Source organism: Pleurodeles waltl, chromosome 5 (genome assembly GCF_031143425.1).
Source record: "Pleurodeles waltl isolate 20211129_DDA chromosome 5, aPleWal1.hap1.20221129, whole genome shotgun sequence".
NCBI classification, from domain to species: domain Eukaryota; kingdom Metazoa; phylum Chordata; class Amphibia; order Caudata; family Salamandridae; genus Pleurodeles; species Pleurodeles waltl.
Genome location: NC_090444.1, coordinates 141498668 through 142652100, shown reverse-complemented (window position 1 = coordinate 142652100; position 1153433 = coordinate 141498668). Strand labels below are relative to the sequence as shown.

Here is a 1153433-nt window from a genome sequence, read left to right as displayed (position 1 = left end):
GACATTTTAATGAGATACATGGTGGGAACAGTGCCCTTTTGTCGTTTTATGCAATTGAAAATATAGCAATGAGTCCAAGGGGTGGCAACAGAACCTTACGATTAAGGCAACAGGAATCCAAGTATAGCTTGGAGTTCGAAACAAAGATCTCGACGGGTCTCAATTCTGATGAGGAATTGGGAATACACCTGTATGACGAATAATGGGATAGTTGCTTTCTTGGCTCATGTACCCCCGTTGGACTCTGACTAAGCCATTCTGAAATTCATTTGGTGTTTATTGTTTTAGTGTTCATAGAAATATGGATATTATGTCCTGTTTTTTAAGGATCCAAGTATATCTTGGAGTTCGAAACAAAGATCCCGCGGGTCTCAATTCTGACGAGGAATTGTGAATGCACCTGTATAAGGAGTAATGGGATAGTTTCTTTCTTGGCTCATGTACCCCCTTTAGACTCTGATTAAGCCATTCTGAAATTCATTTCGTGTTTATTGTTTTAGTGTTCATAGAAATATGGATATTATGTCCTGTTTTTCAAGGATCTTGGTGTTTAAGATTCACTGATGTATTATAAATGTTTTTATTGTTTTTAGGGATTTGGAAGGGACCATGTTAGTGCATGGGATTTCTTTCAGGATGAACCCTTTCTCTCTCACATTCCACTTCTACTAACATTTCATTTGTGATGTCAGATACATTTTTAACTTTCTTGTGTTCCATTCTACTGGCTTACATTGTCCCCTTGGCTCATGTATGGAGTAAGAGGTACACGCATGGGAAAGTGGGTGATATGATTTCCTTGTATTAATATGCAACAGAGATTTTGTGGTAGGAGGATATTTTTCCTTTATGATATTCCTCACTCATGATGTTTATGTGTGCTATTGACTTGTATTGCACCAGATGTTCTTTTTTGAGGAGGTATACAGATGCAGAACCTTTCCAGGTATATTGCAAAGCAGATGGGAATTAGCGATGTAAACATTTACTGTTTATGGTTGTCAATTGTATATATCCATGACAAGAGCCAGGAACTGGGATATTTACAAGCCATTGTGTATCTTCATCTGTGAGCACTTTCTGTGAACAGGAACAGTAGTATGTGGTGAAGGGTTAGAGTTCTTTGCCCACAGTTTAGCATTGCTATTAGAGCTTATTCGGTACGAGATATCAGATATGGGTGGGCAACAGTAAAGTATACGCACTGTAAGAATTGTTGGCATTAGAACTGGGACATTTACAAGTGATTCTATTTAATTCAAAGAATTTTTTTTGATGAATGGGAATATTTGCACATTCAAAGATGGCTGCTAAAATGTGGTTGATGTGGGGAGTTCTTTGTTTATTTTGACGTATTGTTTTTTATTTTTCTCACAATTTAAAAAGGGATTGTTAAAGCTTGAATGTTATGTGATCAAGCCGGCCCGTCGGGCGAAATGCCTCATGTGTGGAATGCAGTAAAGTTGATCCTGCACTACAATCTTGAGCGAGTGCTTTATTTGACTATATATGTTTATGTATGTACATGAGTATGTATATATATATATATATATATATATAGACATATATATATATATATATATATATGTGGACAAAGAACTCTAACCATTCACCACATACTAGCAGTATATATATAAATTGCCTCCTGGCGGTCGCCAGTAGGTATAGTTAGGACCATATTTCCATAGAAAAAGCATTTTTTGACTTGCCTATAACTTTGGCATAGTTTGATGAATCTTCACGAAAGTTTCCAAAATAAGTGTGCCGGTGATTCTTGTTGCACATGTGAAGTTTCGGGGTGATCCGAGTGGGGGCTGCGAAAAAAAGAGGGGGATCAAAAAATGTGTGTTTACCATGTTAATTTCCATAGGAGTTTTGAACACAACTACAGCCTGAACCGCTGAACAGAATTACACAAAATTTGACAGAAAGCTAGCTTTCGGTATCCAGATTGTGCTTTTGCTTGTTTGTGTAAATCCGTTCAGTCGTTTTTGAGATAGTAAAGGGAAAACTAATTTGTATATCTCTGGCCATGATTACATCGTGAAAAAAGACTAGCTCGTGCAGGGAAATGCACAGCTCTGACTGGCTGCCAATACTTCAAACCAGGAAGTGTTGGCAGCCATCTTGGGACTCAGCTTCAGCCGAGTCCCACAAAAAAAGTTAAAAGAAACAAAACTCGGGGCAATGATAGAGTCACCCTCACCCCTTAGCTCCGGTGGTAGGGTCCCAGAGCGACCCCAGAGCTACAAAGTGTTTTTGCCCTAAGGTAACTATAACTTGCACTCTTGCATGCACTGCTAATTACCCCACAAATGATGGCACTGACGACATCTTTCGTAACATCATTGATAATATCAATGTAATATTTGCAGTACATTTTTTGACAAAAAAAAGTGTGCATGGAGGGGGAGCGAGTCATAGTTACCTTAGGGCGTAAGTTATAGTTACTTGAGATAACTCTAACTATAACAGGTCAATTTCTATGGTTTTGTACGTTTAAAATGTGAGCCAAACTATAACGTCCTCGGAGCTTTGACAGCAGCTCCGTGCTTGCTGAAGCATATCATCTCTGTCACCTGCACAGAGATGTAAGGTTTGGATTTTGATGGCAGGACCTGCTTTACACGTCTTGCTATCAAAACCCGAAGTGTTTGCTGTGGCTTGGCTGCAGAGCCGCAGCCAAGCCACAACAAACAACTATGTCCCAGGGATGGGCACCCCCGGGACATAGCAGGAGTTGGCCCTGGGGGTTGGCGGTCCCCAGGGCCCCAGGGCCATCAGTGGCTCCTTCAAAGTAGGCATAGCCCGGGGGGGGTCACTGGGTCGTTGGGGTCCCATAGGGACCCCCTTTCTTTTTTACAGATTGGCCTCGTGGGGTAGTGGTCCCCAGGGCACGGGGGCATGCCACCCTGCTCCAACTATTGTGTTGCCTGAGGAGTGGCAGTCCCAGGGACAGCAGGGGGGATGCACCCACCCTAATTATTACCTAAATGCCCCAAAGAGGTGGTGGTCCCCAGGGCAGCTGGAGGAGGCTGAGTGCCCCATCCGCATATTAACACAGCCCTGGGGGGGTGGCGTACGCAGCCCCGCTGCATTCAAATAATAAGCCCCGGGGAGGTGGCGGTCCCCGGGGCAGTGGGAGGGGGCCAGGAGGCTCCACCGCTTTTATATACATGAGCCCCTGGCACTTGGCCCACCCGGGGGCTTTACAGTAACAAACCACGGGAGACTGCGCTTCATCTTTTGTTTATTTTACAGTGGTTCCGTGGCTCCACCACATCTCTGCTCGTAAAATAAAATAAAATGCTTTTTAGTCCTTGGGGGGTCCCATTAGGACCCCACCTCCAGAGCTAAGGGGTCAGGGTGTTCGTACCCTGACCCCTTTTTTTTTCTTTGCACTTTAGTTTGGGACTCGGCTTCAGCTGAGTCCCAAGATGACTGCCAACTCTTTAACTACTTCTGTTGTTGAAGTTGTTATCAGCCACTCAGATCTCTGCATGAGATCGGGAGGGGTCTTGAATCCTTTGCTTCACTATATATAGAAATTTGTTTTCCCATTTATTTCTCAAAAACTAATGAACGGAATTACACCAAAACAAAAAAGGCACTTTCTGGACCTGGCCTTCCTTCCTGCCAAATTTGGCGCAATTCCGTCCAGTAGTTTTTGCGTTATTGCTGATTAAAATCCCTATGAAAAAATGAATAGGAAAAACGTTTTTGGGACCACAACACTGCACACAAGCAAATACATTTTCTGATGGGGGAATGACATCAGATCGAGCAAAAATGCAAGCGCTGTCAACTACGAGTCCCTCACAAGATGTTTCCATGTTACGTTCATTCCTTGGCATGGTCAGTTACTCTTCCAGATACATACAAAACTTTTCCACTGCGAGTGCTCCATTGAAAGAGTTGACTAAAACAAATGTTTCTTTCTACTGGTTTCATGAATGCAAGCAAAGTTTTAAGAGAGTAAAGCAAGCTATTGAAAATGCTACTGAATGGGCATATTTTGAATCATAGCTACATACAGAAGTTGTTGTTGATGCTAGTCCGGTCGGGTTAGGCGCAATCCTCACACAGCACAACTGACAATTGCTCAAAGGCATATTGTGGCATATGCAAGAAAGACTTTGTCCCAGACGGATCAACCTGAAAAGAGTGTTTAGCAGTATTGTGAACTTTTCCATGTTTTCCTTTATGGAAAACCTTTTACACTTGCGACAGATCATCAAGCATTTCTGCCCTTCTTTGGCAATCCAAAGGCCAAGATACCTCCATGCAGTCAACATTGGAGGGGTCTACGATTACAAGAATACAACTACACAATTGTGCATTGTCCAGGAAAAGATCAAAACCCTGCTGACTACTTCTCCAGAGTGCCTATACAGTGCCAAGGCAGCCCTTCTACGACAGCTGGAGCCTACGTAAATGTCATTGTGAAATCAAATATGTCTCCTGCCATTCCAGTGAAACAAATTGTCATTGCCATGAGTCGAAATAGTGACATGTTAAAACTGAAAGACATTATTACTCATCAGTCATTGAACCAACATACTCAACCTCTTACCAGTGACAGTGAATACCAGAAGTTTAAAAATGTCAATGATGAAATGTCCATGACACATGAAGGAATTATCCTGAGGGGTTTGATAATTGTCATTCTGGAGAGTCTGCAACAACAGATAATTGAAGTGGCCTGTGAAAAGCAATGTGGAGTCGTTACCACAAAACAAGCTCTCCAAGATCGAGTTTGGTTTTCTCATCTCGATGAAAGAGTTGAAAAATAATTAATGGTCTGCCATCTATGCAACCGTCTGTCATTGAAAAACACTGAACACCCCTGAAGCATGTCAGGATTGTCAAAGCATGCACGAGAAACAAATTGCTATTTACTTTTTCGGTTCACTTGACAATGGACATCACCTGATGGTGATTGTGGTTGAATACTCATTAACAGAAGATCTCTCATCTATCACTCAAAAAAAGTAATTGAGAGATTAGATGGCCCCCTTTTCAATAGCCGGGGATTCAGAAACTTTCTTAATCTGCTTAATGTGGAGTATCAGAAGAGCACACCTCTTGGCCACAGGCTAATGTCCTTGTTAAACATTTCATGAGTACATTAAAGAAAGCTGTTCAGCATGCTGCATTAGAACATCTCGCACTCAAGACTGTCTTGAATTCTGCCCTACAAGCTTACAGTTTATCTCCTCACTCGACCACAGGTGAAAAAGCCCTGAAAGTTGATGTTTGGGAGATCAATGATGACCAAGTTACCTCAATGGACCAACACAAGATTGAGAACTGAAGAAGTAGCCCATAAAAAAAGCCTTTGATCGTAAAAACAAAATGAAGGTCTACACAGGCAAAGGCAAGAGACAACATGCAAATGACATTGGGCCTGATTACAACTTTGGAGGAGGGTGTTAATCCGTCCCAAATGTGACAGATATACCACCAGCCGTATTACGAGTTCCATAGGATATAACGGCTGGTGGTATATCCATCACATTTGGGACGGATTAACACCCTCCTCCAAAGTTGTAATCAGGCCCATTGTCTTCACAAGAGGAGATTGAGTGCTTGTCCTTCAGCCGAGAAAACATAAGTCTGATGCTCTATTTGATGACAAGCCAAACTCGTAACTGCAAAAGACACATGCTGACTCCCCAGCGTCCTTGGAAATACATCATGCAAGACTCCTTGCATTTCATACATGTGGCTTATCACTCATCAGATACTGACATCAACATAGAGACTGGTTCAGAGAGGACAATTTGAAAACCCCAGATGGCTGTTGCTCCTACATCACCAACGAAGATCACAGACAGTCCTGCTGCTGATTCCCAGTTTCTGAAGACACGAATAAGATGAGTAATGAAAGTGCCAAGAAGGCTTATCAAAGAGCTATGATTGTGTAGATGTTTGTAAAAAATTGTACTTCTTTTTATTTAGCAGAGGGGGAGACGTAGTGCCATGTGATCATGAATAACAGAGCCCTTTTGGTTCCTTAAGGGCTCCATAGAGCTGTGACGTAAATGTTAGAATCGGGTGAAGTGAATGCAGGTTTAGAATGTGGAGTTCGTGGTCACATGCAGTCCAATAAAGATGCATAATACATAGCTCCGTGTGTGGCGTATTCATTGGCAGGTGCCCAGGCTGGGGAGGATGATACACAGGCAAGCCCTGGCCTGGAACCCACCAGGGAAAAGGGAAAAGAGGAAGGCCAAGAAACACATGGCGTCAAGGCCTCCAGATTGGCTGCAAGGATATGGGTTACACTTTGAGCCAGATTGAAAGAAAAGCCCAGAACAGAGATAACTGGAGAGTCCTAGTTAATGGCCTATAGCTCAGCTTATGTAAGTACCTAAAAAAGAATTCTAGCGAGGATGTTATCTGCTGCAAGGAAAGCATAATGTCCATGATCACAAATGTAAACCACCTCCTGCTGTACCGGTACCCGATTAATGCACAATTTGTAGTACAAGTTCTCAGAGTCAATGAAGGTGTTGATGAGTCTTGCTTCCAACAGATTTTGCTTGAAGCGCAATTGCTGATGACTGTACGCTTCATTGGGGCAGGTGCCCTGAAGCCCCTTCCATAATCACTTGACAAATTATAAATCAAAATGGCATGAGCACTATGCAGCAAAACATGGTTGCAGTTTATTCTTTTACATGTGTAGTGCAAGATTGCAGAATTGCCATCATCTGAATACAAATGTATTCCATGCCTCAAACATGTTATCAGTGTATGGTGTGTTGCAGTTCCACAGTGTTCTTTAGGTTGGCACAGTCAGTCCACCTTATTGGAAAAATAGAGGACTCTCATGCAAAAATGCCAACATCATGACTGACCTCCAATGAGAATGTTAACATATCAGGGTATTGCTGTTGCAATATATAAGGCCTGTTACAGCATTTTCATTTTGTTGACTTGGCTTTATACAGTTGTTCTGTTATGCAGATTTGTAGAGTGTGCTATCGCCAGGGAAGCTGGTGTGAGTCTAGGCACAACCAGGGCTAAGTGGGACTTCTCAAAATGCGAGGTCTTCAGTTTCTTGCAGAATTCAGAAGTGAGTAGGAGGCTCTTATTTGTAGATGCTGGTCACTTCAAGCTTTAGGAGTAATGTAGAAGAAGGCTCAACGGCCAGATCTGGTTTTGCATATGTGTGTGGTATTTGTACAAGTAGGAGTCTGGAAGAGTGGTGGTGTCTGGAAGGTTTGTGAAAGCAGATGCAATTGTTGAGGTCTCCTGGGCCAGTGTTATGTAATGCCTCGAAAGTGTGGGTAAAGAGTTTCAGTTGTGCTCGTTTGTGAATGGGGAGCTAGTGGAGGTCCATCAGGTGTGAGGTGAGTACAGCATTAGAGTGATTCTGACCACTGAGTGCTGAAAGATGAGCTTTTTGTTGCTCCTGTCATAGAGGGTGTTCCATTAGTCCAGCTTGCTTGTGAACTGGGCAAGCATGGCAGTTGTCCGAGTGCTGATAGGGGTGCATTTAAAAATGTTCCTCAGCATCTTTAGGGTATGAAAGCATGAGGTGTTAATGGCACTGATTTGGGTGGTCATGTTGGCTTTTCTGTCGATGATGATCCTGAGGTTCTTTGGTGTGGATATTTAGGGTTGGTATCAGTCCTAGCTCTGTTGGCCACCAGGTGGAGTCCCATAGTGATGTGCTCTTCGCAAAGTCAGATCATGATTTCAGTCTTGTCAGTGGTTAGCTCTAGATAGCTGGTCTTCATCCAGTGGGTGATTTCATTTGGCACTGAACTTGACCTGGGCACTGGGCGTTTTATCCATGAGGAAGAGAAGGAATGAGTTGCGTGTCGGTGGCATAGGAGAGGACACCGATATTGTGAGAGCAGATAATGCTAGCTGGAGGGATCATGGAGGTTTGAAGAGTGTTGGGATCCCCAGATGAGGCTGCAGACATCTGAGGTGTATGGTGCCAGGCTGACTGGGTCCTTCCAGTCAGGAAAGAGCAGACCCATTGGAAAGCTTGCCCTTGGATTCTGATGTTGTGTAGTAGTTGGATGAGGTTGGAGTAGGAGACAGTGTCATATTCTGTGGAGAGGTCCAGTAGGATGAGGGCCACTGTATCCCTTCTGTCCAGTGTCATACAGATGTCATCTGTGGAAACAATGAGGGCAATCTCTATTCTGTGGTAGGGTCTGAAACAAGTCTGAGTGGTGTCAAGTAGTTGGTGGCCATTAAGGTATTCAGTGAGGTGTCTGTTGATGATTTTCTCTAAGACCTTAGCCGGATATGGTAGAAGGGAAATCAGAATGTAATTGTCTGTTTCCAAGTATCTGGTAAGGTTGCGGAAGATGTGGCACATTCTGAATAGATGTGAGCATGGCACTGATGGGTTGCAGTCCTCTGGAGTAGGAGTGGTGGAGGCAGAGGTCTGAGGGGGCACCTGAGTGGATGGACTTCGTGGTGGTTGCGGGTTCTTCTGGAGTGATCATGAGTCAAACATTGCTTCTGTGGGTAAGATCAGGTGGCATTTGGCGATGTCTGTTTGGTTTGGTTGGAGGCTGATGTTGCTGTAAATAGTGGTAATTTTGTTGCTGAAGAATTTATAGAGATTTTTTCACAGGTCTTCCAAGGGGGTGAGGGAGCTGGAGGTGGCTGATGGTGAGGTGAAATCTTTTACAATGGAAAATATTTCTCTGCTTCTGTTGCTAGAAGCACCCCTTACCCTTAGAACACATGAAACGCTTGTTTGATCGCACTGTACTTTGTATTAAAAAATGATAGTTTTGATGCTATTTGATTCAGGGACTATTTTAATTGTGTTTGCACGTGAGTTTAAATAATTTTATGTTGGGCTGTGTTTAAATTTGCTGCTTTTGACACATTTCTTAACATTACCTTGCTTTTTCCCTGTGGCACTACGCGGAGCTTGTTGAGCTTGCATTTTTCATCTTAACTCTTTTGAGCACTCTAGTGCTGATCTGCCAATGTGTCCAAATCCCGACAAAAATAGGGCCCACGCACGGACGCACAGCTGGTGCTCCAAAGGCGTGCCAAAGACAAGCCCATCTGCGCTCGTCCACATCTCGACATCACCAGGGGCCAAAAATGAGGCCTCTTTTGATACTTCTGTTCAGCAGGGTAAGCACATTCAATACTAACCTTCTGATTTACTGAATTAGGGTCTTAATATAAACTAGATGGCTGTGCTATCCTCAATCTTGCTAATACTGGGACATATTGCTGCCACCACTGCAACTGGCACACCGTGTTAAATATGGATTCGGAAGGTCGGCACCTAACAACAAGGAATGGTGTGAGTCCAAAAAAGGGGCACTCATACCCAGGAGGAGATCGCATGTGCTCCTATTAATGCACCTTCTGTGGCTAAGCATAGTGTAGATGTTTGTGAATTGATCCAAACGCTGGCTCTAGAATGCTTATTCGTTACTGAAACCTGGGCTAAGGAGGATTCGGGACCTGACCTGGCGTCAGCGGTCCTCCCAGGCTTTATGATTGCCAGGCCCGACCGGCACATCCATAGAGATGAGGTTGTGGCCATTACAGTTCAAAATGCAATTAACTGCATCCTAAAGCCCATTGGTGCTGACTCACGTGGCACATGTATGGTGGCAGAGTTCAAACTTAAAGCAAATTGCCAAACTTTGCTCTCCAGGCTCTTGGTCTATTCCCCCCGACTCTCAGACTCAGTTTATCGAGGTTTGGGGCCAAATCTTAGAACAATATATTGTTAGCCATAAATGTTGTTAGCCCCAGTAGCCTCACTATACTGGGTGACTTTAACCTCTTCTGTGCCTTGGACGAGATGATCTCGTCCAAGGCTACAGTTCCCCTGTGCCTTGGACGAGATCATCTCGTCCTAGGCACAGGGGAACTTGGGGGCCCCTGTCCCTTCCACCCCCGCCCCCCCCCACGGCAATCCGATGACGTCAGCGCGCGCACAGCGCGCTGACGTCATCTAGTGTTGCCGGGCGCGCTGGAAGCCATTTGCTTCCAGCGCGTCTACCGAGGAGGACACGGAAGGTGAGTCCTCTTCGTTTTTGGGGGTCGGGGGTGGTGGAAACAGACACGGGGGGAAAGGAAAGGGTTTTTCCTTTCCCCCGGTGCCTGTTTTCATTAGATTCCTGCTCCACGATCACGGGCAGAGCCCGCGATCGTGGAGCAGGAATCTCCACTAGCCACCAGGGATTTATTTTTGTCAATATTTTGGGGGCGACCCCTTGGGCAAGGGTCGCCCCCCCCGGGGGCAATTATTTTTAGTATTTCGCCCCCCCCTGGGGGCAGATCCGCCGTTTTTTCGGCGGATCTGCCCCCAGGGGGGGGCGAAAACCACTAGACACCAGGGATACTGTTATTTTGTCAATATTTTGGGGGCGACCCCTTGGGCAAGGGTCGCCCCCCCCGGGGGCAATTATTTTTAGTATTTCGCCCCCCCCCCTGGGGGCAGATCCGCCGTTTTTTCGGCGGATCTGCCCCCAGGGGGAGGCGAAAACCACTAGACACCAGGGAAAATGTATTTTATTTATTATTTTGGGGGCGACCCCTTGGGCAAGGGTCGCCCTCCCCCGGGGGCATTTTTTTATTGTATTTCGCCCCCCCCTGGGGGCAGATCTGCCGATTTTTCGGCGGATCTGCCCCCAGGGGGGGGCGAAAACCACTAGACACCAGGGATATAGTATTTTATGTTTATTTTGGGGACGACCCCCTTGGGCAAGGGTCGCCCCACCCCGGGGGCAATTTTTTTTTGTATTTCGCCCCCCCCCTGGGGCAGATCTGCCGAATTTTCGGCGGATCTGCCCCCGGGGTGGGGCGAAAACCACTAGACACCAGGGATTTTATATTTTGGGGGCGACCCCTTGGGCCAGGGTGGCCCCCCCCGGGAATTTTTATTTGTATTTAGCCCCCCCCCCCCCGGGGGGCAGATCCGCTGATTTTTTGGCAGATCTGCCCCCGAGGGGGGTTGAAAACCACTAGACACCAGGGATTTATTTTTATTGTAAAGTTTTTTTTGGGGGGCGACCCTTTGGGCAAGGGGCGTCCCACTGGGGGACACATTTTTTAGTATTTGCCCCCCCCCCCTCCCCCCCCGGGGGCAGATTGCCAATTTTTGGGCTGATCTGCCGCCGGGGGGGGGGGGCGGGGGGGCAAAATCCACTAGACACCAGGGATTTTGTTTTTGTTGTTTATTTTGAGGGCAACCCCTTGGGCAAGGGTCTCTCCCCTGGGGAGTTTTTTTTTTCTGTTTCGGCCCCCCGATGGCAGACCAGTCATTTTTTGGACGATCTGGCCCCGGGGGGGTGGAAGCACACTAGGCGCCAGGGATTGTGTGGTGTGTGTGTAATTCTGTAGGCCCATCTGCCCCCAAGGAGGGCAGAAACCACCAATACGGCAGGGATTTTTTTGTTTTGTGCTGGGGGTGCCCCCTTTGGGAAGGGTTGCCCCCTAAAAGGGGGCACAGAGGTGTTGCCCATTTCGGCTAATTTTTTTACGCCCATCTACCCCCGAGGGGGGGCAGGATCCACTTAGGTACCAGGGACAACTTCTAAGTTCTTGGTGGTGGGGTGTTTGTCAACAGGCAAAGTATTTGTATTTGTGATTATAACAATTTATTTCTTCTTTTTCTTCTAGTTCAACGCTTTTGCTTCCTTTGCTGTGGATCTTAGCGGTTTTGGCAGTAGTTGTCCAGTGGTTTGCATAGCTGCATGTTTTAGGTAAGTGAAAGCAATTTACTCCAAAGGAGTATTGTTGACATGCATGAATGACATGTTTGTAGGTGGTGTACTAAATGCAGTATTGTGTGATGGACATTGTCCTTAGATTTGAGCACAGTGATGTTTGTGTTGTCATATGTCTAATTTGCTTTTTTCTTTTTTCTTTTTAGTGGGATATCATTGGTGATTGCTGTGTCTGTGCAGAGTAGTTGCTTGGTGAGTAGCTATTTCAGGCAACTGAGTGGTATAGTTTTTTGTAGTACATAACTCTTTGTGATAAAGCTACACTTTGTTTATTACTTATTTTAGTGCTAGTTGTTGTTGGCAATCCATTTGTTGTTAGGATCATGGCTAGCCGCAAAGTGACCGCTCAGCAGGTTGTTCGCATGCTCTTTGAGTCGTCTTCAGACCATGATTACGACACTGACTCTGCATCTGAGGCAGAGGAGGAAGCAGGAGATTCTGGAAGTGAGTTTTCTGTCCAAGAGTATTCTTCTGATGAGGAAGCTACTCTCAGTGCAGATGAAGGGCCTGAGTTAGAGGAGGACATTGATGTGCCAAGAGTGCAGCAGCCTGGGGCTGAAGGGTTTCCCATTAGAAGACCTGACACCTGGATTGCCCCAAACATGGAGCAGCCACAGTTACCTGCATTTACTAGTCTCCCAGGGTGTAGAGTTAATACGGAAAACTTTCTGCCTGTCCATTTCTTTCACTTGTTTATGGACGATGTATTTTTGGAAGAGATTGTGGAGCAGACAAATGTGTATGCAGAGCAATTTTTGCGGGACAACGCTGCCAGACTTAAGCCTCAGTCTAGAGCTACTCATTGGGTTCCCACATATCTGGAAGAGATGAAAAGGTTTTTAGGTTTGTCTTTTTTGATGGGGTTGATCAGGAAGCCGTCACTGGCTTCTTATTGGTCTACTAGTCCCTTGATGGCAACTGCTATATTTCCTGCAACTATGACACGTAATCGGTATTTGCTTCTTCTTCGTATGCTGCATTTTGTAGACAATGCTTTAGCCTTGCCACGAGATCACCCTGATTGTGACCGCCTTTTTAAGATTAGGCCTGTCCTTGATCATTTTGTGGATCGGTTTTCAGAGGTCTATGTTCCAGGCAAAGAGATAAGTGTGGACGAGTCTTTGGTCCTTTTCAAGGGGCGTTTAGTTTTTAAGCAGTACATCCCTAGTAAGAGGGCACGGTATGGGATTAAATTGTATCTGCTGTCAGAAAGCAGTACAGGATATGTTTATAATTTCCGGGTCTACACTGGTAGGGATTCCAGTATTGACCCTCCTGGTTGTCCGGCCACTTTTGGAGTTAGCGAAAAAATTGTGTGGGAACTTGCTAGACGGCTGTTTAACAAAGGTCACCATTTGTACGTAGATAATTTCTACACTGGAGTGCAGTTGTTCAAGGAGTTGTTTAGGGTGGACACTGTTGCTTGTGGCACAATCCGTTCTAACCGCAAAGGCTATCCAAGGGAGCTTGTCTGTAAAAAACTTGAGAGGGGACAGTGCAGTGCCTTGCGGAATAATGAGCTGTTAGCTATGAAATTTTCAGACAGGAGGGATGTGTACATGCTATCGACCATCCATGATGAGAGTACTTCCCCTGTGGCTGTTTGGGGTCAGGTTGCGGAAGTGCGCAAACCTGCGTGCATTTTGGACTACAATAGGCACATGGGTGGTGTTGATAGAGTAGATCAGAGGTTGGAACCTTACACTGCTCTTCGTAAGTCGTATGTGTGGTATAAAAAGTTGGCCCTACATTTATTTCATTTGGCAACTTTTAATGCCTTTATTGTATACAAGGATTGTTCACCTGAGTCAAGGATGACTTTTGTTAAATTTCAGGAGTCGGTGATAGAAAGCCTTATTGTGGTGGAACCGGCAAGAGTTCCTAGAGTAGAAGTGGTGGAGGATGTGGCTAGATTGAAAGATCGGCACTTTCCAGATCACATTCCTCCCACTCCCAAAAAAGACATGCCCACAAAGAAATGTAGAGTATGTGCCCGGAGATCAATCCGGAGGGAGAGCCGGATGTACTGCCCCGAATGCCCTTCAAAGCCTGGGCTGTGTGTGCCCAGCTGTTTTAGAAGTTACCACACAAAGAAAAACTTTTGGGAAATACCGTGAGCGTAAGCTGTCTGTTTTATATTTTCATATGTTTCACGGTTGGCATCTATCGTGTATTTAGTTTGAGGTTTTGTGTTTGTAGTTTTATGCCTATTTTATAATTAGTAGTTTATTTGTTGTTTATAAATAAAAAAAAGTGATTGCGGTGTGCGTGGGGTGGCGCTTGGCTGGCGGTGTGCGTGGGGTGGCGCTTGGCTGGTGGGGTGGCGCTTGGCTGGCGGTGTGCGTGGGGTGGCGCTTGGCTGGCGGTGTGCGTGGGGTGGCGCTTGGCTGGCGGTGTCAGCCAAACGGCAGTCCACACTCCCATCAGCTGGTGTGATTCTTGTATCAGGCATGTGGCGTATGTAAGTGATGGGCCCTTGAGTGGCGCGGTCTGTCGATGTGAGTGTTGTAATGTGCTGGGCCCGTGGCTGGCGGTGTGAATGGTCTTGTGCGTGTCATGTATGAAAGGTGTGTGAATGGACTGTAAAGCGGTTGGTGCCTTGTCGCGGCTTTACAGCTCACGAGCTGTGAGTCATTGGTTCACTTTTTTGCCTTTCAGTTATTAGCAGTGCATTTCATTTTTGTGAAATCTCTTGTTAATAAAATTTGATCCACTGAACCATCACTCACCCTCGTGCCAAATCCAACCAGTATGTGTTGTAAAAAATGACAAAACCTGCTCCGCTGTAATCAGGCGTCGCAGCACACCTGTGACACGCTAGGTGCCTCGGGTGGGACCCCGATGATGAAGCATGCAACCAACTTGGTTGGTGGGTGAGGGGTCTTCTTCACATAACCTAAGTGTTTCTTTTCACTATTTTAGTGTTTGGCACATCACGGACGTATGTGCACACATCAAAATGATATATTGCAAAAATACCTATCCCTTCTATCTCTTCAGGTTTTGGGCCTTATTCTGTTGCAGGCACCTGGCCCACCCACACAAGTGAGGTATCATTTTTATCGGGAGACTTGGGGGAATGCTGGGTGGAAGGAAATTTGTGGCTCCTCTCAGATTCCAGAACTTTCTGCCACAGAAATGAGAGGAAAAAGTGTTTTTTTGGCCAAATTTTGAGGTTTGCAAAGGATTCTGGGTAACAGAACCTGGTCCGAGCCCCGCAAGTCACCCCTCCTTGAATTCCCCTAGGTCTCTAGTTTTCAGAAATGCACAGGGTTTGTAGGTTTCCCTAGGTGCCCGCTGAGCTACAGGCCAAAATCCACAGGTAGGCATTGTTTTCTTCCAAAATTTTGGTTGTGTCCACGTTGTGCTTTGGGGCGTTTCCTGTCGCGGCCGCTAGGCCTACCCACGCAAGTGAGGTATCATTTTTATCGAGAGACGTGGGGGAACGCTGGGTGGAAGGAAATTTGTGGCTCCTCTCAGATTCCAGAACTTTCTGCCACAGAAATGTGAGGAACATGTGTTTTTTTAGCCAAATTTTGAGGTTTGCAAAGGATTCTGGGTAACAGAACCTGGTCCGAGCCACACAAGTCACCCCTCCTTGGATTCCCCTAGGTCTCTAGTTTTCAGAAATGCACAGGTTTGGTAGGTTTCCCTAGGTGGCGGCTGAGCTAGAGGCCAAAATCTACAGGTAGTCACTTTGCTAAAAACAGCTCTGTTTTCTGTGATATGTCCACGTTGTGTTTTGGGGCATATCCTGTCGCGGGCGCTAGGCCTACCCACACAAGTGAGGTATCATTTTTATCGGGAGACCTGGGGGAACGCTGGGTGGAAGGAAATTTGTGGCTCCTCTCAGATTCCAGAACTTTCTGCCACAGAAATGTGAGGAACATGTGTTTTTTTAGCCAAATTTTGAGGTTTGCAAAGGATTCTGGGTAACAGAACCTGGTCCGAGCCACACAAGTCACCCCTCCTTGGATTCCCCTAGGTCTCTAGTTTTCAGAAATGCCCAGGTTTGGTAGGTTTACCTAGGTGGCGGCTGAGCTAGAGGCCAAAATCTACAGGTAGTCACTTTGCTAAAAACAGCTCTGTTTTCTGTGATGTGTCCACGTTGTGTTTTGGGGCATATCCTGTCGCGGGCGCTAGGCCTACCCACACAAGTGAGGTATCATTTTTATCGGGAGACGTGGGGGAACGCTGGGTGGAAGGAAATTTATGGCTCCTCTCAGATTCCAGAAATTTCTGCCACAGAAATGTGAGGAACATGTGTTTTTTTAGCCAAATTTTGAGGTTTGCAAAGGATTCTGGGTAACAGAACCTGGTCCGAGCCACACAACTCACCCCTCCTTGGATTCCCCTAGGTCTCTAGTTTTCAGAAATGCACAGGTTTGGTAGGTTTCCCTAGGTGTCGGCTGAGCTAGAGACCAAAATCTACAGGTAGTCACTTTGCTAAAAACAGCTCTGTTTTCTGTGATATGTCCACGTTGTGTTTTGGGGCATATCCTGTCGCGGGCGCTAGGCCTACCCACACAAGTGAGGTATCATTTTTATCGGGAGACGTGGGGGAACGCTGGGTGGAAGGAAATTTGTGGCTCCTCTCAGATTCCAGAACTTTCTGCCACAGAAATGTGAGGAACATGTGTTTTTTTAGCCAAATTTTGAGGTTTGCAAAGGATTCTGGGTAACAGAACCTGGTCCGAGCCACACAAGTCACCCCTCCTTGGATTCCCCTAGGTCTCTAGTTTTCAGAAATGCATAGGTTTGGTAGGTTTCCCTAGGTGGCGGCTGAGCTAGAGGCCAAAATCTACAGGTAGTCACTTTGCTAAAAACAGCTCTGTTTTCTGTGATATGTCCACGTTGTGTTTTGGGGCATATCCTGTCGCGGGCGCTAGGCCTACCCACACAAGTGAGGTATCATTTTTATCGGGAGACCTGGGGGAACGCTGGGTGGAAGGAAATTTGTGGCTCCTCTCAGATTCCAGAACTTTTTGCCACAGAAATGTGAGGAACATGTGTTTTTTTAGCCAAATTTTGAGGTTTGCAAAGGATTCTGGGTAACAGAACCTGGTCCGAGCCCCGCAAGTCACCCCTCCTTGGATCCCCCTAGGTCTCTACTTTTTAGAAATGCACAGGTTTGGTATGTTTCCCTAGGTGGCGGCTGAGCTAGAGGCCAAAATCTACAGGTAGTCACTTTGCTAAAAACAGCTCTGTTTTCTGTGATATGTCCACGTTGTGTTTTGGGGCATATCCTGTCGCGGGCGCTAGGCCTACCCACACAAGTGAGGTATCATTTTTATCGGGAGACCTGGGGGAACGCTGGGTGGAAGGAAATTTGTGGCTCCTCTCAGATTCCAGAACTTTCTGCCACAGAAATGTGAGGAACATGTGTTTTTTTAGCCAAATTTTGAGGTTTGCAAAGGATTCTGGGTAACAGAACCTGGTCCGAGCCCCGCAAGTCACCCCTCCTTGGATCCCCCTAGGTCTCTAGTTTTCAGAAATGCACAGGTTTGGTAGGTTTCCCTAGGTGGCGGCTGAGCTAGAGGCCAAAATCTACAGGTAGTCACTTTGCTAAAAACAGCTCTGTTTTCTGTGATATGTCCACGTTGTGTTTTGGGGCATATCCTGTCGCGGGCGCTAGGCCTACCCACACAAGTGAGGTATCATTTTTATCGGGAGACGTGGGGGAACGCTAGGTGGAAGGAAATTTGTGGCTCCTCTCAGATTCCAGAACTTTCTGCCACAGAAATGTGAGGAACATGTGTTTTTTTAGCCAAATTTTGAGGTTTGCAAAGGATTCTGGGTAACCGAACCTGGTCCGAGCCCCACAAGTCACCCTTCCTTGGATTCCCCTAGGTCTCTAGTTTTCAGAAATGCACAGGTTTGGTAGGTTTCCCTAGGTGGCGGCTGAGCTAGAGGCCAAAATCTACAGGTAGTCACTTTGCTAAAAACAGCTCTGTTTTCTGTGATGTGTCCAGGTTGTGTTTTGGGGCATATCCTGTCGCGGGCGCTAGGCCTACCCACACAAGTGAGGTATCATTTTTATCAGGAGACGTGGGGGAATGCTGGGTGGAAGGAAATTTGTGGCTCCTCTCAGATTCCAGAACTTTCTGCCACAGAAATGTGAGGAACATGTGTTTTTTTAGCCAAATTTTGAGGTTTGCAAAGGATTCTGGGTAACAGAACCTGGTCCGAGCCACACAAGTCACCCCTCCTTGGATTCCCCTAGGTCTCTAGTTTTCAGAAATGCATAGGTTTGGTAGGTTTCCCTAGGTGGCGGCTGAGCTAGAGGCCAAAATCTACAGGTAGTCACTTTGCTGAAAACAGCTCTGTTTTCTGTGATATGTCCACGTTGTGTTTTGGGGCATATCCTGTCGCGGGCGCTAGGCCTACCCACACAAGTGAGGTATCATTTTTATCGGGAGACATGGGGGAACGCTGGGTGGAAGGAAATTTGTGGCTCCTCTCAGATTCCAGAACTTTCTGCCACAGAAATGTGAGGAACATGTGTTTTTTTAGCCAAATTTTGAGGTTTGCAAAGGATTCTGGGTAACAGAACCTGGTCCGAGCCACACAAGTCACCCCTCCTTGGATTCCCCTAGGTCTCTAGTTTTCAGAAATGCATAGGTTTGGTAGGTTTCCCTAGGTGGCGGCTGAGCTAGAGGCCAAAATCTACAGGTAGTCACTTTGTTAAAAACAGCTCTGTTTTCTGTGATATGTCCACGTTGTGTTTTGGGGCATATCCCGTCGCGGGCGCTAGGCCTACCCACACAAGTGAGGTATCATTTTTATCGGGAGACGTGGGGGAACGCTGGGTGGAAGGAAATTTGTGGCTCCTCTCAGATTCCAGAACTTTCTGCCACAGAAATGTGAGGAACATGTGTTTTTTTAGCCAAATTTTGAGGTTTGCAAAGGATTCTGGGTAACAGAACCTGGTCCGAGCCCCGCAAGTCACCCCTCCTTGGATCCCCCTAGGTCTCTAGTTTTCAGAAATGCACAGGTTTGGTAGGTTTCCCTAGGTGGCGGCTGAGCTAGAGGCCAAAATCTACAGGTAGTCACTTTGCTAAAAACAGCTCTGTTTTCTGTGATATGTCCACGTTGTGTTTTGGGGCATATCCTGTCGCGGGCGCTAGGCCTACCCACACAAGTGAGGTATCATTTTTATCGGGCGACGTGGGGGAACGCTAGGTGGAAGGAAATTTGTGGCTCCTCTCAGATTCCAGAACTTTCTGCCACAGAAATGTGAGGAACATGTGTTTTTTTAGCCAAATTTTGAGGTTTGCAAAGGATTCTGGGTAACAGAACCTGGTCCGAGCCACACAAGTCACCCCTCCTTGGATTCCCCTAGGTCTCTAGTTTTCGGAAATGCACAGGTTTGGTAGGTTTCCCTAGGTGGCGGCTGAGCTAGAGGCCAAAATCTACAGGTAGTCACTTTGCTAAAAACAGCTCTGTTTTCTGTGATGTGTTCAGGTTGTGTTTTGGGGCATATCCTGTCGCGGGCGCTAGGCCTACCCACACAAGTGAGGTATCATTTTTATCGGGAGACGTGGGGGAATGCTGGGTGGAAGGAAATTTGTCGCTCCTCTCAGATTCCAGAACTTTCTGCCACAGAAATGTGAGGAACTTGTGTTTTTTTAGCCAAATGTTGAGGTTTGCAAAGGATTCTGGGTAACAGAACCTGGTCCGAGCCACACAAGTTACCCCTCCTTGGATTCCCCTAGGTCTCTAGTTTTCAGAAATGCACAGGTTTGGTAGGTTTCCCTAGGTGGCGGTTGAGCTAGAGGCCAAAATCTACAGGTAGTCACTTTGCTAAAAACAGCTCTGTTTTCTGTGATGTGTCCACGTTGTGTTTTGGGGCATATCCTGTCGCGGGCGCTAGTCCTAGCCACACAAGTGAGGTATCATTTTTATCGGGAGACTTGGGGGAACATAGAATAGCAAAACAAGTGTTAATGCCCCTTGTCTTTCTCTACATTTATTCCTTCCAAATATAGGGGTGTGTGTAAAAAAGACATCTATTTGAGAAATTCCATGTAATTCACGTGCTACTATGGTCACCCCGGAATTCAGAGATGTGCAAATAACCACTGCTCCTCAACACCTTATCTTGTGCCCTTTTTGGAAATGCAAAGGTTTTCTTGATAGCTATTTTTTACTCCTTATATTTCAGCAAATGAATTACTGAATACCCGGTATAGAATGAAAACGCACTGCAGGGTGCAGCTCATTTATTGGCTCTGGGTTCCTCGGGTTCTTGATGAACCTACAAACCCTATATATCCCCGCAACCAGAGGAGTCCAGCAGACGTAACGGTATATTGCTTTCGATAATCTGACATTGCAGGGAAAAGTTACAGAGTAAAAAGTAGAGAAAAATTGATGTTTTTTTCACCTCAATTTCAATATTTTTCTTTTTCAGCTGTTATTTTCTGTAGGAAACCCTTGTAGGATCTACACAAATGACCCCTTGCTGAATTCAGAATTTTGTCTACTTTTCAGAAATGTTTAGGTTTCTGGGATCCAGCATTGGTTTCATGACCATTCCTGTCACTGACTGGAAGGAGGCTGAAAGCACAAAAAATTGCACAAATGGGGTATGCCCCAGTAAAATGCCAAAATTGTGTTGAAAAATTGGGTTTTCGGATTCAAGTCTGCCTGTTCCTGAAAGCTGGGAAGCTGCTGAGTTTAGCACCGCAGACCCTTTGTTGATGCCATTTTCAGGGGAAAAACCACAAGCCTTCTTCTGCAGCCCCTTTTTCAATTTTTTTTGAAAAAAACGACATTTTCACTGTATTTTGGCCAATTTCTTGGCCTCCTTCAGGGGAACCCACAAAGTCTGGGTACCTTTAGAATCCCTAGGATGTTGGAAAAAAAGGACGCAAATTTGGCTTGGTTAGCTTATGTGGACAAAAAGTTATGAGGGCCTAAGCGCGAACTGCCCCAAATAGGCAAAAAAAGGCCTGGCACAGGAGGGGGAAAAGGCCTGGCAGCGAAGGGGTTAACTTCCATCTTGAAGATAAATGGTGTAATGATTTGATCAACCTGCTTGAACTTATGCCAAGCTGTGGATTCACCCAACAGGTCAAAGCCCCTACCCAGATAGCAGGCCATACATTGGACGGGATCTTTACCAACCATGCATTGGTGTTGGAGGGGGTTTTTCTTCCTTTAAGCGGGGTGGATCAACCAGTGGTCACTTTTTAAATTGTAATGCAGAAGAGAGAAGACCAGACACAGGGTAAACTTCTGTCCTATAGTTGCTGGAGCAATTTCTTCACAAAAGATATGGAATCTGCTCTCAGAGAGGCATTAGGGATTAATAATTTCACACAGAAACCCTGCACAGAAAATTTTAAGGACTGGGTTACAGCCACTTTTTATCAGGTAGCTCCTATTAAATCGAAGATCTGCACTAGAGCTAAAGCATCTGCACCATGGTTTTTGAAAAAAATTGAAAGACCTAAGATGGAAGTGCCAGAGGCAAAAGCGATAATGGAGTGCAAATTTCACACTAAAAGACAAACGCAAACACAAATATTTATGACTAATGCATAAGCGTGCTATCGCTGCCACCAAATCCTTTTATTACACAAATAAAATCAGGACTGCCACCAATACTCCTAACAAACTGTTTAAGGTGGTTATAGAGTTTGTTATACCTTCAACCCAGCAATCCCTGGAAAGGTCATAGAGTTTCTGCAATAATGTTGCAGCATACTTCAAAGACACCATCTTGAAGATCTACTCCAACTTTAATGTCCATGAGGAAAAGCACCCTCTCAAGGTAGCAGCGAAACACTCCACAGATTGCCATTCATCATCTGTTATATCTGGTTCCCTCCCATATCCTCACTTAAAGTAGAAAAGCCTCTTATGAGCTTAAATTCAGGCTCACCTGATGATCCCTGTCCTCCTAGAATGCTCCAACTTATCTCCGACTTGATTGCGACTTCCTTGGAAAAGTCTTCAACCAGATAATGTCTATGTGAGTATATCCTCAATCTTGGAAGGAGGCAATAGTCATTCCCCTCCAAAAAAAGCCTAATGGGGATTCTGAGGACCTTAAAAATCTGCATCCAATTTCTCGGTTGCCCACACCAGCAAAAAATATAGAAAAATATTTAAACCACGAACTGGTTGGGTTTATAACCACCCTTGATTTACTGGACTCATCACAGAATCGATTTTGCGATGGTCATTGCACCGAGTCAACATTGGTTGCCCCGGCAGATACCATACATTGCCAGGCGGATCACGGAGATGCCGCTACTTTGGTAATAAAGGATCTGTCAGCAGCATTTGAACCTATAACCCTATCCTGTCTGGTGCAAAGACTGCATGAGGCAGGGGTGAGGGATATGGCTCTGGACCGCTTAAGGTCCTTTTTGACCAACAGGACTCCCACAGTCAACTGCGGCAAGTTCAGCTTCCCTGCAGAGTCCCACAGGGATCCTCCCTCACTCCTACCCTTTCCTACCCTTTTTACCATGGATGTTACCCCCCCCTAGCTAGACTGGTGAAGTCATTTGGCTTTCAGGTGCTGTCCTGTGCAGACTACACACAAATCATAAGTTCTTTAACTGGTGATTTGACAGGGGTAAATGACAAGTTTAAACTCTGTATGATTAAGCACATGGATGAAGGAGAATTTTCTGAAAATAATTGCAGACAAGACAGCGATCTTGGTCTTCTGGGCTCAGCAATACGTGTGGTCAGAACTCCGGTGGCCTCAGATGTGTGGCCCATTACCTTCCCCAATGGCCTTGGCTAAACCCTTAAGAGCCACCTCACTCAGATCAACAAAATAGTAAGTTCCTGCTTTTAAATCATCTCATTCTGGTGGAGCTCAGAGTAGCAGTGGCCATCGCTTCAATAACATTGCACCTTGATTTACAATGCCTTATATTTAAAGATCAGTAAGTCCTCACTCAACAGAATGTCAATCATTCTGAATAAGGTTGCTCACCTGGTTCTGAATGTTCCATATCAACTCTCAGTAAGGGAAGGTTTGCACTCCCTATCCTGGCTTCCTGTTAGAAAGCATGAGACATATTAAGTGTTCTGCATGGTATTTTTGGCTCTTGCTGCTGAGAACAGCTTTTCACTGGTACAACTCAAAAAGACAACTTAGATCTTTCTGTTTTAGGAAGGCGACCATTCCAAGATTTCTGAAAGCCAGATGGGGCAGTCGGTCCTTGTTAGTAGTGGCAGCTACACTTTGGAACATTCAGCCCACCCACATTGCGAGTCTGGACTCCTTTGCAGCTTTCCGGAAGCAATTAGATGATATTGGTTGTTCCTCTCCTTAACGATTTCAGCGCTTTGACGTCTTTCGGCATAATGAGCTTTAGAAATTACTTTTCCATTTCATTTGTTGGTGCTGGCATTGATACGATCCACCAGAGTGGCCTTTTTGGTGGCCCAGATCACTTGTTCATAATTTCTTAGGGTGAATTTGAATGTGCTCCTGCCTGGATTGTCCTGATTTATTCTCCATTTCTGCATCAGTTGTTTGCAGTGGCATTTTATTAGTCTGAGTTCCTCTGTGTACCAAATGGCTTGAGGTCTGGATCTTGTTGTATTGCAGCGTTTGAGGGGAGTCAGGGAGATGTTGCAAAAGTTGATCCAATTGTTGTCATTTTTTGATGGCTTCAAGGAAGCTGTTGCTGTGTTCCATTTGGTGGGTGTTGAGACCAGTGTTCCAGTTCTGTCAATGATGCTGTTCCAGTTTCAGCAGGCTGGTCTCGCGGTGGTGCATGTGCATTGGACCGGGACAGGGATGTTGAGCTTGACAAGGATGTGGTCTGTCCAGGGGACTGGTGTGGGCTCATTGACTCAGATGTTGCTGAGATTGATATATTAGGGTTCAGGAGGTACCTGACGACATGGGTTCGTCCCTTTACTCGGGTGAGGCCCAGGCTTCCAAGGTCTATGAGTTCTCTTGAGTTGGGATCAGTGTGATCTTCCAGGTGGAAATTTAGGGCTCTGAGTAGGATGCAATTGCTAGCATCAAGGGTGAGTGGTCCATGATGGTCTCAGTGTAGTTAGTGCATTTTCCTGGTGGTCTGTAGATTAGAGTGCTGCTTAGGGTGATGTTGGATGTGACATGGAGCTTGGTCAATATGTGTCCCATGTTGTAGGGTGATATGTCCAGTTGATGGTGTTCTTAAAGATGATAGCGATTCCGCCTCTGAGCTTGTGAAGTCCGTCTTGTCCGGATATCTTGTAGCTGTGGGGGAATGACTGTGATAATGTCAGGTGAGGATGCAGGGCCAGCCAGGTTTCCATTAGGAAAAGCAGGTCAGGGACATTTTTGTGAAGCAGGTCTCAGATCTCTGTGATGTATTTTGGTGAGTAAGCAAGTGTTGGGGAGCATGTATGCAAGACAGGAGTGTTGTGAGGGTGGCTACAAGACAGTGTGAGTGTGGGAGAGTATGGTGTTGGGTGTTGTTGGTTCGGTGAGTGTTGGATGTGGGTAGAGTATGAAAACTTGCAGGAAGTGTGGAAGAATGTTACCTCTGTGTTGTGTGGTGCAGCGAAGCAGCTGGGAGTGGAGCAGCATGGGGTTGAGGGCATGGAGGATCACAGCATGGTAGTGGCAGGAGGGTGGAGGGCTATGGTTCCTGGCACTGGGCGCAGCCCAGGCATGGATGGACACAGATGAGCTTGCCTTTAGTGGTGTGCCTGCTGCATGTTTACCTCCATGTGCCCATGCTGTGTCAGCCATTAAGTAGGTCCTGGGAGGGGAGAGAAGTGATGTCACGTCCTGTACAGATGGATGATAAGGAATCTATTGACGTCACTTCCTGTGCATATGAAGGATTAAAATGACTCTCTGCATGTGAAAGAGAGTTGTATGTCTACGAAAGAGGTCATTGCCAAGTTGCTGTACTAGAGAGCTCTCCAAAAGGTCTTGTGAGCTCTGTCCCCCAACGGAACCAGTCCCAGTGTACCAGGTACCTTCCCTGGCACATGACATAGTGCCTCATGTGTGTGTGAGGTTGAGGTGTCAGCATCAGCCTGCATGTCTTCCTGTGCACTGATGTGTGTGTCTTTGTGTGTCTGTAAATGTGTGTGTCGGAGTGAGTGCATCGGCACGAGATGGGCATACACACTTTCCATGTAATGGCAATGCCTACAATTCATTTAATTTGATGGGGCACTCTATATAGTATACAACAGTAATTCTTGCACTAGGTACTAGGGGATACAACCGCTATTATGGCATTCGAGAGGAATGCCTATCTGAATCTGTGATGGCAATACCTGCTAATACCTGGTAATGGACCAGCCCTCTCTGCAGGGTCACCTCCAAATGTTTGCCTTTAACTTCCACTCTTTTGCTGAAGTAATTTTTGCTGACCTTAAAACTCTGCACACTTTACCACTGCTAACCAATGCTAAAGTGTTTGTGCTCTTTCCTCTAAACCTGGTAAAATTAGCTTACACTCAATTGGCACATTTAATTTACTTTTAAGTCCCTGGTAAAGTGGCACTACATGCAAATTGAACGCTACTAGTGGTTCTGCAGTGCTTATTGTGGCACCCACTTCAGTAACTCTTTTAAATCTGTGTCAGGCCTGACATTGTAGCCTGTATGTGCAGTTTAAGCTGCCTTTTTAACTTGGCAAAATAAACCTTTTGCCAGGACCAAACCTTCCTTTATAAAACATAAAACATACCCGATGGTGGGTCCTAGACAGCCCAGAGGGTAAGTAAATGTAGTTTTTACATGCTCTGAAAGTGAATAACTTAAATTTGTTTTTCAGGTAATAAGATGTAGCTTAAAAGTGGGAACAGGTAAACAGTTTGTGTGTGGGGTCTTTCGAAATGTAATGAAAAACCCTCCTGTATGGTCAAGTCAGATTTTTTCATTACAATTTTGAAAATTCAAATTTTTGCAAGTTGGCATTTTCCTGCCTTAGCGATTTATGCCCTCATTACGACTTTGGCATTCTTTTTAAAAGGCCGCCGAAGCTGCTGCAGCCAGCATACCACCAGTGCTGGCGGTATGCTGCCCGCCCTATTAGGAGTTTTCTGCTGAGTCTGCGGCCGAAAACAGTGTTTCCACCCATTGGCCCAGCGGAAAACTCACCACAACATTGACGCTGGCTGCAACAGCACTCATTGCACATTTCACTGCCCGTAATGCTTGGCGGGGCTGTCCATGAGGGCCTCTGCACTGCCCATGCCCGGTGCCCCCTTTCCGTCAGCCTTTGTATGGCGGTGAGATCCCCATGCAAAGGCTGGCGGAAAGCGGGATTGTAATTGCGACCGCCGAGACAGGCGGCAAGCTGCCGGTGATCCGACTGTGGCCCATCTGCCATAGTTATAATAGGGCAGTCGGACTGCCCTTAGTATCTGCAACCTGCTTCTGGTTCACGTGACTGGATATAGTTGGCAATTTAATTTGTGTATTCCTCCCAGACAGCCACCCACAATAGAGGGCTTACGTGTGCCTGGCTGGGCTATCACTGGCAGGATGGGAGCGCATGGCTGGGCACAGTCCTACTTACAACTGAATAGGCTGTGTCCAGCCTTCACTCAAAGGATAACATACCCTCCATAGTTAACCTGGAACCAGGACAGTGGAGGCAGGAAATGTGTGCACTTCAAAGGGAAACTTCTAGAAGCTTCTCCCTCTTCGACGGAGAAACCAGGTAAGAATATTTGATCTCGGATACAAACTCTTCAGTACACTCCTGGACCTGATGTACTGCTGTGCTTGTTTGCTGCCAGGACTGCCACTCTTCAACCCTGGTACTCTGCTGCCTGCTGCCCTCCTTGCAGAGAAGGACAATTGTACCTGCATCATTCATCCCATGATGAAGTGACTCCAAGGGTCAACCAGCTGGCCTCCTGTTCTGAGCTACAGGGTCATCACATGCTCCAGAGGCTCCCTGTAACTGCACAACTGACCTGTTGCCTGGACCTGCAACTGAACCTGTCTGAGCCCTGCTGGCCTCTGCCGGAGTGAATACCTGACCCCAAAGTGGTACCCCTCAGGTTGGGGACCTTTGGTGTGCCTCAGGTGACATCTCCCTGTAGTTTTTGGCCTTGTACAGTTCCCATAATTAGCAGGTGAAGCTTGAGAGGCTTTAGAGCAGGGCATTGCTACCATCCAGATGCAGGAGTATATAGGTTTGAACAACAGTTCTGAAGTTGCTTTCTGCTAGGATTGATTGTACTTTTTTTTATTAGAGAGGGTTGGTACTGTCCCGTAAGTTCTCATTATCCTAATAAGACTACTGAATTCGGGGGCAGAATCACTTGCATTGCGGGTGACTGAGTCTGATCCCACACCAGGTGACACCTGTCGGCCTAATCCGGGTTTTGTTCCGGCTAACTAGCAGTGCCTCATCTCCACCCAAGAGCAGGGATGATTGGGCAACCAGATGCACAACACAAAGGACTCCTCAGGGAAAGTGTGGTCACTCAGATCTCATCCGTTTCTCTCAATTACATTAGTCTCAAATATGCAAGGGCAATCAGAGGCAGAGTGTAGTTCAATAAGGTTTTATTGAAACAACTGCATCGTAGATGATAAGGCATGTGTTGCAATAACTAGGATGATGAAGCGTGGCAGGATTAAAATTGTGACAAGGAGAGTAAAACACAAAAATAATGCTACCATGTTGTCACTACAGTTTTTAAGAATAGTTCCTTCCTAGACTATGTTAGAGAACAGCATGTTAAGATCTAATTCTGCCCTTCATGTTCTCCTGGGAAGACATCATCCCTCATACCTGAGCAAGAGTCCTGTAGTCTACATAAGCAGCTGCAGGGAAGCACTCAGCAATCAGCAGACAGTCGTGGTCATCTGGCTGGAATCTCTCTTTAACGTACATGGGTTAAAGCAGTGTTTTTATAATAAAACAGCCGATGTTCCAAGAAAGGATCCCCACATAAGAGTGTGTATGTTTCTATGAACATTAGTACCACTTTTCCACCAACCTACCTTACTGCAGCCTTGAGAAAAGCACAGAGTGAGAGAAATGTTTAGTTTAAGAATGCAGTGCTAACCTAGGCGAAGAACAGCTAGATAGAGAAATAAAACAAGACCGCAAATGTGACTATTGTTAAAATAAAAAAAACAAAGCTGAATAAAATATATCTAGATTAAATTGCACAGCGACAGGCCTAATATGCTAAAACAACATATATAAAGCCATAGCTAAAATCGCTACACAACAGTACCAGCCCAACTTCATTTTCTTGAAATATGGGAGACCTTTGAAAGGTTTTGACTCTTATTTCCTAAAGTTAAGTGTTTGCTCCAAGATTCAAAGTCGGTGTAGAGATATGTGTTAAAAGTGATTTTTTGTGGTTAGTTCCATGGTTATTTCTGTGTTGAAGCAAATTAATATTGTGGAAGCTTTGAGCAGGCACCATGTTATGTTTAGCTATGATCAAATTCACACATTTCTGAGTTAAAATATTGCTGCGCTACTGATGGTTTCTGTTAATGAAAAAGTGATTTTTGCAAGATGTCAAAAGGAACAATAGGCTTAAATACCTCTGCAGGCGGGTGGAATGAGTGACTGTACCCGACTGCAGTGGGGAGGACTGGGTGAGACCCAATTTACCCCTTCCAAAGGGCTGCCTCAGAGGGCACATTGAGTGGGCACCTTCTTTTTTTGGCACTCACTCACTGTGTCTCCTGATACCCTAGTTACTTGTTCAGTCTTATCCATAATACGGCGTAGGTGAAAAGGAAAGGGATTTCTGTCATTTGCACTGAGCCACTACCCTATGGAAATTGGCAACTGCTATTTTACCATAGTGTTGATGATTCATGCCTGCTGGAGCTATCATTATTAGGAAGGGGCAGCACAAGCATCTTTGGCCCCTTCTATTACACAACAGTGCCCCAGGGGGGCAGAAGACAGGTGCACAGGCCTGTTGAGCTGCTGGGACACAGTCGGTAATATAGGTCCAGGATTGCACAGTATAGGATGAATATATTTAGGTTCATTTATTTTGAAAACTTTGCAGAAATCGTATTCTTCCTGTAAGTATTGCACAATATTATGAGCACATATGGTAAGCAAGATTTTTCAAAGATATGTACGTTTTTTACTGGCACAGTGAAAAATGTATTATCTTACTACATACATTTGAGTTTAGTTTATTACTTAACTTTCTTTATTCAGAATTGATGGTCTGCATGATTGAAGCAGAAATGTTTTACATTTAGAGGGCAGGTTTATACAGTAAGTTTATGTGCATCGTTCCTGTGTAAGAACTTGAAGAGGAGAGAATGAATACAAATCCCGAAAACCTATTGTTTGAACTCAAACATGTATAAACAAAATCATTGTGCTGGGGCCAGACTAATCGAATTTCATTGGTGAAGTGGACTCCGATTCAGAATTTCTTTCCTATAAATGTACGCTGTATGAGAATGTATTGAAATGAACATTATTTGCAATTTTTTCGAATGACAGACCTAGATTGAGCCAAATTATTTTTTGTCTTTTCTTTCCTCAGTCTCAGTTCTCATGTATTTATTATTGCTTTTACTTTTTCTCTTCCATCAAGTTTGTGGTTTCTGCTTCCTCGATCCTTTTCTCTATTGTGAGTTCACATTTTGTACTTATTTTCTATAGTTTAGTTTATCTTCGGCTCATTTCTCTCTAGCGTCTATCTTTTCACTTTTTCTCTCTAGTGTCTGACAGCTCTGTGTTCTTATCTGTCTCTCTAGCTTCCTACTTAATCCTAAAATATAGTCTAGTCACCACCATGTTCTGGATACATTGAGAAAGCAGTCCAGGTTTTGCCTTAGACTTTTTGCCGAAAAGATATGAGTGGGAAGAACCACAATGATAAAGCCATTAAGGTTACATATTGTTCAGGTAAGCATGTCATGGTGTCTCAACTTTTTCCGCAAGTTCTGGTATCTTAATTAAAGATTTCAATAATCACTCTTCATACTTGATATTGTACACTGAGGAGAATCTTAAATAGGGCCATAGTAACTCACCAAATTGATCAACTCACTTGCCACCTTTATCTGCACCCGTACCCATCGATGCACCTGGATCTCTGAGGACCTTTACTAAATCATATGGCAGATGTTTAGTTATTAAAAAAAAGTGACACCCGTGATTGCAGCGTCTGAAGAGGCGTAAAACTACCAACTCTTCAGGTAAAGCATGCCTCCATTGTAACCTCCCAAATGTACTCCCTAAACCCACTGCTACATCTTGTTTGTACCCCACAACTACGCACTCACCCTTCTCACACTCTGTGCTCCCTCCCACCTTCCCCTTCCTCTCCCCGGTCCACCTCCACTTTCGGGCAGTTAACCCTGTAGAGCCTCACCTGCCTCAGGTCCTCCACTGACACGTGACCCTCCCCCCTCCCTCCATCTCCTCCACCACCCCATTATGGTGTGCCTTGGTGTGGAACCTCGAGCATAAACCTTTTGTGGGTGCTACTGCCTTCATCTGGCAACATGACAACACAATACTGATTGTAGGATCTTTTGGACACATGAACCTATGACTTTTGGAGGTTTCGCACAGCTACTTGCAAGGGCCAAACTGCAAGCAGGAAGAAGGTCCTGGGGTGAAAGCAAGCTTGCTCCCACAGAAGACTCCATCCCCATAACTGGTGGCCTGCTAAAGTGGATTGAAGGCTGCTTACTTGGGAGTGAAGTTGAGGTTTGGGAGGGCCTGCCCCCCTTGCCGATACATGGAAAAGTCTCCATTAATGTCTGAGCATAATGGTCTTTGTGAATGTCCCGGTGAAGTGCTCAAGTTGGTTGTTGCATTGGTTGTTGCACCACAATCCCCCTTTTCCTGCACTCACTGTACATGGTCTGGCTGCCCATCTGCCGGTTCCATACTTTTGGGGCCCCCCAGACCAGGTAAATTATGACAGCCCCTTGCAGTTTTGACTGCCTTGGATAATTTTGTAGGAGTGTGAACTTTCTCCACTGTCTCCCGCACTGAATGCTGCTTCATCGGGAAAAGATGATAATCCCCAGCACAGAATCTCTCATACCTTGCGGTCACTGTGAGCTGGCCACTGGACACTTTCCACTGAAAATCCACCTTCAGGTTTAGCAGGGGCTGGGCAGCAGCAAGCTGCACCCGCTTCGGGGAGGGCCGCTTCTGTCACCTCCCAAGCCCCCACCACACTTGGGATACACCCAATGTGCCCCTCCAAGGCTGTTGATGCTGGTGTCACCTTTAAAGGGAGGACTAAGAGGGCGGCGCCGTCTAACCCTTGTGCACATCTCCCCTGCTGTGTCCTTCTGCGTGATTCGCCAAAATCACTGCTGCCAGCAGTTGCGTCACGGCTTAAGTGGGAATTCAGATCCCTGCACCATCCATTCTAAAATCCCCACTTCAGCCAAGCCCAAGTCACGTAGTGGGAAAATTTATGCTGTCTGTATGTTGCTGGCACCACTCTGTAGTGCAGCGAAGCAGCAGCTCCAGAAGTGGCTCTCTAGGCCTGGGGCATGGAGAGAAGTCAATGCACCCTTTAACATCATTCATACAATAGAATACAATACATACAATATCGCAAGAGAGGAATCAGATTTGTTAGTAATAGGGGATGATTTCAATATTCCAGTCTCTTCTCGCCCGAATAGACCACAGAATAAGCCAAAATCAGTTAATCTTTTGAGGCGTTTGGCATTAGATTTTGGCTTGGGGGTTCCTTGGCACAGTGATTCACCTTTTGATAGGCTTTATACCTGCCATTCTAAATGGTTTAATTAATTGGCCTGAATATATTTATTTTTAGTTTCTTATACATTGCTTAGATCCCAATCAGAGATAATATTCTATCCATTTTTGGATCACTCGGTAGTCAGTATGAACATTTTGTTGCCAGACCAGGGACGAGAAAAACCAAGATGGGTTTTCACAAATCTCTTTTAGTTAATGAACAGTGGGTCAATCAAATGCAGCAGGCTCTGGAGACTGTTTTAGAGCGAAAAATAGTTACAGCTTCTGATTGTTCTGTTTGAGGGGCTCTTAAAGCTTATTTCAGGGGAGAAGTGATCGCCTTTTTGATGGAGCAAAGGTGGGTAGAGAGTGATAAATTTCAACAACTACAAGTAAGTTTTAATCAGGCTTCAGCAGATTATATATATCCCCCTATGAGGGAAGCTAAGAACGTAGTGGACCGGGCGAGACATAACTTGCAGGATTATTTCTTGTCTAAGAAGACATTAAGCCATAACCCAATTCTTCAAAAAAGGTATAAAAAAATGAACATATCAGAAAATACCTAGACTGGTCGGTCAAGCATAGATCAGATATTAACTGTATTAAACATATACGAGATCTTAATTCAGATAGGATTGTGACTCAACCACAAGATATAGCAGACGTGTTCTTGTGTCACTACAACAGACTGCTCTGGTTCATACAATACATCCCCTGAAGCGGTGAGCAATGGGCTGGAAGGACTCACTTTACCGGCTTTAGCTCGAGACTGGGGGGAAGCATTGCTTAACCCAATTACTTTGACAGAAGTAGCGCAGGCAGTTAACTGCCCAGAATGGAAAAGCCTGCAGTAATGTTGGGATTCCTGTTGAAGTATATAAGCTTTTCGCCCCACAGCTAAATAAACTTCTAGTTAGACTACTTAATCACATTCTGAGCCAAAACTCCGACTTCATTTACGTAATCAGTTATCAGCTTTTGAAAAAAGGCAAGCCAGAGGTGGGTGTGAATTCCTATCACCCGATCATCCATCTTAACTGTGATTACTAACTGTTTACCAAAATCTTAGTGAACTGTCTTGCACTTGTAGTTCCACCGATTATCCGTAGGGTTCAAAGTGGGTTCCTTATGGATTCCTGTGATAGATTTCTTCACAGTACAGAACACCCAGGCGGCAGTTATAATGCTGAATGCAGAGAAAACATTCGACTTCATCCGGTGGAATGTTTTGTTTGCAGCCTTTGCTAAATTTGCTCTCCCATCTGGTTGTTGATGTCCTAAAAAGGCCTAAAGGTGTGCATAGATATAAATGGAAGTATGGCAGGGTATATCACTATAAGCCGTGGGACATGTCAGGGCTGCCCACTTTCCCCCATTCTATTTTCGCTCTTCATTGAGCCACTCCCATGCGCCATCCGTCAAGACTCCAATATCAATGCTCCGGTCAGTGTTGCCAGATTTTTAGAGCATTCTCTAGCCCAAAGCCAACGAAAAAGTAGCCCAAAGTAGCCCAATTTAGCTACTTTAACGAAGATGGGGCAGTGGCAGGCAGTAGATAGAGAAGTAGATGGATATTTGTGGCTGGACAGTCTTACAGAAGTGGTAAGCGCAGAATTTCTTCTCTTGCAAACTGTATACCTTCTCTCATTCTTGCAGGGTGCAACCCGCACAAACCAATTTTTCCTGCATAACTGGAAAAATATAGCCCAATTGTGCGTGATCTAGCCCAATCTGGCAACACTGGCTCCGGTAGCGAAGGAGGCTTAGTTAAAACTATTTGCTGATGACATGGTTCTTTACCTAGTGGGAGATAAAACCAACGTGTCAAACGCACTTGAGAAAATAGGTGAATTTTCCAATACAGGAGGGTATAAGATAAACCATGTCAAGTCAAATTGCGCTCCAGATGTCTTACCTTGTACTATGCAATCTCATTATTCCCCTACCTCCCCAATTAGGTAATTAGGGATTTTGGTAACCTCTAACCTAGGGGATTTGTACCTACTAAATTTTAAACCTACTTTAGATAAAATTCATAGGATACTAAGTCAGTGGCTGAGTGTTTCAATGACAATTATCGGGCGGGTCGCCTTGGTGTAAATGTGTATTCTCTCGTTGTTACTTTTTGTGTTTGCAAATATTTTGTTTAAAATCCCCAGTCCTTTTTTAAGTCAGTGGACTCTGCAATTCGTCATCTCATATGGCAGGGCAAGAAATTCAGACTAAAAATAGATGCTGTTAGAAATGGGGTCTTTGGCTGGCAGTCAGGCTATCCCCTGTCCAAGCAAGGACCCTCACTCTAATCAGGGTAAGTCACACACAATCCAAATTATCCTGTGCCCACCCTCAGGTAGCTTGGCACTGAACAGTCAGACTTAACTTAGAAGGCAATGTGTAAAGTATTTGTGCAATAAATCATACAATGCCACAATATAACACCACAAAAATACACCACACAGTGTTTAGAAAAATATTAAATATTTATCTGGATAAATGCAGGTCAAAATGATTAAAGATGAAATAAGCAAATATAGAGATATCACTGAAAGTGAGATCAAGTGTCTTAGAGTTGAAATATTACTGTAGAAGCAATAGAAAGAGTCTTAAGGCCCGTATTTATACTTTTTTAGCCCCGCATTTGTGCTTCTTTTTGATGCAAAAACGGCGTAAACTTACAAAATACAATTGTATTTTACAAGTTTGCGCCGCTTTTGCGTAAAAAAATGACACATATGCAGCGCTAAAAAAGTATAAATATGGGCCCAAGTGTCTCTTGCAGGGCAAAGTACCTGGTTTGCGTTGAAAAATCCTCACAAGGGACGCAGAGGAGGAGGTGCATAGAAAACGGTGAGTGTATGTCCGTTTCGCTCCATCGCACACGGACTTGCGTTGTTATTTTCCATGCGGGGAAGACGTTGCGTCGATTTCCAGTACGCGGGTGGATCCTCTTCGGGTTGCGGGGTTTTCAGACGCCCGGGGACGATGCGTGGAACCCTTGGCTTGCAGAGTGAAGTCACAGGTGCTGCGTTGATTACGGTAGGCGATGCGTGGAATGTTGTTCCGCACGGCAGGCGTTGCGTCGATTCCTCTCAGGAAGTCAGGTGTCGTCGTCCTGAGTGCGGTTGCGTCGATCCAGTAGGGCTGTGCATCTAAGTTCTGGTCGCCTCTCTGGCGCTGAGTCGATATTCTGTTGCGAAGTCGGGGATGCGTAGGTCCGGTCTCGGCGTGCGGTGAATTTTTCACAGTGAGCAGGCTGTGCGTCGTTCTTGGGAGGCGGTGCGTTGAATTTTTGCCGCAAGGGGATTTCAGCTGCAGGAGAGAAATCTTTTGGTCCTGAGATTTCAGGGAACAGGAGGCAAGCTCTATCCAAACCCTTGGAGAGCACTTCTGCAGCACAACAAGAGAGCAGCAAGACAGCAGGGCAACAGCAAGGCAGCAGTCATCTTCAGAAAGCAGTCAGGTGAATCCTTTGGGGAGCCAGGCAGTTCTTCTTGTCAGGGTGTAGGTTCTGGTTCAGGTTTCTTCTCCAGGAAGTGTCTGAGTTGGTAGGGCAGAGGCCCTGTTTTTATACCCAAATGTGCCTTTGAAATGGGGGAGACTTCAAAGAGTGGCTTAGAAGTGCACCAGGTCCCCTTTCAGTTCAATCCTGTCTGCCAGGGTCCCAGTAGGGGGTGTGGCAGTCCTTTGTGTGAGAGCAGGCTCTCCACCCTCCCAGCCCAGGAAGACCCATTCAAAAGTGCAGATGTATGCAGGTGAGGCTGAGTATCCTGTGTTTGGGGTGTGTCTGAGTGAATCCACAAGGAGCTGTCAACTAAACCCAGCCAGACGCGGATTGTAAGGCACAGAAAGATTTAAGTGCAGAGAAATGCTCACTTTCTAAAAGTGCCATTTCTAAAATAGTAATATTAAATCTAACTTCACCAGTCAGCAGGATTTTGTATGGGCATTCTGGCCATACTAAATATGACCTTCCTACTCCTTTCAGATCAGCAGCTACCACTCAAACAAGGTATAAGGGCAGCCCCAATGTTAGCATAGGAAGAGAGCAGGCCTCACAGCAGTGTAAAAACGAATTTAGGAGTTTTACACTACCAGGACATGTAAACTACACAGGTACATGTCCTGCCTTTTACCTACACAGTACCCTGCCCTAGGTGTTACCCAGGGCACACCTTAAGGGTGACTTATATGTAGAAAAAGGGGAGATTTAGGCTAGGCAAGTATTTTAAAATGCCAAGTCGAATTGGCAGTGAAACTGCACGCACAGGCCTTGCAATGTCAGGCCTGAGACAAGGTTAAGGGGCTACTTAAGCGGGTGGCACAATCAGTGCTGCAGGACCACAAGTAGCTTTTAATCTACAGGCCCTGGGCACATATAGGGCACTCTACTAGGGACGTATAAGTAAATTAAAAAGCCCAATTGGGTGTGAGCCAATGTTACCATGTTTAAAGGGAGAGAGCATATGCACTTTAGCACTGGTTAGCAGTGGTAAAGTGTGCAGAGTCTAAAAACCAGCAAAAACATTATCTCAAAAGTGGAGGGAAGTAGGCAAAAAGTTAGGGGTGACCACCCTAAGACTGTCAGGTCTAACAAATGCCATCCAGCTAGATCCTGAGGAAGGAGTGTTGGCGCTGCCCAATGCAAAATGTTATTATCAGGTGTTGTTTCTAGACTGGTTGGTAAAGTCTTCTTTAAACACTTCCAGCGCAGCAGATTTGTTTTTGAAACACATGGTGAAACCATCAGAAATTAGACTTTTTCCTATCCTAAAAATCCCAAGGCTTTCAAAAAAGTGTAGATATAAGACACCCAGTATCATTGTGGATTGGTTTACTTTGATATGGGAAGAATGGGAGATTCCTAGGCTCCATCTCCAATTGAAACTAGCAGACTGTAGACTGTTCAGCTTGTGTATGTCTACTCACATTTGTAATAGGTGGGGTCAGCTGGGGTTTCGGAGGTTACAAGATTTCTTCTATAACAATGAGTTTTCTCAGCGACAGTGCTTGAAAATACAAATCCTGCTCTCAATTCTTCACCTTTTTTTATCTTTGTCCAAATAAGGCATCAATGTGAACGTTTTACAACTAGGAACGAACCTCTTCCCTATTAAAGCTTTTCTATAGTCAAAAATACAGGGGCACGGGGAACTGGTATAGACTTCTTCACCATAAAAGAAGTGAGGCGCTGATATTAGACATACTGCAGCGTAGTGAACCCTCAACAGGGTGTAAACTGGATATCTTGCAGTGGAATTCTTTACTAGAATCAGTTCTAAAGCTGTGAGTACTGCTAATTTATGAAGGATCTCCTTTTTTAGCAAATGGATACTGTATCATACCCCAGCTAAAATTTCTAAATTATATCCAAGAGTCAAATCTAAATTATTCAGATGTAACAACACGAATGGGGATTGGCTCCATATGATGTTTACTTGCATTAATTTAATGGAGTTCTGGTGAGACATCTTTGTGGAAATTAGTTTAAGACTTGAGCGCACTGTTATCCCAGATACGTATGTAGGGCTGTTTGGGATACTGGCTCAACCAGGGGAAGTATCTATTAGACAGCGCCAGCTAGTATTCAGTTCCATGCTGGTGGATAGGTCATTAATTCTAGCAAATTGGAAATCAGACACAGTCCCCTCATCGTCCCAGTGGATTAATAAGATGCAAAGAGTCCACTTTCATGAATTAATGTATGCAAAGCGTTCGTGGTCCACACTTAAAGTGTTTAAAATTTGATACAAATTGGAAAAGTCCATTTGAATTATGTGTGGTTCATGTATGGATTTAATATGAGATTATGTATTCTCTTTCTTTTTTCGAACTTAATCATGTAGAGAGGGATTGTGCAAGATATTACTGGTTTCTTATTTATGATTTGTATGGCGTTAATGAACTGTTATTTATATTTTTCATTATTCTGCTGCATCTGAATAAAATACAAATTAAGAAAAAGCACTCTTCATACTCCAGTCCCCCTTTCCCAATTGCAGAAGAGATACCATAACTCTGTTTTTCTGATGCACAAGAAAACATGTAGTTTCAAAAGGTCTGCTTAAAGACTTCATGTATGAAATGGTTTCATCTGTTCCTCGGACATTGGGTATCCTCATACCTTAGAAGGGGCCACATGGGGGCACAGACATTTCCTGTTCTAAGTGGTCCAGATGAATTCTTCCAGGGAGGCAAAAGATGTTTCTGTATCAATACCTTCTCCACCCTTCAGTCTCAAGAGGGAACTAACATGGGCAAGCTAACTTCTCTGGAAGCACAATGACACCGTTGGCACTTATTCAGAAGATGACTGGTGCAGAAGTTGATGACAAATATTTCTTTGCAGCATTTTCAGTCCCAGGCATATTATCTCTTTGGAGTGGATCAAGCAGTGAAGTTTAAAGGTTAAACTACTCAATCATTGGTGATGAAGTCATAACCAGTCCTAAGAAAATGCTCAGGCTCTCTGGTTCCAGCAACAAAAGTTATCCATAACTCAATGCACCCCAAACCCAAAATGATGTTTCAATGTCTCAACAGCTTGGCGTGTCTTTCTGTAACCCAAGTATCACTCTCCCTGTTCCCTCAACTGCACTACAATTGGAATTCCATTACTGAATAGACACTTTGCATATTTTTCCTGTGGTGTAACATTCAATTGGAGTGCAAAAATCACCCTTTCAGTGAAAGGGCAAGATGAAGCAGAAGTCTATTAAAATACAGATGTCCCACTTGGCTGGTCCCAGAGGGCAACACCTCCACTTTCCTGGGAAATGTGGGGCCAGTCCTAGGCAAAGGTCAGCAAACGGCATGAATGAGGTGTGATTCAAGTCAAGAAATGTGTATGCATGCCAGCCAAGTTCAGGAAGAATATATTTCATATGCCAAAACTGATAGAACATTAATAGGATACAAAATTACCAATTCAAAACTGGTTTATTCAGCCCAGGTTACCCATCTTTGGAACTTTACATTTTATGCAGCACTAATAACCCCTGCAGCTATCCGCTAGAATTTTTTGTAAAAAATTTACATGATATGTTTTTAGAGACGACAGGAAACTAGATCCTGCAATTCCATTGCCCATGTCTTTACTCTGTGCAAAGGTAAGGGATCGTATGCAAAGAATGATGACTTATGCAAGTGATAGTTATGGAAAACAGGAAATATTAAAAGTTGACCTTTTAAACAAAGCACATGTAGATAAGATTGTTCACTGGGTAACCTTTCAGTTTACATAAAGGGCTTGTGGGTGATATTGCTCAGTCTGTCAAACCCACCTCAGAGCCCAAAACAACATGTAGTCAGAGCAAAGACTTGGGATTAACTCAGTGACACTGCACTTTATCTTTTAGGTATACGGTGGCAATGGTTGGCGTAGGATAGATATGCCTACTTGAGTACTTCACAGCAATACCTGTCATACGAGAACATAGGTATTATAGCAATGCCTGAAATATGAGTACCTGGACCATGAAAATGTCCAATCTTGGTATGAGGACCTGCATATGTATATATGGCCTGAACCTGGGCTTACAAGGCTATAGTCACATATCAAAGCACATGAAGCTGTACATGAGAATGCAGGGGTAGGTATTGCATTGTGAGATGGTGAGTATTAATGTAAGGTGATACCTGGACACGTGAGGCTGTTACTCATAATATAAAGGTGCCCAAAACTGTATTATATTTTCAGAAAACTCACTGGAACAAAATTCTTGTTTTGTACGTAAAGTAATCCGTTTGTATTTCGAGAAAATTTTTTGTATTTCTGGAAAATTACAATCTGCAATTCAAAGCCAAAACTGCCAATTTAAAAAATGAAAAGCAACTACATGATATTCTGATAATGAAATGGGCGCATTTAAAAAAAATCCACATTTACATTTTGTTATAAAATGAGTGCATTTTATTAAATCGATAAACTGATATTTGGAGATAAAAATCACAACGTGAAAAACTGGTATTTGTGGGACATATTTTTTGCGGTTAAGAAGGACATTTCTGAAACGCAAACTACGTTTTGTAGATTGTGGCTTCAGTGTTCTGAACATGCCAGTGTCAGTGCCTGAGACCTCAGTCTATGGCCTTGATTATGACTGAGTTACTGTTAGAAATAGGGTCTTTGGTTGGCAGTCAGGTTACCCCCTGTCCAAGAAAGGACCCTCACTCTAATCAGGGTAAAAGAGAATCACCCTCAGCTAATCCCTGCTTACCCCCTTGGTAGCTTGGCATGAGCAGTAGGCTTGACTTCAGAGTGCTAGATGTAAAGTATTTGTACCAACACATACAGTAACTTAAATTAAAACACTACAAAATGACACAACACAGGTTTAGAAAAATAGGACATTTTTATCTAAACACAACAAGACCAAAACGACAAAAATCCACAATACACAAGTCAAGATATCAATTAAAAAGCAAAAGGAGTCTTCATGTAGTTTTAAACACACACTAACATTGTTAGCATGAAAATGTGCCTTGGGTGCGTCAAAAATAACCCCGCACTGGCGAGTGTGCATCAAAAAGGGCTTGCAATGTGTCGATTTCACTCACGAGCGAGACCTTGCGTCGTTTCTCCTTCCGTCGGGTCGGGTGCATCGTTTCTTCTCTCCGCAGGAGAGCGATGCGTCGATCCAGTCAGCACTCTCGGGTCCGGGCAGGCCTTGCGTTGTTTTTACACACCCAGTGGTACTTGCGTCGGAAATCCAGCTGCACGATGATCCGAAAACCACGCAGCGCGGGTTGCGATCTGACCAGCCTCCGTCAGCGATGGTGCGCATCATTTCTCCTGCTCCGTGCGTCGATTCTTCGGTTGCGTTGCAGGTGAGCATCGATTTTCAGCCGCAAAGCCGGTGGCGTGTCGATTTCCCAGCTGTAGATCGGATTTGCGTCGATCTTTTCCCCATGCAGTGCTCTGTGCGTGGATTTCCTCCTCTTAGGCTGCCAGATTCTCCTTTCAGTGTCCCAGGAACTGGATGGGCACCACAGGGCAGAATAGGAGTCTCTCCAGAGACTCCGGGTGCTGGTAGAGAGAAGTCTTTGCTGTCCCTGAGACTTCAAACAACAGGAGGCAAGCTCTAAATCAAGCCCTTGGAGATCTTCAGAAGATGGAAGGCACACAAAGTCCAGTCTTTGCCCTCCTACTCTGGCAGAAGCAGCAACTGTAGGATGGCTCCACAAAGCACAGCCACAGGCAGGGCAGCTCTTCTTCCTCAGCTCTTCAGCTCTTCTCCAGGCAGAGGTTCCTCTTGGTTTCCAGAAGTGTTCTAAAGTCTGTGGTTTTGGGTGCCCTTCTTATACCCAATTTCTCTTTTGAAGTAGGGCTACTTGAAAGCAAAGTCTCTTTTGAATGGGAAATCCTGCCTTGCCAGGCCAGGCCCCAGACACTCACCAGGGGGTTGGAGACTGCATTGTGTGAGGGCAGGCACAGCCCTTTCAGGTGTGAGTGACCACTGATTTGTTGCTTAGAAGCTGGGTTTGTGCTACGTAAATATTAGTACATTTATACGTTCTCAGGGTGACGCAGGTGTCCTGCAAAACAGAGTAGTGCATGGCTGACCATTACATAAAATGCACGTGACCTTTATAAATATGTGACCTTGACATGGTGCACGAATACAACAGAAATGTTTACTCACATTTTCACAACTCTATGAGAATCTGTTTTCACGTATGCAAAATGCCATGGTGAAACTTATGTGGTTTTGTAACTTGGGGATGATAATTGTCATTTGTGTGGAGAAAACTGCCACGCACATTCTCTAGGTACATGACTAAGATGTGTTAGCATCTCTGCAAATCTGTGGCATTCGTTAGCTCTTAGTTCATTTCTGCTATTTCTAAGCGCTATAAATAACAGATATTATTGTTATCCAATTCGATGCTACTCAATTCACCCACCTTGGTAGTATGAAAGGCTAATCTGGCCACATCCCTGTGTGAATATGTGACCGGCAGAGCACCACGTAGCTTAGAGTTGAGTATTTAACTCACTTAACATTTCTGCCTGCATGGCACTGGTTTGAGAGGGATTAAACTAGTGATCTGCATCTCACTCAGCCCTTTAGGTGGCCCACTGGTTTATCAAACCTCTCTCTATTAGGGACCTGTGAACAACCTGCCAAAATGGTGTTTGTCCTTTAAAATATTTTGAGGCACGACAAGTTTGCTTTGCATCGGGTTAGAAATTAGTGGAAACAAATTTTCAATAATCTAGCTTTATGTAAGTGTGTTTGATATAGGTGCGACCACAACAATACCACATCATACTACCAAACATGAAACTACAACTGTGTCTAATGCGGCTGTCATATCAGGATTCTCCTATTGTGTTATTCCGCAAAAGGCACCAACACGTATTTTGTTGAAAATGCTTGCACGTTTACATTGAAAGCTGTGTTAACTTTATCACAATTGTTTTCACAGGAGATTGCCGCCCCAGTTAACCATCTTCCAAGTGCCTGAGCTGATAGTGTCAATTACACCTCAGATCTAAAGTTCCAGACATATCGATCATTTATTTTAAAACCGGAAGAGGAGATTTCTAAATGGAGAGTCATTCAAAATTAAACAACAGTGCGTGTGCATTTTCTAGTCCATCAGTGTGTTTCTTAACTCGGCTCCATTCTCCTTGCATACTAATCAGGTTTCGATGAGGTCATGTTTCTAAACTTTTAGTTCTGCTGCTTCTCGTCTCGCTAAATTTAGCAGAATTCTGAGAAAGCTGAGGAAACAGAACATATATAATTTAATCTATATTTACAAAGTGGCCTTCATCCAAAAGAGATCAACGTTTGCTGAGCCAGGCATTACAACAAAATGCTGCAATCAATGGATTCTAATGCAGAAAAACTCCTATAAAATACCTAACCTAAAAAATCCAATTAACCACTAAAGTGCAATGTTCCACGCTCCCCTGGAGCCATATTTTCTTAATGACCCTGAAGAACAATTTGGAAATGAGGCATAGAAACATTGTTTTCATTAGTTTGCAAATCAATTTTGGATTTTAGCTGGATTGTGAGCTGATCTGACCACTGAGTTGGTCTTTTAAAGCATAAAAGAAGCGCACCGGAAAATGGAAAACAAACTCAAAGAAATCATGGGATTCCTGTGCATCAACACATATCACAACAAGCAACGGAATGTCCTGGCTGTATTGGCTGTAAAGTCCTGTTTTCACAACTCGGGTCAGGTTTTGTATTAAATTTCAGAAGGCCAATCGGGAAGAATACCACTTTCACTTTGTCCCTCACTTCCAGAGAGCTTCTAGCTGCCTGTTGTCCAAGGCCCATTGTGGAGAACACTAATGCTCAGGGGTGGCTGACAACTACTGAGAGTGTGGGGCAGGCAAATGAGTGGAGGGGGTGGGTGCAAGGAGGGAGTAAATAAATAAAATACAAATAATTTACCTTGCTTGCAAGGTGACATCCTCCTTGCTCTGGTTTCCGTCTTCTGTCCAGGCTCCAACTCCCTTAACCAATCCTGGCGCTCTTCTCATGCTGTTAACCAGCGTCAGTGCTGCTGAGGGCACTGGATGCCTCTGATTGCTTTCAACCCAGCTGCCCAAGACAGCTGGGTTGAGAGATTTAAAGTGCGCATGTCTGGCTGGCTGTCGCAAGACAGACGGCCAAAGAGCCATGCGCACTTTAAACAAGTGCACAGGCAGCCCATCATTCCTCCCTGCTTCAGGCACTTAACTAGCCCTCCCCATCCCAACACTCGGTTCGGGATGGAGGATGAAAAATAAAATGGTGATAAATTAATTAAAACCTGTACACACACACAAAAAGATCAAATTGACACACAATACATATTTAAAATTATTCAATTTTGCATATTATTCAAGTCTAAAACTCTGATAAAAATATTTGTTAGTTACTTTAATAAAATTTACCTACTAGCCTCCTTTAATGATGTTTGTGGTACAATAAGGTTAGTGCAAAAATTAATAGAGTTCAAACATGCATATATTTTATGAGCATAACGTACAGGAGTTCGTATCTCAAGAGAATTATTTATGGAGTCAAAGACGCCATATTGCAATGCCCACATGTCTTGTTTCAAGTGACAGTCTGAGGGGCATATTTAAGAGCCCCTAGTGCCTCCTTAGCGCTGCCATTGCATCATTTTTTTATGCTAAGGCGGCGCTAAAGTGGCTTTTTCGATGTGCCCTAGTTAGAAAGTGGCACAATTCTAGAGTAGCACCACTTTATAACCCATTGCTCCACATTATGCTTGCGCCAGGCATATTTTATGCAAGGGGATGTTCCGCAAAAATGGCACAGTGAAATTTAACAGCTTTCACTGACATTTTTGGCGTCATTTTTAACACCTGCTTAGAGCATGTGTTAAACTGACGCTCCCATAGAAACCTATGGACCTCCTTGCACTTTGCTACTCTAACGTCAAAAATGTGTATTCTAATGTAGCAAAGCGCCACAATAGCGTCAAACATTTTGATGCTATTGTGCTAATGACCACCATAGTGCACTGTATTACAAATATGGCACACACATGGTGTCAGTAGGTGCCGGTAGGAGGCGCAACAAAAATAAGCGCATCAGTTCCGTTGCACCACTTTTTCTTAAATAAATATGGGCCTGAGTCCTTCCAGTCATTGTTGGTATTTATATTTGACCAATTCTTGCCTATGTGGAACAATTTGAATCCTTTACTATGAACTTGAAAAAAAACAGTATCTTCACAACCTATGTTTTTAAGGTTTAATCTGCGATAAAGGCTTGTCAGCAAGTTTAAACCATCACTTGATTGAATAGCTTTACTAACATCATTCTATGTGCGGTTAAGATGGCCGGGCAGATACAAAGTATATGTATCATGGTCTCTGTTGCAGAGCCACATATTCTACATGCTAGGGCTCCCACTGTTTTTAGCCAAGCCGGTGTTTGGTGCAGCGTTGGTTGATCAAAAAAGAAGAGGTGCGAGAACTTACGTTTGATATAGTCGGAGTAACCTCTGTTAAAGTACGACTGAGGTTTTAAACCCCTGAAGTTGTTCTTACCTTGCCTGGCGTGAGAGCCCTTTGCCTTGCTGCAGGAATAAACTTCTGGCTGAGTTGTTTACAAACCTTTTGAACTTGTTAACTGACGCAGAACTGTTGCTTAGTCTACCAACCTGCAATGACTGCAAAGAAGTATCAAAAAAACTTCTGACAGGTGACTTGAGAGTGCTAATTTACGACTAGCTGTGATAGGCTAGTGAGTTGGGTTCAGCTGATCTGAGCCTTTGACACTTTTTTAGAAAGGTGCACTTAGTTGCCAAAGTTTGTTTTATTAACCCAACCTCAAGTCATGTTTGGGCCTGCAAGGTGTAACACGGTAGCTTAAATACTGTTTTATGGGCTGTTAGAAATGGGGTTTTTGGTTGGCAGTCAGGTTACCCCCTGTCCAAGCAAAAGCCCTCACTCTAGTCAGGGTAAATCACACACAATCCAAGATTATCCTGTGCCCACCCTCTGGTAGCTTGGCACGAGCAGTCAGGCTTAACTTAGAAGGCAATGTGTAAAGTATTTGTGCAATAAATCATACAATACCACCATATAGCACCACAAAAATACACCACACAGTGTTTAGAAAAATATATAATATTTATCAGGATAATTGTAGGTCAAAACGAAATAAAGTTGCAATGTGAATTTGTAGAGATATCACTGGAAAGTGATATAAAGGGGGTCATTCCAATGTTGGCGGGCGGCGGAGGCCGCCCGCCAGAATTCCCCCCTCCGAAATACCGCGCCGCGGTCAAAAGACCGCGGCGGGTATTACAAGTTTTCCCCTGGGCTGGCGGGCGGTTGCTGAAAAACCGCCCGCCAGCCCAGGGGAAAACGACCTTCCCACGAGGATGCCGGCTCGTAATCGAGCCGGCGGAGTGGGAAGGTGCGACGGGTGCAGTGGCACCCGTCGCGTATTTCAGTGTCTGCAAGGCAGACACTGAAATACTTTGCGGGGCCCTCTTACGGGGGCCCCTGCCGTGCCCATGCCATTGGCATGGGCACGGCAGGGGCCCCCAGGGGCCCCGCGCCCCCCCCCTACCGCCATCCTGTTCATGGCGGCTTTCCCGCCATGAAAAGGATGGCGGTAGGGGGGGTCGGAATCCTCATGGCTGCGGAGCGCGCTCCGCAGCCATGGAGGATTCACACGAGCAGCGGAAAGTCGGCGGGAGGCCGCTGACTTTCCGCTTCTGACCGCGGCTGAACCGCCGCGGTCAGAATGCTCGTTGGAGCACCGCCAGCCTGTTGGCGGTGCTCCCGTGGTCGGTGGCCCTGGCGGCCACCGGCCGCCAGGGTCAGAATGACCCTCTAAGTGTCTTAAGTCTTTAAAAAGCAAACAAAGTCTCTTTCACGCACAAAGAACCTGGGTTGGAGTGGAAAATCTCCTCAGAGGGCCACAGAAGAAGAGATACGTGGAAAAAGGGTGTGTGCGTCGATTTCTCCTCAGCACACACGGACTTGCGTCGTTATTTTTCACGTGGGTAAGTCGTGCGTCGTTTTCTGGCGCGTGGACAGTCTCTTTCTGTGGATTGCGGGGATTACCAGATGTCCCGGGTCTGTGTGTGGATTTTCCTGCTTGTTTTCCGGCTGCGCGTCGGTCTGCGGGGCTGCGCGTCTAAATTACGATCTCACGGCAGGCGTCGCGTCGATTTCTCCTCTAGAGGTCGGGCGGCGTTGTCCTTGCGAAGCCGTGCGTCGAAGTTCCGGTCGTCCCAAAGGCGTCGCGTCGATCAGCGTCGGTGTGCAGCGTTTTTCTCGCCGCGGAACAAGCTGTGCGTCAAAATTTGCGGCGCACGGAGCGTCCAAGTGAAAAAGAGAAGTCTTTTTGGTCCTGAGACTTCAGGGAACAGGAGGCAAGCTCTATCCAAGCCCTTGGAGAGCACTTCCACAGCCAGACAAGAGTTCAGCAAGGCAGCAGGCCAACAGCAAGGCAGCAGTCCTTTGTAGAAAGCAGACAGGTGAGTCCTTTGAGCAGCCAGGCAGTTCTTCTTGGCAGGATGTAGTTTCTGGTTCAGGTTTCTTCTCCAGCAAGTGTCTGATGAGGTAGGGCAGAGGCCCTGTTTTATACCCAAATGTGCCTTTGAAGTGGGGGAGACTTCAAAGAGTGGCTAAGAAGTGCACCAGGTCCCCTTTCAGTTCAATCCTGTCTGCCAGGGTCCCAGTAGGGGGTGTGGCAGTCCTTTGTGTGAGAGCAGGCCCTCCACCCTCCCAGCCCAGGAAGACCCATTCAAAATGCAGATGTATGCAAGTGAGGCTGAGTACCCTGTGTTTTGGGTGTGTCTGAGTGAATGCACAAGGAGCTGTCAACTAAGCCCAGCCAGACGTGGATTGCAAGGCACAGAAAGATTTAAGTGCAAAGAAATGCTCACTTTCTAAAAGTGGCATTTCTAGAATAGTAATATTAAATCCAACTTCACCAGTCAGCAGGATTTTATATTACCATTCTGGCCATACTAAATATGACCTTCCTACTCCTTTCAGATCAGCAGCTACTACTTCAATACTGTATGAGGGCAGCCCCAATGTTAGCCTATGAAGGGAGCAGGCCTCACAGTCGTGCAAAAACGAATTTAGGAGTTTTACACTACCAGGACATGTAAACTACACAGGTACATGTCCTGCCTTTCACCCACACAGCACCCTGCTCTAGGGGTTACCTAGGGCACACATTAGAGGTGACTTATATGTGGAGAAAGGGTAGGTTTAGGCTTGGCAAGTACTTTTAAATGCCAAGTCGAGGTGACAGTGAAACTGCACACACAGGCCTTGCAATGGCAGGCCTGAGAGAAGGGAAAGGGGCTACTTAAGTGGGTGGCACAACCAGTGCTGCAGGCCACTAGTAGCATTTAATCTACTGGCCCTATGCACATAGAGTGCACATTACTAGGGACTTATAAGTAAATTAATAGTCCAATCCGGTATGATTCAAGGTTACCATGTTTTAAGGGAGAGAGCATATGCACTTTAGCACTGGTTAGCAGTGGTAAAGTGCGCAGAGTCTAAAAGCCAGCAAAAACAGTGTCCAAAAAGTGGAGGGAGGCAGGCAAAAAGTTAGGGGTGACCACCCTAAGGCTGTCAGGTCTAACATGGGCCTTTGCAGTTAATGTGTCCACAAGCATGACAACCTTTCCCCTTGTTACCTCACAGTTGTACGTGATGGTCTGATGGTCGGAAGTGGGTACGTGTTCATTATTTTCAGTAAGGGGCTGACTTTCAATTTTGTGTATTTTGAAACATGCCCAAGCTTTGTGCAATGCCAAGCTTATCAAGTTCTTTTTTAAAACAAAATAGACTGGCCTTATCTCAGAGCCCTCCCTCCCACAGTTCTTACCTCACGCGGTGGATCTCCAGGCCTGAATGGATAAACCTTACATCAAATAACTTTAGGAAACTTCCTTGCTTCATAAAGCGTGGAGTTTCCTAATTCCGACCAACTTTGTAATTGAAGGTTTAATTTAACTTGTCACTAATTTAAAATAACTTTACAGAGAGCTTCAAACATATCCATCAATAACATTTTGGGAAATTAGTAGAAAACAGTGTGTTTCAATCATTTTAGGGATGCAACAATGGTGAAAACTTAATAGAATTTAAATGTCATTTTACAGGGAAAGTTTGGAAGGTCGCACCATGAATTTCAGTATAAGGTTATGAAAAAAGATGGATAGTTCAATTAAATTTAATCACAAGAACGAGTCAAAACTGCCTGGACTTGAAGCAGGCTCTGACATTGGCATACAGCCCTCGTAGCTACAAGCAGGTTGTGCAAAAGGTGCTGTACAGAAGAAGACCTTTGCTAGACATTGACAAGCAAGACAGATATGCATGGTAAAGTTTAGGTGATCGTATGAGCCCTGGATGGGTCGTTTTGAGGCCAGTGGCCTGGCTGAGAACACTGTTCCATCTCCAGTTGGAGGTGCCATAGATGAACAGGCACCAACTGCCTCTAGTGCTCTGAGTGGGGGTTTCATGGTTGCATCTAGGATCCTACTCTGGTACAACCTCTCTGTCCTGTGCTGATTGTATGGTACCTCACATTTTGATGGTACAGAGTACTCCACTTCCAAAATTTATGGACATTCTCTACTCCTTCACATGCAGTAGAGTCCTTGCATAAAAAACCCTCAAGCTGTCACCTTCTATGTGGCTAACATTGATTGGATAAGCATCCACTTTTCTGAGTGGTAAATGTAGAAGGCTTGGAAGCCTTCAATGTGTACTAGAAATGGAAAGTATTTACTTGCAGAGGGATTGTTTGGCATTACTACAGGTGCGGATAAAAGTCAACATTCATGTTATGAAGCAGTTAAGAGGCTGCGATATTTAAATATACACTAGAGATGCAAATCACCCCCCTAGATAGAACTTGGACTTCTCAGCAAATAGGTTGTACTTTCCGATGACTATACCAGCATAGACATGGCAAATATGCATTTCTCACCAAGGGCATATAGTAACAGATAAGAAGGGGGTGTCATTGTTAAGCAATTTGCCAAAATAAATGTGGCTCATTTAACAATGGTTAGACCTTATTAGGATTATGAGGACCACTGTACAAGGTGATTTTTGGATGTTACCCTAAGAGCCCTTTTAGAAAAAAAGAAGTGCAAAATTCTGCTTTCAAATCACATTGGACCAGGTGTATAGTTGAAAACATGGTAAGCTATAAATTCCACTTAAAATCTCCAATCACCATTTCTCTGTATACCTAACTCTCATTTCACTCTTTTAGGCTCACTCTTATTTTCTCTATTCTTTCCCATTCTTCAACTATCTTCCCCATTGCCTCTCTCAAACCTTTTCCCCACTATCCATTTCTGTTTCCTGCTGCTGCATTTATCTTCCCATTCCTGTTTCTCCTGCTCTTTTTTGTCTTTCTTTATTTGCTCTGCATTTTTTCTCTTAATCGTTTCTTGTTTTCTAGAACCTCTTTTCTCTATCTTCTCTTCTGTCTTCTTTGTACTTCTCAATATTATTTATTTTCTCACTAGCCCTCTTCTCCATATGTAATTTATGGGAACTGAAACTTTCTCTTGGCTGGGTGTGGCCATTACCATCACCTACCACCTTTCTTTCACCACTGACCAATCCCTGCTATGTGGATAGCTCAGGTATTTAGGCCAGGTCTCGGTCAGCACTCAGAGAAACCTGCCAGGCCCAGACATTGCAGAAACCAAGCTACCGAGGGTAGTATGGGGTGGAGTAGCTTGTGTGAATACCTTTCTTACCCAAAATGCCCTGCAAACACAAAACTTTGAGTACACCACAGATTTCCCTCATATTTCTGTAAAGGAAAATTCTGGATTCTATGAGGATCCATAAAGTTACTACCACCCAGCATTTTCACATTTTCACACTCACCCCAATAAAATGCTGAAAAAAGCAGAACTTCAAAGGAGTCAATACATTTAAATAAATAGATCCATACTACACACATCTTAAAGTACAATATACAAAAATCAGAAACTCAAATCATTGCGCATAAGACGCTGTGCCTCATTCCAGCGAAGTGCGGCATTGGTCATCTCGCGTATGTGATCGGAATTGTCTGGTGCGAACCGTCATCACGCACCAGACGTTGTGCCTAATTCCAGTAAGGCACGGAAGTTGGTATCTCTTTGTGGGTGATCTAAAATGTCTGGTGCAACACCAGACATTGTGCCTCCTTCCAGGGAGGTGCAGATTTGGCAACTTTTCATGCACAACTGGGAAGTCATCGCTCCCCAGATGTCGTGCCCCTTTCCAGGGAGGTGTGGAATTGGTAACCATTTGTGTATTGGAGTGCCTGGCTTGGCTGTGTACCCCTGTGAACAGCATCTGCCCGAAAGTGACCCTCCGTGCTTTACAGACCAGGGCCCACATGCAAGGCAAGGTGAAGAGACCCCAGAGTAAACTTCCTAGTGGTGGCCAAACCTCCATTTCCCGACTGTTGTCTGATCAGCCATTATCTCGTCCACCCCCCCACGTTTGCTGCAGAATCCTGAATAAGTGTAATTCCAGCCACAAGTGGCCTGTTATCTGGGGAAAGGGTGCTATCATCTCTAGCTCATGGGGAGTGGGGTAGTAGGAACCGGTTGGAGGAAGGTTTGGATCTGAAGGGGGTCTGCAAGCGCAATGACCACTAACCTGTTGCATATCAGTACACCACATTTGGGTGCTGGGTGCGAGTGTGTGCGACTGTGTGTTATCGTAGCCTGCCTGAAAACCTTGGTACCTCGTAGCAGTGTGGAACGAGTGAGTGTGAGTGATTGCCTGTGATTTGCTACACCCCAGAGCTGTGTTGCCATACATGATGCTTCTTGGTTAAAGGATTATCATAGTTGACATTGAGTTTTACCTGTGAGGCCTATGCCATGGAGCTATTTACAAGTGCTGCTATTCTCTGTATGCGCACATTGATGCTATCATTGTGAACCGGGGTGCATCCTAAACAGTGTTATATTAAATTGGGGTATTGAATTAGGGTAATCACTAGGGTGGGTCTTGTGCTGACAACATTTTGGCACCGCATGAGGGTGCTGAGAGGGAAAGTGTTATTTTTCTCATGTGTACATACTGCTAATGTCGTTTTAACACAATGGCGCATAGTACTGCTAGTGATATTTCTGAATGTGATTTATGTCCAGAATTACATGATGTTCATGTTGTGTTACCTAATGTGTGTGTTGAATACAATATTTATTTACATACGCCTCTTGTGAAGTATCTGTTGTGATGCTCAGTGTATTTGTTGTGTGTTAGTGCTATGCCAGTGCTTTACACATTGCCCTTATGATAAGCCGGACTGCTCTGTGCCAAGCTACCCAAGGATGAGTGTAGATTATACAGAGAGTGTACTCTGCCACCCCTGATGTGAGTGGTATGTTCTGCCTGGTTATGGCCTCACCTCAATCAACCAGAACATGCTGCCTCCAACAGATGTATAACCATGTCTTTCCTAAGTGTCAATGCAAATTTAAATGCAAAACAAATAGAGGATGTGGCACACTGTAGACCATCACCCCTTCAACAGGCCTCATTAATGCTTAATTCTTAGCCTCAAAATTTCAGAATTGAAACATTTTCAATTTTAACCATTTACAACAAAGTCATTGTTTGCACTCATTTAGGTTAAACAGCACATGGGCACCAGCTTAATGGTCTGGGGTGGCACTGGACCCTACTTTGTGCTGTAACTTGGTATCCAAATAAGGACAGAAGGACCATGTTTCTTGCTTGAATCAGGACCTATAACACCCTTTACACTGCATAAGCCTGAAAAGTATTTTTCCCCTTCAGGGAAAGTGGGTTATTAGTAGATGAGGGGTATTCATCCTTGGCTAGTAATAATACCATGATTACTAATAGGTCCTGCCAATACTCAGTAAATTAATCCTTGCTCAAGTAGCTTGGCAAACGAGTGGGCTTAATTTAAGAGACAGGCATGAAAAGCATTTACCACAAGAATGGTAAATAAGTAAAATACACAATACAATAACAATCCATTACCAGTTTATTAACATAGGACATTTTTTTATCTTCAAAATGACAGTACAATGGAAAAAATCTAACATAGGGAAGCAGATATATGAAGGTGGAAAGCGCTAACTGAGGGTATCTGTTTGCACTAGACTGGGACAAAGTCACAGTTTCAGACTGACTGCGATGGAGCACAGACCGGGGACAGGACCAAGTTCGGTTCACTGAGTACTGTATCTCATGTCTGTGTGCAGTCTGCATGGCATTGATTTGCAAGGCTTTGCGATGTCCAGCGTCGGTTTCAAGGAGCTGCGAGGGCTGAGTTGTGAAGTCCTTTGCTGAGCTGTGTCCCGTTGCATTGGTTCCAATGAAGATGTGAGGTGAGGCTTTGCTAAGGCTTTGAGCCATTTGATGTCAATTCCGAGAAGTTGTGAGAGCTGCGATGTGAGGTCCTGCGTGGCGTTGCCGCATTGTGACTGTTTTGAAAAGGCTGACAGCTGTTTCTTGGTTCCTTTGGGAAGATGTGTCCTCTAGCACTGGAGAACGGCTTAGAGGCTCTGCTTTGCCACTTGAGGTTTAAGATTCAATCTCCCTCAATGCACTTGCACAGTCCAGGTACAATTGGTCAGATGAGATGTCCTCTCTTTGCCTCTGCACGTAAATTCTTCAACTCTTTTGTACCTGTTGCTGGTCAGGAGTCCAGCAGGGCAGTCCTTATCTTCTTCAATTCCCGGCAGTGATCTAGTGAATTCTGCAGAACGGCCTTATTTATCCTATATTTCCGGGCTGGTGGGGCAGCCTAACCAATAGAAATAACTCAACCCTGAGGTGTGGCTAACACCTGACTACACTCCACTTCCAGACCCTCTCCTAATCTGATTAGCGGGGCTCCCATCTGGCTAGAAATCAAGGAAGTGGGGGTAGGCTGAGTAATGTAATATCTCTTTACTGCCAAGGCTCCTGCATTTTAAATCCAGCTTATCTACCCAGCTCCTTCCTCTTTCTGGCTTTTCCAATAAGGAGATCCCCTACCACCAAATGGCTGTATTGTGTCGGCCCCAGGCCTCTTCTCACCTACTCAGAGAGCAGCTTAGCTTAGGCTGTCAAAGGCTGACCAATAAGAAGAGGCTGCTACAAGACTGCTTTAGGTAAATCCAGGATGATAAGTTCTAAAATACTTTCCATAGAGGGTTACAATCACATTGGGTGAGTTGAGCACCTTCTGCCTTGAAGCCCCAGTTTGATGCTAGGCCCTCAGCTTATTGCAACTTCAGACATTGAGGTTTTTGCTTCTCAGGTGTAATGGGTCAGTGGATACTTTTTGTTGCGCCGAATATTCAGGACCAGAGTTGATTGAACTCAATTCCTGCGGGTGGGGGATGGGGTTACATGGGAGTTTATGTTTTGGGACATTGAACCTGTTCTGGGAATGAGCTTGCTTTACAACATTCAGACAGGGTGATTGGTATGGTGCATGAGTGGGGGTGCAAATGCAGCTTCCTATGCTGCTATGGTCACTGCCTAGAAGCTAATAACCTGGAATGTGCGTGAATTGGGGGATCTCATAAAACGGCACAGAGTGTACTCCTATGTGAGGAGCTATGATGTTACACAGCTGTGACGGAGATGGAGAGGTCAGATATTTGCATTGTCCTACTCTAGCTATGCCAGAGAGGCACTGTTTTGGCTGTGACTTAGAGTCCTCTTTGTGGCTAAGGGTGTGAGACTGGAATTTAAGGGACGGTATGTGATTGTCTTGAGGCGCTGGATGCCAGGGACATCTGCTTGGTGAATGTTTATGCTCCTAAAGTGGACAATGCTGGCTTCTTTTGGACTGTTTTGAACTGGCTGCTGAGCATATTGGCCCCATGGTGGTGCTGGCCGATGATGGAAATTGTGTGCTGGCTGGTAATCCATCTGCCCCCTAGGATTAAAACAAAACCTGCAATGGCAGGAGGATTGAGGGAGGCCAGGGAGGAACTGGGGTTGCAGGATGTGAGGAGGGTTTGTTTCCCCCAGCGTAAAGTCTATTCCTGCTATGTTCCCACAATGGGCAATCATAGCTGATTGGATTATTGCCTGCTTTCTAGTGTCCTGGTTCATGTAGTGGAGGATGTTTCCTATCTGGCATGTTACTTCTTGGATCACTCCTCCTTGTTAATGTTGTTCCAAATGGGTAGAACAGCTCCTAAGGGGCCTCTCTGGAGGATGAGGGTTGAGGCCCTTGTGGACCCGGTTTTTATGCATGTGGTCACTTAGGTACTGGATCATTATTTTGAAGAGAACTAGGGTAGTACGAATTCCAGAGCCACAGAATGGGACACCATAAAGGTAGTGCTGCGGGGGGGGAGTGTATGAAAGTGTTCTATGATATGTAACAGAAGCGTTTTAAGGTCACTAGACGATATAGAGAAGAAACGTGGGGTCTTTGAGGCGCATTTGATTATGCACCCACAGCAGCTAGCAGAATGGAAGAAGTGCAGGTATGATATGAAAAATGGAATCTGTTAGATAAGTTTGTCCATACTAGATATAGACAGTGCCTAAACATGGAAGGTGATAAGGCTAGCTGGATACTTGTCATGCTTCTCCACAGTGAAGCACGCTGCCCACCAGTGGTTGGAATATGGAGTGAGCAGGGTCAGGAGGTACTTACTCAACAGGGTATAAAGGGTGTCTTTGACTGCCGAATGCCCCTTCTCAGTTGCAGCTGGCAGCGGGGCAAAGTGGCGGGACAGGGGTTGGGGGAGGGTGAACAAAACAAATAAATATTAGGAAAAAATAACTTACCTTGTCTGCCGCTGCTCTGCCGCTCTTCAGGTCTCCGCTGGACTGCATGCTCCCAGACACAGCCTCCCAGCCTGCCCTGAGGCCAATCCTAGCACTGCTCTCATATTGGCAGACTTGGAACCTGGGCCTGCTGTCTCCAACCCAGCAACAAAGTGCTGGGTTGGAGAAAGTTCAGTGCGCATGTGCGTTTGGCCATCCTGAGATGGCCGGCCAAACATGCATGTGCAGTGAGGGAAGTGAGCACCGCTCCCCCTCAGTCCCTGTCATCCCTCATAGCCCCACCCCTTTAAAAATAAAATGATAATAAACATTGTTTACTATCATTTCACTTTAAAGGTTTTGCAGCTGCTGGTGGGGGGGGGGGGGTGACGCTGATCCTTCATAGCGGAGGAGCTACTGCTGTCTCTTCCCCCAGCCAAACGCAGGTGAGGCCTACCTCACCCGATTGCCATGGTCTCCCTTTTGGATGTGGATTGTGATAGGCTGGACGCACCTATAACCAAGGAGGAGAAATTGGTGGTGATTCAAGCACTAAAGACAGCTAATGCCCTTGACTTGGCAAGGTTTTGGAATTTGATACTTTTAATGATGTGTCTAGCTAGCTCCAATCCAATGTTAGACTTTATTATATCTAATAAAGCCTTCCCCATGTTAGCCTCTGGTGCTAGCAGCACTAAAACAGGAAAACACAACTCTGGCAGTTTTTCCCTTCCAGGGCACTGAAGGGTGTTTTTTATTTAATAAACAGGTAGTTTGGGAGTTTGGAAGTGCTTTTAATCCCAAAGTTGGATTTGGACATCATTTTATGTTAAAACCCACGTGCAAGGCAGGCATGGCTTTAAAATTACATCAGACACTACAACAGTGCATGCCTAAGTGCATTAAGGGTATTTGGGTCTCTATACCTATATGCGCTACCATATACCAGGGACTTACAGGTGGGTTGTGCTTACCAATTAGAATTATACCAATAAGCAAATATCTTTAGAGGGTAGAGCAGTGGTACTTTAAGGTTCAGTAACCACAAGCATCTGTCCAAAAATGGGGGGTGATCAGGGCAAAAGGATGAGTTTCATACACCGAACCCAGGATGCTTTCATCAAGCATTTCCTTCTGGCAGTAATGAAGAGTCTAAATAGTACTAATCATAAAGATATTTTTTGATTCATAAATGTGTGTGTAATAGCTAACCTTGGCTTGATCCATTCCTTTCAGGGACACTAGCGCCCTCATTACGAGTGTGGTGGTCTCAAGACTGCTACACTCGTGATGGCGGTCGCACCACCGTAGGCAGGGCGGTCTGACCACCGGCACCGCCAGGTTGCCACCTGTTGACAGCCTGGGGGTCTTGGCAGTTGCACTCTGCCAGGGCAGCGCCGCTATGCAAAGGCTGGCGGAAAGGGGGAATCGGCGGCAGTGCAGGGGCCCCCATGGACAGCCCCATCACATATGCTCTGTTGCGCAAAGGTGTTTGTTGCTGTACTGCCTCATATCTTCAAAAAATGGCGCAGCTCTACTCCCACAATTTCCTGGTGCACTATGTGCTGCCGTGCCCATCAAAGGTACCCTTGCTCTGTTGCGCAAAGGTGTTTGTTTTATGGTCAGGAATGTTTGTGTGCAGGACGCAGCTTTTTCCTGCATACAAACTACTCTAGAGGCTTTCTACCCCATACGATATTTACACCAGCCTCCAACAAGTGCTAGGGTGTGCCACATTCAATGTTTACAAGTATTTGTAGATATGAATTTGTAGCAAAATAAAAGGGCAAATGCCTGGGGGAGCCCATGGACTACCCACGGAACCCCTCTGAGATGCAAAATACTGGAGGGCAGCACAATTTGCACTGCTGTATTTTTTTTACAAAGCAACACAAATAGCCATTTGCTTTGTAACACACACATGAGGCAAATTCATTGTATGTCTGGTCCATATTTATTTAGTGAAGATAATAAGCTATGTAGGAGTGGTCTGACAGGTCAATATGTGGGCAGACTTTTTTCTGCTTGTAGGCTGGTTTTTATTTTGGATTCCTCTAACATTACCACAAGCAAGCACACATGTAATCCATACCTTGCAAAACACGTATATGGAGTCCATTTAGTAGTTCAAAACCGCCCTGATTCGTAAATGGGGCCCACTTTTTACCTATATGATGGGGGACACAAATATTGTATTAAGCATCATTTTCCCCCCGAGGGCAGAATCACAACTTCCTCAGGGTCACAGTCACGCCTCCCAAAATGCATACACAGCCTGAGCAAGTATCTCAGGTCCATGCGTGATATGCAGCTGAAGTCCCACTTTTTTTTTTCTTTGATTTCTAAGGCTTGTAGTCTTGGTCTTGCATTATAAAACAGGACCAGAACATCATATATGGACCTTGGAAACTCACCAACTATCCACTTATTTTTCCATGGGGAGCGTGTTCACACCCTTCGTGGGGAAGCAATCATGCCCCATAGGAACAATACATTTATTTAAAAAATCTACTTATGTCCCCCCAGGGGTTTTGGCTCATCACAAAGGCCCCAACACCCCCAAAGTACATCAAGACATGGCCGCCATTTTGTTTTCCTCTGGAGGGTGATCACGCCTAACACAAGGGTGCGATCACACACTCCAAGGAAAAATAAGCATATTTTTTCTGAAATATAACGCCTCACATGGAGGTCGACCTTAATTCCAGGGGCCATGATCCTGAAAACAAAGAAATCTGTGCCTCCAACTTTTTTACCCTGCAGGGAAAAAACATTGTCAAAATATGTGTGGCAGACATTTTGTTTTCTCCTGGGGGCGAGATCACACCTGCCATGGAGGTGTGATCGCTTCCCAGGAGAAAACAAACCTTTTTTCTATAAAAATATAGGGGGTCATTACGACCTTGGCGGTCAGAGACCGCCAGGGATAATGTAGCGTCCGTACCGCCAACAGGCTGGCGGTACGGAGGCCCTTGTTACGACCGCAGCAGTAGCGCCGCGGTCGCACCGCCGGGGCCGGCGTTTTCCCGCCGTTTTTAGCCCCGGCGGTGATCCGCAAGCAAGCAAGCAGCGCTGCCCTGGGGATTATGACACCCCTACCGCCAGCCTGTTTCTGGCGGTTTGCACCGCCAGGAAGAGGCTGGCAGTAAGGGGTGTCCTGGGGCCCCCTAACAGGGCACCCGCCGCACGGCCGCAACACCGCCAACTCCATTAGGAGCCGGCTCCTATGTTGCGGCCTCATCCCCGCTGGGCCGGCGGGCGCAAACTGGGTTTGCGCCCGGCGGCCCAGCGTGGATGTCGTAATGGGGGCCGCGGGAGTGCGGCCGCATTGGTGGCCGCACAGCGGTTACCACTTGGCGGGCAGCGGTAGCCGCCCGGCCAGGTCGTAATGACCCCCATAATGCCACCCATGGGGGTTTGCCCTCATATCAGGGGGCCAGACTCCCAAAACAAAGAAATGTATGCCTCAAAATATTTTCCCCTAGGGGTGCGATGGCACGCACCGTGGGGGTACCATCACTCCCTTCCAGTGAAAAACAAACATATTTTTTTGAGAAATAAATGCACCCCATGCGGGTTGGCTTCTATACCGGGGAAGGCATCCTTTAAAACAAAGACATTTAAGCCTGTATGTTTTTTTGTGCATGTGGACATGATTGCTCCCACCATGGAAGTGCATTTGTACCCCACAGGGTTAAAAATTCTCACATTTGAAAAAATATGCCCTCATTGGGGGTCGGCTCATGTTCCATTGGCTGACTGACTCCCAAAATGTCCATAATCCCTGGTATCTAGTAGTGGTATCTAGTAGCATGAAATGTTTTGAGGAAGGTATTGCTGAAAAGCAGATACTTTCCCCTTTCCATCAATGCCTCCCTCAAAACTGTGGAGGTCTCCTTAGGACTAAAATCCCCACCAGATGCAGCAGAGAAACACTCGCCTCTTTCTCCTTGCCACTCCAGTGCACTGACATCACAGATGGATGGGGGCATGGGGACTGAAAAGGAATCAATTCCACTTTGACCCCATACTTTGTTTTTTTTAAAAGAAAGTTTTTTTGGTGCAAGCACCAAAGGATCTTTTCAAGTCCTCTCCAGTGACGGCCAAAAGACGACAGACGCACTGGGAGGGGAGTGCGAGCATCAGCCAACACTCACACAGGAGGTTAATTTTTGTATCACAGTTTTAGTCATTAAAATATTCTTACCTTTAGATTACAACTTAAGTAATACGAAGTCCACCAAAAAAGACATGTTATAAAATTCTCCCTACTAAATTTCTGATAAAAGATTTGAATTGCTTCCAAGACATTCCTGTTTCCTTCACAAACCATTATATATACCATGTCTGCCACATTATATGTGATATTGGTTGCAGTTTCCTCTGTACTCTACTCCTCAAAGCAAGAGGTTTGGTTATCTATTTTTCCTTTACTCTGCCAAGATCCAAAGATGTTTGCCTATTATATTACTCCCTTTGAAGTATTTCTGCTTACATGACTTTTAGCTTTTGGTTCAGGATTTCAGAAGCTTTCAATTTCGGCTTCTATGTCCAAATGGTATTGACCTTACTATCAACTTCCTTATTACAGTTTGTGCATTAAAGTTTCCCCCAAACCACAAAGGTTTACACAAATGTGTTATTAATTTTGAAAAGCGCATGGATCTTTGGTCTTAATTGTCTTATAGCCCTGCAACACTATTGTTGTATGTAGCCTACATCAACTTAAACGAGTAACTGACATCCTCATCCTCTAAAGCAATAGTATGATCAGAAAAGATTACAAGTTACATATCAGAGGGAGAGTTTTTGGGAACATTGGAAAACAAAAAATAGTGATTGTGAGACATGCTACTGAGTGCATGCTTAAAAAAAGCACACCTCATCCCCCTGTGGTTTCTTAGTACCACATTTCCAAACACTGTAAAGTGTTGATTGGTTTCATAAAGTTTTTCTGCACTCCTATCATGGATGAGGGTGGTCCTCCCCACTTGACTCTTAGTAAGAGCAAACTCATTCAATGGCAGATGAGCATCAATCACCAGAGCCTAAAATGTTGGTATTGTATACATCACTCCCTGTCAAGCAACCTAGCAGCCAAAGTTGTGTCAAGGAGAAATCTCAAAACAGCACCATATCTACTAGGATATGGAGCTTGTTCTTGCTCCCCTTCATCTGGCAAACTTTAAACAGTGTTGCACCACACACAAATCTTTACAACACTGTGGAAGGGTATATTCATGATGTCTAACATAGGTTTTGTACTGGGAAGGTACTCTTCCAGTAAATATACTCTTCCTAGGCATTCTTTAAAATGTTTCCAGGCTTGCATTTGTGGTGTACATTACATCACACATGCACAGCTGTAAAACAGTGGAGACAAGAACACTTTTCTCCAAAGTTATGCCTGCCTCAAGGAGGCATCCATTTTTGCTGCAAGCCCTTGTCTTTCTTTTCAATAGACAGGGCTTTGCAACAAACCCCGTGGGTGGATGCATGGAAATGCCCATGTATCACACATAGTACACTCCTTGGGGACAGACCTTATGTCTGCTGTTTGCTAATTCACTTAATTTATTAACTATTTTTGTTTTCTGTGTTGATACTATGTTTTAATAAACCCAGAAAGTTAATAACTTTTGAATCTTGTCATGCGCAGGTTTATTGATAACTGTGGACTGATTCTATGAGTGTCTCAGGCACTGCCATTCTCATATAATACCCTCTCCTTTTCTAGGTTCACTATTTCAGATTTTGACTTGTGTGAATTAATGAAACCCATTCACATTTCATGAGTTAACCTTCAATACCAACTTATTTTCTGGCCTGCCTTTTTATTCCCCATCCTGCCTTTAAACCATCTCCCCATTCATATTTCTTGCACTCCACAAACCTTTAATGAGGATCTGGACAGGTAGATTCCTCCTTTACCTAGCTTTCTTTCTTGGACTCAAATAATTAGCATTTTCGTTCTAAATAAAATCATATCATAATATTGACCAATCCCACCTGCCAAGTTTCAAACCATATGACTTAATTGTTCACTGCTTAATCTCTTGCAGGAAATATCTATCTTCTTCTGGTTCCCTGAAAGTCTAAAATCCTTTTTACTAATTTCCTATTCATTCTGACACCTTCTTCTTTGTGAATAAACACAACTACTCAAATTCTTATTTCCTCTCACAGTTGTGCCCCTGCTAAACATTCCCACTAATAATCAGTTCATCTTCTGACCTCAGGTGTAGAAGCAAACAAATTAACTTATCCTGCTATTTGCAATCACTTGAACAATTTAATGTCAATTTGGATCTTACATTAAACAGTGGTAATACATATTCCATTCTACCATTAAACATGACAATTTCCTTTCCATTTAACTACTTTTCTAACAAATTATGCACCCCAGGCAACCTGCATCTATCAATACATCTGCATTGATTTCATATTTCGTAGGAATGTGTATGACAACTGAGTAGGTGAGATCCGTTTAAATTGATAAAAAATGTCTAAGGGCCATAATATTCAATGTTCATATTATGCCTCCTAGGTAAATTATATGGCATGGACACAGCATGTACCAGAAGGGTTGTCTGACAAGTAATGAACGTTTATTCTCATATGTTCAGTTAGTGAGTACATTGGATAGTAGCTTAGCTTAAGCCATAGTCACACACCTTTTATAGAAAGTTACAAGTAGCGTTCTGTTTAAATCTGGACACATAGCTACTTATAACAAAGTTATGCATTATCCATGATTTCCTGAATATTAGTGATGGTTTTAGAGTGAGATATCTCTGCATATATGTAATCATTTATAGGATGCTCCAATATTTTTCAAATATACTACTGTACACAATTTCATACTGCCTACTTCATACAGAAGAATTGACTATTTCGTTCCTAAACAGGGGGGTTACCTGTTTAATGTCTACAACAGATATTTTGTATCCAGAACTCTGATTTCTGAAAAACACATGCTTACACCTAAAATTCAGATCATAACCATTAAGAACCCTTATACATTCATCAAGCTACCTCATGGATAAGTGGCCTTAGCAACTCATCAACATATCACATCCAGACTATTGTGTGAATATGCCTCTGTTTTGCTGATAATATAAATAAACTGTCACCTCAGAGAAATCCATCAAGAAGTTTGCAAATGTGGGAGCCAGGCAATAAACCATAGCTGTAACATAGGCTCATCGAAATAAGTTACCAATAAAAGTGAAATACTTGTGAAACAATATATATTTCTTCATTTTAAGGAACACAGTGTGTTAGAAATGGGGTCTTTGGTTGACAGTCAGGTTACCCTCTAACCAAGCAAGGACCCTCACTCTAGTCAGGGTAAAGGAGAATCACCCTCAGTTAACCCCCGCTAACCTCCTTGGTAGCTTGACACGAGCAGGCAGGCTTAACTTCAGAAGTAATGTGTAAAGTATTTATACCAACATACACAGTAATACAGTGAAAACACTACAAAATGGACACCACACCCGTTTAGAAAAACAGGCAATATTTATCTAAATCAAACAAGACCAAAACCGTAAAAATCCAACATGCACAAGTCAAGATATGAATTTTCAAAATAATAAGAGCCTTAATCCTTAGAAAACGGTGAGAATGCTGTTGTTACACAAAGTACCTGGTCAGCGTTAAAAATAAAGCCGCACGAGTGAGCGTGTGTCAGAAAAGGGTAGTGATGCGTGGATTCCCTACTCGCAAGTGAGGCTGTGCGTCGTTTCCTTCTCCGGTCAAGTCGCCGATGCCTTGTTTTTCCCCCAAGCAAGAGAGCAATGCGTTGATTTCCGGACGAGGCACCTCGGATCCGCGCAGTTGGGTTGACTTGACGCCCAGGGCCGATGCGTGGAAAATCCAGTATCAGAAAACTGTGCTGTGTGGGGTTTGCGTCATTATCAGCTTTCGTAAGCAGGTGTTGCACGTCGTTTCTCCAGCCATGATGCGTCGATCTCCCAGCCGCAATGCAGGTGGAGTGTCGATTTCAGCTGCAAAGCCGGCGGTGCATCGTTTATCAGCCACCTTGCGGAAGGTGCATCAAAAATTTCCTCTCACAGCATTCTGTGCGTGGATTTTCAGTTCTTGTCTGCCATCTTCACCTTTCAAGGGCCCAGGGACTGGATAGGGCACCACTTGGCAGGGCAAGAGTCTCAGCAGACAGTCCAGGTGCTGGCAGGGGAAGTCTTTGAGGGCCCTGAGACTTCAACAACAGGAGGCAAGCTCAGTTCAAGCCCATGGAGATTCTTCTCAACCAGGAATGCACAACAAAGACCAGTCTTTGTCCCCTTTCACAGGCAGAGACAGCAACTGCAGGATAGCCCAACAAAGCACAGTCACAGGCAGGGGCAGCACTTCTCCTCAGCTCTTTGGCTTTTCTCCTTGCTAGAGGTTCCTCTTAATTCAAGAACTGATCTAATTTTCAGGGGTTTTGGGTCCACTACTTATACCCCTTTCTGCCTTCAAAGGAAAGTCTCTTTTTTTGTAAGATCCTGCCTGGCACACCAGGGGGTTGGAGACTGCATTGTGAGAGGGCAGGCACAGCCCATTCAGGTGTAAGTGACCACTCCTCCCCTCCCTTCTAGGACAGATGGCTCATCAGGATATGCAGGATACACCCCAGCTCCCTTTGTGCACTGTCTATAGGAGAGGTGCAAACAGCCCAACTGTCAAACTAACCCAGACAGGGAATCCACAGACAGCCATTAGACGCGAGTAATCGAGCACGATCGGCTCAACCCGGATCCGCACGTTCGTGTTCCTGAGGAGGCGTCAGGAGTTGGGGGCTCAGGCGGCCGGCGGCGGCTGGCGGTTGGCGTGGAGGGTAGCTGCGGAGACCTGCAGTGAGTGATGGGCTGGGCTGGAGTTGAGGGGGATGTGGGGGATGCCGGGCCTACGCCGAGGAGGCTGCGTGCTGTGAGGCTACTGGGGGCGGTTGGGTTGGGTGCGGTCGGGTGGAGCTTGATTTGGATTTTGGGCTTGGGATGAGGGCTGAGGGTCGAGGACAGGGAGGTTGGGGCAGAGGAGCTGTGGAGGAGTTGTGGAGGAGTTGTAGCAAGAAGCGTGTGAGTGTTAGCGCAGGGCCATCGTGCTGCTTTTCTTCTCTGCCTCCTTGCCCTATCTCTGCGCTGGCTCTGCCCTTGCTGCCCCTGCCCTTGCTGCCCCTGGTCTTGGTTCTTGGTTCTCCCCCCCATTCCCACTCCTTCCTCCACCCTTCCCGATCCAGTTGCCCCCTCGCCTCTGCTGCCGCCGCTCTCCGGCTGCCACCTGTTGGCTTCGGCTGCCCCTGGTCCACCCTATCCCTCCCCTCCCACTCCTCCCACTCCTTTGGATCTTCGCTGACCCCACTCAGCCCCACTTAGCCCTCGCTGGTCCTAGCCCCTCTCTTTATCATGCTTCTCCTTGCTTTGCCCTGCTCTGCCCCCGGAAGATCCATGGGACAGTTGCTGTATCGCAAGGAGGTTAACGAGCACAGTGGCCGGAACAGGCCACCACTGAGTGCACCCACGGGGTTCTTGCGGAAGCGTCCCAGCTAGGCTGGGTGTGGCCTGTGAGACCCCGGTGAGACCCGCTCATAGACCATCTTCTTCAATCACCTTCTCCCTGCTGACGGCCTGCTGACAGCATCCTGTTTCATCATCCCAAGCCCCTCACAGGGCATGCGCTTAGGGAAAAAGAGGTTGCTGGGAACCTAGCTGCCACTTGTCATCACCCTGTGTCAGTGCATCAAAAGTGCAGCAAGAGTGCAGCAAGAGTGTAGAAGGCGAACAAGAGAGCGAGCAAGAGAGTTACAGTCCCAAAATGCGCTCTAAGAGAAACAGACATCCCCCTACCTCCAACCAAAGAAAGAAGCCAAGCCGGAGAGGGAGGGCTGATACATATGGAACTGTGGTCAGTGTCACTGACACTACTGATACAATTGATCAGTCTCTACCTCTACAGAACAGCAGCTAACTTGATCAATTCAGTCAACCAGACAGTGGCCCAAAGAAAGATTAGTTTAAGGGGCCCAAGGACTGTGCAAGACATTCTTACAGCTGCAAAGTGCCAGCCTAAAATTGACACAAAATGTCTTCTTCTTACGGGCCCAGCTTCAGCTATCTATGTGGCAAATTCAAGTATTCCAGGTTTACCATCCCCTTTGGAACCAATTATTATCAGCCAAGTAGCAGCTCTTGGTTTAGCTCCAAACTCAGTGTGCACCCTAAAAATTCCCCAAACTGTTGAGTATCCATCTATTCCACCAGTCTCCCTGCCTCCGGGGTCATCCTCCTTGCAAATGAAGACTAAACCCTTTACCGAGGTTCACGTCCATTCGCATGGCACTGTGATGGAGTCTCCATCCGCAGATGAAATTGTCAGCTGTAACAGCTGCCCAGATAAACTTAACTCAGCGGACTTCAATCACGTTTCCCACACTTCTCTGCTGGCATCGCCACCAAGGCAGTTATTCCAGCATGCCAGCTTAGTTGAGTCATGCCCCTTGGACTCATCAGGTTTAAGCCCGAACCATCCACCAAAAGCCAGTTCCTGCGACAGTCTCTCCAGGGCACTGCAAGCAGACCAAAAATTGGGCTAGGTCTCGTTAAAGCACCCAAAGCACCCAATGGATGGACCCTGCCTCGACCTACCCCTCAGCAGCTCTGCACCCCTCAGCTGCTCTGCTCCCCGGGATAAACCAGCAAGCTGTTTGCAACAGAATCCGTCATCACTTACCTCTTTGGAATGGGAAGCAATGGTGGCAATATACGGTGACGGAGATGGAGTAAGCGCCTTGGGGCAGAGTCAATCTTGCTCTACCCCACATTCATCTGCAGGGACTTGCTTAACACTAGGCCCAAATTGGGAGTCGATATACCTTCTGAGATTGCCACAGCCCCGGACATACCAACAATTTTGAATATCATACAGAGCACCCTACAGCTCACTTCTGAAGCCTTAAACCTCCAGTCCACGAAAATGGACACCCAAATGAAATTGCTAAATACATTAGCAGTCTTTACTTCAGGAATTGACTCAAAAATTGCATGTCTCAATAACTGATTGATAGTCAGAGCTCAGAACTCTGCAGATTCCTGGTTACCCGCCTGTGTCTGTACATGCTCTTCAATCTTGGATAAACTAAGCTCTCTACCAGGAGCTTTAAGCAGCGTCTTTGAGGACTTGAAAAGAGCACTGGCTCAAAAAGAGGACTTAACTCAGCGGACTACAATCACGTTTCCCACACTTCTCTGCTGGCATCGCCACCAAAGCAGTTATTCCAGCATGCCAGCTTAGTTCAGACATGCCCCTTGGACTCATCAGGTTTAAGCCCGAACCATCCACCAAAAGCAAGTTCCTGCGACAGTCTCCCCAGGGCACTGCAAGGAGACCCAAAATTGGGCTAGGTCTTGTTAAAGCACCCAAAGCACCCAATGGATGGACCCTGCCTCGACCTACCCCTCAGCAGCTCTGCACCCCTCAGCTGCTCTGCTCCCCGGGATAAACCAGCAAGCTGTTTGCAACAGAATCCGTCATCACTTACCTCTTTGGAATGGGAAGCAATGGTGGCACTATACGGTGACGGAGATGGAGTAAGCGCTTTGGGGCAGAGTTAATCTTGCTCTACCCCACATTCATCTGCAGGGACTTGCTTAACACTAGGCCCAAATTGGGAGTCGATATACCTTCTGAGATTGCCACAGCCCCGGACATACCAACAGTTTTGAATTTCATACCCTACAGCTCATGTCTGAAGCCTTAAACCTCCAGTCCACGAAAATGGACACCCAAATGAAATTGTAAATACATTAGCAGTCTTTACTTCAGGAATTGACTAAAAAATTGCATGTCTCAATAACTGATTGATAGTCAGAGCTCAGAACTCTGCAGATTCCTGGTTACCCGCCTGTGTCTGTACATGCTCTTCAATCTTGGATAAACTAAGCTCTCTACCAGGAGCTTTAAGCATCATCTTTGAGGACTTGAAAAGAGCACTGGCTCAAAAAGAGGACTTAACTCAGCGGACTTCAATCATGTTTCCCACACTTCTCTGCTGGCATCGCCACCAAGGCAGTTATTCCAGCATGCCAGCTTAGTTCAGTCATGCCCCTTGGACTCATCAGGTTTAAGCCCGAACCATCCACCAAAAGCAAGTTCCTGCGACAGTCTCCCCAGGGCACTGCAAGCAGACCCAAAATTGGGCTAGGTCTCGTTAAAGCACCCAAAGCACCCAATGGATGGACCCTGCCTCGACCTACCCCCCAGCAGCTCTGCACCCCTCAGCTGCTCTGCTCCCCGGGATAAACCAGCAAGCTGTTTGCAACAGAATCCGTCATCACTTACCTCTTTGGAATGGGGAGCAATGGTGGCAGCATACGGTGACGGAGATGGAGTAAGCGCCTTGGGGCAGAGTCAATCTTGCTCTACCCCACATTCATCTGCAGGGACTTGCTTAACACTAGGCCCAAATTGGGGGTCGATATACCTTCTGAGATTGCCACAGCCCCGGACATACCAACAGTTTTGAATATCATACCCTACAGCTCACGTCTGAAGCCTTAAACCTCCAGTCCACGAAAATGGACACCCAAATGAAATTGCTAAATACATTAGCAGTCTTTACTTCAGGAATTGACTAAAAAATTGCATGTCTCAATAACTGATTGATAGTCAGAGCTCAGAACTCTGCAGATTCCTGGTTACCCGCCTGTGTCTGTACATGCTCTTCAATCTTGGATAAACTAAGCTCTCTACCAGGAGCTTTAAGCATCATCTTTGAGGACTTGAAAAGAGCACTGGCTCAAAAAGAGGACTTAACTCAGCGGACTTCAATCATGTTTCCCACACTTCTCTGCTGGCATCGCCACCAAGGCAGTTATTCCAGCATGCCAGCTTAGTTCAGTCATGCCCCTTGGACTCATCAGGTTTAAGCCCGAACCATCCACCAAAAGCAAGTTCCTGCGACAGTCTCCCCAGGGCACTGCAAGCAGACCCAAAATTGGGCTAGGTCTCGTTAAAGCACCCAAAGCACCCAATGGATGGACCCTGCCTCGACCTACCCCCCAGCAGCTCTGCACCCCTCAGCTGCTCTGCTCCCGGGATAAACCAGCAAGCTGTTTGCAACAGAATCCGTCATCACTTACCTCTTTGGAATGGGGAGCAATGGTGGCAGCATACGGTGACGGAGATGGAGTAAGCGCCTTGGGGCAGAGTCAATCTTGCTCTACCCCACATTCATCTGCAGGGACTTGCTTAACACTAGGCCCAAATTGGGGGTCGATATACCTTCTGAGATTGCCACAGCCCCGGACATACCAACAGTTTTGAATATCATACCCTACAGCTCACGTCTGAAGCCTTAAACCTCCAGTCCACGAAAATGGACACCCAAATGAAATTGCTAAATACATTAGCAGTCTTTACTTCAGGAATTGACTCAAAAATTGCATGTCTCAATAACTGATTGATAGTCAGAGCTCAGAACTCTGCAGATTCCTGGTTACCCGCCTGTGTCTGTACATGCTCTTCAATCTTGGATAAACTAAGCTCTCTACCCGGAGCTTTAAGCAGCGTCTTTGAGGACTTGAAAAGAGCACTGGCTCAAAAAGAGGACTTAACTCAGCGGACTACAATCACGTTTCCCACACTTCTCTGCTGGCATCGCCACCAAAGCAGTTATTCCAGCATGCCAGCTTAGTTCAGACATGCCCCTTGGACTCATCAGGTTTAAGCCCGAACCATCCACCAAAAGCCAGTTCCTGCGACAGTCTCCCCAGGGCACTGCAAGCAGACCCAAAACTGGGCTAGGTCTCGTTAAAGCACCCAAAGCACCCAATGGATGGACCCTGCCTCGACCTACCCCTCAGCAGCTCTGCACCCCTCAGCTGCTCTGCTCCCCGGGATAAACCAGCAAGCTGTTTGCAACAGAATCCGTCATCACTTACCTCTTTGGAATGGGAAGCAATTGTGGCACTATACGGTGACGGAGATGGAGTAAGCGCCTTGGGGCAGAGTCAATCTTGCTCTACCCCACATTCATCTGCAGGGACTTGCTTAACACTAGGCCCAAATTGGGAGTCGATATACCTTCTGAGATTGCCACAGCCCCGGACATACCAACAGTTTTGAATATCATACCCTACAGCTCATGTCTGAAGCCTTAAACCTCCAGTCCACGAAAGTGGACACCCAAATGAAATTGTAAATTCATTAGCAGTCTTTACTTCAGGAATTGACTAAAAAATTGCATATCTCAATAACTGATTGATAGTCAGAGCTCAGAACTCTGCAGATTCCTGGTTACCCGCCTGTGTCTGTACATGCTCTTCAATCTTGGATAAACTAAGCTCTCTACCAGGAGCTTTAAGCAGCGTCTTTGAGGACTTGAAAAGAGCACTGGCTCAAAAAGAGGCAGTTGCTCTCAGACCCACCTCTAACCCCATGAGCGACAACCCTCTACAGCCCTCAATAACGTGTCTGCAGGACACATCCTTGGAACCTTCCAAGCCCTATTCACAGGAACCTACGGATGGCCACCGAACACCAGCGAACAATCAAGCAGCACAGCTCTATGGAACCTCCTTGCAAAACTCGGACTCAATAAGCAGCCTCCCCGGGAGCCAGAACTCGGGGCCTCCTCCCAGCCTTGGAGCCCCTTTTCCTCCTGCCACAATTGGCACCCCAGCTAAAAATCTTTCGCCACCCCCATTCCGGAAGAAATGCCAATGGAAAGGGAGAAAACACAGGCTAAGAACATACAATAAGAACATTACTTCCTTCTTCAGTAGCCAGGTAGGGGGTCCCAAAATATCATCCTGTTCTCCTTCAGGGGTTCAGACTGAAGTACACACATCTTCATCTAAAACTAAGGGTGGGTCATCTTGCGCTCTCAAACCGATGACCCGCTCCAGTTCCACCTCCCCACCAAGCCAATCACGAGAAGGCACCTCCGCTGGTGATTCTAGTAGTAACATCATTGCCAAAGGAGTCATGTCCCGGGCCCCTTCTCCGGGAACCGTCAAATGCCCCGAAAAATGTACTTTATCAAATGTGCCCCTTATTGTTACAGCAAATTTTTATGAAAGATCTTGCCATGTCCAACTGTCACAGAACTTAGTAAATCAAGAAAGGCTCAGGGAGAGGGCGCAGGAGAGCAAGTTTACATCAACAGTGCGAACAACTTTCGAGGCTACCAGACCTCAAAGCAGAACCTGCCATATGATCCTCCAGTCGCAAGTAGCCCCTATGAGTCCTTCACTGATCCTGCACAACAGTGACCCAAGTTCCACAGTAACCTTGCTGCACCCGGAATATTGATCAAGAGGCACATTTGACCTGCTGAACCATGGGAACATTCTATGGTTGTTGGGACATCTTCCCAAAACCGCAAATCTTACCTTGGCGGATATGGTCTCAGTGGCATTTATCCCTCCCTTGGCACCCCAGATGAATGAAGTAACCAAAGTGACCTGAACCTCGGCAGAGGTAGCAGAGCAAGTGCTTGGAGTAGGTACTACACTCAGGAGCTGGGGGATACACATAACCCTGGAAATACACCCTGCTTATCCACATCCTCTATTAAATGGACAGGGTGGTCAAGGGTCTCAACCATCACCCAGTGCTTCCAACAGGACCTCAAGGAATTCAAGGAACTCTCAAGACACAGCATGGCCCAGTACAGCATCTCTGCCCTGCTCTGGGGCATCATCCTTCTCTAACGACTGGAGCTGGTTACCCAGTGCACTGAGCAAAGGATCAAGGCAACCATGATGGGATGGGTTAAACATCAGCAACGAAGAAGACAAGTCCAATTTTGCAATATGTTCCTGAAATATTATTGGGCTACTGGACAAACTGGAGGATAAGTGCCTACTCAACTACCTAACGCCATTCCAGATAATAATGCTGCAAGGGACTTGGACAGAATCCCCACCTACAATTACAAGATTTGTGAGTTATCCTGGCCCGGCAACAAGGAGGTCTTGCTTTGGGCGTTTGAGTGGTGGACTCATCACATATCTCAGTTCAACAATGAAGGGCGCCATCACCCGTCTCCAGTAACGTGCAGTAACCTGTTGACAGTTCTTCTTACTGTGACACAAGGCCCCTCCATCTAGCCCTAATGAACATCTATATCCCACCGGGAAAAACTTGCAAATTAGAAGCTGCATGTCAGCTGAAAGAGAATATTGAAGAACTAGCCAATAACGTTCCATGCCCCCAACTGATCCTAAGCGGTGATTTTAACATGAACCTGCTGGGATCTGAACCTTCTGACGAAGCCACTTCGGCGCAGAACTTTCTCTGGCAGATACCAAACCAAGTTCTACCTGGAAATTGTAAGGGGGACAAACTAGGGAAACAACTCATAAAAGATCTTGAAGCAATGTAACTCCGATCTGCTAACGGTCGCTACTGTACGGACCAACCTCCCTCATTTACATTTTTTTATCAAAAAGCACGATCAATAATAGACTATACAATTTTATCCCTACCCCTGTTCAGCAGAATTTTTTAATTACAGGTAACAAGCAGAGGGGAGAGCGACCACTTACTGCAAGAGTTGCATTTTACTCACCCAATTGAACATCATGAACCTTCTGACGCGTTGCAGCGAGCCACATATATATCTAATGGGAGGTGAATTAAGTGGTCCTCCAAGACCACTTCTGCTCTGGCAGAGACAGCCAAGCGAATATGGTCCCTTAAATCTAAACCTCGCAGACCCTGAGCAAGTGCCACAAACAATCTGGGATGAGTTTGTAGTAGAGCTTCTGGAATCCTACCATCAGCAGCTTCAAGAAACTAGACCCCACAGCTTACAAAGCCCCTCATCAAGAAGGTATACAAAGACATTTAAACAGAACTTCAATTCCACCCATGGCCATCTTCAGAAAGAACCAGGAATGAGGCCTTACGAGTGCTGGTATCTACCTCCAGACAGACGCCACCTATGGACACATCAAAGAGACAAGGCAGCTGCTCTAGCAGCAAAACTTTTGCACGCATCAAAGACAAATCGGCATGCGCAGTTCTGGAGGCTTATAAACAGCCTAAGCTCTGCAACACACCCCCCCCCCATGATTAATATATCTGAGCCCACCTGGTATCAGTATTTCTCATACCATTTTGGCCTTTCAACCAAGCGTTAATTTGAATAAATAAAAAATCATGCCCTTTAAGACAACTGGGCGGCTGTGATATCAGTGGTACTTGGGTAACAATAAGGTTGAAACAGTGCGTGAATATAAATACCTAGGAGTTCTTCTTGACAGCAATGGCTCCTTCAAACCCCATCTGGAGTCCCTCAGTCAGATATCCATCTTGCTTACATTCGCGTTCAACACCGTTAAAAAAGCAATTGGTTCTTCAACCTATCTGCCGCTATTATAAGTCATCCAAGCCAAATTAATACCAACAATCACATTTGGCAGCGAAGTTCTAAGAGGCTGTGGTGACGACAACTTGGACAAAATGATCACTAAGCTTTTCAAGACGTTGTTCAGCTTACCAAATTATGTTTCACCCGCCCAAGTTCACCTAGAATTTGGCCTGGTTAGGCAGTCTTTAACAAGGAAAGGGGCATTTATCAACCTAAGTCATAAGCTTAAGGTAGCAAAAGAAGGCTCACTAAGCTCTCTCTATTTGGGTGGAAATGACTTCGGATCCAACCTCCACCTTCCGTCACTACCTCGAGTCCTCCTTGACAACATTGGGCCTGGTAGATCAACTACTCCAACTTAGCTCACATCAGCTTGTCAAACTTGCTACCAAAGTAAGCGTCAAGTCTCTCTCACATCTTCAGCACAAAGATGATTTATCGAAACAAAGCCATGACTGGCTGGTTCTGTCATCATACGGCTCTCTAATCCCACAACTATATCTGGGAGCAGCAATTAATCCATGGACTAAAGCAGCCTTTATGAAATACCGAATGGGCTGCCTTCCAACATATACCCACCTTCCTAGGTGGACGAGAGTCAATATGACAGACACCTGTCGACTATGTGGGCTGGCTCCCGAAACACTGATCCATCTGATATGCCTATGTAAAAGCATTACAACTGATTGTAACAGGTTTCTACGACCAGTTTGGCTTCAAAGGCGGCTGCATAGGTGCAGACCGGCGATATTGGCAGGCTTTAAAGAGGACGACGTACAGCTCAGCTGCAGTCTGGCTAAATTCTTGGATAAGTTCTTCAAGAGACTGAAAAAGCGAGAAAAACGCGCATAATCAGCCTGCAAGCAACGTTGTAGCACTCTGTAATTCATCTGAAACATTTTAACTCAAAAAGATTTTATTACTGTATTTTATGATTCCTTGGCTTTTTGTTGTTTTTCTTCTTTTCCTTTCTTTTCTTTTTCTCTCTTTTCTTTGTGTAATGGTTTTTACTGACCGAACACGTGATAAATAAAATACAATACAGGAAGAGTTATAGAATGGTTTAAGCAAGAAGACGCCTACTTTCTAAAAGTGGCATTTTCAAACACACCATCTAAAAACAAACTTTACTAAAAGATGTATTTTGCAAATTGTGAGTCCAGGGACCCTAAACTCCACATTTCTATCTGCTCCCAAAGGGAATCTGCATTTTAATAATATAATAAGATTTAAAGGCAGCCCCCATGCTACCCTATGAGAGAGATAGGGCTTGCACAGTGAAAACTGAATTTGGCAGTATTTCACTGTTAGGACATATAAAACACATTAGTATATGTCCTACCTTAAACATACACTGCACCCATCCCATGGGGCTACCCAGGGCCTACCTTAGCGGTGCCTTACACGTAAAAAAAGGAATGTTTAGGCCTGGCAAGTGGGTACACTTCCCAAGTCGAATTGGCAGTTTAAGACTGCACACACAGACACTGTAGTGGCGGGTCTGAGCCATGTTTACAGGGCTACTCATGTGGGTGGCACAACCAGTGCTGCAGGCCCATTAGTAGCATTTGATTTATAGGCCCTGGGTACCTCTAGTGCACTGTACTAGGGACTTACTAGTAAATCAAATATGCCAATCATGGAAAGCCAATTACACATACATTTTACACAGGAGCACTTGCACTTTAGCATCTAATAGCAGTGGTGTGGTGCCCAGAGTATCAAAAACAGCAAAAACAGAGTCTAGCACACATCAACAACCTGGGAACCAGAGGCAAAAAGTTAGGGGAGACCACGCCAAGAATGCCAAGTCTAACACAGTGCTGACAGAAGGATGCTGAGCAGTCATTGCGAAATACCTAAATTCTCCTACTCCATTTAAGGTAGCAAGCTTTTAATTGGATTGCCACAGTAATACCTCCAGTCTGTTCAACCTGTTAGTTATTTATTTTACATATGGAAACATAGCCTTGCTAATATACATTGAAAACCATAACTAGAAATGGTGGGCCTAGTCAAAAGTTTACTCAGTAGGTTACTCATATAGGCCCTCATTATAACATTGGCGGTAAAAAACGCCTACCGCCACGGCGACGGCCGCCAAAAGATTGTCGCAGTGGCTACCAGCTGTCTGCCGTATTATGACTGTAGCCGGAATTCCACCAGAAGGATGGTGGAATTCCAGCTACAGCCATGGCGGCGGATGGCGGTAAGGTGGTGCTGCTGCCAGCAGCAGCGTCACGCCAGTAGACCTCCGCAGACCATATCATGACACATGATACGGCCTGGCGGTGTTCTGCTGGGGGCCGCTGCTGCTGGCACCAGCCTCCCGTCCCATCTCCTGCCGGAGGACCCCCTGAAATCAGGTAAGTTGGGTGCTCCGACAGGGGAGGGGGTGGGGGTTGTTGTGTGTGTGTGTAGGTGTGTGTGTGTATGTTTGTGTGCGCGTGAATGCGGGTGTGTGTTGCGTGTTGCATGTGCATGCATGTGTGGATGTGTGAGTGCGTGTATGTTGTGTGTGTGCTTGTATGTAAGTTGATGTGTTTGGATGTATGTGTGAATGTATGTATGCATGTGTGGGTGCATGTGGGTACGAGTGTGTGTATGAGTGTATATTTTGGGGGTGGGTCTGGAGTGGGAGGGGAGGTGGGGGAAACCTGGGGAGTAGGAGGGGGGAGGGGAAGACCCCTATCAGTGACAGGGAAGGAGTTCCCTGTCACTGATAGTGCCTACCGCCATGGTTTTCGCGGCGGTCAGGAAGCCACGAAAACCATGACGGTAGGGGGGTCATAATGGCGCGGGCGGATAGTGACGGCTGCCTGGCTGGAGACTGAAGTCTCCAGCCTGGCGGCTGCTACCGCCATGGCAAATGGAGTGGTACATTGGTGGTTTGGCTTGAGCCAAACCACCAATGTCATATTATGGGGAAAAGTACCCCCAGCCTGTTGGCAGTACTTTTCTCCATTATCCCGCCATCCGCTAAAGTGCGTGTGCTCTCTCTCCCCTAACACTTGGTATGTTTGGCTTACACCTGTTGGCATATATAATTTACCTGTAAGTCTCTTGCAAAGTGGTATACCATATACCTAGGGCCTGTAAATTAAATGCTACTAGTGGGCCTGCAGACCTGAGTGAGCCACCCTGTCTCAGGCCTGCCACTGGAGGGCTGGTGTGGCTAGTTGTTGGAAATGGCCTTTCTGCAGGGTCACCCCTAAACTTTTTGCCTTCCTCCTCCTCTTTTTCTGACCTCATTTTTGCTGGCTTTAGGGCTCTGCGCACTTTACTCCTGATAATCAGTGCTAAAGTGAATATGCTCTCTCCTTAAACATGGTGACATTGGCTCATACCCAATTGGCTTATTTAATTTACTCGTAAGTCCCTAGTCAAGTGCACTACCTGTGCCCAGGGCCTGTAAATTAAATGCTTCTAGTGAGCTGCAGCACTGGTTGTGCCACCCACATAAGTAGCCCCCTAAACATGTTGCAGGCCTGCCTCTTCAGTGCCTTTGTGTGCAGTTTCACTGTCACTTTGACTTGGTATTTAAAAGTATTTGCCAAGCCTTAAACTCCCCTTTTTCTACATATAAGTCACCCCTAAGGTAGCCCATAGGGCAGGGTGCTACGTATGTAAAAGGCAGACATGAATATGTGTGTTCTATTTGTCCTAGTAGTGTAAAACTCCTAAATTCGTTTTTACACTGCTGTGAGGACTGCTCCTTTCATAAGATAGCATTAGGGCTACCCTCATATACTGTTTGAGTGGTAGATCCTGATCTGAAAGGAGTAGCCAGGTCATATTTAGTATGGCCAGAATGGTGATACAAAATCCTGCTTAATGATAAAGTTGGATTTTATATTACTATTTTAGAAATGCTACTTTTAGAAAGTGAGCATTTCTCTGTACTTAAATCCTTCTGTGCCTCCCAATCCATGTCTGGCTAGGTTTAGTTGACAGCTCCCTTGTGCTTTCATTCAGACAACCCCAAACACAGGATGGTCAGTCACACTTGCATACATCTGCATATTGAATGGGTCTTCCTGGGCTGGGAGGGTAGAGGGCCTGACACAAACATGTCAAAGGACAGTAGCCTGCCCTCACACAAAGGACTGCCACACCCCTACTGGGACCCTGGCAGACAGGATGGAACTGAAAGGGTACCTTGTGCACTTCTAAGCCACTCTTTGAAGTCTCCCCCACTTCAAAGGCACATTTGGATATTTAAGCAGGATCTCTGACCCTACCAACTTAGACACTTCTGAGGTAGACACTCTACTTCATCAAAACACTTCCTGGAGAAGAACGTGAACCAGAACATGCAACCTGCCAAGAAGAACTGCCTGGCTGCCCAAAGGACTCACCTGACTGCTTTCTTAGAAGGACTGCTGCCTTGCTGTTGTCCTGCTGCCTTGCTGCTCTCTGGCTGTGATGAGAAGTGCTCCCCAAGGGCTTGGATAGAGCTTGCCTCCTGTTCCCTGAAGTCTCAGGACCAAAAAAGACTTCATTACTGCAAGAATAACTCCTGGTGCGGTGAAAATCTACGCACCGCCTGCCAGAAACGATGCACAGCCTGCATTGCAGTGAGAAAATCACAGCACGCCGAACCCAAACGACGTAGCCTGACTTCGCAAGGAGAAGGTCGATGCAGTGCGAGCGTAGCAACCCAAAATTTGACGCACGGCCCACTTGATCGATGCACAGCCGGAACGACGCAGCCCGACTTCCTGAGAGGATTCTACGCAGCGCCTGCTGTGCGGTAGAAATTTCCACGTAACACCCACCAGATCGATGCAGCCCCTGTGACTTCGTCCTGTCAGCGCCGGATTTCAATGCATTGTCCCCAGGGTGTCTGAAAACCCCGCAACCCAAAGAGGATTTTGATTACCGATGTGTTTATGGTGACCTGTGATTCATGTATTTTGCTCCTAACCCAACCATTGCATTTCATGTCCTGACAGAAGGATGTATGTTGTTTTGCTTGACATTATCAGGATAACCAGTACAATGTCAGTGATTACATGATCTCCACAGTATTTATAATTTTTGTTGTTTATGGTCTATGATGTATGTACAACATAACACATATATTTTCATATATTCCCAAGTGGAGTGTCTTTTTGTGGTGTATTTATTAAATCACTGGTGTGAGTGTGTTGTGCAAACACTTTACATGTGGCCTCTGTGGATACGCCTGACTGCTCTGTGCCTATGCTACCAGGGGATGAGCACAGGTTATCCTTCATGAGTAACTTATTTGCCCTGGCTAGAGTGGGTTCCGTCTGGCTTAGGGGATCTACCCTAGCCAACCAGAAACTCCATTTCTAACAACCATAAGTTAAAACGCTGGCGTCAAGCCACTTTTCATAAAATTATTCCTATTCAGTCATGGATTCTGGAGTAGGAGTTTTCTGCATATTTGGGTATTCATGAGGACAATATTGCACCCTTAACCGGGGGCTTAATAATGATGCCTTGTTGCATTGCAAGTCAGTTAAGAGCTTACCACTCTCTTTTAGGGATGTTATATTGTATAAATGCAGGTGTCTTATCTGAGAAGGAGATGACTACCTTATGCAAAACCATGTCTCAATACTTTAATCACGACATACTTTATATTAGTAGGACAAACTGTAGATTGTCCTATTAAGCTACCTTCCACATTCATACTAGAATTGACACCCAATTTCTGAAATCCTGCAATTGGTATTTTATCATCAATAGTTCGCTGAATGCTTGAGGAAGTCCCTTTTCTTGAGATTATTGTGATGCTTTCCACAACTAAGTACGAAAATATACATTTGGGCTTGGAAGCTACATCCCTTTCCAATGCTGATGTAAAATCTGATAGTCTTAACCGTGCGCATATTGTTAATGTTATCCACTTATGTATGTAGCTGCTTCAGGAAAATATCCCCAAATATGAACCCAGCAAATTCTTGAAAATCATTGTTTGAATCAAGCTACTACAGTATGCAAATTACATAGGTTCCTCCATGGAGAGCACCTCCGTGGAGAGCACCATATTAGTGTTCCTTAGGAAGCACAATATCAGCTGAACCCAACTTCAATGGATTATGATATATGCCTAACTTCTATTGAGTTCTAGTAATGTGATAATCCTTTCTGTGGATGAACAAACATCATCAAGAAGCTTGAAATATAGGGTTGTTATGACACACTGACAAAAATTAGTCAAATTTGAGGTCTAACTCAGGAATGTTTGCTAACTTGTTGCAGAATGCAGGATGGTAGCACTCCAATCTAAACCTATTTCTGAATCCTTTCCGACATATAGAAAGCTACATAGAATCTTGGTAGGCCTGTGGCCAGAAGTATATTTTTAGGGAGGCATGGCCTTCAGCTGTGACCAAACATTGAAGCTGTGCTCTATAGGTGCATTATTTCCCAAATACATGTATTACTAAATAACAGCCCCCAGAATATTGTGATAGAAGAATTTTGAAGACAGAATATTGAAAGGGAAGTGCATATACTGAAGTATAGATTTACAATTCCAAACTCCACATCTTCATACCTAAAAAAAAAAAAATATATATATATATATATGCACACACACACATATATAGTATATGCATATTGTGTAGGGACATATTTATATGTGTGTCGTATGAAACAGAAAAACTATGCTTACTTACCTGTTGATATTTTTGATTCAATATTCTGTCATCGATATTCTGGTTTATATATTCAGGGTACACACAGTTTGAATCTATGTGAAGGAATATGTGGATTTTTTGAGCTACATATTAAAGCAGACTCAATCAGCTTCTCACAATTCAACACAAAATCCTTAGAAGGTACTTAAAGTAGAAGGATTTAAAGTTGTCAAATAGTCTGAATGGCAGATTTGTTGATTTTCTGAACTGTTCAAGCTTTGTGTAATGCAAAGCTTATAAAGTTATTAAAAACCAAATGGACTGGCCTCAGCTCAGAGCCCTGCCTCCCACATCACTTGCCCGAGGTGCTGGATGTACAACCTTAACACTCATATTTGTTTGCTGGAGGATGTCTTACCTGGGACATTTTGCACCAGGAAATCATCTCACCTGGAAGGCCCAAAAAGATAAACCTCACATCAACTAAAGTTAGGAAATGTCAATTGCATCATAAAGTGTGGAGTTTCTTAACTCCGACCAACTTTGTAAATGACGTTTTAATTTAACTTGCCACTAATTAAAAAAATAAAAAACTTTACAGAGAGCTTGGAGTATATCCATCAGGAACATATTGAAATATTAGTGGCAAACAGTGTGTTTTAAACATTTTAGGTCTGCAACCATTGTGGAATTTAGATTTCATTTTACAGGGGAAACTGGGAAGGTCCTAAAATTAATTTCACGGTAAGGTTGTGACAAAAGATGGATATCGACATTACAGTTCATCAAAGGTACCAAACTGCATGGACTTGAAGCAGGCTCTGTCATTGGGATACACCCCTCATAGTTACTGGCAGATTGTGTGAAAACACCTTTGTTAGACATCGACGAACAAGGCAGGAAGTCATGGTAAAGTATAGGTGATTGTGTGAGCCAATGATGGGTTCACTTAAGGCCTGTGGCCTGGCTGAGGTCACTAGAAGCAGCACTGCTTCTAATGCTCTGAGTGGTGGTTTCACAGTTTGCATCTAGCATCCTGTTCTATAATAGTGTCTCTTTGATGGTACTTACAATATACCTCCAATTTGGATGCTACAGAGTCCTGCAGTTCCAGAATTATGGACCTTCTCTACTCCTTCACATGTAGTAGACTCCTTGCAATAGACCCCTCAAGGTGGCACATAATATGCGGCTAACATTGCATGGACTAGAATGCACTTTTCTGAGTGGTGAGTGTAGAAAGCATGGAGGTGTGCCATGTGTACTAGAAATGGAAAATATTTGCTTCCTGAGGGATTGTTTGACATTAATACAGGTGTGGATCATAGTCAAGCTTCCTATATTGAAACAGATAAGACTGCCATATTATAATGTACACTAGAAAGCCAAATCACCTCTTTAACAGAACTTTAACTTCTTAGCAAGTAGGTTGTACTTTTCAGCAACTATACCAGCAATTGCAGACTTGGCTGACATGCATTTAAAGAGAAGGTGTCAGCACTTCTCACAAAGAGCATATAGTAATAAAGAACAAGGGTGTGCCATTGTTAGGCACTTTGCAAAAAGCAACGTGGATTAAGTAAAAATGATTATACCTTATTAGAATTTTAAACTCTGCTATGCATGGTGATTTGTGGATTTTGCACTAAGATCCCTTTTAGAAAATAAAGTGCAAAATTGTGCTTTGAAGTCACATTGGACCAGGTGTATTGGCCAAAACATGATAAGCTATAAATTCCCCTTAAATTGCCATTCACCATTTGTCTACATGTACCTAGCTATCAGTTCACTCCTTTATGTTCTCTTTTACTTTCTCTATTCACTCCAAATCTCCCAATCTCTGCCCCCGTTGCACCTCTCAACCTTTTCCCAGCTATCCATTTATGTTTGCTGTTGCATCTATCTTCCCATTCCTGTCTCTCCTGCTCTTTCTCTTGCTTTTTCTATTTACTCTTCTTCCTTTCTCTTCTTCTTTCCTTTCATAGAACTTCTCCTCACTGTCTTCTGTTCTATCTTTGTACTTCTCAATATGTTTCATTCTTTCTCTAGCCCTCTTCTTTATGGACCATGTCTGGCAACTGAGACTTTCTCTTGGATGTGCATGGTCATTAGCAGCACCTGCCACATTTCTTTGACCACTGCACTTTTCACTGTTCTCCATTCCCAGAGGCCTACCATCCTGGGATCCTCCTGGACCTGGAAAAGTCCCATATGTTCATGGAACCAAGAAGTCAGTGCAATGTGGCCATCATATCCTCACAGCTTGTAGTCAATTCTTGTTGGACGGGATAGCAGACTGCATGGATTTGGTGGGTTTTAACTGCTTTAGGGCAGGCAACCTGTTGATGTCCACCACACTATTTTCACAGTGCGGCGGACTTCAATGGTTCGTCCACAGTACTAGAAAAGTAAATGCTTCTCATAAAGCACCAGAAACATTTCCATTTCCAAGATCATGGTCAATACACAAAAGAAACACTTCCTAAGTTTGATTTTTATTTTGCTGTATTGCGCAGCACACTGTGTGCACTGACGTTACACAGCAAAAAGAAAGTGAAAGCAGATCATGCTAGTGGAATCTGCGGGGATCCACAAGTGTACGATCACCCAGAGTTCCTACACTTCTCCTGATAACAGTAGTACCCTACTTGTGTGATTGAGCTGTCGCCTGGAAAATGAAAGGCTCCCTAAGGCTCCTAAGACACAGGGAAGAATCAAGATTTTGCTTTGCAAATTGACCAATTCTGGTGATGTGTTTAACTGTGGTATTTAGGCTAGGACTCAGTCGGCATCCAGAGAAACCTTCTGGGCCCAAACATTTTTAGAAAACAAGGTACCTATGGACGTCTGGGGTGCTGTAGTTTGCTTGGATTCTGATTTGTTTTCTTACCCAGAAAGACCTGAAAACTCTAAACTTTGCATAATCACATATTTTCCTCATATTTTTGTGAAGAAAAATTCTGGAATCTGTGAGGATTCATACATTTCTTACTAAGCAGCATTCCTACCCTTCTCCCAAAACACTACCCCAAATGATCACCAAATATTTGTCATTTAAAACATTAATTACATCTGACCTGGTAGAGCAATTTATGTGCTGTCACCATAAATTAGAAAAAGATTAAGCAGAATTTCACGTAGTCAATAAAGTTCAAAAAGCAGACTCCTTCTGCACAGATCTTAAATGATATCATACAAAAATCAGAAAATGTTAGTAGATATTCTGCAGAGATGTCTAGAGAAGTCATTTATAACACAAATGCTTTCAGCCTCAGATGCCCAGATTATAGTGACCACAATATTCGTCCCAAGGATATGACTCCTCATTCTGTTGACTCTAGTCTCTCATAGCATCCTTTTATGGCATGACAGGCTATAATGGGTCATTTCCAGCAGGCACATTAACATAACAACCTATGTGGCTCCTGCAAACAATATCATCTATAGGGCAGATACGTAAACTCACCAGGCTATATTTCACAAAAGGACATTGTAGGAAAGTTGGTCAACTATAAGTCGTACCTGACATGTGCTAACTCTGCCCCAGCACAATAGGCTAATCAAAGCATTATGCCATATTGGAATTTCCTGATTGGACGCTGTTTCTGACTCACTGATAGGTCTGGGTTTCCTATCAGATCCTTGCATTTAACACTGAGGTGACCCACAGAGGTTCATAATTTCCCCTCTACTATTGAACATCTACATAACCTCCTCACCCAGTCTGGTTAAATAATCTAAATTCACCTGTTACAACTATGTGGATGACACCCAAATCATTTCTAAAAATTGATGGTCTGAAACACCTGTACAATTTAAAACTTGATGAGTGGCTTCGGGCCATAAACACATGGATGATGAAGAACTGTCTAGAGCTAAATACTGCAAAGACAGAGCTTATGACCTGCGGAAAGTGACAAAAATGCCAGCGCACTGCCATATAGTCTAAGTAACATGAGGCCTCTCCAATAATATCAAGAGAAGTCAGAAACTTAGGGGGTAACCATGGATTCAGAAGCGTGTTTGATAACACATCTAAACAACGTAAAACATAGTGCCTTCTACACAATGAAAACACTACGCTGCAACCTCCCATACCTTGGATACCAACAGAAACTGCAAGCCATCCCCACACTTGTAATCTCCAGTCTTGACTATGCCTATACCTTGGCACACCCACATTCACAATACGCAAAATACAACTCATCCAAAATACAGCTGCAATATTTCTTCTCTACCTTCAACCAAGTGAATAGATGACTGCAGTCTTGCAATCACTCCACTGGCTATCTATAGCAAGAAAGGCAATATTCAAGGCAATTTGCATTGTTCGCACAGCCTCCAAGGAAAGGGACTGCCTACAAGCTAACTTCAAGTAATACAAACAAATCAGAGCACTGCCCTCTAGGCTTGCACCACTTATCATGCCAACCTACCATTAGAAATACGTAAGAGGCACTGCTTCCTCAGTACAAGCCACCAATATTTGAAACACCTTTGAAGCAACGAGGGGCATATGCACTTTAGAAGACAGTTGAAAACATTGTTATTTCTAAGACAACTACACCACCACACATCCCTGCAACAGAATCCAGAAAGACACCCTCAAACTCAATCTTCAGCTTTTGATCCACAGATTGGAAACAACCCAACCAGCAAACTACTTTTGGTAGGCAGTTAATTTAAGGAGAGCTGACCTATGCTTCACAGGGTTTTACATAATTATGTAAATTCATACATAACATTTCAAGCCACTAATACTAATACCATAACAATCAGTGGTCGGCAGGCAACTTTAATTTACACCTTTTACATTCACATAAAACATCTGCTAGAAGGATTGTCTATCACCAGTACTGTGCAGCCAATAAACCAGCTATCACGAAATGAACAGTCATGGAATAATTGAAGGGATCTGTCACACGCTGCAAGTCAATTGACGGACTTTAATCTAGTCCATGACTGTAGGTCACAAATATCTATACACTATGGCCACTTCTTTCCATCTCACAATGTCCTTCAGATATGAGATGATAGTAACGATACACATCCAATCATCTCTCTCTCTCCACTTCTCTCTCCCTCCAGCAATGCAAGCTCTGGCCCAGAACTATACACTGAGGGGCAGATGTACTAAGATTTTGCATCAGGCATGCATCACTTTTGTGGTGCACCCTGACACAAAATTATTTTTGCTGTTTACTAAGCAATACAAATCCATTTTGCGTGGCTTTGTGTAGTTTAGCAAATACAATGTAACGCTAAGCAGCACATATTGCTACCTTGAATTACCTTCCTTTAGGAAGGTGTTCAATGGGTGGAGCATGGGCATTCTCATATATCCACCTATGCAATCTGGTGCATTCCCAGATTTACTAAAGCTAGTCAATTTGGGAATGCTTTAAAATGGTATGTCTTCCCCAGTGAGGCACAGCAAGGAGAAATTTATTTTTTCTTACTGTTACTTCCTCATTCTATGTGTGCCGCATTGTGCAGCACACATAGAAAAAGGAATATGCCTCTATGGATTGTTTTTGAGCAGGACGTTGTCCCTTCCTGCACAAAAACAATTCTGCATGTCATACAGGCACGTTTGCATCATGGTGCAAGGGTGCCTACATTAGCGCTAGGCAGCACACAGTGCACCACCACTAAGTCACAGCAGAAATGTACCATAGCTTTGTGCAAATGGTACATTTCTGCTATCTGCCTTTCACACAGCACAATGCAACAAGTTGGTTTGCTACACTGCATTATGTGAAATGTAAGTAAATGTGCCCCAAGATTTCTCATTGGACAACCAAACCAGCTAAGCAGACTATAATCATAAGAAATAATGGGACCCAGAGAGCTGTTCAAAGCTGCCAGCATACTGAAAATTCATACATTGCGCATCTGTCTTTCTCACACTCCTCATCCAGCATACCTCTACGTGCTGTGTCTCATAAATTCATAACCGCACCTTGGTGGTCATTGCGCACGGCATGAAAATGCTTCCCACATTTGATCACAGAACAAATACAGCACTTTTCTTTTTACCACATACCACTTTATCTGGTGTAGCTTGCTGCCCATGTAGGTAAACACTTCAGTGCCACACATAAGTAGTAAGTGCTATACAAATGCGTAGTACAATATTTATCACTTGTGCATAACCGAGATTTCATTTGATCCTAATAAAATATTCGTTTCCATTGCACATTAGAATTATAAAACGTAATGTGCCTCAGCTGCGCTTTTGTAACTGTAGGTGTATGTTAAAATATTTGTACAGTTCATATCTAGTTACTTAGGCTGTTTGCGAATTAGAAACAAATTGACATCCAACAGTATTTCTTTTTGTACTCTCTATATGTGGTGTTTACAGCATAATTATGAATGTATCTCATTTGTCACATAATCCATCATCTGATGCTTAATCTGCAGATTTAAATGAAAACACACCCTTTGTTTCTAGCTCAAACAGATAGAAAATTACTCAAAATGCTGCAACATGTGCTGCCGGGCAGTGGAAGGTCCTTTGCAAAGATTGACTGGTCACCTTTCAGTTACTTACAGAGAGTGGTATTTGGATGTGGAACTGGTAGTAATGAATTGAAACCTTTGTCCAGACAGTGCTAATGTGAAACAATGACAAAATAAAGAAGTGAATACTATTAAAAAATGTGGCGCATTAAAAGGAATAATTTGTGTTTTCATGCCACATAATTTAGTCAGTATTGCTGCATAATTTAGGCCTCCACTGCTGCCTAATTTCAGTGGGCCTGTCTGTACCACAGAGAGATTGTCACATAGTTTACTTTACAAAATCCTCTCACTTTGCAGCCAAATTAAGAAAAGTAAACATCTTCACAATAAAAGAATAAGCATCAATTTGTCAGAAGACCATGTGACATTTATTTAACTTGCCTAGGAACACGCAGAAAATGTAAGGTGCCAACATATTTTACTGAGGACTGTGGGATAGCTAAGGCTAAGCCCTTGGTTTAAATTATGGAGGTATGTACTCTGTTAATCCATGTGGCAGAAGACATTATGGGCCAAATTTATATGTCAACGGATGGAATACTCAGTCACAAACGTGACGGATATCCCATCCACCATATTACGTTAACCATAGGATAGAATGGGATCGTAAAACCAAAATGTAAGTGCATTTTTATTGCCCATTCACCTTCTAAGCCCCCGCTCCTCTATACTGGGCCAGATGCCTCTGTCATTTATGGGGGCCAAAGATTCTTATGGCCTGGCCGTGCTCTCACATGCCCCCCACCCGTGGTTACAGCCCTGAATCTAATGAACTCAGTAACTAAGGTATTGACTTTGCATACAGGCATACTCTTTGCAAGGTTAGGACTAAACAATGGCATACTATAACACACAATTTAACAAGGGTGTGAAATAAAACAGTTTACCATGATTCAAAGCATAATGCAATGTGAGAAAATACATTACTAGGATCAAAATCAAAACGTGTTACCTTTTACAAAGAATTCCCTCATGCAAGGCAAAAGAACATGCAAACAATTTATCCTTACTAGTTAGTTTTTCAGACGGTCAAGATGTTATTGTATTTGCATCACAATCATGAGTTAGTGCAGCTGAATGTGACCTATATATGTGTGTATATATATATATATATATATATATATATATATATATATATATATATATGTGTGCGTAAATGATCTGAGAAAGGATTATCATTACTAGTAAAGCATAGGTGAATCAAATAATCTAAATTCAGTCTTCCACATGTTTGCAAATAGTGTAAATCTGCAAAATTGTGGGCTAGCCAGCCCAGGCATTTGGCATTGTACATGCTATGCTATGTCACTACAATATACAGTACCAATGTTAGTTCTATCTTTCAAACAAATAAAAGACTATGCATCAAACTAAATTGGAATTGGATAACCAAATAACTATTTGGAGATTCTTCAAAGTCCTCTCCCTCAGGGAGGATGTTTTTATTACATTTTTCTAATTCTTTTTTTAAGTCTCAACTACAGACAGCTTTAGCTCTGTGTAAGCAACCCTATCTTTTCCAATACATACCATATACTTAGAGTGGGCTTAGAGTCAGCCTGTTGCCCCTGACTGGATGGCTTTGTTGTCAACCTCTGTTGTCTCTGCTGTTCATGTTTTTGCTCCTCCCAGGAGCATTTCAGTCTCAATGTTCTTTCAAAATGGACTGGTTGAGTTCTATCCATTGACTGTCGACCTTGCTTGTATTAATGGAACTAGTTTTTTCTTCTAGCTTCAGCTCTCTGTGGGAATATGTGTATATTCTTGCTCTCTCATCCATGTGCTGCTTCCTTCCTCACTCCTCCTGACCTGTTGCTCTCCGTGTTGCTTCTTCAACCCCTCTTTCTCTCGGCAGACCTTTTGTTTTTAAATATTCCCCTTGTTGATCCCTTTCTCCTCCCTGTTTGATGTCCTCCTCCCTTCCTTCTCTCCCTCCCACTGCTCTCATCCATGTTTTCACGTTTTGCCACCTCTTGCACAACTGCTGGGCGACAATCTTACAGTTTTTTTGACCATGTCAATCTGTGAGGGTGCATGTACTGGCACCAAGTGATGGGTTTGTAATATTTTAACAAATCTCATTGAAATATGACTAATACTGATGCGTGAGCATCCACAGAATCTGTGAACAGGATTAGTTAAAATCTTAAAAATACATTAAAAGATGGCCAATGTGGATTGTGCAATTCTACAGCGGGCAAAAATGATCAGTGGATACCTCCACCCTGTAGATTAACAAAAGGATGGCCTGGATGTTCACCACATGATAGTCGCCCAGAAAGGAAGTACTTAGTAATCAAGCACTACAAAGAATCCTGCTTGGTGGACATTTGCTGTGAAAGTGTGAAGAAAAGTATACTTAGGTTTCCTTTTTGGCAAAGATGATCAATTCACAAAATCAAACCTAAGAAGGAAGCATTTATAAATATAAAGGTGGTAGGGGCTCCTCTTGAAGCTACACTCTGTATGTTCCTAAACGATCTGAATCCTTTCTTATTGTAAATATCTGCTCTTTCTTCTACTAATGTTAAATGTATGAGAAATGAAGTAAATAGCCACTAAACAGAGAAGCACTTACTTTGTTTATTTAAGTAGAAGTACCCCTGTTTGGTAGAGATTCAACTCTGTAGTCACATCTTCTTTAAATGAAGCTCAATGTTAAGTTATGTATTCCAGTTAAAACAGTATTAAAAAAAAGCATTGTCTAAGCCAACAGACTGCACAACCAAAACCTGTTGGCTTGCCAATACTTTCTCTTTCTGTTGTCTGAAAAGAATGATCTGACAGTAGAAGCTATTCAATATAGGTCTTTATGAATAACGGTGTTCTTAAAGACTTTCCTTATGAAGAGGACCTGCTACCTCCTTCATAATTTAAATGTGTATTTTCTCCACACTCTCTTGCCTCAAGTAGCAGCTACCACACTGTTGAATTCCTTATGGTAGACCTGGAAGACAACATATTTTACTTAGGACTGTGGGATAGCTAAGGATAAGACCTTGGTTTAAATTATGGAGGTATGTAGCCTGTTAATCCAGGTGGCAAAAGGCATTTTGGGCCTGATTTAGATGTTGATGAAGGGGAAACTCAGTCACAAATATGAAGGATATCCTATCCGCTGCATTACGATAACCATAGGATAGAATGGGATATTAATACGGCGGACTGGATATCTGTTACATTTGTGAAGGAGTATTCCCCTCTGTCGACTTCTAAATCAGGCCCTATGTACGCCACTCTGATGGATAGAGGACTGCTATTTTTAGAGATAACCACCAGCCCAGTGCTGATCTCTGTACCTTCAAAGGAACTGCTATTGATGCAGTTCCTCTGAAGGTACACACATTTTGGTGGATAGTCACTGTAGGCTTGGATGGCCATCCATCAAACCTTTTGTTTTTCAAAGCAAACTCCCAGTGGGAGTATGTTTTTGAAAAAGTAAATAACTAATGAGCCCCCACTGCCTACACCCAGTGACGTTTTCCCTGAGAATCGAGGTCATTGTTTATATTTTTCTGTTCATCACCACCAGGTTTTACTTGGCAGTAATAGGAAAAAAAGGACATCAGACAATCAGTCCTAGACAGAAGGGGTGGTGTGATACGCTTACTTCAATTCCCAGTACTCTTTTAGGCCATTGGCTTTCCATCAACAGAGCCAATGGGGTAACTGCCAACAGAAAGATGATAGTCTTCCTGCCTCTAAATAGAGCAGACAGACCAAGGGTTTGGCGGACAAAGTACTCCATCATCTAGGTGACAGAGCAGTCCCGTCCACCAAACTTTATATCGGGCCCTACAAATTCTTCATTAATGACGCACGTTTGGAAAAAGTAACAACATGACTGCTACCTGGATTTATTTGAAGTCAGAGTCTGCCAGAAAAATGTCAGTATTTCATTTATTACATCATGTATTCAATAACTTGCATGTGCTACATTGTTTTGTAAGTTTGGCCACAATTATATCCTTTTTTCGCTGTATTTCAGTGAAGAGAATGACAGCTTTCGCACACTTGTCATCACATTAAAAAATATATAAAGAAGTATAGAGAGAAACTCGACTTTGGGTAAGCCGTCTTCAGACTTTGGCTTTCTTATGTGTGCCATTGCTGGGATGTGTTGCATGTGAAGGCCTTTGCATTTTGAGGATGGTTACAATGTCCCATTGGTGTAAGTCACATTATAATATTTGTTTAATCTGTTGTTCCTTGTGATGAAAAATATCCTCTGGCTTCAGCTAAGCACAAACATTTTATTAATTTGGAACAGGCAAAAACATTCCAATCTTCAGCTTGTAAGCTGTTGCAAACACATATTATTATTTCATTACAGTGTCTATGAATACTGATTTTGATGTTTAGAAACTATTATTAAAAAGTGTAGGAAAGTAGCCTCTTTCTAGCTTGGTTACCCCCACTTTTGGCATGTTTGTCAGTGTGCTTGACTGTGTTCACTGGGATCCTGCTAATCAGGACCCCAGTGAATATGCTCTCTCCTCTAAATGTGGTTGCTGGTAACTTTTTCTTCCCACAATTGGCATACTGGTCCCCCCATGTAGGTCCCTAGTATATGGTACCTAGGCACCCAGGGCATTGGGTCTCTAGGGGATGCCTATAGGCTGCAGATGTTATTTGGCCGCCCATAGGGAGCCCATGCAAAGGGTTCTTCAGGCCTGCCATTGCAATCTGCATGAAACAGGTGCATGCACCCGTTTTCACTATCGGTCACTACACCAGGTCACTGTAAGTCACCCATATGGTAGGCCCTCTCAGCCCAGAGGGCAGGGTGCAGGTACCTGTGTGTGAGGGCACCTGTGCACTAACAGAGGTGCCCCCACAAACTCCAGATCCATTTTACTGGACTTAATGAGTGCGGGAACACCATTTTACGCGTGTACTGGACATAGGTCACTACCTATGTCCAGCTAAATAATGGTAACTTCGACCCTGAGCATGTTTGGTATCAAACACGTTGAAATCATACCCCAATACTGTTACAAGTATTGGAAGTATGATTCCATGCACTCTGGGGGCTCCTTAGAGGACCCCAGCATTGCTACCACCAGCCTCACAGGGTATTCCCAGCAGTCCAGCTGCTGCAACCCCTCAGTCAGTTTTCTGCCTTCCTGCTGCTTAATCTGATCAAGCCCAGGATGGCAGAACAAAGGATTTCCTTTGAAAGAGGAAGGTAACACCCTCGCCCTTTGGAAATAGGTGTGACCGGCTTGGGAGGGGTAGCCTCCCCAAGCCAGTGGTTTGCTTTGAAGGGCACATTTGGTGCCCTCCATGCATAAACCAGTCCACACCGGTTTAGGGACCTGCAGTCCCTGCTCTGGTGTGAAACTGGACAATGGAAAGGGGAGTGACCACTCCCCTGTCCATCACCACCCCAGGAGTGGTGCGCAGAGCTCCTCCAGAGGGTCCCTGGGCTCTGCCGTCTTGTTTCCAAGGTTGTCAGGGAACTCTGGGAGCATCTGAGTGGCCAGGCAAGGCAGGTGACCTCAGAGCCCCACCTGATAGGTGCTTATCTGGTTAGGTGACCAATCCCCCTTTCAGGGCTATTTAGGGTCACTCAGATTCGGCTTGCAAGGTTCCAGCAAGACTCCTCTGCAATCTATGCTTTGCATTCTGGCCTCCAGAACCACGACTGGAACCTCCAGGACCCAACAGGCTGCTTCCAAGAAGCAAGGACTCTTCAACAACACTGTTTCCAGGGCTCCTGCCAGCTCTGCAACATTTCCTTCACTGTGCATCCTCAGAAGACTGCAGCTCTTCAGCCTGCACCAAAATAAGAAGGAATCTACCTTGGAGTGAATGAGTCACTCCCCTGCAACCACAGGCACTGACAACAAGCGACGACCAGCTGCATGGATCCCCTCTCCTGATGAGCTGCATGGACCCTGCATCACGGGTGGTAGTCCCGAGTAGTTCTCTTGGCCCTCTCTGCCAGCTATCCAACTTTAGTGCAGGTAAGCTTCTTCCTTCCCATGCAAGACAATACCCCCATGCACTGTGTCTCTTGCAGCTACCAAGTTTGCATCTCCTTTAATGGATCTTCAAGGGACATGCAGCTCCAGGCCCAGCAGTCCATCTTGCAAAGCACAGCCTCCTGCGTAGTTCTCCTGCGGTGTGGGATCCTCTTTTGTAGTGCTGAATGGGCTTCTTCTGCAACACCTGTGTACCCGTACTGTGGGACTCCTGTGGGTGCTACCTCTGCTCCTGCGGACTCTCTGTAATGCTGAGGTTCCCCTGTGACTCTCCCTCCTGAGTTGAGTCCTCTTGGGCCTTGCTGGTCCCCCGCAGCACCTCATTTCCACTAACCATGAATTTGCCTTTGTCAAAGCTTGTTGGTGGAATTCCTGCACCATCACCCATGTGTAATCTTCCTACCAGCGTTAGGACTTCATCTGCATCCATCAGGAACTCTTCTCCGGCTCAAGGGCTGCAGTTCTGACCTGTCCTTCATCACCGTAGACTAACTCCTGCATGCACAGCTAGGTGGTTAGTAGCCTGCACTCCTCCTGGACTCTACTGTGACTCTTGGGCTTGGTCCCCTCTCTTCACAGGTCTTGTTTCTTCAGGAATCCACTTCTGGTTTTCTTGCAGGCTTGTCTGGGTGTCTTCTTTTCTTCAGTTCCTCCTTATGGGTGGTTTCGGGAAAATCCAGTGTTTTACTCCTGCATTCCTGGTCGCTGGGGGGTACTGTGTTACTTACCTCTGTGGTTTTTTTAGTACTCCCAGCTCCCCTCTACACATTTTACTTACCTAGGTGGGGGTACCTTGTTCGCATTTTTTTAGTATATGGTTTGTGCTCCCCCTAAGGTCACTATTGGTTATTGCTATTTGCACTGTTTTCTACCGTTGTCTAGGCCTGTTTCTAATTACTAGTGTATATTTTTAGTGTATTACTTACCTCCTAATGTCGCGCGGTGCGGCGCGAGCCGAGAGCTCGACTTCGGCCGGGCGTTCGGCTCGGGCCGCGCACCGCGTTATTAAGACGCGGCGCGCCCCCAGCCTCTCCTGCGCGTTTCGAGGCCCCAGATTTGCTTGGGGCCTCGTTCTTCCTTCTGCCTTTCACTGTCCCAGGGGTCTCTGAACCCTCTTACCTGTTTTTCTTCGTTTCCTTGTCCTTTCTTCTGTTTGCAGTCTGTTGTGTGCCTTTCTTTATGTCTTTTCCTCCTTCCCAGATTCCTGTGCTTTCCCAGCATTCCTTGTTCCCTATTCTCTATGGTTCCTCTACTATTCTGTTCTATATATTGTTTCCCTATCTAAGATGGTGTCCTTTTACTTCCTGTGGGTCACTTCCTGTTTGTTGGTATATAAGGGCTGTGTTTTTCCTCTTTCCTTGCGCTGCAACACTTTCTGCTCAGTTGGTGTCTTCGCTCCTGATTTCCTTGCCTTTTGGTTTTGGACTCAGCATTCTGTGTTTTCTGAATTTTGCTCCTTTTGGATTCCTGTTTGTTTGTTCTTGTTTTTCTCCAGGACTTTTCCTGTTTGGAGGTTTTTCCCCTTTGGAAGGGGTTTTTCCCTCTGGCGCTACTTTCTGAAGGGCACGGTCTGTTCTTGGTGTCTCCATTGCCTACAGCACCGTGGCTACCAGAAAGAGTCGCCCCTTTTTGGGCCAAAGCCGAACATTGAAGATTCACGCCACCAGATCTGCAAATTCCAGGCGCAAGCAGCACGTGAGTCGTGACAGATTGCAGCGCCTAACCATTCCGACGTCCTCAAACACCATGGATAATACAGTGGCGGCTGCTGCAGATCCGGAGCAATCTCTGTTAACCACGATTCAGCAACAAGCCCAGGAGTTGCAACAACTACGTAATGAAAATGCTGCGTTACGACAGGCTTTGGCCCTCCGCACCAGTGATGTTCCGACAATCTCCGCTTCTACCCCTTGTTTCTCTGGTGAACCAACCAAGCTTCGCGAGTTCTTGGATGCTTTAACGGTGTATTTCGCCTTCCGACCTACTCAATTCTCCCACGACAGGACCAAGGTGGGTTACCTTATCAGTGCCTTATCCGGCCCAGCCTTGGCCTGGGCAACCCCGATGGTGTCCTCCGACGACCCTGTATTGTCAGACTATTCCGCCTTTGTGAGTCGCTTCAAACAAATGTTTAGCCGTCCTGGATTGGAAGCCTCCGCTGAAGAAGCCTTGTGCGACATCCAACAAGGCTCCCAAGACGTCCTGCAATATATAACCCGTTTTCGTCAGCTGGCGGCAGAGACCACTTGGGTGGAACGTACTCTGGTAACATTATTTCGTAGAGGACTCAAAGAAGAAATAAAGGATGAACTAGTGCATTCTACCAGAGCGGAAGATCTTCGTGGCCTGATGGATCAAGCACTGTCCATCGAATATCGTCTTCAGGAACGGAGATCGGAAAAGAAAAGGAGTAGAGGGTTTACCCAGCCAAGTAGCTCACGTGCATACCTGCAGCGTTCCGAGGAACCTCGCACTCCTGCTAGAGACATCGAAGGGGAACCCATGCAGGTGGATACTACCCGAGGTCCGCTCTCTGCTAGTGAACGAGAAGACAGACGCAAGAGAGGGTTGTGCCTGTATTGTGGTTCTGCTGGTCACATACTCCGTACCTGTCCAGTACGTCCGTCCAGACCTTCGGGAAACGCCACCTCCCGTCCTCTGTAAGAAGGGAGGGGACGGGATCTACAGCTATACCTTCCATCAGCTCCTTTAATGACAATACAACTGCCTTGTTCATCTTTCCTGTCCTGTTACAACTTCCTGACGGTCGTCAAGAAAAGACTATGGCATTACTAGACTGTGGTGCTAGTGGTATATACATGGACAAGACATGGGCTGCTGCTAACCTAGTTCCTACTCAAGCAAAAGAAGTACCCGAACAGGTACACACTGTGGATGGATCTTTGATATCCTCTGGTCCTGTAGACACCACTACCCTGATGTTAAGTCTACAGGTGGGAAACCATCAAGAACACATCTCCTTCGATCTTATTACGTCCCCTAACCATACCATCATTCTTGGAATTCCGTGGCTCATTAGACATAACCCATATATAAATTGGGTTACCCGGACAGTCTCTTTGTCTTCGCAATTTTGTCACGAGAACTGTTTTACTTCCGACAAGTATTGGTCTCCGAAAAGATCCTTAGCTACTGAAGGTGCCACTGGTATGTCCATTAATACGGTCCAAGGGGTCCCAGACCACTATTTGGAGTTTCAGGATATTTTCCAAAAACCGTCAAAACCTGTGCTACCTCCACATCGAGAATATGATTGTGCAATTCCATTAGAACCCGGCACAATTGTTCCTTTTGGGAGGATGTACTCCCTCACGGAACCCGAAAGGGAAGTTCTAAAGGAGTATCTGGACGAAAATATACAGAGTGGTCTTATTGTTCCATCGTCGTCTCCGGCTGGGGCCCCTCTCTTTTTTGTGCCCAAGAAGACTAAGGATCTTCGTCCGTGCCTGGATTTTCGAGGTCTGAATAAAATCACCATTAAGGATCGTTATCCTTTGCCTCTCATCAGGGACATACTGGAAGCAATCAGAGGGGCCCAACGTTTTACTAAATTGGATTTACGAGGAGCCTACCACCTTTTACGCATAAGAGAAGGCGACGAATGGAAGACAGCATTCAGGACCCCATTTGGCCATTTTGAATATAGGGTTATGCCGTTTGGTCTTACTAACGCCCCGGCAATCTTCCAGAGATTTATGGACTCAGTGTTTTCAGACCTACTTAATCAGACAGTCGTGATCTACCTAGATGACATTCTTATTTATTCTAGAAATCCTGAACTCCATACTTCCCATGTGAAACAAGTTCTTCAAAGACTTCGTGATCATCAACTATTTTGCAAACCAGAGAAATGTGAGTTCGACATAACGGAAGTCAAATATCTGGGCTATCATTTAAGTCCCACCGGCATAGCTATGGATCAAGAAAAGGTACAAGCTATCCTAGAGTGGCCTTCTCCTTCTACCATAAAAGAAACACAATGTTTCCTAGGTTTAGCAAACTTCTATCGACAATTCATTCTAGACTTTGCCAGTCAGACTAGCCACATAACTCACACCTTAAAGAAGGACAATTTAAAGAAGGGGTTTGTCTGGACTGAGGCTGCTGAAGCAGCCTTTCAAAGCTTAAAGAGAGCCTTCACCCAAGCCCCCATCTTAAGACATCCAGATACCACCAAGCAATTTATAGTAGTAACTGATGCTTCTGAGAGAGCCATCGGAGCTGTCTTACTCCAACGACAAGAGGATGATGGCCTTGAACATCCTGTTTTCTATTTGTCTCATATCCTTTCCACAGCTGAACAACATTATTCCGTACTTGAAAGGGAATTATTGGCTCTGAAAACAGCCTGCCTTGAGTGGAGGCAGTTTCTGATGGGTTCCAAGGAACCATTTGAGGTGAGGACAGACCACCGTAATTTACAATGTTTAAGAAATTTTGTATGCCAGAATAGTCGTCAGGCCCGCTGGGCCTTTTTCTTCAGTCAGTACGATTTTTATCTTACATATATTCCAGGATCTCAAAACATTCTGGCTGATGCTCTGTCTCGCCGATATCCAGAGTGTTCTCCTTCCTCATCCCAGTATCTTCTAGAACCCAGTAAGATCATTGGAGTGGCTCAGTCTTTCCTGGAAGAAGTACAACAAGAATACGCCAACCTATCGGACCATGACATAGAAGAACTAAGACCATTATTGTACAAAAGATAAGGATATTTTTATTACCAAGACCTGATATTCCTCCCTACAAACAAGGTGCAAAAGAAAGCATTACAAATGTGCCATGATTCCCCTGTAGCTGGTCACAGAGGCATCAAGGCCACACAAGAATTACTTTCACGATTTTTTTGGTGGCCTACCTGGAAACTGGATGTGGAAAGATACGTTCAGGCCTGTCCCATATGTGCCCAAGTCAAAATACCTCACACCAGACCGGCAGGATTACTACAACCTTTGCCTGTTCCATCGGCCCCATGGCATACTATCTCTACTGATTTTATGTGTTCGCTCCCACCATCAGCAGGAAACCGGGTTATCATGGTCACAGTGGATTCTTTCACAAAGATGGCTCATTTCACTGGCCTAAAAAAGCTGCCTACTTCCCAAGAACTAGGTCAAATATTCATAGATCATGTCTTCCGTCTCCATGGACTTCCACATACCATAATCTCTGATAGAGGACCTCAGTACATCTCCCGATTTTGGAAGCATTTTTGTAAAACACTGAATATGAATAGAGCCCTGTCTTCAGGGTTCCATCCTCAGACCAACGGACAGACTGAGCGTCTGAACCAAGGACTAGAGCAATATCTTCGATGCTTTTGCAATTCTACCCAAAGTAACTGGAGCACTTACCTCTCTTTAGCTGAATTTTCCTACAATAACTCAGTCCATAGTGCCTCCAAGGTCACTCCCTTTTTCTGTTCCTATGGTTTTCATCCTACCTCTTTCCCTACTTCTCCACAATCCAACTCTCCTCTACCTGCTATTAACTATTTCTCCAAACGCCTTCTCCAACTCCATAAACTAATTCGATCTAATTTGTTACATACCAAGAGGTATATGAAGAAGGCTGCAGACAAGAGACGTACAACCAATCCAAATTATCATCTGCAAGATAAAGTCTGGCTCTCCTCCAAATTCTTGCCCTCACGTCTCTCTCAAAACAAGTTCACACCTCGTTACTATGGGCCTTTCCGTATTCTCCAGTTGGTCAATCCTGTCACTGTCCGTCTTCACTTACCCCATACATGGAAGATCCATCCGGTTTTTCATGTTTCTCAGCTTAAACCTTATGTGCCTGATCCTTACTCACGTCAGTTTCCTTGTCCACCTCCTGTCCTTGTGAATGATGCTCCTGAATATGAAGTGCAGGAAATCTGTGACTCTCGTCTTTTTCATAAACGACTTCAGTATCTGATTCATTGGAAGGGTTATCCTCTCAGTGAATGTTCATGGGAAGATGCCTCTTCCGTTCACGCTCCTCTCCTGACTCAACGCTTTCACTGTTTATTCCCTCTTAAACCTGGGCCTTCGGGAGGGGGACCTACTGTCGCGCCGCGCGGTGCGGCGCGAGCCGAGAGCTCGACTTCGGCCGGGCGTTCGGCTCGGGCCGCGCACCGCGTTATTAAGACGCGGCGCGCCCCCAGCCTCTCCTGCGCGTTTCGAGGCCCCAGATTTGCTTGGGGCCTCGTTCTTCCTTCTGCCTTTCACTGTCCCAGGGGTCTCTGAACCCTCTTACCTGTTTTTCTTCGTTTCCTTGTCCTTTCTTCTGTTTGCAGTCTGTTGTGTGCCTTTCTTTATGTCTTTTCCTCCTTCCCAGATTCCTGTGCTTTCCCAGCATTCCTTGTTCCCTATTCTCTATGGTTCCTCTACTATTCTGTTCTATATATTGTTTCCCTATCTAAGATGGTGTCCTTTTACTTCCTGTGGGTCACTTCCTGTTTGTTGGTATATAAGGGCTGTGTTTTTCCTCTTTCCTTGCGCTGCAACACTTTCTGCTCAGTTGGTGTCTTCGCTCCTGATTTCCTTGCCTTTTGGTTTTGGACTCAGCATTCTGTGTTTTCTGAATTTTGCTCCTTTTGGATTCCTGTTTGTTTGTTCTTGTTTTTCTCCAGGACTTTTCCTGTTTGGAGGTTTTTCCCCTTTGGAAGGGGTTTTTCCCTCTGGCGCTACTTTCTGAAGGGCACGGTCTGTTCTTGGTGTCTCCATTGCCTACAGCACCGTGGCTACCAGAAAGAGTCGCCCCTTTTTGGGCCAAAGCCGAACATTGAAGATTCACGCCACCAGATCTGCAAATTCCAGGCGCAAGCAGCACGTGAGTCGTGACACCTAAGGGTGGCTTACCTGTCTAGTATTTTGTGGTGCTTTGTTAAAAAAATAAAGTACCTTTATTTTTGTACAACTGAGTGTTTTCTTTCATGTGTGTAAGTGATGTGTGACTGCAGTGGTATTGCATGAGCTTTGCATGTCTCCTAGATAAGCCTTAGCTGCTCATCCACAGCTACCTATAGAGAGCCTGGCTTCTAGACACTGCCTACACTTCTCTAAGAGGGGGTCCCTGGACCCGGTATAAGGTGCAAGTACCTTGAGGACCCACCACACCAGGCCAGCTTCCTGCAATATGCTGAAAGTTTGCTGCTCTCCTGTACTTCATTCTAGCAGTACGGACTCATAAATGTCGCAGTGTCAGCCAATTACTGTGAATTTCCATGGAAAAACACTAGAAAAGAAAGATAAAGCTAGGATTCTTTCGAGGAAGCTACATTTCCCACACTGTGCTTTCTGTGGCTGCAAGAAAGCATTGTGACATCATGCCTCATGTGTTACATTCATGCGACAGAGTTGTGATGTAATTTTATCATTAAAAGGGAATAGTCATACCACAATAACACCTAAGAGGGAAATTAGGTACAAGATGTTATGCAGATAATAATAATAATAATAATAATAATAATACAAATAATAATAATAATAACAACAACACTGATAATAACAGTAATAATAACAATTTAAATCATGACTAGGACAAAGTTAACCATTGACGAGTGCTTAAACAGTTTGAATAACCCAGTTCTATGGTACTCTCTGCATCAACAGTTCTTCCCAATGTGCTTAGGGCCAGATGCACGAAGGATTTTTCCAGTCGCAAAGGGGCCAATTAGAAAAATGCTTTTTGGGATATACAAAGCCCAAACTGCGATTCAGTAACTTGTTACCGAATTGCAGTTTGGGTTTTGCGGTTTGGTATTAGGAAGGGGTGTGTCAAGGGCGTCCCTTTCTAATATCAAATCTAAATGGTATGTATGATTGTTTTGTGACTTCGAATGCATTTGCAATTTCAAATTGGTGCTAACCCATTCGCAAAAGGGAAGGGGTTCCCCTTTGTGAATGCATGCAAAAAAAAAATTCAGAGCAGGCAGTGGTCCCACTGACCACTGCCTGCTCTGAAAAAATGAAAAGAAAACTTTTCATTTGTTTGTCGAAATGCATTCCGTTTTTCTTTAAGGAAAAAGGGCTGTATTTAAAAAAAAAATACTGCTTTATTCAAAAACAGTCACAGACATGGTGGTCTGCTGACACCAGCAGGCCACCATCCCTGTGAGTGCCGCCATTCTCAATGGGGTCGCAAATTGCGACCTTCCTCATGAATATTCATGGGGTAGATCATATGCGACCCCATTGCGAATCACAGACAGTGTTATTGACACTGTTGTACATACGGTTTTGTGACTCGCAAATTCGAGTCGCTAAGACTCGCAGTTTGCGGGTCGCAAAACCGGATCTTCGTACATGTGGCCCTTAATTTTTACCTTTGGTCTTTATCAGAATACAAACAAATTGATAAACACAATTTAGACTGATTGCTTCTATACCAAATGTCAACACTTCCAATACTTTTCAGTTCCAAAGTCATTTTGGATTTAAACCCTAATAATATGCACGTTATATAGATGTCACTGTTCATATTTCTTTGTTTGATGTTGTTTTTGGTGGTGATGGTGGTGCACCCATGATCTGAACAGCTGCACATTACTGAAGTTCATTCGTTACAGTGCTTATGGCTCACCAGCAGCGGCTCCTCCAATATGGCAGAGGAGGATCACCCCCTGCACAACCGCCAGCAGCAGCAGCCACAAAACTTGAAAAATAAAACAATAATAAACCATGTTTATTATCGTTTTATTTTTCTTGGGGGCGGGGCAATGGGGAATGATAGGCATGAGGCGGAGTGGTGTGCACTGTTGTCAGTGCCCATGTGAGTTTGGCTGGCCATCTCAGGATGGCCAAAGCGACATGTGCACTGAGATGTCTCCAATCCAAACTGTGTTGCCAGGTTGGAAACAGCAGGCACAGGCTCCCAGTCTGTCTGGGAGTGCAAATTGAGGGTGCTAAAGCCATGGTACTTCTTTGTTTTTCTTGTACGGACTAAGCCTTGTTGGACTTTGCCACCATCCTAGCAATTTGTATTGTTGGAATGTGTTACTTTACCAGTTGATCTGATGTCTTTTTACAGCACAACTTCATACAAACAATGTGACTGCTTGTTAGAAAGGTGCCACCCCTCAGAAATGAATAGAGAAGAAAAAGTTACAGCTTCCCATGCACTGGTCCCTAAAGACTCTAAAGTAAATACGTACTGACAAAGTTAACAGATCTTGCTATTTTCAAAGCAGCAATGTCATTCAAATGTATATGCTCTTTCAAACCTGCCACTGGCATTTTCTAGATGCAGGCTGAAGTACCTTGAGTTAGACACAAGTACTTTCTGTCAGGCTGCAGTACAATAAGCCCTTGATAGATATCCAATAGGCATAACTTGCCCATTTTTCACAGCATTACCACTTCAGGGGAGGAGCAAGGTATACTCTTTTCAGAGGTTGAGGTTGGTAAAGTGTACTAGGTTAGTTATAGGAGACAACGTAGATATAATATGAAAGGAATGATAGGTAGGTTATATGTGATATATTAGGTATCGTAGACAGCATAGGTATGGTAGGAAGATATGGTAGCTAAGTAGTGTTGTGTTAACTATGCCTCTGGCATTGTCATGAGGACCTCTAGGCCCTGGGTTCATCACCCATGTTTTAGCTTAGATTTACATTTCATGTTTTATTCACATTTTATTCATTTTAGTAAGGCTGATTTTTAGCGATGGCTTTTACACATTTTATCAGTTTACTTTTATTGTCGGAAAGTGAGGAATATCCTGCTGCTTTAGTTAGTCTTTGCACATCATATAATCAGTACTTTCTGTTCAAGGCTATGGAACGTTGTACACGATATGCTAGCTTCTGTTGCCTGTTAAGGAGAGAGCTTCTATCACCTAGACACGGCACTGCATCAAACTGTACTTACAATGTGGTATGTTTTATTATATAAACAGTGCACTGACCAAAGGAGGGCATAGGACATTCTGGCCACGACTATCCTGGGACGCAAGCTGTGTGACAGGCAGCTTGGGTGGCACTGATCTACTAGCCTCCCAAGAGGATTGCCACCTACACCACAGGCTGATTCCTGACATTCTTTCCATGTATGGGGCTGGGGCTAATCCCTTAGGTTGGGCCAGGCAGAGGGTTACAACCACTATGATCTCAGAGTAGACATAGGGTTAGGTAGGAGCCTCTAGGATATCTAGAACAACATACAACATGATTAGATTGTTTATCCTCTTTACCATGTTGTTAATGCTGATTACCTTGCTTTGTTTTATCTGCCTAATTATTGCAGCTCACTCTTTATATGCTAGATTGCGATTGTTTCAAGAAATATATTGAAAATGTATAGCGCATCTTTTTGTCTCACCTTGGCATGCATGAGTAACAGTACGAATGGGTAGGATCAGTTTCCATGGCTGAGGAGTCAGAGTGTCATGTTCAGGTTGTCATAATCTCCTTTTACCCCGTTGGGTTTGGTGGTTTGGGTGAAGCACTGTGAGCTAGCCAGGTGTTAGGCCAGCAGTTACTGACTGAGTGGACAGACTCAGTCTCCCACACTTTGCCATTCTGCCACCCTAAACATGAAGTCCTATTACCAAAATAGGAACGGCATAACACTGAAGCTCTATGTTTGCTTTCCCACCCATGGGTGACACAGGTAAACTTAGTTCAATGCACAAGCGCTGAATGTGAAAGACAGGTTATTGCAGTCCTGCAGAACTCCACTCAGATTATAGCTGAAGTGAAGCCATTGCTTTTGGGTTACTAACCATCCCTGGAAGGAATCAGGGCACTGTGGTAAGAGTAAACCAATTTCGCTTTTAACAGTATCACACACACACACAGCACTAAGAAGAACAGATACCTTTGACTAAACATATTCATTACAACAGGGTGAGCTTGTTTTTTAGTACTTCTAAAATAATTAGAAAGGATATCATAAAATAGTATGAAAGCATGTTGTAAACAACAAGAATAAAAAGAACATGGTTAAACCATCATCTAGAAGCCTAATTACCATAAAACCTACTTCTATGCGGTACCTTAAAAAAGCATATAGTAGAGTAGCTTTCAGTCTTAGGGACAAGCTGACCATCTGTTAACTTCCTCACCCCTTGTTCAAACACATGTGCCACTGATCACTCTGCTTTTTTTCTACTATCTTTTTTCGAAGGAAAGCTTAAATACCATAGGGCATATTCACTAACATTTCACCCAATGCAGGGCAGCAAGCAAAGTTGGTGCACTGTGTTGTGTGAAACTGACATAGCAGAAATGCACCATATTGTGCATGTTTGCTTCCTCCTTGTGCTGGCGCACTTGAGGCTGCCTAGCGCCAATGCAGGAACCCATGCGCCATGCTGCCCGAGCTATGAGCAGGACTGTTTATGTGCAGGAAAGGGGAACCTTTGTGCACAAAAATAATCCTTAAAGGCATTTCCCTTTTACTATGTGTGATGCGAAATGCATCACACGTAGAAAAAGGAAGTAGTGAGGAGAAATAAACATATTTCTACTCATTACGCTTGGGTCTGGGAGGTGCACCAATTTGGCACAATCCATAGTTTACTGACCTTAATAAATATGGGATTGCATTAAAATCTATGGTTAGATGCATGGAAACACACATGCTCCACCCATGGATGCCTCCATGATGAAAGTAATGCAAGGCTGCTCTATGCACTGCATTGGGTTACTTTATATTTACTAAACCATGCAAAGCCGCATAAACTGTCTTTTTGTGGTTTAGTAAACACCCAGAAGGCAGGCCTGCTCAGATATGTGTTCTTATGCACACCACTTTCCACAGTTTGATAATTTCAAAGCCAGTGCTGCTACAAGGAGTTCAAATATATATCAACTAAAACCTCCTCTCTGCATGAGTGTAAAGACACTGCACTGAGTAGGATTCGTTCTAGAGTCCCATGTTGCCTGATCAATAAAAGAGTGGCCGGGTGTCTGATTGTGTATGGGAATTATGAGGCTTCTGTCCTCCCAGCCCCACCTCCTTAATACAGACATCATCATCTCCTGCCTTGGCAAGCACCACACTATTGTATCACCAGAGTGGGTACACATGCATGTTGACCTATTAAACCCTCATGTATGTGTCATGGCATGGAAGGGCTTGCATGGGTGTCAAATATGAGTGAATCCCTTTGGTGGTTTGTTATATCTGTAAACTACACTAAACCAGCTGTACATGATCTGTAGGGCTGCCATAGTGCAAAATGGAATGTATAAAAATAGAGATTTCCTAACAGCGATACCTGTAGGAACTGCTATTAGGAAATAGCTATTTAGGAAATGCTATGCCATTCGTTCCTATGGGCCTAAAAGCCTATAGGTAGAAATGGGTTTGCATTTCCTAATTTGTGATTTCCTAACCTGAAATTGCAAATTAGCAAACGCAAAACGAAGGATGCCTATGGGCCAATGGCCCCTTTGATGCACCCCCCAAAAAAGGTGGTTCACATGTAAAGCACAAATGCCCTGGGGCATGTGTGCACTATATGGCACTTTAAAAAATATGTTTTGGATGCATTTTCTAAAATTGCACATGGTTACAATCGACTTGAAGTCTATGATAATAACATTTCCTAAATGCCCATTTCGCCTTTAGGAAATGCTTTGTACATATGCTTAGGAAATCGCAAATAGGAGATTCCTATTTGTGATTTATTATTTAGATTTCTACTGGGTTGAAATTGCATTTTGCGATTTCCTATCTGAGTTTCTACATATGGAAAGCAAATTTAGCATTTCTTAAACGACAAAAACTGCGATTCAGTCAGTTAAGGAAGGCCAAATCCTTTCGTACATCTGGCCCTAAATCGTAGGAAGTGAAGGCTCCACATCAGGTATGTTTGTTTCTTCCTGCCTGATGATGGGCAGATGTCCTAAGTGTTTGGTTTATGTCCCATGGCACCATTTCCATACCGCTGTTAACAAGTTTGCATTTGAATGACAGAACCAAGTCCTCGTTTTGTAATCTTTACCCAACTATTGTGCTTGGTTGTCTCAAATCTCACTACATGGATAAAACTTCTGCCGCCTCATGTCCAGGATCTTGAGGCGCTACTTAAAGTACATAAATCATGAAGTTAGACTGTGGTTTCCTTCAGCTGTGCATCATTTAAACAATCATTGAGACTGTCTCTCAGATCTCGAGGAAAGTTTTCAAAAGCTAATATTATGGGAGCTCATTTCTAATTTATCTTCAAAAATAAATCCAGTCTATAAAGTGTCCATTATAACCCTGCGGCCCTACAGTGACGTTCTGCACATGATTATCTCTGGCGCTGCTCAGAACATGGTCCCAGGTGGAATGAAGTGCGTCATCAAACCTGGAGCTGGTCAATGAATCAATAATCGACCACTGACCCCGTAATCCTGAAGATTCAGCTCTCTGTCTCTTCAGCCTTTTGTTGTAACTGAAATTATTTTCAGTGACGGATTTTCAAGCCTCCGACTGCGCTGTGCCCTTTGGATGCGACGCGAGGCACGTCCACGCGCATGACAACATTGACAGACAGGCTACATCAGGAGGCTGAACTCAAGCGTGTTTGAGAAAATCATAAATTGCAGAGGATAAAAACAAACCTACAGCCACCAGCCATACTAACATTTTTGTACAAAAGAAGGGGTATTCTGCAACCAACCCCCGCCGTGCAGGTTGGAATAATGTATAGTAGTGAAAATGACTTTATGTTAAAAAGCATAGAAATTCACTGAAAAAATCAAAGTTTACTGGGGCGTTATAGATAGGTTCTGAATTTACAGGTACAAAACCATAGAAATTCAGAAGTTATAGGTAGAGCTCTTTCAAGTAACTATAACAGGCGCCCTATGGAAACTATAACTCGCGCCTTCGCCATGCACAGCTAATTACTCCACATATGATGTCATTTATGAGATCTTGTATGGCATCTTTGATATCACTGCAATGTTTGCAATAATATTATTGATAAGAAAACTGTGCATGCAAGGGCTTGAGTTAAAGTTACCTTAGGGCATGAGGTATATAATAAAATTGTCATAGAACATGTCATGAGTGATGTAACATCTGGAGTAATTAGCAGTGCATTACCTTAGGGAACAAATTATAGTTACTTGGAATAACTCTAACAGCTGAATTTCTATGATTTTGTGCATGTAAAATATGAACTTAACTAACAACACATTAGCATAATTCATTTTATACTAATGTGCCGTTAGATGACCAAAAATGCTGCACCATATCTGCCAAGTGGCGCAATGCATGCATTGCCCCACTTTGTATCCCTTTGCGCTACAATATGCCTGCGCCAGGCATAATGTATGCAAAGGGGTTGTTTCCCTGTTCGGGGGGGCCGAAACAACGGTGCAAAGAAATCTAAGAGATTTCCTTGTGTCATTTGTTTCAGCACTTTTAACGTCTGCTCAGAGCAGGCATTAAAAGGAGGCTCTCATTGGTTACAATGGGCCTCTGGGTGGCAGGATTAGCGTCAACATTTTTCATGCTAATCCTGCGAAGTGCCAAACTAGCGTCTGACGCTAGTTCCCTAACTACCGACATGGTGTGGCATATATTAAATAAGGCGCACACATGGTGGCATTAGGGGGTGCTAAAGGGTGCAAGAAAAGTGGTGCTGCACTAGGTGCAGAGCCACTTTTGATAAATATGCTCCTAAGGTTTTAGTGAATTTCTAAGATTTTTTAAAATTCTATGTCTCAACTATAATGTCCTTGTAACCATTGTGTTTTTTCAGTGAGTTTCTAGTTTTTGTTTTTTTAAATGTAGGATGCAGGGCCTCGCGTGGCTTTTTTCTGCCCTTACCCAATCTTGTTGCTCCTGCCCCCTCCTCCTTGCTATTCATTGTCCAAGTCTATGCCCCTGCTCCCTCATTACAACCCTATGTGGACGTTGTTCTGCCACTGTCCTTCCTACCTTCCCTGAACAGTTAGCTTGCTGCCCCATCCACCTCCTCCCTACCTACTCTCTGTTGTCCGATTCCAAACACCAGCTCCCTCCTTTCTGCCCTGCATGGTCCGATGTGTTGCCACTGCCCTCCATTTAGCTTGATGTTCCTGCACATTCCTCCTGCCCTCTTGTGCCCCATCATTGTCCTCCTGCTAGCCTCTGTGCTTAGCTTGCTGCCCCTACCCTCCTTCCTCGTGCCCTCCGATGTCTGTGTGCTTACCCTGGCTCCCTCCTTTTTGACCACTATATTCCATGGACCTGCCATTCCACATCCTATTTACTCTGAATGTTCTGTTGAGCTGCCAATCTAACCTGCCTATTATGGCCAAATGACTGCCACCTGTCCTTGACACCTCCACCCTGCCTGTCCGAGTTCCATGTCTCTATCCCCTCCCTCCTGTCCTCCATGGTCCGTTTTGCTGCCACTCCCTTCTGCCCTTCATGCTCTTTTTTGCTGTAATTGCTACTCCTGCCTACCCCACATGGTCTGTTGTGAAGCCCCTTACCCTGCCCTCTCTTGTCTGTGTCCAGCACCTACCCATCCATTCTGACCTCCATGGTCCTTTGTGCCTGCACCCTTCTTGTAGTCCACCATGGCCATTGTGTAGCCACTAACCCTCCCCATTCCTATGCATGGCCTTCTGTGCTGCCCCCCCCACCCTTCCCTTCATTGACTGTGTGTATTTCATTATAGTCTCAAGTTGCCCTTCATGGTATGCTGTGCTTCCAGTGCCCATCCTGCCTGGCCTCTTTGGTCAGCTTGATGCTCTAGCCCTGCCCCTTGCATCCTGCCCTCTGTTTTCCATGTGCCAGCCCCTAATCCCTCCCGCCTGCCTTGTCTGTTGTAATGCCTCTGCTCCCTTCCCACTGCCCTACATGGTCCATTATGTTGCAACTGGCCCTTCTGTCTGTCCTTTATGATCAGCTTCCTGCCTTGCCTCTTTGCCCTCTGCTCTCTATTGTCCATGTGCATGACCACGTCTCCTTCCTAGTGCTTTCCATGGTACATTGTGCTGCACTGCTGTCCTGCTTGGCATCAATTGTGCTGCTGCAACCCGTGATGCCTCCCCTGTAAGGTCAGTTTGGTGCCCATGCCCATCTCCCTCCTTCCCGCTGTTATCTGAGTCCATGTCCATTCCTCCTGCCCTCAGTAATCCTACATATCATACTTGCCAACATTTTGAACTTGGTAAGAGGTACATTTAAAAAAAAAACCCGGGGAATTAATTTTCCCCATTGACTTACATTGAAAAAGAGGAGATTTTAGGCAGGAGACAGAAAAAATAAAACCCTTTTGGGCTTGGAAACTCTCTTGCCTATCCTGCAAGGTTGGTTTGTTGCCCCTGCCCCACTTCCTCTGCCCTCCATAGTCCTATGTGCTGCCACTGCCCCTCCCGTCTTCCCAGAGTGGTCAACTTGTTCCCTCTGCACCCTCCTCCGTTCCCTCAATTTTCTGACTCCGTGCTTGTGACCTCTGACTCCCAATAGTATTCTAATGAACAACTAGATTGCTAACATTCTATATTAATTGCAAAAGTAGGGCACGCCTGAGGTTATCTTGATGTAATCAAAACCGTAATACCTAAAGCATTTCCTTTAGAAACTATAAAAATAAGAGGGCCTTATTCCTCTAGAAATTATGGTTAGTGCACAAAAAAAAAAAAAATGAGGACATATTTTCTGAGTTCCCAAACGGCAACAAAGCACTTTTGATATTTCCTATCTTGATGTTTTTTTACCCAGTTGATCACTTGATTATATGCTACACTTAGGGGAGAGAATGTTGCATTACATTCAAAGATGCAGACTTTACAGTTGGAGAACCAGGTTGGAGTCTCAGTGTCAGCTCGACATTCTGTGATTCTGGGCAAATCACCTAATCTCCCCATGCCTAAAGCCCAAAAGCAATGTGCCCTTGTGTTTTGTAACTGATGCTCATGTAAAGCATTCCAATTCCTTAAGCTCAAGTCTGCGCTATTTAAAACTATTTAAAAAACACAAAATAAGTGTTTTGCTAACTTCTGTCTCTGGATTATACTTGGGCTACATTTGGGTGATATTTGCTTTACATTTGGGTTCTTCTTTCTGGTGGCCATCTTGGGAGACCTATTTGCTATAAAGCTCCCTAATCTTCTCATATACTGCAGTATACTCAGTACAAAATGCTTTCAGTTTTTGTTAGACCTGGCATCTTTTGGAACAGTTTCCAGTGATGTTTTGTTTTCTGACCTCCTGTTTTGACTGTGTGCTGAACTTCATTTTTTCTGCCTTTAGGACTCTGCACACTTTACCACTACTATTCAGTGCTGAAGTGCATGTGCTCTGTGTCTCCAAAATGGTGACATTGGCTTTTTCATGACTGGCATATTTGGTTTAATAGTAAGTCCTAGTAAAGTATGCCCAGGGCATGTAAGCCAAATGCTGCTAGTGGGTCTGCAGCACTGGTTGTGCTACACACTATGGTAGCCTTTCAAACATGTCTCAGGCCTGTCATTGTTGAGCCTGTGTGTGCAGTTTAAACTGCTTGTTTGACCTAAACCTTCTATTTTATTACATGAAAGACACCCCTAAGGTAGGTCCTGGAGAGCCCCCAGGGCAGAGAGCAGTGTATTTAAAAAGTTGGACATGTGCTTTTAAGTTTAACGTGTCCAAGTAGTGAAAAGCTCTTGAATACATGTTTCAATATTGCAAGGACTATCTATTCCCTTGGGCTAGTATGGGGATTGCCTCAAAATATCTTTTAAGTGTAATTTCCAATTAGGAAAATATAGAAAAATTGAGTTTGGTGTCTCTGGATTCACAATCTAAAACTCATCTTTTGGTGTTTTTTTAAATTACAGGTCTGAAAATGCCAGTTGGCATTTTCTTACTTTAACCAATCTGCGCCTTAGCCTACCTTCAATCCACGGCTGGTTTGTGTAAGGTTTAGGTGACAGCTACATTTGTGCATTCCATCCAGACAGCTATAAAATACAGGCTACTCCACTGCCCCTGCATTCCATCTGCATACCAGTGGGTCTTCCTGAGTAAGAAGGGTAAAAGAGCTCTCACATAGTTCCAGTCGGAGCTATTGCCTTCTAAGCACTAAATTTTGAATGAATCTTTGAATATTCATAGCTTGACTTGTGTATGTCAGATTTTTGTTGTTTCGGTCTTGTTTGACTCAGATGGATATTGGCTCTTTCTCTAAACTAGTGTGCAGTCCATATATGTGGTGTTTTCACTGTGTTACCGTGTGTATGCACAAATACTTTACACATTGCCTCTTTAGTTTAGCTTGTCTGCCCAGAAGGTGGGCACAGATAAACCTTTAATGTGTATCTTACTTGCCCTGACTAGGATTATGGTCCCTACTTGAACAGAATGCAAACCTCTACCACTACAGACCAAATTTCTAACAGTTTTCCACTTTGATTCCATCAAGATGGTGGTCAGATGTGCCACACTTTTGGCATAGATTCAGAATGTTAGCACTCTAGTTCTGTCAACACCAGGACAGTGCGCTCTCTACGGGCAACATAATGCAAAATGACAAACCTTATGCAATGTAATAATTCATGCATTATGTGTTGATATTTCATATTAACTTTTTGCATTGCAGGTATTTATCTTGAAATGTCATTAATGCTGTTTGAAATGTATTGTTCATTTTCAAGCCTTTCCTGCAGCCTGGCTGGGTGTGGCATGTGGGCGAGGCTTGGGTCTATTTAAGGAACCCACACCAGCTCCACATGCTCACTTTTCAAAGGTCCCGGTGCAGAGAAGCAGCATTTTCAAGGGCTCCTGTTCCGGAGGCCTACTTGGACATTTCCTGGCCCTGTCCTCATTATCTTGCTGATCTTCAAGCAGGGTGGTAAGGCAGAGGTCGGGGTAGGCCCCCCGACTCAGTTTCTAGAAACATTTGAGTTTTTGGCTTTGTGATTTCCAGTGTGCGCGATTTATTCTTGGCACTTAACCATTGCAGTTTGGATCGGCAGAGTGCGCGATCATTTCGAGGCATTTGAATCTTGATGGTTGAATCGGCAACAGTGTGCGTGATTCATTCTTGGCAATTAACCCTTGCAGTTCGGATCGGCAGAGTGCGCGATCATTTCGAGGCATTTGAATCTTGATGGTTGAATCGGCAACAGTGTGCGCGATTCATTCTTGGCAATTAACCCTTGCAGTTCAGATCGGCAGAGTGCGCGAACATTCTAGGTACTTGAGTATTGATGCGCAGTCTGGCAAGAAGGTGCGCAATAATTGCTGGGCAATTGAATCTTGAAATTTAGATCAAACAGAGTGTCATCTTTCTAGACGAAACAAGTTTAGTCAGTTTTCCTATTCTACAGTATCATTCATGAATCCTATAGCAGTTAATTCTTTGGGAACGAATGTACTCATTGACTCTTGTTGTGACGTAATTGCTATTCTAAGGATTAACTTGAGAGAGTTCAATGTTCAGAGTATATGATTATAAAAAGGTCATGTTATTGAAAACCTCTTGATCTCTCATGTTATTAGAGCATAAAGAATTAAAACAAAGTTCATGAAGATTAATGTGAATGATCTTGCTATTGTGTTCTTAACTCTTGCTTCCACAGGTCTCCTTCCCCGCTGTTCCCAACCTAACCCCCATCCCCCGCTTGGCCATTCTTTAACTCTGTGCTATGAAGACTAGTAGAGTTTAGAGCTGCCAAGAGGTGGACATATTGGGAACAGGCGCAATCCCCGAGGATCCGGCCTCGCTGACAAGTTGTTCACTATTACATTGTAGTAAACCACTGATCACCAGGGATCCAACTGACAGTCTGCTGCTGGTGTTGAAAGTGCATGTTTCAGTCTACATGTTAGACTGTTTTAATGAAATAGAAGAGGAAGATATTTGAGAACTCACTAAAAACATATTGCTTCAGGTGTGCCACTCTTTTGTCATACGTAAGATGGTCATCTTTCTAGTTGTACTTTAGAACACTCTGGTGGGCTTCGGTAAAACACAAGGGAATCAACTGACAGGCTGGTCCTGTTGGAAGTACATGTTTTACAGAGAATGCCAGACTTCATTCTCATATGGCTGAGAAAGATCGTGTGAATTTACAGAAAATATGCTCTCATTTTAACTACCAGAGCACATTCCATCACCTCTATGAGAAAACCATGAGAAAACAGTTTTCTCTTTAACATGATTCTTAAAATCCCAGCAGAAGGCTTTTTCACAGGGTAAAATCACCGTAGAATACATAATTCCTAAAAGTAGAATGGTACCATCAACAATCAACAAATCATTTATATTGTAACTAAAATCTGTTATCACCCTTTATATGTTTTCGTTTTTGTGACCCTCAAAAGCTTCCATTCACTACAATGCATTTCAATTGGGACCATTGCTCAAAGTCCTGTAAGTGCTGCCACAGCATGTTGTCCTTGTTGTGGCAGGACAATAAAGGGGGGCTTCTAGTTGGGGATATGTGACGGAGTTGCGTATCTGAGTGAGAGAATAACAAAGAAAAGAGTTTGAAAAGAAAATGAACAAGTGTTTGGGAAATGGGTTGGGCCTGAAAAGCACCTTTATGTTCATGGTATGTAGATGATTATTGGCCACAGAAGAATACCCTGTTGCATCTTTAAGAGAAAGGGACTCCGTCATTTCAATGTATTCCATCCATATTGAAGCATAAGTTGTTGTGGTATATGAAGCCAATTTTGAGATTTTGGAGGAATGCAGAAACCGTTTTATTTACATGTTTCCATGATTTCTCTATCTGTGGCCAAAATTCAGTTGACCACTGCCACATCTGTCTTTGGCAAATGTTTGAAAACACCAAGGCAGTATGTGGGAAAGGTGTCATTAATTCCCCACAAGTTTAGTTCATTAGGACTTCCAGTCCTACCCCAATAATTGTGCCTCGGTCATTGCTACTACAGTGCACAATCACGAGGTATGGATATTGGCATATGCAATGCTTTCAACTAAGCAATGTCTACATAAGGTAAACCTAGGTCCCTCTCAATGCCACGCTTTCTAGCGCTCTCTCTGGCCCAAAACACACAATGTTGGCCCACAATCTAACCAATTCGGAGGCAAACAGGAGTAGCACACGGAGAAGGCTGTACCAGAATGAGGTACTTTTGAAGATAAAAGGAAGTTACAATGGAGGACATCACCTACAATATTAAAGAACATATTTAATTTGGTGGAGATATGCAGGGAACTACTATTAGGTAGTTATTTGATGAAAAAGTAACTAACTCTGTGATTGGCTGTGAAAACATAAAAATTTTATGTTGTTTGGGATATTCTTGAAATTACAATCCGTCAACCACACTTGCTGCAGTTTTATTAGAAGTTAGTATGCTGCTCACAGTGTGAAACAGAAAAGCAGAGTGGTATATAAAAAGTGATCAGAAAGGTGTATGTAGCTTGTAATGTAATGTTTTTTTATAAAGTAAACTATAAATGGAAAGGATTGACAGAATATTGATAAATGCTTGTAAGGGATTCCATGTGGACCTGCAGGTCTTTCACCAGTTTACACAGGGGCCATGCTGGTGCCATGAAGGATCAGCCCAAAATACATTACCAAATTGATCTTCATTACAGAAGTCTTAGAAAGGGTTACATAATTTAGAAGTGGTGCAACAAAATTAAAAGATTAAAGGAGCCTGTTATTTGCTAAGTATAGTACATTCAGTGAAAGCAGAGTAGAAAGAGTAGCCACTATTAGTAGTTTTGTACTGAGAGTGGAAGAGCATTGCTATATTTCTGATTTGAGGTATGACCTAAAAAGAGATATTATATGATATTAACAGAAGAGTTGAACAACAGCAAAGAGATTTTGCAAGATTGTGAATTAGGGTGTACTATAAAAAATATATGTAAGAAAAATTATAACTGTATATAAGCTAAAAGGAAATGTATACCTTCTAGACAGAACTGTTAAAGGCAACATAGACTGGAGGTTAGATGAGGACATTAAGGACATTAAGTGAAACTATAGTGACTAGAAAAGGAGAAAGAGATATTGGTAAAGCACTATGAATGAATGTGTTTCAAATAAGATGTGGGTACTTGCTTATAGTATATAATCATAAGTATGTAATGTATACCCACTCACGCAGTCAGACAAGCACTTTTATACCTACTTAAACATCCACAAAAGCACTTACGTACCGAAACACTGATATAGCTTGAGATTGAGCTGATATACTTAGAAGCACACTCATAAAATCTTTCTCACAAATGCTTATTCACCTATACACCCATTTAGATAGTCATTCACAGGCATATGGAGGCACTGACACACCTATGCAGTTATTTATTTATGCAGCACTCACATAGGTAAACACACACTTGCAAACACACACTTGCACACATTTATATACATGTGTACAGTCAGCTATAGATGCAGTCACCTACATATATAGGCAGTCATATATCTGTTTACAAAACCAAACAGCCAGTTATACACCCAGTCAGATGGTAACAGAGACAATCTTACATCGAGTTATACACCCACACAGCAGCTATGTGTGCACCACTAACAAAGACAGTTGCACACACAATTAGACATTCAAACACTCACTAACACAGTCAGATAGCAATCCATACAGCCACTTTTATACCTATTTACACACCAATACAATTACTTACAAAGCCACCCAGATACCAATACATCTATTTAGATATTCAGTCACACATCCACACAGGCTGACTAATATATGTAGTTCACCACTTGCAGGCCCAGTAATCCATTTATACATACACTTACATACCCATTACATACATACATACCTATAATGAGACACTTAGACAGCATGTGACACTGATATAACCACTTATGCAGGTACTTACTTGCTTACAGCATGTAATATAATAGTATGTAATGTGAAGTTGAATGTATTCTGTATTTGGTTTTCAGATATCTACTTGTCTTGAAAGAGGAGGATTTATGATTCCCAGAAAGGAAGAAATGAGAAAAAAACAGAATAAAAAATACAACCTGCATAAAAGTGAGATTAAAAAAGGATACGATGTAGAAGCCATACTGGATAAAAGAAGAGTTTCTGGTCAGAAAACTAGAGACTTTCCTAAATCAGTAATTGGAAAAATGCAAAATGCAGAAAAAAATGCAAATAAAAATGAGGGTCAAAATCAACTCACAAAGCACAAGGAGTAAGTCACATTGAAAGTGAGAAACCGTACAAGAAAACACCTAGGCCCAGATTAAAGAGGGCCTAGCACCATTGCAATGCCACATTAGAGTCATTTTTTTCCGATTACCTTTGGAAGGCCAAAAACGCTGCACCATATTTACAAAGTAGCGCAAAGCTTGCATTGCACCACTTTGTAACCCAATGCACCACATTATCCCTGAGCCAGGCATTGTGTATGTAAGGGGGGCCTTCTGGTGATAGGGGGGTCAAAAAAATGTCGCAAAGAAATCTGAGAGATTTCTTTGCGTTGTTTTTATCAGCATTTTTAATGCCTGCTAGGAGCTAAAATGAATGTCGCTGCTTATTGGTGTTATGTGGTTTACAAATTAGTTCTTCCAGTGTTGTTGTATTACTTTACATAGAGAGGGTATTCCAGAGTACAATTAAAAAACACATACACCAACTTACACAGTCAGAGAGCCACTTACACCGCTATACTGCAACTCATACACCCACTTATACACTTACACAGACACACACCCAGTCAAACAGTCATGCACCAAATTACACACCCACACAGATATTTACATTTGCACTAGCACACCCATACATTACTGACACAGGTACTAATAGACACACACAGCCAAACACCCACTCACATTCCCATATAGTAAGTCACAGAGGTATTTACACATGGAGACTCTTAATCACATACTCATAGACCCATACAGATACTCACACATTGTATTATTGTATTGTATTAAATTATTTGTAGAGCGCATTCCGGCAAAAGCATCGAAGCGCTATACAGACCATAAATAAAGAAAACAAACACAAGCTACCCCAAATGTTTAATTTGCAAAAAGCCAGGTTTTAAGACTTTTCCTAAAGAAGAAGTGATTCGGTATTTGACGCAGCGAGAGAGGCAGACCATTCCACAACCGTGCCGCTTCCACCGTAAAAGCCCGATCTCCCCATCTCGCTTTTTTACAACGTGGTACATTGATCATACATTTAGAGGATGATCTCAGGTGTCTCGTGGTTGATAGAACAACAAGGTGGATTTCAAATAATCGCATCCCACCGACTGAAGTGCTTTGTGCGTAAGACAAAGTGTTTTAAAAATGATTCTCTTCCTAGTCGGAAGCCAATGTAGGGATATAACACATCTCTTGGCAGAGATAGATTGAGGAAAATTTAAAGTTAAATGAGGTGCCGCATTCTGAATTGACTGCAATTTATCTAAGGAAGATTTATTAGCATTGAGCAACAGCGAGTTACAGTAATCCAGTCTAGACGTAACCAGTGCCAATACAACCGGTCGTCTTAGGTCATCCTCTAAAAGATGTAAAATGTTAAGAGTTTTTAATATCCAGAAACAGACCTTGACCAAATGATTCATCTGTAACTTAAAAGAAAATGAATCATCGAAAATAATGCCTTGATTTTTTGCAGCTGGCACAGGCGACGGGCAACCCCCACAGACGGGAGGCCACCAGTTATTGTCCCAAGGGGAATTGTTGCAGCCAAAGCACATAATCACTGTCTTGTCCCCGTTGAGTTTAAGCCAGTTGCAAGTCATCCAATTGTTAATTGCTAACATGCAGCGTTGGAAGTTTTCCTTTGTGTCCTTCAAATTGTGAGAAATGGGCACAATCAACTGCTTATCATTTGCATAAGAGACAATCTGGGCCCCAAATGAGCTAACCAGGTTAGCCAGAGGTGCCATATAAAGATTGAAAAGTGTCCGACTAAGAGATGATCCCTGCGGGATGCCAAAAGGGAGTTGGAAGGGAGAGGCCCGGTGATCCCCGCATGCCACCGTGATGGTTCTATCCATAAGGAAAGAGCTAAGAAGCTGCCAGGCCTTCCCTCTCACTCCAGCTTGAACCCTTACACCCCCATAGGCACTCACACACACACTCATACACCCATGCAGCCAGTCTCACAACTAGTCACACACCTACACAAACACTCACACACCAACTCAACACCACTAACACATCCATGTGGTCAGTCATGCAACTACTGACACATCCACAGAAGCACTTACTCACCACCCATACAGTCTTTCTTACAGAGTCACAGATCCCTACAACCAGTCATACACTCAGCCACATGAACAGTGACTTGTCCACTTCCACACCCACACTGACATTTACCACATACTGACACTCACAGAGGTACTGACAGAGCATACAGACAGTTACATAGCAAATCAGACTTCCATGCAATCAGCCACGTACCCATTTGGACATGCAGACACCTACTCATACATCCATACAGACACTTAGGCCCAAATTTAAGAAAAGTGGTGCTGCATTATATGCAGTGCCACTTTTCTTGCACCCCTTAGCGCCCCCCTAACGCCACCATGTGCATGCCGTTTTAAACATACAGCGCACTATGGCACAGGTTAGGGAAAATAGCGTCAATATTTTTTATGCTATTATTGTACTTTGCATACGCTAATCCTGCAAGGTACATGGAGGCCCATTAAAAAATAATGGTGTGCTTCCTTTTAATGCCTGCTCTGTACAGGTGTTAAAAAATACCGCAAAAAATGGCGCAGTGGAATCTCGTAGATTCCTCTGCACCATTTTTGCAGTCCTCCTAACAGGGAAACACCCCAATTGCAAACTTTATGCCTGGCATGCATTGTGCCACTTTGTAAATATGGCATGGTGTTTTTTGCCATACTATCACCACATTTGCATAAAAAATAATGATGCTAATGTAGCAATAGTTGGTTCTAGACCCTCTTAAATTTGGGCCTTACACCCTTATTCATACATTCACACAGCCACTTACATACCCACCAATAGACTCATACAGCTACTCACATACCCAGAGAACCACCTATACAAGCAGTGATACACCCACACAGCCACTGACATATCCACTCGCACACCCACACACTCACTTGCACATCCATTTCCATTTTAGTATTCTTCAAGACATTACAAAACATTTGCTTGAGTCTTTTTTATAACTTTATAGGTTTATTTTTCTTGGTGAATATTAAAGTAGTTACATGTACTACTTTAAATTCACTTATGCAGGGTGCGATACAGATATACATGGAAAAAACTGAAAAACACTTAATTGTACCAAAACATAAAACAATTAGTTGACTTGTTCTTTGACCAGGTAAAGTGATTCTAACACAAAACATTTGTTTTTGTATAGTACTTTGGATTTTTTTTTTTTTGTGTCATGATATGGTCAGCGGCGTTCTACTGGAGTGGCGCTGCTGCTGGCAGAAGCGCCACCTTACCTCTGTCCGCTGCCATGCCTTCTGGCAGAATTCCGGCTACGGTCATAATATGGTGGACGGTAGGTAGCCACTGCGACGGTCTTTTGGAGGCCGTCCCCGTGGCGGCATTTACCGCCTAGTTCATAAAGAGGACCATAGGGTTCTAAATATTAATGTATGCATATGTTTTCTCTGATATCAATGTTGAAATTTGAGGGGCCTGTAGGTAACACATATATATATTTTTTTTAACTGTTTCACGAATCTGCCCCTACAGAAATTTCATCACAGGAACCAGTAATGATAGAGTACCTTTTACGGGGCTCCCTTGTCGAATTAGTGCTGAATCCACAGAACCCTACAATGATAAAAAAAACAAAAAAACTTGTTTTGTTGCATTTACAAAAACACTGAATAACTCACATTACACTAGATCGTTATTTTTAAAATGTATAACAATAATTAATGTGAGAGTAAAATATATTTATACAGTTAGTTTACTAAATTGAACTTATAGATGATATTGTAGTACAATTTATATAAAAAATAAAGGTTACAGGGATGTGATAGTAAGGAAATAGAATTAAAAAACCTTGGAAATTCACTGAGAACTGAAGGTTCAAGGGACATTATAGTTAGGCTCAGATTTTACACACACAAAACCTTACATATTCAGCAATTAAAGTTACCAGACCTTTGTTTATTTTCAGAAAATGTCTTATCTCCCTCTCTCTGAATATATATATATATATATATATATATATATATATATATATATATATATATATATATGTACATATATATATATATATATGTGTATATATATACATATATGTATCTCTCTCTCTCTCTCTATACATACAGGGAGTGCAGAATTATTAGGCAAATGAGTATTTTGACCACATCATCCTCTTTATGCATGTTGTCTTACTCCAAGCTGTATAGGCTCGAAAGCCTACTACCAATTAAGCATATTAGGTGATGTGCATCTCTGTAATGAGAAGGGGTGTGGTCTAATGACATCAACACCCTATATCAGGTGTGCATAATTATTAGGCAACTTCCTTTCCTTTGGCAAAATGGGTCAAAAGAAGGACTTGACAGGCTCAGAAAAGTCAAAAATAGTGAGATATCTTGCAGAGGGATGCAGCACTCTTAAAATTGCAAAGCTTCTGAAGCGTGATCATCGAACAATCAAGCATTTCATTCAAAATAGTCAACAGGGTCGCAAGAAGCGTGTGGAAAAACCAAGGCGCAAAATAACTGCCCATGAACTGAGAAAAGTCAAGCGTGCAGCTGCCACGATGCCACTTGCCACCAGTTTGGCCATATTTCAGAGCTGCAACATCACTGGAGTGCCCAAAAGCACAAGGTGTGCAATACTCAGAGACATGGCCAAGGTAAGAAAGGCTGAAAGACGACCACCACTGAACAAGACACACAAGCTGAAACGTCAAGACTGGGCCAAGAAATATCTCAAGACTGATTTTTCTAAGGTTTTATGGACTGATGAAATGAGAGTGAGTCTTGATGGGCCAGATGGATGGGCCCGTGGCTGGATTGGTAAAGGGCAGAGAGCTCCAGTCCGACTCAGACGCCAGCAAGGTGGAGGTGGAGTACTGGTTTGGGCTGGTATCATCAAAGATGAGCTTGTGGGGCCTTTTCGGGTTGAGGATGGAGTCAAGCTCAACTCCCAGTCCTACTGCCAGTTCCTGGAAGACACCTTCTTCAAGCAGTGGTACAGGAAGAAGTCTGCATCCTTCAAGAAAAACATGATTTTCATGCAGGACAATGCTCCATCACACGCGTCCAAGTACTCCACAGCGTGGCTGGCAAGAAAGGGTATAAAAGAAGGAAATCTAATGACATGGCCTCCTTGTTCACCTGATCTGAACCCCATTGAGAACCTGTGGTCCATCATCAAATGTGAGATTTACAAGGAGGGAAAACAGTACACCTCTCTGAACAGTGTCTGGGAGGCTGTGGTTGCTGCTGCACGCAATGTTGATGGTGAACAGATCAAAACACTGACAGAATCCATGGATGGCAGGCTTTTGAGTGTCCTTGCAAAGAAAGGTGGCTATATTGGTCACTGATTTGTTTTTGTTTTGTTTTTGAATGTCAGAAATGTATATTTGTGAATGTTGAGATGTTATATTGGTTTCACTGGTAATAATAAATAATTGAAATGGGTATATATTTTTTTTTGTTAAGTTGCCTAATAATTATGCACAGTGATAGTCACCTGCACACACAGATATCCCCCTAACATAGCTAAAACTAAAAACAAACTAAAAACTACTTCCAAAAATATTCAGCTTTGATATTAATGAGTTTTTTGGGTTCATTGAGAACATGGTTGTTGTTCAATAATAAAATTAATCCTCAAAAATACAACTTGCCTAATAATTCTGCACTCCCTGTATATATTATATATATATATATATATACATATATATATATATTACCTACTGGTGGTCGCCAGTAGGTAATAAATATAGTAATACATTATATATATATATATATATATATATATATATATATATACATATATCCTACTGGCGGATGCCGGTAGACAGTTATAGTTGGGACTTAGTTTCCATGGGATAAGGATTTTTGTTTTACATTAACTTTGGCACCGTTTGACGAATCTTCACAAAATTAGTACGACAGCCACTTCAGCTGCTGTCTTGAACGTTTTGGAGGCCGAGAAAAAGTTGGGGTCTCAAAAAGCTTTTCTCCCATGGAATTTTCAAATGGATTTTAAACATGATTACAGCTCGAACCACTAGATAGAATTACACCAAATTTGGCAGGAAGGTAGCTTTTGGTCCAGAAAGTTACCTTTTTTTTACTTTGTATAAATCCGTTCAGCAGCTTATTAGATATTTTAAAAACGTATATTTAGAGGTGCAAACACTTCACAAATATTCCCAATCTCGTGCAGCGATCGGATTGGCTGTCAACACTTCAACCAGGAAGTGTTGGCAGTCATTTTGGGATTTTGACTCAGCCATGTCTTAAAAAAAAATTAAGAAAAAGTAAACAGGGGCAGGGTAGAAATAACCTGACCCCCTAGCCTTCGTGCTGGAGTCCCCAAGGATTTATTTTAGTTTTTGGCACAAAATCACTGCAGATTTGTGAATTCACAGCAAAAAAAAAAAAAAAAAAAAAACAAGCACGGTCTCCCACCAGGCCCCAGAGGCAGATTATTATATAAAACTAAGTAGGGGGTAGGCACAGGGCCTTTTTTGAGCCCTGGGGATCACCACTTCTCTGGGGCTTTATGTGACTATGGGGGGGGGGCCCACATGGACCCCCCCTCCATTAGGCTCTTTGATGCCCCGGGGGACACTACCTCCCGAGGGCATTATTTATAAAAAGTAGGTGGGCCACACAGGCCCCCCCTCCTTGGGCTTAAACATGCCCCAGAGACCACCACCTCCCCATGATTAAATTCAAAAACATGCCGGGGCAGCGTGGACCACCCACGGCTCCGAGGACCACCACTTCCCTGGGGTGAATAACATTTTTAAAATGAGAGAGGGGCTGCGCAGCCCCCCTTCCTGGGCCATATACAGCCCCGGGGGGACTGCACGGACCCCCTCCTTGAGTCAGTAATGGCCTTGAGAACCACCACTCCTAGGGCCGGCTCCTGTTATCTCCTGAGGTGCCCACCCTCTGGAGATAGATGTTTGGTTTCACTTGGTGGGAGCTGTGACAGCTCCTGCCAAGCAAGAGCAAACACTAACTCCGCTCCCAGCAAGTGGGAGCTGTCAAAATGCTCCCGCTTGCTGGGAGCTTAGTTTTCATCTGTTTTCCAGCCGGTTTTCATATTTTGCAGCTCCCTGCATGCAGGAGCAATGGTGGCACATGCAGGAGGTGGGAAGCCGGCTGGGACCGTGGGGGCCTTGAGGCTCCTCCCCATGGTCCCCATCATTGTAAACTCAGTGTCCTAGGGGGGGTCAAGGTACCCAGGTGGTTGTGGCTGGGCCCCAGGGATGAAGTCTCCAAGACTGAAATTGGCCAAGGGAGGGGGACTCCACAGCCCCCTTCCAGATATTAAAATGATACTGGCCACAGGGAGCGGGGTGACCCAGGGAATTGGGGTCACACGACTCTCCCGTTAATAAGCAATAATTTTGCACCACAGAGGTGGTGGCCCCCTAGGCATTTCCAACCCCTAGCCATGCGGCTCCCCTTCATTTTATTATTAGAGCTCCAGGGAGTTGGTGGCCCCCGGGACTCATAAGAGTTCAAAGGAGGGGGGTCCACATGGCCCCCCTACAATATTTTAAAGAAAGGTGGTAGTCATCTGAGACTGAAAAGGTGCCCCCCTCCTTTTTTTTTAAAGGTGAATGCCCATGGGACCTGGCAGACCCAGGTTCGTTTTATACAATGCACTTTTAAAAAATAAAATCACAGGATTCATAGATCTGCCTCAAATTTCACTGAAAAGTTTAAAGAAGAATGCTTTTTTTCCCTGGTGGGGTCCCATGGGGACCTCAGCATCAGGGCTAGGGGTCAGGGTATTCTTACCCTGCCTGCTTTTCTTTTTGAAGGGCGCAGAGTTGAGTGCTTAGTGAGGTTTCAGCTGCAGGGCCCTACAGCCAAACCCTGCTGTCCCCGGCGAAGGCCACGTATGGCACAGGGCTTTGTGCTTGTAAGGGGGTGGTCGCAGGCCCTGCGGCCAACTCCTGCTGCACATGGACAAAGGTCGATGGGGCAGCAAGCTAACTGTTCAGGGCAGGTGGGAAGGGCAGTGGCCACATAGGGCTGTATTGAGGGAGCTGGGGCATGGTCTTGGACATTGAATGGCAAGGAGGAGGGAGAGCAGGAGCAGCAAGCTTGGGTCAGGGCAGCACCATGCCAGGCCAGGCCCTTCATCCAACTCCCCTACAAAGGTTACAGGGACATTACAATTAGGAAATAGAATTAAAAAAACATAGCAATTCACTTCAAAAACAAAGATTACAGCGACCTTATAGTTAGATTCCCATTTTAGTCACACAAAACCATAGAAATTCAGCAGTTACTGTTATAATTAGCTCAAGTAGCTATTACTTGTGCTATAAGGTAACTATAACTTTTATACATGTTACTGAGTGGTGTTAGCCACTCTGTAGGTATAATTAAGGTGACCAAAGATAGAGACTTTTTGGATTTTCGTCCCTTATAACTTTGCACCAGTTTGACGAATGTGTGTGAAACTTTGTGGACCTGCTTTCCCCGTTTCCTTCTGAGAGTACTGAAAGTTTTGTGCCGTTTGGTCAAGCAGGTGCAAAGAAAAAAGGGTCCATCCCTAAAAGTTTTTGAAATCCAATTAACTTTCCATAGGCTATTTTGTTTGGCGTAGGGCAAAATTTGTCAGCGGATGTTTATTAAATTTGTCAGTATTAAATGTTAGGGGGCACAAATTATTCTGTGTACTGCAGGTAAGTCATACGGTTTTTCAACTTAGTGATATCTTGTAACACAATACTATTAAAAGTAGCCTGGAAGCCAGTCATGGCCCACTTCTCTCAAAAGGAGCAGGTGGGTGTGGCGTGTGGGGGTGGGGAGCACCTAAAATTATATTAAATTACATTTTTTTTAAAACAAACCCTTACCTTTTCGGCGAAGTCCTGTGCCACGCTACTCTTCCCTGCTGGCTGCATGTAGGCACAGGCTCCCAGCCTGCCCTGCGGCCAATCCTGACCCTGCTCAAAGCAGCATCAGGATTGGCTAGGAGCGCCCTGGCTGGGCGCTCCCAGGAAGACTGGGAGCCTGTACAGGCTCTCTCCAGCCCGGCAACTGTGTGCCTACAGAGCATGTGTGTTTGGCCAGCCCAAGCCGGCAGGCCAGACATACATGCCCAGTGAGGGGGAGTGTTGAGAACTCTCCCTCACAGCTCCTCACCCCAGATGCCCCGCCACTTTCACAACGAGGGGATAATAAACAAAGTTTATTATCCCCTCGTTGTGAAAGTTTTGCAGCTTCTGCTGCTGGCGGGGGGGCCACCCTCCTCCGACGTAACAAAGGAGCCGGCCCTGCTGGAAGCCCAAAAAATAAACTATACTGCATATGTAAAGTTACAGATTTACTACAAGAACATCTGAAAGATCTATTTATGATCACATGCTAATAGAAATGTATAAACAGGTATATAACAAATAGAATACATTTTAATCTACATCCGTTTTTTTGCATGTTCTCTGGTGCAGGTCAATCAAAAACTATTTTTCTTTTGCAGCCTTGTGCAACAAAATGAGAAATAGCCCTAGGAGTGTGTTACACAAACTGCTATTTGAAGGACATGACAATTGGTCACAAAAAAAAAAATAATAGTCTAAATTTCTATAATAATAACAAGGATTGCCTTTCATTCACATTGGCTTTCAAATGTGGCACAATACTTCTAAAATTAGCAAGGAAGCCCAAAGAATAAACTAGACTGCATATGTAATGTTTTGGATATACTACATGAATAACTGAAAGACCCATTGATGGTCACATGGTAATGGAAACATATAAAGAAATACACTAATGAATAAAATACATCTTAATCTACATAGGTTTTCTTTGCATGTTCTCGGGCTCACAAAATAAAACTGTCCCAACAAGCCAAACAAAAAGCATGTTTCTATGCACCTCTGTGCAACAAAATGAAAGATTTAACTAGCAGTGAGCCACACAAACTGCAATCTGTCGGGCATGCTATTTGGCCAGTAGGAAAAATATAATAATCTCACTTTTATAACAACAATGATTGACTTTCATTCACTCTGGCATTCATATGTAGCACACTGCCATTAAAAGTAGCAAGGAAGCCCAAAAATAAACTAGACTGCATATGTAAAGTTTCAGAATTACTACATGAACAACTAAAAAACTAATTTATGGTCACATGATTATATAAAACAATAAACAAATACATGACAAACACAATAGAGAAAAAGAAAGAAATGACATTAAATCTGATTGCCAGTCTGTAGCTATAGTTAGTATTACCAAAATATAATAATTCCTCGGATATTACCTCCCTAACGTCTTTTTACCCGTTTTACTAATCATCACAAAACTTACCAGACCAATAGCAATTTCTACATTTTGAGATGCTGTAAACTTTTGTGGTGAATTGTTAAGGGGGGGCAAAGATAAAAGCGTGTTCCAAAACTCATTTTCCACCAAGCATTTTCTATAGACTATTATTGTATTTGATGTAGTGGGAAAATGACTGAATGGATTTACAAGGCATTTGGCAGGATTATACATTGTGTTGCAGAGGTGAGGCTTTTTGGGTACTGCTCTTAAGTAGGATTTTTTTTCTAAGGTATAAGGCATTTAAACTTAGTGATATCTGGCACTGCTGTACTTTCGCAGAATTTTACAACATTTTGTGAAACTACTGCAATACGTGGCAATAAATGTATTTAAAGATATAAAAATATATAGCTCAATCTCCCTACCTTTTACCACTTCTATAAAGTAGTATTAGGTAGGGACTTACTACTTGCCTGTATCTAAGCCCCATACACTGAACACACCCAATGAGTGGTAAAAAGGATATGGCTGCCTTTTCATTCTCACGTCATAGCCAAATTATATGCTGGCTTGTCATCCCCATGTACCATGGTATACTGGAAAGGTATACTAAAGTCAGATTTACAAAGGAACGCAAGGCCACCATGTATGGCCCTGCATTGATTGGTAAATTTGGAGCAATACAAGACAGCGCAATTTGCTGTTTTGCATTACTCTGCACACCATAATCTAAGTTGCTGCTAAATTTCACAAACATCTGTATGCCAAGCCATTGTAGCCACTCCGCTATACCCTATTCCACTCTTTTCCACTCCACTCTACACTATTGCACTGCATGCAACGCCACTGTGCACCACTCCAGTTTACATCCCTTCACTGTATGCCACTCCACTGGACGCTTCTCCACTATACACTATTCCATTCTACACCATTCAACTACATGCCACTCCACTCTACAGCACTCTATTGTATGCTTTCCACTGTATGCCACTCCATTGTACAACACTGTACACCACTCCAGTGTATGGAATTCCTCTCTACACCTCTTCATTCTACGCTATTGGATTGCACCCCACTCCAATGTACGCCTATCCACTGTATGAATATACACTCTACCGTACGCCACTGTACACCACTCCAGTCTACACCTTTCAATTGTATGCCACTCCACTCTATGCTACTCCACTATACACTATTACACTCTATGCCACTCCACTCTATACTCTTACAATGTACACTCTATACTCTTACACTATACACCACTAAAATCAAAGTCAGTCCACTCTATGCAGTTACTCTGTATGTATCTCCACTCTACACCTCTTCAGTGTACTCCAGTGTATGCCAGTCTGCTATACACTACTCCAGTATATGCTATTAAACTCTACGCCATTCCACTGTATGCCACTCCATTCTATACTATTCCGCTGTGTGCCACTCCACTATATGGTACTCCACTCTATTCCACTCTATTATATGGCACTCCACTCTCTGCCACTTCATTCTACGTTATTCAGTTGGGCCCCACTCCAAAGTACATCACTCCACTCAATGATATTACACTCTACCCAACACCAATGTATGCCACTCCAGTCTACATCACTCCATTTTATGCCACTACACTGTATGATATTCCACTATACACTGTTAAACTCCACTCCACTCTACAATATTACACTGTACACAACTCCTCTCTATGACAGTTCACTCTACACTGTTACACTGTATGCAACTCAACTCTATGCCTCTTCAGTGTATGCCACTCGCTATATGCTACAACATTAGATGCTATGCTACTCCACACATTCCACTGAATGCACTCCGCTCTATGCTGTTTCACTGAATGGCACTCCACTGTATGCTATTCAACTTTATGCCACTCCAGTGTCTGCCACTCCACTCTACCCAACTCCATTCAATGCTATTCCATTGGACGCCACTCCACTGTATGCACTCCACTGTCTGCTATCATACTCTATCCCATTCAAGTGTGTGCCACTCCAGTCTTTACCACTTCACTGTATGCCACTGCACTGAATTCTACTTCATTATATGCTACTCCAGTCTATACCACTCTACTGTACAACACTCCATTCTATGCTATTCCACTGTGTGCCAATCCACTATACGCTACTTGACTCTACACTCCTCCAGTGCACACCACCCCACTCTTAGCCACTCCATTCTAATCTAGTCCATTGGATGAATGCCACTCCATTCTATACCACTCCGCTATATATTATTTCACTCTATCCCACTCCACTGTACACTACTCCAGTCTACAGCACTCTACTGTATGCCACTTAACTGTGCATTTTTCTACTCTACACTATTGCACAATACGGTTTTCTACTCTATGCCAATCCACTGTACTCCTCTCTACACTATTCTGCTGTACACCACTCCATTCTATGCTGTTGCATTGTACGCAAGTTCAGTCTTTGCCCCTCTACTGTCTGGTATTCCACTCTACCCCTCTCAAATGGTACACCACTCCACTGTATGCTATTAGACTCTACCCCACCCCATAATATACCACTGCAGTCTAAATCACTTCACTGTATGCCACTCCATGGAACGCTATTACACTATACGCTATTACACTTTACACAACTCTACTGTTCACTACTACACTATGTGCTATTACACTCTATGCTACTCCACTGTATGCCACTCAAGTCTCTACTCCACTCTTTCCCTGTACACTCCACTGTCCAAATTTGCACTGAACTCTATGCCTGTACACTCTATTGTACAGCAGTATGCCACTTCAAAATATTCCACCCCACTCTAGGCTAAAATCCACAACACCTTACTCAACTCCATGCCACTTCACTGTACACCTCTTCACTTTATGTCATTCCACTGTGTGCCACTCCGTTCTTTTACATTCCACTGTACAGTATTCCATTCTGAGCTATACCACTGTTGGCTACTCCACTTTGCGGTAATCTACTCTATGCCACCACAGTGTACACCACTCCACTCTATGCTGCTCCATTCTATGACACATTTCTCCACTCTATATAACTCAACACTATAAAAGTCTGCCTCACTGCATGGCACTTTATGAGATCTACTCCACTATATACCGTACACTCCACAATCCAACCCTATACTCCATTATATGCCTGTACACTCCAAAGTACAACACTCTGTTCTACTACTTGACACTTTTCTATACCACACAGCACTTCAATCTACTGAGCGAGACCCCACTCCAGTTTATAACACTTTATTACCTATGCTACGTCATGACACTCCACTCCATTTCACTCTACTCTACAACACACCAATACACTCTACTGTACTTTATTCCACACTGCATTACGACACTCCACTCAACTTTACTCTACAGTATGAGACTCTACCTCACTCGACTCTACTATACAACAATCCACTCTACACAGCCCCACTATTTTAGACACTAATGTACTCTATGCAACTCATCTCTACAACACTCTACTACACTGTATGCCACTCTCTGGCCCTTTTCTCTTGTCTAAATACCTACACCTTTTCAATCCACTGTACAGCACTTTACTATACTATATGCCACTGTACAACCCTCTGCTCCACTCTACTCTATGATACTCTAATCGACTATACAACACTCTATGTAACTCTTTGTATGCCACTGAGCTCATTCTACTCTGACACAGTACTCCACTCTACTGCACTACTCCATTGTTCAGCTGTTCAGCACTCCACTCTACATTACTCAGTGCCATTGTACTCTATAACACTGTATGCCAATCCACTCTACCACACTCTATAACACGGTACTGTGCACCAATCCACTCTGCAAAAATCCACTAAAGTGTTTGCTACTCAACTCTACTGTAGTCTACATCAGTTTTTACTACTGTGCAACACCTCATTACACTCTATTGTACAACACAGTACTCCAGTGTATGACACTTTACTCAACTGTATTGTACCCTGCTGCACTCTATGGCACTATAGGCTACAACATGCCACTCCACTACTCCACTCTATGACACTTTACCTCACTCCAGTGTACTGCACCCCACTATATTCCACTGTACTCCACTTTATCCCACCTTACGCCACTGCTTATACTCTACTCCATGCCGCTCTGCTGTCTGAGACTCTATTGCACTGTATGCAACTCCACTCTATAACACTGTACTACACTCTATGCCACTCTATGGCACTCTAATCCACTCTATGCCCTTGTACTACACTGTATGACACTCAACGACACGGCACTCAACTTCTCTTTATGATACGAAGCTCCACTAAATGACATGGAATTCCACTATATGACACTCTCTTTCACTGTGCTCTATACTCCACTCTATGACACTCTACTTCACCCTACTCCACTCTAAAACACTCTACCTCACTCTATGACAGTCTATGACACCCTATTCTACTGTTCGACACACCATTCCACTGTACAACTTGCTGCTCAAGTCTACAATACTTGACTCTACTATATGAGACACAATGCCATTACACTATATAGCAATTTACTACACTGTACAATACACTACTACACTCTACTCCACTCAACTCCAATCTACAATCCTTAAGTCTATTTTAATAGACTTTACAACACTCTCCTCAAGTACACTGTACAATACTCCACATAAACAACTCTCCACTTGTGACACTGGACTTGATTTGAAACACATTTTTATTAAGTGTTAAAAACCAATTGAAATTCAATGAACAAAATCAAAGGGTAAAGCTTAGTTAGAGTTAGGAAAAACCTATACAAACCAAGGTAAAACTACACAAACTTTAAACATTTTACAGTTATAGTTATAACTTTCATTTACATTTTATCCACCGTCTTCAAATTCTTATTAGCACAGACCTTGTTACACACTCTCTTCAGCTCACTTATCAGACAACCCTAACCATAACTTGCCACTCGACCAGGCACTGTGTTCTCACAAATAATGATACTCCACTGTACAACACTACACTATAGGAGACTCTCCCCCACTCTACTGCATAACCCTACACTTGACAACACTGAACTATATGACACCCTACTCCACTGAACTCCACTCTAATCCACTATACTTTACAACACTCTGCTACACTCCATGCACTCTACTCGATGACAATCCTCTCCACCACACTCTATTTCATGACACGTGAGTCAATGACACTCCACTGTCCTACACACAGCTACTGTTCGGGACATTACTATACTATATAACACGCTACTTCATTCTATGGTACTCCACTCCTTGATACAACACACCACTTTACTCCACTGTATAACACTTTACTCCACTATATGCTACATCACTCAACTTTACTCTATTCCACTTTACAATACTCTACTTTATGACACTAGACTCTATGACACTCTCCTTCACTACTATACTGAATGACACTCCATTTTACGACACTCCAATCAATGACAGTCCACACTGCAATCTGAAACACATTTTTAATAAAATATAAAAAGCATTAATGTACAATGAAAAAAAGGTTGAGGATAACTTATAGTTAGAAATACCCTGGCTCTCATTACAACATTGGCGGTCAATACCACTTACCGCCGTGCAGAAGACCGCCAACACACCGCCGCGGAATTCCACCACATCCATTATGACCCACAGCTCGGAATCTGCCAAAAATCTAGACACCCACACAAGTCGGCCACACCAAAGGTCAGTGATAAACTGTTGATAACAAAACCTCCACCGTCACGCCAACAGGAATACGCCCACACTATCACGACCCACGAATCCACGCGGCGGTCTTTCAACTGCGGTATTCCATTGGCGGTACACACCGCTGCGCTCAAAATACACACACATTTACAAAACACAACCACATTGGACAATTCGAAAGACACAAACCTGATACACATACACACACCACTCCCACACACCCAATAAAATATAAAACACACAACCACATTACCCACAAACCCTTACAACCAAAAATTTGGAAGAAGCAGAGAGACAGAAAAGCAAAGACCACACCAGCATACAGATGCACACAACACCATTACTCCTACACATCCACGCACAAAACACCACACACCCCTAAACATCACCCCACACATCACAACACACACCACCTCACACATCACCCACACCTCCTCATGGCACCGCAAAGACACCCCAGGTTTTCTGAGGAGGAGCTCAGGGTCATGGTGGAGGAAACCATCTGGGTAGAGCCACAGCTATTCAGATCACAGGTGCAGCACACCTCCATAGCTAGGAAGATGGAGCTATGGCGCAGAATCGTGGACAGGGTCAATGCAGTGGGACAGCACCCAAGAACAAGGGATGACATCAGGAAGAGGTGGAAATATCTATGGGGGAAGGTGCGTTCCGTGGTCTCAAGACACCACATTGCAGTTCAGCGGACTGGCGGCGGACCCCCACCTCCTCCCCCACAATTAACAACATGGGAGGAGCAGGTCTTGGCTATACTGCATCCTGAGGGCCTCGCAGGAGTAGCTGGAGGAATGGACTCTGGTAAGTCAAATCTTTAACTACCATATCCCCCACCCTACCTGCATGCTATCACATACCCCCACCCTCACCCTCATCACTCCAACTCCTCACATATGTCCCACTATCACAAACCACACAACCCAACACCAAGCCCTGCATGCAACAACAGAGCATGGACACCCATCACCAATGCATGTCCACTACACATACCCACACAGATCCCCAAACCAAATATCACACAATGTCCTACACAAGAATGTAAGCACTGGGGTACAGGGTCACCCACCCATTGCACACCATGGCACACACAGATGCAATAATCATGCCTTTACACCCCTGCAGGACCCCTACCCAGCATCACCGGACAGGAGGTTCCAGACATGTCCACTCCCCCCACAGAAGAGGCCCACAGTGATGACAGCAGCTCTGTCCAACTGGATCTAGATGACCAGCCCGGCCTATCTGGGACCTTGAGACAGTCGGTTCCCCTGACACAGTCACAGGCCACCACAGAGCCTCCCCCCTCAGGAAACACCAGCACAGCACCCACCCAGCGGGCCCATAACTCTGTCCCCAAGACACGTCAAGCAGCAGTGTGTCCACCACTACATGGAACCCAGGCAAACCCACCACCCTAAAAACAGCAGGGACCTGGGGGCAGTGGCAGTGGGCACACGGTTAAGGGGACATAGGCCCAGGAAAACAAGGGAACTGGTAGGTCTGCTGTGTGACAGGGGGAGGACAGGCCCAGGGAACCCACTCTCCACAAGGCCCTCTCCAACATCATGGGAGCGTACCATCATTCCCAGGAGACAATGGCAACGGTACTGGCCAAATTTCAGGAGACCCAGCGGCTGCAGGAAGAACAGTATTTCGTGGTTCAGGGAGGAACTCAAATCCATCAATACCACCCTGGCCACCATTGTAGGGGTGCTGAAGGACCTTGTAAACACCAGGAGGGACACTGTGGCACAACAAGGGGCCACTGACACTAGCCTGGAAGATGAACTGCCCACCACCTCTGCTGGCGCTAGTGGACAGGAGGCACCGCCACAGGACCACGACAACAGCAACCCACCCCCTGAAGATGGAGAACCATCCCGTAAGCGGTCCCTGAGATCCAGGACAGAGAACAATGCCAAGACCCCTGCCAAGAAATGAGACCACCCTGATTGTCATCCTTCTGTCCCACTTTGTCACCCTGTCCATCCTTAAACTGCCCTAACTCCACTTCCTATGCCCCTTTGGACAATGCACCTGTGAGACAAATAGACTGGACTCCCCCATGGACATTCCTCCACCATCACCCCTGACCACTTTAATACCACCTCCACCATTTTGCACTTAAATAAACACCCTTGAATCACAAAACAATCTGGAGTCAGTCTGTGCTTTCACAAATGTGTATTTGCAATAACTGAGGAAAATACCAATGTCCATTCAATTTGTCAACATACCTATGTCACACAGCTCTAGTCCACGAGGTAACATACCAGAGGTCACACAGTGGGACCCATATCTGTGAAATGGAAAGGCAAAGTGACAAGTCAGGGCCCATACACTGGGTAAAAGTGACAGACAGATGATAGGTCTTACAATTTTATCAGATGTAGGAGGTGGTGATGTCTTCTTACCTGTGTCTCACTGGAAGTATTGCTGGATCACGGTGTTTCTGTTGTCTATGTCCTCCTCTTAAGCCTCCTCTTCTTCACTGTCCACAGGCTCCACAGCTGCCACAAGACCCCCTTCTGGACTACCCTCCTGCAGAAAAGGCATCTGTCGTCGCAAAGGCAAGTTGTGCAGCATACAGCAGGCCACGATGATCTGGCACACCTTCTTTGGTGAGTAGTAGAAGGAACCACCTGTCATATGGAGGCACTGGAACCTGGCCTTCAGGAGGCCAAAGGTCCTCTCTATGACTCTCCTAGTTCGCCCATGTGCCTCATTGTAGCGTTCCTCTGCCCTTGTCCTGGGATTTCTCAATGGGGTCAGTAGCCATGACAGGTTGGGGTACCCAGAGTCACCTGCAAATGTCAAGGGACAACTGTTAGATGCACACTAACCCTTAGGGACAACCCCAGACAACTATTCACACGGTAGAGGGTCCTTGTCCTCACCTATTAGCCACACACGGTGCCTCTGGAGTTGCCCCATCACAGAAGGGATGCTGCTATTCCTCAGAATGTAAGCGTCATGCACTGAGCCAGGAAACTTGGCGTTCACATGGGAGATGTACTGGTCGGCCAAACACACCATCTGCACATTCATCGAATGATAGCTTTTCCGGTTTCTGTACACCTGTTCACTCCTGCGGGGGGTACCAAGGCCACATGTGTCCCATCAATGGCACCTATGATGTTGGGGATATGTCCCAGGACATAGAAGTCACCTTTCACTGTAGGCAAATCCTCCACCTGAGGGAAAACGATGTAGCTGTGCATGTGTTTAAGCAGGGCAGACAACACTCTGGACAACACATTTGAGAAAATTAGCTGAGACATCCCTGATGCTATGGCCACTGTAGTTTGAAAAGACCCACTTGCCAGGAAATGGAGTACTGACAGGACCTGCACTAGAGGGGGGATTTCTGTGGATGGCGGATTGCTGACATCAGGTTTGGCTCCAACTGGGCACACAGTTCCTGGATTGTGGCACAGTCTAGTCTATAGGTGACTATTACATGTTGCTCTTCCATTGTCGACAGGTCCACCAGAGGTCTGTACACCAGAGGATGCCGCCATCTCCTCACCTGCCCCAGCAGACGTGCCCTATGGAGGAGAACAGCGAGCACAGAGTCAGCCAACACTGGGGTAGGAAAAAAACAATAGTATTGCACACATTTGTCAATACGCTATGTGCCTGTCTCTGTGTATATGCAAGGCCTATATATGTGTGACGCATTAAAAAATAATGCCATGTGGCCACCTGAAATGGCGTCTGCCTGACCTGTAATGTGGGACAAGGGGATATGAGGTAACTGCGCTGGCGTTGTACACCGACGCGGTTGGCGGTTGAAGACCGCGGCGCAATCCTGAATTGGTTAACATTGGGCCCTGTGGGTCCCAGGAGCCAATGAGGATGTACGCCAGCGGTGACGGTATGCACAGCCGCGGACGTGACCGCCATTTTATCTCTGTTCACTCACTTGATACCTGGTCTTCGACAGGAGAGGACCTACACCGCAAGTGCTGTTGTGACCTCAGTCTGGAAGCGACGATGGCTCATGTGTCTGGGGAAAGGGCCCCTGCCTTCACATCAGAGGAGTTGGACAAACTAGTGGATGGGGTCCTCCCCCAGTACACGCTACTCTACGGTCCTCCAGACAAACAGGTGAGTACACTGTGAGCATGCTGTATGGGCAATGCCTGTTTGGAGTGGTGTGAATGGAAGATTCAGGGTGGGGGGGAGATGAGGCCTGCATGATCGGAAAGTGAGTGTATATGCGTCAGGGCAAGGGTGGAAACTGGTGGGCAATGAGTATGATGGTCCGGAGGGTAAAAGTGTTAAAGTTTCCCCTGTACAATTCCTCTAGGTCAGCGCCCACCAGAAGGATATTTGGCGTGCCAGCGCCAAGGACGTCCGGACCCTGGGGGTCCACCACAGACAGAGCACCCACTGCCATAAAAGATGGGAGGACCTTCGCCGCTGGAGCACGAAGACGGCGGAGGCCCAGCTGGGGATGGCCTCCCAACGTGGGAGGGGTGCCCATTGTACCATGACCCCCTTGATGTTCCGGATCCTGGCGGTGGCGTATCCGGAGATGGATGGGCGCTTGAGGGCATCACAGAAGCCACAAGGGGGTGAGTACACTCACATTCAGCTGACTCTGCACGCATTGGAGGTGTCTGGGTGGGGGGGCTGGGCAGTGGGTTCCCACAGGCTAGGGTGAGCTTTGTAGGCAAGGACCCTTTGTGAGGCAGGCCAAGTGGCACCCCATCTCAACCAGTGGTAAGAACCATCTACACCTAGTCAGGCTCCTGTGACTTCCATGTGTGCAGCAATCTGGAATAGGCCATGTACCCCATGTCCCTGTGATTAATTAGGGAACTCCAAGTGCGTGCCGTAGTGCAGAGGGCTGCTGTGTCAGCAGTGTCCGCCAATGGTAGCGGTATTGTATGCACTAAACATGTCTTTCTTCTTTCTTCCCCCTCTTTTTGGTGGTCTCCCTGTTCTTGTGTGCATTAGCATCATCAGGTGGAGGAGCTGTGCCACCGGAGCAGGAGGGAGCTGCATCCCACATGGCCCTGGAGGGCCAGACAATGGTGTCTGAATTCACCAGTGGGACAGAGGGCGAGGGGAGCTCCACGGCAGGGACAGGAGCTGAAACCAGCGACAAAGACTCTTCATCTGATGGGAGCTCCCTTGCGGTGGTGGGCCCCTCTGTGCCCACCGCATCTACAGGTACAGCCGCCACCCCCCCTTCCAGCATCGCCCTCCCAGCTCCCCTTCAGCGCGTGTCCCGTGGCCGCTCACCCACGAGGGTGGGCATCTCCTTCGCCCCAGGCACCTCAGGCCCTGCCCCAGTCAGCCCTGCTGCCCTCAGTGAGGAGGCTATTGACCTCCTGAGATCCCTCACTGTTGGGCAGTCTAAAATTCTGAAAGCCATCCAGGGTGTAGAGAGGCAGTTCCAACAGACAAATGCATACCTGGAGGGCATTAATTCCGGCCAGGCAGCCCAACAGAGAGCATTTCAGGCTCTGGCCTCTGCACTGATGGCAGCCATTGTCCCTGTGTCCAGCCTCCCCCATCCAACTTCCTCCACCCAGACCCAATCCCCTGTACCTCAGCCTATCCCAAGCACACCATCAGACCAGCATGCACACACCTCAACACACAAGGGTGGCTCTGGAAAACATAAGCACCACACATCCCACAAGCACTCACACAAGCATCATACCCATGCACACATACCAACATCCACTGCCTCCACTGTGTCCCCCTCCTCCACGTCTCCCTCCTCCCTCCCTGTCACGTCTCCACTCACACCTGCATGCACTACATCTTCAGCCACTACCTCCATCACCAGCACGCCCATCACCACACACCGCTCACGTGCACTCACCACCACCACTACCATTCACACATCCCCTGTGTCCTCTACCAGTGTGTCTGTGAGCCCTCCTACCAAACTACACAAACGCAGTCACACACCCACCCAACAGCCATCCACCTCACGACAGCCTCCAGCCCATGCACCTTCACCCAAAGTCAGCAAACGAACACCTCCTACAACCACTACCTCTTCCTCCACTCCCAAACCCCCTCCATCTACCCATCCCAATGTGTCAAAAAAACATTTCCTCTTAAATGTTGACCTCTTCCCCCCGTCCATTCCCTAGGTCCCGCCTTTCCAGGTCCCAACCCAGCACCTCAGCCACCACATCACCGGGTACAGTGGTGCCAGCAATACCCGGTTTTGTGCGCCAAGCAACAGGGCTGCCAGTGTCCCAAGGAGCGAGGCCAAGGACATTCCCCCACCTCCAAAACAGAAGACATTGCCCACATCCCGGAGGGAGAAGGCCAAAACACCTGCCACCAAGGGCTCAGCCAAGACAAGTGTGGGGAGTGGCAAGACAGCTGCGCCAGCATCCAAGGTGGGGAAGGGCCTGAAGCAGAAAGGCAAGTCAACGTCGCTGCCAACCTGCACGGCGGACAAGACTGCCACTGGCACTGCCACATGCACCGCCGCCCAGGACACAGCCACCAGCAGCCCAGATACAGAGCCCTTCAGCAGCACCGCAGTCAGTGAGCCAGCCACCAGCACCGCCATTACAGACAACGCCGCCAGCACTGCGGTCAGTGAGCCAGCCACCACCACTGCCATTACAGACAGCGCCACCAGCACCGCGGTCAGTGAGCCAGCCACCAGCACGGCAGTCAGTGAGCCAGCACCACCGCCACAATGACCGCCGCAAGCACTGCCGCTAATGACTCCACCGCCAGCCCCGCCAGCGGCCCCGCGACAACCTGAGCCAGTGGCACCACCGCAGACATGGCTGCCATCCCCAGTGGTCATCCGTACATGGCTGGCGTTCAGTTCCAGGGGCCTGGGCAGCTTCCATGTTACCCCACCGTCACTGGAGTATCACATCCACTACCTCAGTCCTTGGCAGGATGAAGCACTCTGGGCACAAAACCCCCTCCAGAACCAGTGGAGAGATACATCCACTACCTCTGTCCTTGGCAGGATGAAGCACTCTGGGCACAAAGCCCCCTCCAGAACCAGTGGAGAAAGGCATCCACTACCTTTGTCCTTGGCAGGATGAACCACTCTGGGCACAAAGCCCCCTCCAGAACCAGTGGAGAAAGGCACCCACTACCTCTGTCCTTGGCAGGATGAAGCACTCTGGGCTCAAAGCCCCCTCCAGAACCAGTGGAGGCTGTTATCCACTTGAGAGACTGTGGCTTTGCACTCCCCAGGATAAAGCAGTGGGCAAACCACCCACTGGAGAGACTTGAGAGACTATGGCTTTGCACTCCCCAGGATGCAGCAGTGGGCAAACCACCCACTGAAGAGACTTGGGAGACTGTGGTTTTGCACTCCCCAGGATAAAGCAGTGGGCAAACCACCCACTGGACAGACTTGAGAGACTGTGGCTTTGCACTCCCCAGGATACATCAATGGGCATGGAGCCCCCTCGTGCAGCTAGCATCGTGCACTCATCGGGCTGAGGTGTCCCCCTGTCCTTCCCCCTGAGGTGCCTGTTTTATTTCGATCTGATGCCCCTGCAGTGTTCTCTCCGTTTTGATTGGGTATCTTGTGCGGCCTCGCCCATGCATTTTGGGCCCAGTGGTCCACGGACTATGTAAGTGCAGTACCTGGACTTGAATTATTGGTGTACATATTTGTTTATAGTGTATATAAATTTTGGACTAATGGATGTTTATTGATTACAATGGTTACAATAATTTCCTTTTGTCCTTGCGTTCTTCCGGGGAGGGGTGGGGAGGGGTAAGTGACATGCTTCAGCATGTAATGGTGTGTGTGTTGTTGTGGGTGAGGGAGGGGGTGTTGCGTGTTGCGTGTGTGTGTTACTCTCTTTTCCCTCCCCCCTCCCCTATGTCGTAGGTGCAGTACTCACTGTGGTCGTCGCCGCTGTCGGTCATGCTCCTGGTAGAGGAGCAGGAAGACAATTGTATTTGGAGTTCAGGCTCCATGGCGTCCTGGTTAGTCGTGGAATGTGTAGAGGTGAGTGTTTTCCCTTCCAAGTCCTGTTTCCACTGTGTTTTTGTTTGCGTTGAATCCGCCCCGGAAAAGGTCGCGGATTGGCCTGTCATAATAGTGTGGGCGGTACATTGTGTTCCGCTTGTCTGTTGGCGGTGACCGTCATACTGTTTGTTTGTACCGCCGTGGCGGTAGCAGTGTTAAAGTGGCTGTCTATGTTGACGGTTTCCGCCACGGTCATAATTCCATTTTTTTTACTGCCGGCCTGTTGGAGGTTTTACCGCCGCTTTACCACCGAACGTCAGGGTTGTAATGATGGCCCATATGTATTCTTTCTATACAAACTTAACTGAAAATACACAGGCATTAAAATTGTAAACTTATAGTTATAACTTCAATTTATAATTTACGCACCACCTTCAAATTACTATAAGTCGTTCACCTCCAAACACAGGCCCTCATTCTGACCCTGGCGGTCGGTGATAAAGCGGCGGCCAAGCCGCCAACAGGCCGGCGGTCTAAAATATGCAATTCTGAGCCTGGCGGGAACCGCCAACACAGCCCGCCGTATTAACACTCCGCCCGCCACGGCGGTACAAACAAACAGCGCGGCGGTCCCCACCAACAGCCAGGCGGCAGGCAATGTACCGCCCACCCTATCACGACCCACCAATCCGCCACCTTTTCCGGGGCGGGAGCACCGCCGATAAGAACACAGCGGAAACAGACTACGAACGGGAAAACGCTCACCTCTACGCACTCCACGCGAGATTCCGGCAGTATGGAACCAGAGTTGCAGGTCATCCCCGCACTCCTATACCTGCTCATATACCAGGAGCACGCCCGGCGGCGCGGAAGACATCGGTGAGTACTGCACCTACGACACAGGGGAGGGAAAAGATTACCGGCACACACCCACCCACCCACACCCACTACAACACACACATCAATGCATTCCCACAGATCACTGTCACAACCCACAAACCACCCCCCTCCGAAATAATGCAAAGACCAAAATAAGAGATCATAAACGGGCAGATATATTGAAATATGTACACCAGTAATCCAAATAAATAAATAAACTATGTACAAAATATACACAGCTACTAAATGTAGTCCAACCACTGTCCGTGGATCACAGGGGTCCTGTGCAAAGGGGCAAGGCCCAGTCCCACGACAAGAACTCCACGGAGAGAACACTGCAGGGGCATCAGAAAGAAAATAGGACAGGCACCTCAGGGGGAAGGGAAGGGGGGGCACCTCAGCCACTTGAGTACACGACGCCAGATCCACGAGGGGACTCCATGACCACTGGCCCATCCTGGGGAGTGCTAAGCCACAGTCCATACAGTCCATACAGTGGGTGGCCTGCCCACTGGGCCATCCTGGGGAGAGCAAAGCCACAGTCCAAACAGTCCATACAGTGGGTGGCCTGCCCACTGGGCCATCCTGGGGAGAGCAAAGCCACAGTCCAAACAGTCCATACAGTGGGTGGCCTGCCCACTGGGCCATTCTGGGGAGTGCAAAGCCACTGTCCATACAGTCCATACAGTGGGTGGCCTGCCCACTGGGCCATCCTGGGGAGTGCAAAGCCACTGTCCATACAGTCCATACAGTGGGTGGCCTGCCCACTGGGCCATCCTGGGGAGAGCAAAGCCACTGTCCAAACAGTCCATACAGTGGGTGGCCTGCCCACTGGGCCATCCTGGGGAGAGCAAAGCCACAGTCCAAACAGTCCATACAGTGGGTGGCCTGCCCACTGGGCCATTCTGGGGAGTGCAAAGCCACAGTCCATACAGTCCATACAGTGGGTGGCCTGCCCACTGGGCCATCCTGGGGAGTGCAAAGCCACTGTCCATACAGTCCATACAGTGGGTGGCCTGCCCACTGGGCCATCCTGGGGAGAGCAAAGCCACTGTCCAAACAGTCCATACAGTGGGTGGACTGCCCACTGGGCCATCCTGGGGAGAGCAAAGCCACAGTCCAAACAGTCCATACAGTGGGTGGCCTGCCCACTGGGCCATCTTGGGGAGTGCAAAGCCACGGTCCATACAGTCCATAACAGACCCCACTGCCACTGGAGGAGGCAAGTTGGCCAGAGGACATCCTGCAGCCCTGCCCGAGATAGATCCTGCCCTGCCACGTCTGCCAAAGGGCCAGCGGTTCTTGCCTTGAAGGGCCCAGTTCAGCAGTTCTTGAGACGGCGGGGCCCAGCGGAGCGGTTCATGAGACGGCGGGGCCCAGTTCAGCGGTTCTGGAGACGGCGGGGCCCAGTTCAGCGCTCCTTGCCTTGAAGGGCCCAGTTCAGCGGTTCTTGAGACGGCGGGGCCCAGCGGAGCGGTGCTTGAGACGGCGGGGCCCAGTTCAGCGGTTCTGGAGACGGCGGGGCCCAGTTCAGCGCTCCTTGCCTTGAAGGGCCCAGTTCAGCGGTTCTTGAGACGGCGGGGCCCAGCGGAACGGTGCTTGAGACGGCGGGGCCCAGTTCAGCGGTTCTGGAGACGACGGGGCCCAGTTCAGCGCTCCTTGCCTTGAAGGGCCCAGTTCAGCGGTTCTTGAGACGGCGGGGCCCAGCGGAGCGGTTCATGAGACGGCGGGGCCCAGTTCAGCGGTTCTTGAGACGGCGGGGCCCAGTTCAGCGCTCCTTGCCTTGAAGGGCCCAGTTCAGCGGTTCTTGAGACGGCGGGGCCCAGCGGAGCGGTTCATGAGACGGCGGGGCCCAGTTCAGCGGTTCTTGAGACGGCGGGGCCCAGTTCAGCGCTCCTTGCCTTGAAGGGCCCAGTTCAGCGGTTCTTGAGACGGCGGGGCCCAGCGGAGCGGTTCTTGAGACGGCGGGGCCCAGTTCAGCGGTTCTTGAGACGGCGGGGCCCAGTTCAGCGCTCCTTGCCTTGAAGGGCCCAGTTCAGCGGTTCTTGAGACGGCGGGGCCCAGCAGAGCGGTTCTTGAGACGGCGGGGCCCAGCGGAGCGGTTCTTGAGACGGCGGGGCCCAGTTCAGCGGTTCTTGAGACGGCGGGGCCCAGTTCAGCGCTCCTTGCCTTGAAGGGCCCAGTTCAGCGGTTCTTGAGACGGCGGGGCCCAGCGGAGCGGTTCTTCAGACGGCGGGGCCCAGTTCAGCGGTTCTTGAGACGGCGGGGCCCAGTTCAGCGGTTCTGGAGACGGCGGCCGGTCTATGGCCAACTGCTCATTGCCTGGTGGTGCCCTCCTGGGCAGCGGGGATGGTGCTCCTTCAATGCCCACCTGGGCTGTGGGTGGTGGGGCCCTCCTGGCCAGCTGGGCTGGGTCCTCCCTGGGCAGCGGCTATGGGGGTGGTGGGCTCTCCCGGGGCAGCTGTGCCGGTTCCTCCCGGGGCAGCGGCTATGGGGGTTGTGGGCTCCTCCTGGGCAGCAGGCCTGCTGCCTGACCTCTCCGACTTGCTGCCCTTGCCCTCCTTAGTCGTGGGCCTGTGGCCCTTTCCTCCCTTTGGAGCTGTGGCTGGTGACTGTCTCTGGGTGGTGTCCGGGGGGGATGTAGAAGGCGGGCTCCTGCGGCGCCCCTTCCGCCTTCTGCTCCTCTTCCCAGGGGGTGGGCTGGCTGTCCCCTTGCTGCTGGGCGAAGATCCAGACATGCGGGCTGGCGGGCTCCAATACCCCTGCACCCTTGTCAAGGGGGCTGCAGGGCTGGTGGTGGCTGAGGTGCTCTTCTTACCCCGACGAGAAGGAGGGGGGGGGCTCAGGGTCAGGAAAGAAGTTAGTAGTGGCGAGGAATAGTTTCTTGGGACAATGGAGAGTGGGAGGTACAGTGGGAATGGGAGTGGAGGGAGAGGATGTGGTTGTAGGTGAGTCACGTTTGCTGTCTTTGGGTGCAGGTGCAGGAGGGATAGGCTGTCGTGAGGTGGATGGCTGTTGGGTGGGTGGGTGGCTGCGTTTGTGTGGTGTGGAAGAGGGGGTGACCGACACAGTGGGAGAGGACACAGGGGACGTGTAAATGGCAGTGGGGGTGGTGACTGCACGTGTGCGGACTGGAGTGGAGGGTGTGCTGGTGATGGAAACACTGGCTGATGGTGAGGTGAATGGAGGTGTGAGTGTAGACGTCACAGGGAGGGAGGAGGGAGACGAGGAGGTGGGGGTCACAGAGGTGGTAGTGACTGTTGGCATGTCTGCATCGGAATGTTGCGTGTGTGAATGTCTGCGTGATCTGTGGTGCTTATGTTTGGATGAGCTTCTCTTGGGTGTTGAGGTGTGTGCAGGCTGGTCTGATGGTGTGGGTGGGACAGGCAGAGGAACAGGAGACTGGGAGGAGGGAGTTAGTAGAGGGAGGCAGGAGACAGGGACAATGGCTGCCGTCAGTGCTGAGGCCAGAGCCTGGAACGATCGCTGATGGGCAGCCTGACCCGAATGAATGCCCTCCAGGTACGCATTGCTGCGATGAACCTCCCTCTCCACCCCCTGGATGGCATTCAAAAGGGTAGTCTGCCCAACAATGAGCGTTCGGAGGAGGTCAATGACCTCCTCACTGAGGGCAGCGGGGGTAACAGGGGCAGGGCCTGAGGTGCCTGGGGCGAAGGAGATGCCCGGCTTCCTGGCAGAGCGGGCACGGGGCGAACGCTGAGGGGCTGCTGGGAGGGCGGAGATGGTGCGCTGGGTGGCGGCTGTACCTGTAATGGCGGGGGCACGGATGGTGCCACCCGCGCAAGGGAGCCCCCTTCCGAGGACGTGTCCGTGTCGCTGCAGGCTCCAGTCGTCCCCGTCGTGGAGCTCCCCTCGCCCTCCGTCTCACTGGTCCAGTCTGACTCTGTGGCATGGCCCTCCTGGGCCATGTGAGATGCAGCTCCCTTCTGCCCCGATGCCACTTCTCCTCCGCCTGATGATGCTGATGCACACAAGCACAGAAAGACAAACAAAAAGGGGGTGGGAGAGAGAAATAAAGGGATATTGAGTACATGGATCTCCGGTACAGTTAGCGGACATGACAGACACAGATGCCCCCTGCACTAAGTTGCGCACTTGGGGTCCGCTACGCATTCCGTGGAACATGCCCTACACGCCTAGAGTTGACAACTGCACCCATGGATGACACGGCCCAGGGATGGCTGTACTGACAAACTACTGAGGGTGGTGGCTGGGGACACAGGGGCTTACGGGGGTGCCCAGCCTACAGATATCGCCCTGGCCTAGGGGGACCCCCAGCCCTCCTCCCCCACCCAGACACCTCCACTGCGCGACAACAGAGTAGATAATGCTTGTACTCACCCCCTTGTGTCTGCTGTGCTGCCCTCACGCGCCCATCCAAATCAGGGTAGGCCACCGCCAGGATCCGGAACATCAGGGGGCTCAGTTGACGGCAGGCACCCCGCCTACGTTGGGAGGCCATCCCCAGCAGAGACTCGGCGGTCTTCTTGGTCCCGCGGTGGATGTCCTCCCACCTCTTGCGGCAGTGGGTGCCCCGTCGATGGTGGACCCCCAGGGTCCGGACTTCCTTGGCGATGGCACGCTAAATCCCGATCTTCTCATGGGCGCGGACCTATGTGACACGTACAGGGAGGGAGAAATACCACGTTCAAGTTTGTCAGCATTTTCCTTGCCAGTGGCCCAACGCCCCCCATCCCCGCCAGGCCCCCCGCCAGGCCCCCCGCCATGCCCAACATGCCCCCCATCCCCGCCAGGCCCCCCGCCATGCCCTCCGCCATGCCCAACATGCCCCCCATCCCCGCCAGGCCCCCCGCCATGCCCCCCGCCATGCCCAACATGTCCCCCATCCCCGCCAGGCCCCCCGCCATGCCCCCCGCCAGGCCCAACATGCCCCCCATCCCCGCCAGGCCCCCCGCCATGCCCAACATGCCCCCCATCCCCGCCATGCCCCCCGCCAGGCCCAACATGCCCCCCATCCCCGCCAGGCCCCCCGCCATGCCCCCCGCCATGCCCAACATGCCCCCCATCCCCGCCAGGCCCCCCGCCATGCCCCCCGCCAGGCCCAACATGCCCCCCATCCCCGCCAGGCCCCCCGCCATCCCCAACATGCCCCCCATCCCCGCCAGGCCCCCCGCCAGGCCCAACATGCCCCCCATCCCCGCCAGGCCCCCCGCCATGCCCCCCGCCATGCTCCCCGCCAGGCCCAACATGCCCCCCATCCCCGCCAGGCCCCCCGCCATGCCCCCCGCCATGCCCAACATGCCCCCCATCCCCGCCAGGCCCCCCGCCAGGCCCCCAAGCCAGCCAGTGGCCCCAAATCCAGATTGAATTAAACTCACTTGTTGGTCTGGAGGACCGTAGAGTAGCGCATACTGGGGGAGGACCCCATCCACAAGTTTCTCCAACTCCTCTCCAGTGAAGGCAGGGGCCCTTTCCCCATGCGCAGCAGCCATTGTCCCTTCCAGACCGAGGTCACAGCAACACTTGCAGTATAGGTCCTCTCCTGTGAAAGTTCAAGTCGCAAGTGGATAAGTAGATAGAAAATGGCGGTCACGTCCGCGGCGGTGCGTACCGCGGCGGTGCGTCCCGCCACCGCCGGCGCCCTTCGCCATTGGCTCCTGAAACCCATAGGCTTCAATGTTAACCAATGCGGCTTCGCGCCGCGGTCTTCGCCCGCCGCCCGCCGCGGTGTGCCACGCCAGCGCATTGACCTCACATCCCATTGTCACACTTCACAGGTCAGGCAGCCGCCATTTCCAGGGCCCACATGGCTCCATTTCAACTGCGTCACACAGGCCTAGGCCTTGCATAGCCACTCAGACACGCCATTCACTGCATAGAGAATCGTTTACTGTGCTAGCTGTGAGTACGTACCTGTGGGTTGCTTGACTGTGTGCTCCATGTTGTCCTTCCTAGGCACCGTCCGCTGGGTTGGGCGAGGAGACGGATGAATCCTCCAGTGTACCGACCGCTGGTGGACCTGTCGACAATGGAAGAACGCCACATTATCCTGACCTACCGTCTTAACCGTGCCACTATCCATGAACTGTGTGCCCAGCTGGAGCCCGACCTGATGTCCCCCATCCGCCAACCCACAGGGATTCCCCCTCTGGTGCAGGTCATGTCAGTACTCCATTTCTTGGCAAGTGGGTCATTTCAGACAACAGTGGGAATTGCTTCTGGGATGTCTCAGCCCATGTTTTCGAAGGTGTTATCCAGAGTGTTGTCTGCCCTGATGAAATCCGTGAGGAGCTACATCATTTTCCCGGAGGTGGGCGAATTGGCTACAGTGAAGGGTGATTTCTACGCCCTTGGACATATTCCCAACGTAATTGGTGCCATTGATGGGACCCATGTGGCTTTGGTTCCCCCAAGAGACAGGGAGCAGGTGTACAGGAACAGAAAAAATTACCATTCAATGAACATCCAGGTGGTGTGTTTGGCTGACCAGTACATCTCGCATGTAAATGCCAAATTCCCAGGGTCAGTGCATGACGCCTACATCCTCAGGAATAGCAGCATCCCTTACGTGATGGAACAGCTACAGAGACACCGTGTATGGCTAGTGGGGGACTCTGGGTACCCCAACCTGTCGTGGCTACTGACCCCAGTAAGGAATCCCCGGACCAGGGCAGAGGAACGGTACAATGAGGCCCATGGGCGTACTAGGAGGGTGATCGAACGCACCTTTGGCCTCCTAAAGGCCAGGTTTAGGTGCCTGCATATGACAGGTGGATCCCTAATGTACTCACCTAAGAAGGTGTGTCACATCATCGTGGCCTGCTGCATGCTTCACAACCTGGCTTTGCGCCGCCAGGTGCCTTTCCTGCAGGAGGATGGTCGAGACGGTGGTGTTGTGGCAGCGGTGGAACCTGAGGAGAGTGACGAGGAGGAAGACGACGGGGCTGAAACAGACAACAGGGACAGAATCATTGAACAGTACTTCCAATAGGACACAGGTAACATATCTAAGATAATTTAGTAAATGTTAACTACTCTCCTGCATCTCTGCTGCCTGTCTATTTGCCCCAGTGTATGATGACTGAGTTTTGGCTTTTCCCTCCCTATTTCAGATCTGGGGTCCCCACTACGAGTCCTGTGCTTCGTTTCCCCATGGACTACAGCTTTGTGGCAGCTGTTTGTTGACTTCACCATGTACAAGGACATATTTGCACTGTCATGTCAATTACAATATATTGAAATCACAGCCAGACTCCAGATAGTTTTGTGCAAAATAGGTGTTTATTTAAGTGCTCAAAATGGGATGGGTGGTTTCAAGTGGGTGGGGGCTATGGTGAAGGAATGTCCATGGCAGAGTCCAGAGTAACAGTCACACAGGTGCATTGTCCAGAGGCCTGTGGAGAGATGGAGCATGGGCAGTTCAAGGATGGACAGGGTGACAATGTGGGACAGTGGGATGACATCAGGTGGTATCCATTGCTGGCGGGGGTCTTGACATCCTACTCTGTCTTCTTGCGAGATCTCAGGGCCCTCTTGCGGGGTGGTTCTTCTCCTGCAGGAGGTGGGGGTCTGGTGGGCTGCTGCTGTGCGGGGGCCTCCTGTCCACTAGCGCCGGCGGAGGTGGTTGGCTGTTCTTGGTCCAGGCTAGTGGCAGGGGCCCTTGGGTGTTGTTGAGTGTCCGCCCTGGTGTTGACGAGGTCCTGCAGCAGCCCTACCATGGTAACCAGGGTGGTGTTGATGGCTCTGATGTCCTCCCTGTACCCCCGATAGTGTTCCTCCTGCAGTACCTGGATCTCCTGGAACCGGGCCAGTACCGTCGCCATCGTCTCCTGGGAGCGGTTGTATGCTCCCATGATGGTGGTGAGGACCTTGTGGAGAGTGGGTTCCCTGGGCCCGTCCCCCCCCTGTCGCACAGCTGCCCTCCGAGTTGCCCTGTTTCCCTGGGCCTCTGCCCCCTGGCCGGTGTGCCCACTACCACTGCCCCCAGGTCCCTGTTGTTGTTGGGGTGGTGGGTTATCCTGGGTGCCCTGTAGTGGTAGACACACCGCAGATTGACGCGCCCTGGAGACAGAGGCATGGGCCCGCTGGGTGGGAGCTGTGCTGGTGTTCCCAGAGGGGTTTGGGGCTGTAGTGGCCTGGGCCTGTGTGAGGGGAACCGACTGTCCAGAGGTCCCCGATGGTCCGGGCTGGTCATCGGTGTCCAGGTCGACAGAGCTGCTGTCATCGCTGACGGCCTCTTGGGTGGGGGGTGTGGAGAATTCTGGCCCCTCCGCCGCGGTGTGTTGACGGTCGGGTCCTGCAGGGGTATAGAGGTATGGTTATAGTTTCAATGTGTGGCATATGGGTGTATCTATGGGTTCTCGTGTCCCCAAGTGCTGGCATTCGTGTGTGGGGGCTTTGGTGAGGGTGGCTTGTGGGGGGGATGTGTATATGCATTGGGCATGCTTTGGTGATGGGTGTCCATGCTTAGTGGACGCATGCAGGCCTAGGTTTTGGGATGTGTGGGTTGTGATGGTGAGACATAGACGGGGAATAGGTGTGCTGGGGGTGGGGGTGAGGATGGTGGTGGGGGTGAGGATGGTGGTGGGGGTGAGGGTGGGGGTGAGGATGGGGGTGGGGGTGAGGGTGGGGTTCGAGGATGGGGGTGAGGGTTGGGGTATGATTTGGCATGCAGGTGGGGGGGAAGCAGTATTGAAGCTTCAACTTACCAGTATCCATTCCTCCGCCGACTCCTGCGAGGCCGTCAGGATGCAGGATGTTCAAGACTTCCTCCTCCCATGATGTGAATTGTGGGGGTTGAGGTGGGGGTCCTCCGCCAGTCTTCTGCACGGCGATGTTGTGCCTGGATACCATGGAACGCACCTTCCCCCGTAGGTCGTTCCATCGCTTCCTGATGTCTTCCCGATTTCTGGGGTGCTGTCCCACTGCGTTGACCCTGTCGACAATCCTCTGCCATAGCTCCGTCCTCCGGGCAATGCTGGTGTATTGTATCTGTGTGCCGAACAGCTGGGGCTCTACCCGAACGATTTCCTCCACCATGGCCCTGAGTTCTTCGTCTGTGAAGCGGGGTTGTCTTTGGGGTGCCATGGGGTGGTGTGTATGATGTGTGGGGTGGAGTATGTGTAGTTAAGTGTGTTGAGTGTGGTGGTGTGTGTTGTTTTGTGTGTGGATAGTGTGTGGGTGATGGTGTTGAGTGGCTGTGGCTGTTAGTTTGTGGATGCTGGTGTCTCGCTCTGGCCTTCTTTCAGAATTTTTTTGCGTAGGGGTTTGTGGGTGATGTGGGTGGGTGTTTTATATTGTATTGTGTGTGAGGGAGTGGTGTGTGTATGTGTATCAGGTGTGTGGGATTCAAATCGTCCAATGTGGCTGGGTTTTGTTCGTTTGTGTGTATTCTGACCGCGGCGGTGTGTCCCGCCAATGGAATACCGCGTTTGAATGACCGCCGCGTGGATTCGTGGGTCGTAATGGCATGGGCGTATTTCTGTTGGCGTGGCGGTGGAGGTTTGGTCACCTCCACCTTTCCGCCGACCGCTGGTCTGGCGGTCGGTTGTGGCTGTCGGATTTTCGGAGGTTTGCCTTCTGCGGGTCAGAATGACCGTGGCGGGTTTCCGCGGCCGCGGCGGTGTTATGGCGGTCTTCTGACCGGCGGTAAGTGCATTTTACCGCCGGGGTCAGAATGACCACCACAGTCTTGTCACCTCACTAGCCGCACTATATGTACTATAACTCATTCCTTTTCTATGGACTGTTTATACTATTGCATACTGCATAACTTATACGATGTGAAATCATAGCATTCGTAACAAAACTTCTAACTTCTCGAAAAATGACATTATTTGTCACAACACAGTGCATAGTAGAGTGCCGAGATATAGTTAGTGTTGTCTGGTTAGCAACCTCAAAAGAGTGTGTAACAAGATCCGCTGCTTATATTAATTTGAAGGTGGTGGATAAACTGTAAACAAAAGTTATAACTATAATTTTGGAATTTTCAAAGTGTGTGTGGTTTAAACTTGGTTTGCATAGGGAAAATAGGCTTTCCTAACAATGACTAAGCTTTACTTTAACCTTTTTTTTCATTGACTGTGGGGAAATTAGCAGTGGATGGCAAGGGCGCCAGTTATAGTTAGCTTATGGCACAAATTATAGTTACTTGAGGCAACTCTCTATAACTCAACCTTGTGCCGCACACAGCTAAAGGCTGTGCGGGGTGTGGCACATGGCCTTTGGCCATGTGCATCAAGAGTAGGCTGCAGGTCTGCATGACCCCCCTTCCCTGGCCGAATTTGGCTCTGGGGACCCCATCGCCTGGGACTCAGCATTCCAAAATGTTATTTTGGGGGAGAGGGGCCGGATCCGCTGTGACTCCCGGTGAAAATGTAAAAAAATGCTTTTGTGCTTCGGGAGGGGAGTCCCTCTGGGACCCCAGCACCAGAGCTAAGGGGCTGGGGGGGGTCCCTACCCTGGCCTGTTTTCTTTTCTGGGACTCAGCTGAAGCTGAGTTTCAACATGGCTGCCAACACTTCGTTGTTGAGGTGTTGGCAGTTAATCAAATCTCAGCACAAGATCAGGAGGGTTTGCGGAGTCTTCACGTCCCTATATATACAAATTTGTTTTTTCTTCAGTTTCTCAAAAACTACTGAATGGATTTACACCACATAACAAAATGGTTGCTTTCTGGACCAAGAGCTACCTTTCTGCCAAATTTGGTGTACTTCTGTCCATTGATTCTGGCGCTATTCCTTTGATTCTGGCGCTATTCCTGTTCAAAATCGCTAAGGAAAAATGCATAGGGAAAAAGCATTCTCCCCCTTTTTTTCTCTGCCCCTGCTTGACAGATTACTTCAAAACTTTATGTATAGACGCTGAAGTGAACATTGTATTTTTTTGGAAACTTTTGTGAAGATACATCAAATGGGGTAAAAGCTATTAACAAAGCAAAAAACGATTTTTCTATAGAAACTATGGGCCAGATGTATCATCACGGCCCTTTGCGATTCGGAAATAGCGATTTTTAAGAAATCGCTATTTCCGACTCGCAAAGTGCCATGTATCACATTTGCGATTCGGTAATAGCGATTTCTTAAAAATCGCAAATGCTATTACCGAATTGCAAATTGTGATACCGGCCCCATTCGCAGCTATGGGCCTGTTGGCCCATATCTGCGAATTTGTTGCATTTCCAAAATTGCGATTTCTGAACCAGAAATCACAATTTTGGAAATGCAAAACCCCAGGGTGCTGGGGGGCTAAGGCCCCCTCTGCCGCACCCAATTTTTTTTGGGGGGGACATGTAAGGTGCACACATGCCAAAAGGGCATGTGTGCTTTACATGTACAATTTAAAAATGCATTTTAAATGCATTTTTACATTTTGCACTAGGTTACCACCTGGTTTCAGTTAATGGTATTTTGCATGTGCAAAATGCCATTCTGCGAAAAATCGCTATTTGCGATTTTTTGTTGCATCTCTTTGCGACTTGGATATTGCAAGTCGCAATTTGCGCCTCACAATTTCCTACTGGAAATACCGAATTGCAAATTGCGACTTGCAAAACCAGGTCGCAATGCAAAAAATCGCAATTTTCGCGATTTCTTATTTGTGGTCTGCGAATGCCTTTCGTGCATCGCAGACCACTTTTTTGCACGCACAAACGGCCTATTTTTGAGATTCGCACCGTTTGCGAGTGCAAAAATTTTCATACATCTGGCCCTAGGTCCCCTTAATCCAGGAAACATGTTCAGCAGATGACTGAAGTCGCTAACTAGATGAAGACTGTCTCAAGCTCAACACCAAAAAAATACAATGTTGGACTTGACCCCCTCTGCGGTGTCACCTCCAAACCTATTTTCATTTACTCCTCCTCTTGTTTTAATCACTTTTTTGGCATTAGGACTCTGTGTACTTTACCACTATTAACCAGTGTTAAGGTACTTGTGTTTGCGCCCTTAAACATGGTAAAATTAGCCTACACCTGATGGCACATTTATTTACTTGTAGGTCTTTAGTAAGGTGGTACTACATGTACCTAGAGCCTGTAAATTAAATGCTACTATTGGGCCTGCAGCACTCATTGTGTTGCCCATGAAAGTTGCACTTTAAAACATATCTTAGGCCCTCCAATGCAGATGCAGTGTAGTTTTAAACTGGTACTTTGTCCTGGCAAAATACACTTTGTGCCAGGCCTAAATGTTTCTTTTTAATGCGGATAAGACACCCCTAAGGTTGGCCCTAAAGGCCATTGGGGCTGGGTGCACTGCAGATAAAAAGTAGGGTGTTTGTTTTATATGTCCTAGTAGTGAAAAACTCCCAAATTTGTTTTACACCACTAAAAGTCCTAACTCTCCTATTGGATAACACAGGGTCCCATTATTACATTTAATTAGTGCTACCTTTTGAGTGGGAGCAGATAGAGATGTCAAGTTTGAGATCAAATGAATTGTAATTTTAAACCCTCTTTAAAGTTAAAGTTGGATTTTAAATCACAATTCTGAAAATACTTTATTAGAACGTTAGCATTTTCTTATCATAAGGATTTGGTGCCTGCTGGCTAGGTGCTGGGTCAAATGACTGTGAATAGATTGGCAGCTGGACATTGTGTATTCTTCTCAGACGATGAGACAAAGGGGGATTAGGTGCTGGCAGGATGGGCCTCATACCAGGATGATTGGGGGCTGTTTCCTGTTGTGCTTACACTTCAAAGGAGGTTGCCACCAGCACATACAAAAGAATCTGACACCAGTCTTTCTTATCCCAGATTTCTTGGCTCTTGTCAGGGAAAAAGAGGAACTTTCCAGAATCCAATGAGGGGGTAACCAGCATATCCCCCCACTTCAAAGGCTGGTACCATCAGAGCCACTCTTCATTACATTCCTGGACCTGTGGACATAACAGATGACAGATTATCTTTTTCCACAGTGGACTGCCCTGCTACTTGAGGTTTGCCTTGTTCCTCAGAAGACTGCTTTGGTACTGGTACCACAGAACTGCCCTGCTGCCTGAGGCCTGCCCTTCGCTCTGAGAAGGAAGACTTGACCTGCTCCCTTCCCAACCTAACTTAAGTGACTCCAAGGGTCAGTACACTGCACTCTGGTTCTGGGCTACAGAGACACAACATGCTCCAGTGGCCAGCCTTCAACCACTTAGCTTACCGGCTACAACTGAACCCACCTGGAACTACAACTAGACCTGCTTGAGCCCTGCTGGCCTCTGACTCTGCTAGAGTGTCTCTGCCAGAGTGGTCCCCAAGAGGTGCTTCCCTAGGTTCTGGCCCCATAACAGGCATCAGCTTGCACTCCTAAGAAAGGGAGAAATCCTAGAGTTTTGGGCTGTCTGCAGTCGCAAATGGACCCAATAATGGCAAGACTCTGATGCCTGTGACGACTGCCAATATGAAGCTCCAGTAAACCTGATTTATCGCACTGAAGTGACCACCAGCGACAACTGGCAATGAGAGATGCTCAGTATGTGCTACAGCAATGACAGCCCGCGGTGACTGCCAATACGAACCTCCAGCAATGACTATCTGTGACACCTGACCAGTTCTTCGTGCTACAGTGACCACCCTACATGATGACGGTCCTGCTCTTCGTGCTACAGCAACCACCATCCATGACGCTCTTCCTGGTGCTCTCAAACTCCTGCACTGTGAACGGAACTCTTCACCGTGGACTTTGAGATGGTAACTTTTTCATCAGGGCTAGCATAGTCCCTGTATCTGACCTGCACTCCATTGTGGTCGGCCTGAACATGTGACTTTCCCCCCGTCTAGCACGGCCAGAAGACCATGAGTAGTGGTTTGTGCTTTGAGACGCTTTGTTTACTTAAAACCTTTAAATGTAGTATATCCGGTTCTACTGACTGGAATTTTGTTACTGTGGTATAATTTTATTTATTAGAATTTATTCTAATTTTCTAAATTGGTTTGGGATTTAAGGTGACATTTAAGATTTATTTTGGTATTTGTTGGGCAATTACCATGTTGTCTTGCACTTATAAGAATGTAAAGTGTGACTCATATATTGAAGCACATAGACTATCTACATCATTGTGCCCTTTCAGTAAGTTCACATGCCGTGGTGAGAATGCAAACATGGCATGTGGATATGTTATTGCAACACACTGGAACTGAAATTATTTGTTGAGCCATGATCCATATTTATTTGAATTTGAAATTTTTAAACATGTGATTTGAGTAAGGACATGTGAAGCTCTGTTAGGGAATGCTATATGGACCTGTTCCAAAGTATGTTTTCTATGTTTATTTTTTTTCTACTCACATTATTGTTTAAGGTTGAGCAAAATGGCACCCTATATTGTGACAAAGGCATCCAACTGCCAAAAAGCATCACACATACTGATGCTGCCAGAGTAAAGGAATTTGGATCGATACACACTCCCAAGCAGCATTAATTCTTCATGGTGAGGAGTGGAGAGAATTTTAATGAGTGTATAATGGCGAGATGCTCAAAACAGGCTCTGCCAGTGGTCAGGCACTGGCACAAATGCGAGGAATATATATATATATTTATAAAACCTAATGGCAGTCGCCACTATGTAGTTATAGTTAGGCCCATGTTTCCATAGAAAAGCATTTTTGGTTTGCCTATATCCTTGAAATCATTTTATTTTATTACTTTCCAAAAAAAGTGGCCCGTTAATTTTTGTTGCACATGGGAAGTTTCGGGGTGATCCGTCAAGCAGGGGCCAAGAAAAAGGGGGCTAAAAAAACGTTGCATTTCCAATGTTAATTCCCATAGGACCTGTCAACATGTCTACAGCCCGACCGCTGGACGGAATTACACCAAATTTGTCAGAAAGCTAGCTGTTGCTAAGCAGATTGTGCTTTTTGTTAATTGGTGTACATCTGTTCAGTAGTTTAGGAGATATTTAAGGGCAAATAAATTTGTATATTTCTGATTGCGATTAATTGTGAAATTCATGAATTTTCATGAATACACATGCGAAAAGAAGACTTGCAATTGGCTGACCACAACCTGACTAGAAAATTGCGGGCACCATTTTATTTCACAGAACACGATCCCCGGGGGTGAGAATTGAAATTGAAAGTGGCATAAGGGGTCAGGGTGAAGGTACCCTAACCACAGGGTGTGATATAGGTGTGTTTTAGGGGCAAATTATAGGTTTAATATAATTTTGCATGACAACATGCAATATTCACGAAAATTTGTGAATTTTCCTGAATTTTTGCAGTTTATTTGCAAAGCCGAAGGCCATGGGCTGCAGGGGTTGGAATAACATATAGTACTTAAAATTACTTTATGTAAAAAAAAACATAGAAATTCACTGAAAAAATCAGGGTGGAGGAGGACTCTGGGGAGGGGGAGAGTGGTGGGGGAGACCCCTATCAGTGCCAGGGAAGGAATTCCCTGGCACTGATAGTGCCTACCGCCATGGTTTCCGTGGCGGTACAGAAACCACGGAAACCATGGCGGTGGGTGGGGTCAAAATGCCATGGGCGGCGTAGTAACTGCCACCGGGCTGGTGACTGTAGTCAGCAGCCCAGCGGTCGGTGTGTTAACTTGGCAGTTTGGCTTTGGAGAAACCGCCAATGTCATAATAGGGGAGGTACCTCCACTATTGCACCGACCGCCAGGGTCATAATGACCCCATAACTATAACTGCTGAATTTCAATGGTTTTTTACGAATTAATTCAGAACTTACCTACATCCCTGTAACCTTTGATTGTTTTTCAGTGAATATATGTGTGTATGTATATATATATATATATGTATATATATATATATAAATATATATATATATTCACTGAAAAAAAACAAAAGCTAAATTGAAGTTATAGTTAGGCGAAAATGGCATATATACAGTGACAGCAGTAACGTTTGAACTAAAAAAAACACAGAAATTCGCCAGTTGTAGTTATCTCAAGTAAGCATAACTTGTGCCCAAAATGTAACTATAACTCAAGTCCCCGCCATGTACATTAAGCATTTATTGAAAATGCTGCAGTAATGTTATCAATGTTATCAATGTCATAAAAGATGTCATGAGTGATGTAATATGTAGGGTAATTAGCACTGCATGGCAAGGACAAACAAGTTTTCCATTTCCTCCTAGCCTCTCTTTACCCCTACTCACTCTATAACCCCAAACTTTCCTCACCTTTTACCTCTACCCACCCCTAAACCCTAAAATTACCCTTACGTCCTTGTACCCACTGCCCACCCCTAATCCCTGAAATCACCCTTACCACCCTTTACCTCTAGCCACACCAAATCCTGAAATTATCTTTTCCTCCCTTTACCACTATCCACCCCTAAATCCTAAAAAATATCCTTACTTCCCTTTACCACTACCAGCACCTAAATCCTTTTTTAATGACATAATAATGATGGGCCTAATTTAGATTTCGGCGGATGGGTTACTCCGTCACAACTCTGATGGATAACCCATCCGGCAAAATATAAATTCCATAGGAAAAAATACTTACCTGAATAGTAAATGCATATGTGATAAAGGTACAAATACTGACCTGCATGGTACTTACCTGCATGGTACTTACCTGCATGGCAAAGGTTGCGAGGTAAAGAAATTGGATTGTTCTCTGTTGTAAAGGGTGCCTCCTCAACATGTATCTTTGAAACAATGTACGCAACGGAGCACTATATATTATTGGGGTGGTGGAAGAAAATTAAATACTGAGTACCTCGAGCATGGGTTTACATCTTTGAGATACAAAATTGCATTACATTTCACACATTTACAACTATGGCCCTCATTATGACATTGGCGGTAAATCCCACTCACTGCTGCAGTGACGGCCGCCAACATACCGTTGCAGAGGCAAACATCCGTCCGCCATATTATTACACACACTCACCAAACCAACAGAATACTGCCACAAACACAAATCAGCCAGACCAAAGGTAAGTGTTGAACTGTCATTATGAACACCCATACCGTTATGTCAACAAAACAATGTCTTCCACATTATGACCCACGAATCACCACAGCAGACATTCAACGGCAGTAAACCACTGGCGGTATACACCGGTGCGGTCATAATGGCCACCCGAATACAAAACAACACAACATTGGCCAATACCAAAAACACACACCTGACACTAATACACACACCACACCCACCCATCAACAGCACTATAAAACACACAGCCACATTACCCATAAACCTTTGCGCACACGAGAAGACTGCGATATCTAGCCACACAAATCACAGAGACAACTACACACACACACCACAACCACCCATTCATCCGTCACGCACCCCACAACCCACCACATTACTCAACACCCTCTGCACACCACACAACACCCATGTCCCCACAAAGGCACCCCCGTTTCACTGATGAGGAGTTGCGGGTCATGGTTGAGGAAATAGTCAAGGTAGAGCCACAGCTGTTTGGAGCACAGATCCAGCAGATCTCCATTGCCAGGAAGATGGAGGTATGGCAGGGAATCATGGACCGGGTGAGCGCCGTGGGACAAAACCAATGAACAAGGGACAACATCAGGAAGAGGTGGAACGACCTACGGGGGGAAGTACGTTCCATAGTAGCAAAGCACCAGCTCACTATCCGTAGGACTGGGGGTGGACCGCCACCTTCTCATCCACAGCTGACAGCATGGGAGGAGCAAGTCTTGGCAATCCTGCATCCTGAGGGACTCACTGGAGTTGCCGGAGGACTAGACACTGGTGAGTCAATATTTACTACCTACCCCCATACCTGTATGCTACCACCACTCAACCTGACACCCATCACTCCACTCCATCCGACACAGTGCACCACCACAATTAACTAACCTAAATGCCAAGCCCTGCATGCCATACCCACTGCATGGACATCCCTCCCAGCCCTGCATGTACACCCACCACCTATGCATGCACAGCATGGAAAAAAACAATCCCGCAATACATCACCATACACAAACAAAGGTGGCAGGGCAACAGCAACAATACAGGAGAAGCTAGGGATGCAGAATATGTCACAGACATGTAGCATAATACACCACTTACATCCCCACAGGTGCCCCAGCCAATCTCAACGGCGAGAAGTTGCCATGGCTACCCAGTCCCCCACCAGAAGATGCCCCCAGTGATGACAGCAAATCTGGGGTTCTGGATCTGGATGAACTCCCTGGCCTATAATGGACCACTGGTCAGTCGGATACCCCAGCACACACCCAGTCCACCATGGAGCCTCTTCCCTCAGTATCCAACACCACAGCAGCCACCCAACACCCCCAGACCTCTGTCCCCAGGACACGTCAATCAGCAGTGTGCCCACCTGTACAGGGACCCCAGTCCACACCTCACAGGCAAGACAGTGAGGGTCATGGGGGTCAGTGGAAGTTGGCACACCATTCAGGGGACACAGGCACAGGGGTACAGAGACACTCAGAGGACAGCTGTGCGCCGGGGGAGGACAGGCCCAGGGAACCAACTGTCCAAGAGGCACTCACTAATATCCTGGGGGCTTACCAACAATCCCAGGACAAGATGGGTCGGGTGATAGACATCATGCAGGGTAATCAGCAGCTGCAGTGGGAACACCACCAGATCAAGAAAGAATGGCAGGTCCTGAACACCACCATGGTCTCCATGGCAGGGGTGCTGGGTGATATGTCCAACATCCTGAGGGGGTACACATCACACCAGTGGGCCCCTTCCACTAGCCAGTCAACTGACCAGCCCTCCACATCTGCTGCAGCTAGTGGACAGGAGGCCCTGCCACAGGACCCACAGGCCACCAGCACCCCTCCCCTTGCAGAAGGTGAACCACCCTGCAAATGTTCCCTGCAATCCAGACAGACACCAGAAACACTTGCCAAGACCAAGACTACTGCCAGGAAAGCAGCCCCTCCTGAATATCCCCCTTGTGTTCCACTGTGTCACCTTGTCCACTTTGAACTGCCATTGCTCCCCTTCCTATGGCCCCTTGGACACCAGACCTGTGCTACAAACAGACTGGACCACTGCACTGGACTTTCCTCTACTATCATCCCATTCCACTGCATTATTCCTTCATACTTTTCACTTCAGTAAACACCTTTGAACACATCTGGAGTAATAGTGCTTTATATGACAGAAAAGTGCAATGTATTGAACTGTATTATGCTGTGCAATTGTCCAGAACTTTGTGATTCCATCCAACAAATGGCCTGTAGTAGTGTGTAGTCATCACAACAGTACACAGTTGTAACCACACCAACATCTGCAAAATGGGAAGACATAGGTGACAGTCAGTTGGGATGCTAAGGAAATGACTGCCATAATGCTACAGCCACACAGAAAAATCATTTATTAGAGGAATGGTCAGTTCTGTTGTCTTAAAGGTGTGTCATTGGAAGTACTGCCATATAACTGATGTCCTGTTGTCCACATCCTCATCCTCTTCTTTCTCTTCCTCACTGTCCTCAGAGTCCATTGCTGCCACAGGAGCATTTTCACCCTCCTCCTCATGCAGATAGGGCACGCGTCGTCTGATGGCCAGGTTGTGCAACATGCAGCATACAACAACTATCTGGCAGACCTTCTCAGGGGAGTAGCAGAGGGATTCACCTGTCAGATGGAGGCACCTGACCCTGGCATTCAGGAGACCGAAGGTCCTTTCAGTAATCCTCCTGGTATGCCCATGAGCATTATTGTACCTAATCTCACCCCCTGTCCCTGATTCCTTACAGGACAGGTTTGGGTAGCCAGAGTCACCTGCAGGAAGTGAGGGACAAACATTAGCCTTGCACAATGGCATGGGGGATGACTCCTGAAGGCATACACTGACATACATTGGGTGGGGACTCAGGTTCACCTATATGCCACACTCTGTGCCACTGTAGTTGTGCCATCAGTTGTGGGATTCTGCTATTCCTCAGGAAGAAGGCATCATGCACCGACCTAGGATACTTGGCAGTGACGCTGGAGATGTACTGGTCTGCAAGGCACACCATCTGGACATTGAGTGGAAACTCTTCCTATTCCTGAACACCTGTTCATTGGCCCGGGGGGGACGACAAATCCTATATGTGTTCCATCAATGGACCCAATAACATTTGGAATATGTCACATTGCATAGAATCCAGCCTTCACAGTGGCCAAAACGTCTACTTGGGGGAAAGCGATGTAGCTGCTCATATGTTTGAGGAAGGCAGTCAAAACCCTTGCCAGCACTTTAGAGAACATTGGCTGTGACAGTCCTGCAGCCAAGCCCACTGTCACTTGGAAAGAGCCTGTTGTTAGGAAATAGAGCACTGATAGAACCTGCACAAGAGGGGGGATCCCAGTGGGATGACGGATATCAGATATGAGATCAGGCTTCAATTGAGCACACAGCTCTGTGATTGTGGCCCTGTCCAGTCTATAGGTGAGTATTATGTGCCTGTCCTCGAGTGTAGCCAAGTCCACAAGGGGTCTGTACACGGGGGCTTGCCTCCTCCTCCTATTCCTCCACAGTGGTAGGTACCTAAGGGACACAACATGAAAAATTGATCCACCACTGCAGTGTAATAGAGCATGTATGCATCTGGACACTGTAAATGGCTATGTATGTACAATTGGCACCAATGACACAGTTTTTATTCTAAAATTGTGTACCACCACTATAACATGGCAACCGCCTGCCCTGTATGTAGGGACAGGTGGAAGTGATCTCACTCCACTGGCGTTGGGCGTCATGGCCGAAGGTGGTCTGCCCGGCTGTGCAATTCCTCATTGGCTAACATGGGGCTCTATGGGGTACAGTATAAAATGAGGATCATCCGCTGGCGGTGACGGTGTACACCGCCGCGGAAGTGACCACCATTTTCTGATTATAACCTCACTTGATTCCTGACTTTCCACAGGACAACACCTCCACTGTGTGTGCTGCTGTGATCTGAGTTTGGAACCTGCCATGGCCCGTACGACAGGAAAAAGGGCCCCTGCTTTCACTTCGGAGGAGTTAGAGTGCCTGGTGGATGGGGTCCTACCCCTGTATAGACAAGTGTATGGGCCTCCAGATGACCAACAGGTGAGTACACCATGGGCACGTTGCATGCTACAAGGCTGCATGGAGATGTGTGTGTGCTGGTAGTGTGTCATTTGGGTGAGGGGTATGGCTGGTGGTAGTGTACATGCAGGGCTCCAGGTGATGTGTGTGCCATTTGAGGGGCAAATTATGTCTGAACACCATATGTTTGACAGGCTGGATATTCGGATTCATGGTGTCCCTCTGTGTTTTCCCTGCAGGTCAGCGCCCATCAGAAGAAGGGCTTGTGGTGTGCCATCACCAAGGAGGTGTGGACCCTGGAGGATTATAGCCGGCGGAGCACTCACTGCAGGAAATGGTGGGAGGTCCTGAGATGCTGGGCCCGGAAGACCACAGAGGCCCAGCTGGGGACGGCATCCCAATGACGAAGGGGTGCCCGTCAGAACCTGACTCCCCTAATGGCCTGCATACTGGGGGTGGCCTATCCAGAGCTGGATGGACACTTGAGGGCATCACAGCAGCCACAAGGGATTTAGGGCCAGATGTAGGAAGCCGTTTGCATGGTGCAAACTGCGAAAATCGCAGTTTGCGCCATGCAAACAGCCTAACGCAATGCTCATTCACAAACTGCGAGTCAGTACCGACTCGCAATTTGTGAATGCGACTCGCAATAGGAAGGGGTGTTCCCTTCCTATTTGCGACTCGCATCGCAATGCAGAATTGCTTTGTGACCGCAAATGCGGTCGCAAAGCAGCTCACAGTTACCACCAGTGGTAACTCATTCATAAAAGGGAAGGGGTCCCTTTGTGAATGTGGGCATAAAGGTTTTTTCAGAGCAGGCAGTGGTCCAATGGACCACTGCCTACACTTTAAAAACGAAACCAAATGGTTTCGTAATTTTTTAAGGAAAACGGGCTGAAAAATGAAAAAAAAAAACCTGCTTTATTTAAAAAGCAGTCACAGACATGGAGGTCTGCTGACTTCAGCAGGCCACAATCCCTGTGAGTGCAGGGACTCGCTATGGGGTCGCAAAATGCGACCCACCTCATTAATATTGATGAGGTGGGTCTTTGCGACCCCATAGCGAGTCGCAGACGGTGTCTGAGACACCGTTCTGCATCCGAATTTGCGATTCGGAAATTGCGAGTCGCACGACTCGCAATTTCCGAATCGCAAATTCGGACCTTACTACATCTGTCCCTAAGTCTAGTGTGTGTGACAACCATCTTTGTTGCCTGGTGTAGGATTCTGGTGGTGGGTTTAAGTCAGCGGATGCCCCTGTATGCCAGCTCATACATTGCTGCCTGGTCCAGCTCAGGGTTTTTGGGTGAATAGCAAAATCTGGATAGCTAGCTAGGTGGTTTTCCATGTCAGACAGGGCTTAGTAGGTCCCAGGAGGGGTGCAGATGGCAGTGTTTGGGTCTGACCTGCTGTGGTACCCAGCCAATGGTATGCCAGTGCGGTGCATACTGCTCAATCTTGGTCCTTGTGTGTGATGGCGATGTGTGTGCCATCTGTGGTGTTGGTGCTCTAATTGACCCAGTGCTCCCTTTCTCCCCCCCCCCCCTATTTTCTTCTGTCATCCTGCCCATGTGTACATTAGCATCATCTGGCAAAGGAGCAGGGCCACCGGTGAGGCAGAGTCCACAGATGCACCATGGCGGGGACAGGAGGTGGCAACACTGACTCTGAAACCTCCTCCGATGGGAGCTCCCTGGTTGTGGCGGACAACTCTGGAATCATCCCAGCTATCTGCACAGCCGCCACCCCCGTACCAGCACTGCCCTCCCAGTAGCCCTCCACTGAGTTGCCCATGCCCGCTCACCCAGGAAGTTGGGCATCTCCTTCGCCCCAGGCACCTCAGGCCCTGCTGCCCTCAGTGAGGAGGCTATTGACCTCCTGAGATCCATATCTGTAGGGCAGTCAACCATAGTGAATGCCATCCAGGGGCTGGCATCCCAGATGCAGCACTGCAATGCCTTCCTGGAGGGCATTCACAGTGTCTTGGCGGCCCTACAGAGATCGTTTCAGGCTCTGGCCTCCTCTCTGATGGCAGCCAGTGTCCCTGGTCCTACTGTCCCCCCTCTAACTACCACTTCCCAGTCCCAGTCTCCTCAAGCCCATCCCATGCACACATACAGACAAGCATGCAGACAAAACAACACACAAGAGTGGCACAGACAAACACAGGCACCACACTTCAAGCCACAAACACTCATACAAATAACAGACAGATGCACACACAACAACATCCACTGCCTCAACTGTTTGCCCCTTCTCCTCCTCCTCCCTCACAGTCACACCTGCATGCACCGCATCAACAGTCCCAGACCCTGCCACATGTACACCCTTGCCCACTGACACCACAAGAGCAGACCTGCAGACATGCACCCCACACACCACATGCGCAGTCACCACCACCATCACCACCTCATGTAGCACACCCACGCCACTTGCAGACACCACCACAACATCCATCCACACATCCTGTTTGTCCTCTCCCACCCTGTCTGCCCCCCCTCCAAAGAAGCACCCGAAGCTCGCACTCAGACCCCCAACAGTCATCCACCTGACACATGTGCACTGTTCATGCATCTGCACCCAAGACCAGCACACCTACTCCTCCTACTATCACTCCCTCTACCTTCACTCCCATCCCTCCTCCCACACTCTGCCCCAAAGTCACTAAGAAGGTTTTCCTTGCCCCTCCATCCTGCTCGTAAGTGCAAGGTTCCAACCACCCACCCAGCACCTCAGCCAACCAGTCTGCCACTGCTCCCACTCAAACATCTGCTGCTGGCACTAAGGGCCTCTGAGTGGGATGGCAGCCACTCCCAGCAAGGAGACACCTCTGCCTCAAAAACTGAGGACTAGGGTGGCAGAACCTAAGAGTCAGAGGACCGGGTCAGTGGAGGCACCTCCCAAACCTGGAGGCAAGGACACAAGTCACATGACAAAGACTAAGGGGGCCCTCACAGGAATGAACACAAGGATCCCCATCCCCCACCTGAGGGCAAGGATCCCCATCCACCACCAGAGGCCATGTAGCTCACCCTTCCAGAGACTGTGGCCTAAGTCTCCCTTCCAGGAACAGTGGGCAATTAGCCCCCTACAGAACCAGTGGGCAAGGACCCCCCTCCAGAACCAGTGGGCATGATACCCACTCCAGCTGAGGTGCCCCCCGTTCCTCCCCCTTTACTCTGAGGTACCTGCCCATTTCCAACATGATACCCCTGAACAGTGGAGTCCGGATTATGTCAGGAGCCAAATTGGGGCTTGGATGATGCCCTGTGGCCATGTGTCCCTTTAGTACTTTGGACTGACCATTGGCCCAATCTGTACATTGACGTGTATATAGTTATTTATTTATTCATTATGGTGGCTGTTGGCAGCAAATTACAGTGGTTATTCTACAGGTATGTGTCCTTGCATTTTTTGCTCCTGGGTCCTGTAACTGTCAATGTACTGTGCAGCTGGTTTTGTATGTGTGTATGGTGTGTGTTGTGTGTGTGTGTATGTGTGTGTCACTCTCCTTTTCCACCCTCCCTCCCTTGTGTGCTAGGCAGCTGTACTCACCGTCGTCATCTTCGTCGGTATTGGTGCTCCAGGACGGCAATGGTGTGGTAGAGCATCAGGAAGACCTGGAGTTCAGGTTCTATGGCAGCTGCGGAGTCCTCTAAGTCCCTGAAGGTGAGTCTTTCCTTTTCTGTAATATGTTTCCTCCAGGCTTTTGATGGCTTTGCTAACGCCCCGGAAATCCTGGTGGTTTGCTATGTCATAATATGGTGGGTGGTACCTTGACTTCCGCCTGGCTGCAGGTGGTTACCGCCGTGGTCAGTGGTGTTAATGCCCTGGCGTTTGGTGTAGTACATTCGCTGTCTATGGGAGGTCTCACCACCATGGTCATGATTTGGCAGTAATTACTGTCAGCCTGTTGGCGGTATTACCGCCTCTTTAACAGTGGCGGTCAGTACAGCGCCAATGTCATAATGAGGGCCTATAATTCCCATATTTCCATTGTTATGCTCGGGGAGAGGATTTGGCCAGCGGGTTCGAGGGTCGGCATCAGGGCAACACCCTGTGATTCTGGGTAAATTAGTTAACGTCACCATGTCCTAAAAAACAAGTTAATTTGTCATTGTGTAATGTAACTGGTGTTAAGACCTCCGATAACTTCGGGTGGAGCTCATACTATTTAAAACTGCAACATTTTGCAAATAAAAAATATAAAAATAATGGATTCGAACCCGGGTCGCAAGTCAACTCGTTTTGTAAGGTATATTATGTTTTTACTAGACCTGATTAATTTGAAGCTTTATTGAACATTTGAAAATAAAAGTTACAAAAAATAAAGCGCTTGGGCCTCGTCGCATCGTCACCCTTTATAGTCACAGCTCCCGGGCCATGCAGTATTTCACCAAAAGAACCCACCTGTTTAAGCACGATATTGAAGTGCAAATGCATTTGGGAGATTCCTCTAAAAATTGAGGTCTTTTTGTTTGGGACAAAATGGCTTCTTCTGTTCTTAAAGGTCGGGCCCATATAGTTAAATGCCAGGCCGGGCGCTCCGTACTGCTGCTGTGCGCTCGAGTCGCGTTCACCAGCCCTTTTCACCCACCTACCGGGAAGTTGATCTTTTCTGGCTCCCCAAGGCTCTGATTTGTATGAAATATTTATATCTCCCAGAGTCACTTGGGCGATGGTACCTAGGAGACATTCAATTAGGGCCTGGAATCTCAGGCGAGAAGATGAATTATACATTCTGCTAATAAAAGGCCACTGCACCTAAAATGCTTAATAGGCAAAGGTCAAGCAAGAAGAACGACATTATTTCAAAAGAATATTCGAACGTGCGCTGTGTATCCATCGCTGAAAATGTAGTGAGCAGTGTGTGGCTATGCAGAGTTGGCAGCGTAATGTCATGAGACAAGCGTGCGATGCTTTCCATCTATGTTTGGGTCAGTGTTGGAGGGGCGCGTGCGTTAAGGGGGCGTTGGAAAATGAGGAAGGTTGGAGGCCCAGGGTGTCCTATTTACAAAACCATTACTGGGTGAAAGTGGCTCTTACATTTGCAAAGGGATTGTTTACCTGTGCCTTTTCAAGTTTGGAACTCAATCTGATTTTGCACTCTTAAAAGAGATTTACACACTCTTACCATTACCTAGTGTAATATTGCACCTGTGCATACATGCAAACAGACCCGATTCAGGCGGGAGACTTCCGATTTTTTAAGCCCAAAATTGCTTTATTTTAGGTGTCCCTCACCTAAAATCTCCTCTCTTCTAATGCAAGTCAATGGGAAAAATTAGAATCCCTCATCCCGTCATTTTTTTTCTAAACTTTTTTCCCCACAATTGCTGGGTGTGTACGCAAAGGGAAGGACAGTAAGTGCAAATGCACACATGCAAAATCATTCTCTCTTTCAATGCAGTAACTGTTTGCCTAAACATAGTGGAAAATTACAAAGTATGACAATTCCTGAAATGTGGAAATTTGCATCACTGTTTTGTTTTGTTTTGTTATATGGATTTGTAGAGCATGGCTAATCACTTGTGAGGGTATCCAGGCGCTGAGTAGGGCAGGAGGAGGAGCTTATGCCTGTTTGGTCTGGAAGAACCATGTCTTTAGTTCCTTTGGAAGTCCATGAGGAAGAGAAAGGAACTGAGGCGTTGTGGGAGGTTGTTCCAGGTCATGGCTGCAAAGTATGAGCAGGAGCGTCCTCAGCTTCTGGTCTTCTTGATGCGAGGGAGGTGTGCTCTTGCTGGGGATGCAGATCAAAGGGGTTTAGTAGGTTGGTGGAAGTTGAGGCAGTGGTTGAAGTATGCAGGACCGGTCTTGTTGAGTGCTTTGTAGAGGTGGGTGAGTAGCTTGAACTTACATCTTTCCTGGACTGTGAGCCAGTGGAGATTGTTGAGTTGTGGAAAGATGTGGTTATTTTGCAGGATGTTCAGGATGAGTCTAGTGGCGGCGTTCTAGGTGGTTTAGAATCAGTGTGTAACATGGTCTGGAATTCCAAAGAATTCCAAAGTAGAGGGGTTTCCATAGTCAAGTCTACTACTTGTGATAAGAGCCTGGGTGTCTGTTAATCTAGTGTTAAGTCGGATCCACTTGAAAATCTTGCATAGCATTCTCAGGATGTAGAAGCATGATGAGGTGACAGTGTTGATCTGTGTGCTCATTGAGAGGTTGGTGTCCAGGATGATCCTGAGGTTCTTGGAATGGTCTGCAGGGGTGGGTGGGGGTCCAAGTAAGGAGGGCCACCAAAAGGCATCCCAGAGGGAGTGGTTGTTGCCGAAGATTTTCTGTAGTAATTCTGCGGGTGTTTGTAGGTCTCTTGTTAGCCAAGACATTTCATTTTTACTCAAATTATATGTATGTATCATATGTATAACATACATACTTACACCCAGTCTTATACATCCTTTAGTCTCTTGTGCCATTCACCTTTTTACGTGCAGTCAGTCAGCCTATTTCAGCTATTAACTAACTTCGTTATGAGTAATGGTATACTTCTCTTTCACAAGAGTGCATCCACATCCAAAGTAGATAATGTTGGTGTTAGGGAATATCAAAGTTTAAGACAAAAAAATATATTTGCTTTTATCCAATGTGTTTTTCTGAGATTGACGAGGGCACGTCAGCTCCCACTAAAATAAAACTTAACAAAAACCATGACAAAGCAAAACGGGGATTGACAAGCCAAAAGGCCAGCAGCCAATGCCAGATCTATTTGCTTTGCCACTGCTTGTTAATTGTACCCTGGAAATCTAAACGCAGGCTCAGATGATCAAAAGTGTCCATCAATGCAGTGCAGCATCCAAAGTTGCTGTGCTGAGTTGCGTGACAAGGAGAGAGCAGGAAAGCGCCATATCTACAGAGTAATAGCATTGTCATGCTCTCCCCACACACACACACACACACACACTATGGCTGCTTCTTTACATCTCACAATCACACTCAGGTATGGGAAGATAGTACAATAGTACAACTGCACATCCCAGAAGTCCTTGCCACTTTTCTCTTCCTCAACTCATGCCAACTCAGGCCTACAATGACTATACACAAAATTTCTGATTGGACAACCCAGTGCAGTAACTATTTAAGTAAACTACAATTATAAGAAATATCATAAAGGAACCTGCAGAGTTGTTCAAAGCTGCCAACACACTGAAAGAACATGAACTACATGTCTGTGCCTCTCTCAACTCACTGTCCACCACACTGCTATGAGCTGTATTCCATGACACAATAACCGCATGTTGGTGGTCAATACGTACAACATGGAAACACTTTGCACTTAGTATCACAAAACCAAGACAAAACTTTTCCATATATCCATCCTATATGACGTAGCTTGCTGCCCATATACATAAGCGATTCAGTGTCACACATAGGGGGTAATAATCGCTATACAAGTGCTGCAATACAATAAGCACATTTGTTATCATTTGTTCATTGCCAAGATTTGTTTTCATCCTATTAAAATCTTTTTTTTCATCAAACGTAAGAATGACAAAACTAAATGTGCTTCATTTGTGCTTTCATAACTGCTGATATATGTTGAAATATCTGTACATTTCATTTACAGTTATTTACATTTTTGTGTAGTTGAAACAAATTGACATCCTACTGTCTTTTTTTCCACTCCCAGTATGTAGGGCATCTGAAATTCTTCAATACTGCTTCATTTTCCAGATAATTATGAAGTTGTCACATTTGCTAGATATTCCATCATCTGCTGTATAATTTGCAGATTTTAGCAAAAGTAAGTTTTCTTTCCAGCTCCTGCTGCGCAGTGGAAGGTCTTTAGCAATGGTTGACTGGTCACCTTTTAGTTAATTGTAGCTGAATTGGATATGGAACTTGTAATAATGAATGCTCAGACAGAGCTAACGTGTAAAACGTACGAAATAATGAAGTAATACTTCACAAAATGTGCTGCATTAAGCCAGATAGTTTGTGTTTTCTTGCTGCGTAATTAGGTCAACCTTGACTCATTATTTGGACCTCCCCTGCCACATAATACCAGTGGCACTACCCGTAACCTAGTGAGATTGTCATAGTTCACTTTATAAAATCCTCTCACTTTGCTGTCCAGAAAGAAAAGGGAGCATCTCCACATTTAAAAGAATAAGCAGCAATTTGTCAGAAGGCATAGACTGACATTTAAGCCCTGTCTCTGATCATGCAGTAAATGTAAGAAGATAAAAAATGATTTTTTATTTCTCAGTCATCTTCTGAACTCCAATATGTTTTCCCAATTGGACTGTGTGCATTGAAATGTGAATGCAGTTTGTTGAGCTAAACTGAGGGGCATATTTATAAGGAGCTTCTGCCACTGCTGTGCCATTTATTTTGATGCAGTGGTGGTGCTTCAGAGCTCCATATTGATAAAGTAACTCAGTAGGCATAATGCTTCACTTTTACTCTGTCCTGCATCATTTTTTACCGGTGGTACAACCGGCTGTGTCTGGGAACGTTAATCATATGCAAGGTAGGCGTCCCCCCTTAAAATCCAATGCAGAACTGACACATTCATATTTACAAGTTTTTTGGAAAGTTACGCTTCGTTGGCAAATGACACGCTAAATCCAAAATGCATCCAAATGCCTACGCAAAGGCAATTCAGGTGTAAAAATGACACATTAGCTCTAGTACATAAGCAGAACTTAGCGGAAACACTTTTGTAAGCTCAACTACACTATGGAGCTACTCATACTGCAGCTTGGCCACCAGCAACCCCACCATCACCATCACCAAAGAGGCAGCGCAGGAGAAGGGAGTGAACATATCAGCGGAGGACTACCTTCATTGATCTCAGGGAGGAGGGGGTCATCACCTTTTCCAGCCTCAGGGTGGAGTCCATTGTCCAGCTCCTGCACCAGATTGCACCAAAGCTTCAGACAACATCACTCTGCAGGCCAAGCTGATGGCAGTACTATACATGCTGGCACTTGGCTCATTCCAAACCACTACAGCCAGAGCGGCAGGAATATCTCAGCCATCAATTTCCACATTCCTACCCATCATCCTTGATGCCTTCATAAGCCTCACACCACAGTACCTCATGTACCCCAACACACAGCAGTAACAACTAGAAAACAAGCAAGGATTTTATGCCATTGCTGGATTTCAACATGTGTTGGGAGTCATGCACTCATGTGCAACTGGTGCCTCCCGCTGCTACATTCCACCTGTATCGCAAACGGAAGCACACATATTCATTCAACATGAAGGGAACAGTGGACCATCTGGGGATGTTCATCAGTGTGCTGGAAAAGTACCTGGGGAGTGCTCATGATGCATACATCTTCAGACGTTCCATCATCAATGAGCGCTTCCAGAATGGGAGATATGGGAATGGCCTACTAGTTGGTAAGTACATCTCAAGCACATGACAGACCTCATGAAAGGAAAATATGTTGGATACAATGGCCATATTTGCGTTGGGAGAATGAGACAGTGCACACGTAGCAGGTATGGACCTCATACTTGCACCATACCATATGGCACATGTGCAATACAACCCTCCAAGTCATACATCTTGAAGCCTGCTAAGCCACTGTGGGCCTCATGTACAAGAGGCCTGCGCTGATGGAGAATCTATTTCCATGACACTGTGGTGGAGCAGGTTTCTGAACCATGTCTATGAGGCAATACAAAGTCACTCTGTGTGCCCTTGTATGGCCTCATAGATTTGGACTAAGGCAAGGTGTGCATAGTGCTGTGTTGCCTTTCTCTATGTCAAGGATGTGTCCCATGGGCCTTGCATTGAATTTTACCATGCAGAGCCAATGGGTTTTGACACATTCACAGATTTACAAGGATCGTTAAACCTGGAAATGTGTCAAAAATGTGCACCTCCCCAGGGGATGTGTAACAAGGAGAAATAACGTTATTTCGCCTTGTCATTTCCTCTTTCTAGGTGTTCTGCATTCTGCAACGCACCTGCATGGAGGAAAAAACACCCATTGATTGTTTCTGAGCAGGAATATGTCCCTTACTGAATAAACACAATTGAGCCAACAATGCAGAAACACCTGCACCATGGTGCAAGGGTGCCTGTGTTGGCGGTAGTCACCAATCTGTGATCTTGTGCATGCAGAAGGAACAGAAATGCTTCATTTCGTATTAATGAGGCACTACCCTGCCCTTTCCATCTGATGCAAGCAGTGCAGTTAAGTGATTTAGGCGGTCATTCTGACCGCGGCGGTCGGCGGTCGCCGCCCGCCAAGCGGTTCCCGCCGAAAGACCGCTCCGCGGTCAAAAGACCGCGGCGGCCATTCCGGCTTTCCCGCTGGGCCGGCGGGCGACCGCCGGCCGGCCCAGCGGGACAGCCCCTTCAACAATGAAGCCGGCTCGGAATGGAGCCGGCGGAGTTGAAGGGGTGCGACGGGTGCAGTGGCACCCGTCGCGATTTTCACTGTCTGCTAAGCAGACAGTGAAAATCTTTGTGGGGCCCTGTTAGGGGGCCCCTGCACTGCCCATGCCAGTGGCATGGGCAGTGCAGGGCCCCCCAGGGGCCCCACAGCACCCGTTCCCGCCATCCTGGTTCTGGCGGTGGACACCGCCAGAAACAGGCTGGCGGGAAGGCGGTCGGAATCCCCATGGTGGTGCTGCAAGCAGCGCTGCCATGGTGGATTCCCTGGGCCAGCGGGAAACAGGCGGGAAACCGCCGGCTCCCCTTTTCTGACCGCGGCTTTACCGCTGCGGTCAGAATCGCCAAGGAAGCACCGCCAGCCTGTTGGCGGTGTTTCCGCCGCCCTCCGCCATGGCGGTCATGGGCCGCCAAGGTCAGAATGACCCTCTTACTGTGCTACCCTGTGTCAAAAACTCGTAAATGAGGCCCTGTGTGTCTCGAAATGGTAGAAAGATCCTCAGGAATGCAACACTGTGTAACATGCTGTGTCACAACACCGTCTTGAAGTTAGGGTCTCCATTTCTATTGACTGTATGTCCACAGATAACTCCCATGGTCATAAGGCATGTCATGTATCCAATACCTCCGAAAATGAGACAGTTTCATAAAAGTTACTCTCGCAGGGTCAAGTGTATCATGGAAAATGACGTGTCATCATATACAAACCTGCCATTGTATGTGCAGTCCAATAGGTGCCACACAAGCCTACTTCATCAGTCTTCCAAGGGTACAGACTGTGCAGCAAGGCAGACCCTCATGCACAACGTACATCTCATAGGAAAGGCAGCCACATATTCCCCATTTAGATAATGTGCCTGTCTTGTTGCAGTGCTGCCCATTGTCTGCCAGTACACTGCATCATGCTGAGAAATATTTGTCCCACACTGTCCTCAACAGTGAGACAGTACATATTTTAAAGTTTAACGGTTGCACTGTACAGCTTAGTTCTCTCCCCTCTTGTGTAATCTCAACATACTGGACACAGTGCATTGCCATGTGTAGACTATCCTGTCCCACATTGATCATATTGATATGCACTCAATAATCTATCTATGGCAGTAGCTAATGAACAACAGTGACTACTACTGTCAGATCCAAATATGTGTTAAGGAATGAGACAACATAATCTGCACTGACTAAATATTGTAAAATCAGATATGTTTTAGTTCGGAAATGGCAATAGTAGTTAAAAAGCACAATACAGGAGTGTGAAAGAAGTGTCTCCTCAATGGCTAACTGACTCTTCATACTAGTAAAGATTCACTACATTCCTGGCATTGGCACTCACAAGTGTTACAAATAGTAAGTGTATCACAGTGGCCAGTATAATTGTATTTGTAGTATGGTGTCAGTCATAACAATAGTGAAAGTGCATGTATGCTAAACAATGTCAGAGCATGTCCCATACTGGTTCAAAAGTGTATAAGTCATTGAGGACACATACCAGAATGTACATTAATGTGGGCACATCAACCATCATGACCATTGATGATTGTTCCACTCCTGTGTTTTTAGCTGACCAAGGATATGGTCTGCAGCTGTTGGTCATGACCCCCTGTGCAGAGCCCCAAATGGAGGCACAGCAGAGCTACAAACATGCTCTTTACAGGTCCCGGTCCATAGTGGAGCCTTTGGAGTCCTCAAGTCACGCTTTCATTGTCTTGATATGTCTGGAGGAAGATTGCCCTACTCCCCCTCATGGTATGTAAGATCATACTTGTATGCTACGTATTGCAGAGCATTTGTGTGCAAACCAATGTCCCTTGGGATGAGGGAAACAAGGGCCAGAGGATGATGATGAGGAAAATGAGTCCCAACACCAAAATGTTGGTACAATTGCTGGGAAACGGCAGAGAGAGCAAATTGTGCAGAATGTCTTTGTTGATGCATTAGCCACATCAAGAGACCACAAATATATGTACTACCTGAACAACAATTACTAAAATGCAAATATATTTATGAACACAACCATTGTGTAAGCAATGTTACTACATAGTCACTGTAAACATCAACACACTCACATCACACATGATAGTAATTGGCACACAACAAAGGTATGTAGCAATGTGTAATAGACACAGCTGGATAACATATTTTAAATCCAAAAATGTGTGCATGTCAACAATCTGTGCCAATTGCATATGTGTGGAAGAATAACAGCAAACAAATGTAACAATGTGGTAATATTGTATACATGTAATGAGTATGTGTGGTATAATTGTGTACTGACTGTTAGATGACCCGTCATAATCCCAAGAAAGTGTAAATGTCAACAGTGTGCAGTTATTGAGTGTGTATGTTGACTGTATTTACACATTTATACTGTGTTACAGTCACAGAGGGCAGTATAGTGACCTGATTCTCCCATTACTGGGAACAGAGGCCCATAGGATGGTGCAACACAGTATGTCCACATATGCCAAACAAAAGTCTGCCAGCACATAGCAACATCAGTATTACATCTCACGTAACACATGCCAATGATTGTCACTATACTGTGCCACCATTGTTGGTTTGGATACCTCGCCACAAGGCAGCTTCACGTCACCTAATAGGCAAGGATGCAACTGTCACATGCAGGAATGTATGTGGCTGTGCCGTTCAATCTCACATTGAAATTAACAATGCTGTGGCTCCAGCAGCTCCATACATGTAGTCCAACTTGTCCAGGACACAAGGCTAAACTAATTGACAAATAGATGTCTAGATCATACTACATGTGACGTCACTCCTGGCAAAGTAACATGAACTGATGCATCCCAGGTGACAGTGGCATAACATGGCAATAACTGCACAATTGACCATCTGGTATGAACGCCTAACCAAATTCTAACTTCATGTCAACCCTCTCCTTTGACTAAAAAAACTTTCACAGGAAAATGCTAAACATATCCCTACTTCAAAGACATCACATTTGTTAGGACTACTCAAGAAGGCCTTTTAAAGTACAAAGCAATGGGTAATAGTCTTTAGTGAGCCATTTCTGCAACAGTAATTTGCATGTGGCACACATACAGTGTCACACACCAAACAAAGTCAGTAGATGTGTGGGCACCAGTACAACATAGGGTGGCCAGTGGACAATATAGTCTGCCCTATAATGTCAGGCACATATGAACATGTGACCTACTGCCATAGCAAACTACTGTACACATCTTGACCTTCAATCTGTGAGCTGAATGCCACATACAATGTAGACAGGCTTTAGTAGATAGTGAATTTACATTTCTTTGTGTGTTATACGCTCATAAGCACAACCGTGGTATGTAACACAGACAGATAGTATGAACTACAAATATGCCCACAATCATGTCTGACAATTGGCATAGTAGTGCTGCATCTGGGACAACAAATAACAACTAGGCTGATAACTACATCAATTGAACCATGGTACAAACTGTTGTCACATTGATGATGGCAATATGCGCACAAAAAAAGCTAGTCAGAGACACACAGTAATATGTTGCCTGTCCGAGTGTCTGCAACATGAACGCAGGGATTCACACATGTGTGCACTGTTAACATACGCATGCAACACATCACAAGACTACATGCATGTTAGCAGAGTGAAAGTGAGCTAGAAAAGTGAACCCTGTGATAGGTTTTTCTGCATTGCACCAATCATCACACTATACCACATACAAAGGGCTAGTAGCATCAAGAATAACACAAGAATTGGCCACAAGTGTGACTGATTGCACTTTGAGGGCCTCAGTAGGAGTTTGGCGGTCCGTGGACCACCATGGTAGAGGTGGCAGTCCGACCACCACAACTTTGGCAGTCGGACTGCCTGATTACGAGTTTGGCTGTTGGACTACCAGACACATGCCTGCGGACCGCCGGCACTGCCATGCTCATTGTGGGTGGGACCGCGGTGGTCCTGACTGCGGTGGCCAATGTAGGAGATCCCGGCATTGGTACTGCCATGCCCATTATGACCTGCAGGACCTCCAAGTTTCCAGTGGTGATCCCACCGCCATGGAAAGCTTGGTGGTCAGGCAGGTGAGGGGCCCAAAACGGGGGGGCCTCAAGGGGTACGGCCCCATGGTGGGTGAGGTGGGGGCCCATGTGGGCCACCAGGAAATTTGGGGCTTGGGGGGGGGGTGCACTGTGTCCCGTGCATGACGTGGTGCTTTGGCAAAGTCCGGCCGTTGTGCCTACAGGTAGGGATGCATGGCCAGCAGTAGTTCCATTATACTGCCCCTGTCTCCCCGTCAGTCACGCTAGCCCTGTGGGGAACTCGTAATTTGGTGGTGTGGGGACCGTTGTCCTGGTGCCATTCGAAAGACCGCCACCATGGCGGTCAGGCGGTCCAACCGCCAAACTCGTAATGAGGCCCTGAGTGTCATTTGGAGGCCATGCATCAACACCAATCCCCCAAAACCAATGCATTGTATATTTACATTTGTTGCATGTAACCCTCACCTTGACTATGTTAGGAAAAGTGACACTTTAGTAGGAAAAGCGTTGCATGGAATAGGCACATAAGCTACAAAGCAGCCAAAACAATGCCTCATCTACTGTAATGTGTTGTGTATAACTCACACATTGGCGAAATCACTAGTGATGCGTAAAAAAAACCAAAGCTTTTGTAGGAAAAGTGCACTTGAGTTGGAAACATGACGCATCCACACAGGAAATTACACAATGGTTCAGCCATGCTGCAAACCAGGAACTGTCAAGTTACATTCACTTTCACTTAGTCTTTTAGTCTGTGCTGGGTATTTGGAGTATTTGGAGTGTGCTGTTGCTGGGTGGTCTGTTTTTGGTCCCGTTGGTGTCTCTGCTGTCCCTTTTGTGTTTGTAAAGTGTCCTTTGTGTACTGTATATTGTACAGTTTTGTGTACTGTATTGTCAAGTGCTAACCCATTTAGGGGTGCTGTAGTTTAGGGGAAGGGGAAGGGTTACATCTTTTTAGGGTGTGTTTATGGTGGATAGTTTGGGTAGTAGGATGTCAGGGAATGTCGGAGTGAAAAACATGTCAGAGAATGAGTTTGGTGGCCTTCTGTGGTTGTTGGTGCATCACCTGCCCAACATGATTGGAAGTGGAAAGTGGGTGTAGCAAGGATACCCTGCCCACAAGAGGAGACAGCGCTGGGAGAAGATGCAGCACCAAATGGATCATTTCTTCAACGTCTTGCGGAGCATCCACCAACGGAAGCACCGTTGGGCAGATGTTGTGAGCTGAGAGACCAATCTACTCAATCACCTGCAGTGAGATGTGTAAGTGTGATCATCAGTCAGCTTTCCAGTATACCTGACATGTATATACACAACAGCAGTAGGATGTAGGGAATAGAAGTACGATGGTGGTATGAAGGATGTTGGACTTCAAAATGGAGGAATGACCTTTGTTCTGCCTGTGTGATACACATTGCTAGTGTAGTTGTCCAGATGGCACTATGGGGGTCATTACAAGATTGGCGGGCGGCGCAGTCCCCATTACAACATCCCCGCTGGCCCGGCGGGCGCAAACCTAGTTTACGCCCGCCGTCCCAGCGGGGATGCGGCCGCAACATAGGAGCCGGCTCCTAATGGAGCCGGCGGTGTTGCGGCCGTGCGACGGGTGCTGTAGCACCCGTCGCGCTTTTCACTGTCTGCTATGCAGACAGTGAAAAGCTGCACGGGGCCCTGTTAGGGGGCCCCTGCACTGCCCATGCCAGTGGCATGGGAAGTGCAGGGGCCCCAGGACTCCCCTTACCGCCAGCCTCTTCCTGGCGGTGCAAACCGCCAGAAACAGGCTGGCGGTAGGGGAGTCATAATCCCCAGGGCAGCGCTGCTTGCAGCGCTGCCCTGGCGGATTATCACCGCTGGGGCTAAAACGGTGGGAAACCGCCAGCCCCGGCGGTGCGACCGCGGCGCTACCGCCGCGGTCATAATATGGGTCTCCGTACCGCCAGCCTGTTGTCGGTACGGACGCCACTTTATGTATGTTCAATCATTTGTGGCTGTGTTTGTTCCTAACTCAATGCAGAGGGCTTTGACATGTGTTGATAGGGGACATGTCACCATTACACACATGTCAATGTGGTTACATGCCTGACTCATGCCCTCCTATACCGCATTCCCTATGACAGGCATATGCTCATACCCTTGTAGTGTTTATTGAGGAATAAGGGCAATGTGTGAAGTACCACAGCCATGCATGCACAGTGTTGTCTGCATCAGGCCATTTCACAGTCAACCTACAGCTGTCGTTGCCCATACTACTTCACCAATTATTTGTCACCATTTAACCTGTTCAGGCAATTACACACAATGTACAGGACAACATACTCATAGATGATGCAACCAGAGCATTCATGCACACACCCATCATATGGATTAAGTATGAGTTAACGTTCATCTAGTTTATATTCCATAGAGACATGTATGGACAGACACTTGATCATGTAAAGGATCACTACCAATATCTTGAATGCCATTATGTAATCACAATCAAAGTGTTCCAGGTACGTCCATGAGTCAACATTGGAGGGGTTCCCAGCAGGTCTGTTGAGTTGTGGCTAGCTAGTCATACTCCATCAATGATACAATTACCTTCCACTGAGTCATTATGCTGCAATGTGTGTTGCCTTGTGTTCTTGCCCTATTGGGGAAGCATTGCTGAGGCACAATACGTGTACTTGCTACACATTACTAATTTCACAGATTTGTTTGTCCATATGTCATTCCTGAATTGCATGCTGCCTGACAAACCCCAGAAAGTACCTAGAAGAACCACGTCTACCACGTGTACCATTCCAAGTATACACATCATTGTTACCGATCTGTCTTATTGTTCACATGTCTATAGTTTTATGATGCCAGAAGCAGCCATACCATGTACCTAAAAGGCCAAGACATTAGCACTTCAGCATTGTAACTGTAGGGAATGAAGATGCCTCTAAAGACAGCTGGTCATTCTTTGTTCCATTGATGTCCAATTTATTGGCTGGACCTGCCACCTGTGCTTCTAACAGTTGTTCATGCATGTATTTTTAGATAAGTTTGACAACTTGAGACTGGTTTAATACATGTGTCCTTCCTCTCCAACAGCCAACATGACACAAGAACAGGAACAAGCGTACTTGATACATTTGGCATGGTACTGGCACCCGATGGTGGTTTCTTGCAGAGGGCGTTGGGGCTGCACCCAAACACTTTTCTATGTTATTTGGATGGTAATTGCTAGGAGCAATTACCATCCACATAACGTTTAAAGAACATGCTGCTTCCAGTGCCCGGTTGCCACTTGTGACTCACCCTTGCTGACAGGAGATTCAGACAGCCAGGCATCTTTCAGATAGGCACAATTGCTAGTGCGCATGTGCTACATTGTGTTTACTTTTTTTTAATGTAAGCAGGCTAATCAGGACTGACCTAGCTCCAGCTCTGGCCTTCAGTTCTGAGGGTCTCAACAGACAACCTGCTTATGAAGTGCAGCAGTGTCATATTTTCAAGCAGTCCTGGGCATGTAGGGCATCAGACCTGTATTTCCCGGGGCTGCCTGTCAATCACTATCCAGGGCAGCAATACCCTTTTCCAAGTCGTCACAGGGTGATGAGTTGGGAAAGGGTGGAGTTACAACCTGCTGCCTGTAATTGATCGAGGGCATGTGACCTGAGGTCACGGAACCATGGGACATTGGGTTGCATGTATGCTGAATCATGGTTGTGGCCTCGTGTTGCAATTGGTGCTAAAACACAGAACAAGACGGGGAAGCAGGCCATGGGAAAGGGAGAGATTGATGGATAAATATGAAAGAGGGGAGAGGGCAGAGAAAGATTATATGACAGAAATTGTAAAATGCACACAAAAAGAAAATGGAAGGGGAAAGACAGGGTTGATTCGTTGTTCTGGGGGTCCAGGGTGCAAAAGCGCAGGGCCATTGTGCATCCAAATTAGCCCAACATCTTACAGTTCGAAACAGTCTCTGCACATGCAAAGTGCCCTGCAGGAGTAGCCCTTAATGAGCACAAACAGGAGCTGTTATTTTTCAGGCAGCCCTCTAACGACCCTCTCTGTAATGCATGAATCTGGCCACAGTCCAGGTAGGGGGTCTCAAAAGGTGACAGTGAGGTTTTTGTTGCCATTTGTTCTCTTGGCAGTCAAGGCTAGAAATCTGTGTTTCTAAACACAAACACTGCACACAGCTTCTCGCTCAGTCCATGAAATGCCAACCCCTTGTACTTCAATCACCCTTCACATTTGGGCTACCCTTCTCAATTTCAACCACACAGCACACTGACAAAGGAAAATTGCAATTGATTCCAGTTGCAACAAGCAATTGGTTATTGGCATCTTGTGTACATTGATGTCATTTACTATTTTAACAAGTGAAGTTACCTTGTTAATTTTTTTTCCTCTTGGACACAAATGGTACAGTAAGTACATAAACAGCCGTGTATCCTAACTGGATCCTGTAAACCCCATTTGTAACCAATAAACTGGAAACTCTTCCAGGGTTGATATTTTTACTGTGCACCAACCCATTAATGAATTGTCCTTCAAAATGACAAAAGCTTTTACCCACATTCATTTGCAAGCGATGTATTGCATTCAGTATGTCTGTTAGTGAATATACCATAGATACTTATAGTGCATTTATTAAATATAGGGATTTTGTATAATGGGCCACTGCCAAATAGCAGTCAAGAGGGAGACTTTTACCAAGTCTGTCTTTTTAGCCAACCACGAGTAGCATTCTGGGATTTGTAGGCCCATGTTTGTAATGGGAAACTGGAAACCAGATCATCTGGTGTGGAGGAGACAAGGGTTTGCACACATTTCAGAAATAGTGACGAGATGGAGGAGAGAAGGGACGCATAGAGGAGAGACAGTCCACTCCGATGGGGATAACTGACATACACTCCCAAAAATCTGTGACTTGTGCTACACCTACCTGTCCCTGAGATTTGAAATGCTTGGCGTGGTAAAGTGTTTGATTTGAAGAATTGCACAGGTCAGATTGGGTGGTTTAAAAGGAGGCAACAGTTACCATGCTTCCTACAGTGTATGCTAATTAAATGAGAAACAAATCAAGATTTTAAACGAGAAACAAATCAAGATTTTGAAATGTTACAGAAATGTCCTCTCAGTTGTACAATTAAAAATACCAACATGTGGTAACTGATAAGCAGCCATTGAGTCTGAATCACACATGGAAATGTGAGCAAGTGCAGTTTTTTAACGCGGTTGACTAAGTGTTTCCAATATGTGAAGATAAAGAAGCAGGTACATGATCACACAATGTGTCGAAGTGATGGAGCCGAGATTCCATGCAAAAAATTCTAGTATGAATTTATGTTTAAGTTAACATAAGACAAATTAGACAAATCTCTCTGTCATCCATCCCCGTGTTTATTCCCTGACAAATGGTTTGTACAGTATTGCTCGCGTTTGCTAGCTTTCAGCAAAACAAAGTTTTATCAGGGTGAAAACCAGTTGTCAGGACATATACAAGGGGCCTAGCCTAGGATGTAAGCTTTGAGGCAAGCCCTGCCTTTAATGTGCACGCTACTGTTGTGACCACATGGTTAGCAGATATGTAGCTTCCACTCTTGGCCTCAGTGCCTTGATGGAAAGTGCAGCACATACTGACAGCACCCTGAGGCCCAGAATGAAAGAGTATTTGTCTATCGATATGGTCTGTTACCGAAGCTGTAGCGGTGCTGGAACAACTTTCAGAGAGGGGGTGTTGCCATCAATGCAACATGACTGAAATGAAAGGTATTGTGAAAAATCCAAAAGTAGCACAAAGAACAAGTTTCGCAAATAAGCTACATCCATTCAATAGGTGAGTGGTAAGGGTGTGATATGTCACCGTGTGGTGTACATTTCAGCACACTGTCACAAAAATATTGCTAACGCAGGGTGCAATAGATCACTATCAGTTACAGATAGCATAAGATATATGGCAGTTTTTAATGTGTAAATATATTTCAAGACTACACATTACTTTATTGCTTTAGAAACGTTCTTGATTTCTCAAATTTGCTTTGAAATGCACCACTTGCCTATTGTTTTCATCAAAATCTTCTCTGGGAGAGAAACCCCCAAACCTGAACCCCTCTTATGTCTGTTGGGGTCACTTGCTCTGCTTGCAACTAACATTCATCCCCAACTTCTATGCCCTGCCATTTCAAAGTGTCACCAGCCACCACTGCTGGCACCTCTGAAAGGTTGCAAAGAGATTCAGGTGCATAGGCAGGAACTATAAGCAGTGGAAGGCCTCCGGGACCTGACAATCACAACCTCTGTGGCAGATTCTGTAGGACAGACCAGGCACAAGCGCTGACTTTGAGGGGTCCCAAGCAGTCATTCTTGATCCAGTAGTGGGACTATCTACAGTGCAACCAGGAGTACCAACAACTGCAGTTACCACAACACCAGGTGCAAAGACTGAATTCGAAAAGCAGGCCCTAAAGGACAATGTGGAGGTGAAGTCAAGGCTGGCAGTCCTGGAACAGCAGGTGGCCACTCTAATGGACATTGTAAAAAACTTGCAGCAAACTGTTGACTATATTGATGGCCAAATTTAGACTGCTTTGGACTTGCTGCCCCTCCCTAGTTCCTGTTAATATTAATTTGGGTATTACGTTTTAGCATAGTTTTTTAAGATAGTTGATTAAGATAGTTTTTAGAGTAGGAATAGTTTAGGTTAGTCATAGTGCGTTTGTAGATTTTAATGTTTTATAGTTGTTAGTTGGGGATGTGGGTGGGTAGGTAGATTAGTGGATGGATGGAGGGTCAATGTTTAGGTTATGTAACAAAAATAAAAACCGCAATTTATTTTTTTAAATATACTATATATATATATACATATATATATATATATATGTATTGTGTGTAGGTTGTAATGTTTTGTTAGTTTATGTAGAGGTGTAGTGTAAGTCTAATTTCCTATTGTGTATTAAGGGGGTGGGAGTTGATGGTTAATATGTTCAATATGGTATATTTATAGATCTTGATTAGTTAAGGATAGTTAAGTTAGGTTATTTGTAAGTTAAGGTACCATAGATTATTTAGCATAGCATTGATTAAGGCATAGTTTACTTAGGTTTTTAATGTAGAGTAGGTTAGTTTTATTTTAGAATTTAAGCTGTCAATAGTGTTATTAATAAAAAACTGTTATTCACTTTCAAAACTGCTCTCTTATTAACTATGTGGCAGTTGTCATATATGCTTCAGCTGGAATAAGCCCATGATGTGTATTTCCATGTCAGTGTTTGTATACATGGTTAACTGGGTGAAGCACCAAAAGTGTATATATTGGTATGGTTGCAATGGAGTAACTTGAGGGATCGTTAAACGTGGTTGTGCCCAGAAAGTGGCATTCTTGCTGTGAATGGATCCATAGCTCCATAAAGGTATTCACCAACTGTTGTACTGTGTGTGTAAGTGCAGCTACATTACATGTAAGGACAAATAAGGAATGTGATTGTAAGTAATTAAGGATGTGTTCAGCCACACACTGTTGCCAGCCACTTACACACTATCCCTTGCACCAATTTATTGTCACATCAGGGTTGATTGCAGGCTAGTATCCATGAATATGTCCCCTATCTGAGAGTAACTTCATTTGGTCTGATCATTGAGTAATTGCTAATTGTAGAAACCCATGCATGTGACCTTGGGTAACTACTTGCTAGTTCAGATGCACATGGGATTTACATATACTTTTGTCCTTGTCCTGTGCTAATTTCCTATTGAACACAATTCAATTTTTAGAATATGCTGTGTCTATTGGGCCAGCACATCCAACATGGCCTACTCCATCTGATCAATAACAGATATACAACAAGCTCTACAGTATGAGGGAAGTGATTTTATTTATAGGGGAACCTGGGAGCAAGTTGAAAGTGGCAGTCCTTGGTTCAACAACACCAACATTGTATGTGAACCGTAGAATGTTCAGACAAAGTCATGGGCGATACATTACATTGTACATGTGTAGGAGAGGAGTGTTACAGTGAGGAAGAGAATGAGAAAATTGCCAATCAGGATGATAGGCCACATTGAAAGTCCACAAATGGTTGAGATCAATCAACAGGTGGGACAGCAAATTGAGGACAGTACCAGTTGGTAAGTACACTGGCATGGATCAGCACCAGTAAGAGGAGGAACTGACAATTTGGCACAGAGAAATGTTACTGGGCAGTTTAACATTGGAAAGAGGTGAGGTCCACATCTCCATCCTCTTATGAGTGTGGTGTTTCCCATGAGGGTGATGTTGTAGGTGCATAAGGGAACGGAGGCACACACACACCATGGGCTGAAGATGTGGATTCCCTGTCTGCAGCAAAATTTCTGTCTGCCAAAAAGTGAGACAGCACTGCACTGTGAAGGGCCTGCTGGTTTGCCAACACAGAACCAATGTTGCGGTGCTAGGCACCCATTGTGGCGATGTACGTGTCCTGCTTCTGCTCCGTGGACTCCAAGATGTTGCGTACTGCCCCCAGATGTTTGAATATCTTGCTTGTGCCACCTTAGCAGGGCAGTTGTTCATACCTTTGTCTCAGACACCAGCGATGTTAGCCAGGGACCATTGAAGTCCACAGAGCAGAGGGTATGTGCCTTTTAGTGCTGCTGAGGTGTCGGTATTGAGACCGAGGCACCTATGGAATGCCTCTAGGTTGCCCGCCATGGTCTCCATCCCCACCCACACTGCATCTAGCATCTCACACTGGACGCCTACAGAACAGCATTGGAATTCTACTTGGGGGTCCTCAGAATATCCAGAAGTGGGGGTGGGCTAGCAGGTGGTGCTTGTTGTATGCTGGGTGGGTCCATTGGAGACCCCACAATGCTGTTGGCCCTTTCGGCTACCGGGGATGATGTATTAAAGGAGACAAGGATTTCCCAGAGGGTGTCTTGGTCAAGGGTTGCCAGGCTGTCATCCTCAGCACAATCGTTATCCTGGACTGGCAGCTGTTCATCTGTGCAATGAGATAGAGATGTGTTAATGGTGTTGTAAGTTAGATGTTGATATGAGTAATCTGATTGACAGTCTACCTTGATAATATGTGACTTTCAGTCAAACATTGATGTGTAGGATGTCTGTTACACAGAGGTATTGATTCTAAGTTGCACCATATTTGCCTTTTAGATGACAGTATGTCTCCTTTGTTCATACAACCACTGTGTGTCCAGACTGACTTTTTTTGTCATGACACGTGTTTCAAAACAATTACACAGTTTGCTGGGCCAACCATTCCTGCATGTATGATAAGATGTCAGGTCAGCATCTGCCAAGGTCATTTGCAGTATTTTACATAAAGCCAATAATGATTGTGTATTAACATATTAACACATTTACTATTCTTATTGCGCCTAAACTCCAGGGTGCCTGTATTCTCGGTGGCCAGTATTCAGCCCGCTGCTCCTGTGCAGGTGATGTGGGTCTGGTCATGGTTTTGTAATGATGCTTCCATCTGGCTTTCACACTGCACACTATGACAATCTGCCGTGTTGTGCTGTCTTGCATGCACATTGTGCATGCAAGTGTTCAAGGGTTGTTTTTGTGACACATGTCACGCACAACTCTGTACACCAAATAACCTTTCTACATTACAGGAATGTGTGAGGGCATGTACTTACCAGGTAATTCCTATTTCTGTCTTCTCCTTTGATTTGAATGGATACACTTTTAGCTTCATCATTGTGGACAGTGGGCACTGTGTCCCTAATATGAGTGTATGGGCCCTGTCACACTATGAAGATTGCTGGCACTCACCCCAGTTGAAAATTGCCAGAGTTGAGTACCTGCATAGTATGACACATCCTTTGACTCAGTTCCACTCAATTGTACATGTGCATGCCTCCTCTGCTACTCCTCATTTTGTGCCAGTGACTCAACTTGATGCCACACATTGATGTAACCCAGATCATACATTGACTCCCTTGTGCCAACATCACCAGTATATGTGACCATGTCCAATGGACTGAAATGGCTGGCTATTACTAAGGGCTATGGTCAGGCTGTACCCCACATGGTGGTAGTGCTGGTATTGGTGACATGTATCTACCCAGGTTTGCAACATAACTGGGCACATCCACCTCAGCCTCCAACCATCGCTGACTGCTGCCCTTTGTTGTAGTAGACTAGTTTGCCATGTCCCTTGACAGATCCCTATATCACATCCTCCTAATAAGACACATGTGGCATGGTGAGAATAAATCCCTTCAGACCCTTCCGTCACATGCTACAACTTCACCCAGGACCACATCACATAGGGGGCACATGTGCGTACATTTAGAGAGTTGAACTTTGCTCGCAACACTACTTGTGACCAACAAAATGGCATTTCGGTATGTACGAATGCCATTCAGTAAGCACAAATAGCGATGCAACCATATTGCAATTTGGGATGCTTCGTGACTCCATTTTGTGACTCGCAAATAGAGAATTTCTATTTGCGAGTTGCAAATCATATGTGCAAGACAGTGGTAATTAGTGACTAGTTGCAAAATCAGCAGTTTATACGTGCAATTTAGCACTAATTCCAATCAGGTGGTACGTTCAAACTATAACAGAATGCATCATAGTGTCCCACAATGGCTGCATCTTCTGTGATTGCGTTGAGGAGGCGATTCCTGGCTGCCCAGCAGAGGAGGAGGAGGCAGAGACAAGAGAGGATCTACAGAAGCAGGCTCTCAATTTTCCAACAGACAGTGGAGGAAATATATGAGAAATACACGCTGAGTAGCACAGTAATCTTAGAGCTGATAGAAACGCTTAAATCTCAGCTAGAAAGCTGTACTCTGCTCAGCTGCTCTATCCCCATGCATGTGCAAGTGTTGTGCTCACTGCACCTTTTGGCCACGGGTAGCTACCCGGGGTGATTGCTGTTGCTGGTGGTGTATCCCAAAGTGCCTTCTCACGTTTCTTTACAAGGCTCCTAGATGCTATGCTCTCGCACATGCCTGGGTGGGACACATGTTCCCATCTGTCTTCCTACACATCTAGAATATGTGTTCCCGTGTCAGAAAAGTACTCATTCACTCAACATCCAGGTTGTAGGCAATGCCCATAATGTCATCACAAATATAGTGCCAAAACCCAAAGAGCACACATGCCATATATATCTTCAGGCATAGTGGAATACACCTATGCCTGGAACCTGGGGAGTTTGATGATGGATATTTACTAGGTGATGTGTAGCTGTAAAGCAAAAACAACAAGTGATGGAAGGAATGCTGAACATTGTCAAACACTCACCCCCAGTCACAGATCTGGGTTTAATCCATCGTTCTTTTGCTCACCATGCCACCCCAGTTTGGACCCAGCCGTATGCAAATCAGTCTTGACCCTGTTCCTCATGGGAACAGTCCAGCCCGAACTGCCAAGCCAGGTCCTCACTGGACCGGAAACAAGCATCCTGGGACCGGTTTCGGGGTGTCACCCCTCATCAGCCAGGCTAGCTTGAATCTAGTGTCATGGGAAGCACGGGACCCACGTCTGGGCATACCCTTCCCACTTAGGGCGACAAAGCAAAAACAACAAGTGATGGACGGAATGCTGAACATTGTCAAACACTCACCCCCAGTCACAGATCTGGTTTAATCCATCGTTCTTTTGCTCACCATGCCACCCCAGTTTGGACCCAGCCATATGCAAATCAGTCTTGACCCTGTTCCTCATGGGAACAGTCCAGCCCGAACTGCCAAGCCAGGTCCTCACTGGACCGGAAACAAGCATCCTGGGACCGGTTTCGGGGTTTCACCCCTCATCAGCCAGGCTAGCTTGAATCCAGTGGCATGGGAAGCACGGGACCCACGTCGACGGAATGCTGAACATTGTCAAACACTCACCCCCAGTCACAGATCTGGGTTTAATCCATCGTTCTTTTGCTCACCATGCCACCCCAGTTTGGACCCAGCCATATGCAAATCAGTCTTGACCCTGTTCCTCATGGGAACAGTCCAGCCCGAACTGCCAAGCCAGGTCCTCACTGGACCAGAAACAAGCATCCTGGGACCGGTTTCAGGGTTTCACCCCTCATCAGCCAGGCTAGCTTGAATCCAGTGGCATGGGAAGCACGGGACCCACGTCTGGGCATACCCTTCCCACTTAGGGCGACAAAGCAAAAACAAGTGATGGACGGAATGCTGAACATTGTCAAACACTCACCCCCAGTCACAGATCTGGGTTTAATCCATCGTTCTTTTGCTCACCATGCCACCCCAGTTTGGACCCAGCCATATGCAAATCAGTCTTGACCCTGTTCCTCATGGGAACAGTCCAGCCCGAACTGCCAAGCCAGGTCCTCACTGGACCGGAAACAAGCATCCTGGGACCGGTTTCGGGGTGTCACCCCTCATCAGCCAGGCTAGCTTGAATCCAGTGGCATGGGAAGCACCGGACCCACGTCTGGGCATACCCTTCCCACTTAGGGCGACAAGGCAAAAACAACAAGTGATGGACGGAATGCTGAACATTGTCAAACACTCACCCCCAGTGTAGCTGTAACCTAAATTGCATATATGTGTCTGTCCATAATCAGGTCATGCAATACTCTTAAAATGTTTTCCACCAAGCGACAGTGCATATGCATTTAAGTCATGTATTCTGACCCAATACCTAGCCCTCGAAAACCATAATGAGAGGTGTTATAACAGTGCACATCGATGCACCAGAGCTATCATTGAAAGGACCTTAGGAATGCTGAAATCAGGATTCCAGTGCAGTCACAAAAGTGGAGGTGCACTCCAGTATGCTCTGAAGATAGCCTGAAAAATTGTGACAACCTGTGCCATCGTAAATAAAATCTCAACCAGGTGAGGGTTACACCTCAATATTGATGACACAGATTCAGAGGATGAAGAGCAGGAGCTCCATCTACGACAGCCTGGAGATGGCAGCATAGCAGTGGAGGGTAGACGTCACTGAGATCACCTGGCAACACATCACTTAGCAAGGTAAGTTATGAGTAACACTGCACTTACTTAAGTGATTTACGCATAGCCAAGATATCAAAATTAAACATTGTTTAACTTCAGGCTACTTTTATGTCAATCACAAAATGAGATCTATGTGTACCAAGTGCCAAGTAAAAAATAAACAAGTATTGCTGGCTAAATCACCAGACACATTGGCCCATATTTATACTTTTTTAGCAATTGTATTTTGCAAGTTTGCGCCGTTTTTGCGTCAAAAAATTACACAAAGGCGGCACTAGAAAAGTATAAATATGGGCCATTATGTTCATGTGTACATGCCACAATAAACAGATGAGTCCATTAGACTCTTCTACAGCTACAAGCACCATGGCATGTGCCTGCTCAGTTTCCAAATGTGTTGCGGTTACTGCTATGGCGCAGGGCATGGGCATTAGTGGCTAATATGCAGCTGTGCTTGATAACTCCTAATTGTCCTGAGGGGTATCTCAACTGCCTCTTGCTGCCTGGGAGGTCTGTATCAGCTCAACAGCTGAGATTATGCACCCTAGACCCCCTGGTTACGTCATCAGTGAAATGTCCCAACTCCACCTGAAGTGTAACAATGTCTCTGGAAAGGCATGTGGGTGAAGAGGTCACACGGCCTATTAATTAACTTACCCAGTCCAGTCTTGCAACAGCACTGCACCAATGATGCCTCTGATGGGCAAAGTCCGCCACCATTTCATTACATAAGTCATGAATTGCAGTGGTGAGGCTGACTATGTTCTCATTCATGGTGGCCATATGTGTCCCTATGCTGTAAAAGCCCTGAGTTAAGCTCTGTTTCATGTGATGCTTGTTCCTGGTCATTAATCACAACTGCTTATTTTGCAGGCATTGATTGTGGAGAAGGAATGCCTCTAGACCCAGGAACAATTGGGTGCTGCCATCATCCTCACCAGCATCATGTGCCTCATAACACCTTTTGCGCCCACACCCCACAACTTGCTGTTGGTGGTTAACAGTTGGCTGCGTCATTGGACTATGAGTCATAGGCACATCCTCGTTATCTGTTGCAATAGGCTCTGCTGACACTGTCTCAGTACCAATATGAGGTGGGGTGTTGCTGTTTATTCTGTCTACGGGGAGTGGTTCCTCTGCTGCCATCTTGGCATTGTCCAGTCCCTCCATGCTGGACTTCTCAATATGTAGCTGAGGGAAATCTGTGGAACATATGAGGTACATTGTAATCACCTATATGATGTTTAGCACAGTAAAGTCACATTTCATTTCTGAGCTGAGTCGTGGACTACATTACCCTTAATGCACTATACTAGCACTGGACTTGTAATTTGGAGTATTCCTGACTGATGCATGCTGTTGGACATATGTGGTTGTGTGCCTGGAGTTGTGCCCTGAGATGTGTAAAAATATGTTGCACTTACTTTCTGATGATCCTGCTGATAAACTGTTAAGGTCCCTGATACCCACGACAGCCTCTCGTTCCTGTGTGGTCTCCACCATGGTCTCAATTGCAGTTGGTGTTGGTACTTTGAATGGCCCGCCACCTATTCTCAGTGACTCCTTCAGTCGCTGTGCCACCTTTTTCTTGGTCCGCGACCTGAGGTCATTCCACGTATTCCTTCTATGGAGCGGTGGCTGACGCCAGTTGCATTGATCATGGCCTGTATTTCCTGCCAAATCTTCTTCTTTTGGGAATCTAGCACAGTCATTGATGCCCTCTCAAATAAGACATCATGGTGCAGACAGCACTCCTCTGGGAGGATTTCTAACTCCTTCGCCACAAATTTGAGTTTCCTCTTCCTCCCTGCAGTGCCTGTGAGGCACTTCCTGGTTCGGGTGTGATTACTCATCACTAGCTATTTTCGACTCTCAATAGCTATTTGTGACTCTGAATCTCTATTTGCAATTCAGTAACAGATACACTCACAATTTAGGAAATCGCATTTAGCAAACATGCAAATTGCGATGCCGCTTTTTACCAATTTGCAGTTTGGCAGGTCACATCGTACAAACACACCAATTTGCGATTTCATAATTCGCATGGATTCACAATTAGGAAATCACAAATTTTTTGCTTCGTACATGTGGCCCAGGGTGTGTTGAACCCTAGGGGCAGTTCTCTGTCATCCCTTCCCAGCTGCAACAGAAGTGTGACACTTTTGGACACAGCAGTGCATGTGTATTAGTTAGGTTACCCTGCAGAACACATATCCACTGTAACCTGCTTGCTATTTACTGTCTCCCCATTCAGACACAGTGGCAGTTCAACTTACTGAAAGAATGAATGAACCAAAATTTATAAAGCATGACATCCGCCATTACTGGTATCTTGCCGCTGTAGGAACTCATCCAAGTTCCCTCTGCCCCCAATGAACTGCCTCTAAGCACTTACACACACACCTAAAACCTTCAATATCTAGTCCTTTTTTGGAAAAAGCCAGGCTTTTAGGTTTTTCCTAAAACTAGTCAGTTTTCTGTTGGCTCTGAGCTCAGCAGGTAAATCATTCCATATCTGGGCTGCTTTGATCTTGAACAAACTCCACCTTGACTTTTCTAAATTTTTGCATCTGGATCAAGTTTTCTGTAGCAGAATTTAAGTTCTTACTGGGATTGAAGTAACAAAAAAATATTTTGCAGCAATCCTGGTCCAGTGCCATTTAGCACTTTATGAACTATACATAGAATCTTGAAAGTGATTTTTTCCTTCACTGGCAGCCAGTGTAATGCTCTCAAGGCTGCTGATGAAGAATCCTTTCTTGTTTTATTCAAGGACAGTCTTGCTGCAACTGTTTGTACCCATACAGTCTGTTGATTAGATACCCTGGTGCTCCAAGCAGGAATGCATTACAGTAATCGAATCTACTCAAGATTATACTTCGTACCACCAGCTATGCGCTCACTGAGGCAGTAATGGAACACTTTTTCTCAGGTTTCTTAGCAAAGCAAAACAGGGGGCTGCTATTTTGTTGATGTGTGTTTCTAGGGAGCGTTTTCATCTGTGTAGACACCCAGATTCTGCACTATCTGTGATGACTGGTTCTCTGTATTATCCCATGGCAAGAAAGTCCTTGAGAATAATCTGGACCAGTTAGAAGGGGAGCATCATAAACATTCAGTTTTTCCTTCATTGAATTTTAATTAGTTATTTTTTAGCCAGCTAGACATCTCACGTATACAGAGCTAAAGTTGTTTTATTGAATTGAGACTTTTTCTCACAGGATACAATAAGTTGTGAGTCATCAGCATAATTCACAAAAGAGATCCCAATGGATCTAATCAGACTTAATAAAGGGTGTATATAAATGTTGAATAGAATGGGGCTGAGGGCTGAGCCCTGAGGTATCCCATATTCTGTTTTCCTGAACTTTGATTGGAAAGGGGGAATGGAGATCGCATTATGTCTATTCATCAGGAACGATTCAAACCATAGTAAACAAGTTTCCTCCACTCCTATTTCTTTGAGTTTTGTAACAATATCTGGTGGATGATGGTGTCAAAGGCCACTGATAGATCTAATAATATCAGTACTGCCATTCGACCTCCGTCAACCGCTCATCCAGGGTCAGAATTAGGGTGGACTCCATTCCATGTGTTGAACAGAAACCATTTTTGTTCGGCCTCCAGGATAATATGCTTCTCCGAAAAATCTGTAGGTACTTTACCCATGTATTTTCCACTGTTTTGGTTGGATAGGGAAGAAGAGATATTGGGCGGTAGGTGCTCATATAATTTCGATCCGCTGAATGTTTTTTCAATAACGGGGTCTTCAGAGCTTTTTTCCATGCCTCAGGTACTGTACTGGTCCTCAAAGACTGATTACATATTTTAAGCAGACTAGGGAGTAATTCCTCTTCTCTGTCTTTCCAGACACATGGAGGCAGAGGGTCCAGCAAGGAGCCCGAGGAGATACCCCGAGCTAATAATTTAAATTCCTCCACTTTTATAGTTTCGATGCTGTCTAACTTTATTCTGCTTTCTTCTGGAAGGGACATGTCTGCTATCCCATCCAGCCAAAATTGATCCTTGCTGCTGAGTGTCATGTCAATATCTGGTCAAATTAATTGAACATTGTTAGAAAAGATTGTCTGAAAGCTTATCACAGAGTTCCTGTGAAGGTTTTTAGTCTGAATAGTGCAGCCAGGTTTGGCTAAATTGCTAACCACACTAAGGGCCAGATGTAGGAAGCCTTTTGCACGTCGCAAACTGCGAAAAACGCAGTTTGCGACGCGCAAAAGGCCTAACGCGATGCACAACCTCAAATTGCGAGTCGGTATCGACTCGCAATTTGAGGCTGCGACTCGCAAATAGGAAGGGGTGTTCCCTTCCTATTTGCGACCGCATCGCCATGCTGAGTTGCTTTGTGACTGCGAATGCGGTCGCAAACCAACTCGCAGTTACCATCCACTTGAAGTGGATGGTAACTCATTCGCAAAAGGGAAGGGGTCCCCATGGGACCCCTTCCCCTTTGTGAATGCCAAAAAATATATTTTTTCAGATCAGGCAGTGACCCTATGGACCACTGCCTACTCTGAAAAAAACGAAACCAAATGGTTTTGGAAGTTTTTCTTTTTGCAGCTCGTTTTCCTTTAAGGAAAACGGGCTGCAAAAAGAAAAAAAAAAACTGCTTTATTAAAAAAGCAGTCACAGACATGGTAGTCTGCTGTCTCCAGCAGGCCACCATCCCTGTGAGTGCATGGACTCGCTATGGGGTCACAAACTGCGACCCACCTCATTAAGGGCCATATGTACGAAAGCTTTTTCCGATAGACACAGAATGGGTAAAATCCTTTGGTACATCTGGCCCTAATATTCAAGGTGGGTCTTTGTGACCCCATAGCGAGTCGCAGAAGGTGCCTGAGACACCTTTCTGCATTTCGTTTTGTGAGTCGCTGTGACTCGCAGATTGCAAGTCGCAAAAATCTACCTACCTACATCTGGCCCTAAGTATCTTTTTTGATATGTTAGTTGCTTTTGTTATTATTTTAGTGTAGTAATCTTGTTTGGCTTTCATGCTTTCTCCTTCGTAATGCTTCAAAGCTATCCTTAACTCTGCTTTATCAGATTCAAGGTATGCTCTCCGCCATTGCCTTTCTAATTTTCTACGGAGACTTCTTTTCTCTCTTAGAGAATCTGTAAACCATGGTTGGAATGGTCTTCCTCACTGGTTCACCATTTTTTCTGGTATGACCTCGTCTAAGATGTGATTTATAGAGTCCTGTAAATGGCTGAAATTCTCATCCACCAATCTTTCTTCCCGAAAACAGCTCAAGCTATCAAATATCTTTCTCTCTTTTAACTTGTTTAGTTTGTACCATGATCTACCTGGAGCCTGCTTCACCACATTCAACTCCCCCACTCCTGCAGCAGGCTACTCCAGTTCGAATGGGAGATGAGTTAATGGTCCAACCAGCTTAGAGTGATTATATTTCTCAGCTTAATAAGAATAGAGGAAGCAAATATCAGGTCTAGAGTGTGTCCTCCTAAGTGAGTGGGACCAGTCACTAATTGTTTCAGTCCCAGAACCTCACATGTGGATAAGAGTTCCTTGTCCTGAGAGCAAGGGCCAGATGTAGCTAAATCCGATTTTGCGACTTGCAAATTGCGAGTCTGACCGACTCGCAATTTGCAAGTCGCAAAATCAGATGCATGATGGTGTCTTAATATTAATGAGGTGGGTCGCAATTTTCTACCCCCTTGCGATTCGCAGCACTCACAGGGATGGTGGCCTGCTGGAGACAGCAGACCACCATGTCTCTGACTGCATTTTAAATAAAGCAGTTTTTTTTTTGTATTGCAGCCCGTTTTCCTTAAAGGAAAATGAGTTGTAATAAACTCAAAAAAATTAAATGTTTTTGTTTCATTTTTTCAGAGCCATTCACAAAGGAGAAGGGGTCCCATGGGACCCCTTCCCTTTTGCGAATGGGTTAGCACCCTGTAGCCGGGTAGCCGAAATCCCGGCTACATACAACACGGGTTCCCCGTCAGACAAGTGCCCCGGGGGTCCCGCAGGAGAAAACATCCCGGAAGCCTGAAACCCGGATATCCGGGTTTCCGAAATGTTGAAAATAGAAGAAGTACAACACGCGCGGAGCGCGAAGGAAGAGGAGGACGCAGAGGAAGGAGACGCCGAGACGGAGGAGGAGATCGCGCTAGGAGAAGACGCAGGGGAAGGAAATTCGGCGGTCGGGGAAGAAGAGGCCCAGGACGAGCGACTCTGTATCTCCGAAGGAGACCCCACAGAGGGACAGGGAAGTCCCGAAAAACAACAACTCCGCCACGTCCCCTTCTGGAACAGTATTTGGAATTCCTTTCCCCTCTCACCCGTAGTTGGATCCGCCAACACCCGAAAGTCGACACTGCCATGGCAATCGACCTGGCCTGCGCCTACCATCGATCGACTGAATTCAAGAGTGGACCCTCAAAATTGCCAAATCCTTCTAATCGACCTCAAACAATAACTGCTTAGCCCCCTTTTCGGAAGGTCATGGAAGACATCCCGGTTCCCAGAATAGGCGAAAAAAACCATATGCAACAACCTCTAATGCTACAGCTGTGGCGAGTTGGGACACATAGCACTGGCATGCTTTCGCAAGGAGGACAAGACAGAACCTATGGAGATCGGAATAACCCGGGGCCGAGTCCTATGTACCGGGAAAGGTAACCCTAGATATATACAGGAGATAAGGATCAATGGTAAAAACATTAAGGCCTTAATAGACTCAGGATGTAGTCAGTCAGTCCTTAGAGCTGGTTTGGTTGAACTTCCAGAATATTGGCCCAAGCAATGGGTTTCCATATGCTGTATCCACGGAGATAAGAGGGAATACCCCCTGACCTCAGTACATCTCGAATGGGAAGGGAAGCAGAATGAGGTCCCAATGGGGATCATGGACCGCCTGGTCGAAGAGTGTATCTTAGATACAGATTATATCAATTTTCCCGAGTTACTACGAAAAGTAAATGCGGGAGTCCAACTGGAGTCTTGGTGGGCAGAGGCTCCCTTTTCGGACATCCCGATAGAGAGCGGACCTAGTAAACGGGAAAAGAGATGCAAGAAACACCTATACTGGACGCAGGAGAAGGAAGAGGACTCAAAGTATTTCACACTACCCTGGCCCCTTTACCCTCCTTCCGTAGCAGTCAACAGGAAGACCCATCCCTCCAGCATGCCTGGAAAGGAGCCAAGACGGAAATTTCAGGCGAGGTGGGTCCCTATTTCCTTATATGCAAAAACCTCCTATATCGCATCACTAAACATGACAATCATGAAAAGAGACAATTAGTAGTACCAGAACCTTACCGAACACAGGTACTCTTCCTCGCTCACAATCAACCCGGGGGGGCATTACGGCAGAGAAAAGACCGAGGAATATTTGTTGTGTAGGTTTTATTGGCTGGGGGTTTTTGCCCACATCCGAAGGTTTTGTACCCAATGTCCTAAATGCCAACTAGTAGACCCCGGAAACCAGAGGAAAGTACCCTTACAACCTCTGCCTATAATAGATATCCCCTATTCAAGAGCTGGAATGGACTTGATAGGCCCCTCCTTCCGTCCACAAAAGGTCATACCTACATACTAGTCCTTGTCGATTACGCCACCAGATACCCAGAAGCCATATCACTCACCAGCATGACAACCAAAAATGTAGCCTAGGCAATGATTGGCTTCTTTTCTAGAGTTGGATTTCCTAATGAAATTTTAATGGATCAGGGTACTCCATTCATGTCAGCCTTAATGAACCACATCTGTAAAACATTGGGGGTCCAACAACTGAAAACATCGGTATACCATCAACAAACCGACGGCCTCGTCGAACGGTATAACCGTACTATAAAATCATTACTGAGAAAAACAGTCTCAGAATCAGGCCGAGACTGGGATAGGAAACTCCCACTAGTCCTCTATGCAATACGGTCCCCCGAACAAGCCTCCACAGGACATAGGGCCTGATTCTAACTATGGAGGACGGTGTTAAACCGTCCCAAAAGTGGCGGATATACCACCTACCGTATTACGAGTTCCATAGGATATAATGGACTCGTAATACGGTAGGTGGTATATCCGCCACTTTTGGGACGGTTTAACACCGTCCTCCAAAGTTAGAATCAGGCCCATAGTCCTTTTGAGTTGGTCTTCGTGCGACAGCCTCGTAGTTTATTAGACTGATAGACGGGATGGTTGGTTTTTCTGTGAGAGGTCAGTAAGGGGGGTTGCCAGTGTAGAATAATTGGGTACTCACACAAACACCATCCAGATGCAGACATACCAACATCCCTGCCTGCCATCCCAAAAGAGATGGATCGCAGGAGGTCAATAGCCTCCTCACTCAGGGCAGCAGGAATAACTGGGGCAGGGCCTGAGGTGCCTGGTGTGAAGGAGATGCCCACCCTCCTGGGTGATAGGCACGGGAAACTCGCTGAGGGGCTGCTGGGAGGGTGGTGCTGAGACGGGGGTGGCAGCTCTACCTGTAGCTGGGGTGGGCACAGAGGTGTCCGCCACCACCAGGGAGCTTCCATTGGAGGAGGTATCCTTGTCCAAACTGTCCCCTCCAGTCTCCACCGTGGTGCTACCCTCACCCTCCATCCCACTGGTGCCCTCACCGTCAGTGGACTTTGCCTCCTGGGTTCTGTGGGATGCAGCTCACGCCATTGTTGGTGCCTCAGCTCCTCCGCCAGATGATGCTAATGCATATAAGGACAGGACGACAAAACAAAAAGGTGGGAGAGAGAGAAAGGATACACTTGGTCAATGGCGGCACCAACTCCACCGTTGGCGTACACAACACACTCACACAGAGGGAACAGCCCTACGCACTAGGCAATGCACTACAAGTTACAATGCTAGTCACCAGGCCATGGGTAGGGACACATACCGCCAACTGCAGCATACCTGAGACCCACACACACACCTGCCCAGCAGTGGAAGCCTACTAGCTAGGTTGGAGGAATATCACATCAGAACCCTGCCCAACATGGGACTGACTCCGCAATGTCAGGCCTGGCCTAGGGGCACCCACAGGCCCACATCCCCCACCCTGATACCACCCCACCAGGCATAAGTCGTAATGAAGGGCACTGTACTCACCCCCTTGTTGCTGCTGTCATGCCCTCAAGAGCCCATCTAGCTCCGGATAGGCCACCGTGAGAATGCAGGCCATCAGGGGATCAGGGTTAGACGGGCACCCCTTCCTCGTTGGGAGGCCATCTCCAGCTGGGCCTCCGCCATCTTCCGTGTCCAGCATCTCAGGTCCTCCCACTGTTTCTGACAGTGGGTGCTCCGCCTGCCGTAGACCCCCACAGTCCACACGTCCTTGGCAATGGCATGCCATATCCCCTTCTTTTGATGGGCATTGACCTGCAGAGAAATACACAAAGCACCTATGACCGTCCTGCCTGTTACACTCATAGCCCATCGTGCCCCTTCCCATCCCCATTAGCACAGGCATGGCCCAGCATACATGCTGCACGGTGCCCAGGGCCCATCCACCAACCCCACTACACGAGGCCTTAACCCACAGCACCTCATGCATTCATGCCCCATGGATCGTACTCACAGTGTACTCACCTGTTGGTCTGGAGGCCCATGCAGCAGTTGGTATTGGGGTAGGACCCCATCCACCAGTCTTTCCAACTCCACTGAGGTGAAGGCAGGGGCCCTTTCCCTAGTCACACGAGCCATGGTAGGTTCCAGACACAGGTCACAACAGCACATGCAGTGTAGGTCCTCTCCTGTTGAAGGTCAGGTAGTAAGTGAGTGAACAGATAAAAAATGGTGGTCACTTCTGCGGCAGTGCGTACTGTCACCGCCAGCGTAGATCAGTATTGGCCACTATACCCCATAGGGCCCAATGATAACCAATGAGGAGTTGCACTGCAGTTCTCGACCGCCTCCCGCAACGGGGCACAATGTCAGCGGAATTACCTCATTTCCACCTGTCCCTCCATACTGGACAGAAAGACGCCATTTCAGGGGGGGGAGCAGGCCATGGATCCTAACTGCGTCACAGTACACAATTTCACATTCTGGACATATGCCACCAAAATATTGCAACAATCCCAATATGCATTGAACTGTAGTGGTTACAATGTACAGATAATGACCAGCTGCTCACTCTTTTGCCCCATAGTTTGCAACTGCTGCGGATGAATAGGAGATGGAGACATCCTCCGTGTACAGAACCCTGGTGGACTTGACAACAATGGAGGACAGGCTCATTTTGCTCACCTATAGACTCGACAGGGCCACAATCAAAGAGCTGTGTGCCCAATTGGAGCCTGACCTAATATCTGCTATCCGTCACCCAACTGGGATCCCCCCTCTTGTGCAAGTCCTATCTGTGCTCCATTTCTTGGCAACTGGTTCTTTCCAAGTGACAGTAGGCTTGGCAGCAGGACTGTCTCGGCCAGTGTTCTCAATAGTGCTGACCAGAGTGTTGTCTGCCCTGATTAAACACATGTGAAGCTCCATCGTTTTCCACCAGGTGGAGGATTTGGTCACAGTGCAGGCTGACTTCTATGCAACGGGACATATCCCCAGCATCATAGGTGCAATTGATGGGACTCATATTGCATTTGTTCCCCCGCCCCCCGGCAAAATGAACAGGTCTTCAGAAACCGTAAAAGTTATCACTCGATGAATGTGCAGATGGTGCGTTTGGCAGACCAGTACATCTCCCATGTCAATACTAAGGGGCATATTTATACTCCGTTTGCGCCGGAATTGCGTAGTTTTTTTTAAACGCAATTCCAACGCAAAACTAACTCCATATTTATACTTTGGCGTTAGACGCGTCTAGCGCCAAAGTCCATGGAGTTTGCGTCATTTTTGAGCGTGGACACCTACTTTGCGTTAATGATATGCAAGGTAGGCGTTCCCATCTAAAAAAGTGACTCCGAGGCATGTGCGCTGTATTTACACTCCCGGGCAAAATTCACGCCCGGGAGTGGGCGGGTCAAAAAAAATGACGTACGGCCGCTTTTGCACCGTTTTTTAGCGCCTGGAAAAGGCAGGCGTTAAGGGACCTGTGGGCTCTGAAGGAGCCCAGAGGTGCCCTCCCATGCCCCCAGGGACACCCCCTGTCACCCTTGCCCACCCCAGGAGGACACCCAAGGCTGGAGGGACCCATCCCAGGGACATTAAGGTAAGTTCAGGTAAGTCATTTTTTTTTTTTGTGTGGCATAGGGGGGCCTGATTTGTGCCCCCCTACATGCCACTATGCCCAATGACCATGCCCAGGGGACAGAAGTCCCCTGGGCATGGCCATTGGGCAAGGGGGCATGACTCCTGTCTTTGCTAAGACAGGAGTCATTTCTATGGGGGTTGGGAGACGCAAATCGGATTGAGGCGAAAAATTTGCCTCAGCCTGACTTGCCCCATTTTTTGGCGCCCAAGCTCCATATCCCCCTACGCCGGCGCTGCCTGGTGTACGTCGTTTTTTTCCACGCACACCAGGCAACGCCGGCGGCTAACGCCGGCTAACGTCATTGTTTAAATACGGCGCCCGCATGGCACTTCAGAATGCCGTTAGCAGGCGCTAATTTTTTTGACGCAAAACTGCGTTAGCGCAGTTTTGCGTCAAAAAGTATAAATATGGCCCTAAGTATCCAGGCTCGGTGCATGATGCTTTTATCTTGAGGAATAGCAGCATCCCAAATGTGATGGCCAAACTACAGAGGCACCGGGTGTGGCTAATAGGTGAGCCCTGGTTCCCACCCAGTGGATTTTGGTGTATGGGTATGTTGTGGGCCATAAGTGTTAGTGTGTGGCTAACATTTGTCCCTCGATATTTGCAGGTGACTCTGGTTACCCCAACCTCTCATGGCTACTGACCCCTGTGAGGAATCCCAGGACAAGGGCAGAGGAACGTTACAATGAGGCACATGGGTGAACAAGAAGGATAATAGAAAAGACCGTCAGCCTCCTGAAGGCCAGGTTTCGTTGCCTCCATCTAACAGGTGGATCCCTGTGCTACTCACCCAAGAAGGTCTGCCAGATCATCGTGGAATGCTGTATGTTGCACAACCTTGTCTTGCAACGCTATGTGCCTTTTCTGCAGGAGGAGGAGGCTGGAGATGGCCGTGTGGCAGCAGTGGACCCTGTGGACAGTGATGATGAGGAGGTAGAGGATGCAGACAACAGAAGTGAAGTCATTTGTCAGTACTTCCAATGACACACAGGTAAGACAGTGTTATTTCACATTTCATTGACAGTTTCATGTGTGACATTGTCACTGGCAGGCTGTGAATTCCTACTTCTATGCCCACTTACTGTATCCTTTGGCATCTCCTTTTGCAGATGTTGGTGCCCCACTATTGCTCCTGGTGTGTTCAGTGCAGCCAACTACAGGTCTTTCCTATGTAAACATTACTGTACAGTTGATTTGCATGTTTGAACCTTGTTAAATGAATACATTTTGAAACCATTAGACACACTCCATACTTGCATTTTTTCAAAGTGTGTTTATTGCAGTGATCTGAAGAAAAGGGGGCAGTGCAATGGGCTGGGGTGATTATGGAGGAAAGTCGAGGTTAAAGCCCAGTCTATTTGTAGCACAGGTGCAGTGTCCAAGGGGGCATAGGAGGGGGAGCAATGGCTGTTCAAGGTGGACAGGGTGACAGAGTGGGACAAAAGGGTGACAATCAGGAGAGTCTAGGCGTAGGTCTTGGCAATACTCTCTGGCTTCTGCCTGGATCGCAGGGAATGTTTGCGGGGTCGTTCTCCTTCTTCAGGGGGAGAGGTGCTGGTGCCCTGTTGGTCCTGTGGCAGTGCTTCCAGTCCACTAGCGGCAGCGGAGGTGGAGGACTGTTCAGTAGTCTGGCTAGTTTCAGGGGCCCGCTGGTGTGCCACTGCCTCCCTCGTACTGTTGGCCATGTCTGCCAGCACCCTTGCAATGGAGACCAGGGTGGTGTTAATGGACTTCAAGTCCTCCCTGATCCCCAGGCACTGTCCCTCCTGCAGCCGCATGTTCTCCTGCATCTTTTCGAGGATCTGGCCCAACGTATCCTTGGAACGTTGGTATGCTCCTGGGATCGCAGTGAGTGCATCCTGGAGGGTTGGTTCCTGGGCCTATCCTCCCCATGTCACACAGCAGTCCTCCCAGCCTCCCTGTTGTCCTGTGCCTCTGTCCCCTAAACCGTGTGCCCACTGCCACTGACCCCAGGTCCCTGATTGTCCTGGTTTTGTGGTGTGCCCTGGGGTCCCTGTACTGGTGAACACACTGCTGATTGATATGTCCTGGGGACAGAGGTATGGGCTCGCTGGGTGGGTACTGTGGTAGTGTTTCCTGAGGGGGGAAGCTCTGTGGTGGTGTGAGACTGTGGCTGGGTAACCGACTGTCCGGAGGTCCCTGATGAGCCAAGTTGGTCATCCAAATGCAGGCGACCAGAGCTGCTGTCATCACTGTGGGCCTCTTCTGTGGGGGGACTAGGGGCCATATGTACGAAAGCTTTTTCCCATAGACACAAAATGGGTAAAATCCTTTCGTACATCTGGCCCTAGAAGTTGCTGACACCTCTTCTCCGGTGACATTGCCTGGGGTACCTGTGGGGATGTCAATGCAGTGTTATTTTTTCTGCATGTGACATATTCTGCATGGGTGGGTTGCCCTATATGGTTGTTATTGCCCTGGCAGCTTTGCCTTGTGTGTGTTCTAATTTGGTGGGCTAGGTGATTCTCTCTAGTGTGCATGCTGTGGTGATAGGTGTCCATGCAGGTCTGTGAAGGGTGTCCATGCATTGGTGTTGCATGCAGGGCTTGGCATTGGGATGAGTGGGTTGCGATGGTGGTGTGTGTGGGAAGTGGTGGAGTGATGGGAGTGAGGGTGAGGGTGGGGTATTTGATGGCATGCAGGTAGGGGGGTGATAGTAGTAGTTGACCTACCAGAGTCCAGTCCTCCTGCTACTCATGCCAGGCCCCCAGGATGCATGATTTCCAATACTTGCTCCTCCCATGTTGTTAGTTGTGGGGGAGGAGGCGGGGGGTCCACCGCCAGTCCTCTGTACAGCGAGCTAGTGTCTTGCTGCTATGGAACGCACCTTCCTCCGTAGGTCTTTCTGATGTCATCCCTTGTTCTGGGATGCTGTCCCACGGTGTTGACCCTGTCCACGATCCTCCGCCATAGCTCCATCTTCCTAGCAATGGATATCTGCTACACCTGTGATCCAAATAGCTGTGGATCTACCCGGAAGATTTCTTCCACCATGACCCTTAGCTCCTCCTCATAGAACCTGGGGTGTTGTTGTGGTGCCATGGGTGTAGTGTGAGTGGTGTCGGTGAGGGTGTGTAGGGTGATGTGTTGGGGTGTGTGATTTAAGGTGCGTGGGTGGTGTATAGGTGATGGTGGTATGTGGCTCTGGATGTGTGAGTGCTCTTTCTGTGTCTCTCTGCTGGCAATTGTTTGTAGTCATAAAGGGTTGTGGGTAATGTGGGTGTGTGTTTTATAGTGGTGTTGGTGTGGTGTGTGTATATGTGTCTGGTGTGTGTAGTTTGAATTGTCCAGTGTGGTGTTGTTTTGTATATGTGTGTGTATTTTGAGCGTGGTGATATGTACCACCAATGGTTCGCCGCTGTTGAATGTCTGCCGTGGTGATTCGTGGGTCATAATTTTGTGGGCGTTTTTCTGTTGGCGTAACGGTGTGGGTTTTGCTACCGTCAGTTTATCACCGACCTTTGGTGTGGCAGATTTGTGTGTGTGGCTGAAAAGTGACGGATTGCTGAGTGTGTGCCATAATATGGTTAGCGGGTATCCACCGCGGCGGCGGTATGTTGGCGGCAGTCAGTACGGTGGTAAGTGGAATTTACCGCCAATGTCATAATGAAGGTGAATATGTTTACACTGCAGTGGGCCATATTGTAATGCCTGCACCCATTATTATAAAAACATCAGCCTAGATAATTATCAGCCAAGGTGATATCAACATCTTTGCGTATGCTCCACAAACATCCGACTTTCTATCACTGACAAAGAGAAGCTGACAGCAAACTCGGAATGAAAAATAGATCAACAGAGTTACCACTGTCACGGTGTTCACAACAAATGTACCTCCCCCTCTTTTCAATCTCTCTCAAGATTTTCCTGCTTTCACACTTTTCCAGTGCTCTGGCATACATGGTGGAATGCTGGATTTAGCACGCAGCTACTTCGAGTTCTCTTGAGGACTCACTTGTATTACTACCCTTTAACCCACTGGGTGTTAAAACATGCCTCCCTGTACCCAGGGTAGGGAATCTTTTTTCCATTTAAGGTCAGGCATCTGTAGAACAGCTTCTCCAGCAGCTTGATTTTTTTTTTTCCAATGACCTTCAGCAGGCATGGCCGATTAGCTTATTTCACTTTCAGCTGCATCAGTGCTTGGGGGCATATCTCTGCCCCCTGAACACCAAATTCAATGAGAGAGGTATTATTGGAAAGGGGAGAAGCTCTTCTAAGCAATGATATCTATACCTAGTGGATCCCTGCTTTGGGATCTCCAGCTATGGATGCTCCCCAAGTAAGGATTCACACCACTAGAAACCAGGGATTCCTTTTTGAGGTGGGGAGTCGGTCTCCCAGGTCATGGGCCTTTCTTTGAGGCTTTCTTTCTGCTCCCATAGGAGTACTGCTAGGGGTGTATGCCCTCTGCTGCCCCACCGAGGACAGAAATGCCACTAGCCACCCGGAAATTTCATTTGAAAAGGGGTGGGAATGGCTCAACCTGTCACCAGTCCATGCCGCCATCCAAAGGGGGGAAATACAGCCTTTCTTCCTCCCAGGGGACGTATTGCCCCCAATCACCTCCTGGAGGTGGTGTAGTAGAAAGCCCACGAGACACCAGGGGTATTTTTTCAAAAAGAAGGGGGTGGGACAGCCCACATTGGCATATGGACTCTCACTCTGAAGTGGGCAATACGCTCTTTCTGCCCCACTGAAGGCAGACTTAGGAGTACCCTTAGCGGGTCATTCCGACCCTGGCGGTCGGTGGCCGCCAGGGCCACCGACCACGGGAGCACCGCCAACAGGCTGGCGGTGCTCCTACGAGCATTCTGACCGCGGTGGTTTAGCCGCGGTCAGACGCGGAAAGCCAGCGGTCTCCCGCTGACTTTCCGCCGCTCGTAGGAATCCTCCATGGCTGCGGAGCGCGCTCCGCAGCCATGGAGGATTCCGACTCCCCCTCCCGCCATCCAGTTCCTGGCGGTTCTCCCGCCGGGAACCGGATGGCGGGAGGGGGAGTCACGGGGCCCCCGTAAGAGGGCCCCTAAAAGTATTTCAGTGTCTGCAAAGCAGACACTGAAATACGCGACGGGTGCAACTGCACCCGTCGCACCTTCCCACTCCGCCGGCTCTATTACGAGCCGGCGTCATCGTGGGAAGGGAGTTTTCCCCTGGGCTGGCGGGCGGTCTTGCGAAGACCGCCCGCCAGCCCAGGGGAAAACTCGGAATACCCTCCGCGGTCTTTCGACCGCGGAGCGGTATTTCGGAGGGGGGAAGTCTGGCGGGCGGCCTCCGCCGCCCGTCAGACTCAGAATTAGGCCCTTAGTCTGCTACTGGAGTGGTGGGACAGAAAGCCCACTATACATTAGAGAACTGAAATAAAAAACAAATCAGGGAATGGGCAATCCCCACACCACCTGGCAGATAGGAGGCAGATAGGGGTTTGCCCCAATCTTCCCTTTGGCGGAGCAGAAAGCTCACTAAACCCCAGAGATTTCTTTTAAACGAAAGGAGTGGGGTTGGCCCACACTGACATAGGTTTCATTAGACACCAAGGATTTTAAGTACCATGCTGTATGGCTTGACTATTTATACTTAGGGTCACCAGACGTCCCTGGGAACCTACCAACCCCAGACATTTCTGAAAACTAGACAATTAGGGCAACCAAGGGCAATGTGCCTTCTGTGTAACTCACAACAATTGTGTACCCACAATGCCTTGCAAACCTCAAATTATGCCTAAATTCACAATTTTTTTTCCATAAGTTCTATGACAGAATATTCCAGAATCTGCAGGGATCCACAAATGTTCTATCACCCAGCATTCCCATACTTGTCACTTGGATAATGTTAGTACTCATTAACATAATTTCTTTTAAACAAGCACTTACTACAATGTTTCTTGCTTACTTAATTTTCTTTTATATTCATAGATTTTTTATAACATTTTAGAAAACATTAGAATTAATTAGCACACACAGGCATGCGATAATTCACTCCAAAAATATCAAAAAGCACTAGACACAAGTGCAATTACTTTGCTAGACCTTAATGTTGTGTGAAACTACTCAGGTACATCGAGGTCTTCCAAGACCTATGATGTGCATGAGCATGTGTTCAAAAAAGAAAGATGGAAACATGGTAAAAAGGTACAAATGTCTGAGTCCCTTGACCTGGGTAAACACTTGAACATAACGCTTCTAGATCTTCTTCTAGTGCTGGTGCTGGAGAATACCTTGCTGCTGGCTCAGGCTGTCTGTGTGCATAATTGCTGTCTGTGTTTCTCCTGGAGTTTCCTGGTACCTGAAGCACTCTCATATCTTCCTATGATATTCTCCAACTGATCTCCATCTTTCTCTCGATCTCACAGTGGCTTGTCATGACCAAATCCTCATTTGCGTCTGTTGCCGGGCCAAAGCACTACAGACAGCTGCAAACAGATAATGGGTGGAACCAAACAGGCTGCCTAAGCTGCAGAAGAGTGTCTGAGTCTGACAATGGACACCAAAACTCTCACTGTAGTCACCCTCTACATAGTCCAATCTACTCACCACACCTACAGTACTGGGACAACATGATAGAATCTTTGGGAATAGTCAGGAATCACCTGGTAATCGCCAGAAGCCACCTGCAGTAAGGGTGGAAGGACTGTCAGGCAGAGCCAGCGCATGTGGCACAGCAGACACAGCGGTGAAAGCAAAGGAGCAACAAAAATGTGAGTGGGGGAGTGATGGAATGGGGCATTAAGGGATTGAAGGATGTGATGATCCAAGGACAGAGAGGATTGTGTTGATGGTGGTGGTGGTAATGATAAGGATGATAGTAGTGATAGTGATATTGAACCTACTGCATTAAAAAGTATGAAAGGATCTATTTCTGTACACAATGCATTTAGGAGATAACAAATTGAAGGCACAATGATTGAACACAACTTTCAGATGTAAAATAGTCCCTCAAACATTGTAATGCATGGACTTCTTGGGATGCGAAAAGCTACAGCAAAAAATCAATAGCATAAAAGGAGAAAGTAGTATTCCACTGGGTGGTGCCAAACTCACTCTGTGTACATTTTAAAGAATTGTAACAATATTTTTTACTGACAGTTATGCTTGTAAGGCAAAATTTTAAAAAACACAACGCAGAAACCCTGGGAGCCTGCAACCTGATATTATTTGTAATCCAGTCCGGAAACTCCAATCATGATTAGACTAATATATATGATAGCAATGACTTGTAACAGAAACACAAATACATGGCACGTGGTGTTCTGCTGTCGAAGTCAGATGGCAAGCCCACTGGTTGTTGATTCACAGGTTCTCATGAGTATGGCTACTAGACCATAGATTCCAGGCTATTGCTTTCCAAATTTCTCAAACAAACACAAATGAAGGATGAAATACGGAACCAATCAAACATTCAACCCCAGTCACAGATCTGGGTTTAATCCATCAATTCTTTTGCTCACTATGCCACTCCAGTTTGCACCCAGCCATATGCAAATCAGTCTTGACCCTGTTCCTCATGGGAACAGTCCAACCCAAACTGCCAGGCCAGGTCCTCCCTGGACCAGAATTAAGCATCCTGGGACTGGTTTCAGGGCATCACCCTTCATCAGCCAGGCTGTCTTCAATCCAGTGGTATAGTGAGCCCAGGACCCAAGTCTGGGCAAATCCAGTGCACTTATAGTGACAAATGCAAACAAAAACAAATGATGGCCAAATGCAGAACCAATCAAACATTCACCCCCAGTCACAGATCTTAGTTTAATCCATCAATTATTTTGCTCACCATGCCACCCCAGTTTGGACTCTGTCATATGCAAATCAGTCTTGACCCTATTCCCCATGGGAACAGTCCAGCCCAACCTGCCAGGCCAGGTCCTATCTGGACTGCAAACAAGCATCCTGGGACCGGTTTCAGGGTATCACCCTTCATCAGCCAGGCTAGCTTGAATCCAGTGACATAGTGAGGCCGGGACCCATGTCTGGGCATACCCAGCTCACTCATGGCGACAAAAGGAAACAAACATAAATACCAGATTTCTCAGGCATAATGCTGATGCCTTGTTTTTTGAAAGCTCAATAAAAATATTTTAAAATGAGGAGTCACCTAAAGACTCCATTATTGGTTTCCACTTGAGTTATTCCAATTGAGTTCATGGAACCTAAGCAAGTCTTCTACTCCTACAATGGATTGATATGCACACTGAATACAAAAGACTGGAAACAAGATGCAGCATCACATGAAGTGAGCACTGCAAGTGCTAATTTTAGACGGGTGTCTGCATAGCTTTAGACTGAATGGTGTACTACATAGTTGCAGGAAGTATGGGATTTTACCACCTTAGTAGGAAGTGGTTGATAGTGATAGAGCGGTCCGTAGTAATAATTTACCTACGTTTGGACGCTCTTTAGGCCGATGAATCTTTTGACTTAGTGGGAACTCTCTGTACTCTTAATCCGGTCAGTCTCCTCAAAATCAATAATCAATAACGAACATAAGCAACACCTTGAACAACATAACACTTTACAATTAATCCAGAATACATTTCGGCGAACCCTGACCTTTCAGTCAGGAATAACCACACCAGTTTATTGCAAAGTTAGTGAATTTATTTCCCTATATTAACAAAGCTAGCACAATATAAATGTGTCTCAACACCAAATGATAAACATAAATGAACATTAATAGCTGTCCATAACGTCGAAACAAGTGTAATCTATGAAGCATTTGAATCACGAGGCATTCGATAATGGCAATGCAAATCACTAATACGATAATCTGTAATGAACTAATGGCATACATTTAGTCAGCATAACAAGATCTCAAATTGCATCGTGCGACAGATGGAATCCTCATCTAACCTCAAATTAGCATGGGCATGTGGGACTTCATGCAAAAACAATTTAGCAACATTAATTTAGAAAACTCCTAACTAGGGCTCTTACCAAAATCAGCAGTTGGTCACCTAAAAGAAACACAATGCAATTTTACAATTTCCTTTCATATTTACCAATTACGATCAGCAATCAAGGAAGTCTTCGTCTCACAGGTACCGTTCTTCGGTCAGCATGGGTACCATTTCTCGATCAGCATGGGACGGGACAAAGGGGCAGGGGTGGACGGGGCAAATGCCTCACGGTGGCAAGGTAAAACTATTACTTCATGCAAAGGGATCAAATCAAAGTTACAGTCTCTAGGGCAAGAATCATTTAAAGTCTCTTTCTCTCGATTAGAGAAAGCATCAAAGTCTCTCAAAATGGCGTCGCAGCAAAGGGGGCCATAATAGCTACGAAGTCTGCAAAATGGCGGGTATCGAGCTGGTAATGGCTACTTTCTCCTCGTGCACCTGGGTTTTATAGACAACAGTTCAAGTCCTGTAGGGTCTCCATTGGAGGGTTCATAGGTTAGCTTCAAATTGACCAATCAAAAACGACAGTTCTCAAGCTTTTACTTAAGCATACATTATCCTTGGAGATGGGTACGCAGATCGCAACATTGTTTCCCAATTAGCTTACTCTCAGAGCCTCCATTGTCCGCACCTGCAAGTCGACCTTGAATTAAAGAGAAAATATGCCAGGCTGGCACTAACTTTAAGATAAGCATGTGAACAGTTTCTGTGGAAAAGTACAGCTTCAAGCTAAAATACACGTTTTAATAGCACAGTGGAAAAATACGAGCATCTAAACCGTGAGACCAGGCAACTAGGCCAAAGCCTCTGCTAAAGTAATGCTAAGCTAAAACATTTCAAACAAGCAAATCGTAGCACACGTTTATGATTATGTCGGATTAGTGCAATTCTAATTCACCACGTTATATAAAGCACGCGTATAAATGATGGCAAACTACTCTGAGGGCACATTTTGTCCCCGTACAATCTTTATTAATTCGGTTAATGTCACACATGATTATTTCAGCACTACGTTTAAGCGTTAATAAATCAAAACCTTCATTTTCTGCTTCATCAATCCCTCCTCTGATGACTACTAGTCATCACACCAAACCACGCCCACAAATTTTATTCCATTAAAATTCTGTCAGTTCCCTTTTCCTCTTAATTCCCCTAGTTTGCGCTTTGTATTCTTCTGCCATTCTTTTCATAATTTTCTCTTCTTTTCTTATTTTAATTCTCTCCATAATCATTATTATTCCCCTTTTTATTCCCCAAATTCCAAATACACAAATTATTACTATTAATATTCCTTCTATTATTTTCAATAATATTCCATTCCAAATTCCCCCAATCCAATGTCCCACTGAAGCTATTCCCTTTCCAACCTTCTCCCACACTCCAGGTTCTTTCAGTTCTTTCAAATCTGCACTTTCTTTTGTTAGATTAGCAAGCATAGTTTTAATCTTCACACTATTATCCGGTATATAGGTACAGCAGTGACGTGCACCAATCATTTTGCAAACGCCTCCATCCTTTGCTAAAAGAATGTCTAAAGCAAGCCTATTTTGAAGAGTCATAGCTCTTTCCGCTGCAAGCTCAGCATCTATCAGGATTATAGCACCTGAAAACTTTGTCAGCATGTTATCCACTATAGTAGACAACTTTCGTATCTTGATGGAATTCAGCACAACTCCCAATGAAGGAATCATGGCTCCAAATATATCACCTACCACAGCAGCTGCGGTCTCTCTTTTCTGGATACTATGAGATCCAGATGTCTTTTGAATCATCGATACGTCATCCAGTTGATAAACCTTTGGGAACACTATACCCAAATAACATCTCCCCCACCATCCCTTGGGAAGACGATAATAAGCATTATGCCCACAAATGTAATACACCCCTGGAATGACAGGGTCAAGTCCGTCCATCATGAATGTCCATTTGGCCTTAAAAATAAACGTATGTTTGCACTCACTCGCTCCTACAAAAATATTGTCGTAATAAGATTCTCCTCGATATATACAAAATTTCCCTACATGCCAAGCATCTAAAGCTATTTTCCCTTGTGTCTTTATAGCAGCAAAATCATAATTATCTACTGAAGTCCTCTTATGTAACTCTTTTTCTAATTTCGCTTTCATTTGAGCCCTTCTATCATCTGTGCGATCTAAAAAGCTTATTTCTACAGCAGAGACTGAGCAGGTAAGGTTTTCCCTATGAGCATGAGCCGTTTCAAAAGGTTGCATTGGCTCGAAAAAGTCCCTCATAATTTTGTAATCCCAATATCTTGCAGTTTCGCTTAGCTGCGCTATTATAGGAACATAAGCAAAGGTAACATCATAATTCGAGTAAAAATACTGTATGTTAGATTGACCATAAAACCTAGACATTACTATACTACATGTAATCCCATATGTAAGAGGCATGTGGTGATAAGTCACCCCTTCCTTTACTGATGTCGGTATCTGTGTACACACATAACAATCCTTCGCATCCATAATCTCAACATACTCTGTTAGTAAGCGATAGAAAACGTTATACGAAAGCTCTTTCTTATCATGCAAGAGTCTCTCATCCAATGCCAGTCTTTTCAATGGTGTTAGTTCAGTGACAGTAACAGGAGCAATGGTAGAAGCAGTAATAGTCTCATTCTCACCCTTTCCATGCATTCCAAACACAATTGCCATTATTATTATTACACAAGTTACTACCAAGCCTATACACACGTATTTACAACATTTCTTTCTATTGTTTTGCGTCATGATCTGTATAGAATCAGAGAGCTAGAAGCACTTATAAATGAAACTATTTAGCAATTCAGATGCAAAGCTGAACGAGCACAATGTTCACACCGTCTTCTTCAAAAGGCCAGTCACTTATCGGTTAGCAGCATTTGTCTCAATTCGGCAATAACTCAGTCTTTATCAGTTTAGCAAATGTCTCATCCGGTTTAACAATGTCTCAGCTGGTTGTTTCTTTCACGTTATATTGTAGCAAGCGATATCATTTACTCTTTCAATCGACAGAGTCTATGAAACTTTTCTTTTCTATTGGTATCTCTTCTTCTTCTTCGTTCTCGATGCTTAGAGATATAAACTCATCAGTCCAATCATCATTGACTGCATATGCCCATTCAGGACCGGAATACCTCCTGTTCGGTATCCTTTTCCTTTTCAATTTAGCTTCCCTTTTCGATTCTGCTTCGCTGGTACTTTCCTCTTTTGTCAAGTCTTTTTCTTCACTTGACGATTGATCCACAACAGTCACTTCTTTTCTTTTCTCTTTCACTTTCGGCCTTCCTCCTTCGTTCAAACTTTCTTTACCCTTTTCTTTTATTGGTGAGATACTTAGTCTTCTCTTTGCACCATGTCCATTTGATGGACCTGCGATCTTTTCTGTAGAGGCTTGAACTCTTTCGTTCTGTTCTGCCTCGTTCTCTCCTTCTGGGGAATCAATCACGTTCTCTTTTCCTTTTTCTGTATCGTCTGCTTCTGGGAAAGCCCTCCTCTGATCAGGCTCTCCTGCCTCTTCACCTTTTCCGAGCCCTTCGTCACCGTTACTTTCTTCAGGCTCTTTATCACTTTCAGCTGCTTCAGGCTCCTTGTCACCTTCAGCTGCTTCTGGCTTTTTGCTACCCTCAGCTGCTTCAGGCTCTTTGTCACCTGCAGCTTCTTCGTCGCTGTCTGAACTTTCTCCTTGGTCTCCCCCAAGTGAGTTGGTGTCTTCGTTGTCGGAGAATATCTCCTTTTCTCCTGCTTCTGCCTGTTCGCTTTCAGTTCGCTTTTGTTCTGTCTCAGCACTCGGCACTGCTTTATCAGGCACTGGTACTTTCAGCGCTTCAACTTCCTCATCTGTGGGACACAACACCTTCTTTGTGTGACTGGCGTGAATCCAGTTGGGAACCCCCGCACACTTCACAGCGGTAGTTGTCGTCAGGATCACTTGGAAAGGGCCTTTCCAACGGGGTTCCAGACACGATTTTCTCACGTGCTTCTTTACCACGACCCAGTCACCTGCTTTCAGTGCGTGTCCTGGACCTTGGATCGGTGGCAAGGTGGTCGCTTCCACCTGGTGAGAGAAAGAGCGAACCACGTCAGCCAGTCCTTTGCAGTAGTCTAACACCATATCATCTGTAATATTCAAAAGCATGTTTGCTGGAACTGCAGGAAGTCTCATAGCCCTGCCCATAAGAATTTCATGCGGAGACAATCCAGTCTTTCTATCAGGAGTGTTTCTCATCGACATTAGCACTAAGGGCAATGCGTCAGGCCATTTCAAATTTGTCGATGCACATATTTTTGCCATTCTCGATTTCAGCGTACCATTCATCTGCTCCACCAGTCCTGATGCTTCAAGGCGATAGCTACAGTGTAGCTTTTGCTCAATGTTCAGTGCTTCGCAAAGTAACTTCATCACCTCATTATTGAAGTGACTTCCCCTATCTGATTCTAAAGAGATCGGGAATCCGAAACGTGGTATCAACTCCCTCAACAATAGTTTGGCAACTGTAAGACTGTCATTTCTACGTGTGGGGTATGCCTCAATCCAGTGACTAAAAATGCACACAATCACCAACACATATTTCAGACCCCCATGCACAGGCATCTCAATGAAGTCCATCTGCATGCGGCTAAAAGGACCGCTTGCCCTACCAATGTGGCTCGCACTCACAACTGTTCCCTTTCCTGGGTTCATCTGCTGGCAAGTGACACATCGATGGCAAACTGCTTCTGCAGCTTGGCGAAATCTGGGGTTAAACCAATCAGTTTTGAACAATCTTATCATGGCATCTCTCCCTAGGTGAGCTTGCCCATGATAGAACCGCGCAAGCTGTGATAAGAGACTATTTGGCAAAACAAATTTTCCCTCATGCGAAACCCATAACTCGTCCTGTCTCTTTATACATTGTGATTTAATCCAGGAATCTCTTTCATCATCCCTGACATTGTTTTGTAATTCTTTTAATTCATCTATTGTATCTACGACCTTCAAGGCAAATGCTTCAGCTGGTTCGAGTTCTGGCTCATTTATCGTATTCCAATCATCTCTTAGTAATATACAGTTCAAGGCACAAAATCTTGCGACTTGATCCGCATATGCATTTCCCAGAGACACATAGTCCTGTCCTTTCGTGTGAGCACTGCACTTTACCACTGCAACTTCGGCTGGCACTTGAATGGCATGTAACAATTCCCTTATTCTTTCCCCGTTCTTCACTGGAGATCCTGAAGAAGTCAGGAACCCTCTCTGTGACCATAGTTGTCCAAAGTCATGCACAATCCCAAACCCGTATTGACTATCAGTGTAAATGGTGACTTTCATCAATGCAGACAGTTGACATGCTCTGGTAAGGGCTACAAGTTCTGCTACTTGTGCAGAATAGACTCCTTGAAGCCATCCCGCTTCCAAGACCCCTGTTACAGTACATACAGCATATCCTGCTTTCAAAATCCCCATCCCATCTCTTAGACATGAACCATCAACAAAAAGAATTTGGTCATTTACATCAAGCTTGGTATCCTTGATGTCCGGTCGGGGTTTTGTGCAAAATTCAGTCACCTGAAGGCAGTCATGCTCGACGTCTTCAGCGTTCTCAATTTCAGCATTTTCTCCAGGAAGCAAGGTAGCTGGATTCAACGTAGTGCACCTTTTCAGCTGCACATTCGGTGAGCCCAGAATAATCGTTTCATACCTTGTGAGTCTTGCTCCAGTCATGTGTTGCGTTCGGGAGCGGGTCAAAAGTATCTCAACTGAGAGAGGGACCATGACTGTTACTGGGTGTCCCATCACTATTCCTTCACTCTGAGTGAGGCTGATACCAACTGCTGCTACGGCGCGCAAACACCCTGGGAGTGCTGCTGCAACCGGATCCAAAGTAGCTGAAAAATACGCTACTGGTCTGTTTATGCCACCATGGGCTTGAGTCAAGACAGACAAAGAACATGCATCACGTTCATGACAAAACAATGTGAAAGGCTTTGTGTAATCAGGCATACCTAGAGCTGGAGCCCTGCACATGCATTCTTTCAGTTCAACAAAAGCATCCATCTCGTCTCCTTTCAGCTCAATTTCATCCAAGGCATCCTTTTGGGTCAATTTCAGTAGAGGCTTCGCTAGAGACGAAAAGTTGGGAATCCACTGGCGACAATATCCCACCATTCCCAAAAACTTCCTCACCTCCTTCCTTGTCTTTGGTGGACTCATTTGGAGTATACTTGTGACTCTTTCCTTCATTATTCTCTGTGACCCTTTCTCTATTTGGTGACCCAAGTATTTCACTTTCTTCTGACAGAACTGTAATTTGGAAGGAGACACCTTATGTCCATTCCTTCCCAAATGATTCAACAGAGCAATGGTATCGGCTGTGCAGCCATTTTCTGTCTTTGATGCAACCAGTAGATCATCAATATACTGTACTAGAGTTGACTCGAATGGCAACTCTAACTCTTCCAAATCTTTCTTTAGAACCTGATTGAATATTGACGGTGACTCAGAAAACCCTTGAGGAATTCGACACCAACTATACACTCTGTCTAGGAATTTGAAACAAAAGAGGAATTGGCTGTCCTCATGAAGAGGCACAGAAAAGAATGCCTGTGACAAATCGATGACTGAGAACCATTCAGCATCGCAAGGAACTTGAAACATTATCACAGCTGGATTCGGTACGACAGGGCAGCACTTTATTATGATGTCATTTATTTTCCTCAAATCCTGCACGAGTCGGACCTTTCCACTTGGCTTTATTAGTCCCATTATTGGTGAATTACATGGACTGCTTAGCACTTCTTTCAGTACCCCCTGCTTTACAAATTCGTCAATGAGTTGGGCAACTTTCATGAGGGTGTCTTGTGGCATGTGGTATTGTGGGGTCTGGGGAAAGATCGCATTGGGCTTTACCATTACTTTTACTGGTTCCACTCCTTTCATCAATCCCACCTCTTTCCCTGTCATGTCCCACACTTCCTTTCCGACTGTTTCCCGTAATTCTGCTGGGATATCTTCTTCAGTTATCATCGGGAAAAGACAAATCAGAGGATACTCTTCGTCGACTGTTTCCATCTCATCCCCCTCTACACTGTCCTCGTCTTCCCCATCATTGCTCGTTTCTATTGTTATGCCTTCGTTTGAACACATTATCGAACAACCCAATTTACACAATAGGTCTCTTCCTAACAGTGCTATCGGGCTTGAGTCACACACCACAAACTGATGTACCCCTTGATAGTTACCAATGTTGACTGGAACCGGATCTGTAATTGGGTTCGTCAGGTGTCTGTTTGCTACTCCCACCACTTGAACTGTCCTCCCTGAGAGTGGCAAATTGGGTACTTCACTGCTCTTAACTGTTGAACGTGTGGCTCCCGTGTCAACCAAGAATGAGACACGATGACCCATTACTCTTCCCTCTACGTACGGACCCCTTTGATCAACTTCCAAGGATGCCGCAAGCACACAATCTCCTTCTTCTCCTGAACTCGCACTCTCCCATACGTTGTTTATTCCACTCTCACTGTGTAATGGGAACTGTTGTACGGTGCCATTTGTACTCATTACCTGACCCGTTACCTGTGGAGGAACCATCACTTGCTGCTGACTCATTGGTGCCAAGGATATTTGCATTTGCTGATTAGGTACCATAGGTAACTGCTGTTGCATTGGCTGCATCTGCGTCATCTGCACACGAGGCATCTGCATCTGCTGCGGCTGCATAGGTTGTAATCCCTGCAATTGATTTACAGTCTGAAAATTTGAGCTTGGACCTCTCAATTTCGGTCCCCTCATTGTCTGAAATGCATTGACATCATTGTTTTGCTGACCAACACCTACACCTGTACCTGCACCTACACCTGCACCTTCCTGCACCACCATCGGGCACTCGCGTTTCCAATGACCGACGATTCCGCACACGTGACACGGCATCACCTTCTTCATTGCCTGCACACCCGTCACAACAGTGTTCAAATCCGGACCATTATTCACAAAACCTCCTCTGCCTCTGCCTCTGGCCTGTGGCTGAAACGCCATGTTTCCCTGCAACTGCAACTGCTGTTGCGGTACCTGCTGTTGGAACCCTTGCATCCCTTGCAAACCTTGCAGACCTTGCAAACCTTGGAAACCTGTTTGAGCTGCCTTAAGCTGCATCATCATCACCTTCTCTTTCAGCCTTTTCTGTTTCACTTCAATTTCGTCGCTACAGTATTTCGCATAAGTCAAGACCTCATCGATCGGTTTAGACTGCCAACAAATCAAATGCGACTTTATCATTTGGCTTTTCTCTGGCCTCAGCCCTTCCACAAATCTGAAGACAAAATGAAGCATGTCCTTCGCCTCAATTGTTTCCGTGCCACTGTAATTCTTGAACGCCTTCAACAACCTCTCATAGTAACTATGAATCAACTCCTTAGTCTCTTGGGCAGTTCGATCGATCTTCTGCCAATCCACGTTCTTCGCGGGTACCTTCGTTTTCAAATGCTCAATCACCTTATAGTACAAGCTCATCACCAAAGGTGATGGTGCACCTGTCTCCCTGTCCCTCTCTGGTTCACTTGTCGGCCAACCTACAGCTTTTTTGCAATCCTCCCACAAATCTGCCGGAACCACAATCTCAAAGAGAGTGTTCAGGTCCTCCCAAAGACATTTTGCAAGCTTCACAAACCTATCAGTCTGCTGATACCATTCAATCGGCTTCTCTCTTAGTTTGGGAAAATCGTCCGTAAAGGACTGAATGTCGCTTCTGTGCCATGGTACATGTACTAATTTTCCTCCTGCTGTCTCCCTCATTGGTAGCATTGTTACTGTATCACTACTCTGCGGTCTTTTCTCATTGTGCTCTGTAGCGCTGTCCCTCCTCTTGTCCTTCCTCTTTACCCATCTGCTTTCCCATTTGTCTAGGCACCTCCACACTTGTGCACTCTGCAGCAATTCTCTGAGGTGTGTCTTCATGCCTGCTGACCTCATGTGTTCAAAATCTGTGGTCCCAAAATCTAACCTGTAGCTCCTGCTCAAGTGCTTCGTCTTGTCTATGTCAACCCCGTTTCTGTCAGCTGCTTCCTGCAAGCTCTTATGTATCTTGTTTACTTCCTTCGTAATCCTGGGACATAGATACCTCAGCTCTTCTTCCGTGTAGGACTCTAACCTGTTCACACCCATTGTCCCTTCCACCAATTCTTGTGCTTCCATGTTCAACCTGACCCTATTCATATAGTCTTCTCCTTTCCCACTAGCTGAACTTTGTGTGGAATTCAGACTGTTGAACCATTGTGTCAACTGTTGCGCATTCACCCCCATCAGGGTGGCGTTCACATCGACTGCCATCGATGGCTGCGGCAGTTTTTCAGTGTTCGATGTCAGAGGTATTATCAGTGGGGGGCTCGACCTCACCAGTGTTGACTGAGCACATATTGGACTAAACTCCATCAAGGACCCAGAACCATTTGGCTGAGTCGCTATCGGAGTTATTCCTGGAGTGTTCTCTATGCACCTTCTTTCTATCCCATTCTGCAGCATTGATCCCTGACTGCTCAGACCCGAATTGGGCTGACTATACAGAGGCACCGCTGGACCTACAGTAATGGGTAAGGATATCGCGTCTGGGTTCTGTCCATTCCCCATGTTCTGTGGCATGTTCATTCCCACACCATGGGTCATCATTGCCGGCATGCCCATCTGGCTCCCCATCATTTGAGCATGTACGTTTCCTCCCTGCATCTGCTTTTGTGGCATCGAAAACTGAGTTGATTCAGCTTGTGCCATTGTTGGGTTGTATCCATTCTGTACTCCCCTTACGGTTTGTTCTAGAATCATTCCTGCACTGTTATCACTGTTGTAGTACCCTGGCATCTGCGGCTGATAATTTTCTGCTGGTTTCAACACGGGCACATCTGGATATAGTCTCCTAACCTGCGGTATCTGCGGGGTGAACAGCAGACTCGGGTCCTTAGATCCCGATGATGCTCCTGAACTCTGGGTTTCATTGCTCTGTACCGGTGCTGGAGGGGCAGAACTGGTACTTGGACCTTGTCCATTCTCTGCATAAGGCGGTGGACGGTCGTTCAGCAATTGCATTATCAACTCCTCATCCTCTAACTCCTCTTCTCTTCTCAACTTTTCCTCGTCCTCTCTATCCTTGGAACACTTTCTGTCTGTCATACAGGTAGCTTTCTTCCCTGTCTCTTCTCCTTCCTTAGTAATTGCGGGGAACAATTTTATCCCCTGCAATACATCTGACCTCCACACCTTCTGTGCATTATCCCACCTAGCATCCGCTAGTGTCTTTTCTACCTTCCTCATTCTGGTCTCGAACTTCTTTTGCTGTTGCTGTCTGGCCATCAGTTCCCAAATTGCTAGAGCCTCAAACTGTGCTGGCCTTGGAGGCACCTTCATGTCGTACATCGTGAATCTCAAATTTTCTAAAATCTTTATATTGAATGTCCCATATATCGGGAACGCTACGCTCCCATGTTTCTCTGTCAACTGGTGCCATTGCTTTAGCCAAAGACACGGAGCTACCCCCTTTTCTTCCATTACAATGTAAGCTGGTGTACCTTCGGGCGGCGTCTCCTCTCCTACGCTCGCTTTAATGTAAGACTCCCCCTTCATCGCGCTCCTGAATGCTTTAAGGAATTTCATTTTCTCGTCTTTTATTTAACCAAGTTTATAACCTGTATTTGACTTTAATTCCACAAAACTTTTATCGATAGATAACTTTTATTCCACAAAAATTTGTAATCGATAGGTGACTTTAATTCCCGGAATACTCTTCACCTGCCTTTCCCCTTCCAATCGAGTCCCACGGACTGCGTCCAATCCGTGCGCGACCCGTCTCACCCACCAACCTATCCCAGCGCGGCTCCTAGTGACGTCACACTCACACACTGCGGCTGACAAAGCCTCGCGGCTAGTCCTCCTTCACTCACCTCTTTTCGTAACAACTTCTTGCATATATTGCGAGCTACCAAAAAATAAAACAGATCTGTCGGTTTACTACAGGAACGGTAACACAATCGCTTCAGGACCTTAGGGACCTTTCACTAACCTCGGGACTTTTCACTAGCCTCTGGCCGCTATTCCGTCTTTCTCAGTCCCCACATTCGCAAGCAAATCTGACCCGCAGACCTACTCTCAACTTGTCAATGATCTGTTCTAGTGCACTTTAGAATCTTTGTCAAAGCCTGAAGTCGAAGTTTCTTTCACTCCCTAACACACGTACCCGACTCGTTGACCACGCCCGATCAACCTACTAAACCGCCCAGACCACAACATGGATCAACATACTCCGGAGTCTCTTGACCTCGCAGGGCCCGTCTCAACAACAACAACCACGTGGACCTTTTTATGCACAAAGCGCCACACTCACATGAAGTTCGACGACTTCCCTACTCTCACACTCGGAGTCGCACCTCCGTTATTTCTATGAAGTTCGACGACTTCACTACTTCTACACTCGGAGTCGCACCTCCGCTATCCTTAAAAGAAAATCCTCGCAACCTTTTCACACACCCTGCGGCAATAAGCTGTGCAAGCGCAAAACCCTAACTTCACTCATACCATCACTAGTACCGCCAACGCTGATTCCACACCTCCGTTCTCTCCATTCGCAAGCTCCGAGATCCCGGGAAAGTCGCGGTGGACCTAGCCCATCATCATTCTGTCAATCGTTTTATCCAAGAAAAATCTAATTCAACCTTTCGAATGGGGTCTCAAAATGCGTAACCGTTAATTCGACACCATGTACTTTAATAGTACAGGGTCCCAAAAGACGAAACCATCCTCTGCTACCATCTACTGATAGAGCGGTCCGTAGTAATAATTTACCTACGTTTGGACGCTCTTTAGGCCGATGAATCTTTTGACTTAGTGGGAACTCTCTGTACTCTTAATCCGGTCAGTCTCCTCAAAATCAATAATCAATAACGAACATAAGCAACACCTTGAACAACATAACACTTTACAATTAATCCAGAATACATTTCGGCGAACCCTGACCTTTCAGTCAGGAATAACCACACCAGTTTATTGCAAAGTTAGTGAATTTATTTCCCTATATTAACAAAGCTAGCACAATATAAATGTGTCTCAACACCAAATGATAAACATAAATGAACATTAATAGCTGTCCATAACGTCGAAACAAGTGTAATCTATGAAGCATTTGAATCACGAGGCATTCGATAATGGCAATGCAAATCACTAATACGATAATCTGTAATGAACTAATGGCATACATTTAGTCAGCATAACAAGATCTCAAATTGCATCGTGCGACAGATGGAATCCTCATCTAACCTCAAATTAGCATGGGCATGTGGGACTTCATGCAAAAACAATTTAGCAACATTAATTTAGAAAACTCCTAACTAGGGCTCTTACCAAAATCAGCAGTTGGTCACCTAAAAGAAACACAATGCAATTTTACAATTTCCTTTCATATTTACCAATTACGATCAGCAATCAAGGAAGTCTTCGTCTCACAGGTACCGTTCTTCGGTCAGCATGGGTACCATTTCTCGATCAGCATGGGACGGGACAAAGGGGCAGGGGTGGACGGGGCAAATGCCTCACGGTGGCAAGGTAAAACTATTACTTCATGCAAAGGGATCAAATCAAAGTTACAGTCTCTAGGGCAAGAATCATTTAAAGTCTCTTTCTCTCGATTAGAGAAAGCATCAAAGTCTCTCAAAATGGCGTCGCAGCAAAGGGGGCCATAATAGCTACGAAGTCTGCAAAATGGCGGGTATCGAGCTGGTAATGGCTACTTTCTCCTCGTGCACCTGGGTTTTATAGACAACAGTTCAAGTCCTGTAGGGTCTCCATTGGAGGGTTCATAGGTTAGCTTCAAATTGACCAATCAAAAACGACAGTTCTCAAGCTTTTACTTAAGCATACATTATCCTTGGAGATGGGTACGCAGATCGCAACATTGTTTCCCAATTAGCTTACTCTCAGAGCCTCCATTGTCCGCACCTGCAAGTCGACCTTGAATTAAAGAGAAAATATGCCAGGCTGGCACTAACTTTAAGATAAGCATGTGAACAGTTTCTGTGGAAAAGTACAGCTTCAAGCTAAAATACACGTTTTAATAGCACAGTGGAAAAATACGAGCATCTAAACCGTGAGACCAGGCAACTAGGCCAAAGCCTCTGCTAAAGTAATGCTAAGCTAAAACATTTCAAACAAGCAAATCGTAGCACACGTTTATGATTATGTCGGATTAGTGCAATTCTAATTCACCACGTTATATAAAGCACGCGTATAAATGATGGCAAACTACTCTGAGGGCACATTTTGTCCCCGTACAATCTTTATTAATTCGGTTAATGTCACACATGATTATTTCAGCACTACGTTTAAGCGTTAATAAATCAAAACCTTCATTTTCTGCTTCATCAATAGTCATGAGCATTTTGACGACATTGCTGCTTTTGACCAGACATGTAGCATCATTTGTTGCCATGTTTACAGCAAACATCAGAACATGACATCATAACATGCAGAAAACAACACGAAAACACAATTAAAACACAACAGAACTTCACACAATAAAAATGTCAAGACAGAACGCAACACAACATCCACAATACAACATAACATTACAATAACGCACCACAAAAGCACAGCAGCACAAAAGGCAATAGAACACATCATAGCCAAAATAAAGTGAGACAAAGAAAACAAATATGGGCAAAACTTGTTGTCGCGCGCATCGAAAAACCTGATTCGATAGTACGTTGGTGAACTGTATTTGCACCAAGCACTGCCCCCGACAACAGGAAATAGCGGCTGTCAAAAGAGGTTTGTGATCTGATGGAGGCGTTTAGATGTGATGGGGGCACCTGCAACACTTAAGCAGAACAATACTGATTTGCTCATTTGACACAAGAGCAGACATCCTAATTTTCACTTCTTAGCATTCAGTGCTCCTTCTTCCTAAAGATGAAAACCTGTCACAAACCTCTGAACAGCTAAACGTGTTGCGAACACCCTGGCCAATTCTGGCTACTATGAAAGATGTGTTAGGCTAGTTTTAAAGATTCATCTTCAAACGCCCAGCCGAGGTGCCTGTGGTCTGCAGAGATAGATTTTCTGCCGTGGTTCACAGACTGGCAGAATTCTTATCGCTTGGAAAACATAATTCAGCACACAGCAGGTCTTAAGTGCTTTGCAGAAGTAGAAAGTGGGGCCATTTATCACAAATGACTGTCCCTCCTAGAACCAGAACACACGAAAAAGGAGATATATTTTGCATCGAATGCTAAGGGCTGCTGTGGAGCTTCCTTTGGCGTGATCCATTCTAGGCCACATCCAGGGCTGTGCACCATAGATGCAAAATGGAACAACAGAACAGGTCGGCAAAGAAAAGAAGCCCCTGTGCACCGCCGGAAGGTCACTTTTAGTGACGGTCCGGCGGCGCGGATAGTGCAGGGCCATATCTACAAGGTCATTTAAAGTCATCCTGCGTAATTTTTCATAGCCTTGTAGATATGGACTGAAGCTACGCAGTTCAAGCAGTGAAAGCCGCTGTGTCGCCTTACCCTGCGATAAGGCGGCGTGCCATGGGCGTTATGGTGGGTGTTCCCACGAAACACCCATGGCATTTGACACATTCCTAGATTTAGGAGATTTTGTAAACCTCGGAATGCATCAAAAGCCTACGCCTCCCTGGGGGAGCCTTAAGGAAGGCACAGCAACAAAGAGAAATACCTTTAGTTCTCTTTGTTTTTCCTTTTTCTACGTGTATTGCATTCTGTAGCACACATAGGGCCAGATTTAAGAAAAGCCCTAGTGCCACCATGCTCCACATTAACATAATTTTTTTACGCTAATGTGGCGTTAAGTTGGCAAAAACGCTGTGCCATATTTACGAAGTGGCACAATGCATGCATTGCACCACTTTGTAACCCCTTGCACCACATTAAGCCTGCGCCAGGCATAATGTATGCAAGGGGGGGTATTCTGGAGATGGGAGGCCCAGAAAAATGGCGTTCTATTTCTATCATCATTTTTAACGCCTGCCTAAGGCAGGTGTTAAAATGAGGCTCCTATTGTTTTCATCGGGCCTCCTTTCATTTTGCAGGATTAGTGTCAATAATATTGGTGCTAATCCTACAAGGCACCAAACTAGCATCAACAGTGTGACTCTAGTTCCCTTATGTGCGCCATATCATAAATACGGCGCACATATGGTGGCGTTGGGGAGGTGAAATAGGGCACAAGAAAAGTGGCGTATCATGACATGATGCACCACTTTTCATAAATTTGCCCCTTAGAAAGAGAAAAACGCTTCTTGTGATTGTTTTTGTGGAGGAAGGTGTTCCTTCCTGCAAAAAAACAATCATCCCTGCAACACAGACACCCTTGTCCCGTGGTGCAAGGGTGCTTGCATTGGCGCATAGCAGACCATTGTGCACAAGCTCAGGGGAAAAGGACAGGAATGCGCCATATTTGATAGATATGGCACATTCCTGCCCTTTTCTTTTGATGCAGAGCAGTGCAGCAAGAAGACTTCCAGCGCTGCCCTGCACAAAACCCTTGTAAATGAGGCTCTCTATGGCCCAGATCTATGGGCTTTTGACGCAGGGCAGTACAGCAAGCCACCTTGCTGCACTGTCCTGCGTCAATGGGAAAGGGCTGGAATGCGCTGTATCTAAGCAATATGGTACATTCCTGTCCTTTCCCACTGCAAAATGCAGCACACATAGAAAGAGGGAAAACAAGGAGAAATTAAGATATTTCTCCTCAGTGTGCCTCCTCTGAGAAGGCGTAAGGTTCTGATGCATCCCCAGGTTTAGATGGCCTTGTTAATCAGGAGATGCATTGAAATCCATGAGTGTTGCGTGGGAACACCCACCGCAACGCCCATGGGACCCCCTCCTTAATACAGAGTAAGGCAATGTCTGCCTTGTCTTACTTCATATCTATGGGGCCATACAAAGCCATGCAGAGTGGCTTTGTTTGGCCTCATTGATATGGTTGAAATGGTTTGTGCTGCCGTTGCTTCACTAATGGTGATGCAATGACAGCACCCTCTTATGAATATACCCCTAATATACTTAACAGTGCAGCTAAGATGCCTGCACATTAAAACCAAAATAATTTTCCTTAACCTTTCAGTAATGACTTGAACATAGCATTTCAGTTAGCCAGATTCCTTAATAGATATCAAAATAAGAATGGGAGGATGAGGCCTTTTGAAGCCTCTTAAAGGTGAGTAAAATTATGTGAAGTTTATCAATGCAACTTTTACGTGTAGTATTCAAAAAACGTCCAGAACTTCGACATTGTATCAGGAATATCAACCCAGTATGCATCACTTGTGATCCAAGTGGAGGAGGTTGTCGTCATGGGGAAATACAAGGTAGATGGACATAGAGATGAGGTACATCTATGGTTTCTAACACTGAGTCATTCAGAACATTTATATCTTGAATATTGATTAAACAAAACTAATATTGAATGTAGATTTAAGTAACTTTGTACATGGTATGGATGGAAGCCAACTGTGATTGGTGTATGTTTCCCAAACAAAGATGGTGTCCACATAGTGAGAGTCACATCCCAAACAAGAGCAAACATGACCTATAATGTGAAACCATCTTTGAAATCTGTTGTGGTAAGGTGCTTACCATGGAGAACCTTCCTTTCCAAATGCCATTTTTATCTGCTCATGTTTTGCTCAGTTGTGCTATGATCTTCTGTAGAATATCTACTTTGGAGCCCGAGTTGAATTTCTTGTGAGGAACGGATTGTTGTTGGAAAGCTGCCATCTCTGTTTGTACGGAGTTGGACCAGTGCTTCTCAAACATTTTAGAACCACAACCCATCTAGGTTTAAAGGCCATGAGGCGGACAATTTGTTAAATGCAACTAAAGCACCATGTGGCATCGCACTATAATTTACAGACAGCATATTTCCTATTAAAATGGCCTCTAAATTTGCACAGACATACGGTTATACTGACAAACCTATATTGCACACAAATTATAAAGTGGGGAAATCGGGTTTCAGTGAATAGTTATCATTTGTGCGTCAACAAGTAAAGTGTCTAGTTTTGTTTTGATCCTATTAAAATCTTTGTTTCCATCACACTTCAGGATTACAAAAAATGTGCTTCATTTTTACTTTTCTAAATGCTAATGTATACAGTTCATTTACAGGTATTTACATTTTGTTGTGTCTTACAAAAAATTGCATCGTACAGCCTTTCCATTCACACTTTCTGTACCCCAGCAAGACTGTCAAATAATTCACTTTATTTTTTGTCTCTGACTGCCACGTGAAAGGATTTTGTAAACATAAATTTCCGTATTAAAAAAATAGGCAGCAATTTGTCCGAAGATGGAACTTGACATTTCACCTCTGTCTTTGAAATGCAGCAAATGTGATCAGTTCAATACAGAATTTAAATCCATCTTTAGTTATTGCTTGGACATTCACAACACACCAAAAAGTTGCTCGAAACCTACTAGTGGATCACCATCCACAGTTTGGTAAACAATGACTCAGGGCCTGATTTAGAACTTGGCTGATGGGTTACTCCATCTCAATGGTGAAAGATATCCCGTCTGCCAAAATCTAAATCGCATTATGTCCTTTGGGATTTAGATTTCAGCAGACAGGATATTTCTGACCGTTGTGAAGGAGTAACTCGTCTGCTGAGTTCTAAATCAGGGTCTTAGACATTTTTTCAAAGGTGGTATTGTGTTATGACCGATTCTATTGAACTAAAGTTACACTTTCATCTCAGGGGTAATTATCCCCCATTTCTTCTAACAACTTTGTACTTGATTTGATCTTTTGAACATATTACAAACTGCATTAAATATTTTTCAAAGATGTTAAATGATTAGTTGTGGTTAAAGGGGAATTCTACTGTTTTTCTGCTGTTCCTAGGGGCTTACTGCTGCTTTTGGGGGTTCTTTAATTCTTTACTTGTTGTGCAGCTCATTTCTGATTCACACTCCCTCGAGACGTTCCTCTCTTTTTCCTGCTGAGCCAGTTAGAACCTGCTGTGATGTACACCTGTCTGCCGTTTTGATGGTTTTAGTGGCCACAGAGTGGAGCAAGGGAGCACTCTAGCGCCTTGGAAAGGTACATGCAGGGCGATAAAGGCACATGGATGCTTGGATGTGCCACTGGCGCACAGAAGGTGCTCCAAAGGCAAGCCTACCTGCACCTGGCCACGCCTGGACAGCACCAAGGGCCAGAGATGTTACCAGCTTCAGGTCAGAGGGTATGTCACATCACTATTCTCGTAATTAACCTAGGGAACGGTGCCCTAACGTGGGAAGGGGTAAGTGTGATACTTTTAACACTGCAATTCAATTAACTGCTCAATGGTTATACTGTAGTTTGCAACCTAGGCTACTCGCAGAGACTGGTAATCCTATATTTAATAACAAGGGGGATGGTACTTCTCAGGATCCTTCTAGGTATGGGGTGATTTCTTTTGCCTTGATTAATGCACAGTCTTTGGTCAAATACTGCACTGAAATCAATGAGCTAATTCTCTCTCAGGGATTAGATTGTTTGTTTATCACTGAAACCTGGGTGAGAGAAGACTCAACCTGACCTAGTAGTGGCTCTGTCTCCTGACTATGCGATTATGAGGCTAAAAAGACCCAGCCGTCGAGAGGGAGGACTGGCCCTGATTTTCAAAAACTCACTGAATGGCTCGTTAGAACCTATAGATTCTTGACCATTGTTAACATCGAGTCAAACAATGCACATGACAGCAAGACACCTTTATACACGAACCATGCATTTTTACACATGAACAAAGTCACATCACTCCTGCTGGATTCCCCCATCATGAAGTCTCTGTCAACCCCAGCACATAGGTATGTGGTCTGGCAGGCTCTGCAGCCCTGGCCTAAAGGTTAATGACTGATAGGTCACAGGTGGGGTAACACTTAGCCAAACACACTAGCTTAGATCAGATCCCACAGATAGGAAGCAACACTATAATGGTCTCCGGAGACTGGCCCCAATAAAGCACAAATGACCAGAGGGATACATGAATTCCTAAAACACCATAAAGTTAGGTGCCACATGTAGTTAGGTACATGTAGCCAATCAGGACACAGCACACACAGCACACGTAGTGACCACACACCCCTCAGGCTGGACATCTGGACACAATTTCACTGGTCTACATAGTGTCCACACTGGGTCGAGACCCACTTGCATTTCTTAGCTGGAAATTGTATAGATTACTGTTTTCCAACTGTTCGCATATTTCACTAGGGAAATAATTTTTATGGGTTTATTGCTCCCAGAGGAATGTATAAAACGTGAAAAAATTTAAGGTTCAATGAGAAACAGTCCTCACACCCTGGTGCTGAAACTGCTCCCCCAGCCGTAATGTTTAATTAAACAAACCTTTTCCTGTTTTGTCAGGTGCCTTGTGTCTCTTGTTTTATAAACAGTAAAATCTAATTAGAGCAACACCAGCCAATACTTACGAGATAGCCTGTTTTAGAATTAAAATTAATCATAATTCCACTTTTTCAAGGCTATTGATCTACCACCCTCTGGGTCCCTGGACTAAGTTTATTGAGGACTGGAGTTTTGTTCTAGTCCCTATATTACTAGTCCCAATTTAACTATCAGGGTGGGGTTTAATTTTCATCTGGAGGACACAGAGTGCAGCGACTCCACTAGGCTGTTGGAGCTGATGAAAGACTGTGGTTTCAACCAAGTGGTGGACCTACCTACTCATGTGGTGGGTCATACACTAGATAGTACTTTTGTTAATCCTGATGCTCTGGAAAGGGGAGACTTTCTGCTGCTGTGTTGGACAGACCACCTCTTGGTTCCTTTTAAAGTTACATTACAGATGGCTAGTGGACTGGGGCAGAGTAATATTTATAGCGTCAGGAGATGGAATGAAATTACTTCTGAAAACTAGATGTAGAGTTGAATGAATCCATTGGAATGACTAATAGCCCACTAGAACATTCTGTCAAGGATTTTAGGGTTTGGATAGCTAATGCTATTGATCAGATTTCCCCCTTACCTCTAAAAACTAGAACTAGAACCAGAATATCTGCTCCATGGCTCTCTGAGGATTAGGCAATGCTCAGACGTCAGAGAAGAAGACAAGAGTAGAAATGGAGGTTTACGTCCTCTATAGAAGACAAAAAATAAGCACAAAGACTAGATGCACATGTATAAGTGTGCCATTGTAGCAGCCAAGTCCGCTTATTTTTCAGAAAAAATTAGGTCAGTAACCAAAGCTCCCTAAGGAACTTTTAAAAGTGATTAACAGTCTTACCACCCCACCAGCCCAGCATAATATAGGGAGTTCACAAGGTTTCTGTAATAAGGTGACAGATCACATTAGGGATGAAATCTTGAAGACTGTGTCCTGCTTTATCTTTAAGGAAGATATTCCAACTTCAAACAGAAGTAATGAGGCACTTAATCCTGCCACATTACCAATATATTGGCCTTTCTCCTTATCTCCATTTAAAACGTTAAAGAGCTTCTTCCACAGTTAAAATCTGAGTCTCCGGGTGACCTGTGCCCTCCCAAAATCCTTCTGCTGGCTCTAGATCAGATTGTCGTCTTTTGTGAAAAGGTTTTTAACCAAATTCTTAGTACTGGGATCCTTCCGAGGCCTGGGCAGAGTGCGCAGGGTAGAGCTACGTGGAACTCAGTGAAGTGGAAACAATTCTGCCACGCTACACGGAGTTCTGCGAGCAGGCAAAGTTCTCCATTGTGCCTATTTGCATTGCGTTTGACATCAAACGCAATACGAAGTACGTGCTTGCATTCAAAATATCACGCAAACTGCACCACATGGTTCTCATGAGTGCGGCCATCTTCTTTTTCACTCTGTTTATGATGCTGGGCCTGTTTTTTCATCCAACATCAATCTTTTAAATCCTCCACCCTTATACTTAGTCTACCCCTATTTTTGTATTTATTGTATTAGTGTGCCTTTTTTGTATCTTATTATTTTTACATTTTTAAAATGTTGTTCCTGTTTTTTGTGACTTTTTGTAGTTTTGTATATTTCCCCTTATTTCTTCCTTCCTTCCTTCTGCTCCTCCTGTTTCTTTTCTTCTCTTCTTCACCCTACCCCACACAACTCCATGGCAGAGCAGGGGAACAGCGGCAGCCTACCTTGTGGGTGGTGGCGCTGTCAAGGGGTGCAGCCTCGGCTCATCTTTAGCAAGAAGGAGGTGGCAGCACTATTTTTTATGTGCAGTGCCACCTCCCCTCCATACTGGCAGCAGACGGCAGGCCTGGAAGCAGGGACCCCCTCCGTGGGCATTGGTTGCATTGGGCTAGGGTGCCCTGGTGTTTCAGGGCCACCACCCAGGTCCAGTGCACCACCCAGAAGCTAATGCACCACTGGGTCAATATATTCAACCATGAGCAGGACCTGCTTGACCTGCTAGGTGTCAAGATTCAGGGGCTTGTTGAGTTTTACATTTTTATTGTGTTTGTGTTCTACAATGATAACTTTTTTTCCTGAATAACATGCAGCTTCTCTCAGAGGTAAGTTATGTTTAGTTCACATTAAGAATGTTATTTATTATGTAATCCAGTTAGAGCTAGCCAGGTGCTCAGCACTACATCATCGTACTCGTAGACACTCACTTTGACTGATTATTTAAGACGCGGTTGCAAAACAGACTCTTCTATCCTCCCGTCTCCATGGTGAAATAATGATAGTAGTGGGTTAGCATTCTTTGTGTCTTTATGTAGCTCGTACAGTCCCAAGCAATTTCACGGTGATGCGAGTATACATGTATTGCAAAAAAGGGAGACTGAGTTGGTCTATCAAGGTGGTTGAGAAATGAGAATAGAATAAAAGATCGTTAATTGCAATGCCTTAGTTCTAAATGTAGGGTTTGTTAAGGAAATTTGGAATCAGGATTTTAGGAGTACAGCCAACTCAACAATAGACAATCATACTAGTACCATAGGCGATCTGATTTAGGTACAATGTTATTGCATTTGCCTGTTATTTAATAATTTTGTGGAGATTAATGGTACCACTAATGCTTTTGTTTTTATCTTCTTTATTTCTTACATCAGCACCCAAGGGCAAGAAGAGGGGCACTACATTGGCTTGTGCAGCAGGAGCTGGGGATGCACCTGGTATCCTGCATTGTCTTTGTTTCTGTCTTTCATTGACCCCTTCATTTCTCTTCAATGACTCCGAGTCATAATCAATCATACGCTATACCTCTGCCACTCCATTACGCAAAGCTTTTGGTTGGCTTGACTACCTAAATTTTCTAACATACTGAGAAAATGCCCAGATAGAAGATACTGTAGTGCCCACTGAACTGTTGCAATGTATTGTGGTTGCAGTTGTTTGATTAAAAAAATTAGGAAGAGGAGGTGTACCTGGCATCTAAAAACTGTATACTTTTATTTCTAGCCACACCAACCCATGCAACTAGTGGAGCCGGCTCAAGTTCCACATCTGCCGGAGCAGACCGAGCAGGGGTAGATGTGGTGGCAGGGACGGGCGATGGTAAGTCACATTGCTTGCTTACTTGACAATTACTATTACTTACTAGATACAACGGCGTAGTGATGATCAGATTTGTGACCCTCCCACATTACAGCTACAGCGGTAGCTGGGTTACTTATGGCCTCTCCTATCTGCAACTCAGCAAAAGCACACATAATGTACACTAAAACTGATGGCTTGATGGAAATATGAAAGAACAGAAGGTTAAAAGAAAGGATGGGTGAAAAGAGTAAAAGGAAAGGATGCGTGGGTGAATGAAAAAGGATGCATGGGTGAGTATGGATAAATGGATGGATGCTTTAAAGGATGATTGAAAGAAAGGGTGGATAGTGGGTACTGAATGGATGAATAAAGGATTGTGAATTTGGGTGAAAGACTGGATGAGAGAGAGTAAGGATTAAATCATGGTGGCTATCGGTGAATATAGTAGGAAGAATGAAAGCATGACTGAATAATTCCTTAGATGAATAAAGAAGGGAGATATTCTGTAGAGGAGCATGCTTAGTCCTCATCTACTTCGCTTACTTTTTGTATTTTATTATTTATGGGTATCAAAGCGATGGTTAAAAGTGTGGAGTATTTTAATTTGTGTTCTAATCCCTTGGCTCACTGTATTTGTTAAATGAGGCAGATATTATGTATCCCATCATCATTCATCAACTCCCTCCCTGCCCATGGCATTTCGCACCCAAAACTGATTTATTTTATGCCTGTTCAGATTTTTCCTTTTAGTCTCTTGCTATACAGTGACTGAAAAAGCCAAAGCTTAGACAAATGATGAATTGATGTTCACTGTCTCCACTCTATTCTTCTCTAGCAAAATCTCTACCTACCTGCCTAATCCCTCATCCTTACTCAGCAGTAGACTAAGTAAAGTTTCTTTCCTTTCCTTACTGCCCAGCAAATTCATTTGTTGGAAAGAACTTGTGATGGTGGGTGAGGGCACTGGGTAAAGTGGGACTAGTAAGTGCTCGGTTTGATTTCAAGTTTGGCGTAGGGGATACTCTGTGACAAACATGCCAAATACAATCTATATAGCCCATTCTTTTCCTTGTAGTGCAGTACATCGCTTTCTGCACCGTCTACTTACAGAAGATAGGATGACTATATCTGCATTTTATACATGACATGTGTGACATATCTTATTTATTCATCTGTCTCTTTGGAGTCAGGAAAGAAACCAAGTGAAAGACATTTGGAGAAGAGCAAGGCCATTGGAATTAAAGATAGATAATTGTCAGCTACAGCTGCCCCAGGTCCGGACAGTAGCAAAGTACTCTAAGCACTGTCTAGCATGCCTCCAATTATGTGGCACATCAACTTGTACTCCATAATTCATAATGCCTTACTCATCATGAATGAGAGGTGATTTATTGTTATATTTATGTCTCTGTTTAGCTACTAGATATGCATTTAAAAGAAAAAAATGACTGTTTTTTAAAATCTGGTCTTATTCTGCCTTAATTATTTTCTACCAGAGAGTCAGTGCTTTTTATGTGAGGCTTGTGTAGGTAAAAAAACAAAAATTGGCCCGGTGACTCTCCTAATCATAATCACATCAAATTCCAACATCCATAGGGGACCAGCAATGTAGTGCCACTGTGCCACTCACTACCTATTTTTTGAAGAAGTATTTGTGCAGAGTATTGTTTACAATTTGTCTTTTTTATTCTTCTTTTCCTCAATATAGCTACTCCTGCTCAACGACCACCACCAACCAGGCAGGAGATAGCAGCTCATTTGCAGCAGGAGAAGCTGGGGAACATCCAGGCCAAATATCGGTGGCTGGTGATCCCTGAGGAGGAAGAGACTGAAACAGCTGTCTTAGACCCAGGACCCAGCAGAGCAGCACACGAGTCTCCAGCCTCCTGGCCAGTACATCGCCAGCACCGCCGCCAGCAGTCAGTCACCCTCCCGCTCTAACAGGGCATTGCTCGACCGTATCCTGCAGTGGATGGAGCGCATGGAGAGCCGGCCTGAAGCATTGAGTAGACCTTGGGCCAGCTCCGGACCCATATTGACAGTGCCCTCTTTTAATCCCTTTTTTAAATTTATTTATTTTTTGGTGGGAGGGACGTGTGGGTGGAGAGTGTGGAGAGGGATCTGGGATGGACGTTGGACTTTTTGTTGGACTTTTAGGGGACAGGGTTAATGTTGACCACTAGGGGATAATTGCTCTTGCCTATTTTGCCTACAAATCCTAGTACACACAGACAACACCTTCTTCAGTAGGAACTAATTACTAATTAAACAAGTTCACTCCAATCCATAGTTCTTCTCTTACCTGAATAGATGAAGCGAGGGAGTCTTCTTACTGCAGGGTATTTCCTAAGGTGGCATCTTAAGGGGGTAGTAGTAGCAGGCTACCATGCTAAAAGGGGAGACAGAAGGGGCAACTCCCACCTATGCAAACTCCAACAGCAGGATTAATTGAAGTGTTATCCATCACTGTCAACTAGAGTGAAAGAAAACAGCAAGTTAGTGGGTCATTTATCATAACTTTGGGAAGACTGAGACCAGACTACCACAATGACAGCATTAACCACATAACAAAGAAGACCATATGATAATAAAATCTAGCAATATCAATTTCTTCTGAGCAATGGTGGGGAGCTATAAAACTAAACTTAGGAAATGAAATCATGGAGTCAGGAGAAGTGGGCTCAGAGTCAAGAGAGGATGGACCTGGTGAAGCGTTTATGTAACACACACAAAGCATGAATGATGATGGGGCCGGTGTGGAATATTGCTTAGTGTTAGAAATAGGGTTTCTAGTTGGAAGAGGTATACACCCTTGTTCAAGTAGGGACCACAATCCTCAACAAGGTAAGTCACACACAATCCAAATTATCCTGTGTTCACCTTCTGGTAGCTTCACAATGAGCAGTCAGGCTTAACTTAGAAGGCAATGTGTAAAGTATTTGTGCAAGAAACAATGCAATAACACAGTGAAAACAGCACAAAAATACACAACACAGGTCTAGAATAATACAAGATATTTATCTGATTAAATTAAGGTCAAAACGATCAAGATTTGATAAGAACAAGTTGAAATATCACTTTTGCAATGTTAAGAAGAGCCTTAAGTTTGTCTCTTGTGTGCATAAAGTACCTGGTTTGTGTGAAAATTACACACATGGAGACTGCCTAGGAGGAGATGTGTGGAAAAGGGAAGGTGTGCGTCGGATTCCCAGACACAGCACAGACGATGCGTTGGTTCTTCCCACGCAGCAAGGGCTTTGCGTTGGTTTCCGGGGTGCAGTCTTGTTTCTTCACTGTGATGCGGGGTTCTTTTGATGCGCAGGGATGATGCATGGAAATCCTGGGCGTGATGGACAAAGTCAAAGGTGCTGCGAGTTTCTGTTGCACGGCAGGCACTGCATTGATTCTTCACTCAGGAAGTTGGGCTGCATCGTTCCGGCTCGGCTGTGCGTTGATCCGGAATAGCTATGCATCGAAGTTCCGGTCGCAACGCAGGCTCCATGTTGATCTCCACTCGGCGAGCCAGGCTGCGCCATTCTGGTTTGTCAATGCAGCGATTTTCTCACAGCTGGGCAGGCTGTGCATCATTTCCACCAGGCTGTGTGTCGATTTTTGTTGCACAAGGAGTTTCCTTGAAGAGAGGATGTCTTTTTGGCCCTGAAACTTCAGGAACAGGAGGCAAGCTCAATCCAAGCCCTTGGAGAGCACTTCTCAGCAAAGTCAGAGGCCAGCAAGGCAGCAGTCCTTCCAGCAAAGCAGTCCAGGTGAGTCCTCTGGGCAGCCAGGCAGCTTCTCTTGAGAGGTCGCAGGATCTGGTCCAGGAGTGTCTAAATTGGTGGGGTCAGGGACCCAGTTTATATACCCAAAAATGCCTTTAAGTGGGGGAGACTTCAAAGAGTGGTTTTGAAGTGCACAAGGTCTCCTTTCAGTACATGTCTGTCTGTCAGGGTCCCAGTAGGGGTTTGACAGTCCATTGTGTGAAGGCAGGCCACTAGCCTTTGAAATGTGTCTGTCCCCTCCACCCTTCCAGCCCAGGAAGACCCATTCAGTATGCAGATGAGTGCAGGTGTGACTGAGTATCCTGTGTTTGTGGTTGTCTGGGTGAAATGCTCAAGGAAGCTGTCAACCAGCCCAGCCCAGACATTGATTGGAGACAAGTTGTAAGGCACAGATGGACTTTAAGTGCAGAGAAATGCCCACTTTCTAAAATTATTCAAACTAGCCTGGCTGATGAAGGGTGATACCCTGAAACCGGTCCCAGGATGCTTGTTTCTGGTTCAAGGAGGACCTGACCTGGCACTTCGGGCTGGATTGTTCCCAATAGGGCATATGGCTGGGTCCAAACTGGGATGGCATGGTGAGCAAAAGAATTGATGGATTAAACCCAGATCTGTGACTGGGGGTGAATGTTTGATTGGTTCCGCACTGCGTCCATCATTTGTGTTTGTTTACTTTCTAAAAGTGGCATTTCTAAAATAGTAATGTAAAATCCAACCTCACCAATAAGCAGGATTTTCTATTACCATTCTGGCCATACTAAACATGACCTGTTTACCCATTTCTGATTAGACTCTACCACTCAAACAGTTTATGAGGGTAGCCCTAATGTTATCTTATGAAAGAAGCAGGCCTCACAGAAGCTGATTATGAATTTAGGGGTTTTCCACTACCAGGACATATAAAACATATAGATACATGTCCTGCCTCTTACCTACATAGCACCCTGCCCTGTGGGTTACCTAGGGCCTACCTTAGAGGTGACATATATGTAGAAAAAAGGGAGTTTAGGGCTTGGCAAATACTTTTAAATGCCAAGTCTAAGCAGCAGTGAAACCGCACACACAGGTCTTGCAATGGTAGGCCTGAGGCATGGTTAAGGGGCTTCTTATGTGGGCGGCACAACCAGTGCTGCAGGCCCACTAGTAGCATTCAATTTGCAGGCCCTGGGCACATGTAGTGTGCTTTACTATGGACTTACAAGTAAATTAAGTATGAGCCGATGTTACCACGTTTAAGGGAGAGAGCATATGCACTTTAGCACTGATTAGAAGTGGTAAAGTGTGCTGAGTCCTAAAGCCAGCAAAAATGAGGTCAGAAAAAGGGAAGGAGGAAGGCAAAAAGTTTGGGGGTGACCCTGAAGAGAGGCCATTTCCAACACTCAGGTAATAGAAGGTTAGAAGGTAATGCTGTGAGTTGGTGTTGCTTTCACCACATCCTCCCTAGCAAGTGTGTGATTCATTTATGGTATAAAATTAGGTCACACTTCAATAAATCGCACAGTCCAGGGAAGAGGGTTAGGGGCTTGATGAATGGATGGAAAAGGGGATTTGGAGAAAGGTGTCACAAAGACAAGCACTACACAAAGGAAACCACAGCAATATTTGTTGGGTCGCTAAGCAGGACACCTTCATCAATCTGTTGTGGAAGGAAACAAAGGGATAAGTATGAAACAGTTCAGTTAAATACACTGCAAACAGTCCTTCTGCCTCAGAGAGACCCCAGATAATGTAGCCTAAGTGTTATGTCTTCTAGTTGTGAAATATACAAATTATGGAAGATTGAATTTAAACCACCCAGTTCTAAAAAATGCTGATTGTTAAAAGGAAAAAAATACTGTATTTCCAAATTGGGCAATGCATCTCCATTCTTTTTGGAATGTCCGTCACTCTTGGGTGCCTCTCTGAACCTGCCCGGTAGGTAAGGTGGAGTCTTGAGCTTTCCCCTAGTTTTGTGTGTGCACAAGAGTACTAGGAGAAGACCTGCATATTGAAAAAAAACAGTTGCTGTATTATAGAGTGAAGGAGAAGGACAAAAGGAAACAAGATAAGCTTCATGAGGAGTGAGGAGACTCAAAGGCAGAGCAAAAACATAAAGGAGTTTCACGTTTGAGCCAGCAATGCAGCAAACACATACTCAGCAGCATTTCCAAATCAACTCACCTTTCTCTATTTCACAGTGCTGAGTACTAGACCTCAGAGTCTTCACCATCATCATCATGGGTTTTCTTTGAAGTCGATAACTTTCTCCTTGTAGCTGTTGAGGAAGTCCCGCTCTGAGTCCTTCCATCCTCCAGATTGTGAGTAACTCCGTCCCAGTCCTAAACCGAGCAAGGTAGACCTGTGAAGTGTACTGCTGTTGAAGAACAAATAGAGAAACAGAATTGGAGTATTTTGTGTAGATTTGTGTATGGTAACTAAAGTGGCTAGTCTGTTCTAAGGAACCAGAAAAAAGGAGTGGACCCTGCAGGTAAATTTCACTAAATTTGAAAGGCCAAACACTTTCAGGAAAAAATTATCACCCATCAGCGCCAAGACATTGATAATCATTGGTAACAAGTTCATGGATATGCTGAACTCCCTCCCTCACTGTCAGCCACCACATATATCAGTCATCACTCATACATTCACAATCAATCAATATATCACCAATCATTGGTGCAATAGTTACTTAGTAGTTACCTCTTCGAATCCAAGCACGGTGGTGGAACAACATGGCTCCTCTTTGATGGTATCAACACATTGGAATTTGGCATTGGCACTGCAGTCTTTTAATCAATGATCTTCTAGGACAGCCCTGATAGGTGATGTAAAAAATAGGATAGGCAATGGCATGCAAAGGAGGCAGGCCTTGTCTCCAGTGTCCTGAATGATATGTGGGGGCGTTTTCACTGCACATGGGTCCAACACCAATCTAGGCTTATATTTGACTATACTATGTGGGGCAGCATAAATCTTTCACAAACATAATGTTACACTAGCATTTGTTTTTGCAAAGAAAGAATGAAAAAAAGAAGTTCAGCAAGAAATAATTAAAAGGTTCTATCATTATGGTAGCACTGGCATACTCAGTCCATGGAGAAGAGTTAATCCTCAAACTCTGGTAGTTCATCGAGACGTTGGTCAGCTAACACACTTGATTCTGACTAATTATCCTCTTCCTCCTCCTGTGGTGTTTCGGGAATGGTGTAATCAGGTGGTATACATTGCTGCCTGATTGTGATCATGGTTAATCTCTCCATGTGTTCAGGTGAGAGACTGGTCCTTCTCACTGTTACAAGTGCACCAGCTGCACTGAACATAAATTCAGCAGACATGTTGGCTACAGATCAAGCCAGAAACTTTATTGCCAGCCGGCTGAGCTCTTGCCATTGGTGCTTCTTCCCATACCAATACACCAATGGGTTGTGATTCACATACACCTTTTTCGGGTCATCCAGATATTCCTGGAACATCCTCTGAATGGTCATTGGTTCTGCCACTTGCTCGACCGCTTTTGCCTTCACCTCTGCAGTGGAATTAAGACCTGCCACTTGAAACCAAGCCAATGCAGAGTTTGGGTCTGATTCTTCTGTTGCTGTTGTCACTGTTTTCTTGTTGGTGGGGTTGTCAGATGTGAGACAAGACTGCCCTCTCTGGAAGTTGAAGGCAGCACCCCAGAATTGCAGAGTGGAACTCTAAGTTCCAGTCATTTTTTTCCAATTCTCCTGCTTGCTCAACAATCCACCTCTTGTATTGTGAAATATCCCTTTCAGAAAAAGGAGTGAAAGTGGAAATAACGTTTTTGTAGCATGGGTCAAGTAGGTTGATACAGATGTACTCTTTGGAGGAGATAATGTCATTTTACAGCCTTGTATTACAAGTCAGACAATAGTTTAGGCTCTCAAACAAGGCATGCACTTCTGGGTTTTCGTTTGCACCCCCGAATGCGAACTTTTCAGACACCTTCTTTAGCTGCTCCTGTAACAGATGCAATAACAGGATAGTTTGGCCCAGTGTATTGTCCTTCTTGCTAATTTTCTGCGGGAAAACCTCAAAAGGGAGCAGCATCTGTGTGAGGCATTTGATTAGGCCCCATGTGTCGGCATCCATGGTCATAGCTTTCCCAATTGCATTCCCTCCTCTTTGAACAACAGTCACTGATATGTTTGTACTGCTCAAACAGACGCAGCATATAATAGATTGAGGTCCAACGTGATGGCACCTCCTGTATCAGGGCTTTAACTGGTACTTTGTTATCACAGTGGATAATCTGCAACTGCTTCCTGGCTTTAAAATAATAGCTAAAATGAGTGCACATGCGTCTGCAAGTGGTCAGTATATTGCTGACTATGTCTTCTTTTTTTAAGTAAGTCTTGCACAACCCAACCCGGTTGATGCAGTGTGCCAAATACAGGACCCTGAAATAGACACTGTCTGCCATGGCCTTGACTATGTCACTGCCATTGTCCGAGGCAACAAATTCAATTTGAAGACCTCTGGGTCACAGCCATTCAGACACCTTGCTATTAAATTTGTCCAAGATGTTTGCAGCTGTGTGTGATTTCTCCAAGGCAAACATGGCCACTGTTGCATGCCACCCAATGCTCTTAAAACTGTCTTCAGGTCCAAAACCTGTACATAGGTTTTGTTTTACCCCAACAAAAGAGATCCAGTGTGCAGTGATACACATGTAATCAGTCACCTGACAGCTGGTCCACATGTCTGTTGCCAGGTGGATAGTGTGGACAACACTTTGCTGCAAAGCTTGTCCAACCAACTACAGCACATTTTGATGCAGTGCTGGAACAGCAACCCTGGCAAAATATGTCAGACTTAGAACCTTCCATTTCAGGCAGATGGCTGCCACAAACTCTAAGAATCCCACTGCTTCCACAAAAGAAAAAGGGAGGAGGCCCAGCGCTAACATTTTTGCCAGCTTCCCATTGTAGAAACGTGCCATTGGTTGCGTTTGAAGGGCCCCTCCTGCCTAAACATGCCCATGATAGTAGTCTGGATTTTCTTTTTTTCTGGGGCCACAGACTCGGACGTCTTTCAATAAGTAGAAGGCTGTGGTAGACTCAATGTGCGTCCTATGGCACTTACTATATGCCGTGGTGTCTCACTCTCCATCTGTGCGATTGTGCGGTCACTCAGGTGGGTGATTCTGGTGCATTGCTGGAGACTGGGCTGCTTTGTGTGAGAATTATCTCATCCTCTTCTTCCTCTTCTTCCACAGTTGTAGCTGATGTTTCCCAGCTCTCCTCACCTTCACCACTTGACCAAGTTCAGCCATTTTTTTAAGGTGCTCCTCTCACCCGATTGCGTGACGTTTTTTTCATATGGGTCATCTGTCCTCCAGTACCGTATTGGGAACCAGGCTTACCTTGACGAACACTTGTGTTGCAAATGGAGCATAACGCAATGTTCTGCTCCTTTTGGCTAATCTTTAAAAAAAAAGTCCCAAATGGGGAGGAGTATTTCCCTATTAGGCCAATGCCTGAAGAACAACTGGAAGTAGGTGGGTGTGTTGATTGCCTCTCTGCAGTGCATACTTCTACCGAGGTACGGGTTGGTGTAGGTCTCTGCTGGGGTCTTACAAATATGGGATCTGGCGGTGCTGCCTTGTCCACATCTCTCGGAGCAGATTGGATAATGTCAGGCTCCTCTGTGGCTGTGCCAGCTTCCACCGTGACTGGCTTCATCATTATCCCCCTCATCATCATCCCCTTCCATGACTCTGAGGCTTTTTGGAACTTTTATTTTCTCCTGCCTCTACTGGCATCTCCCGGACTCTACCGGGGTCTTGTCCATATCCCTATCATCATCATCAGAAGTGGTACTTGGAGAAGATGGTGGACTAGTACCCTTCCTTTTTCTTGCTGGAGATCTTGCAGCCAATGATTCTAAAAGAGGAGGCTCTTGCTTGACAGAAAGCTTAATCTCCTGTTCTGCTCCAACTTTGGGAAGATCTACTATTGCTGGCTGCAGCTGCTGTCCACCTTGCTCCGTTTCCTGAAACAATTGAGTACTACTTTGCGAAAGGGACGAATCCAATTCGACATCACTGCTCGTCGGCATTGCCATGATTGCAGTGGCCTCCTGACTGACAGACATGGTCTTGGGTTTGGGTGGTGCTGTTGATGTGGGAGTGCTGCTCCCAGTCTTCTCCCTGCAGTGCAGTGTGGCAGGCAAACATCCCTCGAAAAAGGTTGCAGTTGGCACCCCACTGGCGGAAAGCTGCTTCTTCTCACTGGCCACTTTTTTGGGAACAACTTTCTTTGGGGCCATCTTAGGCTCTACGTTGGCAGGGGCACTAATATGCACAAATGAAAGAGTTTGTTGGACTAAAGTAACTGTACGGCCTTCTCTTTGGCAGTACCGCAGATTACGTATGGTATCCTCTCTTGTTCACCTAAAAAGAAACTAAGCAAGAAAAACATGTAGTTAGTGGAACGTGGCATTGTTGCAGGTTGAAATAGTACAGACAAATGCAATCTTAGAGTGGTTGGTTACTTATGTAATAAATACCAATATAATCAAACATTGTAAAGGCAAACCACACCACCACCACAACATAAAATAACTAACATTTCAAATCAGACAGCACAACAGGCAGATCTAGCTCTTTGCTTTATCTCCATCTGTTTTAAAGTAGACACCTGGGGTAGTCAGAGAGGGGTGCATGGGCAAATGGAATAATGCTTTAAATGGGATATTTGGTAGCTAGGTGGTCCAGGGAAAATGGAATAATCATTAACAAAATGAATTATGCTGTTAATTTGTCTGCAGTGCTTTCCAGCCAGGGTGTCCAGGAGGAAATTGAATCAAACCTAAAGAAACGAATGCTGTAGTGTAGCTGTGCTTCTTTGGTATATGGCTGGATGGATGGAGGAATGGATGGATGGATCAAGGTAAATGCAGAATTAAATACAAAATTAAAAATAAAATATAAAACATTAAATAAAAAAGAAATTAAAATTAAAAATAAAAATAAAAATAAATACATTAAAAAAAATAGTACATAAAAAGCAAAATTATGAAAATTAAAATAAAAAAGAAATGAAAAAACATAACGTAAAAATAAAAATTGAAGTAAAAAATGAAACAAAAAATGAAATAAAAAATTAAACTAGAAAACAGAAAATAAAAATAGAAAACAAAATAAAAATAAAAAATAATAATAGAAAATAATAAAAACCAAAAATAGAAACTTAAAAAACAAATGGTCAATAATTAACAATGTTTGTTTGTAAGCCTATGTCAAAGATACACTGGCTGCATACACCAAATGGTTGCCAGCAAGCCACATGGTCAAACAACAACAACAAGAAGCAAGGAGGCATGGCAAGGGACACTGGCTGCATGCACAAAATGGCTGCCAGCCAGCAACATGATCAAACAACAACAACAAGGAGCAAGGAGACATGGCAAACAAAGGACACATGCAAGCCTATTGCAAGGGACACTGGCTGGATGGACAAAATGGTTTCCAGCCAGCCACATGGTCAAACAACTACAAGGAGCAAGAAGGCATGGCAAAAAAAGGACACATGCAAGCCTATGTCAAAGGACATTGGCTGGATGGATGAAATGGCTTCCAGCCAGCCACATGGTCAAATAACAACAACAAGGAGCAAGGCAAACAAAGGACATGCAAGCCTATAGTAAGAGACGACGACTGCATGCACAAAATGGCTGACAGTCAACAACATGATGAAACAACAACAAGGAGCAAGGAGGAATGGCAAACAAAAGACACATGCAAGCACATGGTAAGGGACACCGGCTGGATGGACAAAATGGCCACCAGCCACATGGTCAAACAAAAGCTGCAAATAAGGAGGCACAGAGAACAAAGAACACATGCAAGCCTATGGACAGAAAATGGTCCCCGGTCACACTACATGGAGAAACAAGAGAAATGGTGGACGATGACAAATACACACACACACTGGCCATAAGTAGCAATGGTGGTAGTAACACTGAAGAAAAATGACCAAGATCAATTCAGCAATACAAAACCTTTGAAAATTAACTGAGCTATAAAAAGTTCACAACACACATCACCCTATACCATCAAATACTACCCCACAACATATACACTTTTTGCAAAACAAATATGAAATGTGAAGAATAGCCAGCATTTTGAATTAATCCAATGCCATCCCTGCCCTAAATAAAGATTTAAAGCATATGCCACTGAAACATTTATTTCATACACTGATGGCTAATAGTGCTGACTCCTACTGGCTAGATGGCCCTTTGGAAATCTGGGCCACATATTAAAATAATATTGCAAATGTTACAGACATGTAGAAAAGGTACTGTGCTGTGCAACAATTTCCTTTAACAAAGGTACGAAATCAATGAAATGCAAAATAAATAACTGTATACCTATACTAAATTCCAGACCACCCACCTCCATAAAATTTAAATATCTAAATAAAGCACAAAGAAATACTGGGGCACAGTGGCGGCCCGTCCTTTAGGGCGGAGGGGCCACGCCCCCCACCCCATGAAGTGTGTCTGTCAGGCTGAACAAAGGTCAGCCTGACAGACACTCTTCATGTTCAGGTCAGGCAGCCAGGAGTGAGCCATGTGCGATTTGCGCAGACTCCTGGCTGCCTGAGCTGAACTTTGCTGGGCTGAGGAGATCACAACCCCTATGGGCGTGACCTCCTCGGCCCAGCAAAGGTGCCTCGAGGCCCTCCCCTGGGTGACGAGGAAAGCGTCACCCATTGACACTCTCCCTGGGCACTTCAGGTTTAAGCCCTGAAGCGCCCAGGGCGAGTGTCAATCAGTGACACTTCGTCACAGAGTGAGGTGGGGTCAGCAGTCTCACTGACCCCATCCCACTCTGTGATGAGGCTGGGACTGCTGCCTTCCCTCATTGGCTGACATTAGGGAAGGCAGCAGTCCCAACCCTCCTGGGACCTGGAGGCTAAAGGTAAGTGTGTGTGTGTATGTATGTGTGTTATGTTTTACATTGAATGTTTGGTGCGCGCGTGCATGTTTGAGTGTTATGAGTGTTGTTAATGGATGTGAGTGCGTGCGTGTGTGAAAGAATTAATGTGTGTGATCTTGTAAAATGAATGTTTGGTGCGTGCGTGCATGTTTGAATGGAATGAGTGTTGTTAATGGATGAGCGTGCGTGCGTGCGTGTCTGTGTGTGAAATAATGAGTCTGTGTGTGTGTGTGTGTGTGTGTGTTTGTGCGTGTGCCCCGCCCACCCCCCTCCCACAGCTGCCGGCCTCCGCTGCTGGGGCATGACCAATCAAATAAGCAACACCCTTATACAACAGTTTTTGAAGTTAGTTGTGTGATTCAACAAAAACAAAGGCCCTCATTATGACTTCAGCGGACTATAACCTAGACCGCTGAAGTACCGCCAGCCTCGAGACCACCAGGGATGGCGGTCATCCGACCACCATATTATGACTGCTGGTGGCTCTCTGCCAGAATTTGGGTGGAGAGCCACCACCAGCCATACTGGCGGGCGGCGGTGCAGTGGTGGCTGCTCCGCTTGCACCGCCATGTCATCACAACACCGCCACGCCTATTACTGGTTGGTAATAGACATGGCGGTGTTGTGGTGACGAGGCAGTGCTGGCAGAGCAGGCCCCAAGAATCCTGTCCCCTCCAAGATGTCCACTGTGTAAAGGTAAGTGCCTGTCTGATAGGGGATGGGAGGTGATGAGTGGTGTCTGCATGTATAGGGGTGTGCGTCTCTGTGATTGGAGGGGGCAGGGTTTGTGTGCGTGTATGTGTGTGATTGTGAGTGTGTGAGTATGTGAATAGATGCGGGGATGGTGGGGATGTGTGAGTGTATGTGTGTGTCTGTATGAGTGCGTGATTGCATGTGTGTGTGTGTGTGTGTGCGGTGCATGCATGTTTGGATGGGTTGGGGGGTCTCTAGGGGCTGAGGGGGGACCGTGACTGTGTGGAGGGACTGGGGTGAGTCGAATACTGGCGACAGGAATGTAAATTCCTGTTGCCAGTATCCTTTCCACCACGGATTTCCTGGCGGTGTTGCCTCCAGGGAATCCCTGGCGGAAAGGAGGATCCTAATACCATTGGCAGTCTATGGTGGACTGCCGGGGTGAAGGTGGTCCATCTTCGCCCCGACGGTCTGACCTCCCAGGTGGTACAGGCGGTGAACTGGCTGCTTTGCAGCTACTTCACCGCCATGGTCATAGTCTTGCGGTCCAGCACTGCCATACCGTCGGCGGTGTTATCGCCACCGCCAGCATGGGGGAGCTGGACTGCCAATGTTATAATGAGGGCCTAAGTCCTTAAATCCAAAGGTATGTCCAGGAGAGTGATCTTTCTACTTCGAAATCCAAGTGAAAAGTGACCAGGAGATGAACAGAGCAGTGGGAGGAGCTGGCTGGACAGGAACAGGAAGTTTGATTCTCTGGCGCACTTCCTTCCTGTTTGAAAAAAAAGGCTTCTCAATCTGAAAAACAAATTGCAGACCATCGGAGAAGAAAATCAAATCTAGTAAAAAATCTCTTTTTGACTAGATTTAGTGGTATCTGGAGTAGAAAATCTAATCCAGAAGCAGTGCGAGCGAACAGAAAGTCTTGTGCGTGCTCTCTAGTGGCCCGGGAGTATCAAGGTCCTCATCTACCAGGAACACCAAAGACGGCGGCAATGACGGCAGTGAGTACTGCACCTAGTACACAGGGGAGGGGGGAGGAAAAAGAGAGTGACACACACCGCAACACCCCCACCCACAACACCATACACATTAACATATCCAGCAACATTACAGATACACCCCGTAACCCCCTGGAAGAACGCAAGGATAAAAGGAATTGAGTCAAACCAGTGATATTTTAGAAATAGGCAGATATACTATGGAGTTTGAAAAACAGTATTTACACAAATATGCAATATGTACAGAAGTCCGTACATTGTCCTTCACAAATGTTCGTGGGCCACTGGGCCAAAAATCATGGGCCAAGCCCACACTTGACTCCTGCCTCAATACGGAGAGAACACTGCAGGGGCATCAGGTAGAAAACACACAGGCACCTCAGGGGGATGGGGAAGGGGGGGCACCTCAGCCGGAAGATGGTACAACGCCACTGCTTCTCGAGGGGGCCCCATGCCTTCAGCGATGTCCTCGGGAGTGCAAAGCCACAGTCTCTCAAGTCTCTCAAGTGGTGGTTTGCCCACTGCTTGGTCCTGGGGAGTGCAAAGCCACAGTCTCTCAAGTCTCTCAAGTGGGTGGTTTGCCCACTGCCTGGTCCTGGGGAGTGCAAGGCCACAGTCTCTCAAGTGGATGCCTGTCTCCACTGGTTCTGGATGGGGCTTGGTGCCCTGAGTGCTTCATCCTGCCAAGGATAGGGTGAGTGGATGCATATCTCCACTGGTTCTGGAGGGGGCTTGGTGCCCAGAGTTCTTCATCCTGCCAAGGATAGGGTGAGTGGATGCATATCTCCACTGGTTCTGAAGGGGGCTTGGTGCTCAGTGATGCAGTTCTTGGGGTGTGCCAGTATACACATTGCCTCGCCTAGGTGTCTGAGGCACGAGATTTGCAGGGAACAGGTAGCATGAGAGGGGGGGCGTAGGGGTAGGGAACAGGTCAAAGTTTGCAAGGAAAAGATTTTTAGACACACTGGGGCGGGCAGAGGGAGAGGGTTTGGGAGTGGTTGTAGGAGGTGTCTGTCTGCTGAGTTTGGGTGAAGGCGCATGGGCTGGATACTGTTGTGAGGCGGATGGCTGCTGGATGGGTGGGTACTTGCGTTTGTGTACTTTGGGAGGAGGGGTCACAGACACACTGGGAGAGGACACAGGGGACGTGTGTATGGTTGTGGGGTGGTAACTGGTTGTGAGGGGTGTGTTGAGATGGGCGTGCTGGTGATGGAGGTAGTGGATGAGGACGTAGTACATGCAGGTGTAAGTGGAGACGCTACTGGGAGGAAGGTGGATGATGAAGAGGAGGGGGACACAGTGGAGGCAGTGGATGTTGGTGTGTCTGCATGGGTGGGTGCTTGTGTGAGTGCCTGTGGGATGATGTGTGGAGCTTGTGTTTGCCTGAGCCACTTCGGTGTGTTGATTTGGGTGATTGCTGGTCTGAAGGTGTGCTTGGGAAAGGCTGGGGTTGAGGGGATTAGAACTTGGTAGAGGAAGTTGGAGTGGGGAGGCTAGACACAGGGACAATGGCTGCCATCAGTGCTGAGGCCAGAGCCTGAAATGCTCTCTGTTGGTCTGCCATGCCAGCGTGAATGCCCTCCAGGTATGCATCTGTTTGTTGCAAATGCTCTCGACACCCTGGATGGCATTCAGAATGGTTGACTGCCCAACAGTGAGGGATCTCAGGAGGTCAAAAGCCTCCTCACTGAGGGCAGCAGGGCTGACTGGGGCAGGGCCTGAGGTGCCTGGGGCAAAGGAGATGCCCACCCTCCTGGGTGAGTGGGCACGGGAAACACGCTGAGGGGCTGCTGAGAGGGCAGTGCTGGTAGGGGGTGTGGCGGCTGTACATGTTGATGGGGTGGGCACTGAGGTGTCCGCCACCGACAGGGAGCTTCCATCGGAGGAGGAGTCGCTGTCTGTGGTCTCCCCTCCTGTCCCCGTCGTGGTGCTCCCCTCGCCCTCCGTCCCACTGGTGCCCTCACCCTCTGTGGATTCGGCCTCCAGGTCCATGTGGGATGCAGCTCCCTCTGTCGCCGGTGCCTCTGCTACTCCGCCAGATAATGCTTATGCACAGAAGGACAGGGTGACAAAACAAAAAGGGGGGGAGAGACAGAGGATACACTTGGTCAATGCCAGCAACACCACTACCGTTGGTGTACACAACACACAGGGAACAGCCCTATGCACTAGGCCATGCCCAACCAGTTACTAAGATAGTCACCAGCCCAGGGGGTACAATGCCTAACGCCATCAGCTGCACCCCAGAAACCCAAAGGACCCTGCCCAGTAGTAGATGCCCACTAACACCATTGGGTAGGTGTGCTTCAGAGCCTGCCAAACAAGGGACCTACCCTGCCACCTTTGCCCTGGCCTAGGGGCACCCATAGCCCTCACCCAGGTAACTCTTAACGTGCGCACAGCAGGAGTCAGATTCGGTACTCACCCCGTTGTGGCTGCTGTGATGCTTTCAAGCGCCCATCTACTCCGGATAGGCCACCGCCAGGATGCGGAACATCAGGGGGGTCATGTTGCGACAGGCACCCCTTCCTTGTTGGGAGGCCAGCCCCAGCTGGGCCTCTGCCGTCTTCTTTGCCAAGTGGCGCAGGTCCTCCCACCGCTTGCGGCAGTGGGTGCTCCGCCTGTCAAAGACCCCCAGGGTCCGCACCTCCTTGGCAATGGCACGCCAAATACATTTTTTCTGGTGGGCACTGACCTGCAGGGAAAAGACAGCAGAAAAGGGAATTAGTCACCCGTCTGGACCGTCACACTCATGGCCCACAAGATCCCTCCCATCCCCTGATGCACATACATTGACCACCTTACATACAGCACTCTGGCCAGGACGCATCAGCCCCCCTACATGTGGCTTACACACACAGCACTCCAGACATTTGTGGCCCACGCATCATGCTCACAGTGTACTCACATGTTTGTCTGGAGGACCGTAGAATAACGTGTACTGGGGTAGGACCCCATCCACCAGTTTCTCCAACTCCTCTGCAGTGAAGGCAGGGGCCCTTTCCCCAGACACATGAGCCATTGTCGCTTCCAGACAAAGGTCACAGCAGCACTAGCAGTGTAGGTCCTCTCCTGTTGATGGGCAGATAGCAAGTGAGTGGGTAGATAGAAAATGGTGGTGACGTCTGCGGCGGTGCATACCGTCACCGCCGGCGTACATCGCCATTGGCTCCTCGAACCTATAGGGCTCAATGATAAACAATGCGGAGTTGCACGGCGGTCATTGACCGCCTACCGCGACGGCACACAATGCCAGTGCAATTACCTCATTTCCACTTGTCACTCCTCACAGGTCAGGCATCCGCCATTTCAGGGGGCCACAGGGCCTGGCACCTAACTGCGTCACAGCAGACATTGGCACAGCAACTGATTTTCAGATTCAGATTTTGTTTCTGTAAAGTTAATAAATCAGCATTACTGCAATAGATGTGGAAATAAGACCCTATGCTCACCATTCTCTTCCATAGATATCAACCACTGAGGCAGAATATGAGATGGTGTTATCCTCCAGTGTACAGACCCCCGGTGAACCTTGCAACAATGGAGGACAGACACATTATCATTACCTACGGACTTGATCGTGCCACAATCCAGGAACTGTGTGCCCAACTGGAGCCAGACCTGATGTCAGCTATCCAGCAGCCCCAGGTATCCCCCCTCTAGTTCAAGTCCTGTCAGTGCTCCATTTCCTGGCAAGTGGTTCCTTCCAAACAACAGTGGCCATGGCATCAGAGATGTCTCAGCCAATGTTCTCTAACGTGTTGACCAGAGTGTTGTCAGCCCTGCTAAAACACATGCACAGCTACATTGTTTTCCCCCAGGTTGAGGATTTGGCCACAGTGAAAGCTGACTTTTATGCCCTGGGACATATCCCCAACCTCATAGGTGCCATTGATGGTACACATGTGGCATTTGTCCCCCCGGAGAAATGAGCAAGTTTTCAGGAATAGAAAAAGCTATCACTCTCTGAATGTGCAGATGGTGTGTTTGGCGGACCAGTACATCTCCCATGTGAATGCCAAATACCCTGGCTCTGTGCATAACACCTTTATCTTGAGGAATAGCAGCATCCCATATGTGATGGGTCAACTCCAGAGGCACCGGGTGTGGCTAATAGGTGAGCCCAAGGTCCCTACCCAGTATATATTGGTGTATGGGGTTGTCCCTAAGGGTAAGTGTGTGTCTAACAGGTATCCCTGGATATTTGCAGGTGACTCTGGTTACCTCATGGCTACTGACCCCAGTGAGGAATGCCAGGACAAGGGCAGAGGAACTTTACAGTGAGGCACATGGGTGTACAAGGAGGATTATTGAAAGGACTTTCGGCCTCCTGAAGGCCAGGGTTTGGTGCCTCCATCTGACAGGTGGATCCCTGTACTACTCACCCAAGAAGCTGTGCCAGATCATCGTTGCATGTTGCACAACCTGGCCTTGAGACGCCAGGTGCCTTTTCTGCAGGAGGATGAGCCTGGAGAAGGTCTTGTGGCAGCGGAGGAGCCTGTGGACAGTGAGGAAGAGGAGGCAGAGGAAGAAGATGTTGACAACAGGAGCAACATAATTCAGCAATACTTCCAGTGACACACAGGTAAGACATTGCACGTTCCATTTACATTTCAGTTATCTGTTGGACATTGTACAAGGCAGCCTCTTACCCTATGTCTCTGGCCACTGACTGTACCCTTTGCCATCTCTATTTTCAGATCCCTGTGCCCCACTCTGGCTCTTGCTATGTGTACTGCTGCCCATCCAAAGGTCATTAACAAGTATATTTCACTGTACATTTGAGTTGCAATGCTTTGATTATGTTTTACTAATACATTTGTGAATCATTTGACAGACTTCAGATTTGTATTTGTTCCAAGGGTGTTTATTTAAGTGCTCATAAGTGGAGGGGGACGTGCAATGAGCTGGGGTGATGGTGGAGGAAGGTCCAGTTAGAGTCCAGGTGCATTGTCCAAGGGGGCATGGGAAGTGGAGCAATGGCAGTTCAAGGTGGACAGGGTGACAGAGTGGGACAGGAGGGTGACAATCAGGAGAGTCTTATTTCCTGGCGGGGGTCTTGGCAGTGTTTTCTGGCTTTTGCCTGGATCGCAGGGACCATTTGCAGGGTGGTTATCCTTCCCCAGTGGGTGGGTTGCCGGTGGCCTGTTGTTCCTGTGGCAGTGCCTCCTATCCACTAGCGCCGGCAGAGGTGGAAGGCTGTTCATCGGTTTGGCTAGTATCAGGGGTCCGTTGTTGTGCCACTGCCTCCCTCATGGTCTTGGCCGTATCAGCCAGCACCCCTACAATGGTGACCAGGATGGTGTAGATGTTTGTTAGGTCATCCCTGATCCCTCCTGCAGCCACTGGGTCTCCTGCAACTTGGACAGTATCTGGCCCATGGTCTCCTGGGAATGGTGATATGCTCCCAGAATGTTGGAGAGTGCCTGGTGGAGAGTGGGTTCCCTGGGCCTGTCCTCCCCCTGTCGCCCAGCAGTCCCCCCAGCTTCCCTGTTGTACTGTACCTCTGTCCCCTGAACCGTGTGCCCACTGCCACTGACCCCAGGTCCCTGATTTTCTTGTGTTTGTGGGGTTGCTTGGGGTCTCTGTGTGGTGGACACACTGCTGATTGACGTGTCCTGGGGTTAATGGCATGGGCCCGCTGGGTGGGTGATGTGCTGGTGTTTCCTGAGGGGGGGAGGCTCTGTGGTGGTTTGGGACTGTGGCAGGGGAACCGACTGTCCAGAGGTCCCTGATGGGCCAGTTGGTCATCCTGATCCAGGCTTGCAGAGCTGCTGTCGTCACTGTGGGCCTCTTTGGAGGGCGGACTGGATGTAGCTGGCACCTCCTTTCGGTAACGTTGAGTAGGGGTCCTGTGGGGATGCAAATGCAGTGTTAATGTATCTGTGTGTGCCATCTTGTGCATGGGTGTGTTTCCCTGTATGGTTGTGATTTCCCTGTAAGCTTGGCCTTGTGTTCGTGGTGGTTTTGTGAGCTGGGCGAGTCTCTGTGATGGGCATGCTGTGTGATGGATGTCCATGCAGGTCTGTGATGGATGTCCATGCATTGGTGTAACTTGCAGGGCTTGGTTTTGGGATAGGTGGGTTGTGATAGTGGGGTATATGTGAGGTGGTGGGGTGATGGGGGTGAGGGTAGGGGTATGAGCTTGTGATGGCATGCAGTTAGGTTGGGGGGGATAAAGAGTTAAGAATTGACATAACAGGGTCCAGTCCTCCTTCTACTCCTGCGAGGCCCTCAGGATGCATGATCGCCAAGACTTGCTCCTCCCATGTTGTTAGTTGTCGAGGAGGAGGTAGGGGTCCACCGACAGTCCTCTGTCTAGCAACCACGGAACGCACCTTCTCCATAGGTCGTTCCACCTCTTCCTGATGTGATCCCTTGTTCTTGGGTGCTGTCCCACGGCGTTGACCCTGTCCATGATTCTCCGCCATAGCTCCATCTTCCTCGCAATGGATGTCTGCTGCACCTGTGATCCGAATAGCTGTGGCTCTACCTGGATGATTTCCTCCACCATGACCCTTAGCTCCTCCTCTGAAAACCTGGGGTGTCTTTGGGGTGACATGGTTGTGGTGTGAGCATATGTGTGAGGGTGTGTGGGGTGATGTGTTGGAATGCGTGGTGTGAGGTGCATGGATGGTGTATGCGTGATGGTGTTCTGTGGCTCTGATTGAGTGGGTGCTCCTGCCTTGTGTCTCTCTCAGTTAGCAATATTTTTTTTTTGTGGAAGGGGTTGTGGGTAATGTGGGTTTGTGTTTTATATTGGTGTGGGTATGTGGGTGTGGTGAGTGTATGTGTGTCAGGTGTGTGTAGTTTGAATTGTCCAATGTGGTGGTGTTTTGTAAAAGTGTGTGTATTTTGAGCGCGGCGGTGTGTAGCGCCAATGGTTTACCGCAGTCGAAAGACTGCCACGGTGATTCTTGGGTCGTGAAATTGTGGGCATATTCCTGTTGGAGTAACGGTGTGGGTTTGGATATCGCCAGTTTTTCACTGACCTTTGGTGTGGCGGACTTGTGTGGGTGTCTGTATAGTGGCAGATTTCTCAGTGTGGGTCATGATACCCGTGGCAGAATACCGCCGCGGGCACGGTATGTTGGCGGCCGTCAGCACGGCAGTAGGCAGCATTTACAGTCAGGGTTGTAATAAGGGCCTTAATGTATTTGTAGGTTTCTAGTAAGGTGGTACTATATGTGCCCAGTGCATGTTAGTGGGCCTGCAGCACTGATTGTGCCACCCACTTAAGTAGCACTTTAAACATGCCTTGGACCTGCCATTAAACCTGTGTGTGCAGTTTTATACTGCCATTTCAACCTGGCAAAATAAACCTTTTGTCAAGCCTAAACCTTCCTATTTAATGTCACCCTACTGTAGACCCCAAGCAGCCCAGAGGCCAGGGTGCAGTGTATTTAATAAGTTTGACATGCACTTTTAAATTTTACATGTCTTGATTGTAAAAAAGTCTTATATTTGTGTGTCACTATTGCAAGGTCTACCTATCCCTTAGGATAACATTGGGTTACCTGATGATATTTAATAAGTGATAACGTTTAATTGGGAGCTAGGGGCAGGAAGGTTGAGAGAGAGCTGGGGCTGCAGCTGTCCAAACTTAAGTTTGAGGCAGCAGAGAGAAATGTTAAGCCTGAGAGAGCCTTAGCTGATAAAAAATCAGCAATGGAGGAATAGAAACTGGCCATGGAAGAAAGAATAATGTCCCTTGAGCTAAGTCTCAGAGAGCTGGAAATCATAGCTAAACAAGTGGAGTCCGGCATTAATACTGTCAGTATACCCACAGTGCCCTCTGAAAACTAGAGGGTCCACATTCCCAAGAGTCTGATGCCTAACTTTGTTGTAGGAGATGCCCTTGATAAGTTGGTTGAAGTTTATGATGTGGTACCTGAAGAGGATTGGGGGCAGACTCAGGAGGCACATACCTAGTGAAGGGAGGGATTCCCTGCTGGCCCTAGAGAAGGGGGACAGGATGAGATACCCCCATTAAGGTCACCTTTATCAGGAAGTATGGCCTCAGCCATGAAAAGTACAGGTAGAATTTAAGGGATAGCCAGAAGGTGCCCCATCAGTCCTATGTGGCTTGTGTGGATTCCATTTGCAAGGCACTGGATGGCTGGGTGAAAGGCAGTGAAGCGAAAGATTACCAGGGGCTGTAGAATTTGGTGGAAACAGAGCACAAGTTCAGTCTTTGTTTTCCGGAGCTGTGCCAACACCTGATCGATAGTAAGTTCACTGACCCCGGGGAGCTTGCTAAGGCGGCTGGCCACTGGCTAAACGCCAGGGTCCACAGGAAGGTATGACTGGGAAGATCACCACAGGAGTGGACAGTGTCACCACCAGAAGAAAGAGGGGGAAAATATACATATAACCAACGAGTTCTGTAAAGTTCCCCAAAATACATCCACGGGCAGGATTCCAAATCCCCACCTGAGAAAAAGAGGAATGGGTTCCCTGATCATAAGTCCTATGGGAAGTTCACTCCTAAGGGCCATGAGTACCACCCTGTTGGGAACTTCAAGAGTGATGCCAGGTGTGAAGAGGGCATAGCCCCCACTGGTGGGGAGACTCCAGGGCTGGCTAGCAGGGTGCAGGTTGGCCAAGTTATTAGAGAAGGAATGGCAAAAAATACCCTCATGTCAGTGGGTGATGGAGAGTTGGTGCCAAAAGTCCACATACCTATCAACAGCAAAATGTACAGGCAGTAGGTACTTATTAAGGAAAAGCAGGTGGGGGCTCTGGGAGGCACAGGAGACAGGTGCCATCTGGTGTCCTCAGAGCAGACAGTCCCTAATGTATTCTAGCTGGTTATAGTAGCTGACATCCATGAGAGTCAATATCTAGTGGCTCTGGTTTCTTTCAAATGGAAGAAGGTCCAAGGTTCCTTGAGGGTAGCTGTTAGTCCATCAATGCCTGTGAAATGTCTGCTCAGTAATGACATGTAGCGCACCATCTGGAAAGAGGTGAAGATGTGGTCACACCTGGAGATGTTGGAGTTGCCTGAATGGGTGTACCTGCTGCACGCTCCATGGTTGCCTGAGAAAGTAGTCAAGAGGACTTGGAGCCTGGAAGAATGTCTCAGGTACCTGCTAAGAAGAGGAAGGGCAAGGGCGTGGGACACCAACTCCGAAATCTCCCACAGTCCAGGAAGAGGCTAAGCCTGAGGGTGAAGTCCCCAGAACCTACTGGGAAGGACATTGCTGCCCTAGAAAATGTACCTGAACTGACCAACTGGCAGATAGAAAGAGGACCTGCCACGGAGGAGATCTGCAGAGCGCAGAAGCAATGTCTCATTCTGGATGGCCTATCGTAGCATACCGAGGCCCAGGCAGCTGGAGACACCTCTGGAGATCACCAGATTTACTAGAAGAATGGTCTCTTATACAGCAAGCCTAATGTTTTTGAGCCTGGTGCAAAGTCATGTGTTGGTGCCCCCCCAGTGCCACAGGACCAGCCACCAGAACTGACTAACAATATTCACTTGGCAGGTCATCTAAGACAGGACAAGATCTTTGGCAGGCTTGATACCCACTTTTATTGGCTACCAATGAAGGTGACCTCAGATGTGTTCTGCAGGTTATGTCCTATCTGCCAGGTCAGTGGGAAGTTAGGAGGATAGTGCAAGCCTCCCCTTGCTCCCATTCCAGTCACACATCGTTTTGAAAGGATAGACACTAACACTGTTAGGCCTCTGGATCCCAAGACAGCCCTAGGCAATGGGTTCATCCTGGTGTAGATGAACCATGTCACCTAGTACCCAGAAGCTATACACCTGAGGACAGTGACGGCACCCGCAGTGGCCAGAGCACTGATAGGGATATTTAAGTGAGTGGGGCTCCCCAGGGTGATAGTATCTGACCAGAGTACCAACTTCTTGTCTGCATACATGCACTCCATGTGGGATGAATGTGGGGTAACATACAAGTTCTCCACACCCCATCATCCCCAAACCAACGGGCTTGTTGAAAGGTTTAATAGGACTCGCAAAGGCAAGCTCATGAGCTGGTCAAAGTCCTTGAGGTGGAAGTCGTACATCCAATTGCTAAGTTTGCTTACAGTGAGGTATCTCAGAAAGTGCTTGGAATCAGCCCTTTTGAACTTCTGTACAGTTTTCCTGTCAGATGTCTTCTTAGCCTAGTAAAGGTGGGTTGGGCGCAAGCTCCCAAGAAAGACCCTCAGGATGTGGGTAGCTATATGCTGGCCTTTTGCCCTCAGATAAAGCACTTCTGGAAGAAGGCAAAGGAGAATTGGGAAGCCAGCAGGGAGGTAATGAAGCTCTGGTGGAAGATCTGGTACAAGGCCACGCTGGTCGAGTTTCAGCTTGGACAAAAGTGTGGGTCGCAAAAGGTGAAAATAACTGTTGGTGACCAGAAAATAAACGTATACAGTGTACCATCCCTATTTTGCGAGTCGGTATCCAGTTACCAGCTTGCAAAATAGGGATTGCGACTCAGAATTAGGAAGGGGCATCCCTTCCTAATTGCGACACACAAGGGAGTGTATGGTTGATTTGTGACCGTGAATGCAATCGCAAAACAATCACAGTTAACACCAATTTCAAATTGGTGTTAACCCAGTCCCCACAGGACCCCTTCCCCTTTGTGAATGGTAGCAAAAATGTTTTTCAGACGGGCCACTGCCTACTCAGAAAAAATTCAAAGAAAACTTTTCATTTTTATTTTTTAAATGCATCTCATTTTCTTTTACGGAAAAGGGACTGCATTTAAAAAAAAATGCTTTATTGAAAAGCAGTCACAGACATGGTGGTCTGCCGACCTCAGCAGACCACCATCACAGTGAGCGCCACCATTCCCAAATGGGTTGCAATTTGCGTCCTGCCTCATGAATCTTTATGAGGCAGGTCCATTGGGACCCATTAGGGAATCTCATACAGTGTGGTTAACACTGTTGTACATTTTGATTAGCGATTCACAATTTGCGATTCACAAATGGATTGCAAATTGCAAGTCACAAAACAAAGGGTCGCACATCTGGCCCCAAAACCCCCAGGAACCCTTTCTAAATGGTCAGAACAAGAAAATGACAACTTTCTGAATGTGACATTTTCAGAATTGTGGCTTAAAATCCGACTTTACCATTAAAGAGGAATTTAAAATATAATTCCTTAGGCACCAAACATGACCTTTCAACCTGCTCTCAAACACAAGTTATCATATATTAAATGTAATAACTCACTGTTATCCTATGGGAAAGGTAAATCTCACAGTATTAAAAAATGCATGTGTGAGTTTTTCACCACCAGTACATGTGCAACTTAAAAGTACATGTTAAACTTTTTAATACAAGGCACCCTGTCCTATGGGCAGTGTAAGCCCACCCCTAGGGATGACTTGAATGCATTAACATGGGATTTATAAGCTTGGTAAAAAGGTTTATTTTGCCAAGTTGAATTAGCAGTTTAAAACTGCATACAGGCTGCAGTGGCTGCCCTGGAACACAGTTAAAAACGCTACTGAAATGGGTGGCACAATGAGTGCTGGAGGCCCACTATTAGCATTTCATTTCTGGGCCATGGATACAAATAGTACAATTTTACTAGGGACTTACAAGTACTGGTCAGCAGCGGTAAAGGAAGAAGGCAAAAAGTATGGGGCAAGACTACCCTAAGGCTGACAGGTCTAACATTTACCCTAATTTAAATACTGAAATTCACAAATAAAAATAATTTTATTTGAATTATCTACTTTTTCAAGTGCAAAAGGTTGCCCCTGAATACATCCCTTCACTAGCCAGATAACTCACAGTACGTTAAGAGCACAAAATTACACTGTGTTGAACTGCCAGGTTTCAAATTTTAGATTCATCTTCACATTATATCTGTCCTACCAGAGATTATATACCTCCAGGAGGGAGGTCTGTTCACCTGGAACACAGAACACTCAGTTGTAACTAGATGATGCTAACCATGAGATCACCTAAGCAGAGAACAAATATACCACTTTTGAGGAAGAATACATGGATGAGTGTCTTTGATTGAGTCCTCTGCAACTTTCAAGCGCCTATTATTTTTTTGATTTGAGGTTCACTTTTTTAATTACTTGGACTGTCATTGGAGGTGAAGTGAACCAACACTATTTACCTCTCTCTCCCCTATTGATTATTGTGGGTTTTGACGTAATCCAGTCTGGAAGCAATTAAGGCATATGCTACTGATTTACTTGACTGCAAAGGAAGAATGTGCAGGATTTTTTTAGAGCTTTCAAAATAGAAAAGCATGAGCCTGTAACTGCAAGCACTTGAGGATGAAAAGACAGCTCATTGTCAAAACTGAAACCCAAATTTCTAGAAGTGGATATGGGAGCATGTGGAGTAGGCAAGTCTTGAGGCCACCAATCAGAGTCTGGAAAGTTGGGTATATTCTCTCTCTAGCCAAAATGTCAGATCTCTGTTTTATCAGGGTTGCATTTAAGCAAGTTATTATGCATCCACTCCTCAACTTTTATGAGACACATTTAGAGAGAACCAGCCAGAGTGTTAGTAGAACGGTCAAGCAGGAAAATTAGCTGGGTATCATCAGCATTTGAGATTATCTTGGCACCAAAAGATTCTAGCAGTGTAGCAAGGGGGGGCCTATAAACAGGAAACCGATTAGGGTTCAGTGAAGACTTCTGGGGGATTCCACAAATGAGTGGTTTATTGACTGAAGAAAATTGGCTAAGCCGACCGATTATTGTTTGTCTGACAAAAATGACTGAAACCATCTAAGCCCCAGGCCACAAATGCCTAACTCAGACAGACGATGAAGAAGTATGGGTTGCAATATGTTGTTCAAAGCATCCGACAAATCAAGAAGGATTAGGGCTGCTCTTTCACTTATATTTAATAATAATAATTTGAACTAAATATACAAATAATATATACATACATTACAAAAATAACACTAACAGTACCACAGAAAATTAAAACACTATATAATAAAAATGATAATTAATTACAGTAATATAATAAGTATAACAAAAGAAAAATACAGATTTCTACAAATAATACAACCATTTCACAAAACAGAACATTACAAAATTAAAGAAAATAAAATTAAATAGGAATAACAAAATAATTAATATAAATCCAGTCAAACATCAGGAAAGTATCTTTTTAGGAAAAGTTATATTCACTATTCCCTTTCCATTGCATGCAACAGTTAGGAAAGTGTTGGACTTCGGAGAGGTTATATTTACTATTCCTTTTCCTATCTAGACAGCAGTAGGGAATGTGGTGGACATTGGGAGGATTACATACACAATATCAGCCCTTATAAATTTGTAGAGAACATTGAAATACCTAACACTAGACAATTATTAAAGAATTTTATATGAAAAATATAATATAAATTAGAAAATAAATAATTAAAATGCAGAATATGTTCTAAAAAACCCTTTAAATAAATTAAAATGAAATTCACTTTCCTCCATACAAAGCGAAATAACACAAACAGTGATCAAAATCAGAAAAGTAATACTAGAAACAATATTCAAATTAAAATATTAGTTAAATAAAAAAATGATAGTAATAATAAGCAACGCATTTTACAATAATTATTGGAAAGACACACAAAATAATAAATATTTCAAATGAAACATATAATTTAAATAATAAATAAACAATTGAAATTTACATTACTATTTATCTATTAAACACTATTAGGATTAACAATTAGGTAAAACAAAAAAAGGAAATTCAGTAACTCCCCACAATATTCCCTATACAAGCCACTACTAAAATATTAATTAGTAACAAACTTACAAAATTTAAAATGAACATTAAAATTAACAAATTAAACTTAAATCAATAAGATAACAATTAAATAACTGAATGATTTCCATATTTAAGAATCAATGGAATATGTAATATACAATGAACAAATAACAGCACAATTAAATTGATTATAATTAAATGAACTTCTCACTCTATTCTCCTACAGACCCACCAATCTGCTAATACTTTATGCCTTGCTATTTAAATGTAAAAAAATTAATTACACATTTAAAATTGCGAAGTATATTTTAAAACATTAATAACAAATATACTAACAATAATACCATCTAAAATTAGTTTACTTAATAAAAATATTAAATTAATCAAAAAATGATTTTTGTTAAAATATACTTAAACAAACAATGTTTAATACAATATTCATAAACAATACTATGTAACAAAAACCCCAAAACTCTTTAGAAATTGGATTTTGGGTGTTCAGATAAGAGAATGCACTAGTTATATTTTGATGAAACTACATCAACTGTATTGGTACAAGGACTGCAAGTATCTTTGACCTAATTCCTGTTGCTGGCATTTGATGAGCCTTTTTTGCACAACATAATACAGTAGCTCTAATGTTTGTGCTCCACTGAAATGGCAGTGCTGGTTGGGCTCAAGACACACAGTATAGATGAGCCTAACTCAGCAGGGGTTCAGGGTGCAGAGGTCTTGGTTTTAAGGGTAGAATAGAAAGTGGCAGCAAGGGTGCATGGGAAGGAGTATTAAGGGTGTATAGGCAGTAGCGGTAAGGATTGGGAAGGAGTAGCATTAAGGGGTGCTGGATAGTAGTGTTACGGTTGCATGGGTAGTGGAGTTTAGGTTGCATGGGTATTAGAGTGAAGGTTGCATGGGTAGTAGAGTGAAGGTTGCATGGATAGTGGCATTAAGGAGGCATGGGCATTAGCATTAAGGATACAGGAATGGTGGCAATAATGGTGCATTAGTAGTGGTGTTAACAAAGCATGGGTAGTAGTGTTAAGGATACAGGTGAAGTGGTGTTAAGATTGCAGCAGTAGTGGCATTAAGGGCGCATGGTTAGTGGCACCATGTTTTCCTGGGTAGTAACGTTAAGGGTGCAAGGGGAGTGAAATTAAGGGTGCACCCTTAATACCATTATTCCTGCACGGTTAAGGGTGCATGGGTAGTCGGGTTAAGAATTCAAGAGTAGTACTTGCTGATTTTGCAAATGCAGATGTTCTGGCACTCTAAATGTGTCAGCACTTACTACCAAAACAGTAACATACTTCATTCAATGAGTTAAAGAGAAAGCTTGATGTAAATGTAAGGGTTCAAACAACACATTAATGGTTGGTGCAGTACTGGGTGTAAGAGAGAAAGAGCAGGCCAGCTTCATAACTACAAAGATACTGTGCTGCTACTCTCTTCCCAAGCACTGGCAGACAATGTGGCTTCATATCGCTATGCATGCACCTTTACACCAAAGTGCAAAGGTGTGTGTGATGTTAAGTGTAGCTTTTTTACTGCAAGAGGACCCTTCCAGTACAAAAAGACTATCCTCTGACATACTTTAAAACTCTTTGTAAGTGTGCTGAATATACCAGCATATGCAAAGAAGGAAGAGTTTCAAGAAGAAAAACTTTCTTCTGCTTAGGGCCTCATTATGAATTCTGCAGATGGGATGACCAATCCGCTGATCTTCGGAAGGGGAGGTTGCTGCCTAACTCACTACTTCCCCGCCAGGCCCATTATGACTTTCTCGCTGGGCTGACCGGTGGAAACCAAGTTTTCTGGCCGTCAGTCCAATTGAAAAGTGGCAACAGCATTGTCACCGGCTCGTAATCAAGCCAGTGGCAATGCTGCTACCCGCAGCTGGCATCAGCACCTTCACAATGCACAGTGTCTGCACAGCCGACAGCGAGCATTGTTAGGGTGCTGGATAGGGGGCACCTGCACTGCCCATGCCAAGTGCATGGTCAGTGCAGGGGCCTCCTGTGGCCCCCTGCACCTGTTTTCTGCCAGCCTATTCATGGTGGTGAAACCGCCATGAAAAAGCTGGCGGAGAACCAGGTCATAATCAGCAGGGCAGCGATGCATTCAGCACCACCCTGGCTGATTGCGACCTGCACCCACCGTCAATCTGTCCAGCTCACCGATCCCAGAATGACGGCAGTACCCTGGTAGCCTGACCGCAAGGGTCGTAATGTGGAGGTGAGACTGCCACAGCAGCGGCAGTCCTGACCACCACCGCAAGTCTGGTGGTCTAGTGACTGCAAGACTCATAATCAGGCCCTAAGTGCCTACAGCAACAAGTGTATTTTTTGGCTCAAAGTTCTGTTTACAAAAGACTGCACCAAAACAATGAGTGGTAGCATGGAAGCACCCATGTACCATTCATGAAATACCCCCTGAATGCAAAGTAGGGCAAAGTAGCCTCTTTTTGACTATAAAAAGAGAGTATAAGAAAATTCCAAGTCAGTAAAGCAAATGCTTCCTGTTCACATGAAAGTGTGGTAGAAGAACCATGCACAGTTCTGAAATTAGCATTTTCCACCTGATATAACCTATTAGGCTCTGTCATTCACATTTTAGTGGACAAAGCACAGGTTGATACTGTGAGTGTGTGTGTGCTTGGGCATCATTAAAAGTTGAACATCTTACGTACTGGCGACGAACATGTGCTTCAACCTCCAAATAGCAACTTGCATGCCATTTTAAAGATAGAGTTGAGAACTTTGATGTACTAGGATGACTCTGCTGCTGACCATTCTGTCTGCTCCTGATGTCACTCTGTGCCATTAACAGCACAATCAACTGTGTTTTTAAAATGTTAACGTGAAAACTGCTTGGTCATCCAACAAGTTGCTTAGGAGCAACTGGTAGTTCATAAAAACAATGGAAGTAGCTATCCAAAGTGAAGCTCAGCCCAGTACATCATTCAGAGGGTTTATGCAAGTTAAACAACACATTGCTGCTCATTGCAAGACACATAGGCCCATATTTATACATTTTAGTGCAAAACTGCGCTAACGCAGTTTTACACCAAAGAGTTTACAGCCGGCTTGCATCATTCCAAAGCTCCATCCGGGTGCCAAATTTATGGAATGACACCAGCTGCAATAAGCTTGGGCTAGCGTCAGAAAAAATTATGTTAGCCGGGTGGCGGTACGGGTGAAGGGGGTTTTGCAAACAAAATGGCATCAACCAGCCTAGCGTCATTTCCTGACACACAATCATCCATAACACATGACTCCTGTCTTATAAAAGACAGAAGTCATGCTCACCATCCCAGTGGCCAGCACACGGGACCAGTGTCCCCTGGGCATGGCCATTGCACTCCGTGCCATGCAGGGGGCCCTATTTAAAATACTTACCTATACTTACCCTACTTTCCTGGGATGGGGTCCCCCGTCCTCTGGTGTGGGTGGGGGTGTTCTTGGGGCTTGGGGTGGGCACCTGTGGGCCCATTCCATGGTGCTTGGCCATGGAAATGGGTCCACAGATATCTTAACGCCTGGTCTGACCCAGGCATTAAATAATGACGCTAAGCAAGCTTAGTGCCATTATTTAGGCCCGCCTCCCACCTATGCACCATTTATGCACGGGAGGATAAATAAGGTGCTACAGGCTTAGAGACATGTTTTGGACGTGAATCCCTCTCTTGCATCTCATTGATGCAGCGTGGGTTCACGCATCCCAGGAATGACGATAACTCCTATATGTTGATGCCAGATAGTTATAGCGTCAAAATATAAATATAGAGTTAAGTTTGCACCATTTTAGCATCAAACCTTTTGACGCTAAAACGGTGCAAGCAGTATATAAATATGCCCCATGGAGCCTCATTTACGAGGCCCTGGCTGCACATTGCGCCAACCGAGTGAAATTTGTTTTTAATGCTCCGGTGATGCAGTGTGCCAGTACATATTTAAAAGGCCATGCAAAGCCACCTTGCGTGGCTTTTCATGGCCTCGTAAATATAGACTCTTTCACACACAACACTACGTGAAATGGGCGCTCCATGGGTGTTGCTTGGGGGGTTCCTATGTAACACCCATGGAACCCCAAGGAATCATATGCATTCCCAGATTTACAAGTCTGGGAATGCATCTGATTCCTACGCTACCTCAGGGGTTGCATACGAATGATGCAAAGGGGAGAAATATCTTTATTTCTCCCCATTTGTTCCTCTTTCTATGTGTGCTGCGTTCTTCAGGACACATAGAAAGAGGAAAACACCTCCCTTCCTGCCCAAAAACAATCATCCCCCCAACTAAGGCATTATTGCACCATGGTTCAAAGATGCCTGTGTTGGCTCTAGGCAGCAATTTGTGCACCTGCGCAGGGGGAGAGGACAAAAATGTGTCATATCTTGTAGATACAGCACTTATTTGCCCTTTCCCTGTGGAGCAGGGTAGTGCAGCAAGGCACTTGCTGTGCTACCCTGCATCATGGGCCTGGTAAATAAGGCCCTCAGAGTGCAAACCAGCCAAACCAAGGACCCTATTCTAACACACAAATATTGAGTTGGCTTACGAGGCCTGCAACATGACCATTTGTAGCCACTCTCAATGTCTCAAAGAGATTGGACATGTTGTAAGCCTGACTCTATCAGTCACACTATGGGAGTCATAACGAGTTTGGCGGACGGAAAAGGCCGTCCGCCAAACTCCAGCGGTCAGGTTGCGTCAGTGTAGCTGCCTTCCCTCGTGCCCCATTAGGAGTTTCCCACTGGGTCAGCTGGAAACAGCCCACAACATTGACGTCAGCTCATAATTAAGCCAGCAGCAATGCTGCAGTGCATAGGGTGCACCAGCACTGTCTGTTGGGCTGGCCACGTACCCGTCTCTGCCAGCCTTTACATGGCGGTACTACTGCCATGTAAAAACTGGTGGAGAGGGGGTTGTAATCCAAAGGGTGGCTGCCCCTGAGGATTCAGACCGCCAATACCACCAGTCCCTCCTGTGGAGAGAAACTGGTCATGCTAAGTTTTTCCCCAATTTTATTTACTGCAAGTGCTACATTGATATGATTAGTGATGTTATCAAAGATGTCATGAGTGCTGTAATTTGTGGGGTAATTAGCAGTGCATGGCGAGGGCACAAGTTATAGTTACTTTAGGGCACAAGTTATAGTTATTTGAGATAACTGTAACTATAACAGGTGAATTTCTACGGTTATGTACGTTTAAAATGTGAGCCTTACTATAACGTCCCTGTAACCTGTTTTTTTCAGTGAACTTCTATGTTTTTTTGCATTCTATTTCCTAACAATAACATCCCTGTAACCTTTGTTTTTTTCATTGAATTTGTATGTTTTTTTAATTTATAGTCATTTTCATAACTATACGTTAATCCAGCCTCCTCCACGTACAGCCTTTGGCTGTGTGCAGTGATGGTTGGCCACAGAACGTGGCCTTTGGCCAAGCCCGGAGGCCATCCTCCTATAAGCACCCAACCTGGTACCATGCACAACCTTCACCTGTGTGCAGCAGGGGTCGCCTGCAAGGCCTGGCCTGCAGTCAGTTCCTGCGGCCATCCACCAGCCTCTACTTTGCACATGGCCCTTTGGCCGTGCGCAGCAGGAGTTGGCCGCAGCTTTTCTCTCTGGGTGTGAGAATAGGTGTAAGAGGGCGTATCTGGGGTTGAGGTGGCTGTAAGATTCTCTGTTTGGGTGTGAGAGTGCATGCATCAGTGTCTTAGTGGGTGCATCAGTGTCTGCACAGGTCAGTGAGTGGGTGCATGAGGGTGGCATTGTGTCTGTGAGTGGGTGTTTGAGTGTCTGAGTGGGTCTGTGAGCGGGTGCAGGAGTGTGTGAGTGGGTTGTGAGTCAGTACATGAAGGTCTGTGTGGGGCTGTGAGTGGGTGTGCAAGGGTCTGAGTGGGTTTGTGAGTGGGTGCATGAGTGTCTGAGTGGGTCTGTGAATGGCTGCATAAGATTCTGAGTGAGAGAAAGAGATTGAAAGAGAAAGAGAGAGAGAGAGAAAGAGAGAGAGTGAGAGGGAGAGAGATGGATTAAAAAGAGTAAGATCAACTTTCAGTATGAGCCTTAAATATTTGAATAAAAAAATTAAATAAAGGATGGAAATGACCAGGGACACACCTGAATTCAAACCCTCTGCGACCTCCACACTTGAGCTATTTATTATTTTTTCTTCATTTTTTTTTAGCCCTTTATGGGCTATTTGGGACCATGAGGGGAGCGTCAAAGCCTCCCCGTGGTCCCTGACTATTTTTTAATTTTATTTTATACTGTACCCTTTACAGGCTATCTGGGACCACAGGAGGGAGCCTCAATGCCTCCCACCACGGCCCCCTTGCTCCAGCAAGCAGGCAGCTGCATTTAACAGCAGTTCCAGAAGGCTCCATGATGGGGGGCCACGTGCCCCCCTCCAATCTGTATAGCCCCAGGGAAGTGGTGGTTCCCAGGGCTAAGGGGTTCCAAAACAGACCCCCTATGCATTTTCTACTATTTTCCCTAGGGAGATAGTGGTCCCCAGGGCTGAGGGAGGGCAGCAGGGCCCCAGGCACCTTATTGCTTGCCCCCACACCCAATTTCTGCAATGCCCTGGGTGTGATCCCCGGGATTTGGGGTGGGGTGGGGTGCGGCCCCCTCACACAAATATCAATATATCACCCCGGGGAGGTGGTGGTCCCAGAGGCTGTGGGGGAATGGTTGGTGAATTTTTAAATTTGACAGATAATTTATTTTAATTTTTGGCACTGCTGAATTAGTGGTAGTGTTTTCTTCTTTGTTTACTACACCTCCTTTCTTTCATGGCCAAGTGGCAATTTTTTTGTCTGGCCAATGTGTGTGTCTGTTTGCCACAGACCACCATTTTGTCTTTGTTCTCCATGATATGTGGTAGGCTGGCCATTTTGTTTTGTGTAGTCAGTTGCTTTGCTTTTGGTATAGGCCTGCATATGTTATTTATTATCAATGCCTTTGCCCCTAGTGGCCATATGGCTGATGGCCTTTTTTGTAGTCAGTGTACTTTGCTTTTGTCATAGACCTGCATGTGTTCTTTGTCGTCCATGTTTTTGCCCTTGGTGGACCTGTGGCCATTTTGTAGTCTGTGTGCTTTGCTTTTGCTATAGGCCTGTATGTGTTCTTTGTTGTACATGTTTTGCCCTTGGTGATCATGTGGATGACTGCCATTTTGTAGTCAGTGTGCTTTGCTTTTGCCATGGGCCTTCATGTGTACTTTGTTATCCATGTATTTTCCCTTAATGGCCATGTCGCCGGTGGCCATTTTGTACTTGGTGTGATTTGCTTTTGCCATAGGCCTTTATGTGTTCTTTGTTGTATATGTCTTTGCCTTTCGTAGCCACGTGGCCAGCGCCCATGTTGTGTAGCCAGTGAATTCCTTTTCTTCCACTTTTCAAACCCATTTTCTAGGGGAATTGATAGAAGAGTCCTACCTCTTTTTGCTTTTGTTAATTTTTCTTTTTTCCCTGATGCTAATGTGCTGAGTATGATTGTAGTATCTATGTACAGTGTCTTTTAAACATGTTTTCCGTGTTCCTATGTGTCTTCTTGTCTCCCATGGGATTTCTCATTGTCCTTATGAGACACCAGCAATATTTGTTTTCAATTATTTGATTTTCCCTGCACCACCCCCCATCTGCCATAGGCAAACACCATCAATATTTTTTTTAAATGATCCTATTTTCCCCTGACCTGCCCTGCACCCACTGCCTGCCACGGGCCATAGGCACACACAGACAAAAATATTTTTAAGGACTATTCCATTTTATTCTGGCCTGACCTACACCTGCCGCCTGACATAGGTGCACACCAGCTATAAGAAATGATTTTTTAAAGAATCTTTTCACCCCTGCATCCATGCCTTCTACAGGTGTCTCATGGGCCTTAGAGGTGCATAAAGTAAATTTTTCAATCTGTTCATTATTGAAATATTATGTTATTATTGTTTAGATTGGATTCACTAATGTTAATTATTTGTGATGTGACTTCCTTATATTGTGTGTAGATTCAAACTGGAAATGCCACATTTTGCTGATTTGTTTTTTTGCCTGTTTGCTTTTAGGTGCACAAAATACATCATCACACACAGTACAGCCAAATAGAAGGATAGCAATGATGCACATCATCTGAGTGCTCCTCTTCTTCTGCAGCTAAGTGGCAAATGCCAAAGCTAAGACAGAACTTGAAGATGGATCCAAAGAAGCATGTTACTGCCCAAAACGTGGCCAGTGAGCAGAGAAGAAAAAGGTTATTGCCACCACTGGAATGCTGGCCTCCACCTTTTTCAGGAAACGTGGTGTACCTGCTGCACCCTACCTGGCAGCAAAAGACTGTGAGCAGCACTCCCACATCATCAACAGCACCACCCCAACCCAAACCCAAGCCCATGTCTCTCCACAATGCAGCCAGTGCAGTCATGGCTATGAGCACTGAGTCTGAGCTGGGGTTGTCTCATCCGCAAGCTAGTACCCAATTGTCACAGAAAATTGCTGCAGCCAGCAACAATTCTTTCTGGAGTTAAGCCATTTTGCAAATATGCTCAACATTATTCCAAGGTTTAACATCATAAGGGCCTCAATGCTTACAATATGTCAATCATAGCCATTATTATCCCCAGGGTGAGGGTAAATTAGGTCAGTAGTACTCACAATATGTTGATGATAGCCACCAGTAAGGAAAACTAGACCAACAAATGCAAGATGTTGCTCTTCAATCATTGGCTTCACAATCTCCAGCACAAAAAAGAAAGGGTACTCCATAACCTTCTCCAAGTCCCCCGTCTAATGATCTGGACATGGATTGGACCCCGGCCGAGTCCGAGACCCGCCTGAGAGACAAGGGAAAATGAAAGTTCCTGAAAGCCTTAGGATTATGGAAAATGAAAGTTATAAGGACAAGCCAGTGGCTGTCAGTGTGAAGGGTGGCCCAGAGGACACTGAGGTGACCATCTGTTCACCCTGCTCAGAGGAATGTGGTTCCACCACCACCCCCTCTCGCTTCCATATTTGTATGAACCCTAGTGAGATCTGCACCCACCACTACCAGAGTCAAAGTACACCCCACAGAGAGGCAAAGGACACAGTTATCTACTTCCAGTTCTTTAGGCATTGGCAGTTCCATACAAAAAAAATGTTCCTCCCCATTTTAGAACTACTTTATGGTTAGCAAGCAGGAGGATAACATTGCAATATGCTCTTTTTGCCACATGATTGTTTGTAGAGGTAAGCCAGATTAGGACTACTGTACTGGACGCCAAGCATCCCATCTAGGAAAAACATCACACAGTCCGGTGGGAAGAGCACCTTAAAAAAATAACTGCTTGTGATGGTAGTGATGAGAGAAGGAAGCAGCTGAATACGAGGTGATAGAAGAAGAAGGTGGCCATGAGGAAGAAGAGGATGACAACATTATACAAAGAAGCTCTGTCCCCTGTGGTGTGCCAGCATCACCTGCATCTGCAAACTCCAAATGGAACAAGCCCCAGAGGCATACATGTCAACCATATACAGTAATTCGCCCCGAAACAAATTGAGTCTGCTACCTCCTGGTACTATCTGGTAGTCGCCTGTGTCATTAGCACCACAAAATTAAAAATCCATACTACTATTATGGGCATGTTTAGGCAGGAGGGGTTCCATGAATGCAACCACCCAACAGCACATTTGTACAACGGGAAGGTGGCTAAAATGTTAGCACTGGACGGCCTGTCTTTTTCGTTTGTGGAAGGAGTGGGATCTTTAGCATTTATGGTGGCCAACTGCCCTCAAAGGAAAATCCCCAGCCAGATCTGTTTTGCCAGAGGTACTGTTGCAAAGCTCCATCATGATGTGCTTCAATTGGTTAGCCAAGTTATGCAGCAGAGTGCTGTTCACACTATCCAACTGAACAAGGACATGTGGACTAGTTTTTAAGCAATTGATTACATGTGTACCTATGAATACTGGATCTCTTTTGTGGGGGTCAAGCAACAGCTATCTTGAGGTCCCAGCAGAAAGAAAGTTTTAACGGCATTCCGTGGCATGCAACAAAGTAGTTTTTGCCATGGAGAAATCCCATGTAGCTGCAAACATCTTGGAGACTTTAACAGCAAGTTTTTTGAATTGCTTGGATTCAGAAGTCTCAGAATTAGATTTGTTGCCACGGACAATGGCAGCAATATTGTCAAGAACATGGAAGATGATGTATATTTCAGGGTACTGTGTTTGGCACAATATATCAACCTGATTGTGCCGGTAGTCATAGTCAGCAACATACTATCACCTGCCGAAGAATCCGCACACATTTCAGTCATTCTTTTAAAGCCCAGAAGCAGATGAGGATGATTCATTGTGCTAATATAGTATTGGTTAAAGCCCCCATACAGGAGGTGCCAACATATTGGAACTCGGCCTACTACATGTTGCAAAATCTGGAAGTTAGAGGCACTCGCAGAAGTTCTGGTCTACAGCCTTCAAACTCCAGAGACAACAGTGCTGTTTCCTAACAGCCATTACCATCATCACTAGTAACACCAAAAACACCAGTACCAGAGGAATCTGACCCCCTCTGCGATGACTTGGTTTCAAGTGGCAGGGCTTAAGTCAAGTTTAGAGGAGAAGGCAACAGAGGTCGAGCAAGTGGCAGTACCAATCACCATGCAGAGTATGGTCCAAGACTATATGGATGCTGCAAAAGAGGTCTACCTGTATCAAACCCCATTGGTCTATTGATATGGGAAGATGCAACAATGGCCAGAGCTTAGCAGGCTTGCAATAAAGTATCTGGATTGTATGGGTGCCAGTGTGTATTTTGAGGTTGTGTTCAGTGCAGCTGGTGCAAAAGTCACCGTCAGAAAGACCAGTCTCTCACCTCAAAACGTGGAGCGATTGATCATGATTAAAATAAACAAACACTTCATACCTCAAGATGATACTGTTCCTGAAACAGACAAGGAGGAGAATGAGGGTGAGTGGTGAGACCCACGTAAATGAATGATTGAGCGAATGAATGAATATTGAGCGTATATAGTACAGCTGTCACTCTCAAGAGAGCATCCTGATGCTTGAGCTAGAGAGAACCAAATTCCCTGAGAGCCAGATGTATGATCAGGACTAGTGTCTATGAATTAAATAAGTGTGGAGCACAGGCTGTCTGGTGCCTGAAAGAGCCAGGTTATGAGATCTTTTTAAAATATATGTTTGGTTTGGTTAAACTGCAGATGGATGGGTAGCAGATTCCAGATGTTTGATCCCACCACCATAAAAGATTTGTCTCCTCGCGTTTTAAATTTATACAAGGGGGGGCCTCAGCAAGTTTGCATCTGAGGATCTCACTACTATAGATGTCTTGTATCATTGGAACCAGGTTGAAATGTTTTTGGACCTGTCTTGTTAAATGCTTTGAACACAAATAACAGGATCTTGAACATTATTCTTTTCTGGATGGGAAGCCAATGCAATTACCTCAATCGCTTATTGTGAGAGCTGAACTTACGCAAGCTGTAACAAATGCAGGAGTTCATTGCTGTGATTCTAAAAGGTGCATCACATGTGAATACCTTTTACAAACATCATCAGTAACTAGCTCTATTACAAGAAGGACCTATGGAATAAGACAACATTTTACATGTTGCTCAACATGCATTATTTATGTGACTCAGTGCCAATGCTGTAAAAAACAATATGTAGGCCAAACAGTTAATGACCTCCATGCATGATTCAGGAACCACAAATCAGCAATAATTAACAAAAACTTGACCAGCCTGTAGCCAATCATTTAAACCTTGTGAAACATTTACTATCAGATTTTCCCTGTCGAATATGTCTTAAAAGAAGAACTATAGGACATCAAAGAAAACTTCTGGATGTACTATTTCAAGTCACTGCATATATGTGGGTATGTATGTATATGTGGTGTCTGACCTATGTAGCCCCATTTATTCACATGTATGGTATGGACTAGTGTGCACAGAAAGAGCTTCCCCCATCTACTTAACGGACATTAAGACAATGCCTCCTATCTCTTTCTTACTTTTTTAATTTCCTAGCTGGGCTGCCTGCCAATAAAGATCATTACAAATACAAGACTACCATTATCTGCTGCTTCCATAGAAAAAGGGAAGATAAAATAGACAAATGTTCAGTGCACCACATTTGGAACAGGTAACTATGCACCAATGAGTGATATACTGAGTAATTGAAGATTCATGTGGTGACAGGGAGTATATTGTACATAATTTGTAAACTTGATTTGTAATGCTTGGGGCCCAATGGATGATTCTGTCTGAATGATTGCCTTGTTTTCACATTTCACCACAATTATTCACATGACTCACTTCAATTCTTTCCTGTACTTCTTTTTTCAGGTTCCTCAAAGACCAGTCAATTTAGGTAACAAAACTACACAAAATGTTCAAATTCTTTTGCTCTTCTTGTTCATTAAAACTACAGTTCTGTCTCATCCTGGTTGGGAGGTGACTCAGTATTGGGACAGTCTCAGGACTACAACAACAGCCAGAAGAAGGAAGTTACAAACACTATCTATAGAAAACAAGCAAAATGACTCAAAGAGATCTACTCCTGTGGATTGGAGAGAGGTGTGTTGATTTGGGAAATTCAGAGTAGTGTCGAACAAACTCTAATTAACTGTTTGTGGTCTGGAGGGGCTGTCACCGGACACATATCTCATGATGGACTCACACAATTGACATTTGTGCATTTGCTCAGCCAGGTACATGCAACTTCTTGTCAGCTTATAGCCTGCCCTCTTGATCGTCATCCACCATGAAGCTTACCTTCTCCTTGACTCTACAGTATTGACATGTATTTTTTTGCATTCCACATGCCTTCACTTCTTCTGCTTGAAAGGTTCAGCTCCGCATGCAAGACCAAAAAGAAGAATGCAGATGAACCATGCATTTTGGTGTTTATATATACTGTATCATTTTTCTTTTCTAAACAATAATATTTTGTAGAACTGTGTGAGTCCTTCTTATTTTGTCTGTTTTCAACCTGAGGTAACATAAGATAACTTGGGACTCTGAAGCTGAAGTACTGTTTGCAACACATTTGGTAACTGAACTGTGTCATTCCTTCCACAAAAGATGTGATGATGTGCCACTCATCATAGTGCAGAGTTTTACTTAGAACAATGTCTGTCTCAAGTACTATTAGTGTACACTATGGCCTGATCACAAGGTAAAGTTACACTTTTGCTATAAATTTATTGTTGCAGTGGAACCACCAGCCAGTAAATTTATGAGTAGTAACTAACCAGTAGTAAAAGTAACTCATGTTAAAATGATGGGAGTTCCTTCCCTGTCACCGGTAGTTGGCTCCCCACCCCCAGCAAACATGTGACAACCCCTAACCTCCTCTATCCAAACACCCATCCCCACCCCACCCAGATTCAAACACCCCCACCCCTTCCGACACAAGCATTCACACCCCCACGGCCCTAAATGCACACACATGCAGACACGCACCCACCACACACCTGCCCCCCCCCAACCTTACATGTATTCACTCATTCACTGGCATTCACGCATTCGTCCAGACATGCTCACACACATTCTTACACACAGGCACACTGACATGCAGACGCACTCACGTCACCATTCTTACACACATTCACCCACACCCATACAACCACACATACAACACAACACACACAGATGCATTCACCCATGCACTCACACACTCAGACACACACACTACACCCCCTGCCCTTCTACTCCCCTCCCCTGTCGGAAGCCTGACTTACCTTGGAGGAGGAGGTCTTCCAGCAGAGAACGGGAAGGGCCGCTGCTACCGGCAGCAGCGCACTGCCAGCAGAACACAGCCAGGTCATATTTCAGCTCAAAATACAGCTGGCGGCGTTCTACTGGTGGGGAGGTGCTGGTGGCAGCAGCGCCAGCTCACCACCGTCTGCCAGTATGAACACTGCCGGATTTCTGCCCTTATTGTGGCAGAGCTCATAATCTGGTGTATGGATGGTCACCGCCGTGGTGGTATGCTGGAGGCCATCTCTGCGGCTGTAGGTGGTACTTACCACCAAAGTCATAATCAGCACCTTTGTGTGTTATGATTTACCTCTCATTAATGATTAAGGTATATATGCTGTATCATTAATAGTATACTTGACTATAGTATATGTGCAACATTAATTGAGACATGCTGGTGGTCTGCTACTCTGCAGCATGATTTTTGGAGCGGCTGCAATGGCATGATCATTTATTATTAACTTATTATAAATAATTCCAATGGTCCTGCTCTTCTCTGACTGCCTCTTCAACTCTTCCCTGACTCCAAACTTAGAGACAAATTGGATATTCTGATGTGTAGCGGAAATCATGTCCACTGTAATTAGACACAGATTATATGCGAGGCACTGCAGTTCAACGAACTGGATATCTGATTTTCTGGCATGTTTGTCACAGAGTATCTCACCCACCAAATCTTAAAATTAGGGGTCATTACGAGTTTGTCCACTGCAGTGGCGGCCACTAAATGACCGCCATGTTGTCAGTGATCTGACTGCCGTTTTAAGAGTCACACAGCTAAGTCTGCCAAAAGACAGCCAAAATTCCGGAACCGCCACGACACTGGAGGACGGAAAAGAGGCGGTCCCACTACTAGCACCACCAGCCCAACAAAAATCATCCAATTACTGTATATTACGATCCACAAATAACAAGAGCGGTTCTTTCATGCCGGATAACCATCAGCGGTGCGAACCATGGCGGTCTGAACTCACATCAGTCAGAACACTACACCAGATTGGATAGTCTGGATACCCCACACCTGACACACATTCACACAACCGACACACCTACACAATGCACTATATAACATACCCCTACACAACCCACAATGCTTTGCAACCAGAATGCCACACACAGCCACAGACAAGCAACATTTTAGAGAGATACAAAAAGCAAGAATAAGCACCCATACACATTTCACTACACACACATCACACACCTGCACAACATACACAAAACAAAATTTACAACCACACACAATACAAACCAACCGTCACCTACTAACATCACAGCACCCACACCTCATCACTAACATTTTTTCATCCTTTTTTCACTACGTCACTGTCTTTACCACCATTACCATGTCCCCACAAAAACATCCATGTACACTGATGATGTCTTGAGGATCATGGTGAACAGAATTGTCAGGGTAGAACCATACCTATTCAGAGCACAGGTCCAGCAAACATCAATAGCCAGGAAAATTGAGTTGTGGCAAAGAATAGTCAACAGTGGGAATTCTGTAGGCAGTTACCCAAGCACAAGAGCAGACATCAGAAAGAGGTGGAACAACCTCAGGGGGAAAGTATGTTCCATGGCATCCATTCTATCCCACTGCCCTGACAGTATGGGCATATAACTCACACACCACAAATCTCATGCTAAACTCTACCTGGTTTAATCTATGTCCACTTCTCATGTAGTCCCATTTGCCTGTGACACTGTCTGGTATTGCAAAATAAGGATGAGCCAAGCAGCCAATTTGCAAATGTGTGATTGACAAAGATAAGGCATAGGCCAGAGTGGAACACATATATCACATTGCCAATTCATAAGTATTAATGTAACTTTGATTGGGCATTTTCAAAACAACAGACTATATACATAACAGTTCTGTACACAACTCCAAATCATGGGCTTTGGAGCAACTTAAGACCTCACTGAAGATGGTAAAAAGAACATTACATGGCATGCAAAACCTCAATAATACCCCATGGAATCTCTATTGTAACATCATATCGCATATCTTGAGTCAGTTGAAGTAGTGTTTAATGAGATTTTTACTGATGTCTCCAGCTTCATCCTCATCATGCTCATCTTCACTTGGCAAATCTGCATTTCCACCGACAGGATCTGCTGGCTCCCCCTCATCTGGGATGAATGCTATCTGATGTCTCAGGGCAAGGTTGTGGAGCATGCAGCAGACAACAATTCTTGTAGGGTGAGTAGAGGAGGGCTCCTCCAGACTTGGCTATGATGCAAAATCTTGCCTTCAGGAGCCCAAATGTCCACTCCATCACACACCTTGTCCTTCCATGGGCCTCACTGAAGTGGACTTCCCCTGGTGTGGTAGGGTACCTCACTGGAATCAATAACCAAGGACAGTTTGGGTAGCCAGAGTCCCCTGTAAGGTATAGTTACACCAATGCAAACTTTAATCTTGGACATCCACATATATGTTGGCAGGAAAAAAGGTACAGACACACAAGACATATATGACTTACCAACTAGCCAGGCCCTCTCTGTGTATAGTTGTGTCATCAGCAGTTTGATATTGCTGTTCCGTATGATGAAGGAACCATGAACTGACGGAGGATACTTTGCAGAAACTTTGAAATGTAGAGTTCACCCAAAGAGACCACTTGGATGTTTATGGAGTGGAAGTTTTTCCTGTTCCTATATACCTGTTCATTAGCACTTGGGGTAAGCAAGGCTAAATGGGTGCCATCTATAGCTCCAGCTACATGTGGAATGTGTCCCAAAACATAGAAATCTGCCTTCACATGGTCCAAAGCCTCACGTTAGGGAACTCTGATGTAGCTGTCCAGGTGTTTTAACAATGTAGACAGTACAGCCTTCAAATCCAGACTGAATATGGGCTGAGACGTCGCTGCAGTTAGGGGCACTGTATTCAGAAAGGACTCAGTGGCCCAGAAGTGCAGCACTGACATGACTTAAACAATGGGAGGTATGCTATTGAGTTAGCGAATGGCAGGCATAAGATCTGTCTCCAACTGACGATAAAGATCCATAATTGTATGCCTATCCAGGCGATATATTTAGATAACATGTATGCAGGTCTGCTAGTGGACAGTACTCTGGAGGCTGTCTTACTCTCCTCAGGCCAGGGTAAATTTGTGGAACAACACCCGAATGTATGTAAATGTCTTAATCTATACATCATAGGTATGATCACAGCAAGGTCACACATATATTTAAATCATGTAAGGTGAAACAGTGAATATGTGGTATTCAGCATATAGCTAAGCAAAATATGAGTGTTTACTGTATTCAGATCCCCTAAACCCTTGCATATTCTTTACATGGAGGTACATGTCACTGACAGTAAAATTTACATCAATCTAGTTGACATGTAACACATATTTGTTGCACCTGTACCATGTTCAGAGTGTCATTGGTAAGGTGACATCACTGTTTCATGTACATAACCCAAAATACCTCATTTTCACATCCTCTACTGATGACTTACACATTGATACTTGTAAACATAAAGCCAGCGCTTAACACATTATTGTAGATCTGAGTTTTTATTAAATGACGCACCTTTCATTACTTCAACGTACATATATAAGAACTAAAATGGCAGCTGCCTCACCCACTGTACTGTACATCAGGAAGTGACCTGACTCTGCCGGCGGATGTTGTCATGGCGGTAGGCGGTTACAAGAGTGGTGGACATTGCCATTGGAACACATTGCTGCCTTTGGCAGTCGTGGGCCAATGGCGACGTCTGTCGGCAGTGACGGTCCTGTATGTGGCAGACGTGACTGCCATCTTCTGCAGAATCCCTCACTTGACTCCTGACACTGCGGCCAGCAAGACCTCCATGACCTGAGCTGGTGTGTACTGCCTCTGGGAGCAATAATGCCATGTCCTGCAGGTGATAGGGCCCCTGCCTTCTCTCCAGAAGAGCTGGGCAAGCTTGTGGAGGAGGTCATACCACTGTATGGACAGCTATGTGGTGCACCAGAGGAGCAGGTGAGTCCAATGTAATACCAATGGGTGAAAGGTAGAGTGTATGATGATGTAGATGAAATGTGCAGGAATTAAGAATTGAGCTATTATGTGTGGGCAGATGGACATATGCACATATGCACAGAAAGACTATTGCCCCTGATACATAGTAGCTAGTGTTTGATGTATGTATCCTGATCCACAAATATAAATTACAGCATTAACATTAATGGTGGTTTGACAAATAGTTGTTGAGATGTACTATTTTAAGGACATTCTTGTTGTCTGGTCATAAGTTTCGACCCAACACCTGGTACTGGTTATTCATGCTGTATGGCAGACTCCACTTCACACATGGTCTGACTGCAGATGGTAATTTGAAAAAGAGATTGAAGTGTGAGGAAGGGTATGTTTGGCTCATTGCACTAATGTAGGTTTTCACCCTACTTGTTTTGGGATGGAACATGTGGAGATGCATTTCTCCTTTTCCCTGTGTCATCTATGCAGGTCAACGCCCACCAGAAAAAGGGGATCGGCGTACCATCGCCAAGAAACTGTGGACCCTGTGGGTCCCCAACCGGCGGAGCACCCACTGTAGGAAGTGGTGGGAGGATCTGAGACGCTGGGCCCGGAAGACCACAGAGGCCCAGTTGAGGATGTCCTGCGAAGGAGGAAGGGGTGCCGGGTGGACCGTGACCCCTCTAATGGGCCGCATATTGGCGGTGGCCTACCCTGAGTTGGATGGGCATTTGAGGGCAGCACAGCAGCCACAAGGGGGTAAGTACTGACTAAATTCATTTACATCTCTCTGCCAGGTCAGTGTATGATGTGAAAGAATCTAAGCTGTGACAATGTGGTAAGTGCAAAAGGTAAAGGATCTCCTAGGAGCACCTATATGTACAGTCCTCAACATTGGTACACAGGTGTGCACATGGTATTGTGTATAGGGACATATTACCTATGTTATACCTTCTGTACAAAAGCATATGATGCACATGTGACTGTCATATATTTACACTATACTGCTCTATATATCCTGCTAGTTTATCCTGGCCTCCTACAGATCCATACTCCCAATATCCTAATGGTACGTTTTCCTTGTCTTTGCCCTCTCTCCATTCCAATGTCCTTTGATCCATCTCTATGTGCAAAATAGAGCTGGACAAGTTAAAAGCAGTCCTACTATTCCTGAGATTTAAAATGAGAGTCAAAGTATTGTGAGGCTGTGATCCCAATCTGACATTTCACATGCCACACTTGCTACTCTTCCTCAGACCTGTTAGGAGGTGTCCCCATTGGTAAGTGAGGACCATACATTAGCACCTACAATGTTTCATCACAATGGACATCCTACATGTTGGAGACCATGGTTATAACTAGACTCCTAGTGCAACTCACATCATTGATATAAGAGCTCAGAATATTAGTACCATGTTCATGTTCTTTGGATGGTAAGTGGCTACACAGCAGTTTCCTAATTCAGTGTGCTGTGGGCATGCTAAATAGGCCAATACATCTTATTAATATGTACATTCTACATTGGTTGTTGCCAACATCATGTATACATTGTAAGGTTCTGCCATATATCAACACTGTGATGCAACGTGAGCATACTAACTTTTGCTATTGTCGATATGTTTTGAAGGCTTTGTGTATGCAATTCTATTGTCTGCACTGACTTAATTGTGTTGCAGGTGTGGTAGTTTGTAGTGTGCTGCTCTTGTGTGGGCTACGTGTACTATTGTCATGCCTGGGTGCTGGGACTCGAGAGCAGAATGTTGGTAAGAGTTGGTAGTGGTTGGGAGGTGGAAAGAGGCCACTGTGTGAACCGAGAAATGGACGACGGTCATATGCGACAATAAACACATTTAAAACAACCTCCTTGAGTTAAGTTTTCACTACATAGTTCACATTCACATGTTGATGGAATGGTATGTATAGTCAGTCATTTAGCTTGCCTCAAGGTGTATGTCTCTATCATGGTAACCTCAGAATTGGTTTGTGGCATTGAAATTTTCCTATACAGATGTAAGGTCACTCATGTCTGATGTGTGGATAGTGATGTTGCCACTTAAATAATGGGCTATTGATGTTGCCACTCATCATGATTAGTTGAACTGTATGTGGCTTTTGTGCACATGACAGGTGTCCATTGTATTTAAGGTGTCGGTATGCTACCTGTGGTTGTCTGTGGGTAAATCATTTGGGCTAAGTAGGCCCCTATAAGTGTACATGACTTTGTTTTCAGGTGGAGAATGACTAAGATGAGTAGGTCCACAAAGTCTGTATAATCCTTTTCTACAACACTATTGGTACATGTGTTGGTGACATGGATTTAGGCTGTATCATACTCCAAATTTGGATATGCCAAATAGAGTAGGTACATGTGAACAATTTTCAACTGTGAAGGTTGTAAACACTGTGACATGAAATGTTTTTGGTTTGTATGCAACATGCTCTCTTGTGTTTAACATATGATGAGGTTCCTTTCCTGGAACATGACATCAGGTCATATTATGAGTATGTGTAGATTTGGTGTCTTTGTTATATGGAAATCAATGTTACCACTATTTCCCATAGCTTGGTTGTTGTTTTACAGTGTTGCTGTGGATAGGGACCCAAAATCATGTTGCCAAGTCAGCTTGTGATGGAATGGTTAGTGTGTTAGCCGTACTGATAGGATGATATTGTTGTTGTGAGATATGTGGCTTATGTGGTGTGTGACATAGTTGTAATTTGGGGGGGTGGATTCTATGTTGTTGTGACATGATGTTGGCACCAACCTGGTTCTACCTGGGGGTGTAGTACACCTAGATGTAATGTTAATGATGTGTATATTATGATGTAAGTGTATGAAAAGAATGTGATGACGCTACCTCTCTCTCTGTTTTCCAGCATCGGCAGGTGAAGGAGATGGGGCACAGCCGAGTGGGGAAGCTGCTGGCCATGGGAACCCAAGTCATGATACCACCGACACCGAGGGACCCAGTGGCAATGAGGGCGAGGGGAGTGCCGTAGGGGAGACAGGATCCACAACATAATCTTCGGAATCCTCCTTCAGTGGACACTCCCTGGCAGTGGCAGACCCATCTGGGACCACCCCAGCACCATCCCTGTCTAGTAGCCCCCCTTTCTATCACCGCCCTCCCTGTAGCTCCTCAACCAGTTGGCCATGTCTGCTCACCCAAGAGGGTGGGCATCTCTTTTGCCGCAGGCACCTCTCTCCCAGCCCCCTTTAGCCCTTCTGTCCTCATTGAGGAGGCTATTGACCTCCTGAGGTCCATCTCTGTGGGTCATTCGACCATTGTTAATGCCATCCAAGGACTGGCAATTCAAATCCAACAAAGTAATGCATTCTGGTGGGCATTCACAGTGCACTGGCTGACCTACAGAGATGGGTGGCCTCCACACTGACAGCAGCAGTCACCCTTTGTATACCACCCCCTCCACCTTCCTCTTCCCACTACCAAACCCCTTTCCCAGACTCAGCCAAAGCACACAAACAGGCAGGCATGCATCAACCTCAACATCCAAAGCTAGCTCAGACAAAAATAAGCACCACAAGACACACCACCGGCATGCACACAAGCAATATTAAGATGCACACACAACAAAGGTCACAACCTGCCCTTACCCCCCCAGCATCACAGACAGCACACCTGACACACCTGTAGACACCACACCAACATTCACAGATCCAGCCACTTCACCTATCCAACCCACAGGCAGCATCACAGCAGACCCTCAGACATCCACCCACGCAGACACCACAACCACTGACAATCCTACATGCAGCATATCCAACATACCTGCAGTCACCACCCCAACAGTCACAGCATCCCCCAGCACCTACACCCCCTTATCCCAAGACACATAAACACCCTCACTCACCTACCCCACACCCACCACCCATAAGCTTACCTTCCACAAACATACACCCAAGACATCCACATCAATACCTCAGACAACCATTCCCTCTCCCGCCACACACAGACCCTTTTGCTATGACTGTCCCCGTGTGTGTAAGAAATCTTTCCTTTCGGAGTTTGCCCTTTTCCCTACTCCTCTCCCTCCCTGTGAGACCCCTAAAGGTTCAGTTTCCCTCCTCAAGTCTGTCCCTTTTACCTCCAAGATCTCCTCTACCCTCCTGCAAGTACCCATACCCCTCCCCCACCAAGAAGTCTACCCCTCCCAAGAAAACCCAACCCAACCCTCCCCTAAGCCTAAACCTAAACCACTCCTGTCAAGCCAAATCCCAAAGGCCCCGCTGCCAAGCCTAAGCCCAACCACCCCCTTCAACAACCCCCCAGATAATCCCTGAGGTGCCTGCCTGCCCCCTTGATGCCCCTACCTGTGGAGGTTACGTGGCAGTCAGGAGTCAAGTTCGGGGCACCCATATGTACATTGTGTGCACAAAAATGTACTCCTATGGACTAGCCTGTGGCCTTTGACTTTTACATTGTTTATTTCTAAATATAATCTAACCAACCAGTTATTGGTTTTGAGGTTAAATCTTTGTCCTCCATTTTGTTTCCTAGGGTAGAGTTATTCCTGGCTAACACTGGTTGTGTGTCAGTATTTGTATGCACGTGGTGCTTGTGCTACCTGTATTTTTTGGAGAGTATGTGAGGTTGTGTGCAGTGCTTTTGTCCCCTAGTGATAGGGTGTGTGTTATGTGATGGGCATGTGTATGTTGGAAACATGTGGTTGCCATGGTATTGGGTGGTGTTTGTGTTGACATGTGTTTGTTGCTGTGTTGTGTGGCTTTGTGTGCTTTGACTGTGTGCATCTGCATGTTTTGCGCATGGTATGATAGATACGATGTGCTGTGTGTGTGATGTGTATGTTGATTGGTAAGTTGTATGGTTGTGTGATTGTGTGTGTTCATTTCCTGTTTGATGTACATTGTGTTGTATGTGTCATGTATCCCTGGGTAGAGTCTATTGTGAGTGCTTGCCTATGTATTGATTATGGTGCGGTTGTGGTGTTGTTGTGAGGTGTTGTGATATTGTGTGGTATTGTGTGTGACTGGGCCTGTGCTTAAGTGTGTGTTTTTTACGTGTGTGTGTAGTGGCCGTAGTCCGTGTACTGTGTACGTGTGGGTGTGTGTACCACCTCCACAGTGGTGGTGCCGGCAGAGCTTTGGCTTTATTCTGTTGGGAATACCGCCATAGTCATAATTTGGCGGTCTTCTCTGCCAGCCTCTTGGCAGTACAACAGCCACTGCCAACATGGTGGTCCTGAGACTGCCAAACTAGTAATAAGGCCCATAGTCCAATTCTACATCCTGGCTGAACTAGGTAGAAGTTTAGCTATGGAATGGTTGGGAGTCACTGATCATGTGCTACAATTTTGGTTAGTCATACTGGTTGATGACTTGATGGAAAGAAAAATTGGAACAGGTGTTAATCTGTCATGGAAGCAATGAAATATAAGTCACTTGTGCAGCACAATGAGGTACATGTCGAGATTGAATTTACATTTTTGTGTGTGCTATGACAGAAGAAAATAATTATGAAGTGAAGTACTAGTAAGTGACTAAGGGCCAGATGTACTAAAACATTTTTCCATAGACACAGAATGGGTAAAACCCTTTGATACATCTGGACCTAAGTGGGCACTGGGAACACACCATGTGTTCAATTTGTGTGCATTGCAAACTTCATAATGCTGCTCTGTTAACTGAAGAAGAATCACATTTCACAACCTACATTGCCGAATAAAAAATAAAATCATGCTGCAGTTTAAAGGTAGTGAAATGCCATGGGCAAGGAAGTGATGGGTGGGATATCTGACTCACTTAACAAATAGAGGGACATATTTATGAAACGTGGCGCAGCACAGAGTGCAGCGACATTTTTCTTGTGCTCCTTAGCGCCCCCCTGACGCCCCATGGCGGTAGTTAGGGTGACTAGCATCATACTTTGTGACGCTAGTCTGGCACTTTGCAGGACTAGCATCACAAATCTTAACGCTAATCCTGCAAAGCACCCAGAGGCCCATTGTAATAAATAGGAGCCTCTTTTTAATGCCTGCACTTAGCAGGCATTAAAAAATGTAGATACAAATGGTGCAAAGGAATCTCATAGATTCCTTTGCACCATTTTTACTCCCCTCCCAGCGCTGGAACGCCCCCCTTGCATGCAATATACCTGGTGCAGGCATAATGTGGCGCAAGGGGTTACAAAGTGGCACAATGCAAGCATTGCTCCACATTGTAAATATGGTGCATGGGAAATGCCACCTTAATGCCACATTTGCATCTAAATAAGCTGCAAACGTGGCGCAAGATGACATTAGGGTCTCATAAATATGCCCCACAGTATTGACAAAAGGAAAGCACTATTTGTCCCTGCCACCGCTGGGAGTGCTCTCCCTCCAACCATCTTTGTGTCCTCGTTTCTGGCTGGCTCCTGGGACTGGCTGCAGCACTGGTGGTTTGTGTGCCTAAAAACCCCCACAATGCACCCATTTTATATATCAGATTTGCCACTTAAGTAACTATTTTGAACAATGTACAACAGCAATACCTCAATGCACTTTAGTTAGCTATCTATCAGTATCTTCTATCAAAACTATCAAAACTATAATTTTGGAGATGTATTGGTTGAAAACATTAAAAAAGCCAGGTAGTCAAATCAACCAAAACCTTCTTTTCCTAATGGATGGATAAGGCTACTACAAGATGAGAGGAAAAAACAATCAAGGGGTGGAAGGAAATGGTCAAGGAAAGAAATATGGTATTAGTAGGTACTGGGATCTCATTACTGAAAATGCTGCATGATCCTGACAACTGCTAGTATACTGTATTAGTAAGACATTTCTCTGTCCCTGTACTTTTTGACTGTTTGATCAAGAAAGCGGTCTCGGCCAAAAGGTTTGGTGAATAGTTTATTTGGGCCGGCAATCCTCTTCAAGTTATCAAGAATGTGTTAACAGTAGTGAACAAGACATATGAAAGAGGGGCGAGGGAAAGCTTACTAAAAAACAGAGCAGAAGAAAGCTGGGGACAGAAAAAAGTCAGCTGCAGAAACAGGAACTATAGAGAACACAAAGGCGGTCATTACAACATTGGTGGTAAAAGCCGCATATCGCCGTGCAGAAGACCGCCAACACACCGCCGCGGCCACGGAAAACCGCAACAGCCATTATGACCCACAGCACGGAATCTGCCAAAATTCAGACACCCACACAAGTCCGCCACACCAAAGGTCAGTGATAAACTGGCGAAAACAAAACCTCCACCGTCACAGCAAGAGAAATACGCCCACACTATCAAGACACACGAATCCACACGGCGGTCTTTCAACCGCAGTATTCCATTGGCGGTACACACCGCTGTGCTCAAAATACACACACATATACAAAACACATCCACATTGGACAATTACAAATACACACACCTGATACACATACACACACCACTCCCACACACCCAATACAATATATAACATACACCCACATCACCCACAAACCGCTACGACCAAAAATCATGAACGAAGGCCAGAGAGAGACACCACCATCAACAATACTAACATCCACAGGCACACAACACCATCACCCACATAACTTCCACGCACCTCACACTACACACCACTAAATATCAGCACACTTATCACCCCACACACCACCCCACACATCACCTACACCACCCCATGGCACGGCAAAGACACCCCAGGTTCTCTGAGGAGGAGCTCAGGGTCATGGTGGAGGAAATCGTCCGGGTAGAGCCACAGCTATTCGGATCACAGGTGCAGCACACCTCAATTGCAAGGAAGATGGAACTATGGCGAAGAATAGTGGACAGGGTCAACGCAGTGGGACAGCACCCAAGAAATCGGGAAGACATCAGGAAGAGGTGGAACGACCTACGGGGGAAGGTGCGTTCCGTGGTCTCAAGACACCACCTGGCGGTTCAGCGGACTGGCGGCGGACCCCCACCTCCTCCCCCACAACTAACAACATGGGAGGAGCAGGTCTTGGTGATTCTGCATCCTGAGGGCGTTGCAGGAGTAGGTGGAGGAATGGACTCTGGTAAGTCAACTCTCAACTATTACATCCCCCACCCTACCTGCATGCCAGGCACATACCCCCAACCTCACCCTCACCCCCATCACTCTAACTCCTCACAAATGTCCCAACATCACAAACCACAAATCCTAACCCCAAGCCCTGCATGCAACAACAAAGCATGGACACCCATCACTAAAGCATGCCCACTGCACATACCCATACACCCCCCTAAACCATCATCACACAAGGTCCCACACAGGAATGCAAGCACTGGGGTACACGGTCACCCACCCATTGCACACCATTCCACACACAGATGCAATAAACATCCTTTTATACCCCTGCAGGACCCCTACCCAACGTCACCGGACAGCAGGGTCCACACATGTCCACACCACCAACCGAAGAGGCCCACAGTGATGACAGCACCTCTGTCCAACTGGATCTAGATGACCAGCTCAGACCATCGGGGACCTCGGGACAGTTGGTTCCCCACACCCAGTCACAGGCCACCACAGAGCTTCCCCCCTCTGGAAACACCAGCACAGCACCCTCCCAGCGGGCCCATACCTCCATCCCCAGGACACGTCAGTCAGCAGTGTGTCCACCACTACAGGGAACCTAGGCTAACCCACCACCCCAACAACAACAGGGACCTGGGGGCAGTGGTAGTGGGCACACGGTCCAGGGGACGGAGGCCCAGGAACACAGGGGAACTGGGAGGGCTGCTGTGCGAAAGGGGGCAGACAGGCTCAGGGAACCCACTCTCCACGAGGCACTCTCCTCCATCATGGGAGCCTACCACCACTCCCAGGAGATGATGGCAACGGTACTGGCCAAGTTTCAGGAGACCCAGCGCCTGCAGGAAGACAGTATATGGGTTTCAGGGAGGAACTCGGAACCATCAATTCCACCATGGGCACCATCGTAGGGGTGCTGAAGGAAGTACTCAACACCAGGAGGGACACTGTGGCACTACAAGGGGCCCCTGACACTAGCCTGGACGATGAAGTGCCCACCACCTCTGCTGGCGCTAGTGGACAGGAGGCACCGCCACAGGACCACCACACCAGCAGCCCACACCCTGCAGAGGCAGAACCACCTCGCAAACGGTCCCTGAGATCCAGGAACAAGCCAGAGAACGATGCCAAGACCCCCGCCAAGAAATGAGACCACCCTGATTGTCGTCCTACTATCCCACTTTGTCACCCTGTCCATCCTTAAACTGCCCCAGCTCCACTTCCTATGACCATTTGGGCAATGCACCTGTGAGACTAATAGACTGGACTCTGCCATGGACATTCCTCCACCATCACCCCTCACCATTTTGCTGCCCCATCCAATTTTGAGCACTAAAATAAACACCCTTAAAGCATAAATCTGGAGTCAGTCTGTGATTTTGGAATACTGTATTAGCAATTACTGTGGCAAAAAGCTCTTTCATTTGTAATGTCAACATACCTATGTCACACAGCTCTAGTCCATGAGGAATCAAAGCAGATGTCACACTGTGGGACCAAGATCTGTGAAATCGTAAGGGAAAGTGACAACTCAGTGACCATACACTGGGTGAAAACGACAGACAGTAGAGAGGTAGTAGCATTTAAGTACATGTAGTAGGCAGGTCTGTATTCTTACCTGTGTTTCACTGGAAATATTGCTGGATCACTGAGTCCCTGTTGTCCATGACTTCTTCCTCTGCTTCCTTGTCTTCACTGTCCACAGGCTCCACAGCTGCAACAACACCGCCATCTGGACCATCCTCCTGCAGAAAAGGCACCTGTCGTCGCAAAGCCAAGTTGTGAAGCATACAACAGGCCACGATGATCTGGCACACCTTCTTTGGTGAGTAGAATAGGGATCCACCTGTCATATGGAGGCACCTGAACCTGGCCTTCAGAAGGCTGAAGGTCCGCTCGATCACCCTCCTAGTTCGCCCATGGGCCTCATTGTAGCGTTCCTCTGCCCTTGTCCTGGAATTCCTCAATGGGGTCAGTAGCCATGACAGGTTGGGGTAACCAGAGCCACCTGCAAATGGCGAGGGACAACTGTTAGACACACACTAACCTGGAGGGATATCCCCAGACCCAGACAACCATTCCCACTGAGTTGCTTCCAGGTGCTCACCTAATAGCCACACACGGTGACTCTGGAGTTGACCCATCACATAAGGGATGCTGCTATTCCGCAGGATGTAGGCGTCATGCACTGAGCCAGTGAACTTGGCATTCACATGGGAGATGTACTGGTCGGCCAAACATACCATCTGTACATTCATCGAATGATAACTCTTCCGGTTTCTGTACACCTGTTCACTCCTGTGGGGGGGTACCAAAGCCACATGGGTCCCATCAATGGCACCTATGATGTTGGAGATATGTCCCAGGGCATAGAAATCACCTTTCACTGTAGACAAATCCTCCACCTGAGGGAAAACGATGTAGCTGCGCATGTGTTTCAGCAGGGCAGACAACATTCTGGACAACACGTTTGAGAACATTGGCTGGGACATCCCTGATGCTATGGCCACTGTTGTTTGAAATGACCCACTTGCAAGGAAATGGAGCACTGACAGCACCTGCACTTGAGGGGGGATTCCTGTGGGATGGCGGATAGCTGACATCAGGTCTGGCTCCAACTGGGTACATAGTTCCTGGATAGTGGCACGGTCAAGCCTTTATGTGATGATCACATGTCTTTCCTCCATTGTCGACAGGTCCACCAACGGTCAGTACACCGGAGGATGCCGCCATCTCCTCACATGTCCCAGCAGACGGTGCCTATGAAGGACAACAGCGAGCACAGAGTCAAACAACTCAGAGGTACGTACCCACAGCTTACACAGAACACCAATCATAATCTACAAAGTGGCCTGTATGTGTGTTGAGTCTAGGCCTAGGTATGTGTGACACAGTTGAAAATGAAGCCATGTGGGCCCCTGAAATGGCTGCTGCCTGACCTGTAAACTGGGACAATGGGATGTGAGGTAACTGCGCTGGCGTTGTACACCGTCGCGGTAGGCGGTCGAAGACCGCGGCGCAATGCTGCATTGGTTAACATTGGACCCTATGGGTCCCAGGAGCCAATGACGATGTACGCCGGCAGTGACAGTACGCACCGCCGCGGACATGACCGTCATTTTCTATCTGTTCAATCACTCGATACCTGATCTTCGACAGGAGAGGAACTACACTGCAAGTGCTGCTGTGACCTCGGTTTGAAAGAGACAATGGCTCGAGTGTCTGGGGAAAGGGCCCCTGCCTTCACATTGGAGGAGTTGGAGAAACTCGTGGATGGGGTCCTCCCCCAGTGCACGCTACTCTACGATCCTCCAGACAAACAGGTAAGTACACTGGGAGCATGCTGTATGGGCTATACCTGTGTGGAGAGGGGTGGATGTAAGGAGGAAGGGGGGAGAGTGCGGCGTGCATGAAACGACAGTGAGTGCGTGTGCCACATGGCAAGGGTAGGGATGGGGGCCAATCACTTTGACAGTGCAGTTGGTAATAAGTTTCTCTTCCCCCTGTACAACTCATTTAGGTCAGCTCCCACCAGAAAAAATATATTTGGCGTGCCATCGCCAAGGACGTCCGGACCCTGGGGGTCTACCACAGACAGAGCACCCACTGCCGGAAAAGATGGGAGGACATTCGCAGCTGGAACAAGAAGACGGCGAAGGCTCAGATGGTGATGGCCTCCCAACGTGGGAGGGGTGCCCGTCGCACCATGACCCCCCTGATGTTCAGGATCCTGGCGGTGGCGGTGGCGGTGGCGGACCCAGAGTTGGATGGGTGCTTGAGGGCATCACAGCAGCCACAAGGGGGTGAGTACACTCTCATTCTGCTGATTTTGTGCGCAGTGGAGGGGTCTGGGTGGGGGAGGTGGGCTGTTGGTTTCCATACGCCAGGGCAAATTCCGTAGGCAAGGTCCCTCCGTAAGGCAGGCCATGTGGCACCCCACCGCACCTCTGTAGGGTGCCAAGTACACCTAGTTATGCCCCTGTGTCATCCATGTGTGCAGATGTCATCCATAGCCTAGTAGGCCATTTCCCAGAAATTGAACAGTGGAGCCAAGAGCGCGGCGTAGTGCAGGGGCCTTCTGTGTCTGTTGTGTCCACCAACGGTAGCGGTAATGCATGCACTCAACATGTCTTTCTTCTGTCGTCCCCCCCCCTTTTTGTGGTCTCCCTGTTATTGTGTGCATTAGCATCATCAGGCGGAGGAGCAGTGGCACCGGAGCACGAGGGGGCTGCATCCCACATGGCCAAGGAGGGCCACACTACGGAATCGGACTTCACCAGTGGGACGGAGGGCGAGGGGAGCTCCAAGGCAGGGACAGGAACTGAGACCAGTGACACGGACTCGTCCTCTGATGGGAGCTCCCTTGTGGTGGCGGCAACATCTGTGCCCCCCCCCATCTACAGGTACAGCCGCCACCCACCCTTCCAGCAACGCCCTCCCAGCAGCCCCTCAGCCTTTGCCCTGTGTCCCTTCACCCGGGAGGGTGGGCATCACCTTCGCCCCAGGCACCTCAGTCCCTGCCCCAGTCACCCCTGCTGCCCTCAGTGAGGAGGCCATTGACCTCCTCAGGTCCCTCACTGTTGGACAGTCTACAATTTTGAATGCCATCCACGGTGTAGAAAGGCAGTTGCAACAAGCAAATGCATTCCTGGAGGGCATTCATTCTGGTCAGGCGGCCCTTCAGCGAGCTTTTCAGACTCTGGCCTCAGCACTGATGGCAGTCATAGTCCCTGTCTCTAGCCTTCCCCCTCCAACTTCCTCCACCCAGACCCAATCCCCTGTACCCCAGCCTATCCCAAGCACACCTCTAGACCAGCATTTACACACGTCAACACACAAGGGAAGCTCAGGCAAACATAAGCACCACACATCCCACAGGCACTCACGCAAGCATCACACACATGCAGACACACCAACATCCACTGCCTCCACTGTGTCCCCCTCCTCCTTGTCTCCCTCCTCCTTCCCTGTCTCGTCTACACTCACACCACACACCCACCCAACAGCCATCCACCTCACGACAGCCTCCATCGTATGCGCCTTCACCCAAAGTCTGCAAACGAACACCTCCTACAACCACAACCTCTTCCTCTACTCCCAAACCCCCTCCAGCTACCCGTCCCAGTGTCTCAAAAAAACTTTTCCTGTCCAACCTTGACCTCTTTCCAACACCTCCCCCACCCCGTCCGTCTCCTAGGTCCCGAACTAGCACCTCAGCCACAACATCTCCGGGACCAGTGGTGCCTGTAGTCACCGGAATCTGGAGTGCACTGGCCACCAGGGCAGCCAGTGTGGCACGGAGCCACAGCACAGACAGTCCCCCACCTGTCAAGCATCAGAAGTTGGCCAGTGCCCGGAGGGAGAGGGGAAAAAAACTTCAGCCACCAAAGCCGCTCCCAGGGGTATAGGTGGGAGTGTGGAGTCAGCTGCGACACCTTCCAAGGTGGGGAAGGGCCACAAGAAACTCAGCAAGTCTGGGAAGAGCAGCACAGCGGAGAAGACCGCCATCATCCCCGCTGTCCAGGAGGTGACCGCCAGCACCAGCCCAGCTGCCCAGGAGGCCACCGCCACCAGCCCTGCTGCCCAGGAGTCGACTGCCAGCACCAGCCCAGCTGCCCAGGAGGCCACCTTCACCAGCCAAGTTGCCCAGGAGGCCACCGCCAGCACCAGCCCTGCTGCCCAGGAGGCCACAGCCGTCATCCCCGATGGGACAGAGAGGACCGCCAGCACAAGCCCCTCTGGGCCATGAAGGACCGCCAGCACAAGCCCCGCTGGGACAGAGAGGACCGCCAGCACAAGCCCCGCTGGACTAGAGAGGACTGCCAGCACAAGCCCTGATGGGACAGAGAGGACCACCAGCTCAAGCCACGCTGGGCTAGAGAGGACCGCCAGCACAAGCCCCGCTGGGACAGAGTGGACCACCAGCACAAGCCCTGCTGGGCCATGAAGGACCGCCAGCACAAGCCCCGCTGGGACAGAGAGGACCGCCAGCACAAACCCCGCTGGGACAGAAAGGACCGCCAGCACAAGCCCCGCTGGGACAGAGAGGACCACCAGAACAAGCCCTGCTGGGCTAGAGAGGACCGCCAGCACAAGCCCCACTGGGACAGAGAGGACCGCCAGCACAAGCCCCGCTGGAACAGAGAGGACCGCCAGCGCAAACCCCGCTGGGACAGAGAGGACCGCCAGCACACGCCCTGCGGCGACAGAGAGGACCGCCAGCACAAGCCCCGCTGGGCTAGAGAGGACCGCCAGCAGCTGAGTCACTGCAAAGGAGCCCGCCACTCCAATCACCGCTGAAGAGGGCACCGCCGTCTGAAGCACCGCTGAACAGGGCACCGCCGTCTGAAGCATCGCTGAACAGGGCACCGCCGTCTCAAGCACCGCTGAACAGGGCACCGCCGTCTCAAGCAACACTGGCCCATGAGCGCCAAGGGCACTGATGCTACTGAGTCCGTCACGGGCAGAATGAAGCACTCTGGGCACTATGCCCCCTCCAGAACCAGTGGAGAGATCCATCCACTACCTCTGTCCTTAGCAGGATGAAGCACTCTGGGCACCATGCCCCCTCCAGAACCAGTGGAGTGATCCATCCACTACCTCTGTCCTTAGCAGGATGAAGCACTCTGGGCACAAGGCCCCCTCCAGAACCAGTGGAGACTGTTATCCACTTGAGAGACTGTGGCTTTGCACTCCTCAGGATGGAACAGTGGGCAACCCACCCACTGTAGAGACTTGAGAGACTGTGGCTTTGCACTCCCCAGGATGGAACAGTGGGCAACCCACCCACTGTAAAAACTTGAGAGACTGGCTTTGCACTCCCCAGGATGGAACAGTGGGCAACCCACCCACTGTATAGACTTGAGAGACTGTGGCTTTGCACTCCCCAGGATGGAACAGTGGGCAACCCACCCACTGTAGAGACTTGAGAGACTGTGGCTTTGCACTCCCCAGGATATGGCAGTGGGCAACCCACCCACTGGAAAGACTTGAGAGACTGTGGCTTTGCACTCCCCAGGACATGGCAGTGGGCAACCCACCCACTGGAAAGACTTGAGAGACTGTGGCTTTGCACTCCCCAGGATGCAGCTGTGTGCAACCCACCCACTGGAAAGACTTGAGAGACTGTGGCTTTGCACTCCCCAGGATATGGCAGTGGGCAACCCACCCACTGGAAAGACTTGAGAGACTGTGGCTTTGCACTCCCCAGGATATGGCAGTGGGCAGACCACCCACTTGTGAGACTTGAGAGACTGTGGCTTTGCACTCCCCAGGATTGAACAGTGGGCATGTGGCCCTCTCGTGGATTTGGCATCGTGCACTCAAGCGGCTGAGGTGCCCCCCCCTTTCTCTCCCCCTGAGGTGCCTGTTTTCTTGCTCTCTGATGCCCCTGCAGTGTTCTCTCCGTCATGGTCGGGGATCTTGTGTGGGCCTCGCCCATACCGTGTGGGCCCAGTGTTCCACGGACTTAATTGGAGCACTACCTGGACTACTATGCTTGGTGTATATTTTGTTAATGGTGTATACATATATTTTTGCCTATGTGATTTTAATGTATTACAATGGTTACACTCATTTTCTATTGTCTTTGCATTCTTCCGGAGGGGTTGGGGGGTGTAACTGTGATGTATCAATATGTATTAGTGTGTGTGTTGTGGTGGGTGAGGGTGGGGGTGGGGGTGTTGCGTGTTGCGTGTGTGTGTCCCTGTTTTTTCCCTCCCCCCTCCCCTGTGTCGTAGGTGCAGTACTCACCGTGGTCTTTGCTGTCGGCGTTCGTGCTCCTGGTAGAGGAGCAGAAAGACTATCGCAGGGAGAATTTGGAGTTCCGGGTCCATGGTGTCCTAGTTCCTCGTGGGGTGTGTAGAGGTGAGCGTTTTCCCTTCGGAATCCTGTTTCCGCCGTGTTTTTATCCGCGGTGAATCTGCCCCGGAAAAGGTGGCGGATTGGTAGGTTGTGATACTGTGGGCGGTACATTGTCCTCCGTCTGTCTGTTGGCAGTGACCGCCGCGCTGTTTGTTTGTACTGCCGTGGCGGTTGGAGTGTTAAAGTGGCTGTCTTTGTTGGCTGTTTCCGCCACGGTCGTAATTGCTAAATTTTTACCGCCGGCCTGTTGACGGTCTTACGCCGCTTTAACACCGACCACCAGGGTTGTAATGACCACCAAAGTATTGATGGTATAACAAACATTAGATAGGGAGTTGAAAAAATTTGGGAGTATAAATACAGAAGGCCATAATTTTATTAGTGGGAATAGGAAAAAGTAGAAATAATAATAAACATGGATTACTTGGGCCAGCAGATCCATCTGCCATGGCCGTGGTGCTGGTAGTGGTGCAGGTTCTCCCACCAACCATGGTGCTGGTGGTGGCTGCCGCTTGGCCCTCCGATGCCCTCTTGCCCTCGGGTGCTTATCAAAGGAATAAAGAAGATAAAAAAATGATTAGTGCCACTCTCCACAAAAAAACAAAAAGTTGACGTTCAATCCACTCCTACGGTACAATACCCTCCCTGTCAGGATGACACCATCAACCACTACTCCCCAGTCCAAGATTTATCAAGGGGTTGTGTTGTCCTTGCCTCTAAGGATTGTTTTTAAGCAGAGAGGTGATCCCTTTGTGCAAAAAGTCCTGGGTGCATAGTAATGTGGTACCCTTGCACCATGACGCAAGGGTGCCTGCATTGACGGTAGGCATCACTTGGTGCACCAGTGCAAGGAGAGAGCAGGAAAGCAACATATCTTGATACATTAAAAAATATGTTGCATTCCTGCCCTCTCCCTTTAATGCAGCACAGCAAATTGTCTTGCTGCCCTGTGTGAAAATGTGACTCTGGGCCTGATGCACTCAGTAAAGTGTATAGAGGAACCCTGGCTTATCACATCACATGTCCACTTAATTCAAAAGAAAGATAGTGGGCGCAACTGCAAGCACTCTGTGATGCTAAAAGTGCATTTATTTATGTGAGTGCCACACACTAATATAAAAAAAAACAATTGCTCGAGCATTGTTCCAAACTCATAAATAAAATGTACTTTTTGCACCAGAGAGCACATGTACTGCAATAATTGATGGAAAGTTACTACTATATATAATATATACATATATATAATTATATATATATATTCACTGAAAAAAACAAAGGTTACAGGGACGATCCAGTTAGGTTCTGAATTTACTTATACAAAAAATAGAAACTCTGCAGTTATAGAGTTATTTCATTTAACTATAACAAGCACCCTATTGTAACTATAAGTCGCACCCTCACCATGCACAATTTTCTCATCAATATTTTTATTGCAAATGTTGCAGTGATAATATCAAAGATGCCATAGAAGGTGCCATCAATGATATAATATGTGGATAAATAGTTTTTATTTTATGAGGTCTAACACAGACATTGGGGCAGAGAGAGCGAAGTTTATGTTAAACAGGGAGTCTGAAGGTATAAGTAGAATGGAGGGAAGCAATTCAGTATGGGAAAATGGAGCGATGCGCATATATTAGTCCACTTGGGCAGTATGGTTAAGTAAACAATATGTAAATCGCGAATATGTCTTCTAAATATTGAAGATCATGAAAGAATTTAGATTGAGAACAGAGTGGCCAAGTACATCGACATTAAATTGTATGAGGTTGTACCAGGCAATTAATTTTGTAGGTTGTCATACATGCTATTGCAAACAATTAGAGACAGGGTCATGCATATAAATAATATAATTGTGTAATATTTGAGCGCAAATGTATTGGTACCACAAATATTGGAATTATTTTTATAATGTGACCACCTAATAGAGTTATCACGGTGTGTAAGTTTCCCACAGTGGATAAATGAATTGGCAAACAATAATGGAATTGGTATGGTTCGACATTCCAACATGGCTGCCAATTTTCAATGCAATATGTTTGTATTAGGATGTTAGTCTGTTTTTATGTCTCTGTGATTTTTAGTATTTACTATGTAAATGTTATGGCCATCCCATCCGTGATCAAGACTACGGCTGAAACGCATTAGGAGGAGGTATCTTTTGAGTAAAGAGTGTTTGTAATTCCCCAAAGGTGTCCGAGCTTTTCCTTCGATGTTTGAGGATACGCTGATACATTTATTTGGATTTTTAAGATCCACGCTTGGACTACCACTTTGGAAGCCTTGGTATTCCGGGCCATCTGTAAAGTAGTAATATATATATATATATATATATATACATATATAATATATATATATATATAAATGTACCTCCACCCTGACCCTTATGCTACTTTTCATTTTGTTTTTCAGCCCCGGCGAGTGTGTCCCAGAACTTTAAAATAGTGCAGCAACTTTCTGTTCAGGTTGTGGCCAGCCAATTACAGTCCGTCTATTTGTTTGCACATTCACAAATATTTGTGAATATTCATTAATTATTTGTTACCCCAGATATACAAATTTTAATTTCTTTAATTTCTTGTAAACTACTGTACGGAGTTTCACTAAATAACCAAAAGCACAACCTGCAAAACAAAATCTAGCTTTCTGCTAATTTTAGTGTAATTCCATCCAGGGGTCCGGGTTGTAGTTGTGTTGAAAACTCCTATGGGAATTAACATGGGAAATGGAAATTTGTTGACCTCCCCTTTTTCTCGGCTCCCGCTTGACCAATCACTCCAAAGCTTACCATGCGCAACAAGAATCTACTCATTCAAAACCACAGAAATTCAGCAGTTATAGTGAGAGTTCAAGTAACTGTAACTCACACCCTAAGGTAACTATAACTCACGCCCTTGCCATGCACAGTTTTCTTTTCCATAATTTTATTGCAAACATTGCAGTTATAATTTCAAAGATGCCATAAAAGAGCTCATCAATTATATAATAATATGTGGAGTAATTAGCTGTGCATGGTAAAGGTGTGAATTACGTGAACCTTAGGGCGCGAGTTATAGTTACTTGAAAGAACTCAAAGCATAACTGCTGAATTTCTATGGTTCTGTATCAGTAAATTCAGAACCTAACTATAGCGTCCCTGTAACCTTTGTTTTTTCAGTGAAATTCTATGTTTTTTTAATGTAAATTATTTTTTATTACTATACAGTATTTCAGCTCTCGGCGTGCACGGACTTTGACCGTGTGCCGGGGATTTGGTTGAAAGCCTGGCCTGCCGCCAGGCCTTGCAGCCAAGCATTTATAACCACCCAACCACGCTGGGCCTTTGGCTGTGTGCAGTGCAGGTTAGCCACAGGGCCTGTCTCTGTGAGTGGATCTGTAAAGGGGTGAGTGAATGTCTGAGAGGGTCTGAAAGTGGGTGTTTGAGTCTATGGGTGGGGGGCAGTGTGGGTGAATGTGTGTCTGAGTGGGCGTGTGAGGTATGCCTCAGTCTCCTAGTGCAAGTAAGAGTGAATGAATTAGTGTATGAATGAGTCTGTGGTTTTTCTTTATTTGCCAATATTTTGTGAATACTTCATGAAAATTAGTGAAAATTAACAAACTTTCATGACTATCGCTCATAGTGATGAAAACCTATTCTGAACCTATAATTTGCCCCTAAAACACACCTGTTTCACACCCCGGGGTCAGGGTAATTTAACCTTGACCACTTATGCCACTATTCATTTGGATTTTCACCCCGGGGACCGTAGCCCGTGAAATAAAATGGCAGCTGCAACTTTCTAGTCGGGCTGTGGTCAACCAATTGCAACACTTCTTTTCGCACAAGTATTTGTGAAAATTCCATGAGTTTTTCGCAAATTATTTGCAAAATAGTCATGAAGTTATAGAGGCTAGAGATATACACATTTTTTCCCTTTAATATCTCAATTTACACCAAATAAGCGAAAGCATGATCTGCGTACCGATAGCTAGCTTTCTGGCAAATTTGGTGTAATTCCGTCCAGTGGTTTGGGCTGTAGATGCGTCTAAAGGTCCTACATGAATTAACATGGAAAATTCAACTTTTTTCACTCCCCAATTTTCTCTGCCCCCGCTTGATGGATGACCTCAAAACTTTCCATGGACAACAAGAATAATTGTGACCCTTTTTTTGGAAAATTTTGTGAAGATTCATGAAATAGTGCCAAAGATATAGGCAAGTCAAAAACGCTTTTTTTTATAGAAACATGTTCCTAACTATAACTACCTATTGGCAAAGACCATTAGGTTGTATATATAAACACTTATTAACACTTGAGTGAAATATATTTATTTATATAAATAGAAAAACATGAAAATAATTATTTATTTATATGTAATTATCAGGTAAACCTAACTTATGTGTGATCATGCTGTTGAAAAAAAAAAATTTAGAAAACAAAAACATTACTCGCCAAGCTCCGCAACCTCAACGCCGAGCAGACCGCACAGGTCCTATTCCCTGTCTTGGATGTTGGCCTAGCGGTGTTTTAGCTGCTGCTTGTGCTTCAGTACTACAGTAACCACAGCAGGGCGTAACTCTTACCAGGCCTGCCACCTGCTGATAGCAAGAGGGGAGGTGGCACTGCACCCAAAAGATTAGTGTGGCCACCTCTACCTCTCCAAAAATGGGGAAGGGCTGCACCCCTGCTATCCTGTGTCACCCACAGGGGGGGGCAGGTGGTGCTGCCTACTTTGGTCATGGTGGACTGAACTGGTAGAGATGGGAGGGAGTCAGACTGGGATTGGAAGAAAAAATGAAACAGGACATGTCAGAAAAGGAAGACTGAAAACAAAGTACAAAAAGTCACACAGAAACGTAAATACACACTGGCAAAGTCAGAGAGTAACACAAATAGGTAAATAAAATGCGGTATTGGGAAGTGAGTGATCAGGTGGGGTGAATTAGGTAGGATTGAGTTGGGAAAGAGAGCAGGCAGGAGAAATCTGGGTAGAGGCAGTGAAGAAACAAAATACTGCATGCTTGTGCGCCACGTGGTGCCATTCATGCTGATTTTTCAACACAGAAAGCACTGCCAGCATTGAAACTCATTGTGAGCAGAGTGACGTCATTTTCCACCTATCCGTGGAACTCCGCAGAATCTCACTGCGTTTTTTGTAACTCCGCTCAATTCCGCGGAGTGAAGTTCCGCAAGTTCTCCCCAGACCTACGTTACTGCAGGATGTGTGCTGCCCTCACATTGGATCATACATCCAAATCCCTAAAAAACAATAATAATAAGTACATGGGAAGTGGAAACTACCTGGTGCATGAATGGGAGATGATTTTCTCTCTGTCAGGGGAAGAGATTGTGCCTGGCATGTTAAAAACATCAAAGTAGTGTGTTGAAATAAAAATGCAAGGATTCCAGAATATGAAAAGAATATTTCAGACAAAATAATCTTAGCTAATTTCTTCCTTTTTTCCAAACATTTGTGAGCCTGAATTAATCAAATCTCATGGGCTGAACAAAGACCATAAATTTTAACCCATTAGTTCTTTAATTTCCTCACGTTGGCGAAGTTAGCAACATTTTGAAAGAAGATCCCAAAATAAACAAAGGCCCTGATTTATACTTTTTTTGCGCCGCGGCGCAAACTTACAAAATTCAGTTCTATTTTGTAAATTTGTACCTCTTTAGAGTAAAAAATGACGTAAATGAGGCGCAAATAAGTATAAATCGGGGCCAACGTTTTAGAAGTTCTAATTTAGAAAAAAATTGCGTCGCAAATACTCCACAACCCTATACTGTACATTTAAATAATACTAATATTTGTTTTTCTAAAACATATAGTGGGGATATGCCGTTTTATATATTAATGAAAATGCCGTCTTTTATTCAATTATGTTATGTTAATATGTTTTCAATGTAGAAAAACTCCAGTGGCACATCAATAAACAGACCACAGATCAAATTGTACAATTTTCTTAGTGCTAACAACGAATTCATCCAAACATTTCCTCCAAGACGTTTTCAATACTGTCCAGTCTGCTGGTTGTGTTTATTCGCTGCTCGGGCTGCAGACAATTGATTGCTAACACAGGCTGTGTTATCTTAATCTGCGTTGCTTGAGGGATTGCAGTCCAAAACACTGTCTGTCAGAATAGGAATTTCCAACTAAATGCTGCCATCTATGGGTACTAGAAAAAACCTGAATGTCCACTTTGTTGTGAATGGTAAACTGTTGTCCATCGTACCTCTTCGAAATTAATTGTTTACAATATTTGTATTTATTTACACTGTAGAATAATAGAATATGACAGCAGATAAGGCAGTGTTAGGCTCGCATGGACTACACTTTTCAGTGACTTTAATAAAAAATATACTTATAGTGGATTCACATTCTAGTTTAATACTTGTTTTCATTACTACCTAACACCATATCAGGCCCTCAATACAATAATTGAGTTGATAAAAATAGAATGTTTTTGTAAACTCTTTTTCATCATCTGACTCCTACCCTGGTTCAATTTTAAAATAATATTTTCTCCATTATACGTTCAAAAGATCGGCACCTGAAAAATCAGATCAAAATTGGTGGGTGGGAGGAGGTGGGGGTTAAAAGGAATTAAAGGGGGTGCTGGAAGTGGGTGGACGGTTAGGGTGAGGTTACTTTATTTAAAGGCAGCACCATGGAAACTATCGAAGGATATCCGGTGCAAAAGGATTTCAGTGGCACGCTCAATAAACTGCCAAACACCAGCAGATCTCATTGATGTACTGCAGCTCCTCAATGTGAAAAAAACATATGGAGAGTTACTGCAGTTCCCAGTAAATATGGTTAGATTCTATTCTCCTTTGGAAAATTAGGTTTTACTTTTTTGTTAATAACTTTTGTGCTGTTTAACAAATATCCACAAAACGTCACAATACAAATTCACTGTTGCAAGCTCCCACAACATTTTGTGCAGATTCACGACCGTGGATAAAAGCCTTATAGATGTTTCAAAATGTGCAAAAATACCCACGCCAACCTTTTGCCTAATGCTATCATTAAACAGGTAGACAGAATGCTACCAATTTAATATGTAACCAATGGGCACTTTCTTCTGTGCGTTTTTGAAAAAATTGGTGTAATTTTGTTCAAGAATTCTGAAGATTTTCCCATATTAAATTAATGTATATGTGCATGAGTACAGCAGCAGGTCGACAGACATTCTTCAACTTGTGTGACAGGCCGTAAAGTGAATGACTGAAAAATAATGCTTTTAGTCCCTGTCTTGAGTGCTACACATTATTTTCAAAAAAGCTTAAGGGATTTTAAATCCCTGTTCTGTCAATTGTCTTTAGTTATGGTTAAATTGCACTATAGGCATTTTTTGATTTGCTAATAACTTTGGCATCCTCATGAAATTTCTTAGCCCACTTAACCTTATTTTGTTATTTCAAGATATGTGCAGATCTGAAAGGTAGCAGGATGTGTCCCGGGCAGAAGGGAGGCAAGTACCCTCTTTGCCCTGGGGAGCATTGGGGGTAGGTGTGATACAATTCCTGGAATTCTTTCTAGAACATGGCCCAAAAAGGGTTCTGTGGACACTATGGCACCGAAAACGTAGTCAATGTACCAGCATGAGACAAGGAAACTGGTGGGCTGCAACGTTCCACAACCCACTGATGATCACTTGAGTAACATACTTAATAGGTAACAACTAGTCATGCGAGACTCACAGGAGTAATTGTTGTTAGTGGACCTTAAACCTGCGGCCATCATGATTAGACACACTCAAAATTCACATTAGAAATATATTTTTATGTTTTTATAAACTATCATAAACTATCGTAGTGAACACAACATGAGTAGTAGTTACTGTGAATGTAAACAAAATAGTGACAACAATATTTGACAAACAACCACAACAATAGAAAATACTGCATCATTATAATAGTAATTCAGGATATTTCTGCATTGGTCTCCCAGCCCCTTCCTTTGGCTAACAAAGCTGGTTTTAGCTGCAAACAAGGCCTATTGTGAGTTTCTAGATGGTTTTGCTTAAAAGCACTTACCCTTTTCTAACAACAAAAGTAGTGTTTGGTAGAGAAAAAGTTACTAGCCCTGTCTCTGTGCCGTAGCCTTTTCTGTAACCTTCAGCAAGGAAAAGTGTTTACAATTAATGTTTTAGTGCCTAATTACGGTCATTGATCCAGATGGGTTGGTGGTGGTCGGAGTTGTGGTCAGCACAAGCGGTGCTGAGTTCAGCACTGCCATGCAGATCACAAGTCCTCTTTCCGTCAGCCTTTTCATGGCAGCATCTCCACCATGGAAAGGCTGGCAGAAAGCCATTGCTGGGTACTACAGGGAGGCAGACAGTGTGCATTCCGATGGTGCTGTTGTGCAACGACATTGGCCTCTGCTCCCTCAAGGGAGCAGAGGCCAATGCCGTGGCACTGTTTCTGCCGGGCTGACTGACGGAGACATCATAATACAATGTTTCCACTGGTCAGCCTGGTGGAAACATAATAATACTACGGGGGGAGCCGCTGGCATGACAACAGCCTCATCCCTGCAGCTTTGGCAGTTGTAACGAGGCCCTTAATATGTGCAAACCTCCACCTGCAATCCTTGGGTCGAACTTACTCTCTAGATAACAACAATTCAATGCAGCTTATGTACTCTACTTGAACATTTCCGAATGTCTCATAGTAAACAGTCAATATAGAAGCCCCTTTAGCTTTTCAACTACTTATGTTCTGTGAAACATTGTTTACTATGTTTTACTGTTTACTGCATCAGTTTTGGGCTGTGCCCCCCTTCCACACACACACACACACAGAGAAGCACAATGGCTTTGCTTCTGAGGGTCAGCAGCCTGGCGAAAAGGGAATCCAGGAAGACTAATTGGACCCTCAGGAGGAGAAGAAAGGTGGTGAGCTCTACCACAGGAGTAAATTGGGCCATAGGTAAACAAAGGGTGGGCATACCCATTGGAACAAGGAGTGCTCAGAAGAGAGGTGACTCCAACCCAAGGAGCAAGGAATAGGTCACTGAAGGGTTTGGGTCCAGCTGAGACAGTGAGCAAATATAGTATGTCAAAGAGTATTGCTGGAGCCAAGATAGCCTTGGAGCTAGCCAACTCCTTCTGATGGACCAGGAACTGGTGAGGAGGCCTCATGAGTCAACCTTGTGTGGTGGTAGAAGAGGAGGATGTTCCTGGGGGCTGAGCACCACGGCTGCACATGACTCCACAAAACAGGTAATGAGGAAATAATCAAAGGAGAGCCAGGAAGGGAGTGAATCAGTGCAGCAGTAGGGGTTTCAGATCCCAGTCTGGGGATAGTAGACAGAGAAGGCCATGGTGGATAGTATGCTTCATTAAAGAAAATCAGCGATGGAGAGTAAAGAAGCAATAGACATTCAGACAATAGGTGAGAAGGTAAAGGGCATTAAGTAGGCGACCACCCAGGTCACTGCTTTGAGGTGTATTAGTGGTGCCCAGGATAGACTGAGAGATGGTTAGAGTTGTGAGCCCAAGGTGAAAGTGGGCAACACTGGAAAGTTGTAATGGATGTATGGCATGCAGCAAATAAATTGGGCTGGACGTAAAAATGGAGACAGCCAGCATTTATTAGAGTAGAGATGTGTGAGCATAGAAGAAAAAAAGAGAGAAAGGGAAGAGTGTTCATCATTGGAATTAGAGTTGAAATGGTGATAAGAATGGTCATGGGCAAGGGTGGCCAATGGGGAGTAGAGGCAGTGAAATACAGTAGGACAGAAAAGATGAAATCACATCGGTGAATAATTGAGCTGCCATGGGATAAATGGAAACAGTCAATAAGCAGATCAAAGGAAAGAAAGACAGCCAGGGACAAGGGACTAAGATGATCCCAGAGCCACAGCCAGAACACAGACAGGGTGGAAAATGTGAAGGGCCTTTTTTGCAAATTTCTTTTTGCAGTATTTTTAGTAGTACTACAATAGTAATAGTCTTGTACTACAAAATATTCAATATGTGGATGTCTCTGCCTTTCCTATCTTTTATGTCTCCCATCCCAATCAGAAGACTTTATGAGGATGGCATCCATAGACCCACTGTCCAATGAATCTTTACCAGAAGAACACAAACAGTCAGCATGACACCACACTCCTCAGAAGTTCGGAAGCTAATTTGCGGAGTCCATCAGGGTTCCTCACTCAGCCTGATCATCCTTAACATCTGCATGCTAGCAGACATTGTTCCACAACATCAACATACTCACTTATGTTGATTACACACAACTGATATTCTCTCTCATGGATGAAACACCCAGCAATAGGAACAACTTCAATTCATGCATGACAGAAGGAATCTCCTGGATAAAGTCTAACTGCCTCAAACTAAACACTGACAAGACTGAAGCGAGGATCTTTGGAAAAGATGTCTCACCATTGGACTCCGCCTGGTGGACTACAGACCTCGCACCCACTCTCCTCAGCCCCAACACATCGGCAAGAAACCTTGGAATCATTATTGGCACCAAGCTGGGCATGTCCGTCCAGGTCAGCACTATCAACATTGCCTGCTTCAACACCCTGAGGATGCTAAGAAATCTTCAAGTGGCTACCTAACAACACCAGGAAAAGTGTCACATAACATGAGCAGTGTTCTCAACCATGACCGTAGATATTTCTGCACACAAAGGCATTCATTTTTATAGAAATGTGGGAGGGAGATGAGAGAGTGGCTGGAAAATGGAAAATATTTATGATTAGCTGAGAGGGATTTAGGAAGGTGTAAGGAGGGGGGTTAATTGAGGGCTAGTGGTGGATTTAGCAAGGGACATGCATCCACTTACAAGGGTAAGGCCATTCCAATTCACAACCTGCACTTCTGAAGTCACAACAGCCAAAAAGGACCCAAAACAATCACAAATGTACTCAAGCTCAACCCTCAAGTAAGTCTAGCACCACACATGGCTGACCATTGGTAGTGCAACATCCTCCCGTTGAAAATAATGGAGGTAGAGATTTAGGGTCTGATTCACAAAAGCAAACCTACATTTTTGTGTACGTTTACTCTTTCAGTATTCATAAACAAATGATTTAACAGTAACTCTGCAGTCGGGGTGGAGAACTCCACAAATAAAAAGACTGGCTTGTCCTATCTTATGATATGCAGAGTTTTTCATCTCGACTCCAGAGTCTCTGTAGTGCAAGTTTACCTTTCTGAATCAGACTCAGTGAATAGAACGTCACAGGAAATATTAAAATAAATTAATCTATTTCTACTTTTTGAAAAAATACATGCATTTAATTCAATATTTAAAAAATATACATAAGTAAAAAAAGTATTTTATTTTAAAATATTTTAATATTTTATATTCAAAACTAAATGTAACATTTCAAAAAACGAAATTGATTTAAATGTATTCTATGCATAGTAATTTTAATAAATACACCATAAATGTACACATTTTAATCAGGTGGATTTTTCTTGAATACATTTCAAAATAAGAATGTAATATGTCTATATTAATTAAATATTAATTTCAAAATTAGACTAATAGTGCTATATTATTTACATTTTGTTGTACTTTTAAAATTAGTTAACATAAACCTACTATTGATAATATTTTAAAACCTTAATAAACTGTTTCAACGTTCTCTGTATCCTGGTGGCAGAGATCTCTGCCTCCATATCAAATGTTACTAGTGATAACTTTACAATCATAAACTTGGCTCCATGGGGCGGTGACATGTAAGTCTTCAATTAGTATAAATTTATACTTGAAAATGGTGAATAGCCAAAAGGAGTATATTTACTAGAAAGTCTAATTTACAGTTGTGACTAACCCACTGTGTATGAAGGTACCTAATGTGATGCATGGAGAGCAAATGAATGAGAGGGCAAAGTGGCAGGTAGGGAGAGAAGTGCAGGTGGCAGTGAGAGAGGCAGGAGGTAGAATGGGGGAATTTTACACAGTTTCAGAGGGTGCTGTTTAAGTCATGGTAAAAATACTTGAAGAAGAAAAGTCAAGGGATGGAGAAAAACAGGCAACAAATAAAGGACCAGCAATGGAGAGTGAAGCTGTAGACAGTGGGTTAGGAAGCAAATCAACAGAGATAATCTGTTGTGAAAGAAGGAGCATGATATGGGTATGATCACGAAATCGTAGAGAGTGACAAATGGCAGGCTGGCTGATGTCAGGGAGAAAAAACAAGAGACCTGGGGCAAGAAAAGAAGAAAGAGAAGGACAAAGCAGAAAATCTGATGTACATGGGGTGGTGGATATCCTAGAGGAACATTTGCTTTTGTGCACAAAGGAGACAATATTAAAAAATATTGGCAAAGGCATATATAGACATCATCAGACTTCTAGAGTTCCAATCAATATTGACACATGGATGGCAGCATTCACAATAAATGCCAGCACCATCTGTGGAAAAACACCTGAGGCTAGCGCAGGTCTATTGAAGTACATGGAGACTGAAATATGAACAGCCAGTATGTGCTTCAATGGGCTGGCGTGGATACACTAAATAAAGAATTTTCATCGCATTGAAGTGTGAATTCCCACAATCTCATGGGAAGAACTTCATAATGAACTATGGTTACAGTTTATAACTCCAACCTGACCATCGCCTCCTTCGGACATGGCCAGCAGGCTAGGACTATCAGTACATCAGTTTCCAAGGCATTCCCACTCTAGGGGTGGATGGAGCTCAAAGAAAAACCAGGCCCCATCAGTGCCTGTTTTAAATGTGGACACAACTGTTGAACATGCAGAGGCAATACAATGGTGGCTGGGTGACAGCACAGGGAGAAAGAGGTACAGCTGATGGCAAGGTAGTGTCATGAAAGGGCAGTTATACCAGTTAGAGTAGATACAATGAAAAAATGTCTGGGCACGTATCCAGACAGAGTCCCAGATGAGGAATTTGCAGGCAGGTTTTATGGTGGGGTTCAGGATCCCAAATTCAGGTCCAAAACTAATACATGGGCAGAGAACTTTAAATCATGTAAAGGAAAAGAGCAAAAGAGCAGTATTATGGCACACATTAATGAAGGAGGAAACTGGTGGATTGGTGGTTGGCCCATTCTCCTCTCCCTTACTTAAAAGCCTGATTGTAACACTAACAGACATTGAGGGTTATTACAACTTTGGAGGAGGTGTTAATCCGTCCCAAAAGTGACGGTAAAGTGACGGATATACCACCAGCCGTATTACGAGTTCCATAGGATATAATGGACTCGTAATACGGCTGGTGGTATATCCGTCACTTTACCGTCACTTTTGGGATGGATTAACACCTCCTCCAAAGTTGTAATAACCCCCATTGTCCCAAGAAAGAGAGTAAATTGGGGCCATTGACCACCTATCATGACCAAAGTATGGCTCAGTGAATCTCTATATAGAGGAGAGTGAATGGGCCAGCAATGACGATGCAATTGAGATGGCATATGTGTGTGAAAAGGGAGTGAAGATGGGAAAAGCAGACATGCAGTCTGCCTTTAGGTTGCTACTCCTATTCCAGACAGATTTTCAACTCATACAGTTCCCAAAGTCAAATATTCATTGACAAGAACATGTTTATGGTCTGTGCAGTGACATGCTCAATATTTTAGAGATTCAGTAAGTTTTTCGAATGGGTGGTGAACAGGTCGTGAGGTTTAAGCAAGTGCTGCACTACCTCAATGATTTTTTTTGTTAGTAGGGACCGTACAATGGAGAGACATTGCAGCTTAATGACCATCTTGTAACTTGGATGGTAGAAATATTTTCAAATGCTTCGAGTGCTTGTAGTTCTGGGCTCTACTGGAAAAGAGAATGGTGTGCAGACCAGTGGCTGGAAGATTGGAAGAGAAGGCAGTACAGCAGCATTTTTTAAATATTTTTTTTTCATTATTGTGGTGAGGTTGTGGGGTAAGGAGCTACAGGACAGGATGGTGACTTTTTCAGTGAATATGTCGCTGGTAGTATTGATAAGGATCTTGTACTGCTAGGCGTAGAGAGGTCTCCTCTAGAACGGAGAGGACGGCAGGGGGTCTAGAGGGTAGGGAAAAAGACATGGTTCATTTTCTGATCTGCCAAAACAGTAAAGAAAGGTCTGATCAGGTGGGAGATTTTATAAGTGGTCCTGTGCAAAATACCCCCATGTAATTAAGATAAAACAGATGCACAGTTCCACAGTGAAGGTGATTAATCTCTACCCAGTTGGGGAGGAATCAATAGGTCCCTGTGAGTGTTCACGATTGGGAACAAGAGCCCTCACTCACCATTTGGTGACATGCTTCATCATCGGGCTTTGCTCCTCGTCAGGCCGGCACTGCAATGAGTGACAGGCCCCTCGAGGGGGCTCTTTGCTGGAGATCTTTTAAAGTCTTTGCCGGTGGTGAATGCAGTAATGTGGGATTGGTGGAATTAAACTGTTAAAATTGACTAGAGGAACCATGTAATTAATCTTTGTTGAGAATGTGAACCTCTGTCAAGGTTAAAACAAAGAAGGTGAAGGGAAATTAAGAGTAATGTTAAGAGTAATGTCTATGTTCCCTACTCAAATATGGTGTCTTGTGTCAAGAACCCTATTGTCTAGGATGTTGGTTTGTAGAGGGCAGAGTTGGAAGACCTTAAACTGCCTGACATGGAAAGGTCAACATGTTTCTCGCTGTGTTAGTTGTAAAGATCTAAGTGCGATTCATTAGGACCTAGAAAAAAATCATACCTGATCCTAATACCTAATCCTCATTGTCACTGTAAACTATGTGGTATATGTGGAACAGGAACCCACCTCAAATTAAAGGATGGGCCCCAAAGGGATAACGACGGGCATTCGTGATCCATCAAATGTATTAATTTGCTTGTGAATCCTAGAGCTTGTCAGCACCTACCCATGCTCCGCGCTCCCTGGATCTGTTAGATTGAAAAAGGAATTGCTTTTTCAAACCAGAGAGCTATTGTTTTCAACAGCATGTGTTTTTGGAACTATGAGCTGAGAGGAAGAGAATTGGTGCAGACAATATTGGAAGGCCAGGTCAGGGAGAAAGGGAGGAAAGAAGTTATAGGAAGGCTGATTACAATGGACATTTTGCAAAGAATTGTGAAGCAGCTGAGGTTTGCATTTTTTCCATTTAGGAGCGTTGGCCATTCGGGGCAATAGTTTCAGTGATCCTTTTCGAGTATTCAAGGCATCAGATGCGGTGGTGATGAAGGAGTTTGGAAGGCATCAGATAAGTATGTGAGTGTGAAATGGGAGAGGATAAGAATATGTGTACCAAAATGCCTACCAGGGGACAATATACTGACCTCTTGACATACATAACACATCTTCTTTTGACTTGCTGATCACAAATGAGACTGACATGATCTGCTTATTTTCATTTCCAGAACCCTCTTAGACCCTTTGATTCCAACCCCAGCATGATGGAGAACTAGTTGAGATCTTGACAAAGGGGTGTAGAGCTCCACTCTATAGGGGCGTGGCTAGGGGCCTGGAGCTCCTCCAGGTGGGGAAAATGGTGAGCCATCTTGAATTTAGAACTTTTGTGAATTTCTACAGTAAAGTAAAGAGGAAGTGTTGCAAAGGGAGGTGGATTTATAGCAAGAAAGCAGCCAAGATTGCGTAGGGACAATTCTTCAAACACTGGCTACTGCACAGGATAAGACGGGCACATTACCTCCTCAAAACATTCCTGAACCTGGGAAGACTATACACCTGAAGAAGGCTTAGCTGGGCAAAGAAGACTCTTAACTCCTGCTGTAAGTAAAGGACCCAATAATTCCAGGCTCCTACTGGCATCCAGGGATTGGAACTGCTCGCCAAGATTCAAGTAGTTGGCCTCCTGTTTGCCTGCTCTAGGGATACAAAAATGGGATTTATCTCTCTAAGAGGGCAACGCTGATCAAAGATGAAATGGGGATGTGGATGAATGGGTTGGGGAGAGATCTAGTGCCTAGAAGTTGGACCTGGGAACTGTTGGACTGGAAGGAAAGAACTTTCACAGCAATTGGAGAAAAATATGACTTACACATTTTTCCACCCCCGGAGAACCGGGACAAGGTGCTGAGGCTTCTCCAGGGAGATTGTGACCCAAGGAAGGGAAAAAAACATTGTTTGTTCTCCTTAGAGCTTTTTGGGATACTCGGGCAGGACCTCGTGGTAAAGCATCTGGCCAAGTGGAGCCCTAGCCCCCAACAATTTCCAGTCTTGCCCAGCTGGAGGATTTTGAGATTCAAAAAAGTGACTAAGGGCCTGAGTTAGATGTTGACGGTAATGGTCCCGCCTTCGAGTTTCCAACCAAAAACCCACCCACTGCCATGACGGTCTGTCCACCATATTTAGATGTTGGTGGTCCCAAAGGTGAAAGCTTGCATTGGAACCAAGGTCTCTGTCAAGAAACATTGCCCGCATCAACAGCAGGATAGGGAAAAGTGGCTGCCGGCAAGACCCCAACCAACCTTCCTGCCGTGCAGATTTTGATGGACCTTACTGCCAAGCAAAAAGTGGCGGTCCAACCTCCACTTCTGAGTTGGCAGATGGGGGGAAGAAAGGGGTGAAAACTCATCCTTTTTGCCCAATTCCACGACACGACTGGGCAACACCTGCCGTTGCTGCTGACACCAACAGATGAAGAAAACATGTCCCCCCGTTGCTGGACTCGAAGGTAGGGATGCCATATGGCCAGGTTACGTTGGGTGGGCAGTACACTGGAGGTCTGGACCACTGCAGGCATATACGTGTCACAGTAATTATTTTAAATCACTGTGACGTGCATATGAGGGGAGACAATTGTGTCCCACATGGCTGGGAACACACTGACACAACAAGCATATCGCACACATTTGCACATGTCATTGTTGTGCTATAATTCAATGCCAAATGAATGCTGGCACCACAATGACAGTACAATCACACTTGTCAATAGTTTTGATACGTGTCCATTGCAAGGGGACCTTTACTGGTAGGTTTGTGCTATCTGTTGTGTATGTGAGTAAGTATGTGTGTGTGTGTGTGTATTGGCTTGTTGAGGTGTAGGGAGCTGGAGTGGGTGATGTGGTTATGTCTGTATGTGTGTCACTCCCATGTGAGATCGATGTTGCGTTGCCATGTGACACATTCAGGTGAGTGTTTTTGTTGTGTGGCAGATGTTGTTGAGATGTGTGTTGTGCTTGCGTGTGAGTTTGTTTGTGTAGCTGAGTGTGTAGTTTTGTTGGTTGTTGTGGTTGTGTCATGTGTGGATGCAGTGTCAATGGTGTGTGTGTTGTGTCATAGATGTATGTCAATGTGTGTTTTTGGCAAGTAAGGGTTGTGTTGTGTTGAGACTGTAATTAATGATGGTGTGTTGTGTAGTGTATAGTGTATAGTGCAGGGGACACATGGCTAGGGTACAGTGTGTGTGTGTGTGTGTGTCAGTTACCTCTATTCAACTGTCTCTGCCATTGTACGAAGTCCATTGGGTCCGCCATCGTCTACCTTCATCAAAAATCTGTCACCAGAGCTGTAACATCTAAAGATGGCGGTCGGAACACAGTTGACTTGATGGTCTGCCGCTGACGGGGCTTGGCTGCAACACCGTCAAGATCTAAATCAGGCCCTAAGTCTAACGGTCAAACATTAGACTGAGGTGTAAAGGCAAATCTATCTGACTAGCAAAGGGACTTTCACCAACCTCAGACTTGGACCTTTCCCGCTGAAAGATTTTGACTTCCATTTTGGAGGCCTGGTCCAATTATCTTCTTGGTTTATTGCACCTCCACTTCTTTGTGGTCAACCTGACATCATGCCTAGATCACTGACATAACAAGACTTTAGTTTTTCAATGCTCTTTTACTATTTCTAGGAGTCTTTTTTCTTTAATACTGAGAAAAGTCATATTTTAATGACTGTGGTGTCTTTTTGCTCTTTAAAGTCTCCCTCTACCTTTCTGAAATTGGTTTGCAATTTTATTGCATTGTGCTCTTTACCCTTACATTTTTAGCATTGCTTGAGCTTAACATAAACTTTGCTGGTGACTGACTGCGGATTGTGATACTGCTACAAGGCGTTGGACAGAGGTCCTCTAACAACTGAGCTTCTGGCCTAACTAAATTATGTTTATTACGTTGGTAGGAGTCCTTAATCCCAAATTAAACACCCACTTTCTGACGTGCACCACTTGTGGCAAAGACATGCCAAACTCCATTATGACCCAATCAAATTAAAAAAGTACAGACAAACTCTTATATCTTTTTGACCAGTCACGCATTTGTCTCACAAAGAAACACTGCAACATCAAATTTTGCTGTATGTTAGGCCTACCTTAGCTCACAATACCTAGGGCCTGATGTAGTATTATTCCATTTACAAAAAGAGGTCGCAATTTGCATAATGTTTTGATGAGTGGAACGCTACTGGACAGGCCTTGTAGGCTTGTCTCGATCTATGGCCCTAATGTTGACGACCCTGAATTTTTCTGCGGTCTGGTTGGGGGGGTGGCGCTGTGATTTGGGGAGGGGACTTCAACGTAGTTCTTGACTCGGAGAGGGATCGGGAAAGCTCAGCCAGAGCACAACACTCTGCCGCTGCTAATGCTTTGTCGACAGTTATGAGTGATGGCGCCTTGATTGACATATGGAGGGCAAGGCATGGGGATAAGAGGAAGGGCACATGTGTCAATTATGTGCACAATAGTTGGTCCCGCCTGAAACATTGGCTGGGCACGCGCGATGTGGAACTCTGGACAGGATCGGTGGAGCATCTGGCCCGGACTCTGTCGGATCACTCTCCGGGGAGGTTGTTGAGGCTATCACTCAATATTTTGATGAGAATAGTGGATCAGTGGACTCTGCTGGGACGCTTTGGGAGGTCTTTAGGGTGGTTATCCGTGGAGTGTGCCTGTCGAAGCAGCATGGGGTGTTAAGATCACTGCGGCAGGAGCTGGACGATTTGGAGGCTCGAATTGCTGATCTAGAGGCCGAACTGGTGGTAGATTGGTCTGGTGAAATGCTAGTGGCCCTGCAGGGCGCGGTGTCTCTCTAAGAGGAGGCCTCTTTGCGGGAAGTTTGTTTTTTGGGGAAGTATGCCAGGGCCAGATGATATGGTGAGAGTGATAGAGCAGGACGCACGCTGACGAACATGCTACGCAAGCCCTGGGCTAGCAGCTATGTTACTGAAATAGATGGGTTGGAGGGTGAGCGAGTGGCTGGGATGGAGGGAGTTATGGAAGTTTTTACTAGATATTTTATGGATCTGTGTTCTGCTCCTAATGAGCTGAATAGTGAGGCTGCGCTGGAATATTTCTCTGAGATCAGCTTGCTCTGGTTTGATGATGCACATAGGGCTTATTTTAATGCTCCCTTCTCTGTGGAGGAGGTGAAGGCAGCAATTAGTGGCCTACCCGGTGATAAGTCCCCTGGATTAGATGGCCTGACCCCTGCTTTCTATAAAGAGTATTCTGATATACTAGCTCCTCAATTGGTGGAGGTTTACGCTGAAGCGAAGGAGACTGGAACTCTTCCTGCCTCCCTTTGGGAGGCGTTGATTGTCACGATTCTCAAGCCTGGCAAGGACCCACATAGTTGTGATTCGTACCGCCCACTCTCTATGATTAATGTGGATAATAAAATCCTGGCCAACATGATAGCGGCACAGCTGAAGCCGTTGATGTCGCAGCTGGTGCTATCGGACCAGTCTGGGTTTGTTCCAGGGCGGTCGACGACGCATAATCTGCGAACTTTCTTTGCGGTGATGGGCACGCTTGAGGCGGAGGAAGAGGCTGCAGTGGTGTTTTTAGATGTCACAAAGGCGTTTGACTCGCTGGCGTGGAAGTATTTATTTGCGCTGCTTGGCAGAGTGGGCCTGGGTGCACGATTCGTTACATTGATTCGGTTGTTGTACACGGACCCTGTTGCTCGATTGCGGCTGAACAGCAGTATCTTGGACCCCTTCCCGATGGCCTGGGGGACCCCCCTGTCCCCGCTCCTTTTTGCAATGGTAATGGAGCCACTTGCAGCCAATTTGTGACAACACCATTATAACAGAGGGATGCCGTACCAGCAACGGCCTATATTAGTCTTGATGTACGCGGATGATATTGCGCTGTATGTTCGCAATCCGAGTAATAACCTAGATGTTCTGCTTCATGAGATTGTTCGGTGCCTTTTCTGGCATAACGATCAACTGGTCTAAGTCGGTTGTGCTGCCTCTCACTGCGGAGACGGCGCGTTTCCTCTCCGGGTATCCTATCGATTGGGCGAGCGGTCCGGTCAGATACTTGGGAATCTGTCTGAGCTGTGATGTTGAAACGCTTTGGTTGGCTAATTACAGCTGGTTGGTAGCTTGGCTGGAAGACAGGATCGAGGTGTGGCGCTCGCTGCCATTGTCGCTCGTGGGGTGCATAGCTATTGCTAAAATGGTCGTGTTGCCAAACTTTCTGTACTTATTCGTAAACCTCCCACTGGCACTTACTGCTGGTTTTCTGCAGCGCCTTCGTTCTGCCCTGATACGTCTGGTCTGGGCGGGTAGGCAGCCGAGGATTGCTTGGGAGAAGCTGACATTGCCCTTTGAACTGGGCGGTCTGGCTGCCCCTGATTTGGAGCTCTATTATTACTGTGCGCAGGCCCACTTTGCATACTATTGGATACGCCCTGTGCGATACCTACCACATCTTGCGCCTGAGAGCGATGCGGTGTGGCCAGATAGGCTGCTGCGGGTCCTTGGATGTTTGTCTCGACTTCCAGTCCTGTGGAGTGGATACAGTGGCGTGCACCTCCAGGGCTTGGGAGGCTTTGTTGCGACGGTCTGAGACATGTGAACCCTTTGCTCCTGCGTTGCCGGTGCTGGATGTTGCTGACGAGAGGATGTCCCGGGACGTGCGGCTGCGGAACTTCCTTGATGGCATGGGTCTACCTACTTTGGGAGATTGGTTTGAGGGGGGGCAGCTGATTTCTCCAGAGGCTGCACTTGGAGAGGGAGCCGATAACGCTATGCATCGGTTATATGTCTTGCGAGTCTTTGCGATGCTCTGCGTGCGTTTTGCAGGCCTCCCGGTGATTCCGAGGACCTGTCGGGCCCTGGAGACGTTGAGGTGTGTGCAGTCGCCGCACAAACTCATTACTAGGCTGTATGGTTGTTTGCAGGAACAGCCGAGTGATATTGCTAGGTCTGCTAAAGCCAGATGGGAACTGGACATTGGGGAGTGCATTTCTGAAGAAGCGTGGAAGCTGTGCACATATGGGAGTGCTGTCTCCGAACTATCGGCTGCGGCTTATCCATTTTACATTTCTGCTCCATTTCTATTACACCCCTCGAAGACTCTACGCTATGGGGATGCGCGCGGATGCTGCTTGTGAAAGGTATCGCACCCCTGACGCTGATTTTCTACATTTGGCGTGGAATTGTGGGGAGGTGCGCGCCTTTTGGCTGGAAGTCATGCATGTAATTGCGGAAATGACTGGTCTGGATCTATCTCTTTCCCCTGTGTCTGCGCTGCTTGGACTAGTGGATGGGGTGTCGACGGATTCGCGGAGGCTGGTGGGCCTATTGCTGCTGTTGGCTAAGCGAAGAGTGGCGATGTGCTGGGGGAGGGGCCGGGCTCCTCGCGGGCCAACTGGTTGCGAGATGCAGCGTTTTGTCAGGAGCAGTTAATGATTTTTTGGGAACTGATCCCTGAGGGCTCCCACCCGAGGGATATTTGAGCACCCTTGCGCTCCTATCTGGAGTCTCATAAATGAAATGTCGTGTGCCTTCTTGGATGGCCCTACACATAGAAAACCCGCTCTGCGTTACCACTTGCCTATGACATGTTAGTTTGCTGGGATGGATGACTGTGCTGCCCGTGTTCCTCCCTGCCGCACTTCATTTCTTTTGTTGGTTCATTTCCTGCGTAGTAACAGCTAGCCCTTTCTTTGAGGCATGTTTCTAATGTTAAGCCCTGCGGCCAGAATGTGATATGATGCCGGACCCTGATGTATTGAGTAAAATAGGACTTTGTCCCTTATTACATTTAGTATTGGCTGGCTATAAGTTGATGCCTGGGCAATGCTGGGATTGTCTTTGTTTGTCTATGCCCTGCTGCTGGGCTTGTTGTTGTATGGTTATTAAACTGAATAAATAAATAAAAAAATAAAAAGATCTATCTTGCTTGCTTGAAGGTTTTTTGCCACCTTGAGTTCTTCTTCCTTAGTAACAATTTCTAGGAGTCACCAGCTTTTTCCATGTATATTTGAATAGTAATAAGACAAAGTAATAAAACACAGTGGTCATTGAAGGGAGTCACCCTTACCATGGGCTGAGCTAACAAATGGGGTCATTTTGACCCTGGCGGTAAAAACCGCCTACCGCCGCAGCGACAGCCGGCAAAAGGACGTCGCCGCGGCTACCTACCGTCCACCATAATATGACCGTAGCCGGAATTCCGGCGGTAAGGTGGCACTGCTGCCACACCAGTAGACCACCGCAGACCGTATCATGACCCATGATACGGCCTGGCGGTGTTCTGCTGGTGGACGCTGCCATCTTCTGCCGGAGGCCCCCTTGACAACAGGTAAGTCGGGTGCTCCGACAGGGGAGGGCGGTGGGGGGTGTTGTGTGTGTGTGCAAGTATGGATGTGCGTGTAAGTGTATGTTGTGTTGTGTGAATGCGTGTGTGCTTTTATGTATGTAAGTGTGTGTGGATGTGTGTGTGTATGGATGTATGCATGCGTGGATGAATGAGGGAATGCGTGTGTGCATGAAGGTGCGTGTTTGAAGGGGGGTCTGAAGAGGAAGGGTGGGTGGCCGGGAGACTTGGGAGGTGGTGGGGGCAGGGAGACCCCTATCAGTGACAGGAAAGGGATTACCTGTCACTGATAGTGCCTACCGCCATGGTAGATTGCCACAAAAACCATGGCAGTAGGTGGGGTCATAATCCCGCAGGCAGGCAAGTGACGGCTGCCCTCCAGCCTGGCAGTCATTACCACCGTGGTGGGCGGTGTGGTACATTGGCGGTTTGGCTTGAGCCATACCGCCAATGTCTTAATATGGAAAAAAGTATCACCAGCCTGTTGGCAGTACTATCCTCCATATTTCAGCCGTCCGCCGGGGTCATAATAACCCCCAAAGTTTGTGTCCTGCCTCTTTCCTGCTATTAACAGTTTAATTACAGGAACTTTAGGTCCATCCTTATCCAAAGAATAGGAGAGTAGTACAAACAACAGTTAATATCAAGTTGTGACAGAAAAAACAGGCAGGAACTCTGTGAATAGCATGTTTATTTCAAAACAGAGTCTTTGAGACCTCAGAATAGCACTTAATACATTGCTGAGGCACAATTATTTCCTGGGGCTCTCACCACTGGAGAGTCTGAACACAACTGGACTTGGAAGAATTCAAGTCAGGGGGAAGTCTGAGGCTATTTATGTGAGTTTACTAAGGCCTGTGTGACACTTTTGTCTGAACCCTAATTTGGAATTGCTTCTGAAGGATCATGTTTGCTGCCCCCCTCTTGTCACAGGAAGATAAAGAACAAGAAGCCATATCTGCAGAAGACCTAGTTGATCAGTTGGTAGTTGATTTTGATTGGGCCCTAGCTGAAGAGTGTGGTTGAGCCTGTCTACTACTCCTTTCAGAATGTTGCACTTCTGGATGGTGCCATGCCTACGTGAGAAAGGAGCAACCTAGATGATCAAGAGATCTTAGTTTGTCCCACTGACCTTTTTGACGCAGGCAACAATGCTTCACTGTGAACTTGTGAGAAACAAACATTATAGAGCTCTGCATATCAATAGCTTCCAGCTATACCCTGCTAAAGAATTTCAAGCACCTAAAAAGTCAGATTCTAAACAAGCCGATAAAGGAATTAAGGTGTCCTCAATGATGAGTGAAGATTGACTTTAAAATTTGTCCTGCTCAAAGTTTTTAGCCCAAATTCAATCCTTCAACAGGACAGAGAATCTAGTGTATCCATCTCAATGAGCACTCTTTAGTACTATTTACTGTCTTGCCCTGCTGTAGGACTGTAGGCTTCCAGAAAAACAACTAAGCCAACATTTACAGATTGACAGTGGAGAAGTTGTCAATTTGATCCTAATGACAAAGTGATCTTGGAAGCTACAAATTTAAGTTGTTTGGTCCTACTCAGTGGGTTTGGCTACAAACCTACAGATGTTTGGAGGACTCTCAATTCAGCAACTCCTAGTGTCATGAAACCCTTGAATTTCAGCTCAAAGACTAAGGTAGGCTTTACCCAACTCAGGCTCTATCATAGTCAGTCTAAAAAAAACATATAAATGCTGGACATCTACTCCCACTCACTAAATTTGTTTTTATCCCATTGTTTGATATAGGTAACTGTTTACTTTTTATGCAAGGATACATGACTCTTGATTCTCTAAAGAATACTATACTAACATTTTCACTGGGAGAAGCTTGTGACTTTGAACTGTAGCTCCTAGGGGTAAGACCAGGAGTCCATTTGAGATCTGTTTACTTAAAAAGGATTACTACCTTTGTAGAAGTTTACCTTCTCTTCCCCCAAGTTTTGGTATTGTATTGGTATTCCAAAGAAACAACTAGTGGTTGTTTGTCCCTAACACAAACCTTACCTTTTGGACTGGCAAATTGTTTCTTCTAAAGTTGGTTTGAAGGTAAAGGGTGCTTCAACTCTCTCAGAGGTTACTGTGTTGGTACAGAACAGTACAAAGTGTGCAGTAAAAGTGTTGCATGTGGTTCTAGAGGAAAGCACACTTAGGGCCTGATTGCGAGTTTGGCGGTCTGCGGACCGCCATGGAGGCAGCGGCGGTCAAACCGTCGTAGATCTGGCGGTTGGACCGCAATATTATGAGTATGGTGGTCACACTACCAGAAGACTTCCGGTGGTCCGCCAGCACCACCAGGTAGGACAGACTGCCACAGTCATGAGGAAGCACAAACAGGTCTGCGGAGCCTGTGTTGCCGCCGGACTCATTATGAGGTTGCACACTGCCATTGTGACCGTGGCAGTCCAACCATCACGTATCAGAAGGCAGAAACAGACAGTATAAAGGGAGACACTCATCTGCAGACAGACTTACATGTCCAGTGCCGCCATGGAGCCCTTCACAAATGTCATGCCGCTGCTCCTGCTCATCCAAAGACAAGGAAATCCACGCGGCTGTGGGCAACAATAAGTACACACACCTACCTGTATCATTTACCTTCAAAATAGCATGTTGTGCCTGCTTACATGTCAGGAGGGTCATACCACGGGCGGCAGGTACACGTCTCAAACCACACACCCACAAATATACATCAACACGGACACATGCACAGTCACTATACATCCCCTTTAGGCAGCACACACTACACCTCAACACTATACAAATACACAAACCTCAGGCACAGGGACAGTGAAGGCTACTAAACATTGTCACACCACTGGCCACGGACTGTTCACTCATAGAACACACATGTGTATCGAAGTGGCATGGAACACAAACAACACCAACATGAACCAACCTTGCAATGGACACACACATCACAGCACAATGGAAGCACAATGGTGTGCACTAAACACAGAAACACAAATAGACAAAGAAAACATGACAATTATACATGCACAAATGGGTGTGGGGGCATCTGGGACACCCAGGGAAGGGAACTGCACTGCGACATGCATCATCTTGTACAGACCCCTAAAACAACATGTGCACAGGAAATGGCTCTACATGGGTCCCAGGGACAAACAGTACTAAACCCAAATGTCATGAACATATGCACACAATGGGGAAGGGGAAGTCAACGAAGCACATGCAACTCCTACTCCATGGGACATACCCCTACAGGAAGTAGCTGCAAATGACACAACATATACCTTTCTCTCGGGGGACAACAGAGCTGCCCACAAACTCACACAACTGCAGGCACACAACACAAAATAATCAGTAACAAAATAATGGCGTTAAAGGAATTGCAGGACAAATGTGTACCCCCCCCAAACAAAACTGGGTTTATTAACTTATACATTTCTTCCAGTCCAAAGGCCATCGGCCAATCCAAAAAGTTTCAAACACAGCACAGTGTTGAGCATAAACTTGACTGCCAACTGCCAGGGAAGCTCCACAGGAAAGGGCTTCAAGGGGGCAAGCAGGCACCTCAGGGATCATCTGGAGGTGTTGGTTGGGGATCAGATTTCAGGGGGGAGTTTTGGGGTTCAGAGGGGAGGTCTTCTTGGGAGAGGTAGGATTCTTCTTGGGAGGGGTGGGCTTCTTCTTGGCGGGGTATGGGTGCTTGGCGGGGGAGGCCTTGGAGGTGGAAGGGATGGAGTTGGAGCTGGGTGTTATCCTTCTGGGTGTGGTCAGGGCAGGAGAACAGGTGTGAGGTCAAGCTCACAGAGGAACAGTTTTTTGGACACATGGGGATGGACATCAGAAGGGAGTCTGGATTTGGAGGCTGAGGGAGTGGTTTTCTGATGTGTAGGTGTGGATGTCGTGGGTGTGTGCTTATGTGTGATAGGCTTGTGTGTGGTGGGTGTCTGTTGGGTGGGTGAGTGAGGGTGTTTAGGTGTCTTGGGCTTAGGGGTGCCATGGTGAGTGGGTGAGTATCTGTTGGAGTGGTGAATGTAGGTATGGTGGGTGTGGTGGGTATAAGAATGTCTGTAGTTGTTGTGTCTGTGGGTGTGGTGCTTGTGGTGGATATGTGTGGGTCTGCTGGGGTGATGTCTGCAAATAGGATAGGTGTAGTGGCTATGTGAGTGATTGTTGTGGTGGTGTCTGTAGTTATGCTTGATGTTGTGTGTGATGTGGTTGGTGGGGGAGTAAGAGGAAGTTATGATTGCTGTCATGCCTGTAGGTGGATGTTGTTTGTGTGCATGCCGGTCTGTCTTGTGGTGCTTGTGTGCGCTCCATTTATCTGTTGCGGCGGATGTCTGTGGATCTGTTTGTGTGCTTTGGGTAGGTAGGCGAAAGGTTGATTTGGACTGGGAGGAGGGAGGTGGAGGCGGGATGGAAGGTGGGGGATGACTGGCTGCCATCAGTGTGAAGGCCAGAGCCTGAAAAGAGCTCTGTAGCCCAGCCATTGCACCATAAATGCCTTCCAGGTAAGCGTTGGTTTGTTGAAGTTGGGTCGCCAGTCCCTGGATGGCACTCACAATGGCTGGCTGACCCACAGAGATACTTCTTGGGAGGCCAAAAGCCTCCTCACTGAAGCAAGCAAGGGTAACAGGGGTTGGGGCGGAGGTGTCTGCAGTGAAGGAGACGCCCACCCTCTTTCGTGAGTGGGCACGGCCAACTGGGTGGGGATCAGTAGGGGGGGGGCGGTGATAGTACGGGGTAGCGGACAAAGATGGTGCTGGAGGCTGCCCTGAAGGGACTGCCACCACTTGGGAGTGGCCACTGGAGGAAGAATCCAAGGATGATGAAGATGCAGATCCGGTATCCCTCGTGGCACTCCCCTTGCCCTCTGGGCCACTGGGCCCCTCCATGTCAGTAGTCTCTTCACCCGAGGTCCCCTGGCCAGATGTGTCCCCACTTGGCTTGGCCCCGTCTCCTCTGCTTGCCTGTGCTGATGCCTCAAGGGCAAAGAGGAATATGGTCATCACATGTTTATGATAATACCCGAACCGCATCTCAGATTGACTAACAATACCGTCAATTCTAGAAGGCCCCAGCAAAACTACTCATCTAAGTGGTGCATACATGAGCCATGACATATGCATGCATGCCATCTGCATTTACTGTAGTGGCCCACAGTAAAATAAGGACCTCAGACAACTACAATTGTATGGATGAAGTCTTGGAACCCCACTAACCATACAACAACTAGGAGTCCTCTTCATCGTCAAAGTTGTCCCAAATGCAGCAGACCTCAGTCAACTAATGGCAAAGAATAGTATCCCATTGTAAATTTCATTCCCATTTATCCCACACAAGGTCATGCACACATCTATTTGGCACATACATAATGAACCTACAATTAGAAATGAGGTCCTGACATCCTGCTATTTCGATCCCAAAAGTTCTATATCCAGGAGTATGTGACATGGAAATAACCATGTCACACAGGAAACATTTCAACAATGCACAGTTCAACAAGTAACATCTGTCACAATAGTATCAAGGAGGTAGTATCAATGTAACTCAGATAGGCCTCACATGTGGTATTGAATGAAACACTGTTGATGTCAGGTTTAATATGTCAGGAAGAGATGTCCCCAGAACAAACAAAACAATGATTTTGCAAATCGCATGATCATCACCACTACTGCCTGACACCCATTACAATGAAATACTCTGAGGGTTTCTGTAGTAGACATCTGTCCTTTGCATGTTGGGGAGGCACAGAACTTTAACAGACCATTAGAAGGCCCTCAACATGTTGCTGAATGAGCACCAACATCTCTAACCACATCTTGGACATCCCAATCCTGGTGTCTGTCTGTGGATGACTGCTTTTACCCAAACACATATGATGTAAACATCACTGCAATTCACTCCATGATGCATGCCAACAGCCAGGGCACAATCCCCAATCATTACACATGTGCAGTCCACTTTTACACATGATTCCAAATCAAGGGCATAGATAAACACAAAGTGGTTCCACACTCTGGGCCTAGCTATAATCTCCCTCATAGCTACTGTAGTTCTACATGCCAAATGACATTCTATGACACATAAATGTATATGTCTGACAATGAACAATGGTGACACACTCCTGTCTGTGGCAACACATGAAATGGGTGCCCATTGTAGATTCACTATACCACTAACAGTTTCCCTTGTACATATATGTACATATATGTGAGGGATTACAGACATCATCCCATCAACATAGGTATAACATGCATGGAACTGCAGCATTGAAATGTTCCCTAAAGAGAAAGGGACACATGCTCACATGTAGGCACAAGAAATGTTGGCAACAATGATGACACATCATTCATGTCAATAGACATTCCCCGCTTACCAAGGGAAAGTAGTTTGCTACAGCTGCAAACAAATGACTATGTAAACCATGTCATATGAATAATGGACACCTACACATCACAGACTGCAGTGAGACATCAGAACCCATCATACACCAAAGATAACTAGCTCCTGGGTGGAAGATGTCTACATACACATTTACCCAGACACATGGCAGATTACCGTGATCAACAACCTACTGACCTTTGGCCTGTAACATATACAGTTAGAGTGATCTGTTGGATAGAAATTAGACCCACTAGAACAGCAATTAGAAAATGAATAATCACTGTACACAGCCATTTGTGCTCCCTGCTGAGCAAATAGTCTGAGGATTCCCCTGGTTTTGCTCTAGTCCCAGGTCCAAAAGGCAAGGCACACCAGTTTGGTACACATGACATGTCAACACAAATAATCTCCCATCTACTATGTGGCACATGGCTCATCCCTCATTGTCAGGGGGAGCAGTCGGTGTGAGAAGGTAGCCTCTTTCTAGCCTTGTTACCCCCACTTTTGGCCTGTTTGTGAGTGTATGTCAGGGTGTTTGTCACTGTTTTCACTGTCTCACTGGGATCCTGATAACCAGGCCTCAGTGCTCATAGTGAAAACACCATGTTTTCAGTATGGTTGTTATGTGTCACTGGGATCCTGCTGGTCAGGACCCCAGTGCTCATAGGTTTGTGGCCTAAATGTATGTGTCACTGGGACCCTGTCACACAGGGCCCCAGTGCTCATAGGTGTGCATGTATATGTTCCCTGTGTGGTGCCTAACTGTCTCACTGAGGCTCTGCTAACCAGAACCTCAGTGGTTATGCTCTCTCATTACTTTCAAATTGTCACTGACAGGCTAGTGACCATTTTTACCAATTTACATTGGCTTACTGGAACACCCTTATAATTCCCTAGTATATGGTACTGAGGTACCCAGGGTATTGGGGTTCCAGGAGATCCCTATGGGCTGCAGCATTTCTTTTGCCACCCATAGGGAGCTCTGACAATTCTTACACAGGCCTGCCACAGCAGCCTGAGTGAAATAACGTCCACGTTATTTCACAGCCATTTTACACTGCACTTAAGTAACTTATAAGTCACCTATATGTCTAACCTTTACCTGGTAAAGGTTAGGTGCAAAGTTACTTAGTGTGAGGGCACCCTGGCACTAGCCAAGGTGCCCCCACATTGTTCAGAGCCAATTCACTGAACTTTGTGAGTGCGGGGACACCATTACACGCGTGCACTACATATAGGTCACTACCTATATGTAGCTTCACCATGGTAACTCCGAATATGGCCATGTAACATGTCTATGATCATGGAATTGCCCCCTCTATGCCATCCTGGCATTGTTGGTACAATTCCATAATCCCAGTGGTCTGTAGCACAGACCCTGGTACTGCCAGACTGCCCTTCCTGGGGTTTCACTGCAGCTGCTGCTGCTGCCAACCCCTCAGACAGGCAGCTGCCCTCCTGGGGTCCAGCCAGGCCTGGCCCAGGATGGCAGAACAAAGAACTTCCTCTGAGAGAGGGTGTGACACCCTCTCCCTTTGGAAAATGGTGTGAAGGCAGGGGAGGAGTAGCCTCCCCCAGCCTCTGGAAATGCTTTGTTGGGCACAGATGTGCCCAATTCTGCATAAGCCAGTCTACACCGGTTCAGGGACCCCTTAGCCCCTGCTCTGGCGCGAAACTGGACAAAGGAAAGGGGAGTGACCACTCCCCTGACCTGCACCTCCCCTGGGAGGTGTCCAGAGCTCCTCCAGTGTGCTCCAGACCTCTGCCATCTTGGAAACAGAGGTGCTGCTGGCACACTGGACTGCTCTGAGTGGCCAGTGCCACCAGGTGACGTCAGAGACTCCTGCTGATAGGCTCCTTCAGGTGTTAGTAGCCTTTCCTCTCTCCTAGGTAGCCAAACCCTCTTTTCTGGCTATTTAGGGTCTCTGTCTCTGGGGAAACTTTAGATAACGAATGCATGAGCTCAGCCGAGTTCCTCTGCATCTCCCTCTTCACCTTCTGATAAGGAATCGACCGCTGACCGCGCTGGAAGCCTGCAAACCTGCAACATAGTAGCAAAGACGACTACTGCAACTCTGTAACGCTGATCCTGCCGCCTTCTCGACTGTTTTCCTGCTTGTGCATGCTGTGGGGGTAGTCTGCCTCCTCTCTGCACCAGAAGCTCCGAAGAAATCTCCCGTGGGTCGACGGAATCTTCCCCCTGCAACCGCAGGCACCAAAAAGCTGCATTACCGGTCCCTTGGGTCTCCTCTCAGCACGACGAGCGAGGTCCCTCGAATCCAGTGACACCGTCCAAGTGACCCCCACAGTCCAGTGACTCTTCAGCCCAAGTTTGGTGGAGGTAAGTCCTTGCCTCACCTCGCTGGGCTGCATTGCTGGGAACCGCGACTTTGCAAGCTACTCCGGCCCCTGTGCACTTCCGGCGGAAATCCTTCGTGCACAGCCAAGCCTGGGTCCACGGCACTCTAACCTGCATTGCACGACTTTCTAAGTTGGTCTCCGGCGACGTGGGACTCCTTTGTGCAACTTCGGCAAGCACCGTTTCAAGCATCCTTGTAGTGCCTGTTTCTGGCACTTCTCCGGGTGCTACCTGCTTTAGTGAGGGCTCTTTGTCTTGCTCGACGTCCCTTCTCTCTGCAGGTCCAATTTGCGACTTCCTGGTCCCTCCTGGGCCCCAGCAGCGTCCAAAAACGCCAAACGCACGATTTGCGTGTAGCAAGGCTTGTTGGCGTCCATCCGGCGGGAAAACACTTTTGCACGACTCTCCAAGGCGTGGGGGATCCATCCTCCAAAGGGGAAGTCTCTAGCCCTTGTCGTTCCTGCAGTATTCACAGTTCTTCAGCCTAGTAAGAGCATCTTTGCACCAACCGCTGGCATTTCTTGGGCATCTGCCCATCTCCGAGTTGCTTGTGACTTTTGGACTTGGTCCCCTTGTTCCACAGGTACCCTCAGTCAGGAATCCATCGTTGTTGCATTGCTGATTTGTGTTTTCCTTGCATTTTCCCTCTAACACGACTATTTTGTCCTTAGGGGAACTTTAGTGCACTTTGCACTCACTTTTCAGGGTCTTGGGGAGGGTTATTTTGCTAACTCTCACTTTTTTCTAATAGTCCCAGCGACCCTCTACAAGGTCACATAGGTTTGGGGTCCATTCGTGGTTCGCATTCCACTTCTGGAGTATATGGTTTGTGTTGCCCCTATCCCTATGTTTCCCCATTGCATCCTATTGTAACTATACATTGTTTGCACTGTTTTCTAAGACTATACTGCATATTTTTGCTATTGTGTATATATATCTTGTGTATATTTCCTACCCTCTCACTGAGGGTACACTCTAAGATACTTTGGCATATTGTCATAAAAATAAAGTACCTTTATTTTTAGTATAACTGTGTATGGTGTTTTCTTATGATATTGTGCATATGACACTAAGTGGTACTGTAGTAGCTTCACACGTCTCCTAGTTCAGCCTAAGCTGCTCTGCTAAGCTACCATTATCTATCAGCCTAAGCTGCTAGACACCCTATACACTAATAAGGGATAACTGGGCCTGGTGCAAGGTGCAAGTACCCCTTGGTACTCACTACAAGCCAGTCCAGCCTCCTACAGTCGGTACCTCACTCAATCACCTGGCAATGGGGCAGGCAGGAATTTGCTGTGTACTCACCTCCTTGTGGCTGCTATGCTGCCCTCAAATGCCCATCAAGCTCTGGGTAGGCCACTACCTAAATGCGGACCATTAGGAGAGGTCATCGTCCAATGGGCACCCCACCCATGTTGGAAGTACAGCCCCAGCTGGGCTCCTGTGATCTTCTGGGCCTAGTGTCTCAGGTCCTCCCACCTCTTCTGACAGTTGGCGCTCCGCAGGCTGTTGACCTCCAGGGTCTGCAACTTCTTGGCGATGGCTCTTCAAATCCCTTTCTTCTAAAGAGCGTTGACCTGCATGGATGAAACAGACAGCACAAGAAATTACGTCAACAAGCCCCCTCTTTCACTTTGATTTATAGCGGAGCATGGTTGTTTGGTCCCAGCTCGAGGTTCTTATTTCATTCTCAGTAAATCACTGTGAGTTAACAGTTCTAGAAAGATCGGTTGATGGAGAAGCCTCTTCGATCGTGATCATCCATGGAGAGCATGGGAGGAGTAATCATATATTCTCTGGTGTCTCCACACTAAAAGCTGTCCTGATGATGACCCTGCATGGATTAGTCTGTCATTAGGGTCGAAATGTTGGCAGAACACACACATGTGGACTGGCTTGTAAGTTTTTAATGTGGATAGGGATATCCGAAGGATTGATATCCTATGACACTATATTATTTGTTCCGGTCACATGTATTTGTATAGTGCACCAGTGCACTTTTTTGACCTTGTCACTTTGCACTGCGCCATCACTTTATAGAACTCCTTTGATGTTATGAAGTTATTATGATATTCTTGTTTTAAAACCACAAAATTGTATTTACTCTTCAAAGAATTTCCTTTCAAGAAGGGTTCTTGTATAATAAAAAAGATTGGCTGTGGGAGTCAAGGGCGACACTTCCCCCTTGGGGACCATTTGCGTTTGATTTTGTTTATACCCATGTCCCTGAGCTATGGGTTATTTCCCCGTATTTTAAACTATAGGTAGATCAACTGACATCTTGTGGGACATGATCTAACAATCTGACAGAGGTCAGAATCACTATAAGACACATCACACCTATGTGGCTTCTGGAAGGTAAACCCCTCAGCCATGCATGCATCAAAACACTCACAATCTGTGAGAATGATCCTCTGCATACAGTCCCTACAGGCTACTGCCAGGGTACAAACTCTAACATCACACATGGGTAACAATGAAGGGATTGGTATGGTGGGTACAGAAAGAGCCTAGGATCTCCATGTGTGGACATGTGCAAATACAGATGCAGACTCATGCCTCTTCAGGGGGTGGGAATCTGTGTGGCTCACCATTAACACAAAACACACTTTTTGACATATATGTACATAATACATAGGTCACCTTCATCACTTTCAGAATAACATAGGGATGCATTGAACATTTTCTGCAATGTGACTAGACAACTGAGTCACATATCATGGGTTATCAGTAAGCAACACACAGTTTGCACTTATGCAATGTCAGAAATGCAATGAACCTGCATAGGACACATGTGACCTGTATGAAGGTGACAACAGGGCTGTGAGATCAAGGGACCTGTCAAGGCTCTGAAACACACATTGACAGAGATGCCAAATGCACATCAGTCACAGATCATCAGCTCTCCCCTAATACCATGTACATTCTTATCAGAGGATAGAGCCTCAATACGCTGCATATTAGCACTGAGGTAATATTTGGCCTCATAGCATGTTGTGCTGGGATACAGGGAGTGGGCACAGTTCCACAGCTGCTTAACAAAAGTGATTCTACACCAGCCCAGACTTGGACAAATACAGTGAGATACATTTGACAGGCCTCGGTCTGTGCAGGCTGAGGAGACAGACCTACATGAAACTCCATTCCCAGCACTTCCATGCATGACAGTACATCATGTAGCCAACAGCCTATTGGCATGTGGTGTTTTTGTGCCAACTTGAGGGGCAGAGTAAGTCAGGATATGCCTTCCAAACAACAGTCTATCAAGGGCAGATGTGGTTTGAAATGTCTGTGGCACTATACACATAGCTCACATTACACACAACTGACACATACAACATGCATACAATGCTCATGCTGTCCTTCACATTGATGACATCCATGATGTAAGAGATGTTTGGGGTGGCTGTTATGTCACCTCACCTGGTTATGTGCCTCCAACACAAGGTGGATGAGAGTAAACTAAATACACACACACCACAATGTATCAGAACTCAACACCTGGCACTGAACACAAATACATGCACATTGACTCCCACATTGATGCACATTGACTGCACCTACAGGACTTAGGCCCATATTTATAATTTTTTAGCGCAGCATTTGCATCATTTTTTTACAAAAAAGCAGTGCAAACTTACAAAATACAATTATATTTTGTACGTTTGCTCCGCTTTTGCACAAAAAAACAGCACAAATTGGTGCTAAAAAAGTATAAATATGGGCCTTAGAGTTCACATTCTGCCACACATGGTCACACTCTAGCCTATGAAGAGGGAATTAATATCGAAGTACAGAGAAAATTGTGCACATGAAGCACTTACCTGCTCATCTGGCGCACCATAGAGCTGTTCATACAGGGTTAGGACCTTAGACACCAGCTACTCCAGCTCCTCTAGTGAGAAGCCTTATCACCTGCTGGACATGGCATGATTGCTCCCAGAGGTGGTACACAGCAGCTCAGGTAGTGGAGGTCTTGCTGGCAGCAGTGTCAGGAGTCAAGTGAGGGACATTATAGAACATGGCGGTCACATCAGCCATGTACTTGGCTGTTACTGCCAGTGGACACAGCCATTAGCCTATGGATGTGTCCACCGCGGTTGCAACCACCTACCACCATGATGACTTCCGCCGGCGGTCGCGTGCTGTTCCCAATATCATGTAGAGTAGGTCGGGCATCCACCATTTTCGAGGCCTGAAATGTGTTTTATGGCTCTGACAAATATGTCACACCTTTGAAATTGTTGGGTTTTGCATCATTAACTGCTTGTCTTTTCCAGTCATGTCACTCCCACTACTCAGATACCATTGTTGTACATTGCTAGACATAAGTGCCGAGTTGCATTGGGGCACATCCCCCACCACCCCGTCATAGGTCATTTTAATGCTTGGGATATCAAATCACAATCTGAGAGGCATGTTTTATTGCACAATTGTTGATGGCCATTCACATGATGTGTACACATGTATGTCAATACAAAGGGGTGATATGTGACTGCTATGTGATTATCAGTGGTGATGGGTACTGTGTATCCTGTCCAAGCCTCAATACATGCCTTGTCACATTTTAACATTGACCTGCATCCTGTACGTTGCAAGGGACACATTGAATCATGGCAACACACGTCTTGTCATACACAGGTACCCAGGGAGGGGAAGGATCAGACAACCTCCTGTCTATCGTCCACTGCCAGACCTTCAGACCGTGAAAGAATGACACATCATACAGATCTACTGTCTGAATCGGCTAACAATTGTGGACCTATGTCATCAGCTGGAGCCAAATCTGATGCCAGCCATTCGTCACCCAAATAGCATACCACCCATTGCACAAGTTATAGCAGTTTTTCACTTCCTGGCCACGGGGTCCTTCTAAAATACAGTGACCCTATCTGCTGGGATGTCCCAGCCTATGTTTAGTCTGGTTTTGAAGGATGTACTCTCAGCAATGTTGAAAGACCTGGACAGCTATATCCATTTTCCTCAACATGAGGTTTTGACCCAGGTGAAGGCTGACTTCTATGGTTTGGCACACATCCCACATGTGGTGGGAGTGGTGGGAGCCATTGATGGTACACATGTTGCCATGGTCCCACCGCATGGCAATGAACAAGTGTACTGCAACAGATAGAGCTACCATTCCATCAATGTCCAAGTGGTTTGTTTGGGGGATCTCTACATTTCACAAGTCTGTGCCCTGTTTCCCAGGTTCAGTCCATGATGCCTTCATTATGTGGAAAAGCGCAATCCCCCAACTGATGTCACGACTGTACCCAGAGAGGGCCTGGCTGGTTGGTATGTCAAATCTGTCCTGTTTGTGTGTGTGTGCAATCTCTGCTTAAACAAATCCAATGAAAGGGATTCATAGTTGCACATATGTTCCATTCCATAGCAGGGGACTCTGCATACCCAAGCCACTGATGGTTGTTGACGCCGGTGAGGAACCCAACGAGGCCAGGCGAAGTCCGATTCAACATATGCCCATGGAAGAACACAGCATTTCATGTTGAAGGCTTTTGGGCTCCTGAAGGCCAGATTTAGGTGTCTGTACAAGGCAGAGAGTGCCCTTCTCTACTCACCTGAAAAAGTGTGTAAGATCACTGTGGCCTGGTGCATGCTCCACAACATTGCCCTGTGCAGGAACATCCCATACATCCCAGATAAGGGGGAGCCAGCAGTGCCCCCAGGTGAGAATCCTGAAATGCCAAGTGAGGATGACAGTGACGAAGAGGATGGTAAAGACTTGTGGGCAGATCTCACCAATCACTACTTTTCCTGAGTGTAAGTAAGTATTGTTATGTTGTCACTGTGACTGTATGCAGAACTGTAATTGTCAGGTTGTGTGGACTAGGGTGTTTTTTCTACAGATTGTGGATGTAATGCTTTGCCGTATACATCAAAGCTTTGCTTGCTAAGTCAGACTTGAACATTTCACTACCTTTATTATCTGTAGAGTTTGTGTCATTCTCATTGCAATGTAAGTGCATCCACTGATGTTTGATATGAGCTTATGGTCATAGTTATAACTTCCAAAGCTAAACTCCTTGTATTATTCATTATCCAGGTATCTTTACCATGCCATCCAAATGTGGGCATTTCAGAGTCGTGACATTGGTTGGTATCTGATGCTGTTCTGAGATAGGAAGAGGACATGGATTGATCCAGGTAATGTTGGCCACAGATTTAGGATGCATGGGTCCTGTGCCAAGGCTGCTTGGACAGTGTGTGGATGGAAATCTGAAGTGCAGGATACACTGGCTTGATTTGGTGTATTGGTCCAGTTGTCGCATATGTGCGATCATATGACCTTGAGATATGTTCTAATCAAGTGCAGTCCATGCATTCTCCCTTCACGTTGTATTGACAATGATCCTGTAAGACCTGTTTGAAGCTGTTGATGTGTTTCCTCATTGAAGGCCAGACTGCCTGTGCCACAACATTGACATAGGTTGTATCTTACCCACAGGTGCTTTGTCATTGTAATGGGATGGGCCCTTGATCAGGGACTGTTGCACTGCCCTCTGTCTGTGCCATGGCTTATGAAATGTTGGCAGACCTGCTTTCAGCATGTGATGAGGCTCAAGCGGGTGACAACATCCACTAATCTGTTAGCCTACTCTACGGGACAAGGTCTGACAAAGCCCTTTTTTCTGTGCTCTGGGGGACGGTACTTTGGCATACCTAACCTGATTCAATATGGTTCAGACATTCTTGACTATAACAGTCCAGGCAGTTTGACAGCCTATGTGCTGTACTGCGCAATAAAATGTTTGGTGTGACTAGACATGTATCATTGTGTTGCCATTAATCCTCAACATGACACTACCTCTGACATATCCCTCCTTCCATTACCATCTTGTGTCTTCCTCATGTGCATCACAAGGGCTTACATCTCAACATTTCAACATGTGAACAGAAGAGAGCAGGGAATGTTTTTCTCTTAGGTGAGTTTACTTATAAAGGTGCAGGACATAAAAAACTGATGTTACAGAAGATGAAAGTGAAGTGAGGGGATCATGCATGGTGGATCTAATCATATTAGTAGATGCTACAACATTTGGAGTCCAAAGTCCAGTGTCCTACTACCATGGAAGATGGGCGTGTTTGGAGAGCAGTCAACAGAATGAATAATTGGCACACAAGGGAGTAAAATCAGGTAGAGGTCTCTTGTTGGCAGTGGTTGGTGTCTTGCCATCTGTACCTCCTGGAGTCTTGGACCGATGTCCCTGCTTGCAGGGTGTTCTGCAGTCCCTCTGCAGCTGCTTGATTTCCCTGAGTTCAGTGAGTACCTGGCCCATCACGCCTTGGGACTGTTGATAGGCACCCAAGACTAGGCTGACGGTGTCCTGGCCAGGACCCGCCCCAGTGGCCTCATGCCACTGGCCCACAACATCCCTCCCTCACCCTATCCCCATGTGTCTGCATCCTAGGCACAGTTTGCACCTACCACTGGTTCCAGGACCATCATTGTCGGAGGTGTGTTGCTGTGACTCAGGATACTGGACTGTGGGGCACAAGTTGGTAGTCACAGTACTCAGGACACAGGTTGGGGGGAGAACGGCTGCCTGAGATGTAGGTACAACCAAACTGGGAGGAGTCGATGTGGTCATGGTGAGGCTCACTGGTGTCCTCTGACCATGTTACCCTGATGGGCCAGAACGGTCCTCAATGTCCAGGCATCTAGGAGTGTTGTCGTCACTGAGGGCTTCATCCATGGGGTAGTGGCAGTCTCTTCAGCTGCCTCAGTGTTCCCAGTTGATATGAGAGATGCATTGTTACAGGTTGTGTTGTGACATCTGTCTCCAGTAGTTGACAGTGACATTCAGTCTAGGCTGTGCACATGTTGGATTGGCAGGTTTTCCTTATGTGACTGGTACCCATGCTATCAATTGTATAGACCTGATATTCTGAGATATGGCAATTCCATTTCAGTCAACCTGCTGCAGAATGCATAAGTTAATTAGAACTTGGGAGGATGGTCATAGACTTACATCTTGCCAGCAGTGTAGGCAAAACAGTGGCTGGGCAGGGTGTGGCTTTGATCCTTTTCAGTCCTTGTTGACTGTCATGCAGGCAGACCCTGGGCATTGTTGTATATGTGATTGTAGTCATCATGTGGTCAGTGCATTGTGAATGTGTCAGCTGCTAATACCATTCCGGTGATGCATCTTGAGGCCTTTGGTTCATATTTTTTGTGGGTGCACACAGGTTGATCTGTTCTTCCTGTCCACAACAATTCCATCTTGGCTTAGCTGCTCAAGATGGATCTAGGTGTTTAGACAAATCACAGAGTGTACCATGATCTTCTCTTGGTCCCTCCCAGGTGAGGAGAGTTCACAGACAAATGCATTGTGACATATGTACAGTGTTCTGGTGGTACATGGATTGACCCTACTGGAATTTACAGTAATGTTACTCCAAGCACTACACAGTATACATAAGTTATCCTCCTAGGTGTGTACACTTCCCTTGCAAGTTCACAAACAAGGATATTGGGACAGATGCATACTTGGTTTGTGTTTAGATTTTGTGAGACAGGGCCTCCTGGTTTTAGCATTCATGTCCCTCCCTGTACTTCATGCAGTTGTTATATGTCATCCCCCAGGTGAGTGCACTTCATGTGTGAATTCCCAAAGAAGGATAGTTTGGCAAGTGTACACTGGACTGGTGTTTGGAGTGACAGTAAGTGAGCCTCCTGTGATTTGCAGCCTGCAGCTTCCTGTCTTACACAAACTATACTGATGGTTTCCTCCTAGGTGAGTATACTTCAGTGATGATTTGGTACACACAATTATTTTGGGGGAGGACACAATTTTGTAGTCTTGATTTGGGTGAGCAGTGCCCACTGTGAGTTGCAGTCCTGTCGCTCTCACTGCTTCACAATACCTGACAGCTGCCAACTACCCCAGTGAGTGCACAACATATGTGCTTTGACATACTGTTGTCTTCAGGGAAGGGGACATAGTCCTGTTCGTAGTGGCAGTGCCTCCTGACCTTATCAGTCCTGTCAGTGCTTGTACAACCCACACACCTTACAGATATCAGCCTCTCAGGTGAGTACCCTTCATGGTGAGTTTAGGGACAAGGGTCATTTGAGCAGAGGACACTGTGGTGGGTGAGTGGAGTGACAGTAGCAGTGCCTCCTGGCCTGAGCAGTTCCGTCAATGCTTGTACTACCCACACACTAAACAGATATCAACCACTCAAATAAGTACCCTTGAATGGTGAGTTCAGGGACAAGGGTCATTGGAGCAGAGTGGAGTGACAGTAGCAGTGCCTCCTGGCCTTAGCAGTCATGTCATTGCTTGTACTACCGACACACTATGCAAATGTCATCATCTCAGGTGGGTACCCATCACTAGGGATTGCCAAACAAGGTAAATTTGGGTATGATACACTGTTCTGGTGTTTGGAATTTTAGAACAGTGCCTGCTGGGAATTGTAGCGCTGTCAATCCCTGTACTACACACAATGTACACAGCTACTGTTCCCCCTGGTTGATTCTGGTTCACTTGTGAGATGCCAGACTGTGGTCTATGGACAGGTGGATGCTGGGCTGGTGAGTGGGGTGACAGTGAAGGTCATCAAAGGTGAGCAGTGAGCATGCTTGACAATGCAGTTTGGTGATATTTTAGTGTTGTGACTTACCCAAGTCCACTCCCCAAGGTGTTCCTGCCAAGCCCTCAGAGTGCAGGATGGCCAAGACCATCTCCTCCCAGGATGGAATTCATGAGGGAGGCGGGGGGACCACCACCAGTCTTCTGGACATGCAGCTGGTGCCTGGATGCCATGGAACAGACCTTCCCCTTGAGGTGGTTCCACCTTTTCCTGATGTCATCCCTTATGCGCGGGGTGGGGCCTACAGAATTTACTCTGTCGACTATCCTTTGTCACATTTCCATTTTCCCGGTGATAGTCGTGTGCTGGATTAATGCTCCAAATAAAGGTGGCTCTACTCTTATGATTTCATCCACCATTACGCTTAACTCATCGTCAGTGAAACAGGGAGTTCTGGGGTGACATGGTGGTGCTAAGGGAATGGATTGAAATTGACAGGTGACAATGAGTTTGTGAATTTGAGAAGGGCAAATGTATTTTCCTGAAAAAGATAATGTGTGAAGGGTGTGTTATGTGATGTTGGAAAATTGCAGGAGTGTCTATTCTAATTCTTTTTCATCTCTATTGTGCGCTTTGGCTACAATGTGTTGTGTTGTAGTTGCATAAGACTGTGGTGTTTAAAGTGGTGTGTTTTATAATGTGCCTTGCAGGTGTGTCGAGTGTGGCAATGGGTGTCAGCTATGTTGTTTTCAAATCCATCCAATGTGGTGTTGTGTATTACTGTGGTGACCGTGAACAGCCGTGGTTCAGACCGCCATTGGTTAACCGCCGCGGCTGAACAGCCACTGCAACTTTTAACTTGTAATGCAGTCAGTGGTTGGTCAATGTGCTGTTGGCGCTGGTGGTCGGCCCACCTATTTCACGCTTTCCACAGGACTGGCGGTCTGAGTTTTTGGCTGACTTTTGTCGGTCCTGCCTGTGCAATTCGTAATACGGCGGTCTGTGTGACCACCAACATGGTGGTCTTTTGGTCTGACTGCCAAACTTGTAATGAGGCTCTTAATGGGTCCTTCTTCTGAGAAAGTCTCCACAACCCTGCCTTTTAATTTTTTTCCTGAGTGGACTTCCAAAAATATCAAATTGAGCTGCTGAAAGTGCCTCTTTCTTCTTACCTTTTATTGTTGGGACAGGAGGAGAACCTGTATCACTTTCTTCATCTCTGCCTACCTTCCCTTTGCCTTTTTTGCGTGGTGAACCACCAGGATCCCTCCTCATTTCTCTCAAATGCTTTTCATCTCTCTTCCTACACATAAGCCAACCCCAGCCCTTCCCTCGTTTCTTAACCTCCTTTCCTCTCTCTTCCTACAAGGTAGTTGCCCCTGTTGTCTTTCAACTGTTTTTTCTTTACCTCAGTTGTCCTACCTTGCCTATCTCCTAAAACTTTTACTGCTTCCTATAGCCAAATAACACTGTCCATACCCATAGCTTAGTAAGTATATCCATAACTATTTCCTAATAATTCTAACCCTGCACCTAGCTTGGTACATATACACCTGCCCTTACTCTAGCAACTCTACCCCCACCTGTACATAGTACTTCTACCAATGCCTATACCCTAGTTTTTCAATGTCTACTTCCATTCTGGTGTCTCGTCCCCTAATTGTGCCATGGTACTCACACTCCTGCCTATAACATATTACCAGTACTGATACCAACACCCTAATTTAGCTACCCATGCCTATACCTTTTTACCCCTGTCGTACCCACGTCCTTATAATTCTTGCCCTACCTATATCTATATCAGGTGCATTTATTCCAACCTAAACTGTAGTACCTTTACCTTAGCACCATTGTCCACCTATATCTTTATACCTCTACACCTACTATAGCACCTCCACCCCACTTTCACAATGATACCTCTTCCTCCTTCCCTCTTCAAAATTGTCATCTGGCCCTATTTCTCACTAGTAGTTTTTGGTTTTATTTTTTTGCTGAATTTCCTTACATTTTCCAAGGAAAAGCATTTTCAGAATTTAAAAATATGCCAAAATAGAGTTTTACCAGTCTCACGTCAACAGGCTGTTAGTCTCCAACTATGGGCCTCATTACGAGTCTAGCGGCCAAGGACCACCAGACTCGCGGTGACGGTCGGACTGCCGCACAACATCCGGCCCAACTGCCACATTTGCAGACAGTGTGCATTCTGAGGGTGCTGGTGTGCTATGGTATTGGCCGCGGCTTCCTTAAGGAAGCTGAGGCCAATACCGTATGTACTGTTCCTGCCAGGCTCATCTGCAGGAATGTTGTAATATGATGTTTCGGCCAGTCAGTCACTTTGGAACATCGAATACGGTGGGGGGTGAGGCAGCTGGGTTGACCGCCGCCTCTTGCCCGCGAGTTTGGTAGTCAGCTTGTCCAACCGCCAACCTCGTAATAAGCTCCTATGTTTTTTTCTCCAAATGAGGTAGAGCTAAAGCAAATAGGTTTCTCTTTTTCTAACTTCGAATCTAAAGTTTCTACCTTGAAACAGAAAAGCAACCCTGTTAACCTTTCAAGGACTAAAGCGGTTCTATAGGTTCATTAGTATATACTTATAGCTCTTAAATAGTACCACTGTCGTAATATTGACAGCCGCCATATGGCTCCTGCGGTAATAACATTTTAGAAAAGACATATCTTGATTTTCCGTGAAACACTGGTTATCCCACAGTTCCCTGGTTTAGTCTAGAAGAGCATGAACAATGATATTCGAAAAGTTTGAATATTGGCTTCATCTAAAAACAGTTGACAGCCCTCTGATCTAGAAAAGTTGCCTGAGTGATATGAATTTCAGCATAGATTTAATTGAAATTGCACTGTAAATTGCAAGGGTATAAAAGAGATTGGTGATATGTCAACTTCAACTTTAGGGGTCAAAGTACCAACATTTTGTCATGCCGACAAAACAAGAAAAAGAAAGAATTTGAGAGTTATGAATAGTTAAAGCAGTTCCATTTACATTTCACATGGATGAGTTTGAGTGCATAGAGGGCAAGAGAAACTGAGCAAGGAATCAAATTTACCTTTGTATAATTATGCCCACCATAGGCTTTCTCAGTCGTTTCTTGAAGTAACAAGATACTGTAGCTGTGTGCCAAGTCAGATACGGCTAATTTTGCAGAGTGTGCTTTCATGAAGTACCTGTCAGTATGTCTTTAATCCAGACATTGAAATTAGCAAAATAGTACAGGGCAAATTGTTTTTATTTTTGTGCAGGAAATAAAAAGCATGCGTGCCTCAATTTATTATGACAAAATATTTTAACATTATTTCCCAAGTCAATAGTTACAAAGGAACAAGTCAGCACCACAGGTATAAGCTTCCTCACACCAGCCTGGCATGCCTACCCTTAAAATGTCAAATTCTTCCTGAACTGAATTAAAATTCCTTCTCACGTCTCTTTCTCAAACGTGTTCTCTGGTGATTATAGGGATTATCCATCTAGGGAAAGCCTCACAATCTTGTTTCAAATTCATTTATTGTTATTTTGTAGGTCAGTATGGGAGCGAAATATTGCAATGCATTATTTTGCTAGTCAAAAAACTGTAACACAACTAGCTCATGATGCAGCTGTTACGCCCCAGAAGCATGTGTGTGGACATAGACAATTAACTCAAGGGGCAGAAGTGCTATAAAGGGAGCAGGGCACCCTGAGAACATGTTGGACAGTTGTTGAATACTTTTGAAAGTACACTACTTTGCTCCAAGTAGTGACTAAGAATACCTAAAGATTGTTCAAATAGCCATGCATGAATTTCCGGATTGCAGATCATTTGCTAAAAGATTCGCACGTTTGGTCCACTTCTCACCATATAGGGCCAGATTTATTGAGGAGTCGCGCTGTCCTTGCGTCACGCAAGGCGGCACAAAGCAGGGCAATTCCTTAATTCAGATTTACAAAGCCACGCCAAGGGGTATTTGTGCCTCCTTGCATGGCCTTATAATGAAATGTAGGCAACACTTCTGCTGGTGCTGTGTTATGTTACAATTCAAGCTGGGAGGTGTTCCCGTGCAGCTATACATGGATTTGGCACACTACCAGATTTACAAAAAATTTAAGTTTGTAAACCTGTGTTTATGCCAAATCTGTATTATATATGTTACTGTAATAAGGAGACATGTCTTTTCCCTCCTTATTAGTTCCTGTCTGGATTGTTTTTCTGTAGGAAGGTATCACTTCGTGCACAAAAACAGCCCTGCCTGTTATGCAGGCAACACTTGCACTATGGTGCAAGGTGCCTGATTTGGTGCTAGGCAGCACATAGTCATATATTTATACTTTTTTAATGCCGTATTTACATCATTTTTGGAAGCAAAAACAGTGCAAACATACAAAATACAATTATATTTTGTAAGCTTGCGCTCCTTTGGCGTCAAAAAAGTACGCAAATGGGGCGCAAAAAAGTATAAATATGGGCCATAGTGTGCCAGCAGAAGGAGAGAGCTTAAATGCTCTATACCTTTGTAAATATGGAGCATTTCTCCTCTCTCCCTTTCACGCAATACAACACAGCAAATTCCCTTAGCTCACGTGTTGCATCAAATAATAGTAACTGAGCTTCGTAATGTTTATTGTGAAAGGGATTCTCTGGCAATGTCAGTCACTGTTTCTCTCCCTACCCCTCCGACTGACACCAATTAGATGATTTGGACACCTCCTGGTCCCAGAAGATCCTGATCATCAGCGGAGTTCTCCAATGTTCTGCCTTGACCTCTGTCACTTAATTATCCCTACGGAGCCCCTTAGAGTTCTTACAGAAAACACCATTAACATTTACCAATACAACAATTATGTTGAATTATATCTGAAAGTCTTCTTTGTTCCAGATATCCAATGCTTTAAACACTGCCAACACCTAAGCAATATGTGAATGCCCAGCAGCTATCTGAAGCATAACCACATTAGAGCAGTACTCCTGCTATTCAGCAACAACTAGTCCAAACCTGGCTCAATTACGTGAACCTGGATGGATAAAAACCTTAACTTTGAAGCAAAGCCCAGTGACTCTGAATCACCCGAGACACTAATCTCACTGTAAAGGAACACATCACCAACAAAACTAAGGGGCATATTTATACTCCATTTGCACCAAATTTGTGTATTTTAGTACGCAAATTTGACGCAAAACGAACTCCATATTTATATTTTGACACTAGTCATGTCTAACATCAAAATATTGGAGATTGCACCATTTTTTAGATGCTTGAACCTACCTTGCGTCAATGAGATGCAAGGTAGGCATTCCCATCTAAAAAATGGTGCTAACCCCATAGCCCCATATTTATCCCCCTGTGCTAAAATGACACATGGGTGGGAGGAGAGGCTAAATAATGGTGCAAAGCTTGCTTTACACATTATTTAACACCTGGGTCAGACCAGGCGTTAGGGGACCTGTGGACCCATTTCCATGGTTGAACACCATGGAATGGGTCCATAGGTACCCTCCTCAAGCCCCAGGAACACCCCCACCCACACTAGAGGGGCACTAGAGGATGGGGGACCCCATCCCATGTAAGTAGGATAAATATAAGTATTTTGTTTTAATTAAAGTGCCATCGGGGGCCCAGCTTGGGGCCTCCTGCATGGCACAGGGTGCAATGGCCTTGTCCAGGCAACACTGGTCCCCTGTGCTGGCCATTGGGGTGGTGGGCATGACTCCTGTCCTTTCTAAGACAGAAGTCATGTGGGATGGATGGTTTTTCCATCAGGAAATGACACTAGGCTGGTTAGAGGCATTCTTTTTGCCTCTAACCAGCCTAATGTCATTTTTTGGTGCAAAACCCCCTTCCCCCAAACCACCACCCCTACCCGGCTAACATCAATTTACCAGACGCTCGCCCACCCTTTGTACCGGCTTGCAGGATTCCATAAATTCTGGCGCCGGACTGGCGACGTGGAATCACGCAAGTTGGCACTATAATTTCTGATGCAAAACTGCGTTTGTGCAGTTTTGCGTAAAAAAATATAAATATGGGACTAGGATGGTCTTTTACCAGCTCTCTACTTAAGGAATTGGAATCACTCCTCCAAAGTAGTGTGCTTTCAGAAACTCTAGTTCAATCCCTCATACACTTCCTACTAGGTGGTGGCAATGTCCTGCTCTATAGCATCTCACATTCTGCATTTCCCCCCTTAATGGCATCCTACATGCTGCAGCATGCCTCATTAGGTATTTTAATGAATACATGCACGTCGTCCCACCCTAATGGAACTCTAGTGGCTTTTCTTGCTGGCCCACTCCATCTCCAAAACCAGTTACAACTTCTACAAAGTAATCATGACCAGCACTCTTGCCGACCTGGATAACAAGCACTATCTCTTGTAGCTTTTGATACACTCACATATAGGACACCTTCAGACTGGAGACAAAGAAGTGCAGAAAGAAAAAAAGAAAAGACAAGAGTCTTGAACCATACCCCCGTATCCATCAGGACTACCCCACCCATGTTCCAATTTAGAAAACAGCTGAACTCTCACCTCTTTAAAGAAAACTACATAATGATGAGGTAAAAGGTCACACACCAGCTACAAACCAACTATCCCTGTATTATATGTCAGCTGTATCTTTACTTTTGATCCTGTACAATGTTGCACTGCATTTCGGCTAGGTTTGTGCCATATGAACACCACATACATACAGATGATAGACCAAAATCTAAATATATATCAAGGTTTTAATGCAACTGTGTTAGTCCTGGCATCCTTGGTGTGGTCTCCCCTAACTTTTTGCCTCTGCTTCCCAGGTTGTTGCTGTGTGATGAACTCTGTTTTTGTTGCTCTGGGCACTTTACTACTGCTGACCAGTGGTAAAGTGCAAGTGCTCCCTATGTGAAATTACATGTGTAATTGACTTTTCCATGATTGGCATATTTGATTTACTAGTAAGTCCCTAGTAACGTGTAGGAGCTGTGTTGTCAAAGGTAAACAAAGTGGGCCTTGATCAACTTGTAGCCTTCATCAGTAGGAGGTTACTTCCCTGGGAACGTAGGTGGAGTGCAATTGAGCGTGAAGCTTTTGCTGTGGTCTGGGCGCTGAAGAAGCTAAGACCCTACTTGTTTGGGACTCACTTCTGGGTTCAGACCAACCACAGGCCCCTCAGATGGTTAATGCAGATGAGGGGTGAGAATCCAAAACTGTTGAGGTGGTCCATTTCCCTACAGGGGATGGACTTCATGGTGGAACACCGCCCTGGAACAGAACACGCCATTGCTGATGGTCTGTCCATATTCTTCCCCCTTAGTGAGACTCCCATGAGGCTGGGTAGTTTTCCACACTTTCAGCTGAGGGGTCACATGTTAGACCTGGCATCCTTGGCGTGGTCTCCCCTAACTTTTTGCCTCTGCTTCCCAGGTTGTTGCTGTGTGATGGACTCTGTTTTTGCTACTCTGGGCACTTTACCACTGCTGAACAGTGCTAAAGTGCAAGCGCTCCCTATGTGAAATTACGTGTGTAATTGGATTTTCCATGATTGGCATATTTGATTTACTAGTAAGTCCCTAGGAAAGTGCACTTAAGGTGCCTAGGGCTTGTAAATCAAATGCTACTAGTGGCCTGAAGCACTGATTGTGCTTTAGGCCACTAGCCCTATAAGTAGCCCTGTAAACATGGCTCAGATTTGCCACTGCAGTGTCTGTGTGTGCAGTTTTAAACTGCCAATTCGACCTGGCAAGTATATCCACTTGCCAGGCCTAAACCTTCCCTTTTTGTACATGTAAGGCACCCCTAATGGAAGCCTTAGGTGTCCCCATTGGCAGGGTGCAGTGTATGTTAAAGACGGGACATGTACTGATGTGTTTTACATGTCCTAACAGTGAAAAACGGCCAAATTCGGGTTTCACTGATGCAAGGCCTGTCTCTCGTATAGGTTAACCTGGTGGCTGCGTTTAAATATTAATTTCAGTTTCCCTTCGAGAGCAGATAGAAATTTGGAGTTTGGGGTCTCTGGACTCACAATTTAAAAATACATCTTTTAGTGATGTTGGTTTTTAGATTGTCAGTTTGAAAATACCACTTTTAGAAAGTAGGCATTTTTTTGCTTCTGTGACTCTGCCTGTTTGTGGATTCCCTGTCTGGGTCAAACTTACAGTTCGGCTGTTTGTGAATCTCCTGTAGACAGTGACACAAAGGGAGCTAGGGTGTAGCCTGCCTATCCTGATGACCCATCTGAGCTGGAGTGGAGGGAGGACTGGTCCCTTACACCTGAATGGGCTGTGCCTGCCCTCACACAGTGCAATCTCCAACCCCCCCGATGTGTGTCTGAGGCCTCGTTTGGGCAAGGCAGGATCCTGTAAACAACAGACACTTTCCTTTGAAGTTTGCCAACTTCAAAGGCAGAAAGGAGTATAAGTATTCGTCCCAAAACCCCAGATTTTTAGATCACTTCTGGATTCAAGAGGAACCTCTGCCAAGGCGAAGAGCTGAAGAGCTGAGGAGAAGTGCTGCCCGTGCCTGTGATTGTGCTTTTTTGGGCTATCTTGCAGTTGCTACTTCTGCCTGTGAAAGGGGACGAAGACTGGACTTTGTTGTGCATTCCTCTTTGAGAAGAATCTCCAAGGGCTTGGACTGAGCTTGCCTCCTTTTTTGAAGCCACAGGACCATCAAAGACTTCCTCTGCCAGCACCTGGACTCTCTGCTGAGACTCCTGACCTCCCAATTTTCGACACACCACCTGCAAAGCGGTTGAAAAACGACCCGCCACCCGTTTCACAGCTAAAATCAATGCTCCACCTGTATTGCGGTTGGGAAGTCGATGCATCGCAGCTGCAGAAATGAAGCAACACCAGCTTGCGGCTGTTGCTAACGATGCAAACCCCACACAACGCGGTTTTCTAATACCATGCGACCAGATTTCTCACGCATCGTCGCTGGGCATCAAAGTCATCAGAAACCTGCATGGATCCGAGGTGCCTGTTCAGAAATCGATGCATTCACTCTCTTGCGAGAGGGAAAATGACGCATCACCTACTTGACCGGAGAAGAAATGACGCATTGCCTCACTTGCAAGTAAGGAATCAACACATCGCTGATTTTCCCGACGCACGCTCGCCCTTGCGGCTTTATTTTTAACGTGAACCAGGTACTTTGTGTAAAATCAATGTTTCAATTATTTTCTGTGGAGTAAGAATCTTAACCTTTTGAAAATTCATATCTTGACAGGTGTATGTTGAATTTTTGCAGTTTTGGTCTTGTGTGATTTAGATAAATATTACCTATTTTTCTAAACTGGTGTTTGTAGTGTTTTCGCTGTATTACTGTGTGTGGTGGTACAAATACTTTACACCTTGCTTCCGAGATAAGCCTTTCTGCTTGTGGCAAGCTACCAAAGGGTGAGTCCTTGCTTGGACAGGGAGTAACCTGACTGCCAACCAGAGGACCCATTTCTAACAAACTGTAATATGACACTGTTTGCAAACAATTCTTAACTTTTTCATCCTATTTAAGAATCCAAATATCGTAAGTGTGCTAGCTCCGGCAACAATGGTATACACTGCAAATATGATGTAACCAAATTTTAAGTAGCACAGCCCCATGAATGAGTATATCCCTGGTTCACGGTTTTTCTGAGTATTCTGGGATTATGCAGTCATATTTATCTAATTATGAAATCAGGGCAACGAGGACTAGAATGCAAAGTAAAAACCTGGACTGGATGAGCTAATCATGAATAGAACTGGGAATCCTGGCAGACTGAGCTCGTCTAACAATAGGATTTTGATGTGGAATGCTTTCAACACCCATGCTTTGATGAAGGTGATCAAGTTAAAACATCTCATTCTGTTCGATTGCTTTTGTATGATATGTTTATGCAGTAATGGTCCTGGAAATAAGTGTGCCAGAGAAGGGTGGGCATGGTGTTTGCCGAGTGCGGTAAATATCACCTAATCCAAGTTTTTCATTTAGGAATGAGGCTTGGTTTATGGAATCCGTTTGGAAAGCACCAAATTCTGCATGCTTTTTTCCCTGGGCCTTTTTCATTAATACATTTCAGCAGCTTTGACCTGCCAGAATCTGTCAAAGGAAAGGATGGGTGGTGCGATAACTATCATGTAGCTGAAAATTCGGGTACCTCCTAATCTTCTGCTTGCATATGAATAGGAATTCAACCCTTGGTTTATGTTAAGAACCTGTGTGTTATTCCAACGCAGTGTCTACCTCACTCCCCAGAGCAAAGAGAATAGCATCACCAGACTGAAGCTGTAACTAAACTCAACCTTGCCTCGTTACTCAGATGAAGTTGGTTTCCCAGAGAAGCTATTATTGTAGGTATACTAATATAAAAAAAAAAACACTGGCCATATTAACACAAGAGGGCAAAGGTCTAGGGAATGTTTTCTTAGGCGGTTCAGATGGCTCTATTTGAAGAACAAAATGTCTCAAACTTGTGGGAAAAAACCTCTATTGAAAGACTGTGGATGTTCAGCTCTCCTAATGGTTCCATTAGCATTTAAAACCCTGTTCTTCTCAAATCTCATGCTTTCAGCTTTCCAGTATAGTACACAAAATACTAGGCTATCTAGGAATCTATTTGATTTCGTTTTTATTTATTTCTTCAACGTTCCAAACATAGATACTGTTGTTACATCAAAAGATGTACAGAAGTGCAATAGAGAACAGAGCTTTTGCTACCCCAAGCTTGTATATTTGTGGGACATTGGTTTTCACGTAGGTCGCAGAGTTTCGCAATTTCCCTTTGTTTAGGGTCAAGCATAATTTTCTCTTGCAAGTGCTTGTTGGCCCTAAAACTGGATATGCCGTGTTTTCGTGAATATTGTGAAACTGGAAGTGTGGTGCATGTGCTAGCAGCTTTTTTTTGTTACTTTCAAAACTGGATGGCTACACAACAATTGTTTCTGTTGCTACAGGTCTATTTATTAACCAGTGTTCAATTCTGGGGGCACTTCAAGTTAATAGTCTTCTCAAAGCACAATTCATCAATGATTAATTCAGTTTTTATTTTTACAATTGAAATGAGAAAGAAGCTACTGTGCGTTTTGTGCATACAGTGTAAACTTCATCTTTCTGGCCTTTAGATTACTCTATCCTACTTGGTGAATGCCTGGTTATTTTGGATTTGGAACTGGAAGGAAAACATCTCACAGGAGTGCACTCTTTGTCTGTCATGCATCATTTCGAAAATATCAAGTTATCTCTTGCTCATTTATTTGGTGGGCTGTTGATGGAGGCGAAAAGGGCACCGGCAATCACGTATTTTCCATTTTGGGATTCTTGTTTTTGTTTGCTGCTGAGGGAGGTGGGGATCAATGTAGGCAGGGTAGACACGTGGAGATTAAAGGATATCCACAGGGCCCGGTACAAGGGTAGTGGGCATTCTTTTATACTGAATTGACAACAGCGAGTTCATTTTGGCCACACTTGTAATCACAAGAATCTTTGCACCATTCACCTGGGACCGAGAATTATTGGGCCATGTATACAAACACATTTTCCAATAGACAGAGAATAGGTAAAACTCATTGATACACCTGGCCCTTGCTTTTAATTTTTCTCACTCAAACAACGCTTTTAGGCATTGTTTGCAGTTTTTGGTTATGCTGACACTTACTGATGCCTCACTTTGTTTCTTCTGTGTTATTAGACTTCTCTGTATCTGAATTTTCTGTTTGTGTAGATTTTGCTCTTTTGATGTATCTCCACAAAAGATGAGATGGACACAGTATCACTGGAAAGGCTAAAGAAGTGGGGCTGACTACACCTTTTCTTTGAGGGACCTTTCCATTGTTCCAGTTGTGCCCCAACATTGGCAAAGATGGTATGTATGATTTGACCTGAATGTTTAACTTTGTTTGTGCTTCTCTTGTGTTTAATGTTGGCTTCAGTTGACCGTATCAGCCTTTCTAATACCTTTCTGCTGTTCCTGCACTAGGGAGACAAACTCCATCTTCTGTGATTTGCGAGGATAACGGAGCGCTTATTACAAATAGGGTGTTTTGTCCTTGTTTGCGCCATGGCACACCTTAAAACAGGTGTGCCAGGTGCAAACAGGGACAGTCTATCCTATTACAGTGAATGTGCTGCAGCCAAAGAGGCCGTGAACTGATGCTGTCCTGGGGGCATCACAATCAGTGAAATACAGAGTGGCAGCTTCAAAGCCACTCTGTATTTCTTTGTGCATATGGCAACCTGCTTTCACTTCAAAGAGGGGTTAGAGATCCCGCTGAAGGCAGGTTCAGCGGTTCACTTCACCCACCTGGGTGTTTGGACAGAATATTGGGAAAAAATTATTGTAATACAAAAATATTGTGTCAATAATATAGGGACATTAAAAATATCATCAAAAGGAGCATTGAAGGAAAATGTTTGTATTTTCAGAGTAGTTTTAATATCCTTGTAAAAAATATAAATTTAGAATACATTGATTTATGTAATATCGTTTGTAAGTGTAAATTATTATGTAATTTAATGTAATGTGTTTATATTTTTTGATATTACTGTTTTTAGTAAGCTACATTTTTATGTATTACATTGTATATATTTGGCTATGTGAATATAGATAAAAAATGTAAAATATGTTTTGTAGTAGCCTGATATTGGGTTCTCAGGGGATGAGAGTGGAAAGGTTTTCTAAAAATTATATTTAAAATAATAATAATGATAATTTTTAAGATACGCAAATGCATAAATTAGATTTGTTTTAATTGTTTTTTTCGAATGTTAGCAAGAATGGTATTTCATTAAAATAGATATTAACGGTGTAAGGTAACATTTAAAAAACTCTAAAAATATTACAGTTTCATAAAATTAATATTGAGTTTTTTTTATTTATAATTTTATAATATTTGTAATTTCTGTTCAAAATTGTAGCAATTTGTTCATATGTCTTGAAATTGTAATATGATTTAAAAATATATGTTACATTTATACAGATATAAATTAAAAAAATAAACTTAGATTTTGTGATCCTTAAATTGGAAATCAGATTATTTATTATTTTTTAATTTTTAGTTTTGGAAAGGTTGAAATAGAATTTCACATATATTTTAATTAAAAAATGTAATAAAATTATTTTTATTTAAATTTTAATATTTTAATTTATATATATAGGTTTTAAGTTTAGGTTAGTTTGTTTTAGTTTGTTTACATTTATTAATATAGTAAAAATAATGCGTAGGAATATGCGTTTTTTTTCGGGTTTTGGAACTGTTTAATTTGTATTACCTTCTTTAAAATGTTTAATATGGAATGGAATATTGTAAATTTAACATCTTTAGTGTCCAACACCTTTTTCAAATATCCTTAGATTGGAGTATGATGTCACCCCTTTAGTGCCACCACCATCCTTAAATTGGGATAGACTGGAATGAGAACACAAAATTTCACCCCTTTAGTGTTAAACGCCTTCCCCAAATTGGGTTACGTAGGAGTGGGAACAGTAAATTTCACCCCATTAGTGTCCAACGTCTTCCTCACATTGGTATAGATTGGAGTGGGAATAGTAGATGTCACCACTTTAGTGTCAAACACCTTCTCCCAGTTTGGTTGGGGTTGAGTTGGAATAGTAAATGTCACCCCTTTAGTGTCCAATGTCTTCCTTAAATTGGTTTAGATTGGAGTGGAAATAGTAAATTTCACCCCTGTAGTGTCAAACACCTTTCTCAAATTGGTATAGATTGGAGTGGGATTAGGAAATGTCATCCGTTTAGTGTCCAACACCTTTCTCAAATTGGTTTAGATTGTAGTTGGAATAGTAAATGTCACCCTTTCAGTGTTCAACACATTGCCCAAATTGGCTTACATTGGTGTGGAAATAATAAATGTCACCCCATTTGTGTCCAACACCTTTCTCAATTTGGTATAGACTGAAGTGGCAATAGTAGGTGTCACCCCTTTAGTGTCCAACACCTTCCCCAAATTGATTTAGATTGGAGTGGAAATAGTAAATGTCACCACTTCAGTGTTTAACATTTGTTTTACAAATGATTTATATTAGAGTGTGATTATTTTTATATTTTTATTCTGAAATAATTTATTTAATGTTTATTTGTATGTAGTATAAATACGTGGACCTGATTAAGAGTTCGGCTGACAGGAAGAGCTTTCCGCTGAACTCCCAACGTTGGAGGTTGCCACATATTGGCTAATTCCCCAGTGGGCCCATTACAACTTTCCCCCTGAGCTGATGGTCGGAAACCAAGGTTTCCTTGGCCAGCCTATCGGGAAAGTGGAGGTAGCTGGCTCATGATAGAGAAAGCAGGTCCGATTTTAAGGGTTTTGTGGTTATACGGGGTGCTTAATGAGAGGTCTAGAATGTAGTTATAGTGTTGATTGTAGGATTTTTGTATATTTAGATGTATTAGTCTTAGGGCCTGATTTATGAAAAGTTTGCTCCTCCTTAGCGTCATTTTGTGACTCAAAAGCAGCGCAAACTTACAAAATCCAATTATATTTTGTAAATTTGCAGCACTTTTATGTCAAAAAATTACGCTAAGGCGGCGTAAAAGTTTCATAAATCAGGCCCTCAGTGTTTTCATTAGTTTGCAGTTTTGCATTTTTTACACTATTTTAGCAATGTATTCATGTTCTATGTTCAATTAAGATATGTTAGTTATATTTTGATGATTGACTGGTATGTTTATGTATGTTTGGGAGTGTAATGTGTTTTGCTGGAGGGTTTATTATTTATTTTGTAGATTTAGATCTATGAATGTGTCCTCTGGGCATTTGGAGTTTATGTTTTTTTTAAGGAAATCTTTTTGGTTTATCATAATCCATTTGCTTCTAAATTTGATTTCCTTCGTTTCAATTTTCCAGGAGTGTTTTTTTATTACCTTTTCAGGTTTATTATGGTCCTTACATACTTTGGAGTGCTTTGATGTTGGATTTGTTTCATTTAGCATTTTTGTTTTGGGCTGTTTGAGCAAAATATTCATTTTAGGTGAAATACATTTTTTTATTTTGTGAATAAAGAGAAAGATATGCAGCTACAGAACAGTATATTTTCTTTATTTAATGTTCTTTTGGGTGGGAAATGTGATTTTATAGTGTTTGTGTAAATATTATGTGACTATTTTTAGGAATTGTTTGGTGTATGTGTTGTAATGAACTTATGTGATGGATTGAGTTGCTTTTTACTTTCTCTGTTGGTGATGGTAAAAAAAATGTTTTTAATTCGTTTAATCAAAGTTTTATTATATCAGTCTTTATAAAACTTGGAATTTTAATTAACTTTTTGACTGAAGTAACAAAATAATATGTTTATTATTTACAAGATACAAGGTTAGGTATATTGTTTAAAAATGTGTTTGAGTTTGTGAGTAAGGTGGTAGGTTGCTACTTATTTAGTAATATGCTTTTGACTATCATTTCTAAGTAATTCACTCTTTTGTTATTTATGAAGAGTTTGACTTTAAATTGTAGCATTTATTTTACATTCATTTGGTTTGCTTGCTAAGTTTAGGGCCAATTTGGGAAACAGATTGCTCTATTCTTAGTTGTTGGTAGCTTTATTGTTTTTGTAATGCTTCTATACATTTGCACAATGTAGCTAGGTTCTGCCTAATGTGGATTGGAAGGCATTGTGCCATCCTTCCACTGTATTGTTTGTTTTGACTTCCTGTACCAAGGTGCTGTCATATACATTCCACAATTGTATTTTGAATTTTTTAGTTGATGTCTGTGTCTTGAGCAATGCAGTCTGCCAAACCTAGGCCCATATTTAAGAAAAATGATGGACAACTGTGCTAGCGCAATTGTGTGTCACAAAATGTACAGCAAGCTAATACCATTCCCTAGTACCATTTGTGTGCCATATTTATGAAATGATGTACAACGGCACTCAGGAATGGTGAGATTAAAAAAAAAACGCTAACCTCTGCGACATGCCGTAAGTAAAAATTAAGCTAATGCTGCAAAAGTGGCGTTAAAATGTTTTGCAGCATGTTTTTTTATGCAAACTGGGTTAGCACCATATTTAACAGCATTACCCTAAAAAAAAAATTGTGAGCAAGAAAAAAAAAATTGGGAAGACAAGATGGAGACTGCAGGTCAGGAGAGACCCCAAGCAGATCTCAATCAGCCAAGTGCCAGCTAAGAGGGTCCAGCAAAGTCCCAAGAAAAGGAGAAGAGGAAGCAGAAGTGTTACTTTACTTAGGAGAGGAATGACATCTGGGTCAGAGAGGTGACAGAGCATCTACACCAGCTCTTCATCACCTCCAAATTGCCAATAGGTAAGAGAGAGGCTATATGGCAGGCAATAGTAGATAAAGTCAAGGGCATGGCAGAGGTGAAGAGGACTGTCACTGATTGCAAGAAGTGCTGGAACGATTTCAAGAACAGTACTACGGAGAAACTGGCCAGGAACCAAAAGGCAACACTGCAGACTGTAGATGGAAGGAGGACCTGGATGAGCTGGAGGAGATTGTGACAGCAGTAATCTTGGAGAAGCTGGTCACTGGAATCGCACAACAGGACAGCACAAACTACTAAGAACTACCACAAATGCAGGGTAAGTTGCAGGGGGGGACTATCTGGAATCTCACAAATGTCAGAAGAACACACTGAATGAATGCAAACGGGTTGCATTGGGATACATTGGGGCAGAATCAAAAGGTTCCATTGCCACTCGAGCCTCACTTTTAGTGATGCTCTGGAGGTACTATGCACTCCGACATATACACAACGTGGTCTTAAGCCACTTACTGTGGCTTAACACCACCTTATAAATATGGCCCCTACACAGGCAACACTTTGCCTGGAAGCGGCGTGATATCAGTGTGGCTGTGGCTGTGCCACAACAACACCCACTGCATATTGTTGTTGGCCCAGATCCAAGACAACATGTTCACCAGAGACTGTGACTTAAGTCCACACCATGCCAAGATGGCGCAACAAGGCAAACTGCTATCCATCTTCCTTGTGTCATTGCCCTTCTTGTGTGTTCTACATCTTGCAGCACACATAGAAATGCCACCTTGCCAAAATAGATTGTTTACATGCAGGAAGGGACACCTTCCTGCATGTAAACAATCTATCCCCTCAAATCAGGCACCCTTGCACTATGGTGCAAGGATGCCTGCATTGGTGAAGGGAGACCAACCTGTACAGTAGCTGGGGGAGATGCCGGTGTGTGCCGAATCACAGAAAATACTTTGCATCCCTGCGTTTCAAAAGTGGTGCAGCATGGTGCAGCTATTACTGCCTCTGCACTGAGCTGCGCCACTTAAGAAAAAATCCAGGCCTCAGTGTGAAACATGTGCACGCAACCTGCACAGGGTTGCCCAACAACAACTCCCATACACCTCCATGCGCCAATTGGGAATGGGCCCAAAAGTGAACACATACAACATATGGGGCATGTCTGTGATCATCATTTGTGCTGCTGTACAAGTAGCTTCAATTTCACATGTAACAAGGTTGTCTGTGTTGTGTGAATGGTTGGTGTTGTGCATAAAGGGACACCTTCATATGTAAGAACAGGTACAAGTGGCATCAATGTTGCACTACTTTCACAATGTCACTAGTCCGTAATGCAACACTACCATCATACAATTAATTGCTTATGTGGATCCAAACTGCCAATTCCGCTCGTGACACATTAACAGACTCTCAAAGTGCATGCATTGATCCACATTGTACATTCTTACACCAACATATGCCTGTGGCAGATATGCTGTATGCAAGGAAATGTCCCTAATGTAGGGAGGGACAAACTAATGGGCTGAAAACCCATAATGGTTGCACTGTGCCATCCAATTAGCACATGTGTGGGGCCTGCTAAAGGCAGATGACAAAGTAAAACAAGCATTGTAAGCAATGCACCTCCCTGTGCTTTGCTGCAATAGTGCCATCATTCATGATGCCAATGCAGTAAAGCACCAAAATATTGACAACACTCATAACACTACTGTGGGAATGTCCACAATGGTGAATAGGAAGGTAAATGGTGTGCTACCATGGTGTCTGTGGCTGGGGCAATGGGCCTGCAAGGAATATGGTGTTCTGGTATCAAAGCACAAAATACCTTGAAAGGGTATGCCGTGAGTGGTGCACAATGCAACACATGATTCACAATTACAACCTGTGTCTGGCCACTACAGTCAAAGATTGACATTTCACTATCTCATTGTAGAGGATGATTCCTTACCGCCTGCTGACCTGCCTGTCCTGGATTTTACAGATGACATGGATGACCAGCTGCTGACCATCAATGAAGAGACTCTCCAGGATGGCCTAAGTTCTCTCCAGACGCCACCTCCGGTCGCAGGGAGGACACACAGCATTGTGGGGTCTCCACATGTACCACCCAACCACCAGCACACAGCACCAACCAGTTCTGCAACAGCCTTAGACTCCGAGGACCCAGACATCACGTTTCAGAGGACAGTGGTAGGAGTCCAGCTGGAGCTGGCCAAGCATGTGCGGGTGGCGATAGAGACCATGGCAGGCAGCCTAGAGGGAGTGCGGAGGTGCGTCAGTCCAAATTAGGAAAACTCAGCTGCGATTAGGACACCCACTCCCCGCTACGTGGACTCCAGCAGTCCCTGGCTGACTGGCATGAGGCATCAACAATTGCCATCCCAAAGTGGCAGCAGCATGATAGATAACAGGCTGGGGGCTATACAAAATACCCTGGAGTCCATACAGAGAGAAGGGGCCTCCCTCAGGGAAAACATGGCTGCCTACCACCGTAACGTAGCTGCTGCGTTGAGAAATCAGCTGGTCCTCCTTGCTGCAGTGATGCCTTATGTGTTCCCACAAATGACAGCTGCCGGGACCTTTGATTCCACATCTCCATCCCCTGATGTGTGTGTGGCCCCCTCAACTTCAACAACAGCACCACCCATGGCACAGGAGGCACCACACACATCAGAGGATGAAGATGTGGAAGGAACAGCATTCACATAGAAAACAACCCGGTAGCACCAGTCTGTGACACATGTACAGTATCTCCTTAGTTCTGTGCTTAAGATCATGCCGGTGTTGTGGTATCTGGCAATGTGCCCTCTTCACTCAACCACTGTTGACCAATCTGCTATATGTTGTCATCATCTCAATTCCTACCTATTGTCAGTTAGGACACCCCTCACTAATGCACACTTCTTCCCATGTCTCATGACGTCCCTCACCCTTGGACTCTGAATGTACAACAAATGTCTCAAGATCCCTCATGGGGTCTGTGAACTGAACATTGTGTAGCGTTGGAAAATGGACTTGCACATGTAAATACATCTTCATATTCACAGGTATCATGTCATCTTTTACTGTGATCCATCAACTCATCTAAATGTATGTGTTGTGTGGAGCTTTGTCAATGAGAACATAACCTAATTACATGTGTGGCTTACTGTCAGACACAAAGCCACACACTAGGACCCTGGCATGAGAAAGGTGACTGATTGTGTTGTGAGGTACAACCAACTTACAGAGCCTTAAAAGCATGTGTTGAACAGATATCCATTCAAGTTGACATATGGCATGTATGGATCAGAACCAAGTGTCTGGAATTTTCCCTGACGAGAATACCAGTACAACTAATATGGGTAGAACAGTAGAGGCAAATTTGATCAGTGCAGGACAGCTGTCAGTGTGCCAGGATACATATCCCAAATAAGGAATATGTGCCACACTTTACAAGATTATTTCTGACAGACCTCAGCGATGACAGTTGAAGTTCCATATTCACCTGTCAAACATTCCATATACATACACAATGTAAATCCCAGGAAGTGCGGATGACAAATGTTTTGAGCAGCTGATGTCATATTGCAGCCAATCTGACAGCTCCTTGGTCAAGGGGGATACACATAGTCATACATGTAAATCAATACAAAAAGCATTCCCAAAGGCATTCCTCTAACTGGGCCAGTACACACATGAGAACATCCAGACACTCAATCAACATGGACACCTAATTGTCTAAAACTAAAAGGATTTATTGAAACTTATAAACAACACATTATTAAAACCTAACCTAGACACTATCCTACACTGAACTAACCTATGCTAACTTATCTAAATGTACCCCTACAGCTATCTATCCTAACCTAAACTTATCTGAAACACACAAAACATTGTCCCCTCAGCCCCCCTTAAGAGACAAGATATGAATAGGACAACATTAACCAAAGTTACACTTATACTAACTTAACCTATAGCCTAAATAAATATCTATTGTTGTACATTTCTGTATGGATTTTTTTTTTTTAAAGTATTTTATAAACATAGAGCCCCATACATAACGGGCACCTAGCCCACCAAAACAAAAAACAATACTAAAACCCACCCCCCAACTATACTAACTCTATCCTACAACTAACCTAATCTATTTAACTAACCTATCACTATCCACCTACAACGCACTAAAACTAATTACAATAAACAACAGGCGAAGGGAAGGAACTGGGAGGCTGTTCATTTACATGGTTAAAGCTTCTTCAGCTTTTTTTGCAAACCTTCAGCAACTTGAAATTGTGATAATTGTCCTGCTCTAGTTTGTCCAACCTCACCATAATGGCTGCATTGTCCCTTGTCATGTCCACCACAAAGTTTGAGGATGTGGATTCTGCAGATGGCTGTTGAGGTGGCTGAGTAGGCATACGTGCTATTGATGCAGAGGGATTTGGACCAGCGGAGGCTCCCCTGGCCCCTGATGTTGTGCCTGATGTGCCCTACACAGTTGCAGCCTGTTTCGGAGGTCCCCTACGTGGAAAGGAAAGCCAAGCCCCCAAAGATTTTTCCCTCTGATATCTCCTAGCCATCTTCCGGTACCCTGCCTGTACCTACATGATGTGGCGGTAACACTGCCCTGTTAACAAAAGCATGCTTTTGTGCTGTGGTCACAGTGGCAGCTAAAACATGAGGAGAACATGGTATCAAATCCTCAGATTAAACATGCTGTCCCACCAGACATTCCACAACAATATCAATTACCAATTCAAGACTAAAGTTCAGACCAGCCATCTACTGTCTCATGTACATGTCACTAGGTTACCAGCTATCCACTGTTGACCATTAGGGCCCAGAGGTAAGTGGACTAGTGACTCCTTGCGCAACATTTGTGTCATCATACCTGTGAGGATCAGGTGGCCCAACAAGTTTCAAATCCCTGTGCCATTGTCACAAAGTGGCGCAATGCATGCATTCCACCACTTTGACACTCCTTGCGCTACAATAAGCCTTGGCCAGGCATCATGGATGTAAGGTAGGGTTCACTTGGTAGGACAGGGGAACAGGAAAAATGGCACCAGAACAAATGGCACTGGGAATTCTAAGAGATGGCAATACATCATTCATGTGTCCTTGGGTTAACACTGGCTCAGAGCAGGCATTACAAGGGGACACACCCTTACTTACAATGGGCCCCTATGTACAGCTCAAGGTTAGTGCCCATATAGTTAGCCTGAAAGGTACATCTATATTGTTTACAGATTTTGTACCTATAACCCCCTACCTCATGGCATGGTTTGCAAAAGTTCATATGCAGCACACACATGGTGACTGTATGGGTACCCTAATGGGCACAGGAAGAGCGGCACTGCACTGGGTGCAGCAACAGTATTCCTTCTTATTGAACTACCTGTGCACATGCATGTTTAACATCTCCTAAGTAACAGGTATACACTCAGCATCCACATTCTATACACATGTGATGTGACCAAGCTCACTCACAATTATCATGATGGGTAGATCAAGGCACATATTAATAATTTTGGATGCAAAACTGCGCGAACGCAGTTTTGCTTCACGAAGTATACCGTTGTCTTGCATCACCCTAGAGCGCAAGCCGGGTGGCAAATTTATGGAACCCCGCAAGTCAGGGCAAAGGGTGGGCTAGCATAAAAAAAATGATGTTAGCTGGGATGGGGTGGCGGTATGGGAGAAGGGGTTTTTGCACCCAAAAATTACGCTAGGCTGGTTAGAGGCAGAAAATGCCTTTAACCAGTCTAGCATCATTTTCTGATGCAAAAAAACCCATATCACATAACTCTTGTCTTAGAAACGAGAGGAGTCATGCCCACCACCCTAGTGGCCATCACAGGGCACAAGGCTCCCCTGGGCATGGCCATTGCACCTAGTGCAATGTAGGAGGTCCCATTTCAGGGTCCCCAATGGCACTTTAAAAAGTTTTTAAAATACTTACCTCTACTTACCCTACTTACCTGGGATGGGATCCCCTCTTCCTCTGGTGTCCATCTGGTGGGCGTGAGGGTGTTCCTGGGGCTTGGGGAGAGCACCATATGAAAATGGGTCCCCAGGTCCCCTAAAGCCTGTTCTGACCCAGGCGTTAAATAATGGTGCAAAGCAAGCTTTGCACCATTATTTGCCCCTCTTTTCCTCCTGTGTGTCATTTTAGCACAGGGATAAATATGGGGCTAGAGGGATAGCACCATTTATTTGGTGGGAACGTCTCCCTTGCATCTCATTGATTCAAGGTAGGTTAACTCATCAAAAAATGGTGCAAACTCTAATATTTTGGAGACATGTCTAACGTGAAAATATAAATATGGAGTTGTTTGTGCCTCAATTGCATTAAAAAATGACACAAATGTACAGCAAAAAAGTATAAATATTGGCCCATGTTTGTTAATCTGCACATACCTAGTTTGCTACAAGCTGTAGACATGTCCCATATCCACCTGGAGCAGAGTTGTATTCTCATTGTGTACTCAACTGACTGTTGCCCAGCACAATAAGGCTCTTTGCACAGCCGCTGCCTCACTTAGGCCCATATTTATACTTTTTTAGCGCCGCATTTGCGTAGTTTTCTGACGCAAAATCGGCGCAAACTTACAAAATACAATGGTATGTTGTAAATTAGTGCCGATTTTGCGTCAAAAAATGACGCAAATGCGGCGCTAAAAAAAGTATAAATATGGGCCTTAATTTCTGAAGAGTAGTGGTGGTGCAAGTGCTTACTTCATAAGCCCCCTAGACACCTCAACACGTGTACATCATTTGTACCATGTCCTGAGTAACTTAAAGCATTGTGTGGCACACAGTGCAGTAAAAAGTGCTGTGACAAATAGGTTGCCACCAGGCATGTTAATCAGATTAACAGCGCCTCTGTCACATATCTTGGCTGACATCACTGTGTATATGGGGATGCTTTTCTTTTCCTAACACCCACAAATCCATAGCAGCACAGATTGGCACTTGTGCAACAATCAACTTTATCTATATCCTCAACATTGCATCAGACATGATGTTAATATCCTAACTCAGATAATGTCCTCTCACTGGTCACACATGACATTTCAATATTGCATTGCACACATCATACCCTCTCACACAAGACCCTGGAATGACACATGTGATGCACAAGGTGACACTTACTGGCCTCATCGGGGTCTTCAAACTGGGACACTTCTCCAATTGTGCAGGGTGGAGGACCACCTGCAAGACATGACAGGAACATATAGTTTAGTGATTTTTTAACATTTATCTGCATGGACAACTGTTACACATTCAACGTGTTAAGCTGAGTAAGCAAATCAACTTTGCGTTAGGACTGAACAACTGCCAAACATTACATTTATGTCTGTAAGAAAAAGGGCCGGATTGAAGAGGCCCTGGCACCACCAGAGTGCCACTTTTCCTGATGCCCCGGTGGTGCTTTTCGTTGCACCATCTGTTCAAAGACCTGTAATGCAGCTTTCTGTAGCGTAACGCCTCCATGTACATATGGGGCAACATGACACAGTATTCTGCATCAGAGGGGCATGCAATGGTTGTTGCAGTGGCTGTTTCATTGTAACACCCATTGCTTTAGATGCTGCCCCAGATTTTGAAGACATCTTACTTGTTGCCAGCGCCAAAAGACTGACAACCGCCCCGGGTGATGTAAGCATAGCAAAGAGTTGAGGAATGCATTGATACCTCCTTGTTTCTTGCTTCTTATATGTGTGCACACTTTGAAGGCTCACACAGAACAGTTAAAATGTCATGGATGTTTGCTTATGTGCATGTAGGTGTCCCTTCCTGCACATTTACAAAATAACATAACAGATGTCTTAGCACTTCTATGTGTGCTGCATTTTGCAGCACACATAGAAGTGGCATATCACCATTCTAGACTGTTTATGTCCAGGAAGGGATAGCTACCTGCACATAGACATTCCCCGCACTGTGGTCCAAGTATGCCTGCGTTGGTGCAGGCTGCTGAGGTATGTGCTGGTGCAGCCCTTCTCCATACTCTTGATAATACAGGACAGGCTGTGTTTCAAATTCAACGCAGTACAGTGCTGTTAATGTTGGAACAGCACGTGCTGCACCTGTTTCACACATATGTGGTTCATAGTGATCACACAAGAACATGCACAGATTTGGGTGGCAGACATATGTACATATTTGAGATACATATATAACAATATATGGAGACAGGATACTGGCCATTGGCTAAAGCATTGACTCTTGTAGTTGATTTATGTGAAGAAGCAGCCAACCACTCAGATGCTTGCCTGGTTTGATATCACTTAGCACCAACACATACCTCCATCATCTGCGTGCCATATGTAACATATGGCACACCATGGTGTATGTCAGGACACTGATGTTGTGAACCCAGTCAGTATGGTTGCACTTGGCATAATCAACACCATACATGAATATGCTACACGTGCAAAGTGGAAATTGGCTTCTTCATGACAAGGGAACAGTCTTGTAAACAACCAGCCTTAGGTAGATATATAAGTTGAATCCAATAAAGGAACAGTGTAACCACGTTGATGTAAAAGCTATATTTTTTGGGTGCCAGCTACAGCAGGAATACACAGCTTCTGTTGCTCAGGCCTGGTTCTGCCGTCATGTGGCACCAGCCTTTCACAATGCCACAATGCTTGCACTTGTCAAATTTTTGACATATGATTAGGTGGTAGATGCCTCCATTGGCAACATTACCTTTAAAAAAATTAAACACAGGTATAGCATCATGAGGCAATCACTCCTGCTTACATTTATATATATACACCCTGTGCATAGCTAAACTCTCTTAAAGGGCATTTGCTTAAGACACAAAACATCCTTTCCTGACCCTTGACAAACCATGTTGTGGTCAACCTTATATATCCCTATTATGCACATACAAATGAGGATGTTGCAGTGCTAAAGGGGTACTTACCAACTGATCCACCAATCCGAATCACCAGGTGATCCAGAAGATCTCACACTCATGCAATGAGGTCTGTCCAACGGTTTTTGATTTGGAGGTTGGTACGCACTACACCAAAGATCCACCAGCTTCCGTACCTCCATTGGGTAGCCCTGGAAGACCTGACCACCCATACTCAACATCATGGGGAGGTGGTGTTTGGCAAGCCAGATGAACCCTCCCAGTTCATCTCAACTCATTCTTTGTGCTCTCCCCTTCCCCGGCATATTAATTTCCCTCCAATGCAAATAAAATAGCCCCAAAAATCATAAAACACTACCCCACCTAACCCCAAATACCCCAACAGACTACGCTACCTCAAGACAAACACTCGACAAAACAATTACTATGACAGGACAAAAACACTACACAAAACTCAGCAAAATTACAAAATTAACAGGACAGCAACAAGACACAGCACAAAACTCCCAAAAACCACCACTCCTCAACTAGCACCAGCCCCACACACCCTCTCACAATCACAGACAAAAAGGCTGTAAAGTAAAATTGAAAGTGAAATCACTGTATCATGTTTGCAGCAACGAAGTCTTGTTTCATCACTTCCTGGGTGAGTGCTTCACATTTTCTGATATGCGTCTTTTTTTTTTTGACGCATGAAGGTCATGTGTAATATTTTTCCCATGAAGGCTGACAAGGCCTGTCGACTTGCAATTAACGCGCATGGGCCAGATGTCATTTTGTTGATTAGCGAAGTATGGAGTATTGGCGTGTGCGTGTGAACAAATTTGACGCATGACGGTCATGCATGGTATTTTTTTCCATGAATGCTGACAAAGACTGTCGACTTGTGATTGATGCACAGGGGCTAGACATAATTTTTTTTGGCACTATCAGCGCCAGGGAATTCCTTCCCTGGATCTGATAGGGGTCTCCCCGCCCCCTCAGCCTCCCCACCACATGTACACACCCACATGCGCACACATACACACTCATACACACACGCATACCCACATCCACCCACGCATGCACACATACATACCCACACACCGCAACACACACCAACATACATTGTCGCACACACGCATTCACAACATACACGTACACTCACATTCAGTCATTCACGCACTCATTCAACGCGACTCACACTGTTGCGCGGGCGGGCTGCAGGGGAAGCCGCAGCTCGGTTCAAGGGTTGCACCACCCGCCACGGCCCTTTTCTCTGGCCGCGAGTTACCTGGAAAGCACAGCAGGGCTGGAGACCCCGAATCGGGTCACGGTCCTTGCCGTGCTCAGCGCGCAAGACCTAATTAATGCACTAGGATGCCCGGGACCTCCCTCCTTATACCCACTTACCTGTTACACATGCAAAAGCATTCTGCCTACACATGACTAGTTTATATGCATGCCTTTCTCCTTCCCAGCATGCTGTTCACTTCCTCTCTTCCCTGCATGCATTGTTTCTCTTTTCTCAGGAGCATGTTTTCTATTTTAAGTATGACCTTTTCCCAAACCAAGATGGTGGTATTACTACTTCCTGTTTCCTACTTCCTGTCTAGGGGTATATAAGGGGAATCTATCTTCCTTCTCATTGCGTTGCAACACTCCTACGGTGGTAGTCATGCTCCTGCTGGTTTCCTCTTGTGGCGCCAGTTGTTCTTGATCTGTCTTCAGTCTCCAGAATTCCAGAATTCCAGACTCTTCAGTTCTAATTCCTTGTGTCCTCCATCTATTTCAGGGAGTTCCTGTTGGAGGTTTTTTACCCTTTTGGGGTTTTTCCTCTCGGACTCCTTCTGGAGGGCATGGACTGTAGTGGCTTACTATTGTCGAACTGCACCCTGGCTACCGGAAGGGGTCGCCCCTACCTCGGCCAGAGCAGGACTTGCAGGAACCGGGGCCGCTCACCACCTCTCTCCATCATCGACGGTAAGCTCAGGGTGAATCGTGACAGATTGCAACGCCCAAAACTCCAGTTGCAGTCCGGAACCATGGAGAATCCCGTGATGAATACAGAACCATCAAGCCAAACCCTGCTCCTGACTATACAACAACAGGCCCAAGAACTCCAACAGCTACGTACCGAAAACACAGTCTTCCGACAAGCCTTTGCCTCTAGAACCACCGATTTCCTACGGTCTCTGCCACTACGCCTCGCTTCTCCGGGGATCCTAACAAATTACGAGAGTTCATGGATGCCTTGATGGTCTATTTCGCATTCCGTCCTTCACAGTTTATGCAAGACAAGACCAAGGTGCGGTATTTGATTAGTGCCCTATCTGAACCAGCCTTGGCATGGGCAACCCCTTTGGTGACAAGCAACGACCCTAGCCTGTCTAATTATTCCAGCTTTGTCACTGCCTTTAAGCAGATGTTTGAGCGTCCTGGACTTGAGTCTTCAGCAGAAGAAGCTCTCTGCGATATTCAACAAGGAAATCAGGACGTCTTACAATACATAACTCGTTTCAGACAATTGGCAGCTGAGACTTCCTGGGTGGAGCGTACTTTGGTGACCCTGTTTCGCAGGGGTCTCAGAGAGGACATTAAGGACGAACTGGTGCACTCTGCTAGAGTAGAGAATCTTAAGGGGTTAATGGATCAGACCCTGACCACAGAATATCGGTTAAATGAGCGAAGGATGGAGAGAAAGAAGAGTTGTTTACCATCACACTCGGTGACGTCCCGTACCCTTCCTCATCGTTCCGAGGAGGCTCGTTTTGAAAATAAGGGTGCTACCGATGAAGAGCCTATGCAAATCGACATGGCACGAGGGCCATTATCATCTAGTGAGCGGGAAAAGAGATGACGGAAAGGACTTTGCCTGTATTGTGGTACTGCTGGTCATCTAATTCACACATGTCCCATCCGTCCAGCCAAGCCTTTGGGAAACGCCAATTCCCGTCCTCAGTGAGAAGGGTGAGGACGGTATATCTCGAAATACCTTCCATTTGTTCCTCAAGGGAGGAAGGAACTGCTCTTTTCCTCTAACCTGTTATCCTCCACTTAACAGATGGCCGTGAAGAAAGGGCACTGGCCTTGCTGGACTGTGGAGCCAGTGGTATCTACCTAGACGAAACCTGGCCAGGGAAAGACAGATTTTGCAAATACCTAAGGAAGTACCAGAACAAGTCCACATGGTGGATGGATCGCTCTTGGCCTCGGGACCGGTACAGTATACCACTCCTACCCTATGTCTCCAATTCGGGAAACATCAAGAAAACATTTCTTTTGATTTGATTTCTTCACCACATCACGTTATGATCCTGGGAATTCCATGGCTAACTCGGCATAACCCTTACATTAACTGGGAAACAAGAACCATTTCTTTATCCTCTCACTTCTGCCAACACCACTGTTACTTAGCAGGATACTATTGGTCCCCAAAGAGTCACTTAATGGCACCCCCTGAGGTGGGATGTTCTATTAACGTTCTACAAGGAGTACCCAGACATTATCTAGAATATGCCGATGTATTCCAGAAACCAGAAAGACCTGAACTGCCATCCCATAGAGAATACGATTGTGCCATTCCTTTGGAACCAGATGCCGTGGTTCCTTTTGGGTGAATGTACTCTCTAACAGAACCTAAGAAGCAGATCCTCAAGGAATACCTAGAGGAGAACATACAGAGTGGGTTGATTGCCCCTTCCTCCTCACCTGCAGGGGCTCCTCTCTTCTTTGTACCAAAGAAGACAAAAGATTTGCGTCCCTGTATTGATTTTAGAGGATTAAACAAGATTACTACTAAGGATCGATACCCGTTACCTCTTATTAAAGACATCTTAGAAGCTGTCAGAGGGGCAAAGAGATTCACCAAGTTGGATCTTAGAGAAGCATACCATCTTTTAAGGATAAAGGAAGGTGATGAATGGAAAACCGCCTTCAGAAGACCTTTCGGTCATTATGAATACAGAGTAATCCCTTTTGGACTAACCAATGACTAACCAATGACCCTTCCTCATGGACTCTATTTTTTCCGATCTTCTACATCAAACGGTGGTTGTTTATCTGGACGACATTTTAATATTCTCTGTCCACCCAGAACAAGACACTAAACATGTACTCCAAGTCCTACATAGACTCAGACAACATCATCTATTCTGCAAGCCAGAAAAATGCAAATTTGACCGAACAGAGGAAAAATACCTGGGATATTGCATTAACCAAATAGGTGTTGCCATGGATTCAGATACGATTCAAGCTATTCTGGATTGGCCGTTCCCCTCTTCCATCAAAGAAACTCAGGGGCATATTTATACTCTTTTTGCACCAGAATTGCGTCGTTTTTTTTTACGCAATTCCGACGCAAAACTAACTCCATATTTATACTTTGGCGTTAGACGCGTCTAGCGCCAAAGTCCATGGAGTTTGCGTCATTTTTTAGCGTGGACACCTACTTTGCGTTAATGATATGCAAGGTAGGCGTTCCCGTCTAAAAAATTTACTCCGAGGCATGTGCGCCGTATTTACACTCCTAGGCAAAATTCACGCCCGGGAGTGGGCGGGTCAAAAAAAATGACGTACAGCCGCTTTTGCGCCGTTTTTTAGCACCTGGACAAGGCAGGCGTTAAGGGACCTGTGGGCTCGGAAGGAGCCCAGAGGTGCCCCCCCATGCCCCCAGGGACACCCCCTGTCACCCTTGCCCACCCCAGGAGGACACCCAAGGCTGGAGGGACCCATCCCAGGGACATTAAGGTAAGTTCCGGTAAGTATATATATTTTTTTTTGTTGTGGCATAGGGGGGCCTGATTTGTGCCCCCCTACATGCCACTATGCCCAATGACCATGCCCAGGGGACAGAAGTCCCCTGGGCATGGCCATTGGGCAAGGGGGCATGACTCCTGTCTTTGCTAAGACAGGAGTCATTTCAATGGGGGTTGGGAGTCGAAAAAAATGGCGCAAATCGGGTTGAGGCGAAAGATTTGCCTCAGCCTGACTTGCCCCATTTTTTGGCGCCCAAGCTCCATATCCCCCTACGCCGGCGCTGCCTGGTGTACGTCGTTTTTTTTCACACACACCAGGCAGCGCCGGCGGCTAACGCCGGCTAACGTCATTGATTAAATACGGCGCCCGCATGGCGCTTCAGAATGGCGTTAGCCGGCGCTAATTTTTTTGACGCAAAACTGCGCCCTCAGTGTTTTTTGGGATTGGCCAATTTCTATCGACAATTTATAGCGGACTTTGCCCTGAGAAACAGTTATATTGCACAAACCCTTAAGAAAGACAATCTAAGGAAAGGTTTTTGTTGGACACAAGACGCAGAGTTGGCTTTTCAAGAATTAAAGAAAGCCTTCATTCAAGCTCCCATTTTACGGCACCCAGACAGCACCAAACAGTTCATCGTTGTCGCAGACGCCTCAGAAAGAGCCATAGGGGCTGCCTTACTACAGAAACAAGATGATGATGGGTTAGAGCGTCCTGTATTCTACCTTTCACACATATTATCCGATTCGGAGTGGAATTATTCGGTGTTAGAACGAGAGTTACTCGCCTTGAAGACAGCGTGCACGGAATGGAGACACTTCCTGATGGGCTCGAAAGAACTCTTTGAGGCACGGACAGATCACCAAAACTTACAATGCTTGAGAAACTTTCAGTGTCAGAATAGCCGGCAGGCTCGAAGGGCTTTCTTTTTTAGTCAATATAATTTTTACATTACATACATCCCTGGTTCTCAGAATATCTTGGCTGATGCCTTGTCTCGACGTTACCCTGAGTGTAGTGATTCTCCTGTACAGAACCTATTTGAAAGTAATAAGATCATTGGTTTAGTACAGACATTCCTAGACCAGGTCAAATCTGAATATTCCCACCTGGAAACTACAGAGATGAACAATTTGCGCCCGCAGCTTCATATAGATCAGGGATACTATTACCACAACAAAGCCCTGTTCTAACATACTAAGATAGTTCAGACAGAAGCCCTACATATGTGCCACGCCTCCCCCATTGCAGGTCATCACAGAATGAAAGCTACCCAAGAGCTTCTGCTTCGCTTCTTCTGGTGGCCCACTATCAAGGCTGATACTGAGGACTATGTGTCGTCCTGTTCCATATGTGCACAAGCCAAAACACCTGTACTAAACCAGTAGGATTTCTTCGCCCATTATCTGTTCCCCCAGGTCCATGGCACACTATCTCCACTGATTTTATGTGCTCTTTGCCCTCTTCAGTTGGAAATCGAGTGATAATGGTAACCATTGATTCCTTCACAAAGATGGCGCATTTCACAGGGTTAAGAAAACTACCAACGGCTAAGGAACTATGCCAAATATTTACTCAGGAGATCTTCCGGCTTCATGGACTACCACAGGTCATTGTCTCAGATTGGGGTCCTCAATATATCTCCCGGTTTTGGAAACAATTCTGTAAGACCCTAGGAATAGAGGTGGCCTTATCATCAGGGTTCCATCCTCAAACTAATGGACAGACAGAACGACTGAATCAAGGCCTCGAACAATATTTACGCAGCTTCTGCAATGCTACGCAGAGTAATTGGTCTATATATTTACCACTTGCAGAATTCTCCTACAACAACTCAGTACACAGTGCCTCGAAAGTCTCCCCTTTCTATGGTTCTTATGGTTTCCATCCTAAGGCTTTTCCTACTCCTCTGAAAGATACTTCCAATCTTCCTGCCATTTCCTCATATGTCCGGCAACTACGGGGTATCCAACGTGTTATCCGTTCAAATCTTGTAGCCACTAAGACACGCATGAAAAGGATGGCTGATAAGAAGCGTTGTGAGGCCCCGCGTTATCAGGTCCACGATAAGGTCTGGCTTTCCTCTAAATTTTTGCCTCTCCGACTTACCCAGAACAAATTTAAACCTCGTTATTATGGTCCGTTCCTGATTCTCCAGAAGATCAATCCTGTGTCTGTGCGCCTTCGTCTGCCTCAGACTTGGAAAATACATCCTGTGTTCCATGTCTCACAACTCAAACCTTACCTTCCTGACCCTTTTCACAGACAATTCACCTGTCCTCCTCCTCTGTTGATTGATATTGTGCCCGAATACGAGGTCCAGGAGATCTGTGACTCTCAGTTTTTCTGTGGTCGCCTCCAATATCTTATTCATTTGAAAGGCTACCCTATGAGTGAGTGTTCCTGGGAAGATGCACTTTCGGTTCATGCATATCTTTTGGTCTGTCGTTTCTTTCGTCTTTTTTCCTCACAATCCTGGGGCCTCGGGGGGGGGACCTACTGTTGCGCCACGGCCGCGAGCACGGGCCGCTGTGGCGTAACTCGAGGAGACTGCGGCGGCCCACGGGCAGGCCGCAGGGGAAGCCGCGGCTCAGTTCAAGGGTCGCGGCACCCGCCGCGGCCCTTTTCTACGTCTGCGAGTTACCTGGAAAGCGCAGCAGGGCCGGAGACCCTGAATCGGGTCACGGTCCTTGCCGCGCTCAGCGCGCAAGACCTAATTAACGCACTAGGATGCCCGGGACCTCCCTCCTTATACCCACTTACCTGTCACACATGCAAAAGCCGTCTGCCTACACATGATTAGTTTATATGCATGCCTTTCTCCTTCCCAGCATGCTGTCCACTCCCTCTCTTCCCTGCATGCATTGTTTCTTTTTTCTCAGGAGCATGTTTTCTATTTTAAGTATGACCTTTTCCCAAACCAAGATGGTGGTATTACTACTTCCTGTTTCCTACTTCCTGTCTAGGGGTATATAAGGGGAATCTATCTTCCTTCTCATTGCGTTGCAACACTCCTACGGTGGTAGTCATGCTCCTGCTGGTTTCCTCTTGTAGCGCCAGTTGTTCTTGATCTGTCTTCAGTCTCCAGAATTCCAGAATTCCAGACTCTTCAGTTCTAATTCCTTGTGTCCTCCATCTGTTTCAGGGAGTTCCTGTTGGAGGTTTTTTACCCTTTTGGGGTTTTTCCTCTGGGGCTCCTTCTGGAGGGCACGGACTGTAGTGGCTTACTATTGTCAAACTGCACCGTGGCTACCGGATGGGGTCGCCCCTACCTCGGCCAGAGCAGGACTTGCAGGAACCGGGGCCGCTCACCACCTCTCTCCAACATCGACGGTAAGCTCAGGGTGAATCGTGACACACACCTGCATGCACGCATGCAAAACAGATACACCCCCCACACACACAACACCACCACACACGCACACACCACCCCTCACCCCACTCTCCTGTGGGAGAATCTGACTTACCTGCTTGCAGGGGGTCCTCCGGCAGGAGACAGGACACAGTGCTGCTGCCAGCAGCAGAGTCCGCCACCAAAACACCACCAGGCCGTATCATTGCTCATGATACGGTCAGCGGTGTTTTGCTGGCGTGGCACTGCTGCTGACAGCAGTGCCACCTTACCGCCGTCCGCCGCCATGACAGTCAACGGTATTCCGCCAGCCTTCTGGTGGAATTCCGTCTATGGTCATAATGCGGGTGGGCGGTGGGTAGCCACCGCGACGGTATGTTGGCTGCCGTCGCCGTAGCGGTAGGCGGTCAATACCGCCAATGTTGTAATGAGGGCCATAGTAATGTGATTTATATGTCCTGACAGTGAAATATTGCTGAATTCATTTTTCACTGTTGCAAAGCCTGTCCCTCTCATAGGTTAACATGGGGGCTACCTTTAAATATGATTAAAGTGTTGATTCCCTTGGGAGCGGATAGACAGTTGGAGTTTGAGGTCTCTGAGCTCACAATTTAAAAATACATATTTTAGTAAAGTTGATTTTAAGATTGTGTGTTTGAAAATGCCACCATTAGAAAGTAGGCATTTTCTTGCTGAAACTATCTCTGTGACTCTGCATGTTTGTGAATTCCCTGTCTGGGTGAGTTTGACAGTTGGACTGGTTACACCTCTCACTAGACAGTGACACAAAGGGGTCTAGTCTGCATTTCCTGATGAGACATCTGTGCTAGGAGGGAGGGGAGGAGTGTTCACTCACACCTGAAAGGGCTGTGCCTGCCCTCACACAATGCAGTGTCCAACCCCCTGGTGTGTGTCTGGGGCCTGGCCTGGGCAAGGCAGGATTCACAATTAAAAGATACATTCCTTTGAAGTAAGCCTACTTCAAAGGGCAAAATGGGTATAAGAAGGGCACCCAAAACCACAGACATAAAAACACTTCTGGAAACCAAGAGGAACCTCTGCCTGGAGAAGAGCTGAAGAGCTGAGAAAGAAGAGCTGCCCTGTTGTGACTGTGCTTTGTCGAGCTATCCTGCAGTTGCTGCTTCTGCCTGTGCTAGAGGACAAAGACTGGACTTTCTGTTGCTTTCCTTCTTGTGAAGAACACTCCAATGGCTTGATTTAGAGCTTGCCTCCTGTTGTTTGAAGTCTCAGGGACAGCAAAGACTTCTCTCTGCCAGCGCCTGGAGTCTCTGGAGAGACTCCTACTCTGCCAAGTGGTGCCCATCCAGTTCCTGGGACCTTGAGAAGAGAATCTGGTAGCCCAAGAGTGAGAAATCCACGCACAGACCGCCGTGCGGGGGAAAGATCAACGCGACTCTGATCTGGGGCTGAAAAAATCGATGCTCACTTGCAATATGACTGGAAAATTGACGCCTGTGGCTGGAGAAACGACGCGCTGCATCGCTGACGGCGTCAGGGGAGATCGCAACCCACGCTGCGTGGTTTTCCGACCATTGTGTGGCTGAATTTCTGAAGCAAACACCGCTGGGCATGTAAAAACGAGGCAAGGCCTGCCCGCACCCGAGCGTGCTGACCGGATCGACGCATCGCTCTCCTGCGGAGAGAAGAAACGCCGCACGCCGACTCGACTAAAGGAGAAACGAAGCAAGGTCTCACTCGTGAGTAAAATTGTCACATCACAAGCCCTTTTGATTCACACTCACCCGTGCGGGGTTATTTTTGATGCACCCAAGGTACATTTTCACGCTAACAGCATTAGCATTGTGTTTAAAACTACATGAAGACTTTTTTTGTTTTTTAATTGATAACTTGACTTGTGTATTAACGATTTTTGTCATTTTGGTCTTGTTTTGTTTAGATAAATATTTTCTATTTTTCTAAACCTGTGTGGTGTCATTTTGTAGTCTTTTCATTAAGTTACTGTGTGTGTTGGTACAAATACTTTACATCTAGCACTCTGAAGTTAAGCCTACTGCTTGTGCCAAGCTACCAAGGGGGTGAGCGTGGGTTAGCTGAGGGTGATTCTCTTTTACCCTGACTAGAGTGAGGGTCCTTGCTTGGACAGGGGGTAACCTGACTGCCAACCAAAGACCCTATTTCTAACACCTTGTTACTGCGGTTATGCACGTATGTGGTCAGTATGGTATGGTAAAGTTTGTGTGCATGTGCATTTATATATGCAACAGTAACATCAGAATGTGATACAATATGTATGTATGTTTGTGATGCATGCAATGACTGATACTGTTTGCATATGTGCATGTGTTGGTATACATTTTCCACATACATGTTACCACATGTGTACTCGGAGTGTACACATATGATGTAAAACATCATTGTAGGTCTACCACATTGCAATGTCTGATTTCCAAATTTACGTTTGACAAAACCACTTTAGATATGATGGGCTATATCGAAAACATGTTCACGCATGTGATACCCTTGACAAATCTTACTCAGAGGATGCAGTGGACTACTTCTGGGTTGATTTCACGTAACGCATGAGAATGTGAGTGCATGTGCGTCCATATTGTGGTGTGTTGTATGGTTGAGGGTTCATGATGCCATGCTACACGAGTAACATAGGGTTCCCCATGCATCTATGAGGCAGTAGATGGTGTACTGATGGATCAATGAAGGTTGGTATGTAACGTGTGTGTGGAAAGATATGTGTAGTGTAAAATGTGTAATGAATGCCAAAGCGGTGTGTGAATGGGATGCGAAACCTCACAAATCTATGTTCCAGCATGGACATATGTTTACCATAGATTCATGGTTGTGTATACATATCACCACCTATGGTTCCCTATATGGGAACTTATCTGAACGTCATTTAAGTCTATGTATGATCATGTGATACATATATATTTTCATTAGTGGAAAGATGACTTTTGTGTATACTCCAATACATGATACCAGGCCTGTGCCATTAAAGTGGTACATGTGTGCTGAGAATTCAGACATACGTGTGTAAGGCACTAACTTGGTACATACAATCGACCACAACATGTTTATTTTGACTGGTACATACAATGACATAGAACTTTATAGAAGGGTTGCTGTCAGGCAATGATAGCACCCTAGTCATCATTGCTCCTGTGGCACTTTGAGTGCCCACACAGACCCATGGTTGCATGTATTGATGCAGGTTGACGGTGCTCCACTCAGCTCAGTCCAATGTGCACAAGCATCAGGCCCCTGACTGTGTCAACAGTGAACGTAGCCTCAGCAGGTGAGTTAGGGGGTTTAGGTCAGGGATCAACCTTCATCATGATAGCTCTTCAGCAGCGAAATGCGCAGTCTCTGCAGACAGACATCTGCACAAATGAGATCCCATGGCTTGGCATGTTTTTTTCCTTTGTGATACTTGATGTCAGGCTTGCCCTATCATGTACAGGGGACTGGCTGCTTGTCCGTGTAGGACATGTCTCATCATTTTGCATGGTCTGGCACAAATGGTTATACATTGTTTTTATTTTCCATATGCAGCTTGGTTAGGGCATGTATCTCTAGTGTAACTTGTTTATGTTTTCCGACCTGGGACAGATTATGTCATCTCTCACTGCCTTCTGTCACAATAGTATGCGATGGGCAACTACATCATTGTTGTTGTTGCAACATGAATGGGTTATGTACTGACCTAGACATCCTCTGTGACTATGGGCCTGATTACAACTTTGGAGGAAGGTGTTAATCCGTCCCAAATTTGACGGATATACCACCAGCCGTATTACGAGTCCATTATATCCTATGGAACTCGTAATACGGCTGGTGGTATATGTGTCACATTTGGGACGGATTAACACCTCTTCCAAAGTTGTAATCAGGCCCTATATGTCTGGTGATCACATGGTAACATTGTTGTGTAGCACAGCCAGTATTGGTCCATGTGTGCACCTTCTTCAACATTAATGGAATATCTTGTTTGGAATTGATTTGGTCCTACATTGCTGGCATTCTTTAGACTGCTTATTCTTTGTACACATTTTCTACTGCAACACTGTCCGGCCATACATTGAAGGATGCTACATGTGACGTGTGTAATTTGAGGATGTACACATTGTTTTCCACTGGCTTCGTGATATTATCCCTCCCATTCCCAGGTTTTGCTAGATTACATGACTCTCACACACACAAAAGAAAGTACACCAGCCACAGCATTTGTGTAGTGTCCAAGTGACCTCCCCATCTTGTATCCCCAAGTGTCTGAGGGAGTCTCTCAGCTGTTCTTCCACATCCTTTGTTGTACATGGTCATGAACGCACATCTGCATTCCACAATCTATGTTACTTTCACCATGAGTGTATCTTGTTAGTGTGTGAAGTCATCTCAGCTATGAATATGCAATTTCACACATGCAACATTTCTGCCTCCTTCGTCACCCATACAATTTTTGATGGATCTGTGACATGTTTGGACATTGCTAGACTTACATGCAAATCCTAAACCAGATTGGCAGCTGGGAGAACCAGCCATTTTAGGGTATTGGTCCCAGTAGGTCACTTTCTTTTGGTCAGACATGTCAGTGCTAATGAGAGGTGTGTTTTCATGTGTGGTGTGTGATGGTATCATACAGACTATACTGGCTTACCTTGCAGACACATATCAACTATTGCAGGTAATTGCTAACAATTTCCTACCTAGGCCATATACTGATACATCAGTCTTCATATGTATTTCCAGATTTACTGCAGGCATATGTCAAGACAACACAATCGTGTGACGGTCTACAGACCGTCTACATTTCACCCACACATTCATGTGGTTATGCATTTTCCCATGTTATTGATCATTCCTGGCTGTGGGGCATATGTGTGGAGTGTGGATCAGCACCCATTGCTGTTCCACTTGTCTTGTGACCCTTAGCACACTCCACAGCCAACATGTGTGTGCTATATTTGAGAGACAGCACACCATGTGGCAGGGTTCGGGCCAATAGCACCATGGTACGAGGTGCAGGGTTTGAGTCAAACCTTTGTCACTAACCCTGACCATTCCGTCCATGATGGTCCATTGATAACAATAGTGTTCCCCTTTGTCACACATGCTCAATGATGGCATTACAGCTACCTGCCTGAGATGTGACACAGTTTAGTTCCTTATTTTCAAGTACACTATTTGGAAACAGCCCCTACCGTATGTACGCACCCCTTGCATACATCTTGCTTGGCGTAGCATTGATGTGGTGAATTGTTGCATCGGTGTGTGGTGGTGGACATTACTATCATGGGTTGTGTCTCAGGGACCTGGTGATTGTCAAATTAAATCTGGACTGACAGTTCGACCATGCAAATTATGTGTTGTGTTGTCCATATTTGAGGCTGTGTCCTAATGTTAGTGGAACCTACCACCTCCTTGCACCACAATAGCATCATTTGTATTGACACTATGATAGTTCTACAAGGTCAGATTCATGCCACCATGTTACCATGTGCACTACAGATGCAGTGCTACACGTAGGCCCTCATTACAACCCTGGCGGTCGGTGATAAATTGGCGGTAATACTGCCAACAGGCCGGCGGTAAGAACTTTGAAATTATGACTACGGTGGAAACCGCTCAGACAGACAGCCACTTTAACGCACTGACCGCCAGGGCGAAATCAACAGGCACCACGGCGGTAACCGCCTATATCCAGGCAGAAGAACATGTTTCACCCACTGTATTATGAGACACCAATCCGCCACCTTTTCCGGGGAGGTACAGATGACATCAAAAGCGAGGCTGAAACACTGCACAAAAGGGAAACGACTCACCTCTGGAGACTCAAGGAAGAACCGCGCCGCCATGGAGCCCGAGTTGCATGTTTTCCCCATGCTCTTCTACCTGCTGCTCCACTACGAACACCAACGCCGGCGAAGACGACCACAGTGAGTACTGCCGCCTAGCACACAGGGGAGGGGGAGGAAAAAGAGAGTGACACACACACACAACACGCAACACCCCCAACCCCAACACCATACACAGAAGCAGATGCACTAACATAACATATTCACCCCGTACCCCTCAGGAATAAGGACAACTACAATACAGTAAAAAGAGTGTAATAAGATAAATATAGTAGTAATACTTACATCCAAATACAAAAGTATATAAATATTCACAAATCAAGGGGCACTGCCCAGTCTCCAATGTCCGTCGGCCACAGGGCCACATCACAAAGTCCAAGGCCCCACCTCACTCCTGCAACAACACAAAGAGAACACTGCAGGGGCATGGGGTGAGTGGATGGCTTCTCCACTGGTTCTGGAGGGGGCATTGTGCCCAGTGAGCTTCATTCTGGGGAGGATGGGGTGAGTGCCTATCTTCTCCACTGGTTCTGGAGGGGGCATTGTGCCCATTGAGTTTCATCCTGGAGAGGATGGGGTGCGTGGATGACTTCTCCATTGGTTCTGGAGTGGGCATCATGCCCTGTGATGCAGATCTGGGGGAGTGCAAGGTCACAGTCTCTCAGCTGAGTGTCAGACCCACAGGATTTGCAGGGGCCAGGCCGCACAATAGGCCATGGACGCAGGACTACACACTGTCCACCGGCAGTGACGACTGCACAGTGGTGGCAGTGGTGGTTCTGCTGGTGGAGCTGGCAGTGTTCGGGGAGGCTCCAGCCCATCCCCTGCAGCCTCGGATGGCTGCCCACTGGGGCTGCTGCTGCTGGTGGCGTTGCTGGCAGTGGTGGGGGGAGGCTCCAGCCCATCCCCTGCAGCCTCGGACAGCTGCACCACCCTGGTTAGTGATGGGGGCTCCGACTGAGTCCCAGCATCAGGCCCCTTGTCTCTACTGCCTGCTGTTGCGGGACCCTTGCCCTTCCTTCCAGCAGCTGGGGCTACCTCCTTGCCCTTTCTTCCTACAGCTGGGGCTGGTTCCTTACCCCTCCTTCCTGCAGCTGGGGCTGGCTCCTTGCCCTTCCTTCCTGAAGCTGGGGTTGCCTCCTTGCCCTTCCTTCCTGCAGCTAGGGCTGCCTCCTTGCCCTTTCTTCCTACAGCTGGGGCTGGCTCCTTGTTAGTAATACTTCCGGCAGCTGGGGCTAGCTCCTTGCCCTTCCTTTCTTCCTGCAACTGGGACTGGCTCCTTGCCCTTCCTTCCTGCAGCTGGGGCTGGCTCCTTGCCCTTCCTTCCTGAAGCTGGGGCTGCCTCTTTGCCCTTCCTTCCTGCAGTTAGATGTTGCCTCCTTGCTCTTCCTTCCTGCAGCTGGGGCTGCCCTGGGGCTGCCTCCTTGCCCTTCCTTGAAGCGATTGGGGCAGGTACCCTTTCCGTCTGGCTGGCTGGTGGCCGGGATCTTTTCCCACCTGGAGTTGCTGTGGACACTACTGTGCCCGTGGACTGGGTGGCTAAGGTGTTTGCCTGGGTTTGGACCACCCTGGCCTGACATGAGGGACAGGGGAGGGCTAGGGAGGAGGTCATTGTTGGTGAGGAAAAGCCTCTTAGGGACATTGGGGCAGGAAGAGGGAGATGGTTTGGTAGTGGAGGAAGAGGGATTGGTGGTAGGAGGTGTCAGTCTGCTGTGTTTGGGTGTAGGTGCATGGGCTGGATGCTGTTGTGAGGTGGTTGGCTGTTGGGTGTCTGAGTGCTTGCGTTTGTATACTTTGGGAGGCGGGGGCACAGACACACTGGGAGAGGACACAGGGGACGTGTGCATGGATGTCGGGGTGGTGACTGCCAGTGAGGGTTGTGTACTGATAGGTTTGCTGGTGATGGTGGTAATGGATGAGGATGTAGTGCATGCAGGAGTGAGTGGAGATGCAACTGGGAGGGAGGTGGACGACGATGAGGAGTGGGCCACAGTGGAGGCAGTGGATGTTGGTATGTCTGATTCTGGATGGTGTTTGCGTGAGTGCCTGTGGGATCAAGTGTGGTGCTTGTGTTTGCCATGTCCACTTTTGTGTGTTGTCCTGCGTGCCTGCTCATCTGCTCGTGTGCTTGGGATAGGTTGGGGTTGAGGGGAATGGGATTGGGAAGAGGAAGTTGGAGGGGGAGGGTGGAAACAGGGGCAATGGCTGCCATCAGAGAGGAGGCCACAGCCTGGATTGATCTCTGTTGGGCTTCCAAGCCAGTGTCAATGCCCTCCAGAAATGCATTGGACTGTTGCATTTGGGCTGTCAGCCCCGGGATGGCATTCACAATGGTTGACTGCCCAACAGAGATGGATCTCAGGAGGTCAATATCCTCCTCACTCAGGGCAGCAGGGCTAACTGGGGCAGGGCCTGAGGTGACTGGGGCGAAGGAGATGCCCACCCTCCTGGGTGAGCGGGCACGGGAAACTCACTGAGGGGCTGCTGGGGGTGGCGGTGCTGGTACGGGGTGGTGGCTGTAGCTGTAGCTGGGGTGGGCACAGAGCTTCCATCGGAGGAGGTATCCGTGTCGGAACTGTCCCCTCCAGTCTCCGCTGTGGTGCTCCTCTCTCCCTCCGTCCCACTGGGGCGCTGTTGGTTGATTTGGCATCCTTGGTCCTGTGGGATGCAGCTCCCTCCGTCGCCGGTGCCTCTGCTACTCCGCCAGATTATGCTAATGCACATAAGGACAGGGTGACAAAACAAAAGGTGGGGGAAGAGACAAAGGATATACTTGGTCAATGGCTGCAACAACAACACCGTTGGCGTACACAACACAGTCACACACAGGGAACAGCTCTACGCATTAGGCAATGCACTACCAGTCACAATGCTAGTCACCAGCCCATGTATAGGGACACCTAACGTAAATTGCAGCATACCTGAGACCCACTGACCCTTGCCCAGTAGTGGATGCCTACTACCTTGGTTGGTGGACTTTCATATCAGAATCCTGCCCAACATGGGACCTACTCTGCAATGCCAGGTCTGGCCTAGGGGCACCCACAGGACCTCCACCCCCACGCGGATACCACCTCACAGGCATAAGTAGTAAATTAGGGAACTGCACTCACCCCCTTGTGGATGCTGTGATGCCCCCAAGAGCCCATCTAGCTTCGGATAGGCCACCGCCAGTATGCAGGCCATAAGGGGGGGTCAGGGTTCGACGGGCACCCCTTCCTCGTTGGGAGGCCATCCCCAGCTGAGCCTCCGTCGTCTTCCGTGCCCAGCATCTCAGGTCCTCCCACCGTTTCCAACAGTGGGTTCTCTGCCTGCTGTAGACCCCCAGGGCCCACACGTCCTTGGCGATGGCACGCCATATAACCTTCTTTTGATGGGCGCTGACATGCAGGGAAATAGACATAAGGAAAGATATTAGTCCGACCGTCCTGCCTGTTACATTTATGGCTCTCCATGCCCTTTCCCATCCCCATTAGCACAGACATGGCCTAGCATACATGCTTCATGCTCCCATGGCCCATCCACCAACCTCCCCCTACATGAGGCCTTCACACACAGCACACCATGCATTCACGCCCCATGCATCGTACTCACGGTGTACTCACCTGTTGGTCTGGAGGTCCATACAGCAGTCGGTACTGGGGTAGGACCCCATCCACCAGTCGCTCCAACTCCGCCGAGGTGAAGGCAGGGGCCCTTTCCCCAGTAACACAAGCCATGGTCGGTTTCAGACACAGGTCACAGCAGCACTTGCAGTGTAGGTCCTCTGCTGTTGAAGGTCAGGTAGCAAGTGAGTGAACAGATAGAAAATGGCAGTCACGTCTGCGGCGGTGCATACCGTCACCGCCGGCGTACATCACCATTGGCCACTGTACCCCATAGGGCCCAATGATAACCACTGAGGAGTTGCACGGCGGTTCTCGGCCGCCTCCCACAACGGCGCACAACGTCAGCAGAATTACCTAATTTCCACCTGTCCCTCTATACAGGACAGCCGGACGCCATTTCGGGGGTGGGGTGGTGGGTGCAGGCCATGGATCCTAACTGCGTCACAGTACACAAATGCACTATTTGGACACTTCCAACAAAATAATGTTACAGTCACATTATGCATTGAACTGTAGTGGTTGGAATGTACAGATAATGACCAGCTGCTCACTCTTTTGCCCCATAGATTGCAACCACTGCAGATGAATAGGAGCTGGAGACATCCCCCGGTGTACAGACCCCTGGTGGACTTGGCAACAATGGAGGACAGGCACATTATCCTCATCTATAGACTTAACAGGGCCACAATCACAGAGCTGAGTGCCCAATTGGAGCCTGAACTAACAACTGCTATCCGTCACCCCACCGGGATCCCCCCTCTTGTGCAAGTTCTATCAGTGCTCCATTTCCTGGCAACTGGTTCTTTCTAAGTGACAGTGGGCTTGGCAGCAGGAATGTCACAGCCAATGTTCTCAATAGTGCTGACAAGAGTGTTGTCTGCCCTGATTAAACACATGTGCAGCTACATCGTTTTCCCTCAGGTGGAGGATTTGGCCACAGTGAAAGCTGACTTCTATGCAATGGGACAATCGATGGAACACATATTGCATTTATCCCCCCCCCCCGGTGAAATGAACAGGTGTTCAGAAATTAAAAGAGTTTTCACTCCATGAATGTCCAGATGGTGTGCCTGGCGGACCAGTACATCTCCCACGTCAATGCAAAGTATCCTGGGTCTGTGCATGATGCCTTTATCCTGAGGAATAGCAGCATCCCAAATGTGGCCCAACTCCAGAGGCACAGGGTGTGGCTAATAGGTGAGCCTTGGTTCCCACCCAGTGGATGTTGGTGTATGGGTATGTGTGGGACCTAAGGGTGAGTGTGTGGCTAACAGTTCTCCCTCGATATTTGCAGATGACTCTGTTTACCCCCACCTCTCATGGCTACTGACCCCTGTGAGGAATTCAAGTACAAGGGCAGAGGAATGTAACAATGAGGCACATGGGCGAACAAGAAGGATTATAGAAAGGACCTTCGGCCTCCTGAAGGCCAGGTTTTGTTGCCTCCATCTGACAGGTGTGCTACTCACACTAGAAGGTCTGCCAGATCATTGTGGCATTCTGTATGTTGCACAACCTTGCCTTGCGACAGCATATGCCTTTTCTGCAGGAGAAGGAGGCTGAAGATGGCTGTGTGGCAGCAGTGGACCCTGTGGACAGTGAAGATGAGGAGGGAGAGGATGAGGACAACAGAAGTGCAATTATTCATCAATACTTCCAATGAGACACAGGTAAGACAGTGTTAATACACATATAATTGACAGTTTAATGTGTGACATTGTCGCTGCAAGGCTATGTATTCCTACTTCAATGGCCTCTCACTGTACCATTTGGCATCTCTTTTTGCATATGTTGGTGCCCCACTATTGCTCCTGGTGTGTTCAGTGCATCCAACTACAGGTCTTTCCTTTGTAAACATTACTGTACAGTTGAATTTCAATGTTTCAACCTGGTTAAACAAATACATTTTGAAAACATTTGACATACACCATAATTGCATTTGCTCAAAGTGTGTTTATTGCAGTGCTCTGAAGAGGAGGGGTTAGCGCAATGGGGTGGGGTGATGATGGAGGAAAGTCGAGGTTAGAGTCCAGTCTATTTGTATCACAGATGCATTGTCCAAGGAGGCATAGGAAGGGGAGCAATGGCAGATCAAGGTGGACAGGGTGACAGAGTGGGACACAAGAGTGACATTCAGGAGAGTCTTTTTTCCCGGCGGGGTCTTGGCAATAGTCTCTGGCTTCTGCCTGGACCGCAGGGAATGTTTGCAGGGTAGTTCTCCTTCTGCAAGGGGAGGGGTACTGGTGGCCTTTTGTTCCTGTGGCGGGGCCTCCTGTCCAATAGCGGCAGCGGAGGTGGAGGGCTACTCAGTGGTTTGGCTAGTGTCAGGGGTCCGCTGTTGTGCCACTGTCTCCCTCATACTGTTGGCCATGTCTGCCAGCACCCCTGCAATGGAGACCAGGGTGGTGTTGATGTCCTTAAAGTCTTCCCTGATCCCCAGGTACTGTCACTCCTGCAGCTGCATGTTCTCCTACAACGTTTCCAGGATCTGGCCCAGTGCATCCTGGGAATGTTGGGAATGTTGGTATGCTCCCAGGATCACAGTTAGTGCCTCCTGGAGGATCGGTTCCCTGCCTCTGTCCCCTGAACCGTGTGCCCACTGCCACTGACCCCAGGTCCCTGATTGTCCTGTGTTTGTGGGGTGGCCTAGGGTCCCTGTTGTGGTGGACACACTGATGATTGACATGTGGCAGCTTTGCCTTGTGTGAGCTGTTAGTTGGTGGGCTAGGTGATTCTCTCTAGTGTGCATGCTGTGGTGATAGATGTCCATGCAGGTCTGTGCGGGGTGTCCATGCATTGGTGATGCATTTAGGGCTTGGCATTGGGATGAGTGGGTTGTGATGGTGGGGTGTTTGGGAGGTGGCGGAGTGATGGGAGTGAGGGTGGGGTATTTGATGGCATGCAGGTAGGTGGGTGATAATAATAGGGAATTGACTTACCAGAGCAGTATTGCCAAGACTTGCTCCTCCCATGTTGTTAGTTGTGGGGGAGGAGGTGGGGGTCCACCACCAGTCCTCTGTACAGCGAGTTGGTGTCTTGCTGCCACGGAATGCACCTTTCCCTGTAGGTCATTCCACCTTTTCCTGATGCCATCCCTTGTTCTGGGGTGCTGTCCCATGGCGTTGACCCTGTCCACGATTCTCTGCCATAGCTCCATCTTCCTTGCAATGAATATCTGCTGCACTTGTGATCTGAATAGCTGAGACTCTACCCGGATGATTTCCTCCACCATGACCCTTAGCTCCTCCTCAGAGACCCTGGGGTGTCTTTGTGGTGTCATGAGTGTGGTGTGAGTGGTGTGTGTGAGGGTGTGTAGGGTGATGTGTTGGGGTGTGTGATGTAAGGTGCGTAGGTGGTGTATAGGTGATGGTGGTATGTGGCTCTGGTTGTGTGAGTCCTCTTGCTGTCTCTCTCTGCTGGCAATTATTTCTAGTCGTAAAGGTCTCTGGGTACTGAGGGTGTGTGTTTTATATTGGTGTGGGTGTGTGGTGTGTATATGGGTGTCAGGTGTGTGTAGTTTGAATTGACCAATGTAGTGTTGTTTTGTTAGGTTGTGTGTATTTTGAGCACCGGTATGTCCCACCAATGGTTTACTGCCATTGATTGTCAGCCGCGGTTATTCGTGGGTCATAATGTTGTGGACGTTGTTCTGTTGGCATAGCGGTGTGGGTTTACTGCCAGTTTATCACTGACCTTTGGGCTAGCGGACTTTGTGTGGCTGTATAGTGACAGACTGGTATGTGTGTGTCATAATATGGTTGGCGGATATCCCCGCGAACGGTATGTTGGCGGCAGTTGGCATGGCGGTATGTGTGATTTACTGCCAATGTCACATGAGGGCCTCAGTGACCCTTTGTGGCAGGTTATGCCTGTGCCAGCCATCATGTGTACAAGGTTGAGATTAACACAGTAGGAGGGCTAGCAAATCTGGTGCAGAGGATTCTCCAAGGTTCCTAGACATGATTTATCACAGACATGTTCAACACCTGCACAGAGCAGGCGTTAGGATGGGGCACACCACAGTTTTGAATGGGTCCCTATGTACTGTACATGAAATGGTCAGGTATGTTCTCTATACTCCTACAGAGTCCAACTATGGCATCCATTATCTTGACACTATTGCACCTACTCTGCACCATTGTGTGCCATTTTTTGTATACAAGGCCCACATGGTGGCAGTAGGGTGCGACAAAGGGGCACAATTATGGTGGTGCTGCTGTTGATACTGCGCCACTTTCCTGACATGTGGCCCTCATTACCTTCACTTTAGACGTGCAGCTGAGTGATGTTCATGGGACTTTGAAGCTATTTTGTGTGTTGTGTGCCATAACACAGGTGTTGTGCCCTATGTGTAGCATGTGTTTCCCACCCCTTTTCCCTTGGAAAAGCTCCCTTGCACGAATTGTTGTTGGCAATTGCTGGCATCCATACGTATCTGCATGTGGATCATGGGCGCAATGTCGCACCGTTGTATAGTTTGTTTAGTGATGTATGCATGCATTTTCAGACACCTGTGTGACAGGAGAGGTAATGATGTGTTTTTCTAAAATGCCCTGCATCACATGACCAGTCCTGCTAAGTCCCATGTCTCCTCATTCACATGCTTCTCTGGGCTCTCCCAGGACATTGTCAGTAGTCCAGCTCCCACAGTTGGTACCCTGGTATCATGTTAGGGAATTGTGGAATTACCAGGTATGACCGCAGGAGTGCTGTGAAGTATTCATTCTTACACATGGTCTTTCATGGCTGGTGATGTTGTATTCCTATGTGCGTGGCAGGTGAAGGTGGACAAAATGGGTATGTCTGGTATGTTTAGCTGATATGTAGTTGGTGATGGCAACACTTGGATGGCATTTAATATTGGTGCCACCGGAGTTTTCTACACCATGACAAATGTGGGCTGTGCCTATATTTGACTTTCTTTACATTGGCACGGCCAATGCCATTCACATCGCTGAGCTATTCCTTGTTAGGTGTTATGTGTGTGGGATCTGCATTTAGTTGTTAACCAGTGGACACTTGTAGTGGTTTCGGGCCAGCTTCTGCATGCAAATATGACATAGCTCCACCTGTCTTTCCCTTGGTGCAACACTCATGTTGTGCCTGTTTTATGTACATATGGGTGTATTTGTGTGTGAAGTGCAATGAATGCGGTGCAGTGTGGCATGTGGCATATGTCTGTACATCTGTGTTCCTCTACCCTTGTGTGTTTAGTGTGGTTTATGTATTGTTTGTCCCACAAGGTTGATGTTTTGTCTTTATAATGATTGATATGGTGGCTTACCTATGAGTAGGCCATTGCCATATTGTCCATTCTGAAACCGGTAATTGATGGTGGAGTGCCAGAATATGTACACATCATGGGCGTTGCCAGGATATTTGGTTAGGATGTTTGTGAAGAGCCCACGGTGGTCCACAATGGCGTACACATTTATAGAATTAGTGTGTTTGCGGTTCCTGTAAAGGATTTCCATTGCAGCAGGTGGCACAAGATGGACTTGGGTGCAGTCCATTGCACCAGCACATGCAGCAACCCCCTCAATTTGATAGAAGCCATGCTTAATCTCCTGTTGCAGTTGCTGGGTGTTAGGGAAGCAGATGTGGTGGGGTGTGTAGCAGATGATTGCATCCAGAACCTTTACAAGGAAGGCCAGGAAGGATGGCTGGGAGATTCCATCCAGATACCACCCACTTGTGCGGCGATTGTCTGGGATGATCATGATGCCAGCATATGGAGGACAGCTAGGAGTCACGTCATGGGTGGAATAGTTGTTGGAGTTTCCACCCTTGCAGTGATGTCGGGCGCAATGTGGTGCAGCAGGTATACAATAGTCTCCCGCTTCAGACGGTAGGTTCTGAAGACATCTTTTTCCCTGAGCACAAGGATGGTTGTGCGCTGTCGAAATATTCTCTCCCGCCTTCTGTGCTGCCTTTGTAGCTGCTATGGTGGTGTTTGGGGTTGCTGCAGTGGGGCTGGTAGGACCAGTTGTCGTTGCTGTCATCCACGGCGTGTGCCAAGCTGAAGCATTAACTGTTCCATATTGTCCAGAGGATTGCCAATGCTCCTTCTGTGGTTATGTGTGGGCCTCATTTTACATGGTAAATACCAAAATGCAAATATCCCTTTTATATATGCTCTGCTTCCAAATAAACATAGTAGCACCTACTACGTGCCACTAAACCACATCAAACACAAAATAAATAATTACTACCCTCAAAAAATAATCATAGACTTTGTGCAAGCCATGATTCAAACCATTCTAAAAATTTCCCACAGACAACCATACAAGGCTGTTACTATCATTTCAATTAAAGTATATGGAGGCACCTCCAAAAATCTGCACTAAGGGGGTCATTCTAACTCTGGCGGGCGGCGGAGGCCGCCCGCCAGAGTTCCCCCCTCCAGAACACCTCTCCGCAGTCAGAAGACCGCTGCAGTGATTCTGGGTTTCCCACTGGGCCGGCGGGCGACCGCCAAAAGGCCGCTCGCCAGCCCAGTGGGAAACACCCCTCCATGAGGATGCTGGCTCGGAATGGAGCCGGCGGAGTGGAGGATGTGCGACGGGTGCAGTTGCACCCATCGCGAATTTCAGTGTCTGCTCAGCAGACACTGAAATTCTTTGTGGGGCCCTCTGACGGGGGCCCCTGCAGTGCCCATGCCATTGGCATGGGCACTGCAGGGGCACCCAGGGGCCACACGACATCCCATACTGCCATCCTGTTCCTGGCGGGCGACCCGCCAGGAACAGGATGGCGGTATGGGGTGTCAGAATCCCCATGGCGGCGCAGCAAGCTGCGCCGCCATGGAGGATTCTGCAGGACAGCGGAAAACCGGCGGGAGACCGCCGGTTTTCCTGTTCTGACCGCGGCTGAACCGCCGCGGTCAGAATGTCCTGAGGAGCACCGCCAGCCTGTTGGCGGTGCTCCCGCCGACCCTGGCCCCGGCGGTCCGTGACCGCCGGGGTCAGAATCAGGCCCTAAGTGTAGAATATACTGCAAACAGCCAATTTGCCTTTGAAATTAAAAAATGATAGCACTGTCCTATGTCCCTGTCACAGAGGTAGCTAACTACTACCATTTACTAGTAGAAACCCCTTCCTACCAGCGAAATGAAGACACACTGAGGACCCTACTGGGTTCTTTTGAAGACACTTTGGCCCATATTTAAGAAAACTTAGCGCTGCCTTTGCCATTTATTTTGACTCAAAAGCAGCACTAACCTAGCGCCATATTTATATTTTGTCACTAGACACACCTAGCAACAAAATATTAGAGTTAGTGTCAGTTTTTGGGAGCACCACCCCACCTTTCGTCGTTTAGCAACAATGTTATGCAACGTAGGTGCTCCCTTCCAAAAAATGAGCCGAGCCCTCCAGCGCCATATTTACCATTAAGGAACCAGTCCCAAAATGTGACACAAAGTCCGATTAGCATCAAATCTGAGTGAACTGCTTGGAAAAATGTAGAAAATCCCAACCATCATCCATATTTCACATTATCTCAATTTTAGTAAGTTATTTGTTGTAGAGAATATTATAATTTGTTTTTCGTTATTTAGGTTGTCATTGTTAAACCTGGCATCGCTTGGCGTGTTTTCACCTGACTTTGTGCTTTCTGACCTCCTCTCTTGACTGTGTGCTGAACCTCGGTTTTGCTGGCTTTTAAACTCTGTGTGCTTTTTCACTTCTTACTAGTGCTAAAGTAAATTTACTCTGCGTCTAAAACATGGTAACATTGGCTTCTCCATGATTGGCATATTTAATTTACTAGTCAGTCCCTACTAAAGTGCACTATGGCCCTCATTCTGACCCTGGTGGTCTTTGACCGCCAGGGCGGAGGACCGCGGGAGCACCGCCGACAAGCCGGCGGTGCTCCAATGGGGATTCCGACCGCGGCGGTAAAGCCGCGGTCGGACCGGCACCACTGGCGGGGTCCCGCCAGTGTACCGCGGCCCATTGAATCCTCCGCGGCGGCGCAGCTTGCTGCACCGCCGCGGGGATTCTGACCCCCCCTACCGCCATCCAGATCCCGGCGGTCGGACCGCCGAGATCCGGATGGCGGTAGGGGGGGTCGCGGGGCCCCTGGGGGCCCCTGCAGTGCCCATGCCACTGGCATGGGCATTGCAGGGGCCCCCGTAAGAGGGCCCCTAAATGTATTTCACTGTCTGCTGCGCAGACAGTGAAATACGCGACGGGTGCAACTGCACCCGTCGCACAGCTTCCACTCCGCCGGCTCGATTCCGAGCCGGCTTCATCGTGGAAGCCTCTTTCCCGCTGGGCTGGCTGGCGGTCTGAAGGAGACCGCCCGCCAGCCCAGCGGGAAAGTCAGAATTACCGCCGCGGTCTTTCGACCGCGGAACGGTAACCTGACGGCGGGACTTTGGCGGGCGGCCTCCGCCGCCCGCCAAGGTCAGAATGAGGGCCTATGTGTGCTCAGGGCCTGTGAGTCAATAGCTACTAGGAGGCCTGTAAATTAAATGCATCACTGATTGTGCCACCCGCTACAGTAGCCCTTTAAACATGTCTCAGGCCTGCCACCCAAGTTCGGGTTGGCAGTTCGGACTGGACTCAAAACTGGGTCAAAACTGATTTGCATATGGCTGGGTCCAAGCTTGGGTGGCGTGGTGAGCAAAATAATTGATGTATTAAACTCAGATCTGTGTCTGGGGAGAATATTTGATTGGTTCCGCATTCCATCTATCATTTGTGTTTGTTTGCTTTTGTCGTCCTAAGTGCAGCAGGTATGCTCAGATGTGGGTCCTGGGCTCACTATGCCACTGTATTCAAGCTAGCGTGGCTGATAAAGAGTGATAACTTGAAACCGGTCTCAGGATGCTCGTTTCTTGTCCAGGGAGGACCTGGCCTGGTAGTTGGGGCTGCATTGTTCCCATGGGGAACAGGGTCAAGACTGATTTGCATATGGCTGGGTCCAAACTGGGGTAGCATGGTGAGCAAAAGAATTGATGAATTAAACCCAGTTTTGTGATTGGGGGAGAATGTTCGATTGGGTCTGTACTCCATCCATCATTTGTGCTTGTTGAGCTTTAAAATGCTGGCCTTTTCTTACTTTAACCATTCTATGCTTTAGCCTACCTCCTATCCACATCTGGTCTGGTCTGTGTAAGGTTTAGGTGACAGCTACGTCTTTGCATTCCATCCAGACAGCCATAAAACGCAGGCCACTCCACTGCCCCTGCATTCCATCTACATACAGGTGGGTCTTCCTGGGCTGGAAGGGTGGAGGGGCTCTCACCCTTCAAAGGGTAGTAGCCTGACCCCACACAAAGGGATCTGGGGCACTTTAAAGCCACTCTTTGAAGTCTCCACCAGTTCAAAGGCACCTTTGGGAATAAGTACTGGACCTCTGACGCTATAGAATCAGAACATTTCTGGACAGAGGACATTTTACCTTGAAGAAGAATCACGGTATTGTCAAGCGGGACTGCCACTTTGTTGTTTGCTCTACTAGAAATATTTCTAGCTGTTGCTAATATTTTTTGGGGTTGTATTGTTACATTTTTTGTTACATTGTTTTTGGCCCAAAAAGTTAGGCCCATATTTATACTTTTTGACGCAAAACTGCGCTAACGCAGTTTTGCGTCAAAAAAATTAGCGCCGGCTAACGCCATTCTGAAGCGCCATGCGGGCGCCGTATTTAATCAATGACGTTAGCCGGCGTTAGCCGCCGGCGCTGCCTGGTGTGCGTGGAAAAAAACGACGTACACCAGGCAGCGCCGGCGTAGGGGGATATGGGGCTTGGGCGTTAAAAAATGGGGCAAGTCAGGTTGAGGCAAATGTTTCGCCTCAACCCGATTTGCGCCATTTTTTTCGACTCCCAACCCCCATAGAAATGACTCCTGTCTTAGCAAAGACAGGAGTCATGTCCCCTTGCCCAATGGCCATGCCCAGGGGACTTATGTCCCCTGGGCATGGTCATTGGGCATAGTGGCATGTAGGGGGGCACAAATCAGGCCCCCCTATGCCACAATTTTGTTAAAAAAACACTTACCTGAACTTACCTTAATGTCCCTGGGATGGGTCCCTCCAGCCTTGGGTGTCCTCCTGGGGTGGGCAAGGGTGACAGGGGGTGTCCCTGGGGGCATGGGAGGGCACCTCTGGGCTCCTTCCGAGCCCACAGGTCCCTTAACGCCTGCCTTTTGCAGGCGCTAAAAAACGGCGCAAAAGCGGCCGTACGTAATTTTTTTTGACCCGCCCACTCCTCGGCATGAATTTTGCCCGGGAGTATAAATACGACGCACATGCCTCGGAGTCAATTTTTTAGACGTGAACGCCTACCTTGCATCTCATTAACGCACAGTAGGTGCTAAAAAATGACGCAAACTCCATGGACTTTGGCGCTAGACGCGTCTAACGCCAAAGTATAAATATGGAGTTAGTTTTGCGTCGGAATTGCGTCAAAAAAAATGACGCAATTCCGGCGCAAACGGAGTATAAATATGCCCCTTAATTTAATAAATTTTTCTTTAATTTAAGTATGTGTATACGTTTTAATTTTAAGTCATTGTTTTATGTTAAAAGTGTTTTTTATTTATGGAATAGTGATTAATTATTTGCAATATTATGTCATCAATATTGTGTGACAGTGTATATTTTTTTTAAAGGTAGCAATATTTTTGTATCCAATATTTTAGTTTTCATTAAAGTTCGAAGTCGATATTTTTAACAATTATATTTTTGTAGTCGATATTTGCGGTTTTACTAGTTTAGTAAAGGAAGTCGATATTTTTATGATCAATATTTAGGGGGTTATTACAACTTTGGAGGAGGTGTTAATCCGTCCCAAAAGTGACGGTAAAGTGACGGATATACCACCAGCCGTATTACGAGTCCATTATATCCTATGGAACTCGTAATACGGCTGGTGGTATATCCGTCACTTTACCGTCACTTTTGGGACGGATTAACACCTCCTCCAAAGTTGTAATAACCCCCTTAATTTCCTAATTTTTGTGTTTCAATATTGTATGGATTGGTATTACGCCTGTTGAAATAGCTAGCGGGGTCCATGGGAGCCCTTTTCCCCCCTTGGAAGGGCTGCCATCAGAAGGCTCACTGACAGTGCACCATCTTTTTGTGGCATACTTTCAGTGAACCTCCTAGTCCATGTCTGCTCTACAGCAAAGGGTACAGAGGCAAAGTGATTCCCTCATTTAGGCCCATATTTATACTTTTTTAGTGCCACATTTGCATAATTTTTCAACGCAAAAGCGGTGCAAACTTGCAAAATACAATTGTATTTTGTAAGTTTGCGCTGTTTTTGCGTCAAAAAGAGGCTCAAATGCAGCACTAAAAAAGTATAAATAGGGGCCTTAGTGTGACCATTTTCTGAAGACAGTGTTGATGCTACATGCATGCTAATGCTATCAGTATTATAGAAGGGGCCACACACGCAGTACCTTCTGCAATACCACAGTTCCCTGGGGGATGGCATAAAAAGCAAGCACACATGTCCTTTGTGCTGCCGGGGCACTGTGTGTAATGCGGCCCCCAGGTTGTTACGCATTGTTTGAGCTCGGGATGTAATATGTCATGAAGACCTTTGGAACTCAGTGATCTTTCTGAACTATTCTGGTCCAATGCTTGTACCTATGCGCCACCGCCTTACGGCTTATCTTGCAAACCACCTTGACTTCACTAATCAGGCTAATCCAGTATTTTTAACTGATGTTTTTTTACATCTGTGGCTAAATCACTTGATTCGGGTTACCCCTTAGGTTCTCTATCATCTAACAAATCGCACAGTGTATATCAGCCTTGGGGCTCACATTCCAGTTGGACCCAAAACTGATCACCAAGAACATCTATTTAGTACTTGACAGGGTTGATAAGCTGAGAGGTCCAGGGCTTTTTCTGAGAGTTAATGTGCGGTAAGGCATGTATCAGCAGTTAATACATCACTGTTCAGCCAGTGCCTTTACTTGAAAAGGAAATGTTTCATTTGTAGGACACAGCTAAATACTACACATTAAATGTAGAGGGTAAAAGTAATACCAACAGCTTTAAATGGGGATTCAGTACTACCCTGACGCCATTCACAGATTCTTACATCTATCAGAACAAGGTCTGGACGAAAGCTCTTTAAGCTGCTCCATTGGCTCGTAGGGTACATTTTCCTTTTACTTTCCTAAGGCTGCAGATACAACATTAGGAACACTGGCAATGAAAAGTTGTTGCTAGCATATCAATGCTTGCTTGGACACTTACCTTCAAATGTTGCTGCTTTGTCACCTCCTGGTATGTGTTTTTGGCAGTGGTGCTGTTCCCATTTGTGTGTGAGCGTCTGCACAATTTCCAGGGAAGAGCAGTTCTTAAAGCTTCTGCTGTTTCCCACAATGTCCTACTGTGTTATGTTTGTGTGCAGACATGCACCTCCAAGTCAGAAGAGGATGTACGATGTGGGAAGGTGTAAAAAAGGCCTGCATTCACTTGGGACTGCTAAAGGACAGGAAATTTCCTTCACTGGATCTTCCCTGGGCCAAACCTTAAGTCTGCAACTTAAACAAATGAAGACCCAACCTTGGGTCACAACGGTTATCCTTGTGTAGGGGGTCTGCAATGGAATCCAACAAATGCAACTATGTTTTCTTCTAGTGCCTTTCTATGAAATGTGTTTCATCTTCTTTCAATGCAACTGCTGACTGCAGTCATGAATTATCCTAGTTCCAACCAATCACAAGAGCCAGGGACAAACAGGCTTTTTATTCCACCGGGCATTTCTCCGATGAGTTGAAGCCTTTGGTAGGCAGGTTTGAAACCCCAGGGCTGGTCCTGATGCCTCTGTCACTTTCCCAAGCACTCTGAGGTTAATTAAAGCAGGAACAGAGAGGCTTTGAATGAGACAGAGCAGCAGGGATGGGAAAGGTAGGAAGAAATTGATCAGACAGAGAACAGAGAGAGAAGGAGCAAGAGAGAATGGATGGATGGAAAAAAAGAGATTGCACCAGAAGAGGAAGGGGGCCGGCAGGTTTGTACAATTTTGCCTGGGCAGCTTTTTCTTTTGGTGATTAAACCAGTGAATGTAGTGGTGGATTATCTTAATGCCAAGTCATCATATTCAATTGCATTTTGAATCTGTCTTCTGCAGTTACTTTCACTAACTCCTGACACCTTCTGATTAGATGCAGTGGGAAATTACAGTGCCTACCCACAAGCACAGAGGACACACTACAGCGGGAAGGTGTCACAGGCCTCAAAACACAAAACTCATTACGAGTCTGGCGGTCCCAGGATTGCTATGTTGGCGGTGGCGGTTGTACCACCAACAGGTGGGCAGAGAAGATCGCCATATTATGACCGTGGCGGTATTCCCAACAGAATACAGCCAAAGCACCGCCGGCACTGCCAATGCAGTCTGGCCACCACGGACTATGGTAGCCACCTACAGGCCGGCAGAGACCATGTTTCCGCCAGACAGATTACGAAGTTGCACACCGCCAAGGTTTCCACCACGGTCGCACCACCACGGAAACCCTGGCAGAAACCAACTGCATAAAAGGAGACACCCACCTTCAGGAAGCCATACTCATCGGGAGCCGCCATGGAACCAGAACTACACGTGTTCCTGCTGCTCCTGCTTGCCCAAATACTTCAGAATCTGCAACAACAGCAACCGTAAGTACACACACTTACCTGCTACTGTTGTATATTGTAAAAAATTTTACACACACACAACATACATTTGGGAAGGGGGTGCGAGGACAACACTCACACGTAACTGCATACTGACATGCACACTCACTGACACCCACACACACACTTGCATATACACAACAAACACAGCATGGCCAACACACACACACAGGTAATCACAACCACACACAGGTATGCACCGAAATACTGCACAGGCCCACACTCACACACTACCACACAACACCACAAGACATCACAAAATCAACACAACCTTACGATCTCCAATCATTGGCAGGGACCCACAGGGGACCCTACCCAGGGATACATCACACACACTTCACAACGTAACACCAACAGGCAAAACACACACACAAATACACAATCATACTACTTACCGTTCGACCTACAAAGAACTCTGGGGGTCATTCCGACCCCGGCAGGCGCCGGGCACCGCCCGCTCGGCGGAAACCGCCCAAAGACCGCACCGCGGTCAAATGACCGCGGGGGTCATTTCAATTTTCCCGCTGGGCCGGCGGGCGATCTCCAAAAGATCGCCCGCCGGCCCAGCGGGAAAGCCCCTGCAAAGAGGAAGCCGGCTCCGAATGGAGCCGGCGGATTTGCATGGGTGCGACGGGTGCAGTGGCACCCGTCGCGATTTTTACTGTCTGCTGAGCAGACAGTGAAAATCTTTGTGGGGCCCTGTTAGGGGGCCCCTGCACTGCCCATGCCAGCGGCATGGGCAGTGCAGGGGCCCCCAGGGGCCCCACGACACCCGTTCCCGCCAGCCTCTTCCTGGCGGTGTAAACCGCCAGGAACAGGCTGGCGGGAAGGGGGTCGGAATCCCCATGGCGGCGCTGGATTCCCTGGGCCAGGGGAAAACCGGCGGGAAACCGCCAGTTCCCCTTTTCTGACCGCGGCTTTACCGCCGCGGTCAGAATGGCCCGGAAAGCACCGCCAGCCTGTTGGCGGTGCTTCCTCTGCCCTCAACCCTGGCGGTTTGAAACCGCCAGGGTCGGAATGAGGGCCTCTGTGTCTAACATTTCATGCACGTAACACTCACACACTCAATGCACACAAAGCCATACAACACACCAACAAACACATCACAACACCAACAACACACAATACCAACACAACTAATCCCTTCAACACACAAATGTCCATCACATAACACATACCCTACCACTTTCTGACAAACTCACTGGACACAACCTCACGTACTGCTTAAACAACACAACTAGCCCGAGCAGAACACACACATAAAGACACACAAATAATGTCAGCCAGGAACAACTACATACTCCGTGAAGAAGTGCATGACAAAGATGTAATGAGGAAACCAACAACTGGTTGGCTTAAGTGATCATGGATAAACAAAGGCCATAGGCCAGTCCTTCTATAAAAAGTCTCAATACACACAGTGCACATATGTGTGCCCTGAACTTGACTCCTGACTGCATTGTACCTCCACAGGTAGGGGCATCTATGGAACAGGCAGGCACCTCAGGGGTTATTTGGGAGGCATGACGGGGTTTGGGTTTGGGTTTTGGAGGGGGGCCTTTGGGATCTTGCTTGGGAAAGGGGTGTTTGGGCTTGGACTTAGGTTTAGGGAAGGGTTGGCTTTTAGGTGGAGGGGTAGACTTCTTGGCAGGGGGAGGGGCATGGGAACTTGCAGGGGGTGCAGGGGAGGTCTTTGAGGTGGTAGGGCCAGACTTGTAGAGGGACACAGACCATTTAGGGGTAGCACGGGGAGAGAGAGCATTAGGGAGAAGGGCAAACCCCGAAAGGAAAGCTTTTTTAGAAACACAGGGATGGTCATAGCAAAAGGGTTTGGGTGTGGAAAGAGAGGGAGTGATTGTCTGAGGTGCTGGTGTAGATGTCTTGGGTGCATGCTTGTGCGAGGTAGGCTTGTGGGTGGGGGGTGTCTGTTGGGTTGGTGAGTGTGGGTGTCTATGTGTCTTGGGAGGAGGAGGGAGGAGGTGCTGGAAGATGCCATGGTGGGTGGGTGAGTGTCTGTTGGGGTGGTGACTGCAGGTATATTGGATGTGCTGCATGTAGGCATGTCTGTGGTGTCTGCAGATGTGGTGACCGTGGTGGATGTCTGAGGGTCTGCTGTGGCGCTGTCTGTGGGTAAGATAGGCATAGTGGCTTGGTCTTTGAATGTTGATGTGGTATCTGCAGGTGTGTCAGGTGTTGTATCTGTAATGCTGTGTGTGGTGTGGGTGTCAGGGCAGGTTGTGACTGTTGATGTGTGTGCAGGTGTATGCTGCTTGTGCGCATGCCGGTGGTGTGTCTTGTGTTGCATGTGTTTGTCTGAGCTACCCTTGATGGTGAGGTGGATGCATGCTTGTCTGTCTGTCTACTCGGCTAGGTTGGGGAAGAGGGGATGTGGTTGGGAAGCGGAAGGTAGAGGGGGGACAGAAGAGAAAGGGTGACTGGCTGCCATCAGTTTTGGGGCCAGAGCCTGAAAGGATCTCTGTAGGCCAGCCAGTGCACTGATAATGCCCTCCAGGAACACATCGCTCTGTTGGATCTGAGTTGCCAGTCCCTGGATGGCATTCACGTTGGTCGATTGACCCACAGAATAGACCACAGGAGGTCAATAGCCTCCTCCCTGAGGGCAGCATGACTGGCAGGAGCAAAGGCAGAGGTGCCTGCAGTAAAGGAGACGACCACCCTCTTGGGTGAGTGGGCACGGCCAACTGGGTAGGGAGCATCAGGGAGGGCGGGGAACAGAGATGGTGCTGGGGTGGTCCCAGATGGGTCGACCACCACCCGGGTGTCTCCACTGGAGGAGGATTCTGATGATGATGATGAGGTGAATCCTGTCTCCCCTGTGGCACTCCCCTCGCCTTCTGGACCTCTGGGTCCCTCGCTGTCGGCGGTATCAGCACTCCAGGTCCTGTGGCCAGCAGCCTCCCCACTCTGCTGTGCTCCGTTTCCTTTCCCTGCCAAAGCTGATGCAGAGAGAGGGTCATCACATTCTTAACATACACATACATTACACCATACACAGCAGTAACAACTATGTCAAATTAAACCTCGGATAGGAACAATTTAGACCCTACATCATGTCACAACCAATATACCTGAAGTCATGTCACAACTACATACTTCCAACATTCCCATATGACCATGTCACCCACAACATAAGCCAACCATCTGACCACTACATCACCATCCCATCAGTTCAGCAGTAACTCAAAAGGATCATGCACAAGATGAATTGGCTACATCTAAAGGCTCTCGCCATACAGATCTTCACTGTGTATTAGCAAATCATGCTTAGGACATGCCGTTTACTGACAACACAATATCATGCCTCCCCCTACTCCAGAATTGCCCAGTCCATCACCAGCAGTCATGTTGCATGAAAGTAATCACATCACACTTCAAATACAACACAGCATGTTGCTTTGCAAACCCATACCTAACTTGTGAATCAGTCCATACCTTTCACAATGTTAAACACCTCAGATGAAGACACTATGGGGGGCATTACAACCCTGGCGGTCGGTGTTAAACCAGGAGTAAGACCGCCAACAGGCTGGCGGTCTTACTTTGGGGAATCATGACCATGGCGGTTACCGCCATGGTCATCTGCCGGTTCTCCGTTCCGCCCGCCAGGACGGAGATGACCGCTGGGCTGGAGACCTGGGTCTCCAGCCCGGCGGCGTCACTATACCCCTGCCGGTATTTTGACCTGGCTTACTGCCGTGGATTTCCAGCGGTAGGAACCGCCATGAAATCCATGGCGGTAAGCACTATCAGTGCCAGGGAATTCCTTCCCTGGCACTGATAGGGGTCTCCCCAAACCCCACCCCTACCCCGACTCCCTCCCCTACACCCCCCACCACCCCTGCCACCCCCCAAAGGTGGCAGGGCCCCGCTCCCCACCCCGACCCCCGACATTACCTTACACATACACACCCGACACGCATGCAGGCACCACCAACACACATACACGCGCACACAGCGACATACATGCCAACATCCACACACACAGTCCGACACGTACACCCACATTCAAACATACACGCACACATCCATACAGACATACCCACAGACATACACGCACTCATTCCCAAAACACGCAACACCCCCGCAAGCATACACGCACTCACACACCCCCTACATACAGAGACGCACACCCCCATGCACCCAAACAACACACAACACCCCTGCCCCCCCCCCAACGGACGATCGACTTACCTGTTCCTTCGGGAGGGGACAGGAGCCATCGGGGCAGCTCCGCCGACACCACACCGCCAACAGAACACCGCCGCGCAGAATCACAGGACGTGATTCGCTGGGCGGTGTTCTGTTGGCGTGGCGGTGGCGGTGGAGGTGGAGCAACCTCCACTTCCCCGCCGCCCGCAAGTATGGCTGTTGGCGGCTCTCTGTCGGAAAAACAACAGAGGGCAGCCAACTGTCATAATACGCTGAGCGGCAAACCGCCACTACTGGCGGTCTTCCGCACGGCGGTCCCTCAGCGGTCTTGTTAAAAGACCGCCGAGGTTGTAATGACCCCCTATATATGGCATACCCAACCAGTGTGCCTCACAAAATGACATAGCATGTCACTGAAACATCAATCTAAATACTATAAAAAGATTTATAAAGAGTATCAGGACCCACTTATCTAAATCATTTACACATAGACAACAATTCTATGCCCTGCAATAGGGGCCTACTTATTACACAGGATGCAACCACAGACAACCACAGGAAACATACCAACTCCGCCAATACAATGGACACCAAACAATGTACATTAAGGCCATCTACCATTCCACTATACAGTACATGCTGATTAGAAACCACTACATGACAACATCTAAACATCTACATCACTAACAACTGTCCGGACATGCGGATCCTATTACCTTAGTACAGAACTAACACTTACATAAGCAATTATTAATGTGACCATAAATTACACATACACCTAGTTTCAAGCAAATTGAATGACAACATATCACATAACATCAACATGTATATGTCAAATGAAAGCCTGCTACACTACTAAATGTAGGAGGCTGGACTGGCTTGTAGTGAGTACCAAGGGGTACTTGCACCTTGCACCAGGCCCAGTTATCCCTTATTAGTGTATAGGGTGTCTAGCAGCTTAGGCTGATAGATAATGGTAGCTTAGCAGAGCAGCTTAGGCTGAACTAGGAGACGTGTGAAGCTACTACAGTACCCCTTAGTGTCATATGCACAATATCATAAGAAAACACAATACACAGTTATACTAAAAATAAAGGTACTTTATTTTTATGACAATATGCCAAAGTATCTTAGAGTGTACCCTCAGTGAGAGGATAGGAAATATACACAAGATATATATACACAATAGCAAAAATATGCAGTATAGTCTTAGAAAACAGTGCAAACAATGTATAGTTACAATAGGATGCAATGGGGAAACATAGGGATAGGGGCAACACAAACCATATACTCCAAAAGTGGAATGCGAACCACGAATGGACCCCAAACCTATGTGACCTTGTAGAGGGTCGCTGGGACTATTAGAAAATAGTGAGAGTTAGAAAAATAACTCTCCCCAAGACCCTGAAAAGTGAGTGCAAAGTGCACTAAAGTTCCCCTAAGGACCAAAAAGTCGTGTTAGAGGAATAATGCAGGAAAGACACAAACCAGCAATGAAACAACTGTGGATTTCCAATCTAGGGTACCTGTGGAACAAGGGGACCAAGTCCAAAAGTCACAAGCAAGTCGGAGATGGGCAAATGCCCAGGAAATGCCAGCTGCGGGTGCAAAGAAGCTTCTACTGGACAGAAGAAGCTGAGGTTTCTGCAAGAACGAAAAGAGCTAGAGACTTCCCCTTTGGTGGACGGATCCCTCTCACCGTGAAGAGTCGTGCAGAAGTGTTTTCCCGCCGAAAGAACGCCAACAAGCCTTGCTAGCTGCAAATCGTGCGGTTAGCGTTTTTGGACGCTGCTGAGGCCCAGGAGGGACTAGGAGGTGGCAAATTGGACCAGCAGAGAGAAGGGACGTCGAGCAAGACAAGGAGCCCTCTCTGAAGCAGGTAGCACCCGGAGAAGTGCCAGAAACAGGCACTACAAGGATGTGTGAAATGGTGCTCACCCGAAGTCGCACAAAGGAGTCCCACGTCGCCGGAGACCAACTTAGAAAGTCGTGCAATGCAGGTTAGAGTGCCGTGGACCCAGGCTTGGCTGTGCACAAAGGATTTCCGCCGGAAGTGCACAGGGGCCGGAGTAGCTGCAAAAGTCACGGTTCCCAGCAATGCAGCCCAACGAGGTGAGGCAAGGACTTACCTCCACCAAACTTGGACTGAAGAGTCACTGGACTGTGGGGGTCACTTGGACAGAGTCGCTGGATTCGAGGGACCTCGCTCGTCGTGCTGAGAGGAGACCCAAGGGACCGGTAATGCAGCTTTTTGGTGCCTGCGGTTGCAGGGGGAAGATTCCGTCGACCCACGGGAGATTTCTTCGGAGCTTCTGGTGCAGAGAGGAGGCAGACTACCCCCACAGCATGCACAAGCAGGAAAACAGTCGAGAAGGCGGCAGGATCAGCGTTACAGAGTTGCAGTAGTCGTCTTTGCTACTATGTTGCAGGTTTGCAGGCTTCCAGCGCGGTCAGCAGTCGATTCCTTGGCAGAAGGTGAAGAGAGAGATGCAGAGGAACTCGGATGAGCTCTTGCATTCGTTATCTAAAGTTTCCCCAGAGACAGAGACCCTAAATAGCCAGAAAAGAGGGTTTGGCTACCTAGGAGAGAGGATAGGCTACTAACACCTGAAGGAGCCTATCAGAAGGAGTCTCTGACGTCACCTGGTGGCACTGGCCACTCAGAGCAGTCCAGTGTGCCAGCAGCACCTCTGTTTCCAAGATGGCAGAGGTCTGGAGCACACTGGAGGAGCTCTGGACACCTCCCAGGGGAGGTGCAGGTCAGGGGAGTGGTCACTCCCCTTTCCTTTGTCCAGTTTCGCGCCAGAGCAGGGCTAAGGGGTCCCCTGAACCGGTGTAGACTGGCTTATACAGAATTGGGCACATCTGTGCCCAACAAAGCATTTCCAGAGGCTGGGGGAGGCTACTCCTCCCCTGCCTTCACACCATTTTCCAAAGGGAGAGGGTGTCACACCCTCTCTCAGAGGAAGTTCTTTGTTCTGCCATCCTGGGCCAGGCCTGGCTGGACCCCAGGAGGGCAGATGCCTGTCTGAGGGGTTGGCAGCAGCAGCAGCTGCAGTGAAACCCCAGGAAGGGCAGTTTGGCAGTACCAGGGTCTGTGCTACAGACCACTGGGATCATGGGATTGTGCCAACTATGCCAGGATGGCATAGAGGGGGTAATTCCATGATCATAGACATGTTACATGGCCATATTCGGAGTTACCATTGTGAAGCTACATATAGGTAGTGACCTATATGTAGTGCACGCGTGTAATGGTGTCCCCGCACTCACAAAGTTCAGGGAATTGGCTCTGAACAATGTGGGGGCATCTTGGCTAGTGCCAGGGTGCCCTCACACTAAGTAACTTTGCACCTAACCTTTACCAGGTAAAGGTTAGACATATAGGTGACTTATAAGTTACTTAAGTGCAGTGTAAAATGGCTGTGAAATAACGTGGACGTTATTTCACTCAGGCTGCAGTGGCAGGCCTGTGTAAGAATTGTCAGAGCTCCCTATGGGTGGCAAAAGAAATGCTGCAGCCCATAGGGATCTCCTGGAACCCCAATACCCTGGGTACCTCAGTACCATATACTAGGGAATTATAAGCGTGTTCCAGTAAGCCAATGTAAATTGGTAAAAATGGTCACTAGCCTGTTAGTGACAATTTGGAAAGAAATGAGAGAGCATAACCACTGAGGTTCTGATTAGCAGAGCCTCAGTGAGACAGTTAGTCACTACACAGGTAACACATTCAGGCACACTTATGAGCACTGGGGCCCTGGGTTACCAGGGTCCCAGTGACACATACAACTAAAACAACATATATACAGCGAAAAATGGGGGTAACATGCCAGGCAAGATGGTACTTTCCTACACTAAATCAGGAAGAAATCAGCAGATCCATTACTAGAACTGTCCAAACAGCCTCAGATTAGCAAATGTAAGCTTGGCAAAGAAGAGGTTTCAACAGAACAATAGGCACAAAGTATCAATTGACACACGATGTAGGCACAAAATAGTTTATGTTGCACCAATGTAGGTATGATACTGCCTTATGTAGCATGGACAATATACATGGGCTAAGGGATCAGCAGCCTAGCCACTTACCTTCTCAACACCGTATACGTTAGAATAAAAGGTATTAGAACATGTTTCGATGTTATGTCTTGGAATGTCAATGCATTGTTACCAACTTTATTTTCAATATGTAGGATGTCCACCCTGATCAATAGCTACCTTTCCCAGTTTATTAATCTGACATGGGAGGACAACCTCACATGAAGTTTCCTTCTATTTCAGTACACAGAATTACTTGGCCCTGTTACTCATCTGTCAGACACAATGTTTCACATTGAGCAAGATTCAGTGGAAAAGGACTGGTCAGAGACCACAGAGCTTTACAACTTACCAATTGGGTAAATGGACTTGGGAACACTAGGTCGGAAGGATAACACAGCAGGTTATACATATGTATGGCCGAGTAGAGTTACACATATGACACAGTCACATGTGCATCTCCACATGCATTCATACTATTATTTGTTTGACCTTGGTGATTAACATGTCTCTATACACAATACAATTGCCACATATGTGTTTCAATGTTGGCAACTGTAGTACTATGTCTTCCTCTGAGACACAGTACCTGTAACACTCACCACATTGTCACAGCTGAAATACTTAGACATCAAACACTTAACTGGCAGATGCGTGTACATGGGTTCTGTCAGTACTTACCCACTTGTGGCTGATGTGCTGCCCTCAAAACCCCATCCAACACAGGAGAGGCCACCGCCAAAATGCGGCCCATTAGGGGGGTCAATGACTGACAGGCACCCCTCTCTCATTGGGAAGGCATCCCAGCTGGGCCTCTGTGGTGTTCCAAGCCCAGCGTCCCAGGTCCTCCCACCACTTCCTACAGTGGGTGCTCCGCCAGCTGTGGACACCCAGGGTCCGCACTTGCTTGGCGATGGCATGCTAGATTCCCTTTTTTTGATGGACATTGATGGATGACACAGACACAAGGAAAAAGTAATGTCCACATGCACCACACCAACACAAGTGGACCCAAGTAGGCAACCATTCCTATCCTCTCTGTTCCCATTAATGCACTATTTAGCATCTGCATGCATCAACACATCCACTACTTTACATTTCAGGTACACCATCATACCTTTCACACATTGGTATATCACCGGACTCACCTGCTACTCTGGGGCACAATAAAGCTGTTCATAGAGGGGTGGGACCGCCTCCACAAGCTTGTCGAGCTCTTAAGGGGTGAAGGCTGGGGCTCTGTCAGCTGCAGGATGTGGCATGATAGCTCCCAGAGGCAGAACACATGTAGTGGAGGTCTTGCTGGCAGCAGTGTCAGGAGTCAAGTGAGCAATACTGCAGAAGATGGCGGTCACGTCCACCACTTACAGGACCGTCACCGCCGGTGGAGATCGCCATTGGCCCAAGTCCGCCAAAGGCAGCAGTGTGTCCAATGGCAATTTGCATTGCGGTTGTGACCGCCTACCACCATGACGACTACCGCTGGCGGACTTAGTTCAATTCCCCATGTCCAGTACAGTTGGTCACTATGCCCTATATTGTGTAGTATATCTCTAAGTACTGCCTATATGTTTAGTTGTCTATTTTTGCATGTGAGCAGTAAAAGCTGTGTAAATGAAGGACATGTGGTGATAGCAATGTACACCTATCCTCAGGATCCAATGTGCGTTCTAAATGTAGATAATGTGCAACAATATGTGTACGACCTGTCAAGTCAGTTGTACTAAGAAATAAATACAGTAACAGATGACTATGTATGTGTAATACATTAGGTACTTGAGGATAAGTGCACTAATGAGAGCGTCATTGGATGCATAGCTATGTGCTGTACTGTAGATGTCAGAGGTTGTAACCGGCCTCGAGAGCAGATATGTGTGACTTGTATATGGACTATTACATGATGTATGCATGCTGCATGTCACAAACTATATATGTTTTCACATAGTTATGCTGCCATGAGGAGAGGAAGACAACCACCAGAATACCGTCTACTTGTAGCCCTGTACACCATGGAGGAAAGACATACTATCTGGACATATCGGTTGAATCGGCATACTATCATGGATCTTTGTGATCAGTTGGAGCCAGATCTGATCCCTGCCATTTGCAATCCCTATAGCATACCTCCCATTGTTCAAGTCATGTCAGTACTACACTTCCTGACCACTGGGTCCTTTCAGAATACAGTGGCCCTAACTGCAGGGATGTCTCAGCCCATGTTCAGTCTGGTTTTGAAGGATGTACTGTGTGCATTGTTGAAACACCTGGACAGCTGCATCAGGTTTCCCCAATGTGTGGATTTGGCCTATGTGAAGGCAGCGTTTTATGCTATGGCACACATTTCACATGTGGTTGGAGCCATAGATGGTACCCATGTAGCCCTGGTTCCCCCCAGTGCCAATGAACAGGTGTATAGAAACAGGAAAAACTACCATTCCATCAACCTTCGGTGGTGTGGCTGGCAGACCAATACATTTTGCAAGTCAGTGCTGATTCCTTCATCATGCGTAACAGCAATGTCCCACTGCTGATGACACAACTCCATCCAGAGCGGGCCTGGCTGGTTGGTAAGTTTCAATTAAAATGAGTGTTTGCAAAGAATGTCTACTGCCATCACAATGTTGCACGTCCCACATATGTTTGTGTTGTTCTACCAAATTGCTTACAGGTGACTCTGGTTATCATAACCGTCCTTGGCTGCTGATACCATTGGGGTACCCAACCAGGCCAGGGGAAGTCCGCTACAATGAGGTCCACAGGAGGACAAGGTGTGTTGTGGAGTAGACCTTTGGGCTCCTGAAAGCAAAATGTAGGTGCTTGGACTTTTTAGGAGGAGCTCTCCTCTACTCACCCAACACGGTATGTCAAATAATAGTTGCCTGCTGCATGCTCCACAATCTTGCCCTGAGATGTCAGATGCCATTTACACCAGATGAGGGGGAGGCAGCAGAACCTGTGGATGGAAATGCAGACTTGCCAAGTGATGAAGAGCTGGAGGAAGATGAAGCTGGAGACTCCAGGGCAGATCTCATCAATCAGCACTTCAATTGACTAAAAGGTATGTGATGTTTACTTAATGTTGTGATTTACTTTTGTAACCTGAAGTTGATGGATAGCATGTCACCTCCTTTATTGTTTCAGCTGTCGGGTTGTAGGTAGCTTAAATGCCTATGAGTGAGTTGGGCATGCAGACTGAAAATGTGTATTTTTTATAGGACAGAGTGGTCTACAGTATCATGTTATATTATAGCTGATGCAAAGTCACACTTGTGGACATGACTGTTTGGCTCATCAACCTTGGCAAGTGACAGTCAGTGTCAGAAGCTGATGGGAATTGCAGGCAGACATGAGAAGCGGACATGGCTAAAACCAGGTACTAATGGTCATGAGTATGTGGAGTGTAACTAACATTGTTAAACTGTCAGGACACTGGTGTGGTAATGTGTTTTCCCGTCAGGTTCTCATGTAGGGCACAGGAGGTGGTCAAATGGTGTCATTCGTGTCTCCATATGTGTCTGGCTCATGTGTAAATGTAGGGCAATAGCCTCTCCCATCACAATTACTTCTGTTGCATGTATTCTTACTTGAACCTAGCTGTCAGTGTGTTCCTACTTTGCAGAGCAAAGCGCATGTCACTGTGGACTGACATAGGTGAGTGACAAGCCTACAGGTATGTGAACAATGTAAGTGAGAGATCCCTGGACTGGAGACATCAGTACTGATATCTACTTGTACCACTGGATGTGCATATTTGAAGCTATGGTATGGTAATGTGATAAGGCTTTACCAGGTGATACGAAATACCAAACTGTGTGCCTCCTGCCTTGTAGGAAGACTAACATGACCCTAACTTGTGTATCATGTGGTTTAGCATTGTGTAACACCTTAACAAACATCCTGACGTTACTCTCAGTTATGCTCTATGTGCTGTTTGCATATCTACCAATAAATGTGTGTAGAAGTAGTTTATAACTTTTTTGGAATCTGTCCATGTTACAATCCTAATTTAATGAGTCTCCTGCTGATAGAGCCCACATGTGATGTCCATAACAAAGGGTGTACAATACAGAGGGACATAATAATACTAGAGTTGGCATGCATTTATGTTGATAAATGACACATACACAGGACCTGTGTTTAAGTGTAATTTATTTTGATCAGTAAAACAATATGTGTGACTAGTAACTAAATGTAACACAGAATTAACAGTGATGGGTTCAGTCATGGTGGCTGGAATAATGAGGGTAGCTGCTAGACCATTAAGATGTACAAGTCCAGTATCCTTGCAAAAAGGGAAAATGGAGATTTTTTACAGCACAGTCAACAGGGTGTATCTGTGGCATACAAGGTGAACAAGTAAGGAGAGGTTCACTTCCTGGCAGTGGGTTTGGTCTTGGCATCTGCTCCTGCTGGATGGCTGGGTGGATGTTCACGTTTGCATGGGGGTCCTTCAGCTACAGAGGGTGGGGTGTCTGAGGCATGTCCTTCCTGTGGCAGGGCCTCAGTTCCACTAGCAGCTGCAGATGTTGAAGGGCCTGAAGAGTCATTACTAGTGGGAGAGGTATGATGCTGTGTTGCAGACCTACTCAGGGCAGTGTTAATGTCCCTCTGCACCCCAACAATAGAAGCCCGGATGGCATTTTGTGCCTGCACTGCTGCATGACTTCCTGGTGGTTGTCCCTCTGCAGTTTTTTGATTTTCCCCAACATGATGATTACTTGGCCGATCATGCTTTGGGAATTTTGATAGGCTCCCAAGACTAGGGAGATGTTTTCCTGATCAGTATTGTCCCTTTGATACCCCATCCTCTGGCCCACAGCATTCCTTCCACATACCCTACCCCCATGTGCCTGTCCTCCTGGCACAGTGTGCCCACTCCTAGTGGTGGCAGGACCATCATTGTCAAGGGTGACAAGAGGAGACTCAGGTACCTGTACGTTGGAGCACACAATGGATGGAACTGTCTTTGGAACACAGGCTAGGGGACAAATGGTTGCCTGTATTGTGGATGCAACAGGGGTGGGAGGAGTGGATGTGGGCAGGTGAGGCTGACAGTTGTTGACTGTCCAGGTGTCCCTGATGGGCCAGGTTCTTAATCAGGCCTCACTGGGGCCTTCATCCAGAGGGGTAGTGACAGTCTCTGGTATCCTGTCCATGGTAACACTGGCAAGGTGACCTGTGGGGGAAGTTGAACACAGATTTCAGGTTAAACTGGGGGTATTGTTGCAGTTGTGTGAGTTGCAGACAGTGCCTTAACATGACCCCCAGCACTAACATTGACAGCTGCTGCGCAGCATAACAGTACAACATAAAATTGACTTCAATTCCATACTGCATGTATAGAGCTGTTAGTTGGTAGTGATTGTACTGCTGATGCCATCTGATGTTGTCTGATTATTGACATGGCTGTTCATCTCTGTTACCTAGTGAACTGTCTGGCATGATAGATAGCACAAATAAGAGTTGTACAATGCACATTAGTGTCATTGCAGGGACACAGTATGTGAGTAAGCAATGGACATTGACCTGTATCTGGAAGTACTGCATGTGCATCCACTCAGCCATCTGACTTTCCAATCCAGGAGAGTACATTTCTAATTCACGAATCTTTAGTCTGAGGCCATTATGAATGGACACTCAGCTATAGCTGTGTTTTGCTTGGGTTGATAGTGTGAGTGAGCCAATGCATTGCTGTCATTGCCATATACTGTTCCACACTAGAACATTCAAGATGGTTTAGAAAGGAAGTTAGTTTAACATGCATGACATCTAATATTTGGTGCACTCTTCAGGTTTTCACAATGATGGGATATTGCATTCTGGGAGTAGTAGTGCTATAATAAGTCAGTACTTCACATGCCATTTCCAAGGGCTGTGGGGCCAGATGAGTTTAGTGGACATGTGGCATGCCAGAGAGGGGTATTAAGTGATTTGGACAGAGGTGTAGTGGGTGGTGTGTTAATTGGGGTGGGATGAGTTGTTGAGGGAGCATGCAGTACCTGACAATTGAGTGACATGAATGTTGTGATGACTTACCTAACTCCACTCCCCCAGGTATTCCTGTCAAGCCCTCAGGATGCAGTATGTCCAAGAACTTCTTCACCCAAGATGTGAAAGTAGGAGGAAGAGGTGGGGGCCCAGTTTTGAGTACCGCCAACTGGTGTCTGGATGTCATGGAACGTACCTTCCCCCTGAGGTTGTTCCACCTCTTCCTGATGTCCTCCCTTGTGCATGGATAGCTGCCTACAGAATTGACCCTGTCGACTATTCTTTGCCACAACTCCATTTTCCTGGCAATTATTGTTTGCTGGACTTGTGTTCTGAACAGGTGTGGCTACCCTGAAAATTTGGTCCACCATGACCCTCAACTTTTTTGTGGAGACATTGTAGTGGTGGTAAAGACGGTGTGGTTGTGCTCAAAGTGAAAGGCTGCAGAAAAGGGTAAATGGTGAGGTGTCTGTGCTGTTATGTGAGTGGGTGACGGTTGTTGTGGGTTATGTGTGGTAGTAAAATGTGTGTTGAGTACGTTGTGCAGGTGTGTGATATGTGCATAGTGAAATGTTAATGGGTGCCTATTCTTACTTTTTGTATCTGTATAATATGTAGGTTGTCTGTGGCAGTGTGTGGCATTCTGGTTGCAAAGAATCGTGAGTCTTGTAGGGGTGTGTTATATAGTGCAGTGTGTAGGTTTGTCGGGTGTGTGGATGTGTGTCAGGTGTAGGGTATTTAAACTGTCCAATGTCATCTTCAGTGTGATGTGAGTAGAGACCGCTGCTGTTTGCATAGCCAATGGTTTTCCGCCATGGAAAAACCGTTGTCGTGATTTGTGGATCGTAATCCACTGGGAGGATTTTTGTTGGGCTTACGTTGCTGGTGGAAATGCCTCTTTTCTTTCCTCCAGTGCCCTGGAGGTTTTGGCTGTTTTTTGGAGGACTTCACAGTGTACCTCTTAATATGGCAGTCGGATTACTGCTAACATGGCGGCCTTTTGACGGCCACCACCATGGTGGTCTTGCCAGAAGACTGCCAGACTCGCAATGAGGCCCACAGTCTGGCAGTGCAGATCCTTCACTGGGCAACAGGTGGCCACAGCTAAGTTCTTCCTGTGCAGCTCCTTGTGGCCTTACATTTCTAGCCAGCCTTTCCTTCCTGCAAGGATACCACCAGCACACCTCAGCAGTTTGTGTACTTCTTCTCACAAGGTGATTTTGATTAAGCCCTACTCAGCAAAATGCAGAACCTCCAGGTTCCTATTCCCAAACTTGTCGAGGGGAATTGGTAGTCAATGACCCCAATCACTGGAGTTCAAAACTGTTTGTGCTCTCTACTGGTGTGATGCTGGTGAAGGCAGAAAAAAGGAAGAGGCCTTGTCACTCAGCTACCTCATAACCTATCAGATAATACCACTGAGGAAGAATTTAGCAAGATGGAGTCAAGGACTGTCCCTATACTCCAGTGTGGAACTCTGTCTCTTATTCTTGATGCTTTAGAGGTGGATCCACATCAAAGGACCACAGAAAAGCTTTGGAGAAGTCCTGAGAGTATCTAGCAGGCTTCCTCACACTGCCATATTCTGTTCCATTCAGATAAGGTGATCCAAATGGGGAAGTATCAAATACAGGTTTTTAGTTTTCTGCAGTTTTTGCAATGACATCTATCTATCTATCTTACACAGGTGGCAGCAGTTCCTGTTTAGTTAAGGTTAGGTCAGAGTTTACACTGAAAATCCATGTTGTATCCTCTTAGCAACTTTGGCATTGTTGAACGAATCTACATGACACTTAACAATAAAAAGGTCATTTAGATTCCACTTGGTAAATTTCATGCCAATCCTTTAAGTATAAATTTGAGGCAGTAAAAAAGTTGACATTTCTCCTTTTAATTCCTATAGGATTCTTTATTATCAATAAGAAAATGACTGAACGGAGTCTCCTTTGCCTGGTTTGGTATAAATCTGTTCAGTGGTTTTCAAGAAATTAGTGTTCAACAAAAATTAATGGGTTTGAAAGTGTTCAATTATATAGCTAAATGGATAGTTAGCCTGTAAATAACCCAGGTTTATGTGTAGTGGGACTCCCAATAGTTTAAAAATGAAAAAAATGGTTCACTTTGAAGGGGTTTTTAACTCCTTCCTGAGATTCACAAACCTAGACATGCACAGATACTTAATTAACAAACTAAAAAAAATGCACAAAAAAAAAGACCAGGATTGGTAGTCCTGTTTTGAGCTGCTGCATGCTTGCAACCACGTAGACCCAACCCTGGGGTCACGCACCAAAACAAAATATAGTGTCACACTCAAAAATTTGGTTGGTGGTGGCAAGACCTCTGTTTTTCTGGGTCTACAGACCAATCAATTGGGTCTGTAGACCCTGAAATCTTTGAGGAAGGCAGGGATGCTATTGGGAAAAATGATGATTTCTCCCCTAAAAACCTCCGTACATACTAACATGATCGTGGCAGTAAGCTAAGCAGTAGGATATAGAACTAATTGTACTGACTCGTTAGAGGAACAAGGTAGAGAGTGGAGGCCAGGGGTTTACTCTGACTGCTCAGGAGATAGGGAGTCCACAAAGTCAATACAAATAGAGGAGAGAGCTAGCCATTCACAGGGTAAAGAAAAAGACATGTTAATTTGCACTCAAGAGACAACTGCTGAGAAAACCTCCCTGGTCTTGGAACTTTTTAGTCACCCACCAAGTGAAAAAATGTAAAGCAAGTATGGAAATGTGCACCTTCTGTGACCTTGAGATAAGCTGAGGACACAAAATACTGTGTTCATTGTGAAACTCCATAATGCATAAACATCTGAAAGCATAGCATGCTGTGGAGTTTTCAAGAGCTGAGCTGGAACATCAGAAGAAGACACAGTAAAGTAGTATCTCCTTGGAAGTGTAAAACATTTTCCTGCATAGGTGCTCCAGGAGAATCAGAAGGAAAATGATCCGCAGTTCTGTATCTTTTTACTCTACTGTATTGAGTGTGAAAAACGGTGTTGAGTTTTTGGGCTATTTGAAAAAGACAAATAATAATGACAAAAACAAACCCAAAACAAAAAACAGAAGTCAAAATAAAAAGGTTCTTGCTAGAACCACCCAGTTTTTCTTGAAAAAAATTGATTTCTCTCTTAACTTCTTTCTTCTTCTTTAACTTTACATTGGCTGCCATCTATAGGCCATGTCTCCAAACAGTTCAGTCAGACCTTTGGGCCAACCCTTGGTGTGAATTGCCTAAGGCCATTTGCAGTGAGCACTGGCTGCACATGGTGGGTTGGGTGCAAATTTTTTACCTGTAAGCTTATTTACTTCATTTGTAATTGTATATGGCACAAAAAAGGCGAAGTCAAGAGCACTGCATGTGGACTGCAAGTTATGATTTGTAAGGTTGTTGTGTGAATTATGGTTTGTGGTCCTACCTATAACTGATGAACTTCATTGATATAAGACATATTTTTGACTACCTTTCAGATTGCCTTAGAATATACTTCACACATAGTAACAACTCATAATAGTCTCTTCAATGTGATTTTGCAATACTGCACACATTTAACCCCTTTTATCATGGTTTTAGTTAAATACCTTTTGTTAAAATTAGAATGTATAATATGGCATAAACAATGTATGCAGCTGTGCAGTGTGTAGTATGGTATTTCGTACCATTGCTGAAGGAGGGTAGGAGAATCATGTTTAACTTGAGGCTCACACACACATGCGTGTGTGCATGCACACACACATACATGCATTTATAGTCACTGTAAAAGTGATGTAATATTTAGGTGAATATTTCAGTGATAACTAAATGTTTTAAAATCAAAAACCCACTGAAATTCACCAGTTATAGTTACTTCTCATAAATATAACTTGTGCCCTAAGGTTACTTGAGATGATAATAACTAGTGAAGTTGAGTGGTTTGTTAGTATAAAACTGCATGTTTTTATTAACATTTTCACCTAACTATAATGCCCCTTTAATCTTTATTTTTTTAGTAAATGTCTAATGGTTTAATGCAAAATGTAAGACCTGACAACCTTTAGTGTGGGTTTGCCCCAAGGTTTTTGCCTTCTCCCACCCTGTTACCCCTACGAACCAGTGCTAAAGTACCTGTGCTCATTCAGTTAAACAGGGTAAATTTGGCTTACACCCAAATGACACATTTAATTTTCTTGTAGGCCCCTAGTAAAGTGGTACTATATGTACCCAGGGACTTTAAATTAAATGTTGTTGGTGAGGTTGCAGCACTTATTGTGTTAAAATGCCCATGCTGCATGGTGTACATTGGCAAAACACTAGAAGACCATGGACGACGCATCTTGAATTACGCGGCTCAGAGCCAACTCATCGCCTACCTCCAGCCTGCTCAATGACGATGCATCACCTTTATCACAGAGTGATCTGTGCGGCTCACCAACGAAGCATCCACCTGATTGCATGGGTGAGAACCGATGTATTGCCAGCTTATTGTCAGCGCATCACTCCATCCAAGGTACTGTTCAGCGGGCTCTGCATAAGTCCTGTAGCTGGCTTGCCCTCGATCAGCCCCAAATTTGGATTTAACCCGATCTAGCGCAACCTCAAGTAACCGTTCAACTCTACTGACTTTCAAGCACTACATTGCAGATATTCTTTAAAATTCTTACCTTGAGTTCTACTGATAGGATTTTTGTCATTTTGGTCTTGTTTTACTCAGATAAATAGTCAATATTTTCCTTAACTGGTGTGGAGTCTTTTTGCGGTGTGATCACTGTGTAACTGTAATATAAGTGTCACACAAATACTTTACACATTGCCTCTCAAGTTAAGCCTGACTGCTGTGTGCCAAGCTACTAGAGGTGAGCACAGGTTAATTTAGGTGGTGTAGCTGACCTACTCTGACTAGGGTTTCGGTCACTACTTGGACAGGGTGCATACCTCTGCCAACTAGAGGCCCAATTTTCAACAGCATGTAACATAGTCTGCAGCTGTCACTACATTGAATGTTGATAAATATAATAGTTCATATAGTTTTCATGAGAAAAATGTAAATATGTAGAAATTATTTCTATTTCTTCGTTGCTAATGTGCCATTGATCCCTAAGGGCTGAACCAGAGAACCATTCTCAATAAATCAGCCCACTCTTTAGCAGCATTCATGGGATGAGAAGTTGTATCGCAGACCATCACAGGCAAACTGGCCCCACAAAAGACACAGTAGAATTGTTTCTTTTGTAGAAAATATGGAATCTGTGAAACAAAGCATTCTGCTGCATGGATGTAGCTTGCAGCTCAGCAATAAGTCAAGACATGTTGGAAAATGAGTGAAAATGTACGATTGTCCCAAGGTTGTGCCATGGGAACCTGTCACTGTTTGCTGAGCTCAGCATGATACAAATGTTGCACCTTTCCATAAGTATGCGACAATGTGGTGGGGTTGAAAGACATTTTTATGAAGCAAGTGCACCCCAAGAGGCAGATAAGATCCCTGGTTTAGTATGATGGGTTGACTATGGCAGAGGCGCAGTCAGGGTTAACTATACCAGCAGCATGTTTCACTGTTGAACAGCAAGTGAGTGGTGAGCATTTTAGGTATTCTTTGGTTGCATTTGTAGGTAAGTGGTTTATGTGGACTTATTTGAGATTTTAATAATGGACCTAGATCTAGTATGAGTTTCTCTGAGTGGGTGGGTGATAATGGTCTGGATTTTTCATGCAGACACACTGTGGTAGGATAGAGTAGGATTGTACGTGGTGAGAAGTGAGACGATATTGTTATTCAATATGTGACTAAACAGCCTGTTGAGTCGAGAGGAGTGCTCTAGATTTGGTTTGCATCTCTAGCTAAGTTGAGGAGCCAAGGTTTTGGCAGGGCTAGCAGCAAGAAAGTGTTTGAGAATGGGGATGTTTCGGTGCCGGTTGTGCATCATTTGGTTCAACTGCTTATTTTCTAAGTTAAATGTGATATGCAAAAGATTTTGGAAATCCCTTATCAGCTGTAGCTCTGTTTTTAGGTCGTCAAGTGCTGAATAGAGATTGGAGATACTACTGAGATTGGTGGTACTATTGAGTCAATTGGAAGGAGATTTGTGAATGTTTTTGGAGGTAAGAGGAGGGGCATCAATTTTAAGCAGTGGTTTGGAGATTTGGGTGAGTCTTGGGATATGGTGATGGAATTTTGTTTGGTGTCCATACTTTGATGTGCAGCTTTGGGGTCAGCATCTTAATATTGGGTAACTGATCAGGAATTATGAGGTCCCTGTCCCACCTGAGAACAAGGTTAATATTTGATTCTTGTGCGGAATCAGCACTCTCGAATGAGGACGGTGTACTCTGGACTGTAGTGATACCATGAGTGGGAGTTTGGGTAGATGCCATCGGAGAGTAGTGAGAAGAGGTGGGGGAAGGAGTAGATGGGATGTGGTTTTCGCTCAGAAGGGGGCTGTTGCTAGTGGCGATAAAAGGTTGGGTTATATCATTGCCTATTCTATCTTTAATATATGAAAAGAGATCATCAAAAAGCTCCAAAAAGCGATCAGGGGATCGAATGAGCACTGTGCCATTGTTATAGATGGAGATTGTACACAGAAGAGGGTGCAATAGAAAGTGTAAAGCTGTGAAGTATCTTCTTGGTGGAGGTGACCTTGAGAAAGAAAGAATGCTTTTCTCCACCAAGCATGATGTTTGGTGAAAAAGATGAGATTATTGATTATCCCTTAATGTAGCAGACGTATGAGTCTAGTATGTGTTTCTTTATCCGATTTGAGAATTTTGTGTTTCAACTTTTTTGCAGTGTTTCTGGTTATGTTTGGGGGATATCTGATCTTAAAGAACTTGTGTCCGGAGGGAGACAGTAGGGAGTTCAGCATAAGGGTATCGGATGGTTACCTGCTGAGTTCATCGTCGCAAGCGGAGGAAGCCCCTTTCCAAGGTGGTTGTCCTTTGGGAAGCACAAGTGAGGGCTTCTTCTTAGTAAGGTGGAAAGCCCTAATTTTAATTGTTCTGGTAAGATAGTCATATGTCGCTACCCATGAATTTAGATGGGAGAAGGCTCAGAGGATTGAGTTGGAAGCCATCTTGGATGACTGAGGACCAGCCTGTATTGGTAGGTGGTAAAGTGGAGGGCTGAAGTGATATGCCCATGGGAAACCAGCAGGGAAAATGTCCGTCAAGTGATTTGAGTATATGAGCATGGGTGTACACATATTTACATGATGTTCAGGGGATTCAAGTGACAAGGGAAAACATAGCATCTGTGGAGGGACAGGGAAAAAAAGGGGGCCTCCAGGGTAAGTCAGTTCACAGTGGCTGGGGGGAGCAGAGTCACCTAGGGTTACACCCAAAACAGTGCATCGGATGGAAGAGGTGCAGAGACACCTAGCAAACAGCACACCAACCACAAAGACACTCACCCCACAGGAGACCTAGAACCAGGGGCGAAGGAAGGAGGCACGCCTAGCTTGGTGCACTCACCACCAGCCACATCTAAGGGGCTCATCCTCAATAATTTACCAATAGCAAGGGAAGACCTTGGAAGTTTGGAAATGTCCAAAAACATGTTCATTTGCGGATATTCACAACGTTTTATTCAACTCATTCCAACTCTACAAATGGTCAGAGATTTACTCCGACACAGGGCTAGCATAATTCTACATCCAGGATGAAACGAATAGGTCGCCCCCACTTTTCTTGGGGGTGTAGGAAAAGGAGCTCCTCCATGGGGAAAATGTTTTTCTCATAGAGTCAAAACAAGTGTCTGTTTGCTCAGAGTGCTCCATCTCCCATGTGTGGAGCCTTTTAAAAAACACTTACATGACATACCCATAAGTACGCCTGGAAACCTGCACCTGGCACCACTTTCTAGGCATACTTTTGGGAATGTTTGTGAACAACTAAAACAGCTGTTAAATCTGCTCAGACTGAGGTGTGGATCTTTGTCATGCATTTTCAGTTTTTATGTGAATCGTCCCATAATTCCTTTCCCATTTGTCTGTAAAGGTTGGCTGCCTACTCTTGAATTTCTAGGCCACAGGAGAAAAGGACTTAATTAAAAATAATATGCGTGGGCAGTATTATGATTCTTGCGCTGTAATGAATCTGACAAGTGTCAGCTATCAATAAGTGCACTGTAGAAAGGAATTCTATTACCATGGGTATTTCGACATGAAGACCTTAAGATTTACTGTCCGTGACTATTATGATAAAAAGCTTGGATTCGGCCCTGTGTCTCTTGAAGGCGTTTTTTCTGTATGGGACTTTAAATCTTGTTCGTCAGGGATGTGTTATTCTTGGAATGGACTGCTTAAAACAGTCTATGCTTCATATTTAGATAATTAAGTTCATGTTGGTTTGAAAAGCACTGATTTGGCAGGTGTCTAGAACTAATGTTGCTAACATGACAAAAGGCTGAGATGTATATCTGCACTAACAATAAAGTGTGTGATAAATGTTAGTGGACAACAAAGCTTTGTTAATACTGGGCTCGATTAAAATATGATGATAGATATTTCTAACTCCTTACTCATTGCAGGGATATGAGCATGAACAATGTTATAGAAAAAGAGCCACAAACTGTTTTTCTGTGTGTGTCTTAACTCAGTCCTTCAATAACAATTCAAAAAGATAAATCACACCCCTTTAAAAACAAATATCATTTACACTTGACCAGGAGGAGCGGGTAAAATATATTCCACAAAAGTACAAAGAGGTGTGTTTTATATCCTCCTCTTCACAAAACTAAAAGACTTACAGCGAGCAATTTCTTTTTGACATTTTTAATTTCTTCTAATTTTAGGTCATGTTAATTTGACTTTGTTACAATGGCTGGCCGGTTAGTCCTTTGTCTCGATATATTTGGCATGTGTAGTAATTTGTGTTTATTTTCTATTTTATTTCTCCACCTTTTGCTCATAATTTAGTCAATATACTGCTAACATCGTATACAAGCTTTTTGTGAACCTCTTGTTTTGGTTTTTAGTCCAGCACCTTCCTTTGAGTAAGACTTGAGCTTGGCATAAGCTACTACATAGTGAGCTGAAAGCTATTTTTTGGAAAGCCTCAACCACTCCTTTCTTAAAGTGGTCTGACATGCATCCAGTGCGAGTGCATCTCAAGCAGGTTTTTGAGTCTCTATTTACTGCTCAATCCCACCCGACCAGGATAGAATTGTAGTTTTAACGAGGGATAGTGGTCTGACACAAAAACATTGGCACACATTGAACTTTTTTTAGCTATGCACTTGAATGAGCAAAATATCTGTGGGATAACACCTGGGAAAATGTCAGACAGCAGTCAATATAAGGCACAATCAAATAAATGCATCTGCTAACGTGTGCACCACAGCCCAAGAACAACACAGCCAATCAATGATATGCCAATCATGTTACCGAAACCAGTTCATGAGCTCTTTGCAGATGTCACCCAAATGAGTGTCCCAGGTCAACCTTGTACGTTTTTAAGAACTGCTGTTTCTATGCTAAGATTTTTATTAGCCTTAAGGAATGCATGCTTGACTCAGAGTAGAGAGACATTTATAAGAAAAGTACAAGTTGTCACTTAAGACCCTGGCAGGATAGTGGGACATGAGCAATGAATTTAGAATTAGAACCTCAATCTAGCACACTGCCAATATAGAGGTCTGATTATACAGTTGAGGCTGTTTCTGTTGCATATTGCATACTTTTACTTGCATATTGAACACACATTGTCCCTCATTACAAACCTGGCGGTCGGTGTTAAAGCGGCGGTAACACCGCCAACAGGCCAGCGGTAAAAAAATTGGGATCACCGCCAAAGGCAGAAACCACCAACATATACAGCCACTTTAACACTCCAACCGCCACGGCGGTAGCAACAAACACCGGGGCGGTCACCGCCAACAGACAGGCACAAGACAATGTACTGCTCACCGTAATACAAGGCACCAATCCGCCAGCTTTTCCGTGGTGGTACCAACGCCATTAAAAGCACGGTGGAAACTGAACAACGAAGGGGAACCACTCACCTCTCGACTCCATGAAGAACCAGGACGCCATGGAGCCCGAATTGCAGATCTTCCCCATGTTGGTCTGTCTACTAATACACCACGTAGTAGAAAGAAGGTGACGTTGGCGAGGACAGTGAGTACTGCACCTAGCACACAAGGAAAGGGAGGAGGGAAAAGAGAGTGACACACACGCGGTACGCAACACCCCCACCCCACCCCACCCTCACCCACAACACCATACAAACAAACACATCCAACAACAATACAGATACACCCCGTCACCCCCTGGAAGAATGCAAGGGCAAAAGGAAATTAGTCTAACCAGTGTTAGATTGAAACATTCAGATATATCACGAGAAAATCAAATAATCAGTATATAAAAATATTTACATTATGTACACAAGGCCGTACACTGTCCCTTGTAAATGTCCGTGGACCAGTGGTCCCAAAAAGCATGGGTGAAGCCCACACATGACACCTGCCTCAAAATGGAGAGAACACTGCAGGGGCATCAGGTCGAAAAAACACAGGCACCTCAGGGGGGAGGGGAGGAGGGGCACCTCAGCCGGAAGATGGTATGACGCCACTGCTCCTCAAGGGGGCTCCATGCCCACTGCTTGGTCCTGGGGAGTGCAAAGCCACAGTCTCTCAAGTCTCTCAAGTGGGTGGTTTGCCCACTGATTGCTCCTGGGGAGTGCAAGGTCACAGTCTCTCAAGTCTCTCAAGTGGGTGGTTTGCCCACTGCTTGCTCCTGGGGAGTGCAAAGCCACAGTCTCTCAAGTCTCTCAAGTGGGTGGTTTGCCCACTGCTTGCTCCTGGGGAGTGCAAAGCCACAGTCTCTCAAGTCTCTCAAGTGGGTGGTTTGCCCACTTCTTGCTCCTGGGGAGTGCAAAGTCACAGTCTCTCAAGTGGGTGGTTTGCCCACTGCTTGGTCCTGGGGAGTGCAAGGTTACAGTCTTTCGAGTCTCTCAAGTGGGTGGTTTGCCCACTACTTTCTCCTGGAGAGCGCAAAGCCACAGTTTCTATAGTGGGTGCCTTTTTTCACTTTGTGCCCAGTGTGCTTCATCCTGCCAAGGATTGGGTGAGTGGATGTGTCTCTCCACTGGTTCTAGAGGGGGGCATTGTGCCCAGTGATGCTGCACCTGGGGTGTGTCAGTTAACATCCTCTCACCTGGGTGTCTGAGCCACGCGATGTACCTGGAACAGGTAGCATGATACTCCATGGAGGCAGAGCCACACTCCATCCTGCGGCGACTTAGGCTGCCAACTGCTGGTCGTGCCAGTGCTGTAGGTGGTGCCTCAAGTAGCGTGTCCAGGGTCCAGGACATTACCTGCAGCCTCGGACGGCTGCCCACTGGTGATGCTGCTGACGTCCGATAGAGTGGTACCGGCTGGGCACGTGGCAGTGCAGATGGTGATGCAGGTGGTGGTGGCTGCGGTGGAGATGCTGCCGGTGCTGGCCGTGGTGCAAGTGTCTGTTGCGGTGGAGGGAGAAACCATATCGTGTCTGGCTGATCCTTGGGGAGGATGCTGCAGACTGACGTTGTGGCAGCGGCGGTGCAGGTGGCGGTCATTGCGGCGGTGGTGACTGTGGTACAGGTCGCTGGCATCCCTGACGAAATGGTGGTCACCAGCCCCTCACCAGGAGGCATTGTGCCTGAAGTGACTTGCCCTTTTTTTTCTTGTGGCCCTTCCTCATCTTGGCAGTCGATGCTGGGACCTTGGTACTGTCCTCTCTGTGTTTGGGCGAGGGTGGTGCGACTTTCCCCTGCTGGAAGCCGGTCCCTTTTTGACCTTAGCAGGTGGCAGAATCAGGTGGTCCTTCACATCTGTAGGTGGCCCATCGGCAGCTCTGATGGGTGCCCCCTTCGATCCACCCTGACTTGCACGCATCACAGCAGTTGCAGATGTGGTGGCTGAGGTGCTGGGCTGGGATCTAGACATCCTGGCCCTAGGTGTAGGGAAGAGGTTCAAGTTAGCTAGGAAATGTTTTTTAGACACACTGAGACAGGAAGATGGAGAAGGTGTGGGAGTTGAGGAAGAGGTAGTGGTTGTAGGAGGTGTACGTCTGCTGAGTTTGGGTGGAGGTGCATGGGCTGGAGGCTGTTGTGAGGTGGATGGCTGTTGAGTGGGTGTATGCCTGCGTTTGTGTACTTTGGGAAGAGGGCTCACAGACACACTGGGAGAGGACACAGGGGGCATGTGAATGGTAGTGGGGGTTGTGATTGCACGTGAGCGGTGTGTTGTGATGGGCGTGCTGGTGATGGAGGCAGTGGCTGATGATGTAGTGCATGCAGGTGTGAGTGGAGCAAGACTGGGAGGGAGGTGGACGACAAGGAGGAGGGGGACACAGTGGAGGAAGTTGATGTTGGTATGTGTGCATGGGTATGGTGCTTGTGTGAGTGCCTGTGTGATGTGTGGTGCTCATGTTTTCCTGAGCCACTTTTGTCTGTTGATGTGTGTGCATGCTGGTCTGAAGGTGTGCTTGGGATTGACTGAGATAGAGGGGATTGGGTCTGGGTAGTGGAAGTTGGAGGGGGGAGGCTGGACACAGGGACAATGCCTGCCATCAGTGTTGAGGCCAGAGCCTGAAATGCTCCGCCACAACAGAATGAATGCCCTCCAGGTATGCCTTTGTTTGCTGCAAATGCCTCCCGACACCCTGGATGGCATTCAGAATGGTTGACTGCCCAACAGTAAGGGATCTCAGGAGGTCAATAGCCTCCTCACTGAGGGCAGCAGGGCTGACTGGGGCAGGGCCTGAGGTGCCTGGGCTGAAGGAGATGCCCACCTTCCTGGGTGAGCGGGCACGGGAAACACGCTGAGAGGTTGCTGGGAGGATTTGCTGGTAGGGGGCTGGCGGCTGTACCTGTAGTTGGGGTGGGCACAGAGGTGTCCGCCACCACCAGGGAGCGTCCATCAGAGGAGGAGTCGCTGTCACTGGTATCCCCTCTTGTCCCCGTCGTGGAGCTCCCCTCACCCTCTGTCCCAATGGTGCCTTCACCCTCTGTGGATTCACCCTCTTGGGCCATGTGGGATGCAGCTCCCTCCGTCCCCGGTGCCTCTGCTCCTCCACCAGATGATGCCAAAGCACACGAGGACAGGGTGACAAAACAAGAAGGGGGGAAAAGACAGAGGACACACATGGTCAATGCCAGCAACACCACTACTGTTGGCGGACACAACACACACAGAGCTGCCCTGTGCACTAGGCCTTGCCCAGCCACTCACTATGGTAGTCACCACCCCATGGTGTACAATGCCTAATGCCAACAAATGCATACCTGACACCCACATGACCCTGCACACTAGTAGCGGCCCAATTGTACTATTGGGGTATGGGTGCTTCTGAGCCTGCAAACAAGGGACCTACACTGGCATGACCGCCCTGGCCTAGGGGCACCCACAGCCCACACACCCCACCCAGATCCCTCCTAAACCACGCAGAGTCAGCTTTATGATACTGTACTCACCCCCTTGTGGCTGCTGTGATGCCCTCAAGCGCCCATCCAACTCCAGATAGCCCACAGCCAGGATGCGGAACATCAGGGGGTCATGGTGCGACGGGCACCCTTCTGCGTTGGGAAGCCAGCCCCAGCTGAGCCTCCACCGTCTTCTTGCTCCAGAGGCGCAGGTCCTCCCATCTCTTGTGGCAGTGGGTTCTCCGTCTGTGATAGACCCCCAGGGTCTGCACTTCTTTGGTGATGACACACCAAATACCCATCTTCTGGTGGGTGCTGACCTAGAGGGAAAGTACAGGAGCAAAGGTAATTACTCACCCGTCCGGACCATCATACTCATTGCCCACATGTTACCACCCATGCCCTGACGCACATACAGTGACCCTCCACACATGCAGCCCTCAGCCCCCCCAACATGTGGCTTCTATCCACACCACTCCAAACAGGCTTTGCACACTCATCATGCTCACAGTGTACTCACCTGTATGCCTGCAGGACCGTAGAGTAACGTGTACTGGGGGAAGGACCCCATCCACCAGTTTGTCCAACTTCTCCGCAGTGAAGGCAGGGGCCCTTTCCCCAGACACATGAGCCATTGTCGCTTCCAGACTCAGGTCACAGCAGCACTTGCAGTGTAGGTCCTCTCCTGTTGATGGTCAGGTATCAAGTGAGTGAACAGATAGAAAATGGCAGTCGCGTCCATGGCGGTGTGTACCATCGCCGCCGGCGTACATGGCTATTGGCTCCTGGAACCCATAGGGCCCGAGGATAACCAATGCTGAGTTGCGCGGTGGTCTTCAACTGCCTACCTCGACGCTACACAACGCCAGCTCAGTTACCTCATTTCCCCTTGTCCCACCTCACAAGTCAGGCAGCCTCCATTTCATGGGTGCACATGGCATGGCACCTAACTGCGTCACAGCATATATTGGCACATATACGGACTAACTATTTCACACACAGATTTACTAACATTACTACAGACACAGTTGTGCTACCTATGTGGTAAATGACCCTCTGCTCACCGTTCTCCTCCATAGGCTACAACCGCTGGGGCAGATGATGAGATGGCGGCATCCTCCGGTGTACAGACCCCTGGTGGACCTTGCGACAATGGAAGATAGACACTTCATATTTACACACAGACTTGATCGTGCCACAATCCAAGACCTGTGTGCCCAATTGGAGCCAGACCTGATGTCATCTATTCGCCAGCCCACAGGTATCCCCCCTCTAGTGCAGTTCCTGTCAGTGCTCCATTTCCTGGCAAGTGGCTCCTTTCAAACTACAGTGGCCATGGCATCTGGGATGTCTCAGCCAATGTTTTCTAACGTGTTGACCAGAGTTTTGTCTGCCCTGCTTAAACACATGTTCAGCTACATCGTGTTACCCCAGGTGGAGGATTTGCCCACAGTGAAAGCTGACTTCTATGCCCTGGGACATATCCCCAACATCATTGGTGCCACTGATGACATGTGGCATTTGTCCCCCCGCAGATGATGAATGTGCAAATGGTGTGTTTGGCGGAACAGTACATCTCCCATGTGAATGCAAAGTATCCTGGCTCTGTGCATGACGCCTATATCTTGCAGAATAGCAGTATTCCTTATGTGATGAGCCAACTCTAGAGGCACCGGGTGTGGCTAATAGGTGAGCCCAAGGTCCCCACACAGTATGAGTAGGTCTGCAATTACATATATATGACAAATTGTCTATACATTTTCAAAACATTGTGTCATCGTTAACATACAATTGAGTACACCTCTCGTGCAATGCTATACTACATGCCTCGAGTGCACATCCCAAACATCAGATACATGCAATCCCTCATGGGGAGATGATAACAGCAAGACGGAACTGTAGCAGAACTGAAGACTTTGATACATGTATACAGGATATTGGACAACGTTTTGCACAAAGAGGCTATCACACTCAGGTGATTGAAAGAGCCAAACAAAAAGTCAGACAAGTAAGTAGGGATGAGACTTTACTCTCTCGGGTAACTAAGGATAGAAATCGGGACAGAATTAATATGGTTACTGACTTCACAGAGTCCTCTAATATGTTGAGGACAACAATGAGCCGCCATTGGAACATTTTAAGTCAGGATGAGACATTAGCAGATTGTATAACAAGCAGACCAGAAATAACATACCGCAGAGGGAGATCACTAACTAACTTTCGATGTGCTAGCTACCCAAACTATGAAAGTAGAGACAACTGGTTAACGGAACAGAGTAGGGGATTTTTTAAATGTGGACAATGTGGGGTCTGTAAATGGGCTTGGCATGAAAAAAGGATTTTATTGATTATGATGGTCCTCAGTTCAGAATACAATCAAATATTACATGTGGGACATCATCAGTGGTCTATGTAATACTTTGCAAATGTGAGCGCATGTAATTGGGGAGCACGATTCGTCCCTTGAAAGTCAGAATTGGGGAACATATGAGGGCTATTAAAAAGGAGGACGAAAGGTATCCTATTGTGCATACGTGCTGACCCTAGGGGAGGCAATAGAGAACTTCACTTAAGGAAGAGGGAGTCTCTGTGGATTATGAAATTGCGGGGTAGAAAAGGGTCTTAACACTGACTCGGAACTTGAATATATTTTAGGAACGTAATGACAATCTGTTGAATATGATATTTAATATGATATGCATGTGTATAATCAACCCTAAGTGTTGAGTTTTATGTCCGTAATATAGCTGTCAAGTATTAGGGATATGTAGTACTTGTATCATGGAACATCTCTAAGGGGTATGTCATGATATACAAATACTAGTCGGCTTCAGAGAATGGAGTAAAATCGAATATCAAATGCAAACTAATGTGCATGCATACACATGTGGAACTTTGTAGATTTATCACCCCACTAATATTCAGCAATGGAACCACATTATGAATAAACAGTATGCCACAATTGTGGCTTGTAAAACAGGGACACCTTTTTCAGAGACAAAAGATTTCACAGGGAGCGTACTCGCGGTAGTGACAAGACGCATTAATCAGGTGAGGAGACTCCGTTTTTAAAATTAAAACTTGGTGCGGTGTCATATACAACCTAAATACTTATTGGGCACCCATAAGATGGGGACTGGAGGCAATCTCATAATAACAGAATAATGAACTGGACCTGGGGAACCACGGCACTCTAGCGTGGGTTAACTGCTAGTGGTTTGGAGATTTGCCAACATGCCGGTATTTGGGGCATGCGTTGGTTTCTTAATCTTTGCTTAACGTGGCATGCCTTACTTAAGGATTGAGGGGCCAGGAGAGCCCACGATAATATAACAAGAATAGAGAAAACATTTACTTTTAATTAGAATTTTACTATGGATAACAGATAAATTTGGGTATTCATCGTATCATCCAATATACTGATAGTGCGCTACGCGCTTATGCTACTACAACTAGACTCATGGCTTAGAGGGACCTTTTTGGACATACGGTGTCACTGAATATATTGATATTGCATCATGCGTGCACGCTATAATAATCAGACCCATGGCGTAAGGTTTCTTGCGAAAAAGTATTTATACTGAATTCCAAAAGGGGGAGTTTTATATATATGGTTTGTTTACAGATTAGAAGGTTACACGCCACAATATCACTAAACTGAACAACGGAGTGCTCACATTGGTTTGAACTAGGGAAGCTAACATAACCAGATACTAAAGGGGATAAGGAAATGCAGAAGAGTACCTAAAAGGAATCCACAGGTATTTCATATTGGTGAAGGGACGCCTCTCTGAGCTCTAAACTCACCAGACACAGAATTATTGCCAGGACTGCACGTGTGTATGCTTGCATGTTGGGATACTTATGGGCTAAGAACCCGATAAAATATGAGCACTATAAATCGATCATGAGAAAAATCAACTCTGAGAAAATACTGTCTGATGGGTGCACTAGAACACTCCTTTTGGATGTAGCTCTCTATGTACTTATCTTTTATTATATTTTTTTGTGGCAGTTACAAGTAACACAATAATTTGTCTCTTGCTTTGTATTCTTTATAGCTTATTTTTACTGGGCTAGTTGGTATAAATCATCAACTATATGAGCATCCCACTCTTTGCACGAGAGGTGTACTCAATTGTATGTTAACGATGACACTATGGGGGTTATTCTAACTTTGGAGGAGTGTTAACCCGTCCCAAAAGTGACGGTAAAGTGACGGATATACCACTAGCCGTATTACGAGTTCCATAGGATATAATGGACTCGTAATACGGCTGGTGGTAAATCCGTCACTTTTCCGTCACTTTTGGGACGGATTAACACCTCCTCCAAAGTTAGAATAACCCCCTATGTTTTGAAAATGTATATGCAATTTCTCATATATATGTAGTGCAGCACTGACGAAGTCACTAGGTACACCCCTGACGAAACACGTGTTGGCGGCAATTGGCAAGTGGCGATTGGGACTTACGGCTGAAACTCAAGATTCAAAGAATAAAAGAGAAGAAAACTGACTTCAAGTGGACTTTTTGTTGGATGTGTGCCTTATTTACATTAATGTTGTCATCAGTGATTCATGATCACTGAGCAGAAGGAGTTAGGGGTGATCTTCTTTTAAATGCACCATCGGTATCACTGGATAGAAGTGGGAAACTGACAGGCAGCGCCACAAACTCTTCATGATCACCCATCAACAGTATGAGTAGGTGCCTGGGTATGGGGTAGTTGCTAAGAGTTAGTGTGTGTCTAACAGATATCCCTCGACATTTGCAGGTGACTCTGGTTACCTCAACCTGTCACAGCTACTGACCCCAGTGAGTAATGCCAGGACAAGGGCAGAGGACAGCTACAATGAGGCACATGGCTGAACTAGGCGTATTATTGAGAGGATTAATTAACTCCAGGCACACAAATGGCTGAAATTAATTCACAGTAGATATTTATACTGGTGTACAAAACATTTTGCATATTTAATATAGCAATATTCAATTCTCATTAATACCTCTTCTAAGCTAAATATAATATATAAAGTGACATATCGAATTATAATTGTTTTTTTAGCTCCTCCAAATCAACACATAAGCCTCTATGGCATCCACATCGAATCCTAACATTTGCCAGAGTCCAAACAGACTATTGCAGCATCCGCACCAAGCCAGAGTGCAATAGAAGCCTTTAAGATGTTCACACTGAGCCAACACGTGTTTCATCAGGGATATCTCTCAACCGACTTCCTCAGGGTTGCAATTATTGGCACAACACTTGTTTCCAATCTGCAGCAGTAATTTCATTGATGAAATTCCTCAAAATTATGATTGCCACCTTGCCTTATCTTAATAGTTTAATTTGGTTCTCATGTTGTATCTGTGAGTATAATATATTATTGTGTAGCCGTTTCTATGGATGCGAGTACGCTCATGATGAAGGCCAGTTTCCTGTGCCTCCATCTAACAGGTGGCTCCCTATACTACTCACTGAAGAAGGTGTGCCAGATCATCGTGGCATGCTGTATGTTGCACAACCTGGCATTGAGACGCCAGGTGCCTTTTCTGCTGGAGGATGAGCCTGGTGATGGTCTTGTGGCAGTGGTGGAGCCTGTGGACAGTGAGGAAGAGGAGGCAGAGGAAGAAGATATTGACAACAGAACGAACATCATCATGCAGTACGTCCAGTGACACACAGGTAAGAGACTGTAACTCCTCCTCACATTTCAGCATACTGTAGGACATTGTACATGTCAGCCTCTTAACCTCTGTCTATGGACACTGACTGTTCCCTTTGGATTTACTTTTTGCAGATCTGGGTACCACATTCTGCCTTCTGCTATTTGTTATGCTGCCCAACAACTGTCATACATTGGTATGAGTAAATGAACATTTACATTTCAATTTGTTGCTAATGTTGTAATAATACACTTGTGAAAGATCAGACTTACTCCAGATTGGTTTGTGATTAAAGAGTGTTTTTTTAGGGGCTAATGAGTATGGAGTATGTGCAAGGAGCTGGGGTGATGGTGGAGGAAGGTTCATAGTAGAGTCCAGTATATTTGCATCACAGGTGCATTTTCCAATGGGGCCTAGGAAGGGGAGTAATGGCAGTTCAAGTTGGGCAGGGTGACATAGTGGGACAGAAGGGTGACAATCAGGAGAGTCTTATTTCCTGGTGGGGGTATTGGCAATGTTCTCTCTCTTCTGCCTGGATCGCAGGGACCATTTGCGGGTTGTCCCTCCTGCAGCCGCTGGGTCTCCTGAAACTTGGCCAGTACCGTGCCCATGGTCTCCTGGGAATGGTGGTATGCTCCCATGATGTTGGAGAGTGCCTTGTGGAGAGTGGGTTCCCTGGGCCTGTTCTCCCCCTGTCACACAGCAGTCCTCCCAGGTTCCCTGTTGTCCTGTGTCCTGTGCCTCTGTCCCCTGAAGCGTGTGCCCACTGCCACTGAACGCAGGTCCCTGATCGTCCTAGGTTAGTGGGTTTGCCTGGGGTCCCTGTAGTGGTGGACACACTGCTGATTGACGTGTCCTGGGGACAGTGGCATGGGCCCACTGGGTGGGTGCTGTGCTTGTGTTTCCTGAGGGGGGAGGTTCTGTGGTTGTTTGGGACTGTGGCAGGGGAACCGACTGTCCAGAGGTCCCAGATGGGCCAGGCTGGTCATCCTGATCCAGGCGTGCAGAGCTGTTGTCATCACTGTGGGCCTCTTCTGTGGGGAGACTGGATATGGCTGGCACCTCCTGTCCGGTGACATTGGTTAGGGGTCCTGTTGGGATGTAAATGCATTGTTATTGTATCTGTGTGTGCCATCTTGTGCAATGGGTGTGTTCCCCTGTATTAATGTGCTTGCACTGTTGCCTTGGCCTTGTGTGATGGGTGATTATGTGGGTTGGGTGAGTCTCTCTACTGGGCATGCTGTGGTGATGGGTGTCCATGCAGGTCTGTGATGGGGGTCCATGCATTGGTGTTGCATGCAGGGCTTGGTATTGGGATGGGTGGGTTGTGATAGTGGGGTATATGTGAGGTGTTGGAGTGATGTGGGTGAGGGTAGGGGTAGGAGTTTGTGATGGCATGCAGGTAGGATGGGGGGGATAAAGTAGTAAAGATGTGACTTAACAGAGTCCAGTCCTCCTGGTACTCCTGCGAGGCCCTCAGGATGCATGATCGCCAAGACTTGCTCCTCCCATGTTGTTAGTTGTGGAGGAGGAGGTGGGGATCCACTGCCAGTCCTCTGTACAGCAATCTGGTGTCTTGAAACCACGGAACGTACCTTCCCCCGTACATCATTCCACCTCTTCCTGATGTCATCTCTGGTTCTGGGAGGCTGTCCCACGGCATTGACCCTGTGGACGATTCTCCACCATAGCTCCATCTTCCTAGCAATGGAGGTCTGCTGCACCTGTGATCCGAATAGCTGTGGCTCTACCCGGATGATTTCCTCCACCATGAGCCTGAGCTCCTCCTCCAAAAACCTGGGGTGTCTTTGAGGTGCCATGATATGGTGTGAGTGATGTGTGAGGTGATGTTTGGGGTGCTGTGTTGTATTATGTGATGTGCATGGATGGTGTATGTGTGATGGTGTTCTGTGCCTCTGGATGATGGTGTGGTCTTTTCTTTTCTCCCTGTCTCTGCTTGTTCAAATTTTTTAGTTGAAAGGGTTGTGGGTAATGTGGGTGTGTGTTTTATATTGGTGTGGGTGTGGTATGTGTATGTGTGTCAGGTGTGTGTAGTTTGAATTGTCCAATATGGTGTAGTTTTGTTAGTGTGTGTGTATTTTGAGCGTGGCGGTGTGTACCGCCAATGGTTTACCGCGGTTGAAAGACCGCTGCATTGATTTGTGGGTCATGATACTGTGGGCGTATTCCTGTTGGCGTGACAGCGTGGGTTTTGCTATCGCCAGTTTATCACTGACCTTTGGTGTGGTGGACTAGTCCATGCGGAAACAAAGCAGATGTCACACAGTGGGACCCACATCTGTGAAATCGTAAGGGAAAGTGATAACTCAGGGACGATACACTGGGTGAAAATGATAGACAGATGAGAGGTATTAGAATTAAATCAGTAGTAGCAGGCTGTGTTGTCTTCTTACCTGTGTCTCACTGGAAGAATTGCAGGATCACCGTGTTCCTGTTGTCTGTGTCCTCTTCTCCTGCTTCCTCATCTTCACTGTCCACAGGCTCCACAGCTGCCACAACACCTCCATCTGGACCATCCTCCTGCAGAACAGGCACCTGTCGTCGCAAAGCCAAGTTGTGAAGCATACAGCAGGCCACGATGATCTGGCACACCTTCTTTGGTGAGTAGAATAGGGAACCACCTGTCATATGGAGGCACCTGAACCTGGCCTTCAGGAGGCCGAAGGTCCTCTCTATAACCCTCCTAGTTCACCCATGGGCCTCATTGTAGCATTCCTCTGTCCTTGTCCTGGGATTCCTCACTGGGGTCAGTAGCCATGACAGGTTGAGGTAGCCAGAGTCACCTGCAAATGCTGAGGGACAACTGTTAGACACACACTAACCCTTAGGGCCAACCCCAGACCCGGACACCTATTCACACTGTATTGGGTCCATGACCTCAAGTAATAGCCACACGCGGTGCCTCTGGAGTTGCCCCATCTCATAAGGGATGCTGTTATTTCTCAAAATGTAAGTGTCATGCACTGAGCCTGGGAATTTGGCGTTCACATGGGAGATGTACAGGTCTGCCAAACACACCATCTGCACATTCATCGAATGGTGACTCTTCCAGTTTCTGTACACCTGTTCACTCCTGCATGGGGGGACCAAGGCCACATGTGTCCCATCAATGGCACCTATGATGTTGGGGATATGTCCCAGGGCATAGAAATCACCTTTTACTGTAGGCAAATGCTCCACCTGAGGGAAAACGATGTAGCTTCGCATGTGTTTCAGCAGGGCCGACAACACTCTGGACAACACATTGGAAAACATAGGCTGGGACATCCCTGATGCAATGGCCACTGTAGTTTGAAATGACCCACTTGCTAGGAAATGGAGTACTGACAGCACCTGCACTTCAGGGGGGATTCCTGTGGGATGGCGGATAGCTGACATCAGGTCTGGCTCAAAACTGGGCACACAGTTCCTGGATTGTGGCACGATCAAGTCTGTAGGTGATGATCACATGTCGCTCCTCCATTGTCAACAGGTGCACAAGTGGTCTGTACACCGGAGGATGCCGCCATCTCCTCATATGCCCCAGCGGACGGTGCCTATGGAGGAGAACAGCGAGCAGAGAGTCAACCAACTCTGAGGTGCGTAAACACAGCATACTCAGAAATATTAGCAAATCGACATATGCCTGTATGAGTGTTTAGGCAAGGCCTAGATATGTTTGACGCATTTAAAATTAATGCCATGTGGCCCCCTGAAATGGCGGCTGCCTGACATGTAATGTGGGACAAGGGGACATGAGGTAACTGCGCTGGCGTTGTACATCGTCGCGGTAGGCGGTCGAAGACCGTGGCGCAATCCTGCATTGGTTAACATTGGACCCTATGGGTCCCAGGAACCAATGACGATGTACGCCGGCGGTGACAGTACGCACCGCCGCGGACGTGACCGCCATTTTCTCTCTGTTCAATCACTTGATACCTGATCTTCGACAGGAGAGGACCTACACTGCAAGTGCTGCTGTGACCTCAGTCTGAAAGAGACAATGGCTTGTGTGTCTCAGGAAAGCACCCCTGCCTTCAGCACGGAGGAGTTGGAGAAACTCGTGGATGGGGTCCTCCTCCAGTACACGCCACTCTACGGTCCTCCCGACAAACAGGTAAGTACACTGTGAGCATGCTGTGTGGGCAAATCCTGTGTGGAGTGGTGTGGATGAAAGATGGGGGGGTGAGAATGAGGCATGCATGAAAGGACGGTGAGTGCATGTGCGTCATGGCAAGGGTAGGGATGCGGGCCAATGACTGTGACGGTGCGGACGGTAATAACTTATCTTTTTCCCCTGTACTATTCCTGTAGGTCAGCGCCCCCAGAAGAAGGACATTTGGCGTGCCATCCCCAAGGAAGTCCGGACCCTGGGGGTCCACCACAGACGGAGCACCCACTGCCGCAAAAGATGGGAGGACATTCGCACTGGAGCAAGAAGACGGCGGAGGCCCAGCTGGGGATGGCCTCCCAACGTGGGAGGAGTGTCCGTCGCACCATGACCCCCCTGATGTTCAGGATCCTGGCGGTGGCGTATCCAGAGTTGGATGGGCACCTGAGGGCATCACAGCAAACACAAGTGGGTGAGTACACTCTCATTCTGCTGATTCAGTGCGCATTGTAGGTGTCTGGGTGGGGTAGGTGGGCTGTGGGTTCCCCTAGGCCAGGGCGAGTTTAGTAGGCAAGGACCCTTCTTAAGGCAGGCCCTGTGGCACCCCACCCCACCTTTGTACAGTGCCAACTACACCTAGTCAGGCTAGTGTGACATCCATGTGTCCAGCAATCGGGCATAGCCTTGTAACCCATGTCCCTGGGATTGAATAGGGAACTCCAAGTGTGCAGCGTAGTGCAGGGGGCTTCTGTGTCTGTAGTGTCCGCCAACGGTAGCGGTATTGCATACACTCAACATGTCTTCTTTCTGTCTCCCCCCCCCATTTTTGTGGTCTCCCTGTTCTTGTGTGCATTAGCATCATCAGGCAGAGGAGCAGTGGCACTGGAGCAGGAGGGAGCTGCATCCCACATGGCCCTGGAGGGCGACTCTACGGAGTCAGAATTTACCAGTGGATGGAGGGCGAGGGGAGCTCCACAGCGGGGACAGGAGCTGACACCAGCGATACGGACTCCTCCTCTGATGGGAGCTCCCTTGCGGTGGCGGGCCCCTCTGTGCCCACCGCATCTACAGGTACAGCCGCCACCCCCCCTAACAGCACCGCCCTCCCAGCAGCCCCTCAGCGTTTGCCCCGTGCCCGCTCACCCAGGAGGGTGGGCATCACCTTCGCCCCAGGCACCTCAGCCCCTGCCCCTGTCACCCCTGCTGCCCTCAGTGAGGAGGCCATTGACCTCCTCAGGTCCCTCACTGTTGGGCAGTCTACCATTTTGAATGCCATCCAGGGTGTAGAGAGGCAGTTGCAACAAACCAATGCATACCTGGAGGGCATTCACTCTGGTCAGGCAGCCCATCAATGAGCTTTTCAGACTCTGGCCTCAGCACTGATGGCAGCCATTGTCCCTGTCTCTAGCCTCCACCCTCCAACTTCCTCCACCCAGACCCAAACCCCTGTACCTCAGCCTATCCCAAGCACACCATCAGACCAGCATGCACACACCTCAACACACAAGGGAAGCTCAGGCAAACATAAGCACCACACATCCCACAGGCACTCACGCAAGCATCACACACATGCAGACACACCAACATCCACTGCCTCCACTGTGTCCCCCTCCTCCTCGTCTCCCTCCTCCCTCCCTGTCTCATCTCCACTCTCACCTGCATGCACTACATCCTCAGCCACTACCTCCATCACCAGCACACCCACCACCACACCCCGCTCACGTGCACTCACCACCCCCACTACCATCCACACGTCCCCTGTGTCCTCTCCCAGCGTGTCTGTGAGGCCACCTCCCAAAGTACACAAACGCAGCCACACACCCACACAACAGCCATCCACCTCACAACAGCCTCCAGCCCATGGACCTTCACCCAAAGTCACCAAACGTACAACTCCTACAACCACTACCTCTTCCTCCACTCCCAAATCACCTCCATCTACCCGTCCCATTGTTCCTAAGAAACTTTTCCTGTCCAAACTTAACCTCTTTCCCTCACCTCCCCCACCCCTTCAGTCTCCTAGGGCCCGACTCTCCAGGTCCCAAATCAGCACCTCAGCCACAACATCTGCGGGACCAGTGGTGCCAATAGTAACCGGCTTCTGGAGTGCGCCAGACAGCAGGGCAGCCAGTGTGGCAAGGAGCCAGAACACGGACTGTCCCCCACCTGTAAAGCATAAAAAGTTGGCCACTGCCCAGCGGTAGAGGGGAAAGAAACCAGCCACCAAAGCCGCTCCCAGGGGTACAGCTGGGGGTGTGGAGACAGCTGCGCCACCATCCAAGGTGGGGAAGGGGCACAGTAAAACCACCCACTGGAGAGACTTGAGAGACTGTGGCTTTGCACTCCCCAGGATAAAGCAGTGGGCAAACCACCCACTGGAGAGACTTGAGAGACTGTGGCTTTGCACTCCCCAGGATAAAGCAGTGGGTAAACCACCCAGTGGAGAAACTTGAGAGACTGTGGCTTTGCACTCCCCAGGATTGAACAGTGGGCATGGATCCCCCTCGTGGATCTGGCGTTGTGCACTCATCTGGCTGAGGTACCACCCTTCCCTTCCCCCTGAGGTGCCTGTTTTATTTCTATCTGATGCCCCTGCAGTGTTCTCTCCGTCTTGTTGGGGTATTGAGTGTGGGCCTCGCCCATGCCTTTTTTGGCCCAGTGGTCCACGGACTATGATAGTGGAATACCTTGGACTTGTATTCTTGGTGTATATATTTGTTTATAGTATGTATGTATGTATGTATATATTTTTGATTACTGTCTTCATATATATTACAATCATTCGACTCATTTCCTCATGTCCTTGCATTCTTCCAGGGGGGGTTGGAGGTGTAACTGTGATGTATCATGATGTATTAGTGTGTGTGTTGTCGTGGGTGAGAGTGGGGGTGGGAGTGTTGCGTGTTGCGTGTGTGTGTCACAGTTTTTTCCCTCCCTCCTCCCCTGTGTCGTAGGTGCAGTACTCACCGTGGTCTTCTCTGCCGGCATTCGTGCTCCTGGTAGAGGAGCAGGAAGATAAGGGCTGGCCGTATCTGTAGTTTCGGTTCCATGACGTCCTGGTTCCTTGTGGGATGTGTAACGGTGAGCGTTTTCCCTTCCAAGTCCTGTTTCCGCCGTGTTTTTGTTGGCGGTGTATCCACCCGGAAAAGGTGGCGGATTGGTGGCTTGTAATAATGTGGGCGGTACATTGTCTTTCGCCTGTCTGTTGGCGGTTAGCGCTGCAGTGTTTGTTTGTACCGCCTTGGCGGTCCGAGTGTTAAAGTGGCTGTCTATGTTGGCGGTTTCCACCACTGTCGTAATTCCATTTTTTTTCCGCCGGCCTGTTGGTGATTTACCGCCATTTTAACACCGACTGCCAGGGTTGTAATGACCACCTATGACTTGACTCACACACTATTGGCTAGATTTACAAGGCCCTAGCGTCACCACAGCGTCATTTTTAGTGACGCTCCAGTAGCACTATTCACTGCACCACATTTACAAGGAGGCGTTAAGCCACTTTTTGTGGCTTTACGCCACCTTGTAAATATAGGCCCCTCCAATGCAGTTTTCGGCGGCCGAGGGGAGTGCGATAGGTGTTTCTGTGGGCGCTCCACTGCACCACTCATTGCTCTTGGCGCTGCCCCAGATTTACGAGAAGTCGTAAATCTATGGCAGTGAAAAAACATTTGGTGGCACTAGCATGGCACAACGAGGAGGAATACTTTTATTCTGCAGCATACACAGAAAGAGCAAAGGCCATGAATTATTGTGTCCCTTCCTGCACATAAACAATCATTCAAAATGACGATTTGGTACTTCTATGTATGCTGCATCCTTCAGCACACATAGAAGTGCCAAATCACCATTGTAGATTGTTTATGTGCAGGAAGGGACACCTTCCTGCACATAAACAACCACACCCCTCAATGCAGACATGCTTGCACTGTGGCTGCTAAATGTAGCGCGGGCGCAGGAGGAAACACAGGAGTGTGCATATTTTTGTAAATACAGCACATCGCTGTGTTTCAAAAGCGGCATAACACTGCAATTTTATTGCAGTGTCGCGCTGCACCACTTTTCTGTAAATCTGGGCCTATATGTGCGTTATAGAGTGAAGAGGCCCAACTTTTTTATGAGTGTGCTGCCAGGGCACTCCACTTCATGCCTCTTTCCTCCAAACTCCAAAACATCCTATTTCTTTACCTCACTATTGCAGGTTCTTTTAGTTCATATGCTCTCTCTTTGTCACTGTTTTCATATCATTACCCCCTCATGGGGTCCTCCTAATACCACTTCTAACCAACGAGGCATCCTGCCTCCTCGACAGCCCATATACATGCTTTAATACACCCTTTTTTTTATCTTGACCTAACAAATCTCCTATGTCTATTGGTAAACATCGTATAAATAGCCCCTCCCCCCAACCACCCTCCAGTTGTTGTTTCCTGTCCTCTCTTGCCGGAGCCCATGCCACCATATAAGTATTTTGTATTATATGTGGTTTCAATGTTGAAATTTGTGCCTGCGTACCGCCATTCATGATAAGTGGTTTCTCCTGACTCCGTTCTGTTGCTGGCATCCTCACCAACCTTGTGCTCAGCTGGGGGGGGGGGGAGATTCCTTGCGGCACCAGTGTACGGGCAGAACAAGACTCTCTGACAAGCTCTCCCGGGCCCTCATCGTGCGGCATAAGCATGGCAGACAGGGGTAGGCAAGTGGTTTGTTTTTTCAGGCACCAAAGTAGAGCAAGAACAGACCATGGGGGCCAGAGAAATATATTGAAATAGGAAATTAATGCTGTTAGGTCTCATTTCATTTTCCTGAAGCTTAAAATGACTGCTAAAAAGGCAACAGCTAAGCTGCACTCTACACACCCGACTTGAGATGACAATGGTGAGGAAGCGTTGCAAATCTCCGGTGCAGATTTGCAAATATTTATTAAGGAGGTAATGGATTCTGCTGTCGCAGATTCTCAATCAAAACGTTGGATGATAATCCTGAACAAGAGCGTGAGTCTTCTCAGTTAGGGGAGGTGATCAAGCATAAAAGGGACTTGTTAGGTTTTAAGGAGAAAATTCCAGATCAAGAAGTTCTTCTGCTCCATGATGTTATAAGGTCTTTGATGATAGAATGGAGCAACATTGACAAATCAGCCGTTCCCATATTTATTTCTGAACGGTATCTTTTGGATCGTTTTGAGGATCATTTCCAACATACATTGAAAGTGAATACCATTTGGTATCAATGGCATAATTGTCCTCTCTGGCTTCTGAAGAATCCACGTTATCAGAACCCCCAGATAAAAAAGTGAAAGTTTTGCTTAACCGTTGTTATGCAGCAGCTACTCATGTTTCTAGGACAAGTTGTTATGCAGCCTACGTAACACAGGTTTTTTCTAAAAGATTCACATTTTTTGGGTGAGAGTGTACAATCATAGGAGGCTCCATCACTTTTGTTGTCCAAGATGGAAAAACTGGCACAGTTAGCCTTTGGGCTTCCTCTTCGACATTGGGATCCTTAATTTCAGGGTAACGTGCTGTAGGAAAATGCAACTGTTGGCAGGGTTACCCCCCAACACTTTTTGCCTAGTGTTGATGCCAACTTTGACTGAAAGTGTGCTGGAACCCTGCTAACCAGGCCCCAGCACCAATGTTCTTTCCCTAAAACTGTACCTTGTCTCCAGAATTGGCACAGCCCTGGCACACAGTTAAGTCCCTTGTAAAAGATACCCATGGTACCAAGGGCTCTGTGGCCAGGGAAGGTCTCCAAGGGCTGCAGCATGCATTATGCCACCCTGGGGACCCCTCACTCAGCACCTTGCAGCTTGTGTGTGCTGGTGGGGAGAAAAAGACTAAATCGACATGACACTCCCCTCATAGTGCCATGCCCACAAAACACTGCCTGTGGCATAGGTAAGTCATCCCTCTAGCAGGCCTTACAGGCCTAAGGCAGGGTGCATTATACCACAGGTGAGGGCATAGCTGCATGAGCCCTATGCCCCTACAGTGTCTAAGACCATTATTGGACATTGTAAGTGCAGGGTAGCCATACTGAGTATATGGTCTGGGAGTTTGTCAAAACAAACTCCACAGTTCCATAATGGCTACACTGAATACAGGGAAGATTGGTATCAACCTTCTCAGCACAATAAACCCACACTGACGCCAGTGTGGGATTTATTGAAAAATGCACACAGAGGGCATCTTAGAGATGCCCCCTGAATGTTAGCCCTATTGCTAGTGTGTGACTGACCGGTCTGTGCCAGCCTGTCACTTTCAGACGAGTTTCTGACCACATGGGGTGAGTGCCTTTGGGCACTCTGTTGCCAGAAACAAAGCCTATCCTGGGTGGCGGTGCTTCCCACCTCCCCCTGCAGGAATTGTAACACCTGGTGGTGAACCTCAAAGGCTCAAGACTGGTGTTACTATGCCCCAGGGCACTCCAGCAAGTGGAGATGCCCAGCCCGGACAACCCCCACTTTTTGGAGGCAAGTCCGGAGGAATAATGAAAAAAACAAGGAGGAGTCACCCCCTCAGCCAGGCCCACCCCTAAGGTGACCAGAGCTGAAGTGAACCCCTCCTTGGAACATCCTTCTTCTTGTTTTGGAGGATTTAGCCCAATAGGGATGGGGATGTGCTCCCCTCACCAAAGGAAGGGAGCACAAGGAGGGTGTAGCCACCCTCAAGGACAGTAACCATTGGCTACTGCCTTGTGACCCTAACACACCCCTAATTCAGTATTTAGGGGTGACCCTGCACCCAGCTCTTCAGATTCCTGGCGACCTACAAAGAAGAAGGACTGCTGACCTGAAAAACCTCACAGAGAAGAAGGAAGACGCAAACTGCTTTGGCCCCAGCCCTACCAGCCTGTCTCCTGCTTTAAAGAACTTGCAAAACAAACAGTGATGCATCCAGCGGGCCCAGTGACTTCTGCAGACTCAGATGACTGTCCTGCCCCAAGAAAGGACCAAGAACTCCTGTGGGACAGCGCACCTGCCCAACAAGAAAGAAGAAACCATCTTTAAAGGGAGTCTGACCTCACTCCAGAATTGTGAGTCCAAAACTACTCTGCACCCGACGCCCCCGGCCCATGTCCAGAGGAACCAACTAGCCAGAGAGGACCCCCAGGCAATCCCGACTCCGTGTCCACCAAGGGCCGACCTCTCCAGACCCCCAAGACAACGCCTGCAGAGAGGATCCAGAGGACCGCACGACCCTGGCTACCCAGGACGAAGATGTCCGATGTTTGGAGGAGCTCTGCACCCGCAGCCTCCAGGCCCGAGAGAAACCGACCCCCGGCGCAGCAGTGACCAGCAGGCGACCCTCTTCCCTCCACAGTCAGTGGCTGGCCTGAGAAGGCCCCTGTGCCCTGCCTGCAGTGCCTAAGTGACCCCCGGGTCCCTCTATTGAATTCTAGTAAGAACTTGATGCCCTGTTTACACACTGCACCCGGCCGCCCCTGTGCCGCCGAGGGTGTGTTTTTTGTGCCTACTTGGGGCCCCTCCAGTGCTCTACCAAACCCCCCTGGTCTGCCCTCTGACAACCTGCTAGCAGACCGTAACCGGAGCAGGCTGCCGACAGTACACAAGGTCTGTTGCCAGCATCAACAACTGTGGCTACGTGGGAAATAGCTCCTTGGACCCCTTCCAGACCCAGTTAGTAGGCAGGAACGCCCTGCTCAAGGCTGACAACCAGGTGGTACAGTGTTATTTTAATCACCAAGGGGTAATGAAAGCCATTTCTCTGAATCATTTGTCAGCCAAACTTTTCAAATGAGCAGAGCTATATCTCTTAGCATTGAGAGGAATATATCACAGTATATCTCAGAGGTGAATTGGATTATTGGACAGACAGCCTGAGTCTAAATTTACCATCGCTAGTGACCTTTCAATTATCAGTCCAGCAGTTCATTCTCAATTGTCAAAGATTTAGGTCTCCATGGTTAGATCTACTTGGATCCACATCTAGTGCAATGTGTCTGAAAGCCCGAATGGAAGAACAGGTCCCTCAAGCATGGGCGATAGATGTTTTGTCAGTCACATGACCTTCAGGGCTAAAAAACTACCCTGCTTCCAAGGGTCTTGCACAAAATTTGAGCAGAGAATGTCAAGATGATTCTGATAGCTCCTTACTGGTCCAGGCACCCTCAGTTTTCCTTGCTTCTGATGATGTCTAAAAAGAGATCCTTTCCCCTTCAGGTCAGTCCTCCTCCATTGCAATTTCCTCCCCCACTACACTACAGTACTGTCTGAATCTAAGAGCTTTGTGTTGAACGGTTAGCTTTCCACAGTCTGAGTTGTTCTGAACAGGTAGCCATTGATATTCAGTCACCCAGTAAGAATGCTACCTTAGTTTCCTATAAAAAGCATTGGGGAGTTTTTGCTAAATGAAGTGCCAAGAGATCTAAAAGTCCCTTTTATATTGACCCCTTTCAGATTTTAGATTTCCTTTGGGATGGTTTTCAAAAAGGTCTTCTATTTTACATTTTCAGTGGGCAGGAACTACGGCTTTTTGTCAGTTCTCTGTGGATTTGTGACAGATCTTTCTCTTAGTGACACCACTCATTAGGAACTTTAGGGGTATATTTACAAGCCCCTTGCACCCCTTAGTGCCACTGTATTGTAATTTATTTTACACTACGGCAGCGGTAAACAGGCCTTCACAGTGCCCGGTATTTAGAAAGTGATGCAATAGTCCCATTGGCGCCACTTTGCAAACTCTTGCGCCACAATATACCTGCTGTAGGTATAATGTATGCAAGGCAGGCATTCCCCCCCATGATGGCCCAAAAAAAGGACGTAGTGAAAACTTCAAGATTTGACTGCACCAATCTAGTGTCATTTTTTAATGCCTACCCCGGGCACATGTTAAAGTGACGCTAGTGCTATATCATGTGGTCCTCCCTGAGGTTTGCTGGAATAGTGCTAACATTTGGCACTAGTCCAGCAAAGCACCACAACTGCGCCAAACATTTTGGCGCAGTTTTCCCAACGAGCGCCATGGTGTGCTGTAAAGTAAATACAGCGCTACCATGGTGTCGTTAGGGGGACACAGGGCAGCGCAAGGAAACTGGTGCATCATAGCCAATGCTCCAATTCCTGGTAGATGTGACCCTGAGACTACAGAAACCATCAGTTAATTCCCCTTTGTCAGTATGTAATCTATCTGTTGTCCTTAAAGGTTTTTCAGAAGGCTCCATTTGAGCCTTTGGAGCAGTTCTTAATTTGAGCAGGTGGTTTCCAGTGCTGGGCACCAGCACTCAATTGACAATACTAGCACTTATAACAGCTGCCAAGTGGTGGCACTGTTTGTGTAATTTAGAGATCAGGAGAACTAAAGTTGTTTATTAATTCAATATACATTAAAAACAAGTAATATGTGGGGGGGGGGCGTGATCTGGCCGCCGTGCAGCATAGCCACCTGATTTTGGTGACGAAGCGGAAAGGAGGTTGCGGAGGGGACCCCAGCTACCGAGGGGCTACCATCGGGGCTTCCTCTTCACCCTGAACAGACGGCGGAACCCGACGGTGTTGGTGCTCGCTGCCTGACACCGGCAGAAACACAGAGAAGTCACAGCCTGTTCTGGCCTGGAGCACCTGAGGGGCCATTGCAGTGCACCATAGGGCCGAAGGGCACAGCATTTGGCGGAGGGCGGAGAGACGATGGCTGTGGAGTTGACTTCCTTTAATGCTCCCACCCTGTACTGAAGCGCACACTACCCTCCAGTACGCAATGCTGGCATACCGCATAGACGACCGCTCCTATATGCCTCACCGCCCCGTGGAGAGACCCAGGAAGAGGGGGGGATCTCCCCTACCAGTGGGGCTGACTCCTACATTGAAAACTCAGAGGGGCCCGGAACCAGGCCCCATGTTGAAAACTAACCTCCCTCTGGCCCAGATGAACAGAACTTAGCACAGCACAGCAGCAAAATGCCTCCAACATAGGACACCGACGATTTCCCTCAGTGAGGCGAGGCTGAGGCTCCAACACAGCAGGTTCAAACGCATCCCTGCACCACTCTGGTATTCACTTAGGCGTATCTTGGGGGCAACTGTAGGCAGCCCATCTTAACATACTGGCAATCCTGGTACACCTCACTTCTCTCTTGCACACGACCAAGACTGCAGACCCCTATAACGCTAGGCCACACCTTTGACAGGCCACAGCAGGATAGGGCGGAGAGACTCTTGGTGCCTAACCATTCCACACCCACAACGGGACATCAAGTCGCTCGTCCCCTGCAGTTCTGGGAATATCACTACTCCGCTATTCTAGCTGACTTCTCCAACAAGAGCTACCTTCGCCCCACTGGACACCCACTAGCGGTCTCTACGTAGGCAGCCCTAGTCGCACTGAGAAGGTACCCCAGCTTACCGATCTGAGACATAATCGCAAGTGCCTGGTTTGACTCTCTCAGAGCCTCTCATCCTCAGAGGCGATGCCCAGTGGGAAATCCTCCGGCAAACATTCCTGTCAACTGCTCTTCACTGAGGCCATAGCTCAACCGAAAAACATGTCTATACAGCCTACCCTCTCCAGCCCTATGACCATGCCGGCTGACCCCGAGCGGTAGATGCCATGGACCGCATTTTGCAGGAGATCACAGCGGTAGGAAGCCGTCTGGAGGCAATGGACTTAAAGATCTCAGACCTCTCCACGGCCTCTGCCTCCATTCGGACGGACATAGCCTGTTTTTGCAAAAAAGTAATGGATCTTGATCAACGCCTCAAGACTGTAGAAGAACACATTAGGATGGTACCGGAACATGACGCAGAGTTGCGGACCCTGCGTGCGAAGCTCACGGACCTCGAAGACAGGAGCCGGAGAGACAACGTCCGTTTCTTTGGCATACCTGAACATAAAGAAGGCACCAATATCAAAGCCTTCCTTAAAAGCTTGCTCCCCGAGCTTACCAGCCTGACCTTGTCACCACCCCTCGAGTACCAGAGAGTGCATAGGATTGGCCCTCTTCATACAGAGACCTCTGGACGGCCTAGCTCTATCATCACGTCCTTCCTGTGCCACGAGCAAGCTCACCTGGTTGTCTCGATGGCTCGGTCTCAGGGTCCATTCTTGTTGGAAGGTCACGAGGTCAGAGTGGCAGTGGACTTTTCTAGGATGACAAATGAGAAGCGAAAGGTGTTCCTGGCCCTCCGCAACTTCAGAAGATGGATATTCAATTTGGCCTCTTTGAACCAGCTCGCATGTGGATCACACACAACGGCAAATCAAGGGACCTCATTGATCCCACAGACCTTGGCTCGTTTTTGGACGACCTCACTCAGTGATCCATGGACTATGCCCCTGCGTCCCTGTGCCCGGACTCTTCTGACACGGGGGACATTCCCTCGACTTCTCCCAGCATCATACTGCTTCACAGAAGAGGGGCAGGACCTATGACCACCCGCCTAAATCACAGGATGGACGTGACCATGCTTTACAAGCAGTGATCGCACATACCCAGGACCAGGTCAGAAACAAGTCCCGTTCTCCTCTGAAATCATCACCTACAGATCACACATAATACTGCTATATGTCCTTCCCAGAATATTTGCACGCAGTGCATAGCAGCAGGGCCCTCCGCATCGGACAGCTAAGTGCTATATCTACCTGCCTTCTCTCTCTCTTCTCCATTTGTTATGGAGGGGTGGGTGGGGGGATTAATGTGTCAACATTTTAGTGTTACAGTGTTACAGTCCTGTTCTAGTGTTGTTATTGGGGCTCACTACATTTACATGCAGGAGTGCTACATTGCAGCCCCTGGAAGGTCATATGTTACCTGTGGAAATCTTGGTATGGCAGGGACTCCTGCACGGAGGTATACTCATCAACTCAGTCTGCTCAGTCCGCCGGATCCCTGTAACCCCCCTGTGCCCTTGGTTCTGGTTCACCCGGATTACTTGACCCCCCTGCACATTGCTGGCGCTATATGTTTGGCCCTATCCCCTTTATATCTGCTGGCTCCCATCCTTTGTCACAATGAGTGCTTACCCCTAACCCCCTACCCCCTTGCCCATGGTCCTGTCGTTCACGGCTATCCATTACTAGAAGCTTGTAGAAGGCCCTTGTGTTCTACGGTTCTCCTCTTCCTCTCTGCCTCTTCGTGCTCGCTCAGCGGGCGGACCATGCCGGTCCTGACCCACAGTTTAACAGAGCTAGCAGTGCTAAGGCACATTGCTCTCTTGCAGGAAACCCACAATCCCCATCGGAATAGGAGAAACTGCGTAGGGATTGGGTGGGCAAGGTGCTCTACAGTGAGGCACCACCAGTACAAGATGGGATACAGGCCATGGGAGGAAGATGTGGAGTGACGATTCTCATCCACCGATCCCTACAGTTTAGGCTTCTTAAGACATGGTGTGACCCGGAGGGACGCTATGTCCTCGCCAAGTTGGTATTGGGCCCCTGCACAGTGTGCGTAGGCTCTGTATACTCTCCCATGGGCTCCAAACGCTCTTTTTTCCTCTCCCTTAACAGACTGTTGACAGAGATTGCAGCCTCTCAGTATCTTCTGGGAGGGGACTGAAACCTAGCGCCAGATGCTATTCTAGATAGATCGAACAGCAATGACACGGGCAACAATGCGGACAGGTTTCTCTTCGGGGACGTCCTATCAGACCACGGTTTGCTAGATCACTGGCGTCTTTCCCACCCCACCGATCGCGACTACACCTTCGTCTCCCCAGTGCATGGGACCCAATCCAGACTGGATTACTTCTTGGTCTCTCATCGGCTCTTACAAGCTATTAGAGAGTCTGAGATACTATTGGCTACCTTGTCGGCTCACTTCGGTTTTGCTGTCCCTAGGGCTAGGGCAAGTTTCTCCCGGTCATAAACCATGGCGCCTCAACACCTCCCGCTACCGCACCCGAAGGGGAAAGGGCAGCTTAGATCCCATGTCACCGATTACCTCCTTGATAAAAAGGGCTCGGTTTCCTCACCCCTGTTACTATGGGCTGTGGCAAAGGCGACGATCAGAGGTCAACTAATGAGAGATGCAGCCCCTGCCAATGGCCAGAGGCGTGAACAGCAGAGAGCTCTAGAAGACTGTATTTTACAAACTACACGTGACTCGAGCCCCCTCCGCATCACTTTGTCACCGTTTGAAACACGCCAAAATGGAACTCAACACCCTTTTTACATCACGCGCAGAATAGGCCCTACAGAGACTGAAAGGTCGTCATTATGAACATGGGGAGAAAGCAGGCCGCCTGCTAGCCGCCCAACTCCGCCAACGAGAGGCAACGTTGGCCATTTCGGCCCTCTACAATACCCAAGGTTCAATTATTACCCAACCCCAGAAAATTGCGGATGAGTTTGGTAGCTTCTACCAGACCCTCTATGCTCCGGAAATGGAGGAAGACCGGGTCGGGTTGTCCACCTTCCTAGAGAAGGCGAATCTGCCTCACCTCTCGGAGGAGGGCAGGGCTCTTCTAGAAGGAGACATCAGTAGAGAGGAGATCCGACAGGCTATTGCTAACCTACCATATCATAAAGCACCCGGCGAGGATGGGTACCCGACAGAATTCTATAAATGGACACGTGGAAGCCTTATATGAGACCTTCTGCAGGGCTACTCAGACTGGCTCTCTTCACCCACTATCCAACAAAGCCTCTATAATAGTCCTGTGCAAACCAGGTAAGTACCCCCTTATGTGCAGTAATTACCGTCCCATATGCCTCCTCAACGGCGATGTTAACATCCTGGCGGGGATACTCGCGGCTCGTCTTAAGAAGGTCATGCCTTCTCTGGTCCATCACACACAGGTTGGATTTTTACCCCCCCTCTTCCAGGAACCACCTCTGCACACTGCTGCATGCTCTATGGGCGGCCCAGGACTCGCGGGACGAAGCTCTTGCCCTTTCCCTAGACTCTCAGAAGGCATTTGATCGCATAGAGTGGTGGTACCTCTTCGAAACGCTGGAACGCTTTGGCCTCAGAACTAGTTTCATTAATATGGTGCACCTACTGTATGACTCCCCGACCGCACAGGTCAACTGCAGTGGGTTCCTCTCCGACACATTTCCGGTGTGTAGGGGGACCTGCCAGGGCTGCCCCCTGTCACCCTTGCTGTTTCTCTTGGCTGTTGAACCCCTGGCGGCCACAATACACGGCTCCAATACCATCTCTGTGATACCCATCCCCGGTGGGTGTTCTACAATTTAGTTATATGCCGATGATATTCTACTCACCCTCACCGGCCTATCCAACTCTCTACCGGCTCTCCATGCCATACTCTCTGAATTTGAGCTTTCAGGATATCAAATCAATTGGGACAAGAGGGAAGCATTACCGCTGTCCCCAGTAACAGTGAGCGCATCAGTTCGGGGCCTCTCGGTAAAATGGAAACAGTCACGTCTTCAATATCTCGGCATGTACATCAATAATTGACTGGAGAAAATAGTGACAGATAATTTGTCCCCGGTGTTAACCAGCATGACAAATGGACACACCTAAGCCTCTCCATGTGGGGCCCAGGCGGTACGTATGGTGACACTGGTGCGCTTCCTATATGTCCTGGGTATGTTACCTTTACAGATTCCTATGCCTGCTCTCTGAGAGATAGACCCTCGCATTCGAGCCTTTGTATGGCGATCAATACGTCCGCGGCTACCCAGGGCAGCATTACTCGCCAGATGTGAGTACGTAGGACTGGGCCTTCCCTCCGTGGAACATTATACGCTGGCACTACACCTCTCACAATTAGTCTACCTGCTACCGGGAGTGAGGGATCCACCCCTTTGGGTGACGGTGGAAAGGACTCTTACCCACTCCCTACCAGGGCTCCAGATACTCTATAATGCAAGATCTGCTCCCTTACGCACCACCAACCCCATGATCAGGGCCATGCGCCATTCATGGCGACAAACCCATTGATTGCTCAATATCGACCCCCAGATCCACGACAGGGCACCGTTGTGGGGCAATGGGGGATTGCTCATTGGGAAAAAAGCCATCTTTTGGGGGAAGTGGCGCTCGAAGGGCCTTCAACGACTTGACCAACTCCTGAATAAGGGCACCTTGAAATCCTTCACAGAACTCAGAAAGGAATTTGATTTCCTGGTGCGCCATATATGGCGCTTCGTTCGGCTTAAACATTGCCTAGAGGGACGACTGGGGAAACCCCTGGAGCCTCCCCGATACTCCACTACCTGGAAACCTGGGGATCCCTGCGTGGCGTAATCTCCGGACTACACTCGCAGCTGAACCGCCACCTTGTCTCCCTCCCACTTTTGCTCTCCACCAAGGCCAAGTGGCAGGCACGCATCCAAACTGAATATGAATTGGAGAACTGGGCAGACATGATTGCGGCCAGGAACCGAGGAGCTCGAGAGGCCCGCCAGAAATTCAGCCTCTTCAAGACGTTACAGGAATGGTACTGGACCCCCCAGAAGTTATGTTCGATGGGGTTATTATCCCACACCTCATGCTGGAGATTCCCTCATGACTGCTGTGATCTGCCCCACATCCTACATGACAGCTCAGCTATGCAACCTTTTTGGTGAAAGGTGGGGCACACCCTCAGGGAGATAATACCGCTACCAACCTCTCTCACCCCTTCTCTATTGTTATAACATGATACCAGCGAGGTAGGCTGCCTCTCCCGACCACAGCAGCGTTTGCTACACGCAGAGCTTGCTACGGCCAAGGTGTGTATCCTCAGGCACTGGCGCGCAGTTACTGTTCCTCTTCGTAGGGAATGGATTACTGCTATGTATCAGGCGGCCACTCATGAGAGGCTCATTTATAGCCTCCAGGACAAGTTGGACGTCTTTCTACAAACGTGGGCCCCCTTCCTCTCCACGCCTGAGGGTTAACGAACATTTGTAAGCACCATGATCAGCACTAACAGACATTGGTACAATCATCAGGGACTTACAGATTTGCATGTTAGTGTGCTGCCCTATCTTATCACTTGGACCTAGCTGTGCTCTACCAAGTGTTACCATCTGGGCTAGGCAGTGGTTGGCTACAAGTAAGATGTACTTACCTATTCATCCCCCACACATTCCGAAGCCTCCCCTTTCCTTGACTCAGTTGCTTCTCCATACCTACCCCCCCAAATCCCACCTTCCCTCAACCCCCTACTGTATCTACCATCCTCTCCCCCCTTGGTCACTGTTACAGTTACTAAAATCCCACTTTCTTCCTACCCTCTTCCCTCTATCCTTTCCTCTGCTCCTCTTCTCTTTTCTACCTTACTCTTTCTTCTCTCAGGAACGCTGTCTTATTATTATTGTATTTCTCTTTCTATTTACGGCCCTCACACCTCATAGCCCAGAGCTAATATCTGCTGATTAACACGTCATATCAGTTGTTAGATATTCCTAGTACTCCAAGCTCAGTACCTATTCCCTCCACCTATTAGTCTGAATTATTTATAGTGGCTTTGGGATCTGCCCGGTGCGTTGAGATGCCCTTGGCATTCCTGCACCCTACATCGTGTTCTTGAATGGGCGGCTGGCTATGTTATTCCCCACCTGTCTCCTTCTTTCCCATTCTTCCAGCATACCTATATATTCTTTTTTCCCTGATCAATACGCTATATATACCCTTCCTATTCTAATCTCTCCTCTGCATCTACTATCTCTGCCTTTTAGTCCCCCGACCTAGAGGAACTGCCCATCTCTTTCTACAGGCCTCCCCGTTAGTAACCTCTTCGTGCTGCGTCCCCCACTCCTGCTCACGATTGCGGCAGTGGAGAGTGAAAAGGGAGAAATGGTAGACGAGGGTATGCCCGAAATACTAATCATTACTGTACATTACTACTGGGATGCGGACGGAGCCATAAACACAACCTCATACTCTTATCAGACTGTTTGGGTTGTATTGTCAGTTGCATCGCGCACTGGAAGTACGAAAATGATCTTCGAAGATGTGCCCGACATCTGTACACCTCAGGTTACACATTACCTTTGCATGGCTGTAGACTCATTCATGTATGTATATGCTGAGCCTTTGTGAGAGATATGTACCTATTAAATGTCAAGTGAGGTTTATGTACCATGTTCATGCTTCTGATCTTGAATGTTGATTTAAAATCTTAAATAAAGAATTACAACACAAAAAAAAACCAAAGAAACCCAAGTAATATCTGCCGCCCATGCCATTCTCATAGTACCGGAGTCTCAAACAGTATGAATTGTCACACTTGTAGAAGTGTGATGGTTAGTAGTTGTGTAGGTGCTGTTGTTGGCAGGGCCATCAGCAGCAATGGGTGGTGCAAGCTCCTGCAGTCTCCTGAAGAGGGCCCTGGCACTTTTTTGTTTTACAAACTAAGCACTGCTTTGGAGCATGCATGTCTTTCCTGAGTATGAGCTAAAACTCTTTTGCTGGTGTAACATCATCATAGAGATTAGGGGAGTTGTCAGCATGGATCATCTCACATCCTTGTCTTCATTTTTTCCAAATTGGGTGGTTTTGAGATTGGACCCTATTGAAATGGCCCTTTCTGCAGGGTTATCCACAAACTTCTTGCCTTTCTCCTATTTTTCTGACCCTCTGTTTATTGGCTCTAGGACTCTGGGCACATTATCACTGCTGACCAGTGCTAAAGTGCAAGTGCTCTCCCCTCTAAACTTGGTATGATTGGCTTACACCTGATTGGCACATTTAATTTACCTGTAAGTCCCTTGGACAGTGGTATCCCTTACAGTATACCTAGGGCCTGTAAATTAAATGCTACTAGTATGCCTGAAGAGCAGCTTGTGCCACTCACAGAAGTAGCCCTTCAAACCTGTCTCAGGCCTGCCACTGCAGGGCCTGCATGCGCAGTTTACTGCCACATTGGCTTGGTATCTAAATTTACTTGCCAGGCCTGGAACTCCCCTTTTAATACATATAGGCCACCCCTGGGGTTGGCCCTAGGTAGCCCAATGGGCAGGGTGCTGTGGAGGTAAGAGGTGGGATATGTGCCTTCATTGAGTGGCATTTCCTGGTATTGACAAACAGCCTATGTGTTTTCTCACTGCTGTGAGTACTGCCCCTCTCATAGGTTTGCATTAGGAATGTCCTTGCATTTGTCCAAGTGGTATTTTCAGCCCTGTGAGGAGTACCGTGGCCATGTTTGGTATGTTTGGAATGGTAGTGAGAAATCCTGTTTATTGGTATAGGTCGATTTTCTTTTTACCATTGTGGAGATGCCATTTTTAGAAAGTGGGCATTTTACTGTGCAAATGACTCTTGTGCTTTGCAGCCTGACTCCAATCCACAGCTGGGGTGGAGTGACAGCTGTGCTTTGTGCTTACTTTACAGACAGCCATTACACAGGGAGGGTGGAGGTGTAACATGATTGCATCTGCATACTGAATGGTCTTCCTGGGCTAGGAGAGGGAGAGGCAGGGCGCACTCATATTTATATAGGCTGCGTCATGCCCTCACAAAAAGGGCTTTTGTATCCCCTACTGGTGTCTAGAGCCTTGGCTGGGGTCGAAGGGAGAGTTGTGCACTTCTAAAGGTCCTTTGAAGTGCCCACTGAGTTCAAAGACAAAAATTAGTATAAGTACAGAGGTTGTTATCCATGCTTTTAGACACTGTGTGGATTTGTCACCAGATGCTGCTGGAAGGACTTACAAGGAACCACCATTTGGGATACCTTACTGAGGTGCTGACCTCTGGCCTGCTAGATCACCAGAAGCACTGTCACTTTTGTTCACCAGGACCTTTGTGCTGGGCTGCCTGCCTGCATCCTGCTCTGGTGCCCCCAGTGTTCTCCAGGGGCTGGGTGGTGTGCCTACTTCCCCCTGCTTTCTACTTGCTTAGCACTGAAAGCGTGCTATACTGGGTGTTGGAGGGCTCTTCTGTGTTTTGACCAAGCGGGAACAAAGCACACATAGGTTGGTTCCCCCGGGCACAGGTAGGCATCTACTCTTGAGGCCCTTCACTGCCGTGTCCCGAGCCACATTAGGAGCGTGTCTTTTGCTGACACAGGTGTTAGAAATGGGGTCTTTGTTTGGCAGTCAGATTACAAGGTGTCAAAGCAAGGACCCTCACTCTAGTCAGGGTAAAGGAGATTTGCCCTCAGTTAACCCCCGCTTACCCCCTTGATAGCTTGGCACAAGCAGGCAGACTTAACTTCAGAAGCAATGTGTAAAGTATTTGTACCAGCACACACAGTAACTCAGTGAAAACACTACAAAATGACACAACACGGGTTTAGAAAAATAAGTAATATTTATCTAAACAGGACCAAAACGAAAACAAATCCAACATACACAAGTTATGAATTTTAAAAAGAATAAGAGTCTTAAATCCTTACAATACAGTGAGAACGCTGTCAGCACATGTTAGACCTGACAGCTTTAGGGTGGTCACCCCTAACTTTTTGTCTGCCTCCCTCTACTTTTTTGGACACTGTTTTTGCTGCTTTTAGTACTCTGCACACTTTACCACTACCTACCAGTGCTAAAGTGCATATGCTCTCTCCCTTAAAACATGACGACATTGGATCATGCTCAATTGGATTATTTAATTTACTTATAAGCCCCTAGTAAAGTGCACTATATGTGCCCCGGGCCTGTAGATTAAATGCTACTAGTGGGCCTACAGCACTGACTGTGCCACCCACTTAAGTAGCCCCTTAACCATGTCTCAGGCCTGGCCTTGCAAGCCCTGTGTGTGCAGTTTCACTGCCAGTTCGACTTGGCATTTAAAAGTACCTGCCAAGCCTAAAACTCCTCTTTTTTCACATATAAGTCACCCCTAAGGTAGGCCCTAGGTAACCCATAGGGCAGGGTGCTGTGTAGACAAAAGGCAGGACATGTACTTGTGTAGTTTACATGTCCTGGTACTGTAAAACTCCTAAATTCACTTTACACTGCCATGAGGCCTGCTCCTTTCATAGGCTAACATTAGGGCTACCCCCCATATAATGTTTGAGTGGTAGCTTCTGATCTGAAAGGAGTAACAAGGTCATATTTAGTATAGCCAGAATGGTTTTACAAAATCCTGATGACTGGTGAAGGTGGATTTAATATTACTTTTTTAGAAATGCCACTTTTAGAAGGTGAGCATTTCTCTGCACTTAAATCCTTCTGTGCCTTACAATCCACGTCTGGCTAGGTTTAGTTGACAGCTCTGTGGTGCATTCACTCAGTCAAACCCCCAACACAGGATGCTCAGTCACACTTGCATATATCTGCATATTGAATGGGTCTTCCTGAACTGGTAGGGTGGAGGGCTTGACCCTTTCATGTCAAAGGACAGTAGCCTGCCCTCACACAAAGGACTGCCACACCCCCTACCAGGGCCCTGGCAGACAGGATGGATCTGAAAGGCGACCTTGTGCACTTCTAAGCCACTCTTTGAGGTCTCCCCCACTTCAAAGGCACATTTGTATATTTAAACAGGGTCTCTGACCCAACCAACTCAGACACTTCTGGACAATATACCACTGGAGAAGAAACCCTGAACCATAACCTGCACCCTGCCAACAAGAACTGCCTGGCTACCCAAAGGACTCACCTGACTGCTTTTCTGAGAAGGACTGCTGCCTTGCTGTTGCCCTGCTGCCTTGCTGCTTTCTGGCTGTGCTGAGCAGTGCTCTTCAAGGGCTTGGATAGAGCTTGCCTCCTGTTCCCTGAAGTCCCAGGACCAAAAAGACTTCATTCCTGCAAAAGAACTCCTTGTGTGGCAAAAATTGACACACAGCTTGCAAGAAACGACGCACAGCCTGCATCATGGTCAGAAACTCACTGCACGCATACCCGAAACGATGCAGCCTGACTTCGCAAAGGATAAGATCGAGGCAGCACCAGCATCGATACCGGAACTTCGTCACATGGCCCACTGCACTGATGCAAAGCCGAGCCGGAACGACGCAGCCTGGCTTTCTGAGAGGAATTGACGCAGCGCCTGCCGTGTGGTAGAAATTTCCATGCACCTCCCACTGGATCGACCCAGCCCCTGTGACTTCGTCCTGCAAGTGCCTGATTTCAAAGCATCGGCCCCGGGGCGTCTGAAAACCCCGCAACCCGAAGAGTATCCCAGTCTACGTGCCGGAAATCGACGCATTTGAAAGCCCCGCAACCCGAAGAGTATCCCAATCTACGCGCCGGAAATCGATGCAAAGCCTTCCCTGTGTGAAAATTCAACGACGCATCGACTGTGTTCGCCGGAAAAAACGACCCACACCTCCCCGTTTTCCACGCATCTCCTCCTCTGCGGTCCCTTGCTGAGAATTTGAACTCAAACCAGGTACTTTGTGCTTGCAAGAGACACTTGTTACTTTTTAAGAGATAAAAAGACACTTTATAATATTTTTACAGTGATATTTCAGCGTATACTTATTGCATCTTAATCATTTTGACCTGCATCTTATCAGATAAATATTATGTATTTTTCTAAACACTGTGTGGTGTATTTTGTGGTGTTCTACTCTGTTATTGCATGATTTATTGCACAAATACTTTACACATAGCCGTCAAAGTTAAGCCTGACTGCTCAGTGCCAAGCTACCAGAGGGTGAGCACAGGATAATTTGGATTGTGTGTGACTTACCCTGACTAGAGTGAGGGTTCTTGCTTGGCCATGGGGTAACCTGAATGCCAACCAAAGATCCCATTTCTAACAGTGCACAAAAGTACCTGGGTAGCATCAAAATAAAGCTGCACAGCCGAGTGTGCATCGAAAAAGGCCAGTGATTCATCGATTTCTCAAGCGCAAGCGAGAACCTACATAGTGCCTCCTCTGGTCGGGTCAGCGTACGTCGTTGCTTCTCTCTCGCAAGAGAGTGATGCGTCGATCCAGACGGGCATCTCAGGTCCGGTCAGGCTTTATGTTGATTTTCTTCACCCAGGGATGTTGTGTTGAAAACCGGTTGCACGGTGTCAAGAGACCGCCCTGTGTGGGGCTTGCGTCATTAACAGCAGCCGATGTGGGTGTTGTGTGTCATTTCTCTAGCTGCGTTGCGTCGATCTCCCAGCCACGATGCACCACTCCCACAAGGTTGGCAGTGAGTCCAAAATTTCCCTGCACAATGATCTTTGCATGTATTTCTGTCCTTTTCCACCAGCTGCACCTTTCAAGGGCCCAGAGACAAGTTAGGGCACCACTTGGCAGGCAGGACTCTCAGCAGAAAGCCCAAGTGCTGGCAGAGAAAAGTATTTGTTGCCCCTGTGGCTTCAACAACAGGAGGCAAGCACAGTTCAAGCCCTTGGAGATTCTTCACCAGTGGGAAGTCACACAAAAGTCAATCTTTGTCCTTTCTCAGGTAGAAGCAGCTACTGCAGGCCAACCCAGCAAAGCACAGACACAGGCAAAAGGGCAGTACTCTTCCTCCAGCTTCTCTAGCTCTTCTCCTTTGCAGAAGTTCCTCTTGGGTCCAGAAGTAATCTGATTTTCAGTGGGTTTGGGTGCTCTTTTTATACCCCTTTCTGCCTTTGAAGTAGGCCTACTTCAAAGAAAAGTCTCTGTTGTTTTCAAGATCCTGCCTTGCCCAGGCCATGCCCCAGACACACACCAGGGGGTTGGAGACTGCATTGTGTGGGGGCAGGCACAACCCTTTCAGGTGTAAGTGACCACTCCTCCCCTTCCCTCAGCCCAAATGGCCCATCAGGATATGCAGGCTACACCCTAACTCCCTTTGTGTCACTGTCTAGAGGAAAGGTTCAAACAGCCCATCTGTCAAACTGATCCACACCGGGAATCCACAAACAAGCAGAGTCACTGACTGGTTTAAGCAAGAAAATGACTACTTTCTAAAAGTGGCAAAAAACAACTTCACTAAAAGATGTATTTTTAATTTGTGAGTTCAGAGACCCCAAACTCCATGTCTATCTACTCCCAAAGGGAATCTGTGCTTTAATCATATTTAAAGGCAGCTCCCATGTTAACCAATGAGAGAGATAGGCCTTGCAACAGTGAAACCCGAATTTGGCAGTATTTCACTGTCAGGACATGCAAAACACATAAGTACATGTCCCACCTTTAACATACACTGCACCCTTCCCATGGGGCTATCTAGGGCCCTCCTTATAGATGCCTTACATGTATGAAAAGAGAAGGTTTAGGCCTGGCAAATGCGTACACTTGCCAAGTCAAATTGGCAGTTTAAAACTGCAGTCACAGACACTGCAGTGGCAGGTCTAAACCATGTTTACAGGGCTGCTAATGTGGGTGGCACAGCCAGTGCGGCAGGCCCAGTAGTAGCATTTGATTTACAGGCCCTGGGCACTTCTAGTGGACTTTACTAGGGACTTACTAGTAAATCAACTATGCCAATCATGGATAAACCAATGTATACATATAATGTATGCAGGGAACACTTACACTTTAGCACTGGTCAGCAGTGGTAAAGTGTCCAGAGCACACAAAATGGCAAAAACAGAGTCCAGCACACAGAAGCAACCTGGGAAGTAGAGGCAAAAAGTTAGAAGAGACCAAGCCAATGGCATGAGGGAGACCTAGCCTTGGGAGAGGTGGGGTTAGATGGGCTCTCGGTAGAACAGGTAGATGCTTTGCTACCCTTGCGAAGTGGCCATCCCTCCAGAGGGAGAAGCTGCTTTTAGGAGAACTGCACTGCTCCAATAGTGGCCATGCTGTGTGCTCGCGGGCTACCACCCAGTTAAATACTGCATGCGGGGAGACCGGTAGAGGTCTCCCCACTGATGAGGAAGGTGCAGGTCCTTTTTCCTTTCTCTTCCTCTGCCAGGAGCCAGGAGCCGTACCCTGAGGATGAGGGCAGCTGAGGTTGTTTACTCCACTAGGGAAGAAGGTGACTGGGAGAGAGCAGGCTCTCCTGACAGGTTCTGTAAGGCTCCCTGTGCAGAGCCCTGAAGTTAACAGCCGCGCCACACAGAAGCGGGCGGCTGTCTTGATTGTAGGCAAGCTGGGGTCTTGTTTTGTTTTGGGAAATATCACTCGCAGGATGATACGGAAACCTCAACGGAGGCCCAGTCCCACTGAGGATAACCTTTACCGCACTGCCTGGAATCGGAGTGGAGGAGCTCCTGACTTCGATGTGGTGGACAGTGATATTTCTACAGGGAGCGCAAAACGAGCTGTAACCTTTGCGTAGAAAGTATTGTTGGTGACCCTGGCAGATGATGTATTTCACTACCTTACTTTGCCCTCATTTTTTCCGCATTTTGTTTCATAATCTAATTCATGCAACAGTTTGTGATTGCCATGTTGGGGTGACAAACATATTTCTGGATTTGCACTGCAGGGATCGGGGGGGTCTGTTTTGCTTATGACACATGCAATATGGAAATGTTTCTTTCATTGGCACTCGTGATGATGGTCTGCCAACTGCTTGGTTAGCAGAATATTACTGTTTTATGTTATGATGTTTTACAATACAGTTTATTTTTATATATAACTTGTAGTCTCTTTGGTAATGTAAGTATTGTGTCACTGGGTTGTGTGTGTTGTGCAAACGCTTTACACATTGCTCCTGGGATAAGCCTGAATGCTCGTGACAAGCTACCAAGGGGGTGAGCAGGGGTTATCTTATGTGTGTAACTTCCTTGCCATGACTAGAGTAGTGGGTTCTCCCTGGCTTAGGTATGTACCCCAGCTAACTGGAAATCCCATTTCTATCAGACCCCTAATTTGTTCCTAAATTCTCTACTTTTGTTCATTTGTCCCACCAGTACTGCAGGATGAGAGACCCTCTAATGTTCCATCTTCTTTGGATGTCACATGGGGGTGTTGTTGATTTACTTAGATCATGTAAGCCTTTTTCAGATTTTAGTTCCCTGTTCGTGGCTCACAGATCTGGAGATAAGGCAGAGGGGTTTCCAAAGCTACATTGAGCAAATAGATTTGGCATGCTATTCTAATGAAGTTGTTTCTCTTCAGGTGCTATTCAAGATCATTTGACCAGGGCAACTTCAACCTCTTGGGCAGAGGGAAAAGGTGTTCGCTTAGTGGAGATCTGTAGAGCAGCAACATGGTCTACCTTTATACTTTCATTAAACATTATCATCCCCTATTAGCAACCAGTTGGGGACTTATCCCCCAGGGAAGAAGGGAATATCCCAAAAAAACATGCAAGGGACAGTATACATGGTAGGAGTCTCAAAGCTAGCCCTAGGCACATCTTAAGATGAGACCATAATGCCTGTGAATTGGCCCAAGAAACCATGACCCATTTCATTGATGCTCAATTGCTATAAATTAATTTTCTATACTGGAATGTGGCGAAGTTGGAAAATTCACAATGGGGAGCATTTGTCGATCAATTCAACATATGCCTCCTACCAGAAACTTGGAGTACCAAACCCGTCCACCAGCCTGGGAATATCAATATTTTCAGATCAGCTAGTCACATTAGTTCACCCCTAGTACCCTAACTGACTTGTACGTAGGTGTCCTGATTTAGGTGCCTAATAATATCCAGGAGATCTGGGGGTATCTCACTAGCTTTTAGGACTTCCCAGTACTTTAAGTGGGGACATGGTCAAAAGCTGTTTTCAGGTCCACGAAAAATATTAAATGTATGTGAGAGAGGGGCTATGGAGAGATAAGGGGCTCTGTTTCAATTTTTCAATTTTTCAGTTAAGAAAGTCTTCCAATAAATGGATATCAACTTCAAAACTTGATCAATGGTACTCGTTTGACTTCTGACCCCACTTTTAGCTAAAACAATGCACCATGTTCTTCTATCCAATCATCAAGCTGAAACAGGATCTGCCTACAAAACACTTTTTGAATTACATTAATGAAACTGATGGGTCTGTATTTCATGAGGGAGTCTCTTTGGCCTTTCTCGTATACAAAGACAATTTCAGCTGCCTTCCAACCTTGCGGAATTTCCATCCCGGCTAGTATAAGAGCAGTTGTCATGTTTATGTACTTTTCTCAGCTTTCAACATTTGATAGAAATAGATTCCCTGGCTCGCCATCCAGCCCAACAGCTTTGTCTGCAACTATACACTTAATTGACCTCACTGTGTCACTTTTATCCTATTGATAGTGAATTTGGCAGAGGGTCTGGTGTAGCATGCAAGAGGCTTTTGTCACCTGGGGTTTTGTCTGGCCGAGTACCATAAAGATCAGAAACATGTTTGTGCACTGTGTCCGGCAAATAGTTTTCCGATAGGCAAGTTGTGGGGCTCTGGTCCTTGTTACCTATCAACTGCCTGAATTTGCTAGAGTTTGTTTTTTAACAGCAGCCTTGTGTAGTTCTTCCCTGAGATGAGCATTGCAATCGACCTAGGCTATGAACTGGGTCAGCTTGTAATGTTTCCTACAAGCCCTACTAACAGTGATGTCCCCCTTTCACAAGAATTCGCCAGGTCAGATTTCGCCTTGGAACAGTCTTTGTTAAACCATATGCAAGTTCATTTAGGAACACTGCCTGCGTGTGTATTTTTTTATATAAAACACTTCCCCAATGTGGAAAATAATGTCCTGTATCCCAGGCATAGCACGTAGTCTGCCGTCTATGGAGTGATGGTGTTCAAGCTCAGTAATGGCATGAGACTGAAGCCCTGATTTATACTTTTTGGAGCAAAACTGCACCAACGCAGTTTTGCACCAAAACGTTTAGCACCAGCTTACACCATTTCTGAGCACCAGCTGGACACCATAGTTATGAAATGGTGCAAGCCGGTGTAAGGGTAGGCTAGGGTAAAAAGAAGTTGCGTTATCTGGTTGGGCCTGGCGGTATGGAAGAAGGGGGTTTTGTACCAAAAATGACGTTAGGCAGGTTAGAGTAAAAAAAATTACTCTAGCTAGCCTAGCGTCATTTTCTGACACAAAACCACTGATACCACATGACTCCTGTCTCATAAAAGACAGGAGTCATGCCCACAACCCCAATGGCCCGCACAGGGGACCATGGTCCCCTGGGCATGGCATTGCACCCACGTGCCTCTTCAGGATCCCCAATGGCACTTTAAAAAAAATAAAAAATACTTACCTGTACTTACCTATACTTACCTGGGATAGGGGTCCCCCATCCTCCGCTGTCCCTCTGGTGTGGCTGGGGATGTCCCTGGGGCCTGGGGAGGGCACCTGTGTTCTCATTCCATGGTGTTCCACCATGGAAATTGGCCCACATGTCTCCTAACGCCTGCCCTGACCCAGGCGTTAACTAATGGTGCAAAGCAAGTTTGCATCATTTTTGACCCTTCCTCTCCTCTGTGCGTGATTTTAGCACGGGGGATAAATATGGCGCTAAGGCCATGGAGTCATTTTTTTCAAGGGAATGCCTACTTTGCATCTCATTGACGCAAAGTAGGTTTCCACGTCCCAAAAATGACTTTAACTCCATAATTTTGGCGCTACACGGGTCTAGTGTCAAAGTATAAATATGGACTTAGTTTTGCACTGAACGTGCGTCAAGAAAAATTATGCAAATTTGGCACAAAACAAGTATAAATATGCCCCTGAGTCCTATTCATTTTGCTCTTGAAGTCAGGCTGAGTGGCCACTTTTTCCCACTTTATTATTCTCCTATCTTAGATGGTATCAAATCAGAGGCCCATCAAGGTGGAATCAGTTTAGGCCGGCTGAATGAAATGTTCCTAGAACAATGTAGGGCATTGTGGTCCCTGTCGGATCTAGATACTACCCTCATATCAACTATGTTGCACCAGAGTGGAAGGGTGATCATAATCTAGTCTATCCTACTAGAGTGACCTGGGCAATTGAAAGTGTGAATCAGATGTAGTACAGCCATAACATGCCCTCAGCCCAAACCCCGCTGAAAAGGATAGAAGCTAGTAAGTTACATTCGTCCAGCGTCTAACGCGGGCAGTGCCAATAGGTGCCTCTAAGGCCGAGTTATGGCCGCTTCTGTTCTGTCATAGGCTTAAGCACACTCCGGCTCTTATTGAATATTATTATGCTTTCAAGGACATAATGGACGTAGATAAATCGTCTAAAATTAAATGGCTCTGCTACGTCACAAAACCTTGTCAGAACTGAAACTTGGAGAATATTGGTTTGAGGGCTCCTCACCAATCTCTAGAGAGACATTAAAGGTCTCTTCTTGGAAATGGAAGTGGGAAATGGAATTGCATAAGTGGCCCATTTAATGTTACTTTTCTGCAGATTACATCCCATGCAGAACTTGAGCCTTTCTTCGTTTATTTGACTGACTCAGGAGCCAGAAATGTATTCCTTTAATTGCAGTTTGGTACTCTCCCTCTTTTCTCTTTTACCTTGAAATGGTTTTCAAACACTGATGGTAATTCTACATGCCCTCTATGCCTGCAGACTGAACAGTCTCTAGTACACTTTCTGTTCTTCTGCCCAGGTTATAATCGTTCTGGGAAATACTTGATGATCCTGTTATGTAGACAACTGGGGCATTGGTAGTATTGCCCCATGCTTAGGATTCTATGAACTGAGACCAGGGAATCTGTTGTCTGTGCTGTAGCTAAGTATCTACAATGGTGCCAGGCCATTAGGGCCGAAGTCATGAAATGGAGTGTTTTCACTCTATTTTAATTGTATGTGATATTTTAGGTTTCATTAAGTCGGTTTTAAATCTTAATTGTGAAACTCCATGGCAGATGTCCTAGAGCTATGATATTTGTAAATAGTAGGTTTTAGCCTGAATCTTTTATTGTGCATGTTATTTTTATGTATTGTTTGTAATGTTTGTCGTGAAACATGTGTTTTTATGGTTTTACAGCCGAATAAAGTATTTGAAGATGATCACCTTTATTTGTCTGCTCATTTTGGTTTAACTGTACTGCCTTCAGTAATGAAGTAATTGCTGAACAGAATAAACACATTCTGCATTTCAATGGTGGTGCAAGTTTTGTTTATGAAATCTTCATTGGTTAGAACTGGGAGGAGGAGGACTCCATGAGGGGGTAATGAATAATTTACTTACAGGTAATCTTCATTACCCCGATTGGGAGTCCTCCTCCTTCCAGTTCATTTTCCTCCATCCCTTCCATTGTTGCACCTCCATTGATTTCTGCTTGTTACTGTGACTGGAGGGGAGTTTCTTGGGGAGGGGGAGACTATGTATATGATGTTTGATGATAGACATAGAAGATTCATATGGTGCATGTAAAAAATGTGTGTATTTGGGCTGTCGGAAGGTGGGATGCCTCATTGGTTAAAGGTGGCACTAGGAGGACATCTAATTGAGGTAACCGGTAAGTAAATGATTAATTCTCCTCCTCCTAAATTTTTAGGTCTGTTTGACTTGGCAGCTGCCACACAGACTTATTGCCTACAATGTGTATTCAGTGAGTATTTGGGTCTTCCCATTGCAACCATTGTTTTTCTTTGACTAGCATCTTTTAGCAATTGGCTTGAGACTTTGTCAATTACATGTTAGCTCAGCTTAGTGCAGCATTCGCAAGCAATACAATTTGCTGTCTGGGTGTACTTGTCCACCTCCATTTGAGTGCTTGAACTGCCTGAGGGGCTAATTTGCAACTATAATGCTCTATGCTCGCCATATCTGGCTCCCTCCCATGTGTCTCGCTTTGTTTCTCTTCTGTTCCTTTTCCTTTTTTCCCCTGTATCCCCCCTGTGCACTTCTTAATAACCAGTCCTCCACACTCTTGTATTTCCCTTGCATCCATCCCATCTCACCCATGTGCTCTCCTCCATCCCTCTCCTGACCATTCTCTCATAACTCCCTCTGGATTTCCATGTTTCCCCTGTGCACTTCTCATCTCCCCTGTCCACCACCCACTTACATGTCCCTCCCAACCATCCGTATCAAATGCTGCCCTTGTTTCCTATGTTCATACTCCCTCACATCTACATGTTAGCAATGCCACAGTGTCCAGGTATGTTTTGTTTCATAGAGATGGAATGCAGACTACTCAATGTTGTCTGTTACTATGTCAAAGGAAAGTCAGTCAGAAAAACATCCTTTCTTGTAGTCTTCCCTGTGTGTCCCTCTGATACAAAGTTAATAAGACTAATGAATGTTACATTGTCATCTGACTTTGACTTGAAATAGAATCAAAACTAACACTGTATTGAAGGCAAAGGAGTCCTCAATACAGCACAGTTTTCATTTATGTCCTCCTAGGCCCTGTGAGAAATCCGAGCTTGCTAAGCAGAGACATCCTCGTAAAGTAAAGGGAACTGTGGGTGCTGATTAAAGGGCAATGTCCTGTTCCATTGCCCTGTAACAACAAGTTAAATGTGAATGAGGTTCTTGCCAGTTCAGCAGATAATTTGCTTTTCTTGCTTGTTTTTCCTTATTAATATAAATGTGACCAATGAAGTTAGAACTAATGATTACCTTGAAAACGCAGACACCTAGTAATTTGATCAGCACTGACCGCAGCATTGATCAAACCAAAAAAAAAACACACTTACTCCTAATGCGCAAAGGAACAAGGTGGCATGTTATAATGTGCCATATTGTTTGTGTTTCTCGATAATCGAATCTCAGGGTGCCCCAGGAGCTACAGAGGCCTTGTAAATTATGAGTCCAAACAAAGATTGTGAGTGAGAGGACGTACTTCCAGTTAAAAGCTACATTGTTTTGAAAGCAAACCCAGACAGGGTTCATCTAATCATTGACTGTCATTAGCTGTTGCCTCACTTGCTTGCATCTGAATCCGATTCAATAAAGGTCTGTGTTTCGTGACACCCTCACCAGATAATTTATCATTATGGAAATATATGTTTCTTTGCTTGTACACACTCTGCGCAGGTTTACAGAACAATTTTGTTTGGTACTAATATGTGCCCTCGTATAGTTTAGTGCAACCCCTTTGGATACTGTATAACAAAACTTGGGGGCAGATTTACCAAACTGTTAGGCAACGCAGCACAGCAGCCAAAAATGTGTGACAGGGAGGGAGCAGAAGATCTCCATATCTACAGAGATACGGCTCTCCTCCCCTCTCCGTAGCGCCAGCGCTGATTTTAGCTGCAGTGCGCCAGGCACACACCTTAGCGCCATAGTGATAGGGTGCATACCTGAGTCCAGCACAGGTTTTGTACTATAAGTGTTCCCTTCCAGTACAAAATACTGTGTGTAGACATTTAAAACTTTTTCTACTTTGTGTGTGTGCGCACAGTGCAGCACACATGAAAAGTAGGAAAAGAAAGGAGAATTGACAACATTTCCCCATTTTTACACTTGGGCCCTCATTACGACCCTGGCGATTGGTGTTAAAGTGTCAGTAATACTGCCAACAGGCTGGTGGTAACTACCGCCAAATTCTGACCATGGCGGAAAGATCTCTGAAAGACAGCCAATGTACTACACCGACCGCCAGGGCGGAAACAATAGCCACCACAGCGGTAGCCGCCTACAGCCAGGCAGAAGTCAATGTTCCGCCCACCATATTAAGACCCTGCAAATCGCCACCTTTTCCGGGGCGGTACCAACGACATCAAAAGCCTGGCAGAAACTGATCTCAGAACTGAAAGGACTCACCTTTAGAGAGAAGAGGAAGAACCACGCCACCATGGAACCAGAACTGCATGTTTTTCCAATGATATTCTACGTTCTGCTCCACCACGAACACCAACGCTGGTGAAGATGACGGCGGTGAGTACAGCCACCTAGCACACAATGGAGGAGGGGGAGGAAAACGTCAGTGACACACACACGCAACACACACACCCGATACACACACGCCATCCAAGAAAAACAATTTATCCCCCTAAATCAGCTGAATAATGCAAGGACAAAACGATTTAGCCAAAGTGTTTGTAATAAGATCAACACAGTAGAAATATTAAGTTAGGCAATATAACAGATATATACAGATTTACAGAAAAAGGGAGACAGCCCAGTCCTCACATCAGCCGGGAGAGGAAACAAGACCACTGGTTCTGGAGGGGGCAACATGCCCTGTGCTTGATCCTGGGGGGTGCAAGGCTACAGTCTCTCAGGTGGGTGTCTTGCCCACTGGTTCTGGATGGAGCAACATGCCCTGTGCTTGATCCTGGGGAGTGATGGGCCACAGTCTGTCGAGTCGGTGTCTTGCCCACTGGTTCTGGAGGGGGCAGCCTGCCCTGTGCTTGATCCTGGGGAGTGATGGGCCACAGTCTGTCGAGTGGGTGTCTTGCCCACTTGTTCTGGAGGGGCAACCAGCCCGGTGTTTGATCCTGGGGAGTGATGGGCCACAGTCTGTCGAGTGGGTGTCTTGCCCACTGGTTCTAGAGGGGGCTGGCCACACAGCAGCCCATGGAGGCAGGATTACATAGCGTCCACCTGCAGTGACGGCTGCACAGTGGTGGTGCTGCTGGTGGGGGGAGGCTCTTGCACATCCCCTGCCCCCTCGGGCAGATGCACAGTGGTGGTGCTGCTGTTGGAGGGAGGCACCTGCACATCCCCTGCACCCTCGGAAGGATGCACAACAATGGTTGGTGTTGGGGGCTCAGTCACAGCTGCTGGTCAAGGCTCCTTGCCCTTCCTGCCTGCTGGTGCAGGCTCCTTGCCCTTTCTGCCTGCTGGTGCAGGCTCCTTGGCCTTTCGGGTGGCAGGTGCAGGTCCTTCGACTTTCGGGTGGCAGGTGCAGGCTCCTTGCCCTTCTTGCCTGCTGCGGAAGGCTCCTTTTCCTTTAGGTTGGCTGATGCAAGCTCCTTCCCCTTCAGTACATGTGGCCTGGATCCCTTTCCACCACGAGTGGCTACAGTTAGGACTGGGCCCGTGGACTGTGTGCCTGAGGTGCTTGGCTGGGTGGTGATACCCTGGCCATACATGCAGGACGGGGAAGGGAAGAGGTCGATGGTGGGTAGGAACAGTTTTTTAGGGATATTGGGCGGGAGGAGGGAGAAGGAATGGGAGTGGAGGAAGAAGGAGTGGATGTTGGAAGTGTCTATCTGCTGGATTTGGGTGCAAGTGCATGGGTTGTATGCTGTTGTGAGGTGGATGGCTGTTGGGTGTCTGAGTGCTTGTGTTTGTGTACTTTAGGAAGGGGGCAGACACAGTGGGAGAGGACACAGGGGACGTGTGCATGGATGTTGTGGAGGTGTCTGCCAGTGAGGTGTGTGTTCTGCTTGGTGTGGTGATGTTGCTGGTAGTGGATGCTGATGTAGTGCATGCAGCTGTGAGTGTGGACGTGGCTGGGAGGGAGGTGGTGGAGGAGGGGTAGGCAGTGGAAATAGTGGATGTTGTTGTGTCTGCAACTGGATGGTGTTTGTGTGGGTGCCTGTGGGAGGAAGTGTGGTGCTTGTGTTTGCCTGTGACACTCTTGGGTGTTGTCTTGTGTGCATGCTCATCGGTATGTGTGACTGGGATAGGTTGAGGTTGAGGGGAATGGGACTGGGCAGTGGAAGTTGGAGGGGGACGGTAGAAACAGGGACAATGGCTGCCATCAGAGAAGAGGCCAGAGCCTGAATCGATCTCTGTTGGGCTGCCAATCCAGTGTGAATGCCCTCCAGGAATGCATTAAATTGTTGCATCTGGGATGCCAGCCCCTGGATGGCATTCACAATGGGTGACTGCCCTACAGAGATGGATCTCAGGAGGTCAATAGCCTCCTCACTCGGGGCAGCAGGGCTCACTGGGGCTGGGCCTGAGGTGCCTAGAGTGAAGGAGATGCCCACCCTCCTGGGTAAGCGGGCACGGGCAGCTCGATGAGGGTCTGCTGGGAGGTCGGTGCTGGTAAGAGGGGTGGCGGCTGTACCTGTAGCTGGGGTGGTCACAGAAGTGTCCGCTTCCACCAGGGAGCTTCCATCAGAGGAGGTATCTGTGTCTGAAGTGTCCACTTCAGTCTCGGCTGTGGTGCTCCCCTCGCCCTCTGTCCCACTGGTGCCCTCACTGTCGGTGGACTCTGACTCCTGGGTCCTTTGGGATGCAGCTCCCTCCATCGCCGATGCCTCTGCTCCTCCGCCAGATGATGATGATGCACAGAAGGACAGGGTGACAAAACAAGAAAGGGGGGAAAGAGACAAAGGATACACTGGGTCAATAGCTGAACCAACACCACCATTGACGTACACAGAACGTTCACACACAGGAAACAGGCCTACGAACTATGCATTGCACTACCAGAGAAATAGCTTGCCACCAAGGCATGGGGAGGGGCACACACCTGGGACCCACGCAGCCCTGGCCAGTAGTTGATGCCCACGAGCTAAGTAGCAGGATTACCCCATCAGAACCCTAGCCACCAGGGGACCTATGCTGCAATGTCAGGCCTGGCCTAGGGACACCCACTGACACACATCCACCACCCGGACACCACCCTACCATGCCTAAGTTGTAATGATGGGCACTGTACTCACCCCTTGTGGATGCTGTGATGCCCTCAAGTGCCCATCCAGCTCTGGATAGGCCACCGCCAGTATGCGGGCCATCAGGGGGTGTCAGGGTTCGACGGGCACCCCTTCCTCGTTGGGAGGCCATCCCCAGTTGGGCATCTGCCATCTTCCTTGACCAGCGTCTCAGGTACTCCCACCGTTTGCGACAGTGGGTGATCTGCCTGCCATAGAACCCCAGGGTCCGCACCTCCTTGGCGATGGCATGCCATATACCCTTCTTTTGATGGATGCTGACCTGCAGAGGCAATACACACAGTAAAATACCATTGGACAAAAAGTCCTGCCTGTTGCACATATGACCTACCATACCCGTTCCCATCACCATTTCCACACACATGGCCCAGCACACAACCTGCACGCCGCCAAGAGGACATCCACCCACCCCCTTACACAAGGCCTTCACACACACATTGCATTCATGCTACATGCATCGTGCTCACAGTGTGCTCACCTGTTGGTCTGGAGGCCCATACAGCAGTCCGTACTGGGGTAGGACCCCATCCACCAGTCTCCCCAACTCCTCCGAAGTGAAGGCTGGGGCCCTTTCCCCAGTCACACGGGCCATGGTATGTTCCAGACACAGGTCACAGCAGCCCATGCAGTGTAGGTTCTCTCCTATGTAAGGTCAGGTAGCAAGTGAGGAATATGATAGAAAATGGTGGTCACATCCACGGCGGTGCATACCATCACCGTTGGCGTAGATCCCCATTGGTCACTGTATCCCATAGGGCTCAATGTTAACTAATGAGGAGTTGCACAGCGGTTTCCGACCTCCTCCCTCAACGATGATACAACATCAGCAGAATTACCTCACTTCCACTTGTCCCTCCACACAGGACAGGTGGACGCTATTTCGGGGGGGGGGGGGCAGGCCCTGGAATAATGCTGCGTCACAAGACATATTAGCACATACTGGTCAAATCACACTGACCCATTACATGTTTACAGGATGCAAACTACGGTTGTAGCTCCATTGTTCAGTTTGTGAACGGCTCCTCACTCTTTTGTCCCTTAGATTCCTACCGCTGCGGATGAATCGGAGATGGAGACATACCCCCATGTACAGATCCTTGGTGGACTTGGCAACACTGGAGGACAGGCACATTATCCTCACCTATAGACTTAAAAGGGCCACAATCACAGAGCTGTGTGCCTAGTTGGAACCTGACCTGATATCTGCTATCCGTCACCCCACTGGGATCCCCCCTCTTGTGCAGGTGCTATCAGTACTCCATTTCCTGGCAACTGGTTCTTTCCAAGTGACAGTGGGCTTGGCAGCAGGAATGTCACAGCCAAAGTTCTCAAATGTGCTGACAAGAGTGTTGTCTGCCCTGATAAAACACATGTGCAGCTACATTGTTTTCCCCCAGGTTGAGGATTTTGCCACTATGAAGGCCGAGTTTTATTCAATGGGACATATCCCCAACATCATTGGGGCAACTAATGGTACACATATTGCATTGGTCCCCCCACAGCAAAATGAACAGGTGTTCAGGAATCGTAAGAGTTTCCACTCCATGAGTGTTCAGATGGTATGCTTGACGGACCCGTACATCTCCCATGTCAATGCTAAGTATTCTGAGTCGGTGCATGATGCCTTTGTCCTGAGGAATAACAGCATCCCAATTGTGATGGGCCAACTACAGAGGCACAGGGTGTGGCTAATAGGTGAGCCCTGGTTCCCACCCAGTAGATGTTGGTGTATGGGTATGGTGTGGGCCATATTGGACAGTGTGTGGCTAAATGTTGTCCCTCAATATTTGCAGGTGACTCTGGTCACCCAAACCCATCATGGCTGCTGACCCCTGTGAGGAATGCCAGGACAAGGGCAGAAGAACGTTATAATGGTGGACCAGAAGGATAATTGAAAGGACCTTTGGCCTCCTGAAGGCCAGGTGCCAGTGCCTCCATCTAACAGGTGGGTCCCTGTGCTACTCACCAAAGAAGGTCTGTCAGATAGTGGTGGCATGCTGCATGTTGCATAATCTGGCCCTCAGATGCCATGTCCCATTCCTTCAGGAGGAGGAAGCTCAAGATGCCTGTGTGCCATCAGTATCCCCTGTGGACAGAGAGGATGAGGAGGCAGAGGATGAGGATGAGGACAACAGAACATATGTGATCCAACAACACTTCCAATGACACACAGGTAGGACAGTGTTACTTCACATTTCAATGACTTTGGTTGTAATTTGTGTGGCAATGGCATGCTGATATTTTCCACTTCTATGCACACTTACTGTTCCCTCTGGCAATTAATTTTGCAGATGTTGGTGACCTGACATATACTTCTGTTGCGATCACTACAGCCAGCTACAGGTCATTAACCTATGCTCATTCTCTGTACAGTTGATTTGCAATGTTTGTACCTGTTTCAATGAATACATATTCGATATACATGACATACTCCAAATGTTTTTTTTCAAAGGGTGTTTATTGAAGTGCTAATATATAGAGGGGCAAGTTCAATGGGATCGGATGATGAGGATGATGGAGGAAAGTCCAGGGTATTGTTCCAGTGTGCATTGTCCATGGGGACATAGGAAGGGGAGCAATGGCAGTTCAAGGTGGACAGGGTGACAGAGTAGGACACAAGGGTGACAATCAGAATAGTCTCATTTCCTGGAGGGGGTCTTGGCAATTGTCTCTGGCTTCTGTCTGGATCGCAGGGAATGTTTGCGGGATGGTTTATCTTCTGCAGGGGGAAGGGTGCTGGTGGCCTGTGAGTCCTGTGGCAGGGCCTCCTGGCCACTAGCAGGAGTGAAGGTGGAAGGCTGTTCAGATCTCTGGCTAGTGTCAGGTGCCCGCTGGTATGAGACTGCCTCCCTCATAGTGTTGGCCATGTCTGCCAGTACCCCTGCTATGGAGATCAGGGTGTTGTTGATGGCCTGCAAGTCCTCCCTGATCCCATGGTACTGTCCCTCCTGCAGCCGCCTGTTCTCCTGCACATTGTCCAGGATCTGGCCCATCGTGTCCTGGGAATATTGATAGGCTCACAGGATCACAGCGAGTGCCTCCTGGAGAGTCGGTTCTCTGGGCCTGTCCTCCCCCTGGTGCGCAGCACTCCACCCAGTGTCCCTGGTGGCCTGTGCCTCTGTCACCTGAACCGTGTGCCCACTGCCACTTACCCCAGGTCCCTGATTGTCTTGGGGGCGAGGTGTGTCCTGGGGTCCCTGTAGAGGTGGACACACTGCTGATTGTCGTGTCCTGGGGACAGAGGAATGGGTACGCTGGGTGGGTGCTGTGGTGGTGTTTCCTGATGGAGGAGGCTCTGTGGTCGTGTGTGACTGGACCTGAGGAACCGGCTGTCCAGTGGTCCCTGATGGGCCAGGTAGGCCATCCAGATCCTGAAGACCAGAGTTGCTGTCATCACTGTGGGCCTCTTCAGTTGGGGGGCTGGATAGTACTGACACCTCCTCTCCACTGACATTGGCTGGGGTACCTGTGGGGATGTAAATGATGTGTTATGGTTTCTGTGTCTGACATATTGTATATCCGTGGCTTCCCCTCTATGGTTGGATTTGCCCTGCCAGCTTTTACTTGTGTAAGTTAGTGTATGGCGGGATAGTTAATTCTCTATGGTGTGCATGCTTTAGTGATGAGTGCCCATGCAGGACTGTGAGGGGTGTCCATGCATTGGTACAGCATGCAGAACTTGGCATTGGGATGAGTGGGTTGTGATGGTGGGGTGTGTGGGATGTAGTGGAGTGATGGGGTGAGGGTATGTGTTGGCATGCAGGTAGGGGGGTGATAGTAGTTGAGAGTTGACTTACGAGAGTCCAGTCCTTCTCCGACTCCGGCCAGGCCCTCAGTATGCAGTATTGCCAAGTGTTGGTCCTCCCATGGTGTGAATTGTGGGGGAGCAGGTGGGGGTCCACCGCCAGTCCCCTGGATGGCGAGTTGGTGTCTTGCTGTTATGAAATGTACCTTCCCCTGTAGGTTGTTCCACCTCTTCCTGATGTCATCCCTAGTTCTTGGGTGCTGCCCTACTGCGTTGACCCTGTCCACGATTCTCTGCCATAGCTACACCTTCCTAGCTATAGATATCTGCTTCACCTGTGCTCCAAATAGCTGTGGCTCTACCCTGATAATTTCCTCCACCATGACCCTTAGCTCCTCCTCTGTGAAACAGGGATGTCTTTGTGGTGCCATAGGTGTTGTGTGATGTGTGTTGGTGAGGGTATGTTGGGTAATGTGTTGGAGTGTGTGAAGTGGTGTATAGGTGTAACTAGTGTGTGGCTCTAGTTTTGTCAGTGGTCTTGGTGTCTCTCTGCTGGCAATGGTTTGTAATCATAGAGGGTTGTGGGTAATGTGGGTGTGTGTTTTATAGTGATGTAGAGGTGTGGCGTGTGTGGTGGGTGTCAGGGGTGTGTTGTTTGAATTGTCCAATGTGGTGTTGTTTTGTTTGTGTGTGTCCATTTTGGGCGCTGCGGTATGTACTGCCAATGGTTTACCGCCGTTGAATGTCCGGTGTGGTGATTCATGGGTCATATTGTTGTGGGTGTTGTTCTGTTGGCGTAACGGTGTGGGTTTTGATACCACCAGTTTATCACTAGCCTTTGGTCTGGCGGATGTGTATATGTGGCTGAATACTGACGGATTGGTGTCTGTGTGTCATAATATGGTGAATGGATATCTGCCGCGGTAGCGGTAAGTTGGCGGCCGTCAGCGTGGCGGTAAGTGGGATGCATCGCCAATGTCATAATGAGGGCCTTGGTTTTAAAAGGTGTTTTTTTTTAATGCAAAACCCTGTCTCACATTTTTGGTAGATAAGGTTTTGTGTTAAAAAGGGTGAGTGTTGCATGGGAATGCCCACGTAACACCCCCTTGATACTAAGTAATGCAAAGCAGCACATTTTCCAGTGCAAAACACGTTTTGTGCTGGAAAGTAAATGATGAAAAATTATTTTTACTGGTTTGCATCACTTTTGTGATGAAAACCCAGTGGAAAAGGTTAGTAAATCACCCCCTGAGTTTGTGGCAGCAGTATTTTGTAGCATTAATTTGAGTATTTTTAAGTAGAGGGACTACAGTTTTAACACAATTACATACCTCCACTAATAACACAACAAAACAATGCAACATAACAAAAACAGAACTCGAGAACAACAAAACATTCCCATAAAATAAAATACAACTCAACGATATAGCATTACAATAAAAAGCTGTATATCAACACAACAGGGCAGAAGAACTAGAAGAACAAAATAGCATTACAAGAAAACACATCACAGCAAACAATTCTAAAACAGAAAAAACAAATGTAGTGTGAAGTGTTCAGTTTTGTTGTGTTGCTCTGTTGTTGTGTTAAGTTGCAGGGGCAACGTATGTTCATGGACAAAAGCGGTGTTGCCCTGCCACTCTTGTGGAAGAGGCAAAAACAGGGAAATTAACACAGAACAGCTGAAAGGAAATCACTGCTATGATACACAGTGCAGAATCTCCTGGGTGAACTCTACTGAACATTGCACGTCTCATACTGTGCAAGTCCCAGCTGGGCAAGGATTTCTTGGACCTGCAGGCCAAGTCCTGAATTGCAGTGCAATTTATCCGGTTGCTTTTGGGGTGCATAAACAGTGGCCCTACGAGGAGTTACAAAACTCCATCCACTTCAGTGGCTGGGGGTGGGACAGGCCAATGAGACAAGGAGGGAGTGGGCGCCAACAATTTGTTGATCATCACAGAGGGGTAGGCTGTAGGAGGGCTGCAGGGGGCTGCTCTCGTAGCAGTAACACGTGTTTAGTACTGCATTTGGTTTCACTCTGAAAAAAACATTATGGAGCTGAGCATGACAAAGTGCTCCTTATCTCAAATATAGAAGCCCAAGAGAGGGACATAAATAGCTGCAAACCACAACGAACCACAATTACACTAGTGGACTGAGAGTTAAGTGTGCAGTTAAGCTTCTGCCTGTATCAGGTGTATTGTCAGCCCCCACCACTTGCTTTAGCAAAGGGGTTCTTGATGGACCTCTTCTACGTGCAACTCTGCAGACAAAGGCTCATAATCAACTTGGAAAGGTGAGTGAGTGAAAGGAGGGATGGGGGATGGATGGATGAAATGGTGGATGAATAGATGCATGAATGAATGACTGAAAGTATGGGTGTAAAAATTGAAGAGTTAAAGGCAGGGAGGGTGGATGTATGAGTCAAAGGGGGAACGGATGGATGGATGGGGTGAAAGAATAGGTGGGTGAATGATGAGAGAAAGGATGGATGGATGCTAGAATGAGTAAAAGGAATGGATGGATTATTGGATGGATGGATTGAAAGTATGGATGGATGTGCAAAAGGATGGATGAGTGAAAGGATGTATGTAAATATGAATGAGTAAAACAATGGATGGATGAGTGAAAAGCAGGGTAGATGAGTGTATGGATAAAAGGATAGATGGATGGATGAGTGAAAGGGTGAATTGATGAATGGATGATTAGATGAATGACTGAATGAAAGGATGGATAGCTGAGTGAAAAAGTAAATGGAGGGATGTGTGAATGGATGGATGGATGGATAGGACAAAGGGTGAATGGATGGGTGTAAGGATGGATGGCTGAATGGAAGTGGGATGGATGGATGAGCCAAAGGGAGGATGATGGATGGATGGAGTGAAAGGATTGATAGATGTAGTGAAAGGGTGGATGGATGAGTGAAAGGATAGATGGATGACTGAATGGATGGATGAATGGATGGATGAAAGGGGACTGGATAAGTGAAAGGATGGATGATTGAGTGGATGGATTGGTTTGATGGATAGGTGTTACTGGACCAGTGGCTACACTCTTTCGTAGGCTCCAAAGCTACACTACACTCCCTTTTTTGTGGTCCATTTTTATTGTAACAAAAGTGAATAATTACTCACTCTCAATATAATGAAAATTAAATGCAGACCCGCTTCGTGTCCAGCAACAAACTGAGGCAGCTATTGACATTGTTTGATTGCTGACCCAGGTGGTTGAAGGTGCCTGCACATTCCAGCACTGTGAGCATGTCTGTGTGACTATGGGGGTCAGGGTAAATGTGGCGGTCCCACCACCAACAGGCTGGAGCTGCAGACTGCCACATTATGAGTGTGGAGGGTTGACCTCTGCCAACCCACCACATCTCCACTTATACCAGGCCAGAGATGATCATCTGCGACCCGGCGGTCCACAGAAGACCGCCGGTGGTATTAGGTGCCGGCTTTCCACCATAGTTCCCGCGGCGGTAGCATCGCTATGAAAACCATGGCGGAAAGGCTACCAGTGACAGGAAATTTCATTCCTGTCACCGGTAGATGGCTATCACATTCACACCGCAGAGCCTAATCCTGCCCTCTCTTCCAGGCCAGAAAATATGCCTCGTTTTGTCATCTACTTCAGTCTGTCAACTACTTCATGTTTATTATTCTTCTGCCAGCTGCCTCTCAAAAACTTATATTTCCAATTTCCTCCTCCTTTTGTCCCAATTATGATGAAATATATGTCAGTGAGACTGTGACAATGGTTGTACGTCTAAGCACTGTCGTCAAAAGAGGCCGAGCAATGGTTTTGTTTCGATCGGCCATCATTCTATTTGTTTGAAAGTTTAAATAACGTACACAGTCTGAAGAATCAAGAATGATCTTGGAACGTGTTTAGTGGTAAAACAGTACCAGAGGCTCAAGCCTTTCTATTCCTCATCCACAGCCCTGTGAAAATCACCCACCCACACTTATTCACCCCATCAAACTTCAAATATCTAACTGCAGTATTGCTGCAGAGTGTGATTGTCATGTCCACAGTGGTTAAGCGATAATGAAGGAATGTGTGACTTCCAATGACCCACTCACTAAGGGAGAAAAGTAAGTCTTAACCTCCACACTCCTCCTTTCTCAAGCAGTAAGCATGGGATGGGCAGAGTTATCTGCCACATTCACATCTCAGTGCCCAAAACCTCCTATCTAGACCAGCACACAGAGCTCCCTTTCCAATCCTGCCTGTCGACCACCTCACATTCTTACTATTCTTTTCATGCTGTCTACCGAATATTCACTCCTAGTTGCTCCTCCTTTCAACATAATTGTGAAATATATATCTAAGTGCGGAAGAGTGAGGGGCTCTGTGACAGTGGTTGTAATACACAGTCTTGGTGTCACAAAGAGCAAAGCCAACGCTTTTATACTGTACCACTCTGCAACATTTTGTATGTGTGTGAAAGTTCAAAATTGCATTATGTTTGAGATTCTGGCATGGTTGTGCTACAAGATGGATGGCTCAATATAGCTCTTACCTGACAGCCTGCTAAGGATGACCGCATTGCTGATGAGTAAACTTCTATTGTTAGTTTTGCCCTGCAAGTATTGCAGAGTGTCTCCTGTGTCAACAGATTTGCTTGTTTTCAAGCTGCCAAGTTGATGGTCCTTCAATTTACACAAGTCTTGCTTACCAATGTGATGCTTTTTGTTTGCTTACTTCAGAGAGGCAGCGTCTTCTTTGATAGAGGGTGCGGGTGTGACTAGGCCAGACTGCCCCTTTCTTCCTTGTGGAGACAGCAAAATAATTTGACAAAACTTTAACCAGCTTTATTCCTTTTGCTTATTTCAAGGAGAAGCTGCTTTTTGTCATAATCAACATATTTTATTTTTCTAAGCTATTTTTAATACAAATTAACTGGCTTTGACTACTAATAATTTTCCCACAAATATTTACTAATGGAGAAATATGTTGGTGGAAGTAAAATCTGGGCATAATACTAATAAACATGAGCAAGTGACCTCACCTCCACCTTTTAAAGCAAAGGCTATTCAACCACAAGACCCTTCTGTCAATCAAACAATTAGAGACAATCAAATCAAAATGTAGCAAATGACATGGTAAGTCTCAAAAGCATTGTCTCTAAAATGATTCTGGACATATAAATCGAAATAGACAGTATAGTTTTCAACCTTTTGCATAATCTCGAGGGTCAAAATAGTCATACTTATCTGAAAAATATTTTGCCTTAGCTTTAGAACATTTAATTTGCTGAGCTGCTCAAAATTGATAATGCCCATTGTTTTCCATCATAAAGAAAGGCTCAACCAACTAGACCAGGGTTCTGCAAAGTCAATCCTGGAGAGCCGGGTCCATGCCAGATTTTTAGCATATCCACATTTAGAAAAATGTAGATTTCTGAAACATCTTGTTTCTAAATGTGGATATGCTAAAAATCTGGCATGGGCCTGGCTCTCCAGGACCAACTTTGCAGAACCCTGAACTAGACCAAGACAAGTCACATTTAAAGTTCTACATAATCATCATCAACTCGCCATGTCATAATAAAGAAGGTAGTTTGTGAAATACCATCATTAGTGGTTAAACGTAACAAAATCTACATTCACCAAGACTTTGCAAAGGAAACAGTTACCGTTTACAAACTACCTGCAAACAATTTACTAGCCTTAAAAAAGTGGTTTGTTTGACCCCTCGGCTATAAGGCTATGGAAAGATGACGTATCAAAATCCTTCAACTCATCAAAAGGGTTTAATTGATTTCCTCCACCAACACCATCCTATCAGGATGGAGAAATAAGAGAATGAAAAACGTTAATTCCTATTACCTAATCTGAAGACGTCTTCTATGTTATAATTTAATTGGGGTCAATCTGAAGTGCTGTGATTACTTTTCTGTCTCATAGTTGCCCAACTTGGCTTCACTACTTGGGAGTGTTCTGTACATGTTTCTGTTATATGTATAAGTCTTATATGTATTTTGTATTGTCTTATTTTGGTTTGTTCTATTTCTAATCCACTTTTCATTCGTTTTCCTTCTTTGCTCACTATTATCTGTCTTATTTAATTATATTGCTTTCTGATTATCAGTTTACATTTATTACAATTGTTACATTAAGGCGCTCATTACGAGTTTGGCGGTCTTTTGGTAAGACCAGCTCGGTGGTGGCCGCCAAGAGAGCGCCAGTGTTGGCCGTATCCTGACTGCTGTATTAAGTGTTCACAAAGTAGACCATCTAAAAACAGCCACAAATCCGACACCACCAGGACAAAGGAGGGTGGGAAAGAGGCAGCTGCACCACAGACAATGAGCTGAGGGTCATGGTCGATTAAATCGTCAGGGTAGAGCCACAACTCTTTGGTGCACAGGTCCAGCAAACCTCTATTGCCAGGAAAATTGAGTTATGGCAGAGAATTGCCTACAAGGTTAATTCAGTGGGCAACCATCCACGCACAAGGGAGCACACCAGGAAGAGATTTAACGACCTGGAGGGGAAGGTGCGTTCCATGGCATCAAAGCACGAGATAGCCGCTCACAAGGCTTGTGGTGGGACCCCACCATTCCCCCAGAGTTTGCCTCGTAGACTACTGGATTCTGGTAAGTAACCATCACTCCCCTGGCACTAACTACATCTGTCCAGCAAACCCCTCACCACCCTATCCCTCCCCAAGTCATCCCATCTACCACTCCACCTCACACCCAATCACCTAATACTCTTTCCCTGCATGGCACACCATCACCCTGCCACAATGCCCACACAGTACCACCCAAGTGCGCAGATAGCACTGCCAATGACAATCACTACAACTCCCACAAAGCACATATTCATCCACACTGTTAGACCTGACAGCTTTAGGGTGGTCACCCCTACCTTTTTGCCTGCCTCCCTCCACTTTTTAGATACTTTTTTTGCTTGTTTTAAGACTCTGCACACTTTACCACTGCTAACCAGTGCTAAAGTGCATATGCTCTCTCCCTTTAAACATGGTAACCTTGGATCTTACCCAATTGGACTATTTAATTTACTTATAAGTCCATAGTAGAGAGTACTATGTGTGCCCAGGGCATGTAGATTAAATGCTTCTAGTGGGCCTGCAGCACTGATTCTGCCACCCACTTAAGTAGCCCCTTAGCATTGTCTCAGGCCTGCCATGGCAAGGTCTGTGTGTGCAGTCTTACTGTCAATTCGACTTGGCATTTACAAGTACTTACCAAGCCTAAAACTCCCCTTTTTCTACATATAAGACACCCCTAAGGTATGCCCTAGGTAACCCATAGGGCAGGGTGCTGTGTAGGCAAAAGGCAGGACATGTACCTGTGTAGTTTACATGTCCTGGTAGTGTAAAACTCCTAAACTCGTTTTTACACTGTTGTGAGGCCTGCTCCCATCATAGGCTAACATTAGGGCTGCCCTGATACATTGTTTGAGTGGTAGCTGCTGATCTGAAAGGAGTAGGAAGGTCATATTTAGTATGGACAGAATGGTGATATAAAATCCTGCTGACTGGTGAAGTTGGATTTAATATTACTATTTTTGAAATGCCACTTTTAGAAAGTGAGCATTTCTCTGCACTTAAATCTTTCTGTGACTTACAATCCACAACTGGCTGGTTTTAGTTGACAGCTCCTTGTGCATTCACTCAGACACACCGCAAACACAGGATACTCAACCTCACTTGCATACATCTGCATTTTGAATGGGTCTTCCTGGGCTGGGAGGGTGGAGGGCCTTCCCTCACACAAAGGACTGCTACACCCCCTACTGGGACCGTGGCAGACAGGATGGAACTGAAAGGGGACCTGGTGTACTTCTAAGCCACTCTTTGAAGTCTCCCCCACTTCAAAGGCACATTTGGGTATATAAGCAGGGCCTCTGCCCCTACCAACTCAGACACTTCCTGGAGAAGAAAGCTGTAACCAGAACGTGCATCCTGCCAAGAAGAACTGCCTGGCTGCTCAAAGGACTCACCTGACTGCTTTCTGTGAAGGACTGCTGCCTTGCTGTTACCCTGCTGCCTTGCTGCTCTCTGGCTGTGGTGAAGAAGTGCTCTCCAAGGGCTTGGATAGAGCTTGCCTCCTGTTCCCTGAAGTCTCAGGACCAAAAAGACTCATCTCTTCAAGAAGGACTCCTTGTGTAGCGAAATGCGATGCATAGCCTGCCAGAAACGACGCACAGCCTGCCCCGCAGTGAAAATTTCACCACATACCGAACCGGAACGACACAGCCCGACTTCGCAACAAGAAGATCGACGCAGCACCAGCGTAGTAATCGGAAATTCGACTCAAGGCCCACTGGATCAACGCACAGCCGACCCAGAACAACGCAGCATGACTTCCAGAGAGGAATCGATGCAGCGCCTGCCGTGCAGTAGAAAATTTGACGCAATGCCTACCGGATCGACGCTGCTCCTGTGACTTCGTCCTACCAGCGCAGAAAATCCACACACAGTCCCCGGAGCATCTAGAGAACCCGCAACCCGACCGAGCGCTGGAAAATCGATGCACAGCCGTCCCTGCGTGACAACTAAATGACGCATCACCATGTGCGGCCCGAAAAATCAACGCACACCCCTTTGTTCCACGCATCTCCTCCTCTGCGGTTCTTTGCGGAAATTTTTCACATGAACCAGGTACTTTGTGCTTGAAAGAAACTTTGCTTGCTTTTAAAAAGACTTAAGACACTTTGGGGGTCATTCCGACCCCGGCGGGCGGCGGAAGCCGCCCGCCTGGCGGGAACCGCCAAAAGACCGTACCGCGGTCAAATGACTGCAGCGGTCATACTGACTTTCCCACTGGGCCGGCGGGCGACCGCCAGAAGGCCACCCGCCGGCCCAGCGGGAAAGCCCCTTCAACAATGAAGCCGGCTCCGAATGGAGCTGGCGGAGTTGAAGGGGTGCGACGGGTGCAGTGGCACCCGTCGCGATTTTCAGTGTCTGCTTTGCAGACACTGAAAATCATTATGGGGCCCTGTGAGGGGGGCCCTGCACTGCCCATGCCAGTGGCATGGGCAGTGCAGGGGCCCCCAGGGGCCCCACGACACCCGTTCCCACCATCCTGTTCCTGGCGGTATTTACCGCCAGGACCAGGATGGCGGGAAGGGGGTCGGAATCCCCATGGCGGTGCTGCAAGCAGCGCCGCCATGGCGGATTCCTTGGGCCAGGGGTAAACCGGCGGGAAACCGCCGGTTGCCCTTTTCTGACCGCGGCTTTACCGCCGCGGTCAGAATGGCCCAGGAAGCACCGCCAGCCTGTTGGCGGTGCTTCCGAGGTCCCCGGCCCTGGCGGTCATGGACCGCCAGGGTCGGAATGACCCCCTTTATATCACTTTTCAGTGATATCCCAACATATACTTATTGCATTTTAATCATTTTGACCTACATTTCTCCAGATAAATATTATATGTTTTTCTAAACACTGTGTGGTGTACTTTTGTGGTGCTATATGGTGTTATTGTATGATTTATTGCACAAATACTTTACACATTGCCTTCTAAGTTAAGCCTGACTGCTCAGTAGCAAGCTACCAGAGGGTGGGCACAGGATAACTTGGATTGTGTGTGACTTACCCTGACTAGAGTGAGAGTCCTTGCTTGGACAGGGGGTAACCTGACTGCCAACCAAAGACCCCATTTCTAACACACACCGATACCTGCTAACAGCACTACACAGTACAACGCCTGCATGTACAACCATTAGACGCCCCCACACCAATTGGATGCCTAGAATGAGGGCCAACTCATGTCAATGACAGCAATGCAATCCCCATAGCCCAACATGCAATGTAACATGTCATCTTGCTCACAATCCACTATCCACAAACAATGTCTGCAGTGCTGCATCTGTCTTTGCCGTAACTGGGAATCAAGTTAACCCACTGTATGCATCAGACAAACAGACAACCAATCACAACTACACCAGGTAACAATCTTCCTTTCATACGTTCCCCAGCAAGTGGCACCATGGAGACGATGCCAGAGACTGCCAGCCCTCCCCAGGATGAAGGTCCCAATGACGAGTACGCCTTAGGATGGCTTGACAGTGACAACATACCTGGCCCATCGGGCACAATTAGTCAGTTCCCCACTGGTCAGTTCCCCACTCCCAGCCTCACCCTGCCCACATCCAATCCATGGCCACCATTGCAGGGGTGCTCAGGGACCTCCCCAACATTCTGCATCCCACCTCCACCCACCAGCAGGCTTCTTCCACTGGCACTCCCATCATCAGAGCCATCTATGTCATTGGCATCCAGTGGACTGGAGGCACTGCCAGGGGACCCACAGGCCACTGACACCCCTCCCTCTGTAGCTGTGGAACCCCCCGCAAATGTGCCGGCTGGAGCAGATGCGAAGACCAATACCACTGCCAGGAAGTGAACCTCACGTGAACATTCTCCCTTGTGTGCCACTGACTCACCCTGTTTACTGTTCAATATCATCTCTTGCCTTTTCCGTTTCCCTTGGACACTGACCCTGTACTACCTCCAGCTAGGCCATCTACTCCAATGAAAACATCCACTATGACCCCACTCATCAACTGTAGGAAAATATGTGTACAATAAACACTGTAGAGCACAGCACATGCATTTATGTCTTTATTGTATGATGTTGAAATTTGAGCAAACTGAAATGTCATGTGTCGTAACACCCATCAACCTACAGCCAATGCAAATCATGGTAGAGGAGGCAGTAAGCTCAGGGAACATAGGGCACCAGAGATGTCACATCAGACTTCTCAAGAAGAGTTAGGAGTCCAGCCACACACCAGTGTAGATCCAGTTTTTCCATCTGTAAAAAGGAGAACACAGGGACACAAATCAGGATGTGAACCAATGGTGCCACCCTATGCACATATACAGTAATTTGTAGCAGTGCCCCTTGTACCTTGGCAAGGAAACAGGGCACAACACATTACACCTCGACATGAAAAATCACAAAAATGACATAACCAAAAACCTGTAGCTGATATCTGGAATGAGCTCAACACAACACCTCCAACTGTTAGCAGATCCAACTTGCCAGGAAAGGCTCAGGCAACAGTTAGGATATGAAAGGAAATGCTGTACAGAACACATAATGTGACTTATTCTGGACTGGAGATGACATGACTTATAGCACACTACAGTACTGTCCTCAGTAGATGTCAAACTAGCAACCTGCATGTGGTACAAATGGCAGTGTTTAGACCACTGACAATGCTCCTAACATAAACTCAGTTGTCTATCACCACTCACATATGGTGAGTGTCAAAGTGACATACCCACTGATATACCTGGCGGGAGGGGCTGTCTATTGAATCCAAGTGCAAATATTTCACCTGCTACGTTACACACACACCTGTATGTCATTGGAAGTACTGATTGATCAGCTCCGTCCTAGACTCTGCTGCACCATCACCATCTGCCTCCTCATCGCTTTCCATGTGTCCATCACCACCCACTGGTCCAGTGGCCATCTCCTCATCTGCCTGTATTGGGATTTGACATCTGAGGGCCAGATTGTGGAGCATGCAGCAGGCAACAATGATCTGGGAAAACCTTTTGGGGACTGTAGAGACGTGGAGACACCAGAATTTTGCCTTGAGTAGGCCAAAAGTCCTTTCTATCCCACGCCTCGTCCTGCTGTGGGCCTCATTGTAACATGTCTTGGCATCCGTGGTAGGGTACCCCACTGGTGTACAGGGCCAGGGATGGTTAGGCTATCCCGAGTTGCCAGTATGAATAAAGGCAATACCAGTTGGTAACCAAGGACAGGCACAGAGAATGTAGTGTTGACAGGTGCAGCAACAGAGACACATATCCACACTGATACCTACCAATGAGCTAAGCCCTCTCTCATTGTAGATGTGCCATCATGTGTGGGACATTGCTGTTCCTCAATATGTAGGCGTCATGGACAGACCCCGAAAACTTGGCGGCCACTTTGGAGATGTACTGGTCCGCCAAACACACCACCTGAACGTTAACGGAGTGAAAGTTTTTCTGGTTACGATAGACCTGTTTAATGACCCTTGGAGGAGCCAAAGCAATATGAGTGCCATCAATTGCACCAATCACGTGTGGGATGTGTCCCAGCTCATAGAAGTCAGCCTTCACAGTGGGCAAATCTGCAGCTCGGGGGAACCTGATGTAACTGTCCAGGTGTTTCAGGAAAGCGGACAGTACATCCCACTACATGATGCTGAACCTGGGCTGCAACATCCCTGCAGCCAAGCACACTGTGACCTGAAAGGACCCTGTGGCAAGAAAGTGCAGCACCGACAATGCTAGGACTATGGGAGGGATGGCATAGGGATTGTGGATGGCAGGCAGTAGATCAGGCTCCAACCGAGTACAGAGCTCCATGACGGTGACACGATTCAGATGATAGGTCTGCAAGATGTGTATCTCTTCCAAGGTGGCGATGTGAATAACCGATGGTACACAGGTGCATTTCTCTTCATCCTCATTACATGGTATCCAGGATGTGGAGGAGAAAATGTAAAATGTGATGAGCACTACCAAAATGTGAGCAGGTCAATATCTCGTGCCACACACTAAACAATGCAGACATGCCTGAACGGGTGACAGTCACTTCATTGTGTATGCAGGAGTGGCATTAATGCCATGAATGCTGCCCATTGATGGCCCTTTACGTTGTTTGTGCAATCCAATACACGTGTTATGTTCCATGTTGTGTGCACATACGTGTCCCCCGTGGACCATGCTTTTGATATGACAGTGATCTAGGGTGTAACACTGCCTATGATGCAGCATGTAGGGGCAAATTCACTTCAGGTGACATCCGTGTTGAATGTCACATGAATGTACCCATACATGATGTATATACATGGGCCTGTGCAGAATAATGGATATTTCAGCTGTGCAACTTCTCATTGGTTAACACTGCTGCCTATGGGGCGAATGAGGATCACCGCCAGCGGTGATGGTACTGTACACGACGCCTGGGACCACCATTTTCTGCCGCCTAGCTCACTTGACTCCTGACACTCCTGCAAGCAACACCTCCACTACATGAGCTGCTGTGTACTGTCTCTGGGACCCATGATGCCACTTCCTGCAAGTGATAGGGCCCCGTCCTTCACCCAAGAAGAACTGGAGAAACCAGTGGAAGGGGTCCTACCCCTGTATGAACAGCTGTATGGGGCCCCAGAGGTGCAGGTGAGCCCCATGCCATTGTACTGTGTGTTAGGTTTGTGTGTCATAGTGAGTGGCGTAGACATACCAGGCCACTGAGTGCATGCGTGCTGGGGGCATGGATATGTGGAGTGTGAGCCATTTGGATCGATGTGGATGGTGATGTGGTGTGTCTGGTCTTTGTAGTCCACTGTTGCTGATGTAGTCCCACTCCTAATCACATCTGTGTCACCCATCCAGGTCAGCACCCACCAGAAGAAGGGGATATGGCATGCTATCGTCAAGCAAGTGCGGACCCTGGGGGTCTATAGCCAGCGGAGCACCCATTGCAGAAAGCGGTGGGAGGACCTGAGACGCTGGGCCTGGAAGATCATGGCGGCCCAGCTGGGGATGTCCTCCCAATGAGGGAGGGGTGCCCGTCAGACCCTAACCCCCTAATGGCCCGCATATTGGCGGTTGCTTACTCTGAGGTGGATGGGCACTTGAGGGCAGCACAGCAGCCACAAGAGGGTGAGTACTGACTGTAATCTTGCACGTGACAGGGCTTTAGTGGGATTGGGTGGCTTGATTTAGCCATGCTGTGAATGTGGACAATGGTAGCCACGTAACTACGATGGGTATCAGTGACCCTGCCAGGGTAACCATGCTTATGTGTGACAAGACAATGCTGTCAGTGGAGTGCACTCCGAATTTACCTTGTTTGGGTCTGTTTTGACTACCTATGCATTTTGTCTGAGCAGCTCCAAACATCACAATCAGTGTATCAGAGCTGTAATTGCAAATCCATCTGTGTTGGTCTCCTACTGGAACAGTGTATGTATTGGTTTGGTATAGTTGCAGCCATTGACTGTAATTTAGTTTGCCTCCACATTTCCACCAGGGCCTTAATGGGACAAGAGTATTGGCCTGATAGCTGACTGTGCAATCATATGACACCTTTAGTGTTTAGGGATGTGTAGGGACACAACAAATGGGTACTACTAAATTATCTTACATGAAGTCAGATGGTACAGCAAGTGCAGCTGTTGTAGAAATCAATGCGTGGACTTGGCCTTATAACAATGGGATGGTACTAGGGGCCAGATGTAGCAAAACTCCAAATTGCGAGTTGCAATTTGCGAGTCCCAGCGACTCGCAAATTGCAACTCGCAATTTGGAATGCAGAAAGGTGTCTCAGACACCTTCTGCGAGTCGCTATGGGGTCGCAAAGACCCACCTCATTAATATTAATGAGGTGGGTCGCAATTTGCGACCCCATAGCGAGTCAGGGCACTCACGGGGATGGTGGCCTGCTGGAGACAGCAGACCACCATGTCCGTGACTGCTTTTAAATAAAGCAGTCTTTTTTTTTCAAAGTGTAGCCCGTTTTCCTTAAAGGAAAACGAGCTGCACTTTGAAAAAAAAAAAAAAACCTTTAGTTTCGGTATTTTTCAGGGCAGGTAGTGGTCCCTTGCACCACTGCCTGCTCTGTAAAATTATTTTTTTTCCAGACACAAAGGGGAAGGGGTCCCATAGGGACCCCTTCCCCTTTGCGCCTAGGTTACCATCCACTTCAAGTGGATGGTAACTGCGCTTTCATTTGCGGTCGCAAATGAAAATGTATAGCATTGCGAGTCGCAAATAGGAATGGAACACCCCTTCCTATTTGCGAATCGGAAATGCATTTTGCGAGTCAGATGCGACACGCAAAATGCATTTCTACATAGCAAAGAGGCTTTTGCGACTCGCAAACGGCGATTTTCGCCGTTTGTGACTCGCAAAACCCTTGCTACATCTGGCCCTAGATGTGGTAAGTGCCCAGGGAGGTCACTGAAGAGACAACTTTGTGAATCCATGTGAAATTACATATCCCCCTGCCAAATCCCTGGTGTGATGCAGTGTCACTGCCTCTTCATGTCCAGTTTCCTACTTGTGTGCACGTCTGATGTGACATGTCCATTACAGCTTTGCAGGATGAAATATGTATTGATAGACTTGGACTAGAATTGCAATGGCTTGCCCTGACATGTTGTTATGTGTGATATGTATATGTACATATGTGTTAACGTGAGTTAGGTTTTGACCATTTCCCTACCTATCTTTCTCTCTCCCCCGTCTTTCTCTCCCTTTGTGTGCATCAGCATTATCTGGTGAAGGAGAAGGGGCACTGGCGAGTGGGGAAGCAGCAGCCTTCAGGGCCCATGAGGTTGAATCCAGCGAGGCTGAGGGACCCAGTGGGATGGAGAGCGAGAGGAGTGCCATGGGGGAGACCGGATCATCAACATCAGCCTCAGAATCCTCCTCCAGTGAACACTCCCTGGCAGTGGCGGACCCATCTGGGACCACCCCAGCACCATCTATCTCTGCCACCCCCTTTACTGACAGCGCCCTCCCTGTAGCTCCCCACCCAGTTCCCCGTGCTCGCTTACCCAAGATGGTGGGTGTCTCCTTTGCCACACGCACCTCTGCCCCTGCCCAAGCTGTCGTAGTGTGGACTCTTGCTCTGAGCAAGACTGCTGGTTTAAGGATGACAGTACTTTTGTTTGTAGGCGACTGCGTCTTTCCTACATCAAGTCGCAACTGTTGTCCCAACCTTACCGGCTCATTAGCAGCACCTCACCAGAAACGCAAAAGTAAAAGGGGATTTATGACAGCCGTTTACGCATGGACTCAGAAATAAGATATCTCAGGGAGTGTCGTGGTTAAACGGAGATTACTCTTTTCTCACAGATATATTATGTCTCATACAAACACAGGCAATGACACAGATGCAGTAAAGTTACAATAGTTTTTATTTAACATAAGTGCAATTTGCGATAAGTTGCATGGGCTGCAATGATTAGGATAATGAATAAAGCAAGAAACAGTGTTGTGAAGACGAGAGTCATTATTACAAAGACCCCCACCATCTTGCAATACATAGAAAAGATATATGAGATGTAATATGCCCTAATACCCTAATGTGAAAAGGCCTAACCTCCTACCTAAAGGAGAGCCGGGTTTGTTAAACCTATTCTGCCAATGCCATGTCCATGAGAGGAGCCCCCAACCCTTGTTACCTTGGAATGAGGTCTCTATCTCAGACTCCGCAGGGACACGAAGACTGGGTCAGCGTCAAGACGACTGCAGCATCGGTATCAGCGATGGTGGCGATGCCCTCTGGTCGGAATCCCTCTGATTATCTGTCTAAAGTGTGATGTATTTATACAGATCTACAAGGTCCCCTAACGTAGGTGTGTTCCTAAACAATAGATAACAGACATGCTTGGGACGGCAATTAATATCAACAATCCCTCGAAAGTATAGAGAGGGAAAATCCCTAAGTGTGAACACCTACTGTTTGTTTGTCTTTGGTGCTTGATCTTGACGTCTTGGCGCGGTGACACTGATAATGTTACCCATAACAAGTGGCCTAACTATAAACAAGGCAGCCATCTTAGAAGAAATAAATAATAAAATGGGCTAAGACAGAGCAAGCTAAGTAGGTTAAAAGTCACTAGGTGACAGGGGCACGAGTCTACAAGCCAGAGGCTAAGCTAACTCCTGTTATCCCATTAAAACGAACTAGGATTCACTACAAAGTCAGCCCTGCTGTCCTTAGTGAGGATGCTATTGACCTCCTGAGGTCCATCTCTGCGGGTCAGACCACCATTGTGAATGCCATGTATCACAGCCAATACACCACTTGTACCTGCTAGCGCTACATCAACACTCCCTGATCCAGCCACTACTCCAATCTCACCCACAGTCACCACAATAGCTGATCCACAGACATCCACCCTAGTCACCATATCCGTACTCACCACAGCCACTGACACCCCACATGCAGAACATCCATCATATCTGCAGCCACCACCCCAATACACAACCACCCATCCATCATGACCATTCCCAGCACCTCCTCCCTCCCTCCTCCCAAGACATCTAAACGCCAGCCCTCACCCACCCAACAGACACCCAGCACACATGCATACCATTCACGCACCTGTATCCAAGACACATACAAGGACATATCTGACAACCACTCCCACTCCTTCCACTCTCAAATGTTTTTCCCATGACTGCCTTTGTGTACCTAAAACATTTTTCCTTTTTGAGGTTACCCAGTCTTCTGCATCTCTCCCACCCTGTGAGCCTCCTCCCATGCCCCCCATGGTGTATCCCATGCTCCGCCCCTGTAAAGAAATCTACCCCACCCAAATCCAGAGCCCCCCCTCCCAAAGCTAAAGCTAAAGACCCCCCACCCAAACCCAAGCTCCCCTCAACCCAAGCCCAAACCCCTCCTTCACCACCCTCACCCTCACCCCTGAGGTGCCTGCCTGCCTTCTTGATGCCCCAACCATGTGGAGGTATATTTTGCAGTCAGAAGTCAAGTTGGGACAGATGTACTCTGCCATATGTGCCATGGGCACACACGGACATGGACTCGCCACTGGTCTTTTACTTGTATATAGTTCCTCATTTTATTTATGTTCATATTTAATAGATCATGGATGATGACATGCTTGTCCTGCCTTTCTTTCTACATGTCTGTTTGCTGTTTGTGGACTTTGGTTTGTGTGTGAGTGAGTTGTGTGTGTTGGTTGTGCTAGCTGTGTTGCCTGGTATGCATGTGTGTGTGTGGCCCTGCCATTGGTCCTGATGTTAGTGATGTGTTTTGTGTGAGTGCTATGATTGTGTAGTTCCATGCATGCATGTTGAATAGTTGTGCATGTGATGTGTTGTGGTGCTGTTGTTTGCCATTGTGTGGTTGCTGTGTGTGCGTCTGTGTATGTAGGTATGGCTTTGTCATCTGCGTTGTATGCTGTGCGGGAGAGGTGTGTCATTTGGTTTGTTGTGTGGGTGAGTGCCTGTGTAGACTAGTTGTGAGTTGTCTATGAGTGTTGTTGTGGGTATGTGTTGTCATCTGTAGGTGTGTAGTGCTATGTCAAGGCAACGTGTTTGTGTAGCTGCGGTTGTGCTGGTGTGTGACTCTAGTGTGGTGTATATGTGTATTAGCATGTGGCAGTGATGTGTGTGTGTGTGTGGGAAGATGTGTGTCTGATGCATGTGTGTTGTGCTTGATGTGTGTATGGCACATTTTGTTTGTTCGTTTTGAGTGTGGGAGTATATGTTTGTGTTGGTATGGGTGCGTGTTTGCGTGTGTGTGTCGGTCACTATCCATTCCAGCTGTGTGTGTTGTGTGTGTGTGTGTTGTAATGGCTTTCCCTCCCGTGTGTGCTAGGTGTGTGTATTTACGGTTGTTGTCCTCTTCGTCATTGCTGGTTCTGAAGATGCAGTGTGAGCAGGAGCATTGGGAAAACTTTGAGTTCTGGTTCCATGACGGCTCCAGACATGTCTGTGTTCCTGAAGGGGAGTGTCTGCTTTTATGTGGTTTGTTTCCGCGAGGGTTATGGTGGAGGTGCGACCGCGGCAGAAACCCTGGTGGTGTGCTACCTCGTAATATGCTCGGCAGAAACATGGTCCCCGCTGGGCTGGAGATGCCTACCGCCGTCCAAGGAGGTACATCCGCACTGGCAGAATTGGTGGGAAATTGGCTGTGTATGGTTAATAAGACTGCCATGGTCATAATATGGTGACCTTCTCCGCCGGGCCAGTGGCAGTGTGGCCGTCACCATGGCAGTCCTCGGACCTCCAAACTCGTAATGAGGGCCTAAGTGTTGAAGGACTTCAACATCCTGTCAAATGTATGAAAATAAGCGAATACCTCTTTAGATATAAACCAGATCATTGCTTAATTCAAGAATCTCTTATTAATGATGCAATCTTATCCTCTATGATTAAACAATGGATTGATAGTTATGTTTCCTCTCTAGGGACCAGTAATAAGAATGGACTAGTCATTCTTTCTACCAAGAAACATCCTCTTCAAATTTTACAGACACATTGTGATATTGAAGATAGATTTGTTTATGTTAAACTTTAAATTGATAAAACCATTCTACATTTAGACAATATCTGCTGTCCTACAACAGATGATCTAATGTTTTGGAAACATGTCCCCATGAAAAATAATAAATTAGATAATGTCCTATCAATAGTTGGTGGATATTTTAATCATATTAAAAATCTATTACTAGACAGAATGCCCCTAACCAAATTTAGAACCTGTAGACTTTTTCTGCTTTTCAGTCATTTTCCATACTTATTAAACTGTTTTGGGGGACTTCACTTTCCAACTCATACAGAGTTCACTTTTTTCAAATCCTCATTCACCACACTCTAGAACTGATTACTTACTATCATCTAAAGTCAATGTCATTTAATATCTTCATCCAAAAGTTATCAGTTTGACATGTCAGATCATGCCATTACTTCATTTTTGTTTAACCAGATGGCTTCCCAATCTCTCGCTGGATAACGTTCTACTTCAAGATGACAATAAAACTAAAATGTTACAGTTCATTCCACAACTTTTTACCCATAATAAAGAAACCTGTATCTTTTATATAATTAGATGGGATCCATTTAAAATCACTATTAGAGGCACTGTCATATCTGTTATTGCCCTTGGAAAATTATTTAACTCTAAAGTATTGGACTTGGAAAAGGATATCTCCAAATACAAATGTATTTTTAGTATTTCAAATGATATAGACTATAAATGTAATTACAAAAACTTTGACATTAATATAACTCCCTACTTAGTAAAAGGGTATACTTAGAAGTATTGTATGCTAAAGCTAAATTATATTTTCAAACCAATAGATCTGGTAAAATGCTTGATAATTATTTACACATTAAGAGTGACAAAACACTGATGCATGCTATTCAATCACATTTTGGTAAACTATTTACTTCTCTTAAACACATATTAGATGAATTCCAAGGGCATTATTTGTAATTGATTTGAAAATAATTCAGGATTTTTTGTCAGCATCCAAGATGCCAGTTTTATTTCAAGATGGCAAATCATTCTTGGATACTCCAATATTGTTTTCTGAAATTCCAACTGTTATTGCAATGCTAAATTCTGGGATGGGTGCTGAGTTTTACAAAGCACTTACTACACAATTGACACTGTATCTATTGCCTCTTTTCAAACATTTTACCAAAACAACTACGGTTGCAAGATCTTTCTTTGATGCTTTTGCTTTTTTTCTGAAACCAGATAAGCCATACATTCATCTCTAATTACAGGTCAGTTTCACTAATTAATCAATGTTGGACCAGCCCCCTGTGCAGTTTCCCCCCTGTTTTTTGCCTTTCTCTACTCAACCCATTTTTTTTGACTCTTAAGCCTCTTTGCACTTTAGCTAACCAGTGGTAAAGTGTCTGTGCTATCCCTTAAAACATGGTGAAAATGGTATACACCAAATTGGGACATTTAATTTACTTATATGTTCCTAGTAAATGGAACTACAGGTACCAAGAGCTTGTAAACATAGGGGCAGATTTATGAAAAGTGGCACATCTCCTAGTGCAGCACCACTTATCTTGCAACCCTTAGTACCCCCCTAATGCCACCATTCGGGCACCATATTTAAAATACGGCGCACCATGGCGGTAGTCGGGGTACTAACGTCATAATTTTTCACACTTGTCTGGTGCTTTACAGGATTAACGTCAAAACTTTTGAAGCTAATCCTACAAAGCTCCCAGTGGGCCATTGAAAACAATGGAAGCCTCCCTTTAATGCCTGCTCTTAACAGGTGTTGAAATGACGATAAAAATGACGATAAAAATGACGCAAAGAAATCTCTGAGTTTTTTTGCACCATTTTTTCAGCCCCCCCTAGCGCTGGAACGCCCCCCCACATACATTATGCCTGGCCAGGGGTTACAAAGTGGTGAAATGCAAGCATTGTGGCACTTTGTAAATATGGGGCTGCATTTTTGGCCTTCCAATGCCACATTAGCATGAAAAAAATGACGCTGATGTGGTGTTGGAATGGCACTAGGACCTCTTAACTCTGGGCCTAAATGATATTAGAGTACAGCAGCACTCATAGTGTCACCAATTGTAAAACATGCCTCACACCTGCTATTTGCAGCCTGTAGTGCAGTTTTAAACTGCCATTTCGTCCTGGCAAAATAAACTTTTGCCAGGCCTTAACCTTCCTTTTTAATACTTAGGACCTAACCACTCTGAAGGCAGGGTGCATGGAGTTTAGAAAGTAGGACATGTATAACTAGGTTTTACATGTCTTGACATTGAACAAGTCCTAAAGTTATATTTCACTCCAATAGAGTAGCACTGGGTTACCTTATCATACTCCATAAGTGATAACTTCAGGTTGGGAACAGATAGGAAAATACTTCTCCCACTCAAATGAATTGTAATTTTAGCTCCTCTTTAATGATAAAGTTGGACTTTAAGTTACTATTCTGAAAATGACACTTTTAGAAAGTTGACATTTTTCTGCCTAAAGCAAATGTGCTATCCTGCCAGTGTCCATGGTCACATGACTCTCCGGTTGTGTTTTGTGTATTACTACCAGACCTAGCGACAAAAGGGCCTTGCCAAGAGTCAACCACCTGCTTCAGCTACAGGGGAACAAGAGCTTCCAGTAGCCTCCCTGTAACTGCCCAGCTGCCCAGCTGACCAGCACCAAATGGACCTGTCTCAACCTGCTGCTGGCCTCTGCTGAACCCCAACAGCCAAGAGATGTCCCTTTAGGTCCTAGGCCCTTGACTGGCATTAGAGTATACTCCCTCTGCCTCAAAACAACAAGTCCTGTGTTCTAGATGAAGATTCAGAAGCATCTGAGCTATCCACCCCTGCAAAAGAACTTCTTGCATCCCCGATGACCATTCGTAATGTGAAGCTCCAACGAAGATGATTCTTAGCACAATACAGTGACTGTGCATGATGCCCTACCTGCTCCTCGCAACAACACCGGTCACCTCGTATTGACTGCCAGTGCGAAGCTCCGCTGTGGCTCCCCACATGGACTTGGGCTCAGAGAAGGTAAACTTTTTCAGCAGGATGAACCTGCTTTCTGTAGCCGACCCAATCTCCATTGCAGTTGACCTGAATGTGTGATTTTGACCTAGTCCAGTGTGAGCAGATAACCATTAATTGCACTTTGTGCTTTTTAGTACTATGTTCATTAAAAAAAAAAAAAATCATACCTTCGGTTCTACTCTTTGGATTACTGTCAATTTGGTGCATTTCATTTCTTACATTTTACTATATTTTTCTTAAGTGGTTTGCAATTTTTCTTGTGTTATGTTTTCACTTTATTGTTTTTTGAGTGCTGCATAAATGCTTTAAATATTGCCTCTCAGTTAAGCCTGACTGCTTTTGTGCTAAGCAATTGAATATTCAGTGGCATTTGCAGTTCACCGCAACAAGGGCTATGTTTATTATTTGAGGGGGGTCTTCCACCCCTCTCAACCAATAAACAAACTTCTTACAATCAAGATAGCAAAATCTATTGTAAAAGGTTTGCATGATTTATTAGACCAAGATTAAGTTGATTTTATGAACGGAAGACTATCAACACAGAACACCACGTTCATTTACCATATTTCATCATCTATTTTTAACATCACTATTCCTTTTGGCCTGTTAGCACTAGATGAAAAGAAACATTTGACAAAGTTATTTGCCAGTATTTATTTTCTGTCATTGAATCCTGTCATTTTGGGTAACACTTCTTTGGATGGATGAAGATTTCTATGTTTGACTTTAACCTAGCTCTTTATCAATGGCTTTTCCATTAATAGTTTCTACCTTTCTATAGGTACTAGAAAATTATCTCCGCTCTCTTCTTTTTTTAAATTAGAAATTGAACCACTCCTCAATCATCTAAGAAGTTCCCCACTTAATAAAGCCCTCACAAAAGGCAATATAAATATCAAAACCTGTGCCAATGTTGATAATTTATTATTAATTATTATTATACATTTCATATCCAAAAATATCTATACCAGAGATTTTAGATATAATTAAAGATTATTTAAATATATTCGAATACACTTTAAACACAAATAGGACAGTTATTTTACAATTTAACCTCCATTGTACACCAGATATGATGAAGCACTGTAACATAATTTGGAGTTCTGACAAAGTGAAGTATATTGGGGTATTCTTTGAAAATACTGTGCAAAGTACATTAGAACTCAGTCATGAATATATTCTTCACAACGTCAAAGCTAAAATTGAAATTTGGTCTCTCCTTCATTTAAATTTGTGAGGGACAATTGCATCAATTAAAAAAGGTTGTGGTTCCACATTTGCTAAATATACATTTCTATATTACCAAACTGTTTTCAAAATCATTCTATAAAAATTGCAGACAATGATATCTAATTTCTGAGATAGTAACACTCCCAGAATACGCTACTCAAAACTTCAACCTTCTAATGACAAAGGTGGTTATGACATTACCTAATTTTAACAACCAACCTACAGCATTTATTATAACACAAAGACGTATGTTGTTTCACACCTATAATTTGATACGTGCTCCCGCCTGGATTAAGACTGAAGAACCAATGATTAAACCCTTTCCACTGATTGCAATCCTCATCGTGTCTATCAGTGAATCTACACTCAAAAATTCACCAATGTTTAAAACAACAAAAAAACTGTCTTTCTTTTCAATGGTTTGTATCACACTGGTATTTAATGTTTTAATAGGATCTCACTGTGGTTGAAAACAATTATTAAATGTAGTCATATTATTAAATATTGGAAATTATGGATTGATGTTAGTGTTATTCACTTATCTGATATATCATTTGAATAAACCTTTATGTCCTTTAAAGATATCTAAAATAAGGTTGCCTTACCATAATCAAAGTATACTCAATATGACATTTTATGTAATTCAGTGCTTAACAGATTTCCTGGTTTCTTACCTGTAGTCAGGATTCCAGAACCAGAACTAGTTCTAAACATATTTAATAAGCCTTTAATAAGTCTGAAAAAATTGCTTCTAGAATACATAGGAAATTATCAGCTAGGATATCTTCCAATTATCAAACATTAAACCATTTTGTAATGAGGAATTTTCTGCTACTTTCTCTGATAAAGAATAGCAACAAATATTACTTTCTAATCTATCTGGATGGTTACCTAGATCTTGATGTCAATCTAAGATTTTTTTACACTTTATAATGTTTTGTGGTCACCTAACAAATTAATTAAAGATAAATGTATTGCTAATGACGTATGTTGGGTTTGAAATCTCCTTACCCACTCTCTAAAACATCTGCTATTTGATTGTCCAATTGTAACTAAATTTCAGTCTGAGGTTTGGCATGTCATTTGCAAGATTATAATCATTTTTAATTATATCTATTATTCAATTGCCCTCTGTAAGTTATCTATACTCATCTCAACTGTATGTTTTGCTAATCATAATTTTTTTGATTTTTTAATTTCATCAGCAGTCCATAAACTTTTATTGGAAGGTGCCACATTGTTGGCTATTCATAGCTGGTGGGTGTGGATTACCTTCACAAGATTGGGTGATAGATGTTACACTTTTTATTCTACTTTCAACCTTACATCAATATGAAATGTTTTGTAATCACTTGATTACTATCACAAAATATGTTAATATAATATTTTGTATTATTTGTAGATCAATAGTCTTATCCTTATGACTTAAATAGCTTAGTTATTCTTGTTTTACTTTTATTTTGCTTACTTACTGTTTGTCCTGGTCCTTTCTGCAGGGTCACCCCCAAACGGTTTGCCTCCTTCCTCCTCTTTTTTGCTGAATTTCTTTTTATTGGCTTTAGGAGTCTGTGCACTTTACCACTGCTAACCAGTGCTAAAGTGCAGGTGCTCTGTACCCTACTCATGGTGATATACGCTTATCCACAATTAGCATACTTAGTTTACTTATAAGTAAAGTGCAATGCATCTACCCGGGCCTGTAAATGAAAGGCTACTAGTGGGCCTACAGCGCTGATTATGCCACCCAATACAGTAGCATTTCAAATATGTCTCAGGCCTGCCACTGCAGAGCCTGTGTATGCAGTATTAAACCTCCTTTTCAACCCGGCAAGTGCACCCACTTGCTAAGCCCAAACCTTAATTTTTATTTCATATAAGTCACCCATAAGGTAGGCCTTAGTAAGCCCTAACACATTTAAAATGTTGGACAAGTACTTTTTAGTTTAACATGTCCTGGTAGTGAAAATCTTCTAAATCCATTCTCCAATACTGCAAGGACTATCTCTCCCATAGGTTAACATTGGGATTATCTTGAAGCATCCTTTACGTGTAACTCGAAATTAGGAAAAGATAGAAATATGGAGTTTGGTGTCCCTGGACTCACAATTTAAAATCACAGCTGATGGTGATGTTAGATTTTAAATTGTAAGCCTGAAAATGGCAATTTTACAAAGTTGGCATTTGCTTACTTTTGCCATTCTGTGCCTCTACCTGTCTCTGAATACATGTCTGGGGTAAATGACAACTGGGCCTTGTGCATCCCCTCCAGAAAGTAATACACAAAGGGATCTTGGGTGTGACATTTCCATCCTCATTAACTAGCTTGATGGGAGGGCGGAGCTTAGCACTGCCTCATTTACATTTGAATAGGGCTGGTTTTTTTGGTCTTATTTTACTCAGATAAATATTATGTACTTATCTAATCTAGTGTAGAGTCTTTTTGTGGTGTCCCTCACTGTATTAGTGTAATTAGGTGCTGTACAAATACTTTACACATTGCCTCTTAAGTTAACCCTGACTGCTCTGTGTCAAGCTACCAGAGGATTCTCACAGACTAATTTAGGGAGTGCACCTGACTTACTCTGACTGGAATTGTGGTTCCTACTTGAACAGGGTGCAAACCTCTGCCAACTAGAGACTCAATTTCTAACACTTACCATCATATTTCTATAAATGAATGTAATCCAATACATTCAATATTGTAGACTTCAATATTTTTATTTGGTATTATTTTTTGTTTGTTGATCACTATGTTATGTAATGTATTTATATCAATTAAATATTTTGAATAGCACACCTGTTTTTAAGTCCCTTCTGTTAAGGATATTAGTGATGCAACCATCAGCTGCACTGATGCATTTTTCCCCAAAAAAATTAAAGCTAGATTCTCCAACCATAGACTTGCATTCAGATCTTATTTCAATAGATTTTCCTAAATCAAGCAAATCAAGCAAAGTAGTTTTAATTGTTTCTGGTTATCAAGCCAATGCCAAACAATTTGTACAAAGGCATTAACTATTTGTACATAAAGGTATACGGACAGTGTGTGCAAAATATGATGAGGTGGCAAAGAAATGGGATGGCATCAAATGCATTTACTAAATGATATGTCTGCCACGATAAATTTGGGCATCAAAAGGTTAGCATCAGGGAGAGCAAGGACAATGTCTGTTAAAGGGTATGAAATCGAGAATTTCAATGACAACAACTGTAAGTTAAAGGTGTTCAACAGTGGTGTAATGCAAAATTATGTCCCTATGAAGATTGAGATAAGGGCCCAAGATTGCCATATCTTACAGGTATTCCTTGGCCTTGGGCTCAATGCAACCCCCCACCCCCCTTAAAGGGTTTGGGGAACCCCTGCAAAGCAGGGGCAGCAGGGCATGTGTTACCCCTCCCTGATGTTCAATGGTTGAATGACAGCATCTCACCAATATTTATAAACCCCATTTCTTTCTTAAATTTTCTGCCACTGATAGTGAATGTAAGGTTCCCTTTTTTGATCAAATTCAATAATATTAGCTCACAGACTCTGAAACATACCCCAAAAGTTGTCAGAAATTACACATGCATGGAAATTGATAGGTATCTTTCCAACTCTAGATGAGATAGATAACACCAAGGCTAGAAAGGATAAATAGCATATGGGTTTGTAAATGGCAACAGAGCACACATGTTAAGAAATGAAAATCCATTCTAATGAAGGATTGGGAAGATCACAGGTTCTTTTAGAGTCAAAAATAAGTGTTCATGTGGTCCATTGTTAATTCTATCAGGATAAAAACATCCGACTTCATATGCTCTGGTATGTATAACTGCTGTACTTTGGATCAGTGTGGGTTTGAGAAACATAGCAGATTAATTTACCGGGTGAGCACTATACTTGGCTGAATGGGACGGGGGGCTCACTGATTTGGATAGGCCCAGATCCCTAAAGCAAAATGTATAAAAACAGAGCAAATTTCCAGAAAGACATCCAAGCATAAATAATGAAAATGTCTACTGGCGAGAGTAATTGTAGGTGAGCAGGAAGTGTGAACGAATAGTACCTCTGGAGGTGGTACCTGGAATACTTACAGTTGTGAGCCTAGTGATATCAGCAACATAACACCGAACTGAAAGTCATTTTCTAGCAGAGGCTTCCATTAGATACATCAACAGGATCTCATGCAAGAAAGCGAGTTAACAATGAACTCATAAAAGTTCAGTGTCTAAATTTGCTGTCACAATGAGCATATAGCTTTAGCTTGAAAAGACACCATGTCCATGTTGGTGCACTTGTGAATTGATTCCATTTAATACAATTTGCATGCCCACCACATGCATGCATCATTTATGTAGTCCTACGTGCCTATGGTTCTGTGAACTGAATATGGCTCCTCTCTACAGTACAATTTAATAGTGCAGCATTCAATTGAACATATGTACAAAACGAGGCATGGCTTCAATACATCAGTTTGAATGAGCTTGGCATTTAGCCAGGTCAGTTATCAGTCGGGACAATGCCTGGACAATTACATGACCCAACACTGAGCCATGAACTTCCATTACCTTTTCAAAACCTCTCTGAGGTCTGGGGCTGTCTACCTCTCCTTTGTGCAGGAGGTGATGGCTTAGGTGTACAAGTTGTCACAGAGAAATACTACTGCCGTGCTAGTGAAGTTGTGCTGAAAACACTGGAGGGACCACTGGGGGCGAGATAGGCAGCGGCGCCAGAAGATGGCACCGGAAGGAGGCTATTACTCCAGGGATATCTGTATCGGAGGAAGAGTAAGCTTGCAGGCCCAAGTTATTCCACTCCTGAATTGTTCATGACTGAGAAGAAAGTGTCAATGAGAGCATGTGTTCATTTTTCAAAGTATCTCATGTCCCCAGCTAAACAAAGAACATTCAGGAAACTGATAAGAGATCCAAGTTCAAAATACTTTATTTTATCATATAGCAATGCATATTTGAATCCCTGTCTGATATGAAATAGATTTTGATTAACAAACACTTTTGGTTAGTTAGGGCCTGATTTAGAGTTTGGTGGATGGGGTTACTATGTCACAAACGTGACAGATATCCCGTCCGCTGTATTACGATTCCATTATACCCTATGGGAATTGAGCTATGGCAGACGGGATGTCCGTCGCATTTGTGATGGAGTAACCTTTTTGCCAAACTCTAAATCAGGCCCTTCATGAATAACTGGATCATTAAAACCATCTCTGTATTAAGTTATAAAAGTCTGCTAAATCAATAATTTATCAATAGCCTCAACACAGCAACACTAGCATAAGAACATCCAAGTGTAACAGGACAACCATATTGTAAACACCAGTAAAAAAACACCCCGAAACGTAAACTAACACACAAGGAAAGGAAGTAAATTAGATACTAGGACAAGGGCAAACAGCACGAAGCACCGTTGTCCACTAGATAGGCCTGTGAAAATATATAAGGAAGATTTGGCATTTATAACCATGGCTTTTATCATCTTCCACAGTGTTGAAGTCATAATATGCTGCAATTTTGCCTTCACCCACACCTGAATTAGAATGGGTTTTACCATCTTTAGTTAAAGATAAGTCGGTGAAAAGCAGGATTGTGGCGTCTTGTCCTGTCTCCAGAGAGTGACCAGTTCGAGGAGGAGTCAGTGCTCAGAAGGAATTGCCATCACCACTAACAATGAGAGCTTGTGTACTTTCTAAACAATAGTAAGATGATGGTGATGATGATTATGGAAATGGAAGAATAACTGGAGCATCACTGGAAGTGACAAATTCCTGTGCATTCACTCTTTTCACCATGTGAACTGGGAAAAACCACACACTTGGAACCAAACTCCCTGCAAGCCAACCTCATAACTGGCACAGGGAGCTTTCAGTTGCCAAACACCTCCATTCTCTGCACATCAAGGGCTTAACCATTAACTTTGAGACTCATAAGAGGAAAGTGTGTGATATGATCTTCCCAAGTTACTACAGAACTAAGGGCCAGATGTAGGTACAAAAAAATTAGCAACTCGCAATTTGCGAGCATGTGCGACTCGCAAATTGCGTGTCGCTAATAGGAATGCAGGTACAATGTCCGTGTACAAATTGCGACTCGCACACAGAGTCGCAACTCAGATAGCGAGTCCGCTGTCTGCGAGGTCGCTGTTTGCGACTGCGCAAAAAACGGACTCGCAATTTGCGAGTGGGTGCCGCAAATTCGGAGTACCATGTAAACTGATTGCAGGTGCTGCAGAACACTCCAGAAACCACTCCAGAACACTCTGGAAACACTTCCTGGCACATGATGATGACATCACAGCCAGGAAGTTTACTAATACACCTGGGAGGAGGAAGGACCACACCCATTTTAAACTGCTGAACAGCCAACCGGAGGAACAGCAGCTACAATGGCAGAAACACCCAGAAAGAGAAAACTTTAATTTTCTGAGAAGGAGCTGGAGGTGCTGACAGAAGAATGCTGTCAGCACTATGATGATCTATTTGGAAAGGCAGCCCTCAATGTGCCAGACTCAACAAAAAAACAACTCTGGCTGGAAATTCAGGAAAAAGTGAACTCCCTGGGGGTCAGCCACAGGAGTGTGGATGAGATCAAGAAGAGGTGGTATGACCTCTGCTCCCGGACCAAGGAAAGGGTGGCAGAAAGGCTCCGGGAGATGAGAGGCACAGAAGGGGGACCATCATCCGTACCACCACCCACACCCCTGGAGGAAAGGGTGGAGGAGACCCTGGAGCATGAGGCAGTGACAGGATTTGGAGATCTGGACACCTCTGAGCCCACTACATCAACCGGTGAGTACCATGTGATATGCCTGTACCCCCATCAATGCCATACCCCCACCCACCATGTACACAGGGGCATGCACAACCAAGATAGCTCCATTTCAGGGTAGCAAACACCAGAATGATGCATTATGGGCAATGTAGTCAAGTAGGCAGTCAATAGGCAAATGTTTATTAGGAAGTGTGCAACAGATAGTAGACACTGACAGTCTGTTCCCCATGTCCCACAGGTCTCCCACAAGACACCACCACAAGCCACAGCAGCCAGGTGCCAACAGACAGCCAGCCCCATGAGGAAAGCACAGGAGCTGCCACCACTCCCACCTGCACCACCAACACCATCCCCTTGATGAGAACACCTGCTGCAACAGTGGTTCTGGAGGCTGCGTCAGCAACAGCCAGGAGTGCCACGGTACAGCTCACAGGGCATCCACCGCTGCGCAGGCGACGCAGGTTGAGGAGAGCAGGGCTGCAGGCTGAGTCCGGGCGTCCATCGACCACCATCACCGAGGCACAACTGCTCCGTGGTCAGCGCCTGCAGAACAATATGTTAGGGAGAATTAGTGGGGTTATGCACCGCTTTGTGAGGAGCAATGAGGCCAGCATGCAGCAGCTCCATGCCCAATTGGACGTCATTGGCACAAACACTAGGGACCTAGCCCTGTCCATGAGGGAACTGGTGGCAGGACTACTGTCACAGAGCGAGGGTGGGCGGCACAGGGACCGGCAGCTGCTCCAGAGGCTGGACAGGATGGCCTCATCAATTGGCAGACTGGCAGTCAACGCCACTGGCCTGTCAAGAAGGACAGTTGGCCTCCAAGTGGAAATGGGCCACTTTGCAGGGGATGTTGCAAGAGGCATGGGCCGGATCACACATGTGATCGATTTAATGGAGGCACGGCATGTGTCCCGGGGGACAGGGGACACCCCCCAGGACAGCGAAGAGGGCTCCACTGTGAGCAGTGTCTCTGCCAGTGACACTAGGGTGCTCCGGAGTGGGAGTACCAGGCAGAGCACTTCAGAACAACCTGGGACCAGCCAGGCTGGCAGAGGCCGCCGTAGGTCATAGACTAAACCCTGTCCCTGATGTTGGGGCACATGACAGCAATGTGCCCCATGCATGGTTTGCTTTTTGATGTACATGAACAGTTAGTCATTGTAAATAGTTCAATTTCTGCACATATTAAATAGTTTTTTGTTCCACTTAACAAATGGAGTTTTTGGTCAATAGGTGAGTATGGTTGAAGTTGGCACGTACCTTCCAAAGTATTGGGTTGCGATGTGTTCCCGTCTCAGTCTGCCTTGATTTGCGATGCTCCGATCCCCATGATGGCGATGTGGTTGCTTCTGCTCTTCATCCTCAGAATCTGGGTCTGCAGGGGTGAGAGGTAGGCAATATTGTGCAGGATGGCGCATGCGACAACAATTTTGAATGCTGTAATGGGGGTATACTGGAGGGCACCTCCACTGCGGTGGAGGCATCTGAACCTTGCTTTCAGCAATCCGAAGGTGCGTTCAATCATGTTCCTGGTCCTCTTATGTGCACTGTTGTATCGCCTCTCTGAATCATTGCTGGGTGTTAAGAACGGAGTCATTATCCATGGCCGTAGTGCATATGCACTGTCACCTGTTGGGCACAAACATTACAGTGTTAGAAAGTCCTGGTTGGTGTGCACATTGATCTGTGTGTATGTCTACGAGGTGTATGCAGCTCTACCTAGGAGGTATCCGTCTCCAAACTCCCCACGTTCCAGGCGTTGGTGTATCCCACTGTGCCTAAAAATTTATGAGTCATGGGTACTGCCTGGAAATTTTGCAACAATATCAGTGATGACATAATGGGTGTCACAAACAACCTGAATATTCAGTGAGTGGGTACACTTTCTGTTGCGGAGCAGATATTCCAGGTTAGCAGGGGGGCATATTTGAATATGTGTCCCATCTACACACCCTATGACATGGGGAAAGTTGGCAATCCGGTAAAATTCCAACTTGGTGCTGTTAATTTCTGCCTCATTCCTGGGTAGGTATATGAAGTGAGACATGTGTGTGAGTATGGCATCTAGGAATGCCCTGAGGAACCTTGATAGTGCACTTTGAGATACCCCACCTGCCACAGCAATGACACCCTGATAGCTCCCTGAGGCCAAGAGGTGCAGTGAGCATAGCACTTGCACATGCGTAGGGATGGCGCACCAACGCAGAGTCTGGCGTTCTAGCTGTGGTTTTAGTAATTCAATTAATTCTAGTATGGCTGCGCTGCTAAGGCAGTATTTGTCATATATCTCTTCCTCAGTTTGCTGAAAAAGAGTCTGCCTTGTTCTGTAAAGCTTCTCCTGTCTCTGGCTCCTCCTCCTCCTCTGCTGGGCTGCGTGGACTCTCCTCCTCACTGCTATCAGGTATATCTCCACCATCTTGAGTAACCCAGATGCCTTTTGGGTCTCCTTTTATACTTAGGTAATGGTTACCACCTGCTCTGAGTTAGTGGTAAATGGGACATGCAAACTGGGCTTTTTGCGACTAGTCGCAATTTGCGAGTTGCAATTGCATATGGTTTGCGACTGGCAAATTGTGACTTCCTAATAGCGGGTCGCAAAATGGGGTTGCTATTTTTGCGAGTCGGTAACGGCTCGCATCGCTTTTTGCGAGTCGGAAATGGGATTTTTGCATCCCATTTCCGATTTTGCGCAGTCGCAAATAGCGATTCGGGCCATTTGCGACTCGCAAAACTTTGCTACATCTGGCCCTAACTGTGCTATTGTAGACCTGAAGACAAAGGTCCAGGTGGAGATACCTTGGCTTAGACGCCACCACACCCAGTCCCTCCAATGTTAGAATACTTTAACAAGGCCATCATTTATTTTCCTTTGGCTCCTCACCCCAGGAGGCACCTTCTTCACTATGGAGTGTTGCTTAAGTGCATTAAATTTAAATGCTTTATTAATCAATTTTGGAAAAAAAGTATTGACCTAAGACTGTAAGAACATTCAGAAAAATCAAGGCAAAGATTAAGAAGTAAAAAAATAATACAATGAAGGATACAAAGCTCAAAAAAGAAAACAGAAATGGTAGTCCTTTTACCAAACACTTAAAAAGGGAAACAACATATATTAAGAAATAACAAAGCATCAAGGAATAACGAAGCGGATATCAAGGAAAATACATTCTATTAAGTATCAGTAAAGAGCAGGGTGAAAGGAGGCTCAGCTACCTCCTTAAAAACTCAAAACTTTGATCAACAATCATTGAGAAAACAACGAGACTCATTTCGACCCTGGAAGTCCTAGGACCGCCAGGGCCGCGATGACGGTTGGACAGCCCCGCAAGTGGCAGTCCAACTGCCACATCACTGCTGTGGCAGAGCCACTACGGTCGGACCGCCGACACTGCCAGGTTGCTGCCAGCCGAAGTCCTGCGCTGCCGGCGGTCTCATTCAGCCAGGGCAGCGCTGTCCCCTTTCCGCAATCCGTCTCACCAAAATGCAAAGGCTGGGGGAAAGGGGCATTGGGGGCCCCATGGGGAGCCCCTACACTGCCCATGCACTTGGCGAATTACAGGCAGTGAAAAGTGCGACGGGTGCTATCACATCCGATGCACTGCAACATTGCAGCCGGCTCGATCACAAGCTGGCCTCAATGTTGTCGTGTGTTTCTGCTGGGCCGGCAGTCGGAAACCATGTTTCCGCCCAGCAGGAGACACGTAATGGGACCGATAGAAGGAAAACCGGACTGGCAGTTTTCCGGCCCAAAGTGTTTGGCCGGTGGCCTCCGCCGCCTTCCAAACACATAATGAGGCCCAATATTTCAGTCCTTTGTGCAAGCTAGAGCTACGTTTTTTTTTTGTTTTTTTTTTACTGTAAGCGTATTATACAAAAATACAAAGTAGTAACAGTTTAAAAAATATCATCTCACCATGTTCATTTTAGAACGTTCTCTGATTTTATACGATTACATGCACTAGTGAAGTCTTTCATACACCCTTATTCTTCAAAATCTCATTCTCATTGCCACAAAACGGCAGAGAGGCCCACTCTTAAAACTTGGCGTACATACTACCTTCCTCTCAGTACTCTGTGTCATTTCTCTGTATAGCTAACCATCTACTAATCAAATTACAACCTGGCACAACGGCTGATGTTGTCAGAGATTCCAAAAAAGGTCGTGAAAAGTCGTTGCTACTCATTCACCCTTAGGTGCAGCGGTGCTTCAGAAGCTCAAAATGTGAATCTTCAATGTTGCATCTGTAAACAGAACCACATGGGTCTTTCCAGGGAGCAGATGCAGATACTGGCTGAGAAAATAATACATTTATTTGACAGGTCAGTTATTTTAATTAGCTAAGGAAGTACACATCTATTCTGCTTTCACAACTTTCTTAGAGGTGGAATGAGCAAGCCGCATGAAGAGGTATGACAGGAAATCAAAACACAGGATGGGATAGGTTTTAGTAGCAAACAAGGCAGCTTAGCAGGAGAAACCTTTGCCCAGTAGCTCATTTACTCGAACATCGAATTGGACTGCAACATAGGAAACGAAGCAAATATAAAATCCTCACTAATTTATGTACACTGCTTAAATAGCACCACATCCAAAGTGTTCAGCTGCTATAATAAACAGTGCTTGTTTTTCACAGTGCGATTCAAAAATGCTTCAATTATAGTTCCTGTCAAGCTCAGTTCTAAACTAAAATGTTCCTTACAGGACCTGTATTCCTCTCTTCTGACTGTTAGCGATAAACGTGCATGCAGGGCAGATATTTATGTTCCGAGCAGACATGAGCACCGGCTTGCATCGTGATTAAGGGCACACCACGTCACCCTGTCTCAAGGACACAACAGCATCCGGCGCAGAACCTGAAGCTCATTGCTAGAAAGCAGCCGTGTTACAGCTTTATATGCTTCAAACGTACTAACGCCTTTAATATAAATGACAAACAAGAGAGACTTGAGATGCTATGCCAGGCTAAGAAGTTTCACATCATTGCTTCTAGGTTTAGCTACATTCTACTAGAAAGGGTATATTGTGACTTTCATGAGCAGTGAGCTAAACAACAGGGTATTTATTTTGTAAAATAAGCTTATTTTAGGAGCCAGAGGTAAACAAGGACACCACTGGAATAAAGCCAAAACAAATGTCAGCGACATGGGAGGAGGGGAGGGGAATGGAATGCTGCAATAAAACGCAGGCAGCTACCAGCCTAAAACACCCACAGTGAAAATGGAGCACCAAAGAAATGACAAAAAAAATCTGTCACAGCAACAGATAAAGAAACCAAAGTGGAATAATACAAAAGTTGGTGACTGCTCTGAAACAGAAAAAGGAGGGAGAAAAAGACAGAACTGACCACTAACGAGCAAGAATTTTCAAAGGACACTGCAACCATCAAACAAAATCACTTTAACACATAAGAAGCATACTAAAAGTATACAGGAGGCACCAAAAAACGAGACTAAAACGCAATACCTCTTTTAATAATCAACTCACAAACATATTAGAATGTCCTATTGTCCCTTGAAAACAACATTTAGAGAAGTTGTGTGACCGGTCCTGTTAGGCTACAAGAGCAACCCTGAAACCCATGGGAACCTGGGTATAATAGACTTTATTAGAAACAGTCCTTCTCATTGGCATCATTTAGTAAAGAGTGTTAAAAAACCTCATGCGATGAATACCTTAGTACCAATAATTTCATGAGTACCACCACAGTCATAGTAAATGAAAAACTATTTTACTGAGGGGGACCGGTCCTGTAAGGTAAGATGCACAAAATTATTAAAGCATCCATAAGAATAAAGTTCTAGCAGGCAAATCCATTAAAATATCTGGGAAATTAATCAAATTTTTGTATAGAAAACCCACAGAGAGAAACACTCTTTTGGTCCTATCATAGCTTTTGTGCTAGGTTTCTCAGGAATGGTGTCCCACCTTTGGAAAACCTCCATAGCAACATGTAATAGGTTTGGTGGTTGGTTGTTGGGCTAGCAGTGCCGGTGGTCAGACTGCCTTTTTCCCATCCTCCAGAGTCCTGGTGGTGTCTGGATTTTGGCTGTCTTTTGGTGGGCCGGGCTGTGTGACTCATAATACGGTGGTCTGTATGACTGCAAACATGGCGGTCTTTTGGTGGCCGCCACTATGGCGTTATGGCGGTCAGACCGCTAAACTCATAATGAGCCCCAAAATCTTTTAACAACTAAACCAAAGAAGGAGTGCAATAAAATGGTGTGCGTTACCATGTTTGTCTACATAGTAATAAGATTACAGCATCTATCAGAAAACAATTGCACATAATACCAACTATAGACACTTCCTTAGAGTTACAGTCGCTCTCCTTCAAGAGGGGCAAGAATATTTGTGATGACTTGATGCATTCAGCAGGCCCCAGGGTCGAAGAAGCCAATACCCCGGACAGTCTATGAGGCCTCCCCCGATGATCAGGGTGGTCCTGATGAAGGGGTCGTTATAAATGCAATGTATGTGTTTGTCAGTTTACAACTAACACAATATTCTTTGAACATGATGGCTTTCTTTGGAATTTAGAAACCTTCCTAACTTTAATACGGTGGATGTGGTCTATTGTATTTGGTGCTCATTGTCCCTGATTTACAATGGACAGATGACCCAACATATAATGTATTGGGCAACACTGAAGCAGAATCCGCTGCAGAGTAATCACTACTCCTTTGGTAACACATTACATGGAGAAGGAAAATACTGCAAATGACATCAGATGGCAGGTACTGGATGTGGTCAAGACACCACAGAGAGGAGGAGCTACCCCCTTATTTTACAAAGATTCAAATGGAAATGGATTACCATGTGTGACTCAATTTCAAATAGATGAAACTCCCTTGAAGAATGTAGGGGTCTTGTTTTCTCACTCCAAAAGTGAGATTACTTTACTTTCCTGGAGTGACTGTATTATTTCACCCCTCAAGGGATAGAGACGTTAATAGCTTGAAGAAGGACTTCAATTTCTAATGTGGAAACATTATTAAGTTTATTCTTTTGTATGTAATGTGTATTAATGGTTGAATTGTTATAAAATGACATGGTTTACTGTTGTCCTTACCTGCCTACCAACCTTTCTTTTCCTTTCCCCTCTCCACCCCCTCCTCTCCTCCCCCTTCAAGCATTCGATGACTGGCTGAGCCATTAAGCATTTAAAGACCGACTGAGCCTCCGCTATTCTTTATATTAATGATATGGTTGGGTTTCATTGATGCCACTTCCTTATCCTTCTTTCCTTTTGTGTTGTTGCTTTTTAATATTATTTAATATTAAATAGGGGTGAATTATTACTTTGCTGTCATTAGTTTAAGTACTGCCCCCTACATGCTGATAGGTAACTTACAACATATAGGTAGAATGGAGGCTTAAAGCTGAGTCCCAACAGGGACATTTTATGGATTTTGGGGGCCCTGGGCCACACCTATTTTGGGGGCCCCTGTTCCCAACATCTTTGCATTTATGATAAATTTTCAACTAAATCACACCCATTGATCATTCCTTAATGGTTAATCAATAGTAAAGGAAAGAACAAAAATGATAGGCAATTGCTTTTTAATTTTCTGCACCCATCCTGTTTAACATCACTCTTTTTGTTGAGTTGCCATTGGACTGCATTGATCCAGATATGCCGCAAACAGGTTGGCATGTATGTGGATCATGGGGCAGCACTGTACGAGGCTATGGTATCCTTGTCAACATTCGATTACCAAAAGAGGTAGAGGTAGTTTTTACAGCGTGCCTATTCAAATAAATTAATCAGGGCTCCTGTCCTGAAAAAATAACAAGGGTCGGTCCTCTTGAAAGGTGGGGCCCTGGGCAGAGCCCACTTTGCCCACTCCTTAAAATGTCTCTGAGTTCCAAGCCTTCATCATCAACACATAGCTTTATTCGGTTACTTTCAACCATAAAAGCAAAACAACCAACAATTGAATGAAAAAGGAAGTAAGAATTAAGTTTAAAAAAGGATAAGAATAAAATAAAAACATATATTTCAGCCTTAAAACACATAAAATTATTTTCCTTAGAAAAAACACCTAACCCCCTAATACCTAACATTTAAAATAAACATGGGGTTTTCTTTCAGTCTAGGTGTATAGTTAAAATTTAGCAACTAAAACACTTTAAAAAAAAAAAAAAAAAAAAAAAAAAGAATTGGTCCTCATCATCATTTTTTCCCCGGAAAATTAGTACGAATATGCCAAGCAGCTACAATATACTTGCTAACCGCACAAGATAGAGGGAGAGAAGTTTCCCTCATCATGATCCTTAAGGCGACAATACAATGTCTTACCCCCATATTCCTGCACACCCGTCGTAACCACTTCCGTTGCGCAATCAAATAAGCAGGGCATAAAAACATAAAATGTACAATAGATTCTGAAATGTGATTACAACTCGGACAAGTATCAGGACTTGGGGTCGCGCTCCGTGTACTGCCATAGGATTTGGGAGGCAGACAACCATATCTGAACTGAATATATAGACTCTTACTTAATGGGTCAAGAATTGTATCCATAAATGGTTCCAGATACGGGTACCATTTGAAATCAAAAAATTGTGAAGTCAATCTGCTGTGTGTTGAACACAGCAGGTAGTTTTCCCTGACATATATCCAGTAAACAATTTTCAAATGATTCTTCTGATCCTTCCTTATGCTTTCTGGATGACTCCAAAACTCACTAAGACCCAATCTGTAAAACCATTTTGAGATGTGGTTAAACCAGGGAATGGTAAGTACATTTGGTCTATCTAGAATGTCTTGAATAGACTCCTTGTATGTGGATAGCTCTGGGGTGGTCCATACACGGACCCAGAAAAGCAATGGTCTTAGGGCAATTACATCAGAGATGCGTGAAAGGCCAAGATACCAGAACATAGGCAGCAGTGGGGTACGGCGAGGACAGGCCAAAGTTGACCTTACAAAGTTGTTTTCCCCCACTGCAAGCTTGCCAGTGTTCGAGGACCCCCAAATTTCAGACCCGTAGACCGCAGCGCTCTGTGCCTTTGCTCGATAAATTTTAATAGTTGGAGTAATCACTCTCTCAGAGGTAGACTTGTGAAAGCATAAGATGGCCCCAGATCTCTGTGCCAGAATAGCTAAACTTTTATCGATTTGGGCCCCCCAATGCAGATTGTTGCAAATTCTCACCCCCAAATAATCTATGGAGCTTATCATACCTAGGGGGGTACCATTATGAAAAATTGAGTATCTCTTAGTGGGGCCACAACCCAGGGTCATAAATTTAGTTTTGCTATGGTTGAGTTCAAGTCCATAGTCACCACAAAATGAACTAAACTTATCCACAAGTACCTGGAGACCCATAGGAGTTCTGGAGATCAGGAGGGAGTCATCAGCAAATAGCAAAATTGGAATTTTATGGTTGTTCAAGGATGGAGCATCATTTTGGCAGTTGGTAACGACTTGCACCACCTCGTTGATAAACAATGTAAATAACGTTGGGGCAAGAACACAACCTTGGCGTACTCCTCTCCTAATATCTATTTTGTCGGTGAGTTCCCCCTGCTTACCCCATCTGACTTGTGCAAATGTTTTTTCATGTAATCTTTGAGTTAAATGCACTAAATTTCCTGGGATACCGATTTTATTTAATACTCCCCATAGTTTCTCTCTTGGGACTAAATCGAATGCAGATCTTAGATCTACGAAAGCAACATAAAGTTTTTGCTTAGATAGGGTGACATACTTCCAAAATAGTAATGACAGCCTAAAGACTTGGTCCATGGTGTTAGTTTTAGGCCGAAAACCGGCCTGTAAGGGGGATAAAATGTGGTTGTCTTGGATCCAATCGGTAAGCCTATCTAAGACTTGCTTAGCAAACGTCTTCTGAAGGATATCAATTAGGCTGATTGGTCGATAGTTTACAGGTGAACCTACATCACCCTTTTTGTGAATCGGTATTATTTCTGCACCACGCCAGGAATCTGGAATAGGGCTACCAGCTGCTATGGCATTAGACAATAAATTGATGTACCATGCCCATATCTTTGGTTCTGATTTAAACAGGTCCCCTGGGATCTTATCTGGACCAGGGGCTTTGGCTGGCCTCAAAGAATTAATTGCAGCTGTTGTTTCGGCTAAGGTAAAAACAATGCTCTCAGTTGAGGTCTTGTTAACAGCCCAACACTCATCATATCCAGGGTCCTCCAGAGATTGTGGTGCAGGCAGAGCATAAATTCCAGAAAAATAGGACACCCATCTTTCGGGCTGTATGTACATACCAATGTCATCATTGCCCCTTTTCGAACTGGAGGTCAACAGCCGCCAGAAGGAACTATCATCTTTGTATTTGACTGCTGCAAGCAGCTTCTGCCATATCTCATTATCCCAGTCTTTTTTTGCTTGTTTCAGGACATTAACATACCTACGTCGGGCCTCTTTAATAGCCACTTGGGTAGAGTTTTTTACAGCCTCGTTTAAATTAGATCTTGCTCGCACACAATCCTGATTATACCAATCCCTACGAGGGGTGTCAGCGGGTCTCGATTTGGAAGGGATTTCCCTATAGAAGATACCCTGTAGGGAATCTACCAATTTATTGTGGATAGCCATGATGGGAATATCCGAGGCTTCTTGTTCCTCATAATCTGCAAAGAGTTTTAAAAATGATGAATATATTTCCCCAATCAAATACGGGTTGGATTCCACCTTTGGCCAGCAGACCCGAGAACGTCTATGATTCAGATAAGGGAGTGGGACGTTAGTGGTCGTTATGTGCTGGACTCTTAAAAATGCATGGTTGGTCAGTACAAGGCACAGAGGATTATGATCGCTATCCAAGCGAGGTAAGATTTCCATGTCCAGTGAACTTGACCATAGCCTAATGTCCACCAGAATATAATCAATAATACTAAAAGAAAGCCCTCGCTTGAAAGTGATGGCTCGCTCTGAGTCAGATTTGGTGCGGCCGTTACATTCTCTCAGACCATATTTCAGACAAAGGGAAGACAACTGAGATGCAACACGGGAAGCGGGCAAAAACGCTGTTTCCTTAGATTGGGGAATACCCCAATATTCGTCCTCCTCAGTAGTCAGATTGCTGATGGTGTTGTCCAACACAAAAGAACAATTAAAATCACCTGCTATAATCAAAAGATCTAAAGGGTCCAGAAGCTCTATATAATCCGTCAGCTGGGTGAGAATAATTGATTCTGACCCGCGGAGAACGGATCTTGCATAAGTATTCAGAACTATCATCCTGAATCCAGGTCGGAATATGATTTGGACACCCAGCAGATCATAGGAATTAAACTTTATCATGGAGTGGTCACATTCTAGCCTATTGTTCAACAAAATCATTCCAAGCCTTGTTTTGGAGTGAATCCAGATAAATGCTCCATTTCAGTGTGTGATCGTGCTCACATCCTTGACAGGGATGGTTCTCCCTCATTGTCCTTCTCCCTATTGGAGCACTGACTCCTCACGACAGGCCCTCGCCACAGAACCTGTCTTGCTGTTCACAGCCCTACCAATTCTGGCCTACAATCTGACAACTATTTCTGCATCCACAAGGCACATAATGGGACATTATATTGGGGGCAGATATTTATTTGAGTCATTCCTGCCCTCCACTGCTCTGTGTTTGTTTGTTTATTTTCAAGGTACTATCAGGGGTAAGTCCTACTATTCTCAATTTGCCCTGATATTTGAATGGATTTCCCACTAGAACTATATTCTTATGGATGCGATAATACTTTTGCACATCTTACCTTCAGAGGTCTAGCCCCTCTGAGTAAGTACTTCCTTTACTTACCTCACCTATTCACTGAGGTATACCTGCTGTCTCAACATACTCATGCTGTAGCAGTTTTTCTTTAATTTATGGCATACCAGGTAACCCCCTACTACAGTTCTGTATATCTGGTCCAATACAGACCACCATCTTTCCTAATTCTCTTTTACAGATCATTACAGATGTCCCCACATCATATTGTCTTGATGAAACTCTTGGATTCTTATTTTGGGTCGAAACATCGTTGACACAGGTGAGTAACAAACAAAGAAATTACCATAAATAACTAAAATGCACTGTCTTGAGAACTCTAAGTGGTTGTTTGTTACAAATATATCCACCTTTTTTGTATGTTTTCATTGGTGAATATTCTTTTGTGGTGGGTGGCGCACTGGGAGCATATTGCATAATTTGAATTCTTTTTGTATGGATAAAATCACTGAAGAGATTAAATTGTTCTTCATTTATTATACGTGTGGTGGTCGTTGTGAACATCATGATACTATGGCATTTATTGTCTGAGGTTGATTAAGTTCCCAAATACACACTCTTTACTAAATGTTAACAATGAGAAACATTGTTGCATATAGAGGGCCAGATTTACCAAAATGTCATGCAACGCAGCAAGACGATTTGCTGTGCTGCGCTCAGGGAAAGATCAGGAATGTGTCATATTTACTAAGACATGACTTGTTCCCGCTTTCTCCCTGCACTGCCGCACTGAGTGCTGCCAAACGCCAACTCAGGCTCCCTTGCACCATGGTACAAGAATGCATCTGTTACATGCAGGATTGTTTTTGTGAAGGAAGAAACAATCCTTTGAGTAATTTTCCTTTCTCCACATGTGCTGGAGAATGCACCACACTTAGAGGAAATAACAAGAAGAAATAAAGATGTTATGCCTCTGTTGGGAAGTTGTCCTATTTTGATGCAATCCCAGGTTTACTAACCTTAGTAAATCTGGAATTGCATCAAAATCCAAGTGTGGATGCATGGGGACACCCATGCTCCACCCATGGAACGCATTCTTAAAGCAGAGTAATTCAAGGCAGCAATTTGCAGTGCCTTGTGTTTTGCTGGATTTACTAAGCCACGGGTGCCACACCAGGTGGATTTGAGTGGCTCAGTAGATCTCATTAAAGGGCTTGCATTGCCTTGCGTCACCTTGAGGGGTACAAGGGCAACATGAGCCCTTTGAATATCTGAGCCAAAGTGTATTGTGTAATTGGAGTGCAAGGTGAGCAACAGATGTAATGAGCTACCAGGTCTCATGCCACTCACCTCCAGAAATACAGCCAATGGTAGACTTAAGAGTGACATCTGAAATTGAAAAAGAGAGACTAACATGCGTTGTCTCTAGTATTCAGCAAACCCCAAAGTACCCGGGTGAAAATAATATAGTGCCCCTTAAAAACAATATTTAGAGATAAAGGGACTGTTGTTTAGAAGTCCATCCCTGCATAGGGCTGCAATAGTCTACGACCTGGGATTTAAATGCAGATAAGAGTATACATGTAGCACTCAGATGTCTTCAGGAGCACCACCGGTCAATGTATTGATGACAAAGGACCAATGAATGCTAACAGTCTTCTGTTGGAGTGCAGATCTGACTCAGCAACATTACATGCAGGAATTGTTTCCTGGAGAAGGTTGAAATTACATTAGAGCAGCAGAAGGAGGCTGGGTCACTGCTGTTATTTTTTCTTGTATGACAGTAAACATTGAAGCTGGACTGTCCGGTGCTCTTGAATAACAAATGAACAGCCAGCTGCTGGAAGCACGTAACAAGTTGCAGAGGTGTGTAGGCTGCCTCAGAATAGCCCTCAGAACAGGCACTCAAAAACAGAAAAACAGAGGTACGGCAAAAACAATGAACTCACACATTGGCCTACAAGTCCTGGCACTGAATTGCCCTTCTTTTCCGGTGACTACATATATGTGACTGGGAAAATGCTGTCAATCACAATGAAGGGAGCCAATTGGTCAAGTGGATTGACCCATTGTCCCATGCTGAATAATGGGTGTACAGGAGAAAAATGTGTATGGCACAACAACAGACAAAGGGATGAAAAGAGTTGATGAAAGCCCCTAAAAGTAAGTGTATTATATTTCCAATTGTAATAGGATCAAACGGTTTTGGTTGATCCTAGGGCTACAAAGGGATTCAGGAAAATTAAGGCCTTTCCCATTCCACCTTGAATTGAGGCAATATATGTCCCATCAGATCACACTGTAACTAAAAAATATGAGCGGTAAATGAAAGGAAGGATATACTTTACTCTTTACGGTCATCATTGCATGGACAGTTCAGTGCAGTACAGACCTATGTCAATTTAAGGACAATGTCCCCATTTATACTTGAACCGCAGCCAGTGGGGTCGAACTGGCACATAAAAAAGGCCTGAGCACCAAAATAAAAGTGGCCCAGATTAGTGAGCTAAAAAAGTGCCCCATGTTTGCAAATTCGGGCAGTTTTGGGCATGTAAAGACATGCTGTAAAAGTATTTTGAAGGTATTGAAGCCTGCGTGGACTTGAACTTGCTGCAGGCAATGTTTGTTTTCATAACAGGGAAATCGAAAACGAAAACTGTCCCGCAAACCATTAAACAGTCCCACAAAGAGCCAGATGATGAAGCCAAATGATGAGGCCAGAAACTGGCTTTTCAGAACAGCCCCTCAGACCCTGCCTTAGTGCCCTCTAGGACAGTCCGACGTTGGTAGCCGTGTCAGGTCATGCTCCACGGGCCTGTGTTTAATTTACAGGAAGGTTTTCTGCTTGGCACTTCAAGGTGCGAGACATGTTTGCTGATTAGTGAAGATGAATCCAGCTTTATAGGTAGGCCTTAAAAATGATGTGAATATGAAGAAACACATATATTAATATTGATCACACACTTTTGAAGCACTGCTCAAAAAACCACATAGGATAATGAGTGACATGATCATATCCCTATGGCTTTGAGTCTCTAGTACTTCCATGCTCTACACAGACATTGATCTAAACATAACAAAATACCTAAGAAGTTCATCTGTAGCCTAAAGTCATATAATACCACCTGGGCCAAACCTACAGGTTACACAGCTATACTACACCGCAGCAACAAACCATGGGGCTTGATTCATATACTCCATCGCTCTGGTGGAGGTACCGTCCACCAAATGCAGAAATGATCACCAAGCTGGTGACCGTTCCTGAAGCATTTCCAGGAACTGCCGTCACACCACCTGCCAATGCCTTAAACAGTTTTTTTTTTTTTTCAAAAACAAAATCCAGAAGCGGGCTTGTCATTTTGAAAATAATAAAAATAATGTGCCCCTGGCCATGGAAGCCATCTCCCATGGCGAGGGGGGCACTATTTATTTTTAATGTCCCTCACCGCCAGGGTTTGCCTGGCAATGAATGTGTAGTAAAAAAAAAAGCTCTATGTCTGCCCTCATTGGTCGGACAGGCAGATCAAAAAAGCCAGAAGTACACAGTTCCAGACAATAGATTTTGTACAGATGCATGATACATGAACAATAGAGCCTATGAGTCTGCTCTTTTTAGAACAAGATCCCTCACTCGCCGATTGGTGACATGCTTCATAATCAGGCTTTTGCTCCTCGTCAGGCCGGCAATGCAATGCCTGACGGGCCCCTCGTGGGAGCTCTTTGCCGGAGAGCTTTTAAGTGTAAAATGCCGGTTGCTGAGTGCTAGAATATGAGATTCGTATATGGAAGTGTGAGGATAAAAATGACTAGAGGTCTGAAAACATCATATTTAATCAAACACAGACCCCTGCCATGACTAAAAACAAAATATGGGTAAGGATTAGAAGTAATGTCTAGTCCACCCTCAAAAAACAAAAACTGACAGTCCCTGAATTGGGGGAATGTGGAAAAATGTAGTACAGAAATCACTATACTTCTATTATAAAGGTCAACATGTTTCTAGCAAAAATTGTAATTTAAGATTGGTGCGATTCTTCAGGACCAAAAACGTACCTAATCCGCAATTTATAACCCAATAGGGGATCTATTTCTACCACAGGAACCCTCCTTGTATTAAAGAATGGGCCCCATCGGGATAACGTTGAGCATCAGTAGTCCAAGCTGGTATAATTAACCCTCTCTTCAGAACCACCGGGTGGATAATCACCTACCCCTGCTCCGCGTTCCCTTGACTTGGCTATGGTGGAGAGGGAGTAGTCACTGTCATAGCCAAAGTTAAGGTCGGCCTACTTCGAAATAGGACAGGCAGACCACTGTGTTGGTGGGGCGGGAACTCGATCGCTCTTACGACAGAGTTCCCTTTTCTTCAACATATAAATCAGGCCCATAGTTTCATTGAGGGTGTGCTATCAGGAATTCAGAAATTTGATGCTGCAACTTAAAGTAAATATTGCTAACAAGAAAAATAATAAAAGAGGGCTCAATGTAAAACAGACATTTGTGTAGTCTCGTTCGATGGAGCTGAGAAAAGGCGGGTCCAGATAAATAGCACAATTATTGAGAACAAGCTCCACAAAATGAATCACATATCTGTGCACCATCTACCGAGTGAAATGTCTGCAGATAGCAACAGTAATGCACTAATGTTGATGCTAATGTGCTTCCTTGTTAATGGGTGAGTACCTGTGTCGCTAGTTTCTATTAGCAGCACCCTTCAGCCAGCCTGAACCTAATACCTGTTGAGATAATCCGTGTTATCTCCCATTTTGCCTGCACATTTCCCCAAGAGATTACGGCTGCCACTAACCATCGATTTCAATACATAGCTGTGGTTGAGCAGCTGTGGGCAGCTGCAGCAAATTGTATTTATTGAACAGGAATACCAACGAAATGATGATATAACTTCATGTGCACAACTTTTAATCAATTGTGAAGTTAACGCTGTAAAATTATCCTGAACCACAGGGGGGCAGTGTTGCTATACGTAAACGACAAAGGAAGCCTAAACAATCTAAACCAGAATCTCTAGAATATTTGTTTACAAAGATGTCTATCGAGTTCTATTTTTAGGGAAAGGTAATAGTTAAAAAACTGCATATTTATGAGGCAGTTAAAACAGAAACATCACAAAGGCATTAAGTGCACGGGAAGCAGTACTACAAGAGTACTCCTGTATGTAGTATTACATACCTGTGTGAGTTGGCCCAAAACATCCAATACCCTTTTACGAAATGTGCAATAAGGGAGTAGTCTATTCCATTTTTATCAACTGTATATGAATATTCCCTGAATATTCCCAGTTTATTCCCATTTTAGATGCTATGGCGTCTACCTCAAAGGCGTGTAAGAGTATGTAGAAGAGTACTGCAGGAGTACCCCTTTATGTACTCTTGCATGTCTTTGTGAATCGACACAGTTGCCTGAAGATTGCAGAGTCCATGTCTGAGTAGTTCATACTTTCTAGAATTACCTCTACATTCTGGTACTTGTAGTCATGATTTTATTACGGGATGAAGAGGACTACTAATGACAGAATATTAATAATAAACCTGGTCTGCAGTAGATTTGTTCTATTTTACGTTCAGAAGATGTTCTATCTATTGCAGCTCCTTACCATAGTTCCACAGTATTGTGGAAATGCTACATTTGCATGTTTAGGTTAAAGCTGTAGGTGTGTTGGTTCTACGCAGTGGGCCACCTGCAACAATAGAGTAATAGCCAAAGAATAAAGTATTTATGGCTATTCATATTCGCTTTAAAGTCAGTTTCAAGATTTAGAAATTCACAAATATTGCTGCTGTCAATTGCCTTAAGGGATAGGTCTCTTACCTGGAAGGTCTGGAGAAGCAACACCCAATGTTCAATAAGTGTGAGGAAGAGGAGTTTTCTACAGCAGAAACATATTTCCCATGCATAGAAACCTAATTTATATGTACTAATGTACATTTGCATCACATTTCACATGCTGGTGTGGAAAATGTACGCGTAAGTGTTACACATCGAAGTAAACCTGCAAATCTTCGACTGTCGCAGTTTACTGTGATTCCTCTTGAATCCTTGAAAAGTCTGAAATTCATACTATACACAGGAGTGATTCTAGAAGAGCAAATATGTGAATTTTCAAGCGTGAATCGTGATCAAAGAGAGATTCTCTGTCACTTAGAAAATTGATACTCGTTAAAAAGTAATTTCCAAGTAAACCTCCAAACAGCCAGACTCAATCCTATAATATTGTATTGAAAGTGCAGATCAAGCTTTTCTCCTTGAGATAGTCTGAGAGGAAATGCCAGTCATCAAAAGTTAATCTAGAACATTTGGAGGATTGACCACAACTCCAGAAACGGGGTTGTGCTACTTTTGTATTGGTACTTACATAACACCAAAGGGAGCCGGCCAGTTCTTTAAACCCTCTCTTTTCATAGCTGCACATTTTGAACCCATAAAACAAGAAGTGATCGTTCTCTTATTTACAGAGTGACATTGCCCCATGTAGCTGTCATGCTCTTGTTCCCTACTGCAATGCAAGCATATGGGCAACAGTGCTGTAAAAGGGGGAGCTAACGTTGTGCCCCTTGTGCAGAACCTTCGAGAGGATTATTGGATGCTTCAAGGAGCCCCTTAATTCCCTCTCATAGGAGGTGTAGTCATAAACTGAACCTTCTTTCGGGAAGGTTCCAGAAACACATCGGAAGGAAGACTGGTGCTGTCAACAGAGGCTGTGAGAAGAGACATGATGTCAGTGACTGTCCAATACGCCATGTCAGGGTGGTCCGAAAGATTCCCACGAGACTGATGCAAAGACCACCCAGCTTCCAAAGGGCTCATGGAAACTTTCAGGGCCCTCCCCTGGAGTTGGGTGCTTCCTGTACATAAGCGCAGAGTAAGAACCGGCACCTACACTGGAGGCATCATGTTTCTCGGGCACTGGGAAAGTATGCCTGGTCTGCACCAGGAGCACCTTCTGAGCCTGCATACATAAGCATATGAGGACCATGGATGCAGATGGGGAAAAACAATGCACTCAGCTCCTTGCATTCAGTTTCACACACGTGAAGAGAAGACCATGGCACATTTAAAAGAACGAAGGCAGATGTGGAGAGACTGTAAATTATCACTGCCATTGCTAAAGCAGGTGTTTTAATAAAGATATTGATGAGTATTCATGTATTCTGAGTAATGGATTTGCGTAGAAAATGTTATAATATAGAGAAAAATAATGCACGCATTTGACAATGTGTCTATGTGAGTGGCCGCCAATGTTTGCAAAGTATACAGTACTTATTAATTGCTTATTAATATTAAAAATACCGTTTTTATTTGATTAATGTAGTAATATACATACATCCTGTTTTCGGCGTTCTAGTGCAGTGTGAATAAAGTAGGTTTTGCGCTTGCACAGCTTATGCAAATCGCAGGTGAATTGTGATGTTTGTGAGTGTTTAGGGAGTTTGCGTACTCCAAATGAAGTTGTAGAAGGAGTGTGCATACTCCGCAGTGTTGGAGTAGGGAAGTCATCGAACTTCAGATGTGTGTGGTGCTTTGTGCTCAAAAAGTGCAGCAGTGGTTGATGATGTACAGACCCTGCGTGGTCTAAGACTCCGGGGTATATTGAAAAGTGTATGAGACACTTGGTTTTATGTTGTAATTTGTCTGGTTCAATAGGTCGATCAGGCGTGGTTGACTTATGAGTCAAAGTGAGTGAAAGAGAATTTTGACTGAGATCTGGCGAGTCCTATGTGCACCAGGGAAGACCCACTGATCAGTTGAGAGTTAAATTTGCTGGTCTAATTTTGCTGGCGAATCAGGGAGGCTGAGAAAGAAGGATTAGCTGTAAGTGCGGGAAGAGCCGTCAGTGAAAATTCCATAAAGTTTCTGAAACGATTGTGTTACCTTTCATGTAGTAAACCACCAGATTTGTTTTTTGATTTTGGGGTTAGTGCTTGCAATTTTTGCATTCTTTTTTTGTGAATCGAAGTTTGGGAGGACAAGCCACAACACTTTGTCAGCCACAATACATGTGAGTCAGACGTCATTAGAGCAGCGCTGGGATAGGTTGGTTAGTGAGAAGGGTCACACATGAATTGGCAGCCGTCCGTGAGGTGCAATTTATTGAGAAGGTGGGTGAAGAGAATTCTGGGATTACAAATCACTTCCTGATTTGATTTTGAATAAAATAAAGGTCGAAAAGATGACATTTTTCAAAGCTTTAAAGAGTGCCTTAAGGGGAGATACATACAGTACAACGAGAATAGGCGAGGCTACACTACCATAAAGTACACCTGCATTCCATTGTAATGGAAAAGCAGGGTGTTGCACCATGTCTTTGGCTAAAGCAATGGTGCAAAGCAGCAAAGAAGGATGGGAGTTTAGCATTTCCTACAAATGGAATGTTCAACTTGAGGGTTTTAGAGCATATAAGGATGGTGCTATATGAATTGAAGCCCCTCCCGAGACCAGCACAGCTTGAGGCATTAGCGATCTGGGAGCTAGTAGCCAGACAGCAACAACATCAGAAATTCGAGAGGAGAATGAGAAAGGCAGAAAAGACATTAACAAAGGCTAGATAGGACAGTGTTCAGAGAATTTGGAGAAATTAGACTTTGCACTGAATTAAGTTGTTTCCAGCGATTATGCAGGACAATGAGAAGGAAGGTGAGGAAGCTACTAGAACGATTAACAGAAGCCCATCCAAAAGTAGGGAGGCTACAAAACTTCAACAGTGGAGAAAGAATCAGATGATGATGAATTTACTTTACAGTTATTGAGAAATCGTCCTCCACCATCTGCAGCACATGAGGGTGGTCCAAGCACCAGTGCTGATCCTTCAGCTCCGACACAGGTTGACGAGATAGTGAGTCCGGTGCAGGTTAATACTAGCCTGACACAGAGTACGACGCAGGGTAGTCTTAACATGCCTACTACTCCAGTTGTGCAAAATCAGGTGCAACTGCCATAGGTCCAGAGAATTTACCCTGAAGTACACATTATGAAAACAGCTACAAACTTAATGGTGCCTATGGAACAGGTTTTTACGAGACTGATGCTAGTTTAGACAGAACCAGTTCCACTTTTACTGCCCCAAGTGCAGCCACAAGCCATGCCGAGATTCACCCACCTAACAGGGACACAGTCAGATATGTCTTCAAGGATGAATCGGAACATGGGAATTACTCTCCCACAGAAAGGAAAAGGCCCAGACCAACTCAAAAGATGCAATATCTTTACCTATTACTGTTGGTGCGGGCGTACCTTTATTTGCACAGAAGAAACCCAGTGTATGTGAACAGGGTGTCAGGACACAAAATGTAATGGGGGGGAGGACATAACGAAAACACTTGAGTAGTTTCTCCTGTGGGACAGAGTTTTGACAGATCAAGATCATTGCTGGACCATAGTCCATTTGGAGTACTTTCAGATACTATGATAGGGTCAAACATTAGCCAGAGCTTGAAATTGCTGACACCGCAGACCCAGAATGCAGTTGCACAGCAGGTACCACCTGTCCAAGCCAGCACTATCTTGTTGCAAGGTTTGACTGCTCAGCAGTTGATTTGATGGTTAGACAAGCTGAATACCCTGAAGAATGCTCCAAAGGGAGAGGAGTTCTTGAATTACGCTAGGCTAAGCATGGAAGCGGGTGAGCTAATTGAGGGAACAATGGGTGTGAGCAGGTTAGAATCCAACACAGAAGTAGAGTTGAGATATTTGTGCCTGAAGATTACAAGGGAAGGCAGCAATGTGCATCAGAAGCTAGCAGACCTGGAAGAGAAGAACGGCATAGAAATAGAGAAAATGAAGCATTTGAAGTTACAGATTAGATTTTGAGACTAAAGATTTTGAACACATGAGATCTGCCAGAATGAAGGCACATCTTAGGGAATTACTTCAAAGTGCCCAGACTTGGAGAACATTAGACAAATAGGAAGGCAGGTGGGTACAGAAAAGAGAGAAAATGAAAAGGGATTCTGTGGAGCTGACTGCAAATGTGCAACAAGGCCAGAATCCAATGAAGATTTTACCAATGAGAGGGAATTTTGTTCATGTTCCTTCGAGCAGAGGTGATATTCTATCATTTACAAATGATTATCCAAAATTGAGGGGGAATGCATTGGAGTGGTACCAGCAGACAGATAGGTTTGTAAAACTTGCAACGTACCTTTGGGAGGATCTGAACACCTTATTAGAGATAGTGGTCCCAGCTGATCTGTGGATAGAGTGTGAGAGGAATGTAGACTGGCCAACAAGAGAACCAGAGAGAGGTAAATTACGGGTGCACTGTCTCCTGAGGTAATAAGGTGATTGAATTTCATAAAATGAGAATTTTGCCCAAGACCATTGATAGGCAGAGAATTGACAGGACAGCTCAGGAAGCAAAAGAGTCGATACATGTGTATTATTAGAGGTTGTTACAGGCGTTGAAGCATTACAGTGGTACAAAGACAATTGAAGCGAAGGACATGATTCATTTTGTGTTCAGATTTGTGGAAGGATTGAGTCCTGAAATTAGCCAGATGATTAAGAGTCATTTGATTGGATTTGCTGGCAAGCAAAGCCGATTGATGAGGAGTTGCAGTATGCAAAATACTGTAGTGATGAAATTGAGCTGAAGCAGAAAAAGCTGAAAGAAAAGGCGATGGTGATGCAGATTAAAGCTGCGCAGACAGGCATGCAAGGGAATATTCCACAACAGCTACCACAGCAGCAGCAGGGAAACATGGTGTTTCAGCCCCAGATGAGAGGTACAGGTCACGGAGGTAATATGAATTGTGTTCCTGACTTGGGTACTATAGTGGTTCAGAATGGCGTGCAGGAGATGAAGAAATTATTGCCTTGTCACGTTTGCAGAGCCGTTGGACATTGGAAACGAGAGTGTCCAGTCTTGGTGCAGGAAGGTGTTGTTCAGCAGACTAATGACATCAACTCATTCCACAACATGAGAGAACCGACACTGAGGGGTCCTAATCCAAATTTTCAAACTAATGTGAATCAAGTGCAGAATTTCCAACCCATGCAGCAGGTGCAAATGCCATGTGTACAAATGAGACAGTTGCAGCCAATGCAGCAGCAGGTTCCCCGGTATCTATACAGCAAATTCAAATACCTCAAATTATGCTTTCTCAACAGGTCACAGGTCAGAAGGTTAACCAAAGTAATAACACAGCACGCCAATTCTCGTTACACAATGAGAATGGAATAAAGGATATTTGGATGAGTGAAAGTTCAGATGAGGAGCCATGTGTGCTTGCAACCTCCTAGATCAGAGAGGTCCCTGTGTGAAGGGGAAAGTCATGGGTCACAAACTTTCATTCTTAGTTGACACAGGAGCTACACATTCTACAGTAAGATCGGTTGAGGTTCAAAACGTGCCCTTTTCAGGTAAAACAGTTCAGATTGTAAGGGTAGTAAATCAGTATTTGACTAACCAGATTACAGAACCAGTTCAGGTTAAAATTGGCAACTTCCAGGGATTGCAAAAATTTGTCATCTGTGATTCAAGTCCAGTATCCCTACTGGGAAGGGACTTGCTGTGTAAAACAAAATGCTCAATTACTTGTTCAAATGATGGAATTCAGATTCAGATGAATAGCGATGATGAAGATGACCAGGCCCTAGAGACAGAGTGTGAGACAAGAAATGAGGAATACCCTCTGATTGAATAACATGAAATATAGAGTTTTTGTTTGATTAATGTAGTAATACATCATATTGAGGGTTATGCATTATGTCTTAGCTTTATTAATTGTAGGCCTTAACTTAGCGGAGCTCTTGGCTAGTTGCACGGCCTCATGTCAAGCTGTATTTCTAAACCGATTATTAAAACGTTTGCTTAGAGGATTAAGTTGCGATTTTCCACTTTGCTGACCAAATGTGCTTGTAGCTAAAAGTCATTTCTCATGAGAAGTGATTGCTAGAAGATGCTGTTCTTGCTAAATATAACATTATGAGTGTAAAGTGTGTAAGACTGACGTTCTCAGGAGAAGAGCACTAGAGACACTGACTGGAGTATAAGCTGCTACAATATTGTTACCTGAGGAGCCGGATTATGAGGACATTACAAGAGGAACCAGTTCAGCGACATGTGAACCGAGTATTAGAAATTATAGATTTGATTTTTTAGTTTTATTGGACAATCTATGAACATGCAATCCCTTGATCAATAGGGTCTTGGGAAGTAGCTTTAGGAAATCTAATTTAGCCGGACTGCACTGATGGAAGACAGCTCATTTGCCCATTTTCTTGCTCGCCGAAAGGTCATTACTTTTTTGAGTGTCTTGACAAGAGACATGCTTAACTTTACCGCTTAAAGAATTAGCATTTTCTGAACTTTGATGCTGCATCATGATGCCTTGCTGACCGAACTGATGTCTGGATGACGAAGACTATCTTAGCTTCCCGATCCATTTGAGGAGAGGTATATTATTACTGATGTGTTTCTTAAGACTATTTGCTTTTTCTTTCTAGGTACAAACCACACTATTTTGTTTGGGCCATAGTTAGATGTTTTCCAAATTTGTGTTTACTAAATTATTTTGCATGAAGCCCAACATGCTGATGCTAGTCTGGTGTTGGAGAAGGATTCCTCACTAATGAAGTTCACTCTATGGAGTAACTTTTGATGTCTTTTCTTTACTGAAAATAAATGTATGTGATATAATTTGTGCAAAAGTTCTTGTTAATCAAATTGCACTGTAGCTTTAGAATGTGAAGTGCCTCAAGCTTTGATGAGATTATGCTTCTTTCACTGCTTTCGACAGCCAGTGATGTTTTTGTATGTGTATTATTTGAATTGAGATTATCTTCATGATATTAGCATTGTTAATCTAGGAAAATAAAGGTTCTAACTTTTACTAAAGGTTTGGTTATTCGTGACTGAATCTTCATGGTGTGTGATAATTACTGACTCCCATTGATTACTGATGATATTGACTATCATTGATGATATTGATTAATTTTTGGTTATTGATCTGCATGCACTGGAGTTATGGTGGGAACATCCTAATTGAGAGTCAAAAGGTTCATCGACCTATTCGCATCCCCTTGTAAATTTACTTATTAAGGTCAGATGCTCTAACACCTAGCAGAATGTGCTCCTACCTTAACACAGTTATACTGGGTGAGTTGCCACTAGACTGCTCTCACTTTGACAGCGGCTGTAAAATGTTTTACCCGATTTTTGCATGGCCTACAGAGCTTTACTCCGACGCTATCATCAGCTGTTGCGCTGTGTACACAATAGGCAGTCAAATAATTAATATTGTAAACAATCTTTTGGGAAAAGCCCACCTTGCACCATCAAGACATTGGCTCGCTTCACTATTCTGACTTTTTCATTATAATTGATTTTCATTCAACTAGGCTTCAAAGCCTTCTCAGATTTTTGACCTCCCATTGAGTAACTATTAAAATAAGCAAAGATTAAATGGATGCTATAGTTAGGTGACAATGTCAGTTAAAACACGGTTTCAAATGTAAAAAGATCACTGAAATTCACTAGTTATAGCTATCTCACGAAACTGTAAATCGAGCCCTAAAATAATTAGAAGGCACATCCTCGACATGCACAACCCTGTTTTCAATGATCTGATTTAAGATGTTACCATCATGTTATCAATGATTTCAGAGAACATGTCATAAATGACAAAATATGGGAGGTAATTAGTAGTGCATGCCAATGCAAGGATGTCTTAGACCATGTCATGAGTGTTCTAACGTGGGCAGTCATTAGCAGTGCATGGCAATGTCTTCCCTGCTGTCTACCACTGAGCAGGGAAATGGTATCCTAGGGGTGAGCTCGCCTGGACACCATATCGGAGATTGGATCCCTGTGACCTCAAGAGGGTCTAGCCTATAACTATTGTCAGCTCTGCGGGATGGGGTCCACAGGGCATGTAGAGGCTGAGGGAGTGGGACAGCACACTCTCTCTCCTTCAATTCTCAATCAGCCCTAGAGGATGCGGTCTGCAGGGCCTCAGTGAGGGCAGAAGAGGGGGCAGTACACCACCCTCCCCTTTTAAATTGTGCCGGGCCCTACTGGATGCGGTCTCCATGCTGAAAATTACTAAGGGAAGGTGGACAGGGCTGCATGCCCCCCTTCCCCTTCAGATGTCATTCAGCCCCGGGGGACAGGGTCCCTGGGGCTTAATAGTTTTTTGGGGAAGGGGGCTGATGTGTCTCTGATCATTGAAATGAACAGTGGTGAGAAATGTTTTTGATTTGGTAAGGAGGTTGCTCTTGTGCTCAGCCAATCTGATTTCCATTTTCAGTTTGGTTTTGCCAACGTACACCATGCAGCATGGGCATTTCAAATTGTGTACTACATTGGATAAATAACAAGTGGCAGTGGTTTTAAATTTAGTTTTAGATAATTTTTAAGAAGAGATGATCTTTAAACTTGGTATAATGTTGTTGTAAACAGCACAATTTTGGCAGGGTACAGTGTACTCGCTAATATGAATCACTCTTTTTAGACTTAATTGATCCTTCAAATTGTGCAATATTTGATAGGCAAACATCAGAGGAGTGTCATTTAAACCTCTAAAATCAGGTTAATTTTCCCAAATTATCCAATGTTGTAATATAATTTATTTGATCCTACACTTTTGGTGGAGTACTTCATATAAATATCCACCTGGTGGGTTTAGCAATTTTGGAAGTATGCTTCAATAAATCTGTTCTGTTGTTGTCCTATCTTTTATTATCTCCTGAGATATGCCTTTGAAATATTCCATTTGTTTGAATTTTTCATATGTGCATTTTGGCTTTTTCAAAATACTCTGTGTTGGAGATATTCCGCTTAATAGGTAATAGCTATGAGTATGGTAGGCATTGTTTAAATGCTGGTTGACGAAAACTTTGTTATTTCATCAGTGGGCTTGCTAGAGATGTCAATTTGGTTTGTCCATCAATATCATTACTTTGACATCCAGGTCTGAAATAGTGGTGTCACTGATTTCATAGGTGGAACTGATGCATTGATCCAGTTCATTGAGGTCCTGAATTGGTGATGTTAATCATGCTTCAGATTCCCTCCATGTTATGAAAATATTGTCCATGCACCTTAATTATGCAATTAGGTATTTTTTAAATCAGGATGTTGTAATATGTTCTCCTTTTCAAACATTATCATGTAGAGGTTCAAGCATAACTTGGAGCTGGGCAGTTCCCCATGGATGTCCCTGTTAGTTGTAAGCCATATTTGTTATCCCAAATAAAATAGTTGTGATATTGTGTGACATGTACAAGTTCTATGATGAAAATATTCTAATCCTCCAGTATCGTGGCCGGGATCAACACACATACCACTGCTTGAAGTGCCGCCTCATGGGGTATTGAAGTGTTGAGTGATTTCACGTCTTTGGTACATAATAACTTTCTTGTCACATCTGGAACCGAACCGCAATTAATTTCAGCAATTCAAGACTTCAACGAAGTTGATCAATACACCAATTTCACCTATTAAATCAGTGAAACTGATGTACGCTGTCATATTGGATTCATGTTAAAATGTCTTGGTATATGTATAAAATATGCTCAAACAAGATTGATTAGGGAAAAATTGTATCATTTGGATGAATCACAATAACAGACAAACCATAGAATCAATAATTGGAGACCAACCAGTACCACCCCAGAAATGCCTGGAGGGGATCACTGCCCCATATTGGGAACATGCTTAGAATACTTGTTTGGATCAATACTCAGAATCAGGGAGGCATTGCCTCAATAGAATACTGAAACAGAGTACTCATTTGAACAATGAGTAATCAAGAACACACAAGTGTACCAGGATTCACAATTTACTTTGATTAACCTAACTTCTGAGTTACCCCACAAACATCCACACTGACTTCATGTAGGCAGACATGACGTTTGTGCCTCTGACAGACCCTACTTCTTTGAGTAACCTTGTAAAAAACCCTCAAAGGCCCCTGGCCACTACAGATGCAGTCCTATGCCTCAGGGAACTTAGTGGCATAGTCCACCAAGATCAGTATAAACCTGTTGCCTAAGACAGTCTTTAGGCCCAGGGCCCAAAAATGTTGATGCCCACCCTTTCAAAAGAAAACAAGGGGAGCCATTAGCTTCTTCCCTGACTTCCCACCTGCCGAGCAGGTGGGACATGATCAGCAGAATGCATCCAAGGTTGTCTTTATCCAGATAACAGTAAGGGTTGTCAGGTCTAACACTTTGCATTTCAAAAAACAATTTCACTACAAAAAACAAAGATTAAAGGGATGTTATAATTAGTTAACATTTTTAGTTAAAACATATAGGGGGTTATTACAACTATGGAGGAGGTGTTAATCGGTCCCAAAAGTGACGGTAAAGTGACGGATATACCACCAGCCGTATTACGAGTCCATTATATCCTATGGAACTCGTAATACGGCTGGTGCTATATCCGTCACTTTACCGTCACTTTTGGGACGGATTAACACCTCCTCCCAAGTTGTAATAACCCCCATAGTTTTAAACTAACAAATCACTAAAATTCACTAGTCATAGTTATCTCAAGTAAGTTTAACTAATGCTCTAAATTTACTATAACTCATGCCCCCTACTTCTGCCGCACACGCCGGGTTTTGGCTTTATAAATGGTACTAAAATCTACTTTATGATTAATAAAACTAGAAATTCACTGAAAACAAACAAAGGTTAAAGTGACACTATAGTTAGGTGAACATTTCAGTGACAACATAATGATTTAAGATAAAAAAAACACTGAAGTTCAATAGTTGTAGTTATCGCTAGTAACTACAACTCCTGCCCTTCAGTAACTATAACTTGCTCCCTCATTATGCACAGTTAACTATCCCACATACTACATCACTTATTACATGTTCTGTAACATCATTGATAACATCACTGCAACACTTGAAATACATCGTTGATGAAAAGACTGCACATGGCGGCGGCACACTTTATTGTTAACTTAGGACACAATGTCATGGCTGCAGAACACGAGTGCATCGAGTGGCCATACTCAAGATCTGAGTAAAAAGAGGTCCCCCCCACCATACCTCCACTTCGGTCCTAAGCAGGTCTGGGGGAATTCCATCCAGTCCTGGGACCTTATTGTGGGATAACGTCATGATGCCCTGGGTAACTTCTTCCAAGGAAAAAAACACTAGGGCACTAACTGGAACTACTGGTGGCCAGTCATTGACCACCCCCACCCTCTGCCCCCTCCTGGTTATAGGCGCCTTCAAAGTGGTTGATCCACTGTTGATCATAAATATGATGCCATAATGCACAACCATCAAAAACTTGCATGACTTACCTTCCTGTAGCATCTATGTCCAGACACATAGCAAAACTGATTTACACACTTGGCAAAAAGGGAGGCTTTAAAGCACTGAGGATTTACTTGAGACCGGAGGGGTCATAGAAACATCCAGGGCCTAACGCAGGAGGTTATGGTCACTTAAGGGGCTAGAGATGATATTATATTTAAAAATAAGAGTGAATAAAGGGACAGAAAAAACAATAAAAATCAATAATCGACATACAGCCCTCCCCTTAAAAGTAGGAACGATAGTGGGGTTTGGAGAGTAAACCAATTTGTCCAGGGCAAATACCACGTTATGTAACTCCAAGACTGCACCAAGCTCAAGGCCCTCCTTAGAATAAATAAAGTGGAGCCCCTCAAAGAGCAAAAACTTGGATTTTCAAACATAAAGATCAAGAGAAGAGTCACATAAGTGACAATTACAATTCCCTGCAAGCACAATGAATTCTCTTCCTGTACCCCTCTCTCGCAATGCATTCAGGGCCTTACTAAGATGAAAAAACTAGTGCCAATGTTATGGCCCACCCTGGCATTATAAAAATTAACTAAGACTATCAGAGGGAAGCTCTCATTGATATTAACAACCCCTGCAACATATGTGCCCTCCAGTACAGATCACAAGTGTACACACTCAACTCCACTGCAATAAACGTGATCAAGACCCACCGAGCCCTCCTTCCACTGAGGGCTCTGCTGGGTGAAAGTAAATAGTATATTCCTCCAAGAAAAGCAGTTCTTAAACTCCCAAGATTCCTGGAGGTAAATAGTCTGGAGGGGTTTTATAAACTGCAACCAATTAGTGTCAGTGAACTCAGCAGAAAGTCCTGCAATATTCCACGATAAAAGAGTCCACCCATTAAATGATGGTGGCATAGCCAGTGGAGTAGAAAAAGCACTGGGCATGGCAAGGGGAAATCAAAGGAACCTAGTCAGTCGCGCAACTCAGAATTGTTCGGGCGGCGTAAATCTGTTTAAAGTGCTCAAAGATGAAGGCTGCCTAGATGCTGTTCACACACTAGCTGTGGGGGGCCTCCCCCACCAACTGGGACACGGAGGACAGCAAATCCTATCCGGCTTATTAAAAAAGAAAAACGGAGAGCAACTATGCCAGGTGGGTTACATATCCTTGGAGGGGACAGAGTAGCCAAAACATCTGTAACAATCCAAAGGTTGTTTAAATTAACCATCACACTATTCCCCACCCATATTTTCATATCTGGTCCCACCCACCCAACTCTCTGGGCCATTATAATGGATTCCGATAACCTCCAACCATGGTAAGAATGTGAGCTGAACCAATGCACCACCTTATTTTCCAACTCAAGGTAGTTTTCTGGGGCAGGGTTAGGTTGAGGTGGGACATTCCTTAGAACCACAACATAGGGAGTCATCTCCGAAGGCAAACTGAGCTCAACACCAGGGGTTCATAAATAGAAAAGAAGCCAGGACGCATGAGCTAGCCACCTTGCTCGATGCTACAAGAGAGGGATGGGCCGCCTGGGGTTCCTCTATTGAGCTCGGAAGCTTGGGGGCAGTCAGGGAGGAACCCATCACTACAGACAACCCGCTGAAACTGAGACCTGGGGCAAGGTACACAGGGTTGGTGGAATTTGTTTGTGCAATTGGAGCGGACTTCTCACACAGCAGCCCCCTCCCTGAGTATGTGTGGGCCAGAATTTCTGCTACTCGGGCCTCAATGTGAGCCTGGACAAAATTGGGTCAAACTTCACGTTTAAGATTGCCTTGAGCATGCGCCTCCTGGCATGAAAACCGGCAGCAAAGCTTACTGGGATTTGGAGTCTCCAGCAAGGATGGTCCCCGCACTGGGGCGTGATTGTGCCTCCTCCCCCTTCCCATGTGCAGGTGCCTCCTAGCGTGAAAACCAGCAGCAGAGCATCCTGGGACTTGGATTCCCCAGCAAGAATGGATTTCGAATCAACGTTTTGTTTTTATAATTTTTCAGACAACAATCAATTAGATTTTCCTTTTGGGTGGGTGAAGTATAACTGATGTTAGCGTGGAGGAACATGGATTCACAATTAAAGGAGAAAGAGGATTTTTTACAAGGACTATTTATTGGTTAAAGGAGTCTGATTCTGAAATGTTGTTTATGTGTTCTTTAAAGGGCTGCTGCTTGGGGTGGAGTACCGTTAAATCTTCCTAATGCATAATGCTAAGGTCCATGTCTTTAATAAAATGTAGATTCTCTATATAATTCACTAGGAGAATTGTCATTCTCAGTAAAAAGATTACAGACTTTGAAGTCAGAGGTTGGACGTTTAATGCCAGAATAATGTGCACCTCAGAAGACAAGGAGAAAGATGGCATGCTATATTTATGCTAAAATTCAGAGTTCACTAAACTCAAGTTTGAGTCTGCTTTAGAACTATGTATGTATACAGTATTTCTACAGCACAAATTGAGTCAAAAGTAGGTGGAACGCTGTACAGTGTCAAAGACAAGTGTAAAGTCAATGAGTGATAGGTAGTTGGGTTGTGAACAGTTTATGGAGTGTTGTAGTTTTCACCGCTACTGAGAAAAGCACTTGGGTGGTCCAGATGACAAAAATTATGATGGTGCAGATCCTGGTTTTACGGGTAGAACTACAAAGGGCACATAGGGCCTGATGTTTTTAGCATTGGTCATAAATACTGATTGCAATTGGCCACCAGTATTTTTGCTACCAGTGTGGTAGTTTGCAAACTGATGTATGTACTAATGGGTCAGTTTTGAAATTACTGTTTCCGAGTGGGTCATAATTCGACTTACCTCATGAAGATTAATAAGGTAGTTTGCAAATAGCGACCGACCAAGAATCACAGCTATCACAGTTGTGGTCATCTGCTGGGGTCAGCAGACCACCATGTCTCTGTTTGCTTTTAAATAAAGTATGTTTTTATTAAAAATGCAATCCATTTTCCTTAAAGGAAAATGTAAAGTGTTTAAAAAACATGAAAAGTGTAACTTTACATTTTTAAGATTGCACAGTAGTCCATGGGAGCACTGTCTACTCTTAAAATGAAAAATATTATTTTGTCACAATTCACAAAGGGGAACGGGTCCCTTTATTTCCCCTTCTAATTTGCAAATGGCTTACCACCTCTTTTGAGAAGGTGGTAAAATATATTTGTTTTACAATCAGAATTTGGTTGCACAACACTAATGTATACCAATGAGAGTCAGTATTTGGAAGGGACACCATGTATCTGCAGACTTTTCCCATGAAACTGTGATAGATTGAAATATTTCTGGCCCTGTGAACCAGGCTCAAAAACATGGGATATCAGGTGAATGGTAAAGATAGAAAGTTCCATGAACCAAAAGAATTAGAGGGCTACGCTTGCACAAACCACAAAGGACACCTCAGACGCATGTCTGGAAGAGGCTTTGAGGGATACTTCCCCATGCAGAACTGCATCAGGAGGAGGCAAAAACGATGGGGATCTATGGAACCAAAAAGAACGGTTGGATACAGTCTCAAAAAAGCGAACAGAAAGAGACACAGTACAACATGGAGACAAAGACAGTTGAAGAAGCAAAGATAAATCAATGTCCCATCTGAAAAGCAGGTGTTATATGTTCTAAACTGGAAATTCTCATTGATGGTAAAATTGACTGAGACACTTACAACATGGACGCATAATAACATAGTGGTGTCATGAAAAAAATAGAGAGCAACGTGTGTCATTCTGAAATGCAACACTGGCTGGAGAAATAGTGACAATCATGTTCCAGGCATGAAAGGGGAACATGGCCAGTGGGGCCACGTGGCATTGGAGGACACTGTATCCCTCTTTCTTCCTGCCCCCTTTTCTTTTTCTGTTTTACGTTCCTTCTCCTTTTGATCTCTGAACCTCACATAACTTAGTAGCCTTATGACGACTTCTCATTCTCAACTCTCCTCGCACTACTGACTGTTCTTTATGGGGGAGTGTGTATAGTTTTATTTTTGAAACGTAGTCCCTTTGAGTTGGTACTACTAATGTTGACTAGGGCATCCTTACACATATCCCAAAATAAAGCTAGGGGACTGACGATAGTCTTGTTGAATGTCACATGACATATTGTATAAAGAGGAAGGAAACTCTAATTTTCAGCCTCCAAACACACCAACATTGCCCTGTTACAGGAGATACAACTGCTCCCACACAGACGGCACAGAACAATCCTTATATGAAAAGGTCTATAGATCCCTAATACTTATATAAAGCTTGTGGTGAATTGTTGGGTCTTTGAGACTCTGACCTGGTGCCTTTTTACAGATAATCAGATGCAGGACGTGCCAAAATGTGGCAGATGTCCAGTTAGCTGAATTTCGAATGCTGTTAACATCATAAGGTCCTTTATTCGTAATTGATTAGTTGACACCACCAGGGGATAACCACAATTGAGTGGTAAGTAGCTTAAGAATGAATATTGAGAATGCAACTAAGTCTAGAAGTATAATCAGTTATCTTTCTATGGTACTCTGACGTTAAAATTCCTTATGGAAGTACTAAAGGTCGTGGCTGCATGATGAGATACCAGGCATACGACAGGAAATGACCGTGGACAGATGAGAAAGATTTAGGAGTAGATTTAATAAATTCTGTGATGAGTTTGCGTCACAAAAGTGACGCAAAGCAGCACAATTTCTTGTTCTAATTTACTTTTCAGCACAAAACTTGCTTTGTGTCGGAAAGCAGCGCAAAGCACTGCTTTACGTTACTTAGCATCAAGGGGCGTTACATGGGTGTACATGGGCGTTCCCATGCAACCATCCATGCTTTTTGACTTAAACCGTTACCTACTTACAATAGTCTACATGGTTTTGTGCCAAAAATTAACACATTTCTTAAAAGGAGATTTTTATTTATTTCTCCTTTCTTTTTTTACTTAGCATGTGTGCTGCATTTTACAGTACACATACAAAGTAGGAAAAGTTTTAAAATAGGTAGAAGCATAGTATTTTGTACTGGAAGGGAAACCATTCAGTACAACACCTTTGCTAGACTCATGCACACACTCTTGCACTATGGTGCAAAGGTGTGTTTGTGTGGCACTTGACAGCAAACTTCTGTGCCACGGCTAGGGTGAGGGGAGGAGAGTACCATATTTCTATAAATATGGCGCTCTCCTGCTCTTTCCCAGTCACTCAGCACGGCATGGCTGCTGCACTGCATTGCGTGACAGTTTTGTAAATTTGGGACCTAGTGTAAGTTATGAATTTGGAAGACTAGGGGCCTGATTTACACCTTGGTGGAGAGTGTTAGTCTGTCACAAGTGTGACCGACATCCTGTCCACCTTATTACAGTTCCATTATAGCCTAAGGCATTGGTTCCCAAACTTTTTTGAACCCTGGCTCCCTTGACCTGTTGGCCATTGGCCGTGGCTCCCCTTTATGACACTTTAATTTTGGTGGGTGAGGGGATGTAAGTCCGGCCTCTGGAGTGTTTCCATTTTTCTGCCTGAAAATAATTGGGATGAAGCAGATGAAGGTATTGTAATTATAGATGTAATCCTATCCTATCCATTGTGAAACCCCATGCTGTGTCAACGACTGATTGGAGGGACAAGGGGTTCTGAGAGAAGTGAATGTTACTGCATTGTGATGTAGTGCTTGTTAGACTTTTCATCCTTGGCGTGGTCTCCCTTAACTTTTTGCCTCTGTTCCCCAGGTTGTTGATGTGTGCTGGACTCTGATTTTGCTGTTTTTGTTACTCTGGGCACTTTACCACTGCTAACCAGTGCTAAAGTGCAAGTGCTCCTGTTTAAATTGTATGTAAGTGGTTCATCCATGATTGGCATATTTGAATTACTAGTAAGTCCCTAGTAATGTGCACTAGAGGTGCCAGGGCCTGTAAATCAAATGCTACTAGTGGGCCTGCAGCACTGGTTGTGCCACCCACATAAGTAGCTCTGTAATCATGTCTCAGACCTGCCCCTGCAGTGTCTGTATGTGTATTTTTACACTGTAAATTCGACTTGGCAAGTGTACCCACTTGCCAGGCCTAAACCTTCCCTTTCCTTACATGTAAGGCACCCCTAAGGTAGGCCCTAGGTAGCCCCAAGGGCAGGGTGCAGTGTATGGATAAGGTAGGACATATAGTAATGTGGTTTATATGTCCTGACAGTGAAATACTGCCAATTTCGTTTTCACTGTTGCAAGGTCTGTCTCTCTCTCATAGGATAATATGGGGGCTACCTTTAAATATGATTAAAGTGTAGATTCCCCTAGAGAGTAGATGGACATGTGGAGTTTGGGATCCCTGAACTCACAATTTAAAAATACATCTTTTAGTAAAGTTGATTTTAAGATTGTGAGTTTGGAAATGCCACTTTTAGAAAGTGAGCATTTTCTTGCTTAAACCATTCTGTGACTCTGCCTTGTTTGTGGATTCCCTGTCTGGGTCAGTTTGACAGTTGGGTTGTTTTTCACCTCACACCAGACAGTGACACAAAGGGAGCTGGGGTGTGATCTGCATTCCTGATTAGCCATCTCTGCTAGGAGGGAGGGGTGGAGTGGTCACTCTCATCTGAAAGGACTGTGCCTGCCTCTGACAATGCTGTCTCCAGCCCCCTGGTGTGTGTCTGAGGCCTTGCCTGGGCAAGGCAGGATTTCACAAGAAGGTGTGAGTCCCCTTTGAAGGAAGGTGACTTCAAAGACTAAAATGGGTATAAGAAGGGCACCCAAACTTACAAACTTTAGAAACACTTCTGGAATCAAGGGGAACCTCTGCCTGGAGAAGAGCTCATCGCTGAGGAACAAGTGCTGCCCTGCCTGTGACTGTGCTTTGTGGAGCTTCCTGCAGTGCTGCTTCTGCCAGAGTAAGAGGGCAAAGACTGGACTTTGTGTGCCTTCCATCTTGAAGAAGAAATCTCCGAGGGCTTGATGTAGAGCTTGCCTCCTGTTGTTGAAGTCTCAGGGATAGCAAAGACTTCTTCCTGCCAGCACCTGGAGTCTCTGGAGAGACCCCTACTCTGCTCTGTGGTGCCCTTCCAGTTCCTGGGACCCTGAAAGGAGAGGCTGGCAGCCTAAGGACAAAAATACACGCACCGAGCACCGTGCGGAGAAAAGATCGACGCGAATCCGATCGCGGCTGAGAAAACGACGCGACGCCGGTTCCGCAGCTGAGAAACGACGCCGCAGGAAACGCGACCGAAAAACCGACGCCCGGAGCAGGAGAAACGACGCGCAGCATCGCTGACGGAGGCTGAGAGATCGCACCCTGCGCCGCGGGACTTTCGGATCGTCGTGTGGCTGGCTTTTTCAACGCGCACCGCCGTGCCGAGTTGTTTTCGACGCACACAACCGTGCAGGGTTACTTTCGACGCACACCGCCCGTGCGGGGTTATTTTTGACGCAAACCAGGTACATTTACACGCTAGCAGCGCTAGTGTGTTGTTACAACTACCTAAAGACTCTTTTTATTTTAAACCTTTTAAAAATCATAACTTGACTTGTGTATGTTGGATTTTTGTCGTTTTGGTCTTGTTTTGTCTAGATAAATATTTCCTATTTTTCTAAACTGGTGTTGTGTCATTTTGTAGTGTTTTCATTAAGTTACTGTGTGTGTTGGTACAAATACTTTACGCCCAGCACTCTGAGGTTAAGCCTACTGCTCTGCCAAGCTACCAAGGGGGTAAGCAGGGGTTAGCTGAGGGTGATTCTCTTTTATCCTAACTAGAGTGAGGGTCCTTGCTTGAACAGGGGGTAACCTGACTGTCAACCAAAGACCCCATTTCTAACATTGGTGACCAGCGGTCGGGATTTGGACTTGTATTTGTACTTGACATACAGTAATTAAGTGTACACTACTGTTTTTGATCTCAGACCACTACGTGACCACATACTACTAGTCTTGTGATTTTTGTTTTTACTTGGACTGTTTTTCTCTGCATTCAGTTTCTTTTTTTTTCGCTGATCCCGTGATTGACTTTGCTGAAACTTCATTTGAGAACTTGCTTTTCTGTTTTTGGAACTGTGCATATTTTTTTTAACCTCTCATCATGTCTCAGTCTGGAGATGCCCTAGCTGAAGCTGCTTTTGACTTGGAGAAATTGGAGAGCTACAAAGTGGCTCAGTTGAAGCAGTTTTGTAGTAATGTTGGCTGTCCCATTAAGAGCTCATCCAAGAAGGATGAGCTGCAAAAGGCGCTGAGGGCCTGGGTGACAGCCAAAGCAGCTGAGGGGCACACAGATGAGGAGCCAGAGGGGGAAGAGGAGTTGCAAGTCACTCACACTGATGTAGTGGGTGGGCCTGCTATGTCTCAGGGGAGGATCTCCAGGGCAGGTAGCAGTGTGTCCTCCAAGAGTCTGACACCTGGAGAGTTACAGGACAGACAGGCAGAGAGGGAGTACCAGTTGGAGCTGAAAAAGCTCAGTCTAGAGGGGGAACAGAGAAAGCTGACCCTTGAGGTGGAACAGAGAAAGCTGGCCCTTGAGGAAAGGAAGATAAACATGGCTCATGAGCTCAGTTTAAAAGAGATAGATCAGAGGAGTCAGTCCAGTAGGGATGGTGGCAGCAATTCTACAGTGCAGCCTGAGAGAAGGGTACACATCCCAAAAGACCTTGTAAGGGATTATAAGAGGGAGGATGATATCTACTTGTGGTTCAAGGGTTATGAGTCAGCTCTCCACATGAACCTGGTCCCTGAAGCTCATTGGGGGGCAGCCCTGTGGAAGCATTTTGAGGCAGAGGGGAGGGACACACTGACGGCCTTAGGGGATGCTCAGAGTCTCACCTACCCTGCCATGAAGGAGGCCTTACTTACCAGGTATGGTCTCACCCCTGAGCAGTACAAGGAGAAGTTTAGATCCTACAAGAGGAAGGAATCCCAAACATGGTTGGAATGTGTTGATTCTTATTGCAGGTCACTGGATGGTTGGGTGAAGGGCAGTAAGGTAAACACGTATGAGGGGCTTTACAATTTAATTGCTTGGGAGCACTTGTACAGTTTATGTTTTCCAGAGCTGCGCCAGCACCTCATTGACAGCAAGCTGACTGACCCCAGGAAGCTTGCACAGGAAGCGGACCGCTGGGAGAGCACCAGGGTCCAAAAGAGGTATGGGGGAGACCACGCCAAGGGTGGGCAGGGTCCCTCTCAGACGAAAGGGGGGGGTAAGGGCAAACAGGAGGAGTTCTCTAAAGGGCCCCAAACTGATTCCCAGGGCAAGGATTCCCAACCCCCCAGTGAAAAGAGGCCATGGTTCTCCAGAGGGAAGCCAATGGCAGGTGGTCCCCTACGTAAGTGCTATTCATGTGACCAGGTGGGTCATGTGAGGGGGGACCCCAAATGCCCCAAAAGTACACCGGCACCCACTGGTGCACCGTCCCAGGGTTTGGCCAGTGTAGCGCTTGGGGAGGAGTTGGTTTCAGGTGGGTGGGAACCAGCAGAAATGACCCTTGTCTCACTAGGGGACAGTGAGATGGTCCAGAGAAACCTAGTGCCTGATAACACTAAGAAGTACAGGCAATGGGTGACCATCAATGGACAGAGGGTGGAGGCTCTAAGAGACACTGGAGCCAGTGTGACTACAGTGAGGAGTCACCTGGTGTCTGAAGAGCAGATTGATCCCCGGGTACTTCACCAAGTAGTTGCAGTAGACAATTCTGAGCGCCTCTGCAGAGTGGCGCAGGTTCCCTTTGAATGGGGGGGGGTCTCAGGTTCCTGGAAAGTAGCTGTGAGTCCAACCATGCCTGTTGATTGTTTGCTAGGCAACGACCTGGAAGATTCCCCTTGGAAGGAGGTGGAACACAGGTCTCACTTGGAGATGTTGGGTCTGCCTGGGTGGGTATGCGTATCCACCCGGTCTATGGCAGCCAATCAGGGTAGTCAAGAGCCCCTGGAGCCTGAAACAGTGGCCCAGGGGACCGCCAAGAAGAGGAAAGGCAGGAGGCGCGGGAAACCCGCCCCAGAAGTTCCCACGGTCCGGGAGGAGGCAGAGCCTGAGGGTGATGCCCCGGAACCTACAGGGGAACAGGTGGCTGAACTGGGGGAGGTCCCCGAGCTGTCGCAGTGGCAGCAGGAAGGGGGACCCACCAGGGAAGTATTCTGCACAGCGCAGAAGGAGTGCCCTACTCTTGAGGGACTGCGGCAGCAGGCTGCAGCCCAGGCGGCTGGCGGGGCGCCAGGTACTCACCTGATTTATTGGGAGGATGGCCTCCTGTATAGTGAGCCTAAGGTTCCTGAGCCGGGGTCAGCTCGTATGCTGGTGGTACCCCAGGGCTTCAGGACCTTCCTACTGGGTTTGGCTCATGATGTGCCTTTGGCAGGACATCTAGGGCAGGACAAGACCTATAAGAGGCTTGTCTCCCACTTTTACTGGCCCTTGATGAACAAGCAGTCAGCTGCTTATTGTAGATCTTGTCAGACTTGTCAGGCAAGTGGCAAGAGTGGGGGGAAATGCAAAGCTCCCCTCCACCCTTTACCGGTAGTCAGTACTCCCTTTGAAAGGGTAGGAATTGACATTGTGGGGCCTCTGGATCCCAAGACAGCCATGGGCAACAGGTTCATCCTGGTCTTGGTGGACCATGCCACACGGTACCCAGAAGCTATTCCTCTAAGGACGGTCACCGCCCCCGTGGTGGGACGTGCCTTGATGGGGGTTTTTACCCGCATGGGGTTCCCCAAGGAGGTAGTATCTGATAGGGGTACAAACTTCATATCCACTTATATGAAGTCTCTGTGGAAGGTGTGTGGGGTAACCTACAAGTTCACCACCCCTTACCACCCCCAAAGTAATGGTCTGGTTGAGAGATTCAACCGCACCTTGAAAGGCATGATTCAGGGCCTGTCAGAGCCCTTGAGGCGTAAGTGGGACGTCCTCTTGCCATGCCTTCTGTTCGCTTACAGGGAGGTGCCTCAAAAGGGACTTGGCTTTAGCCCCTTTGAGCTCATCTATGGCCACCCTGTGAGGGGACCGCTCAGTCTGGTGAAGGAGGCTTTGGAGAAAGCTCCTAGTAAACCACCCCAGGATGTATTTAGCTACATGCTGGCACTAAGAAACCAGACTGCCCGCTTCAGGAGTCTCGCTCAGGAGAACCTAGAAGCAAGCCAGGAGGACATGAAACGGTGGTACGACCAGAATGCCACTCTGGTTGAGTTTCAGCCTGGACAAAAAGTGTGGGTCATGGCACCAGTAGAGCCTAGGGCTCTCCAAGATAAGTGGACTGGGCCTTTTGAGGTGGTGGAAAGAAAGAGCGAGGTCACCTATCTGGTAGACTTGCAGTCCCCCAGGAACCCCTTGAGGGTCCTACATGTCAACCGCCTCAAACCACACTTTGAGCGAACTGAGCTATCCATGCTCCTAGCGACAGATGACGGGGTGGAGGAAGAGAGTGAGCCTCTTCCTGACCTCCTGTCTGCAGGAGAGAGAGATGGGTCTGTGGAGGGAGTGATCCTCTCCCCCTCCCTGACTGAGGACCAGCAGAGGGACTGTCGCCACGTGCTGGGACAGTTCGCCTCACTGTTTTCCCTGATCCCAGGAGTCACACACCTGTGCACACATGATGTGGACACCGGGGACAGTACACCTGTTAAACATAAGGTTTACAGGGTGACTGACAGGGTGAGGGCTTGCATTAAGGAGGAAGTCTCCAAAATGTTAGCCCTGAGGGTTATTGAGCACTCCAGCAGTCCTTGGGCCAGCCCAGTGGTCTTGGTCCCAAAGGCTACTGCTCCTGGTGCCACTCCAGAACTTAGGTTCTGTGTGGACTACCGGGGTCTCAATGCGGTCAGCAAGACTGACGCACACCCCATCCCCCGAGCTGATGAGCTCATTGATCGGTTAGGAGCTGCCAAGTACCTCAGTACGTTTGATTTAACATCTGGGTACTGGCAGATTGCCTTAACTGAAGGGGCAACGGAGAGGTCAGCATTCTCTACCCCCGATGGGCACTTCCACTTCAATGTGATGCCCTTTGGGATGAAGAATGCCCCTGCCACCTTTCAGAGGTTGGTCAACCAGGTGTTGGCAGGACTGGATGAGTTCAGTGCCGCCTACCTGGATGACATTGCTGTGTTTAGTTCCACATGGGAGGAACACCTGCAACACCTCTGGAGAGTGTTAGAGGCCCTGCAGAAGGCAGGCCTCACTATTAAGGCGAGCAAGTGCCAAATAGGGCAGGGTTCTGTTGTGTACTTAGGACACCAGGTGGGGAGTGGCCAGGTGGCACCCCTACAGCCTAAGATTGACACGATTCTGGCTTGGGAGCCTCCCAAGACCCAGACTGAAGTGAGAGCCTTTTTAGGTCTCACAGGATACTATAGGAGATTCGTTAAGGGATATGGTACCATTGTTACCCCCTTAACTGAGTTGACTTCTAAGAAGCAACCCAAGAAAGTGATCTGGACAGAGGCTTGCCAGAACGCTTTTGATGCCCTGAAGGCTGCCATGTGCACAGCACCTGTGCTGAAGGCACCTGACTACTCCACGGAGTTTGTTGTACAGACAGACGCCTCAGAGCATGGTATTGGAGCAGTACTCTCACAGCTGAATGAAGAGGGCCTAGATCAACCCGTAGCCTTCATTAGCAGGAGGTTACTACCCAGGGAACGTAGGTGGAGTGCCATAGAACGTGAAGCGTTTGCTGTGGTCTGGGCACTGAAGAAGCTAAGACCCTACTTGTTTGGGACTCACTTCCGAGTTCAGACCGACCACAGACCCCTCAGATGGTTAATGCAGATGAGGGGTGAGAACCCAAAACTGTTGAGGTGGTCCATTTTCCTACAGGGGATGGACTTTACGGTGGAACATCGACCCGGTACAGAACACGCCAATGCTGATGGTCTGTCCAGGTTCTTCCGCCTTAGTGATGAGAACTCCCATGAGGTTGGGTAGTTGCTCCCCACTTTTAGCTGGGGGGGACACGTGTTAGACTTTTCATCCTTGGCGTGGTCTCCCTTAACTTTTTGCCTCTGTTCCCCAGGTTGTTGATGTGTGCTGGACTCTGATTTTGCTGTTTTTGTTACTCTGGGCACTTTACCACTGCTAACCAGTGCTAAAGTGCAAGTGCTCCTGTTTAAATTGTATGTAAGTGGTTCATCCATGATTGGCATATTTGAATTACTAGTAAGTCCCTAGTAATGTGCACTAGAGGTGCCAGGGCCTGTAAATCAAATGCTACTAGTGGGCCTGCAGCACTGGTTGTGCCACCCACATAAGTAGCTCTGTAATCATGTCTCAGACCTGCCCCTGCAGTGTCTGTATGTGTATTTTTACACTGTAAATTCGACTTGGCAAGTGTATCCACTTGCCAGGCCTAAACCTTCCCTTTCCTTACATGTAAGGCACCCCTAAGGTAGGCCCTAGGTAGCCCCAAGGGCAGGGTGCAGTGAATGGATAAGGTAGGACATATAGTAATGTGGTTTATATGTCCTGACAGTGAAATACTGCCAATTTCGTTTTCACTGTTGCAAGGTCTGTCTCTCTCTCATAGGATAATATGGGGGCTACATTTAAATATGATTAAAGTGTAGATTCCCCTAGAGAGTAGATGGACATGTGGAGTTTGGGATCCCTGAACTCACAATTTAAAAATACATCTTTTAGTAAAGTTGATTTTAAGATTGTGAGTTTGGAAATGCCACTTTTAGAAAGTGAGCATTTTCTTGCTTAAACCATTCTGTGACTCTGCCTTGTTTGTGGATTCCCTGTCTGGGTCAGTTTGACAGTTGGGTTGTTTTTCACCTCACACCAGACAGTGACACAAAGGGAGCTGGGGTGTGATCTGCATTCCTGATTAGCCATCTCTGCTAGGAGGGAGGGGTGGAGTGGTCACTCTCATCTGAAAGGACTGTGCCTGCCTCTGACAATGCTGTCTCCAGCCCCCTGGTGTGTGTCTGAGGCCTTGCCTGGGCAAGGCAGGATTTCACAAGAAGGTGTGAGTCCCCTTTGAAGGAAGGTGACTTCAAAGACTAAAATGGGTATAAGAAGGGCACCCAAACTTACAAACTTTAGAAACACTTCTGGAATCAAGGGGAACCTCTGCCTGGAGAAGAGCTGATCGCTGAGGAACAAGTGCTGCCCTGCCTGTGACTGTGCTTTGTGGAGCTTCCTGCAGTGCTGCTTCTGCCAGAGTAAGAGGGCAAAGACTGGACTTTGTGTGCCTTCCATCTTGAAGAAGAAATCTCCGAGGGCTTGATGTAGAGCTTGCCTCCTGTTGTTGAAGTCTCAGGGATAGCAAAGACTTCTTCCTGCCAGCACCTGGAGTCTCTGGAGAGACCCCTACTCTGCTCTGTGGTGCCCTTCCAGTTCCTGGGACCCTGAAAGGAGAGGCTGGCAGCCTAAGGACAAAAATACACGCACCGAGCACCGTGCGGAGAAAAGATCGACGCGAATCCGATCGCGGCTGAGAAAACGACGCGACGCCGGTTCCGCAGCTGAGAAACGACGCCGCAGGAAACGCGACCGAAAAACCGACGCCCGGAGCAGGAGAAACGACGCGCAGCATCGCTGACGGAGGCTGAGAGATCGCACCCTGCGCCGCGGGACTTTCGGATCGTCGTGTGGCTGGCTTTTTCAACGCGCACCGCCGTGCCGAGTTGTTTTCGACGCACACAACCGTGCAGGGTTACTTTCGACGCACACCGCCCGTGCGGGGTTATTTTTGACGCAAACCAGGTACATTTACACGCTAGCAGCGCTAGTGTGTTGTTACAACTACCTAAAGACTCTTTTTATTTTAAACCTTTTAAAAATCATAACTTGACTTGTGTATGTTGGATTTTTGTCGTTTTGGTCTTGTTTTGTCTAGATAAATATTTCCTATTTTTCTAAACTGGTGTTGTGTCATTTTGTAGTGTTTTCATTAAGTTACTGTGTGTGTTGGTACAAATACTTTACGCCCAGCACTCTGAGGTTAAGCCTACTGCTCTGCCAAGCTACCAAGGGGGTAAGCAGGGGTTAGCTGAGGGTGATTCTCTTTTATCCTAACTAGAGTGAGGGTCCTTGCTTGAACAGGGGGTAACCTGACTGTCAACCAAAGACCCCATTTCTAACAGTGCTCTTTATACAGGTGTGTCTATAGCTCGTTCCTGAGCAGAGTTTGTGAGGCCCTGATAGATACAGGAGTGCTGTTTCACATCCTGGGTGCATTGATGGAAAAGGCCTGTGTCTGCTGTCTAGTCTAACCAATGCCATTTACTTTTGGTCTTCTGCTTCTGATCCGTGAGAGTTGTTTATGGATTTTTTCATTAAATGAAACACATAGTCCGGGAATAGATTATGTTTCAAAACATTTAGCCAGACACCTCCTAAAAGTATCATTTGTTTCTACTAACCATACATTGAATATATACTTTCCTCTAGTTCACTAGTCATACTTCTTTAGTTCAGTTCAGTTCAGTTCTAAGCTTATGCTTTTGCTCAAGGAAAAAGAACATTTGATACAAAGCACAAATTATATACCATAGAAAATCTATTAATTTGGAAGAAAAGTAAATGTCTATTATGAAGCACGTGCTATAAAATATTTTCTGAAACACACAGCAATCTCATCTTAGGTATAGAACACTATTATATAATTTCCGTTCATATTTTATCATAAAATTAGTACATTTCAAACTTTTTAATTTTTTACATGAAATGACATTTCAACCAATCCTCCCAAAATTTAAATTACATTTGTTCAGCAAAATATGTAATCTGAAAAGAACAAGACACCTAGGGGTCTGAAAATGTTGCAGGGTGTGTGTGTCATTTCATTCCAAAAACACACAACTGTCCAATCTGACTACACCAGGAAGACAGATGGGACATTCTGTCAACCTTTTCACTGCTCTCTTTTTGCTTTGGAAATCTTGTGTGAACGCAGTAGCTGCAAAAGTGGAACTAAATCTGCTTCATGGACAGTCGGGATAGTGTGGTCTTTTACCATCGATTACTTGACTTCACTGTAAAGGAGCCTCATGCATGACAGTGCCTCAGCTAACAATCTCTCTTCACCTTTTCTTGAGAAGTGTGTGAAGGGGCCAGTTCTGGTGAAAATGAAAGTCTTTCTGTTGTGCATTCAGGGCGGGCTTGAACAGTAGGTCCTCCACATTCAGTGTGCAATGATGTCAGATTCTGAGTTTTTCACAATGGAATGTGGTTCCTAAACTGTGCGCTTGGTGCACGACGCCCCTTGCGAGATATGAAGGCGCACTGAGGTGCCGCGGCGCACAGATTGGGAACCACTGGCCTAAGGGACTTGAAATACGGCAGATGGGATATCTGTCATGTTTGTGACTGAGTAAGCCCTTCACTAAGATCCAAATCAAGCCCTTAGATTAAGAGTAAACATTTTCTTTACACAAAATTTGTGTGTGGTAAACGTCTCAAGCATGGTATCTGTTTTAGTCCTGCCTCTATTTAACCTTTGTATTATAGATTTGAACAAATGTTTGCAGAGTATTATCTCAAATGCTCCAAAATTAATCATACCAACTACATCGTCTTTTAGTGTTCTTTTCTGCAAAACTTGTGTAGGATTCCAAAGATGACTTATGGTCCTGGCTGTGAACTGTAAATTCAATAAAATGCCAGCTAATTTAGGTGAACCAAAGTGGTATATTGATTAGGAAGATCATAAGAAAACTGAGCTGGGAGTTATATGGAAAAGCCGAGGAGAGAGTGATCAATCAGTTTTTCAGCCCATTCAGCAACCAATACATTTTCAAGTCGATCCTTACAGACACCTATCTACCATAACATCCCAAGTAAATCAATTTTTGGCTTCTGGAGCAGAATGTTTTACGGATAGTCTGCCTATTTTTCAGGATTTTTTCACAGTTTAACACATGTAGGTTACTCCTTAAACTATCAACTACTGCATGACCGACCCAAATTATACTAGAATTTGATCTACAAAAGAAATAAATAGCATTGGAGAATGCTTAAATAAAATGATGTGATCATTTTAGGTTAGCTGATTCCCTAAAGTAATCAGTGTGAAACGATGGCTGTGTGGGGAAAAAATCTTTGAGAATCTCCCGTCAATGTCATACAAGGAAGATTTTGAAGCTGTCGGGAAAGTCATTCAAGCCTTGTTAATGATGAACACTATGGCCCTCATTCTGACCTTGGCGGGCGGCGGAGGCCGCCCGCCAAAGTCCCGCCGTCAGGTTACCGTTCCGCGGTCGAAAGACCGCGGCGGTAATTCTGACTTTCCCGCTGGGCTGGCGGGCGGTCGCCTTCAGACCGCCAGCCAGCCCAGCGGGAAAGAGGCTTCCACGATGAAGCCGGCTCGGAATCGAGCCGGCGGAGTGGAAGCTGTGCGACGGGTGCAGTTGCACCCGTCGCGTATTTCACTGTCTGCGCAGCAGACAGTGAAATACATGTAGGGGCCCTCTTACGGGGGCCCCTGCAATGCCCATGCCAGTGGCATGGGCACTGCAGGGGCCCCCAGGGGCCCCGCGACCCCCCCTACCGCCATCCGGATCTCGGCGGTCCGACCGCCGGGATCTGGATGGCGGTAGGGGGGGTCGGAATCCCCGCGGCGGTGCAGCAAGCTGCGCCGCCGCGGAGGATTCAATGGGGCCGCGGTACACTGGCGGGACCCCGCCAGTGGTGCCGGTCCGACCGCGGCTTTACCGCCGCGGTCGGAATCCCCATTGGAGCACCGCCGGCCTGTCGGCGGTGCTCCCGCGGTCCTCCGCCCTGGCGGTCAAAGACCGCCAGGGTCAGAATGACCACCTATACGTTAAAATATTTATATTCATATTTATTTGCTGCTTTTCTAAGGATTAATGTGCTTCTACTTTCATTCAGTAGACTTTATTACAAATAGGGAAAGCTTCTCAGGCTGTGACTAGTTATTGTCTATGAGCATCTAAAAAGGAGGCATCTCTGGCTCAGGTCTTATGTGTTTGCCCCAACTTATTACTACTTGGTGGGAAATGGTGTAAACCAATGTTTCTTCGATATATCTGCTCGTGTCACCAAGCAATTATATTCTGTGTGATAAGTTCAAATCTGGAAGTATTTGTTGGCTTTAATAAATTCATGGAAGCCCCTTTGGTAGAATTGAGACTGTGAGCCTGAAATCAAAGGGCCAGTAAAAACGTAGCTTCCAGGTTTTGAGACCTGTTTTACCTTACACTTAAAGTCTATTAGAGTAGGAGTGGTGCCCAGGTGTCTCTCTCTGCTTCAATGGTATATCACTTGACGTCAGCTTGCCCTTCTGACACTTGTTGGTGTCTGTCTCCTGCCGTTTTTCTCATTAGCTACTTGTTCTCCCCCTGACTCCGCCACTACTTTTTCTTGTTTGTGCCGTCTATTCTGTCTGCCCCTGTGTTAGAAATTGGGTCATTGGTTGGCAGTCAGGTTACCCCCCTGTCCAAGCAAAGACCCTCACTCTTGTCAGGGTAAAAGAGAATCACCCTCAGCTAACCCCGCTCATCCTCTTGGTAGCTTGGTATGAGAAGGCAGGCTTAACTTCAGACTGCTAGGTGTAAAGTATTTGTACCAAAACACACAGTAACTTAAAGAAAACACTACAAAATGACAACACCGGTTTAGAAAAATAGGAAATATTTATCTAAACAAAACAAGACCAAAACAACAAAAATCCACAACACAGAAATCAAGTCATCACTAAAATTCAAAAAGAGTCTTCATGTAATTTTAAACACAACACTAACGCTGTTAGCCTGAAAATGTACCTTGAGTGCGTCAAAAATAACCCCGCACGGGTGAGTGTGTGTCAAAAAAGGCTTGCGATGCGTCGATTTCACTCACTCACGAGACCTTGCGTCATTTTTCCTTTAGTCGGGTCGGTGTGTGTCGTTTCTTCTCTATACAGGAGAGCGATGCGTTGAACTGGTCAGCACTCTCGTGTCTGGATAGGCCTTGCGTAATTTTTACACTCCCAGCGTTTTTTGCGTCAGAAATGCAGCCGCACGATGATCCGAAAACCACGCAGCGCGGGTTGCGATCTCATCAGCCTCCGTTAGCGATGCTGCATGTCGTTTCTCCAGCCGCGGGCATCGTTCTTCCGGTTGCATTGCAGGTGAGAGGCGATTTTCAGCCATGAAGCCTGCAGCGCGTCGATTTTTCAGCTGCAGATCGGAGTTGTGTCAATCTTTTCCCCGCACGGCAGTAGGTGCGTGGATTTCTCACTCTTGGGCTGCCAGCTTCTCTTTTTAGGGTCCCAGGAACTGGATGGGCACCACTTGGCAGAGTAGGAGTCTCAGCAGAGGCTCCAGGTGCTGGCAGAGAGAAGACTTTGCTGTCCCTGAGACTTCAATAACAGGAGGCAAGCTCTAAATCAAGCCCTTGGAGAGTTCTTCACAAGATGAAGGCACACAAAGTCCAGTCTTTGTCCTCTAGCACAGGCAGAAGCAGCAACTGCAGGATAGCTCCACAAAACACAGTCACAGGCAGGGCAGCTCTTCTTCCTCAGCTCTTCAGCTCTTCTCCAAGCAGAGGTTCCTCTTGGTTTCCAGAAGTGTTCTAACGTCTGTGGTTTTGGGTGCCCTTCTTATACCCATTTTGCCCTTTGAAGTAGGCCTACTTCAAAGCAAAGACTCTCTTGTGTGTGTGATCCTGCCTTGCCCAGGCCAGGCCCCAGACACACACCAGGGGGTTGGAGACTGCATTGTGTGAGGGCAGGCACAGCCATTTCAGGTGTGAGACATAATTATAGAGCTACTTATGTGGGTGGCACAACCAGTGCTGCTGGCCCACTAGTAGCATTTGATTTACAGGCCTTGGGCACCTCTAGTGCACTTTACTAGGGACGTATTAGTAAATCAAATATGCCAATCATGGATAATCCAATTACATACAATTTACACAGAGAGCATATGCACTTTAGCACTGGTTAGCAGTGGTAAAGTGCTCAGAGTTCAAACACCAATAGAAACAGGTCTGAAAAAGTAGGAGGCAAGAGGCAAAAAGATTAGGGATGACCCTGCAAAAGGGCAAATTCCAACACTCTGTCTCAATTTAACTGCTCCTTTTTGCATCCTTTGTTCCTCCTAACTGCTCTTTTATGCCTCTTTTGCTTCTCTTACTGATCTATTTTGCATCTTGGTATCTTCTGGCAGTTTTTGACCTCAGGCTTACTCCACCGATTGCATTTGTCCTGCTTTGCTGCTCCTGCCAGACCTTCTCACAATCCCTGCCAGACATTCCTGCTCTTACTGAGACCCTCCCATACACCTCCCACTCTTCAAGTCCCTACTTAATGGAGGTCCCAGCATGACCACATTGAGTAGGTGCCCAAGAGACTCTCTTCTGCTTTAGTGCTATCTTGCATTCTGACTCAGGTCTGTCTCCTGCTGTTTTTCTTGATAGCTGCTCATTCTGCCCCCCCTCCCCACCAACTCAGAAACTGCTGTTTGTACTGTGTGTTCAACTTGCCCCCTCTCTCTGTTTAACTGCTCCTTTTTGCATCTTTTGCTCCTCTTGCTGCTCCATTTTCTGTCAGATTATGCCCCCTGGCTTGTTCTAAAGATTGCATTTTCCTGCCTTGTCCTGGCCTTTCCTGCTCTCCATTAATTGGTGTATAACTATATTTTTGTTTTGGAGAGGTGTAAATACTTTTACTCATTTGTTTGAGGAAACTCTTTGCCCTGCATCCAAATTACCATAGATGCACACAAGATTTTCCAGTGAAAGAGTATTTACCTAATAAGGGACTGGTTTATTCAAGTCGTGGGTGTTAATACCTGGCTCTTCCCAAGTTATTAATCCAGCCTCTCACAATAAAAGTATGGTATAACACAAGATGCAATAGCATACCTTCCTATAAAAAACATTACACTACAAAACATGACTTGATGGTGTCACAAAGCATCATGTAATCAAACAAAGCATCCCAACAACATTACATCAGTTGATGTAATAAAATACCTGATCAAAGTTTGCATGTTTTCTTTTTCTTATTGTCAGTTTCGCACCTAAGCCTAAACACCTCTTCATTGCTCCTTCTGGAAACCTACTGTATAGTGACCCCTCCTTCAAACACCTACTCGCCATACAGTCACACCTAGGGGGAGATTAAGAGCCCCTAGTGCCTCCAACGAGGCCAAAATCACTATGCCACATTTACAAAGTGGGGCAATGGATGCATTGCTCCACTGTGTAACCCTTTGCACTACATTATGCCTACCTTTAATTAATATGTGAGTTTTGACCACTGACTCCATGTTGCACTTAGCCTAGCAGCCCACCGTCACATTAGTGACCACCAGATTTATTTAGCCTATTGACTTTATTTTAGCATTAGCCACTGCCACGTTAAAAGCTGCAAGTAGTTTTCCACATTGTACAATGTGCAGATGTTTTTATTTTTCATGTACTTTCCCACCAAGGGCTTACGCTGATAAGAATGTACTCAGACTGCAGGGAATGGTCTTGTTTTGAATTGGCACCTTGGGATTGTGTCCAAGTCCCGACATGTTATTTTCAAAGCTGGCCTAAAGCAATCAGCATTTTTTGAATAAATAATCTTCAGCAGTGAGAGGGAGATTCTAAAATTTTCCTCTCTTGTTTCTTCAAAGTATAAGAGGCTGAGACCAGATGGACCGGGACAGAGAGTGTTTGCAGATCTCAGGCATATCCAGGATGCTGGAGTGTGTCATTCTTCCCGTGAGGATAATTGATCTCTCTCTCCTCAATCGATTCTGGGATCTGGTGATCTGATGCTGAATAGGAGAGAGATGAACCAGTTGTGCCCTTTCCTCATGGTGATGCATATTTTTTAATTCATTATTTGCTTTGCATTATAATATAGATACATATATTTGCTGTGCATATTGCAGTGGAGAATCATTTGTAAATGTTTTCATTTCATTGCTGTGACAATTTTTAAATGTGTGCTTTCAGCATGATAATCTCCTTTTAGGACCCTTGCATAGTGAAATAATAAATGTATTCTTTAGTCTAAGAAGCACATTCCAGAGATTTTTGTCAGTGCATGAGTGTGTAGTGTGGTTAGTTTTACGTATATTTTGTGCATTAGCTTCAGGCTTTAGGCCTCTGTGCACTTTGCCCTAAATATATTTTATTCATTTGCTAACAGCTTAGAGCCTCAGTGCACTTTATTCTAAATGCTTTTTATCAGGCTTCGTACTGTTATTTTACAGAATAGCCAGTTCTACGGTGTTGTTTTTTATTCATATCACACTGTTGTGCCTACTTCAGCACTGGAGTTCTTCATAACACATTCACTCTGTGCTTCAGTCAAGGATACAGTCTGGTACATTGCCGATAGACGTGGTAGGAGTTTAGACTTGGCATTCCTGCGTAGGGACATTTTGTGATCACGATGACATGTTAGTTATAAAATCACTTCCTTGTCCCAATACATGGAAGAGGGAGATTCCGACCAGGGAACCACAACTAGACGCTGACTGTCTCGTTGCAGATGCTGAACCAGATCACAGGTCTTTGCTCAGGTATGAGGGTGTCTGTCTCCCTAGTGACACAGAAAGGCAAGCTGGAAGCTTAACATGCTGTGATGTAAATAGAACAAGCAGAGGGAGAGTAGAAACGGTTAGGAATTATGATAGCTTTATTCATATGTTTTACTCTCCTGTGACTATATCAATCCTACTATGTTGTATTGTTCTGGTTATTGCGGCTCACGCCTTAATATCTAAAATACAGTGGTTTTATTAAAACATTATATAAAACTTATACTGTCTTTGTCATTTGTATATGAGACCATATTGTGAATGAGAGAGTTGGTTTGGATCTGAGTGACCACGACTTTCCTGAGAAGTTCCAAAGATGTCATGCGCTCGGCTGCCCAATCATCTCTTCCCCATGGGAGAAATGAGGCACTGCTAGTTAGCCGGAGCAACAACCGGATTTAGGGTGACAGAGTTCCTTACACGTGGGTCAGACTCAGTCCCCCACACAGTTATCGATCCTGCTGCCTAGAAATCCAGTAGTCTCATTTAGGATAATGAGAGCCCACGCGACATGGCGCCGCCAACGATTGGTCTGGCTCTAATGTTTAGGTCCGACTGACTCTCTCGGTCTCATATATATTTTGACTCCTCGGTTCCGTATGCGGAGACGTCCGTGGGGCTGAGGGTTTCCGCCACCACGGGTTAGGTACATCCTATTGCTTAGTGGTTGGTTGTTCAAGCTTGAACTTTGAAAGGAAAGACCCCGATATTGGTGTGCCTTCTCTGTCCTAGAGCTATTTTTGTTATACAAATGGCGAATCCAGTTGTAGTAAATATACCGCTTAATATGCGATTTCCGCTCATGGGTCATCTGATAGCACATGGACTGACAGTCCAGGGGGGTCCGGTCACTTTTGTGGTGGACGCCCATGCAGCCTATAGAACAGAACTTTTTTATTCTTGGGTCGTATTTCCAGCAGCTGATGGGGGTACGAATACTTTTCACGAATATACTGTTGCGAATGTCCCTGGACAATACAGGGCTTATGCATACTTAGAAATACCTTTATCTTATCAAGAACACCATAATTGGCTTGATGGCGCCCTCCCACACTCAGTAACACCAGTAAGGTTAGGTCCGTTGAGTAATGATGGTCCGACCTGGCCTTTATTGGCTACATATACACCATATCCTGGAGTGGCAAATGTGGCAGTGGCTGAAGTGCGTCGTTTATATATGGAATTAACTGCAACGTACAGACGACTAGTTCAGTTTGTGATGCAGACATTAAATACTAATGCAGCGCGTGCTGCTCCAGCGCACCCACAAGCGGTGGTACCGGGAATCAATCCGGCCACTGTACACTCAGTTATGGGCAAGGTACCGGCTAAACGTGAGGAGACTCCATTTTGGCTGGCGCAAAAAATAAATACCCTGGAAGCAGTATTTCCCCATACGGGACCTCAGGATAAGCATAGAATTTTGACGACGTGTTTGCCGTATGGGATGGTTCCTACGGTGGACCTTTGTAATACTTGGGGCACGGTGTTTGCCACACTCTACACTACAGCACACGGTACACCGACTTTGGCTAATTTGCCGGACGTGCTTAAACAAATTCAAGATGATTATGGGGCTGCCCCTGCCTTGGATTTAGGCATGCAATTGATGGGCAATTTTGATGCGGTTTCTTCTATTATTTTGAGTAATCTCAAGGGGGAGGCTGTAGCACTAGCAGTGCGAATGCGTCTTCGGGACGTTCCGCAGATTAATCAGGAGCGGGAACTTCCGAGAATAATAGCAGAAACATATTCTAGTATTGGTCGTGATAGCCTGGGGGCTCGACCGCAGAAACCACAATTGCAGGGTAAGAATAATAAGGATAATGCTAAGCAACAGCAACCTGAGGGTGCAAAAAAGCGCTGGGAAAAGAAACAGCAAACACCTAAAAAAGATGGGGGACAGTCTCCGCAACCGGAGACCCCGCAGAATAGGTATAATCTCAGAAATAGGGATAATTTGAAGACGCCTGATCGATATCAATATACTGATACACGCCAATCTCGTTCCTTTCAGGACTCCTCTGAGAAGAGAAGTGAGAGAGGTGGGCGGTCAGAGCGGAGGACGGAGTAAGTGAAACCGAGACAGGATTCGCAACGCTCAGCAGAGGTTTCGGTTAAACAAGAAGAGAAACCGCTGCAACAAAAACAACAATTTAAAAAGAAAAAAGTGGCAGCGGTCTCTGTTAGACATGGCGCTCAAGAAGAGAGTTCTCTTGACGAACAAGACATGGGCGTTAGCACTGTTAGACAGCGCGGCAGAGGTCACAATAGTTCGCCGGAGTCTTCTAGAGCATCTGGAGGTGAAAGCAACTGATGACTTCATACAAGTCGAGACGGCGGATAGGCGAGTCTCTGATCCTGATCGAGTATACCTAGTGACTCTACGATTAGAAGGGGACATTGACCGCATTGTACACGCCATCTTTTGGGACCATGTGGTGAAATCATATGATGTCCTGTTGGCCGAACAAGATTGGCCACCTGACTTTGTTCGCGACTGTCCGGTTGGGGAGGAGGTTATTACGCCTTCCTTTTCACCACTTGTTCCGAGAGAACTAGCGGAGTCCTACAGTAAATCGTGGGCTCTAGCACAAGCCCCCGCCCTATTTAGAAATAATGTGGGGTGGGATAAACAATCACCTTATCATGTCATTCCAATAAAGGGCGAACCTCAGCCACAGCCGCAATATCCTATTAAATTTGAAGCAAGTGCATCGGTTAGGAAGATTCTTACACAATTAGAGTACCAAGGTGTGATTGAGCCTTGTGTCTCGCCGATGAATAATCCCTTATTTCCGGTTGCTAAACCAGACCATTCCTATAGGATAGTGGTGGATTACAGACATTTGATTAGTCATACACGCACATATGCAATACAGAATTCACATAGCGCTGCACTTATGAATAATATAGTGCGTAAAAAATACAAAACAACATTGGATATCTCGAATGGATTTTTCTGCCAGAATATAGCGACCGAAAGTCGGGACTATACCAGTTTCAGTGCGTTTGGCTCTCAGAATTTTTTTTGTCGTTTACCTCAGGGGTATAAGAATAGCCCAGGACTGTTTTCGGCTCGTGTGACTGAACTTCTACACGAGTTGGACCCTGAGGCGTTATCATATGTTGATGACATATTTGACAGACAATGAGATTCTACAACATCTCAGACGCGTATCGCGCATTGTTGTGGGATTTGCTGATATTGGGTATAAGTTTAATTTTAAGAAATCAAAGATTGCCTTCCTCAGCGTTATTTTCCTGGGATATGAGTTATCGAGTGAGGGCAAGAGCCTGGCACCACATTTTTGGGAGAAATGTGCTTTATTGCAGCCTCCTAATACGGTTCGGAAGCTTCAGTCAATATTGGGGTTTCGGAATTTTGGCAGAACTTACATTCCTGATATGCTACACGTATAAAACCTTTATATGAACTAATTCGCCCGAATTTTTCAAGTAGATTTTGGACGATTGAGCATACACACATACTGCGAGAGTTGCAGAATGATCTCTTAGCGGTTAAACACTTACACACAAGGGACAATAAAACACATTTGGTCATCAGGGTGATACCTGGGGCTGTTGGATTTACGTATGTCACCTTTAATGAAGGGGAGACAGTCCCGATAGCATACAAGTCCCACTTGTATTCTGCTGCAGAACAACGTTTTGCACAGACTGAGAAAATACTCACTGCAGTACAGATGGCTGTGATCAAAGAAAGACCGCTTGCCCAGGGCCAACGCATCATTGTCGTTTCCCCGATTCCGGCCTTAGAGGCTGTTACAAAAGCGAGTGTTCCTAATTCGAAATCTTTACACCCGCGGTGGATACAATGGGCTACGTCTTTGACAGCCACTGATGTAGATTACGTATTTGACCCTAAGCTGCAGACTCAAGAATTTCTTCAATATGAAATAGAATACCCAGTTCCTGCTGGCACATTGTCTATTGACCAATATCAAGTGGTCATGTATACCGATGGCTCTGCGCAACCAGCGGTTGGGACTAAACAACAGTATTCTGCTGCATGTGCGGTGGTGTGCGGTACTATGGAGGGGGACATGTTCTGCACCCCGACATACTTATACTAAAACCTTGGGAGATTGCACGGCGCAGCTGGCTGAGCTCAAAGCTCTTTTGTTAGCGTTGGAGCATGCAGATCCGGCGATTTTGACCTTGCTGGTCTGTGACTCCTACTACTGTGTGCAATCTTTCAATGAATATCTGCACTATTGGAAGATGAATGGGTTCAGAGATTCTAAAGGCAACACCATTAAACATAAATTGTTGTGGGGTAAGGTTGCGGATCTGAAAGAAACGCTTCCTAAAGTCCATGTTGTACATACACTTGGACACCAGCGCGTTGGAATACACGTTGCTGGGAATACTTTGGCTGATGAGGCTGCAAAGTCGGCAGTGGCTATTGCCACTGTGGCCGCAGTGACTCGTTCGAGTTCCAAACCAGACATAGAGATCTCGGCTGCCATAAAAGCTACGGCTGATGGCACGCCATTTCCTAAAGGATTCCCTTCTAAATATAGTTACTGCTTGGGTGGTGCACTAAATGCTGTTGTTAATATTCCAGGCATTGGTGTACGTGAATTACGAAATAAGATTGAGAGACCTCGGTTAATATCTGCAGCACATGAAGGGGTGGCATCTGCGCATGCTGGTGTGGCTGCCACGATTTCACTTTTACAGGCCCGTTACTGGTGGCCTGATCTCTATAAGGAGACAAAGCAGTATGTCCTTTGTTGTGACGTCTGTCAACAAATTAAAGCATCGTCGGCTAGACGCCCACAGCAGACGCCTCTTCTGATTTCAAACAGACCATTACAGTGTGTGTACTTGGACCATTGTGGTCCGCTGACACCATATAGTGCATACAAATACATATTGGTTGCTGTAGATTCGTGCACCAGATTTGTGTGGGTCTGGCCACAGCGCTCGGCTGACGCTCGGACTGTTATTAAAGATTTGCGTATCTTTGTCGATACATTTGCAGTTGCGGCTTTTCATTCGGAGCAGGGCCCTGCTTTTGCCTCTAAGGCATTCAGGGACACCATGGCTTCGTTGGGGGTCCAGCTCCAATTCTCGTCTCCATTTCATCCCGAGGGAAATTCTGTCGTGGAGCGTTTAAATCGTGATTTAAAGCAATCCTTAACGGCCAGGGTTATAGGTACGGGTCGTAGTTGGCTAGCCCACCTGTATGGAGTACAGAGAGCACTTAATAACTTGCCTAGAAGGTCACTGGGGGGTCGTACTTCATATGAGTGCCTGTTTGGAACACGAATGTATGTTCCTGATCTAGATGGTCCTGGTGTGGAGGCGGCAGATACGCCCTTTGACATAAATGATCGTGTCACTGTTTTGCAGGATTTACAACAATTCCGTGAAGATAACTCTTCTGCAAGTGCTGCCTCCTCAGGAATTAAGGATGAGCCAGTAACACCTACTGGTTGGATACCCAGGATTGGGGATCTAGTGCGTGAAAAGGTCGCAGTAAAGAAAGAATTTGGTCCTTCTTATCGAGCACCTGTCCCGGTGTTAGGGGTGAGCGGCACGAGAACTGTGATTTTACCGCTGCTGCAAGGGGCCAAAGGAAATCGTTTTGATTCCATTGATAATGTCAAGTTACAATATGTGGCCGATTCTGCACAGCAGACCAAGAGGGACACCCAGTAGTTCCGGCATCCCTCTCACTACTGGGGAAGAAGTCCCGCTGCAGGTGATTTGCACCGACACTGTTTCCTCTCCGAGCTTGGGGAGGGTGGAGGATGATCTTGCGATTGTTCCACAGTCAACGATTAATATCGATTTTTTTGATCAAGTTGCTGTACGTTCTACTGATGTTTCTGAACATGTGATTTATAGCGTACCTAGGAGAGAGCCTCCATCTGCTTCTTTGTTCACTGTTGCACCTTTTGCAAGAACTGCCTCTGGCTGCTTCAACGACGCGGATGCGGCTGTATCCAGCTCTTCGTCTTCGCTGTCTTCGGTCCGAGGTCCACGTAAGCTACTCGGTTGGCTTAAACGTACATATTTTGTTCTTCCTTGGAACTATTTGTGGCTTTTTATGGCTGTAATGACTCTTTTTTTATGGTTGGGATTTGTGGTTACTTTTTTTCTGGTAATACATGGTCATTTTCTTCCTGATCGATCAGACATTGAGCACGTGGAGACTGTGTTGAGACCACATTTTTCGTCTCATATGGTTCGAAGAGACTTGTCCAATGTGAACATATCTGCAATACCAATTCCAGATGGGATTGTGTGGGATAAAGTAATGTTTGATATATATGGTCCCACTGAATTGATTCAAATACCGTATGTCCTCAAGTTATCAATGGATGATATTGTTATACCAGGCATTGTTTCTGATGATTGGGATGTGAAGACGGTAGATTCTATGCTAAAAGATTTGCAATATTATACTGTCTATGACGATGAAGATGCTTACCAATTTAGAGATAATCATGGTGACATGTTTTGCTACAACTATTATGGACACCACTTTATTCACAAAGCGAGTAGCCCTAAGTCCATATTTAATTATGTACAATGGGAACATTGCTCGACTCCTCCACAAGGGAGTTCGAAAACGTATAATGATAAATTCGCATATTTTTCTGGGCATGATCAGCGAAATGCTAAGTCTTACTATTTTAAAGTGGCACCGTATTCTAATAAGCAAATTTTGTTGACCGATACTAAATTACTATATTCAAATTCGTTTGTATCTAAACTTTCGGTCGAAGGATATGAATACTGGTTGAAGACTGTTGACTTGAAAAGTGTTTGGGGTACGAAAAATTGGCAGATGCAAGGCAGGGATACATTATTTAGAGCATGCATTATCCCTGTGCAAATGATTTTCCTCAATGACACAGTACAACAGACTAGTTGTTTGGGCTTGGCGTCGATTAGAGAGTTGACTTTGCCTAGTATACTGGTCCCTTTTAAATTAAATAACTGGCAGCACTATGTGAATGCTACTTTTAGTGAATTTACGCATTGGGTCCAGAATGGTACGCTTAACGCTTCATCGTTACATCCGGGCGGGTGGTTATTGTGGCCTGTAGACACTAATCAGTGTCATCAACGTTTTGTTACCTCTTCAGGGGGGTTCAGGACTAGTAGGGCAGACCCTCGTTACATTTCACCAGAACATGCTGATATAATAACTACATACAGCGTGGGGAAACTTTGTCAACAATGGTTGAGGTACTCCACGCTGGATGCAGTTAAGTCACACCTCAAGTTACTGTCTAATGGTACTGATTTACATGATTTCTTATCAGGTCCCAAGGTGCCCCGGAGAAAAAGGTTCTTATACGAAGTGTATAATGAGTTTTGGAAACTTTCCCAGCAGGAGGCTGCAGCCCGGTTAAGACAGATTGATCAAGAAAATCTGCTGCAGACTTTGTCTGTTGTTGATAATGGCATGCATACCCTTTCTGACCGTGTTTACACGATTGACAGCATTGTCTCTTCTGCTATTGACATTATAAAATCAGACATGTCTTCTTTATATCATGGGCAGAGTCAGACACGATCTATCATGCAGCTGGGTTGGACTCTTCAGACCTTGAAGGCGGGTCGCGTTCCATGGCAGCACATTCGTGCCAGAGAGATCTTTATCTCCTTTAATTTAACTTGTCAACAACAATTGATGGCTAAGAAGGAAGCGACGTATGTTATGTTAAATATTGAAAAATTGGAGAAACTGCCTTTCACGGTGGCTGAGATTCCGTCAGCTGAGTGGTTGATTCATGGGGTTATTAATTTGCCTATCTCCACTCTGCAATTTACTTCGTGTTTGAAGCACATTCCGGTGGGTAGATATGAACTATTGGGTGACAGTTACATACACGAGGTGTGGGAGCTTCCTTTTCAGTACAGATGTGTTAATGGTTTGAGGGAGGTTTTTCTTAGCGGTAGCGAATGCGAAGCTTCTGTCAGCCATTCCATGGTTTGTAAACAGCTGTCCTTGCACGGAGCGTGTAACGCTTCGATTGCTAACTTAGCTTGTTATCTGAAGGGAGTTCCAGTCCCGGTAATTAAAAACACTTTCCAGGTGCTTTCTAACGGCAGTTACATTGTTCTTAACAGCGAACGCTGCTGTGGCTTGCGTGCCAGAATAGTTTACGTCGTTGTCGTCAACAAGGCCATTACGTGCTGCGGGAATGTGTTGTTTCCCCCTACTGAAATTAGGGAGGTAGCGGACATCTGGCCTCATATTGCTACTTCCAAGGTTGATTTCGACAAGTTGAGTCGGCTGAAAGCTTTATTTTTTCAAAAGCATGTGGCCCTTACATCTGCTAGCGAGACCTACGCACTTCAAGTGGCAAGGTCATCGGCGGAGATACAGTCCCTTTTGAATACTAACTTTCCAAGTCACTTTGGTGAACTTGTGGGACGTATATTTAATGCATCCAGCACTGCTGGTATTGCTCATTTTTTCAAAGCTGTTGGTGTTGGTTTCGCTCACACCTTCTCTTCCATATTCGGTTTGATACCTTCGGCTATACACTCTATTTTCGGAAGCATTTTTGGGGGTTTCCCAATTACTTTGGCTTTATTGGCTGGAGTCTTGCTGTTGTTACTATTTTTTCGCAATGGCTGTCCCGCCACGACGAGATCCTATATTGCTGCTCCCGTCAGCGCAGCTGTGTCGTGAACGCATGATGCAGCGTTTTGGAGCTACACTCCTGGCTCATTTGGAGTGTGACTGGTCTCTGTCATTCAGACCGGTTTTGGATTGTGTGCAACCCGTGTTTCGATGCCTTTGGTGCTCGTTTGAACATGCACTGGCTTTCTGTCTCTCACTGCAGCGCTCTCCAGTGGTCGATCCTGATCTGTTGATGTTCCCGATTAGGGCTCATTCCCAGACTTGTGCACTACGGTTGCGTTTACTTCGTGAAGCGGATTATGAGATTCCCTTCCTGGAGGAAGATGGTTTTGTCTCTTTCCTTGGCACTACACGGGGTGCCGCCCTGAATGGTTTTGGGGCTTTGGAACACACCTGCTCCATGGTACTTTGTGGCGTGGATCTTCCGATATTGACATATCTCGAAGTGGAGGAGCTTCTACGTTCTATTGCTTCTGTTTGACAATTGGATTTTTTTTTCCCGACTAAATTGACACTATATTGAATTTCGCTCTATCGTCACATGTTTCCTAAATTTATGACTTTGTTGTCTTCTCATCTTGTCGAAATGTGGTGTTTAAATTTAGGGCATGTTTTTTATGTTTTATGTTATTAGAACCACTTGCTACCGACAAGGGGAGGGTGTAGTGTGGTTAGTTTTACGTATATTTTGCGCATTAGCTTCAGGCTTTAGGCCTCTGTGCACTTTGCCCTAAATATATTTTATTCATTTGCTAACAGCTTAGAGCCTCTGTGCACTTTATTCTAAATGCTTTTTATCAGGCTTCGTACTGTTATTTTACAGAATAGCCAGTTCTACGGTGTTGTTTTTTATTCATATCACACTGTTTTGCCTACTTCAGCACTGGAGTTCTTCATAACATATTCACTCTGTGCTTCAGTCAAGGATACAGTCTGGTACATTGCCGATAGACGTGGTAGGAGTTTAGACTTGGCATTCCTGCGTAGGGACATTTTGTGATCACGATGACATGTTAGTTATAAAATCACTTCCTTGTCCCAATACATGGAAGAGGGAGATTCCGACCAGGGAACCACAACTAGACGCTGACTGCCTCGTTGCAGATGCTGAACCAGATCACAGGTCTTTGCTCAGGTATGAGGGTGTCTGTCTCCCTAGTGACACAGAAAGGCAAGCTGGAAGCTTAACATGCTGTGCTCTAAATAGAACAAGCAGAGGGAGAGTAGAAACGGTTAGGAATTATGATAGCTTTATTCATATGTTTTACTCTCCTGGTGACTATATCAATCCTACTATGTTGTATTGTTCTGGTTATTGCGGCTCACGCCTTAATATCTAAAATACAGTGGTTTTATTAAAACATTATATAAAACTTATACTGTCTTTGTCATTTGTATATGAGACCATATTGTGAATGAGAGAGTTGGTTTGGATCTGAGTGACCACGACTTCCCTGAGAAGTTCCAAAGATGTCATGCGCTCGGCTGCCCAATCATCTCTTCCCCATGGGAGAAATGAGGCACTGCTAGTTAGCCGGAGCAACAACCGGATTTAGGGTGACAGAGTTCCTTACACGTGGGTCAGACTCAGTCCCCCACACCGTTATCGATCCTGCTGCCTAGAAATCCAGTAGCCCACGCGACAAGTGTTTCAGCTCGGTCATTTGAGAAGCAAAACGCTGCCCCAGGCATAATGTATGCAAAGGGGGCGTTCCCTCGTTGGGGGGGGCAGAAAAATGGTGCAAAGAAACCCAAGAGATTTCTTTGCCTCATTTTTCTCTGCACTTTTAACGCCTGTTCAGAGCAGATGTTAAAAGTAGGCACACCATTGTTTACAGTGGGCTTTGCAGGATTAGCGTCAACATTTTTTACGCTAATCCCGCAAAGCTCCGAACTAGTGTTCAAAATTTTGATGCTAGTTCCCTAACTACCACCATAGTGCACCACATCCTGGATACGGCGCATACATGGTGGCGTTAGGGGGGTGCTAAGGGGCACAAGAAAAGTGGTGCTGCACTGGGTCCAGCGCCACATTTTCTTAAATTTGGCCCTTAGTTTTGCCCACAGTGATACAGATCTCGTCCAAATTCAATGAGCCTTGCAAGTAGCAGTTTTTATTTACACTCCTCTTTGACATGAAAATATGCCATTTCCCTACCAGGTCTCTATGTCTATGGGCAGGCGCTGCTGCTCATATGTTTTAAAGTGCCTCAAGGACAGGGCACAGGTCCAAGGTACTACTGGCATCTTTTTAGATGGAGAAATCCTGGAATGACAAATGCAAAGTTTCCTGTCCTCTACTTGCCATCCCATCATCCCATCACTTGCAGAACCTTAGTGAGCCAAAGCGGAGGTCAGCACGAGACAACTGGTGACTCAGTAGAGCAGGCATGCTAGGGGCCTAAATCCATGCTAGAACTCTGGAATATTATATTCTGCTGCCTTCTAACTGGTGACTGCTAGGACCAGGCTCTTAACAATCCCACAATGACCAATGTTTCAAACAAGCGAAACTAGATATAGTTAGCAACAACATTTTTGGTGAAGGAGTTTGGGCCAGATTTTGCAACACTTTACGCTGGTGCAGGGCAGTCTAACCTCTTACCAGGACTTGGAGAGAGAGCTGGAGCCACATATTTTTGTAGATGTTCCGCCGTCCTGCTCTCTCTCTCTCTCATGCAACGCAGCACAACAAATTGGGTCACTGCCCTGCACAATTTTTTTTAATTAAATGGGCCCCTTATGTTATTGACTTTATATAAAACCGAAAGAGAACAATGCCATTCAACCTCAATTCACTGCTCATGACGTCACTGATGAAGAGCTATATAATTCAAGTGTTGTAGATAAAACACAACAATAAGATAAAATGGGAACTTATTTCCAAATGGCCGAGCTCATCATCAAATATTATTTTGAACATAGCAGTAGATTTTTCATGGTCACCTTTAATGAGAATTTATTCTGAGACACGCATGCGTTTCACTCTATGGCATTGGTTCCCAAACTTTTTTGAACCCTGGCTCCCTTGACCTGTTGGCCATTGGCCGTGGCTCCCCTTTATGACACTTTAATTTTGGTGGGTGAGGGGATGTAAGTCCGGCCTCTGGAGTGTTTCCATTTTTCTGCCTGAAAATAATTGGGATGAAGCAGATGAAGGTATTGTAATTATAGATGTAATCCTATCCTATCCATTGTGAAACCCCATGCTGTGTCAACGACTGATTGGAGGGACAAGGGCTTCTGAGAGAAGTGAATGTTACTGCATTGTGATGTAGTGCTCTTTATACAGGTGTGTCTATAGCTCGTTCCTGAGCAGAGTTTGTGAGGCCCTGATAGATACAGGAGTGCTGTTTCACATCCTGGGTGCATTGATGGAAAAGGCCTGTGTCTGCTGTCTAGTCTAACCAATGCCATTTACTTTTGGTCTTCTGCTTCTGATCCGTGAGAGTTGTTTATGGATTTTTTCATTAAATGAAACACATAGTCCGGGAATAGATTATGTTTCAAAACATTTAGCCAGACACCTCCTAAAAGTATCATTTGTTTCTACTAACCATACATTGAATATATACTTTCCTCTAGTTCACTAGTCATACTTCTTTAGTTCAGTTCAGTTCAGTTCTAAGCTTATGCTTTTGCTCAAGGAAAAAGAACATTTGATACAAAGCACAAATTATATACCATAGAAAATCTATTAATTTGGAAGAAAAGTAAATGTCTATTATGAAGCACGTGCTATAAAATATTTTCTGAAACACACAGCAATCTCATCTTAGGTATAGAACACTATTATATAATTTCCGTTCATATTTTATCATAAAATTAGTACATTTCAAACTTTTAAATTTTTTACATGAAATGACATTTCAACCAATCCTCCCAAAATTTAAATTACATTTGTTCAGCAAAATATGTAATCTGAAAAGAACAAGACACCTAGGGGTCTGAAAATGTTGCAGGGTGTGTGTGTCATTTCATTCCAAAAACACACAACTGTCCAATCTGACTACACCAGGAAGACAGATGGGACATTCTGTCAACCTTTTCACTGCTCTCTTTTTGCTTTGGAAATCTTGTGTGAACGCAGTAGCTGCAAAAGTGGAACTAAATCTGCTTCATGGACAGTGGGGATAGTGTGGTCTTTTACCATCGATTACTTGACTTCACTGCAAAGGAGCCTCATGCATGACAGTGCCTCAGCTAACAATCTCTCTTCACCTTTTCTTGAGAAGTGTGTGAAGGGGCCAGTTCTGGTGAAAATGAAAGTCTTTCTGTTGTGCATTCAGGGCGGGCTTGAACAGTAGGTCCTCCACATTCAGTGTGCAATGATGTCAGATTCTGAGTTTTTCACAATGGAATGTGGTTCCTAAACTGTGCGCTTGGTGCACAACGCCCCTTGCGAGATATGAAGGCGCACTGAGGTGCCGCGGCGCACAGATTGGGAACCACTGCTCTATGCCATGAATTCGATAACTTAACGCTCGGTACTTTTAGTCCAGCCCATGCCATGACCTCCAGCATTCAGCAGGAAGCCATCTTGCTGTACACCTTAAGAACAGGGATCAAATGGAAATGTCTACATCTAGAAACAAGCTGGCGTCACGCTATGTAAAAACTGGTAAAGCAAGTAATAAATCGGTAGCTTCGCCGAAATAACTATTTTCACACAATATTAAAATATGACATAAATATATTTTTATTTTACATACAGTTTAATGTTTCTAAAATCACTTCACAAAATGTCAAGTACCAATTGTTCTCAATTAAACAGCTTGTACAATAGACTTTTTCACATAAAAAGTACATATATATCAAATGAAAATAAACACCACGATTTAGTGTCTTCATTTGAGAATCCAAACTGCAGTCGTGAGAAAAACATTGCTTGTCTCAACTGCCATCCATATCCCCTTAAGCAACTACATGTATCCCCTAATTCACAGAAAAGTGGGATCACTGTAAACACAGACATACAGTTCGGGATAGTAACAAAAAGAAATGTATCTGAAAAACATCACTGAAATAAATGGCATCATTCATAACATACTGTCAGTTCAGAAAACCTTTTCCTGTGGAGAAAATAAAAACAATTTCATGCATATTCTGCCTGGGACATTATACTGGTTTCCACAAGACTAAATGGTATCTGTCAGTTTGACTGATTTTTCTGGTCAGGTTCTCATATTTTGAGAACTTGGACATTATACTGTCTCCCAGACTCCAGGATTGCAGAGGGGTAAGGGTGACAAGGGATTTTTCTTTGTATCCAGTGGATTCTCTTCACCTAACAATGAAATATGTGACCACTAGCAATGTGCAGAATTATATTTCTGCTTGCAAAATAGTTAAAAACCACACAATTTCCTTAATTGGCATTGTCATATTTTTAAGCCAATGTCAAAGGGCAAACGTTTTCTATTTCAAAATCAAGTTAAAATGTAACTAGCATAATTTGTTTCCGAAAATAAGAATTTGTTTTATCCCAAATGGAATATCAATCAATCGTATTTTTTTCAAGTGGCAAATACATGTTCGGTATGTTTAGTAAAGAAGTCCAGCTTGTTTTAAAGTTATGAATGGTATTTAGGAGTTTTGAAAAAAATACTGTATTCTTGATTTCTGTCATTCCCTTGTGATTGATAGTTATAAGTAGTCAAGTAGAAAGGAAATAGAGCCCTATTTCTGAAAAAGAAAATGATGCTGCTCTCAGTCAGTAAAAGTAATATTAGTAGAGACTTGCAAAACATGAAATTCAAATGCGTTACAAAGAAAGAACCAAACTCTATGAAACAAGCTCTCCGTGTGGCTTCTCATTTCCTCTCTTACCAAATAGCTAGGGAACTCATAACCCACCACTTACTCGAACTTGCATGCCACAATTCTCACTTCGAAATATTCTCCCTTACTCGCTGCACTGCCAAACTTGACAAGAAACAATGTCTCCTCTCTCTGTTTTAAATTAAGCTCAATGGGCCTTATTTATCAATATGCTGGGTCGTTCTTGCGCCACGCAAAGGCGACACAAAACCTTACTGAGATTTATTGAGTCGCGCAAGGCTACCTTGCCTGGCCCTGCACAGCATGATAAATCTAGAGGTGCACAGGGCAGCACAAGTCACTGCCTTGTGTTAGTCAGTGGCAAGAAGGCGTGCCATGGGTGGAGCGTGGGTCTTCCCACACATCCACCCTTGCATTGTGACACATTCCCTGATTTACCAACACTGGTAGCCCTGGGAATGTATCAGAATCATAAGCCTCCCCACCAGAGGCACAACAAGGAGAAGGATATTTATTTCTCCTCACTGTATCCTCTTTCTAAGTGTGCTGCAATTTGCAGCACACTTAGAAAGACAAAAGGACTGTGAGGTTTGTAGAAGGTGCCCCTCCCTGCACAAAAATAATCCTGCCTACAATGCAGACACCTTTGCACCACGGTGCAAGGTTGCCTATTTTGGCTCTAGGCAGCAGTTTGTGTTCCAGCAAAGGCAGAGAGTAGGCATGCACCATATAATGTTAAATATGGTGCATTCCTGCCCTCTCGTTTTCACATAGCACACCACAGCAAGTTGGCTTGCTGCATTGTGTGAATATTTGTTAAAGATGCCCCCAAGATTGTAGTATGAAAGGTCACTCAGTATTAATTTTCCTTTCATGCTCCATAGTGTGGTCTTATTGTTACCCTTAAAACTAGGTTTGCATTAGGAAATACCCTAACTAAACTAGATTAAAAAAGTGACACCAAATTGAAAAGGAATTTAGGGCCAGATGTAGTAAACAAAAATTTTGCGACTTGCAAATTGCGAGTCTGACCGACTTGCAATTTGCAACTTGCAAAATTGTATGCAGAAAGGTGTCTCAGACACCTTTTGCGACTCGCTATGGGGTTGCAAAGACCCACCTCATCAATATTCATGAGGTGGGTCGCAGTTTGCGACCCCATAGCGAGTCCCTGCACTCACAGGGATGGAGGCCTGCTGTAGTCAGCAGACCTAAATGTCTGTGACTGCTTTGTCAATAAAGCAGTTTTTTTTTTTCATTTTGCAGCCCGTTTTCCTTAAAGGAAAACGAGTTGCAAAATGAAAACACTTCCGAAACCATTTGGTGGACCACTGCCTGCTCTGAAAAAATATTTTTTTCGGCATTCACAAAGGGGAAGGGGTGCCATGGGGACCCCTTCCCTTTTGCGAATGTGTTACCACTAGTGTGACACTGGTGGTAACTGCGAATTGTTTTGCGACCGCATTCGCGGTCACAAAGCAACTCAGCATGGCGATGCGGTCGCAAATAGGAACATTTGAACATTTGGGGATGAGCATCGCGTTCGGCCTGCCACAAACTGCGTTTTTCCCAGTTTGCGACGTGCAAAAGGCTTCCTACATCTGGCCCTTAGTCTCATTATCTTCTTTTGGAGACTTCATTATTAAAAACACTGAGTGAGAACAATGATCTCTAAAAATAATAAATTGACCTTCATTTATGAAAACAGAGACAATTAGGAAAGCTGGTCTAAAATTAGTATTGATGATAAAGCTATTACTTTGGCAAAGTTTTTTTCTTATAGTCTCAAAAAATCACACTGTTGTATGTAAAATCTGAGTTAATGATAAGAAATAAGAGTGATATACACTACTTAATGTGATTTTAACATTATTTCTGATAATTTAGTTTGATGATGAATAAATAGTAAGGTGTAGGTTTGCATTTAAAAAAATAAATAAAACATATTGGTATCCCTGCTGTATACTGACCCACACCATGGAAGAGGTAAGCACTGTTTTAAGCGCTAGCTTTAAATTCAGTAGAACATGAAAAATAGAGCCCTTGAAACAAAACTCTAGTTTAACAATATATTGCCGAAGCTTGATAAAGCATGAAATCATAATTGCAAAGTAACCTAATTTCATGTATGTCTTTACTCATTATTTCCAACATGTAAAATAAATTAGATCAATGAAAGTTTGCAAATTTCCGGTTTCTAAGCCCCTTAATCTGTGAAGTGAGATACACATTGTTGGACCTGGTCCCCTCTGCAGGGTCATCCCCAAACATTTTTACACATATTAGTCACTCCAAAGGTAAGCCATAAGTAGCCTCTAGGACAGGGTGCAGTGTATTTAAAACGTTAGATGTGTACTTTTAGGGTTTTGCATGTCCTGAGAGTGAAAAACTCTTAAATTCATTTTCACTATAGTGAGGGCTGCTTCTCCCATAGGATAATATTAGGTTACCTTATTACAGATACTAAGTGGTAACCTTTGATTCATATTTGGTCTAAAAATAATTGTAATTTGAAATTCTCTTTAATGGTAAAGTCGGATTTTAAGTCACCATTCAGAATATGCCACTTTTAGAAGGTTAGAAGTTTCTTATTCTGACCATTTGGGGCCTGCAGCCTGTGTACTGGGATATATATATATATATATATATATATGTGTGTGTATATATATATATGTATATATATATACATATATATATATATATATGCATATATATATATATATATATATGCAGTTGGCCTTTGTGTATTCCTTCCAGACAATGACTCAAAGGATCATCTCAGACCATAGTATTGGTACGTGAAGATGATGGTATCTTCATGGCTATCTTAGTAGCTTTTGTAGTAGTTTTTACCTACAATGACTCAAAGGAGGACTGGGTGTTGCCTGGATGGGCTCGGCAGAATTGTCACCTACCACACTTACACTTCAATAGGTACTGTCTTCTACACTCAAAAAGAACTTCACACTAGCCTTTTGGCACCCCATATGTCCCGGGACGAGAGAGAAATAGGAAGGAACTTCCAGAACTAGATTAGTTGGGAAGTCTAGAAGTGCTGTGCCCTGCTGAACTGTACCTTCTCTGCAACTGTTTCTGTACATTTCTTTAAAGTCCGAAGGTAAGCCAATCCACTTTGTGTATACACATCTTGCTCCATAGCATTCTGTCACAACTTTTGAATTTGCTCATTCTTGCATGACTTGGCATGGTTGGCACTTTGTTCTTTTAGACAATATTTTTTACCCAAAAGTTTAAAATATAACTCTGGTTTTACTGATTGGAGTTTTGTTATTCTGGTGTCAAAATAATTCTTGAGTTTTTCTCTACTTTCCTAAGCTGGTGTGGGATTTGTTTGTGTAGTGTTTTCACTTTTTTCCTGTTTGTGTGCTGCCCAAGTACCTAACACATTGGTTCTAAGTTAAGCCTAACTACTTTTGTGCCAAGCTACCAGAAGGTTAGGCAGAGGTTAATTTGGTGACTTTTGTACTACACCCTGGGAAGGATTGTGGATATTGCTTGAGAAAGGTTTTCACCCTCCTCAATAAAAATAACCATTTCCCTACAGCCAACGTTTGATAACCTGGCACATCTTTAGTGACCACGTTAGTAGACTACATCCTTTCAAAATTCCACCCCCTCTTTAAGGTGAGTTAATGTGAAGCAGACTACTCTACTGCTCTTAGTGTTTCACTGGAAAGAGTGCTTCTTAAAAAGTGCCTCATTTTCCCCTTGCTATTTATTCTTTAGTTTCAAACTAGCATTCAATGGCCTTTCCTCTCACAGAGTGGCATATACTCTGGTAAATCGGAAACATCAATGCAATAAAGAAAAATTAACTCACAGTTTCCCGCCTGGCTTTTAGAATGTTTCTTCATTTTAACACAGGTTGACGAGTAGTGCATGTAATAGGTTAATGGTTCAACACCACAGACATCACATAAAAATACAGCATATTAATGGACTGAAATGTGTTCAATAAAGGCTTCCATCATCTATAAAAAGTATGTTCCATGGTAAATGGGTGGAGAAGTCTCTTTACATCTAAGGAAGAGCTACTGCCCGACTGCTTTGCAGATCTTATGTAGAGGACCCAAGGTTTTGCAAAAGTTGAAGATCTTCAGGAAATGTACTGCCCACCTGTGGGAGAGATGGAAAAATAAGAGTGAGAGTAAAAATAGAAAATGTCAAGGCAATTTCAAATCTTTAAGGTTCTATTGAAATATGTTTAGTAGCCTTTTCCAGACTTTGCCCTCACATAGTAACAGCTACAACACCTTTTGCATGAGGGATACTACTTAAGGAATGTCAAACAGCATGTATTGAGAGACAGATCATTAACTTTAAATGACATCTTCCTTGATTAGCATGTAAAAAAACGGATATGCGCCTCATGGCAAAAAAGACATTTCATACCCTTTTTGTGGAAAAAATCAAAACTTCGAGGGAATAATTTATTCTTACTCCATAGTTAGCTAAAGTATGAATTGTTAAAACAATATTAAAGTGTCCATTCTTGTCATTCTCTGTACTGTTTTATAATTAGCTTAGAATACGCTAAGGATGGTAGCCGAAGGAATGTGACTGTCCAAATCCTGGTGCATTTCCAACATCTTAATGTTCCTTGTTGATGGATGACATTATGGTCATTGGCTACAAATTAGAGACTAGTTTGTGGTGCTTTGCAAAATGCCCTGTCATGTGATGCAATGCAACCCACATGTGTCTAGGCAGCATCTTTGCGTATTTTGTTATCCTGTGAGACAGAGCAGTGACAAAATGCTATAAAGCACGAAGGATGCTACAATAGTGTTACAACCTGGACATTTTGACATGTTGAGAGAGACAAGTTTACCACATGAGACTGAACATACAGCTAATGATTAAAAAAGCGGGCCATATTGGAGCTGATATTGAAGTACAACATAAATCAATAGCCTTCTTTCCTGTTCCTCTGGAATCCTGTCACTTATGAAAACTATTTTACTTAATGTTTTGCTTGCCCTTGGCATAAAACAAAATCTTGCAAGGGGAAGGAAGAAAACCATAGTTCTATTATGGGCGTGCCAAGGCTGATAATTTTGCCAAACCTTAAAGGAGGACAGCATAAGCATGTGAAGTAGAACTTTTCAGAAGGATGACCAGAGGCTGCATTCAGGCCCTATGAGCAAGTCATCCTTTAAGCTTGTTCACCCCCACTTTTTTCTGACTGATGGTAACTGACCCTACCTGTGCCCTGGACTCTGCTAATCAGGCCCAGGACCAGTGCTCTGATAAAAAAAAGGTGTACGGTATTCTGTACAATTACAATTGACAATGACAGACCCCTCTAAGTCTCTAGTATATATTAGGGTAAGGGGGATTCAAACTACCTATAAGTCCCTAGTATATAATAGAGCAAGGAGGTTTGGAGGCCCAATAGATTTCATGCACAGAAATGTACACTGCTGTGTTGCCTGCTGTTATTTTTAAAGGCAGCCGTGCCTTGCAGACTGTCTTTAAAAAGCAAAATGTGTGCACATTCGACTTTCTTATTCAAGGTACTTCCAAAGTGGCAAACAACCTTATTTTTACATATACATCACCCCTAAGGTTTCCCCTAAGCGCCCCAGGGGTGGGGTGCCATGTAACTATAAGCAGGGACAGTATAAAATATGTTTTATATGCCCTGGTAAGGAAAAACTACCCATTCGATTTTCTCAATTATTAATATCTAGCTCCATGGGCTAACATTGGAATATGTTATAAAAGTATAAATATTGCCAAGAAGTAGCTCAATGTGTCGTTCAAGGACCCAAAAGATTGGTAAGGATAAATCCAACAACTTGCCACTGTTGGATTTATCATAACAAATATAGAGAAGAAGTTAAGTTCTTTCTGTAAGCCAAAATCCAGTCTGCTAGTAGCCTCTCCATACTGGTCAGCCTTAACAGGATTAGCCAGGCTGGTTTGATGGGTGAGAAGTGGCCTGCACAGAGTAGAGGTTTCCCGGGGGAGAAAGCTCTGCAGCTGCAAGGCTCAGGCCAGGAAGAGGGCTGGGTAAATCAAACTGGGCTTCAAAGAGAGCAGGACAGCTAGGAATGCCAGCCAGGCCTTCCACACTGGAACAACAGCCCTACGGACTTTGCCTTGCTTCAAAAAGGACTCAGAGTGGACTCCCTGAAAGCAACAGATTAACAGAGCTTCCATGCTCCAACTTTTACAAGAGTCCCCAACCTGGGAGTGCTTCCAGTGGACCTTTAAGTATTTGGCTAGGTGCATTTTGGGAATTGCAGTCCCAAATTTCCAAGGACCATTTCAGGGCTCCTAGACCCTTGGATTTGTGTTTGGACACTTTAAGACCCAATGTAGAGCTCCTGGGAGGAGATCCAGAAGTTTGGAGAACTTCTGTGAAAAGGTTTCATAAGGTGACCAACCCGATATCGTGAGTCAAGCTGACTACCTTCATCCGCAAACCAGCCTGATTTTCAGGTTCACCCCGCTGAAAGCTCCGGAACTCCAGACTTCCAGGATTTAACCAGCGCCTCGCGGAAAGCCATCCGACCACATCACATAAAAATCGGCTTGCTGGAAAGAACAGTCACATTGAGGGAGGAAAGTTCCAGAAATGTTCTAAAGTGCGAAGGTAACATTTTGACCGAGGCTTCCCGCTCTGTGTAGCCGAGCAAGGCTCCATTATGGTCAGCCTCAAACTTAGGGGCAGATTTAAGAGGAGCGCCTAGCGCCTCCTTGCGCCACATTAGCGTCATTTTTTCTACGCTAATGTGGCCCAATGAGGCTAAAATCGCTGCACCAAATTTACAAAGTGGCGCAATGCATGCATTGCGCCACTTTGTAACCCTTGGCATAATGTATGCAAAGGGGGGGGGCTCTGTCCTGGGGGGGGGAACTGAAAAAATGGCGCAAAGAAATCTCAGAGATTTCTTTGCATCATTTCTTTTGCCACTTTTTATGCCTGCTCAGGGCAGGCGTTAAAAGGAAGTACACCATTGTTTGCAATGGGCCTCAATAGGCTTTGCAGGATTAGCATAAACATTTATTAGGCTAATGCTGAAAAGCTCCAAACTAGCATCAAAAATGTTGACGCTAGTTTCCTAACTACCGCCATGGTTCGACGTGTGTTATATACGGCACACACATAGTGGCATTAGGGGGACGCTAAGGGGCGCAAGTAAAGTGGCGCTGCACTAGGCGCAGCACCACTTTTCTTGCGTCTAGCCCTTAAACTTTATCCCGGTCAAATGCGATCAGGTATTCCAGTTTGCGGTCTTGATTTCTATGCACTAGAAAGCCATAATTTTTAGATTTAATCTTTAAAAATTCATAAATCGGTTCCCTATATTGTATTTTTGTCATTTTGGTGTCATTTTTATGATAAAAATATTTTCTGTTTATTAAATTGGTATGGGAATTTTATTATGTATTGTGTGTTACTTATTTACTGTACTGGCCTATTTAAATGCTTTACATACCTGTTTCCTAAGTTAAGCCTGTCTGCCAGCTACCCGGGGTTGAATCAGGGGCTAATGTACTGAGACTTTGACTGGACCTTACATTGTGTTGGTGCCCTCAGTGGTAGGTGTGTACTTACTCCTACTAATAATCCACCTTCCAACAGCCCCCATCAGCAGCCAAGAGAAAATGAGCAAAGCATATGTATGGCCAGCGCTTTGGCGATGAATGGCTCCTCTCAGATGGATTGAGGGGTGAAAGTGTCCTACAAGCCATTAAGCGAGTTGCATCTGAATATTCTCAAGAGGCCAGGGGAGTCCTGGGGTCCCCATGAAAAGAAATCCTGCAAAACTTCCCTAACAATTAGGAAATCAAAAAAATCCAAACAAATAAAGGGCATAACACTGAACTTAACAGTGTCAAGTACAACTAGACATCAGAAGCCAGATGTAACACAATTCTAAATTTAAAAGCCAAAATTAAAAACAATAGTAATAATACAATAAATTCCTATGCACCACACACAAAGCAACAATAACAAGGCACAGGGTATAAGTAGCACAATTTTATTGAAGATTGAGAAATCTTACATCAATTAATGCACAATCCAGAGCCATGCAGGAAGTGCAAAAGACACAGAGGGAACATGTATTTTGCTTGATCCCATTCTCGCAGAACGTTGGTCCTACCTAGTGTTTGGCTAGCTCATTGTGACTAAACTTTGCAAACAAACCTATGTTTGAAAAATGAGACTGCACATGCAGCAGCTGAGTGTAGCTGCTGTAGTGTCTTTCATGATTTAGAACGGAACCTTTATGGGTCCCCAAGGACTCTGTATCAGTGTGTGACATAATCGCTAGAATAGAATGCATCAAAGCTTGCTGTAGAATGTTGGATACACGCAGAGAAAAAAAGACATGCAATTTACTGCTCCGTGTGTGTGGCCTAGTCATTCAGCGGGTACCAGGCTTGGGAAGATGCTGCAACTGGCAAAGAGATAGAGGATAAGTAACCCAATGAAGAAAGCTCTCTCCTGGACAGTTTGATGTGGTTCAAGCAAACTGCTTGTGCGTGCCATGTGTGCCTTCTTTGAGGTGCCAAGTTGACGGTTGGCGTATGTGGAGTCAAAGTGCAACTCCAGCTGGTGTGAAGCTTGTGAATGGAAAGAAAGCTTCATGGAAAAGTCTATTCATCATTGGTCAAGAAACTACGACCAAGATTCTACAAAAAGATTCAGCGCTGCCATGCAAAATAAAGCTATGCAGAGTGTTAATGGTGAAGGCAGATTCAACCAGGTTTACAAAGTGCAGTTAAAGACAGTTATCAGCCGTCAAAAAGTGCTGGCTGACAGAATATGGAAAAGGAAGAATACTGTTATTACTCTTACCGGAGTGTTGATTAGTGGAGCATTATGACCTCGGCACTGGGCGAGGAAACCAAAGAAGAAGCACTGGGGTTGTGCTTATTGAGCTGTCCAATACCTGAAGCGGCACACCATCAAAGCTGCCAGGTGGTGGCTGAGAATAACTCCATGAGTGACATGGCTCTGATGGAAACCAAGAACAAAGTCAAAATGCCAAAGGCCGTCCTGGATGACCCAAAGGCTGAAACATATTCAGGCCTCCGTAATGATGCAGATTCACATGGACAGTCATCGCGTTTGACAGAGCTCCACCTTTGACATCAGCCACTCCCATGAACAATAGCAGTGCTGCTGCTTTCCTCAAACGACCACCACCATTCAACACTGACAAAAGCATAAAATTGGTGTTTGATGGGTCTGCAAGAATAGAGACATTTGAATATTTCATTGATGCACTTAAAGATACTAATAACAGTAAGATTATCAAATATCTCAAAAATCTTGCTTATGAAGGTGTGAAAGAAGACATATAGAAAATGCAGAGAACTGACGAAGAAGTCACATACCTTCGGATTAACAACACGCTGAATCTCAAGTTCAATCCAGTACCAAACATTGATTATGAACTATAAATTTTCAGTCAAGAATATCAAAGTTAGTGAAACAAGTGCTGAATTTGTGGACTTGACACACTCATCAAACATTGGCAGTTTAATGAATTTAATGATGAAAAAGCTAATGTGTGTTAGAGTGATCAATGGATGATTATCTGATTCTTTCAGATGGTGAATGCTGAGAAAAACCCTTAATCTAGAGGGAGTACTGATGGTTGCTAGAGCTGATGAATGCGCTGAAAAACAAGCTGCCAACATGGAGGCTGGAGGTGCCCAGAGCAAGACAGTCATGAGTGTGAAAAGTAATTTGGAACAAAAGTATGAAGGACACAAAATGATGTCTACAAGCAAAAAGAAGTTGTGTTTCAGATGGCGATTTGCGTTTTGTGTTTACATGAAGTAAAGTGTCCTGCCATTGGTCAAATATGTAAAGGCCGTGGTAAAGATAACCATTTTGTGACGATGTGCAGAGTGAAGGAAAAAGCAAGTGCATCAAGGCACGAAGACAAAATGGCCACTAGATTGTTGCAGAGGCAATTTTCGATGTGTGCACAAAAGGCCAAGCGGCGACATCAGTTAAGCAAATAGATACTAAACGAAGTTGATCATCATCTAAATCATCGTCAAACAGTTCTTCAGCCTAAAAATTAAGTGAACGTGAAGAAAGTGATTGTGCTATATCAATGCTTACCTAGGAATACCACACACAAGTTAGAATAGTTGCCCGTGAGGACAAAAGTCAGTCAAAGAAAAGTCGACATATCAAAATAAAATCATATAAACACAGTCCAAAGATTACACTAAAAATAAATGGATGTTCAATACCTTTCATTATTTATAGCGGTGCTTCGATAAAATATAATTCCTGAAGAAAAGTACAATGTACTGTCTCCATTACGGTGGCTCACACCGTCAAAGACTTAAGTATACCTTTGGGCTGCATCAACACCCATGAAGAGTAAAGGTTCATTTATGGAGACAGTGAAACATTAGAAAACAAAAGTTCAAGCAACGATCCATGTACTTCATGTTACAGCCGCAGGTGCTTGCTCATTTTCAACCTGGCTGCTGACATAGGAGAGATTTCAGTGAATTACAACAAGAATGCTCATCACAAAAGAGTAAGTCAATTCCCTTAATTGTTTCGTGGTTTGAGAAAGTTAAAGACTATAAAAGTAAAACTGCATATCAATGAGGATGTCCGTCCTGTTGCTCAGAGACATAGACATGTTGCTTTTCATTTACAAGAAGCTGTTGAAAAATAACTTGAATCATTGCTTAAGCATGACATTATTTCATTTTCCAATGGTCCAACGACATGAGTTTCTCTCATAGTAGTAGCGCCTGAAAAGGACCATGAAGGAAGTGTGGGCATATGCTTTGACATGCGCCAATGGAACAAAGCAAATGAACTATAGTGACATCCAGGTCCAAACATTGCAGAAATGATTACACATAGAAATGGTGGCAAGATCTTTTCTCTGCTTGATTTAAATAAAGGTTATCATCAGTTACATCCAAAAGAAACTTGCAGATATAGAACAACTTTTGCTACACATGTTGGTTTATTTAGATACCAAAGACTCAGGCACTCATTACGAGTGGGGTGGTCTCAAGACCGCCCCACTCCCTATGGCGGTCAGACCGTTGCAGACAGGGCGGTCCGACCACCCTATTATGACCGGGGCAGATGGGCCACAGTCCGACCGCCGGCACCGGCAGCTTGCCACATGTCAACAGCCTGGCGGTCGCAATCCGCCAGGGCAGCGCTGCTCTGAGGATTACGAGTACCCTTTCCGCCAGCCTTTGCATGGCGGTCTCACCGCCATGCAAAGGCTGGTGAAAAGGGGGCATCAGGGGCCCCTGCACTGCCCATGAACTAGGCATGGGCAGTGCAAGGGCCCCCCATGGACAGCACCGTCGCACATTTCACTGCCCGAATTACGGGCAGTGAAATGTGTGATGGCTGCTGTCGTACCCTACGCACCACAAGATTACCGCCGGCTCGATTACGACCCGGCATCAATGTTGTGGTGAGTTTTCTGCTGGGCAAGCAGACGGAAACACTGTTTTCGCCCGGTGTCCCAGCAGAAAACTCCTAATATGGTGGGCAAAAGACCTCCATTACTGGTGGTCTTTAGCCTGCCGCAGCTTCGGCGGCCCTTTCATAGGAGTAATGAGGCCCTCAGTTTTGGTGTGTCACCGACTGCAGGACTTTTTCAAGACATCATACAACGCATCATACAACCTGATGTGAATGCATTTAAAAACAGTGATGATATACTGGTCTTTGGAGCTACACAAAAGGAGCATGATAGAGCCCTCACACAAATGTGTCAATTACTCAGTGATGCAGGCCTGTCTTTAAACACCGACAAGTGTGAGTTCAATAAAACCAAATTTTAATTCTTTGTCCATATATTTTCTAATGGAGGCATGACACCTGATCATGCAAAAGTACAAGCATTAACAAATGCTGAACCCCTACAAGATGTTCCAATGGTGCATTCTTGTCTTGGAATGGCCAGCTACTGTTCACGACATATAAAAGACTTTGCCACTGTCAGTGCTCCATTATGAGAGCTAACCCCCAAAAATGTCTCTTTTAAATGGTCATGAGAATGTGAAAAGAGTATCAAGAGAATCAAACATGCCATATCAAATGCTACAGAAATGGCGTCCTTAAATCCAAAGCTCCATATTGAGATTGTAGTTGATGCTAGCCCCGTTGGACTAGGCGATATACTTGCACAGCATTGTGGACACCCAAATGCAAGAGGACATATTGTGGCCTATGCTAGTAGACGTTTATCTCAAACAGAACATGCTTACTCACAGCCTGAAAAGGAAAGTTTGGCTTTAGTATGGGCTTGTGAACATTTCGATGTACTCCTGTACGGAAAGCCTTTTATAGTAGTGACTGATCATCAAGATTTGCTGCCATCTTTGGCAATCCAAAGGCCAAGATGCTTCCTTGAATTGAACAATCGGGACTACAATTGCAAGAATATGATTAAACAATTGTGCATCGACCAGGAAAGCATCAAAATCCTGCTGACTACTTTTTGAGAGTGCCCACTCAAGGTCATAGCACTCCGTCCAAAACAATTAAGGCCTACATCAATTTCATTGTCAAGTACACCAGGTGGTCTTTGGTTAGCCTAGATTGTGACTGTTACGAGTCATGATAGTGACATGCTAAAATTAAAAGACATAAAGACATCAGTCGTATAACAAGCATGATCGGCCTCACAGTATTTATGGCGATTATCAAAAGTACAAGAATGTCAAGGATGAATTATTCATAACTCAGCAAGGAGTTTTGTGAGGATTGAGGATGCTGATTTGAAGGAGTCAACAACAAAAGGTGATAGAAGTGGCTCACGAAGGACATTGTAGTATTGTTGCTACAAAGAGAGCTCTCCTAGACCAAGTTTGGTTTCCATACCTTTATGAAAGAGTTGAAAAAGAACTCATGGTATGTCATATATGCAATTGCCTATCAACCAAGGTCATTCAACATGCGCTTAACATTAGTGCTTACAAGTCATGCTAACCGAAATTGATTGCCATAAGGGCTACGCACTGGTTTGAAAGGAGCACAGTCTTAAAAACATTGGTTGGCAAATAAGGGCCATAGAAAAATATGTTTAAACAACCGCCATTTCAGCAACAATAAATTGTTGCAAATTCTAGGCTCGGATTTCAGTTGACCAAGCACTTAATTCTTATATACCAGCCTTCTTTCAGAAAGCTAGACTCAGGGAGCATGACTTTTTGGTTAGTATCAGTTTGGCAGATTCGGGTGGCCTTCTGGTTGTGCCTGGTTATCTAATCGTGAGCAAGGGGCCGACCCAGGCCCACTCTAAGGAAGTGTTATGAATTGGAAACATTAGGTCTACTTACAGCCAGAAAAAGACCGTATTTTGCTGAGAATCAACAACACCCAGTTGATTGATGAACCTGTCAAGGAAAGTGGACCTTAGTGTTCTAAAATGAGTTTGTATGACCTGGAAAAGTCCCACATTAGCCTAACCCACATCCTAGTTTAGTTGAAGGTACAGGAAAATTCTTGAGAAGAGCAGAAGGGACTGGCTAACGACTGAAGAGAATAGTTTTCAACCTTTTCCTAAAAAGAGATTCAGAAAGTTCATGGCGGAGCTCAGGAGGTAGGGCATTCCAAAGACGGGCAGCGTTGATAATGAAAGAGTTTCCTCCCCATGATCTATTGACACGGGGTATATGAATCTGTCGGGAGGAAGATGATCTCAAGTGTCTCGAAGGAGCGTAAATGGAGATTTGTTTTCTGAAGAAATGTGGACCTCTGTTATGTAGGGCTCTATGAGTGATACACATGGATTTAAAATGTATGCGCTGTTTGATCGGCAGCCAATGAAGTGCTGCAAGAGCCGGCTTGGCAGATAGATGTCTGGGACAGTTCGTAAGGAGCCTAGCTGCCGTGTTCTGCACAATCTGCAGTTTCCTTACTACATATTCCGGGAAACTAAGATAGAGAGAATTTCCATAATCCAGGCGGGAAAGGACCAGTGCCTGGACCAGGATTCTTCTGGATGAGACAGGAAGAAGATTGAGAATCTTCCTAAGAGATCTAATGAAACCAAAGCAGACAGAAGACATTTTCTTGGCTTGTAGTTCCATCGTGAGATGGGAGTCCAGTACAAAACCTAGGCTTTTTACCTGTCCTTTAGGCGGAGGCAGACTGGTAAAGTCCTCTGAGTAACACGTTAGAGGGGAGGCTGGAGAGCCATTGCCTAAAATGAGTACTTCAGATTTACCATCGTTAAATTTGAGTTTGGATTTAATCATCCAATCGCCGATGTCCTTCATACAGCTGACTTGATGTTCTGATGATATGCTCTGATGGCTTGCTTGTAATTTTCTTTAGCTAAAGAGCTGTAGTCCTTTCTCCAATACTTCTCTATTTTTTTGCAGTTTTTTCTGAGTTCTAATAATGAGGACGAATACCATGGCTTAAATTTATGGTAGGGTTTTTTTATTCTTAATTTGGTGGGCAATATTAGATCTAAAGTGGTAGAGATCCAGCTATTGAACCAATCCGGAGTGTTCGAGGAGGGATCGTCGTTATTCATAGTGGAAGCACAAAGTGCAGTCTGCCAAAAACTTGGTAGCAACTTTGACCATGTGCGCCCGAGGTGGTAAGCCTGGGTTGAGGGTCTCTGGGGACATCATAGGGGAAATTAAAAGAAAGAAGGGAATGATCTGTCCATAGTAAAGGCAACGAGGATGAGATGATAAGATCAGGGATATTGCTAAATAGCAAATCTAGGGTATGGCCTTTCACATGAGTAGGGCCTATGACAGATTAGGTCATATCTAACACAGAAAAGGAGTTTAACAGGGATTTTGCCGACGGGCAGTCTGGATTGTCAAGATGGATGTTAAAACCCCTGAGGATGGTTAAATTCGGAGTCTTACCTATAAGACTGGCCACCGCCTCGGGTAGCGCTTCTAAAAAGAAGGCACAAGGGCCAGGTGGGCGATAGAGAAGAATTCACGAAAAGGTAAAAGTGGCTGATAGATATAGGGAAAAGGACATTCCTTCACAGTCTGGAATCATAAGTGGCAGTGGCAGACACTTAATGGTGTTATTATAGATAATTGCTATACCACCACCTCTATTCTGCGGTCTGTCTATATGGGTTATCGAGTAAGATGGGGGTAGGGACTTGCAGATATCGACCGAGGAATCTTCATTGAGCCAAGTTTCCGTCAGGAACAGGGCATCAGGCGCTGATTCTTCGAGAAGCATATAGATATGTAGAGAATGTGCTGATAAGGAGCGGTAGTTGAGCAGCAGCATGTTGCCCAGCTGTTGGGGAGGGGAGTTAGTGCGAGGGGCATTAGAAAGTGTCCAGGAACAGTTAGGACAAGAAAAGCAAGTAAAAGGGTAATGCATAGTTGACTTGACGGGACATGACAAGTTGCCTCTTAGGGCATGCAATTGAGAAGAAGGGTAGCTTAACCTATTGATGGAAAGAGAGGCAGCATCCCTGGGCTCTGGGTGCGGACGGGCGCAGATGGGCGCAGACGGGCTTGCCTTTGGCGCACCAGCAGCACGCCCGCTGCGCGGCCGGCGGCCACCCGTGCTCAAATCTTTCATGTGGGCGGGCCGACCTAACTCCAAAATCTGACCAACAACTAGTGCGGCAACCAAGATGGCTGCCGCAGAATGGCCGGGTAATGGCTACCGGTCCAAACAGGCAAAAAACACTGGGTGCCTCTGAAAATAGGCCCCAAAGTGAAAAGTCCCAAAATACAACAAATGGATTTAAAAAATAGCCCCACCAAGGTTCCCAAATTTTAAAAATACAGACAGAGATTAAAAGGATTAAGAGTTGCCCTTCCTAATATTATTTCTTTAAAAAACGAAGAAACACAGCACACAGAGTATTTAAAAAAGAAAAGAAATCGGGCCTATTAACATATACATGATAAAATACGAGCAGCAAATTCAGTAATTTTCAGGAGCCAGAGAACAAGAAAAAACTGTACCTGCAAGGAGCCGGCGGCCGCCCGTGCTTAAATCTTTCATGTGGGCGGGCCGACCTAACTCCAAAATCTGACCAACAACTAGTGCGGCAACCAATATAGCTGCCGCAGAATGGCCGGGTAATGGCTACCGGTCCAAACAAGCAAAAAACACCGGGTGCCTCTGAAAATAGACCCCCAAAGTGAAAAGTCCCAAAATACAACAAATGGATTTAAAAAATAGCCCCACCAAGGTTCCCAAATTTTAAAAATACACACAGATTAAAAGGATTAAAAGTTGCCCTTCCTAATATTATTTCTTTAAAAAACTAAGAAACACAGCACACAGAGTATTTAAAGAAGAAAAAAAATCGGGCCTATTAACATATACACGATAAAATACGAGCAGCAAATTCAGTAATTTTCAGAAGCCAGAGAACAAGAAAAACCTGTACCTGCAAGGAGCCGGCGGCCGCCCGTGCTTAAATCTTTCATGTGGGCGGGCCGACCTAACTCCAAAATCCGACCAACAACTAGTGCGGCAACCAATCCTACACATGTCGAAGAGGTGGCAAGGGCAAACGTATATTTTTAAATGATTCACAGATGTTCAGTGTGTGCCTTGCATTATGTACATTTTGTGCACAATGCACATGGAAATCTATGGGAATTACCAAATATGATAATGTGGTGCTGTAGTGCAACATATGCATGGTTTACATTGCAATAAAAAAATTAGTTCTGTGCATCAGGCACATTGAATTCCTCTGGTGGTTTACTCTGTATCACATGATATACAACTGTTCCAATAATTATTAGTTGAGAGATTGTCTGTGACACTAACATGTACTGTTTTTTGTTGAAAATTTGATCCAACGACATATACAAACTGTTATTTTTTAAGGCTGATGGCAACAGGTTGTCTTTTCACTCATATCTGGTTACTTACCAGCAAGGAATGAATTCACCATCTCCTAGCTTGACATGATGATCTGCATCCACTGAAAGGCACAAGGCAACTAGCCAGTTAAAAATATAGTTCAACACAGTTAAACATACATTAAGAGACTTCATTTATTCTGTTAACTAAGGGGCAAATCAATTTCCATTATATGGAAAATGGGCAAAAAGCAATGTCAATGTAAGTGGGTAATTAGTAAAATAACTGTACAAGGCTGAATATATTTTTTAAAACACCCAGATGCCTTTGCATGACTCCTACTTACACAAGTTGGTCTAATTTGCATGAGATGGGAGACTGGTTGACAACAAATAATTTACAAATCACATGGGTTATCTCATAGGTAATATGGCTAACATGCTTTTTTTAACCATAGTGTTTATCGTTTAAAAGTTAAGAACATTCCAAGAACTGTCATTGTCTAGACCTCTGCTGTGGTGGAGTAGTCTGACCACATACTCCATATTTTCAAATGCTTTTAGGGACATTCACAGTATTTGTAAACATATTCTTCTGCTATGGCACACTTCATCTCATGAAGCCATTCCTGTAAGAGTGGTGCCCTGGGGGAATGTGAATGTGATGTTTTATCATGTTTAGTAAGTAAGAATCTGAGTGCCACCCGGGTTCTGGTAGCTCATGAACCTCTCCAATCATCCATTGGACCCAATAATATTATTCTAAGGTCAACTACAATGGCAATATCCACCACATCTGAGAGGATTGAATGTATTCGGTACTAATAATTCTGTATAATAGGACAGGTCCACACTATGTGGCAAAAGGTGTTCAGTTTTACACCTAAGGCAACTGGGGTCTGATCCTGCTGCATTTTACTACGTATCAAGGGGCTGTATTAGAACCTGTGCAAGTACATCAGCTGGATTAGGGGAAGTCTGATGGAGATAGCCAATATCCTTGTAGCCATTCTCACCTCGATAGAGTCAGCCTCATTCAGTGGGCCAACTTCGGGCTCCCATCTGCCTTATAGTGCCACAATACGGTCTTACAACATGACTTTTGTATTTTCATGAATACTGCCAATGCACAGGTCAGTCCTCTTGGCCTCTGCTCCAAGCTTCCTTTGACAGGAGGATGAGGAAGGGGCTGAGAGGGATGAGCACCAATCCAGCTACAAAGTGTTGTTTAAAAATCCAGCACTCTGTAGATGGATATCTGTATTGCAGGTCTGAGGGACATAGTTCAACTACAATCCCCTCACACAAGCACAATCCATTTTATTTAGCAGGCATGCTGCTCATGCCTCTAGCAGCACAGTTGATGCGCTAAAATGGTGCTGTCACAGGTACACACCAGACATCCCTTAGTCCAATGAGAAACCACAGAGAGCAGCAGGGGCAGGATCCTCAGCACTGTTCCATCTTCTTATGGGATAATCTTTCAGTCCTACCAAGAAAGTGAGAGAAGGCTTGAGGTTGATCTTCCTTTTAATCCTGGCCCTGCTGCTCTGTCTGGCTCCTCACTGGGAATCATGGTGTGCTGACTGCAATATATCATTTGGGAACGCGTCCTTGGGGTAGGTTCAGGGGCTGAGTTTGAAGTAATGAAATATATTACATCAAGCTTATGACACGCTTGTTCCAATGATGGCTCTTCCTTTCTTAGGGAGGGCTATACTGCACGTTTTGGTATAATACCATAAGTGAGTGGTTTATTTAGGTTTTTGCATACACATTTTCAGACACATTGAGGTCGCCTTAAAAAAAGCCTACGAGAAGTGTTTTTTCTTTTCTGTTATTTGGTCCTGACGAAGCGCCACTAGATCCGTATGGACTTCTTAGGCGCTAAACATGTTGACCTGTGGTGATGGTTTAAGATAATTTCTGTGCCCTCACCCTGATTTGTTGGTAGAGTGGTCGTGCATTATCTCTGTCTCACTCCCCTTTTGTTTTTAACCTTGACCTAGACCCTTTATTCATCAATAAAGTGTGGTTTCTTGGAGGGTTCTTGAGCCAATTTTATCTATTTCTCTTTCTTTCTCCTTTCTGTGCGTAGGATTGAATCCATTCCTCATGAACCACGGCACAGATATCTAGTTAAGATCTCTGGTAAGGTGCCCCCCTGTGGTGGCCTCGTCAGACATTGCAGCGCTGGTCTGATGAGGAGCACACCCTATGATGAAGCATGACATCCATTGGGTGTGTGAGGGTACTTGCTTCTAGATAGAGAAGTGCCTTGTGGAATTTGACACGTCTTTCATTGGAACAGTGTAGTCATTTATATGATATAAGTATTAGGGCGTTTGTACACTGGACCATTAATCTCCCTGTCCCTCTTTAGTTAGTATACTGATTCCAATAGTCCGCTCGGAATCACAGCCCTTTTGCTGCCATGAGTTGCCACCAGAGGAAGAAAGGTAAGTAAAACAAAATTGTTGGTTCTCTGTGCGTGTGTGAGTGAATGTGTGTTAGAAATTGGGTCTCTAGTTGGCAGAAGTATGCACCCTGTCCAAGTAGGGACCACAATCCTAGTCAGGATAAGTCACAACGCAACCTAAATCATTCTGCGCTCAACCTCCGGTAGCTTGTCACAGAGCAGATAGGCTTAATTTAGAAGGCAACGTGTAATGTATTGGTGCAATAACTCGTACAGTAACACAGTGAAAACACCACAAAAAGTACTCCACATCAGTTTAGAAAAATTGATAATATGTATCTGAATAAAATAAGACCAAAACAACAAAGGTCCAATACACACAGGTCAAGAAATCACTAGCGGTTTAAGTAATCCATAGGAATCAATGGAGGTATCTCTTTAGCACAAAGTACCTGGGATGCATTAAAAAAAAAAGTTGATGCGGGTCGCAGACGAGGTGATGCATTGATTCTTTCCTCGCAGGCGAGTTGATGTGTCAATTCCGTATTCGCAGTGGAGATGATGCATAGATTCTTTCCTTGCAGGGAGGGTGATGCGTCAATTTCCAGACACGCAGCCTCAGGTCCTTACTGCGGTGCTGGGTTGATGACAAATTGATGCTCAGGGACGATGCGTGGAAAATTCAGATGTGCTATGATGATGGAACCGCTGTGAAACGGGAGCTGTGTCGACTCTGCAGTCGCAGCGTAGATTTTTCAGCTATGAGCCAGGTGTTGTGTCGATATTTCTGGCGTGGTGCATTGAGGTGTGGATTTTCTCTATTTGGTGAAGTCTTTGATTGCCCTGAAACTTCTTAACAGGAAGCAAAACCCTTGGAGATCACTTGTGGTGGGAAGGTCTTCCAGCAGAGGCAGGGAGCAGCAGGCAGCAGGGCAACGAGCAGGAGAGCAGTCCTTCCAGAAAAGCAGTCCAGATGAGTCCTTTGGGCAGCACTGCAGCTCTTTTGACAGAGTCCAGTTGTAAGTCCAGAAGTGTCTGATTTTAGGGGGTCACAGATCCAGTACGTATCTCCCACATTACCTCTGAAGTGGAGAAAACTTCAAAGAGTGGTTTTGAAGTGCACCAGTACCCCTTTCAACCTAGTCCTGACTGCCCGGAGATATGTAGGGGGGGTATCAGTCCTTTGTGCGGGATCAAACCACTTCCTTTTGAAGTGTAATTGAGTGTCCCTCTACCCTTCCACCCCAAGAAGACCCATCAGTATGCAGATGCAGATGAGTGTCCTGTGTTAATGGCCGTCTGGAAGGAATGCACATGGGGAGTTGTCAACCAGCACAGACCATACATGAATTGGAGACAGGCTGTAAGGCACAGAGAGCAGTAAATGCAGAGAAATGCCTAATTTCTAAAAGTGCTGTTTCTAAAATAGTAATGTTAAATCCAACTTCACCAGTAAGCAGAATTTTTCACTACCACTCCAACCATACCAAACATGACAATGCCACTTCTTTCACATCGGAAGTTACGACTTGAAAGTATATATGGGAATTTCCAGTGCTGGCTTATGAGAGGAGCAGGCTTCACAGTAGTGAAAAAATGACTTGGGAGTTTTTCCACTACCAGGACACGTAAAACTTACAGGTACATGTCCTGCCTTTTGCTTACATAGCACCCTGCCCTATGGGCTACCTAAAGCCTACATTAGTAGTGACTTATAAGTAATAAAAGGAGAGTTTACGGATTGGCAAGTAGTTTTAAATGCCAATTCGAAGTGGCAGTGAAACTGCACACAGGCTTTGCACTGAATAAGGGGCTAATTATGTTGGCGGCACAATCAGTGATGCAGGTCCACTAGTAACATTTAATTTACAGGCCCTGGGAATGTATAGTGCACTTACTAGGGCCTTATAGGGAAATTAAATATGCAAATTGGGTAGGAGCTAATGTTACCATGTTTAGGGGAGAGAACACAATCACTTTAACACTGATCACCAGTGGTAAAGTGTGCAGAGTCCTAAAACCAGCGAAAATGAGATCAGAAAAATGGAGGAAGGCAGGCAAAAAGTTGGGAGAAGACCACTTTAAGGCTGTCAGGTCTAACAAAGTGTGTTTATGAATGATGGAAACAGAATGAGATTGAGTGAGAGACTGTGTGTTAATTTTGTGTGTTTGAAAGTGTCAGAGGTGAACAGTATGAGAATCAATGAGAGTGTGAGTATGAATACGTGAAATTGAGGGTGTAAAAGTGAGTATAGCAGTTTGAGTGAGATAGAATGAGTGAGTGGGAGCGATTGTGAGAGGGAGTGCAAAGTGAGCAGGGGGTGCTGCTAATAATGGTGCAATAGGTGCAGATGTACCAGATCCCTAAGGCAAGAGGAGCCTACTGAAACAGATTTAATGCATTAGAGCACCTGTATACCAGGAGTTCAAACCAGGGCCCCTATACACCAGTGAGTGAGAGTCAGAGACTGTGAAAGTGTAAGTGTGTGTGTGTGTTTGTGCTAGTAAGAATCAATGAGTGTGAGTGAATGGGTACGTTTGTGTGTGAGTGACCATGAGTGGGAGTGAGTATGAATCAGAATGTGTCAGCGGCAGAGTGAGATTTAGACTGAGTAAGGGGGCGAGAGAGTGGATGAGACAGAGTGAGTATGAGAGAGTGTTAGAAATGGGGTCTCTAGTTGGCAGAGGTATACACTCTTGTCCAAATAGGGACCACAATCCTAGTCAGGGTCAGTCACACACAATCCAAATTATCCTGGGTCCACCCTCTGGTAGCTTGGCACTGAGCAGTCAGGCTTAACTTGGAAGGCAATGTGCAAGGTATTTGTGCAATAAATCATACAGTAACACAGTGAAAACACCACAAAAATACACCACACAGGATTAGAAAAATAGATAATATTTATCTGAATAAAATAAGGTAAAAACAAACAATATTCATAAAGCACAAGTTGAAATATCACTTTTGCAAGTTTAAAAAGAGTCTTAAATCTTTGACATCAAAGGTTGTCTCTTTATTACACAAAGTATCTGGTTTGCGTAAAAAACAACACGCATGGAGACTGCAGATGAGCAGATTCTTGGAAAAAAATGGTGTGTGTCAGATTTTCTGATGCGGCACAGACGATACGTAATTTCTCTCCACGCTGCAAGAGTCTTGCGTAGTTTTTCGGCATGCAGTCTTGGTTCCTTACTGCAATGCGGGGATCATTTTGATGCTGAGGGATGATGCAGGGAAATCCTGGGCACGCTGGGAGAAGTCACAGGTGTTGTGTCGATCCGGTGGGGCAATGTGTCTAACTTTCTGTCACATGGCAGGTGCTGTGTCAATTTTCCACTCGGGGAATAGGCTTCGTTGTTCCGGCTCGGATGTGCGTCGATCTGATAGGGCAGTGCGTTGAGCTTTCATTTGCAAGGCAGGCGCTGTGTTGAATTTCCACTCTGGAAGTCGGGCTGCGTTGTTCCAGTTCATCTGTGCGGCAATTTCTCAGTCGCAAGGCAGGCGGTGAGTCGTTTCCAGCAGGCTGTGCATCAATTTTCAGTGCACACGGAGTTTCCTGAAGAGATGAAGTCTTTTTGGCCCTGAAACTTCAGAAAACAGGAGGCAAGCTCAATCCAAGCCCTTGGAGAGCACTTCGCAGAAATGTCAGAGGTCAGGAGGGCAGCAAGGCAACCGCAGGGCAGCAGTCCTTCTCAGCAAAGCAGTCCAGATGAGTCCTTTGGGCAGCCAGGCAGTTCTTTTTCAGGTTCAGGCCCAGAAGTGGCTGAGTTGTGTGGTCACAGATCCAGTTTATATACCCCAAAATGCCTTTGAAGTGGGTGAGACTACAAAGAGTGGTTTTGAAGTGCACAAGTTCTCCTTCCAGTACAGTTCTGTCTGCCAGGGTTCCAGTAGAAGGTTTGGCAGTCCATTGTGTGAGGGCAGGCCACTAGCCTTTGAAATGTAAGTGTCAGGCCCTCCACCCTTTTAGCCCAGGAAGACCCATTCAGTATGCAGATGAGTGCAGGTGTAACTGAGTGTCCTGGTGTTTGTGGTTGTCTGGGTGAAATTCACAAGGAAGCTGTCAACCAGCCCAGCACAGATGTTGATTGAAGACAGGTTGTAAGGCACAGATAGTTTTTACATGCAGAGAAATGCTCACTTTCTAAAAGTGGCATTTCTAAATTAGCAAATAGCAAATCCAACCTCACCAATAAGCATGATTTTCTCTTATTTTTCTGGCCATACTAAATATGACCTGGTTACTCCTTTTAGATCAGAATATACCACTCAAAAACTACATGAGGGCAGCCCTAATGCTAGTTTGTGAAAGGTGCAGGCCTCACAGTAGTGGAAAATGAATTTAGGAGTTTTCCACTACCAGGACATATAAAACACATATGTACATGTCCTGCCTTTTACCTACATAGCACCCTACCCTATGGGTTACCCAGGGCCCAACTGAGGGGTGACTTATATGTAGAAAAAGGGGAGTTTAAGGCTTGGCAAGTACTTTTCAATGGCAAGCCGAAGTGGCAGTGAAACTGCACACATAGGCCTTGCAATGGCAGACCTGGGACATGGTTAGGGGGCTACTTATGTGGGTGGCACAATCGGTGGTGCAGGCCCACTAGTAGCATTTAATTTACAGGCTCTGGGCACATGTAGTGAACTTTACTGGGGACTAAATTAAATATGCAAATTGGGTATGAGCCAATGTTACCATGTCTTTAGGGAGAAAGCACATGCACTTTAGCACTGGTTAGCAGTGGTAAATTGTCTAGAGTCTTAAAGCCAGTAAAAATTAGGACAGAAAATGAAGAGGAGGAAGGTAAAAAGTTTTGGGGTGACCCTTCAGATAGGCCATTTCCAACAGAGAGAATAAGCTGTATCATTTACAAAGCCGTTATAACTAGCACCTCTGCCAATCTGGTGGCTCGCTGCATGCCCACAGCCCGGGTTGCAGACTAAGAAGTGTAAATAAGAAAAAAACATAAGACAAAAGACCTTATATATATGCACCTAGGATCTGGAACAACATTCCAGTATTGATCGGGACCTTTCCAATGCTGCTCCCATATAGGAAAGAGTTGAAGATTCACTGCTTATATCAAAATGCATTAAATCTCCGCAACTCAGCTTCGTCTCCTATAACTCCTTGACTGTATGCTTGTCTTTGTTGATGTACAACACTCTGCTACCTTTTGGCTAGGCGTGGCTATAGAAATACCATATATATAAAAAAGTACACATTTAATGAGCCATTGTCCAAAATTGGGTTGTTGGTTGAATGGGGTGGGAACCTTAGTCAAACAGCAACCACAATACCAATCAGGGCAGGTGTCAGGCAAACCCTAAATTAAGCCATGATCACCCTATGGTAGCTTGGCACAGAGCAGTCAGGTTTAACCTAGAGTCAGTGTGTAAATTATTTGTGCAACACTTCAAACAGTAAAGCATAAAAACACCACACAAAAAGGTTAAAAAAAAGACTGAAACAACTAAAATCCAAGAGGTAGAACTTGAGATATTAGCGTTCAAAGGTTTTAGGTACCAATAGTGCTAAAAAGCATAAAGCGCTAAAAGTAGTGATCTAGTCACACCAGACCGGGACAAAGTCCACACTTCAGGCTGATCGCGATGGAGTAGGGGCTGGCTATAGGGACTCAGGTAGGCCTGCTAAACAAAAGTACCTTAATCCGAGGAGTGTGGCAAAGATGTGTTGCAGTGGAGGCGATGCATCAGTTCTAAGATGTGGAGAGGCTCAGGTGTGAGATCCTGATGCACCAGAATCGAGGATCCTGTCAAAGGTGTTGAAAGTATGTTGCGAAATTGAGGAGATGCGTCAGCTCTGATGATTGATGGGGCTATGATAAACTGGATAAAGTTGTCTAATTCTTTCCATTCTTTTGTGGTTCGAGACTAGCAAAATTGTGCTGCACCCTAAGGTCATTCTGTGTTTTTCGGTGTGCAGTGACTTTCATGTGGCATATCTGATGAACCCAATATTAACCAGGCTGCATCATGGCACCACGGCTGAGTGAGTTGTGTTGTTAATGTGTGAATGCATGATCTGCTGTTCGTGAGTTCAATTTTCAGGGAAGCCCACCAACTCAGTCTTTAATCCGAGGTTGGTATATTGAGTTGGCACCGAAATGGGCAACTGTAATGTTCCTTCTTTCACAGCACTCAGATTAGGTAGAGGTGTGGTGTGAAGCACTGAATGGAAAGCAAGTTATTACTTGTATCATGTCCCTATTGCTCTGGAAAGGCCTACTTTATCAAGTAGTGCATTTTTTGGCATTTGTTTATGCAATGAGCCCGCACAATAATTTTCTTCCACGATAGTGCAATACAGTGAAGCAAATAAAGTTGTTGGGCTGCTTTGCATTGGGGGGGAGAGCAGTCCGGAGCTGTATTTATTTACTAACACACACCTTTCCTCCATAGTACACCTGTTGTGCATGAGTATAGCATAGGATTTTTGGACCGGAAAGCCACTCTCCCACTACAAAATCTTATATTATATGACAAGGAGGTGTAGCCTAGCGACTAGAGTTGCCGACTTTCTGAACTAGGGAATTACATTTAAATTCCAGCCTCAATTCTCAGCTGATTCACTTAATTTCTCGGTGCTAAAACATGTTTAACTAGCATGGTGTAGAGAGCCACCCGGCCTCTCCTATAATTTGTAACAGGTTCCGCGTGTCAGGACGGAACGCGGAACCGAGATGGTTAAATAAATGAGGGACTCCGCTGACGCAGTTTCCCTACAGAACAGACGCTGAGTGCACGTGTGTTCATTGTCCGGAGGGTTGGTCGCGGCCCATACACTAACCCTACAGTGGCGACGAGCGGGCCATCTGCAACCCTGCGTCGTCCCCAGAGAAAACAAAGAAGGAAGGTGAAAGGGGCTGTGAATCCGTGCCCGGCGTCGACAGCATAGGATCCCCGGCAGGCAAGTGGCATGGGGTACTCCGATCCGTGAAGCGTGCCCCGCCTCCTTGCCGAGAGGGCCATTCGGAGGCTGCTGTGCCATCGCCTGGTAGGCGCGCGCAGCAACAGGAAGCTGCAGGCGCCAGCCGAGTGAAAAAAAAAAGAAAAGAAAAGGGACTGCAGGCAGCGCTCCGGCCCGGCAGCACCACGTGGGGCGTGTGCGATTCCTGGCACGCACACCCCCACCTTCAGGACGCTCGGGCTGTGCTCCCCACGGAGGGGAACACAGTGCAGGAGCCCCACTAAACGTGAGTAAAGAGGGCAGGAAGCCCTGAAAAAAAAAAAGACCACAGCAGAAGGAAGAAAATTAATTAAAGACACCCACACAATAGAAAAAAAAAACATATAGAAGGGGTGAAAGAGAAAAAAAAAATATAATAAAAGATAATACTTGAATAAATAATAACCCTGAACAAGAAAGTGGATATCAACAAACAAGTACAGTCCCCAGAGAGAGAAAAAAAAAAAAAAGGAGAGAAGATAAACATATACAGAGGTAGTGGCAAAAGTACCACTATAAGAAACCAAAGCACACCATGAGTGCCCCACCACAGGAAAACCCCCAGGCGCCCCTGCAAGCAGGCCCCAGTGCCCACTCGTCAGTAACCGCACTGCCACCATTTAGCCAACTGATTGACCCGGCCACAGCCTCGCCAAGATGGCGCTTATGGCTGAACCGATTAGAGAATTACTTCTGCGCCACGAGAGAGACAGATGGGGCCGTGCGCAGATCTCTCATGCTGTTAATGGGAGGGGATGAGCTGCAAGAATTGTTTGATGCGCTCCCCAACACTGGCGATAAGTCGGACTTCAATGCGGCGGTCGAAGCTCTGAACAAGCATTTTGACCCACAACTAAATTCAGACTTTGAGCGTTTCAAACGTCGGCAGGCTCAACAAACTGATGTTGAATCAATGGACATGTTCTACGCCCGATTAAGGAAACTAGCGAGCTCGTGCGTAGGCCTAAATCAACAAGAGGAGATCAGAGCGCAGATCGTTCAAGGATGTTGTTCAAATGCACTAAGGAAACTCATCCTGCGCCAGCAGGGTATGCCCCTTGATGACATTCTGGTGTTAGCGCGTTCACATGAGTTATCAGCAGTGAGAGCAGATGCCATGGCAGCAGTAAGGGGACAGTCCCTGGCAGCTGCGTCAACCGCACACCCGGTCCAGGTGAAGGAAGAGCAGGTGGAGGCCATCCAAACTCGTCAATCATCAGGACGAAAGGTGAACTTTGGCAGACAAAATGCACGCACCTTCCGAAGCTGTGGGTATGATCACAAACCACCAATGGCGTGCACCGCGAAAGGGAAAACATGTGACAAATGTGGCAAAGACAACCACTTTGCGAGAGTATGCAGGTCCGTCAAAGGCTGGCAATGGAACCAGAGAGGAAGAGACACCAAGGTCAGAAGTGTGACCACAGAGGCTGACGATTCTAGCGAGACTATGGCTCAGAAAACCCCCGTCTTCGAAGAGGATGAGGACAAAGACATTTTTGTCATCTCGTTCACTGGTGGGAGGCAACAGAAAAAGTGACCTCCACCCAGGAGCAATGTCCACATCAACGGCAAGTCGGCGACAGTGCTCATAGACACAGGTGCATCGGTGAATGTGATGGATGAGACTCTGTTCAAACAGCTGACCCCGCAACTACCACCAAAATGTACAACTATGGGGGCAGAGAACCGCTTCCTCTGCGGGGCATGGTGGAGGTGTCAGTGTCCAGCGAGCAAGTGTCAGCACTGGCGAAGTTCTATGTGGTGGCTGGAGACCGAGGTACGCTGTTGGGGTGCCACACCGCGGAGGAGCTTGAATTAGTATTTTTCACGCGACAAGTATATGACTCTCACGCTGAACGTCTAGTTAATAAGTTTCCGCAGTTTTTCGAAGGCCTGGGGCGACTCAAAGGTAAAAGTGTCAAGCTGCACATTGATCACAGGGTTACAGATGTTGCTCTCAGACACCGACGAGTTCCGTTTCACCTACGCCCCGCCGTGGAAAGGGAACTACAACTGCTTGAAGATCAAGGAGTGATCGAGAAGGTAGAAGGGCCCACACCGTGTGTGTCGCCGTTGGTAATAGCGCCGAAACCTAAGCAACCTGGTGCTATCCGCCTATGTGTCGACATGCGCCTGCCCAACAAGGCGATTAAAAGGGAGCGCCATATAACGCCTACAATGGATGATATCATAGCGGATCTGAATGGTGCACAGTGGTTCTCGAAATTGGACATTAATGCTGGATATCATCAGCTGGAACCCGATAGTAGAAATATCACGACCTTTTCAACGCATGTTTTTTGGGTATCCTCGGCCGCCGAAGTATTTTCAAAACGTGATCAGGGAGACGCTCTCAGGACTGCAGGGGGTAATCAATTTGAGTGATGACATCCTCATATATTCCAAAACCCGAGAAGAACATCACCGACACCTAAGAGCTGCGCTGCAAAGTTTATCGGAGGCAGGTCTAACACTCCACAAGAAGAAATGTGCTTTCTATCAGACGTCAGTAGAGTTTTTTGGCTATATCTTTCCAAAGAATGGTCTGCAAGTTGACCCTCGTAAAGCGGATGCTATCCGTCAAGCACCGATTCCGAAGAACACCACAGAAGTGAGAAGCTTCCTGGGCATGGCAACATATTGTGGAAGGTTTATCCCGCAACTTGCGACCATGGCAGAACCCCTCAGACAGCTCACAAAGACTGGGCATCGGTGGGAATGGAACCAAATGGCGGACAAGGCGTTTGCCGACATCAAGACAGCGCTACTAGACAAGTCAACAATGGCGTACTTTAACCCTCACCGGCAAACTAAGGTTGTGGTAGATGCTAGTCCAGTAGGGCTAGGCGCCGTTCTTCTGCAGGAGCAAAACCCGCAGGAGTGGGTTCCGGTCGCATATGCCAGTAGAGCATTGTCGTCAGTTGAAACACACTATGTCCAAATAGAACGGGAGGCTTTGGCGATTCGGTGGGCGTGTAAACATTTCCACTTGTACCTGTATGGCCAAGAGTTCCGGGTGGTGACGGATCACAAGCCTCTGGTCGCATTGTTTGCCGGCTGTCCTCGTCTGGCACCCCCGCGGATAGAACGGTGGACTGTTTTGTTGCAACCCTACCAGTTTACCGTCGTCTATCGGCCAGGAGTGAACAACCCTGCGGATTATTTGTCTCGTCACCCGTCCCTAACCACGACCAATGACTCTCAGGAGAAAGATGAGGAGAATACAGACATATTTGTCAACATGGTGGTGCAGTCGGCATGCCCTAATGCCCTGAGTGTAGGAGACATTGTAGACGCCTCCAAGGTGGATGCAACCCTCAACCAGGTCAAAGAAGCACTTGATCTCAAGAAGTGGAAGCTGTTCCTGGAAAGAACTAAAGTAGCCAATCAGGAGTGTAAAGCAGCGATGCAAGGAATGTGGAGGGTGCGAGATGAATTATCCACGGATGGAAAAGGACAGGTCCTGAGAGGAAGGAGAATTGTGCTGCCCCAGAGTCTGTGGGCCAAAGTAGTGGAGCTAGCACATCAGGGCCATCAAGTGGCTGCAAAGACTAAGGCAAGATTGCAGGCCAAGGTATGGTTCCCCAGCATGGACAGTCAGGTGGATGAACTGGTGGGAAAGTGTCATTCCTGTATCATCACCTCAGGGGAGCCACCATGTTGTCCCGTGGTCACAGAGCCGGCGAGTGTGAAGCCGTGGACAAAAGTGAGTATGGACTTTGGGAGCTTCCCGGATAGGCGGCTGACGGTCGTCATCATTGACTCGTGCACAAAGTTCCCCGTTGTGGACGTCGTGTCTTCCACAGCGTTTGAGAATGTGAGGCCGGTACTTCAGAAAACGTTTGCCATGTTTGGCCTCCCTGACGAAGTCAGAACAGACAATGGCCCGCCCTTCAATGGACAGGAGTTTCGGTCTTACCTTGAAGGTTTGGCCATACGTCATTGCAGGGTTATACCCTAATGGCCGCAGGCAAATGGGGATGTTGAATGGTTTATGCGAACTCTAAACCGAGCCCTCAAAATAGGGGTGGAATGGAGAGAAGACGGTGAGAAATGTCTACAAGAATTCCTGAGTGCTTATCGCCAGACCCCTCACAGTACTACAGGGTGTGCCCCGGCCACACTAATGTTCAAAGACCCTCCTAGGGATTGCATTCCGTCTGGTCCTCAGTGGATCGCACCCGAGCTCGATGTGGAAGCCACTCAACAACGCAGAGAGTGTACCAATCGTAAAGCCACCGAGCGACGGCGAAGTAAATATCGAGGTTTTCAAAAGGGAGACTAAGTGGTGGTGAAGAATCGCCGGCCAGGAGGAAAATTCCAGACTCCGTTTGAGCCCGAACCCTGGCAAGTTGTCATTGTACGGGGTGCCATGGTGACGGCAGCTCGAGGCAGTCAGAGGGTCACTAGAAATCTATCGCATTTCAGGAGAGCATGAACTCCAGTCATAAATCGGGAGGATGAAGAGGTCGACGACTCCACGTTGGAGTCCACTGCTGATGAGGCCAGGAATGGGGACGCTCCGGTGGTGACGCCAAGTGCCCGACACCCTCTGGGTAAAAATGATGCTCCTGAGGGATCCCCGCTTAGAGGCGGACGTTATCATTTATGCCCCAATCCGGTGCCGAACAGTCGGCTCCGAGATTTTGTATGTACACTGGGTCATAGGAAGCTGTGTTGGATCCTGGCTGTTTTACCATCAGAAAAGTTTCGTCCTCAGGCGCTGCATGCCTCCTAATGGTGTATTAACATTTTTCGTGTTCGCATATGCCCTTTTGTGTTTTGATTTGTTTCTCCTTTTCTGTGTGAAGTAAAACATGGGAGGGATGTAGAGAGCCACCCGGCCTCTCCTATAATTTGTAACAGGTTCTGCGTGTCTGGACGGTACGCGGAACCGAGATGGTTAAATTAATGAGGGACTGCGCTGACGCAGTTTCCATACAGAACAGACGCTGAGTGCATGTGTGTTCATTGTCCGGAGGGTTGGTCGCGGCCCATACACTAACACTACACATGGTTCTCTTATAAAGTGTTCTAATGCCTCCAGACCAGGCTTGTGCTGTATTACACTACAAAATAAATATATAAATGGTGGTTGGACACATTTTGTTTTAACAATTCACATATTGGAGGTGTGGTATATAGTGCAGCCACACGCAGCAGGTGAAATGACATGTTTGCAGAACTTTAAAAAAATTATCTAACTTTGCATATTCCTCAAGGAGGTGTTATAGTTTGATGCAAAACCAGGTCTGACAATCTGTACAAATCTGACTTTGCATCAAAAAAACATGGTTGGTAGAGTAAGGATGGCAGGTACCACTCATGGAAGGTCCCTCTGAAGTAAAGTAGTAGAAAGCAGCGTAAAGCGATGTTTGGGCCAATTTAAGGGTAATATTCCAGTGCAAAAAGTTATGTGGTTGAAAGTAAACACTTTATCAAGGCTCAGCACCATTTTGTGTCATTTTGTGGTGGTGCAAAGTTTTGATAAATCTTTCATACTCCATTCAGAAACAGAGCTGCCTCGAGGACTGGGTCTTTCTAGTAGTATCTTATAAACCAACTATTTTTTCACGAACTAAACTGCATTTTCAATCAAAGGTTTTTTTGCACCATATTGTTTTTTGCAGCTTGCTAGTTACAAAGACCCATCTTATTTCATGCCTCCTAGTCTTAGAAGGCGGAAGCTTAAGCAGACAGACAGAGCAAGCATTGAGTTGTAAACCGATGTGATTAAAGTATGTAGGATGTTGCAACGGCTCTGATGTCAAGGTGCATTTCACTAAACAATCCTATGAGCCACAGATTTACAACTGTCCCACTATTTCTATAGCAATATCATAAATACGATCACATATCCAAATGATTTCATTGAAAATTTGGCATCTCTTCCGGAATCTGGTTACAATGTATTTAATACATGATCAAAGACAGGGAGTGGGGTGGAAAGATTTTCATAACAGATTCTGGTATTAAAACAATAAAATAGGCTTCCCATACATACCTCTTCTCCGCTCAAGTAGATTCCTTTCCCATCTTTGCTTAAATTACGGAAAACTTCTAAACAGACAAAAACATATATATATACTTTGTTAAGAAACATCGAAAAGGACAGATAAAATACATGTTGAATCATTGAGACAAGGGTTTTCGGCCGACCGTCACCATTCGGCAATCCTCAGTGGAACGGCAATAGACGTTCACTCTTGAGTGTGCTTTGCCAATGCAGGTAAAACCTAATATTCATTCCAAGATTTATCCTAGGGTGACTGACAAAATATGTCAAGAAGTGGTCTTTATTGCTTTTGAAAGTTCCCTCGGCAAAGTTTTAGTTTTTTTTCCCACTAATTAGAAATTAGCAAAATTTGGCATCAAGGCAATTGGCTTCGTACTGCAGATGCTGATCTGCACTGTTCCATACCCAGGCTGGTGTGCCAGCGCGTGCCGTGAAGAAGCTTGTGAAAAAAATCTTTTAATTAGAGGTTAGGGCGAAATATGGCGTTTTATGTAGTCTAAAGAGGGCTCGAGTTCTGCTGATGCTAAGAGGCACCTCGAACAAGGCAGGTCCTTACGCGGTCGCCTCTCTCATGCTCTTTGGTCAGGTGCACATTTTGCATGCACCAACTGTGAATGGGTGTTCCCTCATGTGTGCTGAATGTAGGCAAATGGACATTACAGTACACCTTTGTCCATGCATCTACCCCATATTACAGATTAAGACACATGGGTAAAGGGATGGGGGGGTCCTGCTATCCTCATCCAAATGCAGGCAGGGACCTCTGGTTTAGACTTAGGCCCTCATTATCAGTTTGGCGGATGGGAAAGCCTATACGCCAAGCTCCCACCAGCGTGGCCGCTGCTGTAGTGGTGACCACCCTGCCCGACCTATTAGGAGTTTCCCACCAGGCCGACGGGCGTAAACCGGGCGGAAACATCAGTTTCTGCCCGCCGGCCTACCGGGAAACAGGCTACAGCATTGTTTCTGGCTTTTAATCCAGCTGGCGGCAATGCTGTAACCCGCAGGGTGCACCAGCAGCCTCTCAATGTTCACTGTCTGCTGGACAGGGGGACCCCTGCACTGCCCATGCCAAGTGCATAGGCAGTGCAGGGGACCCCCGTGGTCCCCTACACCTGTTCTCTGCCAGCATTTTCATGGTGTTCAAACCGCCATGTCAAGGCTGGCAGAGAGCAAGGTCACAATCCGTAGTCTGCTGGGCAGGGGGACTCATGCAATGCCCATGCCAAGTGCAGGGGCAGTGCAGGGGCCCTCCTGTGGCCCCCTGCACCTGTTCTCTGCCAGCCTTGTAATGACAGAGAATGAGGTTGTAATCCGCAGGGCAGCGCTGCCACCGCCAGGCCGTAGGGATCACAAATCCCGGCGGTGCCGGCATAACCCTGGCGGTCTGACTGCCAGAGTCTTTATGTGGCGGTCTGAAGACCGCCAGACTTGTAATGAGGCCCTTGGTGTGTGTGTGGTGGAGAGTGCACATTTATTTCTGCAACTGGGTGCATGGCCTGTGCCTGCACTGGTTACACCCTTAGAGGTTTATGTCCTTTTTCCATCTGAGACAGCATATTAATACTCCAAACTCCACTGTCGCATTTGTGACCACTATTCAACAAATAATTAGAACTTACCTCTTCAAAGATCATTTTTTTGATTTGGTGTGGACTGCAAATTGCTGAGAGTGCATCATTTTCATATACAGTCTGTAAGCAACGTGAAAGCCAAGTCAAACGGCAAGCACTTACTGGTCACAGTTTCAAGTCGAATAATACAGCTCACAAAATCCATGAAGTTTAATCTCTTAGAAGAGTCACCATATCGTAGAACCAGAAGGCTTAACATATCCCTGCTCACAGGAAGTCCTACAAATAGAAGGGAAGACATGGAACAATATAATTGTGAAAAACTTAGATGTATGACTTGCATTGCGGTCGCTAAACATGATAAGCCAAGCACTGGCAAAGCCATTAGATCTTGAGTTGTGTGATAGTTATTTTCTTCTCGTTTTTATTGCAAGCGTGTAGCATTAAAATAAGAGGAAGAATAAGAAACCATACATGTTAGACTTTTCAGCCTTGGGGTGGCCTCCCTTAACTTTTTGCCTCTGTTTCCCAGGTTGTTGATGTGTGCTGAATTCTGATTTTTGCTGTTTTTGTTACTCTGGGCACTTTACCACTGCTAACCAGTGCTAAAGTGCTCCTTTACAAAATGTGAATGTAATTGGCTTATCCATGATTGGCATATTTGATTTACTAGTAAGTCCCTAGTAAAGTGCACTAGAGGTGCCTAGGGCCTGTAAAACAAATGCTACTAGTGGGCCTGCAGCACTGGTTGTGCCACCTACATAAGTAGCTCTGTAATCACTGGTTGTGCCACCTACATAAGTAGCTCTGTAATCATGTCTCAGACCTGCCACTGCAGTGTCTGTCTGTGCAGTTTTAACTGTAAATTCGATTTGGCAAGTGAACTCCCTTGCCAAGCCTAAACCTTCCCTTTTCTTAGATGTAAGATACCCCTAAGGTAGGCCCTAGGTAGCCCCAAGGGCAGGGTACAGTGTATGGTTAAGGAAGGACATATTGTAATGTGTTTTATATGTCCTGACAGTGAAATATTGCTAAACTTGTTTTTCACTGTTGCAAGGCCTGTCCCTCTCATAGGTTAACATGGGGGCTACCTTTAAATCTGATTAAAGTGTGAATTCCCTTTGGGAGTGGATAGACATGGAGTTTGAGGTCTCTGAGCTCACAATTTAAAAATACATCTTTTAATAAAGTTGATTTTGAGATTGTGTGTTTGAAAATGCCACTTTTAGAAAGTGGGCATTTTCTTGATTAAACCATTTCTGTGTCTCTGCCTGTTTGTGGATTCCCTGTCTGGGTCAATTTGACAGTTGGGCTGGTTGCACCTCTCACTAGACAGTGACACAAAGGGAGCTGGGGTATAGTCTGCATTTCCTGATGAGCCATCTGTGCTAGGAAGGAGGGGAGGAGTGGTCACTCACACCTGAAAGGGCTGTGCCTGCCCTCACACAAAGCAGTCTCCAACCCCCTGGTGTTTGTCTGGGGCCTGGCCTGGGCAAGGCAGGATTTCACAATCAAGACAGTCTTTCCTTTGAAGTAGGCCTACTTCAAAGGGTAAAATCTTTAATAATAAGAAGGGCACCCAAAACTGCAGACTTTAGAACACTTCTGGAAACCAAGAGGAACGTCTGCCTGGAGAAGAGCTGAAGAGCTGAGTAAGAAGAGCTGTCCTGCCTGTGACTGTGCTTTGTGGAGCTATCCTGCAGTTGCTGCTTCTGCCAGAGTAAGAGGTCAAAGACTGGTCTTTGTGTGCCTTCCTTCTTGTGAAGATCTCCAAGTGCTTGATGTAGAGCTTGCCTCCTGTTGTTTGAAGTCTCAGGGACAGCAAAGAATTCTCTCTGCCAGCACCTGGAGTCTCTGGAGGGACTCCTACTCTGGCAAGTGCTGCCCATCCAGTTCCTGGGACCCTGAAAGGAGAAGCTGGCAGCCTAAGAGGAAGAAATCCACGCACAGAATGCCGTGCGGGGAAAAGATCTACGCAACTCTGATCTGTGGCTGAAAAATGGACACGCCGCCAACTTCGTGGCTGAAAATCGATGCTCGCCTACAACGCAACCCGAAGATTGATGCCCGGGCCTGGAGAAATGATGCACAGCATCGCTGACGGAGGCTGGTCAGATCTCAACCCGTGTTGCGTGGTTTTTGGATCATCGTGCGGCTGGATTTCCATCGTAAACCCCGCTGGGCGTGTAAAAATGATGCAAGGCCTGCCCGGACCCGAGAGTCCTGACTGGATCGACGCAGCACTCTCCTGCGGAGAGAAGAAACAACACGCCCCGAAGAAAGGAGAAACAACGCGAAGTCCCGCTCGTGAGTGAAATCCACGGATCACATGCCATTTTTGATTCACACTTGCCCAAGCGGGTTATTTTTGATGTACCTAAGGTACATTTTCACGCTAACAGTGTTACTGTGTGTTTATAATTACATGAAGACTCTTTTTGCATTTTCAGTGATAACTTGACTTGTGTATTGTGGATTTTTGTCATTCTGGTCTTGTTTTGTTTAGATAAATATTTCCTATTTTTCTAAACCTGTGTTGTGTCATTTTGTAGTGTTTTCATTAAGTTACTATGTGTGTTGGTACAAATACTTTACACCTAGCACTTTGAAGTTAAGCCTACTGCTGCTGCCAAGCTGCCATGGGGAGTAAGCAGGGGTTAGCTGAGGATGATTCTCTTTTACCCTGACTAGAGTGAGGGTCCATGCTTGGACAGGGGGTAACCTGACTGCCAACCAAAGACCCCATTTCTAACATTGGTTACCAGCGGTTGGGATTGAACTTGTATTTGTACTTGACATACAGTGATTAAGTGTACACTACAGTTATGGGTGCAGACCACCACATGACCACACACTACTTGTCTTGTGATTTCTAATTTTTCTCTTTTGCTTGGATTTTTTTTCCCTACAATCTATTTTTGTGGTAATCTTTGATTGACTTCTGAACTTCATTTGGGAACTTTTTTTCTGCCTTTTGGAACTTTGCACTTTTGTTGACCCTTCATCATGTCCCAATCTGGAGATGCATCAGTTGGAGCTTCTTTTGACCTAGATAAATTGGAAAGCTATACCAAGGCTCAGTTAAAGCAGTTCTGTCAAAGTTCTGACTGTCCCATTAAAAGATCATCCAAGAAGGAGCTGCAAAAGGCATTGAGGGCCTAGGTGGCAGCCAAGAGCACTGAAGGACACACAGAGGAGGAGGAGGGTGAGGAGAAGGAAGAACATTCCATACACAATGGTATTGTGGGTGGGCCTGTTATACCCTGGGAGAGGGTCTCCAGGGCAGATAGGAGTGTCTCATCTAAGGGTCTCACCCCTGAAGAATTGCACGACAGGCAGGCAGAGGGGGATCACCAGAGGGAGTTGGAGAAAATAAGGATGGCCATTGAAGAGAAAAAGTTGTTGTTGGCTCATGAGCTCAGGTTGAGGGAGCTGGATCAGAGGAGCCAGTCTAGCAGGGATGGTGGCAGCCACATCACAGTGCAGCCTGAAAAGAGGGTGCACATTCCTAAAGATCTTGTGAAGGATTAAAAAAGGGAGGACGACATATACTTGCGGTTTAAGGGGTATGAGTCTGCTCTCCATATGACTCTAGTCCCTGAATCTCATTGGAGGGCGGGTCTGTGGAAGCACTTTGCGGTAGAGGGGAGGGATGCACTGAGCCTTAGGGGATGCTCAGAATCTCATCTACACTATCATGAAGGATGCCCTACTCACAAGGTATGGTCTCACCCCTAAGCAATATAAGCATACGCTTAGGTCCTACAAGAAGAAGGAATCCCAAACATGGTTGGAATGTGTTGATTCTTATTGCAGGTCACTGGATGGTTGAGTGAAGGGCAGTAAGGTAACTACGTATGAAGGGCTTTACAATGTGATTGCTTGGGAGCACTTGTACAGTTTATATTTTCCAGAGCTGTGCCAGCACCTGATTGACAGCAAGCTGACTGACCCCAGGAAGCTTGCGCAGGAAGCGGACTGCTGGGAGAGCACCAGGGTCAAGAAGAGGTATGGGGGAGACCACGCCAAGGGTGGGCAGGGTCCCTCTCAGAAGAAAGGGGGGTAAGGGTAAACAGGAGGAATTCTCTAAAGGACCCCAAACTGATTCCCAGGGTAAGGATTCGCAACCCCTTCAGTGAGAAGAAGCCATGGTTCTCCAAAGGGAAGCCAGTGCAGGTGGTCCCCCACGTAAGTGTTATGCATGTGACCAGGTGGGTCATTTGAAGGGGGACCCCAAATGCCCCAAAAGTACACCAGCACCCACTGGAGCCCCGTCCCAGGTTTTGGCCAGTGTAGCGCTTGGGGAGGAGTTGGTTCCAGGTGGGTGGGAGCCAGCTGAGATGACCCTTTTCTCACTAGGTGACAATGAGATGGTCCAGAGAACCCTCATGCCCGTGAACACTAAGAAGTACAGGCAGTGGGTGACCATTAATGGACAGAGGGAAGAGGCTCAGAGACACAGGAGCCAGTGTGACTACAGTGAGGAGTCAGCTGGTGTCTAAAGAGCAGATTGATCCCCGGGTACTTCACAAAGTAGCTGCAGTGGACAACTCAGAGCGCCTGTGCAGAGTGGTGCAGGTTCCCTTTGAATGGGGGGGGTCTCAAGGTCCTTAAATGTAGCTGTTAGTCCAACCATGCCGGTTGACTGTTTGCTAGGCAATGCCCTGGAAGATTCCTCTTGGAAAGAGGTGGAACACAGGTCTCACTTGGAGATGTTGGGTCTGCCTGGGTGGGTATGCGTATCCACCTGATCAATGGCAGCCCGCCAGTGTAATCAAGAGCCTCTGTAGCCTGAAACAGTGCCCAGGGGACCGCCAAGAAGAAGAGGGACAGGGGGCATGGGAAACCGGACCCAGAAGTTCCCATGGTCCGGGAGGAGGCAGAGCCTGAGGGTGATGCCCCTGAGCCTACAGGGGAACAGGTGGCTCAACTGGGTGAGGTCCCTGAGCTGTCGCAGTGGCAGCAGGAGGGAGGCCCACAAGGGAAGCATTCTGTGCAGCACAGAGGTCATGCCGTACTCTGGAGGGTTTGCGGCAGCAGGCTGCAGACCAGGCGGCTGGTAAGGAGGCAGGATCGCACCTGATCTATTGGGAGGATGGTGGTACCCCAGTGCTTCAGGGCCCTCTTACTGGGGTTGGCTCATGAAGTGCCTTTAGCTGAACATTTGGGGCAGGACAAGACCTTTGAGAGGCTTGTCATCCACTTTTACTGACCCCTAATACGCAGGCACTCAAATGCACATTGCAGGTCTTGCCAGACTTGCCAGACAAGTGGCAAGAGTTGGGGGAATGTAAGGCTCCCCTCCAACCTTTACCAGTTGTCAGTACCCCCTTTGAGAGGGTAGGCATTGACATTGTGGAGCCTCTGGATCCCAAGACAGCCATGGGCAACAGGTTCATCCTGGTCTTGGTGGATCATGCCACCCGGTACCCAGAAGCCATTCCTTTGAGATGAATCACTTCCCCTGTGGTGGGTCGTGCTTTGATGGTTTTTTTTTACCCGAATTGAATTCCCCAAGGAAATGGTATCTGATAGGGGTACCAACTTCATATCCAAGTATATGAAGTTTCTGTGGAAGGAGTGTGGGGTAACCTACAAGTTCACCACCCATTACACCCCTGAAGTAATGGTCTGGTAGAGAGATTCAACCATACCTTGAAAGGCCTGATCATTGGCCTGTCAGAGACTTTGAAGCGGAAGTGGGACGTCCTCTTGCCATGCCTTCTCTTCGCCTACAGGGAGGTGCCTCAAAAGGGACTTGGGTTTAGTCCCTTGGAGCTGATTTATGGCCAACCTGTGAGGGGACCGTTGAGTTTGGTTAAGGAGGCTTTGGAAAAAGCTCCTAGTAAACCCCCCAGGATGTATTCAGTTACATGCTGGCTTTGATAAACCAGACTGCTGGCTTCAGGAGTCCCGCACAGGAGAACCTTGAAGCAAGCCAGGAGGACATGAAACGCTTGTATGACCAGAATGCCAGTCTCGTCAAGTTTCAACCTGGACAAAATGTGTGGGTGATGGCACCAGTGGAGCCTAGGGCGCTCCAGGATAAGTGGACTGAGCCATTTGAGGTGGTGGAGCGCAAGAGTGAAGTCACCTACCTGGTGGACTTGCGGTCTCCAAGGAACCCTTTAAGGGTCCTGTATGTCAACCGCCTCAAGCCACACTTTGAGTGGATTGAACTGTCCATGCTCCTTGTGACAGATGGTAGGGTGGAGGAGGAGAGTGAGCCTCTTCCTGACCTCCTGTCCGCAGGAGAGAAAGATGGATCTGTGGAGGGAGTCACCCTCTCCCCTCCCCTGACTAAAGAGCAGCAGAGTGACTGTTGCCACGTGTTGGGACAGTTCACCTCACTGTTTTCCCTGATCCCAGGTGTCACACACTTGTGAATACATGATGTGGACACTGGGTACAGTCCACCCATTAAACAGAAGGTTTACAGGGTGACTGACAGGGTCAGGGCTTGCATTAAGGATGAAGTATCCAAAATGCTAACCCTAGGGGTTATTGAGCACTACAGCAGTCCTTGGGCCAGCCCAGTGGTATTGGTCCCAAAGGCTGCTGCACCTCGTGCCACTCCAGAACTCTCAGGTGTGTGGACCACTGAGATGTCATTGCGGTCAGCAAGACTGATGCATCCCCCATCCCCCGAGCTGATGAGCTCATTGACTAGTTGGGAGCTGCCAAGTACCTCAGTACGTTTGACTTAACATCAGGGTACTGGCAGATTGCCTTAACTGAGGGGGCCAAGGAGAGGTCAGCATTTTCTATCCCAGATGGACACTTTCAGTTTAAAGTGATGCAATTTGGGATGAAGAATGCCCCTGCCACCTTTCAGAGGTTAGTCAACCAGGTGTTGGCTGGGCTGGATGAGTTCAGTGCCGCCTACCTGGATGACATTGCTGTTTTTAGTTCCACATGGGAGGAACACCTGCAACACCTCTGGAGAGTGTTAGAGGCCCTGTAGAAGGCAGCGCTCACTATTAACTATTAAATATTAAGGCAAGCAAGTGCCAAATAAGGCAGGGATCTGTGGTGTACTTGGGACACCAGATTGGGAGTGGCCAGGTGGCACCCCGAAAGCCTAAGATTGAAACCAGTCTGGCTTGGGAGCCTTCCAAGATCCAGACTGAAGTGAGAGCCTTCTTAGGTCTCACAGGATACTACAGGAGGTTTGTCAAGGGGAATGGTACCATTGTTACCCCCTTGACTGAGTTGACTTCTAAGAAGAAACCCAGGAAAGTGATCTGGACAGAGGCTTGCCAGAACGCTTTTGATGCCCTGAAGGCTGCCATGTGCACAGCACCTGTGATGAAGGCACCTGGCTACTCCAAGGAGTTTGTTGTGCAAACAGACACCTCAGAGCATGGTATTGGCGCAGTACTCTCACAGCTCAATGAAGAGGGCCTAGATTAACCCATAGCCTTCTTTAGCAGGAGGTTACTTCCCAGGGAACGTAGGTGGAGTGCCACAGAACGTAAAGCGTTTGCTGTGGTCTGGGCGCTGAAGAAGCTGAGACCCTACTTGTTTGGGATTCACTTCTGAGTTCAGACCGACCACAGGCCCCTCAGATGGTTAATGCAGATGAGGGATGAGAATCTAAAACTGTTGAGGTGGTCCATTTCCCTACAGGGGATGGACTTTATGGTGGAACACTGTCCTGGTACAGAGAACGCCAATGCTGATGGTCTGTCCAGGTTCTTCCGCCTTAGTGATGAGAACTCCCATAAGAATGGGTAAGTTGCTCCCCACTTTCAGCTGGGGGGGGGAAACGTGGTAGACTTTTCATCCTTGGTGTGGTCTCCCTTAACTTTTTGCCTCTCTTTCCCAGGTTGTTGATGTGTGCTGGACTCTGATTTTTGCTGTTTTTGTTACTCTGGGCACTTTACCTCTGCTAACCAGTGCTAAAGTGCAAGTGCTCCTTTACAAAATGTGTATGGAACTGGCTTCTCCAGGATTGGCATATTAGATTGACTAGTAAGTACTTAGTAAAGTGCACTAGAGGTGCCCAGGGCCTGTAAATCAAATGCTACTAGTGGGCCTGCAGCACTGGTTGTGCCACCTACATAAGTAGCTCTGTAATCATGTCTCAGATCTGCCACTACAGGGTCTGTGTGTGCAGTTTTAACTGTAAATTCGACTTGGCAAGAGTACCCACTTGCCAGGCCTAAACCTTCCCTTTTCTTACATGTAAGATACCCCTAAGGTAGGCCCTAGGTAGCCCTAAGGGCAGGGTACAGTGTATGGTTAAGGAAGGACATATTGTAATGTGTTTTATATGTCCTGACAGTGAAATATTGCTAAACTTGTTTTTCACTGTTGCAAGGCCTGTCCCTCTCATAGATTAACATGGGGGCTACCGTTAAATCTGATTAAGGTGTAAATTATTTTTGGGAGCGGATAGGCATGTGGAGCTTGGGGTCTCTCAGCTCACAATTTAAAAATACATATTTTAGTAAAGTTGATTTTGAGATTGTGTGTTTGAAAAAGCCACTTTTAGAAAGTGGGCGTTTTCATGCTTAAACCATTTCTGTGACTCTGCCTATTTGTGGATTCCCTGGTTGGGTCAGTTTGACAGTTGGTCTGGTTGCACCTCTCACTAGACAGTGACACAAAGGTAACTGGGGTATAGTCTGCATTTCCTGATGAGCCATCTGTGGTAGGAGGGAGGGGAGGGGTGGTTACTCACACCTGAAAGGGCTGAGCCTGCCCTCACACAATGCAGTCTCCAACCCCCTGGTGTGTGTCTGTGGCCTGACCTGGGAAGGCAGGATTTCACAATCAAGAGAGACTTTCCTTTGGAGTAGGCCTACTTCAAAGGGCAAAATAGGCATAAGAAGGGCACCCAAACCACAGACTTTAGAACACTTCTGGAAACCAAGAGGGACCTCTGCCTGGAGAGAGCTGAAGAGCTGAGGAAGAAGAGCTGCCCTACCTGTGACTGTGCTTTGTGGAGCTATCCTGCAGTTGCTGCTTCTGCCAGAGTAAGAGGTCAAAGACTGGACTTTGTGTGCCTTCCTTCTTCTGAAGATCTCCAAGGGCTTGATTTAGAGCTTGCCTCCTGTTGTTTGAAATCTCAGGCACAGCAAAGACTTCTCTCTGCCTGCACCAGGAGTCTCTGAAGAGACTCCTACTCTGGCAAGTGGTGCCCATCCAGTTCCTTGGACCCTGAAAGGAGAAGCTGACAGCCTAAGAGAAAGTAATCCATGCACAGAACGCCGTGCAGGGAAAAGATCGATGAGACTCCGATCTGCGGCTGAAAAATCAATGCGCCGCCGGCTTTGCAGCTGAAAATCAGCGCTCGCCTACAACGTGACCCGAAGATCGATGCCCGGGGCTGGAGAAACGACGCACAGCATCGCTGATGGAGGCTGGTGAGATCTCAACTCGAGATGCGTGGTTTTCAGATCATCACGTGGCTGGATTACCAATGGAAACACCGCTGGGTGTTTAAAGATGATGCAAGGCCTGCCCGGATCCGAGAGTGCTGAACCGGATCAACGCATCGCTCTGATGCGGAGAGAAGAAACGACTCACCCGACCCCACGAAAGGAGAAACAATGCAAGGTCTCACTCGTGAGTGAAATCGACGCATCGCAAGCCATTTTTGACACACACTCGCCTGTGCAGGGTTATTTTTGACGCGTCCAAGGTACATTTTCACCTTAACAGTGTTAGTGTGTGTTTAAAATTACATGAAGACTCTTTGTATTTTCAGTGATAAGTTGACTTGTGTATTGTGGATTTTTACCATTGTGGTCTTGTTTTGTTTATATAAATATTTCCAATTTTTCTAAACCTGTGTTGTGTCATTTTGTAGTGTTTTCATTAAGTTACCGTGGGTGCTGGTACAAATACTTTACACCTAGCACTCTGAAGTAAATGCTACTAAGGGGATAAGTAGGGGTTAGCTGAGGGTGATTCTCTTTTACCCTGACTAGAGTGAGGATCCCCGCTTGGACAGGGGGTAACCTGACTGCCAACCAAAGACCCCATTTCGAACAGTACAACTCTGTCAAAATTTGGTGTGGTGACCATACACTTGCAATAAACATTTTGTAATGAATTAACAATTGTATACAGTTTTAATAGACCATTGCAGACACTTTCTTTGTAGGTTCTTGCACACAAAACAGCCACAGAAGCTCTTTTTAGTTGTAATGCACAACACAGCAAATTGATTCTTAGCACGGTTAAAAGGTACTATTGACTCATTTTCTTATGCTTAGTGCATAGTTTAAACACTGGATGATTACAAGGAAGTATAAAATAGATAAAGAATATAAAAAATAAGCATTGGCAAAGTAAAGTATTGGCCCACCATCCTGGCACTGAAGTGCACATCTTTTTATGTGAACGTGTGGATTTGATCACTAACAACTTTGCCAGTGGTGTATGAAGTGCATAGTCCAGAGTGTGAAGGTTACATAAAGGCACTGATACCAGCTCAGAGGGTTGCATAGAACAAGGAGAAGGAAAATTCGGGCAAAAAATTGCAAATGGAAAAATCTGAGAAAAGCAATATAAAAGAGACATGTTGGTCTCGACTGAATAAAAGCAAAAGTCTTTGAATGCAGGGAATGGACACATCAAAGAGGCCACGAGGACGATTTCCAGCTGCTGTTTTCAGAATATAACCAATGACATCAACCTTCTACAAGAGGGTGCAATAACTGGAGGCCTGACCCCAGCCCCGAATCGGCAGAGTGATGGATAATTTGTATGAAACACAAATGATGTGTCAATAATGTGCACGTGACATACTGTGGTACCCAAATATGGTGATTCAGAAGAATATATTGGTCATGTGGAAGATCAGTACTTCTTTCATCAAGGTATTTCATATGACGGGGTGACAGATAATACATTATTTGATGATCGATAATGCTGATCTGGGGTGTCCTGGGTATTCTAGGCCTTGGGTGTCATGAGTGCTCTTGTTCATTTTTTTGGCTAGGTTTTGTAAAACAAGGACTATATTGAAAGGTGTAATCAATGTTCCTTACTGTGACATCATCACGACATAGTGTATAATCTGAACATAGGAAAAGTAGTGGAACCTGTGAAGCAGCATGCCTGAGAAGCAGAGTAAGTGGTTTGGTACCTTTAATTAATTGCAAACAGTTAGTTTTGTAGCAGCAATGTTTGAGGAAAGGGAATATAGAATTGTCAAGGATGATGAAATGTGATGGTATGTTATATTGATTTGTATAGCACATTAATTACCCGGGAGGGTATCCAGGCGCTTGGGCAGATGTTTAGGTGTGAAGTTCCTAAGGTGGTTTTACAAAGAGTCAGTGTAGGAAGTTGGCTCTGTATGCACTATTTCAAAGTAAGGAATAGTATGCACAGAGTCCAAGGGTTCCCCTTAGAGGTAAGATAGTGGCAAAAAGAGATAATTCTAATGCTCTATTTTGTGGTAGTGTGGTCGAGCAGTAGGCTTATCAAAGGAGTAATGTTAAGCATTTGTTGTACACACACAGGGAATAAATGAGGAGCACGCACTCAGAAACAATTCCAGGCCAATAGGTTTTTGTATTGAAAAATATATTTTCTTAGTTTATTTTAGGAACCACAGGTTCAAGATTTACATGTAATACTTCAAATGAAAGGTATTGCAGGTAGGTACTTTAGGAACTTTGAATAATCAAAATAGCATATACACTTTTCACATAAATCACATATAGCTATTTTAAAACTAGACAGTGCAATTTTCAACAGTTCCTGGGGGAGGTAAGTGTTTGTTCGTTTTTGCAGGTAAGTAAACCACCTACAGGGTTCAAGTTTGGGTCCAAGGTAGCCCACCGTTGGGGGTTCAGAGCAACCCCAAAGTTACCACACCAGCAGCTCAGGGCCGGTCAGGTGCAGAGGTCAAAGTGGTGCCTAAAACGCATAGGCTTCAATGGAGAAGGGGGTGCTCCGGTTCCAGTCTGCCAGCAGGTAAGTACCTGCGTCTTCGGAGGGCAGACCAGGGGGGTTTTGTAGGGCACCGGGGGGGGACACCAGTCAGCACAGAAAGTACACCCTCAGCGGCACGGGGGCGGCCGGGTGCAGTGTGCAAACAAGCGTTGGGTTTGTAATAGAAAGCAATGGGAGACCAAGGGGTCTCTTCAGCGATGCAGGCAGGCAAGGGGGGGCTCCTCGGGGTAGCCTCCACCTGGGCAAGGGAGAGGGCCTGTAACAGTGGGCAAGCCAACCACTGTAGAGACTTGAGAGACTGTGGCTTTGCACTCCCCAGGATGGCACAGTGGGCAAGCCACCCACTGTAGAGACTTGAGAGACTGTGGCTTTGCACTCCCCAGGATGGCACAGTGGGCAAGCCACCCACTGTAGAGACTTGAGAGACTGTGGCTTTGCACTCCCCAGGATGGCACAGTGGGCAAGCCACCCACTGTAGAGACTTGAGAGACTGTGGCTTTGCACTCCCCAGGATGGCACAGTGGGCAAGCCACCCACTGTAGAGACTTGGGAGACTGTGGCTTTGCACTCCCCAGGATGGAACAGTGGGCATGGAGGCCCCTCGTGGATCTGGCGTCATGGACTCATCTGGCTGAGGTGCCCCCCCTTCCCTTCCCCCTGAGGTGCCTGTAGTTTTCCTATATGATGCCCCTGCAGTGTTCTCTCCGTTGGAGTCAGGTATCCTGTGTGGGCTTTGCCCATGTGATTTGGGCCCAGTGGCCCACGAACAATGCCTGATACACATATCGGACTTGACAATTTATGTATATAAAATTTTAGATGTGTGATACATTTTATACTCAGTCATACAATATATTCCAAAGTTTTTAATCATTTCCTTTTGTCTTTGCATTCTTCCGGGGGGTTTGGGGGGGTAACCGTGATATTTTGCTATGCATTGATGTGTGTGTTGCAGTGGGTGAGGGTGATGGTGGGTGTGTCGCATATGTGTGTCCCCGGAATTTTTTGCCTCCCCTGTGTCGTAGGTGCAGTACTCACCGTTGTCTTCTGCGTCGGCGTTCGTGCTCCTGGTAGAGGAGCAGGAAGACAATCGCTGGGAGGATGTGGAGTTCGGGTTCCATGCTGTCCAGATTCCTCGTGGGGTGTATGGAGGTGAGCGTTTTCAGTTTGAAATGGCTGTTTCCGCCGTGTTTTTATCGGCGGGGCTACCACCCCGGAAAAGGTGGCGGATTGGTGGGTTGTGATAGGGTGGGCCCCCTCCCCCAGCTCCTCTCACTCTACCTGTCCCCTCCCCTCCCTCGCGCTTTCCCGCCGCGACCTCCTGCACGCCCCCGCCCCCCAGCTCCCATTCGCCCCCAGTTGACCCCTCCCCCCCCCTCCTACCTCTTATGGCGGCCGCTGCGCGACCGCGCAGCGGGCACGCCGCTGGCGCGCCGGAGGCGCGCCAGAGGCAAGCCCGTCTGCGCCCGTCCGCGCCTGGCCCGTGCCCAGCGCCACGACCCCTGGTCCCCAGCTCCCCCAAGCCCCGCTGATCCGCTACGACCCCACCACCCTCCACGCCCTCAACCCAGGGCGCTCCAAAACCTGCTTCCTAGCTCACCCCAAACGCACCCATGGACCCTTCGCCTGCAACTCCTGCAAACGCATCTTCCACCACGCAACTACCACGACCACAAGCCCACGCGCCATCAACCACCTCAAGTGCATCCTGATCAACGCTCGTTCCGTCCACAAGCACGCCGTTGAACTTTGGGACCTCCTGGACTCCACAGCCCCGGACGTCGCCTTCATCACGGAGACATGGATGAACGCCTCCTCTGCTCCAGACATCGCTACCCGCCATCCCCGAAGGCTACAAGATCTCCAGAAAAGACCGCACCAACCAAGTAGGAGGAGGTGTCGCCATCATCTTCAAAGACTCCATCAGCGTCACCACCTCCACCGAAGACCCCCCCCTCGCCGCTGAACACCTGCATTTTCAGATTCGCACCGACCCAAGGACCACCCTCAGAGGATCCCTCGTCTACCGTCCTCCCGGACCTCGCGCCTCTTTCAGCGACGCCATCGCCGACTTCATCTCCCCGCACGCCCTCGCCTCTCCGGACTACATCCTCCTAGGCGACCTCAACTTCCATCTGGAACAAAACAACGACCCCAACACCACCACCCTGCTCGACAACCTCGCCAACCTCGGCCTCAAACAACTGGTGAACACCGCCACCCACATCGCCGGACACACGCTCGACCCTATCTTCTCCGCCAGCAAACACGTCTTCTTCAGCCACACCTCTGCCCTACACTGGACCGACCACAGCTGCGTCCACTTCACATTCCGACGCGAGACCTCCCACCTCCGCACTCAACCCACCCCTCGTCGACAGTGGAACAAGATCCCTGAAGAGCAACTCTTCTCCGCTCTCGCCGCCAACCAACCCACCCTCACCACCGACCCCAACGACGCATCTCTCAACCTCACAAACTGGATCTCCAACTGCGCTGACAACCTTGCTCCCCTCAAACGCACGCATCGACAGACCAACACCAAAAAACCTCTCTGGTTCTCTGACACCCTCAAAGAATCAAAGAAAACTTGTCGTGCCCTTGAGAAGGCCTGGCGCAAGGACCACACCGCGGACAACATGACCGCCCTCAAGAACGCTACACGCGAACACCACCACCTGATCCGCACTGCCAAAAGGAACTTTTTCACCGACAGACTAGACAAAAACAGCCACAACAGCAGAGAACTCTTCAGCATCGTCAAAGAGTTCTCCAACCCCAGCGCCAGCGCCAACGCCGTCACGCCCTCACAGGATTTGTGCGAATCCCTCGCCACTTTCTTCCATCGCAAGATCAGCGACCTCCACGACAGCTTCGGACACCAGACCCAACCATACACCACTGAACCCGCTTCCCCGGACATCACCCTCAACAACTGGACCCACATCAACACGGAAGAAACCAAATCCATCATGAACTCTATCCACTCCGGCGCCCCTTCGGACCCCTGCCCGCACTTCATCTTTAACAAAGCCGACGACATCATCGCCCCGCACCTCCAGACCGTCATCAACTCTTCTTTTTCTTCTGCTACCTTCCCCGAATGCTGGAAGCACGCTGAAGTCAACGCCCTACTAAAGAAACCTACGGCTGACCCAAGCGACCTGAAAAACCTCCGCCCCATCTCTCTTCTACCTTTCCCAGCCAAGGTAATAGAAAAGACCGTCAACAAACAGCTGACCACCTTCCTGGAAGACAACAACCTGCTCGACCCTTCACAAACCGGATTCCGAACCAACCACAGCACGGAAACCGCCCTCATCTCAGTCACAGACGACATCAGAACCCTGATGGACAACGGTGAAACAGTCGCCCTCATTCTCCTCGACCTCTCGGCTGCCTTTGACACCGTCTGTCACCGCACCCTAATCACCCGCCTACGCTCCACCGGGATCCAAGGCCAGGCCCTGGACTGGATCGCCTCCTTCCTCGCTAACCGCTCCCAAAGAGTTTACCTCCCTCCGTTTCGCTCAGAACCCACCAAGATCATCTGCGGCGTACCTCAAGGCTCATCGCTCAGCCCGACACTCTTCAATGTCTACATGAGCCCCCTCGCCGACATCGTACGCAAGCACGACATCATCATCACCTCCTACGCCGACGACACCCAACTTGTACTCTCCCTCACCAAGGACCCCGCCAGCGCCAAGACCAACCTACAAGAGGGTATGAAGGACGTCGCAGATTGGATGAGGCTCAGCCGCCTAAAGCTGAACTCTGAAAAAACGGAAGTCCTCATCCTCGGCAACACCCCGTCCGCCTGGGACGACTCCTGGTGGCCCACGGCCCTCGGCACCGCACCGACCCCCGCAGACCACGCCCGCAACCTCGGCTTCATCTTGGACCCTCTTCTCACCATGACCAAGCAAGTCAACGCCGTGTCCTCCGCCTGCTTCCTCACTCTCCACATGCTCCGCAAGATCTTCCGCTGGATCCCCGCCGACACCAGAAAAACCGTGACCCACGCCCTTGTCACGAGTCGCCTGGACTACGGCAACACCCTCTACGCCGGGACCACCGCCAAACTCCAAAACCGCCTGCAACGCATCCAAAACGCCTCGGCCCGCCTCATCCTCGACGTACCCCGCAACAGCCACATCTCCGCACACCTGAGACACCTGCATTGGCTCCCAGTCAGCAAAAGGATCACCTTCCGTCTTCTCACCCACGCACACAAAGCCCTCCACAACAAGGGACCGGAATACCTCAACAGACGCCTCAGCTTCTACGTCCCCACCCGCCCCCTCCGCTCCGCTGGCCTTGCACTTGCTGCCGTCCCTCGCACCCGCCGCTCCACGGCGGGTGGGAGATCTTTCTCCTTCCTGGCGGCCAAGACCTGGAACTCCCTCCCCACCAGCCTCAGGACCACCCAGGACCACTCCGCTTTCCGGAGACTCCTAAAGACTTGGCTGCTCGAGCAGCGATAACCCCCCCTTTTTTCCCCCCTAGCGCCTTGAGACCCGCACGGGTGAGTAGCGCGCTTTATAAATGTTAATGATTTGATTTGATTTGATTTGGGCGGTACATTGTCTCCCGCTTGTCTGTTGGCGGTGACCGCCGCACTGTTTGTTTGTCCCTCCGTGTTGGGCGGTGTGTTGAAGTGGCGGGCTCTGTTGGCGGTTTCCGCCAGGGTCGGAATTAATTTTTTTTTACCACCATCCTGTTAGCGGTTTTGCCGCCGCTTTAACACCGACCGCCGAGGTTGGAATGACCCCCTATGTTTCTAAAAGTTGGAATACTTTTTAAGAATCTAAAACTAATTCTAGAACTTAATTCAAACTTTCACAAAACTTTTAAACTCTAAAAGAAATGCTAACAGGGACTAACACAAGGCCCTAGCATGACTTATAAAAATTTAGAAAAATAGCTCAAATTTCAAAAATCTGTTTCTAATGACAATTTTTGGAATTTAGTCGTGTGATCAGGTATTGGCTGAGTAGTCCAGCAAATGCAAAGTCTTGTACCCCACCGCTGATCCACCAATGTAGGAAGTTGGCTCTGTATGCCCTATTTCAAAGTAAGGAATAGTATGCACAGAGTCCAAGGGTTCCCCTTAGAGGTAAGATAGTGGCAAAAAGAGATAATTCTATTGCTCTATTTTGTGGTAGTGTGGGCGAGCAGTAGGCTTATCAAAGGAGTAGTGTTAAGCATTTGTTGTACACACACAGGCAATAAATGAGGAACACACACTCGGAGACAATTCCAGGCCAATAGGTTTTTGTATAGAAAAATATATTTTCTTAGTTTATTTTAAGAACCACAGGTTCAAGATTCACATGTAATTCTTCAAATGAACGGTATTGCAGGTAGGTACTTTAGGAACTTTGAATAATCAAAATAGCATATACACTTTTCACATAAATCACATATAGCTATTTTAAAACTAGACAGTGCAATTTTCAACAGTTCCTGGGGGGAGTAAGAGTTTGTTAGTTTTTGCAGGTAAGTAAACCACCTACGGGGTTCAAGTTTGAGTCCAAGGTAGCCCACCGTTGGGGGTTCAGAGCAACCCCAAAGTTACCACACCAGCAGCTCAGGGCCGGTCAGGTGCAGAGGTCAAAGTGGTGCCCAAAATGCATAGGCTTCAATGGAGAAGGGGGTGCCCGGTTCCAGTCTGCCAGCAGGTAAGTACCCGCGTCTTCGGAGGGCAGACCAGGGGGGTTTTGTAGGGCACCGGGGGGGGAACACCAGTCAGCACAGAAAGTACACCCTCAGCGGCATGGGGCGGCCGGGTGCAGTGTGCAAACAAGCGTCAGGTTTGTAATAGAAAGCAATGGGAGACTAAGGGATCTCTTCAGCGATGCAGGCAGGCAAGGGGGGGCTCCTCGGGGTAGCCTCCACCTGGGCAAGGGAGAGGGCCTCCTGGGGGTCACTCCTGCACTGGAGTTTGGATCCTTCAGGTCCTGGGGGCTGCGGGTGCAGAGTCTTTACCAGGTGTCGGGATCTGAGAAGCAGGCAGTCGTGGTCAGGTGGAGCCTCGGGATTCCCTCTGCATTCATCGCTGTGGAGGTTCAGGGGGGGCAACTCTGGCTACTCACGGTCTTGCAGTCGCCGGGGAGTCCCCCCTGAAGTGGTTGTTCTCCACAAGTTGAGCCGGGGGCGTCGGGTGCAGAGTGTCAAGTCTCACGCTTCCGGCGGGAAACGCAAGTTGTTTCAAAGTTGCTGCTTTGTTTCAAAGTTGCAGTCTTTGGTGAACAGGGCCGCTGTCCTCGGGAGTTCTTGGTCCTTCTAGAGCAGGGCAGTCCTCTGAGGATTCAGAGGTTGCTGGTCCCTGGGGAAAGCGTCGCTGGAGCAGTGTCTTTAGAAGGGGGGAGACAGGCCGGTAGAGCTGGGGCCAAAGCAGTTGGTGTCTCCGTCTTCTCTGCAGGGTTTTTCAGCTTAGCAGTCCTCTTCTTCTTAGGTTGCAGGAATCTGAGTTCCTAGGTTCTGGGGAGCCCTTAAATACTAAATTTAAGGGCAAGTTTAGGTCTGGGGGGTTAGTAGCCAATGGCTACTAGCCCTGAGGGTGGGTACACCCTCTTTGTGCCTCCTCCCAAGGGGAGGGGGTCACATTCTTATCCCTATTGGGGGAATCCTCCTTATACAAGATGGAGGATTTCTAAAAGTCAGAGTCACCTCAGCTCAGGACACCTTAGGGGCTGTCCTGACTGGCCAGTGACTCCTCCTTGTTTTTCTCATTATTTCCCCCGGCCTTGCCGCCAAAAGTGGGGCCGGAGGGGGCGGGCAACTTCACTAGCTGGAGTGCCCTGTGGTGCTGTAACAAAGGGGGTGAGCCTTTGAGGCTCACCGCCAGGTGGTACAGTTCCTGCAGGGGGAGGTGTGAAGCACCTCCACCCAGTACAGGCTTTGTTACTAGCCACAGAGTGACAAAGGCACTCTCCCCATGTGGCCAGCAACATGTCTGGTGTGTGGCAGGCTGCTAGAACTAGTCAGCCTACACAGATAGTCGGTTTAGGGTTCAGGGGGCACCTCTAAGGTGCCCTCTGGGGTGTATGTTACAATAAAATGTACACTGGCATCAGTGTGTATTTATTGTGCTGAGAAGTTTGATACCAAACTTCACAGTTTTCAGTGTAGCCATTATGGTGCTGTGGAGTTCGTGCATGACAGACTCCCAGACCATATACTCTTATGGCTACCCTGCACTTACAATGTCTAAGGTTTTGCTTAGACACTGTAGGGGCACAGTGCTCATGCACTTGTGCCCTCACCTATGGTATAGTGCACCCTGCCTTAGGGCTGTAAGGCCTGCTAGAGGGGTGACTTATCTATACTGCATAGGCAGTGTGAGGTTGGCATGGCACCCTGAGGGGAGTGCCATGTTGAATTACTCGTTTTGTCCTCACTAGCACACACAAGCTGGCAAGCAGTGTGCCTGTGCTAAGTGAGGGGTCCCCAGGGTGGCATAAGACATGCTGCATCCCATAGAGACCTTCCCTGGCATCGGGGCCCTTAGTACCAGGGGTACCAGTTACAAGGGACTTACCTGGATGCCAGGGTGTGACAATTGTGGAAACAAAAGTACAGGTTAGGGAAAGAACACTGGTGCTGGGGCCTGGTTAGCAGGCCCCAGCACACTTTCAAATCAAAACTTAGCATCAGCAAAGGCAAAAAGTCAGGGGGTAACCGTGCCAAGGAGGCATTTCCTTACACAACCCCCCCCCCCAAACAAGAGGATGAGACTAACCTTTCCCAAGAGAGTCTTCATTTTCTAAGTGGAAGAACCTGGAAAGGCCATCTGCATTGGCATGGGCAGTCCCAGGTCTGTGTTCCACTATAAAGTCCATTCCCTGTAGGGAGATGGACCACCTCAACAGTTTTGGATTTTCACCTTTCATTTGCATTAGCCATCTGAGAGGTCTGTGGTCAGTTTGAACTACAAAGTGAGTACCAAAGAGGTATGGTCTCAGCTTCTTCGGGGACCAAACCACAGCAAAGGCCTCCCTCTCAATGGCACTCCAACGCTGCTCCCTGGAGAGTAACCTCCTGCTAATGAAAGCAACAGGCTGGTCAAGGCCATCATCATTTGTTTGGGACAAAACTGTCCCTATCCCATGTTCAGAGGCATCTGTCTGCACAATGAACTGCTTGGAGTAATCTGGAGCTTTTAGAACTGGTGCTGTGCACATTGCTTGTTTCAGGGTGTCAAAGGCCTGTTGGCATTCTACAGTCCAGTTTACTTTCTTGGGCATTTTCTTGGAGGTAAGTTCTGTGAGGGCTGTCACTATGGATCCATATCCCTTCACAAACCTCCCGTAGTACCCAGTCAAGCCAAGGAATGCCCTGACTTGTGTCTGGGTTTTGGAGCTGCCCAGTCCAGAATAGTCTGGATCTTAGGCTGGAGTGGCTGAACTTGGCCTCCACCTACAAGGTGTCCCAAGTAAACCACAGTTCCCTGCCCTATCTGGCATTTGGATGCCTTGATAGAGAGGCCTGCTGATTGCAGAGCCTTCAAAACCTTCTTCAGGTGGACCAGGTGATCCTGCCAGCTGGAGCTAAAGACAACAATATCGTCAAGATAAGCTGCACTAAAGGACTCTAAGCCAGCAAGGACTTGATTCACCAACCTTTGGAAGGTGGCAGGGGCATTCTTTAAACCAAAAGGGCATAACAGTAAACTGATAATGCCCATCGGGTGTGGATAATGCTGCCTTTCTTTTGCTCCTGGTGACATTTTGATTTGCCAGTACCCTGCTGTTAAGTCAAAGGTACTTAAGAATTTGGCAGCACCTAATTTGTCAATCAGTTCATCAGCCCTTGGAATGGGATGTGCATCTGTCTTGGTGACAGAATTAAGTCCTCTGTAGTCCACACAAAACCTCATCTCTCTCTTTCCATCTTTGGTGTGAGGTTTGGGGACTAAGACCACTGGGCTAGCCCAGGCGCTATCAGAGTGCTCAATGACTCCCAATTCCAGCATCTTGTGGACTTCCACCTTGATGCTTTCCTTAACTTGGTCAGACTGTCTGAATATTTTGTTTTTGACAGGCATGCTGTCTCCTGTGTCCACATCATGGGTACACAGGTGTGTCTGACCAGGGGTTAGGGAAAAGAGCTCAGCAATCTGTTGCAAGACCTTCCTACAATCAGATTGCTGTTGGCCAGAGAGGGTGTCTGAGTAGATCACTCCATCAACTGAGCCATCTTTAGGGTTTGTGGAGAGGAGATCAGGGAGAGGTTCACTCTCAGCTTCCTGGTACTCATCGGTTACCATCAACAGATTCACATCAGCCCTGTCATGGAAGAGCTTAAGGCGGTTCACATGGATCACCCTCTTGGGGCTCCTGCTAGTGCCTAGGTCCACCAGGTAGGTGACCTGACTCTTCTTTTCTAGCACTGGGTAAGGGCCACTCCATTTGTCCTGAAGTGCCCTGGGAGCCACAGGCTCCAAAACCCAGACTTTCTGCCCTGGTTGAAATTCAACCATTGCAGCCTTTTGGTCATACCAAAACTTCTGGAGCTGTTGGCTGGCCTAAAGGTTTTTGCTTGCCTTTTCCATGTACTCTGCCATCCTTGAACGTAGGCCAAGTACATAGTCCACTATGTCTTGTTTAGGCTCATGAAGAGGTCTCTCCCAGCCTTCTTTCACAAGAGCTAGTGGTCCCCTTACAGGGTGGCCAAACAGAAGTTCAAAGGGTGAGAACCCTACTCCCTTCTGAGGCACCTCTCTGTAAGTGAAAAGCAGACATGGCAAGAGGACATCCCATCTCCTTTTGAGTTTTTCAGGGAGCCCCATGATCATGCCTTTTAATGTCTTGTTGAATCTCTCAACAAGGCCATTAGTTTGTGGATGGTATGGTGTAGTGAATTTGTAAGTCACTCCACACTCATTCCACATGTGTTTCGGGTATGCTGACATGAAGTTGGTACCTCTGTCAGACACCACCTCCTTAGGAAAACTCACTCTGGTAAAAATACCAATGAGGGCCTTGGCTACTGCAGGGGCAGTAGTCGACCTAAGGGGAATTGCTTCAGGGTATCTAGTAGCATGATCCACTACTACTAGTATGTACATGTTCCCTGAGGATGTGGGAGGTTCAAGTGGACCCACTATGTCTACACCCACTCTTTCAAAGGGGACCCCCACCACTGGAAGTGGAATGAGGGGGGCCTTTGGGTGTCCACCTGTCTTACCACTGGCTTGACAGGTGGTACAGGAGACACAAAACTCCTTGACCTTCTGGGACATGTTGGGACAATAGAAGTGGTTGACTAGTCTCTCCCACGTCTTGGTTTGTCCCAAATGCCCAGCAAGAGGAATATCATGGGCTAAGGTCAGTATGAACTCCCTAAACTCCTGAGGCAATACCACTCTCCTAGTGGCACCAGGTTTGGGATCTCTTGCCTCAGTGTAAAGGAGTCCATCTTCCCAATAGACCCTATGGCCCTCATTCTGACCTTGGCGGGCGGCGGAGGCCGCCCGCCAAAGTCCCGCTGTCAGGTTACCGTTCCGCGGTCGAAAGACCGCAGCGGTAATTCTGACATTCCCGCTGGGCTGGCGGGCGGCCGCCTTCAGGCCGCCGCCAGCCCAGCGGGAAAGAGGCTTCCACGATGAAGCCGGCTCGGAATCGAGCCGGCGGAGTGGAAGCTGTGCGACGGGTGCAGTTGCACCCGTCGCGTATTTCACTGTCTGCCAAGCAGACAGTGAAATACTTGTAGGGGCCCTCTTACGGGGGCCCCGCGACCCCCCCTACCACCATCCGGTTCCCGGCGGTCGGACCGCCGGGATCTGGATGGCGGTAGGGGGGGTCGGAATCCCCTCGGCGGCGCAGCAAGCTGCGCCGCCTTGGAGGATTCAATGGGGCGGCGGTACACTGGCGGGAGACCGCCAGTGTTGCCGGTCCGACCGCGGCTTTACCGCCGCGGTCGGAATCCCCATTGGAGCACCGCCGGCCTGTCGGCGGTGCTCCCGCGGTCCTCCGCCCTGGCGGTCTTTGACCGCCAGGGTCAGAATGACCGCCTATGTGTTCCAGTTTTCTTGCCATTGGACTCTTCAGCAGCTTGCTGCCTAAGGCCTTCAAGAGAGGGACAGGTTTCTTGCCCCTTACAGAACTGCTCCCTTGAGGGTCCCCCTGGGCTTAAGAGCTCAACCTGATAAGGTTCTAACTCCAGAGGCTCAGTTCCCTCAGAGGGCAGAACTTCTTCCTGGGAAGAGAGGTTCTCTTTTTGTTGTTGTGTTGCAGCTGGTTTCCCAGTTGTCTTTCCTTTTCTCTTGGTAGACTGGGCCCTTTTTCCAGGTTCCAGCTCTACTTTTTCACCCTGAGCCTTGCACTGTGCCCTTGTCTTGACACACACCAGTTCAGGGATACCCAGCATGGCTGCATGGGTTTTCAGTTCTACCTCAGCCCATGCTGAGGACTCCAGGTCATTTCCAAGCAAACAGTCTACAGGGATATTTGAGGAGACCACCACCTGTTTCAGGCCATTGACCCCTCCCCACTCTAAAATTACCATAGCCATGGGATGTACTTTAGTCTGATTGTCAGCGTTGGTGACTGGATAAGTTTGTCCAGCCAGGTATTGACCAGGGGAAACCAGTTTCTCTGTCACCATGGTGACACTGGCACCTGTATCCCTCAGGCCTTCTACACTTGTCCCATTAATTAAGAGCTGCTGCCTGTATTTTTGCATGTTAGGAGGCCAGGCAGCCAGTGCGGCTAAATCCACCCCACCCTCAGAGACTAATGTAGCTTCAGTGTGACACCTGATTTGCTCTGGGCACACTGTTGATCCCACTTGGAGACTAGCCATTCCAGTGTTAGCTGGAGTGGAGTTAGAAGTGGTACTTTTCTTGGGACAGGCCTTGTCTCCAGTTTGGTGTCCAGGCTGATTACAGCTACGACACCAGGCCTTTTGGGGATCAAAGTTTTTACCCTTGTACCCAAAATTAGATTGCGAAGACGCTCTGGGCCCACCCTCCTGTGCAGGTTTTTGGGGGCCTGTAGAAGACTCTTTACTATTTTTGTTTTTGGATGTCTCAACACTCTTCCCCTGGGGAGGCTTTGTGACCCCTTTCTTTTGGTCACCCCCTGTGGAAGTCTTGGTCACCCTAGTCTTGACCCAATAGTCCACCTTCTTTCCCAATTCTTGGGGAGAAGTTTGTCCTAGGTCTACCAGATGCTGATGCAGTTTATCATTTGAACAATTACTTAATAGGTGTTCTTTCACAAATAAATTGTACAGCCCATCATAATCATTTACACCACTGTCTTGAATCCAACCGTCCAGTGTTTTCACTGAGTAGTCCACAAAATCAACCCAGGTCTGGCTCGAGGATTTTTGAGCCCCCCTGAACCTAATTCTAAACTCCTCAGTGGAGAATCCAAAGCCCTCAATCAGGGTACCCTTCATGAGGTCATAAGATTCTGCATCTTGTCCAGAGAGTGTGAGGAGTCTATCCCTACACTTTCCAGTGAACATTTCCCAAAGGAGAGCACCCCAGGGAGATCTGTTTACTTTTCTGGTTGCACAAGCCCTCTCAAAAGCTGTGAACCATTTGGTGATGTCATCACCTTCTTCATATTTAGTTACAATCCCTTTAGGGATTTTCAACATGTCAGGAGAATCTCTGACCCTATTTATGTTGCTGCCACCATGGATGGGACCAAAACCCATCTCTTGTCTTTCCCTTTCTATGGCTAGGAGCTGTCTCTCCAAAGCCAATCTTTTGGCCATCCTGGCTATCCTCAGTGATTAAAGAGGTGCTGGACCCTCCTGTAAGGGGAGCAGCATCTCTGACTATCACATTTGGAGACAGGGCTTGAGGGGCCCTGATCTCCCTAATTAGGACTGGAGGGGGGGAATTCTCCTCCAAGTCACTAGCTTCATCCTCTGGGAGGTCATCCTCAGAGGGGTTGGCTTTTTCAAACCCTGCCAGCATCTCCTGGAGCTGTATTTTGGAAGGTCTTATGCCAACTGGTATTTTCTTTATTTTGCAGAGAGACCTTAGCTCCCTCATCTTAAGATGGAGGTAAGGGGTGATGTCGAGTTCCATCACATTCTCTTCTGCATTAGACATTATGAGGGTCATTCTGACCTTGGCGGTAAAAGGCGCTTACCGCCATGCAGAAGACCGCCATAACACCTCTGCGGCCGCGGTAAACCGCCACGGTCATTCTGACCCACAACAGGCAAACCGCCAAAATATAGACATCCACAAAAGTCCGCCACACCAAAGGCCAGCGAGAAACTGGCGATGACCAAACCTCCACCGTCACGCCAACAGAAATACGCCCACACTATCACGACACACAAATCCACGCGGCGGTCTTTCAACAGCGGTATTCCATTGGCGGTACACACAGCCGCGCTCAAAATACACACACTCTTACTAAACACAGCCACATTGGATAAATCGAAATACACACACCTGAGACACATACACACACCACTCCCACACACCCAATACAATATAAAACACACACCCACATCACCCACAAACCCCTACTCCTAGAGATTCGTGAACACGCACAGAGATAAGAGACCCGAGCACCCAGACGCGCAATTCACTGTCACCCAGCAATATTCCCACGCACTTCAAACTACACACCAATACACATCACCACACTTAGCACCACACAATCCACCCCACACATCACCCAAACCACCCCATGGCACCGCAAAGACACCCCAGGTTTTCTGACGATGAACTCAGGGTCATGGTGGAGGAAATTGTACGGGTAGAGCCACAGCTCTTCGGGACACAGGTGCAGCACACCACCATTGCCAGGAAGATGGAGCTATGGAGCAGAATAGTGGACAGGGTCAACGCTGTGGGACAGCACCCAAGAAATAGGGACGACATCAGGAAGCGGTGGAACGACCTACGGGGGAAGGTGCGCTCCATGGTATCCAGGCACAACATCGCGGTGCAGAAGACTGGCGGCGGACCCCCACCTCCTCCCCCAGAATTTACAACATGGGAGGAGCAGGTCTTGGCGATCCTGTATCCTGAGGGCCTCGCAGGAGTAGGCGGAGGAATGGACTCTGGTAAGTCAAATCTTAACTACTTCATCCCCCCAACCACACCAGCATGCCAACTCATACCCCCACCCTCACTCCCACCCCCATCACACCTACTCCTTGCAAATGTCTCACCCTCACAACCCACCCATCCCAACACCAAGCCCTGCATGCGACCACAAAGCATGGACACCCATCACCTAAGCATGCCCACTGCACATACCCATCCCCCCCCCCAAATCACCATCACAAAAGCCCCCACACAGGAATGCAAGCACAGGGGTACACGGGCACCCACCCATTGCACGCTATGGCACACACAGAAGCAATAATCATACATTTATACCCCTGCAGGACCCGAACGCCACGTCACCGCGCAGGAGGGTCCACAAATGTCCACTCCACCCCCAGAAGAGGCCCACAGTGATGACAGCACCTCTGTCTCCCTGGATCTAGATGACCAGCCCGGCCCATCGGGGACCTCTAGACAGTCGGTTCCCCTCAGACAGCCATGGGCCACAGCAGAACTTCCCCCCTCTGGGAACACCAGCACAGCACCCACCCAGCGGGCCCATATCTCTGTCCCCAGGACACGTCAATCAGCGGTGTGTCCACCCCTACAGGGCACCCAGGTTAACCCACCACCCCAACAACAACAGGGACCTGGGGGCAGTGGTAGTGGGCACACAGTCCAGGGGACAGAGGCACAGGGAAACAGGGGAACTGGGAGGGCTGCTGTGCGACAGGGGGGGGACAGGCCCAGGGAACCCACCCTCCACAAGGCCCTCTCCTCCATCATGGGAGCATACCACAACTCCCAGGAGACGATGGCCACGGTCCTGGCAAGGTTTCAGGACATCCAGCTTCTGCAGGAGCAACAGTATATGGGGTTCAGGGAAGAACTAAGAAACATCAGTACCGCCATGGGCACCATCGTAGTGGCTCTGAATCAGGTAGTCACCACATTGCGGGACACTGTTGCACCACAAAGGGCCCCTGACACTAGCATGGACCAAGAACTGCCTACCACCTCCGCCGGCGCTAGTGGACAGGAGGCCCCGACACAAGACCAACAGGCCACCAGAACCCCACACCCTGCAGAAGGAGATCCAGGAAGAAGACAGAGTAAGAGGCCAAGACCCCCGCCAGCAAAGGATACCTCCCTGATTGTCATCCCACTGTCCCACATTGACACCTTGTCCAACCTTACACTGCCCCTGCTCCACTTTCCACAGGCATCTGGACAATGCACCTGTGATACTGATAGTCTGGACTCTGCCATGGACAATCCTCCACCATCACACCTCAACGATTTGCAACCACCCACCAATTTTGAGCACTGTAATAAACACACTTATTGCATAAAACAATCTGGAGTCTGGCTGGGATTTTGTACAAATGTATTAGACATTACCGTGCCAAATGGCATATACACATTGTGATGCCAACATACCAATGTCACACAGCTGTAGTCCATGGGGAAATAAAGCAGATGTCACGCAGTGGGGCCCACATCTCTGAAATCGGAAGGGAAAGTCACAACTCCGTTACCATACACTGGGGGAAAAGGACAGACAGTAGAGAGGTAGTAGGGGTTAAGTATATGTAATATGCCGGTGTGGATTCTTACCTGTGGGTCATTGAAAATACTGGTGTATTACTGTGTTCCTGTTGTCTATGTCGTCCTCTTTGCCTTCCTCCTCTTCACTCTCCACAGGCATCACAGCAGCTACAACACCACCATCTGGACCATCCTCCTGCAGAAAAGGCACCTGGTGTTGCAAAGCCAGGTTGTGAAGCATACAGCAGGCCACGATGATCTGGCACACCTTCTTTGGTGAGTACATTAGGCATCCACCAGTCATATGGAGGCACCTAAACCTGGCCTTCAGGAGGCCGAAGGTCCGCTCTATCACCCTCCTAGTTCTCCCATGGGCCTCATTGTACTGTTCCTCTGCCCTTGTCCTGGGATATCTCACTGGGGTCAGTAGCCATGACAGGTTGGGGTAACCAGAGTCTCCTCATAGCCACACACGGTGCCTCTGGAGTTGACCCATCACGTAAGGGATGCTGCTATTCCGCATGATGTACGCGTCATGCACTGACCCAGGGAACTTGGCATTAACATGGGAGATGTACTGGTCAGCCAAACACACCATCTGGACATTCATGGAATGATAACTCTTCCTGTTCCTGTACACCTGTTCACTCCGGCTGGGGGGGACCAAAGCAACATGTGTCCCATCAATGGCACCAATGATGTTGGGTATATGTCCAAGGGCATAGAAATCAGCCTTCATTGTAGCCAAATCCCCCACCTCAGGGAAGACGATGTAGCTCCGCATGTGTTTGAGCAGGGCAGACAACACTCTGGACAACACCTTGGAAAACATGGGCTGGGACATCCCTGATGATATGGCCACTGTTGTTTGAAATGACCCACTTGCTAGGATATGGAGTACTGACAGCACCTGCACTAGAGGGGGGATCCCTGTGGGTTGGCGGATTGGTGACATCAGGTCTGGCTCCAACTGGGTACATAGTTCCTGTATAGTGGCTCGGTCAAGCCTGTATGTCAGTATGACATGTCTTTCCTCCATTGTCGACAGGTCCACCAGCGGTCTGTACACGGGAAGATTTCTCCATCTCCTCGCAAGTCCCAGCGAACGGTGCCTATGAAGGACAACAGCGAGCATAGAGTCAAACAACCCACAGGTACGTAACCACAGCTTGTACATAACACGATTCCCAATGCATTGAATGGCTTGTATGAGTGTCGATGCAAGGCCTAGGTATGTGTGACGCAGTATAAAATAAGGCATGTGGGCCCTTGAAATGGCGGCTGCCTGACCTGTGAAGTGCGACAATGGAATGTGAGGTCAATGCGCTGGCGTGGGACACCGTGGCGGTAGGCGGTCGAAGACCACGGCGCAAAGCTGCATTGGTTAACATTGAAGCCTATGGGTCACGGGAGCCAATGACGATGTGCGCCGGCGGTCGCGGTACGCACCGCCGCGGTACGCACCACCGCGGGCGTGACCGCCATTTTCTATCTGCTTAATCACTAGATACCTGATCTTCCACAGGAGAGGACCTACACTGCAAGTGCTGCTGTGACCACGGTCTGGAAGAGACAATGGCTCATGCGACTGGGGAAAGGGCCCCTGCCTTCACTGCTCAGGAGTTGGAGAAACTCGTGGATGGGGTCCTCCCCCAGTATGCGCTGCTCTACGGTCCTCCAGACCAACAGGTAAGTACACTGGGACCATGCTTTGTAGCCAATGCCTGTGTTGAGTGGGGTGGATGAAAGATGGTGGGGAGGGGAGCGATTGAGGCATGCATCAAACGACGGATGAGAGCATGTGCCACATGGCAAGGGTGGGGATGGGGGGCCACTCACATCGAGCATGCAGAAGGTGATGATTATTCTTCTCTCCCTGTTCATGTCACATAGGTCAGCGCCCACCAGAAAATCGCTATTTGGCGTGCCATCGCCAAGGATGTCCGGACCCTGGGGGTCCTCCCGAGACGGGGCACCCACTGCAGGAAGAGATTGGAGGACATCCGACGCTGGAGCAGGAAGACGGCGGAGGCTCAGCTGGGGATGGCCTCCCAACGTGGGAGGGGTGCCAGTCGTACTTTGACCCCCCTGATGTCCCGGATCCTGGCGGTGGCCTACCCCGATTTGGATGGGCGCGTGAGGACATCACAGCAGACACAAGGGGGTGAGTACACTCAAATCCTGGTGACTTTGCGCGCAGTGGAGGTGTCTGGGTGGGAGAGGAGGGCTGTGGGTATCCCTAGGCCAGGGCGATATCTGTAGGCTAGGCCCCTCCGTAAGGCATGACCCTGTGCCCCCGCCCATCACCTCTGTAGGGTGCCAAGTGCAGCTATTCATTGCCCTGTGTCATGTATGTGAGCAGGGGCCGCCCATAGGCTTGTAGGCCATGTCCCACGGATTGCGTAGTGGACCCCGAGTGCGCGGCGTAGTGCAGGGGGCTTCCGTGTCTGTCCTGTCCGCCAATGGTGTCGCCAATGCATGCACTCAATATTTCTTTATTTTTCCCCACCCCCCTATTTTTGTTGTCTTCCTGTTCATTTGTGCATTAGCATCATCAGGAGGAGGAGAAGTGGCATCGGAGCACGAGGGAGCTGCATCTCACATGGCCATGGCGGGCCATGCAACTGACTCGGATTTCACCAGTGAGACGGAGGGCGAGGGGAGCTCCACAGCGGGGACTCGTGCGGATGTCAGTGACAGCGACTCGTCCTCTGAAGGGAGCTCCCTTGTGGTGGCGGCAACATCCGTGCCCCCGCTACAACAGGTACAGCCGCCACCCAGCGCACCAGCACCGCCCTCCCAGCAGCCCCTCAGAGTTTGCCCCGTGCCCGCTCACCCAGGAAGGTGGGCATCTCCTTCGCCCCAGGCACCTCAGGCCCTGCCCCTGTCACCCCTGCTGCCCTCAGTGAGGAAGTCATTGACCTCCTGAGGACGATCATTGTTGGGCAGTCTACCCTTTTGAATGCCATCCAGGGTGTAGAAAGGAGGTGCACCAGAGTAATGCATACCTGGAGGGCATTCATTCGGGTCAGGCTGCCCATCAGCGATCATTCAACACTCTGGCCTCAGCACTGATGGCAGCAATTGTCTCTGTCTCTAGCCTCCCTCCTCCAACTTCCTCCACCCAGACCCAATCCCCTGTACCTCTGCCTATCCCAGACACACCATCAGACCAGCCTGCACACACCTCAACACCCAAGGGAAGCTCATCCAGACATAAGCACAACACATCACACAAGCATTCACACAAGCAACATCCACATACAGACATACCAACACCCACTGCCTCCACTGTGTCCCCCTCCTCCTCGTCTCCCTCTTCCCTCCCTGTCACGTCTCCACTCACACCTGCATGCACAACATCTTCAGCCACTACGTCCATCACCAGCACACCCACCAGAACCCCCCGCACACGTGCAGACACCACCCCCACTACCATTCACACGTCCCCTGTGTCCTCTCCCAGTGTGTCTGTCACCCCCTCTTCCAAGATACACAAACGCAGGCAGCCACCCACCCAACAGCCATCCACCTCACAACAGCCTCCAGCCCAAGCACCTGCACCCAAAGACACCAGACTTCAAACTCCTACAACCACAACCTCTTCCTCCACTCCCATACCTACTACACCTACCCGTCCCTCTATTACTAAACTTATTTTCCTTTCCAAACTTGACCTCTTCCCAACAACTCCCCCACCCTGTCCATCTAAAAAGACTCCAGTCAGCACCTCAGCCACCACAACAGCGGGCCCTGTGAAGACAGTCTGCCATGGACTGTGGAGTCCCCCACCCTCAAGGGCAGACAGCTCAGTAGGGAGCCGAGGCACGGTCAGCCCACCGCCGCAAAAACATGCGAGGATTGTCAGTGCCCGGCGCGAGAGGCCTAAAACACCTGGGACCAAAATCCCTACCATGGCTCCAGCAGGGAGTGTGGTGCCACCTGGCACACCGCCAAAGGTGGGGAAGGGCCACAGGCGACCTGGGAAGGGCAGCACGCCCGACAAGACCGCCAGCAGCCCAGCTGTGCAGGAGGGCCCCGCATGCCCCATCCCAGGTGGGCAGGAGGACACCAACAGGCCCGGTACTGCAGCCCAGGAGGGCCCCACCAGGCCCATCCCAGGTGGGCAGAAAGGCGCAGCCAGCCACAGGTCAGGTGGCGAATGACCTCCACGCCATGGCCTGATCCACTGAACTGGGCACCGCCGTCTCAAGCACCGCTGAACTGGGCCCTTCATCTCAAGCACCGCTCCGCTGGGCACCGCCGTCTCAAGCACCGCTGAACTGGGCCCTTCATCTCAAGCACCGCTCCGCTGGGCCCTTCATCTCAAGCACTGCTCCGCTGGGTACCGCCGTCTCAAGCACCGCTGAACTGGGCCCTTCATCTCAAGCACCGCTCCGCTGGGCCCTTCATCTCAAGAACTGCTCCGCTGGGCCCTTCATCTCAAGCACCGCTCCGCTGGGCACTGGCGTCTCAAGAACTGCTGAACTGGGCCCTTCATCTGAAGCACCGCTCCGCTGGGCCCTTCATCTGAAGCACCGCTCCGCTGGGCCCTTCATCTGAAGCACCGCTCCGCTGGGCACCGCCGTCTCAAGCACCGCTGAACTGGGCCCTTCATCTCAAGCACCGCTCCGCTGGGCACCGCCGTCTCAAGCACCGCTCCGCTGGGCCCTTCATCTCAAGCACCGCTCCGCTGGGCCCTTCATCTCAAGCACAGCTCCGCTGGGCCCTTCATCTCAAGCACCGCTCCGCTGGGCACCGCCGTCTCAAGCACCGCTGAACTGGGCCCTTCATCTGAAGCACCGCTCCGCTGGGCCCTTCATCTCAAGCACCGCTCCGCTGGGCACCGCCGTCTCAAGCACTGCTGAACTGGGCCCTTCATCTCAAGCCCCGCTCCGCTGGGCACCGCCGTCTCAAGCACCACTGAACTGGGCCCTTCATCTCAAGCACCGCTCCGCTGGGCACCGCCGTCTCAAGCCCCGCTGAACTGGGCCCTTCATCTCAAGCACCGCTCCGCTGGGCACCGCCGTCTCAAGCACCGCTGAACTGGGCCCTTCATCTGAAGCACTGCTCCGCTGGGCCCTTCATCTCAAGCACCGCTCCGCTGGGCACCGCCATCTCAAGCACCGCTGAACTAGGCCCTTCATCTCAAGCACCGCTCCGCTGGGCCCTTCATCTTAAGCACCGCTCCGCTGGGCACCGCCGTCTCAAGCACCGCTGAACTGGGCCCTTCATCTGAAGCACCGCTCCGCTGGGCCCTTCATCTGAAGCACCGCTCCGCTGGGCCCTTCCTCTGAAGCACCGCTCCGCTGGGCCCTTCATCTCAAGCACCGCTCCGCTGGGCACCGCCGTCTCAAGCACCGCTGAACTGGGCCCTTCATCTCAAGCACCGCTCCGCTGGGCACCGCCGTCTCAAGAACTGCTGAACTGGGCCCTTCATCTGAAGCACCATTCCGCTGGGCCCTTCATCTCAAGCACCGCTCCGCTGGGCACCGCCGTCTCAAGCACCGCTGAACTGGGCCCTTCATCTCAAGCACCGCTCCGCTGGGCACCGCCGTCTCAAGCACCGCTCCGCTGGGCCCTTCATCTCAAGCACCGCTCCGCTGGGCCCTTCATCTCAAGCACTGCTGCGCTGGGCTCTTCATCTCAAGCACCGCTCCGCTGGGCCCTTCATCTCAAGCACCACTCCGCTGGGCACCGCCGTCTCAAGAACTGCTGAACTGGGCCCTTCATCTGAAGCACCGCTCCGCTGGGCCCTTCATCTCAAGCACCGCTCCGCTGGGCACCGCCATATCAAGCACCGCTGAACTGGGCCCTTCATCTCAAGCACCGCTGGCCCATTGGCGGAAGGGACAGGCCCGCATCTGTGTCGGGCAGGGCTGCACGAAGCACTCTGGGCACTAGTCCCCCTCCAGTACCAGAGACTGATATTGACTTGAGAGACTGTGGCTTTGCACTCCCCAGGATGTAACAGTGGGCAAGCCAACCACTGTAGAGACTTGGGAGACTGTGGCTTTGCACTCCCCAGGATGGCACAGTGGGCAAGCCACTCACTGTAGAGACTTGAGAGACTGTGGCTTAGCACTCCCCAGGATGGAACAGTGGGCATGGAGGCCCCTGGTGGATATGGCGTCGTGGACTCATCTGGCTGAGGTGCCCCCCATTCCCTTCCCCCTGAGGTGCCTGTAGTTTTCCTATATGATGCCCCTGCAGTGTTCTCTCCGTTGGAGTCAGGTATCCTGTGTGGGCTTTGCCCATGTGATTTGGGCCCAGTGGCCCACGAACAATGCCTGATACACATATCGGACTTGACAATTTATGTATATAAAATTTTAGATGTGTGATATATTTTATACTCAGTCATACAATATATTCCAAAGTTTTTAATCATTTCCTTTTGTCTTTGCATTCTTCCGGGGGGCTTGGGGGGGTAACCGTGATGTGTTGCTATGCATTGATGTGTGTGTTGTAGTGGGTGAGGGTGATGGTGGGTGTGTCGCATATGTGTGTCCCCGTAATTTTTTGCCTCCCCCCTCCCCTGTGTCGTAGGTGCAGTACTCACCGTTGTCTTCTGCGCCGGCGTTCGTGCTCCTGGTAGAGGAGCAGGAAGACAATCGCTGGGAGGATGTGGAGTTCGGGTTCCATGCTGTCCAGATTCCTCGTGGGGTGTATGGAGGTGAGCGTTTTCAGTTTGAAATGGCTGTTTCCGCCGTGTTTTTATCGGCGGGGCTACCGCCCCGGAAAAGGTGGCGGATTGGTGGGTTGTGATAGGGTGGGCGGTACATTGTCTCCCGCTTGTCTGTTGGCGGTGACCGCCGCACTGTTTGTTTGTCCCTCCGTGGTGGGCAGTGTGTTGAAGTGGCGGGATCTGTTGGCGGTTTCCACCAGGGTCGTAATTAAATTTTTTTTACCGCCAGCCTGTTAGCGGGTTTGCCGCCGCTTTAACACCGACCTCCGAGGATGGAATGACCCCCTATGTTTCTAAAAGTTGGAATACTTTTTAAGAATCTAAAACTAATTCTAGAACTTAATTCAAACTTTCACAAAACTTTTAAACTCTAAAAGAAATGCTAACAGGGACTAACACAAGGCCCTAGCATGACTTTTAAAAATTTAGAAAAATAGCTCAAATTTCAAAAATCCGTTTCTAATGACAATTTTTGGAATTTAGTTGTGTGATCAGGTATTGGCTGAGTAGTCCAGCAAATGCAAAGTCTTGTACCCCACCGCTGATCCACCAATGTAGGAAGTTGGCTCTGTATGCACTATTTCAAAGTAAGGAATAGCATGCACAGAGTCCAAGGGTTCCCCTTAGAGGTAAGATAGTGGCAAAAAGAGATAATTCTATTGCTCTATTTTGTGGTAGTGTGGTCGAGCAGTAGGCTTATCAAAGGAGTAGTGTTAAGCATTTGTTGTACACACACAGGCAATAAATGAGGAACACACACTCAGAGACAATTCCAGGCCAATAGGTTTTTGTATAGAAAAATATATTTTCATAGTTTATTTTAAGTACCACAGGTTCAAGATTCACATGTAATTCTTCAAATGAAAGGTATTGCAGGTAGGTACTTTAGGAACTTTGAATAATCAAAATAGCATATACACTTTTCACATAAATCACATATAGCTATTTTAAAACTAGACACAGTGCAATTTTCAACAGTTCCTGGGGGGAGTAAGAGTTTGTTAGTTTTTGCAGGTAAGTAAACCACCTACGGGGTTCAAGTTTGGGTCCAAGGTAGCCCACCGTTGGGGGTTCAGAGCAACCCCAAAGTTACCACACCAGCAGCTCAGGGCCGGTCAGGTGCAGAGGTCAAAGTGGTGCCCAAAATGCATAGGCTTCAATGGAGAAGGGGGTGCCCGGTTCCAGTCTGCCAGCAGGTAAGTACCCGCGTCTTCGGAGGGCAGACCAGGGGGGTTTTGTAGGGCACCGGGGGGGGGACACCAGTCAGCACAGAAAGTACACCCTCAGCAGCACGGGGCGGCCGGGTACAGTGTGCAAACAAGCATCAGGTTTGTAATAGAAAGCAAAGGGAGACTAAGGGGTCTCTTCAGCGATGCAGGCAGGCAAGGGGGGGCTCCTCGGGGTAGCCTCCACCTGGGCAAGGGAGAGGGCCTCCTGGGGGTCACTCCTGCACTGGAGTTCGAATCCTTCAGGTCCTGGGGGCTGCGGGTGCAGAGTCTTTATCAGGTGTCGGGATCTGAGAAGCAGGCAGTCGCGGTCAGGGGGAGCCTCGGGATTCCCTCTGCAGACGTCGCTGTGGAGGTTCAGGGGGGGCAACTCTGGCTACTCACGGTCTTGCAGTCGCCGGGGAGTCCTCCCTGAAGTGGTTGTTCTCCACAAGTTGAGCCGGGGGCGTCGGGTGCAGAGTGTCAAGTCTCACGCTTCCGGCGGGAAACGCAAGTTGTTTCAAAGTTGCTGCTTTGTTTCAAAGTTGCAGTCTTTGGTGAACAGGGCCGCTGTCCTCGGGAGTTCTTGGTCCTTCTAGAGCAGGGCAGTCCTCTGAGGATTCAGAGGTTGCTGGTCCCTGGGGAAAGCGTCGCTGGAGCAGTGTCTTTAGAAGGGGGGAGACAGGCCGGTAGAGCTGGGGCCAAAGCAGTTGGTGTCTCCGTCTTCTCTGCAGGGTTTTTCAGCTTAGCAGTCCTCTTCTTCTTAGGTTGCAGGAATCTGAGTTCCTAGGTTCTGGGGAGCCCTTAAATACTAAATTTAAGGGCGAGTTTAGGTCTGGGGGGTTAGTAGCCAATGGCTACTAGCCCTGAGGGTGGGTACACCCTCTTTGTGCCTCCTCCCAAGGGTAGGGGGTCACATTCCTATCCCTATTGGGGGAATCCTCCATCTGCAAGATGGAGGATTTCTAAAAGTCAGAGTCACCTCAGCTCAGGACACCTTAGGGGCTGTCCTGACTGGCCAGTGACTCCTCCTTGTTTTTCTCATTATTTCCCCCGGTTTTGCCAGCCAAAAGTGGGGCCGGAGGGGGCGGGCAACTTCACTAGCTGGAGTGCCTTGTGGTGCTGTAACAAAGGGGGAGAGCCTTTGAGGCTCACCGCCAGGTGTTACAGTTCCTGCAGGGGGAGGTGTGAAGCACCTCCACCCAGTACAGGCTTTGTTACTAGCCACAGAGTGACAAAGGCACTCTCCCCATGTGGCCAGCAACATGTCTGGTGTGTGGCAGGCTGCTAGAACTAGTCAGCCTACACAGATAGTCGGTTTAGGGTTCAGGGGGCACCTCTAAGGTGCCCTCTGGGGTGTATGTTACAATAAAATGTACACTGGCATCAGTGTGCATTTATTGTGCTGAGTTTTCAGTGTAGCCATTATGGTGCTGTGGAGTTTGTGCATGACAGACTCCCAGACCATATACTCTTATGGCTACCCTGCACTTATAATGTCTAAGGTTTTGCTTAGACACTGTAGGGGCACAGTGCTCATGCACTTGTGCCCTCCCCTATGGTATAGTGCACCCTGCCTTAGGGCTGTAAGGCCTGCTAGAGGGGTGACTTATCTATACTGCATAGGCAGTGTGAGGTTGGCATGGCACCCTGAGGGGAGTGCCATGTCGACCTACTCGTTTTGTCCTCACTAGCACACACAAGCTGGCAAGCAGTGTGCCTGTGCTAAGTGAGGGGTCCCCAGGGTGGCATAATACATGCTGCATCCCTTAGAGACCTTCCCTGGCATCAGGGCCCTTGGTACCAGGGGTACTAGTTACAAGGGACTTACCTGGATACCAGGGTGTGCCAATTGTGGAAACAAAAGTACAGGTTAGGGAAAGAACACTGGTGCTGGGGCCTGGTTAGCAGGCCTCAGCACACTTTCAAATCAAAACTTAGCATCAGCAAAGGCAAAAAGTCAAGGGGTAACCATGCCAAGGAGGCATTTCCTTACAGTCAGGTCTTCAGCTTTTTGCAGAACTCTAGAAGTGAAGAGGAGGGGGCTCTTTTGGGTTGAGGGAGGCCATTCCATGTCTTGGGTGAGATGCAGAAGAATGGGGGACCTCTAGTTTTTTTTTTTTTTTTCTTTTGCAGACGTGCGGAGTGTTTGAGTGAGAGTGCTGCAGAGCTTAGGTGTCTGGTGGGTTGGTGATATTGTATGTGACTGATCAGCTATTCTGGCCCTGTGTATATGAGAAGTTTGAATTGGCTGCGCTTGTGAGAGTGGCGCCAGTGAAGCTTCTTGAGGTGCAATGTGATGTGGGGCAGGCGTTGGAGGTCAAGTATGAATTTTGCAGTGGTGTTCGGGATGGTTGTGAATCACTGTAAGGGTTGTTTGGAGATTCCAGTGTAGAGAGTGTTGCGACAGTCCAGCCTCCTAGTGCTTGCATGACTGTCCTTCTGGTGTCCCAAGGCAACCATTTGAAGATCTTTCGTAACACGTGTAGGATGTTGAAGCAGGAGGTGCACACTGTGATGACTTGAGCAATCATGTTGAGCTTGTTGTCTAGGATGATCCCCACATTTCTTGCGTGGGCTGTGGGTGTTGATCCTAGCTCCAACAGCCACCAGATGGAGTCCCATGGGGATGGTTTATTACCAAAGAGCAGTACTTCTGTCTTGTAGGAGTTGAGCTGCAGGCAGTTGGTGCACATCCAATCTGCTACCATGGTCATGTAGTTGGTGAGGTTGGTCCTGGTGGTGCTTGTCTTGTCAGTCATGGAGAGAATGAGTTGGGTGCCATCTGCATAGGAGATGACGATGATGTCTTGTGAAAAGGGTGGGGCTGAGGGATGATCACTGTAGGACTTTGCATGTCAATCTCTGGGTCTCTGAAGTGAAGGGTGACAGCCTAACCCTTTGGGTTCTTTCCATGAGGAAGGAACAGATCCACTTGAGAGTAGCTCCTTGTATAACAATCTTTTGATGAGAGTCCTATGGGAGTGTTGAAGGCTGCAGAGAAGCCAAGCAGGATGAGAGCAACTGTTTCTCCTTGGTCCAGAATGATTCAACTGTGATAAGTGCAGTTTCAGTGCTGTGGCTTCTGAATACTAATCGACTGTGTCTAGAAAATGGTGAAGCACAAAGTAGGTTGTGAGTTGGTTGTTGCTAGCCTTCTCAATCACTTTGGCTGGATAGAGAAGCAGGGAGATGGGTCAGACGTTCATACGGCGAAGTTGCGGACATGATGGAGGTGTTGAAGATATGGTCAGGGTGCTGCTGATTGGTGATTTTCCCAGGCTGTAGATGTAGTAGGGCCTTGAGTTTGCTGGGGCACCTGATTGGTGATTTTCCCAGGCTGTAGATGTGGTGGGGCCTTGAGTTTGCTGGGGCACCTGATGATCCTCATGGTTGCTGCTGTGCCATTTCTAGTGAGGGCTGTCCATTTGGTCAGGTGGCCATCTTGGTTGGTGGTCGGTAGTTTGGCAACGAGTTTTCTCGGGTTTGGTTGGTGTGCTAAGTTGCTGCAGATGTTTGCGATTTTGCTGTGGAAGAAATTAGATAGGTTGTCACAGAGTTGTTGGGAGGCAGCGATGCTGTTGACAGTGGCTAAGGGTGAGGTGAAATCCTTAATGATTGAGAAAATCTCCTTGCAGCTGTTGGAGCTTCTTTCGACTTGGTCACTAGTGCTTTTTCCTTTATGTCTCTTATTTGCTGATGATAGCATCTGAGTGCAGCTTTGTAAGTAGTTCTGTTTGTGGTGTCGTGGCTGGCTCTCCATTTCCTTTCTTGCTGTTACAGTGTTGTTTAATGTCTTGGAGGACTTCTGTTTTCCAGCTGGCCTGCTTGTTTGATTTGCTATGCTTGTTGGCTTTGATGGGTGCTAGGAAGTCTGTGCACTTCTTATCTAGTTGTTGAAGTTTTTAATGTCCTTGTCAAGTTTGTCTGTAGGGCTAGGTTAATCCATGCTGGGCTAAACAAGGAGGAGGACCAGTATAGGTATTTAGCAAGCACTTTTCTCAATGCAGTTTTGAATGTGGAAATAGATCAAGGTTATATACTGGACTACTGCACGCAGTCCAGAGACAATCCCCTCCCTCAAATTGTTCCGCTTCCAATGCCACCACTCCCAGAGGCACATAGAAAGGTTATACAAAAGGATACCACATGACTAGTAAGCAGATGTCACAAATCCATTGATTCAAGTGTTGCTTCTGTAAACAGTGCTGCTCCTACTAATATCATGTGCATAACAGACTCTGAGTCTGGTGTCATCTTTTATAGAAGTGAATGTATGCTATGATGAGCATCTGTGGTGGTTGTTGGTTCCACCTCCAAGATTGCAGCTCCTTTCAGTGTATCATTGATGTCAGGTTCTGAGAGCACTACAACCCATGCAGGGTCCAAATATTTAACTGGAGTTTTTGTGCCTTGCTAAAAGAAAGATGGATGGATAGAAGGGTCTGTGAGAAACATCCTCACATGTATATGCAGGTTGGACATCTCCAATTCGTATATTAAAGCTATGTTAAAAAGTAATATTTACTCCTGATAAATAGATCACTGTAGACACATGGTGGAGACAATAAATAGAATGTTTCCGCCATGAGTCTCGCAATAATAAAAACAAAAATAGCAAAACCGCAGACCTGATAATCTCAAAGGTGGTTAGGCTGTCCAGCAACCTTAGATACCCTCTGGTACCAAAAGAGTGAGGACATTTATATATTGCTGTAAGTAATCACTGCCATTGTTCCCCTCGTTTCAGCAGCCAGGGCAATCTTTTCAGCTGTTTTCTTCACATTATGAACGACAGTAAGTGGATTCAGAATAACACCGCAATGCCACTTTGTACCTGCTGCCTGAACTGCATTCTGCAAGCCTGACATATCGATGGACCTGGACTGGTACGCATGGCTGTTGAAAATGTTCTGGAAAAGAAAAAATAGATCAAACAGAATGAGCTGCTGATATTTTTTTATAGGGATTAGATGATTTTGCACACTATTTACAGGCCCTTTTAATGACACACAAATCAATAAAGTCCTTTATTCAGTTTTGCACTTACGCAAAGTGATATTCCCCCAGGTTTCATGGCAAGGCGCCCACAGTCATTTTAACAAAGCATACTGTCCATTTGGTCTCATCCTGCCACTTTACATATCATGATAACTCACACTGCTGTTTTGACTCACATGGATGCACTCCAACTCGATTTGCACAAATATATCAACACACTAGTCGTACGAGAGTAAGCCAATCATTTGCACAATGTTTTAAACATATAAAAAGTTAAATAATACGGTCCATCTAGTTAGCTACCTTGTGTCCAGGACGTGCTGTCTGACATCAGACATCACCTGCAGCACAATATAAGCGCATCTTTTTGTTCAAAAAGTCTGTGGGACATGTCAAACAGTATTTCAAGTCGTGCCGTTTTCTCTTATCTTCTTCTGAAAGATGTGCTAAGCAATGGACTATTGGGGCTATATTATACACCTGGGAGTATTTTAAAATGTAATTATGCTAAGGAGATCTAGGAATTACTACTCTGAATAGCAGAAAATCAGGTGAGGCAGCATGTATGCTAATGCACCAGCTGCTGTGAATATTCGATCGAAAAACTGGAGTAGCGGTGTGAACGGTTATAGAACTAATGGTTCATCCATTTGTTCACTGTGAGAATATGATGCAAGATTAATCATTTTGGGTTCAATGTACCCAAACCACTCTCTAAAGAACATTAAGGGGCAGATTTAGGAGCCCCTAGCACCACTGGAGTATCACTTTTGGTGACGCTCCGGTGGCACTAACCTCTGCTCCATATTTACAAGCAGGTGCAACACCACTTTTTGTGGCGCTACGCCTCCTTGTAAATATGGGCCTCTCTGATGCAGTTTCTGTGTCAGAGGGCCGTGCAATGGGATTTGCTGTGGGTGTGCCACTGCAACACCCAATACTTTTGACACTGCCCCCAGATTTACGAGTAATTGTAAACCTGTGTCAGCTCCAAAAAACTAACGCCACCTCAATGAGGAGTTAGCATGGCAAAACGAGGAGGAATGTGGTTATTCCTCCTCGTTTTTTGCTTTTTCCATGTGTGCTGCATTCTGCAGCACACATAGAAAGAGCAAAATGCCATGGGTGATTGTTTATGTGCAGGAAGGTGATACTTCTATGTGTGTTGCTTTTTGTAGCAAGTATAGAAGTGCCAAATCACCATTATAGATTATTTATGGCAGGAAGTGACACCTTCCTGCAAATAAACAATCTATCCCCTCAACGCAGACACCTTTGCACTATGTTGCAAGGATGCCTGCATTGGCGCGGCCAGCTTAATTCAGCGCCAGTGCTGGGGAAATGCAGGGGTGTGCTGTATTCCTGTAAATACCCTGCATCCCTGCGTTTCAAAAGTTGCACAGTGTGGCGCTGCTATTTTTGGCACAGCACTGCGCTGCGTCACTTTTGAATAAATCAGGGCCCAGGATTTGAAGCCAGAAGGTTGGATCATGGGTTAAATAATTATCCTATTTTCCTCAATTGTTCTTTATCTGCCTAGAACCCACAATGCCTTTTTCGTGCATTCAAGAGACGAGGCTGTCAAGTTTCCAGTGTGGGTGTTCCGCAGAGGATAACTTTCTACTGTGGTATCTCAGTGAACTGAGGCTTAGGAAGGGCCAGAAGGGCTTTTGAGAACTGTCGTTCTGATTCATCAAGGTCAGCAAAAGGTCAGAAATGTGCCCCAAGGATTACTCCTACGTTTGGTGGAAATCTTAGATTTGATGAGAATTCAGAATGGAACTCAGCAGTACTCCAGAAAATCTATATTCCATTTACTCTTGCAAAATGGTCACAAATAGGGAGAGTCTGTATGAGTAAATGTTATGCAGATTCATTATACCACGATGAAATATTAGAGTGTTGCCTTCATTTTCCAGTCCCGGAAATACACGTGCTTATACCTTGGTCAGGAGCAAATTTGCTTGTGCTTCTAGGATTGTAAATTATGGATACAAGGTAGATGAACGCCCACACATTTTTGAGTTTGTTGGTGTTGAAGTGTATCATCATCATTATCTTCATCATTGGTTAATTTCGACAATAGTGATAAAAACTTACAAACAGATAAACGCATTATAAACATAAATAATGCAAATAATTTAATTTGAAAATGAAATGCAACATATAAGGGCACAAGTCTGTAATAAACGACAAAAAGATGCACCGCAAGATGTTAAAAGAAAAGTTCAACAGCTTAAGTTTCATGCCTCAAAACATTAGAACTGTTCAAGGCTACCCATGAACGTTAATTCACCAGAATGCCAGGAGTAGCGGAAGTGACGTCACACACCTATTTTGACCTTCAATTCTACTCGTGCACACCTGCTTACACATACACAGATTCAAACTTACACACACACTCACTCATCTAAACACACTCACCCTCAAGCATGTACACAACATACATTTAAAACATTTTTTTGCTTACCTCAACTGTGAGGGAGGGTCTAATCCAGCTAATTGTACTCCATTTTTTATTCCACTAATCGTTTATAATTCAACATTATTCACTATGAGCGTAATAAAAAAAATGAGAAAACAAAGAGGAAGGAGTCCCAACCAACGTCCATAACAACGTGCTGCTACTGTTTCTGGCACTGCTTTTGCCACCTCTGAGGCCAGGGGTCGCAAATACAGTGCCAGGTGTGGCACCGGGCAAGCCAAGGGTCGCAGCTGCAACCCCTAACAAACTCTAAATGACGTCCATGAGGCTATCACTTAGCTGCACCACAGATGTGATGAACCTGGAGACTGCAAAGCAGACAAGGAGTCTGGATAACATAAGTAGATTGACAAAGGCGAGTTGATATTCACAGAACTGGTGCAGATACTTGTGCCACAGAATTCTAGACAAGTATCAAAAATAGAAAGTGCACATATCATTGCCTAGAAATAAACTGCAAAGGCAGGGTGGAGTGTGCACAACTGGGTCTCTGGTTTTGGGACAACTGAGCCTCTTGGCAATAAAACCCAGAAAAGTAAGAGACTAAGGCCTGATTTAGATCTTTGCAGATGAGTCAGTTCGTCACAACGGTGACAGACTTCCCATCCGCCAAAATATAAATCCGATAGGGTATTATGGGTTTTATATTTTGGCGGACTGGCAATCTGTCACCCTTGTGATGGAGTAACTTGTCCGCCAAAATATAAATCATGCCGTAAGACTTGAATACATGCGGTCATAGCCCGGTCCAGATGTGGCTCCATACTCAAACAAGACTTGGTAAGTATATAGGCTACAGGAGAGAGCTTGAGAAGCCGTTTATGGCAGTTAAAACATTCACTGCCTCTTATTTCATTTAAATGGCAGGTGCCTGGCAAAGTTAAAGGAGGCCTCATCTGCATGGGTTCTGTGTAGAAGTATCTAAGAGAGGTGTGTTTTTTTGTTGTGGATAGGAGTGGGCTGACCTTTTGTGGAGCTGGGGGAGACAGAGGAGAAAAATTCAAAGTGAGGCTCAGTGGCATCACAAAACTGGAAGGGCCCCTCCTCCAAAACACTTGGGGGGGACCCCCTCAGGTCTCACTCAGGCCACGTGCTGTGCTGAGGGGGCCCACTGCAGCCCTGGGCCCTCCCACGCTGTGGGGGCTGCAGGGCCTTTGTTACACCACTGGCAAGGCTTGGAACTGGCATTTTTGGAAACTGTGGCACAAGCCAGTGGTGATTATTTTTATATCCAAACAGTTTATGAGACATACTGAGTCATGTTGCAGTAAAATGTAGGCTGTGAATGTGTGGGTGCTTTAGCTGGATTCATTCAGGGACTTTTCCCAATCATAGCTGAGTTCATCTTCTAATAAATAAATGTGCAACCTAACTTTGGGGTGGAGAGTTGATGAGGCCAGTAGAGCAAAATCACCAGCTTTATTCCAAAGCTCTGCACTTCGAAGCTGTTCTAAGAACCAAGGAAGTGAGATTCATTTGATACACATAAACAAAAGGACCCAGGTCTTTAACAATGGGTTCTATATGCTTTTGTAACCTCTCTTCTGGGACTTAGAGATAACCTGAATGCAGAGACCACATTATTCATCAAGAAGAAAAGTATCAAGCTATTTTCAACAGGTCAATTGCTACTGACCACAACCTGAACCTTTGGCCTTGTTCTTTAGAAGACCTCTTTGGACATTCAGGGCCTTATTTAGAGTTTGGTGGATGGGGTTACTCTATCATAAATGTGACGGATATCCTGTCCCTCTTATTACAATTCCATTATGTCCTATGGACATCGTAATACGGCGGACGTAATATCAGTCACGTGTGTGACGGAGTAACCCATCCGCCAAATTCTAAATCAGGTCCTTAGTCACTTCAGAAGCACAAGAGGAAGAAGTAAAACCACCAGTCGTGGACATTTTTGGATGGGCACTTTTTAAGCAACATGCTGGTCCAACAAAAGATTAAAAAATTCTATCACAGATTATAGCCAGTTTGGGAAGAAAATTATGTGATGACAAATGCTGTTGATTTTGTGGGAACATCTGCATTTTCCAGGAAGCGGGCTGTAGATCTCATTTTTTGAATCAAACTTCACAATCTATATCACTGAGGTAATCAAGAATTCAATTGATTGGTGGCCTGACACAATTGATTAAAAGTGACTCCTCTTGAGAGTTAGAGAGGTGACATATTGTAACCATGCCATTAAAAATGTATAGCTTTCTTTACCTTCAGATTATAATGTGCATCTATTCAACGTACATTAACAATAGTGAACTAATGCCTCTTAACAAAGTAGGTCTATTGATTGCCAAGAAAATATTTAACAAACTAGTTGAGACTTCTTTTATCATTCTGGCAGGCAATTTAATTTGCCAGATCGAAACAGTGACATTGGTTGATGATGTTTTAACCCTTGTAGTCTAGTGATAGGGAATTCCTGAGAGATGTGTTCTCCTGATTACGTCCCTCTCTGGTAAATCTCAAAATACAGTACAAAGGGTGGGCTGGTAATGGCAGAATACTGCCTGCTTGATCAACCTGCAGCTCCACCTGTAGGGCAAGGGGCCCCAAAACTGTAATTGACAATACATTTCTAGATATTTATTGCTTCTATACAATCAATGACATGAAAGTCCTTCTGTGCCTTGAAACTGTTCATAATTCTTTATAAGGTACTCTACAAATTTTTATTCCAGACACAGATCCATTTTACAACCATCATGAATCTGTTCCTAGCAGAACCAGAAGGATCCTTTGAGACCACCTTGACAGATGTATCTTTCTTATACATTCTTTCACTTCTTGAGGTCCAGTCCTAAAGATGTTAACTCTGTTGATTTACATGAGGAAATAATAGGCACTGCCAAATTCAAACCACTATTAAATATTCTATTTACAATATAACAAAAACATCATACCTAATGAGGTTCTGAATGACATTTGATGGTCATATTAAGTATTGGTCCACAGCAAAAATAAATCTTGCGGATTACAAACTGGAATCAGCTATGGAAACAACAAACCCTTTTGAATGCAGCATATGGCCTTACACTGAAAGTCCCATCCTATGTAATATTTGGTTTTATCATTCTGCAAAACTATATAATTCTTCAAAACTATATTCCCATCCTTTGAGCAAGGCATGAAAAAGGTCACTTGAATGCCTGTTGCTGTACATTATTGTTTGAGGCAACAATTATTTTGCAGTTCCCTTTAGACTTGATGATGCCTTTGATAAGTCCTTTGTGGACATAAAATTCGAAAAGCAGAGAAATCTCCAGGTATTTACAAGATCTCAATGGATCTGTATTGTAGTACCCTGGGATTACCTCAGGATTTAGGAAGCCCATTTCTTAATGCTGAGAAATCCCATTTTACCTGAAAAAATGTCTTCTGGAAACGATATGAGCAGACTTGTCCCACTGTAAAAAGGGTACATGTAAGTGTCCTCAAAATTACTTCCAGGTCAGCACCATTGATTAGTCTCAAAATCATTAAGGTAAGAAGAAGCTTGCCGCCCATCTTAATGACTGGATTATAGGGATGCCAATCTGTGCTCCCTTCAAAGTTCATTCCAGCAGGCGATGAGTAAAATTGGCCTGGCATTCACGTTACATGTGTTGATAAAAAAGCACATTCAACTTAAGAAGTAACCGCTTCACATAAAATTTGTCCATTTGAAGGCAGTCTATGATAGGGCATTCGCCTATGTCAGGTGGCAGACTGAGGGAAAGATTCCTGAAGACTTTCAGGTGGTCAGCAGGGTCTGCCAAGGATGCAATTTCTTACCTGTCATTTCCAGTTTGTTTATTATTGAGGTGACTATATACTTAAGGATCACAATTATTGATTTCCCTAGATTGGGGGAAGAATTAATTAACCTTCTATTTACTGATTACGCTGCCCATCTGCCCAAATCTCTATTAGGGTTATTGACATGCTTAGGAGATTTTCTGCCTTCCCTTGTGATTATGGACTTTTTACCAGTGGGTCAAAGATGATTAATATCTAATGGAAGCACAATTTTCTGTCTTTTTTATGTAGGCTATAATGATAATTCAAAATACACACATAGGTCCAGAAAAGTTCACTTTTAAGGAAACATAGGACTTGTGTAATCATGGAATTTAGCGCACATTCTCAAGACACAGCAGTTTCCCAAATATTTAATATATATAAATCAAAAGCTCTAATTTCCAAAATGCAGCTCTTTGAAGAAATGTAGAAATCTCCATTTTGGCCACACAAGAGAAGGTATTTTTGCTTTCAGTACCTCAACTTCCATCAAGCACCACAGTAATCCCATTATTAGCTGAGCAAGGGACTTAACTATGTTAGCATATTCATGCCTGTACTGGGGACTTACCAATAAATCAAATATGCCAATCATGGATGAACCAAATACATACACATTTTGTATAGGAGCACTTGCATTGTAGCACTGGATAGCAGCGGTAAAGTGCCCAGAGTAACAAAAACAGTAAAATGAGAGTCCAGCACACATCAACAACCTGGGAAACAGAGGCAAAAAGTTAGGGGAAACCATGCCAAGGATGAAAAGTTTAACACATGTCCCCCCCAGCTGAAAGTGGGGAGCAACTACCCAACCTCATGGGAGTTCTCATCACTAAGGCGGATGAAACTGGACAGACCATCAGCATTGGCGTGTTCTGTGACAGGGCAGTGTTCCACCGTAAAGTCCATCCCTTGTAGGGAAATGGACCACCTCAACCGTTTTGGATTCTCACCCCTCAACTGCATTAACCATCTGAGGGGCCTGTGGTCAGTCTGAACCCCGAAATGAGTCACAAACAAGTAGGGTCTTAGCTACTTCAGCACCCAGACCACACAAAAGCTTCACGCTCTATGACACTCCAACTACGTACACTGGGAAATAACCTCCTTCTAATGAAGGCAACAGGTTGATCTAGGCCCTCTTCATTAAGATGTGAGAGTACTGCTCCAATACCATGCTCTGAGGCGTCCGTTTGCAGAACAAACTCCTTGGAGTAGTCAGGTGCCTTCAGCACAGGTGCTGTGCACATGGCAGCCTTCAGGGCATCAAAAACCGTCTGGCAAAACTCAGCCCAGATCACCTTTCTGGGCTGCTTTTTGGATGTCAATTCAGTCGAAGGAGCAACAATTGTGCCATACCACTTGACAAACCTACTATAGTATCCTGTGAGGCCTAAAAAAGCTCTCACCTCAGTCTGGGTCTTGGGAGGCTCCCAAGCCAGAATAGTATCAACACACATACAGTTGGGTAAGTGTAATAGCACGAAATGGGATGTAATTTGAAAGAACGGAGTTCTTTTAGACACCAGGTGGAAGGTTTAATGGGATTTATATTTTTAGATATACGGAATATTGATTAGGAGCTGAGACAAGGAAGGAAGTTTGAAAGCAACAGGTAAAATATTGCTAAGCACTTCATAACTAGTGTTAAGTATGAAAAGAGAGCACACTTTGGTGTTCCTGGTATTTGGAATCACCCTCATGTGTGCATGTGTTTTGTCACACTACACGGGTAAAATAATATGTAAATAGGTGATGTAATGACTTTATCTATTAAAACACAGGGTGATTTCCACCTAAAATAACATATAAGCATTTATGAATAGTGGCATGTGGATTAGCATGACAAAATACTTATGTGGAAACTTAACAGAATTTTGGACTCATTCAGATACCATATATTATTAACAGTTATGAGAAGCCCTCATGAAGTCTGTGGGTAGATGTGAACCCAGACGAAACACGTGTTGGCTTGGCTGTGGCTGCAAAATAATACAATAATAATACAATAAAGAAGAATATAAACACATGGAGTGGAACTTTGGACTTAAATTTTGGCATCTACCAATACTTCATTTTGGACTAGAGTGCTCCCCTTGTTGCATAATACATAGGGATTTTGTTTGTTTATCCCATTGAAGGGTGTTTAGGGGAACAACCTTGAGTAGCACCGTCCACAGGATAATTTGTGATTATATAGTGAGCGCTCTTTTTCCCTTAAAAAAACCCTTTTGTGTTTATAGTTAGATGGTATACATTTTTGGCTGTAGGCGTGCCACCTGGCCACTCCCCACCTGGTGTCTCAAGTACACCAAAGAACCCTGCCCTATTTGGCACTTGCTTTCCTTAAATATCTGTCTAGCGGTTTCTGCCCCCCTCTCCCTCAGGGGCAGATCGGCCTAATTATAATAGGCCAGTCTGCCCCCAGGAGGGGCATAAATGGCCTAAAAATAAATTGCCACCCAGAGGAGCGGCCTTTGCCCAAGGGGCCGCTTCCCGTATTAAATTTAAAAAAAATAAAAAATCCCTGGTGTCTAGTGGACATTTCTGCTGCCCGATCGCATTTCCTCTCCTTTCATGCCTCTCTCACCCTCTCCACGTGATCGGAGGAGAAATGCTTTTGCATTTCTCCTCTGATCCGTGCTGCAAGCTGAGCTTCCAGCACGGAGAGGCAGGCCTCTGATGAGGTCAGCACGTGATTGCGCGCTTACATCATCAGGCGCCACAGGGGAGGGTCGGGTGGGGGTGGAAGGGGAAGCTATTCCCCTTCCATCCCTGCCCAGCGGAGGGGGTGACAGGCCCTCGGGGGCAGCTTCCCCACTGGGCCCCTAGCTGGACGTAACAGTTATGTCCTGGGCTCCCAAGGGGTTAAAGGAGTAATCAAATTTACATACCTCTTGAGCCCTCCACACTTGATTAATAAATATACAATTCATGTGGTACTTGTATACCGTGAATCTACCAAAAAAGTCAAGCATAGAGTCAATGAGTGACTGGAGAGGTAGCTGCTTATTGGGGTGTTACTTTGATTTTATATTGGTGTTAGACTTTTCATCCTTGCCGTGGTCTCTCGTAACTTTTTGCCTCTGTTCCCCCAGGTAGTTGATGTGTGCTGGACTGTGATTTTACTGTTTTTGTTACTCTGGGCGCTTTACCACTGCTAACCAGTGCTAAAGTGCAAGTGCTCCTTTACAAAATGTGTATGTAATTGGCTATCCATGATTGGCATATTTGATTTACTAGTAAGTCCTTAGTAAAGTGCACTAGAGGTGCCAGGGCCTGTAAATCAAATGCTACTAGTGGGCCTGCAGCACTGGTTGTGCCACCCACATAAGTAGCTCTCTAATCATGTCTCAGACCTGCCACTGCAGTGTCTGTGTGTGCAGTTTTTAACTGTAAATTCGACTTGGCAAGTGTACCCACTTGCCAGGCCTAAACCTTCCCTTTTCTTACACGTAAGGCACCCCTACGGTAGGCCCTAGGTAGCCCCAAGGGCAGGGTACAGTGTATGGTAAAGGTAGGACATATAATATTGTGTTTTATATGTCCTAACAGTGAAATATTGCTAAATGTGTTTTTCAGTGTTGCACGGCCTGTCCCCCTCATAGGTTAACATGGAGGCGACCTTTAAATCTGATTAAAGTGTAGATTCCCTTTGAGAGCGAATGGACATGTGGAATTTGGGGTCTCTGAGCTCACAATTTAAAAATACATCTTTTAGTAAAGTTGATTTTGAGATTGTGGGTTTAAAAATGCCACTTTTAGAAAGTGAGCATTTTCTTGCTTATAACATTTCTGTGACTCTGCCTGTTTGTGGATTCCCTGTCTGGGTCAGTTTGACAGTTGGGCTGGTTGCACCTCACACTAGACAGTGACACAAAAGGAGCTGGGGTGTAGTCTGCATTTCCTGATGAGCCATCTGTGCCAGGAGGGAGGGGAGGAGTGGTCACTCACACATGAAAGAGCTGTGCCAGCCCTCACACAATGCAGTCTCCAACCCCCTACTGAGTGTCTGGAGCCTAGCCTGGGCAAGTCATGATTTCACATTCAAAAGATACTTTACTTTGAAGTAGGCCTACTTCAAAGGAGAAATTGGGTATAAGAAGGGCACCCAAAACCACAGACTTTAGAACACTTCTGGATAGGAGCTGTAGAGCTGAGGAAGAAGAGCTGCCCTGCCTGTGACTGTGCTTTGTGGCGCTATCCTGCAGTTGCTGCTTCTGCCAGAGTAAGAGGGCAAAGACTGGACTTTGTGTGCCTTCCAACTTGTGAAGATCTCCAAGGGCTTGATTTAGAGTTTGCCTCCTGTTGTTTGAAGCAAAGACTTCTCTCTGCCAGCACCTGGAGTCTCTGGAGAGACTCCTACTCTGCCCTGTGGTGCCAATCCAGTTCCTGGGACCCTGAAAGGAGAAGCTGGCAGCTTAAGAGGAGGAAATCCACGCACAGAGCGCCGTGTGGGGAAAAGATCGACGCAAATCCGATCTGCGGCTGAAGAAATGACACGCCGCCAGCTTCGCGGCTGAAAGTCGACTCACGGAGCTGAAGAAACGATGTGCAGCATCGCTGACGGAGACTTGGAGATCGAAACCCACACTGCGTGGTTTTTGGATCATCGTGCGGCTGGATTTCCGACGCAAGCACAGCTGGGTTTGTGAAAACAACGCAAGGCCTGCCCGGACCCGAGAGTGCTGACCAGATCAACGCATCGCTCTCCTGCAGAGAGAAGGAACGACGAAAGGAGAAATGACGCAAGGTCCCGCTCGTGAGTGGAATCGATGCATCGCAAGCCCTTTTTGATGCACACTCGCCCCTGCGGGGTTATTTTTGACGCATCCAAAGTACATTTTCACGCTAACAGTGTTAGTGTGTGTTTTAAACTACATAAAGACTCTTTTTGCTTTTTAATTGATAACTTGAATTGTGTACTGTGGAATTTTGTCGTTTTGGTCTTGTTTTGTTTAGATAAATATTTCCTGTTTTTCTAAACCTGTGTTGTGTCGTTTTGTAGTGTTTTCATTAAGTTACTGTGTGTGTTGGTACAAATACTTTACACCTAACACTCTGAAATTAAGCCTATTGCTCTGCCAAGCTACCAAGGGGGTAAGCAGGAGTTAGCTGAGGGTGATTCTCTTTTACCCTGACTAGAGTGAGGGTCCTTGCTTGAACAGGAGGTAACATGACTGTCAACCAAAGACCTCATTTCTAACTAATCTCATTTAGGTTTTTCGTTGCCCTTGCATCCCCTTGCGTGGTGCAAAGGGGATGAATGACCTTGATAAATATGCCCCCAAGCATTTAATTTTATCTGTCAGAAAAACGTGGTAATGGCTGCTTGTACTTTACAAGGACATAATTATCATTGGTGCAGAGGGTGCAGTGGTACCATGGCTCAGGGATGTGGGTGGCCCACTGCACTGCAAATATGGTTTCCTTTTATTAATCATCCATGTGGCAAATAGACCATTTCCTTTTTTGTGTTAGAGACCATTGCACCCTTTCTAGATCAGAGGTGTTTGATAATTATTTTAGCATGGGGAATACGGTTTCCTGATGATCATATTACCAAAAAGTAATTAACAGGCAGAAATGTTTCAGAGCTACTGATCCTGGCTCCTCCCAAGTACAAAACTGGACAACGCAGAGATGATGCTTTATCATTAGCATTGGTGCTCTTCAGTGTTTTGTAATACAAAGCAGCAAAAAGGGCAGCACTGATCAACTTTTGTGCGCAAAAGATTATTTTTGCACCAAAAGTTGACGTAAGCGGACATTCAAATGCCAATTCGTCAAGTAGCACCAAACCCCTTATAAGTTAAGCAAAGATGATGGGACAGGGCATGAGAAAAAGAAACACTCCTAGGATGTCACACAAAGCCAGATAAACTAAAGTCAATCAAAGCAGCCTGGTCAGGCTTTTCTTGGAACCCTTGGACCTAATAAAATTAGGGACCAACAATGAGCAAAACAAAAATTGTGTGCTTGTTGTACAGACAAAACATGATATTTCTACACTACGCATATTACACAGTTTACCCTTGCGTGACTGCCCATGCGCAGAGATTTGTACTGGAGCATGTGACTCACTCGTCTTTGTAATGTCGCTCAATGTTACATCACGTTTAATGCCGCACAAACAGGGTGCTTTTCAACGCAGCCACAGCCAGTGAGACCTTGCGTTTGTCGAATTATAAGTACATCGACTTGCTGTTCACATTTCATTGAAATGGTGTCTTACTCCAATCTTTCTAAAATGTGTTCAAACGGTCACCCTCCTTTCCTACACCTGTGAAATGGTATCCAGTTTACCAGCGGTGGCTCCTCTGCTACGGCTGAGAAGCATCACCCCCCCGGCCAGCAACCTCAAAAGTTGAAAAATAAAATTATAAAAAAAGGTTTATAATAGTTTTCTTTTTCAACTTGGGCCTGGGTGAGACTTGGGGGCGGGGCCATTGTGGTCAGTAGATGGAGGGGGAGTGGTGTGAACTGCCATCAGTATGCTTGTGGGTTTGTCCAGCTGTGTCTGGACGGCCAAACCCATATGCGCACCAAGCAAGCTGCATTGCCAGGTTGAGACAGCAGGCACAGGCTCCCAGTCTTCCAGGGATCGCAAATCGAGGGCGCTCAGGCCAATCCTGATGCTGCAAGCAGTATGAGAGCTGCATCAGGATTGGCCACAGGGCAGGCTCAGAGCCTGTGCCTGCAATGAGAGGAGCAGAAGACTGTCGATCCGGCGGCCGGCAGGTATGTTATTTTATGGTTGCTTTGTTTCCGTTTGTTTTTGTGTCATCCACCGCTTCCCCCACCCCACCTCCCAGCCCTGACACTGCCGTTACTGCAGCTTACTACACTTGAAACATCTGAAGACCTTTTAACCAAAGTTTTTAGAGTTCTAAGTTTCATCAACTGTTAAAGCTCTCGCTAGTCATGAGTATACATCACAATTAAAGGGCAGAGGAACTGCAGTGATGAGGACATTCTTTTAAAGAAATCATCAATTTTAATCACATTTAGTTCTCTTGTACCTTGCAACTATTTATGCGTGTCCAGAGGCGCTCAAATTCCTTCATACTCAGCCTTCCATCGGCGTTCAGCTGTGCACTGATTTAAGGAATACAGACTTGTATGATGAATATGAATACATGTAACTAGAGCATTTTTACATTACCTTAGGACTTTATCATCCCGGCAAAGTATAATACATCTTCTGCAGTGGGATTTTTTTATATTTTGAATGCATAATGTGCTGTGCATCTTGTAGGTTTGACAAAGAATATTAATATAAAAATACAATACTGAATTAGAATGTAGCAACCACGTCATATGAATATAGAAATAAAATATATGGCAAATGTGTGAGATCAAGCTACGGAATAATGGGGAGTTAGGAAAAAATATAGATTGGATAGTGAGGCGGTAAAAGCTGAAGTAGTTATATTTAGGCAAACACTGCAATGGTAAACGGGTAGAGGGTGATAAGCTGAACATCCACCAGTGAGACTTTAAAAATACAGTAGGCATAAGGTATAGTCCTGAGGAGAGATTGCTTGAATAATTACAGTTAAAAGATGTGTTCTGATTTGAAGAAGAATATTGATTAGGCCGCACCAATCAGTAAATCAAATGTAATGGTATTTGAGAGTCCCCAGCGCTTGGTTTTTTGTTGCAGAATAGTGTCATTCAGGTGCATTTTGCTTTCGATATGAAACCCATTTTATACTCCTGGGGCCATATTGTAAAAAGTGCACTGAGGTACAACAGGCGTTTACACACTCTTTTTACTCCCATGGGACACTTTGATGTTACTTATGGTTAGAGATGCTTGAGCAGCCCCTTCTGTAATCCAGATCATGCAGGCGCTAGGTGTGCATGGGCACAGTCTCAACGGGGCATTCGAAAAATGTCATGGGGGCATTGCCCTTTCATGCCATATTACAGAGAGGCAGCTGATGCGAACAAACCTTCAGGAGAGTCAGTTTACCTGAAGGGATCCCCTAAAAGGGGGGGGAAGGAATTCCTCAGGGATCACCTAGAAGGCAGGTGTAGTTACTCACTACATCCGCCAGTAGGGGGATCTCTGCTTCACCCTTTGAAATGCATGTGAGGTTGCTGTCTGTACAGCGGAAGGCAGACCAGAAACTTCAAAGAACCGGTCCTCCTTTTACTGATGTGTTGTTACCAATGCAGGTGCGGGTTCATGCAAACGCTCTTAACAGCACATTTGCAATATTAGTGTGAACTGCCCCGCTTCCTTCTCAGCGCACACACAACAGTGCGCCACAGCTCTATTTATAAAATGATCACTGGTTCTCTTTATCTGCCCTCTGGGCCTTTCCTTTCGAAATGTATTAACTTTCATCAGCACAATTTTGGGTATAGATGTACTCATGACTACCATTCAATCATTGGCTCAGATTCAGAGTTTGTTAAAATAGACCGGTACCTGGAGAAGAGTTTTTCAGGTTCGAACAAGGCTTCATGTACATTCTATATTCATCATACTAAAATCCACATATTTTTCCTTTTTTTAGCACACATTTTCCTCTGTGGTGTGACCTGTCGAAATATGCTAGGAGCAACAGCAGAGGTATGATTATCAACACACAATTTGGAATTTCGACTCCTAAGCAAACAGGAGTTTGCAAAGGGATGAGACTTACTATCTAAACTCATTGCAATGAGCTGTGAGATTAGCAGGTAGCCATCTCTGCTAATAAGGAAACTGCTTAATTTGACATCTTACATTTTTCAAGCTCTTTTTTAGAAAAGCTAAACTGTGAACTTATAGTTTTTAAAAAGTTGTAATTTGCTTTTCAAACATGTAAATAATAACTTTTCCACTTACAACACATTTGGGATTGTTTGTCCTTTTTTCACACTGCCCCATCTTCAGTCAAAGTCCTTCCCCTATCGTTTTCTACTCATCTTTGGGCTCTTACTTTTACCTTGCTATACCAACCTGCCAATGTAACAAGCATTTTCAATGCAACGGGTCTCGCATTTGCTCGAGTTAGAGCTATTAGCATTGTAAAGAAAATAAAATCGCACTATGTAAAATGCAGCGCGATCACGCTGCGTGGAAAATAAACAGATAAAGTAGTCCGGACCCCATGATGAAAACATCGAACCTCGTATGTTTTTAGTAGTTTACCGGTGCTGTGTAGGTGGGCGAAACACCTGAAAAGGCATGACGTATGCATGCCTTTCACAAATGAAAGCAAGGGGATTTTAAAAGGCAAGGCCACAAATCAATGTAAGTGACTGACTTGACCTGGCCGTGGTTTGAAGCCCAAAGAGAGATTACAGAATGGATGGAGTGCTTTGCGCTCGCCAATAAAAATGAGCAGCTGACGTTTTCTTCTGAAAAGTGGGAAGGACTAAAAGCGGAAAGAATCTGACTTATAAGTAAGCTAGTTCTCACTTCAAACAAAATATATCATCAAAAGTACCAAGCTCTTCAATGATGTGCATCAGCCTCATCTGTACATGGTAGGTGTTCTGAATTTCACAGTCCTGTAGGTGATGTACATGTCACCAGCATCAATTTCTACCTTGTTGGTCTTATTTCATAGCTCTTTACACATGTTAACTACATTACATTCTCCATATATTGCAGCCCATGGAGAGTAAAAAGGAGTAGGAGGAGGAAGAGTGGAGGCAATGAGAGAAAAACATGTTAATTACTTAGTGTAACAAAAGGAAATCTAACTGTGATCACCTCAGTGAGCATATACATGCCTGTAGTGGGAATACTTATGGTTTGTTGGCAGATTAAGTTTGACATGATCAATAAAAATACTTAAATGTTTAACAAGAGCTTACCTTTCAACATATACCAATATGGTGGTGCTGAATGCACTATAAGAGTTAATTGTCTTGGTTGAGAATCAAACTTGTGGCCATACAAATACCCCCTGGATGAATTATGATTACCCCGCGGGAGCCGAGATTCAGCACAGAATATTTTATGGAAAACATTTTGTCCTCATACCAGTATCCTTTCAGAACCTATAGTGACTTTTGAATGGACATTATGCGCTACAATCATTGTGATGTGTTACAGCCCGTTTTTCTGGCTTAGATTTAACCACGCATCAGTTCGGCCTCAAAGCCATCTTGTTTAAAATGGATGCTGAGTAGCGGTGTTCATTCTGTGATTATATTTTTCACTTGACACTACATGCAGCAAAATGTGAATTATTTAAGTATGACATAGAATTCTTGAAGAACTCAAGAGGGGAATCCTTCTACTTCACAGTGTTCTTTCTGTTAGCACAATGCATTGCATTTATTCACGGTTGATTATCTAACTAGTTTGTCCAACACCTCCAGATTAAATTAGGTCAGAAGTAGCAATCAATGTTTACGTGGTGTGCTAGTGCTGAGATGGCAGAGTTAGATGACGTCTAGAGAATAACAAATTAGGATTTGTTGGAACACTGTTTGCACCATGCTGACTTTAAGTTTTGTACAATTTTAAACAAGAAAACTGTACACAAACCCTTGAAATGGGAGGTGAGGCAGATTTTTTTATTTGTTTCTATTAGGTATGCTGTCCGATTTCCTACTGATTTTGCTGCACATTTGAGATTTAGTTTACTTCCCAACTTTGCCTATTATTTTGTACTATTTCTATTAGTGACAGCCTTCATGGCAAATTATTTCTATGTATTTTAATGAAATCGCTACTGCATTAGCAGTTTTTAAAATTGATAGATTACAGTTTATATTTTTATAAACCTTCTAAATGCCTTTTTACAATTTAATCTCAAACATTATTTGTGAGTCATTGCATTGCTTTCTTATTGAATGAAATGCTGTATTGAATCGTGTCTCTGAGGACACATTACCTCATAGAATTTGGAGTTAACACTATCTCCGAACCACTCAATGTTTGAGCGTGCCACTGTCATGCAGCTTTTTAGGGTACAGCACCACCACAGCAGCAACCACTTAAGTAATTTTACTTTCATATCCACAGTTATATGACTTCATGATTCTATGTGTTCAGTCAAAAGGAATATTCACAATGTCCCTGAATTTGTATGTTCTGGTAGAGAAAGTAAGTATTGTAGATGGCAGAAGGGTCAGGAAAGATAATCAAACAAAACCTCTAAAAGAAAGATCTACCTCCATTGCACATCATTCATGGAATACGAGCAGGATGCAACAAAATGATCCACTTGATTCCAATATTAAATACAGTTGCACCACATGAGTACAACAATGTCACAAGCAATAACTATGAAGACTTTCAAAACATTCTTTGTTTGTGCAACTGATGTGCCCTGTCTCCATGAAAGGCAAATTGGAATGGGATATCCATTTAAGCAAATACAAGGATAATGATTTCAGCAAATACTTTCTACGTTTTTTTACAGCACTCCATTCCTCAATAAAAATCAGTGAACAAATTACTGACAAAGTTCATTAAAAGGATACATCCATCAAGGTTAAAATTCCTCTGCATGCATCCAAAGTGAAACCTCCTTCAACAGCAGGAAATGTTTGATCTAGGAATTAATATATAGATAAGTAATGTTAGGTAGAGTTAAAACAGCATTTCATAATATGTATGTAATGTCTCTAATCACATAGGCTAAATGAGTCATGACACATAGAGCCTGCAAATAACAGCTTTTCTTTAATTTATACAATAACCCATATTTTGTATACCTTTATGATCTCCAAGCATCATCCTTCAAATCCTCTATCTTCTGGACACAAGGACCACGCAAGATTTCAAATTAACATAGCATTAATATTTGAATGTTGCTATGGGGAACGAGTGTCCAAACACGGAGGAGTGACGCAGACCCCTGCCATCCATTCAGGGGGCTCCCACTTAACCCATGACCAATTAACATCTGTGAAACTCAGGGACTTCTCATCGCATTCTGCAGACTGGAGCTATCATTTTGTGTTACTCCACTACCCAAACAGTAATGCGTAATTTTGCCAGAGGCGTTGAAACTCTTTACCCTAAAAATAAATGAAGGAGGAGTCAGATTGAATGCACTTGGGAAGGAGGTGAAGCAGCAGCATACAGGCAAGGCTGGACTGGCCTTCCACTGCATCAGGAATTTTCCTGGGAGGCTGGATGGGTTGGGGGCTGGTTTTGTGACTGGGGTCGTTTTTGCAGCAGTGCTGTAATATCGGCCTCCAGTAACAAAATAGGCGGGCCTAGCAAGCATAATGACTCGCTTCTCACTCTCATCGTTTATCAAGCAGTATTCATGCAAAAATGAGTGTCAAGGTTAATATCTCTGATGATTAATCTTCCTGCTGGTGGAAGACTGGACTTTTCTCCACTGGCAGTTTAGATTTATGTAAAGTAATAGTGGTTTAATATGAGTGGTGCAAAGAGAGTGTACATTCAGATCGCAGAACTATATACAAGGTGCATAGACCAATGGGTTAATGCTTTAGTTACACAGAGCCTTTGTACCTTGCATTTCATAGCTTACAATCATAATATAACACAGTGAGCTAAGCACTGCCTGCCTGCAAACTTCACGGTGCAGGTTTGAAAGGTATGTTTTTCCCCAGTCTTTCATTATCCTAATGTTGCTAAAAGTGGCTTGTTTGGGTAGAAATACATTCTTATTAGTAAATCCACCCCCAACTACTGTGTTAGATTTTGAATCCTGAGTTTGTGCTTCTCTAGACCAAAATCTTGTAAAAAATGTAAATGTTTACCTTTATAGATGATATGTAAATACTAAACCTGGTATTCCCTTTTGTCTTATGTCACATTTCCAATACACTGATTTACACACATATGATTCATTGTCGTGTATGTGTGTTTGATGTTCTGAAATCCTACAATGGTATGAGAGGTGCTGTAATACAAGTGACATACATGTGAGGGAGGGGCTATAGAGAGATGAGGGGCACTGTTGGAGGGTGACAATGAGGGAATCATTGAAGGCCCCCAACAATCATTGTTGTATCCAAGTGCACTTTAAGGTGATCATTTACTATGCTTTAAAAGCTTATACAATTTAATACATACTGAAAAATGTGCTATAGAATGCACCATTTCTGCAATTTTTTACCAAATGTTTTGGGGGGAACCCCCTAATCCCTTTTGTAGTGGTGAGTTTTGCTTGCTGCTCTAACTTGCTATGCACTGACGGGGGCTGGTCTCACAAAAGTTGTCATAATTATTTCTTATGTACTCATATTTATGTACTAGTACTGTGAAATTATTTAATAATGAAAACTAATGTTGACACAAAATGTGATGCTATTAGTGGCCGCCATCAAGTGAAAGGCCTGTACATGTTTTATAAAATGTGTTAACTTAGTGATGAGAAAAAATGTTCTGTCTCTTTAAGAACAAGTTCTCTGAAAAAATAAATGTTGAAATAATATGATTATTTCTTGGGTTTCTGCTTTGCCTTTTAGCAGAGCAAGGCCAGAGCTGATGTTGAATGTCTGCCAAAAGAACTGAAAACACTTGTTCTCTGCTGTGTCTCAAGCAAGCAAGGTCACCACATGTAGTTATCTGTCTGCCAAGCTGAGCTAAAGTATCAACTGCTTGAGATCATCTTCCAGAGGATTACAAGCTTTTTATTATGAGTTTTTAATGTGTTCATACTAATGGAATGTGTTTCTCTCGAGGGGAAGAACTGATTTGAAAATGTTTCTACTTCTTAACTATCGTCTGGCAACAGTGTATTTTGAAATGGCTGAACAAAGACTTTAACTGAACAGGGCGGAAATGTGCATCAGATACATCAATTAATATTGTTTGGGCTTACGCAAAAGGAAGAAGCAGAAAAATACAAAGTATTTAAAGCTAATATTAGGATCCTTTCTGATGAGCTGATATTTTATGATTGGATGATTCCTATCCATATGAAGTTTTTAGCCAATCACAGACGTTTAGCAAGTTTAAGTTAATGTTTGAGAATCAGACATTTGGGGTTCATTGCTTCCTGGTTTCCAGAGACTTAACTTCTCATTCTTATGATCTGTCACTTTGACATTTCATGCTTTGCCAGTCAGTCTACTCACATTCTGGTATTTTATTATTTTGAATTATGTTTCTTACGCTCCATGCAATGATGCTGGTGCTTACTTTAGCACTCAATGCTTACAGCCTGTAGCACTTTGCTGCCTGTCTTAAATAATGAACTTGATGGTTCAGAGAACATAGAGTCCACATTCTGTAACTGTCACCCCTTTTCCTTGCCCTAGTCCTGATGCTGATGCAGCTGACCCCCTGATGAAGCTATGCTGAGTTGCTGAATTCTTTACGATTGGTAAATATACTACTCTGTAAAATGTTATTTGTCTTTCGTTTTACAGGTAACATCTTCTACTGTTTTAAGTCTGCTGCTATTTTTCATAGAGCCATAGCTAGATGTTTTCTACATGATAATGCTAATTTGAGGTTAGTGAGGTGTTTTTCTCTATGCCTATGTTTTGACATTGTTTTATTGCTGAATCAAATATAGTTTTTCTCTCTTACACAGATATTCATGTTATTGACTTGTGTTCGGACTATTGAGTTTATTGTTTTATTTGCTTTGTTTAAACTAAGATTCTTAAGGTCAATCCATCAGCCTGTGATACTTCTTTATTTGTATCATTTGGTGTTGAGAATTATTTTCGTGACCTTAGCATTGTTAAGATAGGGAAATAAATATTTTAATTGATACTAAAAGGTGTGGTTATTCGTGGCCAAATGGGTCATGGTACTTCGTATATTGATTCTTTGGTGATTATTATTATTGTTTAATTTTGTTTTTTATGTGTCAATAATAATCAATATGTTAATCAATATAATCTAAACAAGTCAAAAGCTTTATCGACCTTAAAGCAGCATCCAACCACTTTCTATTATGAAATAGATAAGCCAAGGGTGTGCTAACAGGTTCCCAATCCGGCTCTGCATACAGGTCATTGTAGCTTGCAGTAAAGAGCAAGTGTAGTTATGCATGATATAGAAAACAGTATTGTTCTGAAATGGAAGGGGAGAGTCTCCATCTGACCAATAACTGAGACTGGAAAAGACAGTGACATCTGATTTCTTAAAGGGGAATCGACTTCAGAACTGAATCTTTTGCTCACTCTTGCTAACATGACTCAGCAAAAAACTATTTATTTGGAGTTACATTGGGTAAAACACGTCACTTCAGCTCCAGCATTTTTTTCTCAAAACAGGAACAAGAGTGCATCAGTACATTCATGTTTGACAATGGACGGTAATAATAGGCCCCTTTTTACTTCTTCAGGGCAAACATTTCTTCTGGAAATTAGAATCATTGAAAATGCTCACCTGCCGCAGAATTGCCCAAGTTTACAGGAATTGTGTTACAAAAGTACAGTGACAAAGTGATAAAGAATGCCCAGATCTTCTGGACTAGTTCCTAATATAGCAGTACATGGGGTCTCTTTGTTTGGGGCTACCCCTGATTACAGATGAATAACAATGAAGGAATAGATTTAAGGGTCATGACTAAGAATCAATTCACAAAAAGTTGTAAAATTGTGTTTTAATGTTTGCAAATCGATTGTGACAGCAACCCATTGTTACATTCAGTGCCAAACTGCAATTTGGAAAGGGCGCCCTAAGCAAACCCCTTCCACGTTGTGATTCAGTAGCCATTTCTAAACTAATTTTGCAATTCAGTAATTGGATTTAGTAAATGCCAACAGCCATTTTGCAGTAGCAAACCATCTACTTTTGAGGATCACAGAGTTTGTAACCACAAAATGGCTTAGTATATCTTGACCTAAGTTATATGATCTGTTGTGTGATGATTGAGTTCTTGTTCTTGGCGGTTATCAGTCTTCTGGTTACCAGTTAGTTCCAAGCTCACTCAATCGTCCATTTCTTAGCATCTAGCCTAGTTAGATTTGACTCTACATAATAAAGAGCTGGCATGAATCTTACCTTGAGAGATCATATCGTTGAGAAGCATCTGCAACTGTGAAGCATCTATTTCTGAGCCCTTCAGAGAAACAAGGAGCAATGTTTAGAGCATATCGGTTTCACATTTAATTCTCTCTTTAAGGTACATATAAAGATAGACAATGATTTTGTCTTCACTGCTGATTTAGAAGTAGTGAATAAAGAAAACTTCTGCTCGGGTTAATAATTTCTTGGCATCAAAAGCTAAAAGGGACTGCATTGGTGCTGATGCTAATGTCATTGCCAAACACATTCCTGTTTTTTACACTAAAGTTAATTAGGGCCAGTTGGACTCTGATTGCTTTTTCTACCATTTGACGTGGTAGCAAAACAAGCACAGAATTTGGATGATATGAGAAGATGTATGCAAATTCCATGTCAATACAACAGTCCTATTATTTTCCCCATTATGGAAAGTGGGTGTGTAAGTTATGACAAACGTAACTGAGATAGTAGGAGTAAAATTAGTTCACTGAGTGTTTATCAGGTGTGCACAGTCTCACTGTGGCACTGAATGGTCTCCTAAATTGTGGCTATGTTTCCCAGTGTTGTGTCTCTAATTTCTAATGTCCGTTTCTTTGCATGGTATATGTCTGAGCGAGTGCTGTGTGTAAAAGATTCTTGAGTCAGTACACAACTCTTGTGATGTGATGAAATGTTGATGCTTGTGTGAGAAGAAACAAGTTGATGATCCAAATGTGGATGACCACCTAAAGAGAATAGGCCAGGTATGAAGCAGTAGGGTCAAAGGCTAGGTTGCCACAGTAGTTTCCAGGTAACCTTAATGAAGCCTTTTTACAGATAGTCCTCTGAGGTAACATATTTTTAAGGGCACCTATGATCTCACTGAGGGAGAGACACGGTTCCCAAATCCTCAGGTGTGTTTCAGTGAACCAACTTCCAGGATAGATCCTGAGATAACTCCTATTTGGGGTGAACCACTAGTATTCACACGGCTATGCAGCACTGAAGTAAAGGTGATATTATTTCTTTGATTGTCTGGTTGGTGCTTGGTGTTACTGTTAGAGAGGTTTGGGAGTGGAGGCAGCTATTTTAATTAATCCAAACAGAGCAGGAAAGAAGTCCCTGGAGTTATGTACACATTGACTGTGACTACACAACTAAAAAGGGAAACTTAATTCAAACTGTTCTAGTTAGATTTATTTATTCTCACCAAAAAATGATATTTGGAGTTCACACTATGAAATGTAGTCATCTTGGTTTACCAGCAAAACATGAATAATGCATAGTCAAACAAACGTAAATGAATATTATGGTGGCCATACCGGCATAAGGATCACATGAGGAGAGAAGTACTTATTAGGTAAATAAATATGGGTGGAGTGATTTGCCTAGTTAAAGTTAAATAATCAAAAGAATAAAGAAAAGCATGTCACACCAAATTAAATGAGGTAAACACTTGCTTACATTAATGGTACTTCTTCACCTGATGTATGCATGTACATGGTATTTCTGTTATTTTTATGGTCACAGGTTTAATAGCCGTATGTATATATTGTATTTCTGAAGCCCAAACTTAGCCAAGATGCAGCAGAGCACTGTACATCTCCAAAGCCAAGCAACAAGAGGAGAGGAAGCTGGGTGGTACATGGTTAAAACATTGTGATGTAATGTTCTTTAAAGAGGTGAGTCTCCAACTCTTTCTTAAATTGCTGAAGCTTTGGGGTGGTCCTGATGGATGTTGCTCTAGAGCCTGGGTGCATAGACAGAAAAGGCATGTTGTCCTGGTTTTTCTTTTTTTACACTTCGTAGCCTGCAGTGTGATGGTGTCCTGGCTTCTGGTCTTCCAAGAACCACCCGAGATGGTAAGCTTTCTGCTAGAGAAGGAGGTGCTGGCCATTGCAGCTTTGCAAAAGCTGCAGCTGATTTTTAAGATGGCACAGGCAGACAGGCGGAGACAATTGACTTCTATTAGGATGTGGGTGATGTGACCCTATTTTCTCAGGTCCTAGATGATACATTATGCAGGTTGTAGGGCGCCCTTAAGAGGAATCAATGTGGAGTTGGGTAGGCAATGGAGCAGGGTTTGAGGCAAGAGTATAAGAGCTTGAAGAGCAGTTTTCTGAAGTCACTTTCTGGAAGAAATAGTTTAACTTTCTTTAGAAAAGAGAGCTGGTACAGTACGTCCTGGTTTTTAGGCAGTCTGATCCTTGAGGGTAAGGTTGGTGTTCAGGCTGAATCCAAATCCTTTGGCATTCAGTGAAAGTTGGAATTTGAAGCCATCAGGGTTTTAGTGGTACATCCCCAGAGAGACTTGTGATGATGGACGAGGGTAGGACATCCACTTCATAAGAAGTGACCTTGAGGGAGTTAAGTATGTCATCAAGATCTATGAGAGATTGGGCTTTAACGGCTGTCCATTCCGGGATTCGATGAGGAGGGGTGGGTGTAATGGCTGTAGTTTGAAATCTTCTGTATTTAATCATGAAAGGAGTAGTTGATGGCATTGCACATTTCGGTGGAATAAGGAATAGGTGGGTCCACCTGGGGTTGATGCAGTGCTTGAATATCATGCTTCTGTTGGTGGTTTCATTGTTAGCGTTGGTTTAGTACTTTGCATTGGCTAATGTCTTTGACAATTCTGTTATGAAAAATAAATGTTTAAGCCTATACTGAATGTTTTCAGGTTTGGCTTATTGGAGGCACAACTTGGTTTAATATAAAGTTAGTGTTATCAAGCAATCTGTGAAATGTTGCACGGAAGGACTGTTTTGATTCTTGTTGTGCAGGATTTTGTTGAAACTGTTCATATAAAGAAATTAACTTTGAAGAACAGTCAAGCTGAATGGCTGCAACATTTTTATTTATTTTGCCATTTGTTCACCAATTCATTTAGCCCAGGACAAAACAATTTCGGACCCAGAAACAGAAGCCCTATGGTAAGCTCCTTTTGATTTGCCTCCACCTGCTATGATTTCATTCATTCATAAAAGACATCTTAATGCAATGGCAGACCACAATGCTGTTGCTCTCAGCTAATAAAAGCCCTTAAAGGAAGCTTTTGTCAAAATCTTTGATGTTAGCTTCTTTGAGACCATACATTAGAACGACTGTTACCTTTCTGCATAGCTTCTTAATAAAGACCGAGGTGCATATGCAGCATATGACCCAGCATACAGAGAAAAACCGATAGATGAGTAGGATTTTGTCAGACTAGATTCCATTTCACAATCTCCTGGGTCGTGAGGAGTAGCATTCTAAGATGCATTAGACGAACTTCTGGCTATGTTTGCAAGAATTTTTGTTTTACTTTTAAACCATAGGCATGTGAGACTCAAAACTCATATCTTTCAATCTGTTTCCTATCATTTCTGTCATAACTTCACGTAATGCGAGAATCAGAAGAGGCTGCTTTATATTGACTCAAACGATACTCACATGCAGCATCTGGTACTTACAATACAGAATGTTCCTCATATGCTTTGCAGGTGGTTGCCCATCGTAAAGACATCTACCACAGCAATTGCCCAAATGTTAAGATGAATAGGGAATCACCAATATTCCTCCAGGGGGATGGGAATGAATCCTGATCTATTCAGGTATCAAATAAAAATGCTTGATTGAACAATCTGCTATTCATAATGGGAGGTCGCGCCTGCAGCGCTTCCACTTATAAAGGTTGCTAAGCAACCAATTAACCAATATAGAGGCTTCATGAGGTTTTTTTTAAATAGGGATGTGCGTGGTGCACAGGCCTCACTCTCTTTTAACTTTAAATTAGGATGGTATGGTGATAACAACTCTGCGCCTGCTCTAGCTTGATTGCCGCAGGATTAATAAGAAAGTGGTAATGGATGCCTCAGGGGCGTAACAGAGGCCCCTGCAGCTGCCAGAGTGTGGAGGAGGGGGCAGGCTTACCCTTCCCTCAGGAGGCCACCTCATGACCCATACTGATGTGAGTGTGGAGGGGGGCCTTCAGCATTTCCTGCAGGTGGTCCCTTACGTTGTGTTACGCCACTTGGATGCCTACATTCGTTTTGCTGTTAGCACACCAGCATCCACCCTGCCTCTGCCCTGCAAGAGAACAAGGGGCAGGGAAGGGCCATGGTGTGCCAAAGCATATCTGCTCATGCCTGACATTCTTATTTAAATGTTACATTCATTGAAAATTAATTGAAAGAGCTACAGATTATAGTAAGCCTGCAGAGACCAGAACAAAACAGAAAGTGAGAAAGATGGAACAAGGTGTTGTGGGAACATGGTAGAAAAACTATGGTATTGGTATAAGCAAAAGTCCTTCTTTCATCTAGTGAGTTTTGTTTTCTAAGGTACCTGTCTCGAAGTCGCGAACCTCTGAATATAAGGACTGGGACGAAGGGGAAGCAGGAAGTAATGCAGAAGGTGTGAAGGAGGTAAAGAGATCTACTGACCCACATAGTCAATTAGGAAGCACTAACATCTGCCCTAACTAGAATTCTTAGAGAGCCAGGATCCCTTTAAAGGTGAAGGTTCTGCATTCCCCAAGTATTTTAACGGATTATAACATCATCAAAGAGACAGAAACTTAGCACATAACTACATTTTTGCTTCTTTTATTCATGGTTTGTATACATGTGGGGCGATTCACATAAAAATCTATAAATCTGCACCACCAAGTTTACTACCGAAAGTTGTAAGGCAGCAAATGTGTAGATTTACAGCTTTTTGAAATTCTCAAACCTTTTCTAGTTGGAAACTTGTGCCAGATCCAGCTTTTCCAGTGTAATCCTGAAAACTATTCATGAATTCTATGTTCTCAAGCTAAAACATACACTGGTGTATTTCCAAACAAGAAAGAAGAGCAAGTGCAAACTCACGTGATAACTTTTTTGTTTTTATTTAAAGTGGAGAAAACTTTTTTTGTAGGACTGTGTTCCCTCCTCCAATATGAGGAGGTTTACTCTTCTGTGATCTCATTTTTAATGTTGTCAAAAATGACTCTTTGGGATTGCAAACATAGGGCCTGATTACGACCTTGGCAGATGGGGTACTCCGTCACAAACGTGACAGATATCCCGCCCGCCGTTTTACAAGTTCCATAGGCAATAATAGAACTTGCAATATGGCAGGCGGGATATCCGTCACGTTTTTGACTGAGTATCCCATCCGCCAAAAGTCGTAATCAGGCCCATAGGTCAAACACTGATCCATTTTTGTATGTCAATTAAAGGCACAAGGTGGTTGTACAAAAGTCTGGATTCCACATTATTTTGCAAGCGTGAAGTTCTGCAGTAGTATATGGCCATTGGACGTACTCAGCATTCTTTTACCAGTTGTGACCTTGTGCTTTTTATGGTCTGGAATGTGGCCTAAGAAACTGCTATTGGCTAACATTACTTCAAACATTCTTCCATCACCTTATCACCTTGTCTAAGTGTGAACTGTATTGCAAGATGTGGGTCCCATGCTCACGCTATACCTCACTGATGAGACCTAAGTAGGTCGGAATCAATCTGGGGTTGCTTGTGTTCCTATTAGAAAGGGACCTGGCCTGGCAGTATGGGCTGTACTGTCCCTATTGGAACAGGACCAGAACTGATTTGAATAAGGCAGGTCTGCCTAGAATGGCACAATGGGCAAAAGAATGATGGTCTGGAATATAGCCTGAGTGATTGCCAGTGGTTGAGATTAATTCAAACATTCCTTCCATCACCTTGTTTTTGCAGTAAACATACACAGTACGATGGGTATGCGTGAGCATGGGTCCTGTGCTCACTGTACCACAAAACTCAAACAATACCTCACTGACAAGCCCATTATGGGATTGCTTATGTTCTCATCTGGAGGTGTCCTGGCCAGCAATTCAAACTGGACTGTTCCTACTGAGCTTGATCAAGTCTAGAACCTGGTTGGACTGGACACTTATCCCAGTAAGCACGTCCCCTGGAGGCTCTGGAATCAATTTTCTCTATCACTTTCTCCACCTGCCAAGATTAAATACAGCAGGTGCATGAGGGTGGCGGGAAGAGAGTGGATGCAAAGCGGGAGAGAGAGCCAAATGAGAGCAAGGGAGGGTGGGGGCAGGGCTGGTGTGAACATTTTTGTCATGGCTCCGTTTCAATTTCAGTTCCGACCTCTCTGCTTAGAATGACAGTGGACTAAAGAGCGAAGGTATGGAAGGTGACCCCAAATGATTGCTATTTGCTAAGATTAATTCAAGCATTACTTTCAATTCAAGCATTACTTTCATCACTTTGTTGTTGTTGAAGTTTGGATTGCGGAATTAATAACACTTCTTGCAAGATACTTTATTCATGATGCAACTCGTGAACAGCGCCTGACACCGGTGACGGGAAATCCATCAGTACGTCCAAATGTCCACATTTCAGTGCAGCCGCTTAAACTAGTAAAAAATAATTTAACAACACCAGCGTTCAGTATAAAATACAGATTTTTAGAGTCAGTTTTGTTAATCGGTCCAACGGTTCTTATTTCACATTTCTCTTTGACCAAAAGTGGATTCCTCAACTGGCATCTTAATAATAGCTTTAAGCGGTGGTGCTGCAGAACAGAGGTGTCAACAACCATAGGACATTCCTCCAGAGGGCGCTATACGTTCATTATTCTGTATAGTGGATCATATATTTTTATTTATCTTTCTTTGACACTTCCTTGTACAAACCAGCCGCTTGCTCGGGAGAATTATAATGTACAATATAAATATGAAACTGGAATTTGTTTACAAATTAAAACTGGAATAGTCAAAGGCAAAATAAAACACAACAGTGTCAAAGTCTAGACCCCTATCCGTTTCTATTACACCTTTTATTCATGCACAATTCTCATTGCTTACCTATTTGTATTTAAACGACAGTGTGAGGGAGTCGGCATCAAATTCAAAGTACTGTTGTCATAACTTAAGATATGCAGTTTTTACATACCCTTCACTCCCCTGTAGCTGAGCCCTGACGTTGTACTCACGAGTTCCGTGAGCTCTGCAGTATCACAGCGTCCCATTTGTCCCAAACGCCCTTGAAAGTTTCCAGAAGAGTCTCAGGTGAGCCCCGTACGCTTTTCAATGAGTGACCCAATGTACTCCTCGTCAAAATTGTGGGAAGTTTGGAAGCAGAACAAAGCTTAAGCTATTGAACGTAGTGTGAGTGGTACCCAAAATGAACTAAAAAAAAACAGGATGGGGCAGACATATCAACACTTTTGTCCGGTGGAAAGTCACAAAAAAGTGACGTATACTGGTGCAAAGTGTGGATAATGTATTCACTTTCCAGCACAAAACTTTATTTGCACTGGAATGTAGCCTGAAAGTAATGCAAAAGCACTTTCCACTACTTTGTGCCTAGGGAGCCTTCCATGATTGACACATGGGCATTCCAAAACCACCACCCTTGGTCAATAGCCAGGGTTTCGCATCAAAAAATCATGTTTCCTCAAGTCAGACTTTAAGTTGGAGAAAGCTTTTAATTCCTCCAGAGCTTTCCCACATTGCATTCGTGCTGCACTGCAGAGCGGACATACACTATGGAAAAGTTTTAAAGTTTAATCACAGTATTTTGTGTTGGAAGAGTACCTTTCCGGTATAAAACCTACTCTAGACATCACACACTGTGGTGCAGAGGCCTGCGTGTGTTGCGCTAGGCAGCCTGTTTGAACACCAACACAAGGGATGACGCAGGTGTGTCATATCATAGTAGATGTGACTCAGTGCTGTTTTCCCACTAGTACAACCCAGCAACTTTGGGAGCTGCACGGCGTTCACAACTTTTGATTACATCTTACGACATATCTGTACGTCTGCTCCGCAAATGGTTCTCGCCATTGCTCCTTCTAGATGGTCAGCCCACAGGAGAGAATATATTTAAGTCCATTCTGTTGCCTCCTCTAAGAGTCTGGAAACCCACGTAATCTTAAAACAGACATTCATTTGTGATTTTTTGGCAGGAGTAAACATTGTGTTCAACAAATATTCAGCTGTAAACTTACGTTTGCAAAAAAATTTACTCCAAGTGGGGCACCCTCCGCCAGGTACTGCTCTTGGGAGGCATCACTTTTCATCCTGGGATTTTAGGGTCTTAGCAGATAATGGGACAGTGAGACCGCAAACCCGAATGTTTAAAGCAGTTGGGGTGTGGGACGTTGTCAATGTTTATTAGCCACAGATTTAGAAAACTTTTTCAAACTTTGCATTTTTTGTAAACTTCACCAAATTTGAGAACTTTTAAGAAAAAAACATATAACGACCTCTCCTAAAAATAATCCTGTGGGAGAAAAAGCTTTGAATTGGAGATTTGTATGAAAACAAACTTTTGCAAGAAAATTTCCTCTCAAAACCTTTTGAACCAGATATTCTGATCTGCAAGCAGAGTAGGGTGAAAACTTGCAAGCTTGTAAACTGCATAAAATGTACTGTTTGTCGGTGTTCTCTATTTTCGAGGGCGACATAATAATATTAAAGCTATTCATCAGCTCACGATTTTAGCAGCCTTCTGTTGGAATCCTTGCAATGGTGAGCTGCAAGTAACCTCTTGTAGTGGGTGGCTTTAATTGCGACTACTCTGCTCCCGAGGCTCAACCTATTACCCAGTTACATATATCTTTCTAGTGTGTAAATACTGCATCATGCATTACTCAACATTTGCTACCTTAAATAAGTCACTCCCTTTTCTCTGATTAATTCATATTGAATATTTACACAGCGCTATCATGTTTCACCCCAGCTTGCCAACGTGAGCAATTAATATTTTTCCTTCTGTTTTCATGTGTTATGTTATTCAGTCCCCAAATTTAAACAAGCATTTGTAATGTAATGAGTCTCGCATTTGCTCGAGTTAGAGCTATTATTGTTGTAAATGCCTAACCAGACTTTTCTTGCCGCATAAATTGAAAATCAAAAGTAAAACAGTTTCACATAAGGGAGTTGATTCACAGCGCCACATCATGAGCGTGAAGGAGACACACAAAAGAAAAAAGAAGTTCGCTCACAGTCAAACTTATTGGCAAAAGTGCAATTAGCCATGTAACAGAGGTGACGGCCAAGGGGGTAACAAAAGCCCCCCAAGGATGGACAAACGTAAACCATTTACTAATGTCATCAAAGGATTTTTGAAGGGCAAGCCAAGAACAAGTGGTAGTGATGGGCGTGATGTGGTTGTAATTAAAAGCCCAGATACATACCCATATGCTCTACCTAAAAGTGACTCTCTTGGTCCAACACCCAGCTGTGCAAAAAACATAATTTAGACTCCCATGTCTGAGTCAAACATAAAAATGTTGCAATGTTTCCTTTATGTATGGGATTTGCTCAAACAGGGCCCGAGTCACAAAAAGCAGTTTAGTCCCTCAGGCCTCCTTCTATGTTAGGAAGAAATTTCCGACTGTGAAATTCATAAAGCATTCGCATCTCCTGGGAATCCAGGACAGTTCTAGGTTGCAAGAAATAAATGTGAAAGTCTTTCTTAATTCCTTACTCTGACACCATGTTACCACGTACTAGTGTGTAAATGTACATAGTGTAAAGAAGTACCTTCCGACTTTTGGCAAAAATATTATTCCCCCTACAAGAATATCTTCCTCTACTACCAAGAGAGAAGCCAGGAAAATAAAAGACTCTTTTTTGAACTATATATTGCTGCCACTGGTAAGTAACTGAACTGCACAATCCCAACCCATTTAAGGAATGTCCCCCAGAAAACATTTATTCAAAGAAAGTTTTCATCTTCTTCCTTTCTTTCTTTTTAGTAATTGTGTTTCTAGTTGGCAGAGGTTGCACCCTGTCTAAGCAGGAACCACAGTGCTAGTCAGGGTAAGTCACAAACACACCCTAGGTTAACCTGTGCTCACTCTCCGGTAGCTTGGCACAGAGCAGGCATGCTTAACTTAAGAGGCAATGTGTTAAGTTTCTGTGCAACATTTTAGAATAGTAAAACAATGATAACACCAAACAAAAAGATACCACACCAGGGTAGAAAAATGTAATTTAATTTAATAATGAAACAAGACCAAAAATGCCAAAAATCCAATAAGTTGAACTTGAGATATGAATTTTTAAAGAATAAATGGTAAAATAGTGCTTAGAAGCAGTAAGTGCCTATGTGGGGTATCTCGTCACCCTGGACCAGGACAAAGTCAAAAGTTCAAGCCGATTACAGTGGAGCGAAGTCAGGCACAGGGACCAGCCACTGAACAAAAGTACCTTGATCTGAGTTGTGTTGCTGTCAAAGAGATGTGAGGTGCAGCCGAAGCGATGTGTCAGGCCACACAGTGGCGGAGATGTGTTGATCTTCTCCGTACAATGGCAGCAATGAGTCAGTTCAGAGTGTGGTATGTTGTTTCAGAATTTGATGCACTGTTACGGCTCCTGTAGCAGAGGATACATCGATTCCAAGCGTAAAGACCTGGTTCCAAATGCGATGCGCCAGGTTGGATCCACACAATGGAATCGATGCACTGGTTCCGATTCCCACAACGGTGTTGATGCATCAGTTCTGACTCTCCCAGGTGTTGATGCATGGATTTCTACTGGAGCAGCACTTTATGCCCACTTCCAAGGGCCCAGGAATAGATTTGCACCACTTGTCAGGGCAAGATTCACACTCGGCAGAGTCCTGATGCTGTAGCAGGTGAGTTGGAAGTCTTTTGGGTCCCTGAGACTTAAGAAAACAGGAGGCAAGCCATCAAGCCTTGGAGTCACTTTGGTGCTGGGTTAGAGAGACTCAGGTCTAGTCCTTCTCACTGCCAGGCAAGGAGGGCAGCAGGCAGTAGGTCAGCACAGCAGAGTCCAGCAGAGTGACAGTCCTTTCAGCAGCACAACATCCCTTCTTCCTGGCAGAGTACTGACAGGTCCATAAGTGTATTGAGATGGTGGTGCCTGAGGTCCAATGGTGCCTGAGGTCCAGTACTTCTACTCAGTGGTGTCTTTGACGTGGGGAATGTAGGAAAGTGCCCCTTTGCTACCCCCAACATTTTGCCTGATATCTGATGCTAACTTGACTGAGTGTGTGCTGGGATCCTGCTAACCAGGCACAAACACCTGTGTTATTTCCCTAAACTGTACCATTGCTTCCACAATTGACACACCACTGGCACAGAGCTAAGTCCCTTGTAAAAGGTACCAGTGATGCCAAGGGCCCTGTGACCAGGAAGGGTCCCGAAGGGCTGCAGCATGTATTATGCCACCCTAAGGGACCCTTCACCAAACAAATGCACAGTGCCATTGCAGATTGTGTGTGTTGGTGGGAAGAAAAAGGTAAAGTCAACATGGCATCCCTTCCTGAGTGCCATGCCCACAAACAACTGCCTGTGATATAGGTAAGTCACCCTTCTAGCAGGCCTTAGAGCCCAAAGGCAGGGTGCACTGCACCACAGTTGAGGTCATAGCTGCATGAGCAATATGCCCCTACAGTGTATAAGTCCATTCTTAGGCACTGTAAGTGCAGTGTAGCCATACTGAGTACATGGGCTGAGAGTTTGTCATTTCAAACTCCACAGCTCCATGATGGCTTCACTGAAGACTGGGAAGTTTGGTATCAAACTTCTCAGCTCAACAAACCAACACTGAGTTCAGTGTTGGATTTATTGTAAAATGCACCCAGAGGGCACCTTAGAGATGCCCCATGAAATTCACCCAACTCTTTAGTGCGTGGCTGACTGGTCCATGCCAGCCTGACACCACCAGACAAGTTTCTGACCCCATGGGGTAAGAGCCTTTGTGCTTCACTCCTCTTCCCTGCAGAAACAGCAACACTTGGTGAGCCTCAAAGGCTCCTGCCTTTTGTTGTGCTGCCTCAGGGCACTCTAGCTAGTGGAGATGCCTGCTCCCCCAAAACTAGGCCCCACTTTTGGCAGCAGGTCCGGTGGGAAAATTAGTAAACATCAGGAGGAGTGTCCACCCTAACTGGGGACCACACCTAGGGTGCCCAGAGCCAGGGTGACCCCCTTCTGGCAGACTCTTCTCTTCTGTTTTGGAGTGAGATAGCCTGTCTGCACCTTCAAGATTCCTTCTACAAGAATATGACTTGTCCTGCAGGACCAGCAACCTCTGCAAACCCCTAGAGGACTGCCTGCCTACGTAAGGACCAAGAACTCCCAATGACATTAGCCCTGTCCACAAAGAAACCTCCATCAAGGACTCCAGAGCCCTCTGGATCCACAAGTCCTGCCCACTCTGTACCGGATGCCCACAGCCCAAGTCCAGGTGGCCCACCTGACTAGAGAGAGTCCCCAGGCGATTTCCACCTTGAGTCCACCCTGGTTTGACCCCTCCTGGCCACCACAATGATTCCTGCAGCCTGATTCCAGAGGACCCCCCCGGACCGCGACCGGATCCAGTGAAGATACCAGACACCTAAAGGTACCCCAGTACACTCACACCCCTGGCCTTGGGGAACCCAGCTGCTGGTCCATCGATGTTCAGTGGAGCATCAACTTACCTCTCCAGCTGCTGGTCTTCTTGAGCCGACCCCCTGGACCAAGCCTGCAGCCTCTTGGTGAACCCAGAGTTCCTCATAGGATAGCACTGGGCGACCAACGTGTTTGCACCCTACACCCAGCCACCCCCGTGCTTTTGAGGGTGTGTGTTTGGTGCTGACCTGTGGCCCCCCGGTGCTGATCTAAACCCCCAGGGCCCGTGCTCTGAAACTGCAGGAACCTACCTGCAAACCTTTCAATTCTGAGTGCCCTCAGTCTTCATTGGGGCCGTCCGGCCCCATATTGCTGGTTAAGCACCTTTGGTGTCTTCCTAAATTTTGCCCTGTGGACACCTTAACCCCTAAGACTGGAAATGTAAGTTGAGTACTTACCTTTAAACTGTGTATGTACCCCCCCCCCAGGACTTTATTGCCTTCCATGAAAATTGCACTGTCAACTTTCAATATTGAGATGTATTACTTACCTGAAAATTGTTCTGTGAACTACAAGCAAAGTGCATTTGATACTTGAAAGTGATAAATCCTTGAAACTATACTTACCTGCAACAAAGATTCTTTTGTTTCTAGAAATAAAGTAACAAAGTATATTTTTTGATACATAAAACATTGGACTAGAGTTAGTCATTGAGTGTGTGCCTCATTTCTTGACTGAGTGTGTACAACAAATGCTTAGCACTACCCTCTGATAAGTCTAACTGCTCGACCACACTACCACAAAAGAGAGAATTAGTATTATCTACTTAAGCCTCTGTAAAGCCTCTGGGAAACCCCTGGTCTGTGCACACTATACCCCACTTTGGTATAGTATATTTAGAGCCAGCTTTCTACAGGGGAGTCTTCAAAGAGAGGCATTTGAAGTGCACACGGTCCCTGCCCTTCCTGCCTTGGCTGTAGACTCTCTGCAGCCCTTTGTGTGGGGACAGGACACAGCTCATTCAGGTATGTCCGGTTGTCCCTCGCATTCTGCCCAGGATGGCCCATCAGTCACACACTCCTTTGTGTGTGGCTGTCTGGAGGGAATACACAAGACCAGCTGTCTCCCACTCCAGAAGTGTATTCAGTGACCAGCAGAAGGCACCAAATGGCTACAGTAAGAAAATGCCAAGTTTCTAAAAGTGGCATTTTCAGAATTACAGTTTCAAATCCAACTTCACCATAAGTTGTGGTTTTAAATTGTGATTCCAGAGACACCCTACATGGGGGTCCCATTGTTTCTCAATGAGAAATGACAATTATATTATGTAATAAGGCAATCCCAATGTTATCGTATGGGAGAGTTAGGCCTTGCAGCATTGAAAAGCAAATTTAGTAGTTTTTCAGCACTAGGGCATATAAAACTTAAGAGTGCATGTCTTAAATACAGTGCACCGTGCAATTGGGCTGTCTAGGGCCTACATTAGGGGTGACATATATATATTTTTTTTTTTAAAAGAAAGGTTTAGGCCTTGCAAGAGGGTCGACATGGTAGTTTAAATTGCACACACAGGGCTACTTAAGTGGGTGGCACAATCTGTCCTGTAGGCCCACAAGTAGAGTTTTTTTTCCAGGTCCTGGGCACAGGTAGTGCACTTTTCTAAATATGTCAATTGTGGATAAGCCAATGTTACTATTTTGTAAGCTCAGAGCACATGCACTTATGCACTGGTTAAGAGTGGTAAAGTGCCCAGAGTCCTAAAGCCAACAAAAACGAATTCAGCAAAACAGTGGAGGGAAAGTGCAAAAGTCTATGGATGATCCTGCAAAAATGTAATTTCCAACATTTCTCTTTTCTCCTTTCTTTGTTCACTCCTTACAGCCATCTTTCCATTTTGCTCTTTCTTTCTTGCTATCTTTTTTCTTTTTTTTGCACTTTCCTTTCCCCTCTGACACTTACATGCTTTCACTTAATTTGCTTCTAACCTACTTTTTCATTGTGATTTTCACCATTCCTGTTTCTCTCCTTTTCACCCCTCTTCGCCCCAACCCACCACAGTGTTTTTCTGTTATTTATGAGTTTCTACTTTTGCTTCTGTCTTGTGACTGAGGAGTCACAGATCAAAGTTAGAAGTAGTCTTAAAAACTAATTGAATCTGAACCCTGATACCACTTCAGTGGGTGGCTCCCACTGGTATAGTGGGTGCCTCCCTAAAGCAGGGTTCCCCCAATCGTCCTACTCCAAAAATGTTTTAAAAGGGTGCATTTAGGAGCATATATGGGTGAGGAAACTGCTTGCAAAAAGTTCACGAATCCCAGATATATTGTGAGTTAGTAGGTGGTCACTAAAATAATGGATGTTCCCCTCCACAATACCCAAAACACAACCATCCAAGTATAATCACATATAAAATTACCCCATACTATCTTAATTTTTACATACCCTTTGATACTTCCACCTGTGTGGGTATGCAAATCTAGTTTTAGGTGCATATGTTTTTGTTCAGGTCAAATTGCTTTGACCCTTCCTAATCGCATACCCCATTTGCACATTTGCACATTATTCTCGTACATATGTGGAACTCTAGTCGTGCCCCTGTAGCCTCAGGCTCAGTAGTGGGCACATTAAAGGAAGAACATTGTGCATTTGGCTCCCTGCTTTTGGCTCAGTAGTTGGACATACTGTCACTTTAAAAATAGAGAACACAACCTATTTCACGCAAACTACCTGCTCTTGAAAGAATAACAAGTTCACACAAATAGTAACTTTCACAAATCTCAAGTCTTCAGTAAACCGAAAAAGATAGAGAGTAGCAGCTTACCGGCCGTGCGTACTGAGTAAAAATGCTTTCAGAGGAGCTCCCTTGGGACGTTTTTACTGCGGCCTGCAAGAAACGCATGAGTAAAACACCAGCAATTCTTCTTCATGATTCTTTAAATGCATAACATCAAAATTAAATGTTCCACTTTTTACTTTAGTGTTTCTTGACTAAGAAAACATATCGAACTAAAATCAAACGTTCCACGAATGCATTTCCTCGGGTGACTGAGGTGAGAATATACGGTGTAAATGCATGTATATTTACCTAATGAGAACAAATCAAATGTGCCTTGGAGTTTAGTTTTTGAATGAGGCAAACAGCAGCAACTAGTTGGAGATTGTCAGCCCGATCACAATAGTTTTGATTAGGGCTATTTCCTGCTCTTGGTACCAAGCAGGACTACTGGGATTTTGCAACGTGGGGTGGACCAAATTATGCGGCAAGGTTGATTAAATTATGCGCCAATAAAAGGCAAATGATGCGATTTGATGAAGTACATTTTGTGATATTACTTTTCTATTTAATATTAATTCATATTTTGACAGATTCACACACGTTAACCCCGTCTGGGCACAGTTTTAATCTTAGAATGAGTTTAGCACCTGAATAGAGCATCCAGGAATTAAAGGCGATCAGTTATACTTTGGAAAGGGTCTGCCACTGTGTGACTACTCTCCTAGGAGCATTTTAGTAACCTCTGATCCGTATCAGCTAGAAACATTTTTTGTTAAAATCTTCAAATTATGCAGGAGAAAAACGATGATGTGGCAAATGGAGCAAATCATTATAATTAAATGGAAAAAGCCATAGACGCAGACTCAATCAATTACAGCGGTCCTGGTGGTAATCGAAGGCAGTGGTTGGTGCAAAATAGTTTTAGCACTGATCTCTGAAATCACGTTTTTAGAGGGGGTAGTATTTGATAAGAATATTTGAAATATTTGTGGCGTTGCATCTTGTTGCACAAGTGATGTGTTCTGCTGTAATGTGCGCTGCAGTGTTTTTGTGCTGCATTATTGCAATGTGATGTTGTGGTGTACTGTGATTCTAGGGTGTTCTTCAGACTATTTTGTGATGTTGTGCCCTCCTATGTTTTAATTGTGCTGTAATGTTGCTTTGTGCATGGTATTGTGTTTACTTTAGATTTGTAAACAAATGATGTTATGTTTCCAGTGAAAAGCAGCACACGCTTTTAAGGTTCCCGTGACAAATAACCATTTACCAATGTCCGTGATGATAACATTTCACAGTTCCAGCTCTCCAACCATGCATGACACCAGTCAGCCGAGTGGCAGCGACTGTCTATTAATTGCACTTGCAGTGGTCACAATAATTTTTATTCACCAACACTTAACTCACATTTCTTTGTTTCTGCTTCATTGCTTGTTATTTACAAAGGGAGTTTAAAGAAAGCTTACTGTCCCCCTTCAATATTTCAAAAATATACTTGAATAAATAGCATAATTGGCGGTGTGCCCCCCTCAGAGTACTACCACATGATATCAATTAACATTATGTATTTCAGCACATCAGTGCTTGTATTTCACATTTCCAAATGAACAGAAATTGTTTTCACTCACCTGTTTCCTGTACTTTACAATTTAATGAGTTGCCATCATTTTAGGAGCCTCTGCATTCTCAGATTCTACACTGATCCTTGCCATCATAAACAGAGGGACATCTATTTTCTAAACCCTCTATGCAGACGTGCTTGGGGGAGAGGGTTTTGGCCACAAAAGGGTGCAATCTGTCTTCAGCAGCCGATCGCCAGGCTGTACCAGTCTAGCCAAATTCAAGTGAGCTTTTTTAATGCTGGATAACCCTATGATGTTGAATAGCCAGGAGCAACAAGCAGCACCATTCCAGTTGGGTCCAGAATGTATACAGAGAGACAGACTAAATGGGTGGAGAATGATTAAGTGAACAATGCAACATGTGGGGCTGATCAAGACATGGAGAAGACAGGAGAGGGGCAGATGAAGACACAAAAGTATGGAGCGGTGATGTTTACATTAGGTACATTCTCAGACATTGTGGGGCAGAGAAGCCTAGGGTCTTCTCCAAAAATGAAGACATAGAGAGGCAGGTGTCAAGGCTTAGAAAAAGAGAGGGAGCTAATAGGAAAACCAGAGGGTATGTGGCAAATGGTACGTTCGGAGAATTATACTTGAAAGCCCTTAGGACCATAAGTGAAAATGAAGGGGGGCAACGTCGAGGCATGGTGGCTGATGAGGTGATGGTGGGTGACGTAGGGACTGAAGCACATCTGGATACATTGGTGACACAAGGAAGATATTGGGGACAACTTGTGAGACACGGGCGTCCTCAATGATACAACTTCACCTGTAACTTAGTACATCCAATTTTGAAAAAGTCATTTACTCCCCTTAATCTGTGTGAAACAGTACATCTGCATTTACATATACCTAAAAGAAGAGTGTACCTTTGCCAAAAGCTAATTTCGTTAAAAGGCTGAAAACCATGAAAAACACCAGAGCTTTGTTGTTAACAATTTTACACAATGTGAGCTTTCAAAATTTGTGATTGCAAGAACTCCACTGTAGCATGGCATTGATTATGAATCCCATCTACTGAACAGTGAAACTTAGTTGGCCCCAGTAAAGCTTAGCAGGTAACTGACAGGGGGATACAGAGTCCAGAGTTAAGCATTCTGGATGGTATCTCTACTCCTGTTACCAGCGTCATCCGTATTCAGTCTTGAAATGGAGAATACTTTGTGGGACTCAGATTACAGGATCCACTAACCTTTTAATTCCCTGAATCCAAGCCCCTTTCTGTGCACATTTTCCATCTTCAGTGTGAGTTCCCGCCCCGTAAAACTCAAAATAGTGCTTGGTGGTATCTACTGTAGATATTTCAAGCCTCATGAGTCACAATGAAATGCAATAGGTTATGAAATACTACCTCTAATAATCCTCATTGCTAGAACCACAAAATCAATTTCCTGAACCAGGACAGAATTTTGGATTTTGTATTTTGTGTGGTAATCCTGGTTACAAGTAGTCTAAAGAAAAAAGTTAATGACATTGAACATGAAAATTGTGATATTCAAATGTTGTGCAATAACATGAGTACATTAGCAAAACAAATTTGAAAGTCTTTAGATTTAACTTGCGTGTCAGACATATGAGTTCTAGTTGCATCAATTCCATCATCAGGCAGTGTGAGCATGTAGGTCCAAGTGTGGAAATACCCTCAGTTTTCTGTTCTCTGATATATGAGTATCTAACGTAAAAAAACCTTAAGTAGTATGTAAAGACAAAAAAGATAAATTGAGCGCCATTTATACTTATATATTACATCTCCGTTGTCCAAAGAGTTAGGATGAAGTTTTTGCTGTAAGACAAACATGGCCCCATTTACATATGGGTGGTAATCTGCCAAAAAAAAATGCCCTGATTTCTCACCTTTGCCTTCACCCACCTGAATTAGATCATAGAGGAACACTGTGTTCCTGGTGATGGTGCCACATTGGATACACATTTGTGAACATACTGTCCATTGACCTGACCACAATAAAAATGATGTAGAAAAGGCACTCAACTAATGGCAGAGCTGGTGAGATTTTCATCAGCATGCATTCTGTCCAAGATTCCCATGTAAACGAGTGTGGTCTTGAACAGAAAAATGTCCCTCACATGCTGGGCAAACCCGCCTCATGTGTGAGGGCATTATTTCTATCATTCCAGTAAGTGACAACTTGTGGTTCTATTTTCAAGAAGGCTGTAAGTGATAACAGGTCCACCATGCTGGCAAGGCATGGGGACTTGGTGCACTAGAGCCTTTTGCCCAATAATTGGGTCTGTCATGTAAGTAGTTTGGCACCTTCAAAGTCTCTGGCAGAAATCAGGGGCCCCTGCAATTCTTTCCCAGCTAGATATCCTAAGACCCTTTTATAAAACGAAACTTATTCAGACAAAGTCCACAGCCCCTTCTGAGATCATAAACTCTGCCCATAATCATTTACAATTAGCTTTCTAATGTGATCACCACTCACTTTCCCATAATTCCATGTTATTTATAAACAAACTCTTCCAATTCTTCCGTTTCCATAAAAATAAAATCACTCTTTGCTTTTAAAATGTAAATCAATGGAGGTTGAAATTCTGGGCAAACAAATGCCACTGCCCAAAGTTGAACCCTGCAGCTTGTCTCTATTAACTTATCCGTGTCTGACTTTCTTTCCTTCAAACACAAGTAAACTCAAAACCATCTCAGTTGAAATGAAATCTGCTACATACTTTGATGACCTAATATCAGCCTGCTTGGGAAAAAGTGCTACCTTACTGAATGCAGACTTCAGGCTTCTTTTGACAACGGTGTTTATTTGGAGTCTCTGAAATTCGGTCACATAAACTCTTTAGAAAAACCACTCCGGCTCTCTCAGACTTTTGAAACTATCACACAATCACCAACCTATCCTTTCTCTCGGAATGTGCGGCAGTTCAGCTCCAAAGTCACCTCTTATCTCTTATTCATTGTTAACACTCCTGGATTCATGCTTATCAGTCCAGCTTCCTTCTTTGGTGTGCCATAGAATCTCCTAACATTCAGGTGCTAGATGGCATCTTCTCAGTACTGGACAACGGAAGTGTCTGCTTGCTGATGGTCCTGGATCCCTCAGTAATGTTGAATATAGTTGACTCTATACCCAACACTGCTAGCCCTATAGGCTTGTGGAGCAACGTTTTGAATGGTTTTCATCCTACTTTGCTAGCAATCCACAATTTAAATGTGTGGGTTTCTCTAGATTCCTACACATTTTCTTGCCCTTAAAGATGGAGCCAATGGACAATATAATTCTTGGCAGCAGTATATCTATCCACCAGAATGTGGATAACACCTCACTATATTTCACAACCTACCATTATATCTGTGGCTGTCATCCCTCACTGGCATTTATCATGCAATGGACTAGCTTGCTCTCATAAGGGAATGTTGCTCAAGCTTACACCCTCTAAAATGGAGCTTTTTCTGAGCTCCTATCCCACTCGTCATCTCCTGTACATCATCATTGCCTTCTTCCCTCACCACTTTTGACAACACTCCTACCTTTCACATTTCAGTTAACGCCCTGGGTTTCACTCTCAGATCCTTCCTCAATCTCATTAAGTTGCATCATTTCAGCCTCTACTTTTTGAACCACCCTTCTAAAATCAGAAGTGATGTGTTTTTTTGTCAGAGTTTGTGTCCTCCGTTTGGGTTCTGTAACTATGGATTTTCAATCTTGCCACTGATACATAGTATAAATATCCACAAAGAAGGAATAGTGTATACTTTGGTTTGCCTGGATTTACCTGAGTGACTTTATATGGTAAACCCTGAAGATTCGCTTCCAGGAAGAGAACAGACCAATGTGACTGTAATACAGTGGATCATTAATATGTGTGGTTGGGAGCCCGCCACAAGAAATAAGGCCACAAACTTGCAGAGGTAAAATAAATCAGCAATAGTTTAAACCTGAGCTCAACTCCATGGTAGATATGGCACAGAACAGACAGATAATTTACAGAAATTTGTAGCAGAAACAAAACCGGTGTAAAGTCAAAATACAACACAATAAATATCTTACAACCAATTGATAAAAATATAGATGTAATGAACAAAATTATACCTAATTAACAAAAATCCAAAAAGGGGAACTGCAGAGATTCATTTTTACAAATTTAAGGAAACATGTGATGTACCAAGCAAATATAAGGCTCCAATTATTAGTCACTCTTCCAGGTTGACTTGGACCAATGCACCTTTTCAGGCCAACGCAATGGAGCTCAGGTCAAATATACCATGCAGGTTGCCCCCGTCTAAGATTTTTATTTCTCACTTAGGGGCACATTTACAAAGGTAATTGTTTGCAATTACCAAATCGTGAATCTTATCGATTCGCTATTTGGTAATTGCAAGCACCCATCACATTTTGCGATCCCCCTTTGTGACCGGGTTAACGCCAACTTTAAGCTGGTGGTAAAATGCAAGTATTTTGTGACTGCATTTTGGTCGCAAAATATTCATGCATACCACAACAACTTGGTATTATTAAGGGATGCCTTCGCAATGCTCCTTCCTAATGCTGAATGGCAAACCCAAATTGTGATTCGCTAACAGGTTACTGTTAGAAATGGGGTCTCTAGTTGGCAGTCGGTTTACACCCTGTCCAAGTAGGGACCCTCACTGTAGCCAGGGTAAGGGAGTCACACTTCTAGGATAACCCCTGCTCACCCCCTTGGCAGAATGGCACAGGCAGTCAGGCCTATCTTAGAGGCAATGTGTTAAGTATTTGTACCCACACACACAGTAACACAGTTAAAACACTACAAATGGACACCCCACCAGCTTAGAAAAATAGCAAATATTTATCAAGTAAAACAAGACCAACATGACAAAAATCCAACTTACACAAGCAAAGATATGAATTTTAAAAGATGAAATCCCAATAAAATGCTTAGAAACACAATAGCACTAACTGGGGCTATCACAAAGTTGTTGATGGAGTCGTTCTCAACAGTCTGACGTCACTCGTGAGGAGTTGGGGCGCTGGTCACAGAGTCGCAAGGACCTCAAGTACAGTACCTTTGAAAAAAATGAAACTAAGATGTTGCATGGAGTCGGGGAGGTGAGGCATTGCTGGAGCTAGTGCGGTATTGGTTCCTTGCTGCTACACAAGAGGTGAGATGTCAGTTCCTTACGGAGGTGAGGCATCGGTTCCTGACGGAGACAGCGGAGGTGAGGTGGCGTCGGCAGCGAGGCATCAGTTCCTTAGGATCAGGCAGGGTTGATAAGTCCAACGGGTCAAGACGCAATGAGGTGACCTCTCTAGGTCACGGTCACGCCACAGGGCCACAAACACGGCGGCGGAGCCGGGTGTCATAGATGTTGGTGACACAGCACTCTGGACTCAGAATGTCATGGGACTGTAGCAGCGTTGTGACACATTGGGGACTACATGCTCTTCAGACACAAAGTGACACCTGACAGTAGTCACGCTGGCTCCTGTGTCTCTTAGACCCTCCACCCTCTGTCGATTGATGGTCACCCACTACCTGTACTTCTTAGTGTTCTCAGGCACAAGGGGCCTCTGGACCATCTCACTGTCCCCTAGTGAGGCAAGGGTCATCTCAGCTGGCTCCCACCTTTCTCCTTGAACCAACTCCTCCCTAAGCACTACACTGGCCAACCCCTCTAACTCTGCACCAGTGGGTGCCAGTGTCCACTTGGGACACTTGTGGTCCCCCCTCATGTGACCCTTCTGATCACATGCATAACACTTGCGGGACCCTTCTCTGCAGTCTTCCCTGTAGAGATCCAAGGCTTCTTCTCACCTGAGGGATGGGAATCCTTACCCTGGGAACTAGGTTGGAGCCTTTTAGAGAACTCCCCCTGTTTACCCTTGCCCCTCACTTCTTCTGATAGGGCCCTGCCCAACCTTGGCAAAGTCTTCCCCATGCCTCTCGAGGTCCCTGGTACTCTCCCAGTGGTCTGCCTCCTAGGCAAGCTTCCGGGGGTTAGTCAGCTTGCTGTCAATCAGATGTTGGCACAGCTCTGGAAAACAAAGACTATACAAGTGTTCCCATGCAATCAAATTGTACACCCCATCATAATCAGTTACCTTGCTGCCCTTCACCCAACTGACCAGTGCTCTGCAAAAAGAATCAACACATTCTAGCTAGGTTTGGGAAACCACCTTCTTTTAGGTCCTACACTTTTTTTTGTACTGCTCTGGTGTGAGACCATACCCAGTGCGTAGGGTGTCCTTCATAGTAGAGTAGGTGAGCCCCTGGGGATCCCCTAGGGCTGTCATGGTGTCCCTACCCTCAAGCTCAAGGTACTTCCACAGACCAGCCCCGCAGTATACCGCAGACAACCCGTTAATGTGGAGAGCTGACTCATACCCCTTAAACCATAAGTGTATGTCTTGTAATCCTTCACTACATCTTTTCGAATTTACACCCTCTCTCAGACTGCACTGGAAATATGCTGCCACCATTCGTTCTGGGTTCTGCCTGCTTGCCCTTGAGATCCAGCTCCCTCATACTCAACTTGTGAGCCACAAGCAATTTCTTTTGCTCAAGAGCAAGGGTCCTTGCCCTCTCTTGTTGCTCCATTTCAAACGTTTTGCTTTCTGCTTCCAACCTGAGCTTCTCAAGCTCCAACTGTTGTCTCCTCTCTACTTGTTTGTCCCTCAGTTTCTCTAGGGTCATTTCCTTGGAAGAAGCACTGCTGTTTGCCCTGGAGGATGACCTCTCCCCACCAAGTCACCATGTATGCTTTGCTCCTATCCATCCACAACAACATTCTCCTTCTCTGTGGGCCCATCAGCCTCCTTTGCCGCCAACCTTGCCCTCAGCACCTTCTATAGCTTCTCTTTCCTATTGAGGCCTTTAACAGGGCATTTGAACTCCTTACAGAACCTTTTGAGCATAGGTACCATGTAGGTTTCACACCTCTCCTCCTCAAACACTATTTCTGCCGATCTAACTGATGGCTCACCAGACTGAGACATGATTGTGGATAAGATTCTAAAAGTTGCAAAGTTTCAGGAACACAAAGAAAAACCAAAAGGAAAAAGCAGTATGTGGTCACATAATGGTCTACACCAAGGGAGTAGTGTACACCAATCACTGTATGTCAAGTACAAATACAAGTCCTATCCTCACTGCTAATCACCAGTGTTAGAAATGGGGTCTCTAGTTGGCAGTTGGTTTACACCCTGTCCAAGTAGGGACCCTCACACTGGTCAGGGTAAGGGAGTCACAATCCTAAAATAAACCCTGCTCACCCCTTTAGTCAGTGCTTTAAATGGAAAAATAAAAGTGCAGGTACTCTCTATCAGAGTACCTGCTTGATTCTGAGAAGTGCCGGTACTCTCCAATTAAAAGTATTACGTTTTTCTTGAGATGTGCCGGTACTCTCCCTCTCAAAATAAAAAAGTGCCGGTACTCAGTACCGGAGAGTACCGGCCCATTTAAAGCACTGCCTTTAGTAACTTGGCACCAGCAGTCAGGCTTATTTCAGAGGAAATGTGTTTAGTAATTGTAACAACACACACAGTAACACAGTGAAAACACTACAAATGGACAAAACACCAATTTAGGAAAATAGCCAATATTTATCTATGTAAAACACGACCAAAGCAACAAAAATCCAACATACACAAGCAAAGATATGAATTTTAAAAGATGAAATCCCAATAAGATGCTAAGAGACCCAGTAGCTCCAACTTGGGCTATCACGATGTTGACGGAGTCATTCACAACAGTCCGACGCAACTCGCGAGAGAGTGAGGCAAAGGTCACGGAGTCCTAGAGACCCCAGGTACAGTACCATTGTAAACAATGAAACAAATTGTTGCATGGAGTCGGGAGGTGAGGTGTCTCTGGAGCTGGTGCAGCGTCAGTTCCGTGCTATTATGCAGGAGATGAGGTGTCAGTTGTCAGTTCCTTTTGGAGGTGAGACATCGGTTCTGGAGGGAGGCAATGGAGGTAAAGCGGCGTTGGCGGCGAGGCATCAGTTCCTTATGATTCGGTGTCAGTTGTGGTCGTTGCACTTCAGTGTAGACCATGGCTTCGGTGCAGGCAGCGGTGCTGAGTCGGGCAATGGCGCTGGTTCTGAAGTTGTCCAGAGCCCATCTGCCTGGTTCTTCTTTATTTTAGGCCACCTTTCACTCCCAACGGCCCAGGAAAAAGTGAACCCAGAGACTGGTAGGTGAAGTCTTTGATGTTCCTGAGACTTCTGAACAGGAAGTGAGCTCAGTCCAAGCCGTTGGAGAAAACTTCACAAGCAGGATACACAGCAAAGTCCAGTCTTTGTCCTCTCCAAAGCAGAACCAGCAACTGCAGGCCAACCCAACAAATCACACACAGCAAAGGGGCAGTACTCCTCCTCACAGCTCTTCTCTTTGGCGGAGTCTTCTCTTGATCCAGAAGAGTTCTAAAATTGTGGGGTCAGCAGTCCAATACTTCTACTCATTTCTGCCTTTGAAGTAGGCAAACTTCAAAGATAAGCTTTTGTAGTGGACAAGACCCTGCCTTTCCTGCCCTGGTCCCAGACACACTCTATGGGATTGGAGACTGCATTGTGTAAGGATAGGCACAGACCTATTTAGGGGCAAGTATTAGCTCATCCTACCACTCTAGGCCAGGAAGATCCATCAGGATATGCAGGACACACCTAATCTCCCTTTGCGTTACTGTCTAGAGTGAATTCACAAACAGCCCAACTGTCAGTCTGACGCAGATGTGTATCCCACAGCCAGGCAGAGGCACAGAATAGTTAAGCAAGAAAATAACCACTTTCTAAAAATTTAATTGCCAGACTTTGGCCCAGATTTATAGGAATCTGGCGTATTAGTGCTGATGCACCAGATTTCTTGCCTCCACCCCCATTGCTACCTCACACCATGGGTGTGCAGTATTTACAATACGGCGCACCCTGACATGCATTAGGCCAATAGCGTCAAATTTGTTTATACTATTGTGGCGCTTTGCTCCACTAGCATCAAAAATGTTGACGCTAGTGGAGCAAAGTGCAAGGAGTTCCATTGATTTCAATGGGTGCGTCCTTTTAAGGCCTGCTTTGAGCAGGCATTAAACATGGCTCAATTAAATCTTGTAGATTTCATGCACAATTTTTTAGGGCCTCCTAATGCCAGAAGGTCCCCTTGCAAACATTATGCATAGGGCAGACATAATGTGGCGCAAGTTGTCGCAAAGTGGCACAATGCATGCATTGCAGGACTTTAGAAATATGGCCCAGCAATTTTTGCCTCGTTGAATTACATTAGCGTAAGAAACAAAATACGCTAATGTGGTGCAAGGAGGCGCTAGGGTCTTGTAAATCTGGCCCTTACAATCTAAAAAACAACTTTACCAAAAGATGTATTTTTAAAATGTGACTTCAGAGACCCCAAACTCCATACCTCTATCTGCTCCCAATGGTAAATTACACTTGAAAGGTATTTCAAGGCCATCTCCATGTTAACCTATCGGAGAGATAGGTCTTGCAATAGTAAAAAACATTTTCTTCAGTAATTCACTATCAGGACATGTAAAACACACTAGTACAAGTATTACCTTTAAAGTACACTGCACCCTGCTTATGGGGCTACATTGGGCCTACCATAGGGGTGCGCTACATATACAAAAAGGGAAGGTTTGGGCCTGGATAGTGGGTGCACTTGCCAGGTCGACATGGCAGTGTAAAACTGCACACATAGAGACTGCAATGGCAGGTCTGAGACATGTTTACAGGGCTACTCATCAAAATCAGTGCTGCAGGCCCATTGATTTACAGGTCCTGGGCACACATGGGGCACTACACTAGGGACTTACTAGTAAATCAAATATGGCCATCATGGATAACCAATCACAATTTACACAGGGAGCACTTGCATGTTAGCACTGATCAGCAGTGATAAAGTGCCCAGAGTACCAAAACCAGCAAAACGAAATCCAGCACACAGTAAAAAATACAGGGGGCAGAGGCAAAAAGCCAGGGGGAACCACACCAAGAATGCCAGGTCTAACAGTTAGCAAATCGCTATTTGGGCTTGTACATGTGAAAATGCCTTTTGCATTCGCAAGTAGGCCGATTCTATTAATCATCCTGTTCGTAACCTCAAAAAGGCTTTGTACATGTGGACCTAAGCCTTCGAAATGGAAGTTGAAATCCTCCAGCGGGGCAAGGTTTGCAGGGTATATCCAACAAAGTCTTATCACAGCAAGCTAGAGGTCTTGGAAGCATTAAAAATTCTCAACTTTTCAGAGTTTCCGGAGTAGCTTCTCCTGGTCACTTCTGAGGCTTCCTGGACACCAGGGACAGCACTTAGAGGCCAAGACTCAGTCCACCAGAGGCCACATCAGCTCAGGTGCAGTTCAGGTCTATTTGGTACTGGTCAGGTGGACACTTAAGGAGAGAAGCCTCCTGCAGGTTGTTGTGTCTCTGTAGCCACACAGGTGAGTCATCTGGCCATTGGAGTCCACTTCTTAGTCCGGAGTACATATGTTAGAAGTGCAGCCCTTCAGGTCTCCACACCAATCTCAAACTGAAAGACCAGTCTTCTGTTCTTCCACAGGTTCAGGAAGTGTTCTGATGACTTGTGGGCGAAGTGCCATTTTTGTAGAATTTATTAAGCAGAGGGTGGATGTGACTCATGGATACTCCCTAACCAATGAGGAAAAAAGTTCCCATGGGCAACCCACCCCCACTTTTTCAGCACATCGTGTTTGCCTTACTGCAAACTATCCCACAGTGCACTATTCTAAATACAATCAAAGACAGCACAGCCAATCTGCCCTTGAAGGAGACTTGTGTGCCAGCTATGCTTGTGCTTAGGGAAATGAGAAGTCCACCTCAGCAACACCAACCTGGTTCTGGGATTAGCTCCTCCTCCCAGTGGTCAGGTGCTAGGCTGGCTACAGAGAGCTTAGGAAACAAAAGGCATCTCTACCAGAGCCCCCCCTTCATGTTTAACTATTAATGCGCAGGCCTCATCTTGGTGCTTTTCAGGTCAATAAACTTCCTGAACCCTCCTCAGTTGTCACATACCACATATTCAGGTCTTCCTGAAAAAAGGCCTAAGCCATTGTTTCTGACCTGGGAGCAGTTTTCTCACTCCATTAAAGGGAAGCAATGACAAGAAAATACTAATTAGCCTACTGGTCACTGTTCCTAAAAATGTAAAAATCCAACCTCATCATTTAATTTGATTTTTTAATAAACATTAGAAATAGTGTTTGAAATATTCAAATAACATTTCCAAAACCCGAGATAGCAGCATTATTATTTTGTTGTTAACTTTGTTTTTTCTCATAGAGCAGCTACATCCTTTCTGAGGGAAGACAGCATTTGTGGGCTACTCTTTGTAGGTACATGCCAACAGTAAACTCGTGCATGTAACACTTTTAAATAAAGGGCACTCTACTTCGTGGGTGTCAAGGCCTAGTTAGGCATGACTTAGTTAATATTTAAAAGTAGGGTTCTGTCCTGTCAAAAAGGCTTATTCTGATAGGTTTGCTCGCGGCCTAAAATCTGCAGGAGTCAGTCTACACAGGTAGGCCCAAAGCCATGTTCCTTTTGCCAGTCTAGTGGATCATGCAACAAGTACTGCAGTCAATAGGTGACATTTAACATTTCCATGCCATTGCTGTATTTTCTACACTGTAAAAAACGACCTCACTCTGAAGTTAAATATGCTAATGAGGAGTTAGCCAAGCTTACTATGTTTAAGGAGTGAGAGCATATACACTAGGGACTGGGCCACAGATCCTCAGTGTACAGAATTCAAAAACAAGTAGCATCAGTTAACAAAAAATGAGGGTGACTGTGCAAAAAGATGCAGTTTATCACAGTGACTAGTTGAGTTTTATTTGGGATCAGATAGTTCCTGTATTGTCTTTGAGTTTTATAGACAGGAAGGAGGAGAGGTGGTTCCTATAAACTGGCACATTTTTGGTTGATCAATTGTATTGCTTCCCCTAACTGCCATCAAACTGCTTACATGCATAATGACAGTTTCATTTCACATAGAAAACTATAACTGAGTATGACAAAAGAGAGAGATGAAACTGGTTATTTATAGAAGCAATATACAATCTTGAGATTCTGACTACACTCATTTACTACCAGCCCAGGGCACTGGTGTTGCCTCTTCCGTCCACATCATAGCTCCAACTGCTTCCCTTCACACCAAAACTACTAACTTCCAGAACCAGAATATTATTAGAATACTAATACTGAACTACCCGTGTAACAATGGCATTGATACAGAGGATGCACACTTCAAACTACACTGTACTAAAGGCAGCACACAACGAGAAAGGCACCTCCTTAGTGTTACAGACACATTTCTTCCTTCACATTTTAAGAATTACCAAACCTTAGTGAATGACTTCTAAACTATCTCTGTACATGACACATTTGGTATCTTCTTTTGTCCCCTGGACTTTTCATTCCTACTTGGTGTTATGGTTGGGTATAAGAAGGCTTTGAGACCGAGGTATGAATAGTTTCTCATCTTCACCATGTCCCTGTGATGGATTAACATTTATCAGGCCTCTAAAAGTAGTAAGAGTCATTATCTCCCCGCTTTAGATTATTTGTAATGGCCGATAAGAGCAATTTTGCAGAAGGATTTTGAATAGCTTGTTTAATTTTTGAGATCTGAAAGATTAGCTGATTTTCTTTTTATAACTTGCAGGCCTGAATTCAATAGATCACTGTTTCCTTGGATTAAAATAAATCCAATTGTCTTTTACTAATGTCCTCTAAAAATCTCATGTTCCTGGCAACTCAGTGCCAAGGGCACAGGGAAGAAAAAAAAAGGACCATCAAGCGATGTTCCCTCCATTGCTATAAAGTGTTAGACACCCTGCTTGCTAGCACCTATCCTGTTGTAGACTCTATTGCTACAATAATTAGCAGGGAGAGGCAGTTGTCCTATTACAAACATATATATATATATATATATATATATATATATATATATATATATATATATATATATATATATATATATATAAGGAATACCTTTGTGTAGGAAAGTACCCTCTTTCTTGGTATGATTACCCCCTTTTTTCTGCCTGATGTCAGTGTGTTGACTGTGTTCACTGGGACCGTGCTAACCAGGATCCTAGTGATTAGGCTCTCTCTCCCAAAACTCTGTATTTCATCCCACAATTGGCACACTGGTGTCCCATTATAAGTCCCTAGTACATGGTACCTAGGTACCCAGGGCATTGGGATTCCAGGGAATCCCTGTGGGCTGCATCACATATTTTGCCACCCATAGGGAGCCCAAGCAAAGGGTTCTGCAGGACTGCCATTGAAGCCTGCGTGAAAGGGTGCAAGCACCCTTTCACTGCCACTTTTCCCAGCACCAGGTCACTTATAAGCCACCCTTATAGCAGGCCTTCTAGCCCAGAGGGCAGGGTGCAAAGTACCTGTGTGCGAGGGCACCCCTGCACTAGTAGCTGTGTCCCCATGTACTCTAGGCCCATTTCCCCAGAATGTGTGAGGTCGAGGACACCATTTTTCCCTTGTACTGGACATAGGTCAATGCCTATGTCCAGCTACATAATGGTAACTCTGCACATAGGCATGTTTGGTATCAAACATGTTGGAATCATACCCCAATGATTTTATAGGCATTGGTTGTATGATTCCATGCACTCTGGGGGCTCCTTAGAGGACCCTCAGGATTGCCATTACAGCCTTCTGGGGATTTCCAGGCAGCCCAAGCTGCTGCCACCTCACAGACAGGTTTCTGCCCTCCTGCTGCTTGAGAAGCTCAAGCCCAGGAAGGCGGAGCAAAGGATTTCCTTTGGGAGAGGGGTGTTACACCCTCTCCCTTTGAAATTAGGTCTTACAGGCTTGGGAGGGGTAGCCTTCCCAAGCCACTGGCAATGCTTTGAAGGGCACATTTGTTGCCCTCCTTGCATAAACCAGTCTACACCAGTTCAGGGACATCCCAGTCCCTGCTCTGGAGCGAAACTGGACAAAGGAAAGGGGAGTGACTACTCTCCTGTCCATCACCACCCACGGGGTGCTGCTCAGAGCTCCTCCAGAGGGTCCCTGGGTTTTGCCATCTTGCATTCCTAGTTCGTACGGAACTCTGGGAGCATCTGAGTGGCCAGTGCCAGCAGGTGACTTCAGAGCCCCCTCTTGATAGGTGGTCACCCAGCTAGGTGACCAATACCCCTTTCAGGGCTATTTAGAGTCTCTCTCTTGGGTGGTTCCTCAGATTCGGATTGGAAGACTCCAGCAGGATTCCTCTGCAACCTCCACTTTGACTTCTGACTGAAGAAACTGCATCTAGACGCTCAAGGCCCCAACAAGCTGCAACAAAGATGCAAGACGCCTCCTGCAGCATTGTATCCACGGCTCTTTCCAGCAACTGCAATATTTCCCTGGTCATGCATCCTCAGAGGATAGACTGTCTTCAGCCTGCATCAGAAGGAAGAAGGAATCTCCCTTGGAGTGAAGGAGTCAGACCAACAACTGCAATGACGACCAGCTGCGTGGACCTCCTCTCCTGCTAAGCTGCGTGGATCCTGCATCATGAGTGGCGGACTGAAGTGGTCCCGATGGTCCACTGTTCTAGCTGTCCAACTTAGGTGGGGGTAAGCCCTTGCCTGCTCACGCAGGACAGTACCCCCGTGCACCATGTCCTTTGCAGCTATCAAGGCTTGTTGGTATCTTTTTCACAAGATCTTCAGGCATCTTGAACTCCAGCCCCAAGCACTCCATCCTGCGATGCACAACTCCCTGAGTGGTTCTCTGGAGGCATGGGAGCCTTTTTCGTAGTACTGCATGGGCCTCTTCCTCGACTTTTGTGTCCTCATCCTGCGGGACTCCTGTGGGTGCTGCATGGGCTTCTGTGGGCTCTCAGTGTTGCTGAGGTCCCCTTCTGACTCTGCCTCCTTGGTAGAGTCCACCTGGTCCTTCCTGGTCCCCGGCAGCTCCACTTTCTGCTAACCGCGAGTTTTGCACGTGCTAAGGCTTGTTGGCAGAATCCGAAAATGCAAACCTGACTGCAATCCTCCTTCCAGCATAAGACATCACCTGCATCCTAGAGAAACTCGACTTTGTCTTCTTGGATGCAGTGCTGACTCTCCTTCTTCACCATCAACTCACCTCATGCATCTTCAGTCTGGTAGGTAGGGGCTCCTGCCCTTCCTGGACTCTGCTGTGCTTCTGGACTTGGTCCCCTTCTTCCAAAGGTCCTCTGGTCCAGGAATCCACTGTTGGCATCTTGCAGTCTCTTCTGGGCTTTGCATTATTCTTCTTTTCTTCTAAGTGGGTATTCTGGGGAATTTACAGTGATTTACTCTTGCTTTCCTGGTCGCTGGGGTGGGTTGTGGTACTTAACCTTTGGGCTTTCCTAGTACTTCCAGTTCCCCTCTACACACTCCACTTACCTAGATGGAGGACCGACTCTCGCATTCCACTTTTTTGGTACATGGTATGTGCTTTCCCTAGGGCTATTTCTCTCTATTGTGATTTTCACTCTTTGCACTGTTTTCTAACTTTTTTTATGCCTATTTCTGCATACTAGTGTATATAATTTGTGTATTACTTACCTACTAAGGGAGTATTGCCTCTATGGTACCTTCGGTATTTGTGTCACCAAAATAAAGTACACTTATTTTTGTAACACTGAGGCCCTCATTATGACATTGGCAGTAAATCCCGCTGACCACCACGCTGACAGCTGCCAACTTACCGCCGCGGCGGTGGATATCCGTTCACCATATTATGACACATACACACACAGAATTCAACGACAGACACAAATCTGACAGACCAAAGGTCAGTGATAAACTGGCAGTATCAAACCCCACACCGTTACGCCAACAGAACAACGTTCACCACATTATGACCCACGAATCACCACGGCGGACATTCAACAGAGTTAAACCATCAGCAGAACATACTGCTGCGCTCACAATGGACACCCACAGACAAAACAACACTACAATGGACAATTCAAACAACACACACATGACACTCATACACACACCACACCCACACCACTATAAAGCACACACTCACATTACCCACAACCCTTTACCATTACAATTAATTGGCATGAGACTGACACCAAGACCACTGACACAACTACATATACACACCACATACACCCATACATCCCTCACGCACTCCACTTCACACACCCCAACACACCAACACACATCACACAACACCCATGGCACCACAAAGGCACCCCTGTTTCCCTCTGGTGGAGTTAATGGTCATGGTGGAGGAAATCGTCGGGGTAGAGCCACAGCTATTTGGAGCATAGGTGCAGCAAATATAAATAGTCAGGAAGATGGAGCTATGGTGGATAATCGTGGACAGGGTCAACACCGTGGGACAGCACCCCAGAACAAGGGACGACATCAGGAAGAGGTGGAACGACCGATGGGGGAAGGTACGTTCCAAAGCAGTAAGACACCAGCTCGCTATCCAGAGGACTGGCGGTGGACCCACACCTCTTCCCACACAACTCACAGCATGGGAGGAGCAAGTCTTGGCAATACTTCATCCTGAGGGCCTGGCTGGAGATAGAGGAGAACTGGACTCCGGTAAGTACACTTTCAACAATTATCACCCCCATGCCTGCATGCCATCACATATCCTCACCCTCACTCCCATCACTCCATTCCATCCCACACACCCCACCATCAGATCTTACTAATCCCAATGTCAAGCCCTGCATGCTGTACCAATGCATGGACACCCCTCACAGCCCTGCATGGACACTCATCACTATAGCATGCACAGGATAGAGAACTAACAATACCACCATACACCAACATACACAAGTAAAAGCTGGCAGGGCAACAACAACCATAGAGGGGAAGCCAGGGATGTACAGTATGTCATACACATTAACCATAACACATCATTTACATCCCCACAGGTACCCCAGCCAATGTCACTGGAGAGGAGGTGCCACCACTATCCAGTCCCCCAACAGGAGAGGCCCACAGTGATGACCGTAACTCTGGACTTCAGGATCTGGAGGATCTACCTGGCCCATCAGGGACCACTGGGCAGCCGGTTACCCAAGCCCAGTCACAGACCACCAATGAGCCTCCCCCATCAGGAAACAACACCACAACACCCACCCAGCATCCCCAAACCTCTCTCCCCAGGACACATCAATCAACAGTGTGCTCACCTGTACAGTGACCCCAGGCTACACCTCTCACCCAAGACAATCAGTGACCTGGCGTCAGTGGGCACACCATTCAGGGGACAGAGGCACAGGTCAACAGGGACACTGGGAGGACTGCTGTGTGCCAGAAGGAGGACAGGCCCAGGTAACTGACTCTCCGGGAGGCACTCTCTGAGATCCTGGGAGCCTATCAACATTCCCAGAACACGATGGGCCAGATCCTAGACAAAGTGCAGGAGAACAGGCGGCTGCAGGAGGGACAGTACCAGGGAATCAGGGAGGACTTGCAGGCCATCAACAACACCCTGATCTCCATAGCAGGGGTGCTGGCAGACATGGTCAACATTATGAGGGAGGCAGTGTCACACCAGCGGGCCCCTGCCACTAGCCAGTCATCTGAACACCTTCCACTTCTGCTTCGGCTAGTGGCCAGGAGGCCCCGCCACAGGACTCACAGGCCACCAGCAACCCTCCCCCTGCAGAAGATGAACCACCCCACAATTGTTCCCTGCGGTCCAGACAGAAGCCAGAGACACTTGCCAAGACTCCCGCCAGGAAATGAGACTCTTCTGATTGTCCCCCTTGTGTCCCACACTGCCACCCTGTCCACCTTGAACTGCAATTGCTACACTTCCTATGTCCCCTTGGACAATGCACCTGTGCTACAAACAGACTGGAAGAATACCCTGGACTTTACTCCATCATCAGCACATCCCATTGCACTTTCCCTTCTATATGTTAGCACTTCAATAAACACCCTTTGATAACAATCGATTTTGAATATGTCATGTATTTCAAATATGTATTGATTGAAACAGGTACAACCTGTGCAAATGGACTGTACACAGAATGAGCATAGAATTAATGACCTGTAGCTGGCTGTTGTGATCACACCAGGAGTATTTGTCAAATCACCAACATCTGCAAAATGAATAGCCAGAGGGAACAGTAAGTGGGCATAGAAGTGGTAAATACCATTATGCCAATGCTACACAGAATACAGCCAAAGTCATTGAAATGTAAAGTTACACTGTCTCATCTGTGTGTCATTGGAAGTACTGACGGATTACAGTTGTTCTTTTGTCCTCATCCTCATCCTCTGGCTCCTCATCCTCACTGTCCACAGGGTCAACTGCTGCCACAGGGGCATCTACAGTCTCCTCCTCCTGCAGAAAAGATGCATGGCATCTGAGGGCCATGTTGTGCAACATGCAGCATGCCACTAGTATCTGGCAGAACTTCTTGGGTGGGTAGCACAGAGATTCACCTGTTAGATGGAGGTACCGGAACCTGGCCTTCAGGAGGCCAACGGTTCTCTCAATTATCCTTCTGGTTCGCCTATGTGCCTTATTATAACATTGTTCTGGCCTTGTCCTGGAATTCCTCACAGGGGTCAGTAGCCATGATAGGTTTGGATAACCAGATTCACCTGCAAATATTGAGGAACAACATTTAGCCACACACTATCCTATATAGCCAACACCATAGGTATACACCAACATATACCGGGTGGGAACCAGCGCTCACCTATTAGCCACATCTTGTGCTTCTATAGTTGGCCCATCACGTTTGGGATGGTGCTATTCCTCAGGACAAAGGCATCAGGCACCGGCCCAGGATACTTAGTATTGACGTGGGAGATACATTGGTCCGCCAAGCACACCATCTGCACATTCATAGAGTGGAAACTCTTACTGTTAGAAATGGGGTCTTTGGTTGACAGTCAGGTTACCCCCTGTTCAAGCAAGGACCCTCACTCTAGTCAGGGTAAAAGAAAATCACCCTCAGCTAACCCCTGCTTACCCTCTTGGTAGCTTGGCAGAGCAGTAGGCTTAACTTCAGAGTGCTAGGTGTAAAGTATTTGTACCAACACACACAGTAACTTGATGAAAACACTACAAAATGACACAACACCAGTTTAGAAATATAGGAAATATTTATCTAAACAAAACAAGACCAAAACGACAAGAATCCGACATACACAAGTCAAGTTATGAATTTTTAAAGATTAAGCTAAAAAATAGCGCTTAGAAACACAAACTGCTTTGATGAGGTGTTAACACAGCGTCATGACGGAGTCGTTCCCAACAAGCCAGCACCAGCGGCACCGGACACGGAGTTGCCTAGACCCACAAGTATGGTACCTTTGGTGAAGAGTGAAAACAAGTCGGGCGCGAAGTCGGGGATCGTGGCGTCTGTGCGAAACGTTGAATCTCCGCACTTCGAGCGGCGTTGGTCACGACGTGGTGAGGCGACTTCCACGGAGTCGCAGACTTCAGCGGGGCTGCAGCGGCGTTGGGCCTGCAAAGGTCGTCGTGTTCCAGCGAAGATCACGGAGTCGGTTGCAGGTGGGGTCACCAGATTCAGCAGCGGCATCGGTCCGAAGTCGTCCGAAGTCGATTTCCTTGGATTTCCACCAGCTTTCCTTTAAAGGGCCCAGGGACTGGATAGGGCACCACTTGTCAGTGCGGGAGTCTCTCCAGAGACTCCAGGTGCTGGCAAAGAGAAGTCTTTGCTGTCCCTGAGACTTCAAACAACAGGAGGCACGCTCTAAATCAAGCCCTTGGAGATTTCTTCACAAGATGGAAGGCACACAAAGTCCAGTCTTTACCCTCTTACTCTGGCAGAAGCAGCAACTGCAGGATAGCTGCACAAAGCACAGTCACAGGCAGGGCAGCACTTATCCTCAGCTCTTCAGCTCTTCTCCAGGCAGAGGTTCCTCCTGATGTCCAGAAGTGATCAAATGTCTGTGGTTTTGGGTGCCCTTCTTATACCCAATTTCTCCTTTGAATAAGGCCTACTTCAAAGTAAAGTCTCTTTTGAATGTGAAATCCTGCCTTGCCCAGGCCAGGCCCCAGACACTCACCAGGAGGTCGGAGATTGCATTGTGTGAGGACAGGCACAGCCCTTTCAGGTGTAAGTGTCCACTCCTCCCCACCCTCCTAGCACAGATGGCTCATCAGGAAATGCAGACTACACTCCAGTTCCTTTTGTGTCACTGTCTAGTGTGAGGTGCAACCAGCCCAACTGTCAAACTGACCCAGACAGGGAATCCACAAACAGGCAGAGTCACAGAAATGGTATAAGCAAGAAAATGCTCACTTTTTAAAAGTGGCATTTTCAAACACACAATCTCAAAACCAACTTTACTGAAAGATGTATTTTTAAATTGTGAGCTCAGAGACCCCAAACTCCACATGTCAATCTGCTCCCAAAGGGAATCTGCACTTTAATCAGAGTTAAAGGTAGCCCCCATATTAACCTTTGAGATGGACAGGCCTTGCAACAGTGAAAAACGAATTTAGCAATATTTCACTGTCAGGACATATAAACCACATTACTATATGTCCTACCTTAACCACACACTGCACCCTGCCCTTAGGGCTACCTAGGGCCTACCTTAGGGGTGTCTGACATGTACGAAAAGGAAAGGTTTAGGCCTGTCAAGTGGGTACACTTGCCAAGTCGAATTTACAGTTAAAACTGCACACACAGACACTGCAGTGGCAGGTCTGAGACATGATTACAGAGCTACTTATGTGGGTGGCACAACCAGTGCTGCAGGCCCACTAGTAGCATTTGATTTATAGGCCCTGGGCACCTCTAGTGCACTGTACTAGAGACTTACTATTAAATCAAATATGCCAATCATGGATAAGCTAATTACATACACGTTTTGTAAAGGAGCACTTGCACTTTAGCACTGGTTAGCAGTGGTAAAGTGCCCAGAGTAACAAAAACAGTAAAATCAGAGTCCAGCACACATCAACAACCTGGGGAACAGAGGCAAAAAGTTAAGGGAGACCACGCCAAGGATGAAAAGTCTAACACTTACGATTCCTGAACACCTGTTCATTCTGGTGTGGGGGGGGGGGGGGGGGCAAATGCAATATGTGTTCCGTCAATTGTCCCAATTATATTGGGGATATGTTCCATTGCATAAAACTCTGCCTTCACAGTGGCCAAATCCTCAATCTGGGAGAATGCAATGTAGCTGCACATGGGTTTTATCTGGGCAGATAACACTCTTGTCAACGCTATTGAGAACATTGGCTGTGACATTCCCGATGCCAAGCCCACTGTCACGTGGAAAGAACCAGTTGCCAGGAAATGGAGCACTGATAGAACTTGCACAAGAGTGGGGATCCCAGTGGATAACGGATAGCAGATATCATGTTAGACTCCAATTGGGAACACAGCTCTGTGATTGTGGCCCTGTCCAGTCTATAGGTGAGTATTATGTGCCTGTCCTCCAGTGTAGAAAAGTCCACCAGTGTTCTGTACACAGGTGTATGCATCCATCTCCTATTCATCCGCAGTGGTAGGAATCTAAGGGACAAAAGAGTGAGGAGGCTGTCACAAACTGAACAATGGAGCCACAACAGTAGTCTGCAATCTGTAAACATGTAATGGCTCAGTTTGATTTGTCCAAAATGTGCCTATTTCTCCTGTGATGCAGCATTATTCCATAGGCCTGCCCTCCCTGAAATGGCATCCGCCTGTTCTGTGTGGAGTGACTGGTGGAAGTGAGGTAGTGGCGCTGACGTTGTGTGCCGTGGCGGGAGGCGGTCGGGAACCGCCGTGCAATTCATAATTGGTAATTATTGGGTCCTATGTGGTACAGCGGGCAATGGTGTTCTACGCCAGCAGTGATGGTATGCACCGCTGCGGACATTAACCACCATTTTCTATCTGATTCCTCACTTGTTTCCTGACCTTCTCTAGGAGAGGACCTACACTGCATGTGCTGCTGTGACTTGTGTCTGGAACCCGCCATGGCCTGTGTGACTGGGGAAAAGGTCCCAGCCTTCATTTCTGAGGAGTTGGAGAGACTTGTGGATGGGGTCCTACCCATGTACGGACTGCTGTATGGGCCTCCAGACCAACAGGTGAGTACACTGAGGGCACGATGCATGTGGCATGAATGTATGAAGGTGTGTGTGTGAAGGCATCATGTAAGGGGGACGGATGTCCTCCTGGCTGGGTACACAGAGTGCTGGGCTATGTGTGTGCCAATAGTGCTAGAAACGGATATGGTTGGCCATTTGTGTTACTGGTTGGACTGTTTGTCTAATGGTGTTCTCCTGTCTATATTGCCTCTGCAGGTCAGCTCCCATCAAAAGAATGGTATATTGCGTGCCATCGCCAAGGAGGTGCGGACCCTGGGGGTCTATGGCAGGCAGAGCACCCACTGTCGGAAAGAGTGGGAGGACCGGAGACGCTGGGCACGGAAGACCGGGGAGGCCCAGCGGGGGATGGCCTCCCAACGAGGAAGTGGTGCCCATCGAACCCTGACCCCCCTTCATGGCCCGCATACTGGCGGTGGCCTATCCAGAGCTGGATGGGCGCTTGAGGGCAACACAGCAGACACAAGGGGATGAGTACAGTGGCCATCATTGAAGGAAACGGCTGGAGGGGTGGTATCTGGGTGGTGGGTGTGTGTCAGTGGGTGCCCCTAGGCCAGGCCAGGCATAGCAGTGTAGGCCCTCTGGTGGCTAAGGGTCTGAAGGGGAAATACTGCCTAGCTAGCTTGTTAGCATCCACTATTGGTCAGGGTTGCGTGTGTCTAAGGTGTGCTGCAGTTGGCGGTGTGTGCTCCTCCTCATGCCTTGGTGGCTAGCAATATCACTGGTAGTGCAATGCATAGTGCAGAGGCCTGTACCCTGTGTGTGAGGGTGCTGTGTATGCCAATGGCGGTGTTGGTGCAGTCATTGACCCGGTGTATCCTTTGTCTCTCTCCCCCCCTTTCTTGTTTTGTCATCCTGTCTTTATGTGCATTAGCATCATCTGGCGGAGGACCAGAGGCACTGGCAACGGAGGGAGCGGCATCCCAAAGGACCCAGGAGGCAGAGTCCACCGTCGCTGAGGGCACCAGTGAGATGGAGGGCGAGGGGAGCCCCACGGCAGAGACTGGAGCGGACAATACAGACTCAGATACCTCCTCCGACGGGAGCTCCCTAGTGGTGGCAGACACCTATGTGACCACCCCAGCTACAGGTACAGCGCCCACCCCCTGTACCAGCACCGCACTCCCAGCAGCCCCTACGCAAGTTACCTGTGCCCGCTCACCCAGGAGGGTGGGCATCTCCTTCGCCCCAGGCACCTCAGGCCCCGCCCCAGTGAGCCCTGCTGCCCTGAGTGAGGAGGCTATTGGCCTCCTGAGATCCATCTCTGTAGGGCAGTCAACCATGTGAATGCCATCCTGGGGCTGACAGTCCAGATGCTGCAATCTAATGCATTCCCGGAGGGCATGCACAGTGGATTGGCGGCCCAACAGAGATTGATCCAGGCTCTGGCCTCCTCTCTGATGGCAGCCATTGTCCTTGTTTCAACCGTCCTCCCTCCAGCTTCCACTTCCCAGTGCAATTCTCTTCAACCCCAAAGCATCCCAAGCACACAGCCAGAAGAGCATGCACACAGGACAACACCCAAAAGTGTCACTGGCAAACACAAGCACCACACTTCATCTCACAGGCACTCACACAAACACCATTTAGTTGCAGACACAACAACATCCACTATTTCCACTGTCTCCCCCTCCTCCTCCACCTCCCACCCAGTTACGTCCGCACTCACACCTGTATGCACTACATCTTCATCCACTTCCTGCATCATCACCACACCAAGCAGAACACACACCTCACTGGCAGACACCTCCACAACATCCATGCACACGTCCCCTGTGTCCTGTCCCCCCTCCTAAAGTACAAAAACCCAAGCACTCAGACACCCAACAGCCATCCACCTCACAACAGCATATATCCCATTCACCTGCACCCAAATCCAGCAGACAAACACCTCCAACAACCACTCCCTCATCCTCCACTCCCATTTCTTCTCCCTCTTCCCGGCCCAATGTCCCTAAAAAGCTTTTCCTTTCCACCATTGACCTCTTCCCTACCCCTCCCTCCGTCCTGCACATATGGCCAGGGTATGTTATGTTGTGTTAGGTTGCTACCCGAAGGCCTCCCAGTGCTAAAGGACAGATCTCTATAACTATGTTTACAAAACAGAACATTTTAGAACAGCCAGGTTTTTAATGCTTTCCGGAAATTAAATTAATTGGTTCATTCATTTGGTTAACCAAAGGCTACGGGGGAGAGAGTTCCACGGTTTAACTCCAAGATAAGCCATTGTTGTACCTCCCCATCTAGATTTTTTAACCCTGGGTATGGTGGCAAGCGCTGCTGATGCAGACCTAAGATCTCTGATGGGAGTATAAAAAGATATGAGGGTCTTTAGATGTGGGGAACCTCTATTGTACAGTGACCTATGGATACAGCACAGGGTTTAAATGCTATGCGCTGTTCCACTGGGAGCCAATGAAGTGAGAAAAGGGGGGTTTTAACCGAGGCATGCCTAGGAATTTCTAGGAGTAGGCGGGCTGTGGCATTTTGAACCAGTTGTAATTTCCATGTAAACATATTTAGGAGAACAAAGAAATAGTCCATTGCCATAGTCCAGTTGAGAAATAATGAGAGCCTGAATGATGAGTCTTTTTGCCAAAAACGGGAGTATAGCAAAAATCTTCCTCAGAAGCCTCATTAAACCGAAGCAAGTAGCAGAGATTTTTTTAGCTTGATGTTCCAGAGTAAGTTGGGAATCTAGCCAAATGTTTAATATGATTCTTAGGAGCAGTCAGCTCCTCCAAAGAGATAAGCAGCCTCAGGTTCGTGCCCGGGCAAGGACACTAACCCAGTATTATTACTTTTGTTTTATCTCTGTTTAATTGGAGCATACGTTCATTCATCCATCTTGACACTGCCTGTAAACAAAGAGACAATGAGCATTCATCAGGAACTGAATTGGAGAAAAACAAAACCACTAGCAAGGTGTCATCTGCATAAGAAACTAGGGAGATTCTGAATAACTCCACTATCTTGGCCAGGGGGGCCATATAGATAATGAATAATGTAGGACTGAGGGAGGAGCCCTGGGGCACACCACAGTTGCATTTAAACCTGCTGGTAAGATAAGAACGATCAAGAACCTGAAATGATCTTCCCTTCAGAGTGAGAGGAAAGAGGCGACCTGATCCTGTGAGAGAGGAGAAAATTGCAAAATAGAAGCAGCACAATTGTGGCGGTGATCTGCTGCACCTTCCGAGTGAGACTTACTATTCGAAAAACTCGAATAGACAATTTTTTGTTGAAAAAACAATGCTAGATTGTTGCTGTGTTCTTGAGAGGCTTCAACTAATTCACCATTAGGGGGTGATTGTAAAATTTCTTTGAGTAGCTGAAAAATCTCTTTAGAAGAGTTGGAGGACTGTTCAATCCTAGCAACATAATAGGTACTTTGGGCTAATTTGATTTCAGCGTGGTAGAGTCTAATCGCCTTCCTATATTCTTACTTTGAAACCGGTTCATAGGTTTCCTCCATCTTCTTTCTAAACATCTACATTTCCTTTTAAGGATTTGCAGATGGGGAGTGAACCACGGAGCACCAGCTTTCCGGCAACTCCCAGTTTTAGTACTAGAGTAGAGGATCTAAGCAGTCCTTAATCCGGTCATTGAATGAATCTATCCTGATGTCATTCATATCAAGAAAAAAGGGTTTACAGCTTTTCAAGATACCAACCCAATCGCTGGCATTAAGTTTATGCCAGCGCCTACAAGGTTGAACTGTTGACTGAGATGGTCTGCATATAGTAGAAGTGGCTAAATTTAAAGAGATTAAAACATTATCTGACCAGACCAAATGAAGAGGAGGCATGGAAACTAAGCCTGCTAGATTACTAAAGACTAAGGCCCTCATTATGACCCTGGCGGACGGCGGTATTATGGAGAAAAGTACTGCCAACAGGCTGGTGGTACTTTTCCCCATAATATGACATTGGCGGTTTGGCTCAAGCCAAACCACCAATGTACCACTCCGTCCGCCACAGCGGTAACAGCCGCCGGGCTGGAGACTTCAGTCTCCAGCCAGGCGGCCTTCACTAGCCCGCCCGCGGGATTATGACCCCGCCTACCACCATGGTTTTTGTGGCCTCCTTTCTGCCACGAAAACCATGGCGGTAGACACTATCAGTGACAGGGAATCCCTTCTCTGTCACCGATAGGGGTCCTCACCACCCCCACCCCCTCCCAAGATTTCTCCTCCACACCCCCTCCCTCGCTAAACCTACCCCCAACATACATGCACCTTCATGCACCATCACACATACTCATACACACACTTATACCCACATGCACCCACGCATGGATTCATCCATTCACACACACACATCCAAACACACTGACATACAAACAAGCACACATGCATTCACACAACACAACATACATGCACTCACAAATCCACACACATACCACATGCAACACATACCCGTATTCACGAACACACAAACATACACCCCCACCCCCACACACAACAACAACCCCCACCCCCCCTCCCCTGTTGGAGCACCCAACTTACCTGATTTCAGGGGGTCCTCCAGCAGGAGACAGGACAGGGCGCTGCTGCTGTCCGCCAACAGAACACATCCAGACCGTATCATGGGTCATGATATGGTCTGCGGCGGTCTACTGGTGTGGTGCTGCTGCTGGCAGCAGCGCCACCTTACCGCAGTCGGCCGCCAAGACCGTAGCCGGAATTCTTCCATCCTTCTGGAAGTATACCGGCTAGCGTCATAAAATGCCGGTTGTGTAGTAGCCATGGAGACGGTCTTCTGGCGGTTGTCACCATGGCGGTAGGCGTTTTTTACTGCCAATGTCATAATGAAAGCCTAAGGCAATGGCTTATCCTTTATCATGGGTGGGGCCTCTGACCAATTGGCCCAGCTCCAATGTCTCCATGTCAGCAAGGAGGCCTTTAGCTGCCAGGTAATCTAAATTATCTATGTGTATATTCAAATCACCTAAAATCGTGAAATTGTGTCCTTTACATATTAATTCAGCAAGCTGATACGAAAAAGCGTGTAAAAAGTTATCCGAGGGGCCAGGAGGACGATATACTAAAACTCCAAAAAACATAAATTGGGGATTTAGTGACATCGAAAAAAACATACTTTCACAATCAGTTATCTGAAGAGGCTGGGATATAAGCTTAATAGATTCCTTGTAAATAACAGCAATCCCACCCCCTCTTGAAGTGGTTCTGTCTAACCTTGTTATTAGGTATCCTTGGGGTAGAGCCAATTTGACAGCCGGCAAAGATCCCTCATGCAGCCATGTCTCAGTCAAAAACAAGGCTGTAGGAGAGACATCACTTAGAAGAAGTTTGATGTCCAGTTTATGAGCCGGTAACAATCGACAGTTAGCCAGCAAAAAGACGCTGTGTAAGTCTGCCTTGAGTGATGGACCCGCCATCACTTCGAGATGTGGGGCCCACAGATAGAAGGAACAAGACCACTTATTATTGCTAGGATCAGGGCAGGACTGCCATAGTTCAGAGGGAGGTGGCCTAAACATATGGAGAGCCTCAGAGGAATAAAAGGGCCCCTTTCTCTTGGCAGGACAAAGGGGTCTGGCCCCTGGGGCCACCCTGGCGCAGACAGGCTTGTCATAGGCGCGCCCTCTGCATGACTGCAGCAGCGCGCTATTTATGTGGGCCTGGTTATGGAGCTGGCGGCAGCTAGACTGCCAACCCACCAAGATGGCGGCTGGCAGACGTGCCACCAGCAACAATAAAAAATGGCGGCCGCAACAAGACCGGCATCTGAGTTAGCGTTGTGAGTGGGGGGACCGGTAGAGAGCAGGTAAAAGAAGGGGGGCAACCCCAATAAACAGAAGCCAAATCAAAACTTGTTCATCTAACCAGTCCACTGAACACTGGCCTGAGGGTCAGTAAACAGAACTCCTGAATAACGCAGGAGTACCAAATTCTAAGTGTGCCCCTGGGTGATAGTTCTCCCAAAATACTTGTCTTGTAAATATAAAAACTGTATAGCTTAATTTACCCACCTAATTATGGAGATGTCAAGAACCCAGCAAAGCACCTCAGCCAAACAGTCCACGGGCCCAGTTCCATCAGCACTTACTTGTGTTGGAAAGGATTCCAGGCCACAAATACTGAAGGGGAAGGAGCCTGCACCAGCCAGCAGAAAGGGGAAGCAGCCTGCATCAGCCATCAAAAAGGGAAAGGAGCCTGCACCAGCCAGCAGAAAGAGGAAGGAGCCTGCACCAGCCAGCAGAAAGGGGGAAGAGCCTGCACCAGCCAGGAAAAATGGGAAGGAACCTGCATCAGCAGCTGTCACAGAGCCCCCACCGCCAGCCGTGGTTGTGCAGCCATCAGTGAGTGCAGTGGCTGAGCAGGAGCCTCTGACTACCACCACCACCATAGTGCAGCCATCGGAGGGTGCTGGGGCTGAGCAGGAGCCTCCCACTACCACCACCACCACAGTGCAGCCATCGGAGGGTGCAGGGGCTGAGCAGGAGCCTCCCACTACCACCACCACAGTTTAGCCGTCACCGCCAGCGGACGCTATATGATCCAGCCTCCGTGGGCTGCTGTGCGGCCTGTCCCCACCAGAACCAGTGGGCAAGTCACCTACTTGAAATACTGTGGCCTTGCACTCCCCAGGACCAAGCACAGGGCATATTGCCCCCTCCAGAACCAGTGGGCAAGTCACCCACTTGAGAGACTGTGGCCTTGCACTCCCCAGTACCAAGCACAGTTCATGTTGCCCCCTCCAAGACCAGTGGGCAAGTCACCCACTTGAGAGACTGTGGCCTTGCACTCCCCAGGACCAAGCACAGGGCATGTTGCCCCCTCCAGAACCAGTAGGCAATTCACCCACTTGAGAGACTGTGGCCTTGCAGTCCCCAGGACCAAGCACAGGGCATGTTGCCCCCTCCAGAACCATTGGTCTTGTTTCAGCATCCAGCTGAGGTGCCCCTCTCCCCCTGAGGTGCCTGCCTATTTACCAAATGATGCCCCTGCAGTATTCTCTCCGTATTGGTGCAGGGAACGAGTGGGGCCTTGGACTTTGCCATGTGGCCCCTGAGAACTGAGGACTGGGCAATGTCCCTTTTTTGTACATTTGTACGTATCCGTTGCATTGCCAAATCTAATGATTAATTCTGATGTTGATCTTATTACAATTTAGTCAATTCCTGTTGTCATTGCATTATTCAGCCGATTCACGGGCATAAAGAGTTTTTCTTGTGCAGCTGGTTGTGTGAGTTGTGTGTGTATGGGGTGTGTGTTGTGCGTGTCTGTGTGTCACTCTCGTTTTCCTCCCCCACTCCCTTGTGTGCTAGGCGGCTGTAGTCACCGTCGCCAACAGTGGGGTTCGTGGTGGAGCATAACGTAGAAGATCATTGGGAATACTTGCAGTTCTGGTTCCATGGTGGCGTTGTTCTTCCCTGTGTCTCCAATGGTGAGTCCTTTCACTTCTGTGATGTGTTTCCACCAGGCTTTTGATGGCATTGGTACCACCCCGGAAAAGGTGGCGGATGGCAGGGTCAAAATATGGTGAGCAGTACTTTGTCTTCCGCCTGGCTGTAGGCAGCTACCGCCATGGTGACTGTAGCCACTTGTTTCCACCCTAGAGGTCGGTGTGGTACATTAGCTGTCTTTCAGAGATATCACTACCATGGTCATAATTTGGCAGTACTTACCGCCAGCCTCTTGGCGGTATTACTGCCACTTTATCACCGACTGCCAGGGTCGTAATGAGGACCTGAGTGTTTTCTTTCATGTGTGTAAGTACTAAGAGTGACTACAGTGGTATTGCATGAGCTTTGAATATCCCCTAGATAAGCCTATGCTGCTCATCCACAGCTACTTCTAGAGAGCCTGGCTTCTAGACACTGACTACACTACACTAATAGGAGATACCTGGACCTGGTATAAGGTGTAAGCACCACAGGTACCGACCACACACCAGGCCAGCCTCCTATACTTTGGGCATTTTAAGGTAAAATTTGACCAGTGTGGAAATGTTTTGATTTGGAAGAGGTCTCTACATTTGGGATGCTTTTCTCCATAGGCAACTTTAACCAGAAGTCTCCAAGACTGTCCAATCTAAAATGCAATTCCCTCAGGAGTTAGCTCTTCTGTGAGAGTGGAGGAGCATCACCCTGCTGAAAAAATGCCCCATAGCAGCTGAAAAATAAAATGGTAATAAAGTTTATGTATTGCCATTTTTTTTTTCAGCAAACCATTGTGAACCGAGTGTCAGGACGGGGTGAGGCAATTGCTGCTGAGTGGCAGCAGGCAGCTGTGCACTATGTTTAAAGTGCGCATGTCTCCTTGGCCTGCCGTCTTGCATCAGGCAGCCAGACATGCTCATTTTAAGCTTCTCTAACTCAGCTGTTTTATGACAGCTGGATTAGAGAAAGCCCAGGCCTCCGGTGTTCTTAACAGCTCCCTCCAAACCTGACACTTCTCATATGCTGTTTAACAGCATGAGAGCAGCCCCAGGGTTGCCTTCGCAGAGGAGGAATTATTGTGGAGGAAATAGTTGGGGATTGCCCATACCTGAACACTTCAGTTTGTTTACTGGTAAGAGCTTACTCTAGGGATGTAATTGCATTTCTTAACTTATCCCCAGACATAGTGGCACACAGGGCAGAGCTGGACATTTGGACATTTTGTTGCATTTTCGGAGAGTTTAAAAAAAAAAACAACGGGCCTCATTACGAGTGTGGCGGGCCAGGCCGCCTGCCCTATTATGACTGCGGTGGAGCCTGCAGCCTGGCGGTTATAATCCACCAGGGCAGTGCTGCAAGCAAGCACTGCCCTGGGGATTAAGAATCCCCATCCGCCAGCCTTTCCATGGCGCTTTTCACCACCATGGAAAGGCTGGCGGGATGGGGGCATCGGTGGCCCCCATGAACAGCCCCATCACGGATTTCACAGCCCGAATTATGGGCAGTGAAATGCACGATGGGTGCTGTCGCACCGAATGCACCACAACATTGCCGCCGGCTCAATTATGAGCCGCCGTCAATGTTGTGGTGAGTTTTCCACTGGGCCAGCAGGCCGAAACACTGTTTTCACTCTCTGGCCCAGTGGAAAACTCCCAATAGGGCGGCAAGCATACCACCACTGGCGGTATGCTGGCTGCAGCGGCTTCAGCGGTCTTCATTGAAGGCCGCTGAAGTGGTAATGAGGCCCAGTGTCTTGGAGGGGTGGAAGCAGTGCTAACTTCTCATATAGGTACCAGGGCCCAAGGTATCACTAAGAATGCAGCTGTAGCTTGCACCACCCACTGTCCCAACCATTTCTGTAGAATGCCACTATAAATGGCGTATGGACACACTGCTATTACTATTGCTAGTGCATATTGTATTAGTAAATTGAAGTGCACTGCTGAAATTAGGTAGACCATGCCACCATGTGGTAGAATGTCCTAAAAGGTGTTGGTGTTAAGAACTAAGTGAAGTGGCAAAAGACCACAACAAATTAGAACACTGGGTTCAAGTGTCTACTGGAAGCTTTTTCCTCTGTTTAAGCTTTGTGGTATGATAAAGTGCTGGAGTGAATGGAACCAGATTAGAGGGGTAAACTGGTACTGCGTGGGCAGAGAAAGAATTTTTAGATACACGTCCAGTTATTTTCCCAAGTGCATAGATGTTGGACCTGCCCTTTTTACAGGGTCATCCCCAAACTTTTTGCCTCCTTCCTCCTATTTTTTTTCTGACCTGTTGTTGTTGGCTTTTGAACTCTGGGCACTTTACCACTGTTAACCAGTGCTAAAGTGCATATTCTCTCTGTGTAAATTGTACTGTTGATTGGTTTATCCATGATTGGCTGTTTGACTTACTTGTAAGACCCTAGTAGAGTGCACTATATGTGCCTGGGGCCTATAGATTAAATGCTACTAGTGGGCCTGCAGCACTGGTTGTGCCACCCACTTAAGTAGCCCCTTTACCTTGTCTCCGGCCTGCCATTGCAAGGCCTGCGTGTGCAGTTTCACTGCCACTTCGACTTGGCATCTAAAAGTACTTGCCAAGCCTAAAACTCCCCTTTTTCTACATATAAGTCACCTCTAATGTGTGCCCTAGGTAGCCCCTAGAGCAGGGTGCTGTGTGGGTAAAAGGCAGGACATGTACCTGTGTAGTTTACATGTCCTGGTAGGGTAAAACTCCTAAATTCGTTTTTATTCTACTGTGAGGCCTGCTCCCTTCATAGGCTAGCATTGGGACTGCCCTCATACATTGTTGAAGTGGTAGCTGCTGATCTGAAGGGAGTAGGAAGGTCATATTTAATATGGCCAGAATAGTAATACAAAATCCTGCTGACTGGTGAAGTTGGATTTAATATTACTATTTCAGAAATGCCACTTTTAGAAAGTGAGCGTTTCTCTGCACTTAAATCTTTCTGTGCCTTAAAATCCACGTCTGGCTAGGTTTAGTTGACAACTCCTTGTGCATTCACTCAGACACACCCCAAACACAGGGTACTCAGCCTCACTTGCATACATCTGCATTTTGAATGGGTTTTCCTGGGCTGGGAGGGTGGAGGGCCTGCCCTCACACAAAGGACTGCCACACCCCCTACTGGGACCCTGGCAGACAGGATTGAACTGAAAGGGGACCTGGTGCACTTCTTAGCCACTCTTTTAAGTCTCCCCCACTTCAAAGGCAAATTTTAGTATAAAACAGGGCCTCTGCCCTACCATCTCAGACACTTGCTGGAGAAGAAACCTGAACCAGAACCTGCATCCCGCCAAGAAGAACTGCCTGGCTGCTCAAAGGACTCACCTGACTACTTTCTACAAACGACTGCTGCCTTGCTGTTGGCCTGCTGCCTTGCTGAACTCTTGTCTTGCTGCAAAAGTGCTCTCCAAGGGCTTGGATAGAGCTTGCCTCCTGTTCCCTGAAGTCTCAGGACCGAAAAGACTTCTCTTTTTCAACGGGATTCCTTGTGCGCCGAAAAATTCGACACACGTCACAACACACGTCTCCCCGCGTGGAAAATAACGACGCAAGTCCGCGTGTGAAGGGGCTTAACTGACGCACACACCATTTTTCCACGTATCTCCTCCTCTGCGGCCCTCTGTGGAGATTTTCCACTCCAAACCAGGTACTTTGTGCTGGAAAGAGACTTTGTTTGCTTTTTAAAGACTTAAGACACTTTGTATCACTTTTCAGTGACATCTTTACAAATTCATATTGCATCTTTGATTGTTTTGACCTGCAAATACCCATATAAATATTATATATTTTTCTAAACACTGTGTGGTGTATTTTTGTGGTGCTATATTGTGTTATTGTATGATTTATTGCACATATACTTTACACATTGCCTTCTAAGTTAAGCCTGACTGCTCAGTGCCAAGCTACCAGAGGATGGGCACAGGATAATTTGGATTGTGTGTGACTTACCCTGACTGGAGTGAGGGTTCTTGCTTGGACAGGGGGTAACCTGACTGCCAACCAAAAACCCAATTTCTAACAATAGATTACTGTTGCTTATTAATAAGTATTTTAAGATGGTTTGTTAGACTTGGCATCCTTGGCATGGTTTCCCCTAACGTTTTGCCTTATGACCTCATGTTTTTGCTTACTTCGTTTTGCTGACCTTAGGTTTCTGTGTACTTTACCACTGCTAACCAGTGCTAAAGTGCTTGTGCTCTTTCCCTAAATCGTTGTAACATTGGCTTATCCCCAATTGACATATTTAATTTACTTGCAAGTCTCAACTAGAGTGTACTACATGCACCCAGGGCCTGTAACTTAAATGAAACTAGTGGACTCTCAACAGTGATTGGGCACCCTCTTAAGTAGCCCTTTAAACCGGTCTCTGGCCTGCCACTGCAGAGCATGTTTGTGCAGTTTTAAACTGTCATGTTCACCAGGCAAAGTAAACCTTTTTACAGGCCCAAACCTTCTTTTTTAATACATCTAAGTCACAGCTAGGTAGGCACTAGACAGTCCCAAGGGCAGGGTGCAGCGAATTAAAAAAGTTGGACATGTACATTCAAGTTTTACATGTCCTGGTAGTGAAACTCTTAAATTTGGTTTTCACTGCTGCAAGACCTATCCCTTCCATAGCTTAACATTGGGATTACCTCATTTAAGGAGGTGTGAAGGCCAAAAGGTAGGGGAAACCATGCAAGGTCTAACAGGTGTCCACCTCAGCTGAGAGTAAGGAGAACTACACCAACCCCTTGGGGCTCTCTTCACTAAGGCAGAAGAATCTGTAGAGACCGTTAGCACTGGCATAGTCAGTGCCCAGGAGATGCCCCACAAAAAAGGCCTTTCCCTCAACAGTTTGGGATTCTCACCCCTCATATGCGTTAACATCTCAGGGGCCTGTTGTCTGTCTGGATTTAGAAGTGAGCATCAACAAGTATGGTCTCATCTTCAGGGCCCAGACCACAGCAAAGGCATCCCTTTCTATCACAATCCACCTGTGTTTCCTGGTACATAATCTCCTACTGAGGAAGGCCACAGGTTGATCCAAGTCCTCTTTGTTTAGCTATTAGAGCATGGCCTCTATGCGTTGATGTGAGGTGTCTGTCTGCACAACGACTTCTTGGGAGAGATCAGGGGCCTTGAATATGGGTGCTGCATGCATGGCCTCTTTCAGGGAGTCAAAAGTTTTCTAGCTCGCCTCTGTCCAGATCACTTGGTGTGGCTGCTTCTTTGGAATCAGTTCTGTCAAGGGTGCAGCAATGGAGCCATAAACCTTGACAAATCTCCTGTAATAGCCAATGAGGCCTAGAAAGACCCTCACCTCTGTCTGGGTCTTGAGGGTTTCCAAGCCACAACATGGTTTCAATTTTGGCTTGGAGGAGCTACTCCTTGCCTTCTCCAACTTGGTTACCCAAGTATACAACTGACCTTGCCCTATCTGGCACTTGCTGGCCAGGTCTTCCCTCTACAAAGCCTGAAACACTTTCTTAAGATAGCACAAGTGGTCCTCATAGCTAGAGCTGAATACTGCAATGTCATCCAAATAGGCGGCACTGAAGTTCTCCAACCCAGCCAGGACCTGGTTTACCAATCTCTGGGAGGTGGAAGGGGTATTCTTAAACCCAAAGGGCATTACCCAGAACTAGAAGTGCCGTTCTAGGATAGAGAATGCAGGCTTTGCCTTGGCGGAATGGGACCAAAGTGATCTGCCAGTACCCTGATGTTTGGTCAAACGTGCTGAGGAACTTGGCAGACCCTAGTTGGTTTATGAGCTCATCAGCTCAGGGGATGGGGTGTGCATCAGTCTTGGTGACTGCATCGAGCCCACGGTGGTCTACACAGAACCTAAGTTAGGGTGTGACACATGGAGGGGCAGCCTTAGGGACCAATACCACTGGGCTGGGTCAAGGGCTGGTTGAGGTCTTAGTAACCCCTAATGCCAGCATTTTATATACCTCCTCCATAATACTGACTCTCACCTTGGCAGACAACTTGTAAATGTTATCCTTTACAGGAAGGCTGTCCCCAGTATCAATATCAAGAGTGCACCATGCAGTGAGTCCTGGGGTAAGGGAGAACAAAGAGCAAACTGCCCCAGCACCTGGTGGCAGTCTCTCTGTTGGAGTAGGGTTAGTGTAGGGCAGAGGTGGACACCCTCCACTGATTCATTCTGCCATTTAAAAGTGGTCAGGGAGAGGTTCACTCTCCTCTTCCACCCTATCATCAGTGACTGGGAGCATGGTTAGTTCAGACCTCTTTTGGAGGATGACATGCAGGCTCCTAAAGGGTTCCTGGGAGTCTTGGGGTCCACCAGGTAGGTGTTGTTACTCTTGAGATCCTTCACCTCACAAGGCCCAGACCAGCAGTCTTGAGGGCCCAGGGCTCCAAGTGCTCCATCACCCACACTTTTTGACCAAGCTCAAACTCAACCAGAGTGGCATTCTGGCCCTACCGCCATTTCATGTCCTCCTGGCTGGCTTTCAAATTCCCCTGAGCAGGTTTCCTGAGGCGCTCTATTTGCAGAGTGCCAGCATGTTTAGCTGATCACATCTCAGGAAGTGCTCCCGGAAGCTGGATCCCATCCATCCTTCACCAAACACGGAGGTCCTCGCACAGGGTGCCAATAGAGAAGTTCAAAGGGGCTTATGCCAAACCCCTGCTGCAGTACCTCCCTGTAGGCAAACAAAAGGTATGGCAGGAGGACATGTCACTTCCGCCTTCTGGGTTCTGACAGACCCATTATCATGCCCTTTAGGTCCTACTGAACCTTTCAACAAGCCCCTTGGTTTGAGGGTGGTAAGGAGGGGAGAACTTGCAGGTTACTTCACACTCTTTTCACATGGCCTTCATGTACCCTGACTAGAAGGTGGTACCATGGTCGGATACCATCTCCTTAAAGATCCCCATCAGTGCCCTGGACACTGCAGATGCAGTCACCATTCTCAGAGGGATAGTCTCCTAGTTCCAGGTGGCATCGTCCACCAGGACCAGTCTGAACATGTTGCCCATGGCTGTCTTGGGGTCCAGAGGCCCAACAATGTTGATGACCACCCTCTCAAAGGAGGTACCAATGACAGGAAAAGGTTGAGGTGAGCCTTGCACTTCCCTCCTGACTTGCCACTGGCCTTTCAGGTGAGAAGGGACCTACAGAAAGCGTCTGAGGCCTTCCTCATTTGAGGCCAGAAAAAGCGGGAAACAAGCCTGTCAAAGGCCTTGTTCTGCCCCAAATGACCTGCCAGAGGTACATCATGAGCCAGCTCCAGTAGGGAGGTCCTATAGCACTGAGAGGGGTATCAACTCATAGGTTGCACAGGCTCAGGAACCTTATGCTTACTATACAGGAGACCATTCTCCTAGTAAATCAGGTGATAACCAGAGGTGTCGCCAGCTGTCTGGGTTGGGGCCTGCTGCAATAGGCCTACAAGAGTGGAGCATTCCTTTGGCACTCTGCAGAACTTTTTGGTGGGACCCTTTTTCTTCTGCCCATTGGTTGGCTCAGACAGGTTCCCCAGTTCGGCTACATTCTTCCCGGTAGGCTCCTGAGTGCCCCTCGCAGGGTCAGCCTCCTCCCAGGCCGTGGAAATTTCAGGAACAGGTTTTACACACCCCTTGCCCTTTGTCTTCTTGGCAGGCACCTGGGCCATTATTCTAGGCTGCAGGTCTTCCTGATTACTCTCTTGGGCTGCTATGGACCTTGTGGTCAGGCAAACCTAACTTCTCCAAGTGAGACCTGACTACCAGCCCCTTCCAGGCAGTATACTCCAGGTCATTGCCAAGCAGACAATCCACAGGCATGGATGGATTCACAACTATACACAATGAATCTGAGACTCCCCGTTCAAAGGGCACCAGTGACATGGGGTAGTGACTATCACAGTTGTCAGCTGCAACAACCTGGTGGAATGCCTTACGGGCTATCTGCTCTGAGGACACCAGATGTCATCTGACAGTCGTCATGCTGGCTCCAATATCTCTGAGTCTCCACCCTCTGCCCACTGATGGTGACCTAATGCCTATACTTTTAAGTGTGCCTAGGCATAAGTGTTCTCTATACCATCTACCTGTCACCCAGGGAAACTAGGGTAACCTCTACTCTGCCCCCCACAGTACGTGGGACAATCTGCTCCCAAAGTGCTACACTCACCAACCCCAATGACTGCCCACCTTTGGGGGGCTGTGCTCGCCTGGGTCACCTGACATCCCCCTTAAAGTCCCCTTCCTCTTGCCACCCATAACACTTACGGGGTGCCTTTCCTGAAGACTTACTATCAGGGAACCATCTCTTTTCCTTTTCAGGTTGGGGATGGGAATCATAACACACTGAACTAATTTGGGGCCTTTTAAAGAACTCTGCTTATGTTTCTACCCCCCTCTTTCTTCTGATGAGGACCCTGCCCACCCTTGTGGTGATCCACCAGGATACCTTGTTCTGGACCCTGATGTGGAGTCAGCAGTATGCCTCCCTATCAATCTCCCTGGAGTCAAGCAGCTTAGTGTCAATCAAGTGTTGGTACAGATCTTCACAACAAAGACTGAACATGTACTCCGTTGCAATCAACAGCCCCTGATTATATTTTACTTCACTTCCCTTCTGCCAACTATCCTGTGCCTTGTGGAAAGAATCAACATAGTACACCCAGGTCTGTTGGGCCAGCTTCTGGCTTTCCCTGAACTACTCCCTATACATTTTTGGGGGCAAACTATATTGCCTGATAAGTAACTCTTTCATGAGGCTGTCCTCCCTCTCAAGTGTCAGTAGGGTGTACCTCCCCTTTCTGGGGATATGCCTCCACAGACTAGCTCCTGAACACCCCCTCATGGAATATGTGGATCAACAAGGCAATCTCAAAAGCATCAAACCACTTATCAATATTATCTTCCACACCAAAGTCAGGCACCAGATATCTAGGAATGTAGACCCTCTTGTCCCCAGAGGGCACTGAAAAAATGCTGCCACCATTACCACTTGACTTCACTTGCTTAGCATTGATGTCCAGTTCTTTAAGGCTTAGCTCATAGGACATTTTTCTTTCCTCCCTCAATGGCAAATTACTTATACTTTAAAGCCCTCTCAGGCTTTTCCTTTGCAATTTTAATTTGGCCAGCTCTGACTTGAGCTTCCTCTCCACCCTCCTGTCCTCCAGCTCCTTTGGGGACAGGCCTCCAGAAAACACACTGCTTCCTGCCCTGGGAGTAGGTTATCCCCCCTCCCAACAGACTGCCTTCCAAGATTCTACTGTTGGTCCTGCTACAATTCCTCCTCATTATATAGCCCTACCTCCTCATCATCTGTTGGGTATGGTGGGCCTCTGCCCATGCTCCCAAGGCCTTTTGGAGCTCTGCCTTTTTAGTGTTCCTTTAAGCAGGCAAAATTCCTTGAGCTGGGCCACGGTGTAACTCTCCAGGTTGGCCAGCTCAAACTCCATCTTTGCAGGTGAGGTCACAGACACAACAGCCAGGTAGTGAGAGGATAAATCAAAAAGGCCAAACAGGAAGAGTTTACTGGAACTGGTCTTAGATATTGGATGGTAGTGGACACCAAATCACTGTGTGGCACTTACGCCCACTTCCAAGGGTATAGAACTAGGGTGCCACCATTTGGCAGGACAGACTCAAAAATGGGAGAGTCCAGGTGCAGGAGAAGGGTAGTTTGAAGTCTGTTATGTTACTTAAGATCAGGAGACCAGCCACCTAGCCCTTGGAATCACTCTGGGTTCTGAGCTGGAGGGATTCAGGTCCAGTCCTTCTCACTCACAGGCAAGAGAGCAGCAGGCACAGTTCAGCACAGCAAAGCAGGAGTACATCAAACAGCAGTCCAGCAGAGTGGCAAGCCTTCAGCAGCACAGCAGTCCTTCTTTCTTGAAGTGTATCCGTAGATCCAGAATTGTATTGAAGTGGTGGTGTCAGAGATCCACTACTTATACCGATTTGGGTCATTGAAGTGGGGGGCAGAATAAGAGCAATAAGGGTATTAGTGTCAGTGTATCTTAATACATTTAAGGACCTCTCCACCAAACATTGGACAATGTACTCTCAGTACCAGCCTGGCCTCAGAGATTGATAAAAGTCAAAATTTTATGCTCTAGCAAAGTAATGGTTAAACATTTCAGACCTGTTTGCTTCAGGTTTCCTAGTCACCTGCCTCTACATCCTACATTTTCCTTCTTATTTTGGCTCACTCATTTACTGTGTATGGATCATCCTTTTTAATAGATTTTGATGCTGTGTTGTTGCAGTTTAGGTTCTGGTGGCTAATTAATTATCTTTGTCTATGTATATGGTATCACACCACTGTATCCTTCTATTATGTGAATGCTATTGATTTTAATAACCTCATCCCTTCAAAAGGGAGTCCTTTTTAAAATATATATATATTTTATTTGATAGATTATGCAGGTAGGGAAGGTACAAATGTTCCATAACAACAACATTCATTTGAAATGCCATCATAATTAGACATAAAAAGTTATACATACATGTACAAGTGCCAGTTTATCCCTATTATCTCTTCTGGGCTTTAAAGGCTCAACCACCCCCAAATGCTTTGATGCTTCCGAATTGCCCCTATTCTCTGAGCATAAAGATCTTCTTTTAACAGGACTACTTCCATCTTGCGTACTCAAAGTTCATATGATGGGGGTGTTACTGTTCTCCATTGTTGTAGTTTTAGTGACGATGCAATGAAAAAGATCTGTTTTTGTTGAATAGAGAGTTGGACAACTAGGGATTCCGAAAAGAACCCCTAAGGTCCCAGAACTAAAGACACCTGTATTTTGATGATGGGCCACTGAAACACTCTTCCCCAGAACTCTGCTAAGGCAGGACAAGTAAAACACACATGAAGCCAATCTACCAAACTGTGCTTCCATCTAAAGCATTGCCCCTGAAACAGAAGGAAACATTTACTTCACACAAGAGGGTGTATTATAGAGCATCCATTTTACAAAAAAGACATCCTTTTAAAACTGGCACCCCCACATGGCCTTTTGGGGAAAATACTGAAGAGCAGAATCTAGATAGAGCTTTTGCTAAGATTAAAATATTTACAGACTTAGGAGGCTAGAGAGTTAACCATACGAAGTCAGAGGCACTCCTCTGTAAACAGTACCAAACTTCTCTTGCCAGCAGATATGAGGGCACATCTCTGGGCTCTAAGTCCCATTAGGTATTTGGGCAAATATGTTTACCATGATTTTGCAGACCTCTATCAATTGAACTATCTCTCCACTCTCAAAAAAGCCCAAAACCTCCTTCGTCAATGCACTGTCCTTTGACAGTCATTGGTCGCACAGCATTAATTAGAATTATGATTCTCCCATAATTTTTGTTTAAATTTTCAAATGTCATAATCAAAGTCCCTTAAAAATTGTTTAGGACAGTTGATCAGATATTGCGCCAGTTTATATGGGCAAATAAAAAATATTTGTACTAAGCTTGAAACCCAGCATTTTTAAAAATAAAATGAGGCGGCATATTTAGACTGGGCTATTAGAGCAGCTACATCCCATAAACTCGACAACTTTTATCTCAAACAGATACTTCTGGATGATAATGTTCAACTTCCTCATTTCCATAACGTCCCATGGCTTCCGAAGCATAACAGGGATAAGCTTCCCCTTCTAGTATGGCATAGATATGTCCAGCTCAGAAAGGAGTACCGTTTTTCTCGGATTCACCCCTCTATATCGCTATACGAATCCGAGGCGTTGGGCCTGCAGGTGTGCTCAAGCAACTTTAAAGAATGGGAAACGCTGTGGTTTTCACAGTGCAATTACTTTTTTACTGGCAGGGAAAATCAATTCATGGGAGCTGCTTATAGCTAGCAAACCAGGTATCCAGGATTCCTTTAACCTCTCCTACCAAATCCACCATTTTGTTCAATCAACCCAGACATCAATGGACACGTTAGCCTCCATTATTCCCCAAGCACACTAAGTAAAGGGTCAAATAGGGGTGGGACTACAACTTTATGGAAAAATCGCTCCCAAGCCTCTGACTGGGAGCGGGACCACTACAGGGTTTAAGATTGATTCACAGATTAGGAAGAAGAATAACGTATTTTCAATAATGGGAGTCCTGATTATCATCTATTATTAGCATTTTGAGCCTTGAAAACTTAAATAATTTTTGTGGAAATCAGTGTACGATTTAAGTAAAGGAGTACCACTCTCTTATTTCTTTAATCGTAGAATATTCACATAGCAGTGCTGATATTTCCCCACACACCTTTGATCGTGCATGTTAAAAGCACGCATAGATGCTCACCTTCCTGCCATCACCATCATAGAAGTTGGGGGAGGCAACTCTGTAAGTGGCTTCTTCTACTAAAGGGCTTCGACCCGCATGCATGGAGGACTGTGGAGATGCACAACAGCAGAGTTCTGGCAGACTTAATCTCTGAAACAGATTCACAAAGAAACAATCACTGATGTGTCAAGCTTTTACATTTCCTACACAAAATCTGGTGCTTTGGTGTGCATGAAAAATAAGTTAGCAACAAAGATTTTAGATTGCAATAACAAAAGGCAGAGACGTAACAGCAGAAGTACAGCAACATTGAACAAAGCACACTGAGTCAACGAAAGGAGAATTTGCCATAATAAAATGCTGACTATATTCAAAATGTACAACCATAGACAAACTTTCATGCATACAATCAATGCAAAGCAGGATGCTGCAAGAGCAATGCCGCAGAGAAAAGAATATTGCAACCGTCACTTGACAAATTGCATGCAATACATATTCAACATTCACATTGTAAAATTTGTACACAATCACATTCACATTGTAAGATTTGGACACAATAAACAAAATTAAAACTGAGCAATCTACGAGATTTGTGCGCAGAATTCATTCAAACACTGGAAAATATCCAGAGCTGTAGATTGCGGTACACAGTTGTTGCAAGGGGAAACCCTAAACAATATTTATACTATTATTGTGGCAAGATTTGGTTGAGGATAGTGGCAAATGTCCTGCATATAATTTGCAAAAAAACTACCTGAACTAATATTGAAATTTTTGCAAGTCTGACAAGGACTTGTGATACATTTCAAAGGGTAATCCTGATAATCGCTGTAAACCAACGGTCTAATTCCAGGGTATGAGATACTATTGTGTACTGTAATACCCCTCCGGGAAATAACAATATTATGAATGCATTTGTTTCATGGTCCTGTCTTACCTCTCCAGTACCAGTTCTACAGATGAGGATCAAATATTAATTCTGAGCTGCAAAAACTAAGGACCCTTTTCACTAAGGTAAATTTACATGAGTAGATTTACTCACATGTAAATTTACTCTTTTATGTAGGTGTAAAGTTACAAATTTTTAGATTCACATCCAAGAGTAGGCTTAATATCTCCAGCTCCTCAAATGAGGATGGTGAGCCTGTTACAACATAATTTACTAGTCTAAAGTTACTACTACTTACTTTTGTACTTTATTAAAAAATTGCACTTTGTAGTAGGTTTTGTAGTACTACAGTAGCACATACAAAGGTTTATTCAGAAACTGCACTTTTGTAGTAACTTAGACTTTTGAGTAAGTTTACTACTTTTAGATATCCCCAAACTGTACTGTTGTAGTGGCTTACACTTTTGTAGTAACATATGCTTTTGTAGTGAGTCCCTACTTCATTATTTCTGTTGTTGGAGGGTGTAATAGTAACAGTGGTTGCCAATGAGTGTGCTGTACTTGTAACAAAAGTGTACATTATTGAAAAGGAGTTAGTTCCTACAAATGTGCAGTTTGTGAATATTGAAAAGCAGTAAACTTACTCAAAAGTATGAACTTATTCAAAAGTGTGAATTAGATTTGTGAATCAGGCCCATATAGCCCTATTCACAAAGGTAAATGTACATTTGTACATTTATTCACATTAAGTTTACTATGGGGCCTAAGTTACACTCTTTCGCTATGTGCCATTTCTGGGTGTAGACTTGCATGTTTTTATCTTGTGTAGCCAGGGGTAGAGATATCCAATAGTAAATTTATGAGTGTCAAGTTACTGCCAGTAGCTTTTCATGCATCAGTGGTGACCCCAGCCTTTGTGGTGGAGATCACCCTGTGGAAAAGTATAGGAAAATGTATTAAAGTTTACTTTCCAGGTGTGGACTTACATGTTTTTACTCACTGAAACCAGAGAGTGGATATATCCATAAGTAGATTTATAAGGGTCAAGTTACTGCTAGTAACTTTTCACACACTGGTGGCGATCTCTTCCACTGTACTGGAGACCTCCCCATCGAAAAATATGGGTAAAATTGTTAACATTTATTGTTCTTTGAAAAATGTGAAACATATTTTTAATATATAATATAAATGTAAAATGTTTTAAAATATTTACGATTAACATGGAAATAATAGAATAAAATATTTCAGCACATTAGCACATTAAACTGAAAATGTGTTAAATAATTTGTTTAAAATTATTTGTTGAATTCTTCCTGAAGCATAATTAAACGAAAATTCCCACCACAGTTACATTTTGCTTTGATATGTATTACATTGCCCTAAAAGTTCATTTTAAAACAAACATTTAACTCTTTAAATTTATTTTCACATTAGGTTTATTATTAAATGATAAAATAACAAACTAATTGCTTAATAATTTTATATATTTTAAATATATATATATATACATACATGTGTGTGTGTGTGTGTGTGTGTGAGATTGGCTGACAGCAGTATGGGGATGTTTCATACATTATTGTTTTATAATTTATGAAGATACTGTTTAAAGGTTTTTCCACTTATACCTTTATGGCAATATTTTGTTGCAAGGAATCATTGTGATAGATTGTTGCAGAGATACGTGATTATGGGGCAATGGATTGCCAGCCTTTGAGTATTTTGTTTATGTTTATTTCACGTAAGGTGTTTGTGGACCTTTAAAGAAATGATGGTTTTTTCCATATTTTAAGCTCTGACGAAGACCGTATTAGTCGATATGCGTGAGCTTTAATACAACTTTTGGGAAGCATTATCTCGGAGTGTGGGCTCTTTCTGGAGTTCTACTGATGAATGATTTGCAGTTTCATTTTTAGCGGGCTCCTGCGCATGCTCGCCCAGCACTGATCCGTTGGTGGAAGTAATCAGGGAATTGCAGGAGCCTATTCGCATTGTTTCCCTTCCCGATTCCCGCAACTGTGCTTTGATCTTTGCAAACTGCGCAGGTAAATGAATGGATGAGTGTTGACCCTCGCGTTTCGGAGGATACACAGGGGTTGACTTTCCCCCTCCACGTTTGACCTGCTCTATCTTTATTTGCACAATATGTTGAGATTTATAGTAGGGTTCAGTTACTTGGAAACATTTCCAATATGCCGGCATGGGATGCGCTTTGCTTTAGCACTGATGGTTTAAGAGGATATTTGGAAACTTCCAATTTAGTTGAAACATGAGTGAGGCAATACGTATGACACAATTTGTTTGATGAGAATAGTGGATGACAACGTGCGGATGGAGGAGTTGCCATTAATGTTGGGTTAAAGGTGGTAAAAATTTTAAAACTGGACCTATTCCGATATGAAAGACCTTGTAAAAAGGAGCTATATCATTGGTGTTGGTGATTTCGCTCAATAATTATATCGAAGTTGGTATAGTCCAGTGGGGTCTTAGAATATTGCTCACACCCACTTTCCAAAATCCCCAGCCGAAGCTGCTGGAAGCATGGTCTAATCTCAAGGCAGTGTGACTTTTATCTAAATATGCAGCAATTGAACTTGACAAGGTTTCTGAAGAAATGCGTAAGCTCAAAGAAATATTTGACAAGCATAGTGGAAACAGGAAATTGAGCAATTTATGATTGAATTGGAGAAAATACTTTCAAAGTATGAAGAGGAGATCACAGCAAAAAAGAAAAGAACATTTTTGCGTGATAAAATTGATTATACGATAGGGAGAATTTTGACCTTTGGAAAGAAGTATGACGCAGTGCACCAGGAGTTTAGGCACATTAATTCGTTAAGGAAACAAGAATTGGTGACTAGTGATTCTATCACAGGACCGGAGGCGAGGATTATGCAAATCTTTCTTCACTCTTTATTCAACAGCAAGTTCAAAGTTAAACAAAACATGAACAGAAAAACTACAAGTTCCATGAGCCCGCCGCCATGGTAACGAGTATCCAATGAGGTGCCCTCCTTCACGTCAGTATAAATGGCCCGAGACACGTCACACTTCCTCTTTCTTCACTGCTCAGATAAGTGCCTTTTCTGCCTCCGTTGGGAGTTTGTTTTCCTAAACTTGGCGCGCTGCCGCTCAATTGTTTTGCGGGGCTTTCTGTTGTAGCAGCTTTATCGCCATGAGCGGTCCGGAACGGACGGGCCGCTCGAGCGTTTAATTTCCTTTCGGCCCTCGGCGTGTTTAATACACGTCGGGCCCACCAGAGGGAGCGCGCGCTGTGTTCTTCGTTATCGGAGAGCGTGCCTCTTTCAGTGCGTGGCTCGCACTTCGCGTTTGCTTCTTTCTAGGGAAGCCTGTTTGGTCCAGGGGGTTAGGTTCCTGCCTTTCACCCAGACAAGCAGGGTTCAATTCCCAGGCCTGCCAGATGACGCACTCAGTCTCTCAGCAGGCATATCTGCATTAATCACTTTGCTTTTTCTTCCCAGAATTGAGGGTTTCTCCTCTATTGCATGTTTGGCACCCTGGTGCATTTTTTCTCTTCCCTACCCTGACACCCGTTTGGGTAAGAATTACCCCATTAGGGAAGGCATTACTTCTTGACTTACTATCAGTGACAGAGAGGGTAGGGATTTTACCCTATATATTGTATATTTTTTGTTGGGTGTACACTCTGTCATAGTCCTCATTATGCATTCCTCCCAAGAGAATGAACCTTTTACCAACATGTCCCCAGGTGAGGGTCCCTCTCACCGTACCCTTCCCCCCGGAGTGGACACTTTGTTTTCCCAGGCTATTTCTCACGCTTTAGCCCCTCTTAGGGATACTGTAGCTAAGCTTACTGAACAGGTGTCCAGAGGTACGGGCATGTTTGGTGTGACGGGAGCAGAGGGTGATTCCTCTACCCTTTCGGCCCCCAGGAAAATGCGCAAGCGCGACGCGGGGCACCTGGGGGATGGTGTATTTTCACCCAATCCCAAGAGTGCGCGCGCGCATAAGCGCGTACCCTCCCGGGAGGACCGTTTGCCCGGAGTACTGGGTGACAAGCTTCACCACCTATGGAACCCTGATCTGGGATCCCCCAAAGGCTTCATGGGAGGTTCAGATGAGGACTCATCATCTTTAGATGACGACTCGGGTCGCCCTTGGCGTCCGGGTGCTACCCTACCAGATCCTTCGGATCACGCCGATTCTGACTCCGATATGTTTGAGCCGGAGGGTATCTACCATCCGCGTTCCTCGGAGTGGCGTCCAGACCACAAGGTGGCTGAATATGTCGCCAGTAAAATTAGGCAACCTCTGGACAAAGAGGTGCGCGCTCGTCTACGGGCGGAGTGCCCACGCCCGTCTTTATCAGATAAGGTCGCTTTCACGCCAGTTATTGACCCAAAAATGTGTACGTTTTTTTCCAAGTACACCAAGGATCCCAAAAAAGGGATTGATCGCTCCTGGAGGGCATGCCAGGATAAACTTCTTGATGTGTTAGGTCCCCTCACACAGATTATTCAATTGGCGGAGCGGGCCAAGCAAGCAAACACTCCCCTTCAGACGGACATCATAGCGGGATGGGCTCAGAGAGCTGTTTGTCTTCTGGGCAACGCGAACTGTGCCATCTCTGCAGAAAGACGCAGATCTTTATTGATCAAAATCGACCCCAAGTTAGGGGAACTGTCTAACTCGGAGGCAGGGGCTGTTGCCCAAGGCAATTTATTTGGCGATCCCTTTGTGAAAGAGTTGGGAAAATTTGTGGCTACGTTTTCAGCTTTGGATAAAGCGCAATCTTCGATTAAGAAGGTTTTCCCCAACAAGGTTTTTGGCGGGGCCGGGCGAGGCAGGGGTCGCTCTTCCGGCCGTCCTTTCCAGCAAGGCCCCAGCTCCTTCCGCAACAACGGTTGGAGGGACGGCAGACAAGGAACCTTCTTCCCCAACAGAGGCAGGGGAAGAAGCAGAGGTTCCAGAAATGCACGAGGAGCATATAATGCCCCAGGAGGTCCCTCGGGTGAGGCTTATCCCTTTTTCCCCAACAAATTTTGGCGGGAGATTGAGGTTTTTCAGGGACAATTGGAGGCGCATTACCTCCGACGCATGGGTTCTGCAAACTGTCTCAGGTTTTCAAATAGAATTCTGGGGTACCCCATTTCAGGAGAAACTGCCTCAGCCCATCGCGTTCTCGGCAGAAGACTCAGAACTCATAGATTTAGAGGTTCAGGCCCTTCTTCACAAAGGTGCCATTTCCTTTACTTCCCTTCACCCCACAGGCTTCGTAAGCAACATCTTCTTGGTGGAAAAGAAGGACAAAGGGTTTCGTCCCGTTATCAATCTTCGTGCTTTCAACGAGTGGGTGGTTTACAGACATTTCAAAATGGAGGGTATTCACATGCTCCGCGACCTCCTCTTACAAGAGGACTGGATGGTTCGTCTAGATCTCAAGGACGCGTACCTCACGGTCCCTATTTTTCCACCCCATCGCAGATTCCTGCAATTCTTATGGAACAACCAGGTGTTCGAATTCACCACACTCCCCTTCGGCCTGTCGTCGGCGCCGTGGTGCTTCACAAAACTTCTCAAACCAGTAGTGGAAACTCTGAGGTTACAAGGCATTCGCCTCATAATTTATCTGGACGACATCCTTTTGATGGATCAGTCCAGGTCTCGGTTGATGTTCAATCTGAACACAACTATTGCGCTTTTCCAGGACCTTGGTTTTGTGATCAACCAACAGAAGTCGCAACTTACTCCGACTCAATCGTTAGTCTTCCTAGGGTTTCTAGTGGATTCCCGCTCAGCGTCTCTCAGTCTCCCGGCGACGAAGATTTCCAAGATAAAGAAGGAACTGAGAAAGGTCCTGCAACGGGACCAGATCTCTCTACGCCAGTTAGCCAGAGTGGTAGGCCTGCTTTCGTCTTCGATTCAAGCCATTTTTCCGGGTCCCCTACACTACAGAGCCCTGCAACGCTTGAAAGCGTTTCACCTTCGCCGAGGGGTGACGTACTCCGAGTTGATCTCCCTGTCTCAAGAGGCAAGGACGGAGTTGTGTTGGTGGCTGGACCACATGGAGGCATGGAATGGCAGGGCCATCTTTGGGGCGGCCCCGGATCTGGTGATCGAGTCAGATGCCAGTCGCCAGGGATGGGGGGCTCGTTGCGGGGACATCTCGTTGGGGGGACGCTGGACCCCGCAGGAACTAACCATGCATATCAACTGCCTGGAGCTCCTGGCGGGTTCTTTTGCAATCAAGTCTCTCACGAGAAACAAGGTCTCATGCGTAGTTCTACTACGGATGGACAACGTATCGGCAGTGCAATACATAAATCGTTTAGGGGGAACAAGATCAAGAGCCCTAGCGGGGCTAGCGATAGATTTTTGGCATTTTTGCCTTCAACACCAAATCTCAGTCACAGCGGAGTATCTTCCGGGAACCCAGAATGTGTGGGCAGACTGGAATTCTCGGTTTCTCCGGGATCCCAGCGATTGGCGACTACATCGCTCGGTTTTTCAGGCGATCATGGATCATTGGGGTCCCTGTTCAGTGGATCTCTTTGCGTCTCGTTGGAATGCCCAGCTTCCCCTATACTTCAGCTGGCGTCCGGATCCGGGAGCGATGGCAGTAGATGCGTTTCTCCAACATTGGGGCACTCTTCAGGGTTATGCTTTTCCCCCGTTTCTTCTTATCCCGCGGGTTGCTGCTCAAGTTCGCCGCCAAGAGGCGACGGTGATTCTAATAACCCCCTGGTGGAGATCACAGGCATGGTTCCCGACTCTGCTGGAACTCTCGTGCGAGTGTCCTCTTCGCCTCCCGGATTTTCCCTCGATACTCCTGGATCCGTCGGGGTTCTGCCACCCTCTAATCCTTCAAGGTCATCTTCCCCTCATAGCTTGGAAGATTTCCGGCATCATTGGCAAAACAACCGGCTTTCGCAGGAAGCTAATAACTTCATCGCGCAGGCCTGGGCCCCTGGTACATGCAAACGATATAGATCAGCATGGAATAGGTGGTCTAGTTGGTGTGTGGGCAAACACTGCGATCCCATGGGGGCCAGCATTGCCGACATCATCAATTTCCTGGCGGAATTAGCTGCATCCGGCTTAGCGTATCGCACCATCAATTCTTTTCGCTCGGCCATCTCTGCGGGCCATCCTCCCCTGAATAATCTCCCGATTGGGGGGCATCCCTGGGTTTGTAAACTTCTTAGGGGTATTAGACTCTCCAGACCTCCACAACCTAGATATTCGGAGCTCTGGGATGTGAACTTGGTTCTTAATCTCTTATCCTCTTGGCGGGACAACCAATATTTGTCGATGAAGGAATTGTCGGCAAAATTAGCCATGCTTCTCTGCCTCATTTCCTGTAAGCGTGTGTCAGATATCAGAGCACTGGATGTTTCCGCTCGAGTCTTTACTCCAGAAGGAGTCACGTTTACTATTGCAAGGAGAACTAAGAATAATACCAGGTCGGTGTCCTATCCCGTTTTTCCTGATTCCCCGAGGCTATGTGTGGTTAGATGTCTCAAAGTCTATGAGGAAGTGACCAGTTCTTGTAGACCTCCAGGTGAGACTCAATTGTTGATTTCTATTAAGAAGCCGTTTAGGGCGGTTTCTTCTCCCTCCATTGCCAGATGGATTCGGTGGATTCTCTCTGAGGCAGGTATAGATATTCGAGTTTTTGGGGCTCATTCTACTCGGGGAGCTATGGCTTCCAAAGCCATACAAGTGGGGGGCAGGTTGGAGGACATCATGCATGCTGCTGATTGGTCTTCAGAGTCTACTTTTAAGAAGTTTTACTTTAAACCAATTCACGACGCAGCCGCACTGGTGGTAAGTAAGCTTTGAACTTGCATAATCCTCGCCTCCGGTCCTGTGATAGAATACGAAATTTCCTAGCTATCGTGAAGGAAAGTTTCAATTCTATTAAGGACACGGAGGCGAGGATTATCCCACCCACATACATTTCGCGGATATGTTCCCTCCCGATTACATCTATCTGCGTAGCAAGGTGGTATACTTGCGTTTATGCCTTTGTTTATTGGTTATTCTGCTCATATTTTTAATTTTTCAGGTAAACACTTGATTCAGATATATTTTCATTTATATGTGTTTTAGAGTTCATAACTTTGTTGCCTTTGGTAGGTTTCCTGTGTTCTATCGGACTTGCATCTAATTACACCTATTTTTTAGGTTCCGAAACTACGACCAATTGACTCTACCAGGATTCCTTCCGCAGTGAAGTCGAGGAAGTGTGACGTGTCTCGGGCCATTTATACTGACGTGAAGGAGGGCACCTCATTGGATACTCGTTACCATGGCGGCGGGCTCATGGAACTTGTAGTTTTTCTGTTCATGTTTTGTTTAACTTTGAACTTGCTGTTGAATAAAGAGTGAAGAAAGATTTGCATAATCCTCGCCTCCGTGTCCTTAATAGAATTGAAACTTTCCTTCACGATAGCTAGGAAATTTCGTATTCTAACTCTGACAACTTCTCAAAAGTAGAAGACCAGCTAAACACCAATGCTCCACCCTTTACCACAGTTGAGGAATATCATTTTTCACAAGCAGACCAAGCCCCTTGTCCCAAACTCCCAAAAGGAATAGGAGGAGGCAACGAAGGAGAAGGAAAACAAGAAGGGGCGGGCAGAGCCAAATAAGGAAATATGCCACACGGGAACAACACTCAACAAAACAAGTGAAACAAATAATGGGTAAGGACACATTAACTGTTATAAATCTAGGTCTACCTTTTTGTACCACTTCCAATTTTAAGTTTTCGAGAACTCGTATTGATTTATTTCATTTTATCAGAAAATTGAAATTATTGAAAGTGTTTAGTCAACATGAAGAAAAACAGGAGGATTCAGAGGATATTGGTGGTTTGGGGTCTTTGAGGGAATTGAAACTTGGGGTGAGGGATTGGGTAACAGAAAGAAAATTGCTCTGCAATCTAGGGATGCAGGCTGCTAGACCAAGCATCAACCAATTCAGATCAAAATCAAAATGTAACCATATAAACCCCCTGATACCATTAATTGTTTTCAGGAGGATGTTATTATGGAGCTTATGAAACTTGTGAGAAAACAGTAGGAATTATTATGCCTGTAGCGTACGTTTAAGACAGAGGAAAGGTCTTGATTCCCTTGCTAGCAATACATCATTTGTAATTAAACCAGCTGACACGGGGGGCAATGTGGTATTTTGTGATGTGACAAAATATCAAGAAAAAGCAAAAAGACAGCTGGATTTGTCTGGTTGCTATGATAAGTCATCTACGGAGGCCTAAAGAGGTATTGTGATTCAGTTTTATGAATCCTATCTGATTGGTGTGATAAGGGTATATCTTGGAGACTGAAGGATATCAGTTCCTAAAAATTGATAAGCCTAATGCACATACTTTTTATATGTTGCCTAAAATTCACCACCTCCTGGTAGCCCTATAATGGCAGCCAGCAATAGTCTTTTGGAGAATGCATCAATTTACTTGTATTTTTTTGTATCCATATGTACTGAACCTTCCATCATGTTGTAGGGATAGAACTGATTTTATCACTAAAATACAACATACCCCATGGAAACCTAAGTACAGTTTGGTTACAATAGATGTGGTATCCCTCTATACGTGTATTGATAATGATCTGGGGGTGCAAGCATGCAGGCATTTTTTTCAAGACAGACCTTTATACATTTATGATCATTCTATTATGTTATTGCACATCTTAAGGTTTTGTCTTGAGAACAATGTGTTTGTATTTAGTGAACAATGGTACAGGCAACTCACCGGGACAACGATGGGGAGTTGCTTTGCGCTGAGCTACCCCTGCATCTTTATGGTATGCTGGGAATCTCAGGTTATATTAACAGAAGCAAATGAGGATTGGACTCAACATTTGGTACTGTGGACACACTATGTTGATGACATATTTGGCATCTGGGAGGGTCCACATTATAAACTGAATACTTTTTTATCCTTCATTTCTAATAATGCTCTGAACCTGAAATTTACTTTGCGCCAAACTGAACAGTAGTACCTTAGCAGCTTATAATTTGGAACAAGCTGCTATGGTTTTAAAGATTTAGGCCCTTATTTAAGAGTGCCTAGTGCCACTTTAGTGACGCCTTAGCATCACTTTTTTTTACGCTAAGGCGGCGCTAAAGTGGGCTTTTCCTTACGCCATATTTACGATGTTGCGCAATGCACGCTTGTACCACTTTATAACCCTTTCCTTAAATCGGCCCCTTAGAGCTAGGTGGCTATCCTAGAAATGTTATTAAGGGGGCAATTGATAAGGTAACAACTACCCTTAGGGAGAGAATTTTGATAACCAGAAATAAAAACAGCAAGAAGGATGAAGCCACTGATGTGATACAATTGATCACCACATTTAACAGTAGATCTGAGAATATCAGACAAATCTTTAAAAGATATTGGCATCTGTTGGAATTGGATCAGGTGATTGGTGGTTTGGTTACAACCTTTGATTACCTTTAGGTGGAGTAGATCTTTGAAGGATGTTTTGGTCCATAGCCACTTTAATGAAAAGGGCAAAAGAAACTGGTTACAGGTACAAATGGGTTTCTTTGAACGTGGGAGATGCAAAGCATGCATGTACAGTACCAACAGAAAAATGTATGTTTTCCCTATAGATAGAAGTGCTACGAGAAATAGGTTAATCAATTGCAACAGTGATTATGTGGTTTATGTTTTGGTCTGCCCCTGTGGATTGAACTATGTAGGAAGTACGATCTTTCCTGTCAAAAAAGGAATTTCGGACCATTACAGTGCCATGTCATTCAAGGACCTCACTCACTCTGTGACTAGGAATTGGCACAGAATACATGAGCCAAGTACTGAAAAGATTTCTTTTTTTGGTATTGATGGGGTACCTCGGAATGTAAGAGGAGGAGATGGGGTGAAGAATTTCAGGAGGCTGGAGTCAGAGTATATAATCAAGCTTGGGAGCAAGTACCCCAGAGGGCTCAATATGGATAAAGAGCCTTATGTACATTTGGGTTAAAATTGTCTTGGTTTTGAAAAATGTGTTAGTTCTTTCCAGTTTGATGGACATGTTCCTTCTCATTTCCTAAATGAGAGATTTGTTTTCAGTATGCCTCACTGATTTTTGATTGTATGCTTTTCATGATATTCCTCTTGAACTATGTGTGGGTTGTCCAGCTTAATTACATTTATTTATATTTATCTTTGTGATCTTTATTCCTTTGCCCCTCCTTTTTTCTTTTTTACACACATGTTTATGTGAACTTGATTAAATAACAAACTGCACTCATAGGCCACTAGGCTTGGATATGTCTTGCATGATAGCCATCAGTAAATGAGTTTTTTACATCTATGATTCAAATGATGAGATTACATTTATGTGTTGCCAGCGAAGATACCCCGTGCAACTTTTAGAATTCTCAAATCCATGACAATCGCATTCCTGTGGGACTCTGGCCACAATCAGGTGGCACTGTCCACCTGACAGAGGCAGTCAGGAAAGGGAGGTCTGACAGTCCCTGAGTTTGAGTCATACTGTATAGTGACAAAAATGCACTGGTTGACACAATGGGTCGCATGACGATTGATGCTCGAGAGGGAAAGAAGACTGGGTACACCTGATATTATCCCTATGATTAAACTTCTTATACATCTCCAGGACCCCAGAGACAAGACCACTACAGAATTAGAAGTGATAAGACATAACTGCCACAGATGCCTACAGAGAATGTGGACAAAAGTCATGTATTCACCTGACATTCCAGTGGATATGTTGGAGGTTCTCCCTCACAGAGGCAACTGAAGAGGGCTGGAGGACTGGAAGGAAGCAGGCGTAACCAGAGTAGGGAACCTTTATAGGGATGGAACACTTCTCTCGTTCAAGGAGATTCAGACGGAGTGTGCCTTGCACCCTAGACACTTCCTCTTGCACAGGGCATTAACAAATGCGGTATGCAAACATTGGAGAATGGGAACCATAAAATCCCCACAACACAACAGCTGCACCTACATAGCAACGGACGTTGAAAGCGGTCACTTGTTTATACAGAGCAATACAAGCGGATATAATAACACGATTAAACACACAACACACAAGATGGGAGGAGGACATAGTAAATTCCATAGATGGAAAGAGATGGAAAACCATATTAGAAAGAGTACCTAAAATAACTAGGACCGCCAGATTTAAACAAATCAATTTGTACATAATACACAGAGTGTACCCTACACCTGGATATATTAATCGATTTTTTTCACATGACAGACAGAAAATGTCATTGATGCGGGGAAATAGGACACACATTCTTCCATACGTCATGTTTCTGCCCGGACCTATGCACTTTTTAGACAGACGTCGTAGGGATGCTTGTGGATGTAGTAGGCAAAGAACTCCCCAACAAACCTGGCTATTGCTTATTGAGCAATTTCACTCACACAGCACAAATGAAAATCACTAGTAAGTTCCAAAACCTGGGGTTTATCCTAGCTAAGAGGGAAATCACTAGGAAATGGAAATCGGTGAGAGGGCCTAGAATAACATCATGAAGGCTTGAATTGGAATGATGGGCGAACTATGGGGGAGGAGTGCTTCTCCACGAGGCACACCGTGGCCAAGTTCCCCTTCATATAGCCAGGGCATTGGAAAGGCTAGTAGAAGTCCTTAAACATCCAGACACCTACCTTGCTGATTCCCCATCCAATACTCCATAATGCCATAGAGATAGCCTCCAGGAATGCATCAGCACCAACATGAAGAACAGCTAGGAGCTTTTTAATGTGGTCAAGTTCACAAACGCTCGCACAGACACCACAGACCTCTCAAGACCTTTGCAACAGCCTCCCCACCTTTCTCCACCATAAAATCCACAATATAGACAAAATTCCACCTCCACCACCACCAGGTATATCACTCCCCAGCCAACTTTGAGCCAATGCACCCCTATCTTCAAAGAAGATACCTGAAAGCTCATGAACTGTATCCACTCAAGGGCCCCCTCAGAATAGTACTCACACCGCATCTTCAACTGAGCCAGAGCCACCATCTCCCTTGAGCTGTGGCAGACAATGAACCGCTCCATCAAAACCGACACCTTCCCGAATGACTGGAAGCACGCAAAGATCAACCCGCTACTAAAGAAACCCTCTGCCGATCCTAGAGATATGAAAAACTACAGACCCATCTCTCTTTTCCCCTTTCCAGCCAAAGTAACCGAAAAGGCCATCAACACGCACCTCACAGAATTCCTCAAGTCAAACCCCATCCTGCACCCCTCCCAGTCCGGTTCCAGGAGCAACCACGGCACCAAACCTGCCCTCCTCGCAGCCGCACCAGACAAGCCTGCCCTCATTCTCCTCGACCTCTCTGCCATTCGAGACACCGTACCCAACACCACCCTATGTTCCAGACTTCACGATGCTGGCATCCGTGGCAAGGCCTTGGAGTAGATCTGGTCTTTCCTCATCAGAAGGAGTCAGACTCCCGCCATTCTTCTCAGAACCAACAGAAACCTGCTGTGGAGTACTCCAGGGCTTCTCCCTGAGCCCAACCCTCTTCAATATCTATGTGGCTCTGCTCACCAAAATCGTCAGAGAGCACAACCTCAACATAGTCTCCTACACTGATAACACACAACTAATTCTCTCCCTCACTGACGAATCTTTAAGAGCTAAGAGCAACTTCCACAAAGGAATGACAGCAGTGGCCGACTGGATGAAAAACAGCTGCCTCAAGCTCAACTTGGACAAGACAGAGATCCTCAATCCTGGGCCCCATGCCCTCTGCCTGGGATGACTCCTGCTGGCCAGTTGCCCGTGGAAGCATCCCCCTACCCACGATCATGCATGCAGCCTGGCCATCATCCTTGAAGCCACGCTGTCCATGACCCATCAAGTCTCAACTATGGCTATGCCCTCTATGTCGGCATCATGAAGGAGCTCCAAGCAAGTCTCCAGAGAATTCAGAACATAGCAATCAGTCTCATCCTAGGCATCTCCCGTCACAGCCACATCTCCGCCCACCTTAGAGACCTGCTCCCCATCAACAAACACATCATCATTAAGCTCCTGACACACCCCTACAAGGCCCTGCACAATATCGGACTGGCCTACATCAACCACTGCCTATATTTCTACACCCCTGCCAGACAACTCCGATTTTCTCAACTTGCCCTCGCCCCCACCCCTAGAATCAGGAAGAGCACAGTGGGAGGCAGATCCTTCTCCTACCTCGCAGCACAGACCTGGAACACGGTATCAATCCACCTCAGGCAGGCCCCCTCGCTGAATCAGTTCAAGAATGTGAGAGAGTAGCCTCTTTCTAGTATGGTTACCCCATTTTTGGTCTGTTAGTCAGTGTTTGTCAGTGTGTTTTTATTGTCTCACTGGAATCCTGCTAGCCAGGACCCCAGTGCTCATAGCTAGTGGCCTAGGTGTGTTGTCAGTATGCTTGACTGTCACTGGAGTTCTGCTAACCAAAACTCCAGTGGTTATGCTCTCTCTGCTTACCAAGTTTGTTACTATAGTTTAGTGACTCCATATTCCAATTCGGATTGTCACACTGTACCCCCCCTTATAAGTCCTTAGTATATGAGTACCCAGGTCATTGGGGTTCCAGGAGATCCTTATGGGCTGCAGCATTTCTTTTGCCACCCATAAGGAGCTCATACAAACCTTTCTTCAGGACTGCCACTGCAATCTGAGTGAACTAGTGCACACACTATTTCACAGCCATTTTTCACTGTACCAGGGAACTTATAAGTCACCTATATGTCTATCCTTCATTTATGGGGGCTAGGTGCAAGGTTACTTTGTGTGAGGGCACCCTTGCATTAGCAATTCCCCAGACTTTGTGAGTGCAGGGACACCATTATAAGTGTGCACTACATATATGTAAATACATATATGTAGCTTCACAATGGTAACTCAGAATATGGCCATGTGAGGAGTCTAAGATTATGAAATTCAACCCCTAATACAAATGTGGAATTGGGGTATCAATGCCATGCACCCTGGGGGCTTCACCATGGACCCCCAGTACTGCCAAACCAGCTCTCTGAGGTTTCCTCTGCAGGCCCAGCTGATGCCACCTCACAAACAGGTTTCTGCCTTCCTGGGGACTGAGCAGCTCAATCCCAGGAAGGCAGAGCAATGCATTTCCTTTGGGAGAGGGGTGTTACACCCTCTCCCATTGGAAATAGGTGTTACAGGCATGGGAGGGGTAGCCTCCCAGAGCCTCTAGAAATGCTTTGAATGGCACAAACGGTGCTCTCCTCCATAATCCAGTCTACACCCGTTCAGGGACCCCCAATCCCTGCTCTGGCTTGAAACTTGACAAAGGAAAGGGCAGTGACCACTCCCCTGTCCATCACCACCCAAGGGGTGGTGCCCAGAGCTCCTCCAGAGTGTCCCTGGCATTAGCCATATTGGATTCCAAGGTGTGTGGACCCCCTGGGAGCATCTGAGTGGCCAGTGCCAGTTGGTGACGTCTGAGACCCGTCCAGATAGGTGCATACCTGGGTAGGTAGCCAATCCCCCTCTCAGGGCTTTTTAGGGTCTCTCCTCTGGGTGTTTCCTCAGATTCGGTTTGCAAGATTCCTCCAGGACTCCTCTGCATCTTCTGCTTCAGCTTCTGACTGTCGGACCAACCGCAGACTGCTCCAGGAACCGCTGTAACTGCAACAAAGTACCTAGGAAGGCTCCTGTGACCTGCAACTTCAGCTCCAGCCAGCAACTGCAACAGTTTCCAAGGTGTGCATGCTCTGAGGACTGCCTGTCTTCACCCTGCACCAGAAGAACCTAAGGAATCTCCCGTGGAGTGACGGAGTCACTTCCCTGCTCCAGCAGGCACCGCTTTGCAAAGACAACAGGTACTCTGGGACTCCTCTCCTGTTGACGAGTATGATCCCTGGAACACAGGTGGTGGACCGAAGTGACCCTGACTGTCCAAAGATCCAGCTGTCCAAATTTGGTGGAGGTAAGAGCTTGTCTCCCCATGCCAGACAGTACCCCCGTGCATCGTGTCCTCTGCAGCTCCTTGGGCTTCTGTGCCCTTCTTCCAAAAGTTCTTTGTGCACAGTGAAGCCCAGGTCTCCAGCACTCCATCCTGTGATGCACAGCTCTCCGAGTTGTTCTCCGGCGGTGTGAGATCCTTCTGTGTAGTGCTGTGATGGCTGCACTTTGCAACTCCTTTGTCCCCATTTCCTGGGCCTCCCGTGGGTGCTGCCTGGTCTTCTGAGGGCTCTCTGAAGTGCTGAGAGCCCCCTCTTTCTACCCAGTCCAAGTTGAGACCCCCAGGTCCCTCCTGGGTCCGGGCAGCTCCTCTTTGACACAAAACACGCACTTGCATGAACCAAGGCTTGTTGGCGGAATCCAGGGATGCAAACAGCCTGAATCCAACAACTCGACGTGGGACCTCTCTTGCACCAAGCAGAAACCCACAACTATCTTCTTTGGTGCATTTGTGTACTTTTCTTCCAACCGGAGAATCCACTTTTGCACCTTCTTCCAGATGGGCAGGGGCACCTGTTCTTCCTGGGCTCTTCATCGACTTCTGGACTTGATCTCCTCTCTCCACAGGTCTTCAGGTCCAGGAATCCATCGTTGGTTGCTTGCAGTCTTGCTTGGTTGTTGCATAATTCTTCATCACGACCTGTAGTTTATTCTCAGGAAACTTGCTGTACTTTACTCCTGCTTTCCTGGGCTCTAGGGTGGGGTACTTTACCTACCTTTGGTTTTCTCTTACACTCCTAGCACCCCTCTACACACTACACTTGCATTGGGGGGAATTCGAAATTCGCATGCCACTATGTTAGTATATGGTTTGTGTTGCCCCTAGGCCTATTGCAATCTATTGTGTTTTTCACTGTTTGCACTTTTCGATTACTGTTTACTTACCTGATTTTGGTTACTAGTGTATATATTGTGTATAATACTTACCTCCAGTAGGAGTATTGCCTCTAAGATAGTTTTGACATTGTGTCACTAAAATAAAGTACCTTTATTTTTGGTAACACTGCGTTTTGTCTTTTATTGTGTGTAAGTACTGTGTGACTATAGTGGTATTGCAAGAGCTTTACATGTCTCCTAGTTCAGCCTTGGCTGCTCTGCTACAGCTACCCCGAGACAGCCTAAGCTGCTAGACACTGCCTACATTTCACTAATAAAGGATAACTGGACCAGGTATAAGGTGTAAGTACCTTAGGTACCCACTACAAACCAGGCCAGCCTCCTACAAAGAAGGACCTCAAGACCCTGCTCTTCGACTGATCGGTACCCCCTTGACAGGGCCTTGAGACGGAATGGGTGGTAAGCATCTCTATACAAATTGCTGATTGATTGATTGCTTGATATAATTGAGGGGGGGGGGGCTCCTGTCCATATAGGAATAGACGTGGAGAGCCTCTTGATCAAACAGTACTGCACTTTCATAGGGAGAAAGAAACAAGCAACAATGAGCTAATGTTTACCCAGTCTTTGACACCCACAATACTCATGGTGCACGATGGGGGGTGGGGGAGGATAAAACAGTTAGCATTGCTGTGATAATGTGGATCTTGACAAATGTGAAGATGTAACACAAAATATCTAATGTATCTAGCAGTGCTCGTTGTGCAATGTAAAATCAATCAAATCTGTTAAAATAAATGCAGCAGCATCATGAACAAATTGCACCTGTATTGATGGTACTTGGTTGATTCCATTAACACTCACATATACACCACCTTGTGCAGGAGTACCAATCCTTTGCTTTTTGAAGAGCAGCAGTGACACTGACTAACAATGCCATCTTGAAGCAGTTACAATTGAGGTACTTATGCTTAAATTCTAATCATTTACCCACATCCTAGGATTGTTAATTTGAAAACAGGGGCCACCCAGGGGATAGTGAGCAATGGGCACTTTTAAGGATGAATTCAAATGGCCACCAAATTTGCACACTGAGAAAACAGGCTTCACTTTGCCTTACTTGATGACCTTTTTGCTGATATGTTAAATAGTTCACGACAACTATCAGATGTGATCATTAAAACACATAATGACTGTCCACCAATTTGAGTTGGAACTGGAGCTTGCATTTGGTGAACCTGAGATTTTAGTTATCAGTGAATTTCCCTTTTTTTTATTGAACCATATAACTGGAGCAGGGCTTGATTGATAGGTCACAGCATTCTGCAGAGGTGAGTAAGAATTCTAGAGCTCCAATTTGAAAAGAGCAAGGACAAACATCCAAAGAAGATGGCTGTTTTGTTTTTCACCCAGAAAATTGCCCCATTGAGTAACTGATTCAGAGCAAAGCACTCCACCCTTCCTTCACAGTGGTTTTGAAGAGATTATTTTTACTGATTATTTTCAGGTTTTCAAACCTTAATGTTTATATTATGTGCTTTAGCTAGTTTGTGGTCAGCTGGTTTAACCTCCATGGATCAAACAGCATAGACCTGGAGATTGCAATAGATTTTCCAAGGTAGGGTTGAAAACTACTTTAATTTACCCTCCCTTTAAGGGACAGGGGCGTATTGAAATCCAGGGTCAAAGAATTGGAATTCCATAAGGACTAAGAGGTCAACTGTTTATTTTACAGCCCCATCAGCTCTCCTATGACCCTTTCCATACCTATCTCGGCTACTCAAAAGAGTAATTCTTTCAGCAATTCTAAGATTTCCAGTGGGGTTGAATCTGGTTTATTCATGGAATGTGGGAGAGTTAAGATTATTGATGAGGATGAAATGTGCAATTTTGGGTTAGAAATGCAGAGTTTCCCATTTCATATTTTAATAGATTTTTAACTTTTTATCTTTTACATGACATTTTTTAAAATGCCTTTTTATGAACTATGGGATTGTGACAAGGGCTGTGGCAATATGACTTGTACATGACCTGAAATTTCTGGGCATAAGCTGTGTGATGGGCTGGTTTTTACTGGCTTTGTGGAGGGGTAGAGGATTTCAAATGAGAATGTGTATTGTTATGTATTGTATGTAAGGTGTATTTTAACAAACCATTGGTTTAAATAAAGGTCATTTTTACTACTACTACTACTACTACTTGAATTTACCCTTCCCTGTTCAAAGACTTCATAAATTCCAGCATAAAGACTGCTATATCAACAATAACATGGCCCACAATATGCAGAACAACACTCACATGCCCACATATACACACACACACACCAGCAGGCATATGTAAAGCATCAAATAAATAAATGGGCAGACAAAACAAGAAGCTTGCACTATGGTATGGTAGTATTATAAGCAGCAGAAAATGCAGAGCCTCCCACACTACAACTAAAACTACAGTAGCAAGCCCATGACATCAGAAGATCAGCAGATCAAAACAACTTGCAACACACAACAGAAGAAGCACATGCTAATCACATACTTTACAAAGACCAGGATTGGCAAAAAGATTTTCTGAAAAATCAATTTATGTGAAATGTAAATAAACAATTGAGAAGCCAACAAAGTGGGTCACTGGAAGCTCTGGAGACATCTAGGTGACCTAAAAACAAAAATAAAGTAAAGGTCAAGACAAACAAAGCCAGATCACCAGGGTTAAACAGCAACAAATCTTATGTTGTAGACACACTGTAACATTAGACTGAAGTGTGCCATGGCATAATGAAAGTATTGGATCACACAGTATACAAATCTATGATTCCCATTATTATGCTGCTAAAAATGACATTAAAATATGGAAAGAAAACACACAATTAAAGGGTGGTGTTTACAAATATTAAATATAAATGTATGATCATAGAAAAATAATGCCACACACACCCAGCCACATCCACCTATTTGTATGTAATCCAGGGTATTCATGATATTAATTCCAAGTAAAATTGAGCATTGCCAACTGCTTTGACAAACAGACGTACCTTGCCTATTGAAGGATTCTGCATGAGGCATCCAGATCGTCTCTTACTAGAGATGCCGTAGTGAGTTTGGCTTTGGTGTTAACCTGCACCCAGTAAGAGACAGTTGATATCTTTCTTTCAGCGGGCTTCTCAGCTTCATCACCAACCAATGAAAGACAGGAAAAAAACAGACTGTAGTTCAAATACAAGGAGTTCTCACTTGCTGCTTTATGTGTGCACACCAACATTAGAAGCAGTTACCACAGAATAATACTCACATGCTTTAGTCGTGCGAGATACAGAGACATCATCTTCATTAAAGGTGAAGAAGGCTTCGTCATCCCATGGGAGCTGACAGCCAGTCAACTGGAGGTAATTGCTTCTCTGCTGCCGTTTCCTCTTTACTCAGGAATGTATGGTTGACAGGGCTGTCCGGAGATAAAGCACCATCCACAGAAAGTAATGTAATGCCACATGTTGACCATTCTTTCACAGCATAAAATATGTTACTCTACCTTGTGTGCATGCATGAACCTCGTGGTGGCATTGGTGTAGAGTTTTCTACCAGACACATGGATGGAATCTCTGTTACCACTAACAAGAGGATTAATGAATGCAGGAGACTGAGTGGAATATTCAAAAAGGGAAATTTTCTTTGTGAGTAAATCTACATGTGTAATGTACTCTTTCACTTTTGAGTAATTTGACTACTTTTAGCTATTCACAAAATCTGAGTATAAAGTTATTCAAAAGTATAGAATTACATAGCTCCACCCTGCTGAAAAAGGGGCGAGGGGTCAAATTTATGAGTCTAACTTGCTACCGAAAAACAATAATAAGTCCTGCACTACACATGGCGAACCACTGGTACTATAACACCCTCCCTTTGAAAATAATGGAGTTAGGAACTTAAAACACCATGTGAAATAAAGGTAAATCAAATTACATTCATTAAATAATTTAAATGATTTAATATAGTTAAAAAAAAAATTAATCCTTTATTAATGTAATATATTGAATAAATTAAAAATATGTTTCTCAAGATTAGAAAAAATGAAATCCCACCTAAAGTAAAAACATTTTTTATACAATATGAAATATTTAAAGTGTAGAATTTATTAAATGTAATTGTATTATTTTAATAAAAGGTATAGTTCAATTATTTTTAAAATGCCAAAAGGTTATTAAACTATTGAATAATTTAATTGAAATTATGTACTATTAGTGTAATTGATATTCCACATTAGTTTAAATGTATTGATACTTTTTACTAATTTAAATAATTTGATTGTATTTAACATTATTTCCTATGGTGTTTTATTTCTATTTTGTTATTCAATTATTTTCTGTGGCAGGGCGCTCCAATACCAGTGGCTGGCCTTGTACGGTGCTAGATGCACTTCAGCTGTGAACTTGAGTAATTTACTTTTTGATCCTCTTTTGACTGTGGGTATGCTAAAGGTGCAGTTTGTGAATAACTATAGGCTTACTCTTTTGTGGGTGGGTTGACATCCCTCCCTAAACCTCTTCCTGGAACTCCCAGACCGTCACTAAACTCTTCCTGACTCCTCCATAGTCCCCCTACCCTCTAATCACAAGGATCTCTCATTTTCCAACCACTCCCCTGTGACTATCTAACATTTACTACTAAAACATACCTATATGTGCGGAGACTCAATAGTCGGGTGGATTTCTCCATACATAAAATTATAGGAGAGGGGAGGGTGTGAATTATGGACGTAGGTTTGTGAATAGCATTTTAGTATATTTTTTAATACTATAAAACATACTACAAAATGCTTTTTGTTTATACCACCTAAGAGGAGCAGTACAGTCTTGCACAGAAGTGAATACAGATGTATCCTGTCCAGTGACTCTACACCAATCCATTTTAAATTTAAAGATGTGCAATGTCTCTATGCACATGGAAACTGAGTGCCTAAATTGTGAATGTCTTTCTATGGTGACCCACGATCAATTAAATGTGTAATTTGTTACCAAGTAAGTGGTAATGGCAGGGATTGGGGCTACAAAGAGAAGCTTTCTCTACCCCTCAGCCATTAAGCCTATTCCAACACAGAGCATTTAATCCCTGCAAGTGCTCCAGTAGAGCGCTGGTCTTTCAGAGAGGAGGCAGTTATGGAGTTAGTGGGTTCTCCAAAATCCACCACATCATTCCAGTTCTCAAGAGACGTGCAGGTAATCCCTGCCTACGTTGGTCAGAAGCAGAGCAACAAAAAGTCTTTGGGCAATTTCTGAGTGGCAAGGCACTGTATCTACACGCTTTGCATTTCTAAGAGGGGTTACAAAGCCAGCATAAGGGCCTTATCACATGTACAGTAAACCTTACTGTGAGAAAGGCTGTTGGGAATGAGTTGCAGATTTTCATCAGTTGAATACACTGTGTGTTCAGCATGTAAAAGGGAGCATAGTATTGCCTTCAAAACATTACCACTCAGTATGTACAATGGGCAGATCAGCTAGTCTATAATATATTGACACCAATAAATGTTTGTCATGCTTCACCATTAGGAAATGTTTATTGAAATCCATGCTGTGTATGTGGATGTGATGTGGTGATTGTTAAAGGGTGGTTCTATCTGATCTGCCCAGATTTTTTGCTTTTGGATCCCCTGGTTTCCGACCTTTACTATGGGGGAGCCTAATAGCCTGGGACTCACCCACAGTAAACTCATGAAAATATGGACTGCACTTGTTTACCACCAGTGCAGCTTTTTAAGGCAAGGCTGCTGTGATGCAGCAATGGTAAGAGCCCCATAACCACATGTGCAAACATATGTGCACCCGTGTGAGGGCTGCGTGGGGGGAGACTCCTGTTGAGTGCAGCCCAAGGACTACACCCAGCTAGTCTGACACAGAAGGGACTAGACAGAGTGGCTGGTGACCTGGAATAGGCCTTATGATGTGTGTGTACACATGTAAGGGATAGTCAGTGTGCTTTACTGTCTTGACTGTACTGACAATCCATTATATTCCAATGGGGAAGGCTGTCCTAGCGTGCAACTTCAGTTCCCTATGGTCCACAGACTCCAGAGTCACATCAATGTGCACTGTAACCTGTATGAAAAAAACACTGCCGTCGAGTACAAAAGCATATTTGTACAGCTTATGGGTCATCCAGGAATCTCATCTTTTCCGACTCAGCTCAGGATCAGCACCAAGGCCTTTTGTGACCCTGCTGGGCTGGATTGATTACATTTCTCTCCAGCTACAGGAACAGGGCCTTGCATCAATCAGCTAGCTGTCATCCTGTGCCAGGAACTGGGCCTGCCCCAGGCCAATAAACAAGGGAGGGAGCCTAGACCTCTGGAGACAAGCCAGAGGGGGGCTCTTTTGAAGATTTGCTGGGGGAGGCCCTGGCATGGATGTCAGGGAGGAGGGGAGCTGAGACCCCGAAAGCACATATGGCAACAGATTCCTCCTGGGGGACGCCATTTTGAGCTATCCCAAAAGAATGTGCAGGAAGGTTGGGACAGGGGTGGAGAGGTGATGTGGCACATCAGGATAGGCCAGAAACACAGCCCTACTGGACACCTCCACCCACCACCCCCTTAAAAGGTCTTGCACAGAGCTCTCTCTTGGATGTGCTTTTGCTGAGGAACACTTGGACTGGAGGCTAACTTCATGGAAAATTGGAAGGAGGAGCCCCCTGACTGTCCCCAAGACTAGGACTCTGTCTCTGATTACCCCCAGGACCAGCAGTGGAAAGACTAGACTTTGCACTGGGAGGAGAGAGGCCCAGAAGGAGAGAAAGGTGAAAGTCTGGTGCTGAGATTCCGTGAAACCAGCTCCCTGAAAAATGTGTCACTGTTTTCAGCCAGGAAACCTGATGAAAGTGCTCCAAGTGCCTAGGGCTTGCCACTCGGAGCAAAATGAGCCAAGGACCGTCCAAAACAGCCCAACAGGGTCCTGTGTAAATTTGGTGATGACCAAAGTGCGTGGGCCTCTGCTGCTGATTTTAGCATTGGCCCAGGGGTGGGCCAGGTCCCAGGGGCTGCCACCAAGAAGAAAACCTGCCATGAGCCCCCTTGCGCGTCTCCTGGCAAAAAGGACAGGTGTGAGGGAGGACTGTTGTGCTCCCTCGGTTGTGAAGAGGAGGGTGAGGACCCTATCCCTGGGCTCTCAACACTTGACAGAAGTCAAGGAGCATTGTTGCGCTCCCTGTGACGATTTCAGGGGACACAGGACCCCATTCCTCGGCCATGGCAAAGGGAGATGAAGTTGGGGGTGCCACCATAGTCCCCGTAAAGTGGCTTGGGGGTCCAGGACCCCATCTCTGGGCCCTGAGAAGAGATGGAAGCAGGGAGTGTCATCACACCCCCACAAGGTTGCCGGGGGTCCCAGGACCTCATCCCTGGGCCCCAGCAACAGTGAGGAGGAGCAGCGCTGGTGCACACCCACCAGCGGCCCGCTCGCCAACCACCCAACACACGTCTAACTGCAGGAGCGGGCAGACCAGAGAGAAGAGGTGTCTCCCACTGCAGCACATGAAAGTGCTGGCAGTGTGGGGCGCTGGTGACTGCCACCGGGGAGTGGGCTCCCCAAGCTGCTCTCAAACATGGTTAAAGGCTGCAGGGTGCCCAGATGGGACTGGGCACCCCCAAGAAAAAGAAACTTGCAGCACAAAGCCACAGAAAAGTAAACATGAAAAACGGCGCATCTCTCTCTGGCTCAGTGGGAGAGCCGCTGCTCACATATTCAGTATGCTCTCATAGAAGCGCCTCATAATTCGCTGTGGGGCTGGCTCGCATTTGTGAGGAAAAAGCCACTTGTTTCAGTGCTGTGGTGGCTCCAGGAGAAGGGGTCACCACCAAAATGATTACAAAGTGTGGGGGAAGCTGCAGAAGGAGTGCAGCCTCCCCCACAAAAGGAATTCAAACATCCCCACTCTAGGTTGGGTGGGACTTGGAAATGATAACCCTCAAGGGTTTTGTGATACTGGCAAGCATTCCCCAGGATGAAGCTTTTGCTCTACAGCTGGGTTGTGATGGTCCTTCTTGCAAGGAAAGCATCATGCTACAGGACTGTGGCCTGGAAAAGGGCCATGTGACTGCTCATCTGGGAAGACACCCTCTAGAGGTGAAAGGTGGTAATTGCACAGTGGTGTAGTTACAAAAGTGATGTCCTTTAGGGACTATGATTAAAGTGCAGTATTTTATGCTGAATGTTTTTAGAAGAGTATGGCTACAGGGTTGTGGTAAAAAATGGTCCATGTGACTTTTCATGTGGAAAGGTACCCTCTAGGGGTGAGAGGTGGTGATACACAATGGTGAATAACCAAGTGATATCTTTAGGGACTATGTTAAATGTGCATCTTGTTTGTGTTGAATGCTTTAATGTGGAATATGAGGAAACATTGCAAACACCCTTTAGGGGTAAAAGTCCATAATTGCAAGTGATGTAATTATAACGTGATGCCCTTTAGGGGCTTTGGGTAATCTGCATAATTCATGCTGAGAGAAATCATGATCCTTGCAAATGCTTTATTTGAATAATGAGACTAAAAGCTACTAGTGATCAAAGCAGATGTACTTTATTGCTAGTATTATGTCCTCTCACGACAAGTTCAGATATTGCATTGAAATACAAATCAATGTTTTGACATGTGGGTTGTTGGTCTACCTCTCCCTTTGGGAGAGACAAGAATAATTATCCAATGTCACCCAAACGTAATTCCATCAGCTTGTGTATATTTGTAAATTGTTGCATAGTAGTGAGTAGAGTGCGTATCATAAGTGTAATTTACCTTTTCAAAAGACAAAACACAGTGTGGACAATCCTTTATTGAGTGGTGTTCTTGTTTATTTGTGAATGGGGATTACTAGCCCACACCATCTCCCTTGAGTGAGCCATTAACTGCTCTTCAACGCTGTCCTATGAGAGTCAAACGCTACAATGGGGTGTTTGGTTCCCAGTGGTAGACAGGTGCGGACCCATTACTTGTGCAAGATACACAGTTAATGGCCCACTTTCTAACAGTGTTCTCTTCTCATATTCTGAGAGTTATTTATTTCTTTCATTTACCATTCAGTGTGATGTGTCTATGCTCTGTTCTTTGGTTTTTCATATTAATATAATTATATTTATGTACTTCTGGCAATGTTTTTTTTAAATGTCACCATGCTACTTTGGTGCTCTCAGTCCTTTTAAATGTTGAGCTTGTCATTGTTTACCCTTATCTTTTTCCAAAGGGGCTCGTGAGCACTGAAAGACCCTATATTACTGTTAGTGCTCTGAAGATTCTATTTATTTTTGCTTCAAGTTATTAGGGGAGGTCAGCCACATTCTAGTCAGGAATTTTACTCAGAAGTTGTCAGTTAATGGTATTTATGTGGTTTATTTGAGTTTGCATACCCGCACCATATTTTGCTTATTGCGAACCTCTGTTTTGCATTTCAGTAACATTCAACCATGATTAAAACGCAGAAAAAAGCACTTAATTGCAAACCACCAAAAACTAGTCCTACTATAGTCTAACCATAATCACCAACCCCAACTAAAACTTTTACCTATACGTCTTAACCCCTAAATCTAGCCCGAAACCTAACACTAAAGCTAACTCTGCTCCCTAACCCTAATCACTTTTTGACGCTTTGCATTTTCTCTGCCCTACTCTCTGCCGATTGCCAATGTTAAGAAAAGGAATGAAAACATTGCCTCTATACTTTCATCATCGCCACTGTGTTTATGAATCAGTGCGTTGCATCATCACATGCTCCTTGTGAGTAGCAATGTGACAACCATCACAAAAGGATAGATAACAATGTTCCAAATGCATAGAAATAAATGTTGTCATTGTTTTCTATACGTTTAACATAGATGGACACCATTATTTACAATTCCAATATCAACCAAAACCTTGCAGTGGTGCAGCTTAGGCCTATAGCATCCAGGGCATCACCAAGGCTGCCATTTGGCACCTGGTGCACTGCAGAGAAGATGTGGAGCCAGTGTGGGAGACCGTGTAAGGAGCAGGTCCTGGGCATTCCCAAGGCCGCCATCCATTGCCTGGTGCCCTGCAAAGGAGCACTGGAAGGTAGGGTGGATGGGAATGGATGGGTTGAGGGAAGGGGGACCATAGTAAACAGAGCATCACGAAGGCTAAGACATGTTCTACCAAGGAATGCTAAATGAATAATGAACTTAACAAGAGTTGCATGATGTCAGCAGCGAAAGGCTACAATCCAGCCAATCAAAAGCAAGGTTAAATAAGCTATCTTTTATGGTGAGAAACAAACACAGAACAAGGAGACAGCTAACTGAGACGAACAAGAAAACAATCGTATCATGTGCAAATGCTGTGTGTGTGTGTGTGTATGTAATATTGCATGAAATGCTGCCTGCGACAGGCAGCTGGAGCTGTCTGTAGTGCGACCTCCAAATGTGTTCACTAGAGGTGAAAACAGATACATTTGTATTAATGTCAGCATGTTTAAAAACATATGCACCACAGGTCAAACGTTTTGCAGAATCTGAAAAGAGAAACCTATATTGAGGTAAGCAAGCCTGATGAGATGAACATCTCCAGCAATTCTAAAGTACACTCCTGAAGTGAATAGTTTCTTTGAAAATTTGAAGGTAAAGTTGTGGGTCAAAGTAAGTGTATTGCCTTCTACTAGCCAACACACTTGGCAAACTCAGAAATTAAGACAATCCTGTTTTAATGTGGTCGTGTTTGTGTCAGAAGATGAGTGCATTGGTTTATGATGTTTATTGTGTGGACGTGGGTGTTGTGTGCAGTATGATAGTGAGTGTGTTGTCATACAATGTTGGTTGTGCGGATGAATAGAGGTGACTTTGCTGGCATATAATAACACGTGTGGTAGTGGTGGTGGTAATGCTGGTCATGTTTATTGTGGTGATGGTGGTTTTAATGGTCATGGCATTGAAGGTAACATTGCTTGTGGTAACTTCTGAAAACAGGGATGTCTCCTCAACTGTAAAAATTCCTCACTTTTAGAGGCTGACAAAACCTATAGGAAACTAGAAACGAGGTTGATTCAAGCAAGCCCTTGTAACCAGTGAAGAAAGTAAAATTCCCCGACAACAATTCATATAGACAGCAGCTTCAAAAATGAATGCTGTTTTTAAAAAAAACAAAAAAACATCGGTCTGTGTTGTAGGACTGTCACTGCCAAACCTGCAGAATGACACAACAAGAATCGTGTTACCCTGGCCGAGTGATGGTAATTTAATCAGGAAAAAGTATTAACACTGTCTCTAAGAAATGACACTATGTGACAGCTTTACTAAGATTTTGCCCTGGTTAGCGTCACAAAAGTTACACCAACCAGCACGATTTTTCTTTTAGTGATTTACTTTCCAGTGCAAAACCTTTTTGTGCTGAAAAGTAGTCTGAAAGTAATGCAAACCAGTGTGATGCACTGCTTTGCATTACTGAGCATCAAGAGGGCGTTCCACAGGGGGTACATGTGCGTTCCCATTCAACCATCCATGTTTTGTTATGTAAAACTCTATCTACTAACAATAGTAAACAGGTTTTTGCGTCAACAATAAACACCACTTCAAAGCAGGCATTGGAAGAAAAATGTTTTTCTTTTCCAACTTTGCATGTGTGCTGCATTGTACAGCACACATATTAACTAGGAATAGTTTTAAAAGTTGCATAAGGGAATCGTTCCAGTACAAAACCTATGCTAGACTCACACACACCCCCTTGCTGCAAAGCTGTGTGCGTGGCGCCTGGCAGAAAAATTCTGTGCCAGCAATAGGGAAAGTGTAGAAGAGTGCTTATCTCTGTAGATATGGTGCTTTCCAGCTCTCTCTCTCTCACACACAATGCAGCACAGCATTTTTGGCTGCTGCACTGCGTTGGGTGACTCGTAGGTAAATCTGACCTCAGTCTTAAACCTCAATGCCAAATGAACGCTACAACTCTGAGTCAGATTTCCAAAGATTTTGTGCTGTGTTTGCAAAACGTTTATTTTATTTTTTGACATCCAGTTCCCGTTGCCATTCTAATCTGACCTTCATGACCCTGGGCCTGCATGCCTCTTGTGTATTCTATAAGTTGCGGTGGTGTGTGTTTTTGTAACAGGTGTGTTAACGCTGGTAACTCTAGGGACTCAAGTAGATCCTCCCTGAGCAACGTTTGCATTGTGTGGTGGGCTCTGCAGTAGTGAAACTGTGCCAATACAGTGGGTTCAGCACTCTGCTCGCCAACTTGGTTCCAAGTTCGCATCACGCCTTCCTGAAAAAAGTCTCCTGTGGTAGCTAGTCCCACTCTCAGTAGCTCACTTGCTGCTACTCTTTCCTGCCAGGGGAATACATGTGCAACACTGTAACGTCGAATGGGCTTAGCGAACAGCATTTGAGGAAGTGACCATGGCGAAGCAGAGTCTCATTCAAGCCTGAACCAGTAGTAGGCAAACATGCACTGTGCAGCACGGTAGTCAGCTCGAAGTCACAAGCATTCATATGGCAAAGTGAGTGTGTCCCAACTTACAGACGGTTGCCTCCTAGCCCATGTTAGTCTGGTCAAGATAGTTTGGAAACTGCGAAACACTGCCCGTGGTAACCTGATTGGGATATTTGCTTCCTCAGTACTTTTGATCTCACAATGGGGCACTGGCAGATTGCTCTGACTAAGGAGGCAAAAGAGAGGTCTGCAATCCCGACTGTTCAGGGTGATGCACCTTGGCTTAAACAATACCCCTGTCACCTTTCATAGGTTGATGAAGAGGGTCCTGACTGAGAATGAGGCATTTAATGCCACCTACCTAGATGACATAGCTGTCTTCAGCTCCAGCTGGAACACCCGTGCCACTTCAAGGAGGTGCTTCAGGCCCTGCTGCAGGCAAGCCTGACTATCGAGGTCAGTTACTGCCAGATAGGGCAGAGTACTGTGCTATATCTGGTTCACATGGTGGGCAGGGCAATGCTCAACTAGTAATCCAATTTCGTACATTTTTGCTCTCTCAGTCAAAGTATTACGTAAGAACAAATGGCTGAGAAGTGTGTCTTCAAGTAAATATTTGTTGAGAGTTGAACGACCGAGCCCAGGCATCAGATCACTTTGCATTAATAGTGAAGACTCAACACATGTTACTTGGGCACATATACAACTTTAGTACTTGAAAGGAGGTATGTGACACATAGTAGATTCAATAACATATCACTTAATGCAAGTCGATAAAGGGACACGGTTAAATCATAGTTGCCACAGGTCCAACTTGGTAGAATGAAATGTCCACAAAATGCTATTTGAAATTTGCCAGGATTTGAGAGTTATTCCCACGATGGCATTTAAAATTAACAATGAGCTTTTATGGAGAGCCATAGGCAGTATTTTAACATGTGAGCACTTATAAATCTGATCACTCCATACCTTTGATGTGCCAATGTTCAGTCTCGTTTCAAGTTCTCTAGAATAAAAAAATAAATGTTTTTTTGTTAACATATATCTGCAACAAGATTGAGAAATTTTCAACGAGATGTATATGTTATTATAATGTCATCAAACATTATTAGGAAATATTTCAGAATGTAGATCAACAATATGTCCTTTAGTGCTGCTACTCAGTAGTGCTTGGGATGCAGTGCACTACTTTCTGCCATCTTTGAACTGCCTTCAGTTCTAGGACATTTTGCAACCCTCAATAGAACATTCAACTAACCTGTAGTCTTATTTCATTGCAGTCTTTCATTAAAAAGGAGTGACAGGGGTGGTTAAAGCCTGTAATTATCATCTAAAGTACTCTGAGAACGTTACTCTGTATCTGGTCGTCAGCGCAAAATAGAGTGCATCAGATAATGGTCTTTGTGAGCCTTGAGTGTCCATTTCACTTCAATAGAGATACCAGGCACACTTGATGAGTAGACTTCTAAGATAAAAACAAGGAAGTTTGAGGCAAGAGTAAAGGAGAGGGCATATGTCATTATCAAAGTGGAATGTGTACTTGGGCTGCCAGTGGGGGCCCTTGTGCAATTCAAGGTGATAAAGTTAGCCCAAAAAGCTTCTTGGGAAACTCCAAACATGATGCCACACAAACAAGTCTACTGGCTTCTTGAGTTGAGCATCATGTTTTAGGAGAAAGACCCTAAAGTTTGATGATGAAATTCGGTGACATGATACATTGGGTGCAGAGGACGTCTACACTCTGGAATGGCATGCTGCTCAAAACCGCAAGAGAGGTAAGTTACTACAGATTACCTTTTAAAACAGAACTATTTAACAAGGCTTGTGGCATTCAATAAACTCACAGTCCAGGTGAGAGTGAGTGCCTGTCAGAAAACTATTCTCCCATTTAAGCAGACTAGTACACAGAAGCTGTGCTCTAAAGAGACTCCAACAAAAAACAACATGGTAATCAAGTGTTGATGAAGATAACATAATTTAACATAAGATAACATGACATGACTTCACATCACTTGACATGACATAACATAACAAGTGCAGACCTGTGTGCTGATGAATTTTCTGCAGGACAGCCAAAAAATTTCCCCAAACTCTAGTGCATGTGAATCTGCATCATGAATGCTTGCACAAGCTTATGATAGCCCTCCAAAAGACCAACACCCAGCTCAGATATGAAAAGCCTAGCTTGGGCACTCAGTTTTTAAGCATTTCTCATGTTTATGCCACTGAGGTGTCTGAACTGGTAACAGGAGTTCACAATTGCTAAATATTTTCTTGCTTCATGTGGCGGAGGTTCGGTTGTGTAGTAGAGTAGGAGATTTCATGACAACCACAACACTGATTGACATTGACGTTTAATTTAAGATTGCAGCAGGGGAAGGCATAAAATGGTCAATAAAGGATATTCAAATGAGAGTGATAGCTCATCACCGGCTCCCCAGCGATAATGAACAAAACACAGGAAAACCATATGATGAGGTGGTGGTTGGATACTTGGAGAATAGCTGAGCTTGACCCTAGTTTAGACCATACATGTTTTTGTGTTGCCACCTTGTTGGTAACAGCAAAGTATGGACCATATTTAGTGTTGGGCAGATAGGGTACTCTGTCAAACATGTGACCAATGTCTCACACATTTTATTACAAGTGCATAACAGATAACGAAATTCGAAATAAGGGGGTGAGGCATCTTCCATGTTTTGATAGGGGTGCACTGTCCACCAAAGACTCAACATTTCTGTGTCTACATTCAATCATCAAAGTTCTCAGAGTAGCATATCTGGTCCCTTTGTGGCACAGCACATCTTGAAATATAATTGCCTATTTGAAGCAGTTGGGAGCACTCTGACATTATGTCTTCTCTGTCCTCGGACTCCTGAATTGGTTTTCATTGGGTTAGGAAGGTGAGGACGGCATGGAGAAAGATTTGTGATTCAACCAACAAACATTTACTGGCTCAGTACTTTTCTACAAGGAGTGCAACTAAAAAACACATGGTGCCAACAAGTAAGTGAACCACAGTTGCTCATTGTGCTACAGCACCACATAGAATGGAACTGACTACCTTTTTCAATGTAGATGTCCAACTGAACATCTTTTGAGCGAGCTGCAACATACGCCAGGATGCTGATGTTTGATGATCTCCGTTCCCTAAATGATTGAACTGCTAGTCTGGATCCTCTTATTGATGATACAGTATTTCCATATCCATTGAACATTACAGAAAAATTCCAACTCACTTGCCACTTTCACAGGTAAGGTGGCAGAAATGGCGACGAGTACAGGCTCTGGAGAGGAAGACTGGGAATGCAGGGAGGGGCCTCACAAATGCACCAACGTATGTGAGTCTTACCTACATTATATGGAAATTGAAGTACATTATACAGTCAGGCCATCACTGTGCTGAAACTCTATATGGGTCAGTTCAACTAAGATGCATTTCTTAGACTTGGGGCCTAGTTTAGAGATTGAGGGATGTAGTCTACTCTGTTGGGGTGGGAGAGGGCAAAACTGTCACCATCTCGAGGTGCCTCTACAGTCATGGCAGTTCCTGGCAATTTTGGAATAGTTTTATGGACTCTATCATGAACCATGATTACCGTCTCTTAAACTTTTCAAAGGTTTTCTGTTTTTCAAAGACAAACTTTCAAAGACGGTGCCGGTGTCATTTACCTTATCCTCAGTTTGTTTTCTGGTGGTAACAGAAAAATAAAAAAAGAATTTACAGCTGCCACCCTAAACAGGGTGGATGGTGTAAAGTCCTTTCACTGACAGCCCCTACTCCTACGGGTCAGAGGAAGTATTGCCTCGTTGCAGCCCAAGCAGGCTTCATCGATGGAATACTTATGGTCCACCCAACTCTAAATGAGGCGAGCCGACTGAGGGTTTGGTGGACACGGTACTCTGTTGCATTATTGAGAAAGTGCCTTGTCTGCCAAAGGCTAAATTTCGCCCTTAATCCTGCAAATATATGCGATGTAATTTGGCAACAAACTTTCTTTCTTGAGTTCACAGGTTTATTGAGAAGGTGAGGTGGATTGGAAAGCACAGGCGGGGATATTTTCGTGGGGACATTTTCTTTGTCTTTGCTTCTAATACTTACTGTGACTCAAAACTTTCAATAGGAAAAAATGGCAAGAAGGTTAATGCAGCATTAAATTACCCCAACCCGCTTATTATAACTGAAGGAACTGCCTCCTACAAATATGCATCCTTAATATTTTTGTGCACAAATCAATTTATGAAATGATTAAGTAACAGTTCTTTGGGCAATTAGACTAATTAACAGGATTTTCCATCCCGTTCTATGTTACAGTGCCTTAATCAACAATATATGCTGTCAGATTTTAATTTTATGCATGATTAATATTACAAACAAATATAATTTACAAAAGCTGAATTTACTTTGCAATGCCTGTGCTCTTTTGGAAAACTCTAAGAAGGAATTCAGACTCCATTCCTCTGTGTTCTGTGTAAGGAACAATGACATAGGATCCCGGTGGAGCCTTGAAGGTTTGAGTGATTTCTCGACTTCTAATCAGACCCGTAGATATTGCCTCAGAAGCATTTTGATTGAAGAACGACTGTGGTAATCCGTCCTTCCCGCTCTGGAATTTAAGACAATAAGATACATGATTATTTGAGATCCCTAAGCATGCCTTGTATGTATCCTAATCACATTCTCCGATGGCCTATACATAGTTTTGCGATAAAAACACCAAGTGCTGGTTTACTCATTCCATTACTAACAAAAAATTGTAAGAGATGACAGGGAATACTACATTGTGAGTATGAAGGAGTTCAAATGATAAAATTAAAACTTTAGGATACATACCCAATGTCTTAGTCTTACAATTTTACATTGGTATGTATCTAAAAACATAAATATCACAACTTTTGTTTGTTTAACATGTACACTGGCTATTCGTCTTTGGCAAATGACATATTTGTGTCAAATATGGAGTCTTATGAGTGTTATGGATCCTTAGTCGATTAATCAGATTCATAACTGTTCATAATTAAGGCATGCAGTTAGGTGCGAATATTTGTCAGTTTACCTTGCTGTTGGGATTCATAATTGTCATGCCTGTTTGCTGTTACTTCAAAGTGCCTCAGGGTACGATAGATAATAGCATTTGAAGGACATTGGGTGCAGCCATGCACACACCCAGAGTGGGAAAGTGGATTACTGGTAAGGGCAGGTAAGTACCTACAGTTAGCAATCGGCCACTAACCCTCACTAGGTCCAGTCAGGTCTCAAAAATGTAATCCCCGCTCAACCCTTGGTAGCTTCGCAAAGAACGACACGGTTTAATTTAGGAGACAGGTGTGTAAAGCATTTAAAAATCACCAAAGAGTAAATAAGTAAAACACAAAGCACTATAAAAATATTTTTAACTTTTAAATACACTAAAGCAATTAAAATCGGATAAGGGGAACTGGAGATATGAATTTTTAAAGAATTAGGGGGCCATTCCAAGTTTGGTGGGCGGCCAAGTGCATGGGCAATGTAGGGGCTCCCAGGAGGCCCCCGGCACCCCCATTCTGCCAGCTTTTCCATGGTGGTGTAAACCTCCATGGAAAGGCTGGCGGAATGGAATTTGTAATCTGGCGGGAAGCGCTGCTTGCAACGCTGCCCTGGTGGATTACTTCCGCTGGGACCGCCAGGCTGGAGGCTGACTCCAGCCTGGCGATGTTGGCGGTATTACCGTGGCGTTTCAGCCGCAGTCAGAATGTGGCAGATCGGACCGCCACTACCGCGGCGGTTTGATGGCCACCCCGAGTCTGGTGGTCTCAAGACCGCCAGACTTGGAATAACACCCTTAATATTTTCTAGCGCATAGAAACTAAAAGCACAAATCTGGTCATCTGGTCGCACTAGACCGGGCAAAGTTAAAGTTTGAGGCTGAGCAGGATGGAGCCCTGCTAGGCTACAGCAAGCAGGTGGCCTCGGTCAAAAGTTTACCTTTGGACTTAGTCTTTTTCTTGAAGATTTTCTTTAGTGGGACGAAGTCACCAATCCAATCCGACCTCCCTGATGCCCTCTTCAGATACGTGTCGCAGGAGACCTCAGTGAAGAATTCTACCTTCAGACTTAGATGACTTTACAGGATGGAAATCATCCTACGGGCAAAGTATGAATCATGATCTGACGTCCCTGGAGCCCCACCTTGGATACGCTGTGCAGGAACTTTGTCACTTTTTTGGAGCTTTTTCTTTCTGACTGTGGTCGACCCTCCACAGCAAGCTGATTGCAATGCAAGGCCATAAGATTACCTTTCCAGGAGCCCCCAGGTGAAATCCTGGAAGCCTGAGGCTCCGGAGCTTTTTCGTGGGATGAACCTGAATGTCAGGCCACGTCGGGGTTGAGGTAAGATGGCTTAACTCACCACTGTGGGTCAGTCCCTTCATGGAGTTTTTCTCCCAAACTTCTTGACCTTCTTCAAGAAGATCTTTGAAGGTCCTTTAGGAGTCCACAACACACCCCCAAGATTCCAGAAGCTCTGAGTTTCTCCTTCAGGGTTAGGACTCCAACTCCCAGAATGCACCTGGTTCCAATCCAAAAATGACCACTAGCCACTGGTCAGTTCCTTCAGGTTTTGATGCAGGGGAGTCTGTTTAGCTACTTTTCACCTGTAGCAAGCAGGGAGTCCCTTCTTGAATCAGTTGAAGACAGACAAAGTCCTTTTAGTGGTGAAGCCCAAGTGCGCAGCTGGTGCAGTCCTTCAGAGTGCAGTGTCCAGGATCAGGTCAGGGGGCCAGCAGGGCAGTCCTTCTTCTTCTGTCGTTGTTCCTTGTAGGGATCCGAGGTGTGGGTGCAGCTATGCCATGTTTATCCTTGCTCCTGGGGTGAAAGCGGGGGGGTAACTGTCACAGGCAGGCCACTACCCCATGGGATGACCACTTCCTAGGAAGTGTGGCAAAAAGCAATCCCAGGGAGCAACATTCCTTAAAATCCAAAATGGCAAAAACTGAATTTTGAAGGTTAGGTCTGGCTGAGCCCACCCACTGGTGTGGCTAAAAATCCTAAACACACCCCTCTTTTGCCTTCTCCGAATCTAATTAAGAGGGCACCTGGTTCTGTGGGTTTGCAGCAAATGGGGGAGGTCCTGAGCTGCTCCAAATGTCCTTTCATCCTTTGAAGACCATTTTGGCTGCTCTCCCTCCATCCTGTTTCATCATCTGCTGAGGCAGATCTCCTCCCCAGGCACTTCCTTTGTGTTAATCTCAAGCCACTTCACACCTCATCAAGGCAGCCTGGCCAAGCTGCCAGAGGCTGGCCAATCAGAGAAGGGCACTACAGAGCTGAAGTTGGCAACTTTCAGGTAGAGTTTTAAAACTCTTTCCCTGAACTAGTTACATTAAATCCAACAATGGCAAGTTGTGGGATTTATTATAACGATTAGCTTGATACCAAACTCTAAATATCTGGCTCCTATGGGGACTCTATTAATTAAAATAAAGTTTCTCCATTTTAGCGTATGGAGTCCATTCACTCCAGTGAGGGAAAAGCAAGTTTGGCTATTTTACCTCCCCAGGGCTTATAAAACAATTTTTATGAGGACCCTGCTTATAGTTACATGGCACCCAACCCTAGGTGCACTTAGGGCACACCTTAGGGGTGACCTATATGGAAAAATAAGGTAGTTTAAGACTTTGGAAGTACTTTTAATTCCAAAGCCGAATTTGCATATGACTTTAGTTTAAAACAAGCCAGCAAGGCAGGCCTGCCTTTAAAATGACACTGGGCACCTCAGAAGTGCAACTATGGGTGCACCACCTATGCTGGGGTCCCTAAACCTACATGCCCTACCATATACTAGGGACTTATAGGTAGGTTGACATAGCCAATTATAATTAGCCTAATTTGCATACTCATTTTACACAAAGCACAGGCCCTGGGACTGGTTAGCAGTACCCAGGGCACTATCAGAGTCAGGGAAACACCGTGAAAAATGGGGTCAAAAAACTAGGGGGCTTCTGCAATCAGCCCAGTTTTCTCACACCCAGCATGACATACAAGGACTGACCACTGCCTGTAATGGACTGTGTATTTACTTTTCTAAATCATTGCGCACCTTGATGTAACAGGGCTTTCAGGGCCTGATTTGAAGTGTGGCTGGCGGATTACTCAATCCCAAATGTTGTTCATGTGCCATTTGCCATTTGCCATATTACATTGTAATCTATCCTGAGGCACTTGTGATAATGCAGATGAGATATGCTTGTGACAGAATACTTATCCGCCAGACTCCAAATACCTGAACTCACTACAATGACTGGTTCCCATATCCCAGTGGTCCTCACAGAAATAGTGTTTGTCTGGGTTTGTTAAAAGTGCTGAGAAGTGAGAAGTTCCAAGATGGATGTCGAACTTTCAAAATATTACAGTGACCAAAAAGGGACTCTTAGTTATGGAGCATTTTCTGTGATAGCTAATATTTCCAGAGACATGGAAATCCAGACTCTTTCATGAAGACCCTTTTGAACAGTGTACATAATTTAGATGTAGAAGTGTTTGAGATTTACTTCTGTTAAGAGCAGGAGTAAATCAATTTCTGGGTGACTTTATGGTATTTATAGCTGTGAGAAATTAGAGTATTAGTTGAGGGGGGTGAGAACTTCCCTCAAATAATTATCACAGCTCTTGTCAGGGTGAACAACAAATGACAAAAATAGATTTGTGCTTAACCTTCTGGTAGCTTGGCACAAAGCAGTCAGGCTTAGCTTAGAAGTAATGTGTAAAAAATTACAGGGTAAAATACAACACAAGAAAAACCCTAAAAACATAGTAACTCTTAATAAGTAAAATGACAGCAAAACAACAAAATGCCTAGCAGTAGAACCAGAGATATATTTTTTTAAAGCTTGCACTTTTATGGGTCAAAGTCAAAAGTTAAGGCCAACAGTGATGGAGCGTGGGTCGGATACTGGCATAAGGCATGCCAGGTGGAAAGTTTACCTTGAGAATTTTTCTGGAGAAACATGGTTGGCAACTAGTAGTTGGTGGGGCAAGCTGGTTCGAAAGTAGGGCTCAACGAAGGAGGGTTGCTGGAGAGCAGGGTCCCCATGCAGTTGTCAGTGGAGGAAGGAAAACTCGAGGCAGGCGAAGTCCAAAGTCTGTGCCTGAGAAGGCCTCAATGTTTATGAGAGTCTATTTGTGCTTGTTCTAAGAAGCTCTCTATGTTTGAACTTAGAAACTTTTTGGGAAGTCAGATCTCCTTCAGTGTGGCAAACCAGCAAGTTGAATCTGGCCAGCAATTCGACATCAATGGCTTCAGCTCAACTACAGTCCAGGTCCTCTGGCGGTTCTTTGGAAGAAAAGTTGGCAAAAAGTTTCTGGCATTTGCTGTTTGGGCAGAGGAGAACACTCCAAAACCAGCAAAGAGTCCAGGACCTGGGGGCACCACTTGGAGGTTAGGACTCACACTATAAGAGGCCAGAGGCAGGGCTAGGGCAGGTCACGTTATACTGGTCAGCTGGGCGGATAAAGGGAAAGGGCCTCTGGAAGCTTGTGGTGGCCCAGTACTCAAACAGGAGGTCAGCCAACTGACCCTTGGAGTCACTCCTGGGCCCTGGGTTCAAGTTAAGCAGGTCCAGTCTTACTTCAGGATATTCAGACAGCAGGGCAGGCCCTTATTCCGATTTTCAAAGGTTCAGGAGTTTTCCGAGTAGAGGTTTGTGGGGTACACTTTAATGCCTAGCACCAGCCGTTGGGTTGGGGACAAGCTTTTGCCCACCCCAAACCAGTTCTGGTCATTTCCTCTACATAGACTGGCTTTGGTGCCAGCCTGACTAGAGCAACAAAGGGGAAACAGGACTAGTTGTGAACTTCATCTGCCAGTGCCAAGGTAGGGATCCTTTGAAGCTTAGGAAGGGGCTGGGCACAGCCCTCTGGCCCATCCTGACAAGTGAGGAGTCTTCCTCCCTATTCCCAGGGCCCTTTTGTCTGCTGTATATACATATCACTCCAGAGGAGTTGTCAGGTGATAATGGACACTGGCAGTAAAGCCTTTTAGGTTTAGACAGAAAAATGACAACGTTGTAAAAGTGTCACTTCCAAAACAGTAATATAAAATCCAATTTTACATTAAGCTGGATTTTAAATGTTATTAAAATGGGTCCTTAAATCATTTTTCTAGCAGCTTCTAAACTGGAAATAAGCACTACAAGTCTCTATAGTATAACCCTATGTTTTTGTATGGAAGTCCCAGCCTTTTTCACAGTTAAAAATGACTTCATAGGTTTTTCATTGCCGGGACATGTAAACACTAAATATACATGTCTTACATTTTATATATAGGTTATCTGACCTACTGGCATTTAGGGCATACCTTAGGTGTGACCTATGGGTACTACAATGGAAGGTTAGGCCAGGCAAAAGGTTTATTTTGTCAGGTCAAACTGACAGTTTAAAACTGCATACACATGCTGTAAGGGCTGGTCTGGAGTATTACTTTAGTCGGTGGCACAATGAGTGCTGCAGCCCACTTCTAGCATTCCGTTTCAGGTCTTAACTACCTATAGTACCATATACTAGAGACTTACATGTAAACTAAATGTGCCAAATTTGCCATGTTTAGAAGGGAGAGCACAAGCCCTTCACCACTGGTTAGCAAGAATGGTTAACAAAAATGAATTCAGTTAAAGAAGGCAAAAATCTGGGTGAACACCACCCAAAATATGGTCATTTCCAACAATATCCTTCTCAGTTACTTCACAGAGGGGGCGTTGTCAAACCCCCACTTTAGCAGCTGCAGCTGGTGGAGGTTTGATGACCCTCTGTTGTCTGCAACTCAGCAGACAAAAGCTCATAATTAATGCAAAAGAGTGGGAAGGTAAGTGAGTGGATGGATGGATGAATGGATGGATGGATTGATGTGTGAGTAAAATGGTAGATGGATGGGTGAATGAAGGGGTGAATAGACAAATGCATGGATGAATGAGTGAATCGATGGGTAAGTAAAAGAGGAAGGAGGGATGAATGGATGGGTGAGTGGATGGACAGGTGTGTGAAAGGGTGGATGGATGAAGAAAGAAAGGATGAATAAATGAGTGAAAGGGTGGATGGATGGATGGTTGGATGGATGTATGGAGTGAAAGGCTGGATGGATGATGGATTGGAGGGTGGACGGATGGATGTGAGAAAAGATGGCTTGCTGGAAGAAAGGATGGATGAGTAAAGGGACAGATCAGTAAAAGGATGGGTGTAAGGACGAGTAAGTGAAAGAATGGGTGACTGAATGAAAGAGAGGATAGATGGATGCAAGATGAAAGGATGGGCGGATGGGTGAGTAAAAGGGTGAATGATGGATGGAGGGTGAAAGGATAGAGGGATGTGAGATTGAAAAGGTGGATGGATGGAGGCATGGATGAATGGATGAAATGATGGATGTAAGGATGGATGAATGAGTGAAAGGGTGAATGGATGGAGGGTGGATGGATGAGAGAAAGGATTGATTGATGGATGAGTGAGTGAAAGGATGGATCGATGAGTATAAAGATAAATAGATGGATGGATGGATGGACTGAGCCAAAGGGTGTATTGGTGGATGTACGGATGAGTGAAAGAATGGATGGATGAATGAAAGGGAGGGTAGATGGATGAATGAAAGGGTGGATGGCTGGATGAGTTTATGGGTGAATGGTTGGATGAATGAGTGATGGATGAAAGGGATGGATGTAAGGGTAGATGGATCAGTTTAAGGTGAATGGTTGGACGAATGAGTGAAAAGATAAATGGATGGATGAGTGAAAGAAAGGATGGATAGATGGGTGAAATTGTAAGTCAATGGAAGGATGGATGAGTGTATGGATGGGCGAAATGGTGGATGGATGGATAGAGTGGAAGAATCAATGAGTAAAAGGGTGGGTGGATGAGTGAAAGGGTGGGTGGATGAGTGAAAGGATGGCTGGAGGAATGAAAGGATGGATGGATAAAAGGGGGATGGATAAGTGAAAGGATGGATGACTGAGTTAAAGGATGGATATGTTTGAAAATAGATGCTTGGGTTTGGATATAGATCGGCAGACCGATGGAGGGAATGGTTACAGACTGAATGTTGGATGAAAGACTGACTGGATGACGGAATGTAAAGGTCAAATGCTGATTGTCAGCGGTGGATGGAAGGAGGAAAAGATGAATGGATAGATGCTTGGATGGAAGAGACAAGCAAGCTCTTCTAGGGAGAGTTGCGGTGACTTGCTTCACTTGCTTGGTGCCATAGGTGTTTTGGTTCAAAGTAGGTGGTATTTTAATTTTCTGGCTACTCCTTTGCTTCACAGATATGGAACACTTCTATTTGCTTCTCTCCTGTGTGGCCAAAGGTTTCTGGTATGCACCAACAAGAAGGTGGTGGCAAAGAGCCATGTGAATGTGTAGCTCATGTTGGGACCCATTGTCCACTACAGATCAGTGTTGTCAATGTGATCTGCCTCTGTGTGGATGATATCTGCAAGCCTCAACTGTTGCTCTCTCCTGGGGAAGGCCAATATGCATGCAGATCATTTGAGACAGGTTTTGATATTTGTATTCCACGTCCAATTGTATCTCGGAATTGTTTTCAAGGATTTGGTAGGATGGACAATTGCTATAAAGGCATTCCAGTGACTGACATTGTATCTGCATATATTGCTCTCTTTTCTGACTCCTTTGTCTTTGTAAAGATGATAAATGAAGCACAAAGCCTTTGCTGGTTATTAAGAGTAGATGGCTAGACTCCATGATTAGTTCTTCAAGTGATCCAGCCGAAGTGCTGCTTTTTGATGATGTTTAAGGGTGGTGTACCAGTGGAATGGTGACTTCTTTGGTTGAAGCTCAAAGCAATCTCATTGAAGGACACATTAAGTGCTTCCAGTTGGCTTCTGCAATACTTTTGGAAATTATTGTATGTTGTGAGTAGGATGCAACTCTTCATTGCATTTGGGCCGAGTGCATTGCCTGCTGTTCTCTTGTGATGTTTTGTAGTTTTTCAATAAACTCACGGGTGTGGTATCGCTTCACATGTGGTCTGTGTCATTAGTTGTGTAAGAGAGGTATTGATATACAGTCTCATTGTGTAGAGACTGTGATGTGGAAGGTGAACAAAGTGGAAGGCGAATTCTTTACATGTGGACAGATAGTTCTAGCCTTTCTCATTCATTAAAACTCTAGCTCCGGCTGCTGTGCATCATTGCTGTTATAAAACAAACAGGCTTATTTGCAGCTACAAGCAGGATATATTAAAGACAATAGGACTGAGTTATGCAATTGTACTATGCTTACCTGTACACACGGGGAACATACAAGGCCATGATGTTGGAACTATAACAGATCCTTATAAATCACATGTTTTTAACTCCCATAAAACAAGTGAGAGACTGGTGGACACATAGATTACAAGTCCAGTACACAGTTGAGGAATGGACAGAGGTCATAGCAACCCAAGATAAGCATCTTAGAGAGTCCCACCTGAAGCTGATTTACTTTAAGTTTGTCCATAGAGGGCACTGCTTGCTCGAATGGTTGTGAGAAATAGACATACTACCTAGGGCGGCATGCTGTAAATGTAACTTTCCCAATTGTGGTACTGTACATCCCCTTTGGGACTGCTCTGCATTTAATATATATTGCAGAGGAGTGTTGAACATAATGAGGCCAACTCTAGGTGCCTTAGGCAGCTCACGAGCCAGGCAGTCCTATTACATGACCACACTGACTACCTTGAAATAACGTATCAGAGAACTCAATGGCCTGCCACTTCTGTTGAGGTGGGCAAACTTTGAACTCTCAGATTGTGGAGGACTAATTGCATCCCAGACCTGGAGTCTTGGCTGAAAGAGATGCACATGACGGTGCTAGATGAAGAAATAATCTATTGCATAAAATAACAATTGGACATGTTTGAGGCAATCTGGGGGAGGAGAGGAGGGTTTAAACATTCCCGGATACTAATCACCTCACCTATCTTTTCCTTGCTACTTTTCACTAATTCTGATGGGGGTCGGATGTATAGGATTGGAAAGTGAACCTATTTTGCTTTTTTTGTCATCTCCTGACGCTAAGGGGAAATACGAGTGCCATCAGCGTGTATCGAACATGGAAGTAAACGTTAATGTTTTGGGGAGGTGGGCTTGCTGTTTTATGAGTATAAGTGGAGACTATTGTATTGAAAATCGGAATAACTATTGCAGCCATGTCTCCTGTTGTCTTTCTCATACTCAGTCCCAGTAACATTGTACTGTTATACTCTGAAATTGATGAAGAATTGGAAAACAAAAAGAAAGGCAATAGGAAGGGAAGGAATTTAGAAAAGTCATGCTGAGGGATAATTTAGATGTTATATGTTTTCTCCTGAGGGCAATTAGTATTGTCTCTGTCTCACGGATACCTTAGCGAGTAGAACGCTGATGAGTATCATGAGCAAAGGTGGTAATGTTTTCCAAGTCAATTTCTGGTGTCACAAATTATAATCAAAATTGCTGTTGGCGTATTCTTGTCTGTGCTACATAGGATAGAGGCTTGCTACATACAATATTTTCAGCGTGTTCTGATATTACTGGAAGGTCTAATGGTTACAATTAACTATGCACTTTATATATAAACTTGAATCTGAACAGTGTGTTCTGTGAAATGCAACTGGGCCATATCCGAGCAACAAAATTAGGTGAAATTGACATTATGGCTATAGGGTATAGCTACACCGTTCATACGGGACATTGGAGAAGCTCCAGTGTACGCTGAGCACCAGTGGACTTCTTTCAAAGGTAGAGGGACTCATGAACCCTTAGCCCATGGCACCCTCAAAACAGCTATAAGTGAGGCCCGCTCAATTTTCATATATTTAGGATAAAGCGCCCTCTGCTGTATATTAAAAAGACATTGTCACAGAGCAGTTCTGGAACAAGAGAGGAAAGAGCCCAAAGTCCGAGTTCCATTTTATTATTATGGTCCTGCGCGGTGACTTGCAATATCCTTTCAATAGACAACAAAAGAGGGGATTTAGGGCCAGATGTAGGATGCATTTTGCATGCTGCAAACTGCAAAAATCGCAGTTTGCGCCATGCAAAATGCTCATTGCGATGCTAATTCACAATTTGCGAGTCGGTACCAACACGCAAATTGTGAATGCGACTCGCAAATAGGAAGGGGCGTCCCCTTCCTATTTGCGACTCACATCGCGATGCTAAATTGCTTTGTGACCGCGAAAGCGGTCGCAAAGCAATTCGCAGTTACCACCAGTGTCACACTGGTGGTAACTCATTCGCAAAAGGGAAGGGGACCCCTTCCCCTTTGTTAATGTTGTCCAAAATGTTTTTTCACTGCCTGCTCCGAAAAAGCAAAATGGTTTCATTATTTTTTATATTTTGCAACTCGTTTTCCTTTAAGGAAAACGGGCTGCAAAATAAATAAAAAAACAGCTTTATTTAAAAAGCAGTCACAGACATGGAGGTCTGCTGTCTTCGGCAGGCCACCATCCCTGTGAGTGCAGGGACTAGTTATGGGGGTCACAAAATTCGACCCACCCTCATTAATATTAATGAGGTGGGTCTTTGCGACCCCATAGCGAATCGCAGACGGTGCCTGAGACACCGTTCTGCATCCGATTTTGCGAATCGGAAATTGCGAGTCGCACCGACTCGCAATTTCTGATTCGCAAAATCAGAACCTCCTACATCTGGCCCTTAATTCCTTACAAAGTATGATCAAACCATTATACTTCCTTTAAAAAGCCTGAATCCTTTGTTTAGAGTTTGGTTGTAAATATGGCTATCAAATGTGGAATCTGTAGTTCAGAATTGTACTCACTAATTGATAAATACTAATTTGTTTCAATTTACAGTACAACCCCCTCCTGAAATAGCATTAGGTCATAATGCAGACTCCTGTAATGAAGTAACTACTGCAGATCTCTCCTTTCTGCAAAGGACTGCTCAGCAAAGAAGTTCAGAAATGCTGAAAAACAACTTCTAGTCTTCAAAGGTCGAGTAACAGTTTTAATTCAGCCCCTGGTCCTGCCTCTCATTGTATCTGCTGGCTTTGGGAGCTGAAAGTAGGCACTGTCCTTTTCACATGTCACGGAAACAATTTATTACAGTTGAGCGTCTACACCATGTTCTTGTTACAGGTGAAGAACTATGTCACAATCAGACTATTATAAAAAGTTAGAGTCAGGCTCTGCCTGGCCCCATGAATTACAGACATGTTTTCCAGAGGCGGAAAAGTAATGCGTTCTAAATAGATGAAGCATTTTTCCAGTAGTGGGAGGTTTTCTTCTGCTGCAATCCTTGATATTTGGGTTGTTTATCTACACCAGCTAAACTCTTACATTAATACTAGGATGAAATTGTAGTTCAACCAGTTCGTGTGCGTCAGTGGTGTCTGCCCACGCAGCGCTCTGTACATATTTACTAATTATGTTAAACAAATGGAATGCTTCTTAGGTTTTGACAAAATATTTCATTCCTTTTTACAAAAGAAAAAGCATTTGAGGATAAGCACGAAAGTATATCAAGTTTCCAGGCTCAATCGTGCATAACCTGAGGTTGATTTACTTTAATGTGCAGAAAGTTAATGATTGTTAGCCCCTTGAACATTTGATATCATGGCGGCCTCAGGCATGTTTAAAGGGCTATTTTAGTAGGTGCAACAATCAGTGTAGCAGGCCCACTAGTAGTATTTCATTTACAGGCCCTGGACACAAGAAGTGCACTTTACTATGAACTTCAAGGTACATTAAATATGGCAACTGTCGATGAGCCAATATTACCATGTTTAGTGGGGAGAGCATAAGCACTTTAGCACTGGTTAGCAGTGGTAAAGTGTGTAGAGTCCTAATACCAGCACAAAGAGTTCAACAAAAAGGGGAGGTGGAAGGCAAAAGGTTTAGAGATGAACCTGCAAAATGGCCATTTCCAACAGATGCTTTTTAGGTTGAGCATAGAACCGTGCAAACACTGCTCTTCTCTTGCAATCTGTGATATTCACATTCTGTCAAGACCTCTGCAGTGGGTGCAATAACCAACTGACTTGAGTAGAGCTTAACACTAAGCAATAGCACGTGCTATGATCACCAACCAAGCACATAGGTTAGTTCTAGACAAGAAGATGGCAAAAGGTGTTGTCTCCAAAATGGTGGAAAAGAAGTCATAACTCCAGACCCAAGCACTTTACATCCTCAAGCTTGATAGCAAAAAACATCTAGCCTTCGGATATAAATTGGGCCTCTTCAAATAGAGTTCAGTTAACGCGAACTTGATACAAAGGTATGACAGCATTTTACAGGAGCACCAGCTAAATTGCACAAGAACACATTCATTTTTGGTAGCAAGGGGAGATTAAGCAATTTGCAAGGGGAGATTAAGCAAATTGCCCAGAATCACAGGATGTTGAGCCGGTGTCGAGACCCAACCGTGTTCCCCAGCTCCAAGGTCGGCAGCTCTGGCTCTTACACCACATCCTCTTCCCTAGGGTTCTTTGTCTGGTGTGTGTTGGGGCAGTCTGGAAATAACTTGGGTTTTTTGTTTATTGCTTGTAAATACAGGTTCTGCCATTTCATAGCACTGCAAAGCAGGTGACATTCTTAACAAAATCACTATAATTAATTTGCAGTTAAGCTTCCCCTTCTGTTATTCTTTGTATACAGTCAATGTTCTTAGAAGTTAGGCTGGTATTGCCAATGTAGAGGTATCATTCCTTTAAAAGTTTAACACAAACATAGATGGCTGCCCCCTTTTCTTTGCTCCTAACTCTTTTGATCCCCTCATTCTCCGGGTTAAATGGCATGAAGGTGCCTCTTTGTGGCTTATTTGGTGCTATAAAAGTTTAGGTAAACACACTAGAAAGGGCTGCATCTCTAGGGATTCACAGCCAGCCTATAGGAATGAGGAGAAAACACTCCCAAGATAGTGGCCTTGTAGTGTTCTCTCTTCTGCAGCAACAGGTCTGGGAGGGTTGCTGTGGCACCTAGCATACATCCACTATACCCCAAACCAAAAGACATAGGTAAAAGACATTGTCATTTACAACACCAACAGCTCTCACTCTCACAAATGGGAGACCTATTGTAAATGCATGCTGCTATTTGGTGCTATTTTGAGATCTCCGGTTGCACTGATTGGATTTTAGTCATTTGGGGTTTGTTTTATTTATTAAAATTGATTTTTCTAACTTAATTTGGGATCCTTTTTGTGTATTTTTTTCATTTTTGTTACTGTTTGAAATGTTGCACAAATACTTTACACATTGCCTCTGAGTTACGCCGGACTGCTGTGTGCCAAGCTACATGAGGGTTGAGCAAAGGTTAATTTAGGGTTTACTTGTGACTTCACCCTGACAAGTAATGTGGTTTCTGCTCAAGTGACCACCCTCCGCCATTAATCCAATTCTTTACAGTTGTGTTCAGTGGTGAGGATTTGGACTTGTATTTGAGCAGTGCCATACAGTAATTTTTTGATACAGCCATTGACACCATTTTGAGTTTCTTAAAATAAATTGTCCTCAATTGGCTTCTTTAGCTTTTTCTCAGTCTACTTTAATTTCCACTAGACTGTCTGAGAACATACCTAGAGCAAAGGAGTATGAACTGTCCAACCTGAGAAGTTATGCTATGGCTGAGGTTAAACTATTCTGTAAGGATTGGGGACTGCAAATGATGAAAGGCACCCAGAAGTTGGAGCTTCAGAAAGCTCTGAGGGCCTGGACAGAGGTCCACCAGTTGACAACAATCACAGAGGATAGAAATGAGGAGGATGATGTGGAGGAGCTGCCCCGGGACATCAGCCCTGAAACACAGCCTTAAGGGGATGAGGATGACCAATCTCCTGAGTCGGTACTCCCTGCCAGCGCAGAAGGCAGTGTGTCCGCCCATAGCCTGTCCGCAGACAGAGGAGCTGGCAGACAGGAAGGCAGAGAGTGAGTTCAGGCAACAAATGGCCAAGCTCTAGATGGCCAAAAACTTGCTTTATAGCGACTGGCTCATGAAAGGAGTTTTGAAGAGCTGGAACATAAGGCAACACAAAAAGGATTCCTGTAGCAATGCTGGCAGCGTACATTGAGTGGCTGAAGGAGACTAAAAGGTCAACTGACCTAAAGATTTGGTGCCCAGTTATGTGGTGGGAGGTAACATAGATAAATGGTGTTCTGCTTAAGAGATGACCCTGAGGGTGCACCAGAGGAGAACTGGGGGGAGTGGAAACGTATGCCTCCATTGGGGAGGGGCACACTACTCACACTAGAAGTAGAAGACCAAACCTGGTATCCCCCCACAGAAGCCATACTTGTCACTAAATTTGGGCTGACACCTGAAAGGTATCACCTGATTCAGGGACAGGCACAAGGTCCCAAATCAGTCTTGGGTAGATTTCTTGGACTACTCCAGTAAAGCACTGAATGGCTGGGCCAGGGATGGCAAGGTTAAAGATCACAATGGGTTGTACAACTTGAGACTCAGGGAGCACGTGCTCAATATTTGTTTTACAGAGCTGTGCCAACACCTCATAGACAGCAAGCTAACTGACCCCAGGAAGCTTGCTGAGGGGGCAGACCTCTAGGCCAGCACCAGTATGTCCAAAAAGGCATCTGGGGTGACTTTCAAAAGGGTGGTCGGGTCCTCCCTGAAGAAACAGAGGGGATTAAAAGGTAAAAATAAGCAGTTCTCAAACGGTACCCACAACAATTACCAAGGAAACATCAGGAACCAGTCCCAATCTGGGCCAAAGATGAAAGGGCGCATTGACAAACAGACAGGGAGGTTTGTCTCTCAGTGTACTGAGTGCTTCAAGTATGGGCACTCCAAGGAGACACCAAAATCCCCAAGAGGGCACAGCCCCCCTCCTATAGTCAAGCACCCAGGTTGGCGAGTGTAGTACTTGGGGAGGAGGTGATCCCAGTTAGCTGTGAGGAGCAGACAGAGGTTACTCCAGTGTCCATGGCGGATAAGGCAATAGTGCCAGAACCCCATATGCCTGCAAATAGCTGTAAGTATAGGCAGCGGGTCACCATCAAGGGGCAATGGGTGGAGGCTCAGAGGGACACAGGAGTCAGCATAACTACTGTGAGGTGTCAGTTGGTGTTCTTAGAGCAGATCCTCCCAAGACATCCCACCAAGTCATAATCGTACACAATCAGAAGAGTCATCTATTGGTGGCTCTGGCTCCCTTTGAGTGGTGGGGGAGGGGCTCAGAATCCCTAAAAGTAGCTGTGAGCCTGCTATGCCTGTGGATTGTCTCATGGGTAGTGACCTCTAAGACACTATTTGGAAAGAGGTGGAGTTCAGGTCACATTTAGAAATAATGGGATTGCCTAAATGGGTCTGTATGCCACAAGGTCTCTGGCTGACTGGGAAGTGAGTTAAGGGAGCATGGAAAAATGACACAGGGTGCTGCCAAGACGAGTAGGGCAAGGGCACTGGATACTAGCACCTAAGGATCCTGCAGTCAAGGTTCATGGGGCATTTAAGGAGGATGCTCCTATGCCTACTGGGGAGGACACTGGCATCCTGAGTGACCTACCTGAGTTTTCTGGATGGCAAGGTAAGGGGTGGCCCACCAGGGAGGAATTCTGCCAAGTGCAGAAAGAGTGCCACACTCTAGGGCCCAGGGAGCAGGTGATACCTCTGAAAGTAACCTTATCTATTTGGAGAATGCCCTCTATTACAGTGAGCCTAATTTTGCTGGACCTGGGGCAGCCCAGGTGCTGGAGGTCCATTAGTGTTACAGGGCCTTCCTACTAGGGTTGGCTCATAATATCACACTGGAAAGCCACTGGCCTAGCGAAACTCCAGCCCTCGCCCCATAAAGTACGTACTCTCCCCCTCTGGACTCACTCAGGAGCTCTCAGCCAAGGTACTGTGCTGAGGGGGACCTTGAAGGTTGGGGGCCCCCCGCACCGTAGGGGCTGCAAGGGCCCTTGTTATGCCACTAGACAGGACGTCTGCAGCAAGACAAGAACTTTGTCATGTTTGTTGTCCACTTCTATTAGCCCTGGGTGAAGATAGCCTAAGATGAGTCTGAAGGCTCTGTCCCAATTGTCAGGCCAGTAGAAAGACCGGGAAAAAGCTCAAGGCTCCCCTGACCACATTACCTGTCGTTGGCACTCCCTTTGAGAGGATGGGCATCAACATTGTTGGCACCTTGGACCCCAAGACAGCTTTAGCAACAGGTTGATTCTGGCCTTCGTGGACCACACCACCCACTACCAGAGGTAGTCCCTCTGAGGTCAGCGACTGCACTTTCAGTAGCCAAGGCCCTAGTGGGGATGTTTACTCACGTGGGGTTTCCCACAGAGGTAGTGTTTGACAGAGGCACTAACTTTATGTCATACAAGAAGTCCATGTAGGATAAGTGTTGATTGACTTACAGGTTCTCCACACCCTACCACCCCCAAGCAAACAAGCTCCTCTAAGGATAAACTGTTAGGGGACCCCTCGGCCTTGGAAGAGAAGTATGAAAGCAAGCCTGCAGGAAATCCCCGCAGAATGTGGTCAGTACATGCTGACACTCCACAACCAAATGCATCATTTCTGGAACAAGGCGAAAGACAATCTAGAGGGCAGTCAAGAAGTAATGAAACTCTGGTATCACCAGAAGGCACTCTGGTAGAGTTTCAGCCTGGCCAGACAGTGTGGGTTATGGAAACTGTGAAGCCCAGCACTCTCCAGGACCACTGGACAGGCCTATATGAGGTGAAGAATGCAATGGAGGAGTCCACCAGCCTGACTGGTCTCAAGACCCCAGGAACCTCTTGAGGGAGCTCCATATAAACCACCTCAAACCCCACTTTGCGAGGTCTGAAGTAATCATGCTCCTGGTGACACATGAAGGCCTGGAAAGTGAAAGTGAACCTTTGCCTGCCCTCTTGTCTGCTCAAAAGCATGATGGGTCAGTAAAAGGAGTTAACCTCTCCCTTACTCTAACCCCCAAAGCAGCAGAGTGTCTGTTGCCAGTTGTTGGGGCAGTTTTCCTCACTGTTTTCTCATCCCTGGATTTACACATTTGTGTACCCATGACACAGACACTGGAAACAATCTGCCTGTCAAAAAAAAAATGTACAGGCTGGTGGATAAGGGGAGGGCCAGTATTAGATTAAGGAGCTTGGAATTTCCTGCCTCTCTACCCTGGCTTAGGAGCCAAGGTGCAGCCTTTTCAGGCCAAGAATGAGACTATCCTGGCCTGGCAACCCCTTAAAACACAGAGTGAGGAGAGGGCCTTCCTGGGTCTCACAGGATCCTATAGGAGGTTTGTTATGGAATATGGCACCATTGTTGCCCCCTTAACAGAGGTGACTTCTACAAAGCAGCCCAGAAAGGTGATCTAGACAGAGGCCTACCAGAAAGCCTATGGTACGCTCAAGGAGACCATGTATTAACCACTTCTACTGAAGGCTCCTGGCTTATCTAAGGAGTTTATTGTGCAGACAAATGCTTCATAGAATGGCATAGGGGCTGTCTTAGCACGGTTAAATGAGGAAGGACTAGACCAACCAGTAGCCTTAATTAGCCAAAGGTTACTTCCCAGGAACAGAGGTGGAGTGTGATTGAACTGGAGACCTTTGTGGTGGTCTGGGCATGGAAGACTCTAGGACCATACCAGTTTGGGAGTCACTTCCGGCTTCAGAAAGACCACAGGCGCCTCAGATAGTTCATACAAATGAGAGGTGAAAATCCCAAACTGTTCAGGTGGTCCATCTCCTTACAGGAAATTTGACTTTACGATGGAACACCGTCGTGAGTCAGATTACACCAGTGTTGATGGTCTATCAAGGTTCTTCCACCTTAGTGATGAGAACTCTGAAGGTGTTCAGTAATTCTCCTCACTTTCAGCTGGGAGAAGGGCACATGTCAGACCTGTCAGCCTTAGGGTGGCCTTCCCCAAAACCTTATGCCTTAGTACTCCATATTTTGCTGATCTCGTTTTGGTTGACCTTAGGGCCTTGTGCACTGTATCACAGCTAAGCAGTGCTAAAGTGCTTGTGCTTTTGCTTGCTTCCTAAAAAATGGCAAATTTGGGTTACAACCAATTGGCACATTTACTTTACTTATAGACCCTAGTAAATTGGTACTACATGTACTCTGTGGTCTGAAAAATAAATGCTACTAATTGGTCTGCAGCACTCATTGTGCCACCCACTTAAGTAGCACTTTAAATATGTCTCAGGCCTGTCAGTGCAGTCATTTTGACCTAGGAAAAATAACCATTTCACCAGGCCTAACCCTTCCTTTGCAATACATATAGGTCACCCCCAGGGTATGCTCCAAATAGCCCATAAGCAGAATGCAGTGTACTTAGGAAGTTTGGCATGACTTTGAACTTTTACACATCCTGGTAGTGAAAAACTTTTACATTCGGTTTTCACTACTGCAAGGCCTACCTCTCCCATAGGATAACAGCCAGTTTAACCTATTACATTTAATACGTGATAACTTTCCATCAGGTGCAGGTAGGAAATTTGAGTTTAGTGCTTGAAGAACTGTAATTGTAAACCCTCTTTAATGGTAAAGTCAGATTTTAAGTCACTATTCTGAAAATGGCACTTTTAGAAAGTTGACATGTTGTCCAAACCATTTGGTACCTGAAGCCTGTACCCTGGGTCACATGAATAGATGTAGCTGGAAGTTGGTCTTTGTGTATTGTTCCCAGACAGTGAAAGAAAGGGGAACTAGTGTGGCAAGGATGGACTATTTCTGACTTGATTAGGGGGAGGAGCTGTCACCTACCACACTTCCACATAACAAAGGCTCTTCCTGAGCACACTCACACAGGATTTAGCACAAGTGTTTTGTGACCCTAGACCAGCTATGCCAGGAAAGGGAGGCAGGAAATTCCAAGCACCTCGGGGTGGTAACCTCCAGAACCTTCTCCTACTTCAAAGTGAGCACCAGGTATACATATTGCAATCTCGGACCAAACGTTTGGTACACTCTTGACCTGTGGTAGACTCAGAAGGACTGCTGTGCAGCTGTGCAAGGAAGACTGCTCCTCTGTTGTCCAGTTGCCCTGCTGCCTAAATGAGAAGGACTGGACCTGTGCCATTAACCCAGGAACACCATAGTGGCTCCAAGGGCTAGTTGGCTGGCCACCTGACCAGAACCTCAGGGACAGTAAAGGCTCGAACCACCTTGAACACAGCACCTAGAGACAATCTGCTGTGACTCCTATCCACCCCTCCCACACACACACAAGTGGTGCTATCCCAGTCCTGGAACATTGGAAATGGGCCTGAATGAGGTCTACCAACCCAGCAGTGGCCCTTTGAGCACAGCCACGGCACAGCCAGGGACCACTTTGTAGCTGCTTCAGAACCGCCATTGCGCAACACATCCCCAATGGAGGGCAAACAATCATTTATCACTGTGTAAGGTGGTAAAATACCACTGCTTGAGCTCTCCAACCATTTAAGAGGCCATTCAGTTTGAAACTGTGGAATTGACCAATCTTACATTATTGCTTGCAGTGCTCACTTTATGTGATAGGATCCCAGAATTAGTCGAGACATTCCTGGACCTTTTTACTTTCTGCTGGTTGTAATATGCTTTCAATGTCTAGCACCTCAATTGGTGCTGTGCGAGATTAAACGCTATTGTGAAACTTGAGTGTTGCACTACTGTCAGGGAAGCTTATCTATATGTTATATTGTGTTCTGGTGTACCATTAGGCCTGATATGTGCTACCCATGCTTTAGAAACCCCACACATAGAGGACATTGATTAACATTGTGTGTATAAGATTATGTCGAGTTCACTGAGGGAGGCTGAATGTGCCCCATTGTTCAGAATTTAGACCTGACTGGTGAAAATATAGCACCCTGGTACACATTACATTCGTGCTGGATTCTCACATGGTTTTTACACCCCAATTACGATTGGGGCAAAAACAGAGAACAACACATACACATAATTTTAACATGTTTATATAGCTGTATTTCAACAGTTTGGCACTATAATCTCGTGCTATACAAATAACACATGCATACATACCTACAGTAATAAACAGCAAATACTTTGTGGCTAATGAAATCATAAAATGTTAGTGCGGACAATTTCACTCAACTCTAAATGTGCCTGAAAGCAAAACTGGAGCTAACTAGTGCATGGTTATAAGCAATCCCTTTCCTGGTGGGTAGTTTCATTAATAAGAATATATTCTTTAATTAAATAAGAAAAGGAGGCTTTTGAACGTGCTCGCAATGCGAAAGGCAGTTTGAGTTGCGTATCTAACATTGCCATAGTCCACTAAAGAAAGAGAAACAGAGCGAGATAGAGAGGAAGAGAGATAGAGCGGGATAGAGATGGAAAGAGACAGAAAGATGGTAAGAGAAGAAGAGACAGAGAGATAGAGAAAGAAGGGGAGAGAAGGGGAGAAGGGGAGAGAGAGAAAAGGAGTGAGACATAGAGAGAGACTGCGTGTCTGCTCACCAACTCCCAATTGGTACCGATTTCCATGTGCCAAATTGTAATCTGGAATTTCTAAAGCACTGTCAATTGTTTCTTCGGCTCAAAAATAAATAACTGGAGAAACACTGTTTGACCCAGCTGTCCTGCCAAAGAGATGAGCGGTGTATTTGTGATGGGAGAGCTGAAAACGTCTGCAGAAGATGCAGTTGGCGCAATTTTGCACTGGTGAAGTTCAAATCGCGCTGCAACAAATGTAATACCATGCACAGCGTTGATTTATAAATCACGTCTAGTGTGGCAAAGCGCCGGTCCTCTCTAGAGGCTTGAAATGTGGAACCAGAGTTTGACAGATTTTTTTTATCAGAGTTTGCAGCTATGATGCAACCGTATTCCAAGTAATGAGGGGAGCACGAAAACAAACGCATGAAAATACTCACCCTCAATATTTCCTGTCATGCAAATAGAACAATAAATTGACATACCTTGGGGCCGATCTAAAGGATAGAAATAAAATGCAAGCTTTAGTTTACATATCATCAAAAACTATTTATGAATTACGAGTTTAAATATATTTAACGTGTCTAATACTTATCTGATGACACACCCTTAAATGGTAAATGTGGGCAGGTCATTCCTGCTGAAATTTGACAGGTGAAAACATACAATATTTACATTATCGTGCGGATTTTGGCGAGTTAATCAACAAAATCTGATTTTTTTTAACCATAATCTCATAATAGGTGTTCTTTATCACACCCACAGGGGCTATAAATAACGCATTAGGTCTTCATCGGGCCCTATTTGTTGTAATTACGGTTTTCACATTTACAGGATAACAACATACTCCTGAATTTTCTCCAGTCAGATCTGCTGAAATATATGGGGGTGTGGGATGTTAAGGGAATACCTGATAATTACTGAGTAAAGCAGATTTTGGAGCAGTACCTGAAAAACTGTACATGTTATTCCCCATTTATAGAGAACAAAATCATAATGGGCGCTAGTTCTCAGACCAAATAAATTACGACCCATCACATCCAGATTTCCTTCAGTGCAATAAATGTCGGCCTAAACACAGGGTCACTCATTAGGAAGGCCTTTAGAGCGAAACACTGATTTACCTACTCAAGATAAGATGACCCATCTATTTTTGTTTATTCACAAGTAAAATGGCCTTCTCTCACTTTAGCCGGATTGAATCTCACTCGGGGAAAGCAAGCGTCAGGCCTTTTGAAACTTCTAAGAAAGCAAGATTTTGTATGTTGCAATTTCTTGAATGGGAGGCTGTAATAAATTTCCTAATTTAGCATCTAAAATCACAACACTGCTTCCATGTATCTCAGATTTAGGGGGTTATTACAAATTTGGATATAATGGACTCGTAATACGGCTGGTGGTATATCCGTCACTTTACCGTCACTTTTGGGACAGATTAACACCTCCTCCAAAGTTGTAATAACCCCCAAAGTGTTTGGTTGACACCTTTGCCACAGTTAATATGCAAAAACAGTCTTTGCAATGTCTACCCACCGTGTTGTCCCTATTGTACTCTATGCCTGCACATTTTTCTTCAAGGTAGGACCAGGACCAAATTACCTGTGCAAAGCTAACTATTTGTGCCCCGTGTTTAACTTCTTACTTACCTGTGAAAGGGGGCACAATCATACATACAATATAATTTTATTGAGCAGGGATTAGGTACCATGTGACAGTGAGATGTGATCGAGAGGGGCAAAACCTTCTTAATGTGGTGGGCCTGATGGCTGCCTCTCTGATGACTGATTGCTCAATCTTCACTCGAGACAACTCTTTCTACCAAACTAATATTTATGTTTGGTGTAAATGTCCGACTATCATGAAATTTATACAGAGTTGCATGGTCCTACCTAATAATCTGTGAATGTCACAGATTTCTTGGAACAGGTGAATTCAGAGTTACTCCCATGCCTGACCACTTACCTACGATGAAATGCAACATGTGGTTATTTTGACATAAGTACATTTGCCACAAAGTGCATTTTCACATTGAAACGTTTTGTTGTTTCTCCATGGGGGGCAATTTTTCCCGATTCAGAAGCCTTTTTATCTATACCAGCCGACTTTGGGAATATTTTGTCCCCTTTCTTACACTGAAGACAATTTACTTCTGCCACTGACAGGAGTAACTAGGCAACTATGTTCAGGATGGTGAAATGTCTCAAAATGATCAGTGAATACTGACAAGCTCTATAGTCTGTGGTCATTCTCCACCTTTTCCGGTAAGGGGTTCAGTTCACAAGGTTATTACGCAATGCTGGATTAAATGTAAACGTGAGCAAATACATTTACAGAGCAACTCATGTTTTATAAATTCACAGTCATAATCAAGATTTTCACTAACAAATAATGTATTTGAAACTTTACATCATGCTTATATTTGCATGCATTTCAATAATAAAAAGGTCACTGTGTCCATAAGCATTACAATGGTCATTTAGACCTCAGTGACCAGTCTGCCAGGTCAGCGCAAGGACATGGCCTCTCCTTCCCTGACTTAAGAATGCCAACTATATTTTGACGCACTCAAATTATGGGGAGAGCAGTATGTTAAGCGGGCTAAATTTTTGCTTGCACCTCTCATGTTTTATGCTTTCTAAAACAAGTCCCAAAGCTGGAGCTTGTTTTAGTAAAACAAGAAAAGAATGGTCCTGGTGAAAAGGGATTTTACTTTATCCCTGTACATCATGTCTGTTGATTCATTTTCCTACCCATGACCTTGCTTACCAGCCCCAGGCAGGGAAAAACAGTGACAACATTAAAAAAACAGGGCAACAGTAACTCTGAATGCTGTGGTGGATGACCATCATGTCAGAAACCCTGCTGTCCCCGCACCTCTAAATGGGACAGCGGACCCTGAAGTCATGTGGGCAGGGCATCCATCTTTATTTGGTCAAGGACTGCAATTGCAAAATTTCAAAATGACTCCCTAAATCTCAATGCAAAACAGGTGCATTTCACATGGACATCTGATTGCGCATACAAAATGGATCAATCTGTCTACTTACCTTGCAAAACAGGAAGCCAATAGGCAGCAACTCCTCTGCGCTGTTTTGCGGATCTCTGGGTTTCTGCATGAGGATCACCACAACATTGTATTCTCTTTTATTGCCATCTACATCTGTCACATTTATGACGTATTGTGGATTTCTTGAAAATGTTTCTGTAGGAAAGAATCAGTATCTTGATTTTAGTTTGTAGGGTTAGCACCCAAAGAAACACACACTATGAATAGAGGCTTAGCTAGACTCTCTAGTAAGTTGGTAGGTCCATCATTCATAATTAACTGAATGTTCAGCACATAGAGAAGAAAGAAGAGAACTTGGACAGAGAGGCAGAAGGGTTGCAGCTTTTCTATAGCTACAAGTGCATTTTTATGCCTACCAATTTGATACTAACTATTTACTCTATGACGGGGCCAAAGCCAACCTCAACATTTTTAGGGCCCTGGTACAGACATATTTTGGGTCCCTTTTGAACTGATTAATTAGTGTTAGAAATTACATTTCTCTGTGACCTCACAGTCATCCAAACACCATACTGGATATGCACTCTCTACTAAACCACAACCTTTATATCTATATAACAAATCTCTAGCCCCCCCCTCTCTGTCTCCCAAATTACCACCTTTAATCAATCTACATGTCTTAAGCCAGAAACCTTTACCGAAAAAAATCAAACTTCATCAGCACCTCACCCATTATCTAGTTCAAAATATATTTCTCTTGAACTTCAGCCAACCATCCTATTCCTCCTTCAAGACTTTAAAACTTTGAAAGAGACAGTTTTCGACTGTCTTGACACCATGAATATCAAACTACCTCAAACAACCCAATGAAGCACCTTAGACCAAAGACAACATTGTCTAGCTGGTTTTCAACCATGCAATCTTCTCAGTGATACCGAATCACTCAAACCTTATCTCCATCCCAATCATCATCACAGGCCTGTTACCAGTCAGCCAGCAACATCAGGCAAAATTGTCTGAAGCACGCTACTGCTCCTTCAGAATTTGCACTTGAAAACTTTGTAGCTAGAACTCATCACCCTGGCAAGTACAACTGCTCCAAAGCTGACACAAATTCACTCCTACCCTTTGTCAAGCTCATTCTGAATAGGGGGATTGGTACTCACAACTCCCTGAATGTGTGCTGTATAAAACAAAACTTCTATGTATCATGTAGCACCCCACTACTCACTGAAACCAAATGAAATATAAGCAATAAAACAAACAGTGCAAAAATCAAACCTGAGACTGAAATATCACCACTTCTCACACAGAAGCAAAGCCACCCATCACAAGTCAACCATTACCCTGAATTTTCAAAGCTATTGAGGCCACTGTTAAAACCACCAAGCATTTCTTCAATTTGAACACAGAACCCCACAGTATTACACTACATGGGGATTACAATGGCATCAATAAGTTACTAATAAAGACAATATCAGATTAATGATTACCCCAATAGAAAGCAAGCTTCTGTTGCCTCTCCTATCTTTCTGTGCAATATACTAGAGGGGACCTCCTTAAAGTGATCTTCTCATGTAGACCTTGCTAACAACTCTACCCCCCTCAAAATCACCATGTACAGAGATGAGATTTTGAAAGCCAAGATTATTAAACCTCTTTCCAGAGAAGCCCTCATAGCCCTCCGACATAGTCAACGCACACCTTGCACAATGCAAGATTCCTGGTGCAATCAAAACAGGAAAGATACACCGATTAGGACCCCTGTCCATGGTTCTAATTATCTCTCTGCCACCTTAGATACCAATAGCCATAAACGCCATACCAAAATCCTCCTGCAATACATGGAATGGAATGGAATGCCACTATAGTTACTGGTGCTCCTTAGATCTCTACAAACAAGATCAACTTGTTGAGATAGGCAACTTCAGATCCCACCGTCTATTAGTTATTTGAAAAGAATATCAAAAAGTGCTAAGACTGCTAGCTTCAATCAGACACAGCAAAGGCAACAGCAAAGCACTCTCTCTCAGACATGCAGAACATGCAACGCAGAGGGACAGGGCCATTGTGAAGCCCTCATTCTATGAAGCTGCTATGGGGTTTACCATGTGAATGGTGTGCTGACTGTTGCAATTCAGTGTCTGAATAAACGTTTGATCAGAGATACAGGTCTCCAAGCAGATGATATTAAATAAAACTGCAAGCTAGTAGCAGTAGCAGTATGGAGCTGAAGAGTAAACACCGTAGATAAAACACAAACACAACCACAGTAAAAAAAAGAAACAGTATGAAAATGAAAAATAAAGTATAAGAGAACATTGGATGATTGATTGTGAAAAATCAAAAATATGATATGAGAGAATGAAAGGATGAAAGAAAGAATGAAGTAATGGATGAAAAAGTGAAAGGAGGGAAGGCTAAAAGAAAGAATAAAAAGGACGGTAGAAATAACAGCAATATTTAAGATGAAGGTACATTGAAAAGCACAAATCAGAAAGAAGTAAGTGATGAATGAAAGGAAAGCCTAAGGAAAGGCTGACAGAAGTATAGAGAGTATGAACAAGCAAAAAAATAACAAATGAAAGTAAGAAAGGATGAAGGCAAAGAAAAGAGGAGCAAGAATAAGAGGCAGGGAGAAAGGGAGAACTGCTAAAAGTATTGTTATACCATTTAGTAATAAGACACATCAAACTTTCTTAGATCACTTTTTCACTTTATACTAATGTTTTGTGTCTATTTATATGTTTCTTCCCATACCCCTTCTTTCTTATGTTTGTCGTTGACCTCCTGAACACTGACATTTCACAATTCTAAGTGGCTGTTGTGGGACATTTAGAAAGGCGGTCAATTCCTGTGGAAACTTTTCTATCGTTATAACTTAAATAAATAGTGCTTATTATTTTCAGATCTGTGATGTAATGATTTACTGCAATGAAGATAAATAGATATAGTTAATAAAGGGAGGATAACAGGAATAAATGATCACTATAGATAGAAAGACAGGGTGAGAATATGCTGAGAGGAGTAAAGAAGTGAACGGGTTCCAAATATGAATGGAAAGAAAGAAAGATGAAACAAAAAGAAGGAGGAACTATGCAAAGAAGGAACCATGGCAAAAAAGAAATGAATATCAAATAAAAGATGGTAAGGTTAACTAAAGAGGAACAGGTGGAAAATAAATGAATTAAACAGGAATTACAACATGTGAATATGGAAGGAAATAGAATGGAAGATTGAAATACAGCTTCAAGTGGAAAGAAATGAAACAGAATAAACAAAGAGGGGTCCAAGGCAAATTGAATAAGAAAAGAGAAATATAGAACGAAAGAGAGGATTGTACAAAATGGAATAGAGAGAAACAAAATTTACAGGCAGACGTTCTGCATTTCCCTTGACAAGTATAGAGTAGTTTTGTGAAAAAAAGAGTCTTTTTCATAATTATTTAGGGAAAGAGGTGGGTTACCATAAGAGAATATTTGATGATCGAGTTGCTGTTTATGTCTTTAATGTTTTCAATGCATTTTCGTTAGGTGAGGTCTCTCAGTCATGAAATGCAGATGCTAAATTCATTATCACCCTGTTCAGTTTCAAAAAAGCAAGTTGACATTTATGGCTTAGTGTAAGTAAGGTACATTAGTAGAGAATAAAATTACCATTGTTGAAGTATCCTCCAGACGTGCTCCCTTTCACCCACCGACTACAAGTACCGCTTTTTGTCCATTCATGCTGTTGTTCTTCAAAATCCAAGTAAGTAGGAGTTAGGTTACAAATATTAATCTGTGCAAAATATTTTAAGAAATCTTTGCAAGACATCCTGAAATACAGAATAAAAATTGTAAAATAAGTATGTTAGTAATGAACATTCAGTCAGGTGTAGATATCTTTATAATAATACCCACTTGCATCCTCCCAGAATGAAAGGCACTGCTTGCATCTGGATCTGAATTCAACATTATATGTGGAGTTCTTCAGACTTCTTCACTTCCCAAGAAAGTCCTTTAGATTATGACGCATGAGAAGGATGTTTAAGAAGGTCATCTCTGCAGTTTTTTTGGACACACCTTTAGGTTTGTAGCATTGTGAAATACGTCTAACTGGGTCAAACCCGATTGGCTATCAACCCACCTCTTAATCAATTAATAAAACATGAATACAACCATGCTACTTTGAGAAGAATACAGCCAATTGGCATTGTTTATCCTAGCTGTTAAAGTAGTTCTTCCTGCCACTGAAAATCTGAGGCGGTATCCCTCACACAACCCTCTGACCATCATGCGCGTTCCCAATCACAAAAATACTAGCATAATTCTGATGCAACAATTCCATCATAGTGTGGCACTCCGCTAACTATTTCATAAGGCTGTCATTGCATCTGTACAATAGAAGGATGGGTTCTGCCACCACTGTAGGTGAGCCAGCTGGATAAATTGATACATCATCATTATAGCTTGAGAAAACTGTTTGAAAAGCTCTGGGGTCAATCAATGCTATCCTCCCAATTACAATGTATCATTTGGGTGGTGATATCTTGCACAGTACAAAAATCTCAGTCTCTGCCAACACTATGAAGAACAAGTTATTACAGTATGGTATCTTGCATTGTGGCCAGAGCATATTGCATTTGACTCTCTGATATGTGCAAGTAGATGTAGTAGTTTAACATACATTTTTGCTCTAATTGGAAAAAATCAATAACTTACATACTTTTGGAGGTATTGATGCATTTTTCCTACTGCATTGTGGGTCAATGAAAGAAAAGATCATTGTTTTCTTTGTCATGATGAACACTGTCCCCGAAAAGATGTTGGGTTACAGCTCTGTTCACATGACTGGCATTTGAATGAAAGAAGGGGGATGTAGCTGTTTATGTTTACCTTACTGTAATGGGTGAGGCATAGGGGTGCAGTACCGCCATTTCTTCCATGCTCTGTGTATTAGTGTGCTCACTTGAGTTTTTAATGCCATTTAAGAAGCATCTTGTGTGCTGCTCAGGGAGACAGTCCCAAAGAGATGGATGCGAATGGTAAAGGTCTGATGGCCAGTGAAAACGCACCATGTACAGTTAAAAACCATTATACTTATCCCACTATAAACACAAATCTCAGCACAATGCAACAATAGGTTAAACTGAACTTCCAAGAAAGCCTCAAGTTGCAGAACTTCGAGTATGTCCTGTTTCTGGAACGGCACAAGCATACAGATATTGCATCAAAAATGGGATCTGTGAGGACAAGAGAGCATCGTCAGGGGAAAACAACGATAACATTTCACTCAAGGATTATTGAGGATTTGGTCCTTTCAGCTATTGAAGTAGTAAGATGTCTAGGATGTGACTGTGTATGAAAATATTCTCAGAGGTATTCAGTGGAGAAATGGTTTGTTAAAAGGTTGGGCCAACTCTGGAAGTAACCAGCAAAGTAGGCCAAATGTAAGATCAGGAACAAGAATACACCACATAGAGATAAACAACCTTGAAAGTAAATTGAAAGTGTGTATTATTGTATGCTCGATTGAGAATGAAAGAATGATATACTCCCACTAAGCTGAAATAACTGGATCAGAAAAAAAGAGAGCATGACTGGAGCTGGATAGCCTCAACGATGTTCCCTGAAGCAACAGTAGTGAAACTGTTCTTTACCTGATGTTAAGTACTTAACAATAGCTGCTTGGAACATAGCAGAGCTAAAATGAAATGGAAAATTTCTAAAGAAAAAAAGATTAAAAAAAAAGTGTAGTGGTTACCCTGCAAGAAACGTGGGAAACTAACAGTGCGTTATTTGAGGATTTTGAAAGTTACAGAATACAAACAAAAAAAGGAACATTTTGCGGTCCAGCAATAGTTGTTTGGCTACTCTGACTGACATGAAGGCAAATATACAGACTGGGAGAATCCTAATGGAACAGAGGATTTCCTGGTTATTGCACTAAGGAGACCTGGGGGAAAAGAGTTCATATGGGAGTAAAGAACAATGACCAACTAACTGTGGTTAATATCTATCTGTCTTCAACAGTATGGGATGAAATAATGGAGAAGAAGATGAGGGTCCTTCTCCAGAATATTGAGATCAAATACCCCAGAAGTATTGTTTTGCTAGTGGAAGGGTTAACACAAAAATATGTGCCAGAAAAGGAAAAGATTCAACTAACTAAGCACTGAAAAACAGCATGAGAATACCACTAGCCCCAGTTATTTAAACAGTTTATAAAAGAATCAAAGGGGATTAGGAGGATGAAGATGACAGATAATATCCTGAAAATCTTTAACCTAACAACAATAAATGGTAAATCCAAGAAAGATCAGCCAGTGAGGGAAAACGTAATAGTGAAAAACTCAACCTTTGATAGACTACAATGTGATCTCCTTTTTGAACTTCCATTTTGTATAAGACTTTGTGGTAGGAGACCAGCTTGGAAGTGACCATAAGTTGCTATTGACATAAATAGACCTTGATATAGAAGAGATCCTCCTGACATGTTAAACAAGTCACAAAATCTAAAAACCAAAGAGGACTGTTTTGTTAAAGAAACAGATATTCAAGCTGATAAAAGAGCTTTTAAGGTGATTTATAACTAGCTGTGATAAAGATAACATTTTGGATTAAACAAATGTAATCAAATGTACAAATTTAACTAATCAGATCAGACAGGAGATGAATAAAGTACCAAGATCTAAGAAGAATTATACATCAATGAAAGATTTATCCAGAAAAAAAAAAAAAAAAACATAAGAGAAGTGATTGAACAAGCCTGAAACCATTTTCAATGAAAAGCGTCCATACCTGAATATAGAAAAGAAATAAGGAGAGGTGAGTGGTTGAAGAAAGAACAAAGATGGATGAAAGTAACTGCCGCTCTACAAAGTGGGAAAAAAAGTATTCTGGGACCTCGTAGCAAAAATGATGGGAAGCCTAAAAAATCTGTGTCATTTCTTATAGACAAGGGGATGTGGGCCCAGTATATTGAGGTACTGTATAGATAACAGGGCAGGATACTGTTGAATGTTCAATTAAATCTTCACAGTATGCAAGTGTGCAGGTAGAATCAGTGGCCCTAGTGGGGAGTCCTTCGACAGTATGTGAGACTGAGCAGTTAATAAAGAATCTGGAGTTTTCAAGATCATAAGGTCAAGATGTGATGATGCCGTAAATCTTGGAATTAGACTCCAACATGTGGGCTCAAGTTTTTATTCTGTATATGAAGCAGGTATTGGCGAAAATGTAATCCCAGACTCTTGGGAAGGGAGCATCAGAATCCCAGTATATAAAGATGAACTATGGATGTACCCAGCAACTATAGAATTATCACCTTTGTGGATATATAGAGAAAAATCTACACTACGCACTTAGACAGAAATCATCCTGCCTATGAGCCAAGAAACAATCATGCCTATGGCTGAATTAGGCCTTATATCTACTATGGATGGATATCTGGCTCAAAAATTAATATTAGAAAAATATGCCCTTACGTCAAATCAACCGGTTTATTCTCACTTAATAGACTTAACAGTGGCATTCAACATAATAAATAGGGCCACATTAGGGAAAAAAATTCAGACAGGAATATACCATAGGATTTATTCAGTTTGATAATCTGACTCCATGAAAGAGCCTAGACACAGGTTGAGAATGAAGTAATGAACTGTTATCCTGGAAAGTCTAAACACCAAACGGATTGCAGCAGGGTTGTTTTCTCGCACTGATGTTGTTCTCCATATACGTATCAGATATCCCAAAGTAATAGGGGTGGCCCGGCCATTTCCACCAAAATTAATTGATACTGTAATTGCACTTCCTTACTATACTGATGATACAGTGGTGCCCTGCAGCAACAAATTAATGAATTCAGAAGATTTTATGTTGGAAATGAATTTATTGTTAATATAGAAAAAACAACAAACATTTTCAATGCATTGGGGCGTGCATTTGCTCGAGTTGGAGCTATTTGCGCTGTAAACTCCTAACCTAACTTTTCTTGCCACACAAATTAAAAGAAAAAAAACAGCGCGATCGCGCTATATAAAATGCAGTGCGATCGCGCAGAAATTGAAAATGAAAAAACAGAGCACGATTGCGCTATGTAAACCCCAACACGTGGAAAATTAACAGGTAAAGTAGTCCAGAAACCAGGCGAAAACATCGAGCCTCGTATGTTTCTAGTAGTTTACCGGTGTTGTGTAGGTGGGCTAAACACAGGAAAAGACATGACGTATGCATGCCTTTCACAAATGAAAGCAAGCAGAGTCTAAAGAGCAAGCCCATTAACCAATTAAAGAGACTGACGTGACCTGGGCGTGGTTTGAAGCCCAAAGAGAGATTACTTTATGGCTTTGCGCTCGCCCATAAAAATGATGATGTTTGTAAATAACAAGAGGAAGAAGCAGGCCCTAAGGTGGTGGTGGACTGCAAAGCAACTCAAAGTTGTTCAGGAATATAAGTACCTGAGAGTTATGTTTGAAAATATTGGGCATTTTAAGACCTATGTAGAGGAAGTTTCTCAGAGAGCTGTATAGCAAGTGTCCTTTGTAGGCTTGATAGTGAGCTGGGGTATAAGACAGTGGAAGTGCTGAAAGAAGCCTATAACTTTAATGTCACAAGACTTATGTTGTATGGGTGTCAGGTGTTGGAAGATAAAACAATTCAACAGCTCTAGAGGGTGTACATGACTATTTGGAAAAAATTGTACCGACTGCTCAAAGGTTCTGTAAATAGCACAGTTTTATTGGAACTAGGCTAGATGGACACATTTACGTATTACTAGAAATTGGTGAATTACAATGACAATTCGTAGAGGACAGGTACATTAAGGTATTTAGTTCATTCTTACTCGAAGGATCAACACTTATTACCGTGGCAGACAAATCAACAAAGTATATTAAGATGATTAGAAGTTTGTCTGACACAAAAGTTGTGGGAAATCTTATGCTTCTGTAAGAAAACTCTGGTAAAAATAAGGATGAGAGAGGCAACATTTTTAAGAGATGCTGATGATTACCAGAGCAGACCTGAAACTAGACCCTTTCCCTTAACCCCCCGTTTTAGGAACAATCCAACCTTATTTAGTGGATATGAAATGTAGAAAGGCAAGGAGGTGGTCCCTTGAGTTGCATTTACAACAAGGTCTGGCTTGTCTAAAGTGGAATCTGGGGGAGAGTAAGAGGGCTAAGGATAATGATAAAAAGAGATATTGTGAGATAGATCACTCTCTTCAGTATGTGATTATCTTCTAACCGCAGTTTATGTGGGAAAGAAAGAACACTTTGCTCTCAGTTTTTAGAACCCTCCAAATAAGGAAAGTAAGCAAAGTAATGTTGGTGGTGAGGAATTCGGGAAATATCCTATTATATTATAAAACGAAGCAGTTCTTTGAAATGATTTTACAAAAAGATGGGTCTTGGACTATTAAGGTGGGTTGGAAGTAGAAGGGGAAATGTGTTTATAGCATAATAGTTGGGAGGGGAATAATAATTAGTCTGATTATTAAATGCACTTTACATATAACTCTGGAATAACATTTTAAGACTGGATTATTTTATTTTATAATGGTATGTTTGATCAAAAATATTTTTTAATTGTTTTATGTTAAAATGATTTGAGATTAAATTACTTCAGGTTAAGGTATATGTGACTGATTTTTTAAATGTTTGTTTTGCCTATTTGGCATACAATCATACAATAAACTTAAACTGTGCTGAAGGAGATAAAAATGATTTCAATTTATGCCATGTTATGTCTTCACATAACAGCAAAATTGCGTTACTACTGCGATTCCGCCTTATGTGACGTCCTCATTAACCCCGAGTCTGCAATACATGGTCAGGTAAGCCCTGCAACCTAGGCCTGAAGCAACTGATTGACACATCACAGTTGGGTTGGTACAAAGCGCATAGGCAAATTCTCAAACAGGAAAAACCCAGATCAATCCCTCAGATAGGCAGCAACAGCACAATAGTCGTAGAAGATTGGCCCCCGATAAAACACATTTTCTGGAGGGGCGAGCGCTCCCAAAACTCTGTAAAGGTTAGATGCCACATGAAGTTAGGAACAATCAGCTAGCCAGCACACACACCACATGCAGTGATCACGTGCTCCTCATGCCGAACATCTGGACATGTTACCTACTGGACCGCCTTTTGTCCATGCAAGGTCGACACCCACCTGAGCACTTTATCAGATTGTCGGATTTATGGCTGTGTGACTAGGCCCGGATTTCTTTCTCCAAAGAATGTATAGAAATGTTTTATAACCCTTCAAGAATCGTATATAAGGATGTTAAGAACTCTGTAACTTTGAGAGTGAGTCATCAGACCCCGACTCTCTACTGTGCGCTCCCGGCCGCTGCGTTTAACTGAATCAACTGTTTCTGTTTTGAAAAATGTCTCATGTCTTTCATTTATTTAAAGTAAATCTACATTCGAGCAACAACTGTAAACTGAATATTGGAAGGGAAATGTCAAGGCACACAGGTCTTTGAGAGGTTAATGATTGTAAAAGGTAACAAGATCCAAATTTAGTTTGGGTAAGACAGGCAAGAACATTGGAATTCTTATTATGGAGTGGGGTTTCTGCATATGAAGGCTCTTTACATTCAGAAACATAGTACACTGGGCTTTTCAGAAGACATTTAGAACTGGCCCAGATTAGGGGCGGGCAAATTTTCTTTTTTTCATCTGCAATAAACGAGTAGAAAATTTCAGGTAATCGCCCCACCATTCCTGTTGGTTTCACATCTACTTGCACTAACTTAAAAAACAAAGAAGTAAAATGCAGGCGGAATACCCACAGCTCAAGAATTTCTCATTCCGTGCAGAAAGGAATGTATCAATTGGGGAATTCTTGTGCCATCCAGCAATATGAGAGCTCAGACAATGTAATTATCTTAACGATAATAGCATTAAGTTAATTACACTGCCCAACCCCTTTGTACAAAAAAGCAGGGAGCCTGTGTCTGGCATCTGCCTCATAGAGTTCCAGGAGGACCCTTCAACAGGTGTTGCAGACAAGGCTTTACTGTTGGAGAAATTGCATTCAAGGGCAGTGTAAGGGTCTTCTTCTTGAAATTATTATTAAGATAAACATGGTGCCTGTCCCCTACAGTTTTTTCAGCTTGTGGATCAGTGGAGCAAACCTGATTTGACTCCATACTTGAAAGTAGGGTTACTTCAAATGTTTGAATAGGCCTAACTATTTTCCCACACATCAAATATCAATGGGGCTTGACCCATCAAAAAGATTGAGCATGGTAAGGGTTTTTGGAGAAGGCGTTTGGTGGATAGTAAGTGGGCAGTTTTATATTTGCAAATGTCAGGACAGAGAGTGGAAAGAGGGAATGAGTTGAGGGATGGGGAGGGGTATCTAACACAAGGTGTTCTAGAGAGAACAGCTATGCTAGGAATAAGATACTGATAGAAAAGATACATTTGAGGAAGCATAAGAAGAAGCATGTTTGTATGGAACCAGATGGAGAGACATGGAGCTCTCTGCTGCATAACTTAGCAATAAAAAATAAATGTATAAATATGTTCTAACTTAAGTGTATGATGAATAAATGATGCTGTTTAATGCACACCACGAAGAAAATCTCTCAAGTCAACCAAACTGAAAATGTTCTTAAATTGATGAGCAAGTTGCCCTCCAAATTACACAACTACCCTTCAAATTTGAAATCTAAAAGCAAGACCCAGAGGGGCCTTTTTACAACCTGAATTTTGTAGTATGCATAGTAATCCTACAATAGCGCTGCAAATATACTACACAATTCTATTCATATACCTACATGCGGAGGTCTACACCTTCTCCTCTCCTATCTTTGATGTGCAGAGATTTTGAACTGCAGCCATCTCCGTACATGTAATTATACATTTTAGTAGTAAATGTGAGAGGTACAGAAAGGAGTGGCTGGAAAATAGGGACTATTTATGGCTAAAGTAGAGGAGCAAAATTAGGGCTACGGAGGAACTTAGAAAGTGGTTTAGGAAGATAATGCCCTTTAATAGTTACTACAGCCAAAGAAGACCAATCACTGTAGCAAATGTACTCCAGCTCAGAGCTGGTGTATGTCCAGCACAAAACATGGTCAGCCACTGGTATTGCATCACTCTCCCTTAGAAAATAATGAAAGTGGGGACTTAAAATAAAATCCTATTGGAGATAATTTTAAATTAAATTACTGAAAATATTTAAGAATGTAAATACATTTCTTGTAATGTAAAAAATATTTATAAAAACAAATGTATTATTTTATTTTAAAATAGTACCCTTTTTAACTTTAGGAGGGGACTTTGCTGCAATTTAAATACCAGAAAAATAATGTTCATGTACTTTATTATATTATGATTCATTTTTGATTATTTTAAATTAAGTTAAAGCTGTAACTTTTCCATATAGTTCTCCATTTAAATACAAATGTATTCAATTATCATCAATATTTAACAGAAAAAATGTTGTTTATTTTTTTATACCTTTTTTTTAAAATGTCCTTACACTTTCCCAAATGGGAGATCTCCATCCAGATTGCAGAGTCTCCACCAAGTGAGCAGAATGTCAAATATGTTCAAATAGTTATTATTGGAAGTAACTTTACAGTTGCATTTGATGTTTTTACTGACTCCACCCTCTTTCAGGGGGTGAGAACATGTAAGTCTACACTTTTCAGTAACTTTACACTTTTAAATCTAGAACAATCAGAGGTAGTAAAGTTGCACAAAGAGTAAATATGCTTGCAGTAAACCTACACATATAGATTTTATAAATAGGCCCCTGAATTTCTAATTGATGAATCATTCAGTATCTAAAAAATCAAAATGAAATCAATACATAAACGTACCAAAATTGTCCGTCATCTCTTCTCACATTGAGCTCCTTTCTGATGTCTGGTCTGACACTCTCCCACTCCACAGAGCTGTTTATGAAACAAAATATATTTATTTTGTGTATTAGTCATATACTTTTATAATATTACCAATATAATAATAAGCGATTTACCTAACTTCAAGGGTTATTATCTGTGTTTTTGAAAATAATTGAGATTGTTTTAGTTGGCTGTTATTGTATTGTGTTTTGAAATATCAACTACAAAAGTTTTGCACACAACTCTCATCACATCATCACAATGGGTATATATAGAAAGGTTATGATGAACTACTCAATATTTTTGTAGGTCAACAATTTTGCAGAACTATAATGGAGTAGCATGGATATTTTGAGGTTCACTTTTATATGTTTCTTGAATATGACTATTAATGGAAAATTAATGGAAGCATCCTGACATCATATGACTTTGAGAAAGGTACTTTGTTCCAGAAACCTTGCAATACCTTTTCAGTCCCACCAATAAAAGATTCCAAGAGATTGAAAATTTCTGTTTGTGTCCCAAGAAAAATCATTGATCTTGATCCAGATTATCTATTCAAGCAATATCTACCCTTTTCTACCAATGTAGCCCATAAACCACTAACAGTACAATCAAAATACACCTCTCAAAACACATGTAAAGGAATTCTGGTGTTATCGTCTTGACTGCTACCTCTTTTAATGCCACATCCTTCGTTGTGAATCAATGTCTATGATGTGTACCCCTCCTTTCAGTAAAACCTGGGAGGGACCCTAAGATCTACCTTGAAAGTATACGTTCTTTGAATCCCTCACCTTTCTCCAATAACTTAGCCACAAATTATGCTGTTTTCTTACAGCATAAATACGTATGTGAGCATATGCATTTTTTTTTATTTGGGAGCCACTATCAAATTTACTAACTGCACCCATCTTGGTAATAACAGGTGTAATTCCTTTGTATTTAAGACTAACAATGTTCTGTCCATGAGAAGTGGACAAGGAGGTTGAAACAATCTCTGGTGCAAAAGCCTGTACAGTGGTGAGAAAGCACTCTTTGTTACATGGCCAAAGCATGTGGATGCAAGCTTACTCTGGGTGCAGATCACAATATGCTACAGTATAGGGGCATATGTAAGGATCCATGCAATAGCTTCCTCAGTGGTGTAGCTATACTTGGGAAGGCAGCATGGCTGAGACGGCTAGACTGAGCAAAGGGATCAAAGAGAGCCATTTTATGCAGATACGGAGCTCCTGTGGTCAGATGGCACAGATGGCTCCCTGACAGCAAATTCTTGTCCTTCAAATTTCTCACATTAATGCAAAAGATGAATCAATCTATCTAAAGCCTTGAGACGACTGTTACTACAAGGAAGTGAGCACTAAATTGACTAAGCCTGAAGGTAATAACTAAATGAAACTAAACCAAACTTGTTTCCTGCCAACATACTCAATCAAGGTTTGGCCTAAACCCATGCCTCATTTCTAACCAATACTTTGCCCCAGATGTAGATGAACTTGGGCAGGCCCGAGTATGTAAAGTTGGTCCAGTGTTAAAAACTACCTTCACATATAACGGATTTTACGAAGCTCAGTTGTAGGTGTGGTTGGCTACATGAAATGGCCGGAACAAGTTCAAGAGCTGCACTGAACAGGATCACTTAATGAAATATGGGTGAAATCGTTTCTGGTTGGTTAAGGAGACTTTTCATGTAAAGCATGCTACATAGGTGTTAAAATAAACTAAAGATTTTCTCCCAGGTGGTTTTACTGCTGTGGGCTTTCTGGAGTACAGGCATCTTCAGCAATTGTAGGTAACAAGTAATACACAATAAAAGATTCTCATTACAAACTAGCTAGATGCAGGCTTGTTCGTGAGTTACTTTAAGTGGACACAAATATGCCCAGAGGCAGAAATTGGCATCAAGTAGTTCTGTTTTCCTGGCTGACCAAGAGCACTTTTGTATTGTACTGATTGGATTGTACTATCTATGTCTCTTGCTGAGGTCCTGGGTATCACAGATACAGATTATCACACAGAAAATAGCATTGTTCCACACATTTATGTGCAGAATTAAAGATATGTATTGTGCATTTATAGAATTTATATTCATATAATAGCAAATTAAGCATGTTTTCATGTTTTGTATAGTCAAGTTATACAAAACAGTTGAGCAATACTTGGTAAAATATAGGAAAATGCTCTCTTCTATTTTGTGTAATGTTTAGACACTTAAGAAACACAATCTAGGATTTCCACTGGGCATGTCCACATCAAGCTCAGAAACCAATCATGAGAGCTACCCCAACATTTTTTTTCTGGATGCATGTTCAACATTTGTAAGAGGGTGGCTAGCTGTGGGAGAAATGTACATTCAACGGCCCAGCATAAGTATACAAACATACATTGATCAGTCCTCAATACCTAGTACTGAATATTCTTAGCTCAATAAGCCCAAGGGCTAAAATGTATTAAACTCCATCCTTTTTTAACTTTCTTCAGACTTTGCTGAATCTTTTGGATTATACGGAATGTTGATATTCCTGCAATCTTAGATTGAGCTCTTTCACCAGCAGTCTGAGATTATTTTATTCATGTCCTCATGCCTCATAGCAAGTGTACAGAAATGTTTGAAACATATATCCTGCAATGGTCTGAAGAGATTTAGGGCCCCAATATTAGTTTGGCGGACAGAAAACTCTGTCTGCCAAACTCCTGACAGGGTGCCTACCACCTACGCGGTGACCTCCTTGCTGGAGCTATCATGTGTTTCCTGCAAGGTCGGCAGGCGAAAACTTAAGTTTCTGCCAACTGGCCTAGCAGGAAGCAGGCTACAGCATTGTCTCTGGCTCGTAATCAAGATGGCGGCAATGCCGTAGCCTGCAGGGCCCAATAGCACCCTCGCAATATTCACTGCCTGCAAAGCCTGAACATTGTGAGGGTGGAGGCCGGGGGGGCCCCGCACTGCTGACTGCCGGGATCCAAGATCCTGGCAAAGCTGGCGGTTCCCTGGCAGTCCGACTGCCACGGTTGTAATATGGCTGTCAGACTGCCGCATTGGCACTGGTCCAGCCCGCTACCGCGAGGGTGCCGGTCTATAGACTGCCACACTCATAATAAGCTCCTTAATGTTACACATTTTTTCACATTAAATACATTAATCTTAATACTTGGAATGTAGGCAAATAGTGTGATGCAACTTTCTACAAGCTTCCGTGTAGTACAGGAATTGCATATCCATAAGAAATAGCTAGATTTGTGTATTTACCTCTCCAAATCTTCATTCCTAATTTTGATTCAATGGTTTTTCCCTGTGCATTGCCTCTAGGAAAGTGGATGACTCTTGCACTGGGATTCTGTCTGTGAAAGATCACAAAGCCTAAGAAAATGGCTGGTTTGATACATCTGTGGTTTTCACTTGAAGAGCTCATAAAGAGAGCTTAAGAAAGCTTAGCACTTTTGACCTCCTCTAAAGTTGTTTGAAACACTGAAAAACAAAGGTGATGGTGTGTAAAGATCTCATGTCTTAATACATGCATGTGTGCATGCAGCGAAACTTCATCCTCCTTTGTTTAAAACTCCTCTTATTACTCTTCTTCCTGTCCTTCTTCTCTTTTAAATTAAATACTAATGTCCACACTCAAGCTCTCTAGTGTATTACGCGATTGAGGTTCTGACTACAGAACCCAAACAGAGGAACACCATTTTGTTGTAGCAATTAGAAACTTAACACCTTTGTGAGAACTAAGACTCACTGGGTCACCTATCTAAAAATGGCCAACATTTTTCTGCCCTCTACAATAAGCCAAGGAAGGTCTGGAGGTATTCTTCAGGGCCTAGGATCCCTCACTGTCATGCATTTCAGAGACAGACATCCAACACTCAGTAAGAGAGTGGGGAAAATGAAGTAAGAATAGATGCGGCATTCCTGAAGCGAGGAACTACCTAGCGTAAGCCCCAAGTCTTGACCTCAAGCGGTCCAGTGAGGGGACAGTTTAGGCGCACAGCGAACGCCTCCTTTGATGCATGTGTGACTATAAGGGGACACTCCCCCTCCTGGAGTCTGGGGGCAAGTAGCCTTTAGACTTGGGCCATTTTTAGATGGGTGACCCAGTGAGTCTTAGTTCTCACAAAGGTGTCCCATCCTTGCTTTTAACACACCAGCAGACACCATTATTAAAAGTGTAGATTGCGCACGGGTATCTGCCTTGGTGTTTTTATATCTTTCCCTAGCTTTGCTGGATCCCACAAATTCCAGAAAATTTAAAATTTACGCACTCCCTCCCATTCTTTAAATGGTGAGGTTGAGTCCGCCCAGGTGGCATTGTCCTACCTGGGTGGGGCTAGGTGGTCAAATGATGAAGCATGACACTATATAGTGTGTGAGACCACCTAGTCCGTAAAGGAAACACCCCCCACCACCACTTCAAAGCTCTTACTCGCCATTCATACACCCAGTGAGGTCAAGGAGCTCTAGGAAAATCTCCTTTGGGTTCAGCTCCTCATTCTACCTTTTTGTGGTTTTTTAATTACCACCGCCCACCCTGGCCAGAGTACTGCCCAATATATCTGGAGACATCTCTGGGCCTTTAGAGGAGCCACTGCCATGGCAGCTCCTCTGAAGGAAAAGAAGGTTTTCTTAGTCCCGCCCAGCTTTTTTGTTTTTCAGAAACCAAAAACTAATGACTTTGATGTCCTAGGAGTTTTGTGTTGTTCAGTAAGTTTCCATAGCTTGCAATGATTTAATTGGATGATTGATAGGGAAGCAGAATTTTAGCACTGCTACTCATTTGGATCCAGCAGTGCACAAAGATCTTGGTTAATAACAGGAATGAGAGTATTCTTCTTTTTTTGTTTTACTGTGGAATACATCCGCAGCAGGTTGCTCGCTCTGAGTACTAAGTGTGAGGTGGGTAGCTGGTCCATAAGAATTTATATTAAATTCTTCCAAATATGCATTGTGATTGAGTCCCCATAGACAGCAACAGTGACGGCTCCCACTTCCGTAATGCCCTGTTCTTCTGCTGTGCTTTACATCTACCAGAAATGTGTTACACTAGATCAATGGCTGTATAGGTATAATACATTTTGCTGATAGATTATCATGGATTGGGTGAGATCTGATAAGCAAAGTACCTTGAATTGAATGGCCCTTTATTTTAGTGAATCAAAATGAGATGCTGATAGACCGAGGATTTTCTGCTCATATGAAAAAAATCAATTCATGTGATAGCTGATAACAACTTATGCCTTCTTTCCTTGCAACTCTTAGGACCACAAAAGTTACAGATTTCTTAACTACTGAAAACTGCCATGGTGGGGCGCAGCACTAGCACCCCAACTCCTCACACAATTCATTTACCATAGTACTTAAACCAAAGCACCTCTATAAATATATTTTGTGTTCGCCTTTCTTCCTTCCTTGGGATCTTAGAAAACAAGGTATCCTCTGGTCACCATCTTCCAAATGAATTGCACACTCCACATTCCTCAGTAGAGCTCAAAACAAATGTGCAGTCAAGCAATAAGTTTAGGCTGGCCTTAGGTGCAGATAAATATCCAAGCATATTTCTTGTGTGCAGAACAAATACATTAATATGGTCTATTAAACTAGCTTTATACATGAAAATGTAGTACAAATGTAAATAAATATACTGAGGAAACATAAGCCATATTGTGTAAACATGAATCTTGAATGATTTTAGATTGGGATAAGAAGCAACTTGTAAGGTACTTGTATTTCAACTAATTCCAGCATTTTTTAGTAACTATCACACTGGTGTAATTGTTTACAAAATTTTAGTGTTGCCACTCTCCCTTCTAAAATGGAAATTTTAAACATGTATCTGTAGAGGTTTGTGAGAGATGAGGAAGGGGTTAAAAGCTTTTGACATTCTTTATAGGACTCCATAACGAACAGTACCAATGTAAAATGGCAGTACATATTTAGAAAAACAAATACATGAAAACAGTGAACAACAGCATTCAAATTGACTTACTTATCACTCCAGGCCCCATTCCACTCCCCTTGGCCCCATGGATTCCAAATTTGGACAAGATCTTCCATTCGATTTTTATATGGTACCTGTAGTAAGATAAACATATTTAGGGAAAAGCTTAAGGCAAGAGCGCTGACTATTACAAGAATAATATTTTGTTTTTCATAAGGGATAGGTAACATTTGTGACTTGTTGAGAGAACAGCAGACGTGTCTGAACCTAACATTTAGCAACTGTTAGTTCCAGGAACTTTGTACGGTAATGTGATCACCCCCCATTTAATTGAACTTGCTGGCTTTCAAACTGTGCATGCTAGGGGGCTGCTCCTCAGTTATTAGGGATTGTGCTCGGACCTCTAAAACTTTACAGAATTGGCTATATCTTACCTAGTAGATTGAACTTTCTAGTAAAGCAATAGTATAGTACAGGAAACACACCAATACAGGGAGACTTAAATGTCACCTGTGGCATCAGCACATGTTTTGCTATGCACTAGGCTGACAAGGAAAACATGGCTTTTGGTCTACCTGAGTAGCTTGACTCATGCAGCTTGTAACACGTCAGACCAGCCTATCAAAATAACTTCCTTTTGACAACAAATAATCTTAGTTAGAAATGATAAATGGCAGCCCTAAGTAGGCCCTGCAACAATGCAAGAATTTAGTGTTTGCATATTCCTAGAGTGACTAGCCCTCAGTGTAAAGGGCTCTAGCCAATCCTATGAGAAATACTAAAGAGCAATTCAAATACTACTTTTGCTCTGCTGGCTTAAGATAAGCCACATAAATTATTCAGTCTCTAGTCGTAATGCTTACTAAAAGCCAGTCCAGTGCTGAAGGTACATTTTTCACAATTACAAAGGAAAAGTAACTTTTAGAAAGTTATATGTTTCTTGCCTGAATTATCATTATACAGGCAGCAGATGTCCCCCAGTCAGTGCCCGCCCTTGATAAAGTGTGGAAAGTGCTTCTAGAGCAGAGGCTGGCTTGTACCTTTTGGCAGAAAGACCTGGGTGTGATATATGTGACTCATGTGAGTTCAGGAATGCAGTTATGGAGGGTTCAGGAACTTCAGTAGCTTGAAAGGAATCAGGGCGAGGCTTGCCTATTCACAGTTAATAGTAAACAAAGGCCTTAGGAAGAGAGGCCTTTTGATCCCAGGTTCAACTGTACCCACGTTGGAACCATACCAGTGGGAGAGGGAGCTGGTCCTAGAAAGGGCTGCTTCATAGACAACTTCCCTGTCCACATTGGAACACACTCAGAATAGCGTGCTGTGTGAGGGTGTCCTGTAAAAGGTGAAAGGTTACCCTGGTAATCTTTTTTCTCGTTTGTTAGGGAGTGGCCATGAGCTACCCCCATCTACTGGCCAGTGAAATTTACAAAATGTGTGCTTCACCCCCTGCCCAACAGAAACATTGGGACCTGAGAATAAATGGAAGAGGACTCGACCTGCTGTCTGACTGGAGACCTGAAGGGCTGGGCTTGCTCCCACTTACACCTCAAGACTGTGAAGTGGACTCCAAGTGTCAGTAGGCTGACCTCCTCTGCTGCTATAGGGACACAACAAGCTATGTGAGCCCTTCTACCTGGGGTGACCAGCTCACCAGTAGCAACTGTCCCTGGACTCTACCCTCCTGGTGGCCTCTGCTGCAGTTAATAATGGCTTGTCCCTGAGGTCCTCCGGGCTTTAACAGAGACTAAGAGGAACTGCTCAGAAAGTCTGAAATGTTGAGATGTAAAAACATTTTTGGACTTCCATCATCTCCATAACTTCAGTGGGACCTCACAGCAAAGTTGTCTGATTTCAAGAGGATGTCATCAGACGCAGCTTCAGGCTTGCCTTCTGGAGTAATTTGAAATCCAAAAAAGAGACTAAGTTTAAAGATAAAAACCTTGACATTAGGTGTGAAAAGTATCAGACAACAGCTATCTGACTTTGAGAGGACTTCACCAGATACAGCCTTCAAACTTGCCCAAATTAAGCCTTTTGACTTCCATTTCAGAGACTAGACAGAAAAGTGTGGTTCTTGATTGGGACAAACCACTTTGTGGATTCAACCTCAACTTCACTACAGTCGGCCTGAAACTGCACCTGGACAACTGTAAATAGTAACTTCTGATTGCAGCTTTACTTTTTCTTTATGCTTTTTGTCCTAAAACTTTTAAAATTCGAATTTCCATTTCCTCTGGTTGGAGTTTAATCATTATTGTGTCGTGTTTCTAATTAAAACTTTCTCTATTTGTGGAAATTGGTTGTGGGTTTTTCTGTGTTGTGCTTTGACATTTTAGGCTTTTTCGTACTGCTAAATACGTTACCTACTTTTCCTTAAGTTATGCTTGTCTGTTTTATTCCATAGCTAGCAGGGGTTGAGCCCAGGTTTGTTTATTAAACGTACATGGTGCACCTGACTGGATTTTGGATTTCATATTTGAGAAGGACTCATATCATTCCCCAACTAATAACCCAATTTCTGACATTCAAAACACCAGGAAGTAGTTATATATATTACTCTCACTTTTGTCATCCTTCCATGTAATATATATGTTTTGGTAGTTCTTGGAGGCTTTTTCTTTCACCTAGAACTTTCCACAGTACGTGAGATTTTTTTTTAGAGCAAATAAGGCCACTATAATCTTCACATAAAACAAGATGAGGTGCCTTAAATGTTTTGCTGTCCTAAATAGAACTCAAAGCAGGAACTTCTAATGTTGAATGATAGTGCAGCTTCAAATAGGATAAAACACTTTGTGTGCATCTGAATATCGGTCATTTACACAAATAGGATTGCAGTTTAAGCATTAGAGAGAAACCTCCAAAAAGCTAATGGTGTTAATAGAACTTCTGTCCAGATTCAACTGAAAGACTGTCACCTACAGCTCTAAGAGCTAAAGACAGATATGCCACAGGGAGGGTTGTTGTTCTATGTTCATCCTCTCCTTCCTATCTTCTTCACAAGAAATGGCTCCCTGAGAACTCCAGGTTCTCTGTCTCTTGCTCTTATTTTCTACTCAGATCTGTGAGTCCCAAAAATCAAAAGCAAGCATAAAATTACATTTCAAAGACACTCACACACCCATGAAAGCAATTTGTGGCCCCTTGTCCAAAAATTTGAAATGGCTGGAACTTAACTCTGCAAGTACACACTTGACACTGTTTTCCAGTACCCATACTCCTTGTCTTGTGCCGTAGTCCAGGCACAGTGGGTCATTTAGACCCCAGCTTATAGGATGTGACTATGTTAGAGGTGGAGGCTGCTCAACAGAGATTTGCCCACCAGAAACATAAATATCCTCACCTGTTGGGTGTGATCTTTTCACCAAAGTGTTCCCACTGGGAATGCAGGTATGCATATGTAAAAATATGAAACTGGTCAGCTGCCATATTAAGGGAGAGTTTGTTTTTGTGACTCAGACATGCTAGGAGCTTTCTCCTAGTGCAATGTGGTCATTTGATTTAAACAGCCTGGTATCCTGGCAGAACATTGGGGACCTAAATAGGTAGGACCACTGACACTGTGAGCTCATGGTTGTTGGAGTGTGACTTTTATAATCAAAAATAACATGAAAAACTTGAAATATAATGTCTAATGAAACTGCATAGAAACTGTGTTAATGTAATACTAATGCACGCGTTTGAAATGTGCCCACAGGGAGTGACCACCAATGTATACAATGATTAATGAAACTGACTAATAATGAATTAATAGTGTACTCATGTATGGTTTTGTATTAACATATCTTAATTAAGAGTTATGTGTTAAGGTTTTGCTAAAGTACTCACTTGGCCTTAGTTAGCAAGGGTCTGGGCCTAGCTGCCTGGTCTCATATTAACTGTGTTTTTCTAATGTGCAATGTGCTGTTCCTTGAAGGACACGAAGCTGTACTTTTCCAGAAGCTAGAGATATGTGTGTAGCTGTAGTAAATTCTTTCTCATAGGACCCGACTTGCTCAAGGAGACATTCTTGCCGAATGCAACAGTGTAACTCGCAACAGGTGCAAGGTCGCCTAAACCAAGGGAAGACAATGAAACTACTGACTGGAGCAACAAGTGTAACCTTTCTTACCTGACATTCCACCCCATGAAGACGTTAATCACAGGAGCCAATCAACTGCATGAGAACTGTCTTAGGTGAAAATTCTAGTAAGGTGTGTGACGGCTTATTGGACAGAGATAACGATGCACCAAATATTGCCCAATGGGAAATTAGAGATTTGTTCAACAACTTCAATATAATGGCGTGACACAAGGAGAAATTAGCCATTACCGGACCTTCTTCCCTGCCATCACTTTGTCATCCTTTGCTCTTTTGAAAGATTTTGTCTTATACTTTAAACCACCCTCATCCTACCCCTTGGCTGCTATGCACTTCTCCTCTTTATGAGGGAAGAGCCCTATTCTTAACTACACCCTGCTAAGACTTACCTTTTCTATCCTGGCTGATGGCGAATCGACTGATGTCCTTAGGACGAAGACTGACGCTGTGTGCTACCCCATTCGGATGGGTAACTATCTGATGATAAATAGTAATTGTCTGTTTGCCTTTTCCTTCTAGGTACCAACTGCTCTTTTGATAGAGACCATAGTTAGATGTTTTCCAAATTCATGTTGCTAAATTGTTTTACATGAAGCCCAACATGCTGATGCTAACTAGAGGTTAGTTAAGGAGTTCACTAATATTGAATGCAAATAGACAAATGACTGAATTCTTGCTTTGTTGAATAATGTGCTAATGATACTCTGCTAAAGTTGACTCATGCTAACGTCGTGCTTTGTTCTAATGTTCATGATCTATGCTTTGATAAAGTCTTATTCGAGTTGAAATACTGTAGTGGTTTTGATGACTAATAAATATGATACTAGAGTGCAACTAATAGGGAATAAATATCCTGAATCTTACTAGATTGGTGTGGTTATTCATGGCTGAAAGGTCATGGGGTGTTTGATTCTTAATAAATGTCATTGATTAGTTTAATTGACTAGTTGTTGGGCATATTGATTAGGTTATTGAACTATTGATTGAAATGTTTAACGAATACCTCGTCCTGGGAAGTCCCCAAACGTGGTCAAAAGACTCATTGGCCTAGAACAAGCCCCTTGTAAGTAAATTATCAAGGTCTGGGCGCGTTATCATGGTCCAGTGGCGAATGGGCAATCAGTTCATGGGTTGAGAGTCAAAGGACCCAGCTGAGACTCAACCAATATAATCTATTTATTCCCCGAACTTCTAAATGAGGCAAGGGAAGCAAATGTCACCCCAGTTGATAGCAGTACTCCTATACTGACAAACATTAAATTACGATTAAAAGATTGCTAGCATTTTTTAAAAAAACATCACCTAAGAGTTTGTATTGCTACATTTTTTAAATTAAGATGGGGTAAGACGTAGAACTGATATTGCAGGTCTGAACGTCCATCGAGATTTGGTTGTCAAAAGAAAAGGTGGACTCTTTAGTAAAGCTGTTGATTGCATCTGTATTTGCAGCACAACATCACAAAAGCCCCAAATGAACAATCCAAACAATATATGAACATTTAGATCTGTGTTTGAGTAGGTTCTAGTTTCATCATTCACACATTCAAAATTATTTCTGCATCATTCAGACAACCATCACATATAAGAATAACACTTAATTGACAAAATTAGAATGCCATTGCTCCCCAAGTCAATTGTAAGCATGTAAATGTCACGCAAGTATGCAGTGTGCACCAACTTAACACTGGAACAGCCAGTAAAAACAGGCCACTTAGTGTCACTCTTTTTTTGGCAGTTTATTTGTGTTTACTGGTAAGACGTGAATTTGTTAGGCATTTCAATAACAGATATATTTAAACATATTAGGGAGAACAAGCAGTTTGCTTAAATGGCAGCTACATATAGCTATATATGTTCAACAAAGCAGGTTCAATTGAGCATACCTGTCTAGTGCATGTTACGGTGTAAGCATGACCTTTCACAAGTCCATTTTCCACCTCGACATTACCCACAATTTGCTAGAACAGAAATAGGAAAATAAAATATTATCTAACTTTAAACAACATAAAATATGAAGCGGCAAATTATAAAGCAAATAGGAAAAGAAGGGGAAAAAATGATCACTCAAGAAGTTGACACAGTTTACCAGTTCAATCTCCATGTAATGCACATTTTTCGTTTTTGTAATTGCTTATTTTGTTAATATTAATCACTATGCCTTTAAGTGTACACTTAGCATGGAAAGAATTATGGCAATGTAGACATTTTATAACTTTTTGAAGACTTTAGAATTCAGTGTTATCAATGATGCCAAAGGCGTACATTGACCAATGCTATATACAATTGAGGACTATAGGATGATTCAGGGCCAGATCTAAAGTTTGGTGGACAGAGTATACACTGTCATTGTGGCGAAGAGCTTTACGTTTGCCACTGAGAGACTACTGTGTACCATATTTAGAGGTCACCACTGGTCCAGTGATGATATCTGTACCTTGAGAGGAACCTTCATATTCAAATCAAATAAAAAATAACTTTATTTCGGCAGCTAGGGCCATAAATGTCACAAAGTGTACATTAAAATACATAATAAATAGGAGAAAAGGAAAATATTTACATTTAAAACAACACATTTGCGCAAGGGTGTAACATATCAGAATATTATCAAAAAGAGTGCAAGGCAAACTTCATATGATTATAAGAGAGTCGTCCATCACAGTCAATACCAGCACACACAAAATGGCCATTACAACTCAGTAGATATACAAAAAGCGCCAAGGCAGCTGTCTGTACAAACGTCAACATAAAAGATACAGAATAAAAGAAAGTAATGTTAAATACCAGACAATTGGCATTGCAATCAGCCCTCTTTATGACGAAGGAGGAGAACGTTCCAGCCACATTGCTCCCAGTTATGAGCCAACTGCACAGGCGTATAAAGGCCCGCAGTCAGTTCTAAGACTTAGTAAGGCAATACAGTGTCTGCGAGTGACAAAGTGCCTTCAAATAGGCAGTAGCCAAAAAGAGAGTGGACAGGCATAACCTGGGGATGCGAAAAGAATGTGAGGAACAGTTTCTTTAAAAGAATTACCCGCGGGCAATCCAGAGATTCCAATGTCCGCCATTTGGAGGTGGTAATGCTCGTACTCTAAATTGGAAATACATCTTCCTGTCCAGTGTCCAGTGAAATAGTCTCAAAGGTGCAGGATGACTTGAAATCAAGAAACCCCCGTGACAAAGTGGCAAACGCAGTTTTTTGGGTGTTGTTGGACATTACACTTACCCAGTACAATTTTTTCAGAGACTCTTTTGATGGAATACGGTCCATAAATCGTTCGTACCAAGGGAGATCAAAGGCTTTTTATTATATGAAAGCCAAGTAACTTTATAAAAACGATCTGCCTTGATTATGTCCTGCAGGGCAGCAGCATGATAGGTAAGCTCAGGAGTGGACCATAGTCTCCTCCAGAATAATGATGGGTGGAGCCTCACTTTTACTTCAATCCTTTTCACGCCCAAGTGCAAGGACAGGGGGATAGAAAGGCTCACTATGGGGCAGAAGGGCAAGAGTTTGCAAGAATTTGTTCTCAGATCAGCTCTGTTCCTTAATGTTGGTAAAGCCTCCAAGCTCCTCACAGTAAGAGTGTTGGAGTGCATTTTAAAAAGAAATATTAATACGAAGGCTTGCGTATATTGTGTGATGAAGCTGCATAGAAAATGTGTTTAACATAGAAAATAATGCATGCATTTGAAATGTGCCCACGGGAAGTGGTTACCAATGTATACGAAGACTAATGAAAAGGCTTATTAATTCTGAATTATTATGCAATACGTTTTAAATTTGTATTAGTATACCATAATTAAGGTTACATGTTAAAGAGTTTGCTTCATTTAATAAAAGCTTTAACTTAGCAAGGGCTTGGGCCTAGCTGCCTGGCCTCATATTTGAATTGTATTTTCTAACGTGTAGTGTGCTGTTTGCCTAAAGGACACAAAGCTGTACTTTTCCAGAAGATTATGTGTGAGTAACCGTAGTAAATTCTTTCTCATGAGAACCGGCTTGCTCAAGGCGATGTTCTTGCTAAATGCAACAGTGTAATGCCTAACCGGTGAAAGGTTAACTCTCCTAGGAGAATACAATGAAGACACTGACTGGAGTACGTACTGCAACATTTGTTACCTGACATTCCAACCGTTGAAGACGTCAATAAAATGGACCAATCTGTGACATGGGAACTGTGAACTGTGGAAAATTCTAGTAAGGTGTTTTCAAATTATTGGACAGAGATAGAGATGCACCAAACCTTATCCAATAGGGAATTAGGGAATAGTTTGACAGTTTTGACTTAACCGCATGACCCAAGGAGAAATCAGCCATTGCATTGCCGCTTCTTCTTCCAGGCACTCCAAGCCCATACTTTAGGATACTTTTCAGTTCATAAGTCTTTAAGTCGTTATGTCACCCAAACCATCCTCTGCCCACTTTTCCTGATATTATCTTCTCCTCCATCTGAGGGAAGTAATCCATTCCTTAGCTATGTTATCTTGAGACTTTGCCCCGTTCTAACTTTGCCTGATGCTGATGAACTGATGTCCTGAGGACAAAGAATGACGCTGCTTGCTGATTTGTTGGATTGGTAACTATCCGATGCAAATTGTGATTGTCTGTTTGCCTTTCCTTTTTAGGTACCAACTGCTATTTTGATAGAGGCCTTAGTATAGATGTTTTTCTAAATTCGTTTTCACTAAAATGTTTTGCATGAAGCCCAACATGCTAATGCTAATTTGAGGTTAGTTAAGGTGTTCACTAGTATCTAATGCAAATAGACAAATGACTAAGACTTTGCTTTGTTGAATCATGTATTAATGAGACTCTACTAAGTTGATTCATATTAATGATGTGCTTAAATTCTGAATGATTATAATCCATGCATTGATTAAGTTGTGTTCTGATTGCTAAAAATAGTGTTTTCTGATGTGTTTTATTACTATTGAGATTAACCGACATGCTATTAGATTGTTACAAATAGGGACATAAATATCCTAACCTCTAATTAACTGGTGTGGTTATTCATGACTGAAAGGTCATGGTGTGTTCAATTATTGATTCTTATTGATTAGTGATTGTCATTATTGATTTGTTTATTGAGCTATTGATTGATGATGATAAGAAAATATTTCGTACTGGGAAGTCTCCAAACGTGGTCCAAAGGTTTATCGACCTGAACGCATCTTCTTGTAAGTTTACTTATTAAGCCTCTGACGCGCTAACAGTTTTTGGTAGCAGTGCGGATGGTTTGGCCCTTTGGGGCCCCAGTACGAAAGATCAACAGTTTTGGTAGATACTGGTGGGTTTGGCCCATTGAGGTCCTGGTACAGATGGTACAAGGTGAAACGGTTTGGTGGTAGGCAAATTGGAGAGATGATGTCTCCCTAAGTCTCAAATGACTTTCCCGGAATCTCTGAGCTTGCTGAAGGGAGTTTGAGTATGTTCTCGGTGTTCTAGTGACAGTGTGAATTAAGTAGGTTTTGCGCTTGCACAGCTTATGCAAATCGCAGGTGAATTGTGAGGTTTGTGAGGATTTTAGGCCAATTGTTGATATTTTAGTAGGAGTGGGTCGTACTCCGCAGTATGAGAGCAGGGAAGTCGGCGAAATTCATGTGAGTGTGGTGCTTTGTGCTCAAAAACTGTCCACGTGGTTGTTGATGATGTATGGACCCTGCGTGGTCTAAAACTCCGGAGTGTATGAGACACTTGGTTTATGTTGTAATTTGCGCGGTTTAATGGGTCGATAGTGAAGTCGACGAGTCGAGTTTGAGTCAAAAGTGAGTGAATGAAAACTTCGATGGAGATTTGGTGAGTTCTAAAGTGCACTAGAACAATAATCCATTGACAAGTCGAGAGTAGAATTTGCCGGTCAAATTTTGCTTGCGAGTGCAGGATCTGAGAAGGAGAGAGTAGCGGCCGAGGCCAAGCGAAGTCTCTGTAAAGTTCTGAAGCGATTGTGTTACCCTTCCTGTAGTAAACTGGCAAATTTAAGTTTTATTTTGGTTGGTGCTCGCAATATATTGCATTAGTTTTGTGTGAATTGAGAGTGGAAAGACAAGCCGCAAGGCTTTGTCAGCCGCAGTACATGTGAGTGTGACGTCATTGGAGCCGCGCATATATAGGTTGGTTAGTGAGAAGGGTCGCGCACGGGTTGGCAGCCTTCCGTGGGAGGCAATTGGTTGAGAAGGTAAGCGAAGAGAATTCTGGGAATAAAAGTCACTTCCTGATTTGATTTTGAACAAAATAAAAGACGAAAAGATGACATTTTTCAAGGCTTTAAAGAGCGCTTTGAGGGGAGATGTATACATTACCACAAGTGTAGGGGAGGGTACACCGCCAGAGGGTACACCGGCTTATATTGTAATGGAGGAAAAGGGTGTCATGCCATGTCTTTGGCTAAAGCAATGGGGCAAAGCGACAGAGAAAAGTGGGAGCTTAGCGTTCCCTGTAAATGGAAGGTTCAATTTGAGGATTTTGGAACATTTACGGATGGTGCTATATGATCTGAAGCCACTTCCGAGACCAGCACAGTTTGAGGCGTTAGCAATCTGGGAGCTAATGACAAGACAGCAACAGCAACAGAAATTTGAGAGGAGAATGAGGAGAGCTGAAAAGACACTAGCAGAGGCTAGATGGGATTGTGTACAGAAAGTTTGGAGAAGAGAGACATTAGACGGAGTTAAGCTGTTTCCAGCGATAGCCCAAGAGGGTGAAGGCAAAGGAAGGAAAGCTACCCGGAAGACTGACAGAAGTCCTTCCAGAGACAGAGAAGCTAGAAAGTCCTCGATAGGGATAGATGACTCAGACGATGATGAATTCCTTACTCAGTTACTGAATGATCGTCCACCACCGTATGTGGCAGATGAAAATGGCCAGAGTACAAGTACATGTCCTACAGGTTTGACGCAAGAGAAGGCGACAACGAATCCGGCACGGGTTAGTCCTGTCTCGACACAAGTTCAGATGCAGAGTAGTTTTGGTGTGCCCACCACACAGGTGATGCAGCCTCAGTTGCAACCGCCACAGGTTCAGAAGATTTACCCTGATGTACCCATTCTAGAGACTGCCACCAATCTGATGGTCCCGACAGAGCAGGTATACTTGAGACCCAGGTTGATTCAGACTGAACCAACTCCACTTTTACTGCCCCAGGTGCAGCCGCAAGTGATGCCAAGATGTACTTCAGTCACAGGACCGCAGTCAGACACGTCACCAGTGATGAGCCAGAATATGGGAGTTAATCTTTGACAGGGTTTGGGAAATAGACAGACACCAGATGCCATATCTTTGCCTATTATGGTTGGTCCACCTGTACCATTGTATGCGCAGGCAAAGCCTAGTGTATGAGATCAAGGGGTAATGACACAAAATACGACAAGAGGAGGGTTAGCAGAAAGCTCCTGAGGGATGATTCCAGTGGAACCGACATTTGAAGGATCAAGATCCTTGTTAGATTTCAGCCCAATTGGGGCTCCTCCAGATGCTATGAGACAGTCAGGTTCAAGATTGCTGACACCGCAGATCTCGAATGCAGTTGCACCACAGACGCCTATAGTACAGACTGGAAATATCTAATTGCAAGGTTTAACTGCACAACAGCTGACCGACTGGTTAGACAGACTTAATACTCCACAGATTGATCCTGTAGCAGCAGGGAGAACGGAAGGAGAAGAGTACCTAAACCATGAGAGGTTGGGTATGGAAGCAGGTGAACTCATTGAAGGGAGCATGGGTGTGAAAAGGTTAGAGTCATACATGGAAGCAGAATTGAGGTACTTATGCCCAAAGTTAACTAGAGAGGTTAGCAAGGTGCACCAGAGGTTAGCAAACCTGGCAGACAAGTACAGCATAGACTTAGAGAATACCAAACATTTGAAGAGAAGTTACAGATTAGAGTTTGAGCCAAAGGATTTTAAACACATGAGGTCTACTGGAATGAAAGCGCACCTCAAAGAAATACTGCAAAGTGCACAAGTTTGGGGAGCCTTAGAGAAGTGGGAAGGCAGATGGGGGAAGAAAAGAGTCAAGAGGAAGAGTGGTTGCACAGAGCAGACAGCTAAAACACTACAGGACACAAGTACTGTAAAGATGTTACCAATGAGAGAAACCGCAGGGGGGGGGGGGGTTCTTGTCCATGTACCGTGGACTAGAGGTGATATTCTATAATTTACAAATGATTACCCCAGGTTGAGAGAAAAACCAATAGAGTGGTATCAGCAGACAGACAGGTTTGTGAAGCTTGCAAAGTGTCTTTGGGAAGACTTGAACACTTTCTCTGAGATAATAGACCCAGCCGATTTGTGGATTGAATGTAAAAGAAGCATAGATTGGCTGACTGAGGAACCAGCAAGGGACAAACCTACAGGTGTGCCGTCCCCTGATGTGATGAAGTAGTATTATAAAGTGATTGAATTTCTGAAAACAAGAGTTTTGCCTAAGAACAATGATTGGCAGAGGATTGATCGAACGGCTCAGGAAGCCAAGGAATCAATACATGCCTATTATGAGAGGTTGTTGAAGGCGTTCAAGCATTACAGTGGCACAGAGGTTATTGAGGCGAAGGACATGAATCACCTTGTGTTCAGATTCATGGAAGGGTTGAGACCTGAGATTGGTCAGATGATTCTTAATCATTTGATTTGCTGGCAAGCAAAACCGATTGATGAGGAGTTGCACTATGCGAAGTACTGTAGTGATGAGATTGAGTTGAAGCAGAGAAAGTTGAAGGAGAATGCGATGGTGATGCAAATCAAGGCAGCACAGACAGGGATGAAGGGAGGTTTTCTACAGCCGATGGAACAGCAGTCGCAGGGAAATGGGATGTTTCAGGCACAGGTGAGAGGTAGAGGTCGAGGAGGTATTGTGAACTGCAGTCCAGACTTGAACACTGTAGTAGTTCAAAACAACGCACAGGGAATGAAGAAACTGTTACCTTGTCATGCTTGCCGGGTCGTTGGACACTGGAAGCGGGAGTGCCCAACGATGGTGCAGGAAGGTGTTGTTCAACAAAGCAATGATGTCAGTTCATTTAAAAATGTGAGAGGACCAAGACTGGGAGGTCCAAATCCAAATTTTCTGAATAATGTAAATCAAATGCAAGGTCATCCCATGCAGCAGGTGCAAATGCCACGTATGCAGTTATAACCAATGCAATAGCACGTCCCCATGGTACCTAGACAGCAAATGCAAGTGCCTTTAGCCCCAATGGAACAGCAACAGGTGATGCTTCCTCAACAGGCCACAGGTCAAAGAATGAGCCAGAATAATACAGTACAGCAATACCCATTGGGTGGTGAGAATGGAATAAACAATGAATGGTCGGATGAGAGTTCAGACGGAGAGGAGTGCAGGCTTGCAGCATCCTTAGAGGTAGATCAGAGAGGAACATATGTGCAGGGTAAGGTTATGGGTCACAAGGTTTCAATTTTAGTTGACACAGGAGCTACAAGCTCCACAGTCAGAAGTGCAGAGGTTCCAAAACTGCCCCTTTCAGGACCGACAGTTAAGGTAGTAGGGGTAGCAAACCAACTCCTGACTAATCCGATCACAGATACGGTTCAAGTTGAGCTTGGCACTTTCCAAGGATTGTACAGATTTGTGGTTTGCGATTCAAGTCCTCTATCCCTACTGGGAAGAGACTTATTGTGCAAGACGAGGTGTTCGATCACCTGTTCTAATAATGGAATTGAGGTCCAGAGGTGTGTGATGATGAAGGGGAGGAACAGGTTTCAGAACCTGAAGTTGAGACCACAGATGACTAATACCCTTTGATTAACTTCTTTCCGATGTTCACAGCGGCTGATCTCCCTGCAGAGTTACAGGGGACAGTTAAAGAAAAGGTGTGGGACTTGACATGGAAAGAAGTAGGACTGATAAAAGGAGTCGAGCCAGTTAAAGTCAGTGTGAAGCTTAATGCTGTATTCCCCCAGATACCGCAGTGCCATATGGCGCAAGATGTCCTTATAAAGGTTGCGCAAATATTTGCAGATTTTGTGAAGCAGGGAGTCTTGAAGGAGGTATTGAGCAGTCCATGTAATTCACCAATAATGGGACTGAGAAAGCCCTGTGGGAAAGTTCAGATTGTCCAAGATTTGAGAAAGATCAATGAATAGTGGTAAAATGTTGCCCAGTGGTACCAAATCCAGCTGTGATTATGTGTCAGATTCCATGTGACGCAGAATGGTTCACAGTAATTGATCTGACCCAAGCATTCTTTTCTGTGCCTCTTCATGAGGACAGCCAATTTATTTTCTGTTTTAAATTCTTGGAAAAGGTTTACAGTAGGTGTCGAATTCCTCAAGGGTTTCCGGAATCACCTTCTATATTCAACCAGATACTGAAGAAGAATTTGGAGTCATTGGAGCTGCCTTTCCAATCGACTCTAATGCAGTACATTGATGATTTGTTAACTGCATCCAAAAAAAGGGACGAGTGCAAGTACGATTTGATTGCCTTACTGAATCACTTGGGGAAGAATGGACACAAGGTGTCCCTCAAGAAATTGCAATATTGTCAGAAAGAGGTGAAATATTTGGGTCATCAAATTGAGAAAGGGTCGAGGAAGTTATCCAGGGAAAGAATAACTGCAGTGTTACAGATGAATCCCCAACAACACGGAGAGATGTTAGGATGTTTCTAGGGATGGTGGGTTACTGTCGCCAGTGGATCCCAAATTTCTCAGTTATCTCTAAGCCATTTCAGAGGCTGACGGCCAAAGAGGGCCAGGATGCTATAGTGTTGGGAGAGAAGGAAATGAGAGCGTTTACGGAGTTAAGGGAGAGCATGTGCAGGGCTCCAGCTTTAGTTATGCCTGATTACATGAAGTCTTTTGTTCTGTTTTGTCATGAACGTGATGCATGTTCTTTGTCTGTCTTGACACAGGTCCATGGAGGTGTAAACCGACCAGTAGCATATTTTTTTAACTACTTTGGACCCAGTTGCAGCAGCCTTACCGGGTTGTCTGCGTGCAGAAGCAGCAGTTGGATGGAGCCTTACACAGTGTGAAGGCATAGTGATGGGACATCCTTTAACAGTCATGGTCCCTCACTTAGTTGAAATTCTCCTGACACGTACAAAGATGCAACACATGACCAATGCAAGATTGACCAACTATGAAACGATTATATTGGGGTCACCAAATGTAACGTTAAAGAGATGTACAGTGTTAACCCGGCAACTTTGCTTCCAAGTGAAAATACAGAGGTTGAAAATCTGGAACATGATTGTTGTGAGGTAACGGAAATGTGCACCAAACCAAGACCTGACATTAGAGATACCCAATTGGAAGAAAATGACCAAATTGTTTGAGAGACTCAGTAGGAGTGCTGAGAGCCGGATATGCTGTATGCACAATTTCTGGAATCCTGGAAGCGTTGTGGCTTCAAGGAGTGTATTCTGCTCAAGTAGCTGAGCTGGTAGCTCTTACCAGGGTTTGCCATGTCTCTGCGCAGATGAGAGTCACTATCTATACTGATAGTCGGTATGGATTTGGAATTGTTCATGATTTTGGCCAAATATGGTCACAAAGGGGTTATTTGACCTCTTCTGGTTCACCAGTGAAACATGGTGAGAGAATTAAGGAGTTGTTGCATGCGATTCAGTTACCTCATGAGATTGCTGTGGTAAAATGCAGTGCACACCTGAAGTCACAAGACTTTGTTTCAATGGGAAATGGATATGCGGATCAAGTCGCAAGGATCAATGGGAATTGTTACCTGAAAAAGAAAATGAGACATGCACAAGTTACGCATTGAGGGTGATTGACACGTTAGAAGAGTTGGAATTGTTGCAGGACCGTGTCAGCAAAGATGAGAAGCGTTCTTGGGTTAGGATGCAATGCATACAAAGACAAGATGATTTGTGGGTTTCAAAGGAAGGGAAGATGGTTTTGCCGAACAGTCTTTTGTCACAGTTTGCAAGGTTTTATCATGGCCAAGCGCACATTGGGAGGGATGCCATGATCAAGTTGTTCAAGATTGATTGGTTCAACCCAAGGTTTAGGCAAGTTGCAGAAGTGATTTGCCACCGTTGCGTCATCTGCCAACAGATGAACACGGGGAAAGTGACAGTGGTGAATTTGAGCCACATTGGAAGAGCTGGAGGTCCATTTAGCAGAATGCAATTGGATTTCATTGAGATGCCTGTGTGTGGAGGTTTGAGGTATGTGTTGGTGATTGTGTGTATCTTTAGTCATTGGATTGAAGCATACCCCGAACACAGGAATGACAGCCTCACAATAGCAAAACTGCTGCTTAGGGAACTGATACCACGTTTCGGTTTTCCGATCTCTTTAGAATCAGATAGGGGAAGTCACTTCAACAATGAGGTGGTTAAATTACTGTGTGCAGCATTGAACATTGAGCAGAAGTTGCATTGTAGCTACCGCCCTGAAGCATCAGGACTAGTGGAACAGATGAATGATACCCTGAAGTCGAGAATGGCAAAAAATGTGTGCGGCTACAAATTTTAAATGGCCCGAAGCATTACCTTTAGTGTTAATGTCAATGAGAAATACACCTAACAATAAGAAAGGACTGTCTCCACATAAGATTCTCATGGGTCGAGCTATGAAACTGCCCTCAGTGCCTGCGAATGCTCTTGTGATATAACGGATGATATGGTGTTGGACTACTTCAAGGTTCTGGCTGATGTGGTCTGCTCTTTTTCTCACCAGGTGGAAGCTACCACCCTGCCACCGATTCATGATCCAGGACACAACCTGAAAGCTGGTGATTGGGTTGTCATCAAGAAACATGTAAGGAACGCTTGCTTGGAGCCACTTTGGAAGGGACCCTACCAAGTGATACTAACGACTACCACAGCTGTGAAGTGTGCAGGAGTCCCTAACTGGATCCATGCCAGTCACACGAAAAAGGTGATGTGTCCAACTGATGAGGAAGTTGAGTTGTTGAAAGTACCAACAACAGACAAGGAAGTCTCAGGGCCGGAGAGAAATCGAAGGGGAACTGAGACAGAAGGAGAGCCCGTTGAGGACGGCTTGGTCACTCCAGTAAGAGACGAGGGAGAAGATATGCAGAGGGGTGACGGAGAGCCTATCTCAATTGAGGCAGCAGGGGAGCATAGGCAGAGGGAGGCTCTCCCAGAAGCAGATGAATCTGAGGATCAGCAAGAGCACTTGACAGACCCAGAAGGCAAAGGAGTTGAGGTGGAGGAGAGTCAAAGTGTCCTGACTCCTCCTGAGCAGATTGCAGGTCCATCAAACGAAAACACCATAGAGCAAAGAGAGAAAGAAGGGTTGCCACAAGAAAGATCAAAGATTAAAGAGACACTGGAAGGAGACAAGTGGCCAGAGTCACAAGTTAGGAGGAGAGAAGTGGTTGTCGATGACACCATAGAGGAAGAAGTAGACACAACAAGGAGAGAAGATTTAAGTGAAGGAGAGTTGCAAGGTGATCGGAAGTTGAAAAGGAAGAGAATACCAAATAGAAGGTACGTAGGTCCTGAATGGGTGTATGCAACTACAACTGAATGGCAAGAGGAGTTTTTGTCTTTTTCTTTTGATCGAGAAGTCCCAGGTCAATATTTTGGCACCTGAGTCTGGCTGAAGAGACTGAATTGGTGAAAGGTCTGAGCTAGAATTGAGTTAGAGAAAAAAAGAGACTGAGAATTTACTTGATGAGACTTTGAGAACCTGAAATTGACTTTTGAAAACTGATTTTGACAAGCTGCTAACCTGAATTGACAAGGGATCCTGGGAGTGAGATTGAAAGCTGTAAATAATTGCAGAAAGAAGATCTTGCTTGTTTTGACTTTGCTGCGGAAGAGAAAAAAAAAAGAAACCATCCTCTGTTCTCATTCTAATAACAAATTTCCACTTTCTGATTCTTTACAGATCATGGCTAATACTAGGCAGGAGAATAGAGGGAGTAGGCGTTGTAAATACTTGGGTGCTGGTTTAGGTATTGCGTGTATAATCTTGGTTGTGGTTGTGATTGTGGGTATGACACTAATGGATAAGAGTGGGACTAACAATGCTTCAGTTCCTGAAACTACTAACGTACTAACAGCTTTGGAGAGGTTTGAGCTGGATGAGAGATACTTGCATGAGGGTACTAATGCAAAAGGGGAACTTTCTTCCAATGTTTTCTATTGCTTGCTGAGTGAATATGCTGAGACTATGGATGCGAAGGATTGCTTTGTGTGTACACAGATTCCTACTTCTATACAGGAAGGGGTTACTTATCCTAGTTTGCCATTAACCTATGGGATAAGTTGTAGTCTGTTACTAACAAGGTTTTAGCAACATTTGGCATGGGATATTGTCTAAAATAATACAGCGGATATTGATTGTTGTAGCTTGTCTATTTGGATTGTGGGTGGCATGTAAAATTAGTAAAAGAATAAAAATAAACAAGGCGAAACATAATAAGAGGAGGGAAGAAGAAGAAAGGGAAAAATTGTTTAGGGAAAAATCAAAGGGGAAGCCAATACGTGAGGAAATTGAAATGACAGAATTTTAATTGATGTAAAATTTGTGGGAAAGGTTTGTGTGATGACAAGAGTCATCAGAGGTGGGATTGTTGGAGTGCATGTTTTAAAAGAAATATTAATACGAAGGCTTGCGTATATAGTGCGATGAAGCTGCATAGAAAATGTGTTTAACATAGAAAATAATGCATGCATTTCAAAAGTGCCCATGGGGAGTGGTTACCAATGTATACGAAGACCAATGAAAAGGCTTATTAGTTCTGAATTATTATGCAATATGTTTTAAATTTGTATTAGTATAACATAATTAAGGTTACATGTTAAGAGTTTGCTTCATTTAATAAAAGCTTTAACTTAGCAAGGGCTTGGGCCTAGCTGCCTGGCCTCATATTTGAATTGTATTTTCTAACGTGTAGTGTGCTGTTTGCCTGAAGGGCACGAAGCTGTACTTTTCCAGAAGATTATGTGTGAGTAACCGTAGTAGATTCTTTCTCATGAGAACCGGCTTGCTCAAGGCGATGTTCTTGCTAAATGCAACAGTGTAATTCCTAACAGGTGCAAGGTTAACTCTCCTAGGAGAAGACCATGAAGACACTGACTGGAGTACGAACTGCAACATTTGTTACCTGACACATTCCAACCGTTGAAGACGTCAATAAAATGGACCAATCCGGGAACTGTGGAAAATTCTCATAAGGTGTTTTCAAATTATTGGACAGAGATAAGGATGCACCAAACCTTATCCAATAGGGAATTAGGGAATAGTTTGACAGTTTTGACTTAACCGCATGACCCAAGGAGAAATCAGCCATTGCATTGCCGCTTCTTCTTCCAGACACTCCAAGCCCATACTTTAGGATACTTTTCAGTTATTAAGTCTTTTAGTCGTTCTGTCACCCAAACCATCCTCTGCCCACTTTTCCTGATATTATGTTCTCCTCCATCTGAGGGAAGTAATCCATTCCTTAGCTATGTTATCTTGAGACTTTGCCCCATTCTAACTTTGCCTGATGCTGATGAACTGATGTCCTGAGGATGAAGGCTGACGCTGCTTGCTGATCTGTTGGATTGGTAACTATCCGATGCAAATTGTGATTATCTGTTTGCCTTTCCTTTCCAGGTACCAACTGCTATTTTGATAGAGGCCTTAGTATAGATGTTTTCTAAATTCGTTTTCACTAAAATGTTTTGCATGAAGCCCAACATGCTAATGCTAATTTGAGGTTAGTTAAGGTGTTCACTAGTATCTAATGCAAATAGACAAATGACTGAGACTTTGCTTTGTTGAATCATGCATTAATGAGACTCTGCTAAGTTAATTCATATTAATGATGTGCTTAAATTCTGAATGATTATAATCCATGCATTGATTCAGTTGTGTTCTGATTGCTAAAAATAGTGCTTTCTGATGTGTTTTATTACTATTAAGATTAACTGACATGCTATTAGATTGTTACAAATAGGGAAATAAATATCCTAACCTCTAATTAACTGGTGTGGTTATTCATGACTGAAAGGTCATGGTGTGTTCAATTATTGATTCTTATTGATTGTTTATTGATTAGTGATTGTCATTATTGATTTGTTTATTGAGCTATTGATCAATGATGATAAGAAAATATTTCGTACTGGGAAGTCTCCAAACGTGGTCCAAAGGTTTATCGACCTAAACGCCTCTCCTTGTAAGTTTACTTATTAAGGCTCTGACGCGCTAATAAGGGTGGAGCCCAGAGCTTTAGCTTCATAGGTCGGAAGAGCAGGTGCTATAGGTTTAGTGAAGGAAGCACAGTGCTCTTTCATGATGCCACCTGCTATTTGTCGATGCTTGACAACTGCCTTATTGATGTGTGACATACATGTCAGATTGGAAGAAATCGTGACACCCAGGTAGACAAATTAGTCCACATTCTCAAGTGGAGTCCCCACTACTACTGGGCTCCCTTTAGATGTTTTGTGCTGATTAAAAAACATGACTTTAGTTTTTGCTGTGTTGATCTCCACCCCACGAGTACAACAAAACTCATTATAGCGAGTCAAAACTTTTGCAACCCGCTCAGGTCAATAAAGTATCATCAGCAAAAAGGAAGATAGAAGTTTTCAAGTTAGCTAGTGAAGGGGCGTCAGTGCGAGTCTGAGATAAGGAGTGCACAATATCATTTAAGTACAGCAAGAACAGAGCTGGGGCAAGGACACAGCTCTTATGTACACCTTTGGAGACCGGGATCCTCTCAGTCAGCTGGTCCTGTGATCCCCAATCAATTTTAGCATCATTTGTATCGTCCAGGCAAATGACCAGAGACAGGATGCCTGAGGGCATGCCCATGTCGCTGACAACTTGCCATAGTTTGAGACGGGGGACCAAGTCAAAGGTGGATTTCAAACTGACAAAGGCATTACAAAGGTTGCCTCTGCCCATTAATTCTGTCTTCCAGTTTATTAACACAAAGCGAAAGACTTGGTCGATCATAAATTTTTTTGTTCAAAACCCAGCTTAAAGGTGACTTGAGACATCATTTTCATCAATTCAAACCTAGATTTTGGATAATATACAGAGTCATAAAACTCTTTCAATATAATCTATTAGACTTATAGGTCTGTAGTTCGCTGGTTGATTCCTATCACACTTTTTATAGATTGGAAACACTACAGCGCTCTTCCAGGAATCCAGAATGGGTGGCACCCCAGGCAATGGCATTAGTGAGAGTAAAAACATATTTGGACCAAGCTTCTACATCATGAATGGAAATATTGGCAGTTATGCTATCTGGGATCTGCCTCTGGAGATAGCATTAAAGAATTCATGAATGTCATTTGACTCATACATCAAAATGGTAATCCTTGAGGGTGCAATGAAAAAAGAAGACCCCCTAAGTAGTGACCAAAGTAACCGTCAAGGTATTCCTAAAATAACTGAACCAATGAGATGGAGAGACGTGGTTGGTTGGTTCAGACGCTGAAGCATTACCACCCCAAGGGACCAGAAACCACAATTTGATGGAAAAGTTTGCAGAAGAGGCGTCCTTAAGATCCTTCCACCTTTGCTCATCCCAAGCCCTTTTTTGCTTTAACCACACACGTTCTATAAGCCTTCCTAATGACAGGAATTCGAATGGCGGCCTTTACTTTAATAGCCCACACAAGAATATGTTTGAGACACGGCATTCCCCATTAAACCAAGAGCTGAATTTAGGGACATGCTTCTTGAAATGGGGAGTGGGAACAGTAAAGTATGCCAGGATTTGCTCAAAAAAGGGTCTAAGCAAATCGCTAAATGGCCATAAAATCCACCTCATTAGCCGAACCGCCATGCATTTTGGATTGCACCATTTGGAGATCTTGTCCTAAGAAAGGCAAAATGTCCGGATGAACTATCACTTGGCACCATTTCAGATGACACATATCAGTGGTAGGCTCAATAACTCTTGTATAAGAAGGTGGAAAATGATCAGATTGATTACTAGATTAGACAGCAAACCTAGAAAGAGACAGTGGGCTGTGATAGCTTTCAGACCATTCCATCAACAAGTGGCCACAACCTCAGATCGACCAGAACCCTCTGGCATAGATATTAAAAATGGCAACAATAGTGTTCTGGTTGTTAGTTATTTGAACGCCCAGGATATCCCAGCAGTCAATATCTAGTTGCCAAATTTTACATTTAAGTGAAGCTCTGACGAAAGTAGTTAAACTGCCCCCCTCTCTGTCGGAGTTTAACTAAAACATAGAAATAAAGATAACCTGGTTTGAATACATCAACACTCAATGTCTCTTGGAGCAAACTGATGTTGTGTTCCTCAATTAATTTGTTCCAGTCAGGGTAAACCATTTTGACCTAAGGCCAGCAACATTCCATGACACAAGTGTTGTCAACTGAGATTTCTGAGTTGTAAGGGCCTTACTAGAAGTGTATGCCTGGGCTAAAGGGGTTTCAACAGGCAAATTAACATTGATAGTTAGTGAGCTGGAGAACATAACAGATTTGAAGTTTGTTCCAAAACTGGGAAATATACTTGGATTTATTAAAGCCTCTGCTGTAGAGGGCCGAGTTGAAGATGTCATTACATTATTGGGCTCTGACATAGTTGTTAAAATTCATAGATGCTGGACCTATTCGATGTACAAGAGTTTGAGTAGGGCTCGGAAGTCAATCCATGTCACCCAAAGGTGCAGTGCCTGGTATAGAGCCCAAACTAAGATTTGTGGTGATGCGCTGTCTATTCTTTGTCTCAAGATATTTAAACTGTATGTTTGAGTTATTTAGAGGACAGGTCTGAAGTGAAGACCCATTAGATTATCACCCACTGTTTAGTGCCCAAAGGTAAGCTCATTAGCTCAATTGTGTCAAAGCTCAAATTAATTGCAGAATTTCTTTTGGCGCTGATAATTTTGTCATGAATGACTGAGCGACAACCCTTTTCATGTCTAATCCAGTGTACCACTTTATTTTCAATAGAGTCCTGTCTTTTGGTTCTTAGGTGGGGATGGGGTTCGGGACATAATTCATTATAATTGGATTTGTGGAGGAGTTCCGTCTGCAGAACTTAAAAGAAGCTTAGTACTGCATCCATGTGGTGCCTGATTAGAAAAAGAAAAAGATCTGCAAGATAGATCATGACCAGAGCAGGCCAGAACAGGTGTGAAGAGACTGTGAAGGGTGAAATTTGCTAACTGGTCTGGTATATATCATGTCTCGGAGAGGGGCTCTGTCCTCAAGGGTCACCCACCAGGGTCATTGAGGTGGCCCCGTCCTATCCCAATAGGGGGCCCTGGACTGGTGTTTCCCGGGGATGGAGTGGGTTGTTGAATGGAAGTCTTTATTGCTTGCAAGCATGGAATTTCCTGTGTTGTGAAAGTGTTGGAAGTTGGTTCAGCTAACTAGACAGATGAAGTAGCATAGATTTTAATTCTCCAACCTCTGCCTCGAGCTCCATAATTTACAAAATGTAAAGGCTGAATCAGTGGAGGGAGAGCATACGAGGGGTTATTACTAGGGGCATTGGGAATTGCTGGCACCGCTGACAGCTCAAGCAAGAGCAATAAGCGTTTAATGCAAGGAAAGGTGTCTGAGAGAGGATAGATGTGGTGGGACAGAGGTTTTTGGATCAGAGGGCCTTTCGGAGTTTCTAGATGGTGCAGGTGGTGCAGCCCGGGTAATTGGTTTTTCAAACATTAGTAGAATGCACTTTTCCTTAAGATTTGGCTGTGGGAGACTAGAAATGGTTAGTGCTGAGGAAAGCAAGGCTGGGCAGGACCAAGCATCTCTTCAGGTTCGACTAGCAAACTGTCTATCATGTCAATGACACAATGTCCTTCAGCCATGTTTAAGGCTTTTTTATTTTTTGTTGTTTAATTTTATAAGCAGCAGCAGCAGCTCCCCCATAGCCTTCCTGTTACCCATGCTAGTAGTGGAATAGGTTGCTGAAGAGAAAACATCCACCCTCCTCCACAAAACAGTGCTTAAAACAGATACCACCAAATAAGACAATAATAAACAGTAATAAGAAATAATCCAGTTGGGCCCTTGAAGCAGCATGTTACAAGTACAATAACAGCAGCCTAATAATCTTTTAGCTACTGCCTCTAGCAGTAGTTGGTTCAGTCTTAGTATGCTTAAGTGAGCTTGACACAAATACCCAGTGGTGGCAGTAAAAGAGAGTACCTTGAGGAGGAAGATGTTAAAGGGATGCCCAGCCCAGCTTCCTCTGGACTCCAAAGGGCGAGCTCAGTCCCACGCTTGGTGCAGGATTTTCCCCTGCGTGGCCTGGGCTGCAGTATTGCAACAGTGCTTTTGAGCATGGTAAAAGGAGACTCTGCTCCCCTGGAAATGGCAGTCTGCAGCCACACCTCCTGGTAGAAGGATAGATGGGGAATTTAGTCCCCAGATTCCACCAGGGTCTGTGGGGGTACCATACCTGAGAAGTAACTTTCAGTAGGTTCTGCACTGCTGGATTGCAAAAGCACTTTTGAGCGCTGTAAAAGGAGGCCTGTCCCCTGGAAATAGTACTCTACAGCTATGCCTCCTGGTACATGGATAAGTGGATAAGTGGGGGATTGAGTCACCATATGTCGTCAGAGTCCATTGGGGTAGTGTTGGAGAGTGGATTATTGATAAGGGCAGGTAAGTACCTACACTTAGCAATAGGCCACTAACCTCCACTTAGGTCCACTTAGGTCTCAATAAATTAAACCCAGCTCAACCCTTGGTAGCTTGGCAACGATCGACAAGGCTTAACTTAGGAGACAAGTGTGTACAGTATTTAAAAATCACAAAACAGTAAATAAGTGAAACATAAAACGCAATACAAATTTAACACCAATTTATAAAAACAGATTATATTTTTATCTTTAAAATTACACCAAAAAGAATAAAATTTGATGAAGGGAACCGGAGATACATTTTTTTTTTAAATGTATGTTTTTTAGTGCCTAGAAACTAAAAGCACCAATTTAGTCTTCTGGTCGCATCTTGACCAGGGCAAAGTCAAAGTTTCAGGCCGACCGTGATGGAGCCCTGCTCGGCTACAGCAAGCGGGAGGCTTGGTCAAAAGTTTACCTTCGGACTTAGTCGTTTTCTTGAAGATTTTCTTCAGCGGGACATAGTCGCCAGTCTGATCCAACCTCCCTGGAGCCCTTCCTCAGACACAAGTCGCAGGAGACCTTGCTGAAGATTTCTACGTTTGGACTTAGATGATTTTTCAGAACAAAAATCTTCGTCCAGGCCAAAGCTGAATCTTGATCCGACGTCCCCGGAGCCCTCCTCAGATACACTGCGCTGGATGTCCCGGTCAACTTTTTACCTTTGACTTAGTCACTTTTTTTGTAGCTTTTTCTCTCCAACGTTGATCGACCCCCCCCCCCCCCACCTCCCCCCCACAGCAAGCCAATTTTGAGTCAACATCATCAGATTGCCTTTCCAGGTGTCCACAGTGAAATCCTGGAGGTCTGGGGCTCCAGAGCTTTTCAGCGGGACGAACCTGCAAGTCATGCCTGGTCGCAGTCGATGTAAGCCTGCTTGACTCTCGACGGCGGGTCGTTCCCTTTATAGAGGTTTTTACCAAAAGTTCTCCAATCTTCTCCAAACTTCTGGATTTTCTTCCAGAAGGTCTTTGAAGGTCCTTTAGGAGTCCACAGGTCATCCCAACGTTCCAGAACCTCTGAGTTGCTCCTTGAGGGTGGGGATTCCAACTCCCAGAATGCACCTAGCTCAAACTCCAAAATGGACACTGGACAATAGTCAGTTTCTTCAGGATCTGATGCAGGGGGCTCTGGTTAGCAATTTTTCACCTGTAGCAGATAGGGAGTCCCTCCTGGAACCAGTTGAAACCAGGCAAAGTCATTTTTGTGGTGAAACTCAAGTGTGCAGCTGGTGCCGTCCTTGGGAGTGCAGTGTCCAGGTGCAGGTCAGGGGTCCAGCAGGGCAGTCCTTCTTTTTCTGATGTTCTTCCTTATAGCGATCTGAGGCATGTGTGGAGCTCTACCATATTTATCCTTGTTCCTGGGTGAAAAACAGGGGGGCCCTGGGTATCCAATCAGAAGCAGGCTCCTTCCCCCTTTGATGACCTCTTCCTGGGAAGTGTGGCAAAAAACAATCCCAGGGAGCAACATTCCCTAAAAATCCAACATGGCTGAAAGTGATTTTTGGAGTTTAGATCTGGCTGAGCCCACCCGCTGGTGCGGCTAAAAATCCTAAACACACCCCTCTCCTAATATAATCAAGAGGGGACCTTTTTGACTGGGATTGCAGGATGTGAGGGGGTGCTAGGTTGCTCCAAATGTCCTTCCCTGCCTCTGAAGACCAGTTTGGCAGCCCTCCCCTTCCTGCTTCCCTGTCTGCTGAGGCAGACCTCCTCCCACAGCCACATCCTTTGTGTTCACACCTCATCAAGGCAGCCTGGCCAGGCTACTAGAGGCTGGCCAATCAGAGAAGAGCACTACAGAGCTGAAGATGGCAACTTTCAGGAAGAGTTTTAAAACTCTTTACCTGAACCAGTTATATTAAATCCAACAATTGTAAGTTGTGGGATTTACTATAACAATTAATTTGAAACCAAACTCGAGGTATCAGACAGTTAAAGGGACATTGCTAATTAAAATAAAGTCTCCTCGTTTCAGACTATGGAGGCCATTCACTACTGTGAGGGAAACACGAATTTGGCTATTTTACCTCACCAGGGCTTATAAAACAATTTTTATAAGGTCCCTTTTTATATTTACAAGACAACCAACCCTCGAGGCACAATGGCACACCTTAGGGGTGACTTATATGTAAAAATAAGGTAGTTTAAGACTTTGGAAGTACTTTTGATTCCAAAGTTGAACTTGCATTTAACTGTAGTTTAAAAGCAGCCAGCGAGGCAGGCCTGCCTTTAAAATGACTCTGGGCACCTCAGCAGTGCACCTATGGGTGCACCACCTATGCTGGGGTCCCTAAACCTACAAAAGGGAGGGAAAGTTGGGGGGTCTCTGCAATCAGCCCTGTTTTCTCACAGGTAGCGAACCCCAGTAGTAACTTTCAATATGTCTCACGCTGCAGCACTGCAAAAGCGCTTTTGAGCGCGGTAAAAGATTGTCGCACCCCTGGGAAATAGTAGTCTGTAGCCACGCCTCCTGCCGCGTGGATAGATGGGGGATTGAGTCCCCAGATGCTGTCTAGGTCCATGGGGGTAGTGCACCCCAAAAGTAACTTTCAATGTGTCCCATCATATTGGCGGTCACTGTCAAAACACTAAGGGGGTCATTCCAACCCTGGCGGTCATCGACCGCCAGGGTGGAGGACCACGGAAGCACCGCCAACAGGCTGGCGGTGCTTCCCTGCCCATTCTGACAGCCGCGGTCAAAAAAGGGGATTTCCCCTGTCTGGGCTGAATCTCCATGGCGGCGCTGCAAGCAGCACCGCCATGGAGATTCCGACCCCCTTCCCGCCACCCTGTTTCTGGCGGTTTTTACCGCCAGGAACAGGATGGCGGGAACGGGTGTCGTGGGGCCCCTGGCATGGGCATGGCATGGGCAGTGCAGGGGCCCCCTAACAGGGCCCCAGCATGATTTTCACTGTCTGCACCCGTCGCACCCCTGCAACACTGCCGGCTCCATTCGGAGCCGGCTTCTATGTTGCAGGGCCTTTCCCGCTGGGCCGGCGGAAAAGCCAGAATGGCTGCCGCGGTCTTTTGACCGCAGAGCGGCCAAATGGCGGTGACCGCATGGCGGGCGGCGGACCGCCTAAACCTTTGGTGGCTGGCAACTCTAACAAAGTTTTTGTTTTTCAAAAAAACACTCCTAAACTGGTGTTTGTTATTGAAAATCAAATACCTAATGCCCTCCACAACCAGGGAGTTTTTTTTATCTGGCTGTGGAGTTCATTATTTGTTTTTTAATGCCCCCCCACTGTCAGATTAAAAAAAGGGAAATCAAAAAAGGACATCACACTTCCCACCCTAAATAAGGAGGATGTGGAATGCCCTTCCGCCAGTGGCACCTATTCCATCGGACCACTTCCCACCCTAAATAGGGAGGAAGGTGCAATGCCCTTCTGCCAGTGGCACCAAGTCCATCAGACCAGCAGTGAAGTATTCCATCAACAAAGCCAACACGGACTCTGTAATGGAAAGCTGATGATCCACTTGACTGGGGTTTAGTGGATGGGATATGCTATCACATTTGTGGTGGTGTACCCTGTCTACCAAATTATATATCTGGCCCATTGTATTTTAAGATAGTGTGTCTTTTACACTGTTAGCATATCCACTGCATTATCAAATCTAGAGCAGGTGATGGGGTGTCATATCTGGTCCTCAAGAGGAATACTTTGTCATTCTCAAAACGACTTTTGGCTCAGTTAGGTAAAAGACTGCCATACATTTCGGTCAGCACATACAGACAGTAAATAGGAAGTTGCGGAATACCTCTTCTTATATACTAGACTGATTTTCAATTGCCATGAATGACAAACCTATTCCTTCTACAATACTTTATTTGCTATTCTCATGCAAACTGGAGTGAAAGGCAGTAGATCCCATCTCAATGGGTGATATGAATCCTGTCTGAGCCAAGTACCTCACCAGCTCTTGTAGAGTTCAGAGATGCTAGGACCTCTCACCAGAGGAGTGGAGTTTACCACCCACCCATACTGTCAACGCTTCAAATTGACAACCAAAGGTCCTTACGACCAGAGGGGGATTCAGTTTGATGATTTCACCAAGAGATTTAGGTTCAAATACGTCCTCTTCATCACATGTATATGGACCTAGATATGTGGTTTTGAACTTGTGCATCTCGTTTATCTCAGATTTGAGTAACTTTCTCCGCAGGGTGATTTTTCCACTGGTCAAAATGAAGAATAGAATGGTGGGGACATTTCCATTATTACATTACGAGTCGCATATCATGTTCTACAGCCATGTTTCAAATATGGCATGACCTGGGAAACTTCAACAAGAAAGCTATATTTGAACAATGCTGCATGTCTGGAAACAGGGCAAGCTTGTGGCATGGGTGAGCTGGGCACCAATTGTGACTGCATTAAGGTCATGCGGACAGCAGAGTCTCTGCCACCTGGCTCAAGTGCTGCAGGCACTGTTTTTAAAACCCCATCAGTCTGCTTTCTTGCACTCCCATCTCCTCTCATCCTCTGCTGCCACACACTATTAGAACATTCGAATGTTGGCATGTCCATTGAAGACAATGGAGTGCTGCGGGCTTTTACAGGCCGGTAAAAGCCCGCAGCGCCAACATTCCAATGTTCGCTTTGTTCACAGCAACAGCTGTGAACAAAGCCTCACGGAGCCCGAGGGGATTTTAATCCCCTCGGGCTCCGTGAGCAGTTTTTTTTTTTAATAGAACATTCTGCTCTGAGTGGCAGAATGTTCTAATAGCCTTAGAACCTGCCGTAGCGGGCTCTACCGGCTATTAAAGGCCCTTTCCCTTGTTAAATGCCCTCGCCTTCGGCTCGGGCATTTAACGCGGGAGCAGGCCTTTAATAGCCGGTAGAGCCCGCTACGGCGGGTTCTAAGGCTATATTAACCCCCCGCAGCGTGAGATGTTAATGTGTACATAATTCACGTGAGTGAGGGGTGGTGCAGAGGTGTGTTCAGAGGCAAGTGACTACTCTGATGCAATCAGCCAGAGGCTGACCTCTCAACAGAAAAGGGGCTCCCCGCTGCCTCATTTTATTCACCAGCAGCGAGGGCGCCACATTTCTTTCTGCCCAGGGCGCTATTCTGACAAAGGCTGACTGTCTGGCAAGCTCCCTGGTGCTTCTACTATGACTTATACTCTTGATCGTAGATTGACTATTGTTAAAATTCATGCCAAGTACTGAAGTGCTGGCTCACAGAAGCAGAACAGACATAGCACATTTCTGCACAAAAAAAGCAAAGCTCTAAAGGACAGAAAGTCATGCATGGATAGAAACATATGAAGCATAAGAGAGTGAAACGGAGAAAGAGGAGAGGGAAAGAGAGAAAGAGAGTGAGAGAGCAAACTAAACTAAAAAAAGACAGCGTAGAACCGACAGAAAAGGTAGACTTTAATTCAATGTAAACAAGAAGAAAACGAGCTAGGAAATACAAATATTGAAATCAGTAGAGATAAATGCATGAACTCATTAAAATATGCTGATAAAGTTGTACAAGGGACAATGCGGCGAGACATAACTAATACGTTCTGTCTGATAGCCTTTATTTAACTTTTATTATGTCTCTTCTCTATCCTCTTTCAGCTTGCACTCACATCTCCAGGAGTTGTACATCCGGCCAACGCTCCATTTTTTGCAGCTGCTAGAACGATGTCTTTGAGGTCAGAGGCAGGCTCTTGTAGGTTGAATTGAACGTGAACCCCTCCCGTGAAGTCTACCAAGGCTTCTGAAATGAAACCCCAGTGGAGATGTTGATAGGAGCCCCGTAGCCTAAAAACACAATAAAGTAAAAACACGAAGACAAATTATTATGCAACCTGCAATGTGTCTTTTTTGTTGCACGACTTTTTGAGATAAACGCAGCAATGCAAAATGGCAGGAAATTATAAACGGCTACATGAACTGTCTTTGGATATTTACCATAGCAAAGAGTTCGTCGTTATAAAGCTATTGTGAGGCCATATTAGTAAATGATGTGCATTCTACATTGCAGTAACTTCTAGTAATAGCAAATAGCTGAGAAACCTGGGGTACCGCAGGCAAAAGGCAGCTTAATTCGTCAATGTCAGCACTTAAAATGAAGTGCTATTGGTAGATTTGAAGGCAGTATTCTTCCAAATAAATTAGCATCATATTTTTGAATGTACACCTTTCAACTCTTTGTGGAAACACGGTTCCCTTGGAGAAATACGACTTCTCTTCAGAGCACATATACTGCTGCACAAGAGCTGTCAGATCTCAATTACTAATCTTGCATCAGTAAAGCCAATAGTTATGGTCTTGGAAGCTGCTGTGATGTTTACTTGCTAGATATATGTTGTTACGCATGCATATGCAACAAAAGGAAAAAGAAAGCATACTGTCACAAAATCTGGTAGCCACAGCTTACAATAAAAATGTAAATAAAAAAAATCCATAAGCGTCACACATTATTGTAACAGATCAGTACTCTTGCTTCCTTGCAGAGATGTGTAGTTAGAATAGGTGTAGAAATTGTTTTAAGTTTCAATACACAACACAGGAAAATATGGTTTATACTTGTAAGAAGAAAATTATAATAATGGATTTGTATTACTGTTACCTAAATATATAGTTTAAACACACACGTACGAATGAAGAAAATAAAACATGATAAACAACGCAAAGAAAATAGACATTTACAAAGTGAAGCATTGGACCCGCCTGCCATGAAGTGAAAATGTTTTTTTAGGGTGAACGTGCACATGGGATCAGGAAAAAACATTCTGTCTTCACAGTGCAAGAGAGCCAGCTGCTGAAGTGGTTTGACTAATTCCACATTGCTGTATGCTATGGTAAACTGAAGAAACATGTGAATGGCAGCTGAAAAGAGAAATATTGAAATGTGATGAGCCAAATGTATGTATATGTATGTATTTCATTTGTGAATTTCTGCGATAATCTGAGACTGGGGGCGAAGCAGGTAAAGCTGTTTTAGGACAAGACCTAAAACTGACACATATATGCATTGTATTTAAAATAAATTAATTCATACAGTGAAATGCGAATGCCCATTGAGCCTGGACTCCTGCATCCCTAGTGAAAGGGAGTTTCTTTAAGCTACAGTACATTAGGGCAACAGTAGGTACTCATATGTCACACCCCAGTAGTGCCCCTGCTTAACACATTATAGCCCTTGAGCTATGACACTGCGTTTACAACCATAAAGAAACAAATGAAACCAGAACTTCAAATCTTTGGGAATTAAGCTAGCAAGAGCAACATAGTAATAGGGTGTCAAATAGAAATAGAGCAAATAAAGGGCTACCAAATAGATGTCAATGGACAACAAGTGTAGAATTGTTAAACTAAGATTGTGCTGAGTTCCATGCTTAGTAAACATGTCTACGAAGCACAAGGAGGAGATTATTGATTTTATGACTCATTGGTGGTGTGCATGGTCTCTTCCTCTATCTGCCTCCCTTTTCCAAGCTCATTTAATTTAAGCACCCCTATGTTTGTTGTACTTGTGCTAGCACAAAGGGGACCTGGAAGGTTTTGCACACTGGCTCTACTGCAATGTTTGATAGTAATGGCTAGAGGGAGGGTTATACTATAGCGAAACAAAGAACTGACTTTTTAGATTGTTTTTATTTACAAACAAAGTTTATTTGTGTCCTGCAACATAACTCCATATTACAATCCCCTCAGGCTCCGTGAAGACTTTGTTCACAGCTGTTGCTGTGAACAAAGAGAACATTTGAATGTTGACGCTTCGAATGTTGACGCTTGGACTTTTACCAACCAGTAAAAGCCCGGAGCACTCCATTCTCTGTAATGGAGCTCCCAACATTCCAATGTTCTAATAATGATTATGGCCCTCATTATGAACTTGGTGGAAAAGCCCGCCGAGTTCAGCTCTGGCGGTCTAAAAAGGACCGCCAGTGCATTGAAGACCCTGCCGGCCAAATAAACAACATTCCGCTGGGCCGGCTGGCGGAAACAGTGTTTCCGCCAGCCGGCCCAGCAGAATGCAGGGCCTGTACAATGCCGCCTGCTCCACATGGAGCCGGTGGCAATGTAGCATTGCAGCGGGTGCAGCAGCACCCGTCGGGCATATCAATGCCAGTAAATCGGGCATTGACATGCATGATGGGTCTGTGCACAGGGGCCCCCGAGGCACCCATTCTGCCAGCCTTTCCCTGGTGGGCTAAACCACCAGGGAAAGGCTTGGGGAAAAAAGGTACATTATCCGGCAGGCAGCGCTGCTTGCATCGCTGCCCTGTCGGATAACGAACTCCGCCATCGCCAGACTGCCTGGCGGCAGTAGCCTGGCAGAGGCAGAGTTCCACCTGTGACAGTCTCGCCATAAACATTTTATGGCAGCCCGGACCGCCATGCCAGTGGCGGTAATTACCGCCACTGCTGGCATGGCGGTCCGGACCGCCATGTTCATAATGACCACCTATATTCTTCTCTGTTGAGATTAAGTGAGTTTTTATGGTGACCTTCATAGAAGGTGCAGTGGCTCATGGTAGATGTGTATTTTCTTGTGTGTGCACTTCCCCTGAAGTAGGAGTGGGCGATAGGCCTGCAACTTAAGAGCTGAAGCTCTTGTTGCTTTCTGGTCTTGTTGAAAATCTTGGTATAGGTGAAGGCACAAAGTGAGACTGTGTGTTCTTTTCATTGGTTCCTTCTGCTCTTTGTGGCTTAGTTGCCCCAAGCAAGCAAACACTGTAGGGTGTTGGACTGTTCCATTCACAATGTAGAGATGTACTGATCATAATAAATCTTTTTGCGTTTCATGGTTTAGACTATCTTGGTTGCTGGAGGACGGTGGATGACTCTCGATTGCTGTAGAGTAGTGGAAAATCAATATTGCTTGTAGGCATTTTTACTAATGGACTTTACGTTGGAGAAAGTGTAGTGCATAACAAAAATGAACTATTTTTAAGATCAGTGCAAACATCAGAGAACACGCTTCATCGTCTTGAAAGGGCAGACATACGAGTTCAGCAAGTACTCATGACATCCAAAGGGAGAGCCTATAACTAATCCTTTGTATGCAGTAAACAGTAAAAAAATGAACCAGAAAGCACATATCAGCAGAGAGAGAAGGATGCACATGACTGATAGGGTGGCTTAGGGGGAAATTACTCAAATGGACAGGAGCTATTTCAGGATCTATTTACAAAGCAAAAAAATAGTAGGTAAATAAACATAAGGGGACTATTGATCATGGCAGTTAGGAGTATGTACAGTAGTTGCCCTAAAGTATTCAAGTACATAAGCTTACATGTCATTTTGAAATGGCTTCAAAATATCTAAAATGGGAATAATTTAGGACTGCCCAGGGGATATTCATATGTAGTTGGTATAAACAAAAAAGACTCTACCCTGAATCCACTTTTACCAATAAGAAGGTACTTTTTGGGACTGGTTCACAAAAGAGCATAAGAGTGTTAGACCTGACAGCCTTAGGGTAGTCACCCCTAACTTTTTGCCTGCCTCCCTCCATTTTTTTGGACACTGTTTTTGCTGGTTTATAGACTCTGCGCACTTTACCACTGCTAACCAGTGCTAAAGTGCATATGCTCTCTCCCTTAAAACATGGTAACCTGGAATCATACCTGATTGGACTATTAATGTACTTATAAGTCCCTAGTAAGGTGCACTTTATGTGCATAGGGCTGGTAAATTAAATGCTACTAGTGGGCCTGCAGCACTGGTTGTGCCACCCACTTAAGTAGCCCCTTTTTCCTTGTCTCAGGCCTGCCATTGCAAGGCCTGTGTGTGCAGTTTCACTGCCACCTCGACTTGGCATTTAACAGTACTTGCCAAGCCTAGAACTCCCCTTTTTCTACATATAAGTCACCCTTAAGGTGTGCCCTAGGTAACCCCTAGGGCAGGGTGCTGTGTAGGTAAATGGCAGGACATGTACCTGTGTAGTTATATGTCCTGGTAGTGTAAAACTCCTAAATTCGTTTTCACACTACTGAGAGGCCTGCTCCCTTCATAGGCTAACATTAGGGCTGCCCTCATACACTGTTGAAGTGGCAGCTGCTGATCTGAAAGGAGCAGGGAGGTCATATTTAGTATGGCCAGAATGGTAATACAAAGTCCTACTGACTGGTGAAGTCGGATTTAATATTACTATTCTAGAAATGCCACTTTTAGAAAGTGAGCATTTCTTTGCACTTAAATCCTTCTGTGCCTTACAATCCACGTCTGGCTGGGCTTGGTTGACAGCTCCTTGTGCATTCACTCAGACACACCCCAAACACAGGGTACTCAGCCTCACTTGCATACATCTGCATTTTGAATGGGTCTTCCTGGGCTGGGAGGGTGGAGGGCCTGCTCTCACACAAAGGACTGCCACACCCCCTACTGGGACCCTGGCAGACAGGAGTAAACTGAAAGGGGACCTGGTGCACTTCTTAGCCACTCTTTGAAGTCTCCCCCACTTCAAAGGCACATTTGGGTATAAAACAGGGCCTCTGCCCTACCTCATCAGACACTTGCTGGAGAAGAAACCTGAACCAGAAACTACATCCTGCCAAGAAGAACTGCCTGGTTGCTCAAAGGACTCACCTGTCTGCTTTCTACAGAGGACTGCTGCCTTGCTGTTGCCCTGCTGCCTTGCTGAACTCTTGTCTGGCTGTGAAAGTGCTCTCCAAGGGCTTGGATAGAGCTTGCCTCCTGTTCCTTGAAGTCTCAGGACCAAAAAGACTTCTTCCTTTCACTTGGACGCTCCGTGCGCCGAAAATTTCGACGCACAGCTTGTTTCGCGGTGAGAAAAACGCCGCACACCGACACTGATCAACGCGACGCCCTCGGGACGACTGAGACTTCGACGCACAACCTCGCAAGGACAACGCCGCCCGACTTTCCAGGAGAAATCGACGCGACGCCTACCGTGAGTGCGAAACTTTGACGCACGGCCTCGCAAGGACAACGCCGCACGACTTCCGAGGAGAAATCGACGCGACGCCTGCCGTGAGACCAAAATTTTGACGCAAGGCCTCGCAAGGACAACGCCGCCCGACTTCCAAGGAGAAATCGACGCGACGCCTACCGTGAGATCGAAACTTCGACGCGCAGCCCCGCAGAACGACGCGCAGCCGGAAAACAAGTCGGAGAATCCACGCACAGACCCGGGACATCTGGTAATCCCCGCGATCCACGAAAAGAGACTGTCTGCGCGCCGGAAAACGACGCCCGACTTCCCCGCGTGGAAAAGAACGACGCAAGTCTTTGTGTGCTGAGGAGAAATCGACGCACACTCCCTCTTTCCACGCATCTCTTCTCCTGTGGCCCTCTGAGGAGATTTTCCACTCCGAACCAGGTACTTGTGCTTGAAAGAGACTTTTGTTACATTCTAAAGACTTAAGACACTTTATATCACTTTCCTGTGATATTTCTACAATTTTCCATTGCATCTTTATTCTTTTTGACCTACAATTATCCTGATAAATATTATATATTTTTCTAAACCCTGTGTGGTGTATTTTTGTGGTGCTATATGGTGGTATTGTATGATTTATTGCACAAATACTTTACACATTGCCTTCTAAGTTAAGCCTGACTGCTCGTGCCAAGCTACCAGAGGGTGGGCACAGGATAATCTTGGATAGTGTGTGACTTACCCTGACTAGAGTGAGGGCTTTTGCTTGGACAGAGGGTAACCTGACTGCCAACCAAAAACCCAATTTCTAACATTGGTGATCAGCGGTGAGGATAGGACTTGTATTTGTGCAGTGACATACAGTAGCTAAGTATTTCACTACCTACCCACAGTTGAAGGTCAACTTGGTTTTTATCTCTTTTTGAAAATCCGTTTTTTTCCTGACAATTTTCAAAAACAAAATCCTCACTCAACATGTCTCTGACTGGGTCTCAGACAGGGGACTTTGACCTAGTCCAGTTGGATACATACATGGTCAAACAACTAAGAGGATTTTGCAGGGCATTAAGGGTACCCACCCAAGGGGCCTCCAGAAAGGAGGACTTTCAAGTGGCGCTGAGGGCCTGGGCAGAAGCCCATTTAGAGGATGATGAGGAAGGGGAGCCAGAAAATGGCCCCTCAGAAGGATTTTCACTATCTATGGATGGTGTTACCACTGCAATTGTGCACCCTTCCAGACCAGTGAGCAGTGTCTCCATGCAAAGCCTGACCGCAGAGGAAAGGAGAGAGGAAAGGGAGTTCCAATTGCAAATGGCAAAACTGAAAATTGAGGCGCAACAGGAGGAGAGGAGGGCAGAAAGAGAAGCCAAACAAGCTGAGGCTGAAAGAGCAGCCAAACAGATTGAAGCTGAAAGAACAGCCAAACAAGCAGAAGCTGAAAGAGCAGCCAAACAAGTGGAAGCTGAAAGAGCTTTGGCTGAAAAGAAACTATTGTTGGCTCATGAACTGAGTCTCAAGGAGCTGGAGATGAAGGCAAGACAGTCTGAATCCAGCAATAATGGTGGCAGCATACAGACAGGACCTGCTGGAGAAAAGAAGGTTCGTATACCCAAAAATGTGGTGCCCAGTTTTGTGGTGGGAGATGACATAGATAAATGGTTAGCTGCTTATGAAGTTGCACTAAGGGCTCATGAGGTTCCTGAAGGGCAATGGGGGGTAGCTATGTGGGGGTATGTGCCGCCATTGGGGAGGGACACACTTCTCACATTGGATCCACCGGATCAAAACACATACCCACTCCAGAAAGCCACTTTACTTGCCAAGTTTGGGCTGACCCCTGAGGGATACCGTCAGAGGTTCAGGGACAGCACCAAACAAACCACACAAACATGGGTAGATTTCTTTGATTTCTCTAGTAAGGCACTGAATGGATGGGTGCGGGGCAACAAAGTAGCAGATTATAAAGGTTTATATGACTTGATCCTGAGAGAGCATATGCTTAATGTTACTTATACAGATTTGCGCCAGCACCTAGTGGATAGTAAGCTGACTGATCCCAGGAAGCTTGCTTAGGAGGCGGACCTCTGGGTTAGCACCAGAGTGTCCAAAAAGGTACCTGGGGGGGACTCCCACAAAGGTGGTCAGGGTTCCCAACAGAAGAAAGAGGGGGGAGATAAACTTACAGATAAGGAACTCTCTAAAGGCCCCCAAAAGAATTCCCAGGGAGGGGGTGGCAACCCTTCCTTTTCCAAATTTGGGAAAAAGCCAGGGACATTTGACAAGTCAGGAAAATCTAGCCCCAAATGCATGGAGTGTTACCAATATGGTCACTACAAAGGCGATCCACAGTGCCCCAAGAGGGCACCGTCCACTACCGGACAGGCACCTGGGTTGACTAGTGTAGCACTAGGGGGGGAGATGGACCCAACTAGCTTTGGGGAGCAGGTAGAGATTTCCCTAGTGTCCCTGGGAGAAGGAGAAATGGTGCCCAAGGCCCACATGCCCAGAAATACTTCCAAGTACCGGCAGTGGGTCACCATTGATGGGCAGAGGGTGGAGGCTCTGCGTGACACAGGAGCCAGTATGACTACTATCAAGAGTCAGCTGGTGTCAGCAGAGCAGATAGTACCTAATACATTCCACCAGGTCAGAGTCGCTGACAATCGCGAGAGTCACCTACCGGTGGCTCTGGTTCCCTTTGAGTGGGGGGGGGTCTCTGGTACTCTGAAAGTAGCTGTGAGTCCTGCCATGCCTGTAGATTGTCTGTTAGGCAACGACCTTGAGCACACTGCTTGGAAAGAAGTGGAGCTCAGGTCTCACCTGGAGATGTTAGGGTTAACTGAGTGGGTCTGCATGACCACACGGTCCATGGCTGACCGAGAGGGAAGTCAAGGGCATCTGGAGCCTGGAACGATGGCCCAGAGAGCTGCCAGGAGGAGGGACCAGGGGTGCGGGAAACCGGCCCCAGCTGTTCCCACAGTGGCTGACGGGGCTCCTGAGGAGGAGGCTTCCGAGCCCACTGGGGAAGGCATTGCCGCCCTAGGTGACTTACCTGAGCTTGCTGGCTGGCAAGTTGAGGGTGGACCCACCAGGGAGGAATTCTGCAAGGCGCATAAAGAATGTCCCACTCTAGAAGGTTTGAGGAAACAAGCCTCAAACCAGGCAGCCGGCGACGCCTCTGGCGATCACCACCTATATTGGGAGAATGATCTCCTCTACAGTGAGCCTAAGGTTCCGGGCTTTGGGGCAGCACGTGTGCTGGTGGTCCCCCAATGTTACCGAACCTTCCTACTGGGTCTGGCTCACGACATTCCCCTGGCAGGACATTTGGGGCAGGGCAAGACCTTTAACAGGCTTGTCACCCACTTTTATTGGCCCAAAATGAGGACACACTCAGACAAGTTCTGCAGGTCCTGTCCTACCTGCCAGGCCAGTGGTAAAGCAGGAAAAAGGGTTAAAACCCCCCTGATTCCACTTCCTGTCGTTGGCACCCCCTTTGAAAGGGTGGGCATCGACATTGTTGGTCCCTTGGACCCCAAAACTGCCTTAGGCAACAGGTTCATCCTGGTTTTGGTGGACCATGCCACCCGTTACCCAGAGGCAATCCCTCTGAGGACAGTAACTGCACCGGTGGTGGCCAGAACCCTGATGGGGATATTTACCCGTGTGGGATTCCCCAAGGAAATAGTGTCTGACAGAGGCACTAACTTCATGTCTGCATACATGAAGTCTCTGTGGGATGCGTGTGGTGTAACTTACAAGTTCACCACACCCTATCACCCCCAGTCGAATGGTCTTGTGGAGAGATTCAACAAGACCCTGAAAGGCATGATTGGTGGCCTCCCCGAGGCCATGAGGCGTAAGTGGGACGTCCTCTTACCATGCCTTCTCTTTGCTTACAGAGAGGTCCCCCAGAGAGGGGTAGGGTTCAGTCCCTTTGAACTTCTTTATGGGTACCCTGTCAGGGGACCCTTAAGCATTGTCCAGGAGGGATTGGAGAAAGCTCCAAAGACACCCCCTCAGGATGTGGTCAGCTATATGTTGGCCCTCCGCAACCAGATGACCCGATTCTGGAAAGAAGCCCAAGATAACCTTGAGGCCAGTCAAGAGGTGATGAAACAATGGTATGACCAGAAGGCCACCCTGGTAGAGTTTCAACCTGGAGACAAAGTGTGGGTAATGGAGCCAATAGAGCCCAGAGCTCTCCAGGACCGCTGGTCTGGCCCATTTGAAATAAAGGAGCGGAAAGGGGAGGCCACTTACCTAGTGGACCTCAAAACCCTAGGAATCCCCTAAGGGTGCTCCATGTGAACCGACTAAAAGCTCATTTTGAGAGGTCGGAGATCAACATGCTTCTGGTCACAGATGAAGGAACGGAAGAGGAGAGTGAACCTCTCCCCGACCTCGTCTCTGCCCAAGAAGGTGATGGGTCAGTAAGCGGGGTCATTCTGTCTGACTCCCTGACTCTAAATCAGAAAGGAGACTGTTATGAGCTGTTGGAGCAGTTCTCCCCCCTGTTCTCCCTTACTCCTGGGCTGACCCACCTCTGTGTTCATGATATTGACACCGGTGACAGTCTCCCTGTGAAAAACAAAATTTACAGGTTGTCGGATAAGGTGAAGGCCAGCATCAAGGAGGAGGTCTCCAAGATGTTGACTCTAGGGGTCATTGAGAAATCCAGTAGTCCCTGGGCCAGCCCAGTGGTATTGGTCCCTAAGGCTACTGCCCCCGGTGCGAAGCCAGAACTCCGGTTCTGTGTGGACTACCGGGGTCTCAACTCAGTCACACGGACGGATGCTCACCCCATCCCCCGAGCTGATGAGCTCGTGGACAGGCTAGGCGCTGCCCAGTTCCTGAGTACGTTTGATCTTACTTCAGGGTACTGGCAGATCGGCCTAACTGAGGGGGCCAAGGAAAGATCCGCATTTTCAACCCCGGATGGCCATTACCAGTTCCGGGTGATGCCGTTTGGGTTGAAAAATGCCCCCGCTACCTTCCAACGGTTGGTTAACTGGGTCCTAGCTGGCAAGGATGCCTTCTGTGCAGCCTACCTGGATGACATAGCTGTCTACAGTTCCAGCTGGGAGGAACACCTGCTTCTCCTCAAGGAGGTGCTTCAGGCCCTGCAACAGGCAGGCCTGACCATCAAGGCCAGTAAGTGCCAGATTGGGCAGGGTTCCGTGGTGTACTTAGGACACCTAGTGGGTGGTGGCAAGGTGCAGCCACTCCAGGCCAAGATTGAAACCATCAAGGCCTGGCAACCACCCCGAACACAGACGGAGGTGAGAGCCTTTCTAGGCCTCACAGGATACTACCGCCGATTTGTCAAGGGCTATGGTACCATTGTAACACCCTTGACAGAACTCACTTCCAAGAAGCAACCTAGGTTGGTGAATTGGACAGAGGCTTGTCAGAAAGCCTTTGACGCCCTGAAGGAAGCCATGTGCACGGCCCCCGTACTCATGGCCCCTGACTACTCCCAGGAATTTATCGTGCAGACAGACGCTTCAGAGCATGGCATAGGGGCCGTCCTAGCACAGCTGAATGAGGAGGGCAGAGATCAACCGGTAGTCTTTATTAGCAGAAGGCTATTACCACGGGAACAGAGGTGGAGTGCTATTGAACGAGAAGCTTTTGCTGTGGTCTGGGCACTGAAGAAGCTAAGACCCTACCTGTTTGGGACTCACTTCCGGGTTCAGACAGACCACAGGCCCCTCAGATGGCTCATGCAGATGAGGGGTGAGAATCCAAAACTCTTGAGGTGGTCCATTTCCCTACAGGGGATGGACTTTACGGTGGAACATCGCCCAGGGGTTGACCACGCCAATGCTGATGGTCTCTCCAGGTACTTCCGCCTTAGCGATGAGAGCTCCCAGGAGGTCGGGTAGCTCTCCCCACTTTCAGCTGGGGGGGACACATGTTAGACCTGACAGCCTTAGGGTAGTCACTCCTAACTTTTTGCCTGCCTCCCTCCATTTTTTTGGACACTGTTTTTGCTGGTTTATAGACTCTGCGCACTTTACCACTGCTAACCAGTGCTAAAGTGCATATGCTCTCTCCCTTAAAACATGGTAACCTGGAATCATACCTGATTGGACTATTAATTTACTTATAAGTCCCTAGTAAGGTGCACTTTATGTGCATAGGGCTGGTAAATTAAATGCTACTAGTGGGCCTGCAGCACTGGTTGTGCCACCCACTTAAGTAGCCCCTTTTTCCTTGTCTCAGGCCTGCCATTGCAAGGCCTGTGTGTGCAGTTTCACTGCCACCTCGACTTGGCATTTAACAGTACTTGCCAAGCCTAGAACTCCCCTTTTTCTACATATAAGTCACCCTTAAGGTGTGCCCTAGGTAACCCCTAGGGCAGGGTGCTGTGTAGGTAAAAGGCAGGACATGTACCTGTGTAGTTATATGTCCTGGTAGTGTAAAATTCCTAAATTCGTTTTCACACTACTGAGAGGCCTGCTCCCTTCATAGGCTAACATTAGGGCTGCCCTCATACACTGTTGAAGTGGCAGCTGCTGATCTGATAGGAGCAGGGAGGTCATATTTAGTATGGCCAGAATGGTAATACAAAGTCCTACTGACTGGTGAAGTCGGATTTAATATTACTATTCTAGAAATGCCACTTTTAGAAAGTGAGCATTTCTTTGCACTTAAATCCTTCTGTGCCTTACAATCCACGTCTGGCTGGGCTTGGTTGACAGCTCCTTGTGCATTCACTCAGACACACCCCAAACACAGGGTACTCAGCCTCACTTGCATACATCTGCATTTTGAATGGGTCTTCCTGGGCTGGGAGGGTGGAGGGCCTGCTCTCACACAAAGGACTGCCACACCCCCTACTGGGACCCTGGCAGACAGGAGTAAACTGAAAGGGGACCTGGTGCACTTCTTAGCCACTCTTTGAAGTCTCCCCCACTTCAAAGGCACATTTGGGTATAAAACAGGGCCTCTGCCCTACCTCAACAGACACTTGCTGGAGAAGAAACCTGAACCAGAAACTACATCCTGCCAAGAAGAACTGCCTGGTTGCTCAAAGGACTCACCTGTCTGCTTTCTACAGAGGACTGCTGCCTTGCTGTTGCCCTGCTGCCTTGCTGAACTCTTGTCTGGCTGTGAAAGTGCTCTCCAAGGGCTTGGATAGAGCTTGCCTCCTGTTCCTTGAAGTCTCTGGACCAAAAAGACTTCTTCCTTTCACTTGGACGCTCCGTGCGCCGAAAATTTCGACGCACAGCTTGTTTCGCGGCGAGAAAAACGCCGCACACCGACGCTGATCAACGCGACGCCCTCGGGACGACCAAGACTTCGACGCACAACCTCGCAAGGACAACGCCGCCCGACTTTCCAGGAGAAATCGACGCGACGCCTACCGTGAGTGCGAAACTTTGACGCACGGCCTCGCAAGGACAACGCCGCACGACTTCCGAGGAGAAATCGACGCGACGCCTGCCGTGAGACCAAAATTTCGACGCACGGCCTCGCAAGGACAACGCCGCCCGACTTCCAAGGAGAAATCGACGCGACGCCTACCGTGAGATCGAAACTTCGACGCGCAGCCCCGCAGAACGACGCGCAGCCGGAAAACAAGTCGGAGAATCAACGCACAGACCCGGGACATCTGGTAATCCCCGCGATCCACGAAAAGAGACTGTCTGCGCGCCGGAAAACGACGCCCGACTTCCCCGCGTGGAAAAGAACGACGCAAGTCTTTGTGTGCTGAGGAGAAATCGACGCACACACCCTTTTTCCACGCATCTCTTCTCCTGTGGCCCTCTGAGGAGATTTTCCACTCCGAACCAGGTACTTGTGCTTGAAAGAGACTTTTGTTACATTCTAAAGACTTAAGACACTTTAAATCACTTTCCTGTGATATTTCTACAATTTTCCATTGCATCTTTATTCTTTTTGACCTACAATTATCCTGATAAATATTATATATTTTTCTAAACCCTGTGTGGTGTATTTTTGTGGTGCTATATGGTGGTATTGTATGATTTATTGCACAAATACTTTACACATTGCCTTCTAAGTTAAGCCTGACTGCTCGTGCCAAGTTACCAGAGGGTGGGCACAGGATAATCTTGGATAGTGTGTGACTTACCCTGACTAGAGTGAGGGCTTTTGATTGGACAGAGGGTAACCTGACTGCCAACCAAAAACCCCATTTCTAACAAAGAGTATGTGAAAAAATGCTTCTGTAGTACTAGCTACACTGCTCGTGAATGTTTTTTTAAGCTATATATGCTTTTGTGGTGACTCAACCCCCTTTTAATATTAGTTTGAGCATATACTCTCTTCCTAGGACTGTGTCATGATTCCATTCTCTGTGCTGTGCAAATACCGCAGGGGGTCTGTGCCTTCATCTTTTCTGTCTTCATTGCGACCATTAACTCTAAGAATCTCTTATTTAGGGAAAAGGCCATACACAGCAGTGTTGAGAAATACAGGGCAATACTTGTTTCTTAATATTTTAATATTGCCAAGGTTTGTGTCGGCAGCACATGCCCTAACTGAAATATTTTTCGAGTAAGTATATGGGCTATGGGTGGGAAAAACACACATGTATCCCTTCGGCATCAGTGCAACACAGCACAAAGAATGAGATTATCACACAACACCTAGGGGCATATTTATGTGGGGGGTTGCGTCGTTCTTGCACCATGAAAAGTGATGCAAGCACAATGCAAACCCAAAATGCAATTTATGAAGCCACATAAGGCCACCTTGCGTGGCCAAGTGGCTTCATAAATCTGGAGTAAAGTAATGTAGTGCAAATCGCTGCGTTGCGTTACTCTGCCTCAGGAAAGCATTCCATGGGTGTTGCGTGGGTGTTACCACACAATCCCTGTGGCTTTTGACACATTCCCTGATTTACCATAACTGGCAAACTTGGAAATGTGCCCAAAAATACACCTCCCCAGGATAGGCGTAACAAGGAGAAATATTTTATTTCTCCTCACTTTTTTCTCTTTTTATTTGGGAGGACCGATTGACAGTTGTGTAACACAAGTTATTCTTTGGCTGGAATTCATGCTGCATGCTCTGCTTCCTAAGGTCGTATTTTGAAAAGGGAAGGATTGGCCTAAGTGTACAATGGTTTAATCAGTAGATTTTAACCCAAAGGAAAAGCTGTAAGCATTTAGAATGTATGTCACTGTGAAAGCAAAGTACCAGGAAGCCATATACCTTTATCATACAGCATGCTGTGTTGCTTGTGCAGGTTTTCCTGAAGCCAGAACTATTCATGCCAATAATTCCTCTATGGACTTGTTCCTTATTGTTAAATCCTTGATGGATGCAGCCTTTATGTCCTCCGAGTTGTCCATCTTTCAAGCTATGTGTAACAAACTTGAGGCCTGATTTAGAACTCAGCAGACAGCTTCCTCTATCACAACGGTGACAGATATCCTGACTTTCGAAATCTAAATCCCATTCTATCTTATGGGACTTTGGATTTCCACGGATGGGATACGTGTCACCGTTGTGGTGGAGTAGCCTGTCCACCAAGTTTTAAATCAGACCCTTGCTGATTTCTTTTTTAAAACAGTAGCTGAAATCTATGCCTCATTTGATATCCTAGGGGAAGAAGATTTTTCCCCAGTTGACAGCAAGGGATTGGATTCCACTATGCAGTCATTCAGCCTTTTAGAATCTCAGAGATTTGAGCCTCTCTTTACTTCTATCAAGTCTGGATCACCATCTCACCCTGCACCTCTGTGGATTTTAAAACAGAGCAGCAAAATTCTCTCTCCAGCTTGAATTAATTTTCATAATACGTCTATGTCACAGGTTACTGTTCCAGCTCCATGGAAGCATGCCATTATTGTATTTCTGCTTAAAAAGCAGTCATTGGATATGTCCAAGTCTGAAATGAATTGGCCAATTTCGTTTTTGCCACTATTGGCAAAATTACTTGAAATACATATTAATTCTCAAATATCTTTTCATCTAGAACCAAATAATTTTCTTCATGGCTCTCAATCTGGCTTTCGTATTGGATCTGCCCTTTTAGGGGGTCACAGAACATCTTAGAGCAATTCTTGAAGATGGAAGGAGAGCTGCCTTAAATCTTCCGGACCTAAGTGCAGATTTCTATACAACTTTTCATTCCATACTACTCCGAAGACTCGTGAAAGACAGCATTAAGGGTACAGCCATACAATGGTATTGTTCCCATCTTCAGCTCTGTGATCCATCAGGATGACCAGAGGAACTAGGATCGGTTCCTACTCCTAAACAGGAGCTTAAAGACCTGGGATTTTGGCTTGCTAGCAAGCTCACAATGGATTCTCATATCAATAAAGTATCTGAAAGTTGTTTTGAGCTCCTTAAGTGTCTGCAAAAAATGATTTTGCTCCTTCCTGTTTTCGCTCAAAGGATTGGTGTCGAAGCCCTCATCATATTGCATCTTGATTATGGAATGTGCACCTCTTAAGAGCCTCCAAGTCATTGTTGAAGAGACTAAAGACAGTTCAGTATGCAGCCGCAGGACTTCTGCGTCATGTTCCTCAACATGTTTTGGTCTCAGCCCATTTGCGGAAGTTTTACTGTCTGACCACAGAAAAGTGTGCTAAGTTTAAAGTGCTGTGCTTCATGTACAAAGCCATGACTCAAACTGCCTATAAACATCTTAACAGCCTTGTCTCTGCATGTTTCTAAATGCCCACTGCACTCTGGCAGCCTGGGCCTTGCTAACCTCTCGGGTTAATTTGGTTAGACAAGGAGGGAGCTCCTTTAGAAACCTAGCTCCCAAATTGTGGAATGCTTTGGCTCTCAAGCTAAAATTATGTACTTCTCTGGAGAACTTTTAGAAGCAGTTAAAGACATGGTTATGTAAGAACTGGTCTGTTTCACTTAGTCTGTATATGATAGTTCTGGAAAGCCCTCTTTCGGCATCAATGTGCCTGAAAAATTCAAATAATAATAATAATAATAATATTAATAATAACAATAACAATAACAATATTAATCATATATTTGAACTATGTCATAACATATATATTTAAAAATATATAAACACATTAAACATTCAATTTCCTTCTGCCCCCTCATCATTCATTGCTCCACCTAACACCCTTTTTTAGAACAAATAAATATCTATTTCTTTCATTGCTTTCTCATGTGGCCTTCTCGCCCACCTCTTCCTCCATTTCATCCTTTCCCTTCCTGTTGCAGTTCACTACAAATTTATATATTTTCTTTTCAGCCTTTTGGAGGGCCTGGCATCAGCCAGTTGCTGTTAGGCTGAGTCATTTTGTTAAATTTGTTTCATTTTTTTTTTAATTCTCTCTTTTTTTGTTTTTTACTTGTGGCTCCAAGTGGCGTTTACTATCTTGGAATGGCCAATAAAAAAGAAACAAAAAGCCAGGCATGTAATGATGCATGAATTACTGAAAAATCATTGATTTGTCCCGATGCTGAGCAGCACTGGGATAAGAAGTACTAGCAATGCCAGCTGGTCCAAAAGAAGAGACCTATCAGCTGCCCAATGCTTATGTATTTGAACACTATAATGGAAGAATATTTAAGACACTTGATATGCAGCTACAAAAGCACATAAAATAAACCCTATGTATCAGTATATCATGTTTTGAGATGCCACGTTTTTTAATTGAACTTTTAAACAACATCATGGATTTGTTTAGACTGTAACTGCTTGGCCTTTTATACTACTACTTGAAGATAGCCTAGTCTGTTCAACATTCTTGTAAAGACTCAAGGACATTTTTTTGGCCAAGTGACAAAGCACAGCACAGCAAGTCATCTTGCTGCACTGTGTCACAGTCCAAATACAGGAATGCACCTTATTTATAAGAATAGGGTGCATTCCTGCCTTTGTCCCTGCACTGGTGCCATTCTTGCTGTCTAACACGAATACAGACACCCTTTGACCATGGCCTGCTTGGTAAGCAGGATTGTTTTTGTGCATGTAAGGGCACCTTCCTGCCCCCAAAAATATCCCTAGTCATTTTCCTCTTTCTATGTTTGCTGCAGCTAGCAGCTCTAGGTAAATATTAAAAAGAGTGGGACTCAGAGCAGATCCCTGTTGCACTCCACACTCCAGCAGTTTTGCAGAGGAGGAAAAGGAAGATAACAGGACTGGTTGCATCCCGTCCTCCAATAAAGGCTTGAATCACGTGAGGGCCTGACCTTGTATCCCTAGGTTCCTAAGCCTACCCAAAAGAATCTCGTGGGAGACATTGTCAAAAGCTGAAGATAACTTGGGCGCACCAAAAGGGTAACAGAGTTTTGGTGCTCTATCTAGCCCTCAAGTCAGATTGAGAGTCATGTAAGAGATGGTTTGAATTCAGAAAATGTCACAGTTGTCTGTTCACAAGTTCCTCCAGCATTTTGGCCCCCACCGGCAGAAAAGAAATCAGTCTATAGTTAGTTAGAACTTGGGGTCCTCTTTAGGCTTTTTAAGTAATGAAAGCAGGAGAGCATGCTTCCAACACAACCTGGCCCGAATCTTTGGCGGAATTCATCAGTTTATTCAGGATAGGACTCACTGTGGAAGATGCCATTATAAGAATGTCAGTTGGACATTGGTCCAAAGGAGAACCAGACTTGCATTTATCCAGTTCCAGTAGAGAATCCTCCAGGGATATCGGACAAAAGTCTGCAAAAACTAGCCAATAGGAAGAGTTGGCCTCCATGCCAAGCAAACCGTTCATGAATAGTGATTTCCACCTAATGACTGAGTCAGGCTGCCAATAGATAAGAGATCCCAAACATTTTATTAGGTTTTTGTTTTGGAGGGTTGGTTGTTGTAGGTGATTAGTGTTTACATTTTACAATTTTTTTAAATGCTTACTTGAATTGTATTAATTATTTTCAATTTATTTTTGTTATTATTTGGATTGTGTAGTTTGCTGATTGGGTGGGAAGGTATTTTAATTACATTTCTTACCATTTGTTGTGTGTGTTTACATTTTTTAAATATAAAAAAACTGTAATTATGTTATTTTATGTTGGGTTTTTGAGTGGTTACTGTATTAAATTGTATTGTTTTTAAAATATTCTTCTTAGTTTCACAGATTTTTTTAAAAATAAGGACATTTATATTTGAACTTTTTTGAGGGTTTTGCGTGTATAAATATATTACATACATATATCATATTTGTTCGTGGGGTTGTTGAGTTTTAGAGGTTTTATTCTGTGCAGTGTACTAAAGTGAATTATTACATTTTATATTTTTACTTCTAATTTTGAAGTATGTTAGTTTTTGTTGTGTTTGTAGAGGGGTTAATTGATGGAAGTTGTATTGTTCTAATAATTAATTTTTAGGGTGCAGAGCTGGGTATTGCACCAGTTTACTGATTCAATGTTTAGGGGACAGGGAAGGGCTTTGCACAGAGTAATTAATTATTTTTTTGGTGCTGTGATGGGTATCACACGGGGTTATTGATTCGTTTTTAGGGTGTGTTAAATCAGCATTGTAACAGTTTAATAAAAAAAATTCAGGGATCATTCTTAGGTTTTACCTCAGGTTATTTATTATTTTTTAATTTATTTTTTTAGGGTGCAGAGATTGGTATTGCACACAGTTACTGATTCGTTTTAAGGCTCCAGTGTGGATATTACAATAGGTTAATGATTAGTGTATAAGGTGCAGGGATAGGATTTGCATGGAGCTACGTGGAGGAAGGTTATATTCTCATGACTTTGGATGTGGGTTCTCTATATACGATCATTGAACATCATACACATCTGCAGGCATGTAAACATTTTCTTAAAGTCAGGTGTGTTAGTTTTCTGGCAAATTATTGAATATTGTTTAAAGAACAACATATTCATGTTTAATGTTGACATACCGTACAGGCAGGAACTTGGAGTAGCAATGGGTGTTTTGCCCCATGTCTAGCTAACTTGTTTTTAGGATGGTGGGAGGAGCTTTGTTGTGGTGTGGAAGGAAACTCAAGAAGAGGCTAAAGCTTTTGTACAGAAATTAAACAACAATCCTAACAATTTGACATTTACCCAGAGCATCAGCAAGAAAAGTGTGATGTATTTGAATGATGAAGTTGAAGTAGTGAATAATAGGGTTGAGACCAGGCTACATGTTAAAACTACTGCAGGTAACAGTCTTTTACATGCTCTCAATAGTCAAAAACTACTGATGGAATTTACACCAAAGCCAGAAAAGGACTCTTTGTGGAGTAAAAGCTACCTTTCTGCCAGTGTAACTCTGGGAAAAGGGAGAGTCCCAAAACGTGTTTCCCCATGTAATTTTGCATAGGCTTTTTATTAGACAGGACTACAGCCCGATCTGCTGGATGGAAATACACAACATTTGGCAGAATCTTGGTCCATAAAGCATGCTTTTCGTAATTTGGTGTAAATTCTTTCAGTAGTTGGGGAGTTCTTAAAGGTAGAAAAAAATATAGATATCTAGGGATGCAGATCCTTCGCGGATCCACTCACGGGGATCCCAGGGAAAAGTAAGGCTCTGATTGGCTGGTCATAACTTGACAGGAAAGTTTGGCTGGAGGGCCTGGTTGGAGGCCAGGTCTGGCGGTCAACTGTCGCCATGCGTGGCCAAAGGCCGTGTACAGCAGTGGTTGTATATATATATATCTATGTCTATATATATATATATATATATATATATATATACACACACACACACTGAGAAAACCAAAGGTTACACACACATATATCCACAGACAATCAAATAAGACGCTCACTCAAGATTGCAGTGCAGGAACAGCTTTACTGCATTCCAAACATGACACGTTTCGCCCGACATGCAGGCTTGATCACATAATATTCACTCATTAACAATCCCTTTTTAAACTGTGAAAAAAACAAGAAAACACAATACATAGAAACAAACAAAGGACTCTCCCTATCCACCACATATTGGGGGCCATCTATGAATGTTCAAATATTCCCATTCTTCAAGAATGCTTTTTAAATTGAATACAATAACTTGTGAACGTCCCAATTGTAATTCATGTCATACATGTATGCCAATGCCAACAATTCAAACAGTGACTATAGTTCACTGTTGCCCACCCACATCTCAATAAATCGTACCAGGTAAAACTATAGTAGTAATGCTAAGGTGTGGGCAAAGGACTCTAGCCACCCACCACACACCAGCGGCCATCTCTAAATGCATGAATGTTCCTGTTCATAGATGATGTTTACCAATGATGTACAATTGCTTGTAAGTATCCCAATTCATGGCTCTTATCATGGATATATACTGGTTTTTCGTGGATATATAATGGTGACAACAATAGGCATCAAAAGTTGTAGATCACTATTCCCCATTCACTTTACGATATATCATATCTAATGCAACTAGAATAGTTCTACATCTGTATACCTCCCCCGGGGAAACATCTGGTGCATCACAAGCCAGTGGTCCATATGAATATCAGGAGGGAGGAATATCTTTCAGCTACATAATTTCTATAATATGTTGGTATAAAGAAATCACATCCTAAACCTGTGGGCGCATGTACCTATTCCTCCACACCATAAGCATCATAATACCTGCATAGTGTGAAAAAATGACATGATGGAGGGGAGAAAATGAACCAACAGAACAGTCAAACTGTTAAAACTTAAAACATTTAATTGAGAAAGGAACACAATTACGGGGCTCATTTTGTCATAGAATTTATAGCAAGTGCTATAGAAAGAAACATTTGGACACATTTTAAGTGAGTTCTCAAATATCTTTCTCTTCTATTTCATTAAAAAATTGCAGACTCAATCGTGAACTTTCAACACTGTCAGTTAGCTTCCTGGTGATCAGAAGCCTTACTACAGTGTTTTAATGAGCAACTAAAGTGCTAAAATTCTGAATTAAGCCAAAAGTGTTGCACAGCTGAATGCCATCTTGATGGAATCATACCGGAAAACTGAAAGCATTTTCTACTGAGGATACTGCAGTAAATGAGTAAATTAGAGAGCTTCATAACAAATGAGACTCTCAAGATGGATACCAGAGAAAAAAAAGAGTCCAAATGTAGCACAAATGTCTCCCAAATGTTGGCCCAGTATAGCCCAATGACAGAAGTGTGCAAAACACTTAGGACCTGATTACGAGTTTGACGGTCGGAAAACCAGACCGCCAGACCTGTGGTGAGGAGACCGCCATTGAGGTGGCAGTCTCCCCACTAGCCTTATTACAACCTTCCCACTGGGCTGGCAGGTTGGAACCCTGGTTCCCGCCCATCTGCCCAGTGGGAGAGGTGTGGCAGCATTGTTCCCGACTCACAATTGAGCCGGTGGCAATCTTGCCTCATACAGGGTGCACCAGCACCCTGGAAATGTACACTGTCTGTTCTCTGCCAGACTTTTCATGGCGGTCAGACTTTTAGTGGTCCGAACTCCACTGCGAAGCTGGCAATCTTCAGACCGCCAGGCTTGTAATAAGGCCCTTAATGTTTTTGTGATTTTTTGCAGTTTTATATCGTGCAGACTTGATCCATAAGTATTGGAGCCCCTTAAATGAGCACCAGTTACATTACACAAGGACACATTTTGGTTTTATGCATGGGGAGATTAAGGGCCTGATTAAGAGTTTGGAGGATGGAGTTACTCCGTCACAAACGTTACAGATATACTGTATGCCGTATTTACGATTCCGTTATAGCCTATGGAGATCGTAATATAGCGGAAAAGATATCTGTTGTGTTTGTGATGGAGTAACCCTGCCACCAAACTCTAAATCAGGCCGTAAGTGATTTGCACAGAATCACAGGATGTCGAGCTGATGCCGAAACTCAAACCTAGCTTCCTAGTTGCATTCTGGCCTTCTAAGTGTAACATATAAGAAAGTGATCAACTGGATAGAAAAACAAATATAGCAAATTATTTAAAAGTGCATTGTCGCTATTTGAGAACTCAAAAAAAAATCCTTGTTGTAGTTTTTTTAGTGCACTAGCGAGAAATTGTATGGGAATAAGACCCTCTCATTTTTATAATTTAAAAAAAAAAATGCTTTAGGTATTACAGTTTTGATTACATTAAGATGATGTTGGGCTCGTCACACTAGTTTTTTATTAGAATACTGTGGGGAGGCAGATGTCAGGGGCATGGACTCAGATAATTGAGGGCAGGGGAAATGCGGCAGGGGTAACAAACTAACCATGCAGGCCAGGCAAGAGAGGTGTGGCACTACAACAGGCCAGTGAGTGCAGAAGGAAGAAGCGGTAGCAGTACAATCACACATGCCAACAGACCCAATTCAGGCAGGAGAATCAATGTTTTTAAACTCAAAAGGGCTTAATTGTATCTGTCTCCTGTCTAAAATTGTCTCTTTTTCAATGTAAATGAGTGGGGAAAATCAATTCCTCAGGTTTATTTTTTCAAAATCTCCCTCTTAAGAAGTTCAAAATGGTAGTATGGTACATTGGATCACGGAGGACAGGAGGAATGGAGTGGGGACATGGACTCGGATAACGGAAGGTGGGAGATGGGCAAATACACCAAACTGACCTTACAGGGCAGACGCCAGGTGTTGCAGCAGCACAATCCACCACACAGGGCAAGTGCGTTGCAGCACAATGGACCTTGGAAAGCAATAGGGAGGGTGCAGGGCCATGAACATGGGCAACAGGGAGCAGAGGGAAAAGAGACAAGGACAGCAAGCTGACCATAAAGGACAGACAGGAGGGACAGTTGCAGCATAACAGACAATAGAGAGCAAGATGAAGGGGGAAGGGGCAAAACAATGGATCAGGAAAGTCAGGAGGGAGGGGATAGAGGCCTGCACATGAACAACATAGGGCAGGGGGCAAGAGGGCACTGCTGGAGCAGCAAACTGACCATGGAAGGCAGGCACGATGGGTACTAGAAGCACAACACACCATGGAGGGCAACAGTGAGACTATAGTGGCATACACAGACAATGGAGGGAATGCAGGAAGGGGTCAGGAGCGTCAAGTTGACCACATAGGGCAAGTGGGAGGGTTAGTGGCAGCACAACGTCCATGGTATGAAGAGGGAGGGGTCAGGGGCATGGACAAAGGACCATGGAGGACCAAGGGGAGGGGTAGGGGCTGGACACAGACAAGAGAGAGCAGGGGAAGGGGCTTACAACAGTCCACAAAGGGCAGACAGGAGGAACAGTTGCAGCACAACAGAGCATCGAGGGCAAAAGTAATGGCTGCAAAATGGACCATCGAGGACAGGAAGGAGGGGATAGGGGCATGAAACTCAGATAGGTGGAGTGGAGGTGGCGGGTACAGACGGCAGCCATCTGATTATACTAGGCAGGTGGGAGTGGCAGCTCAACAGAACACTCAGAGTAGAAAGGAGGGGCAGTGCTGAGTCCATGGAACATGATCAACAAAAATGAGGACGACGGGGCATGCACACAGGCAACAGAGGGTAGGGGGTAGGAGGGTAAGAGCAGCAAGCTAAGCACAGAGGCTAAGCAGGAGGGCAGTGATGGGGCATAGAACTGGGCAATGGAGGGCAGGAGGAGTGGGCAGGCACATAAAGCTAAATGGTGGGCTGTGGCCGCATTTCAGACCATCCAAGGCAGGAGTAAAGGGGCTGGTGCGTGGACTTGGACAACAGAGGGTAGGATGGAGGTGGATGGGGCAGCAATCTAACTGTTCAGGGCAGCTGGGAAGGGCATTGGCAAAACAACGGCCCTACAGGGCTGTAATAAGGGAGCAGGGGCATGGACTTGGGCAATGGATAGCAAGGAGGAGAGGGGCAGGAGAAGCAAGCTTGTGTGGGGGCATCACAATGCCGGGCCAGGTCCTGCATCCATCCCCCATCAAGCACTGTGATGGGCATTTTACTTTACTTAAAAACCCTAGGAGATCACTGGTGGCTGGACCGCCAGGTTTGTAATGTGGCAGTTGGACGAGTCTGATGGTCTAGTGACTACCAGACTCGTAATGAGGCACTTTGTGTTTGCTCCCGTGTGGCAGGAGATTAAAAAATGCTCTCGTCCAGCGGGAGCAAATGCAAGTTTTGTTTCCTGTGCAGGTGCAGGCAGGGAAACTGCTATGTTCCAGGAGGTGGGCTCCCCAGGACATAGCTATTGAGTCTTCTATTGGGATGAGGTCCCCGATGCAATAGAAGGCCTGGGAGGAGAGCCACATGTCTCCTCCCTTTTTTTGGAGCATTTCGGCCCCAGGGTGGAATCCTTGGGGCCTAAAATGCCTCAGAGAGGGGGGCGATACTGCCCCAGTCCCCTTTATTAGAGAAATGGGCCCCAGGGGATGGGGTACTTGTGCCTATAAAACGGCTCGAGAAGGGGGCCTATGCGGCCCCATTGCCCTTAATAAATGCTGCCCCAGGGAGACAGGGTATCCCTTACCTGTCCCCTTATATTATGTTTTGTACATGTTCAGGACAGGGCACTAAGTCCCCGATACCTGTAATGGCTGCCAGCAACATTTTCTCATGTTGCTGGCAGCCAGTCCGAGTGCTTGCTCCTGTAAGAGTCTGCCTCTCATGGGAGGGAGATGGCCCAAGGAAGATAAAGCTCCCTGGGCCAATCAGATCACTCTATTTTAAAAATGGCGTTCCCACAAGAGTCTTGAAAGACTTTTGCGGACCTAACTGCCCAGATATATATATTTTATTTTCCAAAATTACTGAACAGATTTACACCAAATAAAAGCATAATCTGTGTACCAAGATCTAGCTTCCTATCCAATTTGGTGTAATTTTATTCAGCAGTTTTCGCTGTAGCCCTGTCTAAAATGTCCATGGAAAATACATGGGGATTTTGCATTTTAAGACCTCCTTTTTTTCCCTTGGCCCAGCTTAACAGATCCCATGCAAAACTTTCCATTGACAAACTAGTCAAAAAGTAGCTCTTTTTCGGAAAGTTTAGTGAGATTCGTCAAACAAGGCCAAAGTACTTGGCAACACAAAATAATCTTTTCCTGTGGAACAGCTGAGTGAACTATAACCACCAAGTAGTGATCACCACTGGGTCATTATCTATCTATCTATCTATTTAATATAATACTAAATATAATATTGATTTATTTTAATTTATAATATATTTTAATTCATATTTTTGTAAGTTTTTAACATTTAAAATTAATTATCATAAACTATAACTAATATTAGAAAATATATTATTTATTTAGTGCATATTTTAGGTGTCCATGTATTTTGTTATTTTTAAAGTTAATTTAAAAAATCTATATTATTGCCATCTATATTTTGGGTTTCAATATTTTAAAACTTGAAATATTTGAATTCAATATTTTGGTAATTTTAATTACAAGTTCAGGGTTGGCAATATTTTGGGTGTCTATATTTTATCTTGGATATTTGTATACATCGATATTTTGGTTTTCGATATTTAGTAATGCAATCAATTTTATTGCAACATGTCCTTCGTAAATAATATTAATTAGGCAGCTCCCTCTGATTGGATAGAAACACATGGATGGTGGCTTGAAGGGACAGGAAAGAGAGAGAGAGAATTTTTTTTTTACAGCAGCCTATGTGCCTCAGAGGCACTGGTAGAAATAGGTTTACTGTTTGGGAACTCTTCAGTGTGACCAGGATGTAGTCTCATGAACTTCACCCTACACCCGGCCCTATGTCACCAACGTCATTTACAAAGGAGAAGGTGTTCCAAAGGACCACTAAGATCCACAATAGTAAATAATCAATACAAACAATCAAATTTGGAAATGCCTCTCGCTATAGACATATTTTGGGAATTGTCAATTGCAAAAGCACACTTAACGAGTCCTGTAAGCTGAAAATAACTCCAATATTTGTCTCATATTTAATTTTCACTTAAATATTGTACTCTGTACGGTTTATTTACGGTGTGCTGGCGGGCCCTCACTTTTAATGACAGTCTGGCAGCGCACATTGCAGAGCCATATCTACAAGGCCACGTAAAGCCACCCTGCGTGGCTTTCATGGCCTTGTAGATATGGAGTGAGACAATGCAGCGCAAGTTGCTTCGTTGCCTCACACTGCAATAGGGGGGCGTGCCATGGGCGTTACAGTGGGTGTCCCCACATACTACCCATGGCAGTTGACACATTCCCAGATTTACAGCATGCAGTAAACCTGGGAATGCATCAAAAGCCTACACCTCCCCAGGGGAGGCGTAAGGGAGGTGCAACAGGGCCGAAAAATAGTAAATCTGACCCTGTGTGTTTTTCCCCTCTTGCAAATTTCTTCAGGTATAATGTGAAGCTGGGAATACATGTGGGCAAAAAAGATAGGAAAGAGGAAAATCTCTGGAAAGCAGGTACTTTACACAAAGTCGGATTGTTATCTCTGATTCTGAAAATTGAAATTTATAATAGGGCAGTAATATTACCCCAGGGAACTCACATAGTGCAGTGTCAGTAGTTCCCTGGGTGCATGCATGGACAATAATTCTGAGAACGCTAGCATAAGGGCCTTAAAAGGAAGCCACTCATAATTTGCACATTAATTTTTTTTTCAGTTAGTTAGATGACTGATTAAATGTAAACTAAGTTTTGAGGCACATTTCAAAGAAACAAACCATAGACATGGCCACATATTTGCAGAAATATGCTATGCAAAATACAAAGTAATATAGCATAACATAAGTGAGCCCTATATTTATATTTACTTACTTGGCATACGCCTTTTCTAGGAGGGATGGCCAGAATTCATTGTTGCTTCGAGGTTGAACTGACATGTATCTGCCATTTATAAAAGGGAGTTTGTCGTCGATAACTACATCCACCCAATCTCCATACTGCCAGAACTAGAAAAACAGAAACAATCGGTCAGTAAAGAATTTTCAAAAATTACATGGGAAAGAAGACATTTTGCAAGTATTGAAATAGTAACCGCACGAAACATGTTTTGCTATACTTTGGGGGCGTAGATTCAGTGGGGGTGTTTGGGGTGTTACACCCCTCTAATAAATGTATTTTATGCTAAATGGTGGGGTACAGGTGCTTTCAGTCAGGTATGATGATGTGGCTGTCGGATTTAACCAGGAATTTTGACATATACACAGACAAGAACATGCACACATGCAGGCCCTCATTATGAGGCTTGCGGTCACAGACCACCAGCTGTGTGTCGGCAGTCTTACTGCCGCGGACCCAGCGGTAAAGAGTGCCGCATTACAAGTTGTGGGGTTTAGCCGAAGCCAAACTGCTACAATGCTGCCTGGTCCGCCAGTGCGCTCGCACCGACGCGGCCAGCGGGGAGCTCCTCCGGGTCAGCGGCAGGCCTCTGCCTGCCGGCCGGATTACAAGGTAACAGACTGCCAGGAATCCCCATTCCTGTCAGCGCCATAAACATGGACACATGTCCCCACACTCCCATGCACCCCCCACTCATCCGCACTCATGCACGCACTTCCCCCCAAAATTCACATTCATGCACACCCCGGTCATCCACACACATGCACACACCCCAACTCCCTTCATCCACACTCATCCACACCCCCTTCATCCACACACCCCCACTCAATCCACACTCATGCACACACACACACACGCCCTCCACGCACACATGCATACACACACACTCACGCACACCCATTCAGGCACACATACACTCACACACCACACACATTTTCCTACCACCTGAACGAGGACCAATAGGTTGTGCGCAAATTGTGTGCTCCATGGTGTGTTGCTTGCATGGTTTTTCCCCAGGTATAATATAGTCATGGGCGGAATTGGAGGAAGTTAGTAATTCCACATTACTCTTGTATCACAGAATTGCTAATATATTCCTCCGCTCTGCTCTAATGGCAGAATTATTCATTCAGCACTATAACCTTTAGTGTCCCCCAAGGGCTGCTATGTACTGTGAGATTAGCCACATCACTTCAAGATGGCCAATTGAGTGCAGCTAATCCATGTTGTCCATTATCCAATTTTACGCCTCTCTGACCTGTCTCCCTGGTAAATGGAAGCACAGCACGTCCTGCGGAGACCATGGCAGAGGTAGATGCCACCATGGAGCAGCCAGGAGAGATGGCCAAGACTGCAGGAATGACTGCAGAGGGGGCTCCAGTCTCCCTTATTCTGCTGGGCATGGCGGGCTCTGGCAAGACTTGTCTGGAACAGGTAAGGAGAGCATGTGCTCCAGCAAAGTGCAAGGCAGAAGAGGAGACCAGACATATCAGTCATGGAAGAAACATGTTCGACCCTAATTGAAAAACTTGACGCTATCTTTGCAATATGGGGCTTACCAGCAATTGTGAAGTTTGACAATGGTCCACCCTTCAACAGTAAAAAAATGTGAAGAATTTCTGGAGCATCTAAATATAAAGCATCAGAAGATCACACCCTTATGGGACCAGGCCAATGGACTTGTTGAGTATTGTATGACTATGCTAAAGAAAACAGTGCAGCATGCAACTCTTGAGAAGGTCAGTTTAAAAACAGTACTGAACTCTACTTTATTTACTCAACCACAGGTGAAAGTCCTGTGAAGTTGATGTTCAGGAGTGCAGTAGCAGCCAAATTAACTCAATGGACCAAAACGAAAGGTAGAAGTGTCAACATGATTCATACAAGGGACTTGGTTCATAAACAAAAAATGAAAGTCTATGGCGATAAGAGGAGACATGCAAAAGACCTCTCATTCAATCAAAAAGTTTTGGTGATTGCTTGATATATACGCAAGAGAAAATCTGATGCTCCGTACAATGCTGAACTTTTCCAAGTAGTGTCTACCAAAGGACAGATGGTGACTGCACAATGACCTAGGAAGTCTATTACGAGAGACTCTTCTCACTTGAGGCATGTATATTATCAGTCTTCAACTCTTCAACTCAAGATGGTGAAAAAAGACTGTTTCCGAAAACTCAATGACGTTTGCGGATTCCTTACCATCACTGGCCATTTCTGACATTTACCAAAACAGTTTACAGCTTCCAGTAACCAGATCGGGTTGACAGATCAAAGAGTCAAGAAGATTAATTGAAGAGATACATTTGTACATGTTTCTATGTATATATCTATTTGTATATGTCTAATGTTTTTTTTTTTTTTTATTGAAATTTCTCATGTGTAGTGTCTTGCATGATTTAGAGCAGAGCTTTTCTGACCCCCGAGGTCTCTGTATCAGTGTGACATAATTGCTAGAATATAACGTAAGGAAAGCTTGGTTTAGAATGTTGTAGTTCACAGGTATACACAGAGGAATAAAGACGTGTGAGTTACAGCACTGTGTGTGGTCTAGTTGTTCAGGGGGTACTAGGCTGGGGAAGATGCTACAGATGTATCTCCATGGAATCTCAAAGAGTTTTTATGTAACTCCGTAGGATTCCACGGAATACAGCTCCACGAGTTTTGTTAACCCCTAGTATAAACCGGTGAAAGTAGTGCTGCAACAGTATTTATAACAAAGACAAGTGGAATGCACACAACAGCTTTAAATTACAACACTTACACAAACAGATAATACTCTAGCTAAATCATTCTTTAGCTAAAGTTATGTCATTCATAATGTTAATGGTTAAATAATATTTCCCACCACTAGTGAGATCACTGATGTCATTTGTGAAGGCATCTGCTACATCAAGCATGAGGTCATGAACTCTGCATTTGGTATGGGTTATGCTTTGGTGTGCATGGCAGGTATGCAAGCTATGCTGTGCAGAGGTGATCATAACTGAGGGATTTATGTTTTTGGTTTTATTTCATCAGTGCCCTCTAACTGTGATTTTTAATTGTAATTCGCAGGTTATTGTTAAACATGCTGTAAGGGGCTATAGCCAAAGCCAAAAGGTGCATTCATGGCACCTGTCACCATGAGTGCACGGATCACACAGCCCACATTCAGCACCCTGGTGAAAGAAAACAAGCAGGGCTCTGCATGTAGACTTTCCCTATAGTGAGCACAGAATTCATGAACAAGTGAAGACTGAGCTTGGCTTATTTACCTTCCTGGCACCTGAAGTGCAGGCTTAGCACTTTTAACAGGTGTGGCATACGTGGGCGACCTGGCAGGCTGTAATCTAGTGACAGTGGCTGCTCTTTCAGCGTGAACGCTTCATTAATTGGCTACAATATGTTAGAAATTGCAAACTTCCCCGTTAAGCATATTAAGAAAATACCCTATTTGTGTCTGCATTGTTAATATTTTAGTGCATGGTACTCGCAAACATTTCCAAAGGGGCCAAAAAGTAAGGTCTGGTATGACCAACGGCCATGCCAAAGGCTGGGAGAGAGACAAGGGGGCTGTAAGTGCAGGAGAAATAACTGGAGCAATACATTGGGCTTTATATTCAATCATAGGTTCAGCCTCAGAGTCGGGAGGCAGATCTGAATAGGTTTTAAGATGACATTTAGTTTGTGAGTCATGCCTAAGTGCTGGAAAAACATACATTCGGGCAAAAACTGCGCAGTAAGGCACACTGCAACTGAATAAGGGGTAAAAGGCCGCTTTAATAGAACAGGTTTGGTAACTATAAACACACCTTGGCATAAAGCCTAACATAACTAATTCATGACCTCACTAATACATAACAAATCCACCTAATCCCACCCCTACCCTCTACTAAAATCCATGGTTCATTCACATATCACCTTGACCCAAAACCAGTACCTCCATGCCCTGGTGTCCCCTTCGTGTTGTTCCCCTTGACCCTCCATTCCTTTGGACCTTCTCAATATCATTGCCTTCCCATCATGGTGTTTCCATACTTCCTTACAACCACTGAAATGTCTCTCATCTTCGCCAACCAAGGAAACCCGAAGGTGTTGTCCTGCCCCAACAAAAATATTACAACTCAAATTCAACGATCCCACAAATTCTCACATAACAATTCAGCAATCCTGATCCTCAACTCTAAAATGTATAACTCATGGCCCAAAAAAGAAAGATGCACACCCTCCTGCTGGTATAATGATACATTGGTATGCACAATTTCTGAATGCTGCAACACTGAGATTCCTCGCTGTGTACAGCCCCCCTACATCTCCCTATTTACCTTTTTCCATTGTTTCTCAATCCCATCAAAACTCATGGCACCCTTCCAAAATCTCCTTGGAATTAATTCAGTCCATAAAACATGAGTGTCAGACCAACTAGAAATAAACACTTGGTCCCTAATAACTCTGAAACTTGAAACGTCCCATGATAGAGCCGTGACATACATAAAGATAACAAAGCTATTTCCCATTCGGAAAAACAAACCTGATTCAGCACCCCCAAAATGTCTGATAGCAGAGCCCTAGAAATAGGTCGTGCACAATCCCAAAGAACTCCCCCCTCCATTGCCCAGCCTGTCATCAACCTCCTACAAATTTCCCCTTCCAATTCCACAGGATCATAACCCCAAAAATACTTACCAAAAAATGACACACCTGATAACTTACCCGAGATAGTTACTGCTGTGAGACGCTTTTCGATTTGACCCATTATAAAATGAATGGCATTCTCCCTTCTATACAAAAACATGTGGGGACCCCTCACTCTATTCGCTGCCACTGACTCAATAAACTCAGCCTAAGCCTTGTCACAAGACCTCAATGTAGTTGGAGCAATAGATTGACAAAATAACTGTAATACTCTCACATTCCTGCGAGTCCACAGAATCTCTGCCACCGCGAACAAGATAGCACATCAGCAATGTCATTATTACTACCAGGAACGTAACAAGTCTTAAACAGAATATTAAATTTCAAGCAAAAAAGCAAGAATATCTGCAACAACTTCAAAACGTTCTCATCCTGCGCTTTTTGAGGCTCAACCAAATCACCACCGCCTGATTGTCAACATTGAAAACAACTCGTCGATTCCTCAAAAATTCCCCCCACAAAACCAAAGCCATCTCTAACAGAAAGAATTCCAAAAAAAGCAATGCTATGCTGCACAGCTCTTCAAGCCTCGAGCCACGGTTCCGCCTCCCAATGTCCATTCCAGAAAACTCTAAAAACGTACGCACCAGAGCATCTGAAAAAATCTGCACCTGCCAAAACAATTCATCATCAACAAACAACATGCTCACCCATTGAAACCCTTCACAAAACAAATCCACATCCACAAATCTGCTTTAATAGATGCCTTAAGCTGAATTCTGTGGTGTGGCAAAATTGCACCTTTCACTGCAAAACCCCATCATCTGCAAAAAGCTCTCCCAACTCTTACAACCTGGCAAGCAAAATTCAAATGGCCAAAGAAAGCCTGCACCTGACTCCGCTCCAACTTATCCTTAGAAATTGCCTCTTCCAACAAAGCGATCAGTGTTTTTACCTTCTCCACCAGTAAACAAACTTCCAACTTTTGCAAATCCAGTTTAATGCCAAGAAACGTAAAAGAAGTGGCGGGACCTTCAGTCTTATCCGGAGCCAATGGCACGCCTTTCATATTCATGCAATCCTGAAAATCTACCAAACCTGTGCTACATAAGTTTGAATTTGCATCACCTGCCAGGAAGAAATCATCTAAATAATGAGTAATGTTTCTGAAACTACAGGGAGTGCAGAATTATTAGGCAAATGAGTATTTTGACCACATCATCCTCTTTATGCATGTTGTCTTACTCCAAGCTGTATAGGCTCGAAAGCCTACTACCAATTAAGCATATTAGGTGCTGTGCATCTCTGTAATGAGAAGGGGTGTGGTCTAATGACATCACCACCCTATATCAGGTGTGCATAATTATTAGGCAACTTCCTTTCCTTTGGCAAAATGGGTCAAAAGAAGGACTTGACAGGCTCAGAAAAGTCAAAAATAGTGAGATATCTTGCAGAGGGATGCAGCACTCTTAAAATTGCAAAGCTTCTGAAGCGTGATCATCGAACAATCAAGCGTTTCATTCAAAATAGTCAACAGGGTCGCAAGAAGCGTGTGGAAAAACCAAGGCGCAAAATAACTGCCCATGAACTGAGAAAAGTCAAGCGTGCAGCTGCCACGATGCCACTTGCCACCAGTTTGGCCATATTTCAGAGCTGCAACATCACTGGAGTGCCCAAAAGCACAAGGTGTGCAATACTCAGAGACATGGCCAAGGTAAGAAAGGCTGAAAGACGACCACCACTGAACAAGACACACAAGCTGAAACGTCAAGACTGGGCCAAGAAATATCTCAAGACTGATTTTCTAAGGTTTTATGGACTGATGAAATGAGAGTGAGTCTTGATGGGCCAGATGGATGGGCCCGTGGCTGGATTGGTAAAGGGCAGAGAGCTCCAGTCCGACTCAGACGCCAGCAAGGTGGAGTTGGAGTACTGGTTTGGGCTGGTATCATCAAAGATGAGCTTGTGGGGCCTTTTCGGGTTGAGGATGGAGTCAAGCTCAACTCCCAGTCCTACTGCCAGTTCCTGGTAGACACCTTCTTCAAGCAGTGGTACAGGAAGAAGTCTGCATCCTTCAAGAAAAACATGATTTTCATGCAGGACAATGCTCCATCACACGCGTCCAAGTACTCCACAGCGTGGCTGGCAAGAAAGGGTATAAAAGAAGGAAATCTAATGACATGGCCTCCTTGTTCACCTGATCTGAACCCCATTGAGAACCTGTGGTCCATCATCAAATGTGAGATTTACAAGGAGGGAAAACAGTACACCTCTCTGAACAGTGTCTGGGAGGCTGTGGTTGCTGCTGCACGCAATGTTGATGGTGAACAGATCAAAACACTGACAGAATCCATGGATGGCAGGCTTTTGAGTGTCCTTGCAAAGAAAGGGGGCTATATTGGTCACTGATTTGTTTTTGTTTTGTTTTTGAATGTCAGACATGTATATTTGTGAATGTTGAGATGTTATATTGGTTTCACTGGTAATAATAAATAATTGAAATGGGTATATATTTGTTTTTTGTTAAGTTGCCTAATAATTATGCACAGTAATAGTCACCTGCACACACAGATATCCCCCTAACATAGCTAAAACTAAAAACAAACTAAAAACTACTTCCAAAAATATTCAGCTTTGATATTAATGAGTTTTTTGGGTTCATTGAGAACATGGTTGTTGTTCAATAATAAAATTAATCCTCAAAAATACAACTTGCCTAATAATTCTGCACTCCCTGTAGTCTTCAGTTGAAAGAACCATTGTAAAAAATAACTAAAAGTTTCAAACAAAGAACAAGACACTGAACAACCTATTGGCAACATTCTGTCCACAAATATCTTATTATCAAATTGCATCCCTAACAATGAAAAATCCTCAGAATGAACTGGCAACAATCGAAAAGCAGACTTAGGCGGTCATTACAACATTGGCGGTAAAAGCCGCTTACCGCCGTGCAGAAGACCGCCAACACACCGCCGAGGAATTCCGCCACAGCTATTATGACCCACAGCACAGAATCCGCCAATATTCAGACACCCAAACAAGTCCGCCACACCAAAGGTCAGTGATAAACTGGCAAAAACAAAACCTCCACCGCCACGCCAACAGAAATACGCCTACACTATCACGACCCATGAATCCACGCGGCGGTCTTTCAACCGCGGTATTCCATTGGTGGTACACACTGCAGCGCTCAAAATACACACTCTTTTACAAAATACAACCACATTGGACAAATTGAAATACACACACCTGATACACATACGCACACCACTCCCTATACAATATAAAACACACACCCATATCACCCACAAACCCCTACGACCACAATTGAGAAAGAAGCACGGAGAGAGACACCACCATCAACAATACTAGCATCCACAGGCACACAACACCATCACCCACAGAACTTCCACGCACCTCACACAACACCCCACTACATATCAGCACACTTATCACCCCACACACCACCCCACACATCACCCACACCACCCCACGGCACGGCAAAGACAACCCAGGTTCTCGGAGGAGGAGCTCAGGGTCATGGTGGAGGAAATCGTCCGGGTAGAGCCACAGCTATTCGGATCACAGGTGCAGCACACTCCATTGCAAGGAAGATGGAGCTGTGGCGAAGAATAGAGGACAGGGTCAATGCAGTGGGACAGCACCCAAGAAATCGGGATGACATCAGGAAGAGGTGGAATGACCTACGGGGGAAGGTGCGTTCCGTGGTATCAAGACACCACCTTGCAGTTCAGCGGACTGGCGGCGGACCTCCACCTCCTCCCCCACAACTAACAACATGGGAGGAGCAGGTCTTGGTGATTCTGCATCCTGAGGGCCTCACAGGAGTAGCTGGAGGAATGGACTCTGGTAAGTCAAATCTAAACTATTACATCCCCCACCCTACCTGCATGCCATCACATACCCCCACCCTCACCCTCACCCCATCACTCTAACTCCTCACAAATGTCCCAACATCATAAACCACACATCCTAACACCAAGCCCTGCATGCAACAACAAAGCATAGACACCCATCCCTAAAGCATGTCCACTGCACATACCCATACACCCCCCTAAACCATCATCTCACAAGGTCCCACACAGGAATGCCAGCACTGGGGTACACAGTCACACACCCATTGCACACCATGGCACACACAGATGTAATAAGCATCCTTTTATACCCCTGCAGGACCCCTACCCAACGTCACCGGACAGGAGGGTCCACACATGTCCACACCACCAACAGAAGAGGCCCACAGTGATGACAGCAGCTCTGTCCAACTGGATCTAGAAGACCAGCCCGGCCCATCGGGGAACTCAGGACAGTCGGTTCCCATCACACAGTCACAGGCCACTACAGAGCTTCCCCCTCTGGAAACACCAGCACAGCACCCACCCAGCGGGCCCATACCTCCGTCCCCAGGACACGTCAATCAGCAGTATGTCCACCACTACAGGGAACCCAGGCTAACCCACCACCTCAACAACAACAAGGACCTGGGGGCAGTGGCAGTGGGCACACGGTCTAGGGGACGGAGGCCCAGGAACAGAGGGGAACTGGGAGGGCTGCTGTGCGACAGGGGGAGGACAGGCCGAGGGAACCCACTCTCCACGAGGCCCACTCCAACATCATGGGAGCCTACCACCACTCCCAGGAGACGATGGCAACGGTACTGGCCAAGTTTCAGGAGACCCAGTGCCTGCAGGAGGAACAGTATTTGGGCTTCAGGGAGGAACTCAGAGCCATCAATTCCACCCTGGGCACCATCGTAGGGGTGCTGAAGGAAGTACTCAACACCAGGAGGGACACTGTGTCACTACAAGGGACCCCTGACAATAGCCTGGACGATGAATTTCCCACCACCTCTGCCGGCGCTAGTGGACAGGAGGCACCGCCACAGGACCACCACACCAGCACCCCACCCCCTGCAGAGGGAGAACCACCTCGCAAACGGTCCCTGAGATCCAGGACAAAGACAGAGAACGATGCCAAGACCCCAGCCAAGAAATGAGACCACCCTCAATGTCATCCTTCTGTCCCACTTTGTCACCCTGTCCATCCTTAAACTGCCCCAGCTCCACTTCCTATGCCCATTTGGACAATGCACCTGTGAGACTAACAGACTGGACTCTGCCATGGACATTCCTCCGCCATCACCCCTCACCATTTTGATACCCCCTCCAATATTGAGCACTAAAATAAACACCCTTAAAGCACAAAACAATCTGGAGTCAGTCTGTGATTTCGGAATAGTGTATTAGCAATTACAGTGTCAAAAAGCTCTTTCATTTGTAATGTCAACATACCTATGTCACACAGCTGTAGTCCATGAGGAATCAAAGCAGAAGTCACACTGTGGGACACACATCTGTGAAATCGTAAGGGAAAGTGACAACTCAGTGACCATACACTGGGTGAAAACGACAGACAGTAGAGAGGTAGTAGTGTTAAAGTACATGTAGTAGGCAGGTTTGCATTCTTACCTGTGTCTCACTGGAAATATTGCTGGATCACTGAGTCCCTGTTGTCCATGTCTTCTTCTTCTGCTTCCTTGTCTTCACTGTCTATAGGCTCCACAGCTGCAACAACACCGCCATCTGGACCATCCTCTTGCAGAAAAGGCACCTGTTGTCGCAAAGCCAAGTTGTGAAGCATACAGCAGGCCACGATGATCTGGCACACCTTCTTTGGTGAGTAGAATAGGGATCCACCTGTCATATGGAGGCACCTGAACCTGGCCTTCAGGAGACCGAAGGTCCGCTCGATTATCCGCCGTGTACGCCCATGTGCCTCATTGTAGTGTTCCTCTGCCCTTGTCCTGGGATTCCTCACTGGGGTCAGTAGCCATGACAGGTTGGGGTAACCAGAGTCACCTGCAAATGGTGAGGGACAACTGTTAGACACACACTAACCTGTAGGGATATCCCCAGACAACCATTCCCACTGTCTTGCTTCCAGGTGCTCACCTAATAGCCACACATGGTGCCTCTGGAGTTGACCCATCACATAAGGGATGCTGCTATTCTGCAGGATGTAGGCGTCATGCACTGAGCCAGGGAACTTGGCATTAACATGGGAGATGTACTGGTCTGCCAAACATACCATCTGTAAATTCATGGAATGGTAACTGTTCCGGTTTCTGTACACCTGTCCACTCCTGCGGGGGGACCAAAGCCACATGGGTCCCATCAATGGCACCTATGATGTTGGGGATATGTTCCAGTGCATAGAAATCACCTTTCACTGCAGCCAAAACCTCCACCTGAGGGAAAACGATGTAGCTCTGCATGTGTTTCAGCAGGGCAGACAACACTCTGGACAACACGTTGGAAAGCATAGGCTGGGATATCCCTGATGCTATGGCCACAGTTGTTTGAAATGACCCACTTGCAAGGAAATGGAGCACTGACAGCACCTGTACTTGAGGGGGGATTCCTGTGGGATGGCGGATAGCTGACATCAGGTCTGGCTCCAGCTGGGTACACAGTTCCTGGATTGTGGCACGGTCAAGCCTGTAGGTGATGATCACATGTCTTTCCTCCATTGTCGACAGGTCCACCAACGGTCGGTAGACCAGAGGATGCTGCCATCTCCTCACATGTCCCAGCGAACAGTGCCTATGAAGGACAACAGCGAGCACAGAGTCAACCAACTCAGAGGTACGTACCCACAGCTTACACAGAACACAAATCATAATCCGATATATGGCCTGTATGTGTGTTGAGTCTAGGCCTAGGTATGTGTGACGCAGTTAAAAATGAAGCCATGTGGGCCCCTGAAATGGCGGCTGCCTGACCTGTAAAGTGGGACAATGGTATGTGAGGTAACTGCGCTGGCGTTGTACAGCGTCGCGGTAGGTGGTCGAAGACCGCGGCGCAATGCTGCATTGGTTAACATTGGACCCTATGGGTCCCAGGAGCCAATGATGATATACGCCGTTGGTGACAGTACACACCCCGCGGACGTGACCGCCATTTTCTATCTGTTCAATCACTCGATACCTGATCTTTGACCTACACTGCAAGTCCTGCTGTGACCATGGCTCGAGTGTCTGGGGAAAGGGCCCCTGCCATCACATCGGAGGAGTTGGAGAAACTCATGGACGGGTCCTCCCTCAGTACACGCTACTCTACGGCCCTCCAGACAAACAGTTAAGTACACTGGGAGCATGCTGTATGGGCTATGCCTGTGTGGAGTGGGGTGGATGTAAGAAGGGGGGCGGAATTGTGGCGTGCATGAAACAACGGTGAGTTCATTTGCCACATGGCAAAGGTAGGGATGGGGGCCAATGCCTGTGACGGTGCTGTTGGTAATAAGTTTCTCTTCCCCCTGTACAATTCATGTAGGTCAGCGCCCACCAGAAAAAAGATATTTGGCGTGCCATTCCCAAGGATGTCCGGACCCTGGGGATCTACCACAGACAGAGCACCCACTGCCGGAAAAGATGGGAGGACATTCACCGCTGGAGCAAGAAGACGGCGGAGGCTCAGCTGGGGATGGCCTCCCAACGTGGGAGGGGGGCCCGTCGCACCATGAACCCCCTGATGTTCAGGATCCTGGCGGTGGCGTACCCGGAGTTGGATGGGTGCTTGAGGGCATCACAGCAGCCACAAGGGGGTGAGTACATTCTCATCCTGCTGATTTTGCGCGCAGTGGAGGTGGGCGAGTTCCATAGGCAAGGTCCCTCCGTAAGGCAGGCCATGTGGCACCCCTCCCCACCTCTGTAGAGTGCCAAGTACACCTAGTCATGCCCCTATGTAATCCGTGTGTGCAGATGTCGTCCATAGCCTAGTAAGCCATTTCCCAGGAATTGAACGTGGAGCCCAAGAGCGCGGCGTAGTGCAGGGGGCTTCTGTGTCTCTCGTGTCCACCAACGGTAGCGGTAATGCATGCACTCAACATGTCTTTCTTCTGTCGTCCCCTCCCTTTTTGTAGTCTCCCTGTTTTTGTGTGCTTAAGCATCATCAGGTGGAGGAGCAGTGGCACCGGAGCACGAGGGGGCTGCATCCCACATGGCCATGGAGGGCCACACTACGGACTCGGACTTCACCAGTGGGACGGAGGGCAAGGGGAGCTCCACGGCCGGGACAGGAACTAAGAGCAGCGACTCGGACTCGTCCTCTGATGGGAGATCCCTTGTGGTGGTGGCAACATCTGTGCCCCCCCATTTACAGGTACAGCCACCACCCCCCCTACCAGCACCGCCCTCGCAGCAGCCCCTCAGCCTTTGCCCCGTGCCCGCTCACCCGGGAGGATGGGCATCACTTTGGCCCCAGGCACCTCAGGCCCTGCCCCAGTCACCCCTGCTGCTCTCAGTGAGGAGGCCATTGACCTCCTCAGGTCCCTCACTGTTGGGCAGTCTACCATTTTGAATGCCATCCAGGGTGTCGAAAGGCAGTTGCAACAAACCAATGCAGTCCTGGAGGGCATTCATTCTGGTCAGACAGCCCTTCAGCAAGCTTTTCAGACTCTGGCCTCAGCACTGATGGCAGCCATTGTCCCTGTCTCAAGCCTCCCCCCTCCAACTTCCTCCACCCAGACCCAATCCTCTGTACCCCCGCCTATCACAAGCACACCTACAGACCAGCATGCACACACGTCAACACACAAGGGAAGCTCAGGCAAACATAAGCACCACACATCCCACAGGCACTCACACAAGCATCACACAGATGCAGACACACCAACATCCACTGCCTCAACATTGTCCCCCTCCTCCTCATCTCCCTCCCAGTCTCGTCTACACTCACACCTGATGCACTACATCTCCAGCGACTACTGCATCACCAGCACACCCACCACCACACCCCGCTCATGTGCAGTCACCATCCCCACTACCATTCACATGTCCCCTGTGTCCTCTCCAAGTGTTTCTGTGACGCCACCTCCCAAGATACACAAATGCAGACACACACCCACGTAACAGCCATCCACCTCACGACAGCCTCCAGCGCATGCACCTACACCCAAAGTCAGCAAATGAACACCTCCTACAACCACAACCTCTTCCTCCACTCCCAAACCCCCCTTCCAGCTACCCGTCCCAGTGTCTCCAAAAAACTTTTCCTGTCCAACCTTGACCTCTTTCCCACACCTCCCCCACCCCGTCCGTCTCCTACGTCGCGAACTAGCACCTCAGTCACAACATCTCCGGGACCAGTGGTGCCTCTAGTCACCGGAATCTGGAGTGCACCGGCCACCAGGGCAGCCAGTGTGGCACGGAGCCACAGCACGGACAGTCCCCCACCTGTCAAGCATCAAAAGTTGGCCAGTGCCCGGCGGGAGAGGGGGAAGACTCCAGCCACCAAAGCCGCTCCCAGGGGTCCCGGAGGGAGTGTGGAGTCAGCTGCGACACCTTCCAAGGTGGGGAAGGGCCACAAGAAACCCGGAAAGTCTGAGAAGAGCAGCATGGCGGAGGAGACAGCCATCATCACCGCTGCCCAGGAGGCCACAGCCGTCATCGCCGCTGGCCATGAGGCCACAGCCATCATCCCTGCTGCCCAGGAGGCCACCGCTATTATCCCCGCTGGGCCAGAGAGGACCGCCAGCACAAACCCCACTGGGACAGAGAGGACCGCCAGCACAAGCCCCGCTGGGACAGAGAGGACCGCCAGCGCAAGCCCCACTGGGACAGAGAGGACTGCCAGCAGCTGAGTCACTGCAAAGGAGCCCGCCGCTCCAAGCACCGCTGAACAGGGTACCGCCGCCTCAAGCACCGCTGAATAGGGCACCGCCACTTCAAGCACCGCTGAACAGGGTACCGCCGACTCAAGCACCACTGAACAGGGCACCGCCGCCTCAAGCACCGCTGAACAGGGCACCGCCGCCTCAAGCACCGCTGAACAGGGTACCGCCACCCCAAGCACCGCTGAATAGGGCACCGCCCCCTCAAGCACCGCTGAACAGGGCACCGCCGCCTCAAGCACCGCTGAACAGGGCACCGCCGCCTCAAGCACCGCTGAACAGGGCACTGCCCCTCAAGCACAGATGAACAGGGCACCGCCGCCTCAAGCACCGCTGAACAGGGCACCGCCGTCCCAAGCACCGCTGAACAGGGCACCACCGCCTCAAGCACCGCTGAACAGGGCACCGCCACCTCAAGCACCACTGAACAGGTCACCGCCGCCTCAAGCACCGCTGGCCCATGAGCACCAAGGGCACTGACGCTACTGAGTCTGTCACGAGCAGGATGAAGCACTCTGGGCACAAGGTCCCCTCCAGAACCAGTGGAGAGATACATCCACTACCTCCGTCCTTAGCAGGATGAAGCACTCTGGGCACAATGCCCCCTCCAGAACCAGTGGAGAGATACATCCACTACCTCCGTCCTTAGCAGGATGAAGCACTCTGTGTCCTTAGCAGGATGAAGCACTCTGGGCACAATGCCCCCTCCAGAACCAGTGGAGAGATACATCCACTACCTCTGTCCTTAGCAGGATGAAGCACACTGGGCACAATGCCCCCTCCAGAACCAGTGGAGAAAGGCATCCACTTGAGACTGTGGCTTTGCACTCCCCAGGATTGAACAGTGGGCAACCCACCCACTGTAGAGACTTGAGAGACTGTGGCTTTGCACTCCCCAGGATAGAACAGTGGGCAACCCATCCACTGTAGAGACTTGAGAGACTGTGGCTTTGCACTCCCCAGGATTGAACAGTGGGCAACCCACCCACTGTAGAGACTTGTGAGACTGTGGCTTTGCACTCCCCAGGATTGAGCAGTGGGCATGTGGCCCTCTCGTAGATTTCGCGTCGTGCACTCAAACGGCTGAGGTCCCCCCCTCTCCCTCCCCATGAGGTGCCTGTTTTCTTGCTCTCTGATGCCCCTGCAGTGTTCTCTCCGTCATGGTCGGGGATCTTGTGTGGCCCTCGCCCATACCGTGTGGGCTCACTGTTCCACAGACTTAATTGGAGCACTACCTGGACTACTATGCTTGGTGTATATTTTGTTTATGGTGTATATATATATATTTTTGCGTACTTGATTTTAATATATTACAATGGTTACACTCATTTTCTTTTGTCTTTGCATTCTTGTGTGTGTGTTGTAGTGGGTGAGGGTGGGGGTGGGGGTGTTGCGTGTGTGTGTCCCAGTTTTTTCCCTCCCCTCCCCTGTCGTAGGTGCAGTACTCACTGTGGTCTTCGCCAACAGCGTTCGTGCTCCTGGTAGAGAAGCAGGAAGACCATCGCAGGGAGAATTTGGAGTTCCTGCCCCATGGTGTCCTGGTTCCTCGTGCGGTGTGTAGAGGTGAGCGTTTTCCCTTCGAAGTCCTTTTTCCGCCGTGTTTTTGTCCACGGTGAATCCGCCCTGGAAAAGGTGGTGGATTGGTAGGTTGTGATACTGTGGGCGGTACTTTGTCTTCCAAATGTCTATTGATGGTGACCGTCAAGCTGTTTGTTTGTACCGCCATGGTGGTCGGAGTGTTAAAGTGGCTGTCTTTGTTGGCGGTTTCCGCCACGGTCGGCATTGCAAATTTTTTACTGCCGGCCTGTTGGCGGTCTTACCGCCGCTTTAACACCAACCATCAGGGTTGTAATGACCACCTTAATTTCTAACTTTGCCATCAAGGCATTCCTCCCACACCTTCTGACTAATCTAATTGCTTCATTAACTGATGAGTAGTCAAGAATAGAATCCTCCTGTTCAATGAAATCATTGACTGACTCACACATTGACCATGATAGATGATGAATTAAACAAAATTCATCATGCTGTTTCTTCTCAACCTCACCCAAAGGCGAAATTGTCAAATTAGAAAAAGGCCAGACATCAAAAGGACCCACTATTCTCCCCGCCTTCAATTCTTTCACTATTGTCCCCCTTACAAATCCAGGTTCCTCGCATACAGACTTCACATTTTTTGCCCACATTTACGCACTCATGGCCCTTGATAACATAACCTGAAACCTTCTAAAAAAAATCCCCAATATAACAACGTCACCTCCCTTGGGATAAAACTGCAGCCAACAGAACAAAATCTCCAACTTAATAGGAGTAGGACCCTTTTCCCACCACCTGCTGAAATTGACCCCTACCACTGTCTCTTTCCCAACCACCATTTGCCTGCCAGCCCCACTGCATGCCTCCAAAGCACTGAAGCAACTGAATTTTTCCCCCACAATTGGAGCAATCATGCTTGAATATACACTGCAACCTTGTGCATGAACCTCTGTTGAATGACCAACAAGATCCATTCTTAGGGAATTGTCCTCTAACTGTATTACCTACCCCTCCTTGGGTTGAACTTCCTTTTAATGTCTTATAAGGAACAAGGAGCCCACTCGCCATGTGTAGAGTTGGAGCCATTTTGGAAGCACGCAACCTTTGCATCCAAAGCTCATTATCAATGTCACCCCACTCTTTCTCCGGAAATAATGCCATCCGCGCTCTGAAATCCTCATCATATCTAAACCACCCAAAACCACCATGGTCCATTTGAGCACGCCTCACAACATCCATGTATTTAAAAAGATAAATGGCTTAAAAACATCGACAAACTCACCTTTGCATATCTTCTCCTTCATAGCCCGGGTGAGATGCACACCCAAAGGCATTGCCATCCTCATGTACGGTAAATTCTTATTCTTCACGCTTCCCCTAACTGCCCCCACTTTACCTTGTTCCACTAAGGAGGATTCCACTCCAATACCCACCTCTTTACCATTACCATCGCCCTTGCCCCCAGATTACCCACATCTTTCGATGTCACTGCAATCGGACTGTTCCCCACTGCTACCAATATCAGTTGAATCACCCTTGTAGTATCACATTCCCACCTTGTTAATGAAATCTCTTTATTCTCACCCTTTTTTAAAGATCCAACCACAGCAACCTGCCTACCCTTTTCACACATCCGATCGCGCTGGACCGTCTGGTATGATAAACCCTGTAAGACACCAATGCTCCTCTCCTTGATAGAATTCATACCCTTCACCTGCTGTGCTCCCACTTGTAACACACCCTCCTCTTCACCACAAATTTCTCCTTCCTCTATCCCCTGGTCATCATCATAATCTAGAGTTTCGTCATGTATAGAAAATTTAACATCCCTTAAATCAGCGCTCTGGCTGGTTGACGCCATCTCCATGGCACGCCTTTGTCCCGAATCTGCCGATTCAACAGGCCACTCCCTAGAAGTTAGGTTGAGAACTTTTAACCACCCATCCCCGCGCACAGCCTTTGCCCATGTGCAGTGGGTTTGGCCACAGGGTTTGCCTATGTCAGTGGATCTGTGAGTGGATGACTGAGTGTCTGAGTGTGTCTGAAAGTGGGTGTGTGATTGCATGAGTGGGTCTGAGAGGATGCATGAGTATCTGACTGGGTGTGTGAGTGAGTACATGTGTCTCTGAGTTCATGTATGAGTGAATGAACTAGTGTATGAATGAGTCTGTGAATGTTTTTTTTTTACATGTTTTTGCATATTCTTGAATATTCTTGAATATCCTTGAATATCCTCAAATTTTCAAGGATATTTGAGGATATTGCGAATGGTGAAGAAAAATCATTTTAAACCCATAATTTGACCCCAGTACACCCCTATATCACATCTCTGCCGTGTGGCTACCTCCACCCTGACCCCTTATACCACTTATCATGTCTATTTTCAGCTCTGGGGACCCTCTCCCATAACATCAAATGGCCGTCGCAACTTTCTAGTCAGGTTGTGGCCAGCCAATTACAGCCCTTCTATTTGTGCGTGCATTCACAAAAAATTGCGATTTATTTGCAGCCAGAGACAAATTTGGATTTTCCTTAATTTCTCATAAACCACTGAACAGATTTACACCAAATAACCAAAAGCACAGTCTGCGTACTGAAATCTGGCTTTCTGCCAAACTTGGTGTAATTCCATCCAGTGGTTCGGGCTTTAGTGGCGTCTAAAGTTCCTATGGAAATTAACATGGGAAACACAACTTTGTTTGAACCCCCCCCTTTTTTCTCGGCCTCCGATTGATGGATCACCCCAAAACTTTCCATGCTGAACAAGAATCACCGGGGCACATTTTTATGGAAAACTTTGTGAAGATTCATCAATAGGAAAGTCAAAAAACACTTTCAATATGGAAAAATGGTCCTAACTATTACTACCTACTGGCAACCTCCAGTAGATAATATATACATATATATATATTAGAAATACTATAGATATATAGTATTTATATAATGTTTTGATTAGCAAAACCTATTAAAAAGGATCTGTAAAACTTGCTGCAGGATAGCTCCATTAGGTATATTTAAGTAAACTTGAATGTAACTACTTAAAGCCATATACCTTACTTCAATTCTTGATGCAAGCTAAGCTTGTAGCAGTAGATGGCACCTTCAAACCTGACATTTTTTAAGTGAATGTAGCAAAAATTCCACAGTCAATAACCATTGCAAATACTGACAAATAAAAAGTGGTCTTTGCAGCTTTTTTCTCAATGAGATTAATCACTATTATCCTTGGAGTGCTTAATCTTGGGCTCCTACTCTTGAAATTATCTTTGTATTCATCTTTGTATTCATCTTTGTATTAATCTGTGGCTGTTTTCGTCAAATTCAGAGGTAGATCTGTCTTCGCTTTTATTATTTACAGTGGGAATCCCTTCTACCCTCAGTCCTTAACCTCTTTCACATTGAACCTATAGTATTTACCTCCGTCCGCCCCGATGTGACCTTTGTATTTACCAGTGGATCCCCTGTTGCCCCTCTTCTTTTATACTAATGCATGTAGAATTGGTGTAGATGGTTTTGGGGCGGGACCTGATTTAGGATATATATATTGTTAGGGCGGGGTTTTGGGCGGCCTCTTTTGACTGTGTCACACCTCAAGAGTCAGGGCATGGTCCTTTTGGGCTGTAGGTAGGCCTTTTTGGGAGTTTCGGTTTCGTTGGTGAGATTCGGTTTTGTTGGAAAGTTTTGGTTTTGTTACTTTTCAAGTGATAATGGTGCGTAGCTATAAAGTTGTGGAGGATTTAAAAGCATTAATGGGCAAGAGTAGGAAGGATTTGTTACAGGCAGGGGTTCTGGAACAGGCTTGGGTTGGTCTCAAAGGGCCTAGAAGAGCCTCTGCAGAAAGCGTGGCGGCAGTAGTTTTAGCATGCGCTTCACCTGTTAGTGGCAGTAAAAATATAAGCAGAAAAGTATTACAGGGCGGCGGGCGTGTGGTTCACCTGATCATTTGGGCAATCATGTGCGGGGCATAATGTTGAAAAGGTGCTTTCTGTAGAGACCAGTCCGCGTGGTGGGTGTATATTACCACGCCGTTCAGGGATGTCGGGAAGGCAGTGTGTAGGGGCTAGAGGTAGAGGCCATCCTGGGAGGACTGCAGTGTGCAGAGTGAGCTGCTTGGGGGCTCGCTTTGTTGATGCGAATGCGTAATATGAAGTGTGCATCGAAATAGATGAAGACTTTGGCCGGAGTCAGGTCAGACAAAAGGCCTGCATGGCTCATTAGAGGAAAGGTTCTGGGGCGCAGCAGCAAAGATGGCCACCGTCATGAGATTAAACGAGCCGATTGTAATATCAGACTCAGAGCTAGATAATGATCTGCTTATTGAGAATTTTAGCGCTGATGTTGCCATTTATGAGCAGGAGCACTGATTTGTTGGTGCTGCACAGCAGGAGCCACAATTACTGCATAGGTGGGTCAGCCCTATTAAAAATAAAGTGCAAAGATGGCATGTTAAGGAGAGTGGGATGGTACCTGTGGGCTTGACATTGAGGTCTGAATGCAGGAGTAATCAGTTAGCAGAATGTGATGAAAGTTTTATTGATGTTCGGCAGGTGCAGGTTGAGGAGAGCAGCTCGCAAGAGGAATGTTGGCTTTCTGAGCCACAGGGCAGCTCATGTATTTGGAAAGGGGTTTGACAACACCTCAGGTCTTCATGGCTCTGAGGATATGGCTAGTCAGATTGCAGCGGGGAAGAGGCGAGCTACTTTGGCACCACTGGTGAGGGTCCGGGCACCTTCAGGACATTGGTCAGAAGAGAGGGTTGTACCCCAGGATATAGCTGTTTGCACTCACTTGGTGGAAGCTTTTACAGCTCCCGGCAAGTCAGAGCAAACACTCCGCTTTCTGCAAGTGGGAGCTGTAAATATGTGTGCAGGGAAACCGATGAAACATTGCTCCTGAAAGCAGGGAGCTGCTTTTTAAAGCTAGCATGGTGGGGGTATTGGGGATTCCCCCTGAGGTCCTGTCACTCTCTCCCTTGCTCTCACTTTATTCCATCCCATAATGGGATGAAAGAGAGCGAGAGAGATATTGTTGTTCCAATAGTCACTCCATTCAATGACTTCAAAGCGTCAAACTAGCAAGATGTTTGGAGCAAATGTTATACTTACGTTTTGATGGACAGCAGACCAAGGTCACTTCTCGCTAAAGGTAAAGCTCTTGGACTGTCAGTAGGTTGAAAGTTCAAATCCTAATATCTAATGACAGTATGCCTGTTAATTTTGTAGTGTTTTCACTGTTAAACATTCGTAGTGATGGAACATTGAGGCTCTTTTCCCCTCAAAATCTCTGCGTTGAATGCCATAGCTAAGTCTGGACACTGCACAGTAAGAAGTCACCTTTGGCCTAGTGGTCAAGGTCTCAGACATGCACACTGAAGGTTAAGGGTTCCAATCTAAGTGAGTCTGTGGTCATTTCCTGCTTTAGTTTCTTTTCAACTATAAATATTTAATTTACATACTAAAAGGTGATTTCACTCTTTTCAATTGAAAAAAAAAACATTTTTCTTTTCAATTTGTCCAGAATTGTCTCATTCTAAGTATATCATTCATCAAAGCCAAAAAACTCTCTCTCTCTCTCTTTTAAATTCTCTCTGTGAAATCTTTCTCTAAATCGCTTTCTCTCATTCAGTTTCTCACTTTCCCAGTCTCTCTCTCTCTCTCTCCCTTTCAGGGTTTGGTGGTTAGGATGGCAACCCCACCTCGCAGGTCAAAGGCCATAGTGGCACAAGGTTGGGTGGTTATGGGGTGTTGGCCGAAGGTTGTGCACAGTGCTTGTTGGATTAACATATAGGGCCTTATTACGAGTTCAGTGGACGATTTAGGCTTTCCACCGAACGTCCGAGGGTGAGGTTGCAACCATATTGGCTACCTCACCGCAAGGCTCATTAAGACTTACTCGCTAGGTCAGCGGGTGGAAACCTGAGTTTCCACCCTCTGGCCTAGTAGGAAACACCCTAAAGCATTGTCTCTGGCTCGATATCGAGTCGGCAGCAGTGCTGTGGGATGCAGGGAGCACCAGCACCCTTGCAATGTTCACTGTCTGCAATGTAGACAGTGAACATGGCGAGGGTGCTGGACAGGGGGCCCCTGCACTGCCCGTGCCAAGTGCAAGCAGCGCTGAAGTACTGCCCTGGCGGATTAGGATCCCGCAACTGCCAGACCACTGGGATCTCTGATCTTGGCGGTGCTGACAGTCAGACCGTGGCACGACCACCGTGGTCATCAAATGGCACTCGGACTGCCGCATTGGTGGCAGTGCGACCATCACCGTGAGTCTGGTGGTCTAGTGACCGCCAGAATCATAATCAGGCCCATAGTAATGAAAATTACTTTATGTTAAAAATACATAGAAATTCACTTAAAAAATACAAAAGGTTACAGGGATGTTATAGTTAGGTAATAGAATTTGTTTTTAAAACATAGAAATTCTCATTTAAAAAAACAAAGGTTACAGGGACGTTATAGTGAGGCTCACATTTTTAAATTTAGAAAACCATAAAAATTCACCCATTATAGTTAGAGTTATCTAAAGTAACTATAATTCCTGCCCTAGGGTAACTATAACTCGTGCCCTTGCTATGTACTGCTGATTGCCCCACAAATTATGGCACTCATGACATCTTTGATAACATTATTGATAATATCAATGTAATATTTGCAGTAAACTTTTTGATGAAAAAACTGTGCATGACCAGAGTGCAGGGCAAAATGTATAGTTACTTGAGAAAACTCTAACTAGAACAGGTGAATTTCTATGGTTTTGTACGTTTAAAATGTGAGCCTAAATATAACATTCCTGTAACCTTTGCGTTTTTTAAGTCCAATATAGCTATATATATATATCTATATATATCTATATATAAAAATATAGATATATAGATATATAGATATATATATATATATAAACAAGCATTTGCAATGCAACTGGTCTTGCATTTCTCCGAGTTAGAGCTAATAGCAGTTGTAAACTCCCAACCAGACTTTTCTTGCCTCATTAAATGGAAAAGAAAAGAGTGCGATCACGCTGCTACAGTTCACTCGTAGTGAAACCTATCGGCAAAAGTGCAATTATCTATGTAAACGGCAAAAGTGCAATTAACTATGTAATAGCGTCAATGTCATGCAAAGCGCTCGACTTCTGCCAAGCGAGATTGCGCTGCGAAAAAAGAAGTCCACAAACCGGACGGAAAACAGAGAGCCTTGTATGTTTTCAGTACTTGGTTGTTGCGCTCGAGGAGGTCTAACCACCGGAAAAGGCATGATGTGTGCATGCCTTCCACTAATGAAAGCAAGCTGATTTTAAAAGTCAAGCCCACGAACCAATGTAAGACACTGACGTGACATGGATGGGGCTCCGAGCCATTTTCTAACTACTACAGCGTCTTGCAAGCGATACGCATGCACGAGCGCATGCTAGCGCATGCTCGACCCTAGAAAGGAGGTGCAAACACTTTGTTAATCCATCTGATATGGTGCAGAGGTCTGATTTACTGTGAATCCAACTGATCTCGTGCAGAGCTCTGATTGACTGCCAAAACTGCAACCAGGGAGCATTGGCAGCCATTTTGGGTCTGTGACTCAGCCGAGTCCCAAACAAAATAAGAAAAAATAAGAAAAGGGGGCAAGGTAGGGATACTTGACCCTCTTGGTCTTGTGATAGGGTCCCTCAGGGACCTTGGCTGGGCTAAAAAGCATTTATTTAGATGTTTTGTGGCAAAAATTGTGTCAGATTCATATATTCAGGAGAACATTTTTAAAAAGCCAAGTGCGGTCTCCTGTGCTTGTTAGCAAGTTAGCTTCTGGGAGGGCCAGGTCGCGGGTGCATGTACTAAAATAAAAGAAGGAGGGGGGCACATCGGCCCACCTCCCTGACTCTTTTGAGCCTCGGGGACCACCACCTCCCTGGGGCGTTATTAAAATATTGGAGGGAGCTATGTTGCCCCCCCCCTATAGGGCTCATATGAGCCCCGAGGACCACTACCTTCTTGGAGCCAGGAACATAATTAAAACCAGTGTGTGCCCCACTCCCAGGCCATATACGGCCCCGGGGACCACCACCTCCCTGCGGCCGGCCTGTGAAAATTAAAGTGGGGGACCACACAACCCCCCACCTGGAGCCAAGAATTGCCCTGGGCACCCACACTCCCCAAGATTTGCTCCTGCTATCTCCTGAGTTGGCCATCATCGGGAGACAGCAGTTTGCAGAGTCTGCTCACAGCAAGCGGGAGCAGAGTTTGCTGGGAGCATAGTTTTCATCTGTTGCCCTACCTTTTGTCATGCCGACAGGGAAACAGATGAAAGGATTGGTCCTGCATGCAGGGAGCTGCAGTTCATGCAGTTCCCTGCATGCAGAAACAATGCCAGCTCCCGCAGGAGGCAGGAAGCTGGCTGGGACTGCAGGGGGAATTCAGGCTCTCCTGCGGTCCCCATCAATGCATAATGGTTTCCAGGTACAAGTACCTGGGCCCGTGGGAATGTGGTTCCCAGGGCCAAAATTGGCCCTGGGAGGGGGGACCTTCCAATAATTGGTCAGGCTCTGCGAGATGGGGTCACCGGGGCCAAATTTGGCCACATTGCCCCACCCCCTTTTCATTATTGGCTTGTCCTCAGGAATGGGGTCCCTGCCGCCAAAATTGGCCCAGGGAGGTAGGCGTTCCATTAATTTTCTGGCCACGCTGATGTGGTGCCCAGGGACAAATTCAGCCCAGGGAAGGGGAAGGCCACATGGCCCCCACCCCCTTTAATAATTGGCTGGGCCCCAGGGGATGGGGTCTCTGGGGTCAAAATCAGCCCAGGGATGGGAGCCACACAGCCCCCCTCTCCTAATAATCATTCTCTGGGCTCCCAGGATGAGGTTCCCGGGGCCAAAATCGGCCCAGGGAGGGGCTTTGCATGGCCCCTCTCCCCTTATATTCATTTGCCGGGCCCTGAGGGATGGGGTCCCCGTGGCCACAATCAGCCCAGGCAGGGGGATTACACAGCCCCTTCATTCTAATAATTAGCCGGGCCTCAGGGGATGTGGTTCCAGGGGCTCAAATCGGTCAGGGAGGGTGGCCCTAAGGGTGGTCGGCCCGAGAGCTTGGCTGCAGGCCAGGCCGTGCACAATAGTGACTGAATTAACATAAAGTAATTAAATATTACTTCACGGTAAAAAAACATAGACATACACACAAAAAAAAAAAATGTTACCGTGAAGTTATAGTTAGGAAATGGAATTTAAAAAACCATAGCAATTCACTTAAAAACCCAAAGGTTACAGGGATGTTCTAGTTTGGTTCAGATTTTACACACACAAAACCATAGAAATCGAGCTGTTATGGTTAGAGTTAATGCAACTAACTATAGCTCGTGCCCTAATGTATCTATAAGACTCTCTCTCGCCATGCACTCCTAATTACCCTAAATTTTACATCACTCATGACATCTTCAATAACATCATTAATAATATCAATATAACATTTGCAGTAAAATTATTGATGAGATAACTGTGCATGCCAGGGGCGCGAGTTACAGACCACCTATAACATACAGCCTTTTGAATGTCTTATTTGCCCATAAATCTGACCCAAAACAAGTCCATAGACAATCATCAGTTATCTGACAAGAGAGCACACTACTCCATCCAATCACACCACTGCCCTGTAGGGGCGTAACAGACAATCCTGCGGGCCCTCTGCCATCCAATCCGGAAAGGAGTCTATCAACACAAGTGAGCTATGAATGATTAATTTAATAACAAGTCTTAAACACAGCTGCTGTATTCTCTGTTTAGCAGGAAACCAAGACCTTTGAGAGATATGAAAAACAAACTTAGTTTCTCCTTCAGTAGGGTGGGTAGGTGAAGTCCTTTTTAAGTCAAGCGTACCAGACAGCTTTTGCTGAAAACACCTTGGAGACATTCAGAAAAGCATCTCTAGGAATACATTCGGCCTTTGCACATCGTTGGTTTTGTAATTTGTAACTTACATTTGCTAGTTTTCTATTTGTTGGCTTTATTTGTTAATGTTAAATGTGCCATGTAATAATGGAATCTTGTCTCCAAGATTCCACTCACCATCAAAGTGCCCTGGTGACAGTTGGAGGCTGCTGAATGGGAACGAGAGATGGCTCTTTATTGTACTCTGCTCCTGTGAATAAACCTCCACCTAGTGTACATCACCTTTCTCATAGTGTGGTGATCACAACATCCTTTTAGGCAACGAGGGACAGAGCCATCTCTGGAAGCTGTGAACCCACAAATGCAATAAGCTGTGAACCCACAAATGTGGAGATTACAACAGTTAGTCTATCTAGTGGAGCATACCCTGTTTACTTTAGCCTTCTACAAACTTGCTTTCCGTAAATAGACCTTTACATTTTGTTCTTATCTTATCATATTTGATTTGCAGTCAAAGACAGAGGTCAAACATCAGGCTCTATATTCCAAGGAAACTTGCTTTTTACTTTTTTTTCTCTGAGTTCAAAGTGAGAGAATTTATATGATAGTCTTGCTGAGTACCAATCTGAGACAAAAGGTTGTAGGATGTTATTTTGTTTAGCACACAACAAAACTTAAATGTCTGTAACTGAAACATTTTCAGAATATATACCAGAATTCTGAAGTGTGGAGGAATCAAATATTTTAAAATGATCAATACAAATCAAAACACTTGGAGATTCCATTTCCACACATTATTGTTTGCGATCTGTGTAATTTCTTTCAGTAAAAGGGTATGTCTGTGCATATGTATTGGCCATTGATTGAAAATGTGTTGTCTGCAGTGGCAGTATGCTATCACACCATACATACTCCACTCTATGCAACTCCACTATACAACACTCAACTCCACTCTATGCCAGCCCACTCTAAAACACTTTGACACACTATGACAATCTAGTCCCCTCTCTGCTATGCCACTCTACTGCATGCCACTCTACGCCACTTCACTCTATGCCACTCCAGTTTACAGCACTCCACTGTATGACACTGTACGCCACTTTACTCCACACTACGCCACTGCCCTCTATGACCTATGATACTTTATTCCATTCTGCACTATACCCGTCCACTCTGCAGTACTCTGCTGTATGACAATTGACTACACTTCTTAACACTCTACACCCCTCCACCATGTGAAACAACACTATATTCCACTGTATGCCACTCCACTCTATGTCCCTGTACTCTACACCCCTCCACTTTATGTTCCTCCAAACTATTACCCTCTACTCTATGACCCTGCACTCTATGAATTTCCACTACAACAAAAGACTCTTTGCAACATTCTACTTTATGACACTTTACAACACTCTATTCTACTCTATTTAATTATATGGCACTTCAATCTAGAACACTCTATGCCATTTTACTGCACTCTATGCCTCTCCAATCTACAATGTTCTATGACACTTTACTTCACTCTACGCCACTCTATGTTCTGCCTCTCCTCTCTATGACAATTTTCTCCACACCACTCTGCACCAGTCCACACCACTATACGGCACTACACTCTACTCCACTCCACTCTACAACACCTTTTTCCCACTTCACAACACTTTACTCCACTCTGTGCTATGCCACTCTACCCCCTCCACTCTATGTCACTCCACTCTACGAAACTCTACTCCACTCTATGCCATTAAATGCCACTCAACTCCAATCCACTTTATGACACTCAACTCCACTCTACTCCACTCTATGCCCCTCCACCTTTGCCCTCCACTCTATGACACAACAGTCCATTCCACTACACTCCACTCTACAACACTCTACTCCATTCCACTCTTTGCTCCACCCTATGCCATTCTGCGCTACTATAGAACACTCTATGACCCGCCACTCTACAACTTTCCACAACACTCTACAACCCTCCATGATACTCTGACACCCTACTCTATGCCACTCCACTCTATGGCATTCTACAACATGTTGAGTCCCTCTATGGCACTTTATTTCCCTCTACAACACTTTACTCCGCTACATTGTACTCCACTGTATGATAAATTACTCCACTCCATGAGGCACCACTCTACGTCCCTCCACAACACTCTACTCCACTCTACAACACTCTACTCCTCTTTAGGCCATGACACTATATGCCTGTCTATTCCACTCTACGCACCTCTATGCTAGGCCCCTATATGCTATGCCTCTCCACTGTATGCCACTGCACTCTATGCCACTTTACATCACTCCAGTTTACACCACTCCATGACACTCCACTCCAATCCATGATACTCCACTTTAATCCACAACAGTGCACTCTAACCCAAAACACTCAACTCTACAAAATTCCACTCTACGACACTCCACTGTACAAGTCTATGCCACTCTCCAACACTGTATGACACTCCAATTTATGGCACTCCACCCTACTTCACTCTCCACCTCTCCACTCTACTCTATTGACCACTCTCCTCTAGGCCACAAACTTTTCCATGCTGAACATCAGCCACGCTGGTGTACAACATAGCTAAAAAACATTGACAAAGCCAATAGCTCTTGCGTAGACAAGACTTATTGGCTTTGCTAATACTTTTTATAGAGAATGGAGGATCCCTTGAGGGGTGATCATTTTATAGCAGTATAAAATTGATCAATTTAAGAAATGAGGGATGGTGTGTTTACTCTACAGCACGTTATCAGCCTCTACAGAAGAAAAACAAGGTTAGGAGACTCCTGCAACAGAAAATGTGAAAGTAAACACAATTGGGAGGCAGTGTATAAAGGGGTGCTACTGTTTGAATGTCTGTTTAGCAAGCCATGGGAGTAACACAGGACCCTGCAGTCCCTTTGGTGCCGGAGCCCCCAACACTTTAGGGACTCCCAAACCTTTAGGGGCTCCCCACTGATCCCAAGACCAACGAATACCTGCGAAATATGGGAAACTCAGGGGCCTCTTGTCACATTCTGCAGGTAGGCACCATCATCTTGTGTTATGCTACTGGTGCCATGGTCAGTCAGAAGAACTGAAAGAAAAGCAAGTATCTCTACAAACTTTAAACCTCCAGTTCCAACAGTGATTCAATCTTCACGCAACTGGCCTGAACATTCTAAGGACCTTAGCCCCTGGAAGGTGCTTCTTGTTGCTTCCATCTACTCTCCTATACAGGCCACAAAGACAACATCAGTAAAGCAAGCTCCATCAGCCCTAATCACTGGTTGACTGATTGCACCTAAACAGAAAAACTAATTTACAATAACTGAGAAATCATGTCTATGAAAAACTGAAGTGGTGCAATAGCTCCACATTAACCCTCCATTCTGTTCACTTGCCTTTGTGGTATGGAAACTGTGACGCAATGTTGTTATCTATATCGATGATCAAAATGTAGAACTATATTGGGGAGTTTCATTATGCCCCGCCTGCACCATTTATTCCATATTAGGCTTTCCGCAGAATTCAATGATTTTCCTTGCCATTTCTAACCTTTTGTCTAACAAAATTGAACCTGAAAATACTTCCCTCAGAGGTCACACATTGGTGTCTCAGACCCAGGTCTTTTGCCCTCTGCATGGGCTCCTCATCACCACATACGAATCAAGATCAGTGTAATTGCCCAAATGTCAAATATGCCACAAATCGCAAGATTTACTGGAGAAAGGATTGACAGAATTCAACAGATGATAATAATGACCATGCATGGTGAGAACCTCAGTGAGGCTAATGAAAGGATAATGGCTAGAAATGTGGGTGGGCAGGACCATTGAGAATGGTGGTCCGAGCCAGGTATTAGATTCTCACGGAGTGATGAGGAAGGACAGAGAACAGGAACCTCTGTATGTGGGACTTTGCCTTATATAACACACCCTTGATGGCTCTAGATGCCATGGTTTGGGAGGGATATTTGTTTTTTCAGTTTTCCTATTGGGAGGCCCACTTTCACTAGTTGTTACTGGGTTAGAATCAGTCGTGAGGTTGGTGGAGGGAGGTGGAGCTTTTGACTTCCTTGCGTCAACCTCATGTAAAAGGCGTCGGCACACCAAATCAGTCTCTTTCGTGCCAGGATCTTTCCTCTTGGGGTTTCTAGAAGGCTCCTATGGCCTCTGTAGAGAGTAACTCATTTCTATAGATAGACACCGCTCTGCCAAGGATATTTCTTTATCCAACACCCCCACTGCTTGTATCAGGACAGAGTCAAGTGTAGCACTGCCTGAAACTTTAGTGACAACTTCTTTATCCCCCTGCAATTTCAGTTTACCCATTTTAGCTCATTGTATTGCTATTCTCCAGGCAAAGGGCACTCACCATCAAGTGTTGTGAGTACACGAGCCAAGGGGGCTGGGCCAGCCCAGGCTATTCCAGGTTATGACAGGCATAGACAGGCCTGCTTTTGGCCTGTTTTTTTCCCAGGCACACACCTGGGTGCCTCCCACTTTATGGTGCATCAGCGGTGCAGTGGTTAGGGCAGCGCCTCCTCTCTGTGCACAGTGTATTATGGATCTGCGAGTCCCTTGCATCACCCAGTGCCTCCAGGTAACAACAGAACGTCCATAATATTGAAGCCCTTCATAGACATCATGCAAGAATGTATAATTCGGACCGCATATTTTTCAGTCATGACTAAAAGTACGACCTCAACAAACTATGGGCCTGAGTTAAAGTTTGGCAGATGGGTTAGTCCATCTGTTAGACTTGGCATCCTTGGTATGGTCTCCCCTAACTTTTTGCCTCTGTTTCCCAGGTTGTTGATGTGTTCTGGACTCTGTTTCTGCTGGTTTTGATACTCTGGGCACTTTACCACTGCTGTCCAGTGCTAAAGTGCAAGTGCTCCTATGTAAAATGTATGTGTAATTGGCTTTCCATGATTGGCATATTTGATTTACTAGTAAGTCCTTAGTACAGTGCACTAGAGGTGACCAGGGCCTGTAAATCAAATGCTTCTAGTAGGCCTGCAGCACTGGTTGTGCCACCCACATGAATAGCCCTGTAAACATGGCTCAGCCCTGCCACTGCAGTGTCTGTGTATGCAGTTTTAAACTGTAAATTCAACTTGGCAAGTGTACCCACTTGCCAGGCCTTGCATGCAAGGCACCCCTAAGGTAGGCCCTCGGTAGTCCCATGGGCAGGGTGCAGTGTATGTTTAAGGTAGGACATATACTAATGTGTTTTATATGTCCTAACAGTGAAATATTGCCAAATTTGGTTTTCACTGTGCAAGGCCTATCTGTCAAGGAGACCAGATCCTCGGGGCTTGCGCATGTTCCCAACATGTCCACCTCTTGGCAGATCCAAACGCCACTAGTAATATAGCACAGAGTTAAAGAATGGCCAAGTGGGGGAATGGGTTTTCGGTTGGGAATAGCGAGGAAGGAGACCTGTGGAAGCAAGAGTTAAACACAATTGCAAGATTAATCACAATGACTTTCAATAAGTTTTGTTTCAAATAAACACTTATACTGAAAAAGTGAATGGCCTAAAGCTTCACTATAACTAGGCCTCAAGAATCTAGGTACCTGGAAATCAAGAAAGGTTATGCTAGGTTTGAAACGTAAACGCTCTCCAAATAGTTCTTAGAATAATCACTGCATTATAACAAGAATCAAAAAGCACATGGTTTTTCTCCGCATGAATGAACTGTACTAGAACCATGAATAACATGGCTACGTCACTCTCTGATTAAGAGTTCCAAGACTCAACTGTTCAGGAAATATTATGCAGCTTAATCAAACTGCAAATTAAGATTTCAATGTCTAGAAATGATCGCGCACTCTGCCGATCTGTATTTCAAAAGTTAAACGCCTGGAATGAATCGTGCACACTGTTGCCGATTAGAACATCTAGAGTCAAATGCAATGAAACGATTGCGCACACTGCCGATCTGTAATTCAAGATTTGAATGCCTAGAATGAATTGCGCACACTGTTGCTGTTTCGGAATTCACAAAACAAATGCCATGAAATGATCACGTGCACTGCCGATCTGAATGCCAAGAAGTAAATGCCAGGATTGAATCGCGCACACTGTTGCCAATTCGGAGTTCACAATACAAATGGCACGAAATGATCGCGCTCACTGCTGATCTGAATGCCAAGAAGTAAATGCCAGGAATGAATCGCGCACACTGTTGCAGATTCGGAATTCATGATACAAATGCCATGAAATGATCATGTGCACTGCCTATCTGAATACCAAGAATTAAATACCAGGAATGAATTGCGCACACTGTTGCCGATTCGGATTTCACAATTCAAATGCCATGAAAACAATCGCACATGCGATTTCAAATTTAGGCCGAAAACTCGAGTGTCACTGGAAACGGAGTCGGGGGCCTAACCCGACCTCCGCCTTACCGCCCTGCTTGAGGATCACCAAATAAATGAGGGCAGGCCTGTAAATTGCTGGATAGGCCTCCGGGACAGTAGCTCTGGAAAATGCTGCTGCTCTGCACCGGGACCTCTGAATAGTGAGCATGTGGAGCTGGGCTGGCTCCCTTATATAGAGCCAAGCCCCACCCACGAGCCACACCCAACCATGCTGCAAGAAAGGCTTCTAGAAAGTCTTAGAATAAAGGACCACACCCTGTAGTCCTGCAAACAAGCCTTGCAAATGAACAATGAATTGCAAACCGCATTAATGACTTTTCAAGGTAAAAGCTCTGCAATGCAAAAGGTTAACATACTGCATAGAAACACAATGCATGAAATATGCCTTTGAATAAGAACTGGGTTTTTGCATTTACGTCGCCTGTAGGGCGCACACTGTCCTGATGTTGACACTATCTCTCTCGTAGGTTAACATGGGGCTGCCTTTAAGTATTATTAAAGTGCAGATTCCCTTTGGGAGCATATAGAAATATGGAGTTTAGGGTCTCTGAACTCACAATTTAAAATTTAAATAGATGTTACCTATTTTTCTAAGCTGGTGTGGTGTTTATTTTGTAGTGTTTTCATTGTGTTACTGTGTATATTGGTACAAATACTTTACACATTGCTTCTGAAGTTAAGCCTGTCTATTCATGTCAAGCTACCAAGGGGGTGAGCGGGGGTTAACTGAGGGTGATTCTCCTTTACCCTGACCAGAGTGAGGGTTGCTTGGACAGGGGGTAACCTGCCTGCCTACCAAAAACCCCATTTCTAACACGATCACAAACGTGATGGAAGTCCCGACCTCTGTATTAGGATTACTCTAGAATATTATAGGATCATAATACGGCGCACAGGATACCTGTCACATTTGTGATTGAATAACTCCATCCAGCAAACTCTAAATCAGGCCCTATGTATCACATAAGCATAAATTCATTGTTTTATGACCATCTGTCCTAAATGAGATAAGGGCAACTTTCTGTTATTATTTTGCTTCACTGCTACAAGTATTACTTGCTATGATTTTCAGGATCTTTACTGGATCTTTTCTTTGTGCGCAAGGAAGAGACTAATCTAACAGCACCTAAAATTAGATACAGGACTAATTTCCCAATCACTGTTGTGTCTTATACCTTTGAGAAAGCTTCCAGCGTGAACATTTGTGTCTGAATGAAGGAAAACCATATTACTTCAACATTATGGATATCTGGTTGATAGAAAACAATACAAAAGTGACATTTGTAATGCCATCAGTAGAAGCAACAGTGATAAATAACAAAACAGCCAGTGGGGCTGATTCAGTAGTATTTACCAGGACAGGAATTAGTACTCCTGTAGAACTCTTGTACATACTCTAATTTATCTTTGTGAATTGGGTAGAAATCTTGAGCTCCCTAAAAGTGCAAAGAGAGTTCATTCCCTCATATTCGTATTAATGGTAGATGATTGAAGATTCCCATTGTAATCCCTTTTTAGACATTTTGGTACCAATAGTCATATAAGAGTACACAAAAGGGTAGTAAAGGAGTACTACTGTATGTACCCAAAACTGTTTTTTGTGAGATTAGCAGTCTACGTAGTAAACCTTTAGGAAAAGTGAAACTTCACTGTGACTGTTCCATAATACTGCAACAGAGCCACCACAATAACATTCCACAAATGCTTATGGAATATTAAGTGTGTCTGTGTGAAGAGCATGGCCTGTGGTCTTGAGCTTCACAGAGCACAGTGACCAACCACATACCATACCATACCATTGGGCGTATGTTATTCTGCACATAGATTGAATAAGGCATACGGAAATGTTGTCAAGAAACTAAAATGCAAATACACACATCATTAATCAAAACTATGTGGTGCTTGACAGACATAGAGTAATATGTTAATTTAGTTCCCTAAAGTTTTGTGGTTCTGGTTGTATACAGGCATTGTACAGCATGCATGCCAGCATACATTTTCAAATTTCCAATTTCCTGCAACAATAGAGAAGTTCTTTGCAGAACAAATTTATGCACATCATAAGCACATTACATACCCTGAAGTGGAAGATTCCTGCATATTTGTGATTAAATCCTTGGTTTGTAGGAATCACATTCTCCAGAAAGTGGGGGCGAATTGTCATAGCACCTATTACGGACAAAACCCAGCAATCTCCTGTGAGAAGAAAAAGACATAGCGTGTGATTATCATGACAAAATAATTTTTATGCGTTTATAGCACTGACATTTCCCACTTAAGTCTTAAATATCTGGATTACACAATGATGTTAGTTTATTTGAGAGTGATTTGAAATAACACCAGGAGTTGGCTCCTTCGCTATGGAGGAGCGTTGCCTCCCCGGCCAAGAGCCAGGAGATGAAAAATGAAATGATAGTTCCACTATTGTTTCATTTTTCATCTGCTGGCTCAGCCAGCAGTACATGGGAGAGGTAGGGCTGGACCATGGAGGTGTTAGCTCATCAGACCTTAATAATTAAAATTATAAGAGAGATGCGAATAGGCCAATGAACTGTTTGACTCACTTTGAGGTTTTCCCACTGTTAGACTTTTCATCCTTGGCGTGGTCTCCCTTAACTTTTTGCCTCTGTTCCCCAGGTTGTTGATGTGTGCTGGACTCTGATTTTACTCTTTTTGTTACTCTGGGCACTTTACCACTGCTAACCAGTGCTAAAGTGCAAGTGCTCCTGTTTAAAATGTGTACGTAATTGGTTCTCCATGATTTGCATATTTGTTTTACTGTTAGGTCCCTAGTAAAGTGCACTAGAGGTGCCCAGGGCCTGTAAATAAAATGTTACTAGTGGGCTTGCAGCACTGGTTGTGCCACCCACACAAGTAACCCTGTAATCATGTCTCAGACAAGCCGCTGCAGTGTCTGTAAGTGTATTTTTACACTGTAAATGCGACTTGGCAAGTGTACCCACTTGCCAGGCCTAAACCTTCCCTTTTCTTACATGTAAGGCACCCCTAAGGTAGGCCCTAGGTAGCCCCAAGGGCAGGGTGCAGTGTATGGATAAGGTAGGACATATAGTAATGTGGTTTATATGTCCTGACAATGAAATACTGCCAATTTCGTTTTTCACTGTTGCAAGGCCTGTCTCTCTCATAGGATAATGTGGGGGCTACCTTTAAATATGATTAAAGTGTAGATTCCCCTAGAGAGTAGATGGACATGTGGAGTTTGGGGTCCCTGAACTCACAATTAAAAAATACATCTTTTAGTAAAGTTGATTTTAAGATTGTGCGTTTGAAAATGCCACTTTTAGAAAGTGAGCATTTTCTTGCTTAAACCATTCTGTGACTCTGCCTTGTTTGTGGATTCCCTGTCTGGGTCAGTTTGACAGTTGGGTTGTTTTTCACCTCGCACTAGACAGTGACACAAAGGGGGTTGGGGTGTAACCTGCATTTCCTGATTAGCCATCTCTGCTAGGAGGCTTCACTCTCATCTGAAAGGACTGTGCCTGCCTCTGACAATGCCGGCTCCAACCCCCTGCTGTGTGTCTGATGCCTTGCCTGGGCAAGGCAGGATTTCACAAGTAGGTGTGAGTCCCCTTTGAAGAAAGGTGACTTCAAAGACTAAAATGGGTATAAGAAGGACACCCAAATCTACAGACTTTAGAAACACTTCTGGAACCAAGAGGAACCTCTGCCTGGAGAAGAGCTGATAGCTGAGGAAGAAGTGCTGCCCTGCCTGTGACTGTGCTTTGTGGAGCTTTCCTGCAGTGCTGCTTCTGCCAGAGTAAGAGGGCAAAGACTGGACTTTTTGTGCCTTCCATCTTGTGAAGAAATCTCCAAGGGCTTGATTTAGAGCTTGCCTCCTGTTGTTTGAAGTCTCAGGGACAGCAAAGACTTCTCTCTGCCAGCACCTAGAGTCTCGGGAGAGACTCCTGCTCTGACAAGTGGTGCCCTATCCAGTCCCTGGGCCCTTGAAAGGAAAGCTGGTGGAAATACAAGGAAATCGACTTCGGACGACTCCGGACCGACGCCGCTGCTGATTTCGGTAACGCCGCCTGCACCTGACGCTGTGACCCTCGCTGGAACGCGACGCTCTTCGCAGGCCCGACGCCGCTGCAGCCCCGCTGAAGTCCACGACTCCGTGGAAGTCGCCGCACCACGTCGTGACCGACGCCGCTCGAAGTGCACGGATTCAACGCTTCACACAGATGCCGCGATTCCCGACTTCGCGCATCGGCTTGTTTTCACTCTTCACCAAAGGTACTGTACTTGGGGGTCTACACGACTCCGTGTCCGGCGCCGCTGGTGTCGGCTTGTTGGGAACGACTCCGTCACTACGCCGTGTTAACATCTCATCGAAGCATTTTTGTTTCTAAGCGCTATTTTTGAGTTTAATCTCTAAAATTCATAACTTGACTTGTGTATGTCGGATGTTTGTCGTTTTGGTCTTGTTTTGTTTAGATAAATATTTCCTATTTTTCTAAACTGGTGTTGTGTCATTTTGTAGTGTTTTCATTAAGTTACTGTGTGTGTTGGTACAAATACTTTACACCTAGCGCTCTGAAGTTAAGCCTACTGCTCTGCCAAGCTAACAAGGGGGTAAGCAGGGGTTAGCTGAGGGTGATTCTCTTTTACCCTGACTAGAGTGAGGGTCCTTGCTTGAACAGGGGGTAACCTGACTGTCAACCAAAGACCCCATTTCTAACACCCACCATATATCCCGTACATGCACAGATCAATATTCAATAACAATCCATAGCATTAGTAATCAATGGAAGTCAATAGAAGTCAATAATAATTGGCATCACACACCAGGACCTTGCAGTCATGAATAACCACACCTTTATGTAAAAGTTTGAATATTTATTTCCGTATATATTAACAAAGCTAAAGTTACGTAGGATAATCTCAAAATCAATTGATAAACATACAGAAACACTGGCTGTCCGAAGCGACAAAAGAAATGCAATCTAATCAAGGCTTGTGCTACTACACATTCTAAGGTTACAGTACAAATTAATAACAAGAACAACTGCACAAACGATAATACATACATTTAGATTCAGCAAAGAAAAGACACCAGTTGTTATTACATGTAGCAAACGTCTTCAGTGAGCTCCCTAACTACCATCAGATTAGAACTAGCACGTTGGGCTTCATGCAAAACAATTTAGTCAACACAAATTTGGAAAACATCTAATTATGGCTCTATCAAAATTAGCGCGGTTGGTACCTAGAAACAAAAGCAAATAGACATAGCAAACAATATCATAGTCACTATAGATATCCTCATTTTGGATCAGCGAGCAGTGACAGTCTTCGTCATCAGGACATCAGTCTGGTCAGCAAGGCATCAGGATTCAGCATCAAAGTTCAGAAATGGAAAAGACTTTAAGCAGTAAAGTTAAGCACCTCTCTTCTCAAGACGCTCAAGAAAATAGTGGTGGCCTTAAATGGCAAGATAGAAAATGGGCAAATGGTGTCTTCTTCTCTGTGCAGTCTGGCTAAGTTAGATTTCCTAAATCTACTTCCCAAGTCCCTATTGGTCAAGGGATTGCATGTTCACACTTTGTCCAATAAAACTAGGGCCCTCATTATGACGCTGGCGGTAAATCCGGCTTACCGCTACGTTGACAGCCACCAACTTACAGCTGTGGCAGTGGATATTCGTTCACCATATTATGACACACACACCAATCCGACAGAATACAGCCAGAGACACAAATCCGCCAGCCCAAAGGTCAGTGATAAAGTGGCGGTATCAAAACCCACACCGTTACGCCAACAGAACGACGCCCACCAAATCATGACCCATGAATCACCACAGCGGACATTCAATGGCGGTAAACCATTGGCGGTACATACCGCCGCCCTCACAATGGACACCCACAGACAAAACACCACCACATTGGACAATTCAAACAATACACACCTGACACCCATACACATACCACACCCACACACCCACATTACCCACAACCCTTTACGATTACAAATCATTGGCATGAGACTGGCACCAAGACCACTGCCACAACTACATACACACACAATATACACCCATACACCCCTCACACACCCCACTTCACAAACTCCAACACATTTCCAAACACACCATCACCAACACACATCACAGAACACCCATGGCACCACAAAGGCACCCCGTTTCACTGACGAGGAGTTAAGGGTCATGGTGGAGGAAATTGTCAGGGTAAAGGCACAGCTATTTGGAGCACAGGTGCAGCAGATATCAATAGCCAGGAAGAAGGAGCTATGGCGGAGAATCGTGGACAGGGTCAGCGCCGTGGGACAGCACCCCTGAACAAGGGACGACATCAGGAAGAGGTGGAACGAACTACGGGGCAAGGTATGTTCCATAGCAATAAGACACCTGCTTGCTATCCGGAGGACTGGCGGTGGACCCCCACAATTCACAACATGGGAGGAGCAAGTCTTGGCAATACTGCATCCTGAGGGCATGGCCGGAGTCGGAGGAGGACTGGACTCCGGTAGGTCAACTTTCAATAATTATCACCCCCCTACCTGCATGCCATCACATACCCTCACCATCACTCCCATCACTTCACTATATCCCACACACTCCACCATCACATCTCACTAATCCCAATGCCAAGCCCTGCATGCTGTACCAATGCATGGACAACCCTCACAGCCCTGCATGGACACTCATCACAAAACATGCACAGCATAGGAACTAACAATCCCACCATACACTAACATACACAAATAAAAGCTGGCAAGGCAACACCAACCAAAGAGGGGAAGCCACAGATGTCCAATATGTCATACAGATGAGGCATAATACATCATTTACATCACCACAGGTACCGCAGCCAATGTCAACGGAGATGAGGTGCCAGCACTATCCAGTCCCCCAACTGAAGAGGCCCACAGTGATGACAGTTAACTCTTGTCTTCAGGATCTAGATGATCTACCTGGCCCATCAGGGACCACTGGACGGTCGGTTACCCAAGCCCAGTCACAGACCACCACAGAACCTCCCCCATCAGGAAACAACACCACAGCACCCACCCAGCATACCCAAACCTCTGTCCCCAGGACATATCAATCAGCAGTGTGCCCACCTGTACAGAGACCCCAGGCTGCACAAATCAGCAGTGTGCCCACCTGTACAGAGACCCCAGGCCACACCTCACACACAAGACAATCAGGGACCTTGGGTCAGTAGCAGTGGGCACACGGTTCAGGGGACCGAGGCACAGGCCAACAGGCACACTGGGAGGACTTCTGTGTGCCACGGGGAGGACAGGACCAGGGAACCAACTCTCCAGGAGGCGCTCTCTGACATTCTGGGACCCTATCAACATTCCCAGGACACGATGGGCTAGATCCTAGACAACGTGCAGGAGAACAGGCGGCTGCAGGAGGGACAGTATCAGGGTATCAGGGAGGACTTGCAGGCCATTAACAAAACCCTGATCTCCATAGCAGGAGTGCTGCCAGACAGGCCAACATTATGAGGGAGGCAGTGTCACACCAGCTGGCCCCTGCCACTAGCCAGACATCTGAACAGCCTTCGACTTCCGCTGCCGCTAGTGGCCAGGAGGCCCCGCCACAGGACTCACAGGCCACAAGCACCCCTCCCCCTGCAGAAGGTGAACCACCCCGCAAACGTTCTCTGCGATCCAGACAGAAGCCAGAGACACTTGCAAAGACCCCTGCCAGGAAATGAGACTCTCCTGATTTTCCCCCTTGTGTCCCACTCAGTCACCCTGTCCACCTTGAACTGCCATTGCTCCTCTTCCTATGTCCCCTTGGACAATGCACCTGTGCTACGAACAGACTGGAACAATACCCTGGACTTTCCTCCATCATCACCCCATCCAATTGCACTTCCCCCTCTAAATATTAGCACTCCAAGAAACACCCTTTGATATAAATCAATCTTGAGTATGTCACATTTCAAATATGTATTGATTGAAACAGTTACAACCAGTGCAAATGAACTGTAGATAGAATGAGCATAGAATCAATGACCTGTAGCTGGCTGTTGTGATCACACCAGCATTATTTGTCAAATCACCAACATCTGCAAAATAAATAGCCAGAGGTAACAGTAAAAGGACATAGAAGTGGAAATACCAGCATGCCAATGCCACATAGAATACAACCAAAGTCATTGAAATGTAAAGTCGCACTGTCTCACCTGTGTCATTGGAAGTACTGACGAATTACAGGTGTTCTGTTGTCCACATCCTCATCCTCTGCCTCCTCATACTCACTGTCCACAGGGTCCACTGCTACTACAGGGGATCTCCAGTCTCCTACTCCTGCAGAAAAGGGACATGGCGTCTGAGGGCCAGGTTGTGCAACATGCAGCATGCCACCACTATCGGACAGACCTTCTTGGGTGAGTAGCACAGGGATCCACCTGTCAGATGGAGGCACAGGGAACCTGGCCTTCAGGAGGCCAAAGGTCCTTTCAATGATCCTTCTGGTTCACCCATGTGCCTCATTATAACATTTGTCTGCCCTTGTCCTATCACTCCTCACAGGGGTCAGCTGCCATGATAGGTTTGGGTAACCAGAGTCACCTGCAAATATTGAGGGACAACATTTAGCCACACACTATCCTATATGGCCTACACCACAGGCATACACCAACATATACTGGGTGTGAACCAGGGCTCACCTATTTGCCACACCCTGTGCCTCTGTAGTTGGGCCAACACATTTGGGATGCTGCTATTCCTCAGGAGAAAGGCATCATGCACTGACCCTGGATACTTAGCATTGACGTGGGAGATATACTGGTCCGCCAAGTACACCGTCTGCACATTCATGGAGTGGAAACGTATAATTCCTGAACACCTGTTAATTCTGGCGGGGGGACAAATGCTATATGTGTTCCGTCAATTGCCCCAATTATATTGGGGATATGTCCCATTGTATAAAACCCACTTCAAATGCGTGCGTTATTTTTCCCTATGTTATTACATTTTCTATGCAAATTCAACTCTCAGAATACATGAATATTCATTAGTAATTTCATTAATAAAATCAGTGTTAACAGAGGTGTTAGGGAGGAGGAGGAGAGAGAGCACTAAGTGTTCATGTGTATTTGGCCGGCTGTCTGAGGCCGCCCAAACACACATGCGCACATAGGTTTCTCCAACCCAGCTGTAAACACAGTCGGGTTGCAGAAACTGACCAGACCCCAGGCTTGTGTATGAGTGGCAGTGACTGCTGCTCAGACCAATCCTGATGCTGCTTACATGCTATGTTTAGCATGTAAGCAGCTCTAGGATTGCTGGGAAGCCTGAGTATTCACTGTGACACCACATGGAGGGAAGAGCAATGTGAGGAGGCAGGAGGCGACAATAAGGTGTTTTGTTTTTTTCCTCCTCCATCTCTGTCCACTACCTTCCCACCCCTCCCCTTGAGATTTGCGGCAGCCGCGGCTGAATAACACTTGAATTTAGATAGTCTGTTGTACCCACTGTCTTGTGTTAAGGGTGAGATGAGATGTGCAGCACTGCATTTTTTTCTAAAACTAGGTTTAGAAAAGTAATTAAGCACAAATGACTAACCATGGGAAATTACATGGTATTATAACATCAAATAAACAATCATATATGCAGCAGAAAATATCAAGTATAGTTATAATATTACAATAAATCAAAATACAGTTAACTGGCAACGCATATTGTATTAACCCCTTCCCCGCCAGGGACGTAATGGTTACGTCCATGGCAGCGCCCGTGTGGCGCCATGGACGTAACCATTACGTCCTGGGACTGGCAGTCGGGGGAAGCGCTAACGCTTCCCCCGAGGGCCGCCCCCCAACACCCCCAGGCCAGGGCTGAAAGGGGAATCCCCCCGCCCCCCCCCATGACGTCAGCGCGCGATCATGGAAAGGGGGAAAGACGCGCTGGAAGCCATTTGCTTCCAGCGCGTCTAAGGGAGAAGGTGAGTTTTTCACCTTTGTGCGGGGTGGGGGTGCTCTGAGAGAGGCATCGAGGGAAAGGAAAGGGTTTTCCTTTCCCTCGATGTCTCTTTGAGCATTCCTGCTGCCCGATCGCGATGCGATCGGGCAGCAGGAATGCCCACTAGACACCAGGGATTTCAGTATGTGTGTGTGTGTGTGTTATATTAGTGTGGGGGAGCGACCCCTTGGGCAAGGGTCGCTCCCCTTTGATGGCACATGTATTTTACGTCGTTTCTGCCCCCCCTGGGGGCAGATTGGCCCTATTTTTAGGCCGATCTGCCCCCAAGGGGGGCAGAAAGCCACTAGACACCAGGGATTTTATTGTTGATTTGTATTTTTTGTGTTGGGGGGCGGCCCCTTGGGCAAGGGTCGCTCCCCTTTGGGGGCACATGTATTTTACGTCGTTTCTGCCCCCCCTGGGGGAAGATTGGCCCTATTTTTAGGCCAATCTGCCCCCAAGGGGGGCAGAAAGCCACTAGACACCAGGGATTTTATTGTTGATTTGTATTTTTTGTGTTGGGGGGCGGCCCCTTGGGCAAGGGTCGCTCCCCTTTGGGGGCAAATGTATTTTACGTCGTTTCTGCCCCCCCTGGGGGCAGATTGGCCCTATTTTTAGGCCGGCAGAAAGCCACTAGACACCAGGGATTTTATTGTTGATTTGTATTTTTTGTGTTGGGGGGCGGCCCCTTGGGCAAGGGTGGCCCCCCCCAGGGGCGCAATGTATTTATTGTCGTTTCTGCCCCCCTTGGGGGCAGATTGGCCCTATTTTTAGGCCGATCTGCCCCCAAGGGGGGCAGAAAGCCACTAGACACCAGGGATTTTATTGTTGATTTTTATTTTTTGTGTTGGGGGGTGGCCCCTTGGGCAAGGGTCGCCCCCATTGGCCCATATGTATTTTTGGGCAGTTCTGCCCCCCTTGGGGGCAGAGAGGCCTATTTTTTTTAGGCCTTTCTGCCCCCAAGGGGGGCAGAATCCCAATAGCGCCAGAAAGATATGTTTGTATGTGTGCTTTGTGTTGGGGGGTGGCCCCTTGGGCAAGGGTCGCTCCCCCCAGGGGCGCAATGTATTTATTGTTGTTTCTGCCCCCCTTGGGGGCAGATTGGCCCTATTTTTAGGCCGATCTGCCCCCAAGGGGGGCAGAAAGCCACTAGACACCAGGGATTTTATTGTTGATTTTTATTTTTTGTGTTGGGGGTTGGCCCCTTGGGCAAGGGTCGCCCCCATGGGCCCATATGTATTTTTGGGCAGTTCTGCCCCCCTTGGGGGCAGAGAGGCCTATTTTTTTTAGGCCTTTCTGCCCCCAAGGGGGGCAGAATCCCAATAGCGCCAGAAATATATGTTTGTATGTGTGCTTTGTGTTGGGGGGTGGCCCCTTGGGCAAGGGTCGCTCCCCCCGGGGGCGCAATGTATTTATCGTCGTTTCTGCCCCCCTTGGGGGCAGATTGGCCCTATTTTTACGCCGATCTGCCCCCAAGGGGGGCAGAAAGCCACTAGACACCAGGGATTTTATTGTTGGTTTTTATTTTTTGTGTTGGGGGGCGGCCCCTTGGGCAAGGGTCGCCCCCAGGGGCCCACATGTATTTTTGGGCAGTTCTGCCCCCCTTGGGGGCAGATATGCCTATTTTTTAGGCCTTTCTGTCCCCAAGGGGGGCAGAATCCCCATAGCGCCAGGGATACTATGTGTGTGTGTGTGCTTTGTGTGGGGGTGTGGCCCCTTGGGCAAGGGTCGCCCCCCCCCCCAAAGGGTGCAATGTAATCTGGGCGATTTCTGCCCCCTCCCCTTGGGGGTAGATTGGCCTATTTTTTTTTAGGCCCATCTTCCCCCAAGCAGAGAAGACTAGACACAAGGGAAAATGAAAAAATGGTTAGTGGCGGAGTGTTTGTCAACTGGCGAAGTATTTGCTTTTATGATAATAACAGTTTTTCTCCTTTTTGTTTTAGTTCAAAGCTTTTGCTGACTTTGCTGTGGCTTGTTGCAGTTTTGGCAGTAGTTGTCCTGCGGTTTGCGTAGTTGCATGTTTTAGGTAAGTAAATAAATTTACTCCAAGTGAGTATTGTTGCAATGCATGAATGACATGTTTGTAGGTGGTGTACTGAATGCAGGATTGTGTGTGAAATTGTCCTTAGAGTTATGCACAATGATTATTGTGTTGTCTTATGTCTAATTTGCTTTTTTTTTTCTCTTTTTAGTGGGATATCGTTGGTGATTGCTGTGGCTGTGCAGAGTAGTTGCTGGTGAGTCAAGCTTTTTCAGGCAAGTGAGCAGTATAGTTTTTGAGTTTATAATTCTTAGTGATAAACCTATACTTTGTTACTTATCTTACACAGTGCTGGTTGTTGGTGGTGTATTTGTCCAGTTAATTTTTGTAGGAAGGATCATGACCAGCCGTAGGATGACCGCTCAGCAGGTTGTTAGTGTGCTTTTTGAGTCATCTTCTGACCATGAATATGAGACTGACTCTGCATCTGAGGCAGAGGAGGAAGTGCAGGATTCTGGAAGTGAATTTTCTGTCAGAGATGAATCATCTGATGATGAAGCCACTCTCAGTGCTGATGAAGGGCCTGTTTTAGAGGAGGACAGTGATGTGCCAATGGTGCAGGAGCCAGCGGCTGAAAGGCTTCCCATTGGAAGACCTGACGCATGGGTTGCACCAAACATGGAGCAGCCACAGTTGCCTGCGTTTACTGGTTTTCCAGGGTGTCGAGTTAATACGGAAAACTTTTTGCCCGTCAACTTTTTTGAGTTGTTTATGGACGATATATTTTTGGAAGAGATTGTTGAGCAGAATAATTTGTATGCAGAGCAGTTTTTGAGGGACAACGCTGCCAGACTTAGGCCACACTCTAGAGCTAGCCGGTGGATTCCCACAAATCTGGAAGAGTTGAAAAAGTTCTTGGGTTTAACTTTTTTGATGGGGCTGATAAGGAAGCCGTCGCTGTCTTCATATTGGTCTACTAGTCCCTTGATGGCAACTGCTATATTTCCTGCCATCATGAGTCGTAACCGGTATGAGCTTCTTCTTCGGATGTTGCATTTTGTAGATAATGCTTTAGCCTTGCCACGAGATCATCCTGATTCTGACCGTCTTTTTAAGATTAGACCTGTCCTTGATCATTTGGTAGATCGGTTTTCAGAGATCTATGTTCCAGGGAAAGAAATATCTGTAGATGAGTCTTTGGTCCTGTTCAAGGGTCGTTTGGTTTTTAGGCAGTACATTCCTAGCAAGAGGGCACGGTATGGAATTAAATTGTATATGCTGTCAGAAAGTAGTACAGGATATGTTTATAATTTCCGGGTCTACACTGGTAGGGATTCCAATATTACCCCCCTGGTTGTCCTCCCACTTTTGGAGTTAGTGAGAAAATTGTGTGGGAACTTGGTAGACGACTGTTGTGTGTATTGTCTGGCGGTGTGTGTGGGGTGGCGCTTGGCTGGTGGTGTGGGTGGGGTGGCGCTTGGCTGGTGGTGTGGCGCTTGGCTGGCAGTGCCGGCCAAACGCCAGTCCACACACTCATCAGCTGGTGTGATTGCTGTATCAGGCATGTGGGCGTATGAAAGTGATGGGCCCTTGACTGGCGCTGTCTGTGGATACGAGTCTTGTAATGTGCTGGGCCCGTGGCTGGCGGCGTGAATGGTCTAGTGCATGTCATGTATGAAAGGTGTGTGAATGGACTGTAAAGCGGTTGGTGCCTTGTCGTAGCTTTACAGCTCACGAGCTGTGAGTCATTGGTTCAGTTTTTTGGCCTTTCAGTTATTACCAGTGCATTTCACTTTTGTGAAATCTCTTGTTAATAAAATTTGATCTACTGAACCATCACTCACCCTCGTGCCAAATCCAACCAGTATGTGTGGTACAAATGACAAAACCTGCTCCGCTGTAATCAGGCGTCGCAGCACACATGAGACACGCTAGGTGCCTCGGGTGGGACCCCGATGATGAAGCATGCCACCAACTTGGTTGGTGGGTGAGGGGTCTTCTTCACATAACCTAAGTGTGTTTCTTTTCACAATTTTAGTGTTTGGCACATCACAGACGTATGTGCACACATCAAAGTGATATATTCCAAAAATACCTGTGTTTGGGGGGGAGGGCCCACCTATGTTTTTGGTCCTGGGTGCGGCCGTCATGTAGGGAAACCTACAAAACCCAGAAACTTTTTAAAACTAGGCACCCCAAGGAGTCTAGGGAGGTGTGGCTTGTGTGGCTCCCCCAACATTTTCTTACCCAGACTCCTCTGTAAACCTCAAAATTTGCATAAAAAAGCATATTTTCCTGATTTTTCTTAGTAGGATCACCGCTCCAGCACAAAATTCCTACTCCCCAGTTTTCCCCTCAGTCTCCCAAGTAAAATGACACCTCACTTATGTGGGTCCCCAAAGCAGAGTCCGTCTAAAGATGTATAAAAGAATATGCCCTTATAAACTTGCTGTGCTATCCCTTCAGGTTTTGGGCCTTATTCTGTTGCAGGCACCTGGCCCACCCACACAAGTGAGGTATCATTTTTATCGGGAGACTTGGGGGAACGCTGGGTGGAAGGAAATTTGTGGCTCCTATCAGATTCCAGAACTTTCTGCCACAGAAATGTGAGGAACATGTGTTTTTTTAGCCAAATTTTGAGGTTTGCAAAGGATTCTGGGTAACAGAACCTGGTCCGAGCCCCGCAAGTCACCCCTCCTTGGATTCCCCTAGGTCTCTAGTTTTCAGAAATGCACAATTTTGGTAGGTTTCCCTAGGCGCCGGGTGAGCTACAGGCCAAAATCCACAGGTAGGCACTGTTTTCTCCCAATATTTTGGATGTGTCCGCGTTGCGCTTTGGGGTGTTTCCTGTCGCCGGCGCTAGGCCTACCCACGCAAGTGAGGTATCATTTGTATCGGGAGACTTGGGGGAACGCTGGGTGGAAGGAAATTTGTAGCTCCTCTCAGATTCCAGAACTTTCTGCCACAGAAATGTGAGGAACATGTGTTTTTTTAGCCAAATTTTGAGGTTTGCAAAGGATTCTGGGTAACAGAACCTGGTCCGAGCCCCGCAAGTCACCCCTCCTTGGATTCCCCTAGGTCTCTAGTTTTCAGAAATGCACAGGTTTGGTAGGTTTCCCTAGGTGCCGGCTGAGCTAGAGGCCAAAATCTACAGGTAGGCACTTCGCAAAAAACACCTCTGTTTTTTTCCAAAATTTAGGATGTGTCCACGTTGCGCTTTGGGGTGTTTCCTGTCGCCGGCGCTAGGCCTACCCACGCAAGTGAGGTATCATTTTTATCGGGAGACTTGGGGGAACGCTGGGTGGAAGGAAATTTGTAGCTCCTCTCAGATTCCAGAACTTTCTGCCACAGAAATGTGAGGAACATGTGTTTTTTTAGCCAAATTTTGAGGTTTGCAAAGGATTCTGGGTAACAGACCTGGTCCGAGCCCCGCAAGTCACCCCTCCTTGGATTCCCCTAGGTCTCTAGTTTTCAGAAATGCACAGGTTTGGTAGGTTTCCCTAGGTGCCGGCTGAGCTAGAGGCCAAAATCTACAGGTAGGCACTTCGCAAAAAACACCTCTGTTTTTTTCCAAAATTTAGGATGTGTCCACGTTGCGCTTTGGGGTGTTTCCTGTCGCCGGCGCTAGGCCTACCCACGCAAGTGAGGTATCATTTTTATCGGGAGACTTGGGGGAACGCTGGGTGGAAGGAAATTTGTAGCTCCTCTCAGATTCCAGAACTTTCTGCCACAGAAATGTGAGGAACATGTGTTTTTTTAGCCAAATTTTGAGGTTTGCAAAGGATTCTGGGTAACAGAACCTGGTCCGAGCCCCGCAAGTCACCCCTCCTTGGATTCCCCTAGGTCTCTAGTTTTCAGAAATGCACAGGTTTGGTAGGTTTCCCTAGGTGCCGGCTGAGCTAGAGGCCAAAATCTACAGGTAGGCACTTCGCAAAAAACACCTCAGTTTTTTTCCAAAATTTAGGATGTGTCCACGTTGCGCTTTGGGGTGTTTCCTGTCGCCGGCGCTAGGCCTACCCACGCAAGTGAGGTATCATTTTTATCGGGAGACTTGGGGGAACGCTGGGTGGAAGGAAATTTGTAGATCCTCTCAGATTCCAGAACTTTCTGCCACAGAAATGTGAGGAACATGTGTTTTTTTAGCCAAATTTTGAGGTTTGCAAAGGATTCTGGGTAACAGAACCTGGTCCGAGCCCCACAAGTCACCCCTCCTTGGATTCCCCTAGGTCTCTAGTTTTCAGAAATGCACAGGTTTGGTAGGTTTCCCTAGGTGCCGGCTGAGCTAGAGGCCAAAATCTACAGGTAGGCACTTCGCAAAAAACACCTCTGTTTTTTTCCAAAATTTAGGATGTGTCTGCGTTGCGCTTTGGGGTGTTTCCTGTCGCCGGCGCTAGGCCTACCCACGCAAGTGAGGTATCATTTTTATCGGGAGACTTGGGGGAACGCTGGGTGGAAGGGAATTTGTAGCTCCTCTCAGATTCCAGAACTTTCTGCCACAGAAATATGAGGAACATGTGTTTTTTTAGCCAAATTTTGAGGTTTGCAAAGGATTCTGGGTAACAGAACCTGGTCCGAGCCCCGCAAGTCACCCCTCCTTGGATTCCCCTAGGTCTCTAGTTTTCAGAAATGCACAGGTTTGGTAGGTTTCCCTAGGTGCCGGCTGAGCTAGAGGCCAAAATCTACAGGTAGGCACTTCGCAAAAAACACCTCTGTTTTTTTCCAAAATTTAGGATGTGTCCGCGTTGCGCTTTGGGGTGTTTCCTGTCGCCGGCTCTAGGCCTACCCACGCAAGTGAGGTATCATTTTTATCGGGAGACTTGGGGGAACGCTGGGTGGAAGGAAATTTGTAGCTCCTCTCAGATTCCAGAAGTTTCTGCCACAGAAATGTTAGGAACATGTGTTTTTTTAGCCAAATTTTGAGGTTTGCAAAGGATTCTGGGTAACAGAACCTGGTCCGAGCCCCGCAAGTCACCCCTCCTTGGATTCCCCTAGGTCTCTAGTTTTCAGACATGCACAGGTTTGGTAGATTTCCCTAGGTGCCGGCTGAGCTAGAGGCCAAAATCTACAGGTAGGCACTTCGCAAAAAACACCTCTGTTTTTTTCCAAAATGTAGGATGTGTCCACGTTGCGCTTTGGGGTGTTTCCTGTCGCCGGCGCTAGGCCTACCCACGCAAGTGAGGTATCATTTTTATCGGGAGACTTGGGGGAACGCTGGGTGGAAGGAAATTTGTAGCTCCTCTCAGATTCCAGAACTTTCTGCCACAGAAATGTGAGGAACATGTGTTTTTTTAGCCAAATTTTGAGGTTTGCAAAGGATTCTGGGTAACAGAACCTGGTCCGAGCCCCGCAAGTCACCCCTCCTTGGATTCCCCTAGGTCTCTAGTTTTCAGAAATGCACAGGTTTGGTAGGTTTCTCTAGGTGCCGGCTGAGCTAGAGGCCAAAATCTACAGGTAGGCACTTCGCAAAAAACACCTCTGTTTTTTTCCAAAATTTAGGATGTGTCCACGTTGAGCTTTGGGGTGTTTCCTGTCGCCGGCGCTAGGCCTACCCACGCAAGTGAGGGATCATTTTTATCGGGAGACTTGGGGGAACGCTGGGTGGAAGGAAATTTGTAGCTTCTCTCAGATTCCAGAACTTTCTGCAACAGAAATTTGAGGAACATGTGTTTTTTTAGCCAAATTTTGAGGTTTGCAAAGGATTCTGGGTAACAGAACCTGGTCCGAGCCCCGCAAGTCACCCCTCCTTGGATTCCCCTAGGTCTCTAGTTTTCAGAAATGCACAGGTTTGGTAGGTTTCCCTAGGTGCCGGCTGAGCTAGAGGCCAAAATCTACAGGTAGGCACTTCGCAAAAAACACCTCAGTTTTTTTCCAAAATTTAGGATGTGTCCACGTTGCGCTTTGGGGTGTTTCCTGTCGCCGGCGCTAGGCCTACCCACACAAGTGAGGTATCATTTTTATCGGTAGACTTGGGGGAACATAGATTAGCAAAACAAGTGCTATTGCCCCTTGTCTTTCTCTACATTTTTTCCTTCCAAATATAGGAGAGTGTGTAAAAAAGACATCTATTTGAGAAATTCCCTATAATTCACATGCTTGTATGGTCACCCCGGAATTCAGAGATGTGCAAATAACCACTGCTCCTCAGCACCTTATCTTGTGCCCTTTTTGGAAATGCAAAGGTTTTCTTGATAGCAATTTTTTACTCTTTATATTTCAGCAAATGAATTGCTGTATACCCGGTATAGAATAAAAACGCACTGCAGGGTGCAGCTCATTTATTGGCTCTGGGTTCCTCGGGTTCTTGATGAACCTACAAGCCCTATATATCCCCGCAACCAGAGGAGTCCACCAGACGTAACGGTATATTGCTTTCCATAATCTGACATTGCAGGGAAAAGTTACAGAGTAAAACGTAGAGAAAAATTTATGTTTTTTTCACCTCAATTTCAATATTTTTCTCTTTCAGCTGTTATTTTCTGTAGGAAACCCTTGTAGGATCTACACAAATGACCCCTTGCTGAATTCAGAATTTTCTCTACTTTTCAGAAATGGTTAGGTTTCTGGGATCCAGCATTGGTTTCATGCCCATTCCTGTCACTGACTGGAAGGAGGCTGAAAGCACAAAAAATTGCAAAAATGGGGTATGCCCCAGTAAAATGCCAAAATTGTGTTGAAAAATTGGGTTTTCTGATTCAAGTCTGCCTGTTCCTGAAAGCTAGGAAGCTGCTGAGTTTAGCACTACAAACCCTTTGTTGATGCTATTTTCAGGTGGAAATCCACAAGCCTTCTTCTGCAGCCACTTTTTCCATTTTTTTTAAAAAAAACGAAATTTTCACTGTATTTTGGCCAATTTCTTGGCCTCCTTCAAGGGAACCCACAAAGTCTGGGTACCTCTAGAATCCCTAGGATGTTGGAAAAAAAGGACGCAAATTTGGCTTGGTTAGCTTATGTGGACAAAAAGTTATGAGGGCCTAAGCGCGAACTGCCCCAAATAGGCAAAAAAAGGCCTGGCACAGGAGGGGGAAAAGGCCTGGCAGCGAAGGGGTTAAAATACAGACAAGGAAAAGCAAGCATTAAGGGCAGGTGAGGACAAACCACATAGCAAGCAATCTTTAAAAATAGCACTATCGGGACCATCACAGGTGATTTGTTTAAGGAAAGTGTTTTTACTGATGAATGGTATGACTACAGATTATCAGAAACAAAAATATTGTGTGGAGAGAATATTATGTCACAAATATGGAGGACCAAAATATTGAGAAGGTAAGTGCAAATAGGTAAGTATAGATTGACTATTCTTAACTCCAGATCTATGCACCTTGCAGATAAGTATATCTTGGTGGTACTTATACGAGGAGTTATATATAGGAAAACTTTGCTTACTTATAAAAAACTTACAATATTTTTGTCCTTGATATTCTTGATGCAATATTTTGTCCCACAATATTTTTGTTTCCAATATTCTGTGTAAACACCCATACATTCACTGTACATCTTGAGTATTTTGGAAGACCCCCAAAAAATCAGGTCATGTATAGGATCCAGAAGCTCTATCATACATATACTGTAAGTCACAGAGGAGTCCCTTTATATGGTCATAGGCCTCCTAGGTGCCATGCAATATATGTTTTACATAGAGTAAGGCATATCTTATTCCTTATAATACATTATCATAGTATCTACCTCCCACAAACCCAATAAAAAGCCTTGCACTTTATATGGTGAATAAATGTGACATTTCGATTGTTAAAACAAACACACTAGAATACATGTATAATTGATTGTAAATATATTTAATGCAGTTTATTGTAACTCACTTTTAAATTCAACTGGAAATTGGAAAGTTGGGACATAAAAAAGATTTCCTATTCATGTAGTGAGCTTTAGAAATGCAAAAAATAAACAAAACCATAAATGTCACCACACATTGAGCCATCAAAGTCACATTATCAGCTAATGACTGAATGTCTATGGAAATAAGTGTCCCTTTCACAGTGTAGTGCTTAGGAACCTCCATTTTGCACTGTTTGCTGGCTCTGGCAGAGGCGTTGTGAATCCCATGCCAACTGTAAAAGCGTATTACAATAGAGGCAGCTATCTCCAATTTTACTGCAGGTGAGTATTAAAGTAAGAAAATAGAGTTTATAAAAAGCAAACAATGCTTTGTAGAGCTAACGTTTGCCTGGATAAACATACAAGCTTTTACAAGGCTCAGTGATACTGTAGTTTTGTCAACTGGTCATAGTCCTCATGTTTTGTGATTTAACAGTAATCATATTTTAAATGACAGGTTTCACAAATAGTGTTACTGTAAGGTCTCCTGTAGGATTCCATGAGTCCACTGAACACAAGAAGGTTTAACCAAGACATTTTCAAAATTCAACCACTGCAGTTTTTCATCTGATGGATGAGAGACAAACCATAATAGCTATTGTTTGAGTGCAGTGTATAGAAATGTAATCCCTTGTACTGCTTGGAATTCTGAAGCTATGCTTATCCTCAACAAATTGGCCAACATTTTGTATTTAGCTTAATATTCCATACCCTTTACCAGGAAATTGAACAGAACTGAAACTTAAATAAATAATGCAATGATAATAGCGTAAACATGATTTTGATTATCGTTAGAATGCAGCACATGTAGAAAGGGGAAATCAAGAAGAGAAATAAAGATATTTCTCCTCCTTATGCCTCTGTTGGGCAGGCATATAATTTTGAAGCATTCCCTGGTTTATAAATCTTTGTAAATATGGGAATGCACAAAAACCCATGGGTAGATGCAAGGGAATGCCCATGCTTTCACCCATGGAATGCCTTCCCAACACAGAGTAAAGCAAGGCAACGATTTGCGCTATCTTGCGTTACTCTAGATGTTTTAAGCCATGCCTGGTGGCTTTGCGTGACTTAGTAAATCTCACTTAAGCCCTGGCATTTGCTTGTGTCACCTTGCATGAAGCAAGGGCTTTTTAAATCTGGCCCTATATCTTAGCAGTGAGAATCTCTTCTAGAGACATTCCCCTGCTAAGATACAGCTTTTCCTGTCTTACTCTACGTGGGCATCCGAGCAACCACTGCACAGAGGCTGTACACCCTTGTTATCAGGTGTTCACACGGCATGCTGTGGTTGCTGATAATGCCTCCCGCCCTAAATGCGGAATCTGAGCTACACAGCAAGCTTTTGAGTAAATCGGTGCCTGCTATAGCAGGATGGCATAACACAGTAAGAGCTAGTAAAACAAACTTAATTGAAAGTGTTCCACATCCTGACAGAGAATGAGCTCGAAGTGACAGTAGGAGGGAGGGGTTTCATGGTACAACGGATAAATATTCATAAAAATAAAGGAAGGACTTACAATTCTTAAAGGATTGCATTTTAAGAGTATGGCCTGTCCTGCAAAGGTAGAGCCTTGTGATGCAAATTACTGTGACAAGACAGACAGACACTATATTAAAGTACTGAACTATTCCTCCTCTGCTGGATCAAGTTAAGATATTAGGGTCTGGTTCTTTGCGCTACTGTAATCCTACTGATGGACAAATGGAAGTTCACACCCAGCTCATCATAAGGGGTTGTGTAGTAGAACACACTTATAATATAATATCCCCCAGTGAAATCTTACTAGAAGAAACCTGGTGAAAATGTGAAGGGGAAAACTGGTCAGAAAGGGGGCAAAACATGCTGAACTTAAATTGCTTTAAATCCAATACTGCATCATTTGCCTCTTTCCAAGCAGGAAAATTCAGAATGGTTAAGTAATGTTGCACCCAATGTATACTACAACCCGCACTTGTGGGGTTTCTCAAGGACAGTCTTTCCACAGCAATTGATGATGTAATTTGAATGACTTTCTAGTTATTAATTACTGTCCTACAAAGAAAATACTCACCATTGAAAATAATCTTTGAGAAATCAAGCCTTTTAGGAAGGCAGCACAATGATGGTTACATTCTCTGTACCTAAGCAAAGGATATACAGCATTATTACGAGTCAGTCAGATTTAGCTATGGGGATACCAGAAGTGGAATAACTATGAGAACAGATGAATGCTGGGTTAAATTCCACTTATCTATCCTAATTCGAGGGACACTCCTGCTCACATTATCACCTGCTCTCAGCCAGGGTAGTGCAGATCAGGGTGTTTTGGGGTTAGGGAAGTCTAGTGGAGTGTTTTTAGACCTGACATCATTGGTGTAGTATTCCCCAAACTTTTAGACTTGACTCCTCCTGTTTTGCTGAACTCATTGCTGGCATTAAGACTCTGTGCTACCTTACAACATTCTACTTCATTCTACACAATTTCCTTTATGCCACTCCATGCCCCTTTACTCCACTGTATGCCTCACCGCTCTACTCCACTTCACAACACTTTACAACGCCTTACTCCGCTCTATGCCACTCCACCCAATAACATTCTACTGCACTCAACTCTACTACTCCTCTCTACACCACTAAACTGCATGGCACTCTATGCCACTCCCATCTATGACACTCTATAGCACTCTACTCCACTCTGTGTCCCTCCACTCTACTTCTGTCTTCTCTACAACACTCCTCTCTACAACACTCCAATCTATGACCCTCCACTCTACAATACTCTACTCCACAGCTCTCTGTGTCAATCCACTCTATTCCACTCTGTGACCCTGCATACTGTACCCCTCCACTCTACACCATTCCACAACCACTTTTTCCACTCCACGCCACGGCACTCTATGCTGCTCCATTCCACTCTGACACTTTACTGCACTCTACGCTACACCACTCCATTATATAAAACACTTCCTTCCATGCCACTTCACTCAAGGACACTCTACCCTACGACACTCCACTCTACGACACTCCACTCTACTGTTGCGCTACGGCGCACGGGCGAACATTCAGCTCAGGCCGCGGCGCGTGGCACAGAGACACGCCGCGCACCCAGCCTCTTGTGCAGCACACGAGGCCCCAAATTGGGCATGGGGCCTCGTTTCTTCCTAGCGTGGCGCACATTCGGGCATATTTAACCCTTCCCCACTTACCTGCTATCGTTGTCTTTTTCTTTCTGTCGCCCTCATTTGTGCCTCCCTTTATGTTTTTCCTCCTTTTCCTCCTTTCCCATTATAACCCTCTCTTCCCAGCATGCTTTGGTTCCCTTCTTTCTATGGACCCACGTCCGTTACTTTCTATGTGTTTTTCCCTATCTAATATGGTGTCCTTGCACTTTCTGTGGGTCGCTTCTTGTTTCTGGGTATTTAAGGGCTGTGATTCTTTCCCTCCTTGCGCTGCAACACTTTCTGTTTGGATGGTGTCTTCGCTCCTTCTTCCTTTGTGTCAGATTCTGGTTCCCGTCAGTTCCAGTGTTTTTCCTGTTCTTTTTTGATCTTGTTGACTTTTGCTCCTGTTCCAGGAAATTTTCCTTTTTGGAGATTTTTTCCCCTTTTTAGTTTTTTTTTCCCTTTGGCACTAATTCTGTAGGACACGGCCAGCCCTTGGCGTTCCTATCGCCTTCAGCACCGTGGCTACCAGAAAGAGTCGCCCCTACCTGGGCCAAGGCCGAACATTCAGGAACAAGAACCTCATCACTCGTTCAGCGGACTCCAGGTTTAAGCAGTGCGTAAGTCGTGACATCTACGACACTCCACTTTAAGAAACTCTACTCTAAGACACTCTACTCCACTCTATGTCACTTCACTCTACTTCACTCTTTGCCATGGTATGATATGCTACACCACCCCATGACACTCAACAACACTTTACACAACTCCCTCTATGCCACTTTACTCTGCTCAACTACACTCTACGACACACTACACTACTCCACTGTACCCACTCCATGCAAATCCATTCAATGCCACTCTACTCTACTGCACTCTGCACCACTCCATTGTATGCCACCCCATTCTACAACACTCTACTCCACTCTGTGCCCCTCCACTTCACACCTCTTTACTCTAAACTGCTCCACTCTACACCCCTCCACTCTACACCACTCTACCCCTCTCCACTCTTCACCACTCTACTCCACTCCACTCTTCTCCACAACACTGCACTCCACAACACTCCACTCCACGAAGCTCCATATTACGACACACCACTCTACTCTTCGCCACCCCACTCTATGCTACCCCACTCCATGCTACTCTCCTCTATGCCATTAACATTTAGCCATGCTGAAAAGAATCCACACTGGTGTACAACATGGGTAAAACACATAGGCAAAGCCAATAGCTTCTGCATAGGTGAGACCTATTGACTTTGCCAGCGCTTGCTTATCTCGCTTGGAATTGCCATGTTCAGCGTGGACATAAAGACTAACAAAGTTTCCTATGTGTCGAGAGAAACGTCTCAGCACATCAGAGGCATTGCCGCTGTCGGAAAAATATCTCCACCAAACCAGTGTAATACTCAAGTGTGAGGGAGGTAGTGGACGCAGTCGCCCCAACAAAAAAGGGTACTGTTTGAAGCAATGATATAAAGTTAATTACAGTAAACAACTCTTCACATGTGATGTCGGTTACAAAGATAGACTATTCAGTTACGGTCAAAATGAATTTCTATACTTTCATTGTGTTTACACCAACACTGCAATTTAAACAAGCATTTACAATGCGACGGGTCTCGCGTTTGCTCATGTTAGAGCTGATCGCGTTGTAAACTCATAACCCGACTTTTCACCTATCGGGCAAAAGTGTATTTATGTACACAACCCGAAAAAGTGAATTCAAGTATGTAAAGCGCTCGACTTCTGCCAAGCGAGATCGCGCTCTAAATTAGAGGAAAAAAAAGTCCACGAGCCCGTGGAAAACAGCGAGCCTCGCATGTTTTCTGTACTCGGTTGCTGCGCTCGAGGAGGGCTAGCCACCGGAAAAGGCATGCCATATGCGTGCCTTCGACTAATGAAAGCAAGAAGATTTTATTAGGGAAGCCCACGAACCAATAAAAAGCACTGACGTGAAGTTGACAGGGCTCGGAGCCCTTTTCTAAATACTAAAGAGTCTCCCTGCGTTATGCATGCGCGAGCGCATGCAACGCAGGCTCGACCCTAAAAAATGCTCAACATATATATGCGGACTATGACATTTTAAATATTAGATTACCATAAAAGGACACCGGAAATGGTGTAAGAGCTCAATCATCAGATTCTTTTCAGCATATGGTTATTTCTTTAAACTGCTAGGAAAGCAGATCCGGGCAGAAAAGGAGGACAGCATGGAAATACAGAATAAAAACAATATGATTCTGATTGCTGCTTTCTGACATTTTCTCATTATTCCAAAATAAGAGGTAGAAAAAGAAAAAGAACGTACCTAACTCTCCTTGACGAATGTCAAATATGCTAGCACCATCCACTAGCAAATGGGGATCTCTCTGTATTTCCTTAAGAAAATAAAATGACATTTTATAGTTTAAATACAGTTTAGCAGCACATTGAAGCAGTATATTGTTTTATTTACACGAATTACATCTTTAACAACTAACATCAGAAGAAAATCTAAATTTAGGGAAAAAAAGAAATTGTCGTAAAGTTACAGCCCCTGCACAGTCATTCAAAGAACATTTTAATTCACTGATGAGGCTTTTTAAGCCGTTTTTGAAACAACCTGTGCTAATTTAAATTTGCACAGAGCTTATTGAGCTTAGATCAAAACATATTTCCAATGTGTCACACATAGAAGCCAATTTTACTTATCTACAAGACATAATTCATACTGGCCCTAGTTCTGAACGAAAATTTGAGGATCACTTTTTGCATCTGTAGACAGACAAAACAAATCGAGAAAGTATTTTACAGCCTGTTACTAATGTCATGGACTGTTTGTGACATGATGGCCCTGTAGTGACAGTGCCATTCTGAATGACTAAATCTAAGCCAATCAGTAAAGTCTAAACACTATTCTTATTGTTGCACATCAGCGAATCAACATTGTTGCTAGACAGCCAATCAGAATGGTGACACGCTGCTATCTCCGAGAGAGACTCAGACAGTCATAATTATTGTTAGGACAGACTTTTTTTGGTTCCTCTGTGGCACAGATTGTACTCATTTCTGAAATCAAGGTCTTAAAAAAAAGAAGAAAAAAAAAACAGATTTCACTCTTTGTATATTTTGATGAACTTGGTCTGCCATCACTGGTTACAAAACGGTAACTCTATGGCCAGCTTCATAGGAGATTGAAACGAAACAAAAATGATACAATAAAATACAATAATACTTGTTTCATATAGGTTCTCATTGCACAATGAATCTCTCTGCCCAGGTGAGCTCAATCTATTTATATGAGTGCTTCGAAGCATGGACAGCTATTCCAAAGATTAATCCCCATCCACTTGCACTGGCGGGAAAAGGCATGTGTTTCTGCTTCTGTCTTTTTTTAATGATCTCTGCTGCATAGTTTGAAGAAAATGACTTCATTGGTCAGATGGAGGTTGTGCGATATTTCACTCTTAAAAGCAGACCTCAGCCCTCAGCAGTCACCTCACAGTGGTGTGCATTGACACCCAGAACCACCTCAAATCCTCGATATGCTAGAGTCAGCCACCAGAGCACCCACAAGCACAACACTAAGATGTTGACAAGTAAAATTCTAGCTTCTTTCCATCAGCTTCTGCACAACACCAAGATCTTGACAAGCAGAATTCTGGCACATTTCCACTGCTAGCTCGGTAATGTCAATATGACTTTAAACTCTGAAAGTGGAAATTGGGATACATTTTCATGGGGCCCACAACCATTTAATAAGCCAACTCCACAGAATAACACCACCTGTAAACACTTGAGGCCTGATTTAGAACTCAGTAGATGGGTTACTTTGTCACAGGCATACAGTCAGTCGAAATCTAAATACCGTTCTATCCTATGGGATTTAGGTTTCAGTGAACAGGATATCTGTCACTGAGTTCTAAATCAGGCCCTTGGTTTACGATTTGTGTGGTTGAATACCACCTTTTGTGTATTGAAGCCTTTGGTCTCTTATATATATTAGATGGGTGTTAGAGCTTTCAGCTTTATGGTGATCATCCCCCAAACCCTTTGCCTTACGCTTCCATTTTTGCTAGTCTCGTTTTCTTTGGCCTTAGGAGTCTGACACTTTACCAGTCCTAAAGTGCTTTAAACATGGTCAAATTGGATTATACTTAATTGGCATATTTAATTTACTTGTAATTCCCTAGTAAATTGTACTACCTAAGCCCAAGGCTTGTAAATTAAATGCTATTAGTGGGCCTGAAGCACTCATTGGGCCACTCACTTAAGTAGTTTTTTCAACATGTCTCAGACATGCCATTGCAGTCTGTATGTGCACTTTTAAACTGCAATTTCAACCCAGCAAAATAAACGTTTTACATTTAATAATTTGGTGTCTACAGAAATGTAATTTAGAGCTCTTTTTAATGGTAAAGTTGCATTTTAATTCACAATTTAAAAAATGCTACTTTTAGAAAGTTGGCATTTTCTTGTCCCAACCATTTGATGCCTGCTGCCCAAATTCTGGACCACATGACTAGGTGTAGCTGGCTGTTGGTCATTGTGCATTGCTCCCAGACAGTGAGACAAAGAAAAATAGGTGTTGGCAGGATGGGGAATCTCTGATTTCATGAGGTGGAGAAGTTGTCACCTACCACACTTGCACATCACAAAAGGTTTTGACACTAGTCTTTTGTGACCCCAGAAAAGATAGGGTTAAGGGAGGGATGCAGGAAATCCCAAGCACCTCTGAAGGTGTAAAACTCCAGAACTTTCACCTACTTCAAATTTGGCACTGGGTATAAATGATGGACTCTCACACCTAACTCTTCAGTACACCTTTGGACCTGTGAAAGACTCAGAAGGTCTGCTGTGCCGCTGTGCCAGAAGGACTCCTGCTCTGCTGCCCTGCTACCTGAGAGAGAGAGAGAGAGAGAGAGAAGGACTGGACCTGCATCTTGAATCCAGGACCAATAGAGTCTCTCCAAGAGGCTAGTTGGTTGGCCTGCTGAACAGAGCCTTATGAACAGCAAAGGCTCCAAACACCTTGAACCCAGCACCTGGACTCTATCTGCTGTGAGACCTGCCCTCCAAGTGGTCGCACACCAGTCCTGGACCCTTGGAAGTGGGCCTAAAGGTGCTCTGCCAGCCCAGCTGTGGTCCTGTCAGTAGAATCGACACAGTGTGACGCATTTCCTTGCAACTCCATTTCAAAAACACTGGAGAGCAACACATCCCGATGGCAGATCTCGTATTGCAGCCCGCAGTCTCCTTGAAAACACCACTGCAAGATGCATCCTTGATGCAGGCCTTGGCGCCACAAGCCTCTCATCGATGGCATCCTTGATGATGACGCAGGAATTCGTATCACAGCCCACCACATCTTCATCACCGTTGGTGTGCTATGCATGTTCGATATAGGACTTCGCATCACAAGCCCCTTACTGACAGCATCGTCAACGACAATGCTGGACTATGCAGTCCCACAGCTTCCTCGGGACCGCCACTGCTTATTTGTTAGTGGATACCTCCAATTAAACTCAGAAATACACAAGAAAGGGCTTTCAGCACTCTCTTTAGTTCCACTGGCCTGTCGTCATACCCATATAGTGCCTGCTGGAGGTGCAGGAATGCTGTTGAAATGGATTGAACTGAACTGGTTGATAGAGGGTCGAGTTGGAATGGTAGCAATAGATTCCTAGCTACAAAGATGCCCTCTTCCTTCTAAGGATTTAGCAAACAAAGGAATATGGGTGATTTGTTTGTCCCAAGGTACAGGAGCTTCAAATGTATGTAGTTAAAATGGGATTGACTAATGTGGAAACTCTCTACTTAGTGCACTAATTTACCTACCAATGGCATATTAGTTTTTTTTTTTTTAATCCACTTCTAAATCTTCTGACACCTCAGAATTAGTTTGGATCCATAAGAAGGAAGCTCTCCTGGCTGTTAAAAAGGACACTGCAGCTGATAGATGGAAACTGAAAGAATTAGTTTCACTGATTGTTAGACCTGACAGCCTTAGGGTGGTCACCCCTAACTTTTGCCTACCTCCCTCCACTTTTTTGACACTGTTTTTAAGACTCTGCACACTTTACCACTGTTAACCAGTGCTAAAGTGCATATCCTCTCTCCCTATAAACATGTTAACATTGGATCATACCCAATTGGACTATTTAACTTACTTATAAGTCCCTAGTAGAGTGCACTATGTGTGCCCAGGGCCTGTAGATTAAATGCTACTAGTGGGCCTGCAGCACTGATTGTGCCACCCACTTAAGTAGCCCCTGAACCTTGTCTCAGGCCTGCCATTGCAAGGCTTGTATGTCTTGGCATCCGACTTGGCATTTAAAAGTACTTGCCAAGCCTAAAACTCCCATTTGTTTTACATATAAGACACCCCTAAAGTATGCCCTAGGTAACCCATAGGGCAGGGTGCTGTGTAGGCAAAAGGCAGGACATGTACCGATGTAGTTTACATGTGCTGGTAGTGTAAAACTCTTAAATTCGTTTTTACACTGCTGTGAGGCTTGCTCCCTTCATAGGCTAACTTTGGGGCTGCCCTCATACATAGTTTGAGTGGTAGCTGCTGATCTGAAAGGAGTAGGAAGGTCATATTTAGTATGGCCAGAATGGTGACATTAAATCTTGCTGACTGGTGAAGTTGGATTTAATGTTACTATTTTAGAAATGCCACTTTTAGAAAGTGAGCATTTCTCTGCACTTAATATTTCTGTGCCTTATAATCCACATCTGGCTGGGTTTAGTTGCCAGCTCCTTGTGCATTCACTCAGACACACCCCAAACACAGGATTCTCAGCCTCACTTACATACATCTGCATTTTGAATGGGTCTTCCTGGGCTGGGAGGGTGGAGGGCCTGCTCTCACACAAAGGACTGCCACACCCCTTACTGGGACCCTGGCATTCAGGATTGAACTGAAAGGGGATCTGGTGCACTTCTAAGCCACTCTTTGAAGTCCCCCCACTTCAAAGGCACATTTGGGTATATAAAGAGGGTCTCTGCCCCTACCAACTCAGACACTTCCAGGAGAAGAAACTTGAACCAGAACCTGCATCATGCCAAGAAGAACTGCCTGGCTACCCAAAGAACTCACCTGTCTGCTTTCTGTGAAGCACTGCTGCCTTGCTGTTGCCCTGCTGCCTTGCTGCTGTCTGACTTAGGTGAAGAAGTGCTCTCCAAGGGCTTGGATAGAGCTTGCCCCCTGTTCCCTGAAGTCTCAGGACCAAAAAGACTTCATCTCTTCAAGAAGGACTGCTTGTGCGGCTAAATTCGACACACAGCCTGCCAGAAATGACGCACAGTGGTGAAAATTTCACGCCGAACCGGAAAAATGCAGCAACGAGACAAAGCGCCAGCGTAGCGACTGGAAATTCGATGCATGGCCCACTGGATCGACGCATAGCCAAGCCAGAACGACACGGCCCGACTTCCAGAGAGGACTCGACGCAGTGCCTGCTGTGTAGTACAAAATTCGACACAACGCCCACCAGTTCGACGCAGCTCCTGTGACTTCGTCCTGCCAGCTCAGAAAATCCACACACTGTCCCCAGGTCGTCTGAAAACCCGTAACCTGCAGAAGACCCATGACCGAGCACCGGAAATCGACGCACAGCCATTCCTGCATGGAAACTAAACAACGCATCGCCGTGTGCGGCCCAAGAAATCGACGAACACCCCTTTATTTCCACGCTTCTCCTCCTCTGCGGCCCTTTGCGGAGATTTTCCATGCGAACCAGGTACTTTGTGCTTGAAAGAGACTTTGCTTTAAAAAAAACTTACGACACTTTGGGCCTGATTACAACTTTGGAGGAAGGTGTTAATCCGTCCCAAATGTGACGGATATACCACCAGCCGTATTAGGAGTCCATTATATCCTATGGAACTCGTAATACGGCTGGTGGTATATCCGTCACATTTAGGACGGATTAACACCTCCTCCAAAGTTGTAATCAGGCCCTTTATATCACTTTTCAGTGATCTCTCTACATTTACTTATTGCATCTTTGATCGTTTTGACCTGCATTTATCCAGATAAACATTATATATTTTTCTAAACACTGTGTGGTGTATTCTTGTGGTGATATATGATGGTATTGTATGATTTATTGCACAAATACTTTACACATTACCTTCTAAGTTAAGCCGGACTGCTCAGTGCCAAGCTACCAAAGGGTGGGCACAGAAGCTACCAACTCCCATCATAATTACTGCAATATTCTCTACACTGTTCTTCATGGATATCAAATTGCACATTTCGGAGGGCCCAGAACTTTAACCCATTTCATGGATAGACTTGATACACATCGCATCACCACCTATATTAGGTTTAAATAATGAAGAATTTGGCACTAATCTAGCTTAGAAAGAAAATCCATTCCTCCGGTTCATCCAGAATCTCAGAAGTACAGGACATAACCCAGTCAAGACTCTTCTCCAGAGGGCAGGTCTTTCTACACACATGTTCTAAAGTTCAAGGAACCATTGCGATCTGATGTTTAACAATCCTCCTCAATTATACTATTCCAGTTCGAAAAGGCACTGAAGACTATTTATTCCAAAGTAACTCGGGAACGATGTGTACCAGAGACTTCTTCGGAGAGTGTACAAGTAATGACTGCAGTAACACTGAGTCAACTGCCCTAATACTTTGCAATGGTTGACAAACGTGTGCCAAAACCCATATCATATAAGAGACTATTTCAAAATGACTACCATCAAACCAGGATTTAATGCTGCCACAGGAAGCTGCTTAGCCAAGTGTGAATGTCCCATCACTTTTGCATCATCATTATTTCTCATCACTATAGACACAATACTATGTATTATGTGATTTCTGACATGTAATTACTCATGAATGTCCTGGGGGTATTTGGTGGCTGACTCCTTTTGCTGCATATATATTAGGATTGTCACATGAACGTGATAAAGCATCTTCTTTTTATATCAACTAGTATAGTACAATGTTTTAGACGATGGACTGTTTTTGATAGTTAAGGGTGTATTATACTGCATACATTCATATGCTGTTCTCCTTGTGCAAAAACAGATGTCATGCTCTGTTTGAATCTGTTTAAGGCAGAGAGGGCATTACCTAGCTCCAGGAAGGATCAGTTCTCCTAAGACATTTGGCCAACTTGACCCGCCGCAGAGAGTGGGCTGAACTAGCTGAGGGCAGTTTGTCCTGGTTATTAGGTATGCAATTCTTGTTACTCCACCTCTCAAAAGAATAGACATTCTAGCTGCTAGCAGTCCAGATGACATGCCTCTTACTCTGTTTAGTCTTCCCCCAGAGCATGGACCAAGTTCTTGTTTCCATCCACTGCTCATGTTTTAGGAGCTACTTTTTTGTGTTTGAGCACTCCACACAAGTGCTCATCTTTTCGCTTGCTCTGTCCTCCATCTCATGTTGACTCTTCCCCCCTCCCAGCAACCCCATCCCATCCCCATCCCAAACCCGTCTATATTGCCCTCAAATCTGAACACCTTATGTTTCCCTGCTTTTATTCGTCAGCCAGCTTTGCTTTTTTCGTTTCTCCTTCATTGTTGCTTCTTCCTGCCCTCCCCCATCGTTTTTTGCACGTCTCCCCGTCCCCTCCTGCATCCCTGCTTGACCCGTCCACCACCAACTCCGTCGTTGCTGCTGCTTTAATTTTTTTAATTTTGCTTCGCAGTTTTCCATAGCAGAACACAGTCTGAAGGTACTGGTGTACTTTACATGCCCACCAGTTACATTACACAATGACACATTCATTTTCGTAGGAAGGGGGAGGAGTAAGTGATTTGCCCAGAATCACAGGATGTTGAGCCAATACTGAGTCTCGAACCTGGCTCCCCAACTCCAAAGTCAGCATTTTTGGCTGTTACACCACAACCTCTCCCCTTACTACTGCTTCAGAAGACCGCCCCCTTTATTATGCTGACAGTAAAGGCAAAACAATGTTATGTTTTTAAACTATTGTTACCTCTAACATACCTCCCCCCTAACCATTGTTTCAGAAGATCGCTGCTTTTTTGTTTCCTCATCATTGTTGCTTCTTCCCGCCCTCTCCTCGTCGTTGTGTCCTTATCTCTGCATCCCCTCCCACTTCACCCATTCCCCAACGACCTCCCTCTTTGCTGCTGCTTTTTTTTCTTTTTTTTTCTAATATATATATATATTTTTTTTGCTTTGCAGTTTGCCATAGAGCGAACATGGTCCAGTGGTATTGAAGAATTTTAAGTGCTCACCAGTTTCATTACAGAATGACACATTTGTTTTTGACCTGCCCTTCCTGTCACAAAAAAAGCACTATGACGTGGCCTGCTCTAGCTTCACTTTTTCAGTGACACGCTGAACAACTGATGTTATGCTAGAAAACATGGCTAAAAGACAATGACCATATTAAAAGCTCGGGCATTGCCAAGACCTATTGGCTTTGCCAATGCATTTTTAGTTAAGTCATGGGATGTGGTCCATGGAACTCCTATCCATTTTACATGCTCCGTTTGGAAGGTTGGAATATCTGTAGTACCTGGGGACCAACACAAACGTTCTGTGTGTGGCCAAGATTCCTTTGTAATGTGACACATTCCCATTTTCAATCTGTAAATTAGACAGTTAAATGCTAAAACTACAAAGTTAGCTCATTCACCCTGATTTGACAGCCAACTCACCTAAAAGGGCATCACCTCATGAAAACACTGAACACACAACTGTTTCAACACAGCAGCAGCTGCCTCTAGGGGGTGCCAGGGTGTCGATTGACTGCCTGCCTCAGTTACTACTGCTTGGCATATTACAGACTTTATATGAAAGCAAACAATTTGTATTTTTTGCATGTAAAAGTTGGCAAGCAGAACAGGGCTTCGTTATATGTAAGGTGCACGTGTCGGGCGTAATCTGTTACAACCCAGCCTCATACATACTCAATACATATCTGAGGCTGCACTAACACCATGCAGTGTAGCATGTCAGAAAATGGAACTTCAGGGCTTGTCAATCACACATCCTCTTGCCCATTCAGAAGCTGGAAACAGAAAAAAAGGTCCAACTCAGCACCTTTAGCTCTATTCCAGCTTGTGAGTGGGTGGAAGCTCATAGGTGTCCCTCTGGCTGCTGCAGACCGATGGGAGTTGTGAATCATGGGCCTGCTCAGGTAAGTTTTTGTGTTCAAAAGTATGTGTGTGTGTTTGTGTGCTGGGGAGTGCATGTGTACGTATGTGTGAATGCCTTTGTGTTTGCACCTGCAACAGTGTGTGTATGCATGTCTGCTTGTATGCGATGTTAAAATCTGGCCCGGAGGTTGGCAACCTAGGCCCGAGGCAGAGTGCTGGATAATGATTTTGGACCCCATCACTTTACTAATCCATCCACCTCCGCTGCTTCAACGTCTTCCTACCAGAAGCCTCAACAGAATATTGTTGTTTCATTGTCACAGTGCTTAATTTGTGCTTGTTGTTTCCTGTGCTGAGCACCGGCACTTATTTTTGAGGGCCGGCGCTTGTTCTTATGCCTCAAGCATTTGCTGCGAGCAAAAGACACATATGGGAAAGACGGAGGACGAGAACAACGAAAAAGCTTCACAATGGGAGAAAGCAGAAAGCTGCAAGAGTGAGCTGAAGGGGCAGAGAGTGGTTTTAAATGGATTGAAGTGGCCCGAGATAGCTTCAGGATTACGCTGCCTCAGTATTCAGGGCCCGCACATTTAATTGCAGAAGCCACATGTTTAAGAGGAGGGCTTTGGGCACCGGTACGTTTTTATTTACAAATTAAACACTGCTTGTGACCCAAACCATCTCATGCGCTCTCTATAAGGACAGGTTTGCTGCTCTGCCTTAGTTACCAAAAGTGACAGAGAGAGACATTATGGTAAAACCTTTACCACTGTGGAACCGATCCGGCTGATAACTCGACTACTGGAAACGCTGTTTGTTTTCGAGAAGAAGGTGAAATCCTAAATTTAAAATCTCTATAATGAGTCCTAAAATAAAATAATTTTAGAGCACTCTGTTAATGCTGGAATACTGCACGTTTTCATAACCACTTGCTAGAATGTGTGTGTGTTTGTCCTTTGGTTGAATTGGCTGCAAAGTATGTTATGCTCTAAACAATTCTGAATATTCAATGCTGGACCAGATTGATGAAAAAAAAAACATTTCACAAAAAATGCAAGCACATATAAATAAACAGCAAAGAGTAAAAAATAATATAAATAACATATTAAAATAAGCATTTCCATTTCTGGAAAATTAGAATTTCGAGGCAAATTTCTTTTTAAGTAAGGCATAGCTGAAACAGACATTTCAGACTTGTGTGTGAAATGTATGTTTTGGACTACTCCCCTCTCGAATTTTTGATTTATTAGACTGGGTCATATACTATTTTTAACTGGAGCTATTTCAAATTCTTGGTGGTAAGTTAAGACAGTGCTGTTAAGGAAAGAGCATTCTGGAGGTGATAGTTTGTGAAATGGACGTTTGCACATATTCGTTGTGTGGTATTTTGTACTGGTGATGTGTTCTGGTGTTGTTTGTGCTGCTGTGCTGCTTTAACGCAATGTGATTTTCTTGTACTACAGTTCTTGTTCTTGTTTTGTTGGTATGCTCCCACTTTAGCTGTAATAGTGCTGTTATGATGCTTTGTTTATGATGTGTTATGTTCTGTCGGTTACTTTACATATGTCAGCAAATAATGCACCATTTCCAGCAAAGAGCAGCACATGCCTTAAAGTTCCGATGACAAGGAATTATTTACCCATGGCTAAGGTGGTAAAATAGCGCTATTCTAGCTCTTTAACTACTTATGATACCAGTCAGCCCAAACCTATGTCAGAAACATAGGGCCGGATTCTGGCTTAGGTGGTCTCACCGCCAGTGTGCGGAGCCGGTGGGTCCAAGTACTCCACTGAGATGCCGGCCTCCCCGCCATCTGTATTATGAGTTTCCCGCTGTGCTGCTGGTCTGGTGGCAGGGGCATCATGACAGCGGTATGTGTTCTGCTACGAAGGACCCAGAAGCAGCAGTCACAGTGCACTTCGACAATAATGGGAACTGTGATGCTGCATGTTATGGGGTGGGGTCAGTTAACGTGGGTGCAGTGTCATATTGGTTTCCTTTGACCCTGAGTCATGTCATATATATGCCACACTCACTGTCTGGCCTTATTCTAAATACAATATTTGATGTCAGCTTTGGGACTTTGGGATTCTGCAAAACTGTGCGCTGGGCCACTCAACAATTTACTTACATGATCCATCAACGTTGTGGCTCTCTTGAATGATCCTTGTCAAGCAGCAACGCAGATGGAGGCCTGAGATGCACTTAACTTTTTCGGTGATGCAGAAAGGAGGAGTAGCATTTTTAGGGTTGAGCCTGTGTCCATGCGCTTGCGCATGCATTTTGCTAGTGAGACGCTTTAGGGATTAATAAGGGCTCAGAGCCTCGCCCACGTGATGTCAGTGTCTTTCATTGGTTCGTGGGCCTACCTGTTAGAATCTGCTTGATTTCATTAGTGGAAGGCACACATACCTCATGCCTTTTCAGGTGGTTAGCCCTCCTCAACCGCATTGACCAAGTACATAAAACATGCAAGGTTCGCTGTTTTCCATTCGGTTTGTTGACTACTTTTTCTCTATTTTCGCAACGCGATCTCGCTTGGCAGAAGTCGATCACTTTGCATAATATTGACCCTGTTACACAGTTAATTGCACTTTTTCCGGTTCTGTACATGGTTTATGTCGCAAGAAAAGTCCGGTTAGGAGTATACAACGCTATTAGCTCTAACACGAGCAAACGCGAGACCTGTTGCATTGCAAATGCTTGATTTTCAAGTTGTCATTGAGAATCCTTTCAATCCATTGTTTGCTTCACCCTAATTATCAATACAATACTGCCTTTCTGTCGACTCACAGATGGCATTGTGGCCTTTACTAGGGACTTCGAAGTAAATTAAATATGGGTAGAAGCCAATTTTGAGAAGAATGTGCAACAAATGCATTGCAAAAATCCTAAAATTATCTGAATTGCCCTGGTGTGATTTAAATACCACCTGGGCCTAATTTTCCTAGTCTATAAATGCAATTTGATGTGTAGCTTGCAATCGAGAGACAGTGTTTTTTGTTTTTGATTAATTTACTTTGCAGACAATGTAACATTTAATATAGGGGACTTATGGATTACTTGCTTCGGCATTGCATGCCCTCCTGCATTCATATTTTAATTTGCTGTCATGATAATAAGTGGTTGGCTTTATGGCTTTTTTCCACAAAGGAAAGACATTGGCGAATGTATGATTTCTTAAAAATACAGTAAAGATGCTAACACTGTCAAAGGTATCTACTATGAAATATGTTGCTGTAAATGTAACTAGCATCAGGTCTTCTAATACTATACACATGAGCGTAGAGAGGCTGCGTTCGATTTAAGATACTAGTGCTTCTGGCATTTTTCAGGCGCTGGGGAGTGAAAATATCAATGCTCTTGTCTATGGTTCTTCATCTTCCACTTGTCTAATGAAGGTGATGTATAATTGATAAGTTCTTTTTACGTGCAACCTCACTGTTTAAGGGTGGTTGGTGGAAGATGTTTTCGATATCGTGAGATATAGTTAGGCACTGTCTGTGAATTGATGCTTTTATGCAAGATTATAGGCCAGAGCTGTAGGCATATTAAAAGGTAAAGGAATTTTAACAACTGATATCGTCCGAGGCCATATTGCTACAAAGCTATTAAACATTCTACAAACTGAGGGTAGAATGTTCTAAATTAGAAAAGGAGAGACAGAAAGACAAACATTAGAATGTTGGAGCCATTGTCGTCAATGGAGCTCCTGACATTTCAATGTTCCAAGGGTTGTTGTGTAACAGATAGAATTGGGAGTAAAGCGATTTTTGCTGAAATAATGTTAGGTTAAGTTGCCTGGGAAAATACATAGTGACTTTTCATCCAGTACTACAGCACCTTTCTGATCATCCTCAGAAATTACACAAAACCAAGAATCTGCCTAAACACTCAGAAACGGATTCAGACTATTAACAAGCCACACTGTAACAAGAGCAAGTGTTAGGGTTCCTATGTTGTACTGTAGCTCTAACATGAATGACCTAGTTACACTTCACTACTGAAATTATTCTACAGTAAGAGTGAAGTTCTGCATCCTTAAGTATCACAGTACTAGTGTCTAGCTCTTTTTTCCTGACCAAGTGGCACGTTTATCAAGGCTACCAAGGGCAGTGTGCAGTAGTCACTGGCGACATATGGAATTTCCTTCCGTGTCTAATGTAGGACGTTTCACAAGATTAGAGGTTGTATAGCAGATGTTGTCCTAGACACTCGTCTCTCTGAATTACTCTTCTGCTGTAGAAGGGTAACTATGCTTCAGAAGGATGTTGTTGACCCATTGACACATCTTGGGAAGAGTAGCCTGTTATTCATTTAAATAGTCTGTTTTATGCTGGATCCTAAAGCACATCACGAATAACATTGGCTTCACTCAAGCCCATTCTTTTCGAATATTCTCTTGCCAAGCATGTTTGGACCTGCAGGTTTTCCTTGTAATACCAAATTGTAATGCTTGCAATTCCTGTGGCTGAGTTTGGCTGGCTGCATGTGAATACCAATAGTACATTTCAGAGCTCTTTGATCCCTACAGTTACTTAATATGCACAGTTATGCTGGTAATTAAGGTATTACCTTACTAATCACTGCAGTGTTGGGTTACTCTTGTTCTACCCTTGAAGGTACATTCTGACTTACTCTTTGCTTACCTGGGGAAGTTTGGAGATTGTGTGAGCTAAAGGGGAACCCAGCTCTCCAGTGATACTGATAAGGTAGAATGTAATCGTTAGTATGCTGTGTCAAAAGGGTTCAGTAATTTTTGAGCTGCTTCAGAGGAGCAACTCCTTGCAGCCACAAGCACGTTTCTCCAGCATACCTTGATGCTGTCCCTTTCTGAAATACAATCTCTTCAAGACCAGCAATAATCTATGTTATCAGAAATGCAGAATGAACTTCAATCTTCTGAGATGCATATAGATTTAGGGGCTCACTAGCAGCTAAGCAGTAACAGAACGTCTGTCATAAATTGATGCATGCTTCATCTGCCAAGTATTCTGGGACCTCCTCATTGACAGGCAGAGGCTACGTTTCCCACTGAAAATCCACAGCTGGCTCTGTCAAAGCAGAAGCGCCCGCTGTCATTTCAAAAGGGCAAGTTAAATAGGGAAAAAGCTGACCCATTATGGAGCGTAAGACGGACGGGTACAGCGGGGCCTGCAACAGTGCGCATGCTCTCAGTTATGAGCGTGCAGTACACCACTATATCTGATTATTGGCCACCAGCGGAGGAGATTGGACAAGCCTTGCCCTGTGACCTCTGCTCTCAGACAAAAGGGAGATGACACATGGCTCAGCCTCACTACTCGACAAGAGGACAGAGGAGGTCAGAACCTCAGTTATGAAAGAAGAGGACCACAGAGCACTGTAAATGGGAAATGTTCTATGTAAAGAGTGTGGATGGTGTGCCTTATGCTGGAAGAGTTGATTAAAGCAGTACCTAGGGTAGATTGGCTGCAAAATATTAATATTGATTATTCCAGACATCACCACTTTGACTCAGATCAGTGAGGGAAGCATCTGCTTCCACCTCCTCTGGTGTGTCTGTCATGGCTTGAGTGTATTAGAGAGAAGCATGTCAGGGGCGACTGCGACAGAAAGTAGGCCCGGGCACCAAAATAATGTGCCCCCATTACTGAAATAGATAGCAAAAAGTGGCCCATGTTGGCAAACTAGGGTAGTTTTGAACATGTAAAGACACGCTGTATGTTTTGGAAAGTATGGAATACTGCATGGGTTTGAGATTGCTGTAGCCAATGTTTGTTTTAATGAGAGGGAAATCAATAGCAACACGCATTTGCAATGCAATGGGTCTTGCATTTGCTGGAGTTAGAGCTATTAGCATGGTAACTCATAACTGGCCTTTTCTTGCCACATAAATTGAAAATGAAAAGTAATACAGTTTCACATAAGCGAGCCGATTTAAAGCACCACAGCATCAGCATGAAGCAGCACACAAAAGAAAAAAGAAGTTCGCTCCCAGTCAAAAGTATTGGCAAAAGTGCAATTAGCCATGTAACAGGGGCGATGTCCAAGGCGGTAACTAAACCTCCCCAAGAAGGGACAAACATAAAGCATTTACCAACGAAATAAAGGATTTTTGAAGGGCAAGCCCATGAACGAGTGATAGTGATGGGCGTGAGGTGGACGTGGTTAAAAGCCCAGATAAATACCAACACATCAGAAAAGCAGCGCTTGCGCACTGCTATGCTCAGCCTAATAAGGAGCTGGAACAGACCATTAACCAAGCCTGCAAGTGGTCAAAAAACAGCCCCCAAACTGACAGACCAGCCCACCGGGCCCTGCCTAATTGCCCTGCAGGCCAGCCCGACTCTGATATACTACTGTGGCTTATGACTTATCTGTACTGTGAATTTTATTTTGATAATGTCCACCTTGTTCTTTCTATATGGGAATCTTACCCTTCCTGGTCATGTTCTGGTCTATACAGCGCCCGCCTATACTCTATTTTGTGTCTGGAGTAAGTCATATGATTCAACATTTTCAAAGTGGGAGACTTTGAACAAATATCAGGGGAATGTATTTTCTCCTTTGGCTTCTTTTAAAGAAGAGGTATTTTTAGGTGGGAGACATTTGGCTCAAAAAACTTGAGTCACAACATGACAGGGCGCCAGCCTGCTCTGCCTCTAGGCTTGTTGCCACACACGTTGTGTGCATGTGCTTTTGTAAACACACACAGGTGTTGCTGATGCTGGCCCTGTTTTCTGTCGGTGAATTAAGTTCCTGCTGCTTCTGCACCTATGGTGGTTTCCGCGTGAATCATGCCTGCCCTTTGGCTGCTCTATGCTTTACCTGTTCTTTTAAGGACAACTAGCTGTGGTGATGCCCAGAGATGCACGTGTTGCATCGCTGAGGGAAGCTTGCAGGTCTGCTGCTGGCCGTGCTGTACCTGCGCATGCCCTGTATGTGCTACCAAGAATGCTCGCAGCGCTGCCTCTGCTCTTAGTCAGAACACCCGTTCACTCATTGCACTGATAGAGCGGTCCGTAATAATAATTTACCTGTATTCGGACGCTCTTTAGGCCGATGAATCTTTTGACTAAGTGGGAACTCTCTGTACTCTTAATCAATCAATTTCATTAAAATCAATAATCAATAACGAACATAAGCAATACCTTGGTCGACATAACACTTAACAATTAATCCAGAATACATTTCGGCGAACCCTGACCTTTCAGTCAGGAATAACCACACCAGTTTATTCAAAGTTAGTGAATTTATTTCCCTATATTAACAAAGCTAGCACAATATAGATGTGTCTCAACACCAAATGATAAACATAAATGAACATTAATAGCTGTCCATAGCGGCGAAACAAGTGTAATCTATGTAGCATTTGAATCACAAGGCATTCGATAATAGCAATGCAAATCACTAATACGATAATCTGTAATGAACTAATCGCATACATTTAGTCAGCATAACAAGATCACAAATTGCATCGTGCAATATATGGAATCCTCGTCTAACCTCAAATTAGCATCGGCATGTGGGACTTCATGCGAAAACAATTTAGCAACATTAATTTAGAAAAACTCCTAACTAGGGCTCTTATCAAAATCAGCAGATGGTTACCTAAAGGAAACACAATGCAATTTTACAATTTCCTTTCATATTTACCAATTACGATCAGCAATCAAGGAAGTCTTCGTCTCACAGGTACCGTTCTTCGGTCAGCATGGGTACCGTTTCGATCGGCATAGGACGGGGCAAAGGGGCAGGGGTGGACTGGGCAATTGCCTCACGGCGGCAAGGTAAAACTACTACTTCATGCAAAGGGATAAATCAAAGTTAAAGTCTCTAGGGCCAGAATCATCCAAAGTCTCTTTCTCTCGATTAGAGAAAGCATCAAAGTCTCTCAAAATGGCGTCGCAGCAAAGTGGGCCATAATAGCTACGAAGTCTGCAAAATGGCGTAGTGTCTGGGTAATGGCCTCAATGATCTTTTGATCTCCTCGTGCACCTGGTTTTTATAGACAACAGTTCGAATCCAGTAGGGTCTCCATTGGAGGGTTCATAGGTTAGCTTCAAATTGACCAATCAAAAACGACAGTTCTCAAGCTTTTACTTAAGCATACATTATCCTTGGAGATGGGTACGCAAGTTGCAACATTGTCTACCAATTAGCTCACTTTCAGAGCCTCCATTGTCCGCACCTGCAAATCGACCTTGAAGTAAAGAGAAAATATGCCAGGCTGGCACGAAACCTTAAGATAAGCATGTGAACGGTTTCTGTGGAAAAGTACAGCTTCAAGCAAAAATACACGTTTATTAGCACAGTGGAAAAATACGAGCATCTAAACCGTGAGACCAGGCAACTAGGCCAAAGCCTCCACTAAAGTAATGCTAAGCTAAAACATTTCAAACAAGCAAATCGTAGCACACGTTTATGATTATGTCGGATTAGTGCAATTCTAATACACCACGTTATATAAAGCTCGCGTATAAATGATGGCAAACTACCCTGAGGGCACATTTTGTCCCCGTACAATCTTTATTAGTTCGGTTAAAGTCACACATGATTATTTCAGCACTACGTTTAAGCGTTAATAAATCAAAACCTTCATTTTCTGCTTCATCAATCCCTCCTCTGATGACTACTTGTCATCACACCAAATCATGCCCACAAATTTTATTCCATTAAAATTCTGTCTGTTCCCTTCTTCTTTTAGTTCCCCTAGTTTGCGCTTTGTATTCTTCTGCCATTCTTTTCATAATTTTCTCTTCTTTTCTTCTTTTAATTCTTTCCATAATCATTATTATTCCCCTTTTTATTCCCCAAATTCCAAATACACAAATTATTACTATTAATATTCCTTCTATTATTTTCAATAGTATCCCATTCCAAATTCCCCCAATCCAATGTCCCACTGAAGCAAGTCCCTTTCCAACCTTCTCCCACACTCCTGGTTCTTTCAATTCCTTCAAATCTGCACTTTCTTTTGTTAGATTAGCAAGCATAGTTTTAATCTTCACACTATTGTCGGGTATATAGGTACAACAGTGTCGTGCACCAAGCATTTTGCAAACGCCTCCATCCTTTGCTAAAAGAATGTCTAAAGCAAGCCTATTTTGAAGAGTCATAGCTCTTTCCGCTGCAAGTTCAGCATCTATCAGGATTATAGCACCTGAAAACTTTGTCAACATGTTATCCACTATAGTAGACAACTTTCTTATTTTGATGGAATTCAACACAACTCCCAATGAAGGAATCATGGCTCCAAATATATCTCCTACCACAGCAGCTGCGGTCTCTCTTTTCTGGATACGATGGGATCCAGATGTCTTTTGAATCATCGATACGTCATCCAGTTGATAAACCTTTGGGAATACTATACCCAAATAACATCTCCCCCACCATCCCTTTGGAAGACGATAATAGGCATTATACCCACAAATGTAATATACCCCTGGAATGACAGGGTCAAGTCCGTTCATCATGAATGTCCATTTGGCCTTAAAGATAAACGTATGTTTACACTCACTCGCTCCTACAAAAATATTGTCACAATAAGATTCACCTCGATATATACAAAATTTCCCTACATGCCAAGCATCTAAAGCTATTTTCCCTTGTGTCTTTATAGCAGCAAAATCATAATTATCTACTGAAGTCCTCTTATGTAGCTCTTTTTCTAATTTCGCCTTCATTTGTGCCCTTCTATCATCTGTGCGATCTAAAAAGCTTATTTCTACTGCAGAGACTGAGCAAGTAAGGTTCTCCCTATGAGCATGAGCCGTTTCAAAAGGTTGCATTGGCTCGAAAAATTCCCTCATTATCTTAGCATCCCAATTTTTAGCAATCTGGCTTAGCTGCGCTATTATAGGAACATAAGCAAAGGTAACATCATAATTCGAGTAAAAATACTGTATGTTAGTTTGACCATAAAACCTAGACATTACTATACTACATGTAATCCGGTATGTAAGAGGCATGTGGTGATAAGTCACCCCTTCCTTTACTGATGTCGGTATCTGTGTACACACATAACAATCCTTCGCATCCATAGTCTCAACATACTCTGTTAGCAAGCGATAGAAAACGTTATACGAAAGCTCTTTCTTATCATGCAAGAGTCTCTCATCCAATGGCAGTCTTTTCAATGGGGTTAGTTCAGTGACAGTAACAGGAGCAAAAGTAGAAGCCTCAATATTCTCATTCTCACCCTTTCCATGCATTCCAAGCACAATTGCCATTATTATTAGTACACATGTAATTACCAAGCCTATACACACATATTTACAATATTTCTTTCTATTATTTTGCGTAGCGTACCTAGTCATGATCTGTATAGAATCAGAGAGCTAGAAGCACCTATAAATGAAACTATTTAGCAATTCAGTTACAAAGCTGAACGAGCGCAATGTTCACACCGTCTTCTTCAAGAGGCCGGTCACTTATCGGTTAGCAGCATTTGTCTCAATTCGGCAATAAAACAGTCTTTATCGGTTTAGCAAATGTCTCAGCTGGTTGTTTTGTTTCACGTTAGATTGTAGCAAGCAATATCATTTATTACTCTTTCAATCGACAGAGTCTATGGAACTTTTCTTTTCTATTGGTATCTCTTCTTCTTCTTCGTTCTCGATGCTTAGAGATACAAACTCGTCAGTCCAATCGTCATTGACTGCATATGCCCATTCAGGACCGGAATATCTCCTGTTTGGTATCCTTTTCCTTTTCAATTTTGCTTCTCTTTTCGATTCTGCTTCGCTGGTACTTTCCTCTTTTGTCAAGTCTTTTTCTTCACTTGACGATTGTTCCACGACAGTCACTTCCTTTCTTTTCTCTTTCACCTTCGGCCTTCCTCCCTCGTTCAAACTTTCTTTACCCTTTTCTTTTATTGGTGAAATACTTAGCCTTCTCTTTGCACCGTGTCCATTTGATGGACCTGCAATCTTTTCTGTGGAAGCTTGAACCTTTTCGTTCTGTTCTGCCTTGTCCCCTCCTTCTGGGGAATCAATCACGTTCTCTTTTTCTTTCTCTGTATCGTCTGCTTCTGGGAAAGCCCTCCTCTGATCAGGCTCTCCTGCTTTTTCACCTTCTCCGAGCCCTTCGCCACCGTTACTTTCGTCAGGCTCTTTATCACTTTCAGTTGCTTCAGGTTCCTTGTCACCTTCAGCTGCTTCAGGCTTTTTGCTACCCTCAGCTGCTTCAGGTTGTTTGTCACCTTCAGCATCTTCGTCGCTGTCTGAACTTTCTCCTTGGTCTTCCCCAAGCGAGTTGGTGTCTTCGTCCTCGGAGAATATCTCTTTCTCTCCCGTTTCTGCCTGTTTGTTTTCTGTTCGGTTCTGCTCTGTCTCAGCACTCAGCACTGTTTTATCAGGCACTGGCAGTTTCAGCGCTTCAACTTCCTCATCTGTGGGACACAACACCTTCTTTGTGTGACTGGCGTGAATCCAGTTGGGAACCCCCGCACACTTCACAGCGGTAGTTGTCGTCAGGATCACTTGGAAAGGGCCTTTCCAACGGGGTTCCAGACACGACTTTCTCACGTGCTTCTTTACCACGACCCAGTCACCTGCTTTCAGTGCGTGTCCTGGACCTTGTATCGGTGGCAAGGTGGTCGCTTCCACCTGGTGAGAGAAAGAGCGAACCACGTCAGCCAGACCTTTGCAGTAGTCTAACACCATATCATCTGTAATATTCAAAAGCGCGTTTGCGGGAACTGCAGGAAGTCTCATAGCCCTGCCCATGAGAATTTCATGCGGAGACAATCCAGTCTTTCTATCGGGAGTATTTCTCATTGACATTAGTACTAAGGGCAATGCGTCAGGCCATTTCAAATTTGTCGATGCACATATTTTCGCCATTCTCGATTTCAGCGTACCATTCATCTGCTCCACCAGTCCTGAGGCTTCAGGGCGATAGCTACAGTGCAGTTTTTGCTCAATATTCAGCGCTTCGCAAAGTAACTTTATCACCTCGTTATTGAAGTGACTTCCCCTATCTGATTCTAAAGAGATCGGGAATCCGAAACGTGGTATCAACTCCCTCAACAATAGCTTCGCAACTGTAAGGCTGTCATTTCTACGTGTGGGGTATGCCTCAATCCAGTGACTAAAAATGCACACAATCACCAACACATATTTCAGACCTCCATGCACAGGCATCTCAATGAAGTCCATCTGCATTCGACTAAAAGGCCCGCTTGCCCTACCAATGTGGCTCGCGTTCACAACTGTTCCCTTTCCTGGGTTCATCTGCTGGCAAGTGACACATCGATGGCAAACTGCTTCTGCAGCTTGACGAAATCTGGGGTTAAACCAATCAGTTTTGAACAATCTTATCATGGCATCTCTCCCTAGGTGAGCCTGCCCATGATAGAACCGCGCAAGCTGTGATAAGAGACTGTTTGGCAAAACAAATTTTCCCTCATGTGAAACCCATAACTCGTCTTGTCTCTTTATACATTGTGATTTAATCCAGGAATCTCTTTCATCCTCCCTGACATTATTTTGTAATGCTTTTAGTTCATCTATTGTATCTACGACCTTCAAGGCAAATGCTTCAGCTGGTTCGAGTTCTGGTTCATTTATCGAATTCCATTCGTCCCTGAGTAATATACAGTTCAAGGCACAAAATCTTGCGACTTGATCCGCATATGCGTTTCCCAGAGAAACATAGTCCTGTCCTTTCGTGTGAGCACTGCACTTTACTACTGCAACTTCGGCTGGCACTTGAATGGCGTGTAACAATTCCCTTATCCTCTCCCCGTTCTTCACTGAGGATCCTGAAGAAGTCAGGAACCCTCTCTGTGACCATAGTTGTCCAAAGTCATGCACAATCCCAAACCCGTATTGACTATCAGTGTAAATGGTGACTTTCATCAATGCAGACAGTTGACATGCTCTTGTAAGGGCTACAAGTTCTGCCACTTGTGCAGAATAGACTCCTTGAAGCCATCCCGCTTCCAAGACCCCTGTTACAGTACATACAGCATATCCTGCTTTCAAAATCCCCATCCCGTCTCTTAGACATGAACCATCAACAAAAAGAATTTGGTCATTTTCATCAAGCTTAGTATCCTTGATGTCCGGTCGAGGTTTTGTGCAAAATTCAGTCACCTGAAGGCAGTCATGCTCGACGTCTTCAGCGTTCTCAATTTCGGCATTTTCTCCAGGGAGCAAGGTTGCTGGATTCAACGTAGTGCACCTTTTCAGCTGCACATTCGGTGAGCCCAGAATTATCGTTTCATACCTTGTGAGTCTTGCTCCAGTCATGTGCTGCGTTCGGGAGCGGGTCAAAAGTATCTCGACTGAGTGAGGGACCATGACTGTTACTGGGTGTCCCATCACTATTCCTTCACTCTGAGTGAGGCTGATACCAACTGCTGCTACGGCGCGCAAACACCCTGGAAGTGCTGCTGCGACCGGATCCAAGGTAGCTGAAAAATATGCTACTGGTCGGTTTACGCCACCATGGGCTTGAGTCAAGACAGACAGAGAACATGCATCACGTTCATGACAAAACAATGTGAAAGGCTTTGTGTAATCAGGCATACCTAAAGCTGGAGCCCTGCACATGCATTCTTTCAGTTCAACAAAAGCATCTATCTCATCTCCTTTCAACTCAATTTGATCCAAAGCATCCTTCTGGGTCAGTTTCAGTAGAGGCTTTGCTAGAGTCGAGAAGTTGGGAATCCACTGGCGACAGTAGCCCACCATTCCCAAAAACTTCCTCACCTCCCTCCTTGTCTTGGGTGGACTCATTTGAAGTACGCTTGTTATTCTTTCCTTCATTATTCTCCGTGACCCTTTCTCTATCTGGTGACCCAAGTATTTCACTTTCTTCTGACAGAACTGCAATTTGGAAGGAGACACCTTATGTCCATTCCTCCCCAAATGATTCAACAGAGCAATGGTATCGGCTGTGCAGCCACTTTCCGTCTTCGATGCAACCAGTAAGTCATCAATGTACTGTACTAGGGTTGACTCGAATGGCAATTCTAATGCTTCCAAATCTTTCTTTAGAATCTGATTGAATATTGACGGTGACTCAGAAAACCCTTGAGGAATTCGACACCAACTGTATACTCTGTCCAGGAATTTGAAACAAAAGAGGAATTGGCTATCCTCATGAAGAGGCACAGAAAAGAATGCTTGTGACAAATCGATGACTGAAAACCATTCGGCATCGCAAGGAATTTGAAACATTATCACAGCTGGATTCGGTACGACAGGGCAGCATTTGACTATGATGTCATTTATTTTCCTCAAGTCCTGCACAAGTCGGACCTTTCCGCTTGGCTTTATTAATCCCATTATTGGTGAATTACATGGACTGCTTAACACTTCTTTCAGTACTCCCTGTTTTACAAATTCATCAATAAGTTGAGCAACTTTCATGAGGGTATCTTGTGGCATGTGGTATTGTGGGGTCTGGGGAAAGATTGCATTGGGCTTTACAGCCACTTTCACTGGTTCCACTCCTTTCATCAATCCCACCTCTTTCCCAGTCATGTCCCACACTTCCTTTCCGACTGTCTCTCGTAATTCAGCTGGAATATCTTCTTCAGTTATCATCGGGAAAAGACAAATCAGAGGATACTTTTCATCTACAGTTTCCATCTCGTCCCCCTCTACACTGTCCTCTTCTTCCCCATCACTGCTCATCTGGATTGTTATTCCTTCGTTCGAACACATGATTGAACAACCCAATTTGCACAATAGGTCTCTCCCTAACAGTGCTATCGGGCTTGAGTCACATACCACAAACTGATGTACCCCTTGATAGTTACCGATGCTGACTGGTACCGGATCTGTTATTGGGTTCGTCAGGTGCCTGTTTGCTACTCCCACCACTTGAACTGTCCTCCCTGAGAGTGGCAAATTTGGTACTTCACTGCTCTTAACAGTTGAACGTGTTGCTCCCGTGTCAACCAAGAACGAGACACGATGACCCATTACTCTTCCCTCTACATACGGACCCTTTTGATCAACTTCCAAGGATGCTGCAAGCACACAATCTCCTTCTTCTTCTGAACTTTCACTCTCCCATACATTGTTTATTCCACTCTCACTGTGTAATGGGAACTGTTGTACTGTGCCATTTGTACTCATTACCTGACCCGAGACCTGTGGAGGAACCATCACTTGCTGCTGACTCATTGGTGCCAATGGTATTTGCATTTGCTGATTAGGTACCATAGGTAACTGCTGTTGCATCGGCTGCATTTGCGTCATCTGCATACGAGGCATTTGCATCTGCTGCGGCTGCATAGGTTGCAATCCCTGCAATTGATTTATGGTCTGAAAATGTGGGTGTGGACCTCTCATTTTCTGTCCCCTCATTGTCTGAAATGCATTGACATCATTGTTTTGCTGACCAACACCTGCACCTGCACCTACCTGCACCTGCACCTTCCTGCACCACCATCGGGCACTCGCGTTTCCAATGACCTACAATTCCGCACACGTGACACGGCATCACCTTCTTCATTGCCTGCACACCCGTCACAACGGTGTTCAAATCCGGACCATTATTCACAAAACCTTCTCTGCCTCTGGCCTGTGGCTGAAACGCCATGTTTCCCTGCAACTGCGGCTGCGGTTGTGGTACCTGTTGTTGGAACCCTTGCATCCCTTGCAAACCCTGCAAACCTTGTAAACCTGTTTGAGCTGCCTTAAGCTGCATCATCATCACCTTCTCTTTCAACTTTTTCAGTTTCACTTCGATTTCGTCGCTACGGTATTTCGCATAATTCAACACCTCATCAATCGGTTTCGATTGCCAACAAATCAAATGCGACTTTATCATCTGACTTATCTCTGGCCTCAGCCCTTCCACAAATCTGAAGACAAAATGGAGCATGTCCTTCGCCTCTATTGTTTCCGTGCCACTGTAATTCTTGAACGCCTTCAACAACCTCTCATAGTAACTATGAATCGATTCTTTAGTCTCTTGGGCAGTTCGATCAATCTTCTGCCAATCCACGTTTTTCGCGGGTACCTTTGTTTTCAAATGCTCAATCACCTTATAGTACAAGCCCATCACCATAATGATGGTGCGCCCGTCTCCCTGTCTCTCTCTGGTTCACTTGTCGGCCAACCTACCGCTCTTTTGCAATCCTCCCACAAATCTGCCGGAACCACAATCTCAAAGAGAGTGTTCAGGTCCTCCCAGAGACATTTTACAAGCTTCACAAACCTATCAGTCTGTTGATACCATTCAATCGGCTTCTCTCTCAGTTTGGGAAAATCGTCCGTAAAAGACTGAATGTCACTCCTGTGCCATGGTACATGTACTAATTTTCCCCCTGCTGTCTCCCTCATTGGTAACATTGTTACTGTATCACTACTCTGCGGTCTTTTCTCATTGTGCTCTGTAGCACTGTCCCTCCTCTTTTCCTTTCTCTTTACCCACCTGCTTTCCCATTTGTCTAAGCACCTCCACACCTGTGCACTCTGCAGCAATTCTCTAAGGTGTGTCTTCATGCCTGCTGACCTCATGTGTTCAAAATCTGTGGTCCCAAAATCTAACCTGTAGCTCCTGCTCAAATGTTTCATCTTGTCTATGTCAACCCCGTTTCTGTCAGCTGCTTCTTGCAGACTCTTATGTACCTTGTTCACTTCCTTCGTAATCCTGGGACATAGATACCTCAGCTCTTCTTCTGTGTAGGACTCTAACCTGTTCACACCCATGGTCCCTTCCACCAATTCTTGTGCTTCCATGTTCAACCTGACCCTATTCATATAGTCTTCTCCTTTCCCACTGGCTGAACTTTGTGTGGAATTTAGACTGTTGAACCATTGTGTCAACTGTTGCGCATTCACCCCCATCAGCGTGGCATTCACATCGACTGCCATTGATGGTTGCGGCAACTTTTCAGTGCTCGATGTTAAAGGTATTATCAGTGGGGGGCTCGACCTCACCAACGTTGACTGAGCACACATGGGACTAAACTCCATCAAGGATCCGGGTCCATTTGGCTGAGCCGCTATCGGAGTTATCCCTGAAGTGTTCTCTATGCACCTTCTTTCTGTCCCATTCTGCAGCATTGGTCCCTGACCGCTCATACCTAAGTTAGGCTGACTATACAAAGGTACCGGTGGACCTACAGTAATGGGTAGTGATATCGCGTCTGGGTTCTGTCCATTTCCCATGTTCTGTGGCATGTTCATGCCCACACCATGGGTCATCATTGCCGGCATGCCCATCTGACTCCCCGTCATCTGAGCATGTGCGTTTCCCCCCTTCGTCTGCTTTTGAGGCATCAAAAACTGAGTTGATTCAGCTTGTCCCATTGTTTGGTTGTAACCATTCTGTACTCCCCTTACGGTTGGTTCTAGAATTGTTCCTCCACTATTGTCACTGCTGTAGTACCCTGGCATCTGCGGCTGATAATTTTCTGCTGGTTTCAACATGGGCACATCTGGATATATTCTCCTAACCTGCGGTATCTGCGGGGTAAACAATAAACTCGGGTCCTTAGATCCCGATGACGCTCCTGAACTCTGGGTTTCACTGTTCTGTACCGATGCCGGAGGGGCAGAACTGGTACTTGGACCCTGTCCATCCTCCGCATAAGGTGGTGGACGGTCGTTCAGCAATTGCATTATTAGCTCCTCATCCTCTAACTCCTCTTCTCTTCTCAACTTTTCCTCTTCCTCTCTATCCTTGGAACACTTCCTGTCTGTCTTACAGGTAGCTTTCTTACCTGTCTCCTCTTCTTCCTTAGTAATTGCTGGAAACAATTTTATCCCCTGCAATACATCTGACCTCCACACCTTCTGTGCATTATCCCATCTAGCATCCGCTAGTGTCTTTTCTACCTTTCTCATCCTGGTCTCAAACTTCTTTTGCTGTTGCTGTCTGGCCATTAGTTCCCAAATCGCTAAAGCCTCAAACTGTGCTGGCCTTGGAGGCACCTTCATGTCGTACATCGTGAATCTCAAATTCTCTAGGATCCTTATATTGAATGTCCCATGAATCGGGAACGCTACGCTCCCATGTTTCTCTGTCAGTTTGTGCCATTGCTTTAGCCAAAGACACGGAGCTACCCCCTTCTCTTCCATTACAATGTAAGCTGGTGTACCCTCGGGCGGCGTCTCCTCTCCTACGCTCGCTTTAATGTAAGACTCCCCCTTCATCGCACTCCTAAATGCTTTAAAGAATTTCATTTTCTCGTCTTTTATTCCACAAAGTTTGTAATCAATAGGTGACTTTAATTCCCGGAATACTCTTCGCTTGCCTTTCCCCTTCCAATCGGGCCCCACGGACTGCGTCCAATCCGTGCGCGACCCTTCTCTGCAACCAACCTATCCCAGCGCGACTCTTAGTGACGTCACACTCACACACACTGCGGCTGACAAAGCCTCGCGGCTAGTCCTCCTTCACTCACCTCTTTTCGTAACGACTTTTTGCATATATCGCGAGCTACCAAAAATAAAACAGATCTGTCGGTTTACTACAGGAAGGGTAACACAGTCGCTTCAGGACCTTAGGGACCTTTCACTAGCCTCGGCCGCTATTCCGTCTTTCTCGGTCCCCACGTTCGCAAGCAAATCTGACCCGCAGATCTACTCTCAACTTGTCAATGATCTATTCTAGTGCACTTAGAATCTTGTCAAAGCCCGAAGTCGAAGTTTCTTTCACTCCCTAACACACGTACCGACTCGTTGACCACGCCCGATCAACCTACTAAACCGCCCAGACCACAACATGGATCAACATACTCCGGAGTCTCTTGACCTCGCAGGGCCCGTCTCAACAACAACAACCACGTGGACCTTTTTATGCACAAAGCGCCACACGCACATGAAGTTCGACGACTTCCCTACTCTCACACTCGGAGCCGCACCTCCGTTATTTCTATGAAGTTCGACGACTTCTCTACTTCTACACTCGGAGTCGCACCTCCGCTATCCTCAAAAAAAGAAAAAATCCTCGCAACCTTTTCACACACCCTGCGGCAATAAGCTGTGCAAGCGCAAAATCCTAACTTCACTCATACCATCACTAGTTCCGCCAACGCTGATTCCACACCTCCGTTCTCTCCATTCGCAAGCTCCGAGATCCCGGGAAAGTCGCGGTGGACCTAGCCCATCATCATTCTGTCAATCTATTTTACCCAAGAAAAATCTAACTCAACTTGTCAAGTGGGGTCTCAAAATGCGTAACCGTTAATCCAACACCATGTACTCTAGGAGTACAGGGTCCCAAAAGACGAAACCGTCCTCTGCTACCATCTACTGATAGAGCGGTCCGTAATAATAATTTACCTGTATTCGGACGCTCTTTAGGCCGATGAATCTTTTGACTAAGTGGGAACTCTCTGTACTCTTAATCAATCAATTTCATTAAATTCAATAATCAATAACGAACATAAGCAATACCTTGGTCGACATAACACTTAACAATTAATCCAGAATACATTTCGGCGAACCCTGACCTTTCAGTCAGGAATAACCACACCAGTTTATTCAAAGTTAGTGAATTTATTTCCCTATATTAACAAAGCTAGCACAATATAGATGTGTCTCAACACCAAATGATAAACATAAATGAACATTAATAGCTGTCCATAGCGGCGAAACAAGTGTAATCTATGTAGCATTTGAATCACAAGGCATTCGATAATAGCAATGCAAATCACTAATACGATAATCTGTAATGAACTAATCGCATACATTTAGTCAGCATAACAAGATCACAAATTGCATCGTGCAATATATGGAATCCTCGTCTAACCTCAAATTAGCATCGGCATGTGGGACTTCATGCGAAAACAATTTAGCAACATTAATTTAGAAAAACTCCTAACTAGGGCTCTTATCAAAATCAGCAGTTGGTTACCTAAAGGAAACACAATGCAATTTTACAATTTCCTTTCATATTTACCAATTACGATCAGCAATCAAGGAAGTCTTCGTCTCACAGGTACCGTTCTTCGGTCAGCATGGGTACCGTTTCGATCGGCATAGGACGGGGCAAAGGGGCAGGGGTGGACTGGGCAATTGCCTCACGGCGGCAAGGTAAAACTACTACTTCATGCAAAGGGATAAATCAAAGTTAAAGTCTCTAGGGCCAGAATCATCCAAAGTCTCTTTCTCTCGATTAGAGAAAGCATCAAAGTCTCTCAAAATGGCGTCGCAGCAAAGTGGGCCATAATAGCTACGAAGTCTGCAAAATGGCGTAGTGTCTGGGTAATGGCCTCAATGATCTTTTGATCTCCTCGTGCACCTGGTTTTTATAGACAACAGTTCGAATCCAGTAGGGTCTCCATTGGAGGGTTCATAGGTTAGCTTCAAATTGACCAATCAAAAACGACAGTTCTCAAGCTTTTACTTAAGCATACATTATCCTTGGAGATGGGTACGCAAGTTGCAACATTGTCTACCAATTAGCTCACTTTCAGAGCCTCCATTGTCCGCACCTGCAAATCGACCTTGAAGTAAAGAGAAAATATGCCAGGCTGGCACGAAACCTTAAGATAAGCATGTGAACGGTTTCTGTGGAAAAGTACAGCTTCAAGCAAAAATACACGTTTATTAGCACAGTGGAAAAATACGAGCATCTAAACCGTGAGACCAGGCAACTAGGCCAAAGCCTCCACTAAAGTAATGCTAAGCTAAAACATTTCAAACAAGCAAATCGTAGCACACGTTTATGATTATGTCGGATTAGTGCAATTCTAATACACCACGTTATATAAAGCTCGCGTATAAATGATGGCAAACTACCCTGAGGGCACATTTTGTCCCCGTACAATCTTTATTAGTTCGGTTAAAGTCACACATGATTATTTCAGCACTACGTTTAAGCGTTAATAAATCAAAACCTTCATTTTCTGCTTCATCAGCACTCACTGATAAGAGTGTCACACACTGCTCCTTGGTATACACGGCTTTAAAAAAGAATATTTAGATTTTTATGAAGACGCGTAACATGTTGCTCAAGAGTTAAAAGCCCAACAAAGAAAAATGAACAGATATGTTGCATTAAAATATTGTTTTCTTTTAGTGCTAACTCCATTTCCACTTAACTTTGCACTACAAAAGCTAGGTTATATTATTACCCAGCACAGTAGTAATGCTCTTAGAAAAGATTTTCAGAATGAGGACATGCCATCTCTTCTGAGTTGTGAAATTGTGACGTACAGGTTGTGCTGGAATCTCTGAAACCAGAACTTTACTAAACTACTATATTACTTAAAAAGTTACAATCGGAAATGAGGTATCGCAAAAATGGCTATTAGTAAGAAAGCGATCTTGGAAAGAATGATTTTTGTCTTTGTCGATAGTGTAAAAAATGGCCCCATTTCTAGATTTTATAGTCACATGTATACATGTTTGTATATTATTCTTAGTAAGGTTAACTCTTCTCATCTTCATAGTCTTCCTTTTATGTCACACCTGTGGCTGTAGATATAGCCAGGGATTAGATAAATTATTGTATTTTAATAAATGAGGGACTATGTAAAGGTGTATTCTACCATTACACGTTTGTCACACTTCCTTCTTTATCTCACTAACGTATCGTGTTCAGAAAGTCATCTTTTAATTACTGCAGCAGACAATTTTTAATGTTTTTATCATAACACTAGTGCACGCCTGACCATAACATGGCCTGCTTATTGCTCTTTGTTTATCTTATTGCGGAACCTCTTGGGTTAAAGGCCATCCGATACGCAGAAATCCTATTAGATTTCATGTTTTTTTAAATGCCTGGAAATCTGTGAATTATGCAGGTTTCCACGTCTCACGTGGGGAACCTCTGTGAATTCCCAAAATGAGAAATTATGCAGCCATGCAACAGTGTTAACCCTCAGATGTCATTTTATTGTTTTTATTAATCAGGGCACTTGTTGTTATGTCTTTTCTGAGCTCATCCAGTTCTAAAAAGTTATTCAGCATCATCTTTCACAAACTATAAGGGTGACTGAATTACAGAGGATAAAAGCACTAAAACAGATTTGCATTTGAGTAAATACCCCTTTTGGCAATCAAGTGGGTGCCATGCACGTGTAATTACACTCACCAACATTTCCAGAGCAGGGGTGCCTCAAAGAAATATGTCAGGCCCTCAGTCGGGGGTCACAGGTAAAGCATGGGCCTGTGGGCTTCAGCCTAGGGCGCAAAGTTAGTTTCTTCTTGCTCTTATGTCTTGTGGCCTGTTAGACTTGGCATCCTTGGCGTGGTCTCCCCTAACTTTTTACCTCTGTTTCCTAGGTTGTTGATGTGTGCTGGACTCTGTTTTGGTTACTCTGGGCACTTTACCACTGCTATCCAGTGCTAAAGTGCAAGTGCTCCTGTATAAAATGTGCATATAATTGGATCTCCATGATTGGCATATTTGACTTTGTGGTAAGTCCCTAGTATAGTGCACTAGAGGTGCCCAGGGCCTGTAAATCAAATGCACAAAGTGGGCCTGCAGCACTGGTTGTGTCACCCACATTAGTAGCTCTGTATTCATGTCTCAGACCTGCCACTGCAATGTCTGTGTGTGCAAGTGAAAGTGAGCATTTTCTTGCTTAAACCATTCTGTGACTCTGCCTGTTTGTGGATTCCCTGTCTGGGTCAGTTTGACAGTTGGGCTGTTTGCACCTCTCCCTAGACAGTGACACAAAGGGAGCTGGGGTGTAGCCTACATTTCCTGGTGAGCCATCTGTGCTGGGAGGGAGGGGAGGAGTGGTCACTCATACCTGAAAGGGCTGTTCCTGCCCTCACACAATGCAGTCTCCAACCCCCTGGTATGTGTTTGGGTCCTGGCCTGGGCAAGGCAGGATTTCACAAACAAGAGAGACTTTCCTTTGAAGTATGCCTACTTCAAAGGCCAAAATGGGTGTAAGAAGAGCACCCATAACCACAAACTTCTGGACATCAAGAGGAACCTCTGCCTGGAGAAGAGATGAGGCGAAGTGCTGCCCTGCCTGTGACTGTGCTTTGTGGAGCTATCCTACAGTTGCTGCTTCTGCCTGGTGAAAGGGGACAAAGACTAGACTTTGTTGTGCATTCCTACTTGTGAAGAAATCTCCAAGGGCTTGTCCTGAGCTTGCCTCCTGTTGTTGAGGTCTCAGGGCCAACAAAGTCTTCCCATTCCACCACCTGGACTCTCTGCTGAGACTCCTGCCCTGCCAAGTGGTGCCCTATCCAGTTCCTGGGGCCTTGACAGGTAAAGCTGGCAGACCAAGATTGAAAATACACACACCGACTGCCATGCAGGGGAATTTCCAACGCAACCTCTGAGACGCGGCTGAAGAAATAACACACCGCTCACTCAGTGGCTGAAATCGATGCAGCGCTTGCAGCCTAGCTGGAAGATCAACGCTCACAGCTGGAGAGGCGACGCACTGCATCGCTAACGGAGGCTGGTAACGTCGCAACCCACACAGTGTGGTTTTGCTAACACCGTGCAGCAGGATTTTCGATGCAAACCTTGCTGAGCATGGAAAAACAACGCAACAGACCCGAGTGCTGCCCGGATCGGTGCATTGCTCTCCTGCGGTGAGGAAAACCGACGCACGCTGACCCGATCGGAGAAGGAGAAACAACGCACCGTCTCGCTTGCGGGTGAAAAACTGATGCACCACTTACCTTTTTCGACACACACTCGCCCATGAGTGTTATTTTGATGCTACCCAGGTACTTTTCAATGCTAACATTGTTTTACCTGTTTACAAAAGCATTTAATAATCTTTTGCTTTTAAAATTAATAACTTGACTTGTGTATGTTGGATTTTTGTTGTTTTGGTCTTGTTTTGTTTAGATAAATATCTTCTATTTTTCTAAACCTGTGTTGTGCCATTTTGTAGTGTTTTCATTAAGTTACTGTGTGTGTTGGTACACATACTTTACACCTAGAACTCAGAAGTTGCTCCTGCCTGCTCGTGCCAAGCTATGAAGGGTGTGAGCGGGGGTTAGCTGAGGGTGATTCTCCTTTACGCTGACTAGAGTGAGTGTCCTTGCCTGGACAGGGGGTAACCTGACTGCCAACCAAAAACCCCATTTCTAACATGGCCATTCTACTACGGGTCTGCAAACTGGGCCAAAGTCCACCCCTTCGTACCTTGACTTTCAGTGACAGCAATGACAAACAGCCACAGTCTTTTCATGGAGGTACTGTGAGGTTGCTTCAAGCTCAGAATTCAACTGTCACCCAGCATCACAATAGCTGATTACAGAACCCAGTGTCTGATTTTTCGTTTTAAACAAGTACCTTAATACAATCAGAAAAAAGTAATTCTATACACTACTACATGTAAACAACCTCACCTACATCTGGTGCACATTGACAGGCCAGAAACTTTCAAAACTGAACCCACAGGACTCCATCACTATGGTTCATTCATAAACACAATGCATGCATCACACAGTGTAATCAAATTAAATCAAATCAGGGTTTATAAAGCACAACTACTTACCCGTAAGGGTCTCAAGGCACTAAGGGGGTTTGTCCTCTGATCTTCAGTTGAAGAGCCAGGTTTTAAAGTCCTTCCTAAATTGAGGTACCTATGGCGACTACCTGAGTTGCAGGGGTAGGGTGTTCCAGCTCTCTGCCACAAGGTAGAAGGATCTCCCACCAGCGAGGTCTTCCGTATGCTGGGTATGGTGGCTAGTGCTTGTTGACCAGAGCGGAGAGGTCTGGTGGGGGAGTACAAGTTGATGGAGTGATTGAGGTAGGTGGGTCCTATGTCGTGGAGGGCCATGTAAGCATGGACAAGGAGCTCGAAGTTAATTAATTTCTCAATAGGACGCCAGTGGAGGTCTTTTAGGTGATTGGAGATATGTTTGTGGTTGGGAATGTCCAAGAGGAGTCTGGCGGAGGCGTATTGGATGTGCTGTAGTTTCCCCAGGTTCTTCTGGGTGGTACCAGCATAGAGGGTCTGCTGGTAACCAAGGCATGGGTTACGGTTTTGCGGTAGTCCTTTGGGACCCATTTGTAGATCTTCTGAAGAAGTTGGAGTGTGTGACAGCAGGAGGATGCAATTGAGTTGACTTGGCGGGTGATGGTGAGCAATGAGTACAGGATGACGCTGAGGTTGCGTGCGTGGTTTGCTGGGGGGTGTTTGCCAAGGATCAATGGCCACCAGGTGTCATCCCGGCAACAGCTTCCATCCTGTTGTAGAAATTCTTCTTGGCAGTAGTGGGGTTTTTGGTCAATGAGATGATCAGCTGGGTATCGTCGGCATATGAGATGATGTTCTGTCTGTGGTCCCTGATGATGGATACGAGAGGGCCACGTAGATGTTGAAGAGTGTGGGGCTCCGAAGAATCAATCAGTCAATCAATCAAAGAAATGTGTAGAGCGCGCTACTCACCCGTGAGGGTCACAAGGCGCTGGGAGGGCACGGGGGGGCGGGCCAGGGAAGATCACTCGTCGAACAGCCAAGTCTTGAGGTTCTTTCTGAAGACTAGTAGGTCTTTGGTTTTGGTTTTCCAGGTTTTGGGGGTGAGGTAGGAGAAAGACCTGCCTCCTGTGGTAGTGTGCAGGGAACTGTGGCTAGGGCGAGGTCGGATGATCAGAGGTTGCATGTGGAGTGTGGAAGTTTACTCTTTCATTGATGTAGGTTGGGCTGGTGTTGTGGAGGGATTTGTGTGCGTGGATGAGGATCTTGAATGTGATTCTCTTGTCTATGGGGAGCCAGTGTAGGGATTTGAGGTGTGGTGAGATTCGTTTGTGTCGTGGGAGGCCGAGGACGATGCGCGCGGCTGTGTTCTGATTTCTTTGGAGTTTGCGCTTAAGTTTGAGTGTGGTGCCGGTGTAGAGGGCATTGCCGTAGTCCAGTCTGCTGCTGATGAGTGCATGGGTGACTGTCTTTCTGGTCTCTGGAGGGATTCATTTGAAGGATTTTTTTAAGGTGCGGAGTGTGTGGAAGCAGGAGGAAGTTAGAACATTGATTTGCTGTGTCATGGAGAGGGCGGGGTCGAGGATGATGCAGAGGCTGCGTTCCGTGGGTTGCGAGGGTGGGTGCAGGGCCTAGGGCGGTGGGCCACCAGGAGGCGTCCCATGTGGTTTTGTTGGGGCCGAAGATGACGACTTCGGTTTTGTTTGAGTTGAGCTTGAGATGGTTAGTGGTCATCCAGTTGGCGGTTTCTAGGAGAGCGGCGTGTAGGTTGCTTTTGGCGGTGGTGGGGTTGCGGGTGAGGGAGAGGATGAGTTGGGTGTCATCTGAATATGAGAGGATGGTGATTCCATGTGCTCGGAGAATGTTGGCTAGGGGGATCATGTAGATGTTGAAGAGTGTGGGGCGGAGCCTTGTGGAACTCGGCAGCTGATCTCTGTAGGTTCTGACAGGTAAGATGGGAGTCTGACTCTCTGTGTTCTGCCAGACAGGAAGGCGCGCATCCATTGTAGGGCTTTTCCGTGGATTCCCGCTACGTGGAGCCTGGGGCAAAGAGTGCGTGTCAGACTGTGTTGAAGGCGGCCGATAGGTCTAGTAGGATGATGGCTGCTGTATGGCCACGATCGAGGAGCGAGCAGATGTCATCTGTGGCAGCGAGGAGGGTGGTCTCAGTGCTGTGATTGCCTGATTGGGAGGTGTCCACATACACACACGCACATGCTTAACATATACTAGAGTGTTAGCACAAAGAAGTAGAAATAACCTTCCATGATACAGATAAAAAGCTCTGGTAACTAGTGATTCACAAAACACAGCATGGTGCCACCACGATTTTGCATGTTAAAACCACTACAGGGACTGTAGATCAGCGGAAAAAAACAAATGAAGGCACACTTGGCACATTCCTCCAATTCCAGGACAGGTCCAGGGTGTCACTCAGGTCAAGCCACAGGGCTAGGCCTTTTTATATACTCTGGTATAATGTGATGCAGAAATAAAAATAAAACTTACGGCAGGTGATACTTACTGAAGCGGTGCAAGGCACCGGTGCCCACAGGTGGGAGGGAACCTAGTCTGCTTTACACCAGCAGATGTTAGTTCAGACTCTACCGGTTCTGTTTTTTTGTTTTTGTTTTAGTGAATGCCTTGTGCATTGCTATGTTTACTTTTCAGGATGAGTGGTCCCATCGGAATAGGGATAAGGGAACAGAAAAAAGAGTGAAACGGTTTGAAAGTAAAGGAAAGAGTGAACGAACGGGCGGGAAAAGGTGACAGAATGAGAAGAAAAATAAGATAAGGATGAGAAAAGTGAGCAGGAGAAAAGGAAGAACAAAGAATTAGAAATAGACAGAGAAGGGAGAAAGGAGGTGAGGATGAGGGAGAGAGAGGGTTAGAGAGAGAGATTGAGGAAGGGGATAGAGAGGAGAGAATTAAATGGATGAAGGAGATGAGAGGACAGTGGTATGGCGATCAGGAGGAGAGAAGGAAAGACAGGTAGAAATGAAGAACTTAGAGACCCATAAAATACATTAGTGTAGGAGGTGGAGTGACACCGCGGTCCAGGAGTGTGATGGGCGCACAGTACCTGATTTAAATCAGTATTCTAATACTGGCTGGGAGATCTAGTTTCTGCGCTTGTGTCCATAACCCCCTAGGCTATGCCACTGTTAGGCATTTAGTGCAGGGGTACATGACTGCACACCATGCAAGGAAAATCCACATTGCAAACTACAATACAAAACAAAATCAAAATGTATATTTGTAGACAACACTTTGACTAAACAAATCTACATTATGATGACGCATCTTGTAATTTAATTGAAACTGCAAACATTAATATAATTTTTTGAAATCCATGTGCTCAACAATATCCAAAGGAGGAGGTAAAATTAAATCCAGTACTGGTGGAGATTGTGGATTTTATTTAAAAATCGTTGGAAAACCAAATACATGTTAATGTAGGAAATCTATCCTCTGCATAGACAGCCTGCTGCCCATACTGCAGATGCATTGACAGATCTATGTACAAATATAGACAATGTGAGTATCTTAAATTAGACATCACTTTAACAAAAGGGTGCCTGGTACACAAATATTAACTACATAAAATGAAGATCGATGCAGTGGGCATTGTTGTTGCAGCAAAATTACATTTAGTGGGCCCTAGGGACCTGCATCCAGTTTCCCCTCAGCTCCTCCTTCTGCTGGTCCAAATCCATTCACTGTAATCCACCATGAGTGATGAGCAGTGCATGAGCGCCTCTAACCTGAAGCACAGGATGCACGTTTACATATGCATTTCCATAGTGAAAAGTTTGTTTTTGCTAAAAGCAAAGAGTGCAAGACCTCTTCAGCTAGACAGAAGAATGGAAAGAAAATCACCAGCCAAAAAGACATTTCTTTTGCCCTACTGAATTTTTAAAAACCCTTTTTTCCAAATGCCTAACATGGTAAGAAGAGACAAATCTGTTTCCAGCATTACTTTACGAAGGGAAATCCATAATTGAAGACACATAGATGACTGCTATATTTTCTTTTCCTTAGCATACATTCAGAAATGTACCCAGAAAGGTTCATGAAACATCTTGATCCTCGGATGTCTGATCTGGATGATCTGGATGATCTGAGGTCTTCCTTTACTATGTTTACAATGGCAAAAACATGTCTGGAACTCCCTTCTTTTGAACTGCTGCCATCTGTGATCCACGGTATGGGAGTCCATCCACAGTTATTGTTGTAGTGAAGTCTTTGTATCTATGTGTAGGGCAGCCAAGAAAGGCATCTACATAGAACTGCACAGCAGAAGCTTAAAGGAAGTATATTACATTAGAACAACTATAATGACCATAGGGACTTAAATATATATACTACTAAGCCAATGTGATTGTTGTAATTTACTGCAAAATACACAACTGCAAAGGCCGACATGCAATCGCAGATGAGAAAAAGAGGGAGGGCTATTGTAGGCAAGAAAAACACTTAAAAGTTATTAAGGCTGGTTTGATGAATTTGTTCTTTTTATGTTTTTGAATTTCAAATGTGCCTTCCAAGTGGCCTTAAGCTACACAATAGTGGAGATGTCCCATGACAAAAAAGAAAGATTTTTCTGGGAAGCTACTGTGGAAGTATGAGGCGAGATCTTGACCGGTTTTAAGCAGGCAATGCTACACCATTCATTGTAGTGAAATGTGTATCAGGGATTGAACCGAAAGAAAATATGAGAAAATGTTTACCAAGAGAATAACTGCAGTGGCCAAAGTGTATAGTGACTTATTAAATCAAGGACTGAATGTGACTGAATACAATTGTGATGTAGCAGATTAACTGCAAAACATAAACCTACAAGGTCCACAAATCAATGGGACTCAACTAGGCTAATAAAGAAAGAAATGCACTTTGAATGTTTTAAGTTGATGGGGTACCAACATTATGGCGGTCATTTGGAACTTGGCGATGTGGTCCGCCATGCCGGTGGTAGCGGGAAAACCCACCAGCCGGCATGGCGGGCCACACCGCCTCATTATGAACACCATGAGGGCCACCATCGGCAGCCCTCACTCACCGCCAGGCTGCCTCCGTCATGCAGCCTGGCGGCGGTCGAAATCATTATCCGACAGGGCAGCGGTGCTGCCCCTCGGATAATGATTCCTCAGCATCCAGACTTTCCCTGGCGGGTTTCCCGGCCAGGGAAAGGCTGGCGGAAGGGGTGCACCGGGGCACCCCTGCTCTGCCCATGCACTTGGCATGGGCAGTGCAGGGGCCCCTGTGCAGTGCCCCATCACGCAGATCACTGCCCAATTTTCTGGCAGTGATCTGCGCGACGGGTGCAGCTGCACCCCCCGCACAGAGGCATTGGCGCGGCTCCATGTGGAGCCGCCATCAATGTCCCGGCCAGGCATTCCTGTGGCCCGCCGGCCCACAGGAATGTACATTATACAGCCGGCGGGGATCCGGGGACGCTGGCAGTCAGTGGTTTGACCTCCAGCATGAACACGGCGGTTTCAACTGCTGTGTTCATAATGAGGGCCTATGTGTGTTAAACTTTGCAGGCAGCTTAAGGGATATGGCTCAGGCTCCAGGCTTTTAGTGGAGATGTTACAAAAGACCAATGAAACCTTATGCCGGGGCAAGCGGTTGGACGAGTTACATATGCTGTACACAATACTCTAGACAACAAAAGGCTATAGCAGCTCACTCAATCATTCTTTGCTTCTTTTCTATTCACGATAAAAATGCATCAAGTTCTGCAAAAATAGTACCACAATACTGCACTTGTTCTCAGCACATATCAAATGATTAAATTCTACTTTTGTTTGTGGCAGTCCAGGGTGTCTGGGGAGAGCAGGCGTTTTTTGTTTTGTTTCCATTTTAACACTGAGGCTGAACACCTGGAGACAGAGTTTACTGTCAATAAATGCAGAAACAAGACTGAAGAAAAGACAGGGAAGGGGGAGGGGCTGAAAACGAGAAGAACTATCTGAGAAGCTGAGCCCAAGGCGACAAGGATGAAAAGAACAGTTCAGGAAAAGCTAAACTGGATTAATAAGGAATACAAGGTGATGAAAAATGAATACTAAGATGAAAGGCAGCTTGGAACAATCTCAGTGAGTAGGTATTGCACACGGACTTTGCTTGCACAAAGTACAATAACGATAGACGTTAAGTAGCACAATAACACAAACTGTGCTTAATTTGTAAACAAAAACGTGCCGGTGCCCAAAGCCCTCCTCTTAAACACCCGGCTGCTGCAATTAAATGTGCAAGCACAGAATACTGAGGCAGTGTAATCCTGAAGCCAACTCGAGCCTCTTTTATTCATTTACAGCCACTCCCTGCCCCTTCAGGTCACTCTTGTAGCTTTCTGTTTTGTCCCTTTATGACGCTTTTTCGGTTTTTCTCTTCCTTTGACTTTCCCATATGTGTTCTTTGCTCAAAGGAAATGCTCGAGGCAGAAGAAAAAGTGCTTGCCCTCAAAAATGAGTGCGGGTGTCCTGCACCGGCAATCACCAGGTCAAATTAAGCACTGAACACAAACCATAAAGTATGAGCTAGTAAAATTTCCACTCCAGCTTTTTCTCCAGGGCCGGAGGAGAACTACTGGTCTAACCATCAGAATCACAGTCTCCCCCACTCCCTCTTAAGGAAGTGCATCTGCTGTAGAAATGAGACCTCACAATTGGAATCCCTGATCATAGAGAGAAGTGCCAGACGTTTTGTAGGAGTATGAAGGCCTCAAGCATTTATGCTGATAATGTTAACAATTTGGCCGATATCTAATCGGCGTTTGGCAGTGCACTATGGGCTTCTTAGCAAAAAAGATTGCTGCACCAGGCGCCACCAGTGGTAAAGCTGGCCCTGGTCCGGCTATTTGAATGCTTGGTATGTCATCTGCTCTGGATTCCTGGCTTACACCCTTGGAAATTCAGATGATGCCCTGCTGCAGGGAGTTCTGGTCCATTACAGGATCGTTCTACAATTATATTTTGTTATATGGCACACACCCAGAAACACAGTTGTAACATCGTTACAAGCAGGGAGTGATATGTTGCGTAAACTTTGTAAAAACATATATATATATTATTATCAATCAACATGGTAAGAAAAAGGCAGGAGCCCACTTCTGTGGGTGACCTTATTGAATGGATATGAAAATAAAAAAAAAAACAGTGTCACGACATGAACACTAAATGTAAGTGCTAGCAATAACTCCTTGGATGTAAATTAATAAATTAGTCGACAGTATTTTTGTAGCAACGGTGGCAACCTTAGTCTCAAGTGGTTTCAATGAGACATAGTTCAATCAACTGTCTCAGTGTCTACAGTCAAAAGGTGAACATAAGTTATAAATGTGCGGCAAAAGGATTCACACCCGTCTAACCCACTCCTGCAGCTATCTCAGCCTTTAAAATTAGAAGTTATTTTAAAAAGCACTTTCGTACTATGTTTTAAAACAATGCTGTCCTGCTACTTTTAGGACATGCTTGCATATTGAATCACTGTTTTATAAGACCCCATGATGATGAGCTAAATGGTGTCATAGATGAGGCCTACTGACTTTGCCTGTGCTTGTTTCTTTACCTGGATGATTAAGCTATTGCAGCTGGATTTCCCAACTACCCTATTGAAAGATCAGTGCTGCCTTCATGCTTGGCAGTAAAAAGGCGATCAGATGCAGTAATAGGTTTTTCCTATATGCAGGACATTGCTACCTGGAAGAGCTTATAATACTGTTCTTTTAAATGCTGTTATTTTCCTAGTAATAACAAACCAGATATTGATGTCAAATATGAGCAGCTACCTTACTTCCTCCCTTTAAACTATTTTATCAGCAGTACTTCTGTTCACCTCTGAATATTTAGTCTATTTTAGGCCAAAAGTGCAATTTCAAGGAATAATAAACAATACAAGAACCTACTTAAGAAAACAACTGCACCCACGCAAAAAACACAAACAAAAAAACATTAATTGAAAAACCAAATAGGTATCACCTAGTTAACCTATTGGCTTTGTCAAAACCTTTTTCCAGTTGCTATGGAGCATCGCGAAAAAACCACAATGCTTTTGCTGATGTTCAGCACCGAGGAAAAAAATAACAAAATAATTAGATAACTGAAAACAGCTGACACGGGCATGTCTCTGGTGTGTTTACGTGTAATCATATATGCGGGTCTACGTCACCTCGCATGCTTCAGGTGACAGTTTCTATTTTGTTTTTATAGGATGATGTAAGACGCTGGTTGCCATTTGGGTAGGTAAATAAAAAAAAAAGCGCCAACATTCTTAATGCAGTACACAGCAGCCCCGCAGCAAATAAAAGCTGCTAGGCTCTCCATTTAAAAAAAAAATAAAAGGTAATAGGTCTTGGAGGGACCTGGGGAAATAAAAGGGGAGTGGGCTGGACCACAATAGGTCTTTTGAAACAGCTTGCGTGGGAGGCTCGACCTGAAAAACAGTAGAGGTAATTACAGTGAGGGATGTCAGTTGTTAATATTTATGACACAACTAAAAGCATTCTTACTGAATTACTATAATAACATTGTTTATATATATAAATAACAATGATGGCAGAGCGCCTGCCTATCTCTCCATAATTTATTTGGGCGAACGCCAGCAGTGATATTAAACACAGCGGTAGCAGCAGCCATCTTGTCAAATCACCGCACTCGATTGTGTTCATCATGGCGGTTTTGAGGTCACAACTGCCTGAAAGCATCTCAAGAAGACCTGGGCAAGCTTTAGCAAAGCTAACTGGACTGGGTCTAATGTGCCATCTCCTGAACAAAAACATGTTCAAGTGAGACATTAAATCCGGACCTACTGGCTTTGCCAATTCTTAACTAGTTTTTCAGTGAGCGCTCCCCTGGAGTGCTTGTGTTTTGATCTTCCCTCTGTTTTTTCCCCGACCCACTTCCTTTATTAGTTTCTTCTTTACTTTTTGAGAATAGCCCAAAAGCTGCAAAGTGCTAGGGAATGTTCAATTACTTTTTAGGGTCGAGCCTGCGCCACATGCGCTTGCGCAGGCATTTCGCTTGCAAGACGCTTTAGTAGATAGAAGAGGGCTCGGAGCCCCGTCCATGTTACGTCAGTGTCTTTCATTGGTTTGTGGGTTTGCCTTTCAAAATCTGCTTGCTTTCATTATTGGAAGACACGCATATGTCATACCTTTTCCGGTGGTTAGCCCTCCACGAGCGCAGCGACCAAGTACTGAAAACATGCGAGGCTCGCTGTTTCCCATCAGGTTTGTGGACTACTTTTTATCTTTTTTTCGCAGCGTGATCTCGCTTGGCAGAAGACCAGCGCTTTGCATGACATCGACCCTGTTACGTAGTTAATTGCACTTTTGCCGCTTACGTACATAATTGCACTTTTGCCGATAGGTTTCACTACGAGTGAACTGTAGCAGCACGATCGCGCTCTTTTTTTTTTTTCTACCTGCATGCTGTCTTCAACTGTTCATACGAGTGAACTGTAGCAGCGCGATCGTGCTGTTTTTTTCCATTTGTAGCAAGAAAAGTTTGGTTGGGAGTCTACAACTGCTAATAGCTGTAACTCGGAGAAATGCAAGACCCTATTGCATTGCAAATGCTTGTTTGTTTGAGTTGGTGTCCGCCTTTTCCATTATTTAAACGTTTGATTTACTGTTTTATCTTTCCATAATGGTAGACCTCCATGTATGAACAGTGATTTAAAAAATGATACAAAAGCACACGCATGAGGCGCAACACACCTTTGTACATCTTGTATAGGGCTTTCTTTAAAAGAAAACCATTGCAAAACTGTAACTGTGTTTCTTTGCAGAATGCTTTAAATGATGAAAGGGGACAACCAACCCACTTATTACAGCACCTGGATGAGTGTAGTCACATGAAAACGTCTAGACCATAGATACTCAAAGTACGGCCCGCGGGCCTCATGCGGCCCCTCTGACCTTTACATGCGCCCATTGGGCAACAGGAGCACTGGCAGGTGTTTGCTCGATTCTGCACTTACAGCAGAAATATTAAATACACACACAATCATTTATTTCAAACTTAATTGGTGTTAAAGAAAGGAAGTAACTAGGGACTCCTGCACTTAACTTTAGAAACGTCTTAATTTTTAAAGACATCTTGCAGCACAAGTGTAAAACTAAGACAGTCTCTTCAAAATTAAAAAGTGTATTCAGTTAACATGCAGAACCTTTTTGCCATAGTACAATTTATTTTGAAACATTAATTATTTCTCTTATCCTGAGAACACCACCAATAGTAAATTGAAGAGGCCAGTCACTTGGTATGAGCACTTTATGGGTGGCCTGGGTTCCTATCATACATTAACAACATTATAGTTTATTAAATCAAACACAGAAGCAGGTTTTGTGCAGCGCACAACATGAATCATCTATTTCGAGGTCATCTTAAATGTGATAATGCAGAAAAAGGAGTGAAGTGAGACTAAACAATTGCCTAGGACCACACAGTTTGGAAAAGTGGGTAAGCCGGAATTCATTCCAGGTTTTCTGGTTTTCCATTGTTTATTTCAGCCACTAGATGTATATCATTTGCTTCTCCTACACCTACCTTGCCCCCAATTCCCCCAGCCACCCCACTTGACCGCCACAGCCCTGGCATCAATGCGGCCCCCAGGCGTGTCACAGACCAAACTTTTTGGCCCCTGGGAAAATGTTTGTGAGTACCCATGGTCTAGACAATGCTTCCAACAGAGTGCTGTCCTAATTGTTGAATAAATGCAGACCCATGCTCCGCCTTTTAAATAAAGAAAAATAAAGGCAAATGTTTTCTTGCTGCAGTAGAGATATGATTAATTACAGGCTACTTAAGAGTAATATCTTGTAAATACTTTACTTTTTGGAAAACAAGTGAGCCTTGTAATGAACCTTTTGTAAGTAGTTCTTGAAATTAATAGGACACCAGCTTAAGAACGCTAAGTATGGTCAAAAGCATTTTTAATCCATTTGTAAAGCTCTCATAATGTAGTGTTGTTTTTGCTAGAGTAAATAGACCGAGGCAAAGTAACAAACAAAGAAAGTGTAGAACAGAAAAACACTATTCAAATAACATAACATATGTATTTGTAAAGCGTACATAACCTGTAGGTATCTAGGTGCTGAATAACAGATGTTTATTGTTACTCAACTCACTGGTACTTATTTTATCGACCTCAGAATTTTGAATGAAAGGCTGAGTGGACCATGAGCTCAAAACACAGGTTTCTAAAGTGGATGCCTTAGTCCACTAAGCCACCAGACCCGGCTTAAAACGTAAGCTGATATTGAGGGGAATAACAACTGGTAGACTTTTCATCCTTGGCATGGACTCCCTTAACTTTTTGCCTCTATTTCCCAGGTTGTTGATGTGTGCTGGACTCTGATTTTGCTGTTTTTGTTACTCTGGGCACTTTACCACTGCTAACCAGTGCTAAAGTGCAAGTGCTCCTTTACAAAATGTGTATGTAATTGGCTTATCCATGATTTGCATATTTGATTTATTAGTAAGTCCCTAGTACAGTGCACTAGAGGTGCCCAGGGCCTATAAATCAAATACTCCTAGTGGGCCTGCAGCACTGGTTGTGCCACCCACATAAGTAGCTCTCTAATCATGTCTCAGACCTGCCACTGCAGTGTCTGTGTGTGCAGTTTTTAACTGTAAATTCGACTTGGCAAGTGTACCCACTTGCCAGGCCTAAACCTTCCCTTTTCGTAGATGTAAGGCACCCCTTAGGTAGGCCCTAGGTAGCCCGAAGGGCAGGGTGCAGTGTATGGTTAAGGTAGGACATGTAGTAATGTGTTTTATATGTCCTGACAGTGAAATGTTGTTAAATTCGGTTTTCACTGTTGCAAGGCCTGTCCCTCTCATAGATTAACATGGGAGTTACCTTTAAATCTGATTAAAGTGTAGATTGCCTTTGGGAGCAGATGGACATGTGGAGTTTGAGATCTCTGAGATCACAATTTAAAAATACATCTTTTAGTAAAGTTGACTTTGAGATTGTGTGTTTGAAAATTCCACTTGTAGAAAGTGAGCATTTTCTTGCCTATACTATTTCTGTGACTCTGCCTGTTTGTGGATTCCCTATCTCGGTCAGTTTGACAGTTGGGCTGGTTGCACCTGACACAAAGGGAGCTGGGGTGTAGTCTGCATTTCCTGACGAGCCATCTGTACTAGGAGGGAGGGGAGGAGTGGTCACTTATAACTGGAAGTGCTGTGCCTATCCTCACACAATGCAGTCTCCAACCCCCTGGTGAGTGTCTGGGGCCTGGCCTGGGCAAGGCAGGATTTCACATTCAAGAGAGACTTTGCTTTGAAGTAGGCCTCCTTCAAAGGAGAAATTGGGTATAAGAGGAGCACCCAGAACCACAGACTTTAGAACACTTCTGGAAACCAAGAGGAACCTCTGCCTGGAGAAGAGGTTAAAAGCTGAGGAAGAAGAGCTGCCCTGTCTATGCTTAGTGGAGCTACCCTGCAGATGCTGCTCCTGCCAGAGTAAGAGGGCAAAGGCTGGACTTTAAGCTGAGAGCAGATGTAGATTTACTGATGCTAAAACAAAAAGCCAACAGGTATGCAAGGAAAACCAACAACTACAACCTTATTACTCATATTCCAGTTTTGGAACATTAAAGGACACCAAGGAGCTCTCTGAGTTTCTGGTGGGGCCTAGTACTCTGAAGTCAGCAACTAGGCTTTCGTCCTCTTAAAAGGAAAGATACAGCTTTAGCCATCAATGAGAACAACCGTGGAAAGAAGAGACAAGCAGGATACATCCTTCTCTTCTGCTCCATCCCATTTAGCATAGCGGAGCACATAATCCTGACTCTGAGACTGGTTGAAAAAGCAATCCTAAGTTTTACTTAACTTTTTACTTTTCTGTTGAAGAAATGAGCTAATTTTTCTTCATTTCAAAATAAGAGTATCCAAGTTCACTGAGGGGTTCCACGGCGTTATTTCCTGTCCCACATGAAATTAAATTTTAATTGAAGTCCTCTAATTTAACTCACATGATAATTTGGTGGCTTTGGATTATTTTATGCAGAGGACACTTAGTTGTCCATCAATGCGCGAAAGACTTATTTAAATAATTATTGTTGACATACTCTAAATTGTACAGCATGTGACCCAACAAAGAAACTACAAAGACAACATCCTTGATCTGTTTTTTTCAACATCACCAACATTCCAATGTAAATAACTTATGTCCTTGCACTGAGGTGACCATCTCACCATCCCCATCTAATAAACCTACACTAATCTCTGATGAGCCTGCTTGCTGCCAGCCTATATCTTACCTACCTTTCATCAGCAAGTTCATCAAAAATGCAGTCTGTGCTCACCTCTAAAATAGTATCAAAGTTGTGAATCTCCTGTTTGATGATTGCTGGAGCAGAGGTATCAGTTAAATATCAGTTTATGGATTTTGGTTTACCAACTCATCAAACTAGAAATCCTGCTGAGTTTCAGGCCGGCAGACCTTGGACTTAAATTGAGATTTTCCAAGAGCTGTACATCAATCAATTAATCATCACAGTGCAAATAAATATTTTCAGTCAATGACGAGAGTTGGTGTGAGTTCCAAAGCTTTATTTATAAGCTTTTTAATATCTCAAATCTTTATTGAAATCAGTGTTGAGTGTCAACAGTCTCCAACAATAATTAGGAAAACAATATAATCAATTAACATCAGAATAAATGCCTTTAGTGTGTTCCATAAAGGAAAATTCCCTATTCTAAATCTCAGGATGGAATTTGGAAGGACAAGAAGAAGGTGCCAGTCAGAACCAAGAAAGAGCTCCAAATAGAGAGGTTAAAACATAAACCTTCAGAATCAAATACTAATTATCAATCAAAGCAGAAATTCTCATGAAGAGATGTTCAAGAAACTCAGTAGGGTCTTAGAGTAGCAATTGATACAGGCACATTTGGGTATATGTAGTGGGTTTTTGACTGCCTCAAATCAGACACTTCTGGTCATACTTCTGGACTCTGTGAGAAGGAGTGCGATTCTGCTGAAAAGACTCTACTGGACTGCTTTTCTGGAAGGACTGCTTTTCGGCGTGTTGCCCTGCTGCTCTCCAACTCTGCTGGAAGGACTCTGTTTTCCTACCACAAGGGACCTCCGAGGGCTTGTTAGCTTGCTTCCTGTTCCAAAGTCTCAGGGACATCAAAGACTAAAGCCTTCTGCACTTGGACTCTGACAGTTGTGAGTCTGCCCTGCCTTAGAAGTGGGCCTCAGGTACACTACCGAACTGCTGTGAAGCAACGCAAAGCCTTGTAAAGCTGCACAGCTTCCAGCCTTACTGGACTTCACCCTGGGCAGCGCGAGACCCCGCAAAGCCTCGCCGCATAGGTGCCAGCCCATTGGAACCGATGCATAGCGACGCCAAGTCTCACAAAGCCTTGCCACACAGCTCCCCGGGATCAATGCAAAGCGATGTCAAGCCCTGCAAAGCCTCGCCACACAGTTTCTCCGAACCAACGCCGAACAATGCGAAGCCTCGCAAAGCAATGCCGCGCAAATCGCGCACCACTATTTAAGGTACTGTGTTATGAGGACCCAAGTGGGTCCTAGTAGCCAGCCCAAACTCCATTGCGCTCAGCCTGAACTTGTGACTTTGTCCCAGTCAAGCGCGACCAGATAGCCCCAGTTGGAGATTTGTGCTTCCATACTTTATTTTCACCTGATTCTTTAAAACTGCATATCTCCGGATCTACTTATTGGATTTTTGACATCTCGGTCTTGAGTTTCTTATAAAATCATAATCTATTTTTCTAACCTGGTGTGGAGTCTTTTTGTTGTGTTTTCAGTGTGTTACTGCACAAATATTGCCTTCTGAGTTAAGCACAGGATAATTTAGGTTGTGTTGTGATTTACCCTGACTAGGATTGTGGTCCCTACTTGGACATGGTGCATACCTCTGTAACTAGAGACCCAATTTCTAACACTTCTCCGGTCTTTTCTGAATTTGTTTTGTTTTGCTTGATCACGCTGCACGTTACCACTGCCTACCAGTGCTAAGGTGCATTCTCTCTCCTTTTATCATGGCAAAATTGGCTTCCACCCATTTGGCAGATTTACTTTATTCATAAGTCTCTAGTGATATGATACTGCACAATCAATCAGTATTTGTAAAGCGCGGCTATTCACCCATGAGGGTCTCAAGGTGCTGGGGGGGAGGGTAGGGCCCTCATCTGAAGAGCCACGTCTTGAGGTTCTTCCTGAAGATGGTGAGCGACGGGCTTTATCTAAGGTGCAGGGGGAGGTTGTTCCAGCTCTTCGCTGCAGTGTAGGTAAAAGATAGTCCTCCGGCGGTGGCATTGCGGATGGTGGCCAGGGCCATCTGGGCGGAGCAGAGGGACCTGGCGGGGTGTGGAAGGAGACGCAGTGGTTCAGGTAGGCTGGTCCTGCGTTGTGTATGGCCTTGTACGTGTGGGTGAGACGCTTAAAGGTGATTCGCTTCTCGTCTAGTAGCCAGTGGAGGGTCCTCAGGTGTTGGGAGATGTGTTCTCAGTGAGGGATGTCCAGAAAGAGTCTGGCGACGGTGTTCTGGATGAGTTGAAGTTTTTTGATGTTCCTAGTTGAGGTGCTGGCCTAGAGGGCATTGCCATAGTCGAGCTTGCTTGTGACTAAGGTGTGGGTGACTGTCCTGCGACAGCCTGCTGGGATCCATCTGGAGATCTTCTGGAGTTTGCTGAGTCTGTGCCAGCAGGAGGAGGTGACAGAGTTTACCTTGCGGGTCATGGATAGGGAGGAGTCGAGGATGATTCCTAAGTTGCGGGGAGTCTTGGTCAGCGCATGGGGGGGCACTGAGGAATGTGGGCCGCCATGAGTCGTCCCAAGCTGAGGTGGCGTTTCCGAAGATGATGAGCTCCGTCTTGTCGGAGTTGAGTTGCATGTACCTAAGGCCATATTAAAATGTACTAGTGGTTTTGCAGCACTCATTGTGCCACCAGTGTAAGTAGCCCTCTATTAAGCAGAACTCATAGTACACTAGGGGGCTCATTACAGTCTGCCTGCACCAGATAATTCCAGATCCTATTCATGTGATACCTATATTTATATCCCTTTGGTACGTACCCTTTAGCTGATTGTACATTCTAGTCTCACTGGGGGAGACCTGGCATCCCCGTGCATATGGGTCAAAGACTGTGTCATAATCTGCTTGTCTGCGTATTCCATCAACCAATCTTCCGGAGTGTGTATCTTTCACCTGCTCCACACTACCTTTTCCCTGTACACTCCAGTACTCTTCACAGACCTTGAGATAACAACAGGGTGTGAAGAGGCATCTCAGTGGTGGATGCAGGTTTGACCCCGGCACCCCTAAAGTTATCTAAGCTATGCTTGAGATATGGTTAAATTGGCTATGAATGCATTGCATTTCGGATTAACTGCAGGGAGGTGTGAACAAAAAAAATGTATTTCTGCCAAGTCACTCTCCTTTACAAACAAGCCAGCAGGATTATTTACCGATGAGACTCTACCCCAACCTCTATACACTTTTCTAATTCCAAGACAAAATGGGAAGGAAAATACCTAGGCCTCAGTGTCACTGATTCCTCAAACAATCTCTGTAGTCACCAAGCAGCAAATGACCACTGAGGGGTAAAGCCCCAGAAAACCCAGGAAAAGCCACACCTACTATTCATCTCTAAATGTGTCTTCTTCAAAGATACAATGGTGAGTTTAGCCTACATATTAACAGAGGAGCCTTCTCAAATTTTCTGGGCAAATGTTTTGCTGTGAAACAGTTCTGTAGCCCTCAGCAGGATTGCATTATGCAACTGCACCTTAGAAATCCCCCATAAGTATCTGTAATAAATATATGAAGGCGTCTATGAAATCATTACATAAAAATTAAATATACACATATACAAATATATCAAGGAATACTTCAATCTGAAAGGCCATGAGAAAAGTGCTTTAAAGATTAGACACACTGCACTCAGTGGTTGAGGATGAGCTGCAGCACTGGCAGTCTGGCAACACATGCTGCACATTATTACAGGGCAGTAAAGGAGCCTATTAAATAGATTATTTCCAACATGGGGAGAGCTAGGAGTTTTTCGGTTTTGTCAGTGGGAGATCATTCAGATAAATAAATTGGGTAAATCTTCAAGTACAGAAATCTAAACTGAAAACATGTCAAGGTCAAGTACTGTGGAAGGTCATAACCAGGGGCCAAGTTTGTGTGTGTGTGTGTGTGTGTTTGTGTCGGGGGCTGTGGTGTCACACCCCCCAATAAATCTATTTGTTTGCTAAATAGTTGGGTACAGGTGCTTTCAGTCCAGTATTGTGAGATGTCAGTCGGATTACCCCAGGAATTTTCACACGCACACAGAAAAAATGCACACACACACACACTTGCTCCCGTTTAGAAAATACTCACAAATATTAGTTACTTTCCCTCACTTATCAGCCCTACCAGTCCACATTCCTCGCACTTTTCAGTGCCCCTGGGGCCCTCTTAGGCATCCTTCTTGTTGTATAATGTATTAAAACATTACAGGCCAACCTGGTTGTCGGAAGATCTGAAGCTCACTCCTCCCCCCAGTCTTTCTGAGCAAGCTACGCCCTGTTCAGAGCTGGTTACCTCGCATGTATTTTTGGCTGCGGTACTGCACACACTGCCATACGACTGTTGAGTTAGCACTCGTGTTCAAATAGAGCACTATTTGCACTGGAAGACTTTTAGGTGGAGGACCAAAGGCATAATGCGTTTAATCCCTGGTTCTCAGCGGTGCCTTTGCAAACAGGCGGACCTCTAGCACGCCATAACCGTTTCACTTTTGGCAACAGGTATTTTAACTGGTGTTTAGTTTCTGGATGAGAAATTAGATATTTAACTAAAGTGAACTCAATTCCCTTTAGTCTGAAAACTCCACGAACTCTTCTTTTTCTCAAGAAGTTATTCATGACTACTGCGAAGCACACCAGTACCCTCCTGATGCAATTGCTAAAGAAAACCGTCCACTAAAATACAATAAATATTAACCCACTTTTCATGCATATAAAAAGCTGCCCCCAGAAAATAGAAATGAAGTATATGTATTTATTTAAATATAGTATTTCAAACTGTAAAAGCAATGAGTCCCTAATTATGTCTGTCTATGCATGGAATGTAGGCAGGACACCTGATAATTCTTCCAAGTTATTTCGCACGTTGCTAATGCACGAGTTTAGTTGAGCAATTGTTTACAATCAGAAAACGGAACATGCTACCAATAAGACTAGGTCTTTGCAAATTTGCAAAGCTTAGAGCTTCACAACTTCACATCATTTTCAAAAAGCATTGGCATAGCCAATAGGTCTCGCTTTTGAGACCTTATAAGTGTTTAGCCATGCAGCACACTATCGATTAAGGGAGTAACATTAAGAGCCATTATCTCCAGCACGTAAAGCACCAGACTTCTTCTACAGCACTCGATGGGTCCCTGATGCACTTACGTTTTCTTACAGCGGCCCGAACATCTCTGCCGCCCTGTATGTGCTGCTCCAGGGCACTCAATGACTCGGTCAGTGGGAGACACCCATAACCAGCAGTAAGTGATTGTAGTGTCGAGTCAGTGATGCTACTGGTCGCGGGGCACTACCATCTATGCAACTTCCTGTACGCTGGGGGGAGCCGCTCCGGTCCCCCCCGTAATCAACAGTTATGCTTGCCCCATTGGTCACATGGGGGTATGTTAATAAATAAAGTGTGGCGAGTGTGTGGGGGAAGAAAACAAGTACGAGACACGGATGGCGCGAAGTGCCCGACCCAAAAAGCCACGAAAAACCTATATTACGAGGCTGCCTCTTCATTAACGCGCCGGCACACGACACTACGGTGATGACGTATGTACACAGTTCACATCACCAGAACTATAAAGGAAAGACACCTAAACTTAAAGCCCTTTTAAACTAGAAGCACACTGATAAAATAAGCTGTGCATGGCAGTCATGTTACAACGGTGAACTGCGTGATTCGATATACCTCTTTTTTGTCAAATTAAATACAGTTACTGTTCAAGACTGCATAATGAGTCCCTTGAGGAAAGACCGCACCAACCAAGTAGGAGGAGGAATCGCCATCGTCTTCAAAGACTCCATCAGCGTCACCACCTCCACCGAAGACACCCCCCTCGCTGCCGAGCACCTGCACTTCCAGATTCGCACAGACCCCAGGACCACCCTCAGAGGATCCCTCATCTACCGCCCCCCGGACCGCGCGCCCTCTTCAGCGACTCCATCACCGACTTCATCTCCTTGCACGCCTTCGCCTCGCCAGACTACATCCTCCTCGGCGACCTCAACTTCCATCTAGAACAGAACAACGACCCCAACACCACCGCCCTGCTCGACAACCTCGCCAACCTCGGCCTCAAGCAACTGGTGAACACCCCCACCCACATCGCCGGCCACACGGTTGACCCCATCTTCTCTGCCAGCAAACACGTTTCCTTCAGCCACGCCTCCGCTCTACACTGGACCGACCACAGTTGTGTTCACTTCACGTTCCGACGTGAGACCCGCCACCTCCGCACTCAACCCATCCCTCGTCGACAGTCGAACAAAATCCCCGAAGAACAGCTTTTCTCCACGCTCATCGACAACCAACCCACCTTCACCGCCGACCCCAACGACGCAGCCCTCAGCCTCACGAACTGGATCACCAACTGCGCAGACATCCTCGCGCCCCTCAGACGCCCTCCAAGACAGGCCAACACCAAAAAACCTCTATGATTCTCTGACACCCTTAAGGAATCAAAGAAAACCTGTTGCGCCCTCGAGAAAGCCTGGCGTAAGGACCACACCGCAGACAACATGACCGCCCTCAAGAACGCTACCCACGAACACCACTACCTGATCCGCGCAGCCAAAAGGAATTTCTACACAGACAGACTGGACAAAAACAGCCACAACAGCAGAGAACTCTTCAGCATCGTAAAGGAGTTCTCCAACCCCAACGCCATCACGCCCTCACAAGACCTGTGCAACTCCCTCGCCACCTTCTTCCATCGTAAGATTACCGACCTACACAACAGCTTCGGACACCAGACCCAGCCGACCAACACCGAACCCACACCCCCAGCCATCACCCTCAACGCCTGGACCCACATCAACACAGAAGAGACCAAAACCACCATGAACTCAATCCACTCCGGTGCCCCCTCGGGCCCCTGCCCACACTTCATCTTCAATAAAGCCGACAACATCATCGCCCCGCACCTCCAGACCATCATCAGCTCCTTGTTTTCGTCTGCCACCTTCCCCGAAAGCTGGAAACATGCTGAAGTCAACGCCCTACTGAAGAAACCTACGGCTGACCCAAGCGACCTGAAGAACTTCTGCCCCATCTCGCTCCTCCACTTCCCTGCCAAAGTCATAGAGAAGACCGTCAACAAGCAGCTTACCAACTTCCTTGAAAACAACAGCCTTCTCGACCCCTCTCAATCCGGATTCCGAGCCAACCACAGCACTGAAACCGCCCTCATCTCAGTCACAGACGACATCAGAACCCTGATGGACAACGGTGAAACAGTCGCCCTCATCCTCCTCGACCTCTCGGCGGCCTTCGACACCGTCTGCCACCGCACCCTAATAACCTGCCTCCGCTCTACCGGGATCCAAGGCCAGGCCCTGGACTGGATCGCTTCCTTCCTCTCCAACCGCTCTCAAAGAGTCTACCTCCCACCTTTTTGCTCAGACCCCACCGAGATCATCTGCGGCATCCCACATGCTCCTCGCTCAGCCCGACACTCTTCAATGTCTACATGAGCCCCCTCGCCGACATCGTACGCAAGCACAGCATCATCATCACCTCCTACGCCGACGACACTCAATTGATACTCTCCCTCACCAAGGACCCCACCAGCGCAAAGACCAACCTGCAAGATGGAATGAAGGACATCGCAGATTGGATGAGACTCAGCCGTCTGAAACTGAACTCAGACAAAACGGAAGTCCTCATCCTCGGTAACACCCCGACTGCCTGGGACGACTCCTGGTTGGCCCACGGCCCTTGGCACCGCACCGACCCCCTCAGACCACGCTCGCAACCTCAGCTTCATCTTGGACCCACTTCTCACCATGACCAAACAAGTCAACGCCGTGTCCTCCTCCTGCTTCCTCACCCTCCGCATGCTCCGGAAGATCTTCGGCTGGATCCCCGCCGACACCAGGAAGACCGTGACCCACGCCTTCGTCACAAGCCGCCTGGACTACGGCAACACCCTTTATGCTGGGACCACCGCAAAACTCCAGAAACGTCTGCAACAAATTCAAAACGCCTTCGCCTGCCTCATCCTCGACATACCCCGCAACAGCCACATCTCCGCCCACCTGAGACACCTGCATTGGCTTCCCGTCAGCAAAAGGATCACCTTCCGACTTCTCACCCACGCACACAAAGCCCTCCACAACAAGGGACCAGAATACATCAACCGCCGCCTCAGCTTCTACGCTCCCTCCCGTCTTCTCCGCTCCACCAGCCCTGCTCTCGCCGCCGTTCCTCGCATCCGCCGCTCCACAGCGGGTGGGAGGTCCTTCTCCTACCTGGCGGCCAAGACTTGGAACACCCTCCCCACCATCCTCAGGACCACCCAGGACCACTCCGTATTCCGGAGACTCCTCAAGACATGGCTCTTCGAGCAGCAGTAACCTCCTTCCCCCTAGCGCCTTGAGACCCGCACGGGTGAGTAGCGCGCTTTATAAATGTTAATAATTTGATTTGATTTGCTTGCCCGTTTCCAGCGGATTGGTCTATGTATAGATTCTTGGCAGGCACAAGTGACAGTCTACAGAGGAGAGTATCATAGGCTCATCCAAGAGGAGTTTCCCACGCTAGCCACTCTGTGTTTCCCGTACCATGGTATCGCCCACCAGCTGTTTACCGGGGGTAGCTTCCTGTTCTTCAAGTACGTACGCGCCCCAGCCCCACCCATTCTTGGTATCTTAGAGGGTAGATGTTAGACCTGACAGCCTTAGGGTGGTCATCCCCCAACTTTTTGCCTGCCTCCCTCCATTTCTCTGACACTGATTTTGCTGGTTTTAGGACTCTGCGCACTTTACCACTGCTGACCAGTGCTAAAGTGCTTGCGCACTCTCCCCTAAACACAGCAATTTTGGCGCATACCCAATTGGCATATTTGATTTTCTGATAAGTCCCTAGTAAAGTGCCCTAAAAGCTCCCAGAGACTGAAAATTAAATGCTACTAGTGGTCCTGCAGCACTGATTTTGCCACCCACATAAGTAGCCCCTTAACCATGTCTCAGGTCTGCCATTGCAAGACCTGTTTGTGCAGTTTCACTGCCACTTCGACTTGGCCTTTGAAACTACTTGCCAAGCCTTAAACTCCCCTTTGTCTACATATAAGTCACCCCTAAAGTAGCCCCTAGGTAACTTATGTGTCTTACATGTCCTGGTAGTAAAAAACTCACAAATTATGTTTCCGCTACTGGGAGGCATGCTCCTCTCATAGACTAGCATTAGAACTGCCCTCATATACTTTAAGTGGTAGATTCTGATCTAGAAGGAGTAGCACTGTAATGTTTAATATGGCCAGAGTGGTAATAGAACATTCTGCTTACTGGTAAAGTTGGATTTAATATTACTATTTTAGAAATGCCACTTTTAGACAGTGGGCATTTCTCTGCACTTACTGCCAACTATGCCTTGCAGCCTGTCTCCAATCCATGTCTGGTGTGCGCTGGTTGACAGCTCCTCTTGTGCATTCCACTCAGGCAGCCATAAACACAGGACAGTCAGGTGGTTATTTCGACCCTGGTGGTCTGAAGTCCGCCAGGGCCGCAGTGGCAATCTCACTGCCGACGGGCCGGCGGTGAAGACCGCCACATTACTAGTGTGGTGGTTTGGCCTGTCATCCCTGCTTGTACCGCCAGGGTGGTAGGACAGCAGGGCCGGAGGACAGCACCTTTGGGCTGGCTGTCCACTGAAGACCACCGGCAGTATTCGGAGGCACCTGTTCGCCAGGCTTTTCTCTGAAGTAGCACCTCCACGTAAACCCCAGCAGAAAGGCTGCCGGCAACAGGAAATTCCTTTCCTGTCACCGGCAGACGACTCCCCCCACCCTCCCTTCCAAGACAGCACCCCCCTTCCAAGACAACACCATCCTCCCTACATACACGCACACACACACCCACCCTAACGCACCCTGCTTACACATAATAGGTATAAATACACACATTCACACAAACATACCAACACGCACGCACTTCAACAATCACACATGCATTCAAACACGCATACACACTTACATTCACACATGCAGATATACACCCACTCACACATGCACACACAACACCCTTCGCCCTCCCACCCACCTCCCGTATCGGACAATTGACTTACCTTGTCTGGCAAGGAGGTCGTCCGCCAGGGAACGGGAACAGGCGCTTCCACAGCCGGCAGCGCCACGCCATCAGGACACTGCCAAGCCGCATTACTGCTTGTAATAAGGTGGGCAAAGTCATTGTGGCGTAGCGGTAATGACTGTGGTACCGCCTCTGCGCCACCGACCACTAGCACGACTGCTGAAGGATTTCTGCCCAAATTGTGGCAGAAATCCTTCAGTACTCGTAATATGATGGTCGGAAGACAGCCAGCACTGGTGGTCTTCTGGCGCATGGGGCTTCGGCGGACTATGTGAAAGACCACTGAAGTCAAAATGACCACCTCAGTCACATCTGCATTCATCTGCATACTGAATGGGCCTTTCTGGGCAGGAGGGGCTCTCTCTTACACTTGAAAGGCCAGTACACTGCCCTCACACAAAGGACTGATAACCCCCACAGGAATCCTGACGGACAGGACTGGGCTGAAAGGGGAACTTGTGCACTTCAAAACCACTCTTTGAAATTTCCCCCTCTTCAAAGGCACTTTGGGTATATATACTGGGTCTCTGAGCTCCCAAAGCAGACACTTCTGGATCTACACATGGATTCTGTCAGAGGAGCTGCCTGGCTGCCCAGATGACTCATCTGGACTGCTTTGCTGAGAAGGGCTGCTGCCCTGCTTGTTTCCCTGCTGCTTGATGGCCTCTGACTCTGCTGGAAGGATTCTGCCTTACCCACAAGTGCTCTCCAAAGGCTTGGATTGAGCTTGCCTCCTGTTCTGAAGTCGGAGGGCCACAAAGACCACCCCAGGGAAGAAAATCTCAGTGCATCTGAAAATTGATGCAACAACTACAGAAATCCATGCAGCTCCTGCCTCGTAGTGGAAAAATGTCTGCATCGCTTACTGGATTGACGCAGAGCCTGCTCCTTCTACCTGCGCGTCAAGGATTTTCAACTCATCGGCCCTGAGTGTCAAAATATCCCTCCATCTCAGTGGGGAACCAAGGCTGCACTCCTGGAAATCGACGCATCACATTGCAATGTGCAAAGGAACAACACATTTTTTGTGCTGCACCAGAAAACTTGACTCAGCACCTTATTTTTTAATGCATCTCCCCCTCTGTGGCCCTTGGACATCATTTTTTACATATCCCAGGTACTGTGTGTTACAAGGATATAACCACTGATTCTTAAGGCTTGAGACTCATTTAAAATTTTAAAAAGGGATATCTCCACGTATGCATACTGAACTGTTGTTGTTTTTATCTTATTTTGCTCAGAAAAATATTATTTATTTTTCCAAACTGGTGTGGAGTACTTTTTGTGGTGTTTTCACAGTGTTACTCTATGAGTATTGCACAAATACTTTCCACATTGCTTTCTAAGTTAAGCCTGCCTGCTCTCTGCCAAGCTACTAGAGGGTAAGGTCAGGATAGTTTGTATTTTGTTTTGACATACCCTGACTAGGATTGTGATCCCTACTTGGACAAGGGAGTATACCTCTGCCAACTTGAAACCCAATTTCTAACAGTAGAGCACTGTAACTCCCAATAGTCTTGGCAAATCTAGCAGTTAAACAACCGTAGACACCTCTGAAACCTACCAAAACAGTGACAGAAAGGCCTCTTCTGATGTGTTTAAAAGGACATGCCAACATCTTTTAAGTACAGCAATTTACGAAGTCATACACTCGCAAGTCACGTGAAAACATGAAAGCGGGTGCTGCACAAGATTTACAGGGCCGTCGGAGCTCTTAGGAACTGAAATAGGAGTGCTTGTGTTAGGAGTTCAAAAGACCCACTCTGTGGGTCTATTTAACTCTTTGAGTGAAAAACATGTTTTCAAATAAAGGTTTCCGAACTGCCCAAAGCCAAAAAGTGCAAATCCTTCTTAGACTGAACCACTAAAGTCTCTAAATAAACTTGAGCTCAACCCCCCTTGCAGGTATAGCACAAAGCAGACAGGGTTAACTTAAAGGCAATGTATAAAGTATTTATGTGGTACTAAAACAGTAATACAGTGAAATGCAAATAGATAAATTTCCTAAGTGAATTCAAAACAAAGCAAAATGTAATAAACAAAATGGCACAAAAATGACAATAATCCAAAAAGGGGGACCGGAGATATGAACTGAAACTTTTTTTTTAGGTAAAAATAGCGCCACGAAGCACAAAGTGTCAATTATGATAAATGACAGTAAATGGACGCAGTAATACAAGAACTAGCCACAATTTGACACAGACCACAATAGAGCATGGATCACACACACCCATCAGGTTTGTCTTGGGCAAATGATTTTACCTTCTGAGTTAGTACCTGATTTAGAGTTTGCCGTATGGCTTATGTACCATTGCATTGGTATACAATTAAGGGCTTTGGTTGAAGGGTTGGGTTGCTACCCCAAGCGAATGTCAGTGTTTAGACACATTGCAATCATTCCTCCATCACCTTTTGTGTGTTTGATGTACTGCCCTAAGGGGCAAATCTATGCCCAGATGTGGGTCACAGTCTCAGTTTTTGTGAGGAAAGGCCTCTTTTTGTGTGTTCACCCCCACATTTTTTAACAGATGCAGCTGGTTTGTCGACTTAGAGAGCACTGAGGCCTGCTAACCAGACCTCAGTGCCAGTGTTCTGACCCCAGTGTTCTGATGCAAAGTATATGTCACATTAGATACACCCAATAGGTTAGGCCTGACTTACTTATAAGTCCATAGTATATGGTACCCATGGTACGCATGGCATGTAAGGCAGAGTGTCCACTTAGGGCTGCAGCACTGTTTGTGCCACCTTTCATTTGATAACCCTCAAAATGGCTCCCAGCCTGCCACTGCAGACGGGAAGGACACTATTATCACTATCAGTTCAACTTTGCCATTTAAATTAATGGCAAAACCACCCTGCACCTTTACAGTATACATAAGGCTCCCTCAAGGAAAGGCCTAGGGAGTCCTATGGGAGCTATATATTGTTGAGTGAGACATATGTATTTCAACAGGTCTCAACAGCAACACGTCCAAATTACTGTTTTGCTGTGGGTAAAGTTGGTAGCCCTTTTGGCTAACACAGAGTTAACAGGTGGTATCCCAGCCAGCTGACCTTTGACTGGGACTACCAAACTGGGTCAAGTGAGGTATTAAATTAATCATGACATTAAATGCAATCTGATGCTCAGCTCAAAATGAATGTCCCTGTTATTGGCTTGCCACTTTTAGAAAAGTGACAGCTCTGTGCTATGCTCATTTAGCGGCCTCACAGAGGCACACACACAGACAGCTTTCTGACTGCTTGGGAAGACATGTGAACAACTCCCAGGCTCGTGGACAAAGGCAGTGCAGCAGCAGCGAGGTGTAACCACCTCTGCCAGGATGGCCATTTAGAAGATTAGCCTGGGGGCATGCTTCAAAGGGGAAGCTGCCTTTGATGGGCTGCATGGCGCAACACTCCTAAGCAAAATGCCTTCTGTCCTTGCAATGTAGACAGTATGGAGAGAAAAGGGCAGAGTTGGGACACTTGCCCCAAAACTGGTTTTGCCAAGGGCGTGTTGTCCCCAGGTAGCCACACCTCTGGGGGGGAATACCTTGCTCCTCACCACCGAGGAAGTGTCACGCCAACACGGGGCCAAGAATGTGGCATTATGGGATAGCCAGATGGCACACATCAAATAAACTTTGTCACTAGGTAGGGTACCCAGTAGCCCATTGGATAATGACAGTACGGTCCCCTCAGGGCACTTTCCTGGGATAAATATGACACCCCTGGTACGTTGACCCTCAGGACTCACTGGACCTGTAAAGAAGACTCGAGAAAGATCACTCTGCACCAGTTGGAAGTGCACAAAAAGAAGCTGCAACACCGGAGCGACTGCACCTGCTGCACTTTGGGCTAGTGGAGTCGGGACCCTGTTATACATTCCTAACCCAGGGAAAAGCTGACCCCTAGCCCCAGATTGAAGCAAAGGCTCCGATTGTCAGCTGGTTGGCCCACAGAACAGCACTGGGGACATTAAAGCTGCAGGAGCCCGAGTAGCCTCTTGGGTAGCAACCACAGAAGTCTTGTCACTACCGAACGCCAGTCACCCCCAAGGACAATGCGGAGCTAGCCAAAAGGTGCAACCATGCCTGCTGGACTTGTGAGTGTTGGTTGTGACTGGATTTGTTACCCCATAGGGACACCAGCCTCCACCAAAGATTTGCACCAGGACCTCTGTGTTGCAAAAGGGCAAGGTCTGCATCGCCATTCCTTGGAGCCCTTCAAAGAGGACTTAGTGGGAACCCGAACTCCATTGGCAAAGTCACCTCCACTCACCTGAGGACCGAGGACTCAACCGGACTTCACCCCTCGCGGATCGCACAGCATCCAGAGCATCCTTGAGCATCTTTGAGCCTGCATGCCTCAGCATCAGGACCACTACATTATCATCTATGGCAGCCATCCTGTAAAGCTTGCATCTTGCTCTAAAAACACTCTGGTGGCCAGGTGACAGTCCAAAGTACCCTCTCTGGTCCCCATCACCCAAGTCGGGCCGGTGCTGCCAAACTCACTTTTCAAACGTTTCCAATGTTTTTGTTGATCAGTGCTTGTTTACGTTTGATGCTAAAGTTATTTATTCCTTTAGAAGATCTATATTTCCAGAACCCCCAGGTGGATTTTGATTACCAAGGTCTCAAAAGATACATAAAAATCTAATCTCGTTTTCTAACCTGGTTTCTTTCATGGCATATATGACTGTCTTTTTTTATTGTTTGGTGTTAAATGCTTTACAGATTGTTCCTTTGCTAAGCCTTACTGCTCGCAACCACAGCTACCTAGGGTTGAGCTTAAGGTTGAGTAAATGTACCTCACTGGACCCAAGATGGTATTTATGAGTGTACTGCACATTAGGGCTACCAAGCCAAACCATATAGTACTCCAAAAATCCTCACAGTGTACCACTGAACCCAAACTATTCCTGGCTGATGAGACTTTAGCAGGGTGAAACCAGTCCAAGTTTGCTTGCGGTCCGGTTTGGTGAAGGCCTGACATGGCAGTTGGAGCTAAAGACTGTCCCCATGAGGAGCAGGGTCAAAGCTGATTTGCATATGACGATCCAAACTGATGTGGCATAGTGAGGAAAAGGTCGGGATGCTACCACAAGTAATTGCCAGTGGTTAGACAATTGTAAGCATTCCTCCCATTGCATGTTGTGTGTTTGTTAAATCCATTTATGCCTGTCAGAAACCATTTGTTAATTGCTGGCAAATGTAGAAGTATTTTCAGCCATAAACATATGTTAACAGCTAGGAATCATGTTTTCAATATGCCCCAGTAGCTGGAGAAGTCTACCAGTAGATAATGATCACTGAAAACATAATCACTCCTCATAAACAAATTCAACAAGCTGGACACCGTCAATAACAGCAAGGGTCCACAAATAAAATAATGCATCCAGTAATGGCATTGCCAGCTGGTTACACCAAATCATAGAAATGGATGTGCTTCTTTTTCACAAACTCTTTATAACATGTGACTATTGCAACATATTTATGCAACAGGACAAAAAGCACATTACTAAGTTCCAGGGCCTGACACAATTCTTCAAGACCTGATGGATCCCATTCTGAAAAATGAGGCCCATTATCACCCTATGCAAAATATTCTAAAAAGGTGACACAATTAGTTTGCATTGCCAGAGAATAGTGCCAGAAATGTGGCCTTCTTACAACTTTTTCTTTTTGATGTGTGTACGTTAAGAGAGCTTTGTATATTTGCAATTAATTTGTACTGAATGTATTATTTATTAAAAAACAACTCGAAATCATTTACCATACAATGTTTAAAAAGCAAACACCACACACATAGACACTAACTAAATAAGAATTACAAATTGATTTGATCTTTCTACATAAAACAAAACCTCAAGCAGGATGTTCTGGAATTGATAGGCATTTTGGGTGGGATCCCAGCATACAGTATTTGTCCAGATGTGTTTACGTTTATTCAGTTGGATAAATCAACTTAAAAACAGCCGCAAGAACAAGGTGTTGCCTTAATAGGAAATTAGTTGGTATGTGCTATTGCATCAAACATAATCTGTGCCATGACAGCATCAACCTATTGTAATAGGTTAAAGTGTGTGATTATTGAACAAAAGTAATGGAATAAAAATAATCTTTTTATCAGTTTCACCTAAAATTTCATCTCAGCACTCCTAGCTCTGTTGCCTCTGTGATGTGTAGGTTTAGCAGTACAGCTTTCATTGTATAGGAGTTCATAGTTTGGGACAGATAGGCGTTTTAAGGATCATCTATAAGGATTGGTTCTTTTTCAAGTAACCACTCATGCATTGTTGGAGGGATGGTCCTCTCTCCCTTATGCTGTAATTAGTACTTTCTGGGAATTAATTGGATTGTTTTGCATGTTATTCATACAGTACAGCTAATAGAGCGTGCAGGGAAGTGGAGGCCAATCTTCATCCGATGGACCTTTTAAGTTGACTACGAAGAAAGGGAGTTACCAACAAATTTACAATTTAACTTTCGTGAAGCCCATTTGGCCACACAAAAAGGACCAGGAATCGGTATGTAAAGTTTAGAAGGTTTATTACAAATTTGTGATCAATCTAATATAGGTGCATATCAAGATCATATTATAAAGGTACTAAGAGGGGGCGTGGTCTGGCCACGCAGCTTGATGGCTGCCTGATTCCTTCGCTCCGCGAGGCGGCTGGGCCGGGCTGCGGGCGGGGGTGCAGCAGGGCACGAACACCTCCCCCCGGGGTGTGGAGTTGTTTTGACGGTGTCGTGCGGGCAGCGCCACTCTCGAGGAGTGTCACGGAGCAGGGGCTCCAAAGAAATCGGCACAGAGGCGCGGCGGCCCGGGAGAGGACCTGGAGCTGCGGCCTCTGGCAGCGCCGAGACCCGACACCACTGCAGTGTAACGGCGCGATCCGGGAGAGGCGGTGACATCCCGGAGTCCTTTCTTCCATGAAACCCTAACTACCACACCCCCGCCAACGCGCCCATCGGCCCCCCATTCACCTGACTGCTGGGGAGCTGCGCGAGGCAGGGGCAGGGAGAGAGCTCTGTGAGACCGGAGCTCCGGAGCAACGACACCCTGAGACTTAGGGCAAGCCCCAAGAAGAAGAAGAGGATTCAACCATACCCCCACAAGAGGAGGGGGCAACGAGCACTGGTAGGAGCCCCGCAAGGGGCTGGGGGCCCTAAGGAAGAATAAGGGAGAAGGAGGAGACGAGACTTTGCCTTTTCCTCCCACTGGGAGCCTCCCTACTCCCCCCCTGTACACGCCTGCCCCCTCCCCGCCCTTCCCACGCACTCAGCTGATCAGGAGGAAGGACAGCGAACCAGTGAACCAGTGACATATCTGGGGCCACGACGGAGACCGAAGAGGCCGCTCAGTCTGCTTACTACTTTTTACTCACTATTACTGCTCACACTATTATACCTACTGGACATTGGCTGCCTGCCCCCTCCTCCACACAACGCGCCCTGAGAAGAAAGAGAGCCCAGGTGAAACTACCAGCATAATAGAGCCAGCGCACACCATCATGAACTGACTGACACCCTCACTGGGCTGCCAGCTGAACTTCGTCCCGCTATCCCGCTAGCCCGTTCTTGTGGTTCAAGACCCGGGGAACTCACTATGCACCAAAGTGATGTGGGCACCTGTGCTACGCTAGCTGCAGAGACCTACAGGGGGCGGACCCCACCGCGATAAAAAAGAGCCTGGCACCCCCTCACCTTCCGGAGTGCCCTCTCCCACCCTCGCCCATTCGGTCTGCAGTTTTCTCCCACTGCTGAAGCGCGGGTGACGCGACGGTGCCCGAGGGGACTGAACCATTCACCGGCCAAACCACGGTGAGGTTGAGGATCCTTCCAGTTTATCTCCCCTTATATCCTCCAAGCATCCCCCATCCACGCGAAGTGGGACAAACCGCAGCTTCTGGAGGGGGACTCTGATACTTCTGGTCCCCCCTCCCCCACCACCCTACGCAATCATCATCAAGTCCCATGACGAAGACCGGAGATGCCAGGAGGACGGTTTTCCCACAAGAACACGGGCAAGCCGGCGAGACAGTTACTTTTCTCTGAGGCCTTACTCCAGGCGAAGGGGACCCCCCCCGCAGACAGCGGCACAGCCCTCTACCACACATCAAGAGATGGTGGACCTGGCCCAGGAGCCCACAATGGACCGTATCCTTCAGGAAATTTCAGCAGTTGGCCGTAGATTGGAGGGAATGGATAACGCAATGGTTTCAATGGCGGCTGAAACGAAATCCATCCATATGGAAATCACAAGCTTTCAGGCACGCGTCCTGGGATTGGAACAGCGAGTGTCGAAAGTAGAGGCCTACGCTTCTTCTTTCCAGGACAGAGATCAGGAACTCCTCTTCCTTTGTAGACTTGGAAGACAGGAGCCGAAGAGACAACGTTCGTTTCATAGGATTTCCTGAAAACAATGAGGGGGAGGACCTTCACAGATTCCTACGAGACACACTGCCCAGGCTGACCGACACTGTCTTCGAGCCACCCCTGGAGTTTCAAAGAGCCCATAGACTGTGCACCCGGAGAACCGGTACGGACGCTCGCCCCTGACCAATCATAGCCTGTCTTCTTCGCCATGCACAGGCCCGTCAACTTATACAGAAAGCACGTACCCAAGGCCCTTGTCAGCTAGACGGACACACAATTCGAATAAGATTTCTCCAAGGAAACCAGCAACCGGCTTAGGGTATTCCTGGCCCTCCGTCCACGATTGCGCTAGCTGGAAGTGAAGTATGGCCTGTTTGACCCAGCGAGAATGTGGCTAACTAAAAACGGCATATCCAAAGACTTCTACGACCTGGACTTGCGTTCCTTCTTGGATGGTTTGTCCCTCACAGACTCTTCCACCTTGACTCCACACCGGGATATGTTGGCTACAGATCAGAACACTCCCTCACAAGACCTTGCCCCAGGAGGGTCCAGGGTCTGGCCATCAATCTGCTATCCCCTGCCCCAGGGGGCGAGACCTGGGGAGACTCTTTCACAGCCACGACGACATGGGACAGGTGCTGCCTACAGTGGCGCTCCATACACAGGTGGTGGTTAGAGACAAATCCCGATCCCCTTTAAAACCCCTAGTGGAGACCACCTGAACCTGCCCTATCCTCTGGGATAGTTGGAACTGAGAACATTGAGACCATGACTTCTCCTTGGCCTGAAACACAGGATCCTCTACTGACCCGCCAACTGGCTGAGTACAGCTCTTTTCATTCTTATATATTGTTAACAGTTTTTTCTCCTTATCATATCCTTGTTATTCTTGCCAAGCAAAGTTTCCTGTATTCACCAAATGAGGGTCAAGAAGAATAGACTTGTGTAATCTGGTGCAGACTACTCATGCCATGTTGGGTCCGACGACATGTGGGACAACTCACGCTCTTTAAGCCTTATGACCCTGCAATGGTTTTCATGATATAGTCGTTAATACAGTGAGGAATGCAGTGCAGAGTGATTATTTCCTATGGTCATGTCTCCGTTTTCCTACAGCCCCTGTGCTGTTCTTCACTTCTTCTCTCTCTTTAAATCTAGGCATAGTTACTTGTGTCTCACCCTGCCTCCCCCCCTCGGTGGGACTATCTCCCGGCGTTGCGGCGCTGCGTTGTCTTACCCCACTCCCTCCCCCCCATTGTTAGGGTACATCAAGTCAAACGATACCTTCTTGCGACACATCACCCCCCCGGAGGTAACCCGGCGCCGGGACTATGGGAACCTGGTACCTATGGACAAAGTGGCCCTGCGCTGCGCCTCCGCCCCTGGCCGCGGTCCGGCCGGCCTTGCCTCGCGCTAGGACTGGTGCGATCCGGGTATAGACCCGCAGACTAAAGTTTAGGCTTTCTGGGGCTTTGGTTTGCTCCACTCTCCTCCTCCTCCCTCTTCCTTCCTTCTTTCTTTTTTTATCTTTATCTTCCCTTCTATCTTTTCTTATTTTTCATTTCCTATTCCTATTTTTTCTTTTTTTTTCCTCCCCTTCACACATTTCTTCTACATCCTTATCTCCTGCCTCACGCTCGCTCCACCACCTCCCCTCCCCGGTGTCTCACCCCCATTTCGTCCTTCTTTCCTTTCTCTATCCTCCTCCATACTCGGCCGACCCACTCACACGCCACTTCACCCTAAATTATACAACATCCCGCGCCGTCTATACTTCGCCCCTTGCCCTCCTACTCCCTCTCTATATACCTCTTGCTCTTCCACCCCTCATAGCTTCCTTCCATGGCTGGACGCACGCCTACCCTGCCTGCCCCGTTACGGATTGCCTCTTGGAACGTCCATGGTCTTACCCACTTCATTAAACGGAAGAAAATACTCTCGTACCTTAACACCAAACGAGTGGACATAGCCCTCCTCCAGGAAACTCACCTGACTAAACTCGAATCTGATAAACTACGAAGGGACTTGGTAGGGACTGCGCTATCCAGCTGTAGCACCCCCCTGCTGGAGGATCAGAGCACAGTGCCAAGGAAATGTGGGACCACAACATTAATGCGAAGAAGCCTGCCCTTCACAATTACCAAATCATGGGCCGATCCGGAGGGACAATACGTCTTTGCCAAACTAAAGCTGGGAGGCGCCTCGCTATGCGTGGGATCAGTCTACGTACCAATAGGCCCCAAGAGACAATTGTTCCTCTGCATCAACCGTCTCCTCACAGAGATCGGAGCAGCCGGTACATCATGGGCGGGGACTGGAACCTGACCCGAGATGCGGTACTAGACAGGACAGGGCCTTTGGACACTATCAATAACGGAGATAGGGCCTTGCAGTCCGACGTAATGCATGACAGCGGCCTGGTGGAACCGTGGAGGCTGATGCACCCGAGTGATAGAGAGTATACCTTTTTATCCCTGGTTCACGGCACCCAGTCCCGACTGGACTATTTTCTTGTTTCGCACAACCTCGTAGCACAAATCCAGGATTCTTGCATACTGAGTGGGGGCCTGTCAGACCATTCCCCGATTTTATTAACCCTTCAGTTGGGCATAGTGTCCCCAGGCCGCAAACCATGGCGCTTCGCTACCCAACGCTACTGAACCCCTCAGGGGAAGGCACAGCTGAAAGCACACACCCACATATATCCAGGACAATCTTGGGTCAGTGACATCCAAAAGGATACTCTGGGCCGCGGCCAAAGCAATGATACGGGGTCAGATGATGCGCGACGCCGCACTGGCAAATAAAGAAAGGGCGGGGCGACAAGCGACCTTAGAGACCGATATTACACGCCTGACAACGCTATACAACCCACCCCTCCCTTTCCACCTGCAGAGACCTGGAGAGGGCCCGTAAGGCTGTGAACAAACTCTTTGCTTCTCAGGCAGAATTTGCGCTGCAGCACCTGCAGGGACATCATTATGAGCAAGGGGAGAAGGCCGGCCTCCTCCTGGCTGCACAACTTCTTCAAAGAGGGTCGGCCCTTGCCATACCGCCTATCAGGGCTCAGTCAGGATAGATCCTCACACACCCGTAGACATAGTGGACTAATTTGCAACCTTCTACCGCCACCTTTATACCTCGGAATTACAGTCTCCCCCCGCCCAAATAGAGGCATTTCTCAGTACTGTCACCATTCCCTCCCTCTCGGATGAAGGTCGAGAACTGCTAGGGGGGGGGACATCACCCGCCAAGAAATTGTACAGGTTGTCTCCAGTCTCCCATATCACAAATCACCAGGTGAAGATTGATTCCCTGCGGAATTCTATAAATGGGGAGGTGAGGAGACGCTTGATGTTCTGCACAGAGCGCTGGACGAAGCCTGTCAGTCTAACTCGCTGGGCGTGATATCCAACTCTGCCGTCATCGCTGTTATACCAAAACCGGGCCGGTACCCTCTGCTCTGCGGCAGTTACAGGCCAATATCCCTCTTGAACGGTGATATTCAAATATTGGCCAGCGTCTTAGCAGCCCGTTTGCGCAGGGTCATTCCGTCCCTTATACACCAGTCGCAGGTCGGCTTTGTGCCGGGCCGCAGCTCACGGAATCCCCTTCGTACATTGTGCCATGCCCTCTGGGGGGTCCGGAATAAGCCTGAGGCCGCCTTAGCACTGTCCCTCGACGCCAAAAAAGCGTTTGACCGTAAAGAATGGCCATACCTTTTCGGAACGCCAACAAAATTCGGTCTGGGCGATCAATTTATTTCCAAAGTACGTCTATTGTATGACCAACCCACTGCACTGGTCAATTGTGGAGGCTTCCTCTCAGACCCTTTCCTTGTTGGCAGAGGAACAAGGCAAGGCTACCCGCTCTCCCCCCTTCTGTTTCTACTGGCACTTGAGCCGCTGGCAGCTACGATTCGGGTATCCCCTGGAATAGTGGGCATCCCACTGCCGGGCGACGTCACCCCTAAACTCTACCTGTATGCTGACTATATCCTGCTTACCTTAACTAACCTGGATCGCTCACTACCTGACCTCATGGCAATCATAGAGCACTTCGCTCCCCTAAACTGGGATAAGAGCGAAGCCCTCCCGCTGTCGCGAGAGACGATGAAATCAGCGATTTTGGGCTTCCCCTTCCACTGGACCTCGAAGCATCTTAAATACCTGGGGATCCTGGTCAATCGCGGCCTGGAACGCATGATGGCGGACAACCTAGACCCTCTCATGGCCCGAATGAGACTCGATTTTGACAAATGGACGCAGCTTGGCCTCTCTTTGTGGGGCAGGCTGCAGGCGGTGCGCATGGTCACAGTCCCGCGTTTCACATACGTAATGGGTCTTCTCCCTCTTCAGATACCTCTGTCCACGTTAAGGTCGGTGGACACCGCCATCAGGGCCTTTGTATGGGGAACTGCATGCCCTCGCTTAGCATCGGCCAAGCTCATAGCACGCAGGTCACACGGCAGTATGGGACTTCTTTGGTGGAACACTATGCTCTAGCCCTGCATGTATCACCAATGGCTGCCACTCTGAATAGTCCTGCAGAATCGCCCCAATGGGTGTCAGAGGAGAGGGAATTGCTCTCCCACAGGGGAGGCATTAATGGACTGTACCGCAGGACCACTGTCCCCCGAACCCGATCCTGAAGGCGACGAGCGTAGCATGGAAGAGGGCCCATCGTCTTTTAGGGGCTCAACCATCCCTCCACGCCCAGGCTCCCCTATGGCATAACGATAGTATACACGTGGTGGGTGGGGCCCTGAATTGGTCACATTGGAGAGACGCCGGTATAACTAGCCTAGACCAGATATTGGAGACCAGCAGGCTCAAACCCTTCACTAGTCTGGTAGAGGGATTCCATCTCCACCCCAAGCAGAAGTGGAAATATTTACAACTCCAGAATTATATGCGTCAAAATCCTGACACTATCCATTGGGAACTGCAACCCTCACCCATAATTGCCTACCTGAAGACATAGGGGAAACATAAAGGCGTCACGGCTGGCCTGTATGAAGTCCTTGTCAGCCACCTATTCTCTCAACCTGTCTTGGACAAGCTACGTCTGCAATGGCAAACCCGTCTCCAGCTGACCTTTGAGGAGGAGGACTGTGAAGACACGTTGGAAGCGTTGGACAGAGGGACCTGCGAGGCTCACCTAAAGTTCTGCCTTTTCAAGATTCTACATGATTGGTGCTGGAGCCCGATGAAGTTACATAAGGCCGGCCTCCTCCTGCATGCGTTGTGCTGGTGTTGTACGGAACCGCGTTGTGACCTGCTTCAAGTGCTCGGCAGCTGCCCCTCGGTACAACCCTTATGGAAGGAAGTGGAGCATGCCCTGGTAGAATCTATGCTGCTCCCAACCCCCGTGCCTCCTGAGTTGCTCATGCTACATGATATGACCCCTCTCCCGGCCTTATCACGACCACAAAAAAGACTCTTACACACAGCCTTGGCAACCGCAAAAATATGCATCCTGCGACACTGGAGGTCTGCGACCCCACCCACGCCCGAGGAATGGACTGTGGCTATGTCTAACATTGCCGCGCATGAGAGAGTCATCTATAGCCTTCAAGATCAGGCTGCCATCTTTGCTCAGGTATGGGCCCCCTTCCTCCTTGATGTTTCATCGACAGCATAGCCAGTGCTGTTGCTCACCAGCCGGCCCCATGCATATGCCTTCCGCTCCCCTTCTCTTTCCCCTATTAGCCTCCCCTCCTTCCCCCTTCCTTCTTCCCCCTCCCACATCCCCCCTTTCCTATTTTCCTATTCTCTATCATCTCATATTCCCCCCCTCCTTGGCTTTTCTAGTCCTGGGATCACTACACCTGATTGGAATTCACACCCCCTCTCTAATTCCTCCTTCCTGTCTACCTATCTCTTCTTGGTCGTCCCTCCTTCCCCCCCCGCTCTCCCCTCTCCGACACCAGGTTCTCTCCCCCCCACCTCATCCAGTCCCTCTCCTTTTTTATTTTTTTTCTTCCTCTTCTTCTCTTCGTTTTCTTTCCTCTCATCTCTCTCCTTCTTCTTTCTTTTCTTTTCCTCTCCCTTACCTCCTTTCTCCTCTCTCCCCGCTTCTTCTTCTTTGTATCGTCTCTTATATTCTCCCCCTTCCCTCCCTTCTCTCCCTACCCCTTGTTTAACACTTTAAGACATGGACATGCCACTCTCATACCATCCTTACCACCGCACCCCTTACTATTGCAATACCCGATTAATAGGGAACAACTTCTATTATTCCCACTTAAGCAGTCTCGGATAGCCCTCGCTGCTACCAGAAAAACCACAACTATGACGGATGCAAATCTATCTCCCTAATCCAATCAAGTCAGGGAGAAGATGATAAACGGAGACGCTTCCCCTTCCCCCTCCCTTTCTTTTAGCAGACATCCGGAAGGTCTACATTCCCCTGACCATCCCTAGCCCCCCCATCACATCCCATCCCCCCATTTTTCCATTCCCCTCCTTCCCCCCCCAGTGCGTTTTGGTATTCCCTGATTTGTTGATTTTTGGCAATTGCCTCTGATGCCATTATTGTTATTATTGTTATTAGGAGTATCATCTTTGCCATTATCACTATTGTTCTCATTCACTTCTCTTTCTTGTTGGTCTCTATTGCTATTTCTCCGTCCTCCTCTTTCCTCTTTTCTTTCTTTTTCTTCCTTCTCCCACCCCCAATAAATGTTAGGATCCCCAATCATTGATAAGTGTGCCATGTATCTATAGATGTATCTTGGATGACACCTTTGTGCTCCCATAAGAACATGTTATTCTTGAATAGCTGTTTTATAATTTAATTCACGTGGACTAACTTTTCTTTTTGCCTTGTAAGGGAGTAATATGTCACATTGTATCGGCTTGGCATGCTTTTGCTGTTAAATGCAATAAAAGACTACAACACAAAAAAATGGTTCTAAGAACAGGCAAACTTAGGGGCCGGAATAGGTTCACTCTGACTAGCGTAAGGCATACAAAGAATACAGTCACAGCAATACAGATACTAACAAAGAGAAATTGCCATTTCTTAGAGAAATTCGGATCACCCTTTCTAAACATGAACAGATTTAACAATCATCTAATCCGGGCCTAAAATAGAATGGGAACATTTAGAATAAAGGTCTCAAAGAATTCGGAAATAAAGGAAGGTAGTTGTCAGCACAATGAATACTACAGTAGAAGTCTTTGGAAACTCACAAAGACAAAGGAAGCCTGTACCTCTCAAAGTCAAAAGGAATCTGCTGTATCTCTAACAGTATGAACACTAATTTAAAGAAGAAGTTCCAAGGAGCATACATATCTCCCAGTATCTCACCAAAAACCAAAAGTACAAGCAGATGAAGGAAAAAATATGTTTCATGTTAAGAAATGAAGGCCTAGTCTAGCTAACGTTATGTAATTATTGTCAATGTGCACTGAAAACACAATTATATGAGCAGGCATAATATCAGTATAAATGCAAAGCATAAATAAATTAATTCATGATTACATATGCGATGTTCTTTCAATAAAAGCAGTTGAACTGGAAAACTACGATTCTTTATATGAAGCTAAACATTTGACCACACATGTATATAGCTCTCTAATTTCTACAGTGAAAACACCTCAGTAATACAATTTTGGTGCTTCACTTCACATTAATAAAGTTAAGGCACTCACATAGTGTCAGGTACACATGTATATTGCTCCTATGGCGTGAAGCCTAAATTACACTGCTCCACAGATGACACTCCAACCATTTTAGAATTACTCAAGAAGAAATGGGGGGTATTTAGAGAGTGGGGGTCAGCCCGTTTGCAACATTTGCGGATTCCAACTGTGTTCCTAGGACAGTTTTGGTGAAAGTGCTTCTGTCAATTCAGTGGATCAACTAAAAAAAAAAAAACTAACATGCTGTCTAGTCATCATGTCTTGGTGAACAGTGTAATTATTTTTCGTTTTGCAGAACCAGTGTTTAATTTGAGACGGTGGGGTCTACATGCACTCGTTTTTGGAGACAGACAGTTATTTTGCACAAGACAGTCAAACTCAGAGTAAAAGAGCAAAAACACAGGAGGGGGGAGAAAGAAAGACACAAAAACAGTGATAAAGAATCGAATCAGGGATGGAGAAGAACCCAAAGAGTGAGATAAAAGGGCAGTGAGTGCCTTGGGGTGGATTAAAGAGGCATGAGGTGGAATCAAGACTACACAGTCTTGGTATCAGAAACATGTCTTTCGATAGTACCAGCTGTGGGTTTCTAAGTAAAAGTTTGAGCTCCTGCACTTCTTTTTAAAATCAGGCACTGTGCAGAACACTCTAACTGTCCTGCCCAGATATGTCATGCGTTGGAGTATGGGAAATCTGCAACAGGAGGCTTGTGCTAGATATGACAGGTCATACAATGAAGTATGCATGGCAGCGTCATTATGGTTGTATTGCCACCAACAATTACATGCCATAGGAGAGCTGGCAGAGGACCCTTGGCATTCACTGTGGTTACTCCGCTTCTAAATGAGGTAAGCAAAACACTGGTCTGTTGGCACAGGAGACCAAGCTGGTTTTGATTGGTTCATCGATTCAGCCGAACCTTAAATCAATCTGTTCATCTCTAAACAATGCAGACCTGGATGTCTTTATAGAAAGTGTGACTGAATGAGTGGAAGAGTTTGACACTTATTATGTGTGCACTGCAATATCAAATCAGATGCAAACGGTGTTTGAGTCCACTTCCTTATTACAAGTTTCAAAGTGCAAATGCCATCATTTGTATTTGGAGAAAGCTGACTAGGGGAAACTGGATGTCAGGAAGGAAGATTTGCATTTTTCTGGTATGCAAATTCTGATACCGAAGGTTAATCCTTCTTGATGTCATTAACTCAGTATCATGCAGTAACACTATCCCAGGAAAATACCACGCAGTTTTTCCCCATGGGTACCAACGCACAGGAATACAGCCTCTAAAAATGAGTACTAGAGAGCAAGAGAGTCTGCGTTTCAGTTATTTTACCTAAATTAGAAAGACATGCAGTATCTGTTTTAGTAAAAGGGACTGTTGCAAAAACCAATAATTCTCCTTATGTTACTTATTTTTCCTAAACCTTTGATGCATCATTTCAAACAAAAAAAGAATGGACTGTGCTGAAAAAGAAACATTAAAAACTGGAATGAAGACATCTAAACCACACCAAACTTATGAAAGGCATAGAGATACAAAGACATTATTGACTACATCAGAAAAGGCATCTGACTCTTGTAAGTAGAGCTACATAGTAAACATACTTTTGTTTTGGGGTATTCCCCTTAGTTAGGCCTGGGGTTGCCTTGTGGACATTTCTGTAATTATTGAGCAAAATAAAATAATATTTACCCATATATATATTGAATTCATTTTATTTTATTTTTGTATATGCAAACCAGGCACAATGGATGTGAGAGCATTCTACAAAGATGTAGAAAGAGGAAAGTACAATTCAAACATTAGAAGCAGCATTGGCGAAGCCAACAAATCTGCCTGTAATGTTCAAACACATGTAATCATGTTTCCATATGTTGCACGCATGAATTCTGCTTCTCACATTAAGGCCTGCCATTTGCCATATCAGCTTTGACAGTGATGGAAAGAAGTCGAAAATATAATTTCTGTATGTAATGCTTATAACAGATGAAGCAATGAATGTGACGAGAAGTGTGATGATTGAATACTTTCCCGATGTAAAACACTATCTCATGCATTTGATTGGAAGCACTTGCAGAAAGGAGGAATAATCTACTAAATAGCCAATAGTTTGTAGTGAGTGGGTGAGACAAAGCCCACTCTAAGTACATTTTGAAGAATTGCTTACAATATGTCCCACAGCTGTGCTGTCAAGTCAGACCAAAAATAAACAAACACATAGGCCCTGATGCCCTGATTAGGAGTTGTGTGGTTGAACCGCTACAACTCCAATAGGGCCTTGGTGAGGCGGCGTCAAGTTGACAGCCTCACCATTGCCGTATTACGATGTTTTCAGTAAGGCTGAGGGGCGGAAATGTAGTATCACAACGTTTCCGCCGGCCAACCCGGTGGAAACAGTGCGGCGGCATTGGCTTGGCTCCCTTAGGGAGCTGAGGCCAATGCCGTCGCACACACCACCTTCGGAATGCAACATCAGACAGTGCACATTCCAAGGGTGCTGGCAGGGGCCCCCTGTGGTCCCCAGCACTGCCTTTTCACCAGCCCGGACATGGTGGGGTCCCAGCCATGAAAAGGCTGGCAGAAACCAAAGTCATGATCAGCACGGCGGTGCCAAACTTGGCACTTCCATGGCTGACTACGACTGACTGCTGCCAACCCTTCAGGATCCCTGATCTCGGTGGAGGCGGCAGACTCCTGGCAGTCCGATGACCAGGATCATAATCAGTCAGTTGGGCCACCAGATTTGCAGCGTTCCGACCACAACAAGTTTGGTGATCAGCAGACCGCCAAACTCATAATTAGGCCTATAGTGTCAATTACAAAAAAACAAATCAAAATACTAGCAATCATTCATAGAATAATGGGTATTTGTAAATGTTGTAGAGATATTAAAATATGGTACAGCGAACAATTGGTAGTGCCTTTCTACCAATACCAAACATTGGCAAAGCCAAAAGTCCCACTACTTTCAGTGGAGGATTATAGTCATAGAAAGGTCAGTGACAGTAAGGTACAGCCTCTCTGAAGAATTCACATTTATAACAAAGAAGGTTAAGAATTAAAACATGCCAGAGGCAAAAAGAGGGAAATAATGTACCTGAGAAATCAAAGATAAGACTTAGGGCCTCATTACAACTATTGGGGTCTGAGGACCGCCATACTTGTGTTGGCAGGCAGAACGCCACAACTTTAGCGATCCAACCGCCGCATTACAACCCTGGCAGGTGGACCCACCATAGGACCTCCGTCCTCACCAAGAACATAGTTCCTAATGGCAGGACAGCACTGAACTCAGAGAAACCTGGCTGATTTCAACCCCTCTTTCTGCCAGCCTTTTCCTGGTGGGGTCCCAACATGAAAAGGCTTGTGGAAAGCCAGTGCGGGGGGCCCTCTGCATAGCACCCTCGGAATGTGCACTGCATTCAGAGGGTGCTGGAGTGTTAGGATATTGGCCTCAGCTCCCTTAAAGGTCAGTCCAGCGGGAACATTTTAATATGCTTGGGGGGAACGACACCGCTATGGTGGTGGCGTCCTCCTTGTGAGTTTGGCGGTCCCATGATGGGACCACCAAACTCATAATAAAGCTCTCAATGTTTCTAGGATCACTGTAACAGCTGCAGCAGGGATATTAGTAGAGGGAGTGGACATGATAGTTCTCCTCTTCCTTTGAAGTATAGGTTTCCTGTTTCAAAATGTCACTGCATCTAAATTCCTTAGAAATGTTAGCAAGGGCCTCTAAGAGATATTTCCTTTCTATATTTTAACACCTCAACTGTACTTTAAAAAAAAAAAAAAAAGCAGATCAAAACATTTTAATATCCATTTATCGGTCCACTGGTCTATCCTTATAAATCATTCCGATTGCTATTACTAGCAAATTTAAGTCGTTTTTCAAAAACTAGTTTCTGCACGTTTAATATAGATTTATCACATGTTATTCCAACTGTAATGAATTGTCAAACGAATGACTCAAGTGGGAAATGTATTTTTTTACTGTCATTAAAAAATTGATAAGTGATATTGGTGAATTATAATTTTTATTAACCGTTTAATGAGCATGAATATGTTAGGTTCATTCTGCAGTATGCCCAGGGTGGAAACAGAGGCCCCCACAGCCCTTGAGTTGCAGGGGACCCCAGGCTTAACAACACTGAAGGGGGCCGCCCTCATACCCTACTGATGCGACTGTGGGGGCCCCTTTAGCATATCTTACAGGCCGCACCTCACGCTTTGTTACCCCACTAGGTATGCCACTAGGGTGGGGTGATGTTTTAACATTAGCTAAAATGGAGATTCAGGCACCAATTTAATATGGAGTTGCATAACTTCAGTGGCCTTGAGCATAGGTCAAGCCAGAAGCAATGAAGCAGCATCAGCAATGGACATACGATGCAACAACACTTTAAATAACATATGGCAAAGCAAACAAAAAAACAGGGCCAGCAGCAATTATCAGACATACTCTCCGAGCAAGCAGGCCCTAGATGCAACAGCTAGCTGCAATATTGTGCAGTTTGCTGCCCCGTACAGTTGGTACTGTAAAGTCTTGGTTGCAATGACCATGATGAGCTTTCGTGTCCAATTCATGTGTAACGTTTTTTCATTTGCTTCCCTACCAGCTTCATGTTTACAATACTTTTTATTTGCAGTGTCTCTCTTATGACGTTCACCTGCAGTTTTTTGCCAAGTGCGATGTCTGATTCTCATCCCCAGACATGGGAAACTCCCAATATTGAATTTTGCTTCTACAGATCACAATATTGTGTTAAAAATATTGACAAAAATATCATGGCAAAAATATGGTTTACTACAATATTGTGTTCCTTTACTTATAATGTTTAGAACAGAAATATCAGAGAAGAATATCATTGGCACTAATATCATCCACAAACATACAAAAATGTATAAAATATATATATATATATATATATATATATATATATATATATATATATATATATACACTGTTTGAAGAAGGAAATCATAAATTTATTATGCAACATTATTATAATGTGTATGAAACACATTTCACTAATTTATGATTATATATATATATATATACATATATATATATATTTAAATGTATACTTATATAAATACACACAAACTTGTATTTTTGTATACATGTATATATAAATGTCTAGTGTAACGTTTATTAAAAATATATTTTACATTGTATTTTATATTTTAACTTTACAACTATAAAATCATATATATATATTTATATATACAAAATAGGTATACAAATAAAAAACAATGAATATAAACAACTCCATTACAACATATATTATTTAATTTAGCCAATTAAAACAAATAAAACATTTTAATCTCTAAAAACCCATTTACTAAAAATACTATAAATATTTAAAAACTTAAAAATGAAAATAAATATCAGATATAAGCAAAAATACTAAAAACTATGTTTAACCAATATTGGTAAATGTGTTGGAGTCTGAGAGTATTAGAAATACTATAATTCACTGCAGTTTATGCAACAGTAAGGAAAGTGTTAGACTTTCGAGGAGTTATATTTACAATTCCTACTCCAGTCTGCACAACAGTAGCAAAAGTGTTGGACTTTGGAGGGGTTAAATTTACTATTCCCACTTCAAAAACGACAACAGTTAGGAATGTTTTGCATTTCGCAGGGGTTAAATTCAGTATCCCTACTCCAGTCATCATTACAATAGGGAAAGTGGGCTTCGGAGGGGTTCAATTTGCTATCTCCACTGCAGTCAGTATAACAGTAAGGAAACTGTTGGACTTTGAAATGGTAAAATGTATTATTTCCACTCCAGACAGTGCAACAGTAGGGAATGTGTTATGCTGTGGGAGGGTTAGATTTACTATCCCTACTCCAGTCTAGGCAACAGTAGGGGGAGTATTTCAGTTTACATGCATTACATATATGAATAACCCTATTAAGGTAGAAAAAAAATAACTCCTAATATAAACATTATTAAACATACTAATATGTACATATATATTTAAAGATATATATATATTTATATACTGTATAAGTAAAAAAGAAACAAATGAAAAATGAGATTACATATAATAAATTCAACTTTCCTAACTACCAAAAAGAAGATTAAATCTGTAGTAATAGATTGAAATTCAATACAAAAAAATAATCCAAATAACAAATATAGCAAAAGCAAACTTTCACAAACACCATAAAATAAATAAAGAATAGTAACAAAAAATTATAAATTGTTAAAAATATAGAGAAATACAAATTAATAAAATATAAATATGAATTAATATAAATGATAATACATTTATCTTCTTCTCAAACTAACCATAAAATCGTGAAACACAACATTGAAAAATAATTTTGTAAGCCACATATAAATATTAAAATCTATAGATCAATAAATTAAATATTAGAACAATTACACAATTATGAATACCATCATTATTTTACATAGTTATTACTCAACTGGTAAAGTAAAAAAAGCTATATTAAGTTATATTTAATTTTATGTAATTTACCAAGCTATACCCATACTAACCCAGCAGCCTGTACCTAAAATATAACTAATATAAATGAGTTTTAAATAATCTATATAATTGATAAATTAAATAATCAAACAACAATATTTATTTGTTAATTACTCAATTAACTTTGTTACATACACCACTAATCCAGCAGCCCACCCCTAAAATATAAATAAAATAAATCAGTATTAAACAAGTTACATAATTAATAATCAATTATATAATTAATACTTAATAATTAATAATGAATTAATAATTACTTTCCCACCCTATCCCCCTACAAACCCAACAACCAATTAGGAAAGGTAACCCTTGCTTTCCGACAAAAATGTGCACCATTGATGATGAATAATATAAAATCAAGAAAGATGTTTCTGATGCCATGGTTTCGGCACCACTCTGGAAACGAGTGTGAATTGTTGTTGGGGAGCTCCAGGGAAAGTACCAGCTCCTTGTTGGAAATAGCCCTTTTTGCAGGGTTATCCCCAAACCTTTTGCCTGGGTGCTGTATTTCATTTTTGATGGCTTTAGGATTCTGTGCTCTTTACCACTACTGACCAGGGCTAAAGTGCAGGTGCTTCCTGTCTACATTGTATTGGTGATTAGTTTAACCATGATTGGCATATTTGACATACTAGCAGGTCCCTAGTACATGGCCTGTAAATCAAATGCTACTAATGGGCCTGCAGCACCTATTGTGCCACCCACATGAGTAGCCCTGTAAATGTGTCAGACCTGCAGGGTCTGAGTGTGCAGTTTTAAACTGCCATTTCGACCTGGCAAGTCCTCCCGGACTGAGGACATTCTGCCAGGAAGAAGAGATTGATGCTGTAGGATGGGCTGCCACTCTGCCTGTTGCTTTGCTGTGCTGGGCTGCTGCTTGATGCTTCTGTCCTGGGAGTGAAATAATTGGAATTTGCTTTCTACATCCTGCTGCCAAAGGTTCTCCAAGGGGTTGGACTGAGCTTGCCTCCTGTTAGAAGTCTCAGGGACATCAAAGACTTCATCTGCCAGTAACTGGGCTCTCTTGCTGATAGTCCTGACTTGCCAAATGGTGCCAAATCCAGTTCCTGGGCCTGCCTGCACCAGAGATGTGGTCCCCGTGGTGCAACGACCACAACCGATGCTGCAGGACCAACGCTGCCGCAGAGCCTCCAAAGTCCCACCACAGCGTGAGTCCAGATAATGTGTCACCAACATCCGTGGCACCCAGCTCTGACTCCAGCACAGCACCTGTGGCCTCATGGTGTGATCATGACACCGCAAAGTCGACGCCTCGAGGCTTGACCTGCTGGATTCATCGACCCTGCCGGATAGTAAGGAACTGCCACCTTGCCGCCAACCCTGCATTACCTCCCCTGCAATCGTAAGAAACAGATGCTTCACCTCCCCTGCCTAGGAGTTAGGAACTGATGCCTCACCTCCCCGGTCGTAGTAAGGAACTGACATCGCACCGGCTCCTGTGACAACTCACCTCTCCGACTTTGTGCAATGTCTCTCCTTCTTCCTCGCTTTCCATGGTACTGTACCTGGGGTCCCTGCAACTTCGTGACCGGCTCGCACTCACTTGTGAGTGGCATCGGACTATTGGGAACAACTCAGTAAAGATGCCCGGATATACTCAGTTGGGGCTATTGTGTTTCTAAGGGCTTTACAAAGTTTCAATCTTTGAAATCCATACCTTTACTTGTGTATGTTGGATTTTTGTTGTTTTGGTCTTGTTTTACTCAGATAAATATTGGCAATTTATTAAACCTGCGTGGAGTACTTTTGTGTTTTTTTCACTGTTCTGTCTCTGTGTGTATAAAATACTTTACACTTTGCCTCAAGGGTCTGAGCATGGTCTTAGCTGTGTGGCTCCCTTACCCTGACTAGAGTGAGGGTCCCTACCTGAACAGGGTGCAAATCACTGCCAACTAGAGACCCCATTTCTAACTCTCCTGTTGAAAAGTCAGAAATATTTGCACCAGCTGGCACACTGGGAAGAATTGAGGGGAGCCTCCCTTGGGAAAGAAAGCAGAAGCTTCTGGAAGTTGGTTACACAACTTGAGACTGGAGTGATTAACAGTGTACTAACACACATCATCCAAGTGGTATGTACCAGGGACGTTAGTTTGCTGCATTGTATTAGGCCTGCACATTCCCCAGAAGAGTGCTTATACTGACCCCCTTACAATTATAGTCATTCTGGTACCCGAGGCTGAAAGAGCACTGAAAGAAATGAAGAGACACATGGCACCAGGCCCTGAATTAGTGCCTATCGATATATATTGTGAGGAACCCTACTGGTGGACCGGTATCCTCACTAAGGTGTTACTGATTCCTTAAATGGCAATGCTGTGCCCCCTACTGGTGGACCGGTATCCTCACTAAGGTGTTAATGATGCCTTAAATGGCAATGCTGTGCCCCCATTCTGGTGCTCTGCTAATATTGTGCCAATCTTCAACAAGGGAGATCGGGATTGTCCATCCAATTACCGCCCGAGATCCCTTCTTGATGGCGTGGGTAAAGTGCTAGGGAAGGTTCTGCTAAATCGCCTATAGGGATAGGTGAATGCCATAACATCCTAAATGAAGTACAAGCTGCTTTTCAGTCACAAATAGGGACCATTGACTAGGCTCTTAGGTTTATTTGATCGCCTACAAATTTATGAAAGTCAGGAAGTAATCACTGTACCTTATTTTTGTACATCTTAAAGTGGCCTTTCCATTTCTCAGGGAACTTGCAATGGAGTTACCAGGTGCAGAAGGCGGCTCAAGACCTACAACAAATGGCTGCTTTGGTGTTGAAGTTTAGGTGCAAAGCAGGTGCCAGAAGGATCAGCATCATTCTGCAAATATATAAGCAGAGGGCAGTGGCGGCTGCTCCATGTGAGACAGAACTCTGGGGGGTGGGGGGGGGGCAATATGTGTCCACTCCAGGTGGCTGAGAACAACTGTCTTAGAGCCTTGCTGAGGTGGTGACACTCTGTAGGGAAGTAAACTTCACTCCAATCTCTGGAACCGCAGCGTTAAGACCAACCCTGTATTGGGTCAGGCTGAACTTAAAGGTGGCTGTTTTTTTGGAAACCCTAGAAGATGCTACTCACCTAAAGAAGTGCAGGTATGAAAAATGGTCAGGTTATGTCCGGAATGTTTTCAAAGATTTACACCTGGGATACTATTGGGCTGTTCCCAGCAATGTCAGGCAAAACACTGCAGACCTCATTGAAGAGTGGTACCAGGTGCATTCAATGAATAAGAAGTGTCTGGAGCTGAGGCCTAGGTCTATTACACACACATACTTTAGTAACATCTGCAGTCCTGTGTTTACAGATTACTTGGATCTGCTATATCCTGAGCTAAGAACAAGTGTGTATGTAAATTTCTGGTTTGGCAACTTTCCAACTAGGGACTACCTAAAGAGCACCCACTGGCTTGCCATGGGAGGGAACGCCTGTGACTATAGCTTTGGTTTGATAGACTCCATAACCCACCTCCTCCTATTCTGTAATAAACATGATACCCCCCCCCGATCGTGCTGGCTGATCGTTCTTTTTAAACACCCGCGGTCAAAGATGTTAAGTCAGCAGTGGCATTGTGCATGAGGTTAGATGTTCTACAGGCGGTGTAAGGGATCAGCTCAACTTTTTAATTTAAGAGGCCCCATACATTTTTTCTATGACTAAATTATATTGCAAGCATGGGCCGCCAGGGAACAGGCCTCCCTCCCACAGGGGGACAATTAGCACACATTAAGCGTCCCATTTCTGCTGTCCTCTTGGTGGGCATATCACATTGCTCTTAATGGTGGTTTGGCGAATATCACCCAAGTATTTTCATTCTTTCTGCACTTGCACTTTCACAGAGCTCATGATTTTATGACTTTATAATGGGACTTATTGTCACATTTATTTTGACCGTGTTTTAAAATGAATCAAGTTTAGTATGTTCTCTTTCTCTCTTTTTAAGAAATTGCAATGTATTTATTATACCTTTTCTCACTTTAATCGTGTTTTAATTATTATATGGCTGGTAGCTGAAACAAACTTGATTATGATGTTTTGAACTCAGTATTTTGTCTAAATTTAGCTGCTACTGTGAGCGGTAATATGATTCACCTACTTTATTCTGCAATAAACATCTTCTTTAGGGCTAGCTTTATGCACTAGTAATTTTGGTCCTGCTTTTGTGGTGATTTCCAGGAACAAAGCTCCATCACTAGTTTACTAGGATTGTACTCTGGACCTTCGAGTGATTAATAGGCCGAAGTGGCATTGCACGGGATGTGAGACAAGGTGCCACCTGCAGCCAGCTTGCACATTTGCTACAAGAGAAGCAAGCAATTAGGGGGTGCTTGGGTAGTAGTGCTACCTCAATTGAGTTTCAAGCTTTATGTAGAATACTGTCCCTGGCACTGCCCTGACACACGTTGCACTAACCTTGATCTGTCTTGCTTCACATGCTTCAGGGGTTCTCCAGATTTGTCTCATAGCTAGACATTAGAAAAGCGATTTTTAATAAGTTTTACTTGGAAGTAGTGTATGCAGATGTTTAAATATGCAACCATGTTATTGAGAAGATAACCACTTACTGCAAGCAAGAGTCCGAGGTTAATCTGCAGCAGAAGCCTACTTTGCAGAAAACAGTCAATAAGAAGAAAGGTATATTTTATATTGCACTTTTGAGGACAAAGGAAGGATTCTGTGGAAAGGATTTACTCATGCACAATTACTCTTTTAAGCACTGAGAAAGGAAAAATATAAGTACCGGACCGATGTAACAAATCTCTGGATTCAGGAAGTCCTTTCTTTCCAGATATATGAAAATGGTTAGAAAACATGACGATAAAAAGCATGTTTGTGTGAGAGTGTGAATTTTCTAACATGTTTATTAATGATGTTGGTATACTAAATAATGAATTAACATGTAAAATGGGTGACTTTTGGAAATGGTCGCCACACTTCATTTTCTGTTCCTAACTGAGCAAAATTCTAAATAAATGTTGTGGTTATTTTCCATAATTCAGTGCTTACATAAAAGTGTATTTGGTGTTTTAATAAATGTGTCCACATCTACCCTTAGTGGGTTGCTGCATTATGTCTTACAAGGCCATGTTTTACCTGAGCATTGCATAAGTTGAATGTTCTATTGTTTGAGAATGTTACTAATACATGATTTCTTCCTCAAGGAAGGAAGTGAAGTTTGCAACTGTAAATGTTTCTTCCTAGGAAGAGAAGTTTAGGCAAGATGGAACAATGGGGCTACAGAGAAGACACGGAAGAGGAAAACTTACTGTTGAGAAAATGTTCTAGTTAATGTAGTATTGTCATATTTTAGGTTATCAATTACATTTTCTATTGTCTGGAACTTAACCACCCCATGAACTGACCAATCATAAGCTTTTTAGAGATTAGTATAACAACCTAGGTAGGATTTTCTAGAAGCAGGTCTGATAAGAAGAGGCAGAAGAGACTGAAGTTGTGATATTCCAGTGTTCCTGTAGCAGTGTGGGTTTAGCTGTTGTTAGGCCCGATTCTTCTGAAGACATACCTGATGGGGTCACCTTACTGAAGTAGTCTGCATGTTATAGTCGAATAGGGTAACGTATGACACTGTGATGTTATATGTGTCTCTTTTGCTTTCCAGGTACCAGCTGCAATTTATAATTTGATTGCTGCATATTAATAATAAGTCATTGAAGCAGCACTCCTTGTGCTGGGGTAGGTTTACAGGGGCCAGGGGACGCAACACCATGCCCCTGGAGACAAAAAAATGAAGGAGCACAAGGGCTGGCAACCCAGCTACAGGCCAGCACAAAAAGGGGATGTAAGCAGTGGCAGTTCCTCCTGTGGATCACAGGTCAGCAGAACAGCAGCAGTCCATGGCAGTTCCTGGTGAGTCCTCTCAACAGCCTTTGGTCCCGTTCCAAGAATGGTCAAAGAATGTCTAAAATGTGGGTAAAATTTCTCTGTACTTGTACTAAGTTTGCAGTGTCTCTTACAATGAGGAGGAGAGGGAGTTCCAACCAGTTACAACTGGTTCTGGGAGTGCACCTTCTCTCCTCCAGCACAGGCTCCAAACATCAGTGGTGGGTAAATGACCCTATTGTGCGAGGCCAGGGCACAGCCTTTACAAATGCAGGTGTTCCTCGCCTCTCCCTTCTCTCAGCCCAGGAAGACTATATAATATGCAGATGCACCTCTGTGACACCTCCACCCTCCCTGTGTACAGGCTGTCTGAAAAGTATGCACTAACCCCCAACTGTCAGTCTGCCCAGACGTGGATCGGAGTCAATCTGCAAAAACACCAGAGTCATAAGCACAGATAAATGCGCACTTTCTAGAAGTGGCATTTCTGTAATAGTAATAGAAAATACACCTACACCAGTAAGCAGCATTTCTCCTCACTATCACAATCATGCCAAACACGCCTACGCTACCCTTCATAAATCAGACAATACCCCTTATTTCCAATGCAATCCTATGAGGAGGCAGCACTCACAACAGTGAGACACCAAGTTAGGCTGTTTGTCACTACCAGGACAGGCCACGCAACCTGGCACATGTCCTGCCTTCTACATGCATGGCACCCTGCCCATAGGACTAGCTAGGGCATACCTTAGGGGTGACTTACATGTAGTAAAAGGGGAGATCTGGGCCTGGCAAGTAAATTTAGAAGCCAGGTCCCTGTGGCAGAAAACTGCACATGCAGGCCCTGGGCTAGCAGGCCTGACATAGGTTTGAAAGGCTACTTCAGTGGGTGGCGCAAACAGCACTGCAGGCTCACTAGTAGCCTTTAATTTACAGGCTTCTGAGTATAGGGATACCACTTAACAAGGGACTTATAGGTAAATTCAATATGCCAATCAGGTATAAGCCAATCATACCAATTTTACAAGGGAGAGCACATGCACTTTAGCACTGGTTAGCAGTGAAAAAGTGCACAGTCATAACGTCAGCCAACAGAGGTCAGAAAAATAAGAAGGCAAAAGGCAAAAAGTCCTGGGAATGACCCTGTAAAAGGGCCAGGTCCAACACTGAGCAAATGTACTACTCCTCAGTGTAGTATTAATTTAGACCATGCTTACAAGAGAGATTTCTCATTACAATGAGACCCACTGGGAACACTAACAAGGTGAGGAAAGACCAGATGGGGGAGGTGGAACTGAGCACTACCCATGAATGTGGCAATAATAGGCACAAACATAGCATGATGGTGTCTACTAGGACACAAAAAGATGCCCTATTGCAATTAGTAACGTGCCTGCATCGTGCCAATTGTTAATGGACATCCTGCATGCCCCTTTGTCTTCAACCATTAAACAAAAGTAGTGGGACAGTCAAGCATCATCTTGCACTTGGAGGGTGTTTTGATCAGAGGTTAGAGTAGCGGGTGGAACGTTTGAGGGCCATCAAGCATTGGAAAGGTTACACAGAGAGACTACTGAAAGTCCTATGGAACCACTTGCAAAATGCCATTACTTTAGCCAAAGCGCAGAGAGCCAATTTTAGATTATGAAAGAATACAAACAGCCAATGGGTAAAGGGGGTTGACCAAAAGGAAAAATGGAGGTTACATTCTGGAACCTATGAGGCCACAAAGTACTCAGTAGAGGACCTGAACGGGATGACATGCGGCTGGGCAATCACATGCCTGATCATTTAAAGGTAGAATGATGGAGGCTTACAGTTTTGAACAGAAGATCAAGCTTTGACGTCTCTAGGATAATGGCATAACAAGAAGATTATGACTCGAAACTTCAAGGTTCTCTGAGGCTAGGGTAACAGGTGGTCTAGCAGCATATGCTTACTCACGCTATTATCTAGGAATAAAGATAACATTGGAGACATCCTTGTCTGGGGACTTTGTAGATGTGATCATAGATGGGCGAGCAACGCAGAGAGTTGTGGTAACAATTTCCTGGGACCTAGTTTGTTTGCTGAGCTGGCAAAGAGAATGGGCATTATGTGCAAGCCTATATGTCTCTATAGCAGCCTTTCAATTTAAGACGGCTATAAGTGGTCAGCGGTCGGTAATAAGGCATGGGTTGGCACCGGGGCACCTGCCTTGTACTACACGTGTGTTTTTCCTCATAAACTTCGTTTTCAACAATTCTAGTAAAGAGCTGTATTGTGAAGCACAACACCATAACCTGTACAAACGTGGTGTATTTTTTATTAGAACTTACTGCGCGTGCATTAATAAACTCTGAAATAGACACCTATTTAACTTTCAGAACAATAAAACAGCGCAGACTAGGGTCGCAAATGTCACTGTGTCACACTTCTTGTAGAAGGATGCATTCCACTTTCCGGAGACGTCCCATGGCCAAGCACAAAGCTTTTGGACTCGTACCACCCACGAGATTATACGTAAAAGTAAATACTTTCAGAAAAACTTCTAAAATCGGTTTTGAAAAAGTATTATTTGAAGCCCGCGCCCGCATCGTTCACACGTACCTCACACTTCACTACCATTCTTACTAAATACACGACGGAGCATTTCATTTTGAGTACTTGAAGTAATAGTTTCACGACTGATGCGGACTTCGGTAAACGGTGTTTCAGATATAGCTGGTACAGGCGGTAGCAAATGATTGTTATTGCTGACTCATTTGGGAGGAAACGCATAATTTCCAACCCACAATATTTACACAAGACACCTACGGATAAACATATACACGCTACAGACACACTCTGGCTGACCTCTTCAGCTTCCAATAGTGTGCACACTCTTTCCTTGAGTCGACCTAATGATGTCACAAGACTGGTTTTAAAACTTGTAAAGTTTGCAGCTCCCAGTGCAGCCAATCTCCATATCTCAGGTAAAAAAGTGTAACAAATATGTGCTCTATTCTCCAAGCATTCTGGTGACCCGTTTTTGGCCTTCTGTGATGCACCCATAAGGCAGGTCACTAGAGTGACCTTTTGAACAAGCGGCTTTCTTTGAATATTTTGCCCCCTCCCTTCCAAAAATAGCCGCGCCCCCCTCCACATAGATACTTTTTTTCCCCACGAAACAACTTGAATGTTGTAACACCGCTGGAGATGATAAGTTGCCAACTTTAGATACGGATATAGCAGTACTACATATAGCGTTACACAGACGGCTGGTAGCAGCGTTCACGACCATCTGATGTCTCACAAGACAGCAGTAGGCATCCGCACTGTTGCAGTGGGGACCGAGAGTGTCGGTTCTTCCTGTTAGCTCTGTGGAGCTCCCATAGGGGGTTTTACTCCTTGCCATGCAAGCAACAGAGTATTTCAAGTCTCATGGAATGTCCACTACTTTTCGGTGATTGGTTTAGCCTTTGGTAAGGATGGGTGCTGGTGAGTCGCTGGCTGTTCAGATGCCTGTACTGTACACATCTCCTAAACAGCTCATGCCACCTGTTCGGGATGTGGGATAAAAAGTTAACCTGTAAAAGCTGTGCTCCTTGCCTCATCAGATGAGACTTCACTTCATCACTTACTAGTAAACCTTTCAGCAAACTACCATAGGGAAGACTGCAACCTACTACTTAAGTGTTTGGGGGGCGATGGCATTTCATGAGCTCTCCTTGAGTACTTGTGTAGAGCAAAACTAAAGTGAGTCGATCAGGATAGCCATTGTCCGAACCCCTAATAGGAGGGTTTTCTTTAGAGTTCCCGAAGGAGCCTCCATTTTTCTTTAACATTTCATTCAACATATTTGGTAAAGTACACTCTGCATAACTGGATTGCTTCTATGTGCTTGAGGGAGCTGGGTTGCTTCAAGGCACTTGTGATGCAACATTCTATGAAGAGGGAATTACAGAGAGAAGCCAACAGTCCACCGATTTAGAATGTGTGGATTTAGAGCTTTGCCCCAATTCCTAGGTTCTGGTTTACGTTTTCGATGTTGCCCAGTCTGAAGATGAGGCTTTGCACAGTATTTTGTGTTTTCAGGAATCTGCTAAATTCAGAGGATGGTAATCCATTGTTGACAGAGCTTATCCAGGTGGAAGTTGGCCGGGGCTTCAGCTAGAGCAGGACACTGTTCGGAGGTGATAAAAGTAAGAGTTTTTTTTTCCAGAAATGTTTGTTCCTGAAAAGAGGGTCTGATTACTATTCTGATTTTTAAATTTAGGCTGAGATCAGTGTCCCACATGGTGCCTGACCTCGGTTGTGGCTGGAATTGTGTCACTGAAGACCGTCAAAAGCAGAAGTTGGAATAAAAAAAAAACTGGTTGATGCTAGAGCTAGGATTTTTGTCTTGAAGCTATTAGGTTTTAGGCTGTTCTGTCTCACCTAGATTTGATTCACTTTAAGACCATTTGAGATATTTGTGATTTTTGTTCTCCTATGACTCACAAGGATATGAATATATCCAGGATAGGAGTAGTATATACGTTTGGGTGATAGTAGGAGGTTCATTGGAGATTTGATGTAATGGATTGGATTAAGAGTATGGTTGCTAAGGGAGTTCCATGAGGCAACTTGCACATCACAGGTAAGAATAAGGAAGATAAGGAAGAAAACGCATTACTCTTGACTTGTGATTTGGCCTCTAGAAATTATTTAAACCAATTTAGGGCTCGTATGTGATAAGGCACTGATTGCAGTTGGTGAAGAAGAGTGAGGCAGTCCACTGTGATAAAGGCAGCAAACAGATTAGGGAGGATAAGTATGCTAATCAACTCCTGTTCTGTCATCTCTAGGATGTTGGCAAGTGTTGTTTCTATCAATCAGATGTCATGCGAGGAAGCTGGATTTTTTTGGAGTGCAATGTTGTTGATTTCAAAGTGATAATCTAGCTGAGAGGTGACCAATTTTTACATGCATGAGACCTTGGACAAAAACATTGTCAAAAAACTATCAGGAACACAAATATTGACTTTATGTACTTTGCATGTAAAATTAAAAATATGGACGACACAAATGTAGAACACCACATTATTGTCAAAAAAAGTTAAGTACATATTTTAACTTTAATAAAATATATTTACTTTATAAGTATTATATTAGAAACGTACTTAAAAGTAAAAATATATAACTTATGAACATAAAACTATAAAGTTTAAAATATTTTAAAAAACATAAACAATATTATAAAAAGTGATATTTATCTAAGTGAAAATACTAATATAATTATCACAGTGTCAAGAGGGGAGTTATCAGAGAATTTCAATATTGAGGAATTCACAAGTGTTAATAAATTCTTTAAAGATGCAATCTCTTTTCAACCCGTCCCATGATACGGATGAATGCAAGAAAAAAGGTGAGGAGAGTGGAGTAGTAATCAACAAAGGTCTTTTGGTTAGACTTGTGGTGGTAGTAGGTCATTTATTTAAGAGTATTGTGTGGTGAAGTATATCCTAAGATGCCAAGTAATTCATAGGTTGTGCTCAATGGGTGGGTGATAATGTGCAGCTGGTGAAGTTTCTTTGATCAGAAGGATGTTGAAGAGTATTGTCTCTTATGAGGTTGTGGAGGGCATGGCCTTGCTAGCTACCTAAACTTGATTAAAGCTCAATAAATGCAGGCATTGTTTTATTTTAGATGCACTCTTTTAGAGTTGATGCATGACTTGGGAGAATCTGGAGAGTGGTGGTGTAGGGACAAGGATAAGGATAGAGGGACATTGATAGCATTCTTGAACGCTTCTTTCATGTTACACTCTGTCTTGCATTCAACCCATATTCTTAAACACGTATGTGGCTGTCAAGTGATGGAAAAATACTTCTTACCATTACAGATGTTTTAGATGACAACTATTATGTGTGTTTGGTTAAGAAGTACAGCTGGGAGCCATTAGAACATTACAAAATGAATAGCTATCATGTGCTACTGAATAAGGGAATCAAAATGTGGCTTAATGGAATAAAACATTTTTTATACTTCTAGAAGAAATATTGAACTCTCCGTCTTCCATGGCCTTCTCGGCAAAGCCTTGGATGCAGAACGCAAAAGAACAAATTGCCACCTACCTATGCTTTGAATGGTACAGTTTCTCTAAGTAACAAGTCAAGTAATGAAGCTTAAATGAGGTCTAATATTGGTAAACCTTGGCTATTTCAATGCAATATACATTCTACTTCCTAAAAAATCTTCAGATGCTGCAATGAGAATAAAAGTGGGCATTCACAATATGTGTTAACAACATGAATTAAGAATACATACATCCCACCCAAAAATGTCTCATTGGACTCCTTTTGGTAACAAAGGCACAGTTTAAGGTAGGATTGAAATGCCTCCTGGGCCATTATCAGGGCAACTTACATGATATAGACCATCATCACGAACCAACCAAAAGGGAACCACAAATTTAATAAAACATGACAATTTATCAGTCAAATTTGAAGCTGATCAATCATGGAGGGTGTTTTCTTGGGGAATAGTCCTTACCTCTGATGCGCACTTGTCCTCTTACCCAGAGAGATCCCAATCTGCTCTTCTGAAATGTTCATATGAGTGAGTAGTGGCTTAGGCTATGGCAACACTGAACCTTGGTCTCTAAATTACTTCCCCATCTTTGTCCCTTCTATAACAAATGTTCTAAGTCTCCAAGGCTATTAATAATCTAGTGTTCCTAAAAGCACTTTTCAAACGATTTTATTTATTGTGAAGTTATACGACAAAGCTATAAAGTTACATGTCTATATAAAATAAATCAACACATATTTCAATAAACTAATGTGGTGTGTACTAAATGGAGGACTTGGTGTTGAAGCAGGTACAGATACAAACACTGTTTGTGGCATTTTTCATGTGAATAACACTTTCAATAGGTTTTAGCAGAACATAGTGCAGAATGATTGGCATGGTTGGGGACACATAGGCCCTCATTATGACCCTGGCGGTGAGTGATAAAGTGGCGGTAATGCCGCCAACAGGCTGCCTGTAATTACCGCCAAATTATGACCATGGCGGTGATAACTCCCATAGACAACCAATGTACCACACCAACTGCCAGGGCGGAAACAACACTCACCACGGTGGTAGCTGTCAACAGCCAGGTGGAAGACAAAGTACCGCCCACCATATTTTGCCCCTTCAATCCGCCACATTTTCCGGGGCGGTACCAATGCCAACAAAAGCCTGGTGGACCGCATCACAGAAGAGCAAAGACTGACCATCGGAGACACAGGGAAGAACAATGCCGCCATGGAACCGTAAATGCAAGTCTTCCCGATGCTCATCTACGTCATGCGCCACCTGGAACACCAATGTAGATGAAGACGATGACGGTGAGTACAGCCACCTAGCACACCGGGGAGGGAGGGAGGAAAACGAGAGTGACACACACACGCACGACACACACCTGACACACACACACCATACACACAACCAGCTGCAGATGAAAATAATGGCACACGATACACAGCAGAATAATGCAAGTACAATAAGAATTGCAGTAATGAGAATGTATTGATATAAACAGCTACTAAATAAACCAATTGTACGAGAAACAGATATGCACAAATGTACACACAGGGCCACTGCCCAGTCCAATGTACTAAGGGCCCAAATAACCACAGGGCACAGTCCAAGGCCCAACTCGAATCCTGACTTCATCCAGATAGACCTATGCAGGGCCATCAGTTTGCAAGTGGGCAGGCACTTCATGGGGATGGGGGGCTCCTTAGCCGAAGTCGGGAACAAGCCCAGTGGTTCTGGAGGGGGATCCATGCCCATTACTCTGAGCTGGGGAGTGCAAGGGTACAGTCTCTGGAGTGGGTGTCTTTTCCACTGGTTCTGGAGGGGGCTCCATGCCCATTACTCTGTGCTGGGGAGTGCAAGGCCACAATCTCTCAGGTGGGGAACATGGCCACTACTCCTGGAGGGGGCCCCTTGTACAGCAGTCCCTTGAGGGTGGCCTACATGGCTTCCACTGGTGGTGATGGCTGCTCTGTGTCATCTGGAGGTGAGGGCTGCACAGTGTCAGCAGGTGAAGGTGCCTCCTGGGCATCCTCTGCTGGTGGTGAGGGATGCACTTCCTCAGCTGGCAGTGGGGGCCCCGTGACCACTGGTGGTGGTAGAGGTGTCACCCTGACAGCCTCCGCTGGAGTTGAGGGCTTCTTCCCCTTTATGGCCAGAGACGTGGGATACTTACCCTTCCTGGCAGGGGTTGAGGGCCTCTTCTCCTTCATGGCAGATTGTGCGTGTTCCTTAGCCTTCCAGGAAGGAGTTGAGGGCTTCTTCCCCTTCATGGAAGGAGGTGCAGGCTCCTTCCCCTTCATGGCAGGAGGTGTGGGATCCTTAACCTTCCTGGCTGGTGGAGTGGGATCCTTCACTGACTTGCCTACATGACTAGGTGGTGCTACCACTGTCTGCATTGCCTGTTTGGCTGAGGTGCTGGGCTGGGTCATTGAGACCCTGCTCTTACGGGCAGGATGGGGGTGAGGGGGAGGGAAGAGGTCAAGTTGGGCAAGGAAAAGCTTCTTAGGGCCGGTGGGGCAGGAGGAGGGAGGAAGGAGAAGGGATGGGAGTGGAGGTTGAGGGAGTAGTTGTAGGAAGTGTATGTCTGCTGGATTTGGGTGCAGGTGCATGGGCAGTGTGCGGATGTGATGTGGATGACTGTTGGGTGTGTGAGTGCTTGTGTTTGTGTCCTTTAGGAGGGGGAGACAGACAGGGTGGGAGAGGACACAGGGGATGCGTGCATGGATGTTGTGGAGGTGTCTGCTAGTGAGGTGTGTGTGCTGCTTGGTGTGGTGATGCTGGTGGTGGATGTTGATGCAGTGCATGCAGGTGTAAGTGTGGACGTGATTGAGAGGTAGGTGGAGCAGGAGGAGGAGGGGGAGACAGTGGAGGCAGTGGATGTGGTTGTGTCTGCAACTGTCTGGTGTTTGTGTGAGTGCATGTGGGATGAAGTGTGGTGCCTGTGTTTGACAGTGCCACTCTTGGGAGTTGTATTGTGTGCATGGAATGGGCTGTGGTTGAGGAGACTGGGACTGGGAAGTGGTAGTTGGAGGGTGGATGGTAGAAACAGGGACAATGGATGCCATCAGAGAGGAGGCCAGAGCCTGAATCAATCTCTGTTGGGCTGCCAATCCACCTTGGATGCCCTCCAGGAATGTATTGCATTGCTGTATCTGGGATGCCAACCCCTGAATGGCATTCACAATGGTTGACTGCCCTACAGAGATGGTTCACAGGAGGTCAATAGCCTGCTCACTCAGGGAAGCAGGGCTCACTGGGGCAGGGCCTGAGGTGCCTGGGGTGAAGGAGATGCCCACCCTCCTGTGTGAGCAGGCACGAGCAACACACTGAAGGGCTACTGGCAGGGTGGTGCTGGTACGGGGTGGCGGCTGTACCTGAAGCTGGGGTGCTCACAGAGGTGTCCACCACCAACAGGGAGCTTCCATCGGAGGAGGTATCTGAGTCAGTGTTGTCACATCCTGCCTCTGCCGTGGTGCTCCCCTTGCCCTCTGTCCCACTGGTTCTCTCGGCATCGGTGGACTCTATCTCCTGGGTCCTGTGGGATGCAGCTCCCTCTTTTGCGGGTGCCCCTGCTCCTCCAACAGATTATGCTAATGCACACATGGGCAGGATGACAGAAGAAAAAACGGGGGAAAGAGAAAAAGGAAACACTGGGTCAATTACTGCACCAACACCACAGTTCGCATACACAACACGGTAACACACAGGGATCAGGCTTGAGTACTATGCATTGCACTGCCAGTGATTTGGCTAGATGCCAGGGCAAGATGAGGGCCACAACCAGCCGAATGCACCCCTCCTGGGCCCCACAAAGCCCTGACTGACATGGAATGCTAACAAGCTAGGTTACCTGTATTTGCCATGCACACATTACCCTAGAGTTGAATCACGTTGCAATGTCTGGCCTGGCCTCGCCTTAGGGGCACCCACTAACATCCACCACCTGGATCCCATGTCACCAGCCAATTATTTTAATAATGCCCACTGTACTCACCCCCTTGTGGCTGCTGTGATTCCCTCAAGTGCACATCCATCTCCGGGTAGGCCACCACCAGTATGAGGCCATCAGGAGGGTCAGATTCCGACAGGCACCCCTTCCTCTTTGGGAGGCCATCCCCAGCTGAGCCTCTGCGGTCTTCCGTGCCCATCGTCTCAGGTCCTCCCACTGTTTCCGACAGTGGGTGCGCCACCTGCATTAGACCCCCAGGGTCTGCATGTCCTTGGTGATGGCACGCTATAATCCCTTCTTTTGATGGGTGCTGGCCTGCAGAGGTAATACAGACAGGAGAACACCATTGACCATACAATCCAGCCTGTCACACATATGACCCACCAATCCATTTCCGTCACCATTGGCACACACATCGGCCTGCGCACACCATGTACCCCACCACAAGACATTCCCCCCGATGACATGATGCTTGCACACACATCTCCAATGCATACTTCACACATGCATTGTGCTCAAGGTGTACTCACCTGTTGGTCTGGAGGCACATACAGCATTCTGTACTGGGGTAGCACCCCATCCACCAATCACTCCAACTCCTATGAAGTGAAGGCAGGGGCCCTTTCCCCGGTCACATGGGCCATGGTAGGGTCCAGACACAGGTCACAGAAGCACACGCAGCATAGGTGTTCACCTGTTGAAGGTAGGGAAACAATTGAGGAACCAGATAGAAAATGCCGGTCACGTCCGGGGCGGTGTACACCGTCACCGCCGGAGCAGATCCCATTGGCTACTGTACTCCATAGAGCCCCATATTAGCTAATGAGGAATTGCACGGCGGTGCAAGACCGCCTTTCACCACGACGCCCAACATCTGTGGAATTACCTCACTTCCACCTGTCCCTACATACAGGACAGGCGGTCGCCATTTCATGGTGGCGGACAAAGGTCATATCAACTTAACTGCGTCACAGCCTAGATTAGCACATACCTCGCCATTCCCACTGTCCCATCACATAAATGCACTATGTACACTGAAGTTGTGGTTCCACTGTTCAAACTGTGACAGCCTACTCACTCTTGTGTCCCTTAGATACCTACCGCTGTGGATAAATAGGAGGAGAAGACATACCCCCGTGTATGGACCCCTTGTGGACTTGGCTACACTGGAGGACTGGCATATTATACTCACCTATACACTGGACAGGGCCACAATCACTGAGCTGTGTGTCCAATTGGAGCCAGACCTGATATCTGCTATCCGTCATCCCACCGGGATACCCCCTCATTGTGCAAGTGCTATCAGCACTCCATTTCCTGGCAACTGGTTCTATCCAAGTGACAGTGGGCTTGGCAGCAGGAATGTCACAGCCAATGTTCTCAATTGTGCTGGCAAAAGTTTTGTCTGCCCTGGTGAAACACATGTGCAGCTACATAGCTTTCCCCCAGGTGGAAGATTTGGCCACAGTGAAGGCCGGATTCTATGCAATGAGACATATACCCAAAGGTATTGGGGCGATTGACGGAACACATATTGCGTTTGTCCCCCCCACCAGAATGAACAGATGTTCAGGAATCGGAAGAGTTTCCACTCACTGAATGTGCAAATGGTGTGCCTGGCGGACCAGTACATCTCCCACATCAATGCTAAGTATCCTGGGTCAGTGCATGATGCCTTTGTTCTGAGGAATAGCAGCATCCCAAATGTGATGGCCCAGCTACAGAGGGACAGGGTGTGGCTAATAGGTGAGCCATGGTCCCCACCCACTGTATGTTAGTGTATACCTTCAGGTGTCATCCCTATAGCATTGTGTGAGGCTAAATGTTGTCTCAATACTTTCAGGTGACTCTGGCTACCCAAACCTATTGTGGCTGCTGACCCCTGTGAGGAATGCCAGGACAGGGGCTGAGGAACGTTATAATGAGGCATATGGGCGAACCAGAAGGATCATCGAGAGGACCTTCGGCCTCCTGAAGGCCAGGTTCAGGTGCCTCCATCTAACAGGTGGATCCCTGTGCTACTCACCCGGGAAGGTCTGTCCGATAGTAGTGGCTTGCTGCATGTTACACAACCTGGCCCTCAGACGGCATGTACCCTTTCTGCAGGAGGAAGAGACTGGAGATGCCCCTGTGGCAGCAGTAGACCCTGAGGACAGTGAGGATAAAGAGGCTGAGGATGAGGACAACAGAACATCAGTTATCCGTCAATACTTCCAATGACACACAGGTGAGACAGTGCAACTGACCATTCCTCTGACTATTGATGTATTCTGTGTGGTGTTAGCATGATGGTATTAACTTCCTTTGCACCTCAACTTATTGTCACCTATGGCTTGTCGTTTAACAGATGTTGGTGATATGACAACTGTGTACTGATGTGCTGTCTACAGACAACTTCAGGTCATTACTTTTATGCTCTCACAGTGTTCCAACATTTGCACTAGAAGTGACGGTTTCCATAAATGCACATTTTCAAAACATAAAATACTAGTAGTCAAGTTGTGTTCAAGGGTGTTTACTGTAGTGCTATGAAATTGAGGGAAAAGTGCAATGGAATAGGGTGATGATGAAGGAAGGTCCAGGGTATTGTTACAGTCTGTTTGTAGCACAGGTCTAGTGTCCAAGGGGCCATAGGAAGGGGAGCAAAGGCAGTTCAACATGGACAAGATGACTGTGTGGGACACAAGGGGGACAATCAGGAGAGTCCCATTTCCTGGAGGTGGTCTTGGCAGGTGTCTCTGGCTTCTGTTGGGGTCGCATGGAATGTTTCCTGGGTGATTCACCTTCTGCAGTGGGAGTGGTGCAGGTGGCCTGTGGGGCCTGTGGCGAAGCCTCCTGCCCACTAGCTGCAGTGGAGGTGGAGGACTGGTCAATGGACTGGCTAGTGGTAGGGGCCCGCTGCTACGCTGTTGCCTCCCTTATAATGTTGGCCATGTCTGCCAGCACCCCTGCTATGGAGATCAAGGTGGTGTTAATGGCCTGCAAGTCCCCCCTGATACTGTCCCTCCTGCAGCTGCCTTTTCTCCTGCACGCTGTCAAAGATCTGGCCCATCGTGTCCCAGGAACGTTGGTAGGCTCCCAGGTTTTCAGTGAGTGCATCCTGGAGAGTCGGTTCCCTGGGACTGTCCTCACTCTGGCACACAGCAGTTCTCCGAGTGTCCCTGTTGGCCTGTGCCTCTGTCCCCTGAACGGTGTACCCACTGACTCCAGGACCCTGATTGTCTTGGGTATGAGGTGTGGCCTGGGGTCCCTGTACAGGTAGGCACACTGCTGATTGATGTGACCTGGGGACAGAGGTGTGGGGACACTGGGTGGGTGCTGTGGTGTTGGATACTGATGGTGGGACTCTGTGGTTGACTGAGAGTGGGCTTGGGTGACCAACTGTCCAGTGGTCCCTGATGGGCCAGGTTGTTGTTCAAGATCCAGAAGTCCAGAGTTACTCTCATCACTGGGGGCATCTTCTGTTGGGGGACTGGTTTGTCATGGCACCTCCTCTCTGCTGACATTGGCTGGGGCACCTGTGGGGATGTAAGTGGTGTTTTATGCTTCATGGCTGTGGCATATTGTACATCTCTGGCTTCCGGCTTCCCCTCTATCATTGGTGTTGCCGTGCCACCTTTTGCTTGTGTATGGTGATGTATTGTGTGATTATTAGTTTCCCTATGCTGTGCATGCTTTGGTGAAGGGTGTCCATGCAGGGTTGGGAGGGGTGTCCATGCATTGGTATGGCATGCATTATTTGGCGTTGGTGTTAGTCATCTGCGTTGGTGCAGTGTGTGGGGTGGAGTGATGTGAGTGAGGGTGAGGAGGTGTGATCGTATTCAGGTATAGGGGGGTGATAAGTGGTAAATGTTGACTTACCAGTATCCAGTCCTCCGGCTACTCCAGCGAGTCCCTCAGGATGCAGTATTGCCAAGACTTGCTCCTCCCATGCTGTGAGCAGTGGGGGGAGGAGGTGAGGGTCCACCACCAGTCCTCTGTATGGCGAACTGGTGCCTTGCTGCCACGGAACGTACCTTCTCCCCGTAGGTCGTTCCACCTCTTCCTGATGTCGTCCCTTGTTCTTGGGTGCTGTCCCACGGCGTTCACCCTGTCCACGATTCTCCGCCATAGCTCCATCTTCCTTGCAATGGATATCTGCTGTACCTGTGCTCCAAACAGCTGTGGCTCTACCCTGACAATTTCCTCCACCATGACCCCTAACTTCTCATCAGTGAAACGGGGGTGCCTTTGTGGGGACATGGGTGTTGTGTGGTGTGTGTTGGTGAGAGTGTGTTAAGTAATGTAGGGGGGTGTGTGATGTGGGGTGCGTGAGGGATGTATGGGTGTATGTGGTGTATGTGTCTAGTTGTCTCTGTGCTGTTCGTGTCAATCTCCTGGTAGTAATTGTTGTTCATAAAAGGATTGTGGGTAATGTGGGTGTGTGTTTTATAGTACTGTGGGTGGGTGTGGTGTGTTTATGAATGTCAGGTGTGTGTGTTTAGTATTGGCCACTGTAGTGTTGTTTTGTATGTGGATGTCAACTCTGAGCACGGCTGTATGTACTGCCAATTGTTTACCGCCGCTAAATGTCCGCCGTGGTGATTCGTGGGTCATAATGTGGTGGGCATTGTTTTGTTGGCGTAACAGTATGGGTTTTGGTACCGCCACTTTAGCACAGACTTTTGGGCTGACGGATTTGTGTATGTGGCAGTATTCTGTCGGATTGGTGTGTGTGTGTCATAATATGGCAAATGGATATTCACCAACGTGGCGGTATGTTGGCGGATGTCACTGCGGCGGTAAGCAGGATTTACCACCAATGTCATAATGAGGGCCGTAGCATGTTAGAATCCAGATATGCACACATATTTTCTAATCTAAGGGTCAGAAGGCTGTCTCTTGGCACTTGTTCACAAGAAGTACAATATTGTGAAAGCCAACATATCCTTCTGATCTCATGTGGCATTTGCATAACTGATTACTGAGTCGCTCATGGACACTTCTGCACATATTAGAAAATGGCATAAGAAATTGATTTGTTCCCTCATTAAACGTTGAAGCACATGCAGGAGAGTTCTAAGAAGATTTGTGGCTTATTAATGCCATCTTCATATTGCCTTTGTTTGTCAGTCGTAATTCTGTATTATTGCATAATTATTGCAGAATATTACCAGTTTAACAGAGAACAGATGCAAGTAAATATGACCAAATGTCCTACAGCCAATCGATGCTACACTGGTTGATTGCTGGCTCAAGAGGCAGGTGCAATGGTTTTTTTTAAAGATGAAAAATCTACATTAGTTGAAGCAAAGGTATCTTAGAAAGTTCCAACTCATACATTCCACATTAGGTGTGCAATGAAAATAGGACAGTTCCTACTACATAATAATGAAACAAAAGGAAGATGTAAATTAATAGTTTGGTTGCTTTTCCCGTAGATCAGAGTCTGTATAAAAAATGTAAAACTTATCTTTTGCAGGTAACAGGCATAACTGACTGCCCCAGAGAAGGTGAAACAAAGCATCTGGCATTTAACACAACCCACAGTAACATAGGTTAATGTTGAAAAATTGAGGGCCTTATTACGACATTGGAGGCTAGAGGACCACCAATACAGTGGTGGCAGTCAGACCACTGCACTCAAGGCAGTTTGACTGCCACATTAAGATCCTGCCAGTCGGACTGTCAGGGGTCCCCACCAGGATCATGTTACGCCAATGGGCTGACGGTAGTCGAGCCGTGGTCAGCAACGGCGGCGCTAAATTCAGCACCGCTATGCTGATTATGAGTCCAGTTTCTGGTGGAAACCCTGTGCTGGGAACAGGTCATGGTTATGGGCAATGCAGGTCCCCCCACCCACTCACAACGTGCACTGTCTGCTATGTCAGACAGCGTGCATTCAGAGGGTGCTAGAGGCACCTTCTGTATGACAACATTGCATAGTTTCCACTGAGCTGACTGGCAGAAACCTCTGATTTCGGAGGTTTCCGCTGGTCAGCCCTGTGGAAACCTTTTAATGGACCCGGGGAGCGCTAGCTCCTCTCGACAGGGCTGGTGGGCCAATGGTTGGCCAATTAGTCTCATAATGAGGCCCTTAGTCTGATTCTCTGAATTGTTGGCACACCAAAGTTTCACTTGGATGTACAAAGAGTGTCATCACTGACTGCAAATGACTGATGTCAATTTACTGAATCTAGATCTGTGGTTTGCAAATAGAACAAACAGATGTGGAAAACTAGCTTAGTGGCTGGATTTTCAATCGATGTAAATTTAGAATGGGGTGTGTCATAGGTGATCACACAGCAGGGGCCAAGGGTGGCCATTAAAAATGTTGGAAAAACAGAGGACATTTGTGGGTACTCAAACACTGTTAATACAGTTTGTCAATAATGCTATTCTTGCGCAACAATTTAATCTATGTCACTAAATGGTTATGTATAGATAAAAGTATTTCTGTACTACTTTGACCTTACTATATTGAACCTAAAACTGCACTGGTCATTTTAAAGTAAAGTGAAAATATATTAATTATTTTTCTATTTCATAATAGCTTTCAGTCACCATACGCTTAGTCATAATCGTATCCACAGCCTTAAATTACACTATATTAAATTTAAAGTAAAGATTAACCTGGGTGTAGCATTTTTGCCTCCCAAGGACTCCCTCGCTGTTGAATCTTCTCCCTCTTAATGGATAGACCACAAACGGTGAGCCTGGCATCTTACTCATTGTTAGACCTGGCATCCTTGGCGTGGTCTCCTCTATCTTTTTGCCCCTACTTCCCAGGTAGTTGCTGCTGTGTGCTGGGCTCTGTTTTTGCTGTTTTTGATACTCTGGGCACTTTACCACTGCTGACCAGTGCTAAAGTGCAAATGTTTCCTATTGGAAATTGTATTTGTAATTGGCCTTAACATAATTGGCATATTTGATTTACTAGTAAGCCCCTAGTAAAGTGCACTATTGGTGTCTAGGGCCTGCATATCAACTGCTACTAGTGGGCCTGCATCACTGATTGTGCCACCCACTTAAGTAGCCCTGTAAACATGGCTCAGACCTGCCAGTGCAGTGTCTGCAGTTTTAAACTGCCAATTCGAACTGGCAAGTGCACCCATTTGCCAGGCCCAAACCTTCCCTTTTCGTACATGTAAGACACCCTAAGGTAGGCCCTAGGAAGCCCCATGGGCAGGGTGCAGCGTATGTTAGAGGTAGGACATTTAGTGATGTGTTTTTACATGTCCTAACAGTGAAATACTGCCAAAGGCATTTTTTACTGCTGCAGGGCCCATTTCTCTCCTAGGTTAACATGGGGACTGCCTTCAAATAACCTTAAAGTACAATTTCCCCTTGAGCAGATAGAAATGTGGAGTTTGGGGTCTCTGAACTCACAATTTAAAAATGCATCTTTTAGTGAAGTTTTTAGATTGTTAGTTTGAAAATGCCACTTTTAGAAAGTAGGCATTTTCTTGTTTAAGCTATTCTGTGACTCTGCCTGTTTGTGGATTCCCTGTCTGGGCCAAACTGACGGTTGGGCTGTTTGTGAATCTCCTCTAGACAATCACACAAAGGGAGCTGGGGTGTAGCCTGCATATCCTGATGAGCCCACTGAGCTAGAGTGGAGGGAGGAGTGGTCACTTACATCTGAATGGGCTGTGACTTCCTGCACATAATGCAGTTTATAACCCCTTGATGTGTGTCTGGGACCTGGCATGGGCAAGGCAGGATCTTGTAAATGACAGAGACTTTTCTTTGAAGTTGGGCTACTTCAAAGGCAGAAAAGGGTCCATGTGACTCGGCGACCAGCACTATTGGTGCAGGATTGTTAGGAACGACTCTGTCACAATGCCATGATATCACCTAATCAAAGCATTTGTATTTCTAAGTGCTATTTTTGTGTTTAATCTTTGAAAAATCACAACTTTGCTTTTGTATGTTGGATGTTTGTCGTTTTGGTCTTGTTTTGTTTAGATAAATATTGGCTATTGTTGTAACCTGGTGTTGAGTCATTTTGTAATGTTCTCACTGTATTATTGTGTGTGTTGGCACAAATACTTTAAGCATTGTCTCTGGGTTAAGCCTTTCTGCTCGTGCCAAGCTACCAAGGGGGTGAGCGGGGGTTAACCGGGTGTGTTTCTCCTTTGCCCTGACTAGAGTGAGGGTCCTTGCTTGGACAGGGGGCAACCTGACTGCCAACCAAAGACCCCATTCGTAACACTCATCAAAAGCCTTAAAACTCATCTGTGCAATATCTCAAGGTTCATCACTCAACCCCTCCTTCTTCAACGCATACATGATTCCTCTGAGCAATGTCATCTATGCCCACATCAACATTCTCTCTTACGCCACTGGCATACAACACATTCTCCTCTTGGGCAAAAACCCCAACAGAAGAAACAGTTTGCTGCATGCTTGACCAAAGTTGCTAACTGAATAAGAGTCAATCATCTTCATTAAAATTAATTTAGAAATCAAAATCCCCTGAGGAACTCTGCACCTGTTCTCCACCAGCCTTTCCATGACTTCAGCGCTGCTCTGGCTGATTACTATCTGCGCCACTTTCAGCCCTTCAGAAACATTGTGCCAGCGGAGATGGCAGTTGTTTGGTGCTCTGACCGCCAAACCCTTAATGTGGCCGTCGGACTGCCAAACTTGACGCAGACATGACCACCACTGCAAGTCTGGGGGTCTGTTGACCGCCAGACTCGCAATGAGGCCCAAAGCTCCATTTCAGATTGGGATGTAAATACTTTTTTGAATGTCCCTACTTCCATATCATAGCGGGCAAATCTACTTGGTGTACCACTCTCCATCATGGTCAGCCTCTAATCACAGTTACCATGACCACTGGGTACAAATGGCACTTTGTGCTTTTTGATTAAATTTCACTTAAGTCTTTACAAATTTGTGTTTCCAGTTCTCCTTTTTGAATTTTTTGTTATCGTGATGTAATTTTGTTTCTTGATTTTACTCTATTTTTCTAAATTAGAGTGAGATTTTTATTGTGTTTTGTTTTTAACTATTTGACTGTTTTGGTATTTCAAAATGCTTTACACATTTTCCCCAAGTCAAGTCTGCTGCATGTCTGCTCTGTGACACAGCTACCAGGTTTAAATTACTGAAATCTCTGACTGGATCTAACAAGATAGTGGCTTTACTACTTCTGGCGGACACCAATTTACCCCAATTAATAAACCACTTCTTCACAATACAAATTTGGTATTTGGATGGGACGACTGCAACACGCCCCTTTTGTGTCTTAGTGTCCATTCGGAATCCTATTTTATATCCATTCTGATTCCTCTTTTATGAATCAGAAAAACATTTTTGATTCCTAAAATGGTATTGGTACATATGAAAAAAGATTTTAACAGTTGCAAATAGCTAATCTGAGCAAACATCTTCGTTGCTGGCACACTTTTGACAAACACACACAGCACCATAATACAACAATGTTAATCAATCAATATTTGTAAAGTGCGGCTACTCACCCGTGAGGGTCTCAAGGCGTTGGGGGGAGTTATGGGGGACCTCATCCAAAGAGCCACGTCTTGAGGTTCTTCCTGAGATAGTGAGCGATGGGCTTTGTCTGAGGTGCAGGGGGAGGTTGTTCCAGCTCTTTGCTGCAGTGTAGGTGAAGGATCGTTCTCCGGTGGTGGTATTTGGGATGTAAAAGATGGTGGCCAGGGCCATTTGGGCAGAACAAAGGGTTCTGGTGGGGTGTGGAAGGAGATGCAGTGGTTCAGGTAGACTGGTCCTACGTTGTGTATGGCCTTGTAAGTGTGGGTGAGAAGCTTGAAGGTGATTCACTTTTTGACCGGTAGCCAGTGGAGGGTCCTCAGGTGTTGGGAGATGTATTCTTGGTGTGGGAGGTCCAGAATGAGTCTAATGGTGGTGTTCTAGATGAATTGTAGTTTTCTGATGTTCCTAGTTGAGGTGCCGGCATGGAGGGCGTTGCCGGTGTCGAGCTTGCTAGTGACTAAGGCGTGGGTGACTGTCTTGCAACAGTCTGCTAGGATCCATCTGAAGATCTTCAGAAGTTTGCGGGTGTGTGCGAGCAGGAGGCGGCAACAGAGTTTACCTTTTGCGTCATGGATAGGGAGGAGTAGAGGATGATTCCTAGGTTGCGGACGTGCTCAGTGGGTGCAGGGGGTGCAGAGGGATGTGGGCCACCTTGAGTCATCCCAAGCTGAGGTGGCATTTCTGAAGATGATGAGCTCAGCCTTGTCGGAGTTGAGCTTGAGCCAGCTTTCTATCATCCATGACGGCTTCCATCCTGAATGGAAGTTCCTTTTGGCTGTGTCCGGGTCTTCGATGAGGGAAATGATGAGATGTGTGCCATCTGCATATGACACGATGTTCAGACTGTGGCTTCAGATGATGGCAGCGAGAGGGGCCATGTATATGTTGAACAGTGTGGGACACAGTGAGGATCCTAGGGGGACTCTGCAGTTGATTCATGTTGGTCTGGAAGTGTAGGGCGGGAGTCTGACCCCCTGCACACTCCCGGAGAGGAAGGAGTGGATCCATTCGAGGTCTCTCTAACGGATTTCTATGTCGTGGAGTCTGGTGTGCAGAGTGCTGTGGGAGACTGTGTCAAATGCTGCTGAGAGGTCAAGGAGTATGAGTGCTGCGGTGTGGCCGTGGTCTAGGAGTAATCTGATGTTTAATCTGATGTTGTCGGTGGCTACCAGGAGGGCTGTCTCCCTGCTGTGGTTGCTTCGTAAGCCTGGGTGGGAGCTGTCCAGGGAGTTGTTGGCCTTGATGAAATTCCATAGTTGTGTCGCTGATTGCTTTCTCCAGTACTTTGGCAGAGTATGGTAGCAGCAAGATTGGGTGGAAATTCTTTAGTTCTGATGGGTCGACCGAAGGTTTCTTCAGCAGAGGGCATATTTTGGCATGTTTCCAGTCCTCCTGGAAGGTGCCCGTGTTGATGGGGCAGTTGATTGTGTTGCGGAGCTCGGGCGATGGATGCGCTGGCTCTGATGTATATGTGGTGCAGGCAGGAGTCCGAGGGGGCTCCGGAGTGGGTGCTGTTAATGATGTTGACTGTTACCTCTGTGGCGAGCGTGGACCATCTGTGGATTGTCTGGGTTGGTTCTGGCCAGAGGGAGGGGGGGCAGTCACAGGTTCCGGTGCCAGGATTATACGGGAGGAAGCTGTTTTAGATGTCCTGGATCTTGTGGTGGAAAAAGGAGGTGAGTTTGTCACAGAGGTCCTGTGACAGGGGATGCTGGTGGCTTCGGAGGGGGGATCTGTGAACTCTTTGAAGACTGAGAAGAGTTCCTTAGAGTTGTGCGTGGAGGAGTCTTTGCTCTCCCACTGTATGTCATTCCTGCATTCTTGGTTTTTTGTTGGTGGGTGGCGGTAGAGGCTCTGAATAAGGTGAGGTGTTTGCTGGTTTGGCTGTTCTTCCATTTCTTCCCTAAAAATCTGCGGGTACACTTTGATTCTTGGAGTTTGGTGGTGAACCAGCTGGCTTTCTTAGCTATGCGTTTGGCCGATGTCTGCCAGAGAGGAGCTAGAGTGTCTGCGCATTTGGTGATCCATGCGTTGAGATTGCGCGCTGCTGTGTTGCCATCGTCAGAGGGAGGAGGGAGGGATTTGTTGTGTGATGAGGTGAGCTGCTCATTGGGGGATTTCATTCCATTTCCTGTGGGGGGTCCTGGAGGTGCGGGTGCGGCTGCTGGATCCGGTGATTGTGAAGTGTATGCAGAGATGGTCGGTCCAGTCTGGGGTGGAGATGGTCTCGATCGTGATCGGTTGCTTGAGGTGAAGATGGGGTCCAGTGTGTGTCCTGTGATGTGTGTGGGTGTGGGGACCAACTGTCTGAGGCCGAGGGTGGTGAGGTTGTTGAGTAGAGCGTTGGTGTTTGGGTTGGTGTGGTCCTCAAGTTGGAGACTCAGGTCGCAGAGGAGGAGGTAGTCGACTGATGCCAGGGCCTGGGGGGTAGCAATGTCTACGACATCATCCCTGAAAGCTTGGCAGGGCCTGGGTAGCCTGCATACCAGGGTGCCACAGATGGAGGAGTTGTGGTTGGAGTGGAGGTGAAGGTGTTTGATGGTGGTTCTTCTGGGACGGTCTTGACACGTAGTGAGGACTTGTGTACGATGGTGAGTCCTCTGCCCGGGCAGGAGGGCTGGTCCCTCCTTAGGATGCTGTAACTATCAGGATTGGCGATGGTGATGTATGGACCCGAGATAGAATTGGTCCAGGTTTTGGTAAGGAAGGTTATGTCCGGTCGGGTAGTGTCAATGAAGTCCCAGGTTTCGGTGGTGGCATGTTTGCAGATGTTCAGAAGCAGGCAGTTGATGGGGTTGTGGAGGTTGTTGGTATCTTTGTGTTCAAAAGAGTACCTTCAGCTTGTTGAGGCTGGCCCTGAAGTTGCAGTTCCGGCGTGTGAAAGGTCCAAGGCTGTCCTTGGGGGAGATGGTGCAGCAGTTGCTGAGACATCCGGTGTTGAAGCGGAGGAGGGTCTTGGAGTCATAACGGAGGCAGTCCAGGGGGTGGTTTAACAGAGATCCAGGGTTCCTGGTGCTAGGCGTGGTCCAGGTGCGGTCCAGGCGCGGATGACCTCAGACAGGCTCCCCTTTGATGCACCAGCAGCGCACCTACTGCACGTGGCCACCATTAAGAATGGGAGGGGGAGCAGTCAGCTGGGAGGCGGGAGGGCGGGAAAGGTGCTTTGTAGGGGGGCAGAGGAAAGAGGTGCCTAGCCTCACCACATGGGCCTCTAACTCCACTTCAGCCCAAGCTGAAGTCTCCAAGTCGTTCCCTAATAGACACTCTGTGGACACCACAACATTCTTAGGACTAGTAACCTCCCCTCCCTAGCTGAAATCAACAACTGCCGTGGGGTGGCACACAGTGTTATTGTGAGCATCAGTCACTTGATACTACTGACCAAGTAGGTGTTGCTCAGGAGAGACCGTTTTTTCAGTCACCATAGTGACACTGGCACCTGTGTCGCTGTAGGCCTCAGCCTCAACATCATTTATCAGAGGATGCTGCCTGTACGTACCCATGTTAAGGGGACAGGCAGCAAGGGTGGCAAACTCAATGCCCCAACAGAGACTAACACTGCTTCAGTGGTCTCTCTAACCAACCCAGACCCCGGTACAGTCCCTAAAGTGAGCCCAGCTACACCCTTAGACTGACTACTATTAGTAGTCCCACCACTACTGCTATTGCTAGGGGCACTAGAAGTACAAGTGGGGTTGGTAGTGGTGGGTGGCTTGGTGCCTTTCTTAGGACAGGAGCGGTTTCTTGCCCTATAGCCTTTCTTACAGACATAACACCAAGGCTTTTTGAAGCTGGAGAAAGAGGAAGAGGATTTGCCCCCACCCCCAGAGGAATTTGTGGGCCTGTTGAAGACTCTTGGTTTTGTCCCAACCCATCTCCTGGTGCTTACCTGTATCTTTCTTTTTGTGGTCACCCCTTGTGTGAGATGTTCTGCCCACCCTGGTGCGGACCCATTTGTCTGCCTTCTTTCCCAATTCTTGTGGAGAGGTCGATCAGAGCCCACCAGGTACTGATGTAACAAATCAGACACACAGTTTTTCAAAATATGCTCTCTCAAGATGAGGTTGTACAAGCCCTGATAATCACTGACTTTGCTTCCATGCAACCAGCATTCCAGAGATGTCACAGAACAGTCCACAAAATCTACCCAATCTTGGGGGGACTCTTTCCTGGTCTTCCTGAAGTTTTTCATGTATTGTTCACTGGTTAGACCAAACCCACCTAGAAGTGCTATTTTGACAGCTGAGTAAATTGTCTGCATCCTTTTCTCTGACAGTTAGGAGTCTGGCTCTACCCTTGGCAGAGAAGGGGAGCCACAAAATAGCAGCCTACTGCCTTTGGGGGACCCTCTGTAACTCACAGGCCCTCTCCAAAGCAGTGAACCATTTGTAGATGTTATCCCCCCACCCCACCTTGTAGGGGGGACCACCCTGTTTAAGTTTCTGGAGTCAAAAGAGTCCTCCCTGACCCTAGGCTCCCTGGAACTAAAACTGCTGCCACCATGGGGTGCAAACCCCAAACCCTGCCTCTCTATCTCCACTGCCAATGCCTCCCTATCTAGGGCTAGCTGCTGCTGTGTTAGCCTCAGCTTGGTCTCCTCCAGTCTCAGTTGCCTGAGTTCCCTATGTAGGGAGGCTTCTCCTGAAGTTCAGCAGTGTGTCCCCTCAGATACTGTGAAGACATGAGAGTGAGCAGAGAAGAATCTGTCCCTATTCTTAGTTACCCTCTCACCCAACCGTCTGAGCGCAAAGGGGGGCATACTCGTATGGCTTCCCCTCCCACTACCAGTAGTGCTGCCAGCAGGGCTGGGGGGCTTACTAATGGCTCTCTGGTCCTTTAAGGGACCCTGATGACCCTCAGTGTCTAGATCCTATCTTTCTCACACTGGGGGATGGGACTACGCACCATCCCCCTCTTCCCCCTGACTGCCAGCATTGTCCTGGTCAGCCTGGAGCAGCAGGCCTAGGAGCAGACTCTTGTTAGGTTTCCAACCTGCCTTTAGTTTCCTTTCAGAACACAATTCCCTGAGCTCCTGGAAGGTGAGACCCACTTATGGTGAGTCCACGGCCTGGGATGTGTTCCCCACTAAATACATGGTGTGTGGTTAGAGTGGTGTAGGTGTTCCTAACTACCCCAACTCTTAGTCTCCCTACAGAAGTTTGGAGCAAGAGCTATGCCTAAACTCCTAGCTTACCCAACTTGGGTGACTAATTCCCTGACACTAAGTAAAGTGTGTACCCCGAGTCAGTAAGTGGCCTTTCCTGTGGAAAGTACCCAGTGACACAGTGGTAAGGCAATTGCAAGTGCTTATTCCACTGCTGCACCACCAATGTAGGAAGCTGGCCTGGTGTTTGGTGGGTACCTAAGTTACTTACACCTTATACGAGGTCCATAGATCCCCTATTAGTGTAGTGTAGGCCGTGCTAGAAGCCAGGCTCTCTAGAGGTAGCTGTGGATAAGCAGCCAAGGCTCTAGGAGACATGCAAAGCGCATGCAGTACTACTATAGTCTCACAGCACTTACACACACGAAAGAACTACACTGTTACAAAAATAAAGGCACTTTATTTTAGTGACACAATTAACAAAAGCACTAGATAGGCAACTCTCCAATAGGAGGCAAGTAAACACACTAAATATGTACACTAGTAATCAGAAATAGGCATAAAAACTATTACATAACAGTGCAATAGCAATAGACAATAGTGACCCTCGGGGAGCCCAAACAATATACAAAAAAAAAAATTGAATGCAAATGCATACCTCACCCAGGTAAGTGGAATCTGTAGCGGGGAGCTGGAGGAACAAGGAACTCCAAAACATAAGTACAACAGTGCCCCCCAGCAACCGGAAAGAAAGGAGTAAGTTACTGTTTTTTCCCCAAACCACCAAAAGGAATGAAAAGAAGAAGAATGCACCACAAAGACAAGACTGTAAGAAACCAGCAGTGGATTCCTGAAGAGGAAGACCTGAAAAAGAAGGGTACCAAGTCCAGAACTCGGAGAAGTGTCCAGTGGTGGCAGGAGCCACTACCCACTCGTCTGTGGTCGCAGGCGTTGGTCGATGGTAGGATGAAGTCAGCAATGCAGCCCTGGAGTCGGTGAAGAGTTCCTTGAGAATGCAGTCGACGTCCCACGCCAGGTTTAAGATTGCAGTCGGTCTGTGGCGTGGAAAATCCACTAACAGGCCTTGGCAAAGCAAGATTGGTGGTAGAAGAAAAGTGGAGCTGCCGGGGACGAGCAAGGTCCAGGGGGCTCAACCCACAGAAGGGAGTCCCAGGGGACCCTCAGCAATGTAGAGAGTCCACAGAAGAAGAGGCTGCCTCCACAGGACCCCCACTGGAAGAGGACCCAGGAGTCACAGAGGAATCCATGTAGCACAACTGAAGAAGGGTTCCACGCCACAGGAGAGACACGCAGAGGGCTTGGCGTCACAGGGAAGAATTCTGGGGCTACACAGAGCCTGAAGATCCCTTGGAGAAGATGCCAACAAGCCTTGGTAACTGCAAGTGACGCAGTGCATGTGGGTACTGCCCTGTATGGGAAGGAAAGGGCTTACCTTCACCAAAGCTGGACGCTGGCAGAGAAGACCAAGGTGACCACTCCAGACTGATGATGCAGGATCCATGCAGCTCAGGATGAGGGGAGATAAACGCAGCTGGTTGTCATTGCTGTTGGTGCCTGCGGATGGCGGGGAGTGACTCCTTCACTCCAAGGGAGATGCCTTCTAGCTTCTTGTGCAGGCTGAAGACTTGCTGCCCTCAGAGGATGCATAGCCAGGGAAATGTTGCAGTTGCTGGAAGGAGCCGGAGAAACAATGTTGCAGGGCGAAGTCATCGCTGTTGCTGCAGATTGTAAATTCCTGTGGAAACCAGTTGCGGTTCCAATGGCCAGAAGTTGAAGTAAATGGTGCAGAGGAGTCCTGCTGGGGTCTTGCCCATTACATTTGAGGACCCACCCAAGAGGGAGACCCGAAGTAGCCCTGGAAGGGGGATTGGTCACCTAGCCAGATGACCACCTATTAGGAGGGGGCTCTGATGTCACCTGCCTGACCTCGCAACTCAGAAGCTCCCAGAGGCCTCTGCCTACCTTGGATTCAAGATGGCAGAAAGAAGGGGCCATCTGGAGGAGCTCTGGGCACCACCCCTAGGTTGGTGATGGACAGGTGAGTGGTCCCTCCCCTTTCTACTGTCCAGTTTCACACCAGAGCAGGGACTGGAGGTTCCTGAATCAGTGCTGACTGTTTTATGCAAGGAGGGTACCAAATGTGCCCTTCAATGCACACCAGTGGCTTGGGGAGGCTACCTCTCCCAAGCCATGTAGCACCTATTTCCAGAGGGAGAGGGTGTTATCCCCCTCTCCAAAAAGGAAATTCTTTGTTCTGCCTTCCTGGGCTTGAGCTGGACACGCAGCAGGAGGGCAGAAACCTGTCTCAGGGTTGGCAGCAGCTTGGGCTGCCTGGAAAACCCTAGAAAGCTAGTAGAACAATGCTTGGGGTCCCCTAAGGAGCCTCCAGAGTGCATGGAATCATACTTCTAATACTGGCAACAGCATTGGGGTATGATTTCAACATGTTTGATACCAAACATGTCTAGGTTTGGAGTTACCATTATGTAGCTGGACATAGGTAGTGGCCTATGTCCAGTACACGCGTAAAATGGCATCCCCACACTCACAAAGTCCATGAAAATGGAGCTGGAGTTTGTAGGGGCACCTCTGCTCATAGAGGGGTGCCCTCACACACAGGTACTTGCACCCTACCCTCTGGGCTAAGAGGGCCTACCATAGGGGTGACTTGCAGTGACCTGTAGTGAAAAAGGTGGATGCACCCTTCCACGCAGGCTGAAATAGCAGGCCTGCAGATACACTTTGCATGAGCTCCTCATGGGTGGCATGATACATGCTGCAGCCCATGTGGGACCCCTGGTGCCCCAGTGCCCTGGGCACCATATACTAGGGACTTATATGGGGGCACTAGTATGCCAAATGTGGGGTGAGTGTGGTCCAAGCAACCAAATTTAAAAAGAGAAAGCGTAGTCACTGGGGTCCTGGTTAGCAGGTTCCCCGTGAACACAGTCAAAACACTGACAACAGGCAAAAGGTGGGGGTAAACATGCCAGAAAGAGGGTACTTTCCTACAAAGGGCACCATTCCAAAATCTTTTCTTTGACATAGCTTATCCAGTTTTCCGCTTTGTATGTGTGCTGTACAGTGCAGCACACATGAAACTTAAAAGTGTTGTGAGAAAACAAAACTTTCTCAAACTTTACGCCTGCCTTGATGAAGCTTTGTTTTTGGTGCAAATTTCTTTGTACATTTTTAAGGATCTAGGGCATTGTTTCCAAATTCATGGGTGGTTGCATAGGAATGGCCATATGGCACCCATGAAACGTAGCCCAAGTATGGCACTACTCATGTTACATTAGGCTATATTCCAACGTAAATTAAGATTTGTATTAGAAAGTAAAACCCAATGCAATGATCAGTGCATTAAGTGGTGCTTTTTGGATGGAATCAACATGAAGCAGCTTGGGTGTGATAAAAAATATATAGTTTTGCATCTTTAGCTGTTCCATGTTTATAGACTGTAGATGGGTTCTTTCGATGAGCCTCTGTAAATATTTGACTAGGATTTGAAATAACAATTTTACTTTTCTGCTAATTCATTTCAAGCAGGGTAAATCTGAGATTCCTAAACTGTTGTGTTAGCAAGGAGAATAATGATGAGAAATGATTGCACGGCTGCTAGAATGAGTCATACTTTTGTTAAGATTAGTTTAGTTCATTGGATTTGTAGGAGTGTGATGCCAGAACAGCACGATATGATCTAAGATGCACATAATGAATGCCTTGCAGCGCTGTGGGACTTGGCTTTTGTGCACTTTCTATAGTTTGACTAACTTTTCAAAGTTTAGAAAACCTCCCAAAGTTTGCAATTGGTCTGAAATAAATGCTTATAAATACTTGTACATATTTTAAGTCAGAGTAAGTGATGCAATGAGTGTGGGATTGTTTTGCAAATGCTCCATTTTTATCAGGGAGAGTAGGTGAGGAGATTTTGCAATTAGTCAAATGTTTTCCATATGATAGAGTAAAATGAAAAAACAAAAATTAATATTAAATGTTGTTTCTAGAGTGCACCTTTTCAATGTGATAAGAGAAAACGCAAAAAAACTATACAGATTATAGACATGGAGATACATAGCCCTAGACTTCCAAATGAATGGTTACGTTAGCACCCTGTTCACCCTCTGGCTATTTGTTCTCTATTCTGATACACATTTATGAACAATTTCACAGAAGGGCAGTCTAGGGTGTCTGAGTAATTCCAGCTAAAAATACATCAAGCAAGTTTTCATGGTCCGCCACAACTTCAAGTATGTTTCCTGTTTTTCCACTTAGAAGCAGGTTCTTCTCTCTAATAATTGCTTTTCTTTATAAGCATAACAGTTCAGGTTTACTCTGGATTAACACTGCAAAGGTCTTGTATTGCTTAAGGGTTTCCTATTCTCTTGCACGACCTTCACGCAGAAATACACAGTTGAAAGAAAATATCATCTCAGGCTCTATGTGATTTCATAGAAAAATGATTTAATAGACTACCATTACTGACAAACCATTTCATCTAAACATTTTAATGGAAATGTTCATTTCTTTTCTAAATTGGCTTCTGTATATAATTTTAAGGTGTAATTGAAATGGTAGCAGGCCTTACTTTCACAAACATTTATCCAAAGTATGTAATTCAATGCTTTAAGTCAGAGGCCATTATTTCAGATTTATACATTTTACATTTTCAAACAATTACTTTGGATGCTTTTAATGTGTTGAACCTTCACTACTCCTCACCATGATACATCTCCTAAAACACGTCCCCATGCATAAACTCCCTGAATCCTAAAAAAAAAACCACCACAACTAAACTCCACCCATCACTAAACCATGAAAGCCCTTTCTACTCCTAAACTCTTTCACCTCTTTAACAAAGCTCCCTAACCGCTCCTAGATTACACATATTCCTAAACCCTAAAAATCCCTTTTTATGCCAGAACTACACCTACCCCTGATCCTTTAAAATCCTCCACTGCTCTTAAACTTCACTCAACCCTGAATCCTAGCACTCTCATCATCCCTGAAAACCATCCATTCATGATCCCTAAAACCAGTTTTCACCCATAAACTTATCATACCTGAACCCTAAAAACCTTTTCTTCATAACAACTCTACCTATCCCTGAACCGTTAAAACCCCACACCACCCTAAATTCTACCCATTCCCGAACACTGAAAACCCTATACTACCCCAACAATGTCCTTATCACTCACCAGCTCCATACTTAAGAAACACTCTCTAGCTGTATACTCCACCCATCCACAAAAACGTTTTTGTAAAAAATCATCATCCCTAAACATCAGCCATCTCTGAACCTTAAAAACCTTCATTGACCCTAAACATCACCCATCCCTGAACCCCAAAAAAACCCTCACTAAACCTAATCTTCACCTGTGTGTGTGATTTTGGATTTTTTCCCTACAATTAGCCTGTTTTTTCTTTAAAATGTATCCTTTAGTTTTCAATGTATTTGTATCTCCTTAATAGTCTCTTTCATTAAAATTGTTTTTCCATTTTTTGGTTTCCTCCAATAAGGTTTCTGAATTTTCGTATTTCCATTAATTCACATACATCAATCATCTCGTATTTAGTTAGATTATGCACTCAGTTATTGCAAAACAAACATGTTCAAGTTAACATGTGACTAATTGTTTAAGAACACTCTATTCTCCATATAATTATTGGAAGACTGAATAATCTAGAACATGTTCTAAACCACATACATGTCATACAATGGGTGTCTGAAGTAAAATTGAATTTCGAGCACACACTTAGGAATAACTCACCCCTGGTCTCTTCCAATGCATACCCTGACGCCTGTCATTGGAGAGTAGCATGGATATCAATTTTGGACCAATGGAGCTGTCCCCTGCTGGGAAAGTGTCATCTTCAAATAACAGCCCATGCTTAAGGTGATATTCTCGCAAGTACTCAAAGTCCTGCTCGTTGAATTTCTTCGGGTTCTCCAAGGAGCCCAGCCTTCTGTGGGCGTGCTGACCTTGGGCTCGGTTGTCATAGGCTCCTGGGTTTGACATCATGACATTTGCCTGTGGTAAAATGAGATGCAAAGTTAACACTTGCTCGAGTACACTATTGATAAAATACATGCAGCCACATTCAGATACTGACAGGGTCCGCGTGCCAGTTGCTGCTGAAACTATAGAACAGAACAACATTACTTATAAAATGTTCTATTTGAAAGAGGCGTGATATGGTTTTGCTTTGAAGAGCACAAGCTGATTACTTACACGTGAGATGTAACATATATAATAATGTTAGTCTTAATAATAAAAATATTAATAACAATAAGGATAATAGTAAGATCTTTGCTCATGGGGGACTGATACACAAAGCTTTTTTGTAATTAGTTTCTGATGTCAGATTGTGGCTTACAGAATCCGAACCCTACATCCATGCCAAATAGTGTATGTTTAGATTAGAAGTTAGAACATAGGTGTTTACCGCGGAGTCGCAGAGGAGGTAACCATTGAGAAGATAGCAAACACTCACAAAGTTGTAACCTGGTGCCAAAACCAGCTGTGCAACGTGATAGGTCAAAATGTAATTTAGAAGTATGCAACCACCATCATATTTTTATAGACATAGGAATTTTCCCTCCTATGGAAATGTTTTGCCTGTGAATAAAAAGAATGGCTGAATTATGCAAAGCTAAGGTTTACGCAGACGTGTCTGTGGATGTGAGAAAGGAGTTACACCTGACATAACAGAAGCATCTCCCATTCAACCTCCTATACGAATGTCTTCTCACAGTTACTACACAAACGTCTGAGAAGAATTACACCAAGGTTAGCGTAAAACTACAACTGTACTCAGAACATAACCTTTTGCTGTCTCTTCAGTACTACTTGACATAGTTCCATTACAAAAAGAGTCTGGACAGACTTCATAGTGTTAAACGAATTTTTTAGTTCAGCGCTTGTATTAAAAAAAAGAAATTAATGGGACTAAACTAGGAAACAATTGCTACTCTTTTCCAGTCCAGGGTCAGTAGATGATGTAATGTGCTGGCAGCAAGTGAAAAACAAGCATTTGCAATGCAACGGGTCACACATTTGCTCGAGTTAGGGTTATTAGTGTTGTAAACTCCTAACTGGATGTTTCTTGCCACACAAATAGAAAGAAATAAAACGAGCACGATAGCGCTGTGTAGAAAGCAGCACAATCGCTCTGAAATTGAAAACCAAAAAAACTAGCGCAATCGCGCTTTAAAAACCCAGCGCAATCTCGCTGTGTGGAAGACAAAAAGATATAGTAGTGCAGAAACCAAGCTGAAAACATGGAGTCTTGTATGTTTTCAGTAGTTGGCCGGTGCGCTCAAGAAGGGCTAAACATCGGAAAAGGCATGACGGGTGCACGCCTTCCACTAATGAAAGCAAACGGATTTTAAAAGGCAAGCCCACAAACCAATGAAAGTGACAGGCATGACCTGGGCGTGGTTACAAGCCCAAAGAGAGATTACAACAGGGACGGAGCACTTGTGCGATAATATGGTGACGGCCATTCCAGGATTTCAGGTACCTAAGCCCGCACCCTTGAAAGATGTGGCAAAGGCAGCATTAAGGGACAGATGGAGTATTTGTGAGAACACAGAGGATACGGGCAGGTCCCAAAAGGGCAAATAATGCCCTCTAAAATCAAGCATCTCTCCTGCTTCCCAAAATTTTCTTTGTTTCAGCCTTCTGCCCTTTCACTCACCCATCCATCCTTTCACTCACTCATTCATCCACTCTCTCATGCATCCATCCATTCACTCTTCTATCCTTCGACCCCTTCATCCAACCACTCAGCTACCCTTCCCTCACTCACCCTGCCTTCCATTCATCCATCCTTTCACTTATTCATCCAGCCTTTCACATTCCCCATACAGAATCAGGGAAACGATCATGTTGTTACCATATTGCTTGAGAAGGTTCTTTTGAGAATGACTTTCGATCAAACAAACCAGTCTTGACTGGACATTGCGGTTGCACAGATCTCAGCAATAATGATACTCAGAGTAAGTTACTTTCATGAATGATTTCTCAAGTTATGTTTAGTGCAAGTTAGAGTCATTCGCTCCTTTTCTAGATTTGTTTTCTTTGTGTAGTTTTCCATTTAGCTCTTTTTTCTGCTGTTGAAGGTCAGGATATTTTAAAGTATATGAAAGAAGGTGTTCAGTGAAGGAGAGGACAGTGAAAATAGATCTAAGTAATCAGAGTCACATGATTAAGGAAAAAAATACTTTTACAATGACAGTTTGTGAGTTTTACGTGGAATTGAGGTGAAAGCTTCCAATGTGCCATGTTTGCAGCAGAAAAACGAACAAACAAATCTTTGGCCCCGGCTACGTTTTATCGCCATTTCATGATTAATCACATTAAAATGTGTTCTTGTCTGCAAAGAGCAGCATATGAAAAAGTATGTTAGGGGTCCTTCAGATGGAAAAAAGTTAGGATCATTGATGCTCAAACACACATATAAATGCGTAGCCAAGAGAGTAGCCAGAAAAATAAAATACCCCCACCTTATACCAAAGCCCCTTATGGCACCAAGCAAGCAAAGCAAGTAATTGGGACACACCCTAGAAGAGCTTGCTTGTCTCTTCCATTCAAAAATCCATCCTTTCATCCACCCACTGATATCTACCATTTCAGCAGTATATTATGCCATCTATTTCGTCTTTCATCCAACATTGTTTGTCACCATTTCATCCATTTGACCACCAATCCATATACAAACCTACCCATCCATCTTCAAACCTATTTGTCAAATGTATCCATCCATTCATCCATCCTTTTACTAGTCTCAAAAAATCCTTTTACTTATCCATCCATCCAGTTGTCCATCCTTTCGCCCACCCGTCCACCCGTTCACTCCTCCATCTATCCACTCTTACTCATCCATCGATCCACTCTCTCACTTAACCATCCATCCTTACATTCATCCATCCACCCTTTCACCCATCCATCCACTCATCAATCCATCCATTTACCCTTTCACTCACTCATCCATCCATACACCCTTTCACTCATCCTTCCATCCACCTTTTCACTCATCCATTCGTCCACTTTCATCCAGTCACCCACCTACACTCCATTTCACTGATCCATCCATTCTTTCACTCATCCATCCTTATAAATATCCTTTCACTCATCTAGCCCTCCTTTCACTCTTTCCATTCATCCAGCCTTTCTTTCACTCCATCCATCCACTTATCGATCCATCTTTTCCCTTTCACTCATCCATCATTTCACTCACTCATCCTTCCTCTCATCCAACATCCATCCACCTTTACACTCATCCATCCAGTCACTCATCTATGCATCCATCGATCCCTTTCATTTATCCATCTTTACATCCATCCTTTCACGCCTTCATCCATGCATCTATCATCCACCCTTTCACTTACCCATCCATCCACCCACCCACTATTTCTCACACATCCCTCTATCCATCCATTCCTCCAGCCATCTACCCTTTCACTCACCCATTTATCCTTTCACTCACTCATTCGTCCACTCTCTCGTGCATCCATCCATTCACCCTCTCAATCATTTATCCTTCTACCTCTTTATCCAGCCACTCATCTACCGTTACCTCACTCATCCTTCCTTTTATTCATCCATCCTTTCACTCATCCATCCATCCTTTCACTTTGTTCATACATCCACCCTTTTAATCTGTGCATTCATCCAGCCTTTCACTGCATCATTCACCCATTTAGCCCTCCATCCATCAACTCATTGATCCATCCATTTAACATTTCACTCATCCATCCATCCATATTTCCTCTTTCACTCACCAATCCGTACATCCATTCTTTCACTCATTCATGCATTTATCCATCCACCTTTTCACACTCATCCATCCACCATTCCACTCACACACCTATCTATCCATCCATCTACCCTTTCACTCATCCATCCACTTTTTCACTCATCCATCTTTACATCTATCCTTTTACTCATCCATTCATCCATACAGCCTTTCACTCATCAATTTCACCAGCCTTTCAACTCATCCATCCACCCAGCCTTCCACTTCATCTGCCCATCCACTCATCATTCATCCTTTTACTCACTCATCCATCCATACCCTCATCATCCATTCACCATTTCACTCATCCATCCATTCATCCCTCCTCCCTTTCACTCATCCAACCCTTGCATCGATCCTTTCACTCATTCATCCATCCATGTATCTATCCATTCATCCATCCTCTCAGTCACCCACACATCCCTCCACTCTTCCAAATTCATCCATCCACCTCACCTCTCCACCCTTACACTTTTAATTATAAGCCTTCGGTCTGCCGTGTTGCAGACGGAAGAGGCCCATAAAGAACAAAGAACCCCACCCCACTGCAGCTGCTAAGGCTGGGAGTTGCTGACACCTCTGAGCGTAGCCATCCATGCAGTCAAGCTACATAGAAACAGGCAGTCACGCATAAAGAAGAAACATGTGCAGACTGATAGATAATTTACTTAGTCTGGGACTCGTTTTAGGCCAATGAATCTTTTGACCCTGATTGGAGACTCCTTAAGACGAGATCACTAATCTACATGTCAATCAATAGATCGATAACCTCATCAATATTAACAACAGCAAATCAATCAAATTGGTTGGTGACATTAATGAAAACCGAAACACCCCATGACCTTTCAGTCATGAATAACCACACAAAATTTAGTTGAGATTTAGGGTATTTTATTCCTTATTGATTATACTCTACTAGCAAGTTTATTAGTCTCAATACCAAAAAACACATCAACAAAGTCACAATATGGCAACTCGAATAAGATTTCATCAAAGCAAAGATCCTAAACATTAGAACAAAGCACAACGTCAACATGGATTAACTTTAGCAGAGTATCATTAGCGCATTATTCAACAAAGCATAGATTCAGTCATTTATTTATTTGCGTCCATGTAGTGAACCCCTTAACTGACTCAAAGTAGCATTGGCATGTTGGGCTTCATGCAAAACAATTTAGCAACAAAAATTTAGAAAACATCTATCTATGGTCTCTATCAAAAGAAGCAGTTGGTACCTAGAAAGAAAAGGCAAACAAACAAAAACAATGTCATTATCATATAGTTACCCTCCGTAATGGGTCAGCATACAGAGTCAGTCTTCGTCCTCAGGACATCAGTTAATTCGCCATCAGCCAGGAAACTCAGCAAAGTTCAGCAAGACAGGTAATAAAGAACACTTCCCTCATAAGGAGGAAAAAAGTATGAAATGGGCAAAACAAGGGTAAGGATGGTTTGAAGAGTCAAACAGCAAAGTCTTTAAGACAGAGTGACAAAGTGGCTAGGTGCGAGCAAAGAAGGGCACGTAATGGCTGATTTCTCCTTGTGACACGGTGTTATAGTAATCTTGTTGTACAGTCTCCCAATTTCCAATTGGGCAAATTTTGATGCATCATTATCTCCAACCAATAATTGGTTTGTCACCTCACTAGGATTTTCACTTTAGGACAGTTCTCACGTAGTTCATTGGCTCCTGCAATTGACGTCTCCAACGGGTAGAATGTCAGGTACAAACTTTTATTTTTGCAGGCTCAGTCAGTAGTCCCATTGTCTTTACTAGTTCAGGCGACCTTGTACCTGTTGCAAGTTTACACTGTTGCATTCGGCAAGAATGTCTCCTTGAGCAAGTCAGGTCTCATGAGAAAGAATTTACTACGGTTACCCACATCTTTTAGCTTCTGGAAAAGTACAGCTACATGTCCTTCAGTAAGTCAGCACATTGTACGTTAGAAAAACACATTTAATATGAGACCGGCAGCTAGGCCCCGACTCATGCTAACTAAGGTCTAGTAATTAATTTTAGCAAAATCTTAACATATAACTCTTAATACTAATACAAAACCACACAGTAGTACATCAATAATTCATTATTAGTCAATTTCATTTATCATCCTATACATTGGTGGCCACTCCCCGTGGGCACATTTCAAATGCCTATGTTAAAGCACATTAATTCATTTTTCTATGCGACATCATTATACATTAATTTGCAAACATTTCATGTTAATTGTTAATTTTTGATTATAATAACTACTGCAGCTGCTAAGGCTGGGAGTTGCCGATGCCTCTGAGTGTAGCCATCCATGCAGTCAAGCTACATACAAACAGGCAGTCACGCATAAAGAAGAAACATGTGCAGACTGCCATGTGCACTTCTGTGCTAATTCCAGTGCAGTATTCCTCAGCGTCACCTGCACCCACCCAAACGTTTATCCAACGCACTCTCCCTCATTCGTAGTCCCAATCAATTGTGGTAAGGTGTTCACCAAGCTTCAGTATAGCGTAAACCATGTACAGCTTTTGCAGAAGCTGTTTAAGCTTTCTTAACACAGAGAACTCTCAGTGGGCAGGCGGCAGCATCTCTGGCTTCCGCACACTCCTGAGTCAACACTGACCGTGTGATAGACCTGACCATCTGCTAACTCTTCTATGGTTTTCCTGCAATTGTTATGGGCATAGGTGCACTGGCAACTGTGGTGGTTGGTTTAGCTTCACTGTTGTGTGGCGCAAGGAATCCCACGGTGGATAGTTGATTGGTGGCACACTGCAGAAGTGGCCAGTGGATCACCTGGACAAACGATGATGCTGATGAAATCAGGCCATTATGAGATTAGGATTGTTTGTTCAGTGGGCAAGGAAGCCTTATACAGGGTTAGCCTGCGTTGAGAGGTATCCAATGTGCAAGCATGACTCTGGCTGGCTGCTCTACTGATTGTAGACATCCTCATAACAAGGAAGGCTCAGGTTGGGATTCTCAAAAGACAGGTGCCAACGATGTTCTGTAAAACCTACTATTTCAAGATAGCACAACTAAAAAGAAAAATATGTGTGCTATAGTGCAGGTGCTTATGATGCGAGCAGCAGACAGGGCTAATACGTGTTTCTGTCCATGTGATATTATTTATACTCATTCGTTCTCACATATAAAGATGGATGTGGCAATACTCACCAAGTTTTACCATAGTTGCTTTTCAACCTCAACTATTGTTGTGTGATGTTACAACAGCGAAGACATGAGTATAAAAGGAGCATAGATGATAACAACCTCATAAAAATCTTTGGCAGGTATTTGTAAGAGCAAATAGCACACTTGGGAGCAAATCCAAATGTGGGGGTGGGTTCCCGTCCGCAGTAGGTTTTTGATACAAAGAACAAACAAACAATGGTAACTTTATTGAGAAAGATTACATCAGTCGATCATGTGGGTTTACCACAGTCGATTATCAACATTAGAGCTACTAAAGATGGAGAGAGTCAAATAATACAGTGATATATGAAAACCTGAGTCCTGGGATTATGTTACAAGGAGTCCAACTTGCTCTTTGGGACCATCCTCAAGATCATTAAATACATTTTAAGGCATTGAAAGATTTTGTCTCCATATCCATTTTGAAACCGCATTATTCAGTTTGGTTCCCTAGTTCACATTGGCTGAAGTACCTGTAGCTCGGCTGGTATAAGATCTGTCCGGGTCCTTGGTTCCCATCACATTCGTCTGTTGTGTTATGTTCTATTTCCACTGTGGGAAGTGAATGTGGTGCTTGCAACTGGCTCATTCATATGCTTCTGCCATATGGGAGTTTAGATCACTGCTTAATTTGAGATGGTGGTGGCCGGTTGGGGGCACAGCAATTATTTTTGGGGACCACCACTTATTTCAACCATCAGATGTTTACTGACTGCACGAGAGGGAAAAACACACAGATCAGAAAGACGGAGGACGAGGAAGAAAGCAAAACAGTCACCAAAGAAGAAAACAGGAACCTGTGAGAGCGAGAAAAAGGGCAAGGAGTGTATGGCAGTGGACTAAAGTCCACCAGATTTGTTATTTAGCATGCTAATGTTTAATTGCACTGGCCCCACTTCTGAGCAGAGCTTCGGGCACCACGCTCTTTCTTTCACAAATTAAGCACTAGCGTAGGTAAAAAGGCATGTAAAAAGTGGTCAACTAACCAATGCCGTCATAGGATGCCAGTAGAAGGAGCTTTGTGAAAAATTTGAAAAAATGTGCATTTAGGCAAGACTTGGCTCTAACTTGCCTTTTTGCACTGCAAACGACCGGACTTTGTCGTAATAAACTATGTAAAATTGTTGGACTCATTAAAATTGGCTTCCTTGTACCCAGACCTGAGAGATGTTGTCGACCTGCTGTACAACATCACAACCACATCTTTTCGGTTTGGTAATAAAGGATGGTTTGCTAATGATTTACTAATAACTAAATTCTTGCTAAAGGGAGGTTGTAGGAAGTTGGCTCTGTATATACTATCTCAAAGTGAGAGATAGTGTGCACAGAGTCCCAGGGTTCCACTTAGAGATTGATAGTGGCAAAATTAGATAATACTAATGCTCTATTTTGTGGTAGTGTGGTCGAGAAGTAGGCTTATCAGAGGGAAGTGTTAAGCATTTGTTGTACACTCACAGGCAATAAATGAGAACACACACTCAAAGACTTAACTCCAGGCCAATAGGTTTTTATATAGAAAAATATTATTTTCTTAATTTATTTTAGAACCACAAGATTCAGAATTCAAGTAAGTACATAAATTGTAAGGTACTTGACATAGGTAAGTATGGAACTTTGAATTAAAACAGTAATGTACACAGTTTTGGCAACAATAGCAATAAGCTATTTTAAAAGTGGACACTGAAAAAATCAACAGTTCCTGGGGGAGGTAAGTAATAGTTTTTCAGGTAAGTAACTCACTTACAAGTTCTTCTGGGTAAAGGCAGCCCACCTTTGGGGGTTCAAGCCAACCCCAAACACCCAGCACCAGCAAGACAGGGCCAGTCAGGTGCAGAGGTCAAAGTAGGGCCCAAATAGCATGGGTGCCTATGAGGACCGGGGTTGCTCCGGTTCCAGTCTGCAAGCAGGTAAGTACCTGTGTCCTCAGGAGCAGACCACAGGGGTTTTGTAGAGCACTGGGGGGGTTCACAAACAGGCATACAAAATACACCCTCAGCAGGACAGGGGTGGCCTGGTGCAGTGTGTGAATTAGGTGTCAGGATTTAGGTAGGAATCAATGGAGAGACCCAGGGGTCACTCTGGCGATGCAGGCAGGGCACAGGGGGACTTCTCAGGCCAGCCACCGACTGGGCAAGGATGAGGGCTGCCTGCTGGTCACTCCTGCACAAGTAGTTGGTTTCTCTCGGGCCTAAGGGATGTGGATGCAGTGCTTCTTCCAGGCATCAGTTTCCTTTGTTACCAGGCAGTCGCTGTCAGGAGGAACCTCTAGATCCTCTCTGCAGGCGTCGCTGTGGGGGTGTAGGGAGGTCGTCTCAGGGTGTCCACGTCGTGGGAGTCACCTGGAGGTCCTTTGGTTGCAGGTCAGTCTTCTGAGTCCTCAGAAGGCGCTGGTCCCACTGGCTGCGTCGCTGTGCGGGTTCTTTGAGTCTGGAGAAAGGCCGGTAGGGCTGGGGCCAAGCCAGTTGTTGTCTCCGTCGTCTCTGCGGGGCTTTCAGGTCAGCAGTCCTTCTTCTTGCTTCAGGTCATCAGGAATCTGGATTCCTGGGTTCAGGGTTGCCCCCAGATACACAATTTAGGGGTGTGTTTAGGTCTGGGGGGCAGTAGCCAATGGCTACTGTCCTTGAGGGTGGTTGCACCCTCTTTGTGCCTCCTCCCTGTGGGGAGGGGGGCACATCCCTAATCCTATTGGTGAGGAATCCTCCAAAGCAAGATGGAGGATTTCCTAAGGCAGGGGTCACCTCAGCTCAGGACACCTTAGGGGCTGTCCTGGCTGGAGGGTGACTCCTCCTTGTTTCTCTCATTATCTCCTCCAGACTTGCCGCCAAAAGTGGGGGCTGTGTCCGGGGGGAGGGGGGGGCGCTCATCTCCACTATCTGGAGTGCCCTGTTGCGCTGTAACACGAGGCTTGAGACTTTGAGGCTCACAGCCAGGTGTTACAGTTCCTGCAGGGGGAGGTGTGAAGCCCCTCCACCCAGTACAGGCTTTGTTCCTGGCCACAGAGTGACAAAGGGACTCACCCCATGTGGCCAGAAACCCGTCTGGATGTGGCAGGCTGGCAGAAACTGGTCAGGCTCGCACTAGTAGTTGGACTGATATACAGGGGCCAGCTCTAAGATGCCCTCTGTGTGCATTTCTCAATAAATCCCACACTGGCATACGTGTGGATTTATTGTGCTGAGAAGTTTGATATCAAACTTCCCAGTATTCAGTGTAGCCATTATGGAACTGTGGAGTTTGTGTTTGACAAACTCCGAGACCATATACTCTTTATGGCTAACCTGCACTTACAATATCTAAGAATTGGCTTAGACACTGTAGGGGCATAGTGCTCATGCAACTATGCCCTCACCTGTGGTATAGGGCACCATGCCTTAGGGCTGTAGGAGGGGTGACTTACCTATGCCACAGCCAGTGGGTTGTGGGCATGGCACTCTGAGTGGAGTGCTATGTCAACTTAGTCTTTTTCTCCCCACCAGCCCACACAAGCTGTGAGGCAGGGTTCATGTGCTGAGTGAGGAGTCCCTAGGGTGGCATGATACATGCTGCAGCCCTTAGAGATCTTCCTTGGCCACAGGGCCCTTGATACCAGGGGTACCATTTACAAGGGACTTATCTGTGTGCCAGGGCTATGCCAATTGTGGAGACAAAGGTACAGTTTAGGGAAAGAACACTGGTGCTGGGGCCTGGTTAGCAGGGTCCCAGCACACTTTCAATCATAACTAGCATCAACAAAAGGCAAAAAGTTAGGGGGTAACCATGCCAACAGTGGAATTTCCCTACAAAGGTGGTTATTGTGAATGTCTAAAAGTGCACAATAATGGTTGCGGACACAAAAAGCCTCTGCTGTTGAAATACACCATAATTTTGGAGAGTCTTGGACATGTTTTACACTTTCATAACTTTAGAATGAGATATAGGCACACCAATTATGAGAAAAAAACACACAAACACCGTTTAAATAATTCAATGAGTTCTTTTGAGCAATTATATATTTCTTCAGTGGGGATTCGAAATAATGTTATGTAGGCCAGATGCACAAAAGACGTTGCAAAAAGTGGTCTTAAATTAGGTACTGACTTTTGTGCGGACAATCTTTCATTTTGGAATGTGACACATAGCAAATCTCCAGTTGTAGGTGGTCTCAGAATGGCCTACATAACAAATATTAATTATATACCTTGCTAATTGTAACGTTCTGCAAATGGCTACAAACACAGGGATGGTGTCCAACAAGAACAGGAGACTATGAACCCTGTATTTTAATTTCCAAATGGGAAACTTTTTTAAAAGTAGGACATGTTCCTCAAATGTATGGTAAAGTGTAACCTTTAACTACATGTGAAAATAGGAAAATGATTTAGGTAATTAAGTTGAAGGAAGCAATTGCTTAATTGGGAAAAAATGAACTATTAACAGTTATTTGTTGGAAAAAACATATTTTTGGGGGTTGATCATGTTCTGCTTTGTTCAGTTCAGTTCAACTTTATTTTCATAGTTACTTAAAGCAATTGCAGTAAGAACGTCCAGCATTTAAAACGTAAAAATAGATAATATATCATATTGCACCTTAATGCATAAAATCCTTCTCTTACCCCGATAAAGTAAACTTTCCTAAAAGAAGCACACGTCAAATATCACTTTTGTACATAAAACCATCTATTACTCTAATCAGTTAAAATTCTCTAAAAGAAAGCACAAAGCTATGTCAAGTAAGGGTCGGAGGCAGAGGGTCCCTAAAAATAAAGAATAACATTGAAAAAAAGCACCCTTGCCTAAACCGGGACAAAAGGTGCGGAAGATCAAAGTCCAAGGAAGTGAAATATGCTGATCAAAATTAGGACCATTCTAACCGGGTGAAGTCAGCTTGTGCACGCCTACTTAGAGTCAAGTGATTGAAATGGCCCTAGGCAGCTTTATGTTCACCAGATCGAAGAATTTAAGCAAACGAAAGTTCAGCTGTGGGTCTTTGGAGGCGAAGCAGGCCAGCACAGCCTGTCTCCGTGAACGAATCCCTCTTTTATTGAATGGGTCTAATAAAATTTTCAGCAGCTCTTCACAGGTACATAGCAAGTGCTGTATGCCTTCAGTACCAATGTTCTGGTTCTATTACACTATGGCAGGACCTTAGTATATATTTAAGTGCATCAAAACCTGTTTTACAAGAGAAAAGGAAGTTGCATGAGGGACAGTGCCTAAGGAAAGGCTAGACCCTGGCAGGATTTGGCAAGGAAATACAGCAAAGAGCTCACATTTGCTGTAAACCTAATACTTACTTTTCTATTATAAAGAGTTGTAGAAAGAGAACCTTATGTTGATGACATGACATCCATAACCTGTGCTCACTATCTGTATGCCGAATTAAGCTGAAGTCTAGGACAAACTATTGGCCAGTGCCAAAGAGGCCTCGGGAAGATCTTTATGTGATGGCATTGCCTCATTTTAAGATTTTGTCCTTTCTAACTATAAAGAAATATTGTTTGCTAGCCGTTTTGAAGCAACCACAAAACAGATATGGGAGTTGGTTAGTGCTAATTTGTAAGGTAGCAAAGATTAGGTTAACAAGGTTTTAGGTTGTTTGCAGTAGAATTACATACAAGCTCTTCTTTCACACTTGGGTTTTGTTACACTGTTTTATGTTTAAAAATATTGCGAGGATTTGGGTGTATTATGTGATATGGCTGTGGGGCCTTGTCATATAATACACTAGAATAAAACTGTCTTGGGTCCAGTTAGGCTCTTTAAACAACCTTAAGCACAACAATGTGCTTAATCTATGGCTTTCAACCAGCAAGGCTTGCACTATGGAACTTACTGTAAAGTATCTGCAGTGCCAAACAATGGAATACTATGAAAGAACCAGGACACCCATTTATAAAAAGAGAGTATATTTTAATGAATTTTTAGAGAACTTCATGTGCAAACTCCATCAGAGGGTTCTGGAGATACAGATTTTAGAAAAATATTAATCTCTTTTAAATGCAACTTCAAACAAGCATTGCTCAACAAAAGGTTTGTACACTTTTGAAAAGTTTGAAAGTGTTAGTTTGGCTTTTGTGGCCTGGCTTGGGTGACCAAATCTGGCAGGATAGAGGTCTAGGGGGCCAGAAAGTATACTTTAGACAGTTATCTGGTCAGAAGAGCATTTTTAAGTTGAGTTCCAAACTTTACAGAACAACAGCTATAGACTTCAATGGATTGGTCCTGAAGCTAAGGATACAGGATAAAAACATGCTTAAGGATCCTATGGTGAAGGAGACGTCAATATGGGTGCCCTTGTGGCGAGTCCTCGGTTCACAACTGTTGTGGAGAGACTTCGGCCACAGACGTCAGGGTCATAGGAATTCCTCTTTGATGCAGTAGCTGACCAGGTGGCTACCAACTTGCCAGCTTAGGCTTCTTCATCTCTTTTGTGCCTATAGCTAGCTCCTTGGAGTCACTGCTTTGATCTGGGATGGGAATCAACTTTTTTCTGATCCAGGAGACAAAGGCTTAGTCCAAACTTCGCTAGCCAATCCAATCCAATTAGTAGAACTGGGGACATTGAATTCAAAAGTTTTACATAAAAATAGCACCCAGAAGCACAAAGCACTATTGGGGCTATCTGGTCGTGCCAGACCAGGGCAAAGTCACAAATTCAGGCTGACCGCAATGGAGCGAAAGCTGGCTACTGGGACCCAGTTAGGCCAACTGAACAAAGTACCTTGGATCCTGGTTGTGGATTGCTGGGTGGATCCCTGTTGAAGATGGATCGTGCAACAGAAGCTGAGAAGCGGCAAGGCTGTGGTGAGAGGTCCTGTTGTGTCAATGTTAAGGATACTATTGAAGAGACTTGAGATGTGAAGGCTGGTGTGGAGGATGCATTGTGCAATCAAAGCAATGGGTCGCTTCCGATGAGTAGTGAAGCCGAAATGTGGTGTTCCAGCATTGTTGTCGAGGCTGCCCTCAATGGCAGATGCGAGGAAGTTGTGCCAGGAAAAGCTTTGAGCACTAGTGGTTCCAGAGGAAATGTGTCAAACGCAAGATGCAAGTCTTTTCCAATGAGTCTAACACACGCAGCAGCGGAGATGCATCAATTCTGCTTGAGGATGAGCCAATCAGCGGAGGAGATATGTCTGTTCTGCTTGGGAATGCATCATTCAGCAGAAAGAATGTATCGATTCCACTGGCAAGCACCTTAGGCCTCCTATGACTGGGATGGGACCCCTTGGAAGGGTACACTCACAGCTGGCAGAGTCCAGGAGCAGAAGCAGGGTGGCTGGAAGACTTTTATGTCCCTAAGACTTAAGATCAGGAGGCCAGCCCACTAGCCCTTAGAGTCACTCTGGGTTTTGAGTTACAGTGATGCTGGTCTGGTACTTCTCACCCATGGTCAGCACAGCATGGCAGGAGTCCAGCATAGAGCAGTGCAGCAGAGTGGCAGTCTTTCAGCAGCACAGCAGTCTGTCTTCCTGACAGAGTATTCACAGGTCCAGAAGTGTACTGCAGTGCTGATGTCTGAAATCTAGTTTGTATACCCAGGGGTGCCTTTGAAGTAGGAGAGACTTCAAAGACATACCTTTCAAGTGCACAGATGTCCTGCCCTTCCTGCCCTGGCTCCAGACTAACTACAGGGTGTATACAGGACACAGCCTATTCAAGTGTGAGGCTGGGTCCAGCTCACCCTCCCATCCTGCCCAAGATGCCCCATCAAGTCACAGTTAAGCTCCCTTTGTGTGTGGCTTTCTAGGTGAAATACACAAAGTCCAGCTGTTAACTACACCCAGTCATGTCACCAGAGGCAGGCTGCATGCACAGAATGGCTAAGGAAAGAAAATGTCAACTTTCTAAAAGTGGCATTTTCAGAATTTCAATTTCAAATCTGACTTCATTATAAATCAGGATTTAAAATTGTAATTTTAGATACGCAAATCATGAAGGAATTATCTTTTCCCATTTGTAAATTGCACTTATGAAGTAAATAAGGCAACTCCAATGTTATCCTACCGGAGAAACAACCCTAGCATTACTGAAAAACAAATTTACGAGTTTTTCAATACAAGAACACGTAAAACTTAAAAGTACATGTCCTGCTTTAAATACATGGCACCCTGCCCTCAGGGCCTACCTTAGGGGTGATTATAAAAAAGGAATTGTTTAGGCCTTGCAGAAGAGTTATTTTACCAGGTGTTAGAAATTGGGTTTTTGGTTGGCAGTCAGGTTACCCTCTGTCCAAGCAAGAAGCCTCACTCTAGTCAGGGTAAGTCACACACAATCCAAATTATCCTGTGCCCACCCTCTGGTAGCTTGGCACGAGCAGTCAGGCTTAACTTAGAAGGCAATGTGTAAAGCGTTTGTGCAATAAATCATACAATAACACAATATAGCACCACAAAAATACACCACACAGTGTTTAGAAAAATATATAATATTTATCTGGGTATTTGCAGGTCAAAACGATCAAAGATGCAATATGAAGTAGTAAAGATATCACTAAAAAGTGATATAAAGTGTCTTAAGTCTTTAAAAAGCAAACAAAGTCTCTTTCAAGCACAAAGTATCTGGTTTGGAGTGGAAAGTCTACGCAGAGGGCCGCAGAAGAGGAGATGCGTGGAAAAATGGTGTGTGCGTCGGTTACCCCCCTTCACACACAGACTTGCGTTGTTATTTTTCACGCGGGGAGACGTACGTCGTTCTGCGGGAGGAAAAATGGTGTGTGCGTCGGTTTCGCCCCTTCACACACGGTCTTGTGTCGTTATTTTTCACTCGGGGAAGACGTGCGTCGTTTTCCGGCACGCGGACCTTCTCCTTCTATGGATAGCGGGATTACCAGATGTCCCAGGGTCTGTGCGTGGATTCCTCGGCTTGTTATCTGGCTGCGCGTCGTTCCAGGAGGCTGTGCATGGAATTTTCTTTCTCACGCCAGGCGTCGCGTTGATTTCCCCTCTGGGAGTCAGGCGGCGTTGTCCATGCGAGGCCGTGAGTCGAAGTTCCGGTCACACCGCAGACGTCGCGTCAAGCGGCGTCTTTCTGGATCGGCGTGCGGTGAATTTTTCACCGCGGAACAAGCTGTGTGTCTAAATTTTCGGCACACAAAGAGTCCAAATGAAAAAGAGAAGTCTTTTTGGTCCTGAGATTTCAGGGAACAGGAGGCAAGCTCTATCCAAGCCCTTGGAGAGCACTTTTGCAGCCAGACAAGAGTTCAGCAAGGCAGCAGGCCAACAGCAAGGCAGCAGTCCTTTGTAGAAAGCAGTCAGGTGAGTCCTTTGGGCAGCCAGGCAGTTCTTCTTGGCAGGATGCAGGATCTGGTTCAGGTTTCTTCTTTAGCAAGTGTCTGAGGTGGTAGGGCAGAGGCCCTGTTTTATACCCAAATGTGCCTTTGAAGTGGGGGAGACTTCAAAGAGTGGTTTAGAAGTGTAAAGAAATTATCACTTTCTAAAAGTTGCATTTCTAGAATAGTAATATTAAATTCCGACTACTAAATATGACCTTCCTGCTCCTTTCAGATCAGCAGCTGCCACTTCAACAATGTATGAAGGCAGCACCCAATGTTAGCCTATGAAGGGAGCAGGCCTCGCAGTATTGTAAAAACGAATTTAGGAGTTTTACACTACCAGGACATGTAAACTACACAGGTACATGTCCTGCCTTTTACCCACACAGCACCCTGCTCTAGGGGTTACCTAGGGCACACATTAGGGGTGACTTATATGTAGAAAAAGGGGAGTTTTAGGCTTGGCAAGTACTTTTAAATGCCAAGTCGAAGTGGCAGTGAAACTGCACACACAGGCCTTGCAATGGCAGGCCTGAGACAAGGTGAAGGGGCTACTTAAGTGGGTGGCACAACCAGTGCTGCAGGCCCACTAGTAACATTTAATCTACAGGCCCTAGGCACATATAGTGCACTCTACTAGGGTCTTTCAAATAGCCAATCATGGATAAACCAATTAACAATACAATTTACACAGAGAGCATATGCACTTTAGCACTGGTTAGCAGTGGTAAAGTGCCCAGAGTTCAAAAGCCAACAACAACAGGTCAGAAAAAATAGGAGGAAGGAGGCAAAAAGTTTGGGGATGACCCTGTCAAAAAGCCAGGTCCAACACCAGGCCAACATCGCAGTGTAAAGCTGCACACATAAGCTCTGCAATGGCAGGATTGAGCCATGGTTATTGGGCTACTTAAGTGTATGGCACAATTAGTGCTGCAGGCCCACTAGTAGCATTTAATTTACAGGCTCTGGGCACCTGTAGTACCACTTTACTAGGAATTTATAAGTAAAATAAATATGCCAATTGGGGATGAACCAATATTACCATGTTTAGGGGAGAGAACACGGCACTTTAGCACTGGTTAAAAGTACTAAAGTCCACAAAGTCCTAACACCAACAAAACGTTAGGAGGAAGACTGCCCTCGGGCTGTCAGGTCTAACAGTGCATCAAATAGCAACACCATGAGAGGAATCTAACAGATATTTCGAATATGCAGTGCAAGATAGACTGGCATGGCATACCACATGGCTGTTTAGGCTGGTCCATCTTTTGTGGATAAGATAGATGGAGGGGCATTTTATCATCTTGATTGCAGCATGAGTGGCATGCAAGCCTCCAGTGGAGGGCAGGAAGCCAGTGGAGATATACAAGTCAATGTGTGCTTGTCATGGGTGGTACCCCAAAAAGTGACAGGGAATATAACATGGGGTTTGAGTATATCACTGGTTTTCAACACTTCAAAACAGATAGGTGTAAGATTGCAACAGTGTCTCTAACAAATCTAAGCTAGGACTCACGAGAAAAATGTCATGTTACATAACAGCTTAGCCTTCAAAGTCATGTCACCATATGGGTTTTGTGGGCTGGTCTTACCATAGCAGGTCTTTTATGATGTGCTTTTTTGAGTCACATTTCTTAGGAAGACTAGGTCTGTGTTTCACAAGAATGTTATTCTTTGCCAGAACCTGCTTTTCCTGTGTGCTCTCTTCCTCATTGGGATTTTCATAAATACACATTCATTATTCATGTTTCTTTTGTGTAGCAGTGGAGTGCCTGGTGTGCAGCTTTTGTTCATGCATTGGGGTGATGTGTAGTTGATGATATCGATTCCTCGGGGAGTCTAGCTGTTGCAAGCAAGAGTCTTCAGTTATACACCATCCTGTGTGTTTCTGCTCATTGACAATGATGTGGCAGATGTCTTTAAGTATAGGACTTATGCCCTTTGATGTGGGCTGTGACTTCTGCAAGTAATTGTACAATGTTTTAGCTTTCCGTGTACTGTCAATTTTGCTGTAAATCAAACTATGGTTATTTGTTTGTGTACACAATGGACAATGGTGGATATATAACCATAACCTTAAATCAATTTTACCAGAATAATTATATCAAAATAATATGTTTAGTGGTTGCAATTCCATTTATGTGCTGCCCCCAAGAAGATGAAACAATACAAAGTATAGTGCTGATTTGTATACTTAAATATAGTATAGGAGATCAGATGTACACTGGTTTCAACGAAGTTCGGTAAGCTCTGGCATTATCGGAACATATATGACCTGTGGCAATTCGACTTCAGACCAAAGTTGATTCCTGAGAGCTCTCACTTCAAACCCAAATACACTATTAAAAGATCATGGCACTTGCTGTCAGACAGTAGTTGCCACGTACAAGCCAATAAAATAAGAAAATGGCCTAGAAAGAAGTGGGGCCCAATTATGAGTGGGGTGATCTGAACTGCAATGTTACAACCCTGGTGGTCGGGCTGCCAGGGAACCACCAGTTTTACCAGCTTCAACAGGATCTCAGACCCTGGCGGTGTGGAGGTTGGTGACGGTCCTAATCCACCAGTGCAGAGCCTCAAGCAGTGCTGCCCTGGAGATTATGAGCCTCTTCTCTGCCAGAGGTTTCATGGCGGATGAAATCATTATGTGCAAGCAAGAACTACTCTGCAAAATAGAGGCAGTTTAAAATGCTGGACATGCCAGGCTTATCCTTACTGAAGCAAAGCACCATCGGCCCAAGTTTTTTCAGCTTTGAATAAGTGGCAGTGTCGACAGAATTTAGTGGGAGCTGATTTTGTTCCTGTGTGCTCCACCGCGTTAGCTGCTGTCTTATTTGTGTGCCTCCTGTGGTTGCAATATGGAGGCTAAGTTAACAGAGGCATGTGTTAGGAGCATGTTCAGTTGCATGGTTGTCCTCTGATGTTGTGCCATGTGTTGAGCGATTAATTTTCTGTTCTAGCCTGATCAGATATTTAGTCCGTCTACAGTTGAGTTGTATGTTTGTAAAGTTGAAACAAGCTATAATTGTCAGCCTACAGTGGCATAGCTCCTGCTGATTAAATGATGATCTTAGTATCATTCTTTAATCATTCGGGTTTGCTTCACACATGCAGATTTTCTGGACCGTGGATTCTGGGTATTTACACAAAGTCGGCAAGTCTCTGTACTGGTGGTTCATTCCCAGCGTGGTAGGTATAAGAATGATGGTAGACAGCCCAAGTGATATTTCAGAAACAATGTTTTAGTCTTGGCTTTGCTGGCTATGCCCAGATGCGGTTGAGGAGCTAACTTGCTGTAAGACGCTATTGTAAGCCAAACATGCCATCTCTGCACAAAGGCATCCTTATCTGCCAGCAGCAAGTGCCTCTTGATTCTTTTATTGATGAGGGCCTTGACTAGGGAGGAGTTGGAAATTATCTCCCATTCCACAGTTAGACCAAGAGTTGTTAGAGAATAAGAAGGATAATCTCTGTCCGGAGACTGATTTCCCAAAGATGGAAATTCAAGGTTCAGTTACTCAAGTTCTTCTACTTACAGAAGAGTTTGATAAAGGCTTCATTTCTTGCTGTGGATTTTTTGATGAAGCCAAATTCCAAGTGCAGTGGGCTAGGGACAAATGGTGTTGCAGGGAACAGACTGGCTTAATGAATTTGATAATTACTTTATCAAGGTGGGAGGCATCTCTGCCCCTTAGTGCTGCACTACCATAAGTGATGGTTGGGACTCATGTGGCCTTAAAGAACCTTGTCTATCAAGTAGCATACCCATATATCTATATTCTAATACCACCTCTACATTGTCCTTTGTCAAGTACCACTGACGGAAGCTCAACTATAGTTTTACATGGATCATGATGTTTGACTCCTTCAAGCTAATTTCCATGGCATTTATGTTGGAGTATGCAGCTGGGGCATTAAGGAGCCTCTGAAAGTTGATTTTTGTATGACTAAGCAGCACTAAATTGTATGGGTACATCAGGCACGGCAGAAAGATATTACCCAATTTAGGGGTGTGTGAGTTTACATGAGCTATGCTGATGGGGAGATCTGCTAAGAAAAGGTTAAAGAGGGTTGGAGCTTTTTACTCACACTTGTCTTAGCCCTTGGTGGGTCATGATCTTTCTAGTTATTGAGCACCATCATCTAGCTTGATTTTGACCCAGGTATCAGTGAGCAGGAGATCAGGGCTTGCAGCTTTGGGTTTGGTATGTTCCACCTTCCGCGTTTGCTCCACAGCTTCGATCTATCGACTTGATCAAAAGTTGCCTTGTAATCTATCCTGTGTTGATCTGAGAGCAAGGATAGCGCCAGCAGCTTTGTTGTTCCCACTCCTTTAGCAAACCCAGTTTGTGAATGGTATCAGACTCCTTTCGGTTGCCCATGTTGATAACTTGTGGAGGAGACATTCAGCGAAGTATTTAGAATCTGCATCCAGGTGCACTATGAGTTGGTAGTTTGCAGGGTCAGAGTCATTGCCACCTTTATAAATTGGAGAAATAATGGAGCCTTTCCATGGGGAGGGGATGGCATTTGAAATGATAATGCTCTCATATACTGGCTCCAGATGTCTTGCCCATTACGATTGTCCTCCTTAAAGATGGCTGTTGAAATGTGATGTGGGCCTGGTGCTCCATGTCAGCGGCTTCTCGAGATTTGACCCTCAATTGCTTCTGCCCGGATAGTCATAATACGAGAACCTGGGTATCACTCTCGATATTTTGAGGCTCTGATAGAACCTTTGCTTGATGTTCTTTAGACTCATCCAGGCACAGCATACTCCTTGGCTGGCAAAAGTGTGTAATTTTGAAAGGTATTCATACCAGTTCACCTCTTGAATGTATTGAGTTTGTTTTGGATAGATCATTGAGATGATTCACAGTCTTCTGAAATTTCACATGCCCGTTAGTTTTAAGGTCGTACAAAATCTGGCACTGACATTGTTTCTAGCCTCTCTTTTTTGTCCCACAAATATTTTCTGTAGGCGGACTTTGCTTAGCCTGCTTGACATTCCAGGAATCATCATGCAAGCTTTTGGTAAGCATGAAGGGCTTGATTTAGGCAACGTTTTTAGCACTTTTGCTTTATTATTGGCTATCGACCTGGCAGCTCTATGTATATTAGTAGAGTTGCTTCATGAAGTTGTTTGGTTGGCGATAAATTGTATTGTAAATTGTCCCAGACTTTATATGGGGCGCTCATCTCTTCTAAGAGGGTTGTAAATTAGCCTTTAGCCAATGCAGACAGGTTATGGTTTGCTCTGGGTGACCATTTTATTCTCTTATTTTTTACCATATGGATCCTGCCTTCTGTTCCTCCTCCTGGTATATGGTTGTTTGCAAAGAGAATAAGGCATGGTTCTTGCAGTATGTGATCACTTTTATCCCTTGGTGTTATTGAGAAACTAGAAATAAGATTGTTAGAATTGGGGTCTTTGGTTGACAGTCAGGTTACCCCCTGTTCAAGCAAGGACCCTCACTCTACTCAGGGTAAAAGAGAATCACCCTCAGCTAACCCCTGCTTGCCCCTTTGGTAGCTTGGCAGAGCAGTAGGCTTAACTTCAGAGTGCTAGGTGTAAAGTATTCGTACCAACACACACAGTAACTTAATGAAAACACTACAAAAATGACACAACACAGGTTTAGAAACATAGGAAATATTTATCTAAATTAAACAAGACCAAAACGACAAAAATCTACCATACACAAGTCATCAATAAAAATGCAAAAAGAGTCATTAAGTAGTTTTAAACACACACTAGCACTGCTAGTGTGAAATTGTACCTGGTGCGTGCAAAAATAACCCGCACGGGCGGGTATGCCTCAGAAAGAACCCCGCATGGGCGGGTGTGAGTCGGAAATCCAGCTGCACGATGATCTGAAAACCCCGCAGTGCAGTCAGCAATGCTGCGCGTCGTTTCTCCTGCTCCGTGCTTCGATTTTTCGGTCGCGTTTCCTGCGAGCGTCGTTTCTCAGCTGCGGAGCCGGCGGCGTGTCGTTTTTTCAGCCGCAGATCAGAGTTGTGTCGATCTTTTCCCTGCACGGCGCTCTGTACGTGGATTTCCTTGTCTTTAGGCTGCCAGCTTCTCCGTTCAGGGTCCCAGGAACTGGATGGGCACCACAGGGCAGAGTAGGAGTCTCTCCAGAGACTACAGGTGCTGGCAGAGAGAAGTCTTTGCTGTCCCTGAGACTTCAAACAACAGGAGGCAAGCCCTAAATCAAGCCCTTGGAGATTTCTTCTCACGATGGAAGGCACAAAAAGTCCAGTCTTTGCTCTCTTACTCTGGCAGAAGCAGCACCTGCAGGATAGCTCCACAAAGCACAGTCCCAGGCAGGGCATCTCTTCTTCCTTAGCTATCCAGCTCTTCTCCAGGCAGAGGTTCCTCTTGGTTCCAGAAGTGTTTCTAAAGTCTGTGGTTTTGGGTGCCCTTCTTATACCCAATTTCTCCTTTGAAGTAGGCCTACTTCAAAGTAAAGTCTCCTTTGAATATGAAATCCTGCCTTGCCCAGGCCAGGCCCCAAACACTCACCAGGGGGTTGGAGACTGCATTGTGTGAGGGCAGGCACAGACCTTCAGGTGTGAGTGACCACTCCTCCCCTCCCTCCTAGCACAGATGGCTCATCAGGAAATGCAGACTACAGCCCAGCTCCCTTTGTGTCACTGTCTAGTGAGAGGTACAACCAGCCCAACTGTCAAACTGACCCAGACAGGGAATCAACAAACAGGCAGAGTCACAGAAATGGTATAGACAAGAAAATGTCCACTTTCTAAAAGTGACATTTTCAAACACACAATCTTAAAATCAACTTTACTAAAAGATGTATTTTTAAATTGTGAGCTGAGAGACCCAAACTCCACATGTCTATCCAATCCCAAAGGGAATCTACACTTTAATCATATTTAAAGGTAGCCCCCATGTTAACCTATGAGAGGGACAGGCCAAATGCAAAAATAAAAAACGAATTTGGCAATATTTCACTGTCAGGACATATAAAACACATTACTATATGTCCTACCTTAACCATACACTGCATCCTGCCATTGGGGCTACCTAGGGCCTACCTTAGGGGTGTCTGACATGTAAGAAAAGGGAAGGTTTAGGCCTGGCAAGTGGGTACTCTTGCCAAGACGAATTTACAGTAAAAACTGCACACAGGCACTGCAGTGGCAGGCCTGAGACATTATTACAGAGCTACGTATGTGGGTGGCACAACCAGTGCTGCAGGCTCAATAGCAGCATTTGGTTTACAGGCCCTGAGCACCTCTAGTGCAATTTACTAGAGACTTACTAGTAAACCAAATATTCCAATCATAGTTACACCAATTACATACACATTTTGTATAGGAGCACTTGCACTTGCACTTTAGCACTGGTTAGCAGTGGTAAAGTGCACAGAGTAACAAAACAGCAAAAACAGAGTCCAGCACACATCAACAACCTGGTAAACAGAGGCAAAGAGTTAAGAGAGACCACGTCAAGGATGAAAAGTCTAACAGGCTGCTGGTGCTCAATTGCATTCAATAGAGGCCTCAACCTTCCAGTGTTCTAATATGAGTTAGTAAAATGTTTTAAGCGTACAAATTCATGAAGTTTGAATCGCAAAAGTGAACTTGCATACTTGAAACAAGCCATTGAAATTAGGTGTGAAATGACTTTCTGAATCCAGCCTGTCTATTGTAGATTTGGACTAAAGGACCTCAAATACTTCCGGCCTATCTCCCTGCTCCCCTTCTCGGCAAACGTCATCGAGAAGGCTGTCAACAGACAACTAACCATCTTCCTCGAGGAGAACTGCACCCTGGAGCCTTCCCAATCCGGATTCCGCAGCAACGACAGTACCAAAATCACCCTCATCGCCGCCACCAACGACATCAGAACCATACTGGACAATGGTGAAACCATGGCCCTCATCCTCCTGGACCTCTCGGCCGCGTTCAGCACTGTCTGCCACCACACCCTACGCTCACGCCTCAGCAATGCAGGAATCCACTACAAAGCCCTGGACTGGGTCACCTCCTATCTCATCGGCAGAACCCAGAGAGTCTGCCTCCCCCATTCCCCTCAGAGGCCACCAAAACCATCTGCGGCGTACCCCAGGGTTCGTCCCTCAACCGGACCCTCTTCAATGTCAACATGGCCCCGCTCGCAAACATCGCCCGATCCCACAACCTCAACATTACCTCACACGCCGAAAACACCCAGCTGATCCTCTCCCTCACCAAGGACTCTGCCAAGACCTACCTCCACGAAGGAATGAAGGGCATTGCCAAATGGATGAAGAGCAGCTGCCTCAAACTCAATTCTGACAAGACGGAAGTCCTCATCTTCGGCTCCACCCACTCTGCCTACCACTCTCGGAGCTGCTCCGTCTCCCACCGACCACGCACGCAACCTAGGATTCATCTTGGACTCCTCATTATCCATGACCCAGCAAGTCAACGCCATCTCCTCCTCCTGCTTCAACACCCTCCTCATGCACTGAAATATCTACAAATGGAAACCCACCGAAACCAGAACAGTCACCCAAGCCCTCATAAGCAGCAAATAGACTACGACAATGCTCTCTACGTAGGAACCACGGCCAAACTCCAGAAGAGGCTTAAATGCATCCAGAACGCCTCTGCACACCTCATCCTGGACATCCCCCACCACTGCCACATCAGAGACCACCTGAGAAACCTGCACTGGATCCCAGTCAACAAGAGAATCACCTTTAAACTCCTCACCCACGCTCACAAAGCACTGCACAACACCGGACCAGAATACCACAACAGACGGCTCTCCTTCTACACCCCGACCCGGCTTCTCTGCTCCGCCGACCTCGCCCTCGCAACCGTCCCACATGTCTTCAGAACTACAACTGGCGGTAGATCATTCTCACACCTAGCCGCCAAAACGTGGAACACTCTTCCCATCCACCTGCGCCAGACCAAAGACCTCCTTACCTTCAGGAAACTTCTCAAGACCTGGCTGTTCTAGCAGTAGCAGCACCTCCCTCCCCCCCCCCCTTCTCCTCCCCACGTTCTTAGCGCCTTGAGACTCTCATGGGTGAGTAGTACACTTTATAAATTCCAGATTGATTGATTGATTATTCAGAACTGAAGCCTGGAACTATATTGTATTTCTTCAAGGAAGAAAGCAGGTAGACGTCTGTTTCAGCAGCTGCCAGCATCATTTTCTGCCACTTCACTTGTTTAGCATGGGGCAAAATTGAATCTACCTGGTGGAGATTATCTATCCCTGAATCCCCAAGTCCTAACCAACTGGTCTTATTGTGGAAGTTTTTACTCGCACCTCATCAGCTGTAAGGGTCCAATTCATAAGGTGTTTTCTATTAGTGATTCTGCTTTACTCCTGTTCTAAGTGTGACTTAATCATGAATTTCCCAGAGTAAGGCATGCTTCTTCATGGAGAAAACAATGTGAATCAGGTGCTCTGAATCTAGTTTGGAGCATGGAGAGCACACTATTTGCATTGTGACCTAATGGCTGGTGGCTCTCTTGTAGCGCCACAGTGGCCAAGCACCGTAGCAAACCACTTTTAGTGCTTAATTAGTGACAAGAGTATTTGTAAATTAAAATTATTTATGGATATCCTGGTTCAATACAGCACTAAATCATAATTCTCTGCAAAGACGAATCTGGTGCAAAGCCTGCGGATTCACTTTTGAGAGACACACATTCTCCATGCTCTATTTGGGATAATATAACTGGTGGTTCCTTGCGGTAATCATTTTTTGTTTGCATGGGATACGCACAGAAAACCTTTCAGCTGTGATAATCAAAATAAATGAACCAATGTTCAGGGTTCCTAACACACGCTGGCCCTTTCGCAATCTATGGTCATGGAAAGTCCATGACTTGGAGGCTCTAGATGGCACCTCCAACGTTTGGCTACACTGCAAGCCAAAGGGGGTGAACATGTTTGCAAGACGTGTCTGAAAATATGTCAAACAATGCTTGGTCCTGAAGTGTGATACACCTTGACCCTGACAAAGTTAAGACAAAGGGGGAATTGTGATTATATTTGGCAGCAGAATAGAACTAACAATAATCCTTGGCTGAACCATTGCCTTTGTTGTGGGAAGCGTGCTTCACTTCAAAAGTAGCAAAGACTGAAAAGGCTGCACCCACCATGGACTGTGTGCCTGGATTAAAGCCAGGTGCCCGGAGCAATGTCTTCCCTTTGACAACGTTCCCAAACACACTGTAACTGCTAATTGTGAAGCTCCTTTCAGAACTACATAACAAGTTAACTGGGAGTTATTAGTGAACAGAAGGAACGATTAATGCGTTGCAGCTTCGTGGACATGGCAGCGGTTTTCAAGAGTGAGATAAGAGGCAGGATCCCTTCTAGAGTGATAGAGCGTTCCGACCTAATAAATTACCTGTATGTGGACGCTCTTAGGTCGATGAATCTTTTGACCAAGTGGGGCTCTCCTCACTCTAGATCAGTCAATTTAATCAAATCAATAATCAATAACGAACATAAGCAATGCCTTGATCAACATAACACTTCACAATTAATCCAGAAAACATTTCGGCGAACTATGACCTTTCGGCCACAAATAACCACACCAGTTTATTCAAAGTTAATGAATTTATTTCCCTATATTAACAAAGCTAGCACAATATAAATGTGTCTCAACACCAAATGATATATGTAAATGAACATTAATAGCTGTCCATAACGGCGAAAAAGATGCAATCTATGCAGCATTTGAATAACAAGGCATTCGATAATAGCAATGCAAATCACTAAAACTATAATCTGTAATGAGCTAATTGCATACATTGGTCAGCACAACAAGGTCTCAAATTGCATCGTGCAACAAATGAATCCTCATCTATCCTCAAATTAGCATCTGCATGTGGGACTTCATGCAAAAACAATTTAGCAACATTAATTTGGAAAACTCCTAACTAGGGCTCTTATCAAAAATCAGCAGTTGGTTACCCAAAAAGAAACACAATGCAATTGTACATTTTCTTTCATATTTACCAAATTCAATCAGCATTCAAGGAAGTCTTCGTCTCACAGGTACCGGTTTCGATCAGCATGGATACCGGTTTCGATCAGCATGGGTACCGGTTTCAATCAGCATGGGACGGGGCAAAGGGGCAGGGTGGACGGGGCAATTGCCTCACAGCGGCAAGATAAAGGACAAAACTACTACTTCATGCAAAGGGGCAAATCAAAGTTAAAGTCTCTAGGGCGAGAATTTCTTAAAGTCTCTTTCTCTCGATTAGAGAAAGCATCAAAGTCTCATCGAACATCAATCGATGTCGGCAATAACGGGTAATGGGCTGGTAAAGGCGCATGTCCAATAATAATGGCCGCTTTCCTCTCGTGCACCTGGTTTAAATAGACAACAGTTCAAATCCAGTAGGGTCTTCCATTGGAGGGTTCATAGGTTGGCTTCAAATTGTCCAATCAAAAACTACAGTTCACAAGCTTCTACCTAGGCATACATTATCCTTGGAGTCGGGAACGTAAGTTGCAACATATTTTACCAATTAACTCACTTTCAGAGCGTCCATTGTCTGCACCTGCAGATTGACCTTGGAGCAAAGAAGAAGATGCCAGGCTGGCACGAAACCTTAAAGATAAGCATGTGAACCGATCTCACTGGAAAAGTACAGCTTCAAGCAAGAATACACGTTTCATTAGCACGTTAGAAAAACACGAGCATCTAAACCGTGAGACAAGCAACTAGGCCGGAGCCTCCACTAAAGTAATGCTAAGTTAAAACATTTCAAACAAGCAAATCATGGCACACGTTTACGATTATGTCAAATTAGTACAATTCTAATACATCACGTTATATAAAGCACGCTTATAAATGTTGGCGAACTACTCTGAGGGCACATTTGTCCCCGTACAATCTTTATTAGTTCGGTTAAAGTCACACTTGATTATTGCAGTACTACGTTTATGCGCTAATAAATGTAAAACCTTCATTTCTGCGTCATCAATCCCTCCTCTGATGACTACTTGTCATCACACAAAAATATTCCCACAAATTTTATTCCATTAAAATTCTGTCAGTTCTCTTTGCCTTTTAATTCCCCTTGTTCTTGCCTTGTATTCTTCTGCCATTCTTTTCATCATTTTCTCTTCCTTCCTTCTTTTAATTCTTGCCATGATCATTAATATTCCCCTTTTTATTCCCCAAATCCCAAAAATGCAAATCAGTACTATTAATATTCCCTGTATTATTTTTTGCAATATTCCATTCCAAATGCCACCAAGCCAATTTCCCACTGAAGCAATTCCCTTTCCAACCTTCTCCCAAACTCCTGGTTCTTTCAATTCTTTCAAGTCTGCACTCTCTTTCGTTAGATTAGCAAGCATTGTTTTAATTTTCACACTGTTGTCTGGTATATACGTGCAACAGTGTCGCGCACCAAGCATTTTGCAAACGCCGCCATCCTTTGCTAAAAGAATGTCTAGGGCAAGCCTGTTCTGAAGAGTCATAGCTCTTTCTGCTGCAAGTTCAGCATCCATCAGGATTATAGCACCTGAAAACTTTGTCAACATGTTATCCACTATAGTAGACAACTTTCTTATTTTGATGGAATTCAACACAACTCCCAATGAAGGAATCATGGCTCCAAATATATCTCCTACCACAGCAGCTGCGGTCTCTCTTTTCTGGATACGATGAGATCCAGGCGTCTTTGAAATCACTGATGGGTCATCCAGTTGATAAACCTTTGGGAACACTATACCCAAATAACATCTCCCCCACCATCCCTTTGGAAGACGATAATAGGCATTATGCCCACAAATGTAATATACACCTGGTATGACAGGGTCAAGTCCGTTCAGCATGAATGTCCATTTGGCCTTAAAGATAAACGTATGTTTACACTCACTCGCTCCTACAAAAATGTTGTCATAATAAGATTCACCTCGATATATACAAAATTTCCCTACATGCCAAGCATCTAAAGCTATTCTCCCTTGTGTTCTTATTGCGGCAAAAGCATAATGATCTACTGAAGTCCTCTTACTTAGCTCTTTTTCTAATTTCGCATTCATTTGTGCCCTTCTATCATCTGTGCGATCTAAGAAGCTTATTTCTACTGCAGAGAGCGAGCAGGTAAGATTTTCCCTATGTGCGTGAGCCGTTTCAAAAGGTTGCATTGGCTCGAAAAATTCCCTCATTATTTTAGCATCCCAATCTTTAGCAATCTGGCTTAGCTGCGTTATTATAGGAACATATGCAAAGGTAACATCATAATTTGAGTAAAAATACTGTATATTTGTCTGACCATAAAATCTAGAAGTTACTATACTACATGTAATCCCATATGTAAGAGGCATGTGGTGATAAGTCACCCCTTCCTTTACCGATGTCGGTATCTGTGTACACACATAACAATCTTTCGCATCCATAGTCTCAACATATTCTGTTAGCAAGCGATAGAAAACGTTATACGAAAGTTCCTTCTTTTCATGCAAGTGTCTCTCATCTAATTCTAGTCTTTTCAAAGCGGTTAGTTCAGTGACAGTAACAGGAACAGGAGTAGAAGCATCAATTTTCTCATTCTCACCCTTACCATGCGTTGCAAGCACTATTGCCATTATTATTAGTACACATGCAGCTATCAAGCCTATACACGCATATTTACAATATTTCATTCTACTGTTTTGTGTCATGATCTGTATAGAATCAGAGAGCTAGAAGCACCTAAAAAGAAACTATTTAGCAATTCAGTTACAAAGCTGAACGAGCGCAATGTTCACACCGTCTTCTTCAGGAGCCCAGTCACTTATCGGTTAGCAGCATTTGTCTCAATTCGGCAATACTCAGTCTTTCATCAGTTAGCAACGTTGTCTCAAATCGGGTTTAAGAGTCAATCAGGTTATCAAAGTCTTATCAAGTTAGAGCAAATGTCTCATCCGGTTTAGCAATGTCTCAGCTGGTTGTATCACGTTAGATTATAGCAATGTCATTTATCAGCTTTCAATCAACAGTGTCCATAAAACTTTTCTTTTCTATTGGTATCTCTTCTTCTTCGTTCTCGAGGCTAAGAGATACAAATTCGTCAGTCCAATCGTCATTGACTACATATGCCCATTCTGGACCGGAATATCTCCTGTTTGGTATTCTTTTCCTTTTCAATTTTGCCTCTCTCTTTGATTCTGCCTCACTGGTACTTTCCTCTTTGGCAAAGTCTTTTTCTTCACTTGGTGTTGGTACCACGACAGACACTTCCTTTCTTTTCTCTTTCACTTTTGGCCCTTCACCGTCGTTCAACTTTTCTCTAGTCTTTGCTTTTACTGGTGATATATTTGGTCTTTTCTTTGCACTGTGTCCATTTGATGGACCTGCGATCTCTTCTGAAGAAGTTTGAGCAGTTTCGTTCTGTTCTGCCTTGTCCCCTTCTTATGGGGAGTCAATCAGGTTTTTCTTTTCTTTTTCTGTACCGTCTGCTTCTGGGAAAGCCCTCCTCTGATCAGGCTCTCCTGCTTTTTCACCTCTTTCGAGCCCTTTGTCACCGTTACTTTCTTCAGGCTCTTTGTCACTTTCAGCTGCTTCAGGCTCTTTGTCACCTTCAGCTGCTTCAGGCTCTTTGCTACCTTCAGCTGCTTCAGGCTCTTCGTTGCCTTCAGCTGCTTCGTCGCTGTCTGAGGCTTCTCCTTGGTCTTCCCCAAGTGAATCGGTTGTTTCGTCCTCAGAGAATATTTCTCTCTCCTCTATTTCTGCTTGTTCGCTTCTAGTTCTGTTTTGCTCTGTCTCAGCGCTTGGCACTTTGTTATCAGGAACTGGCAGTTTCAGCGCTTCAACTTCCTCATCTGTGGGACACAACACTTTCTTTGTATGACTGGCGTGAATCCAGTTGGGAACTCCCGCACACTTCACAGCGGTAGTGGTCGTCAGGATCACTTGGAAAGGGCCTTTCCAACGGGGTTCCAGACACGACTTCCTCACGTGCTTCTTTACCACGACCCAGTCACCTGCTCTCAATGTGTGTCCTGGACCTTGGATCGGTGGCAAGGTGGTTGCTTCCACCTGGTGAGAGAAAGAGCGAACCACGTCAGCCAGACCTTTGCAGTAGTCTAACACCATATCATCTGTAATATTCAAAAGCGCGTTTGCGGGAACTGCAGGAAGTCTCATGGCCCTGCCCATGAGAATCTCGTGCGGGGACAATCCAGTCTTTCTGTCAGGGGTGTTTCTCATTGACATTAACACCAAAGGCAATGCGTCAGGCCATTTCAAATTTGTCGATGCACATATTTTCGCCATTCTTGATTTCAGTGTACCATTCATTTGTTCCACCAGTCCTGAGGCTTCTGGGCGATAGCTACAATGCAGTTTTTGCTCAATGTTCAGCGCTGCGCAAAGTAACTTTATCACCTTGTTATTGAAGTGACTTCCTCTATCTGATTCTAAAGAGATCGGGAATCCGAAACGTGGTATCAATTCCCTCAACAATAGTTTTGCAACTGTAAGGCTGTCATTTCTACGTGTGGGGTATGCTTCAATCCAGTGACTAAAAATGCACACAATCACCAACACATACTTCAGACCTCCATGCACAGGCATTTCAATAAAGTCCATCTGCATTCTGCTGAAAGGGCCGCCTGCCCTACCGATGTGGCTCACGTTCACAACCGTTCCCTTTCCTGGGTTCATCTGTTGACAAGTGACACATCGATGGCAGACTGCTTCTGCAACTTGACGGAATCTGGGGTTAAACCAATCAGTTTTGAACAATCTTATCATGGCATCTCTCCCTAGGTGAGCCTGCCCATGATAGAACCGCGCTAGCTGCGATAAGAGACAATTTGGCAAAACAAATTTTCCCTCATTTGAAACCCATAACTCATCTGGTCTCTTTGTACATTGTGATTTAATCCAGGAAGCTTTTTCATCCTCCCTGACGCTATTCTGTAATGCTTTTAGTTCATCCATTGTATCCACGACCTTCAAGGCAAATGCTTCAGCTGGTTCAAGCTCTGGCTCACTTATCGAATTCCATTCATCACTGAGAAATATACAGTTCAAGGCACAAAATCTTGCGACTTGATCCGCATATGCATTTCCCAGGGAAACATAGTCCTGTCCTTTTGTATGAGCACTACACTTTACCACTGCAATTTCGGCTGGCATTTGAATGGCGTGTAACAATTCCCTTATTCTCTCCCCGTTCTTCACTGGGGACCCTGAAGAGGTCAGGAAACCTCTCTGTGACCATAGTTGCCCAAAGTCGTGCACAATTCCAAACCCATACTGACTATCAGTGTAAATGGTAACCTTCATCAATGCAGACAGTTGGCATGCTCTTGTAAGGGCTACAAGCTCTGCTACTTGTGCGGAATATACTCCTTGAAGCCAGGACGCTTCCAAGACACCTGTTACAGTACATACAGCATATCCTGCTTTCAATATTCCCAATGCATCTCTTAAACATGACCCATCAACAAAAACAATTTGGTCATTTTCATCAAGCTTAGTATCCTTAATGTCAGGTCGGGGTTTTGTGCAAAATTCAGTCACCTGAAGACAGTCGTGTTCGACGTCTTCAGCGTTCTCAATTTCAGCATTTTCACCGGGAAGCAAGGTTGCTGGATTCAACGTAGTGCACCTTTTCAGCTGCACATTCGGTGAGCCCAGAATTATTGTTTCATACCTTGTGAGTCTTGCTCCAGTCATGTGTTGCGTTCGGGAGCGGGTCAAAAGTATCTCAACTGAGTGAGGGACCATGACTGTTAATGGATGTCCCATCACTATTCCTTCACTCTGAGTGAGGCTGATACCAACTGCTGCTACGGCGCGCAAACACCCTGGAAGTTCTGCTGCAACCGGATCCAAAGTAGCTGAAAAATACGCTACTGGTCTGTTTATGCCACCATGGGCTTGGGTCAAGACAGACAAAGAACATGCATCACGTTCATGACAAAACAATGTGAAAGGCTTTGTGTAATCAGGCATACCTAAAGCTGGAGCCCTGCACATGCATTCTTTCAGTTCAATAAAAGCATCCATCTCATCTCCTTTCAGCTCAATTTCATCCAATGCATCCTTCTGGGTCAGTTTCAGTAAGGGCTTTGCTAGAGTTGAGAAGTTGGGAATCCACTGGCGACAGTAGCCCACCATCCCCAAAAACTTCCTCACCTCCCTCCTCGTCTTTGGTGGACTCATTTGAAGTACACTTGTTATTCTTTCCTTCATTATTCTCCGTGACCCTTTCTCTATTTGATGTCCCAAATATTTCACTTTCTTCTGACAGAACTGCAACTTTGAAGGAGACACCTTGTGTCCATTCCTTCCCAAATGGTTCAGCAGAGCAATGGTATCGGCTGTGCAGCCACCTTCTGTCTTAGATGCAATCAGTAAGTCATCAATGTACTGTACTAGGGTTGACTCGAACGGCAATTCTAACGCTTCCAAGTCCTTCTTTAGAATCTGATTGAAAATTGACGGTGACTCCGAAAACCCTTGAGGAATTCGACACCAACTGTAAACTCTATCTAAGAATTTGAAACAAAAGAGAAATTGGCTGTCCTCATGAAGAGGCACCGAAAAGAATGCTTGTGACAAGTCGATGACTGAGAACCACTCAGCATCACAAGGAACTTGAAACATTATCACAGCTGGATTCGGTACTACGGGGCAGCATTTAATTACAATGTCATTTATTTTCCTCAAGTCCTGCACAATTCTGACCTTTCCACTCGGCTTTATCAGTCCCATGATTGGTGAATTACATGGACTACTTAACACTTCTTTCAGTACTCCCTGTTTTACAAACTCGTCAATGAGTTGGGCAACTTTCATGAGGGTGTCTTGTGCCATGTGGTATTGTGGGGTCTGGGGAAAGGTTACATTGGGCTTTACGGTCACTTTCACTGGTTCCACTCCTTTCACCAATCCCACCTCTTTTCCTGTCATATCCCACACTTCTTTTCCGACTGTTTCCCGTAATTCAGCTGGAATATCCGCTTCAGTTATCATCGGAAAAAGGTTAATCAAAGGATATTCTTCATCGACAGTTTCCATCTCATCCCCTTCTACACTTTCCTCATCTTCCTCATCACTGTTCGTCTGAATTCTTATTCCATTGTTCGAACACATAATCGAACATCCCAATTTGCACAATAGGTCTCTCCCTAACAGTGATATTGGGCTTGAGTCACATACCACAAAATTGTGTAAGCCTTGATAGTTGCCAATTTTGACTGGTACTGGATCTGTGATTGGGTTCGTCAGGTGCTTGTTTGCTACTCCTACTACTTGAACTGTCCTCCCTGAGAGTGGCAAATTTGGTACTTCAATGCTCCTAACAGTTGAACGTGTGGCTCCTGTGTCAACCAAGAATGAAACATGATGACCCATGACTCTTCCCTCCACATATGGACCCGTTTGATCAACTTCCAAGGATGCTGCAAGCACACAATTTCCCTCCTCTTCTGAACTTTCACTCTCCCATACATTGTTTATTCCATTCTCACTGCGTAATGGGAACTGTTGTACTGTGCCATTTGTACTCATCACCTGACCCGAGACCTGTGGAGGAACCATCACTTGCTGCTGACTCATTGGTGCCAAAGGTATTTGCATTTGCTGATTAGGTACCATAGGAAACTGCTGTTGCATTGGCTGCATTTGCGTCATCTGCATACGGGGCATCTGCATCTGCTGCGGTTGCATGGGCTGTAATCCCTGCAGCTGATTTATGGTCTGAAAATTTGGGTTTGGACCTCTCATTTTCGGTCCCCTCATTGTCTGGAATGCATTGACATCATTGTTTTGCTGACCAACACCTGCACCTTCCTGCACCACCATCGGGCACTCGCGTTTCCAATGTCCGACGATTCCGCACGCATGACACGGCATCACCTTTTTCATTGCCTGCACACCATTCGGAATCACAACAGTGTTCAAATCCGGACCATTTCTCCCCAAACCTCCTCTGCCTCTGCCTCTCGCCTGTGGCTTAAACATCATATTTCCCTGCGGCTGCGGTATCTGCTGTTGGAACCCTTGCAACCCTTGCAAACCTGTCTGAGCTGCTTTAAGTTGCATCATCATCACTTTCTCTTTCAACCTTTTCTGTTTCACTTCAATTTCGTCGCTACAGTATTTTGCATAATTCAACACCTCATCAATAGGTTTCGACTGCCAACAAATCAAATGCGTCTTTATCATCTGACTTATCTCTGGTCTCAGCCCTTCCACGAATCTAAACACAAAATGAAGCATGTCCTTCGCCTCTATTGTTTCCGTGCCACTGTAGTTCTTGAACGCCTTCAACAACCTCTCATAGTAACCATGATTCGACTCTTTAGCCTCTTGGGCAGTTCGATCAATCTTCTGCCAATCCACATTTTTCGCGGCAACCTTCGTCTTCAAGTGCTCAATCACCTTATAGTACAAGCTCATTACCATAGGTGATGGTGCACCCGTGTCCCTGTCTCTCTCTGGTTCACTTGTCGGCCAACCTACAGCCCTTTTGCAGTCTTCCCACAAATCTGCCGGAACCACAATCTCAAAGAGGGTGTTCAGGTCTTCCCAAAGACATTTTGCAAGCTTCACAAACCTATCAGTCTATTGATACCATTCAATTGGTTTCTCCCTCAATTTGGGAAAATCATCTGTGAAAGACTGAATGTCACTTCTGTGCCACGGTACATGTACTAATTTTCCCCCTGCTGTCTCCCTCATTGGTAACATGGTTATTGCATCACTACTCTGTGGTCTTTTCTCGTTGTGCTCTGGGACACTGTCTTTCTTCTTTTCCTTTTTCTTTGCCCACCTGCTTTCCCATTTGTCTAAGCACCTCCACACTTGTGCACTCTGCAGCAATTCTCTAAGGTGTGTTTTCATGCCTGCTGACCTCATGTGTTCAAAGTCTGTTGTCCCGAAATCCAATCTATAGCTCCTGCTCAAGTGTTTTGTCTTGTCTATCTCAACCCCGTTTTTGTCAGCTATTTCTTGCAACCTTCTGTGTACCTTGTTCACTTCTCTCGTAATCCTGGGACATAGATACCTCAGCTCTTCTTCCGAGTAGGACTCTAACCTATTCAGACCCATAGTCCCTTCCACCAATTCTTCCGCTTCCATGTTCAACCTTACCCCATTTAGATAGTCTTCTCCCTTCCCACTGGCTGAGCTTTGTGTGGAATTCAGACTGTTGAACCACTGTGTTAGCTGTTGCGCATTCAACCCCATCAGTGTAGCATTCACATCGACTGCCATTGATGGTTGCGGCAGCTTTTCAGTGTTCGATGATAGCGGTATCACCAGTGGGGGACTCGACCTCACCATTGTTGACTGAGCACATATGGGACTAAACTCCATCAAGGACCCAGATCCAGTTGGCTGAGCCGCTATCGGAGTTGTCTCTGGAGTGTTTTCTATGCACCTCCTTTCCGTCCCATTCTGCACCACTGATCCTTGACCGCTCATACCTGAGTTAGGCTGAATGTACAAAGGTACCGGTGGACCTACAGTAATGGGTAGGGATATTGCATCTGGGTTCTGTCCATTCCCCAGGTTCTGAGGCATGTTCATTCCCACACTATGGGTCATCATTGCCGGCATGCCCGTCTGACTCCCCGTCATCTGAGCATGTGCGGTTCCCCCCCTGCATCTGCTTTTGAGGCATCAAAAACTGGGTTGATTCAGCTTGTGCCAATGTTGGGTTGCGACCATTCTGTACTCCCATTACGGTTGGATCTAGAATCATTCCCGTACTGTTGTCACTGCTGTAGTACCTTGGGACCTGCGACTGATAATTTTCTGCTGTTTTCAATATAGGCACATCTGGATATATTCTCCTAACCTGCGGTATCTGTGGGGTGAACAGTAAACTCGGGTCCTTAAATCCCGATGGCGTTTCTGAATTCGGAGTTTCATTATTCTGTACCGGTGCCGGAGGGGCAGAACTGGTACTTGGACCTTGTTCACTCTCTACATAAGGTGGTGGACGGTCGTTCAGCAATTGCATGATGAGCTCCTCATCCTCTGACTCGTCTTCCTCTCTATCTTTGGAACACCTCCTGTTTGTCTTACAGGTAGCTTTCTTGCCTGTCGCCTCTTCTTCCTTAGCAATTGCAGGAAACAATTTTATCCCCTGCAATACATCTGACCTCCACACCTTCTGTGCATTATCCCACCTAGCGTCTGCTAGTGTCTTTTCTACCTTTCTTATCCTGGTCTCGAACTTCTTTTGCTGTTGCTGTCTAGCCATTAGTTCCCAAATCGCTAGAGCCTCAAACTGTGCGGGCCTTGGGGGTACCTTCATGTCGTACATCGCGAATCTCAAATTCTCTAGGATCCTTATATTGAATGTCCCATGGATCGGGAACGCTACGCTCCCATGTCTCTCTGTCAGCTTGTGCCATTGCTTTAGCCAAAGGCACGGAGCTACCCTCCTTTCCTCCATTACAATATAAGCTGGTGTACCTTCGGGTGGCGTCTCCTCTCCTACGCTCGCTTTAATGTAAGACTCCACCTTCATCGCACTCTTTAATGCTTTCAAAAATTTCATTTTCTCGTCTTTTATTTCACAAAATTCGTAATCAATAAGTGACTTTAATTCCCGGAATACTCTTCGCCTGCCTTTCCCCTTCCAATCGAGCCCCACGGACTGCGTCCAATCCGTGCGCGACCCTTCTCTGCAACCAACCTATCCCAGCGCGGCTCCTAGTGACGTCACACTCACACACTCTGCGGCTGACAAAGCCTCGCGGCTAGTCCTCCTTCACTCAGCTCCTCTCGTAACAACTTCTGGCATGTATCGCGAGCAACCAAATAATAATAAAACAGATCTGTCGGTTTACTACAGGAAGGGTAACACAATCGCTTCAGGACCTTAGGGATTTTTCACTAGCCTCGGCAGTTATTCCATCTTTCTTGGTCCCCACTTTCGCAAGCAAATCTGACCCGCAGACTCTGCTCTCAACTTGTCAGTGATCTATTCTAGTGCACTTAGAATTTGTCAAAGCCCGAAGTCGAAGTTTTCTTTCACTCCCTTAACACACGTACCGACTCGTTGACCACGCCCGGTCAACCTATTAAACCGACCAGACCACAACATAAAACAAGTGTCTCATACACTTTTCAACATACTCCGGAGTCTCTTGACCTCGCAGGGCCCGTCTCAACAACAACAACCACGTGGACCTTTTTCTGCACAAAGCGCCACATGCACATGAAGTTCGACGACTTCCCTACTCTCACACTCGGAGTCGCACCTCCGCTATTCTCTAAAATCCTCGCAACCTTTTCACACAATCTGCAGCAATAAGCTGTGCAAGCGCAAAATCCTAACTTCTCTCATACCATCACTAGTACCGCCAACGCCGATCTCACACCTCCATTCTCTCCATTCGCAAGCTCCGAGATCCCGGGAAAGTCGCGGGGGACTTAGCCCATCATCATTCTCTCAATCTGTTTTACCCAAGAAAAAATCTAATTCAACACCATATACCTCTCGAGTGGGGTCCCAAAATGCCAAACCGTTAATTCAACACCATGTACTTTAAGAGTGAGGGGTCCCAAAGGGCAAAACCGTCCTCTGCTACCATCTACTGATAGAGCGTTCCGACCTAATAAATTACCTGTATGTGGACGCTCTTAGGTCGAGGAATCTTTTGACCAAGTGGGGCTCTCCTCACTCTAGATCAGTCAATTTAATCAAATCAATAATCAATAACGAACATAAGCAATGCCCTGATCAACATAACACTTCACAATTAATCCAGAAAACATTTCGGCGAACTATGACCTTTCGGCCACAAATAACCACACCAGTTTATTCAAAGTTAATGAATTTATTTCCCTATATTAACAACGCTAGCACAATATAAATGTGTCTCAACACCAAATGATATATGTAAATGAACATTAATAGCTGTCCATAACGGCGAAAAAGATGCAATCTATGCAGCATTTGAATAACAAGGCATTCGATAATAGCAATGCAAATCACTAAAACTATAATCTGTAATGAGCTAATTGCATACATTGGTCAGCACAACAGGGTCTCAAATTGCATCGTGCAACAAATGAATCCTCATCTATCCTCAAATTAGCATCTGCATGTGGGACTTCATGCAAAAACAATTTAGCAACATTAATTTGGAAAACTCCTAACTAGGGCTCTTATCAAAAATCAGCAGTTGGTTACCCAAAAAGAAACACAATGCAATTGTACATTTCCTTTCATATTTACCAAATTCAATCAGCATTCAAGGAAGTCTTCGTCTCACAGGTACCGGTTTCGATCAGCATGGATACCGGTTTCGATCAGCATGGGTACCGGTTTCAATCAGCATGGGACGGGGCAAAGGGGCAGGGTGGACGGGGCAATTGCCTCACAGCGGCAAGATAAAGGACAAAACTACTACTTCATGCAAAGGGGCAAATCAAAGTTAAAGTCTCTAGGGCGAGAATTTCTTAATGTCTCTTTCTCTCGATTAGAGAAAGCATCAAAGTCTCATCGAACATCAATCGATGTCGGCAATAACGGGTAATGGGCTGGTAAAGGCGCATGTCCAATAATAATGGCCGCTTTCCTCTCGTGCACCTGGTTTAAATAGACAACAGTTCAAATCCAGTAGGGTCTTCCATTGGAGGGTTCATAGGTTGGCTTCAAATTGTCCAATCAAAAATTACAGTTCACAAGCTTCTACCTAGGCATACATTATCCTTGGAGTCTGGAACGTAAGTTGCAACATATTTTACCAATTAACTCACTTTCAGAGCGTCCATTGTCTGCACCTGCAGATTGACCTTGGAGCAAAGAAGAAGATGCCAGGCTGGCACGAAACCTTAAAGATAAGCATGTGAACCGATCTCACTGGAAAAGTACAGCTTCAAGCAAGAATACACATTTCATTAGCACGTTAGAAAAACACGAGCATCTAAACCGTGAGACAAGCAACTAGGCCGGAGCCTCCACTAAAGTAATGCTAAGTTAAAACATTTCAAACAAGCAAATCATGGCACACGTTTACGATTATGTCAAATTAGTACAATTCTAATACATCACGTTATATAAAGCACGCTTATAAATGTTGGCGAACTACTCTGAGGGCACATTTGTCCCCGTACAATCTTTATTAGTTCGGTTAAAGTCACACTTGATTATTGCAGTACTACGTTTATGCGCTAATAAATGTAAAACCTTCATTTCTGCATCATCAATAGCATCCTGGATCATAGGAGCAGCGTACAATTCACAGCTAATGGATGGGTGAGATCACAAATCAATAATGGACCCATTGAGTTTTCTGAAATCTCCTAGAAGACACACCAAAGCACTTCATGTCCTTTGTACTCTCTATCCTCATACACTGTTGTCACAACAAGACTAAATATGTTTACCTTTATCCAAGATGGGTTTTCAGATGTTTCTACCATACAGGGATGACTCTCAATCCGTGCTTAATTTGTGCTTGTTGTTTCCGGTGCGGAGCACCAGCACTTATTTTTTAGGGCTGGCACTTATTCTTCTGCCTCAAGCATTTGCTGCGAGCAAAAGACATGTGGGAAAGACGGAGGAAGAGAAAAACGAAAAAGCGTCACAATGGGAGAAAACAGAAAGCTGCAAGAGTGAACTGAAGGGTCAGGGAGGGGCTTTAAATAATTAAAGGGGCCCGAGATGGCATTAGGATCACGCTGCCTCAGTATTCCTTGTTCGCACATTTAATTGCAGTAGCGGCGTGTTTAAGAGGAGGGCTTTCGGCACCCGCACGTTTTTATTTACAAATTAAGCACTGCTCTCAATCCTCAAAGAGGAAGAAAGAGAGTGCAACAAAACCTGCCCCAGTTTCGTGATGGCCGCCAACTGCTCTCATGTCATGCACGAAACTTTCAACCAGCCCTGGCTGCCTATATCTACCCAGCTAAGAGCAACAGTAAATCACACAATACAAAGAGATGTTGGCTAAACGCAGGACCGGCAAGCTAAATGTATCCCACACAACATGAAAACAACTGATGGTTGCATTTTATCTACGAGGGACACGTGTGCATCACATCCTATATGCTTCCTTTATGCCACGGCACAACTATGACACTTCTGCAGGCACAGGTTAGTCATTGCGTTGAAAATACTTCATAACGTGCACATTTCCAGCATCCGGTGCATTTCCACACCAATGGATTTTCTAGGCTTTGAGGAACACAACGATCAACAAATGTGTGACCTCATAGTCACCCAGGACCGAGCAGTCAGGCCCATTTTCATAAATACGAGATGTATTTACACCATCTCCACTCTAAACAACTGATTACACGTTGCACGGTGCAGCATACTGAGCCTCAGGCTCAGTTTAATACCTCATGGCCCTCGTTCAGTGCCAGAATTTCAAATGGTTTCGCACACCCCAGTTGAATTGAGGTGCATGAAACCACGTATGTACGAATTTAAAATTCCAACCCACATGCACGTAAACAGGACTACTGGACTTTTGCGTTCCTTACCCTAAGTGTGAATGTCTACATTTTGCCAGAATTACAGAACTTTTACATTTTCAAACTCAGAGTAACGGTACATAGATATGTTAGTGCATTAGGCCTGCAAAATGAAGGTAAGATTCACCCATTCAAAAGTTTATAGGAGTTAACAGACAGGTTGAGAGTTGGTGGAAAAAATAAAAATATAGAAATAAGCCTTTGCACTTTATTTACAGGAGCAGAACTGCAGATGTGGTTGCAATTTCTCAATCAAGAACACTACATGTTTACTTTTCATTGTGTTTTTTTTTTTATTGTTAGGCATGAGCCACAAAAGCACAGTCTATTTAGAACATCATAAAAGCTGCCTGGTCATAAAATTCTCAACAAACGCCTGCCATCGCCACAACATGCCATTCGCAAGACAGAATCCAGTCAGAAATACCTCTCTTCATGTAATGGTCTAAACTGAGAAGCCACTGCAAGTCATGGTACAACCAATGTCTGTGGACAATATCGCCAGTACAGCTGTGATGAGAAGCAGAGTATGAGCACAGCATCATTATTTACTTTTCAGGTAACGGGGTTCATAAGTGCATGGATGCCAGAATTGTCCCTCTGGCCCTTTCTGTCATCAATTGTCACTCCCGGCTAGGAAGACCACCAACCACAGCACCGAAACTGCCCTGATGACTGCGACTGACGACATCAGAACCCTCCTCGACCAGGGAGAAACGGCAGCCCTGATCATCCTACCTCTCAGCTTGGAGTAGCAGCATTCAACCCTGTATCCCACCACACCCTTACCAGGAGGCTGCATCACATCAGAATCCAAGGAAATGCCCTCAGGAGGATCGCCCACTTCCTCACCGCAAGAACCCAGAGAACTTGCCTAGCACCTTTCACCTCAGAGCCCAAGGACATCCTCAGCCATGTCCCTCAAGGTTCATCTCTCAGCCCGCACTGTTCAACATCTATATGACCACTGCACCAACATTGTTAGACCCCACGGAATGAACATGATATCCTACGCAGAAAATACCCAGCTAATCCTCTACCACAAAAGCCAGCTTCCAGAGATGTATGAAAGATGTTGCCGACTGGATGGAAACCTCAATACAGACAAAAAAACTGAAGTGCTGATCTTTGGGAACAGCAACTCCCAGTGGAATGACTGTTCGTGGCCTAATGTACTGTGACCCACACCCACCCTGACAGTCCACGCCTATAACCCAGGCTTCATCACGGACAGTAAGCTCACCATAAAAACCAGATCAACACAGTTTCTTCCACCGGCTTCCTAACTCTTTGCATGCTCCATAAGATCTTCAAATGTCTCCACATCAACACCACATGAACCGTCACTCAAACTCTAGTCATCAGCTGGCTGGACTAGGGCAAGGCGTTCTACGTAGGAGTCATAACACACCTCTTGAAGAGACTGCAGACAACACAGAAAGCAGCAGGCAGACTCATCCTCGACCTCCCTAAAAGGACCACCTCCACCTCAAGAAGCTCCAAGGGCTCCCAATTCAGACGGGTTATAAATTCAAGATGCTGATCCACACCTACAAAGCCCTTCACAATCAGGGGAAAGCATACATCAACCACAGTCTGAACTTCCACCAACATTCCAGACTCCTGTGCACCGCCTCCCTCTACCTCGCACACAACCTCCACATCCACCAGAGCAATCTTATGGATTTCAGGAAAGGACTCAATACCTGGCTGTTCAACTGAACTGAGCAGCTTCTCTCAGTTCCTGGAGATACCCTAGTGGGTGATTAGCCATGCTCTCAAAATCTGCTTGTAGTGTATTGTATCTAGCCCTCTATTGTGATACGTCAGCTGAAGTGTATACTTTGGACCTCAAAAAATCTTTCTTGAACATTAACAATATCCTTTTTCCTCACTACAGATTTTGGCGTGCCCCACTTGAAAAGGTATTTGGGCCACGTTACATAGGCCAGACCCTTATTAGACTTCCATTTCATGTTCACTAAGCATTTATCAAGTATAACTTCCAATAACGAAATCTATGTTTTATTAATTGTATGTCTCAGGAACAACTATAGTAAGCAGACCTGTCATACTTTTTACAAGACAGACCATTAAATCGTTCACAACCCTCTTTCAAGTCTCTCAGCATGACCAGATCAGGTGTAGGAATGATGCTTCCCTTGATAATAGAGACATTTACATATTTCTTGCATCAAGATAACAATTTTAATACAGCCCATAGTGTGATGATCACTGCCACACAAATTGTAGTATCTTGATATAGGAATTGCAGAAACCTCCCTTTTATGCATAAAAGCTCACAGAAGTTTGCTGTCCTCCAGCTCGCAACTTGAACCCACATCCCAGCCTCTCTCACGTTCTTCCTTTGTGGGGAGAAAGAGCCACTTGGTCAAACAATCTTCTACAGCCTGTCAAATATTTCAATGTAGTTGTTATGGAGAGATTATAATGCTGTAGGAAACAGGTCACACACTTCTAACTACTATTGCACTGATACAATGTAACAGAATTGGCCCTTGCTTAGAATAAATCACACATCAGGAATCTTGGTTAAGTGTGTCAGTCTATATCTCTCTCTGGACCAACTGCAATTTTCTTATTCTCCCATTGAGCAACAGCTCCATTGTAACAAGCACTGCTCATGTGGCTCAAGCAACTTTTCCTAAATTTTATACTGAATATTATTGCAGGTCTTGGCAGTGTCATTAACATTACGTTATCAGGGATCTTTACCTTTTCAGGCATTTTTCCCTGAAAATTCTTCTAAGTCCAAAGGTAAGCAGAGACCGAGCCCAATCCACTCCTTCTATCCAACATGAGCTCCATCGCGGTCTGCTTTAACTTTCCACTTTGCCCCGGTCTCGCTCAACCAGATGCCTATGGTTGTCGCTTTCATCTGTAAGGTACTATTTTTCACTTAAATCTTTAAAAATTCTGAACTCCAGTTCTACTGATTGGATTTTCATTGCTTTTTCTAAACTGGTTTGGAATTTGTCTTCTTTCGTGTTTCACTTTATTACTGTTTCAGTGTCTCTACGTTAAGACTGAATGCATTTTTGTCAAGCTACAAGAGGTTACATAGGTAAACTTAGTGACTTTTTTGTGGGTCATCCTGACAAAGCAGTTGCTTGAAAAGGGTTTCACCCCCTCAACCAACAACCCAATTTCTCACAAAGGTGATTGGAGCCTTTTCTATTCCTTGAAGCTCTGATCAGAAGGCCAGCCACTTAGCCCTTGTAGTCACTCTAGAAGCTCTGGGTTCATCCAGAACCACAAAAGTCACTAAACTCACCCATGCTTAACACAGTGGGAGTTCGGCACATCATCAGTCAAGCTTAACTTAGAAGTAAAGTGTAAAGTATTTATGCAGAGCATGAGCAGCAATAAAGTAAACACAGCGCACAGTAAAATCCTAAACTAATTTAGAAAAAAAGACTGATTTAATGAATAATTTGATACCAAAATGACAAAAATCCAATCAGTAGAACAAAAGATATGCATTTTTTAAGATCTAGATAATAGTGGCATCAAAAGGCGTGAAGTGCCAATTGAGTGTATCTGGTCATGCTGGACTGGGACAAAGTCACAAGTTCAGGGTGACTGCGATGAAGTGAAATCCATGCACAGGACCAAGTTTGGCCGACTGATTACTGCACCTTAAATCCTTGGTGTGTGGTTTGTGCAGCATTGCTTTGTGAGGCTTTGTGTCATATAGCATAGGTTTCTATGAAGCTGTGCTGTGAGATTTTGCAGGGCTTTGCTTCGTTCACCATTGGTTCCAATTAGGTTTTTATCTCAGTGCAAATCAAGCTTGCAGCTTCGCAGGCTTGCATCATTTTTCACCGGATTTGAGGAAACTTTCAGTGAGACAAGGAGGAGTGTTCTCTGATGCCAGCCAAAATTCCAGGACCTGTGTAGGCACCTCCTGGCGATCAGGAACTCTCTCCAGTAGCTGCCATTAGGGCTCCAGCAGGTCCAGTTGCAGATTCAGGGGATTCCAGTGCAGCAGGTGAGCTGGGCAGTAGCAGGAGGGCCTGTGGAGTTTCTTGTGTCTCTGTAGTTCAGGCAGAGTCATTCAGCCTGGACTGAAGGGAGAAGGTCCAGTTTTCCTTCTCAGAGAGCATAGCAGGTCTCAAACAGCAGAGCAGTCCTCTAGCAACAGGGCAGCCCTTCCTCTGTAGTGTCTACAGGTACAGGAGTGTACTGATGAGTTGGTCTGAGGGCCTGATATTTATGCATATGTACTTCAGCAGTAATTTAATCTATAAGGGAAGGGGGTAGTGTGCAGGTCTGTAGCCCTGGAGCCAGAGAAGGGTCAATTTGTGCATTATGGGGGGTTAACCTAATGCACGTAAAAGTCAAGTTGATTCCGTAGTGTACCATCTGAGCATAATAAGCTAAGTGCTACACAACCTTTGTTTGTTTTAGGCAGTTCAGATGCATCCAGATATTTCAGTAAAAGCTAACATAAGCTAAAAAAAAATGGCTGTCAACACTCTAGTGCTGTGACGTAGCACCTGGTCCAAAGCTGGTGCTCTAAAATTAATAAATTAGTACATAATTATTCTGTCACCTGTGGTTGTTGTTTTGAATGAGAGTATTTGATGTTAGAGAGTAAGTAATAATAACTGCATGTGGCTGTCACTCATCCTGCTATAAGACTCCTAAAAACGGAGCCTGTGCTATTTTCTCTCGTTATCATCACTTGGTTTATTTTCAGTTACAAACTTTGCATAACATCCTGCAGTTCCACGCTGCTCCAGTCCAGGGGCACTATCATGATGAGCTCTTCTGGTAACAGTGGGCAAGGTTTGCCGCGTTCTGTTTCTGAGCTGGGCTGCCTGAAAATAAAGCACCAACTCAGAAAAATATTGGAATTAAGGAATTCATGTTATGCTCTGCAGGACCATGAAAAAGGCACTCCTTTCTGAGATGCACCAGGGAAGCCCATCATGATATGGCTCAAGGTGTTTTTCCCTTGCATTCTGGGATTTCTAGTCCCATTTATCCCATTACAAAATCATGACTAAGTCCTCAATGTAGAGAAAAATATCAACTGCATGAGCTTCTCAAGGGTACACATTGGCTACCTGTCACTTTTGTAACTCAACCAGTGGTGCTGGAACAATTTTCAGAGTGGGGGTACAGCCATGAATGTTACATCAGTGAAGTCATAAGGATTGCAAAAAATTCAAGTGTCACACAAACAACAAGTGTAACAAATGTATTTGACACGAGTGTGGTAAGAGTGTAGTGCATTTTGGAGCACACTGTTGCGAAGTATATTACCAAAGCATGGTGTGGTAGTGCACACTTTCCATTTAAATGGCCCCTAAGGCTGTACAGACTTACAGTTTTAATGATAAAACAATGTAGCGCACAAATGATAACGTGTTGGAAATAGCGACTATTTATCATTTGAGCATCATTGCAAGGTGCTGATTTGATCCTACTAAAATCTTTGCTTCAATCACACTTCACAATCACAAAAAGTGTGCTTCATTTTTGCTTTCCTAGCTGCTGAATTCTGAAATATTTGTACAAAGCGTTTACGTGTAGTCAAAGTTGAGAGGTCTTAAAAAATTACATCCTACAGACTTTCCTTTCAGGCTTCATGTATCCCAGTAAGATTGTCACATCCTTCACTTTACAAAATCTCAGAGAAAACAAACAGCAGTCTTATTGTTTAAAGAATAGGAAGTGATATGTTATAAGAAATAGCCTGACCTTTGACCTCCATCTTTGAAGCACAGCAAATGGGACAGGATAAAAACAAAACGTTAATGCATCTTTATTGCTTAGTCACCTTGTGAGCCCCAGCACGGATCTTTTGGAGGTCTTGCAGCGCTCTTTACCCCTACTCAGCCCTGTCAAGTTTCCCAGTTCCATGAGGGATGTGCTGTTCCAGTCCAGGTTTTTTCTTTTAATTCTGGGACTTGTAGTCTTGTTCATTCAATTAGAAAACAAGAAGACTACAAGTCCCAGAATTCAAAGGAAAAAATCTGGACTGAAAGAGCACATCACTCATGGACCTGGGAAACTTGGCAGCTATGCCTACTTCCAGCTAGGGTGACCACCTGGCATTGAAGCAAATTCTGGACAGGACTGTAACAAATTCAGGACAAAGGGTCAAAATTCAGGACAAAAATTCAGGACAAAGGGTCAAAATTCAGGACAAAAATTCAAGAACAAACGTCAGCTTTACAGACATACAGAAGAGAGGCCATGCCTCTGATAGAGCGGTCCGTAGTAATAATTTACCTGTGTTCGGACGCTCTTTAGGCCGATGAATCTTTTGACTTAGTGGGAACTCTTTGTACTCTTAATCGATCAGTCTCATCAAAAATCAATAATCAATAACGAACATAAGCAACACCTTGATCAACATAACACTTAACAATTAGTCCAGAATACATTTCGGCGAACCTGACCTCTCAGCCAGGAATAACCACACCAGTTTATTGCAAAGTTAGTGAATTTTATTTCCCTATATTAGCAAAGCTAGCACAATATATATGTGTCTCAACACCAAATGATAAACATAAATGAACATTAATAGCTGTCCATAGCGGCGAAACAGGTGCAATCTATGTAGCATTTGAATCACAAGGCATTCGATAATAGCAATGCAAATCACTAATACGATAATCTGTAACGAACTAATTGCATACATTTAGTCAGCATAACAAGATCTCAAATTGCATCGTGCGACATATGGAATCCTCACCTAACCTCAAATTAGCATCGGCATGTGGGACTTCATGCAAAAACAATTTAGCAACATTAATTTAGAAAAACTCCTAGCTAGGGCTCTTATCAAAATCAGCAGTTGGTTACCTAAAAGAAACACAATGCAATTTTACAATTTCCTTTCATATTTACCAATTACGATCAGTATACAAGGAAGTCTTCGTCTCACAGGTACCGTCCTTCGGTCATCATGGGTACCGTCTCGATCAGCATAGGACGGGACAAAGGGGCAGGGGTGGACGGGGCAATTGCCTCACGGCGGCAAGGTAAAACTACTACTTCATGCAAAGGGATCGAATCAAAGTTAAAGTCTCTAGGGCCAGAATCATTTAAAGTCTCTTTCTCTCGATTAGAGAAAGCATCAAAGTCTCTTTCAAAATGGCGTCGCAGCAAAGTGGGCCATAATAGCTACGAAGTCAAAATGGCGGGATGTCCAGTAATGGCCGATGATAGCTATAATGGCTACCTTCTTCTCGTGCACCTGGGTTTTATAGACAACAGTTCAAATCCAGTAGGGTCTCCATTGGAGGGTTCATAGGTTAGCTTCAAATTGACCAATCAAAAACGACAGTTCTCAAGCTTTTACTTAAGCATACATTATCCTTGGAGATGGGTACGCAAATCGCAACATTGTCTCCCAATTAGCTCACTTTCAGAGCCTCCATTGTCCGCACCTGCAAGTCGACCTTGAATTAAAGAGAAAATATGCCAGGCTGGCACTAACTTTAAGATAAGCATGTGAACAGTTTCTGTGGAAAAGTACAGCTTCAAGCAAAAATACACGTTTAATAGCACAGTGGAAAAAATACGAGCATCTAAACCGTGAGACCGGGCAACTAGGCCAAAGCCTCCGCTAAAGTAATGTTAAGCTAAAACATTTCAAACAAGCAAATCATAGCACACGTTTATGATTATGTCGGATTAGTGCAATTCTAATACACCATGTTATATAAAGCACGCGTATAAACGTTGGCAAACTACTCTGAGGGCACATTTTGTCCCCGTACAATCTTTATTAGTTCGGTTAAAGTCACACATGATTATTTCAGTACTACGTTTAAGCGTTAATAAATCAAAACCTTCATTTTCTGCTTCATCAATCCCTCCTCTGATGACTACTTGTCATCACACCAAACCATGCCCACAAATTTTATTCCATTAAAATTCTGTCAGTTCCCTTTTCCTTTTAGTTCCCCTAGTTTGCGCTTTGTATTCTTCTGCCATTCTTTTCATTATTTTCTCTTCCTTTCTTCTTTTAATTCTTTCCATAATCATTATTATTCCCCTTTTTATTCCCCAAATTCCAAACACACAAATTATTACTACTAATATTCCTTCTATTATTTTCAATAATATTCCATTCCAAATTCCCCCAATCCAATGTCCCACTGAAGCAAGTCCTTTTCCAACCTTCTCCCACACTCCTTGTTCTTTCAGTTCCTTCAAATCTGCACTTTCTTTTGTTAGATTAGCAAGCATCGTTTTAATTTTCACACTATTGTCGGGTATATAGGTACAACAGTGTCGGGCACCAATCATTTTGCAAACGCCTCCATCCTTTGCTAAAAGAATGTCTAAAGCAAGCCTATTTTGAAGAGTCATAGCTCTTTCCGCTGCAAGTTCAGCATCTATCAGGATTATAGCACCTGAAAACTTTGTCAACATGTTATCCACTATAGTAGACAACTTTCTTATTTTGATGGAATTCAGCACAACTCCCAATGAAGGAATCATGGCTCCAAATATATCACCTACCACAGCAGCTGCGGTCTCTCTCTTCTGGATACGATGGGATCCAGATGTCTTTTGAATCATCGATACGTCATCCAGTTGATAAACCTTTGGGAACACTATACCCAAATAACATCTCCCCCACCATCCCTTTGGAAGACGATAATAGGCATTATGCCCACAAATGTAATATACACCTGGAATGACAGGGTCAAGTCCGTTCATCATGAATGTCCATTTGGCCTTAAAAATAAACGTATGTTTACACTCACTCGCTCCTACAAAAATATTGTCATAATAAGATTCACCTCGATATATACAAAATTTCCCTACATGCCAAGCATCTAAAGCTATTTTCCCTTGTGTCTTTATAGCAGCAAAATCATAATTATCTACTGAAGTCCTCTTATGTAGCTCTTTTTCTAATTTCGCCTTCATTTGTGCCCTTCTATCATCTGTGCGATCTAAAAAGCTTATTTCTACAGCAGAGACTGAGCAAGTAAGGTTCTCCCTATGAGCATGAGCCGTTTCAAAAGGTTGCATTGGCTCGAAAAATTCCCTCATTATTTTAGCATCCCAATCTTTAGCAATCTGGCTTAGCTGTGCTATTATAGGAACATAAGCAAAGGTAACATCATAATTCGAGTAAAAATACTGTATGTTAGTTTGACCATAAAACCTAGACATCACTATACTACATGTAATCCCATATGTAAGAGGCATGTGGTGATAAGTTACCCCTTCCTTTACTGATGTCGGTATCTGTGTACACACATAACAATCTTTCGCATCCATAGTCTCAACATACTCTGTTAGCAAGCGATAGAAAACGTTATACGAAAGCTCTTTCTTATCGTGCAAGAGCCTCTCATCCAATGCTAGTCTTTTCAATGGGGTTAGTTCAGTGACAGTAACAGGAGCAATAGTAGAAGCCTCGATATTCTCACTTTCACCCTTCCCATGCATTCCAAACACAATTGCCATTATTATTATTACACATGTAATTACCAAGCCTATACACACATATTTACAATATCTCTTTCTATTATTTTGCGTAGCGTACCTAGTCATGATCTGTATAGAATCAGAGAGCTAGAAGCACCTATAAATGAAACTACTTAGCAATTCAGTTACAAAGCTGAACGAGCGCAATGTTCACACCGTCTTCTTCAAAAGGCCAGTCACTTTTCGGTTAGCAGCATTTGTCTCAATTCGGCAATAACTCAGTCTTTATCAGTTTAGCAAGTCTCGTCCGGTTTAACAATGTCTCAGCTGGTTGTTTCTTTCACGTTAAATTGTAGCAAGCAATATCATATACTACTCTTTCAATCGACAGAGTCTATGAAACTTTTCTTTTCTATTGGTATCTCTTCTTCTTCTTCGTTCTCGATGCTTAGAGATACAAACTCGTCAGTCCAATCGTCATTGACTGCATATGCCCATTCAGGACCGGAATATCTCCTATTTGGTATCCTTTTCCTTTTCAATTTTGCTTCTCTTTTCGACTCTGCCTCGCTGGTACTTTCCTCTTTTGTCAAGTCTTTTTCTTCACTTGACGATTGTTCCACAACAGTCACTTCCTTTCTTTTCTCTTTCACTTTTGGCCTTCCTCCGTCGCCCAAACTTTCTTTACCCTTTTCTTTTATTGGTGAGATACTTAGTCTTCTCTTTGCACCATGTCCATTTGATGGACCTGCTGTCTTTTCTGTGGAAGCTTGAACCTTTTCGTTCTGTTCTGCCTCGTTCCCTCCTTCTGGGGAATCAATCACGTTCTCTTTTTCTTTTTCTGTATCGTCTGTTTCTGGGAAAGCCCTCCTCTGATCAGGCTCTCCTGCTTTTTCACCTTTTTCGAGCCCTTCGTCACCGTTATTTTCTTCAGGCTCTTTATCACTTTCAGCTGCTTCAGGCTCCTTGTCACCTTCAGCTGCTTCAGGCTTTTTGCTACCCTCAGCTGCTTCAGGTTGTTTGTCACCTTCAGCTTCTGCGTCGCTGTCTGAACTTTCTCCTTGGTCTCCCCCAAGCGAGTTAGTGTCTTCGTCGTCAGAGAATATCTCCTTCTCTCCCGTTTCTGCCTGCTCGCCTTCAGTTCGGTTTTGTTCTGTCTCAGCACTCAGCACTGTTTTATCAGGCACTGGTAGTTTCAGCGCTTCAACTTCCTCATCTGTGGGACACAACACCTTCTTTGTGTGACTGGCGTGAATCCAGTTGGGAACCCCCGCACACTTCACAGCGGTAGTTGTCGTCAGGATCACTTGGAAAGGGCCTTTCCAACGGGGTTCCAGACACGACTTTCTCACGTGCTTCTTTACCACGACCCAGTCACCTGCTTTCAGTGCGTGTCCTGGACCTTGGATCGGTGGCAAGGTGGTCGCTTCCACCTGGTGAGAGAAAGAGCGAACCACGTCAGCCAGTCCTTTGCAGTAGTCTAACACCATATCATCTGTGATATTCAAAAGCATGTTTGCGGGAACTGCAGGAAGTCTCATAGCCCTGCCCATGAGAATTTCATGCGGAGACAATCCAGTCTTTCTATCAGGAGTGTTTCTCATTGACATTAGCGCTAAGGGCAATGCGTCAGGCCATTTCAAATTTGTCGATGCACATATTTTTGCCATTCTCGATTTCAGCGTACCATTCATCTGCTCCACCAGTCCTGAGGCTTCAGGGCGATAGCTACAGTGCAGCTTTTGCTCAATGTTCAGCGCTTCGCAAAGTAACTTTATCACTTCGTTATTGAAGTGACTTCCCCTATCTGATTCTAAAGAGATCGGGAATCCGAAACGTGGTATCAACTCCCTCAATAATAGCTTGGCAACTGTAAGGCTGTCATTTCTACGTGTGGGGTATGCCTCAATCCAGTGACTAAAAATGCACACAATCACCAACACATATTTCAGACCCCCATGCACAGGCATCTCAATGAAATCCATCTGCATTCGACTAAAAGGCCCGCTTGCCCTACCAATGTGACTCGCGTTCACAACCGTTCCCTTTCCTGGGTTCATCTGCTGGCAAGTGACACATCGATGGCAAACTGCTTCTGCAGCTTGACGAAATCTGGGGTTAAACCAATCAGTTTTGAACAATCTTATCATGGCATCTCTCCCTAGGTGAGCTTGCCCATGATAGAACCGCACAAGCTGTGATAAGAGACTATTTGGCAAAACAAACTTTCCCTCATGTGAAACCCATAACTCGTCTTGTCTCTTTATACATTGTGATTTAATCCAGGAATCTCTTTCATCCTCCCTGACATTATTTTGTAATGCTTTTAGTTCATCTATTGTATCTACGACCTTCAAGGCAAATGCTTCAGCTGGTTCGAGTTCTGGCTCATTTATCGTATTCCATTCGTCTCTCAGTAATATACAGTTCAAGGCACAAAATCTTGCGACTTGATCCGCATATGCATTTCCCAGAGAAACATAGTCCTGTCCTTTCGTGTGAGCACTGCACTTTACCACTGCAACTTCGGCTGGCACTTGAATAGCGTGTAACAATTCCCTTATCCTCTCCCCGTTCTTCACTGGGGATCCTGAAGAAGTCAGGAAACCTCTCTGTGACCATAGTTGTCCAAAGTCGTGCACAATCCCAAACCCGTATTGACTATCAGTGTAAATGGTAACTTTCATCAATGCAGACAGTTGACATGCTCTGGTAAGGGCTACAAGTTCTGCTACTTGTGCAGAATAGACTCCTTGAAGCCATCCCGCTTCCAAGACTCCTGTTACAGTACATACAGCATATCCTGCTTTCAAAATCCCCATCCCGTCTCTTAGACATGAACCATCAACAAAAAGAATTTGGTCGTTTTCATCAAGTTTAGTATCCTTGATGTCTGGTCGAGGTTTTGTGCAAAATTCAGTCACCTGAAGGCAGTCATGCTCGACGTCTTCAGCCTTCTCAATTTCGGCATTTTCTCCAGGAAGCAAGGTTGCTGGATTCAACGTAGTGCACCTTTTCAGCTGCACATTCGGTGAGCCCAGAATTATCGTTTCATACCTTGTGAGTCTTGCTCCTGTCATGTGCTGCGTTCGGGAGCGGGTCAAAAGTATCTCAACTGAGTGAGGGACCATGACTGTTACTGGGTGTCCCATCACTATTCCTTCACTCTGAGTGAGGCTGATACCAACTGCTGCTACGGCGCGCAAACACCCTGGGAGTGCTGCTGCGACCGGATCCAAAGTAGCTGAAAAATACGCTACTGGTCTGTTTACGCCACCATGGGCTTGAGTCAAGACAGACAGAGAACATGCATCACGTTCATGACAAAACAATGTGAAAGGCTTCGTGTAATCAGGCACACCTAAAGCTGGAGCCCTGCACATGCATTCCTTTAATTCAACAAAAGCATCCATCTCATCTCCTTTCAGTTCAATTTGATCCAAGGCATCCTTCTGGGTCAGTTTCAGTAGGGGCTTTGCTAGAGTCGAGAAGTTGGGGATCCACTGGTGACAGTATCCCACCATTCCCAAAAACTTCCTCACCTCCCTCCTTGTCTTTGGTGGACTCATTTGTAGTACGCTTCTTATTCTTTCCTTCATTATTCTCCGTGACCCTTTCTCTATCTGGTGACCCAAGTATTTCACTTTCTTCTGACAGAACTGCAACTTGGAGGGGGACACTTTATGTCCATTCCTTCCCAAATGATTCAACAGAGCAATGGTATCGGCTGTGCAGCCACTTTCTGTCTTTGATGCAACCAGTAAGTCATCAATGTACTGTACTAGGGTTGACTCGAATGGCAATTCTAATGCTTCCAAATCTTTCTTTAGAATCTGATTGAATATCGACGGTGACTCAGAAAACCCTTGAGGAATTCGACACCAACTGTACACTCTGTCTAAGAATTTGAAACAAAAGAGGAATTGGCTGTCCTCATGCAGAGGCACAGAAAAGAATGCTTGTGACAAATCGATGACTGAGAACCATTCGGCATCGCAAGGAATTTGAAACATTATCACAGCTGGATTCGGTACGACAGGGCAGCACTTGACTATGATGTCATTTATTTTCCTCAAATCCTGCACGAGTCGGACCTTTCCACTCGGCTTTATTAATCCCATTATTGGTGAATTACATGGGCTGCTTAACACTTCTTTCAGTACCCCTTGTTTTACAAATTCGTCAATGAGTTGAGCAACTTTCATGAGGGTATCTTGTGGCATGTGGTATTGTGGGGTCTGGGGAAAGATTGCATTGGGCTTTACAGCCACTTTCACTGGTTCTACTCCTTTCATCAATCCCACCTCTTTCCCTGTCATGTCCCACACTTCCTTTCCGACTGTTTCCCGTAATTCAGCTGGGATATCTTCTTCAGTTATCATCGGGAAAAGACAAATCAGAGGATACTCTTCATCTACAGTTTCCACCTCATCCCCCTCTACACTGTCCTCTTCTTCCCCGTCACTGCTCGTCTGGATTGTTATCCCTTCGTTTGAACACATGATCGAACAACCCAATTTGCACAACAGGTCTCTCCCTAACAGTGCTATCGGGCTTGAGTCACATACCACAAACTGATGCACCCCTTGATAGTTACCGATGCTGACTGGCACCGGATCTGTTATTGGGTTCGTCAGGTGTCTGTTTGCTACTCCCACCACTCTAACTGTCCTCCCTGAGAGTGGCAAATTTGGTACTTCACTGCTTTTAACTGTTGAACGTGTGGCTCCCGTGTCAACCAAGAATGAGACCCGATGCCCCATTACTCTTCCCTCTACGTACGGACCCCTTTGATCAACTTCCAAGGATGCCGCAAGCACACAATCTCCTTCTTCTCCTGAACTTTCACTCTCCCATACGTTGTTTATTCCACTCTCACTGTGTAATGGGAACTGTTGTACGGTGCCATTTGTACTCATTACCTGACCCGAGACCTGTGGAGGAACCATCACTTGCTGCTGACTCATTGGTGCCAATGGTATTTGCATTTGCTGATTAGGTACCATAGGTAACTGCTGTTGCATTGGCTGCATTTGCGTCATCTGCATACGAGGCATCTGCATCTGCTGAGGCTGCATAGGTTGCAATCCCTGCAACTGATTTATGGTCTGAAAATTTGGGCTTGGACCTCTCATTTTCGGTCCCCTCATTGTCTGAAATGCATTGACATCATTGTTTTGCTGACCAACACCTGCACCTGCACCTGCACCTGCACCACCATCGGGCACTCGCGTTTCCAATGACCTACGATTCCGCACACGTGACACGGCATCACCTTCTTCATTGCCTGCACACCCGTCACAACAGTGTTCAAATCCGGACCATTATTCACAAAACCTCCTCTGCCTCTGCCTCTGGCCTGTGGCTGAAACGCCATGTTTCCCTGCAACTGCAGCTGCTGTTGCGGTACCTGCTGTTGGAACCCTTGCATCCCTTGCAAACCCTGCAGACCTGTCTGAGCTGCCTTAAGCTGCATCATCATCACCTTCTCTTTCAACTTTTTCTGTTTCACTTCAATTTCGTCGCTACAGTATTTCGCATAATTCAACACCTCATCAATTGGTTTCGACTGCCAACAAATCAAATGCGACTTTATCATTTGACTTATTTCTGGTCTCAGCCCTTCCACAAATCTGAACACGAAATGGAGCATGTCCTTCGCCTCAATTGTTTCCGTGCCACTGTAATTCTTGAACGCCTTCAACAACCTCTCATAGTAACTATGAATCGATTCTTTGGCCTCTTGGGCAGTTCGATCAATCTTCTGCCAATCCACATTTTTCGCGGGTACCTTCGTTTTCAAATGCTCAATCACCTTATAGTACAAGCTCATCACCATAGGTGATGGTGCGCCCGTCTCCCTGTCTCTCTCTGGTTCACTTGTCGGCCAACCTACAGCTCTTTTGCAATCCTCCCACAAATCTGCCGGAACCACAATCTCGAACAGAGTGTTCAGGTCTTCCCAGAGACATTTTGCAAGCTTCACAAACCTATCAGTCTGTTGGTACCATTCAATTGGTTTTTCTCTCAGTTTGGGAAAATCGTCCGTAAAAGACTGAATGTCGCTTCTGTGCCATGGTACATGTACTAATTTTCCCCCTGCTGTCTCCCTCATTGGTAACATTGTTACTGTATCACTACTCTGCGGTCTTTTCTCATTGTGCTCTGTAGCACTGTCCCTCCTCTTTTCCTTCCTCTTTACCCATCTGCTTTCCCACTTGTCTAAGCACCTCCACACTTGTGCACTCTGCAGCAATTCTCTAAGGTGGGTCTTCATGCCTGCTGACCTCATGTGTTCAAAGTCTGTGGTCCCAAAATCTAACCTGTAGCTCCTGCTCAAGTGTTTCATCTTGTCTATGTCAACCCCGTTTCTGTCAGCTGCTTCTTGCAGACTCTTATGTACCTTGTTCACTTCCTTCGTAATCCTGGGACATAGATACCTCAGCTCTTCTTCCGTGTAGGACTCTAACCTGTTCACACCCATAGTCCCTTCCACCAATTCTTGTGCTTCCATGTTCAACCTGACCCTATTCATATAGTCTTCTCCTTTCCCACTAGCTGAATTTTGTGTGGAATTCAGACTGTTGAACCACTGTGTCAGCTGTTGCGCATTCACCCCCATCAGGGTAGCGTTCACATCGACTGCCATCGATGGTTGCGGCAACTTTTCAGTGTTCGATGTTAGGGGTATTATCAGTGGGGGGCTCGACCTCACCAGTGTTGACTGAGCACATATGGGACTAAACTCCATCAAGGATCCAGACCCATTTGGCTGAGTCGCTATCGGAGTTATCCCTGGGGTGTTTTCTATGCACCTCCTTTCTGTCCCATTCTGCGGCATTGATCCCTGACTGCTCAGACCCAAGTTAGGCTGACTATACAGAGGTACCGGTGGACCTACAGTAATGGGTAGTGATATCGCGTCTGGGTTCTGTCCATTCCCCATGTTCTGAGGCATGTTCATTCCCACACCATGGGTCATCATTGCCGGCATGCCCATCTGGCTCCCCGTCATTTGAGCATGTGCGTTTCCTCCCTGCATCTGCTTTTGAGGCATCAAAAACTGAGTTGATTCAGCTTGTGCCATTGTTTGGTTGTAACCATTCTGTACTCCCCTTACGGTTGGATCTAGAATCATTCCCGCACTGTTATCACTGTTGTAGTACCCTGGCATCTGCGGCTGATAATTTTCTGCTGGTTTCAACACGGGCACATCTGGATATATTCTCCTAACCTGCGGTATCTGCGGGGTGAACAGCAGACTCGGGTCCTTAGATCCCGATGACGCTCCTGAACTCTGGGTTTCACTGTTCTGTACCGGTGCCGGAGGGGCAGAACTGGTACTTGGACCTTGTCCATTCTCTGCATAAGGCGGTGGACGGTCGTTCAGCAATTGCATTATCAACTCCTCATCCTCTAACTCCTCTTCTCTTCTCAACTTTTCCTCGTCCTCTCTATCCTTGGAACACTTCCTGTCTGTCTTACAGGTAGCTTTCTCCCCTGTCTCCTCTCCTTCCTTAGTAATTGCTGGAAACAATTTTATCCCCTGTAATACATCTGATCTCCACACCTTCTGTGCATTATCCCACCTAGCATCCGCTAGTGTCTTTTCTACCTTCCTCATTCTGGTCTCGAACTTCTTTTGCTGTTGCTGTCTGGCCATTAGTTCCCAAATTGCTAGAGCCTCAAACTGTGCTGGCCTTGGAGGCACCTTCATGTCGTACATCGTGAATCTCAAATTCTCTAGAATCCTTATATTGAATGTCCCATGTATCGGGAACGCTACGCTCCCATGTTTCTCTGTCAACTTGTGCCATTGCTTTAGCCAAAGACACGGAGCTACCCCCTTCTCTTCCATTACAATGTAAGCTGGTGTACCCTCGGGCGGCGTCTCCTCTCCTACGCTCGCTTTAATGTAAGACTCCCCCTTCATCGCGCTCCTAAATGCTTTAAAGAATTTCATTTTCCCCGTCTTTTATTTAACCAAGTTTATAATCAATAGGTGACTTTAATTCCACAAAAATTGTAATCAATAGGTGACTTTAATTCCCGGAATACTCTTCACCTGCCTTTCCCCCTTCCAATCTAGTCCCTCGGACTGCGTCCAATCCGTGCGCGACCCTTCTCTGCAACCAACCTATCCCAGCGCGGCTCTTAGTGACGTCACACTCACACACACTGCGGCTGACAAAGCCTCGCGGCTAGTCTTCCTTCACTCACCTCCTCTCGTAACAACTTCTTGCATATATTGCGAGCTACCAAAAAAATAAAACAGATCTGTCGGTTTACTACAGGAAGGGTAACACAATCGCTTCAGGACCTTAGGGACCTTTCACTAGCCTCAGGACCTTTCACTAGCCTCCGGCAGTTATTCCGTCTTTCTCAGTCCCCACATTCGCAAGCAAATCTGACCCGCAGACCTACTCTCAACTTGTCAATGATCTGTTCTAGTGCACTTAGAATCTTGTCAAAGCCCGAAGTCGAAGTTTCTTTCACTCTCTAACACACGTACCGACTTGTTGACCACGCCCGATCAACCTACTAAACCGCCCAGACCACAACATGGATCAACATACTCCGGAGTCTCTTGACCTCGCAGGGCCCGTCTCAACAACAACAACCACGTGGACCTTTTTATGCACAAAGCGCCACACGCACATGAAGTTCGACGACTTCCCTACTCTCACCCTCGGAGCCGCACCTCCGCTATCTCTATGAAGTTCGACGACTTCACTACTTCTACACTCGGAGTCGCACCTCCGCTATCCTCTAAAAAGAAAATCCTCGCAACCTTTTCACACACCCTGCGGCAATAAGCTGTGCAAGCGCAAAACCCTAACTTCACTCATACCATCACTAGTACCGCCAACGCTGATTCCACACCTCCGTTCTCTCCATTCGCAAGCTCCGAGATCCCGGGAAAGTCGCGGTGGACCTAGCCCATCATCATCTTGTCAATCTGTTTTATCAAAAAAAAAAATCTAATTCAACTTCTCGAATGGGGTCTCAAAATGCGTAACCGTTAATTCAACACCATGTACTTTAAGAGTACAGGGTCCCAAAAAGACGTAACCATCCTCTGCTACCATCTACTGATAGAGCGGTCCGTAGTAATAATTTACCTGTGTTCGGACGCTCTTTAGGCCGATGAATCTTTTGACTTAGTGGGAACTCTTTGTACTCTTAATCGATCAGTCTCATCAAAAATCAATAATCAATAACGAACATAAGCAACACCTTGATCAACATAACACTTAACAATTAGTCCAGAATACATTTCGGCGAACCTGACCTCTCAGCCAGGAATAACCACACCAGTTTATTGCAAAGTTAGTGAATTTTATTTCCCTATATTAGCAAAGCTAGCACAATATATATGTGTCTCAACACCAAATGATAAACATAAATGAACATTAATAGCTGTCCATAGCGGCGAAACAGGTGCAATCTATGTAGCATTTGAATCACAAGGCATTCGATAATAGCAATGCAAATCACTAATACGATAATCTGTAACGAACTAATTGCATACATTTAGTCAGCATAACAAGATCTCAAATTGCATCGTGCGACATATGGAATCCTCACCTAACCTCAAATTAGCATCGGCATGTGGGACTTCATGCAAAAACAATTTAGCAACATTAATTTAGAAAAACTCCTAGCTAGGGCTCTTATCAAAATCAGCAGTTGGTTACCTAAAAGAAACACAATGCAATTTTACAATTTCCTTTCATATTTACCAATTACGATCAGCATACAAGGAAGTCTTCGTCTCACAGGTACCGTCCTTCGGTCATCATGGGTACCGTCTCGATCAGCATAGGACGGGACAAAGGGGCAGGGGGGGACGGGGCAATTGCCTCACGGCGGCAAGGTAAAACTACTACTTCATGCAAAGGGATCGAATCAAAGTTAAAGTCTCTAGGGCCAGAATCATTTAAAGTCTCTTTCTCTCGATTAGAGAAAGCATCAAAGTCTCTTTCAAAATGGCGTCGCAGCAAAGTGGGCCATAATAGCTACGAAGTCAAAATGGCGGGATGTCCAGTAATGGCCGATGATAGCTATAATGGCTACCTTCTTCTCGTGCACCTGGGTTTTATAGACAACAGTTCAAATCCAGTAGGGTCTCCATTGGAGGGTTCATAGGTTAGCTTCAAATTGACCAATCAAAAACGACAGTTCTCAAGCTTTTACTTAAGCATACATTATCCTTGGAGATGGGTACGCAAATCGCAACATTGTCTCCCAATTAGCTCACTTTCAGAGCCTCCATTGTCCGCACCTGCAAGTCGACCTTGAATTAAAGAGAAAATATGCCAGGCTGGCACTAACTTTAAGATAAGCATGTGAACAGTTTCTGTGGAAAAGTACAGCTTCAAGCAAAAATACACGTTTAATAGCACAGTGGAAAAAATACGAGCATCTAAACCGTGAGACCGGGCAACTAGGCCAAAGCCTCCGCTACAGTAATGTTAAGCTAAAACATTTCAAACAAGCAAATCATAGCACACGTTTATGATTATGTCGGATTAGTGCAATTCTAATACACCATGTTATATAAAGCACGCGTATAAACGTTGGCAAACTACTCTGAGGGCACATTTTGTCCACGTACAATCTTTATTAGTTCGGTTAAAGTCACACATGATTATTTCAGTACTACGTTTAAGCGTTAATAAATCAAAACCTTCATTTTCTGCTTCATCACCTCATTATGTTGTCAGTGCATTTATTTACTGTTTTTTAACATAGCACTATTTATTCACTGTGGTCTTTTTGTGACTGCCTCCTGGTATGCTAAATTCAGGTGTCACATTACGTCCTTGTTCAGTAGCGTAGGCCAATCACCAAGGCCATCACCCCTACCCAAATCTACGGATTGTTTCTTGAAGAGAAAGTAACAGCAACATTTTGATTATGTTTCTGAACATTTTAAAACCCCTGGCAAACAGTTTGGGAAACATTAAGGTAATAAACCTTATGCTAGTTTAAACAAATTTAACAAAAACATCTGGCTTACCCCAATCGCCCATGGACATTCAACCTAAAAATATTTTTAAAGAGGCAGGGCAGATGGTGTGTGCGACAGTCTCACACCTAATGTCAGGATGTGAGGTACCCACAACTTGTCTGTAGTCTCACAGCACTAGACTGTATATCTGGGACTACATTTATCTCAGAAATGGGATCCTGGACTACCAATCAAAGATAATAAAAGAGGAGGATGAAATTGAGATCAAATGGGAGATCCACAGCAAGTGATTCAAAGGGTTGTTGCTCAGAACTGGATAAATAAGGAAGAGAACAAGGTGGGACAATTCCTAAAATCAGGCAAGATGGGTCCACCAAGACTATCGGAAGGTATTGGGTACCTAGGGGGGAGTTGTCTCTGCACACAGGTGAGAAACAGAAGAGACACTGTCAAGTGGTTGAAGAAGCAACACCCATACACCTTGGCAAACTCTTCTGGTGCAATGGTCCGCTGTTCGTGCTTGTGAAGGGTGATCAGGGGCCAGACCCCTGGCAAGGTTGTGCAAGGCAATTGGCCGCTTTGTCCATGTCTTTAAATGGTTTTGAAATTGAGCAAGGGCCAAACTAGTGATCTGGGTTATCCCTAAGTGTCAAGTACACATAGAATCTTCAAAATATTTGGGACGTAAATTGCACAAACAAACTGTAAAAACATTAAAATATAATTAGTGTTTCTTTACCATATGGCACTGTTTTCCCCTTTATATACAATTAGATCTCAGATTGAACTGGGAACCAGTTACCTTTCGATACCTAGTGATTAATATTTACCATTCTCCCACTGATTTCCAGGATGAAAATCTCACAGAGCGTCACGGTCCCTCCAAGCCCAGTTTGCTCTTAGGTCTTCTCTTCTGCTTTCAGTAGTGAGCCAACTGGCACTAGTGAAGATGGTGTGCTACCCCAATGATAGTATTATTTTACAAACCTTCCCCTGCTCGTCCTTCATTCTTTCTTCAGATATGCCACACATCTGATTTGGTTGCTGCTGCACTGTCAGGTAGCTCGTTCCACTATAAAACTACCTGTAACTGCAGGTGGATTAGGTCTTGTGGACTTATAATGCTATTATTCAGCTGCACAGGTCCAATGGATTGCTCGCTGGCTTTCTGCCCACCTCCCTGCATCAGATGGGGTTTATCAGTAAATACTTTTAAGGAAGGCTTAATGCACTGCTCATTGTTTCCTACTGACCATTCTACAGATCACCATCTGGGGTTATCATGCACAGCTTTCTCTTGCCTTGCTAGAACCTGTAAACTCACTGACCCTGTGCTCCTACACTACCTTTGCTAAGCCTTCCCACTCGCACTAGACAGCTGTGCTCAGAGCAACTCCATCAGTGGCATGCTGCAGGTATCTTAAAATTGGGGGATTTGTTTCTGGATGGCGAGCTACTAAATTTCCAAACCCTTATGGCAGACTACCATCTTCACCCAGGTCAACTCCTTACTTACAGCCACCTTAAATAATCATTAAATGTCCTATTTCATGTCTGCCACCTAGCACTAACCCTACAAGTGGTGTGCCAGAAGCTCTACACCATAGGAACTGGTGGCAAACTAATAGAATGGATGTACAGACTTTTCCTGCAACATGGAAACCACTCCAGGTCTTCTCGTCATACTACCTGGGTGATTGATTTGGCCAAACCTTTGCAAGGTATGGACTGGACTAAAATACTGGACTTTCCTCACAATGTATCCCACGGCTGTCACTTTAAGCACATTCATAGAGCTTCCTTGGGAATGCACTCCACCTGTTGCTTGCCATTGGCCTTGTGGTTTGTAACTCACATTTTGTTGCTTTTAATTTGCTGGCTTTATTTGTATTAGGCTATGCAGCTTGAGTTCATTCTTTCCCTTGCCCAAACCTTATTTACAATATCCTTCCGAGTGCTCCCGTTCTGTAAACAGGCCTGTAAATCTTGTTCTTATCTCATCACATTTGCTGTGCATTCAAAGAACAAAGTCAAATGTCAGGCTCTGATTTTGGTGGGAACTTAGTGTTTACTTTTCTTTCTCTGACTTCAAGGTGAGAGTATTTATGCAACAATCTTTCTGGATACTGGGGTTAGGAAAGAGTTTTTTCTATCATATGACAACATTTAAATAAACTTCAGAACATGTCAGAATTAGGAGTACAAATGAAGCACATTTTTGTTAATCCTGAACTGTGATGGAAACAAATACCAGTACCTTTATATGATTAAAACAAATCATTGCAATAGGTGATGCAATTTCCACACATCATCGTCTGTGCACAGTATAATTTGATTTGAAAAACTGTACGTCTGGGCAAATGTAATGATCATTTCAATCAAAAATGTGTTGTCTGTAGGGGCAGTGTGTTACCACACCATGCATACTCCACTCCATGCTGCTCTGTACCACTCCACACCACTGCACACTATTCTGTATCACTCCACTTTACACCACCCCATACCACTGCACTCTTCTCCATTCTGAACCACTCCATATTCTGCCACTGCACTCTGCTACTTCACACTATGCCTCTCTACTCTATTCTGTACCACTCTTTTCTATGCCAATGCACTTTACGCCTCTCTACACCACTGCGTTCTGCTCCTCTGTACGCTATACCACTCCAGGCTAGGCAACACCAATCTAGTTCACACAACTCCACTCTATGCCACTCTGCAACACTGCACTATATGACACTGCACTCTAAGCTATGACACACTATGCTAGTGCACTTTACTCTGTAACACTCAACTCTATGCCCCTGCACTCTACATCAATACACTGTACATCACTTCAATCTACTCTGCATCTCTGCACTCTATGTCACGGCACTCTACACCACTTTACTCTATGCCATCACACTCTATGCCACTCTGTGCAACTCCATTCTACCCTGCACCTCTCCACTCTAAGCCACTTCACTCTACTGTGAAACAATCTACTTTACACCACTGCACTCTGTGCCCCTGCACTCTACCCTGAACCTCTCCACTCTATGCAACTGCACTCTACTCTGAAACAATCTATTCTACGCCACTGCACTCTACGTCACTCTGACCACTGCACTCTAGTTCAATGCACTCTACACCACTGCACGCTGACACTTTACTCTGCAACACTGCAGTGGCCGCTTCTATACTCTACACCACTCTACTCTGTACTACTACATTCTGCACCAATACACTCTATTCCACTGCACTCTATGCTCCTCTACCCTGCCCCATGCCACTCTATGCCACTGCACACTACGTCGGTGCACCCTAAACAGCTGCACTGTATGTCACTGCCCTCTACTCTGCACCACTGTACTCTGCCACTTCTCTCTGTGCCACTCTACTCCACCCTACATCACTGCACTGACACTCTACTCTGCAACATTGCACTCTCCGCCACTGTACTGTACAACAATCTACTCTGTACTACTGCATTCTACGCCACTGCACTCTATGCCACTCTACTCTGCATCACTCCACTCTATTCAACTACACTCTACAACACTATACTCTACTCTGCACTGCACCACTCTAGGCCACTGCACTCTCTGCCACGCGAGCCTACTCTGCACTCTATGCCACTGCACCACTATGCACTCTCTGCCACTCTACTCCACCGCACTCTATGCCACTCTACTGTGTCCTACGCCACTCCATACTACTGCACTCTAAACCACTTCACTGTACGCCAATGCACTCTAAACAACTGCACTGTACCCCACAGCACTGTACTCTGCACCACTGGGCTCTACGCCACTGCTCCTATGACACTCTACTCCACTCCACACCACTATGCCACTAACTTTTAGCCATGCTGAACAGCAGCCACTCTGGTGCATTACATGGCTAAAACACATTGGCAAAGCCAATAACTCTTACGTAAACAAGACCTATTGGCTTTGCCAATGTTTGAAAGTACTATGAGGTACCGAGGGTCCTGAAAGGACTGTGAATGTGTAAGTCCTTATTTTAAATATGCATTTGATGCCTCATCAGGGGTAGTAAGCGCTATATAAATACAATTACATCATAATATAAATTGCTACAAAATGCGCAAATACAGTTCTGTTAAAAAAAAGTGCTTCTCAAATTTGAATAATATAAAACTTTTTAGTATTAGGTATAAAATGTATAACAGTCCATTAAAACCACACACTCTAGAGCTCACCATTACAGTACCTCTCTAAAAGAAAATATCTTTGCCATCAGAAAGCTTCCAGTGACTCTTTTGATTAAAGTCAATGCAGGTTTCCAAGCCCCTTTGTATTTGCAGATTTACCAGTTACCCACATTTGCATTTCTTTAGGGAAGGGGCACCTTGGTAAGAAGGCCTTTGTTTATCTGTCTGCCCCTCCCTCAGAGCACAGGAGACTCCCTGCCCTTCATTCCAGCTGGGGAACCTTATCTGCCGGTAATTTCGCCCTGCCTCCGTTGTCCTTTAGGTGAAAGCCTGAAATTATGGACAAATGCTGTCCGTTAAGACTTTCATCACAGAAAACGGACAGCAGGGCATAATTACGGGCAGTCCGTGATATTTACGGACGGGTGGTCACCCTAACTTCCAGCACCTATGAAGTTACTAAATAAAACATCGAGACGCAACTTAGAATAAAACCTCTGCCTACAGGTTTTGTAACTTTAGGCGGCGCAGATTCTTTTGCCATCCATGCTAGATAAGGCGCTGTATTTTTTAATCATAACATTATTATTAACGAGCGTAACATGGAATAATAAATGCATGGAGTGCCTAGAAAGCATATGACAGGCACATATGTGTGCACTAAAGCTTCATTATTGAGAACTGCTTGCACGCTGCTTGGGAAACAAGGCAGGTTTTCTGCACAACTGACTTTCAAACTCCTCCCTTGAGGTTGCAGCAATTGTAAGGTATTTCTCTCAGCTGTGGAGCATAGTCCGTACTTTTTTCAGAAAACAGTGCCCCTGCCGCGTGAATGGCACTGCACTCCTTGAAAACCGTAAGCGCTCTGTCTGCTCTTGATAGAAAGAAAGCAGGTTCCTCACCTGACTGCTCGAAAGGTGTCCATCAACTCGGGTGTCCATGGTCGCTGTGCAGTGCGGTCCAAACCCGAGTGCGGTTGAAGAGAAAATCGCGTTGCGCGTATTCATTCAGTGGAAGAAACAAAAATGTGCGTTTTTGTGATGAGCGCTCCCGCTAATTGTCCCCAGGACCCATCTCCCACCTGCAGTAATCTGATCTAGCGGTGGTGCCTGTCCAGCCGCATTCCCTACCTTTGTGTTCTGCACACAGACGTGTCCCGATAGGAGCCCGGAAACTCTAGTCACCTGGGGGCTCCTTTACCTGCGCGTGGGATGCGAGGTCCCCGGAACTCCACAGGAGGCGGGAAGGAGGGAGCGATGCCCCCGAGAGAGCTGTGTCTGCACTTTCTTTTTATATCTCTTCTTTATTCGTGGTCATAAGCATAAATATCCGCGTGAGACTCCACCTTAGTTAAACACAAACCCGATGACGGAGGTGTTGCTACCTCACTCACTACGCGGATTAACAACGATGGCTAGGAAAACACATCGCACGGCGTCGCTTCTCCGAAACAGCAAATCCAAAGCAAAATCTCCTCTTCGAGACTGATAAACAAGTTGGTTTCTGCCTGGCGGCACGTTTGCAACTCGCATCACTATGACTGCTCGTTATTTGTTTACAGCCATCTTCCTGAAAGACAGGGCGACAGCAAACCCTAGACCCGGGTTGAAATCATCGCGAATGGTTGTGGTTGGTCACTGGTGTGCTGAGCGAGGCAGGCATGCTGGTTTATGTCACCAGTTGACTCCATGTCACCAAGGCTCCAGTAATGCAGCACAAGCTCTCAGGTTTCCAATGTGTATGCGTGAGTAGTCACCCAGACCGGGCACCTTTGCTTTCCTCCCTGGGACATAACCCCTTAGCTGCTGGGCCGTTCCACCCCCCACCCCCACCCCCCAGTGCTGAGCCCTTTTTTGGCTATTTGGGGTAGTTCGCGCTTAGGCCTTCATAACTTTTTGTGCACATAAGCTATCCACGCCAAATTTGCGTCCTTTTTTTCCAACATCCTAGGGATTCTAATGGTACCCAGAGTTTGTGGTTTCCCCTGGAGGAGACCAAGAAATTAGCCAAAATACAGTGAAAATTTCGTTTTTTCCCAAAAAATGGGAAGAAAGGGCTGCCGAAGAATGCTTGTGGTTTTTTCCCTGAAAATGCCATCAACAAAGGGTTTCTGGTGCTGAAATCACCATCTTCCCACCTTTCAGGAACGGGCAAACTTGAATCAGAAAACCACATTCTTCAACATACATTTGGCATTTTACTGGGACATACCCCATTTTTACTATTTTTGGTGATTTCAGCCTCCTTCCAGTTAATGACAGGAATGGGTGTGAAACCAATGCTGGATCCCGGGAAGCTAAACATTTCTGAAAACTAGACACAATTCTGAATTCAGCAAGGGGTCATTTGTGTAGATCCAACAAGGTTTTCCTACAGAAAATAACAGCGGAAATAACAAAATATTGAAATTGAGCTGAAAACAACAGCCATTTTTCTTTATGTTTTACTCTGTAATTTTGCCCTGCGATGTCAGATTTTTTAAAGCAATATACCGTTATGTCTGCTGGACTCTTCTGGTTGCGGGGATACAAAGGGCTTGTAGGTTCATCAAGAACCCTAGATACTCAGAGCCAATAAATGAGCTGCACCCTGCAGTTGGTTTTCATTCTATACTGGGTATACAGCAATTCATTTGCTGAAATATGAAGAGTGAAAAATAGGTATCAAGAAAACCTTTGCATTTCCAAAATGGGCTCAAGATAAGGTTTTGAGGAGCAGTGGTTTATTGCACATCTCTGAATTCCGGGGTGCCCATATTAGCACGTGAATTGCAGGGCATTTCTCAAATAGACCTTTTTTTTACACACTCTCTTATATTTTGAAGGAAAAAATGCAGAGAAAGATAAGGGGCAATAACAATTGTTTTGCTATTCTATGTTCCCCCAGGTCACCCGATAAAAATGATACCTCAAATGTGTGGGTAGGCCTAGCGCCCGCGACAGAAAATGCCCTAAAACACAACGCGGACACATCCCATTTTTTGACAGAAAACACAGCTGTTTTTTCCAAAGTGCCTGCCTGTACATTTTGGCTTCTAGCTCAGCCGGCACCTAGGGAAACCTACCAAACCTGTGCATTTCTGAAAACCAGAGACCTCGGGGCATCCAAAATGAGGTGACTTGTGGGGCTCTGACCAGGTTCTGTTACCCAGAATCCTTTGCAAACCTCAAAAAGTGGCTAAAAAAACAAGTTTTCCTCACATTTCGGTTACAGAAACTTCTGGAATCTGAGAGGACCACAAATTTCCTTCCACCCAGCGTTCCCCCAAGTCTACCGATAAAAATGATACCTCACTTGTGGTGGTAGGCCTAGCGCCCGCGCCAGGAAAAGCCCCAAAACACAACGTGGACACATCCCATTTTTTGACAGAAAACACAGCTGTTTTTTCCAAAGTGCCTGCCTGTAAAGTTTGGCCTCTAGCTCAGCCGGCACCTACGAAAACTAGAGACCTAGTGGAATCCAATATGGGGTGACTTGTGGGGCTCCGACCAGGTTCTGTTACCCAGAATCCTTTGCAAACCTCAAAAAGTGGCTAAAAAAACAAGTTTTCCTCACATTTCGGTGTCAGAAAGTTCTAGAATCTGAGAGGAGCCACAAATTTCCTTCCACCCAGCGTTCCCCCATGTTTCCCGATAAAAATGGTACCTCACTTGTGTGGGTAGGCCTAGCGCCCGCGACAGGAAATGCCCCGAAAACACAACGTGGACACATCCAATTTTTTGACAGAAAACACAGCTGTTTTTTCCAAAGTGCCTGCCTGTACATTTTGGCCTCTAGCTCAGCCGGCACCTAAGGAAACCTACCAAACCTGTGCCTTTTCGAAAACTACAGACCTAGGGGAATCCAAGATGGGGTGACTTGTGGGGCTCTGATCAGGTTCTGTTACCCAGAATCCTTTGCAAACCTCAAAAAGTGGCTAACAAAACAAGTTTTCCTCACATTCTGGTGACAGAAAGTTATGGGATCTGAGAGGAGCCACACATTTCCTTCCACCCAGCGTTCCCCCAAGTCTCCTGATAAAAATGATACCTCACTTGTGTGGGTAGGCCTAGCGCCCGCGACAGGAAATGCCCTAAAACACAACGTGGACACATCCCATTTTTTGACAGAAAACACAGCTGGTTTTTCCAAAGTGCCTGCCTGTACATTTTGGCCTCTAGCTCAGCCGGCACCTAGGGAAACCTACCAAACCTGTGCCATTTCGAAAACTAGAGACCTAGGGGAATCCAAGATGGGGTGACTTGTGGGGCTCTGACCAGGTTCTGTTACCCAGAATCCTTTGCAAACCTAAAAAAGTGGCTAAAAAAACAAGTTTTCCTCACATTTCGGTGACAGAAAGTTCTGGAATCTGAGAGGAGCCACGAATTTCTTTCCTCCCAGCGTTCCCCTAAGTCTCCCGATAATAATGATACCTCACTTGTGTGGGTAGGCCTAGCGCCCGCGACAGGAAAAGCCCCAAAACACAACGTTGACACATCCCATTTTTTGACAGAAAACACTGCTGTTTTTTCCAAAGTGCCTGCCTGTACATTTTTGCCTCTAGCTCAGCCGGCACCTAGAGAAACCTACCAAACCTGTGCATTTTCGAAAACTAGAGACCTAGTGGAACCCAAGATGGGGTGACTTGTGGGGCTCTGACCAGGTTCTGTTACCCAGAATCCTTTGCAAACCTCAAAAAGTGGCTAAAAAAACAAGTTTTCCTCACATTTCGGTTTCAGAAACTTCTGGAATCTGAGAGGACCACAAATTTCCTTCCACCCAGCGTTCCCCCAAGTCTACCGATAAAAATGATACCTCACTTGTGGTGGTAGGCCTAGCGCCCGCGACAGGAAAAGCCCCAAAACACAACGTAGACACATCCCATTTTTTGACAGAAAACGCAGCTGTTTTTTCCAAAGTGCCTGCCTGTAAAGTTTGGCCTCCAGCTCAGCCGGCACCTAGGGAAACCTACCAAACCTGGGCATTTTCGAAAACTAGAGACCTATGGGAATCCAAGATGGGGTGACTTGTGGGGCTGTGACCAGGTTCTGTTACCCAGAATCCATAGCAAACCTCAAAAAGTGGCTAAAAAAACAAGTTTTCCTCACATTCTGGTGACAGAAAGTTCTGGAATCTGAGAGGAGCCACAAATTTCCTTCCACCCAGCGTTCCCCCAAGTCTCCTGATAAAAATGATACCTCACTTGTGTGGGTAGGCCTAGCGCCCGCGACAGGAAATGCCCTAAAACACAACGTGGACACATCCCATTTTTTGACAGAAAACACAGCTGTTTTTTCCAAAGTGCCTGCCTGTACATTTTGGCCTCTAGCTCAGCCGGCACTTAGGGAAACGTACCAAACCTGTGCCATTTCGAAAACTAGAGACCGAGGGGAATCCAAGATGGGGTGACTTGTGGGGCTCTGACCAGGTTCTGTTACCCAGAATCCTTTGCAAACCTCAAAAAGTGGCTAAAAAAACAAGTTTTCCTCACATTTCGGTGACAGAAAGTTCTGGAATCTGAGAGGAGCCACAAATTTCCTTCCTCCCAGCGTTCACCCAAGTCTCCAGATAAAAATGATACCTCACTTGTGTGGGTAGGCCTAGCGCACGCAACAGGAAATGCCTCAAAACACAACATGGACACATCCCATTTTTGACAGAAAACACAGCTGTTTTTTCCAAAGTGCCTGCCTGTACATTTTGGCCTCTAGCTCAGCCGGCACCTAGGGAAACCTATCAAACCTGTGCCATTTCGAAACCTAGAGATCTATGGGAATCCAAGATGGGGTGACTTGTGGGGCTCTGACCAGGTTCTGTTACCCAGAATCCTTTGCAAACTTAAAAAAGTGGCTAAAAAAAGAAGTTTTCCTCACATTTCGGTGACAGAAAGTTCTGGAATCTGAGAGGAGCCACGAATTTCTTTCCACCCAGCGTTCCCCCAAGTCTCCTGATAAAAATGATACCTCACTTGTGTGGGGAGGCCTAGCGCCCGCGACAGGAAATGCCCCAAAACACAACATGGACACATCCCATTTTTTCATGGAAAACAGTGCCTACCTGTGGATTTTGGCCTCTAGCTCAGCCGGCACCTAGGGAAACCTACCAAACCTGTGCATTTTCGAAAACTAGAGACCTAGGGGAATCCAAGATGGGGTGACTTGTGGGGCTCTGACCAGGTTCTGTTACCCAGAATCCTTTGCAAACCTCAAAAAGTGGCTAAAAAGACAAGTTTTCCTCACATTTCGGTGACAGAAAGTTCTGGAATCTGAGAGGAGCCACGAATTTCCTTCCACCCAGCGTTCCCCCAAGTCTACCGATAAAAATGATACCTCACTTGTGGTGGTAGGCCTAGTGCCCGCGACAGGAAAAGCCCCAAAACACAACGTGGACACATCCCATTTTTTGACAGAAAACACAGCTGTTTTTTCCAAAGTGCCTGCCTGTAAAGTTTGGCCTCCAGCTCAGCCGGCACCTGGGGAAACCTACCAAACCTGTGCATTTTCGAAAACTAGAGACCTAGGGGAATCCAAGATGGGGTGACTTGTGGGGCTGTGACCAGGTTCTGTTACCCAGAATCCATAGCAAACCTCAAAAAGTGGCTAAAAAAATAAGTTTTCCTCACATTTCGGTGACAGAAAGTTCTGGAATCTGAGAGGAGCCACAAATTTCCTTCCACCCAGCATTCCCCCAAGTTTCCCGATAAAAATGATACCTCACTTGTGTGGGTAGGCCTAGCGCCCGCGACAGGAAAAGCCCCAAAACACAACGTGGACACATCCCATTTTTTGACAGAAAACACAGCTGTTTTTTCCAAAGTGCCTGCCTGTACATTTTGGCCTCTAGCTCAGCCGGCACCTAGGGAAACCTACCAAACCTGTGCCATTTCGAAAACTAGAGACCTAGGGGAATCCAAGATGGGGTGACTTGTGGGGCTCTGACCAGGTTCTGTTACCCAGAATCCTTTGCAAACCTCAAAAAGTGGCTAAAAAAACAAGTTTTCCTCACATTTCGGTGACAGAAAGTTCTGGAATCTGAGAGGAGCCACAAATTTCCTTCCTCCCAGCGTTCCCCCAAGTCTCCAGATAAAAATGATACCTCACTTGTGTGGGTAGGCCTAGCGCACGCGACAGGAAATGCCTCAAAACACAACATGGACACATCCCATTTTTGACAGAAAACACAGCTGTTTTTTCCAAAGTGCCTGCCTGTACATTTTGGCCTCTAGCTCAGCCGGCACCTAGGGAAACCTACCAAACCTGTGCCATTTCGAAACCTAGAGATCTATGGGAATCCAAGATGGGGTGACTTGTGGGGCTCTGACTAGGTTCTGTTACCCAGAATCCTTTGCAAACTTAAAAAAGTGGCTAAAAAAACAAGTTTTCCTCACATTTCGGTGACAGAAAGTTCTGGAATCTGAGAGGAGCCACGAATTTCTTTCCACCCAGCGTTCCCCCAAGTCTCCTGATAAAAATGATACCTCACTTGTGTGGGGAGGCCTAGCGCCCGCGACAGGAAATGCCCCAAAACACAACATGGACACATCCCATTTTTTCATGGAAAACAGTGCCTACCTGTGGATTTTGGCCTCTAGCTCAGCCGGCACCTAGGGAAACCTACCAAACCTGTGCATTTTCGAAAACTAGAGACCTAGGGGAATCCAAGATGGGGTGACTCGTGGGGCTCTGACCAGGTTCTGTTACCCAGAATCCTTTGCAAACCTCAAAAAGTGGCTAAAAAAACAAGTTTTCCTCACATTTCGGTGACAGAAAGTTCTGGAATCTGAGAGGAGCCACGAATTTCCTTCCTCCCAGCGTTCCCCTAAGTCTACCGATAAAAATGATACCTCACTTGTGTGGGTAGGCCTAGCGCCCGCGACAGGAAAAGGCCCAAAACACAACGTTGGCACATCCCATTTTTTGACAGAAAACACAGCTGTTTTTTCCAAAGTGCCTGCCTGTACATTTTGGCGTCTAGCTCAGCCGGCACCTAGGGAAACCTACCAAACCTGTGCCATTTCGAAAACTAGAGACCTAGGGGAATCCAAGATGGGGTGACTTGTGGGGCTCTGACCAGGTTCTCTTACCCAGAATCCTTTGCAAACCTAAAAAAGTGGCTAAAAAAACAAGTTTTCCTCACATTTCGGTGACAGAAAGTTCTGGAATCTGAGAGGAGCCACGAATTTCTTTCCACCCAGCGTTCCCCCAAGTCTCCTGATAAAAATGATACCTCACTTGTGTGGGGAGGCCTAGCGCCCGCGACAGGAAATGCCCCAAAACACAACGTGGACACATCCCATTATTTCATAGAAAACAGTGCCTACCTGTGGATTTTGGCCTCTAGCTCATCCGGCACCTAGGGAAACCTACCAAACCTGTGCATTTTCGAAAACTAGAGACCTAGGGGAATCCAAGATGGGGTGACTTGTGGGGCTCTGACCAGGTTCTGTTACCCAGAATCCTTTGCAAACCTCAAAAAGTGGCTAAAAAAACAAGTTTTCCTCACATTTCGGTGACAGAAAGTTCTGGAATCTGAGAGGAGCCACAAATTTCCTTCCACCCAGCGTTCCCCCAAGTCTCCAGATAAAAATGATACCCTCACTTGTGTGGGTAGGCCTAGCGCACACGACAGGAAATGCCCCAAAACACAACATGGACACATCCCATTTTTTGACAGAAAACACAGCTGTTTTTTCCAAAGTGCCTGCCTGTACATTTTGGCCTCTAGCTCAGCCGGCACCTAGGGAAACCTACCAAACCTGTGCCATTTCGAAAACTAGAGACCTAGGGGAATCCAAGATGGGGTGACTTGTGGGGCTCTGACCAGGTTCTGTTACCCAGAATCCTTTGCAAACCTAAAAAAGTGGCTAAAAAAACAAGTTTTCCTCCCATTTCGGTGACAGAAAGTTCTGGAATCTGAGAGGAGCCACGAATTTCTTTCCACCCAGCGTTCCCCCAAGTCTCCTGATAAAAATGATACCTCACTTGTGTGGGGAGGCCTAGCGCCCGCGACAGGAAATGCCCCAAAACACAACGTGGACACATCCCATTATTTCATAGAAAACAGTGCCTACCTGTGGATTTTGGCCTCTAGCTCATCCGGCACCTAGGGAAACCTACCAAACCTGTGCATTTTCGAAAACTAGAGACCTAGGGGAATCCAAGATGGGGTGACTTGTGGGGCTCTGACCAGGTTCTGTTACCCAGAATCCTTTGCAAACCTCAAAAAGTGGCTAAAAAAACAAGTTTTCCTCACATTTCGGTGACAGAAAGTTCTGGAATCTGAGAGGAGCCACAAATTTCCTTCCACCCAGCGTTCCCCCAAGTCTCCAGATAAAAATGATACCTCACTTGTGTGGGGAGGCCTAGCGCCCGCGACAGGAAATGCCCCAAAACACAACGTGGACACATCCCATTATTTCATAGAAAACAGTGCCTACCTGTGGATTTTGGCCTCTAGCTCATCCGGCACCTAGGGAAACCTACCAAACCTGTGCATTTTCGAAAACTAGAGACCTAGGGGAATCCAAGATGGGGTGACTTGTGGGGCTCTGACCAGGTTCTGTTACCCAGAATCCTTTGCAAACCTCAAAAAGTGGCTAAAAAAACAAGTTTTCCTCACATTTCGGTGACAGAAAGTTCTGGAATCTGAGAGGAGCCACAAATTTCCTTCCACCCAGCGTTCCCCCAAGTCTCCAGATAAAAATGATACCTCACTTGTGTGGGTAGGCCTAGCGCACACGACAGGAAATGCCCCAAAACACAACATGGACACATCCCATTTTTTGACAGAAAACACAGCTGTTTTTTCCAAAGTGCCTGCCTGTAGATTTTGGCCTCTAGCTCAGCCGGCACCTAGGGAAACCTACCAAACCTGTGCCATTTCGAAAACGAGAGACCTAGGGGAATCCAAGATGGGGTGACTTGTGGGGCTCTGACCAGGTTCTGTTACCCAGAATCCTTTGCAAACCTCAAAAAGTGGCTAAAAAAACAAGTTTTCCTCACATTTCGGTGACAGAAAGTTCTGGAATCTGAGAGGAGCCACAAATTTCCTTCCACCCAGCGTTCCCCCAAGTCTCCAGATAAAAATGATACCTCACTTGTGTGGGTAGGCCTAGCGCACGCGACAGGAAATGCCCCAAAACACAACATGGACACATCCCATTTTTGACAGAAAACACAGCTGTTTTTTCCAAAGTGCCTGCCTGTACATTTTGGCCTCGAGCTCAGCCGGCACCTAGGGAAACCTACCAAACCTGTGCCATTTCGAAAACTAGAGACCTAGGGGAATCCAAGATGGGGTGACTTGTGGGGCTCTGACCAGGTTCTGTTACCCAGAATCCTTTGCAAACCTAAAAAAGTGGTTAAAAAAACAAGTTTTCCTCACATTTCGGTGACAGAAAGTTCTGGAATCTGAGAGGAGCCACGAATTTCTTTCCACCCAGCGTTCCCCCAAGTCTCCTGATAAAAATGATACCTCACTTGTGTGGGGAGGCCTAGTGCCCGCGACAGGAAATGCCCCAAAACACAACGTGGACACATCCCATTTTTTCATAGAAAACAGTGCCTACCTGTGGATTTTGGCCTCTAGCTCAGCCGGCACCTAGGGAAACCTACCAAACCTGTGCATTTTCGAAAACTAGAGACCTAGGGGAATCCAAGATGGGGTGACTTGTGGGGCTCTGACCAGGTTCTGTTACCCAGAATCCTTTGCAAATCTCAAAAAGTTGCTAAAAAAACAAGTTTTCCTCACATTTCGGTGACAGAAACTTCTAGAATCTGATAGGAGCCACGAATTTCCTTCCTCCCAGCGTTCCCCTAAGTCTACCGATAAAAATGATACCTCACTTGTGTGGGTAGGCCTAGCGCCCGCGACAGGAAAAGCCCCAAAACACAACGTGGACACTTCCCATTTTTTGACAGAAAACACAGCTGTTTTTTCAAAGTGCCTGCCTGTAAGCTTTGGCCTCCAGCTCAGCCGGCACCTAGGGAAACCTACCAAACCTGTGCATTTTCGAAAACTAGAGACCCAGGGGAATCCAAGATGGGGTGACTTGTGGGGCTGTGACCAGGTTCTGTTACCCAGAATCCATAGCAAACCTCAAAAAGTGGCTAAAAAAATAAGTTTTCCTCACATTTCGGTGACAGAAAGTTCTGGAATCTCAGAGGAGCCACACATTTCCTTCCTCCCAGCGTTCCCCTAAGTCTACCGATAAAAATGATACCTCACTTGTGTGGGTAGGCCTAGCGCCCGCGACAGGAAATGCCCCAAAACACAACATGGACACATCCCATTTTTGACAGAAAACACAGCTGTTTTTTCCAAAGTGCCTGCCTGTACATTTTGGCCTCTAGCTCAGCCGGCACCTAGGGAAACCTACCAAACCTGTGCCATTTCGAAAACTAGAGACCTAGGGGAATCCAAGATGGGGTGACTTGTGGGGCTCTGACCAGGTTCTGTTACCCAGAATCCTTTGCAAACCTCAAAAAGTGGCTAAAAAATAAGTTTTCCTCACATTTCGGTGACAGAAAGTTCTGGAATCTCAGAGAAGCCACACATTTCCTTCCTCCCAGCGTTCCCCTAAGTCTACCGATAAAAATGATACCTCACTTGTGTGGGTAGGCCTAGCGCCCGCGACAGGAAAAGCCCCAAAACACAACGTGGACACATCCCATTTTTTGACAGAAAACACAGCTGTTTTTTCCAAAGTGCCTGCCTGTACATTTTGGCCTCTAGCTCAGCCGGCACCTAGGGAAACCTACCAAACCTGTGCCATTTCGAAAACTAGAGACCTAGGGGAATCCAAGATGGGGTGACTTGTGGGGCTCTGACCAGGTTCTGTTACCCAGAATCCTTTGCAAACCTCAAAAAGTGGCTAAAAAAACAAGTTTTCCTCACATTTCGGTGACAGAAAGTTCTGGAATCTGAGAGGAGCCACAAATTTCCTTCCACCAAGCGCTCCCCCAAGTCTCCAGATAAAAATGATACCTCACTTGTGTGGGTAGGCCTAGCGCACGCGACAGGAAATGCCCCAAAACACAACATGGACACATCCCATTTTTTGACAGAAAACACAGCTGTTTTTTCCAAAGTGCCTGCCTGTAGATTTTGGCCTCTAGCTCAGCCGGCACCTAGGGAATCCTACCAAACCTGTGCCATTTCGAAAACTAGAGACCTAGGGGAAACCAAGATGGGGTGACTTGTGGGGCTCTGACCAGGTTCTGTTACCCAGAATCCTTTGCAAACCTCAAAAAGTGGCTAAAAAAACAACTTTTCCTCACATTTCGGTGACAGAAAGTTCTGGAATCTGAGAGGAGCCACAAATTTCCTTCCACCCAGCGTTCCCCCAAGTCTCCAGATAAAAATGATACCTCACTTGTGTGGGTAGGCCTAGCGCACGCGACAGGAAATGCCCCAAAACACAACATGGACACATCCCATTTTTGACAGAAAACACAGATTTTTTTTCCAAAGTGCCTGCCTGTACATTTTGGCCTCTAGCTCAGCCGGCACCTAGGGAAACCTACCAAGCCTGTGCCATTTCGAAAACTAGAGACCTAGGGGAATCCAAGATGGGGTGACTTGTGGGGCTCTGACCAGGTTCTGTTACCCAGAATCCTTTGCAAACCTAAAAAAGTGGCTAAAAACACAAGTTTTCCTCACATTTCGGTGACAGAAAGTTCTGGAATCTGAGAGGAGCTACGAATTTCTTTCCACCCAGCGTTCCCCCAAGTCTCCTGATAAAAATGATACCTCACTTGTGTGGGGAGGCCTAGCGCCCGCGACAGGAAATGCCCCAAAACACAACGTGGACGCATCCCATTTTTTCATAGAAAACAGTGCCTTCCTGTGGATTTTGGCCTCTAGCTCAGCCGGCACCTAGGGAAACCTACCAAACCTGTGCATTTTCGAAAACTAGAGACCTAGGGGAATCCAAGATGGGGTGACTTGTGGGGCTCTGACCAGGTTCTGTTACCCAGAATCCTTTGCAAACCTAAAAAAGTGGCTAAAAAAACAAGTTTTCCTCACATTTCGGTGACAGAAAGTTCTGGAATCTGAGAGGAGCCACGAATTTCTTTCCACCGAGCGTTCCCCCAAGTCTCCTGATAAAAATGATACCTCACTTGTGTGGGTAGGCCTAGCGCCCGCGACAGGAAAAGCCCCAAAACACAACGTGGACACATCCCATTTTTTGACAGAAACCACAGCTGTTTTTTCTAAAGTGCCTGCCTGTACATTTTGGCCTCTAGCTCAGCCGGCACCTAGGGAAACCTGCCAAACCTGTGCCATTTCGAAAACTAGAGACCTAGGGGAATCCAAGATGGGGTGACTTGTGGGGCTCTGACCAGGTTCTGTTACCCAGAATCCTTTGCAAACCTAAAAAAGTGGCTAAAAAAACAAGTTTTCCTCACATTTCGGTGACAGAAAGTTCTGGAATCTGAGAGGAGCCACGAATTTCCTTCCTCCCAGCGTTCCCCTAAGTCTCCCGATAAAAATGATACCTCACTTGTGTGGGTAGGCCTAGCGCCCACGACAGGAAAAGCCCCAAAACACAACGTGGACACATCCCATTTTTTGACAGAAAATACAGCTGTTTTTTCCAAAGTGCCTGCCTGTAGATTTTGGCCTCTAGCTCAGCCGGCACCTAGGGAAACCTACCAAACCTGTGCCATTTCGAAAACTAGAGACCTAGGGGAATCCAAGATGGGGTGACTTGTGGGGCTCTGACCAGGTTCTGTTACCCAGAATAATTTGCAAAACTCAAAAAGTGGCTAAAAAAACAAGTTTTCCTTACATTTCGGTGACAGAAAGTTCTGTAATCTGAGAGGAGCCATAAATTTCTTTCCACCCAGCGTTTCCCCAAGTCTCCTGATAAAAATGATACCTCACTTGTGTGGGGAGGCCTAGCGCCCGCGACAGGAAATGCCCCAAAACACAACATGGACACATCCCATTTTTTCATGGAAAACAGTGCCTACCTGTGGATTTTGGCCTCTAGCTCAGCCGGCACCTAGGGAAACCTACCAAACCTGTGCATTTTCGAAAATAGAGACCTAGGGGAATCCAAGATGGGGTGACTTGTGGGGCTCTGACCAGGTTCTGTTACCCAGAATCCTTTGCAAACCTCAAAAAGTGGCTAAAAAAACAAGTTTTCCTCACATTTCGGTGACAGAAAGTTCTGGAATCTGAGAGTAGCCACGAATTTCCTTCCTCCCAGCGTTCCCCTAAGTCTCCCGATAAAAATGATACCTCACTTGTGTGGGTAGGCCTAGCGCCCGCGACAGGAAAAGGCCCAAAACACAACGTTGGCACTTCCCATTTTTTGACAGAAAACACAGCTGGTTTTTCCAAAGTGCCTGCCTGTGGATTTTGGCCTCTAGCTCAGCCGGCACCTAGGGAAACCTACCAAATCTGTGCATTTTCGAAAACTAGAGACCTAGGGGAATCCAAGATGGGGTGACTTGTGGGGCTCTGACCAGGTTCTGTTACCCAGAATCCTTTGCAAACCTCAAAAAGTGGCTAAAAAACAAGTTTTCCTCACATTCTGGTGACAGAAAGTTCTGGAATCTGAGAGGAGCCACACATTTCCTTCCACCCAGCGTTCCCCCAAGTCTCCTGATAAAAATGATACCTCACTTGTGTGGGTAGGCCTAGCGCCCGCGACAGGAAATGCCCTAAAACACAACGTGGACACATCCCATTTTTTGACAGAAAACACAGCTGGTTTTTCCAAAGTGCCTGCCTGTACATTTTGGCCTCTAGCTCAGCCGGCACCTAGGGAAACCTACCAAACCTGTGCCATTTCGAAAACTAGAGACCTAGGGGAATCCAAGATGGGGTGACTTGTGGGGCTCTGACCAGGTTCTGTTACCCAGAATCCTTTGCAAACCTAAAAAAGTGGCTAAAAAAACAAGTTTTCCTCACATTTCGGTGACAGAAAGTTCTGGAATCTGAGAGGAGCCACGAATTTCCTTCCTCCCAGCGTTCCCCTAAGTCTCCCGATAAAAATGATACCTCACTTGTGTGGGTAGGCCTAGCGCCCACGACAGGAAAAGCCCCAAAACACAACGTGGACACATCCCATTTTTTGACAGAAAATACAGCTGTTTTTTCCAAAGTGCCTGCCTGTAGATTTTGGCCTCTAGCTCAGCCGGCACCTAGGGAAACCTACCAAACCTGTGCCATTTCGAAAACTAGAGACCTAGGGGAATCCAAGATGGGGTGACTTGTGGGGCTCTGACCAGGTTCTGTTACCCAGAATCCTTTGCAAACCTAAAAAAGTGGCTAAAAAAACAAGTTTTCCTCACATTTCGGTGACAGAAAGTTCTGGAATCTGAGAGGAGCCACGAATTTCTTTCCTCCCAGCGTTCCCCTAAGTCTCCTGATAAAAATGATACCTCACTTGTGTGGGTAGGCCTAGCGCCCGCGACAGGAAAAGCCCCAAAACACAACGTGGACACATCCCATTTTTTGACAGAAAACACCGCTGTTTTTTCCAAAGTGCCTGCCTGTACATTTTGGCCTCTAGCTCAGCCGGCACCTAGAGAAACCTACCAAACCTGTGCATTTTCGAAAACTAGAGACCTAGTGGAACCCAAGATGGGGTGACTTGTGGGGCTCTGACCAGGTTCTGTTACCCATAATCCTTTGCAAACCTCAAAAAGTGGCTAAAAAAACAAGTTTTCCTCACATTTCGGTGACAGAAAGTTCTGGAATCTGAGAGGAGCCACAAATTTCTTTCCACCCAGCGTTCCCCCAAGTCTCCTGATAAAAATGATACCTCACTTGTGTGGGTAGGCCTCGCGCCCGCGACAGGAAAAGCCCCAAAACACAACGTGGACACATCCCATTTTTTGACAGAAACCACAGCTGTTTTTTCTAAAGTGCCTGCCTGTACATTTTGGCCTCTAGCTCAGCCGGCACCTAGGAAAACCTACCAAACCTGTGCCATTTCGAAAACTAGAGACGTAGGGGAATCCAAGATGGGGTGACTTGTGGGGCTCTGACCAGGTTCTGTTACCCAGAATCCTTTGCAAACCTAAAAAAGTGGCTAAAAAAACAAGTTTTCCTCACATTTCGGTGACAGAAAGTTCTGGAATCTGAGAGGAGCCACGAATTTCCTTCCTCCCAGCGTTCCCCTAAGTCTCCCGATAAAAATGATACCTCACTTGTGTGGGTAGGCCTAGCGCCCACGACAGGAAAAGCCCCAAAACACAACGTGGACACATCCCATTTTTTGACAGAAAATACAGCTGTTTTTTCCAAAGTGCCTGCCTGTAGATTTTGGCCTCTAGCTCAGCCGGCACCTAGGGAAACCTACCAAACCTGTGCCATTTCGAAAACTAGAGACCTAGGGGAATCCAAGATGGGGTGACTTGTGGGGCTCTGACCAGGTTCTGTTACCCAGAATAATTTGCAAAACTCAAAAAGTGGCTAAAAAAACAAGTTTTCCTCACATTTCGGTGACAGAAAGTTCTGGAATCTGAGAGGAGCCACAAATTTCTTTCCACCCAGCGTTCCCCCAAGTCTCCTGATAAAAATGATACCTCACTTGTGTGGGGAGGCCTAGCGCCCGCGACAGGAAATGCCCCAAAACACAACATGGACACATCCCATTTTTTCATGGAAAACAGTGCCTACCTGTGGATTTTGGCCTCTAGCTCAGCCGGCACCTAGGGAAACCTACCAAACCTGTGCATTTTCGAAAATAGAGACCTAGGGGAATCCAAGATGGGGTGACTTGTGGGGCTCTGACCAGGTTCTGTTACCCAGAATCCTTTGCAAACCTAAAAAAGTGGCTAAAAAAACAAGTTTTCCTCACATTTCGGTGACAGAAAGTTCTGGAATCTGAGAGGAGCCACGAATTTCCTTCCTCCCAGCGTTCCCCTAAGTCTCCCGATAAAAATGATACCTCACTTGTGTGGGTAGGCCTAGCGCCCGCGACAGGAAAAGGCCCAAAACACAACGTTGGCACATCCCATTTTTTGACAGAAAACACAGCTGGTTTTTCCAAAGTGCCTGCCTGTGGATTTTGGCCTCTAGCTCAGCCGGCACCTAGGGAAACCTACCAAATCTGTGCATTTTCGAAAACTAGAGACCTAGGGGAATCCAAGATGGGGTGACTTGTGGGGCTCTGACCAGGTTCTGTTACCCAGAATCCTTTGCAAACCTCAAAAAGTGGCTAAAAAAACAAGTTTTCCTCACATTCTGGTGACAGAAAGTTCTGGAATCTGAGAGGAGCCACACATTTCCTTCCACCCAGCGTTCCCCCAAGTCTCCTGATAAAAATGATACCTCACTTGTGTGGGTAGGCCTAGCGCCCGCGACAGGAAATGCCCTAAAACACAACGTGGACACATCCCATTTTTTGACAGAAAACACAGCTGGTTTTTCCAAAGTGCCTGCCTGTACATTTTGGCCTCTAGCTCAGCCGGCACCTAGGGAAACCTACCAAACCTGTGCCATTTCGAAAACTAGAGACCTAGGGGAATCCAAGATGGGGTGACTTGTGGGGCTCTGACCAGGTTCTGTTACCCAGAATCCTTTGCAAACCTAAAAAAGTGGCTAAAAAAACAAGTTTTCCTCACATTTCGGTGACAGAAAGTCCTGGAATCTGAGAGGAGCCACAAATTTCCTTCCTCCCAGCGTTCCCCTAAGTCTCCCGATAAAAATGATACCTCACTTGTGTGGGTAGGCCTAGCGCCCACGACAGGAAAAGCCCCAAAACACAACGTGGACACATCCCATTTTTTGACAGAAAATACAGCTGTTTTTTCCAAAGTGCCTGCCTGTAGATTTTGGCCTCTAGCTCAGCCGGCACCTAGGGAAACCTACCAAACCTGTGCCATATCGAAAACTAGAGACCTAGGGGAATCCAAGATGGGGTGACTTGTGGGGCTCTGACCAGGTTCTGTTACCCAGAATAATTTGCAAAACTCAAAAAGTGGCTAAAAAAACAAGTTTTCCTCACATTTCGGTGACAGAAAGTTCTGGAATCTGAGAGGAGCCACAAATTTCTTTCCACCCAGCGTTCCCCCAAGTCTCCTGATAAAAATGATACCTCACTTGTGTGGGGAGGCCTAGCGCCCGCGACAGGAAATGCCCCAAAACACAACATGGACACATCCCATTTTTTCATGGAAAACAGTGCCTACCTGTGGATTTTGGCCTCTAGCTCAGCCGGCACCTAGGGAAACCTACCAAACCTGTGCATTTTCGAAAATAGAGACCTAGGGGAATCCAAGATGGGGTGACTTGTGGGGCTCTGACCAGGTTCTGTTACCCAGAATCCTTTGCAAACCTAAAAAAGTGGCTAAAAAAACAAGTTTTCCTCACATTTCGGTGACAGAAAGTTCTGGAATCTGAGAGGAGCCACGAATTTCCTTCCTCCCAGCGTTCCCCTAAGTCTCCCGATAAAAATGATACCTCACTTGTGTGGGTAGGCCTAGCGCCCGCGACAGGAAAAGGCCCAAAACACAACGTTGGCACATCCCATTTTTGGACAGAAAACACAGCTGGTTTTTCCAAAGTGCCTGCCTGTGGATTTTGGCCTCTAGCTCAGCCGGCACCTAGGGAAACCTACCAAATCTGTGCATTTTCGAAAACTAGAGACCTAGGGGAATCCAAGATGGGGTGACTTGTGGGGCTCTGACCAGGTTCTGTTACCCAGAATCCTTTGCAAACCTCAAAAAGTGGCTAAAAAAACAAGTTTTCCTCACATTCTGGTGACAGAAAGTTCTGGAATCTGAGAGGAGCCACACATTTCCTTCCACCCAGCGTTCCCCCAAGTCTCCTGATAAAAATGATACCTCACTTGTGTGGGTAGGCCTAGCGCCCGCGACAGGAAATGCCCTAAAACACAACGTGGACACATCCCATTTTTTGACAGAAAACACAGCTGGTTTTTCCAAAGTGCCTGCCTGTACATTTTGGCCTCTAGCTCAGCCGGCACCTAGGGAAACCTACCAAACCTGTGCCATTTCGAAAACTAGAGACCTAGGGGAATCCAAGATGGGGTGACTTGTGGGGCTCTGACCAGGTTCTGTTACCCAGAATCCTTTGCAAACCTAAAAAAGTGGCTAAAAAAACAAGTTTTCCTCACATTTCGGTGACAGAAAGTTCTGGAATCTGAGAGGAGCCACGAATTTCCTTCCTCCCAGCGTTCCCCTAAGTCTCCCGATAAAAATGATACCTCACTTGTGTGGGTAGGCCTAGCGCCCACGACAGGAAAAGCCCCAAAACACAACGTGGACACATCCCATTTTTTGACAGAAAATACAGCTGTTTTTTCCAAAGTGCCTGCCTGTAGATTTTGGCCTCTAGCTCAGCCGGCACCTAGGGAAACCTACCAAACCTGTGCCATTTCGAAAACTAGAGACCTAGGGGAATCCAAGATGGGGTGACTTGTGGGGCTCTGACCAGGTTCTGTTACCCAGAATAATTTGCAAAACTCAAAAAGTGGCTAAAAAAACAAGTTTTCCTTACATTTCGGTGACAGAAAGTTCTGGAATCTGAGAGGAGCCACAAATTTCTTTCCACCCAGCGTTCCCCCAAGTCTCCTGATAAAAATGATACCTCACTTGTGTGGGGAGGCCTAGCGCCCGCGACAGGAAATGCCCCAAAACACAACATGGACACATCCCATTTTTTCATGGAAAACAGTGCCTACCTGTGGATTTTGGCCTCTAGCTCAGCCGGCACCTAGGGAAACCTACCAAACCTGTGCATTTTCGAAAATAGAGACCTAGGGGAATCCAAGATGGGGTGACTTGTGGGGCTCTGACCAGGTTCTGTTACCCAGAATCCTTTGCAAACCTCAAAAAGTGGCTAAAAAAACAAGTTTTCCTCACATTTCGGTGACAGAAAGTTCTGGAATCTGAGAGTAGCCACGAATTTCCTTCCTCCCAGCGTTCCCCTAAGTCTCCCGATAAAAATGATACCTCACTTGTGTGGGTAGGCCTAGCGCCCGCGACAGGAAAAGGCCCAAAACACAACGTTGGCACATCCCATTTTTTGACAGAAAACACAGCTGGTTTTTCCAAAGTGCCTGCCTGTGGATTTTGGCCTCTAGCTCAGCCGGCACCTAGGGAAACCTACCAAATCTGTGCATTTTCGAAAACTAGAGACCTAGGGGAATCCAAGATGGGGTGACTTGTGGGGCTCTGACCAGGTTCTGTTACCCAGAATCCTTTGCAAACCTCAAAAAGTGGCTAAAAAAACAAGTTTTCCTCACATTCTGGTGACAGAAAGTTCTGGAATCTGAGAGGAGCCACACATTTCCTTCCACCCAGCGTTCCCCCAAGTCTCCTGATAAAAATGATACCTCACTTGTGTGGGTAGGCCTAGCGCCCGCGACAGGAAATGCCCTAAAACACAACGTGGACACATCCCATTTTTTGACAGAAAACACAGCTGGTTTTTCCAAAGTGCCTGCCTGTACATTTTGGCCTCTAGCTCAGCCGGCACCTAGGGAAACCTACCAAACCTGTGCCATTTCGAAAACTAGAGACCTAGGGGAATCCAAGATGGGGTGACTTGTGGGGCTCTGACCAGGTTCTGATACCCAGAATAATTTGCAAAACTCAAAAAGTGGCTAAAAAAACAAGTTTTCCTCACATTTCGGTGACAGAAAGTTCTGGAATCTGAGAGGAGCCACAAATTTCTTTCCACCCAGCGTTCCCCCAAGTCTCCTGATAAAAATGATACCTCACTTGTGTGGGGAGGCCTAGCGCCCGCGACAGGAAATGCCCCAAAACACAACATGGACACATCACATTTTTTCATGGAAAACAGTGCCTACCTGTGGATTTTGGCCTCTAGCTCAGCCGGCACCTAGGGAAACCTACCAAACCTGTGCATTTTCGAAAATAGAGACCTAGGGGAATCCAAGATGGGGTGACTTGTGGGGCTCTGACCAGGTTCTGTTACCCAGAATCCTTTGCAAACCTCAAAAAGTGGCTAAAAAAACAAGTTTTCCTCACATTCTGGTGACAGAAAGTTCTGGAATCTGAGAGGAGCCACACATTTCCTTCCACCCAGCGTTCCCCCAAGTCTCCTGATAAAAATGATACCTCACTTGTGTGGGTAGGCCTAGCGCCCGCGACAGGAAATGCCCTAAAACACAACGTGGACACATCCCATTTTTTGACAGAAAACACAGCTGGTTTTTCCAAAGTGCCTGCCTGTACATTTTGGCCTCTAGCTCAGCCGGCACCTAGGGAAACCTACCAAACCTGTGCCATTTCGAAAACTAGAGACCTAGGGGAATCCAAGATTGGGTGACTTGTGGGGCTCTGACCAGGTTCTGTTACCCAGAATCCTTTGCAAACCTAAAAAAGTGGCTAAAAACACAAGTTTTCCTCACATTTCGGTGACAGAAAGTTCTGGAATCTGAGAGGAGCCACGAATTTCTTTCCTCCCAGCGTTCCCCTAAGTCTCCTGATAAAAATGATACCTCACTTGTGTGGGTAGGCCTAGCGCCCGCGACAGGAAAAGCCCCAAAACACAACGTGGACACATCCCATTTTTTGACAGAAAACACCGCTGTTTTTTCCAAAGTGCCTGCCTGTACATTTTGGCCTCTAGCTCAGCCGGCACCTAGAGAAACCTACCAAACCTGTGCATTTTCGAAAACTAGAGACCTAGTGGAACCCAAGATGGGGTGACTTGTGGGGCTCTGACCAGGTTCTGTTACCCAGAATCCTTTGCAAACCTCAAAAAGTGGCTAAAAAAACAAGTTTTCCTCACATTTCGGTGACAGAAAGTTCTGGAATCTGAGAGGAGCCACAAATTTCTTTCCACCCAGCGTTCCCCCAAGTCTCCTGATAAAAATGATACCTCACTTGTGTGGGTAGGCCTCGCGCCCGCGACAGGAAAAGCCCCAAAACACAACGTGGACACATCCCATTTTTTGACAGAAACCACAGCTGTTTTTTCTAAAGTGCCTGCCGGTACATTTTGGCCTCTAGCTCAGCCGGCACCTAGGGAAACCTACCAAACCTGTGCCATTTCGAAAACTAGAGACCTAGGGGAATCCAAGATGGGGTGACTTGTGGGGCTCTGACCAGGTTCTGTTACCCAGAATCCTTTGCAAACCTAAAAAAGTGGCTAAAAAAACAAGTTTTCCTCACATTTCGGTGACAGAAAGTTCTGGAATCTGAGAGGAGCCACGAATTTCCTTCCTCCCAGCGTTCCCCTAAGTCTCCCGATAAAAATGATACCTCACTTGTGTGGGTAGGCCTAGCGCCCACGACAGGAAAAGCCCCAAAACACAACGTGGACACATCCCATTTTTTGACAGAAAATACAGCTGTTTTTTCCAAAGTGCCTGCCTGTAGATTTTGGCCTCTAGCTCAGCCGGCACCTAGGGAAACCTACCAAACCTGTGCCATTTCGAAAACTAGAGACCTAGGGGAATCCAAGATGGGGTGACTTGTGGGGCTCTGACCAGGTTCTGATACCCAGAATAATTTGCAAAACTCAAAAAGTGGCTAAAAAATCAAGTTTTCCTCACATTTCGGTGACAGAAAGTTCTGGAATCTGAGAGGAGCCACAAATTTCTTTCCACCCAGCGTTCCCCCAAGTCTCCTGATAAAAATGATACCTCACTTGTGTGGGGAGGCCTAGCGCCCGCGACAGGAAATGCCCCAAAACACAACATGGACACATCACATTTTTTCATGGAAAACAGTGCCTACCTGTGGATTTTGGCCTCTAGCTCAGCCGGCACCTAGGGAAACCTACCAAACCTGTGCATTTTCGAAAATAGAGACCTAGGGGAATCCAAGATGGGGTGACTTGTGGGGCTCTGACCAGGTTCTGTTACCCAGAATCCTTTGCAAACCTCAAAAAGTGGCTAAAAAACAAGTTTTCCTCACATTCTGGTGACAGAAAGTTCTGGAATCTGAGAGGAGCCACACATTTCCTTCCACCCAGCGTTCCCCCAAGTCTCCTGATAAAAATGATACCTCACTTGTGTGGGTAGGCCTAGCGCCCGCGACAGGAAATGCCCTAAAACACAACGTGGACACATCCCATTTTTTGACAGAAAACACAGCTGGTTTTTCCAAAGTGCCTGCCTGTACATTTTGGCCTCTAGCTCAGCCGGCACCTAGGGAAACCTACCAAACCTGTGCCATTTCGAAAACTAGAGACCTAGGGGAATCCAAGATGGGGTGACTTGTGGGGCTCTGACCAGGTTCTGTTACCCAGAATCCTTTGCAAACCTAAAAAAGTGGCTAAAAAAACAAGTTTTCCTCACATTTCGGTGACAGAAAGTTCTGGAATCTGAGAGGAGCCACGAATTTCCTTCCTCCCAGCGTTCCCCTAAGTCTCCCGATAAAAATGATACCTCACTTGTGTGGGTAGGCCTAGCGCCCACGACAGGAAAAGCCCCAAAACACAACGTGGACACATCCCATTTTTTGACAGAAAATACAGCTGTTTTTTCCAAAGTGCCTGCCTGTAGATTTTGGCCTCTAGCTCAGCCGGCACCTAGGGAAACCTACCAAACCTGTGCCATTTCGAAAACTAGAGACCTAGGGGAATCCAAGATGGGGTGACTTGTGGGGCTCTGACCAGGTTCTGTTACCCAGAATCCTTTGCAAACCTAAAAAAGTGGCTAAAAAAACAAGTTTTCCTCACATTTCGGTGACAGAAAGTTCTGGAATCTGAGAGGAGCCACGAATTTCTTTCCTCCCAGCGTTCCCCTAAGTCTCCTGATAAAAATGATACCTCACTTGTGTGGGTAGGCCTAGCGCCCGCGACAGGAAAAGCCCCAAAACACAACGTGGACACATCCCATTTTTTGACAGAAAACACCGCTGTTTTTTCCAAAGTGCCTGCCTGTACATTTTGGCCTCTAGCTCAGCCGGCACCTAGAGAAACCTACCAAACCTGTGCATTTTCGAAAACTAGAGACCTAGTGGAACCCAAGATGGGGTGACTTGTGGGGCTCTGACCAGGTTCTGTTACCCATAATCCTTTGCAAACCTCAAAAAGTGGCTAAAAAAACAAGTTTTCCTCACATTTCGGTGACAGAAAGTTCTGGAATCTGAGAGGAGCCACAAATTTCTTTCCACCCAGCGTTCCCCCAAGTCTCCTGATAAAAATGATACCTCACTTGTGTGGGTAGGCCTCGCGCCCGCGACAGGAAAAGCCCCAAAACACAACGTGGACACATCCCATTTTTTGACAGAAACCACAGCTGTTTTTTCTAAAGTGCCTGCCTGTACATTTTGGCCTCTAGCTCAGCCGGCACCTAGGAAAACCTACCAAACCTGTGCCATTTCGAAAACTAGAGACGTAGGGGAATCCAAGATGGGGTGACTTGTGGGGCTCTGACCAGGTTCTGTTACCCAGAATCCTTTGCAAACCTAAAAAAGTGGCTAAAAAAACAAGTTTTCCTCACATTTCGGTGACAGAAAGTTCTGGAATCTGAGAGGAGCCACGAATTTCCTTCCTCCCAGCGTTCCCCTAAGTCTCCCGATAAAAATGATACCTCACTTGTGTGGGTAGGCCTAGCGCCCACGACAGGAAAAGCCCCAAAACACAACGTGGACACATCCCATTTTTTGACAGAAAATACAGCTGTTTTTTCCAAAGTGCCTGCCTGTAGATTTTGGCCTCTAGCTCAGCCGGCACCTAGGGAAACCTACCAAACCTGTGCCATTTCGAAAACTAGAGACCTAGGGGAATCCAAGATGGGGTGACTTGTGGGGCTCTGACCAGGTTCTGTTACCCAGAATAATTTGCAAAACTCAAAAAGTGGCTAAAAAAACAAGTTTTCCTCACATTTCGGTGACAGAAAGTTCTGGAATCTGAGAGGAGCCACAAATTTCTTTCCACCCAGCGTTCCCCCAAGTCTCCTGATAAAAATAATACCTCACTTGTGTGGGGAGGCCTAGCGCCCGCGACAGGAAATGCCCCAAAACACAACATGGACACATCCCATTTTTTCATGGAAAACAGTGCCTACCTGTGGATTTTGGCCTCTAGCTCAGCCGGCACCTAGGGAAACCTACCAAACCTGTGCATTTTCGAAAATAGAGACCTAGGGGAATCCAAGATGGGGTGACTTGTGGGGCTCTGACCAGGTTCTGTTACCCAGAATCCTTTGCAAACCTAAAAAAGTGGCTAAAAAAACAAGTTTTCCTCACATTTCGGTGACAGAAAGTTCTGGAATCTGAGAGGAGCCACGAATTTCCTTCCTCCCAGCGTTCCCCTAAGTCTCCCGATAAAAATGATACCTCACTTGTGTGGGTAGGCCTAGCGCCCGCGACAGGAAAAGGCCCAAAACACAACGTTGGCACATCCCATTTTTTGACAGAAAACACAGCTGGTTTTTCCAAAGTGCCTGCCTGTGGATTTTGGCCTCTAGCTCAGCCGGCACCTAGGGAAACCTACCAAATCTGTGCATTTTCGAAAACTAGAGACCTAGGGGAATCCAAGATGGGGTGACTTGTGGGGCTCTGACCAGGTTCTGTTACCCAGAATCCTTTGCAAACCTCAAAAAGTGGCTAAAAAAACAAGTTTTCCTCACATTCTGGTGACAGAAAGTTCTGGAATCTGAGAGGAGCCACACATTTCCTTCCACCCAGCGTTCCCCCAAGTCTCCTGATAAAAATGATACCTCACTTGTGTGGGTAGGCCTAGCGCCCGCGACAGGAAATGCCCTAAAACACAACGTGGACACATCCCATTTTTTGACAGAAAACACAGCTGGTTTTTCCAAAGTGCCTGCCTGTACATTTTGGCCTCTAGCTCAGCCGGCACCTAGGGAAACCTACCAAACCTGTGCCATTTCGAAAACTAGAGACCTAGGGGAATCCAAGATGGGGTGACTTGTGGGGCTCTGACCAGGTTCTGTTACCCAGAATCCTTTGCAAACCTAAAAAAGTGGCTAAAAAAACAAGTTTTCCTCACATTTCGGTGACAGAAAGTCCTGGAATCTGAGAGGAGCCACAAATTTCCTTCCTCCCAGCGTTCCCCTAAGTCTCCCGATAAAAATGATACCTCACTTGTGTGGGTAGGCCTAGCGCCCACGACAGGAAAAGCCCCAAAACACAACGTGGACACATCCCATTTTTTGACAGAAAATACAGCTGTTTTTTCCAAAGTGCCTGCCTGTAGATTTTGGCCTCTAGCTCAGCCGGCACCTAGGGAAACCTACCAAACCTGTGCCATATCGAAAACTAGAGACCTAGGGGAATCCAAGATGGGGTGACTTGTGGGGCTCTGACCAGGTTCTGTTACCCAGAATAATTTGCAAAACTCAAAAAGTGGCTAAAAAAACAAGTTTTCCTCACATTTCGGTGACAGAAAGTTCTGGAATCTGAGAGGAGCCACAAATTTCTTTCCACCCAGCGTTCCCCCAAGTCTCCTGATAAAAATGATACCTCACTTGTGTGGGGAGGCCTAGCGCCCGCGACAGGAAATGCCCCAAAACACAACATGGACACATCCCATTTTTTCATGGAAAACAGTGCCTACCTGTGGATTTTGGCCTCTAGCTCAGCCGGCACCTAGGGAAACCTACCAAACCTGTGCATTTTCGAAAATAGAGACCTAGGGGAATCCAAGATGGGGTGACTTGTGGGGCTCTGACCAGGTTCTGTTACCCAGAATCCTTTGCAAACCTAAAAAAGTGGCTAAAAAAACAAGTTTTCCTCACATTTCGGTGACAGAAAGTTCTGGAATCTGAGAGGAGCCACGAATTTCCTTCCTCCCAGCGTTCCCCTAAGTCTCCCGATAAAAATGATACCTCACTTGTGTGGGTAGGCCTAGCGCCCGCGACAGGAAAAGGCCCAAAACACAACGTTGGCACATCCCATTTTTGGACAGAAAACACAGCTGGTTTTTCCAAAGTGCCTGCCTGTGGATTTTGGCCTCTAGCTCAGCCGGCACCTAGGGAAACCTACCAAATCTGTGCATTTTCGAAAACTAGAGACCTAGGGGAATCCAAGATGGGGTGACTTGTGGGGCTCTGACCAGGTTCTGTTACCCAGAATCCTTTGCAAACCTCAAAAAGTGGCTAAAAAAACAAGTTTTCCTCACATTCTGGTGACAGAAAGTTCTGGAATCTGAGAGGAGCCACACATTTCCTTCCACCCAGCGTTCCCCCAAGTCTCCTGATAAAAATGATACCTCACTTGTGTGGGTAGGCCTAGCGCCCGCGACAGGAAATGCCCTAAAACACAACGTGGACACATCCCATTTTTTGACAGAAAACACAGCTGGTTTTTCCAAAGTGCCTGCCTGTACATTTTGGCCTCTAGCTCAGCCGGCACCTAGGGAAACCTACCAAACCTGTGCCATTTCGAAAACTAGAGACCTAGGGGAATCCAAGATGGGGTGACTTGTGGGGCTCTGACCAGGTTCTGTTACCCAGAATCCTTTGCAAACCTAAAAAAGTGGCTAAAAAAACAAGTTTTCCTCACATTTCGGTGACAGAAAGTTCTGGAATCTGAGAGGAGCCACGAATTTCCTTCCTCCCAGCGTTCCCCTAAGTCTCCCGATAAAAATGATACCTCACTTGTGTGGGTAGGCCTAGCGCCCACGACAGGAAAAGCCCCAAAACACAACGTGGACACATCCCATTTTTTGACAGAAAATACAGCTGTTTTTTCCAAAGTGCCTGCCTGTAGATTTTGGCCTCTAGCTCAGCCGGCACCTAGGGAAACCTACCAAACCTGTGCCATTTCGAAAACTAGAGACCTAGGGGAATCCAAGATGGGGTGACTTGTGGGGCTCTGACCAGGTTCTGTTACCCAGAATAATTTGCAAAACTCAAAAAGTGGCTAAAAAAACAAGTTTTCCTTACATTTCGGTGACAGAAAGTTCTGGAATCTGAGAGGAGCCACAAATTTCTTTCCACCCAGCGTTCCCCCAAGTCTCCTGATAAAAATGATACCTCACTTGTGTGGGGAGGCCTAGCGCCCGCGACAGGAAATGCCCCAAAACACAACATGGACACATCCCATTTTTTCATGGAAAACAGTGCCTACCTGTGGATTTTGGCCTCTAGCTCAGCCGGCACCTAGGGAAACCTACCAAACCTGTGCATTTTCGAAAATAGAGACCTAGGGGAATCCAAGATGGGGTGACTTGTGGGGCTCTGACCAGGTTCTGTTACCCAGAATCCTTTGCAAACCTCAAAAAGTGGCTAAAAAAACAAGTTTTCCTCACATTTCGGTGACAGAAAGTTCTGGAATCTGAGAGTAGCCACGAATTTCCTTCCTCCCAGCGTTCCCCTAAGTCTCCCGATAAAAATGATACCTCACTTGTGTGGGTAGGCCTAGCGCCCGCGACAGGAAAAGGCCCAAAACACAACGTTGGCACATCCCATTTTTTGACAGAAAACACAGCTGGTTTTTCCAAAGTGCCTGCCTGTGGATTTTGGCCTCTAGCTCAGCCGGCACCTAGGGAAACCTACCAAATCTGTGCATTTTCGAAAACTAGAGACCTAGGGGAATCCAAGATGGGGTGACTTGTGGGGCTCTGACCAGGTTCTGTTACCCAGAATCCTTTGCAAACCTCAAAAAGTGGCTAAAAAAACAAGTTTTCCTCACATTCTGGTGACAGAAAGTTCTGGAATCTGAGAGGAGCCACACATTTCCTTCCACCCAGCGTTCCCCCAAGTCTCCTGATAAAAATGATACCTCACTTGTGTGGGTAGGCCTAGCGCCCGCGACAGGAAATGCCCTAAAACACAACGTGGACACATCCCATTTTTTGACAGAAAACACAGCTGGTTTTTCCAAAGTGCCTGCCTGTACATTTTGGCCTCTAGCTCAGCCGGCACCTAGGGAAACCTACCAAACCTGTGCCATTTCGAAAACTAGAGACCTAGGGGAATCCAAGATGGGGTGACTTGTGGGGCTCTGACCAGGTTCTGATACCCAGAATAATTTGCAAAACTCAAAAAGTGGCTAAAAAAACAAGTTTTCCTCACATTTCGGTGACAGAAAGTTCTGGAATCTGAGAGGAGCCACAAATTTCTTTCCACCCAGCGTTCCCCCAAGTCTCCTGATAAAAATGATACCTCACTTGTGTGGGGAGGCCTAGCGCCCGCGACAGGAAATGCCCCAAAACACAACATGGACACATCACATTTTTTCATGGAAAACAGTGCCTACCTGTGGATTTTGGCCTCTAGCTCAGCCGGCACCTAGGGAAACCTACCAAACCTGTGCATTTTCGAAAATAGAGACCTAGGGGAATCCAAGATGGGGTGACTTGTGGGGCTCTGACCAGGTTCTGTTACCCAGAATCCTTTGCAAACCTCAAAAAGTGGCTAAAAAAACAAGTTTTCCTCACATTCTGGTGACAGAAAGTTCTGGAATCTGAGAGGAGCCACACATTTCCTTCCACCCAGCGTTCCCCCAAGTCTCCTGATAAAAATGATACCTCACTTGTGTGGGTAGGCCTAGCGCCCGCGACAGGAAATGCCCTAAAACACAACGTGGACACATCCCATTTTTTGACAGAAAACACAGCTGGTTTTTCCAAAGTGCCTGCCTGTACATTTTGGCCTCTAGCTCAGCCGGCACCTAGGGAAACCTACCAAACCTGTGCCATTTCGAAAACTAGAGACCTAGGGGAATCCAAGATTGGGTGACTTGTGGGGCTCTGACCAGGTTCTGTTACCCAGAATCCTTTGCAAACCTAAAAAAGTGTCTAAAAACACAAGTTTTCCTCACATTTCGGTGACAGAAAGTTCTGGAATCTGAGAGGAGCCACGAATTTCTTTCCTCCCAGCGTTCCCCTAAGTCTCCTGATAAAAATGATACCTCACTTGTGTGGGTAGGCCTAGCGCCCGCGACAGGAAAAGCCCCAAAACACAACGTGGACACATCCCATTTTTTGACAGAAAACACCGCTGTTTTTTCCAAAGTGCCTGCCTGTACATTTTGGCCTCTAGCTCAGCCGGCACCTAGAGAAACCTACCAAACCTGTGCATTTTCGAAAACTAGAGACCTAGTGGAACCCAAGATGGGGTGACTTGTGGGGCTCTGACCAGGTTCTGTTACCCAGAATCCTTTGCAAACCTCAAAAAGTGGCTAAAAAAACAAGTTTTCCTCACATTTCGGTGACAGAAAGTTCTGGAATCTGAGAGGAGCCACAAATTTCTTTCCACCCAGCGTTCCCCCAAGTCTCCTGATAAAAATGATACCTCACTTGTGTGGGTAGGCCTCGCGCCCGCGACAGGAAAAGCCCCAAAACACAACGTGGACACATCCCATTTTTTGACAGAAACCACAGCTGTTTTTTCTAAAGTGCCTGCCGGTACATTTTGGCCTCTAGCTCAGCCGGCACCTAGGGAAACCTACCAAAACTGTGCCATTTCGAAAACTAGAGACCTAGGGGAATCCAAGATGGGGTGACTTGTGGGGCTCTGACCAGGTTCTGTTACCCAGAATCCTTTGCAAACCTAAAAAAGTGGCTAAAAAAACAAGTTTTCCTCACATTTCGGTGACAGAAAGTTCTGGAATCTGAGAGGAGCCACGAATTTCCTTCCTCCCAGCGTTCCCCTAAGTCTCCCGATAAAAATGATACCTCACTTGTGTGGGTAGGCCTAGCGCCCACGACAGGAAAAGCCCCAAAACACAACGTGGACACATCCCATTTTTTGACAGAAAATACAGCTGTTTTTTCCAAAGTGCCTGCCTGTAGATTTTGGCCTCTAGCTCAGCCGGCACCTAGGGAAACCTACCAAACCTGTGCCATTTCGAAAACTAGAGACCTAGGGGAATCCAAGATGGGGTGACTTGTGGGGCTCTGACCAGGTTCTGATACCCAGAATAATTTGCAAAACTCAAAAAGTGGCTAAAAAATCAAGTTTTCCTCACATTTCGGTGACAGAAAGTTCTGGAATCTGAGAGGAGCCACAAATTTCTTTCCACCCAGCGTTCCCCCAAGTCTCCTGATAAAAATGATACCTCACTTGTGTGGGGAGGCCTAGCGCCCGCGACAGGAAATGCCCCAAAACACAACATGGACACATCACATTTTTTCATGGAAAACAGTGCCTACCTGTGGATTTTGGCCTCTAGCTCAGCCGGCACCTAGGGAAACCTACCAAACCTGTGCATTTTCGAAAATAGAGACCTAGGGGAATCCAAGATGGGGTGACTTGTGGGGCTCTGACCAGGTTCTGTTACCCAGAATCCTTTGCAAACCTCAAAAAGTGGCTAAAAAAACAAGTTTTACTCACATTCTGGTGACAGAAAGTTCTGGAATCTGAGAGGAGCCACACATTTCCTTCCACCCAGCGTTCCCCCAAGTCTCCTGATAAAAATGATACCTCACTTGTGTGGGTAGGCCTAGCGCCCGCGACAGGAAATGCCCCAAAACACAACGTGGACACATCCCATTTTTTGACAGAAAACACAGCTGGTTTTTCCAAAGTGCCTGCCTGTACATTTTGGCCTCTAGCTCAGCCGGCACCTAGGGAAACCTACCAAACCTGTGCCATTTCGAAAACTAGAGACCTAGGGGAATCCAAGATTGGGTGACTTGTGGGGCTCTGACCAGGTTCTGTTACCCAGAATCCTTTGCAAACCTAAAAAAGTGGCTAAAAACACAAGTTTTCCTCACATTTCGGTGACAGAAAGTTCTGGAATCTGAGAGGAGCCACGAATTTCTTTCCTCCCAGCGTTCCCCTAAGTCTCCTGATAAAAATGATACCTCACTTGTGTGGGTAGGCCTAGCGCCCGCGACAGGAAAAGCCCCAAAACACAACGTGGACACATCCCATTTTTTGACAGAAAACACCGCTGTTTTTTCCAAAGTGCCTGCCTGTACATTTTGGCCTCTAGCTCAGCCGGCACCTAGAGAAACCTACCAAACCTGTGCATTTTCGAAAACTAGAGACCTAGTGGAACCCAAGATGGGGTGACTTGTGGGGCTCTGACCAGGTTCTGTTACCCAGAATCCTTTGCAAACCTCAAAAAGTGGCTAAAAAAACAAGTTTTCCTCACATTTCGGTGACAGAAAGTTCTGGAATCTGAGAGGAGCCACAAATTTCTTTCCACCCAGCGTTCCCCCAAGTCTCCTGATAAAAATGATACCTCACTTGTGTGGGTAGGCCTCGCGCCCGCGACAGGAAAAGCCCCAAAACACAACGTGGACACATCCCATTTTTTGACAGAAACCACAGCTGTTTTTTCTAAAGTGCCTGCCTGTACATTTTGGCCTCTAGCTCAGCCGGCACCTAGGGAAACCTACCAAACCTGTGCCATTTCGAAAACTAGAGACCTAGGGGAATCCAAGATGGGGTGACTTGTGGGGCTCTGACCAGGTTCTGTTACCCAGAATCCTTTGCAAACCTAAAAAAGTGGCTAAAAAAACAAGTTTTCCTCACATTTCGGTGACAGAAAGTTCTGGAATCTGAGAGGAGCCACGAATTTCCTTCCTCCCAGCGTTCCCCTAAGTCTCCCGATAAAAATGATACCTCACTTGTGTGGGTAGGCCTAGCGCCCACGACAGGAAAAGCCCCAAAACACAACGTGGACACATCCCATTTTTTGACAGAAAATACAGCTGTTTTTTCCAAAGTGCCTGCCTGTAGATTTTGGCCTCTAGCTCAGCCGGCACCTAGGGAAACCTACCAAACCTGTGCCATTTCGAAAACTAGAGACCTAGGGGAATCCAAGATGGGGTGACTTGTGGGGCTCTGACCAGGTTCTGTTACCCAGAATAATTTGCAAAACTCAAAAAGTGGCTAAAAAAACAAGTTTTCCTCACATTTCGGTGACAGAAAGTTCTGGAATCTGAGAGGAGCCACAAATTTCTTTCCACCCAGCGTTCCCCCAAGTCTCCTGATAAAAATGATACCTCACTTGTGTGGGGAGGCCTAGCGCCCGCGACAGGAAATGCCCCAAAACACAACATGGACACATCCCATTTTTTCATGGAAAACAGTGCCTACCTGTGGATTTTGGCCTCTAGCTCAGCCGGCACCTAGGGAAACCTACCAAACCTGTGCATTTTCGAAAATAGAGACCTAGCGGAATCCAAGATGGGGTGACTTGTGGGGCTCTGACCAGGTTCTGTTACCCAGAATCCTTTGCAAACCTAAAAAAGTGGCTAAAAAAACAAGTTTTCCTCACATTTCGGTGACAGAAAGTTCTGGAATCTGAGAGGAGCCACGAATTTCCTTCCTCCCAGCGTTCCCCTAAGTCTCCCGATAAAAATGATACCTCACTTGTGTGGGTAGGCCTAGCGCCCGCGACAGGAAAAGGCCCAAAACACAACGTTGGCACATCCCATTTATTGACAGAAAACACAGCTGGTTTTTCCAAAGTGCCTGCCTGTGGATTTTGGCCTCTAGCTCAGCCGGCACCTAGGGAAACCTACCAAATCTGTGCATTTTCGAAAACTAGAGACCTAGGGGAATCCAAGATGGGGTGACTTGTGGGGCTCTGACCAGGTTCTGTTACCCAGAATCCTTTGCAAACCTCAAAAAGTGGCTAAAAAAACAAGTTTTCCTCACATTCTGGTGACAGAAAGTTCTGGAATCTGAGAGGAGCCACACATTTCCTTCCACCCAGCGTTCCCCCAAGTCTCCTGATAAAAATGATACCTCACTTGTGTGGGTAGGCCTAGCGCCCGCGACAGGAAATGCCCTAAAACACAACGTGGACACATCCCATTTTTTGACAGAAAACACAGCTGGTTTTTCCAAAGTGCCTGCCTGTACATTTTGGCCTCTAGCTCAGCCGGCACCTAGGGAAACCTACCAAACCTGTGCCATTTCGAAAACTAGAGACCTAGGGGAATCCAAGATGGGGTGACTTGTGGGGCTCTGACCAGGTTCTGTTACCCAGAATCCTTTGCAAACCTAAAAAAGTGGCTAAAAAAACAAGTTTTCCTCACATTTCGGTGACAGAAAGTCCTGGAATCTGAGAGGAGCCACAAATTTCCTTCCTCCCAGCGTTCCCCTAAGTCTCCCGATAAAAATGATACCTCACTTGTGTGGGTAGGCCTAGCGCCCACGACAGGAAAAGCCCCAAAACACAACGTGGACACATCCCATTTTTTGACAGAAAATACAGCTGTTTTTTCCAAAGTGCCTGCCTGTAGATTTTGGCCTCTAGCTCAGCCGGCACCTAGGGAAACCTACCAAACCTGTGCCATATCGAAAACTAGAGACCTAGGGGAATCCAAGATGGGGTGACTTGTGGGGCTCTGACCAGGTTCTGTTACCCAGAATAATTTGCAAAACTCAAAAAGTGGCTAAAAAAACAAGTTTTCCTCACATTTCGGTGACAGAAAGTTCTGGAATCTGAGAGGAGCCACAAATTTCTTTCCACCCAGCGTTCCCCCAAGTCTCCTGATAAAAATGATACCTCACTTGTGTGGGGAGGCCTAGCGCCCGCGACAGGAAATGCCCCAAAACACAACATGGACACATCCCATTTTTTCATGGAAAACAGTGCCTACCTGTGGATTTTGGCCTCTAGCTCAGCCGGCACCTAGGGAAACCTACCAAACCTGTGCATTTTCGAAAATAGAGACCTAGGGGAATCCAAGATGGGGTGACTTGTGGGGCTCTGACCAGGTTCTGTTACCCAGAATCCTTTGCAAACCTAACAAAGTGGCTAAAAAAACAAGTTTTCCTCACATTTCGGTGACAGAAAGTTCTGGAATCTGAGAGGAGCCACGAATTTCCTTCCTCCCAGCGTTCCCCTAAGTCTCCCGATAAAAATGATACCTCACTTGTGTGGGTAGGCCTAGCGCCCGCGACAGGAAAAGGCCCAAAACACAACGTTGGCACATCCCATTTTTTGACAGAAAACACAGCTGGTTTTTCCAAAGTGCCTGCCTGTGGATTTTGGCCTCTAGCTCAGCCGGCACCTAGGGAAACCTACCAAATCTGTGCATTTTCGAAAACTAGAGACCTAGGGGAATCCAAGATGGGGTGACTTGTGGGGCTCTGACCAGGTTCTGTTACCCAGAATCCTTTGCAAACCTCAAAAAGTGGCTAAAAAAACAAGTTTTCCTCACATTCTGGTGACAGAAAGTTCTGGAATCTGAGAGGAGCCACACATTTCCTTCCACCCAGCGTTCCCCCCAAGTCTCCTGATAAAAATGATACCTCACTTGTGTGGGTAGGCCTAGCGCCCGCGACAGGAAATGCCCTAAAACACAACGTGGACACATCCCATTTTTTGACAGAAAACACAGCTGGTTTTTCCAAAGTGCCTGCCTGTACATTTTGGCCTCTAGCTCAGCCGGCACCTAGAGAAACCTACCAAACCTGTGCATTTTCGAAAACTAGAGACCTAGTGGAACCCAAGATGGGGTGACTTGTGGGGCTCTGACCAGGTTCTGTTACCCAGAATCCTTTGCAAACCTAAAAAAGTGGCTAAAAAAACAAGTTTTCCTCACATTTCGGTGACAGAAAGTCCTGGAATCTGAGAGGAGCCACAAATTTCCTTCCTCCCAGCGTTCCCCTAAGTCTCCCGATAAAAATGATACCTCACTTGTGTGGGTAGGCCTAGCGCCCACGACAGGAAAAGCCCCAAAACACAACGTGGACACATCCCATTTTTTGACAGAAAATACAGCTGTTTTTTCCAAAGTGCCTGCCTGTAGATTTTGGCCTCTAGCTCAGCCGGCACCTAGGGAAACCTACCAAACCTGTGCCATATCGAAAACTAGAGACCTAGGGGAATCCAAGATGGGGTGACTTGTGGGGCTCTGACCAGGTTCTGTTACCCAGAATAATTTGCAAAACTCAAAAAGTGGCTAAAAAAACAAGTTTTCCTCACATTTCGGTGACAGAAAGTTCTGGAATCTGAGAGGAGCCACAAATTTCTTTCCACCCAGCGTTCCGCCAAGTCTCCTGATAAAAATGATACCTCACTTGTGTGGGGAGGCCTAGCGCCCGCGACAGGAAATGCCCCAAAACACAACATGGACACATCCCATTTTTTCATGGAAAACAGTGCCTACCTGTGGATTTTGGCCTCTAGCTCAGCCGGCACCTAGGGAAACCTACCAAACCTGTGCATTTTCGAAAATAGAGACCTAGGGGAATCCAAGATGGGGTGACTTGTGGGGCTCTGACCAGGTTCTGTTACCCAGAATCCTTTGCAAACCTCAAAAAGTGGCTAAAAAAACAAGTTTTCCTCACATTTCGGTGACAGAAAGTTCTGGAATCTGAGAGGAGCCACGAATTTCCTTCCTCCCAGCGTTCCCCTAAGTCTCCCGATAAAAATGATACCTCACTTGTGTGGGTAGGCCTAGCGCCCGCGACAGGAAAAGGCCCAAAACACAACGTTGGCACATCCCATTTTTTGACAGAAAACACAGCTGGTTTTTCCAAAGTGCCTGCCTGTGGATTTTGGCCTCTAGCTCAGCCGGCACCTAGGGAAACCTACCAAATCTGTGCATTTTCGAAAACTAGAGACCTAGGGGAATCCAAGATGGGGTGACTTGTGGGGCTCTGACCAGGTTCTGTTACCCAGAATCCTTTGCAAACCTCAAAAAGTGGCTAAAAAAACAAGTTTTCCTCACATTCTGGTGACAGAAAGTTCTGGAATCTGAGAGGAGCCACACATTTCCTTCCACCCAGCGTTCCCCCAAGTCTCCTGATAAAAATGATACCTCACTTGTGTGGGTAGGCCTAGCGCCCGCGACAGGAAATGCCCTAAAACACAACGTGGACACATCCCATTTTTTGACAGAAAACACAGCTGGTTTTTCCAAAGTGCCTGCCTGTACATTTTGGCCTCTAGCTCAGCCGGCACCTAGGGAAACCTACCAAACCTGTGCCATTTCGAAAACTAGAGACCTAGGGGAATCCAAGATGGGGTGACTTGTGGGGCTCTGACCAGGTTCTGTTACCCAGAATCCTTTGCAAACCTAAAAAAGTGGCTAAAAAAACAAGTTTTCCTCACATTTCGGTGACAGAAAGTCCTGGAATCTGAGAGGAGCCACAAATTTCCTTCCTCCCAGCGTTCCCCTAAGTCTCCCGATAAAAATGATACCTCACTTGTGTGGGTAGGCCTAGCGCCCACGACAGGAAAAGCCCCAAAACACAACGTGGACACATCCCATTTTTTGACAGAAAATACAGCTGTTTTTTCCAAAGTGCCTGCCTGTAGATTTTGGCCTCTAGCTCAGCCGGCACCTAGGGAAACCTACCAAACCTGTGCCATATCGAAAACTAGAGACCTAGGGGAATCCAAGATGGGGTGACTTGTGGAGCTCTGACCAGGTTCTGTTACCCAGAATAATTTGCAAAACTCAAAAAGTGGCTAAAAAAACAAGTTTTCCTCACATTTCGGTGACAGAAAGTTCTGGAATCTGAGAGGAGCCACAAATTTCTTTCCACCCAGCTTTACCCCAAGTCTCCTGATAAAAATGATACCTCACTTGTGTGGGGAGGCCTAGCGCCCGCAACAGGAAATGCCCCAAAACACAACATGGACACATCCCATTTTTTCATGGAAAACAGTGCCTACCTGTGGAGTTTGGCCTCTAGCTCAGCCAGCACCTAGGGAAACCTACCAAACCTGTGCATTTTCGAAAATAGAGACCTAGGGGAATCCAAGATGGGGTGACTTGTGGGGCTCTGACCAGGTTCTGTTACCCAGAATCCTTTGCAAACCTCAAAAAGTGGCTAAAAAAACAAGTTTTTCTCACATTTCGGTGACAGAAAGTTCTGGAATCTGAGAGGAGCCACGAATTTCCTTCCTCCCAGCGTTCCTCTAAGTCTCCCGATAAAAATGATACCTCACTTGTGTGGGTAGGCCTAGCGCCCGCGACAGGAAAAGGCCCAAAACACAACGTTGGCACATCCCATTTTTTGACAGAAAACACAGCTGGTTTTTCCAAAGTGCCTGCCTGTGGATTTTGGCCTCTAGCTCAGCCGGCACCTAGGGAAACCTACCAAACCTGTGCCATTTCGAAAACTAGAGACCTAGGGGAATCCAAGATGGGGTGACTTGTGGGGCTCTGACCAGGTTCTGTTACCCAGAATAATTTGCAAAACTCAAAAAGTGGCTAAAAAAACAAGTTTCCCTCACATTTCGATGACAGAAAGTTCTGGAATCTGAGAGGAGCCACAAATTTCTTTCCACCCAGCGTTCCCCCAAGTCTCCTGATAAAAATGATACCTCACTTGTGTGGGGAGGCCTAGCGCCCGCGACAGGAAATGCCCCAAAACACAACATGGACACATCCCATTTTTTCATGGAAAACAGTGCCTACCTGTGGATTTTGGCCTCTAGCTCAGCCGGCAACTAGGGAAACCTACCAAACCTGTGCATTTTCGAAAATAGAGACCTAGGGGAATCCAAGATGGGGTGACTTGTGGGGCTCTGACCAGGTTCTGTTACCCAGAATCCTTTGCAAACCTCAAAAAGTGGCTAAAAAAACAAGTTTTACTCACATTCTGGTGACAGAAAGTTCTGGAATCTGAGAGGAGCCACACATTTCCTTCCACCCAGCATTCCCCCAAGTCTCCTGATAAAAATGATACCTCACTTGTGTGGGTAGGCCTAGCGCCCGCGACAGGAAATGCCCTAAAACACAACGTGGACACATCCCATTTTTTGACAGAAAACACAGCTGGTTTTTCCAAAGTGCCTGCCTGTACATTTTGGCCTCTAGCTCAGCCGGCACCTAGGGAAACCTACCAAACCTGTGCCATTTCGAAAACTAGAGACCTAGGGGAATCCAAGATTGGGTGACTTGTGGGGCTCTGACCAGGTTCTGTTACCCAGAATCCTTTGCAAACCTAAAAAAGTGGCTAAAAAAACAAGTTTTCCTCACATTTCGGTGACAGAAAGTTCTGGAATCTGAGAGGAGCCACGAATTTCTTTCCTCCCAGCGTTCCCCTAAGTCTCCTGATAAAAATGATACCTCACTTGTGTGGGTAGGCCTAGCCCCCACGACAGGAAAAGCCCCAAAACACAACGTGGACACATCCCATTTTTTGACAGAAAACACTGCTGTTTTTTCCAAAGTGCCTGCCTGTACATTTTGGCCTCTAGCTCAGCCGGCACCTAGAGAAACCTACCAAACCTGTGCATTTTCGAAAACTAGAGACCTAGTGGAACCCAAGATGGGGTGACTTGTGGGGCTCTGACCAGGTTCTGTTACCCAGAATCCTTTGCAAACCTCAAAAAGTGGCTAAAAAAACAAGTTTTCCTCACATTTCGGTTACAGAAACTTCTGGAATCTGAGAGGACCACAAATTTCCTTCCACCCAGCGTTCCCCCAAGTCTACCGATAAAAATGATGCCTCACTTGTGGTGGTAGGCCTAGTGCCCGCGACAGGAAAAGCCCCAAAACACAAAGTAGACACATCCCATTTTTTGACAGAAAACACAGCTGTTTTTTCCAAAGTGCCTGCCTGTAAAGTTTGGCCTCCAGCTCAGCCGGCACCTGGGGAAACCTACCAAACCTGTGCATTTCCGAAAACTAGAGACCTAGGGGAATCCAAGATGGGGTGACTTGTGGGGCTGTGACCAGGTTCTGTTACCCAGAATCCATAGCAAACCTCAAAAAGTGGCTAAAAAAATAAGTTTTCCTCACATTTCGGTGACAGAAAGTTCTGGAATCTGAGAGGAGCCACACATTTCCTTCCACCCAGCATTCCCCCAAGTCTCCTGATAAAAATGATACCTCACTTGTGTGGGTAGGCCTAGCGCCCGCGACAGGAAATGCCCTAAAACACAACGTGGACACATCCCATTTTTTGACAGAAAACACAGCTGGTTTTTCCAAAGTGCCTGCCTGTACATTTTGGCCTCTAGCTCAGCCGGCACCTAGGGAAACCTACCAAACCTGTGCCATTTCGAAAACTAGAGACCTAGGGGAATCCACGATTGGGTGACTTGTGGGGCTCTGACCAGGTTCTGTTACCCAGAATCCTTTGCAAACCTAAAAAAGTGGCTAAAAAAACAAGTTTTCCTCACATTTCGGTGACAGAAAGTTCTGGAATCTGAGAGGAGCCATGAATTTCTTTCCTCCCAGCGTTCCCCTAAGTCTCCTGATAAAAATGATACCTCACTTGTGTGGGTAGGCCTAGCGCCCGCGACAGGAAAAGCCCCAAAACACAACGTGGACACATCCCATTTTTTGACAGAAAACACCGCTGTTTTTTCCAAAGTGCCTGCCTGTACATTTTGGCCTCTAGCTCAGCCGGCACCTAGGGAAACCTACCAAACCTGTGCATTTTCGAAAACTAGAGACCTAGGGGAATCCAAGATGGGGTGACTTGTGAGGCTCTGACCAGGTTCTGTTACCCAGAATCCTTTGCAAACCTCAAAAAGTGGCTAAAAAACAAGTTTTCCTCACATTCTGGTGACAGAAAGTTCTGGAATCTGAGAGGAGCCACACATTTCCTTCCACCCAGCGTTCCCCCAAGTCTCCTGATAAAAATGATACCTCACTTGTGTGGGTAGGCCTAGCGCCCGCGACAGGAAATGCCCTAAAACACAACGTGGACACATCCCATTTTTTGACAGAAAACACAGCTGGTTTTTCCAAAGTGCCTGCCTGTACATTTTGGCCTCTAGCTCAGCCGGCACCTAGGGAAACCTACCAAACCTGTGCCATTTCGAAAACTAGAGACCTAGGGGAATCCAAGATGGGGTGACTTGTGGGGCTCTGACCAGGTTCTGTTACCCAGAATCCTTTGCAAACCTAAAAAAGTGGCTAAAAAAACAAGTTTTCCTCACATTTCGGTGACAGAAAGTTCTGGAATCTGAGAGGAGCCACGAATTTCTTTCCACCCAGCGTTCCCTCAAGTCTCCTGATAAAAATGATACCTCACTTGTGTGGGTAGGCCTAGCGCCCGCGACAGGAAAAGCCCCAAAACACAACGTGGACACATCCCATTTTTTGACAGAAACCACAGCTGTTTTTTCTAAAGTGCCTGCCTGTACATTTTGGCCTCTAGCTCAGCCGGCACCTAGGGAAACCTACCAAACCTGTGCCATTTCGAAAACTAGAGACCTAGGGGAATCCAAGATGGGGTGACTTGTGGGGCTCTGACCAGGTTCTGTTACCCAGAATCCTTTGCAAACCTAAAAAAGTGGCTGAAAAAACAAGTTTTCCTCACATTTCGGTGACAGAAAGTTCTGGAATCTGAGAGGAGCCACGAATTTCCTTCCTCCCAGCGTTCCCCTAAGTCTCCCGATAAAAATGATACCTCACTTGTGTGGGTAGGCCTAGCGCCCACGACAGGAAAAGCCCCAAAACACAACGTGGACACATCCCATTTTTTGACAGAAAATACAGCTGTTTTTTCCAAAGTGCCTGTCTGTAGATTTTGGCCTCTAGCTCAGCCGGCACCTAGGGAAACCTACCAAACCTGTGCCATTTCGAAAACTAGAGACCTAGGGGAATCCAAGATGGGGTGACTTGTGGGGCTCTGACCAGGTTCTGTTACCCAGAATAATTTGCAAAACTCAAAAAGTGGCTAAAAAAACAAGTTTTCCTCACATTTCGGTGACAGAAAGTTCTGGAATCTGAGAGGAGCCACAAATTTCTTTCCACCCAGCGTTCCCCCAAGTCTCCTGATAAAAATGATACCTCACTTGTGTGGGGAGGCCTAGCGCCCGCGACAGGAAATGCCCCAAAACACAACATGGACACATCCCATTTTTTCATGGAAAACAGTGCCTACCTGTGGATTTTGGCCTCTAGCTCAGCCGGCACCTAGGGAAACCTACCAAACCTGTGCATTTTCGAAAATAGAGACCTAGGGGAATCCAAGATGGGGTGACTTGTGGGGCTCTGACCAGGTTCTGTTACCCAGAATCCTTTGCAAACCTAAAAAAGTGGCTAAAAAAACAAGTTTTCCTCACATTTCGGTGACAGAAAGTTCTGGAATCTGAGAGGAGCCACGAATTTCCTTCCTCCCAGCGTTCCCCTAAGTCTCCCGATAAAAATGATACCTCACTTGTGTGGGTAGGCCTAGCGCCCGCGACAGGAAAAGGCCCAAAACACAACGTTGGCACATCCCATTTTTTGACAGAAAACACAGCTGGTTTTTCCAAAGTGCCTGCCTGTGGATTTTGGCCTCTAGCTCAGCCGGCACCTAGGGAAACCTACCAAATCTGTGCATTTTCGAAAACTAGAGACCTAGGGGAATCCAAGATGGGGTGACTTGTGGGGCTCTGACCAGGTTCTGTTACCCAGAATCCTTTGCAAACCTCAAAAAGTGGCTAAAAAAACAAGTTTTCCTCACATTCTGGTGACAGAAAGTTCTGGAATCTGAGAGGAGCCACACATTTCCTTCCACCCAGCGTTCCCCCAAGTCTCCTGATAAAAATGATACCTCACTTGTGTGGGTAGGCCTAGCGCCCGCGACAGGAAATGCCCTAAAACACAACGTGGACACATCCCATTTTTTGACAGAAAACACAGCTGGTTTTTCCAAAGTGCCTGCCTGTACATTTTGGCCTCTAGCTCAGCCGGCACCTAGAGAAACCTACCAAACCTGTGCATTTTCGAAAACTAGAGACCTAGTGGAACCCAAGATGGGGTGACTTGTGGGGCTCTGACCAGGTTCTGTTACCCAGAATCCTTTGCAAACCTAAAAAAGTGGCTAAAAAAACAAGTTTTCCTCACATTTCGGTGACAGAAAGTCCTGGAATCTGAGAGGAGCCACAAATTTCCTTCCTCCCAGCGTTCCCCTAAGTCTCCCGATAAAAATGATACCTCACTTGTGTGGGTAGGCCTAGCGCCCACGACAGGAAAAGCCCCAAAACACAACGTGGACACATCCCATTTTTTGACAGAAAATACAGCTGTTTTTTCCAAAGTGCCTGCCTGTAGATTTTGGCCTCTAGCTCAGCCGGCACCTAGGGAAACCTACCAAACCTGTGCCATATCGAAAACTAGAGACCTAGGGGAATCCAAGATTGGGTGACTTGTGGGGCTCTGACCAGGTTCTGTTACCCAGAATCCTTTGCAAACCTAAAAAAGTGGCTAAAAAAACAAGTTTTCCTCACATTCTGGTGACAGAAACTTCTGGAATCTGAGAGGACCACAAATTTCCTTCCACCCAGCGTTCCCCCAAGTCTACCGATAAAAATGATACCTCACTTGTGGTGGTAGGCCTAGTGCCCGCGACAGGAAAAGCCCCAAAACACAAAGTAGACACATCCCATTTTTTGACAGAAAACACAGCTGTTTTTTCCAAAGTGCCTGCCTGTAAAGTTTGGCCTCCAGCTCAGCCGGCACCTGGGGAAACCTACCAAACCTGTGCATTTCCGAAAACTAGAGACCTAGGGGAATCCAAGATGGGGTGACTTGTGGGGCTGTGACCAGGTTCTGTTACCCAGAATCCATAGCAAACCTCAAAAAGTGGCTAAAAAAATAAGTTTTCCTCACATTTCGGTGACAGAAAGTTCTGGAATCTGAGAGGAGCCACACATTTCCTTCCACCCAGCGTTCCCACTAGTCTCCTGATAAAAATGATACCTCACTTGTGTGGGTAGGCCTAGCGCCCGCGACAGGAAATGCCCTAAAACACAACGTGGACACATCCCATTTTTTGACAGAAAACACAGCTGGTTTTTCCAAAGTGCCTGCCTGTACATTTTGGCCTCTAGCTCAGCCGGCACCTAGGGAAACCTACCAAACCTGTGCCATTTCGAAAACTAGAGACCTAGGGGAATCCAAGATTGGGTGACTTGTGGGGCTCTGACCAGGTTCTGTTACCCAGAATCCTTTGCAAACCTAAAAAAGTGGCTAAAAAAACAAGTTTTCCTCACATTTCGGTGACAGAAAGTTCTGGAATCTGAGAGGAGCCACGAATTTCTTTCCTTCCAGCGTTCCCCTAAGTCTCCTGATAAAAATGATACCTCACTTGTGTGGGTAGGCCTAGCGCCCGTGACAGGAAAAGCCCCAAAACACAACGTGGACACATCCCATTTTTTGACAGAAAACACCGCTGTTTTTTCCAAAGTGCCTGCCTGTACATTTTAGCCTCTAGCTCAGCCGGCACCTAGAGAAACCTACCAAACCTGTGCATTTTCGAAAACTAGAGACCTAGTGGAACCCAAGATGGGGTGACTTGTGGGGCACTGACCAGGTTCTGTTACCCAGAATCCTTTGCAAACCTCAAAAAGTGGCTAAAAAAACAAGTTTTCCTCACATTTCGGTTACAGAAACTTCTGGAATCTGAGAGGACCACAAATTTCCTTCCACCCAGCGTTCCCCCAAGTCTACCGATACAAATGATACCTCACTTGTGGTGGTAGGCCTAGTGCCCGCGACAGGAAAAGCCCCAAAACACAAAGTAGACACATCCCATTTTTTGACAGAAAACACAGCTGTTTTTTCCAAAGTGCCTGCCTGTAAAGTTTGGCCTCCAGCTCAGCCGGAACCTGGGGAAACCTACCAAACCTGTGCATTTTCGAAAACTAGAGACCTAGGGGAATCCAAGATGTGGTGACTTGTGGGGCTGTGACCAGGTTCTGTTACCCAGAATCCATAGCAAACCTCAAAAAGTGGCTAAAAAAATAAGTTTTCCTCACATTTCGGTGACAGAAAGTTCTGGAATCTGAGAGGAGCCACACATTTCCTTCCACCCAGCGTTCCCCCAAGTCTCCTGATAAAAATGATACCTCACTTGTGTGGGTAGGCCTAGCGCCCGCGACAGGAAATGCCCTAAAACACAACGTGGACACATCCCATTTTTTGACAGAAAACACCGCTGTTTTTTCCAAAGTGCCTGCCTGTACATTTTGGCCTCTAGCTCAGCCGGCACCTAGAGAAACCTACCAAACCTGTGCATTTTCGAAAACTAGAGACCTAGTGGAACCCAAGATGGGGTGACTTGTGGGGCTCTGACCAGGTTCTGTTACCCAGAATCCTTTGCAAACCTCAAAAAGTGGCTAAAAAAACAAGTTTTCCTCACATTTCGGTTACAGAAACTTCTGGAATCTGAGAGGACCACAAATTTCCTTCCACCCAGCGTTCCCCCAAGTCTACCGATAAAAATGATACCTCACTTGTGGTGGTAGGCCTAGTGCCCGCGACAGGAAAAGCCCCAAAACACAAAGTAGACACATCCCATTTTTTGACAGAAAACACAGCTGTTTTTTCCAAAGTGCCTGCCTGTAAAGTTTGGCCTCCAGCTCAGCCGGCACCTAGGGAAACCTACCAAACCTGTGCCATTTCGAAAACTAGAGACCTAGGGGAATCCAAGATGGGGTGACTTGTGGGGCTCTGACCAGGTTCTGTTACCCAGAATCCTTTGCAAACCTAAAAAAGTGGCTAAAAAAACAAGTTTTCCTCACATTTCGGTGACAGAAAGTTCTGGAATCTGAGAGGAGCCACGAATTTCTTTCCACCCAGCGTTCCCCCAAGTCTCCTGATAAAAATGATACCTCACTTGTGTGGGTAGGCCTAGCGCCCGCGACAGGAAAAGCCCCAAAACACAACGTGGACACATCCCATTTTTTGACAGAAACCACAGCTGTTTTTTCTAAAGTGCCTGCCTGTACATTTTGGCCTCTAGCTCAGCCGGCACCTAGGGAAACCTACCAAACCTGTGCATTTTTGAAAACTAGAGACCTAGGGGAATCCAAGATGGGGTGACTTGTGGGGCTCTGACCAGGTTCTGTTACCCAGAATCCTTTGCAAACCTCAAAAAGTGGCTAAAAAAACAAGTTTTCCTCACATTTCGGTGACAGAAAGTTCTGGAATCTGAGAGGAGCCACGAATTTCTTTCCTCCCAGCGTTCCCCTAAGTCTCCTGATAAAAATGATACCTCACTTGTGTGGGTAGGCCTAGCGCCCGCGACAGGAAAAGCCCCAAAACACAACGTGGACACATCCCATTTTTTGACAGAAAACACCGCTGTTTTTTCCAAAGTGCCTGCCTGTACATTTTAGCCTCTAGCTCAGCCGGCACCTAGAGAAACCTACCAAACCTGTGCATTTTCGAAAACTAGAGACCTAGTGGAACCCAAGATGGGGTGACTTGTGGGGCACTGACCAGGTTCTGTTACCCAGAATCCTTTGCAAACCTCAAAAAGTGGCTAAAAAAACAAGTTTTCCTCACATTTCGGTTACAGAAACTTCTGGAATCTGAGAGGACCACAAATTTCCTTCCACCCAGCATTCCCCCAAGTCTACCGATAAAAATGATACCTCACTTGTGGTGGTAGGCCTAGTGCCCGCGACAGGAAAAGCCCCAAAACACAAAGTGGACACATCCCATTTTTTGACAGAAAACACAGCTGTTTTTTCCAAAGTGCCTGCCTGTAAAGTTTGGCCTCCAGCTCAGCCGGCACCTGGGGAAACCTACCAAACCTGTGCATTTTCGAAAACTAGAGACCTAGGGGAATCCAAGATGGGGTGACTTGTGGGGCTGTGACCAGGTTCTGTTACCCAGAATCCATAGCAAACCTCAAAAAGTGGCTAAAAAAATAAGTTTTCCTCACATTTCGGTGACAGAAAGTTCTGGAATCTGAGAGGAGCCACACATTTCCTTCCACCCAGCGTTCCCCCAAGTCTCCTGATAAAAATGATACCTCACTTGTATGGGTAGGCCTAGCGCCCGCGACAGGAAATGCCCTAAAACACAACGTGGACACATCCCATTTTTTGACAGAAAACACCGCTGTTTTTTCCAAAGTGCCTGCCTGTACATTTTGGCCTCTAGCTCAGCCGGCACCTAGAGAAACCTACCAAACCTGTGCATTTTCGAAAACTAGAGACCTAGTGGAACCCAAGATGGGGTGACTTGTGGGGCTCTGACCAGGTTCTGTTACCCAGAATCCTTTGCAAACCTCAAAAAGTGGCTAAAAAAACAAGTTTTCCTCACATTTCGGTTACAGAAACTTCTGGAATCTGAGAGGACCACAAATTTCCTTCCACCCAGCGTTCCCCCAAGTCTACCGATAAAAATGATACCTCACTTGTGGTGGTAGGCCTAGTGCCCGCGACAGGAAAAGCCCCAAAACACAAAGTAGACACATCCCATTTTTTGACAGAAAACACAGCTGTTTTTTCCAAAGTGCCTGCCTGTAAAGTTTGGCCTCCAGCTCAGCCGGCACCTGGGGAAACCTACCAAACCTGTGCATTTCCGAAAACTAGAGACCTAGGGGAATCCAAGATGGGGTGACTTGTGGGGCTGTGACCAGGTTCTGTTACCCAGAATCCATAGCAAACCTCAAAAAGTGGCTAAAAAAATAAGTTTTCCTCACATTTCGGTGACAGAAAGTTCTGGAATCTGAGAGGAGCCACACATTTCCTTCCACCCAGCGTTCCCCCAAGTCTCCTGATAAAAATGATACCTCACTTGTGTGGGTAGGCCTAGCGCCCGCGACAGGAAATGCCCTAAAACACAACGTGGACACATCCCATTTTTTGACAGAAAACACAGCTGGTTTTTCCAAAGTGCCTGCCTGTACATTTTGGCCTCTAGCTCAGCCGGCACCTAGGGAAACCTACCAAACCTGTGCCATTTCGAAAACTAGAGACCTAGGGGAATCCACGATTGGGTGACTTGTGGGGCTCTGACCAGGTTCTGTTACCCAGAATCCTTTGCAAACCTAAAAAAGTGGCTAAAAAAACAAGTTTTCCTCACATTTCGGTGACAGAAAGTTCTGGAATCTGAGAGGAGCCATGAATTTCTTTCCTCCCAGCGTTCCCCTAAGTCTCCTGATAAAAATGATACCTCACTTGTGTGGGTAGGCCTAGCGCCCGCGACAGGAAAAGCCCCAAAACACAACGTGGACACATCCCATTTTTTGACAGAAAACACCGCTGTTTTTTCCAAAGTGCCTGCCTGTACATTTTGGCCTCTAGCTCAGCCGGCACCTAGGGAAACCTACCAAACCTGTGCATTTTCGAAAACTAGAGACCTAGGGGAATCCAAGATTGGGTGACTTGTGGGGCTCTGACCAGGTTCTGTTACCCAGAATCCTTTGCAAACCTAAAAAAGTGGCTAAAAAAACAAGTTTTCCTCACATTTCGGTGACAGAAAGTTCTGGAATCTGAGAGGAGCCACGAATTTCTTTCCTCCCAGCGTTCCCCTAAGTCTCCTGAGAAAAATGATACCTCACTTGTGTGGGTAGGCCTAGCGCCCGCGACAGGAAAAGCCCCAAAACACAACGTGGACACATCCCATTTTTTGACAGAAAACACCGCTGTTTTTTCCAAAGTGCCTGCCTGTACATTTTAGCCTCTAGCTCAGCCGGCACCTAGAGAAACCTACCAAACCTGTGCATTTTCGAAAACTAGAGACCTAGTGGAACCCAAGATGGGGTGACTTGTGGGGCACTGACCAGGTTCTGTTACCCAGAATCCTTTGCAAACCTCAAAAAGTGGCTAAAAAAACAAGTTTTCCTCACATTTCGGTTACAGAAACTTCTGGAATCTGAGAGGACCACAAATTTCCTTCCCCCCAGCGTTCCCCCAAGTCTACCGATAAAAATGATACCTCACTTGTGGTGGTAGGCCTAGTGCCCGCGACAGGAAAAGCCCCAAAACACAAAGTGGACACATCCCATTTTTTGACAGAAAACACAGCTGTTTTTTCCAAAGTGCCTGCCTGTAAAGTTTGGCCTCCAGCTCAGCCGGCACCTGGGGAAACCTACCAAACCTGTGCATTTTCGCAAACTAGAGACCTAGGGGAATCCAAGATGGGGTGACTTGTGGGGCTGTGACCAGGTTCTGTTACCCAGAATCCATAGCAAACCTCAAAAAGTGGCTAAAAAAATAAGTTTTCCTCACATTTCGGTGACAGAAAGTTCTGGAATCTGAGAGGAGCCACACATTTCCTTCCACCCAGCGTTCCCCCAAGTCTCCTGATAAAAATGATACCTCACTTGTGTGGGTAGGCCTAGCGCCCGCGACAGGAAATGCCTTAAAACACAACGTGGACACATCCCATTTTTTGACAGAAAACACAGCTGGTTTTTCCAAAGTGCCTGCCTGTACATTTTGGCCTCTAGCTCAGCCGGCACCTAGGGAAACCTACCAAACCTGTGCCATTTCGAAAACTAGAGACCTAGGGGAATCCAAGATTGGGTGACTTGTGGGGCTCTGACCAGGTTCTGTTACCCAGAATCCTTTGCAAACCTAAAAAAGTGGCTAAAAAAACAAGTTTTCCTCACATTTCGGTGACAGAAAGTTCTGGAATCTGAGAGGAGCCACGAATTTCTTTCCTCCCAGCGTTCCCCTAAGTCTCCTGATAAAAATGATACCTCACTTGTGTGGGTAGGCCTAGCGCCCGCGACAGGAAAAGCCCCAAAACACAACGTGGACACATCCCATTTTTTGACAGAAAACACCGCTGTTTTTTCCAAAGTGCCTGCCTGTACATTTTAGCCTCTAGCTCAGCCGGCACCTAGAGAAACCTACCAAACCTGTGCATTTTCGAAAACTAGAGACCTAGTGGAACCCAAGATGGTGTGACTTGTGGGGCACTGACCAGGTTCTGTTACCCAGAATCCTTTGCAAACCTCAAAAAGTGGCTAAAAAAACAAGTTTTCCTCACATTTCGGTTACAGAAACTTCTGGAATCTGAGAGGACCACAAATTTCCTTCCACCCAGCGTTCCCCCAAGTCTACCGATAAAAATGATACCTCACTTGTGGTGGTAGGCCTAGTGCCCGCGACAGGAAAAGCCCCAAAACACAAAGTAGACACATCCCATTTTTTGACAGAAAACACAGCTGTTTTTTCCAAAGTGCCTGCCTGTAAAGTTTGGCCTCCAGCTCAGCCGGCACCTGGGGAAACCTACCAAACCTGTGCATTTTCGAAAACTAGAGACCTAGGGGAATCCAAGATGGGGTGACTTGTGGGGCTGTGACCAGGTTCTGTTACCCAGAATCCATAGCAAACCTCAAAAAGTGGCTAAAAAAATAAGTTTTCCTCACATTTCGGTGACAGAAAGTTCTGGAATCTGAGAGGAGCCACACATTTCCTTCCACCCAGCGTTCCCCCAAGTCTCCTGATAAAAATGATACCTCACTTGTGTGGGTAGGCCTAGCGCCCGCGACAGGAAATGCCCTAAAACACAACGTGGACACATCCCATTTTTTGACAGAAAACACCGCTGTTTTTTCCAAAGTGCCTGCCTGTACATTTTGGCCTCTAGCTCAGCCGGCACCTAGAGAAACCTACCAAACCTGTGCATTTTCGAAAACTAGAGACCTAGTGGAACCCAAGATGGGGTGACTTGTGGGGCTCTGACCAGGTTCTGTTACCCAGAATCCTTTGCAAACCTCAAAAAGTGGCTAAAAAAACAAGTTTTCCTCACATTTCGGTTACAGAAACTTCTGGAATCTGAGAGGACCACAAATTTCCTTCCACCCAGCATTCCCCCAAGTCTACCGATAAAAATGATACCTCACTTGTGGTGGTAGGCCTAGTGCCCGCGACAGGAAAAGCCCCAAAACACAAAGTAGACACATCCCATTTTTTGACAGAAAACACAGCTGTTTTTTCCAAAGTGCCTGCCTGTAAAGTTTGGCCTCCAGCTCAGCCGGCACCTAGGGAAACCTACCAAACCTGTGCCATTTCGAAAACTAGAGACCTAGGGGAATCCAAGATGGGGTGACTTGTGGGGCTCTGACCAGGTTCTGTTACCCAGAATCCTTTGCAAACCTAAAAAAGTGGCTAAAAAAACAAGTTTTCCTCACATTTCGGTGACAGAAAGTTCTGGAATCTGAGAGGAGCCACGAATTTCTTTCCACCCAGCGTTCCCCCAAGTCTCCTGATAAAAATGATACCTCACTAGTGTGGGTAGGCCTAGCGCCCGCAACAGGAAAAGCCCCAAAACACAACGTGGACACATCCCATTTTTTGACAGAAACCACAGCTGTTTTTTCTAAAGTGCCTGCCTGTACATTTTGGCCTCTAGCTCAGCCGGCACCTAGAGAAACCTACCAAACCTGTGCATTTTCGAAAACTAGAGACCTAGTGGAACCCAAGATGGGGTGACTTGTGGGGCTCTGACCAGGTTCTGTTACCCAGAATCCTTTGCAAACCTAAAAAAGTGGCTAAAAAAACAAGTTTTCCTCACATTTCGGTGACAGAAAGTTCTGGAATCTGAGAGGAGCCACGAATTTCTTTCCACCCAGCGTTCCCCCAAGTCTCCTGATAAAAATGATACCTCACTTGTGTGGGTAGGCCTAGCGCCCGCAACAGGAAAAGCCCAAAACACAACGTGGACACATCCAATTTTTGACAGAAAACACAGCTGGTTTTTCCAAAGTGCCTGCCTGTGGATTTTGGCCTCTAGCTCAGCCGGCACCTAGGAAACCTACCAAACCTGTGCATTTTCGAAAACTAGAGACCTCGGGGAATCCAAGATGGGGTGACTTGTGGGGCTCTGACCAGGTTCTGTTACCCAGAATCCTTTGCAAACCTCAAAAAGTGGCTAAAAAAACAAGTTTTCCTCACATTCTGGTGACAGAAAGTTCTGGAATCTGAGAGGAGCCACACATTTCCTTCCACCCAGCGTTCCCCCAAGTCTCCTGATAAAAATGATACCTCACTTGTGTGGGTAGGCCTAGCGCCCGCGACAGGAAATGCCCTAAAACACAACGTGGACACATCCCATTTTTTGACAGAAAACACAGCTGGTTTTTCCAAAGTGCCTGCCTGTACATTTTGGCCTCTAGCTCAGCCGGCACCTAGGGAAAACCTACCAAACCTGTGCCATTTCGAAAACTAGAGACCTAGGGGAATCCAAGATTGGGTGACTTGTGGGGCTCTGACCAGGTTCTGTTACCCAGAATCCTTTGCAAACCTAAAAAAGTGGCTAAAAAAACAAGTTTTCCTCACATTTCGGTGACAGAAAGTTCTGGAATCTGAGAGGAGCCACGAATTTCTTTTCCTCCCAGCGTTCCCCTAAGTCTCCTGAGAAAAATGATACCTCACTTGTGTGGGTAGGCCTAGCGCCCGCGACAGGAAAAGCCCCAAAACACAACGTGGACACATCCCATTTTTTGACAGAAAACACGCTGTTTTTTCCAAAGTGCCTGCCTGTACATTTTAGCCTCTAGCTCAGCCGGCACCTAGAGAAACCTACCAAACCTGTGCATTTTCGAAAACTAGAGACCTAGTGGAACCCAAGATGGGGTGACTTGTGGGGCACTGACCAGGTTCTGTTACCCAGAATCCTTTGCAAACCTCAAAAAGTGGTTAAAAAAACAAGTTTTCCTCACATTTCGGTTACAGAAACTTCTGGAATCTGAGAGGACCACAAATTTCCTTCCACCCAGCGTTCCCCCAAGTCTACCGATAAAAATGATACCTCACTTGTGGTGGTAGGCCTAGTGCCCGCGACAGGAAAAGCCCCAAAACACAAAGTAGACACATCCCATTTTTTGACAGAAAACACAGCTGTTTTTTCCAAAGTGCCTGCCTGTAAAGTTTGGCCTCCAGCTCAGCCGGCACCTGGGGAAACCTACCAAACCTGTGCATTTTCGAAAACTAGAGACCTAGGGGAATCCAAGATGGGGTGACTTGTGGGGCTGTGACCAGGTTCTGTTACCCAGAATCCATAGCAAACCTCAAAAAGTGGCTAAAAAAATAAGTTTTCCTCACATTTCGGTGACAGAAAGTTCTGGAATCTGAGAGGAGCCACACATTTCCTTCCACCCAGCGTTCCCCCAAGTCTCCTGATAAAAATGATACCTCACTTGTGTGGGTAGGCCTAGCGCCCGCGACAGGAAATGCCCTAAAACACAACGTGGACACATCCCATTTTTTGACAGAAAACACTGCTGTTTTTTCCAAAGTGCCTGCCTGTACATTTTGGCCTCTAGCTCAGCCGGCACCTAGAGAAACCTACCAAACCTGTGCATTTTCGAAAACTAGAGACCTAGTGGAACCCAAGATGGGGTGACTTGTGGGGCTCTGACCAGGTTCTGTTACCCAGAATCCTTTGCAAACCTCAAAAAGTGGCTAAAAAAACAAGTTTTCCTCACATTTCGGTTACAGAAACTTCTGGAATCTGAGAGGACCACAAATTTCCTTCCACCCAGCGTTCCCCCCAAGTCTACCGATAAAAATGATACCTCACTTGTGGTGGTAGGCCTAGTGCCCGCGACAGGAAAAGCCCCAAAACACAAAGTAGACACATCCCATTTTTTGACAGAAAACACAGCTGTTTTTTCCAAAGTGCCTGCCTGTAAAGTTTGGCCTCCAGCTCAGCCGGCACCTGGGGAAACCTACCAAACCTGTGCATTTCCGAAAACTAGAGACCTAGGGGAATCCAAGATGGGGTGACTTGTGGGCTGTGACCAGGTTCTGTTACCCAGAATCCATAGCAAACCTCAAAAAGTGGCTAAAAAAATAAGTTTTCCTCACATTTCGGTGACAGAAAGTTCTGGAATCTGAGAGGAGCCACACATTTCCTTCCACCAGCGTTCCCCCAAGTCTCCTGATAAAAATGATACCTCACTTGTGTGGGTAGGCCTAGCGCCCGCGACAGAAATGCCCTAAAACACAACGTGGACACATCCCATTTTTTGACAGAAAACACAGCTGGTTTTTCCAAAGTGCCTGCCTGTACATTTTGGCCTCTAGCTCAGCCGGCACCTAGGGAAACTACCAAACCTGTGCCATTTCGAAAACTAGAGACCTAGGGGAATCCAAGATTGGGTGACTTGTGGGCTCTGACCAGGTTCTGTTACCCAGAATCCTTTGCAAACCTAAAAAAGTGGCTAAAAAAACAAGTTTTCCTCACATTTCGGTTACAGAAACTTCTGGAATCTGAGAGGACCACAAATTTCCTTCCACCCAGCGTTCCCCCAAGTCTACCGATAAAAATGATACCTCACTTGTGGTGGTAGGCCTAGTGCCCGCGACAGGAAAAGCCCCAAAACACAAAGTAGACACATCCCATTTTTTGACAGAAAACACAGCTGTTTTTTCCAAAGTGCCTGCCTGTAAAGTTTGGCCTCCAGCTCAGCCGGCACCTGGGGAAACCTACCAAACCTGTGCATTTTCGAAAACTAGAGACCTAGGGGAATCCAAGATGGGGTGACTTGTGGGGCTGTGACCAGGTTCTGTTACCCAGAATCCATAGCAAACCTCAAAAAGTGGCTAAAAAAATAAGTTTTCCTCACATTTCGGTGACAGAAAGTTCTGGAATCTGAGAGGAGCCACACATTTCCTTCCACCCAGCGTTCCCCCAAGTCTCCTGATAAAAATGATACCTCACTTGTGTGGGTAGGCCTAGCGCCCGCGACAGGAAATGCCCTAAAACACAACGTGGACACATCCCATTTTTTGACAGAAAACACCGCTGTTTTTTCCAAAGTGCCTGCCTGTACATTTTGGCCTCTAGCTCAGCCGGCACCTAGAGAAACCTACCAAACCTGTGCATTTTCGAAAACTAGAGACCTAGTGGAACCCAAGATGGGGTGACTTGTGGGGCTCTGACCTGGTTCTGTTACCCAGAATCCTTTGCAAACCTCAAAAAGTGGCTAAAAAAACAAGTTTTCCTCACATTTCGGTTACAGAAACTTCTGGAATCTGAGAGGACCACAAATTTCCTTCCACCCAGCGTTCCCCCAAGTCTACCGATAAAAATGATACCTCACTTGTGGTGGTAGGCCTAGTGCCCGCGACAGGAAAGCCCCAAAACACAAAGTAGACACATCCCATTTTTGACAGAAAACACAGCTGTTTTTTCCAAAGTGCCTGCCTGTAAAGTTTGGCCTCCAGCTCAGCCGGCACCTAGGGAAACTACCAAACCTGTGCCATTTCGAAAACTAGAGACCTAGGGGAATCCAAGATGGGGTGACTTGTGGGGCTCTGACCAGGTTCTGTTACCCAGAATCCTTTGCAAACCTAAAAAAGTGGCTAAAAAAAACAAGTTTCCTCACATTTCGGTGACAGAAAGTTCTGGAATCTGAGAGGAGCCACGAATTTCTTTCCACCCAGCGTTCCCCCAAGTCTCCTCATAAAAATGATACCTCACTTGTGTGGGTAGGCCTAGCGCCCGCAACAGGAAAAGCCCCAAAACACAACGTGGACACATCCCATTTTTTGACAGAAACCACAGCTGTTTTTTCTAAAGTGCCTGCCTGTACATTTTGGCCTCTAGCTCAGCCGGCACCTAGGGAAACCTACCAAACCTGTGCATTTTCGAAAACTAGAGACCTAGGGGAATCCAAGATGGGGTGACTTGTGGGGCTCTGACCAGGTTCTGTTACCCAGAATCCTTTGCAAAACTCAAAAAGTGGCTAAAAAAACAAGTTTTCCTCACATTCTGGTGACAGAAAGTTCTGGAATCTGAGAGGAGCCACACATTTCCTTCCACCCAGCATTCCCCCAAGTCTCCTGATAAAAATGATACCTCACTTGTGTGGGTAGGCCTAGCGCCCGCGATAGGAAATGCCCTAAAACACAACGTGGACACATCCCATTTTTTGACAGAAAACACAGCTGGTTTTTCCAAAGTGCCTGCCTGTACATTTTGGCCTCTAGCTCAGCCGGCACCTAGGGAAACCTACCAAACCTGTGCCATTTCGAAAACTAGAGACCTAGGGGAATCCAAGATGGGGTGACTTGTGGGGCTCTGACCAGGTTCTGTTACCCAGAATCCTTTGCAAACCTAAAAAAGTGGCTAAAAAAACAAGTTTTCCTCACATTTCGGTGACAGAAAGTTCTGGAATCTGAGAGGAGCCACGAATTTCTTTCCTCCAGCGTTCCCCTAAGTCTCCTGAGAAAAATGATACCTCACTTGTGTGGGTAGGCCTAGCGCCCGCGACAGGAAAAGCCCCAAAACACAACGTGGACACATCCCATTTTTTGACAGAAAACACAGCTGTTTTTTCCAAAGTGCCTGCCTGTACATTTTAGCCTCTAGCTCAGCCGGCACCTAGAGAAACTTACCAAACCTGTGCATTTTCGAAAACTAGAGACCTAGTGGAACCCAAGATGGGGTGACTTGTGGGCACTGACCAGGTTCTGTTACCCCCAGAATCCTTTGCAAACCTCAAAAAGTGGCTAAAAAAACAAGTTTTCCACACATTTCGGTGACAGAAAGTTCTGGAATCTGAGAGGAGCCATGAATTTCTTTCCTCCCAGCGTTCCCCTAAGTCTCCTGATAAAAATGATACCTCACTTGTGTGGGTAGGCCTAGCGCCCGCGACAGGAAAAGCCCCAAAACACAACGTGGACACATCCCATTTTTTGACAGAAAACACCGCTGTTTTTTCCAAAGTGCCTGCCTGTACATTTTGGCCTCTAGCTCAGCCGGCACCTAGGGAAACCTACCAAACCTGTGCATTTTCGAAAACTAGAGACCTAGGGGAATCCAAGATGGGGTGACTTGTGAGGCTCTGACCAGGTTCTGTTACCCAGAATCCTTTGCAAACCTCAAAAAGTGGCTAAAAAACAAGTTTTCCTCACATTCTGGTGACAGAAAGTTCTGGAATCTGAGAGGAGCCACACATTTCCTTCCACCCAGCGTTCCCCCAAGTCTCCTGATAAAAATGATACCTCACTTGTGTGGGTAGGCCTAGCGCCCGCGACAGGAAAAGCCCCAAAACACAACGTGGACACATCCCATTTTTTGACAGAAACCACAGCTGTTTTTTCTAAAGTGCCTGCCTGTACATTTTGGCCTCTAGCTCAGCCGGCACCTAGGGAAACCTACCAAACCTGTGCCATTTCGAAAACTAGAGACCTAGGGGAATCCAAGATGGGGTGACTTGCGGGGCTCTGACCAGGTTCTGTTACCCAGAATCCTTTGCAAACCTAAAAAAGTGGCTAAAAAAACAAGTTTTCCTCACATTTCGGTGACAGAAAGTTCTGGAATCTGAGAGGAGCCACGAATTTCCTTCCTCCCAGCGTTCCCCTAAGTCTCCCGATAAAAATGATACCTCACTTGTGGGGGTAGGCCTAGCGCCCGCGACAGGAAAAGGCCCAAAACACAACGTTGGCACATCCCATTTTTTGACAGAAAACACAGCTGGTTTTTCCAAAGTGCCTGCCTGTGGATTTTGGCCTCTAGCTCAGCCGGCACCTAGGGAAACCTACCAAACCTGTGCATTTTCGAAAACTAGAGACCTAGGGGAATCCAAGATGGGGTGACTTGTGGGGCTCTGACCAGGTTCTGTTACCCAGAATCCTTTGCAAACCTCAAAAAGTGGCTAAAAAACAAGTTTTCCTCACATTCTGGTGACAGAAAGTTCTGGAATCTGAGAGGAGCCACACATTTCCTTCTACCCAGCGTTCCCCCAAGTCTCCTGATAAAAATGATACCTCACTTGTGTGGGTAGGCCTAGCGCCTGCAACAGGAAATGCCCTAAAACACAACGTGGACACATCCCATTTTTTGACAGAAAACACAGCTGGTTTTTCCAAAGTGCCTGCCTGTACATTTTGGCCTCTAGCTCAGCCGGCACCTAGGGAAACCTACCAAACCTGTGACATTTCGAAAACTAGAGACCTAGGGGAATCCAAGATTGGGTGACTTGTGGGGCTCTGACCAGGTTCTGTTACCCAGAATCCTTTGCAAACCTAAAAAAGTGGCTAAAAAAACAAGTTTTCCTCACATTTCGGTGACAGAAAGTTCTGGAATCTGAGAGGAGCCACGAATTTCTTTCCTCCCAGCGTTCCCCTAAGTCTCCTGATAAAAATGATACCTCACTTGTGTGGGTAGGCCTAGCGCCCGCGACAGGAAAAGCCCCAAAACACAACGTGGACACATCCCATTTTTTGACAGAAAACACCGCTGTTTTTTCCAAAGTGCCTGCCTGTACATTTTAGCCTCTAGCTCTGCCGGCACCTAGAGAAACCTACCAAACCTGTGCATTTTCGAAAACTAGAGACCTAGTGGAACCCAAGATGGGGTGACTTGTGGGGCACTGACCAGGTTCTGATACCCAGAATCCTTTGCAAACCTCAAAAAGTGGCTAAAAAAACAAGTTTTCCTCACATTTCGGTTACAGAAACTTCTGGAATCTGAGAGGACCACAAATTTCCTTCCACCCAGCGTTCCCCCAAGTCTACCGATAAAAATGATACCTCACTTGTGGTGGTAGGCCTAGTGCCCGCGACAGGAAAAGCCCCAAAACACAAAGTGGACACATCCCATTTTTTGACAGAAAACACAGCTGTTTTTTCCAAAGTGCCTGCCTGTAAAGTTTGGCCTCCAGCTCAGCCAGCACCTGGGGAAACCTACCAAACCTGTGCATTTTCGAAAACTAGAGACCTAGGGGAATCCAAGATGGGGTGACTTGTGGGGCTGTGACCAGGTTCTGTTACCCAGAATCCATAGCAAACCTCAAAAAGTGGCTAAAAAAATAAGTTTTCCTCACATTTCGGTGACAGAAAGTTCTGGAATCTGAGAGGAGCCACACATTTCCTTCCACCCAGCGTTCCCCCAAGTCTCCTGATAAAAATGATACCTCACTTGTGTGGGTAGGCCTAGCGCCCGCGACAGGAAATGCCCTAAAACACAACGTGGACACATCCCATTTTTTGACAGAAAACACAGCTGGTTTTTCCAAAGTGCCTGCCTGTACATTTTGGCCTCTAGCTCAGCCGGCACCTAGGGAAACCTACGAAACCTGTGCCATTTCGAAAACTAGAGACCTAGGGGAATCCACGATTGGGTGACTTGTGGGGCTCTGACCAGGTTCTGTTACCCAGAATCCTTTGCAAACCTAAAAAAGTGGCTAAAAAAACAAGTTTTCCTCACATTTCGGTGACAGAAAGTTCTGGAATCTGAGAGGAGCCACGAATTTCTTTCTCCCAGCGTTCCCCTAAGTCTCCTGATAAAAATGATACCTCACTTGTGTGGGTAGGCCTAGCGCCCGCGACAGGAAAAGCCCCAAAACACAACGTGGACACATCCCATTTTTTGACAGAAAACACCGCTGTTTTTTCCAAAGTGCCTGCCTTTACATTTTGGCCTCTAGCTCAGCCGGCACCTAGAGAAACCTACCAAACCTGTGCATTTTTGAAAACTAGAGACCTAGAGGAACCCAAGATGGGGTGACTTGTGGGGCTCTGACCAGGTTCTGTTACCCAGAATCCTTTGCAAACCTCAAAAAGTGGCTAAAAAAACAAGTTTTCCTCACATTTCGGTGACAGAAAGTTCTGGAATCTGAGAGGAGCCACAAATTTCCTTCCACCCAGCGTTCCCCCAAGTCTCCAGATAAAAATGATACCTCACTTGTGTGGGTAGGCCTAGCGCACGCGACAGGAAATGACCCAAAACACAACATGGACACATCCCATTTTTGACAGACAACACAGCTGTTTTTTCCAAAGTGCCTGCCTGTACATTTTGGCCTCTAGCTCAGCCGGCACCTATGGAAACCTACCAAACCTGTGCCATTTCGAAAACTAGAGACCTATGGGAATCCAAGATGGGGTGACTTGTGGGGCTCTGACCAGGTTCTGTTACCCAGAATCCTTTGCAAACCTAAAAAAGTGGCTAAAAAAACAAGTTTTCCTCACATTTCGGTGACAGAAAGTTCTGGAATCTGAGAGAAGCCACAAATTTCTTTCCATCCAGCGTTCCCCTAAGTCTCCTGATAAAAATGATACCTCACTTGTGTGGGGAGGCCTAGCGCCCGCGACAGGAAATGCCCCAAAACACAACGTGGACACATCCCATTTTTTCATAGAAAACAGTGCCTACCTGTGGATTTTGGCCTCTAGCTCAGCCGGCACCTAGGGAAACCTACCAAACCTGTGCATTTTCGAAAACTAGAGACCTAGGGGAATCCAAGATGGGGTGACTTGTGGGGCTCTGACCAGGTTCTGTTACCCAGAATCCTTTGCAAACCTCAAAAAGTGGCTAAAAAAACAAGTTTTCCTCACATTTCGGTGACAGAAAGTTCTGGAATCTGAGAGGACCGCAAATTTCCTTCCACCCAGCGTTCCCCCAAGTCTACCGATAAAAATGATACCTCACTTGTGTGGGTAGGCGTAGCGCCCGCGACAGGAAAAGCCCCAAAACACAACGTGGACACATCCCATTTTTTGACAGAAAACACCGCTGTTTTTTCCAAAGTGCCTGCCTATACATTTTGGCCTCTAGCTCAGCCGGCACCTAGAGAAACCTACCAAACCTGTGCATTTTCAAAAACTAGAGACCTAGTGGAACCCAAGATGGGGTGACTTGTGGGATCTGACCAGGTTCTGTTACCCAGAATCCTTTGCAAACCTCAAAAAGTGGCTAAAAAAACAAGTTTTCCTCACATTTCGGTTACAGAAACATCTGGAATCTGAGAGGACCACAAATTTCCTTCCACCCAGCGTTCCCCCAAGTCTACCGATAAAAATTATACCTCACTTGTGGTGGTAGGCCTAGCGCCCGCGACAGGAAAAGCCCCAAAACACAACGTGGACACATCCCATTTTTTGACAGAAAACACAGCTGTTTTTTCCAAAGTGCCTGCCTGTAAAGTTTGGCCTCCAGCTCAGCCAGCACCTAGGGAAACCTACCAAACCTGTGCATTTTCGAAAACTAGAGACCCAGGGGAATCCAAAATGGGGTGACTTGTGGGGCTGTGACCAGGTTCTGTTACCCAGAATCCATAGCAAACCTCAAAAAGTGGCTTAAAAAATAAGTTTTCCTCACATTTTGGTGACAGAAAGTTCTGGAATCTCAGAGGAGCCACACATTTCCTTCCACCCAGCGTTCCCCCAAGTCTCCTGATAAAAATGATACCTCACTTGTGTGGGTAGGCCTAGCGCCCGCGACAGGAAATGCCCTAAAACACAACGTAGAAACATCCCATTTTTTGACAGAAAACACAGCTGGTTTTTCCAAAGTGCCTGCCTGTACATTTTGGCCTCTAGCTCAGCCGGCACCTAGGGAAACCTACCAAACCTGTCCCATTTCGAAAACTAGAGACCTAGGGGAATCCAAGATGGGGTGACTTGTGGGGCTCTGACCAGGTTCTGTTACCCAGAATCCTTTGCAAACCTAAAAAAGTGGCTAAAAATACAAGTTTTCCTCACATTTCGGTGACAGAAAGTTCTGGAATCTGAGAGGAGCCACGAATTTCTTTCCACCCAGCGTTCCCCCAAGTCTCCTGATAAAAATGATACCTCACTTGTGTGGGTAGGCCTAGCGCCCGCGACAGGAAAAGCCCCAAAACACAACGTGGACACATCCCATTTTTTGACAGAAACCACAGCTGTTTTTTCTAAAGTGCCTGCCTGTACATTTTGGCCTCTAGCTCAGCCGGCACCTAGGGAAACCTACCAAACCTGTGCCATTTCGAAAACTAGAGACCTAGGGGAATCCAAGATGGGGTGACTTGTGGGGCTCTGACCAGGTTCTGTTACCCAGAATCCTTTGCAAACCTAAAAAAGTGGCTAAAAAAACAAGTTTTCCTCACATTTCGGTGACAGAAAGTTCTGGAATCTCAGAGGAGCCACAAATTTCCTTCCTCCCAGCGTTCCCCTAAGTCTACCGATAAAAATGATACCTCACTTGTGTGGGTAGGCCTAGCGCCCGCGACAGGAAAAGCCCCAAAACACAACGTGGACACATCCCATTTTTTGACAGAAAACACAGCTGTTTTTTCCAAAGTGCCTGCCTGTAAAGTTTGGCCTCCAGCTCAGCCGCAACCTAGGGAAACCTACCAAACCTGTGCATTTTCGAAAACTAGAGACCTATCGGAATCCAAGATGGGGTGACTTGTGGGGCTGTGACTAGGTTCTGTTACCCAGAATCCATAGCAAACCTCAAAAAGTGGCTAAAAAAACAAGTTTTCCTCACATTCTGGTGACAGAAAGTTCTGTAATCTGAGAGGAGCCACAAATTTCCTTCCACCCAGCGTTCCCCCAAGTCTCCTGATAAAAATGATACCTCACTTGTGTGGGTAGGCCTAGCGCCCGCGACAGGAAATGCCCTAAAACACAACGTGGACACATCCCATTTTTTGACAGAAAACACAGCTGTTTTTTCCAAAGTGCCTGCCTGTACATTTTGGCCTCTAGCTCAGCCGGCACCTAAGGAAACGTACCAAACCTGTGCCATTTCGAAAACTAGAAACCGAGGGGAATCCAAGATGGGGTGGCTTGTGGGGCTCTGACCAGGTTCTGTTACCCAGAATCCTTTGCAAACCTCAAAAAGTGGCTAAAAAAACAAGTTTTCCTCACATTCTGGTGACAGAAAGTTCTGGAATCTGAGAGGAGCCACACATTTCCTTCCACCCAGCGTTCCCCCAAGTCTCCTGATAAAAATGATACCTCACTTGTGTGGGTAGGCCTAGCGCCCACGACAGGAAATGCCCTAAAACACAACGTGGACACATCCCATTTTTTGACAGAAAACACAGCTGGTTTTTCCAAAGTGCCTGCCTGTGGATTTTGGCCTCTAGCTCAGCCGGCACCTAGGGAAACCTACCAAACCTGTGCATTTTCGAAAACTAGAGACCTAGGGGAATCCATGATGGGGTGACTTTTGAGGCTCTGACCAGGTTCTGTTACCCAGAATCCTTTGCAAACCTCAAAAAGTGGCTAAAAAACAAGTTTTCCTCACATTCTGGTGACAGAAAGTTCTGTAATCTGAGAGGAGCCACAAATTTCCTTCCACCCAGCGTTCCCCCAAGTCTCCTGATAAAAATGATACCTCACTTGTGTGGGTAGGCCTAGCGCCCGCGACAGGAAATGCCCTAAAACACAACGTGGACACATCCCATTTTTTGACAGAAAACACAGCTGTTTTTTCCAAAGTGCCTGCCTGTACATTTTGGCCTCTAGCTCAGCCGGCACCTAAGGAAACGTACCAAACCTGTGCCATTTCGAAAACTAGAAACCGAGGGGAATCCAAGATGGGGTGACTTGTGGGGCTCTGACCAGGTTCTGTTACCCAGAATCCTTTGCAAACCTCAAAAAGTGGCTAAAAAAACAAGTTTTCCTCACATTCTGGTGAGAGAAAGTTCTGGAATCTGAGAGGAGCCACACATTTCCTTCCACCCAGCGTTTCCCCAAGTCTCCTGATAAAAATGATACCTCACTTGTGTGGGTAGGCCTAGCGCCCGCGACAGGAAATGCCCTAAAACACAACGTGGACACATCCCATTTTTTGACAGAAAACACAGCTGGTTTTTCCAAAGTGCCTGCCTGTGGATTTTGGCCTCTAGCTCAGCCGGCACCTAGGGAAACCTACCAAACCTGTGCATTTTCGAAAACTAGAGACATAGGGGAATCCAAGATGGGGTGACTTGTGAGGCTCTGACCAGGTTCTGTTACCCAGAATCCTTTGCAAACCTCAAAAAGTGGCTAAAAAACAAGTTTTCCTCACATTCTGGTGACAGAAAGTTCTGGAATCTGAGAGGAGCCACAAATTTCCTTCCACCCAGCGTTCCCCCAAGTCTCCTGATAAAAATGATACCTCACTTGTGTGGGTAGGCCTAGCGCCCGCGACAGGAAATGCCCTAAAACACAACGTGGACACATCCCATTTTTTGACAGAAAACACAGCTGGTTTTTCCAAAGTGCCTGCCTGTACATTTTGGCCTCTAGCTCAGCCGGCACCTAGGGAAACCTACCAAACCTGTGCCATTTCGAAAACTAGAGACCTAGGGGAATCCAAGATGGGGTGACTTGTGGGGCTCTGACCAGGTTCTGTTACCCAGAATCCTTTGCAAACCTAAAAAAGTGGCTAAAAAAACAAGTTTTCCTCACATTTCGGTGACAGAAAGTTCTGGAATCTGAGAGGAGCCACGAATTTCTTTCCACCCAGCGTTCCCCCAAGTCTCCTGATAAAAATGATACCTCACTTGTGTGGGGAGGCCTAGCGCCCGCGACAGGAAATGCCCCAAAACACAACGTGGACACATCCCATTTTTTCATAGAAAACAGTGCCTACCTGTGGATTTTGGCCTCTAGCTCAGCCGGCACCTAGGGAAACCTACCAAACCTGTGCATTTTCGAAAACTAGAGACCTAGGGGAATCCAAGATGGGGTGACTTGTGGGGCTCTGACCAGGTTCTGTTACCCAGAATCATTTGCAAACCTCAAAAAGTGGCTAAAAAAACAAGTTTTCCTCACATTCTGGAATCTGGAATCTGAGAGGAGCCACACATTTCCTTCCACCCAGCGTTCCCCCAAGTCTCCTGATAAAAATGATACCTCACTTATGTGGGTAGGCCTAGCGCCCACGACAGGAAATGCCCCAAAACACAACGTGGACACATCCCATTTTTTGACAGAAAACACAGCTGTTTTTTCCAAAGTGCCTGCCTGTAAAGTTTGGCCTCCAGCTCAGCCGGCACCTAGGGAAACCTACCAAACCTGTGCATTTTCGAAAACTAGAGACCTATGGGAATCCAAGATGGGGTGACTTGTGGGGCTGTGACTAGGTTCTGTTACCCAAAATCCATAGCAAACCTCAAAATGTGGCTAAAAAAACAAGTTTTCCTCACATTCTGGTGACAGAAAGTTCTGGAATCTGAGAGGAGCCACAAATTTCCTTCCACCCAGCGTTCCCCCAAGTCTCCTGATAAAAATGATACCTCACTTGTGTGGGTAGGCCTAGCGCCCGCGACAGGAAATGCCCTAAAACACAACGTGGACACATCCCATTTTTTGACAGAAAACACAGCTGTTTTTTCCAAAGTGCCTGCCTGTACATTTTGGCCTCTAGCTCAGCCGGCACCTAGGGAAACGTACCAAACCTGTGCCATTTCGAAAACTAGAGACCGAGGGAATCCAAGATGGGGTGACTTGTGGGGCTCTGACCAGGTTCTGTTACCCAGAATCCTTTGCAAACCTCAAAAAGTGGCTAAAAAAACAAGTTTTCCTCACATTCTGGTGACAGAAAGTTCTGGAATCTGAGAGGAGCCACACATTTCCTTCCACCCAGCGTTCCCCCAAGTCTCCTGATAAAAATGATACCTCACTTGTGTGGGTAGGCCTAGCGCCCGCGACAGGAAATGCCCTAAAACACAACGTGGACACATCCCATTTTTTGACAGAAAACACAGCTGGTTTTTCCAATGTGCCTGCCTGTACATTTTGGCCTCTAGCTCAGCCGGCACCTAGGGAAACTTACCAAACCTGTGCCATTTCGAAAACTAGAGACCTAGGGGAATCCAAGATTGGGTGACTTGTGGGGCTCTGACTAGGTTCTGTTACCCAGAATCCTTTGCAAACCTAAAAAAGTGGCTAAAAAAACAAGTTTTCCTCACATTTCGGTGACAGAAAGTTCTGGAATCTGAGAGGAGCCACGAATTTCTTTCCTCCCAGCGTTCCCCTAAGTCTCCTGATAAAAATGATACCTCACTTGTGTGGGTAGGCCTAGCGCCCGCGACAGGAAAAGCCCCAAAACACAACGTGGACACATCCCATTTTTTTGACAGAAAACACCGCTGTTTTTTCCAAAGTGCCTGCCTGTACATTTTGGCCTCTAGCTCAGCCGGCACCTAGAGAAACCTACCAAACCTGTGCATTTTCGAAAACTAGAGACCTAGTGGAACCCAAGATGGGGTGACTTGTGGGGCTCTGACCAGGTTCTGTTACCCAGAATCCTTTGCAAACCTCAAAAAGTGGCTAAAAAACAAGTTTTCCTCACATTTCGGTTACAGAAACTTCTGGAATCTGAGAGGACCACAAATTTCCTTCCACCCAGCGTTCCCCCAAGTCTACCGATAAAAATGATACCTCACTTGTGGTGGTAGGCCTAGTGCCCGCGACAGGAAAAGCCCCAAAACACAAAGTGGCCACATCCCATTTTTTGACAGAAAACACAGCTGTTTTTTCCAAAGTGCCTGCCTGTAAAGTTTGGCCTCCAGCTCAGCCGGCAC

The 1153433-nt window shown here is 45.5% G+C and overlaps 1 protein-coding gene across 1 annotated transcript; it reads right to left on the bottom strand.

The window, feature by feature from the left end:
- Positions 1-558507: 558507 nt before the first annotated feature.
- Positions 558508-1088845, bottom strand: LOC138295478 (calpain-13-like). The gene is made up of 24 exons (XM_069233811.1): positions 1088629-1088845; positions 1021264-1021524; positions 906071-906140; positions 882917-883035; positions 848728-848861; positions 821892-822066; positions 797614-797688; positions 791695-791780; positions 785690-785764; positions 776521-776681; positions 772901-773059; positions 755237-755244; positions 748895-749097; positions 745460-745496; positions 714394-714525; positions 671125-671187; positions 655992-656049; positions 651527-651597; positions 647110-647178; positions 633647-633722; positions 593580-593696; positions 591832-591887; positions 576499-576550; positions 558508-563750 (listed from the first exon to the last, which is right to left on the bottom strand). Exons 1-23 carry the CDS (start codon positions 1088731-1088733, stop codon positions 576524-576526), a joined length of 2337 nt encoding a protein of 778 aa, XP_069089912.1. The 5' UTR covers positions 1088734-1088845; the 3' UTR covers positions 558508-563750; positions 576499-576523.
- Between the last annotated feature and the right edge of the window lie 64588 nt (positions 1088846-1153433).

Coding starts and splice junctions, on each gene's coding strand:
- LOC138295478 (XM_069233811.1), bottom strand. CDS start 1,088,733: ATGAATACGCGCAACGCGATTTTCTCTTCAACCGCACTCGGGTTTGGA. Junction 1,021,525..1,088,628: donor GACACCTTTCGAGCAGTCAG/GTGAGGAACCTG, acceptor ATTTTACCACAG/GCAAATGTCATGATGTCAAA. Junction 671,188..714,393: donor ATGATGGTGATGGCAGGAAG/GTGAGCATCTAT, acceptor CGTTTCTTGCAG/GCCGCAGTAAAAACGTCCCA.